Source organism: Chlorocebus sabaeus, chromosome 1 (assembly GCF_047675955.1).
Source record: "Chlorocebus sabaeus isolate Y175 chromosome 1, mChlSab1.0.hap1, whole genome shotgun sequence".
Lineage (NCBI taxonomy): Eukaryota > Metazoa > Chordata > Mammalia > Primates > Cercopithecidae > Chlorocebus > Chlorocebus sabaeus.
Window position 1 is genome coordinate 37,888,206 of NC_132904.1, and position 1,153,433 is coordinate 39,041,638.

The 1,153,433-nt window shown below is 36.4% G+C and overlaps 3 protein-coding genes, 2 long non-coding RNA genes and 1 pseudogene across 6 annotated transcripts; 4 read left to right on the top strand and 2 right to left on the bottom strand.

Annotated features, from left to right (window-relative positions):
• Positions 1-137,575: 137,575 nt before the first annotated feature.
• LOC119624260 (cTAGE family member 8-like) lies at positions 137,576-140,067 on the top strand (annotated as a pseudogene).
• A 112,518-nt stretch (positions 140,068-252,585) lies between these two features.
• SLC5A12 (solute carrier family 5 member 12) lies at positions 252,586-303,069 on the top strand. The gene is made up of 15 exons (XM_008003868.3): positions 252,586-253,003; positions 262,032-262,097; positions 263,382-263,433; positions 265,388-265,455; positions 270,936-271,090; positions 271,211-271,351; positions 276,293-276,422; positions 277,560-277,648; positions 282,216-282,328; positions 286,475-286,542; positions 290,275-290,361; positions 292,882-293,048; positions 295,275-295,378; positions 300,610-300,737; positions 302,881-303,069. Exons 1-15 carry the CDS (start codon positions 252,665-252,667, stop codon positions 303,028-303,030), a joined length of 1,857 nt encoding a protein of 618 aa, XP_008002059.1. The 5' UTR covers positions 252,586-252,664; the 3' UTR covers positions 303,031-303,069.
• A 7,306-nt stretch (positions 303,070-310,375) lies between these two features.
• On the bottom strand, positions 310,376-776,956 carry ANO3 (anoctamin 3). 2 transcript variants are annotated; one of them, XM_008003915.3, is made up of 28 exons: positions 776,435-776,956; positions 664,740-664,814; positions 536,819-537,013; positions 535,104-535,175; positions 520,273-520,391; positions 469,547-469,705; positions 460,842-460,942; positions 451,848-451,892; positions 446,607-446,738; positions 438,141-438,247; positions 435,273-435,328; positions 430,703-430,824; positions 425,785-425,919; positions 419,947-420,043; positions 413,901-413,961; positions 375,706-375,788; positions 375,152-375,292; positions 374,104-374,268; positions 349,774-349,810; positions 339,874-339,985; positions 339,124-339,181; positions 335,023-335,120; positions 332,246-332,379; positions 330,972-331,124; positions 326,072-326,219; positions 318,000-318,080; positions 317,726-317,831; positions 310,376-313,910 (listed from the first exon to the last, which is right to left on the bottom strand). In XM_008003915.3, the coding sequence occupies exons 1-28, from the start codon at positions 776,586-776,588 to the stop codon at positions 313,728-313,730; spliced, it is 3,129 nt and encodes a 1,042-aa protein (XP_008002106.3). In that variant the 5' UTR covers positions 776,589-776,956; the 3' UTR covers positions 310,376-313,727. The 2 variants fall into 2 exon arrangements, with proteins under 2 accessions (XP_008002106.3, XP_008002114.3); XM_008003923.3 differs by lacking the exons at positions 664,740-664,814; positions 776,435-776,956 and adding an exon at positions 643,899-644,094.
• MUC15 (mucin 15, cell surface associated) lies at positions 401,415-412,956 on the top strand. Its single transcript, XM_008003903.3, has 4 exons — positions 401,415-401,726; positions 407,842-408,576; positions 410,433-410,582; positions 412,445-412,956. Exons 2-4 carry the CDS (start codon positions 407,883-407,885, stop codon positions 412,603-412,605), a joined length of 1,005 nt encoding a protein of 334 aa, XP_008002094.1. The 5' UTR covers positions 401,415-401,726; positions 407,842-407,882; the 3' UTR covers positions 412,606-412,956.
• On the top strand, positions 684,333-686,735 carry LOC140713359 (uncharacterized). The gene is made up of 3 exons (XR_012095399.1): positions 684,333-684,380; positions 684,789-684,996; positions 686,157-686,735. It is a non-coding gene; the product is annotated as an uncharacterized lncRNA (long non-coding RNA).
• A 35,116-nt stretch (positions 776,957-812,072) lies between the features above and the next one.
• LOC140712047 (uncharacterized) lies at positions 812,073-824,368 on the bottom strand. Its single transcript, XR_012093497.1, has 3 exons — positions 820,461-824,368; positions 818,136-818,317; positions 812,073-814,005 (listed from the first exon to the last, which is right to left on the bottom strand). It is a non-coding gene; the product is annotated as an uncharacterized lncRNA (long non-coding RNA).
• Positions 824,369-1,153,433: the final 329,065 nt, after the last annotated feature.

Sequence of the window (1,153,433 nt, forward strand, 5' to 3'; positions counted from 1 at the left end):
CCCAAAGTAATTTATGGATCCAGTGCTATTCCCATCAAACTACCATTGAACTTTCTTCACAGAATTAGAAAAATAAACTATTTTAAATTTTATATGGAATCAAAGAAGACCCCATATAGCCAAGACAATCCTAATAAAAAAGAAAAGCTGGATGCATCATGCTACCTGACTTCGAACTATACTATAAGGCTACAGTAACCAAAACAGCATGGTACTGGTACCAAAGCACACATAGAGACCAATGGAAAAGAACAGAGAGCTCAGAAATAACACCACATATCTACAACCATCTGATTTTTGACAAACCTGACAAAAACAAGCAATGGGGAAAAGATCTCCTCTTCAGTAAATGGTACTGGGAAAACTGGCTAGTCATATGCAGAAAACTGAATCTAAACCCCTTCCTTACATCTTATACAAAATTTAACTCAAGGTGGATTAAAGACTTAAATGTAAAACCAAAACCATAAAAACCCTAGAAGAAAACCTAGGCAATACCATCCAGGACATAGGCATGGGCAAAGTCTTCATGACAAAAATGCCAAAAGCAATTGCAACAAAAGACAAAATTGACAAATGGGATCTAATTAAGCTAAAGAGCTTCTTCACAGCAAAATAAACTATTGTCACAGTAAACAGATAACCTACAGAATGGGAGAAAATTTTTGCAATCAACCCATGTGACAAAGGTCTAATATCCAGAATTTACAAGGAACTTAAACATATTTACAAGAAAAAAAACCCTATCAAAAAGTGGGCAGAGGATATGAACAGACACTTCTCAAAAGAAGACATCTATGTGGCCAAAAAATATGAAAAAAATCTCAACACTGCTGATCATCAGAGAAATGCAAATCAAAACCACAATAAGATACCATCTCATGCCACTCAGAATGGTGAGTATTAAAAAGTCAGGAAACAACAGATGCTGATGAGGATATGGAGAAATAGGAATGCTTTAACACTGTTGATGGGAATATAAATTAGTTCAACCATTGTGGAAGACAGTATGACAATTCCTCAAAGATCTAGAACCAGAAATACCATCTGACCTAGCAACCTCATTACTAGGTATATACCTAAAGGAATATAAGTCATTCTTCTATAAAGACATGTATGTTTACTGCAGCACTATTCACAACAGCAAATACATAGAACCAACCCAAATGCCCATTAATGATAAATTGGATAAAGAAAATGTGTTTCATATACACCATGGAATGCTATGCAGCCATAAAAAGGAATGAGATTTTGTCCTTTGCAGGGACATGGATAAAACTGGAAGCCGTCATCCTCAGCAAACTAACACAGGAACAGAAACCCAAACACTGCATGCTCTCACTCGTAAGTGGGAGTTTAACAGGAAGAACACATGGACACAAGACAGGGCAACAACACATACCAAGGCCTCTTTGGGGGTTGGGGTGAGGGGAGGGAACTTAAAGGATGGGTTAATAGGTGCAGCAAACCACCATGGCCCACATATACCTGTGCAATAAACCTGCATGTTCTGCACATATATCCTGTTTTTCTTTCTTTTGAAAGAAATAAAGGAAAAAAAAAATCCAAGAAAACCCAGAAACAGTTAATCCACTTAGAGTAAATTGTGCTCACTGAAACCGGTAAGAAAAGCATAGCACCCCAAAAGATAAATGAGCAAGAAACATAAATAAGCAGATTTCAGTAGAGAAAATTATGTACCTATTTAACACATAGCTTTAAGACTAATAAAAAGCCAAAAATAAAAAAGAATAAGATTTTTTTTCTTATATTTTAGTGACAAGAAATATATATCCTAACACCATATGGACACAGAGAAACAAACATTCTTATGTATTGGAGGTGAGGCTATAAATCTGTTTGATCTTTCTGCAAAGCAATATGGTTATTTGTGTCAGGAGATTTAAAAATGTTCATTTCATGGAATACTATGCAGCCATAAAAAGAATGAGCTCATGTCCTTTGCAGGGACATGGATAAAGCTGGAAACCATCATCATCAGCAAACTAACACAAGAACAGAGAACCAAGCACCACATGTTCTCACATATTAAGAGGGAGTTGAACAATAAGAACACGTGGACACAGGAAGGGGGACCATCACACACTGGGGCCTGTGGAAGGGTGGGAGGAAAGGGGAGGAAGAGCATTAGGACAAATACCTAATGCATGTGGGGCTTAAAACCTAGACAACAGGTTGATAGGTGCCGGAAAGCACCATGACACATGTTTACCTATGTAACAAACCTGCACGTTCAGCACATGTATCCCAGAACTTGAAGTAAAATTTTTAAAAAAGTTCTTTTCCTTTGGCCCAGTAATGTTGCTTCTAGAATATATGCCAGAGAAATAAACAGAAATGCATGAAAAATATTGTGAACAAAGATGCTCATTGCTGCACTGTTTCTAAGAATAGAAACCTGGAAACAAGGAAGATGCCTCAAGTAGTAAACAAACAAACAAACAAACAAACAAAACAAAACTTAATTGCAGGGTTCTATGTGTTAGAAATATTTTGCAAATTTTGAAAATTAAATTTAAAAATGTTTCTAGCAAGATAAGAAACGATTATGATACACTACTGTATGAAATATGCTTAATACAGGAAACAACAACAAAATCAAGAATACAAAGCCAAGACAGCAGTATGACAAAATGTAGCATGCTTACTTCTATAGAGAGATTATAGGCAATGCGGATATTTTTCTTTGATCTGGTCTTTAATTTGGTGTGCATTGCCCATATTTTCCACAATGTGATATATTATAAATTTTAGGAAGAAGAAGAAACAACAACACAAAAGGAAATAGGACCGTGCACGGTGGCTCACGTCTATAGTCTCAGCACTTTGGGAGGCCGAGGCAGGTGGATCACGAGGTCAGGAGATTGAGACCATCCTGGCTAACAGAGTGAAACACTAAAAAAAAAAAAGAAAAAAAAAAAATTAGCCGGGCACCTGTAGTCCCAGCTACTCGGGAGGCTGAAGCAGGAGAATGGAGTGAACCCAGGAGGCGGAGCTTCCAGTGAGCGGAGATTGCGCCACCGCACTCCAGCCTGGGCAACAGAGCGAGACTCCGTCTCAAAAAAAAAAAGAAGGGAAATAGTACAGAGGGGCAGAAAAACTTGGGCCACATTCTAAAAGCATTCTCCTCTTCTGGCTTCTGACTTCATATTCTTTAGGCAGAAACTTCGCTGACATCCTGATCCTGGGACTGCAAACTGCAGGCTCTAATTTGTATTAGTCTTCTAAACCATTTCGCTCTGTAGACAATACACAAGCTCTTTGGATTCAGGAGACTCATAAATTCATTCTGTGGTCGAAATACAATTAGTATGTTCCGTTACTGTGGACTTCGAAGTTAAGTTTCTGGTTTTTCATGAGCTGGGATTTTTATTACTGGAAATGGGGTTTGGTTGGAAGGCCAGGTGAGGAAAGATGTAATCCTTATGTGTTGTAGCATGTTATTTTGTGATAAAGCCTCTCTCTATGAAACTAGTGTGTCAGAGGGGTTTGAACTAGAGTGACTCCATGTTGAATAGGGACTGGGTAAGATGACCTGCTGGCTGCATTCCCAGGAGGCTAGGCATTCTTAGCCATAAGATGTTTATGGTTAAGGAAGCAGATTAATAATGTTTACTAAAGAGACCCAGGACTTCATAGACCCAGGAAAGATCCTGATGTCCTGATATCTCAAGAACAAAAACATTTTTAGTTTAAAAATTAGTTTTGCTTTAAAGATATAGATTTTTGCAAAAGTCGGCAGTTACACAAAGATTAACAATCCTATGTCTGGAGGCCTTGTACTAGATGACATCTTCCCCATTTTTTTTTTTTTTTTTTTTTTTTTTGCTTTGTTATACATAAACAAGCATTGTAGCTAAGGTGGGCTCGTTCCTCCTCTTACTCTCAGGAACACCCTGCTCTGTTTATGGAGTAGCCATTCTTTTGTTTCTTTACTTCTTTAATAAACTTGCTTTCACTTTACTCTCTGGACTTAACCTTGAATTATTTTTTGTGTGAGATCCAAGAACCCTTTCTTGGGGCCTGGATTGGGTGCCCCTTTCTGGTAACAGAGAGCTAACCAGAAACTCTAAAATCCAGTAAGTATAGTCAACTGAAATGATCCAGAACAATTGGATTTAAATTTATTTTTCTTTCTCATTTTCAAGTCCCTTGTATGTTTATTAAGACAATTACTGCTTCCCCAGATTTTGCCTCACACCATCACATAAATGGAGGGGATTTCTATTAGGTAGTGTGAAAGGGAGATAAAATCTTGGGACCCTAAACTCACTATGTGAGGGGAAAAGTTAAGCTTGGGGACAGAGTCATGGAAGAAAAACTACCTTCCTTTTGTTCCTAAACAGATAGCTGCAAAATATTAATAGAAGGTTACAGAGCTCCCCAATTGGCCTCTTTCACCCTGACAATGTTAGTTAATAGCTTATGTTCACAGGTGAGGGACAAAGACAAGACTAGAAATCATCCCTCCAGCCACCCGAAGATGGATGCACATTTGACTTCTACTGTGTGTTTGCTTTGTCTTATGTTAAATGCAGATTTGCTGAGCATGAGACAAATGCATGATTGACTCTTCCTCTTTCCCTTTCTGGACACTTTTTCCCTTTAAATATTGAAGTCTTCAAAACTCTCTTTTGAAAAATCACAAGCCACAGATCCCACTGTAACTTATGTGACTTTTTCTTAGGCATGTCCTCAACCCTGGCAAAATAAACCTCTAATTTATTATAAATACATATATGTAAAATAAATCTTTGATTGAGACCTGTCTCAGACATTTTTTGGTTTACAGTAGCTTCATAGCCTAATTTGTATCTGGCAATGTACATGACAAAAAAATTTAAGATCCACATCTATAGATACCACATTTTTTCCTTTCATTTCTTTTAATATAAATAAAGTTTTCCCTCAGGGCTGTTTAAATCAAGTTTGAAGACGTAAGATTGTCCACATGCTAATGTTATTGTAAAGAAAATAAAGGAAAAGGTATAATTTCCCTTTCTCAAAAATGAAAAATAAAGAGGATAGGTTTTAATAGAATTTAATGACAGAATGTTCCTTGGTCCTAACATTAATCATGGAATATAACTTCTGAAATATTTTTTTCAAAGTTGTGGAAAAAATAAATAAAAATGAAGTTTGGATTTTTAAAATGTTTAAAAACAGAGCATGTACTACTGGTGAGGTCTGCCTAGTAGCCAAGTAACTGACGGTGTTTAGAAAGACTCAATAATCTCTAAGATAGAGAACACTATTTTTGGTTTTTCCCCAAAGTAGATCAGTGTCTTGTACAAACTGACAACAAATTATAATTTATAAACAGTGGAAAGACTGGTAATTTATAATAACACTGTTGTGGCAGCATAGTAATATAATAGGTCTGCAAATATTTGGTATAGAGAGAACACAAGATAAGAGTTCTCAGTTTTTCTTAGATTGTATTAGTAGAAGGACTAACAATCACTTCACTGTTGGGTATGTGGTAGAAGTCCATACATATGTTCGATTAAGATGAAATGGGGCTTTCTGCCCAGGATATCATCTTCCTTTCATCTCTTCCTCAAATGGTTTATTGATAATAGTTTTATCTCCAAAATGGAAGCCAAATGAAAAAGGACAAAATGATCCCAAGAGAAAAAAGAACTCTGTCAAGAATAATATAAGTAAGTTTAAAAACAACCATATATGACTTGTCATTAAAAAATTTGCTTTCCACTTGTAGAATGATTTTTTAATGATCCCCAATTAGAGGAAAATATTTCTTATTTTTAACCTTGTGAGCTCTCCTTGACTCAGGTATGGCTGCATTCCAAAGCTGCTTGAAGGAAGAAAGGGATTAGCTGTGGAATGGTGAATTCACTGTAGTTTCCACTCATGGATATAAACTTTAACAGCTGTCAAGAAAAACAAAAAGTAAGCATTCTGGTGTTACATGTATATGAAACCAAACATCAGGGTTTTTGGATTCATTGGGATTGTAAGTGCTTCGCAATGTTTAGGTTAATATTTCTGTATTTTGCTCTTACTTCAGATATTTTAATATGTTAAAATTCTGGCCTTAGAATTCTAAATAAGAGGAGGTTTCTAGGTATTTTAATTTGGGGAAGAACACCTGTTGATTGAGAAATGTCATCCCAAATAACCAAAACCAAAATACCATGAGAATGTATTAACCCAAATATTACAGTAAAGACAAAAAATCATATTGATGCACTTCTGAAAAAGATGGAATAACAGAGATTGAATATACCTTCCAACCTGAAATAACGAAAATACCAGATACAATATGTTAAACGACAGTTTTCAAGTCATTGGCTTTAGATAATGGAGGACAGTGACTTCTGGGAGATAGGAAACCAGCTCCGTGTAGGGAAGGGGAGCCCAGGTGGAGCCCAGTGTCCTCCTTGAATTGAGAAAATGGAGTTGAAAATCAAAAATACCAGCAAACATTTTTGTGAACTGGCAAGCTGTTTCTAAAATTCATGTGGAAATGCAAAAGATCTAGTATAGTTAAAATAACTTTGGAAAAGATGAATACATTTGGATAACTTATACTATGTCACTTGAAGATATGGTAAAGGCTTCAATTATGTAAATAGTGCTATACTGGCATCAAAATAGAAAAAAAAGATCAATGAAAAAGAACAGAGAATCCAGAAGTAGACATGCACATTCATCATTAATTGATTTTTGACAAAGTTGCAAAAGTAATTCAATGGAAAAATAAGTTTTCCAACAAGTGGAATTGGAATGCAAGTTGAGCATCCTTAATCATAAAATCCAAAATCTGAAATGCTCCAAAATCAGAAAGTTTTTTAGCACTCACGTGATGCCACAGGTGGAAAATTCCACACATAAGTACTTAACACAAATGTTTCATGCACAAAATTATTTTAAATATTGTGTAAAATCATACAAAAGACAAAACTGATAAACGTGACTTCATCAAATTTAAGAACCTTTCTTTGAAAGACTTTGTTAAGAAAACAAAAAGTTATGGCCTGGTAAAAATTATTAGCATATCACATATTTGACAAAGAATTTGCTATCAGAATATATAAAGAACACCCCAAATTTGATAATAAGATAGCAAATAATCCAATAAAAATGAGCAAAAGATTTCAATAGACCTGTAATCTAAGAAAATATATGCATATATTGGGAAATATGCATATGAAAAATTGATCTACAATATTAGTGTTATGGATTTGCCCCCTCCAAAACTAATGTGGAAATTCATTCCCCAATGTGCCAATATCAAGGGATGGTACCTTTAGGAGGCGATTGGGTCGTGAGGCCTCTGCCCTCATAAATAGATTAATCCGTTCATGAATTAAGGGAATTATGGGTTAATGAATTAATATACTTACATAGGAGCAGTACTGGTGGCTTTATAAGAAGAGGATGAGATCAATGCCTACTTGAGGTAAATGTAAGAAAAAAATAGAGGAAGATAAATCTGAGCTAGCATGCTTAACTCCTTCACCAAGGGATGCTATAAACAGGAAATATCCGAAATGTTCATCAAGAAGTGAAAAAACAATTGCAGTGTAGTTAAAATATATAATACTATTCAGCAACAAAAATAAATGAACTATTGAGAGTGGCAACAACATGGAAGAATTTTAAAATAATTACGCTGAATGAAAGAAGCCAGATAAACAAGAGTACATATTGTATGATTTCATTTATATTTAATTCTAGGAAATTCAACTTAATTTAACTTCTGGGGATTATGAACATGTTCATTATCTTGATTGTGGTGATGGTTGCACAGATATATAAAATGTGAACCCATATGTCTGTCAAATAACCGTATTTCATACTTGAACTATAGCTTATCCTATGTCAATCAGACCTGAATAAAGCTATTAAAATATTATTTCACCTAGAGCAATATTGTAAATATTTGTTAAGCAATCTTTCTTTTTGTAGTGTAGTTGGAAAATCCAGACTTGAAAGACCTAGTTTTCCACTCTTTGCCTTGGCAAAGCAACTTTCACTTTCTCATGGGTTCAAAATAAGCCATGAGAGAGGCAGCCAGAAAATGAGATGGTAGTGGCTCTGATTCAGTAAGATCACTCTTGCCATGATGGTGTAAATGGCTCAATTCAAAATATACAACATGATAAATCCAGCAACAGGATGCCACTAGAGCAGAAACCAGATATGATGAGGACACCACAAGTTACAACCAGCGAAAGATTGATAATTTATGTAGTAATCTTTACTCTTTCTTCATATGTTATGGTAACATAAAACATTCTGAGAGTCTTGCTGACCTCCAACACCTTCAGATGCAACAGGTCCCTATGCCCTGTCTGCTACTGCTAGATCTTGGAAGCGTGGGACATTTCTTTTAGTTGCCTATCATTTTGCAGAGCTTCCCCAGGGAAAAGGCCTATGAATTTTCTACTTTTGAATTTGAGTTTATATTAAGAGTTCTATTACTTTTTCCTACTCCCACTCCAGGAGTTGGAGTGAAAAAGATGTAGGCTTACCACATTCTGCCCAACTGTGTTACTTCAAAAGTTTTCTTCCTGTTTCTTGTAGCTCATAGAAGTTCTATGTGTTCTCGCTGTAGCAGGAAATGCTGACTAGCTAAATATTCCTGCAAACCTATTGTTTGTGCCAGGATCTGAGTTGCTGAGAGCTTTAAAGCCACAAATTACATTATTTTTATCTTCATTTCTTCCATTGTATCCTTTCACTAATAGATTTCAGGGGACAAACAGCATCACCCATACTCAGGTTATCATCCCACTAGAAGTGCAAATATTTTCTCCTAGAATATTGCTTGTATTTAACTTTCTGTATTCTGGTATTGGACAGCCAGCCAAAAGTCTAGAAAGTACTGTGTGTGTATGTTTGTGTTGTGTGTATGTGTGTGTGTACATGCATATGTGTAACTCAAGCCTACAATGAGTTACTGATAGGGGAGGAGGGTAACACTCAAGACAAATTTAGATGTTAGGCAACATTTCTCAAGGGCTGTCTTGGTTATGACCTTCAGAACTGTCTCCAGTATATTTCTTGTTTATGGACTATTAATAAGGTTGGGTTCTTACAGCCCTGGCTGAAAGTTCACTGAAGAAAAAATTGATTGAATCACTTCTTGGACTAAACAGACAGATTGAGTCAATCATAATGGTTAGCTGACGTGTTAACTCCGTGTGTCTGAACCTCGCAAAAGTGTCACCAAAAGCTACCCAGGAGAAAGTTTCCAGGATATTATACAGCTGTACTTGAGATGAAGAAAGTAGGTAAATGGCTAAATTTTTTAGTCTAATAGCTTGGTTATTGTTGGACATACTGTAAATGAGACCCTGGCAGCTATAGTGCAACTTTGAAAGTGAAAAGTGACTCTATTTTTCATCAATAAATATTTTTTGAGAGAAATCTTGCTAATACTATGGAGATATAGCTATATTGCAATAGGTAACGCTTAGATATTTTATCTTATCAATTTTAAGATGCACCATTATTTTGTTGGTCATAACAACATAAAAGTTATTAGATTAGAACAGAAGGTTATCTTACTCAAATCTTTATTTTATTCTTATTAAAAAAATCTTTTAGACTTAAATTCAGGTTTTTATCATTTGTCATTTTGGGGGAATGTATTGCGAGAAAAATATAAAATAAGTTAATTTTGTTGTACACTTCCTAAAATTTTCCATTCATACGCTACCACTTCAAAATCACTTCTGAACTCATCATTAATACCCACAAATGATAAAAAATTCATAACACAATGTTCCACTATTGTCTCTAGGATTTTCTTCTAAGCCAATTATGCTTATTCTATAAGTTTTAATGATGGTACTTTTCCTTCCTCTCTCTTCCTCCTGCCCTCCTTTCCTCCTTTCCTTCCTTTCTTCTTTCTTCTCTTCCTCCCTTCCTCTTTTTTTTCTCCCTCTCTCCCTTTTTTTCTTCCTCTTTTTCTCCTTTCCTCTCTTTTCTCTCTCTCTCTCTCCTTGTCTCCTTCTCTTCCTTCCTCCCTCCCTTTCTTTCTTCCTTTGTTTCTTTTTCTTTTTTTCTTCATTGATCATATATCTTTGGAATTTAAGCTCAAAGTCAGATGTAGATTTTTCACAAATTTCTATTTAATACTTTATCAGTTGTTCTCTGTAAAATATGAATTGGTCACATTAGCATTAGCCTCTCATTGCTTTACTGCTTCCAAGTACTAGTTACTGCTCTCTTTAGTGCCAAAGCTAGGTGTGTAATAGGTAATTTTTGTAACTATTTAGGTTACAAAAGGTAATAGCATCATTTACTTGTGGGTACCTTTCTTTCTTAGGTCCTGTTAAGCACTTGATTGTTGCTTTGCCAGAAAATATGGAATTTTGGTGATTTTTGCAATGATGATATTTGTGTGCCTAATATTAAATGCTTCAGTACTCTTTTTCTGTGACCTCTAGAATATACAATAACTTTTATTTTAATGTGGAATCATAGTGTAACCTTCTTTAATACACTTAAAATATAGCCGATATAGAAACAACTATGTACACATACCAATTTAAATGAAAATAATATAACCATCCACAAGCACAGAAGACATCCATCTCACAACTGTTACATGGTCAACAAAGAATATAAGTTGTCATTATTATAAAACACATCCTACGTACAGAAATATTAAAATGTCATACAAGGTGTGTCTTAGAGCCAAAGAAATGCAACATTGAACATTTTGCATTGGGCGAGTGCTTTTCATACTTTATTTAATTCTTGTGACAGTCATAGGAAATCAGAATTATCATTTTTTATTCCTATTTTGCAGATGAAGTAATTGAGCCTCGTAGAGGTAAATAAACTTGCCTAAGGTCATACAAGTGGTAAATTGAGGAGCTCTTTTAATGCAATTGTGCCTAATATAAGCACCCAAGCTCTTTACCACTGTGCTAACCTTTCCCTAAGGCCTGATGGAATGAAGGAATCTAAAGTTTCTCAAAGTTAGTGTGGAGCTCCGTAACCACTCTGACATTATCTTTGTTCTAAATTTTCTGTTTTCTCTCTAAGGAAACTTCATTGTATGATAGAGAATAGATGTTCAATATACATTTGTAGAATGAAAAAAAGCTGCTTTAATGTGTTCTGTTTTTGAAATGTCATAATACACCAAAATTATGTTTTAGAAAAACATAATTTTTTTCAGAAAATCTTGTAATGGGAACTTATTTTCCTAAGAATGCATGAAAAAGTTCAGAAAGTTCTAATACCCCTGGTGTCCAACAATGTTATCCATACTGTTATTCATACTTACATCCCTATCCAACCACACCACATCCATTTCTGGGAGGCCAGGCCCAGATATGATACAAGAAGCTGATGTTTGTTAAAGACCTGAGGGTTCTGCACCTCTTTCACTTCTTTGAGTCGGTGTTAAAGAAGTGAAGTGTCAGCTGCTTTTCAATGCACATCTTTGTATTGAGAATCACATATGATAATACTCTTTCCTTTCTCCCAGCAAAGTCACCATCCATTGATAGAGCCCAGGGATGTGACTGCAAATTAATGCTCTGTTATCATTCGTCTGCTTTTTTTTTTTCTGGGGAATCTCGTATATAGTATCTATTCTGGATATACACAGCACAGATTGCATTGGAAGATACATTGTGAGGCATGGAGTGACTTGCTTCCCTATGAAAAACATGGTGAAATACTTGGATTTTAGATGTGATATAATACTAACCAACTTGATTTTTCTTATGTTTTGCTGTAGAGTCAGTGAATCATGGAGTCTATTGGCAAGGAGGTTTCTTAGATATTGTCTAATCTAACTCCCAGCGATACAGGCATATTCTCACCCAGCGATACAGGCATATTCTCAATCACATCACTAGCAAGTGGTCACTGAGGTCTGTTTGAGCTCCTCCAATGATGGAGAAAAAAACAGTTCACTCAGTTATTGGAAATATTTGCTTATTCTGCGCTGAGCTTTATATCCTGGCTTCATGTATCTATTGGTTTTGGTGCTACCCTCTAAAGATGTGAGATTGTATTACATCTTCTTCTTGCTATGACATATTCATGCTGAACATTTCAGTCAACTTTTCCTTTTAGTTTAACCTGTCCTGTCCACTGCCCCACTGGCAAAAGAGGAATGAGCCAAGAGCAAACACCTGGCCTACGAATTGCTCTCCCTTGAAAATTTGAACCTAGGGATGCTGAGGCTGTGACTGATCATAGAACCCTTCAGAGTAGATCCCCCAAAATTTAGAGTCTGAATGCCATTGGGGCCTGCTATGGTGAAAGCAGAGAGACAAAATGGAAAGACTGGCTGTATCTTGAATTATCATGATCAAAAGGTAGAGTTTATTCTTCCTTGTCTTTATACAAGGCTGTATAGATGAATGTCAAATTATTCGTGTATTTACTCTGAGAAGTCTTCATACTTAGTTACTTTAGTTAACACACCCCAGATGCAAGATGAGTTAACTAAAAATATTTTAAATATGTAACTGTACCAACATTAATTAAGCTGAGACATCATCTCCACATAGGCATTTGCCTGCCATAAGAGGATTGAAGAGGCTACACCCTTAACCATGGCACAATCTTGAACTGTGCTTTGCTTGCACTTTTAAGAACAGCCATTCTGACTCACAGTTTTTCTAAGTTCTTTGTGCACCAGCCTTCAATCTTCTACTTTCTCTCTGATTGAAATATTCAGATTGAGACTATGAGTAAGTTACCATCACATCTAATTTTTATGCAAGCCAGTGCTTGCCTATTTTAATCTCAATTTTTCTCTTGTGTCTTTATTTTAAAATCTGACTCTCAGAAGCCAATGAATTCACACAATTTTCCCATTTTATTACTGCATTTTCTCCTTTATATTGTCTACAGTATGAAGCTACGAGATTTAAGGCTAAATCAATCTTACCCTCCAGGCTTATGTCCTAGTGCAAGTAAGGCAATTATGTGACATAGACCACACCACAGCCATGGCATAGATTACAAATCAATCACAACATGCTTTCCCTTTTTATTTTTTGAGACAGGATCTCCTTTTGTCACCCAGGCTGGAGTACAGTGGTGCCATTAGGCTCACTGCAACCTCTGTGTCCCAGGTTTAAGCGATTCTCCCACCTCAGCCTCCGAAGTAGCTGGGACTACAGGTGTGCACCAACACACCCAGCCACTTCTTTTTTTCTTAGTAGAAATGGGGTTTCACCATGTTGGCCAGGCTGGTCTTGAACTCCTGACCTCATGATCTACACGCCTTGGCCTTCCAAAGCGCGGGATTACAGGCATGAGCCACTGTGCCCGGCCACAACATGCTTTCTATCTTAGTTGTGCATCTTTCTCAGCAAGAGCTCTAAGGGCTCTGGGCAATAAATTCATTCATTTGCACATATGTTCATTACTTCAGCAAGGATTTATTGAACACCTGTTATGTGTCAGGCATTACTCTAAGCATTGATTTTAACTGGAAATTAAAATAATGCCATGCTTGAGTTTTAAAGATGAAATGAGACAAGGCATATAACCACCTTTTGTGAACTCTACAGCTGTATTCAAATAGGGATACAAATTAAGAAGTGGTTTTCATGTTCTTCAATTTCCAATTTTTCCTCTCAGTAATATTATTTTAGTAAAAGTATGATGCCTAATTTCTCATGGATATTGTATTTTTCAGTAAACCAGAGGCAGAAAGTTGTACAAACTATAGACTCCAGTATGTTTTTAAAATCTGGCTTTATATTTATAAGACCTCAGCCAAGTTGTTTAACTTCTTTTGTTCTCTGGTTCCTTAATGTGAAAATGCTATGAAGAAATACCAGAGACTGGGTAATTTGTAAGGGAATGAGGCTTAATTGACTCACAGTTCTGTAGGGCTGGGGAGGCCTCAGGAAACTTACAATCATGGTGGAAGGGGAAGCAAACACATCCTTCTTCAAATGGCAGCAGGAAGGGGAAGAGCTGAGCAAAGGGGGAAATGCCCCTTATGAAGCCATCAGATTTTGTGAGTACTCACTCAGTATCATGATAACAGCATGGAGGTAACTTCCCCCATTATTCAATTACCTCCCACCAAGTCCTTCCCACAACATGTGGGGATTATGGGAACTACAATTTAAGATGAGATTAGGATGGGGACACAACCAAACCATATCAGGTTATCATCCATTTTATTTATTGTCAAGGCCCAACTATATGGCAGACATATATATTCTTTATCTTCTCAAGCTTATTTGTTCCACATGTAAGTTATGCAAGGTAGGCATTATTAGCTTCATATTACAAGAAATGAAACTGAGCCTCAGTGAAATTACAAATGCTTTAAAAGAACACAGAGCAAAAATGTAGAAAAGCTGGTTTTGAACCTAGGTTTGTTTCTCTCCAAATTATATGTGTTTTCCAATACATCAGTGCATCATTACTTCAGTGGCATTGCATTTCTGCTCTGTACATAATTAATCAAAAAGGCGACTTTTCCTCTGTTCCGATAAATTGGAAACACAGGGTTCCACATATCCAAGAGTATTTATCTTGCTACATTAGTCCCTCCCCTTTTTATTGGCTCTTGAAATGGTGAACATTTTGCAATTGAGAATTATCGAGCCAACATATGGTTTCAATTGGATAATTTCAGTGTATCATAAAAAAGAAGAAAGAAAGAAAAACATAACCAACCTCTGTACTTTTGCAAATGTCTTTGAATAAAAATTGTTGAAGTGAAAGTTTAGAGTTAAGTGGAGACATATTTTTATATTTGTTTATTTTTACCTTCACTGTTGGTCATGTCTAATGGCCAGAGAGCTTCAGACACAGCTTTCATTCAGTTGCTTTTATGATTTCCTGCAGTTTGAGGCACTACTTACTAGAATTTCAATCTATAGCTTACTGTGTTTGCCTATGGCCTTGTGGTGGCTCAGTAGCTGCCAGTTTGAGTTGGTTCTTTGTCCCAGAAAAATTGTAAGGATTTAACACACCACTCCCATTCTACTGAAAGAGAGATTCATATACTCAGGTAGGTCTGCTTCTGAAATGCTTCAGGCTGGGAATCACTGAATTTCAATTAGACTGTGGTTTTCCACACCCAAACTAGTTTGGTAAAATCTGGTATGTTAAGTTGGAGGCAATGGTTAAGGTAGGTTATGGGAGAATTCTAACTCTTCAAGGAAGTTTGGCACAGAGTAGAGGTGCCTCTGTCATGCGACTGCAGTGATAATTATTATCATAATTTGCGTAGGAATTATAGTACTTTCAAATATATAGTTGCCTTTCATCTTCATATTGGATCTTTTGAAGTAGATATTATCAATATATTATTATACAGGTGTGGGAAATTCAGTTCATGGGAATTTTGACTTGTCTTAGTCACACTTAACACTAAGTAATTGACATTACAGACTATAACTCTCTCTTTTCATTTTGAGACTTTGTTGGACTTTTGTGATATCAAAGTCTGGTTTTCCTTCTCTTCTGATTGTCATTCTCAACAGCCTTCTCTATTCATTTTCCTCTTTGCTTCTGTGCAGCTATATATCAAGGTGTGTTGGGGTATGTTGCTTGAGTGATTTTTCTCTTCGCAGTCTATTTTCTTTGTATATGATCTCATTCATTACCAGGTCATCAAATATTATCCTATTCTGATGACTCTCAAATATGATCACAAGTGATACATCACTTCCATTCCAACCTAGATACACAGTTGTGAATTTTTCTTATTCTCTCCCTTTCAAATAAAAGTGTGAAAATAAAGAACTCCAAAATGACAGAATTGCAAGATAAAAGATGCCTGGATCCCTGTGTCACCACTGGAGGAGGGCATGAAGAATTGCAGGACCCACATTAGGCTGAGCCATGAGCAGTAAATAAACCCCTCTTGTATTAAACCACTGACATTTCAGGGTTCATTGTTACTGCAGCATAGTGTATCTTGACCTGGGATTGGTAAACTTTTTCTGTAAAGGAACAGGTAGTAAATATTTTAGACTTTGTTGCAGCAAACAGTCAAGAGGCAAAAATGGGAATTTCATACTTATAACAAGAAAGAAGCCAAATTTCCCTAAAAGTAATAGCAATATAATGTTATATGTAATAATTTAAGTCACATTATATATAATAATATGTTGTTTGTGATACAGAGCCACTAATGAGAAAACTGAATTTTTTTGGGAGGATAATGCTTTTCTTAATTGAAATTCAGAGGTGGTGTTCTCTCTTAACAAAATCAACTGCAAATTTGCTTCTGTTAATGCTTATCTGTAATATTATATGTAAAACACATTTGATCTTTAAAACACTTTTCCACAAAGATACTGCCAAATATTGATATTAATCCATGTTAGTTGATCATTTATGGAATTCTGTTAGATTCTTCTCTTGATAGTTGCTTTTTAGCATGTCATTACATTGCAGATTAATTACTTTAAATTGAAGGTTAGATGGACTCTAATAATAAAGTTACATACATTTTGAAATATAAACATCTCCTTTGCACTTACATTGAAGGTAATAAAATCTTCTGGAACTCTGGTTTAAACTCAGGAATCTATTCATTGCAAATTTGTAAGGGAAGAGACATCTTAATTTTTGTTTTAATTTTTGGCAGCACAGAAAGTTCACAAGGCAGCTTGACATTTGTTCTTATCTGTTAGTGCTACTGTAAGAAAATACCCAAGACTGGGTAACTTGTACACAATGGAAATTTATGTCTTATAGTTCTGGAGGCTAAGAAGTCCAAGATGAAGGCACTGGCAGGTTAAGCATCAGAGGAGGGCCTAGACAGACCCAAGCCCTCAATCCCTTATATTAGGGGCCTAATTCCGTCATGAGGGATCTATATAGGTACCATGGCAAACTCTATGCTGTAGTCTGATGTTTGTGTCCCCCCAAACTTCATAAGTAACTTAATCACCAGTGTGATCATTTTAGGAGGTGAGGACTTTGGGAGGTGATTAGATCATTAGGGCAAAGTCTTCATAAAAGAGGCCCCAGAGAGCTGCCTTGTCTCTTCTACCATGTGAAGAAATATCATATGAGGGGCCATTTATGAATCAGAAAGTGAGCAGGCCCTCAACAAACAAAAAATCTGCAGGCACTTTGAACTCAGGCTTGCAGCCTTCAAGACTGTGAGAAATAAATGACTGCCATTTATAGCTACTCAGTTTCTGGTATTTTGTTATAGTAGCCCAAAAGAACTAAGCCATCTTAGTAACTGACATTACAGAACTTTATATACCTAGTTGGTGAAAAACTCCCTAGATGTTTCATATCTTTTCCATTTACTCTTTAATTTCAGAGGACTGCAACCTGGATTAAAGTCTGGAGAACTAAAAGAACAAAGGAAATCCAGTAGGTAGCTGTATAGTCATTCAAAATAGTCTTGCCTTGAGAAACATCTTAGTATTAAATGGGAGAGAAAAAACATTGAGAAGCTTTTCTGTCCCATAACTGTTCACGCTAATTGTGTTATTAATATTAGACTTTAATATAAAATATAAGTCTACTTTTCCTGCTTTCCTAGAGGAGCTTGTACTCCAGAACTAACAGACTACTTGTAGCTCCTCAAGTATGCTGTATTGCTTCATTGAGAGTTTGCAATTCATTGCATCATTTACAAAATGTTGATGGAACATCTAACTGAAAGACTTTTGGGACATACCTTAAGAGAATGCATATAAATTATTAAGCATGATACTTAGCATAATCACATAGTAAATGCACATTATTATTAGTAGTAGTATTACTACTGCTTTCTGCCGGTTCAAATGCTGTTCCTTTTTATCTGAAAGTCTCTTCATCCCATTCTTTTTTAGAATCTGTCCCCAATCTGGGTGACTTCTTTTCTGTGTTAGATAGAACTTTGATTATTTTATTTGCAATGACAATAAAAATTCAGGTCATAAAAATTAACCAAAGGGTTTCACACCCTCATTATTGCCCCCAAAAATACAACAATCAAACATGATTAGATACTATCCTTATTACTTGTAGCCTTTGGAAGGTGGGAGACTTTACTCTCTCCAAGTGCCCCTTGTCCCAGAGTAGGAATGCCCTGAGGGTGAACAAACACAGATATTTTTTTCTGAGCTTTATACTGGAGTTTCTGCAGGCTTCTGACCTCCTTCCTAGCACCAGCTTCTTTATAATATTTTGAAGTATGGGATTTGTGGCTCCTCAAGGCTACCGTACAATGGACATCCCATAGGCAATTATGTTAGACCCTAACAAAGGAATGAACCTCTTCCCAAATGCATTTGATAGGGTGAGCACGCAAGACCATTTAAGTTATGCAGTTTTCAAATGTTATATATTTTTTCCTCAGTGCAAAAATGCAGATAACCTCCTTAAAAATGTGTAACTCACTTTGGTACAACTTGATTAACACTAGCCGATAATATTAATATTTCATAATATTACAAAAAGGAGAAATTCTACACATGATTTGTACCAGAATTTCATAAAGTTATTTTTCCTCAGACTGTAATGCACACACAGTTTTCTACTATTTATTTACTCCACCAGTATGTCAGGACACATCTGTTACTTCTATTATTATACAATTTTAATCTATTCTGGAAGATTGAACCATTTATATATTTGTTGTTTGAAGGTACCATATCTATGTGTGTGGGTAAATATACACATATTTCACCTCTGAGAATCTTGCTTATAGCACAGACATTGATAAAATATTGGAACATCCCTATTTGACTAAAGAATGAATCAATGATGAAAATCTAAGGCTTGCTGGCAGTTCAGTTCAGAAGCTGCCCCGTTGCATCTGCGCAAAACTGATTTCATATCTTGAGGCTCTGGATTTGGCATTTTCTTGGCATGTATATATTTGGGCTGAATCCCCAGGGTGACCTCCTCTATGTATTTTCACTAGCCATTGAATCCTTCCCAGGGAGAGCAGGAAGTCTGGCACTGCTTTTGATGACACATCAATGACGTGATGTCTGGTTTCTATTAAAAATCAAAAAGCAAAAGTTTTTATGCCAGAAACAAAGTATAGATAATATCATATATAATCATTAGTATATTGCTTAATATACTAAGCAACCAGGCTCAAGGGCTGCCAGTAGATCCTGCATCATGGTGAACAGCTTGACTAGAGGCCTAGTCAAGGGTGAGAAAGGCAAATGCCACAGGCAATCACAGACTTCCATGATAGTCTCTGCATTTTCTGTTAAATGGCCCCATTAAGATAGTTAGAACTGTAGTAGTTATTCGGTTAGAAGCAAAGCAGTATACCAGTAGAGTGTCAGGTTTTAAAGCAAAGCAGGTTCAACTGCTTAAATTGTGCCCATATATATAACATACCTGAATTTGGAACTTGTAAGGGGTATGACTTGGTTCCCTTATAGACTCCAGACATAACTGTCTTTGCACCAGGATTTAAACTTGGTCCCAAGGAGTTCTTCTATCTAAAAATGTAAATAAACTTATTATACCTACTTTTTGAGGTTCTGGAAAAAAGGAGATAAATAAGATTAGTGTTTTTCCCTTAAGAAGTGTATAATCCATTGGGAGAGAGAGAGACATGGAACCTACAAAAGCAATTAGGTATAAGAAGAGCTGTGATGGGAGATATACAGATACAGACATGATATCGAATAAATTGGGGCAAGAGTCACACCTGACTTCAGGAGGAGGCCATAATGGTCAGATTCCCAGTGCCCACCATTAGTCATTCATCCTTTTGTGGTCCAAGAATTGGAGTTGTTTAAAATGTCACATACTGGCCAGGCGCGGTGGCTCACGCCTGTAATCCCAGCACTTTGGGAGGCCCAGGCAGGTGGATCATGAGGTCAGGAGATCCAGACCACCCTGGCTAACATGGTGAAACCCCATCTCTACTAAAAAATACAAAAAATTAGCGGGACGTGGTGGCGGGTGCCTGTAGTCCCAGCTACTCGGGAGGCTGAGGCAGGAGAATGGCATGAACCCAGGAGGCGGAGCTTGCAGTGAGCCGAGATCGTGCCACTGTACTCCAGCCTGGGCGACAGAGCAAGACTATGTTTCAAAAAAAAAAAAAAAAAAAAAAAGTCATGTGCTGCATGAGCAGGATAACCTACTGATATACCAGAGAGTAAGTAGAAGGGCCATGAGGCCACACAGATAAAGAAGTTTTGTTTTTGTCAATGGGAAAGGAGGAGTATTAATATTAGACATTAATAACTGACACTTAGTCTTACTATGTGCCAGTAACTACTCTAAGAACTTTACATGTGTCATCTCATTGATCTCATTGAATCTTCTCATATTCCTGTTAGCTTGAGAATGAGAACCTTGTATAGAAAGAGGAATTACAGTTGCAGGTCACGGAAGGGTGCTTTATCCTGGAAGGCAGAGCAAGAAGTAGAAGTTGAGCTATCTCTGGAGAAAACATTCATGGGAGTATCCCACCCAGAGGGCATGTATCTTGGACTGGAATCTGAGGCACGTGGAAATTTTGAGTATCTTAAAAGGACAAGTTGGAAGAGATGATGGGCACAGGAAGGTGGGGTGGAAAATTAACTTTTTCTGAAACTTATATAACTTTATTTACAAGTTTGGCCCTCAACAGTTTGATACGTGGTCTATTGTCAGATTTTGACTTCCTTAGAAAAATAACCTCTTTCTTTCACACGGACAGAAAGGGATGAAAAATGATAGTTACTGCTAATTTTTTAAAGAAAATTTACTATGTGCTGGGATCTGTTTCAAGCACTTAGCATACATCATTTCATTTACTCCAAGTAACAGCTGTATAAGGAATGAGCTACTGTCATCCCTACTTAAAGATGAGAAAATGGAGATTTAGGATAGTGAAGTAACTTGTCTAAGGGTCACATCTCTAAATCAGGTATTTGAACTAACGTTAGAAATCATAACAGTCTGATTCCAGAGCCTACACTCTCAACCCCAAAGAGAGGAAAGTGTTAGATTATAACTCAAGGCAAAACATTTCTGTTATGGTGGAAAAATAACAAAAGTAAATTCCAGCAAGATGTGTCTTTTCAAAATTAAAATATAGTTTAAGCAGTTAAAGATTTTTTTGCTGCGAGGCATTACAGACCACTGATAAATGTGTGCTGTCTCAGGCGGAGATTGGAAACAACGCAGTGGTAGCTTTTAGCCGTCAGCCTGTGGTTTGCTGCAGCTGTGATTTTCCATGGATGCAGTTTTGGGCTATCTTGTCACTGGCTTTTTGGTGCCAGAGGCTGCAGAATGCTGAAGTTTTTCTCCTTTTTTATTTTTATTTTCTGCAGACTTGGCTATGCCTGAATCACCTAAAATTATTACCAGTCATGAGCCCTTTGTTGTACTAACGTCTTGCTCCCAGTGCTATTTTTTCTTATTTCAATTGCCTTGTTGTTCCCCAATGTGATTTTTACTCTGGTGGACAGGGAGAGGGGGGGAACAATCTGTCTTTTGATGATTTTGTTGGTTTTTCATTGGAAGAAACCTGCAAAAATGCTTTTCAAAACATTTTGAATGGCAGCAAACAGTCTGGGAGGTGTTTTAATGCAATGGAAAAATAAAGGATTCATGGGGAAAGGATTTTCAGAGAACGTGGACAGAAAAAAATGTTAAAGCTGTTGAAAACGCAGCTTTATCTACCAAAATGACCCATCTAGTGTCTTTACGCGTGACTTTTCTTTCAGAGGTGCTCAGGCTCCAACATTTTGGGTTCACAACAACAAGCAAGTGCAGAATATTTGAGGCAGCAGAGCGAAGCATTGGCTTTAGCAGGAAGTCAATTATTGACATTTACTAGCTGGGAACATTGGGCAAGTTTCTGTGATTTACCTCCGCCAGTCTCAGTTTTCTCTTTTGTGAATTGATGATAATGATATTAATTAACTCATAGTTGTTATGAAGACGAAATTATATATATATAGCTATTTGCTGAGTGCTTGGTAATATTAAAAGCTGAATATTGATGGATATTATCATTATTTTATAAGTACTTTTTCTTTCCTACATTGACGTTAAAATGACATCAGTAAAAGTGTGTTGGTATTGATCCTGGAAGACTTCTGGCTTCATCTAGTTCAAACTTCACCAGATCAAAGAATCCTGCCTTTCTCCCAGAGACATCCACAATGTACTCATTAGTGCCATCCGTGGGCACCTTACTTTCTTTCATGATTGTATGTAGCATTGTTGGAAAACTGGCTCAGACTCTTAGAAAGTATCTATTCTAAGTACTGGTTTCTAGTAATTTCTACCCATTGGCCTCAGTTCTGTTCCCTGGGGCCACCTAAGATGGATTTGGTCTCTTTTCCATATGCCCGAAATATGTGAAAATATCTGAACAAGTTACATAACCACTCCAGGCCTGGGTTTACTCATATGTAAAGTGCAGACTAGTGTTTCGCCCTCATGGTGGTCTCCTGATAATTAAAAATAGATATATGTCTGAAGATAGCCTAGCTATAGCAGGTGCTTAATAAGCTGTAGTGTGCTGGACTTAGTTTAAGAGCCTCTGCAGATTCTGTGAGTATTTGTCCATGTGGCTGATGACTCTCTATGAAGATTTCCCAATGTTGAATGTTTTCCTGCAGGCCACAGAAGGGATGTTTGGATTTTGGTTAATGCACATGGCAGCTCTCCATGATGGGAGCTGTGTCTTTTTGGTACTCTATTACTTGGCCAAACAGTCACACTGTGAGGAAGTTTCTTGCTGCCTTGTGGCACTGGCTTTCATGACATGGCAGTGGCTTGCCTCACTTTCGACTTCCCATGCTAGTGCTTCCCTGTTGCCCTTGGGGCTCAACAGACCTTGAGAGGTGCCCACATTGGTGCCTTGGTTTACTCAGCCAGGGCAGCAAGACTGGCAGTTGCAGGCTGCAGATGAGGCTTGCGGGCACCTATGGGCTCACCTCTCATGCTGTGACTTGTGCCGTGGATGTCACTGCCGCTGCCTCAGGTTCTGGCTTCCCCAGGTGAGAAGTTGCAATTCTGCGATGAGGTGGACTCAATATCCTGTGAACACTTTGACGAATCAGGAGCTCAGAGCTGGGCTTTCTTTTTGCTCCCTGACAGCTCTAGAGTGCAGTAGTTTCAGGCAGTTCTCTCCAGATGCCCCATGGGACTGAGCATTCAGCAGTGTTTGCTATGAATATGCTATTGAAATGACTCTCCTTTCCATGACTTATTCTTCCCTTTATTTTACTTCTGTTTTCAGGGATTTCAGTCTCAATAATTTGGGGGGAGTTAGCATATAACCTTTGTCTCAATCTGTGTTCTTGGGAACTCTGGTAAAGATGGGTAACTGGTATTACTATTGCCAATGCTCTTCCTTTTACTCAGATTTCATTTCTTTGGGTTCACCAACCATTGTTTTCATGGCGGATTATCAGCTCTTCACTCTCCTACTCACAAAGCAAAGCTTATTTCTCTATTTTCACTCTCCTACTCACAAAGCAAAGCTTATTTCTCTATTTTATGAGTCATCATCTTTGGCGCAGTACTTCCCTTCTTTTATTGCCACCGCCAGAGTTTCTCCCTTAATTCTTACTCTTCGCTTTCAAATCTCATCTGGTAATCTGATCTAAATAATATGCCAACAAGTGCAAGAGACTTGACACATCTCCTATGGGAGATAGTATGTTTGAATATTTATAGAAGTTTTCTGGAAAAAGAGCCCCAACTTAACTAGAAACCATGGGTTGGCAAATTTTTCTTGCAAAAGGCTGGGGATTAAGGGATTAAGTATTTTAGGCATTGCCAGCCATAGCCATATGATCTCTGTTGCAGCTATTGAACTTTATAGGTGTAATGTGAAAGAAGTCATAGCAAATATGTAAATTAATATGCACGGTGTGTTTCAATAAACTAAATTTGCAAAAACAAGTGTTTGACCAGATTTGGTCTATAGGTTTTGGCTACAGACGCTTGCTCTAAACAATGGAATTACAAAATTTTGGAAAATGTGGGTTATTCAATATCTTTCAAACTCAGTTTTCTTAGTTTCAATTCATTTTTAATTCAGTAAATGATATTGAGAAGAAAAGGTAACAAATACTTATTAAATTCCCCAGTGAGCCATATTCTAGGCTAGGGATTTCCATATGACACATCATTTGCTGCTCCTAGCAACCCTATGAAGTCACTGTTGTTATTCTACTTTTTAATGAGATGAATAAGCAGGTCCAGAGATAAGTGAATTGTCTCCTTGTAAAAGGCAGTGTCAAGATTCAAAAATAAGCTTACTTTAACTTGAAGATCTATATTAAAGTATTCTAATTAAGTACATACTGTATGTAAAGTTTTGTACCACTGGCTGCATAGAATACAGAGATGAAGAAGACATAGTTTCATTTTAGTTAGAAGCAAAATAAAGTATCAGCAAAATAAAATAAGACAGGCTCTGATATCCCAAGAGAACTACAAGGTACTAAGGGAGTTTAAAGGAGCTGCCTATCAGGAAGGTGGGAGGCAGGAAAATCCCACAGAAAGGGTGACAATTAAGGTGATATTTGAAGAACTAACATGATTTTGAAAGCTAGAGATAAGGAAAAAGGTTGTTCTAAGCAAAGAAAGAAAGAAAAGGAACAGGAAGAATCAGTGCCCACTGAGGAGGTGCAGGCCATCAAAGAGAAGGCTTGCCTTCATAATTGGCCAAAGGCTTTGCTCAGCCCTATCCCTAAAGACCCCCTCTGAGTCTATCTCTGTCCTTTGACTGACCATTAGTTAAGTGAAGTCATCCTTATCTAATCTTCTCCTAGAAGGATGTTTCATTGTGCATGATGAATGCAAAAACAGAATTCTCATCAGTAAAAACAAAAGCACACAGAATGGGAGCTAATGAGTCAGAAGCTGAGTAGATTTTGGAAGAAGGGAAGGCAGAAAATTGTCACAGGTAGTACCAAAGCCGTAGGGCCTAAGATAATGTTCTAATTTAAAAAATGGGAGTTGAAGGCTCATTTTTATTACATGCTGGTTTTACTGGATTCTGCAACATAATGACCAACACTTTGCACACATGCAGAACAGCCTAAAGCTGTAACAACTACGACACGACTAAATCCATTGGTCAGCTGTCTTTTGCAATATTTATGACACCTGCAATTTAAATTCTTACTTGAGCAATCATATTTTCCCTGGACTGTGAGGACAAATAAGGGCAGGAAATTTGTCTGTCCCGTTCCATGCTGTCCTTGCATTTGACACATTGCCTTGTATATTGTATGTGCTCAATAAATATTTGTCCATTGATTACTTGAATACATGGCTGGATTCAGCCAGGTTACCCTACAAGTAGAGAGCTAGAGTCTGAATTTTGTAGTAACTTATACAACCTTTCTCAGCAGAAGCAGCCTGTTTCATGGAAGTATTCCTGTAATTCGCTGGAGCTTCCCACATTCTCCTCCCAGTCTTTGAAGGCTCATAGCCAGAAGGAAGTGCTCAACCACCTAGTGTAACCAAGAGTCTTGCATCATTCACACAGAGAGGGAGTTTTTCCAAGTTCTTATTGCGGTGGAAAGATGAGGTCAAACTGTAAGGGGTCAGCAGTGCTCTTAACACTGCCTTTGTGTTGTTTTCATATAAATATTTTTACTAGGACATTTTTTGGCAAACAAGGCTGGCTCCCAGGACTGTGGAGAGCAGGGAAGCTTTGCTCACCACATGCCCATGGTATGCACTTGAGTCAACTTAGGGCCAGTGTGATTTGAAATCATGTCCTTTTTCACTTTTGTCTTGATGCTTTCTCACTGACTCAGTGTCTATCCTTTATCCTTTCTCCAAATGGGAAACATCTGGGCTAAAGTGAAGTCCATGTCCAATTCCCCACCTCCTTCTCCTACCAAGAAAGCAGCAGCTGTTTCTGACACACTAATCCTATTACAGATGTTCTGATAATTACCAAAAAGCTCAATTTGGCAGCTTATTGGTAGAGTAGCTAAACCAGATTCACACATTTAAACATCTTCTGCCATTCACCTAAGGTAGTTCTCTTTAAAAGTCTATTATACAATTTGGTTGGAGAAACTCTAAGAGGGTGCTTCTTTACTGAAATAGGTAAGTTTCTTAAAGCAAATATAAACAATAACCTTTGATGCTTCCACAGAGAGTGTGGTTGGTTCATCTCTCTGTTTCTCCCACTTTGCAAAGCCTAATCCAAAATGTTGCCAATGACTATTGGAGGTGCAAATGGATAAATCCAACGCCATACGTTGCACTTTTCCTTTTGTCACGTTTCTTTGTTCAAAATACATTTGACCCATGTCTTCGTGCCAGAGAGCAAAGCAACATAGTATTTGATAATACGATCTTGTGATAATAAAATGTTTTACATATTAAAGAGCTTTGTGTGTTGTTTTTGTCTCCAAGTACTTTCTTATCCACAACCTTATTTCATTTCTATTATCCTATAAGATAAGCAGAATGCATTATTTTCATTTCTTGGTTATTTTCTCTCCCTTAACTCTTATATCCAACATAAATCAAGGTCATTGATTATAACTCTGCAATGGTCTCTGAGTCAGTTCTCTACACACTCCTACAGCATTACTATTTTACCGAGGCTGCCATTTTCTCTCGTATAGTTTCCAGCAATTTTTTCCTAGCTGTTCTCCTAAACTTCTGATTCTTCTGTTCACAATATTATTATCTTTCCAAAACAAGGAATTGATCCTGCCCCTCTCCTTTATCTGATATGTTAATCACTCATCACTGCCTTCCTAGGTCAAGTCTGAATCCTTTAGTGTCATGCACAAGGTCTTGTCTACCTTTCTTTAGTTTCCAGATGACTTGTGGTTGTTAAGCTATGTCATGCCTCTTCAAATTTCTGTGACTTTTCTCATGTGGTATCATTCATCTGGAATGCCATGGCCCACTCTGTATTCTTATGAAACTCCTATTTATACTTTAAGACTCACCAAAACATTCACCTTATTTGTGAATGTTGTCATGACTCAGGAAGAGTTGAGTGCTCCTTCCCTCTCTTTATGTGACACTTTACACCTTTACACAAACCTTTTTCTGGTACTCATCAAACTGTAAGAAAAGTATTTGAACAACCAGTTCCCCTACTAAACCATTAATTTACTTTTATATTCCCCCCACCCCCAACAATGGCCCAATGCATGTCACATACCAGGGACCCAATGAATGCTTATTTACTAAATAGATTTTATAAATAAGAAAGAACACTGTGAAGGAGTATCAGGGACAAGACTTTGGAAATATGTTCTAATCCTAGCTGTTCTGCTAATTCATGGAAACCTCTCTGGACCCATTTTCTCACCTACAGAATGAGTGCATTGATTGGGCTATCTTTATGGTCTCTTCTAGGATTTACTACTGTAAGAAATTCTAATAGATTGCTCATCTTTTTAGTTAACAAAGCCAGGACCAAATTCAAGATCATCTGACTTGGGGTCTAGGATTAACTTTTCTGAAGCAAAGGTTGAAATTAAAAAGGAAGATATGTAGGAAGACAAAAGGACCTATTGATCCCAGTGCTGGTAATAGGTTGCACCAGCTGTGTGACCTTGGGGAAGATACTGTCTCTCTGGTCCTAGTTTTTCCATTTGTATAATGAAGGCATTAAACTAAATTGCAAATATGTGACACTACTTTCCCAACTTATTCCTTGTATGCCAAAGGCAGTCATAATTAATCAATTACAAAACATTCCATTTAATCTGTCTGCAGGGTCAGACTTCATCTCAACACGATGCTACAAGAAACCACTTCTGTTCTTTGGAGTACTTTCAATGCCAAGAATGTATATGAGATTAAAACAAAAGAAAGCTATTGCCCTTTTTGGCACTAGATATTTTCTGAAACCTCTCTCAGTTCTGTTATATTCTAATAGATCCATGGTGGACTTTTTCTATATTTGGACTTAGTTTCTTGTCTCTGAGGGTGACCATGAGGAGCAGACCATGCACAGATCCCTGCAATGGGTGGGTTCTTTCATGATGAGCCCAGGCATAATCACCATCCTGTGAGTGACCAGTGTCTTTTATTTTCTTCAGGTCTAATGCCAATGACTCAGTCACATAAGCCAACAGGGTATCCATATTAAATGCATCTGAGCAGAGTGAAAATCAGTCATAATTGGGGACAGATGTGGATGCAAAGTTCTCATGTGTCTTTTTTCTTCTCAGTGGACTACTGCAAAGGAAGTGTTAACTGATTTTGGCACTCTCATCTGCTTTCCAGAAGGCCTGTTTAGAAAAGCATATGAGCACTTGGGGATTCCTTGATGCTTCTAGAAAATAGATTACATGAGGACATTCTCTGAGTCCTAATTAAATTAATGTTCCTTTTAGTTCCTGGAATGTAATAAGTGTAAAAATAAATATTTGTGGAATGAATGAATTGCTAGACTTCTTTTTAGCTAGAAATTCTATTGCCAAGTGCCATTTTCTCTCTAGAATGATCCCTCCTTACCTTAGCATATTATAGAATCTCCCCTCTATGAGCTGACTTATTCCTCTGACTTTGGAAATAGCCAACTTTGTGTCTCAGACTAGCCTCTAAGTCTCTCAGGCAGGGAAGCACCTTACTTCTTTTCATTATATTGTATATGTTATAATATTTATGTTACATAGCTCTCATATATTTATATAATAAATTATATATTATATATGTGTTATCATAGGGTATACTTTATACTCAGCATTTAGTAACTACATAGCAGTCAACTCTCATCCACATTCATGGAAAGATAATCTTTTAAAATGAGAGGACCAAGGAAAGAGAAGAAGGTTTATTCAAGCATGGCAGAATATAGGCTTAAGCCACATAAGCGGAATCATAACCTCGAAGATATGGGGTGAGGCAGTCCCCTGGATTGATAACATGTTATATTTAGTTCTAGCTGATACTAGCTTCGGAGAAATAGGAATAACCTGGAGCACATTCAGAGAAGAGGGACAAGGTTGGTATCTTGGTCAGCTTAGGCTATAATAACAAATATTTTAGACCGGATGGCTTAAACCAAAACACTTATTTCTCATAGTTTAGGAAGCTGAAAGTCTGAGATCAGGGTGCCAACATGGTTGGGTTTTTGGTGACGGCTCCCGTTCTCACATGGCCTTTCCATGGTGCATGCACACAGAGAGCGAGTTCTGATCTCTTCATCTTCTAAGGGCACTAATCTCATCACAGGGCTATGCCTCCCTGAGTCCACCTAAACTTAATTATCTCATAAGGCCCTTAAACTTAATTATCTCTAAATGCCATCACATTGAAGATTAGGACTTCAACAAAGAGATTTGGGGGAGACACAGACATTTAGTCCATAGCAGTGAGTGACTTGGAAAGCATGCTATGCAAGGACTGGTTCAGCACTCTGGAGGCATTTACTCAGGGAAGAAAGTGCTTAGTGCTGGCATGATAGCTGTCTAAACTTATCGGAAGGCCTGCCTTGTAGCCACAGGATTAAGTTTATTGTGTGTGCTTTCATAGGGCAGAACTAAGATTGGTGGAGAGAAAATATTGGAATGTGAAGGTGAGGTCCCTTCTGAATATGCTTCATGAAGGGTGGATGTCTAAAATTACAAAATTCTCGAACTGCAGGATACTTATCAGGTTCAAGTATGAGTATTTGTTACACATGACTCAACATTACTTTTTGGATAAAATACATAGGGCCTTATTGCCACATGGGAACATTTGGTGCCTATTTTCTGCTTGGAAACATTCAGCTATAAAAATGAATTTGAGAAAAGAAGCACTTCACACAGCAGATAAGCATCATAATTACCTAAAATCTAAACTTCAGGAATTGGGGCCTCAAATCCAGCAGATCTATGGTACCATCTTATGAAGCATCTGAAGCCATTTGACTGATTTTTATCACCTTTACTTATTCCTAATAGAGACAGTGAGAGTGGGCTCTTAAGCTCATGGAATGAGTCTGAGCCTTCCTGGTTTTCCAGGAGAGATGTCTCCCTGATTTTTTCAGGTCTGTTCAGGAAGGAGATATCTTCTTTCACCCAACCACTTGGGAGGCTGAGTTCTTACAGCTGGCATTAATCTTAGGGTTTCCAGGCACAGAACAGAGAAGTTGCTAAAAAAAGCAGTAAAACTGGGTGTGCTTCTCTACCCCAACATCTGTGCTGCCTTCTCTGAACCATGCTTTGTACCATGCAGCCTAGTTAAAAGACTTTTACACACAGCAACATACTAGGTTTTATATCTTCTCAAAGAAAAAGCAAAACTAAGCAATAAAGAAAAATGAGCCGTGTCAACAAAAGCATATGAGCTATTTTGCAACTATTCTATTTAGACTTCCTTGTTGGTAAAACAATGTGTTCTCAAATTTTCTTCACTAACTTGCCTTCCAAGACTATGTTAATGACACAGAATAATGACTGTCTGGATATAATTTTTTTTAAAAAACTTTCCATCTGTCTTCTTCATATGACATCTTGTATTTCTCATGCATACTTTACCCTAGAAAACTGGTCTTCAATGTGCCGGCGCAATCAACAGAAATGTTCCAGCTCAGAAATGTTTTCGAGAACAATTCTTTATAATCAAACATGAACAAGCAGAGCATTTAAAAAATGTATTTCTCTTTGGAGAGGAGCCAGACCATGACCAAATTATCTGGAACCTGGAATATGAGAGTAAAGCCAAAATGTAAAAATGGAAATGGAAAATGGTGTCATGAACCAAAAATGGAGACCAAAGGGTGTGTCTCTATGAATTCATCTGAGCCAGACCTTTGGATAGAAGAAGACAATGAAAAGTTAAAACAATCCCTGTATTTTTCTCATTTGACTGGCATTGATTGGTTACACTAATGATTCTTAACCTTTTGGGGGTCCTGGGCTTCTTTGAGAATTTGATGTAAACCTCAGATGTCCACCTCAGAAAAAGATTAATTCTCACATGAGCAGTTTGAGTTACAGAGAGATCACACAAGAACCTCAGGCGAGGGGATTAACAGGTTAGACACACTGATGTGGTTTAGCTGTGTCCCCACCCAAATCTCATATTGAATTTCCATGTGTTGTGGAGGGGACCTGTTGGGAGGTAATTGAATCATTGGGTGGGTCTTTCCTATGATGTTCTCGTGATAGTAAATAAGTCTTATGAGATCTGATGGTTTTAAAAAGTGGGAGTTTCCCTACACAAGCTCTCTCTTTGCCTGCTGCCATCCACATAAGATGTAACTAGCTCCTCCTTGCCTTCTGCCATGATTGTGAGGCTTCCCCACCCACATGGAACTGTGAGTTCTCCATTAAACCTCTTTTCTTTGTAAATTGCTCAGTGTAAGTTATGTTTTTATCAGCAATATGAAAACAGACTAATACAGTAAATTGGTACCAGTAGAGTGGGGTATTGCTGAAAATATACCAGAAAATATAGAAGTGACTTTGAAACTGGGCAACAAGCAGAGGTTGGAACAGTTTGGAGGACTCAGAAGAAGACAGGAAAATGTGGGAAAGTCTGGAACTTCCTAGAGACTTGTTGAATGGCTTTGAACAAAATGCTGATAGTGATATGGACAATTAAATCCAGGCTTAGGTGGTCTCAGATGGAGATGAAGAACTTGTTGGGAACTGGAGCAAAGGTGACTCTTGCTATGTTTTAGTAAAAAGACTGGTGGCATTTTGACTTTCCTCTAGAGATTTGTGGGACTTTGAACTTGAGAGAGATGATTTAGGGTATCTGGCAGAAGAAATTTCTAAGCAGCAAAGCATTCAATAGGTGACTCGGGTGCTGTTAAAGGCATTCAGTTTTAAAAAGATAACAGAGCATAAAAGTTCAGAAAAGTTGCAGGCTGACAATGTGATAGAAAAGAAAATCCCATTTTCTGAGGACAAATCCAAGCTGACTGCAGAAATTTGCATAAGTAATGAGAAGTCAAATGTTAATCCCCAAGACAATGGGGTAAGTGTCTCAAGGGCATGTCAGAGGTTGTCACAGCAAGCTCTCCCATCACAGGCCCCGAGGCCTAGGAGGAAAAAGTGGTTTTGTGGGCTGGGCCAAGGGTCCTCGTGCTGTGTGCAGCCTATGCACCTGATGACTTGCATCCCAGCTCCTCTAGCCATGGCTGAAAGGTACCAACATAGAGCTTGGGCCGTGGCTTCAGAGGGTGCAGGCCTAAAGCCTCAGCAGTTTCCATGTAGTGTTGAGTCTGTGAGTGCACAGAAGTCAAGAATTGGGGTTTGGGAACCTCTGTCTAGATTTCAGAGGATGTATGGAAACACCTGGATGTACAGGCAGAAATTTGCTGCATGGGCAGGGCTCTCATGAAAAACCTCTGCTAGGGCAGTGAGGAAGGGAAATGTGGGGTCTGAGCACCCACATAGACTCCCTACTGGGGCACCACCTAATGGACCTGTGAGAAGAGGGCCACCATCCTCCAGACCTCAGAATGGTAGATCCACTGACAGCTTGCACTGGGTGCCTGAAAAAGCCACAGACACTCAACACCAGCCCATGAAAACAGGGGGCAGTGAGGCTGTACCCTGGAAAGTCACAGGGGCAGAGCTGCCCAAGACTATGGGAACCCACTTCTTACACCAGCATGACCTGGATGTGAGACATGGAGTCAAAAGAGATTTGGAGCTTTAAGATTTAACTGTCCCACTGGATTTCAGACTTGCATGGGGCCTGTAGCTTCTTTGTTTTGGCCAATTTCTCCCATTTGTAATGGCTGTATTTACCCAATGCCTGTAACCCCACTGTATCTAGGAAGTAACTAACTTGCTTTTGATTTTACAGCCTCATAGGCAGAAGGGACTTGTCTTGTCTCAGGTGAGACTTTGGATTCTACTTTTGAGTAAATGTTGAAATGTTGGGAAGACATGACTGGTTTTGAAATATGAGGACTTGAGATTTGGGAGGAGTCAGGGGTGGAATGACATGGTTTGCCTATGCTCCCACCCAAATCTCATCTTGAATTCCCACATGTTATGGGAGGGACCTGGTGGGAGGTAATTGAATCATGGGGTGGGTCTTTCCCGTGCTGTCTCACGAGATCTGATGGTTTTAAAAATGGGAGTTTCCCTATACAAGCTCTCTCTTTACCTGCCACCATCTACATAAGATATGACTTGTTCCTCCTTGCCTTCCACCGTGATTGTGAGGCTTCCCGAGCCACGTGGAACTATGAGTTCTCCATTAAACCTCTTTCATTTGTAAATTGCCCAGTCTCAGGTATGTCTTTATATAGCAGCCACATGAAAACGGACTAATACACACACAATACAAACTTAAGGTCTAATTTGCAGCTCAGAGCTCAACTAACACTATTTTTCAAGTGAGTTATCATCCCTGGCTCCAGAGGTTAATTTATCAACGTACTAAACATCCCTACTGAATACCCATCCATATGTGCCATCATTAATTCAAATTCAGTCTACTTAAAATTTAACATCCAAGCTCAAAACCTGAGTCATTTTGAGTTTTCTTTCTTCTGCATTCCTCTAGTTAGTCAACACGTTCCAACAATTTCATCCTCCCTACCCATTGTGACCTCTTATATCTAATCCCTCTTTGCTGCTCCCTCTGTTCCTGTGGTCCTTATTTCTTCTGATGTGGCTTGGCTGTAGATTTCTAACTGTTTCTAACTGGTCTTCTTGTCCATATTAATAAAACACAGGTCTATTTTTTTCACATTTGTCTTGGAAACATTTAAATTTTTCACTATCTCATGGATTATATCCGAAATTTTGGAAAATATTCAAGACTCACCACCAGAAACTTTAATTCCTAGGTTTTGACCAAAATCCTTCCCTCCACCTGGTGACTTCATGGCTGCTTGCAGAGCTCTTACCCTTTCTTAAGAATCTCTTGATACTTCCTCTACTTGCCTTTCTTTCCTCTATCCTTTTTCCTTTTGGAGAAGTATTTTTTCTTTTGAACTTCCATATCATTATACATAAATCTCTTTTCAAACCTTTTCGAGGTATAATTTATATATTATAAAATTTATCCATTGTTTAAGTGTGTGATGTAAAATAAATTTACAGAATTGTGGAACCATTCCCACAATTCAGTTCTGCATATATTTTTGACTTAATAGTATCAGCCCTGCCAGGCACAGTGATTAACATATTACTTTCACAATTATAACCATTGTGATGGTAATAATTATTGCTATTTTTGTGAATTAAGAACTTAAGACATAAAGATATTAAGTAATTGTCTGAAATCGCATAACCATTTTGAGGCCAAATCAGGATCAGAGTCTAGGTATGCCTGATTGCAAAGATTATGTTTTTTGGCAATATGACATAATGTTTCTCCACTTAAAAATCTTACTTTAGAACTGTAATTCCCTAACTAGAAGTGAATTCATTTGGTCCAGTGTTGTATCCATAATGCCTAGCACACATATAAGCAAGCTGCCAGTAAACATTTAAATTACTTCGTGAATGCATAACTATGTTTCATGATGGGTTTATTTTGGAATTATTCCACTATTATTTTTGTTCAAATAGTAGGCCATTGCTTGTCTTAGGTGTTGGAATAATTTGGGTAACTATCACCTGGGTGGTGTTGAGGGGATATAAATGTTTGTTAATCCATTTTCACATGAAAGAGGTAAGTAGAGCTAAAAATTTATGCCACTTTGTTAGTAATTCTTGATAAATAATCCCTCAGCATTTTAATTTTCTAATCTATAGCATGTGGTGGCAGTAACTGATATACTCATCTTGAGGAATAAGTATAGTGAGAAAAATGTGAGAATAATAGTAGAAAAAAACTAAAGGAGGAAGGAAGGAAGAAAGGAAAGAAAAAGGAAGGCAGGAATACAGGAGGTCAGAAAGGCAGAAAGGAAGAGAGGAAGAAAAAATTGCTGACTATATTTAAGGAAGCATGCACAACTTCGTTCTCTATTTCTCATGTCTCAGTGGCATATTCATCCATTTACCACTTGCAAGTGAAGAATATATACTCTCCAAAATTTTTTTGATTATTCTGAAATTTTAAGATTTTCTAGATAATGAAGATCTAGTGTAATTAAAATTAAATAAAAATTTTCTGTTGGTGACTTTAACTTCATTTTACCAACAATTAAACTTTGCTAAATATGAGGGAAGGAAAGTAGGGAAGAAATAAATGAAGAAAAGAAAAACTAATGAGAAGAAAATAATGAAGGAAGGAAGAGAAAAGTGATTGAAGGAATACAAGATAAAAAATAAAGAGAAAAACGAAGACAAAAAAAGGAGGGAGAAGATAAAAAGAAATTTTAAAATAATGGAACAATAGGAGCATAGTAAAACTTGAAAGGAAGAAAAGAGAGAAACTTAGCTCATACCATTTCAGCCAAGCCTATACATTTTGAAGCAAAATTTTCTGAATCTATGATTTAACCACAAGCATTTAAGTGTAGTTTGAGCTGGAAACAGTCTCTACCCTGAAATTTCTCCAAATGTTTTACTGCTGAAAAAACTGCCTTATGCATGAGATCCTCTCCCAGTTCCAGATTGCATTTGAAGGGAAACACTGGAAGCACTGGTTTTCCGTTTCCACAAGAAATGAAAGGTTCTGGCCTTTTGTTAGCCATACACGGGAGGGCTTGATTCACAAGTAGACACTGCCAAGGGTATAGGAGTTTTACATTGCTGCCTGGAGGCCAGATTGTTTATGTCTTTCCTGATCCTATTCCAGTGTGATCTCACACATCATGACAGGGATTCTGTATCACTCCATTGGAAGTGGTCCTCATTAAGTGAACTCTAGAAGCCTCTTCAAGGCAAAATAAAGAAGGCCTTGGCCGGAGATGGAGACTCTGCAAAGGGAAAGAATGTTGGACTTTTCTATCTAAAGTTTAATGTCCAGCTCTCAAGATAATTCATGAATCATGCAAGTTCTCTCGAATCCTTGCAAATGGACTATATACTGTTTATCTGGAAAAATCTCCATAGCCATTTCTGCCCAACTGCTATATTTTTTCAAGATGCTGATATGCTATCTGTTTTATATTGAGGCAAATTGCTAGGTCACATGTATAGCTCACTGAAAGGGTCAGCATTTCTATCATACTGTCAACATTTCTATCATAGTGTTTATCATAGTGTTCTATCATACTGTTTACCATGGTACAGGGAGACACTGGTCTGCTTATTCATATTTGTCACGGCTTCATTATTTGTGAAATAAAGTTAAAACCAGCCATAGGCAATGTTTGATTTAATTGTGATTATACTAGAGTCATATTAACTAGAAATACTAGCATTTTGAGACACTCAAAAGGGGATTATGAGGGCATATATTTTTTACTTTTGCAAGGAGAAAAGGTGATGGAGATACTATTGAGACATCACCAAGAAAAAAGTTAATCATATTTCCTTAACTGTAAAGTCAGTGATATCTTCTTATTTCTGAACCTAATACATTTATCCTTTTAAAATATCTGGGATTAAGTAAATATTCCCAGAACATTTTGACACTAATCTACTGATGCTGCAATCATATCTAGATGTATAAGATGAAATATTCCAAATACCATGTTGTTTCTTTTTCTTAGAGATAGTAGAGGCCTTGCACTCAATGATTGTTATCAGAGACAAAAAGAAAACTCTATGAGAAGGGAATATTCACGTTTTCTTCAGCTTATGTGATTGAAGTTATTCATTTACAGAAGTTCTGATAGTCATATGATTATGATATTTGCTAAGTATGTCCAATTTGGTCAAATTGGTTGGTTTAGATTTTCAGAGGAATTTTTTTTTAAGACATTAAGCACTAGGACCCTTCAACAGATCCTCTCTCTCAAGGAATTTATGACCTAGCTCTAGTGGGTCCACATTTCTGGCGGGAGATAGCATTCATCCTGGGCTCTCCACCTACCCCACTTCCCCTCCTCTCCAGTCTTTCTTCCATTCACATGTCTATTGTCCTAAACAAACTGCATCACCTGCGTGTCCCTGAAGGTCTCAGATTTGTTCATGTCCCTGGCCTTTGTACCTGCTAATCTCTCCCTGGAAAGTGCTTTCCCATTGGATGATCCTATTTATCCATTATGATCTTATCTATTAATTAACACTTGGTGAGAGCTTACAATTGGGCAGATGATGTTCTCAGTGCTTCATAGATTTTGATTCACTTAACCCTCATAATACTCTTATTTTCACAGTGTTGATTACAGAGGTAGGGTTTTAGTAACTGGTCCACCTCTTTCTTGTATGTACAACACAAAATATTTAAACCCAGGGAACTGAACTTCCGTTTCTGATCTTAATGGCATGCTAGACCCTCATTACCCCCCACAGATGTCACATTCTCTGAGAAGCCTTCTTAGTTTTTTTCTGAGGTTAGGTTTACTGTTTTGTTTTGTTTTTCCCATGTGCTCTAACAATTCTTTGTGTTCAGTCTTTATTACTGTACTCACTACTATGAAGTAATTACCTATTTATTTGTGTTTTTATTTATTTATTTATTTTTTGCAAGTTAATGATGAGCTACTTGAGAGAAGGCACTGTTTTTTTAAATTTATCTTTTTCTTCCACTTAGTAACTAATACATAGTTAACCATCAACAAATGTTGAAAGAATGAATGAAGTGGTTGGCTGAGTGTTTTGCTTATTTTTTGGTTTGTTTTTAAGCAACAAACTATGTCAAAGAAAAGAGTCAGTTGATAAGCTTTATATGCTTTGGGAAACAAGAGAGCATTATAATGTTCATTATGCTATAGGAAACTACAAATAGTATAGAAACATGATGATTTCAATTTCATTCAATTTTATTGTTTTCAATACTTGCAATTAAAAAATAAATAGGTGCTTTAAATTCTTTTATAAAGGTGGTGTGAAAAATACATACATACATGCATATATACATATATATAAAATACAATGCTTAGTGTGACTGAATGTTTATAAATTTATAGACTTCAAAAATATTAATTCACTAAGAAGAGCAAAAATGTTTGTCAAAATACTTGTACCAAACTTTGGTTTAAAAAATATAGTCACTGTAAAATTTGGGTCCACTCCAACGTTTGAGAATGAGAAAGCTAATGAAGATGATGAGACCCATCAAAGGAAGGCCTCTTCTTGTGGGGCATCCAGTCTCTGATTATGTTTTTGCCTTGTCCCTTAAGTGTTGAAAAGGCTTGGTTAATCATAGAGGCATGCTTTTGGCTATTCACTCATTATCTCTGCATTCGCTTTTCTGCTCGTTATCTCCATGATTATAGGGAATGATTCTGGCTATCACTGTGCAGCATGATGGACACTTTTAACCTTCATTTTCATAAACTTCTCTATCCCAAACTTGAGGGACAGACAGATTTGAATTATAGGTATGTCCACCACTTTTACAATAACATTTGGCCATCTCCCAGGTCCAATTAAGGTAATCAAGAGAAATAGAGATTGAATATCATCCTAGTTAACAAAAGAGTATGTAAATCAAATATATTTGATTATAATTTCAAATTTATATCTTCCTAGCTGTGTGAGATCTTGGGAGAGTAACCTAACCTCTTTGAGCCTTAGTTTCTCTCTGTAAAATGGAAAAAAGTGGTAACTACTCAAGAATGCATTAAAAAGTACACCTGATATGGTGTTTAGCAAATAACAAACACTCAAGAAATAGAATCTCTCTCTCTATATATATATATTTTTACCATTTTTAATGTTACAATTATTAACATCAGCATGAAGAGATTGCAATTGATGTAAACAAAATGGTAAGCCATTTAGCTGGGTCATATTGTCCACAAAAGATCATTGAATTAAAAGAACAGCTGATATGGTATATAAAATAGAATCAAGGTATAAAAATATACAAATACATCACCACTTTCTTCAAGAGAGTGTCACAGTAGTTTCTAGGCACTTACCTTTGGCCTTTGAGAACAGCAACTTATCAGGATCCTATAGTTTAATGGAATAACTGCTTTAAAAATAGTCAACACTTCCTTTTCTAAGTTTTTCTTTCTTAAAAATGAGAATTTGTAGATGTTCATGGAAATGGTGTTTTTATGGCTGAGTGCATTTTGAAATGTATGCATTAGTTCATTCTCACACTGCTATAAGGACATACCTGAGATTGCATAATTTATAAAGGAAAGAGGTTTAATTGACTCACAGTTCAGCATGGCTGAGGAAGCCTCAGGAAACTTACAATCATGGCAGAAGGGGAAGTAAACATGTCCTTCTTCACATGGCAGCAACAAGAAGTGCAGAGGAAAGGCGGGAATGATGATGTCAATTTCACACTTATAAACCCGTCAGATTTTTTGAGAGCTCACTATCATAAGAACAGCATGGAGGCAGTTACCCACATGATTCAATTACCTCCCACTGGGTCCCTCCTACAACATGTGGGGATTATGGTAACTACAGTTCAAGATGAGATTTGGGTGGGGACACAGTCAAACCTTATTAGTTACAAATGCTTTATTCCTATAGAAGTAACATTAGCATATTAAAAGTTCTGAATAATCTTATGGTTAAAGAGTCTCATTTAAATTAAAACCAGCATTTTCCAAACTTATTGGCCACATTCACACAGATTGCCACACTGCCTCTGATGTTTTTTGTCCGGAAACCTAAACATAGTCTGAGGAGTTCATTTTTTTTCAGATGACTAGCATTTCCTGAGCAGATACATGTCCGTCATTCTGGAACCAAGGATTTCTTCTCCACCTCCCAATGGAAGTTAGTTTTCTGTGAGTGGGGTTAGCAAATCCATTTTCCAGAACTCAGTTGTCTCTGAGTGAACTGTTAAAATCTAGTTTCTGAGTCTGTGAAACTAAGTCCATAAACTACCCATGAGTGAAAGATATGATGGAGCAGAAAGGCAGTGCTTTTGACATTAAAGAAAAAATGACAGTTTGGGTCCCAGAGTAACTGTCTTTAGAAAGTCACTTACTAAACTTTCTATTCTCCATTTTCTCTTTTCTTTAGTAAGGGGATAATAATATCAATTTCACACTTCGTAGTTGCAACATACTGTGTTGATATATGTTACCACTATGACACGGAAACCCTGAAATATTTATCCCTATGGCTGAAAAATATTTGAGAGTTTTCTCTCGAAGATCCTATCTTTAGAAAAATGATATCTTAATCACCATTGAGAGGGTCCCTGGTCAATTTAATTTCAAAGTCAAAGCAAGAAAATTTTACACATGATAGGAATATGGCTTTTCAGATATCATATTGGGCTCTGAACAAATACTTGTCCAAATGAATTAAATTGAAAGCACTTTGTGGAGCATGTAGCTCATGTTAAAACTTCAAATATGTGAAAACTTGCTTTCCTTTTCCTATAACTGACTTTCTATCCTGACTCTCCATTCTTCTAGCCACAGATCACTTGATCTAGCCACTTCCAGGTAATTTAGTCAATTCAGGTATAAAGCTCAGGCCCATTCAGGACTTTCTTCTTATTCTACATCCCTGTGCTCCACAGTTCCTGGGACTCATGTGTATACAATGGTCATCTGTCTTGATATCCTCTGAGAGCTGCAGCTGTTCATTTGCTCTTTAATCATCTGCTGAGGAGGCTGAAACTTCCCCCTGTTGCCATCTATTGAGAAGTCTGTGCTCCTACCTGGCTTCTGCTTTCATGCTCTGTTCTGCCTTCTTCATTCCCTTGCTCCCTCCTTCTTCTATGTCCCCATACCCTTCTTGCCCTCTTCTCCACTTTCCCTTCTTCATTTGTTTTGTTGTTTCTCTCTCTCATCAATACACACACACACACACACACACACACACACACCATCTATTGAACACATAGCAAGTGTCAGCCCTACAAAAGTGACTAAGACAGGGTGCTTGGCCTTAAGGAACTCTCAAATAAGGGAGTCTGCATCATGAAGGTAAGCCCAACAATTGCAGCCTTGAAAAAAAGTCTAAGTCTCTTAAAAAATGTTTCCTTTATGTCAACCAAATCTTCATACACCAAACCTTTGAATCCTAATATCATTTTGTCTTTGAGTTATCTTGTCATTGAAGACAACTCATCACCTGGCTTAGTGCCAGAAATAGGAGTACTACAGGGAGTCCACAGGTTTTTTGTTGTTGTTGTTGTTTGAGGATAAGAAATAGGAGGCTCATCTTCATATTCAAAATCACTTTGACTGCGGTTACTGATGAGGTAAATTCCCTCAGCAGGCTGAGGCAATATTTTCCAAAGGAAAGCAAGTTTTGTTTTTGTATTTTCTTCTCCTTCTCATCACAAGCCATGCTTAGATTCCCAGCTATATCTGCCCACAAATGACCATCTGGCCTGCAGCTGCCATTTCCAAGTGGAAACGCTTTAGCACGAGTAGTCCAAGAGATCTTTTCACTTCTTGTAAATGACAATGTCTTTGTTGTAGGTTACCCCATCCTTTCCAGTGGAAAGACAACAACTGTCATTTTCTTTCTTTCTCTTTTTATGCACACTTGTTTACAGTGGAAACACATATGTTGCAAGGTGTTTGTTGCAAGGAGCTAGTAGGCTTAAACTGTAAGCGTGACCAGTTGTATTTTATTGACTCTGAGAGTAAGCTCTCAGAGAGAAACTTAGAAGCTAAAGTGGCAATGTTAGAGTTGTGGAATTCAGTCAGATGCAAGTTCGTTTGCTGCTGCATGCACCCAGCCAGATGCATATTCATTTGCCTTCTGGTTGAGTATTAAGAGTGGTCTCAGCCCTAGAAAATAACCTATCCCTTCCTTTTCTTTACACTGACTAAGCCTGTTGATGCAAAGAAGAATACAGTAATAATAGTTAATATTTATAGAGTGCTTATTATGTGACTGGCACCATGCTGAGTGCTTTATAAACATTATTTTATTAAATACTCTTAACCACGCTGTGAAGTGGTTATAAATATTACCCCACTTGAAAATTTTGAAATCTGTGGCTCCAAGGTGAGTCACTCGTCCAAAGTCACAAAGCTTGTCTGACTTACTTTTCTGGGTTTTTAAAATGGCAAGACTGTTGTAAACTGCTGGAGGACAGGAGTCGTGATTTGTCCAGCAGTGAGTCCTCAATACTTAGCACAGAGCCTCACTCAACAGAAGATCCTAAAAGCAAAACAAAACAAAAACAAAAACTTCTAGAATGACTGGATTTTGACTGAATGGATAACAAGTTTGTGCATTTACAGTAGAAGGCTATTTGTTTTCTCTTCTAAAAACCATGAATCTCTCCAACCAACTTTATTGAAAGTCGTCTACACTCAGGAATGTGGTAGAGAAAAATGCTACTGTTACATTGACCTCTCTGGGAACTACTTTTATCCCTATATAATCTGACCCTTGTTGCCTGAAAATAGATTACACTTAATGTTGTCTTATTTCTGTCTTCAGTTTTCCCATGAGTCATGCTATTTGTTTCATTAAAATGTCCTCTTTGTTTTGCCTGTTCAATCCCGTCTACCTTCAAGGTTCAGCCGAGACCTCATCTCCTTCAGAAAGCATCCACCTGCGTTCCCTGATCTCTTTTTGCTCCTACACTGATTATAGTCTTATGAATGCCAGTTACAATGTAATGATTGCTAGGAACCCAGTAGACTGTGTATAGAGGCTGAGGGATTAGGTTCACTGGGTAAAAAGAGCTTTAGGCAGACACAGTCTTGAAACATGGACAGTCTCTAAGAGAGTGGTTAATAATGACTCAATGATCCAGTATTTGTGGCCAGAGCTTTGGTCTTATATTCTTAATGGCTAACCCACCCTTCTTTAGCTGCTTTTTTCTTTAACTGTGCCTATGAACATAGACACACAGCCTTATGAGACTATTTCTTCATATTGAGACATTAGACAGTATTCTAATGGGCATTTAAAGCATTTACTGTGTTCCAGTTAGTTTACTTACATCATAGCATGACTTTAGTAGTCAAAGAACAGGGCTAGCCTAAACTGAAATGAAATATATGAGTTTCCTGAGTGGGGATTTTAGGTGTACCGTGGAGGTCTTGTGGATTCCTTTTTCTTGAATCTTCTTATTTTTTACTGCTTGCTAAAGTTCTACTGTTGGAATTTTATGTTCTTACAGCTAGTCCAATACAGAGACAGGCATTTAGAATTTGATGACCATAGTATTATGTCTTAAAGATTTTTTTCTTCTGGAAAAGTTGGCCATCCAGTGACTCTAGCTGTCAGGCTGGCTGTGAATTTTGCTTAGCTCTTTTGATTGACCCTTCTGTGTTTTAGAACTAGAGTCAGAACAATGTCACAGCTGACATTTGATCAGAACATCATAATTTATGAAGTGTTTTCGGAGAAACTCTCCTGAGCTTTAAAACTCCGTATAAGGGATAACAAGATTTTTATCCTTGTTTTGCAAATGAAGAAATTGAGAATTAAAGATAAAATTTCTCACCAAAGTCTATTCAGCCTGTAAATGGAGGGCTAATGTGTTCATATTCCTCAGTTTTTTTTTTCCATCATACAGTATTTCCCATTTTTAACATGGTTTCAGACAGTGCTAACCACATTAGAACTATCTGGGATACTTGTTTTAAAAATACCAGTGTCAAAGCCTCATCCCTACTGATTCTAGTTTCAGCATGGGTAGGGCCTGGCCATCAGTATTTTTTATGTTCCCTATTTCTAATGTGAGAACCACTGATCTGTAGTCTTCATTTCCACCACACTTGGTGAACTACAAAGGACTCTGCAAACTGAAAGCAATATAAATATTAGTGGTGTCTTCTTCATAGCAGTTGTGAAAGTCAGGCTGTTAAACCATTAAATTTCTGGATAAATAAATTTTCTGTGGATATACAAGCTTCAAAATCCAGGTCTTCTGTCTTCTACCAGACAGTTTTCCACTCCAGGCTGTATGCTGCCCCAAGCAAAATAACAGGCGAAGGTTATCTCCTTTAACTGGCTAGCTATTAGTATTTTTAAAGTTGTTTGTGCTTCTGCAATTTCTCTGACACAGACATAGTATTTACAAGAGCTATCACCAGCTTACTTTTATATCTGACCAGCTGCCTTAAAAAAATGTTAACTAGTTTACAGCTTATACTTTCTCAGAAATTTTATGGTGAAAACATATTTTCCAAAGAGTACATTCCTCTGTTTTTCTGGGTTTCAAGCATAACACTTTAGATGTGATCAGTGGCTTGGACCCAGAAGCACAGTCTGCTCACTCCTGGCCAGTGAGACCATTTTGCTGAACAACAGCCGGCAACTGCAGAGTCACCTTCAGGCTGATTCCTCCAGGCTCACCTGGAGTTGAATTCCACTGCTTTCTCGGGGGATCATCATCTTTAGTAAAAGGACAGGGTCAGTTCTCCCTTCTCTGCCTCTAGTAGAAGGTGAGTCTGAAATGCTGGAAAAGTTACACAGAGAAGTGAAGGGAGGCAAAAGTGAAGGCAGAATTTCTCTTTAGTAAATAAATCCTAGCTAATGAGAAAATTCAGTTAGACTTTGGAGTGCAACAAGATGGCAGAATAGAAGGCGACACCAACCATCTTGCCTGCAAGGATGCCCATTTAACAACTACACCGAAAAAAATCACCTTCATAAGAACTAAAAAAAGATGAGCACACTGCAGATGGTGTTAACCTTGTATTGCTGAAAGAGACACTGAAGAGGTAGGAAAAACACTCTTGAATCACTGACGCCACCTTTCTCCCATTCTCCAGCAGCCCTGACATAGTATGGAGAACATTTTAGTGTGCTGGGGAGAGGGAGATTACAGCATTTGTGAGGCTTTGAACTCAGTGCCAGGGGAACATGCCGCCTTGAAGGGAAAAACACAGGCATAGCTGACTTTGCCACCTGCTGATTGTAGAGCCCCAAGGCCTTGAGCAAACATAGGCTGTAGACAGGCAATGATTAAAACAAGCCTTGAGCAAGACCCAGTGCTCCACAGGCTTCAGGTATGAACCAGCCCAGTCCTAATCATGCTTTATGTCACACCACCACCAGCTCCAGGTGACTCAGAACGGAGAGAGAGAATCCATTTATTTGGGAGAAAGTAAGGGAAGAACACAAGTGTCTCTGCCTGGTAATCAGAGAATTCTTCGCATCTTGTCCAAGACCATCAAGGCAGTACCTCTAGAGTCTGTAAGAACCACAGCATTACAGGGCTTAGGGTGCCCCTAAAGCAGATATAGCTTAAATCACAATTCCCAAGTCCTTTTGACAATCTGGAAAGCCTTCCCAAGGAGGACTGGTACAAACAAGCCCAGACTGAGAAGACTACAATAAATACCTAACTCTTCAATGCCCAGACACCAAAGGACATCTACTAGCGAGAGACATCAACATCATTCAGGGAAGCATAACCTCACCAAATGAGCTAAATAAGGCACCAGGGACCAAACCTGGAGAAATAGGAGGTGACTTTTCAGACAGAGAATTCAAAATAGCATTTTGAGGAAACAAAGAAATTCAAGGTAACACAGAGAAAAAATTCAGAATCCTATCAGATGAATTTAATAGAGAACTTGCAATAATTAAAAAGAATCAAGCAGAAATTCTGTAGCTGAAAAATGCAATTAGCATGCTGAAGAATGCATCAAAGTTTTCTAATAGCAGAATTGATCAACCAGATGAAAGAATTAGTGAGCTTGAAGACAGGCTATTTGAAAATACATGGTCAGAGGAGAAAAAAAAAAAAAAAACAGAATAAAAAACAATGAAGCATATCTACGGAATGTTGAAAATAGCTTCAAAAGGGCAAATCTAGGAATTATTGCTTTTATAGAGGAAGTACAGAAAGAGATAGGCTAGAAAGTTTATTCAAAAGAATAATAACAGAGAACTTCCCAAATCTAGAGGGAGATATCAATATCCAAGTACAAGAAGGTTATAGAACACCAAGTAGATTTAACCCAAAGAAAATTACTTCAAGGCATTTAATAATCAACCCCCACAGGTCAAGGATAAAGAGAGCATCCTAAAAGTAGAAAGAGAAAAGAAACAAATAAAATGCAATGAACCGCCAGTACATCTGGAAGCAGACTTTTCAGTGGAAACCTTACAGACCAGGAGAAAGTGGCATGACATATTTAAAGTGCTAAAGAGAAAAAACAAAACAAAACCCAACACCTTTTACCCTGGAATAGTATGTACAGTAAAAGCATTCTTCAAACATGAAGGAGACATAAAGACTTCCCCCAACTAACAAAAACTGAGGGATTTCAACACCAGACCTGTCCTATAAGAAATGCTAAAGGAAGTATTTCAATCAGAAAGAAAGAGATATTAATTAGCAATAAGAAATAATGAAGATTCAAAAATCACTGAGAATAGTAAGTACATAGAAAATCACAGATATTATAACACTGTAGCTGTGGTATGTAAACTGCACTTATCTTAAGTAGAAAGACTAAGTGATGAACCAATCAAAAAGAACAACTACAACAACTTTTCAAGATATAGACAATACAATAAGATACGAAAAGAAATAACAAAATGTTAAAAAGCAGAGGGGGATAAAGTTAAGTTATAGAGTCTATTAGTTTTCTTTTTGTTTGTTTATTTATGTGAATGCTGTTAAGCTGGTATCAATTTAAAATAATAGGTTAAGATATTATTTGCAAGCCCCATGGTAACCTCCAACCAAAAAACAATACACCACGAATACACAAATAATAAAAAGCAACAATCTAAATCATATCACCAGAGAAAATCACCCTCACTAAAAGGAGACATAGAGAAATGAAAGAAGGAAGAGAAGACCACAAAACAATCAGATAATAAATAACAAAATGGCAAGAATAAGTCCTTACTTATCAATAACAACATTGAATGTAAATGGACTAAATTCTTCATTCAAAAGACATAGAGTGGCTGAATGGATAAAAAATCAATCTGGAAATATCTGTTGCCTACAAAAAGCACACTTCACCTATCAACACACACATAGACTGAAAATAAAGGAATGGAAAAAGATTTCCCATGCCAATAGAAGCAAAAAAAGAACAAGAGTTGCTATACTATATCAGAAAAATAGATTTCAGGCCAAAAACTATAAGGACAGACAAAGAAAGTCACTATATAATGATAAAGGGGAAAATTCAGCAAGATGATACAACAATTTTAAATATATATGTACTGAATACTGGAGCACCCAGATATATAAAGCAAATATTAGAGCTAAAGAGAGAGCTAGGTCCCAATACAATAATAGCTGGAGACTTCGACACCCCACTTGCAGCATTGGATAGACATTCCAAACAGAAAATCTACAAAGAAACATCAGACGTAATCTGCACTATATGAACCTAATAGATACTTACAGAATATTTAACCCAAATGGCTTCAGGATACACATTCCTTTCCTCAGCAAATGAATCATTTTTAAGGATAAACCATATATTAGATCACAAAAACAAATCTTAAAACATTCAGAAAGTTGAAATAATATCAAGCATATTATCTGACCACAATGGAATAAAACTAGAAACCAATAACAAGAGGAATTTTGGAAACTTTACAAATATATAGAAATTAATACGCTCTTGAAGGACCAGTGAGTCAATGAACAAATTGAGAAGAAAATAGAAAAATTTATTTAAATAGATGATAATGGAAACACAACATACTGAAACCTGTGGAATACAGCAAAATGGTACTTAAGAAGGAAGTTTTAGCTATAAGTGTCTACATCAGAAAATAAGAAAAACTTCAAATGAACAATTTAATAATGCATTTTAAGGAACTAGAAAAGCAAGAACAAACAAACCCAAATTAGTGGAAGATAAGGTATGATAAATATCATAGCAGAAGTAGATAAAGTTGAAAGCAATACAAAAGATCAATGAAACAAAACATTAGTTTTTTTGAAAAGTTAAACAAAATTGAGAAACCTTTAGACAGACTAAAAAAAAAAGAGAGAAAAGATTCAAATAAATAAAATTACAAATGAAACAGGAGACATTATGACTGATATTGTAAGACTCCAAAGGATAATAGTGACTAATATGAGCAACTATATGCCAATAAATTGGAAGATTTAGAAGACATGGACAAATTTTTAGACCCATATGACCTACCAATATTGCACCATTAAAGAATTGAAGAAATCTGGCCAGGCACAGTGGCTCACATCTGTAATCCTAGCACTTTGGGAGGCCAAGGTGGGCAGATTGCCTGAGCTCAGGAGTTTGAAAACAGCTTGGACAACATGGTGAAACTCCATCTCTACTAAAGTACAAAAAATTAGCTGGACATGGTGGTGTGCACCTGTAGTCCCAGCTACTTGGGAGGCTGAGGTGGGAGAATTGCCTGAACCCAGGAGGCAGAGGTTGCAGTGAGCTGAGATCATGGCACTGAACACCAGCCTGGGTGATACAGTGAGACTCCATCTCAAAAAAGAAAAAAAAAAATTGAAGAAATCCAAAACCTAAACAGACTAATAACAAGTAACAAGATCAAAATGGTAATAAAAAGTCTCCTAGTAAAGAAAAACCCTGGAACCAATGGCTTCACTGAATTCTACCAAACATTTAAGAATAACTAGTACTAATCCTAATCAAATTATTCCAAAAAAGAGAGGAGGAAGGAATGCTTCCAAACTCATTCTACAAGGCCAGTATTGCCTTGATACCCAAACCAGAAAAAGATACGTCAAAGAAGAAAACAGCAGGCCAATATCTCTGATGAATATTGATGCAAAGTTCCTCAACAAAATACTAGCAAACTAAATTTAACAATATGTTAAAAGATCGAGACTATCCTGGCTAACACGGTGAAACCCCGTCTCTATTAAGAAATACAAAAAAAACTAGCCAGGCGAGGTGGCGGGCGCCTGTAGTCCCAGCTACCCGGGAGGCTGAGGCCGGAGAATGGCATGAACCCGGGAGGCGGAGCTTGCAGTGAGCTGAGATCCGGCCACTGCACTCCAGCCTGGGCGACAGAGCGAGACTCCGTCTCAAAAAAAAAAAAAAAAAAAAAAAAAAAAGATAATTCAGCATGACCCACTGGGATTTATCCTAGGGATGCAAGGATGGTTCAACATATGTAAATCAATCAATGTGATAGGTCATATCAACAGAATGAAGTACAAAAGCCATATGATTATTTCAATTGGTGCTGAAAAAGCTTTGGATAAAGTTCAACATCCCTTCATGGTAAAAATACCTTCAAGAAACTGGGTGCAGATTGAATATACCTTAACATAACAAAAGCTATGTACAATAGACCCACAGGTTGTATCCTACTGAACAGGGAAAAACCAAAAGTCTTTCCTCTAAAATCTGGAACATGACAAGGATGCCCATTTTCATCACTATTATTCAACACAATACTGGAAGTCCTAGCTAGAGCAATCAGACAAGAAAAAGATAAAAAGGGCCTCCAAATTGTAGGGAAAGAAGTCAAATTATCCTCGTTTGCAGATGATATGATGTTATATTTGGAGAAACCTAAAGACTCCACCAGAAAATGATTAGAACTGAAAAACAAATTCAGTAAAGTTGCAAGATACAAAATCAACATGCAAAAATTGCTAGCATGTTTATATGCCAACATAGAACAATATGGAAAACAAATGAAAAAGTAATCCCATTTACAATAGCCACGCAAAGAACCAAATACTAAGAAATTAACTTAAGCAACAAAGTGAAAGATCTCTACAATGGAAATTATAAAACACTGATGGAAGTAATTGAAGAGGACCCCAAAAATGGAAAGATATTCCATGTTCATGGATTGAAAGAATCAATATTGTTAGAACGTCCATATTACCCAAAGTAACCTACAGATTCAATGCAATCCCTATTAAAATGCCAATGACATTCTTCACAGGAATAGGAAGAGCAATCCTAAAATTTATATAAAACCACAAAAGACCAGAATTGATAAGTTATCCTGAGAAGAAAGAACAAAACAGGAAGAACCACATTACCTAACTTCAAATTATACGAAAGAGCTATAGTAACCACAAAAGCATGGTACTGGCATATAAACAGATACATAGACCAATGAAACAGATCAGAGAACCTGAAACAAATCCACACACCTACAGTGAACTTATTTTTGACAAAGTTGCCAAGAACATACAGTGTGGAAAAGACAATCTCTTCAATAAATGGTGTTGAGAAAACTGGATATCCACACACAGAAGAATGAAACTAGAACCCTACCTTTCACCATATACAAAAGTCAAATTAAAATGGATTAAAGACTCAAATCTAAGACCTCAAAATATGAAATTGCTGTAAGAAAACTTTGGGGAAACATTCAAGGACATTGGTCTCAGCAAAGATTTCTTGAGCAATATCCCACAAGCACAGGCAACTGAAACAAAAATGGATAAATGGGATCATATAAAGTTAGAAAGCTTCTGTATAGCAAAGGAAACAATCAACAAAGTCAAGAGACAACACACAGAATGGAAAAAAAATATTTACACACTACTCTGACAAGAGATTAATAACCAGATTAATATTTACAAACTGACAAGAGATTAATAATCAGAATATGTAAGGACCTCAAACAGCTCTACAGGAAAAATATCTCTAATTATCCAGTTGTAAAAAAGGCAAAAGATTTGAACAGACATTTCTCAAAAGAAGACATACAAATGGCATTCAGGCATATGTATGAATGAAAAGGTGCTGAACATCACCAATCATCAGACAAATGCAAATCAAACCTACAGTGAGATATAATTTTACCCCAGGTAAAATGGCTTATATTAAAAAGACAGGCAATAACAAATGCTGACGAGAATGTAGAGAAAAGGGAGCCCTTGTACTGTTGGGAACATAAATTAGTACAATCACTATGGAGAATATGTTGGAGATTCCTCAAAAAACTGAAAATTAAGTTACTATCTGATCCAGCAATCCCACTTCTGGGTATATACCCCAAAGCAAGGAAATTAGTATATCGAAGAGATATCTGCACTCTTATATTTGTTGCAGCACTGTTCACAATGGTCAAAATCTGGACGCCATGTAAGTGTTCATCAATGGATGAATGAACAAATAAAATGTGGCACTTACATACAACAGAGTACTATTCACTGTAAAAATGAGATTCTGTCATTTGCAACAACATGAATGGAACTAAAGATTATCATGTTAAGTGAAATAAGTCAGGCACAGAAAGAGAAACATTGCATATTCTCATTTATATGTGGGGTCTAAAAATCAAAACAGTTGAACTCATGGAGATAGATAGTAGAAGGATGGTTATCAGAGAAGGGTAGATGGGGGCTGGGGGGAACATGAGGTTGGTTAATGCATCCAAAAATACAGTTAGATAAAATGAATAAGACCTAGTATTTGATGGCACAACAGGGTGACTATAACTGATAATAATTTAATTGTATATTTTAAGTAATAAAAGAGTATAATTGGATTGTTTGTATTGCAACAGATAAATACTTGAGAGGATGAATACCCAATTTTACATGATGTGATTATTACACACTGCATGCCTGTATCAAAACATCTAATGTACCCCCTTAAATATATACACCTACTATGTACCCACACAAATTAAAATAAAAATAATTTGGAATAAAAGAAAATTCAGTTAGTCAGAACTCCTATTTTCCTGGAAAGTGATAAACACTAACAAGCAATTAAAAAGCAATTAAAAATATCTTCCTGGCTATGTCCTATGTTGTATTAGAATGTAATATTTTTAAGTCAGAGATGGTCTTTATTCATCTGTGTATTCTTCTCACCTAAGGCACTGCCTACGGAATATTTTTATTTGATATATTTGTTTTTAAACTCATTTTTATTTTTATCAAATTAACATGTTCATGGTTTAAATTTTTATAAAATAAAGCAAATTATATTTTCAAGCCTTGTAATGAAAAACAGCAGCTTTCTGTTCTCTCCCATCATATTCTAACTCCATTCTCTAGTAACTTTCAAATACTTTGACTATTTTTTCTGACATTTTATTTCTTATTTGTAAATAATACATTAATGCGGATTTTTCTTGATTTATAGATTTTAGAAACTGTTAACCTGATGTCAACTTTAGAAATGATTTATTAACCTTTTATGGTAGACAAGAATTTAGTTTATGTGTAACCTTCATTTCCCCTGACTTTTTAAAATCTCCACTCTCCCTTTGAACATAGTTACATCACAGTTTTGTTAAATAAAATGTCACTAGTCCTTTCTTATCTGAGGTTTTACTTCGCATAGTTTCAGTTACCTCAGGTCAATGAGGTAACTGAAAATATATTTTGAGAGAGAGTGAGAGAGAAAGACTAGATAACTTTTATGACAGTGTATTGTTATAATTGTTGGACTTTATTATTAGTTATTGTTGTTAATCTCTTACTGTGCCTAATTTATAAATTAAACTTTATCATTGGTATGTATGACTAGAAAAAGACATAGTACTGTATATACAGGGTTTATTATTATTTTTGATTTTAGGTATCCATTTTAGGTTTTAGGGATCCACTGGGGGTCTTGGAATGTTTCCCCTGCAGATAAGGGAAAGTACATTTCTTTCTCCATGTAAATATTGTCCATGTAAATACTGCTGAGACCAGTAGTATATTATGATTCTATTTACTTTCTTGTATGCTTTGTTTTCCTTCTCAAGTTAATTGCTTGATTTTATATTTATTTCTTTTTATTTGCTAAAATTGTCTATAATTTTTTAATTGCTTTTAAATGCAACACAATTTTAACAGGCTTCTTGATACTATTTTTATGTAAATTGATATATGTGTACGTGTATCAGATTATCAATTCCTTTTTGATATTTTTCTCTTAAAGACTTCATTTCCTGTTTTCAATCAAATCTTGATGGGCTGTTCTATGTAAATACTGAGCAACTGTCATTCTATCTGTAATAAGCAACCTCTGAGATAGTCCCTAAAGATCTCCTCTTGTTATTTATGCCCTTGTATAATCCTCTTTCCTCAAGTGTAGATTGAAATTCTTTATTTCTTCTAACAAAAAATATGCAACAGAAGTGATAGAAAGTGACTTTTTGAATAGAAAGCCTATGGCTTCTACACTGAAAACTCTAATTTAGGCACTTGGTCTATTTCTCTTGCTTTACCTACCCTCCCTTCCTTCCTTCCTTCCTTCCTTCCTTCCTTCCTTCCTTCCTTCCTTCCTTCCTTCCTTCCTTCCTTCCTTCCTTCCTTCCCTCCTTCCCTCCTTCTTTTCTTTCTTTTTTATTCAGTGATCCCTCCCTCCTTTTCCTCCTTCCCTTATTTCTTCTTTTCTTTCTTTCTTCCTTCTTTCCTCCAGTCTCTTCTCCTCTATCACTCTTCATTAATTAATTGAGTACCTACTATGTTCCAACTATTAGGTAAGACATAATAAGGAAGATGAAGCCTCTGTCCTATTAGCTTTAGACCTAAAGCCACTAATCAGGCTTTATAGACTATATTTAAAAGCAGTATCTCTCACAATCTGGAAGAGAGTTCTTCATGAGGACCTGCAGGTTGATGACTTCCACGTTTAGCCTGCTAGGTTTTTCATGCAAGTCCTTGTATTATTATGTCTTGTGTGCTTCCTCTCCATTGACCTCCTCAAACTCTACTTAGCTATAAATTTCTGACAAATTAAGAGACTAACTTCCATTTGTATCTTTCCCCTAGCTTCTGTTTCTCAGCTTCTGACCCCTCTCATTGCCAGAAATCTTATTCTTCACATTGCAGGAACGCCATAAAGATTGTTAAAATATAAAGTTTAAATAAACAAAGCATGCCACCAGAGAGGGGCAGATGAATTATTATGGCTATTTAAAGAGGAAATTTCACAAAACTGCACAAACTGGTGCAAAATAAAAAATGAGTAGGTAGAACCTCGTATTGGGTGAGGTAGAAGCATGATTATAAAATCTGTTTTCTCTGTGGACCAAAAAAAATGATGCACCCTGTCTGAGCATTGCACTCTGCTCTTAGTAAAAATAGGCATATTTTTTTCTTTCTCTATGTCCCTGGACTGCAGGAGCATAAATTGGATAACATGTGTGAAAACAATCTGAACTCCTTGGAAGTCAGGAGTGACAGACCCAAAGCATGGTATTACGCTTTTCTTACTGAAATCTGGCATTTAAAATAGTGGCCTAAATAACATTATTTGAAGTTAAAAGGATTAATATACTTTATTTATGGTAATCTTTTAATTGCAAGACCCAAAAGGCATGTAAAACATTGGTTCAAAGGCATATAAAACAGAGCTTCATGTTAAGAATGGGATTCAATGTTTTTTGAATTAAAGTAGTTGCCTTACTTTATTAGTCAGGAGAGGCTAGGCTAATGCTGTGGTAACAAACAACCCCCAAATCCCAATGATTTAACACCTCAAGTTATTTCTCACTAACACAAAATCTGCTGGAAGTCCAGACCACTCTCCAGGGCAGCTGCCAGGGCAGTGATTCAGCAATCCATGCCACCTCGGTCTTGTGGTGCCACCATCTCAATGTGAGACTTTCTCCATGATTGCTGGAACACTGGGGAGAAAGACTGGAAAATCATGCAGAACTTTTCACTGACTCAGCCTGGAAGTGCCGCATCCCATTCCATTATTATTAGTAGTATTTTATTAGTCAGAACTAGACACATGACTCCCCCAGTCCCCAAAATGCTGGGAAGCATAGTCTCCCATATACAGAGGAAGGAAAGAAGATCTGGGTATTGGCGAGATGCAGCAATGTTTACCCTACTACCATACTAAATACTGTTAGAGCATGCTCCCAGGTCTACGGATCATAAGGCATGACAGTGATAAAGATGAAAGGAAATCCAGCATTAACAACTCATTTCAGAGATAGGGAAACTATGGCTTTATGTCCAAGGACATGAGGTCAGTAATGATGAGTCACCACAAGAACCTAGAGTTCTCGATTCCTAGTTCAGAGCTTCTACCCCATAGCATTCCCCCAGTGCTTTCCTTGGGAGGCTAATAGGTATCTCTCACACACAAAATTGATTCTATGATTAAATTAATTCATCAGCAACAGGGTTGAAAATTAGGATAAAGAAAGTTTATTTGTAGTAGAACTTCCCAGAGCCTTTAACATAATACAGTATACTGTGAATCTCAGCGTGCTAGAATATTAAGAAATTAGTGACCAATTTTGAAGACAGAAACCATCCTCTTATGCTGAGTATTTCTTTTCCTCAGAGTCCCTTGTAAGTGAGGATCATACCTCAGAAAATGCTACATTATCACACTGCACTTGCAGAATTGTTATGCAGGCAAAGTCAATCTTTGGAAGTTAACATCATCAATATTGGTTAATAAATACATAGTCCTTCTCTCCATCTCTACTTAGGCAACCATTTCTTTCATATCTTGATTTTGAGGACCTTATCCCATTGATGTATACTGTTATTCTTATATTCACACATATTTCAACTCATAGAACAAATCTTTACTGAGAATACACTCTGTGCCAGATTTGTTATTAATATTGGATATTTAAAGAAAAACAAGACATAATCTCATTTTTATACTACACGTAGACTAAAATGGAGACAGATTCTCAGAGAATGATGCAGCAAAATATTCCACATGCCATTGTAGTCTCTGATAGGTATAATATTCTATGGAAACACAAAATAGATGTGAGAAAATTCTGTTCTTCCTAGTGAGTTAAAACTCTTAGGAGACTTTTACAAGAACTATTTATTAAGTCCCTTCTATTTTTTAGTTGCTAAAATACTATCCAGGATCCCAGCACTGGGCTTTACTCTTATGCCAGTTTCATTGCATCTTATTCATTTTGGCCCACCAGGATAATTAGTCAAGGTCTTTAGGAGGCTCGTGTGATAAGTCATGCAGTAGCTCTCCCTTCCTGATCCTGTCATTTGCATATTTGATCAGCCTCCCTTACATATTTTCATCCAAGTCGTTAAAAACTATTTTGCTGTAAGCAGAGTCAATGACCCACATAGTGAACTACTCTCAGTATTAAAAAAAATTCATGTCACTAGAGAATCATCTTCTGTCCTTAAACCAATTTCAGCCTAAATGAAAACTCTGAAAAAAGAAAGCATTTACATTTTTCTAAGTGGGCCACTGCCTTCCAAATATTCATCTTACAGAAATTAGAAAAAAATTCTTATAGAAATTGGAAAAGAGATAATGTATTTGTTACTGATCCTTACTTTCTACATCTCCTTTCCTAAATGTTAATGGAGTTTCTACTGGGGTGCCAGACATTTTGAAAGGAATGGGAGGGATGAGGGATGGGAAATTCAATGTAATTTCCACAGCGACCTTCTAAAGTAAGGTGCTTGTATCCTTATTTCACAGGTGCAGAAACTGAAACAATAAGAATTGTCATGTGTTTTCCAGGGACACATGGCCAGTAAGTAGATAAGCTGAAACTGAATCTGGGTTTGTCTGAATCCCACATCCAAACAGGTTTTACTTATAACATACTGTGCCTTCTCCTGAGGCCTTACTAGTCTCTAAATGCAAATATGACCACCATTCTGTTGACAATTGAATCCTCTTGCCTTATCACCGGCCAGGTGTCCTCCCATTACCTCTGGGAGTCCACATGGATATCTTATGTATATTCTATGCCACTGGTTCCTAAACCCATCATGATTAGAATGATCTGGGAAGATTTAAAAAATTACATTTCTGGGCCCTACCTTTAGAGAATTTTGATTCAATTCATCTAGAGTAGAGCGCAGGAGCCTGTATTTTTAAGAAAACTCAGGTGATGTGATGACCATCTAGGTTTGGAACCTGGATGGTCATTAGTATTGTTACATTAAGTTACTTAACTAAGCACAAGAGTTCCTGGTCGATGCCCACCATTTCCTGGTTGATGAAATAGTGGACACTGCCACTGCTTTGCTAGCAGGCACCCAAAGACCCCAAGATTCTACAGTTGCAGGGTATTCTTTCCATTAGGATAGACTTTTAGTTTCAAAAGTGATAATGCTTGAGCTCTAATATGTATTGGGTCTGGTTCTCAATCTGAACTTACAGTCTTCTCTCTGTTCAGGAATCAGGCATACATCTAGAGGTCTGGGCCTGAGGAAAAGTCAAATAATCTTGTCTCAACTTGGATTCCCCATGAAGTAGATCCTGAGATGTTAGTGTATGGGATGGGTAGTTAGTGTATGAGATGAGTTAGTTAATGTATGAGTGTAGAGTTAGTGTATGGGATATTTATTAAGAAGTGACATTGAGATCCATGTTATATTAGTTTGCCAGTGCTGCTGCCATACAAAATATCACAAACTAGATGGATTAAACATCATAAATGTATTTTCTCACAATTCTGGAGACTGGAAATCCAAGATCAAGGTTATGGTAGGGCTGCTTTCCTCTGAGGCCTCTCTCCTTGGCCTTCAAATGGCCATCGTCTCCCTGTACCTTCACTTGGCTTTTCCTTTGTGCATATGCATGTCTGTGTTTTAATCTCCACTTCTTACAAGAACACCAGTGAGGCTGGATTGAATTCCATCCTAACAGCCTCATTTAAACTTAATTACCTCTTTAAAAGTCTTATCTCCACACAGACATTTTCTGAGATACTAGGGGTTAGGGTTTTAACATGTGAATTTGGGTAGAAAGAAAATTCAACTCCTAAGACATGTAAATATCCAGGACCCTAGATACCCTGGGAGGAGAAGGATGCCCCAAAGAATAGAGAAAGAATTTCACAACCTTGTGGGATATGGTTGCAACATACTGATAATGGATATTGATAACAGGATGTGGGGGTGATCATGGGTAAATTAAATTATGTCTTAGTCTGTTTTCGGTGGCTTATAAAAGAATCTAAAACTGGGTAATTTCTAAGTAACAAAATTTATTTCTTAGAGTTCAGGAGTCTGGGCAGTTCAAGGTAGACAGGATACATCTGGTGGGAGCCTTCGTGCTGATGGGGACTCTGTGCAGAGCCCTGCAGTGGCACAGGGAATCACGTGGAAAGGGATGAGTGTGCTAGCTCAACTCTCTCTTCCTCTTCTTATGAAGCCAACAGTCCCATTCCCATGATAAACCATTAATCTCTTAAACCATGAATCAATTAATCTATTCGTGGGTGTAAAGCCTTCATCACCTCATCACCTCTTAAAGACTCCACCTCTCAATACTGGCACATTGGAGATTAAATTTCCCTGTGAGTTTTGGAGGGGACAGATGTTCAAACCAGAGCAGATTAAATTCATTTATTGGAAATAAAGTGTTTATTGCACTCCCAAGTCTGTACATACTGTAAGATGGAAATACACGGGGGCTATGAGAATCTTCACACTCAGAGTCAGGTTGGTTGATAGCAAAGACTTCCTGGGAAAATGCCCCGGAGACACTCATACACAATGGTGTTTTGCTTGTCCATATGCCTGTAAAATAATCCATGATGTCAGGCAAACTAATTTGTTGATAGTAGTACAGACCAGGAATAAGTGACCTATGAAATGTCACTTACAATTTTAAATATTATGAGAAAGACATTATCTGTCAGTATTTTATTTAAGTGATATTTATGAATAAGTCCAGTCTTAAACTTGAATGTAATACACTGGTGTGCTGTAACTGGTGAAAACATGTTTCATGCTTTCTCATTTTTGGCAAGAGATTGTGACCGCCTTGAGTGCAAATCTGCAAAATTTTAAAATTTAATTTAATATTTTTGCATTGCATAGAACAGTGCCTGACATTAGTGGGTTACTGGCAAAACTGAAAAAAGAGTGGAAGAACAATAAATATCAAAAGAGTAGAGAAGAAAGAGGTAGATGAAAGAGATATAGGTAAAGGAAGAAGATGGTAGAGAAAGAACAAGAAAAAAAAAAGTAGAGGGAGAAGGCAAGAAATAAGAAAAGGACAGGAAGGTTACAAAGGAAGAGTCAGCACTTGGTAAGGAGGAAAAAGTATAAATAGGCCAGAGGGGTTAACTAATTTCTCCCATTTCTACATCAGAGCAGAGCAGGTTGTGGCTCCCAGGAACCTTCAACCTATACACAAGATCTCTTCTGCTTCTTTTGGAGAGCCAAACTATGCAATGAGCAATTCCATAAAGCTTGGAGAGCCACTGGTAGCTCTTTACTGACAGGTTTGAAACCCCTCCTGTAGAGTACACAAGATTCAGAAGATTCTCACTTCCTATGTGAATGTTGTGATTTTGGGCAAGGTCATATTGGATTCAGAAAGGGAGATAGGGTAAAACTCACACACTCCTTAAGAGCCAAAGCACAGAGGTGAATTCTAGGTGTTCAACAGAAGGATCTTCTATTCATATCACTGTCACCGAAGTTGAATGGAAACATTAAAGATATGACATGTTTTCCCTTCCTAAAAATATGAAAGTAGGCCAAGCGTGGTGACTCATGCCTGTAATCCTAGCACTTTGGGAAGCCGAAGCAGGCAGATCACAAGGTCAGGAGTTTGAGACCATCCTGCCAACATGGTGAAACCCCGTCTCTACAGAAATACAAAAAAAAAAAAAAAAATTAGCTGGGCATGGTGGCATGTGCTTGTACTTCTAGCTACTCAGGAGGCTGAGGCAGGGGGATTGCTTGAACCTGGGATGCAGAGGTTGCAGTGAGCTGAGATTGAACCACTGCACTCCAGCCTGGTGACAGAGCGAGACTTCGTCTCAAAGAGAATAAAATAAAATAAAAATAAAAATAAAAGTAAGTCTTTCTTTTTGCTTCCTGGGAAAATTGCCTTTTCGCTAACCACATTATTGATTTTCCTCTGTTTTTCAAGCATAAACCCAAACAATGGTATCTTGTTTACATTTCTCTTTTTATGCTCATCATCTACACTAACAGGAAATCTTAACAAATTGGATACATTAGGAAGTTTGTGCTGTTACAGTGGCTACTTCCATGATAATACATGTAAACATAGTCAGGAATTGGCTCACATGGCCTTGGCAAAGTCACTATGGAAAGAAAAGGGAGAAATTATAGGTATTTATTTGGGTAGAGGTGCCTAATAGTCTCTTGGAAATGAAATGTGTATCACTTTACAGATCCAGTATGTCAGTGCATTAAGCTTCTTTAGAAATGTGCAGCAGTCTTTGTAAGGTTGGGCACCTTTATGAAAGCCATTCTTCTGTATAAATGAATTATTCTCATAATTGAAACTGTTCATTTCAAGCCCCAGACTGAAAAATGAAGACAAATATTAGTGTCCAAAAATGTATTCTCTGCACCTTTGCTTTCTTGAGCAGGGAATACTGAACTTGAGACAATTTTTTCTGATGAAACTGAATCAATCTTATAGACTTCTGTGATTTGATCTGATAGCAATAAAAGTTTGTGTGGCATTACAGTTTCTGTCTTCTCTTATGTTAAACAATAAATTTTGATTTTCAAATTTTCTCTTTCTCTTTCACCTAAGTGTCAAAGCACAAGTTTCTGGTGGTAGGTTTTTGGAATGTGATGACTACTTCATGAGTTAAGAAACTTTTTTTTTTTCTTAAATTGAAGGCATATTTGGAGGACTGAGTTTATTAGAACTATGAAGTGAGGAAAATAAAGCATTGCTTTCTCTCAATTCATACATTGATTATTAACCACTGCAAGAAACTCTCCTAATAGTCATTTATTGCTTTTAATTACACAGGATTTTTATAGTTTAAACTGCTCACCAAACGACTTCTTTAACTTTCTGTCAAATTACTACCTTGTGCCAATACAAACTGTACATTCCAGAAAAACAAACTTGTCAAGTACTGAGCTACTCTCTCTCTCTCTCTCTCTGTGTGTGTGTGTGTGTGTGTGTGTGAGAGAGAGAGAGAGAGGAGAGAAAGACAGTGGTGTTTGTCTCTAAATCTATTCTATTTTTAACACAAATTTTGCAGAAGTAAATTGAAATCATTGGAATCTTTGTGACTTAAGCTTATTTTTTAAAGCCACCATTTGGAAATAAACTGGTATATAACTAATTTTGCTTTTTTATTAGATATAACATGAACTCTTTCTATATGTCGGTTTCAGACATTCTGATGACAAAGGCTTATGTTTAGCAAGAAGAGATTGAAATTACGTTCACTGCAAGCTGAATTTCTGCCACTCGTCATCAATGACTTTACCCTGAGACTCAGTTGATTCTGTCCCACAAACACATGTAATTATAGTTGTAGAATTCACAGGGCTATCATATTCATAGTCTCTTAATGTCAGCTTTTCTTTTATATTGACTTTGACTGAACAGTAGTTGAAAAAATATCTTCCTGTATTCCAAATGTCTCACATGATCTCTTCTACTCAGCCATGTTGCAGCATAACATGATACTTGGCTGCCATGTGTGTTTCCAGTATAAGACCTCTACACCTTGGCTCCAGTTTGACCAAATTGAGTTGCTTCCAGAACACAGTAAAAAAAATTGGAGAAAGCCTATAATCAGTGGAGGATTTTTGTGGCTTGCAAATGCACCCCAAATTGCCAGTAATGAATATTCCATAAGTAAGAAAACTTTTTTCCAAATATCATTAGAAAAGTACAAATTCTGTTTAAAAAATACTTATTTTGCTAAATACTTTTGACCTTAGTAGATGACTTCAGTGATTAAGCAGAAAGACTCCAAGCAAGAGTGCCATTAACATCTAAAGTGGGATTTTCATGTACAAGCTGACTTCAGATGAAACGTTTCAAAATCATGCTCATCTTCCAAAGGAGATGAGAGATTTGCTCATATTTTCCGAAAGCTCAATCTCCAGGTTCAATCAATGTTGTTTATGTTACCAAAGGATTTCTATTTATAAAAAATTGGAAGTGCTTCTGCCAGTGATTAAGAAATATATTGCTTACTGTTTGGAAGATAATTGACTTTCTCAGGTGGCTTAGAGGACTTTGTCTGCTTTGGGGCTTTGCTGAAAAAGTAGAACAACATTAACACTGTTCAATTTCAGACAGAAATGTTTGGAACCTTTCAGAGCAGAATGGGCCTTTGAGAGTATCTAGTTAAGAGGCATGATTTTAAAAACAAGAAAACTAAAGCCTAGAAGTGAAAGAAACGTATCCAAATTTATGCTGTAAGTTAGGTTGATCTGATTCTTCTGAGTTTCAGTCCCTCAGGCATTCTATCACATTAATATATCATTTTCCACCATTTCTTATCAGTTAATTATTTAGGACATATAATGTGGCAAGCACTGAGGTAGATCCTGGAGATATAAAGATATACATATGAAAGTTTCTATATCCAAGGAGGTAAATAATGTAATGAGAGAAAAGCAACAACTACAAACCCAGTGGTACGTTAAAAAAGTTGCTGTATTCAGGGTACTATCAGTGCACACAGTAGAGTGTGACTAGCTTGGTCGGGTAGGTAAGAGGAACTAATAAAGACTCAGAAGGGGAAGTGAGAGGTGAGTCTTAAAGGCTAATTAGGGTGAAGGATATTTCAAACAGAGAGGAGAGCATGTACATGGAGCATTTTAAGGAGAGCAAGTAGTTTAGTGCACTCTAGAGTAAAAAGGAGAAGCTAATTAGATGGACCGTAGTCTGATAATGAAAGGCTATGCATATTGTGTCATGAATTTGGACTCTATCAGTAGATTATTGAAAGATTCTGAAAATTTTAAGTTGGGGGTTATGTGATACTATATATTTTCAATTTAGAATCACATGGATATCACTGTGGAGATTGTATTGGAGAATAAAAGACCAGAGGCAAGGAGAACACGTTGGAGGCAATTGCAGCAAGGCGGCAAGAAACGATGATGGCATGAAATAAGAGTGACAGTGAAGATGGCGAGAAGAAAAATGAAGGGGATCAACTTGATAGGTGTTCTTTTTTTTTTTCCTGCTGGGAAGGCTTCTTCTCAAGTTTTCTTCCTGATTTTCTCCCTTGTTTTATTCAAGCTTTTGCTCAAATATATTTTCAGAGTGGTTTTACCTGATCACTCAATTTAAAGAGTAACCCTCTCCCTGTATTATTCCTTACACTCTTCTTGTGCTTTATTTTTTTTTTTCTTCTTGGACCACTTATCACCATAATATATTATGTATTTATTTTTCAAATTATTGTCAATCAGATACAATACAATGTAAGCTCCATCTTAGTTTTAGTCTTTGCCTGGCACATATGATCAGCACCTATATTTATTGTAAGGACCTAAAAGGCACCAACAATGTTACTACTCTACATAAAATATGCTATTTAAGTGTACCCTGCTGAAAATGAAGAGCATGTGTTTCTCCTTTAATCTATACCAGGGGATAAGCTAGGTATGTTTAGCAGAATAATATGATGAGATTCTTTCTGTTTTCATGTTGGCTGATACTCCAAAGGCTGATAATGACACAAGAAGTTCTAAGTGCCTCTACATGTGTGAGACGTTGATTGCCTATGAAGATTTACATAGGAAATAATTGAAAATAAGTTTTGTAATTCTCAGTTCAACAGGTTCCTCGATGGTACCTCAGATGTTGGAGAGACCAAGAGGGAGGAGAACACTTTTTGAGGTAATTCCTGTGAAGAGAGCTTTTGGACATTAGCAATGTTCTACGTCGCTCTGTCTGTTCCAGTGCCTTCTGAACTGGTTGGATCGGGTAAACTTATCTTATCTCTTAAGCCAAGTAGCAATGGCTCCAAAAAATCATTCAGGGACTTCTACCTGTATGCTGAAATTTGTGGGGTACAGAGATGTTGCTAGACCCATATTTATAAAACTCCAAAGTTAATAGATGATGGCTTTCTAGCATCTTAGAATGGCTGTGTTGCCAATAGCAAAGACATGGAATCAACCTAAATGCCCAGCAATGGTGAAAATGTGATACATATATACCACGAAATACTATGCAGTCATAAAAAAGAATGAGATTGTGTCTTTTGCAGCAACATGGATGCAACTGGAGACCATTATCTTCAGCAAACTAGTGCAGAAACAGAAAACCAAATACCACATGTGCTCACTTATAAGTGGGAGCTAAACATTGAGTACATATGGACCCAAAGAAGGAAACAATAGACACCAGGGCCTACTTGAGGTTGGAGAGGAGGAAGGATGGTGATGTTCAAAAAGGTACCAATCAAGTGCCATGCTTATTACCTGGGTGATGAAATAATATATATATCTAACCCTTGTGACATGCAATTTACCTATATAACAAACCCGCACATGTTCCCCTGAGTAAAAGTAAAAAAAAAAAAAAAAAAAAACTTTTTACTTTTATTTTTTACTTAAAATAAAAGTTAAAAAAAATAGGAAAAGAATGGCTGTGTTGAGAGGTAATTTGACTTCTACTGATACTGAATTCATGATGTATATTTTATTAATGTATCATTTTAGACTGCAGATGATGCCAACTTGGGATCATTCCGGATTCTTCTCTGAGGAAATTCTAGAGGGATAATAAAACCCCTATCCCTGCCTCAGCTGAAAAAACCATTTACTTATATTTCATATTTGGGGCTTCCACAAATGTTCACTGAATAATTTTGAATGGCTTAAAACAATAGTTTGCAGTCATCTGATATGTTGACAAAAAATCCTCCCCCCAAATAATCACTGTACAATATGATAAATGTTATATATCTAGTTGTTATAAGGTGTTGGTGCCAGCAGAGAGGTGGAAAATGAAGTCTTCCTGGGGAAAACTGTCAAGGTCTTCTTAAGGAGGTAAGCTTTCAGGCAGGTTTTAAAGAAAGAAGCAGAGAAAAGACAGTGTCATTCTGAGAAGAATAAACATTATGTAAAAACTCAGAGGAAGAAAAGATGTGAAATTCATTGAAGAATAAGTATACAGTGTATGGTTGTGGAGTTGAGATTGTGGTTAGAGATGAGATTAATAAAAAGAAGGGGCTTGGCATGATGGCTCATGCCTGTAATCCCAGGACTTTGGGAGACCTAAGAGGGAGGATTGCTTAAGCCCAGGAGTACAAGATCAGCCTGGGCAACACAGGGAGACTCCATCTCTACAAAAATCTACAAAAATTTGCCAGGTGTGGTGGTGGCACACAGCTACAATTCTAGCTACTCGAGAGGCTGAGGCTAGAGGATTGATTGAGAGCAGGAGGTAGAGACTGCAGTGAGCTGTGATTGTGCCACTACACTCCACTGGATAACAGAGTAAGACACTGTCTCAAAAAAAAAAAAAAAAAAAGAGGTTGTCTAGAAAGGGTCACAGATGAACATCTGATACACTGAATTTTTCTGGTAGTTAAATTCTAGAGTATTCACTGGTACTATTGTACATTAGCTTCTTAAGGACTCTTCTCTCATTTACTTCTAATCTTTTTTCTAATCTGTCAGTGCAAATATGACTTTTTTTTTTTCTGAAGTCAAGCTTGCTGTAATGATGCGGATGGAATAGTAAAATCTTACCATGGCTCACCACATCCTGCCTAGTCTCACCTCCATTTGATGTGCCAACCTTGGGTATTCCAGGCTGCTCTCTATTTCATTTTTTTGTTTGTTTGTTTTTATTTTTTGTTTTGAGATGGAGTTTCACTCTTATCACCCAGGCTGAAGTGCAGTGGTGCAATCTCGGCTCACTGCAACCTCTGCCTCCTGGGTTTAAGCGATTCTCCTGCCTCAGCTTCCCAAGTAGCTGGAACTATAGGCGTGTGCCACAACGCCCGGCTAATTTTTTGTATTTTTAGTAGAGACAGGGTTTTGCCATGTTAGCCAGGCTGGTCTTGAACTCCTGACCTCAGGTGATCTACCCACCTTCACCTCCCAAAGTGCTGAGATTACAGGCATGAGCCACTGTGCCCAGCAACTGCTCTCAATTTCTGTACTCCCGCCACACGCTGGCCTTCTTTTATCTCCCTTAGTGTGCCATTCCGCAGGGCCTCTGTTGTTTCTTGTGCCTGGAACTCACTGTATTTGGCTGCTTCCTACTCCCTGAGCTCTCTAATACCTTTTGCATCTAAATTTGCAGCTGCCCTCTTTCTGTCTCTTAATGGAACTGTCACTTCCTCAGGGCAACACCTCCATAAAATCTCACGAGCCTATGACTCACAGTCTCACTGCATCATGTATCTGTTTCACTGTTTTAATTGGACGTTATTTGTTTGATATCTGTAAGATGATTTAGGGAAATTACCGTGTATTTTCCTGCTCACCATTGTCTTTTTAGTGCCCAGTACACGGGTTCTAACACCCTCACATGTAGTATGTGTTTAATAAATATCTGTTGAATGAATTAATAAGGAGTTCAGTTACATATGAAATGAATGTGGGTAATGATTTTTATTTAAAACAAAAATTTGAAATGATAAATATGGTTAATCAGGTATGTCCCCCCAAAATCCAATCCCCGCTTTCAGTATCCACATTTCAAAAATGTATATTCTCCTTATGCTGAAGGAAATATATTAAACTGTTTCTGAAGTAATTTTTACAAATCAGAATTGAATGCATTCCAAAATATGTAATGGAGACAATCTACTGTGATAATAAAAATAAGTAGACTTTGATTAATACCAGATGTTTTTGTGTGGCATATTTATGAAAGCTTCTTCTAAATAACCACTGTCAAAAATAATTTGTTTTATATAAAGCACTAAGATATTTTACACCTGAAGATACAAAAGAAAACTGTGTGGGTTTACAAGGGCAAGTTTGCTAAATAAAAAATAAGATATGGTTTGAGTAATTGAATAGAAGAGTTTTTGTTTCAAAACCTGAATATAATACTAAGAGCCAAGCTAACTTCTTTTTATGAGGGCAAATGCCATCACTTTGTGATAATTTTTATCATTTTATGGAATTTAAACAAGTCAATATTTTAGTTCGACAGTTGTTTTACTTCAAACAATATAACATTTCTGTGTGTGTTTTCTTTTCCAGTCATATAAAGAGCCCACAAAGTTAAAGTGGAACAAAATGAGGCAGAGTGAGGCTATGGTATACAATTCTTTAATGTATTCATGTAGTCAACACACACAATAAAATTCCTTTAATCAGATTACAGTCTAAAGAGTAAACAATTGAGATTCAGTCATCTAATTAACTGACATCCCCTTTGCCAGCCCCCACTGTCCTCTAGCAACTTTTGCGCATACTAATCACCTTGGATTCCTGTTAAAATGCAAATTCTGATTCAGTTGGTTTGCAGAGAAGCCTGAGATTCTGCATTTCTCACAAGCTCCTTGGGGGCTCCTAGGGGACTCCAATGCTGCTAGTCTGTGATCCCAGTTTTGAGAAGCAAGGAGCTGGAGAGTGCCGAGACCAGAAGGCCACAAACAACTGGGGTGCTACATTTTTACTGGGGCTCTGGGTTCCGCTGGATAGATTAAGTGGCACTAAATTTCTGTGTAGGAGAGGTGAGATCATGTCCTCTTGAAGTTTCCACAGTTGTTTTCTTTTCTCTTTCAAACCTGAATTCAACACTAGCTGATAACCTTGATCCATTAATGGCACAACCATTCTCCCAACTATAAATACTTGAATATTCTAAGTTATTTTTGACTGCTCCTGCAGCCATTTTTTTCCTATTCCCTACATTCAATCATCTGGCAAGTCGTACGGCTAACCAAGCCCTGTGCCTGCTGCTTCTATCTCTTTTCTCCCCTCACCCCATCATTAATCATCACCAGTGATTACTGAGAACTTCCAATATGGTGGGCTTTATATGCATTGTGTAATTTAAACCTTAAAGTATGTATGAGTTAGTTATTTTTAAACCCGTGAGGAAACTGAGGCTGAGAGCACCACTTGCCAATTCACATAACTAGTAAATAACGATGTGGGGATGTACACCCAAGTCTGACTGGCTACAGATGTTGTTCCTAACCAGTATACTTTGCTGCTTTTCCACTCGAATCTCCTTCTTCACATCTGCATTAATTCTTACTAGGATCTAAGCAGATTTATTATGCTTGCCATAGCCATAACTAGTATGTCACATACATGTATGTGACAACCTTTTACAAACTTAATGGTATTATAAATATTGGTCATTGTCACTTAATCTATTGCAGAGCAGTGCCAGAGTTTTCTTTCCTGCATTCATGTCTGATAATGTCTGTCCTGCAACCCAAATGTTTCAGTTGTATTTGAGCTCCTACATCATATGGTTGCATCTTACCTTCCTTTAAAATCTCAGTGCCTTCCTTCCACATCTCAACGCGTATTACCAGGGCTGTCATTTCTCATATCAACAATTAAGACTATATCACAGAGTCAAGGCTAAAGTATTAACTATTATCTTCTTCATGAAGTGTTTTCTGGTTATTGTACTAAAGACATTCTTTTACTTCCAGAATATCTGTACCACTTTGTATCATCTTTTGGCACTTATTATAAGGAAGCAATGAAGGGTTATAATTTAATGTCTAGTTAAAAAGCTGAATTCAAGACAGGACACTGTTAAATTAAACAATTCTTTGGGTCACTGTATTTTTAAATCAAATTGCTATACAAATTACCTTGACTCGGAACCTAAACTTTCATCACTTTTACACACTGACCCTAGGTCTGTATTTGAAAGCAATTTCCTCTCCCACATGCTATTACTTCAAATAATATTACTTCAGAAGTTTGAAGAAAATTATAGTCCTTCACTTATTTTAATCAAAGTAAAATGTTTTAGTTCTTGCTGCTATTTTTCATACAATTCAGTCTTCATACTTGTTATCAAAATTATTGCCTTCCAATTATAGGCTCTAGAATTGGTCTACCTAGGTCCAGTCCCAGGTCTGCCCTCTAGTATCTGTATAATCTCATGAAAGTTGTTTAATGTTCTATTGTCTATTTCTTTATATGTAAAATGGGAGTAAAAAATAACATTTACCTAATAGTTTTTGTGGGGATTGAGGATGTATGTAAAATGTTTGATTAAAAAATTAACTCAATGCACAAGGTATAGGTTTAGACAAGTTCAGGAATAAGAGTGGAATTATTTCTGATGTAGTATCTTATTTATACTCAAGAAGTAAAGATTTCATTAGTTATTTTAAGTGTTTCACTACATTATTAGGTTATTGCTTTTGTAGTAAACTGAAAGTCCAAGTAAAGCTCTTGTTGACCCAAGGCTTCCTCAAGCTGTGGTTGGGCAATTGTCTTTTAAGACCCAAATACATGACTTTTCATTGATTCTTACTACAGTTAACATTTTTTGGTCTTTTGTTACAGAATTTTGAATTCTCTTTGATTTTTTTAATAACTATCCAAGATACGTACTACCTTTCTTAATTATGGCTAGTCACTTTAAACTAATAGCAGCCCACAGTTTGGTTTACTGTTTTCCTTAGTGTTTCTTTTATTATTATTATTGTTATCATCGTACTTTAAGTTCTGGGGTACATGTGCAGAATGTGCAGGTTTGTTACATAGGTATACATGTGCCATGGTGGTTTGCTGCGCCCATCAACCCATCATCTACATTGGTATTTCTCCTAATGCTATCCCTCCCCAAGCCCCCAACTCCCTGGCAGGCCCTGGTGTGTGATGCTCCCTGCCCCCTGCTGTGTCCATGTGTTCTCATTGTTCAACTCCCACTTATGAGTGAGAACATGCAGTGTTTGGTTTTCTGTTCTTGTGTTACTTTGCTGAGAATGATGGTTTCCAGTTTCATCCATGTTCCTGCAAAGGACATGAACTCATCCTTTTTTATGGCTGCTTAGTATTCCATGGTGTATATGTGCCACATTTTCTGTATCCAGTCTATTATTGATGGGCATTTTGGTTGATTCCAAGTCTTTGCTCTTGTATACAGTGTTTCTAACCTGCAAATTGAGATGCAAGAAACCTCTACAAGAGGGTCTCTGTTTTCCTTGGAGGCAATAAGGAGGTTTACCATTGTGGGGCTCATAAATAGCATATGCAGATCTATTGTCTGCTGAATTTCTCCTCTTACAAACTGTTTTTTAAGAGTATAAGTAATTGTTCTTTCCAAAAGCAAGAAGCAGAGTGTTTTCAAATGATGACACTGTTTGGAATAATTGATAATTTCCAACTGGTCCAAATTTCTGCTTCGTATGACTGCTGCAGTAAATTTGATAGACATTACATAGTTCTACATTACAGTCCATTGCAGGTACTGCTCTTAGCAGTTTTAAAAATGGGAGTTGTAAAAGCAATAACTTGATTTCTGATGTCTAGACGTTCTTTCCCACATGACTCCATCAAGGAAGGCTGAGACTTAGGCTGTCCCAACCTGCATAATTTATATAGTTGAGGCCTATTTTCACTGTCAAGAATCCAAATCCCTGAGGCAGCCTTGCCAAGAACTGTTCCACTCATTTTATTTTTATCCCTGAGGCCTTCATTCTAACATTGGCTCCCCTTATTAACAAAAAGCAGGAAACAAGTTCCTATTTGTGAGATAATGTATTTTCCACTAGGAGGAGTTGGGTCCTTAGAGGAAATCATCTCTTTTCAAGTTGTTAACTTTTCCAGGAAGTTGACTGTTTATATATCTAATGTTCACGACTTGATTCTGAAGTATGCCTTCAAACATATTTGTTGGACTTAAATAACTAAATGGATACAACTGTATTTCTGGTAAAATGGCATCTTTATTGGTGAGATCTTTCTAAATATCAATGAATAATGGGGGTGTCTTTTCTAATAACTTCTATACTAGCTTTGTAGGGGGCAGAGATGAGAGACAGGAAATGAGATCCTCAAATCCCAATTTATAAAATTACAAAGTCATAATTAAAAATTACTTTTATATGATAGGTCATATGTTAAGTCTTTTTGTTGTTGTTGTTTCTGTACAACAAGGCATGAGGGGAATAGAAAGATATGGCTGAAAATGAGAAGATCTAGAATGTAGTGCTATTGTGGTCAAAGTATGGTTGTGTTAACTTGGTCTAATGACTTTTTCTCTCTGGTCTACAATTTACTTATAGGTAAAAAGAGGAACCTGGACTTGAGTAAGCACTATAGCTTTTCTCAGCTCCAATATTTTAGAAGATATAGCCTGAGGCTCCACCTTGAACAAATACAGTGCAGGGAGTGTAGAGAGTGAGAAAGGAAAAAAGAGGGAATTTGGGGTCAGGGAAATGTGTCAGATACTGAGGATCAGGAATGAAGAAGTAGAAGAATGAGGTAGGTCATATAAGATCAGCTTTGCTTGTAGCACCTACTTCTACACAACAGAAGAGTAAGAAGACCTTTCATGATTAGAGACATGGGGGAAGTATGTATCACCAAAATGTGGCCTTTCTATCTTTCCTCATTTCCCACCCATGGAAGCTATGATTTCTGTACCTTAATAATAAAACATAACTAAGAATCAGAGACCAAAATTTGGTGTAATGTTGTAGGCCTAGTGAGGGTTCTGTGGTGTACTTGATTTTAAGAGCAGCAAAGAGCATGGAATGTGCTGATACTTTTTGCCCCATGATTTAATGGGAACTGGATGATTGACTCAGAGACATCATGTTTTTACTGCCAACAGGAGCTGTGCTACACTCCATCTTTTTTGTGATCCCATGATATCAAAGAAAAGATGGACCAAGGTGGGTTAAGAAAATCTTAGGATGTTTTTACATGACAGTTTCATTGGAGAAGGCAAAGAAATGTAGCAAATTTAGTGTGAAGGTTTTTTTTGGGGGGGGGGTAAAGCTTTATTTAGTTTTATGTAGTTAACATTTATGGTTAAATTATATACTAACTTATAACCTTTTCTTTTCAATTGCCACAGTGATCCAAATCCCACAACAAATAATGATAGGGCATGCTCAGGAGAAACAGGAACAATGAAAACTCAAAAGTGTCTCTTTTTAGGCCCTCTCTGGTACTCTTGTCACTTTTTTGTGGGCTCTCCACAGTTTTTGAAATAATGCACTTATTCATAAAGACTATAAATATCTCCAGATGAATTCTAGCACACCCGACATTATGTTGTCAAACATATTACTTATATTTAAATTTACTTAAATAAGTTTCTTCCATTATGTTCCTCACTGGATGAAAGATATTAGACTATTAACTTTTTCATATCAAAAAGGATCCCAGTTTGATTTTCCAAAACACCTTAAAACAAACAAAATGAAGTTACATATAAAATTATATGGCCTTTTCAAAAGAAAGGAAATCATAGAACAATGAAAAATATAGCCATATGATGCCTGATTATAAAATTGAAGGAAAAGGGAACTTACTTGGGGTAACTCCATGGATTTCTGAATATTGACCCTTCATTGGGTAATTATCAGTCAAATTGCAACTCCTCAAGATGCTGTAAGTCTATTAATAATAAAGTGTTACTTGTTATGCTTGAAAGCAATGACTGATGAAATTGGACTTGGGACCTTGAGTTGAAATGTGTTTCATGAATAATGACAAAGCTATATAAACTGGTTCTACTCAGGAATCTGTTCATTCCCCCAAAAAATCTATCAGATCTCATAAATCTTAGAATCCTACAGATCTTGGAAAGCATCATTTCAAGTTCTGAATCTCAAATTTTCCGTGGAATGTTACAATTCCATAATCTTGGGGCTCTCTGAGTGTACTATGTGCTATACTCATTGCATGCTATTTAATAGTCATCATTTTAGGTAGGTTGGGCTCAACAAGAAATAATACATCATGTTAAGTCTATGTGCATGTCCTGAGGCACAACACAGTACTAAAACCACGCATCTATCTAATCTAATTGGTGTGACTAATAGCAAAACAAGGTGGAGATCAAGGGCTTCCACTGATCAGCTCACGGTCTTTATAAAGTTTTTACTTTTGACTCTGCTGCTGCTGGTCCAAAGATCACACTTTTAGTAGCAAGAGCTGGTCAGTTAAATAGGTATCTTTCATTTCCTCTCCTCCTAACAATGGAAGAGTGTCAGCCTTTGCCAGTTATTGCCAGTATTATTATTTTAGGAGATGATCAAACAGAGTTTATTCTCATGATAGCTGCTTGGCCTGGATCACATGTGTGGACTTCTGTGCTTCCTGACAATCAAAGACTGCTGTCACTTAAGGTACCCCAACAACTATACCTAAAATCTACTGATCAGGCAAATGAACCCAACAAACAGGGGGAAAAAAAAGAAGACAGAGAAAAGACATGTTCAAGAGGAATGGTAGTGCTAGAGGAGATAACGTATTTTTAAAATGTAAAAGAGGACACAAACAAATGGAAGAACATACCATGCTCATGGATAGGAAGAATCAATATCGTGAAAATGGCCATACTGCCCAAGGTAATTTATAGATTCAATGCCATCTCCATCAAGCTACCAATGAGTTTCTTCACAGAATTTGGAAAAAACTGCTTTAAAGTTCATATGGAACCAAAAAAGATCCCGCATCTCCAAGACAATCCTAAGTCAAAAGAACAAAGCTGGAGGCATCACGCTACCTGACTTCAAACTATACTACAAGGCTACAGTAACCAAAACAGCATGGTACTGGTACCAAAACAGGGATATAGACCAATGGAACAGAACAGAGTCCTCAGAAATAATACCACACATCTACAGCCATCTGATCTTTGACAAACCTGAGAGAAACAAGAAATGGGGAAAGGATTCCCTATTTAATAAATGGTGCTGGGAAAATTGGCTAGCCATAAGTAGAAAGCTGAAACTGGATCCTTTCCTTACTCCTTATACGAAAATTAATTCAAGATGGATTAGAGACTTAAATGTTAGCCCTAATACCATAAAAATCCTAGAGGAAAACCTAGGTAGTACCATTCAGGACATAGGCATGGGCAAAGACTTCATGTCTAAAACACCAAAAGCAACGGCAGCAAAAGCCAAAATTGACAAATGGGATCTCATTAAACTAAAGAGCTTCTGCACAGCAAAAGAAACTATCATCAGAGTGAACAGGCAACCTACAGAATGGGAGAAAATGTTTGCAATCTACTCATCTGACAAAGAGCTAATATCCAGAACCTACAAAGAACTCAAACAAATTTACAAGAAAAAAACAAACAACCCCATCAAAAAGTGGGCAAAGGATATGAACAGACATTTCTCAAAAGAAGACATTCATACAGCCAACAGACGCATGAAAAAATGCTCATCATCACTGGCCATCAGAGAAATGCAAATCAAAACCACAATGAGATACCATCCCACACCAGTTAGAATGGCGATCATTAAAACGTCAGGAAACAACAAGTGCTGGAGAGGATGTGGAGAAATAGAAACACTTTTACACTGTTGGTGGGACTGTAAACTAGTTCAACCATTATGGAAAACAGTATGGCGATTTCTCAAGGATCTAGAACTAGATGTACCATATGACCCAGCCATCCCATTACTGGGTATATACCCAAAGGATTATAAATCATGCTGCTATAAAGACACATGCACACGTATGTTTATTGCGGCACTATTCACAATAGCAAAGACTTGGAATCAACCCAAATGTCCATCAGTGACAGATTGGATTAAGAAAATGTGGCACATATACACCATGGAATACTATGCAGCTATAAAAAAGGATGAGTTTGTGTCCTTTGTAGGGACATGGATGCAGCTGGAAACCATCATTCTTAGCAAACTATCACAAGAACAGAAAACCAAACACCGCATGTTCTCACTCATAGGTGGGAACTGAACAATGAGATCACTTGGACTCGGGAGGGGGAACATCACATACCACATACCGGGGCCTATCATGGGGAGGGGGGAGGGGGGAGGGATGGCATTGGGAGTTATACCTGATGTAAATGACGAGTTGATGGGTGCTGACGAATTGATGGGTGCAGCACACCAACATGGCACAAGTATACATATGTAACAAACCTGCACGTTATGTACATGTACCCTGGAACTTAAAGTATTATAATAATAATAATAATAATAAATAAAATAAAATGTAAAAGATTACCTATAATGAATCAATTTTTTTAAAGCAACCTTTTTCTGTTGATATACATGACTTGGGACCTTAAAAAGCATGTAGACAAGTAGAAGAAGGCTAGGGTAATGGTTAAGACCTGTTAGGACCTGGAATAAATATCTCAAAACAAATAAAAATACCAAGAAATAGAAACGATTATGGAAACGTTTCCTGGAGAAAAGATCCAGGATACTTACCATGTTAAAATAATAAAATTTCCAAAGAAGGGAAAGAGAATAGTTGAAGAAAAACAACAAATAAATTAGTAATTTATCATGAATATTAAAAAGTACCAACTGAATATTAGATTGTGATGATAAGAGAAGAAATATATCTAGGTATATTCTGGTAAAATTCCACAGCTCCAAGAATAAAGAGAAAAACTCATGAACTTTTGATGCAAAAAATATATATCTACAAAAATGAAAATCAAATAAACATTTGATTTTCATATGCAACACTGGAAACTAAAAAATGGTAGAGTAACTTGTAGAGAATATTAGCAGAAGGACTGCAACCCAAGTATCACATTTGTTCTTCATGATGAGAGAAAGATATGTCCAGATATTCAAGATACTAAAGAGTACCTACCACTCAGTTACCCCATCTGAGGGAATATTTCTCTATAAACTAAACAAAAAGCAAATAGATCAGAATTGAGACTTCCATATAGTAGAATAAGAGTCAGAGAAAAAAGAAGGGTGATAAATGTTGCAATAGTTACAGTCAAAATCTAAGTGGATAATTGGAGTGTAACTGGGAATGTGGAATTTAAGCCCCAAACAGGAATTGTTAAACTAGAAAAGACAAATTGCAAGTGAAAATCTAATAATAAACTCAAACCAAAAGTACCAAAGGAATAGCAAGCTGAAGAGTTTCATGAGAAAGAGGGATAAAATAAATGCCTTTTGCAGATGTCCCAGAGTGAGGGAATTTGGGAAAGGCAACCTCTTTAGTGGGCTAGCTGCACTGGAGAAAGGCAAATCAATAGAACGCCTTGGACAAGGTGCGTTCTTGGACAAGCCTCCAGCATTTAAAAAATAATTGAAAATGTGTTTGTTACTGTGTTTAGAAAGAAAAGGTAACTCTAAATAGGGTGTAAAAGTACAGTGGATATCTCAGATTACAAGGGGAAATGAATAGCCGTTTCACCAAACTAGCGGAAATAGGAAAGAGGAACAAGACGAAAAAGGTGAAAAATAAATAGTAATAGATTAATTTACGTGGAAGCAGGGATCACAGTCTAATTTATTTTCATAATACTATAGTCTATTACATGGTATACTTTCATGAAATATTGATTGGTTGAGTGAAAAAATTATAAATGTGAGTTTCACCTTCTTGGCCAGATTAGTTACATTCCAGGTTAACAGCATTTTAAATAAAAAATCCTAAGTGAAAATTATGATTATTCAGCAGAAGATATTTCCATTGGCCACCCTGTCCCTCAGTCTTCATGCTCAGCACTAAACAACGTCTGTGGAATTGCTATAAAAATGTATTGGAACAGCAATTCCAGATTCCCAAACTGGGTGGAGTTGCAACATTTCATTTTTTGCATTCTGATGGTGGCATTCCATCACCCCAAACTTTCTAAATAGGCAGAAGAGAAAAAGCCTTGGGAGTTAAATAGATTGGCATCCAAAGATAAGCAGGAATTCTTTTCTAGTTGGCTGGCCTTGAGCAAGTCATTTAATCTCGTTGAGCTTCAATTTGATGATAATAATTAATGATGATAAGGTGATGATAATTTAAAAATGTCTATCAGTTATTGCTCACTTTGTGGCAAGCACAGTGCTAAGTATTTTGTATATGACATCTCATTTAATTCTCTAATAAGTCTGTAAATGTGAATATTATAATCATATTATAAGACTCACTGTACATTCTGAAATAGTAAATGTCATCCTAAGGTTTCCAAGGGATTACAGCCAATTGACTTGAGAATTTTTGGGAAAACCTGCAATTAATACAGAAGCCCCACTTACTCTCTTCTGTGTATATCCTTCCTATTAGTTGTGCTTTCTCATCATACACATCAGTTACCAAGTAAGGGGATATCCTGTTGGATACTCTCCAGTCATGGACCAGTTCTGAATGACTCTAATCCACCTACCTCATACCCTCATTATGTCCTTTCTTAAATCACCCGGCATAAATTTTGCTCTTTATTCTCCATTTTCCAACCGGGTTTGCCCTAAAATTTCTGTGTTCTCTTTTCTTTCTTCCTGCAACATTCTATTACTTTTAAATTAAAAAAATAACCATTAATTTTTTACAGAAAAACAAAATGTAAGAAATAAAGGAAAAAACTATTTTAACATTAAGCATTTCACCTTTTAAAATATAAATATTTTCCACATCATTAGTTTTTGTTTTGAAATGTCATTTAAAAAGTTGACTTTATTCTTTTTTTTGGTCGTTTTATTTATTTATTTTATTATACTTTAAGTTCTAGGGTACATGTGCACAACGTGCAGGTTTAGAGCAGCTTTAGTTTCAAAGCAAAATTGAACAGAAGGTATAGAGATTTTCTCTATGCACCCCCCTGTAATTCCTCATGCATGATGTGTTAGGCTGTTTTTGCATTGCTACAAAGAAATATCTTAGACTGGGTAACTTATAAATAAAAGAGGTTTAATTAGCTCATGATCCTCTAGGCTTTAAAGGAAGCATGGTGCTGGTATCCGCTTGGCTTCTGGGGAGTCCCCAGGATGCTTACAGTCATGACAGAAAGTGACAGGGGAGCAAGCATGTCACAGGGCCAGAGCAGGGAAAAGAGAGAAGTTGTGAAATCCCACTTTTTTTTTTTTTTTTTTTTTTTTTTTGAGACAGTGTCTCACTCCTTCACCAAGGCTGGAGTGCAGTGGCATCATCATGGCTCACTATGGCCTTGATGTCCCAGCTCAAGTGATCCTCCCACCTCAACCAGCAACCTGAGTAGCTGGAACTACAGGTATGTGCCACCATGCCCAGCTGCCACACACTTTTAAATGACCAGATCTAATGAGAACTCACTCACTATCTCAAAAACAGCACCAAGTCATAAGGAATCTGCCTCCATGATCCAAACACCTGTCACCAGCCCCTATCTCCAGCATTGGAGATTACATTTCAAGATGATATTTGGGTGAGACAAATCTCCAAACTATATTCTACCACTTACCCCTCCAAAATCGGATGTCCTTCTCACATTGCAAACTACAATCATGCCTTCCTTATAGTCCCCCAAAGTCTTAACTCATTCTAGCATTAATTCAAAAGTCCAAAGTCTCATTTCATACAAGCCAAATCCCTTCTACCTATGAGCCTCTAAAATTAAAAACAAGTAATTAACTTCCAAGATACAATGGGGATGTAGGCACTGGGTAAACATTCCCATTCCAAAAGGGAGAAATTGGCTAATAGAAAGTGGCTACAGGCCCCATGCAAGTTTGAAACTTGGCAGGACCATCATTAAATCTTAAAGCCCCCAAATCTGTTTTGATTGCATGTCCCACATCCAGGGCACACTGGTGTAAGGACTGGGCTCCTAAGGCCTTGGGTAGCTCTACCCCTGTGGCTTTGCAAGGTTCAGGTCCCTAGGATGCTGTCAGGTTTTTTAATGCCTATGACTTTTCGAGACACAAGGTACACCCTGCCAGTAGCTCTATCATTCTCAGGTCTAAAGGAAGGTGGCACCCTTTTCACAGCTCAACCAGGCAGTGCCCGAGTGGGGACTCTGTGAGGGCTCCAACCCCACACTTTCATTTTTGGCACTGACCTAGTAGAGGTTCTCTGTGGGGTCTCTGCCCCTGTGGCAGGATTCTGCAATGGCACTCAGGCTTTCTCATACAGTGTCTGAAATCTAGTTGGAGACTAGAGCATTCTCCACTCTTGCACTCGGCATGGCCACAGACTTAACACCACAGGGAAGCCACTAAGGCTTACAACTTGTACCCTCTGGAGCAGTGGTGCAAGCTGTATCTGGCCACCTTGAGCCAAAGGTGAAGCCAGAATGTTTGGGATGTGGGGAGCAGTGTCCCAAGGCTGTGCAGGACATCAGAGCATTGGGCCTGGATCTGAAATCATTCCCCACAGGCTTCTGGGCCTATGATGGGGCGGGGGGATTGCTGTAAAGTACTCTGAAATGCCTTTGAGGCCTTTTACCCAGTGTCTTCACTTTGCTCCCTTTTAGTTACGCAAGTATCTCTTACAAGTGGTTGCTCCACAGCCCACTTCCAAAAAATTTCTCTTCCAAAAAAACTTTTTCTTTCTCTTCCACATGGCCAGGTCACAAATTTTCCAAACGTGTAAATTCTGCTTTTCTTTTCAATACAGCTTCCAATTTTAAGTCAGTTTCTTGCTCCTGCATCTGAGCATTGGCTGTTGTAATCAGCCAGGCCACATCTTCAACACTTTGCTGTTTAGAAGTTTATTCTGCCAGATGCCCTAAATCATCATGGAAGTTCAAACTTCTACAGATCTCTAGGGAATGAACAAATGCAGCCAAGCACTTTGCTAAGGTATAACACACATGACCTTTGCTCCCCCATAAGTTCCTCATTTCCATCTGAGACCTCATCAGCCTGGACTTCACTGTCCAAATCACTATTGGTGTTTTGGTAACAACCATTTAACCCGTCTCTAAGAAGTTCCAAACTTTCTTTCATCTTCCTATCTTCTTTTGAGCCCTTCAAACTCTTATAATCTCTGCCTGTTACCCAGTTCCAAAGTTGCTTCCACATTTTTAGGTATCTTTATAGCAATACCTCACTTGTGGTACCAATTTTCTGTGTCAGGCTGTTCTTGCATTGCTATAAAGAAATACCTCATACTGGGTAATTTACAAAGAAGAGAGGTTTAGTAGGCTCACAGCTCTGTATTTTGTACAGAAAACATGGTGCTGACAGCTGCTTGGCTTCTGAGGAGGCCTCAGGAAGCTTACAGTCATGAAAGAAGGTGAAGGAGGAGGAGTGTCACATGGCTAGAGCAGGAGAAAAGTGGGGAGATGCCACACACTTTTAAATGACCAGATCTCATGAGAACTCACTACTGTGAAGACAGAAACAAGCCATGAGGGATCTGTCCCCATGATCCAAATATGTCCCATCAGGCCCCACCTTCAGCACTGGGATTACATTTCAACAAGAGGTTTGGGCAAGAAAAAATATCCAGACTATATCAGGTATCTTCCTCCATTATCAACATCCCCCACCAGTAGGGTGAAGATTGTAATTTGTTAAAATTGATGAACCTACACTCAAAGGGCATACCTTACATTAGGGTTCACTCTTTGTACTGTATATTCTTTGGGTTTGGAAAAATCTTTGTGACATGTACCACCAATATAGTTTCATATAGAGTAGATTCACTGCCCTAAAAAATATACCATTCTCTGCCTATTTACACAATCTCATTTTTAAATGATTGTCTACTAGCATGGTTTGGCTGTGTCCTCACCCAGATCTCATCTTGAATTCCCATGTGTTGTGAGAGGGACCTGGTGAGAGATAATTGAATCATGGGGGCGGGGTCTTCCCCACACTGTTTTTGTGATAGTGAATAAGTCTCACAAGATCTGATGGTTTTAAAAACAGGAGTTTCCCTGCACAAGCTCCCTTCTCTTGTCTGCTTCCATGTGAGACATGGCTTTCACCTTCCACCATGATTGTGAGGCCTCCCCAACCACATAGAACTGTAAGTCCAATAAACTTCTTTCTTTTGTAAGTTGCCTCGTCTTGGGTATGTCTTTATCAGCAGTGTGAAAATGGGCTAATACACCTAGTTTTCCATTTTAGAACCCAGATTTATTTGATTAGTCTCATGTTAGAAGCAATTTTGAAGCTGTTTCCGATTTTTGCTTTTTAAAAAATCAATGGTGCTTTATTGTGGCAAAACTTTGTGTTCATTGACAATTATTGCCTTCAGATAAATCTCTCAAATAATCAAAAGTTGTATATATATTTCAAAATTGATCTCAGAAAAATATTAATTTCTTCTTCCACTAGAAGAACAAGAATTTATAGTCCCTTAACTCCTTAATAAGAGCAGATATTGAGATTTTATTTTAGTTTAGTTTTTTAAATTTTTATTTCAATAGCTTTTTGGGTACAAGTGTTTCTTTGTTACATAAATGAATTATATAGTGGCAAATTCTGAGACTTTAATGGACTTGTCACCCAAGAAATGTACACTGTATCTAATCTTTAAAGATATTAAGATTTTAAAAAATCTTTGTCACATAGAATCAATGGTATATTGAATAAAGAAAATATGGTACATATATACACCAGAGAATACTATGCAACCATAAGAAAGAATGAAATCATGTCCTTTGCAGCAACATGGATACAGTAGGAGGCCATATTACTCAGTTAATTAATGTAGGAACAGGAAACTGAATATTGTGGTTTCTCACTTACTATAAGTGGAAGTTAAATACTGAGCACATATGGATATAGACATGGGAACAATAGGCCCTGCAGACGACTAGAAGGAGGAGGCAGGGAGAGGGGCAAGGATTGCAAAACTACATGTTGGGTACTATGCTCAGGGTAAAGAGATCTGTACCCCAAACCTTAGCATCATGCAATATTCCCATGTAACAAACATGAACATGTACCACCCACATCTAAAACAGAAGTTGAAATTACAAAGAAAAAGCATTATGCTAAGGATAGAAGCCAGACTGAAAAGGCTACATACTGTATTATTCTTTTGATATAACATTTTGTAAAACACAAAACTACATATCGAGAGAATAAAGATTGGTGATTGCAAGGGGCTGGAAGTCATGGGAAGAGGGGTAGACTACAGAGTGGTACAAGGGAAATTTTCATAATCACAATATTTTACACATCTTAATTGTGATGTATCACATGACTAGATGCTTTGGTGAAAAAGATGAATATATAAATTATATCTCAATAAATTTAACTTAAAAAAGAAAAACATCTTTGCCAATTTTATGGAAGAAAGTGACATCTTATAATGTACTTTGCATTTGCTTGTTCAATGAGATTGAAAATTTTAATGTATTTATTGTTCATTTTTGTGATTTTGTGATTTGCCTATTGGTAGTGTGATGACTGCAGCTTTGTTCTTTTTGCTTAGGATTGGTTTGGTGATTCAGATCCATTTTTGATTCCAAATAAATTTTAGAATAGTTATTTCTAATTCTGTGAAGAATGTCATTGGTAGTTTGATAGAAACAGCATTGAATCTGTAGATTACTTTGGGCAATATGGCCATTTTAACAATATTGATTTCTCCTATCTATGAGCATGGATATTTTTCCTTTTGTTTGTGTTGTCTCTTGTTTCTTTGAGCAGTGTTTTGTAACTCTTGTTGTAGAGATTTTTCACCTCCTTGGTAAGCTGTATTTCCAGGTATTTTAATGTTTTTGTGGCTATTATAAATAGGATTGCATTCTTGATTTGGCCCTGAGCTTGGATGTTATCGGTGTATAGAAATGCTTCTGATTTTTGTACATATATTTTGTATCTTGAAACTCTGCTGAAGTGGTTTGTAAAATCAAAAAGCTTTGGGGCAGAGACTATGGGGATATAGTATCATGTCATCCACAAACAGGGTGTTTTTGTCCATTCTCATGCTGCTAACAAAGACACACCTGACTGCATAGTTGCAAACTATTGCAAGGACAAAAAACTAAACAACACCACATCTTCTCACTCATAGGTGGGAATTGAACAATGAGAACACTTGGACACAGGAAGGGGAACATCACACACCAGGGCCTGTCGTGGGGTGGGGGGAGGGAGGAAGGATAGCATTAGGAGATATACCTAATGTAAATGACTAGTTAATGGGTGCAGCACACCAACATGGCACACGTATACATATGTAACAAACCTGCACATTGTGCACATGTACCCTAGAACTTAAAAGAAAAAAAAAAGACATACCTGAGACTGGATAATTTATAAAGAAAATTAGGTTTAATTAACTCACATTTCTACGTGGCTGGGGAGGCCTCACAATCATGGTAGAAGGTGAAGGAGGAGCAAAGACACATCTTACAGGGCAGCAGGCAAGAGAGCATGTGCAGGAGAACTGTCTTTTATAAAACCATCAGATCTCATGACACTTATTCACCATCACAAGAACAGTATGGTAAAAACTCGCCCACATGATTCAATTACCTCCCACTGGGTCCCTCCCACGACATGTGGGCATTATGAGAACTATGATTCAAGGTGAGATTTTGGTGGGGACACAGCCAAACCATATTCTTCTAACCCTGGATCCTCCCAAACTCACGTCCTCACATTTCAAAACCAATCATCCCTTCCCAACAGTCGCCCAATATCTTAACTCATTTCACCATTAACTCAAATGAGGTGTCTCCCAGTTAGGCTACACAGGGGTCAGGGACCTACTTGAGGAGTCAGTCTGTCCGTTCTCAGAGCTCAAACGCCATGCTAGGAGAACCACTGCTCTCTTCAGAGCTGTCAGACAGGGACGTTTAGGTCTGCAGAAGTTGTCTGCTGCCTTTTGTACAGCTATGCCCTGCCCACAGTCTAGAGGCAGGCAGCTTTGTTGAGCTGCAGTGGGCTTCGTCCACTTTGAGCTTCCTGGCTGCTTTGTTTACCTACTCAAGCCTCAGCAATGGCGGATGCCCCTTCCCCAGCCAGGCTGCCACCTTGCAGATTGATCTCAGACTGCTGCGCTAGAAGTGAGCAAGGCTCCATGGGCATGGGAGAATCATCTTGTCTGCCAGTTGCTAAGACCTTGGGAAAAGTGCAATATTTGTGTGGGAGCACCCGTTTTTCCAGGTACTCTGTCATGGCTTCCCTTGGCTAGGAAAGGGAAATCCCCCAACCCCTTGCACTTCCTGGGTGAGGCGGCACCCTGCCCTGCTTCAGCTTGCCCTCCATGGGCTGCACCCACTGTCCAACCAGTCCCAACAAGATGAACCAGGTACCTTAGTTGGAAATGCAGAAATCACCCATCTTCTGTATCAATCACACTGGGAGCTGCAGATTGGAACTGTTCCAATTTTGCCATCTTGGAACACCCCCCAAATGCATTCATTTCAAATGGGCAAACTTGGCCAAACAAAGGGTCTATAGACCCTATGCAAATCAAAAATCCAGCAGAGCAGTCATGTCTTAAAGCTCTGAAATGATCTCCTTCGACTCCATGTCTCACATCTGGGTCACACTGATGCAAAAGGTGGGTTCCCATGGTCTTGGGTAGCTCCACCCCTGTGGCTTTGCAGGGTAAGACCCCGACTCTCAGATATTTTAATGGGCTAGTGTTGAGTGCCTACAGCATTTCCAGGTGCACGGTGCAAGCTCTTGGTGGATCTGGCATTCTGGGGTCTGGAGGATGGTGGTCCTCTTATCACAGCTCCATGAGGTGCCTTCTGAAGCAATGGCCTGAGCTGCATGATGGCCCATTTCAACCATGGCTGGGAGGCAAGACACCAAGTCCTGAGACTGCGCAAAGCAGCAAGGACCTGGGTCTGGCCCACAAAACCGTTTCTTCCTTCCAGGCCTTCAGGCCTGTGATGGGACGGGCTACCATGAAGACCTCAGAAATGCCCTGGAGACATTTTCCCCATTGTCTTGGTGATTAACATTTGGCTCCTCATTACTTATGCAAATTTCTGCTGCAAGCTTGAATTGAACCTCAGAAAATTTATGCTCTGTTTTTCTTTAAATATAAGTTCCAATTCCAAACCATACCTTTGTGAATGTATAAAACTGAATGCTTCTAGGAGCACCCAAATCACCTCTTGAATGCTTTGCTGCTTGGAATTTTCTTCTACCAGATATGCTAAATCACTTCTCTCAAGTTCAAAGCTCCACACATCTCTAGGGCAGGGGCCAAATGCCACACAGAGTCCCACTAGGATGTTTGTGTCTATGTTGATCAGGAATAGTGGCCTAAAGTTTTCTTTTGTCATTGTGTCTCTGCCAGGATTTGGTATCACAATGGTGCTAGCTTCATAGATTGAGTTAGGGAGAAGTCCCTACTCCTGGATTTCTTAGAATAATTTCAGTAGGATTGGTATTAGCTCTTTGTTCATCTGGTAGAATTCAGCTGTGAATCCATCTGGTCCAGGATCTTATTTGTGTTGTAGGCCTTTTATTATTGGAACTCATTATTAGTCTGTTTGGGATTTTAATTTCTTCCTAGTTCATTCTTCAGAGGATTTGTATTTCCAGGAGTTTACCCATTTCTTCTAGGTTTTCTAGTTTGTGTGCAATAGGTGTTTGTAATAGTGTCTGATGATTTTTTGTATTTCTGTTGGGTCAGTTGTAAGCCTGCTTTTGTCATTTCTGGTTGTAATTATTTGGATCTTCTTTCTTTTTTTCTTTATTAATCTAGCTAGCTGTCTGTCAATCTTGTTTAATCTTTTGAATAATCAAAATTGTCTTTTGGTTGCATTAATTATTGTATGGATTTTAGTGTCTCAATTTTGTTTATGTCAGGTTTGATTTTAGATATTCCTTTTCTTCTGTTAGCTTTGGGGTGGTTTGCTTTTTTTTCTAGTTCCTTGAGGAGCAACATAGGTTGTTAATGTATGATCTTTGTAATTTTTTGATATAGGCATTTAGTGCTAAAATTATGCTTAACACTGATTTAGCTGTGTCACAAAGATTTTACTAGGTTGTATCTCTGTTTTCATTAGTTTTCCAGAACACTTAAAATTTCTGTCTTAATTTATTTTTTTCTTTTTTACTGAAAAGGCATTCAGGACCAGGTTGTTTAACTTCCATGTTACTGTATGGTTTTAATTGATCTTCTTGATATTGGTTTGTATTTTTGTTGCACTGTTGTCCATGATATGGTTGGATGTTCGTTCTCTCTAAATATCCTGTTGAAATGTGATTCTCAATGTTGGAACAGGAGCCTGGTGGGAAGTAATTGGATCATGGGGTCAGATCCCACATGGAGGTTTAGCACTATCCCCTTGGTGATAGGTGAGTTCTAGCTCAGTTAGTTCATGTGAGATCTAGTTGTTTAAAAGAGTCTGGGACCTTCCTCATCTCTTACTCCCTCACTTGCCTTGTGATATGCTGGCTCTCATTTGCCTTCCATCATGATTGTAAATTTCCTGAGACACTCACCAGAAGCAGATGCCAGTACTATGCTTCCTGTACAGTCTACAGTACCATAAGCCAATTAAACTTTTTAAAAAATAAATTACTTATTCTCAATGATTTCTTTACAGTGACACAAAATAGATGAATAAAGAAAATTGGTACTGAGGAGGGGGGCATTGCTATAAAGATACTCGAAGATGTGGAAGTGGCTTTGATACAAGTAATAAGACATTGGAAGAGTCTGGAGGGCTTAAAGGAAGACAGGAAGATGAGGGAAGTTTGGAATTTCTTAGAGAGACTGGTTAAAAAATTGTGACCAAAATGTTGATAGTGATAAGTTCAGTGAAGCCCAGGCTGATGAGATCTCAGATGGAAATAAGAAACTTATTAGAAGCTAGATAAAAGGTCACCTGTGTTATGCCTTTGCAAAGAACTTGGCTGCATTGTGTCCATATCCTAGAGATCTGTGGAAGTTTGAAATTAAGAGTAATTATTTAGAATGACTTGTGGAAGGAATTTCCAAAGTGTTCAAAATGTGATCTGGCTGCTTCTACCAGTCTATACTCAGATGCAGGAGCAAATGAATGACTTAAAACTTATACTTAAAGGGAAGCAGAGTGTAAAAGTTTGGAAAATCTTCAACCTTTCCATGCCACAATGACAAAAAGCAAGAGAGAAATTCAAATGGGCTGTGGAGCAACCACTTGCTAAGGAGTATAGCATGACTAAAAGGGAGTCAAGTGCTAAAATCCAAGACAATGAGGGAAAAGTACTCAAAGACATTTCAGAGACTTCATAGCAGCCCCTTCCATTTCTTGTCCAGAGGCCTAAGAGGAAGAGAAAAATGATTTGTTGGCCAAGCCACGTGCCCAGGACAGTACTCCCTGTATTCCAGCCACTCGGGCTTCAGCCTCAGCTCAAATAGTCCCAGGTCCAACTTGGGCCACAACTCTGGAGGGTGCAACCCATAAGCCTTGGTGGTTTCCATGTAGTGTTGAGTCTGTAGATGCTCACCATATGAGTGTGAAGAAGGCTTAGCGGTTTCCCTCTGGATTTCAGAAGCAGTATGGAAAAGCCTAGGCAGAAGCCTGCCACAGGGGTAGAGTCCCAACAGAGAAGCTCTACCAGGGCAAAGGCTCAGGGTAATGTGGGATTGGAACCCCCATACAGATTCCCTGTCAGGACACTGCCTAGTGGAGCTGTGGGAAGGAGGCCACCATCCTTCAGAATATGAATGGGTAGATTCACTGGCAGTTTGTATTCTCTCCCTAGAAAAGCCATAAACATTTAACTCCAACCAATGAGATAAGCCTGTACCATACTGCAAAGCCACAAGGCTTTTGGAGCCTACTCCTCATACTGGGATGTGGAAAATTGTGTCAAGACAGATTATTTTGGAGATCTAAGATTTAATGATGACCCTGTTGGATTTCAAACTTTGTGGGGCCTATTGCCCCTTCCTTTAGGTCAATTTCTCCTTTTTGGAATGGGAATGTTTACTCAATGCCTGTACCACCATTTCAGCTTGAAAGTAAATACCTTTTTTGGGTTACACAGGTTCATGGGTAGAATAAAGAAACTCATTTCCAGATGATACTTGAGACTTCAGACTTTTGAGTTAATGCTGAGGAGCTATTGACTTTGAGAAACTATTGCAAAGACATAATTCTATTTTGAAATTTGAGAAGGGCATGAGAAGGCCAGAGGTGGAATGAAATAGTTTGGATGTTTGTACCCTCCAAATGTCATGTTGCAATGTGATTCATTTAGGAGTATTCATTCAGTGTAGGAGGAGGGACTTTGTGGGAGGTAATTGGATCATGGGATTGAATTCCACATGGATAGTTTAGTACCAGCCTTTTGGTGATAAGTGAGTTTTCTCTCAGTTAGTTAACATGAGATCTGGTTGTTTTAAAGTGACCTCCCCATTTTCCCTCTCTTGCTCCCTCTTTCACCATTTGATTCACGGCTCCCCTTTGCTTTCTGCCATGACTGCAATCTTCCTGAGACTCTCACCAGAAGCAATTGCTGCCACTATGCTTCCAGTACAGTCTGCAGAATCATGAGACAATTAAACTTTTATTTAAATAAAATACCCAATCTCAGATATACTTTATAGTGATGAAAATGGACTAATACAGTCTAAGATTGTGGTTGGCATGATTTTGATTTTTAAAATTTTTTGGTACATTCTTCATGGCTGAGCATGGGGTTGATCTTGGAGTATGTGCTGCTTCCACATGAGAAATGTATTTATTATGTTATTGTTGGTTGAATATCCCTTAGATGTCTATTAGGTCCAATTGGTCAAGTGTAAAGTTTAAGTCCAGAATATACTTGTTAGTCTTCTGCCTCGATGATCTGTGTAATACTGTCAGTGGGGGTGTTGAAGTCCCCCAGTATTATATTGTGGTTGTCTAAATCTCTTCATAGATTTCTAAGAATTTGCTTCATGAATCTTGGTGCTCCAGTGTTGAGTGGGCATTTATTATCATTACATAATACCCTTCTTTGCCTTTTTAAGTCAATGTTGGTTTAAAGCCTGTTTTATCTGATACAAGAATAGCAACACCTGCTCTTTTTTGTTTTCCATTTGCCTTCCTCTATCCTTTACTTTGAGCCTATGAGTATCATTACTTGTGAAATGGGTCTCTTGAAGACAGCAGACAGTTGGGTCTTGTTTCTTTATGCATCTTGCCACTCTATCTATGCCTTTTAAGTGAGACATTTTTTAGCCCACTTATATTCAGAGTCAATATTGATTTGTGAGAATTTAATCTTGTTAACATGCTGTTAGCTGGTTCTTATGTAAACTTGATTGGTATAGTTGCCTTTATAGTGTCAGTTAGGTATGCACTTAAGTGCATTTTTGTAGTGGCAGGTATTCTTTAATTTCCATGTTTAGCACTTCCTTTCAGACCTCTGGCAAGTAATGTCTAGTGGTAATGAATTTCCTTAGCATTTACTTGTCTGAAAAGGATTTCATTTCTGCTTTGTTTATAAAGCTTAATTTAGTGATATATGAAATTCTTGGTTGGAATTTCTTTTTTAAAAAAGACATTAAAAATAGGCCTCCAATTTCTTTCTTGTCAGGTTTTCACTGAAAGGCCTTCTTTTAGCCTAATTGGGTTTTATTTTTAAGTGATTTGCCCCTTCTCTGTAACTGCCTTTAAGATTTTTCCTTTCACATTAACCTTAGAAAATCTGATGACTACGTATCTTGGAGATTGTGTGGTTCTCTAAATCTCTTTGAAGATCTCTAAAAACTGAGTGCTCTAATGTTGGGTGCATATATATTTTGGATAGTTAAGTCTTCTTGTTGGTTTGAGCCCATTATAATTATGTACTGTTATCTTTTATAATAATCTCACAGGGTTTTTTGAATTTCTTAAATTTGCACGCCAACCTGTCTAGTGAGATTGGGAAAAATTTTATGAACTATATCGTCAAATATGTTTTCCAAGTTGCTTGCTCTCTTGCCTTCTCTTTCAGGAATGCCATTGAGTCATAGATTTGGTTTCCCTATATAATTTCATATTTCTCAGAGGTTTTGTTTTCTTTTTAAATTTCTTTCTTTATTCTTTTTATTAAATTTCTTTCCTTCTTTCTTTCTTTCTTTCTTTCTTTCTTTCTTTCTTTCTTTCTTTCTTTCTTTCTTTCTTTCTTTCTTTCTTTCTCTCCTTCCTTCCCTTCCTTCCTTCCTTCCTCCCTCCCTCCCTCTCTCTCTCTTTCTTTTTCCTTCCTTCCTTCCTTCCTTCCTTCCTTCCTTCCTTCCTTCCTTCCTTCCCTTCCTCCCTCCCTCCCTCCCTCCCTCCCTCCCTCCCTTCCTTCCTTCCTTCCTTCCTTCCTTCCTTCCTTCCTTCCTTCCTTCCTTCCTTCCTTCTTTCCTTCCTTTTCTTTCTCTCTCTCTCTCTCTTTCTCTTTTCTTTCTTTCTTTTCTTTTCTTTTCTTTTCTTTTCTTTTCTTTTCTTTTCTTTTCTTTTCTTTTTCTTCTTAGATTCTTGCTCTGTTGCCCAGGCTACAGTACAATGTCACCATGCCCACTCACTGAAACCTCTGCCTCCCAGGTTCAAGCAATTCCCCTACCTCAACCTCCTGAGTAGCTGTGATTACAGGTGCCCATGACCATGCCTGGCTACTTTGTGTATTTTTGGTAGAGACAGGGTTTCACCATGTTGGCCAGGCTGGTCTTGAACTCCTGACCTCAGGTGATCCACCCACCTTGACCTCCCAAAGTGCCAGGATTACAGGTGTGAGCCACAGTGCCCAGACTTCTTTTTATTAAATTTCAATAGTTTTGAGAGAACAGGTGGTTTTTGGTTACATGAAAAAGTTATTTAGTCATAATTTCTGAGATTTTGGTGCACCTGTCATCTGAGCAGTGTACACTGTACCTAAGATGTAGTCTTTAATTCCTCACCCCCTACTCACCCTTTCCCCTGAGTCCCAAAGTCAATTATATCATTCTTATGCCTTTGAATCCTCATAGCTTAGCTCCCACTTGTAAGTAAGAACATACGAAATTTGGTTTTCTCTTCCTGTTACTTCACTTAGAATAATGGTCTCTAACTTCATCCAGGTTGTTGTGAATGCCATTATTTTGTTCCTTTTTATGGCTGAGTTGTATTCCATGGTGTATATGTAATATATTTCTCTATCCACTTGTTGGTTGATGGATATTTAGGCTGGTTCCATATATTTGCAATTGCAAATTGTGCTGCAATAAACATGTGTGTGCAAATGTCTTTTTCATATAATAATTTTTAGTTTTCTTCTGGGTAGGTACCCAGTAGTGGGATTGCTGGATCAAATGGTAGTTCTACTTTTAGTTCTTTAAGGAGTCTTCATACTATTTTCTATAGAAGTTGTACTAATTTACATTCCCATCAGCAGTGTAAAAGTTTACCTTTTCACCACACCCATGCCAACATTTAATATCATTTGATTCTTTTTTTCTTTTTGAGACAGTCTCACTCTGTTACCCAGGCTGGAGTGCAGTGTCATGATTTCATCACTGCAACCTCCACCTTTTGGGCTCAGTTGATCCCTCTATCTCAACCTCCCAAGTTCCTGGGACCACAGGTGTATGGCAACACACCAGGTAATTGTTTTGTAGAGATGGGGTATTTCCAGGCTTGTCTTGAACTCCTGAGCTCCAGTAATCCACCCACCTTAGTCTCCCAAAGTATAGGGATTACAGTCATGAGCCACTATGCCTGGCCTTGATTTTTAAATTGTGGCCATTTTTGCAGGAGTAAGGTCATATCTCATTGTGGTTTTAATTTGCATTTTCTTGATTAGTGATGTTGAGCATTTTTTTTCATATGTTTATTGACCATTTGTGTATCTGCTTTGAGAATTGTTTATTCATGACTTTTCCCACATTTTGATGGAATTTATTTTCTTGCTGATTTGAGTTCCTTATTATTTCTCAATATTAGTCCTTTGTTTGATGCAGAGTTTGCAAATATTTTCTCCTGCTCTGTTGGTTGTCTATTTGCTCTGCTGATTATTTCTTTTGCTGTGTAGACACTTTCTAGTTTAATTAGGTCCTATCTATTTTTGTTTTTGTTGCATTTGCTTTTGGGTTCTTGGTCACGAACTCTTTCCCTAAGCCAATATCTAGAAAAGTTTTTCCAATACTATGTTCTACAATTTTTATGGTTTCAGGTCTTAGATTTAAGTCTTTGGTCCTTTTCGAGTTAATTTTTGTATAAAGTGGGAGATGAGGATTCAATTTCATTCTTCTACATGTGACTTGCCAATTGTCTCAGCACCTTTTGTTGAATAGGGTGTCCTTTTCCCAATTAATGTTTTTGTTTGCTTTGTTGAAGATCAGTTGGCTGTAGGTATTTGGCTTTATTTCTAGTTCTCTATTCCATTGGTCTATGTGCCTATTTTTATACCAATATCATGCTGCTTTGGTAACTATAGCCTTGCAGTGCCATTTGAAATTGGGTAATGTGATGCCTCCAGATTTGTTTTTGCTTAGTCTTGCCTTGGCTATGAGTGCTTTTTTTTGGTTCCATATGAATTTTAGAATTTTTTTCTACTTCTGTGATGATGATGATGGTACTTTGATGGGAATTACATTAAACCTGTAGATACTTTTGGCAGTAAGGTCATTTTGACAGTATTGATTCTGCCCAAGCATGAGCATGAGATGTGTTTCTATTTGTGTTGTAAATTATTTCTTTTTTCTTTTCCTTTCTTTTCTTTTCTTTTTTTTTTTCTTTTTGAGATGGAGTCTTGCTGTGTCGCCCAGGCTGGAGTGCAGTGGCGTGATCTCGGCTCTCTGCATCCTCTGCCTCCTGGTTCAAGTGATTCTCTTGCTTCAGCCTCCTGAGTGATTGGGACTACAGGCATGTGTGACCACGCCCAGCTAATTGTTTTATTTTTAGCAGAGTCGGGGTTTCACTGTGTTAGCCAGGATGGTCTTGATCTCTTTACTTCGTCATCTGCCCACTTTGGTGTCCCAAAGTGCTGGGATTACAGGTGTGAGCCACCATGCCTGGCCATAAATTATTTATTTCAGCAGTATTTTTTAGTTTTTCTTGTAGAGATCTTTCACTTCCTCGGTTAGGTATATTCTTGGTATGTATGTGTGTATGCATTTTATTCTATTTTTTTGCCACTGTTGTAAAAGGGATTGAGTTATTGATTTGTATCTCAGCTTGACGTATTTTTTTTTTTCAGCTTAATTTCTCAGCTATTGGTGTATAGCAGTGCTACTAATTTGTGTACACTGATTTTGTATCCTAAAACTTTACTGAATTCTTTTATCAGATCTAGGAGCTTTTTGAATGAGTCTTTAGGGTTTCCTAGGTATATAATTATATCATTGGCAAACAGTGACAGTTTTACTTCCTCTTTACTGATGTGGATGCCCCTTATTTCTTTCTATTGTCTGACTGCTCTGACTAGGACTCAGTACTATGGTGAATAGAAATGGTGAAAGTGGACATTCTTATCTCGTTTCAGTTTTCAGGGAGAATGTTTTCAACTTTTCCGTTTAGTATAATATTGGCTGTGGGTTTCTTTCTTTCTTTTTGTTTATTTATTTTTTCCAGATGGAGTGTTGCTCTTGTGGCCCAGGCTGGAGTGCAATGGCACGACCTCGGCTCACCACAACCTCTGCCTCTTGGATTTAAGTGATTCTCCCCCCTCAGCCTCCCAAGTAGCTGAGATTACAGGCATGCACCACCATGCCCTGCTAATTTTTATTTTTAGTAGAGATGGGGTTGCTCCATGTTGGTCAGGCTGGTCTGGAACTTCCGAACTCAGGTGATCTGCCTGCCTTGGACTCCCAAAGTGTCGGGATTACAGGCGTGAGCCACCGCACCTGGCTGGCTGTGGGTTTCTAATAGCTAGCTTTTATTATTGTAAGGTACGTCCCTTGTGTGCCAATTTTGCTGAGGGTTTTAATCATAAAGGGATATTGGATTTTGCTAAATGTTTTCTCTATTTCTATTGAGATGATTGTAAATTTTTTAAAAACATTCTGCTTATGCGAAGTATCACATTTATTGACTTGCATATGTCATACCATCCCTTCATCCCTGGTATAAAATTCACTTGATCATGGTGGATTATCTTTCTGACATGCTGTTGGATTCAATTAGCTAGTATTTTGTTAAGGATTTCCGCATCTATGTTCATGAGAGATATTGGTCTGTCGTGTTTTTTTTTTTAATTTTTTTTTTTATGTCCTTTCCTGTTTTTGGTATTGGGGTGACTTATACCACCCTAATGGCTGGTGACATGGAATGATTTGGGGAGGGTTCACTCTTTATTTTGGACTAGTTTCAGTGAAATTGTTACCAACTCTTCTTTGCATGTCTGATAGAATTCAGCTGTGAATCTGTCTTGTCCTGGACTTTATTTTGTTGGCAATTTTCAAAATTACTGTTTCAATCTTACTACTTGTTACTGATATGTTCAGAGTTTCTATTTCTTCCTGGTTTAATCTAAGAGGGTTGTATATTTCTAGGAATTTATCCATCTCTTCTAGATGTTCTAGTTTGTGTGCATGTAGGTGTTCATAGTAGCCTGGAATAACCTTTTGTATTTCTGTGATATCAATTGCAACAGCTCCCATCTCATTTCTAATTGAGCTTATGTCTCTCTTTTCTTGGTTCATCACACTAATGGTCTATAAATTTTGTTGATCTTTTCAAGAGCCAGCTTTTTTGTTTCATTTATCTTTTATGTTTTTTGTTTCAATTTCATTTAGTTGTACTCTAATCTTTGTTATGTTTTGTCTTCTGCTGTGTTTCAGTTTTTGTTCTTGTTTCTCTAGTTCCTTGAGGCGTGACCTTAGATTGTCTCTGCACTCTTTCAGACTTTTTGTTGTAGGCATTTAACACTGTGAACTTCCCTCTTAGCGCCACCTTTGCTGTATCCCAGAGGTTTTGATAAGTTTTGCCACTATTATTGTTCAGTACAAATAATTTTTAAATTTCTATCTTGATTTTATTGTAGACTCACTGATCACTTAAGAATAGATTATTTAATTTTCATTTATTTCTGTAGTTTTGAGGACTCCTTTGGAGTTAATTTCCAGTTTTATTCCACTGTAGTCTGAGAGGGTACTTGAAATTTCAATTTTCTTGAATTTAACAATTCTAGGCATTGTTCTTGGTCTTAAATTTAATAGCAGTCACAAAGCATGTATATTATCACAATATTAATTTTCAAAGTTTTTTCTTTAACATTTAAAACCATAACAAATATACACATTTAGTGTTTATAAAAACTCAACTATGTCTTTATTAATAACTTTATTATAACATTTAATAAACCATGTTTTTCAAAATAAGCTTATAGAAAATCCAGCTTCCCCAAAATGCTAATAGTTAAGTATGTCAATGTAATAAATAATTCACTTGTACCCATAAAAAAATTTAGTGTTATTTGCCTTCACTGTAAAAAAGAAGACTTTCATTTTTAAAATTACATTAAAAAATATTCCATACTAAGCACGTTTGTAGCATATATACTAACATTAGTTTATACACTACTTTTGCCACTAAAAAGTTCAAGTTAAAATGTCCCTCTGTCACATAGCTCTAAAACATATCTTTCATTCATAAGTTCTGCTCAAATAATTAAATAGTTTGCCATCTAGGTTATTTTCATTTATACTATAAAACAAAAGCAAACAGTTCCAGCTTAATTTTTTATACTTAAAATATTGCACATATCCTGTATATAAGTCATTCAAATTAGTATCTACATAAATTCAGTCAAATCCAACCATAAACTCAAGTTGTTATAGTATATAATTCTATAACATAAATAAAAATATTACTTTGCTTTCATAACAAAACCCAAAACTCTGTTTCAATTTGCAAATTCAGCATTTAAGCAAAAATTCTTAATTCCCAAAGTTAAAAAAAGACAAAATAATTAAAAATGCCTTAATGTCACATATTTTTCCCTTAAAGTTATAAAATAAAGTCTCCTTTTTTCCAAAACACTTTATTATATTTCACTTGTAAACCTAATTTTCTGTGTCAAAGTATAATTCTCATGCTAAAGCTCTAGCTGAAAAAGTAAAAAAAAAAAGTTGTCTTTATTTTTCAAACATTCAAAGTGACAAACATTTGTCACTTTAACAAAATAATAAGAAAACAAAATTTAAAATTCAGGCTGAGTAAAAATACTGTTTCAATAAGCATGTACCTAAAATAACCCAAAATTAGTAGTCAATGTAGGCATCTAAAAAATCTCAGTTCCCAACAGTGAAAATATCCAAAGTGGCTAGTGCACCTTAAAAAAAATCTAGCATACTAAATAAATAATGTTTATGTAAAAACCAAAAGCTAAGTAAGCCTTGCCTTTACACTACTCTGTAACTACAAAAATAAGGCCAGCACTTTTAAAACTAATAAGACTTCATTTATCAGTATCATACAAACTATTCCCCAACTAAACTTTGCTTCCACTGGTTCAGTAGTTACTTATTTCTACCTAAGCACTCACCTTCCAATTTTACCCAAGTATTTATATCATCGATCATAGAGAATGTGCTATGTGCTCCTGAATAGAACGTATACTCTGCAGTTGTTGGGTAGAATGTTCTGTAAATATTTGTTAAGTCCATTTGTTCTAGAATATACTTTAAGTCCATTGTTTCTTTTTTGACTTTCTGTCTTTATGACCTGTCATGTGCTCTCAGTGGAGTATTGACATCCCCACTATTATTGTGTTGCCATCAATCTCATTTCTTAGGTCCAGTAGTAATTATTTTATAAATTTGGGAGTTCCAGTGTTAGGTGCATATATATTTAGAATTGTCATATTTTCCTGTTGGACTAATTTTTTTTATCATTATATTATGCCCCTCTTTGTCTTTTTTAACTGTTGTTGCTTTAAAGTGTTTTGCCTGATATAAGAACAGCTACTTCTGGTTGCTTTTGGTTTCTATTTGTGTGGAATATCTTTTTCCACCCCTTTACCTTAAGTTTGTATGAGTTCTTATGTGTTAGGTGAGTCTCTTGAAGACAGTAGATACTTGGTTGGTGGATTTTTATGCATTCTGTATCTTTTAAGTGGAGCATTTAGGCTGTGAAATCCCATCTCTACTGAAAATGCAAAAATTAGCTGGGCGAGGTGGCAGGTGCCTGTAATCTCACCTATTTGGGAGGCTGAGGCAGGGGATTAATTTGAACCCAGGAGGCAGAGGTTGCAGTGAGCCAAGATTGTGCCATTGCACTCCAGCCTGGGTAACAAGAGCAAAACTCTGTCTAAAAAAAATACATTCAATGTTAGTATTGAGATGTGAGGTACTGTTCTATTCATCATGCTAGATATAGTGGCAAATTCTCTCAGCATTTGTTTTTTTTCTGAAGAAGGGTTTATCTCTTTTTCATATATAAAGCTTAGTTTTGCTGGCTACAAAATTCTCAGCTGACAATTTTTGTTGTTGTTTAAGGAGGCTAAAGATGGGACACCAATCCCTTCTGGTTTGTAGGGTTTTGGCTGAGAAATCTGCTATTAATCTGACAGGTTTTTCACGTATAGGTTACCTGATGCTTTTGTGTCACAGCTTTTATGACTCTTTCCTTCATCTTGAATTTAGATAGTCTGATGACTATGGGTCTTCTTAATAATCTTTTTGTGATGAATTTTGTTAGGAGTCATTTGAGCTTCTTGTGTTCTGATATTTAGATCACTAGCAAGGCCAGGAAAATTTCCCTCAATTATACCCTCAAATAAGTTTTCCAAACTTTAATGTTTTTCTTCTTCCTCAGGAACATCAATTATTTTTAGGCTTGGCTGTTTAACATAATCCAAAATTTCTTGAAAGCTTTGTTCATTTCCTTTTGTCTTTGTCTGGTTGGGCTAAATCAAAAGCCTTGTCTTCGAGCTCTGACGTTTGTTCTTCTACTTCTTTTAGCCTATTGTTGAAAGTTTTTACTGAATTTTGTATTTCTCTAAGTGTGTCTTTCATTTCCAGAAGTTGTGATTATTTTTTCCTTATGATATCTATTTCTCAGAGAATTTTTCATCCATATACTGTATTTTTAAAATTTCTTTAAATTGGTTTGTTAGTAAAGAAATACCATAGGACATCATTATCTGCTTTGTAATATGCACAAAATGTGTTGAAACTATATTATATTCTTACCATAGAATTTCATGAAGTCATTATAATTATTTTTCAAAAGAGTTTATAGCCATGGAAACAGTGCTTATGACATACTATTGCAGGTCTTAGGTGGTTAATAAGAAAGAAAAATTGTAATTTCAAGGAAATGATAGACTAATCCATTTAGATTTAACTTAACTAAATAGGACTTGGTCAGAAGAGGCAGTTGCAAAAGAGGCTTATATCCAATGTTCAAAAAAATCAAGATATAGAACAAACCTTTGTAAAATAGCCTCCACTAGGCTATAATACTAAGTACCCATAACAGCAGTCAGATTGATGATACAACTTGTGCCTCTACCCCCACAAATTAAAAGCTATAGGATTGGTCAGATTTAATAATAACAATCTTTATGTAATGGACAAAGTGTATGAATGTAACCACGTTAGTTGGACAATAAACTTAGGAAGAATCTTCTTGGATGTCACACTCAAGACTTGGTCTCAGCTCCAATCTTCACTCATCAATTTCTGCCCCCAAAGAAACCCTCTGTATAGGTTGGAGAAGTAAAAGTATAGCTCTGTAGAGGAATAGGAAAGAATGAGATCAAAGTAAGAAAGAAGATTATAGAGAAATAAATAGAAATTACAGCATTTAACACTTTTTAAATGGTTTTAACATGTGTGTTGGTTGGCTTTATTATTAATTATAATAACTAGTGAGAATTTTGTGTGATAGCAAAGGTGGTTAACAACTTTGAAATAGTATATTTAATTTGCAGTTCTTATAATTTGAAGGTTTTGATTGAATTTGTAGTCAATGGCTAAAGATTAAAAAAGCTTAATCAGTTAAATATATATTTTATTCATTATGCAACTGTTATGTTTACATTTTATAAAATATTTGTGAAACATTAGATATTTGTTTTAATATTTATAAAACATTAGATGTTTGCCAAAAGTTACATAATACTGAATTCCTTTCTATTAGGAAACCATTCAGGCACAAATGGACTTATTAACACACTATAATGTGCTTTCAACTATTTTTTTAAATGCATAGGAATTTAAAAATAATGTATAGGTTAATGACTAGAAGAAAATACACTGAAATGTATACTTTTTTCAATGTTATATCTCTGAAATTAATCCAAGCTCTATATATATCATTGGTTTGCTCCTTCTTACTCTTGTGGAACATTTCGTTATATAAGTATACCACAATTTATTTGCTCATTTTACTCTTGTGGGTTTGGGGATATTTTCAGTTTTTGGAGATTATGATTAAACTGCTATGAACATTTTTGTTCATGTCTTTTGGTGGAAACAAGACTCTTTTTTGCTAGGGATATTCAAGAGTAAAACTGCTGGGCCATGCTGAATGTGTAGGTTTAGTTTTAGTAGGTACTAATAAACATTTTTCTTAAATGGCTATACCAATTTATGTACTTGACTCCATTCAAGAATGGTCTAGTTGTTCCACATCCTTCTCAAAATCTGTAAACTTTAAAAAATTTTGTCATTTTGGCACATGTGACTTTAACTTGCTTTTCCTGATTTCTAATGACATTCAGCATATTTTTATATGTGTACTGGCCATTTGGCTATTCTCTTTTATGAAGTGCCTGTTTAAGATTTTTTCACATTTTCGATTTGGGTTGTCTTTTTTCTCACTAGTTTTTAGTCATTTCTTGTATATTCTGGGATATGTTAATTTTTGCTATGTAAAGAACTACCCTAAATCCTAGTGACTTAAACACTTAGTTTTGTTTGTAAAACCTTGCGGATCAGGAATTTTAGAAGTGCTCATCTGGGAAGTTTGTACCTGATCCTCATGGCATCAGCTATAGGGGCTGGGGCTGAAAATCTACTTCCATGCTGGCTTCTTTATCCATATGGAACTTCAGTCTTCTGGCTTTTTCCAGGATGGTGGGCTGAACATGGTAAGCTTCTTAGATGGCTGTTGTGCCCAAGAGGCAGAAAGAAGCTACCAGGTATTTTAAGAGTTTTTGCAGGCACTGGCATTGACAATGTTAATTCTGCCATATTCTACTGGCCAAAGCAGTCATAGGGTTGGGCCAGACTCAAGGAGGTTAGAGAAATAAACTTCGACGTCTCATGGAGGAGCTAAGTCATTTTGCAGAAGAGCATGTGTAACAAGAGATATTGTCATGGTCCTCTTTGGAAAATACAAGTTCTTGCAGGGAAGAACAAGGCTTTTTAAGTAGAGATTTAAATGTGATTTTATGTACATTGACTAAATCAGCAAATTGTTTGACTATATCATTATAACACTGGCAAGTTACATAAATCAAGCCTCATCACTCATACCTGCTTCTCTTTGGTTCTTTCTTCTGTCTTCCCTCCCTTCCTTCCTTTTTCTGTTTTTGTTTCCACTGTCCAGCTTCTAAAACTCTTACATGCAGTTTTCGATAAACTGTCTTCATTAAGTCCAGAAGCCTAAGGTTAATTGAAAATAAACATTGCCTCATCATCATTCTGAACCTCAAGCAACAGACCTCTTTTTTTCAAGGAATAAAGGCTTACATACAATGTTTATTTTTTAAAAGAATTTTAATTTTTCAGAATCAGAATCATTGCACAACTTCCCCATTTCCATGATTTTCTTGTAGGATTAAAAGTACAAGTAGCTATATAATCATGGCCTAATTTCAAACTTGAGATTTTTTTTGTGTCAATTCTGAAACTAGTATTTATAAGAATAATTTAAATTTTCATAACAGAGATTATAATGTAGAATAACGGAATGAGAAAAAAATAATATTAAGATTTTGCTTTGTCTCATTAAATCTGTAATAACCCCATGAGGTTGTTTCACACAAGGAAACAGGATGATTGAGAGTTGGCAGCTATATTCAAATTACAGAGCTAGTAAGGACTGTACAGGAACTTGAAAACAGTACATCAGATTCCATGCTGTTTTTATTACCTAAATGTTCTGTATTAAAATGCAATGTAAAACTGTTATTACAATGACAGGAAGATCCCTTCTTTCCACTAAAAATGTATGAGACACATCATCGCGAGAAATGCATATTTGATAATGCTGATAATAATAAATCATTTGGTTCTCTATTATATTCAGTAAGAATATAATTGTTCAAAGTGGTGGCTAGGTGTTGTGGCTCATGCCTGTAATCCTAGCACTTTGTGACACCGAGGTGGGAGGATTGCCTGGATCCCAGGAGATCAAGACCAGCTTGGGTAACATGGCGAGACCCTGTCTCTTAAGTTTTTTTAATTAGATGGGCCTGGTGGCTGAGGTGGAAGGATCATTTGGGCTCAGGAGGTCAAGGTTGCAGTGAGCCAATATGGCACCACTGCACTCCAGCCTGGGTGACAAAGAATGCCTCTGTCTCAAAACAAAAACAAAAACAAAAACGAGCAAACAAAAAATACCTGCATTCTGAGGCTCTGAAAGTTCTTCAGTCATCAAAGAAATATTTAAACATATCCTAATTAGGCAGAAGACTTAACTGGAAGCCACAATGTGTCAAGTACTGTTCTAGCCTCTATGAGACCCAGAAACATCACTGGTGTGATCCCTGCCTTCAGAACACATAAAATTAATTGGGGAGACAAGAATGTTGCTTGAAACAGAAACATCACTGGTGTGATCCTTGCCTTCAGAACACATAAAATTAATTGGGGAGACAAGAACATTGCTTGAAATAATTAAGGAATACTTATGTGGCATAGGTTGAGTAAGAACAGGAGGTTGACAGTTTTACAGATCATCAAAGTGTGGGCAATAGTGAGATACAGTGTAAGAAAAGAAATATGATATCTGTGCTGGACCCTTAAATGTTCAAATGTATCTGTGGAAACACTTGATAGTTATGGCAGTCTTCCAAGGCTGAATCAAACTGCTTGCTTAGTCTCTGATAATATAACTGATTTGATGTCCCAAAGAGGGAACAGGGATGGGAAAGAAGGTCAGTCCTTCATTCTTGGGTCCTAGAGACTTGGCTATGTGAAAGGGTGGTAATTTGCATGTTGTCATGGGGCAAGGGAAGAACCTAGGTTTGGTTGAGTATTGAGTTAGAAAAAGGTAAAAATTTCATTTAGAGTAAAAGGAGTGATCCCTCCAGTTCCATGGAAAGAAGGTAGGAAAGGGGTGTCTTCTAGGACACGCTTCCTAAACTCAAAGGTTTATGAAATGCTTCTAAAGATCTTGTTTAAAAAATACTAATTCAGTGGACTTGATGTGGGAAGTTGAGATTCTGAATTAAAAAAAAAATCTGTTGAGAAGAGTCATACGCAGGGAGAAGGTTCAGGAAATTTAGAGGAGCACAAGGTTGGATTGGAAAGTGGGCTTGGAAAGAGGCGTAGGGATGAAAGCTTTTGTGAGTAGAATGAAGCATCTATGTGGCAGGGAGAACAGAGTATAGGTAGGACCAGAGATGATGTGGCTGTGAATCTAATGGCCCTAAGCCTCAGGGCTTCTTGCTTAATAAAGTTGACATAGTAAAATATTTTTAAGCATCACTGCTTAAGATTATTGTCTTTTTCCATTCTCACTCACATTTTTGTCTGGTGATGCTGGAGTGGCTATGGGTATTTTGGGGATTCAGTTAGTGGGAAATTGATTGGGGATGCATTTGTTTTATTTTTATCAGGATATATTTATATGGTTTATCAGAATATATTTATATGGTTCACTTCCATGCATAATTAAGTTATTACTAGCCATCTCAGTGCAGTAGAAACTTGCAGAAATAATCATAGTTCCCACTGTGCCATCTTACACAGCAGTGTGACTAAATGGTGCAGGGCCAGATGTCATATCATGATATCAACTTTCCTAGTGCACTTGGGTAGTAATAACTCTTAATTGCTGGAAAGGTAGAAAAGACCAATCAAGGCTGGCCTAAATCAGAGAAGGCTTCATGAAAGAAATGATTCAAACTGAAACCTGCAGGATAAACCAGCATTTAGATAAGCAATTAAAACAAGCAAATCATATGATGTGAGTGGAAAGACATGCACAATTCACTGTTATCGCTTGTGGGACCAGACCTCAGAAATGAAAAGAAACAAAGCCTTACCCTAGCAAATATTTTGACCTAAGTTAGAAGTAGGCATGAACATGCTATTCAAGCTTCTCTCTTAAAAGAAATGGAATGTCATGATTGAAGTCATAAGTTTTACTGGCTAGACTTTCAAGAGTAATAGCAATAGGTTATTGTGTGTGCATATTTAAAGGACAAATGACTCTCCTTCAATGGGAAATTATTTTAAAATTATACAATAAAGTGATGGAAGAATATGAGTCACTTTTTGCCAAATCAAACTACAAGGAATGTTCCGATATCAAAGTTTACCTGTACTTTCCCTGGCAGAAAAGCTGTTATTGAGATATATGAGCCTGGTTGTAGAAGAAATAGTTCTACCAGTTCTGGGGAAATCATAACTCACAGTAATTCAGTCCTCCTGAGATCTTGGCAGAAATCAAGTGTTACTTCACAACAGCTGTGCAGTCTTCACGGGTTACCTCTGTGAATGGTCAATGATGAATGGCCAAAGGGAACATGGGGCTTTGATTTAGTTGAAAAGGTCCTAACTGACATAGCACACCTGTGAGTACAGCTCTGTATTTTGGGAATAGCAACAAATGTTTCTGATTCTTTGGTGCCTGAACATCTAGTTAAATTTATTGACTGGATAACTGAAACAAGACGACTGTGACATTTCAAAACATTGTTGAAATGTTGGGACTTTTTTTTCAAATCTCAGAGCCAAAATCATCACTTCATTTTGAGCTCCAAATGATCTCAGTATGATATTTAGCCTGACATTGATCTTTAAATGTAAAAGCTTAAATTATCTGAGTTCATATTAACTCTACTATCTTGCCAAGTGCTGCTACCTTCTTGGGATGACTTGGGCCTGGAGGAGGAGTAAGTTGTGTAGTAGAGTGGCACTAGTTGTATGTGATTTGCTTTTAAACTACTTTACTGGGCTCTCTAGAGTAGAGATTGATTCAAATTGTTATTATATCTGTCTGTCTTCAAAGCATCTTCCTAAATAAATTTGTTTAGTAATTAAGGAGATATGGATCCTTGGCTCTTGAATTTAGAATTTTAAGAGAAAACATTTTAAGTCTATTTTTTTTCAGTGCCGTTTTCCCTCACCTAGGGTGACAGTTAAAATATTTAACAACTAGGATGGCTGTACATTGACCAATAAAAGCAGCACAAAGGTAGGGGCAGGGTGGCCACAAAGCAGAACCTTAGAAACTTTAGTGCCTGAACAAATTGGTCCACTGTTCTATTTAAAATCATTACAACCATTTACAGTCAGAAAAACTTACATACATAACCAAGTTCACATTGCCAGCTGTTAGAAAATGAGGATAGGAAGCATAGACTTATAACTCACTAAGGCTGAGGTCCAGTGGAAAGAGCCTTGGTTTGATCAGGGTTTGCATCTGAGGTCTACCACTTAGTATAATACTAACATATGAGCCAATGAGAACAGTGATTGTGTATATATTAATTCATTCACTACATATTTATTAATCACCAACTGGCTTTTAAACTAAACCTTGAAGGATAAGTCAATAAGCACATTTCAGATACTTAAGATATATATTTGTTGAGTGATTTGAATTTTGAATGACAATGTTATCTGCATTATAAGGGGAAGGTAGATTAAATGAGAGGACATTTTAGTACCTGGAAGATAGTAAGTACTCAGTACATGCTCAGTGTATATTTATTAATTCATTTGATTTCTCCATGTTACTGCATTCTTTCTTAATATTTACATATATTTGCAATGCATTAAACATATATTTTTCTAGCTTATAGAGATTTTTGATAGTCTCTTTCTTTCCCTCACTCTTGGATTCAAAAAACTGGTTTGTGGTTACAATAGACTGACATCTATACATCTAAACCTCTACTTATGAATAACCATATCACAGATTTTTCACTCAGACAATAAATCCTTATTAAGTTCCTACTCTTAGCTCTAGCATTTTCCAGACCTTGTGAGAAATAAAATTTATAGGGCATAGTCAATGTTCTTGAATTACATTCAGTCCTGAGACCAAGTAAAATTTATATGTATACCTTAGTGCAGCATTTTCTAAACTATATACTTTGCAATACTAGTGAGTTTGCAAGATATTCATGGACAAATACACTGATAAAACTCTATGTTAAACATTTTTAAATTATAGGACTTTAGTGAACTTTCAATATCTTATGACTTGTGAAAGTCTAGAGGTAATTATGCAGTGACTTTGAAACATACATTTTACCAGGATGCCTATTCACATTTATCAGGAAGCTAGTATTCCACAGAAGTCACTTTGTGAAATGATGTAAGAGCTGGAAATAAAAAACACCTGGGCACTCATCATTTCTCTGCCACCACACAATTACATGACATTAGGTAAGTTGCTTAACTTTTCTGTGACTCTCATTCCTCAACCTTTAAACAGGGATTGCAACGTGATACAATATAGAAGAGAAAGTAGGAAGACAAATGTGAAAGTAATTTTGAAAAGCAAAATGGTATATAATTGTATGTCTTTTATTAGTGAACTGAAAGAAAATAATAGATGATTTCCAGAATCATACTAGAAACTAGTTTATTGTGTGGTTTCTGCTGAACCATTTCCTGTGATGGTCACGAAAAGTCTTTAAAACATTGCTTTTCATAAAACATACAAGAATAGCTATAAATTGTCAGGCAAGGGTTATAATGATTGTAAATTCATCAGTATCTGCATAAAAATGATTCTGGTTTCTGCACTATTAATCTGGCAACTTGGTAGAAAACCTTCAGAAGCAGATGGGCCATAGTCTCTAAATAGTTTCACATAAAATTGGACTCATATGTAGAAACAGGCAGCATGATGTAATTCTTGGCTAGTCTTCATAAAACAATAACGTGTTTCACTTAACTCCCAATGCATATTCAATTATAGGGTTTTTTTTTTTTTTACTATCAAAAGACAATATGTAATAGTTTTGAAGTTCTTTATAGAATCATTGAATAAGACCAAAATAATTATTTCTCAGTTCTGTGAGATACATGTGGAAACATGTTTTAGATGAACAGTTTCAGGAGAACAGAAATTTTTCTTACAGTACATCACAGAAAAATCTTTACTGTTATGAGGGGTGGAAAGATTCCCTAAAACATTACCGGTGTCTTGACTTGGATTTTTAATTGTCTCTGTGGTTTTCTTAAAATACAATCATAGCCAGCAAGGCAAACGATTACAGGGATGATATACTGATCCCCAGAAAGCGAGAAGTAAGGCATATAAAGAAAGCAGTGGAAGGGCTGCGATTGCTCAATGACTAGAGTGAATGAGATGAGAATAGGCACAAAAGGCAATGCTTGCCTATGAGAGGCGGATAGAATGCTGCATTAAGAGATTCAGGATGAGTTAGATAAGAATTTTAGCTTTCTCACTTTCAAGCTATATGGTCTTTGGGGAAAGCCACATAGTATCTGAACCCTAGTTTTCTATCCTATAATATGGGGATACTATTATCTACTTCAGAGGTTGAAAGAGTCACTAAATGAGAAAACAAATCAATAATAGTGGTTGGCATATAGTAGGCCATATGTTCATTTCAGAAGATGTGTTTGGAGGAGAAACTCTTGCTCTTTCACTAAGAGTAGCAATACTCTCATTAATTGTACCACTCATTTTACATGCACAATTTTAATGAGAAATTAAGCCCTTTGAAATCTTTGAGAGTAACAATAAAATAACATAAGAGTGCAGCGTTTACTGTGAATATGCCAAACACTCCCTTCTCTTGCACGTTAGGGACATCTAGATTGGACCAGGAAACTGTACTGTTTTGTTCTACCTTTTGAGACCACCCAGGAGATTGAGCTGGAACAGGAGACTGGCTCATTTCCCTGGATTGGGAGCCAAGATGAACCTATTACACATCTGCTCTGTTGTCTGTCCTGAGTACCTAGTCTTTCTGTATAGTGTAGTTCCAAGAAGTGAACGCAAAGTCTGAGCCACATGATTTGAAGAGTATCTATCTTTGTGAAGTTTCTCTTCATTATTCGAGACCAGGGACTCCTGGCCCTCTCAAAGCTATAAGAACCACTTTCTTAAATTTTGCCTATAAGCAATGTCTGCTTAAATATTTTTCATTAAATGGACCACTCCAGAAATTAATTAATATATGTTTTCATGATTTTTAAAACAAATCCTCCAAATCTTTGTTATCTAACATATTAAGGACTCTGCCCTTGGGTATAGGTCATATTTAGTGGAATGCTATCCCACTGGTTTACTGAAGGCAATAGCACCTCACAGGTAACAATCAGAAGGGAATGCCATACACTTAACCAAGTACTCTGGAGTATTACAGATCTGAGCTCAAATTGCAGATCTACTAGTTACTATTTCTATGTCATTGAAGAAGACACTTTACTTTTCTGAATGTCACTTTCCTAGTGAAAAGCAAAATGCCTTGGTTGTACTGTCTTCAATTACTGTTAGCTATTCTGATGATTATGATAATAATTCTTATTATATTTTTGTTAATAACAAAATTAGGCATAGGGAGACAAATATAAAAATGCTTTTGGATAAGTTGAGTTGGGGAAAGGAGAAGGTGCGAGCATGATTAGAAATTAGTGAAATAATTTTAGTTTCTACAAACTACCATCAGTGAATACTATAAACACCTCTACACAAACTAGAAAATCTAGAAGAAATGGATAAATTCCTGGACACATACACCCTCCAAAGACTAAACCAGGAAGAAGTTGAATCCCTAAATAGACCAATAACAAGCTCTGAAATTGAGGCAATAATTAATAGCCTACCAACCAAAAAAAGTCCAGGACCAGACAGATTCACAGCCAAATTCTACCAGAGGTACAAGGAGGAACTGGTACCATTCCTTCTGAAACTATTCCAATCAACAGAAAAAAGAGAAAAATCCTCCCTAACTCATTTTATGAAGCCAACATCATCCTGATACCAAAGCCTGGCAGAGATACAACAAAAAAAAGAGACTTTTAGACCAATATCCTTGATGAACATCAATGCAGAAATCCTCAATAAAAAACTGGCAGACCAAATCCAGCAGCACTTCGGAAAGCCTATCCACCATGATCAAGTGGACTTCATCCCTGGGATGCAAGGCTGGTTCAACATATGCAAATCAATAAACGTAATCCAGCATGTAAACAGAACCAAAGACAAAAACCACATGATTATCTCATAGATACAGAAAAGGCCTTTGACAAAATTCAACCATCCTTCATGCTAAAAACTCTCAATAAATTAGGTATTGATGGGATGTATCTGAAAATAATAAGAGCTGTTTATGACAAACCCACAGCCAATATCATACTGAATGGGCAAAAACTGGATGCATTCCCTTTGAAAACTGGCACATGACAGGTATACCTTCTCTCCCCACTCCTATACAACATAGTGTTGGAAGTTCTGGCCAGGGCAATCAGGCAGGAGAAAGAATTTTTTTTTTTTTTTTGGTAAAGGGTATTCAATTAGAAAAAGAAGAAGTCTAATTGTCCCTGTTTGCAGATGACATAATCATCCATTTAGAAAACCCCATCATCTCAGCCCAAAATCTCCTCAAGCTGATAAGCAACTTCAGCAAAGTCTCAGGAAACAAAATCAATCTGCAAAAATCACAAGCATTCTTATACACCAATAACAGACAAACAGAGAGCCAATTCACAAGTGAACTCCCATTCACAATTGTTTCAAATAGAATAAAATACCTAGGAATCCAACTTACAAGGGAGGTGAAGGACCTTTTCAAGGAGAACTACAAACCACTGCTCAACAAAATAAAAGAGGACTCAAACAAATGGAAGAACATTCCATGCTCATGGATAGGAAGAATCAATATCATGAAAATGGCCACACTGCCCAAGGTAATTTATAGATTCAATGCTATCCCCATCAAGCTACTAATGACTTTCTTCGCAGAATTGGAAAAAACTACTTTAAAGTTCATATGGAACCAAAAAAGAGCCCGCATTGCCAAGACAATCCTAAGCCAAAAGAATAAAGCTGGAGGCATCACACTACCTGACTTCAAACTATACTACAAGGCTACAGTAACCAAAACAGCATGGTACTGGTACCAAAACAGAGACATAGACCAATGGAACAGAACAGAGACCTCAGAAATAATACCACACATCTACAATGATCTGATCTTTGACAAAGCTGACGAAAACAAGCAATGGGTAATCCCTATTTAATAAATGGTGCTGGCAAAACTGACTAGCCATATGTAGAAAGCTGAAACCGGATCCGGATCCCTTCTTTAAACCTTATACAAAAATTAATTCAAGATGGATTAAAGACTTAAATGTTAGACCTAAAACCATCAAAACCCTAGAAGAAAACCTAGGCAATACCATTCAGGACAAAGGCATGGGCAAGGATTTCATGTCTAAAACACCAAAAGCAATGGCAACAAAAGCCAAAATTGACAAATGGGATCTAATTAAATGAAAGAGCCTCTTCACAGCAAAAGAAACTACCATCAGAGTGAACAGGCAACCTACAGAATGAGAGAAAATTTTTGCAATCTACTCATCTGACAAAGGGCTGAAATCCAGAATCTACAAAGAACGCAAACAAATTTACAAGAAAAAAACAAACAACCCCATCGAAAAGTGGGCAAAGGATATGAACAGACATTTCTCAAAAGAAGACATCTATGCAGCCAACAGGCACATGAAAAAATGCTCATCATCACTCACCATCAGAGAAATGCAAATCAAAACCACAGTGAGATACCATCTCACACCAGTTAGAATGGCGATCATTGTACCCTGGAACATAAAGTATAATAATAATAATAATAAAGTCAGGAAACAACAGGTGCTGGAGAGGATGTGGAGAACTAGGAACACGTTTACACTGTTGGTGGGACTATAAACTAGTTGAACCATTGTGGAAGACAGTGTGGCTATTCCTCAAGGATCTAGAACTAGAAATATCATTTGACCCAGCCATCACATTATTGGGAATATACCCACAGGATTATAAATCATGCTGCTATAAAGACACATGCACACATATGTTTATTGCAGCACTATTCACAATAGTAAAGACTTGGAACCAACCCAAATGTCCATCAATGATAGACTGGATTAAGAAAATGTGTCACATATACACCATGGAATATTTTGCAGCCATAAAAAAGGATGAGTTCATTTCCTTTGTAGGGACATGTATGAAGCTGGAAACCATCATTCTCAGCAAACTGTCACAAGAACAGAAAACCAAACACCGCATGTTCTGACTCATAGGTGGGAACTGAACAAGGAGAACACTTGGACACAGGAAGGGGAACATCACACACTGGGGTTTGTTGTGGGGTAGGGGGTGGGGGGAGGGATAGCATTAAGAGATATACCTATTGTAAATGACGAGTTAATGGTTGCAGCACACCAATATGGCACATGTATACGTATGTAACAAACCTGTACATTGTGCACATGTACCCTAGAACTTAAAGTATAATTTAAAAAAAAAGAAAAATGAAAAAGAAAAATGACATATTATATTCAGAAGAACAGTGATTCAAATGATTACATATTGCTCAGCAGAAACTGTGGAGGCCAGAAGAAAGTGAACAAGACATTTAGAGGGCTAAAAAGAAAAAAAAGAGACAGTCAACCTTGAATTTCATCTTCACTGAAAATGTCATTTGGGAATGAAGGTGAAATAAAGTCATTTTCAGAAAAAGGAAAAGTAAGATGATTTGTTATCAGCAGAACTGTTCAGAAATAAATACTGAAGGTAGTTATTCTCTTCAAGAAAATAAAACATCAGAAAAGGTAAATGTCTACCTGAAAAGTAAGAACATTTATTTCCCTCTTAAATTCAGTTCCTTGAGGTACAAAGTTGTTGGTTTCAGATCTATTTTCCTTTATAATGTAAGCATTTATAGCTATAAAATTCCCTCAGCATTGCTTTTGCTGCATCCCATTAAGTCTTGGTTTGTAGTAAGTGTTAAAATTAGAGTATTTAAGTATTACTTTCCTGAAGATTTTTTAAAAGCTATTCTGTATCTCTTGTATTTCCATATGGATTTCATGATCAGGACATAAATTTCTGTGAACAAGACATGAGATTCTGGGTGGTACTGCCATTGTAACAATATCCATTTTTCTGATACATGTATCTGTGATATTTCAATTTATTTAGCTCTGTTTTAATTTCTTTCATAATTTCATTATCAGAATACATGAAAAATTTCATTTTTTTTTTTTTTTTTTTTTTTTTTTGAGACAGGGTCTTGGTCTGTTGCCCAGGCTGGAGTACAATAGTGCAATCAGAGTTCACTGCGGTCTCAACCTCCTGGGCTCAAGTGATCCTCCCACCTCAGCATCCCCAGTAGCTGGGACTACAAGTGCTTGTTATGCTCGGCAAATTATTATTAATTTTTTTATAGAGACAGCGTCTTCCTATGTTGCCTACGCTGTTCTCAAACTTCAGGGCTCAAGGGTTCCTCCCTCCTCAGCCTCCCAAGGTGCTGGGATTACAAGTGTGAGCCACCATGTCTGGCATCGTTTATGATGTTCTATACCTTTCAGTGTGTAAGCCTTGCCTTTCTTTTTTCTTTTTTTTGAGACAGGACCTCGCCCTGTCTCCCAGGCTGGAGTGCATTGGCGTGATCACAGCTCACTATAACCCTGAATTCCTGGGCTCAAGTGATCCTCTGGCCTCAGCCTCCTGAGTAGCTTGTACTGCAGAGGCGTGTCACCACGCCCAGTTGATTCGTGTATTTTTTGTAGAGAAGGGGTTTCACCATGTTGCCCAAGCTGGTCTTGAACTCCTGGGCTTAAGCAATCCACCTGCCTTGGCCTCCCAAAGTGCTGGGATTACAGATATGACCCACTACGCCTGGCCTTTGTATTTTCTTGTTGAATGTATTCCTAGGCCAGACACATTGGCTCACGTCTGTAATTCCAGCACTTTGGGAGGCAGAGGTGGGTGGATCATTTGGGGTTGGGGGTTTGAGACCTGCCTGGCCAACATGGTAAAACTCCATTTCTGCTAACAATAAAAAAATTAGCTGGGAGTGGTGACGGGTGCCTGCAGTCCCAACTACTTGGGAGGCTGAGGCGGGAGAATCACTTGAACCCGGGAGGCGGAGGTTGCAGTGAGCCGAAATTGCACCACTGCACTCCAGCCTGGGTGACAGAGAGAGACTTAGTCTCTAAATAAATAAATAAATAAATAAATAAATAAATAAATAAATATATTTCTATTTTATTCTTTTTGATGTTACTGTAAATAGAATTTTAATTTTTTTTCATATTTTTCACTGCAAATACATATAGAACCAATTTTTGTATATTAATCTGATATCCTACCACCTGATGAAGTTGTTTATCAGCTCTGATTTTTTGTATGTGGATTTCTTAGTTTTTTCTATATGCAAAATTATGTCGTTTGCAACAGAAATGGTTTACTTCCTCCTTTATAATTCAGTTTCTTGAGGTACAAGGTTAAGTTGCTGATTTGAGATCTATCTTCCTTTATAATGTAAGCATTTATAGCCACAAACTTCAGGCCAGGACCTGTAGCAAGATGTTGAATAGAAGTGGCGAGAGTGAACATCCTTGTCTTATTCCTGATCTTAGTTGAAAAGCTTTCAGTTTTTTGGCATTAATGATGATATTAACTGTGGTGGTTTCAAAGATGTCCTTTGCCAGGTTGAGGAAGTTCCTTCTTTTCTTTGTTTGTTGTTGAGTGTTATCATGAGGAGGTGTTGGATTTAATAAAATGCTTTTCTGTTAAAAAAAAAATTAGTTTCTGAAAATAGATGAAAAAATTCCAGAAAATTCAAATAAATATATAATGAGAAGTTTGATATTTCCCCCAAAAGTTCTCTAGCTCTCCTTTATATTTCCAATAGGAAATATATATATATATAATAACCTTGTATATATATTTAATATATGTATTAAAAAGCACTTCGGAACAAAGGATAGTTCTCTAATTCAGCTACTTGATATAGTTCATGAGCAATTATATCAAAGATAATTTAGATTTTCATTTTTTTGCATTATTAGGTTAAAAATGATTTCAGCAATGTTCTTAGAACCTCTTTTTCTTGTATTTGTGTACAAGGTGTTTTTTCAAATTATTTGGCATTTTTCAAGGATTTAAGAAAATTATTCTTTGCATTGGTGAATTTTAGAAAGTGAAATGAAGTGACTATTTTATCTTCTTAGGTTTATAAAATTTGCTAACATAAGCAAAAAAAGTCTCTCATTTCTTTTATATAGTTGATTTCTTTCAAAATACGCTGATTCTGAAGTTACATTTCAGTCTAATTGCTAGATTGAAAATACCCGTTAATGTGTCTGAAATGCCATTTTTTATAAACTTTTGTGCTTTACTGCATCTGAAAATGAAAAACTCCATACAACTTAGAGATTTTCATATATAGTTTCTTTCTTCAAATCCCACAACTATTTGACTAAATCTAAGATTTCATAAATATAAACATAATATTTTCAAGTTTTCCACGGTTAAGTTACACTGTAGATATATGATCCCATAATCTCAGTTTCTGAATCCCTAGTTACATAATGACCACGGTTAGTGGAATAGACACTAAAACATTTTTTTTTAGATTGCAGTTTAGAAATAGGATGATTTTGTGGGCATTCAATATTCTAGTATTTTCAAGAGTAGAGAAAATTACTTGGATATTATATACTGAGAGTGAGGCTTCACCTAATATATTCAGATAATTGCAACAAGTTTTTTTCTGCACCTAATTTGCTTTAATCATCCAGTTTGCTGTTCTTAGAGCTACAATCCAATACTGAATTTTGCTGAAATTGCTCATGTGACAATCATAGGCTTGTCAGACCAACTTAGGCCATGTTAAATTCATTAGTCTTATTATTTACTTTATATTTTGTGAAAACTATAATGCCTAACCTGGATGTCTAGTAGAGGTTTCCTTTCTTTTCTATCCTATTTCCCTTCTCACCCTACTTTACCACGTTAATATTCACCATGAAGAAAACTTAGGGTATAATGAAATCTGAAAAATAAGACCTACTCTTTTCTGATTTTATATGCCATTTGTGGAAAGTAGACAATAATCAGCGCAGTCATGAAGTCATAAATAAAATATCATCTCTATAATAAAACTTGCCTAAAACTATGATCTATCTCACTTTTGAAGGATTTTAAGAATGGTCTCTCATTATCATTCTTAATCACAACTTCTTTGAAAAGTGATTTGATGTATCTGTTAGGCACCAGACAATTATGCATTTTGTGAGCCAGATTTTTGATCTGCTGGAAATTTATACCCTATGTGAGAGCAAATGATACCTACTGAAACATATTTATTGTAGTATTATTTAAACTAGCAAAACTTGTATACAATAAAATTGACTACAGTGGAGTGGTTTTGGTGTCCCATGCTTTTTCAATTTGATGACATTAAAGAGCCATTAAAAATGGTAGTCATGCAAATTATAATACAATGCCTATATCTATGATAAAATGCTTAATGTTTGATACAGAATCAAAACAGAACTTATTCCTGTTCACAACTATGAAACTATTCATATAGGGAAGAGAATATGAAAATCGGAGACTGTTACAGATGTCTGACAGGTAGCTTTTATCTCTTTTGTCCCTCTTCTCCCTCTTTCCCTCTTGCTCCCCATCCCTTCCTTCTTTCCTTCTCTTGTTTTTATCTCTAGAATTATTAAATATTATTTGTAAAATACATAAATTAGAAGAAAATTGAAATATCATATTTCCCTCTTTAAGATATGTTATCCAAAAAAATTTCTGTTTTGTCTACATGTGGATACATAATAGATTTGCTTTATAATATCAGATAGTGGCAATCTTTTACCTGAAATATTGAATATTAAGATAAACACACAAATATTTTTGTTTTAATTACTCATATAATTGTCTTTATTTTTTATGCCAGTATCTTTGGATTAAAATAAAGGAAACAGGCAACTGTATAAACATTCAGAACAAACAACTGATTAAATATTCTAAATTAACTGTTTCAAAGACTACATAATACCAAATTAACCTGGATAATATAGTAAATCCAATTAGCAAAAATTGGTTTCAGAGACCATATTTAACTTCAATACATATTTTCCAGGTCAGGCAGGATGTTTTTGATCCAAGAACTGTGAAAAAAATATTTTGAAGGCTAGATTCCAAACATCTGTATCATGTCTTATGTTAAAATCTTCTAATTCTCTATGACTTTTTGTAATATCATTAGAAATCTCCAATTTAGAGACAGGGATGGTAGAAAAGGGATGCTTGATAAGACAGCCAAAGTCCTGAGTTCCAAACCCAGTCGGGCACACACTCTATCATTGACCTTGGACAACTTATTACATCTCTCTGAAACTTGTGTTCTTCAATTGTGAAGTCAAAGAGATAGGCTATAATCTCTTTTAGGATTTGAGATCACAATATTCAGCAATAGGACTTCAAAACTAAAGGCCATATTTGGAATTGCTCTTTCACATAAATGGAGTAGATGGTGACCTACTTAGTTCACAGAAAGGACTCTGGGCCAAAAAATATCTGTCTTTATAGCCTTAGAACTTTAAAAGTTCCTTAAGGATGTCAGCTGAATTAAGGTATATTATTTTCTGAGAATATTCATTTGCTAAATTTTAGCAGATATGAGTTTCCTGGTTAACCTCTCATCTTTTTTCCTCAGTAGGAACTGGGGCTTTTCGATCCCAATAGATTTGGTTTGTAAACAGAGTCTCAAAATATATAGCATTGGCAGGCTGATGGCAGTCCGTGTATGTTTGGGGAAATGGAATTTAATAGGAAATATGATTGGAAAGAAATAGAAACAACAAGACAACACAATTATTTCAAAATATTGCATTCTACCAGCCCTTTTCGGTCTAAGAGAAAAGTGACCAAGGAAGCCTAGTGGTTTTGAGGGATAGCCTCTGAGCAGATCATATTAACAGAAGTGAATTATAAATTTTGTGAATATTAAAGCAATCTCAGACTTTCAAAGAAAGAAAGATATACTTAATTAGGTAAATTGTCTCCAAAATAAAGTCACACATTATTCTGTTATGGGCCAGAGTAATTGTCCTTTTTTTGTTTGTTTGTTTGTTTTCCCCAGCCCAAGATAATATCTCTCTTTCAATCCTTCTGAATACATTTTATTTCCAAATTGCATGAAATTCTGTTATAGAAACATTCCCATAATTTGCTTTCTTCAAACTTTGCTTCCTTGTAAAGCAAACAGCCTATTTTACCTTAAATGACTGTAATAGTAAATGCCTGGTTGGCAATGAAGAACAGCTTGTTAATATGAGAAGGTAGCAATTATTTCCCAATTGAAAAGGAGTCTTACTATGTTCTTTTTCTAATGATCTACTGGTAAAGTTCCTAAGAACTCTGGTAGAAATAACATATTATTAGAAATTTGGCTTGCTTTTCCCAACAGATTCACATGAAAGTATTACCTGGGCATGCTGGAATCAAAAAACTCACTAAACTTTAAGGAATTAATTCCCTCTGTTCATGCTTTCATTTTCTATGTATAATCTCTAATTTTTAATAAGTTCAACTGAAAATCAAACTGCACAGTCAACTGGAAACTGGAATTTCCATTCACTAGGAAAAGTTGCGCAAGAAAATATGAATTGCCTTTAGTGTTTCCAGCACTATTAACTTTTATTGGGGGAGAAAAAATGCTAATAATGTAAAATTCTATCACCCATCAGCTATTCTGTCTAAATAGAGGCATAGAGGTTAAATTTTGTCAATTAAACTTTATTGGCTTTCCTCATAGTTGATTCAAATAATTCAGCTAGACTTGTGAAGTTTATAAATTGTAACAGGTAGTTGTATTATCTTCTAAGTTTTCATCTTCATATACAACAGCTCAAGTAATAATTTACAGAGAAGAAAATAAATAGTAATAGACAGTAACAGTTAAGAATTGTATCTAGGTGTTTGAAGGATTATATTTTATAGAAAGCTATTTGTATCAAGTTTATAAAAGGCAACTTTCAAAACTGTATAATGCAATAATTTCATATTTCAAAATATATATGCATACAAAATATGCATAAATACATAAAATAAAATCACCAATAATTTCATCCCATATATATGAACAAAATATCCATTCTAAAATTTTGTATTCTAAGATTTCTAAAATTAAATAAATTCTAAAATAAAATTTCTAAAATTCTAAAATTAAAAATGTATCCACGTTGTAATAAAAATGAACAGTAAAAATTATCTTCTTAAAACTAAAACCATTACAATGTTTGTAAATTTTTACCGGTATTTAAAATTTCAATACATATAGTATAATCTTGAATAAATTAATCGAACATTAAAAAAAGAAAAAAAATGTTCACTCACAAATCGAAATGGTGTTTATTACTTCTGTAACTTTCTAACATGCACTATTGCATGTACTTCTTTTCAAATAAACTTTGCATTTAAATTCTAATAAAAATTATTCCTTTTTTAGAAAGGTATTTTAGTTGGAAACAATTTCAAACTTGTAGAAACATCGCAAGAATAAGAATAGTATATTGAATACTAAAATACCCTTTACCCAGATTTACCTGTTGATAACATATAGCCCTATTTGCTTTATAAGTTTCTCTCTATCCTCCTCTCCTTTCCCCTTGAACTACATGAAACTAGGCTGCATACACTATGTCTCTTTACTTCTAAATACTTAAGTGTATATTTCATCAGGATAAAAATATTATCTTACATAACCACAGAATAGTTATTAACTTCAGTTAGTTTAACTTTTATCCAGTACTTTTCATCTACAGCCTGAATTCAAATTTTGTTGATTGGCTCAACGATGATCCTTATACACACTGAACTGTGGTATCTCACTGTTAGGAAACAGCCTCACTCATTTGGAATATTATGATAAAGACAATAAGATGAAAGTTTCTGTGGTGTCTACAATGAAGATGTTGAAAATGGTGCCCACCGTATTCCAGGGTGTTGCCTTTATGAGGATCCACAGTAGAAACATCCGTGCACACTGAGAAGCTTTGATGTTTATTTTGGCTACCAAGGAAATTAAAGCCAGAATTAGGTGACAAGTCTGACAAGGATGTATGGGTTGTTTTTCTTTGTGCTATCACCATTTTTTGTTTTCTCTTTCTTTTTGTTAAGTTTTTTTTATCTAATTACTTTACCCTTTAATACTGGCTTAGAGCTGCCTCAATTCCCTCTGGAACAAAATTGGATATAAGTAAACAAATAAATAAACCAAATACATACATACATACATACATACACATGTACATAACTGGATGAAGGAAATGCCACACATGTAATTCAGACTCAAGACAAATACGTCTCCGTGTCCTAACCACATGTTTGTGGGGGTAGCATCTTCCCACATACTGCTTTCTCCATTAGCTGCTCACATTTCCATCAGAGAATCAAGTACCATAATCACATTTTCTCTGAAGGCTGTCTCTCTGACTCTCTTAGCAACTCCAAGATTCCCGGCATCCCAATCAAGTATCTCATTTCAGCTGACTGTTGCCAACTCTAAGAAGGCACACACAGGTGATGCTTAGATGTGTGGAGATAGCAAATCCTCTCCACAGTTTGAGAGTAAAGAAGGTTTTGTGGCATTTGTTTTGCTAAATATAATTCCGTTTCATGTCTCAGGCCCCTTCTAAGCTATTCCATGAAGACTAAAGTACTCATATGTAAGCCAATTACAGGAAGTGGAGACATTTCAGACTTTCAAAACAATGGCTTTTGTTTTCCATTTTGAAATCTTTTGGTCAAGATCCTAAATGGAGCTGATTCAATCCAGAACACTCTGGCAGTGAAAAATCAGAGACTGCTAGAACAGGTAAAGAAAAATGATATTTAGAAAAGATTTCCTTTCCAAACAACCAATCGCCTTACAGGTGAGGGGTTGTTCCACATGTGAGAAGTTCCACGCTGACCTACATAGTGTTGTCTCTATGGAAAAAAATAGGAGATTTGAATGGTTTTATTGACTTTTTACTTGTGAATGAATTTGACGGCTTAGCAAATATAACCACACTCGTGACCTTTCCCCATTTTCGCAGCAACCCTGTGAGAAAACTACAACATGAATTATGATTCCTACTTTGTAGATGAGAAAATTGTGACCCAGTGAGTTTAAAGCTGTCCAAGATTAGGAAAGGTCTGCCTGCACTTAATTTCTTCTATTGCAAGCCCCAAACCAATCTCATAACTTACTTATTTTACTGATGGCATTATTACATTTTTGGTCTTCCAGGAAAAAAACAAAAAACAAAAGACAAAACCTTAGATTAATCTTCAACTTTTCCTTCTTTGGAACTCTCTACACTTTGTGAAGAAGCCAAGCCCTGTTGTCTCTGCCTCCCAAATGTCCCTGCCATCTGTTCCTGCCTTCTGTTACTTCATTACCCTCTGATTACTATTGCCTTGTTACAGTGGCTCTAAATTATAGTAACCATTTTCTAACTAGTCATCCTGCTACCAGCTTTTCTGATTCCAATGCAAACCTGCTGCCAGAGTGGTCTTTTTAACACAACAAATAATCATGACCTTTCCTGCTTTAGAATTCGTACTAGATTTTTACTGAAAGTAAAAAGCAGATTTCTTAAGCTGCCAAGCAGAGCCATCAACTAATTTTATTGATTTTATTTATAATTTTATTTTTCACTATGCATATATTCTCAACCTGTAACTTTTATTACAAAAACCGTATTGAACTTGCTATTCCAAAAGCATTATGCATTCTTTAGCTGTTGGATCTTTACTCAAGTTACTCATGCCGTTCCCAAACCCCATCCTTAAGGATTTAGCCTAAACATGCCTCCCGCATAACAGCTCCTATATTTCTCCAGCTGGAATTCATCTCCTTCTTTCACATACTTGCATGACTCTTAGTTCAACTCCTATTTTAACATTCCCTGGGATCCAAACTTTTAATAATTATTTCTATATGTCTGTCTTTCATACCAGACTACAAATTCTGTAAGGACCTGAGACCCGAGTCTATTTTTCATCTTTGTAATTCTCTACATCCACTTCAGTGCTTTGCATTAAGTAGTGTACAATAAATATTTGCCAAGTTAATTTACTTCAGGATGTTAGGATTTGGATTAAGCCATTGCTTCTGTTTATATTAAAGCGAGGATGTCACCTGAAAGAAGCAATATATTCGCCAAGTGCAACCAATTTTCTCTAACTGTGGTTAGGTTGTCAGAACAACAAAAGGCAGAACAACGGTCTGAGAGACTGGAAGACGAAACAGGCAAATTAGAGCTGGAAAGGTTTTTGTGTCAGTGGCATTTTTGGATGGCTCAGGATAGGAAAAGAGGGCCTAAAAAGAGATACAGAAGCCTACAGGGGAAGTATTATGTAAAGAAGTGTGGGAGGGAAGGACAGAAGGAAGTTAGCAAGTTTTTTGTAAGTGTCAATCTTTTATCAGACACTTTATCTTAGGTTTGTATTCGACCCCCACATTGCCGTGAAGAAAAGGTATTCTTATGCCAACTACATATTTATGTATTAATAGAAAGATTGAAACTCAAAGAGGTTTAGTGAATATGAACCCAGGTACATCTGCTTCTACAGCCTTTGTTCTCTGCCATGTTGACTTGGATAAAACAGATGCCTGGCAGAGGAAGAGCAGACGTGCTCAAAAGGCACAAACAGAGGATGGTCGAAAGGACTACCAGGTGTCAGTGGGAAATTGTTTCATTTATGACTCTACCTTTGTTTTATTCATTTATTTATTTATTTATTGAAGAACAAAAGAAAGTATATTCTGAAAGAAAGAAATAAACCTCAAAGCAGATTTCAAACACTCAGCTCATTAAGGCTCTGCCCGTTTCCCAAATTAAGCTTTCCCATTTCCACTTATACATTCTACAGCTTGTCCTGGAAATGGGGAGCATGGGGTGGAGAGGAGGTGGACATGGTGAGAGAGGAGGATTTTTTTTATACAACCACTTTCTTTTATGGAATGAACTATGGTGTGAAAATTAGTCTTGCTTTTTTTAGATCATAAATCTGAGTGGGGCATGCTGTCTTGGCAAAAACCAGTAGCAACGTGCTACGTGTTTATTGCCAAAAGCAATAGTATCATGACAGCAGATAATTATGAACAGTGCTAGTGAGCAGGGCTGGGAGGAGATGGCTCTGAGAGAGCGAGAGTAGAGGCTCTGGCTGAAACCAATCAGACTTTCAAATCCTTGCCACTGATCTGCCTTGAAGCTCAATCCACTTTTTTCTTTATAAAGAGCAAGAATTTGGGCCAGGCGCAGTGGCTCACGCTTGTAATTCCAGCACTTTGGGAGGCCGAGGTGGGCGGATCACGAGGTCAGGAGATCGAGACCATCCTGGCTAACATGGTGAAACCCCGTCTCTACTAAACATACAAAAAAAAATTAGCCAGGTGTGGTGGTGGGTGCCTGTGGTCCCAGTTACTCAGGAGGCTGAGGCAGGGGAATGGTGTAAACTCGGGAGGTAGAGCTTATAGTGAGCCGAGATCACAACACTGCACTCCAGCCTGGGCGACAGAGCGAGACTCCCTCAAAAAAAAAAAAAAAAAAAAGCAAGCAAAGAGTTGTCTGGAGAGAAGAAATCTCTTGAGAATTCGGAAACCAGAGATGAACTGGTGATCAAGGGTGAGGGGGTATTTTATTTTTAATGCTGAATTCAAAGCATCTTTATACTCCCAAACCTGTAAAACGTGTTGGCATTCCAGTGCAGGTTCCTGAGGACCCTTATTATTTAGAATCTTTCATCCAATTTTCTCTCATGATTTCCAGTGGACACATTTTTATTAGGTGCAACAGCTGGATCCTGCTGTCTCTTTCTTTTGGTCTGGAGTCAGCTTATGAATGAGGGCAATTCAACCTCCACATGGTTGGGAGAAAAAAAAATCTAATGAATTCAGGCTGTGAGGGAAAATTCTGGGTCTCCCTTTCATGGGGAAGAGAGAAGAAAAGAGGCAGTCAGTCTGCTACCTGGCAGTCGTCTGGAAGCAGGGTGCCGTCTGGACGTAGTGTTTCCTGCTGGAGTTAAACAGGCCCTCTGTTACATAAGGCCCTGCTGGCATTGCTCTCAGGCCACACCCCAGCCCTGCTCTCAGGAGCTCTTGCCTTGATGCTTCAATGCTTACTTCATTTTGACAAACCACTCCTGTTTACAAGACTGCTTTTATCTGAACCTATGCCCTTCCTGGAGCATATTCCTTTAAGAGTAAATGAGGCTTAGCCACCACCAGAACATTCGTTGATTTAGCCTCATCGGGGATTTCAACGTTCTAGCAAGTGAATTGCCCACATAAATCACGATTAACCATTTGATCTGTAGGGGAAAATATTCATTCAGAGAAGACCGAGGTCTTCCTTTAAAGGCATTACCCACTTTCTTTTTAGAACATTTGGAATGTAATTCATTGCTCTCCTTCATGACCTGAGGTCATAGTTAAAACATTGATTTATTACCCTGTGTGATACAATGATTTCCTAAGACAGAAATGAGAGGCAAAATATTTAGTAATAAGTAATAGAACTAACCAATCAAATTGGATGATGGCCATGAATAACCCATTTGGTCTAATTAGTGAGCCCTTGGAGGTGATCAGCTCTGTCTTTGGGGATTAGCGACCTCGAACTTAATGTTTCCTTCTCACTGACATTTATCAAATATCTACTTATCTAACCAATTTAATCCTCAAATGACATTATGATAAAGGTGAAAATATTTACATTTTATAGAAGAAAAAAAGGCTTAGAAAGACCAAGCATCTTGCCTAATGTCATACCACAGCTAAGGCACAAGACCAATATTTGGACATTCCTTACCTGCTTGAATCAATGTCACCTCCAATACCCTGCCTCATTCATTCCTCTTGCTCCTAGTTGTCTGCTGTAGAGAAACTGCCTGTCAAGCATATTAAATAGGTAGTCTCGTTTGCATACCACACAGTTCTCTTTCCTTTACTGTTTCATTGAATGCCTACAATGTGCTAGGCACAGAAAAATCAAATGGCCCATACAGTGAATAAACCCTGACCTCTCGCTTAATTAGCACCATATTTAATATCCAACTTACTCATATAATCTTTAACACTTTTGCCAAATATGAATGGTGCAATCTCTTCTACAAGGCAAGATTGTTAACTTTTGGCCTAACAAAGATCTTTCAATTTTCATTTTCAATTTCATGTTTGGTGATGAGACAACTGGAAGTCTAATCTTAGGGTAACAGATTGTCGGTAAAAGTTCTCCTTTGCTTCCGCACACCTGCCTGATACCCCTCCCCAACCTATAACACATGACTAAGGAGAACCTGCAGAGCAATTTATATCCACTGGTACCAGTACTGGGAAGAAGAGTCTCTCTTCATTTTCATTCATTCCACATATATTAATTGAATGCCTACTATGTGTCAGAAACTCTTCTGGGAACTTACCTTAATGCTTGTTTTAAGTCTTTCTGTGCTACCCAATCACAGATTTGAAGCAGCCTTTGTGCTTTTATGCTTCATATGCCTGCCTCGAGCCTTTCCCCGGTGATAGCCAAGAGCAACATGAAGTCTTTGAAACAGGGTTTACAGCCTTGTTTTTCTGTTACTAATATAGCATGCTGTTCTCATCATCGGTCTGATTTGGCTACTGACACGGTGACATGCTGGAATGTTTCCTGAGGGATCCAACAGTAAAAAGGAAGCAACAACAACAAAAAAGCACAAAGAGTTCAGAACAAGTAGGTGCCTTCCAGTAAAGTCTACATGAAGGAATTGACTTCCTTGAGTGTCTTAAAAACCAAGTGTTTGCACTATAGGACAGGTAAGGATATTTTCTCAAAAATATCAGGAGAGAATCCTGGGAAGAACATGAAGCTGACTCTGTTACTCCTTCCCTTAGCACTGTGAGGATTCCTCACCATTTTGGGGGGTAGATACAAATGCCTGAGTATGACATGTGAGACCTTTATAATCCCATAACTGTTTATACTTTCATAATCAGCTCAAGAATTACCTTTTCCAAGCAAAGTTTCTGGATAACCTTGCTCCTTTCTTTGTGACCTTACTCTTCTATTCAATAACACTATTCATAGTAAAATTCAATATTGATTCAGCATGTAGGCTTCACAGTCTGGGATTGAAGCCTGACTTCTATACTTCATTTTCTGACTTTCAGCAAAGTTTTTGACATCTTTGTGTCTCAGTTTGTCAGTAGAATGAGAATAATAATCATCATCACATCTTTCTAAGGGCGTTTTTAAAATAAGAATCGAATGAAATAATATGGATAAAGTGGCTATCACAGTATGTGAAACATAGCCTTCAAAAATATGATTCCTTATTATAATTGCATGTCTGCTACTCAGTGAGTTCTTCCAATGCAAAATCTGTGGCACTTAAATTTGTATTTAGTGCCTAATGATGTTCTTGTTTATTTAATGTACAAAAGCTTCGCAGAGTAGGAAACAATTAATTATGGCCTATATTAGTTAGGCTAACACCAAACAATAACAAATTGGGAAAAAAATACATGTTAATTTCTTGTCTCTGTAACATTTCTAACACGTGTTTCTGATGATCATGTACCTCTCCTCAAAAACGTGATACAGAAACTCAGAATCCTCTTATCCTGTTGGTTCCTCATCTTCAACATACAGTTTCCAAGACCATCATGCTTGTCTGTCTGTAGATAATCAGAGGAAAAAATGTGGGAAAGGCACACTTATTTTTGACCACCTGGCCCAGAAAGAAAATACTTCACTTCTGTTGACATTCCACTCTAAAAACCATGACCTTTGCCACACAACTCTATGCCATGCAATAGGTAGGCAAGCATCCGTTTCTAATAGCCCTTGAGGAATGCTAGGAATTTGATGGAAAGAAGATGACAGGGAAGGCTACTCCTAGGAAAAGAAAAGAAGGTGAATAATGGGCAAAACGAAGTTTAGGATTATAGAAGCAACACATTTCACATTTCAATGGAAATGCAGGGTACATGATGGGGAAGATAAGAGATAAGAGTGGGAGGCTGAACTCAGTCTGCACACCTTATTATAATTGTTCACTTCACATCATACCCAGCCTAGGGCTCTATACTTCCTGAGTTTGACTTTACATACTGCCTCACACTTCAGTGTAAAATTAGCAAATGTGAAAATACTTGAGCTTATTAGATAATGACTAATCATGATCATTTTAAGCACAGTTGTCAGATTCGACAAATAAAAGTATAGGACATCAGTTAAATTTGTATTTAGGGCAAAAACCATTTTTATAGTATGAATAAGCCCCATGAGATATTTGGGACATATGTATATTAAATATGTGTTGTTTATCTAAAATTAAAATTCAGCTGGGTGCCCTGTATGTTATCGGGGCAACTCTATTTTTTTTAAGGGCAAGAGAAGGATCTAAATAATTGCCCTCTCAGTAATAATTGCAATTCTCTGTACTTTTGGTAAAATTATAGAAATTTTCCCTTTCCTTGTCACATTTTTTTCTTTCAAGTTCTGCACCAAAAATTATTATCTGACAATAGTCATCTTTCAAGTTGCTTTAAAAGGTAAAAAATAGAAATGCATTATGCAGAATCACAGTTGGTTCTGTGATGGGACTATTATATGATGAGACTGCAAGCAGAAACTACACGTTTATCGTCAGTTATTTTCTATGGTATCTACCCTTTTAACAGTTAATACTGATGACTAGCTATAGAGGTTCTTCAACCCATGTAGCCCATCAACTAGATAAACTTATTGATTCTGAACCATTTTTTTTTTTAAGGAAGATTCTGTTTTCTTTTAGACCAGGCTGTACCTCTAATACTAACCAGTCGTCTTGTAAATATATAGTGATAATAAAGCAATGTTAGTGTAGCAATAGTCGTTGTGGTAGTAGGAATAACACCTTTATTGATCACTTCCTTTAGGGTAGCTATTTTTACAATTGTTTCATATGAATTATTTAAGCTTAATAAACTTTGTTACACAGAGGTTAACTAACTTGCCCAAGTCTGAACAGCTAGTAAGTGGAGAAGCCAGAACCACCGGATTGAGGATTGGTGTTAACCATCATAGTAGTTGGCTGTAATAGTGAAAACTATCTTCCCACTGGGACAATGACTCAAAACATCAACATCTCCATACTGAAACACCATCCTGGAATGAGTCAAGTGGCATGGGCTCAAAATAATGCCTTTGGCATTTCTTAACTCGTATTTTGGGTAGCCTGTTTGACTTCTCTGTACTTTAGTTTCCTTATCTGTGAAAGGAAATCATAACGTCTACTTTATAGAGTTATAGTATAAAATTAAGTGCATTTTATGCAAGGAATAAATAGTAATTGATATTATTATTATGAATATTCATTATATTCAAACTGGTTTACACAGAATTTTCTTGTCCTTATAGAAATGAGGTCCCAATGTTCAAATGTAGATAAGGAATAACAACAAATCTCTGCTATTTCTTTACTTCCCGTTCCTTCTATTAGTTTAATTAATATCATTGTTTGCTTTGAACAAGTGATAGATGAAGAGCAACAGACATCACTGTGAAAAATACAGAATATAGAAAATTAAAAGCTAAGTACTTGTCAATGGTTGGTTAGTACCAAAACATAATTATTTTCTCTTTTATTTCCTAATGGAAGGGTTATATCTGTCTTTTCTCATAATGACTTAGGTACTTGTTCCTACCAAACAAGTTAAAAAAAGAATGCCATTGAAAATAAAATACTGAAATGTTGACATCACACTCAAATTATTACTTGGCATCTATTGTTTGCTCTTGGAACAAAGACCGTATACATGCTGGTCTTTGCACTTTTAGTTATGCTATTCTTGTGTCTCCTCTTTCTACTTATCCACCCTTTAGCCTAGTTACTGCTTCAAGTTTCACCCCATAGACCTACGGATAAAGATGATGACCATCTCTGAATACCCAATCTTTTCTGACCAATCCATTTTCCATACTCAGGTAGACTTAGAGCCCATCCAATAATTTGAAAGTTGGCATCCTATTATTGTGTAAAATCCATAAAAATAAAGCTTATCAGAAGAAAGAACACAAAATTGAGAATCTGAGCTTCTGTTGTTCTGCTTCCTGAGAATTGAATGAGGTCTATCGTATTGATCTTCCCCACAACTAGTACTGATAGATTGAAGACATTTCATACATGTTTGTTTGATTAATGATTATAATTTAGGTAACTAATATGTGACAGTGGCTGACACATAGTAGATGCCCAAAGATCTTAATTTATTTCCCATTTTTATTATAACCATGCTTCTTCCATGCCACACAAGTTCATGGATTCCTAATTAAGTGTTGAAAGCTTGCCCCTGCATAGGCTTCCAATTAGAGTAGCTCTGCAATCAAAAAACTGAATATCTAAAATTCTACTTTTAACTGATTTAACAAGCTGTGGTCAAACAACTAGGACTGTTAGATATTAAAAATCTGACATAATGAGTAGCATGTTGTTTTTTCAGGGATATAGTTTCTTAAGGGATGTGGCATATTGTGACATTTTTCAAAGATAACCATCTCAAACATTCTTCTTACAATGTAATATTGATAGACCTCTATCATGAGGCAGGATTTTTACCCTCTCTCCACTCTTCCCCTCAAACCTGGATGGACCCTCATAGTTGCCTCAACTAATAGTGGATGCCAGAAGTGATGCTATGTCTTCCTAGCCTGGCTCTGACCTTTCTGGGACATGTGTCTTCAGAACTTTAAGTCAACGTGTAAAAATTCAGCTACCCTCAAGCCTCCATACTGGGGAGAACATGTGAAGACACCCCATAGAGTTACGGATGCCCAAGGAGTCCCAGATGAGTCAGCCTACAGTCCTCTCAGATCAGACATCAGAACATGTTAGGGAGGAAGTCTTCAGTATGATCCTGGTCCTCGCCATTGTCTCTTTGCAACCTCATTAGAGACCCCAAGTCAGAAGGCCCATATTGGCTTCTCTTAGATTCCTGACCCATAGAATTGTGAGAGACAGAAAATGATTATTATTGTTTCAAGCCACCAAGTTTTAGAATGATTGTTGCACTGCCATGGAAACAAGCAGGGCAATTGGGAGAAGAAAAGTTAGTCTAATTAGGTTTAAATTGCAAGACAGATGAGCCATGTCTTAGAACATTCCATCCTTCCATCTCAGTGATCACTGTGAGGGTAAGGCAGAGACTGCCCAGTCTATGAGGTTTCCATTGATTCCTGGGGTTGTGGCAACTGAAGTGGTCTAAGACAATTTTGTCCTGAAAACCTCGTGGCTCTGGAAGAATAAAATATACTTCTTCTTAATAGTTTTTCCAGTAATTAAAGTTTTATTTCCACATCCGTTTTAGTAAGTGTAAAAATACATTTCAAATCACTCTTTCCTTCAAAGTGGGAAAAGAAGGTGGGGGTTGTGGGGGAAGCAGAGCCCATATGTCTCCAAATAAATGCAATTACCAGCCCTGCCTTCACCGAGGTCATACACCTATACTGTGGAGGGCATGGGATGGTGGAGGGAGATTTTCACATCTGGATTTCATCAACTCATATTGGTTATAACTTGCAGACTGCAATTTCTTTGCCAATTTTTTTTTTGTCATTAATCCCTTGGTAGCATAAAAAGAAAAAAAAAAAAGGTTCTAGACTCTTCATAAACTGCAATTGGGCAATAGCTGTTGTGCACAATAGTCAGCCCAGACTTGCTAAATGTTAACAAAACTTCCCCCTCACTGCCACTAAGGTGAAACAAAATGTGAGGTCTACACAAGTAGAAATAGGTAAATAGCATAATTTTGCTTCTGTCCATGAGTGATGGGAGTGAAAACAAAATGTGCAAATCCTACTGGGACTGAGAGCAAGAAACCCACACAGTCCATGAGTGTAAAAGGTGTTGAATGGTCACTGAGTCCTTCTGGAATTGCTCCAGAGGAAATGGTTTCCTGAGGCCTTGTTCTGGCAGGGTAAAAACAGCATTGCTGATAGATGATTGTTAGGTTTATAAACAAGAGAAAGTATTTAAGAAGGCAAATGCAGGAACATTTTTTTTTCCTTTGTGTTTTACCCTGCCAGTAAGTAGAATCAGAAAAAGAGAAATTATAATTCCCAAATGTAACTTGGGCTTTTCCATCAGGAGGTGGCATGAACTTTTTTGAATCCAAGGGCAGAGTGAAATGATGAATAAATAAAAATGGGAACTTACTTTCTGCCTTTGGCTCCAATGAATAAAGATCTTTGGTGTATGATTGGTTTGATTAAAACCCTTTTCAGGACCCTAAACTGTTTTTGGATTAGATGACCAAGTACTTTAGAATGTGTTAGTGCCTGATGCTACCAATTAGGTAATACAATGTTTTCCTTTATCCTTACTTAATTTAGAGTCATGTTTAAGAGGATGGGTCCCAGGCTTATACTCAGATTCCACACCCCCTGACTGCTTGAGCAGGGGTCTCCATTTCTCTGTGCCTCAATTTCCCCATGTTTAAAACATAAGTAATATTTTGTGAGGTTTAAGAGTGTTTTGCGAGGATCAAGTATAATCAAACAGGTAAGAGCCTGGGACTTAGAGCTCAATAACTTTTAGTTATTATTCTTATGTTCAACTATACCTGCCTGACTTATTATGAACCTACACACAATTTTCTATGTTGGTTTTAGTCTTTTTTAAAAATTTTTCTCCCTATTGAGTAGTGAGTTGACTATTACCACTTGTAGTATATAATCCCAGAAGCTGTAGGTAATAATTAACCCTCTCCTTTTCTTCTCCTAAGTCTTAGATGATTTGTCTGGAGTTTAAACAGATCTTTCTTTCACATTTGATCTTACTAACAGCATTTAAAAACTGGTTCTTTTAGCTATGCTGAAATAGACAATACACTGTTGTAATTAACTATAGTCACTGCTGTGCAGTAGAGCACCAGAACTTATTCCTCCTTTCTAACTGAAACTTTGTGCCTGTTGACCAATATCTCTCCTTCCCTGTTCACCCCAGCTCCAAAGCCTCTGGCATACCCTCTGCTTCTGTGAGTTTGATTTTTTTGTATTCCACATGTAAGTCAGATCATAAGGTATTTGTCTCCTTGAGCCTGGAAGTTTAAATGTTCTCCCCACAAATGGTACATATTTGAAGTGATAAATATGCTAATTAGCCTGATTTGCTCATTTCATAATGTCACATGTATCAAAACATCACATTGTACCCCATAAATATATACAATTAATGTTTGTCAGTTAAAAATACAATTAAAAAACCCGATTCTGAAAACAGAGAAACAAATACAAACCTCTGGATGTGACTGAAGAGATGATTATTAGGCCACGAGCTCCGTGAGGCCAGGGACCATTTTTATTTTGTTTACTATTTGGAAATACATAGAATGCAGCAACATCAGTTTCTCTCTCCATTATTTTTGCTATTATTATTCCAGAATAGGCTGGCTGTCTATAGGAACTGTCAGTCAGGGTTCAGTCAGGAAACAGGTGGCTCTACTCAACGTGGACACTTTAAGTAGAAATGAATAAAAGCACTATTTTGAAAGATGTGGGCAAGGTTTAGGGAGCACAGCAAAGTCTAGTGTCTTCCCTAAGGGCCAGTGAGAGTGGGGGTGCTGGACTGCCACTGGCCTAAAGAGACTGGGGCAGAGTAGAGTTACCAGGAGCCAGAAAGAGGGAAGCTGTACAGAGACAGAGGCCAGAAGGGAGCTGTGTGGAAAACTGGCAGGTAACCATCCAGGGAAATGAATACCTTGCTACACTGTGTTCCTGCCTCTGGTCTCCTGCTGGTGTCCCCCACTGGCAGAGTATAACTAGAAGCCAGAAGGCTAGGGAGCCTATGCTATAGTTGCTTAGGTTTAGGCTCCTAGAGCACAGAGGAGGGAGGAAGAAGTGTGGAGCCTAGACCTGGAGAGCAAAGGGGGGACTTCTAGCACAGGATTGAATATTCAGTCACTTCTATGCTGTGCTCCTTCATGTTCTCTAACCCTAATATTTCCCACTTAACCTTTAGATACACAGTATTCTCACTCAGTATGTCCTCCAAGGAATACCCAGTGATCTGGAATTTACAGCTTCATTAATTCAGTAAGTACTCATGGAACAAGGGAAAGCCAAGTGAGTGGCAGTGCTTGCCTTCATAACCTCTCACATACTTGGGGGAGAGATAGGCATGTCAACAATTTATGATCCACTATAATAGGTACCAGGACAGAGTTGGCACTAAGCACTGTAGGAAACAGAGCTAATGACTTACTTTTCTCTTACGGTGAAAAGCAAGGGAGGTCAAGACAATTTTACAGATGAGGTAACAGTTAAAGTGAATCTTGAACAAGAAGCAAGTTCCATGGTTATTCCTCTCAGGGACTTTATATTAAACTTATTTTCTAGAGCGGGAGCAAGATAACTGAATAGGAACAGCTCCAGCCTCCAGCTCCCAGCGCGAGTGACACAGAAGACAGGTGATTTCTGCATTTTCAACTGAGATACTGGGTTCATCTCACTGGGGAGTGCTGGACAATTGGTGCTGGTCAGCTGGTGCAGCCCGACCAGCGAGAGCTGAAGCAGGGCAAGGCATTGCCTCACCTGGGAAGCCAAGGGGGAAGGGAATCCCTTTTCCTAGCCAAGGGAAACTGAGACACACAACACCTGGAAAATCGGGTAACTCCCACCCTAATACTGTGCTTTACCAAGGGTCTTAGCAAATGGCACACCAGGAGATTATATCCCACACCTGACCCGGAGGGTCCCACGCCCATGGAGCCTCCCTCATTGCTAGCATAGCAGTCTGAGATCTAACTGCAAGGCTACAGCGAGGCTGGGGGAGGGGCGTCCGCCATTGCTGAAGCTTAATTAGGTAAACAAAGCCTCTGGGAAGCTCGAACTGGGTGGAGCCCACCGCAGCTCAAGGAGGTCTGTCTGTCTCTGTAGACTCCACCTCTGGGTGGAGTCTGACAGCTGTCTGACAGCTTTGAAGAGAGCAGTGGATCTCCCAGCACAGAGGTTGAGATCTGAGAATAGACAGACTGCCTGCTCAAGTGGGTCCCTCACCCCTGAGTAACCTCACTGGGAGACATCCCCGACTAGGTGCAGACTGATACCTCACACCTCACACAGCTGGGTACACCTCTGAGATGAAGCTTCCAGAGCAAGAATCAGACAGCAACACTTGCTGTTCAGCAATATTCTATCTTCTGCAGCCTCCGTTGCTGACACCCGGGCAAACAGGGTCTGGAGTGGACCTCAAGCAAACTCCAACAGACCTGCAGCTAAGGGTCATGACTGTTAGAAGGAAAACTAACAAATAGAAAGGACACCCATACCAAAACCCCATCAGTACGTAACCATCATCAAAGACCAAAGGCAGATAAAATGACAAAGATGGGGAAAAAGCAGTGAGGAAAAGCTGGAAATTCAAAAAGTTGAGTGCATCTCCCCCTCCAAAGGAATGCAGCTTATCACCAGCAATGGAACAAAGCTGGATGGAGAATGACCTTTGATGAGTTGAGAGAAGAAGACTTCAGTGGATCAAACTTCTCAGAGCTAAAGGAGGAACTACGCACTCAGTGCAAAGAAACAAAAACCTTGAAAAAAGAATGTAAGAATGGATAACTAGAATAACCAATGCAGAGAAGTCCATAAATGAACTGATAGAGATGAAAACCATGACATGAGAACTACACGACAAATGCACAAGCTTCAGTAACTGACTTGATCAACTGGAAGAAAGAGTATCAGTGGTTGAAGACCAAATAAATGAAATGAAGTGAGAAGAGAAGTTTAGGGAAAAAGAGTAAAAAGAAATGAACAAAGCCTCCAAGAAATATTGGATTATGTGAAAAGACCAAATTTACGTCTGATTGGTGTGCCTGAAAGTGATGGGGAGAATGGAAGCAAGTTGGAAAATACTCTGCAGGATATCATCCAGGAGAACTTCCCCAACCTAGCAAGGTAGGCCAACATTGAAATTCAGGAAATACAGAGAACACTGCAAAGATACTCCTGGAGAAGAGCAACTCCAAGACACATAATTGTCAGATTCACCAAAGTTGAAATGAAGGAAAAAATGTTAAGGGCAGCCAGAGAGAAAGGTCAGGTTACCCACAAAGGGAAGCCCATCAGACTAACAGCAGATTTCTCGGCAGCAACTCTACAAGCCAGAAGAGAGTGGGGGCCAATATTCAACATTCTTAAAGGAAAGAATTTTCAACCCAGAATTTCATATCCAGCCAAACTAAGTTTCATAAGTGAAGGAGAAATAAAATCCCTTACAGACAAGCAAATGCTGAGAGATTTTGTCACCGCCAGGCTTGCCCTACAAGAGTTCCTGAAAGAAGCATTAAACATGGAAAGAAACAATAGGTACCAGCCATTGTAAAAACATTCCAAAACGTAAAGACCATCAATGCTAGGAAGAAACTGCATCAACTGATGAGCAAAATAACCAGCTAATATCATAATGACAGGATCAAGTTCACACATAACAATATTAACCTTAGATGTAAATGGACTAAATGGACCAATTAAAAGACACAGACTGGCAAATTGGATAAAGAGTCAAGACCCATCAGTTTGCTGTATTCAGGAGACCCATCTCACATGCAGAAACACACATAGGCTCAAAATAAAGGGATGGAGGAAGATCTACCAAGCAAATGGAAAACAAAAAAAGGCAGAGGGTGCAATCCTAGTCTCTGATAAAACAGACTTTGAACCAACAAAGAACAAAAGAGACAAAGAAGGCCATTACATAATGGTAAAGGGATCAGTTCAACAATAAGAGCTAACTATCTTAAATATATATGCTCCCAATACAGGAGCACCCAGATTCATAAAGCAAGTCCTTAGAGACTTACAAAGAGACTTAGACTCCCACACAGTAATAATGGGAGACTTCAACACCCCACTGTCAACATTAGACAGATCAGCGAGACAGAAAGTTAACAAGGATATCCAGGAATTGAACTCAACTCTGCACCAAGTGGACCTAATAGACATCTACAGAACTCTCAACCCCAAATCAACAGAATATACATTCTTCTCAGCACCACATCGCACTTATTCCAAAATTGACCACATAGTTGGAAGTAAAGCACTCCTCATCAAATGTAAAACAGAAATTTTAACAAACTGTCTCTCAGACCACAGTGCAATCAAACTAGAACTCAAGACTAAGAAACTCAATCAAAACCACTCAACTACATGGAAACTGAACAACCTGCTCCTGAATGAATACGTTATTCAACGTATTTCATTTTCTCAAAATTATTATTTTGAGAGATGTTCCATCAATACAGAATTTATTGAGAGTTTTTAGCATGAAGACCTGTTGAATTTTGTCAAAGGCCTTTGCTGCATCTATTGAGATAATCATGTGGTTTCAGTCTTTGGTTCTGTTTATATGCTGGATTATGTTTATGAAATCTCCTTCATGTCATACATAATGAAATGAAGGCAGAAATAAAGATGTTTTTTGAAACCAAAGAGAACAAAGATACAACATACCAGAATCTGGGACACATTCAAAGCAGTGTGTAGAGGGAAATTTATAGCACTAAATGCCCACAAGAGAAAGCAAGAAAGATCTAAAACTGACACACTAACATCACAATTAAAAGAACTAGAGAAGCAAGAGCAAATACATTCAAAAGCTAGCAGAAGGCAAGAAATAACTATGATCAGAGCAGAACTGAAGGAGATACAGACACAAAAAACCCTCCAAAAAATCAATGAATACAGGAGCTCGTTTTTTGAAAAGATCAACAAAATTGATAGACAGTTAGCAAGACTAATAAAGAAAGAAAGAAAGAAGAATCAAATAGATCGAATAAAAAATGATAAAAGGGATATCACCACTGACCCCACGGAAATACAAACTACCATCAGAGAATACTATAAACACCTCTATGCAAATAATCTAGAAAACCTAGAAGAAATGGATAAATTCCTGGACACATATATTCTCCCAAGACTAAACCAGGAAGAAGTTGAATCCCTGAAAAGACCAATAGCAGGCTCTGAAATTGAGGCAATAATGAGTAGTCTACCAACCAAAAAAAGTCCAGGACCAGACGGATTCGCAGCAAAATTCTACCAGAGGTACAAGGAGGAGCTGGTACCATTCCTTCTGAAACTATTCCAATCAATAGAAAAAGAGGGAATCCTCCTTAACTCATTTTATGAGGTGAACATCATCCTGATACCAAAGCCTGGCAGGGACACAACAAAAAAAGAGAATTTCAGACCAATATCCCTGATGAACATCGATGCAAAAATCCACAATAAAATACTGGCAAACTGAATCCAGCAGTACATCAAAAAGCTTGTCTACCATGATCAAGTGGGCTTCATCCCTGGGATGCAAGGCTGGTTCAACATATGCAAATCAGTAAACATAATCCAGCATATAAACAGAAACAAAGACAAAAAACACATGATTATCTCAATAGATGCAGCAAAGGCCTTTGACAAAATTCAACAGCCCTTCATGCTAAAAACTCTCAGTAAATTCTGTATTGATGAAACGTATCTCAAAATAATAAGAGCTACGTATGACAAACCCACAGCCAGTATCATACTGAATGGGCAAAAACTGGAAGCATTCCCTTTGAAAACGGGCACAAGACAGGGATGCCCTCTCTCACCACTCCTATACAACATAGTGTTGGAAGTTCTGGTTAGAGCAATCGGGCAAGAGAAAGAAATAAAGGGTATTCAATTAGGAAAAGAAGAAGTCAAATTGTCCCTGTTTGCCGATGACATGATCATCTATTTAGAAAACCCCATCGTTTCAGCCCAAAATCTCCTTAAGCTGAGAAGCAACTTCAGCAAAGTCTCAGGATACAAAATCAATGTGCAAAAATCACATGCATTCTTATACAACAATAACAGACAAACAGAGAGCCAAATCATGAATGAACTCCCATTCACAATTGTTTCAAAGAGAATAAAATACCTAGGAATTTACCTTACAAGGGATGTGAAGGACCTCTTCAAGGAGAACTACAAACCACTGCTCAGTGAAATAAAAGAGGACACAAACAAATAGAAGAACATACGATACTCATGAATAGGCAGAATCAATATCATGAAAATGACCAAATTGTGCAAAGTAATTTATAGATTCAGTGCCATCCCCATTAAGCTACCAATGACTTTCTTCACAGAATTGGAAAAAACTGCTTTAAAGTTCATATGGAATCAAAAAAGACCCCACATTCCAAGACAATCCTAAGCCAAAACAACAAAGCTGGAGGCATCACGCTACCTGACTTCAAACTATACTACAAGGCTACAGTAACCAAAACAGCATGGTACTGGTACCAAAACAGAGATATAGACCAATGGAACAGAACAGAGCCCTCAGAAATAATACCACACATCTACACCCATCTGATCTTTGACAAACCTGACAAAAACAAGAAATGGGGAAAGGATTCCCTATTTAATAAACTGTGCTGGGAAAATTGACTAGCCATAAGTAGAAAGCTGAAACTGGGTCCTTTTCTTGCTCCTGATATGAAAATTAATTCAAGATGGATTAGAGACTTAAACGTTAGACCTAAAACCAGAAAAACCCTAGAAGAAAACTTAGCTAATACCATTCAGGATATAGGCATGGGCAAGAACTTCATGTCTAAAGCACCAAAAGCAATGGCAACAAAAGCCAAAATTGACAAATGGAATCTAATTAAACTAAAGAGCTTCTGCACAGCAAAAGAAGCTACCATCAGAGTGAACAGGCAACCTACAGAATGGGAGAACATTTTTGCAATCTACTCATCTGACAAAGGGCTAATATCCAGTACCCACAAAGAACTCAAACAAATTTACAAGAAAGAAACAAACAACCCCATCAAAAAGTGGGCAAAGGATATGAAGAGACACCTCTCAAAAGAAGACATTTATACAGCCAACAGACACATGAAAAAATGCTCATCATCACTCGCCATCAGAGAAATGCAAATCAAAACCACAATGAGATACCATCTCACACCAGTTAAAATGGCGATTATTAAAAAGTCAGGAAACAACAGGTGCTGGAGATGATGTGGAGAAATTGGAACACTTATACACTGTTGGTGAGACTGTAAACTAGTTCAACCATTGTGGAAAACAGTATGGCGATTCCTCAAGGATCTAGAACTAGAAATACCATTTGACCCAGCCATCCCATTACTGGGTATATACCCAAAGGATTATAAATCATACTGCTATAAAGACACATGCACACATATAATTATTGTGGCACTATTCACAATAGCAAAGACTTGGAATCAACCGAAATGTCCATCAAGGACAGACTGGATTAAGAAAATGTGGCACATACACACCATGGAATACTATGCAGCCATAAAAAAGGATGAGTTCGTGTCCTTTGTAGGGACACGGATGCAGCAGGAAACCATCATTCTCAGCAAACTATCGCAAGAACAAAAAACCAAACACTGCATGTTCTCACTCATAGGTGGGAATTGAACAATGAGATCACTTGGACACAGGAAGGGGAACATCACACATCGGGGCCTATTGTGGGGAGTCGGGAGGGGGAGGAATAGCATTAGGAGATACACCTAATGTAAATGACGAGTTAATGGGTGCAGCACACCAACATGGCACATGTATACATATGTAACAAACCTGCATGTTGTGCACATGTACCCTAGAACTTAAAGTATATTTAAAAAAAAAAAAAGAAAAAGAAAAGAAAAACAAGCAGAGAAACAAAAATTGATACAGAAAAAAAAGTCAGGTTTATGCACTAACTTATCCATAATTAGTTTAATTATGAATGGTCTATCAAGAGACAGATAATAGAAGAGTGTATTTAAAAGTATGACCCTTTCGTATATGTTTCTTGTATGCTGTGTACAAGAAACTCACGTGAAATTTACCAATCTAGGGCAGGCCAGATTAAAATGATGAAACAAGTTATATTACACAAACATTAATGCAAGGAAAGCAAGAGTGCTTGTATGTATATCAGATAAAGCAAAGAAAATTACCAGAAACAGAGAGATTATCTAATGATCAAAGGTTTAATCCGTGAAGAAGACAGCAATTTTAAGTGTATTCACCAAACAACAGAGCTTCAAAATATGTGATGTGAAAATTGCCAGAACTAAGGCGGGTCGGGCTCGGAGCTGCGCTGCCTCAGGATGTAAAGTGTAACAAGGTGGCCGGGGCGGGGGGGAATGGGGGGCCGCAGCATGGGTCTGTGAGGCCTATGGGGTGCCCGCGTTCCCCAGCGGCCCCCACAGCCGGCTCCGCAGTGGTCCACTCAGGTTGGTTGCCGCCTGCGGATTCGGATTCCAGACCCAAGGCTGCCTGTTCTCCACCGTTTGTTGTGGCCGGTGTTACTGCGGTGATCCCAGAGCAGTTTGACGCTATGGAGGAGCCCGGCGCTACCCCTAAGCCCTATGTGGGATTGGTCCTGGAGGAGCTACACAGGGTTGTGGCAGCACTATCTGAAAGTAGGAGACCAGATTCGAATCCTTATGATTTTCCATGGGAATTGGTGGTATGTGCAGCTGTTGTTGGATTTTTTGCCGTTCTCCTTTTTCTGTGGAGAAGTTTTAGATCGGTTAGGAGTCGGCTTTATGTGGGAAGAGAAAAAATACTTGCTGCAACGCTTTCTGGACTAATTGAAGAAAAATGTAAACTACTTGAAAAATTTAGCCTTATTCAAAAAGAATACGAAGACTATGAAGTAGAGTCATCTTTAGAGGATGTCAGCTTTGAGAAGGCGGCAGCAGAAGCACGAAGTTTGGAGGCAACCTGTGAAAAGCTGAACAGGTTCAATTCTCAACTTGAGGATGAAATCCTCTGTCTAGAAAAAGAGTTCAAAGAAGAGAAATCTAAACATTCTCAACACGATGAATTGATGGCGGATATTTCAAAAACGATACAGTCTGCACAAGATGAGTCAAAATCTCTCAAATCACAAATAGCTGAAGCCAAAATCATTTTGAAGATTTTTCAAATGAATGAAGAACGATGGGAGAGAGCAATAAAAGATGCTTTGAGTGAAAACTCTCAACTTCAGGAAAGCCAGAAGCAGCTTTTGCAAGAAGCTGAAGTATGGAAGGAACAAGTGAGTGAGCTTAATAAACAGAAAGTAACATTTGAACACTCCAAAGTACACGCAGAACAAGTTCTAAATGATAAAGAAAATCACATCAGGACTCTGACTGGATGTTTGCTGAAGATGAAAGATTGGGCTGCTGTGCTTGGAGAGGACGTAACGGATGATGATAACTTGGAATTAGAAGTGAACAGTGAACCGGAAAATGGTGCTTACTCAGATGATCCTCCAAAAGGAGCTTTGAAGAAACTGATTCATGCTGCTAAGTTAAATGTTTCTTTACAAACCTTAGAAGGAGAAAGAAACCACATTATTATTCAGTTATCTGAAGTTGACAAAACAAAGGACGAGCTTACAGAGCATATTAAAAATCTTCAGACTCAACAAGCATCTTTGCAGTCAGAAAACATGTGTTTTGAAAGTGAGAATCAGAAACTTCAACGGAAACTTAAAATAATGACTGAATTATATCAAGAAAATGAAATGAAACTCCACAGGAAATTGACAGTAGAGGAAAATTACCAGATACAGGAAGAAGAGAAACTTTCTAAAGTGGAAAAAAAGATCAGCCATACCACTGAAGGGCTGGAGACCTACAGAAAGCTAGCCAAAGATCGTGAAGAAGAATTGGAGAGAACTATTAATTTTTATCAAAGGCAGGTTATTTCCTATGAGAGAAAAGGACATGATAATTGGTTGGCAGCTCGGACTGCTGAAAGAAACCTCACCGATTTAAGGAAAGAAAATGCTCACAACAGACAAAAATTAACTGAAACAGGGTTTAAATTTGCACTTTTAGAAAAAGATCGTTCTGCACCTGATGTTTCAAATACAGCATTTGACAGAGAGCATTCCCTATATGGTCCCTCACCATTGGGTCGGCCTTCATCTGAAACGAGAGCTTTACTCTCTCCTCAAACTTTGTTGGAGGGTCCACTCAGACTCTCACCTGTGCTTCCTGGAAGAGGAGGAAGAGGCCCAAGAGGCCCAGGGAATCCTCTGGACCATCAGATTACCAATGAAAGAGGAGAACCAAGCTGTGATACGTTAACCGATCCTCACAGGGCTCCTTCTGATACTGGGCCCCTGTCATCTCCGTGGGATCAGGAACGAAGGATGATGTTTCCTCCACCAGGACAATCATATCCTGATTCAGGTCTTCCTCCACAAAGGGAAGACAGATTTTATTCTAATTCTGATAGACTGTCTGGGCCAGCAGAACTCAGAAGTTTTAATATGCCTTCTTTGAATAAAATGGATGGGTCAATGCCTTCAGAAATGGAATCCAGTAGAAATGATGCCAAAGATGATCTTGGTGATTTAAATGTGCCTGATTCATCTCTCCCTGCTGAAAATGAAGCAACTGGCACCAGCTTTGTGCCTCCACCTCTAGCTCCAATTAGAGGTCCATTGTTTCCAGTGAATACAAGGGGCCCGTTCATGAGAAGAGGACCTCCTTTCCCCCCACCTCCTCCAGGAACCATGTTTAGAGCTTCTCGAAGTTACTATCCACCAACGGATTTCCCAGGTCCACCACATGCTCCATTTGCAATGAGAAACATCTGTCCATCGAGGGGTTTTCCTCCTTACCTTCACCCAAGACCTGGATTTGTACCCCACCCTCACATTCTGAAGGTAGAAGGGCGTTCCCTTCAGGGTTGATTCTGCCTTCAAAGGAGCCTGCTATTGAACATCCAGAACCACAGCAAGAAACCTGACAATATTTTTGCTCTATTCAAAAGTAATTTAGACTGATCTCATTTTCACTTTAAGTAACTGCTGTTACTTAAGTGATTACACTTTTCTCAAATTGAAGTTTAATGGAATTATAGTTCTTAGTATAGCATTTTGTAAATAAAGATTATTTAAACCAAAAGAAATTTAAGTGTGCTGAAGATAACTGCAACTCCAAACCTAACGCTGTGTAGTTCTATGTTTTGCCATCTCGAAGCAAAGTGGAACCAGAAATGAGAGGTAATGGTTTTCGAATCAATTGTCCTCTTTTTCATTGTCTGGTGAATCTGCTGATATATAGGCACTAAGAAAATTGGCAGGCTAAATTTATCCCTTATGTGTACATTTGGTAAATGTGAAGCCAGTGTAGAAAGTATTCCAACTTTACTTTTGGAAATTACAACACTTTGGAATTTTCTAAATGTATAAATTCTAAACTTGTAGCCCAACTGCCAATGTTATAATATTTATTCCTGGGCTACAAAAAACAAAACAAAACAAAACAAAACAAAACCCAAAAAATCACACATACAAAAACACAAAAAAACCTAGCTTGTAAGAAATGGAAGCTCATCATTCACTAAGGAAAACCCATTCTATTTTGTTTTCTGTGTTTAAAAAGCAATACATTTATTTTAGTATAACTACAAAAAATTATTTTTCTAAGAGCAAAAAAGTTAGAATATTTTCCTTAATTTTCAATGTGGCAACTACACTAAAAAGGTATAAAAAGGGAAGGGACTGTAGTAATTCTGGAAATATATTTACTTTAGGTTCTCAAAAATACCCTCAAACTTTACCATGACTTTTTAAATATTTTAAAATACCAGCTTTCAAGGTCCTGTCTAGCACTAACATTGTTTTATGAAGTTGTTAAGTATTGAGGAAATAATTTTTGAAGAAGAATATAATTAATATACCTCTTACTCAAGCATTTAAAAAAGTAATAGGTGTAGTAGTATACAGGCTTTTAAAAAATTTATTTAATACATCTAGTAAAATAAACTTATTTTTAACATTTATATCTGAACATGTGGTATGTGTTTTCTAGCTGGAAGTATGGGTGGAGTTTAGAAAAGGAATGAGGAAGGTAAGTTTATCTGGAGTTGACATATGAAACCCAAACTAGGCAGATTTTGTGGGAGCAACCTGCAGATTAGTGGCACCTATGAAAAGCACAGGGCACTGCAGTGTGCTTCCCAGGTTCTAAGTCTCCCCTGGTGGGTTTACAGTCAGAGCAAGGGCAGCCTCATCTTGCGTAGGTACATTAGACTCTTTAGATGTTATGCCTGATTTTACCAAGCGCAGTGCAGAAATTGAGAATAATCTATTATATAATTCAGGAAAGAATAGGACACATTGAAAGACATCAATATGGCACAGAGGAAAAATGAAGCAAGGTGCACATTCATAAATTGACATGCATTTGAGATAACTGTATTCACTTAATCAAAACCCCAAAGATATTTCTCTGAAAGTCAATAGGTCCCTTTGCAAAAATTATACCAGTGAGAAATTTATGGCAATGAAAGAGAACTGATCTAACCCATCTCCCCCATCTTGCCTTTCCCCTAATCATTCCTGGGCTTACGCTAAGCTGTCTTTGAGAGATATTTAATTTATAGTTTTAAATGGGAATAGGCCTTCCCCAAGAACTCAATGGCCTTTGCCAAACGAATGAAAGACCATCAGGTTAGGGGAAAGAGAGGAGCCTGATTCTGCTAAGGCACAGAAACAGATTGTCAGCCATTCCCGCAGGTAACACCACTATTGTATATCGGCCTTTGAGATTTTTTTTTTCAGTTTTTTTTTTTTTTTTTTCCCGTGTCTGACACCTATGGCTCCACTGGACCCCATGGCTCTACCTGGACCCTCCAATCCTGCCCCTGTGGCCCCACCCAGAAACAATTTAGCCCACAGGAGGACAGCTCTGACCCCCTAAAATTTCATCTCTGCCCCAACCAATCAGCAACAAGCTTAGCCACTGGCACTCCTTTCCCCAAAATGCCTTTGAAAAACTCCTAACCTATGAGCATTGGGTAGATTGATTTGAGTACTAACTCCTATTATGGGGAGGGGCGAGGGGGGAGGGATGGCACTGGGAGTTATACCTAATGTAAATGATGAGTTGATGGGTGCTGACGAGTTGATGGATGCAGCACACCAACATGGCACAAGTATACATATGTAACAAACCTGCACATTGTGCACATGTACCCTAGAACTTAAAGTATAATAATTAAAAAAAAAAACAACTTATTTTCTAACTATTTTCTTAAAAGTTCTCTCCCTTTTGTATTAGTTTCTAAGATGGTTTCAGTGATCCTCATCTCCTGGTATTCATGCCCTTCTGTAATCCCCTCTAAGTGCAGGATGAACCTACTGACTTGCTTCTAAGAAAGAGAATATGATAAAATTTATGGGATATACATTCTGAGATTAAATAACTGGCTTCTGCCTTGCTCTTGTCTGTTTATTCTCTCCTGTCCCTCAGTTTCTCTGAGAGAAATTAGCTACCACGTTGTAAGTAACTTGTCTCAACTCATTCCTGCTGCTATAACAAAATATCTTAGACTGAATAATTTATTAGTAATAGAAAGTTATTTCTCACAGTTCTGGCTGGGAAGTCCAAGACCAAGGCACTGGCAGATGCAGTGTCTGGTAAGGGCTTGCCCTCTGCTTCCAAGATGGTGCCTGTTGCTATGATCTCTGGAGGGGGACACACCTGTGCTAACATGGTAGAAAGAACAGAAAAGCCAGGTGGGTCTCTGAAGCCTCTTTCAGAAGGACATTAATCTTGTTCCCAAGGGCAGAACCTTCATGATTTCATTTCAGAAGGCCTCACCTTTTATTACCATCACAATGGGATTAAATTTCAACATGAATTTTGGAGGGACACAAACATTCAAACCATAGCATTCCACTGCTCATTCTTCAAAATTTGTGTCCTCACATACAAAATACATTCATTCTATCTCAACGCCCCCAAAGTCTTAACTCATTCCTGCATCAATTCAAAAGTCTAAAGTGTAGAGTCTCATCTAAATCAGATATGGGTGAGACTCAAGGTACAATTCCTTCTGAGACAACTTCCCTCTCTTGCTGTGAGCCCGTAAAATCAAACAAGTTATGTGTTTCCAGAAATCCAGTAGAGGGACAGGCACAGGATACATATTCCCATTTCAAAAGGAGACACAGGAAAGAAGAAAGGGGTAATAGGCCCCAAGTAAGTCCAAAAAAACCCAACAGGAAAAATGATGTTAAACCTTGATACTTGAGAATAATCTTCTTTGACTCTATTCTCTCCCTTCCAGACCAACAGCAGTTGGGGGTTGATCCCCCACAGCTCCTGGAGGCCCCATTCTTGTGGCAGTTCTCTTTCTGAGCCACTGAAGCTCTCCAAGGCATCCTTTGAAATCTAGGTGGAGGGAGCCATGCCTCCATAGCTTATGCACTCTGCATACCTGCAGAGTTAGCACCATGTGGACACTCCCACGGTTTAGCACCTGTGCCCTCTGGAACTGCAGCCTGAGCCACACATGGGACTTCTTGAGCCACAACTGGGAAAGTTGAGGAGTGCCGCACCTGAATACAGGTTGCAGATAATTGATAAATGAGGTGGCATTAGGCAGTGAGGGCTGAGGTCCTGTGGGTCCCCACGACCCTTCTTTTGACATGACTCTGTCCCCCAGGCCTTGGCATTCTGGGCCTGTGATGAAAGAGACAGAACCAATAGTATTTGAAATGCCTTACAGTTGGATTTTTATCTGCCATTTTGTTAATTGTTTTCTGTGTATCCATATTTGCTAATATTTTTCTTCCATTTTTTTTTTTAAGACAAATTCTCACTCTGTCACCCAGGCTGGAGTGTAGTGGCACCATCACGGCCTGTTGCAGCCTTGATGTCTCAGGCTCAAGTGACCCTCCCACCTCAGCCTCCTAAGTAGGTGGGAATACAGGTGCGAACCACCATGCTGGCTAATTTTTTCTTTTCTGTTTTTTTTAGACATGAAGTTTCACCATGTTGGCCAGGCTGGTCTTGAACTCCTGTGCTCAAGTGATCCAGCTATCTTGGCCTCCCAAAGTGCTGGTATTACAGGCGTGAGCCACTGTGCCCAGTCTCTTTTATATTTTGGATTATATTTATACTTCCATTTAAGATACAATGTTGAATTATTAGCTATTTCTCCTTTTCATTATTTTAGTGGTTACTGGAGGGTTAACAATGTACATCTTTAATTTACCAGTCTAATTTCAAATAATATTCCACTACTGCAATTATTTTGCAGTAGAATAATTCCGATTCCTCTCTCACATCCTTTGTGTCATACATTGTACTATATATACACACACATATATATATATGCTATAATACATTATTACTATTTTTACTTTAGGCATTCAAATACAGTTTTAATTCTGAAACATAGAGATAATGTCTTTGATATCATATTTACCTTTATTTTTGCCACTTCAGGCACATTTTATTCCTTTGTATAGACACACATTTCTGTCTTGTATCATAATTCTTCTGACTAAAGAACTTTCTATAACCTTTCTTGAAGCACAAGACTCCTGGTAATAAATTCTCTCATCCTTAGTATGTCTGAAAAATTACTTATTTTGCCTTATTTTTGAAAGATAGTTTTGCTGAATATTGTATTTGGAGTTTTTAAGCTTCTTGTAGTTTAAATATTACTTTATTGTCTTGTAGTTTGCATATGTTCTGAGATGTCCTTTGCAAATCATATCTCTGTTGCTTTGTATGTGCTGTATTTCTTTTCTGACTGCCTTCAAACTTTTTCTTTGTCTTTTCAGTTGTTAAATTATGACGTATTTACGTATGTGTGTGTGTGTCTGTGTGTGTGTCTTTATTTATTGTGTAAATAGATTTAAGCTCCTTGGATCTATGGTTTGATGTCATTCATTGTTTCTGAAAAATTCTCAGCCATTATCACAAAATGTCTATTTGTCCAATTTTCTCTTTTGTCTCCTTCTGGCACACCAATTACACTTCTCTTAGAATACTAACATTAAGTGCTCTGGTTTTTTGTTGTTGTTGTTTGTTTGTTTGTTTGTTTTTGAATTCACTCTTTTTCCCAATGTTTTGACTGGGACAATTTCTATTTATTCATTTTTTACTCAAAATCAGCCCTTTGAGGTCCATCTGAGTTGTTGAGTATATCAATAGTTTACTCCTTTTTATGACTAAATATTGACCCATTTAGAGTTTAGTGATTTTTTCCCCTTAGCTATCTTAAGTCTATTGATGAGCTTTATAAAGAATTTCTTCATCTATGATGTAATATCTTATTTCAACTTTTCTATTTGACTTTTCTTAAGTTTTGTTCCTTCAGTTAAAATTCCCCATCTGTTCATTCATGTTGTTAAGGTTTTCTACTAGATTCTTTAACATGTTAATCATAGCTACATTAAAGTTCTCATCTTATAGTTTCAATATCTCTGAGTCTGGATTCATTAATCTTTGTCTTTCCAAATTTTTTTGTATATTTCAGAATTTTTACTGAATTATGGACCTCATGATAGAGACAGAGATAATATTTTTACTGGGAAATGGCTACACTTCTACTTTTGGGCCAATAATATGATGGTTCAGTCATTCTAGACAGGAGATGATTTAGGTTTGGGTTTTATTATCACTAAAGTTAACTTCTTGCCCTATATGCTTCAAATTTCTCTGCCAGAAACCTGACTTTGTGATTAGGGTAACCCTGTGAGTGTAGCTCTTGTCCTCGATTGTGAACAAATATCTGAGCATGATCAGAAATTATTTTGTTGAATTTCAGGTATAACCTAGGGTTATTGTATTCAAAATGTGATCCTATAGGATGACTACCCATTCCATTTTGCCCAGAACCATTCCAGGTTTAGCTAAAAACCCCATATCCTATGAAAAACCCTCATAGTTCCAGGCAAACTGGATAGGTTGGTCATCGTATGACAAGAGACTAGCATCATTGATATTATCTGGGAGCCTGTTATTACATTGGTGCAAAAAGCAATTGTGCCATTAATGGCAAAACCAATTACTTTTTGCACCAACCTAATAGTAATAAAGAATCTTGGCTCCACTTCAAACCTACTAAAGCAGAAACTGTATTTTAATAAGATGCACAGGTGATTCATAGGCACATGAAACTTTGAGAGGAATTGCTATGGACATAGGAGTCGAGAAGCTACATATCTGAAATTTATATTTCGAAGACATTTTGGATTTTATTTTTAAATGTTTCTATTTTCCACTCTCTTTGCTCTACTACCTGTGTCACTCAACTTATGGAAAAAAAATCTTCATTTATCTCCCATCAGGACTTAGTTTATTATAATTATCTTGTGGAAGCACAATGTCAATTGCCCTCTAATAAGTATCAGCTGTTTTACTTCCATTACTCTGTGTGTGTGTGAGTGTGAGTGTGTGTATGTGTGTGTTCATGTACTTTCTAATTAAATTCACTTTTTAAAGATTTTTTAATTCAGATACACTCAGGTCTCTGGAGAGTGATTATGGGATTTGCTAAAATGCACAATAAGCAACTCACCATACTAAAAAACTAGCTAATGAATAAAACTTTAGTAATTTTCTTCTATATTCTGATAATTTGGGGTTTGAAAATTATATCAATGAACTTCTCTGGAAAAATGGATGAAATTTTTCTCATCCATGTCTGGCTTCTTTGGGGATAGAAATGCCTTTAATTTTCATTTTTGTGCAAATGATTATGTGATAATTTTATTTAAACATTCATGAAACCAGTAGCCAAAGTTATAAAGTAGATCTTTTGTATATAATGAAAGACTTTTGTAGATCTGCTGAGCTCTGTATGTAATCTAACCATAAGGATTTCTTTCTTTCCCCTTTGGACGGCAACATCCATTCTATGGAGTAGTACAAAATGTAACTTTTGTGTTTTGGTTGTGTCTTTTCTAAAATATATTTCTTTAGCATTGTGGGTTTTCACACTCTGCTTTCAGACCCATGGAATACTCTCCTGAACCTCCAATGTTTGTTTAAGTTGGCATAAAATCCTAGAAAAATTCCAGCAAGTCTCCCTGTGGCCACCACCATCCAGAAACAAAGCCCAGATTCACTACTGGCCCATTACCTGAAGCCTTTACTACTAACTGGAACGGCAGGGTTGACTTCAGCTCAGGAATGAATGTATGGCTTTGTGGAGTAATTAGGTTTTCCTGGCCTTTGCTTCATGGCATATGTATTCCAGTTTAACTAAAGTATTAAACAACATAGCTTCATCAGACAAAACACCCAAATTTACTTCCAAGGAAAATAGTATCGTTAATAATACAAGATTTAAATTAAGACTCTGCTTTTTCTCCACCATTGAGAGTTGAATAACTTAGGAAACAATCACAGGGATTCTATGAGCTTCAGTGTCCCTATCCATAAAATGAATAATAATAGGCAGTATCTTGCAGTGTTATTGTGAGAATTCATTGAATAAGTAATCAAAAACAGAATTCAATGGCTCAGCATGTTAGTTTCCCACTCTGAAGTGTCACCACGGTAGGTCTCCATGGTATTTGTAAAATGATACTGTTCGCTGTCCTGAAAATACAAATTTAAAAAAGCTATAATTCTGTACATATGGCTAGGCATATGTATTCAAATATGTTCATGTGTTTTCCACAACTATAATTTATTTGCATAATCTTTTCCTAGTCTGCTGCCCAAAATTTTAAGTGTCTTTTGGAGAAAGGACATAAAACAGCACATGCTCTGACTTGTCCCAGGCCAATTCCTTAATTTTTAGATGGACAATATCAAAATAACAGTGTTTTCATGGACTATATATGCATACACATGAAAGCTTACACCAGAGCCTTGCTAGTCTTGAGTACTGGTCTACATTCTTTTTATTTTAGCATATGGTGAGTTTCCCCTTGACACCATTTAAGATAGTACAAATGTTCCAATTTTTACAAAGGTTTAAATATCTATTCTACCCTCTTGACATAGGAAACCATATGATGAAGGGATTTGGAGCCAAAATACCTGCCCTTTATTGATCCTAGGCAAGTCATTGAATCTTTCTCAGCTTTAGTTTTCACATATTTAAAGTAACAATAGTGATAAATTATTATTACAATAATAAATATATCAATGATTAAAATTGCCATGAACATTTATTGACTGCTTATTATGCTCTAACCCTCTTATATTTGTAATCCATCATAATATGCAGCATGATGAGGTAAGTACCTGCATTCACTCCACTTCATAGATGATAAAACTGAGGCTCAGGGAGGGTAAGTGGTGTGATCTTGATTAGCCAAATTGTAAGCATGAGAACTGGGGTTCATAGTTTATGCTTCTATGTACTGCTCTCTACTACCCTCCACAAAGTGAGCACAATAGCTTATAGTTGCTTCTCAGGGCTGTTTTAGGAGGTAATTTGTTTGTGCAGAAAGATAGTGGTTTCTAAACTATAAACTTATATAAATGTTGGTTATTATTAGTAATTTCACAGGACTCTGGCCTTTGAAGTCAAAATAAAAGCTACTCTAGTATCAGGGAAATTTTAAGGAGGAAAAAGTTTTGCAAATCTACAATTTCAGGATCTTAAACCATTGAATATTTCAGAGATATTAGTTTCCTTGCCACAGGCCATTTCCAAAGTTATTTTTCATTATAGACTGAGCTCATTTCCTCTAGTAGGATCAAATTGCTAGATACATATTTTTATCTTCCTTTTATTTTACATAGGGATGATTATATTAGTTTCCTAGGGCTGCTGCAACAAATTAGAGTAAACTTGTTGGCTTAAAATAACAGAATTCTTTCTTATAAAACTAAACATACTCTTAACATATGAGCCAGTATTTGCACTCCTTGGTGTTTACCCAAATGAATTTAACACATTTGTCCACACAAAACCCTTTACATAGATGTTTGTAGCAGCTTTATTCATGATTACCAAAACTTGGAAGCAACCATGATGTCTTTCTGTAAGTTAATGGGTAAATAAATTTTTGCATATCCAGACCATGGAATATTATTCAATGAACAAAATGAGCTTTCAAGCCATGATAAAACATGAAGGAAACTCAAATGAATATTTCCAGGTGAAAGAAGCAAATCTAGAAAGTCTGTATATTTGTGATATTTGTGATGGTTAACTTTGTGTTAACTTGACTGGGCCATGAGGAGCCCAGATATTTGGTCATACACTATTCTGGGTGTTTCTGTAAATGTGTTTCTGGATATGATTAACATTTAAATTGTTAGACTGAGTAAAGCAGATTGCCCTCCATTAATGTGGATGGAATGGGACTAATTTAATCAGTTGAAGGTCTGAATAGAAAACAAAGGCTGACCCTCCGCAAAATAGAATTCTTCCTGCCTGACAGCCTTCAAACTGAAACACAAGAATTTTCCTGTCTTTGGACTAAAAACAGAAACATTGTTTATTGTTTTCTCCTGGGTCTCCAGCTTGCCAATTTACCCTGCAGGTCTTGGGACTTGCCAGGCTTCATAATTGCATAAGCCACTTGCTTATAATAAACTTCTATCTTTCTTTCTCTCCCTCTCTCTCTCCCCCACCCCCCGTGTGTGTGTGAACACACACATACATACACACACACTATTGATTCTATTTCCCTGGAGAACCCTGCCTGATAAAAAAACGTGTGTGATTTTAACCTTATGATATTCTGGCAAACGCGAAATTGAGACAGTAAAATGATCAGCGGTTGATAGGGCTTGGGGGATGGAGGGTTAAATAAGCAGATCACAGATAATTTTTAAGGCAGTGAAACAATTCTATCCAATATTCTAATAGTAGATACATGTTAGCATGTGTTTGTCAAAACCAGTAGAATGTACACCACTAAGATTGAACCCTAAGGCAAAGCATGGACTTTGGGTGATGATGTACCAATGTAGGTTCATCCATTGTAACAAATAAGGTACCACTATGGTGTGAGATGTTGATAGTGGGGAAGGTTGTTATTTGGGAACAATGGGTACCGGGGAATTAGCTGTACTTTCCATTCAATTTTGCTGTGAACCTGAAATTGCTCTAAAAAATAAAGTCTATTAAAAGCAAACAAGACAAAGTCTATTAAAAACAAAAACATTAAAGACAAACAAAGACATAAATTAATTCTCCCACAGTTCTGGAGGCCAGAAGTCTGAAATCCAGTTTGTCAGCAGGGCTGCATTTCACCTGGTGTCTCTACGGAATAATTCTTTGCATCTTCTAGCCTTTGTAACTGTGGGCTGTGGGCATTCCTTCATGTGTGGCTGCATCATTCCAATCTCAGTCGCTCCTATGATCATATTGTCTGCTCTTTCTCTTTTTCTCTCTTTGCTTCCTTTCTTTTCTTTCTTTTCTTTTAGATGGAGTCTCGCACTGTCGCCAGGGCTGGGTGCAGTGATGAAATCTCGGCTCACTGCAACCTCCACTTCCCAGGTTCATGCGATTCTCCTGCCTCAACCTCCCAAGTAGCTAGGATTACAGGCGCCTGCCATAAGCCCGGCTAATGTTTTGTATTTTTAGTAGAGACAGGGTTTCACTATGTTGGCCAGGCTGGTCTAAAACTCCTGACCTCAAGTGATCTGCCTGCCTCAGTCTCCCAAAGTGCTCTTTTCTTATAAAGATACAGAGTTTTGGATTTAGGGCTCACCTGGGCAAACTGGGATGCTATCTTCATCTGAAGTTGCTTGTTGTAATTACCCCTGCAAAGATACTTTTTCTGCCTAAGGTGAGATTCATAGGTTTCAGAGATTAGGGCATGGACACATATTTTTGAAGGCTATCATTCTAACAACTACAATGGTCATTTACCCAACCCTGCTCAAGAGACCTAAGAGAAAGTCTACTCAATGACTTGTAGAAAAGGCTTTCTCCTTTATTTCTATTTATGTGTTTTCTCTATGCAAAAGAAGAAACTAACTTTTCTTTCTAACTTTCTACACAGTTTAAGAGGGCAAGAGGGCTAGAATAGCAGCAACCGTCTTGGGTCCAAGTGGTGACAAGCCTGAAGACTTGTTTGAGCTACTGAAACAAGCCTGAATTTTATTTCATCTGAGGCTATAAACATTCTGATAGTTTAAATTGTTGATCATTATGATTATTTTTGTTACTTGTAGTTCAAAGTATACTAACTACTAAATGGAGAATATAACTACCACATAAGGAAAAAGAGACCTTATGTTACTTATGTGGTAATTAAAATATAACAGATTTAGAATTTGGGAAAATAAACAACTATCTTAATGGTCAAGTTGGCTGAAGAGAGGGTAGTTCGGCAGTTATTCCAAGAACACAGACAGAAAGAGCCTTATTTATCCTTAGGAATAGGAGTCAAGAGAAATAGCCTAGCTCGAGGATAAGAAAAGGTGGAACCAACTGCTGGACTGTCAATTCTGTGAAGTCAATCAGAACTATATAAAGCTTTGCATAACACATAGGTGGAGGGTGACACCTAAAGCGGGCATCAAAGCTTCAAGGTCAAAGGCTCAGGAAAAGCTTTGGGCATCATCTGTGGTAAAAGTTAGAAAGCATCCTGGTGAGTGAAAACTTGATGGTCTATCACAGCTTAGCTCTTGAATGGAAGCTCAAATTCTAGATACTTCAGGAGACACAACAATGAATTAAATGTTATAACTATCCTACTTTCAAGATAGTTACCATTTCTTGAAGAGAAAATACACATACACAAATGGTAATAAAGTAGGAAAGTTCCCAAGAGCTGTGGATGTAAGAATTTAGGTCTGGGTAGGAGAAGAAAGTGGGAATTCTGAAATGGAAAGACAAAACTGTGCAAAGACCTAAAAGCAATTTGGGTTATCATCAATTTGTCTAGTTAGAGGCTCTACTCTGAGTTATTACTCTGGTACCCTAGCCAGTAAAATCACAAACTCTAGATGCAAAGTCTATGCTTCTATGTTACTGAATTATGCTACATCCTTAAAATGGACACAGCAGATATAGCTGCACTTGATATAACTTTTCATTTTTGTTTCACAAAATATAAGCTAATATTGAAGGTAACTGGCCCATAAAAACCAGCAACAACAATTCTTCATAAGACAACTTATTCCTTTATCAACCACTGACATTCACAAAGGTTTTCTAATGTAGTGTCTTTTTGTATCCTTTCAGAACTCGAGAGTGTAGAATACTTCAATTTTAAAATTAAAAAAGAAAGCATATAACATGGTCAGATTATAAATGTACACATGAATTATATCAAGCCTAAAGTATCTACTTATCTTGCTTCTAAACCTCACAGTTCTCATGGGTAAACTTTGAGAACATACTGGTTTTGTAGTAAAGATGTGTATTCAACAAATGGAAAAGCTCAGATTTTTACATGTAGCCACATGTGAAAACTATTGTAAAGTGGACAGATCCTGAAATAGTATTGAATAACTGGAGCTGGATTTGACACAAATCTTATGTAATAAAATGCCAGTCTACTTCTGCTCATACTCCAACCATCACTGGCTCCCTTAGCAGTAATGAAAGCAGTAATGACCCAGACAAGTCCTTTTATGCACAGCTTGACAGGCCGCCAGGGGAAGTTTGTGAAAACTATGAAATAACCCTCCATTATGAAGATCATGTAGTCGTCCCCTCAATGTGGTTAAGTAGCTTTAATTTTGATTGCTGTCAGATTTTACAGCTCTCAACACCTGCAGCTCCTTGGCAGACTTAAGATAGGTGTTTTGCAAAATTATTTTTTATTTTCCACATCTATTGAACAGAATTTCATTTCACTGGAGCCATAAAATATCTTCCATTCTGCAACCAGTGGGTCTTCAACTTAAGTAGATGAATTAGTTCACTGATTGGACAGTCAGTTTGTCTTTTTTTCCTGCCCCACTGTTAAATCCCTGCCTCCCAAAGCTCTCTATCTTTACTACTACGCACATCTGAAAATAAAATTTTTTTTCTTCCCTATTTCAGAATCCTGACACATTCTCAGAGTCTCAGTTTTAGTGTCATGACAACCATGCCATTTAAAGGAAGTCCCGTGCCGTATCTAACAACCCTTATCACTACCCCTCCAATCACCAAAAATATACCCTTGTAGTTTTCTTTGTACCTGAAGAATTGTCCCTGACCAGTTTTAAGTTTCAAGTTTCAAGTTTCAGGCAGCCTCTATTTTAGAAAGATATTATAATACTTAACCAAGTCTATTGCCTTTCGTTAATAATTGCTGGCATCTACTAAGAATTTACCATGTGATATTCACATCTCCTTTAATCTTCACAATTACCTTATTCAGGAAGGACCTGAGTTATCCATTTTTTCCAGCTGAAAAAGTCCTGCTTAGAGGACAGATCACTTAAATAGCATTACATAGCTTGTAAATGATGGAGATGGGGTCAAATTCAAACTTGCCTGTGCTCTTAACTTCTGTGTCTCCTCACGCTGTTGAGGTGTTTACTAGAGCTACATTTAAACCATAACTCTGCCAACCTGAGCTCTAACAGTGATTACTCCAGAGAAGTTCCTACCTAACCAACCTTTATAAGAAGTAGAGAATATTTTCTGTCAGGGACTGTTGAGGTACAAATCTGTTAAGTTGAGTTGGAAAAGATAACCAGCTACAGTTAAGCAGTTTAACTTTAGGCTCTGTCAATGTCATAATTTTACATGTTTCCAAAAGAATAGGACCAGAAGTACAACATGTCAGCAGTCTGGGTTAGGTTGAAGACAGTCCCATTAGTCTGCAAGACTCTGCATAACTGCAGAGGAAAATGTGAGTTTAAAGTTCTGGATGTGAGGCCAAAATTAGAGAGAGAAAGCAAAGATAAAGTACACGAAAAGAGGCAACATGTAGATAATAGAAGTGGACTCTGCAGAGGACACAGATTTCAGTGTCCCCATATACAAGCAATGTGAGAATCTAAGATAATCCTTGGGCCTCAATGGGACAGCTGAGTAATATAATCTAGATGGGGAGACCCCACACAGCTATCTTCATGATAGTAAAACATAATCCAGCCCTTTTGTTCTAATCAAATGGCTGGATATTTTGGGGGCATTGATGTGGTAGGTTCTATGCTAAGCAAATTACATGTCATCTTATTTCATTCTCACAATTCTCTCACAAAAGACATAGTGTTATATATTTTATTTTTCAAGAAGTTGAAGCTTAAAGCAATTAAGTTCCCTGACCCTCTCTAAAGTTCACTTTTGGATTTTTATTCTGATTTAAAGTATGAGAGAAAATTTTACTCTTAAATGATATATGGTCTTCTTAATTCATGTTTACTAATCATGTACAACATTCACAAAGAAATGAAGAGCTGAGCTCTAACATGTATTCCAAAATGTTGGTCCACATGTGTTGATAGTTTCAATGTATTAAGTTTGCCTGGTTAGCTTTTATTTTTTTTTTTCCTCAATAGCTTAAAAAGAAAAATTCTGCCCTCCCAGGATATTGGAGAATGTGACCTACTATGCATTATCTAAATATAACTTGGAATGGGCAAAGACAGCTTGAGAGTAACCCGTGTAAAAAAAAAAAATCTTAAGAAATCACCAAATGAGTCTATGTTATAAATAAGCTTGCAAAATGAACTAATTAAATCTAGGCTTCCTAAATAAATGGAACAATGTTTTTTAAAAATTCTCCCCAAAATATGCTTTTAAAAAAATCCCTAAAAGGCATTTGTGTTCCTTGTAACTTTTCAAAGCCTAGGCTTAGTCAAAAATTAAAACTTTAGTAAAACCTACATTTTTTTTTCCCTTGAATCCTAAACATTGAGCTACACCACAAAGTCTGGTCCAGATATCACAGAATGACCCTACATGGCTCTTATGATTTCCATGATGCTCTATTCACTAAACACTCAGAGAATATTCCCCGGAGTTCTCTGGTGCCTCAGGAACAGATTCTATCTTACCTCAAGTTCAAAGATCCATTTCCTTTGTTGAGACCTTCCTATAACATAAGCCATCTGTCCAGTCATGAATATTCATTCCCCCAAGGTCTAGAGGTACTTCTTAGGATGTCAGAAGAACCTACTTGAATGAAGTTTTTTGAGCAGGTGCTGTAATTTCCCCATCTTCACTGCTTTTGCATGAATCTTAGCATCTGGGAACTACTCACTGTTGATTTATATTAAACTGTTTGTGTGTGTCAGATTTGGATAAAGACATTGTTTGAGCATGACACTTAGCACTGCTAATTGGCTTGAAGAAACAAAACTTATTCTACTGAAATTTTTTTATGACAAAATGTATACCACAATTTACCTAATTTATTCCATGCCCTTTAGTTAGTAAAATGTTTATAGTTTTAAGTTGGGTAAGACAGAATTTTCCAGGAATATGTAAGTGTTTCCATTATGCCCTTTTTTTTCACCCCAAAGTAGCACAAGTTTATTACTGTGTCCATAAAATTAATATTCCACTGAAACTTGGCACCAAACCATAAAGTAAATGTTTACATATGCCTTTGAATATTAGTTGAGTTGTTTCTACTAAAAGCTAGACCTGCCAGGCTTGAAAATTGTTAATCTGTAGCCTAATGTCCACTAATTCATTTGGGTTACTCTTTCAGTAATTAAACAGCACCTGAAATGGACAGGAAACCAGAAAAGGGCTGACAGAGAAGGAGTTTATTAATTATCCAGAAGCTTCTAACATGAGGTCATCCTGAAAAGTGAAAACTATCAAACAAGGCAAATATAGCCAATCAGGCAGGATGACTTGCACCAAAATATACATCCCTGTTCTCTGTCAACTGCATGTCAGCTGTCAGGAAATGGCCTAAGGGCCAACCCACATGCGGCATCTGAGGGGAACGTGCTCAGGAATGTGTTGTAGATGGAGGGCTCATAGACCTCTCAATACATTTGGCTGACTCAATAGTGGGGAAGCCAGGCCTTCATAAGAGTTTAAAACTTTGTGTCCATTATAGGAAGGCTGAAAATTCTGTGGATGATTAAGGAGTCAGTGAGTAGAGGAAAGGAAAGTGTGGGGAGCTCAAGGATACAGAAAGAAAAGAACCAATGAAGTGAGCTAGTCTCTTCTTTTGTCAGCTCCTATCCTGGTTCTGCATAGGATGAATTATTATTCTAAATTGTCTGCCTTCCTACCTCCTTCCATGCCTTTCTCTATACATTTGTATTGAAAAGAGTATGAGAATTAAAAGACTTATTTGATTCAAGACTTGCCTTCACCACTCACGAGCAGTGTGATTTCCAGCAAGATAATTTACTACCTAAATATTCATTTATTATTTATTTATTTATTTATTTATTTTGAGATGGAGTCTTGCTTTGTCACCCAGGTTGGAGTGCAGTGGCATGATCTCGGCTCACTGCAACCTGTGCCCCCCCGGTTCAACTGATTCTCCTGCCTCAGCCTCCGGAGTAGCTGGGACTACAGGCACGTATCACCACGCCTGGCTAATTTTTACATTTTTAGTAGAGACGGGGTTTCACCATGTTGGCCAGGCATGTCTTGAACTCCTGACCTCAGGTGATCCACCTGCCTCGGCTTCCCAAAGTGCTGGGATTGCCGGCGTGAGCCACCGTACCCAGCCCATTTTTTTATTTGTAAACTAAATATCTCATGAAGAGTTCTCAATAAATGTTTGATGGTACTAAGTCCTGCTCCATTTACATGGCTAGGGTCAGAAACACATAAGCTGGCACATGTGAAGCCGTTTGGTTAATAATAATAGTAATAGAAATAATTGTAGGGATTTATTATGTGCCAGGCAAGGCCAAGAATTTGGCATAAAATATCTTACCTATCTATCCAACACATATCTAAAGTATTTTTTGACTTTGCAGATTAAAAAATCAGAGGCTCTGAAAGTTTCAGTATCTTTCCCAAGATGTTTATTCTCCCTAAATCGACCAAAAATTTAACCATCAAAATTCCAGATAAATTACATTTTTTGTACATATTGATAAGTTGACTCTAAAATTGATACAGAAATGCAGAGGGCACAGAATAGCCAAAACTAATTTTGAAAAATGAAAAAGAAAAACAAGCAAAAAATTGGGGGATGTACATTACCTGATTTTAAAATTTATGATAAAGATGTAGTAATCAACACAGTTTGGTATTAGCGTAAAGATAGATACACAAATCAATGAATCAGAAAGGGAGTGTAATAATAGACCCACACATGTATGATCATTGGTTTTATTTAAAGGCAATAGGGTAATTCATTGGGGAAGAATAGGTTGTTTTTAAAAAATGTAATGTGATGATAACTGTATCCACATGGAACAAAACATACTTTGGTCCCTACCTCATACTATACAAAAATATTTCAACATTCATTATAGATCTAAACATAAAAATTAAAACTGTGAAACTTCCCAGAGAGAATTTTTGTGACCTGGAAGTAGGCAAAGAGTTTTTTTTTAAATAGAACACAAAGCACACTAACCATAATAGAAAAAATATACATAACATAAACTTAATCTAAGTTAAAAGCTTATACTCTTCAGAAGACATTAAAATAATGAAATGCAAGGTACAGGTAAAAAGGAAATTTTTGCAATGCATATGGCCAACAAATAATTTGTACTAAAAATATATAACCTTCCACTTCAATAATAAGACAAACACATTATGTTAGTATTTAAATGAGGTTATTGAACAGCCAAAACTAATCTATAACATTAGAGACTAGACCAATGGTCACCCGGGCCTGGAGAGTGATTACCTGAAAAAGGAGAAAGAATAAACTTTCTATATTGATGGAAGTTTATTTTTTGTGAATGTGTGTTGGTAATACAAGTGTACATATATCTTATCAATCTTCCAAATATCTGCTTAAAATATGTGGATTTTATTACATGTAAATGAGGTTTAAGTAAAGATGACTTTAAAAATTTACCAAAGTGGTCATCAATTGATTTTGTATCTCTTCTTGTATGTTGATTGAAATAAGAATTAAGAGATGCCAAAATAACTTTGAGTGTACAATTTGTTCTAGTATGGCACTGTCACTAATGATAATATCATTCATGAGAATAGAATAGCCAGGAGAAAGAGAAGGTTTTGAAAAAAAATAGTGAAAATTTTAAAACATTTAGTATCTCTTGTCTATGAAATATCTAAATAAAACCGGCCAGTAAATAGGTAAGCATGTGGGTCAGTATGTTATCAGATAACTTGTAGATATATGTTTACAATATATGTGTATGATATGGTTTGGCTCTTTGTCCCCACCCAAATCTCATGTTGAGTTGTAATTCCCAATGATAGGGAAGAGACCTGGTAGGAGGTGATTGGATTATGGAGACAGATTTTCCCCACCCTGTTCTCATGATAGTGAATTGGTTTTCATGAGATCTGATGATTTAGAAGAGTGTGGAACTTCCCCCTTTGCTCTCTCTCTTGCTTTGCCATGTGAAGATTGTGCCTGCTTCCCCTTCACCTTCCATTATGATTGTAAGTTTCCTGAGGCCTTCCCAGACATGCCTCTTATACAACCTATGGAACTGTGAGTCAACAAACCTCTTTTCTTATAAATTACCTAGTTTTGGTATGTCTTTATAGCAATGTGAGAATGGACTAATACAGAAAATTGGTACCAAAGAAGTGGGGCATTGCTATAAAGATATCTGAATATGTGGAAGTGACTTTGGAATGGGGTAATGGGCAGAGGTTGGAACAGTTTTGAAGGCTCAGAAGAAGATAGCAAGATGAGGGAAGGTTTGGAACTTCCTAGAGATTTGTTGAACTGTTGTGACCAAAATGTTGATAATGATATGGACAGTGAAGTCCAAGCTGAGGTGGTCTCAGCTAGAGATAAGAAACTTATTGGGGACTAAGGTAAAGGTCACTCTTGATATGCTTTAGTAAAGAAACTGGCAGTGTTGTATCTCTGCTCTAGACAAATGTGGAATTTTGGACTTGAGAGACTTGATTTAGGGTATCTGGTGGAAGATATTTCTAAGCAGCAAAGTGTTCAAGATGTGGCCTGGTTGCTTCTAAAAGCCTACATTTATCTGCATAAACAAAGAAATGACCTGAAACTAGAACTTATATTTAAAAGAGAAGCAGAGCATAAAAGTTTAGAAAGTTTGCATAAGCGTTTGGAAAATTTGTGGTAGAAAAGGAAAACCCATTTTGGGGGTAGAAATTTAAGGCATCAGAAATTTGTGTGAATAAAGAAAAGCAAAATGTGAATAGCCAAGACAATGGGAAAAATGCCTCACAAACATTTTAGCGGCCTTCACAGCAGCCCCTCACATCACAAGCTTGGAGGCCTAGGAGGAAAAAATGGTTTTATGGGCCAGACCTTCAGCCCTGCTGCTCTGTGCAGCCTAAGAACATGGTGCCCTGCATCCCAGTTGCTCCAGCTCCAACCATGGCTAAAGGAGATGAAGGTACAACTTAATCCATTGCTTCAGAGGTGTAAGCCCTAAGCCTTGACAGCTTCCATGTGGTGTTGGGCCTGCAGGTGCACAGAAGGCAAGAGTTGAGTTTTGGGAACCTCTGCCTAGGTTTCAGAGGATGTACAGAAATGCCTGGATATCCAGGCAGAGGTCTGCTGCAGGAGAGTAGCCCTCATGGAGAACTTCTGCTATGGAAGTGCAGAGGGGAATTGTGGGGTTGGAGCCCCCACACAGAGTCCTCACTGGGGCACTACTTAGTGGAGCTGTGAGAAAAGGGCCACTGTTTTCCAGACACCAGAATGGTAGAGCCACCAACAGCTTACACCATGCACTTGGAAAAACTGCAGACACTCAAAGCCAGCCGGTGAAAGCAGCTGCAGGGGCTGCAGAGACACAGGGTTGGAGATGGCCAAGGCCTTGGGAGCCACCCCTTGTATCAGCATGTCCTGAATGTGAGACATGGAGTCAAAGGAGATTATTTGGGAGCTTTAAGATTTAATGACTGCCCTGCTGGGTTTCAGACTTGCATGGGGCTTGTAGTTCCTTAGTTTTAGGTTGATTTCTGCATTTTGAGATGGGAGCATTGACCCAATGCCTGTGCCTTCATTGTATCTTGGAAGTAATTAACTTGACTTTGATTTTTACAGGTTAGTAGGCAGAGGGACTTGCTTTGTCTCAGATGAGACATTGGACTTGAACTTTAGAGTTAATGCTAGAATGAGTTAAGACTCTCAGGGACTGTTTTGTAAGCATGATTGTGTGTAGAAGTGTGAGAAGGATATGAGATTTCAGAGGGACCAGGTGTGGAATAATATATTTTCTCTCTGTGTCTCCACCCAGAACTCATGTCGAATTGTAATTTCCAATGCTGAGAGGGTACTTTGTGGGAGGTGGTTGAATCATGAGAGTGGATTTTCCCCATACTATTCTCATCATAATGAGTAAATTCTAATAAGATCTGATGGTTTAAAATTGTGTGGCACTTCCCTCTTTGCTCTCTCTCCCCTGCTCTGCATGTGAAGATTGTGCCTGCTTCCCCTTTGCCTTCCACCATGAGTGTAAGTTTCCTCAGGCCTCCCCAACCTTGACTTCTATACAGCTGGCAGAACCGTGAGTCAATTAAACTTCTTTTCTTCATAAGTTACCCAGTCTCAGATGTCTTTATAGCAGTGTGAGAATGAACTAGTACAGTATATTTGAGAGTCAGAAGTGCAGATAGTAATTAAGCTTTAGAATAAATGAGATTATCTGTGGAGAATCTGCAGTAATAAAATAAGAAGCTTAGGGCAGAACTACAAACAATACAGGATTTGGGGAATAAGCAGGAAAGAGATGGCTGCTAAAGAGAGTAAGTTTTTGTAGCTTGAGAGTGAGAATAAAACCAAGAGAGCAGAGTGCCACAGAAGTGAAAGTTGAGTGAAGTATCATAGATGTTAAAGGAAGTGCCACATATTACTTTCACTAGCATTTAATTAAACAAATCAAGTCACTTGGCATCTCTGACTTCAGGGCAGCAGGGCAGTATAATCTTACCTTGTACAGAGAAGAAATAAAACAAAAATATGAGTGAGAGCCATGACATCTATCGCACTTTGTAATAAATTATTCCTTCTGTTTTCAGCCCCACATCTCATTCCTGTCCTCTATTGCTGCACCAATGTTTTTGCTGAATTCCCTGGCTCTCCATGGTTCTTTGTGATGAATTTGCTTATTTCTTCCCTATATTCTTTTTGTGCTAATATTCTAAGCTCTGCTCTGTTCCCACAGTAACCACTGCTTTTGTCCAACAGAATTTAACTGAGTTGCTCATTTACTGATGACATTTCGTGTCCCCTTCATTAACTAGAAGAAAAAAACCTAAAGTTTACATATATAATTTTTAGTAGGAGAGAGGCTATAAATATATGAGTCTAGTTTATTAACTTTCAAAAAACATTACATAATATTTATAACTTTAAAAATTTTACACTGGGCCAGGCACAGTGGCTCGCTCCTGTAATCCCAGCACTTTGGGAGGCCGAGGCAGATGGATCATGAAGTCAAGAGATTGAGACCATCCTGGCCAACATGGTGAAACCCTGTCTCTACTAAAAAAAAAAAAAATACAAAAATTAGCCAAGCACGGTGGCGGGCAATATTGTCCCAGCTACTCAGGAGGCTGAGACAGGAGGATCACTTAAACCCGGGAGGCAGAGGTTACAGTGAGCTGAGATTGCACCATTGCACTCCAGCCTGGTGACAGAGTAAGACTCCATCTAAAAACAAACAAGCAAGCAAACAACAACAACAAGATTTTTACACTTATCACTTTCTTTGCCCTGAATAAGAAATCTTTGTCTACCTCCAAGCTGTGAAGATATTTTCCTTAAAATTTTATGGTTTTGACTTTTATGTTTGGGTGCATAGTTCATGTAAAATTAAACCTTATATAGGGTCTGGGATGACAATAAAGTTTCAGTATTTTTCCATATAAGAATATGGACCATTTGTTTAAAGGATCCTTCCTTTCCCATTGAAACTCTTTTGTCACTTTGTCAAAACCCACACTATTTCAGTGTAGTCTATTTCTTTATTTTGTTCCATGATCTATTTGTCTATTTTTAGGATGTTACAACATAGTTTTGATTACTCTAGCTTTGTAGTGATACTTGAAGTCAAACAGTAAATGTCTTCCAATCTTTTTCTGGTGGTAATGGATACTGTACAGAACTGAGATCCTCAGTAGCCATGAAAATTGTAGAATCCCAGAACAGCAGAGGCTAGGCCACAGCACTTAACCATCAAGAGAAAGGTGAGCATAATTCCCAAAATGAGCAGCAACAGAATACAAAATCACAAGCATTTCTATACTCCAACAACAGGCAAACAGAGAGCCAAATCATGAATGAACTCCCATTCACAGTTGCTATGAAGAAAATAAAATACCTAGGAATACAGCTAACAAGGGAAGTGAAGGACCTCTTCAAGGTGAACTACAAGCCACTGCTCAAGAAAATCAGAGACGACACAAACAAATGGAAAAACAATCCATGCTCATGGATATGAAGAATCAATACTATGAGAATGGCCACACTGTCCAAAGTAATTTATAGATTCAATGCTATTTCCATCAAACTACCATTGATATTCTTCACAGAATTAGAAAAAATACTTTAAAATTCATATGGAACCAAAGAAAGCTTGTATAGAGAAGACAATCCTAAGCAAAAAGAACAAAGCTGGAGGCATCACACTACCTGACTTCAAACCATGCTACAAGGCAAGAGTAACCAAAACAGCATGGTACTGGTAAGAAAAATACAGACTTATAGACCAATGAAACAGAATAGAGAACTCAGAAATAAGACTGCACATCTACAATCAAATGATCTTTGACAAACCTGACAAAAGAACCCGTGGGGAAAGCATTCCCTATTTAATAAACGATGGTGGGAGAACTGGCTAGCCATATGCAGAAAATTGAAACTGGACTCCTCCCTTACACCTTCCACAAAAATTAACTCAAGATAGATTGAAGACTTAAATGTAAAACTCCAAATTATAAAGACCCTGGAACAAAATCTAGGCAATACCATTCAGGACATAGACATGGCAAAGATTTCATGATGAAAATGTCAAAGGCAATCACAACAAAAGCAAAAATTGACAAATGGGATCTAATTAAACTAAAGAGCTTCTGCACAGCAAAAGACATTATCATCATAGTAAATAGACAACCTACAGAATAGGAGAAAATTTTTGCAATCTATCCATCTGACAAAGGCCTAATATCCAGAGTCTACATGGAACTTAAAGAAATTTACAAAAAAAAAAGAAAAAATAACACATTAAAAAGCGGACAAAGGACACGAACAGACCCTTCTCAAAAAAAGACATACATGCAGCCAACAAACATATGAAGAAAAGTTCAACATCACTAATCATTAGAGAAATGCAAATCAAAACCACAATGAGATACCATCTCATGACAGTCAGAATGATGATTATTAAAAAGTCACCTATAGTCCCAGCTACTCAGGAGGCTGAGGCAGGAGAATGGCATGAACCTGGGAGGCAGTGCTTGCAGTGAGCTGAGATTGTGCCATCGCACTCCAGCCTGGGTGACAGAGTGAGACTCTGTCTCAAAAAAAAAAAAAAAAAAAAAAAAAAAAGAAACAACAGATGCTGGTGAGGTTGTGGAGAGATAGGAATGCTTTTGTACTGTTGGTGGGAATGAAATTGGTTCAACCATTGTGGAAGACAGTGTGGCAATTCCTCAAAGACCTAGAACCAGAAACACCATTTGACCCAGCAATTCCATTACTGGATATATCCCAAAGAAATATAAATCATTCTATTATAAAGATACATGCACATGTATGTTTGTTGCAGTACTGTTCACAATAACAAAGACATGGAACCAACCCAAATGCCCAACAATGATAGACTGGATAAAGAAAATGTGGTACATATACACCATGGAATACTCTGCAGCCTTAAAAAGGAATGAGATCATGTCCTTTGCAGGAATATGAATGGAGCTAGGGGCCATTATCCTTAGCAAACTAACACAGGAACAGAAAACCAAACACCATATATTCTCACTCGTAAGTAGGAGCCGAACAATGAGAACACAGGAAGGGGAATAACAGAGACCGGGGCCTGTCAGTGGAGGGGAGGCAGAGAAAGAGCATCAGGAAAAATAGCTAATGCATGCTGGGCTTAATGTTTACGTGATGGGTTGATAGGTGCAGCAAACCACCATAGTGCATATTTCCCTATATAACAAGCCTGCGCACACTGCACATGTTCCCTAGAAATTAAAATAAAAATTTAAAAAAATGGGCAGAAAGGTCATAATGACCTTCAAAGGTTCTGGTTTGAAAGGATCTTGGATATGCCTTGTAGAGCATAGTCTTCCTAGAAGCAAAATAGATGAGCATCCAACAAATGTCAGCCACTATAATAAAGCAATTTTCCATTGCCTCGTTCCAAACCTCAGGCCAGTTCTAATCCCCAGATCCCATCAGTTAAAAGAAAAGTAAGTTTTCCTTGATAAAGGACCCTGAAATACCATAACAAGCAATAATAGTGGTGTTTCCTTCAGTTCTTCCTCAAACAGACTTAGGAACTTTATCTGGTATTTAGGAAAGAGAAAACCCTAGATTCTCAATATCTTTTGGATACAAGGTCCAAGCTGATGTTAATACCCAGAAAACAAAAATGCCATCATAGCTCTCCTGTTAGAGTAGAGGTCTACAGGGGTCAGGTAATAAATGGATTCCTGGTACTAGCCTGTCTCACAATGGGTCCACTGCATCTAAGAGTTACCCATTGTTAACTCCCCTAGTTTCTGAACATCTATTTAGAGTAGGCAAATGCAGTCAGCAGAATCCTCAACTTAATTTCTTGACCTATGGAATAAAAGCAATTGTAATAAGAATGTTTTTATACTAGCTTAGAGTCTTATGGAGCTGGCTAGTCAGAATTGGTCTTATAGAAGCCCATCTTTCAGGAGAGCTTCCTGATATATAAGGAGTCTTCAAAAAGTTCACAGAAAAATTATATTATGAAGAAATTATGCATAGAATTCACTTTTTTTGCACTAGAATAAACTCGTACTAAACTTGTTATAACTTATCTGAATAGGATCTAATTTGAGGATAAGAATAAGAGAGTTTGAAAAGATCCACTATCAGAGCAAAATGTATTCTGTTAAAATGGAAGCAAGAACAAATAGCAAATTTATAGTGAAACCTGGGTGGAAGAATTGTGAAATCATTGTTGCCTTACAAAAATTTGCATAAAATTGGGACAATGCCCCAAATAAATCAGCAGTTTTCAAATGGATAACTCATTTTAAGAAAGGACAAGATGATTTTGAAAATGAAGCCCATAGTGGCAGACCATCCACATTAATTTGTGAAGGGAAAAAACTCATCTAGTCCATGTCCTCAATAAAGAGGACCAACAATTAACAGTAGAAATAATAGCCAACATCACTGACATCTCAACTGGTTCAACTTATACAATTCTGGCTAAAAAATTAAATTATAACAAACTTTCTCCTCAATCGGTACCAAAACCAGATCAGCTGCAGACAAGAGTGGAGCTTTCAATGTAGATTTTAAACAAGTGGAATCAAGATCCTGAAGCATTTCTTCAAAGAATTGTCATGAGATAACACATGACTTTACTCATATGATCATGAAGACAAAGCATAATCAAACCAGTGGTTACTAAGAGGTGGGCATGGTCCAGCTAAAGCAAAGCAGACTAGTCAAGAGTAAAGGTAATGACAACAGCATTTTTGGGATTCTCAAGTTGTTTTGCTTGCTGACTTACTGGAGGGCTAAAGAATGATAACATCTGCTTATTATGAGAGTGTTTTGAAAAAGTTAGACAAAACTTTAGCAGAAAAATACCAAGGAAAGCTTCACTAGAGTTATTCTCCACCACAACCATGCCCCTGCTCATTCCTTTTATCAAACAAGGGCAGTTTTGGAAGAATTTCAAAATTATTAGACAATGGTTAGCAACTACCTTACAGTCGGCTTCTGACTTCTTTTCATTTCCTAATCTTAAAAAAAAAAAAATCTGTAAAAGGCATTTATTTTTCTCCAATTAATAATTAAAAATGATGGCTGGGTGCACTGGCTCACCCCTGCAATCCCAGCACTTTGGGAGGCTGAGGCAAGTGGATCATTTAAGGTCAGGAGTTTGAGACCAGCCTGGCCAACACGGTGAAACTCCATCTCTACTAAAAATACAAAAATTAGCTGGGCGTGATGGCACACGCCTGTAATCCCAGCTACTAGGGAGGCTGAAGCAGCAGAATCGCTGGAACCCGGGAGGCAGAGGATGCAGTGAGCCAAGATCGCACCACTGCACTCCAGCCTGGGTGACAGAGCAAGACTCCATCTCAAAATAATAATAATAATAATTGTAATTAAAAATGACTGCATTGAGGTGGTTAAATTTCCACAACCTTCAGTTTTCAGGAATGGACTAAATGGCCAGTATCATTGCTTACAAAAGTGTCCTGAATTTGATGGAGCTTATGGTGAGAAATAAAGTTTATATTTTTATTTTTATCTTTTAATTCAATTTTTCACAAGCTTTTCCAAATCACTTCATAGATGTCTATTGTAAAATATAGTAATTTGACCCAGACACGTTATTTAATCCTTAATTTCTTTCTTTTTCAAAATTCTTTTGAGTAAAAATCTATTTGTCCAAGTATATCAGGAAATAGGATATCACATGGTTGTTTGGAAGTCTAACTAGAAATTACTTATCAAGAACTGTAAAGGGGCTGAGATTTCACCCTACTTGCAAGCTAACAAGTTAGCTTTTCATAGTTTCATGAATGCTGACAGAAGACATGATATTTTAGGTCAAAAATTGCATTATTCTTGTCAGCCAGCACCTTGGAGGAGGCCAAGCCTGGGCCACAGTGGGAGATAGTGTCCTGACCAAGAGAGATTGTGGGAGGATCATTGTGGACAGGAGGCAGGAGTAGATTGCAGCTCCCACTCAGAGGGACAGAGCAGTATGTGGAGGCATACATCATGATCTTTTGCTCCAGAATGACTGCAGGAATACATTAGGAAAGCCAAGAGAACCCGCAGACCCTCTGAAGGACTTGGGAGGCACCCCAGATACTGTGAATGTCCAAACTGTGGAAGCTGGAAAGGGAGATCATCCACCCCGGAACACACACCCCCCACTAGGGAACCTGAAGGTCTAGATTATGAGAAAAGATTCTGGCCTTACCTGGAGCTGAGTCAATTTAGAGAGCCGAGCTAAACACAGGGGAGAGGAAGCAGCAGGAAAAGCCCTTATGGTCTCGCTGGGTCCTCTAGCAAGCCATTTCTGCCCTGCCTCACAGGCATCCTTCGGGAGGCACTGGGTAAAGGCCACAGAGAGAAGCAAACTTCCAGCTGAACTTTGTTAACAATTTCAACCAAACCAGGAGAAGTCTCCTGGCCAGAACTCAAGGGAAGGAGTGAATCCATTGTGCAGACTCCACAGGTGGGGAAAGAAGGAAAGCCCTAATTGCTTTTGCAGCTGGGAGGTGGGTAGCCTGGGGCAAGTTCTCAGTCCTGCTCACCCACTACCTGGAAGCAGACTTGGGGCTGTTGGTGGGAGGCATGGTGGGAGTGAGACCGGCCCTTTGGGTTGTGTGGATATTGGATGAGGCCTGTGACAGCCTGCTTTCTCCCACTTCCCTGACAACCTGCGTGATGCAGTAGAGACAGCCATAATCCTCCTAGGAACATAACTCCATTAACCTGAGAACTTCACCCTCATCCCCAACAGAAGCTGCAGCAAGACCTGCCCAAGGAGAGTCTGAACTCAGACACACCTAGCCTTGCCCCCACCTAATGGTCCTCCACTACCCACTCTGGTAACTGAAGACAAATGGCATATACTCTTGGGAGTTCTAGGGAGCTGGCCACCACCTCTTCCTCCCCATATTACTACAGCTGATGCTCTCTTGAAAGCGCTACCTCTGGACAGGAGATCAACCAGCACAAAAATGGTGTATTAAGCAACCAAAGCCAAGGACTCTCATAGAGTCCCTCTTACCCACCTGCCACCTCCACCAGAGCAGGTGCTGGTATCCACAGCTGAGAGACCCACAGATAGTTCACATCACAGAACTTTGTACAAACAACCCCAAGTGCCAGCTCAGAGCCTGGTAGACTTGCAGACTGACTAGATCTAGAAAAGAGATAACAATCACTACAGCTCCACTCTCAGGAAACCACATTCCTAGGAAAAAGGAAAGAGTACTACATCAAGGGAACAACCTGGGGAACAAAAGAATCTGAACAACAGCCTTGAGCTCTAGACCTTCCTTCTGACAGAACCTACCCAAATGAGAAGGAACCAGAAAAACAACTCTGTTAATATGACAAAACAAGGTTCTGTAACACACCCCCAAAAATCACACTAACTCACCACCAGTGGATCCAAATCAAGAAGAAAGCCCTGATGTACCTGAAAAAGGACACAGAAGGTTGGTTATTAAGCTAATCAGGGAGGCACCAGAGAAAGGTAAAGCCCGGCCTAAGGAAAAAAAAAAAGATGCAAGAAGTGAAGGGAGAAATATTCAATGAAATAGATAGCATAAATAAAAAACTATCAAAACTTCAGGAAACAACGGACACACTTATGAAAATGCAAAGTGCTCTGGAATGTCTCAGCAATAGAATTGAACAAACAGAAGAAAAGACTTCAGAGCTCAAAAACAAGGTCTTCAAATTAATCCAATCCAACAAAGACAAAGAAAAAAGAATAAGAAAATACCAGCAAACCCTCCAAGAAGTTTGGGACTATGTTAAACGACCAAACCTAAAAATAATTGGCATTCCTGAGGAAGAAGAAAAATCTAAAAGTTAGGAAAACATATTTGGGGAAATAATCCATGAAAACTTCCCTGGTCTTGCTAGAGACCTAGATATTCAAATACAATAAGCTCAAATAACACCTGGGAAATTTATCACAAAAACATCATCTCTTAGGCATACAGTCATCAGGTTATCTAAAGTTAAGAGGAAGGAAAGAATCTTAAGAGCTGTGAGGCAAAAGCACCAGGTAACCTATAAAGGAAAACCTATCAGATTAACAGCATATTTCTCAGCAGAAACTCTATTATGAATTGGGGCCTTATCTTCGGCCTCCTCAAACAACAGAATTATCAGCCAAGAATTTTGTATTCAGCAAAATTAAGCTTTATAAAAGAAGGAAAGATATACTCTTTTTCAGACAAACAAATGCTGACAGAATTCACCTACCAAGCCACCACTACAAGAACTGCTAAAAAGAGCTCTAAATCTTGAGACTATTCTGGAAACTCATCAAAACAAAACATTTTTAAGGTGTAGCTCTTACAGAACCTATATGGCAAAAATACAATAAAAAAGAAAAAGACCAAGGTATACAGGCAACAAATAGCACAATGTGTGGAATAATGGAATAGTATCTCACATCTTAATACTAATGTTGAATGTAAATGGCCTGAACGCACTCTGCTTAAAAGATACAGAACTGCAGCCTTATTTTATTTTATTTTATTTTATTTTATTTTATTTTATTTTATTTTATTTTATTTTCCAGGATATATGTGCAGGCCGTGCAGGTTTGTTACATAGGTAAATTTGTGCCATGGTGGTTTGCAGCACCTATCAACCCATCACCTAGTTTTATTGCAACAAGAGAAAAAATTAACAAATGGGATCTAATTAAACTAAAGAGCTTATGCACAACAAAAGAAGCTACCATCAAGGTGAACAGACAACTTACAGAATGGGAGAAAAATTTTGCAATCTATTTATCTGAAAAGGGCTAATACCCAGAATCTACAAGGAACTTAACCAAATTTACAAGAAAAAACAAAACAAAACATTAAAAAGTGGGCAAAGGATATGAACAGCCACCTCTCAAAAAAAGACATACATGTAGCCAACAAACAGGAAAATTGCTCAACATCACCAAACATTAGAGAAATGCAAATCACAACCACAATGAGATACCATCTCATGCCAGTCAGAAGGGCAATTATTAAAAAGTCAAGAAACAACAAATGCTGGTGAGACTGGAGAAAAAGGAATTTTATTTTATTTTATTATTATTATTTTTCTGAGATGGAGTTTCGCTCTTGCCAGGCTGGAGTGAGATGGTGCTATCTCGGCTCACTGCAACCTCCACTTTCCAGGTCCAAGTGATTCTCCTACCTCAGCCTCTCCAGTAGCTGGGATTACAGGCATGCATCACCACACCAGGCTAACTTTTTGTATTTTTAGTAGAGATGGGGTTTCTCCATGTTGGCCAGGCTGGTCTCAAACTACTGACCTCAGGTGATCCTCCTGCCTCAGCCTCCCAAAGTGCTGGGATTACAGGCATGAACCACTGTGCCTGACTGAAAAAGGAATGCTTTTACACTGTTGGTGAGAATGTATTTTACTTCAACCATCGTGAAAGACAGTGTGGCGATTCCTTAAGGATTTAGAACCAAAAATACCATTTGACCCCGCAATCTCATTACTATGTATATACTCAAAGGAATAAAATCATTCTATTATAAAGATACATACATGTGTATGTCCATTGCAGCACTATTCACAATAGCAAAGACATGGAATCAACCCGAATGCCCATCAATGATAGACTGGATAAAGAAAATGTGGTACGTATACATCATGGAATACTATGCAGACATAAAAAGAAAAAAGATAATGTCCTTTGCAGGGACATGGATCAAGCTGGAAGCCATTATTCTCAGCAAACTAACACAGGAACAGAAAATCAAACACCGCATGTTCTCACTGATAAGTGGGAGCTGAACAATGAGAACAGGTGGACACAGAGAGGGGAACACTTACTGAGGCCTGTCATAGGAGTGTGGGGGGTGGAGAGCATTAGGGAAAAGAGCTAATGCATGCTGGGCTTAATACCTAGGTATCTTCTTTTTTCAATAAATCATAGCCTAGCCCTGTCCAGAATTATTTCAAAATGCCAGTCAAAGACCTGTAAGCTACAACTTAGAAGGCCTTAAGGCTTCAAAATCTCACTCTTATAATGAACTGAGTGTTTTCATACATTGACTGTGTGAATGCATATTGGTAAAATTACTTTAAATGTATATCTCTTTTGACTAAGGAATTACACTTCTAGTAATTTATACTAATTAAAGGATAGGACATGTTCCATCAGGTGGATATAGAAGATGTTCATCAAGGCATTATTTACAGTATTGAGTAACAGTCAACTAGTTAAATGACCAATGCATTATGAAGAATAAAAAGTAGACTATTAAATAGTATTTATAGGTAAGACATATGTTAAAATAGATTTGTGTGCAGTATGAGTGTGCATGTGTATATCTGTTTCCATACATGACAGAACTACATTTTAAAATGTGGATCAATGGGTTTCCATTCCCCTCTTCCTACACACACATACACACACACACACACACACACACACACACACACCTTTCTTGTACCCAATTGTCTTCTCCTAGACCAAAAAATTAACATTGCCTTTCTCTAAACAGACTTTCAGAACCACAAGACTTAGGATCAATTTTTTCTTTTAAACTCAGGACAGATTTAAATCTCCCTTACAAATAGTAATCATAAATAGTAACAAAATACTTTTCACTGGTTGATTTAGGTTGCCCAAAGAAGATCCCTATCATTGGCAGCTTGTATGTTCATTGGAAGCTTAGAAATACTAGAAGTGGTTCTGGTAGATCCTCAAAAACATGGGTCAGCAATCTCTATGTGGACAAAAGTAGAGAAGAGATCTGAAGAAACTGTGTGAAAGAGATGCTGCTTTTATATCCCATTTTAACTTCAGAGTTGAGAATTGATAGTGGAGTGCCCTACCCAGATGGGAAAAAAGGTGAAAAAACGCATCATAACCAGAATGCTTCTTTGGTGTGCAAAACAACAAGTTTGGGGAAGATGTTGTAAGGTAAGGAGTTTCCAGGACTTGGCTAAGCTGAAAAGAGATTATTATTTAGAGAAAATATAGAAAAGAGATTATTATCAAGAAATCTTGAAGGACAGGAAGGGAAAGTAAGGGAATGGGCCCTAGTAGTCAGGGAGTTAACAAATAACAGAATAGAGCACTGTGTTTGAAAGACAAGATAAGACTTTATGTGAGTAAGAAACAAGAGTTTCTGATCCAGAAGAATCAGAAGCATGATTCTTGATGGAGCTGGTCAAGACAAGCAGAGTAGGTAGCATAGTAGCCGAAAGAATAATGCCAGGATGGGAAAGCAGGGCTTGCTTGGAAGGGGTGGTTTTATGAAGGAGAAGGTAGGAAGGGAGATTTTAAAAGCTCTACCTTAATTCATAGATGGTTGATTCCTCTTTTCTACTGTTTAGGTCATGACTTATGTTTCAGTCATGATAATTGGATTTTTGCTTGGTTCTCAAGATTGTATCTTTACTCTACATCTTCTTTTGGTAATTGTGACATTGACTTGTTTTGGTATCCTTTAGTATCATTCTTGATAAGCTAGTGAGCCTCTCAGCCTCTTTAGAACCCTGACCTGATCTTTTGCAAGGGGTCAAAATTTTATCCTTGAGTCTCAACCTTAGGGCCTGAATATGCAAGGAATAATAATAAATGAAAAAAAAAAAGAGAGAGAAAATTATTTTCCTGCTAAGGGAAATAATCGACATCTGCTGCCAGAAACTTTCCATATTATTTATTTTTAAAATTTCTATTGTGACTCTTCACCATCAGTTTTTCTTTCTGGACTGGTTGGGCTATGTTAGGTCTTGATGCCCAGCTAACACTTTATAAATGTCACCATATATCTTGGATATTATATGTTATGGGTTAAATTGTGAACTCCAAAAGTTATATTTTGAAGTCCTACCTGCCAGTACCTCAGAACCTGACTTTACTTGGAAATAGGGTAGTTGTAAATACAATTAGTTAAAATGAGGCCATACTGGACTAGGTGGGTTCCTAATCCAATATAACTGATATTCTTATATAAAAAAAAGGAAACTTGGACAGAGAGACACACATACACAGAGAATGACATATGATGATTGTTGTTACATTTTCACAAGTCAAGCAACCCCCAGAAGCTAGGAGAGAGATTGGAAATCATTCCCCAGTGCCTTCAGAGGGATCTTGGCCTTGAGGACAACTTGATCTCAGACTTCTACCTTCCAGAACTGTGAGACAATAAATTTCTGTTATTTAAGCCAATTGTTTTGTGGTACTTTGTTATGGCAGCTCCAGCAAACTAATACACTTTCTTCCAAGTGCCTGCCTGGAATTCTTCCTTGTATTATTACACATTTACACTTTTCTCTAGAACAGTGTTATGTAACAAAATTTTTGGTTATGATTAAATGTTCTATGTCTTCTATCCAGCTAGTAATCATTAGCCAAACATCACTATCAACCACTTGAAATGTGGCTACTGCACCTGAGGAACTAAACGTTTTGTTTTATTTAATTTTAATTAGTTTAAATTTACATTAAATGGCTACACATGACTAGCAGTTACCATATAGGATACTACAGCCCTAGAACTTGTCCTAGCCCACTAGGAGTGTCTACTTCTAAGTCCTGATCCTACCCAATTTGCATTTAGCTTTCTATGATCAGCAATATTTTAAGATCAAATAAGCCATGAATCCCACAATTTATCATTCAGGCTGCTAAACCCTGTTGGTAAGTCTACTACTGAATGGTTGGATTTCAACCAAACTGAAGGAAACAGCTAGCTTTTGGAGGATGTTGGATTCTAGTCCGTACCCTATTTTCTTTCACTAGTCACTTTGATTCTGGTGAGCCTACTATCAAATTTTCCAGTTATGTTAGTGGTTTTAATATAAATTATGACTATGGATTAAGAACTAGATGGTAATTACTGATGAATTTCAGCTTGGTCATGTGACCAGCCATAGAGGAGATTACTCATTACTTCAGTGACCTTAGTTAACATTGAACTGGTGCCCAGAATATACAAGGCTCTAACTCATATTTCCAATTATGTCTGACTTTCATGACTCAATCAAGCAGTATAAAGACTTTTACTCTTCTTTTATACTCTTATTTTTCTGATTCTTGTCACTAGAAAGTTAAGTTGTTTTTGTTTTCCTATGGCTCTTTATTTTGGACTAAAGCTTTCCCTAACATTTTCACTGGCTAAGACATTTATTTCTATTATTTGAAAAGTTTGATCAATTAAGTTTTGTATTATAATACCAAATATGCACACATCTTTTTAATGAGACAGGGAATTTGTGCAACTGCATCATAATTTCAAAAGAAATCAGGCTTTTAATCATTGGTGCCTGAACTAGAGTATCTATCAAAAAGTCTTAGCAAATTATTTCTTGACCGTTTACTCTGGTTTTAACTTTTACATTGTTTTACATTTATAATCTCATTTTTTTCCATGTTACATAATTTTGAAAATTTTATTTTTCATTTGAAACATCCTGTGGGCATTTGATTTCTTTGTGAGGAAATTGTTTAATTAATATTTTATTTTGAAAGAATGAAATGGATTAAAAGAAAATTGAAATGAATGTGCTGCATGAATGTACTTTTTAATCAGCTTAAAATAATATAACTAAAATTAAAAATAATGATAACACGAAATGCTGGTGAGGATGCAGAGCAACCGGATCACTTATACATTACTGGTGGGAATGGAAGATAGTGTGGCTACTCTGGAAAATAGTTTGGCAGTTCATTTCAAAACTAAAAACAAACTTACCCTGTGGCCCATCAGTTGCACTCTTGTGCATTTATCAGATAAAATGTTAGACTTATTGTCACACAGGAATTTATATGCAATGCTTATAATAACTTCATGATAGACCGAAACTAGAAACCACTATTAAATAAATGATAGTATATTAGTACCACGAAATACAAGTGAGCAATAAAAAGGAACAAACTATTGATATGTGCAACAACATGGAAGAACCTCCAGAAAATTATACTGATTGAAAAAAGTCAATATTAAAAGGATGTATACTGCACAATTCTATTTATGTTTTATTTATGAAATAACACAAAGATAAAGAACAGATGGTTCTTAGTGATTGCAAGCATTAGTGGTTACAGAGCGAGGGACGGGATCAGGGAAGGAATGCACACAGTGGAGGATGGGGACTCACATAGTGGGAAAGAGTAGATGGGTGTGGCTATAAAGGGTACTACGAAGTGTTATGTGGTAATAGCACAATATAGTATATTGATTGTTGTGGTGGCTTCACAGGCTATACTTGCAATACAATCGCATAGAACTATACTCTCCCCCTGACAGACACACACATGTAATTTTATGTATAACTGATGAAATCTATGGATTGTAGCAATGTTTATTTCTTGGTTTTGATATAATATAGTTGTGCAAGTTGTTAACACTGTACAAATCTGGAACAAGAGTGTGGGGACTTCTATGTACATTTCTTTGCAAACTCCTGTGAATTTATAATTACTTCAAAGTAAAAAGATCTGAAACCATTCTATTGTAACAATTTTTCTTCCTTCCCCATAATACTTATGCTCATATCCTTGACCCTACCTAAAATTAGGTAGCATCTTATTTTACTCCTTTTTTGATCTAAAGAATAGAAAACAAGCAAGTACTATTGCACTTGGTGTATATGATTTTATTTATTTATTTACATTTAATTATTATACAAACAATATATAGTATAGTAAAAATAAATTCAGACATTGTAGAATAATAAAGTATAACTTTTTCTCGCAAGAATGTAGCTTAGTTTTCTAAAAATTACACTCTAAACAATTTCTTATTTGTTATTGAATACCTAGTATACATGATTTTCTAAACCTGGACAATCCATGGGGAGTAAGGCAATCTGTCTTTCCTTAAAAACAGGAACTTAACAGTAAACAAAAAAATAAATAAATAAGATAATTTTAGATCATGAAAAAACATGTAAAGAAAATAAGAAAATATAATACAGAGTAATATGTGAAACCAAAGGAGAAGCATTGAGTAGAATGGCTGAGGAGAATCATTCAGGAGATGACATTTGACCAAGATCTGAGTGACAAAAGGAGTCAGTCACGTGAAGATCTCGAATCAGCTGTGTTTCCGGTAGCAAAAACAGTGAGTACAAAGGCCTGAGATGGGATTGAATCTGGCATGTTACAAAAGGGAAGAAGTCCATATTATGGACTTCTTATGGTTATGGTATCATGAAGGGTAGGTTTGGGAGATGAGAAATCAATGACAAGATCACTCAAGTCTATGCAGACACGATAAACAGTGTGGATTACTATAAGTGAAATGGAAAACTGCCAGAGAGTTGTAAGAAGGAGAATATCATGAGATTTTCACTGTTAAAAGATCAATTTGGTTACTGTATGAAGAATGAATAATACAGAGGTGAGTAAAAAAGAGCATGGAGGAAGCAGGGTGACAAGTTATGTCTAACAGTAGAGATAATGTCAGTTTAGACCAGAGAGACAGCAGTCATAAAATTATTATAATAATTGTAATAGTCCAGGCAAGAAACATTAAAGGTGGGTTTAAGGCAGTAGCAGTGGACTTTAGTTGGAGAAATATATAATTACGTATATCCAACTTTTGACTAATTAGATATGGAAAGTAGGTGAGAGAGAGTAAAGTTTAGGATGACCCTCAAGTGATTGACTTGGGTGACTGGGTAAAGGATATTATTATTGACCACTGTCGAAAATATAGAAAAAAGAGCATTTTGGAATCTGAGAGGGCTAATTGCAAGTTTCATCTTGGATATGTGAATTAAGGTCCCTGGAGGACAAGCAGATAGTGGTGGATGGTTGGCAATAGATACATAGATCTGAAATGCAAGAAGAGATGAAGACTCAAAATATAAATTTGAAACTTATTGCATGAGAACATGTCTGTGTATCCAAGGAGAGATCACTGTCCTCAATACTATGGCATATATACATTGAGTGTAATGAAAATGTGGGTAATATTTAAATTATAGTCTTACTACAACTATGGAAGATATACACACATGTACATTCTGTTTTCATTCAGGACTTTTTAATTTACCCTGGACTTGAGACTAGCGGCTTTTTGTGATCAAAATGCCAATAAAATTCTGAGACATCTTGGGCCACACAGGCCAAAGTAATCTGCATATTCAGTGCAATCATTATCAAAATACCAATGACATTCTTCACAGAGATAGGAAAAATAATCCTAAAATTTATATGGGACCAAAAAAGGCCCAAAATAGCCAAAACAATCCTGAGCAAAAAGAACAAAGTTGGAGGCATATTATCAGACTTCAAATTATACTACAAAGCTATAATAACCAAAACAGCATGGTACTGGCATAAAAACAGACATATAGACCAATGGACCAGAATAAAGAACTTTTAATGTACTTTCAAGCAACCTATTCTTTCTTTCATAACATTTATGGCAGTCTTATATTGTTTAATTACTTGTGTAATTATCTGTATTTTTTTCTGTAAATCTTAGTAGTGTATAACATTCATGGTTAGGAGTCAAATCTGCTTTGCTGTTCCCTGAACAGTAAACTAGCATAATCTGTGGTGGTGTAGATAGATGGATCAATAGATAGATATATAGATAGATGGATATAGATAGATAGATATTATTTATATTTGAATAAATAAACAAACAAGTTTGTAGAGTTTCTTGCATTACTGGCCTAAAGTGAAGATCACTAGTATACAGTCCTTGTTGTGAAACCAACAGGCCACTTGAACTAGAGCAAATAATCCCCGTTTTGGTTTTCTTATATGCACAAAGAGAAAGTGAGAATGTATGTTTTCCGTTTCTTTTTATCTCCAAAAAACAAAACTCTATCCAGCAATCATGATTGAAGCCTCTAAATATATTGAATAGGTCTATAATGAAGGGGACATGTGTTTATTAGTATCATTGTGATATTTGTTTAAGTTGTTACTATTTTTGTATATTTAGAAGCAAATTTAGGATTACATTTTCTGTCTCTGTGTCTCTCTTCTGCAAGATGATTTAATAAGATAAAACTCATACCTATTCATCACAAACAAAGTGAATTTGTGTGTGTGTGTGTTTGTATATCACCTAGGCAGCCATCTTGAAAGGCACCTTTGCCAATAGGATAAATTTTACCAAGAAATTTAAATATAACACCTCTCTAGTCTATGTAATTCATTCTTTGCATATAAAGCCAGAGGCTATTGATTTTATTGGGATCATAAAAATTATAAAATAATCTAAATCGTTATTTTATAGGCTATTAGTGGTTCCAGCAATGAGAAATCTGTCATGTTTATTAATCTCTCTAAAATTAGATGATATAATAAAATGTACACCCTAGTCTTTATAAGTAAACATTCAAACAGGTCAACACCAGTTGGAAGATAACACACTTCTTCTAAATTACTAATGTTTATCTTCCACTACGTTTCCATTTCTATGTGTTGTGTCTTCTATCTTACCAAAGTCTTGCTTCCTTTCTGTTATAGATCACAGATTTTGGGCTAATAGTTTTATAAACTTGTCCTTACTTCTTGTTTTAAAATTGGTTCCACATTTACAGGACATTTTTGGAAACATCTATGAACTCAAATATTCAGAATTGTTGCTGATCTCAGAACCAAACAAAGCTCTCCCATTAAAGGACTAGGAGACTTTTTTTTTTTTTTTTTTTTTTTTTTTTTTTGCATTTGGTTCTGTTACCTGGTTGGATCCACTCGCCAAGAAACTTGAGATCATTTATCCTAAAATTATCCAGTAATTGAGAAAACTGGACATGGGGAAGACAGCCTTCCCACAGAAAAAGGCATTAGCAACAAATGGTGGGTCTCTGGTTTTGTAACTGAACCACTTAGGCTCAGTTACCAGAGTTCGAGGTAAACACATGGCATTTTTCCTCTCTCTCTTCCACTTAGGACCTGAGAAGGGGAGTAGGTTAACCAGCAAAATGTAGGATAAAGAGCATGTATTTTGAAGCCACTAGAACAACTTCAAATCTTGGTTCTCCTATTTTCTGTTGTGAGCTTTAATGTCTTTATCCACATATGGAGGACAATGTTATATACCACACCAGGATGTTGTAAGATTAAACAGGATGATGTCCTATATACAGCTCCTTGGACAGTAATAAATGTGTACTAAAGTGTTGTTATTACTATTATTATTATGTATGGACTCCAAGATGTAACTTTATAAAGAAAATCATGGTTTGATGACACTATGTAGTAAGGAGAAACAAAGGGTGTTTTACCAACTATAGGGTCATTGCTTCTTTGTTCTATGTTCTTTGTTCTATCCTTGCCAGGTGTTATGCCATTTCTTTCTCTCAACTACTTGCTCAGTAAGTACCATGCATGCAGTCACACCACTAATAAAGAATGACGTCAGGAATTAATCTAGACTTCTTGAGTTATGGTTCTATGCCCTTTCCACTTTGACATAGATTTTTTTTCCTGCTAACTAAAGGGAACAATTGTAGCTATCCACAATTTCAAATGTAATGCTTCATAGTATATACTGAATAAACATTTGCAACACAGAAGATGATAGAGGCATTATCTAAGGAAGGGAAAAAAAGATGAGTAAATTTAGGGAGACTGATAACAAGTTGAGTGTTGGAAATCAGTATGAGATTCTCTGAGCTATATGCATGGAGATAGCTCTAGTTTGTAATATGAAATTAAAAGTCAGGTCAGAGAAAGGGACTTTATATTCAAATTAGGTTGTCACTGAAGCTGCATTGGTTGTTGAGACAATAAAGAGAGGTACCTGCAATATGTAGATTCTGAATTAGTTTGCATGTGGACACACATATATATTACTGTAGGTAAACAGAAATTACAGAGGAACATAGGTGATACATAACTATCAGGCTTGTTTTGCATAGTAAATGAGTTTTCTAAAAAAATTAAATTTACTATGTGCTAAGAAGCAATATGTATAATAGTTCTCAGTTTCAACTCTGAGCCATTCTGCTGGGTGAGCATTCTGTCACTTACCAGCTTGATCAAGTTACTTGGGTTTGATGTGTTTCAGTTTCCTTATCCATTAAATGGGACTAATAATAGGGCCTACCTGACATATGGCAGGGAGGATTTAATTAAATATTTTATCTTTACAAACTGTTTAAACAACTTCTGGCACATCATAAGATCTCAGTAAATATGAACTGTGATTGCATGGGAATGTGAACAAAATGCTTTGGGTGGATCACAGAGAGAAAATTAATTTCATCTGGAAAGGTGAAGAAAGGCTTTTCTTTTTCTGGACTCCTCTTTTTTGACCATTGAATCTGCCTGCCGTACTCACATTTGTACCTGAAAATCTACCCAGATGGCATCCTTTTCTGTAAGGCCTCCTTTTCTTTATCAGAACGAATCACTCTGTTCCCTATGTTACCTCTGGATTCTGTATCTCACCACCATCTATTGAATGGATCTTATCTGCTTGCCAACTTGTTTCCTCTATTAGACTGAAATGGACTTTCTTGAGTTATCAACTTTGTATCTTTAAAACCTACCCCAGTACTTGCTGTGGAGTAGCTGATTATTTCTGCACATTGAACTGTTAAAATTACATTTATACTAAACCTTAACAATCCAAATCCCTGGAAAATTTATAATTCTTAATTATAACAAAAGTAGTGATGACTACTTACTATGATCAGGCATTGTGCTAAGGATTTTGAATGCAATATTGCTTTTCAACCTTGTAGAGGATATTTTCTTTCTTTCCCTTTCATTCTCAATTTTGGTGTAAATTCCACTTATGTAGAATATTGAAGATTAGCTTTTGAACATGTTAGGAGCATATAGTATAATAAATGTAGAGAAAAATACAGAGTAAAAGTAGAAAAATTACCTGAGGACTTATCCTGTTGCCTATTAAAGCATATTTCATTATAAACAATTAGGCCAGAATTATGCCAAAATAGACATGTAGATCAATAGAAGAGAAGAGCATGTCCAGAAAAGAAAGTTTATTTTCAAACAATTAAATTCAGACAACTGGATAATTATTTGAAACAAATAAATTAAAGCTAGAACCTTATAGCACTTTTTACAGTAAAATGAATCTCAGATAATTCAAAGACTGAAATCTTCTTATTGAAAAATAAAATATATGTGAATATATTACTATTTAGGGGCTTGAAAAAGGCCTTTTTCTAAGCTTATGACAAAGGCAGAAATTGTATTTTAAAATTGAAGTTTAGAGAATAAAATGCGTAAGTTCCATGTAACAGAAACATGGAAGAAAAAGATGTCAAAACTATATTAACAATATAAAGTTGGAAAAAATATTTGCAGCAGCTTCCAAAAGACAAGGATTAATAACCTTAACTTACAATAAACTCTTTAAAATAAATAAGAAAAAGACCAGCAGTTAGGGAGGCGAGGTGGGAAGATTGCTTGAGCCCAGAAGTTGAGACCTGCCTGGGCAACATAATGGGACCCTGTCTCCACAAGAAGCAAAAAGAAAAAGAAAAAGAGTCATGCAAACAAACAAAAATAAAATCAATTAATGACATAACTAGGCAGCTGTCAAAAGAAGAAATATCAATCACTAGTAAAAATATTTAACAGGTAATGAAATATGTGAAATTAACTCATATTGAGATACAAATTTAAAATTATCAGATTGAGCATCATTTTTTTAACAGAAAAAAAGTAAAATCTATTGTTATTAATAGTAGGTGTATAGGAAAATAGCTTGTAACATAAATTGCAAATGAGGATGTAACTTTATGCACTGTTTTGGAGAGTCATTTGGCAACAGTTTATGTAACAAAAACTTACAAAAATATCTATTCCCTTAAATACAGCAACTCTATACCTAGAAGTTTATAATAAGAAAGGAATCAGACTTGTGTGAAAATGTAAATGTACAAAGATTAAAGCTCAGCAGTCCTTATTTACAATACTGCTATCCATCGGGGACTTTGGAATAAATTCTAGAATACTGAAATATTGGTTAGTTATCAGCCATTAAAAATGAAGGCCTGTATTCACTGATACGAGGATGACCATAATACACTGTAAAGTATAAAAGCTGTTCTTAAAATATAACACTTATCATGATCTTAGCAAGAAATATGTGTGGACATTAGGGAGAAGTAGGGAGTTAATATCGAGGTGTAAAAAATGTATATAAAGGTTATGTCTAGGGTGGCATTTTAGGTGATTTTGATTTCTCTCAAACAGATAGATGATAGGTACGTAGATAGATAGATGATAGATGATATAGATAGGTATAGATAGATAGATACATACATACACACATACATACATAGACAAGTAGAAAGTTAAGATAAAGAGAGAGAGAGGAGACAGAAAGACTAAGCTGCTTATGTCACCTCTGTTTCCTGTTTCTAAAAAGAATTAGACAGGTTTGCTCTCTCCTCTACAAGTAAAGAGGGGGAAGCCTGACATACATGTATACATGTATATATGCATATATGTATAAATGACTATGTTGTCTAGAATAAATTAATTGTGCATTTATAATTGCAACATTATTGTTATTGTGAGAAAAGAAATAAATTACCCACTAATCAAATAGATTTAAAAAATACACTCTTGTAGTTTCCAGTGGCATTAGCTAAGTACTTGGAAATGGTCATTTTTAAGGCCTCCCCCTGTGTAATTAGAAACATAGCTGCCAAGTCTTGCACATGAATAAGTCTAAACTCTAGATTTTGTTTTCCTATTTTTTTCTTCTCTTAATTTTCCAGAGTCTAGAGAAAATAAAACACCATGAAGTATTAGCCCATGGAAAAGTGCTCAGGGGAAAAGGCCATTTTCAAAACCTTCTTTTAAAATATAATTTGTTTTGTTCTACAACCTAGTCGTTCAAAACACCCATGATTTGCAGTCTAGAATTCCAGATTTATTTCCCATGGAATGCCAGATACATTTTCCAGATGTGTTGTTTTTGAGGCCGTATTATTTATCACAGGTGTAAGGTTTTCTATCTCTAATTAGCCGAAGGGGAGAGAGTAAACCTGTCTAATTGATTTTAGAAACAAGATACAGAAGCTATATAAGCTGCTTAGTCTCAAAATAGATGTGCTGGCCGGTGCCTATCATTGACCTGTTACATTGACACATGCCACTTGGTCAGAATTTGGTTAAGATGGTTTTTCCTGATAAAAACATGTATTTCTAAGTGAAGTACAAAATAGCATTTTGGAGATGATACTTTTTAAAATTCTTTTAATTCATGTAGAGTGTGAAAACCCAACAAACAAATGAGAGCAGAGATCTAGCTGATACTGAGACATTGCCTTTCCAGTTCTTTAAAATATTGATCAAATATTAATCATCTTTTAAATATTTCTATCATGTCTTTTCTTTTTTTTTTTTTTTTTGAGGCGGAGTCTTGCTCTGTCGCCCAGGCTGGAGTGCAGTGGCACTATCTCGGCTCACTGCAAGCTCCGCCTCCTGGGTTCACGCCATTCTCCTGCCTCAGCCTCCCGAGTAGCTGGGACTACAGGCGCCTGCCACCACGCCCGGCTAATTTTTTTGTATTTTTAGTAGAGATGGGGTTTCACCGTGTTAGCCAGGATGGTCTCGATCTCCTGACCTCGTGATCCACCCACCTCGGCCTCCCAAAGTGCTGGGATTACAGGCTTGAGCCACCGCGCCCGGCCTCTATCATGTCTTTTCTATGTTTCTTTGTTGACAGACAATTTTCTACGCCTTCTTAGGAATTTTCCTTTAGCTAACGATGTTGACTTTTGCTACTGCTGCTAATAATGACAATGATGGAAATAGAAATTGTTTTATTTATTACATACTCACGAGAAACACAACAATCCTATTATCATTATTGCCATTTTATAGATAAGGAAACTTGGATGTGAAAAATGACTAGTAACTTAGTGGAGCTGGAAATCAAGACATTCTGAAGTGGAGAAAATATATTTATTTTAAGTGGAGATAGAATGTACATTTAAAACACCCTTTTGCACCAGCTACTATCTTCTTCGGGGTTATCAGTCCACTTTTCTTCAAGGTGTTCTATAAATTCTTAAAGACCTGCACAGATCAGCAGTAGTCAGGAGTATAGAAAAATAATATAAAGGGTGATAGCTGTACTTAAGACAGTAAAACGCCAGCCTAGCCATAAATAAAAATGATGCCTGGCTACTTCAAAACTTCTGACTACAAGCTAGTACTTTACTCCATTGCCTTTCTCTCATGGCTTTCCTGAAGCCTATTTGGTATGCCATTCTCAAATATGTCTGATTTTTGCTTCTGCCCCACATTATATTAGGAGAACCAACTAGAAATAAATAAGCAAACAAATAACTAACAATTGTTGGATGAATAAATGAATGAATCAGTGGATTAACCTTATTTTGTAAAGATTTTAATAAATATATGTAAAGATATAGAAAACTATATATTGCTATTCAAATTTTTAAAAGTGTTTGCTAACTAAAATAACCACATAGATCATACCAATGTTTTCATTTAATGCTTTTGAGAAGCACTAGACAATGCAATACACTATACACATTTGTAAAATTAAGCATCAGTTATGTACATAAACATGAGCTGGTTAACTTTTCTTCTGTAAAGTATGTCTCAAGCTTAGGCAAGAATTTTTCATTTGCGCTTCTTGGGATTGAAGGCTTCAGAGTTCACAGAAGCCCCAGATATTTATGCAGAAATTTGTGTTATAAGTAAATTGGTGAATTTTTGTCTTTGCCATGTTATTTCAAATACCCTTTACCAGTGCTAGTTTTACTGTTATGTTTGTCCTACCATAAGTTATGGCCCCACTTATTTCAATGGCCAGCAAAATAAATTATCTTTTGATCATTTTTCTCTTTTATCTTAATATAGAAATTATGTTATATTCTTCTTTTTTCTTCCCTTTTCCTCCCCTTATTTCTTCACTCATTTTCTTTAACAGATAATTGTGAGTTTATATCTATGAAAGGTAACTACAAGAAGTGAGACAGATATTCATGCATATATCATAGAATAGTATAATTGCTAGAATATAATGGCCTAATATGTGCTTGATACTAAAATTGTATATGAAATAATTAAATTTTTCTTTTGCATGCCGAGACACTATTTGTATCTTGGGGACTGTGATGGGCAGAACTTAAAGTGACACCATGTTCACAACCTGTATGGGGAGACTTGCTTCTTGCAAATAAAATATGACAAAGCATGTTGGGATGTCACTCTTGTGATTATCACTCTGTGTGTGTGTGTGTTTTGCTAACACATATAGGAAACGCTTTTCAATTTGTCTCACTTCTTGAAGAAGTAAACTTCCATGTTGTGAACTGCCTATAGGAAGGGCAATGCGGTGAGAAACTTCAATTCTAGCAGTTGAGAGCAGCCTCCAGTCAACAGCCAGAAAAAAAAAAAAAAAAAAAAAAAAGGAACCTCAGTCCTACAACCATGAGAAGATGAAGTTTGCTAACAACCTGAGGGAGCTTGGAAGTGGATCTAAGCCGTGCCTGGACTTCTGACTCATGGAATTGTGAGGTAATAAACGGGTGTTCTAAATAATTGAGTGTGTGGTAATTTTTTAAAAAGCATTGAAAACTAATTCAGACCCTAAACATCAATTATCATTTTACTTATTCATGTGTGCAAATGGTGGGCCATACAACTCCAGTTGAGAACCTGCTGGATAAAACAAAGTATATCAGAGTTATTTTCTGTCATTTGACTTGAATCTATAAGAAGTTTGTTTGAGTGAAGAAAAGTCAGCTTGAATGTTTAAAATAGGAAGAGGGATGCCTTTTATTTCACGACTTGATTTATGGATATAATAACTGCACATCTGCATTTCATTTCATGACATGGTCTCAATAATGTTGCAGTCGCCTACCAAGAGTTTTAAAATTGCATTATGCAGAAAAATCTACTATGTATGAACTTTGAATGGGAAAAAAGGAACACCGCTGCCAGTTTTAAAAGACCCTTATTTAGATTAAATAATTTCTACATAAAATTATACAGATAATAAATATTTTTGAATATTCTGTAACCATGAAATGAAAATATTTTGATGAATCAAGTCATAGAGATGGAGGATTCATAACTCTTGTCTTTTGAATTTATAGTAAAGACATTTTTTAGGAATGCTGTTTGCACAGCTTTAATAATCCCAGGCTTCTCACAGGGCATTCACATTGTGATGTCATAAAAACTCCAAAAGTTTATTTAGGAAGTCGGGAAGAGTGTCAGTAACCATGTGTTGAGTGAAAGCAAAAATAAACAGCCAAGACATAAAGGTGCTAAATGGCTACATTTAGAAGCATTCTTGCTTTCATCCAGCTAATGCCAGAAGTTCCTCCTTTTTTTTCCACAAACATATGCTTTTGCCCATGATTTGGATCTTAGAACCTCCTATGTATTTGGCCTGCTTGATTGACCACCTACAACCTCTTGACTGGATCCTCAGCATCTTTTTTTCTTTCTATTGGCTCTTCTCCTTTGGCACACAATCCCACCACTCCATAATCTTTTATTTTCTGAAAATCCTTTTCCAATTCTGACGCCATCTTCTTCTTCATCTGTTATCTTATCTACATACTTCCAGTTTCAGTCCAATTTTCTCGTATTTCCTGCTTAAACTGTTCCTTAAAATCTCTTTCTGGTCTTCACTTTCTAATCCACACATCACCCTGCTAAAAGAGTAACCTCTCCAGTACACAAGTCTTATAATATTATTTTCCTACTTCAGGAGTTCAGTGGCTCCGCTTCACCTTTATTCTAAAAGAAATTCCTCTACATGCCATAGAGAGTCCTTTGTTCCATCACCTACCATTTCTGCAGCTCTTTCCCTGCCTGCCCTTCTCCTACACTCTCTTAGAGTTTGCATTCCAGGCATCTATGTACTTATTTCATCTTACTCTTATCTCACTGTGCCTATAAAATCATATGTTACTTGAGAATAGGACCTGAGCCTGGTAATAAATGCTTATCAAAAAATGAACAACTCGAATTCTGAATCTATTATTGGCCTGCCAACAAAAGGTCAATATGGTTGGTTGTTGTAGCCAGTGAGTCTGAGTAAGATCATGATGCACAGATGTGGGATTTACTTGCAAAATAACCACTCCAAAACTTTTTCAAGACAGCAGCATACTTGCTCACTCCACAATATCAATGTGATAAATGTTCTGTCTTTGGGTCGTATTTCTATCCCCTTTCCAGCAGACTGAGGCTAAACACCTAATCTTAGAGCTCTTCTCCCCCTCAAGCCTGGGCTCCTTTCTTGGCCTCATGAACCACTAAAGGTTTCATATTTTAATGTTTTTCTTAGGGTCTGAGTAACTTCTCTTCTGATTAGACAGGACATGAGTGAATAATATTTGCATTAAGGGAAAGAGGCTGTCTTGGGTCTTTGCTAAGCAACCCAGGAGGGAGACAAAGCATGCCTGGAAGTGAAATACCAGGACCTGAGAAACTCAGTGCATATGTAGACTACACAGTGAGTCAAAACAGACCCTCATGTGGCAGCTGCTTTTTATTATATGCTGCAATCTCTGAAGTTTATTTCTTGCTTTTATTCCCTCAGGATCAAAATCTTCTCCATTGGCCTTACACATACAGAATTTCAGTCTGGAAGGGTTAGACTTTGACTACAAGTACTATAATCAGTTCTATGAGGACTAGAACCAGTGTGCTTACAAAGTTCACAGAAGACGTGATGCTTGACATCGGGGTGTTGTGGAATGATCCAGCTGAAAGATACCCCAAATACATGATAAACATACAGCCTACATTTACTAGGGTAGTTTTCAAAGTGCTAGCTCTGTTGTGACTATAAACATATTAATATCTGTTAGAAAATAAGATTATTAGGCCGGGCACGGTGGCTTATGCCTTGTTTTCTCTTGCAAACAAATGTAAGTTCAAGACCCTAGAAAACTACAGAGTTTCCATAACTAAGACTGATTTTTATGTTTACATTTATTTTCATTTTGTATATTTCCTAAAGCATATCATTATTCAACAGTTCACATTTGGTTATACTTCTTCTCTTACTCGGGTTTAAGTTGAATTTATAGTTTTCTATCAGGTCATGTGTCAATGATTAGAATAAAATTTTTATTTATTATTAGGTTTATCTAGTCTATATATCAGTGTCTTGCAGCATATTCCTTGAATCAACATCATAAGTTTTTTGTCTTTTAAGTAGGAGCTCATGTAAAACACATTGCAAACTGGCTGGCATCCATTATTTACGAATATATTTTACTTTTAAAAGTAGAATTTTAGTTTTAGTTTAGGAAAAGAAGGGAGAATATCCTGAGGTATCCCTTCAGCTAATGGCAAAGATCGCAGCCCCTATTTTAGAGGAGTATCCTTGGATCTCTGATTCTAGAAGTCACCCTGTGATGCCACCTCTGTTTGGGCAAATTGTGCACAGGTCTGGTGGCACAATTCACACATATATGAGGCTTAAAACAGTTTCTGTTTAGAAGCCACTGATGACCAGATGTGGCAATCTCACACTTTCCTTCTAATTTCAGACATTTTGGAAAGATGCTGTAAAGAGTTTTCATTGGCTACATTCGAGTTCTTTCTTTCCTCTTGAGCTATGCTCTCCATCTTGCTGTCTCCACATTGCCTCCTATTTGACTTTTATGACTCTGGACTTTTGAATTGACACTTATTTGGACTATGTACTTGTTTTGCATTGGACTCCATCTTTCAAATACTCTTAATGCCACGTCTCATGCTATAACTTATCCTTCCTCACTCATATAATCTGATTTAGTTGCTGGTACCTGGATTTCCTTCTTGCCTGGAAATGAAATCCACACCTGGCTATTTCTTTTTTTCCCAAGTTCCTGTAGAGGACCACACTCCTTAGAACCTGTGCCCCATTTTCATTCTTGTTAACTCAAAGTTTCTCCAAGTGTGATCCATAACTGTTGCAGTCTTACTCAGGAGGAGGCCACAGGAATCTAAATATTAAGCTACTAGTTACTTTTTTGACTTTAAATTATGAGAATGACTTTTTTTTTTTTTTTTTTTGAAATGGAGTCTCCCTCTGTCACCCAGGCTGGAGTGCAGTGGCATGGTCTTGGCTCACTGCAAGCTCCATCTCCCGGGTTCACGCCATTCTCCTGCCTCAGCCTGGGCGACAGAGCAAGACTCATGGTGGTTAGCCCACCACCACGCTCGGCTAACTGAGAATGACTATTTTAAAACTTATTCTTCTCTACCCTCATCTTGCAGCTCCCTCCTGTTTTATACCATTGACTCTCTTTTTAACACTCCAACATTCCCTTGTTACCTTGTCTTCTCACCACCTCATCTATTATCCTACCTTCCTTGGTGTCCATAGCTCCACTTTCTTTCTGCTACTTAAAATGAACTCTTCCTGCTCCTACTGAAAGCCAATCATGCTACAAGTGCCCTGGATACCATTTCTTTTTACTTGCTCAAGGATTTTGTCCTATAATGATTCCCTCTCCTACAGCATTCATTTTTCCTTCTCAAAATAAAACCAGTAAGCAAACAAAATCCTTTCTAAACCTCACGTTGTATTCACCCCCACTCTTCTGTCCCATTAACCTCCTCGGCTTTACAGCAGAACTTCTTCAGAGAGTTGTCCATGCTCACTCTTTCTACTTCTTTGCCTCCCATTTTCTTATTAATTCATTCTAACAGATTTTTCTCCCACTGCTCTACTTAAATTCCACTTGGTGTTGTCACAAAAGACCTTCATGGTGACAAATGCATTAGTTCTCCCTTGAAGCATTGTTCTATTTTGGTTTCTGGAATACCACTATCTTTTGGCTTCCCCCTACTATCAACGGACTCTCCTTCTCCCTCTCCTTTGCTGATCCCTCTACTGGTTTTTACTATTAATGTTACAGTGCTTAAACTATGGATGCTTATTCTACCAATCATATTTACTCCCTGGATGACCTTGTCCAGTCTCATGATTTTAAAAACCATCTATGTCCGATAACTTCCAAATTCCTGTGTCCAGATCCCAGGATTTCACTGAGCTCCTGAATGCTGTATTAACTGCCTTCTTAGTATCTCCACTGGAATGGAAAACAGGCATCACAATCTTCAGATATCAAAAACTAAATTATGATATACTATGTGAAATGTCCACCCAAATGCTTGGCACATGGTAGGTGCTCACTAAAACTAAGGTTCTCCTTGGGAAAATATGAATGTTTATGTTAGAAAAACTGGAAAGATAAAGCAATACAACCAAAAAAGAATTATTCATTTTTATCTCCCATTGTCTCCTCCCTTAATCATTCCCTTCTCAGTAAATGGTCGTACCTATAGCACGGATTAAAAATATAGGAGTCGTCCTTATTCCCACCCTTTCTCTCAGATACCTCTTCCTATTTATTAGTAATTCCTGTGACTTTACAGTCTAACTATATTTTGAATCTTAGCATTCTTCCTTACCATCATCATAACCTCCTTAGTTCCAGATGCCATCTTCTTTCTTCCTAGACTTTGGCAATCACCTCCTAGTTTCACAATTTCTAGTCTTGTCTTACCTAGAGCCTTTTCTCATAGAGTGAAGTGATCTTCTAAAAATGTAAATCAGATTACTTTAACTTTTTTCTTCAGATCTTCTAGTGGCTTCCCATCATGCTCAGGACAAATCCAAGGTGTTCACTATGGCTAATTCCTTCCAGACCCTGCTCCCTCAACCAAAGTCTTTCCCACTTTTTGCCATATTTATTTCTTCTGTCAAATAGGCTAGTTGTTTCTCGAATCTGCTAAACTTACTTCTACCTCCATAGCCTTTGTAGTTGCTATTTCCTATGGCATTAAACCCTTTTCTCAAATATCTCTGAAGTGTTTATTCCTCTCAATCTTATGAAATTACTTTTGGAATATAACCTCCTGAGAAAGATCTTTCCTGTGTACCTTAGCTAATATATTGCACTCCTTCAGTATTTATACCCTTACTCTGTTTTATTTTCTCTACACCACTATATTATCTATTGATGTTAATATTTTTTTATCACACACTAGCCACTAGTTTGTAAGTTCCATGATGACAAAAGGTTTGTCTGCTTTGTTCACTGCTACATTCCCAGCTTCATGAACAGTATCTGATATATAATAGCTATTCATTAATACTTGACATATAGATGAATATATAATATCTTCAAATATGCCAGATTTTCAGAACTGCAATGTTATTGCAATTTTTATTGTTTTAAAGATGACAAATATCTGAGGCTTATACTTATTCAGTGACTTACCCAAGGTTAAAACATAAAGGGTTAGTTTAATCCAAATGACATAAACTCTATCATTCTCTATTTTACTTGATATTTAGTGCCTTATCAGCTAGTATACTTGTTTTCAAGAAAAGCATGGAACCATTTATTTTGAGATATTTCCTTAAAACAAACGTGTCTTCAAATTCATGGCACAGCTTATATAAAAGTCTTATTTTCAGCTGGTAAGATAGTTGGTTGTTTTAAAAATATTATCCACTGTTCCTAGTAAAGACTAAAAGAAAACTCAGAGTCTTCCCTAACAATACCATGCAATGTGGATATATGTACCTTAAAAAAAGTCTGTCCACAATATACATTTGCATTGAAGATATGCTGGAGAAAGGATTTACAACTACATACAGTGCTTTATTGAGCAGATAGACAAAGCCACAATCCCTGTCAAGTCTAAACTTCATTTTTGTCTGAATAATCAACCTTAAATTATAGATTTATGCCAGTCGTATATTAATAGTCATATTAGTTTGTTTTAAAACTCCTAGGATATTGGCACACCTGAAGAGGTTTTTAAATATGCAGATGGTTCAAATAAGGCACAAGTTTTATAGGGTTTTTACAAGTAACTTCAGAATAAAATTTATAAGAGTATGACAACATCTGTCTTTTCCAGTTGAAACTTTCAGGGTAATACAGATGAAGAAAGTGGGAGTGTTATTCTGAGGGAGTTGTTATTGCAGAAAGAAAATAAATTGCTGGCTCTTAACATGTATAATAGAGAAATACAGCCCACTAAACACTTTGATAAAATTGGTAGATATCTGGTAAAACATAAAATAGCAAAACTGTAACAAAAATAGAAAACGACTATTTTAACAATTAATTAAATAAATGGAAATATTGATCTCAAACAACCCCTTTCCATCACCCTTCCCAAAAAGCTCAGGAGTAAGTGCTTTTAAAGATGAGTTCTACTTAACTCTCAAGAGACAGATAATCATTTATAGAAATTGCTGGAAAAATAGAAACAAAAAATGCTTACATCATTTTGTAACCATACTGGAAACTTGATTCCAAAAGTTGATAAAGACCATTTTAAAAAGAATATATAGTCTGATTACACTAATGAATGTGTATTGAATAACCAGATAAAAATCTTGGCTAACCTAATTCAATAGTATATTAAAAATGAGTATAATATTATTATCAAGGAGAATTAATCCCAGAAAAATAAGGACATTTTAACATTAGAGAAACTTGCAAATATCATTAATCATCTTAATAGTACAAAGAAAAAATTATATTACAATATATTATATTACAATTTAATTATTTATGATTTTTTAAAGTTCTTAAAACATTTAGAAAAAGAAGTCACATAAAAATTATCTTTCATTTGTGATTTTAAAAAATTTAAAAAGTAGGAATTTTATACAATTTAGTTAAAAACCAAAAATATAATAACCACACTTCTTAATAGAAAATCATCAAACACATTGTCTTTAATAAAGTCAGAAACAAAATAAATTTAGCAACTATTTAAACCCCTAGTCAACAGAGTATTGGATATCCTAGGTAACACAATCCAAGAGGAAAAATGATAATGAAATGGTATATATCTTGGGAAAGAAAAGTAAGCTATGATTATTCATTTGCTTATCAACTCAACAAATTAGTTGGAAAATTATCAGAATTAAAATGAAAATTTAACAAGGCTGCTGAAGAGAAAATAAATTCTAAGAAAATCAGCCGAATTTCTTTATTAAAGATATACAGAAAATAAAAATATGCTTTTAATAAGAACATTAAAATGTATAAGCTCTCTAGGATTTACCTTATTAAAAATGCAAAATGACTCTATGGAAGTAATTTAAAGATTTATTAAAGTTATAAAAAGAAATATCAGAACAAAGGGAAAAAATACCATCTTTGTCAATTAAATTACGTAACATTGTAAAGATGTTAATTTTTTCCAGAAGAATTAAAAAATTCAAAGCAATTCTTCTCAAAATATAGCAGACCTTTGAAGGCAGATTTGAAAACTGATTCTAAAAGGTATATGAGAGACAAAGTTTCGTGAATAGCAAAGGCTAATTAAGAAATAATAAAATAGAAGTTCAAGACTAACCAGATACTAACACAACCTATAAAAATATATTAGTAAAAAGTGTAGTGCTGATCTGTTTAGAGGCAAGTAGATTAATAAAACAGAAAGCAGTGAAACAAATATCACACACACAGACACAATATGCGTATGTACATTTTTAAGTGATACAGGAGGCATAAAAATCACTGGGAAAAGAGTAAATGTTTAATTCATATTGCTGAGAAAAAGACTTACTATAAAGTTAGATTTCTACCTTATACAAATATAAACCATAAGTAATCTGAAACTTAAATATAAAAAATAAATTAAAAAGTCAAAACCAATAGGAAAATGTCTCTTCAAACTTCAAGTGAGAAAGTTTTTTTTAGATAACACAAAAGCACAAACCTTAAGGAGGAAAATAGATTGATGTGACTTGTCAAAGTTTAGACTTCTCTTAATCAAAGTTTAGACTTCTCTTCAAGAGAGGATGTTACAGACAAAGTTAGCAGATGAGTGATAACTGATAAGAGAAAAATGTTTGAATACAGTACAAAATCAACTAGGAAAAGGATATAAATAAATCAAAAAAGGAAATAAAAATCATGATATTTATGATGAGATCTTCAAATTTATAGTAATCTGAAAAGTATAAATTAAAATAACTTTATACTCAGCAGGTTAACAACAATATAACATTGGATTATGCCAAGTGTCCCTAAAATTGTGAGGAACGCTTGTGCACTGCTAAGCAAATGTTTAACCAGTCACAGCCTTTCTGGAGAGTAATTTGGAAAGACTGGATGAGATAAGTTATGGTATCTCTCACAAACAAATAATCCTACTCTTATATGTATATGCCAGGGAAACTTTCCCACAATTCCATGAAAGGGTAGGTATGAGAAAGTTCAGTACATCATTGTTCAAGGAAATAGCAAATTGAGGGAAGTTGGATGTCCATCACAGAAGATACAGATGAACAAAATGCAGCGGGTGAATTTGCAGTGATAAAATATTATACAGAAGTTTCCAGTAGAAATTAGATTGCTAACAGCAAGATGGATAGATTTAAGGAATAAAGGACCAAGTATGGTGGCTCGTGCCTGTCATCTCAGTTTTGGGAGGCCACATCAGGACTCCTTGAGACCAGCAATTTTAAACCAGCCTGGGTAACACAGATCTCATCTTTAAAAAAAAAAATTAGCCAGGCATGGTGGTGCATCCCCATAGTCCTAGCTATTTACAAGGCTGAGGTGGAAGGATCCCTGTAGCCTCCCAGGAGCTTGAGGCTGCAGTTAGCTATGACCGTACCACTGCATTCCAGCCTGGGCAACAGCATGAGACTGTAAAGACAGAAAGAAAGTAAAATAAAAGAAAGAAAAAGAGACAGACAGAGATAAATAAAAAAGAAAGAGTGAAAGAAAGAAAGAAAGAAAGAAAGAGAAAGAAAGAAAGAAAATAAAAGAAAAGAAAGAGAGAGAGAGAGAGAGAAGGAAGGGAGGGATGGAGGGAGGGAGGGAGGGGAAAGGAAAGGAAAGAAAGAAAGGAGGGAGGGAGGGAAGGAGGGAGGGAGGAGGGAAGGAAGGAAGGAAGGAAGGAAGGAAGGAAGGAAGGAAGGAAGGAAGGGAGAAACATGCTGAATTTTTTAAAAAGTAAAAATTGGAGCAAGAAAGTTTCTTTCAGGGATATATAATGTATTAGTCTGTTCTCACACGCTACAAAGAACTGCCTGAGTCTCGGTAGTTTATAAAGAACAGTGGTTTAATTGACTCACAGTTCTGCATGGCTGGGGAGGCCTCAGAAAACCTACAATCATGGCAGAAGGCACCTCTTCACAGGATAACAGAAGAGAGAATGAGCTGCAGCCAGGGAAATGCTAGACAATTATAAAACCATCATATCTTGTGAGAATTCACTCACTATTACAAAAACAGCATGAAGGAACTGTCCCCATGATTCAATTACATCCACCTGGTCCCATCCTTGACATGTGGGGATTATTACAATTCAAGGTGAGATTTGGGTGGGAACATAGAGCCAAACCACATCAGTCCACCCCTGAACCCTCCCAAAGCTCATGTCCTCACATTTCAAAACACAATCATGCCCTTCCAACAGCTCCCCAAAGTCTTAAGTAATTCCAGCATTAACCCAAAAGTCCAAATCCAAAGTCTCATCGGAGACAAGGCAAGTCCCTTCCATCTATGAGCCTGTAAAATCACAAGAAAATTAGTTACTTCCTAGACACAATAGGGGTACAGACATTGAGTAAATACACCTGTTTCAAATGGGAGAAACTGGCCAAAACAAAGAGGCTACAGAATCCATGAACGTCCAAAATCCTATAGGGCAATCATGAAATCTTTTTGTTTTTCATTTTCTTTTTTTTTTTTTGCTTTTTTGCTTTTGAGACAGAGTCTCACTCTGTCATCTAGGCTGGCGACCTCCAAACTGTTCCAACCTCAGTTTGTTACCCAGTTACAAAGTCCCTTCCAAATTTTTGGGTATTTTTATAGCAGTGCCCCACTCCCTCAATACCAATTTACTGTATTAGTCTGTTCTCATGTTGCTGTAAAGAATTGCCCAAGACTGGGTAATTTCTAAAGGAAAGATAAATGAAAGAAGGTTAATTGACTCACAGTCCTGCATGGCTGGGAAGTCTTCAGGAAACTTACAATTAGTGTGGAAGGCACCTCTTCACAGGGAAACAGGAGAGGGAATGAGTGCCAGCAGGAGAAATGCTAGATCCTTATAAAACCATCAGATCTTGTGAGAATTCACTCACTCTCACAAGAACAGCATGGGGAAAACTGCCCCCATGATTTAATTACCTCCACCTGTTCCTGCCCTTGACATGTGGGGATTATTATAAGTCAAGGTGAGATTTGGGTAGGGATACAAAGCCAAACCATATTATATACATATCAAGGAACATATTGAATAATTTATGGTGAATTCAGCCTAAAGGAATCAGTGGCAGGGAAATGCCCATGGGGTGGGAGGGATGAAGGAGAGAATAAAAATAAATAGAATAAAATAAGGAAGGGAACATGCTGGAATAATTGAGTATGATGTACAATGAAGTGAGGAGCATGGCTTACTCAGTTCTCTGTACCTGCTGTCCAAGAAATAAAATTGTCTAAGAAACCCACTAGGACATTTGCCCAGAATTATTTAATTGTGAAACTGTGCTCTGCTTTTATTCTTTGCCATCACAATTTCTCAGGAGTCCAGTATCTTAGAAACTTAATGTTTCTCTTATCCTAAAAAACATACTTTTTTTTCCTAAAACATGTGGAACATCTATTAGCATTAATAGTAATCGAGGATACACTTGATATAAATCAATAAATACCTGGTAAAATACTGGCAATGCCTACCTTAATGTACTGTGTATGGTTACTTCCCAATTGTTGCACATTTAAAGATGCTTACTTATTCACATGGCTCAAAAATTCTGGCTGGTTGCTAAGAGAGTATATTTAAACTGTTCTCACAACAAAACAATTATATGATGTAATACATATGTTAACTAGCTCAATTTAGCCATTCCACAATGTATATGTATTTCAAAACAACATGTTGCACATGAAAAATATATACAATTTTGCCATTAAAAACAAAAACAAAAGCAAACTCTGGCCCATAAAAACTACATACTATCTGGCAGACACCAATAAGGATACATATCTCTAGCATACTAGTGGCATATATACAGATCTATCTATCTATCTATCTATCTATCTATCTATCTATCTATCTATTCATCTATCTATCTAATCAAGACAGAGATATCCCACACCTTGAGATGTATGGAACAAATGCAGAGCAGGTCTTAATTGTTTGAATTTAGACATGATATGTCAAGTAATTTAAGAGACGATTGAAACATAGAATAGAAAAGTAATGTTTGTGCTTTTCTCTAAGCCCTTACAAGGCCTGCAGTGCCCTGAGAACTCAGTGCTGAATTGTGTATTACAAGATGAAACCTGTGCTAAATTTATAGAAGGTCCCTGGTAAAGTACTAGGAAACTAGGGAAATTTTCAAGGCAGTCTTCTATAGTGGAAAGAAATCTGAAATAAAATTGTGAAGACTTGCCTTAGATTTCCCATGCTGCTACTCTCTAACAACTTGAGAAATCATGATATTCCTGAACCCAGTTTCCCCTCTTTAAAATGGTAAATAAATAGTTCTTAGTTGCAAGATTATTGGGGAGCTCTAATGACATAATACTTGTGAAACAGATTAGCACATTTTAGCTGTGACAATATAAGGGATTCTGTTAGGGAAACTAGGAGTAAGCATGATTGTCCTTCCCTAACCATGTCACCTCACCTTACTTATTTGAAGGAGAAAAATAAAACAAGAGAATTACTTTGAAAGTACAAAAAAAAAAAAAAAAAGCAAAAGAAGTTCTGAAGAACGTTGCATCCAGTTAGATGTTGAAAAGAATGTTATATCAGCCCAAGACGAATTTAGCATCAATCTCCATGGGTTTTTTCTTTCTTCCCTCTCTTCTAATCCTAAGCTTTGGTTAATCAAAAGTACTGAGGTTGAAGCTCACCTCCAAACCCTGTCAGTTTGAGGTCTTTAGTGACGTCAGAGTTGCATATCTCTTATCTCAAGAGATAAAAAGTATAGTATGGAAACACTCTGCAAATAGACTATTTTTTTCCATACTGGGCATCTTTTTTTTTTTTTTTTTTTTTTTTTTTTTTGAGACGGAGTCTCGCTCTGTCTCCCAGGCTGGACTGCAGTGGCCGGATCTCAGCTCACGGCAAGCTCCGCCTCCCGGGTTTACGCCATTCTCCTGCCTCAGCCTCCCGAGTAGCTGGGACTACAGGCGCCCGCCACCTCGCCCAGCTAGTTTTTTGTATTTTTTTTTTAGTAGAGACGGGGTTTCACCGTGTTAGCCGGATGGTCTCGATCTCCTGACCTAGTGATCCACCCGTCTCGGCCTCTCAAAGTGCTGGGATTACAGCCTTGAGCCACCGCGCCTGGCCTACTGGGGCACTTTTAAGAGTTCTCGGAAGTGCGTATATACCAGTGTTATTCTTTGCAACTGGGGCATATAATGACTCTAGGTAAAACTCACTTTTGTGTTTCCAGGGTTTTTGGCTCATGGATTAAATCAATTCACCAACATAGTAGCAGAGCTGAATTTCTCTAATCCTATTCTCACAAGCACAATTCTGAGAATCATGGTAATTTAAGTGCTCTTTAGGTTTTGCCCCTTCCCAGCTAGTTTACGAAGTCCCCATAGAGTAACTCCAGTGCGTGTGAATTCATTCCTTTTAGCTAACATAGGAATTGTTACCATTTCCTTCAGCAAATGCAGCGAATGTGGGGAATGTAACCATTTCTACTGCCATGGTATGGTACTAGACATTTTTACTTAGACATATTGAGTCATGATGTTCTGGTTGTCATGGAGGCTCTGATATTCTTACCCCTGATGTTTTATTGGTTTCTCGTCTTTTCCTGATGTGAGTTTATCAAGTTTATGAAACTCCAGTTGTATGCATTCACAATATCCTCATCCTCCTTTCTTATGTTTGTGCTTTATATTCCCCTGTCCTCTACAGACTATAAAACATTGCTTTCAAGGTCTCAATCAGAATTTTAGCTGAATCACTTTTATTTTTCACCACTGTTTCCACTCAAACTTTGGCACTAGCTTCTGGACAAAAGCATTGAATAGGTGGATAATATGAGTTGCTCTACCACTGTTGCACTGACGTTAATTTCTCTATAACTGACTGGCTTTGTAACAGTTTATGTGACTTATTTTTCTAGATGGATTTCCTTAGAATTATCCTTAATAGATTGATTTTTTTCTTTTTTTTTTTTAGAATTAACCTTGATTTTTTATAAAAATACAAACCGGGTAGGCAATCACCATCAGCCCCAGATATGTGTAAATACACTTTTCTTGTTTGAAACTAAGGTCTAAGATGCACACAATGTAGGAGCTTAATCTAGTATGTCTTACAGGCTATCAAAGAAAGATACCACTAGAGGCTGGGCACAGTGGCTCATGTCTATAATCCCAGCACTTTGGGAGACTGAGGCAGGCAGATCACTTGAGGCCTGGAGTTCGAGACCAGCCTGGCCAACATGGCAAAACCCCATCTCTACCAAAAATACAACAACAACGACAACAAAAAATAGCCGGATGTGGTGGTGCATGCCTGTGGTTTCAGCTACTTTTGAGGCCGAGACAAGAGAATTGCTGGAACCTGGGAGGTGGAGGCGAAGGCTACAGTGAGCCAAGATTGTGCCACTGCACTCCAGCCTGGGCAACAGAGCAAGATTCTGTCTCAAAACAAACAAACAAACAAACAGCATTAGGCAACAGCACGAGATAGTTGCTTATAATATACTAAATTGTGTGCAATAGACTACAAAAGCCATTTTAGAATGGGGAAGAAAATGGGTGGAACTTGACCTGGATATTAAAGAATCAATTGGTCTAGGGAAGGGATTACATTCTCTAAGGGAGAAAAGGCCTGAATTAAGACATAGCAGCAGGAATGATTGTGCTTATATTATAAGAATCCTTGCACTGAATGATGCATTTGGGGATGTAATTAAAACCAGAATTGTCTCAGCTAACAGTTACTCGATTTATGCAGGGGCTTGGAGTTGATGCAATAGGAGGAAGCTATTGTAGGTTTTAGATAAATAGATAGCTATGGATAATCATATTTACAGGATGGCTTAAAGTAGGTAATGATGGTAAACAGAGAAAACAGCTAGAATATATTAATAAAAGTTATGTGTGAGATGATACAAATTAAGACTCTAGCGGTGGTGTGGACAGCATGTGGGTTGGGAAGGAAAATGAAAGATATTTTAAAGAAACAGCTGACATGACTTGTGAATGGATTCAGAAAAGTTATTTTTCAATGGCACACTTCAGAGTGCCAAGATTTATGCTTTGGAGGTTACCTCAGAGTATGGAAGAGAGAGAGAGTACGTGTGAGAGAGAGACAGAGAGGAAGAAAGAGATGGAGAGAGAGCACTGGGCTTACAGAAGTCCCTCACACTCACTTTAATTAGAGCAGCGCCACTTATCTGTTTTATCTAATAAATTCATTGGATTTTTATGTAACTCAGATTTTTAAGTTGTCCTGTGTATTAGTTTTGTTCTTCTGGTTGCAAATAAGAAAAACAAAAAAACAAAAATAAAAGCAAAAATCCTCAGGTTAATTTCAGCTCCCTCACCCTTCCTTACTCAACCTCTTCAAAAGGAGAAATTAATTGGAGAAATCATCACAGAACTGGAAGAAGAGTTGAAGAACTATTCCAAAGACAAAACAAATCCCAGGACTATTTCAGGAAGTTCAGCAAATTGAAATTCATAAATTTTCTCCTCCGTAGGTCGCTTCTATTAAAGTGATTTCATCTAAGGAATCTCATCTTGGTTTTGCTCTCTTACAACTTTACTGTCCTAGGACAGAGAATCAAGCCCAGTGGGATCCAGGTTACTACTTCAGTATACTCTTAGCATGCTTCAGTTTAAGCATACAATCTCTAGGCACTCCTGGTTCAAGGCTTACATGTGGTACTGGTGGGTTTCAGGTAAGCAATGAAGTATACAAACCAATAATAACTTCCCAATTTTGACTCCCAAAACTGGAAAAGAAAAGCAGCCAGGTGCAAAAATGAGAAGACAGGAGATGACATCAATAGTGAGAGTAGGGTCAAGGAACTGATTTTAAATGTGTGGTTGGATTTTGGATATGTGGCTATATGGTGAAATATCCAACAGACAAATATGAAGAATATTAACTTCCAGGAAGGCCAGGATTGGACATAAATATTTGAGTCAGCGGCACAGGGCAATAACTAAAACTCTGAGAGTAAATTTCCTTTTGTGAAGGAGAGGTAATGTAGAGAAGAATGAAAACAGAATGGTTTCCCAATAGAGAAGAATGAAAGGGAAGCCTGAGATAAACTGCCTCATCATCTATGCGCAGGGAAAGTATCTATGGTTCCCCCTACAATACCCAGTCATGAACACAGGCTCTTTTGACTGCAAGGCTATAAATCAGAGATGTGACTTATGAATCAAATCGTGGGTTGCTGAATTATCTTAGTCACCCAGCTGTTTTGTATCATGCAGACCCAGCATGTAGCTTCTCCTTCATGCTCTCCCTCTGCATCTGAACTAGTGCTTCCACATGAACGTCTGCACTGTGATACTGATTCATGTACTCCTTTAAAGTCTACCTAGCTACTTCTTTGTAAAGGCTCACTCCAGATGGGAGGTGATGTAGGTATTACCATCTGACTTTTGGAAATAAAAAGAAATTCCATAATTTTGTGAAATAATGCTTATAGTTTTCCTCCTTCACTACACAGATATCATTTCATTTTTTGCCTCTGAACCCTTCATGAGCATCTTGGAGAGTGGAGAATGAGAGAACCCTTTCAGTAAGAACTACCACTGTCTTCAGTAGCTCACAGCAGTTTTACAGAATGCTAGCTCAGCAAAAGGCACATGCTTCGGAGACCACAGCGCACGACGTAATATTTGCAACCACAGTGAAATTGGCTCAAATAATTTACTTTGAAAAATTCCAGACTGGGGCCAAGATATAGAACACTAGCTACATAATTTATAGGTCCCCTTTAAATCCTCTCTCAGTAAAATTAAATTCCACTCTTTTTCCTACCTCTTGCAACAGCAGTTTCCTGGCACTGCTGACAAGCATTGCTCTTGAGAGTTCTACTCCTTAGAGCAACGGAAGGCTGTTTGCAAACTCTGGATTAACCTGCCAACTAACTGAATGTAAAGCCATCACTCAGGAAGATTCAAAACAATCTCCACTCTGTTTTCCAGGTGGATTATTCCAAGGGCCAGAGCATGACTGGCCTAAGAGAAATCTGTTGTCTTTTGTGAGAAGGAGAGTGCAACATGGGCTTGGGGTTGATACAATTCTGGAATCTAGTGCAAGCTTTTTACACTGCCTCACCCTCTTTACATTGCTATCCCCTGTGACTGTTCCCTTAGCTTGCTGCATTGCTGACACCTTCTCATTCTCATCTCAGCTTAACTGTCACCTCCCTAAGGAGGCCTTCTCTGAACAGTCCAGTGAAAAAGTAGCCCACTTCCTATTCTCCTTCTAATTATTATCATCACAGTCCTGGGGTCATTTATTTCAAACCTTTTTTCTCCAACTATACCTATTTTGTATACTTATTTTTTAGTTTCCCCTTTCCTCTAAAAGGCAAGTTACTTGAAGGAAGAACCATGACTACGTTTGTTTTATGTTTGAGAAGCAGAATATTGCCATGATTCTCAAACATTTTTGGTCTCCGGCATGCCTTTATACTCTTAAAAGTTATTAAGGAGCCCAAAATCTTGTATTTATGTAATTTTTATCTATTGACATTTACTATCCCAATAATAAAAAATGAGAAATTTAAAAAACATGTTCATCAAATAATTTTAAAATATTAATAATAAATTATTACATGTTAAAATAACTTTTTAAATAAAAATAACTGTTTTACAAAACATACAAAAATAATTAGTGTGATGAGTGCCATTGTCTTACTTTTTATAAATCTTACTTTTTATAAATCTTACTTTTTATAATCTTACTTTTTATAAATCTTACTTTTTATAAATCTCTTTAAATCGCTTATTATATATGCTTCTGAATTCAATATGATGTGATAATTTTTGTTGAACATTAAGAAAAGTCAAAATACTGCATATATTCCTTTTAATACTGTACTGAAAATTTTGACAAGTAGTAATTTCTTAAATGTTAGTTGCAAAATGGACTCTGAAACCATAATTATGAACTTCTCACACTTACATTATAACCCATGGTTTGGCACTTTGAAAGAATCATTTACTTGTGAGCAATTTTGTAATATGGATGGATCATTTAAAAAACATTGGTTAACTGAATTATGCATATCTTTCAAATGCTGGGACTTTTTCATTTTTAATATAATCATTGATACCATGAGAAGAGTCTATTTTTTGTTTTGTTTTGAGACAGATTCTTGCTCTGTTGCCCAGGCTGGTGTGCAGTGGCATAACCTTGGTTCACTGCAACCTCCACCTCCCGTGTTCAAGTAATTCTATTGTCTCAGCCTGCCAAGTAGCTGGGACTATAGTTGTGTGCCACCACACCTGGCTAATTTTTGTATTTTTAGTAGAGACAGGGTTTCATCATGTTGGCCAGGCTGGACTCAAACACCTGACCTCAAGTGATCCACCCGCCTCAGCCTCCCACAACTGCTGGGATTATAGGCATGATCCACCATGCCTGGCTGAGAAGAGTCTTTATTAGGAAGCTATTAAGTGCACAGTGCTAAATATAAGTTTTCAAAAATTCTAGTTTTTGCTTAAAAGCTCAAATTTTATGAATGGCAATAAATATTGTCATCTGTTTGACTTTGTAGTGACAGGCTCACTTCATTCATTTTTGAGAAATTATCTACAAAATATGCAAGTGTGAGTGACCTTAATTTGTCTCTCATTCTTTGTAATAAAAATGATGCTGTATTAAAAAAAAAAAAAAAAATGCCGGGCATGGTGGCTCACGCCTGTAATCCTACTACTGTGGGAGGCTAAGGTAGGTGGATCACTTAAAGTCAGGCCAACATGGTGAAATTCCATCTCTACCAAAACATACAAAAATTAGCTGGGTGCGGTGGTGTGCACCTGTAATCTACTTGGGAAGCTGAGGCACGAGAATTGTTTGAACCCAGGAGGAGGAGGTTGCGGTGAGCTGACATCATGCCATTGCACTCCACCTTAGGTGACAGAGTGAGATCTTTTCTCAAAAAAAAAAAAAAAAAAAAAAAAACAACTAGTGGCTAGTTCATCTCTCAATTCAAATAAACACACCAGTGCTTTTCCTTCAGACAACCATCATAATTTACCAGCAAAATAAAAGGCTTATGTGTACTTTTCATTTCATCATACACAGAATACTGAAAAGACATATATGCAAGTGTTGAAATGTTAATATGATGAATGATTTTACTGCTTTATCAAGTATAACATTAACGTTCTTGGCATTAAGAGTTTTATTGTTTTCTGAGTGTGTGAAGAGCACAATGACTACCAGTACAGTTCGATGCCACTGCATTCATCTTTGCAATGGCACCAGCAGTTTATCTACAAATATTTTGCCTCATGAGTATAAATGTTGCTATGAAAAAGGCAAATCATGCCTTAGTGTTATAGGAAAATAATGTTGGCCTGATGGATGTCATGGAAAGATCTCCAGAGCACTCAGGAGACAGCACTTTGAGGACCACTAAAACAGTGGTTAGTGGAACAGTTCTATGGCTCTAGACTCTCTGGGTTCATACCTATGCTGTATTCTTTGCCATTGTATTGATAGGCAGGTTGCTCTTTTCTTTGCCTCAGCTTCCTCGTCTCTACAAATTTTAGCAAGCTGGGTAAAATAACTACTTCGTGAATTGTGAGGATGAAACAAAGTCAAACGTGGGAAAATTCTTTTAGTTTTAGGTTCTCTAGAAATATTTTTTTCTAATAGTAGAATTTTTTACTTATGGGCTTGCAGTCACGTTTTGGTACCTGTTTTAGACTGGCTGTTACTTTTTCCCAGTCTCTGCACTCTTCATGCAAAATTCTCCATCTTATGTCTCAATCTCATCAGGCATGAATCTGAATAGCTACTCAGATATGTCAATGACAGATTAACAGCCAACATGTAAGAGTTGCATTGTGCTTGGTCTAGTAAAATTTGCGGAGGAGAAAATGTGCAACTTTGATCTAGAAAAGTACTCATAAAAGACAATGCAAACCTGAGTTTAAGTTTCCAAGCTTAATAATCAGTAATGCCTCAGGCTTAGTTTATATTAACAGCTGCTGAATTAGTTAGGACTATTGTTTACTAGTGATCAAACTCAATTAAAACTGTATAGGGACAAAAATCCTAGTGAAGTAGGTAGACATCAGATCACACATCTGAAGACGTATTCACGTTTTGTTATCATTAATTATCTGTTTCTCTTCACTTCTCAGCTTTGCTGTTCTTGGTATTGCCCCACTTCTTAGGTTCATACTCGTGATGGTTAATATTGTGTCAACTTGACTGAATTGAAGGATGCAAAGTATTGAACTTGGGTGTGTTTGTGAGGGTGTTGCCAAAGGAGACTAACATTTGAATAAGTGGACTGGGAGAGACAGACCCACCCTCAATCTGGGCGGGCACTATCTAATCAGCTGCCAGCATGGCTAGAAAAAGCAGGCAGAAGTTGAAAGGATTAGACTTGCTGAGTCTTCCAGCCATGATCTTTCTCCTGTGCTGGATGCTTCCTGCCCTCAAACATCAGACTCCAAGTTCTTCAGCTTTTGGACTCTTGGACTTACACCAGTGATCTGCCAGGGGCTCCCAGGCCTTTGGCCACAGACTGAAGGCTGCACTTTCGGCTTCCCTACTTTTGAGGTCTTGGGACTTGGACTGGCTTCCTTGCTCCTCAGCTTGCAGATGGCCTATTGTGGGACTTCACCTTGTGATCTTGTGAGTCAATATGCATTGATAAGCTTTCCTTCATATACACGTCTATCCTATCAATTCTGTTCCTCTAGAGAACCCTGATTAACACAGCACCCAAGATATAGTAACAGAACTAACCACAAACAGGTTCAAGCTCACAACACACACATGCTTAGAAACTGGTGGAAGGAGAACAATGCTTTCCCACCTATTGTAGCAAAGTCCTGGACAGAATTCTCACTGATATGCCCATTTCTTCACCACTCAGAGGACTATGTTCTCTAAAGATTACCAATTAGTAATCACACATCTAGAAGCAAAAGATAAGACAGTCCTGCTATAATTATGTAGGCTGAAAATGAAAAAGGAACGGTTTCCCCATGAAAATTTGATATACTATTACCAAAAGTGGGGAGAGAATTGTGGCAGGCAAAAACAACAGGTCTTTACTTAGGGCAGTATTAGATAAATATTGTCATGTTACCATTACAGACTGAGTATATATAATATGGGTCCTATATTTTAATAGGACTGTTTCTTGCCACAAGAGTGACTCTGGTAGAGCAAATCCCAGGCAATGAGGCAGGTAAATTGGGGTGTGTGCTTTAAAGAGAAGGGCTTTGTATACCTTAAGATCCCATTAGTGAGTGGCCATTTGTCCCTTCTATGCAAAAGGAAGGTCTTCACATGAAAGAATCAAACGGCTTTTTTCATTTCTGTCACTAAGTGTCATGTCCTCACATGAGCCATTTTGTTTTCTTCTGTTCCCAATTTTTCCCTTCCATCCAGGTCAGAGAACACTCTCTAGACTTATTACTCCAGTGGTCATTCTTCCCCCAAACCCTTGAGTTGATATTTTTTCCTGTTGAAAGAAAGCGTAGTTTAATGATGTGAGCATTGGTATATACATGGGATTGTGAATTCTTTCCTCACCATGTCATCTTAGTGTTCAACATCTGTGAGCATCAGTTTTTTTGGCTGTAAAATGGAAAAAGATATTAGCAGTTATGAATATTCAATAAGTTACTACATGAAAACCTTCACATATAAAGTCTGGCCAGGAACAGATACTTTCCTCCTCTGACTATCAACATTTTCTGAATGTGTATTGTTTCTAATTCTTTCATTTGAAATGCCTCAACACTGCTTCATTATGCTGAACTATCACCCTCTTCCAATTTAATTGGTGTTTCTAGTTCTAAGTATCCTTAAAGTATACTTAATCCCCATTTTCAACATGTGTTCAGGAACAAAATAACCTAAGGCCAAATTTATATGTATAAGCAGACCAGGTGACCATTTACAAGGTAGGCAATGACTTAGAGAATGAAAATGAGAGGGCCTCTTGTCCTAAGCTTTCTTCCCCACCCACTTGTCAATTGTAAGAAATTTCCATTTAGAATAATTGTCCCATTGAATCAATAAATCTTCATTATGACATTGTTTAGATGTAGATATTCATCTTGATAATGTAATTTATTGCCATTATTAATAAGAGCAGCAAGAATTTGTTAATCAGATGAACCTAGAAAGCAGAAAGATTTAAAATAAATGGAAGTAAGAACAGGACTAGAGCCTGTGGTACTACTCTGTAGAGATGGCAGGAGGTGGTAGTGATGGTAGGGAAATTAGGGCTGACATACACATTTCTTCATTTATCTGTTTAGCCAGCATTTATTAAATACTTGTTTTGCACCTGGCTGAAGTCTAGTTAAGGTACACATTGGTTTAAAATGATAGGCAAATGCAGGGCTCTCATGAAGCCCACAGTATAATGAGAACAATTGCTGGTAAGTAAGTAGTTTCAATAAAGGCTGGTATGTTTTATAATAAGCTTAATCCAGGCACTTTAGGAGAACATAGCTATAATACTTCACCTCCCTCACCCAAGGGATTCAGGTAAAGTTTCATGAAAGATGTGCCTTTTAAGTTGAGACCTGCAGAAGGCTAAGATGTGCCCAACAAAGAAAAGGGAGGAAAATCTTACAGAAAGAGGGAATAAAGGATACACAAGCCTGGCGACTAAAAACAAAAACAAAACAATGCATAGTTGAGTAAATAAATAAATTTTGTATCCCTGAAATATAGAATACATGAAAAAATAACTAGAGATAAGGCCAGGGAAATAGGCAAGGATCAAAATCCTGTGAAACTGGATATGGAGTAGGAAAGGGAGCATATGAGCCTTGCTAAGGAGGTTGTACTTCATGCTGAATTAATGTAGGGCCATTCCAAGATTTTAAGCAGAACAGTAGTATAACTGCATTTGCTTTTATCAAGGTCATTCTGGTTGTTGTACATTGGAAGGGAACATGAATGAAAGCAGACAGATGATTAAATAAATTAATTACTGCAGCATTCCAGTGAGAGGATATTTGTAAGAGCTAATGCGGCAGTGATGATGATAATGATGATGATGATAGTGATGATCATGACCATGATGATGCCTATATTGACAATGGTGGAGGTGGTGACAGTGGTGCTGTCTTTAGGCACTATCAGGCTTATTTGCCTCCAAGTCTGTACAGATGCACTGTTGAATCCTGTAGCCAGTAGCCACATGTGGCAAAAAAGCACTTTCAATGTGAATAGTGAAACTGTGTTCAACTTAAACAAATGAGATAAAACAAAAAATGTGGTACCTCAGCTGCGCCAATCACATTACAAGTGCTCTTGAGCCACATGCACCTAGTGGCTCCCATGTTAGCTTGTGCAGGTATGAAACATTTCCATCACTGCAGAAAGTTCCACTGGACAGTCCTGCTCTATTGTTTTTCTCTCATCACATCTAGAACTGCTTAACTTCCAACTATATTTGCACCCAACCGTAGATTTTAGGACTAGTCGTATCTTTAGAAGGTGGAATTAGAGCATAATACAATACTCAAAATGCAGTAAGGGCATTGTAATGCCCTACAGTAAAATTTAATTTAATGATGCTTGCTTTGACTTGCTCTTATGGGACTTCCAGATTTCCTCAAATTGTCTCTCAGTTATTTCAGGGATCACCTAGGCGACTTTTCATGTGTATACTTAAGTATACCATTTATAGTTAGTAAGTAGTTTCTTCTACTTCTTTCTCTCTTCTAATACATTTTCTTATCAATTTCCTTGTCCATGTAGGTCTGTCAAAGAATCTCACTGACTTTTCTACCTCTGAGCATTTCCACAAAAACCCCTGCTATCTATCTGGTCTCCTAGTACTCCTAAAATTACCAACATCAGCTGGGCGCAGTGGCTCATGATTTCAGGAGTTCAAGATCAGCCTGGCCTACATGGTGAAACCCCATCTCCACTAAAAATACAAAAATTAGCTGGGTGTGGTACATGTGCCTGTAATCCTAGCTACTCGGGAGGCTGAGGTAGGAGAATTACTTGAACCTGGGAGGCAGAGTTTGCAGTGAGCTGAGATCGCACTGCTGCAGTCCAACCTGGGCAACAGAGCAAGACTCCAACTTGGGGGAAAAAAAGAAAATTACCAACATCAAGGCACTAAAGAAACACTGTTCCCCCTGTCATCCTTGCTATGTCCAAACTGTGTCCCACCCAGAAGAGAGAGTGGGTGTACATTTTCTGCATTCACTACTACATAATTTTATAAGAGCACAGAAGCAGCACTGCTTGGCCTCCATATTTCACAGGGTCAACCATATAAACAGTTCTTGAGGATGTGTGGGTAGAGGAAACTAGAGGGATACTTTGATGTCTGGTTAAGCAGGGTGCCAATGTCATACAAAAACGATGTCAAAGAGAGATTGAGGTTGAGTGGAGTTGGAAAAAGCTTGTGATGGATTATATGGAATAAGTCAGGATAAGTGGCTTGGGTCTGAGTCTGAAATGCCACACACCTGAGGGCTTACTTTAGTGAAGTAAATTTTTCTATGCTGCCTTCAGGAATACAACCCCTTATATTTTTAAATTAATTGTCATTGCAATAAGGTCATAATTCCAAAAACTTTGGAGCCCACATTCATAGAGAACACCCCAGACTCTTGGCACATGAAATGAGGAGAGATTTTACATGTAATTTGAAAAAAATCCTTGAATGTTGCTTTGTACTTTTCTCCCATCCATAGAAACACTCTATTAGAGTAGCCTACATGGCCCATTGGATGGTTATATGGTTAAAGGAACTCCACTGCTGAACACTAAAGAAATTCAGACACTAACTAGTAGTCAGTTTCCAAAATGGCCTACATGATATTTTCCTCCTGGTATTTGTGTCCTTGTATAGTCTTCTCCCAAAATGAATAATAGCTGGTCTATATGACTGTAGGAGCCAAGGAAAAACTTCCCCTTTACCCTCTGAAGATTTACTGAAAAATCAAATCACAAAAGGCAAGTTAAATTGAGAAAATGCTTACAAAATGTATTAATGTGTGCACGAGAAGAATCACAGAGTGACTACCCTATCCCTAATGGGGTGCAGAAAATTATATACCAACTTGAAGTTACAGAAAGAATGGTGACTTAAAGCATGGTCAAAATCAGGTTATGGTGGTAAAACAGGTGTTGGTGGCAAAACAGATCGTGAGAGGTAGAGAAGAGGAGGATTGGCTAGCAAAGGTGATCTTGTTATGTAGATTAAACTTCGCAGGGAGCAACCCTCAGAGAGAATAGATGATAAATGTTCCTTTCAGACCTTTAAAGGTATCAGATTCACAGTTATTTTTTTCTAGATCTCGACAAGGGGAGGCCTGGCTGCATCAATGCAGATTCTCTTCAGATGCAAGTCTCCTCAATAAAAACAGCTTTGCAGATTACTTCTGTTTACCAACACTGTGACAGTCATCTTAAAATATGTCAAAGAGATATATTTTGGGGTAAGACAGTTTTATTTTCTTTATGACCAATGAAGTACGATGGAGGTGACAATGTGTGACTCACAAGACTAGGTCATAAAGGCGTTGCAACTTCCCTAGTGCTCTCTTGGATCTGCTCTGAGAGAGGCTACTACAATGCCATGAGGATGCTCAAGTAGTCCTGTGGAGAGGCTTTTGTGCAAGGGAGCTACAGCTTCCCACCAAAACCAACATTAATTTGCAAGCCCCTGAATGAGTCACCTTGGAAGTAGATTATCCAGCCTCAGTCAAGTCTTTAGGTAACTCAGCCCTGGCCAATAGATGATTGCAACTTCATGAGATACCTTATGCCAGACTGTGGCAGGCCAGGTCTCACTAATACAGGCCTCCATAACAACTTTTCCAGTACTAAGTGGTTAAATTAAATATTAAAAGCTGAAAGAGCCAGTGTCCTTATACAAAGGCAAGAATGTACGAAAGTCCACCAAGAGTTTTGCCTAGGCCTTTCCTGGGCCTTAAATCATCACAAAAATATTGAGAGAATTCTTAACAGGACCCATTTATTATTAAACAAGTTTTATTGGGGGTCTGAAGGAACTCCCCAAACCTCTATGATTTAGCAGGACACAAGGTAAGGATAGTCACCCCAGCACCTGGACCCATTTAGATTAACTAAATTTACTGAGGCTCCAGAGCAAGATCTTCAAGACTCAGACCTTAGTTATAGATTAAAAGAAGTTAATCACTTATGTCTTTAGGTGAATGCATGCTTACACGTAGACATAGAGCTTAGAAGGTATATAAGCTCTGGAGAACTTTGCAATTTTGAGTTGGCCTGGCCATAATTTCCAGGCCTTTTTCCTGTAACTGGTTACAGAAATAAAAATTCCCTTTTCTCCCAGTTCATTTGCATCTTGTTATTGAGCCACAGTAGCAACCTGACCCTCAGCTTGGTCCAGAAACAAGACTACTTAGTCAAGCCACTCTTAAATTCCTAACTCACAGAAATAACAAATATTTAGTATTGATTCAAGTCACTAGGTTTTTAGTTTATTTGTAATGCACAAATAGATAACTAGTACAATAACTAAAAATAACTCACTCTAATTTCATTATTGACACTTTGAGTCAAATGTGCCCTTTCTTTTCCACATTGTGTTACCAGGAAGGAGTCCTACTCCAGAACCCAAAAGAGGGTTCTTGGATCTCACATAAAAAATATTTTGGACTAAGTCCAAAGAGTAAAGTAAAAGAAAGTGTATTAACAAAGTAAGCGGATAAAAGAATGGCTACTCCATAGGCAGAGCAGCAGCATGGGCTGCTCGGTTGCTTATAGATTGCTACTTCTTGATTATATGCTAAATAAGGGGTGGATTATTCATGAGTTTTCCAGGAAAGGGGTGAGCAATTCCTGGAACTGAGTGTTCCTACCCCTTGCAGGGCATATAAGGTAACATCCTGACATTGCCATAGCATCTGTAAACTGTCATGACACTGGTGGGAGTGCCCTTTAGCATGCCAGTGTATTGTGATACATGTGTAATCAGCAGTCAGGCCAACCACAAGTCACTTTCGTTGCCATCTTGGTTTTGGTGGGTTTTGGCCTGCTTATTTACTGCATCTTTTTAGCAGCAAGGTCTTTGTGACCTGCACCTTTTGCTGACCTCCTGTCCCATCCTGTGACTTAGAATGCCTAACTCCTGGGAGTGCAGCCCAGTAGGTCTCAGCCTTATTTTAACCAGCCCCTATTCAAGATGGAGTCACTCTGCTTCAAATGCCTCTAACGAATTTCCTTCCTCCCTTTTTTAAGGGAACCCTTAATCTTAAGGATTGTAGAGAGCTGAAGATCCATCTTCTGCAACTTCTTCAGGCTGAATAGGGGTGATGATATTTCTGCCTAACTTTTAGGACCTCTTGTATTTGGGGTAGAGAGCAGCTCAGTCAGAAAGCATCAGTCTGGTAAAGGCCATTTGCAACTCTGAGTGCTAACAAAATGTGATATCTGAAAGATTAATACATGCTTAATTTAAGAAAACATTCAGTAAGCTTATACTGCATTCCAACTCAAAGAGTACAAGAGCAATATATTCCACAACAGTAAAGCAAAATCAGTAAAAGTATCCCAAGTAAACTAAATAAGAAGGGTTTCCATGAACTGGGCAGTTGTTGGAACCAAGCTGACATGGGGTTGCTAGCCAATTCCAATATGTTCCCAGAATTAGAATTTTGATACTGATTATCACATTACCCATCCCTCTTGTATATTCTGAGCAGAGATCACTGGTTGATTCACCAGAATAAGCAGGGTTACTCTAAATTGCAGGAAAAAAACTCAAAAACAACAGTTGAAACTAGAACCTAATAACAGGTGTACCACAGTTCTTGAAACATATTTTTTTCTCTTTCCAGTCTTCCATTTCTACTAAAGACAAATCACGGTAAGAATGATTTGCTTTATTATACTTGTCCTGATTATTTATATAATGTGCAGCAAGAATAATTATTTTTCACATAGGTTTTTTAAATTGGCTTTGATGGAACTCTGTTCCAGAGAAGGAATCTCAGATAATATATACGTTTTTTAAAGCTGAGCCCAGCCATGTGTTTTCACCCTCTAATACCTATGAGTTGGGTAAATTTCTTTCCTGTTGAAGTCATAAGATAACTTGGGGCTCCTGGGCCTGTCATAAAGTGACATTTTTTTTACTTACACAGGTTAGGAACCCTGCACAGGGACTGTGTAGACAACGTATGAGGCCAGTTTTCCCAAAAGGCTTTTATTGGCTCTTTAACTCAAATTTGACTCCTTACAGGAAAGCACATTGTTCTAATCAAAGTCTTGGTAAAATAACCAGTTTCTCCAGTTGTGTCCTAATACAAATGAAAACAGATTCCTCTTGCACTTATGCAAATAATTATATTGGCATGAGTTAATAATACTAGCAAATAGTTTCCAAATTCTGCAGAAATTAGGTAGAGAAAAACAAATACGTTCCAAATTTCTTTCACAGGAGTATGCTTTACTCAATTGTTAAAAGCTGCCTATATCTCAAAAGAAAAGTTTCCTTGACTCCAAAAAACAAAAGATCAGCACCATTTTCAGCAAAGCATCAAAAAAGATTACTTCAGTCTTCTACTAGTTCAGTCCATGCAGTTAACTCCTGTTCTGCTTCATATTCATGAACATTTCAGCTCCTCATGAGAGTGCTGAAAGTTTTTCTTCTATTCTAATATCACAATCACAAAAGTTATCAGGAACTTGCATTCAAGAGCACCTGTCAAAGTCCTATAGATGATTAAAGACCACATTTTAAAGAGAATTAAAACAAGACAATTGTCTGTGAATGACAAAATGTCTTAGGGCAGCCACAGTCAAAAACACAATTGACAAGGAAATTTGATTACTTTTGTGGCATACAATAATTTTACCTAACAATTATAACTATTAATAACATACACTAAATTACATCAAAATTATAGGAGTTTTCCATTAATTTGGAAAACATACCAAAAACATATTTATACAAATACAGCCCAAAGAAAGCCAAACATCATTTCATACGTGACAATGCTTCCTGATGATTTTTATACCATTAAGTCAAATTTCACCCTTTGCTTTAGTGTACTCTTAATGTCAACCCCAAAGGTACCAAAATAAGAAGAGTTTTTTATATATATATATAATTTATATATGAAAAAATTAATATAGAGAGAGATGTATATATGTACATATAGGTACACACACACACACACACACACACACACACACCACACAAACACTAATTGTATTAATCAGACCACATTAGGAAAATTGGTCTTCATACCTTGAGATCAGCATAGATAATTCCAGTATGTTTATAAACACACCTGCACTCTTACACACACCCACCCCTACATACACACTTCTAATTGATATGGCTCACTTCACCAGCTTGGAGCATAAGTAAGTTCATAAAATACACTATTTAAATAAATTGCTCAAGCCCTCATTTGTCTAACTTGGCAGGATGTCTCGTTTCTTTTGCTTTCTACTTTCTAGTTTCTGAAAACCCTGAGAGCTTACTTGGATCAAAGGGCCCAGTTACATCTGGGTTCCAAACATGAGGCAAAGAGAAACTTAAGAGCTAGAATGATATCTTGGCTAGTTTTAGTATGCCATCACTTCCATCATTTCTAATTAAGTCACTAATAAAAACTGACATTTAAAATTATGGTACATGCTTGTCACTACTGTGGTTACACTCTTGCTGTTCCAGATCATTCCAGAAGCTACATGTGCCGCTCCCAACCCCACTCAATACCTACATGTAAGTAAAGGGAGTATGACCCGGACTGAGCAGATATTAAACAATATTTGTTTTTCTTCCTGGGTACATATTACATCTATATTTCCTAGCTTCATTTGGAGTTAGTTTGAGACTCCATAAACAGATTCTGACCAATGCAAATGAGAGGAAGCAATGAATGCCAATTTGAGGACTGACTATAATACCCTGACTGATTGCCTGTGTTATTTTTTTCCTTTCCATGGCAGATGTGGAGGTTATACATTAAAGATGATGATATCACAAGATGGAAGGAGCCTGGATCCCTGAGTGATAAATTGGAGGAGAGTTGCACAGGGAAGCTCTCTAGGAAAGCTGTCCATCAGGCTGGAAATGATACATAAGCCTTTATCCTGTTAAGCCACAGAGGTTTGAGGTAATTGTTACTACATCATAATCTATGACTAAAACAGAAAGCTCCTTTGAGGATTACAACTCTCCAAGAATATATTCACACCCTTAGTCATTAATTCCAAGGCATAATCTTTTTAGTAAACCAACTTAGGTTAGTCATGAGCTATGTAAGAGTCAGTTTTCTTCTCCAGCCATTTGAGAGTCCAGGCCAATAATCCAGATGTCTATTAGTCTCATAGCTAGTTCTACTTGGCAGCCTTCAGCATGCTTTCCAGTTGTCACACCTCAGCTGGGAACGTCTCAACCCATCAGAGAGAGTCTAATAAAATTACCTCTCAAAAAACTGGTATTTGATGTTTCTATTTCTTTCTTCCCAGGGGGCTCATTGATTACTATGCAAATTTACCTAAGACATCCCCAGAGATGAACTCTATATATCAAGGAGTTTTATGGGGGTTGCCTCAGTTAGTAATTGAGAAACTGTATTAAATCATTCCTCTAGAATAGGGGCGAACAGACTTGAGCCTCTGGTAAATTCTGGTCAGTGCCCTGCTTCTGTACAGCCTGTAAGCTAAGAATGGTATTACCATTTTTAAAGAGTGTGTAAGTTTGAACAAGGAGAAGAAGGAGGATCAGCAGCAGCAAAGACCTCATGTGGTCCCCAAAGACTTAAGCCTTTACTTCCTGGCTTTACAGTAAAAATTTGCTGGCCTCTGCTTCAGAGCAATGGGTGAGAGCAAACCTTAAGTTGGCATAATTATGAGGACTCAGTTAAGTGATATTTCCTAGAAAAAGAAAATTTACTCCAAGGTGATTTTCAGTGCCCATTCTTAGAAATAGACATACATGGAATTGCTTTTTAAGCTTAGCCTCACTTAAGTATCTTGCTAAAATTTAGCAGTGTAAATATGAATGTGAATAAATTTGGAAAGTTATATGCCAAAATATCAAAAGCCTCCCTTTTTGCATAGAAATGCTTCATAGATCATTTAAAAATGTATTTTTTTGCCATCTGTGGTTTTCTAATTTTTCTCCAATAACAATATATTACTTGTATTATTTTTCACAATATTTTCAAAAAAAGAATTGTGTATAACTCTGGGTGAAATTAGAAACATTAACACATGAAATGTATGTAGAGGTTAAGTCTTATGAAAAATAATTTAATGAACCATGGGAATTTCTCCTGGAGATAAGAAAATTCAAAGGAGCTGTGATCACATCTCTGAAATATCAGAAAGAGTCATCAGGGGAAAAAGGAATTTAACTTATTCTATGTGATAAGAAGGAGTAGGAATAGAACAAATTAGGCAGTTCATAGGGAGACCAGTTTCTGTTTATTATAAGAAAGCTCTTTCCAAAAGTCAGAGCAGGCCAATATTTGTGATTGTCATGAAAGGTGTTGAGAAGCACATTGGATAAATATTTGACAGGGAAGTTGTAAAAGAGATTTGATCATACACAACAGGACTAGATAGGAGTCTTTGAATCTATTTCTAATCCTGTGTACAAGCACACAACACTGAGTCTGTGAAAATATTGCTGATCTCAATAATGCATCCTATGTCTACTCAGGTCACATACAGTCTGCACATCGACATAATATCCAGTCATTACTCATCTTTTTCTAGTTATTAATATATAACATTTCTGGAACCAAATTCATGGGGAAGAATAAAACAATCTGATTGCATTCTATCCTTTCACTGACAAGAAATCTTCAGTAGAAACCTGGTGCCTGACATGCCTCAGTTCCTACCCAGATAGCAGGAAGAAAGAGAAGGCAGGCAGACAGTAAAGGAGTAGAAAAGAAATTAGAGGAAGGGCACAGGAGTGGGTGTGATACAACCAGGTCTCTTTTCCCAGAACTAAGACAAAATTACCAGGTCGCTATATTTTCTCTCCAGGAAAATCAACCCTATCTTGCTTCTTTCCATTGTTTCTGAACTTTGTGTGGATTTTCTTTTTGTCTTTCTGATTTTTTTATTATTTTAAAAATATTTTTTTAAAAGTGATCTAAAGAAAAGAGTAAGGTATCCAGATGGCAGTGTTAAAGCAACCTGGAGAAAGTAGCTAAGCAAGTTGTGTGATCAAAGCCAGCTTCTTTTTTGGTATAATTAAACACTTTTAGGGGAAAAAAACCCTACAGAAAAGAACAGAGTTAAAGGTGCAGCCATTGGCCTTCTACCTAAAAGTCAGAAGTCAGAACAGCATGTAATCAGCCTCAAAGACTAGGGACACAAGAAACTACTGAAGCAAATCTTAAGACTGGTCTTTTTTCCCTTGCCCCCAAATGCTGCTTAAGATTAAATTATAGGATGTTGATGATGCTTATATGTCCTTGGAAGTCACTTCCAATCTCTGTGCCTCATTTTCATCTGAAATAAGATTAGAACTACTGTTCCTAACCCAAAGTCACTGGGATCCTTATGGCTTTAGGAATACAGGATAATAACAAAAATTATTAAATTGTTTTTAATTATCTCTAAAAGCTTAATGGAAAACATAAGCCATGAAAGTAATCAAACTATTGAGTATCTACTTCTGTTTAACATTGATCAATGCATTTAGATCATATTGGTTTATAAAGGTGATGAATAGGGCTAACTGGCTACTAATCATTTAACTTATACTTTATAAGTTAATTTATTTATTGAACTCTATAGGACTTGCTGGGATATAAATGGTGAACAATGTTGGTAACCAAACATGGTCACCCTGGTCATGACCTTTGTGAAGCTCTCTATTAAGTGAAAAAATAAATGAAAGGAGTCTGTGCTGATAAAAAGATAGAAAACTCCAGAGTAGGCAATTTCTAATTGTTCCTCAAGTCCTTATATTTTTCAGTTTTAGGTTTTTAATTTCTGTAGCCTAAATTTGCCATGATCATATTTCAAATTGTTCATTCAAAATTAGCTTCCTAGAATAAACTTGGGAAATCCCCTCTCCTGCAAAGGAGAAAAGGGTGACATTTATCATTACAGAAGCAGTAAAATTGACAACCAGCCTTCTTTGACTATATCGTAGGTACCATTTAAAGGATAAAACAGCTTTTGAAAATGTAAACCCCAGTCCTTTACTTTGCCAAGGTTTTCCGTCTTTAGGAGGGCCAGGGCTGGTGTTCTTAAGCACACAGCTATTTCTTTATGTATGTTTCCATAAAGCTGTTTTTAAAATAGAAACATTTACTTTGGATCTTCCTTGTGAACAATGACAAGAATGGAGTTGACAACTACACAGAGAATCTCAGTGCCCACCTTTTCAAACTCTAGACGTTTAAGTGGCCAAAGTGTAGTCTCTTTCTTTCTGTAATGTACTATTTCAAGTCTTTCACATCTGCCATTGGTATTATTTTAGTAATTGGTTTTTTGGCCTTCAATCTTACCATCTGACTATAGCAGTAAGATAACTCATTCTAAGGCATAGTTCTAAAAATACTTCCACTTAAAATCCTTCAAGGACTTTTCACGGAATACAGAAAGAAGTGAAATCTTCTTAGTCTGGGATTCAGGGCACTGTATGTTCTGGTCTGGAATTATTTTTAGACTTTCTTCCCATTACAATCTCCTCTATCTTTAATTCTAGCAATAATTCTGTACTTATTGTCCTCCATTGTATCATGTACTTTTCATGCCTCCAAGCTTTTGTTCATGGTGTTCCCACCAACAAGATTTTTCTTTATTTTCATTTTGAATTTTTAAAAATTAAACCCTTTGGGGACCAGGTGAAATACTTCTTAAAGAAACATAAGATCCTCTCAGCAATTCTGCCTCTGTACTTCATTGGTACTTTGAACATGTTATATTTGACCTTACATTGCATTATATAGACTTGCCTGTTACATTTATGAATGGCTAGAGATCAAGAATTAAGTTTTTAATCTTGAATTTCTCCAAGGACTTCACAGAATCTCTAAAAAAACTTAGTTGCCCCCAAAGTAGTCAACTGACAAATTATTTTCTCAAAAAGACCCTAGAGAAATAAAGTACCTACATATGAAGAGATGTCCTCCTGTTACTTAAGAACTAAAAAGTAAGATTTATTTAATTTTTTCATGTTTGAGATAAGCCTCCACAATCTTCATCAAAAGCTTCCCTCAGCTACTTTGGTGTTACCAAGTTACCAAATGTCATGACCAGTACTCTGGTTGCTTTATTGTATTTTATTCTACCAGATTAGGAGCCTGCTCTCTGCTGACTGCTACTGGAAAATCATCCTTACAGCAGATATTGCCAAGGGTCCTGAACACAAAGATTCTTCCTGATCTCTGAAAAGAACATGTTACCAATCAAGAAAAAACAAATTTTATTTACTTCAAAGTAGGGAATATCCTCTGCGGGAATCAAGGATGAGGAGTCTGAGGTTTCAAGGAGATCTGACCAGAGCTGCTCAGAGGTGTCAGACACAGAAGAGGATCCTGAGGCAAAGCTAGAGTGGCCAGTCACTAAGCCACAGGAAAGAAAACAAGCCAGAAGATTAAAGAAAGAGTAGCGCTCAATAGATAGGCAGACTTGGTGTCAAAGGTAGAATAACATGGAACCAACCGGAGTGTCCATCAACAGATGAATGGATTTAAATAATGTGGCATATATACACAATGGAACACTATTCACCCCTAAAATAGAGGGAAATCCTATCATCTGCAACAACATGAATAAACCTGGCAGATTATTATGTTAAGTGAAATAAGCCGGGCACAAAAAGACAAATGCCACACCATCTCGCTCATGTAAGGAATCTAGAAAAACGTCAAACTCATGGAAGCAGAGAGTAGAATGGTGGTTATCAGAGGCTGAAGCTGTGGGGTTGAGGAGATGTTTCAGGTAGAGATACAACATTTCAGGTAGAGAGAAGAATGTGTTCAAAAGATCTATTGTACATTATTGTGACTATAGTTCACAATAATCTATTGTGTACTTGAAAGTTGCTGAGATTTTAAATGTTCTCATCACAAAAAATAAGTATGTAAGGTAATGTATATGCTAATTACCTCAATTTAACCATTCTACAAAGTATATGTATATGAAAACATCATGTTGTATGATATATATATCATAAATATATAGAATTTTTATTTACCAACTTAAAAAAAGGCAGGGTAAAGATTCCACTTCATAAGTGATTATTGTTTTTCCCTTGTTATTAAAAACATAAGAATTTCTATTCCAGAATTTAGCATGAGGTATAAGTGAGCAGAGATGTTTCCAAACAAGTAAAAGCTCAATATTTAGCTAACTTACACAGCCTTACTATGATAAAATATATGATTTTATTAAGCTCTAAGAAATATTCATAATGGTTTGTAGAATTTTTGCAAGTTCCCAGGAGCCCAGATTTAATACATGAGGGCATCATTACAGTGGATCTATCCCAATTCAGTCACATTTATTTTTGGAACACCTTTATTTCAGGAAGAATATTTCCTCTAGCTTTACTTTCTCATCCTAGTGCTTTACTCCCAGCAAAGAAGGTCTTCATTGTAAAATTCAGAGAATTTGAAAATCCCTCTGAAGCCACTCTTACTTTAATTGTTCAAGTCTGCCAATCTACCCTCTTCCTTCATGAAACCTAAGGCTGCCATCTGCAACTATTTGAAGATAAAGAGGTCTAGATCCAAGCCTCACAAAAAATTTTCTTCAAGGGAGGCTTAAAATGCATCCTGTGACATGAGAGTCGCATGATACCAGCTGAGAATAAGGCTTTTTGAGGCTGCTGGAGAAAGCTCTCAGTGGAGTGAGAGCAGAGAGGCTGTTCTCATCAGCCACGATTCACACACTTTGAGGAATCATCCCCCTTCCCTCTGTTCATGAGTGATTTGTGCTCAGTGAGCTGGCATTTTCTCTTTTTATTCATTTTTATTAAAAATCAATACATGCCTTACTATAAAAATTCTAAATAAAAATACTGCATAAAAAGCCAAATTATTATTTTACCACACCCTTATATCCCCAGTTTTACAGTCAGTCCCAAGTCGCTCTGTATCCTTACACATATTATTGTCTACATGTGCTAAAAAGAGTATGCTCATGCATTTTTATTATCTACATAATATTTCATCACCTTACATATGATATAATTGTATTTCATGGACATCATTTCATATAAATCATCACGTCCAGGCAGTGTGTTCTTTTCACAAGCTTATGAAGTGAACTAGAAATAGAAAAATGATTTTGTGTCTGTTTTTTTTTCCTGGAGATTTGATCCTCTGCTTAGTTCCAAATAATCAGTTTGCATTCCTCTGTTCTGTAGCTGCAACTAGAGAACAATTTTAATATTAATATTTGCTTCTTGCATTTCTTTACCATGCCCTTCAGTGAAAATTTACCCTCCTTTCAGATAAAGAACAACTGTAGAGCGGTTGTCAGCCACTCAGTATTTCAAAGTAGAAAGATAAAGGCTGATCATCAGAAACCTATAACACAAATAAAAAGCAAGTCTTTGCTGGATGGCTTACTGCAGATCATTTCTGTTTTCTTCTTTTCCTCTATCTTTACCCCTTTCTATCTTTCATGTGTCCTTTACTTCTCCTCTGTTTTGACCTCTCTTTTCCTGGGTGGTTCTCCGCTGCCTATCTGCATTTCTGTTCTTTGCTCATGCTTTTCAATTCTATCCTGTCTTACTCTCCTACTTAACTATTGATTTTATAAAATTATAGTACTTCTAAAAACATTTTTGTGGTAAAGGCCCAATTGAACATACTGTGGCATAATTACACACAGAGCACTATATAACCATTAAAATTTATAGCATGGAAATAAATTTTTAACATGGAAAAATGTATATGATACATTGTCAATTTTTAAAATCTACAAAACAGTATACATAGCAAAATCCTGTTTTGGAGATAATTCTATTTATAGAGACATACGATTTTTAGATAACAGTTTATGGGGTTTATATTTGGATAGTGATGACGTTATATTATTTTACATTATTTCTTTTCACTTTTTACATTTAAAATTTTTTTCTTATTTAGTATACACGTGAAATAAAATGTTTTTAAAGAAGTAACTTTAAACACATTTGTTGCATTTATTGAATGAAGTCATTTTGTCTTTTCTAAAATTTCGGTAAGAAAAATTATGAAGTTAAAAGTGCATAACAAAGGAAAAAATTAAATTAAAATTAAGATTTGAAGTAAATAAAAGATAAAGTAATTTTTCAACCACTGAAAAGCCTAAGAAACAAGTATGAGACAATTTTTCTATGCAGGGGTAATGAGGGACTTTGAGTTGAGGCAGCTGCCACAACAAAAAGATACATATTCTGCTTATTTTCCAGGTTCACATTGCCCCACATGGCCTGAGGTCTACTAGGGCCGACACAGTCAGCCTGGATGGAAGTTAGGGGCAGAGCCCTATAAATGTATTTGTCATTTCAGCATCTTTCTGAAGACAAAACAAAACAAATAAAAAATAAACTTAAAAAAATACATTTCTTTTTACCTGTCTGTGGCCCTTGACTGAATTCCTAGTCCCAAACCTTTCCTCTACCCTGAGATTCTGGGCCCTAAAAACAAACAAAATCTAGCAGGTCTACGGGAAACCACAGGAGTTAAACATGAAGAGGCTGCCATCTGGTGGCCTCTTAGATCGTGCTTTAATTGTCAGTTTAATTATGCAACACAGCTGGGTCATATTAAACTTGTTTCAAACTGTAGTCCATAGATTATACATACAAATCCTATTCATGCATTCGAGAAGAATTGGGTTCTTATATGGTCATTTTTTATTAATTTTTATGAAGAAAGGGTCATTTGAATTAGGGTGTGTGGCCCATTTCTGGCAGCTTTGCCATTAACATGACTCTGAATGACTTACTGTCTTCAGTCTTTGGAGACTCTTAGAAATTCACAGTGCACCTTACTGTGTGTGTTTGCTGCACACTGATGACGTTTTCCAGACCCGGGTAGAGGCAGCCACACAGAAGGTCTCTGTGTATTAAGCCAACAGAGACTATATTATAAAGATGTCTTAGAATTCCATCATATGCAAAAAATTGTATCTGGAGGCTTTATTCCAACACACAAACACACACAATATTCATCTATTCATTTGCTTTTCCAATATTTGAGGAAAAGGCATGGTGGGCTTCAAATTGCCTTTTGTCATTTTATCTGATGGCAGATGGCTCCTTGGTCAGATAATCAATGTTGAAATTACTGAAACATTGAAATTACTGAAAAAAACTTCAAATCTCTTCCAATATAGGTTCCTCAGACATAGAAAGTACTATATGACCAACTGTCAAACAGTTCCTGAGGGCTGCAGTTTTTGGAAACAAAAATTCAAAGAAGTGAGTTTCTCTAACTTTCAATGCAACTGTGGCTGGCTGATCCTCTCCTCCTTCAAAATCAATTCTGAGAATTCGTGTTCTTATTGACTCATCATACTCAGACATCATACTAAGTTCTCCCTCTAAATATCCCCTGATATCTTGCCTCTTCAGTCATCTTTCTTTTATTTTCATTATTTTCTTCAGCTACTTCCTCCTAGTATATAAAGTAGTAAAAACTCCATTATCCCTGAAACACAACAAGAGCAAAAACTAGTTTTGCTCCATCCAATATTTTTCTTAAGCCACCATTCCTCCAAGTTTTTCTTCTTTCCCTTATAAGCCTCTCAAGGGTACAATTTACTTTTCTGTCTTTCTGTGATTTTGAGGATGTGACTTAGACATGGAACTCAATTGGATACATAGATTAAGATGTCCTCAATAGTGACACCGTATCTTAATTAATCAGAATAAAAAGGTCATCCAAAAACAAATATAGTTTGACAACAAAAGAGGGCCGAGGGTTAGAGGTTAAGAAACGCCTACCTATAAGAGGCAGACAAAGAAAGCAGGGTCAGCATAGCAGCCCAGGTGGAACTTTCAGACACAGCCCTGTAAATACACTTGTGTTTTTGACGTCTTCCTGAGGACAAAACAAAAGAAAGGAAATCAAAATAAAATAGAAAGTAGTTGATGAAGAGGGGCCGAATGATGAAAGAACAAAGTGGATACAGCCAGTACCAACAATGGTAGTAGAAGTGAGAGGTGAAGCCGGCAGGGGTTCTGGGTCAAGTGGGGACTTGGAGAACTTTTCTGTCTAGCTAAGGGCTTGTAAACGCACCAATCAGCACTCTGTGTCTAGCTAATTGGGTGGGGACTTGGAAAACTATTCTGTCTGGCTAAAGGATTGTAAATGCACTAATCAGCAATCAGTGTCTAGCTAAATGTTTGTAAATGCACTAATCAACACTGTGTTCTTTTGCTCTTTGCAATAAATCTTGCTGCTGCTCACTCTTTGGGTCCACACTGCCTTTATGAGCTGTAACACTCACTGCAAAAGTCTGCAACTTCACTCCTGAAGCCAGCGAGACCACGAATCCACGAGGAGGAATGAACAATTCCGGACGCACCGCCTTTATGAGCTGCAACACCCACTGCAAAGGTCTGCAGATTCACTCCTGAAGCCAGCCAGACCAGGAACCCACCAGAAGGAAGAAACTCCGGACACATCTGAACGTCTGAAGGAACAAACTCCGGAAACACCATAACTTGGTTATGTCTATTTTGAAAAAGGATGCAGTTGGTATATGGGATAATTACTCAGGATTTCAGGATCTTCACATTGACTGTCTATGTATTATATTCCACCTTGTTCTAGAAAGAATTTCAGAAGGCTTATTAAGTGACTTGTACAGCACAATAAAATATCATAAAGTAGCCTAGGTTAAATGTGGACAAAGAAATAAAAACTGTAAAAGAGTGGATCTGAGATAGAAACATAAATAATTCTTCAAACTATAATGAGCAACACATTTAACATGGGTGTGAGCCAGAAATTTTAGTCTAAACTTTGTGGCAGTAATGTCAAAAGTGGACAACCTGGCAATTAAACCAGAGCATCATGCAATAAAACCTGATGGGTTACTAAACTTTTAAGTAATCTTGGATTACTTGAGAGGGTAACCTCTTATTTGTATGTGTTTCAGGTGAAAATTATTTTTCTCTGCAACAAGATTATCTCTCTCTTTCTTGACACCCTCCACCCCCACCCCATTATACACAGATGCACACACAGAAAAAAGTACCAAAGCTGATGGTAATTGGAGAATAGGTAATATCCGCATTTTCCCATATCAGCTAGTTTTGGTGGATAATTTAACATTCCTTCCTTTGCCAAAAATAATTCCAGACAATATTCCCTTGATATACACATATACGATTGATTATTTTGCACTTATTTTTGTGATAGGCTTGATAAAATTACAATTTATAGATAGGGTGATTAGGAGAAGAGAAGTGAGGGAGAAGAGAAGTGAGAGAGAAGAAAAAATGAAATTTTCTTTTAGATTTTTACTATGATATGAAAACCTATGAGCCAGTGTTTGACCTTGATTGTAAGAGAGCTACACCATGATGCTTAACTGAATCTGTTACCAAAAGTTACCATACAGAAAATATTGTGTGTCTAAGGAAATATTAGAAAACTCATGCAAGTCAAATGTGTAGGAGATCAAGTACTAACTGAAATAACATATAGATATAAGAACACAGTGTCATCTGCAGTAAAGTATAATGAGCTGCTAAATTAGGTACTGTGGTCTTAAAAGAGCAAAGTATTTTTGGACAAACCCAAGCCAAAGTAAGTTCTCCAAATGAGAAAGGCTCATTAAAGTAAGATGTTTGGGCTCCACATTTCTGTCATAATGATAATCAGGTACTCCATAACAAGGCGTTGGTGGATTGCTGCTTTTATAGGCAAAGCCACTACAAAGTCTTGGCAAGTTTCGTTTTTGTTACATCCCAGCCATCAATCCCAACGGACTCTGTACAGCTTCTAAAATAGAAAGAACATTTCATTTAGCAAGGGAGAATTTTATGGGGCTTATTAAATAATACCCTTGTGAGCAAAAAGAGATAGAGAAATGACCTTAATTACAGTTTGAAATTGAATGGAGAAACACACACATATATTGGACAACATAAAAACACATTCATTATATGACAATTGGAAGAAAGCTTGAGTCCAGGAAAAGAATAAGTCCTAGTAGAAAGGTCATGAGCTTTGGAATTATATAAATCTGGATTTGTGTTAAGTGTATGATCTTGGGAAAGTAGAACAACTTTCTCAGTCTCAATTTTCTCACCTGTAAAATAGGAATAGTGATACCTATTTTTCAGAGTGTATAGAAAAAATAAGGAGATACATTGATTAACATACCTTGCACATAGCCAAGGCATACAGAAGAGTCAACACATGATGACCACTTTTTAAGGTTTTTTGACATTCTGCATAAAGGTATACCCTTAGTTTTCTAAATACAGGGTCTAATAGGAAGATGTGCAACACCCAGTGATACATTTTTTGACTGAAGCTCTAGAGTCTGAGATGAAAATAAATGGTGAATGAATTTAAACAGTTGTAACAATAGCAATAATAGATACTATTCGTTGAGTACTTTTTATACCCAGTCACAATGCTAAAAGCTTTAATACACTATTTAATTTTATTCTGTGAATATCTTGTTTTACATGGAGAATCTCAGAAAAACTAAAAAATTAGATAAGTAGAAAGTGAATTCCATTCCTCAGAGGGAAATTATATAAGGTCACTTAAGAAGCTTTCAACTTCAAGTAACAGAAAGCTAAACTCAAATTCTGTAGTTTATTGATTCACATAATTAAAATGTCCAAAACTAGGGTAGCTCTAGTTGACATTTGGCCCTGAAATTTATTATTTTAAGAACCAATTATCATTTAGTTCCTGCTCTGTCTTCCAAAGATTTGCTGATTGAACAATTTAAATTGTGTGCTTATCCATTATCAATTATTTGGGCTTAAGGAATATGATGTGCGAACTCCTTTAAAGCTGACTTAATGTATGCCCTTGTGAACCAGTCACTATTGCCAGAAAGGAAGATGAAATTATGCTTATCAGTGAAGGCCTACAAGGGCCTCTTTTTGCTCGGGAGATACGGATATCAATCCTATTCGAACTTTAGGATTGTGAAAAGTGGAGTTCTTTGGGGAAGGGAAAGGAAGAGTAGAAGTATTCACTCAACAGAGTAACTGTGAAAGAGTATTAAAAGTGAAATTCTGGGAAAGCACCATGCTTAGAAAACAGACTAAAAAAGTGACCTTGCAAGAGAATGAGAGTGTTTGAACATGTAAGAGGAGAACAAGAATATTACTCTCATTTGATCATAAAGTCTTACTTAATATTTTGCAATAATCTTCTCTTTCTCTTGAAATATTCTAAAATTCCTTTTTGCTTTTTAAAGAGAAGATATGGAGAGTCCAATCTCAGGCATATTGTATGGTGTTTGTTGTGGGGGGTCCTTTGACTTCCAGCGCTACAAGGTCTCTGTGATGCCTTTGGACTGGACATAATCCCCACTGCCACTCCCAAGGTATTAGAAGACCAAAACATTCATCCCATAGCTGCACTTCTTACGCACCCAGCATCCTCTCAAATATTAAAGAGGAAGAATATGCTCAAACTATTTTCTACTAGATGATATTACTCATTGAAACTAAACATACAGCATTGCTTTATGGAAACAACATAAGTTGAAAGGGTCCTACAGACCTGAATTGGAATCTGACTTCTGATGCCAGTTGCATGACCTTAACCAAGTTACCTCATCCTTTTGAAGCTGAGTTTCCTGACAATAAAATGGGAAAATTAACGTTATCTTGAAAAGTGTTTATAACATCGAATAAAACAATGTGTACCTATTAGTTAGCACGATGCATCATAATTGTTCAATAAATGGCATCTATTATATGTTTTAAAGTTTCACATGTGTGTAATGTATAAATTCCTGTCATTATCTCGCCTCCCTTCAAAAAGAAAAGGGAGTATAAATAATAGTGTTCACTCATATAAGAATTGAAGTCAAGTTTTCTAGGTATGAATTTCAAAGTCACTTTTTAATAATTGTGTGTTGTTGGACAACTTATTATCTCTGTACCCAGATTCCCAATCTGTAAGCTAAAAATAATAGTAGTACTTTCTCGAAGTGTTGTTAGGAAAATTAAAATACATGATAGATGTGAAGTTCTTAGACCTGCCCCTGATGCTCACGAAGAAAGCAGTAAACATTAGCTTGAATTTCCATTATATAGGATGATGATGAGAGGACTTATAACTTTAATAGAGATATCTCAGGGATGCTGCACTTCCCAGGGCACTTTTTAATAACCTGACCTCATTTCATGAGAGTACTTTTCTCCTTTGTTATCTTTAGGCACACAATCTGGTCAAAGATATATGAACTCCTGGTGAACCCATACTCACCTTCGTGCCCAGCCTTTGATGTACAACGTGGTCAGGATAGCAGCAACCACTTCACAGGTCTGTTGTGAAAAATACCATCCAGACCTAGATAAGATTACATGGGAGCTCCATCATATACTACCTAGAATTTCAAATCCTTCCTCAGGTGAAACTGAATTTTACACTCTCATATTTAATTCTGGTCATGAGATTTTGCTTTTTCTGATTTTTCCCACACGCTTCTGAATTCTATAATGGCTTTATCAGAAAATAGGGCCCGTCCTTGAATATCAGAAAAGAAGGAGGGAGAGAAAGAAGGATGAGAGGTGATTGAAAGAGAGATTAAGTAAACACAAAACATTAAGTGTATAGTAAGGATCACTGAAGATTTGGAAGAACAAAAGGTGTGTTACATATCAATACTTTAAAGAAATCTCTAACTAAACATTAGATATTCCCACTTAAAATTCCCATATTAAGGGATTTTTTTCCATTCATTGTTTCATCCTTCAAAGTATACTAGCATTTACTCTTATAGTTTCACCTTCTCTGAAATGGCTTACTTATCAAAGGAGTTTGCTAAACAAATGTTTTATCTATACCCATGAACAACACTTAGCACAGTGAAGGCAAATAACAGTTGCTCAATAGATACAGCATTTAATATTAATGGAGATAGTAATAATCATTATTATGACCTTACCAAGGTCATTTTCCTTACCAAGGAAAAGGGCACTGGTCATGGGAGGAAGATATGGTTGCAAAGTGTCATGCTATTTATTTCTTAGATAGTAATTTGGGGCAAGTTACTTAACCTTCTTACTCTCATGTTCTGCGTCTGTAAAATGAAGTATACAATTTTATCTACCTCAAAAGGTGGTTGTATGTATTGCATGAAAGAATATGCAGTTTGCATAGCACTGTGCCTGGAATACACTTTACATTTAATGTTTATTAATTATGACTACTATTATTTGTATTTATGAAGTAAATGCTAGTTCAGTCAACACATTTTGAAACCCCCAAACACAATTAGTTGTACCCATGGCTTTCTTTCCCAAGCTACTTCTGAATGCCTGGTACAATGGTTTGTAAAGAAATGTTATTTTCACTGATTAACCTATTGGAATATAGGAAAACATATTAGGGCATTGATGTCACCATCTATATATAAGTATCCTAATTTTTATAATATTTAAATATAATACAAAATATATAATACATACATTTAATGTCTATATAGCATATATCTAATATCATAATTATTATATCACCTCTAAATGTTTATATTTGAATGTTTTATAATTTGCATATTAGCATATGTAAATAATTTATAAGTCAACTATATATATTAGAAGTATGATAAAAAATTTTATATATATATTAGAAGTATGATAAAAAATTTTTACCGTGGAGTATGAAATTTAAAAACATTTTTTGAAAATCAATGTATAACTTTCTTGGACACAATGATATATTTAATTTCCTACAAGATATCAATTTTCCAGGATCTAACCAAACTCTTAGGAACAACATCAGTTGGTGTTGGTATAGGAGAGTCACAGCATAAGCCATTAATTAAGCAAAATAGGTACCTAAGTCTAACATAGAGGGCTTGTATAATAATTATTATTACTATAACTAACATTTGTTAAGTACTTATCTTGTATCAGACATTGGACTAAGCAGTTTTCATGTATTATCTTATGTAAACCTCATAAATATTGGCTGTGGTTACTACCGTTGCTGTTTTACATACGAGGAAAGCCCCAAAGAGGCTAAGTAACTTGCCCAAAGCAGCGAAATCTGAGTTAGAAGTCACGTGGTCTGACTGCTCCATACATATCAGCATAACAAGATGTGGTTTTGTTACTTTTCTGTTATATCTGACTGAATCCAATATTTAAAACCTGCTAATGGACCCAATCTCATTTGAACCTCACAGCAAATCTTTAAATTGTAATTAGCTATTTCTATGAATGGTCCATATCATAGAGGTTGATGAGCCAAAATCTGGCCCATTAGATCACTGTACTGCAGGTTCCTTATATAATACTTTTTCTTGTATGTAGCCATTGCTCTTAGTTAAAGCCTGAATTCTGGTGAGTTGAAATATCAGAAAATTGATATGTTCATCTAATGCTTACATTTTGATTCTCAAGTGTAAACATGAACATATTAGTCTTAGCTTTTGTTTCTGATCAATTTTTCAATGTAATCTAAAATCTATGAGTTGTATAACTTCGAATTATTTGTGAAATGCAAATTCCCTTTTCTGTGTTAATAAACATTAAAGGTCTTTCATCAGGTTATAACCTGTTGGATAAAGAAGCAACTAATAACGAACTCCTTTTTGTAAAGTGTGCTCAGGGGATGGATTTTCCTTACTTCTTTGATGACTAATATCCTCATTCATTCTTAAGCTTCAGCAAAAACACAAGCCTGTTCATAATAGTCACATGCACTGCAAAAAGAGGTCATCATCTTCTAAATAAATGTGTGATGGTGGATATAAACATACGTATATACATTCCCAAAATTTCACAGAAAATATTTGAAGTTACATGGAAGTAGAAAAGGGAAGAAGGGTTTCTTGTGCTTTCTGCAGTTTCTGAGAGAGATCTAGAGAGACAGATTTGTAAATATTTTTTGAAAAGTCCCTAGTCCAACAATTCATGAGCCGCAGAAATAAAGTAGAGACAAAGGCAATTGCCTGGTTCACTAAGTTCTTATAACTCCCTCACCCAAAATAACAACATGATGAAAAGAACTTGTTTCTGGTCTAAATGATCAGGAAAATTGCATGAGTACTCCACTTCACATTGCAGATTTTAAGATTATACTAAAGTTCATATATATGTATATAGATATATTTATATATGTATACATTTATATATATATACACATATATATAGTTCTTATATAGCATACATCTTGCCTATCTAGTACCCAGAGCAGAAGATGACAACCTTTTCTGTAAAGAAACAGACACTGAATATTTTGGGTTTTGTGGGCCAAAGAGTCTCTGTTGCCATTGTAGCAGGAAAGCAACTAGAAACAATAATAACTAATTAGGCATGGCTATGTTCTAATAAAACCTTATTTATGCGAACAGCAAAGTCCTATGAGGATCACAGTTTGCTGTTTCCTAATATAGAGCTACAGCTTCCAAAAAACCTTCACCATCAATAAATCTGAACATAGAAACTACATATACATGGAATATGCACATATGCATACGTGTGTGTGTATAATAATATCTTTAATGATGGAAGTCCTATTCAAGCCTCATTTAATAAACTGAAATCCTTCTAAATTCTCATTTTTAAATTAATTTTATCATTTAAGTATCATACCAACTTCATGAGGCAGAAAGTGTACAGACATTATTATTTATTCACTTTCATTTTGTAGAAGATGAAGCCAAGACACTAGCTCATTAGTGAAACTTGAACCAGTTCTTCCAAACTCCAACCATGGGCTTTTTTCTTTTACTGGGTGACTTTAAAATGTAGCTATTATAGCAAATGTTGACTCTTTCCTAAATAAATTTATGCCTAGATTTTACAGTGCTATCTTGTAGACAACTGTGGATATCAGGGACATCTAAATCCGAAATCAGAGTAGCATATAGTTAAATTTTATATTAGTGCATACATCCTAAAATATGACATTCAAAGGTTTTGTTTGCAGGAGTATCAATCTGAATTTTATGACATCTATATCTCAAAGATCAAACACTCTTGCTCCCATACCAAAGGAGTATGTAATAGAATTAACTCAAAGCTTTCTCTACATTTTTTAGTAATCAAGGGAGGTCAAAGGGAGGCACAGAACGGAATTAGGCAGAAACTATACAGAGCTGATTTACTCTGAAAACGAAAATGGAAGAACTTTTATTTGATTAAATGGTTGATGTATTTTTCTCCTGAGGAGAAAAAAAGCAAGAGAAGAAAAAAGCAAAGAAAGGGGAGAGGATGACTAACCAACATAGCAAAATATAAACAAACAAAATAAAATAAATAGGAAGAATGGAGATGGCTAGTGTTTAGTTTTAAATCGTTGGCTTTGCAGTGATGGAAACAGCCCCAATGTAAAGTCTGCTCCACATTAAAAGCCCAAGTGCAATTTCTTACATGTGTAAATCAAAAAAAGAAGGCAGTATTTTTTGTTTTTTTGTTTTTTTTCCAGGTTGGGGTGGGGGTGGTGTACTGTCTGAAATTCTTTGGCTGGGAAAGACAAATTCACTCCTGGATTAAATGCCCATTTTTCTTAGAATGAATCACTAGGCTAAGCTGGAAGTGGCCCAAAATAATCAATTGGCCATCAAGTGCCTTAGTGACCTACTTACATTGGAGGCCTCCCTGAGCGAGGTGGCATTGCAACCATTGTCTATTTTCATTCATTCATTCTATTTCATCAAGTGCCTTAGTGATCTACTTACATTGGAGGCCTCCCTGAGCGAGGTGGCATTGCAACCATTGCCTATTTTCATTCATTCATTCTATTTCATCAAGTGCCTTACTGGCCTACTTACATTGGAGGCCTCCCTGAGTGAGGCGGCATTGCAATCATTGTCTATTTTCATCTTTCATTTACATACTAAGCTGATCTGTCCTTAAATCAAGTTTTGTTTGCTTATGCTCAATCCAGAATGAAAAAATGTCCATTTTATAATGTATTCCTGCTGAAACTACTGCCTGACTATAAGACTTGGTGGGTCCAAACATGACCCAGTTTATAATGGGGAGTTCTAGACATATGGTCACTTGGTCTCAGTGGCCAAGCTTTCATCTCTACCAGAGTCCAGAATCCAAAAGTCTACCCATTGAATTTCTCACTAGGGCCTGGCATAAATTCCTCAATGCATCTTTCTTCACCAGTGACATCTCTGTCACTAAAGATTTTTTGAGATCATGTGGCCAAAGTGGCAGTCCTGCTTGTACTGAAGCTTAGATCTGCTGCAGAATGTTGTCTATCTCTGGTCCACCATAGAAGCTGACATTTTTTTCATGATGTCCAATATGTGGACCAGAAAAGTATTCCTAGGTGTGAAATGGGTTGCCTCCAGGAAAAAAACAAAAACAAAAACAACTTCCAGGAATATATAACCCACACAATTTAGCCTCCGCTTTAAAAGAATAAACTGACATATCCCTGACTTCTGATCCCTTTAAACATTTTGCTAAAGTGGTGGATCTCTAAATATTAATATGGGCATCTTGCCTCCACAGCACTCGTGCCTCAGCACGGGCTTTTGTATGCTAGCTGCTCTGGCTTATTCTGGCCAATCAGTGTATGTCAGTGATATACTAGATCAATGTGATATTCTGCAAAACGTTGGAATAGCCCAGATCTCCTCACCATGTTATGATAGAGAGATGGAGAGTTAACATAACCCTGGGGTAAAACTGTGAATATAGTGTCAATTTTTGTAAATGTCAACTGTTTCTGGTCCTCTATCCTGATGGGATAGGAAGGAATACATTCACCAAATTAATGGTCACATAACATGTACCCAAAGCCATATTATGTCAATCGACTGTAGAGAAAATATCTTATTTGGCATGATACCTGTGATTGATGCTACTCCTTGAGTGAGCCTGTGGCATCTTATATCAGGTTTTACAGGAGTCCAGACAAGCAAATAAAATAGATGTATGATAGGAACTTTCACCCATGCTCTTTTTAAATCTCTTAATGTTTCATTCTCTGTATAATCTCCTCTAAGATGTGGTGTTTTTGATTTGCTACCTTGGCCAGGGGTGGGAGGCAGTTTCAGAGGTTTCCCCTTGGCTTTCCTCACTATATGAGCAATTACATTATAGGTAAAAGACTAGGTGTGGGGGTTACTCCAACTGTCAAAAATACCGATCACGAGCATACCTCTGTGGACTGAGAAAATGATCACCAGTGAATTCACGTACCCACTGGATCCACTGTAATTTAGACTTTGAGGATGGTGTTGTTGCTTCAGATCTCCAGGTATCAATCACCTTAGGGATACTGTGTTCTACTTACCATCTCTCCAATTCTCAGTGGCTCAAGCACCCTTGACAGCCACCCTGATCTTGCCATTTGTTATGAGAACTGGTGACAACCTGGTTTCTGGCAGTAAATCATTGCCACTGAGATTCATTGCTTTATGGCCTCTTCATTCTCACTGCTATTAATGAGGCAAGTTCTGTGGCAGCCTCTCCAACCAGCTGATCTCAGAGATGTTGATACCTCTCTCTCCAGCGATTCCTGGTAGTTTTGGTAAATAATATACACTCCAGATCTGTTGGTAAAACCCAGTCCTGTGCTAATCCCATACCTGTCTAGCTTGCTCACTTACCTGAGCCTATTTTTTTCTTAATAAAATTTTAAAATTTAGAATAGTTTTATATATACAGAAAAGGTACAGTCCTTGTGAGGATTCCCATATGTCCCCCAGGCAATTTCCTCTACTGTTATTATAATAATATAATTGTTACAATGAATGAACCAATATTTATACACTCTTATTAACTGAAGTCCCTGCTTTTTTTGAATTTCTTTAGTTTTTATCTAATATAATTTTCTGTTTTTGGATCTCATCCAGGCTACCACATTACATTTAGTTATTATATCTCTTTAGACTCGTCTGGGTGGTAACAGTTTTTTAGACCTTCCTTGTTTCTAATAATCTTGACAGCTTTGAGGAATACTGATCAGGAATTTTGTACAATGTCTTTTAATGTCCATCAGTCTGTCATTTGTATCATGGTTAAACTGGAGTCCCTGAGCCAATTATCCCTTTCTCTGCTGCTGCCACCTACTATGGTAACCAAAGCACTTCAACCCCACTCAACACGGGTCATTGCTTTTCAGTTCTCTAGGAACCATTCTGATAGTGAATTTGTGTGATTCTCTGTTGTCCTTGCCAGCATGTTAAATATCATATCCTAAAAGGAGGTTCCCAGATCAGCAAACTCTTCTTCCTCTAGTTTTACACTCTGGCTGAAGGTACTGATGACCATGGAAAAGACAGGCCCTTGAGAATATGCAAAATTGTGGTGATATCTCTTGATATACATAAGCAGCTTAATAAAGAAAATTAAGACTCCATTTTCAAGAAGCAAGAAGGTCTTAGGTGATGCCTGGGTCTATTGTGCAGTGTTTAGCTTTTTGGCTGGCACGTAGAGAATAGGAGATCCAAAAACATGCATTTCTCTTATTTTCTTCTCTTTTGTCTTCTGTTGGTTCTCTCTCATGGTCTGGCCTTTGAAAGAAAATTGCACGGTATGCTTCCTGGGTGAGCCTTCAGTTGCCTAGGAAGACGAAATGTGAAACAACTTATAGAAAGGTGTCATTCAAGACAGTTCAGATCCTAAAAATCGTTGATAATTTTTTTTCATCTTAGAGATTAAAGGGTACATGTGCAGGTTTGTTACATGGATAAATTGCAGGATGTTGAGGCTTGGGATCCCAACAGTCTTGTCATCCAGGCAGTAAGCCTAATACCCAGGAGTAGTTGCTCAGGCCACACCCCCTCCCTCCCTCTTCCATCTAGTTGTGTGCAGTGTGTACTGTTCCCATTTTTATGTTCGTGTGTATCCAATGTTTAGCTCCCACTTATAAGTAAGAACATGTGGTATTTGGTTTTCTGTTCTTGCATTAGGTCATTTAGGATAATGGCCTTCAACTCCATCCATGTAGCTGCAAAATACATTATTTTTTCTTTTTTATGGTTGCATAGTATTCCTTGGTGTACATGTACATTTTCTTTATCCAATCCACTGCTGATGGACACTTAGGTTAATTCCATGTGTTTCCGAATAGCACTGCAATGAACATACTGGTAGATGTGTCTTTCTGATACAATGAATTGTTTTCCTTTGGACATATACCCAGTAGTAGGATTGCTGGGTCAAATGGAGTTACATTTTAAGTTCTTTGAAAATCTCCAAATTGCTTTCCACAGTGGCTGAACTAGTTTGCATTCCCACCAACAGTGTATAAACATTTATTTTACTTCACAGCCTTGCCCACATCAGTTGTTTTTTGATTTTTAAATAATCATCATTCTCACTAATGTGAGATGATATCTCATTGTGGTTTTGATTTGCATTTCTTTCTTTCTTCTGTGATTAGTGATGTTGAGCGCTTTTTCATATGTATTTTGGCCACAAAGATATGTCTTCTTTGAGAAGTATCTGTTCATGTCCTTTGCTCATTTTTTAATTGAATTTTTTGTTTCTCGCTTGTTGATTTGTTTATGTTCCTCATAGATTCTGGATATTAGCCTTTTGTCAGATGTAGAGTCTGTGAATATTCTCTCCCATTCTGTAGGCTGTCTGTTTAGTCTGTTAGTAATTTATTTTGCTGTGCAGAAGCTCTTTAGTTTAACGAGGTCCTACTTATCCATTTTTGTTTTCATTGCAGTTGCTTTTGGGGGACTTAGCCATAAATTTATTGCCAAAACCATGTCGAGAAGGGTATTTCTTAGGTTTTCTTCTAGGATTTTTATAGTTTGAGGTGTTATATGGTTTTTATTTTTCTTTCTTCTAAGTTAAAGGGGTACAAGTGCAGGTTTGTTGCATGGGTAAATTGCATGTTACCGGGGTTTGGTATACAGATAATTTTGTCACCCAGGTAATCAGCATAATATCTGATGGGTAGTTTTTCAATCCTTGTCCTCATCGCCCCCCAACCCTCAAGTAGGCCCAGTGCCTATAGCTCCCTTCTTTGTATCCATGTATACTCAAACTTTAGCTCTAGCATGTAAGTAAGAACATGTGGTATTTGCTTTTCTGTTCCTGCATTAATTTGCCTAGGATAATGGCCTCCAGCTTAATCCATGTTGCTATCAATGACATTATTTCATTTTTTTTTATAACTGTGTACTTTTCCATGGTATATATGTATGAGGTCTTATATTTAAGTCTTTATCTTGAGTTACTTTTCATATATGCTAAGAGATAGGGGTTCAGTTTCATCCTTCTGCATATGAGTAGCCAGTTATCCCTGGACCATTTGTTGAATAGGGTGTCCTTCCTTCATTGCTTATTTGTGCTGATTTTGTCAAAGATCAGATAGTTGTAGGTGTGTGGGTTTATTTCTAGATTCTCTATTGTGTTCCACTGGTCTTTGTGTCTTTTTTTTTCCCCAGTACTATTCTGTTTTAATTATTGTAGCCTTGTAGCATAGAATTTTTTGCTTAGGATTTCTTTGGCTATTTGGGCTCTTTTTTGATTCTAAACAAATTTTAGAATAGGTTTTTCTAATTTTGTGAAAACTAAAATTGGTATTTTGATAGGGATGGCATTGAATCTGTAAATTGCTTTGGGCAGTGTGACCATTTTAACTATATTGATTCTTCTAATCCATGAGCATGGAGTATTTTTCCATTTATTTGTGTTGCTCTGATTTATTCTGGTAGTTGTCTTTGTAGAGCTCTTTCACCTCCTTCATTAGATGAATTCCTGGGTATTTAATTTTCTTTGTGGCTATCGTAAATGCGATTGTGTTCTTCATTTAGTTCTCAGCTAGAATGTTAATGGTGTATAAAAATGCTATTGATTTTTGTACATTAATTTTGTAGCCTGAAACTTTACTGAATTTGTTTATCAGCCCCAGATGTCTTTTGGTGGAGTTGCTAGCATTTTCCATGTATAGAATCATATCCTTAGGAAACAGAAATGGTTTGACTCCTTCTTTTCCTATTGTGATGCCTTTTATTTCTTTCTCTTGTCTAATTGCTCTGGTTAGGACTTCCAGGACTATGTTGAATAGGAATGATGAGAGTGGGCATCCTTATCTTGTTGCAGTTCTTAAGGGGAATGGTTCTAGTTTTTGCCCATTCAGTGTAATGTTGGCTGTGGGTTTGTCATAGATGCTTCTTATTATTTTGAGGTATGTTCCTTCAATGTCTAGTCTGTTAAGAGTATTATCGGCCGGGCGTGGTGGCTCACGCCTGTAATCCCAGCACTATGGGAGGCGGAGGTGGGCAGATAACGAGGTCAGGAGATCAAGACCATCCTGGCTAACATGGTGAAACACCATCTCTAATAAAAGTACAAAAAAAAAAAAAATTGGCCGGACGTGGTGACGGGCGCCTGTAGTCCCAGCTACTCTGGAGGCTGAGGCAGGAGAATGGCGTGAACCTGGGAGGCAGAGCTTGCAGTGAGCCAAGATAGCGCCACTGCACTCCAGCCTGGGCGACAGAGCGAGACTCTGTCTCAAAAAAAGAAAAACAGAAAAAAAAAGACTGTTATCATGAAGGAATGTTGGATTTTATCAAAGGTTTTCTCTGCATCTATTAAGATGATCAAATGATTTTTGTTTTTGATTCTGTTTATGTGGTGAATCACATTCATTGATTTGCGTATGTTGCACCCACCTTGCATCCCAGAAATAAAGGCCACTTGATCATGGTTAATTAACTTTTTGATGTGCTGCTGGATTCAGTTTGCTAGTATTTTCCTGAGCATTTTTGTGTCTATGTTTATCAGGGATACTGGCCTAAAGTTTTCTTTTTTCATTATGTCTCTGCCAGGTTTGGGTATGAGGACTGGATTTTTTTTTTCTTTAAGAATGCTAAAAATAGGCCCCCAATTTATTTTGGTTTATAGGATTTTTGCTAACCGGGATGCTTCTAGCCTGACGGGGTTCCCTTTGTAGGTGATCTGGAAAATATATCATTTTTTTCTAGCAATTATTGCTATTTTTTCCTTTACACTCAGTGACTATTCCCTGGAATGAAGCTTATTTAGAAACTCATAGACATTCAGCTAAATCTAAATCTCATCCTTTTGATCCGTGATCATTGGTGCAGACTGGTAGTGACATCTATAACTAGATAAAACAATCATTAACAAAAGCCAAAGTCCAAAACTAAAACTTCACCTGAAGGAAAAATGGACTTTGTTTTATGCAAATTGCTACATAAACTTTTAAAATTTAACAAAGTGAGATAAGTAGTGCATTTATAAACTTGATATACTCAGTAGTGAGACCATTTATTGAGTTGTCATTTACCGAATTCCACCTATGCCTGCTCCTGTATCAGCAACTTTATAAGCATTTTCTTATTTAACCCTTAAAACTATGCTACATAGTATGATTCTCATTTTATAGGTGACCCTAGATCAAAAGTTTTCATAACTTTGCTCAAACCTGTAGTGTGAAACAGAGCTTGGAAAGGAATCCCGATTTTTCCCAGACTATAATCTGTCCACCATCACATCTTGCCTTCTTAATACTAAATATTTAGTTCTATCTTACGAAGTCACCAGTTGATTTTTAGCCCCTCCTCCCCCATTAGTTGTATTTCATGCAAGACTTACAGGTTTAGTTAGTTACTTGAAGCCTCTAACCTTTAATCAAGATATAAGATCTCTCTTGGGGAAAAACATATATATGGCTTAATAGTGGATGAGCAGACAGAGCCACACTTCCTAAAAATCATATCATTACTTTTGAGAAGGATCATTATGAGTTGAGCCTTATGAAGAAATTACATGGAAGTGCCTAAATTTAACACATAGAGATAAAAATCAAACAAAACTGTTTCTATTATTAAGTATTATGAGGTCTACTTGCTCTTCTTTTTCATTTGTTTTCTGTTGCATTAGACTGTTCTCACACTGCTAATAAAGACCTACCAGAAACTGGGTAATTTATAAAAGAAAGATGTTTAATTGACTCACAGTTCCACACGGCTCAGGAGGCATCACAATCATGGCAGAAGGCAAAGGAAGAGCAAAGTCATATCTTACATGGCGGAAGGCAAAAGAGCTTGTGCAGGCGAACTCCCATTTATAAAACCATCAGATCTCATGAGACTTATTCACTACCACAAGACCAGTATGGGGAAAACTACCCCCAAGATTCAATTATCTTCATCTAGCCCTGCCCTTGACACATGGGGATTACTATAATTCAATGTGAGGTATGGTGGGGACACAGCCAAACCACATCATTCCACTCTGGCCCCTCCCAAATCTCATGTCCTTATGTTTCAAAACCAATCATACCTTCCCAACAGTTTCCCAAAGTCTTAACTCATCTCAGCATTAACTCAAAAGTCCACAGTCCAAAGTTTCATCTGAGACAAGGCAAGTCCCTTCCACCTAAGAGCCTGTAAAATCAAAACAAGTTAGTTACTTTCTAGATACAATGGGGTACAGGCATTGGGTAAATACAGTCACTCCAATGGGAGAAATTGACCAAAACAAAGGGGCTACAGGCCCCATGCAAGTCCGAAATCCAGTGGGCAGTCAAATCTTAAAGCTCTGAAATGATCTTCTTTTACTGCGTGTCTCACATCTAGGTCACACTGATGCAAGAGGTGGGTTCCCATGGTCTTGAGACGCTCCTCCCCTGTGGCTTTGCAGGATACAGCCTCCGTCCTGGCTACTTTCACAGGCTGGCATTGAGTGTCTGTGGCTTTTCCAGGCACACAATGCAAGCTGTCAGAGGATCTACTATTCTGGGGTCTGGAGGATGGTGGCCCTCTTCTCACAGCTCCACTAGGCAATGTCCCAGTGGGTACTCTGTGTGAGGGCTCCAACCCCACATTTCTTTCCACATTGCCCTAGAAGAGGTTCTCCATGAGGGCCCTGTCCCTGCAGCAAACTTCTACTTGGACATCCCTGCATTTCCATACATCCTCTGAAATCTAGGCAGATTTCCCAAACCTCAATTTTTGACTTCTGTGTACCTGCAGACTCAACATCATGTGGAAACTGCTGAGGCTTGGGGCTTGCACCCTCTCAAGTCATGGCCTGAGCTGTACCTTGGCCCCTTTTAACCACAGCTGGAGTGGCTGGGATGCAGGACACAATGTCCTTAGGCTGCACAGAGCAGGGGTGCCCGGGGACAGGCCCATGAACCCAATTTTTCCTCCTACGCCTCTGAGTCTGTGATGGGAGGGACTGCCGTGAAGACCTCTGACATGCCCTGGAGACATTTTCCCCATTGTCTTGGTGGTTCACATTTGGCTCCTCGTTATTTATGCAAATTTCTGCAGTCAGCTTGAATTTCTCCTCAGAAAATGGGTTTTTCTTTTCTATCACATTGTCAGGCTGCAAGTTTTCCAAACTTTTATGCTCTGCTTCCCTTTTAAACCTAAGTTCTAATTCCAAACCATATTATTGTGAAACATACAATTGAATGCTTTTAACAGCACCCAAGTCACCTATTGAATGCTTTGCTGCTTAGAAATTTCTTCCACCAGATGCTTTAAATCATCTCTCTCAAGTTCAAAGTTCCACAGATCTCTAGAACTGGGGCAACATGCCACCAGTCTCTTTGTTATAGCATAACAAGGGTCACCTTTGCTCCAATTTCCAGCAAGTTCCTCATCTCCAACTGAGAACACCTCTATCTGAACTTCATTGTCCATATCACTGTCAGCATTTGGGATTTTGGTCAATACCATGCGACAAGTCTCTAGGAAGTTCCAAACTTTCTTTCTTTCTTTCTTTCTTTCTTTTTTTTTTTTTTTTTTTTTTTTTTTTTTTGAGATGGAGTCTTGTTCTGTCACCCAGGCTGGAGTGCAATGGTATGACCTCGGCTCACTGCAACCTCCAACCTCCGCCTCACAGGTTCAAGTGATTCTTCTGCCTCAGCCTCCCAAGTAGCTGGGATTACAGGCACCCACCACCATACCTGACTAATTTTTATATTTTTAGTAGAGATGGGGTTTCACCATGTTGGCCAGACCGGTCTCAAACTCCTGACCTCAGGTGATCCACCCACCTCAGCTTCCCAAAGTGCTGGGATTACAGGTGTGAGCCACTGCGCCTGGCCAGAAGTTCCAAACTTTCTCACATTTTTCTGTCTTTCTCTGAGCCCTCCAAACTGTTCTACCCTCTGCCTGTTACCCAGTTCCAAAGTCACTTTTGCATTTTCGGATATCTTTAGAGAAGCACCCTACTCTACCAGCACCAATTTACTGTATTAGTTCGTTCTCATGCTGCTAACAAAGACACACCAGAGACTAGGTAATTTATAAAGGAAAGGGATTTAATTGACTCAGTTTCACATGGCTAGAGAGGCCTCACAATCATGGTGGAAGGCCGAGGAAGAGCAAAGTCACATCTTACATGGCGGCAGGTGAGAGAGGTTGTGCAGGGGAACTCCCATTATAAAACTATCAAATTTCATGAAATTTATTCACTGCCACAAGTACAGTATGGAGAAACTGCCCCCATGATTCAATTATCTCCACCTGGCCCCACCCTTGACATGTGGGGGTTATTACAATTCAAGGTGAGATTTGGGTGGGGACACAGCCAAATCATATGATTTGGTTGTGTGTGTGTGTGTGTGTGTGTGTGTGTGTGTGTGTGTCTGTGTCTGTGTGTATGTGTATGTATGTGTTTGAGGTTGCTTTAATCCCATGGGCATTTGGGGGCTTTTCTTTCTTTGGTGACTAAAAGTAAGTACATCAATAAGTCAGGTTTACTGGCAGAAATCAGGGCATCCAAGCGTATCAGCAGCAGTGTGTGGGTTTTCCTCCACCTGGATAGGAATGCTTGTGCATGTGGGAGGGTGCTTTTCCACAAGATGTCATAGGATGGTCCCTTCTTGATCTCAAGCATTTCTCCAGTGGAGACTTTGCCAGAGAGTGGGTGCTGGAGTATCAGAACATTCTGGAAACTTCTGTGATAAGAAACAAAGTACCAATAACTGGCCTAAAAGTTAGCCTGAGGCAATTGCAGGAAGTCAGCCAAATTTATTCCCTGAATTTATTCCAGTGTCTGATACATCTCCCTTCAAGAGAGAGTGACCATATGTCTTGGTTTTTGTTTAGGACAGTCTCAGTTTATGTCTCTGATCAGTATTATAGCACGCTTTTTTTCACTCTCAAAGTGTTAGGATGATGAATCATAAAAAATTACATCCTACCACCATTTATAGATGACCCTCCTATCGTTGCAGCTCCATACTCCTACTAGAGTGTAGATATCTTGGGCATATACACCACATTCCATTTACCTTTGCACACTTCCTCAGCATAAGCTTTTAATCTTTTACATAGCTTCCACTCAATGAATGCTTGTTCTAGTAAATCAGCATCAACATTAATGTGGCCATAGTTAAAAAAAAAAAAAAGAAAAGAACTCAACTGTTACTAGTAGTATGTATGGATAAACTATTGTGTGGTAGACACTATGCTGAGCACTGATTTATGTAATCTTGGTACTCATAACTACTGGGTAAGGTAATCTATTTTACAAAAGACAAAGCTCAGAGACACTAAGTAATCAGCCTACATTTTATAGTTAGTAAGTAATAAAGCAGAAATGAAATTTACTTGCATTTGATGTCCAAGCCCAAAATTCTGTTATTCTTCCTGCCTTGCCCGGACTACATATGCCAAGTATCCTTATAGAATGCATTTACAGTTTATAATACATCATAGTACGAAAGCCTCAAAACATCCCCTCAAGGTAAGTAATATCTTTATTTTAAGGTAAGGATTATGATGCTCAAAGGGTTTGTTTGTTTGCTTGTTTGTTTTGCTCAAGGTCAAAGGATACTTTTGCTCAAGTTTATAGACTAGTAGTAGAATTGGACTCACACTCAGTTTCTTTCACTTCAAATTCCACATTCTTTTGACCTGATATTAAAAAAAAATACTCAAAGTAGGGAAAGAGATCACCCAGTGATATCCTTGGCCTCCTAATATTAGTTATGCCCTCCTCGTCCTATCATCCTATCTCAACCCTCCTTTCTCAGGAAAGGATAGCTTTCGGAGGAAAGCTCAAAATACAGAGCTTTTTAATTTATACTGATGATCAATTCTTAAAAATAAAATAGTGCATGTATTTGGTTCACAATATATTTTCTTCAGATTGTTATCAAAAGTAATTATGATGAAAAATCTCATAGTATTTCTCTCCTAATAAATACTTTTTTCTAGTAAACCATGTTTTTCTCAATAGAAAAACCACAGGTATCCTAAACATCTCACAGACTTCAAGCAAAGTCTAATAATTTGAAAACATACTTAGCAGAGGCAAGAAGTGGGATCCTGAACTTGGAATGTAGTAGATAAACATAATCTCACCCATATAGGCAGTTCTACAAATAGTTATATTTAAAAATAAGTAGAAACCAGCTTCTCCAACCTGTGTTTGTCTCATGGAGGTACTGGTATTGTACACTTCCCCATTAATCTTTCTTTCTAATCCTCTAGAATTTTAAAATATACACAACGGGAACATTTGCAAATGTGCTTTCTTTACAGATTCTCCAGGTTCTGGTTTGTGATTTTCCATTACACCATTGCTCCATAGGTGGACTACAATAATGCTGACTTGGGAAAGCTTGAAACATTTGCAAAGTGGGACATATTCTTGTTTCCACAGTGTAAAAATAACTTGAAGTTAAACTTAGAAGATACAATGGCTGTAAATACCTACCAATCTTGTCCAGCTCGCCTTATTTTGTTGTTATTGTTTTGTTTTGTTTTGTTTTGTTTTAGACTTTTAGCATGCTGAAGCCATGGTTTTTCATTTCTGTCTCTAGTGATAAGAAGGATGAGGAAGGGGCTTTGCTGGCCCAACCAGAAACAGAAGCTGAGAACCCATGACTGTATTCTCTCTTTTAGACACCCCTGCATCACAAAACAAAGATGAATAAAGATTTTTTTTCACACATTTGCAAGAACATTTGTAAGAATATTTCTAACCTAAGGTGCAAGTAGCTCATGTGAAAAGAGAGAAAGAAATGATATAACAATGCACAAAACAAGGGACTACATCAGTGCAATGAAATAGAGAGGATTTCCATAATTTAGACATTACACAGAATTTCTAGATACAGAATAGAGCAAATATCAAGGGAACTCCAAATCAGAAATTTGGCTTTTGTCCTCCTGGATCAGGAAGTATTATAGGTGATAATATAGTAGCTTCTGTTTTACTTTCCTAGACTCTGTTCTTTCCAGAATAGTATTGGAAGTTGCAGATGTTGAAATGTGATAGATGTAATAACAATAGCATTTTTGAAATTCCTGTGATATGCTTCCTGTAGTTGACACATATCTTTAATTCTCACAACAGACCAGTTAAAAGAGTCCCATTTCCATTTTAAAGATGAGTATGCTAAGTACCAAAGAAAGGAAGTAACTTGTTCAGGGTGATAAAGTTGGCAAATAGCCGAGCAAAACTTTGAGTCTGGCTTTATCTGATTCATATGCCTTCAGTCTTCATTCTTAATAAGAGCTTCCACTTAATGAGCACCTAAGTACATATCAGTCAGTTGACATTTATTATTTCATTTAAGTTCATAAAATGTATCCCCAAACCATAAGCAGGGCCACCAAGAGCAACCTTCATTTTAAAAAAGAGCTATACATAAAATAAAATAAATCCAAGCCACCCAGAAAGGGAGTAAAAACTTTACATAGGATTTGTATAAGTATGCCTATAGTCGGAAAGGCAGGTTGGAAAGTTGTGCTAAATTATTCTGGCAACTTTCCCCCTACCATGCCTTGTCTATGGATTAGGTATAATCCTGAGTTCCATGATAAAGAAACTTCAACTCAAAGAGTTAAAGCCACTTTCCCCAAAGTTGCTAAATGGCTGAGCTGAAACTTGAATTCAGACTTGTTTGATTTTAATGTGAGGAAAAGCATTCCTCATTAATTGAAGTAATTTCTAAATAGGCACCTGAAAAGCTGACTTCTAATGGGAACTCTATTTATGAGTAATTTTCCATGCATCATGACCCAAACCAAAACCTTCCAGGGTCTGGCAACTTAGTGAAGAAATCAAGGCTTTTCAGAATTTTCAGATACATGAACACACACAAACATCACTAAGAGACTGAGCACTTGAAGAAGAGGAGTAATCTGAGGCTGGACCTTCATTATTATCACCTTAGTCACTTAAAAAGGAGGATAGCAATGTCTTTGATTCGCCACTAAACACTTGAGAACATAATTACTCATATCATGGTAGTATAAAAGAAAGTCTTGCAAAAATGTGTTGAACAGTAGTAACTATAACATATAGTTTTTTAGCAGTGACTCATTTGGGTGATAATGTGCATCATATAAATGGGATACATTTATTTGTGTATTCCCAGTGATGGCAAATATTCACTGGTTTTCAGTTTAGAAAATATGCAGAAGTCATTTATTCAGAGTGATGCCTAGTGATGGGCCAAGGTGGCATAAAGAACACTGGAATTGCCAAGAAAAGGAAGACTGAAGAGTTCCATTGATAACTGATAGAATTGCCTCTGAGCTTGTGTGAAGTGTATTTCCAAAAATTTGAGTAATAAAAATCACTCAATATTAAATCTTGTTTGAATTTAATTGAAGTTATATTTGTTTATAAAGTATTTAAGAATTTCTTCCTTTTTTGAGGCCTATTCAAACATCCTGTTTAAGTACCTACAAGCCTGAACCAAATAAGACACTTCCCCTTCATGCTTATTTAGCAAAATTGAGCCCTTGTTGATCATGCTGGTTTTCCCCTTTGCCATTCTACAAAGGCGTGGACGATTGGGATCCATGAGACAATTAGCCAAGGACCTTGAACTTCATGCTCAGTTGCCCTCTCAACTGAATATTCTGCTTAAATGTTCTACTTGTTTACTGTGGAATAGTGCTGGCATTAGTCTGTTCTAATATTAAATAATATTCTCTGCTGACCTTTCTGAGTGGACTCTGAAATTTGCCTCTCAAAAGTTTGAGTCAACATCTCTTTTCACATTTGTTAAGTGTCTGTAGAATGTGTGAATAAATATTTAGCCACAGTCACATTTAGTTACAGTGAATTATAGGAATCGGATAGGATGGAATATAAATTCAGTTTTTATTTTCATGGAAACATGTTTGTGAACAGATAAATATTTCAACCTAAATAAAATCTTGAAAAAATGTCTTGGTTTTTTTTTCAATAAAAGAGGAAGTAAACATAAACTGTGAACATGGAAGAGACTCCTAGCATTCATGTAATTTAGTTTAATTTATTGAGTGTCTACTATGGGATAGGAACTTCTAGATACTAAGAGTACATTGGAGAGTAAATAGGCAAAGTCCTTTAGGGGCTTACATTCCAGTAGAGGGACGCTAGCATTTAAAATATATAGTATATTAGTAGAGGATACATTTCTTGGATAAAATTTACAGCTGTGAAGGGAGATTTTGAGTGTTAGGGTCTGCAATTTAAATAGGTTGATCAAGGAAGGTGACATTTGAGCAGACTTGAAAAGGTAATTTAATTACTTACGTTGATTTAATTATCTTGCTATTAATCTGATATATTCTCATTTTTACAAATGCGGCCACTAAGAATCAGAGAAATTAAGTGATATGTCCAAAATAACAAGATACCTTAGTAAGAGACTGTAAAAAGAGACTTGGTCTTTTGTTGTGGCTAAAGAATGTTTTCCACTTAACACAAATAGTCTTGGAGGGCAAACATTTTTCTAATAAGGGTATTTGAATGAAACTGGAGTGTCAAATCCTCAACTCAAATTCTTCAACCTTCCAGCATTCTCACATTACCCTTCCCTTTGAGAGAGAGAGAGACAGAAAGAGAGAGAGGAAGGAAGGAAGGAAGGAAGGAAGGAAGGAAGGAAGGAAGGAAGGAAGGAAGGAAGGAAGGAAGGAAGGAAGGAAGGGAGGGAGGGAGGGAGGGAGGGAAAGAAAGAAAGAGGAAAGAAAGAAAGAAAGAGAGAGAGAGAGAGAGAGAAAAAGAAAGAAAGAAAGAAAGAAAGAAAGAAAGAAAGAAAGAAAGAAAGAAAGAAAGAAAGAAAGAAAGAAAGAAAGAAAGAAAGAAAGAGAAAGAAAGAAGAAAAGAAAAGAAGAAGAGAAAAAAGAAAAATAAAAGTAAGCTCAACCTTCGGACTTTGATAGAATCAAATACCAAGTGGTCTTTTCCTCTTCAACCTCAAGACCATAAAGATCCCAGGAGATCTTTCTCATTTTCTGCTTCTGCTGTATTCTCTATGTCCTTTGTGAGTTTTACTTCCTTCTCTACCACCATTTTGAGCCTAAAGTGGAACACAAACTTCTTTCCCTTTAATTTAATGAGAAAATAACAATACAATGTCAATGATGTAGCAAGTTTTCCCTAAAGGTTGGGAGTAAAGAAGGAATTTATCCCCCAGCAGAGCACAACAAAAAGTAATACTTAATATGAGTTATTCCCGTTATTAAAATCTCATCAGCTCTTCCTTACACTATGATATTTTTTGAGAAATGTTCGTGCCACCAGCCAGATTTTTGTACCACTTCTTTGTCTTCACTCCTACGACATCTCCAATATCATTCCCATGGACTAAAAAGAAAAAAAAAATTAAAGGTCTGTTTATTTGCAAGCAGAGTTCTTTTATCTTCCCCACCTGCTCATCAGATTGACTCTTTCTATATTCATAAAGATACCAGCCAATCAAGAAGCTTCTGTTGTGGGCCATATATTTTATAGCTTACAGGAAGAGCAGGACTTCTGGATTTGTAGTCTTTTGTCTTTTATGATAAAATTCTTGGACATGGCAGTTGCTATTTCTATGAAAAGCAAGCAAACAAACAAACAAACAAAAATTCTTTGACATGGTTTTTTCCCTATCAATCTCTGTAAGCAGAAGTAAGCATTATATTGAATTATCCTCTTCAGGATAGGAATTACTCAATTCCTCCTGGAAGGTGGCAATGGCCACAGTTGCTTTGCAGTTTGTTTTTTTAAGCCGTAATTTCTGTTAAAGTATAGTTTGGCATCACCAATTTGCCTCCCAGGAGTTTGTTTGACAGGCATGCTCATTGAGAGAAAGCCCGATGGGGAGGACTACTTTCACTATTTCAATTAAGCAGCTTATTCACATTGTGAGCAATTCTTTGAGCCATCCTTGATATTCATTGAACTGAAATATGTAAAAATTATTATAACAGATTAATTTTTCTGAAATGTAGTTTTAATCTTGCCACTTTCTAGTTTAAAATAATAACAGGGCCAGGTGTGGTGGCTCACACCTGTAATTCCAGCACTTTGGGAGGCCAAGGTGGGCAGATCACCAGGTCAGGAGATCAAGACCATCCTGGCTAACATGCTGAAACCCCGTCTCTACTAAAAATACAAAAAATTAGCCAGGCGTGGTGGTGGGCGCCTGTAGTGCCAGCTACTTGGGAGGCTGAGGCAGGAGAATGGCGCAAACCTGGGAGGCGGAGGGGGCAATGAGCTGAGATTGTGCCACTGCACTCCAGCCTGGGCGACAGAGTGAGACTCTGTCTAAAAAAAATTAAAAATAAAATAAAAACAGAACAAAATAATGGCCATTTTATTCTTCTACACCACTCCTACTCCCATTGGCTTTGAAAGCAGATGAAGGACGACAGCAATTTAATGAAAGTCTAGTCTCAAATGGCCAAGGCTTGTTTGTGCATTTTCTTCTCTTTCATCCTAGGCCAAAATAACCAGTGTGCAGAGTTCACTCTTAGCAACATTGCAACAATGGTGCTTTTTGTTGCGTTTTGTTTTGTTTTTAATACCCCATTTTTCCGGTTCTTTACCTTTTTCTCCTTTGGTAGCATTTAATGTCATTAAACTCTCTCTTTCCCATTACAACTTGCTGAATGCAAATTGCTGGACTATTTTACATTGCAGAGACTACTAATGTTAGTAATTACAAATTTAACTTCTTAAGCATGTGGGTGATTGACTAGCAGAACCTTGTTAAGGCCATTATAAGTAACAGGTGATGGTGTTTACATTCCCTCAGGATCTCAAGCCTTACACAAAATGAGTGAAATACAAAAGGCAATGTTTGGTGCACATGAGAGAGGGTAGAGGCACTGCAGGGATTTCTTCAGGTCAAAGAAGCATATTTTCCCTCCGTCTTCTCTGTACATTAGCATTTCTGATATAGCAATGTGCCTTCTAATTGATGAGGTCATTGAATGTACTGCGTTTTTTTGTTTTTGTTTTTTTTTCACCTGAAAAGTTACGAATAATTGCTGCTGTGCTTTACAGTCTGCATGAACTTTGCATGGAGAGAGTCTTTATGGAATTAAGAAGAGAGTTTGAGGACAATGAATGCTACCAAAGGGAGAAAAGTGTAAATATGTAGAAAATAACTGAAAATTAAATTATTGAATAGATGCTGTGCCTTATAATCAACAAAATGTTGAAAGCAAGGAATACTTTCCTAAGAGGCATAAAGATCCCTTCACATCCCAGGTATTAGCCACTCCACTCCCTACTGCTTCAAAATTCAGGACTAATTGGAGTCATGTAGATAATACTGTACTACACAAAGTTTAATTAAAACCAGCAGTACTCACTAACTCTTTAGTTATAGGTGTCTAATATATACCTTTATAACCTTATTGATGATAATATTTTGAGCCATTATTAACCTGACCTATACAAGGGGGTTACATGTCTTATCGATTGAATATTAACAATTAGATAGTTTAAACATGAAGCTATAAAGTAGTCAAGTCTCTGAAAGCTAAATAAAGTTCCGATTTTCTGCTGAGATCACTACAACAAAACTTCATATATAATTGGAATACCTCATGATACAAATAATTAAAATCACAGGTTAAGGTAAATATATGAAAGACCAAGCTTTTCATTAACATTTATTGTATCAACTCTCCAAATATAGCAGAGGAATTTAAACAGAGGACACAGATAGCTTTTGGGAGAGTCTTCATATTTTTATTGGTAACTAAAAGTATATTTAAGCCATCTGATTAGCCCTTTTTGGGGTCTAATTGAAATTCATGAAGCAAAGATTTATTCAGTTATCCAGATGTGAAAAGCAAAATAAAAACAAAAATAATTTGTTTTTATTGTTGACTGGAAATGTTTCTGTCTTTGGGCATAACGGATAATTTTAGTTTTCTTCTTTTTAAAAATTATTTTTTGTTTTCTACAATGGCTATAATTTATTGCGTATATGTGCTAGACTTTGCTTCTGTCTTCAAGGAAATGGTCATTTGCAACAGCTGACAGACTCCTACAGCCAGTTACATAGAGATTCCCTAAAATAGGCAAGATGATGGCAGACTACAAACTGAGTACTAAGGGAGGCTACGTTCTATAGGAGTTGACGTGGAGAGGCAGCGAAAGCTTCATAGAGTAGAGAAAACTCGTGCTGATCTTGTAGAATAGACAGGCTTTGTAGAGGTGGAGATGGAGAAGGCCACTGAAGAAGGAGGAGAAGCAAGAACAGAATTAGAAATTGCACTGGAGGTACTTTGGAACAATTAATGGAGTTTAAAGAGAGCAGAAACAGGAATTTACAACTGGGTTGTTACCTTCCTTCTCTCATTTGTCCTGGTCCTAATTCTAACAGCCTGTGGGTACAGTCATTGTAACCCGGTAAAAATAAGAGAAATACAAGATAAAGTTGAAGACTATAAATAATTTGTTAATTAATGGCAAATCAATTTTTCTGAGTCCTAGTGGAAAGAAAGAAAAACTATGATGTTCAAGAGTTCTCTGCTGTAAGCACAGATAGCAGCCAATGAGGTAGATATTACCTTTCATTTTACGATCAGGACGAAGAGAGTCAGGAAGTTTAAGAAAAACCTTGCAAGGTCCTACTATCCCTGTGTTCCAGGTGAAGTTCAGAAATGTTAAATGACTTATGAAATGTATCACGGCTTTCTCGTGGTTGAGCCAGGACTCGAGCAAAGGTCTCTGGATTCCTAGTCCTTTGCTCCTTTCCCTCCACAGCCACTGCGTCAGACAATTGCAGGCACACAGCCTTCACTTTCCCTTCCTCAGGAGGAAGACACTGCTGAGGATTGTGTTTGCATTTTACAGATTCCATCTCACGAATTAAAAATGCTGAGGTGGTCAACTGTTATCAATTCTATGTTCCCCAGTAATGTTTAACCTTAAGTTGGAAAAAAAAATCTAAGAGATAAAACAGCGTGTTATCTGGCCAGTCCATTCCACCCCCAGTGGTTATAATTTCAGAACACTTCTGAATTCCTTCTCCGTGGCTATGCTTTAGGAGAGGAGCAGACAGCTCTTTGCCAGGGTCAGATTTCAGATTTTCATCTATTGGTGGCAATACCACCACCAGATTCTTCTTTGAAGTCAACTTTTGAGATCTTCCCTAAGTACACCTTGGTGTCTGAAGATTCGCACAAGTGCCTCTGGTAATCATTTTCTTCAGGGAATCACAGCCTCTCCTCTCAGCAAAGCATCCACTGTACTGAACTTTGCTTTTGAAAACGTCTTCTTCCTGATACCTCATTGAAAGAAGCTCTCTGGTGTCATACTTTCCAGTATGGAGGCGAAGAACTTTGCAATTTGGGATTATGTTGTATTTGCAGCCCTCTTTTTGGTTTCCTCTGGAATTGGGGTGTTCTTTGCCATTAAGGAGAGGAAAAAGGCAACTTCCCGAGAGTTCCTGGTTGGGGGAAGGCAAATGAGCTTTGGCCCTGTTGCCTTGTCTCTGACAGCCAGCTTCATGTCAGCTGTCACGGTCCTGGGGACCCCTTCTGAAGTCTACCGCTTTGGGGCATCCTTCATAATCTTCTTCATTGCTTACCTATTTGTCATCATCTTAACATCAGAGCTCTTTCTCCCTGTGTTCTACAGATCTGGTATCACCAGCACCTATGAGGTAAGATGATTTCTCCATTCTTCTCTGTTTTTTTTTTTTTTTTCCTCATCCTCTTGATGGTAGCACCTGGTAGTTGAAGAACACTCACTGATTTTCAGGACAATTACACATTATGAGAAAGACATTAAAGGGTTTTTTTTTTAAAAGCCTAAGCTTTGGAGAGAGACATATCTATTTTCCCATCTATAGAAAGAAAATAATGATGACAATCCCACAGGGCTATGTTAATGATTAAATGAGAACCTCTATGTAAGCACTTAATGTATGGTCTCATTTGTAGGAGGCTTGCAATAAAGAGGGCTGATGTTATTTTTTTATTATTATGAACATCATCATTCTGAAAAGCAAACAGAACATCTATCATGAGTATGGCAATTTTCCAGCTAAGAAAATTGAGATACTGATAAATGACCTAGTTAAGATTTTTGAATAGTAAAGTGACCTGAGAACCTAATTTTTTCTGTATCTCTACTTAGTGGCCTTTCCGTCAGAGAGTAGAGGGCATTTTAATACAAATTATAATGAGACTCTAATTTTTAATGAGGGAATGGAAATATTTTTGAAAAACACAAAACATATTTTAACAGGAAGGAACTGCTAAATAATACAAATATGGAAATTATTTAATGAGAGGGAAATGAGATAGTGCTGTTTTGGCTTTAAATGATTCTCAATGAAGACATCATGTTCAAAATTGCATACTCAATATAGAAGTGTGATAAAAAAATAAGTTTCTATTAATAAGGTGTTTATTTTCATTATCCGGCATCATTCCTACTAAGTCACTGCAGAAGACTCAAAAGAGACCTATTTTTTTAAAAAAATCTGTAAGCTGAATGACTATAAAACATTATTCTAGCCTTCAAAAGCCACTCAAGCAAATGAACACTTTTTAGGAACTCTTAAAAAGTGTTATTGATTCCACAGTTTTACGGAATGTAATTTTTATGACTATACTCAGTAGATACTCATTAAGCATCTACTCTTAAGATACTTAAAAAGGCACTCTTCTTTTTTTTCCATTTATTTATTTATTTATTTATTTATTTATTTATTTATTTATTTATGAGATGGGGCTTTTGCTATGTTGCCTGGGCTGTTCTCAAACTCCTGGGCTCAAGTGATTCTCCTGAATCAACCTCCTAAGTGTCTGGGACTACAAGAGTTTGCCACCACGCCCAGCTTGTTCTAGGCATTGTCGTAGCCCTAGGCATAAAGCATTGCACCAAGTTCCTGCTATCATGGAGCTTACTTCATAGCAGAGAAGGGCAGTCAATAAACATATACTGTGTAAGAAAATTATAATACAAATGTATATGGTATTTAACTAGGTGTTAAGTACTTCTGTAAGTTCCTTATGTGTGTTAAGTCATTTGGCCTTCAAACAATCTTTTTTAGATAGGTACTGTCACCTCCTTTTAACAGACTAGAAAACTGAGGCATATAGAATTAAGTAACTTGCTAAGTGACATAAAGCTGGCAAGTAACAGTTTTTCAGACCAGGCAGTCTACCTTTAGATATCATACGCTAAATAACTATGCTATCCTGTCCTACAAAAAAAAAAAAAAAAGGAGAAAAAGTAAAGTAAATAGGATGAGATAGAGAGGAGGAATGCTGGTATGAGTGGAGAATGTCCATATTCATAGATGGTGATCATATGAAACCTCAAGAAAAAAAGGACATCTAAATGGAGACTGGAAGAAAGCAAATAATTGCACCAGACAAGGGAAGTACATCTCAGGCTGAAGGAGTCACAGATGCAAAGGCCCTAGAAAAGGAGTGTGACTGACATGTTGAAGGACAGCATAGAAATCAGTGTGCTTGGAGAAGACAGAACAAAGGGGACAATGGTAAAAGATAAGATCAAAGAGACGGGAGTGCCCAGTTACATACAGCAGGGGTCTCAGGGGGGCTGGTGCCACACAGTGGGAGTAATTGGGATATTTGTAGGCTATTTGGTTGTCACAATGATTAGGGGTCACCACCAATGTTTAGGGAGTTGAGGGCAGAGACATCAGATGTCTTTCAGTGTGTAAAGACACACATACAATGAGTAATTTCACTCTGCACTGCATGATATTCTAAGGCTGTAATGCTCAAAAACTACTGCACATAATAATATTACCTTAGTACATAGTAACTTTACAATAAAAAGTTATACACACACAATAAATGAGTACATTTTCCAGAAACTAAATGAAATTAAAACATTATCTTAAAATTATTGAACAATTTACTTACTTTGAGCAATCTGTCTATTCCATACATGCTGCTCAATTCATGCTTAGCCGTACTGGTTTTAGTAAAATGACTCAGTTACTGTAAAAACAACTAAACCAATTGTAATTATGTAACTGAGGAGATTTGATTCTCTTTTTAAATCAATAAATTAGTACAAGTATTGAAAATATAAGGACTTCATTGAATTTAATTTACTAAATTGTTTTCAAAATATTTACTATTTTTTGCCTCTACATGTTTTTAACTTTTTAGTGACCTAATAGTAAGTAATCCAGAGTGTGTAAAGTAGACATAAGGTTATTTTGAGATTACCTCTTGTTTTATCAAAATTGGCATTATGGCATGCAAGTTAAAAGTATGGACTCTAGGTCAGGCGTGGTGGCTCACATCTGTAATCCCAGTACCTTGGGAGGCCGAGTTGGGTGGATCACCTGAGGTCAGGAGTTTGAGACTAGCCTAGCCAACATGGCAAAACCCCATCTCTACTAAAAAAAAAAAAAAAAAAAAAAAAAAGCACAAAATTAGTCAGGCATGTTGGCATGCCTAATCCCAGCTACTCGAGAGGCTGAGCCACGAGAATCACTTGAACCTGGGAGGTTGCAGTGAACTGCCGAGATCCACTGCACTCCAACCTGGGCAACAGAGTGAGACTGTTTTTAAAAAAAAAAAAAAAAGAGTATGGACCTAAACTCTGTTGACTTGACTTTCAATGTCAGTTCTACTACTTGCTAGCTGCATGACTTTGGCGTAAACTACTTAACTTTTGTATACCTGGTTTTCACATGTGTAAAATAGTGGCAATAAAAACATCTATCTCAAAGGATGTCTGTGAGGAGTAAATGATGTATTGTAAACAAATACGTTTAACAGAGCCTGGCAAATAGTAAATACCATGTAAGAGTGTTGCATTATTATGATTATTGTTGTTGCTATCTTCAAATTTATACCGCCTAGTCAGTCTGTAGTATCTTAAGTTTCTGTTTCTTTCTTCAGCCTCCATTCTCTAGTAGTTATTGAAAGATATGCTTTCTAGGGTCTTTTTAAATGCCAAAGATTGAAAGAGGTAGAATCTCTTTATCCACCCTGTGAACTTTGGCCAGTTTTGAGACTTGCTTTGACCACTAGAATGTAGCCAAAGTGATGTTCTGTGAGCTTGGAGCCTAGGCCTTATGAGCCTTGTAGCTTCTGCCTTTGTTGTCTTGGGATGCTGCCCTGATACTGCTATGTAAGGAAGCTAGCATAGCTGATCTAGCTTCAGGAGTAGCAGTGGACACATAGGGAACAGAGATACCCAGCCAACAGCCAATACATATTACCAGACCTGAGAGTGAGGCCATCTCAGACCTCTCTCCATTGATCTTCCAAGTTACTGAAGCTACATGAGAGTCCTGATGAAACCAGAGAGATCACCCAGCCTGTCCTTAGAGTTACGAGAAATAATAAGTTTTTGGTTTTTGAGCCTATGAGTTTGGGGGTGGGTGTTATATAGCAATAGCCAACTGATTTAAATGCCTTGATATGCAGTGGGATTTCAAGACTAAGATATGCCATCTGTGCTACTTTATCACTATCCTGTCACAAGTCAAAGTATAGGGAATTCTTCTCACCCTCAAGTGATAATTTAGGCTTATCTAGTTTGCAATATCATATATTTTCATTATGTCAATTGTACAGTTTATTATTAGTCTCATAATATTATCTCCACTTTAAAGTTATTTCCTTCCTTCTCTTATCATACACTAATAAATCCAGTTTGTTATTATTTACCTAATTTAATATTGGCTTATAGGCCAATGCCTACCTGTTCTCTCATTTTTTCTTGGACTTCTTGGCTTCTGAACTACTTACTTCTCTTCAGTTTCAAATTTTCTTTATGATAATGCCCAGGCTACTACTTTACTGTGTTTTCTTGTACAGTGGTTTCTGAGCATTTTTACGTTACACACTTTTTTTAGGTAAATGCTTTCCTTTTAGTTCTCCTTTAAATAACAGTGGCCGTATTTTAGTAATTATATTTATATTTTGAAAAATTCAATGTTTATCTGTAAGATGTTATTGGATACTATTTCAGCAGAGTAAATGGTGCTATATAATAGTTGTAGTAAAAGAGATATTTAGGGTCTGAACCAACATTATAGGGCCTCTTAGGTCATCATAGGGATTAGCTTTTACTTTAGAAATGATGGGTCATTACAGTGTTTGGGAAGAGAAGTGACATGATGGGATTCGTATGTTAAGAGGATTACTCTAACTAGATATTAAGAATAATTATAGGGTTTTTACTGCTGAATCGGGGAGGTAATTGGGAGTGTACTTACATAATCTGAGCAAGAGATGATAGTAATAGGGTGGTAAGAGAGGATGACTGCAAGTAAATTTGTTTTGAAAGTAGGGGGCAAGCACCCAGATTTCTTTTATGAATTGGATGTGGGGAGGGAGAGAGAGGAGTAAAGGCTGGTTCTATGTTATTTGGGCCCAAACCAACCTGAAAAGTAGAGTTGGTATTTCCTGAGATGGAAAGGAGTATGGCTGGATCAAGTTTGGGGTTCTGAAAATAATCCATCATAATGTTGGTCAATGTCACCTCAGGTATTTTTATAAGCAGGCATGAAGCATGCAACTTCTCTGTTGCAGTTTTACTTTTGACAATACAAATAGCTTATATATACACCAAAGGTGACGACTGAATGAAATAGTGAATACATTGAAAGGAAAAGTGGATAACTTCTTTCAGATATCGAAGTATGCAGTTGGAATAGTCTTTCTTCTTTCACAGATGAGAATCCTGAAGCATAGACCATAGAGTGAGATGCCAGCAAATCTCAAACTGGAATTCAAGGAGCCTGATTTCTGATCAGGTCTTTGTTCATATAGCTTTTCCCCAGTACTGTCTTTGTAATTTTACTGGGTTGACTGAATTGAGTGGAACTTAACTGAGATGTGAAAACCACGATTTTTTTCAAGATCCCTATAGCAATATCCTCATGGCTTTACTGTTTTTCAGGATTCATTGCCCCTTAGGTTTTCCAGAATTCCTTGTGCCACCCAGTACCAAAGCTAATGCTACAGGTTTTTGGTTTCAGTTACACCTCCCCACTTCTAGTGCCAATCTTTGTATTCATGGTTATCTATCGCTATGTAGCCTACTACCTCAAAATAAATGTCTCAAAATAACAATTTTATCTTCTTACAATTCTGCAGATTAGCATTTTACCTGGTTCAGATGGGCCCCATAAAATTGTGCTAGTCTTACTTGGGACCATCTCTGTGACTTTCCATAAGGTAGCAAGTTGTCTAGCAGCTTGCTGGCCTAGGGGAATGCAAATGAGACAGCTTGTCCTTGTTACCTTTAGTCTCATCCTCCTGTAGGCTATCCTGAGTTCTTTATGTGATAGAAAAGAGTTCCTCTCAGAGAGAGAGCACACCTCATTACAGAAGCATTTTCAAAATTTTTACTTGCATTATATTTACTAGAAATGTCTCTGTCTTAAGTTGCATTCTATTAGGAGCAGATCCTGAAACAAGGATTTGAATGCAAGTTTATTTGGGGGAAGTGATTCTAGTAAGCATTGATAGACAAGTGGCAACGTGAGACATAGAAGAAAAAGATGCCAATAAAAAATGTAATTTTGAGCAGGTTACCACTGTGAACAACTGGGGTTCAATCCAACTGGGGATCTCTAAGAGACAATATAAAGCATGTCTCAGGACTGTCCTCACTGAAAGGCAAAAAGCCAGGGTATTTTGTTTCCAACTCCATTTAGCCATTGGCTGAGTGCCAATGATAACACCCGCAAGCCTTTCTGATCTGCCCTATGGCTTTGTGCAAAGGCTCAGAACACTCTCAAGCAGATAATCTCAGGCATATTTAGATGCCATCAACATGTACTGGAACAGTGAATGCCAATAAACTATGGGTGTTGCACCCTCCGTGACCACAGCAGTCATTAAATCCTACTATAGCTCTAGTTCTGTACTTGGCATTATCATACCTCCCACCATTTGATCCATACAACATCCACTTTTAGAAGATAAAATCATGGCTTAGTGGCAGAAAATCGTCTTCCCAAGGGCACAAGATTTGAACCTAAGTTGTCTTCACCACAAACACTTCGCAGTGTTTTCTGTCTTACGATATTTGAGACCGCTGACTCCTCACTGACTTCCCTTCCTCTGTAATATTTTCCTTATGTCTGGTGCCCTCATTCACATATTCACTGGAGTATACATTCTGGTTTACAGAATGTATCATCTGAAGGGAGGGCCTGAAAATCCGGTGGTTTTCTACCTCAGGTTTGGGAGAATCTGGCAGAATAAATTCAGAATGTGAGTTAGTATAAAATGGAATCACAGTTCTGCCAAATGTCCCTTGTGTCAAAGAAGGGCCCATTGTAAGCCACGAAACATTTATCTATTGTTTCTAGGGAAAGGATAACTCGGTTGTCAATCCTTGATTTCATCAAAGTGAATTTTTTAAATGCAGAAAAAAACTACTATCAAGTAGAAACTACTAGCAAGAAATTTAATCCTCAAGCCAATTGATACTTTAAAACTTTATTTTGTTTTTTTAATACATGTTTATTATACGCTGAAAGACACGTATTAATGTCTTCTAGAATACTTACTGAGAAAAACCTTTCCTTACCTCCAAAACAGTAAATCAGATCCTACTATTTAGTAAGTTCACTGCTACTTTTAGCTGTGAACATATCACAATTGAACATACTTTATGTTTTACTTTTATTAGTATAATTTTAACTTTACTTTTATTAGTATAAATATGTGTTAATAATCACTTCATCTAATCTGTAAGACTATATCATATTTACTTATCATTTTGTGTCAGAATGCAATATGTAAAGCAGGTAACAAATATTCATTGAATGAATGAATATGTAAATGACAAAGATAAAAATGAATAAAAGAGAACAGTACTTGTATATATCGGGGATAGTAAGTGTGGTAGGTTGAAAACAGCATACCTTCCCCAATATATATCCAGGCATAATCCCTGAAAGCTGTGAATATTACTTAAATGTATTTTTTGTTTCAAAGGGATTACTGCAAATGTGATTAAAGGATTTTGAGGTGAGAAAGTTGTCTTGGGTTATCCAGAGAGGCTATATATAAATACAATCACATATATCCTTATATGAGGGAGGTAGTGGGAAATTTGACAGGCAAAAGAAAAGGCAATGTAACTATAAAGGCAGAAATTGGAGTGATGGAACCAGAAGCTAAGGACTGCCAGCAGCCACTAACAGCAGGAAGGCAGGAAGCTGACTTTTCCTTAGAGCCTCGTGTAGGAGCCTCCTGCTTACACTTTGATTTTGACCCAGTGAAATTGATTTTTAACTTTTGGTTTTCAGTGCCGAGAGGTAATAAATTTCTGTTGTTTCAAAACAACAAATTGGTGCCAATTAATTTATACAGTACTAATAATAAACTAATACAGAGAGATAATCAAGTTCAACACCAAAATACAAGATAGCAGCTGATAACCACGAAAAAGTCTTAGTATTAGTGCCATATGAGCTCAGAGGATGAAGTGTGATCAGGGCCAGGAATAGCAATTGGGCTAATGCTTTCATCTATGATCTAAGCCTTGAGTTTCTCGTCTGTGAAAGAAGAAAGTTACTATTTCAACTGCATAATTCTATATCTGAAAGAACGTATTTACCTTTTTTTTTTTTTTTTTTTTTTTTTTTTTTTTTGAGATGGAGTCTTGCTCTGTCACCCAGGCTGGAGTGCAGTGGCCGGATCTCAGCTCACTGCAAGCTCCGCCTCCCGGGTTCACGCCATTCTCCTGCCTCAGCCTCCCGAGTAGCTGGGACGACAGGCGTCCGCCACCTCGCCCGGCTAGTTTTTTTTTTTTTTTTTTGTATTTTTTAGTAGAGACGGGGTTTCACCGTGTTAGCCAGGATGGTCTCGATCTCCTGACCTCGTGATCCGCCCGTCTCGGCCTCCCAAAGTGCTGGGATTACCGGCTTGAGCCACCGCGCCCGGCCAACGTATTTACTTTTCCTTCCATCTATTGACAGATGACTAAGACTTTGTGAAATTTGGGGAGAGTGGCTCTTATATTGAGAGTTCTGCCTAAACAAAGGAAAGGTCTGAAAAAGCACAAAACATGTTAGCTGAATGATAAACAATAATTGCATGTGGAGAATAAATTATATGAAGGTTAGTGATATGATTTAAGAAAGGGAGGGTGTGGGTCCGACAATGGAAGGTTTGGAATATCAAGCCTGGGATATGAACTTTGTTTTGCCAATGATAGAGAATCATTGAAGAATTTGAGAAAAAGAGCAACATGATCAGAGCTCTGCTTTAAAAGAATTGATATGGGAGATAGGTGGTTGATAGGATGAGTGGGCAAAGATTGGTATCAGGGAGATCAATTGGGGTGCTACAACAGCAATCCAGAAAAGAGAAAATAAAAGATTGAACTAAATTTGGGGCAGCAGGGATATAAAAGGAAACAATGGCTTCAGTGGGTCCACTAGGAAGACTTTTGGGCAGAAAGTCAATAGAGTTGAATTTTTATTCAAACAACCCACTTCTCTTCTCTGACCATCATGAGAAACATGAACAAAAATTGAATTTCAATAGATCTTTGACTTTTAACAATCCATGCTTTTTCATTCCTGTTGCTTCTAAGGATACATATCATAAAGTCAAATTAAAGTACAAAGCACAACAGACGATATACCAAGATAAAAAGGACTTTCTTAGCAGCTCTTATCTAAACCTCACTGACTCTGCATGTCCTTCTGTTTCCTTTAGTACTTACAACTACGATTCAACAAACCAGTTCGCTATGCTGCCACAGTCATCTACATTGTACAGACGGTAAGGGGTCATGGCTGCTGCAGATGTGGAAACTATGAGGTTACTAGATACAGGTTTGTTTATTTTGGGGGCAATAAACTTAGCTAAAGGACGTTTAATACTCAGAAGACACTACTTGCTTCCAAAGATAGCACTTTTAATCTGTACTAAAAATAACAAGCAAATGTATATTGTATGCCACAAAGGGAAAAAAAAGCCGTCTGTGTGTGTGTGTGTATAAACCACCCACATTTTCTTAACATGTATTTCACTGCTGTTTAACCTGTACCAGTTGCTCTAAGTTAGATATGAAATGGTCTGGTAAATAGGGGGGTTTTTTTGTTTGTTTTGTTTTTTTCTTGTTTGTTTTTAACCATTAACTGAGTTGAAGCAGAAATACCTATTTTCCTGAAAGTCATTTTAAGACAATATTCCCAGCGAATACTCCTACTTGCCTCTCTTCTCTCTTATGAACTCCTTTCACACCCTCCCAGCTTTGGGATGTCTTCATGCTGCTCCAAATTTGCCCATGGCACAGCATTGGTACACTTCCTACTACTCACCAAGTACTTTCTGCTAGAAGATAAGCTTCTTCCCTCTTTTTAATCAAAACTCCCACTCACTGACTGAAGAATTTAGGCAAGAAAATAGGAAGAAAACAATGCTCATTTACCTGCCCATAGATATTTGCCTTTTAAAACCCTAACATGAATCTCTGCATGGTGAAATTCCAAATAGAAACTGGAGAAACTGGACCTATTTCCAGCAGGGTAGTGGTTGCACTTCTGGGAATTAGAAGATATATTCATTATGGAGATCACCCATGTTGTTAGTCTTCCCAGCACAGTACTTTTTTTTCCCTCACAGATTCTTTTTATCTCACCTCTAAATTCCGTATTTCAGCAAACTGCTAAAATATGCTTCTGTTCCCTAGTAAAGCTTCTCATGAAGTCAGTAGAGAGTACATTGTGATGCGTGTATCAGGAAAATGGGTAGAAGGAAGATGAATCAAAACTTAAGTAAGTCTATTTTTATATCCCTTAGAGATATACAAAATACAACCATAGTATCTCAAAATTAGTAGCAATTTTGAAAACCCAACTCTCTTCCTCCATCTAATGATTACATCCCCTCTACAAACTACTGATGGTGGTGAGCAACTTCAAAATTAGAGTGGACGGGAATGCAATGTTTGGTGAACAAGTTGAAGAGAATACAATTCTAACATCAATAAAGAACTTTCTAGGCAGTTTTCCTTTCTATGTCACTTTCGCACTGCCAGCCTGATTCTTGTTTCTCTACCAGATTCTCTACACAGGAGTGGTGGTGTATGCTCCTGCCCTGGCACTCAATCAAGGTAAGTTATCAACATTCCCTTGGCATATTTTACCATTTTTTTTGCCTGAATTCTCACCTTGGAGAATTATAAATAAAATACTTTGTTGGGGAGATATTCTTCTGGTTAGGGGATTCTGAATTACTATTAGGAGTCATGACATAAAGCTCTAAATATTGATTAAACTTTGAAAGTAATACAAACAATTAATTACTTGGTTTTGACTCATATACTTCTAGACACCAATTTTGATTGCTTTTGCTTGTTTGGGATTTGGTTTTGGTTTTTAAATCATTGGAATTGTGGAAGTTTTGGTATTGTATATGTTGCTAAGTATGGTCATCTATAATATATGGACTTCAGTGATCTCATGAAGTAGATAATCTCAGTATAAGAGTAAAGCTTGCTTGTAATAGTTACACTAAAATTTATAGTTTGTTCTTTCAAAATAATAGAATCCTAAAAACAAAAAGGAAAGAAATAAAAGTCAAAGTAAACTTCACAATGACACCTGCCATATTGAAAGTCCTCAATATTCCATTTAATTGGGCTATGTGCTTATATTGAGAAATATTAACCTCAGAGTCAGTGAGGATTAGATAAGAGCTACCAAGAAAGTCCTTTTTATCTTGATATTCCTCTGAGTTTTGTGCTTTGGACTTGTAATCTGATTTTATGATATGTATTCTTAGAAGCAACAGGAATAAAAAAGCATGGATTGTTAAAAGTCAAAGATCACTGGTAGTTAGAGAAATGCAAATCAAAACCACAATGAGATACCATCTCATGCCGATTAGAATGGCGATCATTAAAAAGTCAAGAAACAACAGATGTGGGAGAGGATGTAGAGAAATAAGAACGCTTTTACACTGTTGGTGGGAGTGTAAATTAGTTCAACCATTATGGAAGACAGTGTGGCGATTCCTCAAGGATCTAGAACCAGAAATACCATTTGACCCAGCATCCCTTTACTGGGTATACACCCAAAGGATTATAATCATTTTATTATAAGGACACATGCACACATATGTTTATTGCAGCAGTATTCACAATAGTAAAGACTTGGAACCAACCCAAATGCCCATCAATTATAGACTGGATAAAGAAAATGTGGCACATATACCCCATGGATACTATGCAGCCATAAAAAAGGATGAGTTCATGTCCTCTGCAGGGACATCGATGAAGCTGGAAACCATCATTCTCAGCAAACTATCACAAGGACAGAAAAGCAAACACCACATGTTCTCACTCCTAAGTGGGAGTTGAACAATGAGAACACTTGGACACAGGGAGGGGAACATCACACACTGGAGGCCTGTTGAGGGGTAGGGAGCTAGGGGAGGGATAGCATTAGGAGAATTACCTAATGTAGATGATGGGTTTATGGGTGCAGCAAACCGCCATGGCAGATGTGTACCTATATATGCTAGGTACGTTCAATAAAAGGATTGTTTTCTTAGAAAAAAAAAGTCAAAGATCCATTAAAACTCAATTTTTGTTCATGTTTCTCATGATGGTCAGAGAAGAGAAGTGGGTGGTTTGAATAAAAATTCAAGTCTACTGACTTTCTGCCCAACAGTCTTCCTAGTGGAACCTCTAAAGCCATTATTTCTTTTTATATCCCTGCTCATGGATGATGTTTAGGTGATTTCAGAGTACTCAGACTAACTTTGTTGAGAAAAACAGAAACTCAAAAACAAAACATTTGGATCAAAGATTGGAATCTACAAAATCTTAGGAGGAAAAATTTGACTTAACATTACATAAAATGTATGGACTAGCTAGAAGTATAAAAATATAACAAAAATAATCTTTTTTGAAGGTGAGAAAATTTAATGAGGGAAAACTCTAATTTGATTTTATTTTTGCCTACAAAGAACACTGATAAAAATATTGTGTCTTTTTCCTCATAAAACTTGCTCTTTAAATTTTTCAAGGAAACTTCTTTTAATATTTTTTTCTTCTTTCCTAGTGACTGGGTTTGATCTCTGGGGCTCTGTGTTTGCAACAGGAATTGTTTGCACATTCTACTGTACTCTGGTATGTATCTAGCTGTGAAGCAGTATTTAACACTACCTCCTAATATGGGGTAAGGGCACATTTCCAGCAACAGGCATCTAATTATAGCGGAATTTGTTATTCCAAAATTAAGCAGAAGTATGTTGGCTTATCTGTCACAGTTTCCTGAGGAAGGTGCTGTTGTTTAAAATTCTTTTCATTACCAACCTTTAAGAGAAATTAATCTCTGCACTCATTCAAGAAAATCATGCCTAATAAGAAAAAAGTCTAATGAAAAAGTCTTCTTGATTAGAGAACAGGTGAACCTATGCTACTTCTGAGAAAATAGTTTACTCATTCATGGCCCTCATAAACCACAGATGACACTTATACTTTACACTTTATGCTTCACTGTCTACTGATTGAGAAATAACAAAATGTGCATACAAGTGAGCAATGATGGCTGCTATTTTATAAACTTGAGAATTTTGCAGCTTGTTTTTGTCTTGTATTTCTGGATAAGCCTGGATTACACTTACCAATTGGCTTTACACATGCTCTGTTTTTAATTAAGGAGCCTGAGTCGTATTGGCAGCATGTTTATGTAATTAATACAATTATATATAGTTTAGTTCAACATTCATTGAGGACCTATTGTTTGCCCATTCCCTGCAACTGTAATCTGTATTCTTCTGAGTCATTTTACCATGTACAACCTATAATTAACCAGTTAAGCATGTGGCAGTGGTTCCCAGACAGTTGAATTCTCTTTCCTTCACTATAGATAAAAATAAAAAATTAATATATTTTCATATAGCAGATGATTCATGTATTTTGGTGTTATGTGCATATCACCTACTCTTTGTAACATCTATTCCAATTATATAACATCCTGATCTCTCTTTTTCATACTTGTAAATTCCATTATTTATTTGCACTTAGTTTTGTCTTCATTTTTAAAAATTCCATTCTCATTACCATAATTCTATTCCAGACACTCAACTCTTCCCAGCTATGCTAAAAAAATAGGATCTTGCTTCTCTTACCTCTAATCTCATGTAATAGATTAGTCGCTCTGAGGTACCTGTCCAGAGAAGGACAGCTAGATGCTGGATATAACAATTTTTTAATGCATTGCTTGTCTTGAAAAAGCTATCATAGCTCCCTAAGTAAGTGTTCTTCCCCCGAAACAAAGTAACAAAATAATACAAAACAATTTAAAACATATTATCTATCAGGACTGATATTTGGAAGGAGTGTTGTGGGTAGACAGGATGCATGAGGCTGACTTGAAGGCAGGTGGTGATAACAGCACTACTACTATTAAGGTACTGAAATTTGGGTCAGTGAAAATTTAGGGAAACTGAGCTTGGGACTATAACATTAAGCTAGAATCCTTGAGGGGAGCTGGCATGGTTTTACTTCAGTGATGCACTTCAAATTTTTCAAGGAAAAAGTGCAAATCCTCTCTGTAGGAATAATCCAACTTAAGACTATAAGATATTTACACACAGATAAAGATCTAACGATAACTTTAACAAAATATCATAAAAAATACAAAATAGAAATTTACTGTGAGTGAGGATCAGCAAAGCAATAAACAAGATTTAGCCTCTCGAGAACAAAATATTTTGGTATTAAAAGATATTGAATAAAAGAATAGATATGCATAAACAGCTTAAATAAATAAAGAATGTAATTTCAAAGATGAATAAGCATCAGGAATGACTGACCACACGATATAATTATTATTATAAAGAGCAAATATATTTGAAGAAACAATCAGTATGATGGAAACTCTATCCAAATTCTATCCAAAGAAATAACCTAAAGAATAACAGAGAGACAAGAAGATAAAAAATGTAAAATAGAAATGGAGACATATGGTGGACAAAATTCATGTCCAATTGGAGTCTCAGAGGAGCGTACAAAGATAATGGAGGTGAGGTAGTGTTTCAAAAAATTATGGCTTGTAATTTTTCAGATATGATAAAATATAAGTACATATAGATTTAGAAAGTGTAACCTTAAAGCAGAAAGCAAAAGAATAAGTTTATATCTAGATACATTAGTGAAACTGTAGAATGGCAAATACAAATGGAGGACCTGAAAAAGAGCCAGAAGAAAGAGAAAGAGATACTTAAAGAGGGACACTTAGCAACAACAATGGAAACCAGAAGCAGTGGAATAATATATTCAAAGCATTGAGGAAAAACTATTCCAGACCCAGTCATAATTGTGTTTTTGACAAAACTATCTTTCAGGAGTTGAGTGTCAACAACCAAAGAGAATTTAGCCCTTACAGATCTTCCCTAAAGAAAAATCTAGAGGAGATACTGTGGGAGAAAGGGAAAACATTAAAATATGACAGTTTTAAACAGAAGAATTGATAAGAATATAAAATAGTAAACATTTAATCAGTCTAGTTAAACTATTTTTGGTACTAAATGATAATCATTATGTTATAATTTATATATTATTAAATGTTTTATATTATTGTACAATTTAAAATATAAAACATATCAATAATTACGTTCATAATTATAATTATATGCCACTTTGAAATTAAGAAAAAAGAATTGCCCCCAAACTATATAACAATAGCATGTAAATCAGGAAGGGAATACTCAGACTTAAATGTTTTATCATCCTTGAATTTCTGGAGATTACGGCATTGCTTAAATATTGACTCTACATTTAAAATGCATGGCAAAATTTCAAGGGAGCCCATTTACATAAAATAGTCAAAGTTAAGAAAAATGGAGTTTGAAAAAGCAACCCTCAATTCATCAAAGCAAGAGAAAAAAGAGGAAAACAAGCATAGCCAAAGTAGGACACATAGAAACCAAAAAGCATGACATCAGAAACACATCCAGATATTTTTATAATCACAATAAACTAAAATGAACTAAATTTACTACCTTCTAACTGGTTTTATGCTTCCAGTCTCTTCTTGCTCCCACACCCCACATACCTCTGTCAGATTAATCTTCTTAAAATATTCATTTCTTCGTGCCACTTTACTGATCTAATTCTTTCCTTACTTCCTATTGTTCACAAGATAAATTACAAGCTCCTTAGCCTGGTGTTAAAAATCTTTCATTCTGTGAATCCAATCTACCCATATAACCTCTGTACCACACCTCTGTTCTTCTCTCTTGTCAAATTAGAGGCTTCACCTTTGCTCATAGTGCAGTCTCTTTACTGTGCTAAGCCTGTGGATGTATAAAATATTTAAAGTAACCAGTGAAAGAGAAAGTGTTAGTTGCCATCCAGGGTTCCGTAGTTTAGTAGGGCAAACATTAGGCCCCAAACAAGGCAGTTTGATTAAATATGTAGGTGACACACAAGGTACCATCAGTATTAAAGAAGATAAGTGTGTGTGTGTGTGTGTGTGTGTGAGTGAAAGGAGGTGAGGACTCTTGCTATATGAAGAAGTCAGACAAGTCTTCATGGTGTCTATAATGTGCCTTTTGATTAATATCTGATAAAGTGGTTTGTTCTCTTGCCTTATGCCAAGTTTATGCAGATTTCTGCACAACCAATGCCAAGTATCCTCTGAAAACAGAGGCCTTTGCCATTTTGTCTTCATAGCACTAAAATCTTATGTTGAGATTTGGGTTTGGAAGGCTTAATGGATTTAAGAAAATTAAGCTAGTGCTACCTAGGAGGTAAGAGGTAAGAAATTTATTATTTCTCAAACCATGTGTGAACAAAATACATAAATACAATGTCTTTGGCAGGTACTTTAATGTCTATTTTTAAAATTGAATTTCAATTTTAATTACAAAAGAAGTGATGGGGCAACCCCAATGTCTTCTTTCATCTCAAGATGAAGATGAAGCCTGTCATCTTTTCACTAAAGTTCCTGACACTCTGGAGGAGTAACCAGAGATGATAATTCTGTTTTTCAATGTTAAAAATACCACGTCATTTCATTTTCACAGAGCTCATTCATTTCCCAAGCACTTACTGATACCTCACTTTATTTCATCTTTCCCCACTTGCTCATCCCACATAGATCATGGTCCTAAGGGCTTCTATACCTGCAATACTACAACACCCTCTCTTTTTCCTTCCTTCTTCTTGCCCAAAGGTTCCCAACAGTAATTCTACATTAGAGTCGACGAGGGAGCTTTCAAAAGACACTGAGGACCAGACCCCAATCCAGACCTTAATTAATTCACAACCCCTGGGGATAGGGCTTAAATGTTATTTAATTATTTATTTTTCCTTTTGCCTTCCTCAAGTGACTCTCAAGGGGAGCTGGGATGGATTTCATAACTACTGCTCTAACCCCTTACCTAATCATTGTATCCTAGATTTTGCTATTAGATTCATCCTCCTGGACCTCTGTTCTGCTTACCTCACCATTTGACCATTCTGTAGCTCTTAAAACTCATTCCTCCATGAATGTCTGGAATATATCATTCCTTCCTAGTTCTTTGTTTGATATTCTACCATCTCAGTTTCCCAAAATATATTCCCTGTGACTAATTTTACAAACAGTGTCTCTAGTTGTGCAAGCTAGACCCTATTGGTTAGTCTCCATTCCTTTACTTCTTTATCACCTGTATTCAATGAGTTATAATCATGAGTTATGTTGATTTTACCTCCAAAATAGCTTTTAAGTCCATCCACTTCTTTTCATCTCTACCTTACCTCTATCTGCCAATCATATTGGGCATGGACTACTGAAATAAACTGAGATGGTCTCTCAACTCCTTTTCTTTTCCTGCAGTTGATTCTCCACACAATCACCAATGAAACTGCTGTGAAACAAAATCTCTCATCATATAACTCTTGTTAATGCTTTCTTATGCTCCTGAGAAATCATTTAAGTGTCCTCATCAAAGTCTGTGTGGCCAGGCCTATAGCAAATTCACCCAAAGAGCAAATTCCTCTTTGGGTGTTTCACACTTTTGACCAACATCTTCCAGTTGTCTTGTATTTCCTCAGGGAGCTGTGCTTCTTCACACATGCTGGTTCCCTCTTCTCTTTGTCCTCTGTAGTTGGTAAATTCCTACTCATTCTTCAGAAATTAGCTTGAACATCATTTCCTCAATACCAGGTCAGGGCTCCCTGTTTTATGCTCCTATAGTAACCTGTCTTTCTTAGTTGCACTTTCCACATTTTTAAGTAAATCACTATCTTGTTGTCTAACATCTGCTTCTCCCATTAGATTATAAACTTTATATATATATATATATTTTTAATTTATTTATTATTATTATACTTTAAGTTGTAGGGTACATGTGCATAACGTGCAGGTTTGTTACATATGTATACTTGTGCCATGTTGGTGTGCTGCACCCATCAACTCGTCATTTATAAAGTTAAGGGGTCTGTCTCACTTTTCATTTTATTCTCATGCTTAACACGGTACTGGGCACATAAAAGATGCTCAGTGGCTGATGCTGAATAAATAAAAGAATGCATGCATGTATTAGCAGAGAGGCTTTGCAGAGTCAGAAGAGTTACAGGATTTGTTTTCAAGGACTCAAACATTCTCTCTATTTCAGGGAGGATTAAAAGCAGTGGTGTGGACAGATGCATTTCAGATGGTTGTCATGTTTGTGGGCTTCTTAACGGTTCTCATTCAAGGATCAACTCATGCTGGGGGATTCCACAATGTATTAGAGCAATCAACAAATGGATCTCGACTACATATATTTGAGTATGTCCAATGCAATTTTTTCATACTTTACAAAGATTTAGTACATGACCTTGTCACCTAAAATAATATCTTGGGCATCAAATGAATATCTTTGTTTACTCATTTCTGTCTGTCTCATAGCTTTGATGTAGATCCTCTCAGGCGACACACTTTTTGGACTATCACAGTGGGAGGAACTTTTACATGGCTCGGAATCTATGGGGTCAATCAATCAACTATTCAGCGATGCATCTCTTGCAAAACAGAAAAGCATGCTAAGCTGTAAGTTCTCAGTAAAGACAAATTTTAATGTTTTATCTTACCTTATTTGGTACTTATTATATATTAATACTTCCTCTTGGGGGTGTGTGTGTGTGTGTGTGTGTATGTGTGTGTAAGAGAGAGGCAGAGAGACTCACTTAACTCTTTCAACTTTTTGAGCCAAGCGTTACTACTGTCATCTCAGCAGGAAGTGGCTGAGAAGGGGTATGAACTGAAGTTGATTTGTCTTTTCTCACAATTATTTGCTGCCTCCATTTATTGAGAAATTACTAGATTAAATTAGGTACTGTGGGTGGCAATGCAAAGGTAAATAGCTCACATTTCCTCCTCACTTGATTTAGCATGTGGTCTCTTCAACTATTATTTTTCTTTTCATGGGTTAAAAGGTAAACTGAGGCACAATTAAATTTTTAAAGAGTTGATTTGAGTGAACAGTGATTTATGAATTAGGCAGTTATCAAATAGAAGTGGCTCAAGGCCTCCATTGAGGGAACACAAGGGGAAAAATTATAGGTTAAACATGGAAGTAAAGTGAAGGAAATATTTGATTGGTTACATCTGTACAGTTGTCTTACTTGGTCTATCCGATTGGAAATTTCTTAGTTAGATATCTGTAAGTTAGTTGGTGGTTTCTGAGTGGTTAGCATTAAGTTTCATTTTTTTTGTTTGATATAGGCATTTACCAGAAAAAGCCCAAGTTAAGCTTCATTTATATTTGCAAAGGTTAAGCCCACTTAACAGATGTTTGTACTCTTAAAGCTTCCAAGGAGAGGTTAAAAAAATAAGAAAACAAAGGGTAATGTAGCAAGCCACAGTGGAACTTCAGCTGCTCTGACTCTTTCCTGGTCTGCTTGCTCTGAAGGATACAAGCAGAGGCACAAGCATCAAGCGTTTTCCAAGCCCTGCAAGCTAACCATGCTCCAAAATAGAGACCAAAGTTATATACACTTTCACAAAACTGGCAGAAATAAGCCAAAACTGCATCCAAAATGATTCTTCATCTTCAGTGCTGCTTCCCAAGGTTTCAACCTCCCCAGCCTAACCATGATACTCTAAACTTTTCTTAGAGAAACAGTCACTATGAATATTTCCCCAAGTGATTTTAAAATGCTTTCAATGCACAGTTTCTTTTGTTCACTAAATAAAATATAAAATTGCCTGGAAATGATTCAACCATTTTGTAAGCTGAATTCCAAAAGGAGAACTGTAATGTAATATTTCACAGCTCTCAGAATAAGGAAATAAAAGCATTATCGGGTGTTCCATCAATTCACTGGTAACATATTCAAATCTTATTACAATAAATAATATTTTAACAAACCCTCCACACATGTGGTCATCTCTTTATCAAATAGCTGTGTTATTGCAAATGCATGTGACTTAATCTGAAAGATTCATTTAAAATTCTGCTCTAAAATAAATTATAGTTGGCTATACCTGTAAAGAGAAGAATCCTTTGGTAAAATAAATAATAATTCTTTGTTATATCTAGTTTTTAAAACTATTATGAGTTTGTATTATTTTCTTTTGTGAATATGCCTAATTTCTCTATGTTAATACCTGAAAGTTAGGAAATGTGTCTTTTTAATCATTTTTCCCCACAAGACCAAGAACAATGCTTTGTGCTTATTAAATGTTTATCGCTTAGTAAACAAAGTAATGCCTTGAGAAGGTCATACTTGTGTGTATGTATTACACAGGGACACACACATGTATGGATGGGCATATATATGTGAGTGTGTGTGTGTACACACTCATATATATATGTAAATGAAAATTAAGGCTAACTAATCAGAAGCCATCAATGAACTTATGATTATCTAACTAGGACATTTCCAACAAGATAGACCAAGTAATACAATTATATAGCTGTAATCAATCAAAATGTGTACACACACACATATTTCTGTATATAAATCTTAGAAACCTCGTTTAGTAAAGTAGTTTAATTCAAGAAAAATAAATACAATCCCATTCCTACAGTTACCTGGAAATTGGAATTTGTTGTACTAGTATTTAGTGAGTATGAAAGCTGGCAGAAAAGGAGGCATACTCATGAAGAAAGAAATGTACACAATTTCCTAACAAATGTACATAATTTTCTAACATTCAGGACTGCCATTCCTGGTTCCACTCATGCTGACTCCCACGAAGGGACTAGGACTGTGATAGTGATTTTGTGAGAATAATGAAAGACGAAACATAAAAATTCGCTTTAGAAAAGGGATCCCTGAGAGAATCTAAGGTGACAGGGTTAATAAAATTCAGGAGAGAGAAATCAGTTCAGATGTTCGGTACAGTTGCAGTGCACAGAGCTGCAGGGGAGATTGCTGTGGTGGGGGAATGGTGAGGGCTCCCATCTGTCACATAGTTGGAGCCTTGAGGGCACCCAGGGGCATCTGGAAGCCACTCAGAGCCAGCTGCTGACTGACTGTCACCTAGGAGGCTCTGCAGATGCCGATGAGATGTTTTGCTTTTGTTCTATTATCTGAGAGCCTAATGTAATTAAGACATTCCATGGGGCTTCGAAAAATCTCTGGTACTTGAGGAAAATTAATCCTGCAATGTAGGTAGGTAGAAATAGATCCATAAAGTTCACACTGAAGGTGGGCATGGGTTAGAATCAAGAGTGGCTCATATACATGCATTTGGTTTCATGACCAGAAATGTGATTATTCACCAAAGACAACTTAATCTAAAGCCAAATCTTCCTTGCACCTAGAAATAGTATCACTTACCAAGACAGTTACATGTGCTTCCTGGAAGTTAACTGTTTGTGTTTCTAAACCCTTGTTTATCTTTCAGGTCTGCTGGTAGCAAATGGTGCTGTGAGGGTAGAAGTTGATGTAGGGTATCATGTCTCATCTCCCAGTTACGATGAGCACATCTACACACAGTTGCTTTTCCATTTCCATTTCCTTAGTTTATTTTCCCCTTATCTCTATCAGATCTAAAATTATCTTATCTTATTTATGTATGTATTTATTTATTTTCAGTGTTCATTACCTGCTTCTAATCCCAAAATGTAATCTCCACGAGGTTGGGTTTTGCATTGCTTCTTGCTATAGCCACAGTACCTAGAACAGGGCCTGGTACAGACAGTTGCCCAGTAAATGCTTTTTGAATGGATCAGTGAAAAAGCCTATTTTACAAACACAAGAATTAACCCTGTATAGAACCAACGTCCATTTCAAATGGTAAACAAATTAAAAATACAACGACTTTAATGTTCTATTGCCACTGGTTTCTCATTTTGCATAGTTGACCGATAAACTTGTAAGATTGTTTTGGATAATATATGACTGTCCTCTGGATGGCTATATAACTTCCACATATTTTTATAGAGTGTAACTCATTAAATCCTCATAATCCTATAATAAAAAGTAAGGCAGTTACATTCTTTTTACAGATGATATAACTGACTCAGAGTGTTATGTGACTTGCCTAAAGTCACATACTTGTTAAGGGTAAAGACTTTTAACTCTAAGTCCAATGGTATATTTTAAAAAGAAACAGTGTAAAAAATGTAATTATGTAGTAATGAATTTCTACCATTAATTTCTTCAATCATTTCATCATTTCTTACCAAAAAAATAATTTTATATTTGTTATATGCTGAAATTGTTCAGTGCTCTGGGAACACAAAACAATAACACATGAATAAATATAGAATTTCAGATCATAAGGAGTAGAAACTGACAAGAGAGCAGGAAGTGACTGTTACAAACAAGGATGAACAGGAAAGCCTCTCTAGCCGGCCAGAGCAAAGGCTTGAATAGAGTTGGCCTGAAGGTTGGAGACAGCCAGAGTACAACTAAAGCAGTTATCGGTATTGCTCATTTTATGTAGCAATTGTATTCCCAAAGCCCAGCAAGAAAAACAAACACACACATAAAAATCATTGCATTGGCAAAATACTTTCAAGGAAGTAGCCTTTGAGATAAAAACTTCTTTTAAACTGTGAAGTGGAAACTCCTCTAAATGGGATAATTATCTGGCGTATTTGCCTTATAAATGTGGACTTTGATTGAAGGGTCTTCTAAAAGTCAAGTACACCTATACAGTATAGGTTTTAGAGGACTTTGAAATAAACGTATGTCCTTACATTTAAATATGATTCCCTTCAAACAGTGACTAGATCTTAGACAATGTTCAGCGTTGCTCTCTTGGCCCCCTGTGGCCATCTCCACAGTGAGTTTGTTTATTCTCTCAGGCCAAGGTAAGGCCCGCCTACTTTCATGTCCTCTCTGGAATTGAGGAAATTAGTAAAATTTCGACTTTCAAAGGACAGTAATGAATACAACATAACTGTAGGATACTACAAAAGCACCCAGGCTGGAATTAGGCGTATCTGTGCGTTTTAAAATAAAATGAATTGCACCACATAATATGGGTAAGATGATCCTAAGTTTTTCGTACTTTCTGTTGTCTTTTTAAAAAACTAACTCTAACTTTTATCTGCATTAATCTCCAAAGTGAATATTTCCAACACTTATCTATTTCTGTATTAGCTCATTATCCCTCTGGAAAAAGATGTTAAAAATATAAGTTGCCTTTTTGACAGTTTTATGAATTGAGTAGGGGGAAAATCACTTGAAGTTATATAATATGAGTGATTGGTATGTGAAATTTAATCCAAGAGAATAGATCTCATACCACATATATTAAGACTTTGCAGAAAACTCCTGATTTCAAAGGAAAATTCACTTAAAAATCTTACTTTATTTAAATTTGGTAATGAGTCTAAAAATGTAATGTTCTCAAGCAAAAAAAAAAGAAAAAAATAGCAAAAGTATAAAGTGTAGTGATTCTTAAAGGCTGTATAATTTTATTTTACTAGCAAAAAGGTCCAAAATCCTTTACCTTGAGTACTTGATAATGACATCACCACACCATGATATGGTATGCAGGCTACCAATAGACCTATGTGCTCTTTTCTAGTGCCTTGTATTTTAACTTGCTGGGTCTCTGGATCATTCTGGTGTGTGCTGTCTTCTCTGGCTTAATCATGTACTCTCACTTCAAAGACTGTGACCCTTGGACTTCAGGCATTATCTCAGCACCAGACCAGGTATGGGTTTTCTTGAGGACAGTGGGGAATGTCTGGAATGAGCATGCTTCTGGTCATTGTTGGGTAATGTTGGCTTTTCTCTTTTTCTGCCTGAACTGCTCACTATTTCTCAAACCCCAAGAAGTTGGCTTCTTTCTTCTCTTTGGTGATATCTGCATCTACCAGGTTCAAATATAGGGGAATGAGAATGTAAAAAAGAGGGCACCTTGGCCAGGCGCGGTGGTTCACACCTGTAATCCCAGCACTTGGGGAGGCTGAGGCAGGCAGATCACCTGAGGTCAGGAGTTTGAGACCAGCCTGGCCAACATGGCGAAACCCCGTCCCTACTAAAAGTACAAAAATTAGTCGGGCATGGCGGTGGCCGCCTGTAATCCCAGCTACTCAAGAGGCTAAGGCAGGAGAATTGCTTGTATCTGGGAGGCAGAGGTTGCAGTGAGCTGAGATGGCGCCACTGCACTTCAGCCTGGGCGACAAGAGTGAGACTCCATCTAAAAAAAAAAAAAAAACAAGAGGGCACCTCACCTTGTTTCTGAAGACAAGGCCTGGTAGCATAGCAAGGTTGGATAGAGTGGAATGCAGGCTTGAACCATGGCTTTGGATGTTGCTGCTGCCTTTGGACTCTTCCTACAGGTTTCACAGTTGATTAAGGAACCTCAGATTGAAGACAATGACCCTTATTTCCACAATGCCTGCCTCTTTTCATGTCTTCTAAGCATAATTTAAATATTGTGCTGATATAGTACAGTAAACATGGTGTTGAAAACTTTATTTATGGAGAATATGCTCACGAGAAGCAATCATTTGCCTTCCCTCTCTATATGTATTTAACTGTCCTGCTCTGTGAAAGAGGGACCCCTCTGCCACAAACCTGGATGTAGAGTAGAACATCATATCTAGATTCCCTGAAGACTTCTTTTATGGGTTTGATTTTAGGGCTTAGTTGCTAACATTCAGGATAAACAGGAAAGAAAATGGCATATATTGAAAACAAGGAAAATAAACTTCCTGCCTCCTTTTGCTCAAAAGCTATTTTCCCACATTTCAAACACTAATGAGAAGACCGCTAATCCTATTTTTTCTCTCTTTTCTTTTCTTTCTTTCTTCATTGTGTTTTTTTATTTTTTGCCTCCTCTTCAGTTGATGCCATACTTTGTCATGGAGATATTTGCCACAATGCCAGGACTGCCAGGACTTTTTGTGGCTTGTGCCTTCAGTGGAACTCTGAGGTTCGTATATCAACAACAGTCTGATGATGATGATGATGGAAAGGATGACGAGGATGATGGTGTAGTGATCGACAGTATTCAGCAAGCACTCACTGTGTGTAAACTGACTTCTTAATGTTTTATTTGTATTTGTTTGTTAATTGGCACACAACATATGAGGCTAGAACTTCACTCATCATCAGTATACAGATAAGGAAAATGAGATTTAGCCAGATAGAAAAATTACCTGTGGTGAGTTAGTAAACTGCAGGGGCTGGATGTAAGCCTTGATCTGTCCCTACTCAAGATTTTTATGCTCATTATCCTACCTTGTCTGATGCTAACTGATCCCACACTTTCACATCACCTTTACATAAAGCAGCTCACTCTGCTGGCTCATCTTATTCATTCAGCTGCAATATATATAGTCATGTACCACATGATGTTTCAGTCAACGATGGACTGCATATATGATGATGGCCCTATATTTTAATACCTCATTTTATCATACCTTTTCTATGTTTAAGTACACAAATGCTTTGCAATTGTATTACAATTGCCTACAGTATTGAGGACAGTAACATTCTGTACAGGTTTGCAACCTGGGAGCAGTAGGCTATACCATAGGTGTATAGCAGACAATGCCATCTAGGCTTATGTAAGCACATTATGATGTTTGCACAATGATGAAATCACCTAACAATGCATTTTCTCAGAGTATAGCCTTGCCATTAAGCAATGCATGGCAATATATTCTGCACATCTATTCTTTGCATTCCATTCATCTCATCTTTAATAACGCACTCAGACAGCTAATAACTTCCATTTCTCAAATAAGGGCATTATTCTAAATACAAAATCATTCATGCATTTTATTATGGCAAATACTTTAGAAGGCTTATATTATACCAGACACAGTTGGTGACATCAGGGATATTGCAGAGAACAAGTCTGACATAAGCACTGTCCTTGCTTATACAGAGTTTGCTTTCTAACAGACATGGCAGATGGCCATGTGAGTAAAAAAGATAAATAAGATTGTGTCTGAAAATAGCAAACAGTATAAAGGAAATAACAGCATGTATCCTTGAGAGAGGTGAAGTCTGAGGGTCCTAATTTTGTTAGGCTCTTTAAGGAACTCCTTTCTGAATATGTGATACTTGTGTTGGAATCTAAAGGATGCAAAAAAGCCAGCTATGTGAAGAGCACAAGCAGGAACATTTACAGTCAGGGGGAAAAGCAAATACTAAAGCCCTGGGGAGACAAACTGTATGGAGTGTTTGAAGAACAGAGGAAACACTGGCACCTAAGGCCCTGGGAGGAGAGCAGGTGGAGATGAGTTAGAAGAGATGACCAAGAATCAGATTGTGGTGAGCCTTCATGAAATGGTAGAGTTTGCATTTCAAGTGAAATAGGAAGTCATTAGAAGGTTTGAAACCAACGGAGTGAGTGATATACAAATTGAAGACTTGGTCTTCTCTGTCAGGAAGATTTGAGCTTTCCTCTTTATATATAAGAAAAGTAGCCAATTGACCCAGGTTAAGGACTGCTTTTCTCATTTGTTCATTGTTTATTTGCTTTATTAATGACATTTTTGAGCACATAAAGATTTTAATTTATATTAATGTTTTACATTCTGATTTCAGGGTTAACATCATTCTCAGAAAGGTTTGTCCATTCTATGATTGTAAATAATCAACTAGACACCATTCTAGTATACTTATGGTTTTATTCAATATTAACATTATTAAATTATCTAGACTATACATGTGATATAAGAAATTAAGTGAAGTTCCTGCTTTATTTTCCTTGTAAACTAGTAACCAAGTTGTCCCATTTGTCTTTAATAAATAGGCCATTTTTCACCACTGGCTTGAAATATTACTTTTATTACATTCTATATCCTTCTTTGTAGTTGATACCTCTTCTTAATTATCTTTTACATTCTTTTGATCTGTTGGTCTTTAGCTATGCCAACACCAATAATTTTGATGACTGTGCTTTAAAATATAATTTATCTATTAGGCTGATACTCTAATTAATTTTATTTTATAGAACTTTCCTGATACCTAGGGGTTTTTAAAAAAATATTTTTAGTTGGTTCTTTGGGGTTTGATTGTAATCAAATATCTGCAAATACTCTTGACTTTTTTTCTTTGTTTTTAATAGGCATACTTCTGTGTTTATTTTCTTATGTAATTGTGCTTTGAGAACAGTAATAAATAATCAAGGTAATAACAGAAATCCTTGTTTTATTATGTACTCTAAAAGGAATATTTCTTTGATTTTACAATTTAATAAGGTATTGACTTTTGGTTTGAAAGGTATTATTTATATTTGAGAATATTTGCATAACTTATTTAAAAAGAATAAAATGCATATATTTATGCTAACTTTAGAAAAGATGTTTATCTCAGTGGTATATTTTGGTAAAATTTCAGCATTTTTGAAATGGATATATAATTTTGCTCTTTCAAAACTTTTAGCATGTTACTATGTTGACAGATTTCCAAAATAGCAATATCCTTGAATTTATATAATGACTTTACCTTAGGGTTTTAATTTAGTGTACTGCTGACTTGTTTTTACTAATACTGTTTTTAGAATTTTGCATCAATAGCACACAGAGACAGTGTCCTAGGGTGTTGGTCCTAGGATCTCAACGACACTAAGGACAGAGATAATGAGCACCAGAGACTCAAACACCAGTAAGGGTCACACTCTGTCTTTTCTTCTGTCTCTACATGCTTTATTTTTTGCCCTCTTACTCTGAGGCTCACTCTTTCCAGACTGGAGAAATATGGCTGTTAACAGAATAAATCCCCCATAAAAGAATGTTGATTCCTTTATTCTAAGTCCCAAATTTTCAAGGAAGAAACACACTGGACAACATGTGGTGTAGAGAGATTACTGCTGCCACAACCACAGGGAGACTGTGGGGACAGAGAAAGGAAAAGACAGGAGTAGGGATAGAATGGGGAGATAGTGGTTGAGACATAGGGGAAAAAATATTTGCACTATCTTGTAGCAAGCAGCTGTAGAATCTGAAAATTGACATATGGATACACCTGACTGCCAACCCAACCCTGCAAAGGTTCTTCAAACCTTACCCTTCTGGGCCAAATTCAACTTTCTGCTCTCTCCCACCCAAAAGATTCAAAGATTAACCTTGATATTGGAAACTTTCACAAGATGTATATTAAGACAAAGATTTTGGGAGCATAAAAAGTCCTTTTATTTAATCCTCTTGTCTCCTTATTTAACTTTTATGGAGCTCCAGATAGAAGAGGAGTCTGGCAGGGATCACGTATCATGTTTTAATTCTTAGAAAAATACGAATAGTACCCCCAAAGCACTTAGTTTTCAGATATGGGTCTTGGACTGTTGTATATATTACTTAGAGAAGTCATAGCTGTATCTTGTGTTCAAGTGAGCACCGGAGGATAACAGAATAATTTTTAATGAATATAAATGGAAAAGTTACAAATTCCTAGACATCTTTTGTTCATTGGCCTATTTCTTTTCCAGAATTTTTTTTCATAGTTGTGATTTTGCATCACTTAAATTGAATATTTTATCTATTACACTAGCTAAAATACTCCAGGTCTGTATGAGGAATTAAAGAAGGTCTCATGTCATTCTGCAAAGAAAACCCCAATGTTCAGGTGCTGTGTCACCTAAGCAAGTTTTAGGTCAAATAAGATTGAGCTCTGATTGGAAAGTGAGAGACGGAACATCAGAGGTTTTATGCAGTTTTGATATGTGGACACTTCCCAGTCTTATCTCTTGCCACTTTCTCTTTTACTGTTATAATATCATTCTAGCAACGCTGGTAGCTTTCGGTTGTTGAATGTAACAGCTCCTTTTTATGTTGAGACATTTATATGTAAGTTTTCCTTCTTCCTACAACATCTTTTTCCCATTTTGCATGGATCTTCCCAGTGCCTATCTGTCACTTCCTAAGGAAAATTTTCCAAACTACATATCAATTTAGGTTTCTGTATGCTCTTATAGCACCTTGCTGTTTTCCTTCACAACAATTTCACAACTGTAAGCAGGTAAATAATTGGTTGTCAAATGTTTGTGTCCCAGTCAGAGTGCAAGATCTATGTCTTCCTGGTTCACCATTGTATGCTTGATACCCAGAATGAATAAAACGATGTATAAATAAATGAATGAATAATTAATGAGTGGCAGGCTGTACTGATTCCTGGGTTAGGGTAGTCACTACTCTCTGCTTCCACTCCAACCTGAACATACACATAGACACACACACACACATATTTCCTCTGGTGCTGCCTGCTAGTTCATTTAACCTCTTGTTAAGAGGAATTAGTGGGTGTTAGATTATGAAAGCCTAGCTTCTTCACTGTAGTTCATGGAAAAAATTTAAGAGCAATAGCATGGAAAAAGATTTGAAAGATGAGTAAAGAGGCCATATAGTTCCCATGGAGTCTCAGAAGATAGAGACCTGTCTGCATCTGTTTTCCTAGAGCCCTGCCTTATCTCTCTGCCCTGGACAAGAGGGAAGGCTGGTAGTTCTGCCTTATGTAGCTTAGACCATGTTCTCACTTTTCTTTCCTTATAGCACCGTGGCTGCCAGCATCAATGCCTTGGCAACAGTGACCTTTGAGGATTTTGTCAAGAGCTGTTTTCCCCATCTCTCCGACAAGCTGAGCACCTGGATCAGTAAAGGCTTATGTAGGTACAGCTGGTGGACCTTCTATTCCATATCATGAAATGTACGTGTGGTACATGTCAAAATTCTGCATGTGCTGTTCAGGACACACTTATAAACACAAATGCACAGTGAGACATGTGAAGAATCTCACATATAGATTCTTACACTTCCAAAGATCCGGCAGCATATCAGGAAAGAATGACTAGCTAGTTTACCTTAACTAATTTTATTTTCAGATATTCTTCTGTACTTACCCTACACTCTAAAGGAGGCTTATCCAACCCATGGCCTGTGGGCCACATGCGGCCCAGGATGGCTTTTAATGGAGCCCAACACAAATTTGTAAACTTTCTTAAAGCATTCTGGATATTTTTGTAATTTTTAAAATCTTTTGTAATTTTTACAATTCTTAAAATCTTATCAGCTATCATTAGTGTTTGTGTACTTTCTATGTACTCCAAGGCAACTCCTTCTTTCAGTGTGGCCCAGGGAGGCCAAAAGATTGGATGCCCCTGCAGACTAATCACATCAATCTCTCTTGATTACACTGTGTGATGGTCATATTAGTCTCTCTACATGGGAATGTGTTGTGCTCACTATGGCCAGTCACCCTGACAAAGAAAAGCCGAATTCTTTTCTGAAGGGTTGTTCTTTATTACCAAACTCCCAGTAACCCCCTCAAAGAATAATTGCTCCTTGCTTAATCATGCAATTGCATATTATGTTTATAATCACTTCAGCACTTACCAGAGAAATTGCAGTTTCACAAGGCTTACTTTTTAAAGTATAAACAAATTATGTATTTACTAACAGAAAATATAAGTAATTTGGGAAAATTTATGTACATTGTTAAAAAAAATTATACCTATTTTTCTTGGTATGTATTATGAAATCTCGTTCTAGCAGGATTGAATCAATAATTATATGTGGCAGCAGTGAGTGTTGATACATTTTTTGTGTGCTTAATATTAGTATTTTCTAAAATTGCCCAAGTTAGTGGACAAAATGGTATCACATTTTTGCTTCAATTTACATCTTTTGAAATATAGACCATTATTTTTCAGATAGTAATGATTTGTATATTTTTGCAAAAAAATTATTTATGCTTTCTATATATTTGTTGATGAGACAGCAGAAATTTTATTGTTTGCAAAATCTCTTTACATAGAGAGGAAGTAAGTCCTTTGTTGTAGAATGTCTACCAGCTTAATTATTTTTAAACATATTTTTCATGTACAGAAAATTTCATTTTGTTTGATCAAATATATCATTTCTTTTATTATTTTATCATTTCTTTATGCTTATAAATTTCTTACATTAAAAACTTATGTTTATATTTTCTTTTAGATTGTAAGTACTTTTATATTTTATATTTAATACATCTAAATTACTTATTTGATTTATTATTTAAGATGATAAATTAAATTGTTTTTTTTTTTTTTTTTAAGACGGAGTTTCACTTTCATTGCTCAGGCTGGAGTGCTATGGCATGATCTCAGCTCACTGCAACCTCCGCCTTCTGGGTTCAAGCGATTCTCCTGCCTCAGCCTCCCGAGTAGCTGGGATTACAGGCATGCGCCACCACGCCTGGCTAATTTTTTTTTTTTTTTTTAGTAGAGATGGGGTTTCTCCATGTTGGTCAGGCTGGTCTTGAACTCCCGACCTCAGATGATCCACCCGCCTCAGCCTCCCAAAGTGCTGGGATTACAGGCGTGAGCCACCACATCCAGCCACTAAGTTTTTTTTTATATAGTTCACTTCCCCAGCATTATTTTTCCAATATTCCTGTTTTAAACATATTTTCATTAATAAAAATATATAACATAAATTTTTTTCATCTATAAGAATATATTTCATAGTATATACTTATTTTCTATAATTACAGGACTAAACCATCTTGTTTTATATTATAGCTTTATAGTATTTTATTTAAATATAGGATAGAACAATTTCTCATTTTTCTTTCAGTTTAAAAATTAAAAATGTTTCCATTGTAATTTTTACAAAAAAAAAATTGGCTATTCATTACTATTTATTCTTTGAAAATGACTTTAACGTTTATTCCATGGAACCTATCTGAACCCCCCACTGCCACTCCTCAATCCCATGGGATTGCATTAAACCTGAAAACATATTTGGAAACAACTGATATTTTTGTCAGTCTTCCACCTAGCAATATAATTTATTTTTTTCTATTTAACTGTATTGTATTTTTTAAATTTTACGTATTAACTATACTAATGTCTTCCTCTTTCAGCTCCTCTTCCTTCCTCCCCCTCGCGCTCTTCTCTTCTTTCTCTTCTCTCTTCTTCTTTTGTTCATCCTCCTCCTCCTCCTTTCCTTGATATTATGAGTAAGATGCTTTCCACATAATGTCTTCTAAACTATTTATTGTCATTGTGGAAAGCTGTAATTTTTTGTTTGTTTTTGTTTTGAAAATGATATATCTGACCATTTACTCAACTCTCGTTGATTCTTAAAATGCAAATTGATTTTATTGAAAGTGTGGTTGTTGCTTGCAAATATGAATAGTTTTACCATCCCTTTATGCTTAATTGGTTTTCTAATTTAGGTTGTTTTCCATATCTTTCACTTTTTCTCTTATTTTCATAACTTTGTCCTTTTCTTCTGTATACTTGAAGAATTCAAGTTTTTCTCTATGTTACTTTGAATTCTCCCTATATAAACTTCTTAACAATAATGATTTAAATTATGTTATTGTGTTATGTTCCTTATATTTTATTACAAAAATTAAATTATTTGGCCAAGTTTAAAAATTTTATTGTGAATTATCATGTATACATTGCCTAGATTCTCCATTAATATTTTCCTAAGCTTGCTTTTTAGCATATCCATCCAGTTGTCTATCCATCCAATAATCCATCATATTTTTGGTACATTTAAAAGTAAATTGTGAACTTCTGCATACTTCCCTCAAATTATTTTAACATGCACATTGTTAATGATAATTCACTATTTGAAAAGCTGGAAAAGAGAGCCTCAAAAGTTGCTAGCCTGATTTCATTTTAAGAGTAAGTTCCTGATAGGAAATATCATGTACTGAATTTGAAATAAAATAAAAATGATAAATACATAGTACTTGCTGTGTACTATGTTGTTCTTGGGTATATGCATATAGTTGTTGGATTAATTTACAAGTAGTTCCTTTCTACAGTGAAAGCTGTTAGAGACAGGAATCACGTTCTAACTTTATAGCACTGGCATCTAGTGCAGTGTCAAATCTATGGTTGGTATTCAATAAGATTGAATAATAGTCATGTTGGGAACTGGGCTGGATATATAGCTGACAGAGAATGTTCAAAAAGAATCAACACAATAGTTTTCTTTCCATTTCTGTCACTGTGTCTCTGTCTACCTGCTACTTTTTGCCTTTCTATTATTTAGTTTACGTGTTATTATTGGAATTCAGTGTACTCTTGAGATGATTTTTAAACAAAGATGTATAAAAAATGGCTTTTTAAAAGATGGTTTAGAAAAGACGTTATTTTTACACGTTGACTAAAACATATATGCTGATTTATTAGTGAGCTTTTATGATACCAGAAGAGCACTGTACTCTGAAGGCCCTTATGGTGATATAGAAACAAATAAATCATTATATAGCATAACTAAGGACCATAAGGAAAATACAAATAAAGTGCCAAAGGGAAAAATCTGAAAAAACTTTCCAGATGTATGAAATCTGTTAGGTAGAATGTGTAGACGTTATTTAACCATTGTTAAGATGAAAAGCTACTGGACTCCTGGAATTAGTAGCTTCTTTTTCAGCTCCTTGCTAGAGAGTGGTTGCCCTGGAATTAATTTCCACTAATTTTGTCTAGATTTAGTCTGGACCTTTCCCACATTTTTATGTAGTTTCCACATAACAGATTTCTTCTAGAAGCTTAGGATAACCCTTGAGGCTGGATACCAGTTCATTCCGCCTGACCTGAGGAAGCAGGTCATTGAAACTTTTCCTTGGTAGAGAGACTTCCTAAATGCCTCTCCTGGGGCTGATGATGGCTGAATGTGGAGGACGGTCCTCACTGAGATCCCTTTGCAAAGGGCTTGCATCAGAGACAGTTCTGAGTGCGGGCTCATGTCATCCCTTGAAGTCAGGAATCCCTCAGGAAATTACGGTTGTAATTTTTCTTTCTTTCTTTCAGGTCTCTTATTTGGCGTGCTGTGTACCACTATGGCTGTGGCTGCATCTGTCCTGGGAGGTGTTGTGCAGGTAACGAAAGAGGAAAAGACACATTTGATGTCATCAGAACTTCCCCCCACTCTCTTCTAATGTCCTGCCTCTTCCTCCAAGATCCAAAGGCTGACATTTAATATTACCAGCTCCCAGTTAAAAATACATGTAAAATTTCAACCAAAATCACTTTCAGAAGGAGAAACTATTAAAACTAGTAATAGGATAGTGAGATAAAATTAGAAACTCCTAAAAATTCAGATCTGAGAATTTATTATCCTGATATAAAAGTAGTGATAATAATAGTTAAAACAATAATAATTAACATGTATGTAACACTCTGTTCTGAGCAGAGTCCTAAATGTATTATTTCATTTAATCTTCATCACTTCTCTTAAAGTAGTATAATTAATGCACTAATTTTCCAGATGAAGAAACTAAGAAGTAACTGTCCCAAAGTTACATAATTAAAGAGTGGTAGAATGGGATATCTACTCACCTCCACCTGTCATCCAAGATGAACTCACAGCTCCCAATTCCACAAAATATCAATACTAAAAGGAACCTTATGTTTCAATTATAATCTGTTTCAATTATCTTCATTTTGCAGGTGATTACAGGAAAAAAAGTGAAAATATCCTGTTCAAGGTCTCACAGTTAGTGGAAAAACTAGGTTTATGACCCAAGTCTCCTGAGCCACCCATCCCCATTCCTCATGTTACCCAACTCACAAAACTGCATCAGATAAGTACATCTTCAGGTTCAAGCGATTCTCCTGCCTCATCCTCCCCAGTAGCTGGGATTACAGGTGCCCAGTTATTTTTTGTAGTTTTAGTAGAGATGGAGTTTCGCCATATTTGCCAGACTGGTCTTGAACTTCTGACCTCAAGTGATCCACCAGCCTCGGCCTCCCAGAGTGCTGGGATAACAGACGTGAGCCACCACACCTGGCCTTGTGTAATCTGAACATCATTTAGAGTTTCTTATCATGGTATAAGTTTTCAATAAATGTTTTTCAATTGAAGATATGAGTCACAGTAAGTGAATAGTAATCATTAATGTTTATAGAAGGCCTTCCAGTTCCCAGAGCAGTTTAACTTATTTGATCCTTCCAATGATTACTTAGATAAGTTCCATTAATTCCATTATAAGATTCAGGGAACAAATCTGGGAGAGCTAAGTGATGGAATAATTCACTTGTCTACATAAAAGAACTTACGGGACATGGTGTCCTTTCTAATAGGCCATTAACATACTGTTTTATCACAGATGCTTTATAATCCCTTCATAATGTTTGAAGCACTCTGATATATACCCATCTACACAGCAGAAGTGGCAAGGTGGTGAGGTTTGTCTTTAGTGATCTCGGGTATTTTTTAAGATTTATTTTCCTATTCATGGAACCTATATTTCCAAGTTGCCTCTTGATGTCTTGTGCTCCACAATCAGTATTTACTCTTAAGAAAGTATCATCATGTCCAACTGGTGATGATTAGAGTCACTAAATTGTTTTCCTCCAGAGATATTTCCACTGTAAGCTCCTCTGCAATTGAAGTATGAGGGGCTCCAGATAGGCAAGGACTCCTCCAAAGACTGGTGGAAAACAATTCTTGTAGTGAGGAGGAAGTTGTGAGTGATGCCCTCATCCTCCTGCCTTCGTTCAGTTGAGTATGCTGGGCCCACCTTCTTGATTGATTAAGATGTGTGCCATGCAGTTTAAGAGATGTCAAAAGGCAAGAGTGAAAACCCTGATCTCTCCTTTCCTAGGAGAGGTATTTGAGTCTAAGGTGGTCCACTCATTTCTCTGAACACATCTGACTTTGACGGGCAAAAAAAGGCAACTATAATTCCCTTATTTAATTTTCCAAACACCCTTGCTAAATTGAGTTTAATGGCATAACATTCATATTCTGAATTTACATATGAGAAGAAGACAAGAAATCAGGTACCCTAGGGATGAGATATAGAGCCAGGTTTAATTTCATTTCATGTTTCTGAAACCACCCCGTACCCATGGTATGTGTTTATGGTGGTGCTGAGGGTGAGAGTGGGGCAGTTTAAGTTCCTTAAACAAAGACCCTTTCAATGTTTTAGTTAAAGACTTTAGAAAATGTGTTCTGGAAAGTCTCATCCTGCGACATGTTCCAAGAAAGAAAATTTCCACAGTCAAAAGACTTTGGAACACACTGCACACTACATTCCACTCTCCAAAATCCACATGATACAGGGGCATATTGAAGGCTTAGAAAAATCCTCTAGTAAGGAAACCTGTTTCACTTGAAACATGTGACCACAGAACCACAATGGAGTGGAGAGTAGTAGGGCAGGAGGGGCTGGGGTCAAATAGCAGCAGGGAAGATCAGTTTGTGATTTGCCCAGCTCCCTTTGAGAAAGGTCATTCTATCCAATATGCTGCTGTCCTAATGATTATCAGCTAATTCTGCTAAGAGCTGTTAATGACTTCTAGGGGCATTGTAATCTCAACTTGAGAAAAAACTTTCTGGATATCATAACAGTTCAGCAAACAAATGGCATGCCTCAGGGATCAGAGCTCACTAATAGAGAAGGTTAGAGCAGTAATAAAAAGATAATAATAGTAGTAGTCAACACTTTGGTGCCTTTATGTGCTCCATACTCCTCAGACAGTATTCTGTGTTTTTTCTTGGATTCCACATTGAATACTCACCAAACCCCATGCCCCCGAAATGGGAAGCAAGTATTAGCATACCCACATGACCTGTGAGGAAGCTAAGGCATAGCAAGGTAAAATATCCTGCCCAAGCCCCAAAGGCAACCCTAACCCCAATGCACAAAGCTATTGTCCTGTACTTGCAGGAGTGGCTTAGAAGGTATTTGGGCATTGGGGAGGAGGCTGAATTAGATGAGCTATAAGTCTTCCTCTAATTAAACATGCTTAATATTAACAAAAGAAAGGTAAAAATTAAAATTAGTTTGCTTGTACACTACAGAAATATACATAGTTTTAAATCCAGGAACTCTTGAATTCCCCCCCACCACCACCTTTTTGTTGTTGTTGTTGTTTGTTTGTTTGTTTGTTTGTTTTTATCATGCGAAGGCCTTTTTCTTCTGAGGCATGGTGGCTAGTGACTTTGTAAGAGATTGTGAAATATTTGTCCCACAGGGGAAGATAAAATTACCTTTACTAATTTATTGACTCTTCTATGTAATCACTAGTAAATGAACTTTCAAATTCAGCAACCCTAGAAACTGCGAATTAATGCTATCAGTCAGCAGAGGAAATGCCAGGAATATTAACTGAAGTATTGATGCTGGGTAAGAAGCAAGGCTTTACCCTCATCTGCCTCCATTTTGTCAAGAATGTATCTGAGGCATTGACTTCTCTGAAATTAATCTGGAAAAAACAATCAAGCATTGCAACCCATCTTTCTGGAAAAAAGAAAAAAAACTTGCTAGAGGTGATTTGAAGTCCCTTTGGTTCTATGACCTTATTTTTTTTTTTATATAGAGAAAGAAGACTTTGAAATTCACTGAGTTTCAGCTTGGACTTCAAACTAAATTCAGGTTGCTTGCCTTTCTACTATACAAACACACACAGACACACACACACATAAATACAGTGCTTATCATTCAGCCTAGAATTTAGGAATGACTTATAGAAAGCACATAATTAATAAATGGCACAGTCAGAACTAGGACCCAATTGTATCCCAGGTCCAGGAGAGGGATGATGCCAGGAAGTCACAGATGCCCTTGAGTCGGGGGTTCATCTGGTCTGCTTTTGTTCCACAGGCTGCCCTCAGCATTCACGGCATGTGCGGGGGACCAATGCTGGGTTTATTCTCCTTGGGTCTTGTGTTCCCTTTTGTGAACTGGAAGGTAAGGATCCCACAGCCATCTTCACAATTCCTAGTCAAAAACTAGTCCTAGCCATTTCTTCCTCCTCTCACCCCTGTTTGGAAAAGCTATTTGTCTTAACCAGGAAAAGAATCCACAGAAGAATTAAATAGAGCTTGAGTCTACCTCTCTCTGACTTCAGTGACATTTTTCTGGGAACAGAAATGAAAGAAGAGCAGAGGTAGTTATGAACTACCATATATCCTGACATGAAAGCTGACTCTTTAAGGTTAAATTAAGTCTTCTCTAAATTAAAGGCCCACAACATTAATTGTAAAATAGATTCTGAATTCAAGAATAGTTTTGTTGAAACACAATTTTGAAAATTCATATTTACAAATGTAAATCTAATTGTTTTCTGTGTATAGTTACCTAGATTTATAACTAACTTTATTAAACTAATTAACTAATTTATGTAGGGGAGAAGGGACAAACTTGGGTTCTGACAGCTGGATCTTCATTTCGCTGCTCTGGCAAGCTAATATTGGTTGGATAACTGTGTATTCAGTATAAATCAAAATAAATAATTATTTGGAAAAATAATATAACAATATTTTTTAAACATTTATAATAGCAGAATTTTCTCAATCTAACAAAATTGCCATTTTCCAGTTACTGCCATCTGCACACTTACATGCATGTATTTCGAGAAAGTCTTTTGATTCCAGAAAGCTTGACTTTACACTTATTTATCTATACACTATAGGATATTCCATAATGTCTGTGTCAGATAGTATACCTGATTAGGTCTCTGTGGCTACCTGACCCTTATTGACCTTTCTCCTAGATAAATCTTGTTGGGCTAGGTAAAGAGGTTGATGGGTAGTGAGCATTCGGGTCTTTGCAGCACTTCCCAAGCAGTCTTAATCACTTGTCTGATATTGGGGTTGACAAGAATATTATGTCTTTGGGGAGATAATGTGAGGGAAGACAATATCCTAGCCACAAAAAATACGAGCTAACTACATAAGATTTTACAGTGCACTGTAAACATAAATTTATTATCTATGTTAGTACATTGTAGTTTTTTTCTATTTGGTCAGGAAAACCACCTTGATTTCTCTTACTGAAACCACCTTGTCATTTTTGGCAGCCATTGGGGCCCTCATTTACCCTGCATCAGCCTCTAAGACATGTCCTTTGCCTAGATATTTACTAAAGTATAGTAAATATTATAAATTTGTGTCACTTCTCCCCTCATCAATGGCCATGACTGATCCTACTAACCAATCATGGCTCTCCTTCCCACAGAATGTGGCTGCAACTTCAGAATCTGTCTCAACATGGTTCTCCAGCTAGCTATTAAAAATCAACCAGGGTTAGCCGTCCAGTTGAAATCCATTTGCCACTTACTGGTAGGCCAGGGGTCAGCAAACGATATGCCACAAGCCAAATCTAGCCGGCCCCCTGTGTTTGGTAAGGCCTTCAAGCTAAAAATGGTTTTGACTTAAGTGGTTGGGAAAAAAAAGTCAAAAGAAGAATAATATCTTCTGGCACAAAAATATTATACCAAATTCCAATTTCAGTGTCCATAAATAAAATTTTACTAAAACACAGCCAGCCTCTTCTGTTTGGGTATTGTTCTATAGTTGCTTACATGCTATAAGAGAAGAGCTGAGTAGTTGTGACAGATACTGCATGGCTCACGAAACCTAAAATATTTATTGTCTGACTGTTATATTAGAAATTTGCAGACCACTTGTTTAGACCAAGGCACAAGTATTCAAATCACACACACTGATTTAGTTTCTTCAAACAATAATGAAGAAAGCATTCTGGAACTCTTCCCACGGTCTCTTCTATTCTTTTCCGATTAACTAGAGAAGCCAACAGGTTTGTTTTCTCTGACTCAGAAGGCTCAGCTTCCTAGCAGTGACCAGAAACATTCGATTATATTCTCTAGTGGTCTTAATCTCTGCTAAATTGTTCTGCCTCCTCTACAAGAAAAATGATTCTTTGAATTTTCACTATTTATCAAGAAATATAAACCTTAAATGACAAGACTATTAAATTCACTTGCTAGTATTCATACTCAAACAAAAACACTCAAAACTAGGGATTCAGGGGACTCTGTCAGTTACTTAGGAAGAGAGATAGGAGTAATATTTTCTGTATAAAAGCTGTCGATAACAAAAAGTGACTCTAATATTTGAAGCTTTCCTTAACTTCTGAAAGTCTTCTAATGAGAATCAAAGTTTCAGCAGCTTTTTAAGTAGTAAGAGAAAGAAACCCTAAGGAGAAAAATAATTATTGCTAGAAATCTAAATACATTGGTCAGTGTGAAATTATCTCGTGTCTTCGTTTAAAGAACAAGTCACTCCTTAATAAACCTGCATTATGGGAATTGAGGTGACGGCAGTTTGAGTAGAGTGTTTCCAAAACATGTGGCCAAGATTTGGGGTGGAACGCCAGAATCTCTAAGGCATAGAACTCCTCATCTCATTATTCTTTCAACAGACAACTTTGTCAAATTTCCCATTAACTTTTTTCTTCTTCATCCAGGGTGCACTAGGAGGTCTTCTTACTGGAATCATCTTGTCATTTTGGGTGGCCATTGGGGCCTTCGTTTACCCTGCACCAGCCTCTAAGACATGGCCTTTGCCTCTATCAACAGACCAATGTATCAAATCAAATGTGACAGCAACAGGGTCTCCAGTGCTATCCAGCAGGTATGCTGACTTTAAAGATGGCGCTGAGTCCCAGAGAGTAGGTCACCTGGTAAGAGGGAGGTGCACTCTTCAGAGATAAGTGTGATGAGACACATCTTGCTCTCTTGTGAGACTCACTCTGGGAAGTACCCAGCACTGAAGAGTGCCACGCAGGGCTGCAGCTTTCTGCAGATGTATTCAGACATACAAAAACGGATTTGGTGAAAGAGTTAATGGGAGATATGAGTACAAAACAGAAAAATACTGGAGGGTTGAAAGGTGACTGGGTATGAGGAATATGGTGTCCTCAAAGAATAAAACTGAGTAGAAGAAGTTTGTGAGCAATGAGGATAATGCTTGTAGGTATGCGGAGTTAGGAGCGCTGCTATGAACCTATGGCTTCTAAACCAAACAATATGAACACAGGGTTTAACAAAGGATTTCCCTTTCTGCTTCTGGCTGGGGTAAGTGATCAAAAATATCAAAACACATCAGATACTATTGGGTAGAGAGAAGACTGTGGACTTTGAAATGTGAAATACCTGGGTTTGGATTTTGGTTTTACCATTTATTCCCTTTCTATCTTTGGACAAATTAGTAAGTTGTAACTTCTTGAATTCTCAGAGCCCTTGATTGAAAAATGAGGGTATTAGTACCTACTATACTTTGTTTTTGAGAGGATCAAATGAGATAAGACTATATATCTCTCTCTCTTTGTATGTATATATGTTTGTGTGTATATATATGTATATATGTTTGTATACATATGTATATATGAGAGTGTGTATATATATCAAGTGGCACTACACATGACTTTAATAAATGTTCACTCACATTCTAATTGTATGTAAGAGCAAGTCTAGAAAATACAGGATTTGTGTTACTTGTGTATCCTCAAAAGTACTTCATTTTTAGTAGCCCTTTTCTGATTATCATCAATACCTCCCTGTACGCGCTCATTTCCTCTGAGCCCAGCCTTCTCAAACTGGCCAGGTAATGTGGCAAATTACATTTATGAAAGTCTCTCTTGGCCTGGCGTATCTTCTCCTCTCCATTGTCCTTGTCAATCTTGAGGCTACTCTTGTCATTACAAAGTCCAGAAAAGTGAAATTATCTTATTTGTATTTTTGATTTCCTCCATTTTTCTATTTTCTCTTCTTTTCTAATACAACCCATTCTATCCAAGCATCACTAGATTTATTTGCTCTGAAGCGCCTTCCTGAACTCATTACTACCACATGGAGATGACTTCAATGATTCATGTCCTTATGGAATAAAATGCAACCTTTTTAATCCTGGAGCTAAATATCTGCCAAACTTTCCTGTGGTTTTAATGTTATTAACTATTGTTTTCCTTCTACTGTGAATTCTGTCTCTTCTCTTCTACCTATGCCTATCCCACTCTTTCCTACATTTGAGTCCTTAATCAAGCTATTTTCTTTATAGGAATGTCTTTTAGTGTTCATTTCCACTCTCCTAAAATCTGTTTATTTTTCAAGAGCTGTACTAGTGTCCCCCATTCCTCCATAAAATTCATTTTGACTCAGGTTCCAAATGGGCACTCCATTATTTTGCTTCCATTTGCCTTTGAGTTTCATTTTGTTTCCATGAATTTTATATCAAAGAATTTCAACCTATTTATGGTTCATCATAAACCATGTTGATTCTTCCCTCCTGCCTGTACTTACTGTATTACCTTCTTGGAATGCTAATTCCTGGCCCTGACTACCCTCTTTGCTTGATTAACTACTAATTATTCTTTCAAAATGAGCTGAGGTATCATCACATGCATTGATCTGAATTGGATACTACTATGAAGGCTGCCTTAATCTTTTATACCTTTTCTACTGAGGCAAAACCAACCCATTTTATGATAATCTATTAGCTCCTATATGTAGACTTTGTGACTTTCTCATCTTTAGATCACTAATGCCTGTCACAATCACTAGCACTAAATCTGGGCCTAATAGATGTCTGAGGAATAAATAATACAAATGAAGTGAAAGACACAATCCTCATTGTAATACTTATGATTCAGTATCTATATTATTATATTTGTAATTCAGGAATGAATTAGATTGAGTGGAATACAAAGCACATTTTGTCTAAATATAATTTTTTAAATGACAAGAAGTTATGCTTTAGGCTTTTGAGATGCCAGGCCCTAAAATGAATTCTGAGCAGTCCTCTACATCACTGTGGGTCTTTAGAATGCACGGAATTGGTGACATGTGCTGTTTTCCACAGACCTGCAATAGCTGATACCTGGTACTCAATCTCCTACCTTTACTACAGTGCAGTGGGCTGCCTAGGATGCATTGCTGCTGGAGTAATCATCAGCCTCATAACAGGTTGGTTATAATTCCTCTCTTTGGGACTAAAGAAGATACGGGCTAGTGCATGCATTGGTGGACTGGCTGACTGTCTTATTGGTTTGAATTCAAGTTTCTCAAAAAAACCCTTCTTCCCACAGAGATGTCTACTCTCTCAAAGCTGACATACAAAGGCGCCCTTCATTATTATATATCTGATTATTAATATATAAAACATGTATTCACGGGAGGCTGAGGAAGCAGAATCGCTTGAACCCAGGAGGTGGAGGTTGCAGTGAGTTGAGATGGTGCCATTGCACTCCAGCTTGGGCGACAGAGCAAGACTCCGTCTCAAAAAACAAACAAACAAAAAACCACATATATTCAAATATTTCTCATATATTATTTAAAAAAAAAGATGCTTTGACACATGTCCCCCAGAAGCTTGAGTATAAAAAACCCTCTGTAATATAACAATCAGTAAATAAGGTTAAATATTCAGAGTGGTTCTTTTCCCCTCATCTCAGTAAGAGACGAAATTTTTGTCATCACCATCTTGCTATCTCATGAAGTCAGTCTTTGCTAACTTACTAGAAAAGCAAAACACTATTGTTTTTGCCTATGTTGTCCTTTGGAGGCTGCTCCTCTAAGGTCGTGGAGTTCTCTGCAGTGAACAGCTTCATTGTCAGCCATTTTTAGCAAAGTGTCTACCATCCATACTTGCCCTTTTGATGGATTAATATCTTTTTTGTTTCAAAGCCCATGAGGGATTCGTAGTGGTGGTGAGAGTGTGGGAGATAGTGGGGTGGAATAAGTTCACTGTACTCTTGTCCCTCCACCTCCTTGGAGTACGTATTTCAGCTGAAAAATGTTTAAGATATTCTACTTTTCCACGACTATTATATACCAGTGAACAATGGCCAACGTTCTTACTCAACACGAAACCTGAGTGGCAACATTTCTGATGACTGTGTACTAGAAATGTTATATGCAAGTTCCGATGCCCTATTGTTCTGCACATGATGTCAATAGACATTCAGTGAAATTTAAGAAGATATTGACTATGTTAAAGAATTGACTATAAATCTTGTAACCCCAGTCTTTCACATAATAACAGCTCTCTCAATGTCTTCATTTAAATAGTTTCAGGCGAAAGATTGTTTATTCATTTTGTTTAGATTTTGCCTTAGTACCCTGACATCCATGACTCCTTCCTTGATGCTAGAGGAGTATACCTAGACTTTTCAGTTTAGTAGTCGGTCGCCACTAAGAAGACAGCCAAGAGTTCAGTTGCCTGGACGTTTCCTTCTAAAGCAGGAAATGTGTGCACATGAAATCCAGTGGTTTGTCAGCCTATATTTACCATGTGTTCACCAGAATTAGCATGCTGTTATGTTGATACAGCAGCACTTATATTAAATTTGATTGAAAATTCTTACACATTTTCAGCATGAACAACTCTTTTGGTATTAATCCCTATGTTTTCTTTTTATCCAAATGAACCAGGTCTTAGTGAAATGCCCTTGAGACCAAAAGCAAACACTCTAACAAAGTCTAATTATGCCTTCAAACATTTGGAAAAATTTTTGAACATGACCAGCAGATGTTCTTGCCTCCTGGTGCCTGTCTTCCAAATGAGGCCTTAGTGCTAGCCTGATACCCTCAGGTCTGCTCACCAAGAGGCTTTAACAAATCTTCTGTAATACCCACTGAATCTTTTAAAAAGTCTTACAATGTTGAAATGTAGAATAGGGTCAGTAAGGAAGGACAGAGGCCTTTTGTGAACCTGTTCTCCTTGTGTTATATTTTATCTTGATCTTATTTGGTCTTAATAGGTGATGTATTCAATTATACTTCTTCCAGATAAAATATGGCACCTAAAAGATATGCTGTTTATGTTACTCATATATGTTGACACATAGAATCATGTCTGTGCTGATTAGCAACTCCGGGAAGTTTACATCATTAATCATTTTGTGTATCAGCTGCTGAAAGGAGAACTTGGGCTAAGATACACTTTAAATTCTTCATTATTACTGATACAATTCTGCTGGGTGGCTGAAAGTTATTTTTTCATTTTTCCCTTTTAGACATGTGAAATGAAAATATCATTTCCTAAATCAAGAACAAATACCATTGTTGGTGTATCAAGTGACCAAAACATCCCATTATCAGGACAGCATGTAGAGATGGATGCTATTCTGTTTTTTTAGTGTACAGTAGTTTATATTTATCTGAATCTTACTGTATTTTTCTCTTTTACTATAAAGCTGCATGTCTCTGATATGAAGTCTTTAGTTATCAGTCTATTATTTTTATATTTTAGATTATGGTTCCATACATTAAGGTTAAATCTGGCCTACTACCTATTTTCTTTCATTCTTTTCTTTCTTTTTGTTTTTTTTTTTAATCAGTTTTCTAGAAGCAGAGCTTGCCCATTTATTTGCTTTTGACTATGGTTGATTTCACTCTACAGAGGCAGAGTTGAGTAGTGGCAACAAACATCTGGCCAGCAACGCCGAAAATATTTACTATCTATCTCTTAACATACAAAAGTTAATCTTTGTATTAGATAATTCATCTCATCAGAGAAATTTACTGTACTACTTTATAAATTGTCAGGAATTGCGCAGCTCTGTATAATGATGTGAGATAGATAAAAAATATTCTAGCTTTCAGTTTGCTGTGGTGAAAGCTGATACCATTCTAATTTCTGATTCTTGTACGTAATCTACCTTATTTCAGTCTCTCTCTCCTCTTTGTCACACAGACACACACACACAGATACATACACACACACACACAGATACATACACACACACACACAGATACATACACACACACAGACACATATACACACATACACAGACACATACACATACACTCATACCATTCTTTCTGTTGAAAGTTTATAGACCATCTTTTTATTCATAGGTTTCTGAAATTTTATGTCCTTGCCACTCCTAATCTGACTTTCCTGACTTGCAACTTAAGCCTATATCTTGTACTCAGGACTTCTGCTGAGAGTTTTGGGGCTTGTGCCCAGTAGAGAGACCATGTAGGGAATGGATTCTAGGTTGCATTCGGCTCATGGAGTCAGTACCTTGGCATAGAGTTGCTTCTGCTTAGAGGAAGGGGAACTTTCCTCAAAACCACCCCAAGTTACTATACATCTAGTGATGTTTCCTCTATAAGCATGAACTTTCTTTTCCTTAGGAAAAACCCACTTGTCTACAGGAAATGATCTCATCCCCTTTGACCTTCTTCTCTTTTCTCACCTAATATGTCTACAGTCCTGCAACCTCTTGACGAACTCCGTTTCACCCAATTTTCTCAACAGTCCACTGATGCTCAATCCCCAAGGTCTTGCTCATGAAAAAGATGATAAATCCATGATTGAAGGCAAATACAGAGCTTCTGGTTTGAGAGTTTGAGTTTCACTTTCAACTTTCCTATCTGTGAGAATTATAGCCCTATACTTTGCTTTACCATCTACTATTTCCCAAAGGCAATATTATCTTTTTCTAGAAGAAAACGAAATCTAAGTCCATATGAAGCAGAGAGTCCTGTCCAAATCTCAGGACCTGCTCTTCAGAGACAATAGATCACCATCATTTGTTGGAGTGTTTGATACTTTTGTGGTTCATTCAGAGACAAAACTCTTCTCTGTTTGAAACCCTGGAAATGACTTTGTCCCAAATTAAATTATTCTGATTCAGAGATGCCCTTGCATAGAATTTTAAGGTTGTACAGCCCCTCCTCTGCCACTCACACATATGCACACATTAAGACAAATGGAGGGTTACAGAGTGTGAGATCACACATGTTTAACTAAACATATACTTCATCATTTATCAGCTCATAGAAAAGTTCACCATTTCCTCATCCATGAAAAGAGAATAACAATACTTACCTATTTATAGGGATTAGTGATAATCTATGTAAAATGTGCCCAGTATGTAGAATATACTGACTAATTGATAAATATTATTATCAACACTAGTAGAATTCTATGTGGTCAAATGTCTTTTGACAGGGTGATGTAATGCCAGGGAATAGATTGTTTAAACCTCAATTTAGAATTTTAAAAATCTACATTTTTGGCCAGGCACAGTGGCTAACGTCTGTAATCACAGCACTTTGGGAGGCTGAGGTGGGCGGATCACCTGAGGTCAGGAATTTAAAACCAGCCTGGCTAACATGGTGAAACCTCATCTCTACAGAAAAAAATGCAAAAAATTAGCCAGGTGTGGTAGTGCGTGCCTATAGTCCCAGCTACTCCAGAGGCTGAGGCAGGAGAATCACTTGAACCCGGGAGGCAGAGGTTGCAGTGAGCTGAGATCATGCCACTGCATTCCAGTCTGGGCAATAGCATGAGACTCTGTCTCATACAAAAACCAAACAAATCTACAGTTTTTTTTCTTGTCTCTAGAAAGCAGTTTGAGAAAAAGTTTGTGGATGGGCACAGTATCTGGCACTTAAAAGAAATTTGATCAACGGTATAACCGCTACTCCACTCTTCCTTCTAGTATCTTTACACTACATTGACTATGGGACTAATAACTATCATTGAATGATATAGGGTATTAGTGAATAGTCTTTATGACTTAAAATTTGCATAAATTCTGGGAGGAGCAACATCACTGGGGTTTACGTCTTGTTTTGAATATCAATTTGACTCTTGTTCCACAGTAGGATTTGAAGAAATAGGACATTGAACAGGTATGTTTTGAGGAAGGGAAAAGGAGGTGTGAGGCATGAGGAGGTGTGAGGAATGCTTAAAGTACCTGGGAGGAACATGAGGATATTGCTTGTTCAGGATGTTAGGGTGAAAGAAAAGAAGGAACAATAAAAATACTCTTTCTAATTTTACAAATACTGACTTAGATGATCTCAAATATTAATATATCTGGTTTGGCTAAAAAATCAAGAGCTTTTTTAAAGGAAGAAATTGCATAATTACTGCTATCCCCTCTGTTGGCCAAAGAAGGGTACTAGTATAGTTTTCTATAATAGATATTTTAAAATCAATAGGTTGTCTCTGTTTAACTCTACAGTCATGAGTCTACCTGACCTGATAATTTGTTGATGTTTAAAAATGAACTCCTACCTCTTTTAGCAGTTAACCAATTTCTGTTTATTAACCACTCAGTCTTGTTTTCACTTTTATTCTAAAAAGTAACCTACTTTTCAAGTTGACAATGTTTAAATTTGTAAAGGAAGACCTGGAGGCCTGCAACTATCTAATCTATTTGTTCTTTTGTTAATAGGTCGCCAAAGAGGTGAGGATATTCAACCACTGTTAATTAGACCAGTTTGTAATTTATTTTGCTTTTGGTCTAAGAAGTACAAAACACTATGCTGGTGCGGAGTTCAGCATGACAGTGGTACAGAGCAGGTGAGCTGATGTTTGAGCTTCTAAAAATGTGTATGGACTCAAAGGGATTCCTGGTTTTGCCTATTTAAACCAGCTGCAAAGATGCACTGGAAAGGGAAGGCAGTGATTGAAAAAACTTGAAAGAATTTGAGTTTCAACTTCAGAGTTACCTCAGCTAATCAGCTTTTAAACACATAAATATGTTGATAGGTAAAAGTGCCTTGAAGCTGAATTATTGGCATTACAGGTGGTCAGTTTTCAAAGCTTGTTTTAACCCCTGTGAAGGTGAATTCTAGGAAAATATAAAAGCGAATCATAGAAAAGGAACAAATTGAAGGCACATTCTCCTATAATAGTTCAAAGCATGCACCTCAGTATCAGATAGTCCTGGGATTAATCCTGGTTCCATGTCCTGCATTCCTTGGGTAAATTATTTAACTCCTCAACTCCAGCTTTTCTGATCTGAAAACTGGGTGGGTGAGAGGGTGAGAGCAACATGGACACAAGCATTTCCAGTTCCATGGGCTATAAATGGAAAGCAAGGTCATGGTGGGATTATACAGGCAAAGAAGCAGCAAGATGCACCTAACTCTCTAACTCCCCAGCTCTTTTTATTCTGGGAAAAAGAAGTGTGTTTAGGTCAGGCAGTACTAGAGACACTGTCCAAGTATTATTAAGGTTTCATCAGCCAAAGACCACCAGAAAGAGCCTGTAGTTAGACAAAATTGGACTTACCGACTTGATGCAGCAAGGTGGGGTACTTCAGAGGAATCGGTGAATGCCACCCTCAACAAGAGGGAGGAAGAGCATGTCTTGTAAGGTTTGGGTTCCCACTGAAGGATTCTTAAAGGGGTCTACGGGAAGCAGAAATGACCACAAAGCTATCTGGGGCAGCATTGGTAAGAGTGCAATGGTCACTCAAAGGGTTGTTATGGCATTTGATGACTGCCAGACCTTGGGAGCAGCTGGCCTTATCAGTGTCTGTCTTCCCAGCTTGATTAAGTGCAGGAGTGTTTTTGTTGTTGTTATTGTTGTTGTTGTGTTTTTCTTTTTAGTTTAAACTTATATTCACTTTTAGTCCCAGACATTTTATTCTTTTATGATTTTAGGAGAGGGAAGCCTAACCCGAATCACGGCAAATATTTGAGTTGCCCATTGCTCTCCTCTCCAGAAAACAGCAGAATAACATGTATATCACCTAAAGCTGAGTTTATTACTTATGGCAGGAGGCAAGAGCACCACATTTACAGAGAGGCTCAGAGTATGGAGGTTAGGTGCAGACATTTTTAGAATTCTAAGCTTAAGTGACTTAAGGTAGATCTTTCAATTCAGGGTTCTTATTGGAACTGGGCAAAACTGTGGTGTGACAATTTAAAATTGGAAAACATAGCCAGGTGAAGGTCCTAAAGTCAGTTTTGATAATTGAACCGTGGCTTGATAAGCAAGGAGTTTGCTTCATTGAACAATCTATACTTTGGAGAAAAGGGCTGTTTACCCAGATGAGCAATTTATTTTGCTGAGAAGGCAGCTGGTTGTTTGTATAAATGAATTTTGAGGAAGTTCTAGAAGCAACGGATCAAGTTATTTATTGGTTTGCAGACTCAGGAAGATAGAATTTCCTGGAATAAATAATAAACTTACTTAATTCAGGCAGCCAGCTTCTGTTCTCAAGGCTAAGTTGAATGGGAGGGACACTCCTTGTGTCCTTGTATTATTTGGCTTCTTTGCCAGAAAATAATGTTGAGCAGCATCCAGGGGAGTTTGTGTATAGGTGTCCCTGTTATTATCAGCAGGCTCTCCTATTCCCTGGTGGGAAGGGGGCCATCCTCATATGAGATAGAGGTATGCTTCTCCTTATAATGTAATACTACTACCTGACGGCATTGCTGGGTTAAATGAGAGATGTAAAAATTTCTTCATGCAACACAAGACATACTGTAAATGCTCAATAAATTATTCTTTTTGCTGTTATTATCATTAGAAATAGTACCTTACATGGATTATCAAAGTTATCAATTAGAAATTGTCTTAGGTCAGAGTTGTTTATGCTTCTTTTGTACTTATATATAATTTTTTGAAGCCAAGGCCTAAACAAGATTCTCTCAGGTTAATTTGGAATACATCAAGGCTATATTGCTAATATGTGTCTTTCTATTTTCCTCAGGAAAACCTGGAGAATGGCAGTGCCTGGAAACAAGGGGCTGAATCTGTCTTACAGAACGGACTCAGGAAAGAAAGCCTGGTACATGTTCCAGGCTATGATCCTAAGGACAAAAGCTACAACAATATGGCATTTGAGATTACCCATTTCTAAGGCAATACCTGTATGAATGCACACACACACACACACACACAAAACACACACACGAACACACAAACTCCACATACTTCTTGCCTATTTGTTAGTAGACTTGTATAGTTGCCATTGCTAGCAGACAGGGATGTCTGCTGCCTATTTGTACTTATTTATTACTACATGCAAAATGACTGTTTCCCAGGATATTATTTGAAAGACTCCAACTTTCACAGAGAAAAACCAATCTGCTCCAAATGTCCTTGACTACTTCCTTCTTGAATAAATTAGGACTGGATTTCATCACCATTCAAGAAATCAAAGTCTGTTTGCTTGGTGTCGTATTAAACTTCAGGTTTTTCATTTTAGTAGTTTTTTAACCATCAAAATATCTTGGAGTTTAAAGGCAGAATGGGCAATAGGAATATGCATATTATTGCTTTTCTACCATGAGGAATAAAACAGAGGAATGACCTCCACCTCTGACCTCATACCTCACATACATGTAGACATATTTTATGTCACCCATCTCCCATCCTGTAGCTGCAATTGGCATACGACTATTAACATACTATTAACATCCCTTCACCACCACTATAGGTCCTCTTCCAGTCATTCCAATCATTAGCTATCCTGACCAAACATTAAAAAAAAAATCAGCTAAGTGCAGAAGGAGAATATGGTATGTCTGGCTAGTGGGAGCAATTATAACTAAAATCTCTGCTCCTTTTATGTTGTCCATGCAGTATTTCTTCTTCCTTTCTATCACTTTACAATGAAAAATTGCCTCAGAGCTCAATAAGAAGTCTGGAGCCTTTTTCCAGGGTTAAGTAAAGAGAAAAGGAATGTCCTATAGAAGGTTGTTAGAATAGAATTTGGTAAAAGAATGTTGCAAATAGTGTAACAGACCATAGATTTCACCAGCAATAGTGTTCTTCTTTGGACAAAACACATTGTCCACAAGACTTGTACTCTGCTCATTCAGCTCATGTGAGCAAGCTCAACTCATTCCACTGGGTAAGGTAACAAAAATGGAGAACTTCATAGTTCGTGTCTAGAAAATAATGTTTAAAGTTCTGGATAATGAGGGCATTGCCAATTAAAAGGTGAGTTGACAAATGAAGGAGCAGTGAAAGATTTTTGGAGGAAGCGAAGAAATAAAATTCTGAAAAGGTAAAAGAAAGAAACAGTATGTCACAGGGGCCAAGTCAGAGGACAGATAATAAGAAATAAAGTTGTATCTGAGAGTCATATATTAGGACAGGTGTCAGATATTTATTTTGGTGGCCAGATAAGAGCAAAAGGCCTAGAAAGAGTGCGTTAGCAAAGTAAGAAGAAATAGTCCAAATAGGCAAGGATAAGGAACTCCAAAGGTTGTCTTTAAATATTTCTTGAAAGAGAAAGCCTTGAAAGAAGCATGTAATAGACAATACCAATATCTATTATTAGAAGAGAGAGAAAGACAGACAAATCAATGGAGGAATTAAAACAGACACACTGGAGTTTACAAAACAGAACTCAATCCTTGCCTTCTCTCCCTCCACTCAAATAGAAAAGGAGAATAGAGAAAGAGAAAAAAGGTATTGGGCTACAGTTTATAAGAGAGATGAGAAAAAAAATACATTTGGGATAAGAGGGAAAGGGTCAAAAGGGGGCACATTTGGAAAAATATCTGAAAATGAGAAGGAGCAGAATTTTTGGAAACATTTTTCAAAGTCTGGCCATGCTAATTAAGCTGTTGATCTAAGGATTTGCAAATTGAGAGGTGCAATTATTTTCCAAATGATTTGGGATACTCTTATTAATTAGAATACATATTTTGTGAATATTGAAGTCTGAGCCAAACCTAGTTGGCTTTATTAATATCTTAGGGAAAGAAGAGAGAAAGAAAGAGGGAGAGATAGAGAGAGAAAGAAAGAAAGGAAGAGGGAGAGAGAGAGAGAAAGAATAAAAAGGAAAAAACAGCAATTCTGAGGATGAGAATAAATTAATGGTAGGCATTATATATGCATGTACATATATATACATGTGCATACATATATATGTAAATATGATTTGGAATACATCAGGATTGTGAACTTCCACTTGGGACAGCATAAAAACAAAATATACCATACAGTTTTTCATTTTACTCACAAATTTTACTCATAAATTTTCCTAAAGACATTTCACTGGGTCGGTACATTTCCGTGAAAGTTCTAAAAATGTTTGTTCTTTTATAGTCCCTAATTATTTTACCTGGAGTGTTATCAAAATGTCATACAACTGGAAGATACAATTATTATTATAAAAATATCTCTGCCTTCCTTGTGTAATGAAATTTATGGCATTAGCAGATGATATTTCAAGAGATTTTAGAGGTCATTGTAGAGACTCCCCCCATTCTTCTTAATTGAACAAACAGGCATAAATCTAGGGTTTCAGGTAGAGAGCAGATGGGAATCTGTGGGAAACTGTCTTCCACAGTGTATGAAAGTCGTGTTTGTTGTGTGATGAAGCAAAAGGGAGCTATGAAGTGCACAGTCAACAGATTCAGCTAGTGAGTCCCAGCACTCCTCTCAGGCCCTCCCTAGGATTAGCAGCCCAGAGTCATGCCAAGGCCACTGGTGCAGTACAAAGACAGTCCAGTGACAAGTTCCATCCATACCATGGAAGAGGGTTTAACTCGTGGCTGTTTTTGCCACAGCATGACCAGAGACATTCTCAATAAATGGCACTAGGAATGATGAGTTTTAGAGGGGCCTAAAATGTTCCAAACTTGATACTCAGCACTGTACTTTTAAAGCACAACCACAGATACTGGTAAAAATGGAACAAAATTACCTCAATGCCTCTTTAACTCATTCTGAATGAATTCATTTTTGTGACAGACATTTTTTTGTCACCATTTGGAATAAGAACTACGACAGCTTATGATTGAGATGAGGAACTGGAGTCAAATGGCTTAGGTTCAAACACAAATTCTGACATAAATCTAGGTAATTTTGGGTGATACTTTTTAAATGTTACTTTATTCAGCAATTAATAGGAGTAAAATTTATCCCTACTTAATAGAAATATTATGAAGATTTATAAAAGTAAATCATAGAAAGTGCTTAGCACAGCGTGGCAGGCCCACATGGAATATTAAATATTTGGTCTGCAATATATGAAGAACATGGTGTACATGTTAACTTAAATGGTTTCATTATTTCTCTTCAGGATTTTTAAGATGCAGGATCAGAATATATGTTACTATTTTGAGAATAAGAAATAATAAGACAAACAGAATGTATAAATTAAAAGTCATGCCATAAATTTCCAAAGGGTAGTTTTTTTAATGCCAGAGTTTAAATAAAATATTATTTTCCAGAGAGTAACTTTTCTAAAGGTCCTAAATTCTGAAAAGAGAGAAAACTACTGTTATAAACAAGTTCATTACTAAAAGATGCAATAGTCATTATTATGATTTATTATTTTGTACATGTAAACCTTGATAAGTAAACAGTATCTCAACCCAAGTTTATCACTCAATGCACAGTTCAAAGCAACTGTGACTCTCAAAATAGCAACAGAAGGTGGGGAAGGTCTTTTCCCTTTGTTTATATAGCGTTTGCTAAATAAGAACTTTACTATTTCATGACTTTACAGGGTTATACCATTTCATTCTAAAGAGAAACAAAAAGTAAACCATTGCCCATGTGGTTTTCAAATAGTATTTCAAAGAGAATATTACTGAAATATTTTTGTGCTGTTACAGACTTAATCAAACATTATTTATGGAGAAAATAGAGGAGTCTCCCTTTAATTGTTCCCTTAGAAATAAATTGTTTAAAAATATTACAGAAGTTATAGCTGTATGTATATGTGCATTTGTATGTTTACAAGTCTCATGGACTTAATCTCAATATTGTAAATTAGCTAGGTTTACTATACAGTTAACTGCTTTTCTCTAGCATTTATAATCTTGTAGCATAAGCTACTTTCAAATAACTAAAATTTAACTGATATCAATGGTACACATGGAATGATGCAAATTTATAAACTAATCAAAGGTTACTCATCATTGATAGTGAATTAACTAATCTGTAGTTTTTATTGGTAATTCTTGGAAAGAGATAACACCATTATCTCCTCTCCCACTCCAATCTCCCAAGTAAATCAATGTAGATCTGCAAATACCCATGTGAATAACAAACATTCACAAGCCCATTTTTCTAATATTATACTTTGGTGTTTCAAATATTAGCCATCTTCAGAAGAAAAAGAGTTAAGCTCATAAGTATTTAACTTTGAAATCACAACATGACCCTTTCTTGAAGTGTCAGGCTGTTATCATAAATTAGAAAAATAATCTTACCCTGTGGAGCAAGATGGTCATTGATAATGATATTTCAGTATGTCGGTAGGACATTTAATGTGGTATTTTTGTATTTTCAAAATCTTATGCAGCTTTTTAATTTCAGAGTTCTAGAATACATCTAAATCTAATGTTGTTTATACAACTAGTTAAGATTAGGAAAAATGCCTATAAACAAGTATAGTTAAATGATTTATATATAATTATTTAAATTATTTTTTTAAATTAAGTTTTGATTTAAGTGCATGGGAATTATCAATGTGAATATTTTCTACAGGGTTAGGAATGGAAAAGAAGATAATCATCTATTCTAAAATCTTTTGTTAAAACCTTATAGATTAAGGCAGGTCCACCAGGTGACCAAGTAAGCATATACCAAAATAAGGTTTTTCATATTATATAACATGACTTCCTTTTTGATGTTTTGGATAATGCCTGTAATATTTAGCTTACCATGGGTTAAGAAGCGCGCGCACGCACACACATACACACACACACACACACACACAGAAATAATCATCGAGAGGGCTTGTAACTTAATAAAATAGGTTACTATAAATCAAGAAAAGCAATAAATAATGGTGATATCCTTTGTGGACCTTATCCTCAGGAATTTCCAGAAACGATTCATCTGTGTCCTAAGTTGCTAAAGCAAGTGTGTGCACAGGTGTTCAGAACACCTAATTCCTATTACAGGATCTGCTTTTGACACATTTAAAATGCTAAGAGTAGTTTCATGTAATTCTTTATTTAATATCTTAATTTAACTGCCATATTAATAAAAGCAAGCAACCCTCAAATCACTTATTTGCAGTATAGTATAATATAAGCAGGCTGAATTTGTGGATAATATTATTGACTGGTTTGGAATACACTTTGTAAAAGTTTATATACCTTTATGTTAACTACTTTCAAGAATGCTAATAGGTCACCTTCTGAAAAATTGATTCAGTCTATTTCAACAGAGCAAAGCTTCCTTAAATTGGCTTTAGAATTTAAGAATTTGGAAGGAATGTTTAATAACAATATACAGTGGATTTTTTTTTTTTTTTTTTTTTTTTTTTTTTTTTTTTTTTTTTTACGATTTGCAGGGTAACTGTAGTGAGTAAAAGGAACAATAAAATCAATATTTATAATCATCTGGATAAATATATGGTTGCAACATAATTTCTCCTATTGAGAATAAAAATGGAGAAATCCATTGTTGTCTCTTCTGGCCGTCCCCAAATTCTTTTTTCAATTATAGAATTCCAATAGCTCTTTCCTACTTGAAAAATACAATATAGAGGCCAATGGATGTATACGTTAGGAAGATAAAATTGTATAACCTTAAAATTGTGTATCTTTTTAAGTGTATTTTCATCTTTAACACTGAAAATGAGGCTGTTTATTCTTTGGTTAGAGTTGTCACCAAAATCTAGACTTACTAGATTTAGCTTCATAAATCATAACATAGTCAACAAAAAAAATCTTCATTTTTTCTGAGTGTTAACAGATGAACTACACTGTGGTTTTTCAGCCAGAAAGAAGGCAGGGCGTGTGCACTGCAGATACTAAAGTAGGATCTGTAAACTAGACATTTTTGCATGGGTAGAAAAGACTCTAAATTGTCTTTATCATCTTCAAAACATTGCTTCCACAATTATCTTTGCCATCCGGTTTTTCTGCCACCCAATCTCTCTTTTCTCACCAGAGAGAGAAAAATACGCTGGGTAAAGATCAATGGAAGTCTGTTCATATTACTTGTTGGAAAGATACTTAATTTTCCCTGAAGACTTTACTGGTAGGGTTGAATTTCATATATCAATATGCAATTCAAAATAATTGTAATGGTACTGAGGCAGTTTGAATAGCACATGGGGCTAGCCACCTACATGACAATTATTTTTTCAGGAGTATCTAAATAGATTTCATAAAGTTTTGTTTTTCAACTAATAATATAAGAAACGTTACTTTGTGAAAAACAAAGAGGGCAGAGACGTCACTTTAACCACATAGAGATAATTAAGATGGAAAAAAACACTGAGGATGTCAATGAAGGTCTATACCAGAAAATCTCATTTATTTCCTTCTTAGGGAAAGATGTAAAGCAGAGCCCGTATAACTGACTGTCTAGTGTAATGAAGACTTCCACTTTGGGCTGGCTGCATGTGAATGAGGCTTTTTCTAGAGAGAATTTTGCAGAAGCACACACATACAGTCACAAAGCAGTAAAATTGGACTTACTTATAGGTTTCTCTTTGAGGGTAGACATTGATAGTAGCAGATACTAGAACTGGTCCCAAATATGAAACTTTTCTCTACCAACCTGTTTGTTTCATTTTACTTTCCTAAAAAAGACATCTTAATGTGGATGTGGATGTGGCTAGGATGCAGTGAGGGTAACATTTGTGTTCTCTAGAAAACAAAAAAGCCATCAAATGTGATCATGGGTATGTTTTTTCAAATGAAGCCAGATGGCAAATTCAATTGAAGATAACTTATCACTGTTACAAGGGTATCAATCCTAGCTAGCAGAAGCCTGGGCTGATCAATGATTCAAGATAAAGCCCAATTAATATCCCCTTTGTACTATGTATTGTTGTCATATTTCATTTGGAATAGAAATGCCTGTAGGGAAATGTTTGGCTTTTCATCAGAAATTGGGTTGTTCAGGTCACTCCTAAAAGGTTCTCTCTGAGCCAGTAAGAATAGCAGGAATGAGGTAAGATGTTAACTGATTCCCTGGATAAAACCTAGAACTATACCCAGAGTCCATTTTAATACCGTGATTTTTGGGGGAAATAGAGTGGAAATATCTGGTCACCATAGTAGGACTGAGTTGGGCATTTTTCAAAGATAGTAAGTGCTCACTGATTCTTATACAAAAGATGGTAAGATGCAAGTGTGTGTGTGCACACCCCCACACAACACACATACCCTGGACTTATGTTAACTTGCCCCCAGTTGACAGGATAGTCAATCAAGCCCTATCAGTTAAGCAACTCTGCAGGCCACCTGGATTTTCCATTTTGACCATCATTAAAAAAAAAAAAAAAAAAAAAAAGAAAACAATGGGCAAATTGGTAGCCTCTTTTTGACAGTTGGCTGTGGTGCTCCTGCATGTCCTCCCTCCTTAGCATGCACTGTATCTGTGCAAAAATTCCTGTCCTAAAGAAATTTTGATGGTGATTGATGAAGCCAGCATAAATGTGAAAAAGAGAAAGGGTTTATGTGTGATGACACTATTGTTAACCCTCACAAGAACTAATCAAGAGCTGCTTCTCTTATCTGTGTCTAAATACAAAGCATTAGACAGGTGTGGTTCCCCACCAGCACTTTATAACGTGCAAACACCTTGAGGAAAACAATGATCTTATCAGAAGAGAGTCAAACCTTTTTAAGAGTATGGTAATGGCCTGCAAGAATAAGGAACTAGCCTTGCAGAGAAAAGAATGAACAACACCCCCTCCCCATACACAACAGATTTCAATTCAATATTTAAAAAGCAAGCAGAATTAAATTTAACATGCAAATTATAGGGAAAATACCATATCAAATAATGATTTATTGAGTGAAAAAGTTTTCTATTCATTCCATCATACAATAGATTGTGCTAAGAATCATTTTGGAGGAATGTGCAGCATTCAGAAGTTGTATCTCATCATGCAGTCACTCAGCAGCATTTTATCTAAAAGTACGTGCACAGACTCAGACAATTACAAACTATTTCAGGCATGATCTACAGTGATTTTCCACACATTGTACAGTGAAAGCTCTTCATCTTGGAACAACTTGTCAAGGCAGACTGCATGCACATATATATTAGTTATTTGCTTGAAAAGACAAGTTAGAATATGAAAATATATAAGCAGCATTCATGTAATACAGAATTCCTGAGAATAGCGTGTGCTATAAATCTTTGAGAAGTAATTTGTATTCATATAAAAACCATGATATAAAACATTTCTCTCAACTAAAACAGAGTGATCTAAAACTAACACACTGCAAGGGGCTGTCAGTATTTATTGTCAACAATGATGAAGGCATAACTAGATTCTATTGCACTTTTTCACAAAATAAACATTTCAGACAATTTTTTCTTTTTCTCTTTTTCACATCTGTTTTGAAAGTATCAGAGAAGGCATTTTATAAACCAATGTATTACAATTTTTAAATTAAAATATTTTTCTCTTTTCATATTTTTCTTTCTAGTTGATCAATATGGTTTCAAACCCTAACGGGACTATATAAAAACACAGAAAGGAAATACTTCTCAAGGATACAGCTATCATTATTCTTTATACTACTCTCAGACAAATGTTGCTGTTCTGTGACCCTAACTTGGAAAAGATGTTGGTTGATGTTATTAATAGGTAGAGAGAGTATTTATACTCAGGCATGTATTTACATGTACCTAACAAAGCAAAATAAATGCAGAGGATATAAAAATGGAGGAGTGTAAAACTCCCTTGTACTTAGTAGAATTAGTTGCTACAACTGCTACAAATAAGGACGGGGAGCGTGAGAACCTCTCTGGAATCTGAATGGAAGAGTCTCACATAACAAGGGCACGTGAGGGAAGTTCAGAGTCTAAGTTCAGAGTCCTTTGCTCAGAATCAGAGGACAAGGAGGAAAGTGAATATGCTTGACAAAAGCAAACAATGAAACAGCTATCATCTATCCGCTTTTCTTCTGGAGAGAAAGAAGGAAAAGCTAACAAAACATTTTCAGTGTTAATATTTAGAAAATAGTTTTCTAGTAAGAGAAACATAATCGTACTAGAGAAACACTAGCATATATACGTAGTAGCTTTATTTCCATTGTGTTTGATCTGGTCTTTTAAATATTAGAAATAATGGTGCTTTGCTTGATTGGAAAAATAATAATAATCATAGTAACCATAAATATGTAGTTGTGCATATGTGTGATTTCCTTGTTTTGCAAGGAAACGTCTTAATTTCTACCATACATTCACTTCAGCTCTTCTCTTTCTTCCTTTCCAACCTCCACAACTTATGCCTCCTCTGAACTTTCTTGAGGGCACCATCACTCCTGCCTCATCTGTATGTGGAACAGACATACTCATAGATACAGAGTTGACGGTGAAATAGAAATTCCCCAACAAAGCAAAATTACGTCTTTTGTGATTAATTTGACTTTGTTTCTAGAGAGTTGTTAAAAATAAACCAAATCAAAACTATCAAAGAAATAATAACATAAAACTCCCTTCTGTGATAAAAAAAGAAACTAAAACACAAATAAATGTTTTTTCTTTTTTTAACAAATAATATAGATTTATATTCATGCATTGCTTTCATTAGTTCATGAGTAAGAGTGCACATTGTTGAAAAAGCGTAAGTGTTGCAGAGCATCTGGCCTCAGTTTTCCTAAATACACATATGACAATAGCAAAAACTGGTGTCAGAGCTGCATAAACCACAACATATACTACATACCATCAAAGTGCAAAGGGACAAGGAAAACCAACGTATGTACAGCATTTCAAGTTAATATTCCATGAGAGTTGTAATAAATCATAGAGAAAAAATTAAATATATTATAAAACAGCCTTCCACAATAAAGTATGGATTAGTTGTGTTCTAAACTATATAAGAATAGCCATTCATATTTCATAAGTATGTGGCTTTATTGGCAGTTAATACAAAAAATTGCAGTGCAACTGGCTCTGCCAGGGATAAAACAGACTTGAAGTAGCCAATGCAATGGAATATTATTTCAATGAATGCTGTTCTTTTTGGAATCTTGGATTTTTGGTTTGACTACTAAAGGTGATGTACAGCTCTTCAACTGCATAGTCAATGTAAAGCAGCATAAATCCCCTGTGGCACAGAACCATAATCTCAGCAAGAGACAAGGGCAATTCCTACCAACCTGTAAACTGAAGGGATGTGGAGTTCTGGCAGCCAAGGCAAGAATTTGTTTAAGTCATTTCTTATAAGTACCTGAACTCAACCATACTTTCCAAAGTCAAATTAGTATGTGGGTGAAGACTGCTTGATACTTTAAGCCATGCCTGGCTTGTGAACATTTACATGGAAATCTGTCTTTGAAAACCTCACCAGCCTCTTTCTCATTACACTGCAGTTGATGGAAGGCAGAGGTCTCCAAGCATACAACTCCCTGAGACTGGTTCTGAGAATGACATCCTGGCTTCCTGCAATGTCAATCTAACCCTTTTTAAGGTCATCAAGTCATTGTTTTCTTCCCTACAAGCCTGGATATTTCAAATCCCAAATATGGCTGTGATACATTTCCAAGTAGCATATTATACACGTGGTTTGCCAAGTATGCCTCCTCCTAGATTCCACCTAGCATTCAAAGTTGCCATCATTTCTTCCCATTAATGTTATCACCCCTACTGGGTAACAGGTGTCAACTAAGGCCATTCATGGTGAACAGGCTGACCACTTTTTCTCCGTTGTTGTTGCAAATGTTCCAGTTCAGCCTCATACATCATTTCTTGAACTAAGTACTTCTCCCGTCGTATTCGGTCATGTAGACCCTTTGGTACATCTGGAATCAGGTATGCGATGAATGACTTTATCCCAAAAACAAGGTGCTGCAAATTTAAATGTGAAAAGTACAGTTTTCAAAGATTCTGAAATGTTAATTATAAAAAAGTACAACAATGAACAATGTTGCATTTGCCTTGAATCAAGCATCAGAACTTAGTATGTGCTATCTAGAATATTAATACCTTCAAAAATCATATTGAAAACACTACTGTTGCCTTCTTCACATAAGTATCAGGACAAAACAAAGAATTACTTCCTCTTTTTGCTGTAACATGTTGATATCACTTTATAAGCACCAAGTAAATCCTAAATTCATACCTATAAAATCTTTACATATTATGTAATATTATTATGACATGAATTGTTATACACAGATAAGAAAGATCATATCCAGGGAGAACCCATGTCCAATAGATCATAACACATATCATGTAAACCACATAGAATGCAATCTGCCTGTTATGCTAGCATTAGACTCAAACTCAAAAAATGCATTTTTCATGTCTATTAAGTTCACATATCACCATAGCTGCTTTAAATATTTTACCTTTATTATATAATTGTTCTATGATGAAAAACATATTACTTTTATTACTTCTTTGAGACAGCATCTCATTCTTTTGCCCAGGTTGAAGTGCAGTGGCATATACACAGCTGACTGCAGCCTCCATCTCCTAGGCTTAAGTGATCCTCCTGCCTCAGACTCCCAAGTAGCTGGGAACACAGTTGCCTGCCACTACACCTGGATAATTTTTTCAAAAAATTTTGTAGATACAAGGTCTTACCATGTTGCCCAGACTGGCCTCAAGCTCCTGGACTCAAGTTATCCTCCCACCTTGGCCTCCCAAAGTGCTGGGATTACAGGTGGGAGCCACTGTGCCTGGTCAATATTTTGAAAAATGAACTGACAAAAGTAATGCATTTTAAAAAAAGCAGGAATAAAACTCAAAGGCAGTGTGTCTGTGGTTAGAAGTATACATGTTGAATGAGGCTGCTTGAATCTGAATCCTACACTTATCAGCTCTTTAACCTCAGGCAAATCACCTATATTCTGTGTCATATCCCTAAAATGGTGATAATAGTAGTACCTCTTAAAGGTTGGCATAAGTATTAAATGAATATGTGTGTGTATATATATATAAATACACACACACCATATATGTGTGTGTGTGTGTGTATATATATATATATTTGTGTGTGTGTGTGTGTGTATGTGTGTATATGGCTTGGGGATTGCTTGTCATAGTGTGAGCCCTGCTTAAATATCACCTCCTGTTATTATAATTGCATCCTGTTTTTCCTAGGAAGAAGAGTAGATCTTTTAATTTCTCAGAGAGGAAAAAAACATGATACTAATAGAGTTAGCATAATCTGTGGAAAATAACACTTTCCTAATGGATTCTTAGTAGATAATAGTCTATGTGGAAAAGAAGAATTCAAGGTACTTTAACTGGGCTTATTATATGTGTCCCAAGAAACTGTACTGCAGAGTAGATCATAGTAAGGCAGGTCATATTTTTCCATATAAAAGCAAATAATCAGAAGTTCTTTCTTGATAAAATATTTGATATTCACAGAAATATCCGGGAATGTGCCTTAAGGGTATAGGAATAAAATTCAAAACCTTTGCTATAATTAAATTAGTAAGGCAGGATATGCTTCAAGTCCCTGAGGAAAAAACAATTTAGTATACCTTTCTTTTTTTTTTTTTTTTAGATGGAGTTTCACTCTTGTTGGCCAAGCTAGAGTGCAAAGGTGCGATCTCGACTCACCACAACTTCCGCCTCCCGGGTTCAAGTGATTCTCCTGCCTCAACCTCCTGAGTAGCTGGGATTATAGGCGTGCGCCACTGCACCTGGCTAATTTTGTATTTTTAGTAGAGACGGGGTTTCTCCATGTTGGTCAGGCTGCTTCAAACTCCTGACCTCAGATGATCTGCCTGCCTCGGCCTCCCAAAATTCTGGGATTACAGGTGTGAGCCACTACACCTGGCCAAGTTAGTATAATTTGAATAACACTGACTAGTGGAATTTAATGCATAATTATTTTATAATTAAAAAGTTTATTCAACTCATTCTAAATGGCACTCTAAGGGGAAAATATTTAATACAATAAAAGATAGTCTCTTCAATAAATGGTGGAGGAAAAATTGGATATCTATGCACAGAAGAATGAAAACAGACCCCCATCTCTTACCAAATTCAAAAATAAAATCAAAATGGATTAAAGACAAGTGTAAGTCCGAAACTATGAAACCACTAGAAGAAAAACACTGGGGAAATGCTTTAGGACACAGACCTGGGCAGAGATTTTTTTGGGGTAAGACCTCAAAAGCATGGGCAATAAAAACAAAAATAGACAAATGGGATCACATTAAGCTAAAAAGTTCCTGCATGGCAAATAAACAAAATCTACAGAGTGAACAGACAACTCATAGAGTTGAGAAAACATTTCCAAACTATCCATCTGACAAAGGATTAATAAATTTGATGAAATATCATACAGAAGATGGAAAAAATGTTCTAAACGTGAATCAATCTCTCTCTATATCTAAAAACAGTAAAATGGGTAAGGCACAAAATAAGTTTCATGAAACAATACCATTGAAGTAATTTTGAAAAAGAACACTCAAATTAATACTATGCATTTTTTTGGTAAACAAACACATATGCAAGTAAATATGTGGGAGAATTCATACGGATGAAAAGGGAGGGGATGTTTTTGGAATGAGTGGGTAATGGAATTAGCAATGGTGAAAGAAGAAGAAAAAAATAGTGAGGAAATTACATGGATCAAAGATGACAGTTTGCTTTGAATCCATGCATTTTATTAACTTTGTTCATTTGAGCTCCAAAATAAGATGGGAGAAGAAGTGTAAATAAAAACACAATAGAAGTTTTTTTAATCACTGGATTGGAAATATGCCTTAACTCTTATGTTAGACACTCTCACTTCATTAGGAGACATGTATGCAGGTGCAAAGTCATTAAGTAATAGAATTTCAGTCCCGGATGATACCCTTAGGGGTAAGCATTTCATTTTAAAGATGAAGGATATTTCACTACAAAATTTGAAGTACTTTTTGGAGATCAGTTGAGAGGTATATTACCTTTAAAAATATTTGTTCCAAAATTCTTAGATATGGCTACCTTTTCTCTGAATAAATTGGTGTGGCCATGTAAAATAGATGCATTTAAAGTCTTTTTATTGACCTTAGTGGTACCTCAGAGAGTATATACTCAATATATCCCAGTACTAAATTCTTCACTGTATTGAAATAATTATATGCTAAATGAGGCAATAATACAATAGCTTCTGCCAAATTTATTCACAGGATTACAATCAGATATTATTGTATGGATCTGATAATCAAAGTCTCTGCATTTTTAAATAAAATGTTCTCAAGCATAGTTTATTGAATCATCCAGTGTTCCTTATACAAATATGTAAGTGATCAACTGTAATTGGAATTGATTGTTCAGAAAATCAGTTTTTTCCACCCCAATGAATCGATATGGATTCCTTTATCAGATGAGGAAAATCATCCTTTCCTTTTTAAACTTGGTTACTAAAAGACTCAAAAGTGGGAGGCTCAAAAGTTTTCAGCTCAACTGTGCAGTAGCTTTTTTTTTTTTTTTAACCCTGATTTCCTGGTATTTAAATTAATGTACACTCTTACATTATTCAGCGCTTGCTTTTCTGTAATTGTAATAATGCTTTCATTGTATTAAAGCCTTTTACAGGACCTACTTAAGTGTTTTTGTGGAAGTCTGTGAGGAACTGATTTCAAAGAGGCAGATGATAAATCATTTAGAAGAGCATTTATCCATAGTCATTTTCAACTCAGCTTGTGACTAACCTCAAATACAATAATGAAGGCCAATCTAGCAGCAAGAATATGCCAGTATTGTAAAGTAAACTCATAGGGCTTGGAACTCCAAGGGGGGCCTCTGTAGTCTCTGTACCTGAAATCCACAAAAACAAAGAGAATGACAAATAGAGATCAAACAGTGGAGGTCCGAATTTTCTTGATTGCCCAAATGCCAAAATAACAGTTTAAATGTGCTCATTAACATGCAGTGGGGAATACATGGAATGGTGAAAGCAAGCAGGAAAGAAACTATGATAAGTACCTGCAATAACCAGATTTTCCCATGCCAAGCTCACTCAGGTCAAAGAAAGATAGGCTATTGTTGACATATCCCTTTAAGCAACTGGGAGAAAAGAAAAATATCATGTGATTCAAAGATTCATACATTTCTAGCCAAATTAATTTATTACAAATGCCAGGATTTTATAAATGTATTATTCTTTCCATTCTAACGATAAACTTTTAGCAACTAAGCTCTTTTATTCCATTCCCTAACTTTCATAATTGTACCTTAATGAGACAGATTCCTGCCCTGCCATTTTCTCCCAATAATTCCTATATTGCCTTTTCATCTGGTTTATGTTTATTAAGTAGTTACCACACACTAGACATTTTGATAATTACTTTCTATGTATTAAAACTCTATAAAATATGTTTTATAAATATGCATGCACATAATACTGTTCAATTATAATTAAGTAGTTAATAAACATTGCTTATTCTTTACTTAACTTATTCAACATATATATTTATTCAAGACCTATGATTTGTTGGAAAAATTCTCGATGCTTGGTACTTAACAATGAACAGAACAGGCAAAAACCCTATCCTTGTGCAGCTTACATTCTACTAGGGTGGGAGAGGGGAGAGATACGCACACAATAAACATAATTAATAAGTAAATTGTATTGAATGTTAAAATGCAGTAGGTGCTATGAAAATAAAAATGAAGTAATTCTTCCAGACGGGATATTGTTAAGTCAGCATTCCTACAGTAACAAAAATCCAGTTTTTAAAGACAATGAAGATGTATGGAAACAAGAACTAGATGAATGAATGTTCTAGAGAGAGAAAAGTCCTCCCTAGGGAAATTGGCAATCACCTATTCTTTCCCTTTCCTGGAGGCATTCATTTGCCAAATCTGGGTAAATACTAAGAATTAGGCTCAGTTCAACTGTGCAGTAGCTTTTTTTTTTTTTTTTTTTTTAACCCTGATTTCCTGGTATTTAAATTAGGGTACACTCTTACATTAGAGTCTGTACCAAGGGCAATAGAAACCAATGAGTTTTACCAACTGCATGGGGCTGGTGTGACAGATTGGAAGGTACAGACGCCCCAAATGCCTGGATGTTTTTCTCATGAGATATTTGCTAAATTCTTGGGCAGCCTGGAAAGCTGGAGGTGGGAGTGAATTTGGTTTTCAAAAGGCAGAATGAAATCTTCTAGAGTATCACAGCACTTAAGAGAAAAAGGCCTCTACAAGTCCTACTGCAAGAAGGAGGGGGCCTGCCACTAACAGCCTCTCAAAAGTTTTGAGGCAGTGGAAGGCCGAAAGATAAGTTTGAGTTGTCCATAGGCCATAAATGAATCTCATGACCAAGTGGAGCTAATTCTCGCAATATGAGGTTTTTTTCTATCATATAAAATCGCTCAGTGGAACTCACTACATTAATAGAACAAAAAGAAAACTACACGATTATACTAATAAATAAACATGTTTCATAAAATTCAACTGGAGATACAATAAACACTACTCAACAAACCAAAAATCTGGTAGGATCTTAATCTGATGAAGAATGTCTACATAAATACATATAGCTAATATCATATTTAACAGCGAAATGCTTCATATGTTGAACACTTTCTCCTGAAGTCAGTGAGAAGACAAACACTTAACTGGAGTTAACACAAAGAAACAATATATAAATATGACTTTATTCACATATGGCATAGTTATGTATATAGGAAATATAAAATAATCTAAAACCCATTTGAATTAATGAGTGAATTTAGCAAGGTCACTAGATAGATACAAGGTCAATATAGAAAAAATATTTCAGCAGCAAACAAAAGAAAATAAAATTTAAATGAATACTACTTATAGTGACATTACAAATACCAAATATCTGGGTATAAATCTAAAAATGCCATATAGGACCTCTATGCTGGGATCTAAAAACAAACCAACCAACCACATGTCTCAGAGAATTCAATAAACACTTCAGTAAATGGAGTCAGCATGTTTAAAGACTGGTTGTTAAAATGTCAATTCTCTCAAATGTTTAAAAAATGGTAACTGATAAATTGAATCTAAAGTTTATATGTAAATGTAAAGAATCTATATTAGCAACATCAGTGTTGAAGAAGAAAATGTACAGAAGATTACAGCACGTAATATTGACTTACTGTAAAGCTACAGTAATTAAGACACCGTGATCTTCATACAAGGAAAGGCAATAGGCCAGTGAAGAGATAGTTCAAAAACTGATCCACAAATACACATCCACCTGATTTAAGACAAGAATGGCCCTGCCATCCTTGGTGAAATAATTGTCTTTTCAACAAATGGTGCTGGAGAAATTCGATGTTCTTAAAGAAAGTAATGTAAACCTTTGACTACCACACAACATAATAGATTAGGCTAAGGGAAATTGGAATTAGAGGGTTAAAATTTCACATAGAGTCCTTAGGGTAGACTTTGTTAAGAAGGTAACATGAGGAAAGAGTAAGAGTTGAGAGAAGCAGCCATGAGGGTATCTGGGGATGGGCAGTTTCAAGCAGAAAAAGCAGAGTCGTTGGCATGTACTGGGGACTGTGAGAGGGCAGCGGTGGTGGAAACAAAGGGAGGGAGGGAAATAGTGTTGGAAAATGAGTTCCGAGAAGAAGCTCACTTTGTATGAATTTAGGGAGGATTCTGGCTCTTAGAGTGAAATAAGAAGATACTACTTTGTTTTGAGCACATGAATCACATGAATGAACTTAAGTTTTAAGTAAGATTATTCAAGGATCCAGGTGAGAGATGATAGTGTCTTGCGCTAGGTGGTGGCAGTGGAAGTGGTATGAAAAGGAGATGTTTAGAAAGCAGGGTCAACATGTTTCCCAGTGGATTGTGTGGGGCGTGAAAAAAAAAAAAGTATTCAAGGCTGATTACCAAGGATCATGGCCTGAGCCACTATAAATATGAAATTGCTGTTAACTGAGATGGGGAAGACCGAAGGTGAAGCAGGATTGGGTGAAATTTGGACTTTAAATTTGGGCATGGCAAGTTTTAGATGTTTATGAGGCATGTAAGAGGAGATGCCAAGTAGACAGTGGAATATTCAAGGCTAGAATTCAGGTGTGAGAGTAGATTGATCCATGAAACTGAATTAGATGGTCAAGGAAATAAACAGAAATACAGACGATAGTAAGTCCATAGATTGAGCCCTTGGGGAACTCCAAAATCAAAGCTGAGAGATGAGGAGAACTAGCAGACATGATTGGTTAGGTGTGGCTGGTGGGGTAGCAGGAAAACCAAAATTATGTGGCTTTCTGAAAGTCAAGTGAATAAAGTATATTAAGAAGGGAATGATCAATTGTCAAATGCTGCTGAGAGGCCAAATGATGTGAGAACTGGAGTCGACAAGTGGGTGTGACAATGTGAAAGTCATCATGACACCTTAACGGAGCCATGGGCCATATGTGTTACTGAAGAGAGTTTAAAAGGGAAGAGGAGAAGGAGAATTGGAGGACATAGGAAGAGAAAGGTCTTTGGATGTAGTTTTTGTGATAAATGGGAGGAAAGACATAAAGATGTAACTGGAAGGCAGCTGGGACAAGGAGGACTTTACTGACTAGAAGAATAAAAGCATGTTTCAATGTTAATGTGAAAAAGTAAATAGAGGCAAAATACATAATGTATGAGAAAAAGGGGTGAATTACTAGAATGATGGTCTCAGGGAAAGAGAAAGAGATCCAGGGCATAAGTGGAGGAATTTTGCCTTCAAAATGGGAGCACAGATGGTTCTATTTCTAGGAACTTGGAGGAGGCAGGCTATATGGGACACATACTGTAGGTAGGAAGATGTGATAATAGATGTCTGTGGAAGATCTTTTCTAATTGATTCAATTTTTCTTAAGTAGGAAGCAAGATCAGGTCAGAGTAAGAATAAAAAAGGAGGTGCGGAAGGCTTGAGGAGCAAGGAGAAGGATGACAAACTTCTCTAAAAAGGTAGATGGGTGAATGAACTAGGAAAATAAAATACATTTGTCAGGTCCACACAAAGTATGTAAAACAAATTTAAAGTGAAACTAGTTGGTGTGGTAGTTCATTTTCCTTCATTCACATGCAGCTGCATGAGTGCAGTGCAGAGTAGACAAAGAGTTTGGAGAACCAAGGATGTGATTCTGTATTTCCGTAACAAAGTGAATGGGGGAAAGACCTACGTATCCAAGGAAGTGGTTACGGTGATTGGGCAACTGGTGTGTAAGATGGTTAAGGATTGAAAAGAGGACATTAAAGGAAAGGGGGGGAGGCAAGAATCAGTTATTATGACCAATGCCTTAGAGATCTAGGTGAGTTCAAAGAATTGTTAAAATTAATTAATTTTTACAACAACCTTAAAAGATACATATTTTATCTCCATCATAATGATTAAAGAATTGAAGTTTAAAGGGATTAAGTAACTTTATCTAGGCCTGCAATTCCAAAAACGTTTGGCCTCAGAACCCCTTTGCATTTAAAAAATTATTGAGGATCTGAAGAAGCTTTTTTTCTTTTTTTCACAAAGATGTATCATTAATATTTTAACATATTTGAAATTAAAGCTGAGAAATTTAGAAAATGTCTGTTACTTCATTTAAAAATAAAAATAATTCATATTAAGGTAAATTAATATAAATGACCCGTTTCTTAAAGAAAAATACCTATATTTTCCAAGAGAAAAACATACTGAGAATGACATTAAATGTTTGCAAATCCCTTTAATGCCTGTTTTAACAGAAGACAGCTAGATTCTCATATCTGGTTCTATAAAAAAATCTATTGCAATATGTTGCTTTGGTCGAAGAATAAACAGAAAATCTGGTCTCATATATTAAGACTATTTTAATAGTATTTTAAAAAATTGTGGATATTTTTCATTGACATTCCCTGAAAGCTCTACATGTGATACTTTCTAACATTTAGTTGCAATGTGGAATTTTAAACCATATCAATGAAGTTTTTATTCTGTTACATTAAAATCCCTAAGTCTAACTTGTATTTTAAATTTGTCTTTAATTCATTCATGATTTTGTAACATCAAATATGGGTTATTTGGAAAATATTCATTCCTGGAATCATGCAGCTCTTCCAAATGTTGACATATTTTTACTACATGCCATGAAAAAACTCACGATTGTTAATATCACCATTTATTTTTATCAGAAAAAAATCTATCAGCATTGGGAAGCTTTTAAGCTCAAAGTGGTAAATAAAAGTTATCCAAAATTCTAACTTTCACTTCAGTGCTTAAACTTTTTCAATGGCAATAAATATAGCAATTATTTTCTTAAAAATGACAGGCTAGTTGTGAGCATTCTGTAAAAGACTGCTAAGTATCCAAGTCTGAATTATCATAGTTTGTCTGGCAATCATTATTTCATGTTGGAAAAAAATCTGCTCAGTTTGTAACTCCAACGATCACATGAGTGTTTTTTTTTTTCTTTGAGATGACCATCAATCACACTTTGGAATTAGGCAGAAAGTGGTTTATGCACACTTCCTATTTTGTCACATGAAATATTTAAAAGACATCTATTCAATAGTGGAGATTTTATTAAATCAATAATTATTGCTGCTTCACTGAGGACACACTGAACTTCTTATTGAAATTTTTTATGTTGGCCAAATTATGGTGAGGAATACAATCACTACTAATACTGTTTGGTGCCACTGCCTTTAGTTACGCAAAACTACCAGAAACTTTATTCACCAATATTTTTGGATTGCTAGGGAAAATGTCAATATATGAAAAGGGCAAATTATATCTTAATTTCATTATAAAAATTGCATTGACTTCATGGACCCCTGAAGGAGATCTGCAGACCACATGTTAAGAAGGACTGCCCTCGGACAACGGTTGTTGGAACCTAGATTCAAACACGCATCTATCTGATTCTAAACCTTGAATTCTTAATTACAGAGCTATGCTGGTTTCACTCCATTCGTTGTCCATACTACAGCCAATAATTTATCATTTCATCTACTCTCTTGCCAATATCCTCCCCTCCCACTGTCATCTTGTCCTTCTGCCCCCTCCAAAAATTTCCAATCTGAATTAATCTATGCCAATGTAGCTGCTAAGCACACATGGAAAATAATTAAACAGGGTGCTCCTCTGAATGTGTAGTGTCAGTGTAACATAAGCCCTCCACATCTTTGCTTGAAATTAATCTATATTCCTAACCGATGAATATGGAGAAGATGTCGGGGGCTATCTATATGAAATGCAGGCTCTGGAATGTAGAGTACTAGATACCCAGTCAATCTCATTGTCACTTGCCACTAGGTGGCAGTGAAGACACTGGCAAATAATGCTATGGAAACGGGCTCCTTAACAAGCGTTGTTTTAAATCCTTAACATCCGCTTCTAGATTATTTTGAATTAAGAAAAAAGAGGGTTTTTTAAACTACTAATACAAAATCCCACTTACACTTAGATAGTGCTTTACAGTTCATAAGATCTTATCTCAGACACCATTTCTTAAGCATAAGGGCTATGGTTTTTTTTATTTATTTTATTTTATTTTTTTTGAGACAGAGTTTCGCCCTGTCATCCAGGCTGGAGTGCAATGGCACAATCTCGGCTCACTGCAACCTCCGCCTCTCAGGTTCAAACAATTCTCCTTCCTCAGTCTCCCGAGTAGCTGGGATTACAGGCGCCCGCCACCACGCCCAGCTGATTTTTGTGTTTAGTAGAGTCGGGGTTTCATCATGTTGGTCAGGCTGGTCTCGAACTCCTGACCTTGTGTTCTGCCCGCCTTGGCCTCTCAAAAGTGCTGGGATTACAGGCGTGAGCCACTGCGCCCGGCCGAACATTTCTTATTATGAACCAACTAGGTCCAGATTAATGATGTGTCTTTCACTAAAAGGCAAAGTTAGAACTCAAACCTAAAACATCTGGCTTCAAGTTAACACCCTGTGACAAGACCCAAAATATGCAATATGTGAAGGAAATATCCATTCCCTTATCACTTATCTGAAAAATTGAGACATTTATATCCAGAAAGGTATTTCATTGATCTGAGAAAACGTCTGTTCCTCAGCAGAGTTAACAGTGGATTTCCTCCTATTCCAGGGCTCATCCTGCTTGTGGCACATGTCCCGCATCCAGATCAGCTGTATACCCAAAGCTGCTCCTGCAAGAAGCAGGAGAAGCAGCTTCTCCTGTCGCTTCTTCCATATCTAAGGCTGATCTCCAGCTACAGCTCTGTGTTATGTGCCTACAACTCCTCTCTGTTCCTCAAATCCAATGCTCTCTTACATTTCCCCCCAGTACCTTGTTTCAGTAAGGAAAGAGCTGAAAAAACCTGTATCACCTAAAGCAGTGGTTCTAAACTGGGTGATTTTGTCCCCCAGAGGACATCTGGCAATGCCCAGAGATAATTATGGTTGTCACAACTTGGGGAGTAGGGAGGTTACTATTGGTATCTACTGGGTGGTAACAAGGGTGCTGCTAAACATCCTACAATGTACAAGACAGCCCCTCTGACCCCCATGAAAAGAGAGAATTACCTGATCTAAATCATCAACAGAGAAGAGGTTGAGAAACTGTGTTGTAAAGATTGGATTTAAATTTTAAAAGAAAATACATGGGAGACAGGATTTTTTGCGTCCTGAAAACCCTTAGTTGTAAATTCCTTTTGAAAATCTCTAGTCACAGAGCTGACAGTTCCTTCAACTTCTGCTTCTCCCCAGAAACTAGCACTGCTCCATTCAGCAATTTGATTAGCCAATATAGGTTGCAATTTCCACATCTATATGGTAAGAAGATGACATTCTTACCATACAGATGATAAGAAGTTATTCTAAGATAACTTCTATTTACAGAATGTAACTTCTAAATACATTTTTTACTATTTTGATACTTGCGATGCATTTCCAAGTAAAAACATTAGATGGACTCTAAGATTATTTGCTATAATAACACTGTTGTCCTTTTTATTTTGCTTCATTTCATCTAATAAACACATTATAAATGCAAGGCTTAGAAACACCACCCTTAATGGTCATAGAACAAAACTTCCCAGTAAGATCCCATTTTAATTACAAATGTAAAACATATCAGGAGAATGTTTAAATTTAAACCTTACTTTTCACTTGGTTCTACATGATTTGCACAGGGGCCATATTTGTATTCGTAGACAAAACGTGGGATGTAATCAGAAGTAATAGCAATTACAAATGCATTGGTGATCACAGCCAATATACCGATTCCTTCGAGAATTCCAAGCCAGATACCTGATAAGAGAAAGATTAATCATGGTGAACAAAAACGAAAAATATGAAAATCCTGTAAATAATCTTATTTTGGAAATGTTTTACTTATGTTGGGACTGCAGCTCTGTCCACTATGTGCTTTCTTAGTATACTATCTCAATACAGACATTATAGCTATTGAATACGCTTTTTCCACAAAGAGAAGATAGATCTCATCTAGAAAGATTTAAAAATTGAAATGCCAGTAGGACTGGGTTCATGTCTGCTACAATGAAACATGGCACAGGTGCACAGGTGCACAAGATATTTCAAAGTCTAATTTACAGACCTTGCTGAGGCAATAAAAATAGTACATAAGAAACTTAAAGTTCTGCATGGTTATGCACGCTGTGAAATATCTGCATTCACTCTGAGGTTTGTCTTTATTTATTTATTTATTTATTTATTTGAGACGGAGTCTCGCTCTGTCGCCAAGGCTGGAGTGCAGTGGCGCAATCTCGGCTCACTATAAGCTCCGCCTCCCGGGTTCATGCCATTCTCCTGCTTCAGCCTCCCGAGTAGCTGGGACTACAGGCACCTGCCACCACGACTGGTTACTTTTATTTTCTATTTTTTTTGGTAGAGACAGGGTTGCACCGTGTTAGCCAGGACGGTCTCGATCTCCTGACCTCGTGATCCGCCCGCCTCAGCCTCCCAAAGTGCTGGGATTACAGGCCTGAGCCACTGTGCCCGGCTGTCTTTATCTTTGTCAAATGTCTTTTTAAAGTAAAAATACAAGAAAGCAAAACTAGTCTGGTGGTAAGACCTGAAAATTTCTAGTAGACGTTTTTTACTTCCTAGGAGGTCAATCTGGCATCATGGAAATACACACACACAAAAAGCTTTTGAAATTATGTGGTATAAAGAAGTAGTATACTATTCATTATAGTGAAAACTAATGTTTTCAGTAGAATTAAAGTTAGTTTTAAAAATATGTATGAGAAAAAAAATCCTGGAAAAAAATGCTCTATAGCACTAAAGGTGATTATGTAGCATGCCAACTTTCTTTCCTCCCACACTCAGCATTTCAAAATTTTTATAATGTGCTACATTGAGTTGTAATTAAAAATAGTTAAAGTTTACTTGATGAGATTATAAGACAAAAAATCGATACAAACCATATTTGAGTACATTAAAATTAAACACTTATTATTACAAAAGTCACAATATTTAGGCAAAAGAAAGCATTTTGGGAGAAACAATTTGGTTTACAAAAACTGACAAAGGGTTAACATGCCTAATATACGAAAAGATCCTAAAATGTTAATAAAATAAACCTAGAGAAAAATGAAGAATAAAAGGAGCAATTTGCTTTCTGAATTAAAATAACCGATAAAAAGAAGCTTCAATCACTAGTATTCAGAGAGATGACACTCAAAAAATAAGATTTTTTAAAAATCCATAGATTGACAAAGATTTGAAAGTCTTATAAAATCTAGTGCTATTTAAGGATTGTGGAAACAGAAACTCCTTTACAGTGTTGCTGGAAGTATGACTTGTTACAACACTTTTAGTAATTAATCTGATACATCTTAAAATTAAAATATGCATACATTTTAATCCTACTTATTGGGACCTATACTATGGATACACTATATGCAAACACATATATAAATATGTGATATGTACTACATGTGTAATAACTATGTACATATTTATATTTATAGCTATGACTATATGTGTATTTCTGCTTATAGTGGGAAATAAGTAAATGGTTATACAATTTATGATGTATCAGTATTGTAATTACTACTATTCTATTAAAATAAATTGGACAAATATGTTTTGAGCTGGAGAATGTTCATGAAGGAAAAACAATGCACAATTCTACATATGTGTACGAATATATTTTTGTATATTTCTATAAGCGAGAAAAACAATGGCAAAGGATACATGCCAAATTGATAGCATTGACTCCTTGAGGTAGAAGAGAAAAATAAAGGTGAAAGATTACTAACTGTTTTCTTTATACACCTTCGTGTTCTCTGGCTTGAGCAAAGTAAAATCCAGTAATTTAGAAAATACTTATCTATGGAAAGGTATAGTAAATGCTAACTAAAGCTGAAATGGAAGTTTTTAAAAATTTATTTTCTAGATTTTCTTTAATGTGCTTATATTATTTTTATTTTATTTTAAGTTCCGGGATATACATGCAGGATGTGCAGGTTTGTTACATAGGTAATCGTGTGCCATGGTGATTTGCTGCATCTATCAACCCATTATCTAGGTATTAAACCCAGCATGCATTAGCTATTTTTCCTGATGCTCTCCCTCCTCCTGCCACCCAAACAGGCACCAGAGTGTGTTGTTCCCCTCCTGTGTCTATATTGTTTAAATAATGAAATCAGTAACATCACCAAATTTAAAGGACAGCAATAACTTTATTTGCTTAAAATATGAGAACTCAAATTGCACTGTATTCAATCTTTACAGATAAGCATATTTTACATAGACTTTGGTGACGATGTAATATATAAATGGGTAAAATTAATTAAAAGGATAACCTTGCAGTATTAGCCAGAAAATTTCCCCTCCCAAAAAAAGAGACATGTGGAGCTGCTTTCCAATACAGTTGGACTTTTGATTTAAAAACTAGTTATTAAAGCAGTATATGTAATAAGCAGCACAATGGGAAAAAGTGAATTATATAAATATAATTGAATTTATAGAGAATTTAGTGTAAGATAACATAAAATAAGTTCAAAAATTGAATTATTTAATAAACGGTCTTGGAAAAATGGATTAGGCATTGGGAAAAAAACCCTGGACCTCAATTTTATCAACAACATAGTCCAGATAAATCAACAATTTAAACGAACAACAATTAAATGCATCAACAATTTAAATGAAATAATAAAATGACAGCAAACAACAAGCAAATAAACAAAACAGAATAGCAGACATATCTAAATAATGAAACAACAATAAATACAATAGGTGAAAAATCTTTGGTTCTAAAGTACCTTTCTAAGAATATCAAAAATAATAACAACTATGAGGGATATGTGTCAATTTGATTATATATAATTGAAACCTTATCCAAAATAAAGTGAATAAATTGAAAACCAGCATATATGTTATATGTATATCTATCTACATATATTTATACAGTTTTATATATATATGTATATATATGTGGTATATATATGTGTGTGTGTGTGGGGGGGTGATTAGTATTCCAATACAGTGCCAGATAACCAAATCAGATACAATGGCCAAAGAACATAAACACAATTAGCAAAGAAGAAATGCAAATATATTTAATCTCACAGTTACAAAAATGCTAGTAAATAGAACAATAAAATTTTTCCTCTTCATATTCGCAAAGATAGAACAACAATCCAAAAATCCTTATTAAATTTGGAGTTGTTGCAGAAATAGAGAAATGTACTTATGATGAGAGTGTAAATTGGTACAACATTTCTGGAGCACATGCTGCCAAATTGTGTATCAAAAATTTAAATGTGCATGCTCTTTGAACAGGAGCTCCAGTCTAGAAATGTATACTGAGGAAATAATCTGGCAAAGTATGTATGAATATGGTCACTTCAGTGTTGTTTATATTAGCAAAGTACTGAAGCAATCTAAACATCTCTGGCTAAAGTAATATTTTTAAAAATGTCATACACATATAATAGAAATCTGTGCAGCAATTGTCCAGAATGAGGCAGAGCTGTGTCTATTAACATGGAAAGGTATGGAAAGGTATATATGAAATTCATTTTAGTTATGACCAAGTTTATGAAATAGCATATTGAATATAAACTTAATCTCAACTAAATTAATGTTCCCTTTATTCTTTTCATAACTAAGTATTAAGTTTTGTTATGGTTGGAAGGGTATCCTCACAATAGAAAACAACATGGTGCTAAGTAGGACCAAGTTATGTTGTCTTAGTCCCTTTGTGCTGCTATAACAAAATACCTGAGACTGGGTAATTTACAGTGAACAGAAGTTCCTCACTATTTTGGAGGATAGGAAGCCCTAGATAAATGCACCAGCAGGTTCAATATCTGGAGATGGCCTTGCTTCCAGCTTCCAAAAGGGCACCTTGCTGCTGTATCCTCTGGAGGGGCAAACGCTGTGTCTTCACATAACAGAAGGTGGGAAAGCAAAAGGGATGAATGCTGTGTCCTCACACCACGAGGAAGTGGAAGAGAATGAAGCCACTCCCTCAAGCTATTTTTCATAAGAGTCCTAATCCCATTCATGAGGGATCATGGCTTAATCACTTCTTTTTTTTTTTTGTTTTGAGACAGAATTTTGCTCTTGTTGCCCAGGCTGGAGTGCAATGGCACGATCTGGGCTCACTGCAACCTCTGCCTCCTGTGTTTAAATGATTCTCCTGCCTCAGCTTCCCGAGTACCTGGGACTACAGGCATCCGCCACCATGACCAGCTAATTTTGTATTTTTAGTAGAGATGGGGTTTCTCCATGTCGGTCAGGCTGGTCTTGAACTCCTGACTAATTTTGTATTTGAGACGGGGTTTCTCCATGTTGGTCAGGCTGGTCTCGAACTCCCGATCTCAGCTGATCCGCCCACCTCAGCCTCCCAAAGTGCTGGGATTACAGGAGTGAGCCACCACACCTGGCCGGCTTAATCACTTCTTAAAGGCCTCTTAATACTATGACACTGGGAATTAAGTTTCAACATATGAATCTGGGGGCACACTCAAACCATAGCACACCTCTTGGTGTTAGCAACGTAAAAATCATTTAACTTCTGAATCTTACCTATGTCAGTTGCTCGGGCTGGCAGAGGCCTCCGCCATTGGGTGACAAATTTGTATGCATCCAGCCTGATTTCAATGATATTGTTTAACAAAGCCAAAAGAGGGGCTAGAGGAAAAGCCGCAACAAAGATGGTGGTAAAACCAAATTGCAAAACTGCAAAAGAAGAGCATTAGGAAATTAATAATATAAACTTCCTTTGTGACAAATTAGTTGCTTTTTATAAATTGCCTTTAATGCTTTCAACATCCCTACAAAGTAGATATGTTTACCTCATTTTACAGTTAGGACATCTTTATTTCGTATACGTAAACTAAACTTGCTAAAGGGTAGACAGCTAGAAAATGTTGAAACCTGTATTCAAATTAAGTTCTGAATGTATTGAAAGTCTATGGGCTTTCCACCTCTATATAATGCAGCATGAAGCAGGGAGAAAAAGAAGAAGAAATAGAGGGAAGATGGGGACAAAGCAGAGGAGGAGAAGGAGGAGGAAGAAGAAAGAAGAAGAAGGAGAAGGAGAAGGAAAAAGAAGGAGAGAAAGAGGAGGAAGAAGAAGGAGGAGGAGTTAAGATTCAGAAGTTAAGATTCAGACTGAGTCTGTGCAAAGGTTTATTGTGAAAAATAATTATTGCTTTATGTTAGTAGAATGGTAGGTTTCTTAACATAGAAACTGGTTCAGCTGGCCGGGCGTGGTGGCTCACGCCTGCAATCCCAGCACTGTGGGAGGCCGAGGTGAGCAGATCACCTGAGGTCAGGAGTTTCAGAACAGCCTGGCCAACATGGCAAAACTCCATCTGTACTAAAAAATGCAAAAATTAGCTGGGCGTGGTGGTGTGCACCTGTAATCTCAGCTACTCAGGAGGCTGAGGCAGGAGAATTGCTTGAACCCAGGAGGTGGAGGTTGCAGTGAGCCGAGATTGTGCCACTGCACTCCAGCCTGGTTGACAGAACAAGACTCTGTCTCAAAAGACAAAAAAAAAAGAAAGAAAAGAAACTGCTTCAACATTATTTTGTTTGCTTAAAATATTTGCTCATAAAATAGGTGTCCCACTGTGAGAAAAACTTTCATTTTGGTCAATGCATGGCTCTCAGAGAATAAAACATGTGAATCTGCCAAGAGTAAATATCTCTAGCTCCTTGAGATGAAGGTGTAGATGTTTTAAAATGCTTGGGTTTGGAAAGGAAAGAGATAATTTTCTCTGTTGAACCAAAGCTTGTGTAAAGTAGAAAAATAGTATCAAGAAGGCCAAATAGTCCTGCGGATTTCTTTTCCTTACCCATTTCTAAGTACTCATCCATCAGTCCGTGAAGGTTCATGGGCTGTAGATTCCAATCATTTTCCCACTGAGGTATGGAAGCATCATGGATTCCCCGCTTGATTTTATGTCGTGACCACCAGTTCTGGATCAACCTACATCACAAAGCAGACCAAGGGCTTTTGAGCTCTGATTCAAGCATCCAGTTAACAATTTATAGTGAACTACGAAGTGAGTTAAACCAATTCCAGCTCCTCGGAACTGGAGGTATTTGGTTTTACCTTTTATAAAAGTTAAAAAAAAAAAAAAAAGTTTAAAAAATGTTTCGAAAGCTTAAAATATCTTAAAGAATTTTTAAAAAATCTTTTGAAAAACGTTAGCATAGAAGAGTAGGCCCCAGTCTTCCAGAACTCTCCTAGGTCCTATAAATATCTCCATATTTTTCTAGGAATTCATGCCCTGTACACCAAAATAGTCCTTAACATTTATTAAACGAATATTCATTTCTATGATTCCTTCCCCTCTCCCCACCTATAGAAATACTTAAACTTCTATGTTGCCTGCTGTGATTAGGTCTGACTCTTTCATTGCTCATAACCTAAAATCTTCTGAGCTATACTCTCTGAACAGGAAAAAAAAATCACGTTTCACATAAACCCGTTGACCCTTGGGTAGGATTTCAAAAGATCTAAGTTCTAGTTCCCACCCTGCAATGCATTAGCCATGTGATTTTTAGCAAGTCACTTCACCTCTCTGAGTTTAGAAACATGAGGAGTCTTAGTGATTATTACATTCTGCTATTGTGGTGAACAGTAATTACTAGGCAATAAATCTGTGTCCATGAGTCAATTTTTCACACCTGGGAAGGAACTAACAATACTGTTTCCTTAGCCCAAGTACAATCTTGGAATTATGTGACTCAGAAATATCCTGGTATGCACATATTGTGGCCTTCTGGGTAACGAATTATTTAAAAGTTCAATGAAAATTACCTCCAGGACGAGGTGACTTTTACAGGACTTGGTGAACAGTACCCAACTCTCAATTTTAATCATGGAACCTAAGTGGCAGTTGGAGGAGCAACCAGAGAACAAACATCAGGCAGTGGAGGTTGCCTCCAGAGCCTCGGGAAGGTGAAAAAGGGGCTGGAGGAGAGAGTTGTGGCAGATCTGCTTGTTTCTATTATATTTACTTTGGTTCTGTTTAAAGTTTTGCTTGAAGAAAGACAATTGTGGTTTACAAGAGTTTTGCTTTAATGGCTCGACTACTCCTGCTCACTTTTCTTTAACAAAGCCTTTGCCTAGGTATTGGGAAGGGTAGGATGTGCCATGGTACCCTGAGGATTTGATATATGTGGTCCAGACTGACCCCTAGGGCAAGGCCATAATGAAAATGTTCTGTCTAAAGTGCATGGCAAGTGTAGCAGTCCATGAGTAGTGATAATAAAAAGAAACAACTTTTTTATACTGCAATGACCCCTACATCATCTTGTTGATACTTAAGGACTACTCACAGCATGTTACATTCTGTGCTAAGCACTTGACACCTAATTTCCTGTTTCTTTCAAACAATGACACCTAATTTCCTGTTTCTTTCCTAAACCCTGTTTTAAAGAAGTGCCCCAAGAATAGGAAGGAATACCATAAATGAACTGGGCTCTCCAATCCTCCATCCTCTCTATTCTCTCTTTGTTTAGGAGAGATTTGCTTAAATTTGTTTTGAATATTAAGTCTGTATAAAACTCTCTTCACAAAAAGGTTCTGTCGTTTATGATGAAGGTTTAAAAAGCATTGGGTCATCTCAATCTTCATAAATATGCTATATTTTATAAATGGACTAAAAAAGCCTTAGAGTTGACAAGGAAATATAAAACAAATTTAGCAAGGAAGAGAGAAGGAATTTAAACCAGGTCTGGGTAATTCCACAGCCTATGCTCTAAGGCTGCCTGTAAATTAACACAATATGTTATAGCAGACTGCAGGGTTAATATCACTTCTACAACCCCCAGGTCTTTGTTCAGGAATGTTCTGATAAAATGTGTACCGCCAAAAGAAAAAAATAAGAATATAAGTTGATGTATAACTCCAAGCTACTTATATCACCAAACAACTAACCAGTTCTTCCCCAACAGTCAGGAAAGTATTCAAATAGTCATGTTTTTAGTTGATTAGACTCAAAGCCTCAATATTACGTTGTTTTAAATACCCAGTGTTTTGTCATATTTTAAAGGAAAGCGTATTTTAATATATGTGAAAGTGAGCACTCAGCACCTCTGTAAGCATTGCACAGGCAGCTAAAACGTCTCAAATAATGAAAACAAAGTGCTATTGTTTTGACATTAGTACAATCAGTCCTGTTCTAACATTTTTTTTCTTCGTTGTAACAAAGAGTACCAAGCTTCTCTTCTAGGATTTGATCTTTGCTTTATTCTTTTGGGAGGAATGAAGGCTGTCTTTATTAAACAACGAACTTGGTCTGTTGGTAGTGAAAGAAACATCCCAGAAAATTATTTTTATATTCAAGAACCTGTAACGTCATTCATGTTTTCAAACTAGTAACAAGTGTCTTAACGCATTAAACAAGTTACTACTCTACATTCATTATTCTGTTTAACCCTTACAGCTGTTCTTGAGGTAGATCTATTGTTGATACATTCTTAGTGAAAACAGGCTCTGAAACAGGAATTGAGCCATCATCTGTGTGATTACCAAGCCCAAATTCTTAAGCACTACTCACACCACCTCTAGTTTTCTTCTTTGTAACTAGACATAAGGCAAGTTTGAAAATAATGTGCTCACGGGTATCCCAGTTCCATGAAGTTGTTCCATATTTGCTTCAAAAACATGATGACACCCATTTGGAGGCAGAGGTCTATCAAACAGCCACTAGGATGACACTGAAATAGAACATAAGAGCAATAATGATATTGATCTTCTTCCCAGTAGGCTCAGACATGCCCAGCTTTAAATTGTACAGCAAATTTTAAAGCTGGGTCACACCACCTCGTGCATTAAGAAAACAAAAGCAAGAAAGAAACAGCATGTATGAGGGCACTTGGTGAGGGAATTCTTCAGTAATTATAATGAAATATCGATCAAAATTATAATAGCACTAACAACAAATCTAACTTTTAGTGAGCACTTACTATCTGCCAGGCTCTGTGTTAGGCACGATCGCATTTAATGAATGCTATGGAATATTACATACCCATTAACAATCAGGTAATAGAAAATAGTTAATTCTATGGCATAATGAGAGTACAGAGTTCTCATACACTCCTTATCCAGTTCTAGCTATTGCTCTGTACATTACCATGGTATATTTGACAAAGCTAAGAAAATTATATTAGTACATTACAATTAGCTAAATGCAAAGCTCTCTTTGGATTCCACCAGTTTTCCTCTCTCTGCTCCAGGATCCAAGCCCACATACCCGATTGCATTCATTTTTCCTGTCTCCCCAGTCTCCTCTGGTCTGAAGAGCTTCTCAGCTTTTAATAACTTCAGTTTTGAGGATTGTTGGATGTGTATCCTGTGGAATGTCCCACAATCTAAGTTTGTCTCATGGTTTTCTTATGTTTAGACCAGGGTTATGTGTTTTAGAGAGACCAGTCACAAAGGTGAAGTGCTATTTTCCTCACATCGTATGAGGGATACATGGGAAGCACATGACACCACTGGTGGTGTTAATTGGTTAATATAGTGTTTTCCAATTTTTTTCCACTGGAAAGTTTCTCATTCTTCTCCTTTTCTGTTCTATTTTTTAGAAGGGAGCCACTAAGTCTAGCCCATTCTCAAGATAGTGGGGAGGTGTTGAACTCTACCTCCTGGAGAGGAAGTATCTACATATATTATAATGTATTTTTAAGTGACAAACACAACACCACAAAAATAATTCTTCAGTATGATCCTATTCTTTCCTCTGTGTTTTCTGCTTTTTTAGATTTTCAATAAGTTAGTTTTAGAGACCCACACAAACAAAAACGTGATTTCAACAAAAATCACAACCAATGTGTTTTACTTGAAAACACTGCAGTATTTGGGTGGGAGGGCGTGGGTCTGTTTCTTTAGAAATGGGTACATGTCCTGCTCATAAGGAAGACAGTCTTCTCTATCACTTTGATCCACAGTTTCTATTTCTATCAAATTGGTACTAGTGGAACTTCAAAGAGAACAAATAATTAAGACAATAAGAGCCTGCTTTTCTTGTTCCAGCCCAGTAATTTAAGACTCCCTAATCTGAGCCTGAGAGAGGATTTGCAAATGGTCATGCTTACTGCATGAAGAGGTCTAAATGCTCCCACTGAAGCAAACCTCTTTTTTCAGGATGAATTTAGGATTTCCTGAACTCTCCTAAATATATCTGATAAACAGGTTCACTGGAATGACTGAGGCAGAATAATTATTAAGCTACAGGGGCAAATCACAGATCACAGCTGCAAGCTGAAGCTCTTCATTTTTGCAGAGACTCAGAGGCAAGCTGACTTGCCCAAGGCCATGCAGTGTTGACTAGTGCTGTGGAAATGAAAGTTGTCCCAGTACCCTAATCCACTGCTCTTTTATAATATACTAAGTATGAATTCCATTTACCAATGTGTTTGCTGCCTTAAAGTGTGGGTTTAACACAAACATATTATTTTGTGGGATGGGAAAAAGAAGATGATCATAGGATTATGTGATTGGTTTGCTACCCACAAAGGATAGGCCAAAGTGGGGTGGCTGGAAGACAGGCCATTTACACTTTTGTTGAAATTAAGCCTTGACGACTTTATGATTTATAAGGAAGAGAAGGGGGTCCAACAGTTTTTATGGGTTTGTCCATTCACATAGTGATGGCCTTGCACTAAAGCCAGTCTATCAAAACTTTAAATTTCATTTGGTAGAAAGAGCCCATACTTAGAATGTACAAAAGGGCATGAGTGAGTGTGAAGAAGACATAAGCATTCATTCCAATTGCACCACTCAAGATCATATGACCTTGGACAAGCCAAACTAGACGCTGTCATGTATTTTTCTCTTACTCCTTGTCAGAACCTGCCTTGGTAGTTGTTGGTATCTTCACTCTGTAGATAATAAAGCTAAGTGACAGAAAGAACTACCAGACTCAAATACCCAGGTTCCTTTACTTACTTGAGTATGCTTACTCTAAATCCAACATAGACGTGTGAGCCAGCAATCACACAGCAATTTCTCAGCAAAATAAGTTTTCATTATGTCTTTGATTATACCTACATGCCATTCCAATCGTGGCTGGAAAGCACAGTGCTCAGAGCACAGACTCTGAAGCTACACTGAAAAGATTTAAATCATAACTTCATCAGTGTGTATGTTTGTACAATTGTAGGAAAATCACATTTGCAGTTGCAGGCACTGCACATCTGTGACTTTGTTTCCTGATCTATAAAATGGATATAATGATAGAACTTGAGGATTAAATGCATTAATATACAGAGAACACTTAGAAACAATTGCTGGAGTACATTAGCATATAGTAAGCCCTCAATAAATCTTAGCTATTATTAAAAACTTTTTAATATTGATTTCACATAAAATATTAATGTGAGATATGATATAGTTGTAGTAGAAGATTCACAAGTCTAGGTTAGCCAGTTCACAAATATCCTAAAACGAACTGTAACACTTTTTAAATTTTGTAATAATGGCTATCATTAATTATAACTATTATTTTACATGCACAATCTAATTTAATACACCAATCACCAGTACGAACTGGGATAGCTATTCTTTATTTTTTCTGTTGTTTAGGGACAGTGTTGGTCTCTCACCCAAGCTGGAGTGCAGTGGTACAATCATGGCTCACTGCATCCTCGAACTCCTGGGCTCAAGGGATCTTCCCACCTCAGCTTCCTGAGTAGCTGGGACTAGAAGCACGTGCCACCATGCCCAGCTAATTTTTAAATTTTTAAAATAAAGACAGGGTCTCATCATTTTGCCCAGGCTGGTCTCGAACTCTTGGCCTCAAGCAATCCTCCTGCCTTGGCCTCCTAAAGTGTTGGGACTACAGGTGTGAGCCACAGGGCCAGGCAAGATAGCTATTCTTATCACCAATTTACAGAAGAAGAAACTGAGATTTATAGATATTAAATCATGCATCTGGGTGGGCAGCATTAGAATATAGACTGTCAGTCTCCAAAGATAAAATATTCGTCATGTTTTATTGTTATACCCTGTTCTTCAAGGCTATGAACAGAAAACTAAAATGTTCAAGAAAAATATGAAAAATATTATCCATCTCATTCATAATTACAGAAATTAAAATCATTGGCTATTAGAATGGAAAAAGTGAAAATTCTACCATTGGCTAAATACTGAAGAAGGAGGCTCATACAGTCTAGGTAGGGGTGGCGTTTGGAGGCCCATTTCTCAGTCGCAGTGAAAATATACAGGATACTTATCCTGTAACCCAGTAATACTACTCCTGCGCAGTTTTTCCATATTTACAATAAACATATCGTAAATCAATAAAGAAATATGAGTCTTAGGGCAGGTACTTTTATATAATTACATGTTGGTGTTTCCAGTATGATGTCTTTTGGACTAAAAGGAAACCTAACATATTTAAAAGTTTGAAAATGTACCCAATAAATAATAATAATTTCCAATAAAAAAGGAAAATTACTGGAGCTAAATTCCTGGGGTCTGTAAATACAAGAAATTAAGGTGATTAAAAAAATAAAGAGAGCTGAGGTGAGAATCTTGGGGTTTAACTTTTCAGTTCACCCTCTTTTTTGAAAAGATGTGGTTGCTTCCTTTCTGAACGATGTGTCTTCAATATCCATAGACTTCCCTGAATTTCTCCTTTCTTCCGTTCCCTTACTCCCACAGGAACTGGCTCAAATCCGTGCCCATTCCCGCACCCACACTCCCAAAGTTACTTACTTCCTCCAGTCTCCACCGGTCAAAAAGTTTATTGTATTTTCCTGGGTGGCCTACGAATCTGTACAAAGACATTTTAGTTCATTAGCATTTAAGTGGGGATCACTGAAGAACATCTACTAAGGCATCACGACGAGTGCATGTGTGGGTAGACATAAATGTTCACTGGTGCAATCTGTCCCCAGTTGACTTCTGCTATGTTAAACATCAAAGTATCTGACTTACAAAGGAAAAAGTGATGCGTGAATTAATGGGTCAAGAAAGTACCGACAAACCAACTGGATGACGTTTCTGACCCTCACATAGAGTCTTAATGTTTTGTTGACCTAGTTAATGACTATTACAATAATGTATTGCATTGTTTGGTCCAAAATGTTTCTATCTTCAGTATGTTTCCACGGCACTGGATGGAGTACTAAGCATATGGCAAAGCAGAATCATTAGTTTACTATGCTGCTTTTTTTTGTATTTTGCATTAAAGGTGGAAAAATGTTAAGATGATAGAAGGGGTTTCCACATTAAGGAATTATAACCCAAGGTTGCACAAAAATTCTTTTCTTCCTTAACAAAACTGTTACTGATGATGAAACAGACACAATTCAACTAAAATGCAGCAAATAGGATTTATTTTTTTGTGCCAACTTTAACTGCTGGTGGCTGTCAGAAATCATTTGAGTGAGAACAGTAATTGTCAATTAAACTATTGACTATGTTTTTGACTCTGTGAAGATAATGTACAAAAAGTTGACTTACCTTCCCAAAAAGAATGCGATATAGAAGATGGAACTATTTAAATTGACAAACTGGAAGAGGAACATCTTCAGGGCAAAGCTGTTTTCCCACTCAGATTCTGTTCGAGGATATTCTAAAAGGAGCACAGGGTACATTGACATAGATGAGGTGAATGTCAAGATTCCGAACATGGAGTCAGAAACCCCAAGTTCAAGTTTTTTAAGAAAATTTATTTATTTATTTAATTTTTTTTTTTTTGGAGATGGAGTTTCAGTCTGTTGCCCAGGCTGGAGTACAGTGGTGCAATCTTGACTCGCTGCAACCTGTGCCTCCTGGGTTCAAGCAATTCTTCTGGCTCAGCCTCCCAAGTAGCTGAGATTATAGGTTCCCGCCACCATGCCCGGCTAATTTTTTGTGTTTTTAGTAGAAGTAGGGGTTTCACCAAGTTGGCCAGGGTGGTCTCGAACTCCTGACCTCAGGCGATCTGCCCACCTCGGACCTTCAAAGTGCTAGGATTACAGGCGTGAGCCACCACACCTGACCAAGGTTTTTAGTTCTATGAGGCACTTAGTTTTGCTGATTTCTAGCATCTGTATCTGTAAAATGTGAATAATATCTACTGTTCACACTTGATGAAAGGACTTCATAAGATAACCTTTGGACTTTCCCCACAGCTACAAAAGTATGTTATTAATACATGAAGATTTTCAGGAGTCTCTCTGCTATCACCATTTAGCAGTAACCATACATAATGGATCAATCATTCACTCAAACTGTCTATACTCAATATAAGGGTCTAAACTGTCCACAGAGTTCTTTGAAGAATGAGTATTTTGTGTACAGACAGAAGTGGAATGGTAAAGAGAAAAGACGGCTATATCAGTCAGGAGAGCTGAGCTCTTATCGCAGCCTTACACCTGACTGGCAGGTAATCTCAGGCAGGTCTCTTCATGTTTCTTTGCAGTCAGTTTTGTCATCTGTAGAATAAGGGATTTAGACAAGATGATTTATAAAAATCCTGTCAACTCTAACATCTTAGGGTTTTATAATGATTAAAAGAAAAAAATAAGGACAGCATGTACTGCAGCCTTAGCTCTTATCTAGTACTTAAATGAGTGATAGAAAATAGATATGTCTCATCTAACACATATTTTAACGTAGTTGAAGAATTCAGTAAAGATAGAAAATAGGATCTCCTTTAAGGAAAACATAGGCTAAATGTATGCATGAGCCCAATCACATGGAAGGAGGAAGAAAGAGGTCCTGGGGAACTCCAAGTTCAAAGGTGGTAGGTGCCAAAAGTAGGAAGGGGGTCCGTGGGCCACCCCAAAGGCGACTGGCAAGTGTGCCTCAGTAAGAACAGTCAGTAAGAACCTGTCCCCACAGGTTCTGACATGTCATGCTTTCACTGTTGTTTCTCTCTAGTTTATAAATTTAGTTTATTAACACAAAACTTATTTAGAAAAGAAGATGTAGATTTTTAGGTAATTTTTATTGTGTAGATTATTTTTGGTTCTCCATTTCTAATTTTATTTCAGCATTGTCCACAAATGTATCCTGCCTGATTTCTGCTTTGAGGCAAAAAGTTTCGATGCCATTTGTGGCTAAATTGTGTGGATAAGTTTTGTCAATGTATCAAGCGCATGAAAATAATATTTGTTTTCCTGTTGGGCATATGGTTTGTGTGTGTGTGTGTGTGTACATATAGAGAGACATGTATTATATATATATAACGTATACATTATATATAATATATACATTATATATATATTTTTTTCTTGAGATGGAGTCTCACTCTGTTGACCAGGCTGGAGTACAATGGCACAATCTTGGCTCACTACAACCTCTGCCTCCCAGGTTCAAGTGATTCTTTTGCCTCAGCCTCCTGAGTAGCTGGGATGACAGGCATGTGCCACCACGCCCGGCTAATTTTTGTACTTTTTGGTAGAGACGGGGTTTCAACATGTTGGCCAGGCTGGTCTTGAACTCCTGACCACAGGTGATCTGCCCACCTCAACCTCCCAAAGTGCTGGGATTACAGGAATGAGTCACCACATCCGGTCTGGTTTGTACATATTTTTAAAGAAGGTTGTCAGATATGATAGTCAAACACTGTGTATCTTTTTTTTTTTTTTTTTTTTTTTTTCAGATGGAGTCTCACTCTGTTGCCCAGGCTGGATTGTAGCATGGTGATCTTGGCTCACTGCAACCTCCACCTCCCGGGTTCAAGTGATTCTCCTACTTCAGCCTCCCGAGGAGCTGGGATTACAGGCGCCCGACACCACGCTTGGCTAACTTTTTTTGGTGGGGAAGTATTTTCAGTAGAAACAGGGTTTCACCATATTGGCCAGGCTGGTTTTGAACTCCTGACCTCAAATGGTCCTCCTGCCTCGGCCTCCCAAAGTGCTGAGATCACAGGCGTAAGCCACCATGCCTGGCTTAAATACTGTATATCTTTACTTATGTTTTGACTATGGATTTTTCAGTTCTTTTCTATCATTTTTTTTTTGCTATCTATATTTTAAAGCTTGTTAAAAATGCATAGAGATCATGATTATCATACTGATATGTTAGTTCATTTACTAGTATGAAGTATTCCTCTTTCCCTCTAGTTTCCCTAATATTAACCTGGTGACATTTGATTTTATTGTTACTATTTTCTTGATATATGCTCTTACTCCGTGAGTGTCAGTCATTTTTCAGCTTTTTAAATGTAGTTGTGTTTCTTTTCATTATCATCTAGCTGGATTTTATTTTTTGAAGTTCAATCTGTGTCCCAGTTTTCAAATGGCAATTATTCTTATAGATAATTGAAAGATGGATGGATAGACAGATCTGGAAATAAATACAAACACACTTTTTAAAATTTGTTTCATGATTTGTTTTATCTTTTCTTCTCTATTTGTTATATTGATCATGATTCTCACTATTTTATTTATTTTTAATGTATAAATATTGCCATATATAGAAACAAATATTTTAGTTTTTCCTTCAAAGAAGCTATAAGAACAATAAAATAAACAGAAATAAAGTAAAATGAAAGAATAAAAATCAACACTAATATGTTTTAAAATCTTCAATAAAATAGAATGATTCTTGAACATGTAATATTGACTAACATTTATGAAGTCCAGTTATAAGAAAAGAGAGAAGAGTCTACCACCCCAAATAAAAGATGTATAAACACTGCACTGAAGAGATTAACATTACTAAACATCCTATCAATAATTTTCAGCGGACAAAACACTTATATATAATAAACAACTACCTACACAAATAGGACTTCTGAAAAAATGGCTCAGAAATAAGTAGGTACTCTTCAAAAAACTAATTACCAGTGCATTAACTAAAAAAAAAAAAAAAGTAAACATCTACCTCAGAATGACATAATGCCTGGATAGTCACATGGGTTGATTCTATGAAACTCTAATTAAATAACAAATTTGCCTTTTGTATATTTCAGAAAAATATAAAATAATTAAAGTAATTTAACTTGCTTGGTAAGACTAATGTAATATTGACTTAACACAGCATAGCATAACAAGGCCAATGCAAGGACACTATAACCCACTTTCATTTCTAAATTTACCACAAAATTCCTTACTCAACAATGTAATAAAAGAAAATAAAACTGTATCTCGACCAAGTCTAGTAGCATAAGACTAAATGCCTTCAAGGCCCAAAAACTTAACAATTAGGGGGAGAGAGTTTTGGTTTAATACAGTAAGGAGTGGTTAGGCCTGTAACAAACTAAAGAGTATGTAATTATCTAAATGCCTTATAAACTGGTTTTTATAAAACTGTGTGAGAATAAAAGCTACAGGTACACAAGAAAAGTGTTTGGATAGTTTGGATATCCTAAAATAGGATTTAGTAATAGACTTCAACCCCCCAAAATAAGACTTTCTCTGAAAGTTCATGTTTTCCTGATTAATGTCAAGTGACAATATGAAGGAATCTATGTGGCCAACTAAAGTGACCCTTCTATGAGAAGCCAAACTGAAGACGTAAAGTGCTCCAAATTGTCCTGTGAGAAATGCCAGTGAAGACAAATAATACTTTAAAACATTGTCAAGAAACTTAAAGTTTTAAATTCTGTTTTTTACAATTCTTAATTATATAAGGAGAACCACATACCTCTAAATGTTATATTCAACCATTTATTTGTGGGCCATTCTTTATATATTTATGATTATTAATTTTTCATCCACTCTTCTGACAAGTGTGTACTGGGCTGCTAATTCATACTGGAACAGACTTGATACTAGCTACACTTGATACTAGCTACACTTGATGCTATGGTATGGGGACTGAACCTATCTTCTTGTTATTTGTGAGATTTGCATAATTTCGGACACTAAAACCCCTCAAAGACAGGGCAAGTAAAAATCTACAAACTATTTTTACTTAAAATCTCATTGGAAATTCCTAGATAAAATATAGCAGATTTAGGCCTGGTACGGTGGCTCATGCCAGCACTTTGGGAGGCCAAGGTGGGTGGATCACCTGAGGTTGGCAGTTCGAGACCAGCCTGACCAACATGGAGAAACCCTGTCTCTACTAAAAATACAAAATTAGCCAGGTGTGGTGGTGTGCACCTGTAATCACAGCTACTCAGGAGGCTGAGACAAGAGAATTGCTTGAACCTGGGAGGTGCAGGTTGCAGTGAGCTGAGATTGCGCCATTGCCTTCCAGTCTGGGCAACAAGAGTGAAACTCTGTCTCAAAAGAAAAAAAAAAAATAGCAGGTTTAATTCAACAGTTTATTAAAGGAATAATGCATCTTGATAGTCTAATGGTCTGTTTTCCTATCGTGTTGTCTAAAATATTAGGTCCTCCATACATATTTATGAATGAATGCATGCCAAACTTTGTACCTAAGGATTGAAAGAATCAGCAGTAAGTACATTCATTTCTTGGCTGTAAGAATTTTTAGTCTGGTAAAGAAAGTAGATAGATAGATAGATAGATAGATAGATAGATAGATAGAAAATAAATCAGAATAATGTAATAGATGCAGTAAGGAAAGGAATCACAAACAGCTAAAGGAACATTGTAGAGTGAAGGATCAAGAAGTCAACAAAGGTTTCACAGAGGCAAGCTCTGATATCAGAAAAGGTTACTAAGATTTTACTGGGAGAAATCATTCTAAATGGTAGTAAGATTATATACCAAGTTGGAGACATGTTGAGTGCTACTCAGTTGCTTTGCATATTCTGGTGAAGATTACAATGTTCCCAGCAGAAAGGCATTTTGCTAGAAGTGGAGGATTGTTACATTGGTTGCAGTTAAACCTGCGTCCACAGTGAACCACTCCTCCAAGTATACATACCCTAGTGTAGTTGCCTCCAACCTTGATTCTGACTTGCCTTCACCAAGACGAGACTAGATATGCAAGTAAAATGCAAGCAGAAGCTGGATAAGCACTTGTGTATAGGGGCTTGTCTTCCTGGAAGCCAGCTGACATGTAAGATGTCCTACTATACTGCTATAAGCAAGCTAGGCAGGTAGAGATACATAGAGGAGAAGAAGGCGGAAGCCACCAGCTATCCCAATAATTCCATATGAGGAAACAGACGTGATTGAAGAGGCCCTCTTATACACCAGCCCCAGCAGACACCACATGGAGGAGAAAAAAATCACATAGCAGGGCCTAATCTAAATTGCAGGATCATTAAAAATAATAAGTTGTTGTCCTGAGCTACTAAGTTTGGAGTAAATGGCTATGTGGCAAGAGAAAACTGAAACAATGGAAGTTACTGCAATGATGATAACTTTAAGGTTTAACCTAGGGTCTATGTTGTCAGGAAGAAAACTTTTATTTTTCAACACCATGCCGTTCACAAATATAGCACATTGTGGATCATTTTGAATTGGCTTTTAACTCAGAGGAGGAATCAAATCCTGAACACTAAGGATATAGGTGCTATTTCTAGGATAACGTATTTCTGGCCAAAGTATCTCTTACTTTTTCCCTAATGAAGCTAGTTATGGATGAAAAGCGCAGTCACCCAGTAACGTAATTAGTCCTTGCTTTTTACTGTTAATTTCTCTGTTCCTTGGAATTAATAGTGTGTACAGCAAGAAGTTACTGTGTGTTATGACTGTAACACTGTGAGGTACTTTTGACCTCTGTTTGACAAAGTCAAAACTCTTTTCATTAGTTGGCTTAATTTGTTCCTTCCAATCCCAATTTATCTTTAACATAGACAGTTCATTATTAAGAACAACTAACAGCCATCCTGATCTAACTCTCAACAATCACGAAACCAAAGTTCAAAAAAATCACTTTGAAGTAAATGCTTTTAATTTTTCCCATGTTAAAAAACAAATGTAATAGAATTTAAGCTTTATCTTTTTTGCTTTGTGGTTTTTGAAAATATTTGGAAAAAATAAATCAAGAAACAGAAAGTTTTAAAAAATTATTTAAATAGCATATGACCTCTTCTGAGAAGAAAAACTTAATTTTTCATTTGTATTTTGAAGCACAAATTAGCACAGCCAAAAATTAAACAGAATATAATGTCAGGCACGCACACACACACACACACAGACAGACACAACATAGATTCTATTATTTTAATCAAACTATCAATATTTTTATTCATTTAAACTAATATAGTCCATTATTAGTTAAATGATGAATCAACAGACATAAATCATCACTGGGTTATAGAGGAAAAAATCAAATATCAAGTGAAAGCTTTGACATTTCTTGGTACTTAGCACAAATAACTGTTCTGTTTCCTACTATTAATTATGATTTCCCCAAATCATTCTCCTTAGATTTGCTTCAATCCTGGGTATAGTGTACTTTAAAAGCAAATGGATGTAAGGAACAGAGCTACTGCTTCGTTACCCAACTGAAGAAAATGCAGCTCAAGGGTTGAAAGAACAATGAACTGGATCACTGCTATTTATTGAACCACCTGTCATGTGTCAGGCAGCCAACATACAACAACGGTGAAATAGGAACTATTATTATTGTCATTTTACCAGTGAGGAAACGAAGACCCAAAAAGTAAAGAAGAAGGAGAAGCAGAGGGAGGAGAAAGAGTGGGAAGAAGAGGAGAAGGAGTGGAGAAGAAGAAGAGAGAACAGAGAGAGGAAAAAGCTTGCTGATAGTTACGCAGTCATAATGGGGCAATCCAAATTTCATTGCTATATCCAGCTCCAAAGCCTGCTGTTTTCCCCTTTCACAACATTGTTTCTCCAATGTTAGCTCCAGATCACAGACACTATCTCCTTGTATACATATATAAAAAAAGAATTTGAGAAACCAAGAGAATAAAATAATTGATTATTACTGTGCAACTACTGATAATGTAAGTTATGGTGCAAAGATTTCAACTCATGCATTCTCACTGTAGAGCCGATGCTCTTAACAATTACATTATGTTGCCGACTTAAGACACTGCATCTGTGAGGCTGGTAATGGATGACATAGAAAAAGGACATTCAGAGAACAGGAAATAACTCCAGAAAATGTAAAGCATGAGCCAATATAAAATATTCACAAGAATACTTGGAAGATAAGGTTGAGGTTATCTCGAAGAAATCCCAACAAAAATCATAGAAAATGAAGAAAGAAAAAAATAACTATTGAATATCATAAGAAATATCTGAATGTAAAGAGTTGCAGAAAGATTTTTAAAAGAAGGAAATTATTTAACAAAGAATATACAAAAATTTCCTGGAAGTGAAGTTTCTGAGTTTTCAGATTATGGCAGCAGTGGAGGTTTGCCGCTAGGATTTCCCCTCAGTAAGAACTTGCTGTTCAGGTGCAAGGAGTACAGTCAGTTGACAGCCTCCAGCTGTTTCCAAGCCTCCAGCTGTTTCCACCCTCATCCTATGCCTCAGCTTTTAGGCCCAGGTCTTACTCTTCCCAAGCAACAACCAACCAGTGACTCAGAATGACAGGGGTACTAGGTCTTGGCCAATTATACTCAATTATATCCAATGTTGGATTCCTCTAAATCTTTATTTGAAATATTTGTTCTAGAGCTCTCCACTGGATTGGTTAAAACCATCAGATCCGCATTGTTGTCTGAGGCTCTTCTTATCCAGTCCTGCTCCCTTCCTCAGGAGTTTTCCCCTAAGAAATCTCTTGTATTACTAACTCCATCTCAGTGTCTGCTTCCCAAAGGACACAGTGGATAGCAATAATTGATGGGATGCACTAAGTATCCGGCATAACAGATGATAAAAGGTTTTCACCAAAGTACATCATTGTGAAATCTCAAAATGAGAAAAGATTCAAAATTATGCTAGAGTATAAACAAATAAAAAAAAATCAAAACAGGTCCTCTGCACAGGATTGCAAATAGGAATGGTAGCAGAGCTCTCGGTAACAATGCTGGAATCCAGGAGAAAATGAAGTTCCTTCAAGATTCAAAGGGGTCAGTATTTCTAACATAGAATTTCATACCCAGGAACACTGGATATCAAGTTTGAGGCTAGAATAGAGACATTTTCAGATACACAAAGTTTTAAGAAGCTTACTTACAAATAGCAAAATAAGGAATTGAGCCAAGAAGGAATAAGACATAGGATTTAGTAAATAGTATCCAAATTATAGAAAAATATAAAAGGAATTCCCAGAGTGCTTATGAAAGTTAAGTCTAGATGCAGTTGGCTACAAGCCTAGAAAATAACCCATCTAGTCTGGAGGAGACAGCTTGAGAGGGTAACTCTAAGAAGAAAATCAAGTTTGTATAATACTTGATGTGTTTTAATATATTCAGAGAAAATTTAAGAGTCTTGGCAAAACCTTTGGGATAAAGAAAGAAAAGTATGTTAAAAAAAAGCAAAAAACGGGGTCATTATTAGCTTAAAAAATACAGAAATGGTACAAAACACATACACAATTATAGAATATACCGTGCTGTAGGTATGAAAATAGTTATAGAGACATAATGAGGGGAAGACTAATGATTAATTTGGCTAAAAATGCTGATATATCCACCCTAGAAGGAGGAGAAATAACTGTTTATCAGATAATGAAAGATGGAGTGTGGGGGGACAGGGCACTGCAGGGAACATTAAGACCTAAGTCTTAATAATTCATACTTTTATAATGGGAAGGCAATAGCTATCAAAAGATAAAATCCAATAATGGCAATAGAAGGATATTACATGGAAACATGGTGGGAAATAACAAAATAAGCAGATAAAAACATTAAAAAGTAGCCAGGCGTGGTGGCTCACGCCTGTAATCCCAGCATTTTGGGAGGCCGAGGCAGTTGATCACGAGGTCAGGAGATCGAGACCATCCTGACTAACACGGTGAAACCCTGTCTCTACTAAAAAGTACAAAAAATTAGCCGGGCGTGGTGGCGGGCACCTGTAGTCTCAGCTACTCGGGAGGCTGAGGCAGGAGAATGGCGTGAAGCCGGGAGGCGGAGCTTGCAGTGAGCCGAGATGGCACCACTGCACTCCAGCCTGGGCAATTGAGCAAGACTCCATTAAAAAAAAAAAAAGAAAGAAAGAAAGAAAAAAGGGTTAAAAAGTAGTTCCTTTGGCATAGAAACTAGGAATGGGTGATGCTGTAAAGGATTGGTTTTCATTGTAAATCTCCTAATACTGTTTGGGATTTTAAAATATGTACATGTAGTATAACACTTTGATAAAAAAATAAATATTGAGGAAAAACCCGAAGAACTGAAAAGTTGGAGAAGCAAGCACTCCTAAGTAGGAAGAAGTAGGTGTGCTGATTTCTAGTAAAAATATTTTGTTAAGTACATGCATTGCCTCTCTCTTGTTATTCAATATAGACCAACTTCCTGTACTACCCCTCTCCTTTTTATTGGTAAATACTTAAATAATTGCAGTTATTAAAATGCTACATTATATAAAGTAACTACAGATTGACATACCCATATGTTATTTTCTGACTAAGGAGTGTGAAGAAAAATGGACTTACCTAAATTGGTGAGGAGGTAAGCAATTTTTTCATAAGCCTGAAATAAAGAGAATACATAGTGAACATTATTCTTCTCTTTTGGAAAAGGCTGGTATTTACACTATTTGAAAAAACATCTATAATGTATGTTATACAGTGGTTATATTTTACATTAAATATAAACGTATTGAAACTTAGCATGTAAGGCTTTATATACACATACATGAATGAAATTGATATACATGTGAATGTAAATGTGAGTGAACATATATGTGTGTGTAGATACACTTGTAATCTGTAATAATGATTTTTTTCTGGTAGCTATCTTCATTTTCATTTTGTAAATCAAGAAATGAGAAAAAGTCCCTAAAAGTCATTCAGCTAATCAATGGCTGAGCTGAGAATTGAGCTCCAAATTATAGAGTTTTTTGGCCAGGCAAGGTGGCTCACGCCTGTAATCCCAGCACTTTGGGAGGCCGAGGCGGGCGGATCACGAAGTCAGGCGATCGAGACCATCCTGGCGAACACTGTGAAACCCTGTCTCTACTAAAAATACAAAAAAAGTAGCCGGGCATGATGGCGGGCGCCTGTACTCCCAGCCACTCGGGAGGTTGAGGCACGAGAATGGCGTGAACCCGGGAGTGCAGTGAGCGGAGATCGCACCACTTCACTCCAGCCTGGGCAACAGAGCGAGGCTCTGTATCAAAAAAAAAAAAAAAGTATAGTTTTTTCTACTACACTGGAAGGTGAAGTGGGAGTCTGAATTCTGTACTACTGATAAAGAAATTTCTAAACTATGACAAAAGACTGTGTACATTCGTATTTGTAAAGAAAAAATTTGTTTTTGTAGTTATTTAAAACAGATGCATAAAGTCAAATCTGTTGAATCTGTAAGTCACAATAGATTTTTCTGATAATATTTTTCCTCTTCTGCCATCTTTTCCCTTCTCCTGTATACTCTGACCAATATTTACATAGACTCAAGGAAAGGGCATACAATATTCCAAGTAAATATAGTTGGGAAAGTATTCGCTATAGACAGAAGTACTTGTGGGTATATGTATGTGCATGTGACTATTACCTCATAACCACATAATTCCATAAAATATTGTTTAGATGATCATTTCCAATAACTTTGCCTGTTGGCACGAAAAATTAAAAGTATGCATCTGGACATATTAAAAGTTGTTCGCCTTGTCTGACAGTTCTTTCAGTAAAATGACTGTCATTATTCATCTTAGCTGTGATTTAAATCTGCCCCTTCCTAAGATTTAAAGTGTTATCTGGAGACAGAAAGATTACACTGAGTACAATACTCTCATTCTCCTCCTAGTGCAGGTTTTTGGTCTTTGTTTTTGTTTTAGCTACACACAAACTATAATTTTCAAATTTTAGGATAAGATTACTGTGAATTCATGAACACCAAGTGATTCCTACTATAACGGGTTCTTTTTCATGTCCTATTTATTAAGTGAGATAAACATAGTAGAGTCTCCAAGGAGTATAATAGGATAGACTCGATCGCCCAAAAAATAGTACTTGAGCACCCACTATGACTCTAGCACTGAGTTGAGTTCCTTTGTGGTGATTGAAAGTTAGGTCTAGTTAAATAATTGCCATTTGGCTTGTGCCAAACAGTGCTTTACATATATTATTATTCCTTAACAACAATTTTGTTACGTAGATCCCCATTCTACAGAATGATTTCCATTCTACAGAAGAAGAAACTAAGTCCTAGAATGTCAGGCAACTTAGTGGTGAGACAACTCTACTAAGCAAGTAGCAAAGTCAGGATTGACTATCATGGTTGTCTAGCACCACCTACATCGTGCCTTGTCACATAAACGATTTCATTTTTAACTATTTATTTATTTTTGAGACAAAGTCTCACTCTAATGCCCAGGCTGGAGTGCAATGTCATGATCACAGCTCACTGCATCCTCAACTTCCTGGGCTCAGGTGATCCTCCCACCACAGCTTCCAAAGTAGCTGTAACCACAGGTACACACCACCATGATGCCTGGCTCATTTTCTTTCTTTCTTTCTTTTTTTTTTTTTCAGAGATGGCTTTTGGGCATGTTGCCCAGGCTGGTCTTGAATTCCTCATCTGCCCCAGCCTCCCAAAGTACTAGGATTACAGACATGAGCCACCACGCCCAGTCCTGTTCAAATTTTTATCTTAATATCTAGCACATAGAGTCACTCTGCAAACTTAGGATGGAAATATCTGCAACTGATGCACTAGGGGGTTACAATAGCACTGGGAAGAAAGTTATAAATTACAAAAGATGCCATAATGCTTTTGGAAGACTTTCTGGGGTATTTGCAAACCTGCATCATCCAAGGCCCAAATGCTATGGCTGACTGGCAACATCACTGATGAGCTACAGAATCAGTTCAAGCAGAGTGAATTGTTAGATCTCAAACTACAGACTATAAAGTAAATAATGACTTAAATGTATCCAACTGTATGGTGTCTGGCAGCAGTCACTTTGGCAGTACATACAAGCTGTGAGTGTGTGCATGTGTGTGTGATTGTGTAAAGTGGAATGAGTAAATGCTTGTTGGGGAAGAGGATAAAGGGCTTCAGGGCCAGGCCCTACCTGATACACACACGCATGCGCGCGCGCGCGCGCACACACACACACACACGATAACACGTTGGAGAACCTATACTTTAAAAAATCAGCCACTGACGCATTTAGTAACCTGAAATTCTCTTATTCATATATATTAATTAGGTTAATATATTCATTATCAATTTCTAGTGCATCAGTTAGTGTTTTAGAAACCAAATAAACCTGAATCAGAAAGACATAATCTCTACTTTCATGGAACTCAAATTTCAGTGGGTAGAGATAAATGGCAAAAAAATATGTAATTGGTTAGGAGGTGAAAAGTGCTCCGCGGATAGAGAGTTTTGGTAGACACAGAGTACTGTTTTATGGAGTATTCAGAAAAGCCTCTTCAAGAGGGTAGCATCTGAGCAGAGAAGTGCATGCAATGAGGGAGGGAGCCAAGCAGAAATCTCAGCTAAGTATCTTTGAGACACAGAAACGGGAATGCCAGTGCTCTGAGACTGGCACGGACTTGATGTATTTCATGAACGGCAGGGAAGTTAGAGAGAAAGCAGTGGCAGCAGTAAGACAGTGAAGTAGTGAGAGATGAGTCACTGCGATCTCACAGGGAAACACTTTTTCAGTGCACAGTAGGCCATGGTAAGGATTTTAGAATTCATTCTCAGCTAAGACTTCACCATCTTCCCAGGAATGCCTTGTTTGGGGTGTTACGCAAAAACCAGTTTGGGAGAAAAAGAACAGCAAAGGCAGGAAAAGGGCATGGTTATTGTGAGGGGGCATAATAGGTGGTTCTACATGAGTTTTAGAACTTTTTGTCTTTTAGTCATGGCCCCACAATTCAGCCTTCATTGTGAAAATAAACTCCAAGCTTTTGCAGAATGGAAAAGAGCCTGCCATTTTCCAGTAATCTACTTGTCTGAATTTCTCGAAACTATGGACATAGACATGAACAAACTAAACAAATACATTTATTAAAAAGCCAATCCTCTTATGAGATGAGTCGTTTGACATTACCTCTTTTCTTGGTTAAGATGCATGGTCCAACCCTTTGATCCATCCCAAGCCACAACAGCCTATTTGCATTGTAATTGGTAACCAGTGATAACCAGGTATTAAGGAAAGTCAGGTGTCTTTTGAGGCCTTCAGTGATCAGGCCTGTGAAAGAAGTATAGGGTTGTATGCTCTGGACTCTAGAGATGGGAATGGATCAACAAGGGAGAAAAGTCCAGAACCTACATGGAGTACTTACATTAGCCAAATGTAGATAGGATTTTTTCTTTTTTTGTTATAGAGTGCTCTGTGCATGGTACATGGATTTTAAAATGAGAGGAGGAAAACCAAAGGGAGTTCATTATTTCATTTAAAAATTTTTAATTAGAATTAATTAAAATTTTAATTTTAGTTTAATTTTAATAAAATTTAATTTAATATTTATAAAATTTGACTTTAATAACATTTTAATTTTTGATTAAAAGAATTTCACCATGCTGAAATGATTTAATTAGACTAATTCCAGATTTTTCAAACTCTAAGAGTACTTCTGTTCTGATGTTTCTATATATTTCTTAAAAGTTGCCCTTTAATCATGAGGTCAGGCAACTGTCACGCTGCTGTAACAGCTAAAATTAGTTAAAGTTGGATTATCAAGCAACAAGAATATACATTTTTTGGAATAATTTTGCATATTTCATTTTCATTAAAATATTTTTAGTAACATTTCCTGATACAATAGTACCATGCTACTTCTGATACCTTAAAGTAGCATATCATTTTCTGAGGGTAGCAAAATAAAGAAGAAAAATGGTAGGCTTAGGAAAGAGCAATTCTCGGTTTCAAATTCTGTCTTTGTAGTTGTTTAGCTATATGCCTGAAAAAGGGATGTTAAAAATAATACGTTGATGTTTTAATTATTGTTAAATTAAATTATGTGTAATTTAATTTTGGAAGATGTAATTTCTGATCTTGATTGTGCATCAAAATTACCTTAGCTCTCTTAAATTAATGATTTTTCTAATGCTGTTTGAGGAGCTGGCAGGATAAGAATTACTAGAGAGTATCTTTGAATGATTTGTTTTAAATACAGATACCTTAGCCCAGTAAAGGAGATTCTGAACAGGACTCAAGAATCTGTATAGTTTTTTTGCCAGGTGCGGTGGCTCACCCCTGTAATCCCAGCACTTTGGGAGGCCGAGGCGGGTGGATCTCTTGAGGTCAAGAGTTCGAGACCAGTCTGGCCAACATGCTGAAACCCCGTCTCTACTAAAAATGCAAAAATTAGCCGGGCGTGGTGATGTGCCCCCAACTACTTGGAAGGCTGAGGCACGAGAATCGCTTGAATACGGGAGGCAGAGGTTGCTGTGAGCTGAGATCCTGCCACTGCGCTCCATCCTGGGAGACACAGTAACACTCCATCTCAAAAAACAAAAAAATTAAAAATAAAAAAGAATCTTTAGTATTTCAAAAGTGTTCCAGGTGATGAGATGCACAGTAAAAATAGAAAATACTATTTTAAATTACTTTCATGACTTGTAAGATGGACTTGTAACCAAATTTTGATTGTTTTAGCCCATATTTTTCTCCCCAGTTAAATATTTATTTAGGAATGCCATGATCCACCTATTTTGAAATGTTTAGAAAATGTATAGTCTTTGGTTATAAGTGTAAATTAAAATAAGTGCTGCAAACTTGAAATACATTAATAATATGATCCCAATAACAAAAAATAATTTTGAGCACCTACAGTAAGCAAGATGCTAGGTGGTGAATAAAATATTTCACATTTATTTAAAGAATTGGACAAACATACAGTCCTTGTTCATAAGGAGCTTACACTCTGATAATGGGAGAAATGATATATCCTAAGCACTGTAACAGAAGAATATTCACAAAATGGATTGCTTAATTCTTCAGAAGAATCTGATTGGAGGAATAATGTCCAAACACCCTGCGAGAAGAATAAACACAAAATTCAATTCTACATAAGTTATTGAAAAAAATGCTTTATGAAGGAAGTGACCCTTAACTGTAATTTTCAAAGATAAAGAGATATTCGCCAAGAAGACAAATTAAGAATGGTATTCCAGGAAGCACTGTGGAGAAAGAGACAGGGTTACAGCAAAGTTCCCTGGGGGACAAGCAAAAGTGCTTCTGTAGGTTGGAGTGCAGGGTGATTGGAAAGAGAGATAGCAAGAGACAATTTTTGGCAAGAAGAGAATGGAAAAGTGGTTTTAAACAATGGAGGACCTCCCAGGCCAGGCTAATGAACTTAGAATTTATACCCAGTAAATACAATAGAAACCCATTAAACAGCCTCAAGCACATGGTAATCACATTTACTATTTAAAAAAGATTCTTCCAATAGTACTGTGAAAGGGATATAGGAAGAGTTTAGATTAGAGACAGGAAGAGTTTAGATTAGAGACAGGAAGACTAACCAGTCAGAAGCCCGCTGCAACTGTCCAAGCTAAAAATGACAACTAGCTGAACTAAGGAACGAGAAGCAAGGATGATGAGCAAAAATGGATAAGAAAAATGTTACAGAAGCAAAATTCACAACAGTTAGTCACTGATACTGTTAAGGAGATAAAAGAAATAATTAAGGACTAGTTTAAGGTTTCTGGCTATGTACAGAAACAGAACTATGTTAAAAGTTCCTAAGCAAAAAAAAAAAAAGTCTGACTGATTTAAACTATTTTTCCATGTCTATATTTTGTAATTCCATGTACATGGATTATATTTGAAAAGCAATTTTGATCAATAGAATATTAATCTAAGTCTCTCATTTGGAGAAAATGATGGTACAGGGATACTGTAGTCAATCTATTAACAACCAAAAAGCATATTTTTATTAGCTGTCTATTTTGTTTTGGTCTGAAAATAGCATAACAAAAGGTAGCATTTCATTTTCTAAATGAATACTTTTGATGGTATAATATTTCACATTAATGGTTTTAATCTAGCCCTACTTGATTAAATCCACAGGTTAATCCTGTGTATTCAGGTGAATCAGAGGGCTATTTAATAATCTGTGATGTGCTTTAACATCCTGAATAGAAAGAGAATGCATAACTTCAGAAGATCATTGTTATTTTATACTAATTAAATCTGAGGAATATAACCATCTTCTTACATTATTTATGTTGGCTGTATTATAGTTCACTTCCTTTGCACTCAATTCATTTTATAATCTCCTGAGTTAGTTGCAAAAGCAAAGGAGAAATTTTTATGGTCTATTCCATTTTCAAAAATCCCTGAATCTTTATGCTAAATTGCCCAAAAAGTAGAAATAGATATTTAGAAAAATAGGAGGTAGCTTCTGGTTTCTCCCAGGGACTACGATTGTTTTATAGCACTAAGAAATTACATGGGTCCTAGTATTCAATTAAGTGGAGCTGGTGGGATGTTGAGGCTCTCAAAAGATTGCTTCTATGATTCAAACAATACTCTCCTCACTTGCCTTCTGAAGTCTTATTTCTACAATTAGAGATTCACTCCACTGAGTTCAGCCTTTGTTTTCTGTAAAATGCAAGTGCTTTGGAAGAAATAATACATAAACCTCATTAAACACATAAACTTAAGAGCAAGTTGTATTGGAACCTTATAAGAGAAAGAGAAAGCCATAGGTATGAGAACCAATTGTGATTCTAGGGAAGGTGTGGTAACTGAGGAAGGGGGTAGGAAGTGGAGAAGAGTGAGAGTTCAAGGGACTGGACATTAAGAAGTAACTGGAATAGTATAAAACTGGAGTCTGGTACAACAATGAAAATTTCAGCCTTATCTTGATTTCTGCAATATCAGTGATAATATAAAGAACGATTTTGGGCCGGGCACAGTGACTCACACCTGTAATACCAGCACTTTGGAAGGCCGGGGTGGGTGGATCACTAGGTCAGGAGTTCAAAATCAGCCTGGCCAGCATGGTGAAACTCCATCCCTACTAAAAATACAAAAATTAGCTGGGTGTGATGGCACGTGCCTGTAGCCCCAGCTACTTGAGGGGCTGAGGCAGGATAATCGCTTCAGCCCAGGAGGCAGAGGTTGTGGTGAGCCAAGATCTCACCACTGCACTCCAGCCTGGGCAACAGAGCAAGACTCCATCTCAAAAAAATAAAAAAAAATTTTGAAAAGAACTATTTTGTAAGAGAATGTTTGAGGGTAAACCTCCCATTCTATTCATATGCAGGTTCTATCATGAGCTGGGTCTGACAAGTTTTCAGCTTATTTGGGAATATTGTTATTTTATAAGGTAGAAACTAAGTATTAAATATTGGACCTGGAGTTTCTGTTCCAGGAGCTGTCATGCTTGCCTTCCAAAGTAAAAATTAATTAACCATATTTGGCTCCTTCATTTTCCTTTCCCTGTCTTCAAAAATATTAAGCCAGTTCATTAATCTATTCAAGATGTTTTTGAAGATCAGTATGTCTTTGCAACAAATTACTAAAACAAAAAACAAAAAACACAGAAACACAGGGTATTTCTTTAAAGGCAATAATAATTAGTGGGAGGAGAAGATAATTAAGGGACATGAAACTATTAGGGTGGTGCAAAAGTAATTGCGATTCTTGCTAATATTTTCAATGGCAAGAATCGCAATAACTTTGGTACCAACCTACATCGACACTGATTACTTCAACAGGTACAATTAGATATATAGTAAGAAGGGAGATGAGTGGCATTATGAATTGAGGAAAGTGGCTTTTATTTAGCATTTCTAACGTTTTTATACTTCACTACTTTTCGTAATATCAATGTGCTGATTTTATAATTCATAGCTGTAAAAGATAAAATAATTACAGACCTTAAAAGAGCATTAAAAAGAGTAAGACATTTTAAAAATAAGATTACTGAAAATTATCATAGTGGTATGATTTCTGCATGAATTAATTAAATATTTTTAAAAACTTTTTATATTACTAGACATATTTGATAGAAAAAATACAAAACAGTGATTCTCTTTCTCTCCAGAGATGGCCCTGAGCATTTAAATATTTATGAATGGGTAATAGAAAACATTTTTTTAAAAATAGTAAAACATGAATACCAATCAATGCAGATGTGATATAAAGAATTTAGGAAGAACAAAGAAAAGACTGTCACTGTTTTCATATCTTGAACTGAAGGGAAATAAATGATCAAACTTAAAGATGAAGAAAATGGAGAGAAGTAAAAGTTGGTATTTTGCGATTGGAAATATGAGTATAGATAGTCTTATAAAGGGAAATGAAATGTTAAAATATCGAAGGGAAGCAAGTGTAGAGAAAGTTAACATTTATTACCATCTTTTATGCACTAGAGAGGTTACTCATTTAATCTTTCAATATCCGTATGTGTTATTTTTATCTCCCTCATTTAAAAGATCCAGAAATTACAGTTCATAGATGTTATGTGGTATGGGTAGCATTACACAAGTCAAATAGGAAATTTCTGCTTTGCCTTTGTCCAAAGTCGAGTGATTTTGGTGAAGGCACCATTGAAGAACTGAAAAACATTTTATATATATATACACACACACACACACACACACACACACACACACACTCTTTCAGAAGTTTGGACAGTATTGTGAAAGCCAGGGGAGAGAGGGAAGCATACATGAGAACAGACGGAATATGGTGTATATGTGCTGGGATGCTGCATCCACTGATAAATCTTTTCCTTATTTGACAAAAGACAAAACTCAAAAAGTGACCTAATGTTGCTACTTGTATGGCTGTGGTTATACGGATAACTCATAAAGAAAAAAAAGAAAGAAAATGCATTTCATTCCTAATTTGTTCTTCATTTTATATAAATAGTAGGATGTTTTAAAAGTAAAGGGTTTTTTTCTGATTATAAATCAACACCTATATACAGAGATAAATATTCAAATGATCAGAAAAAGTTATACTTTTAATAGAATATAATATAAATAGAATAGAATAGAAACGTAGAGAGTGATGTCAGAAAGAAGGTTGACTACAGTTACCTGGCACTCAGCCTTCCCCAACAAAAAGGAACCAAAGCAACAAATAAACCACTATATTGTAAGTAAAGTGACTGAAGTAGTGTGCTAGGCAGCACCAGAGGAATGGTAAAACCTATGTAGAGTACAGACACCAAGGATACCATAGAGAGAGAGGAGGACACCCTACCTATACCATTCTCTCTTCCTTACCAGAATTAGCTCAGAGTCGGTGGGGGATTTCTTCCTATGGAGATAACATAAGCCAAAGATCCCCAGTGGTCCCTATTGCCACCACAAACACCAGCAATACTTGCTGCAGGAGAGACCCTAATTCTCAGAGGCCTCAAATCCAGTCTGGAGAGTAGCTGAGGTCTGTGCAACTGGATTGCCTCATTGTAAGAGCCCATCTTGAGCATCTCCCACACTGTGACCTAGGCTGCTATGGCACAGTACTATTTTGAACCTGGACCCATGTATACAGTGTATCTTGTCCTCGGGATCAGCAGCTACCGATTTTCCATTCCTCAGGCCCTGCCATCATACTACCACAGTGCCTACAGTACCATGACCTCAGCTGCCCAGAACATAGGCCAGATTGGAAGACTGAGACCCTGGCAACCAAATCCATGTGGCATGTGACACAACCTTCCAATTAACAGGTGAACCTGCACAGCAGGAAAGCTGCTGAACAGCCTGCTAGCCATCACATCCATGTGCACCTACACTGCACAGTCTGCCAACCCTGTGAGTGCTTATATCTAGCCTGACAGCCAGTCCTATGGTGAATCCACCCCAGAAGCAACTGCTTCAACCTGACTGGCTCCCCTCCCCAACGCCTGCATATGTTCATGTACAGCCTGACAGCGGGTCCTGCAGCAGCAGTATCCCCAGGACAGCTTGCTACAGCCTGCTTGGCTCAAGTGCATGCATGTTCCTCTATGGCCTGACAGCTGGTCCTGTGGTGATCCTATCCCTTCAGACAGAACTTTGCAAAACCACCCAGTGCCACTGCACCCATGAGCATCTGTGCTTGGCTTCTGACAGTCACTCTGGAAATGGCCACTGCTTCTGCAGGAAACTCACCAGACAGCTTGTTGACCCTCTGCAGTGTCCTTGTCTGGCTAACATCCAGCCTGCTGCCCCAGCCCCAAGCAAAACCACATTACTGCCCTTATAGTCAACCATACACTAAGCTTCTGAGACAACATCACAGACATCACTGACAAGTATTGTAGCTAAAGAAACAGCATGAAGATCACATTACAGACTCCACTCAGAACCAAAGCCAAAGCTCCTCTGGGACTACCTACCAAAGAAAGTTTCTTCCTACAAATGCTATTCTATAAAACCGGACAGAAGAAATTTACACTAGATGTGCAGATATCAACATAAGGACACAAGAAACACAAAACAGCAAGAAAATATGACACCTTCAAAGCAACACAGTAAGTCTCTAGTGACGGACCCCAAAGAAAAGAACATTTACGAAATTCCTGAAAAAGTATTGTAAATAATGATCTTAAGAAAATGCAGTGAGATACAAGAGAGCACAGACAAATGATTCAGTGAAATCAGAAAAATAACTAATGATCTGAATGAGAAATACAACAACAACAAAAAAGATATATAAAAAAGAACCAAACAGAAATCTTGGAGCTGAACAATTCAATAAATACAATAAAAAATACAATTGACAGTTCTAACACACCAAATCAAAGAATATATTTTTAAGCTTGAATACAGGTCTTTTAAAATAACCCAGTCAGAGAAATATAAATAAACAAAGAAGAATAAAGAAAGCCCATGAGACTTATGAAACATCATTAAGTGAACAAATGTTCCCATTATAGGATTATTAGAGAGAGAAGAGGTGGAGAATAGACAGAAATTTCCCAAATATTGGGAGATATATTTATATCTGAATAGATTCAGGAAGCTCAAAAGTCCCCTATTAGATTCAACTCACAATGATCCTTTTCAAAGTACTCGTTAATCAAACTGCCAAAAGTCAAAGAGAAGATTCTAAAATCTGCAAGAAAAAACTTTCAAGTTGTATATAAAGGAAGCCCCTATTAGACTATCAGCAGAGTTCTCAACAGAAACTTTGCAGGCCAGAAGAAAATAGGTTGTTATATTTAAAGTGTTGAAAGGAAAAAAAAATCTGTCAGGAAATAATACTATATCCATCAAAGCTATCCTTCAGAAATGAAGGAGAAATAAAGCCCTATCCAGACAAACACATGCTGAGGAAATTCATCAGCACTAGACTGGCCTTACAAGAAATGCTAGAGAAAATGCTACAGTTGGAAACAAAAAGAATATAATTATTGTCAAGAAAACTTGTAAAAGCATAAAACTTAACAGTAGACATAAATTCATAAATCAAACTCAGAATAATCCATTGAAATAACGGTGCTATGTAAGCTTTCAATCATCTAGTATGAAAGGTTTAAATTCAAATAAAAAACTACAACAGCCAGAATTAGTGGCTTAGGAACACCTAATAGATAAAGAAGTAAAAATTAAACAACAGGAATATAAATTGTGGGGGAGGGAAAAAGTCTAGGGTATTTTTTATGTGACCAAAGTTATGTTACTATGAGCTTAAAATAATATATCTACAAGACTATTTAGGTTAGCCCCATGGTAGCCTGAAAGAAAGAAATTACAGTAGTTACACAAATGAAAAGAGGAAGAAAACAAAGCATAGCACCACAGAAAACCATCAAATCACAGAGGTAAACAAACAGAGACAAAGAAAGAAACAGATGATCTATAAACAACCAAGAAATCATTAACTAAATGGCAGGAGTAAGTCCTTATCTATTAATGATAACTGTAAGTACAAATGGAACAAATTCTTCAATTAAAAGATACTGAGTAGCCAAATGGATTAAAAAATATATCCAACTGTATGCTGTCTACAAAAGATTCACCTCACCATTAAGACAAAGGTAGGCTGAAAATGAAGGCATGGAAAAAGATATTCCATGCAAATGCAAACCAAAAGTGAGCAGGAATAGCCATACTTATATCAGATGAAATAGACTGTAAGTCAAAAACTGTTAAAAGACAAAAAAAAAAAAAAAAAAAAAAAAAAAAAAATCATTATATAATGATAAAGGGATCCATTCAACAAGAGGGTATAACAATTGGAAATATATATGCACCTAACACCAGAGCACCCAAATAGGTACAGTAAATAACATCAGATATAAAGGAAGAGAAAGATAGACTATAATACAATTGTGGGAAACTTCAATACCCCAGCCTCAACAATGGATAGATAATCTAGATAGAAAACCAACAACAACAAAAATAGACTTAAACTACACCATAGACCAAATGGACATAACAGATATTTACAGAACATTCCACCCAACAGCTGCAGAGTAAACATTCTTCTCAATCAACTGCATATGGAACATTCTCCAGAGCCGATCACATGTTAGGCCACAAAACTAGTCTTAAGAAATTTAGGAAGACAGAGACCATATCAAGTATCCTTTTAGACCACAATATTATAAAACTAGAAATAAACAAGAAAAACTTAGGAAATCTTACAAACATGAAAATTGAACAGCATACTTCTAAATAACCAATAATTCAATGAATTAAAAGAGAAATTGAAAAATTACTTGAGATAAATGAGATTGGAAACACATCATACCAAAATCTACGAGACACAGCAAAAGCAGTTCTGAGAGAGAAGTTTATAGAAATAAATGCCTAAATAAAAAACAAAGATTCCCAATAACCTGACCGTGCAGCTCAAAAAAGTAGAACAAAAAGACAAACGAAACCCCAAATTGTAAATAATAAAGCTTAGAGCAGAAATAAATACAATAGTGACTTTTAACGTTTTCAAAAATAATCAACAAAATTAACAGTTTTTTTGAAAAGATTAACAAAGACGAGAAACCTTAGACTCACCACAGGAAAAAGAGAAAAGAGCTACATAAATAAAATAAATAAAATGAAAAAGGAGACATTACAGGTGACATCACAGAAATACAAAGCATCATGAGACTATTATGAACAATTATACACCAAAAACTTTGTGAACACAGATGAACTGGATAGATTCCTTGACAAATACAAGTTACCAAGATTAAATTAGGAAGAAATAGAAAATCTGGACACTCCAATAGTGAGTGAGGAAACTGAATTAGTAATAGTCATCTATTGAAAAAAGGCCTAAGACCTAAAATTGAATACCTATATGCAAAAACAAAAAACAAAAAACAACACTATCTTTCACTACATACAAAAATCAACTCAATTGCAATTAAAGACTCAAGTGTAAAACCTAAAACTATTGATCTACTAGAAGAAAATGTAGGGGAAATGCTGTATGACATTGGGCTGGGCAATGATTTTTTTTTAAAAGACTGCAAAAGCACAGGAAACAAAACAAAAAATAGATAAATGGGACCACATCAAATTAAAAAGCTTCTACCCAGCAAAGGAAACAGTAAAATGAACAGTCAACCTACAGAATGGGAGAAAATATTTGCAACTATACATCTGACAAGGGGTTTATATGCAGAATATATAGGGACTTAAATAACAGCAAAAAAACAAATAACCTGATTAGAAAATTGGAAAAATACTTTGATAGGCAGTTCTCAAAAAAACGACATTGAAAGGGTCAACAGGTATGTAAGAAAAAAAAAAAAAAAAAAATGCTCAACATCCCTAGTCATCACAGAAATGAAAATCAAAACCACAATAAGAAGATACCTCACTCCAGTTAGAATGGCTAGAATCAAAAATACAAAGTAGGTTGGGTGTGGTGGCTCACGCCTGTAATCCCAGCACTTTGGGAGGCCGAGGCCGGCGAATCACCTGAGGTCAGGAGTTCAAGACCAGCCTGACCAACATGGAGAAACCCCATCTCTACTAAAAATACAAAATTAGCTGGGTGCGGTGGCACATGCCTGTAATCCCAGCTACTCCAGAGGCTGAGGCAGGAGAATTGCTTGAACCCAGGAGGTGGAGTTTGCAGTGAGCCAAGATCGCCCCACTGCACCCCAGCCTGGGCAACAAGAGCAAAACTCCATCTCAAATAAATAAATACAAAGTAAACTAGCATTGGCTAGGATACAAAGAAAAGGGAAAACTTACACACTGTTGGTGGAATTGTAAATTAGTACAGCCACTGTGGAAAACTCTATGAAGTTTCCTCAGAAAAATAAAAAAGAGAACTACTATATGATCCATCAATCTCACTCCTGGGTATATATCCAAAGAAATGAAATCAGTATGTTGAAGAGATATCTGAATTCCTAAGTTTATTGCAGCACAATTTACAATAGTGAAGATGTGGAATTAACACATATCCTTCAATGGATGAATAGATCAAGAAAATGTGGTGGGGGGCGGGGCCAAAGATGGCTGACTAGAAGCAATGGGGATCGCAGGCTCCCCTCCAAAAGAACCCTAATAGCATGTGAATCCTGCACCTGCAACCAAGGTATCCACGTTCTCTCATCAGAATTGACCAGGTGGTTGCCGTGCCCCATGGAGCGGAAGGAACAGCACTGTGGTGTGGTGGCCCTCCTGAGAGCCACACGGGGTAGGGGAGCCCCCATTCCCCCAGCCAAGGGAGGCAGCGAATCAGCGTGCTACCCAGCCTGGGAAACTGTGCTTTTTCCACGGAACTGTTGCAAGCCATGGATTTGAAGATTCCACTTGTGAAGCCATGCCACCTGGGACTAGGGTCCCAACCATGGAGCTGCACAGATTCTCAACAGCCTCTCAACTAGAATCTGCTTAAGCCCGCTGAGTTTCTTGGGGTAGGGGCCACCAGCACCACAGCTGCAGCTGCCTGCTGTCTAAGTCCTTTGAGCTCTTTGAAGGAGGGATGGCAGCCAGCACTGGGACTAATAGCTGCCTAACACACTAAGCTCCCTGGGCAGGGGAAGATGGCAGGCATCTCTATAGCTCCAGGCTGTGCTTTTCCTGTGCTGGAGCCAGGGAGGCTGGACGGTTTGTTCACAAGAGGTGTCCGCCACAGCCCAACACACAGTCTAATGTGGCAGACTGCAGCCAGAGTACCTCTTCAGGCCTTCTCCTCACTGGGCGGGGCCTCTCTGCAGGAACTCCAATAACTCCAGCCAGGGGCTCAAGGACAGAACTGTGATCTCCCTGGGCCTGGGTCCCTAGGGACAGGGTTGGCTGCAGTTTCTATAAACCAGCAGACTTAGCCTTTCCTCCTCTTAATTCTGAGAAATCCAGGCAGCTCAGAAGACTGGGTACCCCCCCAGCAAAGCACAGCCCCTCCACCAAGAGACAGTAAAAGTGCTTCATTATATTGCCCCTGTACCCCGCACTACCCTCCAACAGGGGGTGTCAGACACCCTATGCAGGAGAAATCCTACTGGCATCAGCTTGGTGCTCCTCAAGGTCAGAGATCTCAGAGGAATGAGCAGGCACCCATCTTTTCTGTTCTCCAGTCTCCCTGAGTAACATCTACAGGCGTGGGGGTGAATAGGGCCTGAAGGGAACCCCCAGTCAACTGCAGCAGCCCTACAGAAGGGAGACCTGACCTGACCATTGAAAGAAAAACAAACAGAAAGCAAGAACAACAGCATCATCAGCAAACAAAAATGTCCCTACAAAAACCCCATCTAAGGGTCAGCAGTCTCAAAGATCGAAAACTAGACAAACTCATTAAAATGAGAAAGAATCAACAAAAAAATGCTGAAAACCCAAAAGGCCAGAGTGCCTCCAAATGACTGCAATGCTTCTCTGGCAAGGGCACAGAACTGGACAAAGGATAAGAAGAAATTGACAACAGTAGGCTTCAGACGATGAGTAATAACAAACTCCACTGAGCTAAAGGAACACGTTCTAACCCAATGCAAAGAAGCTAAGAACCTTGGTAAAAGGTTAGAGGAGGTGCTATGTAGAATAACCAATCTAGAGAGGGATATAAATGACCTGATGGAGCTGAAACACACAACACAAGAACTTTGTAAAGCATACACAAGTATCAACAGCTGAATCGACCAAGTGATTCTATGCACCCAATACAGGAGCACTAAGATTCATAAAGCAAGTTCTTAGAGACCTACAAAGAGACTTAAGACTCCCACACAATAATAGTGGGAGGCCTTAACGCCCCCACTGTCAATATTAGAAAGGATGTCACAGTTTGAAAACCACGTTGCTGAAATAAGGCATACAGACAGATTAGAGAAAAAAGAATGAAAAGGAATGAACAAAGCTTCTGAGAAATAGGGACTATGTAAAAAGACAGAACCCATAATTGATTGGAGTACATAACGAGATGAGGAGAATGGAAACAAGCTGGAAAACACACTTCTGGATACTATCCAGCAGCATTTCCCCAACTTAGCAAGACAGGCCAACATTCAAATTCAGGAAATATAGAGAACAGCAAGATACTCCACGAGAGGATTAACCCCAAGACACATAATTATCAGAGCCTCCAAGGCCGAAATGAAGGAAAAAAATATTTAGAGAAATCAGAAAGAAAGGCCAGGTCACCAAAAAAGGGAAGTCCATTAGACTATCAGTGAACCTCTTAGCTGAAACCCTACAAGCCAGAAGAGAGTGGGGCCAATATTTGACATTCTTAAAGAATTTTCAAACCAATTTCATATCATATCATATTGAATTTCATATCCAGTCAAACTATACTTCATAAGCAAAGGAGAAATAAAATCCTTTCCAGACAAGCAAATGTTGAGGAATTTCATCACCACCAGACCTGTCTTGCAAGAGTCCTGAAGGAAGCACTAAATATGGAAAGGAAAAGCTGGTACTAGCCACTGCAAAAATACACCAAAATATAAAGATCAATGACACTATGGAGAAACTGCATCAACTAGCGTGCAAAATAACCAAATAGCATCATGATGACAGGATCAAACTCACACATAACAATACTAACCTTAAATGTAAATGGACTAAATGCCCCAATTAAAAGACACAAACTGGCAAATTTGATAAAGACTCAAGACCCATTGGAGTCCTAAATTCAGGAGACCTATCTCATGTGCAAAGACACACATAGGCTGAAAATAAAGGGATGAAGGAAAATATACCAAATAGAAAGCCAAAAAAAAAAAAAAAAAAAAAAAAAGCAGGGATTGCAATCCTAGTCTCTGATAAAACAGACTTTAAACCAACAAAGACGAGTGGGAGACCTTAACACCCCACTGTCAATATTAGACAGATCAACGAGACAGAAAATTAACAAGGATATTCAGGACTTGAACTCAGCTCTGGACCATGCAGACCTAATAGACATCGACAGAACTCTCCACCCCAGATCAACAGAATATACGTTCTTCTCAGCACCACACCACACTTATTCTAAAATTGACCACATAATTGGAAGTAAAACACTCCTTAGCTAATGCAAAACAACAGAAATAATAACAAACAGTCTCTCAGACCACAGTGCAAACAAATTAGAGCTCAGGATTAGCAAACAACTACATAGAAAGTGAACAATCTGCTCCTGAATGACTATTGGGTAAATAACAAAATTAAGGCAGAAATAAATAAGTTCTTTGAAACCAATGAGAACAAAGACACAATGTACAAGAATCTCTGGGACACAGCTAAAGCAGTGTTTAGAGGGAAATTTATAGCACTAAATGCCCACAAGAGAAAGTGAGAAAGATCTAAAATCAACACCCTATCAATCACAATTTAAAGAACTAGAGAAGCAAGAGCAAACAAATTCAAAACTAGCAGATGACAAGAAATAACTAAGATCAGAGCAGAACAGAAGGAGATAGAGACATGAAAATCCCTCAAAAAAATCAATGAATTCAAGAGCTGGTTTTTTGAAAACATTAACAAAACAGACCACTAGCCAGACTAATAAAGAAGAAAAGAGAGAATAATCAAATAGACACAATAAAAAAATGATAAAGGGAGATCACCACTGATCCCACAGAAATACAAGCTACCATCAGAGAATACTATAAACACCTCTGCACTAATAAACTAGAAAAGCTAGAAGAAATTGATAAATTCCTGGACACATACACCCTCCCAAGACTAAACCTGGAAGAAGTCAAATCCCCGAATAGACCAATAATATGTTCTGAAGTTGAGGCAGTAATTAACAGCCTACCAACCAAAAAAAGCCCAGGACCAGACGAATTCACAGCCAAATTCTACCAGAGGTACAAAGAGGAGCTGGTACCATTCCTTCTGAAACTATTCCAAGCAATAGAAAAAGAGGGACTCCTCACTAACTCATTTTATGAGGCCAGAATCATCCTGATACCAAAACCTGGCAGAGAAACAACAAAAAAAGAAAATTTCAGGCCAATATCCCTGACAAACATTGATGCAAAAATCCTCAATACAATACTGGCAAACCGAATCCAGAAGCACATCAAAAAACTTATCTACCACCATCAAGTTGGCTTCATCCCTGGGATACAAGGCTGGTTCAACATATGCAAATCAATAAACATAATCCATCATATAAACAGAACCAATGACAAAAATTTGTCTTGGTTATCTCAATGGATGCAGATTATCTCAATAGATTATCTCAATAGATGCAGAAAAGGCCTTCAATAAAATTCAATATCCCTTCAGGTTAAAAACTCTCAATAAAATGGGTATTGACGGAACATATCTCAAAATAATAAGAGCTATTTATGAAAAACTCACAGCCAATATCATATTGAATTGGCAAAAACTGGAAGCATTCCCTTTAAAAATCAATACAAGACAGGATGCCCTGTCTCACCACTCCTATTCAACATAGTATTGCAAGTTCTGGCCAGGGTGATCAGGCAAAACAATGAAACAAAGGATATTCTAAGAGGAGGAGAGGAAGTAAAATTGTCTGTGTTGCAGATAAGATGATCGGATATTTAGAAAACCCCATCGTCTTAACCCCAAAACTCCTTGAGCTGATAAGTTACTTCAGCAAAGTCTTAGGGTACAAAATCAATATGCAAAAATCACAAGCACTCCTATACAACATCAATAGACAAGCAGAGAGCCAAATCATAAATGAACTCCCATTCACAATTGCTACAAAGAGAAAAAAATTCCTAGGAATACAGATAACAAGGGATCTGAAGGACCTCTTCAAGGAGAACTATAAACTACTGCTCAAAGAAATATGAGATGACATAAATAAATGGAAAAACCTTCTATGGTCATGGAAAGGAAGAATCAATATCATGAAAATGACCATACTGCCCCAAGTAATTTACAGATTCAATGCTATTCCCATCAAACTACCATTGACATTCTTCACAGAATTAGAAAAACTACTTTAAGTTTCATATGAAACCAAAGAAGAGCCCATATAGCCAAGACAATCCTAAGCAAAAAGAACAAAGCTGGAGGCATTACACTACCTGAATTCAAACTATGCTACAAGGCTACAGTAACCAAAACAGCATGGTACTAGTATCAAAACAGACATACGTACCAACGGAACAGTACAGAGACCTCAGAAATAACACCACATATCTACAACCATCTGAATCTTCAACTAAACTGACAAAAACAAGCAATGGGCAGAGGATTTCTTAAAATCAATAAATGAGTTGATATCATAGAGGAAGTTTTATCAGAGACTGGGTTGGGGAGGAGAAGATGGGGAGAGGTTGATCAATGTGTACAAAATTATAATTAGATAGAATAAATAAGTTATAGTGTTCTATTACACAGTAGGGTGACATTGTTTAACACTTAGGTATTTTACATTACAAAATAGGTAGAAAAGAGGCTTAGATGACCATCGCAAAGAAATGATAATTGCCATGAGGTGACGGTCATACTAAATACCCTGAGTTGATCATCATACAACATACATATGTTCAAAACATCCAATTATACTCCAAAACATGTACGATTATAATATGTGAATTAAAATAAACATACTAGCTAAACAAATACAAATCCCTATGAACAAAAATTTACACTAAATCAAAAGGGTGTGCCACATTTTTTCTCACTACTGAGGGACCAATATTGTTAATATTTGATTGTAATTTCTTAAAGTTTCAAAATTCAGAAGACTGTATGTGTATTCTAGAAAAAATGGAATCAAGTAAACTTTTATATCCTTATATAACTGTATTTCATGTTCTTAAATAATATTCACATAGCATTTTAATAGTTTATATGATACTACCTTATATAGAATTTGAATAACTTTCTTTTATTTTTGGTTATTTAAGGGGGTCTCTTTTCTAATATCTACTACTCTAAATAATAGTATAACTGATAATCCTTCTATATGAATCTTGGATTATTGATAATTCCTTTAAAATAGAATGTTGGAAATTAATTTTAAAAAAGGTTTGTCCTTTACTAGATTTGAATAGAATATAAGCTTATTGTAGCAAATCTAGAAAATTCAAATATGTGATAAATATTAGACAGTATGTAAAGAAAATAAAAATTACTTACATTCTTCCTTTTAAGAGGTAACTCTAGAAAATATTTTGATCTATACTTGCCATTATTATGTATATAGCTGTAAATGCTCTTTAGTTTGAGTTTTGATAGTATCATTGCCAGATATATTTTAAAAATCAGGTTGATGTTTACCCAGGAAGCATTATTTCTTTATCTAAATGCTGGATTAATTTGCACAACAGGTAATTATCTTTTTATTTAATTTTTTAAAAAATGTAATATGGTGCCTATGATAAGACTGCTTTACTAGTTTGTGATATTGTTTTACAATTTCTTTTATGATTGACAATCTACTTAGAATATCTACTTTTACTTTAAGCAGTTGTGACTATTTATCTTTTCCCCAGAAAGGCTTACATTTTCTTGAGAGTTTTCAAACCTACAGCACGGAAATTACATGGGTTGGGGGAAGGGTGGATGGGGAGATGTCGATCAATGGGTACAAAATTATAATTAGACAGAATAAATAAATTCTAGTGTTCTATTACACAGTAATATCTTTTTTTTTTTTTTTTTGAGGCTTGGTCTCATGTTATCATTCAGGCTGGAGTGCAGTGGGGTGATCACAGCTTATTGTAGCCTTGACATCTGCTCTCAATTGATCCTCCCACCTCGGCCTCCTGAGTAGTTGGGACTACAGGTGTGCACCACCACACCTGGCTTTAAAAAATCTTTTGTAGCAATGAGATCTCACTGTTGCCCAGGCTGGTCTCAAACTGATGGGCTCAAGTAATCCTCCTGCCTTGACCTCCCAAAGTGTTGGGATTACAGGCATAAGCCACCATGCCTGGCCCCTCTTCTAATATTTTAATCTCCTTTACATCTATAAATGTATCTGGCAAGATGATTTGTGGCTATTTACCTATCAAATACCATCAAGTATGGCTTCTTACTGCCCACAGTGGCCAAAAAAAAACCATCATATCCATACTCTTTACATACCAGTCATACCTCCAAAGCTAGGCACTGATTTACTTTTCCAATCTTATTTTTCTTTATTCTAATATGCTTCACAGACACTTCTCATTATTTCCATAAGGGCAAAGAACATGCATTTCTGTGCTTCTGTCCATTTGTGGGCTGAATTTCTTCAAACAACAATCTCCTTTCTGCTCTTTCTTGGCTGATCAGAATAAGCACCCTCTCTGTTTCTGTTCAAGTCTTCTGATCCACTGTCATAAAACTTTTCATGAGCCATAGATGACTTTTGTCTCACCTTACTCAGGGCCCTTTGTGCTTCAACTATTGTACATTCTTCATTGAATTCTTCAATTCTCTTTCCCCACTAGACTATAAGATCCTGGATAGCAGAACTATGACCAGTTACTATTATTAATTTTTTTGTCAACCAACCTACTTACAATAAGAAATGAGTCAATTTAAGATCAAATTGGGCGACTGCTTGTGTGACCTAGAAATAAACACAACTACTTAGTTATCTTTTCCCAGATAATAGGGCCAGTTGCAATAACCTCTGTCTACTGAAAAGCTGTCACAGTTCGTACTGATTTTGTTACAAACAAGATGTTTTACTATATACCAGAAAAGTATCAGCAAAAATGTAAAAATCTACAGTGTCTGTGCTGAAAATGACTCTTCCATCAATGTGGTGCTTGTGCAGTGCACAACCTATACCATCTTATATATACTACCATATAGGTTTCCCACTTCTATGTATTTTTTTCGATGTTTATTGTAAATTTTAAATTATGAGTCAAGAGCATAAATTATTTTACGGCTCGTTTAGACATAATGTAAATAATATTCTCTTTCTACAAATTAAACTGGACCTGAGCAAAGCAAACTCCAGTAGAAGATGTTAACTACTGTCCTCATAAAAATGTGTACTCATTTTATAACCGTGACTGTTCACTTTCCTCTTAAGATCTTCTCTGATTATTGTTTTAAAGTTGAATAGCAAATGGTCTCAACTCCCTCCAGGCTAAACAAGTAATGTCAGTATCAATCATATTTGGAACCATATGCATATTATCTATCTATATTACCAACCTTATTACTTATGTATTATAGTTCAGCTATATCAAAGAAATTATCTCATGATGTAAATATACTAACATTAACACTTAGTATATGCAAGTTATTTTAGCTCTTTGAATCTCAGTTTCATTATTTACATAATGCAGGATACTGGAGCTGTTGGAAGAATTAAAGATATTATCCTTAATGTGTCAATAGGTGCCTTCTATTTTCAGAGGAAATTGGTTCCCATTGATAGACCTTGTTGAAGACATAGGCCTATGCATACTGTTGTGCCATCAACCATGGACATTTTGTCCATAAGTTATTAAGTGCACGTGATGTTGAAACAAAAAGGTGCTTTCTTTGAGTAACTAGCACATAAAAATACTGGATGATTTAAGTTAAATAAGCAGTTGAAACATGAGGAACATGGTCATATAGAGAGTCAAAGAAGATAATAAAGGCATAGCAATGCCACAGCATGCCAGACTATGACAAAATGATATAGTTAGGCAAAACCAGTTATCTTTCTTATAGAACAGAGCAGGTATGCAAAGAGAAGCACTGGGAAAAGGAGAGAAAGGAAAGAAGGTAGAAAGGGAGGGAGGGAAGGAGGGAGAGGGAGTGAGAGGAAGGGAGGGAGAGCAAGGAAGGGAGGGAGAGCAAGGAAGGGAGGGAGAGGATGTGAGAGAGGGAGGGATTACGGGAGAGAGACAGAAGAGGAGAAGGAAGGAGAGGAGAGGAGGGGAGGGGAGGGGAAAAGGGGAAGAGAGGGGAGGGGAGGAGAGGAGAGGTGGGCAGAGGAGAGGAGAGGAGAGGGGAGGCGAGGAGAGGAGAGGTGGGGAGAGAGGAGAGGAGAGGAGGAGGGGAGAGGAGAGGACAGAGAAGAGGAGAGGGGGAGAACAGGAGAGAGAAGAGAGAAACGCTAGATTCAGAGAAAGAAAAATGGAGTAACTGCCTTATTGTTTTTCATTTCTCGTGAAGACTAATAGATAACAATACTTCGCTTTCAAAAAGATTTTCCCATATCTTTCCAACAAGTTTTCTTATAAAATGGAGTTTATTGGGATGATTTTAAAGCCCAAACAATTCTTTATTTGTTTGAAAAGTGCATAGCACCATCTCTAGTACACACTAGATACTAAAAGAATGGAAGCTATCATTAATCAGATTATAAACTCAAAATGCAGGGAAGATAATACAATTTGAATTTATTTTAATTTCAAAAATCTATCATCTAAACCAGAAAGATGAAATCTTTTCTGTTAAACTGAGTTGTCATTGACAGAAATGTGGCTTGGTCTTATTTTGGCTTCCATGTAAATACATTTCAAATATAAAGGAAACATAGACCTCTCCCCTTTCCACCCCTTCTTTATCTACTGAAGAATAACATTAGAGACACTTACAAGATTCAGCAACATAATGATTATGAAATTGATACAGACAGCAGCAGCAGATGTTGCAAACTGCCAGTATTGTTTGATGAAATTCCACTTGAATGATGCAAACTGTTCCATGACAACCAGGCGGTACACCACGACTCCAAACACTGCAGTGATCACCAAGGATATCTACAATATTAGAGACCAGAAAAAACATCCATATTTTACATCATTAACAAGTCAAAAGCAAAACCATAGATCAAATCTACTGTCCCCAAGAATTGAAGGTATTTACCTTTCCAAGAAAGGATATCTAGATTTAATTTTCTCCTTTAAGGAAGTTATATTCTTTTTTTTTTTTTTTTTTTTTTTTTTTTTCCCCGAGACGGAGTCTCACTCTGTCACCCAGGCTGGAGTGCAGTGGCGCGATCTCAGCTCACTGCAAGCTCCGCCTCCCGGGTTTACGCCATTCTCCTGTCTCAGCCTCCCGAGTAGCTGGGACTACAGGCGCCTGCCACCTCGCCCGGCTAATATTTTTGCGTGTTTTTAGTAGAGACGGGGTTTCACGTGTTAGCCAGGATGGTCTCGATCTCCTGACCTCGTGATCCACCCGCCTCGGCCTCCCAAAGTGCTGGGATTACAGGCTTGAGCCACCGCGCCCTGCCTGGAAGTTACATTCTAATCAAAATAAATAGGACAAAATTTGTCATTTTAGTATGATAACAAAGTTATCACACTAACATGTAAATTCTGCCCAATGTCCTCTTAAATGGAATGCTCATTTTTAACACAAGATATCTAATCCATCAGGTCAACTCATATAATTTCCATTTTATCTTAGATGATCTCTGTTTCTCCCAAAAAGTATTTTCTTTAAAAAGGTGTACAAACTGCCTTTGTAAAATCCCCATAACCTGTTGTGACTTCTGTTTGTTTAACTGTATGTATTACCAAGGTATTGGTAAGAATAAGGTTTCTGACGTTCTCAATGTCACAAAATGAGTTGGTATCATTGAACTTACTTCTAAATTTGGAATCCCAAAACATTTTGATATTGATGGCTATACTTTACCATGAAGAATATTCCTGAGACAGAAACAAGAAGACGAGTGACTTTGTCTGAGGAAGGCTGATGTGGTTCAGGTTTTCCCGTGATGGGATTTACGATCTCCATCTTATAATACTTGGCTTCAAACTGGGGACGAAGTGTTTCCTATGAGAAAAACTAAAGTTATCTAAATATCAAAGCCATAAACTAAAAAAAATACTCCCAAGAGTTGATACAATACTCCTAAATTTGGCCTACTTTTGTATTAAGTCTTCACAATAAAGCAGCCTTTTTAAAATAACATCAAATTGCCTTCCAAATAAATCCTGAGCAGTATTGTAATCAGTATAATTTTCCACTAATGTAATTTAAAGAAACAGCACAGAAGTGGTCTGAAAAATACATACTTCATTGATCTCTATTATCTTCATAAAATAATAAATTTTGTTAGTAGGAAAAATCAAGGGAAAAATCTAATGATGGTTAACTGTTTCCAGCCTGAATGCTAGGGCAGCAGATAATTTTCCATATCCTGTAATAGCCCAGTTTCCCTATTTCCTTGTATGCTAACATCTTACCTCCTCTTCTTCCCATTCGATAAGGTCCCAGGTATAGGTTAGTATACTCCTTCTCCTTTTCCAAAACTCCAGGAAGACTGTGGCTATAAAATATAAAAATGATAATTCTTTACACAAATCACATCATATTGCTTTTCTTCTTTATATTGATATATCTTATCTCATAATTAAAATTAAATTATTATTAAAGTAATTAATAAAATTTTTATTTTTCCCTTTTCCTCTTCTTCCTGTGTTTATACATCATTAATTAGTGTATCTATTAACATACACTGCTAGAGGGGTGTGATTTCTTTTACTGGAACCAAGAAGCAGGGACTTTTTGCCAGCACAGCTCATCAAAATGATGCAATCAATATTACTGAGCTAAATATTGACCCTTTTGACCTGTATATGCTTATTCAAAATCTAAAGACTCAAATAAAGCCTTCTCCAAGAATCACAATAAAGACCATGTGATACTTGTCCAGAACTTACACAGAGTTGGTGTAGGAGAGAGAATAAAAGAACAAACTCTCGTAGTGAAGGAGAAAAGAAAGACAAGAGAAGAAACTCTTGAAGTCATATTCTGGGTGGACTCTACATGGACGGAAAAGGACTCGGTGGAAAAAGTAAAGAAATTCCTGAACTGACAGCTTTTCTGTGTAAACAGCAAGGAGAACGATTGCTGTTTAATTTTTTTTCTAGATGGGCTCTATCTTACACCATTCAAGACTTTGTGGACACAACTAAGAACTCACATATACGTTTTAGAAATGTGTGGTACTAGGGCAACCCTCTTTAGGTCCCCTCCCATTGTATGGGAGCTTTGTTTTCACTCTATTAACTCTTGCAACTGCACACTCTTCTGGTCCATGTTTGTTATGGTTCAAGCTGAGCTTTTGTTCACTGTCGACCACTGCTGTTTGCCATTGTCACAGACCCGTCACTGACTTCCATCCCTCCTGATCCAGCGAGGCATCCATTGCTGCTCCCAACCAGGCTAAAGGCTCGCCATTGTTCCTGCATGGCTAAGTGCCCAGGTCCATCCTAATTGAGCTGAACACTAGTCACTGGGTTCCACAGTTCTGTTCCACGACCCACGGCTTCTAATAAACCTATAACACTCACCGCATGGCCCAAGGTTCCATTCCTTGGAATCCGTGAGGCCAAGAACCCCAGGTCAGAGAACAAAAGGCTTGTCGCCATCTTGGGAGTAGCCCATCCCATCTTGGGAGTGGACCACCACCATCTTGGGAGCTCTAAGAACAAAGACCCGCTGGTAACATTTGGTGGCCCGAATGGGGCTTCTCCAAAGTGGTGAGTAATATTGAACCACTTTCTTTTGCTATTCTGTCCTATCTTTCCTTAGAATTGGAGGAAAATAACTGGGCACCTGTCAGCCAGTTAAAAACGATTAGTGTGGCCACTGGACTAATGACTCAGGTGTGAGGCTTCCTGGGAAAAAGCTTTCTAACAACCCCCAACCCTTCTGGTTTGGGAGTGTTGTTCTGCCTGGAACCGAACCAGCTTCTGCTTTCACAATTTTCCTGGGGAAGCTGAGGGTCGACTAGAGGCAGAAAGTTGTCATCCCGAACTCCTAGCGTTGGCCAGTTGAGATCATGCCACAGCCAGAAGTCTCTACTCAACAGTCGCCCATGTGTGCACCCCTTCGTCTCCTTCTGACCCGTACCTCCTGGGTCCTAACCACGACTTTCTTGAAAGTGTAGACCCAAAATTCTCCTTACTTCTGAATCTACTTCCTCTGATCCCTGCCTCCTAGGTACTAATGCTTCAGACTTTCACTTCCACTCGCAAGTATTAGAGCAGGTTTTATCTCCAAAGGGACCTAAGGAAGCTCTACACTGTGTTCTTAAGCAACTAGGCTATGAACCCAGGGAGTCTTGTGCCTGGTGACTCTCCCAATTTAGGCATACAGATCTCGACATGGGCAGTTATGTGGGAACCGTTCCCCACCACCCTTGCCAGGGCCTTAGAACTGATGAACCGTTCCCCACCACCCTTGCCAGGGCCTTAGAACTGATAATCCAGTACTTTAACAACTGGAACTGGGTCTACAACAACGTAATAGATCAGGATGAAAACGAATTGAGTAAGTTATTCCTATCTAATTAATATTCCTATAGTGGCAAATGGGGCAACAAGCAAACGTCCTTCCACTATGTTTCCAAAATCCTTCTACAGAGGCAGAAAGGAGAAAGAGAGAGGCAGAGAGAGAGAGAGAGAGGAAGAGACAGAGACAAAAGGTGAGTCAGAGAGAGAGAGAGACAGAAAGTCAAAGGAGAAAGAGAGAAAGAGAAAGATAGAAATGGTAAAGAAAAAACAGTGTACCCTATTCCTTTAAAAGCCAGGATAAATTAAAAACCTATAATAGATAATTGAAGGTCTTCTCTGTGACACTATAACATGCCAATAGTACCTTGTTGTCAGTGTAAACAAGGGCGTAGCCCAAAACACTGAGACCACTGACAACCCACAGCCTTCCTATCAAAAATCCTTAACTCAGTAACCTGCGAATGGCCCAAATGCTTTCAATTGGTAGCAGCAACTGCTTTGCTAACAGAAGAAAGCAGAAAAAGAATCTTTAGAGGAAACCTCATTGTGAGCACACCTCACTAGTGTGAGGATAGTTCAGAGCTATCCTAAGTCAAAAAAAGCAAAAAGGTAGCTTACTAACTCAAAAATCTTAAAGTATGGGGCTATTCTGTTAGAAAAAGGTGATTTAACACTAACCACTGAAAATTCCCGTAACCCAGCAAATTTCCTAACGGGGGATTTAAATATTAATTACCATACAAAAGTCCAACCAGACCTAGGAGGAACGCCCTTCAGGAAAGGACTATAGATGGTTCCTCCCGGGTGATTGAGAAAAGAAACCACAATGGGTATTCAGTATTGACAGGGGGACTCATGTGGAAGCAGTTAGGAGAATTGCCCAATAATTGGTCTGCTCAAACGTGTGAGTTGTTTGCACTCAATCAAGCCTTAAAGTACTTACAGAATTAAAAAAAATCTCTATCTCAATACTGAGTCAAAAGGTTACCAACACCCTCTCTGAAACGAATTTGCATAAGAACTGTTGTTTATGCGAATGAATCTTGATGGGGCAGCTGGGTTGTTATGAAATACTCAGGAACCCAGCCCTGGTCTAGGACTCACCCTTGAGCCAAAGGCAATGTTGGGCACGCTGGTAAAGGACCATTAGAATACAGCAGCCTAGACCCCTTTCTTTGTGGTCAAGAGAGGCAAGAAAAGGGGTGCAGGACTGCTACATCGGTGAGCATAACTAATTCGATAAGCAGAGGTCCATGGGTGGTTACACACCCTGGAAAGGAATAAGCATTAGGACCATAGAGGACGCTCTAGGACTAATGCTCATCGGAAAATGACTAGGGGTTCTGGCATCCTTATGTTCTTTTTTCAGAAGTGAAACATTCCCCCCAAGGCAAAAATGCCCCTAAGATGTATTCTGGAGAATTGGGACCAATTTGACCCTCAAGACACTAAGAAAGAAGTGACTTATATTCTTCTGCAGTACTGCCTGGCCACAATATACTCTTCAAGGGGGAGAAACCTGGTCCTGTGAGGGAAGTATACATTATAACACCATCTTACAGCTAGACCTCTTTTGTAGAAAGAAGGGCAAATGGAGTGAAGTGCCACATGTGCAAACTTTCTTTTCATTAAGAGACAACTCGCAATTATGTAAAAAGTGTAATTTATGTCCTACAGGAAGCCCTCAGAGTCTACCTCCCTGTCCCGGTGTTCCCCCAGCTCCTTCCCCAATTAGTAAGGACCCCCCTTCAACCCAAACGGTCCAAAAAGAGATAAACAAAGGGGTAAACAACGAACCCAAGAGTGCCAATATTCCCCGAGTATGCCCCCTCCAAGCGGTGGCAGGAGGAGAATTCGGCCCAGTCAGAGTGCATGTACCATTTTCCCTCTCAGACTTGACGTAAATTAAAATAAACCTCGGTAAATTCTCAGATAACCCTGACGGCTATATTGATATTTTACAAGGGTTAGGGCAATCCTTTGATCTGACATGGAGAGATATAATGTTACTGCTAAATCAGACACTAACCCCAAATGAGAGAAGTGCCGCCATAACTGCAGCCCAAGAGTGTGGCGATCTCTGGTATCTCAGTCAGGTCAATGATAGGATGACAACAGAGGAAAGAGAACGATTCCCCACAGGCCAGCAGGCAGTTCCCAGTGTAGACCCTCACTGGGACGCAAAACGAGAACATGGAGATTGGTGCCGCAGACATTTGCTAACTTGCGTGCTGGAAGGACTGAGGAAAACTAGGAAGAAACCTATGAATTATTCAATGATGTCCACTATGACACAGGGAAAGGAAGAAAATCCTACTGCCTTTCAGGGGAGACTAAGAGAGGCATTGAGGAAGCATACCTCTCTGTCACCTGACTCTATTGACAGCCAGGTAATCTTAAAGGATAAGTTTATCACTCAGTCAGCTGCAGACATTAGAAAAAAACTTCAAAAGTCCACCTTAGGCTGAAGCAAAACTTAGAAACCCTATTGAACTTGGCAACTTCGGTTTTTTATAATAGAGATCAGGAGGAGCGGGCGACGGGATAAACGGGATAAAAAGAACGCCACCGCTTTAGTCATGGCCCTCAGGCAAGCGGACTTTGGAGGCTCTAGAACAGGGAAAGGCTGGGCAAATCAAATGCCTAATAGGGCTTGCATCCAGTGCAGTCTACAAGGACACTTTAAAAAAGATTGTCCAAATAGAAATAAGCCATATCCTCGTCCATACCCCTTATGTGAAGGGAATTACTGGAAAGCCCACTGCCCCGGGAACGAAGGTCCTCTGAGTCAGAAGCCACTAACCAGATGATCCAGCAGCAGGACTGAGGGTGCCCAGGGCAAGCGCCAGCCCATGCTGTCACCCTCACAGAGCCCCGGGTATGCTTGACCATTGAGGGCCAGGAGGTTAACTGTCTCCTGGACACTGGCGCAGCCTTCTCAGTTTTAATGACCTGTCCTGGACAACTGTCCTCCAGATCTGTCACTACCCGAGGGTTCCTAGGACAGGCAGTCACTAGATACTTCTCCCAGCCACTAAGTTGTGACTGGGGAACTTTACTCTTTTCACATGCCTTTCTAATTATGCCTGAAAGCCCCCCTCTTTTGTTAGTGAGAGACATTCTAGCAAAAGCAGGGGTCATTACACACCTGAACATAGGAGAAGGAAAAAGGGTAAATATATATGCAGACTCTAAGTATGCTTACCTAGTCCTCCACGCCCATGCAGCAATATGAAGAGAAAGGGAATTCCTAACTTCCGAGGGAACACCTAGCAAACATCAGGAAGCCATTAGGAAATTATTATTGGCTGTACAGAAACCTAAAGAGGTGGCAGTCTTAACATTGCTGGGGTCATCAGAAAGGAAAGGAAAGGGAAATAGAAGGGAACCGCCAAGCAGATACTGAAGACAAAAGAGCTATAAGGCGGAACCCTCCGTTAGAAATGCTTACAGAAGGACCCCTAGTATGGGGTAATCCCCTTGGGAAACCAAGCTCCAGTACTCAGCAGAAGAAATAGAATGGGGAAACTCACGAGGACATAGTTTCCTCCCCTCAGGATGGCTAGCCACTGAAGAAGGAAAAATACTTTCGCCTGCAGCTAACCAATGGAAACTACTTAAAAACCTTCACCAAACCTTTCACTTAGGCATTGATAGCACCCATCAGATGGCCAAAACATTATTTACTGGACCAGGCCTTTTCAAAACTATCAAGCAGATAGTCAGGGCCTATGAAGTGTGCCAAACAAATAATCCCCTGCCTTATCGCCAAATTCCTTCAGGAGAACAAAGAACAGGCCATTACCCAGGAGAAGACTGGCAACTAGATTTTACCCACATGCCCAAATCTCAGGGATCTCAGTATCTACTAGTCTGGGTAGATACTTTCACTGGTTGGGCGGAGGCCTTTCCTTGTAGGACAGAAAAGTCCCAAGAGGTAATAAAAGCACTAATTCATGAAATAATTCCCAGATTCATACTTCCCTGAGGCTTTCAGAGTGACAGTGGCCCCACTTTCAAGGCTGCAGTAACCCAGGGAGTATCCCAGGCATTAGGCATACAATATCACTTACACTGAGCCTGGAGGCCACAATCCTCAGGAAAAGCCAAGAAAATGAACGAAACACTCAAACGACATCTAAAAAAGCTAACCCAAGAAACCCACCTCATGTGGCCTGCTTTGTTGCCTACAGCCTTACTAAGAATCTGAAACTCCCCCAAAAGCAGGACTTAGCCCATACGAAATGCTGTATGGATGGCCCTTCCTAACCAATGACCTTGTGCTTGACCAAGAGACGGCCAACTTAGTTGCAGACATCACCTCCTTAGCCAAATATCAGCAAGTTCTTAAAACATTAAGAACTTGTCCCCCAGAGGAGGGAAAGGAATTATTCCACCCTGGTGACATGGTATTAGTCAAGTCCCTTCCCTCTAATTCCCCATCCCTAGACACATCCTGGGAAGGACCCTACCCAGTCATTTTATCTACCCCAACCATGGTTAAAGCGGCTGGAGTGGACTCTTGGATACGTCACACTTGAGTCAAACCCTGGATACTGCCAAAGGAGCCTAAAAATCCAAGAGATAACACTAGCTATTCCTGTGACCCTCTAGAGGATCTACACCTGCTCTTCAAGTGACAACCATGAGGAAAGTAAGGAGAATCATAGATCCACATGGCCCTCCCTTGTCATATTTTTCTTTTTACTGTTCTCTTAACCCTTTTCACTCTCACTGCACCTCCTCCATGCCGCTGTACTGCCAGTAGCTCCCCTTACCAAGTGCTTCTATGGGGAATGCGGCTTCCCAGAAATATTGATGCCCCATCGTAGAGGGATTTTTCTAAAGGAAACCCCACTTTCACCACCCAAAACCATACGCCCCTGCACTTCAGGCCATACATTTCAATCCCTGTATCTTTAACCTCCTTGTAAAATATGTCTTTTCCAGAATTGAAGCTGTAAAACTACAAATCGTTCTTCAAATGGAGCCCCAGATGCAGTCCATGACTAAGATCCACCGCAGACCCCGGACTGGCCTGCTAGCCCATGCTCTGATGTTAACGACACCGAAGGCACCCCAGGGGTCTCAATTGCACGATGCCTACTATGCCCCAATTCAGCAGGAAGCAGTTAAGAGCAGTTGTCAGCCAACCTCCCCAGCATCACTTGGGTTTTCCTGTTGAGTGAGGACTGAAAGACAGGACTAGCTGGATTTCCTAGATGGACTAAGAATTCCTAAGCCTAGCTGGGGAGGGTGACTGCACCTACCTTTCAAAATGGGGTGTGTAACTCAGCTCACACCCAATCAGGTAGTAAAGGGGGCTCACTAAAATACAAATTAGGCTAAAAGCAGGAGGTAAAGAAACAGTCAAATCATGTATCACCTGAGAGCACAGGGGAGGGACAATGATTGGGATATAAATGCCAGGCATTGGAGATGGGAGTGGGCAACTTCCTTTGGGTCCCCTCCCATTGTATGGGAGCGCTGTTTTCACTCTACTAAATCTTGCAACTGCACACTCTTCTGGTCTGTGTTTGTTATGGCTCAAGCTGAACTTTCGCTTGCCATCCACTACTACCATTTGCCACCATCACAGACCCGCTGCTGACATCCAACCCTCCGGATCCGACAGGGTGTCCACTGTGCTCCTGATGCAGTGAGGTGCCCATTGCCACTCCCCATCAGGCTAAAGGCTCGCCACTGTTCCTGCACGGCTAAGTGCCCAGGTTCATCCTAATCAAGCTGAACACTAGTCTCTGGGTTCCACGGTTCTCTTCCATGACCCACGGCTTCTAATAGAGCTATAACACTAAGCGCATGGCCCAAGGTTCCACTCCTTGGAATCCATGAGGCCAAGAACCCCAGGTCAGAGAACAAAGGCATGCCGCTATCTTGGGAGCAGCCCGCCCAATCTTGGGAGTGGCCCACCACCATCTTGGGAGCTCTAAGAACAAAGACCTGCCGGTAACAACTGGATGAGTCCGACTGCTTTATAGCTGCCTGTGTGTGGAAAGAAACTAACATTCCCTAGGCCTCAATTTTTTAATCTATAAAATGGAAGCAGTAAATATCGCGTCATATCAGTTGTTGAGTATTTATGAGAATTAAAAGGATTAATCACCATAAAAGGCCTGACACTGCCAATAATATATTTGACAAATATGAGTTTCTCTTTTTCCCTTTATTCTACTTTATGGCAACTCCTACTTACTAGTCTCTTTCTTTTGCTACTAAGCGGATATCTGGGTTTGTTTCTTTGTTTCATCAGGGACAGTTTCCAAATGTTGTACCCTTTAACCCTCAAAGCATTATCTATTCTCTTAGAGGGTAAAGGGCAGAGATGCTATCCCTGTTGTTTTCTACCCTCAGAGAAGGTCAGAAATGTCACGAGCTCTCTGTAGATCCTCTTAGCTTCTCTTACACAATCCTTTGGTTCTGTGTGTGGTGAAGGTTGGATGGGGGCTAAATCAGATCAGTAGAAACCAAATGGTGAACCAACTGTGAACAGAGAAATACAGACTGAGTATCCCTACAATGGAATACTATGCAGCAATAGAAAGAAATGTTAAGTATGGACCCACACATGGAAGGATGCAGGGAAGTTTCCTACAGCGTAGAAGGACCTTGAAAACACAGCGCTAAGTGAGAGAAGCCGGACAGGAAGGATCATGTATTGTGTGGTCTGCTTATGTATGATCTGCTCACATATTGTATGATCTGCTTACATGAAATACCCAAGGAAGACAAATCCACAGTCAGGAAATAGATCTGTGGTTGCCAGGGGCAGGGACTTTTGGGGGAAAATAGGGAGTGACTGTTAACAGGGACCTGCTTTCTTCTGGGGTAATGAAAATGAAAATGGTCTAACACTGATTGTAGTGAGGGTTGTGCAGCTCTGTGAATACGCTAAAAAACCATTGAATTGGACACTTTAAATGGGTGCAAATTATATTCCAATAAATTATTTGTAGAAACTAAAAAAAAAAAAAAGAAATGTGTGGTACTAAGATTTTTTCTCCTTTCTTTATAACTAAAAATCAGCATCAGTATTAGTTAGAAAAAAAAATACAAAGTTCATAGTTGCATTTTCTTACCTTTCATGACATTTACAAAGCCCTCTCTCACATATGTTTTAAATTCATTGTCACTGTCATAACATTTTTAAAGAGATATGGCAAGTGTTATCATCACGTGGATTTTGGAAACAAAGATGCTAATTGGCTGTGACCCTGACAATAAATGGCAGAGCCAGGACCAAAACTCTTGCTAGTTACTCTCCACCTACAGTGTCTGACTGGTACATTCCTCAGGCTGTTTTTTGTTGGTTGGTTGGTTGGTTGGTGTTCAGATTTTTATTTTTTCCCTAGGACTACCATAAGTAATTACTCTGTACTGATCTTCAGCAGTTTTAAAAGAGTACAAATGACTAAAAGAAGCAAGACAGCCAAAAATTATTAACAGTAAGAAAAACTAGAATCTCCAAGCACTGGATCTGCTTTCAAATAGCAGACCAGAATCACTGTTACCAAATGAAATATTCATAACTTAAGAGGAAAGTGGAATATAGAGGAAGTAAACAGAAAAAGAGATACAAAGAAAAGGAAAACTGAAAAAAAAAGTACAATATTAAGTAAGCAAGTACAACATATAGTGATTCCTAGGCTGGGACTTAAGGTTTCTAATATAGTCCATGACATTTAGAATGCTCTGTCAAATCCTAATTATCATTGGTCTCCGTCAAGGCTTAAAGTTTAAATGTGTCTGTCACATGCTTTCTTCTTAATTTATATTTTCAGCATATGCTTGAGCAAAAAACATCTTTCACAAAATATAAAAAATAAAGGTAATCTTGAATTTGGTCTGATTTTAGCTTGAAGGTAATAGCATTAGAGAAAATATATTGAATCTTTCTCAGAAAGTAGGGTGTCCACTTTCAATTTTAATATTAAGAGGTAACCTTTGTTAAAAATCCATGCTCAGCTGGTGATATATGTATTTTATTCACGGCTTATTTATTTCAACTTTCAGGTAATCCACATTCTCACTTTTTAAAATTGTTAATTAGCAAAAGGGTATACAGAATAATTGAGTATGCAAAACACTAATGAAATAAATTGGCATTTACTAATCCCTACTAAAATTATTAATAAAAATACAATTAGTAATACAAATAGCTAACTTTGAAAGTTAAAACGGTGGTTGCTTCTGGGGGTAGAGATGATTGGCAAGAGGCTCAAGGAACTATGCGAGGCATTGAAATCTATGTTTTAACAGGGGTGATGGTGGTTATACAAGTTCATTTATTTTTCAGAAGCGACCATAGTGTTCTTCGAATCTGTGGATTTCACTCTTAAGCAAATTATAACTAAAAATTACAGAAAATAATTTTTAAAATAATAAGTGATTAAAAATATTATATGACTTGATTCTTATGAAAACCCTCTTTGCTTTCCGAATCTTTTTAACTCCCTTTTTTTTTTTTTTTTTTGAGACAGAGTTTCACTTTGTCCCCCAGGCTAGAGTGCAGTGGCATGATCTTGGCTCACTGCAACCTCTGCCTCCTGGGTTCAAGTGATTCTCTTGCCTCAGCCTCCTGAGTAGCTGAGACTAGAAGTGCATTTCACCATGCCAGGATGATTTTTTTTATTTTAGTCGAGACAAGGTTTCACCAAGCTGTCCAGTCTCGTCTTGAACTCCTGAGCTCAGGCAATTCGCCCACCTTGGCCTCCCAAAGTGCTAGGATTGCAGGCGTGAGCCACCACGCCTAGCCCCAACCTTTTTAACTCTCGTGCTTAGCATTAGCGGGACCCCATCTTGCAGTGAGGGGCTGAAAAGAAAGCAGGGAGATGGGATGACCATATGTCATTCCACAGTCAGTTCCAGGGTGGTTGCAAACCTAAATTATGAACATAGGCAACCAGCTTGGATTTGAAGGGTAGGCTGAACAATAAAAATGTCTGCACATTTTTCTAGAACAGTTGTATTAACCAGCCTTGGAAAGGAGAAAGGGCTTCTATTTATGCCAAGATCTAAGCAAACAGATGAAGCAGAAGCACCCAACTTAGGTGATCTCAAGGTTCTCTCAGGTATATAAATGCATGTGGCTTAGTATAAATATAGAAGAAAAGGTTGGGGTCGACCCTAAACAAAAAAAGTATTTAGTTCATCTAGACACACCCAAATTTCATAAATTTGAAATGAAATAAACATCTAACACTGCCCTAAGTCATCAGCCAGATTTGACTCACTGGCTCATATCTTGTCTATTCCGGCATAAATATTGGGTTCCAACTTATGGAAATGTGAGATGGAGGCAAAAAATTGTTAGGGTCTCAGTTCAGCGACTGTTCTCTTAGAAGGAGTACATGAATTTAAATCTCAATCTTGATAGCAGAGGAAAAGAGGATGAGAAAAGGGGTTGAGCTGGCATCTTGATCAAGATTGAGTAATGGACATGGGAATTTCAAGAGGAAACAGAAATCTGTGAAAAACTCTATGAATCTATGACTTTGAATAAAGTATCTTATAATCCATTTTATTGTAATTGCTGGTGAAAAGTTTGGCATGCATAGTTAAGTCTGGAATCCTGGCTGGATCAGGTGGTCTCTGAAGCAAGCAGCAGATTAAAAGAATACAGCAGCATTAATGACAGCCCCAGATCAAATCAGGGGTGAGAATTGAGTGGTTGGAAGAACTGACGAAGTGAATCGGGAGGATTTATATAGTTGAACATTTTAGAGCTTCAAAAAATGTCAATGCTCAAGCTACACTTTAGACCAATTAAGTCAAAATCTCCAGGAAAAATATCCCAGTATCAGTACTTTTTAAAGCTCCCAAGGACTTGAAATGTGCAGCCAAGGTCGATCACAGTAGCCTAGAGAATAAGCAGTTGTGCTGATGGAAGAGGTAGAAGAGCAGTCAAAGTCATGGTTACTGAGGTGGTAGAACCTCAATACAAAAATTATAAGGTCAAGCCAGCAGAAATAATACTGTCATTTTGTTTTGACTTCCAACTATTTATAAAGTATTTTAATAATCACTTTAGATACATTACTTCTAATGTCTATAACACCCATTCTCTTAACAGTCAACAAAAATCTGAACGGGAACTACATGTACAAGGTGTATATGAAATGTTCCATAAAATGGCTATTGTTACTAACCTTCAGCTTAACATATGAGAAATTTGGAGTACTGAGAGGTTAAGTGACTTGCTGAAGTCACATGGATGATAGGAACCTAAGTCATTCTAACTCTAATATTCATACTCTGTCTACCACACGATGCTTCCCTGAATAGACATGAAATAGGTTCTGATAGGTGGGAATGAAAATCTGAGAACAAGCTGTGAGTGTCATCAATAAAGAAGTATCCTGCAGATAGGTAGATAGGGATGTAGAAAAAACAGCAGAAATGAAATAGCATGGGGTTCAAAGCACAGAAATCTGATATATAAGAGCAAAGGAATAATGGCTCAAAATAAAGATGGCAACAGAGGGATGGTGAGGAGGGGAAGGAGTGTATTAAACTTGTTAAATGTTAAAATAAAGATAGTTAAAAATAAAAGTGTATAAAATGAAAGTCATTAAATTTATAAAGAATAAAATATCAAATCAGATATAGATGTAAGGAAGGCTTGTAAATATAGATGCATATATAGGTAGGTAGACTGACAAATCTAGATACACAAATAAAGCACACACACATATATATATAAGCATTAGCACTGACTGTTTGTGGGAAGCGGATTAGGGAGCATTTTCACTTTGTTCATAGCAGACATTGTACAAAGAAATGTGTGCTGCCTATGTTTTTTTAACCACTCTGGAAAGTTTATCAACTCCTTTCTTTGGTCCTGTGAAACTGGTCTGGGGATGGAGTCAGAGGATCAGAGGCCTCCACAGGAGAAGGACATTTTTGTTATTAGGGGAAAGTCAGGTTTGACATGACTCACGGAGGTGAAAGGGATATTCCAGAAAAGCTGAAGATAATAAAGCATAACTCTGTTCCTTGGCAACTATACATTGTATTTACTTTTCACACTTGCCTCTCTGACAACGACACCCTCTTCTCAACTTAAAAAACATTCAAAGATGAACAGGCTGCACTTAGCTCTTATAGCTCCATTTCCTCAGTTTACAGTTCATAGCACAGAGTGTCAGAATCATAGAGTCACAAATGTAAGGGAGGTCAGATGCTGCATGTGGTTTGTTCCAAGTTATTTACTTTAAATTTAAAGACAACAAGGCCCATGGGGGTTGAAACGTATCACTGAGCTTGTTTAGAAACCTTCCAAAGCATCTACAGCACTTTATTATAACTTATTACACTTGTCCTTACACATGATTTTTACTACACTTGAAGTTAAGTTTTTTTAGTGTCTTTTTTTCCTTAGTTTTCTTAGTGTTTGGCACACTGAAAATGCTCAATAAATGTTCATCAAATTGAACTGAATTATTGCATAGAATCTAGTCATAATGTAACTCCTAGTCTTGTCATCTTTCCATTATTCCAGGTTTTCAAATTATGCTTCAAGGAATCTCATTGGCAATATGGGAAGGCCTGTAGTCCCAGCACTTTGGGAGGCTGAGGCAGGTGGATCGCCAGAGGTCAGGAGTTTGAGACCAGCCTGGCCAACATGGTGAAACCCTGTTTCTACTAAAAATACAAAAACTAGCCGGGTGTGGTGGCACACACCTACAATCCCAGCTACTCAGGAGGCTGAGGCAGGAGAATCACTTGAACCTGGGAGGCAGAGGTTGCGGAGTTGAGATTTCGCCATTGCACTCCAGTCTGGTGATAGAGTGAGACTATGTCTCAAAAAAGAAGACAGACTCTTACCAGGGAAGCCCCTTCTTTATCTGCTTTATATCTTGAACAATCAAGATCAATTCTAGTTGAAAAAATAATTATTGCTTAACAATTTTTGAAAACCATGGTACTATACTTCCAATGTGGTTGATTGGAAAGGTCAGTTCAAACACAAATGAAGTTAAATATGTCTGAATATGAAGGAAAAATGAACTCCAAGCATTGTTTTCATCAGAACAGTTAAAGACTTCAAGCCTTCTCAAAAGAAGGCCCAGCTGAAACAATAGTTAATCAGGGCAACAACTCAGATTGCCAGTTTGGACAGCACCCAAGTACTACTAAAGACTCCTCCATTCCCTAGGTTTATTTTCAGCATCATCCTCAAGCATAATGTGCTTTCCCAACGCACTATTGCAACACCACTACACATAAGGTAGAAATAGAAACCTTGCTAAACAGGTTCTGCATTTGGCAAAAGAGCCATGAATATGGGACATTTTACACTCTCCATGCCTGGGGAAGATTACTTGGTCTTTTTGGTGAACACCTTATAGAAATGTAATGCATGGAGTTCTCTACATGAGCACAAAGTAGACTAATGGATATGAAGAGCCTGTAAATGTGTGAAGAGGCAGATTTTGAACATTTGGACTGAACTGTATTTGACATAGCGCAGTATCTGGAACTAGTTGCTTAAAACCTGCTTGTCTTGTTAAATTTCCTCTGTTCAAGGACATGGAATCTCTCTCTAATTTTACTTCAAATTTCCCTTTCCTTCCTTTCTCTAAAAACATTAAATAAGAAAGAAGATAGTAAAGCTAGCATTTGAAGCCTAAGTATTGAAAGTCTTTACCAGTTTCTGAAATCAGACTTGACATCTTTCCCCCACCTTGCAAATTTCATGAATAAGAAACTACCTATAAGCATCATCATGTCTATTAAATTACAATGAGAACTCCCACTCAATCTTGACCAGAGCAGACTCTTAACTTGGAAGCAGAGTCCTTCTAAAGGTAACTCTTCTGGTCACTCAATATTCTATTGGCATTTCTTTATTAAATAGACATTTCAGTAGCATTTATTCAAATTGAAATGGATACTCTCAATTGAATTGCTAAAATATTGTAGGTGTCCACACTTGATAAACTAGTCAGCTTTTTGCCATGTATTTTTCATAAATGCAATATAATCTTTTAAAGCACAATATTAATTTTTCTCAAGCCTTTTCCTCATCTAACCATTCAGTGATTTGACATACTTTCTTTAATTCAGTTGAATATTTTCTAATTAAAAATGTAACATCAACAAAAACAACGGGAATAAGCACCTTGTCTTATATACTTCTGAAATCTAGGGATAGAGGAGTGCATGCCATCTAGTTGACCTTTAATTAATATATGTTGAAATAATTAATTAAAAGTATAAAGAAGAAAATAAAAGTCACTAACAATCCCACCATGAATAAACAGCTACTATTAAAATTTTGGCATTTCTATCCAAGGTAATTTTCTTGAGCAGTATATTCAGGACTGACACCTTGCTGATACTCAGAAGTATGGCCATACTAACTGTTAATTTATAAAGGAAAAAACAAAAACTGAACCTGCAATTGAACTCCTCAAAGACTTCCATCTCCTTACTGGCTAGCCTATCCTTCCCACAGAACCTTCACCAGGACCAGATACCTGTATAGTCAGTCCCTGGAACAACTTGTGACTCCAGAAAACTGCTCCAGAACTAAGATCTTCATCTATTCAAACTGGCCAGTACTAGAGCCCTAAACATTATTCAATGTTTGCCTTTTCAACCTATAAGTATTTCTCTGGAACTGGATATAGTACCGCAGTTAGACTGTACTTGGCACCATAGGTAAACACCAACCAGTATAAAATAAATTACTGACTTCACCTTTAAAATAATAATTGCAATGAAAATTATCTTTTTGATTAAGTAATAATGCTCCTCAGAACATACAGGAACAGCAGTGTGGCACTGAACAAAGACCATGGATTAGAGTAGGGATGTTCTGGGTTTGAATGGTGCATATATTTCTAACTGTCTGACTGTGGACAAATTACTAAATGATGATAAAATTCTGCTGTTACTACTTAAAATGAGAATAATAAAACTGTATTCATAAGAGTGTTGTACAAATTAAGTGAGAGACAATTTGTAGTAGTCTATGCTTAATCCACTGGAAGGCCATAATAAATTGTAATAACCAATTTTCTTAACACTTTAGTTTTTACACATACCAAGAACTTTGTCTTAGTTTCCCCCGCATGAAGATAATTTTCTGCTAAGAAAAACAGATGTATTGTCAATTATTTATATTTCAATTGTTTCGCTTTTATAAAAATTCAGTCACAACCAGTCAGCAGTTCCCACAAGATACTTTCATATTTTGTTCATGATCTAGGAAATGGCATATTGTTTCTTTTCTCCTTTTTTTTGAGATGGAGTCTCGCTGTGTCGCCCAGGGTAGAGTGCAATGGTGCGATCTTGGCTCACTTCAACCTCCGCCTCCCGGCTTCAAGAGATTCTCCTGCCTCAGCCTCCCGCGTAGCTGGGATTACAGGCCGGAGCCACCATGCCCAGCTAATTTTTGTATTTTCAGTAGAGACGGGGTTTCACCATGTTGACCAGGGTGGTCTCAAACTCCTGACCTCAGGTGATCCACCTGCCTCGGCCTCCCAAAGTGCTGGGATTACAGGCATGAATCACTGTGTTCGGCCTTCTCCTTTTGTATTTAAGACTGCAAAGCTGCCTCTAGAGTAAATAATTTAATCCCAAACTTATTTTTTGAGAGCACAATGTATGTTCATCGTTACACTGAGCAGAAAAAAAGGCAAGGAATTGCACCATATTGCCAAAGAAAACTGGCATTTATCGAGCGCTTACAAAGTCCTTGAGTTTGTGCTAGATATTTTTACATTAAGTCACATCATCTTCACAACAACTCAGGTTGACTAAACATTATTCATCTCACTCATTATATAAACAAACCGAGACTCTTAGAGGTTAAGTTATGTGAGGAAATTGCTTGGCTGGAATGCTGAATTTCTTCCATGGTTTATTTCAAACATAATTTGGAATATAACTTTCTTGGCTATATAATCTGTAACTTCTTTCTAGGAAGAAATTAGCATCACAGATAAAAGGTTTAAACAAGTTTCTGATACAGCTAAATGAGACAAGGCACTTCTGGGAGGTAAGCTGCTCATCCCTCTAGTGGCCCATCAATCACTCAAAGGCCTGTGACTTGACACGCTTTCCTTTCTGAGTCTAATAATATTTACTAACCAATTTTTTTTAAATAAACGTTTCTACTAAGATATAAATCTTTGCATTGGTCTGTTAGAGGACTTTTGCTTCACAGCAAAACTCATAAAATTATGAACCATGTTCATAGCTTAATTGTTTGAAAATATTTCTTTTATGAGACCACTATGTCTGAATTTGCAGACATAGTGCAGTTAAGTATGAAGTTAAATATGTCTGAATATAGAGGAAAGCACTGTTTTTATCCAAAGAGTTAAAGACTTGGAGCCTTCTCAAAAGAAGGCCCAGCTGAAATAACAGTTATCAGAGCCTTATTTTGGCTCTCTATTCAGGAGTGGTATGTTGATTTGCATATGTCCTATGATACCTAACACAGGTAATGGAAGAGAAATAAGATCTGAATACCTGGAACCAGAAACTATGGGAAATTGTAAAGATTTCAACTAATCTATGAAAGACACGAGAGATTTTGCCAAATTCACAATAATCTTAAAAATGTACATAATATTGCCAATGAATTATGAAGCTGAAAGAAACTTTGAAACTATCAATAATAAAAAAAGAATTAACCATGCTAGAGAAAGAGGAAAGACTGAATTACTTTTATATTCTTTATGAAATATTTTTTAAACATCATATAAAGAGATAATTTAAAATCTCTAAATTTGCAGACAAATATAGTCCAAAAAGCATTACAGAGATGCGTTTAGCAGTTAGTTGATTAAAATATTTTTAATTTTCTGGATTTTGCTTTTTATGTATGTTATTTTGGAGTTTTAAAAAATTTATAAATTTGTGGTTTTTCCATTCTCCTTAATTTTGCACCTTATTTTGTATTGGTATTTTTGTAATGTTTTTCTTAAAAGAGGCTTCCAAAATTGTATATCTCGTCTCATGAATGGCTATAATGCATTAAAAACTTATGTGCCAGTCATGTTGTTACATATTCTACACATGTTTACTCATTACATCCTCATACCAGCTTCATGTGTAAGAAACTGTTCTATTGCTCTTTTACCGGTAGTAATACTGTTCAAAAGTGAACTTGACTCTGCCCCAGGTTTCTCTGACTCCTCAGATGGTGTTACTAGTTTAAAGTACTTATATTTAAAAGAGGGGATTCATTTTAACTTTAATTGGATCTTTTTCAGGAAAAAAAATATTCAAGTGACTTAATACTTTCTTTTGCTCTCTAAACAAAGAGTGAGGCAGATAATTAGAAAATCCTAGCATATCTAATTTGTGGTTTTCTCCTAATTCAGGACAAAAATTGAGTTCCTTTTCTGTAGCTAAAGAGCTTGTATGAACTGTCAGCTTAGTTACCCATATGTTTTCAATGTTCCCTGCAAATTGTTTAAGGTATGTATAGTCCTTTCACTGGATGAGCAAGTCTTTTGTCATTGTTATTTGCTGCCTACGAATTTGATTTCAAAATCTTCTTCAGGTCATGAATAAATTTCCTTTTCCTTCTGTCCCTGCTTTTGAGCCAAGGAACAAATCAAGATTCTTCCTCAGAGTGTACACACCTGCCCAGGCATCTCACTCTCTCCTCACTCTATCTGCTTCAAGTCACAGCTCCCTGGTGAGGACACTCTGCTGCTGAGGTTATTATTTAGCTATAATAACTTTTTCTAACTAGACAGAAACAAAGTAGGTATGCCGGTATTTTCTAATTACCTGCCTTAAGTGCTTTTTTAGAAAGCATTAATGAATTACATGGATCTTTTCCTAGCAGTGGTAAGATAAGTTATAATATTATCAAACTTCCAGTTTACCACTTCATTATATTTATGCCTGGTTGTAACATCACTTAATAAGTTAAGTCCATATAAAAATAGTTGATAGTTAATAAATTGGGCAAGAGTTGCTTAAACAGATTAGACTATATAATAAAATTAGGGTTTTACAAGAATAAAGCTGCTATAAGAGTACACTTCATCTCACAGGATTCAATCAGTTACGGTATCTCCACAAAACAGAATATCACATATTGTTAAAGAGAGCCGTCTCATTTCCCTGCTAGGCTGCCATTTGTAGGTTGAAGAGTCACTTGAGTGCTGGAAAGAAAAGGCTTTATTTCAGAATTCTTCTAATAGCAAGAATCTACAGGGAGCCTAGAATTCTCCATTTTAGCAATAGACTTCTTTCCCCATATTCTACACACACCTTTCTGCCTGTGAACATGTACAATTGGTCCATCGAGACTAATACAACTGTACTTTTTAACCCTGTTCCTATCAGTTACTTCAAGAAGCCCACAATTTCCAGATCATCCCTCACTCCCCAGGAACTGATCTTCATGCCACCGGGAACAGGGATTGCCTTTGTGATGACTGCCCACTCCTTCCCAACTTTTGAAACAAATTCAGTATTCCCTTTTTTACTCAAAGTCAAGGCAAAGCCTTTTGTATCCCTTCACTTTCTTACTCTAACTGAAACCTGGGACTCCCCTAAAACCCCGCTTTCCATGTAGCACACTCAAGTGATGGCTCTTTGTCTCCTATGTCAATACATACTGATAATGAGATAGTGAATTTCTTGCTTCTTATTGCTGCTTTAGGACCATTTTTTCTCCCTCCTCCTTAAGAATTTACAGATTTGAATCTCATATTATCAATTCACGCTTCCTACTGCCACTCCTTGTGGTAGTCATCTTCTGTTTCCTGGAGACATTTACCCAACGTCTATGAAGATTTTAAACTCATGTCTTAATATAACTCTTATCAACATACTCCCAAAATTATTCTTGGAAATTACAATATACACAGATAATCTTTCCAGTACTCTGGTTTCTCAGTTCTTTGATCTCTATCTTCAAAATTGTTTTCTCCTACTCGATTTCACTCATGTACTCCCACAACATATTTTTGATCAATAATAGCAGGTCTTCCACGATATTCAATAATCACATCCATAGTTCCATTTCACTCCCTGTAAACTGCAATTCCAACATTCTCTTGAGCCAGATTATCAACTCATTGATCCTATCATAGTTTTACTATCCTTTCCTCCCTTTGTGCCTTCACTTTTGTCTTTACTTATCCTAATGGGCAATCATTATACTCACTTGGGTGCAAATGCCCTCAACTCTCTAGCTCTTGTTTCAGTTTGTCGTAAGCCCACGGTTTAAATACGACCCTAGTTAAACTCATCACTCCATCTACTATCTATTTGTACTCATGCACATTAACATAGCTGGAGAAAAGCATAGCTATTCTGAGTGAATTGTTTTATTTTATATTAATGATTACTAACTTCGAGTAGATCTTTGAGGCTGCCACGCTGTCATACTTTCTCTCTCCCTTATTATTATTATTATTATTTTATTATTCTTATTTTTGAGGCAGAGTTTCTCTCTTGTTGCCCAGGCTGGAGTGTAATGGCGCAATCTCAGTCAAGCCACTCTCCTGTCTCAGCCTCTCAGGTGGCTGGGATTACAGGCATCCGCCACTAGGCCTGGCTAATTTTTTTCTATTTTTAGTACAGACAGCATTTCACCATGTTGGCCTGACTGGTCTTGAACTCCTAACCTCAGGTGATCCGCCTGCCTCAGCCTCCCAAAGTGCTGGGATTACAGGTGTGAGCCACCATGCCCAGCCACTTTCTCTCTCTTTAAAAAAAAAAAAAAATCTGATACCTGTACTCCCAATGCTTTCAGTTGTCAATGTTTCTGTCTAAATGACTACCACCAAAACCGTATCTACCCACTTATCTATCCTTGTGTCCATATCCTCTACATTCTTACATGTTAGAAGATTTCTGCATCTCTAGTTAAGGCCAACTCTTCTTGTGAAATAGCTCCTATCACTAACCACCTACCAAAGGAAACTGCTCACGGATCTATATGCACAGTCATATAAATGTGGCCAAGGAATGTCCTTAAGTGAAAAAAAAGTCAAGTTTCAGATCTGAATGGGCCAACGATGAGAAGAATATTCTAAAAATAGGAAAAAGTAAACTTACAGTTGTCTCATGAATAGTATATTCACTTTTTGTTATTATTGTTGACAAATATATTAATATTTATTCAATCATTTATCAATTCACTCATTTATTCTTTCACTTATAAGTTTATCCAGCATTTGCTCTGTGCCAGACATTAGTCTAACTAACCCTGTGGATAAAGCAATGCAGAAAACAGACAAAAATGCAAGCTGTCAGGAGCTGACTTTTCTAGCATGGGACTAGATGAGAAATACATACATAAATAAGATACACAGTATGTTCGATGACAATAAGTGCTATGAATAAAATACAGCAGGGAGGAGTGAGAATAGGTCAGGAGAAAAGGGTTTCAGTTTTACAAAGTGTGATCAGAGAAAGTCTCTCTGGCAGGGAAAAATTCAGTTAAAAATAAAGAAGAATTTACTCATTCATTTTTCATGAAATTAATATTCATTGAGCAACTATTATGTGCTGAGAGATGCAAATTCAAAATAATTTAATATGTGTTTGCATACTTATTGGATTCCTCTCAACATTCATTCATGCTGATACTGAAGCTTCAATTTTTATCATCTCCAAAGAAAAATTATTATATTTATAATCAATTAAGTCTAATTGAGTTTGACTACTAAGTGTCCAATAACACATAATTACTTTATTTTAACTTGACTCCCCACACACAACTAAGAAGTAGTATCACTTTCTTTATTGTACAAATGAGAAAATATTCTTGGAAATGTGATGGCAATTATCCAAGGTTATGAAACCATTAAGTGGCAAAACCAGGATTCAAAACAAAGAAACTGTGACTTGGTAGCCTGAGCTTGCTCTACTCAGCGAACTGCTTCCTTGGTGATTATAAATCTGGAGAATCTAGCCAGAGACGGAGCCCCAGAGTGCTAACACTGAATAAAGATTTCATGGGGCCACCTCAGCGACGAAGTCATTCTGCTAACATGTGCGGAGGATGATCACCTCAGCAAAAGTATCATTCTGAAGAAAGTATTGTTTATTTTTTAAATGTTTCCATCATCTTGTAACAATGCTATCCTCTACCATTTTTGTTTTTGTTTGAATAGAACCGGAAGGGAAGACAAAAAGATATAGTGGACACTATGTGAGACCCTAAATAATACAGAAAAATATCCAAGCGAATATTTTAAATCTATGAACAGCTTCAAGCATTACTAGATATCACATAGAAATTACTGAAAATGTCTGATTTACTACTCTGAATTTAATAGCTGCACTATGTCAGTGGTTTTGAAAATGATTGTGCAATCGCTAAAATAATGTTGTGAAATTATTTATTTTCTTGTACAAAATTTCTTTCCATTATATATTTAAATAGTTGTAAAGGTTATGATTTCCAGTGCTTTATAAAAATGGACATTTTAAAATAAATATACTAGTATTTTATACCTAATTGTGTCTCTTTAAAAATATACCTTTAAAAAGCACTTATCTGTTGCAAAATTTAAATTGTTCATTTTACCTTTAAATCTATTTCCATTTAATTTCTACTTCAAAATATTTCTAATATATATTTATGTTTGAAAGTGTTGATTATCTTGTCATAGTACTCTAAAATAGTTTTTAAAATGAGGTAGAAATTTTTAAAATTTTTTAAATTTCTTGTGACCATTAGGCTCTTACCTTAAAAAACAGTTAGAATTGAGTAATCATCAGAAGTAATAAAACAATATAATCGATTTTAAATTTTAATGACTATTAATTGCAAAATCTAAGACTTTGTTATAAACATATTCTTAAGGATATCAGTAGGGTTTGTGTTTGTTTTTCAATTGGTATTTTATACTGTTATAATATGATATTTTCAATTATATATTTTATAATACATTTCAGAATATTTACTAAGAAAACATGTTCACATAAATATATAGATAGAAATGCAACAGGTTTTGCTATAGTCATATCATTCAATTCTTTCAACTATGGCCGAATCAAAATCACATAGGGATCTATCCTTTAAAGTTATTTTTTAGTTGATTGAGCAGGTTTACAACTTTCTTTAGCTCACCATTTATGTATGTATGCATGCAAGTATGTATACTTACATATATGTATATGTAACGTCATAACCTCTGCTTAACCACGGGCATTGTCCTAGAATTTCCTTAACCCCAAAATGGAACATTTGACCTTTCCAAAAAGTTACAGTTAAGTGAAGAAGATCATATCATAGCACCATATTACGTACCAGAGAAAGATAAACTTGAATACCAAACAACCATTAGCATGTATGAGAACAATCCCTCTATTTCTAATAGAATATTGAAATAAATTAAATGCTACCCCAAATACATTTCCCAGCCATTAAATTCTATTTTATTTATAAAGATATCACTAAAATACTCTCAAATAATAGATTCATAATATGATTTATTTTACTATTACTCAAATAGTTCCTTTTTGCTTCAAGTGCCTATGTCCCTATGGGGAAGCAAACATGATTTCTACTTGCAGCCTGTATCAGACTCAACATGCTATCAGTGAATCTGATCAATGCAAATTCCCTACATGTGACATCAGCATCAAGATTTGATGCTATAGGGTTTGTACCAAAAGGTACTCTTTTGGATTCAAAACAATGTTTTCAATTCATTTGAAGTGTGGTCCCAAGCTATGTCTGCTTCTGTATTGAGATCCATTAGTGATGTTCATGTGTCTTCATGTTCTGGAAACTCCACTTGTGAGTGGTTCTGTCATTTCAGACTAGGAAGAGGTTTTTCTTCCTCCCAGTATGTATTGTGAAACTTAATTAATGAGTGTAAAGCAATTGGAGAGTGCCAGATGAAAGGCACCATAGTGGGTAAGTACCAAAAAAAATTATACAAGCGCTGCACAGTGTGTCATCTCAGCTGGGTTTGCTGATGAAATTGCAGGTAATTATCCCTTACTGTGGAGTTCCTCTGGAGAAAGGAGGTCTAAACTGGGATCGGTCTTAACCTAGAACCTACGACTGTATCTCAGTGAAACTTGTTTGTTTGGCTATAAATTACTTTTTAACTCCAACTCCAGTGAGTAAACAAAGGTTTCTGATAAGAACTAAGTGAGCTAAGTAACAATTGAGGCACTAAATTTATGCACAGTTTACATTTTATAACTTTATTTCCAGATGCGCTCAAGACGGTGAGGGTAGATAAGGTTTATCTCTAGGGTGAGGTCTAATCAACTGATTATGATTGTAAGGAGGGCAATGAATAGGATTCTGGGCCCACAGAAAGAGTCTCCAGGAAAAAACAAAATGAGAAATTAGCCTGACTTTTATGGCAGTGAAAACGGAGAGCTACAGCAAAAGTGCATTGCAATGTTCATGCCTGGTATAAGCCATAATTACTATGGTTAAGGCAGAAGAGGATAATGATATTCCCACACATATTGCAGAAAATGCCTAGGGAAAAGGTGCACCCAGTCCTGCCCAATCATGTTCAGTTCTCTAACTACAAGCATAAAATATATTTAGTTGCATTTTTCCCTAAAAAGCGGCTAATCTGAAAATAAGCCACTGAATTCTATTAAGCCACCGTTTGGTAACTAGGTGTTTGATTAAATTTAACCTGCTTTTCTTTGTACCACAGTAGAGACAGCTTAAATATCTTTTGAGACAGTATTTTTTAGGGGTTGGTTTAATTTCTAATCAAATTCTGAAGGGGCCTTTGGGCTTCAGAAAATTTAAAACTATAGAATTACCTTGTTCTTTCCTTGGGGCAATTAACTGGGCAAATTCTTTGCATTCCATTTGAAGCTTACTAGCTCCTGCATTTTAGCTAAAGTTTCATTTCTCGCTCAGCCGTTGAAAACCTATCTCTTTGTGCAACAGAAACCAAGTATGAACCTCAGGCATACTGAGCTGAACCGGCCTTGGCGCCATCCCCAAACGCTGATGTACAGAAGATCCCAGTTTCACTCTTCTCCCTTTCATAAGCTCTGAAAGGAAGTGTAGGAAGTATGCCAAGTTGTTATTCAACTCTAGTATTTAATCAAGCATTACCTGGCCACTTCTGAAATTCTCCAGCTTCTAAAGTGAGAGTAAAAGCAGAGAGCACACAGGGTGGAAACTACTTAATCGAGAAGGCTCCTAGGATAAATGAGGATCACCTGGCCATTCTCAGGCCCCAGTTCCTCTCTAAACTACTGAAAGTCAGCAAGAAACCGAATCTCAGTCATGATGATTATGTTTCACGTAACACCTCACAGCGTTCTCAGGGATCCCAATACATACTAACTCACTCTGTGTTAGGTAGGACTCTCTTAAACCATTTCAGTGGAGCTCAGAATAGATGCCTCACTACTGACCCCGCTACATTTTCTCTACTTAGGCTTTAAGTACACAAATAGGGTACAGTACCGAAACTACAGTAGAGAAACATTGTTTATGATTTCAGAGAACGCAGGGCTGGCACAGAGCAACAAGTGCAGGGCATGACTTGTTTGGTTTCCTCACCTGCAAGGAGCGGGGACCCAGCACATGTCAGAAATTCCTGCTATACCAGATGACTTTGCCAAAATCTTTGTCCTTTTTTTTTCACTTAGGGGGTGGGAAACAATGATGCCCCATGTTTTGCTACCGCTCACGAGAGAGTAATACCTTGTCCCAAAGCTAAAACGATCAACCTATGAAAACTGGAGGGTTGGGCTTTTGTTGTTGTTGTTAAAGGTCTGAATGAGGTGATATCCTAATGCTTACAGCTGAGAAGCAGGTCAGTCGGGTTCCTGGGCGCTCTGTTACACAAGCAAGATACAGCCAGCCCCACCTAATTTTGTTTCCCTGGCACCCTCCTGCTCAGTGCGACATTGTCACACTTAACCCATCTGTTTTCTCTAATGCACGACAGATTGCTTTCAGACAGGACAACTGTGATATTTCAGTTCCTGATTGTAAATACCTCCTAAGCCTGAAGGTAAGTGTGTGATGGGTACTTAGGTCTCTCTCTTTCTTTCTTTCACTCTCCACTCTCTCTCTTCCTTATTTACCAAAGAGAATCACAGTGGTCTCAACTTTTGACAGAACAGCCTGGCAAGTAGCTACGGCAATCCTTGTAAAGACAAGTAGTTGTTTTATTAAGTAATTACCTTCCAAATGAGTATTTGCACTCTTAAATAAGTTAGCTTTAAAAATTACTGCCAAATTTGCTAGATTACAGAACCGGTAGAAGAGTTCAATAAAAGTCTTATTTAAAACATACGTGACTGTGAAACAGAATTTCCTTAAGTCAGATCTTAGTAAAGGTTTCAAAATGTTTAAAGTGGAAGCGGCAGCATGAATATAAATTGAATCTTAGATTTAAATTATGCATTTGTGCTGAAAGGTTTTTGCTTTAAGTATTAGAATAGTTTTGGAAAAAATCCTCTAATAAAATAGATTAGAAGCTTCTATACATCTTTTTCAAATGTTTTCTTAATTTAAAAGTTGGCAAACTATTGTACAGTACATATAATTATTTAGTATGATATGTGTACATGTCTAACTTTCACTGGAAATCTAAAAGTTTAAATCAGTTACTACAGAAAACATCCTATGAAATGAAAATGTGGTAAAGTTTCTGAAAATTATTTTCATTTTGTGGCCATATAAGCCTCTTTTTTTAATTAAAAGGATGCTGATTTCCATTTATGTACTTTCTATTTAATCTATAGAGGCTGCTCCTATAGACATTAAAGTATGATACAGAAGGCTGGAAACCCTATGCTTGAAAATTTCAATCTAGAACATTTCTTTCAGAGAAACATTCTTTCTTTCAAAGCTTGACACCATCACTAATTATTTAAGTATTGGAGTTTATTACTGAAAACTCCTAAGGTAGTAGGTCGTATGACAAATTCTACATTTTTCCTGTGTTTCTGTAGCCTAAGTCTTTTAGCCAGAATAATGTTCCCAAACTTCTGAAATTTATTTATTATTATTTTTTCCTTGAAAGAAAGTCAGGCTTTTCTTTTTTATTTTTTCTTACTTTTTACATCAAATAAAAGTAAAATGAGAGGCCTAAGTTTCTCAGGCACAATCCTTCTTCTAGTTGGTTACCCTTCCAAAACCCTCATAAAAGAGGCATTTTTAGAAGGACGTCTTAAGTCCTCATTTATTGTTGCTCTTGCATTTAGGAAACTAAAAATACTTTTTCCAACATTGGAAAAAGCCACTCAGAGTAACACTCAAGCTCTTCCTGAGATGCTAGTTACATGGCAGACAGAGTTTTCTTCAGAGAGACAAACAAAACCCATCTGTCTTAATTTGTAGCCTAAGATCTGTAAGAAGAAACGATCAAATGCAACTTGGAAAAAAGGCAGGCCCATGTATACTCATCAGTGATTTTACTCTAGAAGCATGTTTTTGTATTATGCCTGCAGTGTACCTGAACTGATGATTCTATTTAGGATTTCTGATTTTGATTCTGTTTGGAATGACTAGCATTTCTTTGCCCTTACATGGGTTAATTACCTGACATAAACCAGGACATCTCCTTATTTCCAAAGCTTGGTATAAAATAAGTATGACTCACGATTTCAACATAGAGCCTGGACAGAATAATGACTTTATGCATTTAAGAGGAAGCAAAAATATGAACAGTGAATATGGGTTTGCTTCCCTTACTGGCCAGAGGTGTTTTTTGTTTTTTTTCATCACCTTCTGCAGCCCTCCATACAAAAGTAGTAATGTGAAACCACTTTCAGTGCCAATAACAAAGAAGGCGAAAGTCGTGTTCATTCTCTCTGTGTAGAGGAGTTCTTTAAAAACAGTGACACTATGAAAGTATATTTTAAAACTAGTGAAATTTTAGAAACAGAAAAAATTTAATATATACAGGAAAGTTTAGAATCCTAAGGTATCACAAAGGAACTGGAAATCCTCCTTTCTTTCTCTGTTCACTTTATAGTAATTCTACCCTTAGAAGTTTTTCGAGTTTGTGATGATCCTAAACCTGTTTCTATTTTATAACTTCAAAATTCCTCTTAGGAGTTACCACCCAGATGCAAAAAGAGGCAAAGATCAGGAGGTGAAATAATGTTATCGGGTTCTCCTGATTTCTCTCCCTCTGCAATTCTACTTTTCTTTCATCCCACCTTCTGTCTGCCCCCACAGTGCACCTGGCTGACAGATGAACTTGGGCGCACTCAGGCATACCATCTATAATCCATCATCATTTCAGCTTTATAAAACAAGTATATAGCATAGAGTTAGATATTTGAACTCCAGAGACGGAGAGAGGCTAAAGGAAAGCACACCAAAAAATAAAACATATATAGATTTCATTTGTTGCCCTCTGGAGTTGCTGTCCCACCTCTATTAGGTTTTTGTCCCTTGCAAAGCGCTTTATTCAGTTAGCACGAGGTCAAACTTAGGCCAAATCTCCTGGACCTTACTCCAGCAAAATTTCATGGTGGGGTTCTGAATAGCGATGACTTCAATTTCTGGCTGCTTCTACGACTTTAAGATGAAAGGGACCTGAGTAAGTGGCGTAACCTGGTTCTCCTAGAAGCTGGGCAGCAGAGGCAAACTTGTCCCCTACTGCAATGTCAGGACAATCCGTCTTAACAAAAGCCTTATCTGTAACTGTATCAATTTCTGAATAAACTGTAAATATTTAATAATATTCACAACATACTGAACTACCCCTCTCTTCCCTTTCTCTCCTTTTCCTGGGAGATAAATTATAGGCAGTAACAGAGTGCTGGGCAAGTTTGGGGTGTTGATACCCTAGGTTTTCAAGTTACAATCAAAAGCTGGGTAAAGGAATGAGAGATCCCCTTGGTGATTCAATGTCACAGGCAAGGTGAAATAGGAACAGCAGAATTCACTTTATTGACTCTTGATATGTAGATTTTCATTACAGGCATTTCATTCATTTCATTACTTTCATACAGAATGAAAGCTCAATGCCATGTCTCTCATATAATATTATAAGAAAAATAGAAGAACAGCTAAGGACATTTTTCTCCCACTGGTGACCACTTTGTTAGGAAGAGAAAAATAGCAAAACAACTAGATATAGAGAAAATAAATCAAATGCCATAATAATGTTGAAAATAGTGGCCAAGTACAGTTCACAAATTAGATCACTTGCAGAAGATAATGAAATGGACCGTTATGTTTGCTGTAAACTTTGCAGAGCTCACGGGAGAGAGATGTTTCCGAAAAGGTACACGCAACTATTTTTAAACTAAAACAAACTATATTTTAAACGTGCTAGGTGAGGCATCAGTTTAAGTAAATATTGGTCAACTACAGGTGCCAGAGATAATCATTCATGCTTTGTAAATGCTCATCTGTAAACTCCACGGTAAAGATATCCATCTAGAAACCATAATAGACAGTTGTTGTGATTTTCTTATATTAAGGGCAAAAGCATATTTAGTGTATTTAATGGGTTCTCTGAAGACAGAAAGACTTATATTCTCAGTGTTTTGTAAAAATGGGATTATAAACTGCTCTGGTTAAAATCATTAAATTTGGAGAGGCTGTATTAAAAAAAAAATAATGGTAGAAAGAAGTTCTAAAAAGCAGCTGTGTACCAAATTCTATATTCCTTTGCAACTTACGTTACAAAGATGAATATTGACTAGCTTTAAATCAGACATGTCAAGGTTTGAATCCAAATCCGATCTCTCAGTTACTAGCTGTGTCCTTGGACACATTACTTACGTTATTTATGTCCCATTTAATCATCTGTAAAGTGGGATTAATAAGCCCTTCATCATTTGTTTATTTTTGATTAGTCTTAAATAGAAAACATGTAAAGCAGCTGATATAACAAATGCATAATAGTAATATACTTTCCAGTTATGTTAAACAGTTTTAGAACAATCTAAATTTCTTAGTTGTCACAGAAAAGTGAATGAAATATCAATAAGCAGAATGATCACAAATACAAACACCTATGTAATCACAGTCAGGTTGAGAAATAGAGTATCACCAGCACACAAGTCCTTCCATGCTCCAGCCAATCAATTCTGTCTGTTTCCTTCCAGTAATAAAGCCCTTTCCTGACTTGTAACAATATAGCTTTGTGCCTGTTTTTGAACTTTATATACCGAAATCATACAATACAACTGGTGTTTTAAGCACTGCATTATGTTTGTGATAATCATCCACGTCGTTGCATGCAGCTCTAGCTCATCAATTTTCACTATCTGAATACACCACAGTTTATTATCCAATCCTTTACTAATGAACACTTAGGTTTGAGGCTCGTATAAATAATGCCACTAGGAGCGTCCTCATATGTCTGCCTGCTTTTCTTTCTAAGTAGGTTTTTCTTAAGTGATAACCATAGGGCATGGAAGATACAATATGTCTACAATTCTGGAAGTGCATGGTTATGAAATTGCTTGCTAAAAGCTTTTAAAGAGAACCATCAGACTTTGAAGATAATTATCATATATTATAGATATATTTACGTTGTACCATATGTGAAAAATCATTATGTTAAAGGGGACTTGGTACTTAAAACCAACGCATAACTAGTGGGAGTGTTTAGAAGCTCTGCAGACCCTAAGGAAACATCAACAAGGTTGAAAATATTTGTAATAATTTTAGAGAGCTGTTGAGAAATGGCACACAATAAAACAACTAAGTAACAGCAGTTGTACCTCCTCCCTTTTCCTCTCTCAGTCAGCATGGAGGCTTTCAGTGAAAAATAAGGTTCAATTCAAATAACGTGAAATTAGTACTCAGATTTTATTGCTTGAGAAATAAAAGTCTAATTTTTTAAAAAAGTAAATTTTCCAGTAAAAGCACTTCAAATTTTAGCCTCTTATGAGATTGGAGTCAGTTGACTTGGCTTTAAATATTGCCTCTTCCATCTACCAGCTTCTGTTACTAGCCATTGTAAACTTCAGTTTCTTCATCTGTAAAATGGACATAATACAATCTATACTTGCCACATCAAGGGATTGTATCAAATAAGATGATACTGTGAACTTTGTAACCAAAAGATGCTATAGATATATTATTATATTTGAATATTCAATGGAGGTTAGCATCTATTAAGTGTTTACTTTAGGCTAGATATTGTTTAGAGTGCTGCTACCTAAGTCAGCCCATTCAGTCATCAGAACAATACTCTGAAGTTAGTTTATTATAATGATTAAAAAGCAACTGCTTATTATGATGATTATTTTTCATGAGTTATTTGTATCAGAAGCCAGAATTTTAATATAAATCTGATTTCAAAACATTTTTCTGTATCACCCTATTTATGAATTCTGGTACTTTCACACTTGAGAGGCAGAATGGTGTGCCTGGATGGGCGATCAGGACCCAATCTGCAATTATCTAGCATATTTTTCCACACACACACCCAAACATGTTCTTCTTTTATAAAATAAGAGAATAAGATTAAAGAATATCCTTAAATCTAGAAGACTTCTGAATCTCCCCAATTAGGGATTAAGTACCAAGAAGGACATCATGAAGTGAAAAGTATTGTGGAAAAGGGATACATTCAAATTCAAATAATTCAAACTAGATACTAATAAAATGTATTCAGGGGTATTCCTGACTGACTCACTTTAAAAAAGTTAATATATGGTGCATTTAATGTATAATCAGTAATGTCATTTTCATAATAAATATTTCAAATGACATCTTTATAAAGAATGTGTTTTCTTAAATAGATTGAGGAAATCAGCCAGCTCTACATGGTCTATATTTACAATATTTTAAAAATTTTACTTAACAGCTCATATACATGTTTTAAATGTATATGTGTGAGTGGGTGGGTGTTTATGGTTTTCTTCCACCTTTTCCCAAGCTAAATGGTCTTTGAAATAGCAGTGTATGGCTTGAGAAAATTTTTGCATGGCATTTCCCTAGAAGCAAGGAAGGAAGAAAGATTACATGGAAAGTAGTACTCAATGGCACTAGTTTAAGTACATAACCAAAATAAGCAATTTTGCAATAAAAATATGACACTATCATCTCTATATGATGTCTAGGTTTTTATCACTTTAAAATATATAGATCCATTTAAAAACAGAATATTTTATTGAGGTATTCAAATGATGGTTATTTTCTTTCAGATTCCTTTAAAAAAAAAAAACCAATACCAAAGAAGCCTACAATGTTGACCTTAGCCAAAATTCTGTTGATTTCAACTTTGTTTTGTTCACTTCTATTGGGGAGCCATGGAAAAGAAAATCAAGGCATAAACACAACACAGAGCACTGCAGAAGTTTTTAAAACAATGGAAAATAAACCTATTTCTTTGGAAAGTGAAGCAAACTTTAACTCAGATAAAGAAAATATAACCACCTCAACTATCAAGGCGAGTCATTCTCCTCCTTTGAATCTACCAAACAAAAGCCACGGAATAACAGATTTCTCCAGTAACTCGTCAGCAGAGCATTCTTTGGGCAGTCTAAAACCCACACCCACCATTTCCACAAGCCCTCCCTTGATCCATAGCTTTGTTTCTAAATTGCCTTGGAATGCACCTATAGCAAATGAAGATCCTTCGCCCATCTCAGCACATCCCAATGCTACACCTGCTCTGTCTTCAGAAAACTTCAGTTGGTCTTTGGTCAATGACACCGTGAAAACTCCTGATAACAATTCCATTACAGTTAGCATCCTCTCTTCAGAACCAGCTTCTCCATCTGTGACCCCCTTGATAGTGGAACCAAGTGGATGGCTTACCACAAACAGTGATAGCTTCACTGGGTTTACCCCCTATCAAGAAAAAACAACTCTACAGCCTACTTTAAAATTCACCAATAATTCAAAACTTTTTCCAAATACATCAGATCCCCAAAAAGGTAAATATAAATGAATTTAACTTTCCTTTGGTGTGAAACTGAAATTCCAAATAAGTCATGCAGAGTAAGTCTAAGGAATCACCATGCTAAAAATAGAGGAGAACATAGTAGCACAAATTTTCTCACTTTTGAGGGATGATCATTATAGTCACTAGAAATAGTGAAGTGGTTTTCGGGCTTCAATGAACATATACTAGTCATTTCTCTTTGGGAGTGTAAGGAGACAATGAGACAAAATGCGAAGTTAGGTTAGTTCAAGAAAAGATGGATACTAAAGCAATGGTATAGTTTTGAGATACTAGGTAACAATTTTCAATGAATCTTGAGAAGACTACCTGAAATTCCACATGCTCATGTGACTACTATTTAACTGCACATATATATATAATTATATATATGAGCATATATATATAAGCTTATATATATACAACTGAACATATATATGTTCATATGTATGGTTTTTATATATGAGTATATATATATATGAGTTTTTAAAAAGTTGAACAAAGTAATGAATTTATAAATTGTCACCATCACAGACAATGTATTATGTGGACATTTTTATGTTTCATTCAAGGATTATGTCATGTTTTTCCATTTGAAACATAAAAATGGTTTTACGTTTTTCCATAAAATGAAAAAAGATAACTAAGTTTCAATAATTCATTAATGTTTTGTTTTTTCAGATCTAATGTATTTTCCCCCCTTGAAATGTTTTTTTTAATAATTTGTTTTCCTTCAAGAACTCACTTCCAGTGTGGCTGACTTAAGGATTATATTAATAATGTAAAAACCAAATCATATATACAAATTCCTATGTGAATGTTGTTGCCAGTGTGTATGAAAAGTTTTAAATTCTGAAATCTAGGCTTTTTATAACACCATGATCAATATATTGTATATGTACATTTAACTATGATTTTAACATATCTTGTCATTTTAAAAAATACTTCCTCTCTTTTAGTCTATCTAAACCTAATATACATATTGAGAATACTGAGTACTTACTCTTACCATTGCTATTTTATGTAAAAAAAAAAAAATTAGTTAGCTTACTTCTCTTTTATTTCACTACCAATTTTACTGTACTCCAACATGAAAATTAATTTTTTTAGAAATGAGATTTTATATAGAATCAGAGACCCTGCAAGACCCTACGCTACCTAATTAATGAGTACCTCAAGAAAAGAGAAGAAAAAAAAGAGAAATGTACTAAATTTCAGTTCAGAGAACACTTAGTTTATTGAAAATTTAGTCTGCAAATAAGATACTTAGTGAAAATAATAATACAGTGAAATTTTGAACTCCCTTAAGCTCAGGCCTAGACAACTGTTCTTGATATGCAAGGCACTGAAGTTATCTTGCCTTGGTTTATTTGTGGTATTTAGAAATAAGCTCTATCAGGATACACTGATTTTTCCTTGTAGTGACTTCTTATTTGTTTTTTCATTTTCTATTACCCACTCACTCCTATTGGCTTTTCACCTTTGAATTATTTATAGAAACAAGTGCAAAGTTCATTTTATCATTAAAGTTCAACACTGATATTAGATCTTAATGGAATATACACATGGCATTTCAGTGCTATTGATGTTAATAAGGACAAGACACAGTTATAGAGCTAAGACTTAGAAGTATTTCAGTGTAATTAAAAATTAGAAGTGTGGTTTTATCAACAAATACCTTTGCCAATATATCCCAAACAGTACTTTATAAAACACACACACACACACAAACACATCATTATCTAATTTTTAAATGTTAAACATTCTTTGGTATATGGAAAATTAACATGTATAGATTTTGGTTCTTTGAATAACTATTTTATATTTCTTTAAATTTTTTTTGTCCTGTAGAAAATAGAAATACAGGAATAGTATTCGGGGCCATTTTAGGTGCTATTCTGGGTGTCTCATTGCTTACTCTTGTTGGCTATTTGTTGTGTGGAAAAAGGAAAACGGATTCATTTTCCCATCGGCGACTTTATGACGACAGAAATGAACCAGGTAAAAGCTATTTTCAATACTTCACCTGGGCACAGTGGTTTTAATTAAATGAGGATGTCAATGTTCACTGCATTGCCTAGAAGGTAATTCCAAAATAATTCATATGAATGAATAAACTGAAGACTTATTCTGATCCATCTTCTGTTTATCAAAGAACAAAGCCAAAATAATTATAAACCTGTGAGTGAAATTTAAAAAACATTTGAGGTGTTGCTCATTGCATCAAAATTGGTTTTAAATCATAATCCAAGAATCTAAAACATATGTATAAAATTGGAAGATAATGAATGGTAGGATATTAAGAAAAAATGACCAGTTTGCTTAGCAAGTGACAGCAGAGCTATTCCTTGCCATTGTGAGATCACTAGCAGTAATTTGAACAAAGATTGATTCTAATTTGGAGCTCTTTTAAAGTTTATACAGAAACAGCAGTCCTCCATTAACCATCTTAATGAGGCTCTAAAACAAAGTATCTAAAAGTTGCATATTTGCACACATAAAATCACATTGCACCTTAATTCAGGAATTTTCCACTCACATGATGGAAAAGGCCAACCATAATATCTATGAATGAGAAATATGTATACTAAAAATAAAACTGTCAGTTTGTGCTTTAATAATATAATATCAATTTGATATTTGATTTAATGTTTGGTTCATCTGTAGTTTTATACTTCAGGGAAAAAAAAAATATCTGTCTTCTGCTTTGCACAAGGGATTCTTGTCACCATAACAAATAGTTAAATGCTTCTGGTGAGTCCCATTGACGAAGTCTTACTGAATCTGAGTTTCAATGAGTTCAGATATGACTGATATATTTCTCATATTCTGAACCAAATCCGTTAATTATAAATGTGACTGAATTCTGATTATGGGTTTCTAGGAACTAATATAAAACAAAAAGTACCATTCTTCAAAATTAAAGGATAGGATTTATAACGGTGGTTTTCAATCCATTTTTTACCCTGAGAATCTTGTCTTTACATGTAATCTCATGCAAAAACTCAATTTATCAAAAATTGATATAATCTAAACTACAGTGATAGAGGCATAAAGGAATAACTCATTCACAACAACTGTTTTGTCCATCAAAAACAGCTTTGAGACACCTCTCCCAAAGACCTAAGGCTCCTTTGTAAACAGATGGCTAAAGGAATAAGTAAATAAGCAAATGATGATACCTAAGTGAATAGTTTACTGATTTAATTAATAATTAGTTATTCCTTCTAGCACTTTAAGATACCAAGTACATGTCCAGTTGTTTTTTGAAAATGAATTCAAGATCTTTAGGAAATAATGACTATTTGTTTAAAAAGAAAACTAAGTTTCCACATCAACAATCAAAACCTCAAGTACATGGTAACTTGAATCGATCAGAAGAAAATATAAGCTCCCACAAATTTTTGCTGTCTCCTCCACCTTAAATGGTTTAGCCATCAAGATACTGAGATAACATTAATTTAAAAATTATTGACTTCGCTTAAAAAAATTTTACACCAGAAGTGACAAATTCTGAACATATTGACAAGGCTTTGAAATCACAAGATTCAAAAGTCAATGGGGCATTGTCTACACTTCCTTATACAAGGTATTGCTATACTATAGTGGTCTCTTCTTCAGTACCTTTACTTTGAGTCCATCAACAGTAAAATTTTGGAAGTAAAACTGTACTCTTAATCTTATAAAAAAATGAAGATTGAAAAACATCCACTTATTTAAAATTTTAAAACTAAAATCTAAAAAGCCCATATAAAACTCTACTTATTTTCTCATCTAGAATAATTCCTATACTTTGGTGGATGTCTGAACGTGAATCTCTCAGAGTATCACTGTGAAACAATATTATTTTGTTACTTTTTTAGTTCTGCGATTAGACAATGCACCGGAACCTTATGATGTGAGTTTTGGGAATTCTAGCTACTACAATCCAAATTTGAATGATTCAGCCATGCCAGAAAGTCAAGAAAATGCACGTGATGGCATTCCTATGGATGACATACCTCCACTTCGCACTTCTGTATAGAACTAAAAGGAAAAAGGTGTCAAACAGCAAGTGTCATCTACATCCTAGCCTTTTGACAAATTCATCTTTCAGAAAGTTACACAAAATTACTGTCAAGTGGATTTTGCCAAGGAGAATCATAAAAGCATGAGACCAGTAGCAGAAATGTAGACAGGATGTATCATCCAAAGGTTTTCTTTCTTATAATTTTTGGCCATCCTGAGGCATTTACTAAGTAGCCTTAATTTGTATTTTAGTATTCTTTTCTTAGTAGAAAATATTTGTGGAATCAGATAAAACTAAAAGATTTCACCATTACAGCCCTGCCTGATAATTTAATAATAAAAATTATTCCACCACGAAATTCTAAAACACTGAAGTTGACTCTTTACTGCTCTGCCTGCAGCCCTAGTGCCATAATTCAAGATTACATTTTCTTAAATGAAAATTGAAAGGGTGCTTTTTAAAGAAAATTTGACTTAAAGCTAAAAAGAGGACATATCCCAGAGTTTCTGTTTATGGGAAATTGAGGCAATATAAATTAGAGACCTTATTCTAGTACATTATAATTTTCTAGATCAGCACACACATGATGAGCACCTTGAGTTGCCAAGCTGACAATGACTGCCAACGAGGCCATGGCGGGAAAGCTGACCCTACCCAGGAAAGTAATAGCTTCTTTAAAAGTCTTCAAAGGTTTTGGGAATTTTAACTTGTCTTAATATACCTTAGGCTTCAATTATTTGGGTGCCTTAAAAACTCAATGAGAATCGTGGTTAAAAAAAAAAAAAAAAAGTTAACCAAAGAATATACCTGTACATAATTTGTACAGTTTTAAGTTGTTAGATAGGAACTAGATTTCTTATATTAGACATTATTGCTCAATCATAATGGAATAGATTCTGCATCTTTAAATGTATGAACTATAAGGTTAAAAAAGATGAATGGAAGTATCAAATAACTTTTTACTGAGCATCAGTTTCATAAGCAATAATATAAGAAGATTAATTTGGATTCTAGTATGTTTCAGTTTGTTTTTAATTACCACCTGCCTTTCGTAGAAAAAATATGTTCCTTGATGTAGGAAAGTCTAGGTTTTAGGGATTAGAGGATGAGATCAAGAGTTAAATTCCTAAAGAAGGAGTGAATGTACGAAGAGAGCAAACAAAGCAAGTACCAACCTAGAGGCTTTATTTTTGAATTGATTCATGGTGTGTGTGTGTGTGTGTGTGTGTGCACGCGCATGTGTGTGTGTGTAGAAACACATAAACAGCTTCAGAAAATAAGGGATAGAAAGTAATGTAGAAAATACTTACCCCATATTGCCATAAAAATAGCAAAGAAGACTGTCCCTCCATTATCAAACAAATATGTCACCTGAGGAGAAAACAAACAGAAATATTAGTCATGCAAATTGATTATAATAATCCAGTGAATACTGTTTGCACTCAGGTACTATGATTTTTTCTCAAATAGAATCATATTATTTTATTGTATGGAAATATTATATATGAAATCATTTCATGGGTCCTGCATCAATTTCACATGATTTTTCTCACGGGGAGAGGTAAAGAAACAACATTAGCCCTCTTCCCTCCTCTTGATTCCCTTTATACCCCACCATCATTTCTAATTATAAATAATTCTACTATCCTATGGAAGTATTTGTGGGTCACAGATTGTCAAACTACAATGAAAGTTGTATGAAATTAGTTTTTCAGGTGAGGCATTCCTAGTTGCAATTCCTGTTAGCAAAACGTCTAGGAGTGGGGAAGTTGGAAAATTCAGGATTCTCCAGTGAGCCAGCATTTCCAATAGCTAACTCTATTCTCTTAGTGTTTCAAAATGTAGGATGGGTTCAATAATAGCTATAAGATGTAATATATCCCATCTTAATTTGTTTCAAAAGTTTCATAAATCACTGGACACTCATGAAACAAAGTGTTTTTTAATCAGATAACTGAAACTTCATAAAGAAGGATGTTATAACGTTATTGAATCAAATTTTAAGGCTTGTAAGTATTGTTTGATTTTAATAAAGTATAAATTCAATTTACCTTCGCTTGTTTGCATTTGCATAATGCCCTCAGCATATATGTAACTTAGTGAGAGAAATTAAACTAATACAGTGAAGGCAAAAAATGTTTGGTCAGCACAAAAATTCCATGGAAACTATAGAGAAAATAGGGGCATTGTCCTCACAGGAGGGTGAGGACAATCATGGGCTAACGTACAGTATTATAAGGAAAGTTGGAATGGAATGGTGTCCTTGCTCAATCTGACATCCAGAGGGTGCTCAATGAGAGCATTAAAATAACAGTAATGTATATTTCAGTTGTAACATCTGGAACACACTGTAAAATATACGTAAAATAAGTCATCATAAAACGTATTTTTCTATAATGTAGCATTATTGATAATATCATCATAGAAAAGAAGTGCTCCCTTTGAAGGTTGGTGGTTAGATGCAAAATGTCCCATATGGCTCTAAAATTCATTGTTGGTTAAGGCATGGTATTTCTAAAAAATAATATCAAAATTGGTTTTCAAAACAATCATCAGTGTACATTTATATCAGGAGAGAAAAGGATCATAAAGAAATTCTCCCACAGAGCTCATAAAATTATGCCCAGCAGGGAATCAAGAACTTTTTTTCTCAAGACATCCCACAGAGACACCTGAGGCTGCTGCACCGCTGAACAGCTGTCTGTTTTCCTTTGTAAACCAACATCATACAGGAAACAGTCTCTTAAGAGTGTTAGAACAGACTGTGGGGATTTAAAGGTCACCAAGAAATAATGGCTCTCCCCTGCTCTAGAAATAGCCATGCTTTTAGAAAAGTGGGAAATAAAAAACCATCCTTAGTAACACTTGTGTTGCATGAACTTGTCGTGGTTTGTGTAGTATTTTCCTTTAAAGTGCTTCTCAATTTTTTTCTTACTGGGTTTGCTAACAAATCTTTCAGGCATTTAAAGTCAATAAATTTAAACATTAACAGTTTAGAAACACCTTCATGATATAAAGTTGGAGTACATGCAATATTCTTGTAATGTGGGATTACATACATCTAATGAGAGATAAAGCTAGAAGGAGCATTAGAGAAGACTTCAGAACTTGCTCTAAGGAAGAGTACAACCGTGTTTAATCATGTGTTAGATTTACCAAGCTAGTACACACGGGATGTATTATGATATGGGAGATCATAGAGACAACAAGAACAGCTCGAAGTCGGTGGTTATAGCTTGAGGTGTTAAGGGCTTTATTTAGGGTGTTGACATATGAGCTGCTGAATGAAAATGGGAAAAAGAGCGAAGGAAGAGTCAAGCTTATTGTGAAATGGCTCAAGTTTAGATCACGGGTGACTCACATGAGAATTAAGTGATAAGTAGCATTCTGTCTAATAGCATAAGAACACTTATTATATTGAAGAAACCCCAAATAAAATATTGAGAAAATTCCATAAGCAGCATAGAAGATTTTTCTAAAAGCAAAAAGAATCTTGTCCTCCATATATGATTACATGTGTAATACATGAAATTATTCTATTAGAAAAACAGCTTGCCTTTATGAATGGAGGGTCCATGGCAAGCATTATGGTCAACACTGTGACTAGGCATAACATATAAAGAAGGTCACAAACTTAGCTTCAAAGCTTGATTTAAGTACACATTGTCCAATTTCTTTGACACCTGATTTCTCTTGAAGAGCTGAGTGTGGCTACAAATCAAAAAATGTGGGTACTGTTAAAGAGATAGCTTTCTTATTAGGTTGGAAGCTGAAAGTTTGTTTTCTGCATTATGCCTGCTGGGTCTTGCTCTAAAATTGCTTTATAGGTTCAGAAAAACATAAGGCTCTGAAAAATGCCACTTATATCCCACTAAAGTCCCTCCAGGATAAGGAGAACAAGGTGACTCCTTGGAAGATTCAACCATGTACGCAGAGCTATTACTGGAGACTTGGAGGGCAGGGAGTCAGAATTGAAGCTGGAGGTCATGCCCTTTCACTTCCTCATTCCTTAACTCTTGGGCAGGGTGAAACCTGAATAACCATTTCATTTGCTGGACCTGAGCAGAAGCTACATAAAAAATAGGTATTGATCAGACTATTCTCCACGTATCTTTTAAAAATTTGGTCCTAGAAATTAGAGTAACCTGAGGAGCTTGTTAACATAGAGAGTTTTAGGCCTCACCCTTGACCAGTTGATTCTAAATTTCAGGAATTGGGGTCCAGAAACCTGCTTTATCACAAATGTTCGAGATGATTGGATGTACAGTCTTATACACACTCTTTTTCTTTTCAATGAAGTTTCTTGAAAAGAACAGCTTCTCTCCTGCTTCTGTTGTAACCTCAAATCACTATACAGCCTGAGGTTCATACTGGGTATTGAGTAAATGTTTGTTAAACAAGTTTTTCTTTAAGAAAATTACTATGAATAAGGCTTAATTTCAAGGGGTTGGGTCATTTTTTAATTATATGAAAAACAGCTTAGGACCTTCTAGCTAATTATTTCACCTTAGATGAGAATTCCTAGCATCACAGGGTTTGACAACGTAGTGTCAGTGCAAATATCATGAAATTACTTAATTGCAAAAATATCCTAATTCCAATTCTTTTAAGTACTAAAATAAAAGTAGTCATGAAAGGAAACATTAATGTACTTAAATATTAATATTTATCATATGATAGGACCAGTTATTTTCATGCAGACATATCACTGAAATTATAAAGGGGAATAATTATAGGTACACACGTCCTTTTCAATATAATATGGAAAATTTGATTTCCTTTTATTTGTCACAAGCAGTAATGGATTCTGTAAGGAACTGAATTGAGAACTCCCTAGATCATGTGTCCAGGTGATTTTGCTTCTAGATGATTCTAGATTTGTTGGCTTGTACCTTTGGCAAAAATCTGCTACCTTATATCTGATTCTACCCATCGAAAAATTATGAGATATTTAAATATGAAAATTTATAGTAAAATAGATTGTTGATTTCCATCCAGTAAGGGAAGAGGAACTCTTATTTTTAAGGTATAAAACAAGTAGCTACATTGTATCTTACATGAACAAATAAAAGACATTTCATCCTAGTGGTTTGTATTTCTTACATTCTTCCATGAGGCAATATTCTCCTTTGCAAGCTAACTTTTCCACTTTCCTTATACAAGTTATTAAGTGAATTCTTTGTGAGTCATCCCTGTCCTTAAATGTACCTTTCTCTGTTGAGAAAAGAAGAGATGTATTTACTGCACGATGACAAAAGCACCCTAGATGTAGTGTTTCCTTGGACGGCTTCCTCACTTTATCACTCTGCCATATGTGGATATTTCTTGTCTTCAGTGTTAAAATAATGCCAGTGTGTGTTATTAGATATGTCCAAGTGAAAGAAGAAGTATCTGGATATTTTTGGTGTTTCTAGGCTGTTATATGTCTAAAATACATAGGCTAGGAGAGAGACATATGTATATACATCTAAGAACTCTTAACACACTTGGTTCTAGCAAAAAGTGATGAGAAAATGCTGCCTCCAAACAAGATAATCATGTTTCTAAGTCCCTATCATCTTTATGGAACATTTAAAAGAATGAAAAACTAAACATTTATTCTGAAATTAAAGTATAAACAAAACAGACTTTAACTTTACTAAGTTATATTCTTGTAGTAAGGACATTGAGTGGCTTTGGATTTTGCACCCAGCCTTGTCAAAGTTAATTGTATGGAGATCTCCATTTCTGGAAATGATGGAGTAAGAGGGATTGATTTTATCCCTATGCTGGAAACACCCCCAAAATGCACAAAATATATGAAACAACAGATTACAAGATGGTAGACAGGCAACAAAGGGCAATGAGAGACAGAAAATGAACAACATTCACTTTATTACTACTCAGATTACTGCCTTAAAGAGTTCTCAGAGTGTAGAGAAGAACAACCTAGGCAGTACCCAGTGAGCATGTATGCAAGGAAACCATCTGTTAAGGAAAGTGCCATTTGAGAGACTGGAGTCAGGAATAGTGCCTGTTCCCATCAGCCACTGGGAACCCTCATTATGCACAGTGACTTGGGTAGCGTACACAGAAAGAGCTTTAGAATTGTTAAAATTCATAAAGATTGACCACACTGAGGCTCGGTGACTATACAGAAAACTGGAATTCTCATATACCATGGGTGGGTATGTAAAAGGTATAAACACATAGGAAAGGTTTTGCTTAGCAGGCTTTTCATAGGCTAACCGTATACCTACCATGTGATCTAACCAGTCTACTCCTAGGTATTTACCCAAGAGAAATGATAGCATTTGTCCATACAAGGGCTTGTAGATGAATGTTAATAGAAAACTTGTTTAAAATAGGTAACAATTTGAAACAATCAAAAATTTTCATAATAGGTAAAGAAATAAACAAACGGTATAGATATTATGGAATAATGTTCAGCAATAAAAATGATCTATTGATAAATGTTACATTATGAATGAATCTCAATAAATATGTTGTGTGAAAGTCAGAAGAAAATACATAAATACATGATTCAATTTACACAAGAATCTAGAAAATACAAATGTATCTATAATGATACAAAGCAGTCGGCTGCTAGAGCACAGGGGAAGGTCAGGGAGGCAGAGATTAAAAGGGGGTGAAGAAAATGTTGGAGATGATATGTTCATTATCTTGATTATGCTAATGGTTTCACAGGTGCACGCATATAACAAAATGTATCAATTCATACACTTTAAATAGGTATATTTCATTACATGTTAATTATACTTCTATAAAACTGTTTTACAAACAAAAATAATAATGTAGAATTCAGTGTTTCTTAAACTTGGAGGAACACTGAAATCACCCAGGAAAATCTGAAATATACCAATATCTATGTTCCAATCCCAAAGGTTCTGATTTAATTGCTCTGGGGTTGATCTGAGCTTCAGGAGTTTTAAAAGCCCTTCAGGTAATTCTAATAGGCAGCAATTTGGGGACTTTTTGAATGTTATTTCATTTTCTCTGTACCAATAGAAGTATTTTAACTTCATAAGTTTTCATGTAACATACAAATTTAGTAAACAGCAATAGAAGTAACTGTTTCCTAAAAAGAATCTAGATATAATTACACGTGGAAGTTTATGTTTATCTACAGTGGCAAAAATCAGTTATAAAAACAAAGGGAGACAAAAATGTTCAAATAAAAGTATACTCGCTTTGTAATTACAATAGACTGACATTTTATTCAGTTGTCAGTGGCACTTATGATGGCTGAAACTCTTGAGAACACTTAACTTTGGTAAAAAGCTATTGACTGGAGGACTTCTTACTGCCTGCTTCTCAGTACCGCTCAGGGAGGAGAATGCAAGGGTCCACACTCACCTTGGCATAGATACAGCTGTCGTTGAGTCTCTGCAGGGAGCAGTTCTTGTCACAGAGAGGGCACATAAAGACTTCAGTGGCTTTACAAATTTCTTGGCTTGAGAAAAAAAAAGAAAAAAGAACCCACAAAAACATAGCATGAAACTGTGACTAGAAATTCACTTAGCCCCTGCAGCAAATCCTGTTGGAAGCAGCAAGGCAGAGAGGAAAAGGAGAAGAAATGGGAATAGTGGGCAGTGGTGGGCACTGTGGTGTGACTCCAACTCAAACACTTCAGAATATTTATGATGCGAAAGTTTTGGTTTGCTTCTTTAATTTTAGAAAATGTTGTCAAGATAATTATAATGATAACAGGCCATATTTTACACTTGTGTGATATCTGGTGAAACTTTGTCTACAATGACACTTTTATACATGATTTCATGGCACTCAGGATAATCTTGTGAGGTATACCAATGGAGTTTTAGCCAAACTCACAGGCTTGGAAGTGGCTGAGCTGGAATCAAACCTATTTGGATTTCTCAAGTCTGGTGATTATACAATTTATAACACCCACTGCAGTACATATTGTTGGTGCAGAATGTTCATCGGAGATTAAAATAGTTGCTTTTTTATGTTTGCTTATTGGGGTCTTTTGCATCGTCTTGACATACACTGTCACAATGACATGCCATAGTTTATATTTATGTAAATATGTTCTCTATCAGAATGTAACTTTATGACACATCTCTTCAGTTTTATGTCCACTGCCTTTAAAACAGTCTCAGCATATATTTTAGATGACTTTGTGACAGCACTAACACATCAGTAACCATTTCCGAAAAGCCTCAAAGACACAGTTCTCAGCAACTTATTTGCAGGACGCTTTATGCGCTTTTCTCTCATATATGGCCCTTTCCCATTTAGTATCCCCTGAATTAACTGTCTTTAAATCTTCTCTAGAAATGTTGAGAGGAATTTAAAGGCTTTAGAAAATGTGTCTGTATTCAACCCTTAATACAAGTTTAATTAGCAATGTTTACAGCAAGATTTCTTGTTTTTACACATTTGTACTTGAACTAAAAAAAAGAATGCATATGCATTTCAATGTGTATTTCAAGTATGGGAGGTATATAATCTCAAGCCAAAGTGGGGATCAACAGTTAAGTAATAATACCACATAGTGACATAATGCTTTACAGTGGGCAAGATGAATTTATGTTTGTCAAATTGTTTAGTCTTCACTCCAATCTCGGGTAACGGCAATTATCTCCAGTAAAAAGAGAAAAGCAATGTTCAATTTAAGGAACTTGCTCAAGGTTATAGAGCTAGCTAGAGGTACCTCAAGGACCCCAAGCTTAGGTTTTCTGATTGTAGATCCAGTTCTCCATCAACTATATCTAAAAGAGAGATAAGGTTTGCTTCATAGTTTAAGGGAAGTTTTCTATCAAGTAATAATTTATTAATGATCACCATGATGAAATGGGTCTTACATATACTATAGCTCTTCTACTTTCACACTCATCATCTTACTAGTAATCAGGATGTTTACAGAAAGTAGGAGAAAGCAGGTGAAATATACATATTGAAAACCAAAAAGAAAGAGAAGATTATATCTCCTCTTGTGTCAATACCAGTAATTTGTAGGAATAAGAACTATTAACACACTTCGTGAAAAAAAATAATTGAAATGAGCTTTTTAACATAATTCATTGTTTCACAAATGATACAATTTGTCCTGCTTTAGAATCTTATACTAAAAAGGTATTGAAGTTTGTTTATATGACATAATCTTTCTCAATTTCCAAATGGGGTCAATCAAAAGCTCAGATTTATTGAAGTACCAAGTCTAGAATTCCAGAATATTTTTACCGTAGAATCATTACATTCATTTTCTGAAAGTCACTCAAAGCTCAACTTGATACATGATACACAAAAAACATCACACAACTTTTGACATTTTTTAGTCTAAAATATTTAAGAGTATCACAAGTTTCTTTGACTTTGCTTAACCACTAGAGGAAGGGAGAGTTCCCATCATGAGTGTTTCTTAATTTCTTCTGTAGTGCTTGACAATCTAAACAACCACTCAAATTGTGGTCTTCTTTCATTTTGTATTTATTGCTACATATACACATCAAGTGTGATTCCAAAGAAATCATCATTACTACCAATTAAAGATAAAAGTAGTGAGAAATTTTCCATATTGGGGTGGATGTTTGGACACACTCACTTGAGGGTCCTCATGCTTCCTTATAATCCAGCTAACATGATAAAAAATGGAAGATAAAATATTTGCTTTATGGTACACTTTTTTTTAGAAAAGTGTGAAACTAGGTCTACGGAAAACCAGTAGGGCATTATGGATAAATCATTGCTTTTAAAATCATACATAATCATCAGAGAAATGCAAATCAAAACTACAATAAAAAAAATCACCTCACACCTGTTAGGATTGCTACTATTCCTTAAAAAAAAAAAAAAAAGTAAGTATTGGTGAGAATGTAGGGAAATTGTAGTCCTGCACACTGCTGGTAGAAATCTAAAATGGTCCACTGCTATGAAAAACAGTAGGGAGGTTTCTCAAAAAATCAAAAATAGAACTACCATATGATTCAGCAATCCCACTTCTGGATACATATCCAAAAGAAATGAAATCATGATCTGGAAGAGCTGTCTGCACTCCCACATTTATTTCAGAATTATTAAAAATATCCAAGATATGGAAACAACCCAAATGTTTATTGACTGATGAATGAAGAAAGAAAATGTGGTATATATGTATAATGGAATATTATTTGGTCTTAGAAAAGAAGGAAATCCTGCCATATGTGATAACATGGATAAACCTAGAAGAAATTATGCTAAGTGAATTAAGCTAATCACAGAATAACCAATACTGAATAATTCAACTTATATGAGGTATATAAAATAGCCAAACTTACAAAAAACAGAGTTAAATGGTGGTTGCCATTGGCTAGGGGAAGGAGGGAATGGAGGGTAAAATGGACAAAAAGTTTCCGTTATAAAAGATGAATAAATTCCAGAGAACTTCTGTATGACATTGTGCCTGTGGTCAATAATACTGTCTTGTGCACTTAAAAATTTATTAAGAGGCTAGATCTCACACTGTGTTCTCATCACCAATAAACACTTATTAATGATCAATTGATAATTATAAATTAATAAAACATTAATTGATGGTATTAATTTATTTCTGTAATTATATATTAATCATAATCATATAGTTGTTAATACTATTGACAATTTTAAAAATCAGAAATAGGTTTGAAACTTAGTTGACCACTTACCAGATATAGTCCCTGACCAAGTCACCTTTTTTTAGAGGATCAATTTATTCATCTTATATGGGGATATCTAACTGGGATATTAGATTAAAAATATTTACAATGTACTTTACACATTGCAGGCACTTGATAAATGAAAGAAACTTATTGCTAAGCGCAGTGTCAAGAGAGGGCTTGGAAATCCTCTAAGAAGCAAAGACTTAAAAGTCTGGTCAACATTGAGAACCACATTCATTTCTTGGTGAGTTCTGATGCTGAAAAGGCAAGAACAGACCAGCCAGTTGGGGCTTCAGGTCTGTTTCCTGGTTCCTGAAACCCAGGGCCTTAAAACCAGGCCATATGTATCTGTGCCTGTTCATTTTCAAATTCCTGTATCTTTTCCCAGGCACAGATATTGTAATATTTCACCATGTTAGACCAGTGTATACATGTAAATATATACATGTATGTATATACAGTCATTTAAAACCTGATTGTTATATACGTCTATCATTAAGTGTAGGGTAATTAAGAAACATGATCTTAATTTAGTTGGACCTAATTGGTAGAAACATAATCAATAGAGCCACATCTGCAGCTTTGGAACATTTTTCTACCCTGCAACAAGCAAAAAAGAGCTTAATAAAATTATACTAACATAAGTCAACACAAAATAAAAGCTTGCTCTCCTTCCCCCACCCACCATGATAACACCTACAACTCAACCATGTCTGACACCTTGAATGGAAAATTTCAGTCCCCAAATTTTCAGTCAAGATATTCAGTGCTGCTTATCTTGGTTTAGAATAGAAAGTCTGACAGGATCTTAATTATAGTGTGACAGAAGTGGGAGTAATATAATACCATACAGCACTGAATAAAAGAGTTTGCTAATGCCTTTTAGAACACTCCTTGTACTAAAGGTTAAAGAATAATTATCTCATACAAAAAGAGCCTAATTTACTCCATTGGTATATAAATCAATAGAAACAGCAAATCTATTCCCTTCATTCCTCTTTGTTCATTTTCAGTTTTGTAGTGGTGGAGTTGGAAAGTCTGTATCATATGCTAACATTTTGGTAATATGTTCTCCACAGGACCAACTTGAAGAATCATTTTCTATATTTTAAAACATTTAAAAATGGTTTACTTTTTTTCCAATTCATTGTAACTCTAAACCACAACCTTTCTTCGGAGCCCCAGATGTTACTGATACAACAGAATATGGGCAAATGCCCAAAAGGAGGATGGATGTTTCCAGTGGGCAGAAGTTTGTTCAGGAAGATGCTACCTTGCAGGATGGTAATGAGTTTGCAAAACCCTGAAATTAACCCATGGCTAGATGAAATGGGTTTGAGCAGTAGGTGTTTATTTGTTTTCATGTTATTTAGCTTTTGGCATTCATGAAGAACAAAGGGACTTTGAGATATCAAATCAAGCAATTTGATTACTGAATAGGATTTAATTATCGGACAATAAAGCTGTTTCATTTTTAAGCATAATTACTGTACATATACATACATATACATATTATATTTGTTAAGGAAAATTCAGGGAAATTAATTTTTATGATCTCATGAAGAATATAATCTTAACATTAACTGTCATGTTCAGTATCTGGTAGCAAGGCCATGGTTAAAAGATGGATCAAAAGAGAAGAACGTGTTGAGCTTTGAAAGAAAGGGGAGAGATATTTTTCAGATTTTGAATTTTACCATACAAAGTTAAAGTTGATAATATACTTGTGATTGATTAAAGAGAAAATGCTGTTAAGATTATTTAATGCTAGGGTGACTCTTGTCCTTGCTGAATAATAATGTACTGTTCCTATTTCCAAATCTCAAGTCACTTCAACTTTAACAGAAGCATCACTATTTTGATATATGTTTGGCTTTTGTCAAACCTGATTTCACTACAATCTCCATATCTTAAGTGGATGCTAAATAAAATTTATAAATATTTGTTCCTCCAGAGAGTAATAATAAAGTAGAAAGTATGTTATGATCTGTCATGTACTCAGGAGAGTAGAGGAGGTTGCTTAGAGCAGAATTTATGTGGTATAATTGTTTTGTTTAGACATCTTTAATTCTATTAGGTTCCCTCATGTGCAAAAAGAGCTATGCATCTCCAAGGGTGGTAGTGAAGGTTATAGAAAATGAAACAAGGTATTTTGAAGGGCTTTGTAAATTATAAATTGAAAGTATAAATTATAGCTATTATAATGATTTGAATGAATATATCGAGAGGGCCTTCTAGACTAACAAATGCTATGCAAATGTAAATCACACAAAACTATCAAATTTTTGAATTATGCGGTATATACTGGAAAGAGGAATTTTACGTAAACATTCTTGGAAATTACTCAAGATAGTTTGCATATAAAAGTATTAAAATGACCTTTTATAATAGTGTTCCCTTCCTACAAAAAAAAACCGCTAAGAAACAGAAATAGCAAATAAATTAAATTGTAGTATCATCAACCATTTGTTTTTTTATAGTCAGCATTATCGTTAAACTTTTGCCCACTCAGAAGACAGGCCAAACATTTTTAATAGGTCTCTTAATAGCCTACCTTACTTGACTTTTATTCATTGTAAATAATCCATAGAAGAAAACGCACAAACCAACAATTGCTGCAGGAATCAACATTCCAGTATACCATCCCAGCCAAGCAAAGTATAGTCCAATCTTCTCACCAAAGTACAGCCTGCATGAGAAAGCAAATCCTTAGACTGAGTTAAGGCAACATAAGCAATATTACAACTATTGATACCACACCTAGTCAGAATTTCAGACGGAAACTTGAGGCTACACTCGGTTCCTCCTCAGCTCCATCTACAGTATCTAATACTCCTGTTTGTTAATTAATCCAATAATGGCAATATTGTTTATTTTGAAACCTTTTCAGTATAGGGGCAATTGTGTCACATGTCTTTATGTATATGCCATACTTCTTAACATGGCTCATACACCTTGCTTTTCTCCATCTTCCTACTAGCATCTCTTCTCATTTTTCACATCACAGAGCTGCTCTAAACCGTATAGCTTTCATGAAAATTAGAAAAAGGTCTCCCCTCTAGGTGGGTGCTGAGAGCAGGTTAGATTTCCCTCTCCATCTGCACCCTTCACCAGACACCCTTAGGCTAGACACAATGTGCACCATTATGTCACATCTTCCTCAACAAAGCTCAACTCTGCAGTTTCCAAAGCACGCAGGACTTACCCTGGTTAATGCTGTCCCTAAACTTACAAAAATGTATGGCAATTACTAGTCATTCTTCCATTCCTTTTCCTCCCTATACGACTGTAAGCTGCTGAAAGGTAGACCTGTGTGTTGCTTCACTAGTAACCATCACAGCAAGTACTGAAGGACACTAAGAGAGTTAATGCATTTAATTCCCCTCTAGCTGATGAATATCATTTAAATTGAAATGGCAGAGAAATAACGCAGTTCTAATAACTACTCAGTTGCTCTTTCTTCACCTAACCCACTGTCGGTATTAAAGGCCTGGTTAAAAATGATAATTTCCTGACTTCTTTACCACTGTTTGGTCTCCATCTTCTAAAGACGGTTACTTAACACACACAGTTTTGTTCCTGCAACAAAGATTGGCACTTTCAAGTTGGTTTGGGAATATTGCACTGAGCAGTGATTCTTGCTAAGAAGAAAATTCTCTTGTCATATTTCCTTAACAAGGCTTCTCTTTCTGAAAACTATTCTCTTTCTGCTTCATTCTCTGTGTTGTGCCAATTAAATCTTTTGCAAATTCTACTGCGTGTAGACCTGGAATAATCATCTGGCAAGCATAACTTCTCCGGTTTTTTTTCATTTTATTTTTCTCTCCTAGGAAACAGAGATCAATAGAAAATTCACTTCTTATACAATAATAATATTCTACTTTGAGATGGAAACTTATTATATTAACACGTATTGAAAAAAATTTGTTTGCTTGTACAAGTGTTCCTCTGTGGGGTGGAGCAAAGTTTTTAGCACATGTTACTAACACAGTAGAGGACCTTTATAATTTTGATGACAGAGGATTGCACAGACAAATCAGTGGATATAGACAGTATCATCTATATCAGTATGATATAGATAGATATTTTAAATTACACATTGTTAAAGATTAAGAGAAGCAACAATATTATTTGGTGAAGTATAGTCACCTAAGTAAAAGTAGATTTCAGATCTGTGTCAGGAGAAGAAGGAGCTGGTGCCATGTAAAAGAGGCTAACGAAAAATGTCCTTGCCTTAGAGCGCTGGTACTCACAATCTTCTATGATTCCTGTGTTCCAAACAGAGCAAGGAGGAAGCGGGAGGAAGAGGGGGCTGCTGTGGGGTAACTACCTATCACACAACCACAGCTCTCTTTTTATCTGTTGTTTTTTTTTTAATATTTCTGCCCTATGTCATATTTCATTCAATGATATAATTCCTCTGCTGAAATAATTTCTATCATAAAATGAAACAATGTGAAAATCTATGCTTTTAGAATTGTTTCCTTTAGTGATATTGTTTTTAAATACAAATGCCTCCAATGCCTATTGTGAAATATTTTTTAAAATTGCCATACAAGAATTTTGCTACGCAAATTTTATAACTGATGATTTTGAATATGTGCTCTTTGTAGCTTCAAGTATTTTTCATGGAAAAACAGATGGAACTAAAATAGGCCTTAGCTACAAAACGTTTAAATTTATTTTTAAAATTGGAAAAACCATGGACACATGTCCAGAAATGGTTATTTATATAAAAAAGGAATTGCCTGTGTCTGACTTTCCATCCACTACTAAGGAATTACTTTATTCAGCATGAGACAATACAGGCTGTACCTATGGGTCTCCATTATCCATAACCAAAGAGTATAAAGAAATTCAACTTTGAACACCCTCTTTCTCTCACTATAGATAGGAAGCAACACAGTAAGAGATGCATGCCCTCAAAAGTGTGTGGTTTTAAGAACAACTTACTCAAAATAAGTAGTCACAAATCTTAAGACAATCTTTCTGCTGGTTGTAGAAAAATGGGCCTTGTAGAAAACGCTATGCATAAACAGTTTACTATCCATGTTTGCCTCATTACCATCTAAATTATGGTAACACAAGTTAAGTTCCTAAGGGGTAAAAACATGTTCAAATGCCCTCTATACTCAAAAACTTTTTCTTGGGTGAGTATTACACCACACACTCCTTCCCTTAGCCAATTAAAGACAGAAATATAATTTTTTTAAGAAAAAAAAAAATCCTCCTATGTCAACAACCAAAGAAGTGGTAATAGTGGCTGAATAAACCTATTTACTGAAAATAAAGGCTGCTTGCTGGAATTATCTGAAGAAGCAAGAGTAATGTCTTCTATAGATGAGAACTTATACTTTCTGTTTATTTTTTGTCAACAAAAATTGTATATATTTATTGCATGCATGATATTTTGAAATACGCACATAGTTTTGAATGACTAAATGAAGCTAATTAACATATGGGTTACCTCACATATTTATTCTTATTATATAGTAAGAACATTTAAAATGTACTCAGCAATTTTCAACCATAAAATACATTATTATTAAGTGTAGTCACCATGTTGTACAATAGATCTCTGGAACTTATTCTTCCTATTTAAATTCATTTTTGTATCCTTTGACCAACTTCTCCCCAGTTTGTGCCTCCTCCCCACCCCAGCCTTTGGTAACTACTATTCTACTCTCCGCTTCTATGAGTTCAACTTTTTTAGATTCTACCCATACATGAGATTATGTAGTATTTGTATTTTAGTGGCTTATAAAGTAAATATGGTATATATACACAATGAAAAACTACTTAACCTTAAAAAGGAGAAGATCCTGTCATTTGCAACAACATGGATAAGACTGGAGGACATTATCTTAAGTGAAATAAGCTAAGTAAATGTAATTATTGACACTAGAATGCATGCTTGCAAATCCTAACTTCATTTTAATTCCTAATAGATATAGCTTTGTGAACAAGCACATTTCACTGGGCTCATAATATCTAAAATAATTCTCCTGTCTGCATAAAATAAAATCTGAGAATTTCTTGTGGTCATCAAACTGAAGAATAAAACATCTTGGTTCTGAATATGCCCAAATACTTAATGTTTGAAATTAAAAGCGTTTGGTGGTGGATGTTCATCCTCTGTATCTCCAGATCTGCATTCTACTTTTTTTCCTTTCATTATAGGCACTAGGGGGTCTACCTCTATGCACTCTATAAGCTTTGTTCCTTCCCATTTTCTTCTGGCTTCCTGATGGGCTTGTTGACTGACTGAATGTGCTAGCAGGAGATCAGAGGGCAATATAAAAGAGATGGGGTTTATCATCCTGGTTTCCTCTTTCTTGGGCCATGGTTTAGCCATGGCTGCTTTCTTCCTGAGGTCAAATTTTTGGTATACATTTTGACTGGTTCTGCCAAATATTTTCTCCCCCTGTCCCTTCAAGATCTAGGTTTGATACCAACTTCCAGCTGTGCTAGTCCCTGGGAGCTTCCTCATCTGTCACTCTCTCCCTTGACTCTGGCTTATGCTTCTGTATATAGTTCTTTTATTAAATTCTCTACAAGTACCCCTTTCCGTGTCCACCTGTTCTATGCTGGAGGCACTGACTGATTCAGCTGTGATTTATTCTTGATGTTTATACTTCATAAACAGCTTAAAATATTAAAATATATAATAATATAAATGGTCCTTTTCTTTCATTCTATAAATATTTATAGTTAACCACAGACTTAAGACCTTGTTAACACAGATTTCATGATTTCCAAAAATAAAAAACAAATTATCCTCCATCAACATAAATGATATAAACCATGAATACACCAATATTTCAAGACTAATTCAAGTTGAAGGCAGTTACTTACTAGAATATGCATCCTGAAGTACAGTAGATCTTTATTGAACAATAAATATATACAAACATGTAAAACATGTGTTAGTCATTTTTCTCTTTGCTCTTAGATCCACTTTCTGGCTTTCTTTCTTTCTTTCTTTCTTTTTTTTTTTGATTTGGACATTTTAGTCAGGTTTTACTCTAAATTACTTCTGGTTAAGCTGAGTCAGGAGGCATTACTTCTGGTGAGTTGATCACTCAAAGGTAGAAGGAAGAGATAAGCCAGGACCATTTTCCCTCTCTATGCCCCCTCCATGGCTCCACCCTCCCCGTCACTTTCACCTCTCTACTGGAAGCCCTAGCAATGGTACATAAGTATTGGGCTCTGATAACATATGTTTATTCCAATTTATCTCTGCCCTTAAGGAGTTAGTAATTTTTTGCTGTTGCTAATCCCTTAGACACCTTGCAAAGCCTGTTTGATTTCTCAGTTCTCCCATCCCCTGTATAACCAATTACCTACAGTGAGACTCTTTTACTGAAAAATCTTACAGCGGTTGCTTCTTTTGTAGACTGCAAATTCCAAGTCTTAGACAATGACAACAAAACAGCATACTTTGCTTTTCATTATTGTTCCACTTGCAGTACCTGATTAGATCCAGAGGCTGATGCTTATACCACATTCCCCAGCGTGCCCAGCGCTCGTATAACAGATGTCTGTTATTCTGAGGTCCATGGGTTTTAATGGGCTGGCTACTTTTGTAAGCTCCCTGCAACAGATAAAGTAAGATACATTTGGATCTATTTTCTAGTGAAATTTGAACTGAATGAAAACTATTTCCCCTCGCAGAATAATTTAACAACTTATTGAAAGCTTCAGAAATGATAAATTAAGCCCATCGCTGAAATGATGTGATAGATGCCTTTACATATCTTTCATTAAAAATAGTCTGACAGTTACTTAAAAAATCTTTTATTAAATTAGTTAAAAAATACAATGGAACCCATTAGCTTAAAGTAAAGTAGATGCTAGGCTTTACTGTTTGGAATTTAAGGTCTTTTAATAAACACAATATCTTCACCATCACGGAGAGAAATTGTGATAATCTTTAGTTCAGAATTTAAGGGCATTATTTTGTTTAAGAAGTGATGAAATCCCAGGAAAGGTTTCTTCCGTTTTTATAAGCTGAGGAAGAGAGTAAGTGCTCATTCAAAATATATAAGAGGCCTCAGCCACCAGTGCTAGTCAGATTTTTTTTTTCTCTCTCTTTTTTTTAAATTATCATTTAAGTTCTGGGATATATGTGCAGAACGTGCAGGTTTGTTACATAGGTATACACATGTCATGGTGGTTTGCTGCACCCTTCAACCCATCATCTGCATTAGGTATTTCTCCTAATGCTATCTGTCCCCTAGCTCCCCACCCCCCAACAGGCCCCAGTGTATGATGTTCCCCTCCCTGTGTCCATGTGTTCTCATTGTTCAATTCCTAGTTATGAGTGAGAACATGGGGTGTTTGGTTTTCTATTCCTGTGTTAGTTTTCTGAGAATGATGGTTCCTAGCTTCATCCATGTCCCTGCAAAGAACATGAACTCATCCTTTTTTATGGCTGCATAGTATTCCATGGTATATATGTATCACATTTTCTTTATCTAGTCTATCATTGATGGGTATTTGGACTGGTTCCAAGTCTTTGCTATTGTGAATATTGCTGCAATAAACGTATGTGTGCATGTGTCTTTATAGTAGAATGATTTATAATCCTTTGGGTATATACCCAGTAATAGGATTGCTGGGTCAAATGGTATTTCTGGTTCTAGATCCTTGAAGGATCGCCACACTATCTTCCACAATGGTTGAACTAATTTACACCCCCACCAACAATGTAAAGGCATTCCTGTTTCTCCACATCCTCTCCAGCATCTGTTGTTTCCTGACTTTTTAATGATCATCATTCTAACTGCCATGAGATGGTACCTCACTGTGGTTTTGATTTGCATTTTTCTAACGACCAGTGATGATGAGTTTTTTTTCATATGTTTGTTGGCCCCATAAATGTCTTCTTTTGAGAAGTGTCTGTTTGTATCTTTTGCCCATGTTTTGATGGAGTTTTACTTTTTTTTTTTCTTATAAATTTGTTTAAGTTCCTTGTAGATTCTGGATATTAGCCCATATGGATAGACTGCAAAAATTTTCACTCATTCTGTAGGTTGCCTGTTCACTCTGATGATAGTTTCTTTTGTTGTGCAGAAGCTCTTTAGTTCTATTAGATCCCATTTTTCAATTTTGGCTTTTGTGGCCATGTTTCATCAATACCTAGTTTATTGAGAGTTGTTAGCATGATGGGGTGTTGAATTTTATGGAAGGACTTTTCTGCATCTATTGAGTTAATCATGTGGTTTTTGTCATTGGTTCTGTTTATATGATGGATTATGTTTATTGATTTGCATATGTTGAATCAGCCTTGCAACCCAGGAATGAAGCCGGCTAGTCAGATTTTTAAAGTGGCAGTATCTATAAAATTTATTTCAGGTAAGATATTCCAAAAATTGAAGGATTTTTTTTCAATTCTTTATATCCTCTTTCAAAAATCTGTCATACGTGTCACAATTTTGGAATTGCAGATTATATAATATGCCTTATAGAGAAGAGTGTTCCCTAAAGGCTGAACTTCTCTGCTTTTATTATCTAAAAAGAGGACAATATGTGTGGTGACTATATATTTTCTGAACTAAAATGTGAGATACAAGATATGACAGTCTTTCTCCTCACTCCAATGTATGGCTCTATCTTTATGAAAGTTTGACAAAAATTTAAAGCGAGTGGAGTTACGCCTCAGTTTTCTCACCTAGATGATAGAAGTAATAATAATATTACCCAGTATAGAGGGGTTTTACAAGAGTCAACTTAGTATCTATAAAGTGCCTGGCACGTGGAAAGTATGTAATTAATGTGAGTTATTTTATGCATTTGATGTATTTTGACTCTAGAAAAGTGCAAAGCTCATCAGAATATTCCTTGACAACCAGGACGGTGAGCTCCTATAAGGAAAGAAGACACCCTGAGACATGGCTCACAGGTGCCTCAAGGTTGCCATGAGAGACATGTGGATGCCACTCTTGGCTCCCTAATGAAATAGATACATTAATTTGGGAAGAAATGAAGTATCATTTAAGTGCAGGCCCCAAATTGTCTTCCCTAAGCTAGCTCAAGGTGTTTAAAGCCCAAAAATTAAAAGGCTTTCTGGGTTTCAGATGCTAAACTTTGGAATATTTAGGGTATCCTTTTCTTAACTCTGCTCTATAACCTCAATCAGCTACATCATTCTGGCTTGTTAGTGACATGCAGTGGGCTGCAAGAGAAAACTGACCAAAGTGATTATTCTTGCTCACTCATATACTTTCACGCCTTTCTGAAGTATTGTGTACACTCAGCGGTCTCTGCCATCTCCATGATTGGCCCCCTCTGACCTACACACATTCTCTCTTTCCACTATTCATCATTCATAGGATTATAAATTCTATCAATGTCTTGGACGAATTCTTGTGTGTATTTTTCTCGTTCCCTTTATTTTGCCTTTTCATACCAAACTCCACAAGACATTTCTTCTTCCCTCTAGCCACTGTCCTTTTTGTAAGTAAAAAACAAACCTCAACTACAGGTAAAAATAAGAGATTGGCACTTGTCTCCTGCATTAAGGAAAAAGAAAAAAGGAAGACTAGAATTGTGAACTATCCTTAATCAAATTACAGTCAATGCCATTGACTCCATTTTCCTCCTAATAAGCCTTATTTTCCTTACCTCAAGTAGTAGCATTTAAAATCAACAGAAAATTCCTGAGCCCATTTTATTGACCTTCTAATCTACTTTCTTGTATTTCAACATTGTTTTCCATTCTTTTCATGTATTTATTCCATATACTAATATTTCATCCAAATTACAAACACAAGTGGGAAGATAATTACTTATAACTTCTTTATAAAAGTCCCAAATTTCACATAAAAAAACTGTCAAGTGAACTTTCAGAATGCAGCCTAATTAAGTAGAGAAAATGACCTAAATAGAGAACAAATTAAACCTTCTTTGCTACAGAGGTTCTCCTTGGGCCTTAAGTTTGCCATTCTGAACACTTTACCGTTTATTATGTGCTATTTGATATAGTGTTTAATTTCTCTGAGCTTTGTTTCTTCAGCTGTAAAATAAGAATAATAAAATTTACCCATCCAGGGTTATGTTCAGAATAATGGGAAAATACATGCACAAGGCCTGGCACATTAAATACACAAACATATTTCCTGTTATTATTTCTATTCTTACTATAAGTATGTATACCATAACAAATATAAACATTGGAGATTGGCTTCTGGTGCTCAAAACAGTGCCTTTGATATCTAACCTTTCTGTACCTCAATTAGTTATATAAAAAACAGAGTTAATATTATTGTATATCTCAAAGGGCTGTTGCAAGGATTAAATGAGACAATCCATATGAAACATTTACGTCACTGCCAATAGCAAGTACTCAATACATTTTATCTACTATTGGTCATATCAGACTGCAAATTCCTCAGCCTTGTATTATGTACTGAAGTCCTCAGTCACAAATTTATAAATAGAAATGTGATAGCCTTTGAAAGTTCAGAAGTGAAACCTGTAAAGACCCCACTCTTACCTTAAAACATGAAATTGCCTTAAAGAAAGAGGTCAGGAAATAAAAGTTGGCTCAGATATCATTTACAGTGGACAGGGCCCACTGCAGCTTAGAGCAGGCATTTCTAATTAAAACTTGTAGGGAGGTAATAATCTGGCAAATAATTGAGTAGGCAGTTGGCTACAGGTTTTTGTGGTGGGACTTCAGATTTTCAAGTATCCCAAAGTAGTAGGCACAAACCAGGAAACTTCTCTATTTGGAATAGTGCGGATCTCAAGTTGGATCAAGCTTGGAACTCTATACTGTAGCAGATGGCAGCAGCTATAGTGTCCAGGAGTGTTTCCGCTAAGGCTGGGATTCCCAGTATGGGGCAAATTGCAGACAGGCTTTGAGGCAGAGGAACCAGCGTACAGTCGCAAAATTACCATGGGGAGACAGAAGGCCCATGGCTACTTGCAGACTGAATCTTCCTGGGAGTGGACAGCTAGACTCAAATGAAAACAACAGGATCAAGCATTGAGCATGAAAACTTTGTTTATAAAGTAGAAACTGTATTTCAAGATTACCTCATGTGGTGGAAACGCTGCTATATATGAGCCATTGTTTATAAGTTTACGGATACCTGCAAAGAGAAGAAAAGGACAGTTCTTGAGTTAGTTTCAATGAAACATTTCCTCTGAAGTAACACAAATATACGGGGGACAATGTCAGACGGGCGGATCACGAGGTCAGGAGATCAAGACCAGCCTGGCTAACATGGTGAAACCCCGTCTCTACCAAAAAAATACAAAAAACTAGCCGGGCGAGGTGGCGGGCGCCTGTAGTCCCAGCTACTCGGGAGGCTGAGGCAGGAGAATGGCGTAGACCCAGGAGGCGGAGCTTGCAGTGAGCTGAGATCCAGCCACTGTACTCCAGCCTGGGCGACAGAGCAAGACTCTGTCTCAAAAAAAAAAAAAAAAAGTTTAAGATAACCCAAATGACTTCCATAGCCACATCACCTGTGAGGACAGTGCGATTGTGAAAGAAACTGATACTGCGTCTAGTTATGTCCTTATGATATTAGTAAATGAAGATTTGCAAGTTATCACATGGTTTCACTTTACCATATCATAAAATATTGGGCATTTAACCCACTTATTTAGGATCATGTGATGCAAAAGCAACTTTTTGTTTTTCTCCAAATAACAAAGTTCGGTCAAGAAAGAAGACACATTCTATATCCCACCCCATCCCTGTCCCCTACCAAAACAAAACAAAACAAAACAAAAGACCTCAAAATGATATTGGTATTGAGAAATATTTAATTGTATAATACCAAACCAAAAAGACACAAATAGTAATATGAGACACTTATTAAAATCTCCTCCCTCTCAATGAGGGTAGGGCAACATGGACACTCTCATATACTCCTGGTAAGAACAGATACTGAGTGAGCAACTATTGTTGCAATATTATTTATATCAGTAAAGAATTAGAAATAATTACATATCCAAAACTGATAAATCATTTAATTTTTATAGTACAATCAATCATAATAGGTACTTAGTAAATAATAGTGATTTGATGAATTTTATTATGGAATATTGTACAGCTTTTTATAATAATGTTTTCAAAGAGTAATTAAGGGCTTGAGAAAATATTCATAATGGTAATTTTTTTAAATCTGAAAATTATAAATGCTAAAACATCTAATTTATATGTACATATATATACACACACATATATACACAAACATAAATATATACACATATATATATATACTTAAAAATGTATAAGTGAGAATTGCAGTTAGGAATAATTTTAATTATTCTGTATTTACTACAAAGGGAACGATGCCCTTATAATTATTTATAATTTCATAATTATTTCAAAAGATACAAAAGAATATAGTACTAACATTTAGACACATTTTCAATTTATATTCTGGATTTCATTATTTTTAGTTCCTTTTTTTTTTTTTTTCTTTTTTGAGACAGGGTCTTACTCTGTCACCCAGGCTGGAGTGCAATGGCGTGATCTCGGCTCACTGCAACCTCCACCTCCCGGGTTCAAGTGATTCTCTTGCCTCAGCCTCCCTAGTAGCTGAAATTACAGTCACCTACCATTGCGCCTGGCTAATTTTTGTATTTTTAGTAGAGATGAGGTTTCACCATGTTGGCCAGGCTGGTCTTGAACTCCTGACCTGAGGTGATCCACCCATCTCAGCCTCCCAAAGTGCTGGGATTACAGGCTTGAGCCACCGTACACAGCCTATTTTTAGTTCCTTAAAAATTACTTACTAAATGTATTTCTTTCTTTTTGGTGAAGTTTAGGCATGTGAGTTAACTGTTTTGAATGCTCAGTAATAAATAAATTATTAATCAGAAGAACAACAGAGTCCGAAGGTTTTTCTTTAAAAAGTGGCTATCTTGAAACATAGTGTATTTTACTCATATAGCACTCAATTTTAATAAAATCAGTAGAGACTGGTACAAGTTTTTGCTGGCTGTCAACTTTGTACTTTCAAGGCTTTTATGATGTGACTAACATTTGATCCCTTCAAGCATCTTTTATCTGTCACCTTTATAATTAAAAGTATATCTTGTTTGTTACCTGTTGCTTTCTGCTCAGCTCTATGTAAATTTTGCAATTTTATTTACTTTTTCTAAGTGAAACATTCTCAAGTTTCTTTTGTATTATACATGTTGTAGCATACTGTACATTTACATACATTAAATGTAAACATTTAAACAACAAAGAAATTTCGAAAATTAAAATTAGCTATTGTTTCACCTTCCAGAGGTAACCTCTAAAAAGTTTCTTACATATTCTTCTAGGGTTTTTGTCTTTTTATGTACATGGATTTAAGAAATGAAATTACATGAGATGTATAGTTTGTGGATATCTTTTGGAGTTCATAAATAACAAACTCATAACCAATTTACAATCTCCCTGAGTATAGGGCTTATGTCATGTACTTTGTATAACAGATGCTTGAAACTTTTATGTTAAAATAAGAGTAAATAAATGTCACATAACTTTTAATGAATGTATTACATGGACACAGTCTAACTTATTTTTCAGTCCCTAAGCATGGACATGTGGGTATTTCCTGATAATTCTATTACAAACAAGCCCATGATGAACACATTTCTGTATATGTTGTCATTCAAAAGTCTGATTATTTCAGAGGTATAACTTTCAAGAAATAATATTTCTGTTTCAAAGTGTTTGCACATTTCACATTTTGATATCTATGACCAAACACCCTCAAAAAAGTTTGTTTGTTTTATTAAAAGGCTGAAAATTCGAAAGTATATAGAGTTTGTGTTCAATATGTTATACACATCTATTTAATAAATTAAAGCAAAGCTTCAGTTGTTAAAAAAAAAACAGTAATTCTGGATATAAATAGTAACAGCAAGTTCCACTCTGTTATTATTTAATGTTCTTACCCACTTTTGATATTCCATTTTCATATTTGGTGCGCTCCAGCATGTGATAGACTATTCTGCTTCGAGTAGCATTGCTGAAGAAGGTGTCTTTATTATTTATTATGAAGCTGTTAAGATGAGGGGATTTGTTTTAATATTCAAAGCAGAACACAGAATTCAGTAATAGTTACAAGTTCCATTAAAGCTAATGCATGTGAAGCACATTAAATCAGAAGGGAAATCATCCTCTTTAAAAAAAAAAATAGAGAAAAAGAATTCACTCATAAATAATACAAGGCATTATCAAATACTCACTTTGTTATCTTCTTTCAGTTTATAAAGAATTCCAGGTGCTCCGATTTCTTATTTCACATGGAACAAGGACAGAATAGATGGCCCATTGGCTCCCATACATTTTCTACTACCTTAAGCAAGGTATTTCCAAATAGAACACATCAAAAATTGATGTTATCCCCCATACCATGCTTTCTAATGCAGCTTATCTCATTTTCAGAGCCTTAACAATGAACAATCATCCTACCTTTCCCTTGATGCTTTTTTATTGTCCCCATGGGAAGAGTAGCAATGAAGAACCATTTGAGAGTCAGTGATGTAAGAGCAAAAGCATGAGCTCAAGAGGAATGGAAGGGTCTGTTTCAGTATTTACTTTATAGTACACAGGGAACCTTGAAAAAATTGAAGTGTCCTGGGTCTTGCTCAACTTCTGACACTTTCTGTTTCTAGTTTATCTATGTGAGTGATAAATCACCACTGTGTCAAGCACGCAATACTGAATTAGTAGGTCTTCTGTGAAAGTTCCTCCATCTACACTCTTCATATTCAAACAGATGGCAAACTGTAACTTTTCTGACTAAACTGTCTCTCTCTAGCTTTTGTTCTGGGTCTCATTGCCTCTTGCCTAGAAAAAGAGTAGAACATCCTCCTAACTTGCCATGCATTTTTCCACCTGACTTTTAATGCACAGCTCTGATTCTTAGAACACTCCCTTACTTTTAGTGTGCCAACAGCCTTCCTCTACAAGCATCATTAAATTTCTTATTTTCCTCCAAGGCTCTCAGTACTTGCATTCCAACCTACTCTTCAGCTTTGTGTCTTCAGTTTTATATGTCTAACAGCTCTGCCTTCTTTTACCCAATCCTCTGTCAATTTGTATAATATTTAGGTTAGTGCAAATGTAATTGCAGTTTTTGCCATTAAAAGTAATGTTGGGAGGGTGCACCCAAGATGGCCGAATAGGAACAGCTCCAGCCTCCAGCTCCCAGCTTAAGCGACACAGAAGACGGGTGATTTCTGCATTTTCAACTGAGGTACCAGGTTCATCTCACTGGGGTGTGTCGGACAGTTGGCACTGCTCTGCGGGTGCAGACTGACCAGCGAGAGCTGAAGCAGGGCAAGGCAAACAGAAAGGACACCCACACCAAAACCCCATCAGTACGTCACCATCATCAAAGACCAGAGGCAGATAAAACCACAAAGATGGGGAAAAAGCAGTGCAGAAGAGCTGGAAATTCAAAAAATCAGAGCGCATCTCACCATCCAAAAGAACACAGCTCATTGCCAGCAACGGAACAAAGCTAGATGGAGAATGACTTTGATGAGTTGAGAGAAGAAGGCCTCAGTTGATCAAACTTCTCAGAGCTAAAGGAGGAACTACATAACCAGTGCAAAGAAACTAAAAACCTTACAAAAAGATTTGACGAATGGCTAACTAGAATAACCAATGTAGAGAAGTCCTTAAAAGAACTGATAGATATGAAAACCATGACACGAGAACTATGTGACAAATGCACAAGCTTCAGTAACCAACACGATCAACTGGAAGAAAGAGTATCAGTGATTAAAAATCAAATGAATGAAATGAAGCGAGAAGAGAAGTGTAGAGAAAAAAGTAAAAAGAAATGAACAAGGTCTCCAAGAAGTATGGGATTATGTGAAAAGACCAAATCTACGTCTGATTGGGGTGCCTGAAAGTGACAGGGAAAATGGAACCAAGTTGGAAAACACTCTGCAGGATATCATCTAGGAGAACTTCCCCAACCTAGTAAGGCAGGCCACCATTCAAATTCAGGAAATACAGAGAACGCCACGAAGATACTCCTCGAGAAGAGCAACTCCAAGACACATAATTGTCAGATTCACCAAAGTTGAAATGAAGGAAAAAATGCTAAGGGCAGCCAGAGAGAAAGGTCGGGGTACCCACAAAGGGAAGTGCATCAGACAAACAGCAGATCTCTAGGCAGAAACTCTCCAAGCCAGAAGAGAGTGGGAGCCAGTATTCAACATTCTTAAAGAAAAGAATTTTCAATCCACTATTTCATATCCAGCCAAACTAAGTTTCATAAGTGAAGGAGAAATAAAATCCTTTACAGACAAGCAAATGCTTAGAGATTTTGTCACCACCAGGCCTGCCCTATAAGAGATTCTGAAGGAAGCACTAAACATGGAAAGGAACAACAGGTACCAGCCATTGCAAAAACATGTCAAAATGTAAAGTCTATCGATGCTAGGAAGAAACTGCATCAACTAGTGAGCAAAATAACCAGCTAATATTATAATGACAGGATCAAGTTCACACATAACAATATTAACCTTAAATGTAAATGGACTAAATGGACCAATTAAAAGATACAGACTGGAAAATTTGATAAAGAATCAAGACCTATCAGTTTGCTGTATTCAGGAGACCCATCTCACATGCAGAGACGCACATAGGCTCAAAATAAAGGGATGGAGGAAGATCTACCAAGCAAATGGAAAACAAAAAAAAGCAGGGGTTGAAATCCTAGTCTCTGATAAAAGAGACTTTAAACCATCAAAGATCAAATGAGACAAAGAAGGCCATTACATAATGGTAAAAGGATCAATTCATCAGGAAGAACTCACTATCCTAAATGTATATGCACCCAATACAGGAGCACCCAGATTCATAAAGCAAGTCCTTAGAGACTTACAAAGAGACTTAGACTCCCATACAATAATAATGGGAGACTTTAACACCCCACTGTCAACATTAGACAGATCAACGAGACAGAAAGTTAATAAGGATATCCAGGAATTGAACTAAACTCTGCACCAAGTGGACCTAATAGACATCTAGTGAACTCTCCACCTCAAATAAACAGAATATATATTCTTCTCAGCTCCACATCACACTTATTCCAAAATTGACCACATAGTTGGAAGTAAAGCACTCCTCAGCAAATGTAAAAGAACAGAAATTATAACAAACTGTCTCTCAGATCACAGTGCAATCAAACTAGAACTCAGGACTAAGAAACTCAATCAAAACCGCTCAACTACATGGAAACTGAATAACCTGCTCCTGAATGACTACTGGGTACATAACAAAATGAAGGCGGAAATAAAAATGTTCTTTGAAACCAATGAGAACAAAGATACAACATACCAGAATCTCTGGGACACATTTAAAGTAGTGTGTAGAGGGAAATTTATAGCACTAAATGCCCACAAGAGAAAGCAGGAAAGATCTAAAATCGACACCCTAACATCACAATTAAGAGAACTAGAGAAGCAAGAGCAAACACATTTCAAAGCTAGCAGAAGACAAGAAATAACTAAGATCAGAGCAGAACTGAAAGAGATAGAGACAGAAAAATCCCTCCATGAAATCAGTGAAGCCAGGAGCTGGTTTTTTGAAAAGATCAACAAAATTGATAGATGGCTAGCATGACTAATAAAGAAGAAAAGAGAGAAGAATCAAATAGATGCAATAAAAAATGATAAAGGGGATATCACCACCAACCCCACAGAAATACAAATACCATCAGAGAATACTATAAACACCTCTATGCAAATAAACCAGAAAACCTAGAAGAAATGGATAATTTCCTGGAAACTTACACTCTCCCAAGACTAAACTAGGAAGAAGTTGAATCCCTGAATAGACCAATAGCAGGCTCTGAAATTGAGGCAATAATTAATAGCCTACCAACCAATAAAGTCCAGGACCAGAAGGATTCACAGCCGAATTCTACCAGAGGTACAAGGAGGAGTTGATACCATTCCTTCTGAAACTATTCCAATCAATAGAAAAAGAGGAAATCCCTAACTCATTTTACGAGGCCAACATCATCCTGATACCAAAGCCTAAACAGAACCAAAGACAAAAACCACATGATTATCTCAATAGATGCAGAAAAGGCCTTTGACAAAATTTAACAGCCCTTCATGATAAAAACTCTTAATCAATTCGGTATTGATGGAACGTATCTCAAAATAATAAGAGCTATTTATGACTAACTCACAGCCAATATCATACTGAATGGGCAAAAACTGGAAGCATTCCCTTTGAAAACTGGCACAAGACAGTCTTCTCTCACCACTCCTATTCAACATAGTGTTGGAAGTTCTGGCTAGGGCAATCAGGCAAGAGAAATAAATCAAGGGTATTCAGTTAGGAAAAGAAGAAGTCAAATTGTCCCTCTTTGCAGAAGACATGATTGTATATTTAGAAAACCCCACTGTCTCAGCCCAAAATCTCCTTAAGCTGATAAGCAACCTCAGCAAAGTCTCAGGATATAAAATCAATGTGCAAAAATCACAAACATTCTTATACACCAGTAACAGACAAACAGAGAGCCAAATCATGAATGAACTCCCATTCACAATAGCTTCAAAGAGAATAAAATACCTAGGAATCCAACTTACAAGGGATGTAAAGGACCTCTTCAAGGAGAACTACAAACCACTGCTCAGTGAAGAAAAAAGAGGACACAAACAAATGGAAGAACATACCATGCTCATGGATAGGAAGAATCAGTATGGTGAAAATGGCCATACTGCCCAAGGTAATTTATAGATTCAATGCCATCCCCATTAAGCTACCAATGACTTTCTTCACAGAATTGGAAAAAACTGCTTTAAAGTTCATATGGAGCCAAAAAAAGATCCTGCATTGCCAGGACAATCCCAAGCCAAAAGAACAAAGCTGGAGGCATCACGCTACCTGCCTTCAAACTATACTATGAGGCTACAGTAACCAAAACAGCATGGTACTGGTACCAAAACAGAGATATAGACCAATGGAAGAGAATAGAGCCCTCAGACATAATACCACACATCTACAGCCATCTGATCTTTGACAAACCAGACAAAAACAAGAAATGGGGAAAGGATTCCCTATTTAATAAATGGTGCTGAGAAAATTGGCTAGCCGTAAGTAGAAAGCTGAAACTGGATCCTTTTCTTACTCCTTATATGAAAATTAATTCAAGATGGATTAGAGACTTAAATGTTAGACCTAAAACCATAAAATCCCTAGAAGAAAACCTAGGTCAGGACATAGGCATGGGCAAGGACTTCATGTCTAAAACACCAAAAGCAACAGCAACAAAAGCCAAAATTGACAAATGGGATCTCATTAAACTAAAGAGCTTCTGCACAGCAAAAGAAACTACCATTAGAGTGAACAGGCAACCTACAGAATGGGAGAAAATTTTTGCAATCTATTCATCTGACAAAGGGCTAATATCCAGAACCTACAAAGAACTCAATCAAATTTATAAGAAAAAAACAAACAATCCCATCAAAAAGTGGGCAAAGGATATGAACAGACACTTCTCAAAAGAAGACATTTATACAGTCAACAGACACATGAAAAAATGCTCATCATCACTGGCCATCAGAGAAATGCAAATCAAAATCACAATAAGATACCATCTCACACCAGTTAGAATGGCGATCATTAAAAAGTCAGGAAACAACAGGTGCTGAAGAGGATGTGGAGAAACAGGAACACTTTTACACTTCTGGTGGGATTGTAAACTAGTTAAACCATTGTGGAAAACAGTGTGGCGATTCCTCAAGGATCTAGAACTAGAAATACCATTTGACCCAGCCATCCCATTACTGGGGATATACCCACAGGATTGTAAGTCATGCTGCTATAAAGACACATGCACACGTATGTTTACTGCAGCACTATTCACAATAGCAAAGACTTGGAATGAAGTCAAATGTCCATCAGTGACACACTGGATTAAGAAAATGTGGCACATATACACCATGGAATACTATGCAGCCATAAAAAAGGATGAGTTCGTGTCCTTTGTAGGAACATGGACGTAGCTGGAAAACATCATTCTCAGCAAACTATCACAAGAACAGAAAACCAAATGCCGCATGTTCTCACTCATAGGTGGGAATTGAACAATGAGTTCACTTGGAGACAGGAAGAAGATCATCACACACTGGGTCCTATTGTGGGGGCCTGGGGAGGGATAGCATTAGGAGATATACCTAATGTAAATGATGAGTTAATGGATGCAGCACACCAACATGGCACATGTATACATGTGTAACAAACCTGCACATTGTACACATGTACCCTAGACCTTAAAGTATAATAAAAAAGAAAAAGATATCACTAAATAAAAAATAATGTCAGGAATTAAAAAAAAAAGTAATGTTGTACCAACATAATATCATCACCTTAAAACCCATGCTTCTTTTCCTTTAGATTTTACTCTGTTTCTTCTTCTCTCCCCATGCCACTCCGTATTTTTACCTGACAAAAAGAGCTATTTCCTTTGAAAAGGCATTCCAGATCCTCTCCTTTGGATGTGCTGCTCTCTCTCTTACAAAATGTGCATTTTATTTCCATCTTTCTTAACACATTGACTTTACTCTGCCTCGTTTAAGTTAATATGCACATGTGTCTATTTGATTAGACTCTGAATTCCTCCAGTATTCTTATCTCCATACTTGGATGTACCAGATTCAAGGTCCTGTTAATTGTAGGTAGCAGAAGGAATGTCCACCTGCCTCTTTCATCATTAAGTTGATTCAGCATTCCCTCAACAAGTAATTTTTAAGCAGATCAATTCAATTTTTCATGGAGTTACATTATAGAGAGATGATATAGCTGATGCATAAGTAAAAAGTAAATAACATAATTTCAAATAATTTCTATGAAGAAAAATGAAACAGTATACTGGGATAGAAAATGACTTGGACAAGGGCACTTTAGGTCACATTTTCAGAGCCGGTCTCTTGGAGGTGGTGATGTTTGAGTGGGAGCTGAATGACAGGAAGGACTATGTCATATGAAGATTTGGGGTAGAGCATGGCAAATAATGAGAACAGCAAGAGCAACGACTCTGAGTTGGAACTAAGCTTGAGCTTTCAATGGATAGAACCAAGTCTTGTATGGCTGGAGTGAGTAAATGGTGGAAAAGAAATGCAGAAGATGGAGTGATAGTGCTGGGCAATAACTACAGCATCTATGCCCACTTAGTAAAAAATAAGAAATTTGAATTTTATTGAAAGTACAAATGGGAAGCTGTTTCAGAGTCTTAAGCAAGGTGCTTTTATGATGTGGCTGATATTTTCCAAAGATTACACTGGTTTGTTTATTAAAAAAAGAAAAAAAAGAAAAAAGAGTAGAATGTTTTTCATTTGGTGTATCACAGATCCTTAAAGGTCCTGAAAAAGTGCAGCAAAAGGCTGAAGAAGCTTCGATGAAACTTTGACCTCTCTCTAAAGCCAACAGTCATTTGGAATTTTACTCCTTCTGCCATTACAATATCATTGGAATTAGAAAGCATGCTTCTAGCTACACCTCCAGGAATAAGCAACCAGATAAATAGACTACTGGGAAAAGGAAGGTTTCCCATTGATTGATGGCTGTGTTACATGTTTGGTGGTCTGGAATTCTGTTTTATCCACCCTTTCAATTTCCTGCCTCCCAGAATATAGCTCAATTCAGAATGGCCTATAGCATAGTAGGCCCTATAGCTATGATCCTTTAATACATCATGCCTTTTCCTATCTTTATGTTTATCCCAGTTAATTATAAATTTACATTTTTGTCTGCCCCATTAGACTGGGCGTACACTGAAGATAGAAACTGTGTCATAAGTTCCTTTATATACACAACCTGTGTGATGTAGAAACACAACAAATAGTAGTTGAATGAAAACATGAATAAATAAATAGGTATGGTAGGTAGGTAGATGGAGAGAAAGTAATGCAACAAATCTCTTTACAAATTCTCATTCAATTTAGTTTAATAATATTGAAGTAAAATAGATAGCTTAATTAAATATATGTTAATTGAAGCAATTATAATTATAATTTATTTATCACAGCAATCTATTACTCAAACATGCTAATGAACAGTAATCCTATTATTATTAACATTATTGTTATTTTAACTGGTTCACTACTACAGTAATTATTTTTAAAGTGTTAGAAACTGGACTACCAGTCCATGGGTCTACAATTACTTATTCACTACCGAATGTCTCTAAATCATCAAATTGATGACGAATTAATAACATTCACTTAGTGTTGTTTATAAGTTAAGTGTGTATTTTAATACAATGATAAGTTGTCGGACATAGTTGGTAAACAATGGAAATGGCCCCAGGTGTTTTTGTTCTATAAACAAGCCCCATATCATAAAAGGTATAAAGGCAGGCAGTATGAAAAAAGAGGGGAACTCACTGGTGAATCCGCGCACGGCTGAAGGGGCCAGTATAGCAGTCTGACTCCTCTAAGTCTGGAAAAGCTGACTTGTCAAGAACCATTGGGTTTTGGGCCATCCAGTTTTTAATTCTTCTAAAGTAAGTTTGCATCCTGGAATGAAGTCAAAATTTAGAACTAGATTAAGTTGTACTCCAAAGCTGTGACTACCTTTCACTACAATTCTCTTAAGTACAAAAAAACTTCTCCAAAAAGAGATACACAAACCTACATACACCACACATACATGTGCATTGCTTCTGCTCCCACACAAAAGAATAGCAAAGCAAACCAAATCTCAAATCTTGCAGTTGTTTAAACTCTTCCATGACAACTATGTTATCCTCATGAAAAAATAAAATAATTGTGGAAAAGATTTCAGAAACAGGATACATAAAGATGGTGGTAGGAAAGAGGTTTTCTGTTTTTGTTTTTTTCTTTGAGACAGAGTCTTGCTCTGTCACCAAGCTGGAGTCCAGTGGTGCAATCTTGGCTCACTGCAACCTCCACCTCCAGGGTTCAAGAGATTCTCCTGCCTCAGCCTCCCGAGTAGCTGGGTCTGCAGGTGCACGCCACCAAGTACAGCAAATTTTTGTACTTTTTTTTGTTTGTTTTTGGTAGAGATGAGGCTTCACCATGTTGGCCAGGATGGTCTTGATCTCCAGACCTCGAGATCCACCAGCGTTGGCCTCCCAAAGTGCTGGGATTACAGGCATGAGCCGCTGCGCCCAGCCAGAAAGAGTGATTTTTGTTTGTTTGTTTGTTTTAAAAAAGCAGCAAAACATACTTATTATAATGGTGTGTGTATACATGTATGTAGATAGATAGATAGATAGATAGATAGATAGACATTACTCTCTGCTTTTTTAAAGCAAATAGCATTGCAGCTCTAGAAAAGTGGAAACTGAAAATAAATAAATGACTGTGACACATTCAGTGGCACCGGAAGTCGTGTGGTAGACAGAAAAATTGTAAAGTCAAGCAAAAGTGAGTTATTATTTATTGGACTGTACTAGCCACGTAAACTTGTACAAGTTATTCAACTTCTTACCTCTGTTTCCTCAATCATAAAATAAAAGTAATGATGACCTTACTGGAGAGTTGCAAACTGGTGTTTTATTCTAGACTTGGTAATTAACAATAAGGAACACTGAGGCAAAGAGCCGTTACAGGACTTTTAAGATTCTCATGGGCATAGGAATAACTTGATTATCTTGTTAAAATGCAGATACCAATTCTATAGGCCTAGGATGGGGACTGAGATTCCACATTTCTACATAGCTGCTAAAGGACACTCATGTTGCTAACCACTGACTACACTTTGAGTAATGGGTTTAGCATAGACACCTGGCATATATCATTTGGATACTGGGAAATCTGACATCAGGATACTTTGGCTCCAGCTTTAGATTACATTCACAACCTAGTTCTATTATGGTATATACACTGATTGAAATCAGATTTATTTTACAAAGAAAACAGAAACAGAAGAAAGCTACTGACTCCAGAGATTGACTCTGAAAGTCTAAATTCAGATTTACTATAATAATAGCTGTGTTTAATAACACATTTGCAATATTTACACACTATGAGTTTCTATCTGGGGAAACTTTTGGCTTCTTCTGCAATAGTAAGTCCAAGTAGCAGGACTTATTTTTTTCCTAGAGGAGTGTTAAATATAACACACCTCAATATTTCTTTGGCCAACTATGCTTGAACTTCAGAAAAAAAATAAATTAGTATAGCAATGGGCAGGCAGCAAATATTGTATCTCAGGAATTATTTCACTCAAATCTATTATGGTAAAATTACCATGTGTAATCTGAAGTAATAATCAAATCCTAAGGTAAAGTTTAGTATGTGAAAGTCTATATTTTTCCTTTGCCAAGTAAGGTTATCATTTACTTATCAAATCATTTTTGGTTTTGGAGAAACCAAAACATTTTTTTTTCTAGCGTAAAATAACAAATACATAGTATTTGAGGTGCTTCTTCTCATTGCAAAGACAGCCTTTGAAATGATAAAATATCACCTCATTGGAGAGGCTGATGTATAGACATGTAGAAAATATTGAATAGATTGCACAGAAATTACTCAAGCTTTTTAAACTTAGCATAGTTGAAAAAAAGCAGTGGGGTAGGAGTTGGAACATGAGTGTTCTAGTGCTGAATTTGCTGGTCACTGAAATTGGGCTAAACATTTCTAATCTTTGAGCTTCAGGTTCCTTGTTTCTAAAGGGAGGGAGTAATTCCATCTGTTTTCCTTCATTAGGAGGCTAGGAGGATCAAATAAAAGGAGGCATTCTAATTACACTTAGAAAATGCTGACAGGCTACAGCAGCCAAAGCTCTAGTAATACTGACATTATAAACAAAGTAGGTATAAATGTGAATTTTAAATAGCTTTAAAAGAAATGGAATAAAAGGGTTTTCCGGCCATCATTTGTGATGTTAACAGAAAACAAACAATATTATCACTTTAGGTTTTCACATACACTTCCTGTGAAGGAAAGGGTAAATGGAGTCTAACAGTGAAATACGGCTGGCCTAAATCTGAATACCAGGATGCAAGGATCTAGCTTATTAATTCCTTTGAGCCTCATTCAGTTTTGCTTCTCTTAATGCTTCTCTTAATTGAAAAGAAATATCTTGAGAATTAAATGACTATTGTCTGACACCACAGTGCACAGAACATAGTAAGCTCTCAATAAATGTTTATAATAATAATGTATGATTTATAGTACTAAAAGTACCATCACCATGCCACCAATGTAATCTAAAACATTATCTACACTATACTAAATCTTTATTGTGCTGGACATCTTGCAAACTCAAGATATCATGGCATAATGTAAAAATAGAGCTTTAGGTTTTTTTGCTACAATCCGGGAAAAGCTAAGAGAATTCTATGAAAACTGAAAATAAGTCTGGATTAAAGGGTCAAAGGGACTTGACTGAAGCACAAACTCTGCCAAACCAGCTGTGAAAGCAGGGCATGCGGTGTGGGTGGGGATGGTAAGGGAGTCTTTTTTTGTTTTTGAACCTGCAAAACTGGTTACTCTCTGTTCTGCTTCCCTTGCAGAGTCATTTTTAAGATGCTTTAATAGTTGAATGTGAAAATGCATTGTGAATAAAAAATAAATTGCAGTGATAATAAAACCAACAATTTCCTCTCAACCTGCTGGAGAAGTGATGATCTTCAAAAGCTGGGTAATTGCCTGTACATTATTTATCCCCAAATATGTACCGGTCAAAACTAAGCATGTGAGAAAAATACCTTTCCCACTTCAAGAAAAGAAAAGCACAAGTGAAACTAAATGGCCACGTTTGATTTCAATTTTCCACTTTTCAAACTGTCTACAGATTGAGTTTACAAATTTTGTAATTTTTTTCAGTTTCATGTTATATAATTTTATAGACTCCTTTTCTATTTATTCCCTACCCCTCCCACGTAAATCCACAAAGACACAGAATAAAGAGAATTACTTATTATAAGTAAAATGAAAAGGGGCGGGCTGTAGCAAGGTTCAAGATATTTTAATAATCACTTGGAATCATTTGATAACTGAATTTTTGTTTTATGAACTTACACAGAAAATAAGAAACATAAAAGATAAAACAAGTAATGAGATATAATAGTGTTCATTTTTCTAGTTTACTTTTAAATTTGACCAAAACAGAGAAAAGAACATTTTTTACATTATTAAAAATGTTTCTTTAGGATTTAGTATATGCATTTGTCATGATAGCTTTATATAAACAGATATTTGTTCCAATTTTAATGTACAGAATATGTACTTCCCCAAGTCTCCAAAGGAAAGATTCTTGTTTAACAGAAAACCCACTAATCATGTAGTAGCAAAGTCTCCCTAATTCTATAGTAGCAAACTGAAGCAAACCTAGAGATTTTATCAGCCATCCAACAATAAGCAGACATATGCAGAGCAAAGACAAGAAAAACCTGCAGTTGTAAACTTGCAAATTATAATATTCCAATGACTAATTTTATTAGCAAAAATGACTGGGAATTTGCTACACAGACCAGGACCAAATACCCACATGGGAAATGAGAGCTCATTCTAAATGAGAATATGTTAACCTGACAGAAAAATGTGACTTGGTTGAGGAGCATCATTAATTTAGAGAGGAAAAGCTATTTCAGTGCTAATTTCTCTAATATTCATCTTAATTTCAAGTTTTTTTCTCCATAATTTATTTTTCTTATCACTCAATACTGCCATGCCTAAAATTAATGCTTAAAGGAGACCAACATTTTCCTATTCTGATTTATAAAGTTTGAAATTACATTCAATTTTCTTTGGTAAAGAAACTAGATTTATTGAATCATTTCCTAAAATGGTCTGTTATTCACACTCTACAGTTATTCTAGCTTTTGTGTTATTCTGATTTGTAACATACATCCAGCAACATCATTTAATGGAGCATACTCTACCACATTCACATGCTTCTTTGTTAACTGATTCTTTGGCGAGGTGCAGAAAACTGCCAAGGGTAAGAAGCTTTTTATTTGAGCATTCATTAAATGGAAGCTGATTTCTTTCAGTTAAATAGTGACAAGACGATTCAGGTGGAAGAGTGTTCCTTCTGTTTCAGGGTCGTGGTTTGATTCACCCCTTTTCCATAGTTATTCTTACTACAATAGGTAAAGAGCTAATGTTTTGAGGTAAAGCTCTTCAAAAGTGCATTTTCAATACTTGGATAAGAGAGGTACCTTCTGGGGTTAGAATAAGAGTGGGTCTGCAATTCAGAAGATGCTATATGGCCTTGGCAAAGCACCTCATCTCTCTGAACACTAGTCTTTACCACTTCTTTCAAATGAGAGAACTGGACTGAATGATACAGAAGGTCTTTGTTGGGTTTATTGTTCTGTTACTGTGGGTCATCATTTAACCATCGATCCTGGTCTTGTAACTATTTTTAAAATTAAGATATTATAACATATGAACTTGCAATTAAAGGCCTCCTTCCATAACATTAGAACATGGGAAGATTCCAAGAATGGTAATGATAAATTGTAATAAAAAGATTATCGGATTTTAAATGTTATTCAATTTGGCATAAGTCATTTTGGAAATCTCTTCAACAAATCAATAGAATTTTTCTTCCTACAATTTACAACTGCTGATATGGGGAATCAAATATCTTCTTATGCTTTTTCCAAATGATAAAAGTGGTTATAAAGAAATGATTCATCACCCACCAACCTGCCCATTGATTTGCTCCTCCCGTCAGTGTAATAGCATTTTTTCCTGAAAAAATAATAGAAAACAGCTGAGGAAAGTTACAGGAAAATAAAGTGATATGAGTGAGTGACAACATTTAATCATACTGAGCATTTCTATACCCCAAGTTCCATATGCTTAAGAAACTCAAGATGTTTGAAATAACCCAGCATACTATGAGGAACATCAACTTTACACTGTTTTAATTTCAGAATCTAAGATACTAATAACAAAGACACTCTAATACATCAACAGACCACTTTTGCAAAAAATACAATTATTTCTAATTCTATTTATTGAAAGTCTGTCTTCTGCCACTCAATTTGTACTAACTGAATTATTTTCTTACATTTTATATAAGGCCATCCATCCATCCATCCCTCCTTCCATTTTTCCATCCATCCATCTACACATCCATTTAGTACATATGTAATAAATACTTCTGATTTGCTAAGGAGTGTAAGTTATAACCACTAAAACTTTAGAGAAAAGAGAGGTAGGGTCAGTTTGTGCCCTCAAGAAACTTCCTTGATAGTTGAGGTGGGAAGTCATCAGTTAAAATAAAATGTGAAAATGCAAGAAAACAGAGAGGCTATGGAAATACCCAAGAAAGGGAGCTCAATTAGTTATTAAAGGTGGAGGATGAAGGACACAGGGAAGTTGTCCCAGAGGATATGTCACCTGTATTAAATCTCGAAGCACGAATGGGAGTAGTCTTTTGGGTAAAGAGGTTACGCATGACATTCTAGACAAAGGTAGCAGTAGCATATAAAGTAGTTATTGGGACAAAACCAAGTATTATAAGATTTAGATAACTTCAGCCAAATTGGTAATATCTAGAGTATATACTAAAAGTTGAGGATTGTGATAAAAGAGTGGAGGATGGTAGACAAGGCACAGATGATAATGGGCCTTAACAGCTAATGATAAGGTTTTCGGATGAAAAGCAATGGGGAAGATACTGAGTGTTTTAAGCAGAGGTATAGCATTTCTTAGAGAAACTAAAAATTAAGATGACATAATTAATTCATCTCCTAATTTTCTCTACACACTCATGTTGGAGCTCAGGAATCTGAGATTCTGGCTCTTCTAATATACCTCTTTATCCCCATCACTAAAATTCATTTCATAGGATCAGTGAACTGCTCTATGGTGTGGTACCTAGAAAGCAGGGTTAATAGGACAACTGATATTTAGCCCTAAGTATGTTATTAGCTGCTTAGAAAACTTGAAAACTTTTGGAGATACCATATTTCATTGCAATCCCTTTCACTGCAAACTTCTGGAAATACCATATTTCACTGCAATCATATTGCCAGAAAATAATTTTAAAGTTGTCCCTGCCATATTCCAACACTAACTTCAAATATGGAACATTGAAGCTTGTTATATCTACCCTAAACTCACACTTTAAATACTTCTCCATTTTTTTCAAACATACACAAAAGCTTATGTGCGTACTTCACTCAATTCTTACTGGACTGTAAACTCATCTTTTCTTCAGAACCACCCCTACATAGATTGTCTTGCACTATTTTCCCTGATGTAACACAGCTCTTCACTTATGGCCAATGAATAAATGAATGAGCCTTTGTTTAATTCACAGTTGCATTTATCTCTTTCAGAGCCAGAGAGTATTTTTCATTTAATAAACACTTACTAAATACAGTATTTAAAAAAGAAAAACAAAACTACAAATGTGGAAATTGGTATAAAATAATTTCCAGCATCAAACAAATCCAGGGACATCATTAAAAGGAGATAAAGCTTACAATTGTAATTATCAGGAGTGGATATGATTAGGAACATTATAAAAGAATATGGAGAGGGTTGCTTGGCATTTGAACTCAACACTGCTCTCTATCTTTATTGATGGTAGTCTGAATATTTCTCTTAAACAATTAAAAAACTATTGAGAAAATGCTTTAGAAGAAATAAAGAAAATGGAGAAAGTCATACAAGATGAATATAAATACTTTTTAGACCACTTATATGGTAAGAACAAATAAAATGAAAAATAATAGACTTAATTCTCCCAGTTGAAAATGGAAGAGATTTCTCCTTCTCTCTTCTGAGAGCATTAACTTAAGAAAACTTGCCATTATAAGTACTTTCTCCTGTCTTTTGAAATGTATTCTTTAGAAAATGAGATGGGCCCTTTGTCAGGATTTAGGGGCCATCTTTTTAAAATGCAAACATGAGGCGGTGCGCGGTGGCTCAAGCCTGTAATCCCAGCACTTTTTGAGGCCAAGAGGGGCAGATCACGAGGTCAGGAGATCCAGACCATCCTGGCTAACACGGTGAAACCCCGTCTCTACTAAAAGAAAAAAATACAAAAAAACTAGCCGGGCGAGTTGGTGGGTGCCTGTAGTCCCAGCTGCTCGGGAGGCTGAGGCAGGAGAATGGCGTGAACCCGGGAGGCGGAGCTTTCAGTGAGCTGAGATCCGGCCACTGCACTCCAGCCTGGGCGACAGAGCGAGACTCCGTCTCAAAATAAATAAATAAATAAATAAATGAATAAATAAATGAATAAATAAATATAAATAAAATGCAAACATGAAGGGAGACAGCAGTCCCCTGTCCCAGTTTCTGTGACAGATAGGAGTTTAACTTTGGTGGATGCCTTGCACCAGGTAGCAGAACTAACTCCTGTCAAAAAGATACAAGAGGTTTTATTTCTCTTCGTACGAAGCTAATTAACAGCCCAATTACCAGGTGAATCTATGAATGAACTATGAGTGATGAACGGTGCTGTCAACTCCTCTTACTTAAGGGATTGTGTTTCCACTCAAATCTCATCTCGAAGTGTAATCCGCAGGTGTTGAGGTGGGGAGGTAATTGGATCATGGGAGAGGTTTCCCCCATGCTGTTCTCACGATAGTGAGTTCTCACGAGATCTGAGGGTTTTATAAGTGTTCGGAAGTTCCTCCTTCATTTCTTCTCTCTACTGCTACCTTGTGGTGCTTGCTTCCCCTTCCACCATGATTGTTAGGCTTCCCGAGGCCTTTCCAGTCATGCAGAATTGTGAGTAAATTAAACCGTTTCCATTTATAAAGTAATCAGTCTCATGGATGTTCTTTATGGCAGTATAAAAACGGACTAATAAAGGGCTAGTTATTGTTTATTTTGAGAACGTGCTTGCAATAGGTTGTATTTGTTTGGCTATATTAAAAAAATGAGATTTCCCTCTGCCTTTACAAATTTTAGTGAATTGACTATGATATGCATCACATTCTGGTTTAGTGTTTATTCCATAACGAAATGGTTTTCTTCCTTTTCTATCGTTGTGGAGAGGTTTTCTGGGTGGGGGCAAATTTTGTTTTTATAGTCTCAATATACCACATATCTTTGATCCAGGAAGCAAACAATAAACTGTAATTCTCCTTAATTCTTCTGTGTAAATGAATGTGCAGGGCCAGATCCTTTTCTACCTATAATCTTCCATCCTGTAATTTAGTAACTGCATACTGTTCATGTACAGAGCTTTATTTTTCCCTTAATTTTTCATTTGAAAAGTTCTGCTATTTTATACCTTGTGGCGAGGCTGCAGTCATCCATCTACCTATTACAACAACCACTTCAAATTATAAGTAAATGATTGTCTCAACCACTGTTTCCAGCCAGAGTTCAACACAGTCAATGGCTACATGTGGAGATGCCTGTGGGGCTAAGTGAGGAGGACAGTTAATGGGGTGAAATCCTGACTCCCATGCTCCTATCTATTTTATAGATTGGGCTCCCTTTAGATTTTATATTGCATATTATTTTTGCATAAAAAGTGATCTAAGTTTAACCCCAGTTATGATAAAAATGATTGCTCTTAATGTTTTAAAAGTATAGCCCCCAGATTTGCTTTGTTTAAAATATTTGCAGAAGAATGAGCTTGACAAAAAATGTGAGGTTGGCCCTATCTGGGTACTCCTTCTGAGACGCCACAGGATGACTGAATTATCTTAAAATGTGCTGAACTCTCTTAATGTGTGAGAGGTAAGCATGAATAGGAATCAGCTTTGGATCACAAGAAAAACGCTAAAAGGATCTGACATTTCTGGAATGCAGAAGACACAGGCTAAGTCCTTCCTGATATGACAAAAACTAGAAAATGTAGACTATTATAAACCTTTGAAATTGTTCTGGTTAGATTTGAAACATCAAGTCCAACATGTAGGTCATATTTACTTTGAAAGAAAAGTCAATAAACAAGTGGCTAGAAAAATGTAGGCAAATAAAAGTTTTACATATGTATCCAAGCAGAAAATTTAAATAAAATGCTCAAGATTCATGTTTATAACAGAAGGAGGAAGAAAAAAACTTGTAGAACGGTTATAGCTAACAAATCTAGCAACTTTTCTTTGTTGAATCTGACAGGTAGGTTTCAAAGATGAATAAATATGGAACTGCTCTGTATGGGCAAAATTTTGAATGCATAAATTTTTTAAAAATATTATCCTAAAAAGAGATGTATATGTTTCCTATTTAGGTTATTATTTTGTATAATTTAATTTTAAGTCAGTGTTTTCTCTTGAACATGCTAACAGTTGTCAATTGGAGACTAGATTGGCCATCACGAAAATACTTTGCCACTTAGTTTCTGCTTCAATAGCATTCCCTTATTATGAATTGGCTGCTATCTCAAATTTCCAGTGTACATTGTAAATAAATGACAAGTTAGTTCCTAAGGAGTTAGTTAATGTTACATCCATTATTGAAACTGATTTTGAAGGATGTTCCGAAAGAACTCTGTGTTCCAGCAGTTCTCAGACTGTTTTCTCAAGAACACCAGTATCATATGGAAATTAGGAAAAGGTTATACAATTTATAACTGTCTCTTGAAATTTATAAAATATATAAAAGCTATTAAAATATTTAAATCTCCAAGACAAGAGTTCCTTACCATGGGCATCACAAACATTTGGAATGCTTGCTAAAAATTTATATACCCAATCCTATTCCAAAGCTAATATGCCAGAATCTCTGGGAGCAGGTTCCAGAAACCTTCATTTTTATTATTTCCCAGGTCATTTTAATGTGCTCTAAAGACTGAGAGCCACTTCTCTAAAAATATTTTCAGTAAATACTCTTATTTATTAACTCAGAAATTCAGAAACAAATTTGGTCACAGTATATTCTTCCTTTAAGATCCTGTTGAACTAGTATTACTTGGACACACTTTGGAAAATGTTGCATATTTTAAAATATTTTTATTGGTAAATCATGAGAATTTCCATGGTATTTTCTAAGAGTTTCCACAATCACAATGCAATAATCATATTTTTTTGAAAAACATTATAAAGAAGAAACTTCAGGCAAAACACCAATTAACAGGGATAGTAACTGCATATGCTCCATGTTTTTTCCCCCCTTTTTAATTTTTTCCTTGGATATAGTAGAACACTTCTACATGCATTCCTACCAGGCAATTTAAAAATGAACATCATTTTTTTAAAAAAATGATCTGAGTCAAGAAAGCATCCTCTTCAAAATCTCCCTTGGGACAGAGGAACACTGGTGGCACATACCCTGAAGACCTAAGCTCTACTTCAGACAAAGGAAGGTCACTCAGAATCCAGCAAGAGAATGTTTTTAATGTACTTCTTAGGAAGAGAAACAAAGAAATTAATTGTGATAACGATTTTTTAAATCTAAGGTAAGGGAATAACAATTATTCCATCACTAAGAGTTCCTTGAAGTTTATTTGAAAAGGCAGAAATAAGGGAAAAGAAAAGAGGCCAAACATGCTGTGACTTCCATTCTTTTTTAAATTAGTAAAATCCAACTGAGATGGTGGAAAGAGCAATATGAGAAGTACTACACCATAGAATGTGTTCCCATTCTCTCTATAAGACTTTTCCTGGATAGAGTACTGCAGAATGAACATGTGTTAAAGAAAGAAAAGCCTTTTTTGAAATTATGAAAATCAAATACTAAGGGTAAGGCAAATATTTGTTACCAATTGCAATAGACAAAGCAGTTGTATTCCCCAAAACTTCACATGTTAAAATTCCAATACTTAATGGTTCTTGGAGGTGGGGCCTTTGGGAAGTACTTAGGTCATGAGGGTGGAATCCTCATGAATTGCAGGAGAGGCCAGAGAGCTAGCTATCCCTCCTTCTACCATGTGAGGATACACCCCAAAAGAGGGCCCTCACCAGAGCCCAACCATGCTGCCACTTTGATCTCAGACTCCCAGTGTCCAGAACTGTGACAAGTAAATGTTTGTTACTTAAGACATCCAGTCTGTGGTAATTTGTTCTACTATCCCGAGCCAATCAAGACACTGAGGTTGTATTTATATTTCACTATTCTATTAAATGAAATTATAATTACATCTTAATAATAGGTGGTTGTGCCAGAGCTAAGTTAAATAATGCCAACAATGGACAGAAAAAATGGAACCAGTGTTCTGGAATCATGGCAAACATCTGTTTCATATGAAGTCTAGAGGAGGCAGGTGGAAGGCATGCTGCCTCTTTGAACATACTTTATACCATGTTCACTCAACCTGAACTGAACTTTATACTGATGTGTACTGAAATGACATGCTTATGATAGTTGCTAAGGGTTTTCTCCTCTTTAATCTACAAGGAAACTAGTTTGTACATAAATTCAGTTATGATGCTTAGAAACAATGATGAAATTCTAGAATGGGGGCATGATGAAAGATCCTGAAATTAGGATTAATTTATTAGATTTTTTTTGGTAGCAATTTTATCCTGATACTAAAAATCAGGTCATTATCTTGTGTCATTCTTTTGCATCCTGTGTTTATATTAATGCAGTCAAATTAGAACTTGTGGAAAATAATATACTTTTGTAAGAATATAAAGAAAATAACTAAGAACCACAATTCCATTCATCAGAAGCAGTCCTTTTAATCTCTTATTATATTTCATTCCAATTGCATTGCTATAAATTTTACATGATTGAAATCACCTTGTATGAATAATTGCATATGCTGTGTATTTTATTTAAAATTTTATAGTTAATATTTCCCCAAAATCACTAAGAAACCTTTGTACCCATTCATTTTATAAACTAATTATATTTCATTGCAAAGTTGTATTCTAATTTGCTTATATCCACTAGTGATAACATATGAAATATTTTATTTTTCACAATTATAAATTATACTTCAGTGAATATTTTTATACGTGTTTCAACTATAATCATAAGATAGAAAGTGGAGGCTATGAAAAGTTGTAAGGCTCACAGAAAATGTTTTCAAATTGAATTTCAGAATATTTTTATGAAGTTTGACTCCCACTGTGAAAAAACAAAGGTGATTATTAACCATATCTATGCTAAATTTGAAGATTGCTACTTGTAAAATTATTTGAGAGTTTAAAATTTATTTCACTGTTTTTATGCTGCATGGTTTTGTATAACATGAATATGCACAGACCAGAGAATAAATTTGCACAAAGAGCAAGTATTCTGCCATTATCGGCATATTATTATTATACATTATCATTTGTAATAAGTCCGAGTCAAGTATTTTAAAAGACTTTTTAGAAGGTTATATAGCATGAAGATAGAAAAATTCCAGAACTCAAGAAATGTCGTTTAGCACAAATGCAAACTTACCTAGCTATACCCTCAAAATTAGTTCAATATAATGACCAGAATTGAAACTAGCCTCTACTAACTTCAAACTCTCTAACCATAACACAAATAATATCTCACAGGTGCTTATTTGCTTCTTTCAGAGGTACTTCATAAAAATACACAAACCTCAGGCTTTTTAAAGGAGTCTTACTCATTATTTTTATAAGGTGCTGAGGAATTGGAAATAATATTATTTCCTTTATTTATCTTTTTAAAAATTTTATTTTTTTTTTGCCAAGATCCTTGAGGAATTATTTGCATATATTCTAAATATCAACTCTACAGATAATTTTTAAAGCCTTAGCCAAGCATGAATATAAGCTAATTTAGGTGTTTAATTCTAATATTATCAAGAAGATTCCTCAGTAGTTTTCCACACTTAATTTCTGATTTATGGTCAATGACTATGGTTGCATCTTTGAAGCCCTAGGTGTTTTAAATGACTAAGAAGATGAGGCTCAATACCTCACATTTTATCTTGAATACTGTAGAGGTTTGTCATAATATTTGAGAATATTAGCACTTCTACCAGAGTTGGACTCTTCTATGCTACCAGGTTGGAGAAATTTCTCCATATTTTTGGATTGTACGTAATTTTCACTTATATTCATTATCTAGAGGCTCTTACTTGGCAATTTGCTTGTCCTTAACCTTTTAAAACCTTAGCAACTGAGGAAGCATATTAAGCTCCACATCAGTGTACATGTTCATGTCTTCAATGTGAGTAAATACTTTGCATAGTAAGAGCTTTGTTGAATTTTACTGTGAGAAATCATGGAGGAAAGTGACACATTCTGCATAAAACACAAGATACTCAATATAGGGAAACAGATGCCTATTTAATCTTTACTTGCCTAAAGGAAGGACTGGAAAATCTTGAAAGAAGCAGTCCTCCTATTGCCATTTATTTCTTGTTATTGAGGACAGAATTAAGAAACCATCCTGGCTGCATTGACCTGAGAAATGATTCTTGCTAATGACTATACGGAGAAGGACAATTTATATACAAAGAAAATGCTATGCACTTATACCTTCTGCCTTCCACAAAACTAAAAAAGAGTTCTGCCCACCCATATGAAAAAAGAAATGAGACTGATCTTGGGAATTGTTGTTAAGTTAAAATGGAAAATAACTGTTTTACTTTCCCACTAGGCAGGTCTACCTTGAAATGACATAGTGTCCAGGGAATCAGAAAGTTTACCAAATTAGACAAACAAATTAGGAAGAAAAAAAAATAACTGTCCAGAATAACTGAAATTTTGAAAGAAAAAGCATTTTCTCTGTAGAAGGGGTTGCATTTGTTGCTCTAAGGTGATGCGAAAGATAGACTCATTTTAATACATATTGAGATAAAGTAAAATTTGAAAGTACCTGAAGGGCATCCTTATATTCAGCCTCTCTGCATACTTGCACAGCGTGTCCCATGGAATGTGAATTTTAATAAACATGATATCGTGGCTTGCAATAGCTGGCTGCAAATGACAGTAAGATAGGCAACATTATTTAGAATCAGAGCTGATGATATCATGCCACAGTTTGATTTGGGAATAAAGAACATTGTCCCCTTGACTATGCATGATAACTGTCACTGATTTAAAATAAATGTATATGGATAAAAAAATCTTAATGAAGAAAAACCTTGATAAAAATATAATAATGACACTGTGTACAAGAAATAACCACGTATGTGCATTAGTGCATTTTCTTACATTGATGATTTTCAACATACAGAATCCCCAATCAGAACAATCAGTCATGAACCAATTAAAAATGTGGAGTTATTTTTGACGGGCTTTTTATCATGATCCCATTCTTGTTTGGAGGGGGAAGAAAATACTGCCAGTTACCACCAATCATTTATTAACTAATTCACTAATTTTTCTACTACATTTTATTGAGTAACTACTAGGTCCTCAAACCATGTGCTTGGTCCTGTGATAATACTGGAAAAAAACTGGGTAAAATCATGCAAGTCTGTTAGCTCATAGAGTTGTCATATTTGCTTGCTTTCTTTCATCTTTTCATCCACTTTTACTTGTATTAACAAATAAGAATTAAAGTGTCTTTGACTAGACAAAAGGTTTTTAAGCAGAGTCAAGTATGCATAAGGATTATGTAAAGAGCTTTTACAAAATGGGGTACTGTGGTTTAATTCTTGGAAATTCCAGGATTGTTTGCTAATCTGAGGATACCCTTTTGAATAAGAGAATCATCACGATTCTTAGATTTGGTTTAGTAGTCTAAAATAAGTAAATAAATAACTGACTCCCTAGGCATCATATATCACTCATGTTCACATTCGACCCTGTTTTGAAAGAAAGCCAACACAGTTATTCCCTGAAGATCCTACGGTATCTGAGGTTCATAGAGCATGGAACAAGTTTATGTCCATTCTAACATTGAATTACACAGAGCTTATCCTTCATGTGATTATAGGAGCAAAACATCTGAAATAAAAGAACTGTTTTTTGCTTCCCTTTAGATGCACCCACCAGGTTAGACACAGCTGAGCTCCATTTGATTAACACTGTTCATTGTATTTCCATTAGATGTAATTTATCAAGAAACATATGAATCTTAAAAGCTCAAGAATAGGGTAGAAATTACTCAATTTAATTTAAAATCATGTATGTTTTAAAATTAAACTATAAAGTTTTCATATGCATATATTACTATAGCCCCAAATTCTAAGCAGGGCTAGTTTCATGGATTTGCCAGACGATATTTTATTTTTGTATTACCAACATTTCTAAACAATATTTAGAGAACCAATGTCATTGGCCTAATATTCAAACCTAGAAGGCAACATGGCTACTCTTTCCATTGGGCAGGCACCTTCACAGACCAGGATTTGCCAGTTTGTTCCATAGAGTATTAGAAGCAACGAAGTGGGGGCTCTTTCCATGATCAACTAAATTTTGGGTTTCTCATTAGAGGACTTCTAAGACACTTTAATATGCATGCATTTGCTATAAAAATATCCAAGCAGGAGATAAACTATGCTGAATTTCCAAACTTCTGGATCAAGGATTGTTTTTTCCCCATAGCTTACTGAGGTACTAGTATTTTGCAAATCACCATGGGAAAATAGCTTAAGATGCTTTCATGTCAGTGCAAATTCCAAAGGACTTTTCCTATTTAAAATACATTTGTTTCAAATTAAAGACAAAGGATTATTAAAATGAAAACTGACAATGCCAGAAGTAAACATAATATGTCTCAAATATCTATAGGTCTTTGAATTCAGACCAACCAAAGTTACACATATTATCTATGCTTGGAAAAATGTATGTAATTTTTTTAAAGTGACTGTTGGTTCATTCAAATAACCATTTGTTTAAAAACATATCACCCAGCTGGAAATCTGTCACTGAAAGAAAAGAGAAGATTGTGATTTTTTTTTCCAGTATCTTTTAGTGAATCTTCCAAATTTGGTGGAAAAGTTTTTGTGCAGGAATGATAGGGATGAGAAAAACTTTTTAAAACATGAAGTATAAGCATACATCTATTTGAATGACTCCTTCATCCAGGGCAACTGACAGACGTGTCAAGTTTTATTATACATTTTCTTGCTTTATGCTTACAAAAGTTCTTAGGTAAGATGATGACAAAGATCCTTCATTTGAAATCATCGTGTTGGCTACCAGTGTTACACCTACTTGCCTCTCACCAAGCGTAGTTTGAATTTCCTCAATCTTTACTGCCTACTTGGAAGAGATCACATGGTATAAATGAAAAAGCATGGTATTTGGAATTACAGACTTAAGTACAAATTCTGTCTCTACCATTTACTATCTCTATGGCCTTAGAAAAATTATTTAACCACTCTTATCTTCAGTTTTCTCATCTGGAAAATGAAGAAAATTATCTCTGCCTCACAGAGTGTGAATGTTATAAAAGATTGGGCACCTCATAAAGTGTCCATGCCTAATAAATTCTGTAGAAATATTTTTTCTCAGTTGACAGCATGTCTCTCAAATAAGAAACTACCCAAAATGATGATTACTTTCAAAGCCTGAATCTTTCTGTCTACTCAATTCATCTTTGGTAGAGCCTCTTCCTTAGCTCTGTAAACCTTCTTTATAGACATTTCAGTTGCATAAGCATAAAGCCAGCATTAACCTATGATTTGGGAAGAACTCTGAAGGACAGTGACCTGAATCAAGGTTTAACTTGATGAGTTAAACATTTTACTCTGAACTGGGCATAAATTTTCTTAAAACAAAACAAAACAAAACTATTTCTGTAGACTTTATAGTTTATTTAGAAGATCTGTCTTTTTCATCTTGATGTATTAAATTGTTCTATGCCTATACTTTATTTTTTGTTCCTGGGGAGACATGAGTTCTTATTCAGAGGTAATTCAAGGAGAGAGAAACTGAGACCCTGAAGATTACAGAAAACCTATCTAGTCCTCATTTTTCCCAGAAGCTGGAAGAGTGACCTTCATGAAAATAAATGAATCTAGACTCAAACAAAAACGAATCTACATCCAGACTGAGATGTTTGACATGTAGGGCTATGTAAGACTGAGTAACCAAGACCTTGAGAACACACTGATCATTTGCATTCTTCCTAATGGTTCCATGCAGGGTTTGAAAGTAAAATTTCTATTGTGAAATAGATAGATCTTGGGACAAGAAATAATTTTTCAGGAGCTGGGCCTTATTCTGGTGTGAATGGAGGTCTCATTCACCTTCAGAACGTCGTGGCTCCTGAAGTCTGGGCATATTGGTTGCCATAGTACAGTAGTAGCATGGAAGAGTGACTAATATGTGATGAATGCTGGAAAAGATCTGGGAAGATTTAAGCTCAACTGCAGGAAAACTTGGGTCTCCTACTACTAGGTTGTTCCTGATTTTACTTTACCATACATATAGCCAGATTCTGATTCCTCTCTGCCTCCTTCACAGCTATCACTCTGGTTTATATCATCATCATCTTTGGTTGGGACTCCTGCAGTACTTTCAAGCAGCACCCTTTGCTCACACTCTTGTCCCCAGTGGTCTTGACCCTTCGCACAAGGGTCAGGATGACCTATTTAAATGTAAGTCAGGTCATGCCATTTCTTAGAACCTAATTTCATCCAGAGAGAAAGCCAAAGTTTCTTCAGTGACTTACAGAGCCTTTTGTAATCTTACCCTTGATATCCCATAACCTCCTCTGCTAATACCTTTTGTCTCACTCATTCCACTTCCATCATTTGATCACTTGCTAGTTCTTGTCTGCCCTTGCTTTATCTTTCTTATTGCCTCTCTCTCTTTTTTTTTTCTATAGCATTTTTACTTTCATTTGCTCTGTAGAAGTCAGGAGAGAAGATTCTTTGTTTTGCTTATGTATCCCTAGCACCTAGCTCTGTGTTGAACACACAGTAGGCATGCACTAAGCATTTATAAAACGGATAAATAAGTTAACCTATTTTGAGAACACATTTTATGTAATTTATATCTATGCTGGTGTGATGGAGACAAGAAAGCAAATAAGCCTGGACTATTCTGGAAGAGGGTGGTGCTGTGTCAGGATTCAAATTAGCATCATGAACAGCTTGCCTAGTACTGGTTATTAATTCATTACTCTCAACCTCTAGGATGTAAAATAATCTAATACACTTCAATAAGGGGATGCTTTAGAAGGATGTTTCTGCATTATAGTAACTACTATCAACGAGTAAAATGTCAAGCTAAGTGCACACACGTAACATTTCTCATTTTGTATGTCTTAAAATATATAGAGATCTTTATCAACCAACATGAATAACCATCTTTCATAACTTATTCAACTTAATTTTTCTTTATCTATACCTCTACTTAAAAAACAAAGCAGAAGAAAAGAAATGTAGTTTCATTTTCTTGCAGCTACTGGGCAGGGGGCTGGTGCGGGGCTGATGCTGTCAGGGAGAAAGATTACCTTTTCCCCAGGAATCAAAAGCTGCCAATCTGGCACTATTCTGTTCAGCTCTAATGAAGGCAAGCTCCTCAGAGAACAAAACACCCACTGCCTTCACACTTCACATTATTATTTAATTATTCCACCCCAAATTCCCAAGAGGCAGGAGATTCACTCTTGAGAGAAAACTTTAAAATTATGTCTTTACAAAGTCACTCTGCAAATTGTTAGCACAGAGTGGAAAGAACATAGGATATGATAGCTCATAGCTTTCAAGTCTAAGAGGAAGACACACTGCTGATAGGAACTGCATCTCTAATGCCACCCATGATCTCTGTGCATCCAGTCTTGCTTTTCAAATCTATGTTCTTTTCAGTAATCCAAACTTATCTTTTTTGAAAACAAATGTGATCATGATACTAACCTGCTTAAAATTATTCAATAACTTCCCATTTTTCTTAAGCTGATCAAAAGTCTTAAACTAACAAAAAAGAATGACTTAACTGCATTCATTCTTTCCAACCTCATTTAGTACCCTGTTTTTTTCTGGTATTGAAAAATATCCATGTCCTTCCTCTCACCACCATCATGATCTTTAATTGATCTATGCTGTGGTGAGATCTGGCCTCAATAGTTTAAAAAATCACCACTTGACTCTAATATACAGCCAGTATTGAAAACCACATCTAGCCTTTTTATTCATCTACATTAGCTACTATTCATTTTTCAAATCTCAATTCAAAGTTTATTTTTAAAATTTCCCTCCTTCCCTTTCTTCTAGTCTCCCCTCACCCTCCAGACCATACCACTGCCACTGTTGCAAGCCATTTAGCACCATTTACTTTCCTTTTACACCACTTATCACAGTTTCAAATGATAAAGGTTATCCTAGTAAAGAATTTTAGGCATTGTATTAGTAAGCGTAGATTGAAAGTCACCCTGGGTGAGATCATCTTTCTTGTGCAGTCTCTGAAGTACTCTTAGTTGTGCAAGCATTATTCAAGTGGAAAGAGTGTAACAAGTTTTTTTGTTTGTTTTCTTAATTTGCAGCACTTTCCCTTGCTTGAATAGGCAGAGTTTTTACAGAGGTTTGGGTAAAATTTCATAAGACTTCTACGGCCTTTTCAGAGGGAAGATATAAAAATCTCCCAACTCAGCTTCAAAACTAATAATATCTATTCTGGAAAACTGGGGTAGCTTAAACCTTTTCACTGTTGGGAAACTAAGTCAGAGGTACACAGTTGGGAGGACAGAGAAAGTCAAGACTGGTAACTTGTGTTCAACACAATGGCAGCAGTTTGCAGCAACGGCTGGTTCCAACAATATTCTATTGAGGTTGAATACACCTCCTGATCATGCTGTCCTGGCAATTTATTTAACAGTAGGAAACAAATCCTAAGAATGTGAATGTGGACTAAAAGAACTGTAATTGTGGGTGAGAACCCTCTCTGTTCAGGAATAACAGTAGACAAATGGACACTGTCCTGCTGAGAGTCAATCTAAACAAAGACACCATTTGGGAGTGATTTGAGAGTGAGAGCTCAAGAATAAATAGACTTCCTTTTAAAAGCAGAACAGGACCCTTTTTGGATGAGTAACATCCAGTATTATTCTTGGGAAAAGTCTGGAGGAACAAGGAAGAGGAAGATTCAGAACTGAGAATCTGAGCTTTCTGGCAAGAAAACTAGGTAGAAGCTGAGAGCAATACCTGTTACGAACATACAGATTTCATGTCTGACTCCTATACTGACTATAAATTTAGTCAAGGCAGTGAGTTTGTTACTTTGTTACTTATCATATTTCTCAGCAGCTTGCTCAGTGCTAGCCAAAATAATGTGCTGAATGAATAAATAGTTGGAGATACGTGAGAAAACAAATACCAGTATCATAGTAAGATGTATAAACTGCTCTGGGAGCAGATGAAGAGTGATTAATTCTATTTGTATGGAGGAGAAGTCACAAGGATATCAAAAGAATAAAAGTCTATCACACAACACTGAGTTCATGAGATTTTTTTTTTTTTCCAGTAAGTACTTCTTTATTTAATTAGCCACCAGTGATTGGGGGAGGAGGCGGAATGTTCTGGGTTAAAACTTCCTGGAAGAGGAATAATAATGCAACAACAAAAGGAGTCAACAGAAAACTGAAGTCAGAATTATACTTGCCAGGCTCTGTAACTCTAGTTGTGTGTGAGTAATTCTTTCCTTGTAAAGAGTCAAATCATGGTGTGTTTGTTATTTCATATATATTAAAGGATTTTAATAAACATAAATGGATTAGTTTTTCTTTTCTTTTTTTTTTTTTTTTTTCAGACAGAATCTCGCTCTGTCACCAGACTTCCAGACTGGAGTACAGTGGCGCCATCTCAGCTTACTGCAAGCTCTAACTCCCGGGTTCAAGTGATTCTCCTACCTCAGCTTCCCGAGTAGCTGGGACTACAGGCACACGCCACCACATCCAGCTAATTTTTGTATTTTTAGTAGAGATGAGGTTTCACTATGTTGGTCAGGATGGGCTCGATCTTTTGACCTCATGATCCACCCTCCATGGTTTCCCAAAGTACTGGGATTACAGGCGTGAGCCATCGTGCCCGGCCTAAATGGAGTAGTTTTTCTAGGGCTACCCCAAACTGCAATTTAGTACTTCCTGATGGGTGTTCCTCAGAAAACTAATTCCAGGAGATGTTCTGCGGGGGAAAAGGGATTCCAATATTACATCTAAGTGCCTACTAACACTCTGATAAAGCTTGTTAGCAAATTATCTAGATATTTCATCAAAAACAGTTTTTTTTTCTTTTGTTTCTTTTGTTTTTCTTGTTGCTCCTATTGTTTACAACTAGTTAAAACCCAATGGTAGCGCCGGGAACAGTGGTTCACGCCTGTTATCCCAGTACTTTGGGAGGCCGAAGTGGGCGGATCACTTGAGGTCAGGAGCTCAAGACCAGCCTGGCCAAACATGCTGAAACCTCATCTGTACCAAAAATACAAAAATTCGGTGGCCATGGTGATCAGTTCCTGAAATCCCAGCTACTTCGGAGGCTGAGGTATAATAGCTTGAGCCCGGGAGGCAGAGGTTGCGTTAAGCCAAGATCTCGCCACTGCTCTCCAGCCTGGACAACAAAGTGAGACTCAGTTTGGAAAAAAAAAAAAAGTAGTAATTTAGGTGTCTCTGTAATAGTTAATTAATTTTTTTTTCTCAGTAGAGGAACAGCTGGGTAAATCCCTAAGTTGTAATAATATGTATCTAGTAAAAAGCTGAGTTGGTTCTAAATGTAATGGCAATTTAAGATATTTGTAATATATTGCTAAATGACAGGAGTGAATAGCAGAATAATATAGATAGATAGATAGATACATACATACGTGTGTGTATATGTATATATACATATATATCATGGCTAATTTTGTATAAAATTTTATATATTTGTATATACTTAGAAAATATATTGAGGGACACCTAGCAAGATAAAATCAAGTTGTTAACAATACCACCAAATGAGAGAAGGGTATGATTTGAGAGATTGTAGATACTGACTTTGGCTTTTATTTTGTACATTTCTATACTTTTAATTTTCTACCTTAAGGTTTGTTCTTTCTGTAATGAGATTAATATGTGTTTTCTATAACCATACAAGGTATAACTAAAATAGTGAGAATTTTTTTTTTTAATTTTTTCTCTGATACTAGGATTATGGAGGATATGCTTTTCCTTCTTTCTATTTTTTTTTCTAGTGAGTCTTGGTACTTTTATTGTTTCACTAGAAAAAATAAATTCTTCCAAGAACATTTTTTAAAAACTCACAAAAGAAAAAGATTTGGGAAGAAAACCACTCACAGTTCCAGCACTAAAAAACAGACATTAGTAGTTTGGCAAACCCTTTTCTTTCAAAATGTTATTTTCCTTTTCATAAACTTTTCTACTTTACATGACTATAATCATTCCTTATTCAGTTTTTAAAATTGCAAAAATAGTCATGCCCTTTGAAAATACTTACATTGTACAGAATTATATAGATTAAAAAGTGAATACATATTTAATAGGGCTATGTACATGCATTTATTTAACATTTGACAGAAAAGAACTATGTATTTTATAAAGTCATGTGACACATATTTTCCTTTCTAAACCATAAGTGATTATATCTGTTCCAACACATTTTATCACATAACTAATAATAGTAAAGCACCTACCTCCTTCTCCAACATCAAGCCTTCTGCTCTGAGGTTCTTTTCAAATGTGTTTCTTTTGTCATATTGTATATTTGTCTTTCTATAAACCAAGATGTAATCAATTCTCTTTTTGCCATCTTTGAACAGAGGTCCACTGGATGCTATGTAATTCATGTCATTCTGCAAATAAAGCAATGATTGTTAATGGTGTGGGTTACACAAGCACGTATGTTTTAATTATAGTTATTTCCATTTGAACACTAGCAATACAATATCGAAAAATGTACTTTTAATATTTCTACCGTAAGATATGAAAATACAATTAAAGAGAGTTTACAATCTACTATAGGAGCCACATTAGCAAGTGATGTTCCAGGACATAAAATTAGGTGGTCTGATATCTGAACATGGGTTCTTTGGTGCTGGCATAAAAATGCATATGTTTTATTCAATAAGACCCATGAAAATGATATCATGTAACAACAAATAATAAAATGATTATTTATTTATTAATTTATTTCATCATAAAATAATGTTAACATATGTTGAATATTTACTAAACATCATGACCAGACATAAGTGCTTTCAATACTTTATCCTATATACTACTCACTACATGCATTTCAAAGATAAAGACATTAAGGCTTAGAGAACATAAATACTAATAACTGAAACCAACTTTATTTCCTGTGTTGAATAATACTCAGTCCAGACATTATTTTCCTAAATGTATATTTAGTAATACTGAAACCAAAAAATAATCCCTAAGCTGTTTGCTTTGGGAACTACTTGTTCCTAGAATATATGACTGCAAACCAAATAAAACAGCTTACTTTTCAAAACAAATTGCTTGCTCAGCAAGACTGCTCTAGGGCCTTCATTCTGTTGTACTCACCAACTTAAGCTATTTTTAATGGACACTGCCCAATTTTCAACCAAATTCCTGCCTTGCAAGACCTACCGATTACCCAGTCCAGGCGGTGAGAATCCTTTAAAAACTCTTCCCTAACTTCATCCTTCTAAAGAGCTACTTAGACTATCTGTGTGGTATTCTTATTTGCTGTAAGTAATTTTAATAAATCAGCTTTATTGATCAACACATTTTCTTCATGGTCCTCCTGGGGGGCTTTTCCAGTATATTGCCCAAGATCAACAAGGAGCCAGGAATTGAACCCAATACCTTCTGACTCCAAGTTCATGCTCATAACTATTATCTATCCTATCCTTGTTTCACCACTTTCCTTCAAACTATCTGGACATCTTTACCAACTCTCTATTTCATATTTCCTATACAGGCCTTCTTGAGATTCAAAATGCTTTCCAACATCTGGGGAGATATTAGGTAATTTCAGACAAAAGCATTTCAGACTGCTTTGGAGGACCCTGACTGGGGCAGATATGCAGCTCCAGGTGAAAGAACTGAAGACCAGAGCAACCTGATGTTTAAGGAGATAAAGGCCAATGAGTCATTCAAGAAACAGAAAGAATGTCCAAGAAATAGTCACCCTACAGCAGCAGGTTAGGCTGCCTGAGGGGCCTCTAGTGGGCTGTAGTTCTGCAGAGAGGTTAAATTCAATTGCATAAATTTATAGTAGTAGAGACTTCCAAGTTCAAGAACAAGAAAGCTTTACACAGTCTTTTCTTCAATGAATGAAAAAGTTCTGAGATTTCCAGGATTAACTTGGAATCCTGGCAGATTTCACAGGATCTGGAAAGAATTATAAAGTGACTAAGTAACTCCAGTGAAGCCACCAGGGCCTTCCATAACATGGTAATAATGACAATAGTAGCTATCACTTATCGAACACTTACTATGTGCCACGCATTGTGCCAAGTGTTTCATAAGGTTATTTAATTGTCATAACTCATGAGGGTAAATATTGACATGAGTACATAGAAGCCAAAGAGGTTAAGTGACAAACAGATATCATAGAAAATAAAATAATGAAGCCAGCATTTGGACCAATTTGATACCTTAGCTGGTGGTCATGACCACTATATTTAAAACGATAAAGAGCCATATACAAATAAACACTCCTAGGACTGAGGCTTGAGTAGTTTAAAAAGGGTAACAAAAAAGAACATTTCCAGCTTTTACTGACAGAAGTACTTTTACGTGAGGGAATTTTTTTGCCACAGAAGGCACAGTTAAATTCAGATTTTAGAGGGCGTTTGCCTGCAACACTTCAGACACTTTTTTTTTTTTTTTAAACAAGGTCACTAATGACATATTCATTGCTGTATCCAGTTATCAAGTTGTTGTCTTTGTTTTTTTTTTTTTTTTTTTTTGAGACAGAGTCTCGCTCTGTAGCCCAGGCTGGAGTACAGTGGCACTATCTCAGCTCACTGCAAGCTCTGCCTCCCGGGTTCACGCCATTCTCCTGCCTCAACTCAGCCTCCAGAGTAGCTGGGACTACAGTACAGGCACCCGCCACCATGCCCGGCTATTTTTTTTTTTTCTTTTTTGTATTTTTAGTAGAGATGAAGTTTCACCATGTTAGCCAAGATAGTCTTGATCTCCTGGCCTCGTGATCCGCCCGCCTCGACCTCCCAAAGTGCTGGGATTACAGGCGTGAGCCACTGCACCCGGCCAATTTGCTGTCTTTTAAATTTATCTTCCTGCAGTGTAATCATTCTCACCTACTTGATTTACCTTTTTCCTTTGACTCCCAAGATATCTAATGTGTCTGCATTGTCTCCTAGTTAAGTGGTCACTCATTCTCTCTTCCTCTGATTTGTTAATTAACTATTCATTGGTTCTTTTGCCATTTTTTCCCCTATATACTCCCTTCTTGTGATTTCATCCAAGCTCTTGGCTTTAAATAACCATCTATATGTTGACCACTACATAGTAGATATTCACAGGCTTGTATATCCAACTGCCTTCTTGATTTCTTCACTTGGATTTCTAATGAACGTCTCAAAGTTAACTGTTCAAAATGAAATTGTTTATCTTCTCCAAACAGGTACTTCCCACAACCTTCTTTATTCTGGTTGATTGCAACTCTGTCCCTTCAATTGCTAACATCCAACATCTTGAATCGTCTCTCTCTCTCTCTCTCTCCCTTTTTCTTACCCATCAAACATTCAAATCATCAAGAAAATCTTTCAAAATATATTTAAAATCTGACCACTTTCTAACACCCTCATTACTACCACCATTACTACCACTCTGATCTAAACCATAGTAATCTCTCTATTGGATTATTGCGGTAGCCAGCCTTGTCTCTTTGCTTCTATCTTGTCTCTTCTATAGTTTGTTCTCAACATGACAGCTGAGTTATTCCAATGATTCTCGACATTATAGATGAGATAATGTAACTCCTCTCCTCCATCCCCTCCAATTACTCTCCAAGTTACTCCTCACTCTTGATTCCACTTCCCCTGATATATATATATATTTTTTTCTCAGCATCTGCTAACTTCTAACTAATATGTAATATAGTGCTAGCTATTTATTATCTTGTGTTTGCTGACAGTCTTATTCTACATGGATATAAATTTCAAGAAGGTAAGAAATTTTTTAACTTTTTGGTTTACATAGTATTTTAAACATCTAGTCCACAGCTAGACACATTGTTGGCATCAATAAATATTCTAAAGAAGGAAAGAAGAAAGAAGAGAAGGAGGAAAGGAAGCGAATACGCATCGTTCTATATATTCAGATAGGGTTAACCTCAAGAATACTGGCCTAAAAAAATCATGTGGTCATTTGTCATCCTCTCCCTTCCGACATTTGTAGTAGAACAAATTATAATATGCTAAAATGAAGAATCACACAATTATAGTAGTACTGCAATTAGTTACAATTTGCTTGCTTTTTCGCTTTATATCTGTGACCCACTGCTTACAGGCATCTCCATGCTGATCTAAGAAAAGATTAGGTGAAAATAAAATAATACACAAATTTTCCTCCAGGTTGTCTTAAAGTATACTACTCTCCCAGTGTAGTAAAGATAATCAACTGAGTTTCATAGTATTGGTAACATATTTAATCCAGGTGAAGGCAAAAGTCCTTCAATGAGAAGACCTAGAAATCAAGAGACTGGTTGGTAGAAAAAATATTAGTAAGACAAAAAGGGTTATAAAAATATTTTATATGCTTTTCATATTTTAAAAGCGGTATGGACTGAAAATGGAACGCTAATAGTTATTATCCATTACTCTGATTCTAAGCTAAGTAAATGCTAAACTCTCCCAGAAAGATAGCTATCTGTTTTAAAAATCCACATTTTCATAAAAAGAAGTAACCTATTATACCCAAATTTTGTCTCTCAGTGAGTAAATAAGTTCACAAACTTATTAAATAGAATTTTTATTCAATTATTATATAAATTCTAAATGTTTAATGAGTTTTTACCAGTTTTAACAGGCACAATAAAAAGTAGATATCAAAATGTCAATAGAGAAGCATAGCACAATTTGGAAACCTCTTCTGAATTGTGTTGTTAAGAACTCAGTAGAGGTTTTATGTAATTTTAAGGTTGATAGTGGTATACTTTATTTTAATATGTATGATAGCCATTCACAAATACATCAATTAACCCATGTTCAAACCTGTTGCTTTAAAACAGAATTAACTGAAAACTGATTATATATGTCATTACATCTAGATAAAAATAATACAGCTTCTTGAATTGTTTGGTATAACAGTTGACCAAACATAAAATCACGATTAATTTCATGAGTTATATGAAATAGTGAAATGCTTCCCAATTACTACGTGGAATGCATTCGATTTAGAGTTTTTTCATGTTTATTGTTTCTAGCGGATAGAATAAAATTTGCTTTTTCTCAGAGAAGCTGGGATGCAGCTCATTCATCAGGTACTTACCTAATCTTGCAAGCAGTTTTCAAAATAACTAAATCATTAATGTGTTTGCAAACCATGAAGCTCAAATACTTTCAGAAAACCTGATCTTTCTAAAAATTATCTCAAGAATATGTAAGTTATGGCTCATGTTGAGTAGGAACCCTTTGCAAATATTTTAGCCCATTTGCAAAATAGTATTAGAGATGTGCCCATTTGCACAACAACATGTTTTAGGGTACTCTTTAAATAAAATTATAGCAGTAACTGCTTGTCTTGGTGAGGGTGACAGGCTTTTTTGTTTTCCTGAATGTTTATTCTTCTCAATCTAGCAAGCATCACCTAACACCTGTGCGCTAAACTGTAGGGCTAAAGAAAACAAGACATTGAAAACTTTAAGGGATTTTACCATATACTTGCAGTTATAGGCATGTGAACATTGCATTACAATGCTCTATTATGCACATTAATAGAGTTATGAGCTATAAAGATATGAAGAATCTCAGAGTGTACCTAGAAGAACCCTGATAGGTACCAACAGACACCGAAGGTTGTATTTATGAATTTACCACAGCCAGTCTTAATCCAGCACATACAAAATTAGATCATGTCATTAACAGTAGGTGATTGTTGGTTATCTGTTAACCATACTTGTGAGTTAGTAAAATGTAGTAGGACACATTGGTTAAGGTGTTGAGAACTGTATTCAGACATACTTGGAATCTAATTTACTGCTTTCTTAGGCATTTAATGTCACTGCTTAGCCTAAATTCTACAGGTTTTAAATGAAGATAACAATGTTGCCAACATTGTAGAATTATTATTATGGCTAAATGAGATAGTACAAGCAGGAACACTTGCAATACTGATTCATTTCAGGAGATCAGAAAAATGTTGACTATTTTAACAAAAAGAAGTCAGGTAAAACTATATAATGTATTCATTTACATTGGGATTTTACTTGTTTTCCAATAATACAAATAACCCCTTTTACTTTCTGGAAAATTATCTTTCTCAGGACAAAGACAGTTGGAAAAAGATAAGTAATGCGAATGGCATTGATGTGAATATGGAACCATAGCAAAGGAAAGTAGAAGTCCAAGTAGAAAGTAGAAGTATATATAATTTTGAAACATAATTCACTACAAAACACAAAAGTGCAGTAAAAGAATTCATAGCTTCATGAGTTATTACAAGATAAACACCTACATAACCATTACCCAAGTTAAGAAATACAACCTCGAGGGGCACGCCCAAGATGGCCGAATAAGAACAGCTCCAGCTGCCAGCTCCCAGCATGAGTGACACAGAAGACGGGTGATTTCTGCATTTTCAACTGAGGTACCAGGTTCGTCTCATTAGGGAGTGCTGGACAATCGGTGCTGGTCAGCTGGTGCAGTCCGAACAGCGAGCGCTGAAGCAGGGTGAGGCACTGCCTCACCTGGGAAGCACAACGGGGAAGGGAATCCCTTTTCCTAGCCAAGGGAAACTGAGACACACAACACCTGGAAAATCGGGTAACTCCCACCATAATACTGCGCTTTACCAAGGGTCTTAGCAAATGGCACAGCAGGAGATTATATCCCACACCTGACCCGGAGGGTCACACGCCCATGGAGCCTCCCTCATTGCTAGCGCAGCAGTCTGAGATCTAACTGCAAGGCTGCAGTGAGGCTGGGGGAGGGGCACCCGTCATTGCTGAGGCTTAAGTGGGTAAACAAAGCCACCGGGAAGCTCGAATTGGGTGGAGCCCACCGCAGTTCAAGGAGGCCGGCCTGCCTCTATAGACTCCTCATATGGGGACAGGGCATAGCTAAACAAAAAGCAGCAGAAACCTTGGCAGAGGTAAATGCTCCTTTCTTATAGCTTTGAAGAGAGCAGTGGATCTCCCAGCATGGAGGTTGAGATCTGAGAACGGACAGACTGCCTGCTCAAGTGGGTACCTGACCCCTGAGTAGCCTAACTGGGAGACATCCCCCACTAGGTGCAGACCCACAACTCACACGGCAGGGTACACCCCTGAGACGAAGATTCCAGAGGAAGAATCAGACAGCAACACTCGCTGTTCAGCAATATTTTATGTTCTTCAGTCTCCGCTGCTGATACCCAGGTAAACAGGAATAATCAATGCAGAGAAGGCCATAAACAAACTGACAGATATAAAAACCATGACACGAGAAATATGTGACAAATGCACAAGCTTCAGTAACTGACTCGATCAGCTGGAAGAAAGAGTATTAGTGACTGAAAATCAAATGAATGAAATGAAGCGAGAAGAGAAGTCTAAAGAAAAAAGAGGAAAAAGAAATGAACAAAGCCTTCAAGAAGTATGGGATTATGTGAAAAGACCAAATCTACGTCTGATTGGGGTGCCTGAAAATGAGAGAGAAAATGGAACCAAGTTAGAAAATACTCTGCAGGATATCATCCAGGAGAATTTCCCCAACGTAGTAAGGCAGGCCAACACTTAAATTCAGGAAATACAGAGAATGCCACAAAGATACTCCTCGAGAAGAGCAACTCCAAGACACATAATTGTCAGATTCACCAAAGTTGAAATGAAGGAAAAAATGTTAAGGGCAGCCAGAGAGAAAGGTCAGGTTACCCACAAAGGGAAGTGCATCAGACTAACAGCAGATCTCTCGGCAGAAACTCTCCAAGCCAGAAGAGAGTGGGGGCCAGTATTCAACATTCTTAAAGAAAAGAATTTTCAACCCAGAATTTCATATCCAGTCAAACTAAGTTTCATAAGTGAAGGAGAAATAAAATCCTTTACAGACAAGCAAATGCTTAGAGATTTTGTCACTACCAGGCCTGACCTACAAGAGATCCTGAAGGAAGCACTAAACATGGAAAGGAACAACAGGTACCAGCCATTGCAAAAAACATGTCAAAATGTAAAGTCCATCGATGCTAGGAAGAAACTGCATCAACTAGTGAGCAAAATAACCAGTTAATATCATAATGACAGGATCAAGTTTACACATAACAATATTAACCTTAAATGTAAATGGACTAAATGCTCCAACTAAAAGACACAGACTGGCAAATTGGATAAAGAATCAAGAACCATCAATTTGCTGTATTCAGGAGACCCATCTCACATGCAGAGACACACATAGGTTCAAAATAAAGGGATGGAGGAAGATCTACCAAGCAAATGGAAAACAAACAAACAAAAAAAGCAGGGGTTGCAATCCTAGTCTCTGAAAAAAGAGACTTTAAACCATCAAAGATCAAAAGAGACAAAGAAGGCCATTACATAATGGTAAAGGGAATCAATTCATCAGGAAGAGCTAACTATCATAAATATACATGCACCCAATACAGGAGCACCCAGATTCATAAAGCAAGTCCTTAGAGACTTACAAAGAGACTTAGATTCCCATACAATAATAATGGGAAACTTTAACACCACACGGTCAACATTAGACAGATCAACGAGACAGAAAGTTAACGAGGATATCCAGGAATTGAACTCAACCCTGCACCAAGCAGACCTAATAGACATCTACAGAACTCTCCACCTCAAATCAACAGAATATACATTCTTCTCAGCACCACATCACACTTATTCCAAAATTGACCACATAGTTGGAAGTAAAGCACTCCTCAGCAAATGTAAGACAACAGAAATTATAACAAACTGTCTCTCAGACCACAGTGCAATCAAACTAGAACTCAGGACTAAGAAACTCAATCAAAACTGCTAAACTACATGGAAACTGAACAACCTGCTCCTGAATGACTACTGGGTACATAACAAAATGAAGGCAGAAATAAAGATGTTCTCTGAAACCAATGAGAACAAAGATACAACATACCAGAATCTCTGGGACACATTTAAAGCAGTGTGTAGAGGGAAATTTATAGCACTAAATGCCCACAAGAGAAAGCAGGAAAGATCTAAAACTGGCACCCTAACATCACAATTAAGAGAACTAGAGAACCAAGAGCAAACACATTCAAAAGTTAGCAGAAGGCAAGAAATAACTAAGATCAGAGCAGAACTGAAGGAGATAGAGACACAAAAATCCCTCCAAAAAAAATCAATACATCCAGGAGCTGGTTTTTTGAGAAGATCAACAAAACTGATAGACCGCTAGGAAGACTAATAAAGAAGAAAAGTGAGAAGAATCAAATAGACGCAATAAAAATGATAAAGGGGGTATCACCACCAACCCCACAGAAATACAAATACCATCAGAGAATACTATAAACACCTCCATGCAAATATACTAGAAAACCTAGAAAAATGGATAATTTCCTGGACACTTACACTCTTCCAAGACTAAACCAGGAAGAAGCTGAATCCCTGAATAGACCAATAGCAGCTCTGAAATTGAGGCAATCATTAATAGCTTACCAACCAAGAAAGTCCAGGACCAGATGGATTCACAGTCGAATTCTACCAGAGGTACAAGGAGGAGTTGGTACCATTCCTTCTGAAACTATTCCAATCAATAGAAAAAGAGGGAATCCTCCCTAACTCATTTTACGAGGCCAACATCATCCTGATACCAAAGCCTGACAGAGATACAACAAAAAAAGAGAATTTTAGACCAATATCCCTGATGAACATTGATGCAAAAATCCTCAATAAAATATTGGCAAACCGAATCCAGCAGCACATCAAAAAGCTTACCCACCATGATCAAGTGGGCTTCATCCCTGGGATGCAAGGCTGGTTCAACATACACAAACCAATAAATGTGATCCAGCATATAAACAGAACCAAAGACAAAAACCACATGATTATCTCAATAGATGCAGAAAAGGCCTTCGACAAAATTGAACAGCACTTCTTGCTAAAAACTCTCAATAAATTCAGTATTGATGGAACGTATCTCAAAATAGTAAGAGCTATTTATGACAAACCCACAGCCAATATCATACTGTATGGGCAAAAACTGGAAGCATTCTCTTTGAAAACTGGCACAAGACAGGGATGCCCTCTCTCACCACTCCTATTCAACATAGTGTTGGAAGTTCTGGCTAGGGCAATCAGGTAAGAGAAAGAAATAAAGGGTATTCACTTAAGAAAAGAAGTCAAATTGTCCCTGTTTGCAGATGATATGATTGTATATTTAGAAAACCCCATCATTTCAGCCCCAAATCTCTTTAATCTGATAAGCACTTCAGCAAAGTCTCAGGATACAAAATCAATGCAAAAATCACAAGCATTCTTATACACCAGTAACAGAGAAACAGAGAGCCAAATCTTGAATGAGCTCTCATTCACAATAGCTTCAAAGAGAATAAAATACCTAGGAATCCAACTTACAAGGGATGTAAAGGACCTCTTCAAGGAGAACTACAAACCACTGCTCAGTGAAATAAAAGAGGACACAAACAAATGGAAGAACATACCATGCCCATGGATAGGAAGAATCAATATTGTGAAAATGGCCACACCACCCAAGGTAATTTATAGATTCAATGCCATCCCCATTAAGCTACCGATGACTTTCTTCACAGAATTGGAAAAAACTGCTTTAAAGTTCATATGGAACCAAAAAAGAGCTCGCATTGCCAAGACAATCCCAAGCCAAAAGAACAAAGCTGGAGGCATCATGCTACCGGACTTCAAACTATACTACAAGGCTACAGTAACCAAAACAGCATGGTACTGGTACCAAAACAGACATACAGACCAATGGAACAGAACAGAGCCCTCAGACATAATACCACACATCTACAGCCATCTGATCTTTGACAAACCTGATAAAAAAAAGAAATGGGAAAAGGATTCCCTATTTCATAAATGGTGCTGGGAATATTGGCTAGCCGTAAGTAGAAAGCTGAAACTGGATCCTTTTCTTACTCTTTATATGAAAATTAATTCAAGATGGATTAGAGACTTAAATGATAGACTTAAAACCATAAAAATCCTAGAAGAAAACCTAGGTAATACCATTCAGGACATAGGTATGGGCAAGGACTTCATGTCTAAAACACCAAAAGCAACGGCAACAAAAGCCACAATTCACAAATGGGATCTAATTAACCTAAAGAGCTTCTGCACAGCAAAAGAAACTACCATCAGAGTGAACAGGCAACCTACAGAATGGGAGAAAATTTTTGCAATCTACTCATCTGACAAAGGGCTAATATCCAGAACCTATAAAGAACTCAATCAAGTTTACAAGAAAAAAACAAACAACCCCATCAAAAAGTGGGCAAAGGATAAGAACAGACACTTCTCAAAAGAAGACATTCATACAGCCAACAGACACATGAAAAAATGCTCCTCATCACTCACCATCAGAGAAATGCAAATCAAAACCACAATGAGATACTATCTCACACCAGTTAGAATGGCAATCATTAAAAAATCAGGAAACAACTGGTGCTGGAGAGGATGTGGAGAAATAGGAACACTTTTACACTGTTGGTGGGATTGTAAACTAGTTAAACCATTGTGGAAAACAGTGTGGTGATTCCTCAAGGATCTAGAACTAGAAATACCATTAGACCCAGCCATCCCATTACTGGGTATATACCCAAAGGATTATAAGTCATGCTGCTATAAAGACACATGCACACGTATGCTTATTGCGGCACTATTCACGATAGCAAAGACTTGGAATCAACCCAAATATCCATCAGTGACAGACTGGATTAAGAAAATGTGGAACATATACACCATGGAATACTATGCACCTATAAAAAAGGATGAGTTTGTGTCCTTTGTAGGGACATGGATGCAGCTGGAAACCATCATTCTCAGCAAACTATCACAAGAACAGAAAATCAAATATTGCATGTTCTCACTCATAGGTGGGAATTGAACAATGAGATCACTTGGACACAGGAAGGGGAGCATCACACACAGGGTCCTATTGTGGGGCAGTAGTAGGGGGGATGGATAGCATTAGGAGATATACCTAATGTAAATGATGAGTTAATGGGTGCAGCACACCAACATGGCACATGTATATATATGTAACAAACCTTCACGTTGTGCACATGTACCCTAGAACTTAAAGTATAATAAAAGAAAAAAAAAAAAAGAAATAGAACCTCACCAACTCCTGAATAAGCCTTCTTTATACCACTCTCTCATATGGTTATCCAATCGTTCCAGCAGCCTGTAGTAAAAAGAACTCTTTCTTCATTGCTCTGTGGTCCTGTATTTTGGCTTAAATCTAGTCTCTGTATGTGTGAATACTGAATATTATAAAGGTGTTTTCCATTCGACTTACATTTGTGAAATTTTCATAGTTCATTCACCAACTCTTTGACTGTTGACAGATTCTACCTCAGCTTGCTGATCTTGACCTGATGTGGAGCTTGTATAAATGCCCTGATCCAATTTATGGTGTCTTGAAAGTCTTCATGTAGCATGCATGGCTCTATACAGGTAGAATCTCGTTGATTACTGATTCCTGGCCTATACTTAAAATGTTGTTTTGCCATTCTCCGTAACATGGCAAAACAAGGATGTAACGAGGATGACACTCTTCCTAGTGTGCATGGCTCTCAGGTGCTGCCAGTATCTGCTCCCACCCACTCCTTTTCTTCACATTTTTGTATTCAGAACCAATGTAACCAAATATTGTTATACCCATTTAGTAGGCATTTTTATTTTTTATTGGATTTAAAGAGTAATAGGCACAGCTGAGGCAGGGCAGAAGAAGCAGGGCATGACTCTGGCCTGCTCAGAAGACTGCTCAAGGGCAGTAGGTGGTTAATTTCCTTGGTTGTGTTGCCTCTGCAGTCCAATGTTAAAGGCAGACAATGAATCAGGTTAGTCCGACTCTCCTCCATAATTTGGGTGGCCATCAGGTGGGTTTCAGCTCATAAGGCCAAGTATCTGTGTTCCAGGTTCATTTTTCTTATTCCTATCCTATTGAATCTGTTAAGAATAGGAATATTTTTCATTAGTTTCTGGTGGTGACATTTATTTTTTACTTTCTGTATCCTTTTATGGCAATGTTTAATGTTAAATTAAAAGATGGACGTTTAGACACTGGTAGCCTGATGCTATGGTTTACCTAGTCGTTCTAGATTTACTCTCCTAAATTAGAGAATAATCCGAAGCCCTTGGTATGTAATTAAAACTTATTTTAGAGTTATAACTGTTTCCTCCTAATAGCTCTTGTTACAGACCCTACTTATTATAGAGAGCAAAACCGGGTGTTTTTCTTTTTTTGGTGGTTATTTTTTTTTCTGCAAAATATACCATAAAGAAAGTGAAAGTGTAAACCACAGAATGGGAAAAATATTCAAAAACTATATATCTGATAAGAAACTTGTTTCTTTAATACGTAAACAACTCTTATAACTCAACAATAAAAACACAAATAAATCAATTAAAAATGGATCAATGATTTGAATAGATATTTCTCCAAAGAAAATATAGAAATGGACAACAAGCACACTCAAAGATTCTTAACATAATTATAGTTATTAGAGAAGCACAAATGAAAATCACAGTGACATACCATTTTTCACCTTCTATGAAGGCTATAATGAAAAAGACAAAAAATAAGTATTGACAAGGATATGGAGAAATTCAAACTGTTCATAATTGATGGCGATGCAAAGCAGTGCAGAATCTTTCGAAAAAAGTTTGGCAATATCTCATAGTATTAAACATAAAGTTACAATACTATCAGTTTCACTCCTAGGTATATATCCAAGAGAAACAAAAACAATGCATCCACACAAAAACTTGCGTACAAATTTTCATAAAAACATTATTCATAATAGTAAAAAAGGAAGAAAATCAAAAAGCCCATCAGTTTAATACATAATGTGGCACATATATCTATCCAATAAAATATCTGCCAATAGAAAGAAATGACATATGCTACAACATAAGTCTACTTTGAAAATGTTATACTAAATGAAAGAACCCAGTCACACACACACACAATTATATGATTCCATCCATATAAAACTGAATAGTAGGTAAATATACAGAGATGGAAAATAAATTAATCAATTCCTAGGCCTGAGGGAGGAGTGGGTAGAATGGAGAATAACTCCTAACAGGTACAGGGTTTCTTTCTAGGGAATCAAAATTTTTAAAAATTAGATTGTGGGGATGGTTGCACAATCCTATGAATATATTAAAAATATTGAATTGAACACTTTAAATGGGTGATTAACTGTATAGCATGTAAATTTTATATCAATAAACTCAATTACAAATGCATTTTTGATTGTAACGTGTGAGAATGTATCTTACAGAAACTAACGTGGGAATTTACAGTTCATAAATATTTCTTAAACAGGACATATGATATTCACGCAGGAATAGGCAACATAAAAATCAAAATAAAACAACATAGAAATACAAACAGAAGAGAAAGATACCAGCATGTATATGATTGATATGGAATTACAAATCCATAAAAATTTCATGGATATAGTGGACTACTCAATTAGAGACACTAAAAAAAAAGTTAATTTAATGGAAATAAACAGACCCTTAACTTTCAATTTACAATAAGAAAACACAATGAAAAGAATAAAGATTTAAGTGAGAAAAGCAAAATTAAAAAAATAACTTTTAGAATAAATTATGAGAGCATTTTATAATAATTTTGGTAGGAAATTTGTATTTGTCTTTAATAAGTAAAAAGCACCAGCACCAGTTACAAAAAAATAAAAAATAAAAAAATAAAAGCTGGCACATGCAATTACATTCAAATAAAAGCTATTTAAATATAAAAGATATCAAGATTGTGAAAAGGTAAGTTATAACTATAATATATTTTTATGATTACAACCAATAAAGCATTAATCTTCAGGTTGTATAAATAACTCTGCGAAATTCATAAGAAAAGGCAAATAATCTAATGGAAAAATGTCATGAGACATAAACAAGTATTTAATAAAAGAAATGTTACATTATCTGAAAGAGCAGAAGGCCGAAAACAAAACAGTCTGTCAACTGGGAAGTGAAAACTAAATTGTGGTCAGTTAATGTCACTTGTTTTGTAGTCATGCAATGGAACATGATAGTACAAATGTATCTGCATATCTACAAATGTATATCCATCAAGGAGATGCTGTTGATCTTTTATAGTAAAAGCAATGTCTAATGTGTTACATTTTTTCAAAGCTTAAAAACATAAAAATGATTTTCAATATTGTTTAAAGATTGTTTGTACTTTTATGGTACAACGTATACAGTAAAAGTTCAAAAATATCCATAGAAAAGCTAATCACCATAAGCAGAATACTAGTTAGTTCTGTCGAGACTAACTGAGAGAAAAGATCAGGGAATATTATACAGAAGTCTCAATTTTGGCTGTAATAATTTATTCTAAACCAAGTAAGGCAAGCAATAGAGATAATGTAAAGCTCAATGTTGGATATAACTTGTTACAGCTCAATATGATATTGTAATATGGTTTTTGATATGCATAATGACAATTCTATTGTTTATTATTACTAATTACAATTATTATTAATTATTGACTATCAACTGATAACAAATATATGACTATATTCATAATAGCAATTTAAAAGATCAGCATAACCTATTGGGAATAAATAATCTGGGATTATACATTAGTGCTAAAATTTTACTTATAACAAGTCTCAGTTTTCTCACCTGTATAACATAACAGGAATAACAACAGCCTTGCATGACTATTTTAAGAAGAATGTGAGTTGAACACTCTGTCAATCATAAAATGGTATACACCCTATAGTTATTATTACAACTAAAGACTTTCAAATGGTAAAGTCCAATTTTAATCATAATCCCTAAACAATACATTCTCTTCAGTCAACTACAGTTGTATCTACATAATTTACAAAACTAAAATATGATTAACATATGCTTATTAGAGATATTAAATTGAACATTTGGTCACTGGTGATTCCGAAGGGATTCCATGAGGTCTAAAGGGCATCATTAGGAATGAGTAATCACCTCACAGTACACATGTTGAGATGTGAACACATTCAAGTCCCATAATGTCAGCTGGCAAAGACAACTTTCTACACAAACTCTACTTAAACCCAATCTGTAGTTATTCTGCGCTTCTGCCAATGACCACATGGAAATACAAAAGGAAAGAATTTAGAATTTACTGACAGCTTGAGAATGAAAACAATGAGAATAAAATTTGATCTTTTATGCTAAAAGATCAAGTTTTAAATGCAAAATGCAATCAAATATAATTTTATTGTAAAGGAATTTGGGGAGTAAAATTTTATAGGAAGTTTGAAAAAATCAGGAACGTGATTTCAATGCATCACTTGCTATCATAAATGCCACACTTTCCCTTGAGGAGCTCCCAAAACAAAACAAACAAGAGTTTTCATTGCAAAGAGGCACTTGATGATTTCCAACATGTATTTAGGAAACTCTTGTAAAACATGCGTAACCTCACAGACCCAATGAAAATATTCCTGACACTAGTGCATTTCTGTTTCTGGTTGTTTGGATCAATCTTTCCCATGAAAACAAATATAAATTACACAAAGCAAAACTTTTTAAAACATTGGTCTGGTGTAAGATAGTATCTCATTGTGGTTAGTAAAAATGTGAATTACTACAACCTCTATCAAAAACAGCATGGAATTTTCTTAAAGAACTAATCGACCTAGCAATGCCACTGCTGGGTAACTACCCAATAGAAAAGAAATCATTACATCAAAAAAAATATGCACACTTGTATATTTATCACAGCACTATTCACAGTAGCAAAGATGCAAAATCAACCTATATATACTTCTGTGTGTGTGTCTGTATCTCTATATACACACACACACACATATATATACATATTTCTGTGTGTGTCTGTATATATATATGTATGTATATACATGTTTCAGTGTTTTTTATAGATTTGTTTGTGTCTGTATACATATTTGTATATACATATATATGTGCATATATATATGCACACATAGAAATATATATAGGTTTGTATGTGTGTCTGTGTGTATATATAGAGAAAATGTAGTGTGTGTCTGTGTGTGTGTATATATATACATATATATACACACACATTTTCTCTGTACAGTCATCTGTGATGAACACTTAGGTTGATTTTATATATAAATATACAGACACATAACATATACACACTATGGAATACTACTCAGCCAGAAAAAAGGGATAAAAGCATGTCTTTTGCAGCAACATGGATGGAACTGGAGTCCATTATCTTAAGTGAAATAACTCAGGAAGTCAAACACTGCATGTTCTCACTTATAAGTGGGAGCTAAATTGTATGTACACATGAATATAGAGAATGGAATAATAGACATTTGAGGCTTGGAGAGTGAGGGGAGTGAGGGATGAGAAATTACCTAATATGTATGATGTACACTATTTGGGTGATGGTTACATTAAAGCCTGGACTTCACTACTACATAATATATCAGTGTAACAAATCTGCATTTGTACTCCTAAATTTATAAAAACAAACAAACATTGAAGAGTTCACAAGATAGTGAGGAATCACTAAAGTTCAAGACAAAGTAGAAATCAGAGATCAAGAGCTAAGCTGCATCTCTGAGCACTTGGGTCCCTATTACCTCCAAAGACATCTGCAGATCCTGAAAATGTGGACTTTTTATTAGCACTTTTTTGTATGCTAGGTGCCAGGGATACACTAGTGAATGAGTCAGACAGCCCAGTCTGCATGAGATATTTTTAGGACACCTCAGTAGTAAATGTTCTTGAAATATTAAGATACTCCCTTCATTTGGCTCTGGATTTGTAACAGATGAAAGGCAGGCAGGTGCCTGAAGAGAAGGAAAAGCTCAACACATAGAGGTCAAATTATGCAAGGGCAGGTTGAATTTATTTACATGCTTGCAAATGCAAAAATCAAAATATCAAGTCAAAACATAGAATGGGAAAAAAAATCTCTGAAACGGGAAATAGCCTCAGAATATTCATTACCTTGGTCAAAGCCTACTATTTTCACTCGCATAAATTTAATTTGAAATGTCAGACCTCTATATCAGAGTATCAAAACTTCTGGCACCAAGTAACTGCTTAGTATCATCATCAGTGTCCTTGACAATACACATGAAAATTAGGTAAATTCACATATGCTCCAAAGCAGAAAATCGTAAACTATTAATTGTTTTCCATTAGTCATATATGTGGAGAAGGCAAATAATATAATCTCCCACAACCTTCACACCAAGATGGATTTGATCTGATGAGAAATGTATTGGCTTCCGCAGAAAAGATAAGCCCTAGGCTGTGTTCCTTACATTTGCAGGAAATTACTTTCTATGACCCAGAAGTCCTATGTTCTCCTTTCCTTTCCTCTAAAACCTCTATCAACATGGCAAGAATCTCCTGAGACTTGGGAAGAGGAAGAAGGATTATCAAGCAGCTATATCATGCTCATGTCTTAAGTGAGATGACCCTATCATGTTGGCTACAAATCGTCTACTCAGAGTACAAATGAATAAAGTCACATTAGAATCTCTGGAAACTTGGCATGGAAAACATACCATAAAATATTCATGCCTATTTTTCCATGAGCTTAGCTCTTTCCAGTATAAGAGTTACTCTTCCTGTTAAAAGTTAGATTTTGGCCAGGTGTGGTGACTCATGCCTGTAATACCAACAATTTGGGGGGCTGAGGCAGGAGATCTCCTGAGCCCAGGAGTTCAAGACAAGCCTGGGCAACATAGAGAAACCCTATCTCTACAGAGAAAAAAAAAAAAAAAATTAGCCGGCTGTGGTGGCATGTCTGTATTCCCAGCTACTCAGAAGGCTGAGGTGGGAGGATCACTTGAGCCCAGGAGTTCAAAGCTGCAGTAAGCTGTGTTTGTGCCACTGTACTCCAGCCTGGATGACAAAGCAAGACCCTGTCTCAAACAAACAAACAAACAAAAGTAGATATTTATAATAAGATACACTCTTTAAACCTATGGGTATCATTTAAGATTATTTATGACTCCAGCTATTTCTATTTTTATAGGCTTCTTCTAAGTTGATGGCTTAATTTCTGGTGCTGTTGAAGGATAGGTTAAGAAAAAAATCGATGGATCATAACCAATAGGCAATATCTGGAGAAAACCACACAGACTTACGTATTCAAATCATGCAATTTCAGGGACTTCATAGATCTCCTGGAGCTCACGTGTGCCTTCCCTTAGAGATCCATGGGTACCATGCTAAGAACCTCTGGGTCAGGCAGTCCCTTAAAATTCCTTCAGTTCTAGAAGCCCCTGTTTTTGCAAACAAAGCTCCCCTTGGCAAGCCTAGGGAGAAAGAAGTTGAATCTCTTACGTGAAATCTAAGCAGTTTGAAAGTCCTGTAACTAAACTAACTGTGAAGCCATGTGAATTTTTAAGAAAAATGGGCATTAGTGAAGGTACTCAGCATTTCCTCAAGATAAGTGGTAGCATTCATATTTCTTTAATTTTGTGAGGACAATATGATCTGTAGTTGAAATACCTGAGATGAAGACTCACTTCTACTTCCTATCTCACATTACTGTGCACATATGAAGTTTCAGTATCTTTATGAAAAGATAATAATATGGACTATGCATTTCCTGTCAAAATTGCGAAGACGGTGACATATGTAAAATAACTAGCAAGAGTGCCAGACTTCTTAGGTGCTAGCTAAATGACAACTATCATCTGGCGAGTGATTAAGCAAGATATAGCACGGCATTGTTTCTCAAATTTTAATTTATATATATATATACACACACACACACGAGAATATATATTTATATGTGTAAATGTGTATATATATATATTTTACAAAGCTACAGATCACCTATTTAATATTTTTTCTTTAGATTATACTATTTCTGCAAAAATAGACTTTGCCCAAATTTTAATCTAAAAAACAACAAGTTTAAGATGCTGGTTATGCTTTTTCTAATACACATTAAAATGAAATCACAAAAAAAGTTGTTACTGAGCACCATAAAAATTATTTTGAAAACTATCCTTTCACAAACATAGCAAGCCACTACCATCTTAGATTAAATTAAACCTAATCTAGGTTTATTTAGTATTTTCCTTGGCAAATTCCAGGCTTGAAAGAAGTTATTTAGAGTTTTGATGGTGGAAAGAGAAGAAGGAAATCCCCAGAGGGGGCCGGGTGGCAGTCCCTAGGGCATCTGGGGTCCAGCCAGTGCATGGCAGTCCCTGAGGGCTGCAAACCAGAAGGAGAAGGAGAGAGGAAGGCCAAGTTAGAAGCTGCATTAATTTTTAAAGACTGGTGTTACTTTCTCAGGTCCAGAACTGGACTAGCCTGTGACATTCCTAGCATGTAAGAACTGCATCTCTATTTAATGACTTCCGTATTCTAAAGGTGGCAAAAGGTCATAGATAATTCATCATTTGAATAGGAATAAAAACATAAGGAAGGACATTAGTTCAGAAAACAGAAAAACTGGCTTTCTGCTGCTGATGGACTGATGTGCATCCTTTATAATGCACCCCTATATGTGGAGGCCAAGCACAAAGCCGTAATTCTGTGAAGGGTCTGGAAGGTCATTAAAACAATGCTTATCTTTTAGCCAATATTGGCCCTGGAACTGCCCACAGCAGTCCTTTCCAGCATGCTCCTGATTACGCAATCATACAATATATCAATAAAGAGGGATGGAAACACATCACATCTCATGAAATCCAGATTAGGAAAACTCAGAGGTATAATCTTTATTCACTTAAAAAGCAAACTCTAAAACACACACACACCTAATGTACTTAACACTACTTTAGGCTATCCATTGAAGGGACAAGAGGCGTATATAAGTCAACAAAATATTTTTGAATGCCAATAGAGTCTCAGACACTCAAGTTATTAAGGCTAGAGAGCTGAATGGCAACTAGAAGACTAAAATGAGTATTAAAGTGAAGTCCTTTACACTCTGACTTGAACAAGAAAATGTTTATTAAGAATCTATTATGTGCTAAGAATTGTGTCTTTATCTTTACCTTAGCTTTTTCTTTCTACCATATGGGAAACAGTGCAGCCTAGTATTAGTGACTTATTTTTTGGTGGTAGGGAGACTCAGATTTGAATTCTGGTTATGCTTCTTAACTAGCAGAACTTGGATATGGACTTGAATTTTCCTAATCTCTGTCTTCATTGGTGGCTTCATTCATATAGTAGGAAAAATATTCCCTACAATACAAAATTAAGTACTCACTAAAAATTGATTTTATGTTTTTCTTTCCTTTTACTGTTTTAGGCATAGGTGAAAAACACTGAACAAAACAGAAATGGCCTCAAAATCTAGCCATGAAGATAAATGAGTTGATTAGTCTAAAAATGATTGGGCAATTAATGCCCTGTACTTACAGTTATAATTATCAAATGATGATATTTTGAGTGTAGTACAGGATGAGAACTACATATGCAAAAAAGAAGGGCACTTTATTAAAACAAGTGGCAGATGTTAAATGACAAATGACTATCCAACATAAAATAAGCATTTTGAACTCTATGATTAAAGAAACAACTGCTGACCCAGGGAGTTATCATGACAGTTGGAGCTGACCGAAGTAGTTTTATTGAACAGATAAGTTCAACTAATCAGACATATAAGTAGAATGACTCATAGGATTAGGAACATGCAAAAATATAAGAAAAATCAGATCAGATTGTGCCATCACTATTTAAGCAAAAGCATCTATCGCTACTAATTTCAGAAGAGAAGCAGAAGAACTGAAACAGCACAGAACATAGAGCTCAGCTCGCTGACTCTAAAGTCACTAATGTTTAGTCTCCTTCATCCTAATGCTTCAAAGAGAATCTGATTTTATTAAACACTATTTTAATTCTAGGTAAGTAAATTATTCCTCTTCCATGGCCAATGGTCCACAATCAATATATTTTTGCTTATCCACATTGGAATGAGAGACTTCAGAAAACAGGGGAGACCTTGTCCTTATTATGACTGATGTAAAACGATAGTCTTAGGTTTTGGAAGTTACATATAGTATTTAGAGAACATATTAAGCTGTACTTATGAAAAAATTAAGTTTCCTTAGCATAAGCTACCATTTAATAATGTATATGTAATTAACTGCTTTACTTTTAAGTTTTTATATTTTTTTTCAGAAAACTTCAAAAAATTATAAATTATAGGGCTGCTTTAAATCCTGTGCTGTTTTGTAGAAAATGGCAGTAGGCATGGAAGTGGGGACTACGTAGAAAAAGTAGGTAAAAATTCAACTATTTCCTGTGTGTGTATGCGAAGGGTGCAGACAAACTGTATCAAAAAGCAAAATTTCTTATGGCTACTTTTCCATAACCGAGAGTAATAATAAAATGGTGAGGGAGAACAATATTGCTGTTTCTTTTTTTCCTGACACCTCATGTGGCTTCCCGGTATGAAGCCCTGTAATACACTGCTTCTGTTTTCTGAATACCCTTCTTTATGCTGAGATGTTTCCCTTACTCAGAGGCAGATTGTACCAGCTTAGAAGAGCTGACTTTAAATTTTTGGTAATTTTTGAGCCAACTGATCTCAAGTCAGAAGCTTGAAAAATTAGCATTTTTTTTTTAAAAAAAAAAACATTGCTTATATGTGTCAATTGAAGTTGTTGTTTATAACTGTTACAACTATTTATGTGGTCCTTGGTCTAGTGTCTATTATATGGTTGGTGTATACAGGCTAGACAAATTAGAGAGTTATTAAATAGATTCACTAATTCATTCTTAAAATTTATAGATAACCCTTAAAATCATAACTGCTTAATCTCACAAATAACCCCAATTGAGTAGTTTCACTGTTTCACCATTTCCATAATACCCCTGCAAGACACAGGAAGGGGGAAAACATACAGGAATAGATACATGTATCGGAGAAGATAGCAATAAAACACAAATTTTATAACAGCCTGTAGGCATTTAGTCCATACTCCCAGCCAGTATTCACAACAGATGAGTTTAAATAGAATAAATGAATTGCTTTCTGAACATTAGGGAGCTATAGATTTGACACTGCTTTTTAGCCTCCCACTATTAAGAACCACCATGGTGTAGGAAGAAAGAATGGAAAAGCAAACAGATTCGGCAACAGGCCAATTAAAAGGCTGATTAAGGTGAGTCACCAAGTATTCTTTTCCAGTGTGGCAATACTGAGTTCCTTGATAAACACTCCATCTGTCCCTCATGAAGGAAACACTTGCCAAATTAAAGTTAAAGGCTGAAATGTGGAAGAAGATGTGGTTTGGGGAGAGGATCAGTTGTTGGCTTGTGGGAAGTCTAGTCTGCATTTGGACAATCTGATGGAGTTGTGGTTAGGTGTGATATCATAGGGCTCTGGGCCTACTCATTCTATCTTCATTTCTCTGTGACGTTATACTGTTTTGTTATTTCTGATACATGGAATATCTTAATGGGCAGTCTCTGCTGACTTATCTGAAATCTAATCTCTCAGGATCATGCAGCCATAACATCTAAATATTGAATAGTAGAGCACAGTTTATACCACAAAGCCATAACTCTGTATTTTGTTAGTTTGTTAAATTATCTTCTTGGCAGTCTACTTTGGTATCTAGAGTTTATAATAATGTGCATGTTTGCAAAAAAAAAGTATTAGTCCATTTTCACACTGCTGATAAAGACACACCGAAACTGGGAACAAAAAGAGGTTTAACTGGACTTATAGTTCAACATGTCTAGGGAGGCCTCAGAATCATGGCAGGAGGAAAAAGGCACTTCTTACATGGCAGTGGCAAGAGAAAAGGAAGAAGTAAAAGCAGAAACCCCTGATAAACCCATCAGATCTCATGAGACTTATTCACTATCACAAGAATAGCATAGGAAAAACCAGGCTCCATGATTCAATTACCTCCCCCTTGGTCCCTCTCATAACACATGGGAATTCTGGGAGATACAATTCAAGTTGAGATTCACGTTGGGACACAGTCAAACCATATCATTCTGTCCCTGGACCCTCCAAATCTCATGTCCTCACATTTAAAAACCAATCATGCCTTCCCAACAGTCCCTCAAAGACTTAACTCATTTCAGCATTAACCAAAACGTCCAGTCGAAAGTCTCATTTGAACAAGACAAGTCCCTTCTGCTTATAAGCCTGTAAAATCCAAAGCAAGTTAGTTACTTCCTAGATACAATGGAGATACAGGTATTGGGTCAATACAGCCTTTCCAAATAGGAGAAATTGGCCAAAACAAAGAGGTTACAGGGCTCATGCAAGTCCAAAATCCAGTGGGGTAGTCAAATTTTAAAGCTCCAAAATGATCTCCGTTGACTCCAAGTCTCACATCTAGGTCACACTGATTCAAGAGGTGGGTTCCTATGGTCTTGAGCAGCTCTGCCCCTGTGGCTTTGCAGGGTATACCCTCCCTTCCGGCTGCTTTCACAAGCTGGTGTTGAGTGCCTGTGGCTTTTCCAGGTACATGATACAAGTTGTTGGTGGATCTACCAGGGATTACAGGATGGTGGTCCTCCTCTCACAGCTTCACTAAGCAGTGCCCCAGTAGAGACTATGTGTGGGGGCTCCAACCCCACATTTCCCTTCTGCACTGCCCAAGCAGAGGTTTTCCATGAGGGCCCTGCCCTTGCAACAAACTTTTGCCTGGGGATCCAGGCATTTTCATACATCTCTGACATCTAGGCAGAGGTTCCCAAACCTCAATTCTTCTGTGCACCCGTAGGCTCAACACAATATGGAAGCTGCCAAGGCTTCAGGCTTCCCTCTGAAGTCACAGCCTGAGTTCTACGTTGGCCCCTTTCAGCCATAGCCGAAGTGGCTGGGACAGGGGGCACCAAGTCACTAGGCTGCACACAACACAGGGTCCCTGGGCCAGACCATGAAACCACTTTTTCCTCCTGGACCTCAAAGCCTGTAATTGTGAGAGGTGAAGCCAGCTGGACTTCTGAGTCAGGTGGGGACTTGGAGAACTTTTGTGTCCAGCTAAAGGACTGTAAACGCACCAATCAGTACTCTGTAAAAACACACCAATCAGCACTCTATAAAATGGACCAATCAGCACTCTGCAAAATGGTCAAATCAGCATGATATGGGCAGGGCCAAATAAGGGAATAAAAGCTGGCCACCTGAGCCAGCAGCAGCAACTGGCTTGGGTCCCTTTGAGGTTGTGGAAGCTTTGTTCTTTTGCTCTTCACAATAAATCTTGCTGCTGCTCACTCTTTGGGTCTGCACTACCTTTACGAGCTGTAACACTCACTGCAAGGGTCTGCAGCTTCATTCCTGAAGTCAGCAAGACCACAAACCCACCAGGAAGAACAAACAACTCCAGATGCACCACCTTTAAGAGTTGTAACACTCACTGTGAAGGTCTGCGGCTTCACTCCTGAAGTCAGCGAGACCACGAACCCACCGGAAGGAAGAGAAGAAAGTCCGGACACATCCGAACATATAAAGGAACAAACTCCAGACACATCATCTTTAAGAGCTGTAACATTCACCGCAAGGGTCTCCGGGTTCATTCTTGAAGTCAGTGAGACCAGGAACCCGCCGGAAGGAATAAATTCTAGACACAATGGGAGGGGCTGCCATGAAGGTCTCTGACATAGCCTGGAGCCATTTCCCCATGGTTTTGGGATTAACATTAGGTTCCTTGCTACTTATGCAAATTTCTGCAGCCAGCTAAAATTTCTTCTCAAAAAATGGGGTTTTCTTTTCTACTGCATTTTCAGGCTGCAAATTTTCTGAACTTTTACGTTATTTCCCTTTTAAAATGGGATTTTTTTTTTTTTTTTTTTGAGATGGAGTCTCACTCTGTTGTCAGGCTGGAGTACAGTGGTGCAATCTCGGCTCACTGCAACCTCCACCTCCTGGGTTCAAACGATTCTCCTACCTCCTGAGTAGCTGGGACTACAGGTGTGTGCCACCATGCCCAGCTAATATTTTGTATTTTTAGTAGCGAGGGGGTTTCACCATGTTGGCCAGGATGGTCTTGATCTCTTGACCTAATGATCCTCCCACCTCAGCATCCCAAAGTACTGGGATTACAGGCATGAGCCACTGCACCTGGCCTAAAATGAGATGCTTTTAATAGCACCTGAGTCACCTTTTGAGTGCTTGCTGCTTAGAATCTGTTTCGTCCACCAGATACCTAAATCATCTCTCTGAAGTTTAAAGTTTCACACATCTCTAGGGCAGGAGTGAAATGCCACCAATCTCTTTGGTGACATAACAGGAGTCACCTTTGCTCCAGTTTCCAACAAACTCCTCATCTCCATCTGAGACCACTTCAGCCTGGACCTTATTGTTCATATCACTATCAGCATTTTTTTCAAAGCCATTTAACCAGTCTTTAGGAAGTTCCAAGCTTTCCCACATTTTCCTGTCTTCTTATGAGCCCTCCAAACTGTTCCAACCTCTACCTATTACCCAGTTCCAAAGTCACTTCCACATTTTCAGGTATTTTTCAGCAACTCTACTGGTACCAATTAACTGTATTAGTACATTTTCAAACAGCTGATAAAGACACACTGAAACTGGGAACAAAAAAAGGTTTAATTGGACTTACAGTTCCACATGGCTAGGGAGGCCTCAGAATTATGGTGGGAGGGAAAAGTCACTTCTTACATGGCAGCAGCAAGAGAAAAATGAGGAAGAAGCAAAACCGGAAACCCCTGATAAGCCCATCAGACCCCTTGGGACTTATTCACTATCATGAGAACAGTGCGGGAAAGACTGGCCTCCATGATTCAATTACTTCCCCCTGGGTCCCTCCCACAACACGTGGGAATTTTGGAAGACACAATTCAAGTTGGGATTTGGGTGAGGACACAGCCAAACCATATCAAATGGTGTTTGGGTTAAAAGACTGTTGTGACTGATTTCTCGGAGACTTTGGAAGCCAACCACTTGTAAGTCACCAAAGACTCCTTGCAAATAAGGTTACTGTCTGAGGGGCAGTGGCAACTGCATTAAGTAATGGTGACTGCGAGCACACAGCATTAGAGGTGATTCTTAAAAATAGTACTCAACAAATGTTTGGTTAATGCTACCTTTTTCCACTAAAATTCTCCATTCCTAACAGCCTGCTTTGACCCAGTATCACTTTAAGACCCTATCAAATGAAGATGACAGATTCAAGTGTTCAGGCTCCATAAGAGTGGTAGTTTCTCTAATCTTTTTCCCTGCCCCAGGGTTTTATTTTATTTTATTTCTTTAAGATGGCTTTTTCATTCATTAATGAAAACATAGCAATTTAGCGTTTTAGATGCCAGTAGTTTCTGCTGGACTAAGATCTCATGTCAGGGTAAGAAATCCCTTGAAGACAGTATCTTGTATAGCTTCTTGTTACCAAAGGAAGAATTGCTTATCTAAGAAGAACTAAAATAAAAACTTGCACCTACAAACATGTAAATGTTTTGATCACTCCAAAGAGCACTTACAGTTTCTGAAAATACTGCTTTCCAATGTAGTCACGTCACAAAACACAAACATAGCTATAGCCAATATAAAAATGTATATTTTTAGAATACAAAAAATATGTATTTTTAGCTATTTTAACTTTTTTTTTTTTTTTTTTTGAGACAGAGTCTCACTCTGTCACCCAGGCTGGAGTGCAGTGGCATGACCTTGGCTTACTGCAACCTCTGCCTCCCAGGTTCAAGCAATTCTTCTGCCTCAGCCTCCCGAGTAGCTGAAACTATAGGTGCATGCCATCACATCCGGTTAATTTTTGTATTTTTAATAGAGACAGGGTTTCACCATATTGACCAGGCTGGTCTTGAACTCCTGACCTCGTTATCACCTGCCTTGGCCTCCCAAAGTGCTGGGATTACAGGCATGAGCCATCGCGCCTGGCTGTGATTTTTTAAAAATAAATAAATCTCCTAAGGAATATTTGCTTTATTGACATACACATTTCTTTTAAAAAGGCAACGTTACTTTTTTTTTCAGTTGTTTGAGTTCCTTTTAAATTCTGGGTATCAGTCCTGTTGGATGCATAGTTTACAAATATTTTCTCCCATAGTGCAGGTTGTCTGTTCACTCTGTTGATTCTTTTGTGTGCAGAAACTTTTCAGTTTGTCTCATTTGATTATTTTTGCTTTTGTTGCTTGTTCTTTTGAAGTCTTAGTCAATCAATTCTATGCCTACCCCAATGTCAAGAAGATTTTTCCCTAGGTTTTTTTTCTGGTACATTCATAGTTTCAGGTCTCATTTAAGTCTTGGATCCATCTTGAGTTGATTTAAAAAGTGGACAAAGGACATGAATGTGAATTTTTCAAAAGAAGTCATACAAAGCATATGAAAAAATGCTCAACCAAGCATATGAAGAAATCATCAGATGTATTTTTTTGTTCTCGCATTGCTATAAAGAACTACTTGAGACTGGGTACTTTATAAAGAAAAGAGGTTTAATAGGCTCACAATTCTGCAGGCTGTATAGGAAGCATAGCTGGGGAGGCCTCAGGAATCTTAACAGTCATGGAGAATGGTGAAGACGAAGGAGTCATGACTTACATGGCCAGAGCAGGAAGAAAAGAGCAAATAGGAAGGTGCCCCACACTTTTTTTACAACCAGATCTTCTGTGAACTTACTCATTCACATGAAAACAGCAAAGGAGAAGTCTGCCCCATGATCCATTCACATTCCACCAGGTCTGTCCTCCAACACTGGAAATTACGATTCAACATGATATTTGGGCAGGGACACACACCCAAACCATATCATTCTGCCCCTGGCCCCTGCCAAATCCCATGTCCTTCTCACATTGCAAAGTACAACTGTCCTTTCTCAAGAGTCCCCCAAAGTCTTAACTAATTTCAGCATTAACTCAAGTCTGCAGTCCAGAGTTTCATCTGAGACAAGGCAAGTTCCTTCCACCTATGAACCTATAAAATCAAAACAAGCCAGTTGATTCCAATATAAAATGGGGATACAGGCATTAGGTAAACACACTCATTCCAAAAGGGAGAAATTTGCCAAAACAAAGGGGCTGCGGGCCCCACACAAGCCCAAAACCCAGGATGGCAGTTATTAAATCATACATATCCAAAATAATCTCCTTTGACTCCATGTCACATGTTGGCCACACTAATGAAAGGGCCTGACTTTCATCAGTGCTCCCAAGACCTTGAGCATCTGTGCACCAGTGGCTCTGCAGGATACAAACCTCTTGACTGCTTTCCTGGTCAAGGATTGAGTGCCTGCAGCTTTTCCAAGTATATGGTGCAAGCTACCAGTGGATTTAACATTCTGGGGTCTATGGGACAGTCACTTCTCGCAGCTCCACTAGGCAGTTCTCCAGTGGGGACTCTGTGTGGGGGCTCCAACCCCACATTTCCTCCTCCACAGTGCCTTAGTAGAAAGCTCGACCCCTGCAGCAGACTTCTGGCTGGACATCCAGGTATTTCCATACATCCTGTGAAATCTAGGTGGAAGCTCCTAAGCCTCAACTCTTGCCCTCTGTGAACCTGCAGGCTTAACACCACATGGAAGCTACTAAAGCTTATGGCTTGCACTTGCTGGAGCATTGGCCTGAGACATATCTGGGGCCTTTTAGCCACTGCAGGAGCTGTCGTGGCTGGGATGCAGGGAGCAGTGTCCTGAGGTTGTACAGGGCATTTTCCCCATTGTCTTGGCCATAACATTGGGCTCCTCTTTACTAATGCAAATTTCTGCAGCCAGCTTGAATTCCCCCCAAGAAAATGGGTTTTTCGTTTCTACCACAGTCAGGTGGCAAATTTTCCAAACTTTTATACTCTGCTTCCCTTTTAAATACATGTTCCAGTTCCATGTGATTTCTTTGCTCATGAATATAAGGATAGCCTGCTAGAAGGAGCCAGGCAACATCTTGAATGTTTTGCTACTTAAAAATTTCTTTCATCAGATACCATAAATCATCACTCTCAACTTCAAAGTTCCATATCTCTAGAGTAGGGACATAATGACTCCAGACTCTGCCAATGCATGACAAAAGTGACATTTACTCAAGTTCCCAATAAGTTCCTCATTTCCATCTGAGACCTCTTCAGCCTAGACTTCATTGATGATATCAGTATAAGGATTTCGGTCACAACAACTTAGCAAGTATATAGGAAGTTCCAAACTGCCTCATCTTTCTGTCCTCTTCTGAGCCCTCCACACTCTTCCAACCTCTGCCTATTAACCCCAAAGTTGCTTCCCCATTTTCAGGTATATTTATAGCAATGCCCCACATCCCAGAACCAATTTTCTGTGTTAGTTCATTCTTGCATTGCTATAAAGAACTATCTGAGACTAGGTAATTTATAAAAAACGGAGGTTTAATTGGCTCATGGTTCTGCAGGCTGTATAGGAAACATGGCCAGGGTCAGGGGGAACTCAGAAAACTTACAATCATGGTAGAAGGCACAGAGGAAGGCAGCATGTCTTACATGGCCAGAGCAGGAGGAACAGAGTAAAGGGGAAAGTGCCACACACATTTTTGCAACCAGATCTCATGAGAACTCATTATCATGAGAACAGCAAGGGGAAAGTGACCCCGTGATCCAATCATATCCTACCAGACCCCTCCTCCAAAACTGGAGATTACATTTCAACATGAGATTTGGGTGGGAACAAAAATCCAAACTATATCATCAGAAAAATGCAAATTAAAACCACAAAAAGATGTCATCTTACAAAAGTCATAATGACTAATATTAAGATTAAGATGTCCAAAAATAACAGAGAAAAGAGAACACTTATAGGCTCTTGGTGGGAATGTAAATTAATACTACCTTTATGGAAAACAGTGTGGAGATTTCTTAAAGAACTAAGAACTACCATTTGATCCAGCATTCTCATTACTAGGTATATATCCTAAGGAAAAGAAATCATTATATCAAAAAATACCTGCATAGTATGTTTATTGCAGCCCTGTTCACAATAGCAAAGACAGGAAATCAACTTAAGTGTCCATCAATGGATGACTGAAAATAAGAAAATGTGATATTCAGCCATAAAAAGGAGTGAAATCATGTCTTTTGCACCAAGCATGGATGGAACTGGAGGCCGTTCTCTTAAGGGAAACAACTCAGGCAGAGAAAGTCAAATATCTCCTGTTCATATACGTGCAAGCTAAATAACTCATACACATGAGCATACAGTATGGAATAATATTGGAGACTCAGAAGGTTAGTAGAGGATTGAGAAATGAGAAACTACTTAATGAGTACAATTTATACCATTCAGGTGATGGATACACCAATAGCCCAGACTTCACCACTAGGAATATATCCACGTAGCAAAACTGCTCTTGTACCCCTTAAATTTATACAAATAAAGATAATGTTAAATATACTTTTAAACAATATAATGAAATAAATACAAATAAAACTCAATTATATATATTATGAATTTCCCTTACACAGATATGAAAACATCTGAAGTCAGATAATTTCTAAGTAGGACTTTTTAAAGACATACACACACACACACACACACACACACATGTATATATATCTGTGTTCAAATTCCTGCGAAATGGAAAAATTAAAAGGCTAGATTTATAAGTATTCAACAAAACCAGTCCCAAATCACAAACCTAATGTCCATCATATTCCACATGATTCAAAAAACACTAAAGGCTGGGAAGAGCGACTCACACCTGTGACCCCAGCACTTTGGATGGCTGCAGTGGGAGGATCACTTGAACCCAGGAGGTTGGGACCAGACTGGGCAACATAGTGAGACTCTGTCTATAAAAGAAGATTTAAAAAAAAAAAATGAGCAAGGCATGGTATCATGTGCCTGTGCTCCCAGCTACTTGGGAAGCTGAGGTGAGTGGAATGCGTGAGCCGAGAAGTTTGAGGCTGCAGTGAGCCATGATTTCACCATGGCACTCCAGCATAGGTGATAGAGTGAGACATAGTCTCCAAAAACAAAGAAAAAAAAAGAAAAAAGAAACACCCTACAACAGAATTGAGCACATATGAAATAGATCATGGGGGAGGTCAATATTCTTTATATATTGCTTAGGTTTTCCTTGACTTTTAGAAATTTCCCAAAGCAACAAATGATCCCTAATTTGTTTATGGACATTCTTTCCCTTTGCTTTCTCTTTCATTTAGTCCATTTTATCAGGTGCTTTATTTCATTCTTCACCTTCCATCTCCATGCAATACTTGAAGATAATTTTATCAATAGGGTCCATCCTAGATATGATCAAGCTCCTTGAAACACATTTCACCATTTATTTAGCTGTGCAAGGAGAAACTACCTTTATAGTATTCAACAGTTTAGGTCTTTATGTTATAAGTTATAAACATACAACATATAGCATATATGAACTTCCCTTCACCATCTTTGTAATTTCACTCCCAAAAATCCCACCTGTGGAAATTAGTGAATGTAGTAGAATTTTCCACCTCTACTATAAAGAAAAATGAGGATAGATTTTAAGATTGTATATCACACAGTGTATTAGACAAATTTATTCTCCCAAATCTCTCTCCTCTCTCTCTCTCCCCCTCCCTCCTTCTCCTCCTCCGTGAATTTCTAACCACCTGTATCCTTTTTATCATCTCTCCTTTCCATAAGCTCATCCTCACTTCCCTTTTCACACAAAATCAGCCTGTGGTGTGGGTAAAGGCTAGCTTTGCCATTCACTATGTGGTATGTTCTTAGAACCGTCACTTAACATCTCAATTCCTTATTTTTTTTCATCTGTAATAAGATGAATACATTTTCTTTATGGTGCAATTACTATGTGCTGACACTTTTCTAAGTTTTTCAGTGTATATTCATTCATTGATTCCTCACAAATACCCACTGAGGTGTATATTATTTTCTGTAACCACCCCCATTTTATAAACAGAGAATCAGAGGCACTGAAAATTTAAACAATTTTCCATTGCCACATAGCATGCAAGTGGCAGGGCCAGGATTCAAATTCATGTGTTCTAACTCCAGGGGCCAAGTTCTAAAAGACAGCAACTTATTTGTTCAATTATTTTTATTTATTTATTTATATTGTTTTTGAGACAAGGTCTCACTCTGTTGTTCAGGCTGGAGTGCAGTGGAGCGAACTCAGCTCACCGCAACCTCCACCTCCTGGGTTCAAGCAATTCTCCTGCCTCAGCCTCCCAAGTAGCTGGGTCTACAGGTGCGAGCTACCACGCCCAGCTAATTTTTATATTTTTAGCAGACAAGGTTTCACCATGTTGGGCAGGCTGTTCTCAAACTCCTTACCTGAAGCGATCCACACACCTCAGCCTCCCAAAGTGCTGGGATTACAGGCATGAATGCCTGGCCTGCTGAATTAATTTTGGAATTCCTTTACATTTTTCATTTTTATTTTTAACTTACTACTACTATGAAATACATAAAAGACCACAGCCTAACATGTTGTTTCATAAAGAAACAAACAAACAAAAAAACTGGTGTATTTGCTCTTAAGAATCAAATAGGCACTTATAAACTGAAAGGTTTGTCATTTTTTCTAAAGAATTACACATGGAAGCCCAGTGAACTGGTGATGTGCTTTTAACTTGTTTTAATGATGTTATGGCACCGCCATCAGTCGGCTGACTGTTTAACCCAGCTCACTGTGGAAAGTGTTTTGTAAGTTTGAAGACTATCATGGAAGTTTGTGCTTGTGGGTATGAGGCATTAGAAGTTTCTGCATGAGATTGTTATATAAATCCCTATTGTCCTCAGACTTGTACTCCTTCTACAGCCTATTTCTCCCATGCAGTGTTGTAGCCAGGTATGCCTCTTGCTTTGGCCCCGGCACATGCACAGTCTAGTCCAAACTCTGTATCTTTGCTCACGCTGTTCCTCCAGTTGTCCAAACCTTTGCCTCTGCCCCTAGCAATGACATTTTCAACTCCCTCTTAATTTTTCCCTGCAGTGCTTTTATTTTCCTAATGTTCCATGATTGATACAAAATAAGGAGAAAGTGGAAGCACTGCTAAAGATAACAGTTCAGGGATAATTTGCTATTACAAGTTTAGAGTTCTCTTTCTCTTATACCCTCCCTTTCAAAAACGTAGATTTAACTGTATTTGTGAGTACATATATATTACAGATGAGATATGACTTGCAATATATATTATAGACACTGATATGGTTTGGCTGTGTCCCCACCTGAATCTCATCTTGAATTGTAATAATCCCCAGGTGTCAAGGGCAGGACCAGGTGGCGATAATGGAATCATGGGGGTCGTTTCTCCCATGCTGTTCTCGTGGTAGTGAATAAGTCTCATGAGATCTGATGGTTTTATAAATGGGAGTTCCCCTGCACAAGCTCTCTGCCTGCCACCATGTAAGATATGACTTTACTCCTCATTTGCCTTCTGCCATGATTATGAGGCCTTCCCCAACCATGTGGAACTGTGAGTCCATTAAACCTCTTTCCTTTATAAATTGCCCAGTTTCGGATATGTCTTTATTAGCAGCGTGAGAACAGACTATTACAGACACACATTGAATTCTGTACATAGTGTTATAAAATCTATTCTTATTCAATTGTAGTTATATTAATTAGGACTCTTTCAGTTCTAAATGACAAATCTAATTTGAACCAGACAATCATAGCCTCTCCTAACAAAAAATTGTTTAAGTCCATGTAGCCAAAATTATTCAGCTCTCTACCTCTGAAAAGTCCAGAGCTAGTATAGCTTTAATAACAGCTGGTTCTCACAATCCAAATGGACCTGTCAGGATTCTTACTCTAGTATTATATTTCTTCTGTATCTCCATCTCTTAATTCTGTTGCTTGTTTTTGCTTTTCTCTCTCACTCTTTCCTACTCTTAAAAAACTTTTAGACAAAATAAACTTGATATACTTTATTTAAGCAAAGAACAGTTCATGAATTGGGCAACATGTAAAACTGGAAGAAATTCAGAGAGCTCTGCTCCAGCATACAAGCAGTGAGCTTTTATAGCCTGAAGACAGAAGCAAAGTAATTACCTGATGACTACACCTAGTCATTTGCCTCATTTATGTGTGGTGTGAGGAGACCCCTAGTTCTATAACCAATCAGCTAGTTGCTTGGTTGTGATTGAGGCTAGATTTTTTTTTTTTTCAAGACAGACAAAATTGTCTCCAAGTTAAGTTTTGTTTTGCTTGCATGAAGGTTTTGGGTGAAGAAAAAACCCAAGCCTGATGACTTCCTGCATATTTTGCTGTAATACTACTAAAAATAATCTTCTTCCTGTGGCTGAGAGGGGAATATCTTTTCCTATGTAAGTTCTAGGAGAACATCTCAGAGTGGAATTCAGCTTGGGAAACTTGTACATTACTGCATCTATCATTCTATCCAACAGGAGGGATAATTCTGTTGGCTAGCTTAAAGTAGGGAAAGAGGGCCAACAAAGAAAGTGATACTTGCATAAAACAGGAAAAATCCACCATATATCTCTACATCAATACGTAAAGTCTCTTATCTCTTTTACCTAATGTGGGCCAGAAAACAAAGGCTATTCTAGGTTAGAGTGATTGGTTGTTTTCATCTTGTTTTAATGCAAAGAATAGACTTGTGATCAAGGGTATGGGGTACTGGGGCTCTCCCAACTTTTTCTGACTTTTCAGAAAAGAGATTCTGAGGCTTGGTGGTCTGCAGAGCATATAGAATGGATCTGCTGGGCCAGGGAATCCCAGAACCAGATCTCGTTACTCTTAACATAGTGTTTCCCTGGGGTGGGAAATACAATTTTATATTCCTCTATTTATTCTTGTTGTGTGATGGCACACTTGAGAATTAGTGGTGCAGATTGGCCTTGTTTCCCTGCACTTTCAAATACCTAAACAACATTCAGTTTTATGATTCTGCCGTTATTTACCTCCAGCTGAATGATATTTTGGCTTGTTTTGCCAAATTATTCTTTGCTGTGATTCATAATGATGCAGTGAGTATCCCTGTTCATATATCTCTGTTAATCTCTCAATTGTTTTATTACTACAAATCCTTATAAGTAAAATAACTCAAAAAGTTTTGCCCATTTTTAAAGGCAAGATTGATTTCCTTCCCTTCCATGAATTGTGCTTGTACTCTTGAAGGCCACACTAATAACTCTCTTCCACGTATTCCAATGTTTCCCTAATATTCTCTTTCAGTAATTCACTTATTTGACAAGTCTATCCTGAGTTCCTGTTATGAGTCAGCCTCTATGCACAGTGCAGAGGTAATTACAGAGAAAAAAATAATTCATTGTCCCCCTCCATGAAAAGAGAGTAATTTAGTTAAGGAGACAGATAGGAGGATATATAATTGCAATTTGTGTGATTTGTGCTACGAGGGGGCGGAGGTGCAAGTGCTATGAGAGCAAAGATGAAGTAACTGTCTTGAGAAAGAGAAAAAACCTTCATTCAGAAGTGATATGTGATTTAAATCCTAAAAACATGAATGGATAAGGGTGGTCAGCCTTCCCAGGTCGAGGAAACTCCATATACAAATACATCTGAGCATGGAAAAGGATGAGTATATTCAACACCTGCTGGAGTACTAGAGGAGTCACTGGTATCTGGAAGTCCTGTCAAATGATATAAAGCATAATTCTTATGCATTCTAAAATTTGAGGACCATTCTTCTGAAGCTCCTATTTTTACTGTCCCCAGTAAACTGCAAACTTTTTGACAATGGGAAGCACGTCATATTCATTTCATATCCACTGATTCTTGTATGGTACCTGGCATGCACGCATCTGTGCACACACACACACAAATATGCAAATGAATCAAATGAAAATTCAACTTGTGAATGAGTAAAGCCAGTTTTACGCAATGCAGTATTTGAATTTGGAAATGTTAGAATATGTATTTTTTATTGCAGGAAACAAAACAAAATTTAAAAATCATCTATATCCCCAGTAGTATTAAAAGTCTCTCTCATATACACAGACACACACACATACACACACACACTGATAACTTAGCTTTCTAGCCTGCTTTTTTTACTTTCTTGACTTGTGTCCCTGTCATTAAGTAATCAATTCCAATGTGATTTCTATAACTTCCACCTTTGTAGTTAGATATCTAAGTGGTTTCCCCATTCTGATGTGGGAAACTGTCTGATGTATTCACCTTACCTTTAACCAGTCTTGGCCAGCCACCTTCGCCTTTATTGAGTTGCATTACTCTAGTGTCGTCCCCACCTCCTACATTGTTTCCCCGCCCAAAGGGGCAGAGTGATCTTATAAAAACAGAGATCTGTCCAAAACCTTTAAACTTAGAATCAAATTCAAACTCCTCATCATAGGCCCCTGCAGCATTGTGTCTGCTCACCTCTCTCTCACCTCTCCTGTTGGCCATCCTTGTGCTTAGTTTCGGTGTTTCTGCCACATAAGCACATCGCTTCTCAAACACATCTGGATACTCTGCATGCCAGGGCCCTCACATAGGTCACTCTTCTGCCTTGAATGCCACGTTCTTCCACTTTTCCCTCTGTTGACTTCTCATCTCTCATTTCTTGCTCTTAATAAGCTGCTTTCCTGATCACTCAAGTAACTCCCCTTCTTCTACCCTGCACCCACTTATGACAACTTTAAATAGATAATTACATGTAGGCTTATTTTCTTATTCCTCCAGTAGACTACAAGCTTTGCACACTTAGGGATTTTGCCTGTTTTATTCAATAATGCATACCCAGATTAGTATAGAGTCTGGCACATGGTGAATTCTCAAAATAGAGTACACTGAAGATATTAAGGGGATAATTAAGACAATGGTTCTCAAATGTGCTATCTGCACCAATAGCATCAGAATCACCTGGAAACTTAAAAATGCAAATTCTGGGGCCTCAACTGGAGCTACTGTTATCAGAAGCTCTGGGGGGTGGAGTCCAGTTATCTATTTTTTTTGTGCAACCACTGCTATAAGGTATCTGTTTAGGAAGGCAACACACATATTTTGTTTAAAGATGATGTAGCCAGAATTCCTTAGAATGTGAGATTTGAACCTTAAATATCACTGAATTTAATCTCTCATTTTGCTGAAAGAGAAGTCCAAGGATAATTTTATTTTTTAATTTAACAATTAGTGATAATTCTGCTTATACATTTGCTTTTATGATAGTGAGACATACATATTTCTTATGAATATTAAGTATAATTATGCAGCACATACTTTTGAAAAGTTTTCAAATATGAAGCTACTTTTATACTAATAGCTGAGTATGTATTAATTTAGCTAAAATTAGGTAAAAGTATGGAAAAATGCATTTTGCATTTCTCTGAAAATGGTTCAAACAATGAATTGGTCCAGATAATTTATCAGACACTATTTCTCTGTGATTAATTTTGCCTATATTGATTTCATGTTATTAAGGGGGAAGCAATAGTTTCCTTTGAAGTGTCTTATGAAATCTGGTTCACTGAGCAATGCAGTATCACAGAGTTACAAAAAAAGCTAGATTAATTTTACTCAAATTGGACACAGATTGGATCCAAAACACCTGAGCTATCTGACCTCGGTTAACTGGATAAAGTGTGATGCTGAATACCATATGATAAGACATGTATCCACGGGAAGAATAAAAATCATGAAGCAAATGTAAATACAAAACTTAAAAAATAAAAAAACTAAGAAGGAAAGAGAATATTGATTGAATTTCCATTATGTAGTGGTATTATACTAAGTGCTGTTTCTTAGATTATATTATTCTCTTTCCACTAATTTTTACTTTTATTTTTTATTTAAAATCATAGGTTCTCTAGTTTATCTAATGAAGACACAAATCCAAGTCTTTCTCAAAGGAACAGTCTGTGATGAAGCATAGACTATGGTTTTCTATTGGGTTCTCAATACAATAAACATTTTTTAAATATTGTATATATGTGAACTTTAAAATATTCCATTAGTGGAAGTAATTTGCAGAGAGTACATTTGAATAGATCTTTTCTCATCACTGATTTTTATATTTTTAATATTATATAAGAAATCATTTAAGTACTTATTTTTCGTAAAGAAAAGAATACTTATTTCCATATCAGTGATTATCTATGCTATATGATCTTATCTTTAACATAGATGTAAAAATGGAAATTCTCCAGATGGAAGCATCTGATATTTTAAACGAATCAAAACATGAACTGAGTCAAAATTAAGTTTCTTATTACCTTTAAAACTGTGAGAAAATAAAGACAGCAGGTTGAAAATATTTTACATCACAGTGAATTTCGTACCTGATGTGATTTATTTATTTTAACATTTGACGCTATGAGATATGCTCCTTTAAATTCAGATGTTTTCCTCAGACTTTCTAATTTCATGAAAATCAGTTAAAAATCTTGTCTAAAATTAAGAAAAACTGAAAATATTTTAAAGGTAAATATGTTTTATGTTTTTGAATAAAAACCATTTTAGAGTAGATGCTGTGAATAACTATTTCAATGAAATCAATAAATACATTTAAAAAGAGAAAACTTCAGAGAGGTGATATTTGGTTTACATGCAAGATAAACACAGATATTTTAAAAATAACACATTTAGATCATACTTTTTTTACTTTGAAATATATATCTAGTATTTTGAAATAACAGATACATTCATTTCCAATTCTGAAATCAATATTTCTCTCAATTGGTTTCTCTACATATGTTTAAGAAAATATAAAAATAGTATAGAATTCCTAGATTGATGCACTTTTAAACATACCACAGTCAGAATTCTGAGTTCAGCTGCATTTGGAATCCCTCACTGCTGACAACAGAGTCTCAAATGACAATCTTCTTTAAAGCACTCTTCAGTGTGACAACTGAAAGTTCTCCCTTTCACCGCCTGCTTTTTCCATTAGCTAGAATGTTACATACTGAGTGCTACACAAAGCATTTGACTGGAGGGTTTTTAGCCTACTCTTTAAATGCCTTAGTTTGAATCATCATTTTTTAACGATAACTCATCTCTTTATAAGAATATCTGTATTTTTTTTATTAATTGCATTTTAGGAGTTGGTTATAGGGTGGAATAGGGGCTGCCTTCATGTGTCATTGGTTAATGTCTATGCATGAGTCACCTAAGTGACATTTAGTAATATAATGTCAGCGACATTTTTATGATTTTACTGTCAATTATTAATAATCTATTGTATGTGCCATTTGAATGAGCTGGGCAGATTAACATGAAAGATGGGAGGTGTGTTTCAGTTTGATAATAGTGGTCTGGAAAATACAACTAACTTTTTTAATGGTGATCTAGGTAACACTTTTTTGATACTGGAGTGGAGTTCACCAGGAATTCCTATAATTCTTTTTCTGCTTTTAAAGGAAATTGCCTCATTTTCTTGTTCACTGCAGAAAGGTACAATGGAAAGCTTTGTGGTTTCTGAAAAATCCTGCATGTGTTAAACTTCACATTGCATTATATTGTCTCTGAGCCGCACATAATGATATGATTGTAATCTGAGAGCACGGGAATTAACTGTCACCTAAAAGTAAACAAGCAAATAAAATTGAATGCTTTTGTCCCCATTTAGTTAATATCCACATAAGAAATGCAACACAGGGTTACATTTATTTCTGTTAAAAAAGCCTCTGTAGGGCAGCTTGTAATTGGGACTGACAAGACACTGAACCTAAGAAGTAACCACTTAATGTATATGGTCTTGAGTTAATAAGCATGCTTTAAGATTGATTTTCCAGCAGGCTCAAGAAATAGAAAAAAATAACTTCACACAATGTTAGAAATAGTTAAAGAACAAATGGTATATTACTCTAATACGTAGGTTTAAATTGTCTATGGCAGGAAGGGATTAATGAAATCAAATGGGTTTCCATGACTGAAACCCTCATCTGGAATCCTGGTTTGCATCATGCAAGAAGTCAACCACCATAACAAAACAATAATAATTAGTTTTTTAAAACAGAAGTGTCAGAAATTATTCAGTAAACACAACAGTGCTTTATTCTGTAGGTATTTTCTTCTCTACAGTGATAATTGCTCAAAATATTCATATTTTGATTGATTCTTTGGTGAGGTTAAGAAGGCTATGTGCCAAAATATATGGAGAAAGATGACAGGGAGATGAAGGGCTATAAGCTACAAGCTAGAGACAAGTGTTTTAAAATGTATCAGGCTATAACTAAGATAATTTTATTATATTACCTTAAGTATAAAACATTGAAAAAAAGCACAATATTCATGCTCTCTAATAAACATAATTTTCCAGTAATGTGAACATGACCGCTAACTACCCAATTCACTTTTCTCGTGGCTTCTATAGTCCCTTGCACGCACCTCCATTATGTGCAGTGTAGCACAGTGCTTGACAGTGTGGTCCCTGTGTATAATTCCTGCCTCCTCCTTACCAGCTGTGTGATAACAGAAAAGTTATGTAGCCATCTAACCCTTCATTTCTTCACCTATGAAATGGGGGTAAAAATAGACCTTACCTTTTAGAGTTGTTGTTGTGATAGAAAAGTAGAAGTTATTAAAATCCCTGTTAAGATCCCTAATAAATGTTAGCTGTTATAATCATTTAACATTATTATTACTAATATTGAAACTTCCAGTTCAGTGTTCACAGCCTGGAGGGCTTGGAGGTGACAGACTAAGGAGGTAGATTTGACTTTCGGTATGCTCAAATAACATGGTTTCTGATCTGTCTTCTCTGGCTGCTTTCATGTCTGAACAACTAGAGAACTGTTTGATTTGAGCCCGTCATTGATTGAATGTTCAAATGTCAAGTAGAACCATTATCTGCACCATTTAACTGGTATGCCCATACATTAATTATTGAATTTACTTTCACATCCCATCAAACTATGTATACTTTTTTGCAGAGAAGTTATTGCAACTCTCATTTTAGAGCTAACATCTTCCAGGGAGATTTAGGAGATGTGTATCCCAAAATGAATTCTTAAGTACTCATGGGAAAAACAAATACATTGGTGATTTGAGAAACCTCTATGTGTTTGATTACTGAGACATTAGTGTCAGGGAAGAGAAAACATCTTTGACATCTTTTTTGTTTCTTTGTATTGCATATGAAATACGACTTTCTAAACAGGCACATTTTTTTTCCCTCATAGTCTTTCAGGGAACTAAAGGCATCTACCCCAACAAATCCATCTCTCACCTAATTGCATTCTCTCAGGTAAATCATCTCATGTCATGATTTCCTAGCCCTCTGCTGTAGACATATTTCAGCTCTGCACAGAACTGTTGGCAGCTATAGGAGCTTTTGGGGAGAGTTTTATGTTTCGTTTTGTGGTGGTGGTGGTGCTGCTGCTTATTTTGTATTTTGATTGGTAAGGGGAGTTGCCATACTGTAATAGATTCAGTTGAAAATATTTATCTACTTATTATTTGATCCCAAGGAATGGAAACTTTCTATTATTTGACTACTTTTACTGAGGTTTAGTGATATTATATTTGTAACACATTACTATTTTTACTTAGGGGTTTGTAGATACAAGAATAAATTGCAGACAGGTCAATCTAGTTATAGGAGGTTGTGTTAGCCACACAATTATTACAATTTAGAGCTGCCTTACTTCAGAGTAATGTTTCAGGGTTTTGGAAAGAGATAAGTATCTCTGAGGGTATACCTCAGAGATTGAACTGGAGACAGAAATGCCGAGTCTAGAGTTAAAGAGACATGCCACAATGCGGCTCTGGTTCCGCCTAGCTTAGAGACAGGGGCAAGAAATGTTTCTGTTAATTCCTTATTTTCTTGTTTGTAAAAATGAGAGTATTACTACCTATTGTCATTGAATTATTGTGAGATTTAAATTAGATAATGTATATAAAGTGCTTACCACAGTTTCTGGTACATAAGTGATCAGTGCATATTAGGGCAAAGAAACTGAAATGCTACTTACTATGGTTATTGGGCTAAAAAAGGTGAAGTCCTGAAGTGCTATGGTCATGCCAGTGTAACAAAATGGAAAAACTGGAAAAAAAGACTATCTTATTTTAAATCCTGGCTCAGTCATTTACCAGTTGTATGAGATTGTAAAAAGGTAATGATATTATAATATTTGTGGCTTAAATCTATGAATACTTAAGTATTATGTCCTTTGAATTTTACCACCCAGTGATAAAACTATAAACATCTCTTGTATATCATTCTAAGTATTTTCCCCATGAAAACCAGCTAGATATTTTTATAGAATTGGCATTATACTGCACATATTGATTTTTAAAACCACTTTATTATATAATAATACACTGTGATCATGTCCTATTATCCTTAAATAGTTTAGAGATTTTCAACATAGTACTGCCTTGTCTGAGGGCATTACGAATTACTATTTTAAATGTTATCATTTACACTTGACTCTGGAAGTACTCCTCCCCCACCACAAATTACAATGTGAGAAACATTCTTAAACAGAATTATTTGGGCTAACTTCTTGCTTTTTTTTTTTTTTCTGTTTTTTTGAGAGGGTCTCCCTCTCTCTCTCTCAGGTTGGAGTGTAGTTGTGTGACCATAGCTCACTGTAGCCTCCCCCACTCAGGCTCAAGTGATCCTCCTGCCTCAGCCTCCCGAGTAGTTGGGACTACAGGTACGTGCCACCATACCCGGATCATTTTTGTATTTTTTCTGTAGAAACAGGGTTTCACTGTGTATCTCAGCCTGTTCTCAAACTCCTGGGCTCACACTCCGGATTACTTATCTGCCCTCCTCAGCCTCTCAAAGTGCTGGGATTATAGGCATGAGCTACTACACCCAGAAACTTGGCTAACTTCTAATTGCATTCTCTGCATAAATTCCTAGAACTAGTCAACAGGCAAAATTACTTGTAGGTACTGAACCTTCCTTGTGAAATTGTTTTCCAGAAAATTTGGCTCAATATACATACTGACCAGCAAGGAATAAAAATGATAGCTTATAGTTTAAAAGTACAACAAAACCTAATACTGATATAAACATTTTCTAATTTGGTTCAAAAAACATTGCTTACATTTGTATTTCTGTAATTAATAGTACAGCTGATCACTATATATGTTAAAATTAAATTGCTTTTCAATTTATTTCATTCTTATAAATTACATTATGATATCTGTGTGAATTAAGAATATTAGTCATTCTTCTGGCATGTATATATTTTCCAGCATGTGAGCTGATCACCATATCTTAAGCTTGTCTCTTCTTAATGTTATCAGAATTTTGGCACTGATATATTTAGTATCTAAAGAGTAAGTCTATCCATGCTTAATTTTATCATTGATTTTAAAAGGCCATTTAAAGAAGCAATTTTTCTATTCTGTTGTTAGAAAAAAATGTTTATTTTTGTTTTGCTTTGTTTTCAATATATTCAGTTTGAGTATACTTCTTCAGCTCTTCAGTAATGCATTTGTTATAAGATGTGAGATGTCATCTAAGAATATTTTAACTCTTTCCAAATAATTGACTAGTTGTTGTGAGAACATTTGCATGTTTTTGAATGATTAACATTTATTTCCTGATGTGAAATGCTACCTTTATCATAACATATACACCACTGCCTCACATGCGTGTGCACATACACACGCACACACACGGGTTTAAGTAGTCTACAGAAAATTTGAAGCAACTCTGAAAACTCTTGTACTAAATCTTTTGGAAAATTTATACAAGCAATCAGCTAATGTAGAACAAGTCTTCACCATTTACTACGAAAGGTTTCTGAGGGTTCCAAACTAAGTACTTAAATGGCACAAGGAAGGGAGATTCCTTTTAGGGTTGCAGGGAAGATAATGCCTTTTCAGTATTTCAGAGAATACAAAGACTCTGAAAACAGGACGAGCTTCCTCTAGGCTGATTGAAAGGAGACTTCTTAATGTTAGGTAAGAAGATAAATTTGAAAACATGGACAAAAAGATTAATAAGCCAAGGTGATTTTCTGTGTGACCCATGTTTTACATGAAAATTAAATATTTAGGATACCACTAAATAACATAAATAAAAGGTTACTTCAGGTACTAAAGTTAAATAAATATTAATATTTTCTTTAGAAACTGACTATCCCAAAAAGAAGTAAAATTTATTCTCTTAGTATTTCATGTATAATCTTGTCCATTAAAGCAGCCATATAGAGCCAAGTTAGTCATTCATCTTGTAGTTTGGCATCACCATCTCACAATATCTGGACAAAAATTTTAAAAGGTATTTTTTTACCTTTTAGAATACTTCAGTATTCAGAATACTAAGTCCTATACACAATTTGGAGGCAAAGAGCCATTTAGGCAAATGAAATAGTTCCTGACACCCACATAAAAGTTATGCTGTAGAAGACTACAAAAGCCATCTCCTTCTCACCCTCTTCAACATATGACCAGTGTCTCCAGCCCTAGAGAAAATTATTTCTAATACCCATTGAGATAAAGATGAGCACCATCTGCCAATGCCAGTTGACACAGTCAAAGTGAATAGCCTTGTGATCTAATTTTAATGAACTGTTAAAATATTCATGTCCAGATTTTCCTTGTCCATAACCTTCTTCCTGTTTGATTTGATACCCAATATCCTTTCAAAGGTGAAGTCACTGTAACTGAAAAATAGATTAATATTTCCAGACTCATTAATGGCAATATCTGTAGTTAATTTGGGCATTGTGACAGCGGTAGACCCATGAAATATCCCAGCTGAGACCAAAAGAGCTATGCAGCTGAGCTTCACTAATGCCCACCACAGACGCCATGGATTCTTTACCATAGGTTTATTCCTGCTCACCTAGATTAACCATAGATAATCCCTGTAAATCGACCACATCTAGAGGCCTCAGCTGGTATGTAGGATGTGGCTCCTTGGTGGAGAGAGGGATTCTAGTTTTGAGGATCATATAGTTTGGTGGTAGGACCTCATTATCTTCATATGTTATTCCCAGTGTTCTCCATATTCATGAAACAAGAAAAAGTGATATTTACCCAAACCATCTTAAAAACAATCGCCCTCATTTGCTCTAGAACTTTGCTTGCAGTCAGGCCAGGTCCTTCAGTCTATGGATTTTTGGGAATGTTCCTTTCCTTTCATTACAGAATGCTTCCTTAATTTGCTTAGTTACACATGGATGAAAAGACCTTTTGTCAAGAGGTAAGACAGAAAGTAAACTGGTCTTAAAGAAAAGTTTTATAAAAGAAATATCTGCACTCCCATATTTATTGCAATAGTATTCACAACAGCCAAGACTTAGAAGCAACCCAAGTGTCCATCAACAAACGAATGGATTTTTAAAAAGTGGAACATATACACAATGGAGTACTATTCAGCCATAAAAGAATGAGACCCTGTCATTTGCAACACCATGGATGGAACTGGAGGTCATTATGCTAAGGGAAATCAGTCAGGCACAGAAAGACAAACTTTTCATGTTCTCACTTATTTGTGAGAGCTGAAAATTAAAACAGTTGAATGCATAGAGATAGAGAGTAGAATGATGATTACCAGGGGCTGGGAAATGTAGGGCAAGGGGAGAGGGGATGATTAATTGGCACAAAAAATATTTCGAAAGAAGGAATAAGATCTAGTATCTGATAGCACAATAGGGTGACTATAGTCAATACTGACTTACTTGTACATTTTAAAGAGTATAATTGGATTGCTTGTAACACAAAGGATAAATGCTTGAAGTGATGGATACCTCATTTAGCCCAATGTAATTATTACATTTTGTATGCTTGTATCAATATATCCCATATACCTCAAGAATATATACACTTACTCTGCACTCAGAAAAATTAAACATGTTTAAAACATTGTATATTTGTGACTGCTGTTAACTATAAACACATTTTGATTAAATAGTAATCTTGGAATTTTACCCTGATTTAATGTTTTCACAAGGAAGGCACTTTTGTAAATAGTTTTTTAAAAAAACAATTTTAGAAAGTTGTAGATAGGTTGCTTAAATACCATGTGATTTTAGTTATGCTATTTAAAATGACGAGTTAATGGGTGCAGCACACCAACATGGCACATGTATACATATGTAACAAACCCGCACGTTGTGCACATGTACCCTAGAACACAAAGTATAATAAAAATAAAATAAAATAAAATACACTTGGGCTCCACAGAATTAAATGCATGCTATGAATATGCTGTGTCAAACTCTGGGACAATTTTGCAAATCTTCCTAGACATTGAGGAAGAATTAACTTCATATTAACAATCACTGGTATTAGCCAATGTGTTATCCTTTAACATTTATGGTTGTTTCCATTATCTCTTGCAGAGAAACAAACCATCCCCAAACAACTCTTGGGCTCATGATTCTGTGCACAAGCTGGGCTCAGCGGGGTAGCTCTTCTGGTCTCAGCTGAGATTTTTCATAGGTCTAATTTTCCTGGCCTTTGCTGCTGGATTCTCTCCTATCTCTATTTGCTTCATTTGGGGCAATTGTGCTTATCAGCCTCTGGTCCCTGTGGTCTCTTATCCTCCTCAAGACTAGCTCTGATTTACTCACATGGTAAAGGGAGAATCCTAAGAGAAAAAATGGGAGTTGAAGATCTTTTCAGTTCAAGGCTCTGTGCTGGCATAATGTCACTCCTGCAACAGTCTACTGACAAACACGAGGACCAAGACCTGTTCAATAGACTCTGTCTCTTGATGGGAAGAGCTGCAAAATCTCATTGAAAACAGAGTGTATATAGGAAAGAAAAGATTGTGGCCAATTTTATATCTACCACAATGCCTCTGAAATATTTAAATATGACTTCTATTGTAAAGCTTGAGGCTAGCTAAATACAAATTTAAACCATGTTTAGTGCTGCCTCTAATTTCTAGAAGCTTGTGGGTTTCCCAATTGATATGCATGTGGGAATTCCTAAACTGCATCCCAGTCAGTACTTGGATAGCAAAAGCTATTTACTGTTTGTGATATTGGTTCTAAAGTACCATACCAAGCTTTGTGCATTGTAATTTCACAATAACTAAAATACCCGATTAATTTATCAATGTCCCTTCATCATAGTAGATATCAAAATTATAGATGCTTTTGATATGTAAAATGTTGAATAATTTCAGTATAAATAACATGCTAAAAACTTATGATTTGAAGCAAGATATTCTAAAGATACAATGCATTGTTCTGAAGATTAATTCTGAAGCAAACTGTAGTTACTCATAAAATATATTAGCATACAAAATTATTACAAGCCGTGCATATATGTACCTGACAAAAATTAAAATTCACTACCACGACTCAACTCAGAAAATGTTTACACAGGCCGGGCGCGGTGGCTCACCCCTGTAATCCCAGCACTTTGGGAGGCCGAGGCGGGTGTGTCATGAGGTCAGGAGATTGAGACCATCCTGGCTAACATGGTGAAACCCCGTCTCTACCAAAAAAAAAAAAAAAAAAAACCACACACACACACACACAAATTAGCCGGGCATGGTGGTAGGCGCCTGTAGTCCCAGCTACTCGGGAAGCTGAGGCAGGAGAATGGCGTGAACCCAGGAGGCGGAGCTTACAGTGAGCCAGGATTGCGCCACTGCACTCCAGCCTAGGTGACAGAGGGAGACCCCATCTCAAAAAAAAAAAAAGAAAAAAAGAAAATGTTTGCACAATGATTGATAAACCAAATGTTTAAACACATATAGAGTCTATTTACACAACTCCTAGTAAATTAGATGTTTTTCTGTATTTCTGTTTTTACGTTTCACAACTCAACAGTGCTTCCTCATAAATTCAATATAAGACATCACCTTGCAGGCCTTGGGGTTATTTCCTATTTTAGTGTATAGCTGATGGCAAACTTATTAGAAAGCCTTGTTTTCTGTAATTTAATACTTGTCATTACTCACTATGCAGTTTGTATTAGGAGTTACTTCCCCCCTTCAAGTTTGTGCCCCCTTTCCGTCAACTCTTCATAAATTTGCTTTGTCATCTCTAAAATGATATCTTTGCAAATGAGTAACTTTTCTGTAGAAATAAATATTAGTTACATTGCATAGTATGCACAGTGCAGATGATCACAACTACAATTGTCACAAGTGAATGATGCTATAAGGCACACATCTTCGGCCATATAATTATCTATCTATCTATCTATATTCTATCTATCTATATTCTATCTAAATAGGTTCATTTGAACCACAGGAAGTTTCCATTTTGTAGGATACAAGTGAATAAAGATTCAGTGTCGTAAGATCTAACTTAAAATGTATATGCGCTTTCATTCATACACACACACACACACACACACACACAATTTAATGGTGGGGTATAAGAGAGAAAGGCCAACAAATTTATAAAGCACACAGGGTATACAGACACCTAAACAGTAAAAATTAGGTTATTGCTTTTTTGAGGTTTCCTGTGTCAAATGTACACAAAGAAAATTGTCTAAGTAGGTAATTTTGCTCTTCACTTGTAGATAAACTTTGCAAGTAGACTACCTAAATGGCATTTAAAACTTTTGGTTATTGCTCAAATGGAATTTGTGCTGCACTCGAAACTATAAAATTGATAAAAGTGGACACATTTTAATAGAAGCTAGAAGAACAAGTCAGTCCGGTGTCTCATGATGTTCTTCTACAGTTCGAGTGGAAGTATAATAGGAGAAGGATATGTAATCAGGTAGATTCAGTAGGGCATTAGAATAGGATATCTTGGATTGACATATTGTGGTCTGTTACCATAATCACACACCATTCTCTTATCGTTAATGTTACAACCGTAATATGCATGCAGGTCCAACTTTTTTAAAACTTTGATATTCTAAAGTTCAAGTCTAGTCAAAGTAGAACTTGGGAAATTGCTACTGTTGAGAAGATATAAAATGGTGGATATCATTGATGGCATGTGGTAATTCTAGAAAAGCAGATAATACAAACTTTATTTAATCTTAGTTCATTTTCTAATTATTTGAGCATATTGTATTTGTCTTCCAGTCAGTGCTATAAGCACATTAAGAAACAACATCTTAATTTATCTTATAACTCCTCCTCTCAGTTCATTTGGAACAGTGCTTCACAGATAGTAGAGACTCTAAACATACATTGTATTGATCAGACAGACACAGGGAGGCAGATTTAGTAACCGTGGAAAGATAAACGCCTGATGTGCAAAGATAATTATTGGCCCATAATAGTGACCCAATTTAATTCAACCAAACAAACAAGAATAAAGAAATTTGGCACAATTATCCCTGCATCTATGTATTAGTTTGGTCTCACTTACGATAGTAATATGTAGTCTCTGCCATATTTATTTACTAACACATTGGTGGGTGTCTAATAAAGATATTTGCAAAAGTAATCCAAGAAACACAGAATCAAATATCACAGAGAAAATTGGATTTCTTGTGATTATTAGCCATGCAGTGACAATTGAAACCTAAGTCATTCCCTGTGTTAAACTGCACTTAATATCCAACTATCTTTTTTACAAAGGCATTTCCTTTTTCATCAATACAAAAAATGAAAAAAAATAAAAATAAAAAAAAATGAGCTTATCCTGAGCCAGGATTTGTCGTGAAAATCATCCAAAGGGAAATATGGATCAGTTACATTTGCAATGATGAAAAGAAGCAGCATTCCATTTTGTCTTTGGTATCTGATGGGAACACTCCCATGTTTTGAAGAGTCCATGAAAGCATTTTGTTTGAGGAATGGCAGGATTGTTGGAACCAACAACTTTTAAAATTGAACTCTACCTCATTTTTGTATTGGTGAACTATAATTTCAATAAGATATTCTCAATCTTTTGCTATGTGCCAGACACTTACATGGTTATCTCATTTTGTCTTCAAATAATCTCGTCAAGCAGACAACCAGGAGCATATTCCAAGATGAGAAAACAATTCTCAGTGAGTTTAATTAGTCTTATCAAGTTACTACAAGTGGAAATGGAACTTAAATCTTGGTTGATGTGATACTAAAATCCATGTTCTCATTAAGTCATGCTAAGAAAGACGAAGAAATAAAGCCCTAAAGAGACTATTAATGAATAATTTTACATTTCAGATTAAGTGTTTTAAACATTGTTTGAGAAATATGAATCAATATGATAAATATGAATTAATATCTCTATATAACTTCTGAGTTCTTAATGGTACATATTAACATGTATATTCTTGTATAGCCTGCAGCAAAAACCAAACATGTAGACGCATATTGAAAGGTTTTAAAAATTATGCTCTAAAAATGACTTATTGATAAAGTTTAGTTCTCATTACCTTAGATAATTTTGTCTTGAATTCAGATTTATCTTTGATAACAAAGTCATTAATGAGACGAGATCGGTCATAAGTAGCGTGTTCTGATTCATCCGTGTAATCCTTATCTTTTCCTAGGGCTACAAAAGAGAAAGAGAAAGTTATATCTATTTCTATCATTTTTCTTTTCTCTTTTTTCATTAAATGTACTAATCTCTCCTCTTTCATGTTTCCCAAGGTTTAGCCTAGATATATATACACACATACACACACACACACACACATATACATACATACCTACGCATACACACACACTAGAAAATATATAAAATTTGTGTGGCATAATTTTCAAATAATCCATACATTCAATAAATAAGCACATGAAAGTAATCACATGAAAGCTTGCCTGTTATTTACTAATGCTGACACTGACAGTGACTTTCAGAAGAATTAAATGCATCTGTGCTATTGAATGTACTTCAAATTTTTTAAAATAAAATTAGAACCATGAAAAATCATATTTGTTTTGAACTTGAAGATAGTGACATTTGTAAGAACTGCGTAAGTATTTATTTGCTTAATTAAAAACTGCATTGATTTTGAGAGTTTGTTTTCTTAAAAGCTGGAAACATTTGAATATGTAAAAAGTCTGAGAAACAGTAGAAAATATGTCTTTTTTATTTGATTACGAGAGCAGACTATATATATTTTTTCGCTTTTCATTATACTTTATATTCTAGGGTACATGTGTACAACATGCAGGTTTGTTACATATGTATATATGTGCCATGTTGGTGTGCTGCACCCATTAACTCATCATTTGCATTAGGTATATCTTCTAATGCTATCCCTCCCCCCTCCCCCAACCCCTCAACAGGCCATGGTGTGTGATGTTCCCTTCCTGTGACCAAGTGTTCTCTTTGTTCAGTTCCCACCTATGAGTGAGAACATGCAGTGTTTGGTTTTTTGTTCTTGGGATAGTTTGCTGAGAATGATGGTTTCCAGCTGCATCCATGTCCCTACAAAGGACATGAACTCATCCTTTTTTATGGCTGCGTAGCATTCCATGGTGTATATGTGCCACATTTTCTTAATCCAGTCTGTCATTGATGGACATTTGGCTTGGTTCCAAGTCTTTGCTATTGTGAATGGTACCACAATAAACATACATGTGCATGTGTCTTTATAGCAGCATAATTTATAATCCTTTGGGTATATACCCAGTAATGGGATGGCTAAGTCAAATGGTATTTCTAGTTCTAGATCCTTGAGGAATCGCCACACTGTCTTCCACAATGGTTGAACTAGTTTACAGTCCCACTAACAGTGCAAAAGTGTTCCTATTTCTCCACACCCTCTCCAGCACCTGTTGTTTCCTGATTTTTTAATGATAGCCATTCTAACTGGTATGAGATGGTATCTCATTGTGGTTTTGATTTGCATTTCTCTGATGGCGAGTGATGATGAGCATTTTTTCATGTGTCTGTTGGCTGTATGAATGTCTTCTTTTGAGAAGTGTCTGTTCATATCCTTTGCCCACTTTTTGATGGGGTTGTTTTTTTCTTGTAAATGTGTTGTATTTACAAGAAAATATGTTAATAAACATTGCAAGAAATATAAATCAGGGGATTGAAACAACTACCAGGAAAGAACAGAGAACATTGAAAAATGGTTACTAGTGGAATAGCAAAAAAAAAAAAAAAAAAAAAAAAAAAACCAACTACAATATCAGTTACATATAAGGATGTATATGAACAATCAATAAGCTGTAATAAATATAAAACAGTATAAAATAGGAAATCTCTATGGTGGCTACATGACCAAGAATTCTTGACACACTTCACCAATTTATGTTCCATATGATATAAATATATCTTCAAACTCAAAAACAGATTGCTATACATTTAGCCTTTTCAAAGATATCAAAACATCTTAGAGTTGTTTTACTAGATCAGTTGATATCTATTAAACATGAATTTTGACATGGAAAACTCTAGTGCTTTCAAGATTTCAGTCAATTTACTTATTGTACAGAAGAAAAACAATTTTGTTTATAGTATATCCATTCCTTTATAAATAATGGTTAAAAGCTACTAAAACACAATATGTTACATCGTGGGCAGCTAATAGTATCAGGTTCATAGTGGTATAAACTAAAATGGTATAGGTTATATTATGTCTTAGGATGCAGTTAATAGCCAGATACCTTAAGAAGCTCTAAGCTTTTAGTGGTTACACTTAGACCTATTAACCATACCTGACACTCATTGATGGTTAACATTTGCTACGTGCATGCAATAAGCCAGAAACGTTACCTGTATTATTTCCTTTCATTCTGATGACAACTTTAAAAGTGGGTATAATTTCTTCCTACATCTAATAATAAGCAAAAAAGGAACACGGAAATGGAACATGCCGAAGTCACTAAACCAGTAAGAGGCACATCTAAAACTGAAACAAATTCTGATCTGACTCCAAAGCCCATGCTTGTGAACATAGTATTCCCCCAGATTTAGGTAAGTTACATTTTATTCATTCAACTTTTGTTTATTAAACAACTCCTGATATGCAAGATCCTCTTTTACAAGTTGACATTAGAGTAGCAAACACAATTCTGCCTTCATACAACATTCAAGTAAGAGAAAAAATTTTAAAATAAGTAAAATATTAAGTAGGTCTTGTGGTTAGCGCATTTGAGAAAACTACTGTAGACAGGAAGGATGAAGGTGTGAAAGGAGTGGGGGGTGTCATTTTACTAAAGAACATAGTAATATTTGAGCAAAGATACAAAGAGTGAGGCAGTTAGACACACAGGTAAACTGGAGGAAGAATGATCAACACAGAAAATTTTAAAATGCAAAATCTGGATTCGCATTGAACTGTTACAGAAGCCAGAAAGAAACTGAAACTTTGGAATTATATTATTGGAACAGCTACCAAAACCCCACCATTGACTGCCAGTTTGTAAGGCACAGAGTGTTTAGTGTTTTTATTTCCTTTCCAACCCTTTCTCTTCCCTTTCCTTCCTTTTCCCCGCGCGTGCTCTGGCTCGCAGGCTCGCTTGCTCTCTCGTTCTCTCTCTGTCCCTGTCTCTCTCTTTCTGTCTCTCCATCTTTTTCCCCATTGGTTATTAGAGAAGGAAGAAATCCTGGTTTGGTTAAACAGCAATCCGCAAATGGCATGTGCTGCTGGGGAGCAGGCACTGGCTTGTGGATCACAAGATGTCATTTCTCATTCTAAATCTGCCACTTCCTCAGCATGCAATTTCCTTTTCCTAAGTCTCTAAGGTTCCTCAAAACTCTAAATAATTATTGAATTATGAATTTAATGCTTATAAAAGATAAAATCACAATTTACATTATTTTATTTTCCATGGAACACAAGAAATTAAACCTCTAGAATTTCATTACTCATTTCCTGCTCCTATTCCACTCACAATTTAGTTTTCTAGGCAGAGAATTTTTTTTTTTTTTTTTTTTTTTTGAGACGCAGTCTCACTCTGTTGCCCAGGCTGGAGTGCAGTGGCGCGATCTCGGCTCACTGCAAGCTCTGCCTCCCGGGTTCACGCCATTCTCCTGCCTCATCCTCCCAAGTAGCTGGGACTACAGGCGCCTGCCACCATGCTCAGCTAATTTTTTATATTTTTAGTAGAGACGGGGTTTCACTGTGTTAGCCAGGATGGGCTCGATCTCCTGACCTCGTGATCCACCTGCCTCGTCCTCCCAAAGTGCTGGGATTACAGGAGTGATCCACCGTGCCCAGCCACTTTTTTTCTTTAATTCCTATAACTCATCTATTTCTGGAAAAGAAATACATAGCATCATCTTGCTGGAGGAAAGCTAACTCAATTTTGAACATTTGCCAAATACCACCATATTCATTAAGTTTTTTCAGATTTTTTTTCCCCCTGCCCTACTGGGCTGACTGGAGCTAATCATTTTCTCTTCTAAATTCCTTCACATTTGTGTTTTCTTTTCTTTTTTTCTGCCTGCCCTCCTTCCCCTTCTCTCTCTTTCTCTCTTTCTTTCTTGGTATATTAGCGAAGTCAGCATAGTATCTGGATGACAAAACTATCTGTATACCAAACCTCCATGACATGCAATTTACCCATGTAACAAACCTGCATATATACCTCTTAAACCTAAAAGCTGGAAAGAAAGAAAATTTTTCAATAAATGCATATTAACAAAATAAAAATAAAAAAGAAATATATAACTGAAGCACAAAAATTCAAGTAAATGAACTAAGAAAAATAATATTAGAGTACGCAGATAACTTTAAATCATTGTCCTGATGAATGATATACAAACATATTGCTATGGCTTGGATATGGTTTGTTTGGTCCAGGTCTCATGTTGAAATTTGATCTCTACGTTGAAAGTGAAGACTGGTGGGAAATGTCTGGGTCGTGGAGGTGCATCCATCAATATGTTTTAAGAGCAAAACAGAGCACAACTGGAAATGCATTCTAAAATTATAATCTAAAAGAAATCTGTGTTAGCAGGAATGTTCCTCTAAGCCTATGAATAATAAAACGTAGAAACTATTGCCATCTTAAGAAACAAGTTTAATTCTAGTTACACAGGCTAAAACCCTAGGAGTAATCTTGACTCCTCATTTTCTCTTGTACCCTACATCAGATCTTTCACCAAATTCTGGTGACTTAGCATGAAGCATTACCTCTTTAGCACACATCACTCTTTAGCACATACCACTAACATGCAATGTGTTTTCACTTATTTGTCTTTGTTCATTATTTGTTCCCCTCACTAAGGTATTTTTTGTGAGCCTGGCCTTTACATATATATATGTGTGTGTGTACATTTTTCCCACTTTTGTTGTCTTGTTTATTGACTGCTTTCACCTTAACATCTAGAACAGGGTCTGGCACATAGTTGCCATTCAATAAATGTTTATTGAATGACTAACTGGAATTAAATGCCCAAATCCTGTCTAAACTGTCTTTAAATTACAGCTCAAAGTTGATCATTTATCAACATCTGATTATAGTTAAAACCATCACATCTCTCAAACAGAAGCTCATTTGATTCTCCAAAACAATCTCCCTGTTTCCTGTTTTGCTCCTACCACATGGTAGCCAGGGTGACCCTTTTAAAAACCCAAGATATTTCACATTAAATCTCTGTTCAAACCTTCTAATAATTCTGCAGCCCCAGGTAAAACCATAGTCCATACAACAGCCCACTGGGCATATGCATCATCTAGCTCCTTACTATTGTGTCTAGAATTGGTTCCTTCTGGTGAGTTCTTGTTCTCGCTGACTTCAAGAATGAAGCCACCGACACTCGCGGTGAATGTTACAGTTCTTAAAGATGGTGTTTGTTTCAGAGTTAGTTCCTTCAGGTGTTCATGTCTCCAGAGTTTCTTCCTTCCAGTGGGTTTGTGGTCTCGCTTGACTTCAGGAGTGAAGCCGCAGACCTTTTCAGTGAGTGTTAGGTCTCTTAAAGGAGGCGCGTCTGGAGTTGCTTGTTCCTCCTGGTGGGTTCGTGTTCTCGCTGACTTCAGGAGCGATGCCGCAGACCTTCCCAGTGAGTGTTACAGCTCATAAAGGTAGTGCGGACCCAAAGAGCGAGGAGCAGCAGCAGAATTTATTGTGAAGAGCCAAAGAACAAAGCTTTCACAGTGTGGAAGGGCACCCCAGCGTGTTGCCAGTGGTGGCGCAGGTGGCCAGCTTTTCTTACCTTATTTGGCCCCGCCCATATCCTGCTGATTGGTCCATTTTACAGAGTGCTGATTGGTCCATTTTTACAGAGTGCTAATTGGTGTGTTTACAAACCTTTAGCTAGACACAGAGCGCTGACTGGTGTGTTTACAATCCTTTAGCTAGACAGAAAAGTTCTCCAAGTCCCCACCTGACCCAGAAGCCCAGCCAGTTTCACCCCTCACTATCATTCTGTATCCAGCTCATACAGCTCTACCCTCATACCCTGCAATCCAGCTGCACCAGGTTATTTGATGTAAAATATGTTCTCACTGAAGGGTTTTTGCACTTGTTTGTCTCTCTGCAGATAATGCTCAATCTCTGTTTTAGCCACGGTTCTGTTCACTAGTCACCCCATCAGAGAATCACTGTTTGATCATTATTTCTAAAATACAGTCTACATTGTTGTCTCTCTGCACACAATGCTTTATTTTTTTTATTATTTTTATCAGCACCTGACATCAAATGACAAAACATTCATATAAAACATATATGCTATATATATACATATACATCAGCATCTGTCATTGAATGTATACATTTATACATATAAATGTTATATCTACCTCCTCCTAACTATAAGTGCTATTAGTGCAGTGACTTTTTTGTTCATCACTATATCCTGATATTTAGTTCATTGTTAATTGCATTGTAATCTCGTAGCAATTGTTAACTAATAAATGAGTAGTATGCTTGTATGTGGGAATATTTTGCATCCATTAAATTGCTTTGCAGACTGACAATGTACAGAAATGCTTAAACTATAATCTTAAGTTAAAAAGCGGTTTTAGGCTATTCTCACACATTTCACTTGAAATATAATTTTCCTTCTGAACGTAACTTTGTAAAACAATATAAATGTAAGGACAGTGAAAAACTGTAGTAGGAAGGAAATGTAAAATGTGTTACCTATTTTAACTAGGTAGTGGTAGTCCTCTCTCCCTCGTAGATTTTTTTTTTCTTGCTAGGAGTTATTTGTATCATAACGGCAGAATTTAAAAAGCTTTTTAGAGTTAGTATTTGTGTCAGTCAACATCTGAGAGCAACAATGGAGAGAGCCATATTGCATTTTGGTTAATGAAGCTAATTACTCTTCCATCAGTGAGATCTTCTGAAACACAAATGAAACCTACTAATGTGTTTTGGTTTTTCTCAAGGGCATAGATCCTTATTTTTATGAAATCCTCCCCATGTGGTGATGAGACATTTATTGCACATATGCCCAGAACATCAATCAAATTTCAAATTAAAAAAATGTTTAAGCAATAGCACTAAATTACAATACCAAATATTATATCATATTTCCTCTTTCTAAGATGACTTTCTCCCACATTGTAACATTTCTGAAATCATGGCAGTAACTTATTTTTCCTAAAAGCTCTTATTAATTTGATGATGCTTCCTATAATTGATAGTGTCTTAAAATCTAAAAAGATCAAAGAATAAGTAAAACAGATTTTCACACATGCCAAAAAACAAAGATAACAGCTTTCTGGAACAGGTGGTAACAGTTACAGTAAGTCTGATTATGACAAATAGAACTCTTGCTGTTCTCTAGTAGCAGAATAATAGGAAGGCATACATGCATAAAAAATGTAGTCTCAAAGCTCAATAAAATTGCTTCATGTGTTGAAGAACAAAGGCTGATACAGTGGCAAGGGAATCGATATTGGTTTCAACAAATTGAAGTTAAAATCTTGGTTTTATCATTTGTTAGCTGGGTGGCAGTGGGTCCGTTACAGTTTTTTAATAGACTTTAGGATAATAAAATATTTCCATAAAATAGTTCCAAGGATTAAATGCAAGAATCTATGCACAGTTACTCAAACACACAAATATATTTTTTCATCCTTTTGTTTGCTTTCAATACACAATTTTAGTATTGAGACAACTATTTAAAAAATAAGTAATTTAGGGCTACCAAAAAAGTCATATCTTTCATTTTAAAGCCTAAGTAGACAGGAAACAACATAATTACCTTGAGTATGCCAGTAGAAAATTTAAAATTTAATCTATAAATCTGTTTTCTAATCATCAATTGTATGCTTTATGTTGAAAACTTACGCTGACTCAAGTGGGAATACATTGTCTTTTAAATTTTGTTTGCATATCAGCATCAGTTCAAAACGTAAAGAAACTGACCAAGATAACACAGCAGACTATTATGATCACAACATAAACCTTAAGGCTATCTCTGGGAGTAAAAGTTTAATAGCTAAATTATTCCAGCTCAGTCATTCTTCTTTACTATAATGTCATTTTATTTTGTTACTCTCTTACATTGTATTGTTTCAGCATCTGAAAATAGATACTATCCTTCCTGGAGAATTTTCAGTGTGAGTAGATTATTAGTTGGCCTTCACTTACTTGCAACTGTACAAACTTTCTGTACCTTGCTAATAATGGCTTGCCCCAGGATTATCAGAATAGGTGATAATATGGGAGCACATGATAATAATGACCTAAGGTTATTTTCATAATTTATGTTTTATATGTCATCTCTGATAAACATTGTCTAATTTGAGTCTCACAACAGCTTTCACTACAATTATGCTCAATCTCTGTTTATAAGAAGAAATTAATATTGATATCTCTATTTCTCAAATCAGAAAACTCAGCAAAGATGGTGTGTACCCAAGTAGTAAGTGACAGTGTTGGTACCTGAAACTGGAGCTTTTGACCACCAACAAATTTCGTGATTTAAAAAATTATCCTACAGAAGCTTTCTGTGAAGAATAAATTCATGAATGGTCCATACATGGCTTGCTCTGTGGTTAGGACACAATAACAAGAAGAACCCAGACTTATTAATTATTTGGGGTTCCTTTGTTGCCTACTTCTCCCTAGCCCTATTGTTCTAAAGTACTACCACTAGCCAGTAGCAATGAGGGTGCTGGCAGAGCTGTGCTCAGTGAACAACACAGAGAAGCAAAACCTGCAGATAAACTGCTTTCCATTGTATCAGTGTGCCAGTGTTTTCTACTCACCATCTTTCCCTGTACTCTTCCAATCCTCACCCATCCACCCATGTCATTGAGTGGATAGCTTGTACCAAGCAATACGAGCAAGACAAACATAAATCACAGTTATTACCTAGTGAACAGTCATCCAAAGTGCTATGAAAGAAAGGAAGTAGCATCAAAATGACTATGCATTAGGGAGGACTTCAGTAAGACTGATGTTAGAAAGGCAATTCTACGGCTGGGCGCGGTGGCCCACTCCTGTTAAATAATGATTTTACTAATCATTTAACTAATGATTTAACCATTATCCCAGCACTTTGGGAGGCTGAGCTGGGTGGATTGTCTGAGGTCAGGAGTTCAAGACCAGCCTGCCCAACAAGGTAAAACCCCGTCTCTACTAAAAATACAAAAAAATTAGCCGGATGTGGTGGTGGGCACCTGTAATCCCAGCTACTCGGGAGGCTGAGGCAGGAGAATCGCTTGAACCCGAGGCAGAGGTTGCAGTGAGCCAAGATCATGCCACTGTACTACTGCAGCCCGGGGGACAAGAGCAAAATACCGTCTCAAAAAAAAAAAAAAAAAAAAAAAAAAAAGGTAGTTCTACTACTTAAGAAGAGTTTTGTTTTAAGCCTTTAAATACTCTACATAAAGGTCCATCATCACAATTTAAATACAAAAGAGAATAATATTTAGATCAGGTCCTCAGTGAGAAAATTAACAAAGCACTAACTCATAACAAGTGAGAAAACTCACAGTGATAAATGACATCACAGAGAGCAAAAAAATGGGTGGATTCTACAGCAGACTCTCCAAAGAGGGGTGTGTGTGTGTGTGTGTGTGTGTGTGTGTGTGTGTGTGTGTGAGAGAGAGAGAGAGAGAGAGAGAGAGAGAGAGAGAGAATGCTCTTTCATCCATTTTTCTGTCCTAATCCTAAAAGTATTCTTTAAGCACCTACTATGGGTCAGGTACTATTCTTGATTCTGGTGCTAAAGGTGGCAGCAAGATTGACAGTTTCTGTCTTCTGGAAACACAAAATTGGGGTGAATAACCTAAATAAATAACTTTAGGTAATAAGTATTATGAAGAAAAATCCAAGATTAGGAGACAGAAAGTAAGTCTGATGTGAACCTGGCTTATTTCGGTGTAGAGCCCTAGGATAAGCACATATTTATTGTGAACAAGGAACATAAGATGGTTGAGTTGTCTTCAGCTCGTGAGAAAAAGGAAGCATTAGGAAATGGCCTAGAGAGACCAGACCCAGATTCTGCAAGGTCTCTGAATACCAGAGTGAGTTTATATTTTAAATGTAATAGGAAACCCTGGAGAGACAGGAGCACAGAAATGATGGGATTTAATCTTCCTTTTATTAAAGCTTTCTGTGACTCCTGCTTGGAAAATCATCTATAAGGAGGTAAGATTTTGAGCAGGGAGATCTGTTAGGAAGTTATTGTACCAGTGTACCAAGAGAAGGTAGCAGATGGACCCAGGTGCAGCAGTGAATGTGGTGAGCAGTAGTCAGATTCTGAATATATTTTGAAAATTGAGGCAAGAGGACCTTATGTGTTCGATAAACAATTGACAAGATTTACAGTGACTGTGAGACTGTCATAACTGAAAAATATGTTCCTTCAGTGTAATTCCCACATTTCTGTAATCTTAAGTAGGTTAGGAATATTAAAAGAAAGTTATTTCTTATGCCATCTTCATATAAAATGCTACTAAGAAAAAATAATGGGAATTAGTGGATATTATCTATTGTTATAGAATGAAAGCAAAATCACCATGTACTCTTTGACCATAACTATTTAAAGAAATAAACCAATGAGTATTCCACTGAGCTAAACTATTATGTTTGTAGAAAGGAAATAAATTTTTCAAAACTCTAATATGACCCTATTCCTGAGGAAGTCATTCTATAACATTAGCAAAATGTTGATTTCATAACAAGATTAGACAGATGTGTGTTTGGGTTGGTTGGACTCAAATTAGGCTGGTCTTAATGAGCCCTAAATATTTCATTTCTAAGTTACCTGAGTTTATGGCCATATGGGCATGGTAAGAATCAAGCATCAGGCACTTGTTAACGTGGATTACGGTATCCTTGTCATTTTCCAGCATACTGAGAAGAAAAAAGTAGGCAATGGTAGTGGGGCTTCCAAGATTAATAACTAAAATTATTCCCACACGGGGATTTCAAATTCACTGCTACAAGGATCAGCACTTTCTAGAATAATTTTGTGAGTGTGTGGGGGATTATGGAATGCTGCTCTGGCTTTGTGAGCTACTTTATGAAAAGTAGAATTAAAAGCTATGAGATGTCAATTAAAAAAAGAAGAAAACAAAAAGAATCAAAACTTTCTGACCCAATTAGCTTTTTAACTAATCATTACCCAAATATATTTTAACATGCAGCTTTATCTTCACCTTGTACTTTCTGCCTGAAACGTATTAACATCTTATAGAACTAGTGTCTTTGGAAATCACCAACCACTTTTTACCTTAAGGCTTTGTGCCTACTGTGGTGATTAAAAGAGAAGGCTAGGGATTAAGGTTTCCTGGGTTGAAATCTCAGTTCTCCATTGACTAGCTATGTGACATTTGGAAAATTATTTTCTCTCTTGGTGAATAAGTTTCCTCATCTGTAAAAACGGGCTGTTAATAGTACCTAACTCAAAGGGTTGTTGTGAGAATTAAGTGAGTGAGATAAGGCAGGTAAAGTGTATAATAATAGAGTTCAGTAAATTATTGTTTATCCATTATGCCATCATTATGCCATAAAAGTCCCCCCGACTGTTTTTTGTTTTTTTGTGTTTTTGGTTTTTTTTGAGGCAGAATCCTGCTCTGTTGCCCAGGCTGGAGTACAGGGGTGTGATCATAGCTCATTGTAGACTCCAACCCCTGGGCTCAAGTGATGCTCCCATCTCAGCCTCCTGAGTAGGTGGGACTACAGTTGTGTACCACCATGCTTGGCTAATTATTTTCTTTTTTGTAGAAACAGGGTCTCACCACTTTGCTGATGCTGGTCATAAACTCCTGGGCTTAAGCAATCCTCCTACCTCAGCCTCCCAAGGCGCTGGTATTACAGGCGGGAGCCACCACACCCATCCTAAAATCACTTTTGGTGATCACAGAAATAGCTGTTTAGTATAAATCTCTCTGGGCCCAGCAGAATTTGGTGTGAAAGATAAGTTTAGTGATTGACTGAATAAAGCAATGAAAAATATTTGCTGAACCCCCATGATGTGTTAGGAGCTATGATGAAGTTATGCCTTTTTATTTACTCCAAATCCTACTAAGAATGGATCATTGATCCCAATTTACTAGTGAAATCACTAAAGCTCAGAGAGGTTAAGTAATATACTACAGTTACATAACTAGTAGATATAAGAATAAAGATTTGACCAATGGCTGGCTGGAAAAATAACATTTCTTTCATGATGTATACCCATCCTGTTAGGGAGCCTTAGTAGACATGTCCTTCTCTGAATCAACAGAGCCATTAATATTTTTTCCTTCATGGTTCTCATTTGGAATAATGAGAAATATCAATCCTCAGTAAAACACTGACCACATGCAGTTAAGTCTGCCTCAGCATTAATATTCTCATGGGGCCACTCAAAGTGGTTAACTGTAAAAAGCCATTAATAAGATGCATTAGTCAGGAAATTCCCATGCAATAATCAGCCCAATACAGGAACCTGGTACTCTGCACGCTAACGACAAACTTAGCGAATGTAACTGCTTTGCATTTAAAAGAGAACATGTATTGCCAAAATGCTTACTCATGCTTTATTTAACTGTACTCTTGGTATATTTGACATTATTTTACTTGATTTCTTTTCAAAGATGATTAAAACACTCATATTTGGCCGGGCGTGGTGGCTCACGCCTGTAATCCCAGCACTTTGGGAGGCCAAGGTGGGTGGATTGCCTGAGGTTGGGACTTTGAGACCAGCCTGGCCAACATGGTGAAACCCTGTCTCTACTAAAAATACAAAAATTAGCTGGGTGTGGTGGTGCGCACCTGTAGTCCCAGCTACTCAGGAGGCTGAGGCAGGAGAATTGCTTGAACCTGGCAGGCAGAGGTTGCAGTGAGCTGAGATCATGCCACTGCAGTCCAGCCTGGGAGACAGAGCAAGACTCTATCTCAAAAAAATAATAATAAAATAAAATAATTAAAAACACTCATAGATATGCACCTAACTCTAAAAGAGTATTTCCCAGCCAGGTGTTACATCCAGATGGATTCCTGAAATGCTTAGCGATACTACACAGTTAGCTGGAGACTGTACCTCACCTTCATTATAAAGGCAAACACCTCATCGTTTGTATGCATTTTAACTGCAGAAGCTGTGATATCTTTCTAACTTGAATAAATGACAGACTGATGCTGGGGGATGCTAAAATAGTGAATATGAGATACAATGCCTGGAGAGATATGAATACAGGTCAGCTGGAACAAATAACTGAGACACACAAAAGTGATGTGAAAAGAATCATAAAGTTAAGAGCATCCAATTATGTTAAGCATTCAGAGAAAGTTCTTTTTAATATTTGGAATGGCAAGCTGTCAAAAATAAAATGCAAGGAATTACATGGAAAGTTTTTCAATAGAGTGATTGTTAAACTATACATTGGTTCTAATTTGGAGGACAGGTTAGTGAAGGGTGCTTTGCAAACTCTCCCGCCTGTATGGATATTTTGGACAAGAAAAACTTCAGGTTCGTTTTTTGTTATTATTTTTTTTAAATTAGAGAATAACAGATAATATACTTTGAGCATCCCAAATCCAAAGTGCTCCAAAATCTGAAACTTTTTGAGTGTTGAAATGACACTCAATGGAAATGCTCACTGGAGCACTTCAGATTTCATATTTTCAGTTTTGGGATGCTCAGCGAGTAAGTATATAATACAAATATTCTAAAATCAAAAAAAATTGAAATCTGAAATACTTCTGGTCTCAAGAATTTTGGATAAAAATACTCAACTTGTAGTAATCTTCAGAATTAATTACTACAGGAAAGGCCTTTGTATTCTGAGTGAATTTTTTCTGATGAGATACTCTTTTCGATTCTGTATATGAAATGAACCTGCTGGTCACTGGCTTTCTTTAATTAAAAACTTAATAAGCTAGCACTGTTTCTGTGCCACACATAAAACAAAAATTATTATAAGAAACGTGACTAATTTGCAATCATTCAGAATACAATTATAAATAGCAAAATTCATAGTTTCAAAAGTTATGAAGAGTGACTTAACAATGCCTGTAGAGAAAAGCCAAGTTACAGTTTTTAGGTCAGAAATTCTTTATCCTGGTCACACTAAATATTTACTGGGCAGGCTGTTAAAAGTATGTATACTAATTTCACTCCCCAGACCAATTAAAACTGATTTTCTGGAACTGTGATCCAGGAAGTATTAAAAAGTCCTCTGGTGATTTGAATGTGTAACCAGAGTTGAGAACTCCTTTTGTAGGCACTGAGACCTGGCCACCGATGTATCCGCTACTGAAAACTCAGGGCTTGGTTTCTTCAGGTTATGTATCAAGGCACTGAGGTTGCAAAATAAGTGCTGGCACATTAGTATCACTTTTTAAATTAATTCTGGCTTTATTTTATTTCTATTTAATTCATGAAAATGAAAACCCGATTCAAAAGAATTGTATATAGGCAAGCTACAGATCTGAATGTAAAGCTTGCTCAACTGAAGCAAATCTTATGTAACATCAAAAGGCAAAAAAGGAGATTGAGTAAACTTGTCACTGTTATAGGAAAAATAAATAAAATTTATAGTATCCTGTAATGATGGGTTGAGATAGAATCTCTGAGTGTTACTAACATTCTAAATTCTGAGTGTCAAAATTTTATAGATCTTGAAATAGTAGTCTATATGTTCTTACTTATAAAAAATTGAAATTTTCAGAATAATGGCAAAAATTGTTATTTTTTATTATGAGATTATTGCTCATCATAAATCCTCCTATATATTTGAATTCCAAACTATACATTTCTTAATTTCTTAACCTCACAATATTAAACCCACCCATTACGTTAAAAACCAAACATGAACTTTTTTCTTAAAAAAAAAAAAAATGCTAGTTTTTTTTTAGAACACAGTTTACCTTTGGAGAGAGGGAAAGGAGTAGTAAATACTGAATATCAACTTACCCAAACAAAAATCGCTGAGGTCAGCAAAAGAACATCTCAGCACAGAGTCATTTTTATTCTCCTCAGTGTTAACTGAAATAAAATAAGACACTTTGTAGTTTTGGGAAATAAAAGCATAACAGAAAAATAACCATGGTGATAGATGGACAAATGATGGCTAAACGTGAATTTTTTTAACTTAATAAGTTAAAATTAGTTATTTAAATTTTTTTTTCTTTTTTTTTCTTTTTTTTTTTTTTAAGAGACAGAGTCTAGCTCTGTCACTCAGGCTGGAGTGCAATGGCACCATCTCGGCTCACTGCAACCTTCACCTCCCGGGTTGAAGTGATTCTCATGCCTCAGTCTCCTGAGGAGCTGCGACTATAGGCACGCATCATCATGCCTGGCTAACTTTTGTGTTTTTAATAGAGACAGGGTTTCACCTTCTGGGCCAGGCTGGTCTCGAACTCCTGGCCTCAAGTGATCTGCCCACTTTGGCCTCCCAAAGTGCTGGGATTACAGTCATGAGCCATCGTGCATGGCATAAAATTTCACTTTTGATAAGGGAAAGAAACATCAATATTATGTTTTCATACCCTCATCTTCTTGAACAAGTTGCCACTTTACATGCTGGACATATTTGTAAGCTAACTACAATATGTAGTGATTTCACAACAGTATTGAAACAGTACTTTTGATATTTTTTAGTTATCCAGAAAAAGAAGTAACCATATGGAGTCATAAGGGAATGCATTCTTATAAGAAAAAGCCACAAAAGGATTGAAAAATAAAAATACAGATAGGTGCAGTGACTCATGCCTATAATCCCAGGATTTTGGGAGGCCAAGGTGGGTGGATCACAAGGTCAGGAGTTTGAGACCAGCCTGACAAACATGATGAAACCCAGTCTCTACTAAAAAATAGAAAAATTAGCCAGGCATGGTGGTGTGTGCCTGTAATCCCAGTACTCAGGAGGCCGAGACAGGAGAATCACTTGAACGTGGGAGGCAGACGTTGCAGTGAGCTGATATTGCGCCACTGCACTCCAGTCTGGGTGAGAAAGCGTGACTCCATCTCAAAAAAAAAGAAAAAGAAAAACACACCCTAACCACTGCACAACAGGGAGCATGGTTGTATTCAAATTCTTAACTCTTATAAAAAGGAGTTGTCTAAAGAGATAGTGTGTGTCTTAGTGGGCAAATGTGTGTAGGAGAGTGCCTAAGGGTAGCCACACCGTTTCTTTGTGTGGCACCTAGCTGGTATGTCTCTCAAATTCAGCCCTTGCACACCAGCCTTGGATTGCCAAAATCTTTATGCAACCAAATCTTCACTGCTTTATTGTCAGTTGTAAAGTCTTCAGCCTTTATTTTTAGAAAACCGAGTTTACTATTGCTGACATTTTCTGTTTGAATACTGGTTATAAGTTCTCGCCAGGAATGTTACTCATCAACAAGAGGGATGCAAATAGTGGCCAAATGCACCAGTGATTCATGTAGCTGGGACTTCCACTGCGAACAAATATTAGGTCCAGACTCCATGGGATTGGCCACCTTCAAGGCAAGGAAGAGATAAAACACATCTGGCCAACAAATGGCATGGTGTATTGGTCTCCTTTCTATGCCAGCCTCCTTCCTGAAGAGCTCTATAAAACTGGTCCAATGGAAAAAGGAAGGAAAGGACTATTTGGAAAACGTAGATTTTATAAATTGGACAAGAAAATAGGAATTGTTGCTCACCTTGCTCTGCTTTGTCAGTGGAGATTAAGGTTATAGATGTGGGAGCCTGAGATTCACTCTCTGTTGACTGGAAGAGGGAGGTAGACTGGCTCAAGCTCTTTGAGTAAGCGTAACTCTGGGCGAGGCAAGGCAGGGATCTCCGAGACGGTTTTAACGAAGTTTCTTTTGTTATCTCACTCTTGCTTATATTCATACCTGCAAATCCAAAATGTTGAGTTTTAGCAATAAAAAAATCAATCAGTAGAGGTCAATAAAAAGTTTTAATTCGTGTGATACCTGTTTCAGGAATGAACTATTGAAAAGCACCACCCAGATATTAGAAATAATTGAGTTAGTTTTGTTTCTATTTTGTCAGGGAGAGTGTTTGAGATTTTCGTTAAATAGTTCTGAGACCTAAATATCTGTTTCCTGTTTGAGCTTTCACCACTCTTTTAAAAGTTCTGTGAAAAAAGAAACTGATGTTTAAGTTCATTTGGGGAATTATGACAACAATTATTTGGATACTCTTTGAATAAAACTTACGATTTAGGCTTTCAAATAGCAAAATAAATAAAACCTAATACATAAACATTCAAATTACTAAATGGCGCCCTTCTTTCTACACCCTCCCCTCCCTTAAACACACACATAATATCATAGCAGCGACTTAGAGGCTGGAAAGAGATAGCATAACATAGTATAAAAACTGGGCAGCAAGCAGGGATCAAGACACCAACCCTGTGCTTAGTGTTAAGAGTTACTTACTTCCCTCATGTTACTTCTCATCTGCCAGAAGTCAGAATGCCCTTCAACCAAACTTGGCCTCCAAAAGCGGAAGTCCCGCTATACTGTGTGATCCAGGAAAGAATGGCTCCACTTCCCCATCTCTATTCCTCTTCATCCCATCAATCCCAGGTCATTCCTCTCCCTTGGCACTCTAAACCCCAGTGTCTCTGGACACTGTTATTTCTAACATCTCCCACCCAGACTCTTTCACTATGTCCTTTGGGAACTCACATAAAACATCAGAAAATCCACTCAATATCCTCCTTAGATTTTTCTGTGGATCACCCATTTCCCTCCATAATTTCGTCCAAACCTGGCACTGCCCCATATCCCCCCAGTGACACTGCTTCTCTTGCAGCCGCCTTCAGTGGAGGCTCTTTTCTCTTCCACAACCTCATATCAACTTTACTTGAGGTGGAGTAGATATCCTTTTTGTACCTAATTGCCTGTCTTAGTCATTCTTCATGCTTCCTCTCTAAAAATCAGTATTCAAATTCCTGTCATTAAACTATTCTTCTAGTCTTCTTTATTACTGTCATTTTCCTTTACCACTTGCAGGTTATTTCCCATCATTTAAAAAGAAGTTAGCTTTTAACACTACTCTTTTGCTTATTTTCTGCTTAACACCCACTGTCATTCATATTATATATTTTGTTTTATTTCTGTATACCTCCCTAGAATGCAAGCTCTATAATGACACATGAGCCAAATGAAACATTTTCTTTACAAATTATCCAGTCTCAGGTAGTTTGTTATTACCTGAGACTGGATAATTTATAAAGAAATACATTATCAATGTGAAAACAGACTATGGTAAATTGTACGAAGCTGCTTGATCGTAAATAACTCCCTAAAAAGTTTCTTATTGACACCTGACTTGAGAAGTTGGCTATGCATGCTGTCTGCATAATGTGAATAAAACCATGAAACACCCCCCACCTAGTGTTGTGTTTGGACTTCACATTACATAAGGCAAAGGGACTTTTTATTGTGAAGTGCCTATTACATGTCAGGCTTTGTGGTTGGTGCCTTTATTTACTCACTTTGAGGATATTTATGTATTTTACATAAGCAAATTACATGAAATATTCTCATTTTAAAAGGTTTTAAATTATAGAAGTAAACAGATTTAAAAAGTAAAATTAGTTTTACCTGATTCTTAAATTCCAGTCTCTTCTCTAAATGAAATGAATGTTATCAGTTTATTGGTTTTTGTCCACGTATTCAAATATGTAACTATAAAAATAGTTTTCTTACAGAAATGAAATTACAGGCCAGGCGTGGTGGCACACGCCTGTAATCCCAGCACTGTGGGAGGCCGAGGCGGTGGGATCACAAGGTCAGGAGATCGAGACCATCCTGGCTAACACAGTGAAACCCCGTCTCTACTAAAAAATACAAAAAACTAGCCAGGCGTGGTGGCGGGTGCCTGTGGTCCCAGCTACTCGGGAGGCTGAGGCAGGAGAATGGCGGGAACCCAGGAGGCGGAGCTTGCAGTGAGGCGAGATCGCGCCACTGCACTCCAGTCTGGGCGACAGAGCGAGACTCTGTCTCAAAAAAAAAAAAAAAAAAAAAAATTATTGTTTGACACATTATATATGTCTTAGGTGTTTTTTCCATCTCAGTACATGCACATCTATCCCAGACTTTTAAATTTAAACATCTTTAAAAGCTTTGAGATACAACTCATATACCATAAAATTGACTCCTTTAAGTATACAATTTAGCTGTTTTCAGTATATGCAGAGTTGTGTAACTATCACTCTATGTGGCTTTAAAATGCTCCAAAAAGAAACATCATACCTATTAACAGCCAATTCCCATTCCCTCTTTAGCTCAGTCTCTGGAAACTACTAACCTAATTTCTTGCCTCCATGCATTTGCCTATTTTCTCTCTCTGTATGGGCTGTCTTTGCATTTTCATGATTGTGTTCTTGGAAACACAATGCTTTTAATTTTGATGAAGTTCAATTTATCTATTTTTTTCTTTAGTTGTTTGTGCTTTAGGTGCTGTATCTATGAAACCATTATCTAATTCAAGGTCATGAAGATTTACTCCTATGTTTTTCTCTAAGAGTTTTATACTTTTAGCTCCCACATTTAGGTTATAATCCACTTGTAGCTAATTTTGTACATGGTATGGAGGTGGGCTGCAACTTTATTCTTTTCCATGTGGATATCCAGTTGTTCCTGTACAAGTTGTTGAAAATGCCATCAACTTGTCTTGGCACCCTTGTCTACAATCAATTATCCATAAATTTATGGGTTCATTTCTGAACTCTCAATTCTAACCCACCATTCTATATGTCTACTCCTACGCCAAAACCACAATGTCTTTAGTATTGTAGCTTTGTAGTAAGTTTTAAAATCAGAAAATGTGAGTTCTTTACTTTTGTTCTCTCTTTCCAAGATTGCTTTGGCTATTCTTAGTCTTTTGTATTTCTATATAAATTTAAGGATCAACTTGTCAATTTATGCAAAAAAAGGCAGCTATGGTTTTTTTTTTTTTTTTTTTTTTTTTTTTTTTGAGGTAGACTTTTGCTCTTGTTCCCCAGCCTGGAGTGCAGTGGCGCAATCTTGGCTCACTGCAATTTCTGCCCCTTGGGTTCAAGCCATTCTCCTGCCTCAGCCTCCTGAGTAGCTGGGATTGTAGCTGCCTGCCACCACGCCCAGCATTTTTTTTTTTTTTTTTTTTTGTATTTTTAGTAGAGACAGGGCTTCACCATGTTGGCCAGGCTGGTCTTGAACTCCTGACCTCAGGTGATCCACCTACTTCAGCTTCCCAAAGTGCTGGGATTACAGGCATGAGCCACTGCGCCTGGCCACCAGCTGTGATTTTGATAGGGATTCCATTGAATCTATAATCACTTCGGCAGGAGTACTGCTGTCCACTAGGTGACCTGCAAATATTTTATCTTAGTCTATAGCCTATATTTTCATTCTCTTACTCATGTCTTTTAAAAAAGCAGAAGTTCTTAATTTTGACAAAATCTATGCTGTGATTGTTTTATGGTTCATGCTTTTGGTCAGGTGTTTTAAACTTTTCTTTATATAAGTTTTGCATATTGGTTAACTCCTGCTCTCTTTTAGCTATTGTAAATGCGTGTTTCTTTCCCATTGTATTGAAAGTATAAATAGCCAGTTGGATTATTTTAAACAAGTGAGTAAAATACTGGTTTAGCACTGAGGTGTAAATATTTTTTTCAAGCTAAGAACTTACTATTCACTTTCCAGTTTATTTTTTTGTTCAGTAGTGTGTTGATTTTTTTCAGTTTATATAATTTTATTCCTTAGCTATCTTATTATGTTGAGTTCCATTAATGGATTTTCTAAAAGTAAATCCTCTTTTCATTTCCAGAAAACAAAAACAGAACATACTTTGTCTTGACTAATTGTTTTAAATATGTTAAATTCTAATTCTCAGTATTTTATTAGGATTTTTGTAATAATACTCATACATGAGTTATGTGTATGTATGTGTTTAAATCAGACTTATGCATGTTCTCACTTATAAGTGGGAGCTAAGCACTGAGCATACATGAACACAAACATGGGAAGAATGTTCTGCAGACTACTAGAGGGGTGGAGAAAGATGTTGAAAAACTACCTACGGAGGGGCTGGCCAAGACAGCCAATTAGAAGCAGCTAGTGTGCCCCACACTCATGGAGAGAAATGGAAGGGGAAATAAATACAGCACCTATAACTGAAACACTCAGGTACACACATTGGGATTCATCAAGAAAACAAGTCGACCAATGGAGAATGGAGAAAATCAAGACAGGATGACTAACTGACTACCCACCCTCGAGTGACACAGAGCCAGGGGAGCCTCCCACTCTCAGGGAAGCAGTGAGTGAGTGCATGACCCCGGGGACCCACTCTTCTCTCACGGATCTTTGCAACCCTCAGGTTAGGAGATGCCCTTGTGAACCCACTCCAATAGGGCCTTCATTCTGACAGGCAGAGCTATGTGGAGTCTTGGCAGAGCAGCCACTTGGGCACACGTGGAGCCCCAGGAGCTTTTGATACTTAGGCTTCCTGGAAAAACTGGCTGCAACTCCAGCAAAGTGGGAGATTAGACCCTTGTACATACCCCTAGGAAAGGAGCTAAGTCCAGGGGGCTGAGCAATGATTGACTGCAGGCCCCTCTTTCACAGCACCTTGCAGGATAAGACCCACTGGCTTGGAACCCCAGCCTGCCACAGGTAGCAGTGTTACACCTCCCTGAGACGGAGCTCCCACAGGGAGGGGTAGGCTGCCATCTTTGCTGTTTGGCAGACTTAGCTGTTGAAGCCTTCTGGCTCTGGGAAATCCAAGGTGACTAGGGACTGGAGCTGTCCCGTGGAATACTGCAGCAGTTCTACAAAGAAGCAACCAGACTTTTTCCACCACTGAGCAGAATCTCCTAATCGAGGTCTATAGCCACCCCTGCCAGTGTTTTCCAGCCAGCAACTGTTCCAAAACTCCCTGAGACAGAACTTCCAGAAAGAGGGGAGGACTGCCATCTTTGTTCTTTCACAGTCTTAGCCATTGTTGCCTTTGAGCTTTGTAGAGTGCAAGGCAACAAGAGGCTGAAGTGGACGCCCAACCGGCTCTATGAAAAAGTGGCCAGACTGCTTTTTTATGCAGGTCCCCAATCCTATTCCTCATCACTGGGTGGAAGCTCCTGACCAAGGTCCCCAGCCACCCCTGCCAGTGTGTTGGGGCTGGCAGCAAGTCCATACCTCCCTAGGATGGAGCTGCCAGAGGGAGGGGCAGGCCACCATCTTTACTGTTTTGTAGCCTTCACTGTTAATACCTTCAGGTAATGGGAAATTGGAGATGATTAGAGACCGGAGCAGATCCCCAAACATACTGTAGCAGCCCTGTGGAAAAATGGCCAGATTGTTGGTTATGTGGGCCCCTGATCCAGTATCTCCTCACTGGGTCCATCCCCTACTGGGACTATCGAGCCAGTAGCAGCTTTGTAACTCCCTGGGACAAAGCTGCTGGTGCGAGAGGCAGGTTACCATCTTTGCTGTCTCACAGCACTAGCCCTTGCTGTCTCCAGGTTCTGGAGAATCCATGGGAACAGTGACTGGTCTGGTCCCTTGGCACAGAGCACTCATCTAATGGAAAAGTGGTCAGACTGTTCTCAATGCAGGTCCCAGTCCTCACTTCTCACTGAGCAGGGCTGCCTGACCTAGGACTTCAGTGCAACGTCCCTGCCCCCACCTGACCACCACAATCAGAGGCAGCCTAGCAGTTAAAGGAACAACCACACACAGAGATGAGAAAGAACCAATGCAAGAACTCCAGCAACTTAAGGGGTTGGGGTGTTTTACGTCCTCCAGTCAAACTAGTTCTCCAACAAGGGTTGTTAACCAGGTTGAGTTGACTGAAATCACAGAAATAGAATTTAGAATATGAACAAGAACAAAGATCATCAAGATTCAGGAGAATGGGAAAACCCAATCCAGGAAACTAAGAATCACAATAAAATGATACAGGAGTTGACAGGTGAAATAGCCAGTATAAAGAAGAACCTAAATGATCTGATAGAGCTGAAACACTACAAGAATTTCACAATGCAGCAGCAAGTATTAACAGTAGAATAGACCAAGCTGAGAAAATGACGTCAGAACCTGAAGACTTAAATAAGACAGTCAGACAAAAGTAAAGAACAAAGAATTAAAAAGAGTGAACAAAACCTCTGATAAATGTGGGATTATGTCAAGAGGCCAAATCTATGAATCACTGGCATCCCTAAAAGGGATGAGGAGAAAGCAAACAACTTGGAAACATATTTCAGGGTATTGCCCATGAAAATCTCCCCAACCTTGCTAGAGAGACCAATAGTCAAATGCAGGAAATACTGAGAACACCTGGAAGATTCTACACAAGATAATCTCCAAGAAACATAATCATCAGATTTTCCAAGGTTTAAATGAAAGAATGTTAAAGGCAGCTAGGGAGAAAGGGCAGGTCACCTGCAAAGGGAACTCCATCAGGCCAACAGTGAACCTTTCAGCAGAAACCATACAAGCCAGAAGAGATTGGAGCCTGTATTCACATTCTTAAAGAAAAAAAGAATCTTTAACCAAGAATTTCATATCCAGATCGAAAAAGACCAAGAAGGGCATTACATAATGGTAAAGAATTCAATTCAACAAGGCAATATCCTAAATATTTATGCACCCAAAATAGGAGTGCCCAGACTCATAAAGCAAGTTCTTATAGACCTACAAAGAGACTTCAATTTCCATACAATAATAGTGGAGACTTTAATACTACACTGACAGTATTAAATCATCAAGGCAGAAAATTAACAAAGATATTCAGGACCTGAATTCAACACTGGACAAAATGGACCTGACAGATATTTACAGAAGTCTCCACCCCAAAACGACAGAATAGACATTCTTCTCATCACTATATGGCACATACTTTAAAACTGACTACTCAACTGACCATATAACAACCCTCAGCAAATATATAAGAACCAGAATGATACCAAACACACTCTTGGATCACAGCAAAATAAAAATAAAAATCAAGACTTAAAAAATTGCTCAAAACCATTCAATTACATGAAAATTAAACAACCATTTTCCAGAGTGACTTTTAGGTAAGTGAAGGCAGATATCAAGAAGTTCTTTGAAAGTATTGAGAAAAAAGATACAACATATCAGAGTATCTTGGACACAGCTAAGGCAGTGTTAGAAGGGAAATTTATAGCACTAAATGCCTACATCAATAAGTTAGAAAGATCCCAAATTAACAACCTAACATCACAACTAAAAGAACTAGAGAAGCAAGAGTAAACCAACCCCAAAACTAGCAGACAAGAAATAAACAGAACCAGAGGTAAACCGAAGATCGAGACATACACCATTCAAAAGATCAATGAATCCAGGAGTTTGTTTTTTGAAAAAAATTAATGATCTACATAGGCCAATAGCTAGAATAATAAAGAAGAAAAGAGACAAGATTCATATAAACACAGTTAGAAATGAGAAAGGAAATGTTGCACAGAAATAGTGACTCCACAGGAATGCAAGTAACCATCAGAGAGTACTAACGAACACCTCCAGGCACACAAACTATAAAACCTAGAAGAGATGAATAAGAGGGGACACATACACCCTCCCAAGACTGAATTAAGAAGAAATTGATTCCCTGAACAGACGTGCATCAACAGAACAACTGACTTCCTGAACAGACCAATACTACAAAATTGAATCAATAATAAATAACCTGACAACCAAGAAAAACCCAGAATCAGATGGATTCACAATCACATTCTACCAGATGGATAAAGAAGAACTGGTAGCATTCCTACTAAAACTATCAAAAAATTGAGGAGGAAGGATTCCTCTCCAACTCATTCTGTGAGGTCAGCATCATCCTGATACCACAATCTGGTAGAGGCATAACAGAAAAGATAAGATAACTTCAGGCCAATATCCTTGATGAACATTGATGCAAAAAATCCTCAACAAAATCCATGCAAACTGAATGCAGCAGCACATCAGAAAGCTAATCCACCATGATTAAGTAGGCTTTATCCCTGGGATTCAAGGTTAGTTCAACTTGCAAATCAATAAATAAGACTCATCACATAAACAGAGCTAAAGACAAAAATCACATTTTTGTTTATTATCTCAATAGATGCAGAAAGGCTTTCAATAGAATTCAATATTCCTTCATGTTAAAAACTCTCAATAAACTAGGCAGTGAAGAAATATACTTCAAAATAATAGCCATCTATGACAAACCCACAGCCAACTCCATACTGAATTGGCAAAAGCTGAAAGTATTCCCCCTTGAAAACAAGCACAAGACAAGGACGCCCTCCTCACCACTCCTACTCAACCCCATATTGGAAGTCCTGGCCAAAAAAAAAAAATCAGGCAAGAGAAAGAAATAAAGGGAATTGAAACAGGAAAAGAGGAAATCAAATTATCCCTATTTGCTGATGACATGATTCTATATGTAGGAAACTCCATAGTCTCAGCCCTAGAGCTGATAAACAATTTTAGTAAAGCTCCAGGATACAAAATCAACATACAAAACTCACTAGCATTCCTATACACTAACACCAGACAAGGAACACAATCCCTTTCACAATTGCCACATAAAAAAATACCTAGGAATACAGCTAATCAGAGAGGTGAAAGATCTCTACATGGATAATTACCAAACACTGTTCAAAATCAGAGACAACACAAATGCAAAAGCATTCCATGCTCAGGGATAGAAAGAATCATTATCATTAAAATGGCCATACTTCACAAAGCAATTTAGAGACTCAGTGCTATTTCTATCAAACTACCAATGATATTCTTCATAGAATTAGAAAAAACAATTTTAAAATTCACACGGAACCAAAAAAAGAGCCCAAATAGCCAAGGCCACCCTAAGCAAAAAGAATAAAGCTGGAGGCATCATGATACCCGACTTCAAACTATACTTCAGGACTACAGTAACCAAAATAGCATGGTACCAGTACAAAAACAGACTTATGGACCAAAGGAACAGCATAGAGAACCTGAAATTAGGGCACAAACCTACAACCATCTGATCTTCAAAAGCTGACAAAAACACACAATGGGGAAACGACTCCCTATTCAATAAATGTTGCTGCGATAACTGGCTAGCCATAAGCAGAAAACTGAAACTGGACCCTTTCCTTATACCATAAACAAAAATCAACTCAAGATGGATTAAAAACTTAAACATAAAACTCAAAAGTATAAAAACCCTGGAAGACAACCTTGCCAATACCATTATATATAATGGTATTGGAACTGGCAAAGTTTTATGATGAAGATGCCAAAAGCAATCATACCGAAAGCAAAAAATTGGAAAATGGGATGTAATTAAACTTCTTCGCAGGGAAAGAAATGATCAAGGGAGTCAACAGACAACCTACATAATGGAAGAATATATTTACAAACTATGCATCTCACAGAGATCTAATATCCAGCATCTATAACGAACTTAAACTATTTTACAAGAAAAATTCAGATACCCCCATTAAAAAGTGGGCAAATGACATGAACAGACACTCTTCAAAAGAAGATATACATGTGGCCACCAATTATGTGGAAAAAAGCTCAAAACCACTGATCATTAGAGTAATGCAAATCAAAACCACAATGAGACACCATCTTACATCAGTCAGAATAGTTATTATTAAAAATGTCAAAAAATAACAGATGCTGGAAAGGTTGTGGAGAAAAACGAACACTTCTACACTGTTGGTGGGAGTGTAAATTAGTTCAATCCCTGTGAAAAGCAGTTTGGTGATTCCTCAAAGAGCTAAAAAAAGAATTATTCAAACCAGCAATGCCATTACTGGGTATATACCCAAAAGAATATAAATCATTTTACTATAAAGACACACGCATGTGAATGTTCTTTGCAGCACTACTCATAATAGCAAAGACAAGGAATCAAATTAAATGTTCATCAACGCTAGACTGGATAAATAAAATGTAAAATATGGTACATATACACTATGGGATACTACACACCCATAAAAAGAACAAGATCATGTCCTTTGCAGGAACATGGATGGAGCTGGAGGCCCTCATTTTTAGCAGTCTAACACAGGAACAGACAAACATCACTTGTTCTCACTTGTAAGTGGGAGCTGAACAATGAGAACATATGGATACAGAAGGGAATCGACATTGGGGTCTACCTGAGGGTGGAGGATGGCAGAGGGAGACAAACAGAAAAATAACTATTGGGTAGTAGGCTTAGTACCTAGGTGGCAAAATAATCTGTACAACAAACTTATGTGACACCAGTTTACCTCTGTAACAGACCTACACATGTACACCTGTATCTAAAATAAAAGTTAAAGAAAAGAAAAACTACCTATCGGGCGTTGCTCACTACCTGAGTTATGGGGGCCATACCCCAAACCTCAGCATCATGCAATATAACCATGTAACAAACCTGCACATGTACCCCTGTTATCCAGTATAAAAGTTGAAATTAAATAAACAAATCTGGTTTAGGCTTCAAAGTTCTACATGGTTCATAAAAAGAATTTAGATATTTTCCTACGTTTTTAGGAGCTAGCACTATACTGCCCAGTACAATAACCATCAGTCACATAAGATCTTATAACTTTAAAAATTACAATTAAATAAGTTAAAAATTCAGTTCCTTAGTCATCGTAGCCACATTTCAAGTGCTCATTCAATAGCCATATGTGGCTGATGGCGACCATACTGAACATCACAGACGTCAAATATTTCTACTGCCACAGAGAGTTCTGGATATCACTGACCTACAAGTCAGTTAGCATTGAAACTCTCTGATCCTTAAAGTTTGGTAGCTTCCCCTATAAACAAATCTGCACATGGTTGTGGGTGCAATTTCTTGAAAATTTTTGTTTTCTACACATCTGTTTAAACATTATAATGCCACTGAAGTCAATTTGGACAGAAAGTATTTCCTCATTTTAGTTTTCAAATGGATTTGCATAGAGTTATTTCTCCTTTGTCATTTCTTATTTTGTATATCTGTGATTACTCCTTTTATATTATGCTAAACAATGGTTTATCTATTTCATTTTATTTTCCCCCAAAGGAACAGTACTTTATTTATTGCTTCGCTGTCTTCTATTTCATTAACTTTTTTCTTCTTTCTTGGTATTTGTTTTGTAATTATTCTTGTAACTTCTTAAGTTAGGAATTAAAATTTTTAATGTTCTTCCTTCCATTTTTATTGATGTCAAGTATTTAAAGCTATAAATAATCTTCCTGAAGGCACTTTAATTGTATGTTCAAATTCTGATATGTGATGTTTTTATCATTATGTTTTAGAATTGTGCAATTTCAGTTTGTTTTCCTTTTTCAAATAAGAGTTATTTAGGTTTTTAAATTTCAAGGTAGAAGATTATTTGCAAGGATATAAGATTTGATATGCATATACACAAACACCTATGTAGACACATACATATATATGATCTACCTTATCCATTAAAACCTTTAAGACTTTTCCTTTTTTTTTTTTTTTTTTAAACAGACCCTTGCTCTGTTGCTTGGGCTGGAGTGCAGTGGTGCAATCTTGGCTCACTGCAAACTCTGCTTCCTGGGTTCAAGTGATCCTCCTACCTCAGCCTCTCGAGTAGCTGGGATTACAGTTGAGCATCATCATGCCTGGCTAATTTTATTTATTTATTTATTTATTTATTTATTTATTTATTTATTTGTATTTTTGGTAGGGCCTGGCTTTCGCCATAGTGGCCAGGATGTTCTCGATCTCAAACTCCTGGCCTCAAGAGATCTCGCCACTTTGGCATCCCAAAGTGCTGAGATTACAGGCGCGAGCCTCCTTGCCTGACCAATACTTTTACTTTTTGTCCTCTTGGTGTGTCTTGCCGTGAAAGAAGTGTGTTAACTTCCTATTAGTGTGTTAGTATCTATCTATTTGCATTTCCTATAATTCTATTTTATGAAGACAGGTACTTTGTAATTGATACTGATTTATTGATTAACTATTACATTTTCATCGTGAATTTTAAGCATTGTCATCTTTAAGCATCAGGTGGCTTCTTTGTCTTGTTTAATGAATCTTAGCCTGAATTTTACCTTGTCCAGTATCAGAACTGCAACCTTTCTTTCTGATTCACTTTTTTATGTATGTCTCCTGTATACAGCACAGAGCGGGTTTTACTTTGAATTCAATCTAAATGTTTTATTCTTTTAATAGGTGGGTTAAATCCATTTACATTTATTAATATAAATTACACATTTGGTCTCAAATCTGTCACATTTTTATTTCCTGAGTTTTTCATATTTACTTCATCTCTACATTATATGTTTTTTATTTTTATTTTTTGTACTTTTGGAATTTAGGAAATTTTGGATTTTTGTTTTAGGGGTTATCTTTATATGAATATATTTTATAATGTCTTTATCTTCCCCTTTCCTTACTTAGAATTCTACTATTTGGTATTAGCTTAAGTGATACCCATTCATCCTATCTAAAGACAGCATAGGAAGAAAGGGGCTTGCTTTCTTGTTCCAGTGTGTTTACTGGACAGGTTCCTGCAGTGCATGGCAGCCAGTAGTATCAGTGGTCATCAGCAGTAGCACCCCAGGCCCCACCTGTGGTAGTTATATAGTAGAGTTCCTCCAGAAAAACATTTCTCAATGAATTGCTCTTACCAGCACCAGAGAGGAAACATTTCTAGCAAGTTTCACCAACATGGCACTACAGTGACTTCGCAGTGACCCAATGAGCCATGGCTATGCCCTTCTAGCAAGGTCTATGACTCAGCTCTGATAATGGGGGAGAGGATGTTCTTCCTAAGGCAATCTGAGTCCTGACGTAGTGGCTTCTCTTTATGTCTGCTGTTCCTATATTCTTTAGAGTTCTCATTCATTTTTACTAGCCAATTCCTCATTATTCCTATACAATTATATTAAACTTTCTGGTTTCAGATTACTGTGTTGTTTTTCACTTTTCATTGAACCCAGACTTACAAACAAACACACACACACACACACACACACACACACACACACTCTCTCTCTCTCTCTCTCTCTCTCCCCCAAACCTTGTTTCTTCATCTGATTTTGTCTTAGATTGATCATCTCTTGGTTGGATGAAGCTGTTTCCCCAACTGACTCCTCAGGAAGGGCTTAAGGTTACAGGATTCTCTGAGTTCTAACATGATGAAAACTATTTTCATATGATCTCAATACCTGAAGAACAGTTTGATGAGATATAAAATCCTTGCTCCCATCTTCTTTCCTTGAATTTCCTGAAAATATTGCTGAAAATATTTCCTGAAAATATTGTTTTCTACTTTGCTGTTGAGAAATCTGATGCAAACCTGACTTTCTTTCCTTTGTAAACAATTGCTTTTTTGTCAGAAGCTTAGAGGATTTTTTCCTTAGCGTTTAATAGTTTTACTACAATATGTTTTGGAGCTGACCAATCTAAATCAATTTTCCCAGAAATAATTTAGGTCCTTTTCAATATATAGGTTTGTCTTTTCTTTAATTTTTGGGAAGTGTTAATCTTGTTAAGTGTTAATTCTGTTATATTGTTTTGTTTATATTCTTCAGGGCCTCCAATTATGAATCCAGATATATATATATATATATATATATATATATATATATATATATATATGTATACATGTTGAATCTTTGTTGATTATGTTCAATACCTAACAGTTACTTTCTGATTTTTGTAACCTTTCATATGATTCAAGGAACTTTTTCCATATCTGACACTATGATATGGTTTGTGTCCCCACCCAAATCTCTTCTTGAATTGTAGTTCACATAATCCCCGTGTGTCATGGGAGGGACCCAGTGGGAGGTAATAGAATCATGGGGGTGGTTACCTCCATGCTGTTCTCATGACAGTAAGTTCTCATGAGATCTTATGATTTTATTAGGAGCTTTCCTCACTGCTTCACTCTGAATTTCTCCTTGCTGCCGCCATGAGAAGGTGGTTGTGTTTCCTTCCCTTTCTGCTACTACTGAAAGTTTCCTGAGACCTCCCAACCATGCTGAACTGTGAGTCAATTAAACCTCTTTTCTTCATGGATTATCAAGTCTCAGGTATGTCTTTATTAGCAGTGTGAGAATGGTCTAATACAAGTATTATCAGTTGTATTCAAGTTAACTTGAGTTGTTGCGCAATAGCTGTTTATTGATTAGTCACTGGTTTTGGCAGTATAATTTTCAGTTGTAAAAATGGTTTTATACTCATCTGTTTTTCTTCATATGGAAGATTTTTATGGATACTGACCACTATTTCCTGTTGATTTTGAAATGTTTTCTATTTTCCCAGACCAGCAAAAGCAAGAGGTTCCGTTTTGGCAGGAAACTTGGCTCATGATTTGGCATGATGAAATGCAGTCTCTTTAAAATGGGCCCAGAGGGGTCTGCAGCATATCCCCAATCTTTTCGCAGTTCCCAATAGGCTGTATTTCAGCCGATTCAGACAGCTACCAGAATCATTCTCCTTAGCACTGCCATCAAGGTGCAGATGGAGGGAGGTTCCTGTAAATATAGGTGGATGGGGTGTTCTAGGATCCTGGATTTCCAACTTCATACGATCTTGAACTTGTTGCTTGGAGGTGTGTAGGACTGCTTGCAGCAATGGACAGGCACTGGGTCTAAACATGTTTGTTTTAGGTATTTGTCCTTAGTAAGATGACATAGAAGTGACTCCCTTGATGAAGCAGGGAAGGTTCCAGAGACTCTCACAAGCTAAAACATTATAGCAAAGTCAGCAGAAGGCTCCTTTGGGCCATACAAAAAGCACTGCATTCTGCATTATTTCATTTCAATTATTTCTTCAGTTCACAAACACAGACTGCTTTACTTCAAGGAAGGTTAAAAGATTGTATTTAAAGTGTGAGTGTAGCCACTGGACAGAATGAAAATCACAATAATCTTCCAAAGTTTAAAGTATTTGACAGTTTTTAAAGATGTTTCCACATCTAAGAGTTCATGGAATCTTCACAACCATCACTGCAAAATGTTAGCAGCTTCTTGATATTGAGCTGCAGACTCTGATAGGTGACCATTTTTTGTTTTCTGACATCATTCTAGTCTATTACTGCATGTGTGGTGGCAGTGGTGGCACAAGGCAACTCACTCCCTTTCTGCCACCATGTTTCACTATTTCAAGGAGAGAGAGCTATTCCAGACTTTTCAAAATACTACAAAGTATGGGCAAACCATACTTTATTTGATCATTTGCCTGTTAGTGGATATTTAGGTATTTTTCAATAATTACCTTTAAAATAATACTGCTTATGAGCATTTGTATATGTGCTTTTTTTTTTTTCAAATCTTGAGTGTTTCTCTTAAAGGAAATATTTCAATATACAAGTACTGAGTTGGAGTACATAAATATTTGTCATTTGGACTAGAAATGCCAAACTGCCCTCCTTAAAGTTTTATCTTTTCACACTTATATTAATAACACTAGATGGGATCCATTTCCTTATGCCTTGGCCAACTCCAGATACTATAACTGTTTTAATTGCAAACAAAATAAAAAGCCAACAACAAAAGCTTCATCATCTTAAATTTAATTTTCCAGCATGTGAGCATGTTTTCATGTATTTCCTAGCTAGTTATAATGTTTAAGTGACTAAGTTATGTTATAGCTGTATTGTTAGATTTTCTTATTGATTTATGGGTACTGAGTGCACCACACACAGAAACACAGTATTTTATATACACTTATTATATGTAATACGTGTGTGTTTCATTTAATTTTACATCAATATTAAAAGACAGACTTTGGAACTTGTAATAGTTGTGGGGAAACTAAGACTACACAGGAAAAGTAACACATCACACAGATAAGTAGGCAGAGAGGGAATTTATATTCCAAGCTTTTTCTAGTTCTAAAGCCACCAAATTGTGTATCCATTAACCAATTGAAAACTCCTTAAACAGCATCCATTTACTCCAAAGTTCACAGACGCTGAAATAAAGAAAACACTTAGAAAAGACCATAGCAATTGAGGATAAAACACAGAGTGAACATAACTGCAGATATGTTCACTTCCACCACCCTCCCTGTTCACCCACCTTGTATGCTGATTCTCTACATTAAAGCAAATTTTGAATGAAACAGTTGAAAGGTGAAAAAGATACTGCAAATGCATTCAATTAATGAAACTTTTGTTTTGCAGTTACTTAATTTCACTTTTCAGACAGAATATAATCAGGGTCAAAATAAGTGTGAGCAGGAATAAAAATGAAATAGTATACAATTTCAGTAATTATATATACCATAAGATTAGAAAAAACGATATTTCCCTCATATTGTTTGTTTCAATTATTTTAGCTATATAATTTTGTGGTCACTTTATGAGTAAACTGAAGTTTCTAAGGAACTCTTCAAATGCATCAATTTAAAGAAACACAAGCAGAGATACCGAAGTGCATGCCCTTTGAGGCAAATGGGAATCCTGAAAAGGAAGTGACAGGGGAATGTTTGAAATAATATCTACTGAAATAAGACATGGTTGAACAGATGAAAGTCAGATAACCCTAAGAGTGGGGATTTTCTCTTTCTGCTTTATAGAAATATTTATTTGTTTATTTTTATACTAATTATCAGTGTGAAAATGTGAACTAGAAACAGAGGAAAGGAAGAATTGACTGGAAGAAAAGCACTCAGTCTCTTAGCTTTCTGGAACTCTATTATGACAAGCAAAGAAAATATTATTTTGGAAAAGAATTCCCCAAGGTTCACTGAAATACTACCAAAAACCATACAGTTCCCCTTAGTCGAAGACTGGCTGATGTTTTCTACAGTAGGTCCAAGAAACAGCGTAGGATCTCCCTCTCCTAGTAAGTTTTTATGTCAATTAATCATTTGTAAGGTGGTCTGATACTTTCTCTTATTTAAGAAACATTGATGTAGAATATTAAGTGATCAGCTTACTATTTCCAAGCCCTGGTTGAGAATAGCCTGTTATTCTAGCAGAACAGACAAGTAAAAATATATGGATTTTTTTGGCGGGGAGACAAGGGATGGTACACAGATGGAAAATGGTGTTAGCTGATGGTAAAGATGTTGGACTGAGAGTAAAATGCTCTCAGCATGTCCTGGGCCCTAGGCTGAAGGCCACTGAAAAACAGAGTCAGACATTTACCAAACAGATAAATATGTGCATACATATAAACTGTCTGAAAGGCTATGAAAATACAGGCAGTTTTATATAATGGAGAGTAATAAAGGGAACCTACTTTGAGAAATTTTCTCAGAAGAAGTGATATGTTAAGTGAAAAAGACGAAAAAAAAATCCAACATACAGAAATGTGTGTGTGTGTGTGTGTGTGTGTGTGTGTGTGTGTGTATGTGTGTGTGGGGGAGATTTTAGTCAAAGATAATAACATGTATAAAAGCCATAATGTAGGATAGATTGCAATGTATTCATAAGAGTAAAAAAAAAATTTGCGGTGTAGTAAGTGAGAAAAAATAGGTAGTTATTGCTGCAATCCGAGTTGGAGATAAATATTCTGTTGTTCTTTGGGAGGTTAATTAAATAATTCATTTATTTATCCTTTAATTTCCACAAATTTATATGTCTTATGTACTAGTCTTAAATAATTGCATTTGCCAAAATCAAAAAAACATTTTTAAACAATGCCCACATCATAGATGGCAAATGAAACTAGGAGAGGTTAATAAATTTACTTATTTACAGTCACAAATCTAGCAACTGGCAGAACTGAATTGTAAAGTTATAGCTATTGGATTCCAAAGCCCATAACCTTTTCAGTATGCTCCACAGTTCCTCATGTACCCTATCCTGGATGGTGCATTGCCATGACTTCCCGTGGTATAAATAACACACAAATTTTAAGCAGGAAGCTCTGAATATAGAAACCATGGAGCTAAAGCAAAGCTCAGAGAGTATGATAATTCTATATCCACGATCTTAGCAAACTGTAAAATATATTTTGATAAAAAATGAACACGTTGTGCTTGGCACATATGAATAGGAAATGTCTACCTACCATCACCAAACTGTATTTCTTATGTTGATCTTTTTAAAACAAATTGATATGAATAATGAAATTTGGTGTGAATTAATGTGTGTAACCAAGTTACACAAAATGAGTATCAATTATTTTTAAGACTAATTTTTATTCATTCAGTTATTCAATCACTTATTCAGTAATTCTAAACAATTCTTGAGTTCCTTCCCTATGCCAGGCATTAACTCAGTATCAGTTGTAAAATAGTGCTCATTCACAGGGGGAAGTAGATGCACAAATTGTTTAAAAAAAAAAAACAGTATAAAGGTATATACAGGGTATTATAAAACCACCCACAAGGAACCCCTAATCCAGGTAATAGTATCTGTGAAGACTTCAAAAACACTGATTCTTCTTTTCACATATTCCTTCTTCTATGTTTCTATTGATTTGTAGTTCTTGGGTTTAATAATTTTCTTCATAGGATTAGGCACATAAGAAAGTCTGGAGAAGACTCTCCATACATACATTGCTGCTGAAAATAGTTGTCAAATGTAACACTTAAAGAAATAGAGAAAATAACATTAAAGATGAAACAAACAGCCCTCCTACTGTCCCATGTTTTCCTGCCCATATATCTTTCATGCAGTGCTTTTTCATTTTCTGAACTATCAAGTGTTTCCAAAGCTATTATAAGGATTATCTTTGCTAGAAACTGATACAGTCTAAACTGAAAATCTGATATCCTAATGTTCTCAGAGTACAGTTTCTTTTCAACATTTCTCATCAAACACCATCACATCCTTGCTTGGCATTACGAGCGGTATGTGTTCTTTGCTTGGCACGACTAAAATTACCCCCACAGCATATTCACTTTTTTCCTTCTCTGTTCCAAAGTTCCATTTCTTTGCTTCTATGGTTTATCCTGGTATTCTTGACTAGTATCAGATTACAGCCCATCTAAAGCTAAAAACAGAGGACAGATCAGTTTTGGTATACATGTGTAGCTCTGAAGTTCAAGGATAACCTGTAAACCCATAGGAAATGTGTCCTTTCTTACATATAGAACCAATTTTTCTAAAGTAACATTTAATGCGACTTTCGGCTGTTCTAAGTACAATTCATAAATGTTCCCATATTTAGAAGTATCTCATGAAATAATAGCTTTACTTGGGTATACATGAAGGTCCAAAACATGTAATTATAGATATCTTTTAAAAAGGCATTCATATAATTCACAACTGACATTGCTCCAAGGAGGAAGAGTTGCTATTCAGATATCATTTAACTCAATGGGCTTTCTGCTGATATGGAGTTATTAACTGGAAAAACAGATCCTTAGAAAACTTCAAAGAGAAAATTGAGAAGTAAATAAAAACTGGTTGATTGTTCAGTGTAAAGTACAATTTTTCAAAAGATGTCCCCTCTTGGTAAAATTTCTCATCAAGAAAATTTACTCATCCTAAGGAAACATGAAGAAAAGTTCCTATGTTATTTAACATAATAATAGTTTTCCTTTCAACTTTTAAGTTCAGGGGTACAAGTGCAGGTTTGTTTCATAGGTAAACTTGTGTCGTGGGTGTTTGTTGCAGAGATTACTTCACCCAGCTATTAAGCCTAGTATGCATTAGTTATTTTTCGTGATCCTTTCCCTCCTCCGACCCTCCACCCTCTGAAAGGCCCCAGTGTGTGTTGTCCCCCTCTATGTGTCCATGCGTTCTCATCATTTAGCTCCCACTTATAAGTGAGAACATGCGATATTTGGTTTTCCGTTCCTGGGTTAGTTTGCTAAGGATAATGGCGTCAAGGTCCATCCATTTCTCTGCAAAGTACATGATTTCATTCTTTTTTATAGTTGCATGGTATTCCATGTATATATGTACCACATTCTCTTTATCCAGTCTATCACTGATGGACACTTAGGTTGATTCTATGTCTTTGCAATTGTGAATAGTGCTGCAATGAACATACATGTGCTTGATAAAGCCTACCAAGTAAACTGTTAGAATAACTTTAGAATATAGCAAGATAACTTGATATTGTTACCTAACAGTTTTTTACATCATGTACATAAAAAAAAATTTTTTAAATAACAAGCATATTTTTCTGCCTGTGGGGCTTAGTAACTCTTCATACCCATATTAAAACTGATGGGCTTAGAGTGGATGGTGTCTTGGGGATGCTATGTAATTTTATAAAATCTGAATACACTTTTCTCTACTATTGGCTGTAGTCAAAGCATATTCATTTATATAATTATCATTGAAGAAAAAAGCATAAATGGACACAGAATTTTCTAATTTGTCTTCCTTGTCAAAATCACTGTAGCTCTGTCCTCTTCAAAAGAGTATTTCTGAGTGATTACCTGAGTGTAGTCATTTTAGTGGACATTATTGCTAGTGATAAAAATCATTATGTATTTAGTGCCTACAAATTACCAAGTTTATCCTGTAGGTTATAGTAATTTCCATAACATCTTCTTTCTACTCATCATAAGGAAAAAAATTATTCTCTTCAGAGTCCCATTAGGATCTGTTATCCCCATTTTATGTGTGAAAATCCTGAGAGACAAAGGACTTAGAAACTTTGGTCAAGTCCCACATCTAGGAAGTGTCAGAGCCTGAAACAAACCAGGTCCACCTGATTCCAAAGCCTCTGCTCTTTGCAATATAACACGCTACTTCTTTGTTTACTCAGAAACTTCCTTTGTAATACTTTGTTTTTCACTTATTTTTCATGTCTAGTCTCATTTTCAAAAAGAAAAAAAAATGCCTACTGTAAGAGAGTCCTGGTAGAATACAGATGGTTAATTCAGAGTATTTGAAATAAATTTAATAAAGGGAACATTTACAAGATTGTGGCCAGGACTAAAAGAAACCGATAAAGAGTTGATGAAGCTTCCTACAACTACCAAGGGTGAGAAACCTTTATCATTCTGAGGCCTGAAGGAACAAGATATAAGAACCTAGAGACAATTATAGCTAGGGGAGAGGAAATCTAGAAGAATCCATGTGCTTAGATTGAGGATTACAGCCACTGCCAAACAAGAGACTGGCACAGACAGAGCCAGAGGAACAAATAGCCCAACCTCTCTTATCTACATCTAAATCTGCTGCTGGTGTCTCCCACTGGTCAAACCTAAACAGTAGCTGGAGTTCATGAGAACACTGGGTTGTTGCAGTCCTTAGATATCTGCTTCCTGGGGCACATGGTAAAGTGGTAAGAGGAGCAGGATGAATCTGGAGGCACAAATGGAGATTACCCACTACAAATATACAGATATATAACTTCAGAGAAATTTTCAGCATAACTTTTGGGAGCAGAAAGCAACATATCCACTTTTACCACCGGAGACTAATATTCAAAGTTTTTTTTGCTTGTTTGTTTTTTCATATACTGTGAGTACTCTAAGATGCTTAGAAGTAAATATGGAGAAGGTAACTATTGAGTTTGATTTATTTTTGAGTTTGCTTGCTAGCAGAACACAAAGGTGAACAATATACATTCAGCCCTTAAGAGTAACTAGCAAAATCAAAATGTATCTACTTCGATTACAATATATCAAGGTGCATGAAGAAAGGTCTTTAAAAATTTTAACACAAGACAAAATACCAAACGAAAGAAAGTTATGAAGGGCTGTATAAACTGATGAAACTATGTTTTAAGACTCCTGAAGGTGCAACGAGTGTCTTCATTTTTACTTTCATCTTTGTGCACTATTCTCTAATTTGCAACCATTAGACAGAATTTTCCACATCCTAACCTTTTTGCTTTGAATGTTTTGTTTCTTCCCTTTTCAACTAAATCACACATAAATATTGTTTCAGCATTAAAACCTTCCTCACCAAAAAAAAAAATTCCACTCAAAGTCACATACCCTAACCCAAATAAGCTCATTTTCCTTGCTACATGTTCTCTTAACAATACATACTTTGCTTTAAAGAACTGACTATGTTTCCATTCATTTATTAGCTTATTATTTCACATATGGCCTCTCCAGTTTATAAGTCCATTCCATGAGGGCAAAATTCATGTTTGTCTTGTTCACACACACAGCTTCAGTACTTTGCACTGGGTCTGCATACACAGACAGTATCCAAATGAATAATTACTAAGTGAAAGACTGAAAAAAATCCTATTAATTAATTACTCTACTAATTCGTTCTGAAATATGTTTATTGCAATACATGGTAGGCATTCTTTTTAGACAATAGAGAAATAGTAGTGAACAAAACAGATAAAACTCCGACCCAATAGACATGAAAATCAGAAACAGAATCAGAAAAAGTGGCTTCTCTGAGAGCATAATTCCACACATGGTGTGGTTTGGATCTGCGTCCTACCCAAATCTCCACCTGGTGAGAGGTTATTAGATTATGGGGGCAATTTCTCATGATTTAACACCATACCCCTAGCGCTGTTCTCATGATAGAGTTCTCATAAGATCTGGTTTCTTAAAAGTGTGTAGCACCTCCCCTTTCTCTCTCTTCCTCCCACTCTGGCCATGTGAAGTGCTGGCTTCCCCTTTGCCTTCTGCCATGGTGTAAGTTTCCTGAGTCTTCCCCAAAAGACAAGTAGATGCCAGTATCATGCTTTCTGTACAGCCTGCAGAACTATGAGCCAATTACGCAACTTTTCTTCATAAATTACCCAGTTTTAGGTATTTCTTCATAGTAATGTGAGAACAGACTAATACAGAAAATTTTGTGTCTCCATGGGTTAGAGCCCCTCGCCTTGGTACCAGTTTTCTGTATTAGTCCAAGTACAGATCACTGGAGGAATTCTGGCAATTGACAGTTCTTCATCCCATCACATGTGCCTGTAATCTATGCCTCTTCATTTACTCCTATTTTGTGAAGCTACCCCCAAGTAATTTATATACAAGCTTGAAGGACACAATGTGCAGAGAGAGAGAGAGAGAGTGTGTGTATGTAGCAGTAAAATGGGACTCCTGATCATCCCTGCTTGCTTCATGGAAAGAAATTCCCAGTGAGAACAAATGTGGTTTAGATTAGGAAATAACATGTAAAGTCTTACAGTATTTCTGGCAAGCAGCAAAGTTTTTTAATGTTTACACTATTGCTAAGGAGAATGGGGAAGAGCCATACAGGCTGCTCCACAGCAAAGATCTCAAAATGGCATTTGGATTTTGGTGGTTACATGGACCCAGGAAGAAAATCCATATTACACCCTGTTTCAGAATGGGGAGGTTCTGAAGTCCCCCGTGATATCTCACAGGTTTATGATGGCATTTTAAAAAACTAAAAATGTGTTCCAATCTCTTCCAGCCACACACTGTTATTGGTAAAATCAGTAACTCTACTAAAAGCAATTTTGTTGATGTGTAGAATGTGAACCCAAACACTCCCTGACTAGTCTAAGCAGTACTGCATCAGGGCACAACCTGTTTTATATTTTTAGCCTATTATTAACATTTGTAACCATAGAGCTTCCCACTTCTTGCCACCTGCTGCTGTTCTTACTTGTGGGTTTCTCCATGCTGTGCCAAAGGCTGAAAATTTATACATCTGTTTTTGAACATAGTTTGATATTTTATCATTGAAAACTAATTTCAAAACCTTAAGAATGGGAAAATTTATTTTACTAATGCTAGAAGAAAAGAGAACATACTATTGATTCTCCATACTTTTTTCAACCAGTTCAGGTCGAGAAAATTGTCATTGTTACTTTGGTATTTTGAAAAGCCATTTTTTAAAGACTAAAAATATGTAGTAAAGGTAGAATACAATGTTGTCACTGTTAACTGTTTATTATTTTTGTTTTACTAATAGTTAATTTACCACCTATTAGCCACCTACTCTTTTCAGTAATATTTATTTTAGAGAAAGTCAGAACTTGAGTTTTAATTTCATATCATTTGGACCTTCATTTTTAACAACATATTTTAAACGTAATTGTTTACATTCATCAGGCAGATTATAATATTAGATTTTATACACACACACACACACACACACATATATATATATTCTTTATAATAGCTAACCAGCAACCCACGGGTGCCACTCTTCCTATGATGTAGCTCTGTTCTGTCTATGGAATAGCCATTTTCCTATACTGTGTTGCTCTAATAAACTTGCTTTGCTTTCCCTTTATCCTGTTGGTTCACTCTTGAATTCTTTCCTATGCAAAGGGAAGAATCCTCCCAGGCCAAGCCCCAGTTTTGGAGCTTGCCTGTGTCACTTTTACTTAACAAAATGCATTTTAGAATTATCCATATTTTTTGTGAGTATCAGGAATTTGTTCCTTTTTATTACTAAGTAGAAATTCCATTTTTCAGATGTCTTGCAGTTTACCCATTCACCCCCTGAAAGATATTTGAGTTGTGTGCAGTCTTTTTGTGATTATGAATAATGTTACTGAAAACACACTTATAGAGGTTATAGATGTAGTACCATTTACTTATTTTTGCTTTAATTGTCTAAGCTTTTGCTGTAATCTCTTTAGTTAACATACCATTGAATCATTTTCTAGAATCATGGAACAAGTGTATCCTTATACACTTGCTCTTGTGCCATGGTTCTAGAGAATGAATCCAATGGTATGTTAACTAAAGAGATTATAAACTGTAGTATATTTTTGTTGGTCTTGCCCCTTTGCTACATTTGTTTCCTATGCATTGGGACTTGTGAAGTTGAAGCTGAAAACGGTAAAACTATTAGAGGATAGTTTAGCCGATTTAGACCACACCTTAGAGATAAATAATTTTCCTTCAACATTTCCTTGTGCTTACCCAGGCTTTGAAAGTATGTGATATCAAAATTCAAAATTAGGTGCAGGCCTAGAAGCAAGAGATCTAGGAGGCCACTAGATTTGCTGTTATTTTACATGTTAAGTAGGATCCAGTTTCAGCAGAGCCAAGAATTTCACTGAAAAATTTGAGGCTAAGGCCCTAGTTAGAAAAAACTAAAACTACTGGGAGGCAGAGGTGGGTGGATCACCAGGTCAGTAGATCGAGACCATCCTGGCAAACATGGTGAAACCCAATCTCTACTAAAATACAAAAAACTAGCTGGGCATGATGGAGCGCACCTTTAGTCCCAGCTACTCGGGAAGCTGAGACAGGAGAATGGCGTGAACCCAGGAGGAGGAGTTTGCAGTGAGGTAAGATAAAGCTACTGCACTCTAGCCTGGAGACAGAGTAAGACTCCATCTCTCAAGAAAAAAAAAAAAAAGAAGAAAAGAAAAGAAAAAAGAAAACAAACAGAAAAACACTGAAGCTTTTCCTGAGTGTATCTTATGTCTTCTCTGCATATCTTTCTTATTAATCCATATTAGTCCTTGAAAATAATTACCCTGGGTCTCAACTATATCTTTTTCTTAACACAACAAATACAAATCCTCAGGAATTCTATGCTAGCACTATTTTTCCATTATTCCAATTTACCAGAAATATCAACTCTCAAATAAGTCTGAGGGACAACAAAAAAACTGCCTTAAAATATACACTATTTTATTTGAGGTAGAGAAGGAAAATAAAGTTAAGATGCTCTTATGGAGAATATGTTTGGGTTTTCTAAAGCAAGGCCTCTTGTTATGTAAAATGGAATTCAATAAGAATACAATTGCTAACGACTAACAAAATCAATGCATAAAAGTATAATCACTATACCAAACTGAAAACAATAAGAAATTTAAGAATAATCGATTTAATTCAAAGTCTAAGTCAAAAACCTCAAAGGAGTCCATCACCTCAAAATTTTCTTTCAAAAGCTGTCCAAATACAATTGTTCTAATTTTGTGACTATAGAATAATCATCTATTTAACATTGACAGACTTACATTATAGAAAATAATGCTTTCAAAATCATTCACATTGTGCAGAGATTTAATACCCAGTTCAATGACAGAGGAAAAGAAAAACATGTGCCTGGCTTTATTACCCTTGGTTTTCAAGAAGTCACTGCTCCTTGATAGGTTTTCTTTCAATGTGCTACACAAAACAACAGAGATGTTTCAGAATTTTTATTTCCTATTCTTTAAAAAGGAAAGTGGAACAATAAATAAGGACATGTAAGCTCTTTTTGCAATAGGAAAGATGAAACAAAAAAAAATTCAAAATCAAGCACAGATTCAAGACTGTCCTACTAGCTGTTTTGCCTCTATTAGCAGAAACTGAAACCATAATTTATGATTCAGATATGCATTTCCATTGATATTACTTTTTTGCTTTTTACTGACTGTATAAATTATAAGCCCTTTGCGGTGAAAAAGAATGGCACTAGAATCAGTACAGATCAGGGTATAGCATAGAAATTCTCAATGTTAGCATCCTCAGTAAGGTCTGACAACACTTTTCTGAATACACTATTAGGTGAATGGATAGGTTTCAATAGCACTCTCATTTTAGGAGAACACACTGTCTTCTGAAATTCCTAGCAGGTCTAACATACGGCATTTTTTCATATGCCAACAACACAGTGGCCTTATGACAAGTCTAGGAATATTGAAGAGCTTCTAAAGAGATTCTGGGTAGGCCTACTAATATCAAGGTGTTGAACTGTCTCACACATACTCCCAAATACACACACACACACACACACACACCAATAACTTTTATACAATCTGGCTCTGCTGTGGTACCCATGGATACTTCTACATTGTCACAAGTATAGTGGTAGGTAGGGAGAGAGGTGAGTGGCTCAAGATGAAAGAAATCATCCCCTAAATCATGAACAATTTTTTGGAATTAAAACAAACAAATTGGCCAGATTGTAATGATCATTGACAATCCTGATAAAAAACACTTCATATCATTGAAAACAAAAAAATCTCAAATCAAGGGATTGCTCTACCACCAGATATGAATTAACTTTCTTTTTTTAAAATTTTACTATAAGTTCCTGTATACCTGTGCAGAACATGCAGGTTTGTAACATATGTATACATGTACCATGGTGGTTTGCTGCACCTATCAACCTGTCATCTAGTTTTAAGCCCTGCATGCATTAGGTATTTGTCCTAATGCTGTCCCTTCCCTAGGCCCCCACCCCTAGACAGGCCCCAGTGTATGCTGTTTCCCACCCTGTGTCCATGTGTTCTCATAGTTCAACTCCCACTTATAAGTGAGAACTCCCACTTATATGTGGTGCTTGGTTTTCTGTTCCTGTGATTGTTTGCGGAGGATGATGGCTTCCAGCTTCATCCATGTCCCTGCAAAGGACACGATCTCATTCTTTCTTATGGCTTCCTAGTATTTCACGGTGTACATGTACCACATTTTCTTTATCCAGTCTATTATTGATAGGTATTTAGGTTGGTTCCATGTCTTTGCTATTGAAAATAGTGCTGCAATAAACATACATGTGCATGTGTCTTTATAGCAGAATGATTTATCTTCCTTTGGGTATATACCCAGTAATGGATTGCTGGGTCAAATGGCACTTCTGGTTCTAGATCCTTGAGAAATTGCCACACCATGGTCCACAATGGTTTAACTAATTTACATTCCCACCAACAGTGTAAAAGCATTCCTATGTCTTCACAGTCTCACCAGCATATATTGTTTTTTGACTTTTTAATAATTGCAGTTCTGACTGGCGTGAGATGGTATCTCACAAAGTTATAGGCGATTCCAATTCCAAGACTGTAATATTTTATAGTTTTCAGTGATTAAATTCTGTCACTCTGTGTCTAAGAGAAGTTTCAAGGTCTTTCTTTCAGAATTTATTATAGTTACCATGTTGACTGTACTTAATTTAAGCTCCATTCAATTTCTTTATATCTGCCACAGTAAAGCTGCCAATAAATGCAAGGAGGTTATAAATTCAGCTGACATATTCTCATAGACCTGAACAGTAGCTATTGTGCATGAATTCTCTGAAACGAATCCCTTTGTTCTGTTTTTAATGGAAGTAAGAAAACTCAAGGATTAAAGTTTTTAAAGAATTACACAAAGTTTATGAAATTAGTGCATTGGGTGTGCAACCTTCTTCCCAAGTTAAGGGGTTAGGTTCATACTAAATTTATTTTTAGAAAATTTTAAATTAGATTGCCAGCATATTAAATTAGACAAAAATTATATTTCTACATATGGCTTGAAATAATAAGATTTCTCTAAAATATAGAGAGTAATTACACTGCAGTTGAAAAATTAGACAATTCTAAGGAAATACATTTATCTTCATATATGAGTTTGTCCAAAAAATGCATGGCATCCTTACCTTCAGATATTCTTATGTAGAAACTAAAATACATCATACAAACACTCTAATTAGTATCTGTAGTTAAAAAAAAAAAGAAGTAATTGCTTTAGTAAAACACCTATATGAAAAGCATTTAGGAAGGATAGAATAACCATTTGCAAAAGGGTGTGATTGAACCAGGCAGCGTTTCCTTCATTTCCTCTGCCTGCTTTCATGATCACCATGGGCATCATAGTGCCAAGCCAAAACACAGTACTACTGGTAAATATAGCACATGGCTGCCATGGGATTACAGGATGAGGCAAGAATATTCTTGCCATTCCCATTCTGAGGCACAAAAAATACGTTCCAGCTCTCATGAGTCTCTTTAAAAAGGACCTCTAACTTCTGAAACAATAGTTATCCCCTAAAAATTCACTTACAAAAACACATGGAGATTTACCTGGCCACATTTATGACATCAGAGATTAATGGGAAGCAAAATGAAACCAGGTATTCAATACACAGTAAAAAGGAATATGAGAAATATGGTTCTGAGTCACTACCTTTACTTTACCCAATAATGCACGCGCGCGCGCACACACACACACACACACACACACACACTTTCTTTTCTCTGCCCTTAAAAGTAAAGTGTCTTTCTTTTGAATCTGAATAGTACCTAATCTGCTTAACTAATACTGGTAATTTTTATTTGTCTTACAATTAAGCTATATCTTTACCACTTGTATAAGCTATATCTTTACCACAGAACTAAGCCCCTCGAGGTCAGGAGAGATAGATGATTTCTCATTTCCTTCCCAGTGGTCTGGTCAGTGCTTTACATTCATGGGGATAACTTGAAGCATCACATAGATTTGAGTATACAAGTTGCCAGTGTGCTACTCAAAATGTACCTTCACACACTAAAAATCCTAATATTTTTTTCATTACTACAGTTACAATAAGTTATTTGAATATATTATCTTTAAAATGTGTATACCCTGAGATATTACTCAGGTCTCATTTTTATTATTTTGATTATTATTTATTTCTTAAACAAATACTTTATTTGACCTTCCTATTTTTGTCTAGCCAAATATTATAATGACAATTACATTCATTAAGAGCTTTTTTAATGCCACACATTGTGCTCAACCACTTACATATATACTACTGATCACATAAAATCTATTTTTATCCCCATCTAACAGGTGACTGAAAACGTAGGTTCAGATAGCCTAATTAAATTGCCTGGATTCATATAAACAGTAGAATTTACATTAAAAGCTAGATTTGTATTTTTTTCCAAATTCTATGGGATTTTCACAAAAACTCTCTTATTTTTCTATAAATATTTTGAATTTTTAAATTATTGCTTGCTTACTTTAAGAAATGATCAGTATATAACTTGTAAATACTTGTTGGAAATCACATTAAAATTAACATGTGTAATGACTGATTTGATGTCTACTACAGACTCCAGCTCCTTCAGTTTTCAGAATCAACCATATACATGGAGGTGCCAACTTCACTGGCCCTGTCTTGAAACATTACAAGGAGAACAGAAGATACGGAGTTATAACATTTAGAGTCTGGGGGGAAGGGAGGATAAGTCAACTGCAATCTTCAAATAGAAAGTGGCAAAGCAGTCAGGCAACTTATTAATTGTACCTTTAAGTACAGAATACATAAAGTTACAAATGACGAAGAACATGAGAAAGGCAAAAATAATGGATGGTTTCTGCATACACTCATCTAATATTGCCATACTTATCTCATGGAAAGTGTGGTGAGTATCGCAGTGTTAGATAAATGCATGCAGAAAAATGTGCTAGCATGTCACTTGGAGATGATACTGGCTAAATTTTGTGAGCATATTCCTAAGTGTTTTGACTTGATTCAGTAAAAGACAAGACTTCTTAGAACGCAAAATTTTCTTAGCATGTTGAATTTATTTAATAATCTAAACTAACTTCCTTTCTATAAGGTTTACTTCTATACTATCTAATATTCGCATTATGACTGGCATGCCTCTAAAAAATTAATTACTGGTAATCATTGAAAACAGTGAAAATAGCAAACACTTTCCCACACTGGCAAAATGTTTGATATTTAAATAATCTAATTATTCTTAACACTTTTGTTATAATAAATGTCTCCTTCTCTTGACTATAGCTTTACATTTACATCCATCTTCTCCATTAGAGTATAAGCTACGTACAGTCAAGAGCCACAACTAATTCAGGTTTATATCTTTCAAACCATGAAATGCCATACTCTGCAAATTTTGCAGAGTAAGCAAATGACTAAATGAAATAATGAAATGTTTCAATCCTCAGCTACATCTGAGTAGGTTTTCTATGTGACATGTTACAAATGGATGCTTCTTTCCCCATTGAAGTTAGGAAATGTTTCTCTTTTTTCCACTCTAGTAAATCATTGCAATTTTAGCCAATAGATTTATCCTAGAGCCAGATAAGCCCCCTGTTGGAGATCCAGAAATCCCATAGCCCAGGGCATAAAGCGGCAATATCCTGAGTGCACAGGCAGCCCATCCTCCCAACAATGGAAATTATGACTAATAATCCTCTAACATTTGACTCTGAAGTTCTGATTGGCATGTCATTCCTCTGCTTCAAAACTGTCAATGGCTCAATGGCTCCCTCAGTGTAGCCTATTCTACATTCAGACAGTTCCGGCTGTTAAGACCTTCTTTTCACAGAGCAGAAATCTGCCTTCCTAAGGTTCCCCACACTAGTCTTTGTTCTGTCCTCCAGAAAATTGTAAAATAAGTTGTCTTTCTTCCATGTGACAGCTCTTCAAATATCTGCAGACAATTCTCATTTTTCCTTCCAATCCTTTCCTAATTAAACTAAAGATTTTGTTTCTACAACTGTTTTGCGGGATATTGCCAAGCCACATCATCTCCCTTCAATTCCTCTGAAGGTGATGATTTGGAATTCAGTTTAGAATCAACTTGTGTTCAATTTCATTATATTATAATCTGCTTATTACTCCAGTTCTTTATATTACAAAGGTAGCAGATTACTTTCAACTACTCAGTATATACTTTCTGATATAACCTCAGTTAAATTAGACTTCCCTGCTTGTGTCCTCTTCAAATACAGGCACGCATCCCAATTTTAATTAAGTAATTCTCTGTAATCTTTTGATTTTTGTCTACTTAGCTGCTATACTGTAATGCCTCAGAAGGCAAGAAATATGGTTTGTTCACAACTATGTTGTAAAACTACCAGAGAAGCCACTACAATGCACGGAACCTAGTAGGCAATCAATATATATACTGAATAGATACTGAATGCATACTTATTGAGTGACTGTTGAGAAATACCTGAATACTGAATACTACCTTTTCAGCTCTGTTTACTTTTATGAATGGCAACAGCATTTACTTTATAATTTATCTCACGTATTCATGAAAGTATTGAATGTGGCAGGGTCGAGAAAAATAGTTCTGGATCAGGCTTGCAATCAGCTTACAGTCGTGTAGAAAATTACTACTGCATTGATCACTGTCGATGAGATATAGTCATTTAATTATTCAGTCACGTTAACAGTCAGTCAAATAGCTGCCTTGTCTGTAAAGGGTATCTTAGCATCATCTTTATTATATCATTTTGCTAGAAGCAAAAGGAGGATGTCACATAACTTAAAATGCCATCCTACTCACGCACAATTTAATATTCCTGCCAAGACACAAACAGAAACAAGCCAATTAGATGGAAATAATCTGATATGAAAAAAATAGATGATACTCATTTCTTTCATCGTAGTTTCTATTTTGATGAATATGAGAAATGTTCATGTTATTTCATCACATGTATCTCCATACTTAAGTTCACACTTATAAAGTAAATTTAATGTACTGGCATAGTTCATGTAATTGTTGTCAATACAATGTCAGGTCATGAAACTGTATAAGACAAACGTGAGGTGTCAAGGTCCAGTGTTATATACTGGAGGTAGAAAAAACAATTTCTGTGCATTCTTCAAGGCCATGTCAGCTGACACCATTCCTAGAGCATCTTTCTTTCATTTACATGAAAACATGTAAATACTACATGTACAAAAACATGAACATACTACATTTATTCTAATCTGTCTGTTTGTTGAGCTCTTACTTGTGCCAGATATAGTATCAGCTCCAGGGATAAAGGACAAGATAGGTAAAAAGGGGAGCCCTGGAGTGTGTAAGTATACCTACTAGAGTGTAAGAATTATTCTTGGGGTGGGTTTGCCAGTGGGGAGGTCCAGAGAAGCCATCCAGAGGAAGTGATATCTAAACTGGTTCTTAAAGAATAAACAGGAATTAATCAAATAAAATGGGAGAGATGAGTCTTTTACAGATAAATTATAACATGTAGTAACATCTGTATGTGAGAGAAAAGTTTGGTATTCCTGGAAGGTAGAGCAGAAGGCAAAAGAGAGTGGGGTAGGGGATGAAGATGGGGCTACAGAGCAGCTCTCAAATGGCCTGGTATGTTTATTGAGGAATTTAAACTTTATCTTAAGAGAAATGGAGAGCCATTGCAAGATTTTAAGCTACAGAGTGACATGGTTTAATTTGTATTTAAGGGTATCGTTCTGCTCTCAGTGTGGCAAATACATATGTAAAGGATGTGAGTAAAATCATGACAAGACGTAAATAGGATACCTCAGTAATCTGCGGGAGGGCAGGTGATGGCCTGAAACTGTGGTCGTGGCTATAGGACTAGAAAAAAGAAGACAGATTCAATAAAAGTTTATAAAGTTAGAATTCACAAGCCATGAGGATTTGATTGAAAATATTCATTTAATACCAAATATAGAAGAACATTCTGTCAGTACTAGAATATGTTCCAATGATATAGAAGCAAAGAGACAGCACCAATTTGTTCCAAGTGGGGATAGCAGTAGTAGAAGGAAACGAAAGTCATTTGAGTTGGCTCTTTAAGAATGCATATGATTTTCAAAGGGTAGAGCTGAGCACTCAAAGTAATAGAACAAATGAAGAAAGGTACAGAGATAAACAAGTTCATTACATATTCAGAGGACTAACTGGAACACTTGATTTTAGAAATGATTGTTTTGTGTTTTCCAATCAGTGCGCAATGTTGAATTTTGCACTGTATGACATAATTGTTTTCTAACACTGGCATATATATACATATATATATACACACACACCCTATATATATACACACCTATATATACACACACACCTATATATATGTATACATGTGTGTGTATATATACACACACACAGATGTATTTATATATGTATTTATATATATATACAGGTGTGTGTGTATATACATACACAGATGTATTTATACATATATATACAGGTGTGTATATATATGTATATTTCAGTTTTCTATTTCCCAGCATTTAAGAAAATTAAATAAAATCTTGATTTTGCTAAGATATAAATAATCATCACAAAGTGACAGGAAAGAGTAAGATATTTTGTGTGAATCAGAACAAGAAAATTGGCAATACAGATCATCATGTTAGAAATCATTGGTAATGCCACCAATCCACACACACACACACACTGTTACAGATCATTGGACTCTGTACTGGACTGGCTTAATGGTTTATCTCCTGCAAAAATTACTACCTGGAAGTTAATGATATGTCATATGTTTCCAGTCCTATCTTGCCTATGTGAGAGGTAGATCCACATGAACTGTAAACTTTCTAACTATGCCAAACCGGTTTTCCAAGGACTTTTTGATTCTCTGATAAAAATTCTATAGAAATATAAAATGGAGTTCCCAGTGAAATTGTTAAAAGTTGTATTCAGTGGTTGCTATGGTTTGAATGATGGTGTCCCCTCCAAAATTCATGTTGAAACTCAGTCTCTAATGCACCAGTATTAAGGAGTGTGACCTGTGGAAGTTGACTAAGTCATGAGGGCTATGTATCATGAATGGGAAAAGCACCATTATCACAGGGCTCAAGGTGGATGACAGCACTCTCTTGCTCTCTGCTCTTCTGCCAAGTGAGAGCATAGCAAACAGGACCATCCAGACACACAATAGGTCAGAAACCTGCTCTTGGAATTCTAAGCCTCCAAGCCCATAAGAAATACATTTCTACTGTTGACAAATTACTCATTCAGTCTTCTAGCAACAGTTCTGAGTGATGAAACATGGTGCCTAAAAGCATTCTCAGTTTGATCCACTTTAGTGATTGTGCCGTCAGGGCTTAAAATGTAAAAATATCACTGGAAACACAATGCTTAGAACATGAAAAAAAAAACTTTTAGAAATTGTAGAGCTAGAGGACACCTTATGAAACTTCAGAGTGAGATCTAGGGCCACCTGTAGTATGTATTACAATGCAGATTCCTCAGCCTTTCTCAAGAAAACTTCTCTCAGGGAGGGGTCCAAGAATCTGAATTTTTAATACACACATTCATGCTCTCTAAATCTGAAAACTACTGATATAACATAATCTGCACATTCAATTCATAAAGAAACTGATAGTAAGAGAAGGTAAATTATTTTCTCAAAATTGCATATGTAATTTTGCCAGTGTTAGGTCTTGTTTTACAACTTCTGGGTCACAACAATTTGTTCTTTATAATCAGTTATGCATGACATTTATAGAGGGTAGCCATGCACTATCTTAATCACCTAATAGGTTAGCCTATACAGAATAATGGCAGATTGGCTATTAATATTCTCAGATGCAATGTCATCTCAATGGTTTTCAGTCATATCCTGCTACTGGGTTTTGTCAGGAAAAGTAATAACATCTAAAAAAGAACTAAAGAAATAATTAAAGCACACACATTTAGGACATATCTTCTAATTTCTTCAAGAGAACTTTGAAGAAAATAACTCCAAGAATGAAATTTGTGAGACTAAGAATGGATGCTCACAAGAAATTTAGGAAATACTATGATATACAAAGGTGATTGAGGAGAATTCTGGAAATGGGTTATTTCAAGCATCAGGAACTTCATGATATCACTTAAAGCAAATTATATTTTACCTAATGAAATTATTCTTCTATTTTTGATGTTGAAGATTTATTATTCTTTCCCATGAAAGGAATAAAAATCCCATAGAGTGTGAAGAGGAGAAAAAGGTAACATTTTTTAAATGGCTGTTGTTTTATATTATATTTGAGAAGAGATGAAGACACAGTAAGATATTTTTTTTTTTTGTCCAGTCTCTTACGGAGTGTGACACATTTAGCCTGTCTTTTACATTATTCACTCCTTGGATTTAGCTCCCAAATGGTGAAGAAAACCTGCTCTCTTCAGCTTTTCTCACTCACTATAAGGAAGGGCCAAAAAAAAAAAAAAAAAAAAAAAAGATCCCTGGGAATTGTTCCAGATGATCACTTTCTTTTGTATGGCATACATTTTTTTTATGCCCTGTACACAGGGACCTGCCTTATGTCAGTGCTAGCTTACATGATCAATTGAGTGCTTCCTAGGATTAAGATTTGATTATGAAAATGCACCAGCAATCCACTTTAACCTCATAACCAGTAATAATCAGAAACCATTTCTCCTGATGACCTCACGTATTGAAGTGTCCTCAAATCGTTTTGGTTAATGCTCCAGATCAACAGTACAAAGGCAAAACCAAAAACAAAAAAACAAAAACACTTTGTTTCATATAATTATTACACTTGGGTACATAGACCTTACCACAATGGTGTCACATCTTTACCTAAGGAAGTGATTTCATCTATAGGTGGTTAGCAGAATTATATGTATTTCTTAAGTCTTCCTAAATGCTGTGTGTTTTACTATGGTAGTCAGCCTTTGTAGACCATAGAATATGAGCAGTTTAAGTCCAAAAGCAAATAAAATGTATCTCAGATTTGAGGAAGGCAGTCAATACTGTGAAGCAAAGAAACAGACAAACGAAGGTTGGGGAGGAAGCCTTACTTTCTAGTGTGGTAAAGGAATACAAAATGTGTCAGGTTAAACTCATTTAAAATGTGTGGTTGGAGGTGCAGGAAAGCAGGCAGGGGAGGGACTTACACCTTCAAACATCAACAAAAGCAAAGGAGGCCACTCAAAGATGAATGGGAAAAAGTGAACCAACATTCTCTGAAAAAATAATTTACCCAAAGTAAAACTGCTGGTAAATGATTTAATTGAACTCCATCTGTTTCTGAAGCCTGAGCATCCTGCCACTCCCAGATATCGGCCTCTCACAGAGACTTGGGAACAAACTCCAGATGTTAAGTGCTGTAGTACATAGAATGTAGTGAGGAAAGTTGAAATGGTGCACAAGGACCTTTAGGGTCTTTAAAGTCATGCTGAAAAGTTCATATTTAATGGACTTTGTGTGTGTATTTGAAAGGAGGCAACTGAAGCCTCTTAAATGGAGAGTAGCATTCCTTAAGAAAGATTCTGGCAAGGGTACTTTATCACTGAAAGTCCCCTCCTTCCCCATGGTCCTGTTTTGGAATGAAAATGCCCCTGAGAGAGGTGACATACAGTTTTAAGACTTCAGTGCAAAAGGATTCCTTGCAAAACTCACAGAAAAAGAATGATAGATGAAGGAAAGCAACATGCGGCTATGAGACGAGAAAAAGTGGTGAGATTGGGCAGAATTTTATCTCGTCAGATTTTGAGCCAGTTTGAGTTTTGCCAGGTAACACAGTATCAGTGGTAAACAGGAGTGAAATTCCAAGCTGAAGAGATGTACAAGTATGTTAGACTCCCCCTTTTACGACATTAACTGCTCCATCCACTTGCAGTGGCCTGTCATTATCCCATCACCTGCCCAAATTATACTCATCTTTCTAGACTGACTTCAAAAGTTACTATATTCATGAAGCTGGTCCTGTCTGCTTTGTTCACTTCAATTTGTAAATGGCACTCTCGTTATTTGTTTTCTTTTCTCTTATCTTTCCTTCCCTGGGCTGCTGCATGGAACATTCCAGAGGCCACAAGATCTATGATAACCTACGTGAATACCATCCCTGGATTTTTACAGAGCACTTTCTGCCTGCCTCCACGAGGAAGCTCTGTCTCTGCTAGACAGTGAAAGTACTGCTTATGTTTCATTCACCTTTATATCTTCCAAAATACTTTACACAGTAACTCTCAGTTAGTCCTAATAATAGTAATCCATCCATGTTACATTAAGATATGCTATTTGAAAATAAATTTCAAAATTATAAAATATCTCAGCTATACAGAAGAAATATAATTCAATGAACATTCATGTAGTAAATAATCATATTTAACAAATACTAATATTTTGTTAAAATTGCTTTGGTTCATGCTTTTTTAGTCTTAAAACATTGCACATACACGTGAAATACATTTTTTTATCCCTTTCCAATCTCATTCTCTCCATCCCTTTCCAAAGGTAATCTATACTCACAGGACCCTTTTGAAAATTTGTACCCCTTCTCCTTGATTATATGCTGACTGAGTTCAATATTTCCTGCAAAACTCACTGTAGATTGCTTTCAAAATCAGTTATGACATTTAGCCTCCCAAAAGTTTAGGGTGCCCAGAAAATCAAATGTAGCATGAGTTTAGGTACACTCTCCTTTGATGGATTATAAATCTGAGCTGCCACTTGGCATTGTACCTGTATATTTTTAGAATGCTTTTCTCCTAAATATTTAGTGATCTTTGCAGATTTTAAACATACATTTCATATGTAATACAATCCTGCTATACAGCACTTTTATTTCCAAGGATCTTTTTTTTTTTTTTTTTTTTCTTCGCCCATCCTTATAGTGATTGAGAAAAGCTGAAGGGAACAGGTTTTCTTCACCATTTGGGAGCTAAATCCAAGGAATGAATAACATAAAAGACAGGCTAAATGTGTCACACTCCATAAGAGACTGGACAAAAAAAAATCTTACTGTGTCTTCATCTCTTCTCAAAAATATCTGGAAAGATTTGTTTTAAAGGATAGAAAATTACAGTTAGTTAGGTAGAATAAGTTCTTGTATTCTATACCACTGCAGGATCACTACCGTGGGCATTTTTATACTTCGTAGTTTTAAATATCTAGGAGGAGGATAGTGAATGTTCCCAACACAAAGAAATGATAAACGTTTGAGAAGATGAATATGCCAATCACCCTGATCTGATCATTGTACATTATATGTCTTGAAACATCATTATCTACCCTAATAATATTTACAATTATTATGTGTCAATTAAAAAATAAAATTAAGACAAAAGTTATACAAAATATTGTGACATTCTTTCAAAGATGTTTCCTTTTTGTATAGAGAACTTCATTCCCATTTTTATGAAACAAACAACTTTCTCAGAGTAGTCTTGAAATTCCGTTATTCCAGTGTTTTGATTTATTTCTTTTTGATGCCAAGTAATTTTCATTTGTACAAGAGGAAAGCAGGCTAAAAATAAAACATTACAATACCATTTGAAAGCTTCTAAAGCCCACGCTATGAGATTAGATCTTACTCATCAACTCTTAGAAAAAAAATACATGTACATTTACATCATTTTTACTTCTGAGAACACTGAGGTTCAAAGTACTTAAGTACTGAGAACTAAAGTACTAAGTACTGAGTACTAAAATTTCCTCAGTCCTTGCGATTCGTTGAAGCAGCTAATACAAGTTTCTTCATGTGTTAATGATGGCAATAGCTGCAGCTAAATGTGCTATGAACTGAGGAGAATGAGAAAGGTTCTGTATCACAGCCTTCCGACCCCAGGGAATAATCCATTTTACTTTATTTGTTTTGTTTCTGTTTCCTTTTCTTTTTTTTTTTTTTTTTCTGTGAGAGGTTAGTTAGCTCAGTCTTATTTATCTGAATCTTTTTTTTATTATTATTATACTTTTAAGTTCTGGGATACATGTGCAGAATGTGCAGGTTTGTTACATAGGTATATATGTGCCATGGTGGTTTGCTGAACCTGTCAACCCATCACCTACATTAGGTATTTCTCCTAATGTTATCCCTCCTCTAGTCCCCCACCCCCTGACAGGCCCCTGGTGTATGATGTTCCCCTCCCTGTGTCCATGTGTTCTCACTGTTCAACTTCCACTTGTAAGTGACAACATGTGGCATTTGGTTTTCTGTTCCTGTGTTAGTTTGCTGAGAATGATGGTTTCCAGCTTCATTCATGCACCTGCAAAGGACATGAACTCATCTTTTTATGGCTGCATAGTATTCCTTGGTGTATATGTGCCACATTTTCTTCTTTATCTGGTTAATCATTGATGGGCATTTGGGTTGGTTCCAAGTCTTTGCTATTGTGAACAGGGCTGCAATAAACATATGTGTGCATGGATGTCTTTTCAGTAGAATGATTTATAACCCTTTAGGTGTATACCCAGTAATGGGCTTGCTGGGTCAAATGGTATTTCTCATTCTAGATCCTTGAGGGATCGCCACACTGTCTTCTGAGTGTAAATGGCTGAACTAATTTACACTCCCACCAACAGTGTAAAAGCGTTCCTATTTCTCCACATGCTCTCCAGCATCTGTTGTTTCTTGACTTTTTAATGATCACCATTAAAAAAGATGGTATCTCATTGTGGTTTTGATTTGCATTTCTGTAATGACCAGTGATGATGAGCTTTTTATCATATGTTTGTTGGCTGCATAAATGTCTTCTTTTGAGAAGTGTCTGTTCATATGCTTTGCCCATTTTTTGATGGGGTTGTTTTTTTCTTATAAATTTGTTTAAGTTCTTTGTAGATTCTGGATATTAGCCCTGTGTCAGATGGATAGATTGCAAAAATTTTCTCCCATTCTGTAGGTTGCCTGTTCACTCTGATGATAGCTTCTTTTGCTGTGCAGAAGCTTTTTAGTTTAATTAGATCCCATTTGTCAATTTTGGCTTATGTTGCCCTTGCTTTTGGTGTTTTAGACATGAAGTCTTTGCCCATGCCTATGTCCTGAATGGTGTTGCCTATGTATTCTTAGGATTTTTATGGTTTTAGGTCTTCTGTTTAAGTCTTTAATCTATCTTGTGTTCATTTTTTTATAAGATGTAAGGAAGGGGTCCAGTTTCAGTTTTCTGCATATGGTAGCCAGTTTTCCCAACAACATTTATTAAACAGGGACTCCTTTCCCCATTGCTTGCTTTTGTCAGGTTTGTCAAAGATCAGATGATTGTAGATGTGTGGGATTATTTTTGAGGCCAATGTACAAAAATCACAAGTATTCCTATATGCCAATAATAGACAAACAGAGAGCCAAATCATGAGTGAACTCCCATTCACAATTGCTACAAAGAGAATAAAATATCTAGGAATATACCTTACAAGGGATGTGAAGGACCTCTTCAAGGAGAACTACAAACCACTGCTCAAGGAAATAAGAGAGAACACAAACAAATGGAAAAACAAGCTTTGCTCAAGGACAGGAAAAATCAATATCATGAAAATGGCCACACTGCCCAAAGTAATTTAGAGATTCAGTGCTATCACCATCAAGCTACCATTGACTTTCTTCACAGAATTAGAAAAAAACTACTTGAAATTTTATATGGAACCATAAAAGAACCTGTTTAGCCAAGACAATCCTAAGCAAAAAGCACAAAGCTGGAGGCATCAGACTACCTGGCTTCAAACTATACTACACAGCTACGGTAACCAAAACAGCATGGTACTGGTACCAATACAGATAAACAGACCAATGGAATCTTCTCTGTTTAGAAATTGTTGGCTGAACACTAACTTTAAACAGTGAGTTTATTTAAGCTTGCAGATTTGATCCCAAAATTCCACAGGGGTCAGGTCCCATAATATGATGTTGTTCCCAGGGGTCTCTGAAAAGATATATTTTTGTTTATTTATTGATTACTAATTCTGAGATCAACAACCATGTAGAAAGTTTGAAAATCTATAGAAATCAACTTTTTGTGTGCATTCAGGGCCAGTTGTGATGACTTAAGCCTGTAAACCCAGCACTTTGTGTGGCCAAGGTGGGTGGATCACATTAGGTCAGGAGTTCAAGACCAGTCTGGCCAACATGGTGAAACCCTGTCTCTACTAAAATACAAAATTATCTTGGCATGGTGATGTGTGCCTCTAATCCCAGATACTTGGTAGTCTGAAGTAGGAGCATTGCTTGAACCCGGGAGGCAGAGGTTGCAGTGAGCTGAGATCATGCCACTGCATTCCAACTTGGGCAGAAAGAGTGAAACTCCATCTCCAAACAAAAAAAAAAAAAAAGAGAAAATGAAATCAATTTTTTAATGTTTTCAATCTATCCCCTATTATTGAAGGCATTGGTCAATACTGTTTTTCTAGAGAGATTTGGAGTTTTGACCAGTTTTTCTATTTGTCCAAAGTTATCATTGATAGCATCCTAGCCGCATTAGAGTTCTGTGGAATTTCTGACTTTCTAAACCCATTTGTAATATATAAAATGTTTAATAACTACATGTTAATAACTATAATAATGTCAGAACCAGATAATCTCAAAATTTCTGTGATTTTTTTAACTTGTTTTCAGTTCTCATTCAGCTGAGGTTTTTCAAATCATCTCTTGTGAGTGTATCTAGCAATCACTATAGAAAATATTTTACTGTAAATTAGAAAACATGATTAGAATTTTACTTAGATATTGAAAGTGGAAGACTATACAAGTAGTTTGGGAAAATAAAACCAAGTGACTTATGGAAGTTCCTTTACAATGAAGTTGTGAAATTTTGGCAGTTAAATTAACTTCTGGTATCCTAAAATTTAAACCAAGTGTCTTTCTCAAGTTGGCTAAAACATTCCATGATTTAGAAAGGCCATTTCAATAAATGTTAAAATGCATTTGCAAACCAACCGAATATGTCCATAGGTTGAGTTGAATGTAGATTTATTTTAATACCTCTAGGTCAGAAAGAAAGTTTCAGGGAAATGTCAAAATAATCCCTTATATTTCAACTAAAGCATTAAAAAATTTAGCAGTATGTGCATCAACTATTTATGTGAAGTTTTCAAAATATCTTTTTATGCCAATAACAGCTCCCAAAGTATATTATTTTGTGACATCAAAAGAAAAACATGAGACTAATATATTTGCTATCATTTCATGAAATTCAGAAGTCTTACATTTATACATTTTCTAAAAGTACTGAATACCTTCTGAAAACTAAAGCAGCAAATGTTAACCATTAGTATGATTACATAAATTTAATTTTAGCCAATATGTATCAATTAGAACTGATTAAAAATAGAATCTAGATGAGTTCAGAAATCCCCCTCCACTGTGGAGTGCGGCATGGAGCTCTTCATTGTATTATATTGGGAGGAACCTTGAACACAGACTTCTTGGTCTCTTCCATATGCCTATAGATATTCATTTCTTTCCCCTCTTTCATTCCCTCTTTCTCTTCCTTTCCAATAGAGGGCATGCTGCAGTGTTGTTGTGTTCATGCTTCTTTGAGAACAAAATTGCAAGTAAAGGATTCAACCTGCATTTACTGAGCATTACAAGGTAGATAGGACTGTGCTTGGTACTGTAGTATATACTCAGAAGCCGGTCAAGATGAGGACTGTATAGGGTATAAGGAGTAACAGACAGATTCACAAAGGCATAACATGTGGCAAAGTATGATCAGTGCCAAAGAGAGCTAGGAGCAAAGAGGCCTGGAATAATCTTGAGAGGACACATGTATCCAGTTGCCTCTATCATCCATAGCTTTTTAGAATTAGAAGGTGCTTTCAAAAGCATTTAGTCCAACCCTTGCCATGGGCCTTTCTGCATATTAACAGCAGAACTAGTATCACTACCTATTATGATTCTCAAGAGATATGGATACTGAATTTAGCTATGTAGTTACAGAATTCACAAAGCATTTTCACATGCTTTTAAATTATGCAACAATCCATTTACCCACGTACCATTATTCCTATTTTAAGGATGAGGGACAGTCATTATGTTATACAAGGTTACTCAGCTAGTGAATAACAGAGGTATGGCTTGAACCAAGGCTAAATAATTTAATAATCTCAAAGTTTACACAGTGGTTACAAACCACATAATCTTTTCAATTAATCCTGTTTTTGTTCTCTCTCTTTTACCCTCTCTCAAAAACATAATGCCAATTCCTACAAAAACTTAAGATAAAAGTCATGTTATAGTAGTACTTAGAGTTTATTTTCTCATTATCACCACTTGTACTGTATTTTTGTACCTTACTATGCTAGCCTCCTAAATGTGTCTCTCAGGTCTCTGTGTCTGTTCTTTTCCAACCATAATTCACCCTGCAACTATAAAATTACTAAAGCCCTTCGTAAACATAGTATCTCACCCCTATTAAAAATAGTGGTTCCCTCAGATCTAAAAAAAAAAAAAAGGTACAGGTCATGTTAATTCAAAGCCTTACTCAATTTATACCACAGATTATATCAAAAGGTAAATCATATATAATTTTCTCTAACATATTGTCACTTAGACAACTGTCATCCTTTTTAAGTTATCAAACATACTCTAAATACAGTGTAAAAATGTTATTCTCAATTTTGGCTAAAGCTCAACACACTACATGCCATATTCCAAGAAAAAAAAAAAAAAGGCAGGAATTCACCATGTAGGACACAGACAAACGAGGGTTCAGAAAACCAGTCTTGTGACTCAATCTCCGCAATCCCAGTGAGGTTATGAAAAGATCTGAATGATAAAGATTAGGAATACAAATCTAGAGAATTTTTGGCATGCTGTGTTTCCCTCTCCCCTCAGAAAGGAAGGGTAAAGAATGTACTCCATCTTCATTTATCTTCAAGAAAGAGGAGTCATGAGGAAACAAAATGGAGAGCTGTGTTTGCTGACATTATTTGGACACAGCAGAAAGATGTCTGACTTATGTCTGAGACATCAAAATGGTGAGTGAGTGACTGACTGGCTAAAAGCTTTAACAATGGAATAAAACAGAAGTGTTTCTGTGTTAGAATCAGCCTGTGATCCTGAGTTTCTCAGGACAGAGAATGTATGAGTGTTTCCACTGGGTTAGATGTTGGCTACACGTAAAAGAGCTATCATGATAAGGTCTCACAGAGATGGACCACAAGGAGCCAAGAGCCAAAAGAAAAAGTTCTAAACAACCAACAAGAATGTATTATCATCTGCAAATAAGAGATCCACAGAGATTGCAGAAGTGAGGGGTTTCTTTAAAAACACTGAAAACACTTCCCACAGAGAAAGGGTTGGTATCAAACCATTGCCAAAACTAGAAAGTGTGATGTGATCACATAAAAGTAATAGTGAAAGTAAAATATGCCCTACCCCTTCCCTTGACTCTTAAAGGATCAGAAATCAATGTTTGTGCTACTATTTAAATCCCCTGGAAAAGCCATGTTGAAACTTAATCCCCAATATAACAGTATTAAGAAATAGGAACTTTAAGAGGGTCATGAGGGCTCTGCCTTCATGAATGGATTAATTCATTTATGGATTAATGGATTAGCAGGTTAATGAGTTATCCAGGAAACAGGTTAATCATCATGGGAGTGGGTCTTATCTGCCTCTCATGAGCCCCTTTGCCATGTGATGCCCTGTGTCACCTTAAGCCTCTGCAGAGAGTTCCCACAAGAAGGCCCTCATTAGATGTAGCTTCTTGATCTTGGACTTCCTAGTCTCCAGAACTGTAAGAAATAATTTTTTTTAATCCGTAAATGTCCCAGTCTCAGGTATGCAGTTTTAGAAAGAGAAAATGAACTAAGACAGCTGGCAAAGTTGTGGAGGGGAAAAAAAGGACATTTCTTGCTCTTAAGTGGCTATCCTAACATGGTTCAAGATAAGGATTTAATATTTTTACCATTACCCTAAAGTGCACATATCAGCTCTTGGCCAACAAACTTGGAGGAGGTCATAGAGATGGTTATGAAACTTGCCCTACATTTTATCTAGGGACAAGAAAATCTAAGTCACTTGAAATGAATTTATACAAGTCACATACAAAAATAATGTTGCCTTTATTGTACCTCCTACAAGTCTTGCTTGTTCAATATCATCAACTTCAGTAACTATGTAATGATTCACTATATATTTATATAATATAATTTATTCAGCCAGTGCCTTATAAATATACGTTTATTTCCTTTTTTTATTTAAACTATGTAGTTGTGAGCATTCTTGTGCTTACATTATAAAGTTCATATCCTTATTAATGATTACGAATGGCTTCCTTTCATCTCTCAGATAAACTGGGTTGGTACTCTGATGCTCTAGTGTTCTATGCATATAAGATTTCCCCATAAATGCTAACCTCCTTATCTTACCAAATACGTTGGTGGATATTGAAGATGTTGTTTTAAGAAGTGGTGATGAAATTGTCTAGCCACATCAACATTATTGGAAGGGGGTCAGATGGAGGAGAAGAGAAGAAGGGCACAGGCACTTAGACCAATAAAATATAATAAATTAACATTGAAGAGTAAACCAGGGACAATTTTCCCTCTAAAATGAAGAGGGGGAAAACCTGTTTTCAATTACTTAGAGCTTAATATCTATCCAATACAAAAGAAATATTTGAGGCATAATTTGAGTGTATATAGTTTTGTAAAGCTTCACTAAAAGGAGCTTAAAAGGCATTTCTATTAATACTCCAAGAGTTTCACACACTATTTTCTTCTAGCCACAAAATCACTTTCTATAAACTCTAACAGTTTGAAGACACTTAATAAAAGAGAGAATCATGTTAAGTCAGGAAATGGTGAATGGATTATTGATGATTTATTGCCCTCTTTTTTCCCTTCTTATTTAACTTTTACATCTGCTATCAACTGTCACCTAACAATTCAGACCATTACACACGTACTCAACATCCTAAGGCAGCTCAGTATATGCTTCTGGAGGCACGTAGCAGAGGTGTATAGTGCGTTTTAATTATATTTTAAAAATACATCAAGTTTATTGTAAACTTCTTTTAAATTCTAGAATTCTAGACAGTATGCATGAAATTAAAATTTCAATATTCCTTAGAACCTTTTATTCAAAAAGAAAATAATACCTTTTCAAAAACTGCACAATGAAAAAATGAAGCACCATAAAATGTAACTCGAAATATTCAACGTTTAGACAAAATTAGCAAACATGTGGTACTTAATACATATTCATGATTATAATATAAGGCTTTTCATAGGAATCACAAAATTCTTTTCAAATGTTAAAGTTCTTAAAGTCTTGAAAGAATGGTATCTATAGTCATCCATTTGAAAAGATACCTTTATTTGAAAATGAGCATATCACATTGACTAAAATGACATACATGTATATATTTATATTGTGCTAAATATGTGCCATATCTGGGAAGTATTTATTCATTTACTTATTCATTCATTCATTCATTCATTCATTCAGTTAGTTACTTAGTTATATTCACTCAGCCTCGAGCTTTACAAAATTCTTATAAGGTAGGTACGTACTATTAATATCCCCATTGTATTGATGAAGAAATTGAGACACTAAGAAATTAAGTCAGTCCAAGATCAGAGAGACAGTAGTGGAGCTGGAATTTGACCCCAGACACTCTCAGTAAATGTTCTTAAGTTTCTTGCTATACTGCTTTGTTTCCACATTTTTTTACTAAGAAAAAGAGAAAATCTCTCTCTGACAAAAGTGACTTTATCTTGGTGCTATGGAGATAGAAGAAAAATGTGTGAGTTTATAGGTTAATTTAACACATCAAACACAATTATCCTAAGGACTCACTGCCTGGAAAGAAATTCTGTGTGACTTACTTCTAAACATTGAATTTTGCATATCAAAGACAAGAATACTTCTAGTATTTGGCTTTTCTCAGATATAAAATGTTCAAACATAATACAGAATCTGGGGACTCTATTTGAGTCATGGCAGACGCCTACTTGAAAAATCTAACAGAGAGAGCTGTATAGTAAACGTGTGTACAGGGATTTAGGGTGTGTGTACGTGCATGTGTGTATACACAGATAAACATGTATATGTTTATTTACACATGCTTAATTCCCCCTTCCATAAATGCTGCCATTCTCACAATGAGGAGACACTGAGCCATCAATAGTGCCTTCAAGTGGCTCTGTGACCAGTGAATACAAAAAATCCGTCATGATGGGATCACTTCCAAGGTTTAATTTTAAACAATTCATTTACTTCTCTCTGCCTCAGTTTCCTTATGAGTAGAATGAGAAAACAGTTGTCAGTCATACATATATTGTAAAGGCTTAAATATGACATTTCATGCAACATACTTAGATTATTGCCTGTTATATTTAAATGTTTAGTACATTTTAGCTGTTATTAGATATTTAAAGGGATATTATAAAGATAAAATATTTCTAATAAAGTTGCATTAATTAATTTGTTGTGTATTTGATACCAACTATTTTGTGTGGAGCTAATCTAAAGCCAAGACAGTAAGCATACACAACAGTGTTGTTATCCATAAAGGATTTACAGTCACTTTAGGAAGAATAACACAATATTAAATATAAAATATTTCTTTTTTGCATGATAAAACACTAGATATTTTAAAGGGCTCATCTACTGAAGTATTACTAGATTCTGGTTAAAACATATTTGGGTTTATAGGACATAATAGATCATAAATATAATTTTGGGGCCAAAAATATAACATACAAAGTTTATAAAAAATAAAAATTATAAATCTAAAAGTTAAAAAATATACAAATATATAAAATTAAAAATATAAAAATTATAAAAGTACAATTTGAGGGTCAAAAATATAAATATAGTATTAAAAAAAACAAAGAAGAATAAAATAAATGACCATGATCTGGAACTAGAAGAGAGATAGTGAGTGGTAAGCAAATGAAAACCTGTCCCAGGATACTAGACCTTTGGCCTATTCCCAAGTAAGGAGCTGAAATTGTAATTTCAACACTAAGCTTGGACGATTAAAGCTGGGGAGGGGGTGAGGTGGGAGTGGTTCCAGACATATTGACCCCTGGCGCCCATCAAAAGAAAATGCAAACTCTCTCTGGAGAAAAACATCCCCTGATTTAAGCACTTGGCATTCCCACAGATCACATCTACCAAAATACATATGCATAAAAAAGATAACCCAAAGACACAAAGAAAGAGACCTCTACTAATGAGAATCAAGGGGAAGAAAAACCACAGGTTTAGATCTTCAAAAATTTTAGATATTGGAAAAATAACATGCAGGACATAAAGCAACTAAGAATAAAAGTTTTAAAAGATAAAATATAGATTCAGAAAGATGAACAGGCAAAAAAAATTCATTAAATTGTATTTGAGAAATTCACGAAGTAACTTTAGAAATTAAAACTATAATCATTAAAATGTAAAACTTAATAGAGTCATATAGTAGATTATATACAGCTAAAGAGATAAGCAGGGTACTGGATTTAAATAATTTACATAGAAGGCAAGATGGAAAGAAAAGGTGATACAATAAATGAGAGAAAAATTAAGGGACATTAGAAAGTCTAAGATTCAGCTTTTATCACGTTCATCAATACTGCACTTGAAAGGCGGGGGTTGGTGGCTCATGTCTGTAATCCCAGCACTTTGGGAGGCCGAGGTGGGCGGATCATAAGGTCAGGAGTTCCAGACTAGCCTGGCAAACATGGTGAAACCCTGTCTCTACTAAAAACAAACAAACAAACAAGCAAACAAACAAACAAAACTACACTTGCACCAAATAACGATACTTTCTCTCTCTCATGCTCTCTCTCTGTCACCCTCTTCTCCATTATCTCCATTATAATTATTATGAGACTTTTTCTGAGTCTTTTCAGAGCTGCTGACATGGTGCCTCATCACCTTTAAATACTTAAGTGTGTCTCCCTTTCCCCAAAAACAAAACAAAATACAAACAAAAATAAAAACTTCTACCACTTACCTACGTAAACACATTCAACATTCCAGGTCAAAAAATCAACACGTTACATACAATTTACGTATATGATTAAAATGTTACTAATATATCAACAGTGTTCTTTTTTAACAAAATTTTGGGTCAGGATACTATCCAGGAATATGTATTTAGTTGTTTTCTCTTGTAAGTAACTTCCAAAATGGAATGCTTCTCAAGTCTTTGCAATTTTAAAGATTATATAGTCCTTACATTCCATAGGATAAAGCTTAACCTAAGTTAATATGATGTTTTCTCCTACATTCCTGGCACAAATACTACAGAAATAATGTCGTATTCTTCTCAGTACGTTGGATCAGGGGGCTCAGGACGTCAACCCATTGCAACATGGTGATGCCAATATACATTACCTGTGCATGTTAGTATCTGAAATGTTTTTTCACAATCAAACCACCATCTTTTCATTTGGTAGTTGAGTAGTCTTTTGTCGAGAGATAATATGAATTATGAAAATTCTATTCCTCATTAAACTTCCTCCCTCCAGCCTTAGCCTCCATTGAAACTTCCACATTAACTAACGAGCACTATGATGTATGCCAAAAGGTGATCTTTCATCACCATTTAGCGTTGTAATGTAAGGAGGAGCCCACACGTCCTCCATTTATTTATATACTTATTCATACTTATTTCTATAAATATGGAGTCATATTATAGATTCCTACGTATTCACTGGGTTGTGTTCCATTATTAGAATTATTTATTTTGATGCTAAAATTCCTCTGGATTTGGCCTGTGTCTGTTTTATATGTCACCACATTCTCTGAATACATTCTCACTTCCTAGCACAAAGAGTTATCCCAAACTCATCATATATTTTTCCTACCCCATTAATCATTTCTAAAGAAGTCCTGGTTCTTTTTACTGGAAGATATTTAGAACTAGTATCTCAGCTCTTGGTGTGTTTGTCGCTATTGAGTGATCTTGTTTCTAGGTTCTCTCAGCAAAAAAGCAAAGAAATTACACACATACATGCATACATATGCTTATACATGTAAATATGTATATATACATACAAAAAACTTCACACAAATCTTTCAGCATATGTGTGTGTGTGTGTGTGTGAATGTGTGTAAAACTTTGACATCACATTCAAATTGATGTTTCCAGTTCCTGTCTATAGTAGGCAGATTAATATTCCCCATTCCCACGTATGTGCACATCCTAATCCCTGAAACCTGTGATATAGGATCTTGAGATGGAAGAGGAATATGGATTACCCAGATAGGCCCAGTGCAATCACAGGGGTCCTATTAATAGGGACAGTCACAGTCATTGTCACCTAAGATGTGGCAATGGAAGCAGAGATTAGACATTTAAAGAGATTTGAGGATGCTACACTGCATTGAAAGAGAAATAAGCCAGGAGCCAGGAATGCAAGCAGCCTCTAGAAGCTAGAAAATGCAAGAAAAGAGATTTTTTCCCCTATAGCCTGCAGAAGAAATCAGTCATCCTGGACTTTAGTCCAGTGAGTCTAATTTTGGATTTTTGACCTCCAGAACTGTAAGATAATTTATATCATTTTAACTGACTACATGTGTGGTAATTTGTTGTAGCAGCAATATAAAGCGAATATATCAATACCTACCAAAGGATCTCACAGTTATTTCCAGATTTCCCCTTCTATATGTGTTACACTTTTGGTAAACACTTTTTCCAACAGTGAGAAACATGGCTCCTAATGTGCTTATTTTATCTCTCTACTTATTCAATCTGTTTTTCTATCTACTTAATCAATTCATTTATTCATTATGAGTCTTATCTTAATTGATCTTTTCATGCAATTTCAAAGTATCAAATGTTATATAACTTTACATTAAGAATATTAACACCATGTGAGAAAAATTTTGAAGAACAAATAGGATTTAGCCAAGCTATATAAAATAACTTGAAAAAAGGGATAAGCATACAAGAGAGTAGAGGATTTTGGCACACAGAGAGGAAGAGCCTGAATAGGCAAAATCGAATTCTTAGAGAATAAAGTCAGACAAGGTAGAATTGCCAGGGGAAATTTTCCCAGAAAGATTGAGAAGTCAAATCAAAGAGAGATGTTCACAGAATTAGGCTTGTCATGTTTTACCAGTTACAGTCTATTTGTGAAAGGAACAGTAAATGCTACTAAATTTAGAAAAGATAGTGTCTAGGGAGTAAGAAAATTAAGCACAAAGGCCAGTGAGAAGGCTACTGCATGAATCTAGGTGAAAATCGTGGTGGCTTGGCCTGCAATATCATTATATTATAGGAACAATGGGAAAAACTGGAAAGATGTGACATATGTTTGGAGTAGAACTAAAAGGACTAGGTGATGAATGAGTTTTAGAAATAAAGAAAAAGAAGGAATCAAGGAAACGTGAGAATTGGACCTTGAGCACTTAGACGCATTCTCTTTACTTTGAAAGATTTTCATTTACTCCTCTTTAAGCCTTACCTTATGTAGTCCATTCAGAGGTTCTCAGGACCTACAATTTTTGAGCTCATCTCGGAGCTAATACACATTATTCTTGCAGACTTCTCCATGCACTGTCAGCTTTTTGCCTATCTTATGTCTAAAGTTAACTACTACCTGTCTGTTTGCATTTTCCAGGGTCTACAATTGGGAGAGTATCTATTGCCGATTTATAATTATAAATTTAACAATTGTTCTTTGTAAAGAACAATGTGTGGGGCTGGGTGCGGTGGCTCATGCCTGTAATCCCAGCACTTTGGGAGGCCAAGGCAGGTGGATCATGAGTTTAAGAGTTTGAGACCAGCCTGACCAACATGGTGAACATTTTTAGTCTCTATTAAAAATACAAAAATTAGCCGGGTTATTGTGGCACGTGCCTGTAATCCCAGCTATTCAGGAGGCTGAGGCAGGAGAATCACTTGCACCCAGGAAGCGGAGGTTGCAGTGAGCCGAGATCGCACCACTGCACTCCAGTCTGGGCGACAGAGAGAGATTTCGTCACCAAAAAAAAAAAAAAAAAAGAAAAAAGCAAAAAAGAACAATGTGTGGCACAAAGTAAGTGCTATATGAAAGTTTCCTATCATTGTTTGTTATATTTTATTACTTCTAATTATTTGCTATAATTTATTTGCCAGTTTTAGTGGAACAAGAAATAAGCAAATATTATCAGAAGTCTGAATGTTGTATTTTTACCCCTCGCAGTTCAGGCCACATCTTGGCACTTGCTTGAAGATTGTTTTATTTTTCAATGTAGTTCTCTTAAGGTAAACTGAGGTTATTGTAAAGACAATATCTGATATTTTACACATAAGTATATAACAGTCTAACATCATTTAGGATAGGGTAAGCCATTATATATATTGTTGTCAGCTCCTAAGACAGTCAACCTACTACTGTGAGTTTAATTATTAGGAACATTCTAACATGTGATTGTTGAACCATAGCATCAAATGTGGAAAAAAGTCAAGATTCTCACAGCTAAATGCACAGCTAAACGTGACAGAAAATGGAGTTTTAATGACTTACTCTGGTTAACATTTCTCAAAGTGGTCTTTGGGAATGCTTTTACAGGATATTAGATACTGGTTAAAAAAATTAAGCTTCATTGTTTTTTTAAAAAAAGGTTTGGTCAGAGCTTGTAAAATTAATGTGAGTGTTTAGTGTGCTAATTTTTATTATTAATATCTATCTCAGAAGTGATTATGGGATGGTAAATATTATTTTAAAAATTGCTACCTCATTTGATCACTAAAGTCCTTTATTCCTTTGCATATTTAGTAGGATACTACACTATGAAAAATATGGATACAGACTTAACTTCATCTAGTGGCGCTCCAGTATAACCATGAGTGGATACCGCTTTCCTATTCTGGACTGAAGATCACAATGTTAATAGAATTTACACAAATCTCAGGTCAAGTATATTCCACTCAGAGTCAGAGACATCACAGGTTAGAATAATTGTAATTTCCCTATCAGGATTTGTAACTGTAGGAAAACAATTATGACTCAAAAATAGTTATCCTCAGGGGCTACAACTCTTTGACATGTCTCCAATGAATGCCAATGTTTTCAAAACTACAGAAGGCACTCTCCCAGCTTGGGTAACACATATTTCTAATTATATAAGCAGTATAATATTTTTCATAGCCTTGGAACATCCTAAAGGAGGAAGAAACTAGAGTTTACAAGGCTAGTTCATCACTGTTGTATGCTCATGCTAACAGATAGAAGTGGGCTTTGAAAGAATATTTATGTAATTTGTGAGACATGATGACTAACTCCACAGTAGAGGAACTTTTGGGGACAACAGGCTGCTTCTATGACTGATGCTTCTTAGGTACCAAGCTTTAAAAAATAAGACTAATTTTTATAAAATTTTATTAAGGTATAAGTTCTATAATTATTTTTATCTGAGATATCATCAGAGTGGGTGGATGAGGGAAGGGGATTAAGAGCAGACGAGCCAAGTATAATGTGTTAGAGAATGCTCTTGCTGATTAAATTTTAAACTCCAGAAACCCCAGCAAACTGGGAAGTATATCAGGCTAGCCACCAATTCTGAAGCTAGCATTGCTTTGAAAACTATCAGATAGCACATTCATTGTACAGACACTACTATTGTTATTATAATATCAGCAGAGTCAATATTACTGTCTTGGATATTCTAATTTGGGAAATCCTAACTGACATGTTTCATGATTCTATCATTGCTTACGCAACCCATTTCACTTTTGATAAAACTGGTAAGCCCAGAAAGCTCTTTGCACAAATTGAAATATATCTATATATTAATAGATAAATTTCATATATATATGCATGATAATTAACCCAAAATGTGCTAGAATGTAGGGAGATACTGAAACATAGAATGAATATATTAATAAAAATTCAGAATAATCCTATATTCAAAATACAGTTTGAGAAAGAATATCATCATTTTTCTGACATCAAAGGTATAATTTCAAGAAATAAAAAAATTGTTTTGCCATATGTCCATTTCATGTTTACTTCTAAAAATAAAATATGAATTATTTGCTCTACTGGGAAGTCATCTGACAATCACTGTCCTTGGGAAATGGCCCTGCCTACGGTCCCCTGATTAGGAAAGCTCTGGACAAGTCATTGTCCAGACATTGTTGGCAATATTTTACATTAAACACACAAGAATGGAAAGTTCAGGGTAGAGATGTGGCAAGAATGAAGATTTACCAGCTGTGTATATGAGAGCCAATGAAATTATGCCTTCAGTCAACAAACATTATATGCCTTTTATGAGACAGGTATTGTACTATGTGCTAGTAAACAAGACTGGTATTTACATTCAAATGGGATGAGCCAGTTCAGACAAATCAATAACTACATGAATAATTTGGCATAATAAAACTTGATAATGTGATGGGATATAATGTAAATGCTGTATACAAAGTGTAGGCATAGTAGGAAAAAGCCTATTGAAAGTAGTGATATTGAACTGAGGCCTAACTAATGATGACTCGCTAGCTCCAGGAGAACATTCTAGGAAAAGCAAACAGCGAGTGCTACAGTAAAACAAAACTAAACAAACAAAAAACTATAACTCTTGTGGGATGCCTTATAAATCTTCTATGATCACATGTTAGAAAGCTCCTGATAACTGAAGTTAGAATCATGGGTTGACTGTTTCAGGAATTGGCAGCAATTAACCTAATAGGTTACCCAATTCTCAATCAGTTTAGACAATTACATTCTGATCTCTAACACATTAGGCTTTGGTTTTCACAATAATCTCAGGTTACCTTTAGAGAAAAACTCCCTGAAAAAGGAAAATGATCCTGATTCAGGTGCCTCAATTCAGTCTGCACTAGGAGGAACAAAAGATACAGAATTTATGTTCTTCCATTTGTTTGTGTCCTCTTTTATTTCACTGAGCAGTGGTTTGTAGTTCTCCTTGAAAAGGTCCTTTACATCCCTTGTAAGTTGGATTCCTAGGTATTTTATTCTCTTTGAAGCAATTGTGAATGGCAGTTCATTCCTGATTTGGCTCTCTGTTTGTCTGTTACTGGTGTATAAGAATGCTTGTGATTTTTGCACATTAATTTTGTATCCTGAGACTTTGCTGAAGTTGCTTATCAGCTTAAGGAGATTTTGGGCTGAGACAATGGGGTTTTCTAAATATACAATCATGTCATCTGCAAACAGGGACAATTTGACTTCTTCTTCTCCGAACTGAATACCCTTTATTTCTTTCTCTTGCCTGATTGCCCTAGCCAGAACTTCCAACACTATGTTGAATAGGAGTGGTGAGAGAGGGCATCCCAGTCTTGTGCCAGTTTTCAAAGAGAATGCTTCCAGTTTTTGCCCATTCAGTGTGATATTGGCTGTGGGTTTGTCATAAATAGCTCTTATTATTTTGAGATACGTTCCATCAATACCTAGTTTATTGAGCGTTTTTAGCATGAAGGGCTGTTGAATTTTGTCAAAGGCCTTTTCTGCATATATTGAGATACTCATGTGGTTTTTGTCTTTGTTTCTGTTTATATGCTGGATTATGTTTATTGATTTGCGTATGTTGAACCAGCCTTGCATCCCAGGGATGAAGCCCACTTGATCATGGTGGATAAGCTTTTTGAGTGCTGCTGGATTCGGCTTGCCAGTATTTTATTCAGGATTTCTGCATCGATGTTCATCAGGGATATTGGTCTAAAATTCTCCTTTTTTTGTTGTGTCTCTGCCAGGCTTTGGTATCAGGATGATGTTGGCCTCATAAAATGAGTTACGGAGGATTCCCTCTTTTTCTATTGATTGGAATAGTTTCAGAAGGAATGGTGCCAGCTCCTCCTTGTACCTCTGGTAGAATTCAGCTGTGAATCCATCTAGTCCTGAACTTTTTTTAGTTGGTAGGCTATTAATTATTGCCTCAATTTCAGAGCCTGCTATTGGTCTTTTCAGGGACTCAACTTCTTCCTGGTTTAGTTTTGGGAGGAGTAAGTGTCCAGAAAGTTATCCATTTCTTCTAGATTTTCTAGTTTATTTGCATAGAGGTGTTTATAGTATTCTCTGATGGTAGTTTGTATTTCTGTAGGGTCGGTGGTAATGTCCCCTTTATCATTTTTTATTGCATCTATTTGATTCTTCTCTCCTTTCTTCTTTATTAGTCTTGTTAGAGGTCTATCAATTTTGTTGATCTTTTCAAAAAACCAAATCCTGGATTCATTGATTTTTTGGAGGGTTTTTTGTGTCTCTATCTCCTTCAGTTCTGCTCTGATCTTAGTTATTTCTTGCCTTCTGCTAGCTTTTAAATGTGTTTGCTCTTGCTTCTCTAGTTCTTTTAATTGTGATGTTAGAGTGTCAATTTTAGATCGTTCTAACATGCTCAGGGATAGGAAGAATCAATATTGTGAAAATGGCCATACTGCCCAAGGTGATTTATAGATTCAATGCCATCCCCATCAAGCTACCAATGAGTTTCTTCACAGAATTGGGAAAAACTGCTTTAAAGTTCATATGGAACCAAAAAAGAGCCTGCATTGCCAAGACAATCCTAAGTCAAAAGAACAAAGCTGGAGGCATCACACTACCTGACTTCAAACTATACTACAAGGCTACAGTAACCAAAACAGCATGGTACTGGTACCAAAACAGGGATATAGACCAATGGAACAGAACAGAGTCCTCAGAAATAATACCACACATCTACAGCCATCTCATCTTTGACAAACCTGAGAGAAACAAGAAATGGGAAAAGGATTCCCTATTTAATAAATGGTGCTGGGAAAACTGGCTAGCCATAAGTAGAAAGCTGAAACTGGAAACTTTCCTTACTCCTTATACGAAAACTAATTCAAGATGGATTAGAGACTTAAATGTTAGACCTAATACCATAAAAACCCTAGAAGAAAACCTAGGTAATACCATTCAGGACATAGGCATGGGCAAGGACTTCATGTCTAAAACACCAAAAGCAAAGGCAACAAAAGCCACAATTGACAAATGGGATCTAATTAAACTAAAGAGCTTCTGCACAGCAAAAGAAACTACCATCAGAGTGAACAGGCAACCTACAAAATGGGAGAAAATTTTTGCAATCTACTCATCTGACAAAGGGCTAATATCCAGAACCTACAAAGAACTCAAACAAATTTACAAGAAAAAAACAAACAACCCCATCAAAAAGTGGGCAAAGGATATGAACAGACATTTCTCAAAAGAAGACATGCATACAGCCAACAGACGCATGAAAAAATGCTCATCATCACTGGCCATCAGAAAAATGCAAATCAAAACCACAATGAGATACCATCTCACACCAGTTAGAATGGCAGTCATTAAAAAGTCAGGAAACAACAGGTGCTGGAGAGGATGTGGAGAAATAGGAACACTTTTACACTGTTGGTGGGATTGTAAACTAGTTCAACCATTATGGAAAACAGTATGGCGATTCCTCAAGGATCTAGAACTAGAAGTACCATATGACCCAGCCATCCCATTACTGGATATATAACCAAAGGATTATAAATCATGCTGCTATAAAGACACATGCACACGTATGTTTATTGTGGCACTATTCGCAATAGCAAAGACTTGGAATGAAGTCAAATTGTCCATCAGTGACAGACTGGATTAAGAAAATGTGGCATATATACACCATGGAATACTATGCAGCCATAAAAAAGGATGAGTTTGTGTCCTTTGTAGGGACATGGATGCAGCTGGAAACCATCATTCTCAGCAAACTATCACAAGAACAGAAAACCAAACACTGCATGTTCTCACTCATAGGTGGGAACTGAACAAGGAGATCACTTGGACTCGGGAAAGGGAACGTCACACACCGGGGCCTATTATGGAGAGGGGGCAGGGGGGAGGGATTGCATTGGGAGTTATACCTGATGTAAATGACGAGTTGATGGGTGCTGACGAGTTGATGGGTGCGGCACACCAGCATGGCACAAGTATACATATGTAACAAACCTGCACCTTATGTATATGTACCCTAGAACTTAAGGTATAATAATAATTTTTAAAAAATAAAATAAATAAAGATATGGAATTTAGATTGTGTTTTTCTTTTTCTTTTTCTCTCTCTTTTTTTGTTTTGTTTTTGAGATGGAGTCTCGCTCTGTCACCCTGGCTGGAGTTGCAGTGGTACGGTTTGGCTCACTACAACCTCCACCTCGTGGGTTGAAGTGATTCTCCTGTCTCAGCCTCCTGAGTAGCTGGGAATACAGGCACACACCACCATGCCCAGCTAATTTTTGTATTTTTAGTAGAGACAGGATTTCACCATGTTGGTCAGGCTGGTCTTAAACTCCTGACCTCAGGTGATCCACCAGCTTCAGCCTCCCAAAGACCTGGGATTACAGGTGTGAGTCTTCTTATATTAAATATGTGCTGCTATGGTATGAGTGCTTGTGTCTCTCCGAAAATTCACATGTTAAAACCTAATCCCAAAGGCAATGGTATTAAGATGTAGCGCCTTTAGAAGGTGATTTCATTAATGCCATGTAAAAGAGGTTTCAGAGAGCCTATTTATCCCTTCCACCATTTGAGAACATGTAGAAGGCATCTCTGAGGAACGAGTGCTCACCAGACACCTAATGTGCTCATGCCTTGATCTTGGACTTCCTAGCCTCCAGAACTGTAAGTAATAAATTTCTGTTGTTTATAAATTACCCAGTCAAAGGTATTTTGTTATAGCAGCCAGAATAGATCAATGCATGTACACTGACTCATGCTTTCTTATTTCTAATCCCTTTAAAACTAGCAAAGAAATGACAGTAGGGAATTTGAAAAGATAACCGACAAGAACAAGTAATACAAAATATCAAAATAAAAATAGTAACTAACACTTATATAACACATACTTTGTTCCAGGCATTATTTTAAGTGCTTTACCTATAATAACAACCAATAATAGATGTACCCACAATTCTGAAATCCTAAAATGGCAGATAAGCAACTGGTACCTGACTAGAACTGAGATAGGAGAAAAATTGAGGATGCATAGAAAAGCCAACAAGAATGATGCTTATCAGTCCACAGAACCAAGAACAACTCAGAAGTTGTCGACACTAAAAACCCCTAAGTAAACTGCATGGATTGGGACATAAACAGGATTAACTAAAAAACTTAAAGTAATGGGAACTCTCCAATGCACCAAAATGCTCAAAGTGTTATTCCCACTTTTGCTTGGTTCCTTTTCTCCTCTCACTCTTAAAAGCAATTCATCACCTAGTTCTTTCAACTCTACTCCCAATAAATGCCAAATCTTTCCAATTTTCACCATTGTTTTTTTGAAACGGGGTCTTACTGTCACACAGGCTGGAATGCAGTGGTGTGATCTCTGCTCAATGAAACCTCCACCTCGCAGGCTCAAGTGACCCTCCCATCTCAGCCTCCTGAGTGGCTGATACTACAGGTTCATGCCACGATACCCAGCTCTTTTTTTTTTTTTTTTTTTTTTTTTCTTTGCATTTTTGGTAGAGACAGAGTTTCACCATGTTGCCCAAGCTGGTCTTGAACTCCTGTGCTCAAGCAATCCACCTACCTCAGCCTCCCAAAGTGCTGGGATTACAGGTGTGAGCCACTGTGCCCGGCCCTTTACCATTCTTATTTCCAGTGTTACACCAAGCCACAGTCATCTCTCACATAGATCACAGCCATGACTCCTAACTGGCCTTTCTTCTTGTACTTTTACTACTTTACACTCCATCCTCCACGGAGAAGTTTGAGTGATTTACAAATGGAAAATGGATCACATCACACTATTGTTTAAACAATCTGATGATTTATATCAAACTCAGAAAAAAATCCAAACTTTAAAACCAGGGTTATGAGATTCTGTATGGTCCACCTACATCTTTGATCTTTTCTTTTTCCACTGTTAACCAGGCCATCTTCTCATTCTAAAAACCTGACAGTCTCATCTTGCCTTAGAATCTTGGTAGCAGTTCTTTCCCTATGCCTTTCCAGGGACGGCTTCTAATTGTCTGCTAGTTATTTGCTGATATGTTACTTCATCAGGGATGCTTTCTGTATGGACATTCTGAAGTCTCCTACTCTATACTGATTCCTTCTCTGCATTGCCTATTATTATGTCTTGAGGCTTTTTCTTTTTAGAGAAGTAGTTTGTTTTGTTCTTAAGTATATCAAATGAGACTTTTCTTTAAATCTCAGAATCTTAAAAAAAAAACTTAGTCTCCTAAAGACTTACAATAATACAAACTTTGCCAAGCACTTTACATCATATACTGCATAGTGGAAAATGAGGAAGTTTATCTTGGACCAGAGCATTTGTCTGTGTCCTTCTGGGTACAGTTAACAGACCCATTGACTCTCATCCAAAACTATGTACTCATATTATCAGGTATCGCAGGTAATATTTTGCTTCAATTTGCCCCTTTGTTGATACAGTCATTTTATTTTAATTGAAACCCCTCAGAGATAACAATGCATTTTTCATACATTTAAATTTATTTCTATTACATTTACCATTTTGTAAATTGTGTTTTCTCATTTTATTTTAATTTTTTAAAATTTTCTCCATTTACTTTTTAATTTTCAAATGTGTGTTTCCCATATCCACTGCTGTGGAAATTACCTACTGTAGTATTTTAGTGGTAAATTTTCTCTCTTTCTCTCTCTCTCTCTCTCTCTGTGTGTGTGTGTGTGTGTGTGTGTGTATATATATATAGATATATATATAAATAAAATACTTCATGGGAGTCTAAAGTTAACCAGTAACTCAACCCACTTCCTCAGTACTGTGAGGCCCCTAAAATATCAATTATAATGTTTTATGGTATTATTGCCCATTAGTTGAGATTTATATGTATTTACCAGCCCAAGATATTGTACATTATTATTTTTATTTACTCACATTTTATTTTCTTATTCTGCATTCTATTTTGCATATCAGGTCTTCAGTCTAAGTATTTTCCATACTTACACTGTATAAGTATGAAAATATAATGCTTTATACTGTCCTCAAATTTTAGTTTTTATAATGTCACCTAGTTAGTGTTTCCTGGTACATTAAAAAAACACTCAGTTTTTAATTCTCTGCAAATGTCTTCCTTTCACATTAAAGATGGCTTTTTCACAAAGTATGCAATTCTGCATGGACAGTGATTTCTTCTCTATAATTTGGAGATATTTGTACCACTATCTGACAGCTTCCACTGTTACTCTTGAGAAGTTAGCTGTCTGTTTAATTACTGTTTATTTGTAGGTAATCATTTCTCTTTCTGGATGCTTTTCAGAGTTTTTCTTGTCTTAAATTCTGCAGTTTTACTACAATGGGTCTAGATATGTGTTTTCATTTATGTGTTTGACATTCATTGAGCTTCCTGAAATGGAAGATTTATGTCTTTCAACAGTTCAGTAAGCTTCCACCATTGTCTCCATTTCTCTTTTTCTAGATTTCCAATTAGACATGTTAAAGTTTCTCATGATTGTCCTTTATATGTTAGCCTAGTCTTCAGAGTTTTAATTTACTGTTTTCTGTTATATTTTGCATTTTTATTCAGATTTATATTCAAGCTCATTAGTCTCTTGATCTATGTTGATTCTCTGGTTTAACAGTGAACTTTTTATGCTAATGATTTCATTACTATATATGAATATGTTCATGTGGTTCCTTTTCAGATTTCCTTGCTTTTTATTTATTATCTTTATGCTCATATTTTCAAACACATTTCTTGACATAAATCATATTATAATAGTCTACTTTTGATAATTCAATATCTGAAGTCTTTCTGCAACTTTTAGTTTTGCCAATGCATGTCCATTGTAGTTTGTTCCATATATTGTGTGTATTGTTATTTGTGGAAATGTGGAACTTTTGAATATTCAACTTATTTTATTAATGGAAATTCAACAAGGCCTACACTGAGTGTGATTTTCTCCAGGATATTTTTATTTTCTTTCAAGTGCACAGAGGCAGTACCAACTACTGTAAATGCATTCTTCCTTTGAGACTTTCTGGGATGAATCTAAGAATTTTTAATGTCGAATTTTTTCTCCTCCTCACTGAGCCACAGCCAAGACAAACAAATTCTCTTGCCTTCATTGTGGAACATATTTCCTCTAGCCCATTCTCTCAGTCATGATACAAGTAATTCTGCTCTGCATGGCTCCTATAAGGACAAATTTCAGTTACCCCAATTTAATTAAATAATACCAGTTCCCCAACAACACAGTTGAAAATTCCCTATCAATATCTATTAACTATTTTGAGTTAAATAAAATACAGAATTCGTTGCTAGCCCTTTACTCCACAAATTACTGCCAAAATAACAGTTGCACATCAGGATTCATGACCAATCACGTGACTTCTTTCAAAATTGTTATTATTTTTAATTCAACTTTTAGCAGTAGATTCTTTCCCTAAGGAGAGATCTATATTTTTGGAGGGGCTAGGGGTGCAAATAAGCTTTGAGAAACATATTTGGTTGCAGACAGTGATGCCTTCGAAGGGCATGTTTCAAGAAAATGCACAAGTTCCCTTTACCAAACTGCTGAGTTTTATTTTTATGAACTGAGGTAAACGATTTTTTCAGAACAAGGGTGGAAAATTAAAGAAAGAGATGCTTGAATGGAAAGAACAGAGATCTATATAATGTGAAATGTAAAGTTCCTTTATGTATTTGCCTGTGATGTGAGTATTTTGCCTGTCTTTTTAAGTATTTAATCAATTTTGTATAAATGGGTTTCAAAATTGGGTCTGTTTAGGTGACTGTTACTAAAAATAAAAGCAACTTGGTAAAGCTTGAAGTGAGGAGTGAGTGAAGGCTGTTGTTGAAAGGTTCATGGATGTGTATAATTATTTAACTCTTTTTCACTCATGTACAATGACTTTTTATCATTTGGTAATCAAATACATGCTCTTTGGCATTCAAGATGAAGTGTGAATTGAACGTATCTTAAAGTCCACTGTCAAGTAAAATGCCTTTTCTTCTAAGCTGTAGTTTTATTCCCTTTACCATTTTTAACATCATGCTATTCTTTGAATTGTGGGAATATGAATGCATATATTTTGGAATGCATACTTTTCTTCTCTCCAGAAAAACTTCATTCTCCTGTCATCCTCACAGAGTAAAAGCAATGCAAAAATTAACTTCTGAATTTAAATCTATACTCATTGTTTTTTTGTTGTTGTTGCTGCTGCTGCTTGTTTTTTTTCATGGGGTCTTGGGAATGATATTATCTTCTCTAGCCAAAAATAATCTATACTTCTGCTAGTCTGTGACAGCTTTGCAATTATGTTGCTGCTGGATTTTTTTCTCTTATTGCCTCATGCATATATATCTTGGCTCTCCTTTTCTCCATTCAAAAGCTAAGCTGTAAACTACTTGGGCATAAAAACATGTCATGTTTTTTGCCCTCTAAAATGTCTATCAGCACATGAGTTTACAGAAGATGGGGAGAAAATTCTGCTGAATCTGCCATTGTTTGAGGATTTTAAGTGTTGTAGCCAATAGTAACTCACTGATTCATTCAGGCTTGTAAACATTCCATTTTGCCACCAAATGCCAAATATTTATTGAGAACTTATTATTTGTAGATAAATAAATTTCTGGACATTTGTATAACAATATAATCTACCAGTGGAAAGAGTTCCTTATACCAGGGTCCTTAACTCTGAGACAACAGACTGGTACCAGTCCATGGTCTATTAGGAACCTGGCAGTAGAGCAGGAGGTGAGTGGCAGGCAAGTGAGCAAAACTGAGCTACACCTCCTGTCAGATCAGTGGCAGCACTGGATTCCCATAGGGGCACAAACCCTACTGTGAACTGCACATGTGAGTGATCTAAATTGTGCATTCCCTATGAGAATCTAATGCCTGATGATCTGTCACTCTCACCCATCATCCCCAGATGAGACTGTTTAGTTGCAGGAAAATAAACTCAAGGCTCCCACTGATTCTACATTATGATGAGTATGTAATAATAATAGAAATAAAGTGCACAGGCCAGGCGTGGTGGCTCACACCTGTAATCCCAGCACTTTGGGAGGCCAAGGCAGGCAAATCACTTGAGCTCAGAAGTTCAAGACCAGCTTGGCCAACATGGTGAAACCCTGTCTCTACTAAAAATACAAAAAGTAACCAGGCATGGTGGTGTGCACCTGTAATCCCAGTTACTCAGGAGACTGAGTCAGGAGAATTGCTTGAGCAGACATTGCAATGAGCCAACATCATGCCACTGCACTCCAGCCTGGGCGACACAGCAAGACTCTGTCTCAAAACAAAGCAAAACGAAACAAAAAGAAATAAAGTGCACAATAAATGTAATGCACTTGAATCATCCTGAAACCACTTCCACTATCCCTGTCTGTGGAAAAATTGTCAAAAAGGCTGGAGATAGCTGCCTTATACTTTTAAAGAATAGAAGTCCATCAATTGATCATGGCCAACATCTCAATTTCAAAAGCCACACTGAAAAAAAAAAATTAAAATGGCAAATGGTTATTACTCATTTTTGTTTCCCTTTATCAGAAACTTATTTGTTCCCTCCTAATGTCCAAGTTCTGTGATCTTTAAGATACCAATATTAAAAAATGATTCCAGTAGTAGACAAAAGCCTTAAAAGAAAACAGGTCTTCAGTAATCTTCAGTAATTCTAGTTGTGGGTCACTTCACTTCTAAGACCTATACAGGACTAGCAGGCAGCTCTCTTTGCCCCAACCATATCAAATCCCAAATGTGCATTATATTTCAACTACGAAACATGATTTTTATTACCTCAAATAATATTTGATGCATAAATGATTTCTTTGCCACTCAAATAACAATAGAAATGAGAAAGAAACTGAGAATACCATAAAAGGAATATAGATCTTAAAGACAGTCTACCGTATATGCGAATTCATTTCTACTTTAATTTACTCATATTTATATATGAGTACCTGGAAAACACAAGTACTAATGACATTGTGAACCTGGAAGCATGTAATGTCTCTTAGGATCAACAAAAGCTGATTCTATTTATATACTTTGCTGGGGTGGATGTGGAGGCACTACCTATTAATATGATTTAAATCTATATAAAAATTAAAACAGCAATAAGTCCTTAAAATAGAAAGTATAAAAACTATAAACTTCAGACTTGTTATATTCAATCGTCTTTTTTTGGAAACTTACTTGTTGCTTGCTCCTTAATTGTTAAGATTTGTTAACATAGAATGCCTGTTCTTCCATGTTCTTATCTGCAAAAGACTTTTCACCAAACTATTCATTACTTTCATATTAATTTATATTTAAAAACTTACTATGGACGATGTATGCATGCCAACGTGTTTATGTCTTTGTGTGTGGGTAAAACAATTTGATCTTTATGACACTGTAAGCCCAGTGTGATTATATTTCATTTCCTAGATTCGATTAAACGGATACATATACCTGTAACTTGCTGGGGATCACAAAAGTAAGCAGTATTAGGACTACATAAGAACTAGAATTATTTAGTCCTAGAATCTAAATTATTAGCTGATGTATTCATCTGTTTTCACACTGATATAAAGAAATACCTGAAATAGGGTAATGTATAAAGAAAAGCAGTTTAATTGACATACAGTTTCACATGCCTGGGGAGGCATCAGGAAATTACAATCATAGTGGAAGGCAAAACAGAAGCAGATATGTTCTTCACAAGGTGGCAGGAGAGAGAAGTGTGAATAGCAAAGAAGGAACAGCCCCTTATGAAACCATCAGATCTCATTAAGAACTCATTTGCTGTTATGAAAACAGCATGGGGGAACTGTCCCCATGATCCAATCACCTCCCACAGGGTTCCTCCCTCGACATGTGGGGATTATAGGGATTACAATTTGAGATGAAATTTAAATGGGGAAACATATCCAAACCATATCACCTGATACTACTCTATAATTACCAACAGTAAAGAGTTGCGATTGTTAAAAAACACCATTTGCATTTATGTATGTGTGTGTCTGCCCATATGTACATAATTGCCATGTATTAATATGTATAAATCTCTTAGAATAATGAACAGAATAAACCAATGTGATGAAAGTTGTAATTTCTAGGTAGTAAAAGTTTATTTATGATCAATTTTATGTTATCCTTTATGTTTTGGGGATTTTTTTTTCAAGTAATCTATAACATATTGCTTTTCTTCCACACAACATGTTTGAAAAATCTGATATTTATAATATGAATACAAATGTTCAAAGTGAAATGGCCAAACTATCTAAGATTTCAACTATTCACTCTGCCATCTTATGACCTCTTTCCTTGTTTAATGTTATATCTTTGGCACCAATCACCTTGTTCAATATGTTAAGCATGTCCTTTACTTAGTCTTTCTCTGCCACCAGAATACTAACTTCCTGAGTATCAAAAATTTTTGTATCTTTGGTGTACTGCTCTACTTAGAACAGTACCTGGTGCATCCTAGCAAATCAATAAATATTTCTTTGATAAAATAATTGAGATAGTATAAAAAGGACTATTACTTAATTATTGAGGCATGAACTAATAGGAAAATGTACCCAGTGAAGATGCTTTACAAAAGAGCAGTATTCTCTTCTATGAAAAGAACAATTCTTCAGTTAGGTTAATTAACATAGGTCTGACTTTTCATCGTGAAATGGACATAAAGGCTATTGTATTAGTTCGTTCTCATGCTGGTAATAAAGACATACCTGAGACTGGATATTTCATAAAGGAAAGAGGTTTAATTGACTCAGAGTTCAGCATAGCTGGGGAGGTCTCAGGAAACTTACACTCATGGCAGAGCGGGAAGCAAACCTGTCCTTCTTCACAAGGCAGCAGGAAGGAGAATAATGAGAGCTGAGCAAAGGGGGAAATTCCTTATGAAACCATCAGATCCCATGATAATTTACTATAATAAGAAGAGCATAGGGAAAACTACCCCCATGATTCAATTACCTCCCACCTGGTACCTCTCACAACATGTGGGGATTATAGGAACTACAATTCAAGATGAAATTTGGGTGGGGACACCACCAAACCATATCATTCCATCCCTGGCCCTTTTGACTCTCATGTTCCCATATTTCAAAACACAATCATGCCCTCCTAATAATCCCCCAAAGTCTGAACTTATTCCAGCATTAACTGAAAAGTCCAAGTCCAAAGCATCATCTGATACAAGGCAAGTCCCTTCCACCTATGAGCCTGCACAATCAATAACAAGTGAGTTCCTGCCCTAGATACAATGGGCTTAGAGGCACTGGGCAAATACACCAGCTCCAAATGAGAGAAATTAGCCAAAACAAAAAGGCCACAGGCCTCATACAAATCTGAAATCCAATAGGGCAGTCATTAAATCTTAAAGTTCCAAAATGGTCTCCTTTGACTCCATGGCTCATATCCATATCATAATGATGCAAGAGGTGGGCTCCCACAGCCTTGGGCAGTCACTCCCTTGTGGCTTTGCAGGATATAATCCCTCTCCTGGTTGCTCTCATGGGCTGGCATTGAGTGCCTGCAGCTCTTCCAGGAGCATGGCGCAAGCTGTTGGTGGATCTACCATTCTGGGTCTGGAGGACGATGGTCCTCTTCTTACAGCTCCATTAGGTTGTCCCCAGTGAGACTCTGTGTGGGGGCTCCAAGCCTATATTTCTTTTCCATACTGCAGAGGTTCTTCATGAGGGCCCCACCCCTGCAGCAAACTTCTGCCTGGACATCCAGGCATTTCCAAGCATCTTCTGAAATCTTCACGGAGGTTCCCAAAATGCAATTCTTGTCTTCTGTGCACCCACTGGACCAAACCCATGTGGAAGCTGCCGAGGCTTGTGGCTTGCACACTCTGAAGCAATGGCCCAAGATGTACCTTGGCCCCTTTTACCCATGGCTGGAGCTGAAGCAGCTGGGATACAGGACACCATGTCCTGAGACTGCACAGAGCTGGGTGCCCCTTGGCCTGGTCCACTAAAGGATTTTTTCCTATCTAAGCCTCCAGGCCTGTGATGGGAGGGGCTGCTGTGAAGGAATTTGACATACCCTGAAGACATTTTCCCCATTGTCTTGGTGATTCACATTCGATTCCTCATTACTTACGCAAATTGCTGTAGCAGGCTTGAATTTCTCCCCAGAAAATGGATTATTCTTTTCTATTGCATCACGAGACCAAATTTTCCAAATTTTATGCTCTGCTGCTTCTTGAATGATTTGCTGCTTAGAAATTTCTCTGCCAGACATCCTAAATCATGTCTCTCAAGTTAAAAGTTTCATTGATCTCTAGGGCAGGGACAAAATGCTGCCAGTCACTTTGCATAACAACAGTGATCTTAACTCTAGTTTCAAACAAGAGCCTTATCTCCATCTGAGACCACCTCAGCCTGGACTTTACTGTCCATATTACTAACAGAATTGTGGCCAAAGCCATCAACAAGTCTCTAGGAAGTTTCAAACTTTCCCACATCTTCCTGTCCTTTGAGCCCTCTGAGCTTTAGGAAATTTCAAACTTTCTCACATTTTCCTGTTTTCTTCTGAACCCTCAAAACTGTTCCAACCTCTACCTGTTACCCAGTTCCAAAGTTGCCTCCACATTTTCAGGTATTTTTACAGCAGTGCCCCACTCTCTGTGGCACCAATTTACTGTATTAGTTCACGCTCATGCTGCTAATGAAGACATACATGAGACTGGGTGATTTATAAAGAAAAGAGGTTTAATGGATTCAGCATGACTGGGGAAGCCTCATGAAGCTTATAATCATTGTGGAAGGGGAAGCAAACATGTCCTTCTTTACATGGCAGCAGGAAAAAGATTAATGGGAGCTGAGCGAAGGCAAAAGCCCCATATAAAACCATCAGATCTCATTAAAACTTATCAGGAGAATAGCATGGGAAAAACCATGCCCATGATTCCATTACCTCCCACTGGGTCCCTCCCACAACGTGTGGGGATTATGGGAACTACAATTCAAGACTAGATATGGGGGAGAACACAGCCAAATCATATCAGCTATCAATTGATTTTTAAGGTTTTTAGTCATTCCTAGTACATAGGCTGTTCTAAATAGGGCAATTTAATTAACATCCAAGAACAAGGTTTAATCCTCACATCAAGAGTAGTCTGACTATGAAGAGGAAAAGAAAAGAATGTTCACCTGCTTGATTTCATGTCCTTTTTGTACACTCAGCAGGGTTCAGGAAATTGAACCACTGATGGTAACAAACTGAACATCTTTGAGTATCCAAGGATAACTCCCAAATGATGATTCAGTGTTACACCAAACTGGGAAGATTCCAATTTAGAAAATAACAGTAAACACAATAGAGTATAGAACAGATAAAATAAGGATACAGTTAAAGGGATTAATTGGGTTGAGTATTTAATTTTTTAGTATTGTTAACAAACAAAATCAGACCATATTGAAATAAAGCTCAAACTGGAGAAGTATCAAGGGCATTAGAAAAAAAATAAAGAGGAAAAAGGGAAAAACTTGATAACTGACAGAGTATGTTTTCCTATTTAAAAAATCAGAAAATATTTAAAAATTAGTTTTATATAATACCTCTTAGCCTCAGTCTCTCATATTGAAACAAATATTGAAAAGGAGAAGTGGTAGGAAATGGATGAGGAGAATGAGTAGGGGAAGGAGGAGAAGGAGGAGGAGGTGAGAGAGAGGAGGAGGAGAATACTGAAAATTAGAAAATATCAAAGAGAAATGGTATAGTTTCCTTGACATTTTAATGTTTCCAGATGGCATCGATTTTGAAAGAGTTCCTAAATGCCCTTTTGAAATCTGATAAGAATTTCAGAAATGCAGTTTCTGTTTTCTTTTTTATTTTTTTTTTTTTTTTGCCACTTTTACTCTACTCACCTCCACACTTCCAACACACACATTGATAGGCATGCATGCACATACATACCCACACAGACTTACATGGCTTCAAAAGATTTCTACTGCTTTGGAGTTAAATTTAGCTGATTTATAATTTTTAAAAATGAAATCTTATTTGTTCTTATGAATATAGACTTTGTCAATTGGTGGAGGGGAATGAAATTGCCTATGACATGACTGTAGATCTTTAGGCTTTTTGAACCATAAAGTAGAATGAATAGTTGATAAAAATCTTATATTGATTAAACAGTTTACCTTGAATATTTATATTCATATTATAAACATTACATTTTAAAATAGGTTGTTTCATGGAAATAAAAGCTGTGCATTTTTATTATAGAGTACTTGGGAAAAAACAAAAAATATAAAGATAATATCAAAAATCACTATATAGAAATTACAACTTTTAGCGACTGATGTATTTCTTTCTAGCTATTTTTCCAGACCTAAAGATTTATATATACCAATGAACACATGCGCGCACACACACACACACACACAAACACACACTTTTCCCTTCCCTCCTCTGTCTCTCTTCCTCTGTCTCTCTGTCTCTCTCAATCTGTCTGTCTCTATCCCTTCTTCTCCCCTACACTTTCTTTTTTCTCTTTCCATCTTCCTTTCCTTACACATACGGCATTGGTCAAAGGTACTATTATTGCATATAAAACTAGGTAAAAAAAACTAATTTTGCCAATTCTATTATTTTCAGGAAATGATTTTATTTTTGAAATTACATTCATATTGAGGTTGACGTAAACTTTGATACAAATATTATTTATAAACTTAAGTTAGAGTTGGTTTATAATTACTATAGGAAATCTACAGCTCATCATTTCTTCAAGCTTACTCTATAAAAAACTGAAGAGCTATCTATCATTATGTATTTGTATTCACAGTGATGAAGCAGAGAGCTCTCTCAGCACTTTTGGATAATAATTCTCTGACACCAGGATTTGTTGCTCACTCAGGTGGAATTTAATGCTTATATATTTCATGATTTCATCTGGAGAGAGAAATATAGACTATGCTATCTTTTAGAAAAACAGCATGGCCTTTCAGGTATGCATAGGGGAGTGATACAGTTTGAAAGTTTGTCCTCATCCATATCTCATGTTGAATTGCAATACCCAGTATGAGAGGTGGGACCTAGTGGGAGGAGATTTGAATCATGGGGGTGGATTTCTCATGAATGGTTTAGTGCCATCCCCTTGGTGCTGTCCTCATGATTGTAATTTCTAATGAGATCTGGTTGTTGTAAAGTGTGGTGCTTCCCCTGCCCCACTTTCTTTTTTTCTCCTGCTTTCTCCCTGTGGCATATCTGTTTCCTCTTCACCTTGTGCTAAGACTGAAAGTTCCTTGATTCTTCACTAGAAGCCAAACAGATGTCATCACCATGCTTCCTTTACTGTATGCTTCCATGCAGTAAAGCCTGCAGAACCACAAGCCAATTCAACCTCTTTTCTTTAAAAATTACCCAGCCTCAAGTATTTCTATGTAGAAATACAAAAACAACCTGACATAGAAATTTGGTACTGAGGAGTTGGGCATTAATATAAAGAGAGCTGAACATGTAGAAGTGGCTTTGGAACTGGGTAACAGGCAGATGCTGGAAAAGTCTGGAGGGCTCAGAAGAATATAGAAAGATGAGGGAAAGTTTGGAACTTCTCAGAGGGTGATTATATAGTTGTGATCAAAATGGTGACAGTAATACGGACAGTGAAGGCTGGACTGAGGAGGTCTCAGATGGAAAGAGGAACTTACTGACCTGAAGCAATAGTCACATGTGTTATGTCCTAGCAAAAAGCTTGGTGCATTCTGTTCATGTCCTAGGGGTATGTGGAAGTTTGAACTTAGAGTGACAACCTAAAGCATCTGGTGTAAGAAGAGACCATAAAAGTTTGAAAAATTTGTGGCCTGGCCATGTGGCAAAGAAAGAAAAAGTGGTTTGGGGAGAGGAATTCATGCAGGCTATGGAGTAAGTACTCATGAGAGGTTTTGTATAATTAAAAAGGATCCAAGTGCTAATGTCCAAACAATGAGGAAAAGGCCTCAAAGTTATTTCGGATAACTTCAGAGCAACCTCTCACCTCACAGGCCGGCCCAGAGGACTAGGAAAAAAGAATGAGTTTAGAAGCCAGGTAGAGGCCCACTGATCTGCACAGCCTTGGGACACTGCTACTCACATCCCAGCTGCTCTGGCTTCAGTCTCAGCTCAAAGGTGTCCAGGTACGGCTGTAGTCACTACTCCAGGGGGTACAAGCCATTAGCTGTGGTGGCTTCCCCATGGCGTTAAGTCTGTAGGCATGCAGAGTGTAAGTGTGAACGAGGCTTAGCATCGTGCACTTGGATTTTAGAAGATTTATGAGAAAGGATGGGTATCCAGGCAGAAGCCTGCTGCAGGGGTGGAGCCCTCACAGAGAACCTCTACTAGGGAAGAGCAAAGGGGAAATATTTTGGGTTGGAAGCCCCAGAGAATCCCCACTAGGGCACTGCCTAGTGAAGCTATGGGAAGGGGGCCAGTGTCCCCCATGCCCCAAAATGGTAGATTCATTGGCAGCTTTCAACCTACACCTGGAAAAGCTGCAGGCACTCAACAACCTATGAGAGCAGTCTTAGCAGCTGAACTCCATAAAGCTGCAGGAGTGGAGCTGCCCATGTTCTTAGGGGTCCAGCTCTTGCATCAGCATGCCCTAGATGTGACACATGGAGTCAAAGGACATTCTTTTGGAGCTATAGATTTAATGACTGCCCTGCTATATTTCAAACTTGTGTGTGGCCTGCAGCCCCTTTGTTTTGGTTGATTTCTTCTTTATGGAATGGGTATGTTTACCAATGCCAATACCCCCATTGTACCTTGGAAGTAAATAACCTGCCTTTGAATTTACATGTTCATGGGTGAAATTAAGTAATTTCCAGATGAGACTTTGGACTTGGGACTTTTGAGTTAATTCTGCAATAAATTAAGACTTTGAGTGACAATTGGGAAGGCAGCATGATTGTATTTTGCAATGTGAGAACGATATGAGATTTTGGGTGGGGCAGGTGCAGAATGATATTGTTTGAATACTTGTCCCCACCCAAATCTCATGTTGAATTGCAATCCCAAGTATTGGAGGTGGGACCTGGTAGAAGGTGATTTGATCATGGCGATGGATTTCTCATGAATGATTTAGCACCATCCCCTTGGTGCTATTTTCATGATGTGAGTGAGTTTTCATCAGATCTGGCTTTTGTAAAGTGTGGCATCTCCACCCCCACTCTTTCTTGGTCTTGCTTTCACCATGTAATGAGACTATTCTCCTTTGCCTTCTGTAATGATTGAAAGCTCTCATGATTGAGGCCTCACCAGAAGCTGAGCAGATGTCAGAGCCATGCTTCCTGTTAAGCCTGCAGATGGCAAACCAATCAAAACTCTTTTCTTTATAAATTACTTTCTCTCAAATATTTCTTTTTAGCAATACAAGAATGGCCTAACCCAGAGAGATTTAGAGGGATGGGCCTTTCTGGATTAATGGAAATGATATTTTAGAATTACTGCCAAAATTTCTTAAAATCCTGGTTGAACCAATGAGGTTATTAAATGCAAGGAGTAGGTCTGATCCCCATGTTTCTGGATGATCTTCAGAGCAAACAGAAGTCAGACATGCAGAGATGGGGCTAAATTTGTCAACAGGCCCATTCTATGTGTAACTAAAAAAAATTTCTTATTTGATTTGGAACAGCACCCAGGACCTTAAGAGTTACATGGACCCACATAAGTCAGTGGCATCTACTGTGATATAGAAACTGCAAATGCTGTGATTAAAACATCTTTGATGCAAATATTAATTATAGCTTCTGCCAATCCACCTATTCTTCTAGGTAATATCACAAGTTAATGCACCCTCACCCCTACTATAAAGCCAGTCCTATAAGCACTGTCCTGGTCATGGCTTAATGGACCAAGTAGGCACTTGAACTTTGAAAAACTTTGAAAAGACAATCCTTTATGTTCTCAAAAGTCTATGGTTCCTTCTTCCTTGGATAGATGAGTTAGGTCAGTTGGTTTTATCTGTTTCTTTTTTTTTTTTTTTTTTTTTTTTTGCAGTATATATTAGGGAACATGAAGAAAATCAGCAGTTATCACTAGCAGCTGAAGCTGATGGTAGGCTTGAATAAAAGAAATGTCATAGGAAGCAGTGCAATTTGTCTCAACAATATAAAAACAACCCAAGAATATATCCTCATAAATCATAGAGTTGGACTCTGTTATTGACTAAGTTGTGTCCTCCCCAAACTTCGTATGTTGAAGCCTAACTCCCAATGTGACTCTACTTGGAGATATGCCCTTCGAAGAGGCATTTTTTTGTTAAATGAGGTTGTACACGTGAGGCACTAATCCAACATGACTGGTGTCCTGATAGGAAAAAGAAGAGACACCAAGGGATGTGCATACACAGAGGAAAGAACATGTGAAGACATGACTGCACCTCCATAAGAGGTGCCTGCACACCAAGGAGAGAAGACTCCAGAGAAACCACACCTGCCAACACCCTCCTGAACTTAAACTTTAGAACTGTGAGAAATATATTTCTGTTTCTTAAGCCACCCAGTATGTAGTATTTTGTTATGGCATCTCTAAACAGAACCCTGACTAATGCAGACCCTAAAAATGGGCATCAAAAAATTAAGATTTGTATATGGATTATATGATGAGTTTTTGTTCTGCCATTAATTACCAGAGTGATTTACGGGAAGTTATTTAATCTCTATGGGTCATATTTTCCTGATCTTTGATGAAGGATGAAAGAAGAACTAAAAAAATCCATAAAATAGACACAAGTTTAAATGTAATGGTAATAAAGACATTCCCAATTATGCCAACCAACTGAGGTTTTCTACTTTCTTGATAAATGCATTTAACAGATCTCACCAGTCACTATAGGATAAATATCTAGTTATACAGTTTGCTTTTGATTGACACATGTATATTTGGATTTCACCAATTGACCTTTAAGAGTCTTAGGGGAAGATTACAATTTATGCATTTAGCTAGTCATTTAAGAAACATTTATTAAACATTTACTATAAGAGGTACTGTTGATGTTGACAATAAAATTATAAACAGGGTATATATGATACCTTCCCTCATGGTATAGACTAACCAGCAAAATTATACAAGTTAATTTTAAAAAGCAACTAACAAAATACGAAAACATAATTTAATATTTGTTTAGTGGATATTTGAAAAAGCAGTGCATTTTATGCTAGAGTTCACAGGAAGGTCTTCCCTTCCTCCAGTTTAGAAGATGAACTAATTTAGAATATGAACTGATAATCTAAGGCATACACCAGGAGCATAATTTGTTCACATACTGAAAATCAGTGGTGAAATTCCCCTGGTTGGGGTCAGCCCTAGCCAGCATGATTTAATAATTGCTCTAAGGCCATCTGCTCAAAAATCTGCAGCCTTTACTTGCCATAGGTCATCCTTTAAGATAAATTGGCTCGCTCAGTGGAACAAAAGGGGTTTCGGGGTCATGTATATCTGTTTCAGAGTCCATAAAGAATAATCTGAACTTATTTAAGTTACATAAAATTCTAGGGCTTCAGTTTCCAATCTACCTTGTACTGTTATGAGAATTACAGGTAATATACACAAAAACTCCAAGAAAAATAACATAGAGTAGACACATAAAGTTTTTATTATTATAATTTTGTTTTGAAGCAAAATTGGCAAAATTATTTTTAGTGATTAATTCTGGCTTCCTGGTGTACTATCTTGAGAACAATTATGAGTGTGTGATTTCACTCATCAAGAGCCATCACCATAGTAAATGAGGAATTTATGGCGTAGGCATCAGGGAAAGAAGCTGCAACCTGAGTCCCATTTAACTGCCATCCTCATATTTAAAACTCTTAATCCAAAGAGGAAATGGGAAATGGAGGGAGTAATGTACAACTCAATTAACTCCCCTGAATCCATGAATCAAGACACTAAGTCTAAAGAATTGGAAACTGTGCAGTCATTATGACATATATATCAGAAATCTCTGAGGGAGAGAAAAGAACAAAAAGCATTTTTAGAAGTCTAGAACAGGGTTTACCACCCACAGGCAGAGGCAGAATATAATTAATTGTTTAAAGAGTGAATGCAACAATCTTAAATAAATAGTTTGTTGCAAAAAGAAACCAGAGTGTCAAAAAACTAAAGATGAAAATTTATTGGTGGTTTCGTAAAGGGTGCCTCCTTTCTTCCTTGGGACAGGTTCATAGTAATTGGAACAATATTTTCAAAAATATTACCTTCTAAATTATAAGGGCAACAATCACCAAAGTTGGCAGCTGACACCAGAAGCCTAATTACATCTTTTTTCTTCTTCACAATAAGTATATTTACTGCAAATGTTCTCTACTCTTTTTGCCTGACACTCATAAGAGGGAAGCACAAACAGAAGTTCAACTAAATCCTGACAATTACACCATCAATTATAGTACAGAAGGCAATTAAATCACATTTCTGTGTTGAATGCAATTATGTTTTATTAAAAATATTACAAAAAAGAATAGGTCTCTTCCAAATGCTGTTTCATTTTGTTCTGCCACTCTATAGGACAAAGCCTGGAAAAATAAAATGGCATCAGATTTTTGAAATGAAAAATTAACCTAACATTCCCCAAATTTCTGTAAATATAGAACCTTGCAAAAGCACCCACAAACCTATCATTCCTCAAGGCACTGGAACTCTTAACAAATACTCATTAAGAATCTGTGTACCTTTCATTTCCAAGAATAGCTATTCATTATCCAGGCTTTAAGCACTAATCTCTGATATAGTTAAATTAGTCTTGAAATGAAATTAAACTGACTTTTCCTGACTCCTAGAAACCAAGTATAAAATGTCACATGCTGAGTATAAAGTTAAATAGGATAAAATTTAGGGGTGACGGACTTACACACCTAATGCACGAACTTCTCTGAATATGCAACTAGAACCAATTCAAAATGGTAATTTACACAAAGATGTCAGGTTATCCCCGTATTAACAGTAGGTATGTCACAAACATACTTATCACTTGTCCATCTATCCTCCAAACTCCACTAACACAAGTAAGTGTACAAATAGTTATTAATCCATGAAGTTAAAGAAAACATGATTTGATAATGTTGAGAGATATGAATAAACTTTTACAAATAAGGTAACAAAGCAAATTGACAAAGTGGAGTACAGAAAGCTTCAAATAAAAGCATGCAGAGAGGATTCCATGAGACCTTTACCAAGTGGTTCAGAACACAGATGATGTAATTCACCATGGAAAGCTGGGTGACACCTAGACCTAAAAGTAGATGGGCAATCTCTCTGCAGAGAGGTCAAGCCACCAGGTCCCTCTCCTGCCACAAAGGGGTGATGTGAGGCACAGGAATAAACTAAGTGGGATTAAATGAGGCCCTACCTAATAAAATTTATAGTCTAAGTCTTTTCTCCCTGTTCTCAGTAGAATGCCAACACTCCTTTGCATTTTCTACTTCCCCACCATCTTAGCAAGGGAATTTAAAAAGATCTCTATCTGATCACGCTGCAGGGAAGTACATCAGGAACCAGACCCCGCCCACAGACATTCTGGGTAGCTTTTTAGAACCTCAGTTGAGCCATGGATCCATGAATATTTAAGAAAGACTGCAAAGTGAAAGACAGAGGGAAAACCATATATAGTTAAAAAGAACCAGGAGGCAACAAAAGCAATGCAGTAAGTGGAAAAAAAGGGCGGGGTGTTGGGGGAAGCAGTGAAGGAAAAAAAATCTTATAAAAAGGAAAAAATGTCAGTGAAAATTCTTACAGAAATTTAAAAAACACTAAAATATTTTGTATTCATAAATCAAAATAGGATTATGAGAATAACAAATAGAGAATAAGTACATATTAGAACTTATTCATATATTTAATTAATATAATTTGTACTTTACATATAAATATAAAACTTCTATGTTGATTTATATAATTTATATGTAAGTTCCAATATATGCATACATTTAAATATAAATAATTTACACACACACTCACACACACACACACACAAGTCTGATATAGTTCCACTCTGACCAAGATGCAAAACTGTTAACTAGATATTCCTTCCCATCTGAAGTAATGGTTTGCAAGAAAATAGACATTAGCCGCCAGCAGATAATAATCTCTGAGAGATGGGTAACAAATAAGGTCATCCCTATGATTCTCTCAGTTTATTGCCTTTAAAGAGTTTCCAAGACATTGTGCACTGAGAGGAAATCCAATCGGGATTCAGCAGACTCAGTGGGTAGAGGAGACAGAGAAGAGACTCTAAGGAGACCAAGGTACCCAGTGTTCGCAGGATTGAGTTACCAGAGAGGAGACTGCTGCATAGAGGGAGAACTCTAGAGATCTGCAAGATCCCCTTAAGATGTCAGGATAGTGTTGATCAGTACATACATGTGAAACTTCCTGAGTCCAGAGAAAGAACCATTGCCCAAAAAATTAGAGATTGGTGTGCTGTACATGGTGCTCACACTTCAGGGAATACTGCCTTTCCAATTAGTCAAACTAGGAGCCCTGAAGATTCATGAGACCCCAAAAAAGCCTTGTCTCCATAGTGAGAAATAACCAGATTGAGCACTGTCCTGGTCCCACCTCACAGAACTTAAAAGCAAGAAATAAAAGCATCATCTGTTGCCAAGCTAATTTGACTGCCTTCTAGAACAGTGCTTGAGGATATTCATAGTAATATAAAAATTTCCAGCACTCAATGAGGTAAAACTGCTAGTGCCTGGTTTCTAATATAAAATTTTTAGACATTCAAAGCCCCAGAGAAATTTGAAACCTAATGACAAGATAATTCAGTTAATCAAAGTCGAACCAGAACTAACAGACATGGTAAAATGAACACATAAAGACATTGAAACAGTTATAACTGTACTCTATATGTTCATGAAGTTAAGAAGAGACATGGAAGACATTTTTTTAAGAGACCCAAATTTTTACTTCTAGAAGTGAACACAAAATTTTTTGAGAAAAACATACACTGGATAGGATTAATGACAAATATAGAAGAAAGAACACAATAGTGAATTTGAACATATAGCAAGAAAAACAATCCAAAATTAAAGATGAAAAATTTTAAAATAAAAAGAGCATGAGTAGAGTGAATGAAAACTTCATGTAGCTTAATACATGTGTAACGAGCGACCACAAAAGGGAAGGGGATATTAGAAACTAGTGCCCGAAAGCATTTCAAATGTAATGAAAACTGTACACCCACGTTTAAGAAGGTTAACAAACTCCAAACACAAAACACATAAAAATTATAAAAATAAAAAATACTATAATTGTAATATAAAAAAAAATAATGGTCAATTCTCCCAAATTAATCTGTAGAGGCAATACAATCCCAATAAAAATCCCAACAGGATTTTAAGAGTTAAAATTGTGGCCAGGTGCAGTGGCTCATGCCTGTCATCCCAGCACTTTGGGAGGCTGAGGCAGGTGGATCACCGAGTCAAGAGATTAAGACCATCCTGGCCAACATGGTGAAACCCCATCTCTACTAAAAATATAAAAATTAGCCAGGCGTGGTGGTGTGTGCCTTTAGTCCCAGCTACTCAGGAGGCTGAGGCAGGAGAATCACTTGAACCCAGGAGGCAGAGGTTACAGTGAGCTGAGATGGCACCATGGCACTCCAGCCTGGTGACAGAGTGAGACTCTCATCTCAAAAAAAAAGAGTTGAAATTGTATTCTAAGCTTCATGTAAAAATTAAACACAGAATAACTAAAAAGACATTAAAATAACAAATTTGAAGGAGTATTGCTAAATGATTTCAATATTTTCTATAAAGATACAGTAATCAAGACAGTATGAAGTTGTTGTAAAGATTGACAAGTAGAGTAATGAAACAGAAATAACCCAGTAACAGATCCACATACACAGGGACAATTGAGTTTTGACAAATCGCAAAGGCAATTCAGGGGAAAAAGGACATTGTGTTCAAAACATGATGTCAAAAAATTTGGACGGTTATATGACAAAAAAGCATTCTGATCCATATATTATTTAAGATATTTATGCAAAATGTATAACAGTTACGAATGCAATACCTACATAAAATGATGAAAAAACTTCTAGAAAGAAACACAAAGGGAAACATTTGTGACACTCAGTTATACAAATGTATTTTAATACAAAACTGTGATCCATAGAAGAAAAAAATTCTACTTCATCAAAATTAAAAACATTTTCTCTATAAAATACCCTGTTAATAGGATGAAAAGACAAGCTACAGACTGGGATCAAAGATTTGAAAATCTTATATCTGGTGAACAACTTGTAGCCATAATATAAAATGAACATTCAAAACTCCACACTGATGACCTGATTTTTAAAAAAACAAAAATTGAAAAGATAACATTATTAAGGATGATATGTGGATGTCAAATAAATACAACATAATGTCATTGGGCAAATTCAAATAAAAACCACAATAGATACCACCACCGTGCACTTATTAGAATACTAACATTTGTATGTAGTTAGTGAGTTTATGAAGAAACTAGAAGTCTCATATTTCCTGCTGGTGAGAATGAAAACTGAGAAAACCATGTTGAAAATAAGTTTGACAGTTTCTTAAAAAGTTAATCACACACCCAGAATATAATCCAGTCATTCCATGCCCAATTATTTAAGATAAAGGAAATCATATGTCCATACTGAGATTTGTGCTCAATGTTCACAGCAGCTTTACTTGTAATAGCTGCCAAACTGGAAACAACTGAAATGACCATCAAAGGTGAATGGATAAGCAATGTTTTTTATATCCATATTGATAGGCTGAATAATCCAAGTCCTAATTCCCAAAACCTATGAATTAATCTTATATAGCAAAACAGACTTTGTAGATGTGATTAAGTTAAGGCTCTTGAGCTGGGGAGATTGTGCTAGATATATGAGTAGGCCATAAATATCATTTCCAATGTCCTTATAAGCTGGAGCAGAAGGGAAATTTGACTACACAACAGAAGGCCATTTGGTAACAGAAGCAGGAATTGGAGTGATACGCCTTGAAAATATAAGGAAGGGGCTGCAAGTCAAAAATACAGGCAGTCACTAGAAGTTGAAAAAGGCAGGAAAATGGGTTCTCCCCTTAGAGCCTCCAGAAAGAACTAGCTATAGCAACAATTTGACTTCTGCCAAGTGAAATTCATTTTGGACTTCAATCTCCAGAAATGTAAGAGAATAAATGTATTGTTTAATGCACTAATTTGTGGTAATTTCTTGCAGCAGCAAAAGAAATTGAATATACATTATAATGGAATAATAATCAACAATGAAAAAGAATGAGCAATTCATATACACAACTTAAATGTAAAAAGCATTATATTGAGTGAAATAAAAGGATAAAAATACATACTGTATTATGTCACTTGTGTAAAATTCTAGAAAATGCAAAGCAATCTATAGTGACAGAAGCATACTAGTGGACACCTAGCAGATATAAGAGATAGGTAGGGACAGAACAGAGGCATAAAGGTACATAAAGAAACTTTTAGGGATGAGCTATATTTTCATTATCTTGATTGTCATTGTGGTTTCATGGGTGTGTACATATGCCAAATCTTACCAAAATGTATACTTTTAAGTATGTGCAATTTACAATATGTGCTCAATAAAGTTATCTAAATTACTTACATATGTGTCTAGGAGGTTGTATATATAGCATACACACATATGTGTGTAGATACATAGATATTTATTTCATTTGGAATATATAGATGAGTGGAATAAAAAGAAAAAAAGACAAATAGGTGAAAAATGAGAGAGAATATAATAAAAAAATCAAAACATAAACCATGAATTCTAACATTTATTTTATAGTAGCGTGAGAAAGGAAATGGGTAAGATTAACAATTTGAGAATTGTTATAAAAATAATACAAGAAAACCTCCTACAACTGAAAGATATCCATTTATAGATTGGAAAGAAGTAGCTCACAAAGTGGCCAACATAATGAACAACTAGAAGAACCATGCCAAGAATCAGCATTATGAATTTTCAGCCGGGGCTGGGCGCAGTGGCTCACGCCTGTAATCCCAGCACTTTGGAAGGCCGAGGCGGATAGATCACCTGAGGTCAGAAGTTCAAGACCAGGCTGGTCAACATGGTGAAACCCTGTGTCTACTAAATATACAAAAATTAGCCAGGTGTGGTGGCATGCGCCTGTAACCCAGCTACTTGGGGGGGCTGAGGCAGAAGAATCGCTTGTATCTGGGAGGCAGAGGTTGCAGTGAGCCGAGATAATGCTATTGCGCTCCACCCTGGGCAAAGAGAGCGAAACTTCATCTCGAAAAAAAGAAAAAAACTTTTGGGATACCAAATTAATGAGAAGACCCCCAACAGTATAGAAGAGTTGTGGATGAATGAGTTCTTTCAGAGAAAAACTGAAAGAAAATGAAAAACAAACATTTACAAAAGAATGATCCAGAATGATATTAGACTCTTTTAAAGATAACATTTGTGCGGAAGTCAGCAGCAGAATAATGCTATAAAAGTTTTGAAAGGAAAATAAATCCATCTTAGAATTATTTATCCAGTCAAATTATCATTCAACTATACAGAAATGTAAAAAAGACATTTTATGATATGCAAAGGCTCAAAAAATCAACCCTTCACTGTTTTTCAATAAGCTGCTGGAGAATATGTCTCAGTAAAACAGGGAGCAAAGAAACTGAAAGACACAGGATCAAGAAAAGAGCCCTAATATAAGAAAATGAGACAGTGAAGTCCCAGTATGACACATTGGCACTAATTCAGAAAGCTAACAGCTCTTCACTAGAGCAGAATGAGACAGAGAAGATGAAGGGGCATCTTCAGAGAGAGGAAAAAAAAAAGAGTTATGATTTCATAAGCTTGAGTATAAGAGAAAATTATTGCTAGGCCTTTAGTAAATTACTTTGGAACATTAAAACAAATTATGGAAGAATTACAAGGAATATAAAATACACTTTTAAGAGACTGTTTAAAAAAAAAACTTACCTGAAGAGAAATCAATCTTAGGATACCACCTGACTTCTATTTGACTACACATTAAACAATTTTAATATGAAAATAATATAAACATTGACTAAACAAAGTTGATACTTATTTACTGAGCAAACAAGGAAAGAAGAATTGTGGAGGTAATATGAAAAGTTAAATTTCAAATAATTCAACAGAAAATTAATGATAACTAAATTTAACAAATAAACTGCAACATAAGTATACAATTTAGAAATATGGAAGAATGTACCAGAAAAAAAATAGCAAGAGCTAAAGAGGCTGCTTTTGGGAACAGGGCCTGGGAAGTGCAAAGTGGTGGGACAGGATATACTGGAAGGTTTTTGTTTGTTTATTTGTTTGTTTTTTGTCTTTGTCATTATCTCATTATTTTGTAATGGCTTTATTGAAGTATGATTGACATTTAAGAACATATATTTAATGCATACAAACTGATGTACTTGGAGAAATTATGCACCTGTGAAACTATCAAGCCATCATCACTATCCAATATCCTGAACTTATTCACCACCTCCAGAAGTTTTCCTCCTCTCCCTTTTGTTTTTCACTTTTATGGAAAGAAGAGCACATTTTTAAGTCTACAATACAGTATTGTTAATCTTAGGCTCTATGTTTCATAGTAGATCTCCAGATTTTTTCAATCCTGTACGTATATTACATTAATTTTTAAGTGTTTAATGAGAAATCAGCAACTGTTGTCTTAGCAATACCTCCTAATTAGTACTGCTCTGCATAAGCCTCTCTAATCACCTGCTGAATCACTTATTTTCAGCAAAATATCTTTTATGGCAAAAAAGAAAAGGAACTAATAAAGTATTTTAATAGAGGTCTAGATTTCATCACCCTTGCATTCCAACTTTTCAAAACTAATTTAAAAATTAAATATCAACTGTGTGTCAGGCAATGATTTCAATTTTGGTGATATAAAGATAAATGAGAATGTGTTCTTCGACTTGTTAAAATTGGTAGTGATAGACAAGTAAAAAGGAATTAGGCCGAGCGCGGTGGCTCACGCCTGTAATCCCAGCCCTTTGGGAGGCTGAGGCAGGCAGATCACGAGGTCAGGAGATCGAGACCATCCTGGCCAACATGATGAAACGCTGTCTCAACTAAAAAATATAAAAAATAGCTTGACGTGGTGGCATATGCCTGTAATCCTGGGTACTCAGGGGGCTGAGGCAGGAGAAGCAATTGAACCAGGCAGTCAGAATTTGCAGTGAGCTGAGATCGCGCCACTGCACTCCAACCTGGTGACAGCAAGACTCTGTCCAAAAAAAGAAAGGAAAGAAGGAAGAAAGTGCAGAAAGGAAGGAAGGAATTGAAATTAGGAAGGAACTGAAGTGAAGAACATGGCTGAGATTAGCCTTGAAGAAATTTGAAAAATTGGATAGATTCCAAGTAAGACAGAAATAATACAGTGTGGTCACAGGAGAATAAAAAATCCAGGCAGCAGTTCCACATGACTAACAGAAAGGAAACTATTGAAATAGCTGCACAAGATAGGGGGCGATAAGACCCTGAAAAGCAGAATGTGGGCTAAGCTGGCTAAGACCAACTGGACCAAACATGTCACTGGATTTGACCACAGACCTCATCATACACTCATCAGCATACCAAATCCCACACCCACCAGCGCCATTCCAGTCCAGGAACAGCTATATTTGGTGTAAAAATGGGTGGCACCACAGTTCTAAGAAATCATCTTTTCCCAGGAGAATATTCCACCTCGTGATTAAAGAAACCCGTAAAGACAGAAGCTCCAAAGCCTGTTGGTATGTCCTACATACACCTGTACTCCCCTTTCTTGAGTGTGTACTTTTACTTTGCAATAAATCTCTGTACTTTCACTATTTTATGACTCATTTTTGAGTTCTTTCTTGTGATGGTCTCAAGAGGGGGTAGAGTTCATGTCAGCATTTTGTGACCTCCCCTAGCCCACTGATAGGATAAGCTTATAGAAAACTTCTTGGACTGACAAATGTAATCAAGGTAATAATAATGAAAGGTGTAAATAATCTAATACGTATTGAACCAACAGGCATAGGCAAGGCCATTAGTAGAATTACAACCAGAATACATATCTACAAAATAACTGAAGAAGTTGTAAATCAATAAACTAGTGTTAGGGCAAAGAAAGAAAGCAAAGAGAATGGTAAAGAAACATACAATCTAGGTAGCATAAAAACAAAATGAAAGAAGGAAAAGGCACATTCATTTTGATAAATATTTATATATTAGAAATATCTTCAATCTATAACAAGATTCTAGGAAAATGGCTTCTTAAGGATAAGCATCCAATGCCCTCTATCTGAAATTTTGAAGGAAAATTGTCAAAAAGATTCAGGGGAAGAAGAGAGGGAGTAAATGAGTGAATCTTCATTTCTATCTCGGTGCTGGAAACTAGGAAAGAGTTATATAATAGGCCAGTCTAGAATCTAGACCCTAAAAAATAAAATATATTTTAAAAATAAAAAAATAAAATATAGACAGGATCTTCAATGTTCTCTAAAATAAAAACTAAAAAATCACTGCCTTCCGTTTCCAGCCTTCAGCCAGATCTCAAGGTGGATAACTATTTGCTCTAAGTTTACCTGCCAGTTCAGTGACAGGGTCTTGAGGTAACTTGAGGAACAAATGAGTCCTTGAGTAGTAAAGGCTTTTTTTTTTTAGTTAGTACTTGAAGTGTTTGTTCAGTCTGCTCTGCCACACCTCTAGACCCAGTTACTAATGAAAATTTATTTTTGTCTAGCTTCTACTTTATACATATTCTATGTTTTTATCTAATTTATTCCTGGTTCTTTTTCCTACTGCACCAAGGTAAGCCCAGTAGGATCAATGAAAAATCCCAATTCCAGTTGGATTTCTATTTCGTATGGACACAGTTGCCCTGAGCTATTGCTACTCGGCTGTTAATACATAGGGATGAAAGCATGCCAAACAGTCCCTTCATCAGCCCTCTCTACCTGTCTTTGCATTTTTAATCAAAGGATATTAGCGTGGTCAAACTAGGATCCTGTTAAATTAAATTTAGCCTAACACTGTTTCCTTGTAAGTTCAGCCTAAACGTTTCTCCATACATAGCGAACTGTAACCTAAGTGGACATGTAAACAGACTGTTACCTACTCTTTTACCAATCACCAAGTTTCAACCAATGAAAGGTGGCCAACTGTTCAAATTGTGTTTAAATAAGGCAAACACCAAGCTATAACCAATTCAGCTGCTTCTGTACCTCACTTGTGTTTTCTGTAAGTCATTTTCCTTTTTCTGTCCATAAATTCTCTATGACCACGAGGCAAAGAATCTTTCCCTCAAGGACGATAACCAGAAATTAAGTTATAGGAACAATGAAAATGCTTCTTTTTTTTAAATAAACATAAGAGAAACAGTATGTTTTGAAGGTTGCAGAAGAGTAAAACTTTTAACAAAACATGTTACAATTAAAAAATAATATATTTTAAAAATGAAAAAATACAGACAGGATCTTCAATGTTCTCTTAAATAAAAATAACAGTCTCAAAAAATTAAGTAACATCACAAATTAAAATAAAAACAGAGCAGGGTAACTTAAAAATGTGATTTAGGGTCACATATAACTTGGCAGATATTTAAACTGTTGAAGAAAAAAATAGAATGCACCGATGGAAAAACTGAATTATTGACATAGAAGACCACCTTAAGCAGCATTACCAGAATGTAGAGAAAAAAGGCAAAAATTAAGACAACAAATAAATGTTATTGATTTAAAGAGTGTATATCCCTTAATTTATACAATTAATTGTGATGGTTGAACAAAGAGGTACCTGAAGGTATCAGGAATAATAATTAAAGCATTACTAGGATAAATTTGCTGGACTGACAACACTGTACAGCTCAAAAGTTCTCCCTACATATCAGGCAAAAATGATAGAAAGAGATTCAGTACTCCTACATAATTTCTGGAAATTAGATTTCATTGCTAATGAGAAAACCTACAAGAATTTGGGCAGAAAAAGAGCACCTTATCTCTAATAGAGAAATATAAAACTAAATTTAGACTTACTTTTCACCGTATTGAATTTCAGAAGATTATGGAAAAGTTATGTTGGGAAAAAAACTATTCCTAACTTTAGTAGAGTTAAAATTTTTCATTCACATATGACGGTAACAAAAATGTATTCAATTAGATCATTTGTGTATTGTATGAAAAATATCACAACGTTGTACTCTTCAACTGAGCTATTATATCAAAATATATATAACTAAAATATGGAAACTTTGAAAAAGATTGAACACTGATTCACTGAAACATAGAATTAAGCCTAAGTAAGCTGGAAATAGATTAAATAGATTAAAGTCAGAATCTAAATACATACAAATTGTTCAAGATTTTAAACAAATTGTAGCAGGTAGAGTTTTAAAAAGAAACAATTTCAAAGTTTTTCAACTTTCCTACAATAATCATGTGTTATTTGAAAACTAGAAAACAAAAATTTAGATTATGTGCAAATATAATTGCACAAATGTATTTTCCCCTAAGCAGCCTATTTAGACTTGGTGAACAGCTAGAATTGGTAACAGGTCCCAGCCCAGCAAGCCCATATTTGTCCAGGACCTACCACATCACTCGTGCTGATGGGTGTTTCTTGACTAGTTTCACTCATGCCTCCCAAAGGAGAATGGACATGACTTTTACTCTTACCCACATTTCCTCCTAAAGAAGTTTGAAAATTGGGTTCCTGGTATTGATAGTTGAACTGGCTTCTAAATTTTGGGTTGCATTTGTCAGTTTCTCCATATAGATCTGTTTCTTTCTTCTCCCCCTTCCCTTCCTGTCTCCTCCGCAACTCTCTTTTCCCATCTCTTTCAGATAAATGATTTCTTTTTTTTTTTAATTAATTAATTAATTTATTTATTTTTTATTAATATTATACTTTAAGTTCTAGGGTACATGTGAATAACGTGCAGGTTTGTTACATATGTATACTTGTGCCATGTTGCTGTGCTACACCCATCAACTCGTCAGCACCCATCAACTCGTCATTTACATCAGGTATAACTCCCAATGCAATCCCTCCCCTCTGCCCCCTCCCCATGATAGGCCCCGGTGTGTATGTTCCCCTTCCCGAGTCCAAGTGATCTCATTGTTCAGTTCCCACCTATGAGTGAGAACATGCAGTGTTTGGTTTTCTGTTCTTGTGATAGTTTGCTGAGAATGATGGTTTCCAGCTGCATCCATGTCCCTACAAAGGACACAAACTCATCCTTTTTTATGGCTGCATAGTATTCCATGGTGTATATGTGCCACATTTTCTTAATCCAGTCTGTCACTGATGGACATTTGGGTTGATTCCAAGTCTTTGCTATTGTGAATAGTGCCGCAATAAACATACGTGGGCATGTGTCTTTATAGCAGCATGATTTATAATCCTTTGGGTATATACCCAGTAATGGGATGGCTGGGTCATATGGTACATCTAGTTCTAGATCCTTGAGGAATCGCCATACTGTTTTCCATAATGGTTGAACTAGTTTACAATCCCACCAACAGTGTAAAAGTGTTCCTATTTCTCCACATCCTCTCCAGCACCTATTGTTTCCTGACTTTTTAATGATCGCCATTCTAACTGGTGTGAGATGGTATCTCATTGTGGTTTTGATTTGCATTTCTCTGATGGCCAGTGATGATGAGCATTTTTTCATGTGTCTGTTGGCTGTATGAATGTCTTCTTTTGAGAAATGTCTGTTCATATCCTTTGCCCACTTTTTGATGGGGTTGTTTGTTTTTTTCTTGTAAATTTGTTTGAGTTCTTTGTAGGTTCTGGATATTAGCCCTTTGTCAGATGAGTAGATTGCAAAAATTTTCTCCCATTCTGTAGGTTGCCTGTTCACTCTGATGGTAGTTTCTTTTGCTGTGCAGAAGCTCTTTAGTTTAATTAGATCCCATAGTGCAATCAAACTAGAACTCAGGACTAAGAAACTCAATCAAAACCGCTCAACTACATGGAAACTCAACAACCTGCTCCTGAATGACTACTGGGTACATAACGAAATGAAGGCAGAAATAAAGATGTTCTTTGAAACCAATGAGAACAAAGATACAACATACCAGAATCTCTGGGACACATTTAAAGCAGTGTGTAGAGGGAAATTTATAGCACTAAATGCCCACAAGAGAAAGCAGGAAAGATCTAAAATTGACACTCTAACATCACAATTAAAAGAACTAGAGAAGCAAGAGCAAACACATTCAAAAGCTAGCAGAAGGCAAGAAATAACTAAGATCAGAGCAGAACTGAAGGAGATAGAGACACAAAAAACCCTCCAAAAAATCAATGAATCCAGGAGTTGGTTTTTTGAAAAGATCAACAAAATTGACAGACCGCTAGCAAGATTAATAAAGAAGAAAAGAGAGAAGAATCAAATAGACGCAATAAAAAATGATAAAGGGGATATCACCACCGACCCCACAGAAATACAAACTACCATCAGAGAATACTATAAACACCTCTATGCAAATAAACTAGAAAATCTAGAAGAAATGGATAATTTCCTGGACACTTACACTCTACCAAGACTAAACCAGGAAGAAGCTGAATCCCTGAATACACCAATAGCAGGCTCTGAAATTGAGGCAATAATTAATAGCCTACCAACCAAAAAAAGTCCAGGACCAGATGGATTCACAGCTGAATTCTACCAGAGGTACAAGGAGGAGCTGGTACCATTGCTTCTGAAACTATTCCAATCAATAGAAAAACAGATAAATGATTTCTAAGGGGAAGGGGGAAATGCCAGGAGACATCTGCTTCTCCATGCAAGGAGGTCACTGTACTTAGCCTTCAGTTTCTGCTACTGTCAAGGCTCTTCCTAACACTATGGAAGATTCCTTCTTCACTGGATCATTAGCTACTTTAAAACAATTCTCGGCCAGTCGTGGTGGCTCACGCCTGTAATCCCAGTACTTCGGGAGGCCGAGGCGGGCGGATCACGAGGTCAGGAGATCGAGACCATCCTGGCTAACACGGTGAAACCCCGTTTCTACTAAAAATACAAAAACAAAATTAGCTGGGCGTGGTGGCGGGCGCCTGTAGTCCCAGCTACTCGGGAGGCTGAGGCAGGAGAATGGCGTGAACTGGCGAGGCAGCACTTTCAGTGAGCCGAGATCACACCACTGCACTCCAGCCTGGGCTGCAGAGTGAGACTCCATCTCAAAAAACAAAACAAAACAAAAACAAAAAAAAAAATTCTCATTTCTCAAGTGACTTATAATAGTAAGTAGCAATTTCTGCCAAATAGTATCATTTCCTATTAGGGCACATGTGAAAATGCTGATTAAAATCATAATAATTCCATATACTTGAGACATGTGTGAATGTTTTTGTATCATATTTTTGATGTTATACACTATAAACAGTTGCACAAGTTTAAGGCGTTATTAGAACAACTTCAAATTACCTGTTTTTGCTTTAATTTCAATAGTAAGTTTCAGAAGGAATATCTAAACTTAGATTTTACATTTGAATGTTATTTTAAAGCTCAGCCTTAAAGGTCAAACTCTAAGCTATGTAAGGATTAAGGTGCCAGCTACAAATTAAAAGAAATTATTTTAACTGAGTCGGGATCAATTACTAGCGTATAAGTCAATCAGTAAATAGTATTTTTCAGTAACACAAAAATCCATGTAGTAATAAGAAGTCCATGACGTTTTCTTTCAAAGACTCTCATAAACCTCTGTGCTTACATGAACAATCGTAAGTCCTCCGTGGTAACAAGTTTCGAAATGAAGCCAAACAAGCAAAAACTCAACAGTTTCACAACATCAACCATAACCTTCTCCCGAAAAACCATTTCCTCATCTTAGGCAAGGGTTCTTCTTTCCCACATAACTATGGCACCTGGTGTATACCCCTTCAGTGTCCTTGTTACACTCCACTGTTAATGTATGTTTCCCCAACAGTTTCACCATAAGAATGTGAGATCTTGAGAGAGCAAATAACACTTCTGATGTTTTTCTCCACAGCCCTTGTACTTTCCACAGTGCCTTGTAAAATTTGTTGAATGGGTAAATAAAATAGGAGTAAATGACTGCTTTTGTTACGTTTCAAGATTCATCCAAAACCTGATCTGCAAGAAGTTTGAGGGGTTAACCATAAATATGCGATAAATAAAAGTTAGGTTAAAAAGTTTATTTAATGTCTGTTATAACCATTGCTGTGATCCTCTTAAGGACAGGAATTTATTGGCTGTCTTTATAATACCAAGCTTAACTTAGCTTACAGATTCTAAATTTTAGAATGCAAAACATGGTAAGAGTTCCATCAATATTTTGTAAAACAAGTCTATTATTGATACCCAGGCCAGAACTGCATGAGCATGGCATTAATGTCTCAGAGATTCTTGAAGGAAGGTCATATGCCTTTCATGGTATTAGAGGTTTAATGTATATAACATGAACTTTAAATACACATGAGAAGATTACTTTCTATTTGACAAAAAGTATCAATACTGTTGTGGTTATAAGTTATGCTTAATTATTTGTTCAAAACATATCTAACTTCATAAAGAATTTAAGGCATAATATATTTATGTGGTGATAATTTCAGATTTATGCTTGTTTCAAGATCAGGATCAGGAATAAAATAAGAAGAGGAGGAAAGAAAAGAGCGAAAGTATTAATGAAAAATAAGCCATATGTTAAAAGAAATAGGGAAGACATGAGATTAACGACAAAATGAGTGACATTTTTTGAGGTGGCTATTTTTGAGTTGGGAGAACATTTATACCTTTTTCCTTCACCTTTGCAAAGAGTACCCAATGGGCAGGCCAAGGAGGATTACTGGTAAATCATAACCAGAGCCTCTTGGGCCGGGACTCTTTTCTTGCTCTCTGTAAAACACATGATATTGTACAAGGTTTTCAAGTAGAGCAAATAATACCTAGAGTTTTAAAATATAAAGTAAGCAATAGCTGGATTATTGATTAGTTTTGTAACTACATCATAAGATGCAATTCCAAACTTTTTTGCCTTCCTCTAATTCCTCTTTTGTTTTCTTTTGTCTATGCCTTCTGTCTCACACAAGTACTAATAAAAAGCAGAAAAATTTACCATCTTGTCCTTAAAGAATTAATAAGGATGGGCCATGTGCCCATAGCAAAGTGTAAAGGAAGAAATGATGTTGACTAATTTTCAGCATGGGAACAAGCAGAGATATATTCCTGATTCCATAATAAATTTGACAGAATGATTGATTTTGTTTTCACATGAACTCCGTCCTGAGATTACCATGTGAAATATTCTGAAGTCTGGTCTTATCTCAGAGAAAAGGACACGTGATCAGTTGGAACACAGATACTCACCTTCCCTGCTTTCTAGCATCAATGCTATTTGTTAGATATCCAATAAATATCTGTTGTTTGTCGTAATTGGATTAATAGTTTTGATAATCAAGAAATGTTAACCTCAATATTGTTAAATAGTTATTAGCTGCCAACTCTGTGGCAGGCACTTTACTGGTCCTACTAATTGTGCCAGTTGATTCAAATATATCACCATATTTAATCCTCATGGCAACCATAGGAAGCACGTGTTATTTTACACATGGAAGAGTCCAGATTTAGATAATATTTGAAACAGTCAAAATGACACAGTTATTAAGTGATGGAACAAGAATTTGAAGCTTCTCTATGCAACTACCATCTTACATTACCAGCTAACAAGAATTAGATACTCTGAAATTGTATTAAAATACTTGCAAAAAATATGGGCAGCACATTTTGGATTTCAGTGCTGGATCAGCTCCCAGGAGTTTATTCCAAGGATTAGAATGGCAATGCCTGCGTATAAAATGGTTCTGCTGGCTTTCAAATTTTTAAGTGTTTCCTTGACCACAAGAACACCTCTTTTTTTTTTTTCCAACTAAAGATGGTGTCTAAAATGCTGACAGCCAGTTATTTCTTCAATAAAAATGATTGGCAGACAGCTGCATGTTGGAGCACCATGAGTATTGATGAAAATGTAAGTGGATCTTCCTCAGCAGATATCAAATTTTGTTAAATGTTATATTTTCAGTTTAGTGCAGTACCTGGCACATGGTAGGCATTCGATAAGTATTTGCAGAAACACAAAAGCATTGAGCTTAGGGTAAGTCACTTCATCATCTCTGGTTCCTTGTCATTTCCAATCCCAATGAACATAACATTCAAGTCTATGCACATCCAGGTGAAGTAACACAAATATTAAGTCCAGATTTAAAAGGTATATTACATGTCACTAATGATTATTCTGAAGGAAGGTGGTTTAGAATAGCATGGAATGAGAGTCTTTATGATATGGTAAAACAATTATTTCGAGATTGTGAACATCCTATAGAAAGTGAGATATAGCCTGAAACAAAAATTCTCAGAGTCTCTTGTCAATAGCCCTATTGCGCCCTGTAAATTACCAAATTTCATAAGGGCCTATAATCTCCGCACTTTGCCAGAATTATTCCTTATTTAACTCTTAAACCATTTTTTTTCAGGGTGACTTAAGGCAGAAACAAGCTTAAACATAATATATCTCACAGCGTACTAGCAGGTTCATGGGATTTTATCCCAAGTTTTCCATGTATTAGCTATGTGGCCATGTGCAACTTACTTAACATCTCAGGGTGTGTTTCCTTATTTATAAAATAGGGATTTCCCTCAAAGTGTAAATATAAGATCTATATAACATAACATGTGCATAATAGCCAGCACACTGACAGACACACAATAGGCCCTGAACTATTATCAGTTCCTTTCCTCCACCCTGGTAAAACTTTTATAGTGTTTATGAAAACAAGTTATACAGCCATATTGCTCATTCAAATTCCAGCTTTTCTACAAACATATTACTGAGTAACTATCACTCTGTGACTTTGTTTCCTTCTGCAAAACAGAGCTGACAGTATCTATTTTGGCATATTTTTGAAACAATTACATAAGTTAATGCACATCGAGCACACGGTGATGACTGGCACACAGTAAGTCAAATTAAAAATTCTCCCATGGCTTTAAGACAAGCATTTTTTTCAAGTGTTCAATAAACATTCAGTAACATATTTTCATTTACTGAGAAGTTGAAGAATATATTTAGATCTGACAAAATATTCTTAGTAGAAATAAACTTCAAATATATTAAGCTTTTTTTTTTCTGCTAAGTACAATTCACATCAAGGATATTTTTTGTTTGTTTGTTTGTTTGTTTTGAGACGGAGTCTCATTCTGTTGCCCAGGCTGGAGTTCAGTGGCATGATCTCGGCTCACTGCAGCTGCTGCCTCCTGGATTCAAGCGATTCTCCTGCCTCAGCCTCCCAAGTAGCTAGGACTACAGGCACATGCCACGACACCCGACTATTTTATTTTTAGTAGAGACAGGGTTTCACCATGTTGGCCAGGCTGGTCTCAAACTCCTGACCTTAGGTGATCCGCCGGCTTCAGCCTCTCAAAGTGCTGGGATTTCAGGCAAAAGCCACTGTGCCCAGCAAGGATTTTTTATCTTAGTTGAAGGAAGAGATATCTGATAATTTCAAAGCTTTGATGCCTCGATTGTCATGATTCCATTTTTTTAATTGATCAATACTAAGTCTGAAGAAGAGAGAGATTGCCCTACCCCATTTTACTTTTTTACATAACATCATTTCATTTTATAGACAATATGGTAATTTCCATATCAGTCTCAGACTACAGGAGGAAAATTTTAAGAATATCTTAAACATTATATTTAACAGAATATCGTTATATATGTATTCATTGTTTAGTTTTCTCATTATACAGTGTTTCTTTAGAGCATGTAAAAGTAAGTTTTACAAAACATGAATTAATATGGAATATATATACAAAAGTAACTTCTATCCATGATTTAAACTCTAGAGTAATGCTGTCTAAATAGGCATAAGTACGTCTGAGTGGGTGATTTCTTCACATCTGGTAAGAGCTATGACTAATTGCAAGCTGTTCACTGTGGTGCTTACCACCAACTCACTTATCTTGGAGTACTGTGGGAGAAACAGAGATACATCATTCAAAATATTAGTGGCCCAAAGGAGAAATTACACCAAAGACAGTCTTTAAAAAGACAATATTTTTCTCAGTAAGGAGATTTGAGTGTACTGTTTAACTCCCAATTTGTTGTCTATTCTTAGGGATTGACATCATTAATTTTCTTACTGTTTCATATTATAAGATGCATACAACATGGTGAAAAGAAAGATGTAATTTCAACCTTAATACAATTCTTTTTAGATGCCATTTTCCATACTTTCACCCCATGAATAATATTGCTGTCTATTATTTATCAACACAACAGGTCATAATCAAAAATTACTACTGCTATATAAGAAATAAATGCAAATTCAGAGATAATTTTGATTTCTGAATTTAAATCCTATTATTTGAAACTTAAAAGTACGTTACGATCTTTTAAAAATCTGCCTAAGAACTGAACAATAAGGAAAGTGTGTTAAATTTGAATTTTAGTGGATTCAGTTTTTGTAGGAATCACGTTAGAATGTCTTAAGATGATTTCAGATCACATAAAGTATCAGAAAAAGTGGGAGGGCGGTAGATTGGTAAAGGTCTTATTGTTTTAGTATGTACTACTACAAACCATTCTCAAACAACCTTATCAGTCCCAATTTATATAGGAGAATAAGTGAAACTTGGAGAAGAAAAATGATGGCAAAGGTCATACACTCATATACAGAAAATATACAGAAACAACATTTGAATCTAAGCTACTTGAACTATACACTCCATTTGGCAACTATAATCTATCTCCTATTATGTTAGACACCATGTTATGTTGATATGTTCAGTCTGTACTAAAAGTAACTTCAGGCAAGTAGAATGTAAATGCACGACCAGCTGCAAGTGTACCACAGAGTCGTGAGTGGTGAGGATGTGAAGAAAAGGGAATCCTTACATACTCCTGGTGGAAATGTAAATTGGCACAGCCATTACAAAAAACATTATGGAGGGCCCCCCCAAAATTAAAAATAGAACTTCCATGTGACCCAGCATTCCCATTTCTGCATGTATATTCAAAAGAGAAAATGAAATCTGAATCTTGAAAAGATACCAGCATTCCCATGTTCACTGAGCATTATTTAGAATAGCCAAGATATGGAATCAAAATGTGTGTTCACTGAAAGATGAATGCATAAAGAAAATGTGATATATAAATATATACACGAGATTAGCCAGGTACGGGAAGACAAATATTGCATGATCTTATTTTATGTGGAATCTAACAAAGTTGAACTTACAGAAGCAGAGAGTACAATGGAGGTTATCAAAGGGTAGGATTTTGGGGAACATGTGGAGATACTGGTCAAAGGGTACAGTTTCAGTTATGTAAGATGAGTAAGTTACGGAAATCAGCATGGTGACTATAGTTAATATTACTGTACTATATACTTGAAATTTGCTAAGAGGGTGGGTATTAAATATTCTCACCGAAAATTGTGTGAGGTGATGGATATTTTAATTGATTGATTGTGGTAATCATTTTACAAAGTATGTATATGTCAAAACATATAAAACACCCTAAATATATATACAATCCTTATTTGTCAATTATACCTCAATAAAACTAGAAAACAAAAACAAAAAAATAAAGTGATAAAGTGTGAAATGGTGAAACCAACCAATTAGTGGATATTATTCAGATAAACAGCAAAAGCCTTTTTCCTTGGGATGGATCATCTTTAATCTAATTTATTTGGAGTAAGTATAGGAACTACTAGCATTTTATAAATTAGCGACAAAGTTGTCTTAGTCTATTTGTGCAGCTATAGCAAAATACCACAAACTGGGTAATGTATAAGTTATAGAAATTTATTTCTCAAGATTCCGAAGGCTGAGAAGTAAGATCAAGGTGCCAGTAGGTTCAGTGTCTAATAACGTCTAGTCTACTTCCAAGATGGCATCTTGAATTCTACATCTTTTGGAAGGGACAAATGGTATGGCCTCGCATAGGAAAAGGGCAGATCAGCAAAAAGCAGTCAAACTAGTTCTCTTTAGCCCCTTCATAAGGCACTCATCGTATATTAATCTACCCTCATGAGGTCATCACCTCCTTAAGGTCGCATCTCTTAATATTGTTACTTTTTTTTAAGTTTCAACATGAATTTTGGAGGCAACACAAACATGAGACCACAGCACATGCATTTAGCCTGCTATATAGCAGTCCCTAAAGGAGGCACTATTCATATAGAATTGCTAATCCTCATAATATTTCTGCCTACAAGATGGGTGCCTTAGCTCCACCACTCCTGGTTGTGTCACCCTGAACTCTGACTTAACTTCTCTGCCCTTCAATTTCCTTATCTGTTTTAATGGTTAATATTGTGTGTCAACTTGACTGGGTTAAAGGATGCAAAGTATTGTTCCTGGGTGTGTCTCTGAGGGTGTTGCCAAAGGAGAATGACATTTGAGTCAGTGGACTGGGAGTGGCAGACCCACCCTTAATCTGAGTGGGCACTATCTAATCAGCTGCCAGCCAGGCTAGAATACAGCAGGCAAGAGAAGATGGAAGAGCATCTAGCCTCACCTTTCTCCCATGCTGGATGCTTCCTATCCTTGAACATCAGACTCCAGGTTCTTCAGCTTTGGACTCTTGGACTTACACCGGTGGTTTGCCAGGGATTCCTGGGCCTTTAGCTGAAGGCTACACTGTTGGCTTCCATACTTTTGAGCTTTTGGGCCTTGGACTGATTCACTACTGGCTTCCTTGCTCCGCAACTTGCAGATGGCCTATCATGGGACTTTACCTTGTGATCCTGTGAGTCAATTCTCCTTAATTAACTTCTTTTCACATACACATCTATCCTATTAGTTCTGTCCCTCTGAAGAATCCTAATATATCTGTGAAATGAAATAATAGCAATTTCTCCTTTTTATTAAATGGTTTATAAGCAGAACACTTTTAAAAAATGTCTGGCAAAGAGTAAGAATTTAATAATGGCACTTATGTCTGTTTTCATAACTAAAGAAACTGAAACCCACTGAAATTAATTAGTTTGCCCATGACTACTTACTGTGTAACAATCTTAAGATTCAAACACAATTTTTATGACATAATATCTTTTATTTCACACATTGCCTTTCCTACAATGACTTTACATTATTAAAGTGAATTTATAAGGAAACACAAACCTAATACACATTTTCCCTATATATAAATCAAGGAGAATTATAAGCCTTTCATTATGCATTTTTTTCAAGTCATTCTGAGATATTTCTTTATGTGAGGCTATACAGCAAAGCCCTCTCTTTTGCAAAATGTTACATAGTAAAAAGAAAGAAGAAAGAAAAGAAAGAGGGGAAGGGAAGGGGAGGGGAGGTAAGGGAGAGAAAAAAGAAAAGAAAAGAAAAGAAAACTAACTTTGTTCAGGACCTAGAACAAAGATAAAGAATTGACAGCATTTGGGGTATTTACAAGGGACATGATTGAACAACTGAAAACAAAGTCTAAACATTCTTCCCTACAAGTCTAAAAACCCACTAATTAAAGTGTCCAGTTTGACATGAATCAGTTGAGAAGTCAACGAGCATAGAACACATAAGACAAGACAGCCAAGGCCATTCAGGAACCTTAACAAAACCTTAAAAAGGAAGATAGTTAACATTAGGAAAACACTAAAGTTATGTTTCCATTGGATGAAATGCATGTATACAACTAAATATATCTAGTATCTATATAGCTTGTCTTTACTAGTAAATATAGCATCAATTGGCAATTTACTATAGTTCACTCATTTAGATTCATTCTCTAATTTAATGTGCACATAGTTATAGTATTGTATTAGCAAACTGTTTTTGAAATTGACTCAATTGTCAGACTCTCCTAGGGTGCATTTTTGTAAAAAATACAGATTTCTAGTCTCCTGCCCTGGAGTTTAGATTCGGTAGGTCTAGAGGGACTGAAGAATTTGCATTTTAACAAGAATGTTAGGTGATTCTTCAGATCTCACAAGCTAGGAAAGCTAGATAGTACAGATGTAGGAAAATGAGCTAACGTAAATGAAATATATTGCTCCAGATATCAGGGAGTGCTGGAGTGTGTGTTTAAAGCCAGATCTTGTGCACACATTTAGAAATTTGCCACCACCACCCTCCCAAATTGCTGTTATTAGTGTTCCAAAGACAAACATAAAATATATTAGGTTGGTGTAAAAGTTATTGAGGATTTTGCCATTGAAAGTAATGGCATTTGACGTTTTACTCGTGCACCAACAAAATACACAACTTTAGGAGGTATTTTTAGGAAATGCCTTTGGGTCAGCCTAGTAACTAAGAGTACAATGATAAGAAATGGACCACAACCAATACAATGCATTTGCAAAATACTTCCAGTAACATAACTTTCAGGCAACTCAGTTTTACCCTCAAAGAACCTGTCTCCTCAGCAGGCCAACCGCATCTCGGTTATAGTGAGGGGGTGAATATGGGAGATTCATGCTTTGGTGAATCTGTATCCCGCAGCTGCTGCAGGCTTCCTACATAGCTGTTGCATTGAAACCAATTGGAATTTAAAGTAATTGCTACTTGCAGTGCAATTTAAGGGGAAAGAATAACCAAACGGAGAGCCAGGATGGTTGTACTAATACACTACAGGTTAAGAATATTATTTCACACTTCTGTAACTTTTGATGAACTGCAGAGTCAGAAGGGAACGTGGAGGTCATTCTGCCAGATGTTTTCATTTCAGATATACGGTGACTGAAGTCACAGAAGGGATGGGGAGCTACCCATGATGAAGTTAAGAAACAATAAAAATCTGCCCTGAACTCTAATAATATTTTTGGGGAAAAGGTGTAGAGCAAGGAAACTATCTACAGACAGCTGTGGTGAAAATTAGACAGGACTGAAATGCTTTTCAGCTGTTTAAGTGTTTCATTCTCCAAAGAACCTGCAACAATTAGGCTTCTTTGTGGAATGGACAATGGTTAGAAATGTGGACTTTGGGCCAGGCACAGTGGCTCAACGCCTGTAATCTCAGCACTTTGGAAGGGTGAAGCAGGCGGATCACCTGGGTCAGCAGTTGGAGACCAGCCTAACCAACATGGTGAAACCCCATCTCTACTAAAAATACAAAAATTAGCCAGGCTTGGTGACTGGGAGCTGTAATCCCAGCTACTCAGGAGTCTGAGGCAGGAGAAGAGTTTGAACCCAGGAGGCAGAGGTTACAGTGAGCCGAGATCACTCCACTGTACTCCAGCCTGGGCAAGGAGAGCAAGACTGTGTCTTAAAAAAAAGGGGGGGCGGGGGACTTTGGCATCAGGGAGGGCTGTGTTCAAACCCCACCTTTTTCACTCATTAAGAGTTAACTTGCAATGCATATAAGTTATCTCAACCTCAAATCCCTTACCTTGAAAATAAGAACAATAATAAAATTATTAAAGCCTTAGGGAGTATAAAATAATGCAGTGAGTGTGTATATTTGAACTTTGGGAACAATGGTGTGTCCAGAATTTATTCCTTTCGGTGGGTTCTTGGTCTGGCTGACTTCAAGAATGAAGCCGCGGATCCTCCCGGTGTGTGTTACAGCTCTTAAAAGATGGTGTGTCCAGAGTTTGTTCCTTCAGATGTTCAGATGTGTCCAGAATTTCTTCCTTCCAGTGGGTTCGTGGTCTCGCTGACTTCACCAATGAAGTCACAGACCTTTGCAGTGAGTATTACAACCCTTAAAGGTGGCGCATCCGAAGTTGTTTGTTCCTCCTGGTGGGTTCATGGTCTCTCTGACTTCAGGAACGAAGCCAGAGACCCTCCCAGTGAGTGTTACAGCTCATAAAGGTAGTGCGGACCCAAAGAGTGAGCAGCAGCAAGATTTATTGTGAAAAGTGAAAGAACAAAGTTTCCACAGCATGGACCGGGACCCAGCAGCTTGCTGCTGCTGGCTCAGGTGGCCAGCTTTTATTCCCTTATTCGGCCCCGCCCACATCCTGCTGATTGGTCCATTTCACAGAGCACCGATTGGTGCGTTTTTACACAGTGCTGTTTAGTGTGTTTACAATCCTTTAGCTAGACACAGAGCACTGATTAGTGCATTTTTACAGAATGCTGATTGGTGCATTTACAATCCTCTAGCTAGGCAGAAAAGTTCTCCAAGTTCCCACTCAACCCAGGAAGTCCAGGGGGCTTCACCTCTCAATGTGTAATAGTGTCCACACAATATTAGCTTCTGCTGTTGTTTTTGCTGTTATTTTTATTATTATCATTCACTACAATCCTGAGAGGTAGATGCTACTGTCCTGAAACTTTGGATAAGGAAACTATTGCTCAGAAAAGGTAAATGCTCAAAGGCACAGAGGTGGTAACAGGGGTCAATCTCAGAGAACTTTGAGTCAGTGCTCTTTTCAACAAGGTACAACTACATTACATTAAGCCATAGTTTTGTTTTGTTTTGTTTTTCTTTTGAGACTGAGTTTCACTCTATCACCCAGGCTGGAGTGCAGTGGTGCAATCTCGGCTCACTGCAACATCCGCCTCCCTGGTTCAAGCGATTCTCCTGCCTCAGCCTCCCGAGTAGCTGGGATTACAGGTGCCCACCACCACACCCAGCCAATTTTTGTATTTTTAGTAGAGACGGGGTTTTACCACGTTGACCAGGATGGTCTCAAACTCCTGTCCTCAAGTGATCCACCACCTTGGCCTCCCAAAGTGAGCCATTATTTTTATGCTAACATTTAATAAACATCTGCAGACTTATAAGACATTGAAATAATGACGAGAAGGTTGAATTTTTCTTGGATTTTTTAAGGGTTTGAGTTTAAATTGTCTTTTGATAAATTGGTTTATATAATCATCAACTCCAAATATATTATTTTCAGAAACATTCATGTGCAGAATATAATTGCAAATCTCAGATTCAAATGAAAACTTCAGCTCTCTAGAATCATCAAGGAATGTGCTATTTTAGATGAGTAAAAGTCTAGATAGCTTTGAAATACATTTTAAAATTATAATTACTTTAGATAGAATTAATTTTAAACTCCATCACTTCTCTCCCTTACTAAGTAGAGGATATATATTTATCACATAACATATACTACTATTCTTGCTAATTCAAAGCCATCATGTTAAACAGCAGTGTTCTTACTTTGAATTAACACAGTAATTCGTCTGAGCCATCTGAGGTATATATGCAAGATTTTTTAAGATCCCAGACACTTGTGGGTTTTTTTCGGGTTGAAATATCTCTATATTCTTTTTATAGTTTGGCTCACTCTTACTGGGGGATTGTTAATGGAGAACTGGAGTTCCAAATATCTAGGAAACCTTCTGTGTAAGGAAAGAAAGAGAAGGGTGAAAATTAAAGGACAGAGTAGAAGACCAGACGGGCTGTAAATTAGATTAGACTCCCAATTCTTTCTAATGATCCAGGTTGATATTCAGTACCAGCCTAAGAAAAGTATAACTCCTTACGTTAAAATATCTCCCCCAGTGATTTTTCCTATACAACTTAGAATTATTTTAATGAGAGACAATGCCGCCTGAGCTTTAGTCATAAATAAAAGAATAGACTGTGAAAGTACCAGGAAGAGTTAGCACAATGAGTGAATGAAATTTTGTCACTGTATAAATGGCTCCAGATTGTTTTTCTTATTTCTCTAATATAAGGGTATAGGGAGGTTCTAGATTGTAAGGATGTCAGTTAGGAGAAAAGGAGATGAAAACAGTGGATATCAGAGATTCTGAAACAAGATATTTTCCCCAGGATTGTCCTTCTAAGTAATTTGAAGTCAGAACTCGACACAAAGCAGGATAGTTGTGCCAAGTGGCTTTATGGATGTACACTTGCAATAGCAACTAATTTATTTAGAGAAAAAAAGAAAATACTTTGGTCTGTAAGTCTCCATATAAGCATAAAATATTCTTATTATTAAATGAGTTGTGTGAGTAGTAAATGCTTATTTCTGCGGAATTACTAAAAACACTCTCTGTTTAACCAAATGTCCTTTAGGATAATGATGAATCACTTAACAGCCTTTGCTGATCCCATTAAGCCCAAGTCTTTTTGGACAGGCTGTGTTTGATTTGATCTATTGTTCTATGAAAAGTCTTGGTAGCTGTACTGGTAAGGAGAAGCCACCAGAAGCCAGATCTATCATTGTCCTTTTCTTGCCCACCCTTGTATGACACATGAGTTCATCATAAATCAAGCAAAACATAGAAAGCCAGGCTAGGAAGCAAAGTTGGACTCTCCCCAGAAAAAACTGCTGATGTGTCAGCTAAGTGTTCTTACAAGATGTGCTAAGACAAAAGCAAACATACACTCCCAGTTGTCTATAACTATAATACACTCCAATTTACCCTTGGGACATCAAAAATAAGCAGACTGCCTCCCCCTCCCCACCACTGCACAGATGTCTCACTTTTTACTTCCTAACCTATTAAACCTCTTAATAAGATAATCTAAAATTCACAGTGGGTTGAAGTTCAAAAATATATGTGTATATCTTCTTCATAAACACAACTAGCACTGCCAAAAAACAAAATGTCAACGTTTTCCTACAGAAGTGCAGAGTTGTCTGCAATTATCATAAAAGTGTTTAGCAAATCTCTCAGACTCCCTACTGTAGCAATTCCTTTAACGAGGAGGGTTTTGCAGCACCAGACTCACCAACAAAAGAGTACCTAATAATGCTATTACTAAGCACAGTCCCCGGCATACACACAGCAAAAGCATGGTACTTAAGAGTGGAGAGTGAATAAATACCATTTCTTGCAAAAACATTTTAGATTATAAAGTTAATTGCAAACTTAAAAATTTATATGGGAATGCTTTGGAAGTTTTCCTGAGGGATGGACATATGAATTGCGGAGAGTTTGTGATTGTTAACTCCAGACTATTTTAAAGAACCATCTGTAGATGCTCTGGAGTCCACTGTTTCCCTTAAGATGAATACCAAAGTAATAAAGCTGCATGAGGCAAAAAAAAAAAAAAAAAAAAAAAAAGGCAAGAAATTATAAGGGAACTGCTAAGAGTCCAATATACTACTAAAGAGCCAACCAAAGATGAATGAGCCTGGATGAATTTTAGTAAGAAAAATCACTAAATTTTTTGAGCCCCAACTGTGTGTCAGACAAACTGCTAAACACCTTATAACCCTGCAAGATAGATAAAATTATCTTCATTTCACATAAGCAGTAACTGTGACTTAGTGATATTAAATGACATAACCTATAAGTAGAATGCATTGGATTAATATCCAGGGCTCAAAATAAAGACCAGAGATTAAATTAATGAATAAATTAAGGCTTACATACAGTATTTCATTTCACAGATAACAAGTCTGGCATCCATACTTATTTATATTATACTTATACTTACCTATCAAAACCAATTTTGATCGGGGATTGGTTAATACATAGCTCTCAAATATAAAGGAGAATCCCTATGCCTTGTGTAGAGTTTATTTATTGAGTGTGTCTGTTTTTCAGTTAAGGGTGGAACCTTTTAAAATAATATAACAAGGGTGATTTCTGGATATATCTAGATATTTTAAAGTTGAAATCAAAATTTTTAAAAGAGACATTGAGCTCACTTGATTAAAACAAAAGTAAATTCCATCAACTGGATTTTTCAGCTAAATCAATTCGTAACAGTAAACTAAAAGCAAGGCTCTCCTATTTATCTGGTCCTGGAAGAAATCATCTCTGCCTTCACATGCAAACTGTCCCTCCCATTAAACAGAGGAAGAGAGATAGAAAAGGCCAAAGGGATTCGGAATGTATTCTGTTCATCCTATATATGAAGCAAAGTCCAAAGAAATTAACCACTTTGTTGAAGATTTCTAGTAACAAAGGCAAGCTTAGAACCTAGAAGTACAGAGTTCCACCACAGAATTTTCTCCATTTTAATGTGCCATTTCCAGGTTAATTTTATGGTGAAAAGCACATCTGAATGTTTTGTTGTTGTTGCTGTTGCATACTTCCTGGGACAGATAACATCTAGAGAATTATTTTGCTTCTTCCTATTTGAAGAATAAAAATAGCCAATCCTCAATTTAGTCTGTTTTTTTCCTAATGTCCATGCAGGATTAAGAAGCCATTAACCAGAACCACTTAGCTAAAATGAATCTTGCTTCCTTCCTACTGGAGTAGTCCTCCTCTAGATTTGTATCCATTTGCTGAAGTTGCCTTTTGTGCCAAACAGTAAAGTAAATACTATACTTACTTGAAACTAAATGGCTCATAATGCATCATAAAGGAAACAATATGAAATGCCAGCAATTGCACACTTTCTTATCACTCACTTTGAGCAATAACAGTCGGTCCTACAGTTGGCAATTATTTCCTTCTTAAAAGCACAACATGTATCCATACATAATACATTGTTGTGGGGGTCATTTGAAGCTTCCAGATCCCAGAAATGAGTCACCTATAGCCAATGCATCAGAGGAGGTACTCATTCTGTGAGGCCGTTGCAAAGTTCCTACCATCTTTGTCTTCATTCTAAAAGTTTATATATGTTTAAAACCATGATGAAAGAGAACACAACTTCTTGAAGCAGTTTAACTTTCTTTGAAACGTTTAGAGTTGAAGTAGAAATGCATACTAGCTGAAATTTTTGTCTACCCCCACAGTCTCACACATCACTCCCAATTTCAACATATGTTTGAAACATCCTAGAGAACTTGGGCTTGAACTGAGTACAGAATAATGGTTCTGGAAACTCAGTCAGTCCCATATTCTGTCTTATGCAGGAATCCCTTCGAAATTATTTCTTGTGTGCTAATCTAGTTTTTGTTAAAAAAAAAAAAAAAAAAATCAAGGGCCAGGCGTGGTGGCTCACGCCTGTAATCCCAGCACTTTGAGAGGCCGAGGCGGGCGGATCACGAGATCAGGGAATCGAGACCATCTTGGCTAATACTGTAAAACCCAGTCTCTACTAAAAATGCAAAAAAAAAAAAAAATTAGCCCGGCGTGGTGGCGGGCACCTGTAGTCCCAGCTACTCAGGAGGCTGAGGCAGGAGAATAGTGTGAACCTGGGAGGAGGAGCTTGCAGTGAGCAGAGATCGTGCCACTGCACTCCAGAGTGGGCAACAGAGCGAGAATCTATCTCAAAAAAAAAAAAAAAAAAAAAAAAAAGCCCTACAAAAAAACAACTGTCGACGAAAGAAATACAAATAATATCTGGAGGGTGGGGGATGAGAATATTTAAGTAAATATTTACTTTGAATGAACAAATTCAGCATTCCAGAATCCACACATCTTAGGCACTCTATGGTTAACTGTATCATTATTGTCATTATTAATTCAGCAAAGTTGCAATTGTGTTAGTTATTGCTTCTGGATAATAAAACTCCAAAAACTGTGAATGTGCCTCAAAATAAAAATGCTCCGTAAAAAGCCTTTTAAACCAAATTAAGAAACAAAGATCAAAGAGTGAGGATAACTTGAACATACAGATTCTTGTCACTATGCCCAGCAAGAAACTTGAGGGAGAAGCTAAAAGACATAATACGAAGCCCCTAGAAGAGAAACCTAACATCAAGAACTTGAAACCCAGAATCAAGCATGGGACATGGGCAAACAATAAATTTTCCCAAGGAAGTGACAGAGCCCCTTTAATTGCAACAGGCCAGCTCTGGAACTCTCCCAAGAATTCATTTATCTTATGATTGTGTAAATGCGTCTCAAGGAGTAGACACACTTTTGTGAAGATTACTCAACATTTGAACCACAGAAGACGGCAAATACTGTTGAACATTTCTGTCCTCACCCCTCAGAGCTCTACTGAGCTATTTGGACAATCCCTACTAAGCGGGGTTTACTGCAGTGCATTGAAACAATCTTCACAGAGATATACATTAAGTCAAGTCCTGAAATGACGAATTCCGCTACTCCCAGGCACTGTGCGGAGGCTCAGAAAATCACTCATCTAGGATGCAGAGTGAAGAGGCATTTAATTTTTTTTTTTGAACTTCAGAGTTCCCCACCTCTGTGTCGCATAAGCCTGCAAAGGATGCTCCTACACAACTGCAAGGGCATGCAGGGGGGGAAGTGACGCCCGCAGGGAGAGGGGAGCAAGATTCCAACTGACCTTTCTGCTGTTTAAAAGACTGAATGGAGCCTGAATGGTGGACCATTTTCACTCTGCGCGTCCCAGCCGGCTTAGGGAGCTGCCCGAGAGGGAGGCGGAGGAACAGTAGCCAGACTCAGAGGCTCCAACGTCCGGAGCCTCGGCGAGCGCACTGCAATCCGACACCTGCTTTAGCCGGCACTTCGCTCTCCAGGCTACGCGCCCGCCGGTGTCGTTGCCATGGGAACGCGGGAGGGCGGTCTAGCGTCCGGCTCCCCTTAGCGGCTACTCGGGGAATAACCCCGCATCCCCCGCGCGTCCAGTGCCGCAGTGAGGGTGGGCGTTGAGCGGGGTTGGCTAGGAGTGGGAGCAGAAGACTTTACTGGAGGATGAGATATAAATCAGAGCAAACCTCTAGAGCTGCTACTGATGCCCTCTTTATCAAGCTTTGAGGTTGGTTATTTATTTCCTAAAAGTTGGTAGGTAAACCCTGGGACTTTTAAGGAAGGGTAAAGTTGGTCTGTGCTCTGAGAGGGTATGCAGTGGCAGATACAGAGACGTTTCTATTTTTCTTTCTTAAGTAGCGGGGGCAGAAAGCCACCCCAGCTTAGCCAGTAGCGTGTTTAATTAGGTAAGCTGTGTTCTGTGTCTAGCACTTTTCACTTGAGTTTTCCTCTTCTGCTTCTGCCATTCAGGCCTTGAATTATCTATGATGATGATGATGATTGAGGACCATTTATTACCTACTTAGTCACAAGGGCTGGAAAAACACTACCCACGATGCTCGATTTAATCTTCATAAAGCCCTATAATGTAGGAAAAATATGATTGTAATATTATAAAAAGAAACTTAAGATCAGAGCAACAAAGAGTTCTCAAGACCACATAAATCAACACCTTATTTGAAAGAGAAGGCACCTGATATCCAAAGAAGTGAAGTAACTCTCTTTGTTTAGTTTGAGAAATTTTATTGTATTTATTTATTTACTTCACCAATTTTTTTAAGTTCCGGGGTACATATGCAGGATGTGCAGGTTTGTTACACAGGTAAACCTGTGTCACGGTGGTTTGCTGCACAGATCACCCCATCACGCAGGTATTAAGCCCAGCATCCACTAGCTATTCTTCTTAATGCTCTCCCTCCCCCTCCAACAGGCCCAGTGTGTGTGTTGTTTCCCCATTGTGTCCATGTGTTGTCATCATTCAGCTCCCACTTATAAGTGAAGTAACTTTTGAAAGGCCAAACTGCAGTGGCCAAAATATGACCAGGAGCTAGCTGAACACATTTTTCAGTAGGATCTCCTTTCCTCTATCTATCCCTGCTCCCTGATTCAAAGCCCTGAGTTCTTCCTGGAAGATGTAGGATGTTATTGAACAGACACATCGCAAGAGTCCATTGCTTCCTGAGTTTCGAAGTTTTATGGGATCAACTCAGAATCAGGTGAATAATCCAAATAAAAACAGATGAAAAATATGCAGAAATTTCCAAACATTCGATACCTCAAAAATATTGAGCTATTATTGTATACTGTTTGATTCACCTGTGGTGCACGATACAAAAGAGTGAGGGGAATATAGCTTTAAACAAGCAGATGCTCCAATTATGTATAAATACATAACAAACCACCCTGAAACTAAGCTGTAAACTGCGATTTATTACTATTACTTATGGATTTTACAGGTTGGCTAGGTTCAGTCAGGCGGTTATCTCTCAGAGTCTCTCTTGATTGTTCAGTAACTGGTCCTAAAGTCATCTGAAGCAAAAAGAGCGAAATTGGATTCTACTCTCAGTGGGAGGAATAGCAAACAATGTGCTACGTTCTTTAATGTATCATAATAGTCTTTCCAGAAAGAAATGCTGAGCATTCAGTAAGAGCTCAGTATGCAGGCATTGAAGAAATACTTGGTTACAGACAATGGACTCAGTGTGAGTTCACCTCCAAATGAAGATCTAAAACAGAGCTCAGAGACTATCTCCACAAGGGCTTTTAATACAGATATTGTATAGATGAGGGCACTGAAACCAAGAAGAATAAATGTCTTGCTTGAGGATTTTTTTAAATTTTGTTCATACAGAGTTAAAATTCTGATAGAACTCAACTTACAGATCATTCTGATGTGAACCAACTCATTGATTCTAACGCAACCCAGTTCTCCTAGGTGAGGATTAGACAATGAATTTAAGAATGGCAGAAAACTAACACCCAATACATACTAGTCACTGTTATAATTATGACCCCTGTAGATCTCATTTAAATTTTTTAAACCCTTTTAAATCACCGGTTTTATAATCACAAATATTTTTGAAATTTAAACTTTAATTCAATCCCTGGTCAGCAGGACTAGTTAAAATAATTAAAGTCCCCTTGCCAGGCATGCTGGCAGGCGCCTGTAGCCCCAGCTACTCCAGAGGCTGAGGCAGGAGAATGGTTTGAACCTGGGAGGTGGGGCTTGCAGTGAGCTGAGATTGCACCACTGCACTCCAGCCTGGGCAACAGATCACAGATCGAGACTCCATCCAAAACAAACAAACAAAAAGAATTAAAGTCCCTCTACTCCATACTTCCAGACACAGGTTTCACCTTCCTAAGATCTTTTTCTGTTGATCTCTGATTCTCCAACCTACTCCCTGATCCAAAACCCAGCAGGAGGCAAATATGTATCTGCCAGAACTAGAAATGAGTTGAGATTTTGAACCTCATTGGATTTTTTTCCAAGGAAAGAATGTTTATTATTATTTCTAACACCCTTGCACCCTAACCTCCTTGCTGCAGCTATGATTAAACTATCTTGTCGTAAAGTTAATTACTTTTCTTAAAATTAGAAACATTTTAGGTTGGACTGCCAGATTGACTAGCAGGGGATTCAAAGAACATCTTTGCTTGTTTTAAAATCAGTCTTTTAGGGGAGGTTGCTAGAGGAACAGCTTTGTGAGGGGCCGAGGAAATTTGAAGCACCATCTGCTTTATAGGAAGACAGTGCAAAGAGAAGAAAAAGATTCCTCTCTGTGTGTGTGTGTGTGTGTGTGTGTGTGTGTGTGTGTGTGTAAAGAAAGAAAGTACGTTTTGGAAGTGTAGAAAGAGGAGTTTGAGCAAAAGCCCTCTTTTTTAACTCAAAATAATTCTGTGATGTGGTAAAAGGAAGCATTTTGATAGACTGACATCTCCATTGTGGAAAGTTTAAGAATGGATAGCAAATAGCCTTATTAAGGAAAGCTAAGCTAACTATGAACTATGTTGGTTTGCTTTTTCCTACTATTTTTAGTTTCAAATATTTTTCTCCAAATTTTAATGACATGCAAAATGTGTATTTTATATAATGTTTTATGAGGGGGCATGATTAATGTATAATACACTGTATAGTCTTGACTCTGTTTTCCAAAGTAAAAAAAAAAAAAAAAAAAAGCCTAGAAATAAACATGTGAAAATGTCCGGAGTAATCATGCTTGCAAGTTGAGTTAAGGGTAATATTTTTTATACTTTCATATATTTTTATGATTTTCATACTTTCTATCAATGATACGTGTTGATTTTATCCTTACTACATATATATATCTTCAACCCCCCTACCCATGTACCTGTCTTGCTACAACTTCAGTTTTTCCCTTTTTTCTGTTTGGACCTGGGGTTTTATTCCCCTTCGTGTTTCTGCTGCTCTTGCTCCCCACAATTCACAACCTGTCTCCTGTCCTCCTTAAGTAATTAACTTTGCAGCCCCCCTGCTGACATTTGCTCCCCAAAGAGGTAAGGAACACTGATGTTTACATCACCGGAAAGCTTTTTATTCCTTTGAATTTCAAAACAGGTCCCTCAGCTCAGTCAATTGTGAGTTTCTCTGTATTGTGCTCTGTCAAAGGGACCCAGAGAGTCCTGTTTCTGCCTCTTTGGGTCATGAATCACCGCCTTAATTAAAATTGGAATTGTGAATGATACTTCTCATTGCCTAAATGGTAACAGAAATGGAAAAGCAGTACTTTCCTGCTTCTAGTTTCTCTCCATATATTAAAGATACAAACCAGCTCTGTAAAAAAAAGTCATATACTATCATAAGAGGAAAAATGGAGTGAAATTTAACAATTTTCTCCCTAAAAGCCTGTGGTTTCTGGCCACATGTGACAGTATAACAGCAGAATTAAGTAGATTCATCCTGCTGATATCCAGGCTGTATGCTCCGAGTAGCATTCAGAAGTGGTACTACTGATGGATGTGTCTAAGATAAAGTCATGGAGGAAGATCAGCAACCTCAACCTTCTCTGAGTCCAGCCTTAAGAAGTCTTACAAAACAGAATTAAAAAAATAATAATTCTCAAGTGCGTGGAGCACATGGCATTTTGAAGAGACAGGAACACAAAATGACTTGTGTGAGAAGATAGCATCAAGAGAAGGGAGATGTGCGGGACAAAGGAGGTGATGATGAGTGAAACAGCAGTTCATATCTTAGACCCCTGCTGAAAATCTTAATAATTATTTCAAGTTGCTTATAAGATTAAATCCATGTTGTTTAATTTGTCATCAGCTACCCTGTCCCATACATTCTTTGGATATGTCTGTTGCCTGGATTGTAGTGATAGCATGACAGGTGTTTGCACATGTTCAAGCTCATCGGACATTAAATATGTGCAGTTCTTTGTATATCAATTATACCTCAATCATGTTATTAAAAATAAGCATAATTTATTTAAGCAAAAATCATCAAGTCCATGTTCACTACTTTACCATTCGAGGAGCTCCGTATTTCCTTGCAGCACTTTCCAATATTGTTTCAAAGGCTCTTTTACAAACTCTTTTAGTCCTGTATTGCTTTCTTCTTTATTGGTCTGCTTTTGCTGCTGCTGCTGTTTTCTCCACTGGGAATGATTGTCCTAAAACTCCTTCGGGGAGCAATGACATTTCTTGTATGAAGATATATTTTATCCACATCTACTGAGTACACAGCCAGTTAGACCCAGTTAGATGTAGATTTAGCCTTCTCCAATTTCCATCAAGCATGAATAATATCATTTAATTGCATTTTTATAATGTTTCTACCATGCATTATACATGTATGATTTTCAAAGTAGGCACATACTTTTCTACCAGTCAAGAAGAAATCTTTTAAAATAGACCTCGGGTTGACTCACTTTTCTATTTGCCATGGTGCCTAAAAATGACTGACACATAAAAACTGACCAAATAAATATTTGCTGAATAAATGGCTTTCCATAATCCTCAACTACTCTTTATTATTTGTGAAAATAATCTAGTAATAAGACATTCAAACAAATTTCAGTGCATTAATTGCCCTTTGAAATTTACATATATGTCTGTAGATTTGCTTCATGATTTTATTTCTTCTAGGCAGATAATTTCATAAAGACTCATTTTGCTGTACTGGTTTGAAAATATAAGAACATAATAATCGTTGATTTATTTGCCAGGTTCTGCCCAAATTTATAGGCTCTTAAACTGATAGTCTGGTCATATCAACAACTTTGCCTTATTTTTGGTGAATTGCCATGCTTTTCAGCAAAGCTGATACTCAACAAGTATCCTGGGTGTGGTTGAACGGTTACTTGTTGCTGATGTATCTTCTGATAGCTTGGCCTTTGCCTGACTGGTCTAGGCCTGTGTCTTTTTGGTTGTTTAGGTGTTTGTTTGTAGAAAGATGGAAATGGAGGTAACCTTTGTAGTTATATATTGACTTTCCAGAGATAATATATGCTTGACCCCCAGAAGCTAGGGTGACCAATTGAGTGAACAGTGTGGTCTCTATTTGAATATGGCTAGGCCAGTTATAAGAGTAACAACACAATGCTAAGCAATCATTCAAACATTAAGTGTGCATGAATATTTATTTACTGAGAAAAATGATTCTAACACATCATTTATTGTTAAAAACACACTGCAAAACAATATTGATCCTTTTGGCAAAAAAATATGTGCATAGATATATCCATAATGATAAAATTCAAAATATAGCTAAGCCTAGATGGAGGAGATGGGGTGAATGGGTTTATTTTTTCATTGTGCTTACCGATATCTTAATTTTATTGTCCATTCATTCATAGAGTGGCTTTATGTTCTGGGTTGCCTTTTTATCTCAATGTAATTATTAATAGCCTCAAACTTTTTAAAAGTGTGCGGGTTTGGACAGTAAGTTATGTGGTCATTCTAACCATCAAATGTGCATTATTTATGTTATAAAAATAAATGTAAAAAGGGAAAAATGATAACTATGTTTAAATTACTTGATAGAAAATGTTTTTATATGCCATTTTAATCCAATAATAACATAGATTTGAAATTGAAAAAAAATCAGCACTTGGTCATGGAGGGTCTCTTCTTGACTTAGCAGAGATATGTGGAAAGAGTGCATTGCTTTGGGATTCTAGATCATAAACTCTGTGTCCTAGCATGCTATCTAACTGTGGGAAAATAAGTTTGCCTCCTTGGATCTAGGTCTCTAATCTGTAATAAGACTGATGAATTAGATGTTCTCTAAAGGTCATTCCATCTCCTCATATTCTAGTCTTTGCTAGAAGAGAATTTCATGCACTCTGGCTTCAGAAATGTAATCTTTATGGCTGGTTTGACCAGGGGTTATTCCTTTTTCTCCTCTAAAGGAAAACAGTGAAAATAGTAAAGAAAATCCTCATTGATCCAAATATACAAATAGAAGCTTTGTAGCAATCTGAACTTGAATGGGGTTTGAAATCAAACATTGTGATATAATGAAGAGACAAATAGTTTGACAAAACAAAAGTCTTAGGATGAGAAGATTTTTGAAGTATTTAATTTACTTATGAAAATAAATATTGATGACTTGAAACTATTTATGTATCAATAATTAATCTGCCAACTATAGTCTTTAGATTCACCAAAGTAAATCTAAATAATCCATATTTAACATCACTGAATAGTCAATAATATAATGATGCCTTGGAAAATACTCAGTAAAACATATTTTATATCAAATACAATTATTCTTACTTCGTTTCTATAATTCCTCTAAGCAACAGGAGAAAGCTGTGTATTTTCTTTTCAGTATAGTTAACAAATATACACTGAAATCTATGTGCAAAATTCAGCTAGGATATATATTTTTAGTCATTGAAAGCTTTATGCCAAAAAAATACCCTGCACATCTTTGTAATTACGTTAGGAATAGATAGCAAATGGTGACATAAGCCCTAAGTGTTTGAAGCATCAAGTCTTCCAAATTCATGGTGTTTTATTGTAAAACAATGGTGGAACATTTGGAAAAAATTTTATAGTATTACATTTTGCACAATAAAAACAAGGGTTTGCATATGGTCCCTTTCAGGAAAGTTTGCATTTTAACTCTAGTGACTACATTTTCCAGTTCCCAAATCAGATTTTGTCACCAAGAAATAAATCGTTGAGCTCATCCTTTTCCTTTCCCACTGGTTCAGTGCAATCAGGAGCAACCAATCAATTTAATTATATCTATTCATTTCCATAAAATATTTTTTAAGGTATTTAATACATTATCACCCAGAAACTTGCCTCATATAAATACCTGATTAGGAGTACCTAACAGTAATATAAGTAGTTTGTGTATTTTTGTTGTTACATGTCTCCAGACTGCCTTTGGACTCAAGATTGAAACATCAGCTCTTCCTTGGGTTCCCAGCCTACTGGCTGGCACTGCAAAATTTTGGCTTACCAGCCCCCATGTGAGTCAATCCCTTAAAATAAAGTGTTCTCTGTACATACATCTAATTGGTTCAGTTTCTGTAGAAAACATTGGCTAGTACAGATTTTGGTTGTTGCCTTGGTTGATGAGTGTTTATTTAATAATGAATTTTGGCTTGGGCTCATTTTTAAAAGTGTATATGCTTTGTGTTGTCCAGTCATTGGCATGTCTTGCAATTTCTTAGTAGTCAGCTAATTTGATAGAGATTTCCTTAAATGTTGTGATACGATTAAATCTTCTACTTCTTGCTAAGGGTCTCAGTGTATATTCTGGGTTACACCTGGCAGGCAGTGTACAACTTTGCCTACACCTTCACTTCCGGCTTGCACAGTCTCAGGGTCAGCTGAAATGAGAGATAGGGTCTTTTCTGGGCATATGCCCGGCTCCACAAACCTATGTGCTTATTTAGATATCCAAAAATATGTCAAAACTTTTCAAAGTTCCCTATGAACAGCTCATCGCCAGATTTTTATTTTACATTTTTTGGTCAGCCTCTTGTTTACCTCAATTGCTGTTGCCCCCTCAGTCAGCTGCCATATTAAATATTGCCTCTGATTGTTTTTGACAAATACTCTTAAGATAAGGCTTTTCTTAGCTACCAAGCTCTGAGTCAGATCAGATAAACATAAACCTTGTGAATGTGGCTTTAACAGGTCAAATAATGACATTTCTCTGGAGAGGGAGCACGTGCTGCTAGGCAGCTAGTTTTCACAGCTACTGTGTTTGTAAGTCTACTGGTTTTCAAGAGTATCACAGAGTTGGTAAGACGGAGGTGGGAATATGGGAAATTAAAATGCCACAAAGGGTACTATTCTTACCACAATTCAGCTTTTTTTTTTTTTCCTAAATAAACACATTGAATTGTTGAAAGCTTTGAATTAACTTCCAGAATTCTAAGAACTAATTTGTCAATTTTTGCCAGTATTTTCTTTGCTTTAATGGAAGAGAAATTGTTTTAGGTCCTTACTCCATAATTCTGGAAGTTATTTTCTTCTATTCTTGATTCTCTCATATTCAAGTGTTGGTTCTGCAGGCACATTGAGTCTGTACTTCCTCTGACTCTAGGAGAGCACAGGAAGCTCATGCGTTTTGAAATGGCTAATATAGGTTCTTTTTTTTTCTTTTTTCAAGACAAAGTCTCGCTCTGTCGCCCAGGCTGGACTGCAGTGGCCGGATCTCAGCTCACTGCAAGCTCCGCCTCCCGGGTTCACGCCATTCTCCTGCCTCAGCCTCCCGAGTAGCTGGGACTAGAGGCGCCCGCCACCTCGCCCGGCTGGTTTTTTGTATTTTTTAGTAGAGATGGGGTTTCACCGTGTTAGCCAGGATGGTCTCGATCTCCTGACCTTGTGATCCGCCTGTCTCGGCCTCCCAAAGTGCTGGGATTACAGGCTTGAGCCACCGCGCCCGGCCTTAATATAGGTTCTTAAACAAGGACCAATGTCTCCTGAATCACAGACCCATAAGAAAAGATGATCCTTTACATTCACCCACCCCAAGCAGTTTATTCAGTCATTTAATATTCAACCACAGTAAGCCCACAATCCCAGTATGTCTGGGGGAAAATCCATCCAAAGGATTCCAGTGGTCAGAAATAGGGAAATCAGACAGATCAGAATGTATATACAGTAAAACAAAACTGCCAAAGCGGATATTCATCCTTAAATAGTTTTTTAAAATGTACTCAAGAGAACCTAAAAGAAACAGGACTCTAATAGCACCTCGCACCCCATATTTTGGTTTCTGATATCTTTCTCTAGTAAAAGGGCCCAGGGTTTTTTTGATAAATAGCTGATTTCAGGTCTAGGGCAGGGGATATACCAGTTGAGCCTTGAGCATCTTGAAATCCCAGAAAGTAAGAAAGTGATTAAAAACACACACAGAGACATTGATGAAGGCAGTCAAAGTGGTCACAGAAACCAATGGAAAGAGGTCTCAGTGGTCACAGATGAGAAAATTTGGGCACCAAAATAAATGAAGTAATATTGTGTCATAACCTGAAGTCTAAAATATGTATCCATGAAGTTCACAATGACATAAGTAATTGACTAAATAAATGAGGAAGAAAAGACAAGTGTTCTTTGCAGAACAATTCCAAATAAGTGATGTAATCACTCTACCCTAAAAGAGGAGAAGCATGACTCCCTATTCCTTAGTGTGAGCTGGGTACAGTGACTTCCTTCCTATGAGTATGGTATGGAAAAGAGGAAGAACATTAGCTTTACAGTAGAGAAACCTGATAAACATTACTTCAGCCAGGTAACTAAAGTCAACATCAATGGCCATAAATCTAATTGATAATATGTACCTTTCATATGCTGTGAAAATGGCACATTCTTTCTGTGTATCTCCCCAAAACCGATAATTCCTTTCTAAGCATAAGGAATACTATTAGAGGAGTATACTATAGTATACCTGACGGATAATGTATGTATACTGGTTCATATATTAAGATGTTAATAAGAAAGGAAATTGTGCAGGGGGAGGGGTATATGGGAATTCTCTGTATTATACACTCAATGTTTTTATAAATTTAAAATTGTTCTTAAAAAGAAGTATATTAATAAAAAACCAGGTCTTCAATTATATTCAAGTGCAAGTAATAAGAAGATTTTCTGGAGCTAAATACCATGGTTTTTAAGCTAAAAAAAATGTGATATATAAACTGAAGGAAAGATTCATAGTTAGAACCAAATTAGTGATCTAGAATATCAAAGGTAAGAATCATCACACAGCCAAATAACAGTATAAGAAGAAATGATAGGATGAAATATAAAAAAGCTTGAGGAATGGAACCATGAACACTGTTGTAGGAGTAATGAAAATGCTATGAAAAGCAAGAAGAATAAACACTGCAAGTGTAGCAATAATTAAACAATCTCAGAAATAAAGATAAAGCTTCCTTGAACATAGACTAGAAGGTTAAGAAAAGACACTAATCCTGACATATCTTGTAAAATTCCTGATCACTAAGGAATTTTATAGGACTGCAAGTGAAACTAATAAAATATTGATGAAGGGAAACAGGAAGGAGACTGACATCAGACTTCTTATTTGCCATGCTGGAGGCTAGAATAGCTTCTTTAGATTGCTGATAAAAGATGAAAACATCCCAAATCACATGACTAGACGAGACATAATTTATTCTTGAGTGTAGGAAGACATTTGATAATTTGTAATAATTTGAGGAATATATAGCTTATAGAACTTGTTTTATTAAAATAGATGAGAAAAAAATCTAGTCAAAAAACAAATCAGAAGACAGACTCCAAGATTTCTGAGTAAAATATACTCATATCAAAATTGTATCTATTTATTTATCTAAGTGCAAGGGAATAATAATGCACTTTCCATTTGGCTTAATATAAGAGCCAAAAATGATATTGAAAAGAAAGGAAACACTGTTAAATAAATTTCTGTTTGTTGTCAATTCTCTCCACAAATCCAGGTGGTTGGGAGTAGGGGATGTAAACATGTTACAGAAGTCTGTCAAGGGGATGAGGGATAAGAAAGAAAAAGTAAAGAGTGAAAATATTCTTAAGATTTCCTTTTATTGGGGAGGGATCAAGTAGGAGGGAAATAGAAGCATGCATCTTGATGACAAAATAGTTTTATTTAAATCATTTGATCATGAGAACAAAGAAAATAAAAGTATTATGTAATGAATGAGAAAAGAATAGTACATTGTCCTAGGAGAAAACAAATGAAATACATTGCACCTTGATCAAACCAGGAACAATAAGGAAAAGGAAAACATGTGGTCATCAATGGGAAAGAAGTAAAAAGTGTAAAGCAAGATGGAATGAATATAATCAAACATATCAGCTACTACTCAAAATATAAACAGATGCTTTGTTTTCTACTAAAATACAAAGAGCTAAATTAGATCAAATCAACATATGCACATTGGAAGAAATAAAAATATTTAAGGCAAGGTAATAAAGCAGTGGGCAAAGTGATTCCAGGTAAATGCAAACAAAACAGTAATCAGAACTGGTAATATTAGTATCAATCAAGGTAAAATTTCACTTTAGAAGAACTAAAATGTTAAACAGAAACATGATGTAAAGGTATGAGTGTAATTTATAAATAAGATATAACACCATATATATTTGTGTACCAAACCATACAGCATTTAATATAAAAGTAAACTATTAGACAACTAAGAAATTAATAAATTGAAAATACAGTGGGAAACAATATATACATCTAAATTTTTAAAAAGAGTGTCGTAAAAAGTACATAAAGATCTAGATTACTTTCTACATTCTGTTTACTTCATTTAACAGAAGTTTTTAAGAGCCTACAACACCTTTGTAGTTTGTGGACATTTATGAAAATTGTTTGTGCGCTTTGTCATATCTGTTATGTGTCAGCTTTGCTAAACTATAACTGTGTTCTCCAGAATCTCCTTCCCTTTGTGGTTTCAGGTTAAAGCTAATCAAAAGAGAATTTGCACAAGACTTGGGAAGCTGAAGGGATGCAGCAGACATTATACTCTGAAGGTCATTTTGTTTAGGAGTGATTGGAGACTAAGACTAGTAACATGAGAGATGAAGATAGATTGTAGCCAGAACTTGTTCTTCCCAGCACTGTATCCAGGTCTTTTTCTCTATAGGAATTCCAGCCCAGCAGGAGGTAGAGAGGCAATAGCTTGCCCATAGACTGTCCCATCAGTACTGCATCATAATCTCACTCCAGATTCCCTGGAAGCTCTGATTTGTCTGCCACACCAGTGTTTAAGAAGGACTGGTTCATGACATTTCTCTGATCCTCCTGCTTTCCCTTTTGGATTCTCATTGTCTCACGAATCTTACAACTGGGTAAGTTCTTAGTTCTAAAGCCCTTCTTCTACAAGACTTAAAATAGTTCTCATTCTGCTCCCTTGATTGTACATTAATTGATAAAAATAAAATAGAAAGAAATATTTTTAAGAAATAAAGCATTTTAAAAACATTGTCAAATTCTAATCAAAAATAAATAATTTAAAGTGGTAAAATTTTTTTCTCTGGAAGTTTTAGAAATATAAATTAAAATAAGGTATCTTTAAAAGCTTTTCTCATTAGTAAAAATGAAAAGGAGCCCTGATACCTATTTTTATAGGATATGTTAACAAAGGCGTTTTATCATACATTGATTTGGAGCTGTAAGGTGTTAGAGACAATGTTAACCAATAATCCATCTCCTGGATATCTATGCCATACAAACAAAGCAGCCGTAAGTAATGACCCATATGTCAAGGTGTTTATTGCATCATTTTTCTTGGCAGCAAAAAAATGGAGACAAAATTAATACCCAACAATATAGTTAATGATGGTTTATCCTACTAGAATTATCCTAGGATAATTGATAATCCTTCAGTTATCCTAAATAATTGAAGTCTATCCAATTATTTGAGGAGGTAGAAAACATATAGAAAGTTACATACTAGGTTATTAACTTGGGTGGGCAGCTTAAGATGGGAGGATGGAAGAAGAGAGGGAAAAGGGGGAGTCAAAAAAGGGAAAAAGTGGCTCACGCCTGTAATCCTAGCACTTTGGGAGGCCGAGGTGGGAGGATCACTTGAGTCCAGAAGTTCCAGACTATCCCTGGCATCATAAAAAGAACCTGTCTCTACAAAATAATAATAATGATGATAATAATAATAATGTTATCTGGAAGTAGTGGCACACATCTGTAGTTCCAGCCACGTGGGAGGCTGAGGTGGGAGGGTCATGTGAGGCTGGAGGTTGAGGCTACAGTGAGCCATGGTCCTGCCATTCCACTCCAGTCTGGGCAATAGAGTGAGACCCTGTCTCAGAAAAAAGTACAAAGGGCTGGGGGAAGAAAACAACTATATATTCAAGAGAAGATGTATTGCCACATATATGCATTTGTGTAAAATTATGTGTATGTATGGGTAAAACAAAACTAAGCATTTTAAAAAATTCTTATACATTTAGCCCAACGTAATTTATCCACATTCCTCAGTAGGAACCCTCAAATTGGGTCAAAATATACTGCTAGGTGTGCCTCATAAAAATAACCCAAAATACCTCATTTTGTTTCCTCTTTTTGGAAAGTTCTCCGCCTGATGCTCATCATACAAGTTCTCCAAGGACCAGTTGATGTGTCGTCTCTCCTCTGAATAAACCAACCCACACAACGTCTCTTCCGAACTTCTTTATCCTTACTAAATAATTTAGCACTTAATTATATAGAACCATGACTTGTTCTCTAATTCTTTTATGCTGTCAGTCGTGTCTCCCTACCGATTAGTCCTATTCTCAGTTTCTATTTCTTTTAACAGATGCATCACCAAATTGTACCTTTCAGGTGGTGATTGTTCTATACAGCATAATGCTTAGTCTTTGGTTTCCAAACAGGGATGCAGCTGGGAAAGTATGCAGTCATGACCTCAGAAGACCTTAGTTAAAATTACATTCTGTTAATTGCTGTGGAATGTGCCTGAGTACATTGTATTTCTCTCAGCCTTGGTTCTAATGTCTGTAAAATAGGTCTCTCAGGCTTAATATACATTTTTAATTACACTTTAAGTTCCGGGGTACATGTGCAGAATGTGCAAGTTTGTTACATAGTTATACATGTGCCGTGGTGGTTTGCAGCACCAATCAACCTGTTACCTACATTAGGTATTTCTCCTAATGCTATCCCTCCCCTAGCCCCCAATCTCCCAACAGGCCCCAGCGTGTGATGTTCCCCTCCCTGTGTCCATGTGTTCTCATTGTTCAACTAGCACTTATGAGTGAGAACATGTGGTGTTTGGTTTTCTGTTCTTGTGTGTGTTTGCTGAGAATGATGGTTTCCAGCTTCATCCATGTGCCTGCAAAGGACATGAACTCATCCTTTTTTATGGTTGCATAGTATTCAGTGGTGTACATGTGCCACATTTCATTTATCCATTCTATCATTGATGGGCATTTGGGTTGGTTCCAAATCTTCACCATTGTAAACAGTGCTGCAATAAACGTATGTGTGCGTGTATCTTTATAGTAAAATGATTTATAATCCTTTGGGTATATACCCAGTAATGGGATTGCTGGGTCAAATGGTATTTCTGGTTCTAGATCCTTGAGGAATCGCCACACTGTCTTCCCCAATGGTTGAACTAATTTACACTTCCACCAAGAGTGTAAAAGTGTTCCTATGTCTCCACATCCTCTCCAGCATCTGGTGTTTCCAGACTTTTTAATGATCACCATTCTAACTGGCCTAAGATGGTATCTCATGTGGTTTTGATTTGCATTTCACTAATGACCAGTGATGATGAGCATTTTTTCATATGTTTGTTGGCCCCATAAATGTCTTCTTTTGAGAAGTGTCTGTTCATATCCTTTGCCCATTTTTGGCTGGGGTTGTTTGTTTTATTTTTAGTTTTTGTAAATTTGTTTAAGTTCCTTGTAGATTCTGGATATTAGCCCTTTGTCAGATGGATAGATTGCAAAAATTTTCTCCCATTCTGTAGATTGCCTGTTCACTCTGATGGTAGTTTCTGCCAGCTCTTTATATACATTTTAAAACAGCCTGGATTGTGGAAAGCATTCTGAGTCAGCGAACCTGACCTTGAGTCTGAACTCTGTAACAGTTTATCTCATATAACACCTATCAATTTTTTACCTGTCCCTCTGCATCCATGTTATTTCCCACTGAGACTAGCTAAGACAGTTGTGCTACCCAGAACTAGTGTTACTTTAAAATTTATTTTCCTAACAGGCATACCTTTGAACATGAAAGGGATTGCTATTAATTATTACACTGAATGGGCCCGCAGGCATAAACCAGGATTGTCTCTGGTCAACTAGGAACTTTGCGAACCACATCTAGAGTAAATATGCAGCCACAGGTACCTCATTTGTGTGTAGCAGGAGATAGTTCTGTTTCCTATTTACCCCTCTGTTCTCACACTTAACCCCAGTGCAGAGGAAAGGTCTTTAGTGAAAGAGTGCAGACGCTCTTTGTTGGCATAATTAATCAGTTACTCTATGAGGTAGAGTTAATATTAATAGGGCTATGTTTTGTTTAACTTGCCCTCTATCAAACATTTTAAGGTTATAAGGCAGCGGTTTTAAGTTGATGAACATGAGACAAATCTGGGTTTTGGGTTGTCTTATTGGGTCTACGGAATATTTCTTTAAAGGATTCGAAAGCATATCCAATACTCTAAAGTGAGATAGGTAGGTAGGTAGGTAGGTAGTTAGGTAGGTAGGTAGATAGATAGATAGATAGATAGATAGATAGATAGATTCAGATTTGCAATTTCTCTTGAAAAAAGAACATCTCTTAAAAGTGAAACTTCATTCCCACTTGTCAACGATCAAGTGGAGCTGAACAGTTAATTCTTCCTAATTTTATCTCTAGTTCATTATACTTCTCCTAAAGTTGATGGTTAATTATATTTATTCTTCCGCACGAGATAGCATGTTCTGCCTGCCTAATTCACCCACATGTTCTGCCTAGACCCTGAGAGCATTAGATTTTCTGAGCTTCGGGTAAATCTCCCTCCAGCAACTTGCAGCAGAGACTTTTAGAGTGCTGCCAGAAACAAGGTGGAGAGCAGAAGATTAGAAAAACTGAGGAGAATTGAGGGAAAGTCACTGGAGTCTAGAAAAAGAGGATGGATTGTGAGCTGCTCATCTGAAGTGGATTTTTGTGGACTGATAATTAGATAGGAAATAATAGATAATACATAGATATTTTTGGACTGATAGAAAAAAAGATGAATTGCTCTTCATCTGAATGCCATACATAGATGTAATCATCTACAGCTATTTTTTTTCTGAGAATATACATAATATAGACCTACCTAGGATTTATGAAAAGAAAACAAATATTACATATAAAATAAAAACAATAATATTTACTCATAAAACTATTGGGATTAAACCCAGCAATAACAGGATATAACTTATCAACTGTACATAATTATACAATGCTGAATGGCTTGATGATGAAGGAGAAGGCTCTATATTAATGGAGCATGATTTTCAGTTTGGGAGGTTGATTAGATTACCCAGACAAAGTCTTTATACCTTGCTTCTTTAACTCACATTTACTGAACACCTCTTGTTGAAAATAGAAGAGAAAACCCATTAAGTCATTACTAATATGACTTGAATCAATTTATCATTTATTTCACATATTTATTATGTTTCCTGAGCCCTGAGACCCTGGAGTCTCAGAGAGGAAGGACCAATATCTTTACCCAACAGAGTGGGATGACAGCAAGAGGCTCCAGACAAACTGAGTTCTAGAAACTAATACACAGAAGAAGACAAAGAAAGAAAAAGGAGGGGAAGGTTGGCTGACTTGCCTTTCTCACTTATAATCATAGGGCACTGCCTCACATCTCTCCACAGCAGCCTCCTCAATCCATTTTTGGCCAGAGGAATTTTGTGTATTGCCCCATTTACAATGAAAAAGCAGTAATGAGAAGAATAACAGCAACTAATATTTAGTGAGATTTTTAGCATGTTAAGCACTTACCTCAGGCCTAATACTATCTTTATAACGTCAGCAATGTTATCACAAATTTATAAATGAGGAAATTGGGAAAGAGTTGAATTAAGTAACATACGTAAAATCATGCAGTTGGAAAATGCATAACTAAGATTTGAACACAGATAATCTGACTCAAAAGTCCAGGAAGATGACTGCTGTGCAGTAATAGCTCTATAACCCCTCTTCTCAGCTGTCTTATAAGTAATAGCTCTATAACCCCTCTTCTTAGCTGTCTTATAACATGTCTCACATGACATGTTAGCGAGCAATTTCCATTTCAAGGCCTGATATAAAGGCTACTCTCTTGATAAGGCCTTACTGAATTTGCCACATTGAAATGAAACTATCTCACCATTGTGGGCTCACAACACTGTATTTCTGTCTGGGGACAAAGATATATTGCCTTTTATTATAAGCACTTATGCATTTTTCTTCTACTGAACTTTTCATGTTGAGAAAAAACCCTGGCAGTCATGCTCACTTCTGTCTCTATCTCTTTCTTTATAATGCACTCTTTTTATTATAATTTATTATAATATTTAATTTCATTTAAATATTGACTTTGTTATAATGTAATCACAAAAAGTATACGTTTATATAGCATTTAACAAGTTGTTTTCTAATTCAATAATTCTTCCAGTACTCATGCACAATCTAAGTTTGTGAACTATGTATTATCACTTGTATTTTTCTTTCTTTTTCCTTTTTCTTTTCTTTTTCTTTCTTTTTTTTTTTTTTTTTTTTTTTTTTGAAATAGAGTCTTGTTTCATCGCCAGGCTGGAGTGCAGTGGGATGATCTCGGCTTACTGCAACCTCCATCTCCTGAGTTCAAGCAATTTTCCTGCCTCAGTCTCCCAAGTAGCTAGGACTATAGGCACGCACCACCACACCCAGCTAATTTTTTGTGTTTTTAGTAGAGATGGGATTTCATCATGTTGGCCAGAATGGTCTCGATCTATTGACCTTGTGATTCACCCACCGCGGCCTCCCAAAGTGCTGGGATTACAGGCATGAGCCACCATGCCCGGCCTATCACCTGTATTTTCCTAATAAAAATTAAGAGGCTCAAAGAAATTATGTTACTGTGCCTAATTCAATATTGATTCTTCTAATTTTGAATCCAATGTTCTTTTCAGAGCCTTTTCATGTACTCTCACACCTTGCTCAGTGTCTGTTACAAGAAAGATTCCCAACAATGGTGCAATAAATGAATGAGTGAATGGACACATGTCCTAATAAGACACTCTGTTGAACATATTTTGTACTGATAGTCTAGGTACAAAATATATTTTGCATTGATATGCTAGGTACTCACCTTTTATCCAAGGAATAAAATGACTTGTGTGAAGACTGGATCTTTCTAGGTTGCATTATAAGAGCAAAACGGTAATAGGAACAACTGATCTGAAACAATTAAGATTAAAGTACACTCTCTCTGAAGAATTTGGAATTAATTGAAACAATTTCCAAAACAAATGATGGAATAGTATATTTACTTGATATTTAATTATTTACAATGTTCATGAAAATAAGATCTATGTTAAATAAGAGAAAGCTTTTAATCAATTAAGAGGGAAATATGAACCAATTCCCTAGGAAACTCACATGAATCTCCCAGCAGTTAAACATTTGGCTTAAATTAAGACAGAAAGACATATCAGAGTACAGGAGGTAATTGGTGCTCTGCTGTACACAGCAGTCATGGACTTACAATAAAACTAAGGACCTCTGTAAAACTGTGAATTGTTTTTGAAAAATCAACTTAGAGCTGCGTAGCAACTTATCCTTCTCCTCTCTAGTAATATCTTCACCTACACACAGAAGTTGGGTGACCTATCATGTTAGCATACATTTTCTAGGACAGGTCTGGAGACAACGTAAAAATACTCCTTTCCTACAATTCTAATCCTAAATTTCATAGTCAGTGGGAATTTTATATTTCACTAGTTTCAAGGCTCATGCCAATATCTGTGAATCATGAAAAGCTCTGTCTCTTCAGGAGACAGATGTGGATTCAAGTCCCGTTCAGGCCTTCAGGAGGGCAGAAGTAGCTAGAACATTAGTTACTCATTACTTCACATGTCTAGTCCTCATTCACCTAATCTTAGTAGTAGCACTGGCCTCATAGAGTTGTTGAGAACAGTCAAATCCACACAATAGACTTAGTCAATGAACCAAACACAGTACCTGACACATAAGAATAATTTCATAAATACCAATTTCTTTGAATATTCTTATTGTTCTTAATGTTATCCCAGAATCTGCTTTTACTCACTTCACTGATTTCCCATTTCTCCTTTCTAATTTCCATTCCATAACCCACCTTTCTTTGAGTATGAAGAAACTTCTGATAATGACCTCTACACATTATTTAATATGAGAAAGACATTTATGGGCAAAGCAATGAGGGATAAAATAGTAAAGAAAAAAGATAATAGTAAAGTTTATGCCAGAGAAAATCTAGCTTACTAGTTGCTTGGAGGCATCCCAAGGTGGCTTTTACCCTGTGTATGGTGAGAGATTGATCTTCACTTACCGTCTCAGAAATCTGACTTTGGCAGAAGGAAGCAGAAGCTTTTCCTAAGGTGGACTCATGGTAAACAAGTCCACAGAATGTACTATAATATCAATATAATACTAATAAAATTATTCTTATGTCATGAAAAATAGTACTGCTGTGGGGACTGGCAGTTATAGTGTCTATGTAGCACATAGATTTCCAAAACATACATATTCACACTACACACACATGAGTGCAGACTAGAAAACATGTTAAACCCGAGATTTCTGCCGACTCCAGAATCAAGGAAAGGTAAGTCAGTCATATGATTAAAAAAGTTAATAGCATTAAGCTATGGTAGTCCAATGTACACCTCTCAATTTGGTGTTCAGGCAGAAGGAACTCTTGGAGTAAAGTAAACTCTTCTATGAAAAATTCTCCAACAACTATGGCCAATATTTTACTCTCTATTTTATGTTTTCTCATGCGAATAGCTACCTTCTGAGTGATCTATTCTCCATCTAACCCTGATAATGTAATTAATTAACTCAGTTAACCAATAACCAATCAGTTGGTTGACCAATAGAATTGCTCTCTCTCTTGATAATTGGGCCTCAAAAAGGAGTTGACTGCTAAGTACATTTTGCATTTATCTGATTTCATCTATTATAGTTGGTTTATTGCTAACTATTCAAGGATTTTAGGGCTGTTTGCTATTTTATATATGTAGCTATGTGTGCGTGTATATAAATGATTATCATATTAAAATCTACATTAAATACCTTTTTAAAAAGTAATGTAAGTATGTATATATCAAATGATTTGTGTGAGGCCTTTTGCTGATTAATTTACTAATGCTTACTGAGATTGCAAAGTTATTTTGGAATGTAAATACTTTCTTAAATGGTGCAAATGTTTTTGTATGTGAGCTTTTGTACGAGACATTTATAAGTAAATGCATTTTTATTAGAAGCTTAGGATAAAAATATATTACATATGTGAATATGCTTTGCAAAGTGCATGATGAGCTAAATGTCACATATGGTAATTATTAACATGAGACTAAATTTGTGTTAAATTTTCACCCCCCATAAAGGCTCTGGAGTTGCTACCACATTATATTGAAGAACAGAGTTGGAGGGAGCTCTTGAAACACCATCCTCAAGACTCACCTTCATTATATGTGCCTTTGGCAGCCCACACACTCTTCTCAAGCCCACGATGAGACAAGCACAACTTTTGCAGGCCTGTGAGAGAGAACAAAAGAGCAAAATAAAAATTGCTCAGAAACTCAGTAGACCAGAAAGAGAGTAGAAAATTATCATGGAAAAGAAGAGCTTTTCATGTTGACTATAGCTGCAGTAGAACTACTATCTGGTATAGGTCAAATCAGTTCTGAAGAAGTGTGTAGGAAGATACAATTTTCAGTAAATTGCATTAGAAACTAAGCAGGTGGGTAGGTTCTATTCACTGTTATGCAAGCTGATTTAGCTGTCATCTTTGAAACAGCTTAGAATGGACAGATTTTCCAATTACATTTTCCTAGGGTGGGTAACACACTCTTCTAATATTCTACCCACCCAAATTCGGAGGCTGAACCTTTTCCTTTGCTCACTCTGATCTTTTTTGTAGGCATGCTAAATCACCGGAATTATTGAGCATAACCTGTCCTTTCTAACCTCTGCTCAGCCTGTTGTCTGTGTCTAGAATGCCTTCTTTATCTAACAAGTCAATGGAAAGTCTGCTCTTGTGATTCAACTCTTAGAAAGACAACTTTTTAAGTGACACCTCCACTTAGGAACAGTCCTTCCTATTAAAAAAGCCTTTCTACAGAAATGTATGCAATCCTGAAATAATGGTAGTGGAAAGACTACATTCCCATCACTCTAACTATATGAACTTGGGGAGATTAAAAACTCTGACCTCAGTTTTTTTTTCTCCTACAAAGTAGAAGTAATAAGAAGAACTACCTTGAAATGTTGTAAAAATGAAAAAGTGCGCAGGCTATCTAGCTTTTGTGTATGTTAAATCCCTGGGATAGATCCTGGTTCATAGTAAGTATTCAGCAAGTGGTAGCAATCAACAACTTTTTATGCCCATAAATATAGCAATTCCTTTATTTCTATGCCTCCCTCATTAGACGATCAGTTCTTTAATGGTAGATACCATATCTTTGAATTCATTTCTGTATCCTTTTCCCTGTTCCTAAATGTTTGACAAAGTACCTTGTATTTAACAAGGTTTTGTTTTCATTTTAATATAAGTTGCCTAAGCTTATTCAATTGATATGTGAAATAGTTAACCTCACCTTTTAAGTAGCCTGCCAATTGAATAAAATTAGTTTTATGTAATAATAGAAAAAATATTCTGTAAAATATCAGCTTAAATACTTTTACAAGAGTATAAACTTGTTTGACAGATAAATGAATAATGATGTACAGTCTACTTCATTTATAATAGTAGAGTGTATTTTATAATGGTTGAGTGCATTCTGTACTAAATTGTATGAAATGCCCTTAAATATCAGTTTATAGAACATAAACTGGAAGGAACCTTGAGGACTATTTAATCCAGTCCTTATTTCACAGATAAGCAAACTGAGACCCAGTATGTGTAAAGGGCTTATTAGGAGATGTGCAACTTGGAAGTCACAGAGAGAAAACTTGAATCCAGGTCTCTTCATTGTTTTTTCTTGTCTAACACTTTTGTGTTTTTGGAGAAAGATATTTAGATTTGCCAATTGTGCCATCAACATGATAAAACAGATAAAATGATTTTGAGTAGACTAAGACCAGATGTTCGGAAAAACCATAATAAATTTGAACTAAATATCTTCAGTTAAAGATTGAAAGCAAGCTGAACTCCAAAAGTAGAAGGATTTGAGTAGACCAGGGAAATTTACAAGGTAACTTCAGGTGTGAGAAATAATGAGTGAAAGTGTAAAATCAGAATAGACAAAGACTTTTTGAGAGGAAAATGGGGTTAGAGAAGCCTGTTTACAGAACCCTAGACAAATGCAGAAAAGGCATAATTATAAGAAAGCTGAAAACACATAGTGCAATTCAATCATGATGGTGAACAGAACTAAATAATCTTGTCTTTTTCATTAAATTGTTATTATTATTATTATTATTATTATTTAGAGACGGAGTTTCGCTCTTGTTGCCTAGGCTAGAGTGCAATGATGCCATCTCGGCTCATTGCAATCTCCACCTCCTGGATTCAAGTGATTCTCCTGCCTCAGCCTCCTGAGTAGCTGGGACTACAGGTGTGTCCCACCATGTCTGGCTAATTTTTGCAGTTTTAGTAGAGATATTTAAATTTTTAGTAGAGACTTTTCACCATATTGGCCAGGCTGGTCTCAAACTCCTGACCTCAGGTGATCCGCCTGCCTCGGCCTCCGAAAGTGTTGGGATTACAGGCGTAAGCCATGGCACCCAGCCCCTCGTTAAATTATTAACTACATCTGGAGGACATTAAAAAAGAGACCATTTATTTATTTATTATTTTGAGACAGAGTTTCGCTCTTGTTGCCCAGGCTGGAGTGCAATGACGCAATCTCAGCTTACTGCAACCTCTGCCTCCAGGGTTCAAACGATTCTCCTGCCTCATCTTCCCGAGTAGCTGGGACTAGAGATATGCGCCACCACGCCTGGCTAATTTTTGTATTTTTAGTAGAGGCGGGTTTTACTGTGTTGGCCAGGCTGGTCTCAAACTCCTGACCTCGAGATCTGCCTGCCTCGGCCTCCCAAAGTGCCAGGATTACAGGCATGCGCCACCACACCCAGCTAATTTTTGTAATTTTAGTAGAGACTGGGTTTCACCATTGTTGGCCAGGATGTTCTCGATTTCTTGACCTCATGATCCAACTGCCTTGGCCTCCCAAAGTCCTGGGATTACAGGTGTGAGCAATCGCGCCTGGCCATCAATTTTTTTTTTTTAAATAAACTCTCATGCACTAACCACTTTTTAGGAATGAGCTATTCTCCTTACTTCTCCAAAGAACCAGATAAAATTCAGTTTATGTATAGGAAATTATATGAGACAGATACCACATGATGACTGGAAGACTGACTGAATCTTGGCAGGTACCTTCACAGCCTCTGCCTAGTACCTGTAGCTTGGCAGGGATGCATCATCAGTCTCTTGCCTACTTTGCAATTTGTGATATTAGTAACTTTCTATCATTTTTAACCCTAAATGCTCTTCTAAAACATGCAGGTCTATATGTGATGGGGCTTAGAAATGAGATAATACAGTAAAGGTCTGTACTTTCACTCTGAGCCTACTTGTCTTTTGAGATTACATCAATGGGGGTAGGTATAAAACAATCTGTTCTATAAGGTAATTAAAGGTTTTTGTGACAATAGGGATGGAAGAAATAAAACACTTTATCATATGAGGCATTTAAGGGTTTTTGCAACTGTAGGTATGTAAGAATCTTTTACCTGAAGTTACCATTCATTTTTCATTCTCTGTCTCTCTTTTTCCTTCTGTATCTCTCAATGCCTCCACTCCTCTACATAACATAATGTGTCTATGGAGTGACAGAGCTGGAAGAAATATTAGATCTTCCATGCTACTTTTAAGAATTGTAATCCTTGGAGCACTTGAATTCCATGCAGCTGTCTGAAAGAAACCTAAAACAGTACAAAGGTGTTCAATGAGTGGCCAACTGGATGCACCAGCCCTTGTTGAAATAAAAGTACTTCAGTTTCATTTATGCTGCTATTTTACAATTATTTTAACTGCATATCTAGTCCATTTTTCTCATTTAATAAGCAAGGAAACCAGAGACTCAGAAAGCTCAATTACCTAACCAAGGCTATAAATAGGCAATGTCAGAATTAGGACAACAATTCAGGTATTTGGTTTTTAAATTCCAAACGGAAATTAGAAAACCAATGACAGTGGTAACAATCTGTCATTCTGGGGTTGCCATAGTTTACGAAATACATTATGAAGAGGCAATTAAGAAAGTGAAGAGGCTGGGTGTGGTGGCTCATACCTGTAATCCCAGCACTTTGGAAGGCCACATGAAGCGGGTGGATCATGAGGTCAGGAGTTCGAGACAAGCCTGACCAACATGGTGAAACCCGGTGTCTACTAAAAATACAAAAATTAGCTGGGCGTGGTGGTGGGTGCCTGTAATCCCAGCTACTTGGTAGGCTGAGGCATGAGAATCAATTGAACCCAGGAGGTGGAGGTTTCAGTAGGTGGAAATTGCGCCACTACACTTCAGCCTGGGCAAGAGAGTGAGACTCCATGAAAAAAGAAGGAAGGAAGGAAGGAAGGAAGGAAGGAAGGAAGGAAGGAAGGAAGGAAGGAAGGAAGGAAGGAAGGAAGGAAGGAGAGAGAGAAAAAAAGCAAGCAAGAAAGCAAGCAAGAAAACAAGCAAGCAAGCAAGCAAGCAAGCAAGAAAGAAAAGTAACCAGGCAACAGTAGTGACATTATCCTAACAAGAATATGTATAAGGTATATTATTCAGGGTTAGGTTATTTTGCTTCAACTGAGTTATTGAATATATAAGATAATTTAAGTTGAGCATCTTCTAAGAATTAGCATATACTTTTTCTATACACCTGTTCCACAGACGCATATCTATAAGGGAAACCCCTAGCAGTTTGTTCCTATGTGACTGCCAAAATCTGGGCCAATCCCTTTTAGCTGGTCTTTAGTCTCCCCATCTATAATGAGGAGAATGAGACTGATCTCTAAAATAATTTTCAATTCTTACATACTTGGTTATTTAGTTGGTGTGTGCTATAAAATGGAGGTCAAATGTCGAGAGAGAGAAGGAGAGCTAATGAGAGAGAGAGAGAGAGAAAGACGGAGCTAAAAGGAAAACAAAAATAGCATAGGGAAGATTTAAAACAACTTGTTTTTAAAAGTAAGGTGTGTGTCTGTGTGTGTGTCTGTGTGTGTGTCTGTGTGTGTGTGTCTGTGTGTGTGTGTCTCTGTGTGTGTGTGTGTGCGCGCGTGCTCGCATGGTCATCACACTTCCTCCATATTCATATCTGTGCAATTAAACCACAAATGAAGGCAAAAACATGCCAACATACAGACTGGTCTTCCTCAAATTCCTGATAATAACCCCACATGAGGGTTTAATGGTGCCCAGCAGTCAAAATATGTTTGCCAGGTCCAGTTATTCTCCCACTCTCCTAGAAGACTACTTCATATTTTATTCCTTCATTTCAAACCATGTCTTCCAACACCTCCTCCCTATATCTCACTCTTAGCTGATAATTTGGCTTCCTATTTCACTGAGAAGATTGAATCAATGTGAAGAAAACTTCCACAGCTCCCACCCACTTATTGGCAACTGTATGATCATATATTCTGCCTTCCTGACTGATAGTCTAGATAAACGGACTGTATTCCAACAAAGGTCATCTCTTCCACGTATGGAGTAGTTTCTATCCCCCACCCCTACTTCGGGATAACAGTCCAATAATTCTCCATACATGCTCTCTCCCTACAGAATCAGGTCCAGTCCCTGTACCCACTGCCATTCTAGTTGATAATTATCATCACATATAAGCATGCCAGCCTCCGCCTCCCAACTCTAGTTGACATTTATCATCACTATACAAACAGATCTTCTAATCCCTAAAAAAAAAAAAAGGGGGGGGTGGGGAGGCAATCTCTCTCAACTCCAGTTTTCCTGGTTGCTTCTTCTCAACTTATTTGTTGCCTTTTGCTCCACTAGTCCACAAAAGCAGATAAAGTTAGAACCAAAATGTACTATTTCAAATTCATTTTTCTAAAATTCTTTACAGTATTTATTTGTTTTCTTCTTATCACTTCACTAAGACTGTCAAAATTACCAGTGACCTCTTCTTCACCAAAGTCATTGATGAATTCTTAACCTTCAGCTTCTTTGATATATCAGCGCCGTGGTATATAATTAATCACACTTTCCTCCTTGATACACTCACTGCCCCCACTTAGCTTTCAGAATACTTCACTGTCTTGATTCTTCTCCAGCCTCACTAACTGCTCCTTTTCAGCCTCCATTGTCATTCTTCTCTTTCTTAACCTTTTAACTTTGCAAAACCCCAGAGACCTCAAACCTTACACTCTTCTCTCTTATGCCTGCTAATTTCATCCTGTCTCATGGTTTTATATATCATCTGTAGAATGATACTTCCTAAATGTACACCTTCAGTCCAGATCTCTCTTTCTCACTCCAGGGATTTAGACTACATGTATGTCTTCTTCACATTTCCATTGGTCTGAAAGAATCAAGTCCAAACTCAACATTCCCAAACGATCTCTCTGATCTTCGCTGCCAGACCATATTCAGTCATTATTTTGTCATTTCAATTGATGGAGAAAAGCTTGGGGCCAAAAATCTTGACTCTTTTTATCTCATAACCCTCATTCAATCTACTTTCAAATATGTCCGAAATCTAACCATGACTTCTCACCATCTCCACTGCCACTATCTATCATACATCTCCTAAATGATCTTGGTCTTGCCAAAGACAAATGATCTGTCTCCATTGCCCAAAATGATGGTAGGTTTGGGTTTGGAAATGAGTAGACATGTGTCAGGTGATATTAACATGAAATTCAGGTAATACAACTCCTTTGTTTAAAGGGCTTCCTTCATTCAGTGAAGTCCCGCTTTACTCAGAGTAAAAGGTTAATTACTCAGAATAATTATATGAAAACAAGCCCTACAAGGCCTGAAATAATCCTGCTTGGCATTGCAAATGTTGAAAACACAACTCTTTCGGTGAACAGTTATTCCATACCCCTCATACTTCCATGTGTAGGGACTTCTGTTGGGGAAAAATTCTAGTTTATCTGGATTATGTGATTTTTTTAGCTTAAAAAATGTCTAGGAAAGATTGGTTCAGCAATTTCTTTTTTCCTCTCCATTTTGGCCTGTTTTCTCTCTCCTGTCACATGGTATGTGATCCATCCCTGTGTGGGGTGCCCTGGGATCCCCTGGTTGTGCCAGTTACTGGGTGGGTAGCTATTAGATTGAGAATGAGGAGAGAAATTTGGGCAAGCTCCTTTGGCCACATATCTAAGTCCTATTTTCCAGCTTACATCAATTCACAATTGACATTTTGATCTCTGTCTCTACTTCTAGCATTCTTTTTCTCAAATATTTTCTGAGAATCCTGACAGAGAAGATAAAAATGTTATCTACTGATTCTGTTGAAATCCCAACATGTTTAAGGATTGAGATACTAGTTTCCATGATCCTCGTTTTTGCAGGCACCACCTGCAGATAGGAAGGAGGGTGTAGTGGAAAGAATGGGGCTGTGGTGTCAGATGGTCTTGGCTTCTCATGTCAGATATGTTACTTACTGATTATGTCACCCAGAGTCAAGTTAACTTCCTCAGCCTCCTTTCCCTGATATAAACAATGGCACGAATAATGACTCTCTCATTGCATTGTTGTGGTGTTAAAAGAAATGATACACATGGAGTTCTTAGAAGGAAACTTGGTACAGACGGATACTCAGATTTATTGCATTTTCCTTTGTAGCAGTAACCCACTGAATGAATGATTGAAATCAAGAGAAAAAGTTGTTTACAAACTATACAAGTTGAGTTGTAGGAAGAGCATTTTGGGGAAAATGAGCAGTCTTTTATTTTGAAGGGAGAACAAAAAGAATTATCATCTTGGAAAACTAAAGTAGACTAGTGACAATAAAAAGGCACCAGTAAATCTGTCTGAAATGTCTACATTAGCTAATGTGGGTGGATTAAGAGGACCCTTGATTCGTTCAGCCCACTGCCTGTGTTCCGCATAATTACAAGTGCTTATGGCTTATGCAAGAATGTTGTTGATCATTATATGACAGGCCCACAAGTGTTTGTCTGTGTTAGAACAGCGACACTCACTGGTTATTTGTGATACTGACAGAAATCCTCCCTACTAAAAAACATCCCATTATAAAGCAAAATTTAAAATGATCCTCATAAATATCAACAAGCCAAAAAAGGGATTAAAAAAAGAAACACAGATATACCGGAGGGTAAAAAGAAATTCACGCACACATACACATACACAAGCACACACACACACAAACACAACGGTTGATGCAACTTGGGATGTTCCGCCAGAAGAAGAAAGAAGTCAGTGATTACTATTTTTAAATTATAGGAAGTAAGCTAAAACATAAAATCAAAAAGTATATCATATAAATATTTTGATCAATATAATTTTAAGAGTTATCCAATATGAAATGAGCTATCCTGGGTGTGGCTACCTGTCTCCAGAGGTACTCAAGTGTATTTTGAACAAGCATTGACCAGAGTACCCTAGAGAAGATTCAAATATAACATTAGGAATTCTAGATGATCTCTAGAAGTGTTTCAGCTTCAAGTTCCTGATACTCAAAGGCTCAGAGCAAATTCATATTTACATGGCTTGGAAGCTAATCATACTTTTCATAGTAAAAGCTGTCTCCTTTGCTGATATATCTATCTATCTATATATAGATAGATATAGATATAGATATAGTTATGTATATATATTTATATATATGTATATATATTTATATACATAACTATATCTATATCTATATATTATGAAAACATTTTCTTAATTGTTAAGGCCCTACTGGCTGTGGAAAGGTGAGTGCTTTTCAAATCAGTGTCTGTTATTCATCAATGATAATTACTCACTGCAGTGAGATATAATAGAAGTATCTCCCATGTCTCACCTGTTGGATGATTTTATGTCACCCAACACAAGATAGTAAGAATGATTGACCCCCTGTTTTCCTAACCCCTAACCTCAGTAAAATATTCAAGTCTTATGGTAAAACTAATCTCAGATTCAAGGAGGAAATCAATCTGTGTGAGCAACCAGTAGGACACTACCCAGAGGTCATATTATATTTTCTGTCCCTCATAGGCTGTTAAAAGAGAGACATGATCTGAGTATCAATGAGTTAGATATGCTGCTTAATATTCATAATCCCCGAAAGCATTGAAGAGAGAGTCAATTAATCTGGGGCCAGGATAAGCTGGAGCATCTCTTGTAGATGTTTTGTCATTTCTTATTTTAGAGATGTTTAAATTTGGAGATTCATAAAAAACTGCCAACTTGCCTAAGGTGGTAGGGTTTTAATAAACTCATTTATATAATGAGAACTCATTTTTCTTAGGTAGCAAGAACATTTTCATATATAAATCAGTGCACATAAGATCAATTGCCAACACAAGAAAAAATGCAACCTTACTGTCCACCGCCAATTTACTATCGAGAATAATAAACCACTTTGTTTTCATTTCTTTATTTTGAAAAAGAAAGAAACACCTCTTTGGACAATAAACAGCAGTGGCAGTAATTATGTTTAAGTTTGCTATTTCAACCATTCCCCTCTTCAGTTAGCATTGGGGTGTTGATATCACAAGATAATTTTCAGGTTTATGAGTAAAACCAGAAACATCTAAAGAGAGGCAGCTCTGTAATTTCAGAGTAGAAAGGAGACAATTCCATGAAGAACATAAAAAGGGTGGAAACATGGGTGGGAATGGAGCATGGGAGGAATTTGGCTCAAAGTGTTAGGCTCTGTTTTCTTAGATTTATTTCCAAACAATAGCATCTGCAAGAACCAAACCCAGAAATATATTTAAAAACATCTTTAAAATTTTCAATCTGATCTGACAGCTGATGGAGATTTGAGGTATTCTATTTCACACCTGAACATTTCTAGAAATACATAATTTTAAAATAAATCTAAAAATTAATAACTTTTTTGGCTACATGATAGCTTTATGTATTACAAAATATCATTTAATGTCTTAAATTAGGCTTACTGCTATCTATTATCATTTTTATTTATTTATTTATTTTTATTTGAGACGGAGTCTCGCTCTATCACCCAGACCAGAGTGCAGTGGCGCAATCTCGGCTCACTGCAAGCTCCGCCTCCTGGGTTCACGCCATTCTCCTGCCTCAGCCTCCGGATTAGCTGGAACTTGCAGGCGCCTGCCACCACGCCCATTTTTTATTTTTTATTTTTATTTTTTGTATTTTTAGTAGAGACGGAGTTTTACCGTGTTAGCCAAGATGGTCTCGATCTCCTGACTCAAATGATTTTTGATATTGGTAAAGGAAAAACAAAGACCTTATTATCATAAGAGGGGTATAAAATAATGTGTTAGAAAACGGGTGAGCTGATGCCGTCGCGGTGGCTCATGCCTGTAATCTCAGCACTCTGGGAGGCCGAGGTGGACGGATCACGAGGTCAGGAGGTCGAGACCATCCTGGCCAACATGGTGAAACCCCATCTCTACTAAAATACAAAAAACAAAACAAAACAACAACAACAAAATTACCCTGGCATGGTGGCACACGCTTGTAGTCCCAGCTACTCAGGAAGCTGAGGCAGGGGAATCGCTTGAACTGGGGAGGCAGAGGTTGCAGTGATCCGAGATCTGCCACTGCACTCCATCCAGCCTGGCAACAGAGCGAGACTCCGTCTCAATAAATAAATAAATTAATTAATTTAAAAAAAGAAGAGGATGACCCAGCTGAAAGCCTGTCAACTGGCGACATCTACATTCATTGCCTCAGATATGTTGATGTCTATTAAATACCCAAAAAATGAAAGGCATAAGATTTTTTCAATTTGTTTTTAAAGTTTCAAAGAAGAATGATAAAAATGAAACTATAGTAAGTCACAGGCAGTCTTTCTGAGTGAGGGGCAAAGTCACTGTGTAGGTGATGGAGCCAGAGAACACGATCTGAATCTTACTTTTGTCAATTTTGTTGCATGACCCTACAAAGGTTGCTTAATCCTACTGAACCTCGGTTTCTTCACTTGGGGAGTAGTAATGATAATTTTGCTAATAATAGCAATCATGATTTCTAGAATAGTGCTATTCTATTTAGCCATTCCACAATGCATATATATTTTGAAACAACATGTAATACTTGATAAACATATACATTTTTTATTTTACAATTCAAAATAAAATTTAAAAAATAAAGTGAAACAAAACAGCACTATTTTGAAGATCCAGTGATATCATAATATATAAAGCAGCAGCACAGTGGCTGATGTGGATAAACACTAAAATACACAGAGGCTCCAGAATAGCTCAATGGCTCTCTAACAGTCTTATGGAATTCATGGAGAAAACATGATGACAGTCTTGAGGCAACCATCATATTTTCAGGATAGATCAGTTTCTGACCCTCAAGAAAAGATTATAGACTATAATTTCCAAATGTGTGGACAGTAGTTCTTTAAATGTATTTTATTTCCACCGGGCCCACTTTCTACTCTTATTCTTTCAGCTCCTACTGTGCATCTCCCTGCAGCTCTCCAAACAGACCCTGTTCCTGTGGACTCCTCCACCAAACACAGAGAGACTCTTCCATTGAAGTGCAATCAGAAACATTGGCAATGCAAGAAAGCTACAAAACTATTTAGGTAAATAACACCCAAATCCTAGTTACATCACTTGAGTGAGTTATTTAATCATTCTAGTGCCAGTTTCTTCACCTATAAACTGCTATTGTAATACTGTACCAATCTGATAAACTTATTGCAGAGAATAAATTTAATGTGAAAAGCATATGCAAAGTGCAAGGACATGTAAGTAGATGCTCAGGAAAGTTTAATGTCCTTTTTATCCCTGTGGCTCAATGTCTTCATCGTAAAATGATGGATTTGTGCAGGTGATCTTTTAGTCTCTGTTACAGTGAAATATTCTGTCTCCATATATTTCCATAAAATGATCTTTGCTTTTTAATGGATTTCTTCTACATATTACAAAGCAAAATGCGAAAAACAACAGGAATATATACATATATATATATATGGAATTTATAGACCCACTCTAGACTGAAATTGATTCTTTTGAGTGTCAAAAATTCCAGAAGCATAGATCTCATTGTTTATCGGTAATGTAAACCCGAATCTAGTTACTGGAAATAACAATTGAACAAGTTGTAAAAAATCATCAAGGAGAAAAAAATGCTCACTAAAGTAACAGGGTGAGAGAAGGAATTTCGGAAAAATATTAGCCTCTCTTGTTTTTCTATTCATGTATTTTTTCAAAAATTCTTTGAAAACGTTGTATTATGTTAATTAGATCCTGTATGCCTTTTTATTTAAGTTTTGCTTATTTTAGGATATGAGGCAGAAAGTCACAATAATGTTTTCATCAATGGCCTGTGCCAATTTAGAAGAATAATTTACCTTTTCAAAACACCTTTTAAAATGGGTATTAAATATATTCATTAGAGGATTTGGATTAAGGTGAAGCTGACCCAAATTTGTTGCCTTGAATTTAAAGATATGGGGTGGATTTTCTAAGGGCAACTTTTATTCCAAAAAAATACATGAAGTGTGGTAGTATAAAGTAGCAAACATTTAAAGTAGAATGGGAAATCAAAAACGGTATTTTATAAAATAATAAAATTATCAAGTTATTTGATATCTTACTCATTGCCCCACTAAAAAAAGGATATTTTCAATTGCTTTAAATTTCACATAATATGATTTTTTTCAAGTGTATAAACTGAATTTGCTTTTCATTGGTTGATTTGTAAATTAAAAAAACAAATAAACACTGGCCACCTGCTGTGTTGTAGACACTGTTCTTGATGTTGAGAGAATAATGATAAGACACCTCTAAATATTTCTCTTAGAACTTTAGATATTTATACCAATTCCTCATTGAAATGTAGTAAAGTAAGAGTATCATCTGAATCAGACACAAAGGTCTCAATGAGTAATTGTTTTATTCATTGAGTGGATGTTAGGTTAATTCATTGAAAATCAATTCATAAAACCCAGCTTCCTAAATTGCCAATTAACTACAAAGCAATTACTCAAGTGATCCATTTCTGCGAATGACCAGTTTTCTACATTTATCAAAGCTTGTTTTTTCAATGTAAATAAGGCTTTTATATTCATATTAAGAACAATGGTTTTAATAATCTTTGAAGTGTTCTATGAAATTTTAAGCTTTTTATGTTTAATATTTTTAATTAATAAAAATATTTTATTAAATTTCAGGAACCTGGGATTTTAAAAAAATCTTAAATATTTGCACACAAGTCACCACTATACTTTCTAGAATAGTTGAAATTAACATTTCAAGATTGTCACATATCTCCTTGTGTCACGTAGCACAGAAATCCCAAATCCTGACACTGCCCCCAGATCCTTTCTGGCCGTGACTACCAAGTACTCTATTATTCTAATAGAGGACAGTGATAGAAGTGAGTAGAATATTTAAGGAGATCAACTGTGCATGAGCATACTATAACTGAAGTGATAAGAAGATCAATTCCAAAACCATGCCAGGTACACTTTGGAATGCACAACATAATTTGTTTGTATTATATACAAGTTTTCCTTTTGTATTCTTGTTTAGTTCAGGATAAAGCTGCATAAAATAAGTTGCTAGTCCCTGAGGAGCTCAGAAGTTGTCAGAGATCGAAGCAGAGACTTCCTGAAAATAAGACACTGAGGAATCATAGAGTTCATAGTGGAGAGCTGGGAGCTCTGTGGATGTAAGAGACAGGACAACTCTTGATGGCCTATCGAGAACTAGGTGTCAAAGCTGGGGCTGCCATGATAGCAGCTCAGTGACACTTGTTGTGTTGAGGGCACTTGGGAATTGAGAGCTACATTCAAAATTTAAAAACAATGCACTAAATACTGGCAAGACAACCTGGGGTATGGTAGCTTGCTAAACCATGGTTAACAAACAATTTTTAATTTTATCTTCCTAACAGCATCTCATATAATTTTTTTAAGCTAAAAGTGGAAGGAGGATTCAGTATTCATTCAGTATGTCAGCAATATTTAGTATGTCATTGATATTATAAGAATATATTCACAAAAGTACAAATCAGTAACCACATTTGAGAATACAATTACTTTAATAATGCTGATATGAATACAACCTAAGTGCAGCTATTTGTCAAGATAATCACTGAGGAATTAACCTACTTCCTCCAGAATGACAAGGAAGCATAGTATAGCAAAGATCTTATGTTTGAAAGGTAGGTTTGGACTCAAGTATTCATTATGTGATATACTAGCTCTATGACTTGAGAAATATCATTCAACTTAAAAGCCAAAGTTTGGAATCCATATGTGATCAATAAAATAAGATACCTAACACACAGAGTTGCTATGAGGATAAAATGTTATCCATAGTAGGAAAAATCTGCCATGTACATACATTAAGTAATCAAGGCACGCTCACACTTCAAGGCTGCTCTTGTGAATTTTTGTCCTGTGTCCTGATGCTCACAGAAATAAAAGCACATGAATTATTTTAATTGTATATGAGAGAGGCAAACCCACTGAAAAAGACTCAGAGAATGGGGCTGGATCTCTACCATATACAGAAATATGTTAGAATATACATATATACATATGCATGTATATATACATGTATGTATGTACACATATACATATATTATACATGTATACATGTATATATACAGATATTAGAATCAAAGGTAATGTATATGAAAATTCTTGGCAAAATAGGCAGTGCTATATAATATTATATAAATATTAAGGATTATTATTATTAGAATGATTATTTAGTGCCAAATATGTTTTAGGTTTGGTGTCAAATTACCTGTATTCATAATCACCAATGCTCACAATGAGTATTATTATCCCATTTTTACTACTGAGTATGCTCAGTTGAAAAAATGAAGTTAATTGCTTAGTAAAACATAGAGCAAATGTGTGGTGTTCCCAGGACTTAACTCCAAGTCTGCTGATTTCAAGGCTTATCTGTTTCCTATTACTTTTTTTTGCCTGTCATTATAAATCCCATACAGATAAATCTCAATTGATGCCAGTTTATATTAAGAGATAAAATGTGAAGAAAGTAAAAAATTGATTTAAAAAAGCTTAGAAGTAATTATGCTAGTCTACCTTGGACCAGAATTGAAAGAGAAGAGAATAAAAAAGAACAAGCTTGGTAATACTCTACTGAATCACTCAAGGAATTTTGGGCTGCAAGTAATAAAATGCTTTATTAAATATGAATTAAATGAGATTTTAGTAAATTATGTCAATTTATAATAACTCCAGATGTAGGTGGTTTTAGAATTGATTCATCAGCTCAACGTCATTAACTGGAACTCAGGCTCTTCTTTGCTTTTCTCCTCTGCCATTATCAGTGGTGGTACAAGTTCCCCTCATGATCACAAGCAAATGCTAGCATTCATATTCACAAATAATGATGTCTGAAAGCAAGAAAGGGAAAAAAATCATATTTGTCTATGTTTCTGCAGATGAGAAATACTTCCCAGAAACCACAAATGTTCTTTCCGGTCACACTGGCCAAAACCAGGTCCCGTGCGACTTCCTAAACCAGTTTCAACAAAATCGCAGAGGATTACCATTGATTCTGAAACCAATAATCCTTCATATGCAGGGTTCCAAGAGACAGCCCCACATTCCCTGGGCACTTCGCCTCTCACCCTTGAAGGAAAGAGTCCTGTGAGCATCTAAGAAAGGAGAAATGGCTCTTGAAAGGCAACCAGTGGGTTCTGCCCTATATACCTACTGATAATTTCTGCCGTAACTAATGAACTTGAACCACAGAAGACATTATTTAAAAACTGTTTGCATAATATAGTATTCAATATTCTTAAGGTAAGAAATACAATTTACTATGTGACATTTGAAATGATAAATTTTCCTTTGGTGAAGTCCCATTGTAATAAAACATAGAGCAAACTCACCTGGTTTTTCATCCTTATGTAAAGGAAGAAATATGCCGCTAAATAATTCTACACTCAATTTATAGTCACTATAAAATTTTACAAACCTCTAAACTCAATATCTAATGAAAAAGCTAAAATCAATGTTTAAAAAAACTAAAGAAAACTATTCTTAAAAATGGAAAAGAAGTCATGATGACATTTATTTGTGCTCTTCATTTTTTTAATTTAATTTAAATTAACATCCATATCAATTGTTTTCACCCTGAGAAACTTCCTTTAATGTTTCATATAAGGCTGCTCTGCTAGCAAAGAATTATCTCATTTTTTTTTGGTTTTGTTTATCTTGACATGCCTTTATCTCACAGAAGATTATCTCACAGAAGATAAAGGCATGATCTTTCACACTGAGAGAACCCATTAAAAGGGTTCTCTCAATATGAGAAATGGTATTGTCTACCATGTGATGACTTGTTATACCTGGGCATCCATGTTCTCTGTCTATGCCACATCAGAATCCCAACATGTGTGGAAATGAATATTTGCAATAATAATATAATTCCTTCTATGTGAATAACTCACGCCTAAATTACTTTCTGGTCTAATTAAGACATATCTTAAATTGGTCACCAATGATCTACAAGATACTTTGGAGAATTCATCTGCTCATGGCTCTGCCAGTTTAAAAATGGCGATAAATTCACCGAATCTCTTGTCCTGCGTCTGGGAGGATTCTGTAACAGATTCGATAGTGAAAGTGCAGTTGCAATAATCTATCAGCCCAGGCATTAAGAGGTAGGCAGAGGCAGGCACTTCCTTTATCTTATAACATTCACTCGTGAAAACCAGTGCCACATAAAAGCTTGATTTCTGTGGGAGCACCATGCTTCAAGAAGCCCAAGCCATGTAGGCAGGCTCTAAAGAATTGGCCAGGAGAGGTGGCTCACGCCTGTAATCCCAGCACTTTGGGAGGCCGAGATGGGTAAATCGCTTGAGCCCAGAAATTCGAGACCAGTCTGGGCAAAGTGATGAAATGCTGTCTCTACCAAAAACATAAAAATTAGCCAGGCGTGGTGGTGTGCACCTATAATTCCAGCTACTCGGGAGGCTGAGGAAGGAGAACTTCTTGAACATGGAAGGCAAAAGTTGCAGTGAGCCGAGATCATGCCACTGCACTCCAGCCTGGAAGACAGAGCTAAACTGGGTCTCAAAAACAAACAAAGAAACAACAACAACAACAGACAAACAAACAAAAAACAGAAAACAACAACAACAGAAACAGAATGAAGCATTTTGTGAAAAGAGAGAAGTAGAAATGCCATTTTGGAAGAAGACCTTCCAGCGCCAGCCATCCCAGGTGGAGTCAAATGATCAGAGATAAAATAATTTTTCCTGAATTTCCGACCTACAAACCCTCTGGCTTTCACTATTGGGGTAGTGTTTAATGCAGTAAGAGGTAACAGAAATATTCCCCATATCCAAGCTAATAATGTGCTCTGTTGGTGAAACAGGAAAGATTCCCTTGTCCCCCATGCAGGGCATGTGACGGGGGAGTGGCTTGCTTCCTTGGTGCCCTGCTGCTCAAACCTCTAGGGGAGCATACAGACGGGCTGGCTGTGGGACTCTGACCACACAGCAGTGTCTAGGGGTGAATGTTTACAGCTCCTGAAGCCCCAGTGGGCCTGTGTTACAGGGTGCTCTTTTAGTTTTGCCACCTATAGTCTTGTGTTAATCAGTTCAATTAGACCCTCTACCTTGTCACAAGGACAGACGGCTTTCTGTATCCCGGGTTCTTGCTTTGGTGTACCAAAAGAATCGGATCACACCTGGGCTTGAAGAATGAGTGCAAAGTCGTATTGAGTAGAAGTAGCTTTCAGCAGCTAGAGGAGCCAGAAGGGAGGTGATTTTCCTCTGGAGCTGGACCAGTCGGTGACCCATGCTCTTCTCCCACTGCCGTGGCCATCGTTCTGTCGGTGGATGGACTGCCGGCATGCCGGTGTCTGTTGGTGTGCTCCTGACATCCTCTCCACGTCCAGCCACTTGTGTGTTCCTCCAGCTATGTGTTCCTCTTGCCATCCAGCTGCTTGCATCTTCTTTCACCCAGCTGCTTGTATATTCTTTCGCGGATCTGCTCCTCTCGACGTCCAGCTGCTTGTGTGCCTGCCTGTTAGGGTCTTGAGGGTGTGTCAGGCCATAGTGGACTTGGGAAATGCAACATTTGGGCAGGAAATGCCTGTCCTCACCTAGGTCCGTGGGGGTGGAGCCCGAGCCAGGGACCTGCCTTTCTCTACCCAGCACTTCCCTCCCCTCTTCCGGTATCATCAGCTCTACTTCAAAATGTATGCTGATCCTGTCAATCTCTCATTCATACCTCCACTGCCCTCCTAGTCCCAAGCAGCATCATATTTTATGAGATGAGTACAAGAAACTTTTAATTATTCTTTCTCTTTTTGCCTGCACAGAAGTCCCTGCACAGAAGCCATGGTTTTCTTTCAAGTTAAATCAGAAAATAATACTGCTTTACTTAAATTCTCCATTGATTTTCCATTGTAATCCCAGTACACCCAGTACATTGGTTCATGATGATGATGACCTACAAAGCCGTCATTAATTACCCATGTTTACATCTTTGATCTATCTCCTGCCACTTGCCCTCCTGGTTACTGCTTTCTACCCTATAGTGTCTTCTTGATGTCCCTGGAACACACTAAGCTCATACCTGTGCCATGGTCATTGTTCTTGTTTTTACCTTTACCTGAAATACTCTTCTCAAGTCCCTCACTCACCCACTTTTTCTCACTGTTCATCTCTGCTTATTTTCTCTAATGAAAACCCTTTCTTAACAACCCTAGATAAAAATTGCTTCTACCCAGTTAATAGTCATATGACTTTAACCTGTTTTACTTTTTTATAGCACTTATCAGAGCCTAAAACAATTTTATTCAGTTGTTTTTCATCGTTTATTTCTCCTCCATTAAAATGTCTAAAAGGACACCTGATATGTATGGTTTACCTCTATATTCCTAAGGCCTAGGCCATTGCTTGAGAGTAGGCCCCCTATAGTTGTTGAATGAATGTAATATTAAAATCATTCCAAAATCCATTACCCAGAAACTTTTTATTATTAAACGACTGAAATCTACCAGAAAACCAAAGATTGTGCTAAGTTGTAATAAATTTGAAATCTGGATATTGTACTTCACCTACCTATTGTAGCTTCCCAGAAGGACATTGGCAGGCAAATAGATTTGGCATATTAGATCCATGGCACCATTTAATTTCTTCAATTTATAAATGCCAGTGTTGACTAATTTAGTGTATTCAGATGGCAAAGTAATATTCCTCTCACCTCCTATCCTATCCTGCTGCTTTCTCAGGCATGGTACAGTTCAAAAGAAGAAAATAGTTTGCTTAGATGTTTTCTTTCCCTATTGCTCCAGACACATAATGGCCAGTGAAATGGGTCTGAAACTGGAAGGAGTGTAGAGGCCAGGGGAAGTATACTTATTTTTTAACCCCAGTTTGTGTTCGTTATCATTGAAGCTAAAATGGAAAGCTCTTCTGGGAAGGTCAGAAAAACAAAGCAAGGAATCCCTTTCCTACCCACTCATAGAACGCTGACAATTTAAGAGTGCAGATGTATAATTTGTCCTATACGTAGGTTTTTAGAACTTAACAACAACAACAACAAGGAAAATCCTACTGTTACTGCCAGCTGACATGGACTCTGTGTCTTTCTGAACAACCAGTCTCTCAAATGTCAGTGATAATTGATACTCCTATCATAAACTTCCACTTCTTTATCTTAAAAGCAAGTAATTAAAGGCAGGCTGATGATTCCACCACTAAATTCACTGACCTTTCACAGGTGAAGTCAGCGTTGCCAGCCACCCTTCTTTTATGCCTCTCCCCTCTACCCTGCTTCCTCACTTAGCCTCCCGGCCTAGCAGACGTTCTGATTTCCCACAGAAAGGTGTGTTATTATCTGCCTTTCAGAATAATCTGATTAATTTTTTGACATTAGTCTACCCTCTACAGTGTGAACAACCCATAATATACCTGGGGAAGAATGTAGAAGAGAAATTAAATTCACAGAAGATCCTCCTGATGCTCTTTGGAGGTAAGCATTTTCTACTATTTGACAAAGTTCTCCATTAGTTTCAATAGCCAAGAGAAGAGGAACTTAGAATTTAAAGAAAATAAATGTGAGTTTCAACTCCTCTGCCATTAATTCCAGTTTGATATTTGACTATGGCACTTACATTTCTTTCAGGGCTCTTTTCACGCCTAGTAAGTGGTTTCTAACTAACAGGCTAATTGAGAAACTATAAATTAGTGGTTAAGAACAAAGGCTCTGGATATATAACCTGGATTTGAATCTGCCTGGGTTTAAATCTCAGTTTCACCAATTATTAACTGTGTGACTTTGGGTAAGTTGCTTAGAGTCTCTGTGCCTTTGTTTCCTCACCTGTAAATGAGTGACATTATAACAGTACTTATCATATATTTTTGTTATGAACATTAACAGGATACTGGCTCTGGAAACAAAGTGCCTGGATTTAATGTCTGTTTCTATTGCTTAATGACTGTGTGACCTTCATAAATCACTTGACCTCTCTGTGCTTCACTTCCTCTATCTAGAAAATAGAGATTCTCATCTGCATCACTGGGGTGTTATAAATAGTAAATGAATCAATAAACAGATGTGAGGTACTTAGACCACTGCTTGGCACATGGTAAGCATTCAATACATGTTAGCCATCATTATTTGGAGGACTAAACTAAATACAGCATTCAAAGCTCATAGCATATTTACTAATTGTGTATTACATATTGGGCTAGGAGCATGCAATAATGTTCGGGACAGACTGGGCTCTGCTCTGGTGGTGCAGATAGTCAAGTCTAACAGAATATATTAGTCATTCTATCAATTCTGCTTTCTCCTGCCCCACAGTTTCTGACTTGGTAGAAAAGCATGTCAAATATCCATGAACCTAATTTTACTTACAATAACTAGTGACACAGTAATTGGGCAGGTAAAGGCAAAATCTTGTGCTTCCATTTATTTGTAACACTTTGTTAGTTTATAAACTCCTGCAAAAATCTGAATGTCTGTTGGCCCAGAGTTCAAGAAAGAAAACAGATTAAGCAGAGAGTCTTCAGAAGGTTCTGGTGCAAAGCTAACGGACTCTAAAAAGATAGTCTGGAGGTAAGCCCTGTTTGTTTTAACATTCCAAGATCTTCTGTACCATCCAGTAACAATAAATATCAGCAAATGAACAGAAAGAACCCCTGCATTTGAGGAGCTTTGTGTCTATCTTGTATGGAGACCAAAGCCCACCCCCATTGCCAGTTACTGAGTGGCTTGTCAACAGCCATATCGCCATCTTCTGGGAGCTTGTTAGAAGTGCAGACACTCAGGCTTTGCCCCAGACATGCTGAACTTAACTGTATTTTAACAAGATCCCAAGGCAATTCCTATTACATGAAGGTTTGGGAAGTGGATTATATAATTACTATGCAATTATTACACAATTGGTCACATATTAGAATCACCACACATTAGAATCACGGGAGAACTTAAAAAATGATGAATGCTTGGGTTTCAACCAAAATAATTGGGACTTAACTGTATGCCTGAACATCTGAAATTTAAACATTTTTCCAAAATGATTTTGCTGTGCAGCCAGAATTCAGACCCCTGAGCTAAATATTGACAATCCCCAGGCTTTTTTATCAAAATATAACTATTTATTTCATGTGCTCTAAATGAAATAAATGTTAAGGTATACTGAATACAGATCTTTTGTGGTTAAGAAAGTTCCCCCCTACCCTTTGATTATTTCACATGCTGTTTTCAGAGCCCTGTGAACTATTTCTCCCGTTGTCATTTCAGGATTTAGAGTGCTGACCTGCTTATTTTCCTATGGAAGACAATAACCTGATTCCCTGTAGGTTGAACTAATGACCATCTGGTATGATGGGACAATGCTGATTCAAAAAAGTGTCGTTTGCCACTTTGTCTGATGTCAGGAGGCAGCACATGAAATCCGAGGGCCTTTAATAGCTCACAACACCTTGTGTGTAAGATCCCCAGAGGAAAGGCAACCCCAAATTAGAAACATGTTTCACTGGAAGGGCACTCACTTACTGATACTTTAGGGACTCCACTTTGAGGGATGCCTTTATCATTCATACCTTTTCATGGCATGAATGGAAACCTGCTGAATGTTGCTTCTGTCCTCATGCATTTCACGAGTCAGCACATGACACAGGGAAGGGACACCCAGGTCAGCCCCATCATTGTATCTGAAATCAACGCTTCGAATATAATTGGAATGATTACATACGATTCTACATGTTAAGTGATTAGCACAGCAACTGGTGCCCAGTCGGTTGCTATTGTTATTGTTGTTGTTGTCATTAGGATTATGCTTATGCTTATTTTGTGTTATTTATTAAATGAATATACTTATCCCATATGACTCCAAGTGCTCCTAAAACTCCCCATGGGTGACAAAATTTGTCTCCCATAATGTATGGCTTTATAAGAAACAGAGATTCAGGGACCATGTTTATAAGATAATCTTTAATTGTTCTTAAATATTTATTAAATATTCATTTAAAATAAGAGTAAGAATGCACAACAAATAAGACGGAACCAAAATAATTTTATAAATTGTAATATCAATGACATCTATCAAATTTTATACAACATGTCTTGCTTTATTTTTAGAGTCTTTTTCCATCACAATTTAATTTAGATGCTTTGTTGCCAGTATGCAAATTATGAGTTTCTTTTTCATCTTGTATTTCCTTACTCTAAAGTTTTTGGTTAAGACATCAGGCTCTTTTACAAAATATGCATTACTATTTTCTAAAAGATAACAAAGTGAACTTTATTAAGATTAAGTTTGTGGGTGACCAATAAATACTAACCTTACCGTAACTATAAAAAAAAAATTGTACACAGTAAGTAAACCACATAGTGGTAGCTCCCCCTAGTGGGATTTCTGAAGTAAAGGCGGCTCTAACAAAACACTACATTTGTAGGCTTGATTCAAATATATTTAGAGATCAGCTATGCCAAATAACCACAAACTTAAAGGAAGAAAGACGTGTATTCAAAATGTGCATTTTTTTTTTCTTTTGAGACGGAGTCTCGCTCTGTCGCCCAGGCTAGAGTGCAGTGGCGTGATCTCGGCTCACGGCAAGCTCCGCCTCCCAGGTTGATGCCATTCTCCTGCCTCAGCCTCCCGAGTAGCTGGAACTACAGGCGCCCGCCACCAAACCCGGCTAATTTTCTTTTTTTCTTTCTTTTTTTTTTTTTTTTTTTTTTTTTTTTTTTTTTTTTTAGTAGAGACGGGGTTTCACCGTGTTAGCCAGGATGGTCTGGATCTCCTGACCTCATGATCCTCCCGCCTCGGCCTCCCAAAGTGCTGGGATTACAGGCGTGAGCCACAGCGCCCGGCCCAAAATGTGCATTTCTTAAAGCAATAAATCCAGGAAGCTATTGATTTAGATTCTTACACTTCTGAATTGAGAGACCTGCGGGAAGTTAATGAAGCTCTCTCATTCTCTGATTTCATAAACGTGTAATCAGTACAAAAACACTCAGCTTACAGAGTTGCTGTAAGGATTAAATAAAATCTATTCCCCACTTCCAGTTTGTCTCCACATCAGTAAAAGTCTGCAGCATGCGGGAATCAAATTTGAATCCTCTTTCTCCCTTACTTTGCCTCCCATTCAACCCATCAGGAATTCGTGTTTTATTCTATGCCACCCCACTCCATATTGGCACCTAATCATCTGGCCCAGACCACCATCACCTCTCGCCTGTATTATTAGAATATGTCCAAGCTGCCCTCTCTGCTTCCTTCTCGTCTCCATTAGCTTCATGCTGCATGCAGTAGACTGGATGAAAGCTATGTCATGCCAGCCTCAGGTCCAACCCTTTAATTGCTTCCCACTGCACTTAGAGCACTTCTGGCCCTGTCCTTCAAGGCCTGCAGTTATCTGGGAGCTGCTTGTGCTTCCCTCCTCACGCCATACCGTCCACCTACACACCTGCCCCAGTGCAGTTCCCCCACATGGGTCAAATACTGCAAGTCTCAGGACTCCTAACTGCTTTTCTCGTTTTTCATGTGTCTAGTTCTGGTGCATCTTGCAGGTGTCAGCTTAAATAACCTTTACAGATTTCCCTATCTAAATTTGGTCTCCTACCTCTCAGTTTTCCTTTTCATAGCACCCCATGGGTTTCCATCAGGGCATTCGTTACAATTTGCGGTTAGATGTTTGCTGACTTATTTTCTGTCTCCTCCATTAGAATTTAAGGCATCAAGTCTGTCTTGTTAACCATTAGATTTCTAGTACACTGGCAAGTGGGTGTTTTAAAGTCTCGATTGAATCGATAAATAGATTGATTCATTTTTAGAAAATTACTCGGTACACATTGGCCTGAGAAATCTCACTAAGTGATAATCCTCCTCTTTTTCCAGCAAAGTATGTGCTCTATTAGGTCTCAGTTCTGGTCATGATTATGAGCTACTCTTCATGTTATACTGACTGTGAAATGTTTTACATAATTAACCAACAATGTGGTTTGTCTTCACGGGCTTGGAGAGCAGATTTACTCTGAAGCAAGTAAACCAAAAGCCCAGAGTCACTCATTTCCCCTGGACCTTCTAAGAACAAAGAAAAAATGCTCTCTCTCTCTCTCTCTCTCTCTGTGATTATTTGTTTATTTTGGTAAGATATGGTTATGCTAACAGACTGGTGAATGTGACATTAATTCAAAGAGGATTAGAGAGTAGCTCCTACACAAGAAAATGTGACATACAATAATATCATATACCTCGTATAAGAAAGGAAATTGAAAGAAGACTTTCCATATTTGACAGTAATCTGAAAAATGTATATGGCAATACTAATAAGTTATGAAGCAAAACAAAAATTTAAAAATTGTAATGCAAAATAGTTCATTAACCGTTTTAGATGAAGCAATGATTTGTCTTTCAATTGTTTTCTGTAGAAAATATTATTAAAATGCACTCAAATAAAGACTCAAGGAATATGTAGTCTAAATGTAAGAAAAAGAATTATAGAACTGTGATAGGCAGTTACTAAGACACGTACCTCATATTATCTTTCTGGATTTTGTGAGTGATGTTTGTGGGTTTTATGGCCATTGACAAATATATAATTTCTTTTATTTCCTTATTCACTTTCTAATTCAAAATTTATAATTTTGTATTCATTTTATTCAAAAATTTCCCCAAATTTAAGACTGCTGAGGCTTCATGAAACCTGAATCTTCCCTGATGCTTGGTGAGATGATACAGACTAAGTATTGTTTTCAACTGGATACACTGGAAATATATTCTTGTTTTTGTTTTCTTTTTAGTTATGTTAATTTGTTTTTTTAAAAATGACACAAAGTGGCCTACACAATTCCGACAGTAGTGGATTCAATTTTAATTTCTTAATTAAAAAATATATCTTATCTTTTACAGAAAGGAGTAAATACACATAGTAATATTTTTCAAAGCCAAGAAGAAACGGAATAAAAGAAAATACTATTGGAAAAAGATCAATCTAAAAGTTAAGTTAATATGCAGAATGCAGTCTATGACTTCATCTAATTTTATTAGAAGTTCATAAACGTTTATGTCTGAGTTTCCTAACAACCAACAATAAGAGATAAATTCAGACACATGCGTCAGATAATCTATTACAGAAAAAGAAACAAAAAATTTGAAAACCTGTTTGTTTATGAAAAGCACAGTTCAGATTTATTTCTGGAATTTAAATATATGCTTTTCTTTGGTAACTGATGCGGAAAACACTCCGTAATGATACGAACAGCATCATCAACTACATTTTCAAGTAAAAACAATGAGTTTCAAAAATTTTTGTCTAACACCCTCTGACGAAGGCTAATAGTATAAGTAAAATTTAGGAAAAACAAGCTCTATTGACAGCCCAAATAATGTACCCCCAAGCCCTGCTTCACAGGCCCCTGCTGCTAGTATTCTAAGAATAGAGTGTGTCAGTGCAAAGTACTGGTTTTCATGTTTTTGCTTTGGCCTGGGAGAATATGAATTATGACTAATCCACATGGTTGTATAGATGAACTACATGTCTTCATATGCACGTGCGCTGGGTTGGGACAAAAATATTCCAAAAGAGATGAGGAGGTTCATGAAGACATTTGCCTGAATGTCTTCAAACTTAACTTGCTGTAGTTGCAGAAGGACAATGAGCAAAGATACGTCTCTTAAAGCAGTACTTTCAGGAACTTATCAGCATATCACCCAGGTCTTAGGCTTTAGAATTTTATATAATCTTTAAATAAGCATAAATATTTCATGCTTTCTTGACAAAATATTTTTATTTAATTGCACCTGTACCCGTTAGAGTGTACAAATAAGAATAACAATGTTTTGCTGACTCCTACTTCCCCAAGTGAAAATTCCTAGGGTGGGGTCAAAATTTATTTTGCATAAGTAGCTCAAATGAGAAGAACTTTGTTTGCTGATTTTAGTTTAAGTGTGAAGAGGAACCTCTCCCTCAAGTCATCGGAGGTGAAGTTTGGACAGGTTCTTAGCTAGTAAAAATTTAGAAGTAGGGTCCCCTCTAGGCCTATCTCATTATTTTAGTCATAATTTTTCTATTCTCGTGAGGAGTTCAGAATGGTTCAGAAATGCTCTTTCAAACATGAATATGATTAGGAAATGGTTATTTCCTTTTCATTCATTCAGTCATTCATTCTTGAACAGAAATTGAGTGTCAACTATAGGATTATATACATTAATACCAGAGATTCTGAAGCCACTATGACTGTCATTTATGATCTGTAGGATCTTGGACAAATTACTTAGCCTTTCTATATCTTTATTTCTTCATCTGCAGAGTAAAGACATTAATGTTAATTATTTCACAGGGTTATAACAAGAATTAAGTGAGACACTACATGTGAAGCACTTTCAATGGTGTTCAGTATCTAGTAAAGTACTGGCACATAGATGTGCCAATGCGCGGGATAAAATAATGATAGAGACAGACATTATTCATGTTCTTACTGATTTTCGCAGCCATGAGAATGAGCCTGTCAGATCTCCAACTCCCAGGAGCATGCATGACCAGCTTCCCAACTGCTATGCTGTAAAATCTATTACTGCTTTTGTACAGAGGCCTTATGGCTGCTCCCTGTCAATAACCAAGTATAGCAGGAATACTGAGGTGGCATCATTCCTGGGAGATAGGGAACTCTTCTAACAGGTGACTGATTTTAGAACAAATTGGTGCTTACTCGGTGTCATGGTAAATATTGAATGTCAGCTTGATTGGATTGAAGGATGCAAAGTAGTGTTCCTGGATGTGTCTGTGAGGGTGTTGCCAAAGGAGATTAACCTTTGAGTCAGTGGACTGGGAAAGGCAGACCCCCACACCTCCCAATCTGGGTGGGCACCATCAAATCAGCTGCCAGTGTGGCCAGAATAAAAGCAGGCAGAAAAATGTGAGAAGACTAGACTTGTTTAGTGTTCCTTCCTACATGTTTCCCCTGTACTAGATGCTTCCTGCCCTCAAACATCAGAGTCCAAGTTCTTCAGCTTTGGGACTCGGACTGGCTTCCTTGCTCTTCAGCTTGTAGATGGTCTACTGTGGGACCTCACCTGGTGATCATGGGAGTCAATATTCCTTAATAAACTCCCCTTTATATATACATCTATCCCATTAGTTCCATCCCTCTAGAGGACCCTAATACACTAGGATTTAGGGATGGTAAAGACTAGTGGGGTAGATGTGATAATAAAAAGAGGTGACACAAGAAAACTCTTTGTGGTGATGTAATAGTCCTTTATCTCGAATTCAGTAGTAGTCGCACAACTCTGCACATGTGGTAAAATGACATGAACTATACACACATATTGCACCAATGCCATTGTCCTGGTTTTGAAATTATACTATGGTTGTGAAAGAGTTAACAATTGGAGAAGATCATCATCAATAATGGTAGCATAAGAACCCTTGAAAACTCTTTTTCATTAAAGCAATGAGACAACTGACAAGCATCATCAGTGTCATTTTTTTTTTCCCCCAGAAATCTGGAAATGAACCAAAGATTTACACTAATCCAGGGAGAGTTATTGAAGAAAAATGGCTTAATTCATTAATAAATGCAAGTATTTATTTTACATTTTGACTTATTCTATTCCCATCCTATTCTAATTAGCTCTGTAGTAATCTTAAAACAGCCTACAATCACAGTGAAAATAAGGAGTCTTGAAGTTGCTGGATGGACACAGAATGAGTTTGGGGCCCCTTTAAAGCCTCGTTCCCAGTTGTCACTATTTATCCGGTTTTCTGGTTCCCTGGGAGACCCTACTTGCAAGTCTATCTTGACTTGACTTGAACCAGTGCTCACAGAAATTTGCAAAAAGACAAATGCTGTTAAATATCTTTCCATGTGCTTCTTGACTATTTGTACACTTCCTTGGAGAAGTATCTATTCAAGTCCTTTGCCCCTTTTTAGTAGGGTTACTTGTCTTTTTGTTGTTGCATTGTAGGAATTCTTTATTCTGCATATGAAATCTTTTTCATATACATGATTTGCAAAGTTCCTTACAATTATGTATCCATAGGACAATCTTTCATTTCATGGACTTGAAAACAACAGCAACAGCAAAGCAATTCAAAGAGGCAGAAATATGTTAAGGATTCTATTTGTATGCACTATTTGTGTTGGAATATTATTTATAATATTATAAAATAATAAACTTAGGTAAAGTTGTGAAGAATGTTCAACTTCTCTGTTTCTAGACCTGATCTCTTAAAACTTGAAGGGAACTAGTTGAGATAGGGATCCATAAGAAAAAACTTCACAGACTCCAGGGAAGAAACATTCATTTTCTCTCTCCTGGATTATTTGGCTGGTCACCAGACATTCTTTCTTGCCTCTAGTCTCTCTCACATTCAGTCTATCCTGCATACAAAATTGCCTCTTTTCAGGACACTGGAACTTCCCTGACCTTAACATTGAAAGCCATGTAGGGTGATCTGTAGGTACTGGAGCATAAAGGTAGAAAGGTAAAGATGTCCACATAGCAACTTCTATTATAAAAGAATCGTAATATACAAATCCCAAGATACAACACACATACTCACACACACATACACACACACAGACATTAAGTCTAGTTTAGGTTCCCTCAGAAGAAGACTGAGACAAAATTTCAAATACAAATAATGTGCTTAAGTCGTGCGAAGAATACCAATAGCCAGCTGGGAAGGTGATAGGGGAAAGACAGATAATAGAGTATATTAACCTGAAACTTAGGAAATTTAGTACTGTTTGTATTTGAAGTTTTATCCACTGTAGAATTTTGAAACAGCAGTGCAAAATATAATGTCTCAAAATTAGTACATTTGAGGTTCAAATTGGTCATGATTTGTGCCAACTCTAGAGAGCCATCTATTGGTTGTTCCCAGCTTGAGCCCAGGTAAGTGAGAACAAACAGTAAACAGTAAGTCCTGAGGGGTACATATGACTCTGCACTCCATAAAAAAGTTTTAAAACCCAGTCTTAATTGGATCACATTCTAAAATATTCTGTATTGAGTCATTACTTTATATTCTCAACACCACTAAAACCCCAATTTGTCTGCCTCTCTGATCCATTATCCTAATACTGGTTTAATATGGTAGCAAGAGAGTGGTAGCAGTCCCATTCCTCACAATTTTCAAGATTAGTAGGTGGGTGGAAAAGTGCGAGTCTCTTTTCAAGGAAAATGAACAAGGGTCTTCATGTTGTTCATCCTAGAGTTAATTGCCAATGCCAGAAGACTGTGATGCTCTGATTAGCCAGATCTAAACAGAACATCAGAATGACAGCAGAATTGAGTGAAGTCAACAGCACCAGAAGCACACAGGCGCACACAGAAGCAGAGAAAGAGAGTCTGGGAGTCGTTCCTAGACTGATAGGACCAAGAGTCTTTACTAAAATGATGGAGAGTGGATGCTGGGGTGTGAAAATGGCAGACACCACCAAAATGTCTTACAAGGAAAACCATACATTGAATTAAGCTCAGTGTATGTCCACCCATTTATGCTTGGAAATGCAATGCATCTTCTTTATATATTAAACCCGTCTTTTATTCATAAAGATGCCTTTATTGGGAATTTTTTAGATCACAGGCAAACTAACATACCTTAAGAAGACTGTCCAAAACTCACAGTCCAGAGATAATGTAGTATGAAGTTCAAGGTACAAGTAGGAAAAAGAAATAATCTGGAAAGTTTTACAGAAAGATGATGTTAAGCCAAGAAAAAATTATTATTTATTTGGACAAGTCTCCTAAAGAGAAAAGAAAGAAAACAGAAAAAAGGCATTTCAAGCAGAAGGAACAGCCTATGTGAAAGCATGTAGTTATGAAAAGATATGACTTCTCTAGGTTAGTGCAGTTTGATTTGGCTAACATCTCAGGATTCAAAATGAAGGAACAGCAAAAAATTTAAAAAAAGATTTTGAGAGCCAAATTGTGAAAGTTTTATTTACATTGTGTTAAGGATTTATACATTAACTTATTGCCATTAGGATCCACTTAAGGATTCTTAATAAGGAGGTTAGATGACAAGATGAGAATTCAGACATCCTGGGAATCAAAAGAAATTCTTTAATATATATCGTGATCCATCTATGCTAAAGTTTAGATGTAGCATGGACAATTCTATCTTTTCCTTCAAAATTGTTTTATCCTTTATTTATATAATGAGAAATATATTGTTTAGCCTTTTACTAAACACACACACACACTCAATGCATTACTTACAACTGCTTATTTTTATTAAAATGTTACTCATTTAAGTTCATCAAAAATAGTTACTAAGAAAAAGAATCACATGAAGGACAATGTTATTTTGTGAAATAGGGAGATATGTACTTTTTTATGTGGATGGATTTATTTCTGACTTAAATTACCCCTGCCACCAAGTAAGTGAAGGTAGAACCAAATTCCTTCAGTGCAATATGAATGGTAGCCACTAGAGGGCAAGCTTACCGCGTGCTGTGATCAGATACCACACAGCTGCTTTAAATTAGACCACATTTAAGCAACTAAGGTCAGAGGAGGTTACAAGGAGCCCATTACTGCAAAAGGAGAGGTCAGTCTCTCAAGTGACAGAGATGAAATATCATTTGAGTCCCTTTGAAGTCACGCTGACCAATTATACCCATCAAAGCCCAAAAGTAATGAAAACCAGAGAGGTGAAGGATATCATTCTGATGGAGATGACCTTTAGAGGGAGGTAGGAGTAACTTTAACCAACTTTGTTTTTACGTGAAAGAGATGGGAGCATATTTCAAACGCGTTGAATTGGCTTTGAAAGCGTGGTCTAACCTAGTGTATTCCTAACAGAAATAGAACAAAGTGGGTGATGCTGTTTTAACTGAAAATCATGGCTAGTCTTCTGCTGAAGTATAACTCCTTAGGGAATATCCATTTTATGGAAGTTTATTTGTTTAGAAACGGATCCCTATTTGAACACAAGCATGACCATCCTAAGACAGCCTGTATGCGGTTAGCCTCATTTCACTTAAAGTGTTGGTGTTTTTTGGAAAGAGCAAATAGTTATACAAATACCAAATTTACCTATAAAAATGAAGCCAGAGTTTCTCGAAGGGGGTCTGATGGGCTGCCTGCTTCAGAGTCACCTGGGGATAGTCGCTAAAATTTTAATTCATGAGTTCTTTCCCAGATCTTCCTAATCAGAATTTTTAAGGTAGGGTTTAGGCATATGCATTTTATGATTTTTCTCAAGAGCCTTTGGTGATTCTTGTCATATGTAATGATATTTGAGGGCAAATAAGTGTGGTATCTTTTGGGATACCAATATGAAAAATGGATGAGACACCTGGTCCAGTCTCCAAAGTGCAGCCAAGGATTATCTGTTGGCTGATATGCAAATACACATACTTTCAGCAAGCAGGCAAGTCCTCCCTTGTGCAGAACACCCATATTTGGCCACAAACTCTAGTACACATTGTGTGTATATTACTGTATTTTAATCTTCCCCAAACCAATGAAGATATTGTTATTCTGTTGAACAAATGACAGTGAATACAGCTTCAGAGAGGTTAAGTGACTCATTCAAAGTCACATATTTAGAAAGCAGCCAAATGAGAATTAAAAGCAAGATTATTTAATTAAAGTTCTTTAGCTAAAAAAGGAGACAAGAAAGGAAAATCTTCAAACATTTATGTAGTTTCTTGTATTAATTCTCTCACTGCATATTAGTCCTTGGTTATTGGACTCAATGCCAGAAAGCACCTCAACACCACCTTGAAATCTGCTGCAATAGAACAGTCACCTTATGTCCTGAGATCTGACCTCCAGAGTTATGCAGGTGAAAAGCTAACCTCTGACCTACAATATGACTTTAGAAAACAGCATTAACTCCTGCCTCCATCCTTTTGAAAGGAGGGATGAGGACTTCCTCATGGTTTTTCCCTTTGGGGAAAAAAATCCATTTTAATGGATTGCTTTGAATTACAGATGTGTTTGTAGGATTGTATGAACTATGGACTTCAGTATTTAGTCAAAAAAAGATCAGGCACCTCATGGCTACCAAAAATAAAGTGAATAAAAATCCTGAAAACATTATCATAGCTTTTTTTTACATTTCTTTAAAGAATCATATTTCACTCTAGCGAGAGTGTAGCCATGAAATACTGTAGCATAAAAGTGAGATATGTCTTTATTTTCTCTTCTTTTTAGTGGATTTGGCCATTCCTATTACATAAGAAAACATTTATCAGTAAATTCTGTTTCATTTTAGCAGCATGAATCTAAATATGTCAGCTTAAGAACAAATCCAGATTCCATTTCTTTTATATATAACGCTGGCCAGCCCCACAAATAGGTGAATAAAGCAATAAAACACAAAAACGAACCTTAAAATCAAAGAATTTACAGAAAATTCCTCTGAAATCAATGACAATATTGACAGAGGTAAAGATAAATGATAGCATTTTGAGGTAACGTTTTAAAATATTTAATGAAATTAGTATTTTATAAACAATAAATTAATATATGTTTGTTTAAGGTAAAAATTATGTTTCCTTCTTTCTCTTCCCCTATGTTTCTCCTTCCTAACCATGTTCATGGTTTGCTGTGTTTCCTTTCATATCTATACAGATAAATCAATAGTTGAAGAAGGGTAAGTAGGTAAATTAAAAAATCTAAACAAAATTATCTAAACAAAATTAAAAAATGGTATATCACTGAAGTACCTCTGCTTACTTTATTTGAATTTTCATAGTTCCAAAATGCAAAAGGATGTCCTAACCTAAAGCAAAAGTATGACAAAGTAACCAACAGATGATATTATGTGTCATTTGTATGTAGCCATTTTAGACTTATGAATTAATTGCTTTATGTTCAGAGTTTGGGAAAGTAGCATATTCATACTATCACCATGTCAGTACCAAGGATTTACTTTCTCAGTGTCACACGAGGCAAAGTTACGCTGTGGTAATAACATATGACTCTAAAGTTCCGATGGATTTCAACAACAAAAGTCTTTTTCTCATTCACGTTATGTAGCAAACAGGAGTGGGTAGCTGCTGTGTTCTAGAATTATTTGTGTTACTGAAAAATTAGGAACAACATAAACATACACACATAAGTTATGATGCATTTACATGATGAATATTATGAACCATTCACAAGCAGGTGATAGATGGAGCAGATTGTATTGTTAACATTGTATATTGTATATTTGTATATTGTTAAAATTCGTATTATTTGTATGTTGGTAAATATTTTTGTATATTTGAATATTGTTTGTATATTTTATATTTGTATATTGTTAAAAAATATTCACTTATCCTCCTTACACACCTCAGATCTGTTGACGTCAAGCTTGACCAAAGAACTTAAACAGGGCAATAAAATGTGAGCAGAAGAGATTTTCACTCTCTGCCTCTTTTCAGCTGAATCATCCACTCTCTATTTTTCTCTTCCCCTTGTGCCATGTCCCAGATGGTTTCTGTCCCATCATCTGTTCTCATGATGGCTAATCATTTTGCTAGTGATGTGGAGAAAACTGAAAATAAACATGATCACAGCTTATGTGAAGCTCAACATCATGAATTAGTAGGTTTTACATAGTATATGATTTGTGTTCCTTTAGTCTACATCCTTCCAGATGTCAGTTTGTTTTCTGGCACTGCTTCCTCCATGTCTTCTTCTTCATGATCTGGCACTGGTTTGGAAGCAGTCATCTCCATCAAGTCATCTTCTGTTAACTCCTCTGGTGTGATGTCTATTCGTTTTTGAATTTCTCCAAGATTTACATCTTGAAATCCTTCACCTTCCCCCTATTTGTGTGTGTGTGTGTGTGTGCGTGCGCGCCATATCCACAATCTCTTTCATGATTTCTTTGAGTTGCTCTGTTATAAATCCTGTGAAGGCATGCAAAACATCCGTGCTCAGTTTTCTCTAACAGAAATTTATTGTTTGGGGCTTGATGGCTTGTCCTGTAACAACAATGACAGCTCAATAGTGTAATCCTTCCAGACTTCCACAATGTTTTTTCCATCTCAACTCCCTTTCATAGCATTGACAATTATTTCCATAGACTTACGTGTGTAATGAGCCTTAAAGGTCCTTATGATCCCCTGATCTAGAGGCTGAAATCGAGACATTGTGTTTGGGGGCAAATGGACCACTTGGATGGCTTCAGTGCTGAACTCATGGGGTCTCTGGCTGGTCAAGGCATTGCACAATATCAAAAAAACTTTAAAAGGCAATCCCTTACTGACAAGGTACTTCCTGATTTTAAGAACAAAGCATTGATGGAACCAATCCGGAAAAAGGGTTCTTATGGTCCAGGCCTTCTTGTCGTACAACCAAAAGACTGGTAGCTGGTGCTTATTATTTTCCCTTCAGACACTGGAGTTAGCAGCTTTATATTTATAGGTATTTCATTAACTATGCACAATACTTAATATTACACAATACTTAAATATGAACATGTTTTCAAGGTGCTCGATAAATGAGTTAGAAAGAGCTAGCACAATGCTAAGTATCAAGCATGTACTCTAATGTAGGTAGCAGATAAGGGCAGATAAGGGCATTCCTGATCACAAAGCAGGCTAGATTTATACAAAGCAGAGTTACCCTATCCTGTCCTGCTTTATATCCTGGTGTTTGTTTATCTTCCTTATTAGTGAATGTCCTTTGTGGCATCTTAATAGGACACTGTCATCTGCATTAAGAACCTGTGCAGGCAGATAGATACTCTTTCTCCTCAATTATTTTTTTAATGGCGTCTGAGATCCTGTCTGCTGTCTTCAGCTGCTTCTCCTGATCTTGACATTTTTAAAGCCAAATCTTCTACAATTATCACACCATCCTTTGCTGGCATTAAATTCGTCAGCTTCAGATGGTTCACCTCTCTTTTACTTTAAATTGTCATAAAATGACTTCATTTCTTTCTGGAATCATATTAGAGTCTATAGGTATGTCTTTCTTATACCATATCAGCAATCACACAAAGGCTGCACGTACAAGTTAAAAAAGGTATTTCACAAAAAATGCAAAGTTTTCATGCCTGCTTGGGACAAATTCACAAATTTCCTTTTCATTTTCTTAAAACAATGGTGCTTATGCTGGATTCATTTATTTTGAAATGGCAGGCAGTTGCAGACATCAATCAACGGTACACATCAAGCAATTCAACTTTTTCTTGTAATATCATGACTTTTTTCTGCTTCTTGGAGCTCTTCTAGCGTCACTGTGGCACTGCACATGGATCCCATGTGTTATTCAAGGTTTATGGTATTGCAGTAAACATGACGAAAACTCTGCAAGAACTGTGGGAGATCAGTTTTTACTAATAAACCATTTACTGGAGAGAGGAACGGCTCACTGGGAGACAATTAGCATCACATGGCGTTTTCAATGGATACTCACAACACTTGATCTCACCACACTAGCAGCAGGAGCTGGCTATGGAGTTTTGTAAGGATTAAAAGATATAAATACCTAACTCAGAGTACATGCTCAATACTTAACATTGCTGCTAGCCCTTTCTAATTCATTTATCCAGCACCTTGGAAGCATGTTCATATTTAAGTATTGCATAATATTAAGTGTGGAACATACTTAATGAAATACCTAAGTCAGAGAGTATTGCCCAGAAATTCTCAGATATACAAATTACTGTCCTAGGCTGAAAGAATATTGACTCTTAAATAATTTTAGAAGAAAACCACCATAAAATTGGACAGCAAAGTCTTAAAGCAGCATTGTGAAACAATCTTAAGTTTATAGTGTTTATAAAAATCAACTAAATTTCTTTTTCAAGTAGTGACATTATACCTCTAAATTATTAATTATACAAGAAATAAAAACAGGACAGTAAGACAATGAAGGGTGATAAAATGGGTAGAAAGAGCTTAAATAAAATAAATACGAATGCTAATGCATCACAGTTAAATAGATGTTGTCCTGGATAATATTCATAAAATCATGTTTTCTGTTATGTAATTGACACTCCTGAATACTTAATAATATCTTTTTGGCTATGATTTTCCTGCAGTAGAGGATATTTAGACATATACACACATTCTATGCCCTATATCAGGACTCCTTCTGTGGCTTTCGGCCGTGTGCCAGCAGGGGCAAGTTTACCTCTCATGACATGTATCTGTTTCAAACTAGATAGGAAGTAGAAAAAAATGCCACCTATTGGTCTCAGCCTGGCTCATGTGAATTCCACTTACGTAACACGTTTCTCCCTGGAATCACTAAAACAGCATCTTAAATGCTTGCTCTTTCTACATTCTCATTCTCTTGAAAATGATCTCTCACTGTTTTAGAATAATCTTTTAAGAACTGCAATCTTGTCACTAACAAAATTAAATCTAGGCCCTTAGCTTGTTATATTCATCCCTCCAAGATCTGGTTCCTGGCCAACTGTACAAGCTTTTCTTTTGCCCCTTCCTGCCTCCTACCTTCTACCACTCTTTTCAGTACATACTCCAGCTGAGTTGAATTAATAGGAATGTCCTGAACATGTCTTTTCCAGAGACTTCTTTTCTTTTATCCTCCAACTGATGCTATATTTTTCATGATTCACCTCAAATATTCTAAGTCTGCTCTGACCATCTTCGTTTGCATATGCCCCCTATGTGTACAAAGCATCCTTTTCATATGTCAAGGAGAATATTCAAGGAGACTGTAGTGTAGCTGCCTACCCCAATAGATTATAAACCCCTGGAGGAAAGGTCTGTCTTTTTCTCATTTCCTGTATTCAGATATAGCTTATTCTTAGCCAATAGAGAATTCCCAATAATCATTGAATGAATAAATGAATTCGTAATATATTTCTAAAGGAACTAATTTCTGAGCTCCTATTTCCTGGCTGCTTTGAGATTGATGGGAGTGAGAATGTTAAAAAAATACCTCCTCAGCGTAAGCACTAAAGAATGAGCAAGTGTTTAAATTTAAAAAGAGAGAGATTTTGAGCACAGAATAAAAGTATGTACACAACCAAACTGTGAAAGTATCACAGATTCCAGGAGAAGACAGTTTATCACTGTAACTGAAGTAGAAGCTTTGGGCTGGCTAATCGTAGGTGATTCAGTTAGATTTTTTCAATAGAGTAATTTTAGTAGATTGTTTTCACCACCCTCCCCCATCCCCAATCAAGAAATTTAAATATTATCTTTAGGACATTTAGGAGTTGTTAAATCATTTGGCAAAAGTGAATGATCTGATAAAAGATTAATATTCCAGTGTACATAGTGGAGAGGGTCTATAACAGGGTTGCTAATCATTTAAGAGAAGCAGGTAATATATTTCCAAACCCAAAAGAAAAATGAAAGCTGAACATTCAAAAAATATTTACAATGTACTTGAACTGCCTATCATTTTCTGGCAAGATCAGCATGCTGATAGTTTGGGTTCTGAGGCCTCTGTCCTTGGTTTCTAGATGGCTGTCTTCTCCCTGGGTCTTCACATGATCTGTTCTCCGTGTGTGTTTGTGTCCTGATCTCTTCTTAGAAGGACGTCAGTCACGTTTGATTAGGGCCCATGCTAATTACTTCCTTTTAATTACCCCTTAAAGACCCTATCTTCAAATATGGTCACATTGAGAGGTACTGGGGATTAGGATTTCAATATGTGAATTTTTTGGCAGGGTGGGTGTGGGGCACAATTTAGCTCATAACTGTCAAACCGGAAAAGGTAGCAGAGCGTGAATGTGAATCCAGTCATCTGACTCCGGAGTCCACGCCTCCTTAGGATCACACCTTCTGCCTCCACGCAGTGCGGCACCGGATGATGACTGAGAGGAGCCGGAGCACGGAGCTGGAGAGAACTGAGCTGCCAGGTGCTAGAGAAGCCAATTAAGACAGCAGGTCAAAATGAAGGAATCAGTCAAGGCTTTAATCACTTACTGCCAAAGGGTAAGCAACAGGCTGAACTGGAGAAGGCGCTGGTTCCCGATTCCACATTTTCCCCCATGAAATAACACCGGTCTAGGACCAGCTGGATTGGCACAGATTTGGGCGTTACCTCACCGCTGAGAGCCGCAAGAGAGATGGGAAAAGTAAGAGGGAGAGGGGCTAAGGGCAGAAAACTGCTACATACTAAGAGTGAAGAAAACATGCCTTCCACGTCTCCCCGCTCCACACCCTCCAATAAGGAGACTCTGGCAGAGGTGCCTGAAGAAGTCCTGCCTGACAGGTGAGTGCCAAAGGCCCCTAATAAAGAGGCCACTGAGTCGAGCTGCCTGTTCTGGAAATGTAGATTATGTGTAAAAGCTTGGCCAGTATGGAGGGTGGAGGGAGCTGAGTCCTGAAGTGTATTATTGACTGTACACCGAGTCTTGTTTGTGAGCGCCGTTTCCTCTGATGAATCTTGTGAGGTATAGCCTCTTGTAATTGCTTCTGGTTGGGCCTGGGTGATCACAATTAGGTTATGGCCAGAAACCAGATTCCTCAATAACTGAATGTTTCTGAGTTGAGGGAACCTCCCCTAGGACTCTGAGCCTGTGAGTTTCAGGGAATGTCATATTTATACATGTGGGGTGATTTTTTTTTTTCCTTGAGGTGCTTTCAGCAGGTCACGATGTCTGTTTTGTCTTCATCACATTCTGCCAGTGGCTTATTCTTACTGCCTTCTAGGTCTGTTAAGCCTGTACGGTGTTGTATGGGACAATTAAGAAAACTATGTTGTCAGTGAAATCATTTAGGCTGGAAACCTGCTCAGCTGAATGCAGCTCAGCCGTTGCGGTCCTACTGACCTAGAACTAGGAGAGTTGTAACTTCTTTGGCAGACATCAGAGATGGCAAACATGGCCTTCGGAGCCCAGCCCTGGCAATCTCCTCTTAATTTAAATGATGCTTTGGAAAGCCAATAAGTAAGTGTTACATACATGTGTAAAAGCTGACGCCTTTGGCTCACCCCTTCAGAAGATACTTTTTTTTTTTTCCCCCAAGTAAAAGAGGCCTTTGACATTCCCTTATCCTACGTTTCTGCCTTTGCCTAACAAAAACTTTGTATGCCAGAGGGCGCTGGAGGGATCAAACCCCCGAGTGGCTGTATTCTTGGCATCATCATCGGGATTTTCTTTACACTCATTCGTACAATGCTAACAACAGTCACATTGAGAGATACTGTCATCTCCATTTTGTAGGTGTTAAAAAAGCCAAAGACTGGATATTGATACCATTAATCCCATTAGAATATAAATTGAATAAACTTAGACTTTCTTTGGAACAAGCTCTACCTGGTTTCAAATAGCAGTTTTGAGACTATGCATTGCTTTATGACCTTGAAACAAATATTGAAATGACCAACTATTTATTCATGCATTTATATTTGGTGGTGCTTCAGGCAGTGCTTGACACATAATACTCAGTAAATGCTGATTTTCTTATAGTTCTTTCCTGACCAGTACATGTGATATGGAATTAGGTATTTTCTCAACAATGCAGTGATTCCTGTTGATCTTATTAGTGCCATGTTTTTAAATTTTGCTGTTAGTTATTCACAGATTACTTTAGGATTTAAAAAGTTTCTTTGCTAAATTTTTATTTTAGCATATGATTCAACATTTACATGCCAAGATATCAGAAAGAAAGAAAAAATGAGGCAGAAGAAAGTTATAAAATTTTGCAGAGAGAATTAGGGCAGGCAGAAGCTTTTAATCTCAGGACTTTTCCCCAGTGGACACAGTAAGGGGAATATTATGTAAATAAGTGCACCAGATTATTTTGAGGAGCATTAAGAAAAGCAAGAAAATTGGCAAATGTAACTGCACAACAAATCTAACTTAGCTAATGTTGAATTTGAAAAGAGATGTTGAGTCTCTACTTTTAAAAGAGGAAAACATTATGGAATGATTGTAATTGTCCTCAATAAATATTTCACACTCTCTTAACTGATGGTAATAGTTTTAAAGTCACTGATAAAAATAAGAGCAAAGGAATTTTTGCATAGTTACCCACTGAACCAAAAATGAAATAATGCAAATTGATAAAGCAGATATTTTTTAAATATATTTTCCTTATCCATATAAAAATACAGTGAACTCTTCGTATGAATCCTCTATAGAAGGAAATACTTGACATGTAATATAAATTATTAGTGATGAAATTCTGGCAAAAGACTTTAGGTAACTTCAAGCGTTTAGGATTTTAGGGAATCACTGCAAATACTCTGCATACATGCTTTCAAAGAGAACACTTCATAGTGTCTTTGGAGAGCGGTAGAAAGATGCCAGGTAAATTTAGTTTGAACTATTGTGGACATTTGGGGTGTGTGTGTGTGTGTGTGTGTGTGTGTGTGTGAAGGTCCCACTCATACATGCCCATGTTTGACTTTAAATATAAAAGTCTTTTTCAAATACTTGCCACTGACCACTCTGCACCTGCACTTAGAAATATTTACATGTGATGGCCGGGCACAGTGGCTCACGCCTGTAATCCCACCACTTTGGGAGGCCGAGGTGGGTGGACCACAAGGTTAGGAGTTCGAGAGCAGCCTGGTCAATATGGTGAAACCCTGTCTCTACTAAAAATACAAAATTCAGCTGTGTGTGGTGGTGGGCACCTGTAGTCCCAGCTACTCGGGAGGCTGAGGCAGAAGAATCGCTTGAACCCGGGAGGCAGAGGTTGCAGTGAGCTGAGATCGCACCACTGCACTCCAGCTGGGTGACAGAGTGAGACTCTGTCCAAAAAAAAAAAAATTAAATTTGTTGTTTGAATTAACTTTTAATTATTGGTTTTAACCTCTGTGAGAGCTAGAATTACATGAATTGTTTGCCATATATTAGGTGCCCAATAAATAGTGTTAAAATCAAATATTGAATATATTCTAATTAATAAACCTTTAAAATCTGAGTCATGAGGAAAAGAGAAGTGTTGAATGAGGGGTGGGAAATCTCTAAGAAACTGAATGCTGGGTGTGAGCAAGTTTGAAATCATTTCTAAGGAAAGCAACTTTGCAGAGGTAGATGGAAAAAAACTTAGATAATTTATAGAGGCATTTGATAGGTTCCAGCATAAATATCTAGTTAGAAAATTATATTGGGTAATAAATTTCATTTTAAAGATGAGAGATAGAAGGTTATTTGAAATATATTTTCTTTACTCTCCAGAATGTTTCCAGTAAAGATGGGATGACACTGACAGGATTTGCCCCTTCATTGTGTAGCTTGTGAAGTAGGCTACTAAGTCGGAATTAAAGGCTTACTTGATATTTATTCCATTCATCACTGACATTCTTTGATTTGTAACCATGTCCCTTCTAGGATTTTTAGATTCATACTTTGTCGTGCATTTTGCTCAAGTTAAAAGCCACTATACATAAATTACTGCTTCCCACCTGAGCTTTGAGAAGTGGACTCAGGTTTCAGGGTTATTTGACTACTACCTAGCTCAAGTCTTGGGCCACCATTACTTGTACTAGAAAGGATTACTAACCTCTGCCCAAGGGCTGTAAGGCTTATTGTAGAATTCTACTTACCTATAGAATAAAGCATGATTATGGATTGTAGTATTGCTCATGGTGTGTGAGTAACATTTATTTCTTATGGGGTTATTTCATTAAACAGTTTCAGTAATGCTGAGACTGTGTCTTATTATTTTTATTATTTTATTGTGTGTGACACAGGATACAGAACAACATTTGTTGAATCAAGAAATGATGTTAATGTAGAACCTATTAGATTAGGTTCCCAAACCTAACCTTATCAAAGCTAAGCATTGATAATATGGAGAGTACATAGCTAGTATTTGTCCTCAAGGAGCTCTGAGGTTAATGGAGGCAATAGTTGTATATGATTATTGTACCAGATGGTAACCCTACTGGGTCTGATACATATCCAGCTGCTAAAGAAGGCAAAGAAAAACCATTAAATTCAAATCAGTGAAAGTGGCAAGATGAAAGGTTTTGTACAGAGGATGATGCTAAAGTTAGTTCTTGAAGAATCTCTACTAGGGATTAGCCATGAAAAAAAAATAACAATTGTTGACAAAAAAGTAAATACAAAAGTAGAAAAAATGTCAGGTTAGTAGATTTCTGAGTATTTCTTGGTGAGAAGCAATTCTCCTTTTCTTTTTATCTTTTTTATTCTAGATTTTCTATTTTCCACTTTATTGTTAGCACCAAACCACCAACTTCAATATATGTTACCTCCAAAAGAAAATTCAATTACTCTATGAGTGTTTTGGGCTGACTGTGTCTCCCCTATATTTATATGTTGAAGTCCTAATACCTATTGCCTCAAAATATGACAGTTTTTGAAAAAAAAAGGTCTTTAAAAAGATAATTACGTTGAATAAAGTCATTAGGGTGGGCCTTAATCCAATATGACTATTGTCTTATATAAAAATTGAAAATTTGGATACAGACACACACAGGAATGGCCATGTGAAAACTCAGGGAGAAGACAGCTATTTATAAGTTAAGGAGAGAGGCCTCAGAAGAAACTAACCCTGCTGATAGTATGATCTTGAACTTCTAGTCTCCAGGACTGTGGGAAAATAAAGTTCTCTTACTTAAGCTACCCAGACTGTTGTCCTTCATTGTGGCAGCACTAGCAGACTAATGCAATAAGAAATATTAGGTATCCCCCCTCTACTGGCATAAAAGATAAATTTCCTCACCCAAATAGTATCAAAATAAAGATTCTCACATCATCACTTTGTATTATGAAAAATAAATCAGAGCAGCTGGCACATTAGCTTCCTCTGGGTCTTGATATTCTCTTTGCTGTGTTACTTGTGTGTTTCACTGAACTTCTTGCAGGGATTATCTGGTGCCAAATTGTTAACCTAAGTATGTGGTTTGATAGTATTAGTGCTAGTTTTTCTATGAAAGCATTCTTCATAAAGATGCATAGTCATTTGACTCATTTAATTAAAATTATTCAATAAATTGATTTCCTGGTTACATTGAAGCTACATGTTCTAGTTTAATTTCTTGGAAATATTTCAAAATCTACTGAGACATATTTCTTTGAAAAACTTGCAGAATCTTCCAGGAAATCTATTCTTACCACTCCAGCCCACATGGACCCTACCCCTCCTTGGGTTGAAGAAAATCTATTTTGCAGAATTTCACAGGACAGAATGAAGAGTATTTAATTTTAGTCATTCAAATGATAATGAATATGAAACTAATGTGACTATATGGAACTGAATGTGATGGCTTTACCTTTAACAAAAGAAACCTGATATTCTGAAATCATAAATTAATACTTGTTATGGCTGAGTTTAGGTTTTTGACAGAGTAATAAGCTATATTAGTCTTTATAGGAACCAAATGATACTCATGTGTCCATTCATTACTTTCATTTGCATTTGCTATTATTTCAATTTCCACAGTTTCCAGCAATCATTGAAACCAATATGATGTGAATGAATTATATAGTCACTGAAGTCCTTCAGAAAACATGGGATTTTCACTGTAATTTAAAAAAAACGAAGAAAAAATTTAGCTGCTTCTTGCTCATATGTCTAAATTCCCCTCTTAGATAGTCCTTAGTCAGGTTCCAACCAGGAAAAAAAAATTCGTCTTAGTATTAAAAATATAAAAGTCAGTGTACTAAATACTGAGGCTGTGGAAAAGCAGAGAGGCTAGGAAGGAGATGGCAAAGCTACCCAGAGATGAGTAACACTGGGAAGGAGCAACTTTCTTGTAATGGAGAGACAACAGGAAGAGTCAGTGTCACTGAAAATCAGGGTATGGGATAACCTGGTAGAACATGAAAGTATGACAGTCTTGTCAGGTAGGGGCCTGAACTGAGGGAAAGATGCAGCCCCTACAGAGAAAGAGGAAGGTAAATCCTCTGGTTTCTTTCTCTTCTGCCCTCTACTCTTCAACTAGTTCCTGCAGAGGCCTGAAGGCAAGAAAGGCTGGTTAATTTGACTCATTGGTTTGCACATAACTGCATATTTGATCAGAATTAAGAAAAGATCTTGATTCATTTTCATGTGACTATAATTTAGAGTCTGGAAGTTGGGGATTAAAATAGAAATCAAAAGAAAGAAGTAACAATGGAGGAAACAAGAGGAAGGACTGGCAGGGAGAAAGCTTGGTCTTGGAATGAAGAATATAGGCAACAAAATAGAAATAAATCACATTGCAGATGAAAATAAGAACACAGACATCACCCACCCATTCATTCAGTCACTCATGTATTCGGTAAACATCCGATGAGTATGTCTCAGTATTTAGGGTTATTACCACAGAAGACCTTAGACTGGGTGGCTTAAACAACTATTTGTTTCTTATAGTTCTGAAAGCTGAGAAGCCCAAGATCAACGTACAGCTCTTGATTAGTGTTTATGGAGGGCACACTTCCTAGTGTGCAGGCAGCCATCTTCTAATTTTATCCTTACTTGGTCACTTGGTTGAAAGAGAATCTCTCTCTGTGTGTGTGTGTGTGCGCGCGCGCACGTGTGTGTGTGTTTCCTATAAGGATACTAATCCTGTTAATGAGGGCTCTACCTTTCTGACCTAATGCCTTCTCAAAGGTCCTAATACTGTCTCCCGATACCATTACATAGGGTGTTAGGATTTCAATATATAAAGTTTGGGTTGAGGCAGGCACAAACATTCAGCAGGTAACAGAAGACCTATTATATTTCGTGTACTGTGCCATCAAGGAAAACAAATATAATATCAATGATTGTCATCCCACAGTGTAGCCTTATAAGAGAAGCTGAACATATAACATCAGATTTAATGCATGTTCCTAAAGGCTGATGAAGACAAACATAGTGGGTTACTGGGCATCAGAGAAATAGCAGCAAGATAGAATAAAAAATTAAAATGTGCCACTTGATTTTTGTCTTTGTAAAATTTAGCTAAATGAAGAAGAGTATTGAGAGGGTGGTAGGTTACTTCAATCAGGGAGAAGAGTACATAGAGAAAAATAGAAGTACGAGAAAATAGAGCATTTTCACAGAAGTATAAGCTTGAAATTAATATACAAAAATATTCTTGAAGTTTTAGATAATGTTCTAAAGGTAAGCTGGGCAATGTCATAAGGGTGTTGTGGGATAAATTTTCTCTATTCTGCTATTTCAAGCAAGTATAGACTACGAGAAACTTTTCTTATCTAGAGAACTTCAGAGATTTATAGCACCTGCTATCACAGACAATGATACTGGCCCTTACATTTGAACATTTTACTCAAAGTTACTCAACCTCAAAAAACTCTTAGCACTGACCAGCCTTTAGAGCTGGTGCTCGTGGTCAGCTTCTATTTTAAGAGAAAGCATATGGTGCATATTGTTTCGGATCCACATTCACTTGTTGAATCCTAATTCAAATGTTTCAGAATACAACTGTATGTCAAACTTATTCAATAGAATGCTCTCACCTCCTTTTATAAAGCTAAGCCATTACTCTTAAATTTTCAGAAATATATTCACTCTTTGTCCTTCCAATTGGCAAAGTCTATTAAGATTCTGACAAAGTAAAGGTTAAGTCCCATCTGAAATGGAACAGTTTGTCTTGGTGTGCCCTAGTGGCTGTCAGTTGTGGAATAAAGTGTGATGCATGAGATCATTATGGTCAGCCATGGAGCAAGTCATCAGAGAAGGCTGCTGGCACTGGTGGGTAGTCCAGCCAGACTCATGGAAGTCTCTAAAAGGGAGGAAATTTATACAATGGGAAGAACAAGGAAAGGTAAGGTAAACAGGGCATTGATCAAAGCAATCAGGTAACAATTTTTTTTTAAATGAGGGAAAATTATTTTTAGCTTCTCCCAATATGTTTCTTGTAAGGTCAGAAAACCTTTCAGGGCATGGCTAACATTAGAATGATAAGGATCAGAAGCTAGTACATCTTGAGAGAGGGTACAATAAGAAAGGAAGAAAGCAAGGCTGTTCTCTAAATATTTGTGTAATAAATAAGTGTGTAGATTGAAAATAAAGTCATATAATTTTTTTATGGACAAGTGGAAAAAAAAAAATGGTGAAAAGCCATCCCAAAGTGACCTGTTAAAAAACAAACTGATAGTTCTGGTTTAATATGTTGTTTAAAAGCTATTTCAGACCCGTTCGAAGAACCGAAATGTTAAATTCTCTCATCTTGCTGATGTTTGTTCTCCGTGGAAGATTATCTTCTGATACAGAGATGCTTAGAAGGGCTCTGACAAATTATGTGATATGTATGGTTAGCTGTTTTGTTAACATATTATTCTACTAAATGCTAATTCTCTAGATATGCACATGCTCTTTTGGGGTCCATGTGCTTCAGTAAGTTTCTCCTGAGTCATTTTAAAGAGGCTTCCCAGCATCATAGATCTACCAACCATGGGAAAGGCACCACCAAGAACCTTCAGGCTTAACAAAAGGGAAAATTGCCCAGGAAAATCTGTACATTGTGTGCATTAAAGTGATCCGAAGCCATGAAGCAAAAACAGCCCACAATAGGTTGTATGGATATAATTTTTCATGGTGCCTAATCCTTACTTCCTTGGCAGCGGGGACATTTATATTGGGGTTGAGAGTCAGTGTTTGCTGAGTAAAGGAAGAGGGTCTGGAATCACACACCTTGGTTAAGATCAGAATCTCCTTTTTTGCCCTAGTTTCTGGTTGTTTTTATTGTTCCCCTCTAAAGTGTCATTCTCCTTTTCCAACAATCTCAGGCCCCCTTAAGAACTGTTCCATGCTGTGATTTCTCTTTCTTGAGATTCTGTTCACTTATTGTCTCTTCTCATGTACTACTTTGGCAGTAGTCAAGTGATCTAATACTTGTAGAACAGGATAAATCACAAAACTTCTTTAAAATTTCAATGTCTTCACTTATAAAAAATAATAATTATACTTCACAGGCATGCTGTGAAGATTAGATAATATTTATGTGAAAGTGGTGTGTAAACTGCAGAGGTATAATATGAAAATATTATCATTCTGGTGTCTGTTGGAGAAAGCAATCATATGTGCCCAGTATTTCAACCTGGCTCAGCCACAGAATAGTGGGTCTGGAGCCTGGAACACTTCGTTATCAAGAGATGAAGAGCTCAAAATGCCTGTGCCAGAAGTATCCCTTTGTGTGGGGCATCTTTCCCTGTTTCAGACTCAGGGAGTGTTCTTTTGTTCTGCTTAAGTATGTACATTAAAAAAAAGCACTTTAAAATTTTAAATCCCTTAGTGACCATCAGACAGGGCCCTAACTGTCAGTATTAAAGACTCTATGGGGTTAGGGTGAGGTCCTTTTACTGTGGCAGCAAACAAGTTGCTCTGTGCCAGCTGCCAGGGTAACCTATTAGCCATGAGGTACCAATGCCATAATATTGGAGTTGGTCTTGCTTTATGTATTCTCTATGTAAGTAAGGAAATTTTCTTTATGTAAGCTGTGTTTCCCCTGGCATATCTGATACCAAGAGGCAATGGGCAGAAGTGCTTGGAGCCCTCCCCTGGGACTGATAAATGGTGCATAGTGTTCTGCTCATTAGTATCCTTCTATTAATGAATAAATATTATTTACTTTTATCACTTTTTGAGGTGGGGGTAGGGTACGGAGTCTCGCTCTGTTGCCAGTCTGGAGTGCAGTGGCGTGGTCTCGGCTCACTGCAATCTCCACCTGCCCCGAGTTCAAGTGATTCTCCTGCCTCAGTCCGCCGAGTAGCTGGGACTATAGGCATGCACCACCATGCCCGACCAATTTTTGTATTTTTAGTAGAGATGGGGTTTCACCTTGTTGGCCAGGATGGTCTCAATCTCTTGACCTCATGATCCACCTGCCTCGGCCTCCCAAAGTGCTGGGATTACAGGCATGAGCCACCGCACCTGGTCACTTTTATCACTTTCTATTCATCTCCCTTTCTGTTTGTTTATACTTACATAAGCATATACTTACAAATGAGAGAGATACATACACACAATAGTCAATCTATTCAACAAGAGAGAGAGATACAAACACAACAATCAACCTATTCAATCTATTTCTCTATTCAGTGGCAGTAGAAGGGAATATGTGTATCCCTTAAGAGCCATATAAAATTCCTGGATTTTGCACCGATCTTATTATCTTAGAACCAAGTATTATGACCAGAGGAATATAAAACATTGGTCTTAGGCCTGAACCTTTCATTGTGAAAAGAATGGACAATCAGGGTTTAATTTTAGTCAGCCAAGGTCCACCTGTGAAGTCAACACAATCTAAACTCCATGAACATGTCACTGTGGAGAAACGGTGGGATGAATATTGTTCAGATATCTGTAGTGCCCACAATAGATATTCAATGAAAGATGTGTCTGCCTATTTAAAGTTAACTTATTTACACCACTTCTCATTCCATAAAAAATTTGAATCATCTTGAAAGGGGCATTTTGAATTTTTTGTTGATCATTCTTTAGACATTAATTTTAGACTAGCCATTGGTTATAGACTAAACTGTATAGATTTAATATGAATGCAGTGTTTAATCTTGCATCCTAATTCTATAAGACTCAGATTGGATAGGAATAAACTAACATGTTAGGAATGCCCCTATGGAGTTTGAGGGAGATGCAAGAATTTAACAGAGAATAAGTATTAATACCATGAAAAGATGAATCAAAAAGAGACAGTTATGACAGAAATTAACTCAACTATGAGGCACCTGAAGACATGCAGAGTGACTGTAATCCAGCTTCCAGTTAGACCTCAAGATTCTTACTCCAATTTCATTTTTAGAAAGGGAACTTTTTTATTTGTAAGTATTCTTGCTCATAGCTGCACAGTGATACTTAGCACAATGATGAGCAGCCAGTAGACATTTCATAAGTTTGTATTGAATGGTTGACTAATGTAACTGCTTTGTAAATGTGTTGTGAATATGATTATAATACATTTTTTGTTCAATACGACTGTTAAGTGAGGTGTCTTTTTGAAATTTAATTGTTCAGATCCTTATAAAAGAGTCAAAGAGTATTATACTTTGGGGACATTAATCAAGAAAATCATTATAAAATATTAGTTAATACATACTTACTTTTGTAAGAACCAGAATACCTCAATTTTACTCTGGTAAAATCTAACATTAGTATGGAAGTTTTCTTGAAAATCTTGTGGTATTAACAGTCTTAAATCTTACCAGAAATGAGTACTCTTTTATTGAAGATACTCACATATGTTATATCCTTCTGTACCCTGGTGGTTTTTGATAATTCTTGGATTTATTTCTCATAGGAAATATGAAATGAAACTGTGTGGTCAAAGCTGTGTAAATTTTTCTGTAGTATAAATTTTATTTCTGTTCAATCAACCTTAATTTCATCAGTAAACACAATAGTTTTTACTTCTGAAGGGAACACTAGATTTTTAGAAATTTATTATTCTCTCCTTATTCTTTATGATTTGTCAAAAATGTCGCTTATCCAAACAGGAGTTCGTTCTCCATGGGACAGAATTTTTATTTTTATTGATGTCTATCTATATAGAGTACTGACAGGACCATTGTTTCAGCAACATAAAGTTAAAATTCTTCAGGTGTAATCAGTGATGAGAGGGATCTATCAATCAGTGGGCATAGCAGCTTGCATTTTATGGTACTTTAAAATTTTAAAGTGCTTTTATTGATTTCATAACTTTGATGCTCAGGCTGACTCCATAATGTACATGAAAATGTAAAATCTTTTGAAAAATATTTTTTTACTAAGTAGAAACCGTAACTCAAAAGGATTACATTCTTAGTGAAAGAACTGAACCATTAAGTGGCAGGGCCAGGATTTAAACATCGGGAGACAACATTGCTTAATGATTTAAAGCAATGGTTTTGGAGTCAAAACGCCTGAATTTAACTTATGTCTCCATCAGTGGTTACATGTCCTTGGGTCAGATTGTATGATATCATCAAGCCTCCTATAAAAATGAGTATAAAATAATCAACTTCTTTGAATGGTATAAAACAAAATTAGATAAGTCCAGTAAAAATATATTTTTGTGTGCATGTTTGTGTATGTATATTCATGTACATATATACATATGTATATACATGTATACATACATATTTTGCATAGTTTAATCAACAAATACTAAAATTTATTGATATTAATGATGATCTAGATTTTAATGATTCCTTCAATTCTATAGTCCTTTTAAGTAAAATATGCATCTAATCAATAATCATCAGACAATTTTGATCTGCATTGTTCACATTTTGGGATGGATAATTTTTTTATTGTTGGGGGTTCTATGAGTTGTAGGATGTTTAGCAGCATTTCTAGCTTCTACTTTCTAGATACTGGCAGCATCTGCCTTTCCTGTGGTAACAACCAAAACTAACCACAGACATTTTCAAATATTCCGTGCAGAGCAAAAATCCTCCAAACTGTGAACAATTTATTTAAATAATGTGGAATAAAAAAGGACACACCTATTTTAACTTTACCCTGCAAAACTAGAAGTTTAGAAAAAGACAGCAGAAAAATAAAATAGCTTAATTGTGTACATTGTCACAGGGATGGTGGTGTTAGTTGCTTTCACATACATTATTTCATGTGGCCTGTTAAACAACTATACGAGCTGTTTTTATGATCTCAAGTTTATATTATAAAAAACTCATAGGGTAGGAGTAATAAGTATATTGCCTATAGAGTAAGTATTCAGGCTCTTGGGATTAAGGTGACCTAACTTATATAGTTAGTAAGTGGTGAAATTAAAGACTGCATCTATAAATTACTAAAACTACAAAGTTTTTATTAATCTTTTATTACACATCTGGAAGACAAATATTATTATATATTTAAGCAAAAACATAATGAAGAATTTGAAAAGCCAGAGAAAGAAAATATGCAAGCATTTGAATGAATCCCTGGTATTCAGTGGGGTTTTATTGAGCCATTCAACAATTGAAAGTAGGAATCTCCGGTTTCAGTCCAAACTCCATCATAACCTTTTTGAGTTTGAATACGTGATATAGTTTCATATGGTAGAATCTTGAAGTGCTAAGACATTTTCTAAAAACCAAGTAGTGATTTCAATCCAAAGAGGTCAGCTTTTTTTCCCTATCCTGTTAACCTAGAGAATACAGGGAATGTAGCCAATGAATTGTCTCCAGGCTTAACAGGTTTTTCCTATGTTGCCCCTGCTTCCTGATAGTGTCCAGCCTTTCATTCAGTTCTCCCCATATTGATCACCTTTCTAATTCCCCTTTTATAATTTACCATCCAATCAAATGAATATCATTCCAGAGGCCTACTGGCAGATGGCTGAGGTCTACAGTCTGTGACTGGCCTTGTGTAGTCAAGTCTCTGGTGTGATAAACAGGGTTCTGAGGATGCTTCCCTCTAGCATCTGCTGTGATTTTGCTAAGAATTGTAAGTATTTTTGTCAAGATGGCTTAGATAAGACTGTAGAGCATCATGATTTAGTTGTTTGTTCCAGGAACCCTTTGTCTGGGAAAGATAAATCTATCAACAAACCAATAACTTAATTGTTGGCTCTAGGAAGTTCCTACTTATCAATTAATCGGAGTCACTAGTCTACACTAGTCTACTCAACTAATGGCTGGTGCACATAGGAGACCAAAACCCCGCTCCCATCTTTTCTAGCTCATCTGTATTTTCAACCCTTTTTCTTGGGCTCTTATCTAGCTGTGGTTCCTGTTAATATTGGTCAAGGCAAATTAAAGGTAGTACTATCTGAAAATGTATGGAAAACATTGTAGAGTACTAAGATTTCTCATGTAACGTAATAAATGGGCCACAATTCATATGCGCCATCAATGTTCCATACGCAGTATATATTTAATCCTGACAAGGATCCAAAAAAGTATTTGAGTTGGAGTAAGCTACCAAATATCAGTGCTAGAAATGGTGATACTTGGATTCAAGTCTATCTAAACCATAGCCCATTTCTTCCAATCGTACAACACTTGTGTTGATCAGGGAAATAATGTCAGATGGAGGAGTACAAAGTGAAATTAGAAAGCATGCCTTTGTTGCTTGCGGATAACATTAAGACATTTACTCTAATTGTACCGCAAATACTCCAGCGAGTTTCCTAATTAATCTAAGATACATAGAAAGAGATGCAAAACTCCAACCTAGTTGTCAGATTGCTTCCTAATGGAGCATAACAAACAACAAGGCTGAACATATGGGTTACAGAGGAACAGCTGAATGGACTGAACACAATGTGGGATTGGGTTTGAATTCCGGATCCATCACTCAGTTTCAGCAACTTATTTAATCTTGAAGAAGTTGTTTTTTTCATCTATAAAACTGGGATATTGAGGACAATCTCACATCATTGTTCCGAGGACTAATTGAGATAATACACTGTAAGAGTGTTGTACAGTAATGCTGGGAATATGATTACTTCCTCTTTCTAAGTACTTAGAAATACTCGCTGAGCTTCACATGATTTTTAATCCCAAATTACTCAGTTGAATATAGAAACTCTGCTATTTAGACATGTTTTTATTACAATGTATTAATATTTGCTTAGTATGTGTTCTTTATTAAGAGTTATTCTGTGCCAAAACATATCATGTCTCAAGTGGATATTTAAAGGGTAGGCAGCGTGTTGTTTAAAATAGCATAACAAAATGCATAATAGTGGAATTCTGAGTAGAATTCTTTCTGCCAGCAATGAGTAAGACTAATCCCAAGTTTCAGAAAGAAACAAATGCATTTTTCTCCATATGCTAAATAATAAATTCCTTATAGAATAGAAATGTTAATAATACTTTTAAATAATTTAGAAAGGGATTATAATTTAATTTCTGATAATATGGTCATTTCAAAAACAAGTTATCTGGCCCAGATAGTTTATTTCTGCAACTCTGACGTTATTTTCTGTGTGTTCATTTGCCTTTTATCGATTTTTGAGGTCATTCTAGTTAAAAAAAGTGCAGCAACATATTAGTTCCTAAACTATTTAGGCTTTCCGACCCAAAGAAAAGGGTTGAATTGGGGCAGCTATAATCTTTAGTGCACAATTTGACCTGGTAATACCTTTCTTGTAAATGCTACAAGTACTTGTAAGTCACCAGCCTGAAAGGAAACATTTTAGCTTTGTGTATGTCAAAAGCCTAGACTGTTAAATTTGTTCCACATGGCTGAATTTATATTGTAAAACAGAATCAGCACGCTGGTAATTCCATCTAGAATAAAACTGCAGCTTTCAGGGGACTTGGTTAACACCACATGTGAATGTCCAGCATGCCTTCTTGTTTTTTCCTAAACTAAAATCCTGGACCCTGTAAAATTCGCTCAACCTTCAGGTAGAACAAGCCTATAACCAGTTTGTGCCAGAGGCCTTGTCTTTGAGACCCCATACAAATTAAGGAGGAGCATGGACACACTCTAATACAGAGATTTGCCATCTCGCTTGGTAACATGAGGTGGGGTGGCATAGTAAATTAGCAATTGGGTCTTCTGGCCTCAGATCACAGCTTTACCACTTACTGGCTGTTGGCCATGGATAAGACTCTCATTACATCTTAAGTTCAAGTTCTTCATCTACAAAGAACAAACATTTGACTCCTTGATTTCTTAAGCTTATTTCAAACCAAAGCATTCAGTCATTGCAAATTGTCAAAATGTATCCAATGAATTTTTTTTTAAACGTTTAATTTAAGTTCAGGGGATACAAGTACAGGTTTGTTACATAGGTAAACTTGTGTCATGGGGGTCTGTTGTACAGATTATTTCATCACCCAGGTGTTAAGCCTAGCATCCATTAGTTATTTTTCCTGATCCTCTCCCTCCTCTCACCCTCTACCCTCCAAAAGGCCCCATTGTGTGTTGCTTTTCTCTGTGTCCATGTGTTCTCATCTTTTAGCTCCCACTAAGTGAAAACCTGTGGTATTTGGTTTTCTGTTCCTGTGCTAGTTTGCTAAGGATAATGGCCTCCAGCTCCATCCGTGTCCCTGCAAAGGACATGATTTCATTTTAGCATATGTTTGTCATGTAAAGCATTAGTGCAGCAGGCTGTTGTGTTTTTTGTGTGCAGAGAAGTGTTGTGTACCACAGCCATGGCTTCCACCAAATATAGTGCGGTATGAAAGGGCTTACCTTCTGTGGACATGGCAATCACTATTGTGAAGCGTTAAAGAAGCCCTCTGCTTCCTTTGTCTCCATGCCCAACAGGATGGCTGTGATCCCAGGATCATATTCCCGTGTAATTTGGCTTTCAATCACCTAAAACTTAGCAATGGAAGCTGTCGTTTACACCACTCGAGTGTTTCTTTTAGAGTCAGTGACTTATGAGAATGTCTCAGATCGATGGTTCGAATGGTTTATGAGGCCACTAGCACGCTAACATTACACCTTAAATGTGAATTTTGTTCATACTTTAGACATAGCATAAAATGAGAAAAAAAGTTTTAACTTTCATGAAAGTGGTTTACTTAGTATTGAAGAAAGAAAAATAAGAAATAAATGAGTGTAAATACATATGTATGTCTATCCAGTTCCTACTCATATATATAAGTAGGAGTTTATGTAGGGGGTGAGGGGTGTTCAAATGTCTGCTTAACTCTGTATGAAAAAAACCCTTGGACAAAATAGGGGAGAAATATAGATTAAATAATTAGGAATATCAGATGGTCAATATCATTCACTAGAGTGGCTTTACTACAGAAGGTGATGAAAATAGCATTCCAGGGAAGAGTCTAAAAACGGCTCAACTGATTTTAATATTAGAAAATCAAAGAACACAATTCACATGCCTGTTCTCAGAGTTTTTACTGGCTTCACTGCATAACAGTTTCTGAACTTCCAGAAACCAATGGAAAAACTATCTGGAGACCAAAAAAAAAAAAAAGCTTCTCTGAGGATTACAATAATTCATGGCTTTGCTAGCATGACAGTATCACTAGGATTACTTTTCTTATGATGCGTTTGTGTATTTTATACTCTAGAATCAGACTAAGTCAGTTACAAAACAAGTACGTCATTTAAAAAAGTTGTATTATATAACGTGACTTTTTCAGTCTCCTTTGGAGTCAAGGCTAAAGTTGAATTTGAACTTTATGAAAATAAAATATTTTATATGTTGCATAAGATAATTCTACTGGTTATGTATTTAAATTATTGATATAAAAGTTTAGCCACATGTTTTTCTCTAGAAAAAAACATTAAATAAGGAACGCTTGAAACCATTTTATACATTGTATATACATGATATAGCCTCACTGATATGGTTTCGGACTGTGTCATCACCCAAATGTCATCTCAAATTATAATCCCCAGGTGTGGAAGGAGGTATTTGATGTGAGGTGAATCGATCATGGGGACAGTTTCCCCCATGTTGTCCTCGTGATAGTGAGAGAGTTCTCCTGAGTGTTGATGGTTTTAAATGTGGCACTTCCTCACTCTTTCTCACACACTCTCTCCTGCCACCAGGTAAGATGTGCCCTGTTTCCCCTTCGCCTTCTGCCATTATTGTAAGTTTCCTGAGGCCTCCCCAGCCATGCAGAACTGTGAGTCAATTAACCCTCTTTTCTTTAAAAATTACCCAGTCTTGGGCATTTCTTTATAGCAATGTGAGAATGGACTGATGTACTCACTAAATCAAAATATGATCCTTTGCTGCCTTTTACTTTAAATGTTAAATAAATGCAGAAAAACAGATTATCTCATTAAAGAGAAACTCGATTCATTCATTTGCTTAATGTTTGCAGTGAATTACTAATTTTGATCTATACCAAAAAGGCACAACCAACCTCATTCTTCCTTTTGGATTATAAAAGAGATTTTGATTTGAAAAATATCTGAAAACATCTGTTTCACTGGATTTCAAAGCCTATTTCTTTAAGACCTAGAATTAGATAGCTGTGCCTCAGTTTTGATCCAGAATCTGGGGGAACCTCATGTTTGTTTCCTATGCCGCCTCTTCAGTTAGAAAGCTTTCATTTTCTTGAATATACATAGGGGTTGTAAGGCAAATTTCATGAAAAAAAGTGTTTTGAGTGTTTTATAAATACAGCTCCTCAATTTACAATTGCTTGACTTACAATTTTTCAACTTTGCAATGGTGTGAAAGCAATATGAACTCAGCAGAAATTATGCTTTAAATTTTGAGTTTTGATATTTTCCTGGGGTATTAACACTCTTTCATGATGCTGAGCAGTATAAGAGAACCACAGCTCCCTGTCAGTCACGGTATCACAAGGGTAAACAGCTGACATGCTACAGTGTACTATGTTGCTAGATGATTTAGCCCAATTGTAGGCTAATGTATGTGTTCTGAGCACTTTTAAGGTAGGCTAGGCTTAGCTATATTTAGTAGGTAGATGCACTAAATGCATTTTTGACTTATGCTATTTTCAACCTCTTATGGATTTATTGGGATGTAACCCGACCTTAAGTTGATGTACACAAATGTGCAAATGTACAAAATTTGGAAAGAGACTCATATACTAGCACGTTTATTTAACAGATTAAGTGACTAATGCATGGAGATGTTAAGTGAAATGCTCAAAGAGGAAAACAATTAACTAGTGACAAAATGAGAAAGATAATTTAGTTCTCCTGATTACCAACTCAGTACCTTAAGCCTATCTTTCAGATGGTAAAGTGCTTCAACATGGAAGTAGGGCAGTGATGAATTCAACAGAAATTTTTGCATAAAATTAGCTCACTGACAGCATACATAAGCCTCAGGTAATAGAAATAACGTAAAACAGTGTCCTTTGGAAATTTAACCATTTGACTGTGATCTGTACATTGGAAATAAATAGATATAGATGCCAGAGATTGTTGTGGTCCTCTTCAGCTCAGAATATAATAAAAATGTTACTCTTTCCTCCAGAGAGAGAAAATTATACTGTTTATTATTAACGTATATTCCTAAATGCAAATGGGTGGAACAAAGAGACAGCCAACTGGAAAACATAAAATACCCAGAGCTGCTACAGGAGAAAGAAAACTTCAAACATATGTGAAAAGAAAAGGAATATTTTCATAGGTTAGTGAGCAGGCTTTTTGCAAAGCAAGTGATAGAGACAGTTATGGTTCACCTTAATATTGCGTGTGCTCCTTAAATTTCCCATCCTCCCTCGTAATTAGGTTGTGGTTACGTAGGGTTATGAGAATAGTTCTGGCTAGTGGCCTTTGGAAGCAACAGTGACAGTGATGTGGGCCACTTCCCATTAGAAATAACAACAGATGTTGGTTTTTCATACTCTTCATTCCTTCTATTGCAATGAGAGTGGAAGTGACATATTGCGAGTAAAGCCCTAATCTTTAAATCTAGATACCTGAGACAGTGTATGGAAGGGAACTGCAGAAGACTTTGCATAGGAAAAACAGCATCACTGGTGTTAAGCTACTGAGGTGTTTTTTTATTGTGTTTTTCTTTCTTTCTATCTTTCTTTTTTTTTGTTTATTTGTTTTTTCAGCAGAGTTTAGCTTAGACCAAATCTCTGGAGGGAAATTTTTAACAAGAGGCAATTAGAAACATTATTTAATGTTAATTTGTACAGATTTATAAACAGAGTTTGTAGTGTTAAATGAGATAATATAAAATATATTTAACAACGTAACAATGCTCCAAATACTTATATTTCTTTTCATTTAGTCATTCTTTTTAAATCATGAATTAATTTAGCACAGCCACCAGGGCCACAAGAAGCAGCACATAACTATGTAATTCAAGAAGTATTATATACCAGAACACCACATAAGTCATTCCTTTAGCCAAAGCTGGCTAATGACTTGCATCAGTTCCTTTGTGTAGCAAATGGGAATTAAAATATCACTCTATCCCTTTCGATGTGTTGTATATTGTATCTGCTATGTTAGCTTCATAGTAGAATGTGTTTAATTTTCATTTCATATAATACATTCATTTTTTTAAGTAACCTTCTGTTGCCTTCACAAAGTCATTTATAAACAAAACACTGCTGGTATACAATTACTGAAGGATATCTACATTAAGTGGGTCTTGTTGAAATTTGGCAATCAATATCCATATACCCCAGTGGCAAAACCAGGCAATCAGTCTCCATTACAAAGTATTTTGAAGAACTATGCAAATATAAGTTATGGTCAGTATTTTATCTTTGCTTATTTTAGTTGCAATAATAAAGAAATTAAGAAATCTAAATCAACAGTCTCCAACCGTTTTGACACCAGGGACCGGTTTTGTGGAAGACAATATTTTCACGGAGGCAGGGCATGGTGTCAGAGGCACTAGATTCTCATAAGGGGCGCACAATCCAGATCCTTTGCATGCACAGTTCACAATATGGTTCGAGCTCCTAGTTGCATCTAATCTGATCTGACAGGAGGCAGTGTTCAGGTGGTAATGGATGCTCAACTGTCCCTCACCTCCTGCTGTGCCGGTAGGGTTCCTATCCAGTACTGGTCCCTGCCCAGAGTTGAGGACTGCGATATAAAGGCAAAAACAAACAAACAAAACAAAAACAAAAACAAAACAAAACAAAAACAAAACATATAGTATAGTCCATAGAACAAAGAATACCAGAAAGAAAATATTTGAACATTCAGCAGAATCATTGCATCTGAATCAATGTCAGCATACATAATCTAATTCATTTCTGCTAATTGATTTTAAAAATATAAAGTTGAAAAAATTCCTTGAAAGGAAATCTTTTTGTGTTTTGTTGTAATGAATACTATCTGACACATTTTAAATTCAGTTTCTCTATATTTTCTGTCATTCATTCAAGTAAACAAAAATCAAAGTAAATATCAGAGGCATATATGATAACTCTCTCATTAGGGAAAGAACTAACTTGAAAGAGATCAGCTTGGAAGAAATAAGATTTTAAATCGTTCCTTTTTCTGTCTTTTTTTTTTTTTTTTTTTTTTTTTTTTTAAATTTTGAATCAGAACCTTACTCTGTTGCCCAGGCTGGAGTGCAGTGGCGCAATCTGGGCTCACCACAACCTCCGCCTCCCAAGTTCAAGTGATTCTCCTGCCTCATCCTCCTGAGTAGCTGGGACTGCAGGCGTGTGCCACCACGCCTGGCTAATTTTTGTATTTTTAGTAGAGATGGTGTTTCACTATGTTGGCCAGGCTGATCTTGAACTCCTGACCTCATGATCTGCCCACCTGGGCCTCCCACCGTGCTGGGATTACAGGCGTGAGCCACCGTGCTCAGCCAATCCTTCCTCTTAAAGATGACTAGAGCGGCCAGGTGTGTTGGGTCACACCTGTAATCACAGCACTTTGGGAGGCCGAAGTGAGCGGATCACGAGGTCAGGAGTTTGAGACCAGCCTGGCCAACATGGTAAAACCCTCATCTCTACTAAAAATAGAAAAAAATTAGCTGAGTGTGGCGGCAGGCTCCTGTAATCTCAAGCTACTCAGGAGACTGAGGCAAAGAGAATAGCTTCAACCTGGGAGGCAGATGTTGCAGTGAGCCAAGATCTCGCCATTGCACTCCAGCCTGGACGATAGTGTGAGACTCCGTCTCAAAAAAAAAAAAAAAAAAAAAAAAAAAAGACTGGAGCTATGGCTAAATAAAACATCTGGGTTTTTCAATAATACTCTCATCTCTTCAAAATGAATAATCACACAACACACACAGAGACAGTAATTGAGAAAGACTCCAGCAGTAATTAAATTGAGTTAAAACAACTGTTTCTGAAAATGCCATTTCCTTCCACTCCCAGTAGCCTGTCTTCTGATTTCACTGACTAACAAAACCAAAATTACTCATAATTCTAATAGTCACTGTGTGGCTGATGAAGTATGTTCCCCTTTTGGTACTGGCATATGGATACACAGATAGCTTGGTTAAATAAAATAAGAAAAACTGGAAATAGATTCATGTACAGAATACAGAAATTTAGCATCTGATGAAAGTGGCATTGAAATCACTGGAGAAAGATGAAATATTATAGCACATTGTGAGACAACTGGATCACGATTGGAAAAAAGATAGTACTGTATTCATACCTCACATAATACAGTATGTAAAAAAATAAACTTTATATGAATCAGAAATCTACATGTAAAAATTAAACTACATAGCACTCAATAATAATTGGCGTTTTAATCTCAGTGTGAGGAAAGGCATTTTCATTGGAGTCAAAAATTCTGATTCATTAGAAGAAATTATTTTTAAATTGAACTACATTAAAACTATATTAAATAAAGTTAAAAAATTAACACTGTAAGAAAATACTTTCAATATATCACAAAAGTGGATAATATAGTAATATTTTATATATTATTGTTTTCGTCCATTCTCATGCTGCTATAAGAAATACCTGAAACTGGGTAATTTATAGTAGCTCCCAAGCCTCAGTGATCACACTCAGTTTTTCTTTTCTTTTCTTTTTTTTTAGACAGAGTCTCGCTATGTTGCCCAGGCTGGAGTGCAATGGCATAATCTTGGCTCACTGCTACCTCTGCCTCCCAAGTTCAAGCAATTCCCCTGCCTCAATCTCCTGAATAGCTGGGACTACAGATACCTACCACCATATCCAGCTAATTTTTCTATTTTTAGTAGAGGTTGGGTTTCACCATGTTGACCAGGCTGGTCTCAAACTCCTGACCTCTTGATCTGCCCACCTCGGCCTCCCAAAGTGCTGGGATTACAGGCGGGACACCACACCTGGCCTCATTTTTTTTCAGAAACAACACATACCAGGGCTTCATTTAAGATTTTTCTGAGCATCTCTGGAATGTGGCCAGATATTTGAATTATTAAAAAACCCAAAGAAACAGATGGAATCAAAGCAAATCGATTCCTCCATAAGATCTTGAATTGAGATTCACTGATAAGTGGTGTTATTCTATCCCCATGAAAATTTTTGGTGGCTATTTATCAAAGTGTGCTTTGCTTCTGAGAAGAGTTAAAATCATAATGGGGAACTTTCTACTGCATTTCCAGGAACAAAGCCAACCCTGGTCAACCAAATAAAAGTGACTCTTTTATCTAAGCAAAATAGTTTTCTCTGTAAATCTCTGCAATTGTGTAGATTCCTCTTTTTTTTTTTTTTTTTTTTCTTTTTTGCAGCTCTCCTTTGCTCTTTGTATATCAGAGAATTGTATGAGAGGGCTTACGTATGCACATCAAAGCTTCTATTCTTGCAAAGAACATATAATCTAGGAAGTCCTGTGAAAAGAAAAAGCCTTTATTTTATTCTTCTAAGAGAAAGAGAAGAGAGTGAGAGAGGGTGAGAGAGAGAGAGAAAGATAATTGATTAGAAAATAAATCGATTATACCCAGCCTGGCAACAAACTTCTGAAGATGTGTACTGTTTTTTAGCTGAGAGATTTCATTGGCCAAGTCTCTGTTTAGCATTTCTTCATTCTTCAAAATATGGTCCCTAGACCATCTTTAGTAGAGTCATTTGGGTGGCTGGTTAAGCAAGAGATTACTGCTCCTTACCAAGACCCAGGAAATCAGAGTCTTTGGGGGCAAAACCATGGAGTCTGTTTTTTAACAAGCTCCTTAAGCGATGATTGTTTACAATAAACATCAACACTAAAATTGAGAAATGTTGCTTAATTCTTCATACATTATTTCTAAATGTCTGCTACTGGAACTTTATCTCAACAACAGTAATAGTTACAGTTACCATTTCACTGATGCTCACATTGAGCTAAGGGTTTTATATTTACTCTTCAACTTAATCTTCAAAATATTGATTTCAGGGAGGTATTTAATGCACGCTTTTGGGATGAGAAAATCAGATTATGTAATTAACTTGCTACTTGGTAAGCTAGCAAATAGCAGAGTTAGTATTCCCATCGAGCTGTGTTAGACTATGAAGCCCAATATCTTTACTGCTATTATAAAACTTTTCCATCTAAGAAAACTGGTAAAAATTTGTGTAGATAGAAAATTATTAATGGATGTACAGAATGACAAATAATGCACAAACTATATGGTGGAATAATGAGTACCACAGAGGTGAATAGAGAATGCAAGGGTTACGGAACTGGATAAGGTGGATATGGAAAATTCTTTCCTTGAGGGAAATATTTCATAAAGGGAAAGGCGTTTCTAAACTCAGCCTTGGAGATTAAGTAGTGAACACTTTATTTTAAAATGGACAGGTGCACATCTACAGAGTAGATTTCATATGGATGGAATAGTATAAATGAAACAGTAGCAGCAGGAAATCATGAAGATAGTGAAAGGAAGCGCATATTACATTATGTAAAGTACATAGTAGAAGACAAGAGTGAAAGACAGAACTAGACATTTAGGCTAAGGGAAGATAATATTGGGCTTTAAATGCTAGTTTAATCAATTTGAACATTGTTAATGAGGCAAATAAATGTTTTCAACAATTTCAACTATCATCAGCGCCTCTTTCTTTGCTTTTGTTCAGGCTATTTTCCTTGCACAAAACATCCTTTGTTTGATCATTTGTCCAGAAAACTATACATCCGTTGAAACTCACTTCAAATGTTGTATCTTCTCTGTTATTTTCCTTGAAAGCTCTCTATTTTGCATCCCACCTAAAAGCTTATTAAATCTTGCTTCTGTCCTCTTAGAATGATATTCATACACTGATTTTAGCAGAGTGACTAAAAGTTTGGACCCTGGATTCAGATACTGTCTGGGTAGGAAACTCAGCTTTATTATTACTTGCTTTCTGAATAACCTCAGATACATGATTCAAACTCTCTGTGCCTCAATTGCCTTGTCTGTAAAATGGAGATTTTATTAGCACTGCATGATATAATTGTAGGAATTACCTAAAATAAGCTTTAAAATTATTATATTACATTTTATCAATGTAATAAATGCTCCGCCAATACTATCTATTAATTGTTACTATGATGACACTTTTTATTCTGTACTAAAGTTATTAGTCTATATCGTTCTTACTAAACAGTAATTTCTTTAAAGGCAGAAATGTATCAGATCATACATGGGAAAAGCTCCTAGTGAATTTATTTGTACAAAGTTGGTATAAAGTATTTGTTCCTAGGTGTTAGGAGTATGAGAGTAAGAAAGTAAGAATTTTATGATGTAACTTAAGACCCCAGACAAAATCAGGGGCAGTATTTGGGGAATTAAATGTTTTTAGGTTCTATGTCTCTTGAACTACTTTTCTGTCTAAATCCAGAGTTGTCAAATCTCATATGTCAGAAAGGTCCGTTACTAGGATTTACTAGGATTGTATTAGTCCATTTTCATGCTGCTGATAAAGATATACTGAAGACTGGGAAGAAAAAGAGGCTTAATGGACTTACAGTTCCACGTGGCTGGGGCAGTTTCACAATCATGGTGGAAGGCAAGGAGGAGCAAGTCTTGTCTTGCATGCATGCCACAGACAAAGAGAGAGAGAGCTCGTGCAGGGAAACTCCCATTTATAAAACCATCAGATCTCACGAGACTTATTTACTATCATGAGAACAGCACGGGAAAGACCTGCCCCCATGACTCAATTACCTCCCACCGGGTTTCTCCCGAGACAGGTGGGAACTATAGGAGTTAGTTACAATTCAAGAAGAGATTTGAGTGGGGACACAGCCAAACCATATCAAGGATGAAGCAGAAATTTTAACACAGGCTGTCATAAGCAAGGAATGTTATTTATACATATTGTAGAAATTTAAAAATGTTAAGAGAGTCTGAGGAATATCATACAGAATATTCAAGTGTAATAAGATATACTTTTCCATACATGGCAGTAGTTTAATTTAAGTGTGGGTGAATGCCTGGGTCAAGGGAGTTATTAAGTCACTATCACATATTAAGTTTAGGTGAAATTTAACTCACACTATCCAGGTAGTCAAAATATTTTTTTTTATGAAATGGGAAGTAAAGAGCAGAACAGTATATTTAAAGTGCATTTTAGCAAATCTCAATTTTGATATTTTATGTATTTCAAAAAGTCAATGGAAATATTTCACAGATAAATCACAAATCTGAGGAACAGGAGGATGAAGCACATTGCTGGTGCCATGTATAATTTCCACTTAATACAGTTTTCAGCTTTCACATACTCAGCATCTTTGAAATAGTCCATATTTACTTAATGTTTTGTTTTTGTATAGTAAGACTTACCAAATGCATCTCTGAAAACAACTATACCATCAGGGGAAACACTGGTATAATTAAAGATGCAATTAGTACTTTAATTGCAATTTTATGCACAACTTCTGGTTATATAGGGATTATATGTTCTTTATATCATATGCACAAGTGCCATCACAAGAATGAAAACTATAGTCACTAAATAATAATAAAAACCCTAATGTCTTACATTGACTATGTACTATCAGAAATATTTAAGAGAAATGAACTCACTTAGTCCTTCCAATGACATTATAAAGTGAATACTATTCTTATTTTGATTTTGTAGATGAAAAATTATGTGACACGGAGGAGTTAAGTAATTTGCCCCAACAAGTGGCTGAGTTAGAATTTAAACCCTAGCAACTGAGATCCACATCTTATAATCTTAACAAGGATACGAAACCTACTATATTATACTATACTGTAATATGCACTATAGCACTCTCTTCTCCTCTACTCAGACGTAAATACATTTTCCTTCTCTGCAAATTGTCAATTCCCATGTAATCTGTCAATTAAAACTCAAATAGAGTAAAAATGTTAAATTATGGAGAAAAATAAATTGCCTGCAATATTTTAGTCATCAGAAATTTAGGATCTTCTTCATTATTTATTCTCTATTGAACAAATATTTATTGAGCACTTACTATGTGCCAGTTACTCAGCTGAGACGGGTTATAGCAGAGATCAAGACAGACAGAAGCTGGGCATGCTAAGGTAGGAGGACAAGGTGTTAATAAGGAAGCAAAATAAACAATTTCCCTTCAGTTCTATGGGTGATATGAGGGAATGTGACCAAAAGTAAAGGCTACTACAGTAGCATGAAAAGAAAAATCTCCTTGTTGAGATGATGTTTGTGTTAAGACCTGTGTTGTTGGAAGGGGCCCCTCTGCTTGATCTGGGGAAAGAGACTTCCTGGCAGAGGGACCAGCAAGTAGAGAGTTGTGAAGGCAGGGACTACTTTGTATTTACAATAAATAGCAGAGAAATTTGAAACATAGTTATGCCCATTTTCAAAACGTGACTGTAAGTGAAGATGAAAATTAGGTGGGCTTCTTTCTCCAATGCTATGAAGCAGAACTCTGATTAGCATAAATGGGAGGTCAACAGCTTGCTGTCCCACGTGAATATGGAGGTTCTTTATTTTAATGATAATGTATTTGGAGTATTATTTTTCTGCCTAAAGAAGCAATGCATTATGATGTAAATATTTTAATAATGTGTCTGCATTTATAAATATGTAATATAATTTTTATTAGGGAAATAATTTCAAATTCAGAAACATGAACCTCAAACTGTAAACACCATTTACAGTTAATCCAAATTATAATTAATGTAAATATTAAATTATATTAATTTATATTTAGAGTACATAATTCATAATTTTAAATATTAATATTTAAAATGAACATACATTAACACAATTCCATAAAATGCAAAAAGAAATTATCTCTAGCTAGCAAAACTTTTGATTTACATTTCCCAAATTTTGAATAATGATTTGAAACAGCTTAACTATACAAAATAGAGTGGAACTAAATATGTTCTGAAACCCATATGTAATGAACTATTAGGCAACAAGTAAGATGCTGTTTGCAAAAATTTTGACAAGTGCTCCCAACCCACTTTCTTCTGCGCTACATTTTATTTTATACGCATTGATCACCTTCTAATACACTATGTAATTTCTATATGTTATGTTTATTATTAATTTTCTCCTATTTTAGAATATAATCTACTCAAGGGCAGAAATCATTGCCTAATTTGCTCAATTATGTAGAGCCCAGAACATTTTCTGTCAGTAGGCATTTAGTCCATACAGAATGAACAGATAAATAAATAAATGAATGTACATGCAATTGTTTTTAATAGTTGCAACTGTAAATATTTTGGGGTAAACTGTAAATTTTAGAGTATTAATGTTAAATCAGATTACCTCCTAAACTTTTCAGTCTTAACGTATGATGATTCTAAATTAAGACTATTGAATTCAGCAAATTTTGAACATATTTCAAAATAAGTGTATGTCACAGTAAGTAAAATACTAGTTGTCCAGTTTTGGCTCTACATTTAAGAGATTCTTACAGAAATTGTTCCTAAGAAAGTTATGCTAACAAAATAAATAGGCAAGTATTCTTTTGTGATTTTGATAGGCTAAATTGAAAAGCTGTCTAATTTAGTTTAATGTCTTGAATCCTAGGGAATTCTGTGCTCAAGTTTAATTCTGTATTGCATTCATGCCCAGGTACATGCACAAATTTATGTACAACACACATGGGGTAATAGTAGGAATGAAGATAAAAAGATTCTGTGAACTGTTTTAACTTAGAAACTTTGGTTTACAAAATAAGTACACAGTTTATCTAACAGTCTGTGTAAACTGTCTGGTTTTTGTCTTCCAGACCCAGATACAAGATAAAGACTCTTTATTTTAGAATCAACATAGATCTTGAATTTTATACTAAATTGTGACAGTCATAAACACTTTCATTTAAGCATAGCAGAATGTCTATGTAAAGATTAAAAACTCTCGTGATACGCAAAATTATAAGTTATAGAACACTTATTAGAAATAGGGACTGGTACCTAAATTTTGATACATAAACAATTTGGCATATATAACTTTTCTACTATTAATCATTTTTAGTTTACAAAGAAAAGTCTATTTTAGAAATTTTTATGTACAATGAAAGAGTCAAAGAATAATGTTCCTTACTTCTATTATAAGATCAGAGAAAAACATCATTTTGTTATTTTTCTATGGCTAATGCTTATTGAGAAGAACAAAAAAACTTCAGATACATTTTAGAATCATTTTTAAAATAATAATTTTTAAGATTTGTGTGTTATGACTGTCGGTTGTATTTTATTTGTAAATATTGAAGTGAAATTACATAAAATATGTTGCAATAGGAAATACATTTTTGACAAAAAGTATAATTAAAATAGTATAATAAACAAATTTTTATGGTACTAATTGATTTAAAAAAGGAAAGCAAAATTTTTAAAAGTAGAAATATAATCAAACCTCAATTACCAAAATTCTTTGTGGAAAAAAAAAAGCTATTTGAAGCTTATCCTATTTCAGATGCAAAGATTTTGTCGGTTACAAAAGATTTTGTAGGTTGTAAAAATTTAGTAGGTTACTCTATTTAATCCTAACAGTGTACAGCAAATTAAATAGAGTTAGAATCAATTCTATAGATTGAAAAATCTCGATTTTAGAGATGATAAGCATATTGACAATATTCCCGGAGTTGGAATTGTGTAATTCACACAGTTTTGCCAGAATCACAATCTTAATCTTACTGCTTTACTCTAGTTGGAATTGTAGGAGGAGGAGGGGCAGAGGAGTCACTAAAGGATAGTCTTCAATAGTTGAAACTCATAGATAACTGGGTTTTGAACCCAAATACATATTTTCTCAAAATTTAAAAATCTTTTATAACTGTATATATCCCCATTTCTAATTTGGTATAGATCGCTAAATAAATATATTTCCTTAATGTTTGGGGATTTTTAGATTCTTCGGTTAATATTTCACACCATCAAATCTCACAGGGTATGAGGAGTACACACATATTTCTTTTAAAAATGTTTTTATTCTTTTATTTCAAACTGGAGGCCAAAAAAGCAAACAAAACACTTTTAAGAGATTGCTTGAACTACAGTATAATATATTGATGAGAATATCAATTGGTATAATCTTTTCTGAGAGAAATTTGGCAATAGACAACAAAACTATCTATGTATTAATATTCTCATTTTGATCCAACAACTTCAGTTCTAGAAATTTATCTCTAACTATAGTAAAGTATACAAATATAAGTTTATTAAATTATTTTTATAGATACAAAATATTGAGAGCAACTTGAATGTTCATCTATAGAAAGCTGGTTTAATAAACTACGATGCATCTTTAAAATGGGATAATGTGGACCTGTTAAAACAGAATGAGAGTTCTACAAGTCAGTATACTGGGATGTAGCAAATAATCCAGAGTTTGCTATCTATATTCAACTCAGGAAGGAAAATAAGGATATACACATATTTTTGCTCATTTGTGCAAAAAGAAACAGAAAAAGTATTAACTACATAATATTGAGACTGGCTACTTCCAAGAGATGTGTGAGATCAGGGTGAAAACTATAAAATGGAGGGAGAGGATTGATACTGCTCTGAGTATATACTTTGATTATATAACTTTTAGAATTATGGTAGTGTTTCACATTTGTAAACAAGCAAATGATTACGTAGAATCAATAGGAGTGGTAGTTGTGGGGGGACAGGAAATGGTCTAAAATAGAAACAATAGAGCCTACGGAATTTCATATGAATAATGTAACCATGATGCTGGTGACAAATAAGCAGTGTGGGGAAAAGAGAGATCAGACTGTTACTGTGTCTATACAGAAAGAAGTAGACATAAGAGACTCCATTTTGTTCTGTATTTGAGATGCTGTTAATCTGTGACCCTACCCCCAGCCTTGTCCTTGCAAGAGACATGTGCTGTGGTGACTCAAGGTTTAAAGGATTTTGGGCTGTGCAGGGTGTGCTTTGTTAAACAAGTGCCTGAAGGCAGTATGCTTGTGAAAAGTCATCCCCATTCTCTTAATCTCAAGTACCCAGGGACACTGCCAAACGTCACAGGGACCTCTGCCTAGGAAAGCTAGGTATTGTCCAAGGTTTCTCCCCATGTCTGAAATATGGCCTTGTGGGAAGGGAAAGACCTGATCGTCCCCCAGCCTGACACCCGTGAAGGGTCTGTGCTGAGGAGGACTAGTACAAGAGGAAAGAAGGCTTTTTGGCAGTTGAGATAGAGAAACGCATCTGTCTCCTGCGCGTCCCTGGGCAATGGAACATCTCGGTGTAAAACCCGATTGTATGTTCTATTTACTAAGATGGGAGAAAACCGCCTTAGGGTGAAAGGTGAGACGTGCTAGCGGCAATGCTGCTCTTTATGCACTAAAAAGGTTTATGGAGATGTTTGCATATGCATATCAAGGCACAGCACTTTTCATTAAACTTATTCATGTCGCAGAGATCTTTATTCATATGTCTTACTGCTGACCTTCTCCCTACCATGATGATCCTATTATCCTGCCACTTCACTTTTTCTGAGATGGTAAAGATAATGATCAACAAATACTGAGGAAACTCAGAGACCGGTGCCAGCGCGGGTCCTCTGTATGCTGAGCACCGGTCCCCTGGGCCCACTTTTTCTTTCTCTATACTTTGTCTCTATGTCTCATTTCTTTTCTCAAGTCCCTCTTTCCACCTAATGAGAAACGCCCACGGGTGTGGAGGGGCAGGCCACGCCTTCAAAGCAGAACAAAATAAACACATATAATTAATGTTAGAAATTGTTGAACCTTTAGGTTCACTAATACCCATAAAGATTTTAAAAAATAGATTTTCTTATTTTTTTTCACAGTAATATGTGTTAACAGATTCAGTAAATAAGTAAACATATAACAACATATAAATACATTATGGATAATGAGAGTGAAATTTCTCAATATTAGAAAGAACATTAGGTTAGATTTAATCCTGTGGTATTTGATTGAAACTGGAATATCAGTTTTGGAGAGAGAGAAACACACACACATACACACACACATTTAATAATGGAATTGTATCAATATTAACTTGCTGATTTTGATTATTATACTGTGGTTATACAGAATAATGTATTTTTAAAAAGTATATGCAGTCTTTTATATGGGAATATAATTGTTAGTTTATTCATTAACTTGACTGGGCCATGGAATATACAGATACCTGGTTAAACATTATTACTGGATTTGTCTGCAAGGGCATTTCCAGAAAAGATTAGAATTTGAATTGGTGGACTGAGTAAAGTAGACGGACCTCTCCAATATGGGTGGCATCTAGGAATCCATTGCTGGCTCCAGTAGAACAAAATCTAATAGGAAGGTTTAATTTCTCTCTTGCTCTCCCCCCATTTCTCTCTCTTCCTCTTTCTCTTCCTCTTCCTCTTCCTCTCTCTCTCTCTCTCCCTGTCTCTCCCTCTGTCTCTCTCTCTTTTCTCTCTCTCTGTCTAATTACTTGAGCTGAGACATTAGTCTTCTCTTGTGCTTGCATTGGTACTTAACACTGTTGGCACTTCTGGCACTGCTGACCCTCAGACCTTAGGATTTGGACTGGAATTTATACTCCCAGCTTTTCTGTTTCTCCAGCTCACAGAAGGCAGACTGTGGGTCTTAGACTCCATAAGCATGTAAGCCAATTCCTTATCATATATCTCACTCTATGTATATCCTATTAGCTCTGATTCTCTGAAGAGCCCAGATTAATATAAGGAACAAATGGGCATAATGTGTGCAATTTACCTCAATACCTTCTAAGACATAGGGAAAACTCAAAGGATATGGTAAGTATAGATCATATGTCATGAATCACCTGTGAGTCATGTTGGCTATTGACAATATAAGTTGAATACATGTATACTCACTATCTTAGTCTGTACCTTCTCTTGTGCATTAATTCTGGCTGTGTATTTAAACTAGTTTTTAAAATGATGTAAATCGAACATCTTAATTTGGTCTCAAAGATTTTCTTTTCCATTAGTTCTTGGATAGTGGCCTTGCTAGTGTATTTGGAGGCTGTCACCATATCAAAGTAATTGTCGAAGTGGCAATTTGTGCCTAAATGTTCAGATTGAGTGAAAAATATAAAATAAAACATATGGCATAGCTAAGTATTTAATAAAGACAATATGGATACCACATATGACACTAAATCTTTGCAATAGTTTAAGAATATGAAAAAAACGAACATGCAATAATAACAATAATATATCCTAAAGTAGGAGGTAAGCATTCATCTTTGAAGGAAAATACAATGGTTACTAAACTATTAACATACTTTTTATTGCTCAGAACTTGTACCTGTAAAGAATGAAATCAACATTATACTGTTTTGTTTTGTTTTTTATTTTAAGTTCTGGGATACATGTGCAGAACATGCAGGTTTGTTACATAGGTATACAGGTGCAATGGTGGTTTGCTGCACTATCAACCTGTCCTCTAGGTTTTAAGTCCTGCATACATTAGATATTTGTCCTAATGCTCTCCCTCCCCTTGCCCCCACCCCCCAAAGACAGGCCCTTGCATGTGATGTTCCCCTCCCTGTGTCCATGTGTTCTCATTGTTCAACTCCCACTTATGAGTGAGAACATGCCATGTTTGGATTTTGTTCTTGTGTTAGTTTGCTGAGAATTAGGGATTCCAGCTTCATCCATGTCCCTGCAAAGGATGTGAACTCGTTCTTTTTTTTATGGCTGCGTAGTATTCCTTGGTGTATATGTGCCACATTTTTTTATCCAGTCTATTATTGATGGGCATTTGGGTTGGTTCCAAGTCTTTGCTATTATAAATAGTGCTTCAATAAACATATGTGTGCATGTGTCTTTATAGTAGAATAATTTATAATCCTTTGGGTATATACCCAGTAATGGGACTACTGGGTCAAATGGTATTTCTGGTTCTAGATCCTTGAGGAATCGCCACATTGTTTTCCACAATGGTTGAACTAATTTACACTCTCATCAACAGTGTAAAAGCATTGCTAATTCTCCACATCCTCTCCAGCATCTGTTGTTTCCTGACTTTTTAATGATCGCCATTCTAACTGGTGTGAGATGGTATCTCATGGTGGTTTTGATTTGTATTTCTCTAATGACCAGTGATGATGAGCTTTTTTTCATATGTTTGTTGGCCACATAAATGTCTTATTCTGAGATGTGTCTGTTCATATCCTTTGCCCACTTTTTGATGGGGCTGTTTTTTTCTTGTAAATTTATTTAAGTTCCTTGTAGATTCGGGATATTAGACCTTTGTCAGATGGGTAGTTTGCAAAAATTTTCTTCCAATCTGTAGGTTGTCTGTTCACTCTGATGGTAGTTTCTTTTGCTGTGCAGAAGATTTTTAGTTTGATTCTATCCCATTTGTCAATTTTGGCTTTTGTTGCAATTGCTTTTGGTGTTTTAACCATGAAGTCTTTGCCATGCCTATGTCCTGAATGGTATTGCCTAGGTTTTCTTCTAGGGTTTTTATGGTTTTGGGTTTTACATTTAAGTCTTTAATCTATCTTGAGTTAATTTTGTATAAGGTGTAAGGTAGGATTCCAGTTTCAGGTTTTTGCATATGGCTAGCCAGTTTTCCCAGCACAATTGATTAAATAGAGAATCCTTTCCCTATTGCTTGTTTTTGTCCATTAAACTGCTTTAAGCAAGAAATGAAATTATTGACTCATGTACTAAGGAAGTTCAGGGCTATGCATTTTTTTCATGAACCTGTAAGTCAAGGGCCCCCTATGATGTAATCAGCACACTCTTTCTCCTCTTGACTCTGTTTTTCTGTCTTTTAGCTTCGTTATCAGGCAATCTTACCCCACACAATGGCCACTGATAGATGCCCTGAGCAGGTCATGCTGTTCCTACCACCAGCTTTTCACCCTTTCCTCCTCCTTTCTTTGGAAGGACCTCTAGATTTAACTCTCATGGGTTCGTATTGTAACAGCTGCAACCCTGGGCCAACCATGGTGACAAATCTTGTGCTATATACAACCAGATCCAACCAGACCACATAGACCTTCAATAGAGAAAGTTCTCTAGAAAGAAAATTGGGGCACATGTATTAGAAGGATTGATTCCTGAGGAGCAACAAGAAAAAAGACTTGTTTCCTCTTCAAAGCAGGTTTACTTTGACATGCCATCTTGAAAGGGAAGAAGCAATTTTTTTTTTTTTTTAAGACGGAGTCTGGCTCTGTCGCCCAGGCTGGAGTGCAGTGGCGCGATCTCGTCTCACTGCAAGCTCCGCCTCCCGGGTTCATGCCATTCTCCTGCCTCAGCCTCCCCAGTAGCTGGGACTACAGGCGCCCACCACCACGCCTGGCTAATTTTTTGTATTTTTAGTAGAGATGGGGTTTCACCGTGTTGCCCAGGATGGTCTCGATCTCCTGATCTTGTGATCCACCTGCTTCGGCCTCCCAGAGTGCTGGGATTACAGGCCACCGCGCCCGGCTGGGAAGAAGCTTATAATGTGTTTCACTACATGCCAGTTCCCATGTCAAGTGTTTTATGAAAAACCAGCTCCATGATTTATAAGCTGCATGAACTTATATATCTTGCAAGTGGCAGAAGCACACTTTCAACTAAGGATTGTTTGACTCCAAATATTAGTCATAATTACACAATAATAAATAACATTTATTGACTACTATCTTACATGAACTGCAACAAGCATCTTACTTTTGTAGATGCATTCCTTGCTTAATATAAGTCTATAAGACAGGGCCTATTATTCCCATTTTATTCAGTTTGAAATTGAGGCATAGAGAACTTAAGTGGCTTTCCAAAAGAAATATGGCTTATGATAGGAAGAATTTGGATCCAAAGCCCCAGAGGTTGAATTCTGAGTCATAACACTCTCTCACCTGACTTTGAAAGGTGTACCCTGTTACACATCTAAGTTTGATCATTAATACTGCTAATTGATGAATGACTGATTCACTGCTGTTGTTCAGATGTCAGAGACAAAGTTGGACAAGTCACCTTTCCAGAGATCCTAGGCTGTCAGTCTCCTACTTAATCTCCATCCAAACCTTCATGAACAAAAAAATGCATGACTGTGGTGAGTCAGTGGTAACTCATCTGCCTCTGCTTCATTTAAGTATAGTTGTCATAGAGCTTGGCCACTCTTAGCAGACTAGAACACATTCTCCAAAGAAAGCATGGTCCTGACCATAGGCCAAGGCTCCTGAGGTCAGACCTCACATTTAACCCCAGATAGTCCTTTATTTTAAAGTTATTTGCTCAAAGGAATACAAAAAGGAAACTTCTGGTGGGGTGTGATGGCTCACGCTTGTAATCCCAGTACTTTGGGAGGACAAGGCAAGTGGATCATAAGGTCAGAAGTTTGAGACCAGCCTGACCAACATGGTGAAACCCTGTGTCTACTAAAAATACAAAAATTATCCAGACATGGTGGCACGCACCTGCAATCCCAGCTACTCGGGAGGCTGAGGCAGGAGAACCACTTGAACCCAGGAGGCAGAGGTTGCAGTGAGCTGAGATCCAGCCTGGGCAACAGAGTGAGACTCTGTCTATAAAAAAAAAACAAAAAACAAAATAAAAAACAACTTCTAGGAAGAACCAGAAAGCAAAACAAACTTTTTTCTTTTTCCCTTTTTTTTTTTTTTGAGATGGAGTCGCGCTCTGTCACCCAGGCTGGAGTGCCGTGGTGGGATCTTGGCTCACCGCAACTTCAGCCTCCTGAGTTCAAGCGATTCTCCTGCCTCAGCCTCCCGAGTAGCTGGGATCACAGGTGTGAACCACCATGCCCGGCTAATTTTTGTATTTCTAGTAGAGACGGGTCTCTACCTTGTTGGCCAGGCTGGTCTCGAGCTCCTGACCTCAGGCGATCTGCCTGCCTTGGCCTTCCAAAGTGCTGGGATTACAGGCATAAGCTTTAATCTTTAATTAAAGATAAATCTTTAATCAGAATGGCATGAAAAATAGTCCAGTTATGAGGGATAGAAATTGCCTTATGTCCCTCTACCCCTTTCTTATCCCTGTTTCTATTCAAAGTATTTTACAGACTCTTGGAAGTGCTGACTTGTTCTTGTTGACAAGTGCTCTCCATTGAAGTTCCTTCACCCCTAGTCCTTCATACTGTTCCTGCCACTTCTCATTAATAAAACTTTCCTATTTCATGTCCATTTCCTCATCTCTACTCTCTGCTCCAACATAGTGGCTTACAAAGAAATAATTTTGTTGAGCTATCCACTTCCATGATTTTTCTCATTATAATATATGTGTCTAGAAAGAGCAGCTCGTTTAGAAGGCTGAAGTTTTTAGGCAACTAGCCTATCCATGCCAGTCTATTCTCATCTCTGGATGGCCTACCTTACTTTGCACAGCAACGGGGGTTGCCTGCCCAGAACTAAGAAGTTACTCATAGCATTTACATCATACTTTGTCATTGGCGAATTTCCATCACATCCATTTTCCTGTTTTATGTTCACAAAGGGATGAGGAAATATTAATATACTGAGTTAACAACATAGGGTTTGCTGAAGTACATGACTTGAAGTTTTGAATGACTCATTCAAGGTCATAGAATAAGTAAATGGCAGATCTGTGCATCATATCGAGTTTTTGACTCAAAGCTTTATATACTTTTGATGATGATTATGTTTATATTGGAGAATTGTGTTGCACATCATGTTTTGCAAGCACTTAAAATATTACCTGTTTTGAATCTCACTAACACAGAGAATTCTTAGCAGAGGGAAGTTAATGGTGGTAGAAGTGACTGATTAGAAATGTTAGAGAAATTTCTACTTGAAACCAATATGGTGGAGCTTGAATCTAAGCAGACAAAAAAAAAAAAAAAAAAAAAAAAAGTCCTCTTTATTTAAGATGTAAGAGCCTGAAAAGACAGCTGTGGGCTGTAGCACAACATAAATATTTTATAGGCTTACATTACTTAGAACTGGAAATGGCAGGTTTAGCTACAGGATGGCATTGTTAATTATTTTTTTTCTTCCATGGTCAAAATTTTTCAGTGACTAATACAATTTTTCAACAAATACAACCAACCAAATTTGACAATTTATCCATTGCTTTGGCAAATGATTCACAACCGTCTCCCACCACGTGCTATCTATTGGCAGTGGGTCTTCAGCTGTTCATCTTTCTAGGATTGCCTCAGCTGCAGAGAGCCAGTACTTCATCCAAGAGCATGTCGTTCCCTGTATGGCCCACATCTAATCACCAATATATGGATGGGTATAAAGGTCTAATTTTGCCCTGTGATAGAAAACTCTGATAGTGACAGACCATTATGTTTCAGAACTTTCCGTGGTGCTAACTTTTGGGCCGATCAAACCTTCATTGCAGCGGCTCAACTTCATCTCAATTCCTTCCTCTCTCTTTTATGATACCAAGGATATTCCTTCATAAATACTAATAAATATCCTACACCGATCTGTGTCTCAGGAATTACCTACCATAAAACTTAACTTGTGTTTATTGATGCCAGGAATGGACTGAGAAAGTGGAAAATATTGTTAGATTTTAGTGCTATACCACTTGTTATTCAGCAGCTTGTTCTTATAGTAAAAGGAGCACAGACAGGACCCTGGCACCATGTGCCAGTCCAATTTTAAAACTTTCACTGGGGATAAATTGTGATGTATACTGGTAGAACAGATTGTACTATCTCATGTGTTTGTTTCAGGAATTTGAAAATTATGTAGGTCATAGAAACCATAAAAATAGAGTAATACTTTTGACATTTTGACAGCTTCCACCAAAATAAAACATGAGCTTTATTTAAATAATAATCATACCCTCTCAGCTAAGTCAAGATGCAAACCACAAAGTTTCAAGCTTATAATCAGGTCCAAACACCTGGAGATGCAGTAGGTTAGCATACGCTGTCTCTGACTTATTGAAATGACAACTTGTATACTAAACAGGGAAGCTCTTACCTGTACTGAAGCTAGGTAAATAATTAGATTTTAATAGGCAGGCTTAAGTTCTTAAACTTTATGCCATTTTTTTTCTTTTACTTTGGGCTGACTTTCCAATCACACTGACCACAACATTGCTTGTATAAAAGGTTTAAACAATTTAAATCATGTTAAAAGTGTTTATTATTATAGATACTAAGAGTGAAAGATTTTCAACTCATTGATCACACACAACTGGAAAGGGATGTCTGAATTGCTAGGCTGAAAAGGAGTATAAGGCTTTGGAAAAAGCATTTGACGTGATTGAAGAGAAATTTCTGCCAGAAGTACACGGGCAGCACAAGTGGAATGATGCAGATAAAAACTCTGTCACTCTCGATTATGTAGCTCAGAGTGAATAAATGAAAGTTGAGAACTTCTTACAAGACACAAGGAGAAGAGATTTCCCAATATCACTGTAGAGATGAATCACTGATTGCTTCATCTTTGTTTTCTAAATATGAATTTAGTTTCACAACATTTACTAATACCTTGATCATTTCCTGAGAAAGAACAGAAAATATACACGCATGCATACTCAACCATGACCAAGAGATGGTGGTATTACATAGACAATCAAGCCATTACTTTCACATTATAAAGCAGTTGCTCAAAGGAAGAGGCTTCTAAATGGAGGCAGATGTCTGATGCAAATCATCAGAGTTATAAAACGAAGTATAGCAAATGCCTGAGACAGCAGTATAAATTTTCAATAATATAAATTTTCCATGTTTTTAACAACTTTATTCACAGTAGCCCAAAGTAGAAGCAACCCAATTAATCATGGGTGAAAGGATAAACAAACTGTAGTAGATATGTACATTGGAGTATCATTTGGTCTTAAAATGAAAATTTCGACACATGTAACAGCATGGTTGAATCCCAAAGACATTATGCTAAGTGAAAACAGCCAGTCACAAAAGGACAAATAATATATGATTGCAAGAGTTTCTTTTACAAGAATCAGAGTTTCTTAGCACAGCCACATTCATAGAGACAGAAAGTAGAATGGTGGTTATCAGGGTTTGAAAGAAGGGGAAATGAGGATATTATCTAATGAGTACTGAGTTTCAGTGTGGGAAAATCAAAAAACTCTGGAAATGGATGATGGTGATGGTTGTACAATGATGTGCATGTATACTTAAACTGTACACTGAACTGTACACTTAAAAATGGTTAAACTGGAAAATGTCATGTGTTTTATAAAACAATAAAAGTTTAAAAACAAAAAGTTAGTAATAATGAATAAATGAGTTCTCAAAAAATTGGACCAAAATCAAATGTCTAATAATTGAAAAACAGGAGTTATTAAATAAATTAACATCACCCACTCAATGAAATATTTATGTAGCCACCCCAATGATAGCAACAAGGAAAATGCCCATGATGCAGTATTAAGTGTGGGAGAAGGGAAGATAAAATTGTCGTATACTATGATTTCAAGTACAAATAAGTCAGGCTCCAGGAATAAACTAAAAGGAAATATAAAAATGCTTTAAAAATTGACACTAGATTCGTTAGACTGGTAAAATCATTTGTTTTTTCTTCATATATTTCCTGATTGTTTTGGAAAGTGGATGAAATAATCTTTAACAGAAAAATATGTTTATAATCAAAACTGAAAAAAAGAACTAGGGAAAAATTTTTAAATAATGTAATTGTTTATGATTTTTTTTCAGAATTTAGTGTAAGTCTCTATAAATCAAGATTTAATAATCACATATTTAATTTTGGTAGCACAGAATTTAACTAAAACAAAATATGCCACACCATCCATCTTGCCTTCTGTTGAAATGGAATTTGCCATTCTTGCCTATATGACTTAAAGAAATCTGGTGAATACATTTTTAGTGTCCAAAAAGGAAAGAGTTGTAGGGAAACACTTTTGTATCATTTTTTAAAAGACTAAATATGGATATAAGGAATACAAGAGGCTTGTGGGGGTTGTACTTACTAGAATAAACCCCCCAAAACTGCTCCTCAGGGTACTTGAGTTAACAGGTAAGCACATCAGTTAGATCTGTCATTCCTCTGTTTAAAACCATTCAGTGGCTTCTACTAATATATGAGTACTAATGTATAAGTAAAGAGGGTTTCTAAGAATATTTCTACCATCTGTTGTGTGAACTCACTTGGAACTATAACACAAAAGTACACATAGAGAGATTGTGATTGTAAAATGAACATTTTCTATGTTGCTTCACTCTAGAAGTTTGTTCTTAGAGAAGAAAAACGTTTGAAAAGTACTAGGCCAAAAAGAAGTCTGAGAAATTAGCTCAAATCTTATAGATAATAAATAAGAAACAAAAGAGATTTTTCCAAATTTGACATTAATCCTAAAAATTACATGATATTACCGAAAATGATTGTGTCACTGAAAACAACTACTTTAATGAAAAGAAGAAACTCCTACCAAGCACGATAGAAACAATAATAAATTATCTTTCTATTCTTGCTATATAAAAAGTCATTGCAAAGTTGATGTCATATGAAGTGGCTAGTAAAGAGCATGAAGCTAAAAGTCATAAATAAAAATTCCTGAAAGAGGGTGTCAGGCAGATAATTAACAAAAATATGTTATTTTTCTGCAGTTTGTGTTTTTGTGAACATTGTCAGCTTTCTAAAAAAGTAATTGTATTAATTTACTTGTCTCACTCGAAATAAATGTTCCCTTTTATACTTAATATTGCATTTATAATCTTGTATTGTTATTTCTTGAAAAGGGGTTCACAAATCGCATAAGCTTCAAGCCCCACAAATCCTCAAGCATTCCTTGTTCTCAAGCCAGAAATAATTTCTTATTGAAATATTCTAAGACTCTTGTGCTCTCTATTTTTTCTGCCACTTACTGGTTCCTAACTAAATACATATTATTTTAGTTCAGTGCCTACAATACACAAAAGATTATGCAGATTTAAGAGGGCTCTCTAGGGAGAGAATCTTTCCTTGACATGACCTCAGCAGTGAGTGTTTAATAAATGAATATTTAAAAATTGTTACTATACAGAGTACATGCCATTTTATATTTATAATAATAATGCAATAAAGAAGCAAAGAGGCTTTACCCTCCATGCAAGAGAAGATGGGTGTTAGCGCAGGAGGACAGATCCGGAGATGACCTTGGCTAACTAAACGCTTCCTCCTCTTGTTTGCACTTTGGTTACCCCGATGCCAGTCAAATGGATCAAGGCCCGGCATTCATTGCTGAAGCCCAAGCACCGAGGGCCCACACGTTTGGCATTGGCTGGAGCTTCCACTTGCCTTGCCATCCACAGGCAACAATTATAGTAGATAATTTTAATGAACAGTTGAAGAAAGCCTTGACAAAAGGATGCTTGGCGGAGGCATTTCAACCATAGATTCTGAATGTCAGGGACCCTCTGGATCATACATACTTCATTCCAACATAGTAAAAATGTGGTCCTGGGTCACTGGATGGAGCAGCATGCACACAGGGCATAGGGGTACTATTGGAGGAGCCCCTGAGGGGGCATGTATAGGTAGGTGGTGCACAGAGGAGCACAAAAAGGAGTGGTGAGCAGTGAATGGAAGGCAAACAGGGAAACTACAGCATCGTAGACCATTCTCATGTCCTTGAGAAAACTACCAATCTTTATTCCCAGTTACAGCTGCCTATATGCTTCCTGGGATGGTAGAAGATGTGGACTGCCTGGCCGACAGACACACTGGAAGACTGTAAACATGTAGGATTAACCCGATGGGGTGCTGTGGCCTATTGTACAGGGCCCATTGGCCCTATATATCCAGTCACTGATCTGACAAGCTATGGGCGAACTTGGTGTGTGCCCCAGTGCCTCCAGAGAACGTCCTTGCTTACCTGAGAGGAGTAATGGTGGTTTTGCTCATGGAACCCTCTGACCACGCTGGAAGGAGGGTGTGAGTCAGGAGGACCTTGGGAGGGCAGCCGGGTGAAGTAGTAGCAGAAGACCAGGAATAGAGAGATTGGTTCGTTACACCAACTTAGCCAAAACCTTATCCAATGGTGATATAGTTTAGATGTGTGTCTCCTCCAAATCTCATGTTGAAATGTGACCTCCAATGTTGGAGTTAAGCCTAGTGAGAGCTGTTTGGATCATGTGAGAAAATTCCTCATCAATGATTTGGTGCTGTCCTTGCAATAATGAGTGAGTTCTCACTCTACTAGTTCACTTGAGATCTGGTCATTTAAAATAGTGTCGCACCTTTCCACTCTGTCTTTTGCTCCTGCTCTAGCCTTGAATATTCCTAGTCCTGCTTGACTTTGTGCCATGAGTAAAAACTACCTGTGGTATCACCAGAAGCCAGGCACATGCCAGTGCCATACTTTATGTACAGCTTACAGAAATGTGAGCCAATTAAACCGCTTTTCTTCATAAATTTCCCACTCTCAGGTATTTTTTTTAATACATAAAAATGCTAGAATGGACTAGCACAGAAAATTGGTACTTTAGACTTGATGCTGGAACTTTAGACTTGATGCTGGTACTGAGGAGTGAGGCATTGCTATAAGGATATCCAGAAATGTGGAAGCGGCTTTGGAACTGAGAAACAGGTAGAATTTGGAAGAATTTGGAGGGCTCAGAAGAAGACAAGAAGATGTGGTAAAGTTTAGAGCTTCCTATAGACTTGTTAAGTGGTTGTGACCAAAATGCTGATAGAAATATGGACACTGAAGGCCAGGCTTATGAGGTCTCAGATCAAAATGAGTAGTTTATTTGGGACCTGGAGTAAAGATCACCCATGTTATGCCTTAGCAAAGAGCTTGGCTGAATTCTGTCCATGTTCGTGTCCTTAAGTTCAGACTTAATAATGATGACTCAGGGTATCTGGCAGAAGAAATTTTTAAGCAGTAAAGCATTCAAGATATTGCCTGACTGCTTCTAAGAACCTATGATCAAAAAAAAAAAAGCATCTTCAGAAGATTCCAAGAGGGCTGCAGAGCAACCGCTTACTAGAAAGATTGCCATGTCTAAAAGGGAGCTGACTGCTAATATCAAAGAAAATGAGAAAGGCCCCAAGGAATTTCAGAGATTTTCCAGGCAGCTCTTCCCACCACAGGTCCAGAGGCCTAGAAGGAAAGAATGGTTTCAGGAGCCAGGCCCAGGGCCCCACTGCCCTACACCACCCTGAGAGGCTTATCCCCACATCCAGGATGTTCCAGCTCTAGCCTCAGTTCAGGGGGGCCCAGGTACAGCTTACACCACAGCTCCGGAGGGTGCAAGCCATAAGCCTTGGTAGCTTCTATGTGGCATTAAGCCTGTAGGCGTGCAGAATGCAAGACTGAAAGAAGCATGGCAGCTTTCACCTAATTTTCAGAGAATATATGGAAAGCCTGGACACTCCGGCAGAAACCTGCTGCAGTGGTGGAGTCACCACAGAGATACTCTACTAAGGCAGTGAGGAGAGGAAAAATGTGGGGTTGGGACCTCCACACAGAGTGCCCAGTCGGGCACTGCCTAGCAGAGCTGTGGGAAGGGAGCTGCCACTCTCCAGACCTGAGAATAGTAGATCCACTGGCAACTTGCAACCCCAGTGTGGAAAAGTTACAGGTACTCAACTCCAATCTGTGAGAGTATCCATGGGGGTTACACCCTGAAAAGCCACAGGGATGGAGCTTTCCAAGGCCTTGGGAGCCTACCTGCTGCACCAGTGTGCACTGGATGCGGTACATGGAGTCCAGGGAAATTATTTTGGAGTTTTAAGATTTAACGACTGCCCTTCTCTGTTTCAGACTTGTGTGGGGCCTATAGCCCATTTCTTCTGGTCAACTTCTTCATTTTGGAATGGTAAGACTTATCTTGAAAATAAATAACTTATTTTGATTTTACAGTGTCATAGGTGGAAATAATGAGTCTCAGATGAGACTTAGGACTTTAGACTTGATGCTGGAACAAGTTAAGACTTTGTGGGGACTATTGGGAAGGGATGATTGTATTTTGCAATGTGAGAAGGACATAAAATTTGGGCATTCAGGGGCAGCATGATATGGTTTAGATGTGTGTTTCCTCCAAATCTCATGTTGAAATGTGACCTCTGGTATTGGAGGTGGGCCTTGTGGGAGGTATTTAGGTCATGGAGGTGGATACCTTAGTGTTGTCCTTTCAAGAATGAGTGAATCAATGAGTTCTTAACTTTCTTAGTTCATGTGAGATCTGATTGTTTAAAGTGTATGGCATCTCTCCCCCTTTCCTCTCTTGCACCCACTCTCACTATGTGATGTACCTGCTCCTGCGTCACCTTCTGACATGATTGAAAGCTTCCTGAGGCTTCACCAAAAGCTGAGTAGATGCCAATGCCATACTTCTTGTACAACCTGCAGAATCATGAGTGAATTAAGCCTTTTATCTTTATAAATTATCCAGTGTTAGCTATTTCTTTATAGCAATGAATAAACAGACTAACACACATAGATAAGGAGCCTGTGAGATTCCCTTAATCTGCTCTTTCTATGGAGATGTGGAAGATGCAGAGGTGTGGAAGTGTGAAGGCTATGTTAGACAGTCCCACCCTGTGGCCACTGTGAGTAACCTGATGATCTGTTGGATTTACAACCCTGGATCTCATTCTGTCACAGGCTGTCATGACCTTTTCCTGCCAATGGTAAATTATGCCAGCCTTCCTTATGCCACAGTGTACACAAGCAGAACCCAAGCCCTGAATTACTGAATGAAGATCTGGCCTTTGCCCCATAAAAGACAGCCAGAAGTACCCTGTTTTAACTTTCTTGGCCTGTGATAGCAAAACATCACAGCTACACATCACAAAATCTTAGTGGGTTGGTCATTTGTCACACCACATTCCTTTGATTACCTAAAAGGAAAGGTGTTCATACGGCAGTGAGCATAACAAGACCTGTATTGTTGCTAACCCTCTGTGTAGAGGATTGTTGTATGGAGGAAATTGAGATCACACAACCCTCATAAATGAAACTTGGCTAAAATATGCCAATGGATCTATACTCTTGAATGAGCCACTGAGTATAAACAGAAGAAGCGGTGCTGTATGCACCCAAGGGCCACATCTTTATCTGTAGGCAGTCCAGGGTGAGCTAAATATGAAATGCACAATGTCATGCCTGGAAAGTTTATGGATAGCGGGGTCCTGCCCAATGGGTGTACCTGGGGTGTCCTAGATACCATCCCTGGGAATGGGATGCTCCATTAGGCCAGAAGTCTTAAGCTGTGTACAAGGCTTACTAGGGACCTGTCAGAAGGTGTAACTGACATTGAGTGTTACATCATTTTTGAGATGTTTGATCCATAAATAGGAGTCAATGCTCATGAGGAAATTATAAGAAACCTGTCCCTGACCATGGCAGATACTGTTTCGTCCAATGCCAATGCCTTCACAGTCCACCAGATGTTCCTCAATTCCTGTGGGAAGGTAGTTTTAGACAACAGATTGCTCTAAACTTTCTTTTAGCCTAACTGGGAGAAGTGAGAATGATTGCCAACATCTCCTGCTGCACCTAGATAAACATCTTAGGTATTGTAGAGGTACAAGTAGAGTAGATCTAGAAGCAGGCCCATTGGCTGGAGACAGTAAGACCATCTGAATGATCCTTCTTCAATCTATTAGCAACTTTTCATGTGGATCACTGGGATCCTGGTCTAGCTTGTTGCTCCAGGCATGCCTGATCATCCTGCCTACAGTAATGGTCTTCATGGGCCTAGCACCATGTCTTTTAGCCATGACTTAAGGGTGTTGCACCAAGGTCAAACATTTTAAGGTACTGCATTGATTTGATGAGACCAGCCTTTACCTCCGGATTCAAGGAAGTCACTGTTCATATAAAATTGAATAGCTCAGCTAAGTGGAGGTACCTGGCTCAGGAAGTGAACTGTAGGAGGACAGAACCATACATTACCTTAGCTGACCTTCCTCTTCTCCCTATTGCTGTAATTCTTTGGCAGAATGGATTCAGAATGCAACATCCTAAGATAAGAAGGAAAATATCTGGAACAACCCAGGCTATATGCTTATTTGTCCTAGAACAAGAAGTTCTATAATACTTGAATTCAGCATGCCAAGTGGCACTCAGGGTGTAAAATCCAAAATGGAGTGCTTTCTGGGTCCCTCAGCTGCAGTGCGGCACATGCATTTAAGATTCCGTCCACCCTAGGCAGCTTTCCTTAGCCTTGATGGACCAGCTTGTTATGTATCCTAGGCTTCTGTTTATTCTTTTTCTCTATCTGTGAGTAATAAATTTGCTTTGCCTGACTTCCTGTGCAAGGGTTCTGTCTCACCAGACTCATGAGAATGTACTCTGAGCTTCTGTTGGACTTATGAACCTTTGTGGTTATCATTCTAGGCTTCCTCTTGAATTTTGGGTAACTGGTTAGGTGCCTTTGATGAGGTGCTATCTTTTGTATGTCTCACTTTCCCCAGTCACAAAAACTGCTATAATATTCAACATTATATTGTCTTGAAGTAAAGGTTAATGAAAAAACTGGGAGATCCTAAGGGAAAGAGCTTTGTTTACTTTACCATAATGAAAACAAGACATGACTTCCTTTTGCACTGCTAGTTATTAAAGATTTCTTCTTCAATTAAACAAACACCAAGTACAAAACAGAATAGTTCAGTAGGCTCAGATAACACAAAAACATTAGTATAACTCTTTGAAGTTCTTCCCAAGTTTCTAACTCATATTTACTTTAAAGTTTTCTATCTCACCATATCCTTTTCTCATGGGTTTAAACATCTCTTGGAAAAGAATTTTTAAAATATCTAGCACAGCAGTTCTCAACCCGGGGCAATTTTGTCCACTACAAGATATTTGGCAATACCTAGAGACATTTTTTTTTTCTTTTTTTGTCACAACTCGTGGTGGATGTAGGGGAAGCTACTAGCATCTAAGGCATGGGTTCCAGGGATGTTACTAAATATCTTACAATGCACGCGACAGCCCCCTGCAACAGAGAGTTATCTCACCAAAAATGCCAACAGTGCAAAGTTCAGAAACCCTAACCTAGCAGTGGTAAGCTTTCAAGAATTCAAATTTCTCAGCAGAGCTTAGGAGATGACTATTTGGCCTGTGGCAATTTAATATGACAACTTAGAATCACGTTTTCAAATGATGACAGAAACTGTCATTTTGCAGCACACTGTCTTCCTTTAAATTTTGTGTTCACACAAAAACACATATGTGCCATGTGATGGGCTATAGGCTTTTATATTTTTTCCCTTAAGAAAAAAACAAAAAACAAACAAAAAAAACCTTAATAGCCTGGAGCTCCACTTGCTTCTATTTCTTTTAAAAGATCTGCACATCATCTACTTGTATAAAATTCCTGATTAAATATTGTCCTTTCATATTAGTACATATTTATAGAGCTTATATCAGTACAGCTCTTTGGCAAATGCTAATTTGCAGTAAGATGAACATTGGTATGAGGCAGTCACTTGGGACATAAAGGGCCAGGGAGTATAATTGAATACAGATAAGATGTAGGGAAGAAGTAAAGAAGCAGAGAAGAACTCTGGGAGGGTAAGTGTTACAAATGAAATTAAAATGTTATTGGTCCAACAAGAGTAGGAACTAGCATAAGAAAATACAGAAAAGAAAAATTCAAGATATTTAGAACAAAAAAAAGTAGAGAAATAAACCAGTCAAGCGTTCTAGATGACTCCAGGAAAAGGACATCTTATTATTAATACTACTACACACAGCTACCATGTCGTTTCTCTGGCCATTCTTTGTTCCAGGGTCTGAACTCAGAACTGGGTGCAACAGGGAGCCTTGATCTAATCTGTTCTGCATATAGTGAAGCCAGGACCACTCTAACTTCATAAATTATATTTCCATTAAATATACTAAATATTGTACACTAAAAGAATGCTACCTCACTTACTGAAAATGAATAAATAAATAAATTTTAGAATTGCTATGATTTTCCTGCTGAGAGTTCCTTATAATGTTGGAGACTTGAGGGATTCAGCCATGGCTGTGACCACATTCTCTGGCCCACTGTTCAATGTCAATCATTCTCACAATATCCACAAAGCAGATGCCATTTCTCACTTAACATTTTACTTCATGTGTTAACACAGGCATCTCTTCACCAACTCTAATAGTTCACAAAGGAAAGCATAGAAAACACAACACAACGTAACACAACACAACACAACGACAACCTGTTTTTGACTAAAAACTAAAAATGTTTAAATTTTAAAAGAAGCACAATAACAAATATCTAGAGATAATTTGAGTTTAAATCTGTATTTATAGGCTGCGTGCGGTGGCTCACGCCTGTAATCCTAGCACTTGGGAGGCTGAGGCAGGCGGATCACGAGATCAGGAGATCTAGACCATCCTTGCTAACATGGTGAAACACCGCCTCTACTAAAAATACAAAAAATTAGCCGGGCATGGTGGCGAGCGCCTGTAGTCCCGGCTACTTGGGAGGCTGAGGCAGGAGAACGGCATGAACCTGGGAGGCGGAGCTTGCAGTGAGCCGAGATCGCAACAGTGCACTCCAGCCTGGGAGACAGTGAGACTCCGACTCAAAAAAAAAAAAAAAAAAAAAAAGAAATCTGCATTTATATCTCAGATACTTCTAGAACATGTACTATTTGCCAACTTTTATCTGAAGCACATAACAAATATTAACTAATTTGACTTTACATCACCGCGTATATATGCATTATTATTTTCCTCATGTAGATAGAGAAAATGAGACATGAAAAGCGATGTAAAACATATCTACGATCAGAATATCTGAGTCCAGAGTTTATGATCTCTCTCTGTGACTCTCGAATCATTATTTGTGGTATACCTAACTCCCAGCTAAAGCGCATTACATGGCAAAGGCCATTTTTACCTCAACCAGTTGCCAAGACACACAGATATTCAGACTCTTTGAAGGTCAAGCTGAGAGAAATAAAACAATAGAGAGGGGATAGAGTCTGATAGATGGCGGCACGGAGGGGATGATTTTTAAAAATTTCCTGTCTCGCATCCAATCCCTGCTGGAAAGTTTTTATTACCTGTTTGTAACCTAGATACAGACCTTATCTTTGTTACAAAAATTAATTCAAAATGGATCATAGACCTAAATATAAAATACAAAACTATAAACATTCTAGACAATAATATAGGAGAAAATCTATATGATCACCTGGTGATCAATTTTTAGGTACGACATTAAATGTGCCCTCCATGAAATTAAAAAATTGACTAGTTGGGCTTTAGTAAAATTAAAAATTCTTTGTTGAAAAAGCACTGTTAAAAGAGCTGTTAAAGAGCACTGTTAAGCTACAGATTGGGAGAAAATATTTACAGAACAAATATCTGACAAAGGACTTGTATACAAACCTAGAAAAACTCTCGAAACTCTACAATAAGAAAACTCACCACATGATTAAAAACTGGACAAAAGATCTGAACACACAGCTCACCAAAAAAAGAAGATCAGATGGCAAATCAATACAAAATATTTCCAACATCTTGTCGTTAAAGCTCTGTAAGTTACCCAACAATGAAATACACATTGTTGGATAGGGTGCAAAGCAACAGGAACTCTCATTCATTGTTAGTTGAAATGTAGACTGGAACAACCGCTTTAAAATATAGTTTGGCTGCTTATTTCAAAGCTAAGCATAATTTTACCATACAATCTAGTAATCATGATTTCAGGAAATTCTCACAATGATTTTAAACCTGTGTTCATACAAAGCTTGCACATAAAAGTTAAGTAGCTTTATCTATAATTGTCCCAAACAGGAAGCATTCAACAAGTGAATGGTTAAATGAAGGGTGATACAGTCATACAACAGAATATTATTCAACAATAAATCGTAACGAGCTATCAAGCCATAAAAAGACATGGATAAACCTTAAATGCATAGTATGATTCCAAATTATATGAGATTCTCTAAATGGAAAAATTATTGAGATGGTAAAAAAAAAATCAGTGGTTGTGTTCAATTTCAGGAGGAGGGAGGTTAATTAATGAAGCCCAGTGGATATTTAATGTAGTGAAATTATTGCTTATGATATTGTAATGATAGATGTATGCCATTATGCATTTGTGAAGACGCTTAGAAATTTGCGACACAAAAAGACAACCCTAATATATGCAAATTTTAAAAAATTCTTTTAGTAGAGTATTCTAAGATAAGAGGAATAATGCATTATACCAAATCCTTCCATCTGTATTACAAATACATAAAACAACCTAAGTACCAGGGGTTTGGAGCAGAATGTGGCTGACCTAAGCAAATTTGGAAATGAATGGAATCTGTAATACTAAAGGCAAAATAATATTTAAAAAAGAGTATAAATAACTGTACCCTGGTTGATGAAGTAGTTTTGAATGGGGGTATGGGTTAACAATCCTGATAACTTTACACGTGTGTATTAAAACTGAAAATTAGGAAATAATTGGATAGTAGATTGTGGAGCTGTGGGAAGTTACAGAAAAACAGGGGAGGAGGCTGTAATGGTGTATGTGGTAATGGATTAGAGTCAGGTACATCAGTATCAACTCACGTTTAGCTTCATATAGATAGAGATAGCTACCCAGAGAAATAGTGATAGTTAAAAGTATATATACAGATTATTATTCACCACATACATATATTCTTTTCTTTCAGGTGAGAGACCTTGAAATAAGTAGCAATGTTAAATTACTAATTCATGGGAAAAATATTTGTTTGGAAATCAGTGTGCTGGTGTAATATGAATCCCCATATACAAAAAATTATCTTTCAAAAGTCTCTTTTATTACTACATACAAATACATTCTAGATTCTGAAATCTAACTAAACCTACAGTAGTCCAAATAGAAATCACATCGATAAATACTTAAATATAAGCACTTTGCATAGGGATAAATGCAAATTCAAATAACTAAACTATTTATTTGCAATAGTCCTTTTAAATACACTTCAGGTATGCAAATACTTTTATCTCACCTTTGCTAATTTGCACACCAATCAAAATATATCATTTAACTCTTTCTTGAAGAGTAGAAAACTTAAAGTAGTATTTTCTAATTCTGTGAAGAAAGTCAATGGCAGCTTGATGGGGATAGCATTGAATCTATAAATTACTTTAGGCACTATGGCCATTTTCATGATATTGGTTCTTCCTATCCATGAGCATGGAATGTTTTTCCATTTGTTTGTGTCCTCTTTTATTTCCTTGAGCAGTGGTTTGTAGTTCTCACTGAAGAATTCCTTCACATCCCTTGTAAGATGTATTCCTAGTTATTTTGTTCACTTTGTAGCAATTATGAATGGGAGTTCACTCATGATTTGGCTCTCTGTTTGTCTGTTATTGGTGTATAAGAATACTTGTGATTTTTGCACGTTGATTTTGTATCCTGAAACTTTGCTGAAGTTTCTTTTCAGCTTAAGGAGATTTTAGGCTGAGATGATGGGGCTTCTAAATATATAATCACGTCATCTGCAAACAAAGACAATTTGACTTCCTCTCTTCCTGTTTGAACACCGTTTATTTCTTTCTCTTGCCTGATTGCCCTGGTCAGAACTTCCAATACTATGTTGAATAGGAGTGGTGAGAGAGGGCATCCCTGTCTTGTGCCTGTTTTCAGAGGTAATGCTTCCAGCTTTTGCCCATTCAGTATGATACTGGCTGTGGGTTTGTCATGTATAGCTCTTATTATTTTGAGATACATTTAATCAATACCTAGTTTATTGGGAGTTTTTAACATGAAGGGGTGTTAAATTTTGTCAAAGGACTTTTCTGCATCTATTGAGATAATCATGTGGTTTTTGTTGTTGGTTCTGTTTATGTGATGGATTACGTTTATTGATTTGCATATGTTGAACTAGCCTTGCATCCAGGGGTGAAGCCAACTTGATCGTGGTAGATAAGCTTTTTGATGTGCTGCTAGATTTGGTTTGCCAGTATTTTATTGAGAATTTTCACATTAATGTTCATCAGGAATATTGGCCTGAAATTTACATTTTTTGTTATGTCTTTGCCAGTTTTTTTGTATCAGGATGATGCTGGCCTCATAAAATGAGTTAGGGAGGAGTCCCTCTTTTTCTATTGTTTGGAATAGTTTCGGAAGGATTGATACCAGCTCCTTTTTGTACCTCTGGAAGAATTTGGTTGTCAATCTGTCTGGTCCTGGGCTTTTTTTGGTTGGTAGGCTATTAATTGCTGATTCAGTTTCAGAACTTGTTATTAATCTATTCAGGGATTCAACTTCTTCCTGGCTCAGTCTTGGGAGGGTGTATGTGTTCAGGAATTTATCCGTTTATACTAGATTTTCTAGTTTATTTGCATACAGATATTTATAGTATTCTCTGATAGTAATTTGTATTTTGGTGGGATCAGTGGTGATCTCCCCTTTATCATTTTTATTGTGTCTATTCAATTCTTCTTTGTTTTCTTCTTTATTAGTCTGGCTCACAGTCTATCTGTTTTGTTAATCTTTGCAAAAAAAAGAAAGAAAGAAAGAAAGAAAAAGCAACTCCTGGATTCATTGATTTTTTGAAGAGTTTTTCATGTCTCCAGCTCCTTCAGTTCTGCTCTGGATCTTAGTTATTTCTTGTCTTCTGCTAGCTTTTCAATTTGTCTGCTCTTGCTTCTCTAGTTCTTTTTAAAATATATATATATATTTTCTTTATATTTTTTTTAAGTTCTGGGGTATATGGACAGATTTGTCTGCTCTTGCTTCTCTAGTTCTTTTTAAAATATATATATATTTTTCTTTATTTTTTTTTAAGTTCTGGGGTATATGGGCAGAATGTGCTGTTTTGTTACGTAGGTATACACATGCCATGGTGGTTTGCTGCACCCACCAACCCGTCACCCACATTAGGTATTTCTCCTAATACTATACCTCCCCTATCCCCTCATCACCTGACAGGCCCCAGTGTGTGATATTCCCCTCCCTGTGTCCACATGTTCTCATTGTTCAACTCCCAGTTATCAGTGAGAACATGTGGGGTTTGTTTTTCTATTATTGTGTTTGTTTACTGAGAATGATGGTTTCCAGCTTCATCTACATCTCTGCAAAGGACATGAACTCATCCATTTTAATGGCTGCATAGTTTTCAATGGTATATATGTGCCACATTTTATTTATCCAGTCTATCATTGATAGAGATTTGGGTTGGTTCCAAGTCTTTGCTATTATGAATAGTACCGCAATAAACATAAGTGTTAAAGTGTCTTTATAGTAGAATGATTCATAATCCTTTGGGTATATACCCAGTAATGGGATTGCTCAGTTAAATGGTATTTCTAGTTCTAGATCCTTGAGAAGTCACCAAACTGTCTTCCACAATGGTTGAACTAATTTACACTCCCACCAACAGTGTAAAGGCGTTCCTATTTCTCTAGATCCTCTCCAGCATCTGTTGTTTCCTGACTTTTTAATGATCACATTCTAATGGATGTGAGATGGTATCTCATTTTGGTTTTGATTTGCATTTTTGTAATGACCGGTAATGATGAGCATTTTGTTGTATGTTCATTGGCCACATAAATGTTAGGGTGTCGATTTTAGATCTGTCCTGCTGTCTTCTGTGGGCATTTAGTGCTATAAATTTCCCTCTAAACACTGCATTAGCTTTATTCCAGAGATTCTGGTGTATTTTGTCCTTGTTCTCATTCATTTCAAAGAACTTATTGATTTCTGCCTTAATTTCGTTATTTACCCAGTAGTCGTTCAAGAGCAGGTTGTTCAGTTTCCATGTAGTTGTGCAGTTTTGAGTGAGTTTCTTAATCCTGAGTTCTAATTTGATTGCACTGTGGTCTAAGAGACTGTTTCTTATGATTTCCATTCTTTTGCATTTTCTGAGGAGTGTTTTACTTCCAATTATGTAGTCAATTTTAGAATAAGTGCGATGTGGTGCTGAGAAGAATGTGTATTCTGCTGATTTGGGATGGAGAGTTGTGTAGATGTCTATTAGGTCACTTGGTCCAGAGCTGAGTTCAAGTTCTGAATGTCCTGGTTAATTTTCCGTCTCAATCTGTCTAATATTGACAGTGGAGTGTTAAAGACCTCCACTATTATTGTGTGGGAATTTCAGCCCCAAATCTCCTTAAGCTGATAAACAACATCAGCAAAGTCTTAGGATACAAAATCAATGTGCAAAAATCACAAGCATTCTTATACACTAATAATAGATAAACAGAGAGCCAAATCATGAGTAAACTCCCATTCACAATTGCTACAGAGAGAATAAAATACCTAGGAATATAACTTACAAGGGATGTGAAGGACTTCTTTAACGAGAACTACAAACCACTGCTCAAGGAAATAAGAGAGGACACAAACAAATAGAAAAACATTCCATGCTCATGGATAGGAAGAATTAATATCATGAAAATGGCCATAGTGCCCAAAGTAATTTATAGATTCGGTACTATCCTCATGAAGCTACCATTGACTTTCTTCACAGAATTAGAAAAAGCTACTTTAAATTTCGTATGGAACCAAAAAAGAGCCCGTATTTCCAAGATAATCCTAAGTAAAAAGAACACAACTGGAGGTGTCACGCTACCTGACTTCAAACTATACTATGAGGCTACAGTAATCAAGACAGCATGGTAATGGTATGAAAACAGATATATAGTCCAATGGAACAGAATAGAGGCTTCAGAAATAATGCCATACATCTACAACCATCAGATCTTTGACAAACCTGATAAAATCAAGCAATGGGGAAAGGATTCACTATTTAATAAATAGTGTTGGGAAAACTGGCTAGCCATATGCAGAAAACTGAAATTGGACGCCGTCCTTACACCTTATACAAAAATTAAGTCAAGATGGATTAAAGACTTAAATGTAAGACCTAAAACCATAAACACCATAGCAGAAAACCTAATCAATACCATTTAGGACACAGGCATGGGCAAAGAATTCATGACTAAAACACCAAAAAAAATTGCAACAAAAGCCAAAATTGGCAAATGGGGTCTAATTAAACTAAAGAGCTGCTGCACAGCAAAAGAAATTATCATCAGAGCGAACAGACAACCTACAGAAGGGAGAAAATATTTGCAGTGTATCCATCTGACAAAGGTCTAATATCCAGAATCTACGAAGAACTTAAACAAATTTACAAGAAAAAACAAACAGCCCCATCCAAAATTGAGCAAAGTAGGCAAAGCATATGAACAGACACTTCTTAAAAGAAGATATTTATGTGGCCAACATATGAAAAAAAGCTCATCATCAATGGCCTTTAGAGAATACAAATCAAAACCATGATGAGATACCATCTCACACCAGTTAGAATGGTGATCATTTAAAAGTCAGGAAACAACAGATGCTGGAAAAGATGTGGAGAAATAGGAACGCTTTTACACTGTTGGTGGGAGTGTAAATTAGTTCAACCATTGTGGAAGACAGTGTGGCTATTCCTCAAGGACCTAGAACTAGAAATACCATTTGGCCAAGCAATCCCATTAGTGGGTATATACTGAAGGATTATAAATCATTCTACTATAAAGACACATGCATACATATGTTTATTGCAGCACTCTTCACAATAGCAAAGACTTAGAACCAACCCAAATGCCCATCAATGATAGACTGAGTAAAGGAAACCTGGCACATATACAACATAGAATACTTTGGAGCCATAAAAAATGATGAGTTCATGTCTTTTGCAGCGACGAGGATGAAGCTGGAAACCATCATTCTCAGCAAGCTAACACAGGGACAGAAAACCAAACACTGCATGTTCTCACTGATAAGTGGGAGTTGAACAATGAGAACACGTGGGCACAGGGAGGGGAATATCACACACTGGGGCGTGTCATGGGGTGGCGCGATAGGGAAGGGATAGCATTAGAAGAAATACCTAATGTAGGTGATAGGTTGATGGGTGCAGCAAACCACCATGGCACGTGTATACCTAGGTAACAAAACTGCACGTTCTGCACATGTATCACAGAACTTTAAGTATAATTTTAAAAAATGAGAAAACTTGACTTTTTCTTATGTTCACCTTGAAGTTGGCTTTATCACTGGAAGAGCACTCTTAAGACTATTTCCCACAGAGTAGCATCTTACATTTCTGGGCTCATATGATCTGCTGTCTGCCTTCAGTTTGAAAAATATATTTATGTGTTCGAACTCAACAAAAGTTAGTACAAAACTTTAAAAAATATTAATCAAAATCATCATTAAAAAGTTTCTTTGAGTACCCTAGGATTTTTTTCTTTTTCTGTCAATGAGGGCTAAAAACATTTTCATAATATATGGACATATTTTGTTTTGATATTTGTTTTAGTATTTCATAAATCATTTAATTCCCTGAGGTGAAATGATCCACAGAGTGTGACTATCTGTGGAGAGCCTCCATTCTCAATGTTCAGCAAGTAAAGTGTAAGAGGCTTGGTATTTGCTATGGTCTGAATGTTTGTGTCCACCTCTAATTCCTTTTTATTTATTTATTTTTTTAGACGGAGTCTCACTCTGTCACCCAGGCTGGAGTGCAGTGGTGCTATCTCAGCTCACTGCAAGCTCAGCTTCCTGGGTTCATACCATTCTCCTGCCTTAGCCTCCTGAGTAGCTGGAACTACAGGTGCCCACCACCATGCCTGGGTAATTTTTTGTAGTTTTTAATAGAGATGGGGTTTCACCGTGTTAGCCAGGATGGTCTTGATCTCCTGACCTCGTGATCCACCCGCCTTGGCCTCCCAAAGTGCTGGGATTACAGGCGTGAGCGCCCAGCCCACCCCCAATTCTTATGTTGAAATCCTAACCCCCAAGGTGGTAGCGTCTGGAGGTGTGGGCTTTGGCATGTGATTACGTCATGGGGACAGAGACCTCACGAATAGGCTAATTGCTTTTACAGATGAGATTCAGGAAAGACTCCTCACTTCTTCCATCACATGAGGAACACAGCAAGAAAGGTCATCTATGATTGAGAAAGTGGACCCTCACTAGACACTGAATCTCTTGGTACCATGATCTTGAACTTCCCACCCTCCATAACTGGGAGAATTTCTGTTACAAGCCACAGAGTTTATGGTATTTTCTTATAGCAGCCTAAAGTAATTAACACAATATTTATTATATAAATCCTTCTATTTTGTTAAATAGCACTACTGAAAATATGTCTTCAATCTTACATACTATTTTAAAAGATTTCAGCGTCATTCATTCACAGAGGTTTCAATGCTGTCCTATTACAAAATGTATTAAAAAGAAAATGTACTATGGTCAGTTTTTAGTCCTACATTTTATGACCTTATTGTAATCTAGTTAGGTCTTAAGAGCATTATCTATTTTTAAAAATCCCACTTTGATCTACCATTTACAAATTGTGTGATCTTGTTAACATCTCTGTGCCTCAGTTTCTTTTTAAAATTAGAGTACCTTTCTCAATGGGTTGTTATGAGGATTAAATAAATTATGACAGCGTGTAAGAACAGTACCTAGTACTGAATAAGTACTTAATGAGTAATTATTACTCTCATTATTAAAGGTGGAGATTGTTTGAGAGGGTGAAGAAGTTGAAGGTGTTTGTTCATGCAAGATGCTTGGTAGAAATATGTGAATGCAAACCCATATCTTAACATGTAATGAAGCAATTGGACCATAAGTGCAGAAAAGAGTTATGGCTGAGCTTTTGCTTTCAGACTTCTAAAAAGCAAACACACAAACGCCTAGAATATTGACTATGCATTTAAGAAACTGATTTTTTTGTAAGCCATTTATACTTTTACTTATTTTTTTTGTTTTTACTTTTTCTCTTGCCTTCTTTATTTATCACTATTTGTTACCAGAACACTTAACATAAGATATATCCTATTAGCAAATTTTTAAGTAGGCAATGTAGTATTATTAGCTAGTGACACGGTGCTGTATAGTAGATCTTTAGGACTTACTCATCTGGCACAACTGAAACTTTGTATCCTGTGACTAATCCCTTCCCATTTCCTATGACCCCAAGATGTTGGAAACCACCACTCTACTCTGACTGTTTTAGATCCCTCATACAAATGATATCACGTAATATTTGCTTTTTATACTTTTAAATTAATCTTCACTTATTAAAAACCCTTAATCCCTGTTAGGTGATTTCCCTGGGTTCTACACTTCCTATTAACTTGACTTATTTTAGAAATTACCTATAATTAACTGAAACAGCACAGTTTTCAAATTAGTGAAGCAAAAATGTAGTGTCACGTCAAAATGTTCGTTACCGGAACGTTCATTCATCTGCTCAATGACCAGCTTAATGTTTCAGTGCACTTCATGCATGCCAAAACTTCAGTAATATTCCCTAAATGAGAATAAATAACTTATTAACTTTGAGCTATACCATTTTGATTGAGAATACTCTGATTAATTTGTCCTTGTACACGGTTTTGTCTGCAGTTTCTGAAATAGCTTTGTACCAGAGACTTAAAATAATTTTCATTTCTGAAGTAATTATACTGATGTCCTCCCTACACCACCTTGTCTTTTCCTTGAAGATATTACTTTATATTAAAATATAAACTAATTTTTTGACATTGTCCAGGAAGGAAATAATATAAATTTTATAGCTATTTTAATAGTAGTTATGAAAACATAAAGAAAATAAGAGTTTACTCAGAAACACATAGCAATTTTATTAACACATGGCAGATTTCCGATTTTTTGAGAAGAATAATTCTAACCATGTAGTACTTCAAATAATATAATGTTTGCATTTGAAGATGGATGGGTTGACTCATGTTTGGAGATCAGGGCAAGGTAAAATTTTGAATATAAACTGGATGCTACACACATAGGTAAAATTTAAATGATGTAAACTAAATGCTCAAATGAGTAATTTAGACATTGAACAAGTATTGCATCCATATAAACCTGTATTTAAATAGTTCCAAATCACTAATTAAACCAAATTCCAAAATCTGCAATAAAATCATGTTTGATAATTTCTTTACTGTAACCAGAAATAGCATATGTATAAGCTTCTATGATATATTCAATAAAAACTTAAAGCACAAAATTTGCATTATAATTGAGACCACAACAATACACTGTTGTTGGCTGCCAGTGTTTCTTGCTATCTCTACCCTTTGCATGTGTAGATATATCTCAGTGTTTCTTAAAAGGCTTTTGTATTTTCTTTTAACATGTGCAGGGATAAAAAGACCATTAGAGGACACTCATGAAACTTAAGCTTTAGCTTGGAGCTTAGACAATGGCTTCTTGGGCGTGGATTAGTAGCTTTCATTCAACTGCCATTTTACTTGGAAATATGACTATACAGTATATTGTTTATGAGGATGATTGGGTCCTATGCTTAAAAGCCAGGTATATTCAAGACAGCTTGATAATGAAGGCCCTAAATTCCCCAGGTTTTCAGAGGAATCTTCTGGAATAAGGTGACTGCTAGAATAGAGTGACTGCTCTGGCCACAGCTGACCATACATCAAAATATCCATTGTTCAGACAATAACCTTTTAGTCCCAAATTATTATCTAGTCTATCAGTAGGCTTCTTGTTCAGACATTTCAGAACTGAGTAGAATTGTGTTGGGCTTTGTAATCAGACACACTCAGGTTTATAGTTGAATTCTGCAACTAGGATAGATTATGTGCTCTGCATCAATTTCCATATCTGTAAAATGAGAACAATGATACCTAACTCTTAGGACCAATGTGAGTATTAAATAAGCTGTACAATGTCTAACAGGATGCAAATGAGAATTTTCCCTGTTCTCCAGTTTAGAAAGATGCTCAAAGTTGCAAACAGTGTGGTTCGGCTCTGAGTTCCCAGAAAACCTCACCTTGAATCGTAATAATTCTCACTTGTCAAGGGCAGGACCAGGTGGAGATAATTAAATCATGGGGGTGGTTTTTCCTGTGATGTTCTTGTGACAGTGAGTGAGTTCGCATGAGATAAGATTGTATTATAAGGTGCTTCCCCCTTTGCTTGACACTTCTTTCTTCTACCACCTTGTGAGGAAAGACTTGTTTGGTTCCTCTTTTGCGCTGATTGTAAGTTTCCTGAGGCCTTTCCAGCCATGCAAAACTGTGAGTCAATTAAACTTCTTTCCTTTATAAATTACTCAGTCTTGGGTATTTCTCTATAGCAGCATGAGAACAGATTTAACACAAGGTACAAATTATTCCCACATTCTAAAGAAAGATGCTAGGCACGTTTATAGAACATGGAGCACACATCTGATTTCCTTAGCACATCTCACAGCTTCATTGCAACTATCAGATAATATGGGAGATAAAAGGGAAGAATAAGAACTGCTATAAGGAAGACAAGTGTGGGCTGCTGTATATGCCATACAGCTCTCTCAGTGTACATGTCCCCTATCTCAAACTAAGTAAGAGCAGCTTCAAGAAAACAACTCCAGAGAGTGAGTGTGACTGCAAGGAGGAGGATGGGATTCTCACCCACACGCACGTGAACTACAAAAATGAAAGGTTCTTAGGGCTTCCAAAGAACCAGGGTGATAAGTGAAATAATTATCCTCAGGGAAAATTGATCTGTATTTCCTGGAGTTCCAATAGCATAGATATCCACATCTACTTTTTCCTTGAAAGTTTATAAGGACAGAGTTGTTGGAGGTGTCCTCATGAGAAAGCAAGGAGAGAACTGAAGAGTTGCTACTTAGCTGCTTGCCCTTCTAGAATGTGTTGTAGGTATTATTACTGTGTTTTCCTGGGGGATAAGTGGGTACTTAGAAAGGTAAATGAACTTCAGACATATTGAAAGGGGCCTACTTAAGAAGAGTGCCTGCCAAGGTAAATAAAACTCTGCAATAAGGGGTGTGTGTGAATTCCAAGTTCTGAGTGTAAGCAGTCTCCCAGGAAATGTGGTGTAGGAACTCCCCAAGCTCTCCAGAGGGGGTGTGGAGGTTCTGATCAGAGAAAGTCTCCAGAAAACACTAAAAATATTCCATTAGAAAAAGAAAGCTGGCATTTGGACAGGGCACTCAAAGGTCAGATTAAAATAGTACTAGTCATATGACATCTTTATGTTCCTCCTCTCATCCTCTACCAGCTCTGGAAGAACTCACATGTTGTAAAAACTGTGAGAGAAAGAGTGGAAAAGCAAGTGAAGAAATGGTGAATAAACAAGTCACATTACACCCCTCCCCTCTCGTCCATTGCTGTTGTTTTGCTGTTTCCAGTCCCAAGAAGAGAGGATGAGAGAAACTTTTGTAGGAGTTAAGATTGTGCCACTCTAAAATATACTACCCTGGCATATAAACTATTTTTAGTTAAAGGCACATGACAAACATTAGATGCAAGATTATCACTCTGACCTTCAGTTTCCTAAAATCAGGAGATAAAACTCACATGTGAATGATGTGCTTCCTGTAGTAGAAGTGTCATCAAAGACAGGAAGTCGAGGCCAAAAGAAATCTGTACAAACAACCATTGTTAGATGAACACTTATCCTTCTAGCCACCTCTCCACCCAATCAATGACTATAGCTCAAGCCTCTTTGCCTTGTCATATTTTCATAATTTATTGATCCTTGTGTAATTCAGTATATAGGTTTTCAACTCCAGCTGCATATTTGAGTCTTTATTTCTTTTTAAAGGCTCCTGTGCCATGTAAAACTTGTATTAAATGAATTTTATGCCTTCCTCCTGTTGCTCTACGTTATGTTAATTTAATTTAATTATTGGACCTAATTTGGAAAAAGCACTAAAAAGGTAGAGGTACAATTTTGCCTCTCCTAAATTTTGAATTGCATGAATGTTTAAAGTTTTAAAATCATATTATTTCTGGACTTTCTAATCTTCAACATGACTTTTATAAACTTGAATGTGATTGGCAAAATAAGCCAAATTGGCCTGTGTTATATTTCAAGAGCAGAGAAGGCAGATTTCTTCCTTCGAAACTATCAATAGCACAGCTTCAACCATGTCACTATCCTATTAAACACCCTTGGTGGCATGTCTTCACTAGAGGAATAAAGGCTAAACTGTTTGTCTTATGTTTAAATCCTATTACAGATTGGCTCAACGTAACCTTATTTTCCATCTCTGTCTCACACAACCCAAAGTCCAGCTCCATTAGTATTCATTTAACGACTGTCTGTTGAATGGCTACTATGGCCAGATGTTATGCTTGGTAAATCAGAAATGATCCCTGCTTTGAAGAATGTAGAGTGTGTTGAAGGGAGTTAGCCTAAGAGAATCATAAATAAACTATTCTCCTAAATACATTTTTAAAATTCTAGACATCCAGAGGAATGATTGACTATTTCTGATGGTTTCTGGGTTGTATTAAACACTGATTTTTTTTTTTTTTTTGTCAGCTGTGTGTTGCTTTCTCATGCCTTTATGTGATTGACCATGACATTCCCTTTACCTGGACTTCATTTTCCCCTTTATATTTTAACTTTATACAGAAATTTCATTTATAAGGTTTCTGTTCAAATGTCCCCTCCACTGTATACTTTCTCTACAGCTTCTTTCCTACCCATCTTGCAGAATTTAATTCCCTCCCCTGTGTTTCCACAACACATCATTCAAACATTTACTATAGCACAAATAATGTTGCCTTAAAAAAAGAAAAGATTTAAGTGACTGTCTTCCCACTAGACTGTGCCTAATTTGTTTCATTGAAGAAGATCCATCCTGTAGGATTCTTAAGATACATACACACACACACACACACACACACACACACATATTTAATGAATGACATTCTGGAAATAATATAACTTAAAAGATTATGTGAGGTCAGTTAGAAATTTTGTATAAAATATTTGTAAGAAATTTTAGTTTATGACCGTCCTACCCTAAACCTAACTAATTAATATCTTGAACCCAATCTCCAGGGGATCAGTTTGCTTCACTTTTTTTTCCAACACAAGCTGTATCTCAAATTTAAACTGACCTTTCCACAAATGAATAAATAAGTAACAGATATCATAAGTGTAAATGTAAATATTCTGCCTAAAATTATTACAACTTCAATAGGTTTTTACTGGCAATAAAGCTTTCATTTGATAGCTATATGTTCAGAACTGGCAGGCTCTCAGGGATAGTAATAAAAATAGAAAATCTTACACCTCTTCTACAGATGAAAAACTGAGATCCAGAAAGAGTCAATGCTTTATTCACATAGCTTGAATGTAAAAAAAAAACAAAAACCTTATAGTATATTGAATGAAACATATTACTACTCCACTATCATGACATTCATGAACTTAGTATTCAGGGTTTCTATATTCGTGAACATATTGAAAATCCACTTATGATTCACTTTTTATTTTATGAAGTCACAAAGTTAAGTAGCACGAGTCACTTAGCTTTTGATCAAAGTCAGAGTCAGCTCTTCATATATTTGTCTTTTCTCATCTTTTCTCTATTTGTAATTTGAGTGAATGGTAACTCTTATAAAGTCACATATGCAAACTTTCATTTGGAAAAAATATCCCTGGCATAAGGCAGAATAAAATCCACCTGAAGAAACTGGATTAGAAGAAGAAAAGACAAAGTCAATAGATACGATAAAATGAATTCTTGGTTCTTATCTTGAACATACAATTTTAGATATTCTCAAGAGTGAATTGTCAAACTCAATGTTGACCTACCTATTTGAACGAAACTCGTAATATGGGGTGTATGAAAATAAGAAAAGGTATTTTCTCTTTTTCACTGAGTGCCCTAGTCAATGTTGTACTTTTACAGCATAGAAGATAAAATGCTGGTGAATACTGAAAAGATGGCAAGCTTGTGCTGTGGGCACATGGTACTTGTATATATGACTTTTGGTGAAATCGTGATTCAGGGAGAATGTGCTAGCTTTGGTAAAATTTCTGCATTTGTGATTTTGGACACCTTTGAAGATCTTAGATAAAAGGCTTATTAATGCCAAGCATCAACTCTCAAAATGTAAATAAATAAAATAAAAGCAATGTGGATATTCAATAAAAATTAGACTCAGAATTTAGAGCAGGAAAGATTTTTTGTGGCGGGGTGTTAGTCAAGGAAGGTTCAGAGGTAAATATGTTTTGAATCATGTACAAATTCAATAAGGTTTTTAAAATTTATGTTATATACAACAGAGTAGCTCCCAGTGATTAAAACAAATTTTTAGCTCCCAGTGATTAAAACAAAGCAAATGAAACACTATTACCAAGAGGCCAATTCTCTCTAGGAATGATCACATTTAGTATTGTGTAACTTTCGTTTGCTATCCCCAAGATATATCATACATGTAATCTTTTGTTTAATATCTGCTTGCATGGCTTCCCTGGTTGTCTGTGTCTTCCTTTTGCTAAAACACATCATATCTCTAATTATCAATAACCTATCAGTTAAATAGTACACACAGGGCATAAACCATGTTGACCTTGTTCAGCATCAAATCTCTAAAGCTTAACCCAATGTGGCACAGAAGAGGTGCTAAATAAATATATTACAATGAATTATAGTAATTTATAACACAAGATACAGATAAGCAAATATAGCATATGATAAAGATTATGATAGAGTGACTGACTATACACTTGTGCCAAAGAAAGCCTTACAGATGAGACAATATTTGAGATAAATTTTGAAGAAAAGGAAAGTGTTCTAAGAGGCAAAAGGAGAAAATATTTCTTATATTATCAAACTACAAATAGCTACATGTCTTTGTAGAAATTGGTTTAAGCAAATAAAATGAACTAAATTTTAATGAGCTCCTAGTTCAGGTTAGCTTCAGGCAGAGCCAGATTTATGCTCCAACATTGCAGTAAAAGCAATCTCTTGGCTCTGTTTCCTTTGGGTTTTCTTCATTTTCAGGCTCCCCAGGTCATCCTCAACAATACCAGGCTCTCTCCTCATGACATCGTCAAGTTTCAGTTTGAAGACTTATAGTCTTTCAAAGCCCAGAAGGTAAGTCCAGAATTACCAACTAAATCCTTAAAGTTCACTCTGATTGGATAAACTTAGGCTCCCTTCTAAATCAATCACATACTGTATGGTCATAAATTAGTCAGGCTAACTCCCAGACACTGTGGTTTTATCTACTAACATTACAATTGAGAAAGAGACAAAGAAGGTTTCTTAGAACAAAACAAAACAAAACAAAACAAAACAAAACAAAAAAACATGGCCACTGTTTCCATAAAGAAGACGATGAGCACTGATGTAGTTATATACTGCAACTGCCAAGGTAGGCCTTATGTATTTTTTCCTAAAACCATCCTCTGAAGAAAATAAGTTTCCTCATACTAAGGAAGATAAAAATCCATGGGCATTTTCCCCTTAAGTAACCTGAAAATACAGAAGAAGAGGATAGTCATTAATATCAACAACTTCCATAGCCAGTTTCTCAGAGTGTGAAAGAATCTTTGGCCCAGTTCCTAACCAGATGGTTAAATATGACATGTCTCAGTGGTTATACAAGTATAAATTTATGCCTGTGTCCCATCCCTGCATGAAATCACAAACAGGAACATAAAAGACCCACGTGAATTCTGCCCTGAAATAGAACTGAATCAGACAGGCTTGGCCAATCTGAGACCCCTGGAGGAGTTTCTGTAAACAGCCTAAGATTAAGCAGCTCCTCCTCCCCATACAAATTAAATAAAATTTTCTCTTTAGTGGGAGGAAGAGAAAAGTAAAATGTTGCCTTAGGGACCCATTAAATTTCTATATGAGGCTCAGTTTCCATCTATTTTAGCTGCAAAAGGATATGGAGTCAGGAACCTTGAGAGCAGAGGTCAAGGCCACAGTTTGTTAGATTTCCATAAATGATGAATGATTGCTTGGCTGCGGGTGCAGATTAATGTTACCAGATTAATGTTACTTGAACAGGAAAAAAAAAAAAAAAAAAAGAGGAAACCTAAAATTGATCTCCCACAAATAGTAAGATAACTATCAAGGCTACTGGCCAATGCTATTAATTAGCATTTGAGGTTTGCTTTTCTATCCACATTTGACTTAACCTCCCACTACTTTAGAACATGCATCTTTTGTATGAGCCAGGTAGATCTTGTTGCCATCCACCAAAACTAGAAATTCATTATCACATCTATCACTGAGAACTCTTACTGTTGCAAGTGACAGAAGTGTCAACTCAAATTAGGCATAAACAATAAAGAACTTATTGGCTCAACCATAAGCCGGTAAGTTGGAAGTCTGCATTGGAAGGCAGAATGGCTTCAGGCATAGCTTAAATATGGGGCACAAACTATGTCAACAACTTCAATAGCCACAGGATATCCTTTGGAAAAGGGATAACTTTCCAAGAGAACATTAAAATATTCATACTGGAAAGAAAGGCATGTATGCAGGGATGGCAAAAAATAAACTGACAGACACACGAATGAATGCTTTGTGATAACATGCTCTTTGTTCTTGTCATTTCATTCTCCAGCAGTGCCCTCCTCCTTTCTTTCTAAAAGTCTGTGTTTCTTTATAATTTCTTTCCTTTTCTATCTTCTTTGGACCATATTTATCTCTTCTACCAAAAGGCCAGAACACTTCTACTTTATCATTTATTTTTCCTTCAGCATACACTATAATGAATAGCTACCTCATTTCTCCCTTAAATGGTCATTCCCGAGTTACAAACAGCTCATGGGTGCTACAAGAGGTAAATTCAAAAGTCTGTAGCATGGAAGATGGAAAAAATTTCCACTTAGAAACATGATAATACAGAGTGACAGTTTCCAGGGTATGAATTTAATTCATTTCCTGAATATGAATTTAATCCAAATTCCAGGAAATTAATTAATTCATTGTGTGACTCAGGTACAACATAAACATTTTAATTTGACTTCCAGAACCATCCTAAATCCCCTAGTCGTCCCTAACACGTGCGTCTAATGGTGGAGAGGGAATACTGCTTCCACTCACCACTTGCCTTGCTGGAACTGGGTGATGGGAGGAGGTCCTCCTTCACCACCATTTTTGATGGCTCCCAAAACCTGAGGAAGAGACTGGAGTCATAGAAAGTACACAGGGGCTCCACAGGTGGGCTTGAGTGAGATGTTATGGGGGCAGAAGATGCAAAAGAAAAATGTTACATTCATTAGGGAAAAGAAGCCTAAGAAAAATGTTATATTCATTAGGGAAAAGAAGCCTAATGTGGATGAGGATTAAAACAGTGACCAAGGCAGAGCTCAGGATAGCGTTCATTAGAAAGAAGCAGTAGGGGAAGGCTGACAAGCATGAAGAAGTAGTATGACTTAGGACTATGGAGTAAACCCTGGAAGAGACTTCTAAAGCTTGCGTTTTAGGAAATGAAAGTCTGAAATTAAACTATATTAGGCAGGGTGCGGTGGCTCACACCTTTAATCCCAGCACTTTGGGAGGCCGAGGTGGGAGGATCACAAGGTCAGGAGATTGAGATCATCCTGGCTAACACGGTGAAACCCTGTCTCTATTAAAAATATAAAAGAAAAAAACGAGCCAGGCGTGGTGGCACGCACCTGTAGTCCCAGCTACTCAGGAGGCCAAGGCAGAAGAATCGCTTGAACCTGGGAGGTGGAAGTTGCAGTGAGCCAAGATTGCACCACTGCACTCCAGCCTGGGTGACAGAGCGAGACTCCGTCTAAAACAAAAACAGACAAACAAAAAAAACTATATTAAACTACCCATATAGTTTAATTTCATTCAATACAGACAGTGTTGTCTGTATTGTGAACCTTCCTCATGCAGGATCTTTTTGTTGTTGTTGTTGTTCTCTGTTGCCTTCTCCTTCTTTGTAACCATCTACCACATAAGATCCTGATACTGACTTCTACAGGGTGAGATGAGAGTATGAAGATAAGGCTGAAAGAATGACTCTTAATTATTGCTGGACACCCATGGATGAGGAGGAGCCAGGGTATGCCAGTGATTCCAGGAATAATAGTGTTGTTACCAGTTTAGGCAGTTTGCTTACACATATACACTGTTACGTGTATATGTGTGTGTGTCAAAGCACATAACATATATGACTACTCTGTAAGTACTAATGTGATGAGTGAATGTCTTCTCTAATATTAACTAAAAGCAGGGGCCATGCTTTATTCTTCTCAATGAATTTTTATGCTTTTACAATGTCTTACATTTTGGTAGGTCCTACATTATACTGTCGACTGACAAATAGTGAACATTTTATACACTGGAACTTTCACTAATTCTTATTCTGCTCACCTTTTTTGGTGATAAAATTGACTATTTCAATTCAAATCTCTGTGACGGTGTATGTATTTTATGAAGTTAATAAAACTACTTTGTTTTAATGAATCTTATGAAGAATGCCTATAAAAGGATATGAGGAAATTTTTAAGAAACGTTTTATTTGATTTTCAAAGCAAAATAAGATTAAAAAAAAGTCTAAGCTCTCTGTGGTCATCCTTGTGTTCATGAGAAATCGTAAAATATGTAGTATTTGTTTTTGGAAGCCGTGATTTCCATAACCCACTCCTTGGCTCTACTGTACAATTAATACTTCTGTAAATGCTTTTGCTTTGAGACATGTCTTCATGTTGGCCTTGAAAATGGAGCATGAATTCTGAAATTTCACTAGCTAGAGTCAATTATTTAGTGGAAAAGAAGAACTATAAAATGCTGAGTTGTGCTCATCCACTATGGAATCATATAAGAATTCTGAAGAAAACATCTGCAGAACAAATAGAAGAAAAATATAATTTATTTAATGTTAGAGGAAAATAAACAAAGAAATGATGAGATGGGGATTCTTATATTACTAAAGATGGTTAGACTGACTCCCAGATCTTTGTATTTTTTTGCAATGTATGCAATTCACTCTCGAGAGCATTTGTTTGGTCTAAAAGTCATGTAGTTGCAGGAATTAACTAGGAAACTCAGGGTAATATGAGTATTTGTTGGACTTTTTTTGGTTTTCAGATTCAATACATATATCTCTTGTCCTTATAGGAATTGATATGAATGGCCCAAGAATTTGGAGGTTGAGAAGTCACAAGAGAGTAAGATAAATAGGCAGAACAATGGAAAAAAAGAAATGGGGCATAATCTCACCCATTAAATGTATATTCTAGGTCCCTTCCCTGCACAAGGTATTTTTCACACATTTTTTAATCCCACAGTCAACTCTACAAAGTAGGTGTCTCACTGAGAATAGACAGAGAAGTTTTAAATAACTTGCACAAGTTCTAAAATCTCCTGTGTCTGTGCTAATTCATAGTTGTTCTATGTCAAAGTCCAAGTCATATCTTATGTAATGATGACCCTTGGGAGTAAGAAGATATATAAGGGTATAACAATTCAGGATACAGAGAAGTATAGGCTGACCTTTATATCTAATTATCTGAGTGACCTGAGACAAGCCACTCATACTCTTTTGGCCCCACTTGTTCCCTATAAAAGAAGCTTATAAATCTAGCTCTGCCCATCTACAACTTAGTCACTTTGGTCTAGATAATGCATGATTGTTCCTCTCTCTGTTTCCTCTTTAATGCATTATTCATAATTCAAAGAAGGCATCTCATTTCTAAAGGCTACATTAACTCTTAATGATGAAAGCAGGAAGTCTTTTTATCCTGGCTTCTTTTTGTCCAGAGTGGGAACAAAATAGAGACGTTTAATTTCTGGTACGTACATAACCTCATTTTCCTTTTCCAATTTCCACTGAAGTAAAGTAAAATTTCCAACCACTCTACAAGGACTCCTGATATCTTCAGAACACTGTTACATGTTGCTAATACTTAAAGCTAACACCGACACACTGAATTCAAGACAAATTACTGACCTCATTAAGACTTTGGAGAGGCCACTGTCATCATCAGGCATCAACACCCAAGCAGCCAACAGAAACCAAGGTCTTCCTGCAGCCAACACCTTTCTGTTTTTTCCAGTGCCTCACATACATTCTTTGAAATACTTCTATTGGTAGAAAAACAGGAATGCCCACAGACATCTGTTGGTCAAAAGGAGTCCTTCTTTGCAGTCTGACATTTTATCAGAATGTAATGGGAATGTTTGTAACACAAAGAAAGAAAAAATGCTTGAGGTGAGAGATACTCTCTTTACTATGATGTGATTGTTATGCATTGTATGCCTGTATCTAAATCTGTCATGTACCCCCACAAATATATATATATGGCAGGACACAGTGGCTCACACCTGTAATCCCAGCACTTTGGGAGGCAAAGTTGAGTGGATCACCTGAGGTCTGGAGTTTGAGACTAGCTTGATCAACATGGCGAAATCCTGTCTCTACTAAAAATACAAAAAATTAGCCATGTGTGGTGGCATGAGCCTGATGAACATGGAGAAACCTCATTTCTACTAAAAATACAAAATTAGCCCAGCATGGTAGCTCATGCCTGTAATCCCAGCCACTCGGGAGGCTGAGGCAGGAGAATTGCTTGGACCCGGGAGGTGGAGATTGCAGTGAGCTGAGATCATGCCACTGCACTCCAACCTGGGCAACAAAAGCAAAACTCCATTTCAAATAATAAATAATAAATTAATAAATAATACACACACACACACCCCCCACACTATGTACCGGCAAAGATGAAAAATTAAAAAAATTGAAAAAATAATCATGACATTTGTTTCACTTCCTACCAAGGAAGTGAAACATATATATATATTTATATATATATATAAATATATTTTTATATATATAAATGTAAATACATGTAGTTATATATATAAAGATAAATATATATATAATACACACTGTCAAACATTCCTGGGGATAACTGTGTATCAGTTTGAAAAGCTCAGTTTGTAATACATAGGATTTTGTAATTTGCCTCACATAAATTGTGAGCCCCAGCACATGGTGAATCATCACCTTCTGGAAAACCATTATAATAAGTAATCTCACCTCCAGAGTGTATTTTGAATGATAGTTAGCATATGCTAGCTATTAGTTGCAGACATTGTGCTAAATGGTTTTTGACATTATATCATTTAGTGTTCTTAAATACTCCATGAGGTAGGGATTTTTACACCCTTAATATATATAAGGAATCAGAAACACAAAGTGATTCATTTAACTTTCTGAAGTCATGCAGTTAGTAGCAGAGCAAACTCTGAATACTAGTATGACTCTAGAGTCCAGGTAATTACTTCTCTGCTGAAAAGTTTAAAAATTTTAATTTAGATGGGAATCCTGAATTACCTGATAGATTGCATTCCTAGGTAGGCAACTTCTACTTCTGTCCCAACCAGTATTCAAATATTATATGTAGTTCAGAAAAGTACAAAACTAAATGACATAGACTTTTGCATTTATTTACAAATTATAAAAAAATGAGAATATCAAATACCAGATTGTCATTATAGCTTATATTTTCTGCTCATACTGAAGCAAGAACTTTCTGAATAGAATTTTCAGAGACCATAAACAAGTATATTTAGCTTTTGAGATCTCAAATTATAGAGTAGGAAAAAGAAAGGGCAATCAAAATTAAAGCTGAAATATGAAAATGTGGAAGTAAGATACAAACATGGACAATATAGATAGTTTATTGATCATCTAAAGATAGGCAAAATTGGGCTGGGTGTGGCGGCTCACGCCTGTAATCCCAGCAATTTGGGAGGCTGAAGCGGGCGGATCACCTGAGGTCAGGAGTTTGAGACCAGCCTGCCCAACACAGAGAAACCCCATCTCTAGTAAAAATATAAAAATTAACTGGGCGTGGCTGTGTATGCCTGTAATCCCAGCTACTCTGGAGGCTGAGGCAGGAGAATCATTTGAACCCGGGAGGCAGAGGTTGCGGTAAGCCAGTGCAATAAATGTTAAGGAATATTGAGATAACTTAAGAGTCATAAAAAAAATTATGGAAGCAAAAAGAGGAAGCATTTTGAGGGATTTCAACTGAGATGTATTGAGTTTGAGGCATAGCCAGAATAACACGGTGGAAGCGGCTTCTAGGCTGTTTATAGTATGCATCTCTGGAAACGACATTATACCTGTACTATTGATGTGTTGGCCAACTGCATAAAGACAACAGTTGAATCTAACGGAATGGATGTGCTAACTCTGATAGAAATGACTAGAAGACAAAAAATGGTGAAAAAGACATGAATATTTAAACTATCAATTCTTTCATTAAACTATTTTTCTAACCAAGTCTACTGTAAAAAGTTATGTACATCTGTAAAAAATTAATTTCCCACTTCTATGAAATTGTAGGTTCAATATCTAGGAAGTCTCAATTTTAGAAGACAAGATAACAGCATGGAGATTTTTTCTTATAGTTGAAAGAAAATTTATAAAAGAATATCTTATCTCTTGTTTATAGAACTCATAGTACAAAACAACTCATATAATACATGATAATCTATGAGCAATAAATCAGAGATTGACTGGGGGTTATATAATAAGGAAGTTTGCCAAAATTCTTAGAAGAATCCTCTTGTTGTATAATGGAATTTATTATTTCCACAAGATTTTTCATGTGACAGTGTCCAACAATATCCAGAGTTATAATAGCTTTGCTTAACTTTTACATTCCCATTACAACGCCTTCTTTTATAAGGAAAGATAAACAAATTATAGCAGTTTTACTTTAGTACAATATTTAAAATATCTATCATGCAAATTTTCTACAAAGCACAATTAATTCACTATTGACATATAAGAGCTGTTCATTATGAACCAAACCCTCAGAATTTTTTGGTGAATGCAAACTATTAGTATATAGTATTTTTCCCTCAGACCTGCAGAGCAAGAACAAAAACTGAGAGTCTAAGTAACACTCAAAGGTTTAAAATTATTCTTCACATTTAATTCTATTAACACTGTCAGCTCATATAGAATCTAAGTCAGATCATAAAATAACTAAAAGGAATATTCTCTTGTTCTTAATGGGAACATAAATAATATATTACCCTTTATATAATTGTGCTTAGGAATAAGAGATGAAAGAGATGAATTAAAATGGCAAGTGTTTTCTTTGCAGTTTGTGGTTAAGATTCCTGATTTCACCAGTCATGCCAAACAAAACTAAGCCTTGATAGTCCTGAGCATTCAGAGGAACAAAGTCTATTACACCATTAATATTTTTCTGAGTTTACTGACTTTGTTTTCTGACATTTACTTCTATGCACAAAAATTTCAGCCCTCTATTTTTTACCTCAAAAGTCTATGTATACATTTTGGGAAAAAAAATAACTGAAGAAACTAAAATTGGCATCAGCTATACCACCAGAAAATGGATGACATCAACATTTATTTATTACACATCAGACATTAAAGAAGTACAAACATAAGTTAAGATACTCATACATATCAATCTAAAGGTTAGCTTACCAGTTGGGACAGAACTGGAGTGCTGAAGTTCCAGTTGACTAGAATCACCAGAGAGTTCAGTCAAACAGGGTAAAGCAAAACCTGAGTTGGAAACATGCTCATCTCTGAAGCCTTCAGGAGAAAAATTATCCAGTTCAAATTTTAAAACTGACATTGCGAAATTCCCAAATAATTATGTAAAGCAAAGTTCATACTATTGAATTCTTTAAAATTAAGGGATAGGATAAAAATCACAGTATTCTAATCAGTCATAACAATAGGCTTTCCTGTAACTGTTTTCACTTGGAAATCCAAAGGAAATAAAACACGCAGAGCTGACTCTAAGAAGTTTTCTGTGTTAATGCCTTTCCTAGACAATTAACTTCAATAGGATGGATGAATTTTAGAGTCGTTTTTCTTGAAGATACATTTTGCCTTTAAACCACAGCAGCACTCATCCCATCTCAGAGAGGCTGCAATGAAAAGTAAAGTGGGCTAAGTGAAGACATAGGCAAGGCTGCAGAGAGATGCTTTTAGTAAGCTGGTACTAGAAGTTCTCACATTTCTGTATGCAAGAGATCAGCTGGGTGGGGCTAAAGACTGTTAGGGAATGCAACTTTGTTCCACTGGGCAGCTCATCAGAGCAATGTTTTAATTGGAAGGAAGTTAATACTAAAAGATATTTCCTGGATGCAGATTGTAAGACTGTAGCCTGCTGCTTATTGAAACATGACTGTGATTGTGCAAATGAAAAGATTTCTTTTTAAATGGTGGTCAAATAAAATATACAGCCTATGAAACACAAAATGTGAGATTTCACAATACAAGCAGGTGATCCATAAGAAGAGCAAACCGCTGAAAAGTTGGCAACCGATGGGGCTGGTATTCTTGTATTAACTGAGAGGTAAAATAGCTGTAGGGGTTGCCTTAGAAAATTTAATGTAAGATTTCACCTTTATTCATTAGTCTTTAGTCCATGAATCCTCTGTAGACTGCCAGAGGTGCACACTGATGTTTTGTCAGAGACTAAGTTAGTAAAAGTTATCATTAGTTTAGGGGTCCAAACTAGATGAGGTTCAGGTATTTCCCTCATGGTGCATTTTAATCCATTAGTTATTCATTAATTTGTTGAACGGCATATTTAAAGCATTCTTACTTTTTTGGCTCAGCACTCTGAAAAACATAGACATACACACACACACACACGTACCTATGTAAGTATTTGTGTATATGTAGATATATACTGTGAAATATATATTTTATACATTTATGTATATTTATATTTATATATATAAAGTTTGCAAGTCAATTGTTAATATAAAATGTATTCTGGGCAAAAGGTGACATGTATTACTCATAGTTACAATAATTGAAAAAGCAAGTAACGAAAACTGACTCTGCTCTATGTGCCTTCATAGACTATCACTCAGACAGGGAAATGATTGTCATTCCAACAGCATGAACAACAAACAAAGTATGATGTGCAAGCCTAGGCCACCACTGTTTCGAAACAGGCACGAAAATCTTTGACTAAAAAAGGCTAACATGGACATGTTCTACTGGTAATTATACGACATTTTGCTTAGATAAGAAGTTGAAAGCAGGATCCAAATTGTAAATAATAATTCAGTTTGAGGAAAAGATGGTTGGTAGTTAAAAAGAAAACACATATAGGGAAATGAGTAAATGGTGAAAAGTACAAACAAAAGTTCACAGAAATAAAGTAGATTATGGAATCACAAAAGATGGACTTTAAAATTCTCAATTGAAGTATTTGTTATGAAATACTGTCAAGGACACTTTCTGAAAGATGAAATCTAAATGGTTTTATTTGAGAGTTGGTCAATGAGGTTTAACTACCAGGAAACTTCTACCCTTTATATCTCTGGTACATTTGCCCAAATCCTGAAGTGTTTTTTTCTTTCAAATTATGCTTTATTGAATGTGATGGCACAGAAATACGATTTGGCATGAGAAGTGCCATTGCAATCATCTGACAAATGATTCCCCTGGGGGAATGATAGCTGAGGTCACAGGACAGTCTCATTCTCTCTAGCAGCAGCTCTTAAATTATTTAAGAATGAGAACATCTTTGGGAAAAAAAGAATATTTTATCTCTTTACATATGATGCTATTATATTTTGAGTATCAATATATAAAAATTAATAATCATGTAAAAGTTCTTGAGAAATTTACTTTTATTTATTCACATATATACCTTTGAAAATGTGTTCATGTGTGAGAAATGCTGCTGATTTTGCGCTAAGGAAATTGATAATATACAGGTCCATTTTTCAATTCTATGCTGTTACTTGATATGGCATATGTAATACTACATAGGAAATTACTATTCCATAATACATGCAAAATATATAAAGATTAACATTTCGCTGATAGGTATAATATAGATGAGCAAATTCTCTCTACAAATTCACCTCATTTTTCTTTTCTTCTAGTGACCTAAGTACAAACATCCGTGGAGGTCTCTAGAATGTGGTAACGAAGAACTGATAGTTAATGTGGATGCTCTAGAATGGGAACTCTCAGCGTATCTCTATACCTGGGTCTTTGCTGAGACTCTTTTAACTTGCATCCAACCCCAAGTGGACTTTCAGTCTTCAGTGACATGTTTTTTATAACCTCTTACCTGGCACTTTTATTTAGAACAGCTGTCTGAAAATAATAGGAAATACTTGTGTAAACTTGTTACTAATGTCATTTTCATGATATGCAGAATTCTTCCAATTTTTCCTTCTTAGTGTGCAAACAGAACATGGTAGGAAATGCTGTACATGAACATCTTTCCCTTGAAATACCGAACATATGTTGATATGGTCTAGATGCAAATATGTATTTTTCTTAATCTGGATCTCTTTGTCTCTATTACAATAGTAACCACTGGCTGGCAGTTATAATAAAGTCAGGTCTCTGGTCTCCCATTCATTTCAGGGCATAAACTGCATTTATAAATCCTTCTGTTTCTCAGGCATGCTTAATTTTGATATAATCTATTTTTTTAACAGGCCAAACTAACTATATTTTGTTTTGAAAACGGTTGAAATTATTGTGAGTAATTGCAATTTTAACTTAACCGTAACAATACATTTTTAGAGAGGAAAAATAAGCTTGTTCTGCGCAGTTTTCCATGTACTATATTTACAGGACACCAAATAAACAGTTCTTAGGAATTTAAGTCAGGCAATATATTTTCATTATCACAGATCCTTTGCTCTCCTAAACATTATGTAAGACAATTCATTAGACTTATGTTTATTATTTTTCTGGTTTCAGAATGACTCTTTGATCTTGTAAGTTTAACCCCATTATTTCCCCTAGAATGCCATTAACTGGAGAAAAACTTTGTTTGATGGAAGAGTGCTGGGCAGTTAAGTCTCAGAAAACTTCAGAAAACCCTGGAATATGTGGTGGAGATGAATGCTGAACAAATTGAGTAATAGGCAATTCCACAATTGGCACAAATCATGTGTTCAGTAAAATGCGGGTAATTGCCTACCAACCAGAGTATCTCCACCTCATTTGAACTGTGCTGTTTTGATAGTTTGATTTCCAGCTTAGGCACTCTGAAGGGAATCCTACATTTGAACCCACTCTGATTTACTCACCACTCCCTGTGTGAAACCAGCCCAGATATTCCAGCAAGAGTAATAGGAATGATAGGTAATACAACTCACACGTCACACTGTATCAGTATGGACCAGATCAGATCTATTGATGAATGAGATAGAGAGGAAGAGAGATGGAGAGCGACAGAGAGAGAGAGAGAGAGAGAGAAAGGGAGAGTGAGAGAGAAACAAAGAGAACTAATACTTTAGAAACTAAATTGAGCATTTAGATCAAATAAACCTTATCATCTCATAGTAAATGCTGAAAACAAAAGATTATTTTACTTTCAAGCTTCAATTAGATTTGAGAGAATATTATATGCATATGTTAGTAAAATCACGCTGCTAGGAAAAGACAACAATTAGATAAAAATAAAGTTGTTGAAAATAAGTAAAAGCACGCCTTTAATAGCTAACTCTATAAAGGCATTGGATCGCAGGTGAATCACTGCTAAAAAGTGCATTAATTTATTAGAAAATCAATCCGAATAATTTATTTTGAATGTAGAGTAAAAATTTTAAGGTTGGAAATTATGACAGAGATGATAAAAATAGAAAGTGCAATAGGTATAAAATACAAACTAAAAAAAAAATGGAAACTATGATGAAAGCATAAGAAAATGAAAACGAAAGGTTTATTGTGAGAAAATAGGTGCTGATTTTTCAAATTTAAATGACTATGTTAATGTCAGGCAAAGGTAGCAACTAATAGAAGATACAATTGGAATCAAACATATTTTGATATGGTGTCAATTCCAAGATTTAAAGCAACACCTAACAAGTTGTTTGTTTTTGTTTTTGTTTTTTTTTTGAGACAGAGTCTCACTCTTTTGCTGGGTTTGGAGTGCAGTGGCGAGATCTCGGCTCAAGGCTTACTGCAACCTCTGCCTCCCAGGTTCAAGCGATTCTCCTACCTCAGCCTCCCGAGTAGTTGGGATTATAGGCACCCATCATTAAGCTCAGCTACTAATTTTTTTGTATTTTTAGTAGAGATAGGTTTTCACCATGTTGGCCAGGCTGGTCTTGAACTCTTGACTTCGTGATTTGCCCGCCTCGGTCTCCCAAAGTGCTGGGATTACAGGCCGTCTAACAAGGTTTAAGATTATGTTCAGAGTGATAGGAGGGATGTTGTGCAAATTTGATCGAATGAAGGACTTCTTATCTTCAACATTAAGTGATAGAAGAACATAAAGAAAAGTTTATATGTATCTGATTTAGAAAGATCAGGTCTCCATAATTTAAAAACATGGCAACAATTAAAATCTTCTGAGACAAGGAAGACTCAAAAATATGTAACCCATGTCATCGCTAAAAACATTATTTGAGAAAGTATTCTATCCAAAAGGGAAAACAAATGATATGAATCAGAATAAGGGATTCAAAAATAAAAGAATCGTAGCAAATGGTAAGCAAAAAAGACTAATAAGAAAGGCTCATAAATTACTCATTGATGAGTAATTAATTGCTAAAAATTCAATTCTGTAACAATGCAAATAATTAGAAGATTTCATAATTTTAAAATCCAGATTATTTTAACAAAATTTAGGATAAAGGAAAGGTTATCGCTAAGAAAACATAAGGACAATTAATTAATTAAAAGGAAATAATAAAGATGATAAACATGTAAAAACTGCAACAGATAAAATCTCAGTGAAACTGGGTTAAATGATCACATAAAACAGAGAGGGACTCAGAATTTCTCTACCCCCTGTTTTTCCCTCTCGCTCCCATACACATTCCAAATCATACTCCAAATTCCAAGTGGAAACAGTATTTATGATAAATAGACTGCTTCATATTGAAAAAAGGTACAAATCACAAAATTTAATATAATGGTTAAGGTCGCGTATATGTATGCATATAGACATATATGTGTGCATATCTATACATATAATAGGGTGTTAAATAAATTATATACATATATGTGTTCTCTCTCTATATTCATATACAATGTTAAAAATGATATGCCTCCTAGATCAGCTTTGACCAAGAGGCAATACAATGATAGTAAGTGTCTGTCTGCAAATATTCTAATACTTACATTTTTCCTTTTTTTGTTTCTTTAGTCTTTCTTACCTGGCTAGTAAATCTGGTACAATGTTGAAATGGTAATAGTGAGTATTATTTATTTTGAATGCAAAAATGTTTCAATATTTCATTATGTATTTAGTTTTTTGTTTGTTTTCTGTAGATATCTTTGATCAGATTAAGGGCATTCCTTTCTATTCGTAATTGGATAAGTACTTATTCATAAATAATAAATATGAGTTGATATTTTTCCTCTTTTCTCCTTTTACTGTAATAAGATGTCAAATTTAAAACTAATCTCATTCATATAATGAATCCAACTTGGCCTTGATATGATGATTTTTTATGTATCACTGAATTCATATACTAATATTATGTTTATGAGATAGATAAATATATAATTTTTTGTAGTCCTGGTAAGATGCGTTGTTGAAAATTATGCTATCCTCATATAAAATAAAAAACTATTATTTTTTCTTTTTTCTGAAATAATTTTTAAAATACTGGTGTTAATTTTTTCTTAAATGTTTGATAAAATTAACCAACTAGGAAACCTGTAGGCTTAGAGTTTTCTTAGTTTGAACATTCTTAATTATAGATTTTATTTAACTGTTAGAGAGCTATTCAGGTTTTTATTCCTGAGTCAGTTTTGTAATGTTGTCTTTTTCAAGGATTTTTTCCTTTTGTGCAGGCTGGAGTGCAATGGCACGATCTCTGCTCACTGCAACCTCCGCCTCTCTGGTTTAAGCGATTCTCATGCCTCAGCCTCCCAAGTAGCTGGGATTACAGGCTTATGGCACCATGTCCTGCTAAATTTTGTACTTTTAGTAGAGACGGGGTTTCACCATGTTATCCAGGCTGGTCTTGAACTCCTGACCTCAGGCGATCCGCCTGCCTTGGTCTCCCAAAGTGTTGGGATTACAGGCGTGAGCCACCACGCCTGGCCTCTATCTACATTTTAAATTTTTCTACATAATAGTCTATTAATTATTTTCATCATATCCTCTCAGTATCCTTACTGTTTGTAGAATCTGAGGTTATATCCATTTTCATCATATTTATGAACACATTTAAAATATCATACATAAAACTATCTCACACAGAGTCTGGTAGAGGGACTGATTGATGTTTATAACATTAGAATATATTTCTTAAAAATAGCTCCCACAATCCTGACTTACCTGTCTTTCACTACTACATGCCCTGCATTTATATCACCTGAAATTTTGTTTATTCTATAGCAGAAGTCCATAAATATGAGCTGATTTGCCTAAACTTCCAGAATGAGTTCTGAAAAAGAACCAAGGCAACTCCAACTCGATTCAAAAAGCTTTTAGTATACTTACAGTCAGGAAAAAAAAAAAAAAAAAAAAAAAAAAGAAAATCAATGTAAGCATTAAAACAACTCATTTTACGTGGTATCCAACTTTAACTTTATTGAATGTCATTTTATCTTAACATGGTCTTTGGTCCTAAATCTATTGATTCATCATTTTAACCCACCTAGGCTATTTTCCAGATATCATTTTATATAATACCTCACATATAACAGATTCACACATTGAATCAGAATTACTCAAAAGCCCTACAATCAATCAAATTGACCACACATCCAAATGCATTTTTTGCAGCTCCACCAGAGGCTACTAGAGGAAAAGGTGTCCTCATAACACTGCATTACAGTTCACATAGGAAATGCATGTTCCCAAAGCCCTGGGTGTTTGCTTCCTAAGTTTCTCAATTGAGCTTTCAAAAATTAACTTTTGGGAATCAATCCCACAGGCCCAATTATGTTTACAAACTCCACGTACAGTTGGAAATATTCAACTTAGCACAAGTTTCATTGGAAATAATTGAATGCATTAGCTGCCCATTCCATCTCCAATGAAAGATAGCCACAAAACTTTTTGTCATACCACATCTGCACTTGTATCATTATTTAACTCTTTTTTTAAACCAAAGATGCATTTTAGTACGGGAAATACAATTATATGCATATTCCTAAAAATGAGTTTTAGTGCCAAGCAATCACAGACTTATCAGAAAGCCCCAGGACATATTATGATTGTATATTGAAAGATATACAGGCTTCATAAAATAAGTGTAAACAACAAAAGTAAAAGGGAACATTGCTATTTTTATGATATAGTACAGATATAACTGTGGCCACTTGTGGAACAGAGTTTTAGTTCTATTATACAATGCTTTACAATTCTGACTTAGCTCTGCGGATCATATGGTTAAGGACAAATATGTCTCCTGAAGTCCCCAAATTCAAGAAATTGAACATTATGTTTGAATAAATAACCTATTTCTTATCTCAGTACAGTTACCAAGATAGATGAAAGTATATTGGGAAAAAATAAACATCCTTGTAAAACCACAAACTTGGTTTAATTGATATCTTACACTAAACCATGTTGTCATGCTATAAAATAGTGGCTTGTAAGAGACAGTAAAAAAAATCTGCACTTTACTAACTTTTCAGCCAAAATGACTAGGTAGGCAGCACATTGCAGTGGAAAAAGTGAGAAATGTAAAAGCACATGGAGCTGGATTCAAATTCTGTTTTACATATGTAGTACTTATGTGCGTCTGTTAAATTTGTTTTGCTTATTTGAATTTGTTTCGCCATGTATTAGAAGTGGAATATTAATACCCATGCCCAGCAGGATTAAGAGTAAATTAGGTGCTCAAACTGCTAACATAATCTCTTAATCATGACTACCTATTCATTCAACACACATATATTGAACATCTGCAATATATTAATGTGATGCAAAAATAATTGCAGTTTTTACCATAGAATGTAATGGCAGAAAGCACAATATTTTGCACCAACCTAATACTAGTCGTTGGTTTAAGTATTGTTTAGCAAAACAGTGGAAAATATAGAATAAAGCCAATAAATATGTAATGTAACATAAAGAATTGTAGGCATCATTAAAACACACACACAGAAACAAACATACACAGAGCATGTAAGAAGACAACACATGAAAGGGTGGTCAAGAAAGGATTCTCCAGAGGTAATGTCTTCATGAAAACTAGAAGGAAAGGCGGGGGACATGCTTTGTGGATATCTAGAAGAAGAGACTTCCAGGCAAAGGGAGAAGTCCATGAATAGGGTATGTGCCTCACATGTTCTGGGAGGGCTTAGAAAGGGTCTAATATGCCTCTAGAATGTAAAAAAGGAGATAGTATCACAAATATATACTAAACTGTATAGCGAAGAGCAAAATCATTGGGGTCAGAGTGTCTAAATCCATGTCCTGGGTCCACCTTTGGCAAGTCACTTAAACTTCTCGGCTTAGGTTTCCTCATCTATAAAGGTGGAAAGACTATCTTCTAGTGTTATTGTCAGAACTAAGTGTGTTAAATATTAAGAAGCTATAACATGGTAAATACTAATGAAATTTTATTTTTTAAATTAATAACAAGCACAAAATAGGGTCCTATAATTCCCTTGCTGGAAAATCAATCTTCACTTCCCAAGTGTATTATTCAATCAGAATTCTTGAATTTAACATTTTAAAATACATCTTATTTGCATGAAACTTGTGGGCATTCTCTGTTCTAGAAATATGCATTTCCTGTTCTTCCCTTGTTTTGTTTTTTAAAGGGATTTTTTGGGATAAAATTAGAATTTTATTTCTTTCCAAAACTCAAGAAATCTTATTTAAGAGTTCTGCTATCTCTTGAACATCAGTGAACTATACAAACATTCTGAAGATTGATGAATCACAAAATTCTAAAAAGAATTTTTAAATCGAAAAACAAATATTTTTGATGTTTTCTCTTTGAAAAATTTGACAGCTAGATTAACAATGTTATCTACTTTAAACATGACTGGAATTTAGCATTCTAATAAAACGCAGATTTCATTGCCTGTAATAATGCTTTTTGCATTTCAGCTTAGAATTTGCTACTTGCTTTTTTTCCATGTATTTCCTATCTAATTCTGACAATAATGTAGTGAAGTTTCATTTTCTCCACTTTGAAAACATGTGAACTAAGATTAATACAAAGTAACTTAAAATAATCCTGAGGTTAAGTGTTAGAGATAAAACTTAATCTCAGACATCGTAAGTCCAGCACTTATTTCCCATTTAATAATATCTGCCAATTTCAGTTAGTTTTGAATGAACTAAATATATGAAAACTCTCATACTAATGGCATCAGCTCATGGTGAATATTTATTGTATTTACTAATCATGAGATGCACAATTGGGTTTACATTTTATAAACCGTTGTGTGCAATATAAATTGTCTCTTCCGATTTGAAAGAAGGAATGAGGATATATAGATTTTTATTTTAAAAATTTGTTTAGGGTATAAGAAAGTGGCCCAGTTTTAACCTTCTGCATTTTGCTTAGCCAGTTATCCCAGCACCATTTGTTGAATAGGAAATCCTTTCCCCATTGCTTGCTTTTGCCAGGTTTGTTGAAGATCAGATAGTTGTAGGTATGCAGTCTTATTTCTGGGTTCTCTACTCTGTCCCATTGGTCTATGTGTCTGTTTTTGTATCAGTGCCATGCTGTTTTGATTACTGTAGCCTGGTAATAGTTCGAAGTTAGATAGTGTGAATCCTCCAGGCCTGTTCTTTTTTACTTATTATTTCCTTGACTATTTGGGATTTTTTGGGTTCCTTCTGGATTTTATTTATTTATTTATTTATTTATTTATTTATTTATTTATTTTTTTTTTAATTTTTTTTTGAGACGGAGTCTCGCTCTGTCGCCCGGCTGGAGTGCAGTGGCCGGATCTCAGCTCACTGCAAGCTCCGCTTCCCGGGTTCACGCCATTCTCCTGCCTCAGCCTCCTGTGTAGCTGGGACTACAGGCGCCCGCCACCTCGCCCGGCTAGTTTTTTGTATTTTTTAGTAGAGACGGAGTTTCACCGTGTTAGCCAGGATGGTCTTGATCTCCTGACCTCGTGATCCACCCGTCTCGGCCTCCCAAAGTGCTAGGATTACAGACTTGAGCCACCGCGCCCGGCCTTGGATTTTAAAATAGTATGCTCTAGTCCTGTGAAGAATGTCAATGGTAGTTTAATAGATATATTAAACTATTATTAAATCTATACATTGCTTTGGGCAGTATGGCCATTTTAATTATAATGAAATGATTCTTCCTATCCATGAGCATGAAAGACAGAAATACCATTCAACCAAACAATCTCATTACTGGTTATATACCCAAAGGAATATGGAACATTCTATTATAAAGACACATGCACATGTGTGTTCACTGCAGCACTATACACAGTAGCAAAGTCATGAAATCAGCCTAAATGCCCACTAATGATAGACTGGATAAAGAAAATGTAGTACATGTATATCATGGCCTACTATGCAGCCATAAAAAAGAATGAGATCATGTCCTTTGGTTGGAGCTGGAGGCCATTATTTTTAGCACACTAACATGAAACAGAAAACCAAATACCATAGTTCTCACTTATAAGTGTGAGCTAAATGATGAGAACACACGGACACATAGAGGGAAATAACACACTCTGGGGCCTTTTGGAGGGTGGAAGTTCGGAGGAAGAAAAGGATCCGGATAAATAACTAATGGGTATTAGCTTAATACCTGGGTGTTGAAATAATCTGTACAATAAATCCCCACGACACAAACTCACAAACTCTGTGTGACAAACTGGCACTTGTACCCCTGAAATTAAAAGCCTAAAATAAATAAATAAAAATCTCTCATAGCCTATAAAATGGATCTGAATATTTAGGAGTTACTTGGAAAATCTTTGATAAACAAATTAAAATCTCTCACTTGGAAAAATTATGATATTTAGAGCCACACACAATTAGATTGGTATCTGTTGATCACCATTTCCTAGCTCTGTAATTCTGGGTAGTGGTACTGAGCTCTATTCTCTTTATTTATTAAGTGGAGCGAATAATTACTTTCTACTATGGTTGTTCTATGAATTGAATGCAAATCATCCACCAGGATCTTGAACACAAGGAGACCATTGCAAAAGTGTTAGTCTTCCTTATCTCATCAACCCCAACATCTGTTGGAATACACTGAACAAATGTTACATGTTATCTTGAGTTTATTTTTAAGTCAGTATTCCAAAGACTCATTAATTCTCTTGGTTGGTTTTTCAAGTTATTTCATGTTGGGAAGCAAAATATCCTTTTCATCCTTTGTAGTAGTTTGTACTGTTAGTCGCCATTTCACTTGTAATTGGAATTTGGATTTTCATTTCTTCTTTTCATTTAAATAATCTTTAATATGGGTTTCCCATAAACCTTATCCAATTACCTGAAGAATATTCGAGAGGCATGAGAATGTCTTTATAATAATGCCATCCAGTAATCATAGACCTTAATGTATAAGGTAGATGGTGTCTGCAAATTTTCAAAAATTTTGTATACCATTGGAAGTCATCTGTGGCAGCTATGAGAATATACTTTGCTGGTCTTCAGCTATAGAGAGACTCATTATCTTAGGGCCCCAGCATTGAACACTGCAATCCATTTTTGCCGAGATTTCCATTTCCATAGTCTGCTCCCAATGACAGTTCAGTTCTATAAGGCAGACCTATTCCAGGAAGACTTGAACTCCGAACTTGCCCAAACTTTATGTGACTGTACAGCATTCTCTGACAATTCTACCCAACCTTTCCTCTCTCTGTTCTTCACATAGGGCTTGATTTGCATCAAAATCTACTTACTCTCCCAGTCTTTCCTAACTTCTTCCCTGTTTTTCTAGAACAGTAATTCCCCTAATAAAATTACTGCAAATTTATACCTTTTTATCGGCTGCTTCTCAGAGAAAATGGACAAATACATCAGTTTATCGTCAAGCTTAAATGTAAACAAAAAGACCAACTAGGTTTCAAAGAGCTGAATATGAAACACATAAAAGAATTGAGAATATTTAGCTGAAATGAAAGGTCCATAACATACCCCCTTTCAGTACATTATGACAAAGTGATCTTTCCAAAAAGCACCTGAATATGTTTCTGAATATATTTTTAAAAGCTTTAAAAAGTAAAAAAAATAAAAAATAAAAAAGTCTCAAGTTCAATATGGTATAGACAAAATTTGTGGACTTCAAAGTTAGAAATACTTCATTTGAATAATAACCCTTCTACTTATGGGCATATGCATGTAAAATTAGGTAAGACACTTGAAACTTCTGAGTCTCATTTCTGCTTTTTAATAAATTAATAACAATATAACTATTCATCAAGATGTCACTTAGCAAAAATGGTCTCACAGTACCCTTGCTTTTTTCATAAACCATATCATGAATTCAGCAACTCTATCCTGATTTATTGCTTTTCGTTCCCACCTGATAATCTCCTTAACTCCTGATCCACTATCTTCCGTCTTTATAGCTGTGCTCATGGGCCTGATGCTTGTTGCCACTCTTTTTTATTACATAAACTAAGATTTGTACTTAGTCCATGTATTTCTATCTGCTTCTTAGGATTCTAGGTAGAAAGTTTTAAAATTTGTCCTTCTCTTCTGGTGCCGAGTCATGGACAAAAACAATTTTTCAGGTTGGCCTCAGCTCTCAAAATGTGGGAGAGTGAAGAGAAGGCTGTATGGCAAGAATAAAATCAGAGCTAGGTTCCACCTCTTGAAATGATGTGATGTAGTAAAATATTCACTCTGTAAAGTTTTAGGAAATTCATTGATTCAAGAGTTACGTGAATTGTTTTGTTCATATCTGCATTCATGCCTGTATTGCTGGAATAAGTTGCCCTGGAGATTGACGTTCTAAATCTTTCTGCCTTTTTTCCCTCTTAAGACAATTAATGCCAACAACACCTTTACATTATGTCCTAAAAAACAGCTTATGTCCTTTGCCCATTTTTTAAATGAGGTTTTTGTTGTTGTTGTTGTTGTTGTTGAGTTCCTTGTATATTCTAGATATTAGTCCTTTGTTGGAGGTATAAACTGCAAATATTTTCTCCCATTCTGTAGTATTTCTGTTTACTCTGTTGAATATTTTTTTCTGCTGAGAAACTTTTTAGTTTAAATACGTTCCATTTGTCTATTTTTGGTTTTGTTTCATTTGCTTTTTGGGTCTTGTTATAAATTCTTTGTCTCGGCCAATGTCCAGGAACATTTTTCTTAGGTTTTCTTGTAGTATTTTTATAGTTTTGGGTCTTACATTTAAGTCTTCAATCCTTCTTGGCTTAACTTTTGTATATGGTGAGAGCTAGGGGTCCAGTTTCATTCTCCTGCATTGGCTAGCAAATTTTCCCACCACCATTTATAGAATAGGATGTTCTTTCCCCATTGTTTTTATTTCTATCAACTTTGTCAAAGATCAGTTGGTTGTAGATTTGTGGCTTTGTTTCTGGGTTCTCAATTCTGTTCCATTGATATATGTGTCTATTTTTGTAGCAGTACCATGCTGTTTTAATTACTGTTGCCTTGTATAATTTGAAGTCAGGCAATTTGATATGTCCAGCTCTGCTTCTTTCACTTAGGTTTGCTTTGGCCATTCAGGCTTTTTTTTTGGTTCCATATGATTCCATGTGAACTTTAGTATTGTTTTTTCTAATCTTGTGAAAAATCATGTTGGTAATGTGATAGGGATTGAATTGCATCTGCAGATTGCTTTGGGCAGTATGGTCATTTTGACAATTTTGATTTTTCCAATCTGTGAGCATGAGATGGTTTTTTTTGTTGTTGTTCATTTTTGTCATCAAGAATTACTTTCATCAGTGTTTAGTAGATCTCTTTGTGGAGAACTTTCACCTTCATAGTTAAATGTATTCCTAGGTATTTTTGTTTTTGTTGTGTTTATTTGTAAATAGGATTGAGCTATTGATTTGTTTCTCAGCTTGAACATTATTGGTATATAGAAATGATACTGACTTATGTACATTGGCCAAAGGAGAAGAGCAGACATTTCTCAAAAGAAGAAATGCAAGCAACTAACAAACACATGAAAAAAATACTCAATGTCACTAGTCATCAGAGACATGCAAATTAAAACCACATTGAGATATCATCTTATACCAGTCAGAGTGGCTGTTATTAAAAAGTTAAAAAAAAAAAAAAAAAAAACAGCAGATGCTGGCATGTGTGTGAAAATAAAGACATGCTTATACACTATTGGTAGGAATGTAAATTAGTTTAACCTGTATGGAAAACAGTATGGAGATTTCTAAAATAACCAAAAATAGAACCCATCATTCAACCTAGCAATCCCACTACTAGGTGTCTACCCATAGGAAAATAAATCATTATATAAAAAAGACACTTGCACTCCTATGTTCCCCACACTCCTATCTTCACAATCACAAAGTCATGAAATCAACCTATGTGTCCATCAGTGGTTGACTGGTTAAAGTGATTGTGGTATATATACACCATGGAATACGACACAGCCATAAAAAATGAAATCAAATACTTTGCAGCAAGATGGATGGAGGTAGAGGCCATTATCCTAAGTGAACTAACTCAAAAACAGAACATCAAAAACTATATTTTCCCATAAGTGGGAGCTAAACAATAGGTACCTGTGGACATAAAGATGAAAATAATAGACACTGGGAACTCGAAAAGTGGGAAGAGGGAGATGGTTGTAAAGAAATTACCTGTTGGGTACAATGTCCCCTATTTGAGTAATGAGTACACTAGAAAGTCAATCCCCACCAGTATGCAATATACCCATGTAATAGGCAGATATATTCCCTGGAGCTAAAATAAATTTTTTTAAAGATGGCCTGATTCCTTTTAGTTCTCAGCTTTATGGCTTCCACGCATAAACTTTCCTTTAAACATGTAGATTGGCTCCTATGAAAATCAAGGAATTAATGTAAAATTGTCATATATGACTCATGGTTATTATGTACTATTATCTTCATTTAGACACTGTAAAACGTTAACTACAAATCTTAATATAAAAAGGAGTGTCGTTACATGAAGTAACCCCTCCAAGGGATTGCAATAGAAGCAATGACATGGTGCAAAATGCTTCTCTGGTATAACACAACAGTGAGTTTGTAAACTTAATCTCCTTCCACTCCACTGCTTTCATTCCGAAATGCATCCTTTGGTACTAGGATTGTTTTTATCTCCTACTTGGTATCAATCACTGCCCTTATTCGAATTTCATTAATCTGTCATTCAACGTTCTAATTACATAATTTATCTTTGGACATGGGCAAATTTGTATTTTTAGATGATTTATAAGAGGTTTTTAAAAGTTCAAGGAGGAAACTGTTTAAATGTCCTTATTCTCACTTTCCAGAATCAACCACCTTTAATATTTTGACATAAGTGTTTTTAGATATTTTTTCCAGATTCATAATTTTGAAAAAAATCAAAGTAATGGTTAATGATTTATTTCTATTGGTGATAATAAATGTTACATTAAAAAAGATCTTCATTAAAGAAAGACCATTCATGACTCATTTTCATTTCTTTACCCCCCTGTCTAGGTAAAAAGTAGTAGAAGGAGATTATTCAAACCCCATTGCCAGAATAAAGTTTCTATACCCATCCAGTATCCACAGTTTCATGTAGTAGTTCACTATATTCTCATAGCCTTAAATCCCACATAGAGTCTAAAAACTTGTTTCATTTTTCCATTCCAGAGGACACTTTTATCTAAACGATCCTATCTTACTTCTTTGCTCATAAAAATTTGGCTCCATTAAAGATTCTTTAAAAAAATCATACATCTGATGCCCTTCTCTACTCATCAAGCAGATCTGATTCTGACTCTGTCATACCTGTCCCATGGTTATGCCTCCATTGTAGAACTTGTAACACTTCTCTCTGTAATTTTGTGTAGCCTCTGTTGTAGGTCTGTGAAGAACTTGAGCGCTGAGGTTGTTTCTTCTTCATCTTTGTAGCTTCTGAATGCAGAATAGTACCAGTCCTTAACCTGGGTTCAATAAATTTGTGTTTTAGAGGAAAAGCAGAGATATGGTGATTATGGATATGGAGGGATGAAAGCAAGGACAGAAAGAGGCTCTAGCTTGATTGTGATTTATGAAAATTTGATAAAATGTCTTAGGTGAACAGCTAAAATAGTATATACACTGCAAAGTGGAAAAGTCATACTCACAGGTGACACCTAATTAAAGCTACTCTTGAGTAGCTTTCCTGGCATAAATAATTTGTTTAAGAAATCAGGTTGTGTTTTGAGCACTAGAAAAAAGTTCTGCTTTACTGAAAGAGAATTGTTTTCACAGAGCATTTTAGAATATAAAAATATCAAGTGAAGATGCAGAGGCAAGTCTTTAAATTTTCCCTTAAGAAAGGACAAGGAAAGTAAACTTTGAAAATAACTTTCTATTTGAAATCTCTGAAATGAAACCTTATAGCACTGAAAATGAAACGAAGCCTTATAAACATAAAATTACACAAAAAGTATTTTTGTTTCTTTGTTCAAAGTTTCATATGACGCCAGCGAGATCTTTCAATTTCTGGATTCTAAACTTCAGGTAGATAAGATCGATTAGTAAAAAAATAAATTTTGATTAATTTTTATTTAGTAACTAATCTGGTAGATTTCAAAGAAATAATTTTTTTTATGTTGCTTTAATCTCAAAACAGGAAAATTTTGCAGTTACTAGAAATTATTTCCAAAATTTATACAGTCTAGTTTAAATATGACTGTATGTCAATGTATCCAAATGACACTACTATTAGTTATTTAAAAGTGTTAGCTCTGTGTTATTTATTCGGTAATATTTATCAGTCAATTACATGAAATAGTAAAAATAATTGAGTGAATTTCAAACTAATAAGAGAAATTTGTGTTATAGTGATATAGTTGTGGGATGTTGCTGACTGATTCTTTCTGGATTTTTGGAGATCAACTCACTAACAGTAAATTTGCCCTGTAGGATATAAGTTGATCAATCTTATGTGTCTTAAATCAGTTAATTAAATAATTAATTTTATTGAGACAGAGTCTCACTCTGCTGCTAAGGCTGGAGTGCAGTGGCATGATCTCGGCTCACTGCAACCTTCGCCTCCTGGGTTCAAGTGATTCTCCTGCCTCAGCCTCATGCCCACCTTGGCCTCCCAAAGTGCTGGCATTGCAGGTGTGAGCCACCACACCCAGCCCATATGTGTCTTAAGTCTCAAACCAGAAATTGCTTTCCAGAGTTGCCAAGACTATATCACTTCTTAGAACTACAGCAGATAAAATGACGAGAGAACTCTCAGTAAATTATCCTTGCGGGCTCCTTCCAATGCTTTTTACATTTCAGAATGAGTTTCAGTCTTGCCAGTTACAATATCACTGATTATAGATTGAATATAGGGAGCAATAGAAAGGACTAATCCAGGTAGGAGACTTAGGTAAAATGTGCCTCAGAAATGGAACTATTTGGTGGCTTTTAGGTGACAGAATTAATCAGAAAGTGTATTAAATTGGAGGAAAAGAAAGCAGCAGAATGTATTAACCAGGTTTGCTGTGTATCAAACAGTGTTTAAATCCTATTTATTTATTACTCAGGTCTGTGTGTCATACAGAAATATAAATTAATTTTGAGCAACAACTGAATTCTTTTGAAGTAGTAGCAGTTAAAAATCATCTAACCTTCGTGAAGATCTTAAAGTAACTTAAAATATAATAAACACAAGAAGAAATTTTCAAAGATAGAATATATGTCAGATGGATTCTTTTTGTATTTACTACCAATTTAATAATCAGTTTATGACCCAAATCATATTGAGCCAAATAATGGGAAAGACATGTTTCCAGTATTACATTTAGCATATTTTTAACTTAGTTATTTAAATATTATAACGAGAAATATAATTCAAAACTTTTCCCACACCTTAATCATTTTAGATCCTTTATTTTTCTTTGAGGTCAGCCAAGTTCTTCAATAGTATAAGATTGTGAAAGTGGTTATTAATATCGTTAGGTGAGTTCGATAATTCTAAAATGTGGAAAATGTATTGCAGTTGCTGGATGGCCTTTTCAGGCAGGGATCTAAAAATCTATCTAATAAATTTTGGCAGCATTTATTTCATATATGAACTCAATCCATTGATGAGTAATAAGTGCTAACATTTGAGTGCATAAATGTAACATGTTTTAAATAAGCACTTGAAGTGCACTATCTTTTATAATCCCACAATGATCACAAAGGGAGTGGAGTTTTTTCTATGTCTATTTTGCAGAGAGAGATAGGTTGAGGGAGGTGAAGTTACCCAAGTTTACTCATGTAGTAAAGAAGGAGTCAGGATGTGAGACTAGCTCCAGCCATAACATCAGCATCCCACTTAACAATAAAGAAAAAGGTAATGCAAATATTTATTTTCTCTAAAAAAAAGGACTCTAAGTTTCTCTTTGCAATTGAATTCCCCCTTTACTTACCAAGATTCAGTTATATGGGCCACAGAAGCCTAAAGGAGTCTTCTACCTGTATTAGTCCTTCCTGTTGGTACCTATATTCAATCTATTACCAGTGATACTGTAACTGGCAAGACTGAAACTCATTTTGAAATATAAAAAATATTGGAAGGAGCCCACAAGGATAATTTAGTGAGAGTTCTCTCATCATTTTATCTGCTGTAGGTCTAAGAAGTGATATAGTCTTAGCAACTGTAGAAAGCAACTTCTGGTTTAAGATTTAAGATCTTAATTTCCTTTAGGCTTAGATACATTGTTCAGTTGATTTCAGTTACTGAGGAAGATAGAGAAAGTGGGTATTAGAAGGCTCTGTGCCCAAATGGGAGTCTGTGTTTCTTTTTTCTATTTTGTCTTACCTCATAAGATTAAAGTCTTTTAGCATATTAACACATCACTATTATGCAAAGTATGTGAGGCAATGAATATTAACAAAATATATTTATATGTCCCTTGTAGATGCTCCACTCTGAGTAATATTAGCAACAGTAAATGAACAATTATGAGAAAATACAGAATATCCTGATGTGAAAAATGTGAGGAACAAAGGGCAATGTAGGATGAGAGGACTTGAACTAACCATGAAGGGTTGTTAAACTCCAGTGGAGAGAGAACATTAGGTGAATGGAAAGTAAAAGTTCTCTCTACTCTTCGAACTCCCAAGTTACCGTGAGTAAGACCAAATTCTTCCTGTGAGTACTGAATCTGTGTACTTTCTCAGCTATTGCAAAGTAATTAATTTCAGAGTTACAAATAAATGAAAAGATCAGTTAATGGTTGAACAGCTTATTGAGTTACATTTGTCTGTAGTCTCACAGTACTACAAGAACCAGTTGCTTCATTCACCTAACAGACTTTAAAATAATTCAAATTCTTTGAGGATCACTTAAAAACCTTTTGACTATTTCCACTTTTTCAAATGGTTGTTATTTTGTAACTTTTTAAAGCAAGAGATATGGGATGTTCATTATTTTTCCTTTAAGTATTTGGTTGAAGGGCTCTTCAGAGATCTCTAGCTCACACTCTTAGACAAGCCAAAAATTACATAATCTACTAGCACTTTGGTAATATACAATCTCAAACAACGTCCATGTCATTTTTTGTTTCTATTCCAAAACTTTGTTTTCACTGGCCATGTCTAAACTTCCTTAGCATTTCTATATGACTTTGAAATCCACTGAAATTCATACTAGGGAGTTTTCTTATTGTGATCAAAGGTCTAGTTGACACTAAAATCATTCAGGGTGTCTGTAAGCTAAAGGAATAAAGGTGCTTGTTTTGGTCAGGTAAGTCAGGACTGCAATTAGTCCCAAAATTTATCCATGCCTTCAAGGAAATTAGAGCTTATGTGCTATATCATGATTTTTGTGTGCCTCTGAACTTCAGGGCATTCAACAAGTGGTTGATGATGCTCTGAACTGTGTGAAGGCTCTGGGTTCAATATTGATGGAAATATACCTTTAAAGAGCTTTTACTGAGAATTTTCCCCATATTTATAGGGGCAAGTGTAGCAAATGAGACTTCCTGAATAGCCATAAATGTATTAAATTTGCAGCCATACAGCCGGGCGTGGTGGTTCACGCCTGTAATCCCAGCACTTTGGGAGGCTAAGGTAGGAGGATCACGAGGTCAGGAGATGGAGACCATCCTGGCTAACACGGTGAAACCCTGTCTCTACTAATAATAATAAAAAAAAAATTAGCTGGGTGTGGTGGCAGGCACCTGTAGTCCCAGCTACTCCATAGGCTGAGGCAGTAGAAAGGCGTGAACCTAAGAGGTGGAGCTTGCAGTGAGCAGAGATCGTGCCACTGCTCTCCAGCCTGGGTGACAGAGCGAGACTCTGTCAAGAAAAAAAAAAAAAAATTACAACCATAGCAGCATGTTGGTGTAAAAATGGAGACAGGGAAAGAGAAAATGGGAGATGGGTAGAGAGAGAGGGAGTGATCCTCAAATTCACAAACCAAATGGTTAAAAAAAAAAAGAGATGAAAATGCCTATGAATGGTTGATCTATCACGCAGTTCTTTAAAAAGAACATATATAAGTAGATTCCAAACTATGTTCCTTAGAATACTATTATCTTTAAATGTCAAAAATGTTTTTATACATTTGTAATGTTAAGTCCCTTGGGGAAATTAAAATGCCCATAAGAATGTTAAAATTTCTGAAATGCTTTGCAGGAAATAGTTAGAATAACATTAATTCAGTATTTCTCCAATTTATGTATTCAAAAACAGATCCAGATCCACTATTTTTTTTTTTCCTTTTTTTCAGATGAGCAGTTACTGGCATTTTGGGAACGGTATACTGTAGAGCACTGTGTGGGAAAAGCTGAATTCATTAAACCAGACTGTCGTCAATATGACAAGTAACAAATAGGAGAAAATCGCATAACAAACTGCCATTTTATCATAATAATTTTTAAAATTTCAAACTCATTAATATTAATATAAATTATCAAAGTAATATTCAGCTTTCATGGAAGGTAGATTTTAGGATCAAAATATACTTATTCCCTGGGCCAGTCCATGACCTTTGCTTATGAAAGAATTTAATAGCATAAAAATGTTTTCATCTTTACTATGTACTTGTCAATTCTGTGAGTACAAATACGATGCTGTCACTGACTCTCATACTACACTGTCCTATTTGGAATTTAATTATTTTTCTCATTGTCCTCTGCACGTATTATTTTCCTTGCTGTTTTATGTTTCATGTTGCTTTAACTCGTGCCATTGTAACTTTTGTCATGTTTTCATGGGAATAAGTCATCCTTTTCTCTTTCTCCCTAAAATTACCACATATAATTGGTTTGAATTTCAGAAAGAATCCAAGCCAAGGAGGAAGCTGGTTTGGCATGTATTTCCCATGAACATCTATTGTGATTTTTTTTTTTTTTTTGCAGATGCTCTCTTAAAAAATGTTCATTGTATCTATTTATGTATTTGTTTCACCTTCCTCTCATTTCTATAGTTTTCCAGTTTTGCTCTCTATTGTGGTGTATGACGTTTAGTTTTTCAAGCCAGATTAATTTATATTTATCTTGGAAATTGCATTCTCATTTCCCATAAAACCAAGAGATCTATTTAGCCTGTGATGACTTTCACACTTCAAAGATAGCAAAATCTTTTAGAACTGAAGTTCCTTGAAGCAAACTAAAAATACATATAAGCAAACAGAAAAAATAAGTTTAAAAACAACTTCAGGCAGGGTGTGGTGGCTCATGCCTGTAATCTCAGCACTTTGGGAGGCCGAGGCGGGCGGATCACGAGGTTGAGATCGAGACTATACTGGCTGACACGATGAAACCCCGTCTCTACTAAAAAATACAAAAAATTAGCCGGGCGTGGCGGCGGGCGCTTGTAGTCCCAGCTACTCGGGAGGGAGGCTGAGGCAGGAGAATGGCATGAACCCGAACGGCGGAACTTGCAGTGAGCCGAGATCGTGCCACTGCACTCCAGCCTGGGCAGCAGAATGAAACTCTGTCACAAAAAACAAAAAACAAAAAGCAAAAAACAACTTCAGTAAAAATCCAGCTAATGATCTGATTTCCCAGTGAGTCACTAAATGCTTAAAAATGTTACAGCCTTGACAAAAAAATACAGGTTAATTATTCTTTATTCATTTTTACAATAACTGACATGTACCGTTATGTACAGGTAACAGTGGAGGTAGTTATGATGAAGAGCTATTTTCACTAACCAGATATATGATATAAACATGTATTAGCTAAATTGCTTTTGATTGCAAGTAATACAAGTCCCAACGATTTTAGTACTAGAAGGTTAAAAATGTAACTCAGAAGATAGAGGTAGAGTGGGTTTACTAGTTATAACGGGGTTCAGAGTCATCAGGTTTTTGCTATGTTGTTCTGTGGCTCTCTCAGGCTGCCCTCTCTCATGGCACTGCTCACAGCCTTCCAGGCAATGGTTGTCCCAGGAAAGATAGTCGAGGAGAGGATGTGTGTGTGTGTGTGTGTGTATGTGTGTGTGTGTGTGTGTGTTGTGGGGGTGAGGGGGAGGGGTGCACTGTAGTTATTCATTTCCTATAAGGTAATGAATATGTTAATTTCTTAATTTGTTTTAATCACTTCACAATGTGTAATTGTATCAAAACATCACATTGTACATCTAATGTCTATAAATATGATTTTTGTTTATCAATTATAATTTAATAAAGCTGAAAAATAGCATTGGGTGAATAGATATTATTAAATATACAAAATAAAACTATTAAAACTATAATTCAAAAATGTTGCAGGTTTGCCAAGGCTTCTGGAGTTAAAGCTGCCTTCTTATAGTGGCAAGTGGATGAGATGATCCTTATCAGGTCCCCTACTGGGTTCAGAAAGCTTGTGAAACCAAATGAGAAAAGTCATAATTGGTATCCTTTCCTCTTTCATTCATTCACCCATTCATTTATTCATACAGGAAATGTTTATTAGGAGTTTGTTATTTGCCTGACAAGATATATGAAAATAAATTAAGAGTGACCAGAAATAGAAAGACTTAAGTGTGCTCTTCTTAGTACAAAGGTAGGACCCTTCTGAAGTGACTTCCATGTAAAATGGTGAAAAATCATGGGAAAAGCATTCTGGGCAGAATAAAATGGTTTGAGGCAAGGATGATCATTTGTTAGACTGAATTTCAGCAGGACCAATGTAGTCCTGCTGAAACAAACTAAAGATATATGAAGCAAAAAGGGATATTTCTTTTGCATGGGAAAAAAAACCCACTTGAAGTATTATGTTAAATAGTCCCACACACAAAGAAGCCATCCCTGTTCTGCCTCTTCCCTTCTCTAGCAAAGGGGTACACTTCACCTGCTAGAGGGAGTAGGAAAATACCTTAGGACATTGAACATGTCAGAAGTAGTAGTTACTGGTTTCAAAGTATTCCATTAATCTCATATAGAAGGTACAATGAAATGGAACCTGAAGGACACAAGTGCTAAAAGTAGAGTAAAGGGAAGAAACAATCCACTTACCCCTGTTAGGATCAGAGAAATTTGGTGATTGGAGCTGCAGACACTATTAAGTATGGAGCTCCATAAGTGGGTAGAAGATAACAGTGAAAGACAACAATTTGGCTAAAGCCAAATCCCTGAATTTCTCAACACCATTCTAGAAGAGTTTGACTATTTGGTGGGCATTAAGCAGCCACAAAAAGTTTCTATGAATCAGGAATCAAAATCAGAGTTACTCCAGCCAGAATGAGAGTTACTAGAGAGAAGGAGAGGAAACAGAACTGCTTAAGAGGCAGCTGTCAAAGTGAATTCAAGTTCAACTGGGAGCCAAGAGGCAAATGCATGCCTGTATCAAAACATCTGTTGTACCTCACAAATATATACACTTACTATGTACCCACAAAAAATAAAAATTAAAAACAAAATATGAGATCCTCTTGTATTTATTTTGCCCACCACCACCTTCTGATGTACTTCAGGGAGATTTTTCCTTCTTCCAATATGAATGTCCCCGAATGCGTGTCCAGACTCAGAATGCAGGTCCTGACAACCTGGCGATACCTCAGCCTCACAGTCATCATCCTGACTTGTATCTTCACCACCTCCAGCATCATATCTCAGCCATTGACTGAAGGAGACAGCTACAAGTAGAGTTCAGGGAAGAAACAATCCACATACCCATACTGAAACTACCTTCTCTATTACCTGTATATAACTGTACATGTCAGTTATTTTAAAAATGAATAAAGAATGATTAGCTTGTATTTTTTGTCAAGACTATAATTTTTTAAAGCATATATGGACTCATTGGGAGATCAAATTATTAGCTAGATTTTTACTGAAGTTGTTTTTATATGTATTTTTTTTCTGTTTGCTTACATGTATTTTTAGTTTGTTTTAAGTATAGCCACGTAGTGAAGGACAGGAAGAGAGATAGGGAATGAGGTCAGTGAAGAAGTCAGAGTCCAATCAAACTATAGTTGAACATTTTTATAGGTTTTTGAGCAGAGTGTGATATGATTTTATTTGTATTTTTAAAATCTTGCTGTTACTGATTTGGGGAAATTGAGTATAGAGGGTCAAGACTGGAAATTAGGAAGACATTTAGGATACGTGTGCGGTGGTACTGGCTAGATATCGTGGTTTAAATTAGCATGCCATTAATGAAGTATCTGTGAATTGATAGAAATAGGAATACTGATAAAAGTATGATGTATTCAATATACTTTGAGAATGTCATTTAGTTAATATACTACAATGGAGATATTACCCTGAATAGCACCATGATATTTCATTTACTTTTTTAAAGCAGGCTAAAGAACAGATAAATCAAAGACTGTTTTTCTATCCCAGTGTTGAACATTAAAAGTTCCTTCTTATAAGGCATTCAATCAATATTGGTTTCCAAACTGTGATATTACAGAAGCATTCGTGCTATATAATCCAACTGATACAAATCCAAATCTTTGCCTCACTTAGAAGCCTCATAACTTTGGGCAAATTTCATAACTTCTGTAATTCAATTCCTTCAGGTATGGAGTCAGGATGTTAATACGTAACTCAATAGACTTTCTCAAGCATTAAGTGGGATTGTGAATGTGAATCATTGAGCACGCTCCCTAGCATGCATTAGCAACTCAAAAGGTATAATTTATTCTCTCCTATATTCTGAATAATTATTTTCAGGCTTTAGATATCATGAGAAATTTCACTGTGCATGCACTATTTTGATGTACAGTTCTTTTTAAGGGTGAAGATGGTCTTAGTGACATACCCAGTGGTCCAACAGTTTTCTCGCAACTGCCAGAGGCTCTTAGAATAAGACGTGACTATGCCATGGAGATGAAAAAAAAAAAATCTTTATGAGCTGGGAATTTATCCATTCTAGGCATAGATAATTTTCCTTTGGCAGAAGGCCTGACTGTTTACTGGCTTTGCTTTCTATTCTCTGAAAGAGAGAAAAATAATTTTCCCACGAAATTTCTAAGTTCCCAGAGCTATCAAGCAAAAAGATTTTGAGTAGACAAACTATTATAATTTAACTGAAACTATTAGAATTTAACTGAGCATCCTGTGATCTTCAGCTATCACTAAACAACATCACTAATCTCCATGACTCTCTAAGTTGAACATTTTATTCAGACTCATGTATGATACTATATATGTTCATTTGAAAAAAAATATTGACTTCTCTTTTATTTATGATGGCAGAATGAACCAAATTTACCTCTGGCAACATACCTTAATGCCTGTTAATTATGATTCTTGTGTCTGTGGACTGCACTCTAGTTAAAACACAAAGACAAGCCATCTCCTCTGCCCCCAAATTATTAGGTAAACAGAAATATAAGTATAGCTAGATTTTGATACTGATAATACCTATACACTAATGGAAGTTCATATGAACATGAGAGTGAATTGTGTTTTACTCTAATAACTTTAGCACTTAACTTTACTGTCAAGTACCTGCATCACTGATACTTTTCTGGTGAAAGTCAACCACAAGTCTCTGGTGTCTAGACTTTTTCCATATTCCCCTTTGCTCCTACCTCTTTTTTAAAATTTTTATTTTATTTTTGCTAATTTTAATTTTTAATTTTTGTGGGAACATGATAGGTGTATATATTTGTAGGGTATATGAGATATTTTGAAACAGGTATGCAACATTGCTTCTTGAGTTGCTCTCAGTTGAACTTGAATTTACTTTGACAGCTGTCTCTTAAGTAGTTCTATTTCGTCCCCCTCTAGCATCTCTCATTCTAGATAATGTATCTTTCATTTCTATTCCTGATTCATAGAAACTTTCTGTGGCTGCTTATTGCTCACCAAAGAGTCAAACTCTTCTAGAATGATGTTGAGAAATTTGGGTATTTGGCTTTAGCCACATTGTTGTCTTTCACTGTTGTCTTCCACTCACTTAGGAGCTCTATACTTAATTGTATCTGGAGCTCCAATCACAAATTTCTCTGATTGCCAACAGGGGTAAGTGGATTTTTTCTTCTCTGAACTCTACTTTTAACAGTCACCTCCCTCGGGTCCCATTTCATTGCACCTTGTAAAATAGATTAATGGGATACTTTGAGACTGGTGTCTAATACTTCTGTTCAAGGTTCTTAGGTTGTTTTCCCACTTCCTCTACCAGGTAAAGATTACCCCCTTGCTAGAGGACGGGAGAGGCTGAACAGTGATAGCTCCTTTGTGTATGGGACTACTAAACAAAATACTTTAATTAGGTCTTTTTGCCATGAAAAAGTCAACCACCATCCTGTTTTGAAATGGGAACCTATCATTAAGGATCAAGTTGGTTCATATAATAATGACAGAATTTGCGTCTTCTGTTGGCTGACATAGCATGCTCGGGGTGATAAAGGTGCAGGTGCTTGTCAGGATGATGACTGTGATGCTGAGGTATCTCCAGGTTATCAGGGTCTGCATTCTGAGTTTGGACATGCATTCAGGGAGATTCACATTGGGAGAAGGAAAAATTTTCCTGAAATACATCAAGAGTTGGTAGTGGACAAAATACATCAGGAGGGATCCCTCACTTCTAGAGGAATGTGTCATCTGGATTCTAGTAGCAGTGATTCTGATGTCTAATCTTACATCTATTTTCTTCTTCATTTTGATATATTAATCTATGCATTTAACACCTAATTTTTATAGACCTACTATGTTCCAGGCACCCATCTAGGTGCTATGCTTACAGTGAGAGGCAGATTTATGGGAATCTAATAGAATTAAAGCATCAGGTTCTTTCCATCACAGGGGAACTCTTCTAAGGAGGTTTTATCAATGTCTTTCTATAAATTTTTCCATATAAGATGGTTTAACCAAAATCAGTTAAAACACTTCTGTCTTTTTATTTCTACTCCCCATCATCATATTTCTCATCCAGTCAGTGTCTTTGGAGTCGCAAAAGAAACTCCTGGGATAACATTAAGGGTAATTTGGGTTTAGAATGTACATTTATTTTGAGATGAATGGAATATTTTTGTATTTAGTAGTAATTTCCATGTGGAGTTAAGTTATAGTTATTACTAATTATCTGAGGATAGAATGGTGTCCAGTAATACTCTGATCCCTGATGCTAGATGATAATGAACTTCTACTTAGGTGATGCAGTTATTCACACATCTAAGCAATCATCATTCAGGGCAAGAGAAAGATTTGGATCAAAGCGAGAATGCAGGACATATTGGTTGACAAGGACACTGTGATAGAGCGAATGTGGAAATTGGGAGGAAGATTGCCCTGAGAAAGTGTCTGTAATTGGGGGTGGTTAAAATAGAAACACCTTAATGAATAAATTAGGGCACCCATAACTGCTGAGCAATAATTGGTTACAGCTGACATGTAATTTCACATGCTACAGGTTAAAGTGGTGTCATATTATCACACAAACACCATTTATTTTGGTAACATGAACTTTCCCTTGATGTCAAGTTTTGGCAGGTTGTTCTTACCTGGCATATACTTGGTAGATACTTTAGATTTTAAGACATATTTTTTAGCCCTTTTATGCCTTTTGGTATGACAAATATTGCTAACTTTAATCAGTGTTCTATTTTTGTACATTTAAATTAGCATGATTTCTCTGATACTTTTACATTTCATAGCCATAGGCTTGATTACAAATATCCAAAAGCAGCTCTTGACTAGACAGGGACACCATTTTAATGTGACCTCTTTTTCTTTTAGTTTATATTCGGGACTGAACATAAGCATGGGCTTATAGTACATTTACCCCCCCCCCATTCATATTCAGGTAAGGTAAATAGAAAATAACAAAGAGATGAGCATCCTGTAAACTGTTAGTTATAGGACTTATAGGCATCTGTGCCCTGTGATTAGAAAGTAACCTTTTCTATCTTAAGGGCAAATTTGTAGGAAATATTATAGTACCAGAAACTAAGACCGATTGTTCCAGATCATTCACCCCCTTTTGCTGTGTGATTTAAAGGAGATATTTCTTCTTACTACAAACTGCTAAAAAGCAATCTAATTCCATCCTGTCCATATTCAGTCAAATAAAGTTGAGGATGACAAATTCAAAGCTTATAGGCTAAAGGCCTCTGCAGTCTTTTTTGCCCAGTGCTCTACAACTTTATAAAAAGCAATAAAATTTACTTGACTTTATTTTTCCGTTTTTGGTTTTTTGTGTTCTCTTGGTTGGAAAACTTTTAAATTCACCCATAAACATTTATAGCTAAACTCTCCTTCTCCGTAATATCTCTTTCCTATACATAGTAGCCAATTTAGACTTCATGAATATTCTTCAGTGATAATCTCAGGCCTTCAAACAGTGGCTGAGTATACCACTCTCCAGAAGGTTCTTCAGAAATCAGTGTACGGATCAAACTCATCATACAGGATATCTGTATCCTTTAATATCCAAAAACAATCAAGCAAACAAAAGCCCCACAGTATTCTTAGATGTATGGGAAATTCCATGGATGAAAATTCACATGAGCACAATTCATGGTTGTATCATGGATGATATATTATTAATATGTATTGCATTATAAGGAGCCAAAAACCTACACCAAATTCAAGTCAATGTGTTTCTCAAAGAGGATTTAATAGCAGAAAACAACAACTCCAAACCATTCAGTTTATAGGCATTCCTCACCAAATCCCTAGGACCAAATTTGCATCTCCGTGATAGTCTTTTAAACTTAATGCTGTGAAAATCTTCGGGAAGCTGGTAGGTGTTTTAATTTATTTTATTTTCTCAGACCCTTCAAGACTTCTTTCTGGGCCTATTGCTTCCACAGTTGTGTAAGGTCTAATTTGCCTTACTTCATAATGTTCTTTCTTAGTGGTTTTGCTTCTCTAATTTGACTATAACAGACCTTCTCACAGATTCCCTCTGGATGGCCAATAAATTGTTAACATGTCTTTTGACCACAACTAATGAACCAGGAGAGAAAAACTGATCAAAGAAGAAGTTTATCTTTAGACAAGCCTGTTGAGAAGAGACTATGTGAGCCAGTTAGATAACTTTTTGCATTTTAGGATTGGAATACAGGGATTGTGTAGATTAGTCAGTGGACTTCAAACAAATAACTGCATATAGAAATGGGGCAGGAATTCTCATTGTGAAACATTTTGAAGGATCATATGAAAAATATGTAGAGAGGGAAATAAAAAGAGAGAAAATAATTTCTGAAAATATCACATTTTGCCACAAAATTGTGATTCTGTTGCCAAAAAATAAATAATTTTCTGTAAAACTGATACATCACTATGTATCATGCTCTGTGCTAGGCACTTAAAAAGACAGAGACACTTTCATCACCTCTCGGTGTTTGGAAGTCAAACCCAGAAACAGAGTTATTAAACAATGTAATGACATTAGTGATATGCAGGGTAATATGGGGAAGACACGGCATTCCGTCTTTTACAGAACACAAGGCTATGCTTTTCTTCAATTAGGAATAGAAAGATTTCAAGACACCTGCAGAAGTAAGTCTGAGACAGGAAAAGAAGTACATTCTTCTTCAATAACATTCATTTTGTTTATAACCTATAACAGCTTATATTATCACAGTCAGTTACTATAACTCCCTTGCAAACATCCTCGACTGTCATTTCCTTACTTGCTTTCCTATACAGCTCTGAAAAAGAAACACAATCCAAGTTAATCAAACTCTCTACTTGTGCGTGCAAGTTTGCGGATGAACATAACTGAAAAAGTAGTTCTGATCCCACTTTAAATGTACGACATCTATGCTCCAGGGAACCCCTAATGTTGTCCAGCATCAGACTTTTCTATCTTTTCTCTGACCCAATCTTTTGTCTCTCCTCCAGTCTTTTCTCTCACCTGTTCTCCTAGATAGCAATCTCAAACTTGTCTTTTCTTTTCAAATCTCCAAAACCCCATACTCCGCATTGTCATCTTCACTCTCAAATTCCCTACCTCTCATCATGGATTTATTTTTCTCCATAATAATTATGTTTAAAATATACTATTTGACTTGTTTTATAGTTTCCTATTTGTTTCATTAGTCTCACAAAGAATAGGTGTAACGAGCACCCCACAGGGGTGACAGAGAGAGCCGAGCAGTTCCAGTTTTATCTGCTTTATTCCAGGTTTTCCATATAACATTTTATTTGAGGGGAAAATAAATCAACAAATCGAAAAATAAAATTAAAAACCACTCATTTAATGGACCATACATTAAAAAAATAAAGAAATATTCATTTGTCATGATTTTGTGGTATAGTTTTAATTTGGAAGCACTAAAAAAATGCAAAGAGAAGTTGCAAGAACAGGAAAAATGGCTTATTTTTTCACAAACTATTTGTTAGTAATTTGAGGACATGATGCCCCATTATCCCCAAACACTTTCTAGCATCTTAGACTTCTTCTTCCATAACAACAAAATATTAGAATCAGAAAGTGAATAATGAGTCATTAGCAATCTAACACTCAGACCCCAGCAAATGTGGAATGGTCCAAAAAAACGTCTTTTACAACTCAAAAATAAATTTCAGAATCATGATTGTACTTAATTGTCCTGTCTCTTTAGTCATTTTCAAGATGGAACAGTTCCATAGTCTGTCCACAACTTTCATGGCTCTGATACTTTTGACGTGTACAGGCCAATTGTTTTATAGACTGTTATTCAGTTGGTTTTATCTGATGTTTCCTCATGAGTAGATGCAGGTAATGTATCTTTGGCTAGATACTACAACAATTATACTGTGTTTTCATTGTAGCCCATCAGGGGCACAAGATTTTAAATTGTTTCATTGCAAATAATGTCTGATAACTTGAGATAAATAATAATTACCAGTGATTGCTTCCAAAAAGTAAAATATTTTGCCCTTTGTAATTATTAAATATTTGGCAGAGAGGCGTTCTGAAGCTACATAAATATTATGTCCCTCATAAAACAAATACATTTATTTATGTATCTGTTTTTATTAGTCTGAAGTGATCAATTTCCCATCTTTTTCAATAGATAATTATCCACTACTGTCATGTTTATTTTTGTGCTCAAATTGTCCCAGAGAAAGCTGGTTTCCATGTCCTCCAGATATTATTCCTTGACCATTTCCTCATTTCTTGTCAAAGGCAGTGTCAGGCTTATATTCAAGATTGGTTGTCCTATCCTTGAATTCAGTCATTTATCTAAGAATCTCTGTTTCTTGAAGAAGAGAATAGCATACAGAAGATAAAATCTAGGAGGCAGGCATATGTGATAACATGAATTTCCATTAATACTTTCAAATTCAGTCAAACACCATTGTCTTTTTGACATTTTTGGTCCCATGCTTGCAACTCTATTCCCTGATACTAACTTCCATCACCCTTAATGTATATAATTAATGAAAATCCCCATCATTACAACACTCATTTTTTTATGTATGTGTCCTCTGCACCTTACTTTAGCTCTGGCAGTCTGTGTAGACTCAAATACTACCCATGATGTAGTTCCTTCTCATTTTTCCCATGCTCCCTAACTCCGTGCCAAAAAAGTCTTCATAGCATAGATGCCCCTTCCATCCAGTTGAGGCTCTGACACCCTGCAAAGGGCTGCCTGCCCCATCCCCATGTGGACACAGCTTTGACTCACTCAGGCTCAATATCTCATACTGGACGTCCCTGCTTGGTTTACTGGACTTCCATTCCTTACCAACATTTCCCTCCTATGTGAAAACCTTCCTCATTACCCCAGGCTCTCACATGCTGTTTTGATCACTGTGGCTCTTTTCTACTTAGTGCACAAAGTAGAAAACTGCTTTGCTTGGATTTAGGACTGGATGGCTCAGGAAGGGAAAGGAAGAGATAGAAATGGTAGAAGAGTGATGGAAAGGAGTAGGCTAAGAAGGAGAGAAAGGGAAATTCTTATGATTTTAATACACATATATATTTGTTTACTAAATACATAATTCTATAGACCCTCCTCTCAAATTTTTATCCTCCTTTGGTCTGTCTTCCTTAAATGACTGTTGTATAAAATTGAAGGACAATTAATGAGGATATCTCTTGAGCGGGATTGGCAATAATGTTAATTATAAACCCGTATGAGTGAAATGCTTCATAATTTTACACTGTAAAGAAAATAATTCCCACTCAATAGCAGAGTCAGATGAGTATAGTTAAGCACAATGTTTTGTGTATTTCTGAATAGATAGAAGAGGATACTTGAAATGTTCTCAACACACAGAAGTAGTAAGTACTGGAGGTGATAGGCCCCCCAAATACCCTGACTTGATCATTATACATTCTATGTGTGAAACACAACATTACATGTAACCAATTGATATGTAGGAATATTATGTGTCAGTAAAAATATGCAACAGATCTCACAAGAGTTAGCATGGAAAAAGAATGCAAAATATCTCCATAAGTTTATATTGCTTACATGCCCAAATAATAATTTGTATATTGGCACTTCTTGATCCCTTATTTTTCCTGGGTGTTAGTCTTCCATTAGGGGGCTGGGGAATACTGCATATTGAGTGATGTAGTTTGGATATTTGTCTCCACTAAATTTCATATTTATATTTGATCCCGAGTGTTGGAGGTAGGGCCTGGTGAGAAGTGCTTGGCTGTGAGGGCCATCCCTCATGAATGGCTTGGTGCCCTCCTCATAGTGATGAGTGAGTTCTCAATCTATTAGTTCACACAAGATCTGGTTGTTTAAAAGAGACTGGTACTTCCTTCCTTCTCTCTTGCTTCCTCTTTCATCATGTGACATGCTTGCTCCCCTTTTGCCTTCTGCCATGAGTAAAAGCTTCCTGTGACCCTTACCAGAAGCAGAGAAGAGGCAGGCGTCATGCTTCTTGTACAACCTGAAGAATCTAGAGCCAAATAAACCTCTTTTCTTTATAAATAATGCAGTCTCAGGTATTCCTTTATAGCAATACAAAACAGACTAATCCACTGAGCAAAAGTTCCTAAGTGATAGGTAGCAAAACAAATCTGATATTAGTATTTCTATTAACTCTAAGTTAAAATGTGAAGTAGTTGAAGATACATGATTCTAATTTTTCTGCCTACCAGCCCCATGTTGCTTCTTGTCTCTCCTTTTTTCCCCCATATCTTCTAGACTTTTTGGAAAGCATATCTCTTCCACTAATAGATAAGGATGGTCCTGTTCACAATGATAATCTGCTTCTTCACTTTTCTTTGAGACACTACTTTCCAATAAAAGGTAATGAAAGCCATGGATGCAATATAAAATGTTTCCAGTAGCCACATTAAAAATATTTTTTAAATGGGCTAAGTTGAGTTTCAAAATATATCTTAATTCAATTTATACAATTTATTATTTGGGCATGTGAGCAACATAAACTTATTGAGATATTTTGCATTCTTTTTTCACACTAACTCTTGTGAGATCTGCTGCATAATTTTGTTGATACGCTTCTTAGCCTCTGGTGTCTATCATTCTCCTCTCTAAAGGTGTCTTTATTTCCCACATGTGAGTGAAAATATGCTGCATATTTTAACTTACAGAACATCTAATTTGGATGCTAAATTCCCATCTGAAATTTTGTATACTGAGATTACATAAAGTCATAAGTTGAAAAGGCAAATTCATAATTCCAAATTGGTTCAAATGCACTTAATAGCTTCCTACTCTATGAAGTAACTATTCATTGAAAGGATTACAATTAAATTAATTTAAATTTTAAAAAGTTAAAAAATTCAACTTCTCAATCACACTAGCCAGATTTCAAGTGTTCTGTAGACACATGTCATTAGTGGCGACTGTAATAAACAGTCAGGCACAGTCCCTTAGAATTAAGAAGAGTCTGAGTCACAGCACGCTGTTGGTGTGGATAAGAAAGAGCACCAACTTTAAAGTATGAAAATTTAAGAGGAAATAACAGAATAACTTGCATTACTTGCCTAATATAATTCTGAACAAAGTTTCTCACATTTTAGTGTGAAAAAATTTTCTGGAGGAGTTACTTAATAGTCCTTATTTCCTTTCTTCAGCACTGTTCCCTCAGAAATTCTGGTTTGGAAATTCTACAGCAGGGCTTAGAAAACTACATTTTAGTTGATTCCTCCTCAGATCATTTTGGACTAAACTTTGGGAAATAGTGCCTTCCAGAATTTAACTGTATGATAGTCAGTTTCCAATTTTGTATCAAATCTTTATTGAGCAGCCAATGTTTTCCGGCATTGATTAGGCAATGCTAATTCAGTATCATTACCTGTGGTTCATTAATGATACACACCTGCACTCAAAACTCATGGTTTAAAATCTCGACAACATGTGAGGAAAAACTTTGAAGTTCTTAGATCACTAAAAACACAGCAAATGTTAAATTGTCTAAGAGATAAATTCTTTAAAAATTAAGTCTACTGCTAGTTTGCTCTCAGATTGCCAGTATTCAAATAGTGGGTATGCTTCTATCCGAAGATATTTTCTTGGACTACATTTATAGAAAGTCCAAAGAAGTCATGTTCTTAACACTAATTGGAGGTTATTCAAATGTTGAAAAAATAATTATTGATGTTTTGATTATACATGGTGACATTTATTTTGTTTTACATTGCTTTATTTTCTTTCCGAAATGTGTAAGCTTGCCTTATAGACACAAATTTGTCTCACTAGATTTAAAATAAGGTTTTCTGTTTTGCAAAACCTGCTTTTAAAATTTTTATTTATTTATTTATTTATTTATTTATTTATTTGAGACAGAGTCCTGCTCTGTTGCCCAGGCTGGAGTACAGTGGCGTGATCTGGGCTCACTGCAGCATCTGCCTCCCAAGTTCCAGAAATTCTCCTGCCTCAGACTCCCAAGTAGCTGGGACTACAGGCGTGCACTGCCACACCAACCTAGTTTTGTATTTTTAGTATGGGTGAGGTTTCACCATGTGGGCCAGGATGGTCTTTGTCTCCTGACCTTGTGATCCACCCACCTTGATACCTGCTATTTGTTAATGATTGATCATTCAGTCTTTAATTATAATTATTCTTTCAAAAAGAAAAAGACACGAAAGAAAAAAAAAGCTTTGTTTAGACATTCCTATGTATGACTTCATTTTAAAATGCATGTGTGTCAAGGTTACTTGATAAAAATTTAAAGAGAAAAATTAAGTATCTGAAAAAAATGAGTAAAAGGTATAATCTCTGATTGCGGGAATCTGAATGGCATTCTTGGAGACATTTTTCTGTAAATCTCTACAAGTACTAATGGGAACCTTAGTGTGAGAGACACATCCGATAGCATCAACACAGTAGCTGATTACTATGACATTCCGTCATGGGCTTCCTAGATAACACACCATTTTCCCTAATCAAAATAAAGTGGCAGCATTGAGGATAAAGTATGCCTTGCTTCAGAATGGTTCTTTCTGAAAAGAAGTTAATTATTGTGTGACAGAAATCTCCATTGGCTCTAGCAAAATTGGACTAAAGGCCCCATAAAACTATATATTGTACAAAACATTGATACAGGAGATGTGCCACAGATATGCTCATAGCTTTACAAAACTCCCCTAGCTCACCAACTGGGCGGGAGAGATTGGTTCCAAATAGGACAGAATTACCAGCCCCCATGGAGCTTCATGGATGAAATCTATGCAGTTCTTTACAGAACATGTAACTGAAGGAAGCAGTGGCTTTATTTCTTGCATGTCAGGAGAGTCACTCCTCCAACCTGACACATCCATCTGACATATTTCAGTCCCCTTCACCCATTTAGTTGCCAATGTTATATAGGCAGTTACTGTGGTTTACCTCTTGTTTCATAACCTGAATCAAAAATAGGCATATCTGAGTTTTCATTGCCTTCAATCTACTTATAAGCTGATCTATTCCTGGAAAATCATTCTGCACAGATTAACACCCAGAGTATGCTTCATTTAAAATCAGATAAGAGAAGGTGTTCTTCAGGATGCTAATAACGGGGAAAGTAAAGAGTGGAATAAAGTCAACTTCCTATTAATGTTTAGGAATATGGGAAAATACATTTTCAAGTGTTGCTAAGAATTATATTTATTCTTGGAATTCACATAGCTGAAAAGTTTTATAGATGTATTCCAACAGAGTTCGCTCCTGCCGGCGCCAAAGTGCCAGCCAGTTCCAGTGCGCATGCACTCCAGTTCCCTCCTTGTCTGCTCGCAGGCTCACTCCTGCAAGGAATTGAGAGCACGGGCTGAGCAAACGAGGCACCCCCCTGTTGTGAGGCCTGCGAAGGGGTCAGGGAAATTTCCTGCTTCATCTGGGGCTTGTCCAAGATTCAGCAGAAGGGTTAGTAAATGAAGATCTGCCAGATCTGTCTCTTCACTTTTTTCCAAGACGTCTTGTCCTCAGACTTTCCTCTGAGCTATGCCATTTGCAGAGGACAGGATGCAACTCTGCCACATCTCTCTTTCTTCGGGGTGAAAGGAAAGTTGACTCTGTTTCCCTTCATGGAGGTCTAGCCAATGTGTGGGACCAGAATAAGTCCTGCGGCAACTGAAGGCATTTGGTCAAGGCCATTCCTCAGTGTAGCTGGAAGGCTCCTGGACTGGACCTTGTCCCCGACCTTCCATTAAGGCAATGGCCAAGACCCCCGACTTTTCTTTGGTAGCCTTTCTTCTTTCACAGTTTGAAATGGCTCCTATTTCTTCAAATCTTAAGGGTTTTGCCACAAACTGCAGAAAAGTTATTAGGTAGAATCAGCATTTGGTTCAGCCACCAGATATGCAATACAGAACAATGTAATTTCCATTTGTTCTTAGAGGTGCGACCCCCACCCTGACCCCAACAGCTGCAGGTGCCCACTATGCACAGTGGCTCCCCTTCTCGCCCCTTCCTCTCCTGGCTGAGGCTCTTGGGCATGTCCGCAGCTGTGCCCAACAGCCATGCAGGGCGGGAGAGAACCATGGCTGCCTCCTAGGCCCCAGGGCAGTCTCAGGGCCAGGGGCCCCACACGACTAGTTAGTTGGCCAGTGTTTCCCGCTCACTGTCCCCTCCCGCAATGCTCCCACAGAGTCTTTCATCCCCTGGATGAGGGGTCTAGCTTGGTCCAGAGGAGAGATGTAACAATTAAAGGAACCCATTTGCATAGAGCAAGTCCCTCCATTGGACTTAGGCTGTTTTTATCTTTTTTCCTTTTCTATGTGACAGAGTTTTCTTTCCCACCTTAGCACTCTGCTTACGGTAGGGAAACAACAAAGGAGTGACCCCACTGGCTAATAACTGCAAATTTTGCAAGGCCCGTCTGGGACTTAATCTAAATTAATCCATGCACCCTCTGAGACACCATTTTTCCCAAACTAATTGTAATCTTTGGCTGAAGTCCAGGAAAGGAAAACAAGACCTGAGGGATCCAAAGCCAGGCAATGGGCAAAGTGTAAATGGGCACGGCTAATTCTTGCTGATTAAGCCCCTATTTCATGGAAGGAAGTCGTGCTCCATGGCATAGGTAAGGCCCTAAGGAACCCAAAGGTGGCCAATACTAAGGGGGATGGAGGCGTAGGTGAGTGCAGATAACTCCTATTTTCTGGGCCCTGCCTGCTTCACAGGTGCAGGCCACAATAGCACCCATGGGTGGCATTCATCTAAGGTTGCTGGGACTCGGGAGTAAAGCTATGGAAGAGAAAAGGGGGATGCCTATTTTCTTTCTCCTTAGACCCTGAGTTTTCACTGAAAGAGGGAAAGGAAATTAGGGACGCCTATTTCCCTCTCTCTCAGAATGGGCAACCAACACCCCCTCCCACAATGAATTGAGAGTGGTGGGCTGTGTACAAGAGGCACTCCTGTTGTGAGTCCTGCAAAGGGGTCAGGGAAATATTCTGCTTCATCATGCACTGAAAAAAAAAAAAAAAATGTTTACAATAAGGTTTGGAAGATTCAGAACTGGTTCATAGAAATGTTTCCAATTAAGGGAGTAGAAGTTTTCCCCATAGTGCTAACTAAAAAGGCATTCCAGACATAATAAATGGCAGTTACAAAATAGAGTTGACAGTTATAGTTTGTTTTTAAAAATGCACATAGCTCAAACAGCAAGAGTGCAGAAATGCGTTCAGGAGAATCAAGAGAAATGAGATGAAGCTGAAGGCCAAGGCCATAGTACTGAGAGGCATAAGCATCATTCAGAGTGAACTAGATTTCATCCAATAGAAGACGATACATGGTTGAAGGATTTTAAACAGGGAAATAATAGCTTGAAATTTCTAGTTCAACCAGGTTATTTAAGATTTGTATAGAAACTATAGTTACTGCAATCACAAAGAAATAGGTTTTAGTTCCACAATCTCCAACTCACTTTATTTTTCTGCTTTTCATCTCTTGGTTCCAGTTCAGGGGCTGATAATAAAAATTCTTAACAAATTAAGAATAGAAAGAAACCCAGCCTAAAAAGGACATCCAAGGAAAACTTACAGGTAACATTTTAACTAATGGTGAAAGACTGAATGTTCTTGTTCCAAGATCTAGAACAAGGCAAGAATGTCTCACCAATCCTATTCAACCTTGCCCTGGACATCCTAGCTAATAAATTAATGCAAGAACTGTAAAAGTCACATAGGAATTAATAAGAGTTTCTCTTTTCAGATGACATGGTCTTTCACAAAGGAAGAAACAAAGTGTTTCTGTTTGCAGATAACATGTTTTTCAGTGTAAAGAAAAATCCTAGGGAATAAAAAAATGGAAGCTTATAGAGCTAACAAGTACTCGTACTATGTTTAGTATATCTATATGATAGTGAAGAAAAGTACTTAGACATACCAGGCCCATGAATTGAAAGATTCAACATTGTTAAGATATAAATTTTCTCCTAAGTTATTATAGATTCAACTTGACCTCAATCAAAATTCTGACAGGATTTTAAAAAATACATTGACAAACTATAAAATTTATTGGCAATTTTAATGCCCTATGCTAGCTGAAACAGTTTGAAAAAAAAAAAAAAAAAGGAAAGTTACGCTATATAATTTATGTGCCTGGCGTATAAAAATTGAATTGTATATATTCATTAAATTAAGGAGTATACATCACATTCATTAAATTAAAGAGTACACATGTCTTACTATTATCAAACTTCACATTCACTTCTGATAGGAAAAATGAACTCTGAGAATAGCAAGTGATGATATAGAATGAAGTAGGAAATTAAGGCAATTAATAGATTTTAAATTCTATTGAGCTTGAGACAGACATATTATCAGGTGGTTGGTGTCTTTGCCATTTGTAGGTTAATATCAATTTTTTTCATTATTCTGTCTTCAAAAATTTAAATCAATATTATACTCTTTCATAGCCAATCCTATGTGTTGTCGCTCTTGTGAAGGATTTAAAGATGCAGAAGGTATAAACTTTTTTTTTTTTTTTTGAGACAGAATATCCTCTGTTGCCCAGGCTGTAGTGCAGTGGCACAATCTCGGCTCATTGCAACCTCCGCCTCCCAGTTTCAAGCAATTCTCTTGCCTCAGCCTCCCGAGTAGCTGGGATTACAAGTGCCCATCACACCCAGGTAATTCTTTTGTGTTTTTAGTAGAGATGAGTTTCACCATGCTGCCCAGGCTGGTCTCGAACCCCTGATCTCAGGTGATCTGCTTGCCTATGCCTCCCGAAGTGTTGGGATTACAGGCATAAGCCACCATGCACAGCCTAAGTTATAAACTTTTGAGCTATAATAGTCATTAAAATGTTAAAACAGAAGCAAACCAGTCCATACTGAGATCTCTAAGCATGGCTAACCTGTGAAAGGTAAAGAATTTGGGAACCTAAGGAGACATTCATCACCTCATATAATCAAAGTTAAAACTAATGATCTCATAATTAGAAAACAAAGACAAAATCAAATATATAAAAAATTATTTTCTTAGGCCCAAATTCAAGTTGTTGAACTGCTTAAGTGGAAATAAACAGATGTCCATATGAACTTTCTTTCCAGAAACATAATCTCTTCATTTTCATTGTATTTAGCAAGCTTTTTATTATGCCTATCTGCTTCTAGTCTGATCATCTTAGCCCAGAGATTATTGCACATAATTTTGCTAATGCCTTGGAAATTTTCCAAGTAGCTGACACAATGTGCTAATTATTGTTGATCTTAGCCTAACAAAGGCAACTAATGAGGAGAAATTGTCATCTCTTCTTTGATATATTAACCAGCAATGGGCTAAAAGGTAGGTACTCCTAAATTGCCATTATCACGTTAAAATGAAATTTGCAAAAAAATCTTTTCCACCTCTCATGAGCAGTAATGCCTTTCAGAATTATAGGCTCTTTTCATATATAGAAACTAAAGTACAAGGAAAAATTTACTCTAACTCGGATGGTTTGTTGATTGTGAATGGAAACCTGTCATTGGGGAAAACAGAGGCAACTTACATTACTGATATCAAAATTTGCAATGAGTTGTTATTTGAAACATTTATTGTGTTTTGTTTTGTGCTCATGTCCAGAACAGTAATACAAGCTGAAAAAGAAATTAAAGGGATAGAGCAAACCAAAAAGTCCCAGGAGATTTGCAAAGAGACTCTCAAACCAATGAGATGACCAAAGTGGAAATAACGAAACAGAACAAAACATTTTATGAAATAACAGATGAGAAAGGATTTCTGAGAGAAAATTGAAAACTATGAATGGTTGAACAGGTGAAGGCAATCTGAAAGGCAATAGATCCTGAGTGTGAGCTCCAGTAGATCCCCAAGTTGAAAGAAGAAATGCAAGCACCTCCAGATTCCAAAACTTATTAGGAGTAGGCATGTAGAGAGTGATGGTGGGAGGAGGTTCTGAACTATTTCATTTAGACACTAATAACCACTCTATTCACCTGGAAGTGTTGATGTTTCTAGGCAACTCTTTATATGGTTCAAATATTTGATTTTCTTCCTTTGAACTGTCTGATTAAGACAGCTAATCAAATACTCTAGGATAAAAATAGTGACTTCAGTAAACAAAAATGTCTAGAATCAGTAGTGGCCCATGTGATTTAATAGCAAATTCTTCTACATTCTGAAAGACAGGACAAGATTGTGAGCATATTTCATACCGAATCACCAGCTCTCTGAAGTTCTTGTGTTACTCATAGGTTTGATACGACGATTAAATTAACTAAAGTAACTAATATTTGTTTATAATTTGTATTGTCAGATTATAAACAAATAGTAATATTCATAGTCTTCCTCAAATATTTGCTATAAATTTCACAACAGCTCTAGTTGCTGTTATCCTAATTGTGCATGTAAGGAAATGGTGGCTCTGAGAGAAGAAGTTGCTTTTCTGAGGTTGTGCAGGTATGCAGTGTGAAAGTCAGATTCAAACACAGCTGAATTTACTTCATTTACTTTAGAGACAACACTCATTTCCTTCCACCACCTCATCTCATGACTTTTTCCCTTTGCTTGATGGCGTATGACCTGAACTTTACCCAAAACTGTTGCTCCAATTTTTCTTGGAGTATCATCAAAAAAAATTATCTCTTGATACTAAGGATAAATACTTTCAGAGAAAATAATGGATTTTAAATTCCTTCAATCATTAAAAGATACACTCTTCCTTTAAATGGCTCTAAAGTCTAACTGAAAAAAAAATGAAACTCTCAGACACATAAAGAAAACTATTGCATAAAGAAAATGAAAGTTCAGTGCATATCAATGGTATGAGATAAGCAAGGCTTATTCTGAAACAGCCTCTTTTGGTGCATTAAGTTCATGACCTGGAAATGTTACAATGACATATTACAGAATTTTTTGGTAGTTCCTGAATAGTTAAAACTGAATATATAGTGTTGGGATGAAAGGACCTTTTGTATCCATAACTTTTCTCCTTTTAAACAGTAAGTTTGTCATTTGGCAATGCTCATAAACTGACCTCTTTACCGTATAAATGCAAATTTATTTCTCTTCAGTGTATCTTAAACATCAAAAGAAGCATATATAATATGATCCAATAATATTAGCTGCATCCCCTCCGTAATTGCAACTTCATTATGATGTGGTCACCCAGTTCATGTTTTGGCACCTGCTTTTTGAGGCAGTTCAGTCCATCTTTGGAATATTCTGAGTAAAAGAAAGTTAGTTTTTATATTGAACTGAAATCCAAATGTCTACGGTTTCTATCCCCACTGAGATACTTAAGACAAATCTTCTGGTAGGCATTAATGCTTTTTTCTTAGGTCTCATTTTTGTAATTCATCTATTTATAGCAACCAAACATACAAACAAAAAACAAAACACAAAATTTAACACAGTCTTTTTATTATTAAAAATAAGATGTTTTTTGTTTCAAGAATGTTGAAGCATTTCACAGACTCAAGGAAAAAACTGAACCTCTGTGGAATTTAGCAAGCATGAAAACCAGGGAAGCTCCAGACTTCTGGCTAGATAATTTTGAAGAACACTGTATTCCTGCTTCCTCTTGAAGGATCTTGGACTCCTTTGCCATCTTAGAAAACAACAACCTTTGACAACAGTCTTAATGGAAAGGACATTATTCCTTTATTTTCTAAAATTTTTCCCATTTCCCTTCTGTTTCTGTTCAAAGTAATATATGCACGGCTTCACTCTTCCAATGCAGATTATCTACCTTTCTTTGAAAAACCTTCAAATAAAGCAAAAAATAAATAAATAAAAATTAAAACAAAACAAAACAGAAGTCCTCTTTGACTCCATTGCAGGCCCCTGCTTAATGCATCAAGAAGTCTGCAGTCAAAAAATAAAATGTGGTGTGGAAAAATTTATGAATTTTTAATACATCAAGCATCTGTCAGTGACCTGTATAAGCAATTACAGAAAATTGATGTCCCTGTAGTCAAAAAATAATTGTGATATATCATGAACTCCTTGGCGTTCAATTTTTCTCACTTTTCTTTCCACAAGTTTAGATTGATTTTTATATAGATCGATTCTGCCAAGTAAATTTATCTGAGGCTTGTCATAAAATTTTGTCATTACAGTTGTCTATTTTATCCTCATTCCATCTGTTCACCTTTGCACTCTGAAGTTTATAACCTGTGATTTAAGTTTTCCTTCTATTACTTTATTTTATAAAAGTATGTACATATATTTAAGTATCAAAATAACCCTGAAGTCACTTAGTTCCAGTTATTTACTTTACAATTGAAAAAACTGAGCTCCACAGAGAGTAGATTTCTTACCCAAAGTGGTGCACTTGGGATGGAGGTCCACTTTTTGTATTTACTTAGCATTCTTTCTTCAACACCATTCTTTCTGTGTTACATAGTGTATATGTAAAATTCAAAGCATAAAGACAGATGATTCACATAATATCACTTGAATCCAAGCTTGTTAACTTTCAAACACATGAAAATGGCTGACTACTCACCTCATCCTCATCTTCTGGCTATGCCTTCACTAACAGTGCCATTGTTCAAGCCTGAGCAAATATGATAGTTAATAGCAAAACAAAAACAAAACAAAATGAAAACAAAATCTATGACAATTGAACGAGAAACCACGGAAAGTTTTTTTTTTTCCCAACTTTTTGAACCAGGGCTTCCATTTTTATTGTGCACTGTGCCCCAGAAATTGTGTAGCCAGCCTGAATGCAATTCAAGTGGAGGACAAGCTTTTGAGGAATTAACTATCAACAGCACATGTAGTAATTCAGCTTAATGATGATAATTGAAAACAACGGATGCAGGTACTGTAATTTCTGACAAAACTAGAGAGTATACACACACACACAAATTCAATGCCTAACCGAAAACACAAAAGGAAAATTGGAGGACCTCTCCAGCAATTTTTAAAAGTGATTTATCTTCAGTAGTATATATGACTGAAAATCAGTCCCACGGCTTGAAGATAAGTTTTTAACTGCAACACCAGTTAAGTGCCCAGACTAAAGCAGAAGTGGGCAAACTTCAAACTGCCTAAATCTGTCCCATCACCAGCTTTTGTAAAGAAAGCTTTTGTAAAATAATTTTATTCATACTAATTTAACTATTACCAATGGTTACTTTCTAATGGCAGAGTTGAGCAGTTGTAATAAAGAAAGTAAGCCTGAAAAACTGAGAATTTTTATTATTTGGCCCTTTACAGAGGACATTTGTTGACCCCTGTGCTGAAGTACTAGTAGGATGGAATGAGATCCTGATTCAGGAAATGAGGACATTTGGTTAGGACCTAGAAGGCTTAGAATTTTGAATTTCCAACTCCCTATGAAACTTTTTTGCTAGCAAGGACATACTCCTACAATGTCCTTTCAGCCCATAATGAGAGTTAGATACCAGTATAAACCGGACCAGAAAATAAGGTCTAAACCAATACTCAATGCTATAAATTTCTCAAAATGTTGGGAATTTAGTCATTTTGAATCAGAATAATTCTGAAGAATAATGTTATGTGAATGAATTTTAAGGATGTAAGTAGAAAGGATAAACAAGATCAAGTTAAATTTATTACCTAATATATAATATGTTGATTGAAGACTTGAAATCACAGTAACAATATCACTTCATCCCTATTGTCTTGAAGGACTTGGCTTGAGAGACGTGTGTGATGGCCTGCTTAAGACTCAGTTAGAGTACAGCTAAGAGAAAACACCCAGTGAGATTGGGATGATGTCCAATGTGATATAGATAACATATCATGGAATCTTCCTTTTGGCTATAATACACTTTCAAGAATCAAGAAGTAAAATGGAGACCCTATCACTATTTCACATAACACTTAAGGAATTTTTGATTCTTGTTTCCATGATCTTTGGCTCAGTGAATTTGAAGGCTATGTGCCCAAAGGAGTACTGTGTCCATCAGGAGACAGTCATGGTCATATGAGCTACTCATCTCTCTAAACCAAGAGGGATAAATGGTATTCATTATAGTGGCAAGAATCATTGATGCCCTGCTTACAGAGTAGACTTTGGGGTTTGTACCAGACAATGGGGTCAAGAAGGACTCTGGAACCCAGTGAATTCCTTAGGATTTTTTTTAAAAATGTATTTCCTTGCCAATAGCACAATTAAAGAGAAAACTCTGGTAGCCAAATAAGGTCAAAAAGAACACAGATAATGCATAAAGGAAGGTTTGAGTTATCCACCAAACAAAGAACTTTCTTTCTCACAAAGCTGACTTTCAGGGTCTTTAGATTCTTAGTACCACTATAGATGTAGATGTTATTGATTATTCACTTTTCTTTGGAAAGATACCTTGCCAATTCTGCTTGATATCCCTGCCTTTCTCTTCCCTCTGCGACCTTCTAAGAACATAGGCATTTCTATCTTGATTACAAGAGAGAAGAAAACAGAGCTAATTTGTGATGTTCTATGATTTCCTTACATCTTAACAAGTCAGGAGGATGATGAACTACTAGTTTAGCCTACCTGATGTGCAAGCCACAAGTATTTTACTCTACTTTGCCAATTAGAAAATTTCCCTTCTACTATCTTTATTTATGACATGACATTACTATTATAAATTTCCATTTAGATAGATCTCTTCTTTCCCTTGTGTTTCACTTTTTCTTTTTGTCTTCCTATTTTTGTAATATATAGAAACAATTTCTAAGATTTCTTATTCTCCTAATGTATATTTATTGTCATTAAGAGAAAGATTAATTCATGAATTTGCAAAGCACTTTAAAGTATACAGAACAAATAAACCAAATTATTTCATGTGAGTTGTCACATTAATGTTTCTATCCAACAAATATTTATTGAGGACTTAATTTGCCTCTCAGGTTATTTGTGGAAGATATGGAGGGTATAAAAAGCAATTGAAATACAGTGAGAGTAAGATTAGCACTGTTAGCACTGAGTCAGCACAGAGGAAGAATATGGTATTCATCTAGCCTGGGAATCAGGAAAAATTTCATGAAATTTCTATGGGTCAAGTTTAGAAGTATTGTATTATGAATCTTTTATGCTCAAAATAACTAAGCACCTATTTGCCATAGAGTATAGGAATCTAGCCATGTGCCCAAAGAAGGGAAAGATGATTATGGTGAATGGCTAGAGATTTCTATTTTCTATTATACCCTGACTCTACTTATGCCCTCCTCCGAGACAACCATTATTAAAAATATTATTTGTGCTCTCTTGTAATTTTACAACATCTTTGTGCACTTGAAGTATGTCTTCTTAAGAGTCATCTCTTGAGAGATGAATAGAAGTTCAACATCTGGATCCTTGGATATACACATTTAAAATTTTTATTTTAATTCAACTTTAATTGGACTGTAGAAATGTTTTATAAACATACAGTGATTCACATTCAAATGACCTTTTTATTTACATTCTCCACAGAACTGTTTATTTTAAAGTTTTAACTCAGTAAAAATCTATACATATATATGATATATGGATAGGGTCTGGGTTTCCCCACACCATGGATTCATGTATGTACAGATTACAGAGAACAACCTCAGACAAAGTTCTAGCCATCAGTCAACATCAGCCTTTATACAAGTAGGTCTTCAAAATAAACCTAGTCTCAATCACCATCTGAATGCAGCTGCATGAAAGATATTTATCAAAAACTACCTAGTTTATTCCAGTCATCCCACAGAACCATAGGAAATAAATAATTTTTTTTTTTTTGTAATTTCGCTTGTATTTGGGGTGGCTTGTTCTTCAACAAATGATAACTCAACTAGATTTCAGTACCTAGAATTTTATACTACAAAAACAACCTAAAATATGTGGTATTGGCTTTAGGACCAGGTGGCAGATTGAAGTCGGAAGAGCCTCAAGGAGAGTAGAAAAACCTAAAGAACATCAAGAAAAATAATATTGAAAACCTCAGTGACCATGAGGAAGTCATTAGATAGAGCTTAAAGGGAGGAAAAATAAAGCTAGAGGATAAGGGACATTTGTTATGTAATGGCAGAAATTTGGCAACACTGTCTTGTGAAGTAATGTGGAAAATAGGAAACGTTCCTAATGGACTTGGGGATAAAGAGATTTCTAGACAGAATACTTGAAAGTGCCACTTCACATCCTCCTGCTGTGTGTAATAAAATGTGAGAAGACAAAGATAGCTAAAGAATTAACTGTTAAATAAAAAGAAGCCAGGATTTGCTGGGTATAAAAATTAAATTTTCTCATTCCCAGTATCTCCTGAGAGCACAACAGCTTAAGGTTATAGATTAAATTCAAGGTTAGACAATTACATTTTTTTAAGAGACTTCGGAAATATTTTATGCAACTACCCATAGGACCATTTAGATTGTCAAGGATCCTCTAAGGGTCTTAAGGACGTGCCACACAGATCTACTCTCTTAAATAATAAAACTTAGAATAATCATTGGGATACAGTTCCACAGCAGCTTCAAAGATAACCCAAGGTAGGAAAGGACTAATCTAAAAAAAAAAAAAAAAAAAAAAAAAAGATTACTTGTTGCAGCTTTTGTCTAATTCAGCAGCCCAAATTAAATTCATAGAAATCTTTCAAAATTTTTAAAGTAATTTTTTTTCTGTTGTTAGTTTCTGGTAGATGTACTACCAACTTGTACTAAAAGTCCAGAGACAATAATAAAAATGAAAAGAAACCTTTGGTCCCTTGATCTGCTACAGAAAGAAGGCTGAACAAGGAGACTACCTAGCAGCAAACACCAGTAATTTTTTATTAAAAAGGAAGGGTGAATCAGAGGACAGAGCCGACAGCCGAGAGAGCAGAGCCAAAAACACGGCAAAATCATTCTCAGGCAGTAGGACTGACTCTTTATCAAGAGATTTAAAACTTATGCTCAGCAACATTTCAAAAAATTTCTAAGGGTGAGTGACTGCTATGACTACTGTGTGAAACTGTTTCCCCCCTTATTAAATGTAAATTATTCTATGCCTTCCTAAACATTGCATGTTGATTGTGGGAGAACAAAATAACTTATCTCTTTAGTTCTGAGTTCTTTATATTGAAAAAAAAAAAAACTGTACTCAAAAATTTCTATTACAGGAAACATATTCCCAAAGTTCATCTGGATGTGGACCTGAAATAGACAACCATATCCAGCACCTGAGCTTGACTATAATTTCATAAAGAGATGTTACTTTGGGAAAGGGGTCATTGGAAGTAAATGAGTGTCATTTGCATGGAGTGGGTATGCGATGTGAATAATTTGTGACCAGAAAAACAACAACTCTGACAGTTTCAAAACACAGTTACCAAATTAATTGACTTTGTTCCATTGGAAGGTAGTGTCTGTGTCTCCTCCTCTTTAAGCTAAACTCTCTGATTGACTGAACAATAGAATATGGTGAAATCGATATGTGGCACAAGGACAGTTTACAGGCCCAGGGTGTAAGAATGTGACAGCTTACATTTTTTATTTCTTGGAAGGTGGTCTCTTTAAACTCAGCTACCGTGCCGTGAGGAAGGCGAGGCTACATGTGTAAGTGTTCTGGCTGCCACGATTATAGATCTCAGTTGCTAACCAAGGTCAGTCCCCAGGCAAGTAAGTGAAGAAGACCTGAAGCACACCCTAAGCTCGGGCCCCTCTGCCTGCCACCACATGAGAAACCTTTAATTAGAACTTCTTGGCTGAGCCCAGTCAACCTCTAGAAAAATAAAAGATAATTATGATACTATTTTTGTTTGTATTAGCCATTAAAATTTGGGCTGATTTTCTATATAGCAATAGGAACTCTAATAGTATTTATCTCTAAAACTTGAAGTATCTTTTAAAATATCTATATTTCAATTATAAAATGAACAATGATGAGAAAAGGGATTTACTTTTAATAAAAATTTAGATATATGGTCTGTGTTAATTATATCTTCATCCTAGCTCTGATATTTATAACTAAACACACTAGATAGGGAGGGTTTATGCATAATACTAGTAACTTAAAGACCATTTATTGCCCTTAATCATCCAGAAATAAATTATGTTTATTAGACCCTATGCAGTAAAGCAACTCTAGGGTTGAAACAAAACAGAATAAAAATCATTTCAACTTAACCTAACTACATATTTTTATGTAGAGGTTATGCACCCTTCTTTTTATGTTAACCAAACATACCAACAGAGATTTTTCTGGTATCTCTGATTAAAATATTTAAATATTTATAAGGAAAACCAATGAATCATTTGTGCTATGAAAGTACAATGACTGATATTATATACAATGTCCTATTGTTCATTTATTATCTCAGTTTTAATTGGTCAGATTGGATATTTATAAATAATTTATATATCAGAAATTTATAATTCAGAATCAGATGGTTTATATCACATTTTCTGGCTATCGTACTTTTAGGAAACTACTGTTTTTTCCTTTATAGTGAGATAAGATTGAAAGTAATTTAAATATGGATTCCTCTTAAAAATCATTTTTAATTTAAAAATGCGTTATAATCTTTTGTTTTGCAGTGGGCTCCTGTCATATCTTTTCTTATATATACCCATGTTCTACGATTTTATAGACATGTTTATCTTTGTATATTTTTGAAATAGTCACAGTGGACAAAAATAATTTTGTTGAACAGAGGAATAACACAGGCTTGTAGCCAGATTTTGCTTTTAGCCTTGAATTCATGTGCAGGTCTTCTCAACTATAAAATATAAAAAGGCAACATCTTCCCTGAATATTTCACATGATAGTTAAAATTATGTGTGAGATTAGTCATGTGGACATGCTTTGACATCAATGTGTATTTTTATAAAGTAAAAGTTTTGGCATATGCACTAGGCTAGGTGAGTGAGAATGAACTCGCCATAAACTAAAAAGAAGCAAAAAAGTTGATGCCTCTAAACGACATCAAAGACAATCACTCTCAATCTTACCATTTTATAGATGAGACCTAGTGACTTTTTCAAGTTCACATTTGACTATAATCTGTGCCTCTTGACTCTTAAGACAAGATCTAAAATATAATCACCAAGCAAAGAACTACTATGTTGAATAATGTGCTACATTTTTATTTTAATAGCTTTGATTCTGATGCAGTACTCCTAGAACAGATTTTGATAATTTCCTAGCCTTTCTCATCAGGAAAATGAATCAGAGGAAGCACTGAATTTCAGATGAAAGTAAACGTACCTTCTTCAACAACAGCTTTAGTAGCCTTGGCTCAAATTCCTTGGTGCTGCTTAGATAGCGCACAAAGAGAAGAGCTAAATGATCCCAGCAGCAAACACAAATCATGTCAGAAGATGGCAGTAAAGGAGCAGAAGCAAAGAGAATCCAGGGCTTAGATTCCAGGTTGCATGTATTCCAGCTCCTCTTATCTCTCATTGGAACAGAATTCAATGACTTCGTGTGTGTGTGTGTGTGTATATGCATTTTTAAGTACAATTGAAAACAATATGAGAGGCAGTATGTGTAAAAAAAAAAAAAAAAAAAATCCCTGTAGTTGGCACTGAGGACAGGAGATACAAATTATATTAAGATGTAGATAACTAGACGTAGTTTGATGAATGCTAAAAAAGACACATTAGCAACTAATGAGTAAACAGAAGTAGGCGCAGCATGCTGGGGGTTAGCAGAGAGGGAATATGTTGATAAGGCCAAGAGTAATGGGAGTTTTTCCTGGAGGAAGAGATGTTTGAGCACCAAGAGCAAAAAGAAGTGGACAAGGCAACAAAAATAGTACAAAGCCTTCCTGGCAAAAAAGAAAAATGAAACAAAAAAAATGCCTGCCTAAAATGCAGAGAGAGAACCATCAAGTTATTCATGTAGATTGCATTGGGAGTATGTATACTCCCAATAATAATCAGAGAACCTAATTTTTTTTAGTACAAAGGAAATAGATATATGTACACATACTAATTCCTTTAATCCTCACCATTTCCCAATTTGCTACGTTCTCGTTATCTATGCTTTACACAAGAGAAAATTGAAGCTGAGAAGTTAATTAATGTGCCAAAGGTCGTGTTATTAAGAAACAGTAAAACTGACATTTGAACTGTCTTCCTGACTCCACAATCGATACTCTTTACCAACTATTGGTGGTGGAATAGTTAAATATTGATAAGATCAATTCATGAAGACAAAAGATTTTCAAATGTCAAGCTCTTTGCCATGTAAATTAAGCGTTATGATTGTCAACTATGTGTGCCCACTATGGGGAGATATAACCTTAGTTTTTATTTGTTCTGCCATATTGTCAAGATTTGAAAATAATACGTGATGAACACAAGTCAAACAGGGTATGATAAAGAATGTTTTGTAACTCTAGCTAGTTTGCATGTTCATCTGATTTATTTTAAGTTTGGTTGTTTTAGATCAATGTTCTTTTTCATTTATATAAAAAATTAGGGCCTTAACATTGATGCCAACAGTGCATTTTGGAAATACATTAAAATTTAATATATAATTTTACTTAGATGATAGTCTGTTGAGAAACATTCTTTGCCTCGTATAAAACGGAAGTGAATTGATGTGAAATAACTGATGCACAAGTAATACATATCCTTTCCCTATGGCCATTGATGACGTCATTAACCTCTCCCAATTCTCTTTGCTTCTAAGGACAAAATGGCTTTGGAATCCTTTTTTAACATAGTGTTCCAGGTAATACAACATATTAATCAGATAATCAAATGTTTCTTTTTTATGACCTGGAAAACCAGAATTTTATCAACCTGTGTTGGAGTTTCAGGGTACAAATTGTTACGTAGTAAATAATTCACAAAAATCATTATAATGTTAATTGACTCAACATAAGCTTATAGAAGAATTCCTCATTGCCAGAATTAGCTGGGTGTCTGCACAGTTACCAGTATTATGTTTGGCACAACGGGGAATATAAGAATAGGTTTAACATGTCAGTTGTTCTTGAGTCTCTTATAGTCTTTCTTGATAACTCTGATTTTCTCCATTCGGCAGTTCAGAAAATTCAGAAGAATGTGGCATTCCAGGTGCAAATGCAAGACAACTTTTTGCTTTACATTTAGAGGAGCATGAGGGGAAGAAGTCATGTGAATGATGGCATTGGAAATTTTTCTGATATGATTGAGGGCTGCAAATTAAAGAATAGACTCTACAACATAGCATCTCATGTATCCATCACCTAAAGAATTATTGAACTATGGTCAGAGTCATCCAAGACTGATGAAAAAACAAAGAGCTTCCACCTCCCCATTTTTTAATGGAAAACAAAATGTGTTCCATGTCATCGCAGTGAATCCAAATGCATTTACTGACAACAAAAGAACAGAATATTTTATCGGTACTGACAGGTAAAGATTTTAGAGCATAAATATCAAGGTTACTAGATAATCATTTAAAACCACAATCGCACAAATAATATAAAAGCATCTATAGAAGCACTGTCAAACATGACTAGTTGGGAAGGTAAAGATGTTTGCTTTGCTCATAGGTTTCCTCACTGACACTGGAAGTGAGATTTCTAAGTGAGATTTTGTCAAAATATGTCCTGTACCAGTTGTGACTATACTGGCTCTCAAGTACAAATCCATACTCTTTTGCCTTGTCTTATAATATTATATATGGACCTTGTAAACATTGCTTTTATACGTGATGACTTGATGTTTAGCTTTGCCAAGAGGGCAATGGGAGACCTGCAAAGGCAGAGTAAGTGAAAGAGCCTTCTCTTCCTGGTTTCAGTGTGCTGTTCTAGGTATGGCTGCCGACAGAATAGCAAGTGGGAGTCCTCTTAACAGCCATTAAAGGCTAGCTAAGGGTTTTCTGCACCTACCAGGAAATTCCTTTGTTGTCCAGCAGGTCTTTCATAGGGACTCGATCCATGTTACCTGCACCTTCAAGAAGTCTCTCAACCACCAGGCTGGTCATTCTTATGCACTGACTCTGACTCAACCACACCATGCAGCAAGGTAGTTGTCTATGTTATCCATGAAGTTACTTATACATCATGTTTAAAATTTGACTTGAAAGCAAATGCTCATCAATGAAAAATTGAGGAAAAATGAGAACTTGTGTGCTTGATAAAGTACAAGTTCCAAAGTATTTACAGTATATTAATTACAAATCCTAAATATTTGTTGAGTATCTTCTAAGTCTGAGAAACTGTGCAAGATTCTCTCAGGAAAGGAGCAGAGAGAAGACTTATTCATGCTACCGATAGTGAGTAACTATTTGTGAAATGCACTGTGTAATACATATATGGAGAAAAGAGAGAAAGACTTGACTTTAGTACTCCAGCTTAATAATAAACAGTGTTGAATATAGGTGCTAGACAAATGATGACAAATGTGACGTGCCTTCCAGAAAGTGTTATATGGGTAGGGCTAGTCATTGATTTATGCTTTACATTACGACCTAGTACAATTTCTGTTAAATAACAGAAATTTGATAAGATGAAAACATTTGATAAAATTTGATAAGATGAAAAAATTTGGTAAGGATGAAAACATACTCATCCTGAAGGCTTATTGAGTATTCCACAAAGTATTAAGTACACAGCTTCCTTAAATAATTCACAAAAGATTAAATAATCTACAAAATTATTTCATGAGCCACATTCTTAATTTTCTAGAATATCCTTATATTTGCATATATATCGAGAGAGAGAAAGAGACAAAACATACATGCTTGGTATTCATAAGGCATGTATATAAAAACTTAGGGAATTCTCATAATCATAAATGCAGAAATAGCTTCAGAGGCTTGTGAAATTTCTCTGAAGTACAATTCCACCAAAAATTACATATCTGATGCCATATGTTCAAACTAAAAGTTAGCTGTCTTTTTAACTTTCACCTATAATTTATTTCTCACTTTCTGGAAGCTTTTACATTGCCTCAAGGACTCTCACTGAAACTGTTTAACATAATTTTTTCTTATTTCAGTATATAGCATATGGCATATTGTTCAGATGATAGATCAATCCTGCATTTGGCAATCTAATCTTGATTTTATCTAAACCTTCTATTTCCTAAGAACCAAAAACCTCTTGTATTCTCTTTCCTTCAAGTCAATGTTGGCAGTTAGATTTTGCTTTTCTAATTTTCCATGGCCATTTTTAACACATAAAATAATTATTTTTTGCTTTTGTGACTATGTACTCATTGATGAATGGAGAAAAGCTGAGTAGAAAACGCTATTGTTTGGGAACTGTTGTTGGCCTTGTTCAGAAGCGATGTTTTATGTATTCAATGTTGTGCTAGAGTGAATCACAAAGGATTTTTTAAATATAGTCGATTTTTAGGGTTTCAAGTGTATTAAAACTCATGAAAATAAAGTTGATGAATGCCATGGGTACACAGTAACAATACTTTATAAAAAAGTATTATGTTTTATTTCAATGGATTTTGGGGGGAACAGGTGGTGTTTGGTTACATGAATAAGTTCTTTAGTGGTGATTCTGAGATTTGGGTGCACCCATCACCCAAGCAATGTACACTGTACCCAATGTCCAGTCTTTAATCCCTTACCACCCTCCACCCTTCTCCCTGAGTCCCCAAAGTCTGATGTATTATTCTCATGCTTTTGAATCCTCATAGCTTAGCTCCCATGTATGAGTGAAAACATATGATGTTTAGCTTTCCATTTCTGAGTTGCTTCACTTAGCATAAGAGTCTCCAATTCCATAATTCCATCCAGGTTACTGCAAATGCCATTACTTTGTTCCTTTTTATGGCTGAGTAGTATCCCATTATATATGTGTATATGTTATATATATATATATTTTTTCTTTTCTTTATCCATTCATTGATTGATGGGCATTTGGTCTGGTTCCATATGTTTGCAGTTGCAAATTGTATGGCTATAAACATGCGTGTACAAGTATCTTTTTTGTATAATGACTTATTTTCCTCTGGGTAGATACCTAGTAGTGGGATTGCTGGCTCAAACAGTAGATCTACTCTTAGTTTTTTAAGGAATCTCCACACTATTTTCCATAGTTGCTGTATTAATTTGCATTCACATCAACAGTGTAAAAGTGTTCGCTTTTCACTGCATCCCTGCCAATATCTATTATTTATTTTTATTTTTATTTTTGATTATGGCCATTCTTGCAGGACTGAGATAGTATCATGTTGTGGTTTTGATTTCCATTTCCCTGATAATTAGCGATGTTGAACATTTTTCCATATCCTTGTTGGTCATTTATATATCTTCTTCTGAGGATTGTCTATTCCTGTTCTTAGCCCACTTTTTGATGGGATCGTTTGTGTTTTTCTTGCTGATTTGTTTGAGTTCTTTGTAGATTCTCAATATTAGTTCTTTGTTAGCCAAATATATTGTGAAGATTTTCTCCCACTCTGTGGTTTATCTGTTTTTTTTTTTTTGTTATTTATTTATTTATTTATTTATTTATTTATTATTATTATACTTTAAGTTCTAGGGTACATGTGCATAACGTGCAGGTTTGTTACATATGTATACTTGTGCCATGTTGCTGTGCTGCACCCATCAACTCGTCAGCACCCATCAACTCATCATTTACATCAGGTATAACTCCCAATGCAGTCCCTCCCCCCTCCCCCCTCCCCATGATAGGCCCCGGTGTGTGATGTTCCCCTTCCCGAGTCCAAGTCATGTCATTGTTCAGTTCCCACCTATGAGTGAGAACATGTGGTTTTTGGTTTCTGTTCTTGTGATAGTTTGCTAAGAATGATGGTTTCCAGCTGCATCCATGTCCCTACAAAGGACACAAACTCATCCTTTTTTATGGCTGCATAGTATTCCATGGTGTATATGTGCCACATTGTCTTAATCCAGTCTGTCACTGATGGACATTTGGGTTGATTCCAAGTCTTTGCTATTGTGAATAGTGCCGCAATAAACATACGTGTGCATGTGTCTTTATAGCAGCATGATTTATCATCCTTTGGGTATATACCCAGTAATGGGATGGCTGGGTCATATGGTACATCTAGTTCTAGATCCTTGAGAAATCGCCATACTATTTTCCATAATGGTTGAACTAGTTTACAATCCCACCAGCAGTGTAAAAGTGTTCCTATTTCTCCACATCCTCTCCAGCACCTGTTGTTTCCTGACTTTTTAATGATTGCCATTCTAACTGGTGTGAGATGGTATCTCATTGTGGTTTTGATTCGCATTTCTCTGATGGCCAGTGATGATGAGCATTTTTTCATGTGTCTGTTGGCTGTATGAATGTCTTCTTTTGAGAAATGTCTGTTCATATCCTTTGCCCACTTTTTGATGGGGTTATGTGTTTTTTTCTTGTAAATTTGTTTGAGTTCTTTGTAGGTTCTGGATATTAGCCCTTTGTCAGATGAGTAGATTGCAAAAATTTTCTCCCATTCTGTAGGTTGCCTGTTCACTCTGATGGTAGTTTCTTTTGCTGTGCAGAAGCTTTTTAATTTAATGAGATCCCATTTGTCAATTTTGGCTTTTGCTGCCGTTGCTTTTGGTGTTTTAGCCATGAAGTCTTTGCCCATGCCTATGTCCTGAATGGTACTACCTAGGTTTTCCTCTAGGGTTTTTATGGTATTAGGTCTAACATTTAAGTCTCTAATCCATCTTGAATTAATTTTCGTATAAGGAGTAAGGAAAGGATCCAGTTTCAGCTTTCTACTTATGGCTAGCCAATTTTCCCAGCACCATTTATTAAATAGGGAATCCTTTCCCCATTTCTTGTTTCTCTCAGGTTTGTCAAAAATCAGATGGCTGTAGATGTGTGGTATTATTTCTGAGGACTCTGTTCTGTTCCATTGGTCTATATCTCTGTTTTGGTACCAGTACCATGGTGTTTTGGTTACTGTAGCCTTGTAGTATAGTTTGAAGTCAGGTAGCATGATGCCTCCAGCCTTGTTCTTTTGACTTAGGATTGTCTTGGAGATGCGGGCTCTTTTTTGGTTCCATATGAACTTTAAAGCAGTTTTTTCCAATTCTGGGAAGAAACTCATTGGTAGCTTAATGGAGATGGCATTGAATCTATAAATAACCTTGGGCAGTATGGCCATTTTCACGATATTGATTCTTCCTAGCCATGAGCATGGTATGTTCTTCCATTTGTTTGTGTCTTCTTTTATTTCACCGAGCAGTGGTTTGTAGTTCTCCTTGAAGAGGTCCTTTACATCCCTTGTAAGTTGGATTCCTAGGTATTTTATTCTCTTTGAAGCAATTGTGAATGGAAGTTCATTCATGATTTGGCTCTCTGTTTGTCTGTTACTGGTGTATAAGAATGCTTGTGATTTTTGCACATTAATTTTGTATCCTGAGACTTTGCTGAAGTTGCTTATCAGCTTAAGGAGATTTTGGGCTGAGACAATGGGGTTTTCTAAATATACAATCATGTCATCTGCAAAGAGGGACAATTTGACTTCTTCTTTTCCTAACTGAATCCCCTTAATTTCTTTCTCTTGCCTGATTGCCCTAGCCAGAACTTCCAACACTATGTTGAATAGGAGTGGTGAGAGAGGGCATCCCTGTCTTGTGCCAGTTTTCAAAGGGAATTTTTCCAGTTTTTGCCCATTCAGTGTGATATTGGCTGTGGGTTTGTCATAAATAGCTCTTATTATTTTGAGATACGTTCCATCAATACTGAATTTTTTAGCGTTTTTAGCATGAAGGGCTGTTGAATTTTGTCAAAAGCCTTTTCTGCATCTATTGAGATAATGATGTGGTTCTTGTCTTTGGTTCTGTTTATATGCTGGATTATGTTTATTGATTTGCGAATGTTGAACCAGCCTTGCATCCCAGGGATGAAGCCCACTTGATCATGGTGGATAAGCTTTTTGATGTGCTGCTGAATCCGGTTTGCCAGTATTTTACTGAGGATTTTTGCATCGATGTTCATCAGGGATATTGGCCTAAAATTCTCTTTTTTTTGTTGTGTCTCTGCCAGGTTTTGGTATCAGGATGATGTTGGCCTCATAAAATGAGTTAGGGAGGATTCCCTCTTTTTCTATTGATTGGAATAGTTTCAGAAGGAATGGTACCAGCTCCTCCTTGTACCTCTGGTAGAATTCAGCTGTGAATCCATCTGGTCCTGAACTTTTTTTGGTTGGTAGGCTATTAATTATTGCCTCAATTTCAGAGCCTGCTATTGGTCTATTCAGGGATTCAACTTCTTCCTGGTTTAGTCTTGGAAGAGTGTAAGTGTCCAGGAAATTATCTGTTTCTTCTAGATTTCCTAGTTTATTTGCGTAGAGGTGTTTGTAGTATTCTCTGATGGTAGTTTGTATTTCTGTGGGGTCGGTGGTGATATCCTCTTTATCATTTTTTATTGCGTCTATTTGATTCTTCTCTTTTTTCTTCTTTATTAGTCTTGCTAGTGGTCTGTCAATTTTGTTGATCTTTTCAAAAAACCAACTCCTGGATTCATTGATTTTTTGGAGGGTTTTTTGTGTCTCTATCTCCTTCAGTTCTTTTCTGATCTCAGTTATTTCTTGCCTTCTGCTAGCTTTCGAATGTGTTTGCTCTTGCTTCTCTAGTTCTTTTAATTGTGATGTTAGAGTGTCAATTTTAGATCTTTCCTGCTTTCTCTTGTGGGCATTTAGTGCTATAATTCCCTCTACACACTGCTTTAAATGTGTCCCAGAGATTCTGGTATGTTGTATCTTTGTTCTCATTGGTTTCAAAGAACATCTTTATTTCTGCCTTCATTTCATTATGTACCCAGTAGTCATTCAGGAGCAGGTTGTTGAGTTTCCATGTAGTTGAGCGGTTTTGATTGAGTTTCTTAGTCCTGAGTTCTAGTTTGATTGCACTGTGGTCTGAGAGACAGTTGTTATAATTTCTGTTCTTGTACATTTACTGAGGAGTGCTTTACTTCCAAGTATGTGGTCAATTTTGGAATAAGTGCGATGTGGTGCTGAGAAGAATGTATATTCTGTTGATTTGGGGTGGAGAGTTCTATAGATGTCTATTAGGTCTGCTTGCTGCACAGATGAAGTCAATTCCTGGATATCCTTGTTAACTTTCTGTCTCGTTGATCTGTCTAATGTTGACAGTGGAGGGTTGAAGTCTCCCATTATTATTGTATGGGAGTCTAAGTCTCTTTGTAAGTCTCTAAGGACTTGCTTTATGAATCTGGGTGCTCCTGTATTGGGTGCATATTTATTTAGGATAGTTAGCTCTTCCTGTTGAATTGATCCCTTTACCATTATGTAATGGCCTTCTTTGTCTCTTTTGATCTTTGATGGTTTAAAGTCTGTTTTATCAGAGACTAGTATTGCAACCCCTGCTTCTTTTTGTTCTCCATTTGCTTGGAAATCTTCCTCCATCCCTTCATTTTGAGCCTATGTGTGTCTCTGCATGTGAGATGGGTCTCCTGAATATAGCAGACTGATGGGTCTTGACTCTTTATCCAGTTTGCCAGTCTGTGTCTTTTAATTGGAACATTTAGTCCATTTACATTTAAGGTTAAGATTGTTATGTGTGAACTTGATCCTGCCATTATGATATTAACTGGTTATTTTGCTCGTTAGTTGATGCAGTTTCTTCCTAGCCTCAATGGTCTTTACATTTTGGCATGTTTTTGCAATGGCTGGTACCGGTTGTTCCTTTCCATATTTAGTGCTTCCTTCAGGATCTCTTTTAATGCAAGCCTAGTGGTGACAAAATCTCTAAGCATTTGCTTATCTGTAAAGGATTTTATTTCTCCTTCACTTATGAAACTTAGCTTGGCTGGATATGAAATTCTGGGTTTAAAATTCTTTTCTTTAAGAATGTTGAATATTGGCCCCCACTCTCTTCTGGCTTGCAGAGTTTCTGCCGAGAGATCTGCTGTTAGTCTGATGGGCTTCCCTTTGTGGGTAACCCAACCTTTCTCTCTGGCTGCCCTTAAGATTTTTTCCTTCATTTCAACTTTGGTGAATCTGGCAATTATGTGTCTTGGAGTTGCTCTTCTCGAGGAGTATCTTTGTGGCGTTCTCTGTATTTCCTGGATTTGAATGTTGGCCTGCCCTACTAGGTTGGGGAAGTTCTCCTGGATGATATCCTGAAGAGTGTTTTTCAACTTGGTTCCATTTTCCCCCTCACTTTCAGGCACCCCAATCAGACGTAGATTTTGTCTTTTTACATAACCCCATACTTCTTGCAGGCTTTGTTCATTTCTTTTTCTTCTTTTTTCTTTTGGTTTCTCTTCTCGCTTCATTTCATTCATTTGATCCTCAATCGCTGATACTCGTTCTTCCAGTTGATCGAGTCGGTTACTGAAGCTTGTGCATTTGTCACATATTTCTCGTGTCATGGTTTTCATCTCTGTCATTTCGTTTATGACCCTCTTTGCATTAATTACTCTAGCCATCAATTCTTCCACTTTTTTTTCAAGATTTTTAGTTTCTTTGCGCTGGGTACGTAATTCCTCCTTTAGCTCTGAGAAGTTTGATGGACTGAAGCCTTCTTCTCTCATCTCGTCAAAGTCATTCTCCGTCCAGCTTTGAGCCGTTGTTGGTGATGAGCTGCGCTCTTTTGCCGGGGGAGATGCGCTCTTATTTTTTGAATTTCCAGCTTTTCTGTCCTGCTTTTTCCCCATCTTTGTGGTTTTATCTGCCTCTGGTCTTTGATGATGATGGTGACATACTGATGGGGTTTTGGTGTAGGTGTCCTTCCTGTTTGATAGCTTTCCTTCTAACAGTCAGGACCCTCAGCTGTAGGTCTGTTGGAGATTGCTTGAGGTCCACTCCAGACCCTGTTTGCCTGGGTGTCAGCAGCAGAGGCTGCAGAAGATAGAATATTGCTGAACAGCGAGTGTACCTGTCTGATTCTTGCTTTGGAGGCTTCCTCTCAGGGGTGTACTCCACCCTGTGAAGTGTGGGGTGTCAGACTGCCCCTAGTGGGGGATGTCTCCCAGTTAGGCTACTCAGGGGTCAGGGATCCACTTGAGCAGGCAGTCTGTCCCTTCTCAGATCTCAACCTCCGTGTTGGGAGATCCACTGCTCTCTTCAAAGCTGTCAGACAGAGTCATTTGCATCTGCAGAGGTTTCTGCTGCTTTTGTTGTTGTTTATCTGTGCCCTGTCCCCAGAGGTGGAGTCTACAGAGACAGGCAGGTTTCCTTGAGCTGCTGTGAGCTCCACCCAGTTCGAGCTTCCCAGCGGCTTTGTTTACCTACTGAAGCCTCAGCAATGGTGAGCGCCCCTCCCCCAGCCTCGCTGCTGCCTTGTAGTTAGATTGCAGACTGCTGTGCTAGCAATGAGGGAGGCTCCGTGGGCGTGGGACCCTCCCGGTCAGGTGTGGGATATAATCTCCTGGTGTGCCTGTTTGCTTAAAGCGCAGTATTGGGGTGGGAGTTACCCGATTTTCCAGGTGTTGTGTGTCACAGTTCCCCTGGCTAGGAAAAGGGATTCCCTTTCCCCTTGCGCTTCCCAGGTGAGGCGATGCCTCCCCCTACTTCAGCTCTCGCTGGTCGGGCTGCAGCAGCTGACGAGCACCAATTGTCTGGCACTCCCTAGTGAGATGAACCCAGTGCCTCAGTTGAAAATGCAGAAATCACCGGTCTTCTGTGTTGCTGGCACTGGGAGTTGGAGACTGGAGCTGTTCCTATTTGGCCATCTTGCTCCGCCCTCATTTGTCTTGTTTTAAGTAATCGGTTTGTCTGTTAACTCTGTTGATTATTTATTTTGCTGTACATAAGCTTTTTGGTTTAGTTAAGTCCCATCTATTTGTCTTTGTTTTTGTTGCATTTGCTTTTGGGTTCTTGGTCATGATTTCTTTGCCTAAACCAATGTCTAGAAGGGTTTTTCCAATGTTATATTCTAGAATCTTTATGTTCTTGATGAGATGATTGTGTACTCAAAAAAATCCTAAAGACTAATCCAAAAACCTCCTAGAACTGATAAATGAATTCAGCAAAGTTTCAGGATAAAAAATTAATGTACACAAATAAGTAGCTCTGCTATAAACCAACAGCAGCCAAGCTGAGAATCAAATCAAGAACTCCATCCCTTTCGTAATAGCTGCAAAAATAAAATAAAATAAAATAAAATACTTAGAAATATACCTAACCAAGGATGTGAAAGACCTCTACAAGGAAAACTACAAAACTCTGCTGAAATTATAGATGATAAAAACAAATGAAACACATCCCATGCTCATGGATGGGTAAAATCAATATCATGAAAATTACCATCCTGCCAAAAGCAATCTACAAATTCAGTGCAATTCCCATCAAAATACCACCGTCATTCTTCTGGAACTAGTAAAAGCAATTCTAAAATTCATGTGGAACCAAAAAAGAACCCACGTAACCAAAGCAAGCCTAAACAAAAAGAACACATCTGACAGCATCACATTTCCTGACTTCATACTATACTGTAAGGGCATAGTCACCAAAACAGCATGGTAGTGGTATACAAATAGGCACATAATGCAATGGAACAGAATAGAGAATGCAGAAATAAAGCCAACTACAGCCAGCTGATGTTCAACAAAGCAAACAAAAACATAAAGTTGGGAAAACACACCCTATTCAACAAATGGTGCTGGGATAATTGGCAAGCCACCTGCAGAAGAGTGGAACTTCATCTTCTTCTCTCACCTTATACAAAAATCAACTCAAGGTGGAATCATATTTTTTTCTATAATATTTTGTTCTTCATAGGATAAGATTCAGATATTCAGATCAGACCTATAATAATGTGTGATATTATAGAAATAGCAATAGAGCAGGAGGCAGATAAAGGTGGGTACCACTTCAAACTGTCACTCAAGTGTTGTGTAGATAATCTTTTAAGCTCTCTGAGTCTCATTTTCTTCATCAATAGAACTAGTTTAATGAGTTGTGGTTTTATTTCTGACTCTGACTGTTTGCCACTTTAACAAACAGCTTATGAGGAGGAAAGAATGTTCAACAATGCACACCTAATAAATTTTGATAGACTGAATGATCAAAGTGCTTCTCACCTCTTTTTTGTCATTGATTCTCATTTGTGAAACATCAATTAGTATACAGGATACAACTTATGGCCAAGGAACATAATGAAGCTGACTATTTCTGGGGGATGAAGTTCAAAATATAAACCTTATCAATATTGCTTTATAGTTCCTTCTTATAATTGATCTGATTCAGGTAAAACAGATAGCAACTAAAATTTCTCATATCTATTCTGATTTCTACTAACCTTGAATAAGGTCTTCTAAATTATAATTATTTCCTGTGGATCATTTATTTATATTTTTAACAAACTTGTATAAATTCTGTATGTTAGGCAACTTTCCATATAAGTATTCAAAATCTAGTGGGAAGAACAACTATGTATATACATTGCAATGCAACACACTTATTGCTATAATGCACTCATGAATAATGTGTGTGAAGCTGGAAAGAAATAGTAACATGTTCTGCCAGAAATAAAATAAAGTTGTATTACAAAAGGATTTAGTCAGAAATGGAAGTTTCTAACTGACTTGTTAAAAATGAAAAGTTTTCCAGACAGTAAAAGCAGAAATGTGGAAGGACATTTTAGTAAGGGAGTAATATAAGCAACTTCAGGAGGTCACAAAAATGTATGAGAGGCTGGCATGGTGGCTCACACCTGTAATCCCATTTTTGGAGGCTGAAGTGGAGGCTTGCTTGAGCCCAGGAGTTCAAGACCAGCTTTGGGAACATAGGGAGACACCCATCTCTACAAAAAAAAAAAAAAAAAAAAAATAGAAAATTAGCTAGGCGTGGTGGCACACACCTGTAGTCCTAGCTACTTGGGAGACTGAGGCAAGAGGATTACATGAGCCCAGGAAGTCAAGGTCACAGTGAACTATGATCATGCCACTGTTCTCCAGGCTGGACAACAGGGCAATGACAAGACCCTGTCAAATAAAATAAATAAACAAATAAAAATAAAAGAATGAAAGAGGGAGGGAGAGAGGGTTGGAGAGAGCAAGAGAGAGAGAGAGTGAGAGCAAGAGAGCGAGAGAGAGTGAGAGAACCCAAGCAAGCATGAGAATTACGAAGCAGAAATTTACCTGTGAAAACACTTCAGAAACCTCCAGAATTAGTTAATGATGTATCTAAATTTCATAGTAATTTGTTCACTTATCAACTAACTCCCTGTAACAGACTCTAAATTACTTAATGCATAGAACATTTCTGATTTACTTAGAGCAACATCTGGTGTTGGTAGCTGCTCAACAGATTATTTTTCTATGAATGCATGAGGGAAATTACCACTTCCCTCATGTATTCATAGAACAACAATCTGTTTAGGGGTTGTATGAGATAGATCCTGAAATATCAGGGTAGAGGGTTAATCTGGGTTAATGTGTGATGTGATTTAAATGCCAAAATAAGCAATTTAGCTTTAGTTCTATCGATGAAAACAAGTTTCCAGTGGTATTTAATATGATCAAATATGTAATTCTAAAAGACAATTCTTTTCCACTGTTTTTGAGACTTTCAAAGTAAAAAAGACATTTACTCTAGTCCTCAAACAAAGCCAAATAACCCCAGTAAAATAAATGAAGTTTCTCTTAACTGATGTAAGTCACTTTGATCATGTACAACTATTAGGTTTTATAGTAAATACAATAGTCTCAACAATTATTTTGGTAAAGACTACAGGCTTTCTTCCTACAACCTTATTGCCACTTTGCAATAAACAAGTCTCAGATAAGTTTCTCCTAATCACACACATACACATTTATTAACAAATATATATAGATTAGTTATTCTGCTCTGTATATGATATGGTTTGGCTCTGTGTCCCCACCCAAATTTCACCTCTAATTATAATCCTCATGTGTTGAGGGAGGGACCTGGTGGAAGGTGATAGATTTATGGGAGTGGCTTTCCCCATGCTGTTCTTGTGATAGTGAGGGAGTTCTCATTAGATCTGATGGTGTAAAAGTGGCCTTTTCTCCTTGCTCTCTCTCTCTCCTGCCACCATGTAAGATGTGCCTTGCTTCACCTTTACCTTCTGCCATGATTGTAAGTTTCCTGAGACCTCCCCAGCCATGCAGAACTGTGAGTCAATTAAATGTCTTTTGTTTATAAATCACCGAGTCTCAGGTAGTTCTTTACAGCAGTATGAGAATGGACTAATACAGTAAGTTTGATGGAATCCCAACTGTCCATCCTTTTAGGTGCCTTACCAGTATCTTCCATGAAAGACTAACCAGAAAAAAATGCAATAATGTTCTAACAGCAGGATTCAGCTAACCATCTAATTGGAGTAGGGCACCCAAGTAACTTCCAAATCAGCAACTGAAAAATTACTTTTTAGGAGTTAAACCTAAATTACTATATTTTTAGCGTATGAACTATGGGTCCCCAGATGTGTAAACTATTGATATAAGGGTACTGATATAGATTGAATGTTTGTCCCCTCTGAAACTCATGTGGAAGTTTAAACTTGCCATTATAGCAGTATTGAGAGGGGAGACTTTTCGGACGTGATTAGGTCATGATAGGTTTGCCTTAGTAGGGGTAATAATGCTGTCCAAAAAGGGTGAGCTGGGCCTTCTCTTGTTCTGTTGTGGTCTTGACAATTTGCCTTGTCATGTGATCATGCAGGAAGAGGGCCCTTACAAGATGCCAGCACCTTGATCTTTAACTTCCCAGCCTGCAAAACTGTGAGCCAATAACTTGCTCTTTATTATAAATTACCATTTCTCAGGTATTCTGTTATAGCTGCAAAAAAATAGACTGAAACAGGTCTTCATGTCTGTATACCATTTATTGACAGACTAGATATTTTAACAATGATATCTAACGTTTAATTGGGCATATTAACAAATTGTCTCATGTTGACTTCTGATCAAGTTTGTCTAGGTGAAGTTCCTTATCCAATACTACCCAAGATGGCTTCAATGATATTAACTTCAATAGAAATTTGTGGGAAAATTGGTGTATGTCAGAAATTGGGCTAGATGCATCAGGTAAGAAAAATACAAAAATTAAAATGTAAGGAATTGCATGAATATTATACTGTGATCATTGCCATAATTGAGAGTGGTACCATGTGCTTTATGTAGGCAATTCTCTTTTCGTATTTTCTTAAATGTTCAGATTTCAAATGTTCATTTCCACTTTCAGAACACATTTCTAAGCTTGTCTTAGGAAGTATAGCCATTACTAGGATAAAATATCAGGGAAGGCTTTCCAGAGAATGTAATATTAGAGCTGAATCAAAACCTTATTGGATTAAAATAGGTGGACTATAATATTTCAGAAAGAGAAAGCTATATGTACAAAGAAACAAGGACACAAAAGAAAGAGAATGTAGTCAGTGTTGATGTATAACTGGAGCTTCCATAAGAGATTGGTAGAAGATCCTACACTGTTAGTTTTAGCATTGCAGGTAGATATGCCCAGGGGTGCATGTGAAGAAGAGAACTGGGCCCAGAATGAAATCTTAAAGTTCTAATACTCTTGCAGTAATGAAAGTGGTGTCAGTTGCAGAAAAAGACTCTGAGAAAGAGCAGTCTGGAAGGAGAAAATTTTAACAGACATGGTGAAATTCAAAATAAGTAAGTTTCCGAAAGCAATGTCCTTCAAACCAAATTTGATACTGCCTTCTTGAGAGTTAACGTAATTAAAATTATGCAATGATGAGAAAGAAAAAACAAATCTTGAGACAAAGACTAAGAAACAAGACCAACAATTTTAGCATAAGAATTAAGAATTATGACTAACAGTAAGACAGAAAGAAGCTGAGAGCTATAGACTGAGCAGTCCTTGAAGGATTTAATACCTTCAATAGAAAGTAGATGTCATCATGTTGATGATTGTTCATTGTCCTCATTTTCTTCTTCCATCTTTGGCTCATTTTTATATTCTACGCTACTCTTGTCAGTTGTTTGTTTTGAGTACAATGGACAATTCAGAATCTCTCCATCCAATGGAAATGCTAATGTTTATTTTTCCTTGATTTGAATATCCAATTGATTCAACACCATTGAGTTGCCTTGGTACACTGTTAAAAATCAATTATTCATACATATTTAGGATTTTTTTGGACATTTAATTCTGTTCCATTGGTGTATATGTCTACATTTTTGTCAATAATAAATTATCTTGTTTACTGAAGATGTGTAGAATATCTTAAACTCAGGTGGCACAATCCCTTCAGCACCATTAGTTCAAAGAGAGCTAGTTAGGTGCTAAAACATCACCATTTATATTCTGATAGGTGGATAGCTGACATCTTGGGAGAACCATAATTCTTAAATTCATAAGTTCCAGGAATGTTTATTATATGTACACATTGGTAGATCAAGTATATTCTGCAGCGACTATTCTAAAGATAAGAATGCTCCCAAAGTAGATATCCTGAGATGGTCATATTATATTTAAAAGGAGATTTCAGTAGTTCTTTCTCTCCACTCTCCTTTAGGTAAGAAAGAATGATTACAGTAGACTGGTTGTTAAGCCTTTTCTATCCATCTTCTTAATTAACAAATCCATTTATTTAAAATATTTTGAATAATATATGAAATAATCACAATACTAGGAGAAATCTAAAAATGACTACACTTGTCACTGTTTCTTAGAGAAATTCATACATTTATAAACAAGAAAGGATCACATACAATGGTAAGTCTTGGGAAAACTTTGAGCAGAAATGTATGAGTTGAATTTAATGAAAACTAGGGTTTAGTAAGAAGTGGAAAGAAACCAGGAAGGACATACAAGACAGTGAGGAATTGAGAATGCAAATGCTTGTCTTACCTGGATCTTCTCAAAAAGAACTTTAATAAACAAAAATCTTTACTACAAAATAAAGAAAAAACAATTCCTCCAGGGTTTCAAATGCTAGAAGATGATTTGGTGAGTACATTTCTAGTGCTATAAAAGAAAATCTTCATTTAGGAAGGCTTGGAATTTAACTACCAGAGAGTATCATATTTCTGTGGCCACAATGATCTTTCTGAAATGAGCATGTTGTCCACACTGGGTAAGTGAGTGATCTACTAGGGATTTTTACAGGATGTATAGAGAAAGAGACTCAAATTTTAAAAATGCAGGCACTGAGAACTACATGATCTTAGCAATGCCAGGCAATATCATAAAGGAAGTACGTCAGATATCATCACTTATAAAGATAAAGCTAACTTCAAGGTGAAAGAGGAAAAAGTCAAGCTTTTTGGGTGTTTTAAATAACTTATCCAAACCATGCATTTTGATCACTGTGAAAACTGACAAATACTATTACTGATAATTTTTATTTATTGGAATCTTTATTCTATTAATAAAAATAATAAAGAGGTCATAAAAACCTTATGGATATTTGAAGTATATAAAAGTAACTCCAATATAAAAAGTTCGCCACAATTTAATTTGTATTTATCTTCCAACCAAATATATTTACTTATTTATCTGTTTTATTTTTATTTGAATCAGTGTAAGATCAATTAGCTTTATGTTTTCCAAATATTTGATATACTCATATAGCTTCTAAAATATTTCTATATTTTCTCAAACTTTTAAATAAATTTTGAATTTGTAATACTGTTGCAAAAACAGAAATTTGAAGGGTGATTTGCATGCATTTAACATTTCATTTTGCAACCAGCATACTCATTTCAGGACAAGTCTTTGAGTTGTATGATAGACAAAATCTACATGCAACATATTGTAATCCTTCTTCCAAAATGACAACAATGAGGCAATCAACTACAAGTATAACCTGTTTCTAAATCACATAAATATGTGTATATAATTATGAATATAAAATTAGAGTATTTTCTGTTTTTCTGTGTGTGTGTGTGCGCGTGCATGCGTGTGCATGTGGGTGGTTGACTATCTTGTCTGAAGTCATATAACTATTGAGTGGCAGCAGCGGGATTAGAACCCGTGTTTGTATGCTTCAGAAGCCCAGGCTGTGACAGACTATGCTATTCTGTCTCAAACCTTCACCGCTACTTTGTCTCCACTGTATCACTCAGGTACTCACCACTCTCCTCTGGGTCTTGAGTTAATAATGTCTTAGAAAATCTCTCCAGAATGTTTCTTCTCCATTCCATCTTGAAAGGTATGTAGAAGCGTGGGAGAAGTATATCTGTGATTTTACAAGTACATATTATAGAAAGCCATGAAGCTATGAAAGTTCCCTTGTGCCTGTCACATAAAATTGGGTAAGGTAGAACCTTAACTCTATAGGTAAGAGGGTGTCTGGCAGAATACAGAAGATTGTCCAGGTCAGGCGTCACATCCTCTTCATTCATGTTATCCAAGTACATAATGCAACACTTTACCCAGAGTATAAAGGGTGGCTTAATTGTGAAGGCCTTGGACAGATGTGCATTTGAATCCAAACTCCACCTCTTGCTACTTTTACTTAACTTCTCTAAACCCAGTTTTCTCCTTTGAAAAAAAAAAATGACATTTTCACCTTGCTTTTCATGCAGGATTACTATATAGGTAATATGTGATATAAAGCAGGGGTCTCCAACCCCTGGGCCGCCGACTGCTGTAGGTCTGTAGCCTGTTAGGAGCCAGGTCACACAGCAGAAGGTGAGCATGCAAGGAAGCCTTACTGCCTGAGCTCCGGCTCCTGTCAGATCAGCTGCTGGCATTAGATTCTCATAGGAGTGTAAACCCTATTGTGAACCAAGCATGCAAGGGATCTATGTTGTGCCTGCCTTATAGAAATCTAATGATAAACAGAATGTGCTTGAGTCATCCCCAAACCATCTCCACCCACGCCCCCCATCTGTGGAAAAATTGTCTTCTACTAACCCAGTCACTGTTGCCAAAAAAGTTGGGGACTGCTAATATAAAGCACCTGTCTGGAAATAAACAGGAGTTCAATAAATATACCTTTATAACACATACATATTTAGTTAATTTTCAGGAGGACTGCATTCAATTACAGAAAATATAAGAAAAGTGATACCTTAGGATAAGTCAGAATTTGTGGGGGCATGCAATAGAGGAGGAGACTTGGCCATTTTGATGAATGTAGTGTCATTCTTCATTGGGATACAGCTGTCAAAAACTGGTTTGTGGGACATTTTGTTGGCATATATGTATGTATCTCTTCTCATATACATGTTCACATGATGACTTGTTGAGGTTGAGGAGGGTCTGTGCTTCCTTGGTATCAATGACCCAAGTGGTAAGTGTGTTATCAGACAACTCGACACCTTGGACTAGGCCAGAGGAGGTAGACATAGGAGAAAGGATTCAGTCTCTCTCTCTCTCTCTAACTCTCTTGATGATTTTCATCAGATCCCCTCATGGATGTAGAAATGTTATATTTTTGATAACTTTCATGTTGCAAAATGTATAGATAACATACATATCTGCTGGGAAAAAATGAGGATGTACCTCTATATCTTTCTGCTCTTCCCCCAGGGAATATTTCAGTGTTTATAAATATTATAAAGTATGTCCTATATGTAGACATGAGGAAATCATAAATTCATTTCTATGATTTACATTGAGAGGTACTGCCTCTCGTAATATATCACACCTCTTAATACCTATTTAATCATTATGGGATATAAAATAATCAGTGATAACAATTATCATTCCCACATCCCTCTGACAGACATCTCCATTTTGTCCTCTGCCTCTGAGACTTTATACTCCTTTTTTAACACAGAAACTTAGGCAGTCAGTTCCAATTTTGTTTGATCAATTATTTGAAACACCTTTGCATCTATTTATAAAATACTGAATGCTTTAAATATTGTTTTTCTAAACCTACTGTTTACTAAAGTAAAATTTACATCGAATCTAAAGAAAATTCAGCAGTATGAAGAAATAGTGTAATGAGAGTTTTAAAAGATGCAAGCTTGTAAAATCTAATTATTTACCTTTACTCAACATAGTAAGGGTTTTGTAGCTCAGTCCATGCACAGTGATTGAAGTAAGTCAAGCACAATGCATCCTAAACTGTTACAATCACAGGTGTTTAGATCTGACTGTAAGTCTGAGACTTTGTGGTTTACAAACATTTTCTTTTCCTTTCTCTTTTTTTGAGTCTGCTTGTTTTACATGGCTCTAAGTAAGTTCACAATTAGAAATACCTAATTGAAATTAATTGTGTCAATTATATCATCTTAATGTGGTTAACTAAGTGTGATGGAAAGATAAAACGTGGCAAAATCCTAAAATATTTTTCTCATTATTATAAGAAATTTTGATTTTGGCATAGCCATTAAAATTTAAGTGTATTGTTCTCTAATGAGCAACTACCAATTATTACTCTTAAGGCTAAGAAAAGGGTTCCCTCAGGGTATTAGGTGGAAGGGCTGTTGTCTTCATCATGATCACCACCATCATCATCGTTTTATTATCAGCTAATATTTACTGGATACTTTCTACATTCCAGGCATTTTTCTAAATGCTTCCCAAACTATTTCATCTGATATACACAATAACCTGTGTGATACATTATTATTATCCATCTTTACAGATGCAGAAACTGAGCTCAGCAGGTTTCGGTGGTTTACCCACTGTCACAGAAACTAGGTGGCATGCTGTGTGCTGTGGGTTGAATTCAGGTAGTCCAACTTCAGAGACAGATAAGGACAGGAGCTTCTTTACCACAATGTCAAACTCTCTCATATAGCAGAGATTTATGTCTTTGCTACTCCACCTTTTAGGGATGAACACTTTTCAACTCCTTAGGTTATATATAGTCTTTCATGTACTCTTCATATTTTATCCTTGTAATAATTCTGTGAGATAGTTATGATGACGTTCTAAACATTGAAGATAGAAAAATTATAATTTGAAGAGGTCTGGTGATTGGCCCAAGAGTCTCAAGGTAGTAAGTCAAGTTCTAAAGCCTGAACTTGAACCCAGGTCTTCTAATCTTAAATCCCATGTTTAACACTTGCTTTGAATTTTTTTTATTAGACACTCACATGGTTAACAATAAAATCTTTGCTTAAAATGAAACCCCAGGTGGTGACTTATAGAGTGGATAAACTCTAAACTTCTCTGGTGACAGCTAATGTCACTGAATGACATTTGTACATGCAAAATTCACCTTTGTGGTTTGCAGTTACAGGGATTCAGCAGGAATCTTGCAGCAAGTTTACAATGCAAGACATTAGGTTAGGATGGAGACATTCTTGATAGAGGAATATTCCTCTCTTCATGAATTAACAAACACATTGCCATATACCACTGGACAAAGCTAGCTCTAAGTGATATCTATATGATATGCCTAAGGAACTAACTTAAATATTTTTAATACTTGCCCATATTCTATGCCCCCAATTATACATTAGGCACCTACTCTGTGAGTTAAAATCTGTCCTTTACTTTTAAATTCAGACGTATGTCAGGAGATGAATAAATAAGGACAGTAAACCATTCCTTCTACTCTCAAAAGTAAACAAAGCTGGTCATTAATTAAAGTGGTAAGAGCAGGTTTTTAATCAGTATCAGTTATTGCAATATAAAAAAGAGTCTAATGTGTACTGAACTCAACCTCAATTTGTGTAGAGATGACTGGGACTTTTAGAGGAAAAATAAAAGAGTAGGGAGGGTGGGTGAGCTGGCCTTGAGGAAAGTCAAGGAAGTGATAACTTATAAAAAGCAGGTAGGAAAGTTGGTACACATGACCAGGACATCTGGGTTTGCTAACTGGCACTTGCCAAAGATGGCCTCCTACTCTCCCACAGAAGCTGAGAGACAGAGACCCTATTTTCAAGTGTTCTTCCCAGGTAGATACTTTAGGGTATCATCATCCTAGGGACATTGCCTTGCTCAGTTAGAAACTATGCTAGTGTTTGTTGAAGTCTCTTAGTGCAGGGGATAGACAACATCATTTGTGCTGAGTCATCAGTTTTAATAGGACCAAAGTTAAGGCCTAGTTGAGAAAATGGCTCAGAGAAACCCAGAGTTTGGTCAAAGAGAGAGTGTTTGCCGCTACTTTTTTCTTGAGTAGTGACCTTTCGGTCCTAGACAAGATTTCAGAAGTGACAAAGCATTAGTTAGTTAGGGAACTAACACAAATTTCTGCCAAATTTAAACATTGTCCAAGTCAGGTCCAATGGGTGCGATAAGGATAACCCTTCATGGCTGTTTTCTTAGCAAATAAGCAGGCTCTCAAGTTTCGCATCATATTTATTCCTACAAATTCAGAAAATTGAGGTTAAGGATGAGAGAGACTCTGTCACAATTTGGGGAGCAAGGGGTGGACACATGTGATCACATTTGTATTTAGCTCTATGCAACTATGGTTACATTATTTAACTTCTCTGATAACTAGGTTTCTCAACTGTAAATAAAGCTGACAGTCATTTTTTTCTCACAGAGTTGAGTGAGGATGGCAGGAATAATCATAAATGTTACTTGATAAAGACAAAGCCTGAAAGAATTACCTCAGGTTATCAGGGTCTATGAGAGAATTATATCCTTTGAGAACTGGATCAGAGAGTACTAAATAACACAGAGGATGGCACTGTATCTGCTCTCATAGAGTTAGAACACAATTTGTATTAATAAATACACAATTTAATTAATAAAACATGGGATAATATATTTGCAACAGTTTTTATAAGACTGGAACAAAAAATAATTCGGTCAAAGATTTGTTGTTCAAATACTTTTTTTTTTTTTTTGAAATAGAGTCCTGCTCTATCACCCAGGTTGGAGTGCAGTGGTGCCATCTTAGCTCACTGCCACCTCTGCCTCCTGGGTTCAAATGATTCTCCTGCTTCAGTCTCCAGAATACCTGAGATTGCAGACATGTGCCACCATGCCTGGCCAGTTTTTGTATTTTTTAGTAGACACGGGTTTCACCATGTTGGCTAGCTGTTCTCGAACTCCTGACCTCAAGGGATCCACCCGCCTCAGCCTCCCAAAGTGCTGGGATTCCAGGTGTGAGCCACTGTGCCCAGTCAGTTGTTCCAATATTTAATTGAAGTTCTCTCAGTTCTCTGTCCAGGTGCTCTCCTTCCTCCTCACAATTCCCAGTGAAGGATGGCAGTAGAATTTAAAGTCCAGAAGAAGTTAAGTGTGTTTTAATTTCATATCTGTCACTTACTAGCTATGAAAATTTGTTTATTATTTCTGAGTGTGAGTTTCTTCAACAAAATTTTATATTTTCCCTGAAGTATTGTTTGAGGATGAATGAGGGTAGGGAAGACAACTACGGAAAGATCTAGGCAATGAGATGTAAAATCTCTACTTAGTGCATGTAGATCAGAATAAACGTCAATGCATGTCCTTTCCCTTCCTCAGATTATTTTGATTATTTCAGATTTGGCCTCAGTTGATATAAAACTTGCCTTGTGTTATTTTTTAAATGAGATTCAGATACACTTTCATTAATCAGGTGACTATTGACTGGGATTTTTCTTTTGTTTGTAAGAGTGTTTGAGTTTTTATTAGGCAGGATTTAAATATTTTTTTATTTAAATACTCTGTCCCTAAAATAAGGTCAATAATGATAATACATAGATTTAAAAGAATTATTACTTTTAAAAACTTCACTAAAATAGATTAACAATTTTGAAGACTTCTTGTTTTCGAAATTGCATGAGTCACTGAAGATGCCCTTGAAAATGATAATGTTTATCTCTGGATCTTTTCTTGAGCTAAGGTGATTTTATTCTTTATATTTTTCAGTATGGTGTAAATTTCTTCATGAAAAATTATGCTTTTAAAAGTAAATTGAAAATACGAGAAGAAAATACCAGAATGCATAAATTTAAGGTGTCAGTCTCTATTTCCAAACTTATTCTATAATTTGGGGGCTTAGTACCTTTCACTCTAGTAATTCCTCCTTACTTAGAAATCCTATAATTTTTAAATGAATGTATTTTTAATTTCAAATATTAGTAGTTATTTCTGTGATTCTATAATAAATATTTCTTTTCTAGTGAATGATTCTGAAGTCAAGAACTGAACAGTTTATATGAACAGTTACATAAACTGTGTATTAACTGTATAAACCAAGGTTTCCACATATAAACAGTTTAGAGTTTCTGGGAAAATGTTTATCTCTCTCAACAGAAGAACCCCTTGGGTGTTGTGTATGAAATTATTTGCATGTGTTTATGAATTCAAACACTAAGGGAAGACAATTTAGGTCTATGCTGCATTCAGTCCAATTAAACTTGCTTCTTTGAAGACTGAATTCCCACAGGCTTGTTCTAGTCCCAAAGAGGAAATGTGATAATAAAAATATAAAACTTACCCATTTGACTATACAGCTTTTATAGATTCTTGGAAAGTAAAAGTACCTCTTTCAGTGCTAAAAATTATTAACAAAATGTTTACATAGTATAATCTTTTAGTGTTCAAAGTTAGATCTTGACTCAAATTATACATGGATAAGGCTGAAAATAAGTTGAGATGACTTGGTCAAGTCCTAGGCTGCTCTGGTCAATGGACAAACAAAATATTTTTATTTAAAATTTGTAGTTATTGAACACAATTATGTATTCATTCATTCATTGATTCATTCATTCATTCACTACTTCCTATCTAGTATGAGTTAAACATTAGACCTAACACCATAAAAACCCTAGAAGAAAACCTAGGTAATACCATTCAGGACATAGGTATGGGCAAGGACTTCATGTCTAAAACACCAAAAGCAATGGCAACAAAACCAAAATTGACAAATGGGATCTAATTAAACTAAAGAGCTTCTGCACAGCAAAAGAAACTACCATCAGAGTGAACAGGCAACCTACAGAATGGGAGAAAATTTTTGCAATCTACTCATCTGACAAAGGGCTAATATCCAGAACCTACAAAGAAATCAAACAAATTTACAAGAAAAAACAAACAACCCCATCAAAAAGTGAATGAAGGATATGAACAGACACTTCTCAAAAGAAGACATTTATGCAGCCAACAGACGCATGAAAAAATGCTCATCACCACTGGCCATCAGAGAAATGCAAATCAAAACCACAATGAGATACCATCTCACACCAGTTAGAATGGCGATCATTAAAAAGTCAGGAAACAACAGGTGCTGGAGAGGATGTGGAGAAATAGGAACACTCTTACACTGTTGGTGGGACTGTAAACTATTTCAACCATTGTGGCAGACAGTGTGGTGATTCCTCAGGGATCTAGAACTAGAAATACCATTTGACCAAGCCATCCCATTACTGGGTATATACCCAAAGGATTATAAATCATGCTGCTATAAAGACACATGCACACATATGTTTATTGTGGCACTATTCACAATAGGAAAGACTTGGAACCAACCCAAATGTCCATCAATGACAGATGGGATAAAGAAAATGTGGCACATCTACACCATGGAATACTATGCAGCCATAAAAAATGATGAGTTCATGTCCTTTGTAGGGACATAGATGCAGCTGGAAACCATCGTTCTCAGCAAACTACCACCAGGACAAAAAACCAAACACCTCATGTTTTCACTCATAGGTGGGAATTGAACAATGAGAACACTTGGACACAGGAAGCAGAACATCACACACTGGGGCCTGCTGTGGGGTGCGGGGAGGGTGGAGGGATAGCATTAGGAGATATACCTAATGTAAATGACGAGTTAATGGGTGCAGCACACCAACATGGCACATGTATACATATGTAACAAACCTGCATGTGGTGCACATGTACCCTGGAACTTAAAGTATAATAAAACAAAATTTGAAAAAGAAAGAAAAAAAAAAGACCATGCACTCAGTACTCATAAAGCTTATATTTTACAATGAATCAATTCATAAACTATAAATATTATAAATATGCTAACATACTGTTTTACAAATTTATAGAAGAGAAAAAGAAAAATGTAAAGCAGAGTAAAAAAGACATATAAACTTACGTAAAGTTAGCCTGTTTTTATGTTCAGAAATATATAGAGATATTGTTTAACTATTTGCTTGCTAATGATTATTATCATAAAAGGAAAAAAATACGTTGTAATTTTTAAAGAACCTTCATTTATAATTCAGAGGTCACTCAACTGGTTTTCAAGAAGAGGTTGGCCAGGTGATTGGAGATTTTCCTACAAGTCCTAAATTTTCATTCCTGTGGGACCACAAGGTGGTGATCTTCCACTTACGCTTTTAGGAGTGGCTTCATGACATTGAGACAGAAGCCAGGCCAACATGTATCAATATGAATAAAACAGCCTCCTGAAAATGGTTATGTGACTTAGTTTAGCACAGAATTCTCCAGTGTCTGTTGTCCCTCAGCAGTTCCCACCCCTTGTTCCTCTGTGTTTGCAGTTCTGTCTGCACAAAACATTCTTCCTTTCACCAGATTAGACTGTCTGGCTCATTTTCACAAACAAGTTCTGAAGTCAAACGCCACCTTCTTTAAGGCCTTTCTGTCACGCAATTTGAATCATCTGTTCCGCTCTGTAATTTTCTGTCATAATAATAAATATTTTGTTTTCTTCATAGCGCTGAAGTTAAGTAATTACATCTTGCTTCCTTTTTTATTGCTCCCTGTTCTACAATTTGAGCTCCCTTGAGAACCTGTCTCTAGATTGTCTTATTCAGAGCTATAATCACAGTCCCAGCACACCTACTAAATAAATATTAGTTGAATGACTGATGAGTGGCCCTAATATCCCATACTTAAAACATTCAGTCAGGGTAAGTTTCTCCTTTAGTATTTTCATTTTAGTTAAATTATTGTCCTAGAATAAATATAATTAAACAAATTCACTCCTGATACAGAAAATAAAGCATTTAGAGTACAGTATAGTTTATTCCAGTAGTTAAGGTAGTGGGTTCTAGAGTTCAAATTATAGCTCTGATCTTGGCAGATTTACTTAATTTTCTATGATATTGGATTCTTAATTTTACCTTTTTTGCCTTAATTTTCTCTTCTGTAAAATTAGGATAATAGTCACGAGAATGACTGCATAAGAGGAAACTTCTTAGAGAAACATCGGATATAAAATAACTCAGTAATTATTATTTTAAAAACATTTTATAGAGTAACTATAATTCTCAACATTGTGATTGTACCTGTACATATTATAAAAACAGCATAAGAGCAACTATTGAATATATGGTTAGGCTGTGGTTAAAAGTGTAAGTGATTACTATTTCAACCAAAGCAATATGTCACTTCATGGAATAGCTGTTTTCAGAAATCCATTTAGGTTAGTGAATTACAAAAAATCAAATGTTTTGTAAAGATGGTGCCCTCTCAAAGCTGCTAAGTATGTAACAACTGAAATCTGTACTTGCTGGAATTCTCTATTGTCCCTGCAGTACACTTTATCTTCTGATGTTCCTCAGTCCTGTAATGCACCTGTGAGAATTTTTTTTAATCATCGAAATAGGTCCTTAGAGATGCAAAATGTCAGAATGTGGCTTTGACAAAATATTTTCTTTAGGTATATTTATTCATTTTTATTTTAAATTTGCTAACTAAAATATTTTGACTCTCTGAGTAAATAATGTGAGTACGATTTCAATTATACTTATAGTGTGATGGTAACTCCCTTTGCCCAGGGATGGTAATTCCCTTCTCCAAAACTCACATTAAACTAGTACTATTTTGTGAAAAACACATTGTTCAAAGCCTGTGTGAAATTCCTCAGACCTCGAATGTGCCCATCAATTCTGCTGTTATAAGTAGAGGTCAGACTCAATGGCATCATCAAAATAGGAAGCCAGAAAAAAAGTATTTCAAAAGACTGAGAAATTTTCTCAGAACTAGATAAACCAAATGTTTCATGAGGGGGAATATGGCCTTAGGAGTTGATATTTGAGATTTTCAAATGTCAACAATATTTGTTGAGGAAATTACTTACCAATAATATTAAAATATAAGATGTTTAATTTTCTGGTCATTTTAATAAAGCACATTTCTGAAATATGAGAGTTGACAGGCCAGGTGTGGTGGCTCACGCCTGTAATCCCAGCACTTTGGGAGGCCGAGGCAGGCGGATCATGAGGTCAGGAGATTGAGACCATCCTGGCTAACACAGTGGTATATACATCTAAGGCAAAATATGTATATGCATGTATACAACTTATTCAAATGTCCCCAATTGTCTTGATACTGTCTTTTGTACTGTTTTGTTTCAATCATCAAATTTTTTATCAAGTTACACATTTTGTAAAAATACAAAAAATTAGTTGGGCGAGGTGGCAGGCGCCTGTAGTCCCAGCTACTCGGGAGACTGAGGCAGGAGAATGGCGTGAACTCAGGAGGCGGAGCTTGCAGTGAGCCGAGATTGCGCCACTGCCCTCCAGCCTGGGTGACAGACGGAGACTCTGACTCAAAAAAAAAAAAAAAAAAAAAAAAAGTTGACAAATGTTCTGGTTTAGAAAGAAAGATAATTTGTGTGGTTTAGGACTCAGAAAGAAAACAACATTCCCTACTTGTACCAAAATTATCATACTGGCAATTTATTTTGGTATCTTAAGCATTGCTCTAGAATTTACTCTAATTCATCCAAGACATATAACTGATATTATCCAAGTTCCAACTGACCACAAATTACTTCTCTATTTGACTGACTCCTCCATTTGCTGTCAGACACGTCTTAGCTTTAAAGTAACAGCTATATTTTAAATCAAACATCTGATAAGAGAATGTAATCCATAATATATAAAGAACTCTTAAAACTTAATAATAAAAAGATTAAAATCTGATGAAAATGGGAAATTGACATTTCCCCACGAAGATATACAGATACCTAATAAGTACATAAAAAGATGTTCAGAATCATTAGTTGTTAGAGAAATGATACCATTCATACCCTCTATGATGACTGAGTTTGAAGATTTCCAAATGTCATCATTGCTTCCCAAATAAGGTTCAAATCCATCCAACTGGAACTTATTATTCCAGATAATCTGCTCTCTGCCTAAATTTCCAGCCGTGGGTTCTACTATCAACATCCTTTACTTACTGAATTACTTGCTGTTTCTTCCACCAGGCTGACCACATGTTGATGTTGTGCAGATGCTCTATTTTTAGCAAACCTCCAGGTGAGAGCACTGCAGATGGTCTCTGAAGAACTGTCACCAATCTGATGTCTTGCATACAATAGCTATGAAAACTCTCGCTTGTAAAAGTGACATGTCTATCCAGCCAGATGCTGCCAGACTGCAAGTTGTGTGTGCCTTGCAAGTGTAGATTTGTTCATACTTATTTGCTTGATTTACGTAGAACAAGAGGACTGTTGTATAACTTACATTAATAAAAAATCTACATGGGAGCAGTGAAGATATAACTTGAAATTATTGGCTAAAGCAAATAATCACTTGCATTTTGTGGACTTAATTGATGTTTTGTGGCTAAAAATACAATTTAAAGTTACTTCCTGGATCTGTAAGAAACTTAATTCAACAAGCAAAAATCAATCCCATTAAAACTTAGGCAAAAGACACGAAAAGATATTTGTCAATAGAAGACAATCAAGTGGCCAACAAAACATATATAAAAAATGCTCAATATCACTAATCATCAGAGAAATGCCAATAAAAACAACAATGAGATAACATCTCACACCAGTGAGATGACTAATAATAAAAAGTAAAAAAATAACAGTGGCTTCCAAGGCCGCAGAGGAAAGGAAGCATGTATACACTATCAGTGGGAATGTAAATTAGTTCAGCCATGGTGGAAAACATTTTGGAGATTTCTCAGTAAAATAAAAACAGAACTATCACTTGACCACTGAATGGGATCAGTAATCCCATTACTGGGTATATACCAAAGGAAAACAAATCATTACACCAAAAAGCCACATGCCCTCATGTTCATTGCAATGCTATTCGCAATAGCAAAGACAAGCAATCAACTTAAGTGCCCATCAGCAGTGGATTGGATAAAGAAAATATTGGTACATGTACACCATGGTATACTGTGCAGCAAAAAGAGTGAAATCATGTCATTTGCAGCAACATGGATGCATCTGGAGGCTATTATCCTAAGCAAATTAATACAGAAACAGAAAACCGGAACAGAAAACCAAATACCACATGTCCTCATTTATAAATGGGAGCTAAGAATTGGGTACTCACGAACATACAGATGGGAGCAATAAACACTGGAGACTACTAAAGGGAAGAAAGGAGAGGATACTATACTATTGGATACTATGCTTACTAACCGGGTGATGGGATCGATCATTCATCACCAAACCTCAGTGTCACTCAATATACCTATATAACAAATCTGTACATGTACCCCAGAATCTAAAATAAATGTTGAAATAATAAAAAATGGAAAAATTAAAAAAATTTTAAAAAGTGCCTACTTGGGATTTACAACATTTCTCAAAACATATCATGCTTTGTTTGACAGGAAATTTCCAGAAATTTTAATGGGAATAGAATGTCACCTATTATTGATTCTGACATCAGAATCTCATGGAGAATTGGTGGATTATTTGTCATATAGCTTTGCTTCTTGAGAGATTTCAAAACATAAATCATGGGTATTATTCTGGAATTTTTTTATACTTAGTAGAACTTGGGGTAGACAAGTAATCCAGGCACTTAAGAAAAAGTTAAAAACATCCCAAAATACAGTTCCTCGGGTTAGCACATAAGACAGTTTTGAGAGATCATCTAAAATGTATTTTTTAGATACACAGATATTTTTCTTCTTGAAGTTCCAGATACATAGCTGTATCCTGCACTTACTATTCTAGAATCTTATTATGTGGGAGCCCAGGAATCCCTATACATTAAGCAAATTCTTCTAGTGACTCACATGCATGCTAGAGTTCAGGTATTATTGCAAAATCAAGTGCCAATGTTGCCTACAGCACTATAAATGGAAAACATGGCAGCATCCAGAGCTGAAATGTCTAGAGACAAGGGTAGTAGTTAAGGCGGTGGAAATATTTTTCATTTTGTCCATTAAAAAATTAAGTTATAGAAATATTGCAAGAATTATAGAATTAACACCCATATACAATTCACATAGATTTATCAACTATTAAAAATTTATCTCTCTTCTTTGTTATTTGGATGAACCATTTGATATATTTTGCAGTTATCACTCACTTTACTCCTAAATATTCTTGCCAATATCTCCTCTGCAGGAGCCTTCTTAGCCACAACACAGTCATATTCAAGAAATTTAACATCAACACAATTCTATTACCTAATGTAACTGCCCAAATGCGGTACTGGTCCGTGGCCCAGGGGGTTGGGGATCCGTGATTTAAACCATAACCTAAATGTCTTCCAAAGTTAGCTCAGCCTAAACCCAGGAATAATGAAGGCAGGTTGAAAGCTAAAGGCAAGAGGTGGGTAGGTTAGATCAGATCTCTTTCACTGTCATAAGCTTCTCAGTGATAATAATTTTTCTAAGGCAAAATATGTATATACATGTATATAACTTATTCAAATGTCCCCAATTGTCTTGATACTGTCTTTTGTACTGTTTTGTTTAAATCATCAAATTTTTTATCAAGTTACACATTGCATTTAGTTGCCATGTTTTGTTTAATCTCCTTTAATCTAAAATAGTTTTCCTGCCTTTTTTCTTTCGTTACACTGATATTTTTGAAGATTACAGAAAATTTGTTAAATGTCTATAAATTTTTACTTAGATAATTTCTTTGTAATTAGTTTTAGGTTCAATAGTTTTTGTTAAGAATTGTATAAGGCGATGTGCCATTCTCAGTGTATTGGTGATGCATTGAGATATCAGTTTGTACCATTATTGGTGATAGTAACTTTGATCTCTGGATTAAGATGATGTCTTCCAGATTTTTCTATTGTAAATTTATATCTTTCCTTTTCATTAATAAGTATTGTGAAGACTGATCCCAGTTATTTTTAATGTCTTTTTATAATACTTAGCTAAAATGATTACACGTCATCAAATGGAGATGTACGAGTTGAATCATTTCTTCTATAATAAAAAGTTGGCATTCTTTGTAAAGGCTGGATTCCCCTCTCAATATTCCTGTTATTTGTTTTCCTTGGCTGTATTTGCACCACCATGTAGCCATAGACTCTTTTCTCCTTTGTAGGGCCAATGTGTTATAATTCATTACTATCATTATTTCTATCCATTCTCAAATGTCTCATATGTGGTCAAGGGGAGCCCCTTCAAACTTGGTCTTATGTGTTCTTTGACATGTCCTTATCATATTTAAGTATTTCCATATATTTGGCCACAACGAAGGGTCTCATTTTATACATTCTCTATATTGCCCTGGAATTAACAGTTTATCCAAGTATTAGAGGTAGATAGGCATGGGTGGGGCAGGAGAGGGCTCTCCCCCTACCCACTAGAAATGTTGGGTGATGGTGGCCGGGCGCGGTGGCTCAGGCCTGCAATCCCAGCACTTTGGGAGGCGGAGGAGGGCAGATCACGAGGTCAGGAGATCCAGACCATCCTGGCTAACACGGTGAAACCCCGTCTCTACTAAAAATACAAAAATTAGCCAGGCGTGGTGGCGGGCACCCGTAGTCCCAGCTACTCAGGAGACTGAGGCAGAACGACATGAACCGGGAGGCGGAGCTTGCAGTGAGCTGAGATCGTGCCACTGCACTCTAGCCTGGGCAACAAAGTGAGACTCCATCTCTTTAAAAAAAAAAAAAAAGTTGGGTGATGGTATGGCAATTGTCACATTGCCCTCTAAAAGTGGTAAGTTGGCAGCCGGTGCCAGGGAAAGGCCATTTCCTGATGATCCACATCTGTTAACATTAAAGTGTTAATGACAGGCACACCCCAGGGAGAAGCAACTTCCTGAGCATGCACATTAAGAGATAAAATGGCAAAGTATGATCTTCCAGGTACACTCCACCAGAAAAGAGAAGAAGGCCTCAGATAGGCATGTGTACACCTTCCTAAACACACTGCGCATGCTCAATTCCCAAGGGTAAGAGGATCACTGTGCGTGCAAAAGGCCCACTCTAAGGGAAGAATCATGGAAAAGAGGTGAGTATATAAAGTCCCAGGATCAAAGTTAAACGGCCCCCTCTTCTTTTTCTCTCTCTTTGACCTTTAGACGCCCACTTGGATCCCCCTCAAGGGTTCTTTCTGTACTTTCCTGTTCTAAATAACTTCTACTCCTGCTCTGGACTAGCCTTGGTTTCTTTTTCTGCTTCATGCCCCTCAGTGGAATTCTTTCTTCTGAGGGGGCAAGAACTGAAGTTGCTGCAGACCCACATGGATGTGCCGCTGGTAACTCAGGGTAACTCGGGTCTCTGCCACTGCTAAGGTGCCCTGGCTATTTAAGTAGTAAAGGAGTTTTAGAAACAAAGATCACGTGTGTCCTGTAGGTTGTGTGTCATAATTTTTTGGTCCATTCCTCTACAGTGCTAGAAGATATATATACTTAGAAAATTATGAGTTCATAATGACATTCTAGTTTTCATCTTATACCACAAAGTCCTCCTTTCTCCATTCCGTATATTTCTCCTTTTCCACATAGAGAACACTGGTTATCCAAAACTTTAATATATTTTTTATCATTTGCTTAATATTACAATGCACATTCGTTTCAGAATCACTGTCTTGATATCATTACAATAAATAAGCTGCTTTTAAAATTTTTTATTTGCATTTTTTTCCTTAAATTATATCCCACTGAGGATATATAGTCAAAGTACTAATTCAAAAGTTGTCTGACTCATCTTTCATTTCTTCCTTCTGTATGTTTGTGCTATCAGCTTAAAATATATTTAAATTTATTTGTTCATATTTAATTATAAATTATAAATTGTTTCCCATCTATTGGTTATTTTAGAGGGGAAGATGTCAAATATTAATGTGGTTCAAAAATCAAAATATATAATATTAAGAAAATTTATATTGTCTCTCTATCATTTTCACTGTGATCCTACCTACTCCCTGTCAGTGGTTAATTTGACTCACTTTTGTTTATCTTCCCATGTGTTCCTCTTTGCAAAATAAGTATACATATACACACAGAGAGACATAAACATCTGTATGTGTGAATGTATACATACGTATAAAAAGCCCATATATGTGTATATTTATAGTTTTAACACACACATACACACACACCATTCTTATCTCCTCTTCCTTCTTACATAAGAGGTAGCATGCCATATATACTGTTTTGTAATTTGCTTTTTCCACTTAACCTTACATCTTGGACATCACTTCGAATTAGTCATAGAGATCATCTTCATTCTTTTTGTCAACTGTGTGATAATGGTTCCCTATTGTATAAATGTGTGGATAAGTTACACTTTATTTATTGTCTTCTATATTTGGCATTGACCCTGTTTTCTATATTTTACTATCATAAATAATGCCTTTACTATCATAAATAATGTTCTTACACCTGCAGATGAACCTTCAGGGTTAATTTCTAGTAGAGAGATAGTGAAGTAAATTGTCAGTTGATTTGTAGTTTGGTTAGATATTGCTAAGTTTCTCTCCAGTAGAGTTGTAATCCTAACAGGAACACATAAAAAAAGTGCCTGTTTTCCAACAGAGTAGGGTCTGAAGGCAGGGAACTTAAAGCCAAGTCTTGCTGAATCAAGGAAAAATGCCAAGGTTTGGGGGCAGAGAATCTGAGGCCAATTTGTGCTGATTTCCCAAAGCTGGGTCAAAAGGAGAACACCTGGGTGTGGGGACAGGCAACCTAAGGCCAATTAACACAAACTTCTTGAAGCTGAACCAAAAAGAAAAAAAAAAATCTTCCCAGGCCTAGTAACACAAAATCAAATGCTACTCTCCCTACAACCCTTCCCATTCCACCTGTCTCAGATGAAAAGAGAGAGTGCCTTAGATTGGCCACGTGCTAAGCAAGTACCATCTCTTCATCTGCACAGGGCACCTGTTCGCCTCAGCCTTTAATTAGCCACAGGCCAAATCCTTCATCCGGATAAGGGATAACCAATGGGAACCTCAAAAGGAGTACTTAAAACCCAGAAAACTTTGCAACCTAGCACTTGAGCTGCTTGCTTCAGCCCCGTTCCCACCCTGGGGAATGCTTTCTCGTGTTACTAAATCCCTGCTTTCACTGCTTCATTCCTGTGCTTTGTTCCTTTTTTACTTTGTTTGTGCATTTTGTCCACTTATTTATTCAAAACGCCAAGAATCCAGACAACTTACATTCAAGGCCCTACCTCCGGTAACAGCCTCACTTATAGGGTAGGTTTGTTGAGCTTTGGAATCTCTGCTAATGTTATGGGCGAGAAATGACGTGTCAGTGTAGTTTTAATTTGCATTACTATTATGGGGGAAGATGAGCATTTTTTTTATAGGTTTAAGGGCCATTTGCATATCTATTTTGTGAACTATCATTTATAGTGTTGCTTAATTTAAATTGTACTTCTGATTTTTAATTTTTTTCCTTAAGTGGTATGCACTTTTTTTATGCTACAGAGATTATCCTGTATTATTGATATATTTTGAAACATTTCCTCAATTTTCATTTATTTTTTGACATTATCTCCAGGATTTTTCACCTTGCATAAGTACTTAAATGTAGTTGAATTTATTATATATTTCTTTCACTGAATTTTTTTGAATCATAGTTTTTTTCTCATCTTCATATTATAAAATAATTTGTTTTTTTCTAGCAATGACATAGTTTATTCTATTTTATTTTTAGTTTTCTTAGAGTTCTAATTCATTTGGAGTTTACTTTTGTATATTGTTCAAGATATTTGTTCAATTGCATCTTTCCAAATTTCTATCAGGTTGCCTACAAGTTATTAAAAAGTCCATTTTTCCTCAATGATTTGAGATGCTTTTATCTTCTAGATTTTCGGATGTACTTCAGTGTTTCTGAACTATTTCTTGTGTCCTACTGATTCATTTATTCATGTGCAGGTGGCAAAAGAGAATTAGTTTTCATCACTCAGTGACTATTAAAATTGCAAGTACTTTCATTTGTGTCAATCACTCAAACATGTAGAGGCCATTGGAAACCCTAGGAAATGACCTCTATAGAAACAGTTTTACATTCAAATCAATTAGCCTCAGTCTTGTTTAGTTAGGATCTCTCTGTGCTACACATACATTTTGAAGACAAGGGAGACTTGTTGAAAGAGCCAGTTGTTTAATTCACTGAGAATTTGAGTAGCAAGAAGGAGCATTGAAACATTCAGTATCTTCCAGCCTGGTCTCTTCAAAGTTCCTTTTTATTTTTTCCTACAGCGAGAAGTCTATTTGTGTCTCTGATATTATTTGCTTTGATTTATTCTTTGATATATGTAACTTGAATATAAAATGATTTATAGAAATGCTACATTAAAAATGATGTCAAATGGTATTTCAAGAGAGAAGTAAATAGGATTTCACTCAAAGGATGTTTTACATACATTTTTGTTAATCAACACAAGGTGCTAGGTTATATGATTTATGCCCTTACTATATCCTCAGACACAAATATCCTATTGCAATAGCTTGTTGCTTTTTTTTTTTTTTTTTTTTTTTGAGAGAGTCTCCCTCTGTCACCCAACAGGCTGAAGTGCAGTGGCACGATCTGCAACCTTCTGCCTCCAAGATTCAAGCAATTCTCCTACTTTAGCCTCCCGAGTAGCTGGGACCTCAGGTGTGTGCCACCATGCCCAGCTATTTTTTTTTTTTTTTTTTTTTTTTTTTTTTGTATTTTTAGTAGAGATGGGATTTCACCATGTTGGCCAAGCTGGTCTCAAACTCCTGACCTCAGGTGACACACCAGCCTCAGCCTCCCAAAGTACAGGGTTTACAGGCATGAGCTACTGTGCCTGGCTACTTGTTGTTGTTCTTAAATTCACATTAATTTGTTTGTTCTTGCTAATTTTAAGAGAGCTGAAAGTCTGATTCAATTTTTTTATTGTCTTCAGATTTTTGTTATTCTATTTTAAATAGCAATACTATGATTTTAGAACAATATACTGAAAAATATTTACATTTGTTGAGTTCTGTACAATATTCTGCATTGAGAATGTTGACCTGGCTTAACCTGTGTATGGCAAATGCACCTGATAGCAATAATGTAAATGTACCCTGAGAATGACCCTGGATAGCAGAGTCTCCTGAACGTGTGCTCCAAGCTAGGAATCCAGGAGTGGCCAGCCTGGAGATTTGTTCCTTTTCTATGGGGAACATCTGAGCCTCTGGCCTGTCCCTTGGAACACAGGCCATATAGGGGATCAAGGCATCAAGTTTTGAGTTGCCTCAAAGTTGCCAGCTGTAGGTTGTTAGGGAAAGGGAGACTTTAGCATTCTCTAAGTGAGAATGCTACCTTAACTGCACATCTTTTGCAAGTGGTTGTGGTTCTCCTGCCTAGTCCATTACCACTGACTCTCCCCTGTGTGTAAGCCCCCAGTAAAACCCCACGTCTCATTTGCTGTCTCTGGGTTTTTTCTTCAGCCTCTTCAACTCGGTGCCTTGCCCTTTCTACTAGAGTCAATAGGGATTCAGCAAAACAACCACACTGCACACTAGAATGTTGGCTATCGTAGTTGGTCCTGATATTGCTTTCTTTTTCTTTTGTAGAGATGAGATCTCACTGTGTTGCCCAGGCTGGTCTCAAATTCCTGGCCTCCAGCTCTCCTCCCGACTTGGCCTCCCAAAGTGTTGGGTTTACAGGTATGAACCACTGTGGCAGCTTGATATTCTTTAGAGCAAAGCCTACAAGATTTCTTCCCATGCATAGTTTTCTGAAGGCAATAAAGAGACTAATTATTGATAACTGAATGCATACTATGAGATGAGGATTAATACATTCTTCTAGACTGTCAACTTAGAACAGGATTCAGAAAACTATGCCTGTAAACCAAATGCATTCATCTGCCTACTTTTGTAAATAGTTTTATTGGATCACAATAAAACTATTTGCAGTTGATTTACCCATTACCTATAGCTGCTTTTGCACTGCAAGTACTGAGTTGAGTTGGTATGACGTAGACCATATGGCCCTCAAAGCCTGAAGTTTTTACTGTCAGGCCCTTTACAGAAAATGTTTGCTGATCCCTGACTTGGAAGATACTATATATTGCAAATCGTAAGTACTATAAAGTGATATTTTACCAATTATGTAGCAAAACTACCTTTAAAACCTAATGGCTTAAAATGATAATTTAGTTTTTCTTATGTTGTGACTTGGTTGAGCATTTTCTGCTGCTTTCACCTGAATCACCTGCTTTCACCTGTGTCCAGAATATAATGGAGTTATATTCAGTAGGATAATACTTTCTGCTTGAAAGTCCAAGGTGGCCTCATATATGCTGACAGTTGGTCCTGACTTTCATCTGGGAGGGCTCAGTTCTCTGAGTAGCTCATCATCAGTATGAAAGTCTCGCTTCTTTACACACATGGGAATGTTTCAAGGGAATAAAGGCAGTGTATAAAGGTAACTGCATAAAATCTTGCAGTATCTGTGAACTCCATCAGGGAGAAGCCAAGCTGTACTAATCCTGCTAGTAGCACTTGGCACAGCACTTTGTATATGGCTTGAAGACAGAAGAGAGGTATTGATCACAAAGCAGTTTGAAGAGGATGAGATCAGTCATGACAATGGCAAGCTTTGAGGGGAAACCTCTAGACATTCCATTCCCTTATGTGTCGGAGGTGCCTAGACAAGGCCTCTGACAAAAACTGCTCATTTGCCTGTTATGTCGTCTTTGTTAAGTGTAGATTAGAGAAGGATTGGAGATGACAATCGTTGTTTTGGCTAAATGTAGTGAACGATGAAATAATGTTCTGTGAGCATGGTCAACATTAACATGCATGTTAACAAGGCACTCTGGGATGTAAACTTACAAAGGAATTTATAATACCTGGGTTTTAACTTATTCTGTGGAATTCAGCCATCTGGTAAACTAACTGTAACATTCCAGGCCCTCGACCTTCACAAGGATGAAGTGTTTCCTTTCAAGCTAGTGATGTATGAGTGCCTCTAACATTTACTTGAAAGGTCGATCAGTTTAAATTGTGCACTAACGTAACAATCATAGTCGCTTCACTTCAGCCAATTTCTTTGGGTCAAGTTTCCTAAATATTTTAAAAGTCAAGTATGTTGCAGTATTTTCTCTGTAGCAGGGGCAATCTCAGAGATAAAAATAATAAATATAGAAAGGTTAGAAAACAGGTCTGGAGAAGCAAACTATATACATAGATGAGATAACCTTTTATTTTAGAAAACAACTAAATTAAGACAAGTGACATTATTTGTCTAAAATTTTCAAATTATCACATTTATTTGTAGAGTATTTGGCATAAGAGAATTTTTAAAGTATCTGCCTACATAGACATTCAATTTAAATGAAGCTTGAAGTTAGTTTTACTGGAGGTTGGCAATACTCAGCGTCCTCTTTCTCATAATGCATTTTAATGCTATGCTTGTTTAAATGACTTTCTCTGTGCTTTCCAAATAACTTGCCACGTGGTTGATTTTAGCATAGGTCGATTTTAGCATTCTTTGCAAGGGAACTGTACCAACCATGCAAAATTAAGATATGATAAAAAATCCTCTGTCTAAATTTCAGACTTCCGTGTTAAATTTAGAATCTTGCGTTAAAAATTGTGTGAAGGTAAAGTATTATTTGAACATTTTTCAGTCAAGATATTACCTTTTGCTTCATTTTAAGAACCTATTAAGGTACCAAGTATTCATTTTACAGGACCCTTTAATTGCTTTATTTTGTCCTCACAATAACAATTTGAGGTAGGCCTTAATATTCTATTTGCACAAAGAAGGAAGTTAAGTAAATAACTTGCCCAAGTTAAGTGATAGTCTGACATAGTTTGACTCTGTGTCCCCACCCAAATTTCATCTCGAATTGTAATTTCCATGTGTCAGGGGAGGGGCTTGCTGGGAGGTTACTGAATCTCGAGGGTAGACTTTCCCCTTGCTGTTCTCCTGATAGTGAATTTTTATGAGATCTGGCTGTTTGAAAGTGTGTGGCGCTGACCCCTTCGGTCTCTTTCCCTTCTACCCCATGCTAGGGCATGCTTGCTTCCCCTTCACCTTCCGCCATGATTGTAAGTTTCCTGAGGCCTCCCAGTTATGCTTCCTATTAAGCCTATGGAACTGTGAATCAATTAAACCTCTTTTCTTTGCAAATTACCCATCTCCGGTAATTATTTTTAGTAGTGTTAAGAGCAGACTAATACAGAGTCAAAATTCAAAATCAGACCTTTGCTGTTCTAAGGCCCACTACATAGTTTCACTGTAATCATGTGTACAGCCATGTTATGTGTTATCCTAAATGAGGAACTGATTTGAGAGTCAGATGATTGCACATCTTTTAAATTTCATAGAATGATGAAGTGGTTACCCAGAGACTTCTGAGGCATTTGTGACACTATAGAATAAGTAGTCTTTAAGTTTGGCAGGTAAAGTCTTTTGCCTTTACAGTTTCATTATGTAGCCTATTGTCTGAAATTGTTCCACTGTCAGTTTTATTTATATTACTTTAAGAGTACGGTGCCACTAATAAAGAACTGAGCCTTATGTATAGATTATCTTATTATAAATCCCAAAGCTATCATTTACTAGCTATATCAGTTATTTAGGTAGGCCATTCCAACTCTCTGAGACTTGGGTTATTTGTAAAATAAAGATAATAATTACACCAAACACTCGCTGAGTTTTGGTGAAGATTAAGGGAGCACTATATATGGAATTTGTTGTCACAAAATATAAATAATCATGATCCTTTTGTTGCTTTATTTCAAACTTCATAGTCATGTACTGTAGGATGTCTATTCATTCTTAAATAGTACTAGTTTTTTTGTCTACTCTGAGTCTTAGGAACAGGGATCAAACCTGGAGAAGTGCATAGGTGAAAAAGTTGAGAATATCAGAGTGGTATAAACAACTGAATAAGAAAGAAACCTTTACTGTGCATCAAGATACTTACGTTTATTAATTACAACAGCAATTGTTAACTTATTTAGTACAAATAGAGGATCTATACTTTCTTGCCATAGCCAAACACACAAAAGCAGGATCCTTTGCAGCTCTTGAAGTTGGGATGTCTGATTTGAAGTGATATTTGAAAAAGATCCTGAGGAACATGAAGGTGGAAGGAAATAACTGCATGTAAACCTGAAGATGTTGGTTGATACCTGATTGTGAGACCCTCAGATGTCAGGTCGAAGGCTTTGTATTTTCCCTGGGGAAATTGAAAAGTCATTTATGTAAGAGCTATCAGACAACAGTGTGGATTCTATCTTGAAGACAGGGACTTATTGAATGACAGAGAGTAGTTAGGGGGATTTTGGAGGTGCTACTGGTGTGCAGTCATATGGATATGAACTTAGACTGATGTAAGAGCTTATTGATACATGTATTCAGTAAAAATTTACAGAATAATTTGTATGTGTCCAGCATTTTTTGAGATAAAGCAGCAGGCCAAAAAGAAGGAAAGGTGTGGCAGATAATCGGATATGGGAGCTGCTACAATGTCTAAGAAGTTTCAGGTCTGAATAACTGGGAACAAAATGGAAATTTCTTAAAGATAATTAGAACAAATTATAGAAGAAAGATGTAGTGTTAGTCATGTTTATGTGGCAAATATGGTTTTGGATGGGAATTGTTCATTGTGCATTTGGAGTTCTGGGTATAGAAAGAAATTTCGTTTAAATTATAATTTTTAAAGTTGTTTAAATTGAGAATTGAAATAGTCACAATATAAGTAATTATATAAAAATAAAACCGGGAGATCAGGCATGAATCCATGGGGAATGCCCTCATTTAGAAGGAGGGAAGAATTGAGGGAGTCTACGTGAATTTGAGAAATAACAAGACACAAGGCAGGAAGAGTTGGCGAGACAAAACAGAAGAAAAGCTATTAAAATGTTAGAGTGCTACTGACTAGCTATGTAACAGGCATCTCTGAACTTGTTTTTGCATCTGTATAATGGGCACAATAATATACAAAAAATGTTATGAGGAATAAAAGAGTTAATGAAAGACGCAGTGAGGTTGTTGGGTAAGAGTGCTGGTTCTGGAGCCTGAAGGCCTGCAGGTTGTAATCCTGTCCCTTCCCCTCAGTGACTGTGAACATTGAACAGGTGACAACCTTGTCACTTCATTTCCTTCTTATGTGATGAGGGGGGATGATAAAAATAATAGACACCATGTATGATTGTCCTGAGGCATACATGAAATAATACATGTTAAAGAACTATCACTTCCCTGGAACACAGCAAAATGTAAATAGATATAGTTAGCTACTGTTCGATACATAGTGAGGGGTTGCTATGTGGGCTCCTTAACACACTACTGGGCATATATTGGGCCTCAATATGTGGTTGTTACTTACTTTCACTTAGAACGAAGAAAAACCCGATGATTTATGAAAGGAAAACAGTAGTTTTTGACATAATTTTTAAGTTTTATAATAAAAGGGGAAAATATTTACTTAAGGAAACTTAAAATTTTGACAGCTTAAGAAAAAGAAAATTTACAAAAGTAAAGGGGCTTGGTTGCCTGGACGTGGAAATACTGGGCATTAAACAGGAAGATAACTGAATAGCTTTACCTTAATACCATATTTTTCATTTATTTCATTCATATATTTAGAAATTGTGATTTGGAAGTATGTTAATAAAATAATTGAAGGTTTTTAAAAATTAATACTGTTGGCTGGACGCAGTAGCTCATGTTTTCCCAGGACTTTGGGAGGCCGAGGCGGGTGAATTGCCTGAGCTCAGGAGTTCGAGACCACCCAGGGCAACATGATGAAACCCCACCTCTACTAAAAAATACAAAAAAATTAACCGGGTGTGGTGGTGCATGCCTCTACTCCCAGCTACTTGGGAGGCTGAGGCAGGAGAATCGCTTGAACCCCAGAGGCGAAGGTTGCAGTGAGCAGAGATTGTGCCACTGCAGTCCAGTTTGGGCGACAGAGTGAGACTTCATCTCAAAAACAAAACAAAACAAAAACTGTTAAATTGTTTTGCTATATCATTAGTGTCCAATATTATTTAATGCTGGGAATAACAACAGTAATAACAATAACAATTATTTTGTCGTTCTGACTGTTCAGATGTTTCACATGAATTTTTTCAATCATTCCAGTTACCATTTAAACATTATTATAATTATTTAAAAATATGTACACTCTTAACTCATAGATATAAAGTATATACATGAAAATTCTTTCATTAATGACAGAACGACTGGTTATAATAGATTTAAAGGAGAATTCACGTACCATGTATATTTAGTCAAAGAAGGAATGTTGAAATGAATTTTAAAATAGATGCAAAACCAAAAACTCTTATACCTACAGGACAATAATCAATTACATTCTAGTAGACTCAATTGAATTTCTGTTGTAAACCAAAAATAAAATTTGAAATCCTCCAATCAACAGAATAGAACCCTCCTCTCAGCCAAGAGCATTCTAAATTAACTGAAACATTAGTTCAGGCCATAATAGGAATGGGTTGTAGGCCTTTGTAGGATTGGGTGGTCAGACACACCTCTTATCCCTTCCTCCCATTGGAATTCAGGCATAGCTGACCAATATCAACATTAAAACAGGTTTTTAAGACTGACAAAGCTGATTCTGTAGCAGTAAGATAGCAACATGACAGAAGGCCCAAAATAGATTTCTTTGATATATTTTGAAATATCCCTGCAAAGCTGTCTCTTGGGAAAATCTACATTCTGTAGAGAATCCTCTTCCATATCCAGGTCTTTTTCCTGATCCAGAAGAGAATTAACTAAGAGCCTGGCAGCTTTTTAGGTCTGATAAGAAACATCCACCCTTCTGGACCTAACCAATGTACATCATATATGTATTGTCTGATGGCTTATGTCTGCCTAAAATGTATAAAGCCAAGTTAAATCCCGACCACTTCCGGCACATGTTCTTGGGATCTCCTGGGGCTGTGTCACAGGTTATGGTCCCTCATATTTGTCTCAGAATAAGTCTCTTCAAATAATTTGCAGAGTGTGTTTCTTTGTTGACATTTTCATCAATAATTTCTTAATACATTAAGTTTTCTATAAGTTAGTGTTGTAAAGGAGCTCGAAGACACTGAGAGACAAGGTCCCCCATTTAATCAGATATGCTATACATATTTCCATTGTAGATACCATAAAATCTTTTGGTTCATTTAAAATTATTTTACAATTTGTCCTACAGTTCACATTTTACATACTAAGAAACTAAACGTAGAGAGGTGCTAGCTTAACGTGAATCCCATGGTGATAGGGTTTGAATGGGAACTAAGATCTGACTCCAGGGACATGTCTTAACCTATAAGGAAGTAGTTCTCGCCTATGCATCATTTTTTGCCCAAGGGCATATTTGACAATTTCTGGAGGCATTGTTGGTAGTCACAACTTAAGTATTCTCTGGCATCTAAGGAGTAGAAGCAAACGATGCTGCTAAACATCAGAAGGTACCCTGTAACAAAGAATCACTGAGCTCAAAATGTCAATAGTGCTCATGTTGAGAAAAGGTTTTTTTAGGGCATAGACTTAATCGGCTCATGCTGAAAACCATGATTCTTTCATTTCTGGTTATCACAAATAAGATTCTATTAAGTGAAATAACACACTTTGAAATAACACATGCCAGCTAATATTAAAACTGTTAAAGCACCTGTGAGCTTTCTTTCCTCCATGGTTTCATATCGCTTAAATATACACATTTTCCTTAGTGATATTCTTTATTATGTGCGCTGGCCCTGTGGAGAGTATGCGATGCTGGAGGAGCTCTTTGCAGCAGCATGGGAAGAAATCACAAAGGCACAGACACCAAAGGGAATGCCATGCTGTTTTCAGAAATTTAGCTTTGAATAAAAAAATACATGAAGCACAATAGGTGAGCCTGCCTTATGTGATTTAGTAACACATCATTTAACTCTCTCTCTCTCTATGCCAGAAGAGGTTGGTGAAATTGCATAGACAGCTATCATAAAGAAGATATTTAACCCCTTCTGAAGGCCTACAGTGTGTTTTAATATGTCAAACTAGATCTATTACTTTAAGTGGAACACATTGTGATAGTTTTACACTATTATTTTCTTATTTGTTCTGCAAATTAACGTTGTGATATAACTGTATATTATTCTATAAATGCTATAAAATTGCCCAGGTACCTAAAGAGCAGCTCCACTCCTTTTATCCTTTATATTGTTCTCCATGATGGTATATATCTAGTTTATGTCCTGTGAAGATCCAACTCAGTCAATACCCAGAGGTTTTCATTGTCCCTGATAGAAAAGTGAATGTCACAGTTTTTGACCAGGTTTCAAGGTCATACCATAGTATCATGTCTTGCTTTCCTTGTTTGGTTTCTCTCATCCCTATAAATGTTCTCCTTCAGAGATACTTGTGTCTTCCATCATGGCCTTCCCACCAGTGCCTGCTGCTTCCTAATAGTTACCTACATGACTCGGTGACCCCGGCTACCCTAATTTTCAGTTATCTTAAGCTTCTAAACTTCCCCTACAACCTTAACTGTTCAGATTCCCATGCAACAAGTTTTTCCATCTATGATGACTCTAACTTTCTCTTTGGCAGAGACAGGAGAGCAAGGCTTGGCGTTTTGAAGGAATAGTCCAGACGAGAGATGAGGGTGGTTTAGATGTGCATTGTAAATGTAGGTGGCAAGAAATGGTCAAAATCTGGATATATTTTGGTGAATCTGAATTTAGAATGCATTTAAATGGTAGAGCCCACATAACTTAAGTACAGATTGAATGTGGGTTATGAGAAAAAGATATCAAGAATGACTGTAAGGTTTTTGTCCTGAACAAAGAGGAGAATGAAATTGCTATTCATTGAGATTATAAAATTTTTTCTCTATCTACAATTTATTTTGTTATGCCTATGTCCTAGAAAGAATATTTAAATGTAATATCACCAATTATACCAATTTGTTTTAAGTTAACAATTTATGAAGGCTAAATTGATGTATATTTGAGAACAAGTAGGTGAAGGGGATTGATACGTTAAATAAGTATGTGATTTTTCTTTTTTGTGTGTGTGCAGCCAGAACTTGTGAGATTCAGAGATAATATCTAGCAAATTCTCCTGTTCAGAATAGAATAATTCAACATTTCTAAAAGCTGATTCCCAGAAATGTTAATATAGACAGCAGGAGCAGCAGCAGGGGCAAAGAATGTAATTCGATAATTTGGAATCACTGCTTAAACGGCAAAAGGTATCAAAGCCAGGATATATTAGTGTGTTTTGTAAACCCTGAAAAATGAGGCATTATATGTGTCATTTCTAAAACATATTTATAGTACACTATATTAAATCATGGGAGAAGTCCTCAGCAATAATCTATTTGATAATAACAAAAAGGTGAAATATAGAATGCTTATGGAACAAAATGGCAGAAAACCAAAATGGGATTACTGTCATGACTTTCTCTTGATATATAGTTGTATTATTTTAAAAGTCTTATGATGGTCTGAGACCTAGTCACTTTAATTCTATGTTAAACAACTCATCTTTCTTACTAATATTATAATTAAACAATTTTGGCATCTTTTTCTGTGAAACATGGGAATGCGTTTTCTTTAACCACAGGAGTTGAGGATAGGAACATCTTTGTGAACTGTGGTGGAAAATTAAATTTCTTGCAGGAGTCTGTTGGACAATGAAGAAATAGAATCTACGTCAGTTAAGAATTGTATTGAGCTGCAAGAAATCAAAAGGGCCATTCTGGCAGCTTAAACAGAAGAAGATTATTTTTCTCACATGGCAAAAATCTGAATGGAAATCATTAGTATTCAGTCAGCTACTCAGTGTTGATGTTTGGGTCTCTGGCTTTTTTCTTCCACTCTATTATAAACCAACAAGGACTAAAGTCTATGCTTTCTGATTCTACATTCAATAATCTTTAGACTACAATATCTAATTGTCTTACAGTGAGAGGGTCACTTAGTCAGCTAACAGGTTTTAGGAAGTCATAAATCATTTTGCTTAGAAAAATGTGAACAAATAACAAGTATGTGCACATACCATTGGCAAACCAAAGTTAATTCCTTCTTAGCGAACCGTGGTATCATTAGAAAGTTTGGAGATGTGGAATTTTTCAAAAGTCTTTATTACCAAATCCTCATAAATTGAGTTGGAAAATATATATTCATTGTCTCCAGAAAGATCTGACTTCAAGTTCAAAATATTCTACATATTAAATGTATATAATTCTCCTTGGATTATTTAATACCTCTGAAACTGTCTAAATTGGGGATAATGCATTTCAAGAATAATGTGAAGACTAGTTTTTTACATATGAAAACTTCAAAGCAAATGACCCCACCTATCTGATTATGCTGTGTTGACTGTCTGAATACATGCTGGTGATGATGGTGTTAACTGCCTCTTCATTGATCACTAGAAAACATAGGCCTCTTTGGGAGGCCGAGGCAGGCAGATCACAAGGTCAGGAGATTGAGACCATCCTGGCTAATACAGTGAAACCCTGTCTCTACTAAAAAATAGAAAAAATTAGCGGGCGTGGTGGCGGGTGCCTGTAGTCCCAGCTACTTGGGAGGCTGAGGCAGGAGAATGCTGTGAACCGGGGAGGCAGAGCTTGCAGTGAGCCACTGCACTCCAACCTGGGTGACAGTGAGACTCCATCTCAAAAGAAAAACAAAACAAAAAACATAGGCTGACAGATTGTGTTTTTTCCCTCCAAGGCACTCCAAGATTTCTTGTCTTGCATGTTCTTCCCAAGCCTTGTCAATTCATAATGATTTGCAGTCTATATTCCCTTAATTTGAAACTGATCAGGACTTTTTGAAGCCTTACCAAATAAAATACAGTGACAGAGATGTTCCATGACTTCCACAACAGCATCATAAAAGGTGATACTGCTTGTTCATGGCACAGCCTTTCTCTTGGGACACTCACCCTGGCAACTCGTCTTCCAGGTAATGAGGAAGTCCAGAGAACACTGAGAGGTAACCTATCTGTGTTGCATGTAAGGCCATGGCCAACAGTCACACTCAACTACCAGACATGTGAGTGAACAAATATTCTGATAATTTCAGTTCCAATCTTAGAGGCACTCCAGATGTAGCTGAGTAGATTTTAAAGAGAACCTGTTTTCGTTGAGCTATGCCTAAATGGTAGCTTCATAAACACAATTATATTGCTGTTGTTTTAAGCCACAACATTTTTCAATGGATTATTATGGAATAATAGGTAATCGGAAGGGTGATACTATCCATCAAAATACTGAAAAATGAATAACAACATCCTGAGTCCACAGTTGTCTCCATAACACATTTTTTTAATTTGAAAGATTATGTTTTTGTTTCAGTGTAATCATAAACTCTCTGAATTAAGTAACTATGTATTTAAATATCGTGTTGAACTGTGATTCTGCCTAGTTGGTGGTGGAATGTGACCCCTATTGATAGCTGATATCAAACAGAGATTGAAACAGACCTTCCTAGAGGAATTGAAACCTTACCACAGGTGTCACAGCTAAAAATTCAGCATCATTTTAAAACAGAATATGATTTGGTAGGAGCCAGTTTCCTTTTTCATATTTTCATACTTAAGTTATTTCTAAAATAATGCACATGGCTGTGTGAAATTCGTGTTTTTTTATTATCTAAAAAGATTTTAAAAATCACACTTTTTAAAATTTCTTCTCGAGTAAGCATGACAATATTTTTACACGTATTTTAAAAAGTAATTTAAAGTCTTAAATTATTCTTTTTCATTTGATCTAAACATCCCTTACTGAAATTTAACCTTTCATCTTCAAAGTATCTCTGTAATAAAGTGTCTTTATAATACAATGTTAGACCTGAAAAAAAGAAATGCTATGTAAAAGGATGTAATCACCGTGACTTAAGGGGATGAAAGCCTTCTCAACGAAAGAATATCATTCCAGTCATTGTAACTACCATTTGTAGTGTATTTATCATGGGATTTGTTTGTTGCTAGGGGGCTTCAAAAATTTATCTCAGACCAAGATAAATTTTTTTCTTCAAAAAATTATCTCCAATCTTCAATGAAAATTTATCAGTTTCATATGATTTTGTTCCTTTTATCTGGAAAGGAGTGCAGAACGTTTAACTCACCTGCTGTTATATAATTAGTAAATGGCAGAATCAGACACATGATCATATTCTATATTTATATAACTAAAAATATAAAACAGATGCATCAATATAAATCTAATTCTACCATTTAACAGAGAACACAACACGTCCACCTCCTTTGTTGCAACAAAAAGCCACATAAAACCTTTTTAAAAATTTGTACAGTTTGAAAAATACCACGCCTATCTTCTAAAATGTGTAAATACAACATGTTTATATCCCGTGGATCTGTTTAATACTTGGTCTGTGTTGGAACCTGAGGTATTACTTCCAGACCGTTATAAAACATGTTTTACCAAACTATTTTAATAAGGCAGAGAACATCAAGCACCTGTAATCTCTTGAAATAAGAGATATATTGCCTTTCCAGGAGGACAATTCACTGAACTAAGTGGAGGCTAAGAGGTTTCCACTTAGCTTCCACTTAGATGAAAGATGAAAAACAAACTCATCTGTCCTTTCATTAAGTGAGATGTCATGAGCTCCTTAAGGCCATTCAGAAAGAAAAAATATCCTAGAAACTCTGAGAAGAAGCCTATTTCATCTCTGCTCTCTACTCTTGTTTATTCGATCCCACTGGGCCGGGCAGCATTTATTATGGAAGCAAACCCAATTTATTACTGATGATTTTTTAAATTGCTCACTAAGGGCAATTGTTGAGGTACTAGGAAATGCAATTCCATATTTTCCTAAATGCCTGAAGCTAAACTTATGATTAATTCTTTTGATTATCACCAAAGATGTATTTTTTAAAATATTTCTTCCAACAGGCACCGAAGTCAGTAGAGAAAATGCTTTCAGAAAACAACAAAAAATGCACACACAAAAACACATAAATATTAGACTCATTGATTCTGAGAACTTGATATTACTTTTATAGTTCTTTTTCCTTAAAATTTTAATAAACTGTAAAATTACAGAAATAACATAGGCTAATATTAGCATTTTTAGAGAAAAAATTATGCTGATATTTAAACATGGATGTTAAATATTCAATTTGTTTTCTAATGCAATTTTAAATAACTGAAATCTCAAGATATAAAATCCATATAATTCAGGAAAGACAGATTAGTAGTAATCAAGGTACAGTTAATACCTACTGTACCTCTTAGAGAGAGCCCTTCTCGTATTTTTAAATAAATCTCTTCTCTCAAGACTTCTAGGATGTAACTACTACAAACTATCTGACTCCTTCTGCTCAACAATTTTACTTTGTTTTGTCAATGAACTAGTTAGCTGGAAGTTGGTAAGATTTTCAAAGTTAAAACTGATCTGTTTTCCACCCCTCAAAAACATATTTTAGAACACAAAGAATGTTGCATTAACACATATAAAAAGCAAGTCTATTTCTCATATGAAGCTCTTTTTGCTACATATTTCCCAAGAAGAAAGAAAGTTTCTCTCTCATCCCTTTAGGCTATTTCCTGACCAAGGCCACTGGAACTTACTATTCATGCATTTATTTGATGTGTTTATTATATATCCCTATATGCCTGGATCTGATTTAGTTTCTTCTCAAATCAATAACTTCTGCTATGTGGTGTACCTCTAGGGCTTAGTCCTTGGACATTTTCTCTTTCCTAACAGCACCCACTCTGCAGGTGATCTCTTTGAATACCATTTATGGTTGATCAATCCAAATGCACATTTCATGCCCATTCTTCTTGTCTGATTTCTAGACATGTATATGCAACTATCCATTCTTTGTGGTATTATATTCTATCACCTGGACTAAACTGAAATTATGTCTTCAAAATTCTTTTCCCAGTTTTTGTCCAGCTTAGTGTTAGCAAAATAGAAATCTGTGTGAGAATTGGAAAGTGAAATGAAACAATAGTCATTATACTCTAAGATATATGTACAGTTGCTTATTCCTTATTTGCATTTCACTTTCAGTGGTTTCAGTTTACTAGTAGTCTAAATATATTAAACAGAAAATTACAAAAATAAACAATTTGTACATTTTAAACCGTGTGCTCTTCTGAGTAGCATGATGAAATCTCTTGTTGTCCTGCTCCATCTTGCCTGAGATGTGAACCAAACTTTTTCGCACCATATTCATGCTGTCTACGCTATCTTCCCTTTTGTCACTTAATAGCTATCTTGGTTATCAGATCGACAGAATATGACAGGGTTTGCTTTCAAGTAACCCTTGTTTTACTTAATAATGGCCCCAAAGCATGAGAGTGGTGATGCTGATGTTTCAACTATGACAAAAAGAAGTTCTAAAGTGTTCCTTTTAAGTGAAGAGGTGAGAGTTCTCCACTTACCAAGGAAAGAAAATAAGATCATATGCTGAATTTGCTCAACTCTATTGTAAGAATGAATCTTCTATCCATGAAATTTTAATGAAGGAAAGAGAAGCTTGTGCTAGTTTTGCTGTTGCACTATAAACTGCAATTGGCCACAGAGTATAATAAGTGCTTAGTTAAGGTGGAAATACATGAAATTTGTGAATGGAAGACATGGACAGAAAATGTGTTCCAACTGACAGCAACTTTCACCAGATAGCACTGAGTCTATATGAAAGTCTTCAGCAAGTGATCCACTGAAGTGAGTGACACCAAGCCACGTCCTGTAGGTAAGGTATAATTACACAGATTTAGAAGCACAGATGGTCAATATTGCTTAATGCTATATCACAATGCCTACAACATTCTCCTCACTTAATGTCATCATGTAAGCATTGTATCATCTCACATCTCAAGAAGGGTAAGTACAGTACAATAATTTATTCTGAGATAGAGATTACATTCACATAACTTTTATTACAGTATATTAGGAGTTTCCTATTATTGTCATTGAAAGTAATGACAAAAACAATTCCTTTTTTTTTTTTTTTCTTTGAAGTTTCAGGATACATGTGCAGAATGTGCAAGTTTGTTACAAAGGTATACATGTGCCGTGGTGGTTTGCTGGATCTATCAACCCATCATCTAGGTTTTAAGCCCCACATGCATTCGGTATTTTTCCTAATGCTCTCCCTCCCCTAGCCTCCCACCCCGCGACAGTCCCCGATATGTGGTGTTCCATTCTGTGTTCATGTTTTCTTATTGTTCAACTCCCACTTATGGATGAGAACATGCAGTGTTTGATTTTCTGTTCCTGTGTTAGTTTGCTGAGAATGATGGCTTCCAGCTTCATCCATGTCCGTGCAAATGACATGATCTCATTCTCTTTTATGGCTGCATAGTATTCATGGTGAATATGTGCCACATTTTCTTCATCTAGTCTATCACTGATGGGCATTTGGGTTGGTTCCATGTCTTTGCTATTGCAAATAGTGCAAAAGAGCAATTACTTATGTATCAACCTAATATTTATCTTAACTCTTTATCTTAACTCTACTAGAATTTAAGCCTCATGGGTGTTGGGTTATTGGCTAGTTTGTTTATGCATAGTTCTCTGGCATATAATAGGGACTCAGAAAATATTTCTTGGTTGAAGGAAAGAGTGCTAACTTTAATAGCCTAAAATTTTACAAAATCTATTGGTATTTCTTCACTATATTAGAGGAATTCTATAATGAATGAATTGTTTCTACTGTGTGTTAGACCCATAAACATATCTATGTCTACTTCTTCTGTTAGGATGAACCATATATGGTTGCCAACATTCTTTTTATTGACCAAATAGCAATTCGACATGGGCATTTTATATGGATTAATCTATGTGTAAAATGAGATCCAGGAAAAATGAACAGTAATCTGGAGAAAGCTGATTGATTTCTCCACTGACGGTCCAATGATTCATAAGATTCAGAAGTATAATTTCAATTGTCTGTACTTGTATAACTGCTAGTAACTTAATTTTTTTTTTAATGCACTGTCAATCATCCCATAATCTAACTACACTGGATCAAGCTGCTCCTCTGTAATGATATGTAAGTTAAATATTAGCATGGATAGCTTAGTGAAAAAGTTGTGGACTCCACTGTAATTTTACAGCATCACAAAAGATAATCATTTAATGATGACTTTTTAATTATAAAACTACAAAATGAATCCTGCCTTGTGTACTCACAAGATGGATAATTTAACATCTAGCCTGATTCTCACATAGCTTTTATACCTATTTCTTATAGAAACGTATATATGACTAGTGAAGTCAATGTTGTATCTGCCCTATAGCTGCAAGAGGTTTTGAAAAAGGGAGGAGGACGTTATGTGTTTTAATTTTTCATTGGAAATATTGGATTTATGCTTTACGGACTATCAAATTTTGGAAGAAATATTCAATATTTCCGAGGCAATTTACAGGAGCTCCATTATCCAAGAACACTAAGCATTGAAGACCTTACTATCCCAGGATTTCATTATTCAGAGTCTTCACAGTAAAATTGCCCAGGGTCAAAGCTGAGTGAGTAGAATAAGACTCTCTCTCTTTTTTTTTTTTTTTTGCAACAAATGGAAGAAACGCATTATCTCTTCACGGATGCTTAAATGAATCAAAACATGAAGCTCTCTGTCTAAATCTGGAGAGCCCAGCTGATTCTCCTTTGGTATATGAGGTTCTTGGTAGTGTGAGCAGTGTAAGGATGGCAACAAGAGGAGCTCTGGATCTCCAGAAATGGTAAAGGGGTTGCATTTGTATGTGTGTATTTTTCAGTGAGAGAACCTATAGCTTTCATCAGAGAAGATGGATGAAAAAATAAAAAGGTTATTGACCACTGATCTAGAGAGAACTCTAGTGGGTTTTAAGAAGAAAACCAATTTTGGTCTAGCTCTTGTGGCTTTAAATCTCTCTAAAATAAATTATTCCATCTTCTTGCTTCATTAAGTACATTGAAGTGAAGATGATGGGCTATTTCATAATGTGATAGAGTGCTTCAGGGTCATCATTCTGTAAATGGATTCCTATGCCTGCCAGCAAATGAAATAGGGGTAGAAATTTGTGTCTCATATATAGTGAACCCAAGACATGTCTAAGATGTTTGTGCACAGTTTTATCACTGCGATTTTATTTATTTTTTGCTTGTCTTATATTGTGAATCTTAGCAATTTTAACAGATAGGTGAGCAAGGAACATTTTATTGGGCAAAAGACCATCTATGAACTATTCTAATATTTCTTAATTAGCATATATATAGTAAGGTTTGTGTATAGAGTTCTAAAATCACATGTATTGAATTTATAATAATTTCTTAATGATATACTAGGTTCTACAGTAGAATACTAAAAATGTTAAATTTAAATCGTATAAAATAACCCTTGTTCAGAAATGTAAAGATTTGTATTTGCATATTATATAATAGATGCTATATCATACCATATAATATAGTATAGCATAACATATTATTTATGAAAATTAATATAATATAAATAATTACCAAGCAGATATGGATACGTATTCCAATAAAATAAAATGCTATATGTGGTCAAATGAGGAAAACATCCTGTCCAGCTGTGACCACCAAGGACTTTAAGAAAAGGTAGCCTTTAAAAGGAATGAGGGCGTAGGAGCTTAAATCTATCTGTATAGAACCAAGAAAGCAAAACAAAACAAAACTATATTCAAGTTCCATTATGCAAGAGAAATTTTATTTATAATGTGAATACAGTTATATTTAACAGTTGTAACTGAATATAGTTTCAAACTAGCCTGTTTGCAAAGACTATCATCTTTGCAATTTCATAAAAAAATGATATGAGTAAATGCTTTTAGCAATCATTTGGGCAGTCTTTCCTGTTCGATATAGCCAGAGTTTGATAGGCAAAAAGTAAATGTGAGAATGTAATCAAAAATAATGACAGCAGAAAATCTCTACTTTGGAAGACCAGATAAATTTTACCCGTAATTTCATTGGTTAATCATAATCCTTGGTTCACAGCACAGTTTCAACTTTGAATCTGCATTGCTCTCTTTTATGTAGTTATTTTTAATAGTATAATCACCAGGAAAGGCTAAGACCTACAAGAATTCCCCTTAGTACTGTCATTCACAATGTATAATATGGAAATGGAAGGCCATAGAGGTGAAGTAACTGGCCAGAGCAAAATAGCTGGTAAGCGCTGAGGATGGGATTTGCACCCATACTGCCTGTCTCTAGAGTTAGTCCCCGGCTGTTAAGTGAAAATCTTACTGTGAATATAAGTCAATGTCTTTTTTTCTTCCAGACTTACATTAAGCTTGATTGAGGATTGAGTACCCTTTTTTTTTTCTCTTTTCTTCTAATATAATTTCAACCACAGTCAACATTTGTCCTGTTTTGACCTGTTCTTTCTTCTGCAACGTATAAAACCTTCCATGCTTTATCAGGTTAAAACATGGATTTATTTCAACCTTGAAGAAACTTAGTTTTAAACTGTGCACTAATTTTTGCTGTTGTTTAAATAAATTGATCCATCATACCTGGTTCCTCAAAACTATATCAGAACCCTCCAACTTTATTATGTTTGACTAGCTTTGAGTTGTCCCACCTTTCTGGACCAAACCAATGTATGCCTCACATGCAATGATTGATGTCTATGTCTCCCTAAGACATATAAAACCAAGCTGTAACACAATCATTTGGACACGTGTTCTCGGGACTTCTTGAGGCTGTGTCACAGGTCATAAAAATCTCTTCAAATATTTTACAATGTTTGGTTTTTATTTTTCTTCTTGTTCTTCTTCTTCTTTTTTTCTTTTTTTTTTTGAGACACAGCCTTGCTCTGTTGCCCAGGCTGGAGTGCAATGGTGGGATCTCAGCTCACTGCAACCTCCACTTCCCAGATTCAAGAGATTCCCGTGCCGCAGCCTCCCAAGTAGCTGGAATTACAGGCATGCACCACCACCACGCCCAGCTAAATTTTTGTATTTTTAGTAAGAGTTGGGGTTTCAACATGATGCCCAGGCTGGTCCTAAACTCCTGAGCTCAGGCAATCAGCCTGCCTAGGCCTCCCAAAGTGCTAGGATTACAGGTGTGAGCCACTACGCCCAGCCCAAGGGTTTGACTTTTTCTATTACACTAAAATTTGACAACTAGACGTGAGCAGATGTGATTTCTGTAATCTCTGAGTCATGCTCTTAATAAAAGGCTACTGGTCATCCCCTTCCCGTCTGTCTTTCCCATTGCTTGACCTATATAACTTGATGGTGCTTGGCTATCTTCGACTGTGTAACCAATAGAAATACTGTAGGTGATGTTAGAAGATAAATTGGATCTCTAGAAAAATCCCATCAAGCTTCTTTCTAGTTTCTGTAAATGACTGTGTTAACTACTATATCGAGAGCTCTTTATGGCTGGGAAAAGTATGCTCAAGTACCATTAAAGTAAGCACTATGTGTGTATTATATGTAATAATTTCTATGTATATGTTATATATTTCATATAGTGTGTAAAATAGATGAAATACATAAAATCTATAATATATAAGGAAATTAATATATAGATAAGATGGTATATAAAAGGTACACTAAAATGAGTAATCATTTAACTTCACTGTCAATATGCAAATTACTGAAGTGTGGCCCTTACTTGGAAATAGATAACAATGTTATTTAAAGAATGCAAATGAGAAAGACTGTGACTTACTTAAGAGTATTGACATAGATCTGTGAAAGTGGCTGACGTTTAATTAGGAAGCTTACTGAGCTTGACAATATAACTTTGGTGTCCTTTTCCCATCACAATGTCTTATTATAGTGACTCTAATGAAGGCAAAATAACTCATTTAAAACAAACGTATTATGTTTGACAATAAAATTGTGACCAGGATTCTAATTAACTGATAGTATCTAAATTGTCAGACTGAGACATCGAGTAAAACCTTCTTTTACAGATGGGAAGCCCAAGGCTTACAGAAGTTAAGCTTTCGTTTCATGAAAGCATGATTTCTCTCTCTAAACACTTGATCTCCATTTGGCACTAGCTGTACACTACAGAAACCATACTTATGGCTTCGTTTAAGTAGTCACCAAATATAGTTACTTGAGTTGGTGCTTAAACACTTTAAGTTTTGGTTGTTAAAGTGACTTGTATAAAGGAACACACCTTCACATATTAATATTTGATTGCGGGAAACATTTGTTACAAACTAATTCCTTGGATATGATTTTATTTTCAGTCTAAACTTTCACAAATCTCAGGGCTGTGAAGAGATTGTAATGTATGACTCACTTGTGGAAACTCCAAGAGAGTAGCCTGCTGTATATTTTATTCTATATTACTTTTACATGTTCATTAAGACATTTTGAAGAGTAACTTAGTTTTCAAATCGAAATTGCAAAACATGTTTGTACAGGAAGAAAATGTAGAAAGAAAGAAAATTACAAACATATTTCTTTTTCTTAAACAAATAAGTACTTAGAATATATTGGCACATTTTACATAATATATTTTAAAAATATGATTGGAATCCCACCATAAACACATGTGTTTCTATTTTGTTCCACTTAACATAACATGCAAATATTCTCCAACCAGATACTTTTTGTAAATATCCTATAAATAGCTGCTTATTTGTATCACTGGATCCTTCCCTCAAGTTTACTGTTTATTTTATTTCAGTTTAGTTTAGCTTATAGTCATTTTTGGGAGGTGGGGGAAGGCGGGCGTCATGTAAAGATTTCTATTGCCAAAAAAGTTAAAACTAATTTTTTTTTCTGTGACTAATGACTAGAAAAATCATCTTTAACTCAGTTATGTACTAAATGTTTACCTATATCATCTTAGTTATTTTTTGTGATAAAGTGAATTTCTAAAATGTATACACAATATTGGTAAAAACACCTAAAAGTTTTTTTTATACTTCTTTAGAGAATTTAAATACTCAAACAACCCTACTTATCACTAAAATATGACTAGATTGCAGGCTTGCTTACCCAATTAGAGTTTTTAAACAAATATTTGTGTCAATCAAATATTCTGATTAATACAAATTCACAAGTTTAACCCACTTCTTTTCTTCCCTATCCTGTATAAATAAAATATTTTTATTCTCTTAATAGTTAGAGGCTGTAATCCATCTGAAACCTTAGATGATTTATTTTCTTCAATATTAAACTCTGAAAATTTATGATTTTTCTAGGGTTTTGAGTTTATCATTTTGAGGATCAGTTCTCATCGTGATGGACTCAACTTCTATAGTTCAAGGAGACTGAGCTGAATGTCTGTTGATTCTAATAGATTCAATACTTCAGTTTATGGGGAATTATTTGCGTCATTTCTTTCATCTGTAAAATTATACTCTCTCCCTCATGGGTTTATTGGGAAGAAGGAAGAAGTCTATGTGTGGAAAAGACAGAGGATATGATTAGCATTCATTTTTGTTAGCTACCTTCACAGTTATTGTTTTCACCAAATGTGAAATTGTGAAAAAAAATTGTATCTTGTCATCAAGTGGTTTTTTCATTTATATCTATTCAAAGAACCAGTGAGAAGTGCTAGGGTCATTTTGCTAGGGTAGAGTTATTAATTAGTGGTTCCAATTTACTTGTTCCTAAAGTTTACTGATCTTCTTCCCTCCCTATCTTTCATCTTTTTCTATTTTATGCAAGATGTTAGATTTTTAAATGTTATAATGAGACAAAAAAAGTAGGACTTTGCATATAATAATTGCCCTCACTGCTCATAAAATTAGTTCCTCAGCACAACACATTTGAGTGTGGTACCCTTGGGGTATTTGTATAAACACTATCATCACTGCCTATACATGCTGTGTGTACAAAGCCCAGTTCACAGGAAGATCCTGTGACTAGAACCCTACTTCAGTGTAACAATATGATGCATTTATTCATTCATCTTCCTTGCTCAAAGCCACTTTCCACAATTACATCTCAACCACCGAAATCAATTATACTCCTCTAACATAGTCCTACAAGTTTCTTCATCTGTGAAAGTTACGCAGACCAAATTAAAATTGGAATCATCTTTGATGCTTCTCTTTCTCTCGTACTCTGCGGTGAGTGCACCAACCAGTCCAATCCTGTCTGTTCTAAGTTCAACACTATTACTATCCTCTTTTCTGGATTAACGTCTTAATTGGTCTCCCTGAATCTACCGTATTCCTCCTTAGCATTGGAATCAGAGGAATTCTATTGCAATAGAAGTTGCATATGTCAGTTCTCACTCAGAAATGCATAGTGGCTTTCCTTATCATTCAGGGTAAAAGTCAAAATACTTGCAAAGTCTGAGAATACCCTCTATGATTTACTCCTCCATTATAGCTGTGTGCTTATCTCATTCTACTGTACTCTGGAAACAAATTGCTTCTGTATTGAAAAAAAATCAGATGCTCTTTTAAATTAGTTTGTATTTTGATTTATAATTTTATATATCTACAAACATACACTTTTATATGTGTACATTATACATTAATATATACAATATGTATGTTATATATAGCTAACTTCATAGATTTTTAATGATAATAATGTTTTTGACTCTGAATCCTTGCAATCCCATTTGATGAGACTAGAATTCAGTCCACCATGGTTATTCATGCTCCACAATCCTTATTCCCTAGGGAAAACTCTATGTCCACGTCTTAAAATAAGGAATTGGAGAAATCTTGGAGATGTGAGCTGATGTAGAAATAATTTTGGGTCAGAAATTAAATGTCATGTTAGAGCTCAGACTACAAGTTAGTCATCACACTGAGAATGTATAAGGGGACATATCCATTTGGCCACATATTTAGTTTCAGGTAATAGTAAATGGAACAAAACAATTGCCTGTACCTTAACGTGCCACTGTTCAAGTAGACATCATTAGTCAAAACTCAGAAATTAAGTTCTTACCAAATGTCTTTATTCCTCATACACATTATCCTCACTTGTGACCTAATCGCCTTTCAAAAGCACCACCTCTTAATGCCATCCATTGAAGGTTAGGTTTCAACATAGATTTTGAAGGGAGACAAGCATTCAGACCCTAGCAATTTCTTTCTTAATTCTTTTATCTCTGTTATGATTACATCTTCTAGTGGATTTCCAACTAAGCACACTCCTAATTGGGTCCTAAAGGGCCTTCACTACTTCAATATTCCATAACTTACATATTTTTGCTTATCTATCTTTGCGTGTACTTTTTTGGTATCTTTCCATTATAACTAATGCATAGGGTATTCAGTTAATCACTGTTGGTTACTTAGGCAATTTTTTTCAAAATTAAGTTGATCTATTTTATGGTACAGTTTACCATAAATTGAGGACCTTGTTTTTCATTTTTAATTCAAATTTAACTTTTAAAACCACATATTTTAGTAGAACATAATGAGCTTTTTGAGGGAAGCTTTAATGTGGTTTCTATGCAAAATATATAAAACAATAGCAAGGATAGTTTGGTAAATACATTTAAGCTATATTTTTACATGATATTCAGATACTGAAATTCATCTTCTACCATTCAAAGAGCAATGCCAACGTCTCTATCATATTCAATCTATCAATCACCTATCATATTGATTTATCTAGGTAAAATTAAGATAAAATGCATAAACTTTTTACTATGGATTTCTTTTAACTTCCACAGCTGTTTTTAGCCTATCATAGGAAAAATAAATATATGACCACCTTTTAATTTTTAGAACGTGTACTTTTTAATAACTTTTTCATAATGAACTCAACAGTCTACTCAGTACCTGATTTGTCAAATAAATCTGAATACACTGTGCTCTGTGGTGTATGGGAAACAAAGAACATCTGGTAAATCAGGTTTCTGACTTTCAGAAACTCATAATCTAGTGAAATTAATGTAATTACCAATTAAATTTATATTAGTCATCAATTGGGTTACTTTGATTTAATTAAGAATTGTACTGGTCAGTCTTTTTTATAAAGAAAGGGATTTGTGAATTTTCATTTTAGGGTTTCCAAACTATTTTTTGTACTTAGGGAAACTTGAGCTTACAGATGATGTAGATGCAATTTGAGAGTCCTTACTTCTTTTCGATACAAATTTTTAAATGTGGAAACAACAGAATCTGTGGTATTGTAAATAACAGGTCATCACTTAATGCAGGATCTCTTTCCAAGTTAGTAGTTTTTATTCCTCCAAACAAAATGGAAATTCTTCCCCTTGTCTAAGAGTTATGAAATAAAATCTACTTTTATTGATCCATAAATTTTTTTAACTTGATCCAGTTCCCTCCCCTCAGCATACAAATGTTTATTTAGCTATCAGAACATAATGTTTTATGCTTCTCTATTTTCTAGATAATGCAAATTTATGTGACGCTAATAATATAACAAAAACAGCTATTCCTACTATTCATTGAGTACCTATTGTGTGTAAGCTACTGAATTAAGCATTTTCCTTCTATTATCTTTAATCCTAATGACAATCCAACAAAGTAAGTATTATGGTCTCTGAATCACAGAAAAGAAAATATACATAAGGCAGATAAGAGACAATCGCTTTCCCAAGTTCACATAAAAAGTCACAGAGACTTTGAACCAAGTTATGTCTGTCTCTAGAGACGTATTATTTTCATTTAAGCAGCAATCTCCTTTTGTCAGGTTCTGCCTTTGTTTCTATGTAGCTCATCTCCCAGTGCTACTATGGTCTTATCACTGCTCATCTTAACCCACATTCTGCCCTACCTGCCTGGACTCCAGTGGCAGCCTTGGGATTAGTACCTTATCCAGCAAAAGGTGTGGCCCAGATGGGATACCAACCTGTCCTAGAATCAACAACTATAGCCTCTATTTCAGATTCATTTCATGTAGTTTTTGAACTGGAAAGCTACCATCTGTCAGTATGGCCGTGTCCACTTTGGATTCATTGTTTCCCTTGCAGTGACTTCTGGATTTTTTTTTTAATTTCTGTGAATTCCTGTCCCTGCTATGCCCTTTGTCTAATTCCAGTGCTTTAAATATGATCATCCTATTATCTCCTTAATACCTGGATGAAAGCAAATTGCTGTGGCAGTAATAGTTTTGACGTTGCAGTCAGAGAACCTAAGTTTGAATTTTACCTCTGCAACATGTGGTGAATGAGTTATTTTATTTTGCTTGATTCTGAAGAGACTTTGTGTTCCTATGTTAATCAAAATCCTGCAGTGTTTTAGTGGGCCAGGTCAGACTGTTTTGTTTTATTTATATCATTGTTAACATATTAACTTTTGAGAATTTGTTCTTTGTTCATAGGTCAACTTTTAAGTTACAGAAATTCTGCTTTATAGCATCTTACTTTATATTGATTTACTTTATAATTTCCTGTTCTGATTTGTTGCTAAACAATTTTAGCAATACAGTTAACAGTAATAGTAACCCTGGGGGGTATATGTGTGCTTTGGCCTACAGCCCTAACAAGAAAATATGAGCTGCTGATGTTGACTGCCTGCAAATGCCTATGGATTGGCTGTGGTGAGAATAGTTTTATGGATTGCTGTAACTCTAATTTGTCCCCCGAAAAAATAGAAAAATAGCAGCAGGTGTTCAAATGTGCTTTTACTAGCTCTCTTGAGATGCCATAGCTGATTCAAACATTGTCATAGTGAGTTACATTTGCTAACATTTTTCCTTTCTCTTTTGTGCTCAGATGATCATTAATCATTTATTGCTAGAAGGGAGAGAAACATAGTCTTTCCAACACTGAATCTGAGAGAGGAGTAGAATCTATTTTCATTTACTCTGGCCTTGAACATCTCGCTTCAAGTAATGTGAACTGAAAAGGATGCTTTTAAAATGTCAAGTTGTCCATCAGATCCTAGGCAGAAGGTTAAGAGTCTAACCAGGAGTGTAGCCCTCTGAGCATTTTAGGATTCCCTTTAGCCGTTGTACTGAGATCTTGAGAATAAAGTACCTTAAATCAAACTCAGCAGAAGGCAAAGTGATATGCATAGATGCTTGCATTACTTACGTGCACAAATGGCTCTTCTAATCCTCTACAATGTGCATTTTGAGTTTAGTTTCAAAAAATGAGTGATGAGGGGACACTTACTCATTTTCAGAAATGCACAGTATCCTGATGGTGCCCAATAGTTTATTTATTCAGATTGGCTGAGACTAGGGTCCATAGTCAAGAATTTAAAATAAATGACCAGATTTAGTAAAAACTCACAACCCCAATTTTGGATTCCTGGCCATTATGTTCTACTCCCTCGAACTCAATGCTCACATAAATTCAGAAAGACACCATTTTGGAATAAAATGGCTTGATTTCAAGGATCAAATGGACACGGATGCAGCTTTTGAGTTAAAGTGATATAAAATGTTATGATGTTAATAACACGGAATAAATATGTCAATTATATTAACCTTGTGATTATCTAGATTGTAGAAACAAATTCTAAATATCACAGAATTTTAAAGATTTAATGGGTTTGAGATCATTTGACGATAGATGATTATCTTATATTTTAGTTGAATAATTAGGTAGAAAAAAATGAAATGTTATCAAAACTAACCTCAAAGGTAGTGATGAAATATATTTCTTTGAATTCCTAACCTAATTTATTCTCCAAAGGGTTTCTTTATAGATATTGATAAATTTTGATACTGGATCGCTATGTAGTACAAATACAGTGACACAGATAACATTCACACTTTAAAAACTGCAATTTTGAATAAGATATTACTTTTTTACTATTAATGTTTACTATTTTTAATGATTAAAATAGTTTTCCTATTAATATTTTTCTCTTGTTATATAAAAACGATGTCAGATTTTCAGAGATGGTGGAATATTTTTGTTCTCATCTCTGGATTTTTTTTTTTTTTTTGGCTTTTTTTCCCTGAAAATTGGTACAAAGTCAGTGATAAACTTATTTTCGACTTGGAAAGTTTATTATTACCTGATTCTATCTGATAGGTATAGCATAAAATATTTTGTGATTAACAGGATAAAAAAATAAATGTCAAAATTGTGTAGAGAGCTTTGCATCTCACAGAGCACTTTTAAGAGCTTCTTACATTTGATTCTCCTGAAACCATGTGAGGTATAATTTTTACCCTCATTTTATCAATTAACTTTTTTTTTTTTTTTTTGAAACAGGGTCTTGTTCTGTTGCCCAGGCTGGAGTGCAGTGGCATAATTACGGTTCACTACAGCCTCAATTTCCTGGGCTCAAGCCTTTCTTCAGACTCAGTCTCCTGAGTAGCTGGGACTACAAGAGTGCACTGCCATGCCTAGCTAATTTTTTTATTTTTTTGTAGAGATGAGGTCTCACTCTGTTGCCTAGGTTAGTCTGAAACTCATGGGCTCAAGCAATCCCCCTGTGTCAGCCTTCCAAAGTGTTGGGATTGTAAGCGTGAACCATTATGCCCATGAATTAGAAGCTGGAGGTTTTAGAATTTTAGTGACAGCACAAATCTCACTACTAATATGTGGTAATGACTTGTAACCACATCTTCTTCTTCTGTGGCCTGAGTACTTACCAGAGTTACAAGGCATTGCTTTCTCAGCATCTGAGTAAACGGCCATTTCCCTCCTCTACTTGTATACTTGTTTGGGTAATTTAGATTTAGGACCTTAAGACTGGAGAGAGATTTTTTTTAAAGTGCAGTGAACTGGATTGTATTGAGATTAAATGAACTCATTGTCAACCCTTCACCTCCATTACCTCCACTAAGAGGTACAACCTCTCCATATGCCACACATGTGCCAGCAGGACCCTAGTAGCTGCAAAGTGCACTTGAATGCAGTGACTGTGGCTTTGTTCTCATTATCTGTGAGTACTTAATGATCCATGATGCGTTTTCTGCTGGCTTTGAGGTATTCAGGAGATTCATTTTCGTCCCAAACTCCTTTCCCTTAGAAATTATTGTGAATTTTCTAAAACATTTGGAATTTTCTCAAACATAGCACAATTTTATATTTAAAGTACAAGTTTCATTTTGGAAACAATCACAATTCATTTTTAGTCGAGTCTGGAGAATAAAATTAATGACTAAATAGAGTCACATTTATTAGGTGTAAAAAGAGTTTTAATTGTAAGCAAATGCATTCTTCCAAAGTCACCTTGACTTGTCTTTCTGAGTAACCTAATTCAAATATTCTCCTTTAGTCACATTTTCTCACGTTCAAATTTATTTTGGGAGGGTCTGTCATGAGTATCACATTATTTTGTTATTGACTAATACTTTGACAAGGTTCTGAAACTGGGTGTCCTGTTATTTAATTCAATTCTGGCACTACCCAGAGTTAGCATCAGACTCCACAGGTTTAAGAGCTCAGTTGTCTACAAGACTACCCTCATTTCAGGGGCTAGTTTGAAGTCTTAAGGGCACCTGCATTTCTGATCAACCAGCTATAAATTCAGGAGTTCTCATGACACAATCAATTTCAATAATATGCTAGAATGACTCACAGAACTCTATGCTGACAATTCCAGTTTTATTATAAAGTATAAAACTAAGAAATAGCCAAATTGAAGAGAGACATAGGCTGAGGTCTGAGAGGATTCCAGATGAGCTTCTGTGCCCTCTCCCCATGGGGTCAGTGTATTGCCCTCTCTGCACATTGATATGTTCACCGACAGGAACGCTCTTTGAGCTTTGGATGGCCAGAGTTTTATTGAATTCTTACTATGTGATTCATCAAGTGAGCTCAGTTTTCATTCCTCTCACTTCTCAGAGGTGTGGCCGGAAGTGAGTTAAGGATAAAAGTTCCAATCCTTTAGTCATGTACTTGGTCTTTCTGGTGTGGCCAGCCTGTCCCTTAAAATGATCTAAGGGCCCCTCTTGAGTCCCCTAATTAGTATAATTTCGTTTGTGGTCAAAAGGGACTCTTTTAACAAAAGACACTTATGATTCAGAAAGAAATGAAAAATTTCCAGAGGTTTTTGAAGCCAGGAACCTGGAACAAAAATAAGATACATTTTTTTTATTATTTTAACACAACCATTGACCATTAATAATTTACTTCTAAAATGATTTTAAAAATCAATTGTTTATAAAAAGTAACAAACTATAATAATTTAATTTTGGAATAACATTATATGTTAATGTATGTATATGCATGTCTGGGTCTTCATGTGCTGTGAAGGAAAAAAAGAAGAAAATAATGCCAAATCTTCTGCAATAGGACAACATCAGTAAGCCCTAACTGGAATATCAGTCACCAGGGCATCGGTTAGATGTGATGGGTTGGATTTGCTCATGTTCAAATTGGTCTAAACTTGAGTCATTGATTAACTATTAAAGAAGTTCAGATCTCTTCTATTCTTATAGAAGAACAGCTCTTGCAAGGAAGTATTGTTCCTTATATATTGTATTTTGGATGGGAGGTTTTTGTTTGTCCTAAGTACCTATCTAGGAAAGCTCAAATTAATTGTGTGGATGTATAAAGTACCACTCACTAAACAGCTGAAACTATCTCCATATTCAAGTCACATCCCCTAAGGCAAACTATTATTCTGTGCAGCAGGGAGATGTTTGGAGGTAACACTGCATGGTAGATAGGGCTGCAGGATGAATTCAATCATCTGTTTTCAAATCAAGCTCCATCTCTCACTAGCTGTGTTCCCTTGGGCAAGTTTCTCTGCTTCAGTTTACTCATGAATAAAGTGGGAGATGACAATATTCCTACTTTCACTCAGTGTGAAAAGTGAGTTAATATCTTTGAAACACTTAGCAGTGCCCAGCACACACTGATAATTGAACATATGTCAATGAAGGATTCTGAGTTTTCATATTGTCTCTAGAAAACTTTCCTTGTAGCCTGTGATAGAAAATTCATTGTTGTTTAGACTTTCTGATGGTCTCGCTGAAAATCTAATATTATTCCATTATAATTGTACCATGCACATAGCTCTACAACTAAAACACAGTTTTTTCTTATTGTCCTTGTCCATCTTCTATAATACCACAGACTGAGTTAATGATAAATGATAGTTTATTTGGTTCACAATTCTGGAAGCTGAGAAGTCTAACAGCAAGGTACTGGCATCTGATAAGGGTCATCCCATGGCTGAGGGGTGAAAGTGAAAGCAAGAGCAGGAGACAGAGGAGAAAGGAGCCAAACTCCCAAGATAACTAACTCACTCTGGAAATCATTCAGGAAGGTGGCGATTTCATGAGTCAGTTACCCCCAAAGACCCCACGTCTTAACACTGCCAGAAGAACAAACACATTTCTAACACACAAACTTTTGGGGAATACATTCAAACCATAGCACTTATCTTCATTTGTTTAATCAGTTGTCATTGTCTAACAGCTTTTTAGCTTGAAAGCTCTTGGAAAGCTAGTTATTAACTTCTAATGTAATTTTCTCTTCTATAGAGTATTATCTACTTATGAGAGTGTTGTGAGGATTAAATTAAATAATGCGGATGCATATTTAGTACCTGACACGACGAACTCAATTTCTAAATGTGTGAGATGTGTCGAAATCAATCTGTTGGAACATGGACTGTGCATTGTTTTCTTAGAATTGCTGTTACACTCTTGTTAAAACAAACTAAAAATGGCCTGAGGACTCTGTTTCTAAATGTGAGTCCGTGTGGATGAACTGTAAGCTAGCTTAATAGTCAGACAAGATTGAAAACCTAACTTAGGAGTATGTGCCTGTAACAATAACTGAGTCTTGGCCACTCCCAGCTGCCATACTTCAACCACTCACAGACTGCTAAGTGTTCAAACTGTGTTCAAATAAGGCAAATGCCAACCTGTAACCAACCCAGCTGTTTCTGTACCTCACTGCCAATTTTTATACATCATTTCCCCTTTTTTATCCTATAAATCTTCTTCCAACACGTGGCTGCACTGGAGGCTCTGTGAATCTACTGATTCTGGGGGCTGCCTGATTTGCAAATCATTCATTGCTCAATTAAACTCCTTTAAATTCGGCTGAAGTTTTTCTTTTATCATCTTTGATTGTGTATTACTTTGGGAGTGGACTGACATCAGACTACTGGGAGAACTAAAGACTCCCAAAGGACATCATAACACCTCCTCATGACACTTCCTGACAAAGAAGCCTTGATAAATGCTAACTCCTTTTCTCTGAGTAGATTTCTGTAATGCAAATTATAAAAGTACACTTCTTTTTATCAGAGATTTCTAATCCTACAGTCTAGGATAAACCAAAAGGAGTGTCTGAGACAGGTCTCAATCAATTTAGAGGTTTATTTTGCCAAGGTTGAAGTTGCGTCCAGTAAAAAAAGAAGACACAACTCACATAGAATGCATAGCCCACCCTTTTTCCAAAGAGGGTTTTGAGGGCTTTTATATATAAAGGAGAAAATGCATGTGGGAAGGAGGCGAAGGTAGGACAAAAGGCAGATGGGGTAGACAAATGAGGCAAGTGATTACAATATTTTGAGGCTTTGATTAGCATTCACTAAATCCACATGTTGCATAGGAGGAGGAGGACCCGGGTAGAGGAACAGTCAATTATGTGTTCATCTTATGTTAACTAAATCTGCACTTCACCTAAGATAATGTAAACAGTAGAGGAAGAGAGCAAATATATATTCACCTTGGGGTGGGCGGTGGGATGATTTCTAGTCTCCTCTTGTCCCATATGCATGAAGATAAACTTCAAAAAAAAGTTTGCCTAGGCTGGAGTTCAATGGCATGGTCTTGCCTCACTGAAACCTTTGCCTCCCAAGTTCAAGCAATTCTCCTGCCTGAGCCTCCTGAGTAGCTGGGACTACAGGTGCACACCACCACACCCAAGTAATTTTTGTATTTTTAGTAGATATGGGGTTTCACCATGTTGGCCAGGCTGGTCTTGAACTCCTGACTTTGTGATCTGCCTGCCTCAGCCTCCCAAAGTGCTGAGATTACAGGCATGAGCCACCACACCTGGCTAGATAAACTGTTAATTTACACTGTCAGGGTGAGGAAGTCTACCTGGGGAGATACCTGTTTGAGAACAAAAAGAAAGGCAAGGTTTTTTTGTGTGAGTGCCTCAGTTTGCAGGCTTAACTTTTCCTTTGGACATAGTGAGCTTGGGATCCCAAGATTTTGTTTTCCTTTTACACTAGAATCAGATTTGTCTTAGTAGTTGTAATTAGATGTGTCACCCCAAGGCAGTTAGATATTCTAAGAATCAAAATTAATAATGAAGATAATAAATATGAGAATGGCTATAATGTGTTCTTAGATGACATGTTTGGCATATACCATATAAGTATGATGTGTTCTTTATATCCTATAATTCTAAAAACAATATTTCAAGTTAATTATTACTTTTCCTCATTTAAAATGGGGGGAAGTTTAAATATTTCCTTTGAAGTCACAAAGCAAGCAAGCAGAATTACCAAAATGTAATTATCCAATTCCTTCCCTTTTCTAGGAAGCCTCTATATACAGTGAGGTGGCTACCTGTCTACTCATAGTTTACTTCAATTTTGATCACTTGAGATCAAAATAATTGTTCACCACTGTTCTAATTTTCAGTTGCCAAGGTAATAACTGTTCTCAGAACTTATCACAGAAAATCTATGAAACATGATATTATGAGAAAATTTATTGACTAAGTTCTCTTAAAACATCTGCTGGCAAGACACCAGGAGGGTTTTGAATTAATAATTAAAGCATGCTTCTGAATTATACATTTTTCATTTGTTTCTTTAAAGACATTTTAAAGCTTTCATTACTTGTGAAGGGAAATCTCTGAGGGTCATCTGACATGATATTAAAACAAACAAATTCAGGAAGACAAAAGGGCAAATTTCCTAAACATGACAAGAAATAACAATATAAAGAATATTTTTGTTATTGTTTCTTCACACTCATACTCTGAAACACAGAAGGGTTTTGAAATAAAACACATTTTGATAAAGTATTTTCTTTGATTATTTCTTTGAAGCTCAACTATTCTTACTCTAAATTGAGAGACGTAAATTAATTTTTACAGAATCTGAACCACAACAGTGTGCTAGAGTTGAAACCTCTAAATTTTCACCCAGTTGGTGTGCAAGGTAGCAGAATACATATGGGGGAATCGATTTGGAAAACTAGGATAAAAAGCACAGCTTTTCTTCTACCCTTTTAACAAACTGTTTAAGAATGCAAAGAACTATTGTACCTGTGCTGGGTAATGTCCCAAATCCCATCAGCACTCCCCTAGGAAAAAATAAATTCCCTAGATCTAGAAGAGAGTTCAAAATGCATCTTCAGCTTTTGTAATAGACTTTACAACACATGTTCCATAGAAACAAAGCTGATTACAGTAATCAAGGATAGTGGAGGCATTAGGACCAGTGCATGAAACACAAATCAAAAGTAAGGCTTATTTAGAATGACACTAGCTTCCCCACCATGAATATAACCTTGTTTCTCAGATGTTTAAAAAATGCTATTCATTTTTTTGTGTTTGAGGTACAACTAGTACCAAGAGGTAAAAACTTAACCCATGAGAAGACAATAAAAGCATATTATTTCCTCTTCCTATACTCACTCTCCTCTTCAGATTTCTCCTCCCTCTTCTTTACAATTGCCAATACTGAGTAGTTTCTGCATTCTTACACTATTCTAAGTGCTTTAAATATGATAAGTTAATTAGCACAACATTCTATATGGTAGAAATTATTTTATTCCCACTTTACAGATAAGAAAACTGAGGTGGAAAGAGGGGGATTGACTTGTGCAAGTATCTACAGCTAGTAAACTCAATCCAGGCCTGCAGAATTTATCTCCTGATCACTGTGCTATATTGCCTTCTTAAGTAATTTAGCCCTGGCTCTAGAGTTAATTTGAAGTGAGATCAATTATTAGCTCTGCCAAATATCAACTTTTTAAAACATAAGCCAATCATAGTAAAGTTACTTAGCATTCCTCAGTTCCATAAAATGAAGTAAGTAACATCTATCTTCTAGACCGGTCTTGAGTATTAAAGAATTATCGTAACTGGCAGTGGGACATCAAATCCCAAAGTAAAATTTTGCAAAACTTTGTTTTTGTTTGTTTCCAAACAAATTAATAAAATTTCATTTTCTTTTACAGTGAAGCTTAGTCCCTGGTAAAATTGTATTGATAGTTACAATCAAGGATACTTTTCAGCAAAGGTACTATAAAAATGAAATGAATATCACCCAAATGAAAGTTGCAGAAATAGATACCTCCCAAGTGTAGGAGTAAATGGCAGCAAAGGATATTTATTCAGAGTTTGATTAGCAAGGGTGTCAGCCACCATGACTCAGCAGGAGCTCAAAGGCAGGCAGGGGAATTGCAAAAGTTTATAGTGGAAAAAAAGGAATGCTTCATGTATGCAGTCATGAGAGGTTTTTTGTATGGTGAAGTTGGGAACCTGGCTAACTGGATGCATCAATGATATATAATTGTTTAGAGGAGCATATTTGCTTAGTTCTAAGTTAGTAGCAGGGGGAAAATTTAGGGAAGTTGACAGTTACTAAGTTTTGTTTATTTGGGGTAGATTTCTTCAAAGGTTGTGGTTTGGCTTTTTGGGTTGTTTGCTACTGCAGGTTTTAGGTCATTGTTCTATATTTCTATATGGTCTGATCATTGCAGGTCATTGTTCCTTTGATAATTAATCTCTCAGTGTCCAATTAATTTAGCTAATAGATAACAATACTAGAAACCATGGAATTGAGGAGGGGATTTATGCAGGTTTGGGATGCCTTGATTCTACCTCAGTGCACCCTATCTCTTCCTTTTTGTTTTACTTCTTCATAACTTACTCTCTCCCTATCCCACCCCCTCCACTTTTCTAGTAGAAGTTAGAAAATTTGCTTAGTGTGGTTATCTAGGAATGAGAGAACAACTCTTAACTTTACTCATCCATTCTTCTCCATATACACATTTAAGGCCCTGAGAGTAAGAAGACTGAAAACTTTCTCCATATTGCAGACTTCCCAGCAGGTATTTCTTAGGGAATCTTTGTGAAGGAGCTTGGAAGCACCCTCCTCTCTTACACAATAAACAGAGCTGGGGTTCTTGACCTGAGGTCACATTGTACTACACTGTGATATTTGCCACACACTAACTTAATTCAGTTGAGTTTAAAAAAAAAAAACAAAACCAAAAAACACCAGACCTGTGACCTTATTTTACAATCAAAATCTGCTGAATGGATGAGATACAAGACCACAATTCAATCACGGGCACTAAATAGTCAGAGATGAAATGCTTGCCTGTTCAACCTACCCATGTTACATTCACCTTCAATCCAGCAGTGACTCTGGGAAAAGTAATGTGTCATTTGCTTTCCAGATGATAGTTATCCCCAGTTCAGTGTTCATGTTGGGAGAATGAGTAGAATCTGACAGGACAGTACTCTGAAATTTTAGACAGATGCAAAATGTAAGTACATTTATGAAGGGCACAGTTACGATGTTTCCAAAGTATAAGATAAAAAATAGAATGCCTTCCCTAAACCATTTTCTATTTGAGGTCAAGTTTGATTTTCTTTAATACTTCCCCAAACTCTCCCCTGGAAGAACAATTTTGCAAGGGGGTATTTTTACCTTTTTACACTTTCTTATGGTTATGGTTTCAGTGTCAAATGCATCACCAAAAAACTGTTATTCTTTCTGCATTTGCCACTAGAACCAAAATGATTTTTAGCAAAAGTGTGGAGTGGATCTGGCCTTTAAAAAGTCTTTTGTTTCATGCAACGTCATGAATACTATTTTAGTTTCTAATTTTAATTGGCTCAAACATCTCTATTTATAATACACTATTCTCTGAGGGTTTATGTACCCCAAGGGAATGTTGTTCTCACAGAAACAGCATATGACCTATCCTTCAAAGGCATTCATGAAAGAATTGCTGAAAATATCTCCAAGAAAGTTTACATTTTCTTAAACAAGGAAAATAGGAGATTAGTATTCCATATTCTAGAAATAGAATTATCTAGCTTTATAGCTCGCTCTGCCTATCTTTTCAAAGCCTCTGTGATTTTACCTTTAAAAAATATTTTATTCACATTATAAATAAACTTTTCTAGTTTGGATGACATAATGTGCTTTAGAAATCACGTCAAGTCCTTTAGGTTTACTATTTCATTGGATCTTTAGAACTATAGCATTAATTGGGTAATATTTTACCCTCCATTTTGTTTTATAGTTTTGAAATCTGCAGAAGTTAAATAGGTGGCTCAATTAAACATAATTCATAAAAAATTAATTTTTGACAGGGAAAACTGGGACATCCCTCCAGTGGGGTGTACTCATAAAAACTTACAAAGATATAAGTACTTACAATGAAGTATTACATGTTTTTCTTGAGTCTGTTTATACGTGCATGAGTATATTCACTTTTAGGGAGAAGAGGTGTAATATAATAAATACTCTAGGTTTTAGAATTATATATGTTTCAGTTTGAAACCTGACTCTATCACTTATAGCCAGGTGATTTGAGGAACTACTACTTAATTTATTTGAGCCTGTTACCTAATATGCAGAATGAAATACTATCATATTTTTAAAATAAATATGAAATGAAAATATAAAACTTTTATCACAGTGGTAAGCAAAATCTTAAAATTGACAGTATTATTAAAGGTAGAGAGCTTTTAATTATCAGCATTGCAGGTGAACCTCAAGAATTTAAGGAATTAATATTTTATAAGTATTGTTTAAACTCAAAAGGACAGAACAGTATTGAGAGGTTAAGTTACTGAAGGCAAGTGCCGTGGAGGAGACAAAGAGCAGCAACTGGCCAATCAAGAAGGCAGTGGACACACAACCAGGATGCTTCGTTAAAGTCTAAATTTCCATTGTCTTTTCCAAATATGAAGATTGCAGGCTTTATTTTTGTTTTCAAACATCTATTGGTATAGTTCTCTAGGAAAATTAATTTAGTGCAGAAAAACATTTGTAGATGATTATTTTAAGTCAAACAGACTGATAAAAACTTATGACCTGTGTTTATCAGACATATTATCTTGAGATAATTAGGCCATTTACAAAGAGTTCTGGATATGGCCATTGAGATCACCTAACCAAATATGTATCTTATTTAGGGTTCTCCCAGAACAGACACTGAGAAAGCTTTGATCGCAAGTAGTGTATAAGGGAGGCAGAGAAAATTCCAATAAATAACAAAATGAGAGAAGGAAAGAATAATAACCAATAAATGACAAGTATTTATGCAAACAATGAAAGCAAATGAAGCTTAATTCTACAACAGAAGAAAAATGAAAGCCACCAAGATGTGAGTGATCTCGAATATTTATATCCCAGTTTAGCGTAGATAATGGTTTAAGGCTTCTGGGGACATAATATCCTCGCTTATTGTAGTTATGGCTCCTTTCACAGTTGATGCTGGCAATGGACTATAAAACCAAGTGGCCACAGTGGTGGCCCTACAAGATTTAACTGAGGCGAGAACAGAAATAAAAGTACATAAATCACATGAAACTTAAGTCACATCAGAAATACTTTGGGGAAACATTTTCCCAAAAGCTGGGATGCTGGATTATCAAATTACTGAAATAACTCTACAATGTTTGATTTAAGCCGTATGGTAATCACAAAGCAAGGACATATAATGGATACCTAAGAGATTAAAAGTAAGGAATCAAAGCATGCTACTGGAGAAAATTTAATCACACAGGAAGAAAATAAGAGAGAAAGGTATAAAGAACCTACAAAACAACAGTAGTTAAAATGGCAAAGATAAATTCTTACCTAGCAAAAATTACCTTAAATATAAATAAATTTAATTGTTCAATCAAAAGACACAGAGTGAATGAATGCATTAAAAACAAGATGCAACTAGAAATCTATAAGAGGGTCACATCATCTTTAAGATCACATCACGGCTGGGCGCGGTGGCTCAAGCCTGTAATCCCAGCACTTTGGGAGGCCGAGACGGGCGGATCACGAGGTCAGGAGATCGAGACCATCCTGGCTAACCCGGTGAAACCCCGTCTCTACTAAAAAAATACAAAAAACTAGCCGGGCGAGGTGGCGGGCGCCTGTAGTCCCAGCTACTTAGGAGGCTGAGGCAGGAGAATGGCGTGAACCCGGGAGGCGGAGCTTGCAGTGAGCTGAGATCCGGCCACTGCACTCCAGCCTGGGCGACAGAGCGAGACTCCATCTCAAAAAAAAAAAAAAAAAAAAAGTCAAAGCTGTCATTTTGTGCTACGTTGCTTCCTGAGTGGGGACCACAAGACCAGATAAGCCAGTTTATCATTCTGGGTTGTGCCAGCTGATCCATTCAGTGCAGGGTCTGCAAAATATCTCAAGCACTGATCTTATGTTTTACAATAGTGATGTTATCCCCAGTAGCAATTTGGGGAGGTTTAGAATCTTGCAACCTCCAGCCACATGACTCCTAACCCATAAGTTCTAATCTTGTGGCTTAATTTGTTAGTCCTGCAGAGGCAGTCTAGTCCCTAGATATGAAGAGGGTTTGTTGGGAAAGGGCTGTTATCATCTCTGTTTCAAAGCTAAACCATTAACTATGTTCCTCCTAAAGTTAGTTCAGCTGAAGCCCAGGAATGAAGGAGGACAGCTTGCTGGTTAGAAGCAAGATGGAGTCGTTTAGGTCAGGTCTCTTTCACTGCAATAATTGTCTTAGTTATTTTTGCAAAGGTGGTTTCATTGGGAGTAACTGAATCAAGTCGGGGGTCAAATTCTCACCAAGGCTGGGCGCAGTGGCTTACGCCTGTAATCCCAGCACTTTGGGAGGCCGAGGTGGGCGGATCATGAGGTCAGGAGTTTAAGGCCAACCTGACCAACATAGTGAAACCCTGTCTTTACTAAAAATACAAAACTTAGCTGGGTGTGGTGGTGCACACCTGTAATCCCAACTACTCATGAGGCTGAGGCAGGAGAATCGCTTGAACGGGGACCCAGAAGGTGGAGATTGCAGTGAGCCGCGATTGTGCGACTGCTCTCCAACTTGGGCTATAGAGCAAGACTCTAACAACAACAACAAAAAAATTCTCCAAAGTATTAATGAAACAGTCTCAAGTGTACAAGCTACAAAAATGACCACTGAAGGAATTATAATGCTGAAGAGACACGTTTCCTTATGAAGTCAAGTGTTTTTTAAGTACTTGAGTCATCCTAGAATTGTGATGATTTTTCTTAGATGTAAAAACAGGTTTTTAATGACCTACATAAATTAAAATTACTCTTGGAGGATAGATAAAATCAGCCTTGGTATCCTAAGCTTCATTAAAACCAATAACCTTAAACTATTTTAGGTAGAGAAAAAAAGAATCCATAAAAACAATTTGCCTAGTTATTATACATACATCTGCCTAGGGAATCATGGGATAGTTTTGTTGACAGGGCAAAAGCTCGACATCAGACAGATGCATGTTCCAAATTTGCTTATTAGTTGTAAGATCTTAAAATTATTCAATTATTTTTGAGACAAGCTAAGTGTAATTAATGCATTCCAGCTTGTATAATTTTATTATCTTTAATTTATTCAAGTAAACAATGGTGATAGAAAAAGCTGACCACACAGAGTTGCTAAGGAAAAATAAAACACAGATAAACACTTGTCTGACCACATCAGAGGCAATCAATATGTTGCTTTAGCATCTCTTTCCCATTATCAATTTAACCTCCCATCTAGAAATGCCTCCCCAGATTACAAGGATACTTTTCCTCCTGTCTGATACCTCATTAAGTGGAGTGGATGTTTTGTTTTGTCTTACTTTTATCTTACTTGAAGGCTTTTTCTCCCCTAGTAGACATAGACTGGATATAATAGGTGTAAAATAAAAATAAAATTCTAAGCCCCCCGACTGACTGAATGGATCCTCCCTCTTGGCCAAGAGGATCTGAAAGAAAACCTAAAAACTAGTTCAGGCCATGACAGGAAGAGAGGTTGTATATATCTTCTTATACTCTCCTCCTTTTGGAATTTAGGCACAGCTGGCCAGTATTAACATTAAAATAGAGATCATAAGACTGACAAAACAGACTCTTTGTAGCAATAAGATGATGGCAAATTCCAACCTGAGTTTAGTATAGCATCACATGACAGATGGTAGCCTTGAAGGAAATCAGAATATTTTATCCCCATGTATATTTTCTTTTGCATATTTTGAAATGGCCCTGTAAAGCTGTCTCTTGAGGGAGAAGTTTACATTCTGTAGAGAATCTTCATTCCTTATCAATTTAATATTCTATCCAGAACTACCTTTTCCAGAGAGTCTGACACATTTTTAGGCCTGATAAGAGACATTAATTATCTATTTGATCCAAAGCCTGCTACCTGGAGGCTTCATCTAAATAACAAGATTCTTGACTTCCAGAACCTGCCTTATCTTAACTCAAGTATTTATACTGACTTCAATTATTCAGGTATAGCTTAACTCTTTCAACCAATTGTTGGCCAGAAAATCTTTTAATTCACTCATGACCTGGCTGGGAGCCCCACTACTCAAGATGTCCCACTTTTCCTGATCAAACCAATGTATATTTTACATGCATTGATTTATGTCTTTGCCTGTAACTTCTGTCTCTGTAAAATGTATAGAACCAAACTGTAGCCCAACCACCTTGGGCACATGTTCTCAGGACCTCCTGAGGCTGTATCAAGGGTCATGATCCTCAAATTTGTCTCAGAATAAAACTCTTCAAATATTTTCTGAGTTTGGCTTTTCTTCACCAACAATAGCAACATTCTATGATTAGGGTGGGCTAAAAATAAATAATGAAAAAGATGTAGGTTGAGTATTAGTCTATTATTATTAAAATATTTTTATGAGAATAAAACATAATTATTATAAACTGAAGATAAAAAGAGATAACTTCTTTACATGTCTTTTTTACTCATGAAAGAGACAAGCTATAGAGTTTTGTTTAATATAAAATAGTAACATTTGCTTAGTAGACAATTACTTCACAGTGAATTATAAAGGAAAAATGAGAACTGTCTTTGACACAGGCATACTTAGGAGATATGGTGGGTTTGGCTGCAGACCACCAGAATGAATTGAATATTGCAATATGGTAAGTCACACAATTTTTTTTGTTTCCCAGTGCATATAAGTTATATTTACACCATACTATAGACCATTATGGAGTAAACAATGGAGATATGAAAAGCTGATTTCACAGAGTTGCTAAGGTAAAGACATACCTCGCAGGTATTTCTTTATAGTAGTGTGAGAAAAGACTAACAGTAGAATTTATGTTGCTAACACTTAACTCCATAATGTTAAGTGTGCATTAACATTATGCCTAAGAAATTACATACCTTAATTATTGCAAGAAACGCTGAGGATCATCTGAGCCTTCAGTGAGGCATAATCTTTTTGCTGCTAGAGAGTCTTGGCTTGATATTGATGGCTGCTGACTGATCAAGGTGGTTGTTACTGAAGGTTGAGATGGCTATGGCAGTTTCTTAAAATAAGACCACAATTAAGTTTTCTGCATTTATTTACTCTTCTTTCATAAAATATTTCTCTGTTGCACATGATGCTGTTTGATAACAAACAGCAAAGCTTTTTGAAAATTAAAGTCTGATATTGTTTGGATCTGTGTCCCCACCCAAATCTCATGTTCACTTTTAATCCCCAAAGTTGGAGGTGGGGCCTCCTAGGAGGTGATTGGATTATGGGGTGAATTTTTCCCAGGGTGCTGTTCTGGTGATAATGAGAGAGATGTCATAAGATCTGGTTGTTTAAAAGTGTGTGGCACCTCTCCCCAACTTTCCTCCTATTCCAGCCATGACAGATGTCTTGCTTCCCTTTGCCTTTCACCATGATTGGAAACTTCGTAAGGCCTTCCCAGAAGCAGAAGCCACTATGCTTCCTGTACAGCCTGTGAGACCATGAACCTATGAAACTCTTTCCTTTATAAAGTACCCAGCCTCAGGTATCTCTTTATAGCAGTGCAAGAACAGACTAATACAAAGTCAATCCTCTTGAATCCTGCCACTGCTTTACCAAGTTTATGTAATATTCTAAAGCCTTTGTTGTCATTTCAAAAGCTTTCACTACATCTTCACAAAGAATAGCTTCTATCTGAAGAAACAACTCTCTTTGCTTGTTCATAAGAAGCAAGTTCTCCTTCATTAAAACTTTATGATATTGCAGCATTTCAATCACATCTTCATGCTCACTTTCAGTTCTAATTCTTTTGCTATTTCCACCACATTGCAGTAACTTCCTCCTGAAGTTACTGAAATCTTGAACCCTGCAAAGTCATCGACAAGGGTTGGAATCAATTTCTTCCAAACCCCTGCTAATGTTGATATTTTGACCTTCTCTCATGAATCAGGAATGTTCTTAATAAAGTTTGGAATGGTGAATCCTCTCTAGAATATTTTTAGCTTACTTTGCCCAGATGCATCAGTGGAATCGCTATCTATGGAAGCTACAGTTTTATGAAATGTATTTCTTAAATAATAAGACTTGAAAGCCAAAATTACTCCTTGATCCGTAGGCTGTAGAATGGGTGTTGTTTTAGCAAGCAAGAAAACAACATTAATCTCCTTGTATATCTCCATCAGAACGCTTGGGTGACCAGGTGCATTGCCAATTAGCAGTAAAATTTAAAAAAAAATGTTTGAGCAGTAGATCTCAATACTGGGCTTAAAATATCGAGTAAACCATGCTATAAACAGACATGCAATTATCCAGGCTTTGTTGTTTCAATTCTAGAGCACAGGCAGGGCAGATTTAGCATAATTCTTAAGGGCCCTAGGATTTCTGAGATAACAAGCAAGCATCGGCTTAACTTGAATTTATCAGGTGCCTTAGCCCCTAATAAGTGAATCAGCTGGTCCTTTGAAGATTTGAAGCCAGACATTGGATTTTTCTCTGTAGCTATGAATGTCCTAGGTGACACCCTCTTCCAATAAAAGCCTGTTTCACTTACACTAAAAATTTGCTAAGCATAACTGCTTTCATTACTATTTTAGCAAGTTCTTTTGGATAACTTGCTGCAGTTTCTACATCAGCACTTGATGCTTCGTCTTGGACTTTTATGTCACGGAGATGGCCTCTTTTCTTAAACTTTATGAGCCCATCTCTGCTAGCTTTCAATTCTTCTGTAGCTTCCTCACCTTTCTCAGCCTCCTTAGAGTTGAAGAGAGTTAGGACCTCGGTTTGGGTTATGCTTTCGCTTAAAGGAAGGTTGTAGATGGTTTGATTTTCTATTTAGATCACTCAAACTTTCCCCATATTGGTGTAAGGTTGTCTGGCTTTCTTATCATTCATGTGTTTATTGAAATTATATGTTTAATTTCCATCAAAAACTTTTATTTTGCATTTATAACTTCGTTAACTGTTTGGTGCAAGAGGTCTAGTTTTCAGTCAATCTTAACTTTTAACATACTTTAATCATTTCTAGCTGTTTAAAAATTTAATTTTTAATGTAAGTATTTATTTAGGGACAGGCTCTTGCTTTCTCACCCAGGCCGGAGTGCAGTGGCACAGTCTTGGCTCACTGCAACTTTGACCTCCTGTGGTCAAGTGATCTTCCAACTTCAGCCTCCAGAGTAGCTAGGATGAAAGGCGTGTGTCACCATGCCAGCTATTTCTTTATTTTTTACTAAAGACACAGTCTGGCTATATTGCCCAGGCTGATATCAAACTTTTGGCCTTAAGTGATACTCCCGCTTTGGTGTCCCAAAATGCTGGAATTACAGATGTGGGCCACCATGCTCAGCCCATTTCTAGCTTTTGATTTAAGGTAAGACAAGTGTGACTCTTCCTTTCACTTGAACACTTAGAAGTCACTGTAGAGTTCTTAGTTGCCCAAATTTCAATATTATTGTGTCTCAGGGAATAGAGAGGCCTGAGGAGAGACTTGATTTGAGAGGTTTAATTTGATTAGGCCACTCATGTTACATTCATTAGGTCCTGAAATAATGGCTGCTATGGTAGCATAGTTCCTATACTAGACCTGTGTCATTTTGTCAGTCACATTGAATCACATGAAATTTCTAAGGTTTTACTCCTTTTGATTTTAGCTACTGTATTAATTTTCACATTGGCATTCATTCCTGATCCAACAAATATTTATTAAGAGCCTGCTATTTGCCAGACATGGTACCGTGGATTTGGGTTACACTATTGGATCTATTGGATAGAACAGCCAATATGATTACCCTAATCAAATTAATAGTCTAGTAGATGACATACAAAAGAAATAAATAAAAAATATATGTAGTATTATAATGAGACCTAAGTGGTAAGGACAAAAGTCTTTAGCAAGGAAGGAAGATATTTTGTGAGTGAGTAGGGTTGTAATTTTAAAGCTGGTTTTCTGGAAGGATAAAAAATAAAAACAAGTCTGGAAGAAAGGGAAAGACGAGTCATGTGATTTCTTGTAGAAAAGCACCTCTGGCAGAGAAAAAAGCAAACATGAACATCTGGAGGCAGGAGAATCCCTGGCTTGAGGAGGAGGTCAATGTAGATAGAATAGAGGTGATCCAGAGAGAGAGAGAGAAAGAGAAAGAGAAGGAGAGACAATAAGGAAAGGTCATGGTGGCACCAGGTGAATTAGGGCCTTTTGAATCAGCATAAGAACTTAAGCTGTTACTCCAACTGAGATCGAAAACCTTGAAAATTCCTGAACAAAGAAGTAATATTACCTTATTTATTTTGTAATAGACTCAGTCTTTCAGGTGAATGGGCAATAGATTTAGGAGCAGGATCAGAAACGAGAAGACACATAGCAAAACTAATGTAATTATGCCAGTGAGACATCACTTACTTAGGACAGAGTGAAGTGCCAGGTAGAGGATGGAAGAATATATTTTAAAGATGTCACTGAAATAAATAATATGAATGCAGGTGAAAGGCATCAAGGATGACTCCCAGATGTTTGGCTTGAATAAGAGGAAGAAAAAAGTTGCTTTTAATGTGCTGGAGAACATGAGAAGCACAAGTTGGTGGTAGAAGTAATATCAGGAATTCAGTTGTGAATGCGCTACATTTGAGAGGCCGAATAGGCATCGAGTACCATGTAGCACATCCATCAGGATTTAATCAAGGAAGCAGGACCACTAAGAAGGATATGGTAGAAGCGGCTTATTACAGAGATTAGACCTTCCAAAATTGTTGGAACTGGTGAAGATTTCTTTGGAAGGCTATTACATTTGTCTCTGGTGGTGATCTTGGAATCGCTCTTAGACAGCAGGACTGGCAGCTGGAAAGAAGAAAGATAGTGAACACAGAGTTAGCAATAGAAAATGAATCCACAAAAACAATACGGAATAACCTACCATGGCAAAGTGGAACTTTTTCTCTTATTCCCTCTGTTCTCAATGATGAGGACTGGCCTGCTGAAGAAGCCGAATTGTGTTGCCACAGACACACAATGTACTTGGCCCCAAACCAGAGAAGCTGAACGAGAACATGCAATGGCAGCCAGAGAGACCGAATACTGTGACCTTTCTCATTAGCAAGGCGAGCCAGTAGATTAGTGAAAATGTGTGTGAACTGCAGCAGCCCCTGGCACCCTGCATCAACATTCCATGCTTAATGACCCCTGCTTTGTTTCCAAATCTCAATTTTTTTGTGTGATGAACCATAACTTGGAAGTGCACAGGGAAAAGAATTATGGGAAATCATACCCCAGCTTAGCCAAGTTGACACAGTACAAAATCACTAAAAGTAGGTAATTGTATAGTGTGTGTAGAATCCAGGGAGGAGGAATGGGCTTAAAGTACACGTCTGCATTTATTAGTTTAAAGGTGATACTCAAAGCAATTGGATTATACCATCAAAGGTATTAATGTTCCTAAAAGAGAGAAAAGTGTACAGGAATTAAGCTCTGGACCACTCCAATTTTTAAATGTCAAGAATATGGGAGGAACTAGCCAAGGACACTGAGAAGAAACAGAAGTATAAAATGAAAATCTAGTGATGATCAGATTCAGGAACTCAAGCAAAGACATAGTGATTAAATGGAGGGGAGAAAAAGTGGCTTTTTTTTTTTGGTCCCACAATTGAATTTCCTTTCTGGGAAAGCAGGCTTCAGGTTTTCATCCAAAATGTTGATAGAGACATAATTAAAAATGACAGGACAGTGCCAGTCCTTTCAGTATTACTGGGTAACAGAATCATCTGAAATAAATTTTATTTTTACAAGGGAGAAAAATGTTAATAAGGAAATAATTTAACAGCTCTCTCAGCAGAATTTTATAGACTAGAGCACTACCTGGAGCAATTACAGTTTGATCCATTAACACACTATTATTCCACAACTGAGAAGCTGCTGAAGTTTGTGACATGCCAAAATAAATGTGTTATTGACAATTACTAATGGTTTAGTGTCTATCTCGATAATCTTTTGAGTAGCAACATATCTCAGGAATCAATAGTGTGTTTTCAGCAGCTCCATTTTTACAAAATTTGTGAATAGAGAATCTATAGTCCTGAAGGAAACCAGTAAAACAAGACTTTCATTTTCATAAATTTTCTTCAACTTAATAGTTAGGTATCCATGGACATCTATATTGTTGCATATAAAATCTATCAATAGTCCATAATATTAAGTACAATACTATTTCATTACCTGGTAATGTCCATGGTGGAAAAGATTTTATTCTTGTTCATTGTATCCAAACCATATTCTTCAGTAAAGGATTCACATCTTAAGACTCTAAGAAATAAAGAATTGCTACAGGGTAATTTTAATTCTTTCTTTGCAGTGGCATCATTCACCTGGTCTATGGACTGCAGCATTTTGTCGACATGGTTATTCACAGGAGAAACATACTCATTTGCTTTCACACAGTAAATATTTTGTATATTTGTGTATTTTTTTCAAGTTGGCAATTGTGTCAGAAATTGTACTTGAATAGGTAAATTTCCTTGACCTTCCTCGGCCACAAATTCCTTTAAGGCATAAACCCCAAAGGATGAAGTTTGTTTGCTGATATTTATTCAGAAATTATTATTAAATACATCTTAAATATTGTTTGGTATCTAAGTAGTATTTATTGCCATGTTCATATTTTAATAGATTCTGCAAAATTCTTTTCATCTTCTGAAGTCCTATTTGTATTATTTAGAATCTTTTGTATAATCAAATCCTTAAGTGCCCTTTTTCCTCATACATTTTGGATATTCATCCATTTGTTTTACTATTCTACTGCGCTAAATATTTATCTATGGTCACAATCTTTGGGGTATGGCTATGGTTTTTTTTTTTAAACATATGATCTAAAACAGAAGACTGAAATATTCTGTCAGCTCAGAAAACAATTTATCCAGTCACAGATCTTGAATGCACTATCTGGGTGAAATTCTATTATTGTATATTCTTTTATAATGATCCTTCTATGACCAAGTGGTCCATATGTCCTAAAGTTTAAAAGAGGGATTTAAGAATTCCTGAGGACATCAGGAAGCATCATGGTGTACTATCAGGAAGCCAAATTGCAACCACAGTGGTGAAAATATAGGAAAACAAAAGATCACTGGAAGGTTTTCTGGACTCTCACAAAGCTTGTAGACACATCTTGAATTAGTTTATAAGAATTCCATGGTAACTCAAGTTCAGTTCTTGTGATACTGCTCATTTGAAGGAAAAAGTAATGTATCCACCACCTTTTGTGCTGACCTGATTTTCATCAATAATAGTAAATAAATCAATACCTGTTAATGCTAAGATTTTAAGAATTTCATTCACTGTGGCTGTTATGTTTGTTAGGCAAACATGAGCAGATTCTAAAACCTCGCCCATGATCATTCTACAGCTTCAGCTTCTGTTCCTTGGGCAACTTCCCTGGCTGTACTATGGCTACCCTCTACCCCCACAGAGAGCAGCAAGCGCTTCAGAATATCACCAGTAACCCAGGAAATACATTTTTAATATCATTATATTTTAATGTAGTGGAGGATGAAATTAGTATAACAACTAAATTTCAACATGACCGTTTCTCTTCGGATTCTGTGGTGATTTTATTGATATTTAATGTTACCTTGATATATTTGTTTACTGAACCCCATAGTTAAGTGAGGAAGATGACAAGAAAATAAGAGTAAACTATCTGGAAGAAAAGGGCTTGTCAATTGAAATTTATCCTAGCCCAATTTTATACTAATAAGTATAAATTATGTAACTGATGTAAACTATGAGGGTTCTTCAGACTCCACCCTCTCAGAAGTCCTTGGGCAGTTGCTCGTGCACAGCACTAACTCCACAGACAGTGTCTTCAGGTGGGTCATTCAATTTCTTGTTACTTTTAAAATAGGCACATGTGTACATATGTAACAAACCTGCACGTTCTGCATGTATACCCTAGAACTTAAAGTATAATAAAAAAATAGGATTTTTTTTAGTCTACCTCAAAGAGATGAGGTGACTATTGAAGAGATTATTTCTGTGAAACAATTTGATTATCTCACCAAAGTAGTTTCCAAATGATTTTAAAGCCACCTATTGGATTTTTCCAGTCTGAAGAACAAATCCAAGAAATTGAATTACTCCTGCAGCATTACCTGCGTTCAGAATGAAGAGAGATTTTTTTTCCCTGCAGAAAGAAATCAAATGATGTCTTGGTGGTCAGTGATGGCCTGTCTGAGTCAGAGAACTCTCTGATGACTAACTGAAGCTGTCATAAATATGAGCTAGACACGTGCCACTTTGCTTTCTCTACTACCAGAAGAACTAGTCACTCCTTTTTTTGTACCAGTCTTTTATCTTCTGTTTATAATCCTATATGATAGCACTTCCAAATGATTGGTATTACATAGCTATCTTGCCCGTTGGACTATGAGCCTTTCATGAGGCTAGGGCCCAGATTTTATTTTTCAATTCTTACTTTTTGGTTATAGAACATGACATTTGATAGATGGCTAATAAATCTATTAAATATATGAATAAAAATTAGAGTTAAGTTGGCTTTGTCAGAAAACTGTCTCTGGGAAGTGCAATAGGAACTATTGTTCTTGAACTTGGGAGACTGGACTCCAAGAGCCTGACGGGTTAATTGTTTTCCTCAAACATTTCAGTGCTCTCTTCCCCAGTATTATAAATGAATATTCAATAGAGAAGAGTCCATTTGCTTTCAGTTTTACCTTTGGGGAAATTTCTCTCCCACTTCTAACTTTTTATTGACCTAAAAAGCTAAAATGATTTATTCAGCTAAAACTCTCAGATATCTTTTGGCAGTTACGGCTCAGCACTCTCTATAGGAGAGATTTATATTAAAATATATCAGATTTTTCACACTGTTCTCATAGCTACAATTTTGGGAGCACATTAATGATTATTCAGCATTATTTTCTGAACCATATTGATTTCATAATGAGAATAGAAGAGTAAAACTTTTGTTTTTAATACTTTAATTTAGATTGGACATGTCATATTTTCACAATTAGATCACAAAACATAAATTTCCCTTTAAAATGACAATATTAGTGATCTCTATTATTTTTATCATTTCATTACAAAATCAATTCTATGATTTCAAATAAAAGAATTATAAATAGGCATTAATGTTTAGTTCTCATAGCCAATGTTAATTTTTTTTCTGAAAACGTTTTCTTTACTATCATTTGTGTATTTTGAAAGAAATTCAAAAATTATCTTAGGTATTGATAATAAAATGATTTAATCATGAGTTTAGCTTTAGGCATTTGGAAGAAAATAGATTTCTTACTGTCTTCTTTTGAACTTAATGTGTAGGTCTAACAAATCATCTTTATTATTTGCTTCACAATATACACTGCCCAATGCAAGTTATCAAGTGCATAAGCAGTTATTTTAGAGGACGTTTTCTCTGATGGTTTCTAGAAGATTATTGCTTTTTGCAGATTAGCTTTGAACAAGTTAAAACAACTCTCCTAAGTCATGGACATACAGGTTTGTCTTCAGTCTCCAGACAGTTCAATCTCCACTCAGCCCACGATCATCAAAATTGCTATTTAATAAATTTCAATGTGCACTTTCAAATAGGTTGACAAAATAGGGAAGAAAAAGTAACACATCAGTTTCAGTCCCAGACTGAGTATTAAACAGAACCAGGAAATAGATGAGTTTATATACGTTTTTTAATAGCTAAGTACTATAATATATCCTATATAAAAAGCAGACATTTGTTTCTTAGAAATAGGATGGTGAACATGCTGATTTCTGTATTCCAAAATGGCATTGGATTTGTGCTGATATATTTGTCCATCCCCCACAATCTGTGTAATGATGAAATACAATTATGGACCTTATTTTGCCATCACCAACTGGCTCATAGTTGATAAATTACTTAAATTTTCTGAGCCTTGATTAACAGATTTTTAAATTTCTTAATCTTACTCACTTAGCCAGTAGATTTTCTGTGAAGATTAGAGGTAAATTTGTGAAGCCCCTAGCATCATACGCAAGCCATAGTAAATAAAATCCAAATGAAAATTATAATTATTGGAACAAATCATTATATTATCTGCAGTTTTACTTATTTATGGTGATTGAACGTCTTTAAGTCTAGGTTATTGTTCAGCGTCTTAACACTCTTTATTTCTGAGACAGTGACTCCTTTAAGATAAAATGTGAAGATTCTGCTAATGAATAGTTAATGAAATAGAAAATTTTTTAAACCAATTATAATATATTTTAAAAGATGTGAATTATCTAGTCATGTTTAATCCCAAGAATAGAATTTGAAGAAAATGTAGCAGTATTTGCAGTATATTTATTTATCTCATTTAACTGTGTGTGTGTGTGTGTGTGTGTGTGTGTGTGTGTGTGTGTGTGTAAAGATATTCCTAGGAGGGGGTGGGCTCAAGATGGTAGACTAAAAGCAGCTCATGTGCTCTCACAGGGAGGAAGCAAAGGGGAGAGTAAACACAGACCCTAAATGCTGATCATCTAAGAAACCACATCAGGGTCTATCCAGGCAACAAGGGGACACGGACAGCAGACAGGAGTGAAGTGGGGCACCAAGGCTCATTTGGGATAAACGTGGAGCCAGGAGAAGCTCCCCAGTATGGGAAAGGGTGAATGCATGAGACTCTTCAGGGGGATTCACAGTCTCCTCAGTGACCTGTGCAAGACTGGGAACAAGAGAATCCTCCTGCTCCTCCCTCACACTCTGTCACTGCATGTCCACACTGAGGCAGAGAGCCACTTGCACATATTTTGGAGGCAACTTTCAAGTCCAAGGGAACTTCTGCAAACCTTGGACCCTAGAACAGACCAGCACCACTGTAATAGCCCCAGTAGAGGCCACAGTCACGATACCTGGGAGCAGTAAGATTGCTTCAACCCCCTCACGAGACAAGGCTCAGTGCCAGCCTTTGGCCCAAACAGCCAGCTTCTATCTGAATTCAGCCAGTGGCTACAGTCCATTGTCTTGGAAAACACCCAGGTGGCAGGGTGAGGAACCTCACACACATCTAACACTGGTAGCCTGATGTTCAGTGACTGCTGGAGCTTCTGACCCAGTGGTCGCACTCTGTCTAAACTCAGTCAGCAGCCACAACATCCTATTGTCCCGGGCAACACCCAGATAGCAGAGTGGGCTACCTCACCCACCCTCACCACTGGAAGCCAGGTGAGCAATGCCTGCTGGAGCTTACAGCCCAGCGTCCCACTTCTGTCTGAGCTCTGGGCAGGTACAAGCCGGTGTTTCCCCAGGAAGCACCTGGACAGCAAGTTGGTGACCCCATCTATGCACGCAGATCGTAGCTGGGTGGAACTTGCTGGCTTGGGCAGTGGCCAAGCAGGGAGATCATCTCGCTCTTGAATCAATATATATTACAATGTAATAATAATAAAGTGTGCAATAAATGTAATGCACTTAAATCATCCTGAAACCATTCCCCTACCCTCCCATTCATGGAAAAAATAACTTTCCATCAAAGCGTGTGCCTGTGGCTTCTGATAAGATATTCAGATAATTCCTTTTAGTGTAATATAGGAGGTCCTGTCCAAACACAGGGTTGCATTCTCTGGGTAAGTCAGAAATGTCTTGCACATATGTGCACAACTGAAGAAAAAGAGCGTAGAATAAACATTAACCTATACGCTCATCAACTTGACTCCATTCTTATTTTATCTTTGGTCTCTAGCAAACCTTGCATTATCAGAGCAACCCTTTGCTAGAAGATGGCTCCCTAACCTCATTGTTTATGATACACAATACACTAAGCCCTTTGTATTCTTGAGTTCTACATCTATAGATTCAACCAACTGCAGATGGAAAATATTTGGGATAAAAAGGCAATAAAAATAATACAAATATACAGCATAGCATTTACATTGTAAATTTACATAGCATTTACATACTATTAGGTATTATAAGTAATCTAGAGATGATTTAAAGTATACAGAGAATATGCATAGATTATATGCAAGTACTATGACATTGTACATGAAGTACTTGAGCATCCTAAGATTTTGGCATTTGGAACAAATTCCCAGTAGGGCAAATACCAAGAGAGTGCTGGACACTGGTGTGTCCACTGAATGCCTTGCTGCTAATAAAACCAAAGGATGTTTGAAGTTGAGTCTTAAATTGCCTTTTTTGTAATGTATTCCATTTCCTGTGTTGCCCTAAGGGAATTCAATGATGTCCTTTGGACCTCAGAGCTGTGTCTTATACTAAGTAGAAAAATTCAGAAACATACAGAAGTAGAGAGTCAGGCATTTCATTTTTGTTTGATATTTCATTTATGGAAAACGTGTTACATTTAGAGAAAATTGTATCAAAATAGAAGAATTTTGACTGAATTAGAGAAATAAAACATTTAAATACTGCCATTTTTCTGTGCTTGTATTTACCTTAAATTTAATGAATTAGACTTGCCAAAGAAAGCTAGGAAGTGACAGATGGGTAATTTTTCAATTCTGTAGCATGTGGTATATATCTTTGTCTTCAGCAAAGTTAAGACATGACAGCTTTGTCTAATTGAAGACTGAAATGCAGTAAAAACCATTATTCTGGAAAGGAAATTAGCAATTACATTACAGTTTCTTTATGTGGTTATTTATTATATTCCAAAATGACTACTCTTCATACACTGCACAATATCTTCAAGTAACATGAACATAACTTCCAGGTCATGTTTGCAAATGTAAATAATAAAATTAATTTTTGTTCTAGAAGATTATATTTTTTTGGTTCTAGATTTACTGAATGGTACTTTAACAAATTTTAGGCATGGGCCAGGTTGTAATCAAATAAAATCATTTGACACTAGGCTAGATAATTCCTCATGCACTTTCCGTGACTGTATTTCAGCTCTATTCAACAGTATTTGATAAACTTTCCTCAAGAGATTGACATAAGAAAGCTACCTGTCAGTGGGAAATTTTTCAAAAAATCGTATGAGATGACAAGATAGATGATCAATCTTACAAGTAAGTGAGGTTCATGTTCTTTATGTCTAGTAAGCAGACACCACAAGTGGTTTGCTATCAGACAGGTGCAGATGGAAGAATTTCTTCTGTTTTTATGAGAAGTAGTAATTCCTCAGATACTTACTGTGTCAACTAGATACCATGCTTTGTTAACCAATGAGCTACAGTGAGTAGCTGTCTGTCCGGTCTTTCTATGAATTACTGCTACTTTCTCTTCAGAGTTCAAATGAAGCATCCTTTCTACAGAGAAGACTTTCAAGAGTGGGCGTTGTACTCAGTGTGGTCTACCTGACATGCATTCCTTCATTTACCTTATGAATTGATCATAAATTTTATTTTCGTTGCTCACTTATAATTGTCTTTCCAAATAGTAAGATTCCAGAGATCATGTACCATATCTGTACTTTTTATCAACCCATCTCTACAGTGACTATTATTGTCATATAACAGTCACTCAATCATTTGGATATATGCATGATACCTAAATGCAAATAATAAAATAATACATAAAATGAAGATCTTCTAAAAGACACAGTGTAAATCCCATGACTTAAGTAAATCCTGGTGTCTGGAAATGTCAGGGAAAATTTTCACCGGGAGTAGACAATATGATAAAACTTACTCTTTGGGGAAGTTAACCAAAGCTAAGCAGGTGGAACAGAAAAAAAAGTGTATAACAACAGCATGTTACCAAAACTTCAAATTGGAGCATAGACTGTGAGGTAGAGATCATCAGGAAATGAATCCAGGGAAAAAAAGTTGTCTAGTGGTCAAAGAGTTCTTCAGCAGCCGTGCTGACTGCCGCTGCTACATCAACATCGAAACTTCCATATATTTTTCCAGCAAGGAAGCAATGAGCCAATGGATTTCAGCAGCTTAATATTCATGATTCAGCATTGCAGTATAAGCTTCATTGTTCCTATCAGTTTCCCTTATTCCCAAGTCCCATAGAGATGATATGAAGCAGGCCCAGGTGAATAATGCATACAGTAGATCTATGACACAGCTGGGGAGCTTGAACTCAGGAAAGCCCCAAACTAACAAAAAGGAAATCTGCCCAGCCTTTTGCCAACAGAGAGGCATTACCTTTGTTATCCTGGTAAGAGAACATGTCTATATTCTGACCTTGAGGGAAACACCGTTTCTAGTTTTCAAGGCTGTTTGCTACGTAATATCTTTGTGAACAGACTCTATCAGAAGATTATAGAAGTGCCTTAGAGACTTTCCTCCCAACAGTGATGGGAACACATTTTGAAAAGCCTTCCTTACTACCTAAGGCATTTGTATTATATATTTTTTGTTAATGGAGAAAAAGAGGAACTATATGCAGGTGACTAATAGGGCCGTATTTTTATATGAAGAGCTGAAAAATCACGCTCCTGTCAAAGCTGATGGGTGAGCAGCTGCTTCTTGCCTCTGACATCCAAACACTATATGCCTAGGACATCTAGACAGTTTAGTCACTTAGATATCTCTTTGAAGATATATGCATGAAAATCCCTATACAAAAGTAAATTTATATGTAGAGATTAAAACTTTTCTGAGTTTCTTTGATATTTTGTCCTTGTCAATTTACAATATTGAATTACCCTTTACATTTCATAGCACAGTAAAGTCTTTATGGCATATAATATGATTCTATCATTAATCTGATTCATCTCACTTTCCTATAGCCAGATTTGCATTTTTTACTTTTATTTTCTTGCAATGACTTATTTTGGAATGGTAACTTTTTATGAAACCACATGCCTATTATATGCCTGTTACGACGTTAAGTTTCAGAGTTGCTTTATACTTACATCTGTCGATAGTGAAAATGTACCCACAAAGGAGACTTCCTCCTTAAAACATGAATAAAGTTGAGAAGGGAATATTAAGCACAGAAAATGAACACTGTTTTGTTTTCTTTTCTGAATAAAAAATTAAAATTATAAATTTAATTTGCTGGAGAGGGTGGATATTTGAATGAGAATCTAATTTACTCATTTGATATTTCTTGAGTGTTTTACATGTCCTAGGTTTTCTCTTATGTTTTTGTGGAATCACAAGTAAGACATGGTATATACCCTCAATGACCTTTCTGCTTAGTGAGAGAAACGAAGGGAAGGCACCTTTATAACAAAGCATTGAAACTGTTATAATAGACAAAAGTACAGAGTGTCATGAAAGTGCTCTTCCTATGCAGTTCATACGAAGTTGCATCAGGAAAGCTGTATTAGGACTTGGTATTGAGTAATAAAATTGAATCTGAAGTGACTTGAAAGAATGATGTGTCACATTAAGAGAAATGTGTAGAAGGAAGTAAAAATACATGTTGCACTAAGGAAAGCCTTGAGTGTACAGTTGGGATACAGCTAAGATTACAAGGCTGGGGAGTCACAGAAAAGGAAGAGAGTATGGGACTACAAATTTAAGCTGGAGCCATGGGTTAGATCACAGAGGACCTCGAATGCCTTGTAACAACAAAGATTTTCTTTCTTGGAGGTGATGTAAAACAAGAAAATGTTTACACCTGTTCTAGAAAGGATAATTCAACATTCATGTGGGAATGTATTGAGAGTATACAAAACTTAATGCCTGGTATGACTGAAAACGTAATTAAGGCGTTAAAAGTGAACACTGGAGAAAAGAAGGAACTGAGATGTCAGAACGTCTCAATTTCCAAGTCGATGCCAATGGGTTGGTTGGCTGTGGGAATGAAAATTGAAAACAAGAAAGACCTTGAGGTTTGGAACTCAAACTGGAAATGTATTATTATGTTTGGAAGACCAGACGTGAATTGGAGTATGAAGTGATATATATGAAAAAAGAGCTTAGGGGTTATCAGGTTGTCTTGCAGATGGAATCATGTAGTCTGTGAAATAGGGGATTTTGTTAAAATTGAATGAGTAATAGTAAATTCAGTGGAAGATCTGAACCTAGAAAAAAGATATGGGCAATTTGATTCATCTTCCCATTTGCTCTTAATTAATGAATTAATTAATTTCTTGATAATTTCTTATCAACAAATTGGAGTACTAAAAAGACTTGGCAGTCTTCCTAATAGCATTGTGAGGTTCATTATTGTCAAAATCAGTGTATCATGTATCAGAAATATATATTCTACCTTGAAACTTTGAAAAGTGAAAACAGCAAACAAAACGTATGTTTGTGTCTTCCCTTGTGGAGCAGGAAATTATTGTTTTGGTCAATGAAATTCATCTTTCATGTTAATAATCAGTATTCCTTTTGAAATGTAGTACTTCCTACTGTATATCTTTTCCAGAGCTGAAGTACTGCCTGGAAAATAATTGTTCCTTAATAAACATTTGCATGCATGCTTGTATGACAGAACAAATTCAGTTTTCCAAATGTTATCTGCAGACTGGAACATGTCAGTAGTATTTTAAATTCAACGCATTCTTGAACTGTGTAAACCTTTTTACAGTTCAAGATGTCCTTGTGTGAGCTATTTTATGAATATCATAAACTTTAAGATATCAAGCTTGTATCAAAATCTCAAAAGTCCTCCCTGAGTTTTTGTTGGAGGCCATGTTTTCCACTAGTTGAATCCAGCCCTATCCCAGGAGATTCAAGGATCATCACAGTTTCGTGTGCCAGTGAAGAGGCAGGTGTCCCCTTGTTAGTTTGATGCTATCTAACCTGGGTTGCAAATTAACAGGGTTTACAGAGAACTTGTCTTTCTTGCCCAAGCTCAATCTACCCATATGATGTGCCTCTACTTTAAATATGAGTATTTGCAGTAATTCCTCATACCTGAAAGACTGGGCTTGTCCTACACGGACAAGATGATTTAATATCTGGACAGTATGATTTAGGATGAGGGGAGATCCACAACCTGGAGTTAATTGGAGGTCATGATATAGGGAATAAAGATAGTGGACTTTGTCTCCAGGAGAACTGAGTTTATATGCGGCCTGGTTCTGCCACTTACTTATTGTTTGACTTTGAGTAAACTGTTGTTCAATCTATTTGTTTGATCGTTTGAAAATAATGACTGAATGCGTATTATGTGTCAAGTATTGTCCTTGTATCTGATGATACAGAAGTAAACAAGAAAAGTACATTTTGTATTCTCAAGAAGCTTGCATTCTTATGGTAGAGGCAGACTAAAAACAGAAAATAAAAGACTTGCATGATGGAGATTGATGGAAGTGTTGGCACTGATGTATAAGACAATTGGGAAAGACATTTTCAGGGAGATGTCTTCTGAGCTGGAAACCTGAATGATGAGGTTCCAGTCAAGTAACCACTGGGTTTGTGTTTCTACCTCTGTATTGTTGAAACTATAATATTTACTTTATACAGTTATACTAATAATTTTTAAAAGCTTACATAGGTCAGGTGAATAATAAATGAATATTTGTAAGCAGGCAAACAAGGTCAGGTCAGTAGCTTGTTTGATACTGTGACCCTATTTTCTTGAGATTACTCTACCACTCTGTAAACATAAACAATCACTAGTTTATAATAAAACTGCTTTCATACCTTACATGACCACAGATTTTGCTAGTCCTATTAAATAGAATTTGTGTTACAGACTTGCCCTTCTGTAGATAGACACTAAGTGTTCACTCTCATACACCTGCACCTGACTTTCTTGGAAACAGATTTTCAAAAAAATATTTTCTTCTAATGTACCTATAATGTGTTTCTTTTATCATGTGCGTCATACCTTTCAGTTTGCAAAAGGCAATCTAGTGAGGAGAGAGTACATGTTTTGAGGGTGACTTTGAAAGTACAATAAGAGGTGAATTTTTAAGAAATAGATGAGAACTATGGTTGGGATGCAGGGAAGTATAGCAGAAAGCAATATGAAAAATATGGTAAGTAGTAAAATTATATATGAAACTTTATAAAAGTATTCTAATAGGATAAAATTTGTATGAGTTAATATTTATAGGAAGAGTAGAACATATATTTTGGAGTTAATATTTACCCAAGTTCACATCCTGGTTTTACCATCAATGAATTTTGTGTCCTTTGTCAGTTTACCCAATCCCTGTCTTCTTTGTTTAGGTAATGCATGATTGGATCTAGAATGTTAGATCTTAAAAATAATGTCAGAAATCTCTTTCTTTCTCTTCCATCCCTTCTGATTACTTTTTAGGTACTTAAGACCCAAGAGACATATCTACTCCAGCAGTGTTGTCTTGTCATCAATGACAGCACTCACTCAGTGGGTCCAGAGTCACTGTCAGAGGATTCATACTGTCTACTTTCCCAACCATATTCCTCAATGATTGAAATTAATTCTGTGGCAGTAATCTTCCATGTTACCTCTCCTTCCTTTTGTAAACTAAACCTCTAAGCACAATCAAGACATTTTCACACCCCTACATTTAGCTGCAGATGTTTACAGTAGATTCAATCATATTTAATGTTCCAATCATAATTATTATTTGCCATTAAGCAAGCTTTATAAAATCGCATTTTTAGTGAGGGAAGATTGCTAGCAAGTGTTTTCCCACAGTTATGGAAGAGAAATGGCATTATTCATCCTTTATCAAATATTCGAATGGGCTAAGTTTTGTGTAAGTGTGGTACTATTCTAGAGATGGGGATATAATAGTGAACAAGACAGGTAATATTCTGTAAATGTTCATAGGTTTGTATGTGATATAGATTTGTATCTGTAGATTAAAATGCATTACATGTAATATATGTCATATATATTATACTTTATACGGTAGGTAGAATAATGTCCTAGAAAAGATGTACATGCCCTAACCTCCAGAGCCTGTGAATGTTACCTTGCAGGGTAAAAGTTACTTTGCAGATGTAACTTATGTAAGGCTCTTCAGAGAAGGGAACTGTCCTGAATTACCTAGGTAGAGGCAATGTGATCATGAGTGTTCTTAAAAGAAGAATGCGTTACAGGCAATATTAAAGAGAAAGTGACGTGATGACAATAGCAAAAGGGAAAGGTGACATGTGAGGAAATGTGAGGAGGTCCTTAAGAGAGGAAACAGATTCTTCCCAGATTCTCCAGAAGGAAGCAGTTCTGCTGACACCTTGATTCTAGGACTGCTAATATCTAGAAATGTAAGATATTTTTCAAAAGAAGACTCACGAGTGGCCAATAAGCACATGGAAAAATGTTCAACATCACCAATCGTCAGAGGGATGCACATAATGAGATATCATCTTCCACCAGTCAGAATGGCTATTATTAAAAAGTCCAAAAATATCAGATGTTAGCAAGGATGCAGAGAAAAGGAAATATTTATACACGGTTGGTAGGAATGTAAATTAGCACAACCTCTATGGGAAACAGTATGGAGATTTTAAAAAGAACTAAAAATAGAATTACCATTAGCTACAGTAATCCCACTACTGGGTATCTATCCAAAGGGAAAGAAATCAGGGCAGGCATGGTGGTTCAGGCCGTAATCCCAGTGCTTTGAGAGGTGCGGTGGGAGGAAAACTTGAGGCCAGGAGTTTGAGTAGCCTAGGTGACATAATGAGAACTTGTCTTTAATTTTTTTAAATTTATTTTCATTTATGTTTTGGAGATGGAGTCTTGCTCTGTCGCCCAGGCTGGAGTTCAGTGGCCTGATCTTGGCTTGCTACAAACTCTGCTTCGAGGGTCAAGCGATTCTCCTACCTCAGCCTCCCTAGTAGCTGGGACTACAGGTGCACACCACCATGCCTGGATAATTTTTGTATTTTTAGTACAGACGGGGTTCCACCATGTTGGTCAGGCTGGTCTCGAACTCCTGACCTCATGATCCACCCATCTCGGCCTCCCAAAGTACTGGGGTTACAGGCATGAGCCACCACGCCCAGCCTAAATTTTTAAAATCATATTAAAAACATATCTGCACGTGTATTCTTATCACAGCACTATTCACAGTAGCAAAGAAACCTAAGTTCCTTCAATGGATGATTGGATAAAGAAAATATAGTATGTATGTACAATGAAAGAGTACTCAGCCATAAAAAATGAATGAAATCATGTCTTTTGCAACTATGTAGATAAAACTGGAGGCCATTATCTTAAATGAAATAACTCAGAAACAGAAAGTCCAGTATCACATGTTCTCACATATAAGTGGGAGCTAAATAATGTGTACACATGGACATAGAGTGTGGAATAATTGACACAACTCAGAAGGGTGAGAGGATGGGAGGAAGGGGAGGAATGAGAAATTGGTAGTGGCTACAATGTACATTATTCAGGTGATGGCTACTCTAAAAGCTCAGAATTCATCATTGTGGAATATATCCATGTAGCAAAACTGCACTTGTAACACTTAAATTTATACAAATAAAACACTAAAATTGTGTTGTTGTAAGAAACTAATATTGTAGCACCTGTTACAGTAGCAATAGAAAACTAGTACACTATAAAATATATATTATACGCATATATATACATATGCTATGTTTATACATGTCTGAGTATAAATGTAATATACACTGTACTGACTATATAATATATGCCAGCTATACAATAGACACTGTATAAGACACATTATATATTTATGACATATATGTATAGTGTACAGACAAAACACCTATATATTATATTACAATCAGTGGAATTCAAATTAAAACTATATTAAGACTCTCACATATAGCAGAATAAGAAAAGACAAATATTTAAAGTGATGGATATTCCAAGTGCACTGAGTTGATTTTTTACAAATTATATGAATGCTTTATAACATACACCAAAAATTCTGTTATATACCAATAAAAAAAAAATAGTGATTATATCAAATGCTGGTGAGAATATGGAGAAAGTGTATCCTTCATACATTTTGCTGGAAATGTAAAATAGTAGTTTCAGTTTCTTAGAACTATTAGAAAATAGCAGTTACTAGTTTCTTATAAAACTAAACATGGAGCTACTGTGTTACTTTGAAATGCACTCTTGGTTATTTGAGAAAAATAAAAACTTCTGTTTACACAAACACAAACATGAAATCGTTCATAGGAAATGTATTTGTGATAGCTATAAACTGGAAATAACACAGATGTCCTTCAACTGGGTAAATAAATTGTAGTACATCCACACCATGAAATAACTGCTCAGCAATAAAATATATGAACTATTTAAACATGTAAAAATCTGGATGAAACTTTAAGGAATTAAGCTGAGTGAATAAAAGCCAACCCCCAAAATCCAGATACTTTATGTATACAGAATTTTTTAATGACAAAATTATGGAAGTGAAGAACATCTTTGAGGTTGACAAAAGGTCAGGAATGAGGTAGGAAAGGGTGGTGGATGTGGCGTTATCAGGGCAATATGAGGTATCTTGTGGTAATGGAATGTTCTCCAGCTTGCCTGTATCAATGCTAATATGCTGGCTGCAAGATTGTATTATAGTTTAACAAGATGTTATCAGTGAGGTACAATGGTTCTGCAGTATATGGGAATCTCTCTATAACTGCATATGAATTTATAATTATCTGTAATTTTTTTTAAAGATGTTTAAACACAAGAAAATATGTACATACCAGGTACTCAGTAAAGTTTAAATGTCTTTCCTGAAAAAAAAAGTTGAGTTGAACAGCCCCTGTTTTCATTTACTATGATGAAGAAAATAATGGAGATATTGTTATTTGGAAAACAAATTATGTTAGAGAAAGATCCCTGGAATCTAGAATTTAGAAGACCAGAGTTATCTCTGTTGCTCTGTACTAATGAACAGTGATCCAATAAATGAGCCACTTAATTCTTTAACTTCATTTCTCTTATGTGAAATGCATGTGAATTTGTTCAGATGATCATAAAGTTCGCTTCCAATTTATGAAATGATTATTAAATAAATTCGAGTAGATTTTCTCTGAAAGCACTCGATATAGTAATTTCACATAAATGTCTCTTGCAGTTTAAAATTACATATTCTTATTTTCCAAAACATGAGGTATATGCTTTCCTTAAATCTCACTGTTTTTGTACACCATCCATGTATTATTGAGGAGTTAATCATCATCAAGTCTTAATTTTTAATATTAGCAAACTATTACAATCGTACATTGTCTTATATTTTAATATCAAAACAAAAATCTGTATTATGTTCTCCATCTCTTCATAAAAATTTGAGCTTAATCTTTCATTTATGTTGTACCCAATAAAAAAGATAAATTTGATATCTGAACATTTCATGCACATAACTGTGAATGCACGCATAAGCACATAAAACATGTATATACACACACCAAGGCAAAATATTTTTATCCATTTTATTCAGAATAAGTCATCTAACTTTTTTATATTAAAACATTCTAAATGTGTGTTCTAAGTTTAAAAGACATACTGAAATTTACATAAGAAAGATATTATACATAAAAATATTCCTATGGAGGTTTATTAAGTAGGCCAAAACAGGTAGGATGGTTATGTTCCCATTATATTTCTACTAAGGGCACCAACTGATGGGATTATGTGTGTGGCTCAAAATAAGTAAATTTTCCTTAGAAACATTTTGATAAATACATAAGTATCCCAAAAATTAAGTCCAAGCATTCCGTATCCTTTTTTTCTCCCCTCCAAGTTAAAAAAAAAAAAGTCTATATCCTTCTTCAGAGCCTTTGAACACGTCTCTCCTTTACAGAGGCACTGTCCTTGACATTGACATTGGAAATAATAGACTATGAAATTATATTAATGTTTTCCAAAAATAAAAGAAGTCAAAATGATGTAAGCATGAGGTCATTTATTTTTCTATAGGGTGACTAGAATAGCATATTTAAGTAACATTAGAATTTTCTTTGAGAATTGTTTCAATTGTTGAGAAATTAAACCACTTTTTTTTTCCTCTAATGCTTCTTCTACATATGTCATAGAAAGGCCCCAGGCTGGTCCCAAATGTTTTCATCTTAGGTGGAATCATTATTGAACTCAATGTCACTTGCACGATTAACTGGAAAAGTAGTCCAGATCGCTAACACGACCAAAGTCATTTAAAATAATATATTTGAACTGTAGATTGCAGGGAGTAATTTAATAACTTTCTGATCTTCCTTAGATCCCCTTAAGTTCGTGTAACTGAATTTTCAAGTCTGATACTGTAGAATCATAGTCTTATGGATCTTGATCTGTGATGATAATTGTACCTCTTTGGGATCCAGGAGTGGCTCAAAGAAGACAGACACGAAATTGAATGCCAGTAATTTTGAAAATTTTGTTGTCTTTTGCATTCAAAAGGCATACAGAAAAATAAGCTCTGTGATATTTCCAATCTTCCTCTGAGTAGTGAATTATTAACCAAGACCTTTACAGACCACCATCACCACCACTTCTTTTCTGTTACAACAATATTCAACTTTTTGTTTCTTTTTACCCAATTTAAGTCGCCTTCCAAACAATGTAAAAACTATACAGATGAGTGGTATCATGCCAGCAACATTACTAAGAAAAACATGATATATCAGCTTGGCATGACAATATTTGTACTTTATCCTGAAGATCTGTTTCTGTGTTCCTGTTATCTTGTGACGTATAGTCTTTAGCATCTGAAAGATGCAGGGATGGCTTCATAGGTGTGTTTTGTTGAGATGGTTTACTGTTATATTGTTTACACAGTGACTCACCCTAAGGACCTTGCACTTGGGGTTTTAATGCTCTACAGTTGCCATTTTGTAATTGTTAGTAATTTGTTTGTGAAGGGGTAGCCTGCCCCTCCACACCTGTGGGCATTTCTCTTCAGGTGGAAGGAGAGACTTGAGAAAAGAAAGAGACACAGAGACAAAGTATAGAGAAAAGAAAGTGGGCCCAGAGGACCAGCGCTCAGTATATGGAGGACCTGTGCCAGCACCGGGTCTCTGAGTTTCCTCAGTATTTGTTGATCATTATCTTTACCATCTGGGAGAGGGGGAAGTGGCAGGACAATAGGGTCATAGTAGGGAGAAGGTCAGCAAGCAGACATACGAATAAAGATCTCTGTGTCATGAATAAGTTTAAGGAAAAGTGCTGTGCTTTGATGTGCATATGCAAACATCTCCATAAACATTTTGAGTGCATAAAGAGCAGCATTGCCGCTAGCACATCCCACTTCCAGCCCTAAGGTGGTTTTCTCCTATCTCAGTAGATAGAACATACAATCGGGTTTTACACCACCATATTCCATTGCCCAGGGATGGGCAGGAGGCAGATGCCTTTCTCTATCTCAACTGCCAAGAGGCCTTCTTTGCTCTTTTACTAATCTTTCTCAGCACAGACCCTTCACGGGTGTCCGGCTGGGGGACGATCAGGTATTTCCCTTCCCACGAGGCCATATTTCAGATTATCACATGGGGAGAAAGCTTGGACAATACCTAGCTTTCCTAGGCAGAGGTCCCTGCGGCTTTCTGCAGTATTTGTGTCACTGGGTACTTGAGATTAGAGAATGGTGATGACTTTTAACAAGCATACTGCCTTCAGGCACTTGTTTAACAAAGCACATCCTGCACAGCCCCAAACCCATTAAACCTTGAGTAGACACAGCACATGTCTCTGCAAGGATAGGGTTGGGGGTAGGGTTACAGATTAACAGTATCTCAAGGCAGAAGAATTTTTCTCAGTACAGAACAAAACGGAGTCTCTTATGTCTACTTCTTTCTACATAAACACAGTAACAGTCTGAGCTCTCTTTCTTTTCCCCACAGTTTGAATTTATGTTTTGAAAGTGAAATTTGACAGGTCAGTGGACCACGAATGGGAGCTTTGAATTGGAGATTGAGCTCTCATATTGTTCTGCCTACATCTTGCATCTGTTTGAATGAGTTCTGGGCTGCTCACAGCCTTACACTTCAGCACCCTGAGCCAAGGTGAGCCCTGCCACCTTTTGCTCCTGGTAAGGTCCTGGAAGTAAACTTGAGAGGCATCAGGTTTGCTGCCTGTGTCACACTGTATCTCAGGCAGGACATGAAGAGGCCCATCTTTGCCCTGTGTTGAAAGCATCAAGGCATATATGGTAGGTGACCAGCCTGAGGTTGCCTGTTGGTAGTGGTGAGTTTCTCCTCCATCCCTGATTTAGTTATTGAGTGTCTCCTGGCACAGAGGTTTAAAAGACTTTGAAGGATACCCACCTATCATGAGTTACGGTATTGGATCCATTGATAAAAGAGACACATGGCTTCCCCAGTCAGGACATAGCAAAAAGTCTGGCAGGTGGCTGAATGGTTGACCCAGAGCCCTCAGTCTTGTGGCAGAGCAAATCCCTCTGGTGCCTGAGTGTCTGAACTTGTCCCATGAGTATTGCTTGCCCAGGAGCAATCCCTTAACCAGCTTTGTGAGTTGGGCTGTGCTCTCTTTCTCCTTACAGTCTTTCTCAGTGTGACTGTGTTTGTTGCTTTGGACAGTTCTTGTCCCCTGGCAAGACACAAAATAGAAATTGTGTAGTTATACTGTTTCCACATGCAGGTTAAATATTCTGAGCACTGGCATTTAAAACTGGTCTTGCAAAATTTAGATGAATGGTAAAAATTATGCTAATAATTTATAATTTAATTCTTCTTGAAAAATTAAATGGCAAATAAAAACACCATGACACATTGAGAGACAGACCATGAAGAAAGGCAGTTCCTGATTGAATGGCAGTTTTCCACTGCTTTTTGAACGGTGGAAAAGTGGTCCCACATTTTTATTTTGTACTAGGTCCTCTGAATCTGAATTATGTAGCCAGCATTGGATGAGTATGAGATTTTGCTGTTGATATTCCTTGGTCTCTATATGTTGGCAAAATGCCCTACCTATGAAACTATTGAATACTGAAAGTCCTTCTAAAACAATTAGATATTATGCTTTTTGAGCAAGTAATCCTGTTTAGTGTCATGCGCGTCCGTATGAAGAGACCACCAGACAGGCTTTGTGTGAGCAATAAAACTTTTATTTATTTATTTATTTATTTGTTTATTTTTTATGTTTTTATTATACTTTAAGTTCTAGGGTACATGTGCATAACGTGCAGGTTTGTTACATATGTATACTTGTGCCATGTTGCTGTGCTGTACCCATCAACTCGTCAGCACCCATCAACTCATCATTTACATCAGGTATAACTCCCAGTGCAATCCCTCCCCCCTCTCCCCTCCCCATGATAGGCCCTGGTGTGTGATGTTCCCCTTCCCGAGTCCAAGTGATCTCATTGTTCAGTTCCCACCTATGAGTGAGAACATGCAGTGTTTGGTTTTCTGTTCTTGCCATTGTTTGCTGAGAATGATGGTTTCCAGCTGCATCCATGTCCCTACAAAGGACACAAACTCATCCTTTTTTATGGCTGCATAGTATTCCATGATGTATATGTGCCACATTTTCTTAATCCAGTCTGTCACTGATGGACATTTGAGTTGATTCCAAGTCTTTCCTATTGTGAATAGTGCCACAATAAACATATGTGTGCATGTGTCTTTACAGCAGCATGATTTATAATCCTTTGGGTATATACCCAGTAATGGGATGGCTGGGTCATAAGGTACTTCTAGTTCTAGATCTTTGAGGAATCTCCATACTGTTTTCCGTAATGGTTGAATTAGTTTACAATCCCACCAACAGTGTAAAAGTGTTCCTATTTCTCCACATCCTCTCCAGCACCTGTTGTTTCACACAATAAAGCTTTTTAATCACCTGGGTGCAGGCGGGCTGAGTCCCAAAAGAGAATCAGCGATGGTAGATAAGGGTGGGGCTGTTTTATAGGGTTTGGGTAGGTAAAGGAAAATTGCAGTCAAAAGGGGATTGTTGTCTGGCAGGCAGGAGTGGGGGTCACAAGGTGCTCAGTGGGGGAGATTTTTGAGCCAGGATGAGCCAGGATGAGCCAGGAGAAGGACTTTCACAAGGTAATGTCATCACTTAAGGCAAGGACCGGCCATTTTCACTTCTTTTGTGGTGGAATGTCATTAGTTAAGGCGGGGCAGGGCATTTTCACTTCTTCTGTGATTCTTCAGTTACTTCAGGCCATCTGGGCGTATATGTGCAAGTCACAGGGGATGCCATGGCTTGGCTTGGGCTCAGAGGCCTGACATTTAGTACTTAAGTAATAACATAAGAATAAAGTCTTGCTTAGGGAGTAAATATTTATAAATAAATAAAATATTGCTTATGGAAGCTGACATATTGTCTCATCTTGGCACAGTTAAGATGCTTATGCGAGGAGCCCTGAAGATGCCTGATAGTACCATTAAAGTCATATCAAGATTCCAGAGCACATGGATTCCTCTATTAAAAATTACACCAGCTTTGTTTTTAAGTAAAACGAAGATTGACAAAAATATCCAATGAAAAATAAACTGAAGGGGAAAGAGTGTATAGTCTTGTTTAACTTGTAAAACAAGAACACATGATACAGAATAATACAGAATGACGGGTGACAAATTTCTAAATTTATGTGTAACATATTCAGGTCAGACATGTTGTACTTGTATTATTTAACTGTCCACAAGTCTAAATTTGCTCAGAAAACAGAATTATTTGCCAAAATATAGTGGGTTTTTCCTCGTTGGTTGTTTTTGGAGGAATGAAGTAGAAAACTACTTTTTGACATCAATATTTCTCAGTTTTATTTATAGATTACTTTCAGGGAGTCTGTAAGAAAATGATAAAAATTAACTCATCACACTAATATATATTGAACATTTACTGTGTTTTATGCTCTGTTGTAGGCACTGGTAAAAAAAAAATGGAGAAGAGAAACTTCTTTCTCTCAGGGAGCTTATATTCTAAAAGAGAAATCAAATATTAAGTATATAAACATACATATGATTACTACAGAGAGAAAGCTACACAGTGTGAGAACTCTAATTGAAGTATTTAATCCCAGAAGGTCACTGATTGCTGTCCTTAGAAGTCAAAGTTTTAACTAATACATAGAATAGAATTTAAAGTTTGCTAGCTAAAGCAAGCAAGAAAAGTAAGGTGTTTTCAGAAACAAAGAACAGCACATACAATAGCATTTTGGGCAAAAAGATGAGAGTAGCTGGTACAGAAAGAGAAGGGGAGCGTCTGGTGCAACTTGAGGTGGAAGAGACAAACAGAGACTAGATAGTGCAAGGTCTTATGGATCATAGCATGAACTCTGTCTGTGAATCAGCAATCTGAGAATGGTGTCTGGGATGCTGCATTTATAACAAAAATTCCAATAGTTCTTATTTACATTAATTAAAATTTGAGAAATCTGGCCTCAAAATCCTATGAGCATTTCGTACGTTATTCTGTAGCTGTTATTCGAGACACAGGCTTTGTACCTAATCCATTAATATTAGGGACAATTGTAGAGGGATACATATGAGTGATGATGGCCACATTTCAGACCATAAAGGTGATTTATCTCTTAGATGTGGCTCGTTCTAGAAGCCTGCTTTTTTTTTTTTCTCTTGATTTCTTTCTGAAGATAGCATTTGTTGTCTATCTCCTGAGAATACATACAATTGAAATCATTGATGAATTTTTTCTGATCAAGAATTCCTACTCTGAGATCCTGCTGTAGATAGCTTTAGATTATTTATCAAAATTACTTTTATGAGTTAGACTTTTATAGATTTTACATATAATTGTGCTCATGTAGTTTTTGTCTCTGTATCTAGTTTATTTCATTTGGCATAATGTCCTTCATGTTTCTCTGTGTTGTTGCAAATGGCAGGATTTCCTTTTTTTTTGGCTGAATATTATTCATATATTCATATATATGCACATGTGTCATATTTTCTATATTTATTCATCCATCAACACTTAGGTTGTTTCCATATCTTGGCTATTATGAATAATCCTGCAATGGACAAGGGAGTGCAGTTCTCTTTGGGATGAGGAATTAATGTCCTTTGGATGTATACCCAGTAGTGGGATTACCGGATCATATGGTAGTCTTCTTTTTTAATTTCTTGAAGAACTTCTATACTGTTTTCCATATGGTTGTTCCTATATGGTTGTTCCCACCAACAGTGTTCCCTTTTTCATTCACATCTTCACCAACACTTGCTACCTTTTGACATTTCGGTAATAGCCATTCTAACAGGTATGAGGAGATAGCTCACCTTGTATTGGATTTGCATTTACCTGATGATCAGTGATAATGAGCACATTTTAATATACCTGTTGGCTATTTGTTTGTCTTCTTTGGAATATGTCTATTCAGGTTCTTTGCTTATTTTTAAAATCAGGCTATTTTTATTTGTGTCACTGAGTTGTGTAAGTTTCTTATATATTTTGAATAGTAACCCCTTATTGCATGTATGGTTTACAAGTATTTTCTCCCATTCTCTAGGTTGCCTTTTTTATTGCCTCTTTCTTTTGTTGTGTAGAAACTTTTTAGTTTGATGTAGTCCTACTTATGTTTTATTTTGTTGCCTGTGCTTTTGATGTTATATCTAAAAATTCATTGCCAAGACAGTTGTCATGGAGCATTTCTCCCATATTTTCTTCTAGGAATTTTATGATTTCAGGTTTAAGTCTTGAATCCATTTCAGTAGATTTATTTATTTATTTTTTTGAGATGGAGTCTCACTCTATCGCCCAGGCTGGAGTGCAGTGGCACAAATCTCGACTCACTGCAAACTCTGCCTCCTGGGTTCATGCCATTCTCCTGCCTCAGCCTCCCGAGTTTCTGGGACTACAGGCACTCGCCACCATGCCCAGCTAATTTTTTACCAGGCTTTATGGGGTTTCACCGTGTTAGCCAGGATGGTCTCGATCTCCTGACCTTGTGATCCGCCCACCTTGGCCTCCCAAAGTGCTGGGATTACAGGCATGAGCCATCACGCCCAGCTGAGTTGATTTTTGTGAATGATATAAGTATTCTATTTTACTTTTTTGCATATGAATATTCAGTTTTTGTAGTACAATTTGTTAAAGAGACTTTTCTTTTCCCATTATATATTGTTGGTGCCTTTGTCAAAGATTAATTGATTATATACCTGTGAGTTTATTTCTGAGCTTTGTATTTTGTTCCATTAACCTGTGTGTCTGTATTTTTATGTCAGACCTCATAGAATGTTACCAGGGGCCCAGGGTGGGGGAAATGGGGAAATGCTTGTCAAAAGGCACAAACTGTCAGTTATAAGATGAATAAGTTCTGAAGACCCAATGTACAGCATGGTGACTACACTTAATAGTAATGCATTATATACTGCAAATTTGCTGAGAGAGTGGATTCTAAGTACTCACAACAAAGAATAAGAAAAGGTAATTATGTGAAATGATAAATATGTTAACTAGCTTGATTGTTGAAATCATTTCACAACATATACATATACCAATGCATCACATTGTACACCTCAAATATATATAAATTTTGTTTGTTCATTTTACTCAGTAATGCTGAAAAAAGGTTATAAAATATTGATTCTATATATAATTAATAATAACAATTTCTATGTATAAAGTTTTAGAGTGGAAAAACACTCTCATAATAAAGCAGCTACTTAATATCTGGGCAAAAAAATGATAGTTATTGGCATCTCAGCTATTGATCTGCCCAGCAGGTGCTTTTCACAATTACCATACTTGTAGCAGAAAAACCTGTCTCCTAATGTTAACTATCTGGCTTAGTGGATTGGTGAATTTTTATCAGCTTCTGAGTGATGGGTCATAACCTCGGTGAAAAACAGAGCACTATTCAAAACTCTGGTGTGTCAGTATCAGCCCAGCATTTATTGCCCGTAAGCCACAGGTGGAGGGGAGGTAGCTGCCCAGGGCTCTTTAAGTTAGGCTCGTAAAACCATGGACAGACATCTGGGTCAAAGGGGCCCGAGAGAAAAATCAATTTGTTCTTTTCGTATTTTTAGTTTACCATGTGCATTTTAAAAAATTAGATTTATTAACATTCAAGAAGTAGGAGGAAAATGAAACTCATAAGGTCAGTGTAGTAGGTCAGAGGATTGACTGTGGATGACCCTGGCTTTTAATTTCAAATCCCACGATTAGAGTGAAGTTGATACGCCCTTCTTTACCTTTCTAAAGAATGTTCCTGACATGATGGATCTCCATTAATTTCCTTTGGAAAGAAGTAGCTGACTACTAAGAGAGAAAAGTTCCATTACTAACTCGTGTATTCCACATAAATAGAAAAAACAGAGATAGCCATGCCTGAGAGGTATGTTTCAAAGAGCAAACAAATAAGAAGTAACAAAGGAATAGTAACAGTAACCGCAAAAGGAGACTGAAATAAGAAATATGCTTTGGCTAAAGAATTCTGGATGTTGAAAGAGATTTGATAAACTTTTTGGAGAGAAAGGAAGTTGTGTTGTGAGTTTTTAGACAATATTCGATTATTTTATTTGAATCGAGTTGGTCCTGATGGCTGACTTTGAACAGATAAAATGACCTAATGTACTAGGTGGCTGCTGTTGAAGCAACCTGGAGTTAATAGCTGACACCAGCTTCTTTAAACCAATTTAAGCTTATTCTTCCATTATTGGAATGCTAAGCATGTGGGAGTTATTTATATCCTACTACTCAAGGTCATTGCCAAGGTCTGATTGCAAAAGTTCAAAAAATTGCAACCTCAGGCATAAATGGGTAAAAATTAATTTCTGATTACGCCAATACTTGCGTAAAATATTGGGTATTTTTCACTAAGGCTTGTCCTGGTTTCTGTTTTAGATAATGATGTTTTTATGGGGAACAGGGAAATCATCATGTTTAAAAGAATGGTTTCCAGAATCAGTAACGTAGTTAATAAAAAAGCAGGAACGGCCGGGCGCGGTGGCTCAAGCCTGTAATCCCAGCACTTTGGGAGGCCCAGACGGGTGGATCACGAGGTCAGGAGATCGAGACCATCCTGGCGAACACGGTGAAACCCCGTCTCTACTAAAAATACAAAAAAAACTAGCCGGGCGAGGTGGCGGCGCCTGTAGTCCCAGCTACTCGGGAGGCTGAGGCAGGAGAATGGCCTGAACCCGGGAGGCGGAGCTTGCAGTGAGCTGAGATCCGGCCACTGCACTCCAGCCTGGGCGACAGAGCGAGACTCCGTCTCAGAAAAAAAAAATAAATAAAAAATAAAAAATAAAAAATGAAAAAGCAGGAGAAAAAGAAAAAAAATTAATTGTAAAAGGACTACTGGAACTTCCTGCCAAATGGCAAATAATTCAAATATACAATCTCTAAGGAAAAAAAAATTCATATTGTAATCAACATGCATTTCTCAATGCAAAGCAATGAATTTCAAAATTAACTACTTTTTATTCATACTTTTTAACCTTGATGTAACTTCCTTGACAAAAATTTTATTGATAGCACCCCTTCTCACTTCGAAGTTGAGTTTCCTTCTTATATATTTGCATTGTTCCTGTAATTCTCCTAGATTACAACAGAAAACTTACTGTTTATAATCCCTGTTTGGGCCACAACCATGACGATTTTGTCACTGTATCTTGATTTGGTACAATCATGGATATGTAGAAAATACATACAAAGTATTTAATGAATGATAATAAGCATTATGGAATGTGTATTATTGCCAGATACAATAACTCTGCTTGCATTACATGACTTTTCACAATAATTTTATAAATTAGGTAAAATTTGTTGCCCCTTTTAGGGATGAAGAAACTAGAGTTTAGTAATATGCCCAGAATCTCATGTCTTACAAGGCAGAAATATCCAGAGAAATTGGATCTAAAAATGGCAGGAGATTCATGTAAACAGTGAATTCTGTAGGTATCCTTCATGAGAATAATTAAGCTCTTAACTGCTGAAGAAACTGAAATATCCTCAAATCCTTCCTTGAAAATAATGACTAACATGAGGCGCCTTCCATCTGGGGATATTGTGAATAAAGATATGATAAACATAAGAGATACCTTGACCACCACCCCAAAAAAATTACTGATACATATTGTGTACGATCTTAATCATTCCAGATGTTTTTCAAGTAATCAAATGACTGTCTTTTAAGATAGAACATAATGCAGAATTTGAGAATAGCAGGCAAGCCTATAAACAAAGAGCTCATTTAGTTCTACAGAAGAAACTGAACTTATTACTATGTATCCTTTATTACACATCCTTTCAAAAAGCCTGTACATCCTTTCAATAAGCCCACAGAAATAACTGAAATTGTTCTCTCTCGCTGTCTGTTTTGTACAACACTCATAAAATTTATTTTTTTCTATTGTAAAACTTACACAACATAAAATTTGCCATTGCAACCACATTTAAGTGTATTGCTCAGTGGCATTAAATGCATTCACATTGTTGTGCAGCTATCAGAAAAGCTTTATTTTAGGTGTAGCTGCATCACATTTTCAGATTTTTTTTTTGGTGTTTAAATACATATGGAAAAGTCCATATAGAATAAGCATATAGCTTGATAATTCTTCGACTGCACACAGTCATATAAGCAGGACTCACATCAAGTAACCGTGCATTAACAGCACCCCAGATTTCTGCCCCAACATACACATGCTAAATAAATATTTGTTGAATGTATCAATAAGTGGGCAAAACATATATATCTCTGCCCCTGAAGAACTTTAACTTCAAGACGTATAAGATATTAAAGCAAATACCAATCGAATTTCTCTCAGGGAATGCCACTGTTAGTAGGAAATCCCCACTAAAGCCTTTGGGGTAACGAGAGCCTTTACTCTCAAGCTATTCGTCAAAAAAAAAAACCAAAAAAACAAAGCACTTTGTTGGTATGATTCTTGTAACTATTTCCATATGTTTGAAATTGCTTAAAGAAGAAGAAGAAAAGATCTTCAAAAGCCTTTGACATGTCCAAAAATGGCAGGTAGAATTAAAATTCCTCAGTGTTTTACATTACCCTTCCTTTGACTTAATTTGCATCTGTATAATGTATGAGTCATTGTTTTCCCACATGTCATTTACAGAATGTAGAGCTGTTGTCATTCTGATACTTTTATTCATAGTCCGATCATTATCTCTTAATACCTGATTTTTGTCCTCATTCCATGTGTCATTTATTATTGATGGTCTTTTAACAGCTGTCTCAGTGTTCAGACAATCCATGAATACAAATTTGCTGTATGCTGTGTTTCATTAGTTCAGTTTTTGAAGTACATATCTATTTTCCTCTCCTTTTCTACTCCCATGCCTACTTTTCTTATATATAGTATGAATGTCTGGTAGTTTGTTTTCAAATTCTTATCTTTTATGCCTGTGTGTGTGTACACTAAGTATGTGTAGAACACATAAATTTTCAGATACTTTTTTATTAAGTAATACTTCTAAAAATGAGTTTTTGGTTTGACAACATAAACCACTGGGATGAGTCTAGACTTACTTGAACAGGAGATAATTATTCAAGAACACGAGGATATAGTTTAAGGACTGGGTAAATAGGTGGCATATACCATCAAATTTGTATTCATAGATTATCTAAACCCAGAGATGGCTGTTAAAAAAAAAAACAAAAACAAAAAAAACCCAAAAAAACAATAATGAATGACACAAGAAACGAGGGCAAAAAATTGGATGTTAAAACATAATGATCAGGGCTAGGAATAAAAAGCAACAGGGTGACAACAGCTCTATATTCTTTAACTGACATGTGGGGAAACAATTATTTAAATGGAAGAATCTGTCCATCTGGAAACACACAGTCTTATTTCATAGAGAATGGACACAAGCCTTGAAGAAAGAAAAATCAAATTTTGAATCTCAGATTTGCCACCTACACAATATGACTTTGAGCGTTGTTCTCCCGCATTTAGTGATGCCATTTGGGGGACTTGAAATCAGCTGTAGTGGGAATATTTACACCAGGGAAATTTGCAAAGTGTTTCCTCTCTCCCAGTAGCTGGCTTATCAGCACACTCACCATGGACATTGACATAACCACCTGAGAATGGCAACATGAACAAACCAACGTAAGGCAGAGAGAACAATCTCTTTCCAATGCACTATGTTTTTTGGCCTTTTCTTCTTCTCTTTACCTGTAGAAAGAACATTTAAGATGAGATCTCCTCTCATGACAAATTTTTAAGGACACAGTATATTTTTGTTGACCATTGGTACAATATTACATAGCAGGTCTCTAGAGCATATTTATCTTGCTTAACTGAAACTTGTAGTATTACTTTGTTGAAATTAACACTATGTGTAATTGTGTGTGTGTGCGTGTGTTCATGGTTTAATGTCTATACCCATCTACACACACTCCTCACCAGACTGTAAAGTCCAAGAAATGCGAATTATTTTCAACTCACCAACACATGTCAGCTTCCTATTTTTAGTCCCTAACTCATAGTAGGTATTGTTATGCCCAGACCGTTTATTCCCCGAAGAAGACCACCAGAGTCCAGAGTCAAAGCTAAGCAGCAAGGATCTTTATTACAGGTTCGAACCCGGAACTCCCACTCACTCTCGGCATGAGAGGGTCCAGAGAGAGAGAGAGTTCCCTCCCAGAGTTTTACACAGTATTATATAGTCTAAGAAAAGTGGTCATTGAATCACTATACAGATCAGATGTATGATTGGCTGGTATTTAAACAAGGCGATTTGGCTAGTTATGATTGGTTCCCGCCATTTTGGGTATTTCAGTTCAACATTTGAGACAGAAGAGCAGTTTCTACACAAAGGCACTTAATCATATTGCGTCAGGTTGCACAACCAGTTTATGGCAGCAGGGGTTTATCTTACTTAAACATGTCTTGTGACTTAACCCCCGGGAAGAAAACAGGTACTTACAGAACTTTCAAAACCTCTGGTACGTGCAGAGATAAGAAAGCAGAAGCAGAACAAAGGGTGTAACCATAGGGAGCAAGGGGGTAGGTAAGTCTTTGTGTTTTTGTGTCCTTTCAATATTTTATAGAATACATTTTGAAAGAATGTGTAACATATTTAATTGGCAACTGATATAATTATTTATAGATTAACAGTACAATAGTTTTGAAATTCTTTACTCACTGACTCCATACTGTAATTTCCTTTTTTAACTTGTGGTTCAAATAAAATGAGAATCATAGCTTCTAGAAGAGGTTCTGTGACAATATGAAAGCATCAATTCACAAATCTAGAAATGTAGCTGTCTACTTTTGCATGTCTCTCTAGCTAAAAATTGCCTTCATATTTTTATATGGTTTAAAGAAATCAGAAGAATGATATGTTGTGATGCATGAAAATTATAGGAAACTCAAATTTCAGTGCCCATAAATAAAGTTTCATTGAAATAGTCACATTCATTCATTTATGGATTGTCTATGGCTGGTTTTACCCTAATAACTATACAGTGAAGCTGTTGCGACAGAGTCTGTAAAACATAAAATAAATACTATCTATCTCTTCACAGAGAAAGCTTGCCAACTCCTTCTGTAGAACATCATACTCTTATTGAACTGCTTCCAATGTTGAATTTGCTTCTGAATGAAGAGTTCCTTCTATGGTGAAACAGCTAAATTATAATAAACACTTCCATTATATTGAGAAAAATATCACCTGCACATTTTATTAACAAGGCCATAGATTATTATTGGAGTGAGAGCTTGATCTCTTTAGCCAAACTGATTTAGGTGGAATCCTGGCACTGCTCTCTTCCAACTCTGTGTTGGAGCAGAACAAGTTACTTTAACTTTCTGTGTCTCATAAAGCTACACTTTAGAATTGTGAATGTTAAACCAATGTTAATATTTGCATATTAGTTTTTGTTGCTACATTATAGTTTCTACAGGTAGGTGCATATAATCTTTTTTCCTAGAGAGAGGACCCATAACTGCTACTGAACCTAATGTGGGCCTGCCTGCCCAGTGCATCTAAACCACATGCTGACATTGAGATTTGCACTGAGAGAAAGTGAGGCATTTCTTGTAGGGCATCAAGCAATGAGAATACGGTAGCTAATGCTTAAGACTCTAATTCCCCCCAATGGCTTAAATGTAAAGATTGTTAAAGAATGGGAGGCAGAGGTTATGGGCAATGTTATAAACCAATACATGGAGGCCATTTATGGATTTGACCTAAAAATATGGGACATCTTGAAGCAGAATGCCACAGGTAATAGGGAGGTACAAAGAGTCTCTGATTTATAATTGGTTAAGGAAGTAAAGCTTTGTCTAGAAACTTGGAGTCAGCAGAAAGAATGTTAAGTTCTGGCTTATGGGTATGACTTCCTCCAGCCCTCTCAGGAAGAAATTTAGAACACTGGGTCAGCAGATGGCATTTTCCAATTGGAGGGGGTCCAGGTCTCTGAAAACTCAGGAACATATGTTGAGATGTTATCTTTGGTTTCTACAAGCAAACAAACATTTTGTCTCTAACTTCCTTGGCAATGATTTTAAGTGATTACTACCTTCGTGTTTATCAGGTTTCTCATTTACTTTTCAAAGCTGCCTCAAATCTTTACACAGGTGCCTCAAATCTTTCTTGAAGGAAATCAAGATTTTCCTTTATTTTCATGCTTGGCTGGGCCCAGCTGAACTCTAAGAGGAGTCCCTGCTATATCTCATAACTTTTTTCATACTCATGAATGTGTCTTCATGAGTTCTTCATGAAGCAGAATTCATGAAGCAGAATTCAAAAAGCAGAATTCTTGCCTATTAAACATGTACCTGTAATGGAGGAAAATCTTCCATACCCCTTGTACCCGGGAGAGATTAAAAGTTTGACTTCAAAAAATATTCTGAGGCTCCCTTCTCCTGAGATGTCTGCTGAGCATATTTTCAAGAAATATGCTTAGAGAATCATCTATTTTTCTTTCTGAAACTGAATTTTGCAATCCAAACATTATCCTATTCCCAGAATGTAAAACCAAGTTCATTCTTCTGCCTTGCCCCTTCCTTTTCAGAAATTATAGCCACTATATTGAGAGATGGTATTACTCTCTAAAGGTAAAACTCTTCCTGTCAGGGACCACAGTCATTTCCAAGGTGACCCAAGTAATGTGCAGGGACAGAGTTGCTCTCTTTTCTTCTTTCTCATTGGTTGTGGTAGGGGAGCTGGCAGGTAGGGTGAGGTGGAAGTTTTCTGAACAGATACTATCATCGTACTTAGGGAAAATAAGATGTGAAATAATATTACTTTGATTCTTATAGCTACTTCTGTTGGCTATCTCAAAAACAGTTTGAAAATTGTCAGGACTGTTACCAAATGAAAAGTACTTTTAAGACCTGTATTGAATTCAAAACTATTTCTACACCCTAGCATTCCATATCACAATAAGACTTAGAACCACATAGTTCTTCACATAAGAGGATGGCCCAAGCAAAGCAGGATGATGTGTAATTTGAGTGGTAGATGAGCCAACACTGTTTGATGGAAGGCAAAGAGGGAGATACAAACAAATAAAGAATTTTTAAAAGTATCTTCCAACATAGCCTAAATTAGTGTCTATAATCCTACTGATGAAGGATTTTTTGCTCCTCAGTTCAGCTAAATCTGGGTTCTTGTCTCATGATTGGGAAAAAATAGGCATACAGGCACATTGCAGGGTGAGGAGGGTGGAATTTATTAAGCAAAAGGAAAGCTCTCAGCAAAGAGAGGTGTCCTGTGGGTAGGTTTCCACCTCACAGTTGAATACCAGTGCTCCCACACATGAGCTGAAGAGGCTAGGATCCTCCCCAGCACACAGTACAAATTCCTGGTGGCTGCCCCCAGGTCTCCCAGTGTGCACGTGGGCTTAGTCTGAACCACTCCACATTGATTTGTTTCCATTGCTGCCAATGTGTTAAGGGACAGAATTTTTCACCATGGGCACGTTTAGGCGAGCTCCCTATGGATAATGACCTGGATAGGTCAGAGGTTCTCCAGGGACCCTTTCCTATCTGCCTAGGCATTTGGCTGTCGCCTGCCTCTATTACTGCCTTTTGGCTTCATTCCTTGACTTGTCCCCCTCCAATTTTGATATGCCAGTATCTATATTGAAAGAATAAGACACATTTACCAATGATTTATCAGAACAGCAGAACTCAATCACTTTTCTTTGGCTTGTTAAAGACTTCTCAGAACCTTGATCCTCCGTATCTAATTCTACCCTCAGGTTTTACATGAATCAGACTCCCCTTAGTCTGATTGAATACAGTCAATCCAAATGAGCCCAAGTCATTCTGGTTCTGATCTGGCAATCACTGCTTCTTGATCCCCATCATACTTATCTCCCCCATCCCCTAACTTACTTTGATTTCACATGAACTCATTGCCTTTTTCTTTCTAGTTTATGATCTTATGGGAAAAACATAGTACACACATGAAACAGATAACCAACCACTTAATACTTCACGCTTACTCAGCAACAGGAAAACATGAAAATAAGAGAAACCAAGTTCATTGAGGCCTAGGTTAGTGTTAGTATTCCATAAAAATGGAAGCACTTTGAGTTTAATAAAATGACATCTAATTCCTTATTTGTTTTGTTTTGTGGATGATTTATATAGACCTTCATTACAGCACTGATTGTATTTCATCACCTATGTGACTTTTCCTATACTTTCTGAATTCTTTTCTCAGCTGTCCAGGCTGCCAGTTTAGTAGTTTTTTTGAGTAGTAATGTGTTCCTCTTATATTTTTGTACACCTATTCATCTCTCATAGTGCTTGACACCAAGTAGGTGCATAAAATACAAGTTTATTTAATCAAAACATGTGCGTACTTGGACTGGGCAAATGGAAGAGAGAATTTCTCATGTTCTAAGTTTCCACTGCTGACAACTGGAAAGAACTGAAGTGCACATATTGAAGAAGACAGCATTTTATTTCAAGGCTTCTCACAGTAGGCACATGGGAAGCTTTCCCTCTGATTTATTGTAATACCTCATAATTATTCACTCACTCTCAGAGTTGACATTCATCCTGTGCGGAAATGTTATCCTCACTTTCTCTTGATTAAACAGTTGTCTTAGTTGTCCTCTGTCATTTTTCTAGTAGGGATACTTGTTTGAAACAATGAATCCAGAAATTCTAATTCTCTTCCTCTCCATGTAACGTGGCCACTTGGGAATTTTTGTTGCCAATTCTACTCTTTTCAGGTCAATTGGATTGTTCCATGCTGCCCAGGATGTAGTAGAGAGAAATGTTGTAAAGCAGGACTTGGGCTTCAGTGATGGGTGTTGGCTCATCCTCTCCATCTTGGAGCAATGGGTTGTTGATAAACTTTCAGATATCATGATAAGGTTGTTTCCTTGATAGTTTTCATTTATATATTCCTAAACTCTTGTTCTCTAGTGGAACAGAGAGATTTTTACAATCTGGTTGATACAATATTGGGAATATGCAGGAAAACTTCAGATTGTGTTTACAGAACAGTGGTTATAAGTAAGGGTTTCTGTGTAAGAACAATCTGAGTTTGAATCTCAGTCTGTCACATAATAGTTCTATGACTTCAAAATACGTGGCTTAACCATTTTAAGGTAACCTTGCAAATAAAATGAGGCTAAGTGCTTGAAAAGTGTTTTTTAGTATTCCCTGGGATTTTTGATGATGTTATTACTATTACTTTAGTTTCATTTTCTGTAAAATGAGGATAATGTTATCTGCCTTAAATATTTTTAATGGTATTTTATTAATATAATTTATAATTATTGGCTGGGCATAGTTGCTCATGCTTGTAATCCCAGTACTTTGGGAGGCCGAGGAGGGTGAATTGCTTGAATCCAGGAGTTTGAGACCAGGCTGGGCAACATAGTGAAACCCCATCTCTACAAAAATACAAAAATATAAAAATTCAAAAAATTAGCCAGGTGAGATATATTTATTTTTATATATATTTATATATCTTTATATGTATATATATTTTAAATATTATATATGATATATTTAATATCATATATAATATATATGATATAATAGATTTTTATATTTTATATTATATATTTATATAATATATATTATATTTATTGTATATATTATATATTTATATAATATATAATGTATTTATATTTTATATTTATATAATATATATTACATATGTATAAATTTATATATTATGTATTATATATGTATATATTTATAAATATATTAATATATTTATATAATTATAAATATATAAATATATATTATATAATTATAAATATATATTTATATATTATATATTTATATATTGCATATTTATATATTATAGATATTTGTATATTTATATATCTCATTCCTTTATTATAGTATGATTAATATATAAAAACTTGCACATGTTTAATCTGTACAATTTGATGAGATTGGATATATGCATATATCCATGATGTCATCACCACAATCAAGATAACATATCCATCACCTCTGAACATTTTCTTGTGCTTCTTTGTTTTTTAATATTTTTGCTATAGCAATGTTTAACATGAGATCTTCCCTCAACCCATTTTTAAATGCACAACACTATATTGTTAACTATAAGCACTATATTATATAGCAGATATCTAAACCTTATTCATCTTGTATAACCGCAACTCTATATTAATTGAATAACATATTGCCATTTTCTCCTCCCCTATCTCCTGGCAACCACCATTCAATTTTCTACTTCTGTAATTTTCACTATTTTAGATGTCTCTTATAACTGGAATCACATAGCATTTGTCCTTCTGTGCCTGGCTTATTTCACTTAGCATAACATCTTCTAGGTTCAACCATGTTTTCACAAATAATAGTATTTCCTTCTATTTTAGATTGTGTGTGATGTCTGGACATGGTAAATATTTAATAAATAGGCTCAATTTCATATTAAGGTCTAGTTTACTTCTAGTTTTCTGTTTTTCCAATTCTTATTATTTTATTTCTCATAAATGACTCATCCATAAAAACAGGTGTGTAGGAATACCAACTATAAGCTTAAGCATTTTCCATCAGGAATTACCCAAGGCCATCTACCATTTGTTCTTATAGCATTATTCAAATTAGCTAAGATAGAGACATAAACTGTGTTCATTAATGGAGGCATAAAGGAACTATGATATCTACATATCAAATTCAGTCCTTAAAATGAATGAGACCTTTAAAAAAATTTGTCATTACACATTTTATAAATTGTCATGAACATTCCTTTGTCCACTTCCCTCCCCATCTGTCCTCATAATATTGTAACTAAAGAGCTCAGTACAGTACCTCACTCACAGGTAGAATTGAATAATACCTTGGGGATAATTTTCTAACTACACCATTAGGGAGAAAAGTAAAACGTATTTTTATTGTGGACCACAGTGACTATCTTTATATTACCCTGGGCATGAAAATCAGACTGGAATTAAATTTTCTAAACAGTAACCTCCAGGAGTTTCTTTCCAAAGCAAAGTATTTTCCAGATTGAATGAATCATTTGGTGACATAAAACCACCTTTTGTTGGTGGAAAAATGTTTATTGCATACACTAGTATGCAAAAAACTATGTTAGTTGCTACAAGAAAAAGAAAAAAATATTATATATTATCCTACCTAAAAATATATTGCAATATATTGGGTTAGGTAGATTTGCCTGTAGACATAATAGGTGGCATGATAAAACTGACAAATTGTGCTCTTGGGAGAAGAAACTTCTAATATGTACTTGGAAATTTAGGAAGACCTCACAAAATACTAGCATTTTAGGTAGGCATGGAACATTTCATAGGATTTCACTCAGTGAAGGAAAGGATATGAAAAAATAGCATCAGTGTGATAACAAGGTTTGAAAATTGGTCTGAATAATTAGAAAATTAGAATGCCAATGTGAGTTAAGTTTGATGAGAGCTGAGTCTGAGGTAGACTGAAGCCAGCCAAGCAGCATGACGGTCGTGCTGAGCTGTACATGCGGTACTAAATCTATCGGTTTAGACCTTAAAGCATTTTCCCAGAAAAGTAGAACACTGATAAAAGCTGAGTGATATAACTTGGCTTCAAAAATTCTTTTGAAAAGTTAGAAGGCCCTCCAATTAAGTGACAGATAATAAATTATGGACTAGAGTCTTTATTAATTTTTGCCAGTTTTTAAATTAATGATATAAAAGAACACTGCTACTGAAGGAAGGAGAGCGGACTCATTTATAAAGAGTATCCTCTTGTGTTCTCATCTAAAAATAATGAGACTCTAGACAGACATTTTTGGTTTGGGGTTCCAGGGATATACGGGGAATAAAGAGCATTTATTATTTTTTGTATGTTATTTCTTATGTCATCACTAAAACAATTGAAATGTTTTCTCATTGTTCTGGAGACTAGAAGTCCAAAATCAAGATGCTGGTAGGGCCCTGCTCCCTCTGAAGTCTCTCTGAAAAAACACTTCCTTGCTTCTTTCCAGTGATTACCCAGAATTATTGGTATTCCTTGGTTCCTGGAAACAATGCTTCACTCTCCCCACCTATCCACATAGCAACCATCTCTGGGTATCTCTATCTGTCTCTACTCCTCTCCTTACAAGGACACCAGTTATAATGGATTATGGCTCACCTTCATCTTAACTTGATTAGATCTGCAAACACCCTACTTCCAAAAAAGTTCACATAAACAGATAATGAATAGAACATGGACATATTTTTCTTGGGGGGACCACAATTTCATCCGTAAAACTTGGTTACTAAACAACACACTTCTGAGTAATTCAGAGAGGTAACAGGAAGTCTCAAAGTAAGTGCAAGCTATATTTAACTGAAGAAAAATTAAGATTCAACATATTTAAAATTGCAGGACACAGCTAAAGTAGTTCTGATAAATAAATGTATGGCACTAAATGCTTAGAAAGGAGAAAAGCTCTTGAAACAATAATTTGGCTCCAACCTCAAAAACCTAGAGAAAAAAACAAATAAATCCAAAGTAAGCCAAAGGAAGGAAATTACGAAAATAAAAGCAGAAATAAATCAATTTGAAAACAGAAAAGCAATAAATAAAATTATTCAAACAAAAATCTGGTTATTATTACAGAACTTTTACTAGACTTGTTAATTTAAAAAGAAAGAAGGTATGTATTAATGAAATGGGAAATCATACAGACCCTGCAGATATCAAAAGGATAATAAGGAATACTACAATTTTAATCACATAAATTTGATGACTTTATGAAATGAATCAATTTCTCAAAAAACCAGTCATCCAACATGATATTCGGTAGCCTTAAAACTCTAAACAAATTGAACTTAGAATTTAAAATCTACCAAAAATGAAACCTCCAAGTTGAGATGGTATCATTTTAGTATTCTACCTGTCATTTAATGACAAATTAAGATTGATTTTATACAATCACTTCTAGAAAATGAATATGCAAAAAAAATTTCCAATTCCTTTTTTTTTGAAGCTGGTAGTAACCTATTATCAAAACCAAAGACAAAACTAAAAGAAAACTGTAAGCAAATATCATTCATGAATATAGAGACAAACATTCTTTAACTATTAAGAAAGAGAATTCAGTAATATAATAATGACATGCCATTATCAACTGAAATATATTTTAGGAATGTAAGACTGGTTCAATATTTGAAAATCAGTGTGATCTAACAAACTAAAAGTTTCATCATATCAATATAAGCAAAACATATTCAAAATTCAACACACAAAAGTAAATACTTCAGAAAAACTGGAATTAAAGATTTTTTTTTAATTTGAAAAAGAGTGTCTCAAACATTGATATTTAAAATTATACTGAATGATAAAAGACTGAATGCTTTTCTCATATAATTAAAAATAAGGCTAGGATATCTGCCTTTAGTTTTCTTATTAAATATAGTGTTGGAATTTCTGGACAGTACAATAAGACAAAGGAAATAAATGGCATAGAGTTTGGAAAGAGAAAAAATATGTTTGTATTTTCAGATGACATAACTGTCTACATAGATAATCCCTGCAAATCCATAAATAGTAAGAAAAAAACACAAGAGTAAACCACCCGGTACTAGTGAGTTTAGCAAGGTTGCAGGATACAAATTAAACATACAAAAATCAATTTATTTTCTAAATACTGGCAGCAAACACATGGCCACTATAATATCACGTATAGTTTCTTAATAAAAATGAAATATTTATGAATAAATCTAACAAAACATGCAAAAGACAATTTAAAAATCACAAAATGCGACAAAAAGAGACACATTGTAAATAAAAGAGGTATATTCACACATTGAGAAAGTTAGCATAATAAAGATGTCACTTCTTTTCAGATTGATATACATGATTAACACAACTTCTATCAAAGTCTCAGCAACATATTTTACAAATATAGAAAAGATTATTCTAAAATCTCTTCGGAAAGGCAAAAACTAAAAAACTAAAACAATTACGAAACAGAATAAAATAGGAAGCAAGCAACAACTATCTGATTTCAAGACTTTTTATATAGCTACAAAAATAAAAAGTGTGATATTTGTACACAGAGATCAATGAAAAAATATACAGAACATTGAAACACACATGCAAATATATCCACCGGATATTTAACAAATGTGCAAAAGCAATTCAATGGAGGAAAGACAGTCTTGTAAACAAACAGTGCTAGAGCAATTGGACATTTATAGGTAAGATCTGCCCTAAGGCTTTCATCTTATAGAAATGTTAACTCAAAATGGATTATTGATTTAAATGAAAAGTGAAGCTATAAAAGTGTTGGAAAACATACAGGAGGAAATAACTGGAATCTAGGGCTAGGCAAAGAGTTCTTAGACTTGATACCATAGCACAATCCATAAAAGGAAATTTTGATAAATAGGACTTGATCAAAATGAAAAAAAATAAAACAATAACTTTAGGTCTGCAAAAGAGTCTTTTGGGGGATGAAAAGAGAAGCTACAATGTGAGAAGAAATATTTGCAAAACACATCTGTAAAGAATGTAAAGAATCTGAAATACTTAAATAGCACTTAAAATTCAATAGTAAAAATAAATCCAACTTGAAAATGGGCAAAAGATATGAAAATATATTTCACTAAAGACATACAGATGACAAAAGCATGCATGAAACAACCAATAGCCATTTAGGAAATGTAAATTAAAAACACAATATAATATCACTCCATCACAACGACTAACATTTTTACAAAAGGACAGTGACAATACCAGATGCTGGAAAAGATGCAGAGAACCTGGATTATTCATACAGTCCTGAGATGTATGGGGACATGCAATGGAAAATGATACGTCTGCTCTGGAAATCACTTTGGCCACTTCTTAACAATCTAGATGTTTAAATTTCATGTGACCTAACAATTGCACTCCTGGGCATTATCCCAAAGAAACAAAAACTTACGTTCATGCAGAACACTGTACATTAATGTTTAAAGAAGTTTTATTTGTAATGGTCCCAATGAGGAAACTACTCAGGTGTTCTTCAACAGATGAATGAATGAATGAATTGTGGTGCATTTATACCACCGTGGAAAACAACTCAACAATAAAAAAGGAACAAAACTATCTGAAAATAACAATCTAGATGCATTTCCAGAGACTTACACTGAGTGAAAAAAAGTGAATACTGAAAGATCGCATTCTGTATGATTTCATTTATGTTACTTCCTTTAATTCCTTTGTTCAACCAGCTCATGATTACAGGACCCCTCTCTTGAGTTCTCCAATACCTCAGGCTATCACAATTTTTTTAACGTTCTTGGTTTAATTTGCCTGGAAATGCCTCCATGTTGCCCTTGTTCTTGAATGATGGTTTAGTTCAAAAACACAGTTCAAAGCTGGCTATCATTTCTTTACAAAATGTAGAAGATATTTTATATTAGACATTACTGCTGTGGTGTCATTTTTTTGTTACTCCTTTATAGATGATCCTTCCTTTCTGCCTCAGGCTATATGCAATTTTATATTTTTCTATGGGAATACTGTAATGCATTTGGTTCAGGTAAAGAACTGCCGCATTCACAAGCAAAGTCATTGCTAAATGAGAATCTCAGAGAGGTAGGTCAATCAGTGAATGAAAATAGGAGAAAAACAGTCTATGGTACAACTGGTGCTTCTAACAAAAACAGTGTTTATAGAAACGTTTAAGAAGCCCTTGGAAAAACTGGGGCAGTCTATATCTGGAATGAAGTGTCTGGATCTAACAAGTCTCCTGCTTCCTTTGCTGGTGCTAGAATACCTCCTGCTTCAGTGGTTTCCAGAGGCAACTGGGTTTTACCATGGCTTTTACTGTAATAGGCGGTGAATGGAGGTCCAATCCAGACAGCAACCAACTCCAAGGCTATGTATGACTCCCTGAATTTACTCACAGCCATGTCTCTAGAGAGGAGTTCTGCAGAAAAGTTTGAAATACTATCTATCTGAAATTCTATCTGCTATATATAAACAGTATACAGCAGAAAAAAATGTATATACATATATATACGTACATATACACATATATACTAAAGATATATACTAAACAGTAGGTAGTGGTTTTAGCTTTACCATTTTTTAAAACATTTCTTTCCCCACATTTCTTCTCCATCCCACTCCCTATGACTGTTCTTTCTTCAAAATTTTGTATTGCATTCTTGCATTGCAAGCTTAATTCCTCCATTTCTCTCCTTTAACAGTTTAACCTAGTTCTCTGAAGTCCTTTGCAGATTTCCTTGTTAAATATGGGTTCCATGCTGTTGCTTCTCATTTGTGGCCTTTGTTTACTCTCTACTAGAGGCATGTATATTCCTAATCTGTAGGTGAGTTTTTGTTATGTGTTCTGCAGTGATTATTTTCTGTGAGTCCACTCATGGGCCCTGAGCTGTGAAAGTTTCTTCGTGGGTCGGTTTAGTATTTCCTCTGCTAGTGTCCTAATGCTTCACTACTATTTTAATTTTTTAAAGTTGATATATAATAATTGCACATATTTATGAAGTATATGTGATATTTTGATACATGTGTGCAATGTGTAATAATACATTCAGGGTATTTAGGATACACACCCTCAAATATTTATCATATTTTGTGTCCTCATACAACTTTTATTTTTTAACTCTAAGTTCTAGGGTACATGTGCACAACGTGCAGCTTTGTTACATATGTATACATGTGCCATGTTGGTGTGCTGCACCTGTTAACTCATCATTTACATTTGGTATATCTCCTAATGCTATCCCTCCCCACACCCCTCACCCCCTGGCAGGCCCCAGTGTGTGATGTTCCCCACCCTGTGTCCATGTGTTCTCATTGTTGAATTCCCACCTATGAGTGAGAACATGTGGTGTTTGGTTTTCTGTTCTTGTGATAGTTTGCTGAGAATGATGGTTTCCAGCTGCATCCGTGTCCCTACAAAGGACATGAACTCATCCTTTTTTATGGCTGCATAGTGTTCCATGGTGTATATGTGCCACATTTTCTTAATCCAGTCTATCATTGATGGGCATTTGGGTTGGTTCCAAGTCTTTGCTATTGTGAATAGTGCGCAATAAACATACATGTGCGTGTGTCTTTATAGCAGCATGATTTATAATCTTTTGGGTATATGCCCAGTAATGGGATGGCTAGATCAAATGGTATTTCTAGTTCTAGATCCCTGAGGAATCACCACACTGTCTTCCACAATGGTTGAACTAGTTTACAGTCCCACCAACAGTGTAAAGGTGTTTCTATTTCTCCACATCCTCTCCAGCACCTGTTGTTTCCTGACTTTTTAATGATCACCATTCTAACTGGCGTGAGATGGTATCTGATTGTGGTTTTGATTTGCATTTCTCTGATGGCAAGTGATGATGAGCATTTTTTCATGTGTCTATTTGCTGCATAAATACCTTCTTTTGGAAAGCGTCTCTTCATTTCCTTTGCCCACTTTTTGATGGGGTTGAGTTTTTCTTGTAAATTTTTTTAAGTTCTTTGTAGATTCTGGATATTAGCCCTTTATCAGATGGGTAGATTGTAAAAAATTTTCTCCCATTCTGTAGGTTGCCTGTTCACTCTGATGGTAGTTTCTTTTGCTGTGCAGAAGCTCTTTAGTTTAATTAGATCCCATTTGTCAATTTTGGCTTTTGTTGCCATTGCTTTTGGTGTTTCAGACATGAAGTCCTTGCCCATGCCTATGTCCTAAATGGTATTACCTAGGTTTTCTTCTAGGGTTTTGATGGTTTTAGGTCTAACATTTAAGTCTTTAATCCATCTTGAATTAATTTTTGTATAAGGTGTAAGGAAGGGAACCAGTTTCAGCTTTCTACATATGACTAACCAGTTTTCCCAGCGCCATTTATTAAATAGGGAATCCTTTCCCCATTTCTTGTTTTTCTCAGGTTTGTCAAAGATCAAACCTGATCTCTGACAAAACATCAGGATGGCTATAGATGTGTGGTATTATTTCCAAGGGCTCTATTCTGTTCTATTGGTCTATATCTCTGTTTTGGTACCAGTACCATGCTGTTTTGGTTACTGTAGCCTTGTAGTATAGTTTGAAGTCAGGTAGTGTGATGCTTTGTTCTTTTGGCTTAGGATTGTCTTGACATTGTTGGCTCTTTTTAGGTTCCATATGAACTTTAAAGCAGTTTTTTCCAATTCTGTGAAGAAAGTCATTGGTAGCTTGATGGGGATGGCATTGAAACTATAAATTACCTTGGGCTGTATGGCCATTTTCACAATATTGATTTTTCCTATCCATGAGCATGGAATGTTCTTCCATTTGTTTGTGTCCTCTTTTATTTTGCTGAGCAGTGCTTTTAGATCTCTTTAAAGAGGTCCTTCACATCCTTTGTAAGTTGGATTCCTGGGTATTTTATTCTCTTTGAAGCAATTGTGAATGGGCGTTCACTCAAGATTTGGCTCTCTGTGTGTCTGTTATTGGTGTATAGGGATGCTTGTGATTTTTGCACATTGATTTTGTATCCTGAGACTTTGCTGAAGTTGCTTATCAGCCTAAGGAGATTTTGGGCTGAGATGATGGGGTTTTCTAAATATACAATCATGTCATCTGCAAACAGGGACAATTTGACTTCTTCTTTTACTAACTGAATACCTTTATTTCTTTCTCTTGCCTGATTGCCCTGGCCAGAACTTCCAACACTATGTTGAATAGGAATGATGAGAGAGGGCATCCCTGTTTTGTGCCACTTTTCAAAGGGAATGCTTCCAGTTTTTGCCCATTCAGTATGATTTTGGCTGTGGGTTTGTCATAAGTAGCTCTTATTATTTTGAGATACGTCCCGTAAATACCTAGTTTGAGAGTTTTTAGCATGAAGGGCTGTTGAATTTTGTCAAAGGCCTTTTTTTGCGTCTATTGAGAAAATCATGTGGTTTTTGTCTTTGGTTCTGTTTATATGCTGGATTACGTTTATTGATTTGTGTATGTTGAACCAGCGTTTCATCCCAGGGATGAAGCCAACTTGATCATGGTGGATAAACTTTTTGATGTGCTTCTGGATTTGGTTTGCCAGGATTTTATTGAGGATTTTTGCATCAGTGTTCATCAGGGATATTGGTCTAAATTTCTCTTTTTTCATTGTATCTCTACCAGTCTTTGGTATCAGGATGATGTTGGCCTCATAAAATGAGTTAGGGAGGATTCCCTCTTTTTCTATTGATTGGAATAGTTTCAGAAGGAATGGAACCAGCTCCTCTTTGTACCTCTGGTAGAATTTGGCTGTGAATCCATCTGGTCCTGGACTTTTTTTTTTGGTTGGTAGGTTATTAATTATTGCCTCAATTTCAGAACCTGTTACTGGTCTGTTCAGGGATTCAACTTCTTCCTGGTTTAGTCTTGTGAGGGTATATGCATCCAGAAATTTATCCATTTCTTCTAGATTTTCTAGTTTATTTGCATAGAGGTGTTTATTGTATTCTCTGATGGTAGTTTGCATTTCTCTGGGATCAGTGGTGATATCCTCTTTATTATTTTTTATTGTATCTATTTGATTCTTCTCTCTTTTCTTCTTTTAGTCTTGCTAGCAGTCTATCAGTTTTGTTGATGTTTTCAAAAAACCAGCTCCTGGATTCATTGATTTTTTTGAAAGGTTTTTGTGTCCCTATCTCCTTCAGTTCTGCTCTGATCTTAGGTATTTCTTGCCTTCTGCTAGCTTTTGAACGTGTTTGCTCTTGCTTCTCTAGTTCTTTTAATTGTGATGTTAGGGTGTCAATTTTAGATCTTTCCTGCTTTCTCTTGTGGGCATTTAGTGCTATACATTTCCCTCTACACACTGCTTTCAGTATGTCCCAGAGATTCTGGTATGCTGTATCTTTGTTCTCATTGATTTCAAATAACATCTTTATTTCTGCCCTCATTTTGATATGTACCCAGTAGTCATTCAGGAGCAAGTTGTTCAGTTTCCATGTAGTTCAGCAGTTTTGAGTGAATTTCTTAGTCCTCAGTTCTAGTTTGATTGCACTGTGGTCTGAGAGACAGTTTGTTAAAATTTCTGTTCTTTTATATTTGCTGAGGAGTGCTTTACTTCCAACTATGTGGTCAATTTTGGAATAAGTGTGATGTGGTGCTGAGAATAATGTATATTCTGTTGTTTTGGGGTGGAGAGTTCTGTAGATGTCTATTAGGTCTTCTTGATGCAGAGCTGAATTCAATTCCTGAATATCCTTGTTAACTTTCTGTCTCATTGGTCTGTCTAATGTTGACAGTGGTGTGTTAAATTCTCTCATTATTGTTGTGTGGGAGTCTAAGTCTCTTTGTAAGTCTCGAAGGACTTGCTTTATGAATCTGGGTGCTCCTATATTGGGTGCATATATATTTAGGATAGTTAGCTCTTCTTGTTGAATTGATCCCTTTACCATTATATAATGGCCTTCTTTGTCTCTTTTGATCTTGTTGGTTTAAAGTCTGTTTTATCAGAGACTAGAATTGCAACCCCTCCTTTTTCTGTTTTGCATTTGCTTGGTAGATCTTCCTCCATCCCTTTATTTTGAGCCTATGTGTGTCTCTGCATGTGAAATGGGTCTCCTGAATACAGCACACTGATGGGTCTTGACTCTTTATGCGATTTGCCAGTCTGTTTCTTCTAATTGGAGCATTTAGCCCATTTACATTTAAGGTTACTATTGTTATGTGTGAGTTTTATCCCGTCATTATGATGTTAGCTGGTTATTTTGCTCATTAGTTGATGCAGTTTCTTCCTAGTATCAATGGTCTTATTTGGCATGTTTTTGCAGTGGCTGGTACTGGTTGTTCCTTTCCATGTTTAGTGCTTCCTTCAGGATCTCTTGTAGGGCCTAGTGGTGACAAAATCTCTCAGCATTTGCTTGTTTGTAAAGGATTTTATTTTTCCTTCACTTATGAAACTTAGTTTGGCTGGATATGAAATTCTGGATTGAAAATTCTTGTCTTTAAGAATGTTGAATATTGGCCCCCACTCTCTTCTGGCTTGTAGAGTTTCTGCCGAGAGATCTGCTGTTGGTCTGATGGGCTTCCCTTTGTGGGTAACCTGACCTTTCTCTCTGGCTGCCCTTAACATTTTTTCCTTTATTTCAACTTTGGTGAATCTGACAATTACGTGTCTTGGAGTTGCTCTTCTCAAGGAGTATCTTCGTGGCATTCTCTGTATTTCCTGAATTTGAATGTTGGCCTGCCTTGCTAGGTTGGGGAAGTTCTCCTGAATGATATCCTGAAGAGTGTTTTCCAACTTGGTTCCTTTCTCCCCATCATTTTCAGGTACACCAATCAGACATAGATTTGGTTTTTTCACATAGTCCCATATATCTTGGAGGCTTTGTTCATTTCTTGTTACTCTTTTTTCTCTAAATTTCTCCTCTTGCTTCATTTCATTCATTTGGTCTTCAATCATTGATACCCTTTCTTCCATTTGATCAAATCTGCTACTGAAGCTTGTGCATGCATCATGTAGTTCTCGTGCCATGGTTTTCAGCTCCATCAGGTCATTTAAGGAGTTCTCTACACTGTTTATTCTAGTTAGCCATTTGTCTACTCTTTTTTCAAGGTTTTTAGCTTCTTTTTGATGGGTTCGAACATCTTCCTTTAGCTCGGAAAAGTTTGTTATTACCAATCGTCTGAAGCCTTCTTCTCTTGACTCATCAAATACATTCTCCATCCAGCTTTGTTCCGTTGCTGGCGAAGAGCTGCGTTCCTTTGGAGAAGAGGTGCTCTGATTTTACAATTTTCAGCTTTTCTGCTCTGGTTTCTTCCCATCTTTGTGGTTTTTGTCTACCTTTGGTCTTTGATGATGGTGACGTACAGATGGGGTTTTGGTGTGGATGTCCTTTCTGTTTGTTAGTTTTCCTTCTAACAGTCAGGACCCTCAGCTGCAGGTCTGTTGGATTTTGCTGGAGGTCCACTCCAGACCCTGTTTGCCTGGGTATCACCAGCGGAGGCTGCAGAACAGCAAATGTTGCTGCCTAATCCTTCCTCTGGAAGCTTCATCTCAGAGGGGCTCCCAGCCTTATGAGGTGTCCATTGCCTCCCTACTGGGAGGTGCCTCCCAGTTAGGCTACTCGGGGGTCAGGGTAGCCTAACCCTGACCACTTGAAGAGGCAGTCTGTGTGTTCTCAGATTTGAAACTCTGTGCTGGGAGAACCAGTACTCTCTTCACAGCTGTCAGACAGTGACGTTTAAGTCTGCAGAAGTTTCTGCTGCCTTTTCTTCAGCTATGCCCTGCCCCTAGAGGTGGAGTCTACAGAAGCAGGCTGGTGGGCTCCACCCAGTTCCAGCTTCCCAGCCACTTTGTTTACCTATTCAAGCCTCAGCAATAGCGGACAACACCCCCTGAGCCTCAGGGCGACCTTGCAGTTCGATCTCAGACTGCTGTGCTAGCAGGGAGCAAGGCTCCGTGGGCATGGGACCCTCCAAGCCAGGTGCGGTATATAATATCCTGGTGTGCAGTTTTCTAAGGCCATTGGAAAAGTGCAGTATTAGAGTGGGAGTGTCCCAGTTTTCCAGGTGCCATCTGTCACGGCTTCCCTTTACTAGGAAAGAGAATTTCCTGACCCCTTGCACTTCCCGGCTGAGGCGATGCCCCGCCCTGCTCCGTCGGCTGCACCCATTTGTCTGGCAAACCCCAGTGAGATGAACCCGGAACCTCAGTTGGAAATGCAGAAATCACCTGTCTTCTGTGGGAAAATGGACCAATACACACACAAATTCAAATATAGTTAGAAATAAAGAAAAACATTTTATAGCAATTAAACGGACAATTTTTAATAAAACATAACAGTTTTAAAGTATATGTAACTAAACACAAAACATTAGAATAAGTAAAACAAACTGAATACAATTGAATAAATAGAAAATTAATAATTGGAGATTAAAATATGTTTAATAGACTGAACTATGAAGATCAGCAAGGAAGGAAGAGACTTGAACAAATTATAAACCATCTATACCTAACAGACATCCATAGGATACTCTATCTAATGGTAACAAAAGAATTTTTTCTCAAATGCACATGAAACTCTATAAAATATAAAACAAAAAACTTTAACAAATTTAAAATAGTTGAAATAGCTTCTTCAACAACAATGGAGCAAAATTATAAAGAAGACAATTTGGAAATTCACAAATATGTGAAAATTAAAATACTATGAAATAACCAATAAATCAACAAAAACCATAAAAATTAGAGGGAAAAAAACCAAGATGAATAAAAATGAAGGTACAACAACCCTGAACTTTGGGGCTGCCATGAAAGCAGTGAAAAGAGATGAATTTATAGATGAAAAGGATTACATTGTAACAGAATAAATATCTTAATCTAACTTTCATGTTAAGACACTGGGGGAAAATCACAGTAAACCAGAATTAAACAGAAAAGATAAATAATAAGAAACAGAGTGAGAATTAATCAAATGGAAAAGAGAAAAGCAATAGGAAGAATCAGTTAAACCAAAAGTTATTTGTTTGAAAGATCCACAGCACTGACAAACTTTTAGCTAGACTGACCAATGTAAGAAGAGGGGATTACAAATCAGGAATGAAGGAAGAAACATTACCGTGAACTTTACAGAAATAAAAAGGATTATAAGGTAATATGTTTTTTACAAATGTATGTCCAAAATTAGATATCATAGGTGAAACTGACAAATTCCTAGAAGGGAACTGAAGCTGCATGAGAAATACAAAATCTAAACAGTCCTATAACAAGTAAAGAGATTGAGGTAGTAACAACCACACACAAGAAAAGCACAGACTCAAAAGAATTTACTGGTAAAATTTACCAAACTTCTAAAAAAGGATTTTTTATAATTTTTTTTTTTGCACAGACTCTTCCAGAAAACAGAAGAAAGAAAAATTATCATTTCATTTTATGGGTCCAGTATTGTCCTAATACAATAGCCAGAAAAAAATCGTAAGAAAAGAAAACCATAAATATGTTACTAATATAGACACATAAATCATTAACAAAATGCTAGAAAACTGAACTCAGCAATATATAAAAAGTTTATGTCCCATAACCAGGTGGGTTTTATCCTTGGACTTCAAATTTGGTTTGACATCCAGAAATCAAGCAATATAATGCACCATACTTATAAAACCAAAGATAAAAGTCACTTGAATATCTCGATAGATAAAGAAAAATCACTATACAAAATTCAACTACTCTTCCTGATAAATACACCCAACAAGCTAGGAATAAAACAGAACTTCCTCAACCTGATAAAGAATATCTGTTAAAAAATACACGGCTAAATTTATGCCTAATGTTGGGTGTAAGATCAGCAACAAGACAGGGATGTTAGCTTTCATAATTTCTACTCAAAATTGTAGTGGTGGTAGGCAACCACAGGAGAAAAATAAAAGCCTTTTATATAGGAAAGGAGAAAGTAAACTTGTCTGTACTCACAGATGATAAGTGCCAGACAGGATGTAGAAAAATGGAAATCTCCATACATTGCTCATCAGAATATAAAATTGTGCATCTACTTCGGAAAACAGTTTGCGGTTCCTCAAAAAGTGAAATTTTTAGATACCATAGGATGTAACATTTCTATTCCTGTGTACATATCCAAAATAAATGAAAACATGCTCACACAGAAAATTTTTTTATGAATGTTCATAGCAGGATTATTCATTAAAGTAAAAAAGTGAAAATCACCACAAATGTTGATGAACTGAGGAATGGATAGAAATATGGTGTATCTATAGAATAGAATATTATTTGACAATTAAAATGAATAAATTATAGACACATAGTACAACACAGTTAAACCTTGAGAAGATTATGCCAATTGAAAGAAATCAGTCAGAGAGATGAAATATTGCATGACTTCATTTATACGAAATGTTAAAATCAGGCAAATATATAGAGACAGAAATACATTAATGATTGCCTAGGATTGGGGTGGGAAAGAATGGGAAGTGACTGCCAATGGCTGTGGAATTCTTTTTTGGGGTAATGAAAATATTCTAAAATTGATCTTGGTGCTGTGTGCACAATTTTGAATGAATTTTACACATTAAATGTGTGAATTATAAGGCACATGAATTGTATCTCCATAAAATTTGTTATTTAAAATTCTATAGAATACAGACACAGTGAAAATACGTTCACTGTAATGCCTGTTGTCTGCAACAAAGCAAAATATACTAACAAGCATAATAATAAATTGCAAGGAAATTGGAGGAGTTTATATCAAATTTTTAGAGACAAAGTAGTCTAAACACTCTAGTATAATTGTACTTATGTGTATAATTGCATAATTTATATTAAACCAGTTATATAATTGTATAATTGGTACTTATAAATCATTTGTAAGTACATCAATTATACATCAAAATAAATCAATTACATAATTTGTACTTATCTAAATTGAGCAGGTGTGTAAAAAGCCACTAACATTCTCTTTATTCAGTATGCCTTATTATATTTATTTCAGTAGCCAAAGATTTTGGGGTATTTATGATTTCATTTGTGACTACAGTTCCATAGTCAATTTATTCAATAAATTATTCATTTTCTTAACTATTAATCTACTTCCTCGAGAATTTTCAGTTTTACCCCTTGCTGTTTAAGAAATCATAGAAATTTAAGTGGTTTGATTGTAATCAATACAATTTTGTTTTGTCTTATGTAACAACAGGATTACACATGAATTTTATATATGAGGTACTCTATTCCTTTTTTTTTTTTTTTTTTAATACCAAAGATAAGATACTCAAGGTCAGATAGCTTACCTTATTCCTCTCTGTTTTCTTAATACATGGTTCACAGATATGTTCAATGAAATTTTGAGGAATGAATAAATAAATGACTCCATAAACAAAAATTACAATTACAACACATTAAGATAAACTTGGGTATGAATTTCACACATCATAATATAAGAAGCTGCCAAAGAATGAAAAAAGTACATATATATTGGAGAAATTACAAAGGACTGAATTAAAATAAAAGTGAAATGTGCCCTGGCCTTTAAAGAATTAGTTACACTTACTCTAGAAAGGCAATTATTATTTCGTGAAAGAAATCAGACTCTGTGTCACAGAATATAGGATTAATGAAGAGTTGTTGCTCTTCTCCTTGGCCATATCTGGCCCATTGTCCTTCCAAATTCCTGTTCCTTTTGTGTGCTAGACCCAAAGTTCAGAGAACATTTAGGGGAGATTAGAAAGGCAAACTCACAGAAGCAGACAGGAGAGGAGTAGTTGCCAGGGGCTAGGGGGATGGGAGAAATAGGGAGGTGTTAGTCACAGGGTACAAATTTTTAGTTATTAGCTGAATAAGTTATGGGAATCTAATACACAACATGGTGACGGTAGTTAATAATACTTTACTTACTGGAAATTTGCTATGATAGTAGATCTTAAGTGCCTTCACACACACACACAGTTGTAGCAATGTGTGATTATTAATGTCTGAATATAATTAATCATTACACAATGTATTCATATATAGAATCATCACATTGTACATTTTGAATATATTCAATTTTTATTTGCCAATTATACCTCAAGCTGGAAGAATGAAAAAAAAAATGAAAAAAGAATGAAAAAATGAAATGCCTTAGTTTGAAATTTTGAAATCACAGCTCTTTCATTGAGTGCTCTCATGCGAATTTCATGACCGCTTTATAATTTGCAATAAATGGAAATGATAAAAGAATATTTCACAGAGTTCATTGAAGAGTTAGATGAATTAATAAATGAAAATCACTTAGTACAAGACCCAACACTTGGAAAGCACTCAGCATACTTAGTAGTTATTTTTAGTGAACAAGATTATAGTGACTACATCTCTGTTATAACAATTTCTTCTGTAACCTCAAAAGCTTGTCACTCAATTTGATACAGTGAAATATAAAATTATGTCAATTAACAGTTTGCAGATTCTAACAAAGTTCATATAATAAATATGAAGCTCAGACACCTCAGCCATAAATTCAGGGAGAAATGCTGGACTCACTTCAAAATGGATGGAAGCTATAGTTTAATGCAATGACTACTAACCTCCATCATTTTTATTTGAGGATTTTACTATCTTCAGGTATTTGTCTCTTAAGAGTTATACATCTGAGCTCAAATATTCTTAAGTATCTCATAAATAACACAAAACTACATGAGCTGTTTCTTCATATGTACATCATGAAAATTTCAGTTAACAGTGCTAATAAAAACAATTATCTCAAGATCTAAGATTTGAGTTTATAGCACAAACAATTATTTATTTATTTATTTTTGACGTTTCTTTTTTTTTTTTTAATTTATTTATTATTATACTTTAAGTTGTAGGGTACATGTGCACAACGTGCAGGTTTGTTACATATGTATACTTGTGCCATGTTGCTGTGCTGCACCCATCAACTTGTCATTTACATCAGGTATAACTCCCAATGCAATCCCTCCCCCCTCCCCCCTCCCCATGATAGGCCCCGGTGTGTGATGTTCCCCTTCCCGAGTCCAAGTGATCTCATTGTTCAGTTCCCACCTATGAGTGAGAACATGCAGTGTTTGGTTTTCTGTTCTTGTGATAGTTTGCTAAGAATGATGGTTTCCAGCTGCATCCATGTCCCTACAAAGGACACAAACTCATCCTTTTTTATGGCTGCATAGTATTCCATGGTGTATATGTGCCACATTTTGTTAATCCAATCTGTCACTGATGGACATTTGGGTTGATTCCAAGTCTTTGCTATTGTGAATAGTGCTGCAATAAACATACGTGTGCATGTGTCTTTATAGCAGCATAATTTATAATCCTTTGGGTATATACCCAGTAATGGGATGGCTGGGTCATATGGTACATCTAGTTCTAGATCCTTGAGGAATCGCCATACTGTTTTCCATAATGGTTGAACTAGTTTACAATCCCACCAACAGTGTAAAAGGGTTCCTATTTCTCCACATCCTCTCCAGCACCTGTTGTTTCCTAACTTTTTAATGATCGCCATTCTAACTGGTGTGAGATGGTATCTCATTGTGGTTTTGATTTGCATTTCTCTGATGGCCAGTGATGATGAGCATTTTTTCATGTGTCTGTTGGCTGTATGAATGTCTTCTTTTGAGAAATGTCTGTTCATATCCTTTGCCCACTTTTTGATGGGGTTGTTTGTTTTTTTCTTATAAATTTGTTGGAGTTCTTTGTAGGTTCTGGATATTAGCCCTTTGTCAGATGAGTAGATTGCAAAAATTTTCTCCCATTCTGTAGGTTTCCTGTTCACTCTGATGGTAGTTTCTTTTGCTGTGCAGAAGCTCTTTAGTTTAATGAGATCCCATTTGTCAATTTTGGCTTTTGCTGCCGTTGCTTTTGGTGTTTTAGACATGAAGTCTTTGCCCATGCCTATGTCCTGAATGGTACTACCTAGGTTTTCCTCTAGGATTTTTATGGTATTAGGTCTAACATTTAAGTCTCTAATCCATCTTGAATTAATTTTCATATAAGGAGTAAGGAAAGGATCCAGTTTCAGCTTTCTACTTATGGCTAGCCAATTTTCCCAGCACCATTTATTAAACAGGGAATCCTTTCCCCATTTCTTGTTTCTCTCAGGTTTGTCAAAGATCAGATGGCTGTAGATGTGTGGTATTATTTCTGAGGACTCTGTTCTGTTCCATTGGTCTATATCTCTGTTTTGGTACCAGTACCATGCTGTTTTGGTTACTGTAGCCTTGTAGTATAGTTTGAAGTCAGGTAGCGTGATGCCTCCAGCTTTGTTCTTTTGACTTAGGATTGTCTTGGAGATGCGGGCTCTTTTTTGGTTCCATATGAACTTTAAAGCAGTTTTTTCCAATTCTGTGAAGAAGCTCATTGGTAGCTCGATGGGGATGGCATTGAATCTATAAATAACCTTGGGCAGTATGGCCATTTTCACGATATTGATTCTTCCTATCCATGAGCATGGTATGTTCTTCCATTTGTTTGTGTCCTCTTTTATTTCACTGAGCAGTGGTTTGTAGTTCTCCTTGAAGAGGTCCTTTACATCCCTTGTAAGTTGGATTCCTAGGTATTTTATTCTCTTTGAAGCAATTGTGAATGGAAGTTCATTCCTGATTTGGCTCTCTGAGCACAAACAATTATTAAGTAGGCAACATTTAATAAATTATAGTTAATCTTTACTACAGCAACAATAAAACTACTTTATGTTGTAGAGATTTAGATTAACTCAGAGGTCTCCAAGGGAATAAGGACTCATTACATTTATCTGGAACTTTGTACTTAAAAGAAAAAAAATTATATATCAACATAACCACTCATCAGAAAAGGTGTGTATTATTACATTTATTTTAAACATGATGAATCTAATATGTAAAGATCTGAAGTGACAGACACAGAATCACAGGAGTGTCAGGTTGAATAATCAGTCTCTTTTTGTCACAGCACAGTACCTAGCCCTGTGATTAGCTCAGAGTAAGAACAAAATAAATATGTATTGAATAGATGGACTATTTAGCACTTAAATTAATGAAAGAATAACTATACACATCTTGATTAAACTGAGAAGAGATATAGGAATTTAGCAGAAACATGGAATAAAAAACTGTATCAAATTACCAGGCTGCATACAGCTGGTTCCATGGCAGAGATGAAATGAGGACAAATGTTTTTGATCAAAGTCTTCTATAGTCTTTGTAAGGCCAGTGGCTGATTTCATACCCAATCTTTTTTAGGACTTCACAAACTTATTTGAATACATAAAGGCAAACATGGATCATATTATATGTGAATTTTCAGTTGGCAGACAGTGAGAAATTAGAGTCATTGTTGTCTTTGAAAAGTTTGCTGTATTATTATGAGGTTACACTCTTTCCCTCAGACAAATGCATTTTCTACAATGAGGATTCATAAAATAAAAAATTGTTTAAATTTTCGAAATCTTCTCCAGCCTAAATTTATCACCATTTTAAGCAATTTTCTTTATCCTCACCAGTGAATTTTGAATTATGGTTTACACAATAAAATGATGAGTATATTATACAGTATAAGGGACCCACCTTAATTTAGATTAATAATTTGCTTATATCATCAAGCATAAAGGATATAGTAAGAACAAAGTCGGCCAGGTGCAGTGGCTCATGCCTGTAACCCCAACACTTTGGGAGGCCGAGGTGGGTGCATCACCTGAGGTCAGGAGTTCGAGACCAACCTGACCAACATGGAGAACCCTGTGTCTACTAAAAATACTAAATTAGCCGGGCATGATGGCACATGCCTGTAATCCCAGCTGCTCGGGAGGCTGAGGCAGGAGAATCACTTGAACCCCGGAGGTGGAGGTTGTGGTGAGCCAAGATCACACCATAAAACTACTTTATGTTGTAGAGATTTAGATTAACTCCGGGGTCTCCAAGGGAATAAGGACTCATTACATTTGTCTGGAACTTTGTACTAAAAAGGAAAAAAAATTATATATCAACATAACCACTCATCAGAAAAGGTTTGTATTTTTACATTTATTTTAAACATGATGATGAATCATGTTTTGCTCAGGCAACGAGCAAAATTCCATCTGAAAAATAAATAAAAAATAAAAAGAACAAAGTCATTAAAAACTCATTTAAGTAACACCCATTTTTTATGTAGTTTGCCTTCTTTATTAATTCAATCAATATTTCATGACAATCTTCTATTTTCCAGTCACCTTCATAATGGGTGGTAAGACAGAGAACAAAACATAAAATGTACTGCTCTTAAATAAGTTATATTTAAATGGGGGAAAATGTATAATAAAAACATGAACGCATAATTAAGATAATTTGAAATGATAATTAATAGTACAAAGGACATAACACTGGGAAATGTTGTGGATGGAAACTTTAAGGATGAAGCATAGCTGGAAAGGTGACCCAGTTGTGTGTTTCCAAGGTGATATATGAGCTAAGATATAAATGGTAAGCAGAATACTTCAAAGAGGAGCACTGCAGGCAAAAGGAACAGCAAGTGAGGAGACTAAATTGGGAATAAGTTTAAGATGTTCGAAGAGCTGTATATAAAGGGCAGTGTGACTAAAACACAATGCGTGAGTTGTGGGGAGACAGTTCTAAAAGATAAGATCTGAGAGATATCCAGGAACCTGAGTACCTGAGAGTCTTCTAGGCATGGAGTTTGCATTTTATTTTGGCATCATGTGGCAAAGCAGTTGAGAAAAATGAGTTGATGAAAAGGAATGGGGAAGAAGATGTAAAAGGCAGGGCCGACCTTGGAATGGGAGTAAGTTGTAAGATCCAGGGAAAAATAATGCTTATAGGGTTTATATAACATTTATTAGGTAAAATCTGGTCCAGTGAACTTCAGGGTGAATAGTGTGGTCAGCTGGTTGAAAACAGATTGGACCAAACTGTACAGATGGAAATATGATGATGTTGTAAAAAGTGTTGTCCAGGTCTGCTAATGGGACTGAGTCAAAGCCAGGTCTGAGTAGCATCCGTAAATGTCTCCATCCAATTACAGGGGAATTATATGGGTTGGGAGAGGAGCTGGCTGAGCTAGGACAGAATACATTTAGGGTAATCTGAGGCTTTGGGTGAGGGTGAGAGTGGAAGGTGGATGGGGAGTGTGCATAGATAGCAAGCTTGGAGAGCTCTGCAACGTAGTTTGGGAGTAGGGCCAAAGTCAAAGACAGGTACTACAGCTCAGATATGGAGTTCAAAGTGCAATTAAGTTAGAGTCAAAAGGCTAAGAGGTTGAAATGAAGAACAAAAAGCTCACACCTGTGGCCATGAATGATGAGAAGATGCTGCATGTTGCAGACTCCATGGCTTTGGGGTGATCATGAAATGGCAATTGCAACAGCTTTGTAGGATTAGACAATTACAGCAATGTTCAGATAATTAAAAATTGGAAATTTTGTCTTGCCTGTTTAGTGTCTGCTAAAAACACAGCTTAAAATCATTAATATAGGTGTTGCAATACATTTGATTCAGCATCTCAGTTCTATTTTTAAGAAATGTACTTAACTAAGATAAAATTAGCTCAACTTATGCCTTTAATCTTTACAGATACATTTTTGACCCGCATTTCACTAAGAGGAGCCAGCATATGAATAGAGAGAGCATGTGGTCCTCCACCCAAGAGATAATGACCATCACTGTTTCCTGCCCAATCTAATCGGAGCATTTCAAATCTATATTACAAAGCCAGATAGGCTTTGGGTCCTGGCCAAGGCACTCCAGACACTGTCACATTGGCTTTCTTCCCATTGGCCCACTGTAATATGCAAAGGAGAGATCATGTTTAAATTTTTTAGTGCCACTGGCTGATTTCACTCCCAATACAGTGTTCAACGCCAAGACCTCCTGTTCTGTGGTAACAAAGAAAGGAAGGGTCAGCCAAGATTATTGCAAATTAACCATATAAAGAGCCAATGTAACAATACTCTTTTTAAAAAATGTAATTCGTTATAACTTTCTTACACTTCCATTCTAGGAAGAAATTCATTTTGGATTAGATAAGTTTCATTTATTCAAAAAAATTCTCTATTAAGTGCTGGGGACCCTGCTAAATACTGTGTATACAGTGTGCATTGATACATGAACATATTGACATTAATATCAGTAACTTACATGAAGGAAACCATCAAGGTTCACTGATAAAACATATTGGGGTGACAACGTTGGAGGAACAAAGGACTTAGGCAAGCAAATCCAAAACAACCAATTTGAAGAAAAATAATGTGTAGGTGTGTACATACATGTCATTGCCTATGTTTTATAAGTTCAGTGTATACCTTCCCATGTTCTACCACCTTCTACCCAAGTTCTTTCAGATTCTTGTTTTGGCTTAGGTATCTTGAAAAAGCAAGTCAACAGGCAGAAACAGGATGTCTTTCTTATTTCTAACACATCTTCAGTGACTATAGTAACTGCTTTCATCACAACTGGTCTTTATCTCTTATTAAGGTCACAAAATGAGATTTCATAAAGAGCTATTTAATATAGACAAGTTCATCTCAACGTCAAGTATTAGCATCTGTCATATTTGACTCGAAGGAATACTACTAAGTACTCTGCAGGATCTAATTATGGTCCTTACCATCAAATTTGTGACCATATACAAGAAAGCTTTTTAAGCAATGATAGAAGATGCTTTTAAAAGTATATTTCTGGTGCATGCTATAAAAGGTAGTGGTTTTGCTGGTTGTACACTATTTTGTTAGACAAAAGGTGCGTGAGCTGTTGCTTCATTGATCCAATGGTGACTTGAAGCATATCTTGTTAATGTTCCCAGCCTTGTCCGCAGGCCTTACACAAACTAAAGAACCTCCTCCATGTCTCGGTTGGCCTCAAGGCAACATCTCCATATATAATTGCTAACATCTCCAAATGGTTGTTAATGTACTGTCTTCTTATTAGGCTCTGTATTCATGCTCCTAAATTGATCTCATTCTATCAAAGTATCATTCCATGTATCTTTCTGTGAGATTTTATGTTCCTACTTTATTTTCAAAACTGTAGATACACCCTTTTTTCATTTAAGCTTAGCTTTGTATCGATGTTTTGTTCCAATTTTCAGTATTACTAAATTCTTAGCATTATGTGGGAAATAGAGCTAGCTGGAGGGTGTTTACATTTGCTTAGGATATCTTGTTGCTTAAAACAGAAATCTACCATGTGAGATATTTGAATCTTGGTTTTCTCCAAGGTCTTAACAATGCAGGTTTCACAGTTTGAAAATATAATACAAATTTGTGTATATAAAAATGCACAGGGTATTTCAATATTTATGATAATTTGAGGTTTTGTCAATAGTATTCACCATCAGATTAGATTTAGCTAATGTCATTTCATATGAGTCAGAGGAAATAAGAGATAAGAAAGAAAATAGTTTGATCAGAGACAAAAAAAAAAAAATCCAGTGCAAGGAAATTGAGTGGAATACAGGTTGATTTGAGTAGTGGGAAGGGGAGATATTCTGAGTGAAAGAGACTGATTCTTGCAGAAAGATCTCAGGATTCTAAGGGGAACTTTTTCCACTTCAGAGCAATGTTAAACCATGTCCCCTTTAGTATAAACTATTGCCGTCAAAACCTTTATATCAATACATGAGAAATAAGTAAACAATTTCCCTTCCAACTGGATGTTCCAAATTCAGAACTTCAGGGAAATTATCACACTCCCAGAAACAGACTGAATATAGAATACAATGTTACTTCCTTTCATGTATAAAATAGTTACATTGAAAGCCAATATATTGCTATGTGGGGAGTGAGGAGGAATATGAGATCATGGAGACTGAAAGATAAATAATAACAAAAGCTACTTGTAAAGAACTTGGTGCCTTTTTGTTTGAATTTTGTTTTGTTTTGCCTTTTTAAAAAATTAAAGCTCTGAAGGAGACTACACAAGTTTACTTGACATAATTTTTCAGGATCGACATCCCTATCACATTAATCTATTTCAGACATTACTTTCATCCAGTAAAACCAACTCTGGTGGTCCAGATGCAATGGCAAACAGCAAGGTCCATGTTATTCTTGCTTAGCAGAATAAAATAAAGTAATGTGCTTGGACAGTTTACCGTATATATTTATCGGAGTGGAAACCAGAGGATTTCATGTTCATTGAAAGATTAGAAAGACTATGGAAGATAATCGTAACCCAGTTTGTAAAGTCTCTATAGTTACTTGGAGAATGTTGGAAGGCAGCTTTCCTTTTCTAGGGAACCTGCAGGCTCACTTAGGCAGGGCTGTGTGAGTGCTAAAAATTGAATTATAGAAATGTTAAGGAAAAAATATTTTATGGCATTCAAATATATTCTGTATACTTGAGATGAAAAAATACTTTTCCCTTAGGTAGTTAAATGTTGTCCTTACATGTGTATTATCTTTATTTGTTTACCTGTGCCAGCGATTCTCAATCTTGCTGCACATTAGAATCACCCTCAAATAGAGAATTCTGGTATCTTGCTTTCCCCAGAGATCTGTTAAATTTGAATCCTTAGAGTTGTACTGTGAGCATCCATGTTTTAAAATAACCCCCAGAGGGCAACTGAGATAAGCAGAGCTTTCTCCCTACTCCCACCACTATCCTATCTACAAAGGGGAATTTCAGTGCTTCTGTTGTTTGAATTACCTGAAACTTCAATTTGTAAAGTCCAAATTCAAAAATGCCTTAAATGCTTAATTACAACATACAATACTCATAAGAGAAATTGCTTTGATTTTCAACGATGTTTCTTAAAGATGTCTAGTAAACTAACGTAGAATCATTGGTATGTAAGATTGAAATGATTTCCACAAACCAATGCAAGTTCTAAATTAAAAAAAAAAAAAAAAAAGAGTTTGGACCAGGAATTTCTGAGTACTAGTGGTACAGATTCTTAATGTGTTCACACATTATTTCCATTGTTTCTGTGTTAGGGAAATTGGGAATGAGGAGAATAATGTATATTGTGGAGACATCATTTTAAATACAAAATGTCAAACATCAGTTAAACGAAAAGCTTCTCATCCTTCTTTAGGATACGTAATGTCACTACAGTCTTGAAAAATCTTGCTCTGGGAATAAACTTTTCGAGCACAAGTTGATGACATTTTGTCTTATTACTCTTAGGTTTTGTTACCCTCTGAAAGACATTTAAAAAGTAAATGTCTTTAAACTAAATGATATTCAGAACCAGTGTTTGAAATGGAGATTCTTTTTATTCATTTCTGAAATTGTCTTTTAGTTTTTGTAAAATTGTCTTTAAAACTATGTAGCTGTCATCTAAGAAGTAAACTTCCACTCAAGAATAATTAGTGAACAGCTCTGAAATGTATTCCTCATCCATTCACACAACATATATTTCCTTGATACCGGCTCATAAATCTATATACTCAATGTGTTAGGTCCTGAGATTATCATGAGAAATAAAACAAAGTCTCTAACAACTTTCATAAGATTTTTTAAAAGGGAAAACATAGAATAGTGGTACAACTTTAATACGGAATTTGAATAAAAAGAAACATGTTAGGATAGAAACATCTGTCTGGAGGTCAAAGCAACTTCATTTTGGATGCTAATCCACTATGCTGGCATCTGATTAACCCCAGTTCCAGGAAGGCCTATAAGAATTCCAGTTTATGTGTTGTTCCTTGTTTCTTACCATAAATTCTGCCATTAGGTCAAACAACCTTGATGTTATGATACCTCAATTGCTCTACACATCCCTTCTGCACCACCCTTTCCCTGTGGTATATAAACCCTGGGTCTAAGGGGCAATGGCACAGGGATTCACCATCTTGTCTTGCCACCACCTGAGACATAGATGTGGCTTCTGTTTGTAAGTCCCGCTTAAATGTTTCTTTCTGAGAACTTGGATTTGTCAGTCTCTTTCTTTGGCCTCTTGTATTCCTTGGACTTTGGGGTAGTTTTGCATGGTTCATGGTTCTTACTATTGATTTTGAAATAAAAAGATCATTGTTGACCTATAGGGGAAATGTTTTAAGGAGATTTATATACTCTGGGATCATATTTTTGAAACATAAAATATTCTTTGCCCAATTAACAATACTAGTTCAGGAATATTTATTTACCGCTTCTACAAACTGATGATAGTACAGTACATTTTGATGTTTGGGATTTAAAAATTTCTGAAGATAATATATAGTTAAATATAACTGAAGACATTCTACCCTGTGTTAAGTCAAGTACATGTCCACTCAATCAAACAGCTAATCTTTCCCCAAAACAGCTCCTATGATAGTCTTCCTATCAGTGAAGAATCCATCCTTCTAGTTATTTAGGCTAAACACATTAAAGTTAGACTAGGTTGTTCTTTTTTTTTTTTTATGTTTTGCTTACATATTTGTGTGTGTTTTCTATTTTTTCTTCATTAGAATGTAAACTCCATAAAAGCAAGAATTTTGGTGTTTAGCTCAATTCTTCAATCCTGTCAATGCATAACATGTGGTAAGCATTCAGTAACTACCTAATTTTGGTGAATAAAATTGCTTCTAAAAAGCATTTGAGAAAACATCTTATGTTTCATATGTTTAAGAGGAAAAAATCTTATAATGTGAGAGCTTTAGGAAATAGATCTGGGCTATCTGATGCCAAAGTGAGTTTTTGAAATTTAGAACTGATGATTTTACTCTCCTTTTAGGTGGTTCCCTCCTGCTTCCTCTCTGAAAATACTGAAAACTCTGAGAATACTAAATCTGTACAACAGTGTTTTATCTTAAGCAAACTCAATATTTTCATAATATATTTTCATTTCATGAAAAATAATGGGTGAACACTATAAGATCGGTCATTAGTAAAATGCAGTTCCATGAAACTCTGAGTCAAAAAGAGGAGCAAAGTTTCAGATTTATTCATTCGGGTAATTTTGAGTGAGGCAGCTTTACAATTCTGTGGACATGCATCCAACCCAAAGTAAAACTGGTTAGATCCATCATTACTTTTATTTTATTTCATTTATTTGTTTTTTGGTGAACCTGAATACATGGGATTTCCTAATTTCTAGGCTTGAGTGATTTACTGTTAATAAATGCATGCCATTTGTTGAAATAAAAATTAATATTTTTCTTGGCACATCACAGAATAATGTAGGACACATTTAAATGGACTTGTTAATGAAATTTCTCATTTTTCAAAAACAATACCAGAAAAGTTCAATTGTTTATGATAAAATTCAATCAATGTGGGTTAATGTGCCCTAGACATCTTCTTTTATATATTAGTATTAAAGTTTACTTGGGCTTCTGTTGGGCCCATAGTTTTTAGTTTTACAATACTATCAAAAACATATATAAACTTAGGTTTTAATCCCTCTGTACATATTTTAAAAATAATATCAGCAATAATCTGAATAGTATAAGTGAATGAGTATAAGGTAACCAAACAAAATGTTTCTCTACATACAAGAAGGAACACCTTAAAAAAAAAAAAAAGTTTAATGAGTATATAGAGTATATATAATGCACCAGGCCTTGAGTTAGATGCTTTTCATCTTCTATTCCAGTTGGATAAGTGAAAAACAGAGGACCAACTAGTAAAACCACAGAGGCAATAAGCACAGAGCTAGAATCTCAACCAATGTCACTTTGTCTCCAAGTGACACTGGGGACAGTGTCCCCAAGCACAATGCCCCAAGACATTATACTACTCTGATTTGCCCAGAATTGAGTTGACTCACCCAGAATGTATGGATTATGTTAGAACAAAGTTCACCAGGAATATAACCACCCAAAAAGAGGAAGAAAAGAGTAGAAGAGACAGTGATCTCATGGCATCCAGGTCCACGGAAATGACAACCCAGAGAGTCCAGCTTTTGCTATGAGCTCCTTAGCAGTCAGGGCAAGAAAGGAAAGAGAGTACACATAGCCTTTATCACCTGGAGGAGGGAGAAGGGCAGTTTGCAGAGTAAATAGGCTCGGTCACATTTCTGAGTGAAAATCAAATAGAGTGATGGATTATGGAATAGAGCATTCCCTCCAGGGAAAAAAGTCCCTCCTGACACCTCAGTAGATTGAAGGAATCAGTTCTCAGGCCTGGTTTTGAAGTTCTGCATGGAAAGTCTGAAAACCTGGTTATTTGGTGCATTGACAATGGATTTGAAAGTATGACTTGTCCAATGTGGGGCAAATGCACAATTTATGATGTTGCTGACTGTGATAATCAATTTTAGGCATCAGCATGCCTGGACGATGGTGCCAAGCTATTTGGTCATACACTATTAAGGATGTTTCTGTGATTTTTGGTTGTTTGTTTGTTTTTGGATAAGATTAACATTTAAATCAGTGGACTTTGAGCAAAGAGTGAGCCTCATCCAATCAGTTGCAGGCCTGAATTGAACAAAAGGCTGACCTCCTCTGAGCAAGAGAAATTCTCCAGCAGATAGCCTTTGGACTTCATCTGTAATATTGGCTCTTCTGGTAAGGAGCTGCTTTAAGTAAGATCTTTCAGCTGGTTAACTCATCAAGAGTTGGATAATTATAACAACAGTGATATAATATGCTTGATTGAGCACAGTGACAAAATCACTTCTTTAATCATTCCCTTTCTGTGTCTCACCTTTCTTAGTACCTTCCTCATGATGTTTCTGTGAACATTCAATAAAAATAATAAGTATTCACACGTTAATTCAGAGAAAATACTTTGTTTTATTTCTATCCTGTGTCATTCCTATTTTAGACTGGGTTTTGAAGAGCATATTTTGAGACCTGAAAATCATTCTAAATAAGCAATCTTCAGCCCTTGTCTGAAAAGCAACAAAATATCTTCTTGAAATGTATCACTTCTCATTTTAGAAAAGTCTATTAAAAAATGCTGGCTAGATTGACTTTATTCCAGAAGATTATGTAACATAGTATTTTTTTTTTTTTTAATTTCTATGGGCTTTTAATCATTATAAGTACTTAAATGTTATCGAATAACTATTTCATTAAAAATTTTATAGATTCTAAACTGGGAATTTCATCACGAAGAAAAAATTTTAAATAGTATATAAAACCATCATGGGTTAGAAATTTTGTAGCTTCTTCATTTTATCACATGTGATTATTCAGAGATAAGCAAGAAAATGCTTAAAAGTAATATTTAGGACTATCAGAGCCCCTATACAATTAATGTGATTAAAGCAGAAATGGGATAGGTGAGGTCTAAAGGAACCAAGACTCATCACAAAATCAACTGAGAAAGCCATTCCAGTGAGCAGAGACCATACTATTCCCCCACCTGCAGCCAACAGTCTCTTCTCATGGTTGGTCACCCTGATGTGTTTTTGCAGCAGAGATCCCAATACTTGAAATGCAGTAAATAGTATTTCAGTGCCTAATTTTGAAACATTTGTCATGGAGCTTATAATTTCTAGAATAATTCCCTCCCCCCTTCCCCCTCCCCACTTCCCCCTCCCCACTTTCCCCTTCCCCCTCCCCACTTTCCCCTTCCCCCTCCCCCTCCCTCCCTCCCTCCCTCCCTCCCTCCCTCCCTTCCTTCCTTCCTTCTTTCCTTTTTTTCTGATATTTCTTCATTTCTTCCTTCACATATTTAATACATTACAGGGACACTGCTAGAGTCCTTCCAAAACCATAAGGCTGGTAAAACACCTTAAAGATTAGCCCAAAACCTTCTCTTACCTATGAGGCATATGAGGGTCAATTGACTTGACTGTGAAAACACTGCCACTTTGTGGCTGAAACTGAGAATGTATTTTTTTTCACTTAAGGAGCTCCTTTCACCTCATCTGTCTGGCTACTCTGTGTCTGCATGCTGCTGGAAAACAACAACAACAACAACAAAAATGCTGGCTAGACTTGCAAACATCAAATGACCCTCGACACTGCATAATAGTCTTACTACACTTCATTGATATTGAGACTTCCCTAATCTCTAAAATGACAAGTGCATACCTGTTCATTTTTTGTCAAATTTCCACTCCAACTACCCTATTCTGTGACCACCACAGATTCAACTGACAAACTCCACTTATATTCATTATGGAAATAGAAATGATCATTCATGTACTCTTTCAAGAACATACACAAATTTCCCCCTATTACTGCTGAAGAATTTTCTTTTCTGTGGGGTTAACCCGTGCACTCCCCAGCTTCTGATCTAGATATGATTGCTTACAGTGTAATTAATAACTTCAATCCTGAAATTATCCTGAATTACCTTAGAATATTGATCTCTCCCATTTACTGGTTTATCCCTATCACACTACAAAAATTCTCCTGCATAACATTTTAGAAATAAAAAGCTGATATTGCTGGGCCGGGTGAAGTGGCTCACGCCTGTAGTCCCAGCACTTTGGGAGGTGGAGGTGGTGGATTGCTTGAGCTCAGGCATTTGAGACCAGCCTGGGTAACATGGTGAGACCCTGTCTCTACCAAAAATACAACAACAACAACAACAACAACAACAAAAACCATAACTGGGCATAGTGGTACAGATCTGTGGTCCCAGCTCATCGAGATGCTGTGCTGAGAGGATCATTTGAGCTCGGGAGGTGGAGGTTGCAGTGAACTGAGATTGCAACACCACAGTACTACACCACCACATCACCACACTCTAGCCTGGGCAACAGAGAGAGACCATGTCTCAAAAAAAAAAAAAAAAAAAAAAAAAAAAGGGAAAGGAAAAAATCTAGCTAGCTGATATGGTTTCACTGTGTCCCCAACCAAATCTCATCTCAAAATGTAATCCAAATTGTAACACTTACATGTTGAGAGCGGGACCTGGTGGAAGGTGATTGGAACATGGGGACAGTTTACTCCATGCTGTTCTTGTGATAGTGAGTGAGTTCTCAAGAGATCTGGTGGCTTGATAAGTGTCTGGTGCTTTCCCCCACCCCCTCCATCCTGAGGCCTTGTGAAGAAAGTTCTTTCTTCCCTTTTGTATTCAGCCATGATTGTAAGCTTCTTGAGGCTCCCCAGCCATGTGGAACTGTGAGTCCATTAAACCTCTTTCCTTTATAAATTACTCAGTCTCAGATAATATCTTTATAGCAGTGTGAAAACAGACTAATATAAAAGAAAAAAGTACAAAATATAATTTATTCATGTCTTCATGTATCACCAATTTGTCCATTTATCTGCTTCTTTTCAGATCAAAATATATACATTTTTAAAGTTTCATTTTCCTCTCTCTCTCTCCCTTCCGGTCAAATTTTGATAACTCACTCCAATCCAGCACAACTCTACAAATTATTCTTTTAGTAACATCATTAATACTTTTCATGTGGTCTAATATTAGGTTCACTTCTCTGTTCTTGTTTTTATCAACCACTCAGCAATAGAAAACACAGTTGAAACAACCTTCTTGAGACATTTTCTTCTCTTTGTTTTATGACATTACACATGCTGGTTTTCTTTCTACCCTGATATGGCAAAAAGCTCAAGAGCTACACTCTGGGATTCCTTATTCCTCCTCTTAAGTGATCCTCTTTAGTATCATGGAGATGATTATGACAGAGGAAATGACAAGTAACTGTGTTAATACTGTGGGGCAGAAAGATTTGCCCCAAGTGCTTTTTCTGAAAATTGGTTTATTTCTCCATCAGAGAAGGAATATGATCTCTTCCAGGATTCACATCTCCTCAGTGTAGAAACACATTCAGAAACTACAGCCATATGCCCACCCTTTACATATTCAAGTTAAGATGTAAACAGTAAACACATGGCTTACTGCACTTTACACAGAGAATGATAGCTTATCAAGGACTAGCATACATTTTATCATTTTGATTATGTCTTCATTTGCATTATTAGCAGTGCTTAGCCAGCTTCAATTTCTGCTCATTCAAACTGAGAAGAAAAAATGACACATGAATGAGTCAAAAACCATAGATATTTATTCCTTCTTTTCATATTATTTCAGTCTTGCAAATATAACTGGGTTAACATAGCCTAACCCTTCTACGTAGTCATTGTATATCACTGGGCTTGAAAAAAAATATACAGATTCAGTTACACACAAACATGAACACACACACACATTCATCATGAACCTTTAGCAATATATACATTAAAATAATAAATTTTAAAAGTTCCCTGACATGCTGACCACCCCAAATGTAATCAATATATCTAGTGTTTGTTATTTTCTGTCCAAATCAACTGTGGCAATCCCAGGGAGAGTTGTCAGATTTAGAAAATAAAAGTACAAAACTAGGGAGAGTTGTCAGATTTAGAAAATAAAAGTACAAAACTTCCAGTTATATTTGAATATCAGATAAATGTTGAATAATTTGGGGTCATACTTATATGAAAATATCATTCATCGTTTATCTGAATTCAAATGTATGTAGACATCCTGTATTTTATAAGGCGACCTTCTTCCTATGGGCTCCTAAAAGCTTAATAGCCTGTAGTGAACTCGGCTCTTACTGGAAATATGACCACCTCATTACATGAAACTCAGCAATAATTGGAATACCTCAATTTACATATTCAGATTTTTACAAAGATTTGGGGAGTTTTTTGCCCAAACATACATGGTAAGATCAAAGAATCCCAATGGAATGGATCTGAAATTTTTAGGAGGGAAAAGGCTTATTTGTAATCACGTTGGATGTGGTACTAATTTAACAGGGGAGAGAAGCAGGACCTGAGTGGAGGTCTAAATTCTCCATTCAATTCTGAAGAGAGAGGCTTTCAGAGGGACTAAGGGAAACATGCATAGATATTATTTTCATTTTCATCAAAATGTTTGTACAGAGTGTTACAAATATTCTCAGCATAAATAACTTCAAGTCTCTTTTTTTTTAGTTTTATTGCAGTGTAACGAATGAACAATAAACTACATATATGTTGTATAATTTAAGACTTTGATATATGTAAATACCTATGGTATCATCATTGTAAGTTACTAGTTAATATGTTTGTCATCCTCACACTTTTCCTCATGTCTTTTATAAGCTTTCTTCCCTACCTTCTTCCATAACCTTATAGTAGCTGAACTCTTTTTTTCTCTCTCACCACAGATTAGTTTATAATTTGCTAGAACTGTGTGTAAATGACTGTATAGATAAATGTATTATTTTTATCTCTTTTCTTACTCAGCATTACTCATTTGAGATTCATTCATATTCATACATACACACACACACACACACACAGAGAGGATAGAGAGAGTGAATTTATTTGTAATGCTGAAGAGTATTCCCTTGTATGTATATACCACAAATTTGTTTATTCAACTGCTGATACACGTTTGAGTTATTTCTAGTTTTTAACTATTAGAAGCAATGCTGCTGTGAACATTCATGTACAAGCTTCTATATGGACATTAATTTTATTTCTCTTGGGTGAATATTTAGAAGCAGAATGATGGAGTCGTTGCTAAGTGTACATATAATTTTCTTAAGAAATTGTCAAAATGTCTTCCACTGATTGCACAATTTAACATTTCTAGCATCAGTATTTGAGATTTTTTTAATACTCTAGTGGATATATATGTAGGTGAAAAAATTTTTTAATTTTATGAGCCCAGAATCCAAGACCATTCTACATGTAAACACAAATACTTTTGTGTATTTTAATACAAGCTACATTTCCTAGGAGTGGGATTACTATCTAAATCAGCAGTTACTCTTGTAATTTTATCAAAAGATTTTTTTTATCATTTCTGAAAATCTTGTTATTGATGGCAATGACCCTTGTTTTGCATTACCAGTACAATATGTCTATATCAGTGGCATTATTGCCATTACTTGCATAGTATTCGTATGGAAGTATCTCATGGCCTTATTATGTTTCCAGTGCAGTTGTTCTCAAGCATCGACATACTAAAATACATATAATTTTATTATAAATCACTTTTATTACAGTTAGGCAACTCTTTATATTTTAAAAATTATGAGAAAAGGTAAATTTTATTTTAAACTAATTACATTTTACAATAGTTGTAGTAGGCTGAATAATGGTCCCCAAATATGCCCAAGTGTTAAACCCAGAACTTGCGGATATGTTACCGTACACAGTAAATGAGACTTTGCAAATACGATTAAGTTAAGAATCTTGAAATGAGTCTTTTTCTGAATTATCAAGTGGACCAAATGAAACCACAGAGACCCTTATAAGAGGAAGACAGGAGTCAGTATTAGGAGAAATGACAGTGGAAGAATGAAGGTAGGAGTGATGTGAGGAAGGGACCGTGAGCCAAAGACTGCAGGTGGCCCCTAGAGGAAGTTGAAAAAGACACCGAGAACATATTTTTTCTCAGAGCCACCACTAGGAACAAACCACACCAATGCTTCAGCACAGTGTACCTGATTTGAGACTTCTGACCTGCAGAATTTGAAGATGATAAATTTGTATTGCTTGAAGATAGTAGGTTTATGGAAATTTATTACAGCAATAGAAATCTAACACTACGGTAATGGGGACATTGAGAACTATGAAACATCAGGTCTTCAGAGGGATTAAGAATTATTGCTTTAGGGCCGGGCGCGGTGGCTTATGCCTGTAATTCCAGCACTTTGGGAGGCCGAGACGGGCGGATCACGAGGTCAGGAGATAGAGACCATCCTGGCTAACACGGTGAAACCCCATCTCTAGTAAAAATACAAAAAAAAAAAAAAAAAAACTAGCAAGGCGAGGTGGCGGGCGCCTGTAGTCCCAGGTACTCGGGAGGCTGAGGCAGGAGAATGGCGAATGGCGTGAACCTGGGAGGCGGAGCTTGCAGTGAACTGAGATGCGGCCACTGCACTCCAGCCTGGGTGACAGAGCCAGACTCTGTCTAAAATGAATGAATGAATGAATGAATGAATAAATAAATAAATAAGAATTATTGCTTTAGGTTGTAGAGACCTATGATGGTACATGAAGTATGTAGAAATGTGTTCTAGAATGGGATCACAATGATGATCCTGTGAGTGTTCAGCTGGAAGGTGAGGGTAAGTCTGGAGGAAGACACTATTTGAGAACGTATTTGAATGACACAGACAGGTTATTAGAGTAACATGACAGTCGGTAGGAATAACCAGCAAGGGAGAGGTTCTTACTAGATTTGATAGGTAGAATTGTGGGGCTTAGGAAACTTTTAGAGGTCAAGGTTAAGAAGTCGAGTAATGGTGGGAAAGAAGCTAGATGGGAGTCAGCATCCCATCTAGCTTTATCCCGTCTAGAGGATAACTTTTCCGTTGTATCGATGAAACATCTGAGAGTCAGAGACATTAAATCACTTGACAGAGATTATACAAACAGTAAAAAGAACTTGGATTTGAATTTCAGTGTCTACAAAATGTGAGTTCTTTTCTCTGTGTCTCAGTGTCTTTATATTGAGTCACCTGTGCCAACACTTAAGTGATAAGGACTGAGAGAAAATCAAAAGCAACAAATATGTCTGCGGTACTTCAGCTTTCAGTTGCAAAAGAAGGGGTAGCTGTTAAGTAAAAAATAGAAGAGTTGCATAGTGAGAATTTGAACTGTAATATCTAAACTCTATCAGTATGTTAATGATACTTGTTATTAACTAGGGTCAGGCACTGACAAATATATTGAGGAAACCTCTTCTACAAATCAAGTAATGAGACTTCTTTTTACTCCCTCCCCTTTTTTTCCCTTTCTCTTTCTGCTTCTCCTCTTCTCTCTTTTCCTCTTTCTCCTCCTTTTTTTTCATCTTCCTCTTCCTCCTCACATTGACGTTTGTTATTAAGAGAATATTTAATGCTATATAAATGGATAAAAGTAAGATTTGAAAAGCTTTGAGCTGCAGAAATAAATGATCTGGGTTCAACATAAAAAATTCTGATGAGACAGGTGAATAAGTAGGACATATACTATTGAAAAGGATGTAGAATTGTATTTCTTCTAGGTGCCATAGAGTCCCATTACAATATAAACAAACATCTTTAGGAATGAATTGAACAATAAATAAAATGCCATCTCGTACTCTTCTTTGTGTCTAGTAACTCCTTATTCTGAATGGAAAAAAAAGTGTATTGTGTATTTATCTTCAATAAATTGTTATTTTACATCTACTACATCTCTGTTTCCATGAAATAAGGAAGAAAGTTATGGTTCTCTGCGTTTAAGTAACTCAGAGTCAAATCCAGGAGAAAAAACACAAAATGTTTTCTTGTAGTATGAATTTTGAAAGAGAAAAAAAATCAGAAACATTTGTAAGTAGAGAATTTACATTCCTACAAAGACGGGATAATTCTCTATAGACATGGGTACTGGGGAATATTCTAGACTAAGGAGATATCTCTCTTTAAATATTTAGTATTTTCTTCTTCGTTGCCCACTAATCCTCCTCAGCCCCACAGGGCTGTTATTCCTAAACAGGCTTAGAAGCATCACAGATCAAATAATCTCAGCCAGGCAAAGCCTATTAGAAGCTGATTATCAGAGAGTCTATAAGGATATAAGTTTTATTCTCCAATTTTCTCTTCTCTCCCTCTCAGTTTTGTAAGTGTGTGTGTACATATATGTGTGTGTGTATATATATAAGCATTTGTTTTAAATGACTGCCTCACTGTTTAAATGCGGGCCTCACTGGAAATAGAGGGGCATGAACTAAATGTCTCTTTAGCATCTTTTTATCTCTTTTCAGTTATTTATATCCACTATTCTGGAAAGATTTAATATAAAATATCCAGCCATAATATTTTTTAATATCATTTTTCCACTGAGGAAAATAAAATTGCATTATGCTTGCAGTTTTATTGGCCATCACTTTCTCCAGGTTGTTTCTAGGCCATGATGATTTTTACCATTCCTTGTCTGATTTTGAAAATACTATTTATCCCAACAAATATGTTCTTGAAAAATCTAGATGTATACATTTTTTGGTGTAACTAATTATACTCTAGGCCACTGGGAAAATAGAAAATGCTTCTTTCCCTACAATTCTTTTCATTCCCTCTTCCGTCTCCTCCCTCAGTTATCTATTGACCCTCAACTAGCTTTTTGAGAAGAGAGGTATGATGCTATACTCTAGCTCTATGGTAGATCACAGGAGGATATGTAGGTAGTGCAATAAAAACAGGTGAGACAGGAGCTATTCTCTTCTGTTCAAGAAAATAGAAATGATATCCCGGTAAACATTCAGAAATGTACTCTCAAATTCATCCTAAGTTATCAGTGTGTGCAAGGTGTGATATAACAAATCCGTGCCACTTATTCGTCATTATTATTATTTACATAATAAAGGACACCTGGGTTAAAGAGCTAGCAGCTCTAAGTATGTATGTATACATATATATATACACATTTGTTAATTCTTACACATATTTGTTATGTATTTGTTGATTCTTATACATATTCAACTAGAATAGGAGGGGAGCAATGATTGATATTTCCACTTTTGTTTAAACTCTGAACTGAATCTTGGACATATGAAAGATTGTGAATGTCACGAATATGGAATACATATAAAACCATGTTATATGTTGACACAAGTACTCTTGGCTATGAACTACTACAGGTTTTAATGCAGCTAGTCCCTCCACTCAGTTATTTGGAAAGGCATTTCCGTCAAAGTCATAGCCGTACAGCTTACAAATTATAAAATATGACATGGCTTTCCAGAAACTTTTCTTGAAATGTAAATATGAGTATAAATATATAAAGCTTTGTCTCTATACATTCAGAATATTTGGATCAAGTATTTTTGTGGGGTAGAGGTTGTGGAGGAGGGCTGTGATTCTAAATGATCAAGATGGCTCAGCTTATTTACTTGTTTGAATTTAAATCAGAAAGAGTCATGAGACACATAAATGATTTCCTTTGATCCCCAGCAGAAAAAGGCTATGCTAGGAATTTTTTTCTTGCATTCCACTAGCAATTAAACTCAGGAAAAATATTGGTCACTGGTCATCAGTTATCTCTTTTGCTTACTAATCGGCAGCTCACAGGTTATGAGGTATTAAATTCTCTTAAATCTAAAACTTCGAACTTTTGGGTAGTAAATCAAAAAATATTTTTCAGAATATTAATAGTGATACTGAATAGAGCTTTTCATAAAAAGATTTCTATAAAGCTTAGAGGTACTACTTAAACCTATTTGGGGTTTAATTTTCTTTTAAATATATGTAGGGTCCTTCATGATATTACAAATCATTAGATATTAGAGATACTCAAATTATTGTTTTAAATGGTTACTTGCTCTTTTATGTAATTTAGAAAATAATTGAGAGGTACGAGATATTACTTTTCCAATAAAGGTTCTATACATATAATTCAAACACTTAAGACTTCATCAAAAGTAAATACCCATTGTTCTTCATAGAGTGAAAAATAACCATTGTAAACTTCAACTTCCAGGTACGTCTACCCTTTCCATCTCCATACTTACCTCCACTATATGCCTTTTTAGAGTATTTTAATCTGCCTTTGGTTACAAATTTTTATTTCTTACTCAAATATTACTTGATATGTATGAAGTATGTGGAAAATATTTTCCATGATCATTATTTGGCAATGTTCAACTTTGAAAATGCCTATATGTCTACATGCTAATTTTCCCAAACTTTACTAACTCTATTTAAAAAAAAAATTCAGGTTCATAGGTAGGTAAGTCCAAGCATTTTGGGATTAGTTAACTTTAATTTAAATCTCTTCACTGCAATTTACTAGTGGTTTGACATCTGAGTTGACTCAGTCTCAGTCTTTAAGTCAGTTTCTCATTTCTAAAGTAGGTGACATTGTAACTGCCCAATGGGTTCATCTTGCCCGTTGCCTAGACAGAGCTGATTTATCAAGATGGGGAAATTGCAATAGAGAAACAGTAATTCACACAAAGCTAGCTGTGTGGGAGACTGGAGTTTTATTATTACTCAAATCAGTCTCCATGAAAAATCAGGAGTCACAGATTTTAAGGATAATTTGGTAGGTAAGGGGGCATTGAGTTGGGCGTGCTGATTGGTTGGGTCAGAGATGAAATCACAGTAAGTTGAAACTGTCCTTTTGTGCTGAGTCAGCGCATGGGTCAGAGCCACAAGAACAGATGAGCTAGTTTATTGATCTGGGTGATGCCAGCTCATCTACTGAGTGCAGGGTCTGCAAAATATCTCAAATACTAATCTTAGGTTTTACGATAGTGATGTTATCCTCCAGAAGCAATTTGGGGAGATTTAAAATCTTGCAGCCTCCATCCAGCTACATGACTCCTAAGCCATAAATTCTAATCTTGTGGCTAATTTGTTAATCCTGCAAAGGCAGGCTAGGCCCCAGGCAGGAAGGAGATTTGTTTTGGGAAAGGGCGGTTATCATCTTTGTTTCAAAGCTAAATTATAAACTAATTTCCTCTTAAAGTTAGTTAGGCCTAAGCCCAGGAATGAACAAACACAGCTTGAGGGTTTCATGCAAGATGGAGCTGGTTAAGTCAGATCTCTTTCATTGTCTCAGTTATAATTTTGCAATGGCAGTTTCAACATAATAGAAGCTTGAGAGCATCATCCTATAAACCAAAAACAAACCAAAAACAAACAAACAAACAAAAATTCTAAGTCCTTCAACCAACTGAATGGATCCCTCTTCTTGGTCAAGGACATTCTAAAGTAAACCTGAAACAGGAGTTTAGGCAATGATGGAAATGGGTGGTCAGACATGCTTCATTAAACCTTCCTCCCGTTGGAATTCAGGCACAGCTGACCAAAATTAGCAATCAGAGACCTCAGGAGTGACAGAACAGACTCTTTAAGCTGATAAGAAATGTTTATTATTTATTCTCTCTGAAGCTTGCTACCTGGAGACTTCATCTGTATAATAAGAACCTTGGTCTCCACAACCCTTTATCTTTAGATAAACTCTTTCAATAAATTGTCAATCAGAAAATATCATTGAATCTACCTATGACCTGAAGAGCCTCCCCCTGCTTCCCCCACCCCCATCCTACCTTTCTGGACCAAACATTTTACATATGTTGATTGAGGTAATAAATCCAAGCTGTAGCCTGACCACCTTGGGCACGTATTGTCAGAACTTTCTGAGGTTGTGTCATGGGCATGTCCTTAACTTTGACAAAATAAACTTATAAATTGATTGGCACTTGTCTCAGATTCTTTTTGGTTTACAAATCCAACCAAACAAATAAGTTCATCTACTCATTTGCTGGTAGTAATAGTACATCAGTGAAACCTATCTCTCTATTTTACACCAATATTAGGGTTGTTGACACTTCTGAGATTTAACAATGATGCTATAATACATTAAATACATTATAGTTGATGACTTCATTTGGAATCACAAACTCTTTGAGGGAAAAATGTATTTGTTATTTTGGTGCCTTCAGTGTTTATCAGGAAACAGTACAAAATGATGAATATTTGATGAGCAAAAAGCAAATTAAAAAGCTAAGTGAATGAAGGAGGAAATGGTTCTACCATGGTCCATTCTGTGTACATATAAATGACTTTATATTTTTCGATGAGTTTACCATATCCTTAAAGGTATTCTATGAAAGAATCATATTTATTGTCATGACAGCTATGACTTTTCTTACAAAATTCATATTCTCTCATTTTACCAGTGGCCACATACATACTGTAAATTTTAGCCCCTATCATGGTAAGTACTTAGATATTCCTTTTACGATTAGACTTATATATGAGAAAAGTGAACTTGGAAGTACTGGCCATTTGTTCTGCATTAGGACATGTGAACATATTTGCACGTTTTATATGTTTAATATATGTTTTATATACATATTTAATACAAAATATAAAAACAAAAAACATAGAAACAAAATGTTCTCTCATGGATACTGACATACTATTGTATTCCAGTTATCTATAACTACTCAACTAATTTTTGATCCTGTATTCTCGGTCCAGACATTGAAAAGGAATTTGTCTCTCTCTGTCTCTCACTTTGAGTGTTCAGGCATCTCATGGCTAAATTTACCACAGGGTATAACTTTTAGACACTGAGCCATTTTCTTCCTCAATCAAACCTGATATAGAATGTATATCATGATCCTCCTCCTCACCACCTGGGGGCTTTGATGCCAAAAGATCTACCTAACTGGGAGTTTCACTGTATGCCTATTTAGCCACAAGGGGCAGGATTCCTTACCTGCCTTCTCCCCATAGTTTTGATCATCTGTAGTGCCAGATATGTCTTATATCTTGTAGATTAGTGTTTAAGTTTATTATTAGAAATTGGGCTCATTATTCAATGTCCATTTGCTTCCCTGAGCACTTGAGAAAACTTATCTAATACATTTTTAGTCCTCTCCCCCAGGGAAAATAAAATATCCTCTCCTTTATCTTCTATCTCTCCCTGAGGTTAAAAATCAGCTGAAATTAACAGTGATGCTCACTGACTTCTACTATTTCCGGATGCCTGTAATGCCATGTTCCCCTGCCTGATTCAATCTCCTTTCTCCCGATTTCCTCACAGTTGCTCAAACATGTTTAAACTTGCTGCACCCACTAGACACTATAAACATTGAATCACCAGCTAGCACAATTCTTTACAACTGTGATACAAGTTCTATCCACCGTACCTCAGTCCTTACTTTCTTCTCAGCCTTTTTCTTCACTGTTACCGAGGCCCAGCAATGGTCAATTTAAATCCCAAATTTAATTACAACACTACTGAGAAGGTCATACATACAACACCATTTTCCTTACTTGAACCGTATAGAAAATCAGACCCGCTCCAATTTCTTCATACCTTTAATATATTGTTGATTCAGTATAGAGAATACAGTTTAAATTTCAACCTTTACATGGATTGAAATACATACATTGTTACTATTTCTTAAACTCCTAGGCTTTTCCATTTAAGATGAATTTCATGTTTTTAACATTTATTTTACAGCAACAATAATTTGTTTTATGTTTCTGCTTATAAGACATAAACCATTCAACAAATTTAGATGGTTTTCTGCATATTATAAAATGACTATTTGTTTTTTATGGAGATTTTTACAAGATTATAAAAGTAATACAAAAACAGATGCTATTTACTGATATCTTAGTACCTGCCTTGCAAAATGCTATCCACATAAACTTATTTCATCCTCTCAAAACCTGTGTATAAGAAGCTGCACTTCTTTTATCCTCTCAAATTTTATGTATAATAAAATATCTTCATTTTCACATATTATAATAAGAAAATAATATATATATTTCACTTCTCTTGTAAACTGAAGTTCATAAAAATTAAGTAATTTGCAGAGATCACACAGCTGGTTAGCATTTCAAGTGAGATAAATCTCATTTTATTGACACTTATTTTAGATATAATTTAAAAAATTCCATATTATATATTTATGTAGGTATATTATACTTGATTTAGGATTGTCCCTATTTCTAAATAATTTTTCATATTTTTTCTATTTGATAAAAATTGAACTAACATTATAGATACAAATAGGACCTCTGCTTCTACTAAATGAGTTTCTTGATGAAATAAGTCCTGTTTGGTTCATCCATTAAGTCCTCCTATCTTCCTAATTGATCTCTTTTAATCAATAGCATTTAATATAGTGCCTTAAACACACATTGTGAGTAATCAATAATTGTTTGCTGAATGAATAATTACCCATTACTTTGTTGAGTTTAGGGCTTTGTCAGGCACACATTTGAAGCTGACATTATGGGGTCTCTTAAAGTAATTTCTGAGGTTTCCTGTTGTTACCAGAGGCAGAATTGTGACAGAGTGTGGTCTTGATCTGACTCACGTGACATGGTGTACATTTTTAAACAATTCTTCAAGGTTTTTCATCCTGAAATGTTTTTCTACAATATTATTTAAAGACTCATTGCCTTTTTGAGTATCTGCAGATTCCAGCTGTGCTAACCACCTTCCGTGCACTACAGCATTCCAATCAGCAAGGTTTCAAGAACTTTTGAGAATCCAGTGCATTTTTCTGATGACTTGTATATTTTTATGTATAAATCAATGAATAATGTAAGAGTAGAAATAGTTTCACAGTAGACTTAATAAGATGTATACAAAAAAAGTGAAACAAATAACTAAGTTTTATTTTGGAGAGTCATTCACAAATTTCTCAGTCCCTCTGCTTTTTCTAATACTACCAAAGCAATTTACTGAGCTATTATTAAAAGGAATTTGTTAGAAACATCTCTATTTGTTTACCATTTCACAATAAAGTATGATTACTCATCTCATTTTTAATTGAAAAATCTTCTTCCATAATTTTTAGGTATTCCTATTTTCAGGCAATACATTTGTTGAAGGTAAATATAAGGGTTTTAGAAGAGAGAACTCTTCTTCTCTGCTTAAATAATCTTTCTTTATTCCAGACCTATGTAGTTCTGTTATGTCATCCTTGGTAAAAATTTGTTTTATGTTACCTCAAGAGTTATGTTCAAGGCACTGGTGTATACAGCAACATAGATTCTGCTATTATCAAACATATCAGCTTTGCTTCAACAGTAAATCACTCACAAACATTATATTTCAACTTTTCAGTTTTTGTCCCCATGTATATTAATTTTTAAGAAGAATTTAAACTCCTAGATTTATTTTTGAAGCCTTTTATATCACTGAGATATATCATGGAGTTCCCTCAAGTAGATAATTTTTCTTCAGTTCTTTTTTTTAATACCTTCTCAAATTATTTTCAGCCTAGGCTTTACTGCCTATACTACATAAAATTGTAAACAAATTTATTATTTTTGAAATAAAAACTCCGTGTCTTGCTTACTATTTTTGAAGTAAAAACTTCTGAATATACTCTTTTTTAAATTTTTTTATTCTGAAATATTATTTGTAGAGTTTGTTGATAGAGAAATTTTACAAATTAACAACAGAATGTTTAGTGGAAAACAGAACACGTTAGACTGAAACTCAGAGCTCCCGGATCATAGCTCCAATTCTTCTATCGACTGGCTGCCCTTTTGCAATTTACTTTCTATATCTGCGAGTCTTTATTGATATTTGTAAAAGTTTTATAATAATATGAAGGTAGTGAAACAACAGTGAAAACACCTGAAAAATATCTTAGAGGAAGTATTGAAAGTAAGAACCATATGACATTTGATATTTGTGCCGTTGGTGAGTGGATTAGTACATGCAACTAATAAATACTTGTTAAGATTACACATATGTACAATCATGTATATATATGTAGAATAAGTTTCATATTGTATGGATTTTATGTAGTATTTTTCTTTGTATGTGTATAAAATGAAAACATTTACACATTGCATTTAGTTTAGACTGGAAGGGTAAAAGTTACCAAGAACCTATGCCTTTTATGAAACAGTATTGCACTGAGCTATATATTCTCTATATTTCTTTTAAAGTAACATAAATGCAAATAAGTTAAAATTTTAACAGGGAGTGGTTGAGATTAGGCATTTGGATCAATTTATCTTTAAATTTTCCATCCTAGTTGTTTTGAAATATAATTATAGTCACCAGGCTATGCAATACAGCTTGAAAACTCATTTCTTCTCTCTCTCCTGGAACTGTGTACCCTTTGAGCAGCAACTGTCTCTTTCCTCCCTTCCTATGGTTGCCCTAGCCTACTGTAACCATCATTCTACTTTCTAATTTTATGAGTTCCATTTTTTAAAATTCTTCACATAAGTGAGATCATGCAGTATTTGCACTTCTGTATCTGGCCTATTTTAACTGAAGTCATCCAGGTTAATCCACATTGTGGCAAATGACAGGATTTCCTTCTTTTTCAGGGCTGAATAGTATTCCATTGTGCACTTACACCTCATTTTCTTTATCCATTCATATGCATACAGGCACTTAGGTTGATTTCATATCTTATCTATTGTGAGTAATGCTGCAATAAACAGGAGAGTGCAGGTATTTCTTTGGGATAGTGATTTTATTTTCTTTGGATGTATACCCAGAAATGGGCTTGCTGGATCACATGTTATTTCTAGTTTTCTTTTTTTGAGGAAACTGCACATGATTTTTCATAATGGCTGTAATAATTTACATTCTCACCAACAATGTACAAGTTTTTCTTTTTCCACATCATCACCAACATTTACTATCTTTCATATTTTGAGAAAAGTCATTCTAACAGGTTTGAGGTGACATCTCTCTGTGGTTTTAATTTGTATTCTCTAACAATTCATGATGCTATGTGTTTTTTTTCATATTCCTGTTTGACATAAGTTTGTCTGCTTTTGAGAAATGTTAGTTCAGGTTTTTAGCCCGTTTTTATATCAGATTACTTGTTTTCTTGCTATTGAGCAATAAAATTTCATTAAAACTTGGGCAATTGTAAGCCATTTTTCCTGTGAAGATGAATTATTACAATGTTCCCTGGAGGTTCTACATAATGTAATATCAATATTTAAAAATTCATTTAAATATAAATTTTTTCCTGTTTATTTTTTGAAAGTGTACATAGTTGGAATTCAGTATTGCCAGTGGTAAAGAAAGTAGATGGTAGAGTGACCACTATCATGTATTTGCTGTGTAAATTTTGGCAAATTACTTAACCTTTCTGAGCCAATATGCTTATCTTTAATTTGTGATTATTGTAGTTGTTGTGATGTAATGTATAGCAATGTATATGATGCAGCTACATTTTTCTATAACATAGTAAGAATCCTTAAGTAGTAAATCATATTATTATACCCATCATTCCCCCTTGAAAACAAAACTGTTTGTGTTGGTTTACATCTTTAAATTGGTAAAAATCATTTCCCCCCATTAACCCTCTTTTCGAACTTTTAAACACACTTGATTGTTCCCACTTTGAATGCTGTTCACAGTTGAGCCTCTTTCTGTATGTCAGATGTAAGACTATTAACAAATCTTTGAATTATTTAAAGAATTTAAAATTACAAACAATTTAGTTACAAGCTGCATGTTTACGCATTATTTCTCAAACTTAATCTGATGTAAACAAAGATTTATTTCACATGGAAATAATAACAAATACTTGTGTGGGAATCAGTAATTCAATTTAGCAGAGGAATATTTGTCTGCAAAATGCTTTTGTAGTATTAATATCCTATTTCTAATGGTTAATATGGGTCCATTCTCTTCTTGAATATCTATTATTTACATTACTTTTATCTCATAAGGTATTAACATTTTCAGACACTTCCACAGTGGAGTTTGAAACACCTATGAAAGCTTATTTACTGAAATTTTCAGCTATTGTTTTTATCCTATATGAAATTTTGTTTGACAGCGACTGAAATTTTAAATAGTAACTCTATGAATAATTATTTGTGAGACTCAGGTGAGACTTAAAAAGTACTCTTTAGACACCAACTTTTCTTCTCTAGTGTCTCAATGATAAAGTTGAAATTCCTCTGCCTGGAAATGAAATCGTCATCAGTTTAATATAAAATAGCCTTCAACTATTGAAGCTTTCTCCCTAGAGCAATACATATACTACTTTTTATGCTTGCCAACCTCCATTCTGTTATCTCTTTCCATTTGATGTCATTTAAGACTAATTGCTCTTCCTCAAATATTCTTTTTTCTCCAGTTCAAAATCCCATTCATCTTATAAGATAGACCCAGTTTCTAGACTTCTCGTCTCCTTTATCAAGACTGTCAACACTTTTCCAAAAGGAATAAATTTCCTATTTAAACGGAACCTTTCACCATTATTGTGCCCACTTTTAAAAATTGTAAAAAACTATCAATCTCATTTCAGAAATAGAAACAAAAAAATACTCCAAAAGAGTATTAACATTCTCAGTTTGATTCAACTTCAAACAGACTTCTTCCTGAATATAGGACCATCACTTGTGTGTTCGTAGAGCATTAACTCTAGAAAATTAGCAACTGTAAATTCTTTCTCTGCCTGCTTTGAAATGTAAATCTTTCTGTAGCTCAGGCTGGAGTGCAGTGGCTGGATCTCAGCTCACTGCAACCTCAGCCTCCCAGGTTCAAGGGATTCTTGTGCCTCAGCCTCCCAAGTAGCTGGGATTACAAGTGCATGCCATCAGCCCAGCAAATTTTTGTATTTTTAGTAGAGATGGGGTTTTGCCACGTTGGCTAGGCTGGTCCAGCTCCCGATCTCTGTTGATTTGCCCGCCCTGGCCTTCCAAAGTTCTGAGATTACAGAAGTGAGCCAGCCTGCCCGGCTTCAACTCTGTTTTCTGTTTCAAATTTTCTTCTTTTAGCTTTATAATCACATACCTTTATCCTCTTTTATTTTACCTTGTACTTTTTAAATAGTATACTTAAGATGCTTGGCGTGTTATTTTACCTCTTTTTCTTTTTTGAATATAAACACTTTGAGGCCATGCATCTTACTCTGTAAGTTACTGTTATAGGACTCTTTGTTTAGTTCAGCTGAAGATGGGGTCCTTGTCACACGGACATAAAAAAAACTAGGCTCGCTCTAAGAACACACAAGTGATGGTCCTATATTCAGGAAGAGGTCTGTTTGAAGTTGAATCAAACTGAGAATGTTAATACTCTTTTGGAGTATTGAGTATTTTTTTGTTTCTATTTCTGAAATGAGATTGATAGTTTTTTACAATTTTTAAAAGTGGGCACAATAATGGTGAAAGGTTCCATTTAAATAAGAAATTTATTCCTTTTGGAAGAGTATTGAGAGACTTGATAAAGGAGACGAGAAGTCTGGAAACTGGGTCTATCTTATAAGATGAATGGGATTTTGACCTGGAGAAAAAAGAATATTTGAGGAAGAGCAATTAGTCTTAAATGACATCAAATGGAAGGAGATAACAGAATGGAGGTTGGCAAGCATAAAAAGTAGTATATGTATTGCTCTAGGGAGAAAGCTTCAATAGTTGAAGGCTATGTTGTATTAAGCTGATGACGGTTTCATCTTCAGGCAGAGGAATTTCAACTTTATCATTGAGACACTAGAGAAGAAAAGTTGGTATCTAAAGAGTACTTTTTAAGTCTCACCTGAGTCTCACAAATAATTATTCATAGAGTTACTATTTAAAATTTCAGTCGCTGTCAAACAAAATTTCATATAGGATAAGAACAATAGCTGAAAATTTCAGTAAATAAGCCTTCATAGGTGTTTCAAACTCCATTGTGGAAGTGTCTGAAAGTGTTAATACATTATGAGATAAAAGTAAGGTAAATAATATGTATTCAAGAAGAGAATGGACCCATATTAACCATTAGAAATAGGATATTAATACTACAAAGGCATTTTGCAGACAAATATTTTGTAAAATACACCTAAAAAAATCATATATCCAAGAGAAAATTAAGTATATTTTTTGGTAATTCTTAGAACTTATAATTAAAATGCTACGTTTCAGTTTTTTCAACAGCACCTCTAATAATGAGACAGCACGGTGGGAAGGGGTCTCCAGAGAAACTCCAACAGGCCTGCGTACTGGGAGGAGTGTGCACTGGGGGTCCCAGTGGGGTCACAGAAGTTGCGCTGTTTACAGTGGGGAGGAGCCTGGCCCCTCCTCTTCCTGGGTGGAACCTGGGATTCATTCTGTGAGGAGGGTAATGCAGGAACAGATCTCTGAGCCTGTGGAGAGTGCCTGTTGCCCGTTTTTCTTTTTCACCCAATAAACCCTGCCTTCCTCACCCTTTTGCTAATGAGTTGGTATTTTGTGGGTTTGTTTTCTATTTCATTTCATCCTCTATATTTTGTAGGGCCATTGGAAAGTTTTCCATGCGTATTTATAGTTTAAAAATAGTAATGTTTTTGTATTTCTGACATAGCACTGACTTTTTGCTAACATTGTTTTTGTACATTTTATTTCCTCCACTAGATTTGGAACAATTTGAAAAGGGCAAGATTTATGTCTAATCTAACATTTTATATCACACAGTGTTAATGTCTTAAGCATAGTGAGAGCTCAATTTTTATTTTCAGGCTTGCAGTTAATTGTTTGAATCATGAAAATAAGTTTAAAAAACCAGTAGGGGTCTTTTAACACTACTGAAACATGTATTTGCTTATTTTTTTCTTAGCAATAACAGGAGAATAAATTATTTTAATTTTTGCAAAGCCTTTCTTTATATTATTCTTATAAATGGCATGAAAAATAAAATGTTCTTTATCACGATCTTCTGTGACATGCATGAAGCATTTTGTGTGTGGGGAGAGGACTATAATTTGATGAGTATTTTGCCACACATGGGTAAAAGGAGCAATGGCCTCCAACCTGAAATCAGGTTAATGAAATCTATGGTTGTGTGACCCCATTGTGCTGATTAGGACCCAAGATTTTGCAGGCATAATTTATCAGACCAAAGCCAAGGAAACTGAGAGAGAATAAGTCAAGCTATGTGAGCTAGTGCAACTCTGATTTTTTTTCTTTTTTGGTATCATTGCCTAAATAGCAAACTGTCTAAAATGGTTAAAAATTCTAAGGTTACATGGTCCTGTTCTAGACCTACAGGGTTCTTTTCTATTGCCCTGCTCAACAGTGCAAACACTTTATTCAAAGCCAGATGGCACTAGTTTTTTTTCTGAATACTATACACAGACATCATGCATTTTCACTGCTAGGAATTACTGGGAAAAGAAGTGTTATCATATATCTGATCATATATATCTGATCATACTTTTTCCTTGTTTTAAATTACAAAATATTTTTAAACAGTCAAAAATATATACATTTAAAATATTTTATATTTTAATTATAATATTTTAAAATACATCATGTACTCTATACCTATCTATATTAATTTCAAACCCTGTCTATAAATGCTGCCAGTCCCAGAGTATAAATGAGAAAACAAAAATTAACAGAGGCTAGGTAACTAGAGTAGATATTAGTTGAGCTGGCAGTTTAACACAGGTCTTGCCCTTTCCAAAGTTCATCCGTTTTGCACTAGACCAACCAAGCAATTTTTCTTAGAATAATGACATAGAATGTAAAATAATCTCTAGTTCACTTACAATTGATATTTAGTTCAATTATCCATTTTTGTCGCGCTATTTTTTTTCAAATGAACAAGGACAATTTTTTTTCATTTTCTTTGGTTTTTAAATTTTATATTGTTTTCATGTCAAATGTCAGAGAAACATGAATAGTATGGTGCTGAGGTGTAGTGGTTTCCAGGATTTGTTGTAGGGGTTTACCTATTTTTATTGTCCCATCTACCAGGCACCCAGTCACAAAATGCTGTATTTACTTCCACGTATGTGCTATTTCCTATCTTTGCTTTACACCTGTTGCAACCTTTTCCTTGAACTTACCTCCAGTCTCCATCTACCAGTCGCTTGTCCTGCTGGTCATCCTGGGGAACTCTCCTCTGTACCTCTGTGCATGTAAAGTGGATCAATCTTTCCTCAGCCCATCTTTATTTTTGTAATTAATAGAAGATGTTATTATCATGTCTTTCATATCTTCTTCTGACAGTAAACAGTGAACATTCAAGTCAAAGCTAAGTTGCTTATCACTTTGTGTCTAATGCTTGGTGTCATCCCGCAAACAGAGTAGACTCTATGTCTGAATGGGTGCCTGAACAAATGCAGCAAAGTGGAAAGGACGCCTCTTGAATCTGGCTCCTGTTTCACAAGATTTTTCAGAATTAAATAAAATATTATATATAAAATACTTATATTCTAGGGATATAATAAGAGCTATATTATAGATATATAAGTGCTATAACATATATTAATATATGGAAAATCAAGAAGACTATAATCAGAACTAATATTCCATCTTAGCCATCCTCATCCACCTTCATAGCTGATACTCTTCTGTGACCTAGAAGGATTCTTGCCTTTCCTTTTCTTTTTTCCTTCTTTAATGAGAATATTACTTAATAATAAAATACTTTAGCAATCATGTATTACAATAATTTCGTTATACAAAATGTCTATATATAAAATTTCAACTATATATAGATATTATATATTGATATAAAGTTATACATTATATATCTATATAATTATATATAGAGAGCCAAGTTTTCTCAAGAAGTTAGAAAAATTCGAAGTTAACAATCTAACTTTGTACCTAAAGGAGTTAGAAAAATAAAGAACAAAGGGGTAGATATATATCTATATATATCAAGTTTCTTTATCCAATCCACCATTGATAGACACCTGAGCTGATTCCATGTCTACATTATATATATAGATATGTAATTAGAATTATATATAATTGAGATGTAATGTAATTATATATCTCATTATGCAAAATGTGTTATACGTATGTATATCACATTTTGTGTAATATTTAATTTCATTCTGCTCCATTTTTTCTTGCTAATTTTTTTCTCAAATAAGTGAAGATTATTTTTCTTCATTTTCTCTTATTTTTGAATTGTAAAATGTTTCCATGTTAAATGTCATGGAAACATAGATAGTATTGTATTGGAGGTGTGCTACGTTATGCATTTGTGTAAATATATATATACATTTTGTATAATGAGATATATAATTTTATATATATATTTGAAATGGAAGCAAAACCACTTATATACATGCTCTGTGTACCACTGAAGTGAATGGAAAAATGGGTTAATGGAAACTATACATCCTGGAAATTCTGATTTATGGGAAATGTATTATTTACTCTAGTTTCTTACATTTATGACATGCTGAATTTTTTAAATTGAGGCCTTCAAAATGCTTATTTTGGCTTCTTTATCATATGTAGTATATTAAGCAGTTGTTGAATTGCTGTAAAGAAATACCTGAGACTGAGTAATTTATAAGAAGTTTAATTGGTTGATAGTTCTGCCGACTGGACAGGCAGTATAGTGGCATCTGTTTCTGGGGAGACCTCTGGAAGGTTACAGTCATGGTGGGAGGCAAAGCGGAAGCTGGCATGTCACATGGCAAAAGCAGGAGAGAGAGATGGTAGAGATGGGAGGTACCATACACTTTTCAGTGACCACATCTTGAGACAACTCACCATTGCAAAGATACAGCACCAGAAGGGTAGTGCTAAAGCATTCATGAGAACTCTGCCCCTGTGATCTGATCATCTCCTACAAGGCCTCACCTCCATCATTGGGGATCACATTTCACTATGGGATTTGGGCTGTGACAATATCTAAACTATACCATAAAGGTTTTGGCTGCGTGTTTTTTGTTTGTTTTAACCGGAAAGACAAGTGAAGGTTATAACCAGTGTATTAGAGAACATTCCATATTGTAATCTTAAACAGGCAGTGAAGTATATTTAAGAGCTAGAAAATGAGTCTCTAACATATTTCTAAATTACCATAAAGCGAAGTGAATCCTCTTTGGATACAAGCTCTCCCAGAGCAAGATAGAAATCATTAGGAAAACAATCAATTTTCAAGAAACATCTGCCATGGATATGTTGTCTATTAGGGGTCTAGTACTTTATGTTTATTTTCTTTATTCCTAACACAAACCCTTGGATGTAAGTGTTCATGATGTGTGCCATTTGATATAGCAGGAAATTGAAACTCTGAGAAGTGACATGAATTATGTGGGATCCCACCACTCTCTGTTAAGCTGGGATCAGTATTCAGGTTTCTCTGACTTCAAAGTCCAGTCTCCTTCTCAGGGTTAGGTCTCATTCTGGAATTAATTCAGCAGACTTAAGAAGGTTTATTTTCAGGTAATGCAAAGCCGTTTTTTAGAAAAAGGCTATTTGGTGGTTGCATTTATAATGTTAAATACATGCAGCCCTTCAACAAATGATATGTTTTAAACCTTAAATTATATTTTTTTTATGCTTTATTGCTCACATCTTTTTAGTGATGTTTAATTTCTTCTTATTGTTAGAAGTAGTTCATGCATAGACTCTTTTAAAATAAAAGGAGGTGAGAGAACTCATAATTAACATAAACTGACAAGTTAGGAACCCCAACTGTTTAATAGATAAGCTCTAAAAAAGTTTCAGCAAACTTTTGGAGGAGGGAAATTTTCAGTGTCATTTGTTTTCTCCTGTTCTTTGTGCACCTAAATAATAAATTCAGGCCCTATTACCACCCTCCTTTCTAAGTAGCAAGAACCCATCTTACCATTTCACGCACAAAACTCTCTGAACAAAGGACCTTGTGTTATGAGTGTATCCCTTTCTCTGACTTTCCAATAAAAAAGGGATCATTTTCAAAATTGCATATTTTTTCATGAGAAAGTAGAATAAATATATAAGTGGGGAATGATCTAGTAATTAGACATGCCAGTTATAACTATATGTATTTAAAATGTGTGTGTGTGCGTGCGTGTGTGTGTGATTAGCACATATTTGTAAGTGGCTCTCCCGTCCTTCTATCTTGGTGAGACTGTAGTTACTTTTTGAGCTTCCCAGCTGTGTCACATCCCCGTGGTTGTTTCCCAGTGTCAATCGTTATCCCACCACTTGTGCTGTCTTCTCAATTTTGTATTATTAGTTTCATCCATGCTTCTCTGGTTACAAGAAATAAACACTGACTTTGGCCAACTTGAAAACACAAGTAGTTTATTGACAGAACAACAGGAGCTCACAATAGGAAAGAGACAATGAGAGGAAAAAAAGCCTAGCAATGGATTAGAAAAGAGTAAGCTCACAAGGCTAGAAAGCATGCAGATAACACTAGTTTTGTAGCACAGAACCCAGTGTGAAATGAACCCAGATGTTTGTAGTCATTCTATACTTAAATATTAAAATTCCAGGGAAGGAGACTCCAGTTGACATAGCTTGGGTCACCGGTCTATAACTTGGGCAGGGCATGGGATGATTTAACTTTACATGGTGTATAGGATTCCTCAGGTGGACAAAACTAATAGGAGATATATATACACACACACACATACATACACACACAGACACATATATTTATAAATATATGTGTATGTATATGTGTATATATATATAGTGAGACTTCACCTTGTGATCCTGTGAGTCAATTCTCCTTAAACCCTTTTCATATACATATGAAAAGCCTTTCATATACACGATAGGCCACCTGCAAGCTGAGGAGGTATGAAGCCAATAAGGGCTCAGTCTGAATCCAAAAGCCTCTAAAGTAGGGAAGACAACAGTGCATCCTTCAGTCTGTGGCCAAAGGCCTGAGAATCCCCGGCAAACCACTGGTATGAGTCCAAAGGCTGAAGACCCTGGAGTCTGATGTCCAAGAGCAGGAAACATCCAGTACAGGAGAAAGATGAAGGCTGGAGACTCAGCAAGCCAGCTCAACCCACCTTCTTCCATCTGCTTTGTTCCAGCTGTATTAGCAGTTGACTGGATGGTGCCCACCCACATTGAGGGTTAGTCTTCCTCTCCCAGTCCACTGACTCAGATGTTTATCTCCTCTGGCAACACCCTCACAGAAACACCCAGGAACAATACTTTATCAGCTATCTAGGCATTCTTCAATTCAATCAAGTTGACACCTACTATTAACCATCACACATGGGATGCTTTATTTTATATCCCCCGGGGAGTAGGCTACCCTCTAGAAGGAAATCAATTACTGTAAGAAGGGAGAAGGAATGGTGACAAGGAATATCCATTAACTGTTTGTGTGAGCTTCTTAAGCTCAACAATCACATTTGTCTGTTAGTTTTTGTCTTTGATCCCGAGTCTTAATAAACGTTTGTTGGCCAGGCTTGGTGGCTCATGCCTGTAATCCCAGAACTTTGGGAGGCCAAGATGGGCAGATCACGAGGTCAGGAGATCAAGACCATCCTGTCTAATACGGTGAAACCCCATCTCTACTAAAAATACTAAAAATTAGCCGAGTGTGGTGCTACTCGGGAGGCTGAGGCAGGAGAATGGCGAGAACCCAGGAGACGGAGCTTGCAGTGAGCTGAGATTGCACCACTGCACTCCAGCCTGGGGGACAGAGTGAGACTCTGTCTCAAAATAAATAAATAAAAATAGTAAAAAATAAAAATAAACATTTGTTGACTCTTAGGGCTGGAGTAAATAATAGTAACACATTTTGACAGCATAATTATAAACATAAATGCATCAGTTTCTTTAGTAATGACTTTTCATTCTCCTCTTTGTTATACGAAGTGTATCCTAAAAAATGACCAAAAGAAAATAAAAGCAATTCATTAAAACGTTATTGGGCTCAAAATATGCACTTTGTTCAGCAGGTACGATAATGAAAAAGGCAAACTGTCTTCCCTGTAGAAGATTCCAGCATACCAGGGTCATGTGTCTAGGTCAATGATTACAGTGATACAAGTTATCTAGAGTGGCTGGTAACTAGATTGATCATCATTACAACATTAAGTAAAATAAGCACAATTAAAAATTGCCTAAACCTCCCATCACAGTTGAATGAAGTATATAAATGTTTTCAAGTGCACTCAAGAGATTGCTATTCAGACACTAAAAACACGTGAATGAGAAGTCTATGTGACAACCTGAAATACATTTAAAAACAAAATAAAAAATGGCATGACTCTGGTTAACTATGAAAATATGAATGTACATGAATGTGGAAAAAACTTAAGGATGAAAAAAATTGTCAGAAAAATAGATAAGTTTTATTTTTCCATTTTCTTTAATGCTGTTATAGTATGGTTATATAATAAATATAATTTATAGAGATAAGTTGGGATTATTTATTCAGTTTTCTCATTATTCAGCAACAACCAAATACTCTAAAATTGCTCCCTTACCTGTTAATGGGATGTAATTCCATTCTTTAACTTACAGCTAGGGCTTCTGTTCTGAATGCCTGGGGCGACTGCCATTTTCTGTTAGTTTTTATTTATTCCTCATGAATTCTTGTTGGTTTTGCTCTCTGGGAGCACCTGTACTTTAGGGGCTATGAGAAAAAAAAATGTGTAGGTGTTCAATAGAGTTAGAAAATTCCTGCTGCCATCCTTCTTTATATGTTTCACTCTGTAGATGAGTGAGTGAACTGATCCCACAGATAAAAGTCAAATCAATACATTATGCAACCATAGACTAACAGATCAGGAGGAAACGTGAAGGAGGTCTATTTAACCTCTGAAATGCTTAAAAATACCTAGAATTATCTATAAATGAAGATCCAGAGAATTGGCAAGGTTAGTGGATTGACTGAGTACATACAGTGGATTGTTTGTTGGCAGTGCCAGTTTTGTTGTTGTTGTTTTGTTTTAATTTTTTGAGATGAAGTTTTGCTCTTGTTGCCCAGGCTGGATTGCAGTGGCACAATCTTGGCTCACTGCAACCTCTGCCTCCCGGGTTCAAGCGATTCTCCTGCCCCAGCCTCCTGACTAGCTGGGAATACAGGCATGTGCCACCACACCTGGCTAATTTTGTATTTTTTAAGTAGAGACAGGGTTTCTCCACGTTGGTCAGGCTGGTCTGAAACTCCCGACTTCAGGTGATCCACCGACCTCAGCCTCCCAAAGTGCTGGGATTACAGGCCTGAGCCACCGCACCCAGCAGGCAGTGCCAGTTTTAAAATCCAGCGGTTCTGAGCCTCAAACCAGTGCCTCCTGCACTCAGTGCCATGAGCTGCTCCTGAGTAAATCTTCAGCAAAGGGCAAGCTAAAAGACAGTTTAGAAGCAGCTAGTTGAACAGAGTCTCCAGAAAAAAAGCCTGTATAGGCTCAATATTTGAGACTTGAGATTGTTTTGGCTCTGGCCCATATACCATGTGGTACAGATATTTCCAAGCATTATTCTTTGAGAGCAATAAGAAAGGGGAGTGCAGGGTAAACAATTTTACAGACCGTATCAGTGACATGGCTGGTCTTTCAGATTGGTCACTCTTGAGCTACAGGTTAAGCAGAAAACAAACTTTAGTATTAAAAAAAAAAAAGTTTCTTTTCTCTCTTTAGAGAGAAGGTAAACCTCTAGAACCAGAAATATCTAAACTCGTATCTTTTTTGTCTCCCCCATTTCACTCTTTTACTTAAAGTCTTGAATTTTGAGATTAGTTATGGCTTAAAGAACGTTAGGAATTTTGCAATGTTCCACTAAAATAAATAAAATTTACTGCAGAGACACAATTATGGAATTTTCTTTGGGAGTCTGTAACTTTTTGGCAGTTATTGTAAATTAGTATCTTTGTATACATTTCTGAGAGATCTTGAAGTTCTGCCCAATTATTTATGCATTTTCTTGTATGTGTGTTTGCTAGTCATCTAATACATTTTTTATGTATAAAATATATTAGGTTGTCCATGATTTCCCAAAGTAAAAAAGAAAAAAATATGAAAATACGAATTGAAGGAGAACATCATGTTATTAATCTAAACATGAAAAATACAACTGTATATGCACCAGAATATTCAATGAGACTAGCACATTTGTTTGTTGAAGGAAATCCTGTATGCAGCGATTCTCAACCTTTTTAGCATCAGGGACCAGTTTCCTGGAACACATTTTTTTCCGCAGACAAAGTGGGAGGAGAGATGGTTTCGGGATGAAACTGCTCCACCTCAGATTGTCAGGCATTGGATTCTCATAAAGAGTATGCAACCTAGGTTCTGCACATGCGCAGTTCACCATAGAGTTTGCACTCCTATGAGAATATAATGCCGTGGCTGATCTGACAGGAGGCAAAGCTCAGCAGTAATGCTCTCTCATAGCTCACCTCGTGCTGTAAGGCCAGGTTCCTAACAGGCCATGGACAGGTACCATTTCCATGGTCTGGGGGTTGGGGGTCCCTGCTGCATTGGATACTCAGTTATATTTAAATGTTTGGCTTCATGAGCACGGAAGTAGAGCAAACAATGTCGAGTAATCACAATGGCTTGTTTCAAGCTGCAATCGCTTGAAACGTGATATGTTTATAATGAGACCAAGAGACTGGAGATATTATTATCTGTTAATTATGATGTAGTCTTACCTAGGCAAAGCTGGGGAATTATTTCTTTGATAATGATGATGATGATTTTATAATTAGGATTCTTAAAAGATGCATTTTTAATAATAATTTGTGTTCTCTGGAGATCCTTGTAGGTGGTGCAAGTCTCACTATATTTAATGCACACTTATAAAAGATTTCATGGCACAATGTTCAATGTCTCTGATATATATAACATTTTACTTTGTTTGCAATGTTACAATTGTATTATGTTTTATATTAACCACAGAATCTATTTGTTGTGTCTATTTGTATTTTCATTAAAATATATTTTTTCAACTTTTATTTTAGATGCAGGGGGTACATGTGCAGGTTTGTTACATAAGTATATTACTCTCAGGTAGTGAGCAATGTACCCAATAGGTAGTTTTTTAACCCATTCCCCTCCAACCTCTAGCAGTTTTCAGTATCTATTGTTCCCATGTTTATGCCTGTGGGTGCTCAATATTTAGTCCTACTCATAAGTAGAAACACATGGTGTTGGGTTTTTGGTTCCTGTGTTAATTTTGCTTAGGATTATGGTCTCCAGTTTCATCCATATTTTTGCAAAAGACATAATTTCATTGTATGGCTGTATAGTATTCCATGGTGTATATATAGCAAGTTTTTTTAAAGCCAGTTCCCCGTTGGGCACCTGAGTTGATTCCATGTCTTTGCTATCATGAATAGTGCAAAGATAAACATATGATTCTGTGTCTTTTTAGTATAATGATCTATTTTCCTTTGGGTATATACCCAGTAATGAGATTGCTGGGTCAAATGGTATATCTACTTTTACTTCTTGGAGTAATCTGCAAACTGTTTTCCACAGTGGCTGAACGAATTTACATTCCCACCAACAATGTGTAAGGGGTCCCTTTTCTGTGAAGACTCACCGGCATCTGTTGTTTTTCGACCTTTTATTCACCATTCTGACTGGTGTGAGATTGTAACTCTTTGTGGTTTGGATTTGCATTTCTCTGATGATTAGCGATGAGCATTTTTTCATATGTTTCTTGACCATTTCTATGTCTTCTTTTGAGAAGAGTCTGTTCCTGTCCTTTGCCCATTTTATGGTATTGTTTCTTGCTTGTTGATTTGCTTAATTCCTTAAACATTCTGGATATTAGATCTTTGTCAGATTCATAGCAAATATTTTCTCCCATTCTGTAAGTTGTCTGTTTACTCTTTTGACAGTTTCTTTTTCTATGCAGAAGCTCTTAAGTTCAATTAGTTTCCACTTGTCAATTTTTGTTTTTGTTGAAATTATCTTTGGGGATTTCACCATCAATTCTTTCCCAAGACTGATGTCAAGAGTGGTGTTTCCTAGGTTTCTTCTGGGATTTTTTATAGTTTGAGATCTTACATTTAAATATTTAATCTATCTTAAGTTAATTTTTGTATATGGTGGAAGGTAGAAGTCCAGTCTCATTCTTTTGCATATAGCTAGCCAGTTATCACAGCACCATTTATTAAATAGGGAATCCTATCTCCATTGCTTATTTGTATTGGCCTTGTTGAAGATCAGATGGATATAAGTGTAAGGGTTTATTGCTGTGTTTTATATTCTGTTCCATTTGTCTATGTATCTGTTTTTGTATCACTACCATGCTGTTTTGGTTACTATAGCCTTTTAGTTTAGTTTGAAGTTGGATAGTGTGATACCTCTCACTTTGTTCTTTTTGCTTAGAATTGCTTTGGCTCTTCAGGACCTTTTTTGTTTCTACATGAATTTCAGAATAGTTTTTTCTAGTTCTGTGAAGAATGGCATTGGTGGTTTGATAGGAATAGCATTGAATCTGTAGATTGTTTTGGGCATTATGATCATTTTAATGATATTGATTCTTCCAATCCATGAGCATAAGATGTTTTTCCATTTGTTTGTGTCATCTCTGATTACTCTTAGCAGTGTTTTGTGGTTCTCCTTGTAGAGATCTTTCACCTCCTTGGTGACCTCTATTCCCAGATATTTTCTTTCCTTTGTGGGTATTGTAAATGGGATTGTGATCTTGATTTGACTCTCAGCCTTGTTATTATTGATGTATAGAAATACTGTTTATTTCTGTACATTGACTTTGTATCCTGAACATTTACTACAAATGTTAATCAGTTCTAGTAGCCCATTGGAGGAGTCTTTAGACTGTCTAGGTATAGAATCATATTGCCAGTGAAGAGAAAGAGGTTGACTTCTTTTTTCCATTTGGATGCCTTTCATTTCTTTTTCTTGCCTGATTGCTCTGGCTAGGACTTCCAGTAATATGCTGATCAGGAATGGTGACAGCAGAAATCATTGTCTTGTTCCAGTTCTCAACAGGAATAATTCCAGCTTTTTCTCATTCAGTATGAAGTTGGCTGTGAGTTTGTCATAGATCGCTCTTCCTCCTTTGAGGTATAGTACTTCGATGCCCAGTTTGTCGAGGGTTTTCATAATTATGGCTGTTGGACTTTATTAAAAGCTTTTACTATATTGAGTGAGATAATTATAAGTTTTTATATTTAATTGTTCATGTGCTCAAGGACCTTTATTAATTTGCATATATTAAACCAGTTTTGCAGCTGATGAATAAAGCCTACTGGATCATGGTGTACTAACTTTTGCATGTGCTGCTGGATTCAGTTACCTACTATTTCGTTGAAGATTTTTGTGTCTGTCTTCATCAAAGGCATTGGCCTGGAGTGTGTGTGTGTGTGTGTGTGTGTGTGTATTTGTCAGATTTTGGTATCAGCATGATGCTTCCAACAATGAGTTAGGGAGGTGCCCCTCCACCTGCATTTTTGGAATAGCTTTGGTAGGATTGGTACCAGTTCTTCTTTCTGTGCCTGGTAGAAGTGAGCTGTGAATGCCCCTGGTCCAGGGCTTTCTTTTGGTTAGCAGGTTTTTATGTGTGTGTCTGTTTTGTTTTTGTGTTTATTACTGATTAAACTTCAGAGCTCGATATTGGTCTATCCAGGGTTTCAATCTCTTCCTGATTTAATCTTGGGAGATTGTGTTTTTTCAAGAATTTATCAGTTTTCTCTAGATTTTCTAATTTGTGTGCATAGGGTTGTTTATGGTATTCTCTGAGGATCTTTTGTATTTCCGTAGAATTAATTGTAATGTTATCTTTAACATTTCTGTTTGTACTTATTTGGATTTTCACTTTGTTCTTCTTGTTAATCTAGCTAGTGATCTGTCAATCTTGTTTATTTGTTCAAAGAACCAACTCTTGGTTTCATTGATATTTTGTATGGATTGATACATCTCAATTTTATTAGGTGCTCTAATTTTAGTTATTTCCTTTCTTCCAGTGGCTTGAGAAATGGTTTGTTATTGATTTTTCTAGTTCTTTTAGGTGTAATTTTAGATGGTTAATTTGTAATTTTTCTAATTTCTTGAGGAAGGCATTTAGCAGTATAAACTTTCCTTATAACACTGCTTTGAGATTTTGGTGGGTTCTCTATTTTCATTAATTTCCAATAATTAAAAAAAAATTTTTGTCTTAATTTCAGTTATCACTCATGAGTTGCTCAGAAGCAACTTGTTTAATGTTCATGAGTTTGTGTAGTTTTGAGAGATCTTCTTGATATTGATTTTTATTTTTATTTTACTGTGATCTGAATGTGTTTGTGGTATGATTTTATTTTTCTAATGTATTAAGATTTACATTATGACCAAGCATGTGGTTGATCTTACAATATGTTCCATGTGTAGATGGGAAGAATGTTTATCCTGTGGTTACTCAGTGGACTGTTCTGTAGATGTCTATTTGGTTCAATTAGTCAAGTCTTGAGTTTATGTTCAGAAGTTTTTTGTTTTATGCCTTGATAATCTGTGTAACAATGTCAGTGTGGTGTTGAAGTCCCTCACTATTATTGTGTGGTTCTCTAAGTTTTTCATAGACCAATAACTTATTTTATGAATCTAGATACTCAAATGTTGGGCGTATATATATTTGGGATTCTTAAGTTCTCTTGTTGGATTGAACCCTTTATCATTATGTAATGTCTTTCTTTGTCCTTCTTAATTTTTATTGGTTTAAAATCTGTTTTATCGATGTAAGAATGGCAACTCCTGCTCTTGTATGTTTTCCATTTGCATGGTAGCTCTTATTCCATCCCTTTACTTTGAGCCTCTTTGTTTTGTTACATGTGAAAAGGCTCTCTTAAAGACAGCACACGGTTAGGTTTTGTCAGCTTGCCACTTTGTCTCTTTTAAGTGGGATGTTTAGCTTATTTGCATTCCGAGTTAGTAGTGATACATAAGATTTTGATCCTATTATCAAGTTACTAGGTGGTTCTTCTATAAACTTCATTTTGTGACTTCTTTATAGTGATTGTGAGCTATGGGTTTAAGTATATTTTCGGTAGGAGATATTATTCTTTTGGTTCCATGTTTAGCACTCCCTTAAGGACCTCTTGTAAGGTAGTCTACTTAACATGCATTCCCTTAGTGTTTGCTTCTCTGAGATGCATTTTACTTCTCCCTCACTTATGAAACTTAGTTTGTCAGAATATGAAATTCTTACCTGGAATGTCTTGATGATGCTGAAAATATGCCCTCAATTTTTTCTGATTTGTGAGATTTCTGCTGCGAGGTCTCCTGCTAGCCTGATGAAATTCCCTCTGTATGAGACTTGACCCTTCTCTCTAGATGCCTTTAAGAGTGTATATATGTGTGTGTGTGTGTGTTTGTGTACCTTGGGGATGGTTGTTTTATACAATATTTCACTGGGGTTTTCTGTATTTTTTTGATTTGTATCTCAAGCTCTCTGGCAAGATTTGAGAAATTTTCATGAGCTATATTCTCAAATATATTCCAACCTGTTTATTTTCTCTTCTTCTCTCTCAGGTAACACTAACTGAGGCATAGATTTGTTCTCTTTATATAATCCTATATCTCTTGGAAATTTTGTTCATTCTTTAAAACTCTCCTTTATTTTTGTTTGACTGAGTTGATTTGAAGAACCAGCATTCAAGCTCAGAGATTCTTCCCTCAGCTTGGTCTATTCTGCTGTTAATACTTCTGATTTCATTAGGAAATTCCTGTAGTAAATTTTTAGCTCTATAAGATCAGTTTGGTTATTTCTTAAAATGGCTATCTTGTGGGCAGAAATGACAGGTACTGCTGCAGTGGCAGAGGGGCCGCCAGTTGCCTCTGAGAGCTCCACCCCAGAGAAACACAGAGCTGCTGCAATCAGGATGATCAGCTGTGGGTGGTGGCAGCTGTACTGGTGAAGCCCAAGCCAGAGGGCCCTGCCTGGTGAAAAGCAGAGGAGGTTCCGGGAGGGAGAAGGGACGGCACATTGAAGACAGTCTGGTCTCCTTTCCATAGGAAGGCTGTGGTGTTGTGCAAGAGGTGCAAGAAAAGCAATCAAGGTCTTTGTTCCCTCCCTAGCCTGTGGAGGGCAGGGGTAGGTACTGCTGAGGTGGCAATGCCAGAGGGCCTACTGATTATCTCTGGGAGCTCCACCCCAGATAAATGCAAAGCGGCTGTCAACTGAAGTGATCAGGCAGGGGTAGGGCAGCTGTGCTGGAGGTCCAGGCTGGGAGGTCCTGCCCAGTGAGAAGTAGTAGGGCCGAGAACCCATGTGGAAAACAGTCTGGCTGCTTTTCCATGCAGCATCTGTGATGTGCTGGAGGCCTGCAGCAGTTCTTGGGGTCTTGGCTCCCTCCCTTGCCTCAGGGCAGCAGGGGCAAAGGCCACAGCAGTGGGAAATGCTGCAAGCCTGTGTGTTGCTTCCGGGAGCTCTGCCTCAGAAATGCAGAGTTGTGACCAGCTAGAGTGCTCAGACTGAGGATGAGTGGCTGCCCTGGAGTCCCAGACCTGTTGACTTTGTCTGGCCTGGTGCAGCCGACGTGAGTCCTGCAGTCCATCCACTCCTTGGCACTGTGGATGCTGTCCCTATCCTGGGGGCATGTGAGAAAGCGTGGCCTCACACACACCCAGGATAGGATGGGGCTACAGCAGCTGGTGCCAGGGCGCTCAGGGATCCAAGCCCATGAGGCTCCACATAGGCCTGAGTGGGTGCTCTGACCAGAATCCATGCCACTGTATGTGTCAGTCTGGAAGCTCTGGGGCATGGAGGGGGGGTGGTAGGGAAAATCTCCTGTGCCCAGAATTTCAAAGGTCCATGACAGTGATGGCAGTGGCTGCTGCTATCATTCTGGCTGCAGCAGGGAAGCTGGCTGGGACTGCACACTCCATGGAGCCAGTGGGAGCCCTGCTCCTTCTGAGTTGTATAGGGAGCTCTCCCTGCTGCAGCAGCCCTGCCCAAACCGCAGCTGCTGACACACGCCTGCTCTGAGGAGTAGGCAGGACCCCTGCCCTCCTGGGCTGGGCTACAGCTGCCCAAACTGCAGCGGTGGATCCGAACCTCCCGGTAGGAGCCGGGAACAGGCAGGATCTGCCCTCCTGGTGCAGCTGCAGCTGGAGGGCGGGGTCCTGCCTGCTCTGTAGGGCAGGTCTGTGTCTGCAGCTGTGGCGGCGTCTGCGACCTGAGCTTCCTGCTCCAGGAAGCAGGCAGGAGTGGTGACAAACAGGAGCCCTGCTTCTTCTGAGTTGGCAAGGCTGGAGCTCTGAGGTGCAACTGCCGCTGCCCTCCCAGGCGCAGGATCAGGTCGTCTCTGCAGCCTGCACCCTCGATTCCCCCAGAAAGTATCCCGGTCCCTGCAGGCTTAAGTGTGTCTGCTCCCACTGCCTGGCCTTTCTCAACTCCCAGTGCCCACTGTGCTGTCTGAGCGTGGTTGGGGGCAAACCCCGGGGCTATGAATGGCAGCGGAAGGCAGACGCAGTCCTAGGCGGAAGGGAGTGGGATCTCCATTAAGGCCCCACCCTCAGGCCAGGGAGGGCCTGAAGGCTGGGGGTGGGCTGGTCAGTCCTGCAGACTGGAGTTGGGGGCTCTTGGTGCCTCTTCTAGCCCACCCATGGCTGCCCATGGACCAATGGGCACGCACTTCCTCCCCTCTGAGGTCCATAAAAGTCCTGGACTCAGCTAGAGCAGGGCAGAGGACAGTCAGAAGAGGAAGATGGCAGAGAGATGAGATTGAACGACCAGCTGCAGAGACCAGTACCCTCTCAGCTTAGCGCTGCAGAGACAACCAGTGAGCAGAAAGGAACTACCCTCTCTACTGAGAGCTTCAGAGACCTGCAGAACTGTCCCCACACCCTCCCTGCAGAGAGGAGCTCTCCTCTCCAGGGTCTCCTCTCTGCAGAGAGCCGAACACTCAACAGGACGACCTGCCTACAGAGGGGAGCTACCCACTCATCTGAGCTGTTCTTACACTAAATAAAACTATTTTGTATCCAAGTGCCAATAAGTGTCTCTCAAGAGGGAAGGCACATTTATAAAGGACTGAATAACACAATATAAAAACAGACATAAGCATTTTAAAAATGTTAATGCCACTATGAGACTTACTATTTGTACGTAATAGCCATTATCTGAACATTCCACCTTCAAGTGTGTGAAAGCAAATATTCTTTGATTAGGACTAAGTAGGTTCCACTGAAAAGCCCTAACCAGTTTTTCGGAGCTTTGTGAAGGTGAGCTCTTAGAGAGATGAGTAGGTGACCAGCAGGCGCAGCAACCTGCCCGTTATCACAGCTGTGTCATAGAAAGCTGTTAAAATGTGAAAAAGTGTGGATGGGATTCCATATTATTCTCTCTAGTAATAAAACCAGCAATATGGAGAGGTAATACTAAAGAAAGAGAAAGTTATGCTTTGAAATGAAAAAAGGATTTTTTATAATTTGAAACTTTGCTCTGTGTTTTTGAACAATATTTCTTTTTCTTTTGTTGAGAAGTCTCACTCTGTTGCCCAGGTTGGAGTGCAGTGGTGCGATCTTGGCTCACTGCAACCTCCGCCTCCTGGGTTAAAGCCATTCTCCTGCCTCAGCCTCTGGAGTAACTGGGATTACAGTGCCTGCCACCATGCCTGGCTAATTTTTGTATTTTTAGTAGAGACGACTTTTTGCCATGTTGGCCAGGCTGGTTTCAAACTTCTGACCTCAGGCGATCTGCCCTTGTCGGCCTCACAAAGTGCTGGGATTACAGGTATGAGCCACTGTGCTGAGCCAGTGTTTTTGAAGAATTGAAGACTTGAATTTTAAATTCAAGGACTTTGTCAGAATATTTTGGATCTTCCCTACCTAGCTATGAGAAAGAACATTGGATAAATTCAAAACCAGGTCTTTAATGCAGGTGACAAATTTGGAAGAGTACTAAAAAAGTTGCTGTTTGAAAAGAAATCAGACTGCAGTTAAAAGATATATGGCAGGATATAAAAACAATTTCATTATTTCAGACTGTTCCTTGTTCTGGTTGCCAAAGGGGATCGGGGGAAAATAGAACTAGCTGGAAATACTGCCTTAAGTTTATTAGATATTTAAACATGTGCACAGATAATGCAAGGTAGAACATAATACAGTTAAAAAGAAATCTAAATAAGTGCTCCACAGTTTCAGAGGTTGGTAGATTGCTTTCTAAGGGGAGAGAAATACAAAGTCATCGAGTTACCACGTAGGATTTCACATTTGATCTATACTTTGAAAAATAATCACATCACTGTCAGTGTGAGTAAATGTGCAGAACCAGGAAATTTAAGATGTAGAAAGAATGAACTCAGTATACCTTAGAATATTGGATACATTAGGGAACATCATGGGATGGGATTCTGGGAAAAGAGATTGACGCTATGTTGTGGAGGCATTGGATGACAAGCTACAAGGAGTCTATACTTAGGATGACAATGTGAGGTTGTTAATGTTTGACTTTAGGGAGAATATGTTTGCTTTAAGGCCTGTCTTCCTGGAATTTTTAGAAAGAAATACTACCAATCATGTTTCCTATCAGCAAATACTTGGGAAGTTTTGTTTTCTGCCATTGATTTAAGTGACTTAAAGTGTTTGCTTTTCTTGTAGAAAGTAAGACTCACTATAAATCATGAAGTTGTTTGTTTATTTATTGTTTATTTTTATACTTTCAAGTCATTCAGTTTTATCTTTTGTCTGGTGTCCTTTCCCCTCTCTGGTATTTTACTCATCAGTAATTTCCACAAAACCAGTCTAGATCATTTTAGTAACCTTCACTAATTGGAAGCTTTCTCTCAGACTACTCCCTTCTGATAAAAGCTTATAATCTGTATCTCTACTTTGAAGACACTGTACTTTTCAGCACAGGTCGTGTTCTAAGTTGAGGGGGTACAATGTGAAATACATTCCCGGACCAAGTGTGTAATGCAAATGAGCAAAATGAGTCAGGTTGCAAGGTCTACATTAGTAGTTTTTATTTGTGGCTGAAGAGTTATGTTACCTGAGGAGCTTTTAAAGTCGTTGAGATGTTCATATGCAGATAAGATTAATGTAAATCAATGTTCTCAAACGTATGTAAGCAGAAAGATTTTTTTTCCCCCACTAATGGATTTTCTTAATCATTGACAGATTTATAAATGAATATGAAATTATGTGGATCCCAGGAATTTTTATTTTGTATTTTTGTATTTTTGTATTTTTTTTTTTTTTTTTTTGAGACAGAGTCTCATTCTGTCACCCAGGCTGGAGTACAGTGGCATGCTCTTGGCTCACTGTAAGCTCCACCTCTCGGCTCACTGTAAGCTCCTCCTCCCAGGTTCACGCAATTCTCCTGCCTCGGCCTCCCAAGTAGCTGGGACTACAGGCGCCCACCGCCACACCGGGCTAATTTTTTTTTGTATTTTTAGTAGGTGCGGGATTTCACCATGTTAGCAAGGATGGTCTCGATCTCCTGACCTCGTGATCCACCCGCCTCGGCCTCCCAAAGTGCTGGGATTACAAGCGTGAGCCACCATGCCCGGTCCTTGGAATTTTTATTTTTAACAAAGAATATCCCCTACAAACACACACATGATCACTAAAAGGCAGGGTGTTTGTGGACCACAATTTGAGACCTATAAAGGAGGAAATATATTTTAGTATAATAATCATTAGGAAGGGCTTTCTTTACTCCAAGATATTTTGCATTTTAAAGGGGGAAAAGCCTGAATTACACTCCTTAACTATGGGTTTTCTGGTGAAGATTATAGACTTTGTTAAACATTTTGATTATGGGTGGGTGGGAGTCACCCCTAATCCCTTGTCTAGTATGTTACTACCACAAGCATGGCCATTTATGTAATAAGGTTGTAAATTTTTTCAAAATATATATATGAAGGCTGGGTGTGGTGGCTCATGCCTGTAGCCCAGCACTTTGGGAGGCTGAGGCAGGCGGCTCATTTGAGGTCAGGAGTTCAAAACCAGCCTGGACAACATGGTGAAACCCCATCTCTACTAAAAATACAATTACCCAGGAATAGTGGCAGGTGCCTGTAATCCCAGCTACTCAGGAGGCTGAGGCAGGAGAATTGCTTGAGTCTGGGAGGCGGAGATTGCAGTGAGCAGAGATTGCACTACTGTACCCCAGTAGACTGGAGGAAGAGCGAGACTCCCTCTCAAAAAAAAAAAAGAAAAAACAAATATATATAGATGTATGTGTGTGTGTGTGAAAAAATACTGTTTCTATGCTTTTACCATAAGAGAAATTATTTTTCAATAGACTCGTTATGTGAGAAACAAAATTAAATTGTTAATGAGGAGGGTACTTCCAATGCAAGAGTCTCAGCTGTCCTTGTTTTGTATAATGCCCAGCACTGCACCATATGCATATGGGTCTTTAATTCATAACTACTGTATTTAAAAAGAAGAAGCCACATGGCATTTGAGATGGGGGAAAATATCTAGCTTGTGTTAACTGTCTGTATATTCCCAAGCACTTCACTGGGTAAGTCACATAGGGCCCTTTATTATTATGAGAATTCTAAAAATATTATGTTAATTTTACATGCAAGGAAACTCACATTCAACAAAGTTGAGCAATGTGCTCAAGGTCAAATGTCTGATTTTAGTTATCTATTTATATGTAACAATTCTCTTTAAAATTAGAGGCTTAAAACACTACACATTTATTATCTCTAAGCTTTTATGGGTGAAGAATCTGGGAACAGATGTAGCTTATGTGTGTCATTTTGGCTCTGAGTATTGACCATAGCTTCAGCTAGGGTGTCCATTGATGTGCAATAATTTTAAACTTGACTAGGTCTGGAGGACTCATTTCCAGGCTCACATCATGGCTAATAGCAGGAGATTTGATTTCTTTGGCACATGGTTCTGTTGGTATGTCTTGTCCTGGAGTGGGAGATCCATGGGAGAAAGAGAATGACCAAGATCGTATTCATAATCTTTTTATAGTCTAATCTTGGAAGGAGCATACATTCTATTCCACCATATTCTATTCCTTAAAAGAGAGCTCAGTTCATATTTAAGAGAAGAGATTTAAAGTTCCACTTCTTAATAGGAAGTCTATCAAAGAATATGTGGATATATGTCAAAAAGATTAAATTATTAACCTAAAGAAACAATATAACTTAATATCATTTTATGGACTGGGCTGCATTGTAAAATAAATGACCCATGGTTCATTCAAAAATAAGAATGATAAAAATCTAACAATTTTCTTATTAGCTAGAAAATAGAAACATTTCATGGGTTACTAATTAGCAGTGGACACAATTAATTTGTTCAACGTAATTGGTTGGAATTATGTATCATTAATAGTGCTGAGTTTTGGGATACATTGTAGCAGAGGAGACGAATGTAAAAAGAGTTCAGTGCAATAGCAGTAGTATGACAGGAATGGTCAGAGCACACAGGGAAGTACAGGAGAATTGTTCAATGTTATAGGCTGGGGAAATATGGAGGATGGAAAGTCATCCTATTAGAACTAATACTTAAACCAAGTATTAAAATGTGAGAAGTTGTATGCAGAATGCATTTTAGTGCAAGTGCCCTCCCAAAGGAGACAGAAGTTGGGGGGGGGAGGGGAGTGGAGAGAGAGAGAGGGAGAGAATGAATGAGAATGAATAAAGTTCCCAACAGTGAGACAGCATTCCAAAGGACTCAGCTTGTGCAGAAGCCTCAGATAGATCAGAAAGAAATAAATGGTATAGCAGATTCAGGGAACTCCTAGAGGTATGTCAAGCTTGTAGAATGTAGGGGACAGGGAATGGGGTCCTAAAAAAATGTAATGACAGACAGATAGTGAACTGGGGATGGAAAATCTTCTCCACTGAGGAGTTTGGACTTTATTTTAGACCAATGTTTTTCTATTTTAGTCAGGTACATCCCACCATCACAATTTTTGCCAAGTCTTGTACTGTCTGTAATGTAATTTATGCAACATTTTAAAACTCTCATTTTTTACATACATTTATTTAAACATGGAACATAATATTGAGTTAGACATATTTTATTTTTTATACTACACATTAAATATAAAACCTGCATTGATTATTAAGAGGGATAGAAGCGTGATATTGAAGGGTTTTAAGCAAATGAACAATATGACAAGATGTGTGTTTCATAGTGGTCACCTGGAGAGCTGTGTGGAGAGTACATAGGAGGGGAACAAACAGGACACAACTTTCCAGTTGCATGTACCTTGAACAGTGCTGACCTGTGACTAAGTGTTTTCTGGATGCAGAGTCCTGCTTGCTTAACCAAATTTCCATCTACTTCATAAAGACCATCATTATCCCAAGCTCTGCTGTCCAGGATATAGATAATCTTAAGCAGAGAAAACCCTCCTGTTCTCTTCCCAATAGAAAGAGACAAATTCTGCTTTCTTCATCTGGCCCATAGAAAGAAAATGAAAAAATCTGTTGGGAATTAAGGAAACTGTTCCTTCTTGATTTGTCTAAATTTGCCCAGATTACTCTAATTTTTGATAAATTAGAATGTGGCAAGTGTATTAACTTATTTCAATATATTATGGTCATTATTAGTTATTAGCTTCATCTCAAAATAAATGTGCTTGGTGTGAGCCACATGAAGGTTTCTGGGTTGGTATCAGCAACAAGTTTAGTCTTAATTACATTCATGTGTTCCACATAATATGTATATGTGGAATTGGAAGCCTGGCAGGGCCATTTGGAATATGTTCCTACCTATGATTCTCTTTAACAGTTGGGAAAACTTTAAATGCATCAACAAAAACTTAAAGGAATGTTCAATTTTTCACTTCAAGATATGTTCAAATTACTTAAAATGGGTGGATAGTTGTGGCAATATTGTTTAAATGATAACATTGAAGTTACATAGAGAAAAATAAAAGAATGTGCCTGCTCCAACCAATTTTCCCTCTGCTCACAAATGCATTTCCTATTGTTTAATAGTGTAGCAAGAATTAAACTAAGGGTTTGAAACTTAATGTTCAATTTAAATGGGTTTTTGCAATGTTTCCAACACTTAGAGGTAAAAACATTTAATTTTTTCTAATGTACTGAGGGAAATGAAAAGCAACAGTAGCATTTAATTAGCACTGGGACTTCATGCTCAGTTTCCTGTGTTATACTTGCTTACACATTTCTGACCAGAGGGAATTAATTTAAGTCTGTCATTGTCTAGGGACACTAAGAGGAGAAAATGAGTAGGAAAATATGTCCAAAGGCAGAGAAAAGAAACTTTTGCTAAGTTTTTTTTCAAATTACAACTGGATTTGGCAATAATTTGTGACATACTGGTCTGCTATTATTCCATCTTTATTGTGTGGCATTTTCAGGCTCAGATGAATTATTGGCAGATACTTGATTTTTCAGAAATACACTAAGACATTTATTTTTCTGTTATATTGGTCACAGAGAACACATAGCATCATGACTCTGGGCTAAAATGTATCAATGGCCTCAGACAATCTGAAAATATTGGCTTCATATACAACATTTTAGCTTCTCTGGTTTGTTTTAAGAAAAGGCAGTATCACCTCCACATGTCACAGACTTGATAGTTTCTGAGGTCTTTGGACCAAGTGGCTGTTTTTCTCATCAAGTACTAATCCTCACATTTCCATCCTGTAATATGTACAGATCAATGATATGATCGTGTTTATGATCTTAGTAGAAATCTTATGCATATCTTAAGAATAATATTCTTACTTACAGAAATAAAAGTGGAGCAAAAAGTAGGCAATATTTAAGATAATTTTGAAATGCACAAATGTGCAAATACATAGATTAATCTGATTCACAAGACATATATTGGCTCCGTTCCCTCTGACCCCATGGTACATGATTTATTCAAGTATTAGAGCTGGTATCATCATATATTTTGTTCACTTCTATGAGGCGTTATTTACTCAACTACTTGTATAAGGTTGCTCTACTCAAAGTAGATTAAAGAAATTTGAGAACATGGGCTATAAGAATCTGCATCTTCACTTCAGCACCTACCAATAAATGCCCTTACCTTAGCACTCAGTGATACTTACTGGATAAAATTACATCATTTTCAAGCTATAAAGACTTGAGATTTCAACAAATTGAACTCACTCTACAAATAAGAGAGTTCAGGGAGGGACTGTCACTTTCCTGGAGTCACATGGTCAGATAATGAAAAATTTTTATCAGAACCCATATGTAGTACCCCCTTGTCTAATACTCATACTTTGGCTCCATTAACTGGCACCAGCATTATTTTTATAATTCAGCATATTATATTTCATATTATAACTTCTTTCTTTCTCCATATTGTCCATATTGTCTTTTATTTATGTCTTTTTCTTAATAGTTATACAGTAATAAAGCAGTGATTTTGTATTAGTTCGTTTTCACACTGCTATAAAGATATTACCTGAGATTGGGTAATTTATAAAGGAAAGAGGTTTAATTGACTCATAGTTCTGCAGGGCTGGGGAGGCCTTAGAAAACTTATAATCATGGCTGAAGGCAAAGGGGAAGCAAGACATGTCTTCACAAGGTGGTGAGAGAGAGAGAGAATAAAGAGGAAACTGCAACTTTTAAACCATCGGATCATGTGAGAATGCCTTTACTATCATGAGAATAGCATAGGGGAAACAGCCACCATGATCCCATCGCCTCCCACTAGGCTCCTTCCTTGACATGTAGGGATTGCAATTTGAGATGAGATTTGGGTAGGGACACCGAGTCAAACCATATCAACTTTTAAAGAAATGTGTAAATGTTAGCATTGTTAAAACACTAGTTCGACATGCAGATATGTTTATAAGGAATATGGTTCTTAACTCCACTTCAATTTTTTCCCTTTGAAATAAATTGTGCTTATGTTTTTAAAAACTTTCACCCCCTATTCCATCTCTCAAATGAGCAAGGTGAACTGGAGAGTTTTTGCTTTGCTTTTTTCTCTTTTGTTTTTTTAATGTGTTACAGATAGTTCTTACTGTTAACATTTCTGGTTTTTGATTATGCATTTGACCTAAGTATGCAGAATTTTCAAAACCATTTTTTCTTGCCATATAGAGCACAGTGATTAATACCACTAATGTGGTTAGGGCAAAAGTCTGAGGGCAAAGACTCAAACTCCAACAAAAGGTGGCAATGAATAACTATTAAACCACTCCATCTACTTTTTTAAAAAAAGTTACTAATTCAGTAACAGGGCCTTTGATATAGGTCCTTTTAATTACAAGTTGTATTTTGATAAAATGATTTGTGTTAAAAACAAAAATGTACTGCACCTTTTAGTAGATTTTATTCAGGTTATCACAGTAGGGAGGGCACCTCAGGTCTGCAGATGGCAGTGTCTCAGCAGAATGGTTTGCCTTAGACTTTTACGGAGATGGTTAAGTAAGTTAACGCAGGGTGATTTAATAGGTGTGATTGTTTTACTAACAGGACATCTCATGCAGTTAAGTAAATGGGCAACGTTTATCTCTGTGTAAATTACCTTCAAGAGGACAATGTTTTCACTTTAGATAATTGCTCATAAGACAAAGAATGGGAAGTTGACAAGTGGTGAAAGGGAAAGGGTCTGTGTACAATCTTTTCATTTCTTAATAGGATGTTTGTGTTGAAGACAAAGATGGGCATGAATCATGAAAACTTTTCAGCCTTCTTGTGTAAAGTTTCCTTTAAGAAGGATTTATTATCCTTTTACATTTCCACCCTCTTCTTAAGACACAAACATCGGAACAGTCCACACAATCACCTTAAGAAACCTATATTAATTTTCTATGGTTGCTGTAACAAATATATGCAGATTAGATGACTTCAAACGATGGAATTTTATTTTTGCCTAGCTTTGGAGACCAGAAGTCTGAAATCAGTATCACTGGGCCAAACTCAAGGTATAGACAGGGTTGCCTTTCCTTGGAGACTGCAGGTGAGAAGCTGTCCCTTACTTTGTTCAACTCTGGTAGTTTCCAGCATTTCTTAGTTTGTAGCCACTTCCTTCCAGTCTTCAAGGTGAGCATCTTAAAATCTCTCTCTGTGTCATCTTCACATTGTCTTTTCTGTGTGTGTGTCAAAGATCCCTCTAACACTTGAAAACATTTGTGATTGTATTTACGGCCAACCTGGATAATCCAAAATAATCTCCACATAGCAAGATTCTTAATCAAATCACATCTGCAAAGACCCAATCTCATCTTCAACCACCATTTTTTTCCATTAGAGATGATATTTATAGGTTTCAGGGATTAGGGTCTTATATCTTTGGGGGTCATTATTTAGTCTATTACAGACTCATGCATTTATTTTCCCAAATTTATATAGCAAATAAGTGGTAAAGGAATTCTATCCTGGGATATGTTCTTTGCTTTATTCTGTAATTGTGTTAATTCAAGAAAGGGGATAAGAGATTAATTTATATTTTTGAGCATCTACTGTATTCTTTCTAGAGGTGTGTTACATTCATTATCTCGTTTCATTTCATTGTCAATATTGAGAGAGCAACTGGCAGTATTTGTATTTTACCAGTGAAAGGAAAAAAAAAAAAAGCAATTTTGTCTGTGCTTTCCAAACATTGATTTACAGGTAACATATTCACCGGTAGGTAAATGCTGCTTGTGGTCAAGTTTTCAACAGTACAAAGATCTAGAAAAATAACACAGAAAAATGAAATAATTCTATGTTAGTGCCATTGCTAAGAATCAATTTCTTTCATCCCATCTCTTCCTCTCTTTGAAGAATGCTTATTTATTATTAAACTGGATCTTTCCAATATTTTATATGTTAAAATGCCCTTTCCATAAATAGTGTAAACATATAGTAGTTGTTCTGTTTGTTGGTTTGTGTTAACATCAAAATTCAATGTTTACAGTCAAGATTTGTGTTATTACTGCTTAATTTACTCTTTTACAAAATAGCATAGTCCAGGAAACTTGATGGGCCTTAATTTACTACACTATCACAGCTAGTATGTGGTGGCATTGTGATTTAAGCTAATCATGACTCCAAAGGCTGTTTTCTCCCCACTAAGAAGGCGTCCTACTGATTATTGGAGAGAAGATAGTATGATTTCCAGTTGCTTCTCTGCCACCTGTTGTCGTGTGTTGTTTTAATGCAGAGATAAGTAATTAACAGCATGTAACTAATCTGCAATTGTGTTGTTTCCTTGCATGTGTTATGTAATATTATCACATTTTGGCAGATGGTCATTTATTGTCAAAAGAACAGAAAAACACTGATTATTCCAGTGGTGTTGGTGGAAATTTACATTGTAAGGGAGAGGATGTGTAATCTTTTCAGTAAAGATGCATTTGTGGTTCATCTCATTTCATAATTTACAGACATGCTGAGCTACTCTGTAGGTCGTTTGTATAATTGAATGGATGAGCTGCATATTAAAGTGGCTGAATTTGTGTATGCTTTCCTGATCAAACCACATATTTCATTATTTGAATTTTCAGAGACTGGTAGTTTGCTCATGAAGTTGAATTTTTAAGTAAATGAGGTGATGGAAATGGTTTGAAGAACTGTGCCTACTACTTACTAATTGCACTCTTTTGCACAATTCTCAAGCTTAAGTATTTTAACTGTTTGCTTCTTTTATGACAGAATGCAGTTTCTCTGTATAATCACTCAGTATACCTCATTATATTTATAGTCATGCTTTACAAAGTAAAATTATATTGTTTATCTTATATGAATGAGGAAAGGTGGGATCTGAAAGTTTCTTTTTCTTTAGTAAATTGAATTTGGGTTTCAATTTGGCAAAGGATATAGAAGGAGCCTATATTTCTAGGTATTGTTCCAGATGAAACATTACATTTAGGAATATGTAAGAATTTGTACATTCTTCTATAGGCCAGCTCTATAATGATAAGTTGTTATTTTAGAGTTAGACATTTCTTTTGGGGAAGTGATAGACCAGTCCTATCCCCACTAAAAACTGAAAGAGATAGATGGAGAGGGTACATGTTTATGTTATTTCAAATATAGTTGAAATGTCAAGAAAAGAAGAAAGGAGGACGGGGAATAGAGAGGGAAGGGAAGAAAAGAGGGAGAAAAGGGGCTGAACTGTTGTGCTACTAAATGTCTAACACTTTGTTCTGCTTATATAATTTTATAAAAATAAGAAAAGCTACATAATGTTATTTTGATTTTTATTGGTCATAAAATTGCAATCCAAAGCAGTTAAGTAGTTTGTCTAAGGACATACAGAAAGTCAGGGGTGGGCCAGAAATTTTAACCCATGGCTGTCTGGTGCTGTATTAGTCCATTTTCATGCTGCTGATAAAAACATACCCGAGACTAGGCAATTTACAAAAGAAAGAAGTTTAATGGACTTACAGTTTCATGCGGCTAGGGAGGCCTCACAGTGGTGGTGGGAGGTGAAAGGAATGTCTTACATGGTGGCAACAGGAGAGAGAACTTGTGCAGGGAAACTCCTGTTTTTAAAACCATCAGATCTCATGAGACTTATTCACTATCACGAGAGCAGTACAGGAAAGACCTAGCCCCATGATTCAGTTATCTCCCACTTGGTCCCTCCCACAACACGTGGAAATTATGGAAGCTACAAGATGAGATTTGGGTGGGGACACAGAGCCAAATCATATCAGGTATGAAGCCCATAATTTTCATCCAGATCTACTTCTCATGGGCTGGCATTTTTTTCTAAGAAGTGTAATGCTGTAAAAACAAACATTTTTCAGGATGGAAATAATATACTCTTTGGAACCAGATAATATTCAGATCATTATTGGGTATTGATATCGTACAATCATTTTACACATTCTTAAACATTTGCCCCATTTAAGCATTCTTGTCCTCCTCCGTTCAGTGGGGAGAAGGGATGGAAGAGAGAGCAAAGTTAGAGAGCAGAAAGACAAGATGAATATGAGTTCTACCAACTGGAGAACAAATAACTGTAATGTTGTCAATGGGCCACATGTAGGGGAACACCCCCCTCCAACAAATTTAAATGTTGAAGTGCTAACCCCCAGTACCTCAGAAAGTGACTATAGTTGGAGATACTGTTTTTAAAGAGAGAATTAAGGTTAAACGAGATCATATGTGTGGGTCCTAGCCCAATATGACTGGTGTCCTCATAAGAAGAGGAGCTTAGGGCACAGACTGCACAGAGGGAAGACCATGTGATGATAAAGAGGAGGGGGCTATCTACAAGCCAAGGAGAGAAGCTACAGAAGAAACAAACCTGCTGACATCTTGATGTGGGATTTCCAGTGCTTGCAACTATGAAAAAATAAATTTTGGTTGTTTAAGCCACCCAGTCTGTGGTAGTTTGTTTTGATAACCCTAACAAACTAATACCAATAGTTTAGTGTTATTAAACTATTTGCTGAATTTGTGATTATAATGAGTATATATGGATTGTTGCAAATTTAGAAAATACTAAAAGCAAGAAAATAAGCTACCACCCAGAGTTATGCATTATTACATCATTAATAGTTTGATGCATTTTCTTCTAGTCCCTGTCTGTTGTGTCTTTCTCGCCTTCTCAATTCCCTACATTATATGCATCAAGAAGATTTATTTTCTGTGATGTTTGGTGTTTAATGAGTGATAAAAAAGCAAATGTTGAGGGTAGATATTGTCTGAAAAGGGCAATTCCTGTGCCTTTTTGATGAGTTCATGCTAAGCAGAGCTTCCACATGACTTCTATGGCATCTATACATGTGCCTTGTCCCCAGGTGTTCAGAAACCTGATATTTAGTACTTAAAGGATGCATAATTGTGAACTTGTTATCATAGTTATCAGAATTAATGCCTGATAATCTCAGGAATTGCCATAAAAAATGAAAAGCAGGGCTTTCTGCCTACTATTATCCGTAAACCCCCTTCCTAATCATATTAATAGCTTTAGATGTTTATTTTCATATTTATGTGTATAGATATATAAACATATATTCCATGTTTATAATAATATAATTTAGATATTTTTGTATTATATACTTTTAGAATGAGTGTTTTCATATCATTAAATGTTAATAGTCATTATATTTTTTACTACAAAATATTTCATCCTACTATTGTATCATTATAACTAGTCAAAATATTTTTTGTTTCACCATTAATTTCTTTAACTTTTTTGCTTTGGTTATATAAATCACTACAATAAACACTTTTGAGTGCAAAGTTATTTTTTATTGAAGATTATTTACTTCAGAGAGAAAATCTCTCAGTAAAATTATTAGATCCTAAACATATTTATGAAACTTTATCTCTTTTTAAAAATTAGTTTCTAAAGTTTGTATATGAATTTATTTTCACACCAGCATCAGAATAGAGAGAGGGAAAGAGAAAGAGCATGAACATTTGTGCTATACTCTAGCCAGGGGTAAGCATTTTAATTGTTTTCGTTTGCTTGCTTAACAGGAAAAATATGTTTAGTCCTTGTTTTAATGATGATTACTATATTTTTCCTAGAGTTAGATTAAAAGAGGATGGCATTGAACTAAAACCACTGTGGTTTTCCAGAACTATGTTTGTTTGCTTCTGAATCTTAGGTCCTACTTTTGTCTTGTGCTTCAGAGACATTTTCTTTAGATGATCTTTTCCTCTCCCCTCTGTCACTGCAAGATTCTGCTATTACTTGTTATTTAAAGTTGTTATTTTGATAGCAAGTAGTAACTGAAGGAGGTGAAGTCTTTGCTATTTGAGCGAGTTTCAGCCTCAATCATAAATCACGCCCCTGTTCTTGGGATTGTAGCCTTTGAGGATTTCCTGCCTTTACTCCGGCTGCAGTTATTTTCTCAGTACTTAATTTTGCCTCTCCCTCAGGAGTAAGGTTTTTCTATAAGATGGTGCAAATTCTCCCAATGACCGTGGCCCTAAGGGCTTTTAAACTGTCCTGACAGCCCATACTCACCCTTCAAAAATTGTCAGCAATTGTAGGGAGCTCTAGTTTTAGCTGCTGCTTCAGGTCTACCCTAGGTGATACCTGTTTATGTTTTCTCTTTCTCTCGAGGCACTATTGATCTTTGGCTTTCCAGGTAGTTGTTTGCTCTGACTTCAACTCTCTAAAGAATGTTTAAGAAGTCCTGCATTTATGGTCCTCTTTTTCATTGCAAAGGTGAGAGTGACTCTCCTTCCTTTCTACAACCCCAACAAATGGCAACATTTTCCATAGTGGATTTTTATAGAGTGTTTTACAAAACTCTGGAAGAGAGAGAAGGTGGGGAGAGAGGAGAGTCCTTGAGATTATATTAGGTGAAGATTAATAATGTTATTGAGTGAGTCACATTCAAAATGTGTTTCTATTCCTTGCTGGGAATTCTTCACATCAGAAGAGAAATTCCCTCAAGGTCTAGTGAGAAGTTTTTAATTTTCACACTGTTTCCAGCTCGTACTTGTTCTTGCTTCTTAGTCAACTACTGTGAATATTAATGATTATAACCATTAAAATTTGTTGTATGAATTGTACTATTGCGAAGTAAAACTCTAAAGGAAAATGACATTTTCACATTGTTTATGTTTATGGAAAATCCAGAATCCTGGGTGGTAAGGGATTAATGAGAGTAATGACTATCACAATTATAACCTTATTACTGCCAAACAACTTATAATAAACTAAGCAGGAAAAAGAATTGGTCTTTCATATGGATCTTGCTTTTAGTGGGAAAGTAGACCACACTGGGAAGAAGGAGTGTATACATCTGTCTGTTAATGTAATGGGAGTGGGATACAAAAGTAAAGCTTTGCTTTCTTCTGTAAAGAAGACAGGAATCTTTTTTCTTAGAAGCCGTCATCTCCTTAGCACCCTGGAGACTTCCATTACTAAGATATTGGGGATGGATAAAGGGTTATGATATTTGAAGGTGTTTGTGAGAGGAACCTGGACTGCTGGTTTAAGTATCACTTGTGTCTTCCAAAGCCTTGGCAAACTTAACACTGTACAAATTATATGGTTGAGAGAAGCTTGTTAACAGCCTCTAATTCACTTTTGTCCCTATAGATTTGTGGGTGGGAATATTGGTCCAAAAAATTGTAAGGCCATAGAGTTTGAAGGTATACTAGTTGGAATATAGAAATTATTGATTCTTCATAATTCCCTTTCAGTAGGCGTTTCAAATGGTTTATAGAACGTACACTTTTTGCATATACTTTTGCAATTTACACAGTTAGCATAAAATATTGTAGTCCTTGGCACATTAGAATAAGATTGCTCCTCTGCTTTTTGCTATTTTTATGTTTTCCCCCCAAATATTCAGTTAATATATTCTCATTTCATAAGTGTTTATATTTAAAGTTGAAAATAACTACTCTCTTTCATAGCACAATAGGAGATTCTTAATTCTGGAAATGGCTAAAATTAATTCATAGTTCAAACATTTACCTCTCTTTCTAGAAATTTTGAAGAAAATGTGTTTATTTTTCCCAGTATATTTTTTTAATAAAAAAGTAAAATGAGTACTTTTATGAATTTCAATGCCCAGTGGGAAGGACAAGAATAGCAAAGGGATTACAAACTATTTTTTCTTATATCTGAGAGAAGGTCAGAAAAGAAAAGTAACCCGGTCAGATCTCCTTATAAACATGCTAATAATAGATATGACAAAACACCAAGGATGTTTACTACGGGGAGAGTTCTTTATTTGGAATGCTTTTAGCAGGATATTCGTGATCTGTGTAGGATTGCTTATGGTAAATAAATCTGGATTCTATGAACTCATAGCCATTACTTACTTTTGTTGAAACTATACTTTTATTGACTGAACATTTTTAATATGGGCAATATACTTTGTAATGTTAAAAAAAATGAAGACAGAGAACTATCATTAGAGGACTAGACTTTTTCCTATGTTAATTGTTGCTTTCATCTTTTAGTTAACAGTAAAATTTAATATTAAGTAAAAATATTTGATTCTTGTGACTCTTGACAATCTGATTTTACTTTCACACAGGTATAAATAAGTGATTTTTAACAGCGGTGATCACACAAGCTCAGAAACCTTGAAGTTGTCTTTGATATCTTCCTTGCATCCTCATATCTAATCAATTAAATTCTGTCAATTTTAGTTCAACACATGTCTTGAATGTGTTTGTTTTTCTTTTGCATTGCTGTCACTGCAGGCAGGCTAAGCCACTATCATCTCTTCTGTGGTTCTTGCAATAGCCTCCTTACATGTCTCCTGTCCCTGTTGGTATTCTCCTCAAATACGTTTTCTACACCACTGATTCTCTCTTTAGAGACTTCCAGGAATTCCCCATGGCTCTTCTTCTAAAGGCCAAAACCATTAACACTGCTTCACAGTCTCCCGTCCACCCTGAATTCTCTGTTAATCCAATCACAACAGTATTATTTCTGCTTCCAAGCTTCTTCCCACTGCAGGATCTTAACACGTTTTTTTTCTCTGCTTGAAGCATTCTTCCTCAGCTAGTGGGCTTGTCATAGATTAATAAATTTCATGTCCTCTCTGAAGACCTCTTGATCTTCAATGCTAGAAGGAGAATTTATTGTATAATCTTGTTGCTGCTTCTGCTTTATAGGATTTACCCAAGTTGGAACTAATTGGTACTTTTACATTTATCTATCTATCTGATTTCTGTAGTTCCATCTTTTCTTCAAGCTTTGTAAGTCTTTTATTTACTGCTCTATCACAATGGAAAAACAGCAACTAGCAAGTAGAAAGCATTACAAATAATAAGCAAATTAACATAGGAATTTCCAGGTGATAACAATGGGTGGGTGCTGTGTATTATTCGATGTTTAAGGTAGAATTAGCCTTGGCTCTTTCCTCCTGAATCTGTGCTTTGATAAATGTTGTACAGATACAATTCTCCTTTATAACTAAACACTTACTGGAGAGAAATAAGCAGGGTGATCTGTCAAGATTAGCACATTGCTTTATTACACACAGGCAACTTCTTTGAAGTGCTTAGTGAAGGCATTGCTTGAGAATGAAGCAGGTAAAATATATCTTCTCTAATGAAAAGAATATCAAGTGTTCATAAAGAATAATGGGGAAATATCTCCCATAAAGTTACAAGCTTATGAATAAATAAGAGGACAGACATTCTAGATTTCAGATTTTTATGGGAGCTAAACTTGTCAAGCAAAATATATGTATTCAGAAGAAAGCTCACAATTCTCTTCAATTTGCTTTCAGTATAGTTGTTTTTTCACCCTTTTCTTCTGTTTCTGTTCTGTATACAGATAGAGTTTAGGTTTTTATGTCAAAGCTTCAGACTATCATTTATCAGCATGCCAATAGGGGAGAACTGTGAAGACATTGACACAATGGTCATTAAATTTCTGTAGAAGAGGTGAACATCTGATTGTTCTCAGAGATGCTTCTGGCTTTTAACAAACAAGGCAGAACATAAATAGCTCCAGGCAAGACAGAAAACATCAGTCATCTGATTCCAGCATCTGTGTTATTGACAGTAAAGATGAGTGGGTTTTAATTTTTAGATGTCACCTATGTCACTACTAGAACCATCTGAGTGGATTGGTAGATTGCCTTACTAAATCCTAAATCTCTTAGAAGTTCTTTGGTCCAGTGAAATTCTTTGGTCGAATATAGTCACATCAATTACACATGTCACTGAGTACTGGTTTTTTTCCTTCAACAGACTGGTATATTTTTCTATATAGGTGATATATTGAGAGATCTTGAACTCTATAGAAAATATATGGTAATAATATTTCAACCATAGTTTATTTTGTTATAGGTTCTCTATTAAGAAGAATGGTCTGAGAAGAGTCTTAGTCCATTTAAATGACTAAAACATAGTGCCATAAACTTGAGGGCTTATAAACAACAGAAATTTATTTCTTCCAGTTCTAAAGGTTAAGTCCAAGATTAAGGTGCTTAGATTTGCCATCTGGTGAAACCCTGCCTCTTAATTAGTAGATGGCATCCTCCTGCTGTGTCCTCAAATGGAGAAAGGGAACAGAGGAGCTTTCTTTTTTATGAGGGCACTTATCTCATTCATAAGGACTCCATCCTCATAACCTAATCATCTCCCAAAGTTCCCACTCCCTAATGCTCTCACATGGAGGATTAGATTTCAACATATGGATTTTGGGGAAACATAAAGATGCAGCATCTATAGCAAGAAGTTTATATTTTCATAGAACAAAGGAAATATTATAATTTTTATGGAATGATCTAGTGTAATGTCTCCTAATCTGCCAATTTCACACAGTGTGTTTAATGTCTTATATACTTCAGGTGTGTGTGTGTGTGTGTGTGTACTTCTAGGAAATGATAACCTAATCTATATTACACAACTGTTTATGAGGTATTACCTGAACAAAATCAGAGTGTATAAATACTATATAGAGAGAAGACTTTGGTTTTATTGTGGGCGGTTATGACATAAAAGAGCAATAAGAACAGAGTTCTATTTTGCAAATTTTGCTGCTAATAACCATGTGTACAGGTAGATATGCATTTGTACCTTCTCCATATACTTAATTTTACAGTGAGTTAAAAATGCCAAAGATGAATTTTCTTTTATCCTTGTTTATTTCAAGTGGTGGAACATTTCCTCCATAGTTATCCTTGAGATGTTGCTGATAATTTAGATTAGATTAGCAGGAATTTAACTAGAAAACAGGGAAGGCCCAGCTTAGAAGGTTTTCAAAAAGACATGGACCATTTAAAGGAATAAATGCTGTTTATGTAGTTTTGAATAATGTTTTGCTCAATACTCACAAATAAATAATGATGTTTCACAAATATGAGTTGGAGGAAGTATGAGTTTAATTAAAAAGGAATGAAAAGAGAGTTTCTTGGATACAGAGAGCATGACTTGCAATGTAGCAAAATAGGATGTCAGTCCTTGTTTTAGTTAAAGTTGCTGCATTTAAAATATCCTATATTTTAGTAGTATATGATTGCAGTTGCCTTATTATGGTTACAAATTGTGTGAATTTGGAAATTAGCATATACAGAATATGAGTGACATTTTAGAACTTTACCATATCTGGTACCTCAGCTGAGCAGCCAGGGGCTGGGACAACTAAGACTGGAGAAAACATTTCCATATAAACTCTACCCACAGTCTGTTTTTCAGGGTGTGGTGGCTTAAGGACAGTCTCAACTGGGACTCTAGAACTTTGAACCTACATGGGCCCTCTCTGTAAGGGCTGGAATTCTCCAGCATAGTGGCTGATTCTGGGAGGGAATGTACAAGAATGAAAGTTCCAGGAAGGAGAATTATGCAAACATGATTTTTGTGTAATTAAAAAAAAAAAAAAATGCAAAATCTGCAAGACCTTTTAAAATCTAGATTTAGAAGTCACATATCATTATTTGAAGCTTACAATATTGATTGAGGAAGTCAAAAGTATACTCAAATTCAAAGGGAAAATCATAGACTTTACTTCTTAATGAAGGGAGTGCAAAGGATTCTGCGATCACATTTTAAAATGTCACAATTTTTATTCAATGGTTTATTTACATTGTTCCCCATGAAAAATACATGCGCCACCTCCCAATACCCCCATAAGATTGTATCATGTTACTGAATCAGGCCAGAAACTTGTCATGTAAATCAGATCCAAGTGGAAGTGAGACCTCTTGAGTTCGGTACCTCATGTTCTGGTCCTCTCAATCTGAAGACCTGTGAATTGAAGACATTTAATTCAGGAACAGAAAATCAAATACTACATGTTCTCACTTATAAGAAGGAGCTAGGCCAGGCACGGTGGCTCACGCCTGTAATCCCAGCACTTTGGGAGGCTGAGGTGGGTGGATCACTTGAGGTCAGGTGTTCAAGACCACCCTGATCAACATGGTGAAACCACATCTCTACTAAAAATACAAAAAGTAGCTAGGCGTGGTGGTGCATGCCTGTAATCCCAGTATTCAGGAGGCTGAGGCAGGAGGATAACTTTATCCCAGGAGATGGAGGTTGCAGTGAGCAGAGATCATGCCACTGCACTCCAGCCTGGGTGACAGAGTGAGACTCCATCTCAACAACAAAAAAAGAGGGAGCTAAACATTGAGCACCCTTGACCATAAAGATGGGAACAATAGATAAAGCAGACTACCAGAGGAGGAAGGGAGGGAGGGGTGTGTGGGTTGAAGAACAACCTATTGGATACTATCCTCACTACTTGGGTGTTGAGCTTTGAACCTCACACCTCAGTGTCATGGAATATCTCTATGATTTTATCCATGATAATACACTCACACATTTACTCCCTGTATCTAAAAGTTGAAATTGTTTAAAAAAAGGAACACTTTATATGCCCCCACATTCAGCCAACAGTAATTAGACAGGTATCCAATAAACTTAAATGCAGCTTGGCTCATTTAAAATGAGGAAAATGTGACACATAGAATCATTACTGGTCCAGAACATTTCTGATCCAGCTAGCATGTGTTGTCACTTCTGTGATTCAATCTCATATTGTTACCTGGAGATAATTCTTCATATTTCTTGTCTTTGTCATTTGACTTATCTTACTATCTCCATAGGAAATAGAACAGGAAGATAGATAATTATTTTTTGTCTTGTGATTTTTGAGCAGTCTGTGCAAATGGGAGTTCAGTGGTATGAAGTCTTATTTTATATGGCTTTATCTCCACCCTTTTCCATTTGGGTGGTAGTACTTCTCCCAGTATATTTTGTTCTCAAAAAGATTGTGGATATTTAAAAAATATCATTGAGATTTATTCAATTAGATATAGACTGATATGGTTTGGCTACCCAAATCTCATCTTGAATTCCCATGTGATGTGGCAGGGGCCCAGTGGGAGGTAATTGAGGCATGGAGGCAAGTCTTTCCCATGCTTTTCTTGTGATAGTGAATAAGTCTCATGAGATCTGATGGTTTTAAAAGGAGGAGTTCCCATGAACAAGCTCTCTCTCTTTGCCGCTGCTATCCAGGTAAGACGTGACTTGCTCTTTCTTGCCTTCTGTCGTGAATGTGAGGCTTCCCTAGCCATATGGAACTGTAAGTCCAATTAAACCTCTTTCTTTTGTAAATTGCCCAGTCTTGGGCATGTTGTTATCAGCAGCGTAAAAATGGACTAATACAGTCAATTGGTACCAGTAGAGTGACACGTTGCAGAAAAGATACCAAAAAATGTGGAAGCGACTTTGGAACTAGGTAACAGGCAGAGGGTGAAACAATTTGGAGGGATAAGAAGAAGACAGGAAAATGTGGGAAAGTTTGGAACTTCATAGAGACTTGTTGAATGGCTTTGACAAAAAATACTGGTAGTGATATGAACAATAAGGTCCAGGTTGAGATGGTCTCAGGTGGACATGAGGAATTTGTTGGGAATTGGAACAAAGGTGACTCTGGTTATGTTTTAGCAAAGAGACTGGTGACATTTTCCCCCTGCCCTAGAGATTTGTGGAACTTTGAACTTGAAAGAGATGATTTAAGCTATCTGGCAGAAGAAATTTCTAAGCAGCAAAGCATTCAAGAGGCGACTTGGTTGTTATAAGGGAAGCAAGTCCCTTATATAAGGGAAGCAGAGCATAGAATTTCAGAAAACTTGCAGCCTGACCATGTGATAGAAAAGAAAACCCCATTTTCTGAGGAGAAATTCCAGCTTGCTGCAGAAATTCCCAAAAGTAATGAGGAGCCAAATATTAATCACCAATACAATGGGGAAATGTCTCCAGGACATGTCAGAGGTCTTTACGGCAGCCCCTCCCATCACAGGCCCAGAGGCCTAGGAGGAAAATGTGGTTTTATGGGTTGGGCCTGGGATCTCTGTGCTTTGTGCAGCCTAGGGACTTGGTGGCCTGCAGTCACTCTAGCTGTGGCTGTAAGGGGCCAACACAGAGCTTGGGCTATGCCTGAAAGGGGCCAATGTAGAGCTCAGGCTATGGCTTCAGAGGGTGCAAGCCTCAAGCTTCCACATGGTGTTGAGCCTGCAAGTACACAGAAGTCAATAACTGAGGTTTGGGAACCTCTGCCTAGATTTCAGAAGATGTATGGAAATGTCTGGATGTCCAGGCAGAAGTTTGTGGCAAGGGTGGGGCTCTCATGCAGAGCTTCTGCTAGGGCAGTGTTGAAAGGAAATGTGGGGTCAGAGCCCTCACACAGAGTCCCTACTGGGGTACTGACTAATGGAACTTAGAGAAGACAGCCACTATCCTCCAGACCTCAGAGTGGTAGATCCACCAACAGCTTACACTGTGCATCTGGAAAAGCTGCAGATACTCAATGCCAGCCTATGAAAGTAGCTGGGAGGGAGGCTGTACCTTGCAAAACCACAGGGGAAGAGCTGCCTAAGACCATGTGAACCCACTTCTTGTATCTGCATGACCTCGGTATGAGACATGGAGTCAAAAGACATTATTTTGGAGCTTTAAGATTTTACTGCCTCACTGGAGTTCAGACTTGCATGGGGGATGTATCTCCTTTTTTGGCCAATTTCTCCCATTTGGAATGACTGTATTTACCCAATGCCTGTACACCCATTGTATCTATGAAGTAACTAACCTGCTTTTGATTTTACGGGCTCATAGGTGGAAGAGACTTGCCTTGTCTCAGATGAGACTTTGGACTGTGGACTTTTGAGTTAATGTTGAAATGAGTTAAGACTTTGAGGAACTGTTGAGAAGGCAGGATTGGGAGAGGATGTGAAATTTGGGAGGGGTCAGGGTGGAATTGTGGTTTAGCTGTGTCCCTACACACATCTCATCTTGAATTCCCATGTGTTGTGGGAGGGACCCAGTGGGAGGTAATTGAATCATGGGGGCAAGCCTTCCCGTGCTGTTCATGTGATAGTGAATAAGTCCCATGAGATCTGATGATTTTTAAAAAGAGGAGTTCCCCTGCACAAGCTCTCTCTCTTTGCCTGCTGCCATCCATGTAAGACGTGACTTGCTCTTTCTTGCCTTTCACCATGAATTTGAGGCTTCCCCAGCCACATGGAACTGTAAGTCCAGTTAAACCTCTTTCTTTTGTAAATTGCCCAGTCTCAGGCATGTCTTTATCAGCAGCATGAAAATGGACTAATACACACTCACATCTTTTTGAGATAAACCCTTGTCTGTATTGGGCCCCCATGAGGCTGTTTTGAGAGTTTTGGAAGCCCTATTGTTTAATAGAGTGGATTTGCTAAACAAGACCCTAAGACCCTTAGAAGGGCTTTTGTCTGTGTGCATGAGTCTATGAGGCACCACTGCCTTATCTCTTTCTAAGGTCTTATTAAAGGGTTTTTAAACTATACCCTTAGCATTATCTTCAACTCCAGTCCACATTTTCCTATTAACACATTAGCTTTGACATTACCCTGTGGTCCTTTCTTACTCTGTGAAGCCCCAGCTGGTGGGCATTACTGGTCTAAGCTCTTTATATTTCTTCCCAATTCTACTCAAAGTTAAACAATGTATTTTAAGTTAATTTTTCTTTACCTCTCTGCTCCCTCATAGACATGTAGAAGAAGCCAGAAAATACATTTAACAACTCTCCTTAGCATGATTATCAAATTTATTGGTTACTTTATTTTCCCTTTACTGCAGCTTCCAGTAATATTGTCCTCATGTTCTGTTGAGCTCTAAAAAACAGTCTTCATGAGGCTTATCAGGATTCTGCTCACCAACTCTTCCATTAACCAATATTGCATATTTTTAGGTTTTTGTTCCACCAGTATTAACTACCAGTTACCAAAATATGTTTCAGTGATTTTTGCACCACAAAAAGAAAACTCCAAAATATAGTAATTTTACACAATTAAAACAGATTATTCTCCAAGTTTCTATCCATCAGAAATCTGAATATGGTACAGAGGAGATGACTCTGTAATTTCTATGGCTTCTTCTGGGTTGAACCAAGGGTTGCTGGAGTGAGGCAAGATTTAAATGACAGGGAACTAGATGGTGGGGATGGAGGATGTGATCTCAAATGACTCCTTCACTCATCTGTTTTCACCAAGGCTGGGTAGGCTGAAGTTGAAGCTCAGCTAGGCCTTCCCAGTCTAGTAGTTATGCGTGGCATCTCCATATGGTTTAAGCTTATGATAGCATAGTGGCTGGGCTCCAAAAGGTGGATGTAGCAAGAGAGAGTTCTAAGATTTAGCATCCTAGGAGAACCAGGTAGATGCTACCTTTAAGTAGCGTTTTATGATGTAGGCAGAAATCATATAGAGTCACCTATATTGTACTTTTTTGGCCAAGTATTCATATGCCTTGCTTCATTCTAGGAGAAAAATTATAGATCCCACATCTCAATGAGGAGGCCGTTAAAATTTTTCATGTGATTTTTTAAACTATCAAAGACACTAATGTTCACTTTAGATTGAATGATCCTTTTACGATTAACCAACTTTTTATTGATTCTACAATAGGTTCTTAATCATGCAAGTCTTACTAGCTACTGAACTTGGTCTTTATCTCCAGGTAACAGAACTGAGTAGTAAAAATAAATTCTGATACAAATAAATAATTATTTAAAAAGTGGCAGTTTTAGTAAAAGAATTGTATATAAAGTGATGTGGAGGCATATTGGGAGAAGTAAACATACCGAGAAACGTATGCAAATGAAAGTGGCTTCTTGCACTCAGCTTGATTTATCCAAACAAATAATAATAATAAACTGTTTTAGGAAAGGAAAACAAGTACATGCATAAGCATAGAGGCATGTTTGTAAGCTCCCATAAAATAATAGAAGTTCCTAATATATGGCAGATAATATTAGGGCCAGTTCAAGAGGATTATGATTATTTTTCGTCATCTTTAGAAACTCATGTCAATCTACTGCTAATAGCAACATTGAACATCGTAGATATGTTAGCTATTTAGCTCTGTTGTCAGTATGTTTTGAACAGTGGAGCTGCAACTAAATGTATAAAGGGATGCAGATTATAGGATACAATTATAGGAGATGATGAGAAAGTGAAAGAAAGAGCTGGAGTATCTGAGAATCCTGAAGAACTGCAGGAATGTACAATTTGATTTACAGGGAAATCTGAGAAATCCAACATGTCTATCTGGCAAAGTGGGATGCTGAGGAGGAGCCCATAGATAGATCTGGGGGAATTTGTTTTCTCTGTATAGCTACTACTCTATGGATCTGCAGCCAAGCATCTGGTGTTGGGCTGAGGGCTCCTATTTTGATCAGGGCTGGCAGTTAGGAAGACAAACTGGATGTGGAGCCGAGGAGAGTGATGACAAGCTAGGACTCACTGAGTACCTCTGTATTGGACCATTTTTCATCTGGCCTTAAAGACTTCCTGAGAGGAATGGCTGCTGCTGCCATATGCCTTCCAAACCTCATTAAGCATTTATCTTTGGCCAATTCTGATTAAAGCCCAGAGAGGAAAGGATTCTGACATACGCAGTCCTCAGCCTAAATAATCTGACAATGGTATACTTGCCAATGTATACTTCTCAGACTTAGCAGTGTGTATCCCAGATAATATCTGCCTTAGAGTATTATTCATTAATGGTTAGTTGATGAGATTCGAAGAGAAATAGCCAGATTGTTAAAACATTGAACTAGATTTATTATTTAACATTGTTGATGTTCGCTTTCAAGCACAAGATTTGGCCCAGTCCCGTCTTCCTTGACATTTAGTATTCCTTACATTCTGGAAGGACACCTTGTATTGTGACTCCTGACCCAAAAATAACCATGTCTCAGCAAAATATATCCTCAATTCCTTATCCATTAAGTATCTTCTTCTGCAGTTCTGGTCAGAGTTAGTTGGACCAGGTGTGTGCCTTGACCAAAAATGGGCCAATCATATTCGCCCATCTAAAATATTGGAATGAGGACTAAAATTAGGATGAATATCAGTTGGAACTATGTAAAGTTGCTATCACTGTGATCTGTTAAAACAGGGTCTGTGAGGTGCCATGGTTTTTCCTTTCTTCCAGAGAGTCAAAGAGAATCTATCCACTTTGCAACTGATGAAGACAAATAAAGGACTCATTTTCTAAGAAATGCAAAGACTAGAGGAAATAAAAGCAGCAATTGTTCGTTTATTTGTTTCTAAAACATTCTCTTCAGTTCAATTTCTTCCCCAGCTTCCACAGAAAATGATCTTTATACTTCCCGATTTGATTCAGCTGGCCTGGTTTGGTTTCTACTATGAATATTCTAAATAATATATGTCAAAATAAGTGTCTATATATCACATATATAATATATATTTATATATTATATAATTATATATTATATATGCTATAATATATTTAAAATTTTATATATGATTATATATTTGTAATATATATTTATAATATATGTTATAAATAAATAATTAATATATATTATATATTTATATATTTTTAATGAGATTTTTAAAAAATGATATGAGATCTCACTCCATTGTCCATGCTGGAACGCAGTGGCACGATCTTGGCTTACTGCAACCTCCTCCCAAGTTCAAGTGATTCTCCTGTCACAGCCTCCTTAGTAGCTGGGATTACAGTCCACAACCACCACGCCCAGCTAATTTTTGTGTTTGTAGTAAAGACAGGGTTTCACCATGTTGGCCAGGCTGGCTGGTCTTGAATCCCTGACCTCAAGTGATCTACCCGCCTCAACCTCCCAAAGTGCTGGGATTACAGGCGTAAGCCACCATGCCCAGACGTAATCTTTTTATATTTTAAATTCTTCAAGTCAGTAGTACAACATAGGCAGCAATTGAGAAGTCATTTAGCAAGAGCGTTCCACTGCAGTAGATAGCAAAGCAGTGTCAGCTTCACAAACTACATGTCTATAACACTTTCTTGAAGATGCAAAAGACATTATTATATTTTATTATTATATTTCCAAGGAAAGACTCAAATATTTATGATTTTTTTATGATCTTGGACAATTTATTCTACATATTTCTTCCTTCTTGTTTTATGCGGTTGTTACAAGAATTATGTGTGATAAAATACACAATATACTTAGAAAGTTGTACTATATACAAGTGAACTTGCTATAAGTATTAAATGTTTTTATTAATTCTAGAGGCTACCTCCCTCAATATGATATGACAGTATAATTTATCTACTTTGCAATAAAAATGTAACCAATTTTTCAGGTTAAGGATATCAAAGGAAATATCAGTATATGTATATACATATATACATAAGTGTGTACATATATAATTTTTGAAAAAATTAGGAGACATCTTATATATAAACATTGTGTTTTAGACATTATTTTGCAGAAAAGGAGACAAATTAACAGAAACTACCTTCTGAATCCCTTGTATTAGATGTTAGTTATTGCACAGCAGATATATAATTGCCATTTATAATCATAAATGATTATAAACTTCATCTGAGATTTCAAGTCTCAGTCATGCTGGCACCAATGCCTATGAGAATCAAAGTACCCTAGTGATGATTTTGTATTGGTTCATTAATGACAATCATTGTTTTTAAAGATTTAATCAAACACTAATGCTCTGCTGGTAATTAATACTGTGACCAAGGAAATTACAGGATATGAAACTATATAAGAATCAGTAGCTATTAAAAAAGAAAAAGAGAAATGAAGTGAGAGAGGAAGGGAAGGGAGGAGAAAAAGGAAGGAAAGACTAAAACATGCAACCTATAGTATTTTTAAGTATTTCAATTATTTTAAAAATAGTATTTCGATTACATCTCAGGTCATTTGATAACCTTTATTTTATTTCCACATTCTATCCTCCAATAGAAACCTGTAATATTTATGAAATCAATGACATGGAAAATTTGTCTACTTCTGTGAGTTTTTCATAAAATGATATGACTGTAAATAACCCAAAGTTGTGTTGAATCACTTAAACAGTTGTTTTTAATATGTATCTATTAAACCTGATTTTTCACTGTGTCTTTCCTAGCATCATTATTTAAGAAACATCTGATGGGTTACCCTCTATTCTGCAGCTATGATAAAGCTTGTGCCATTATAACAAGATAATAGGTCATAACCTAGACAACCACAAATCCACTGCCTATCTCTATAGATTTGCCTATTCTGAATGTATCATATAAATGGAATCATACAATATGTTGTCTTTCTTTGATTGGTCTTTTTCTCTTAGCACAAAGTTTACAAGTTTCATCAATATTGGGTTATGTGTTAGTACTTTGTACTTTTGTTAAAAAAATATTTCATTGCAGGGATATACTACGTTTTGTTTACTTTTTCATCAGTTGATTTGAATTTTGGTTTCTTTCATTTTTTTTTTTTTTTACTGTAAGTTTGCTATGAACATTTATGTATAAGATTTAGTGTGGTTATATGTTTTCTTTTCGATTCAGCATATACCTAAAGGCAGAGTTATTGGAGATATACTAACTATATGTTTAATGTTTGACGAACTGTCAAACTATTTTCCAAAGTAATTGCACCACTTCACATTTCCATCAACTTGCCAGCATGTCAGCATACAAACAATAAATTAGGATCAAATATTTGCCCATTCTCTCCAATAATAATAATAATTATCTTTTATAATGTAGCAGTCCTCCTGGCTATGAAGTAGTATCTCATTGTGTTTATAATTTTCGTTTCCTTATTACTGATATGTTCAACATCTTTTCATGTACTTAATGCTCATTTTAATATCTGATTTGAACAAATGTCTATTGAAATGTTTCAATTAAAATTTTATTTTAATTTTTAATTTCAATTATACATGTGCAGGTTTGTTCTATAAATAAATATTGTGTCACGGGGGTTTGGTGTAGAGATTATTTCATCACCCAGGTAAAAAGTGTTCTCCCTGACTAGTTTTTTGATCCTCACTCCCCTCCCACCCACCACCCTCAAGTAGGTCCTGGAGTCTATTGTTCCCTACTTTTATATCCACACATACTCAATGTTGAGCTCTCACTTATAAATGAGAACGTGTGGTGTTCGGTTTTCTGTTCCTACATTAGTTTGCTTAGGATAATGGCCTCTAGCTTCATCCTTGTTGCTGCAGAAGACATGATCTCATTTTTTATGGTTGCATAGTATTCCATGGCATATATATATACACCACATTTTAATTATCCAGTCTACTGTTGATGGGCATTTAGGCTGATTCCATGTCTTTGCCATTGTGAATAGTGCTGTGATGAACATACACATACATGTGTCTTTATGATAGAATAATTTATATTCCTTTGAGTATATACTCAATAATGAGATTGCTGGGTCAAATGGTAGTTCTATTTTAAGTTGTTTGAGAAATTACCAAATTGCTTTCCACATTGGCTAAACTAGTTTACAATCTCACCAACAGTGTGTAAGTATTCCCTTTGCTCCACAGCCTCACCAGTATCTCTTATTTTTTGACTTTTTGATAATAGCCACTCTAATTGTTGTCAGATGGTATCTCATTGTGGTTTTAATTTGCATTTCCCCAAAGATTAATGATGTTGAACACTCTTTCATATTTTCTTGGCCATGTATGTATCTTCTTTTGAAACATGTCCTTTGCCTACTTTTTAAAGAGGTTTTTTTTTCCTTGTTAATGTAAGTTTATTATAGGTTCCGGATATTAGACCTTTATCAGATGCATAGATTGTAAATATTTTCTTTCATTCTGTGGGTCATATAGTTACTCTGTTGATAGTTTCTTTTGCTGTATGCTCTTTTGTTTAATTAAGTCTCATTCTTCAATTTTGTTTTTCTTGCAAGTGCTTCTGACATTTTTGCCATAAAATCTTTCTGAGGGCTTATGTCTAGAATGGTATTTCCTCAGTTTTTTTTTCAAGGGTTTTATTTTTTTTTATTTTTTTTTTTTTTTGAGACGGAGTCTCTCTGTCGCCCAGGCTGGAGTGCAGTGGCCGGATCTCAGCTCACTGCAAGCTCCGCCTCCCGGGTTCACGCCATTCTCCTGCCTCAGCCTCCCAAGTAGCTGGGACTACAGGCGCCCGCCACCTCGCCCGGCTAGTTTTTTTTTTTTGTATTTTTTAGTAGAGACGGGGTTTCACCGGGTTAGCCAGGATGGTCTCGATCTCCTGACCTCGTGATCCGCCCGTCTCGGCCTCCCAAAGTGCTGGGATTACAGGCTTGAGCCACCGCGCCCGGCCTTTTCAAGGGTTTTAATAGCTTTATGTTTTATATCTTTAATCCATCTAGAGTTGATTTTTGTGTATAGAGAAAAGGAAGAGCTCTCAATTCTTGTTGTAGAGATCTTAAGGAATCTCTTCAACAGAAGAGGTAAGATGTAAAGAAGCGGTCAAGGATGCCCACTGTCACCACTTGTATTCAAAGTAATATTGGAAGTCCTAGCCAGAGCAGTCAGGCAAGAGAAAGAAATAAAAGACATCCAAATAGTAAGAGAGGAAGTCAAACTGTCTGTGTTTGCACATGATATAATTTTACATCTAGAAAACCCCATTGTCTCTGCCTAAAAGCTCCTAGATTTGTTAAGCAACTTCAGCAAAGTTTCTGGATACAAAATCAATATACAAAAATCGGTAGAATTACTGTACACCAATAACATCCAAGCTGAGTGCCAAATCAAGAATGTAATCCAATTAACAGCACGCACACACACCTAGGAATGCAGCTAACTAGGGAGGTGAAAGATCCCTGCAACAAGAATTTAGACAAAACACTGCTGAAAGAAATCAGAGATGACAGAAACAATGGAAAAAGTTTCCATGCTCATGGATAGGAGGAATCAATATTGTTAAAATGGATGTACTGCCCAAAGCAATTTAGAGATTCAATGCTATTCCTATCAAACTACCAACATCATTTTTCATAGTATTAGAAATCTATTCTAAAATGGATATGAAAACAAAAAAGGGCCCAAATAGTCAAAGCAATCCTAAGCAAAAGGAAAAATCTAGTGGCATCATATTACCCAAATTTCAAAGTATACTACAAGTGTACAGTGACCTAAATGGCATGATACTGGTATGAAAGTAGGTACATACATCAGTGGACTTAAGGAGTCCAGAAGCAAAGCAGCACACCTGCAACCATTGGTTCTTTGACAAAGCAGACAAAAAGAATATACTGGGGAAAGGACACTCTATTCAATAAATGGTAGTGAAATGACTGGCTACCCTTATGTTGGAGATTAATTTTTTTGTTTCAATAGCTTTAGGGGTACAAGTGGTTTTTGGTTATTACATGGATAAATTGTGTATAGTGGTGAATTCTGTGATTTTAGTGTACCGATTTCCTGAATAGTGTACATTGTACCCAATAGATAATTTATCATCCCTCATCGTCTTCCATCCTTCCCACTTCTGAGTCTCCAGTGTCCATTAAACCACTCTGCATGACTTTGTGTACACATAGCTTAGCTCCCACTTAGAAGTGAGAACATGTGGTATTTGATTTTCTATTCCTGAGTTACTTCACTTAGGATAATGGCCTCCGCTTCCACTGAGTTACTGCAAAATACAGTATTTCATTCTTTTTTGTGACTGACTAGTATTCAATAGTATGGATATACACACACACACACACACCATTTTCTTTTTCCACACATCAGTTGATGTACACCTGAGACTGATTCTATATCTTTGCAATTGTGAATTGTGCTGCAAAAAAGATACACATGTTGGTGCCTTTTTCATATAAGAACTTATTAGGTATATAGATGTTTATGATTGTTATTTTGTCATAATAAATTGACACTTTGCCATCATAAAATTTTCTCTTTTACCTCATTATAATACTGTTTTGAAATATATTTCATCTGATATTAATATGGTCACTGTGACTTTAGTGTTTCTTAGTATTCTTTATACATACATGTATTTAGTTATTTTCACGCTATTCCCATTTAAAGATTGCCTCTTGTAAGCAGTTTAGAGTTGAGTCCTGTTTTCATTTTGCTTTATTTTGTTCTGTCTGATTTGGTCTTAGTCTGACAGTATTGCCTTAAGTTGTGTTCTTATTAAATTTATATTTAATGTGATATTTTGGGGTTTTGGGGTAATATTTTATGTAAATTTTATCGCCTTTTTTCTATATTTTGCGCTGTAAATTAAACTTTTTAAAGTTTAATTTTTCTATATTTTGTGTTGTAAATTAAAATTAAACTTTTAAAGTTTAATTTTGTCATTGCCTTTTAGCTAAACATACTTTCATGTTTTTCATTGATTGCTCTAAGAACAATTATATATGCCCTTAATGTTTTACATTTAATTATAATTAATTTTTTATTACTTTAAATGGAAGGCAGAAACATTATTATTTGTCTACCATTCATCCTTTAAATGTCTAGTGTTGTAGGCATTAAATTGATCTGTTTTAATTTCCAAAACATAATGTTATAATTATTTTGATTTAAATATATATGTATATATAATAAATTAGGAGGAATAAACATATATTTAACCTTAGGGTTTTATTTCCAGTGTTCTTTACTCAGTTTTTGACTTTCCATTAGATATTCTTTTTAGCTTGAAAAACATTTTAAAAGTGTTTCTATAGCAAGTTTGTACAAACAAGATGAAAACGACTCTATTCCCATAACAAAAATTCCTGAAAGGCACTAACTACTAAAACTGATTCAAGAAAAAAATAAATAATTAAATAGTTTTTAGATCTATTGAAATTTGTTACTTTATACGTAAAACCCCGAATATTTATGGAATAAAATCAGCTCTTCATATTTTCTTCCAGAAATTAGAAGATAAGAGCAAATGTCTCAAGTGATTTTGTATGGCCAACATTAACCTAATACTCAAATCAGACGAAACCATTAAACAAAACATTACTGCAGACCAATATTCTTCATTAACAGAGATACAAATATTTTAAAAGTACTAGTAAATCTAATCCAACATTTTTTTAACGTAAAATTGATAGTATAACCTAAGCAGTGGAGTTTATGCCAGGAATTCAAGGCCAGTTCAACATTCAAAAACCAATTGATGCTATTCACTTTATTAATAGACTGAAAAAAAGAATCATATGATTATTACAGAAAAGCATTCATCTAAAGTTAATATTCATTCCTAATAAAAATTCGTAGCAAACCAAGAATAGAGGCAACCTTCTTAACCTGATGGAGGGCACCTACAAAAGCCCTATAACATTCACAGTAGTAAAAAACTGAGTTTTCCCTCCAAAATCAGGGGAAATGGTAGGGTGTACTCTTTTGTCACTCTACTTCGACTTTGTGTTGAGATCCTAAATAGTGTTATAAGACAAGAAAGAAGTAAAATGTAGTATAGGTTGAAACAAGGTAAAACTGTCCTTGTTCACAGTGTTGTGGTTGTCACGACAGAAAACTCAAAGGAATTTACAAAACATTCCTAGAACTAAAAACGAATTTAGTGAATTCACAGGATATGACATTACCATTTCCAATTCAATTGTGTTTCTACATATACCCAGGGAGCAATTGAAATTTAAAATTAAAAAAATTCTTAGTAGCAGTTCACTAGTGTTAGTAAAACTTTTCTCATGCTAAGAAAGACCATAAGATATTTTGGCATTAGTTAAAAATTGAAGCTTCTGAATACAAATTATTTAATTAGATTTATTTTTTCTACAATTCCTAGACCCAATATACTTGATAGACCTTTAATACGCACTTTGCTGTGCAGCCCCTTTGCTTGTGAGCATCTAATGACTGAGTATTTATGTAAAGCCTGGAATACCATGTGCTATGGATGTCAGAATAATTTAGCATTTAAGTAAGGGAAGACTGCGTAATATATAAGATCCTCCTATGTCATGCAATTTTTCAGTTCAAAGAGCTGCTGAAATTCATGACCCTGGATTTTAAGGGCTATGATTTTTCTTTTGTCTCTTTACATTAAGATGATCTTTTTTTTTTTTTCTGTGATGATTGTTATTAGTTTACTAATGAGTATTTACCTTCTCTATATGTAACCAAGCTTTTGCCTAGAATGATGAATACTAGTGATTAACTGATCTTCAATTGAGCAAACATGAAGGGTGTTAATGTTATGGGGAAGTACGACTATGTCTACATTGCTTTTGGCATTTATCCCAGAAACCAAGAGATTTACGTAAGGTGTAGTTTAGAGCCTTATAACACTGTTGGTCTGAGCTTTTTTGAAGGCATGATCTTCTACTAAAAGTGTGAGACTGTTGAATTTTATTTTCTACATTATTTTGCTACCATACACATGAGGAAAATTTACAATCACAGAAGAAATAAACGTTAAAATTTACTTAATTTATCTTAGTATTCTCGTGTGAAAATCATGTTCTTGTAGGTGGTAATGAAATGATGCCTGGAAATTGCCTATTGGAGGTTTGCCTTCTCTAAATTTAGACTCCTGAATCTAATAATAAAGTGAATTCCAAAAGTACAGAAGCAGATTCTCCTGGTTATATGTATTTTTTTAACTCTTCAAGTATAATGTTTGGATAAAAGCCCTGTGGTCTTTCAGGGGTGTCACAGACAAAATTTCAATGTTTCAAATTTGGGGAAAAGTGGTTAATCTGAATGAGCTCCAAGGGAACTCCAAGAGTGAAAAATTTTGAATCCACAAATTGTTTACGTTTTAATGTTTTCTTTTTTGAAAATATATTCTAAACTGATAGTCCTGGAGATTATTTCTTCCTTTAGGTGATTTTTAAATATATTTATATTACTTTGCTTTGTAAGAACATTGTTATCAGTTCACTAAAAAGTATTTATTCATTGGGTTTTATGTGTAAAATAATCTTACTTAGATTTATAATGATTACCACTGATTAACAGTTACCAAAGTTGTGAGATCTTTTCTCTGGAAGCAAAGTTGTTTGGAACTTTTTCCAGACCAAAGAGTTTATATATAACAATGTTTAAAAAAGGTTATATTGTTTTGGTTTGCACATTTTGAGACCTAAAATAATTTACAGTCTCCTGCAAGTGAACTTTTTCGGTTTTTAATATTTGTGTTTATTTGCATGTGTGTCTTACCTTGCAATTAAACACAAGAGGACATTTTTCATTTTATAATGTTGAAATAAGTTTCTATATGGGTCAAGTACCATTCTAGGTATTTGGGATACATTAAAAGATAAATCAACATTCGAATAAATTTCCAATCTGAAAGTCACCTAATCATTTGTCTATCTATCTCAAAATAATCTGCCCACATTAAACTTTTTTTGGCTTAGCAAGTATTTTTATCCAGCTGTTTTTGATATCTTACGTAAAATATAATCTCTTATTTACAAAGACAACTGAGCATCTTTTGAGGGCACTATTGCAATTTAATAGCTAATGTATAGTTAACTAATGATTGATATAGATTGCACAGGGAAAACTTGGGGAAAACAGACCTTGGTACTGCCAATTGTGTACTATGATGGTCATTTTTGTCTGTGTATGTTCAAGTTACCTCATTTAAAGCAGATGAAAATATGTTTTAAAGCAAAATAGAGCAACAAACTCTCAAGAGCTAAAAAATGGGCTGTCTGAACTTAGCATTCATTCCTACCTTGAATGTGCATGGATGTGTATTTTTGTTTTGAGCTTAAATGAGCTTTGCTAATGGAGTTGCTGCAAACCTTATTTTGTTTAAGACAGTTTGGAAAAATTTTGGGAAAGCTTTTCAAACGTCTTACCCTATTAACCAGGAAATTTAATTTTAGTTCATTGCTCTTCAAACCCAAACCTGTGTGTGCGTGTGTATATGCGCGTGTGTGTGTGTGTGTGTTTGGTGTGTGTATGTGTGGTGTGTATAGGTCTTTTATACAATAAAAATATTGAAGACAAATTATAATTCAATAACATAATCTAAAATAAAAGGAAAGCTTATGACTTCTCAAAGAGTTATATGAACATTTAAAAGGAATCCCATAAAAAATTCTCCCTTCAGTGTCCCATTTTTATTAAGTTTTTGGATTTATTCTAACTGATCTTCCTATTGTAAGTAAATTAGTTTGGGATATATTGGTATATTTTTTTGAAAATTTTAAAGGAAAGGCAGTCGTAAAATATTTAACAAGTTGAGAATTTTAAAAATTCATGGAAGTTATAATTTTAAGCACTAATTGAGAGGAAAATGTATAAAAAAGCTTTGCACAAATTATGATATGTAAATATATGGTACAATCATTGCAAGGTAAAAGACAAGGTTTGTATTTGCTTCTGATACTAGCTCAACGTGTGAGCTTCAGGAAATGATTCAGGGCCCCTGGTTTCATTGTCAATATTTTTCTAATTTCAAAATATTATGAACAAGCTGTTATGATAACCCTCAAAATGAACATATTATTTCCCTTTTTTGCACACCATTTTAAAATTAGTTTCCAGTATAGGATCTAAGTTTCAAAAAAAAAAAAAAAAAAAAAAAGATTGAAAAGTAGTGACTGTGTGATCTAATAGAAACGCAGATTAAATAATATTAGTGATATTTTATTGAGTACTTATTAAGACTAGTCATTTAAAATATATCCCGTTTAATCTTCCATGCAGTAGGTGTTGTTGGTCTTAATCATATATACAAAAACTAGGGTCTTTGTGTAGATATTTTGAGAACATTCAAGGCATAAAATTGTCTAGGAAAATGACACCAATGGAATAAGGAGGCAAAAGAACAAGTTTCCTCGATGGATTACAGAAATGACAATGAACAAATGAACAAACAAGAACTTTTTCAAAATAGTCATTTTGTCCTATGAATAGTATAATTTTTTTTTTAATTTTTATTTTAAGTCCAGGGATACAAGTGTAGGTTTATTACACAGGTAAACTTGTGTCATGGGGGTTTGTTGTACAGATTATTTCATCACCCAAGTATTAAGCCTAGCCCTGTTGTTTTTCCTGATCCTTTCCCTCCTCTAACCCTCCAGTCTCCAAAAGGTGCCAGTGTGTGTTGTTCCCCTCTATGTGTCCATGTGTTCCCATTATTTAGCTGCTATTTATAATTGAGAGCATGCAGTATTTGGCTTCCTGTGCCTGTGTTAGTTTGCTAAGGAAAACGGCCTCTCTAGATCCATCCATGTACCTGAAAAGGACAAGATCTCATTCTTGTTTATGGGTGCATAGTATTCCATAGTGTATATGTACCACGTCTTCTTTATCCAGTCAATGATTGATGGGCATGTAGGTTGATTCCATGTCATTGCTATTGTGGATAGTACTGCGATGAACATACACGTGCATGTGTCTTCCACAATGACTGAACTAATTTATACTCCTGTCAAGAGTGTATTAGTGTTCCCTTTTTCCACAACCTCACCAGCATCTGTTATTGTTTGACTTTTTAGTAATAACCATTCTGACTGGTGTGAGATGACATCTCATTGTGGTTTTGATTTGCCTATTATAATGATCAGTGATGTTGAGCTTTTTTTCATATGATTCTTGGCCACATGTATGCCTTCTTTTGAAAAGTGTCTGTTTATGTCCTTTGCCCAGTTTTTAATGGGCTTTTTTTTTTTTTATTGTAAATGTTTTTAAGTTCTTTAATGATGCTGGATAGTAGACCATTGTCAACTGCATAATTTGCAAACATTTTCTTCTATTCTGTAGGCTCTCTGTTTACAAATAGTTTCGTGGCAGTTTCTTTTTCTGTGCAGAAACTCTTCAAGCTCTTTAGCTTAATTAGCTACCATTTGTCAATTTTTGCTTTTATTGCGATTGCTTTTGGCATCTTCTTCATAAAACCTTTGCCCTAAATAGTGTTGCCTAAACTGTCTTCTACGGTTTTTATAGTTTAGGATTTTACATTTAAGTCTTTAAACCATCTTGAGTTAATTTTTGTTTATGGTGTATGGAAGGGGGTCCAGTTTCAGCCTTCTGCCTATGGCTAGCCACTTATCCCAGCACCATTTATTGAATAGGGAATCCTTTCCCCGTTGCTCGTTTTTTTCAGGTTTGTAAGAGATCAGATAGTTTTAGAAGTGTGGTCTTATTTCTGGGTTCTCTGTTCTGTTCCATTGCTCTATGTATCTGTTCTTGTACCGTTACCATGTTGTTTTGGTTGCTATAGCTCTGTAGTATTGTTTGAAGTCAGATAGCATAATGCCTCCAGTTTTGTTAATTTTGCTTAGTATTGCCTTGGCTATTCGGGCTCATTTAGGGTTTCAAATTAATTTTAAAATAGTTTTTCTAGTTCTGTAAAAAATGTCAGTGGTAGTTGAATGAGAATATCATTGAATCTATACATTGTTTTGGGCAGTGTGGTCATTTTAATGATACTGATTCTTCTTATCTATGAACATGGAACGTTTTTCCATTTATTTGTGTCATATCTGATTTCTTTAAGCCATGGTTTGTAGTTCCTTGTAGAGATCTTTCATCTCCCTACTTAGCTATATTTCTATGTATTTTATATATTTTTTTGGCAATTGTGAATGGGAGTTTGTTCTTGATTTGCCTCCTGGCTTCACTGCTGTTGGTATATGAAGTGTTAATGATTTTTGCACATTTATTTTGTATGCTGAGAGTTTGCTGAATTTGTTTATCAGTTTAAGAAGCTTTTGGGCTGACTGTGGGATTGTTGAGGTATAGGATCATGTCATCTGCAAACAGGGATAGTTTGACTTTTCTTGCTTCCTACCCGAATGCCCTTTAAAGCAAGTTCTTAGAGACCTTCAAAGAGATCTAGAGTCCCACACAGTAATAGAGACTTTAACATCCCACTGATAATATTAGACAGATTGTTGAGACAGAAAATTAATAAAAATATTCAGGAACTGAACTCAACACTGGATCAAATGGAACTCATGGATATCTACAGAACTGTCCACTCAAAAACAACGAAATACACATTCTTCTCATAGCAACGTGGCACTTCCTCTAAAGTTAATCACATAATTGGAAGTAAAACATACCTCAGCAAATGCAAAATACCTGAAATCATAGCAAACAGCCTCTCAGCAGCACAATCAAATCTGAAATCAAGACTAAGAAACTATCTCAAAACCATACAGTTACATGGAAGTTGAATAACCTGTTCCTGAATGACTTTCGGGTAAATAATGAAATTAAGACAGAAATCAAGAAGTTATTTGAAACTAATGAGAACAAAGATGGAATACACTAGAATCTCTGGGACACAGCTAAGGCAGTACTAAAGGAAAAATTATAGCACTGAATGCCCAACTCAAAAAGTAGAAAGATGTCAAATTAACAACTGTACATCACAACTGAAACAACTAGAGAACCAAGACCAAACAAAGCTTAAAGCTAGCAAAAGTCAAGAAATAACCAAAATCAGAGCTGAACTGAAGGAGATAGAGACACACACACACACAAAATCAAAAGATCAATGAATCAGGAGCTGGCTTTTTGAAAAAATTAATAAAATAGACTGTCAGCTAGACTAATAAGAAAAGAGAGAATATTCATATAAACACAATAAGAAAGATATCACCACTGACCCCACAGAAATACAAACAACCATCAGAGAATATTATGAACACCTCTATGCACATAAACTAGAAAATCTAGAAGAAATGGATAAATTCCTGGATACATACCCCCTTCCAAGACTGAACCAGGAAGAAATTCAATCCCTGAACAGACCAATAAAGAGTTCAAAAATTGAGGCCCTAATAAACAGCCTACCAACCAAAAAACAAAAGCCATGGACCACAGGACCAGATGGATTTACAACTGAATTCTACCAGATGTACGGAGAGGAGTTGATACCATTCCTACTAAAATTATTGCAAGAAATTGAGGAGGAGGAACTACTTCCTAACTAATTATATGAAGTCAGTATCACCTTGATACCAAACCTGGCAGAGATGCCTCTAAAATAGAAAACTTCAGACCAATATTCTTGATGAACATCGATGCAAAAAATCTCAACAAAATACTGGCAAACTGAATCCAGAAGCACATCAAAAAGCTTATCTACCATATTCAAGTAAGCTTCATCCCTGGCATGCAAGGTTGATTAAACATACGCAACTAAATAAATATTATTCATCTAGCTAAAGACAAAAACCACATGATTATCGCAATAGATGCAGAAAAGTCTTTCTATAAAATTCAACATCCCTTCATGTCATACAGTCTCAATAAACTAGGTATTGAAGGAATACACCTGAAAAATTAAGAGGCACATATGGCAAACCCACAGCCAACATTATATAGAATGGGCAAAAGTGGAAAGCATTCCCCTTGAAAACCAACGCAAGACAAGGAGGCCCTGTCTCACCACTGCTATTCAACACAGTATTGGGAGGTCTGGCCAGGGAAATCAGGCAATAATAATACTGTTTAGACTAGACAGATCACTGTTCCCAGGAGCTCTTATTAATGTACGTTACCATTTTCATTCTAAGGGGACAGCTTAAAATAAAGTGACAACACTAAGCTCTTAACTAATGCACTTTAAACCAAATCTGAAGTGTAATGCCATTTAACTTCTCAGGCACTTTTCAATTCCTAGTCCATATTTCTGCTTGCCTCAATCAATACTTTAGTAGCTTCAGCAAGTTTGTACCACACAGTTAAATGATATGACCAGATTTCTCATGCTGTTGCTTCATTAAAGAAAAATGAAGGTCAAAAAAAAAAAAAAAGAAGGTCACGTTTTTATTATTAAGAGTAAGTTAATTTAATGATAGAAAATATGGCCTATATTATCTGATATTTAAAAGAATGAAAAGCTATTCCCCATTGTCGCAAGTAGGTCACTTGAGGCCTCTTCCCATTTTACATGAACTTATTGAAGGAAAGATTTTTGGCAATACTGAGTGTAAAGTTGACTTTTTAATGTTTTTAACAACAGATGAGTTTTGATTTAAAGTTTTGATATACATCAGCTGCCTGGATTGAATCTAGGAATGCAGAATAAATATCACTAACGTCGGATTGGTGAGATATTAACAAAATATTGTCATTGGGTTTAGAAAAATATACATGGTATTTTACATGTTTCAGATAATCATGAAGGTGGTAAACATTTTTATTATACTGATTTTTCAAAAATATTAAAAGTTTCATATTTTGCAGTTATTAATATCATAGTTAATGGCCAATATGGCTTATTAAACTGAACACAGACTTACAATGTTAATTATTGATCATTTATATGCAAATTTCCCCTCAACATTGTTAGAATAACTTGTGACAAAGTTTGCATTGGACATTCGAGTAGGACTTATGTAATAAAATAGAACAGTATACAAGTTAAATGGAGTGTGTTCATAAGTCCTTGCTGAGATAATTATTTCTATTGGGCTTTATATTAAATTATGAACCTCTTGGCAGTCATGGTTAAAATGTCAATAGTTAACATTAATTAGATATGTAATGTTTGCAGGGCACTGAGAGAAACTCTCTGTTTGCAGTTTTTCATTTAATAATCACAACAAACCTGTAAGGCATGAACTATCATGATCTCTATTTTACTGATTAATAACAGCATTTACAGAGATTAACTAATTTGTTCAAAGTCATACAGCTAAGAAATGTCAGAAGCAGTTTCACATTCAAGATGTTCTTACTTCCTATCCTGAGTTATTAACCATTGCATTATGATATCTGAAGGTATGAGTTTTTTCCTCCTGGTGAAAAGTTAAATGTGCTCTCTTTTTAATGGCCTTTATATATAAATTGGGAATGAATTAACAGTGTTATTACTACTACTTTCATTTTGGATTAGGGAGTTTCCTAAAAGAATTTTATACATTTCAAGTTTCTAATTCTTGCATTGCCTGAAAGCATAGAGTATCAGTAAAACAGTTTTGTATATGTAACACTAAGTAATCATTTCCAAATATCTGCAATGAGGATTAAAAAATAATTATATATTTCTTTCAAGTATATATGCAAATTTCCTGGTTTAGTGAATGACTCATTGTAAGACTGAATGAATATTCATCTTTTCCTAACTTCCTCCTGTTCTATATGGGAAAACATACAACTATACAAAAACTTACCGATTATGTATTATAGACCTGGAAAATATAGTGTTTTCATTATCACTAATCCCTAATAAAAATGAAGCCAAGTAAGATTAAATTTAGTGTTTTGTGAGTATTTTCCATGTTTTTTCGGTCAATTTGTTGTTCTGCTCAATTTCATAAATATAATATTACTTATTTAAATTGCAAGTATTCATTTTCCAGCATTTTTGTTTTAATTTAATTGCTGTTTTACTGTTATTTCTACCATGAACACTAAAAAAAAACCAGCCTTTGGTTCCATGCAAATGAAGACACAATAGATTACACAAGAAGCTGAAAAGAACCAAGTGTGAAAGTATTGGTTTCTTTTTCCTGTGTATTTTTGGCAGTTTTTACTGTGTAAAAACCACCCAGAATCACACATAATGACTTAAAAAATGCACACACACAACAGCTTATTTTGGTGTTACTCTGCAGGACAGCCGTTTGGGTTTAGCTTAGCTAGGATAGTTCATCTGTAATACATGTGTTGACAGGATTACTCACACCCTTGGGATCCATTCACGTGTTACTCCATTCATATGTCTGGTCGTCTGTAGTTAGAGGTAACTGAGCCATGTGTCACTCACCATCCTGCAGGCTAGTTTGAACTTGGTTACTTCAGGATGATTATAGGATTCCTATAAATATGAATAGTTTGCTCCCATTGGCAAGCACTTTTCAAGTCTGCCATAGTTGCTAATATTTCATGGCCAAAACAAGTTACATAGTTGATTCTAGAATCAATGCTTAAAGGAACTAGTCAATAACATGAATATAAGGAGGAAACTTATTGTGACACTCTTTACAAAAAATTATTCACAGATGACCATTTAAAATGTCTAGTGGAGACAAGTAGGCACTTATAAATAAAACAAAGTTAATTCATTAAAATAAAAAACAGATTCTTAAGGAAGTTTAATAAAATTATCAATAAAATATATATTTTAAAGCAAAGGCAATAAAATTTTAGGGCTAGTTTCTGATAATAATTTTAAGTTAAACGTGCTTAAAACGTGCTTAAACTAGTGAAAGGAAAGTCAGAGGACTTGTGACTAAGGCTTAGAATGCTTGAGAGTGATTTCTCCATGGTCTAAAGTCATGGGGATTAGATGACATTTTTTACAGATAATTTGTTTGGAAGCAGGCAGGATATCTTACAGCTTATAGCAGAGAAATTTTCTTGAGAAAGTCTTGACTTAAATCTGCTGTCCAACTCAACTATTAATATCACCACTTTCCATTCCCATGGAACACTGAAAATACTAGATGACAATGTGGTGGCAGGAAAAAGGTAAACCTGCTGCATATATCTCCTCTGTTCAGTGATATTCTCCCATAAGATTCCACTTAAAAATACAAGTTCAAAGTCAAAATAAGAATTTTAAGGCAGTAACAGCAGAACATTAGACAAAGCACAGAACCCTTTTACCTGTGGGACTCTGTGACTCTTTGGGTCTCATGCCCATAAAACAGATTCTGCTTCTCAATTGGAACACCAAAGTTGGAATCTCCTCAAGTTTGTCTATAGGTGTGTTAGATCCTATTAGGATACTGTATTACAGTTCTGTAGAGGGACAATACTAATAGGATATATGTATATATGAAAGAGAGTTTATTAAGAGTTGACTTACATGATCACAAGGTGAAGTCACATGATAAGTGGTCTGCAAGCTGAGGAGCAAGGAAGCCAGTAGTGGATCAATCCAAGTTCAAAAACCTCAAAAGTAGGGAAGCCGAGAGTGCAGCCTTCAGTTTGTGGCTGAAGGCCTGAGAGTCCCTGGCAAAACACTGGTGTGCGTACAAAAGCCAAAGAACCTGGAGTCTGAAGTTCAAGGGCGGAAAGTATCCAGCATGAGAGAAAGATGAAGGCCAAAAGACTCAGCAAGTCAGCTTCTTCCACCTTCTTCTGCCTGCTTTTTCTAGCCATGCTGGCTGCCGCCGTGCCCACCCACATTGAGGATGGTTCTTTCTCTCCCATTCCACTGACTCAAATGTTAATTTTCTCTGGCAACACCCTCACATCCAGAAACAATACTTTGCATCCTTCAATCCAATTAAGTTGACACTTAATATTAACCATCGGAGATACTTAGACTATTTGTTCATGAGTTATCCACTCAACTGTGGTCATGGCACAGCATCTTGGTTGTTAGAGCCTTTCCCCCGACAGAAATATTCTCATATAAAGAATTTCATTGTGAGCTGTGAAGACAGTGTAATGTGTGCATTGCCACATTGTGTTAAGTGGGTTACATATATTATCCTAACCAATCCCCTTGGTTACATTGCATATTAATCCATTTAGGGAGCTGAAGCAGAAAGTTTATATACTTTGCCCAGTTTCACAAAGTTGACTGTGGCACAGCAAAAATTTGAATCTAATCTTCCCCAATTTCAAAGCCCAATCCATCATTTAGAGCTCTGATAAAATAGACGTAAGAGAAAAGCAAATAAACAAGACAAAAAATAAATAAATAAATGGAAGAAACAAAAGAAAAGAAATGTACTATGGGTAAGTGGGTCGTTTATCAAATAGCTAAACTCATGAAAGATCTGAAGCTTCCCTATTAGATCTTGGATTTAGAAAGACAGTTTCCAAATTTCAGTTTCAAGAAGAAAGAGAGGAAAATGTTCAACCAAGGATCATGTCTGCCTTTTCTTTATTTTGGAAATTCAGTTTTATAGAATTGAGTGTGCATAAAAAGAACCACAGAGAGTAGTGGTGGCTGTGCTCTGGAGGGTAGAGTTACTAATAAGTGTATGTTCCCTTCATATGACACATTTAGACATTCAGGCACCACATTACCTATAGTGTTAGTGTAAAATGTAACCTGACTGGCTAAGACACAAAAAGGTGTTTATTTTTTTATTTTTTTTTTTGAGACGGAGTCTGGCTCTGTCGCCCAGGCTGGAGTGCAGTGGCCGGGTCTCAGCTCACTGCAAGCTCCGCCTCCCGGGTTTACGCCATTCTCCTGCCTCAGCCTCCGGAGTAGCTGGGACTACAGGCGCCCTCCACCTCGCCCGGCTAGTTTTTTGTATTTTTAGTAGAGACGGGGTTTCACCGTGTTCGCCAGGATGGTCTCGATCTCCTGACCTCGTGATCCGCCCGTCTCGGCCTCCCAAAGTGCTGGAATTACAGGCTTGAGCCACCGCGCCCGGCCACCTAGAAAGAGTAGTTTGGCGGAGAGGAACATGTCCATGAGGCTGTGTCACTGTTTATCAGTTGCATAAATACCCACTCCCATTCTGCAGTTTTAAGTCCCTGACTTTGACTCATCCCAAAATATGTTTTACCTGAAATTATGATGTACAGCCAAAACAAAAAATAACTTTTCTATGAAGCACATGATTCCTACCTAGTGATCCCTCCTCCCTCAACCTAGATAGAATATTAAGCTAAAGTCAACTTTAAATGAAAGGTGTTATATGTAAGCATTCAAGAATAGGTGATGATGTTAGGAATATAAACATTTCTGGCTCTAAGTCCTGAAATATATAGTTAATTTAAATAACTATACAGGTTAAAAAATAATACAGATGTAATCTTTAAAAGGACAGAAGGTTTAATGCCTTAAAAAGACTAGCTTTGACCTTAGATCATTAATAACTGTAAAATTCAAATAAAAATAAATTTTAATCAGTGTATTCACAAAAAATATATTGAAAACTCAATAGAACAAATATGAATTTCTCATGTAGAGAGTTTAGAAAGCTACTAGGAATTTTAGTTAATGCTATTATATTTAGCAATAAATACATATATGTATATATAATTTTGTTTCATGTAGAATTTGGGACTAAAATAAGTACTTGTTGTTTATCTCAAATCCTAATTTTACATGGTATTCTGCATTTTATCTGACAATCATACTCTCAGTATAAGATACATTTTGATTTACCAGCTCACCTGGAGGAGCAAATATAGCCAGAGGAAAAAAAGAAGTATTTTTTTCAGAAATTCATTTTCTCTTAAGAGATCAATTGACATTTTGCTGCTACCTCAGGGATCCCACAAAACCCTGGGATAGTTTATACTGTTGGCTTCATAACAGTAAATTAATGAAGGACACTCAAAAGAAGACCTTTGCCATTCATAGATAGAGCCTGAGACTGAGTTAGCAGCTTAGAAAGCGTTGGGACATTCTCCAATAAAAATGAGGGAGTAGAACATGGCTAAGAAGATATTAAAGTGCAAGGTCTGTGGAAAATTATAGAAATGGAGAACATGTGAATAAATAATGAGACAAGTTGTTATTATCCATGAAGGCTAAGGGGGAGTACAGATAGGAAACTTGGGAAAGGAGGCCTTGTCTCATTTCCCAGGGGCGTAAGGCTTGATTTTTTTCTCCCATTTCCACTCATACTTCCAAGATCTATATATGCATAGCTACATCATCTTATGTACCCCTTTACAAAAGGAAGCATAAACCTTTGTGACAGTCTATTATTAAATATATATTTGCTTTAGGAAAAAAGTGTGAGGAGTTGTCCAGATCAACTTATCACCCTACTCCAGGGTCACTGATGTACAAGTTTTAACTACTGCGTAACACAGAATATCGGCAGGTAGAAACTTAGTAGGACTAACAGGAAGCTTCATATTAAGCTTAGAATAGATCCCACATTAAACTATAAATGTGATATAAAACATGTCAAAGATTACATAGAATTCATTTTGAAGGATTATTATATCAGCAGGGCCTGTGGCACATAGTGGTGACTGAATATATTTTATCTTTTTTATTGTGTGCAAAGACAGTGAAGCATAGGATATCGTGATAAAAAGAACATTTAAATTTCATGGAAATTTATATAAAATAACACAAGTTTACAACAAGTAAAGAGTATGTGGCAAGTTTATTTTGTCACATATTGTGGATACAAAGGTATATACACAGTTATTCAACACTAAACAAAATACATAGGGCTTTGCAAAAAAGTATGAGAGACAAAAAACCACTAAATTTATACTGAAATACTAAAAGAGCCTTTCAGAGAAAATAACATTTAAAATTTGACCTGAATAATGAATGACTATTATCAGAAGAGAGTAAGAGAAAGCCAAATGAAACACAGTGTTACAGAGAGTAGAGACTACATGTGCAAATACTCTGTGTTAGTAATAATGCCTATTCAAGGAACTGAGAAGTAAAACCAGAATGTTTAGAAGAGAGTGTGGAAGTGGTGAATGGTGTGAAGTTGCAGGTGTAGGAACAGCCCAGATTAAGAAGGGCAGTTATTGCATATGAAAAGATTCTCTTCCTCTATTAACGTTGAGTGATATTCCACTGTATGTATGTATGTGTGTATTTTCTTTATTTGTTCATCCCTCTATGAAAGTTAAGATTGTTTCCACAATTTAGCTATTGTGAATAATGCTGCAATGAACATGGGAGAGCAAATAGCTCTTTCAGATACTGATTTCTATTGTGGGAGGTAAGTAGACCTCATCAAATAGTCTTCGCTGCCCATATTTCTATCAGCATTCTGTCCATGATCACTTATATAATCTCCAAGGTTGAGACTTTCCCTACTGCTTATCTCTTATTGTGAAACCTCACAGGAATTGCCCTGGATGGTCTGCTCTTAGTAATCTAAGCTTTTCTAGCATGCACTTCAAAATCGTTCCAGTCTCTACCCGTTATCCAGTTCCAAAGCCTTTTCCACATCTTGATGTAGTTGTTATAGCAACACTGCATTCCTCAGTACCAATTTCTCTCTTAGTCCATTTTTTCTAATATAACAGAATACCACAGACTGGATAATTTATAAGCCACATAAATTTATTCCTTACTGTCCTGGAGACTGAGAAGTCCAAGATCAAGGTACCAGCAGGTTATGTGCCTGGCGAGGGCCTTTTTGCTGTATTACATGGTAGATGATCAGAAGACCTCCAATACAGTCCTTTAAGCCCCTTTAGAAAGAGGTAATTCCATCCATGAGGGATGTGCCCTCATGATTTAATCACCTCTTAAAGTCTCCACCTCTTAATGCTATCACATTGGTGATAAAGTTTCAATACGTGAATTTGGGGGAATACATTTAGACCATAGAAGCCATTCTAACATAGATGAAGTTTGAGGACATTTTGCCAAATAAAATAAGAAAGACACTGAAGGGCAAACAGACACTGAAAGGCAAACACTAAATGATGTCTCTTTTTTTTTTTTTTTTTTTTATTTAATTTATTTATTATTATTAAACTTCAAGTTGTAGGGTACATGTGCACAACGTGCAGGTTTGCTACATATGTATACTTGTGCCATGTTGGTGTGCTGCACCCATCAACTCGTCATTTACATCAGGTATAACTCCCAATGCAATCCCTCCCCCCTCACCCCTCCCCATGATAGGCCCCGGTGTGTGATGTTCCCCTTCCCGAGTCCAAGTGATCTCATTGTTCAGTTCCCACCTACGAGTGAGAACATGCGGTGTTTGGTTTTCTGTTCTTGTGATAGTTTGCTAAGAATGATGGTTTCCAGCTGCATCCATGTCCCTACAAAGGACACAAACTCATCCTTTTTTATGGCTGCATAGTATTCCATGGTGTATATGTGCCACATTTTCTTAATCCAATCTGTCACTGATGGACATTTGGGTTGATTCCAAGTCTTTGCTATTGTGAATAGTGCTGCAATAAACATACGTGTGCATGTGTCCTTATAGCAGCATAATTTATAATCCTTTGGGTATATACCCAGTAATGGGATGGCTGGGTCATATGGTATATCTAGTTCTAGATCCTTGAGGAATCGCCATACTGTTTTCCATAATGGTTGAACTAGTTTACAATCCCACCAACAGTGTAAAAGTGTTCCCATTTCTCCACATCCTCTCCAGCACCTGTTGTTTCCTGACTTTTTAATGATCGCCATTCTAACTGCTGTGAGATGGTATCTCATTGTGGTTTTGATTTGCATTTCTCTGATGGCCAGTGATGATGAGCATTTTTTCATGTGTCTGTTGGCTGTATGAATGTCTTCTTTTGAGAAATGTCTGTTCATATCCTTTGCCCACTTTTGGATGGGGTTGTTTGTTTTTTTTCTTGTAAATTTGTTTGAGTTCTTTGTAGGTTCTGGATATTAGCCCTTTGTCAGATGAGTAGATTGCAAAAATTTTCTCCCATTCTGTAGGTTGCCTGCTCACTCTGATGGTAGTTTCTTTTGCTGTGCAGAAGCTCTTTAGTTTGATGAGATCCCATTTGTCAATTTTGGCTTTTGCTACCGTTGCTTTTGGTGTTTTAGACATGAAGTCTTTGCCCATGCCTATGTCCTGAATGGTACTACCTAGGTTTTCCTCTAGGATTTTTATGGTATTAGGTCTAACATTTAAGTCTCTAATCCATCTTGAATTAATTTTCGTATAAGGAGTAAGGAAAGGATCCAGTTTCAGCTTTCTACTTATGGCTAGCCAGTTTTCCCAGCACCATTTATTAAATAGGGAATCCTTTCCCCATTTCTTGTTTCTCTCAGGTTTGTCAAAGATCAGATGGCTGTAGATGTGTGGTATTATTTCTGAGGACTCTGTTCTGTTCCATTGGTCTATATCTCTGTTTTGGTACCAGTACCATGCTGTTTTGGTTACTGTAGCCTTGTAGTATAGTTTGAAGTCAGGTAGCGTGATGCCTCCAGCTTTGTTCTTTTGACTTAGGATTGTCTTGGAGATGTGGGCTCTTTTTTGGTTCCATATGAACTTTAAAGCAGTTTTTTCCAATTCTGTGAAGAAGCTCATTGGTAGCTTGATGGGGATGGCATTGAATCTATAAATTACCTTGGGCAGTATGGCCATTTTCACGATATTGATTCTTCCTATCCATGAGCATGGTATGTTCTTCCATTTGTTTGTGTCCTCTTTGATTTCACTGAGCAGTGGTTTGTAGTTCTCCTTGAAGAGGTCCTTTACATCCCTTGTAAGTTGGATTCCTAGGTATTTTATTCTCTTTGAAGCAATTGTGAATGGAAGTTCATTCCTGATTTGGCTCTCTGTTTGACTGTCACTGGTGTATAAGAATGCTTGTGATTTTTGCACATTAATTTTGTATCCTGAGACTTTGCTGAAGTTGCTGATCAGCTTAAGGAGATTTTGGGCTGAGACAATGGGGTTTTCTAAATATACAATCATGTCGTCTGCAAACAGGGACAATTTGACTTCTTCTTTTCCTAACTGAATCCCCTTGATTTCTTTCTCTTGCCTGATTGCCCTAGCCAGAACTTCCAACACTATGTTGAATAGGAGTGGTGAGAGAGGGCATCCCTGTCTTGTGCCAGTTTTCAAAGGGAATTTTTCCAGTTTTTGCCCATTCAGTATGATATTGGCTGTGGGTTTGTCATAAATAGCTCTTATGATTTTGAGGTACGTTCCATCAATACCGAATTTATTGAGCGTTTTTAGCATGAAGGGCTGTTGAATTTTGTCAAAAGCCTTTTCTGCATCTATTGAGATAATGATGTGGTTCTTGTCTTTGGTTCTGTTTATATGCTGGATTATGTTTATTGATTTGCGAATGTTGAACCAGCCTTGCATCCCAGGGATGAAGCCCACTTGATCATGGTGGATAAGCTTTTTGATGTGCTGCTGAATCCGGTTTGCCAGTATTTTATTGAGAATTTTTGCATCGATGTTCATCAGGGATATTGGTCTAAAATTCTCTTTTTTTGTTGTGTCTCTGCCAGGCTTTGGTATCAGGATGATGTTGGCCTCATAAAATGAGTTAGGGAGGATTCCCTCTTTTTCTATTGATTGGAATAGTTTCAGAAGGAATGGTACCAGCTCCTCCTTGTACCTCTGGTAGAATTCAGCTGTGAATCCATCTGGTCCTGGACTTTTTTTGGTTGGTAGGCTATTAATTATTGCCTCAATTTCAGAGCCTACTATTGGTCTATTCAGGGATTCAACTTCTTCCTGGTTTAGTCTTGGAAGAGTGTAAGTGTCCAGGAAATTATCCATTTCTTCTAGATTTTCCAGTTTATTTGCGTAGAGGTGTTTATAGTATTCTCTGATGGTAGTTTGTATTTCTGTGGGGTCGGTGGTGATATCCCCTTTATCATTTTTAATTGCGTCGATTTGATTCTTCTCTCTTTTCTTCTTTATTAGTCTTGCTAGTGGTCTGTCAATTTTGTTGATCTTTTCAAAAAACCAACTCCTGGATTCATTGATTTTTTGGAGGGTTTTTTGTGTCTCTATCTCCTTCAGTTCTGCTCTGATCTTAGTTATTTCTTGCCTTCTGCTAGCTTTCGAATGTGTTTGCTCTTGCTTCTCTAGTTCTTTTAATTGCGATGTTAGAGTGTCAATTTTAGATCTTTCCTGCTTTCTCTTGTGGGCATTTAGTGCTAATGATGTCTCTTATATGATGTATCTAAAGTAAACAAACTCATAGAAGTAAAAAGTAGAATGATGGCTGCTGGGGCTGGGCGGAGGAAGCAATGGGGAGTTGCTGCTCAATCTGTATGAAGTTTCCGTTATGCAACATGAGAAAGTTCTAGAGTTCTACTGAACAACACTGTGTTTATAGTTATAAATACTGTATTGTACACTAAAACATTTAAGAGTATAAATTTCATCTTATATGTATTTTATCACACACACACAGAAGGACGTTAAAGAAAAAGAGAATTATAAAGAAGAAAACTAAGCCCGTGTGGAGGATCAGATGGTCATATCACATTCACACGAACCAGAGATATCACCCAGTTTTAAGCTTTACTAAGGCTTCATGGATACAGGCTCAGACAAGGCAGAGTGAGATCTGGGACTCAAGGGGTGCTTCCCAGGTTCTTCTTTCACTCATGAAACACACACCTCTGGTGTAGAGTAACAGATGCTTTTCTAAATGAGGTTTGCTGGGCTACCTTATACAGCAACGAACCTCAAACTATGAAACATCTGCATTACTTGTTACCCTAAAGGAGTTGTGTATCTTAAGAGAGATTTTCCTGAGAGTAATGCTTCATAGATTCAGGCTTATTAACTTTAAGTAATCCTTAACCAAAGTCTATTTACTTTGGTATTCAGTTGAAAAGGAGAACAGAGAAGGTTTTACATATATATTTATTTATATATATTTTTATATATTTATTTATATATACATGCACACACATATATACACACACGTGTATATATACACATACATACATAAGTATATACATATGTATATATTCATGTATATGTATTTTATATATATACATATTTTACTTTCTCCCTAGAAGTCTATCTGCTCTACCCTTTGGGAAAGGGAGTAAATCTATTTTGAGTCACCTGTATTAACTACTTTATTTCAGGAGAATTCTAAGTCAAGAGTATGTAAAAAAAGATAAAAGCAAGTAAAATATAGATGTACTTACCTGGGTGAGTAATATCATATGCTTGTCAGATTGACTGTTGCCCTCAGTGGAAAAAATGCACATGCACACACACACACACACACACACACACACACACACACACACACAATGGGTAGTTTGGCCGGTATGTGGTCACAGATTGCAGAACAATTTTTTTTGCAAGTTTTTTATGTCATGCTATGGCAGTGCTTTTACAGTAATGTTAGTTACAAATTCCATTTCTTGACTAAGAATTGTTGGAGATTCTTCAATTCTAACATTCCCCCAAAATACTAACGATTGAGTAGGCAATGAGTACATAGACATTTTTTGAAGAGGAGAGTGACATCACCCAAACTATGCTTTAGGAATCCTTTGGCTATATTTAGAACAGTCTGGAATGGGAGAAGTAAGAAAAGGGGTGGCCATTTAGAATATCATGTGTATAGTTAAGGCACAAATTATATTGACCTGAAGTAGAACAGCAATAATGGAAATAGTGCACTGGTACTATGTGGTTTGATAATTGAATTAGTGTAAAAGATAAGTAAGAATAGGCAACGCAACAAAAGATTTAATTTTTTAAACACTTGAGTTGTTTTCTTGATTCTAAGTTTTACTAGGTGTGCGACCATTGATATGATTTGACTGTGTCCCCATCCGATTCTCATCTTGAACTGTAGCTCTCATAATGCTCACATGTCTTGGGAGGGACCCAGTAGGAGGGTAATGAATAATAGGGGTGATTTTTTTCTCATAGTGTTCTTGTGTTAGTGAATAAGTCTCACAAGATCTGATGGTTTTATAAAGGGCACTTCCCCTGCATATGCCTCTTGCCTGCCACCATGTAAGAAGTGCCATTGCTTTTTCTTCACCTTTTGCCATGATTGTGAGGCCTTCCTGGCCATGTGGAGCTGTGAGTCCATTAAACCTCTTTTCTTTATAAATTATCCAAACTTGGGTATATCTTTATTAGTAGCATGGAAATGAACTAATACAAAGATAAATAAGTTATATGCTTCATTTCTTCTTCAATAATAGAGAGACAAGCTTCTAGGTTTATTATAAAGTTTAAATGCATCACAAAGAAGTCCTAGTAAATGCTCGTGCATGGGTATGTGTGTGTGCTCTTAAATGCATCACAAAGAAGTCCTAGTAAATGCTCGTGCATGGGTATGTGTGTGTGCTCTGCTGTATTATATAACTATCAATATTTCCATGGGATTACTAATTTCAGTACAGTGCACTCCCCTTTCCCACTAGCAGTTCTCAAGAATAACTATAAAATGTGTTAAGAATGAAATATCCTGAGCTAGGGGATATAACATCTTAGGTTAGAAAATAACTGCTCTGATCAATGCAGGCTTTGTTTCTCTGTGGCTTGAAGCAGGATGTCCTTCGAAGCTTTAGCCCATTGGTTCACATGGCCCCCAAGGCTTGTAACCAGGGTGGACTGCTTTACAGAGTCCCTCCAGCTGTGGTGCAGTAGGGCTACACACAGCTGAAACTTCTGCCCCAGGCAGCTTTCTTGAGCCTTGAGGGGCCATTTCACAGTGGACCCTAGGCCTTTTTTTTTTTTTGGTCTCTGCTGCCTGTCTCTAAATAATAAGTACACCCAATGTAATTTATTGCCTATGAGTAATTCTGTCTCACCAGACTCTGACAAGTGGGTAATCAATGTACAGTTAACCTGCTTTACACTGATCGTATTTATTTTAAAAATGTGATTAATTCTAGAATCCTGAGTTTCTGCACAATGCAAAAAAAAAAAAAAAAAAAAAACTATAAAGCAATGGATCGTGAGAGAAAATCTGCAACTCTTGAAATTCCATGCATTGTACATTCTGTTCCAAATCACAAATACTGAGATTTAGATTTTCAGGCTGTTGACAAGCTAGATTACACTTGTTAACTTATTACCACATAATTCTTGGCATTTAAGTGTATACCTTATGCTTACGAAAGCATTCTGGCAAATCGAAACCTCAATTCTTCGATACTCGGCTTCTTGAAGATGAAAATAGCCAATTATAGATGAAGACCTAAAAATGCAGACGCATTCAAAATAAACGTTGGACATTGCATGTACCAAAAAATGGCATTTGAAATTATCTTGTCCATTAACGTGTCCTTGTATTAAGAAAATTGGTCTCTACAGAGGCCATGGATTTTATATTGATCAGCAACCCTGTGGGAGATCCAATTATGTAAGTTAATCATAAATAATCATGGTATATAAATGTGACATTAATTTTCACGATTGTTACTGAGAATATAATGTCTTCAAAATACGATTTTTACTGAGAGCCCTGCCTTCTTGGTAAAAATGCTATCCTACATGGGTAGCAAAGCACAATCAACATCAACAACGTTGCTGATGTTCCCTAGTCTTCAGTTTCTGCATTCAGTGTCCCAGGTATAATTTAAATATAATCTTAAACCTTTATTCATACTACTGCACAAATTACTGTTAATAACTCCATATTCCTCTTGTTAGTTTACTATTGTGATTATATAATAGTTGATTTGGAGGATGAGGAGTTGATAAAGACACAGATGAATCAGGAATGGCATGAGGCTGATAACTATTGAAGGTAATGGATATTGTATTGACTTTGATATATAGTGACTATATAGATACGTGCGTGTGTGTGTGTGTGTGCGCGCGCGTGTGTATTCCTGACACACAGCAAGAGGGTGTCTTGGGAGAGGAAACCTTTTATAAGTCGTATAATAACACCATATTGGAGAATGGTGGTTCTGAACTATGCTTAGATAGTGAAATGCATTACACATTTTGTCTTTATAGCACTGCTTTATAAAGAAATATTATCTTAATTTTATAGACACAGGAATTGAGAGTTAAACAGATTGAAACGTATCCAAGATCACAAGCTAGTCACTGACAAATCAAGGAAGTAGTATTCATTCTACCTCCTTTTAGGGCCAATACTTTTTTTTCAAACTTTTTTTCCAGAAATTTTGTATATATATACAAAGTCAATACAATATGCATCACCTTCAGTAGCTAACTTCATGCCATTCCTCTTTTATCTGTGTCTGTATCCATTCGTCATCTTGAAAATCAACTATTTTGGCTGGGCGCGGTGGCTCAAGCCTGTAATCCCAGCACTTTGGGAGGCCGAGACGGGCGGACCACAAGGTTAGGAGATCGAGACCATCCTGGCTAACACGGTGAAACCCCGTCTCTACTAAAAAATACAAAAAACTAGCCGGGTGAGGTGGTGGGTGCCTATAGTCCCAGCTATTCGGGAGGCTGAGGCAGGAGAAGGCATGAACCCGAGAGGAGGAGCTTGCAGTGAGCTGAGATCTGGCCACTGCACTCCAGCCTGGGTGACAGAGCAAGACTCCGTCTCAAAAAAAAAAAAAAAAAAAAAAAGAAAAAAAGAAAATCAACTATTTTATAGTCATAATCCTAAACTAATAAAAGGAATCACAATTCTAAACTAACAAGTGCTGTCTCTCTCTATATATGTACATATATACGTATATATGCATATATACGTATATGTGCATATATATGCGTATATATGTGCATATATATATTACATGACTAAAAGACGAATAGTGCACCTAGTGTTGTGCAGTATACACCCACACAGTTATATGTATTGACACTAAGTTTTTAAAAACACTAAACATTAAATAGTTGTTATACTTCCCCATCACTAAAGCCATAGAATAATGATAGGAAGTTATAAGCTTGGAATTCCAGATGTCCCAGGATATGGGATAGAAGATTGAATCTCATCAGGGCTCAATAAATCTCCATCCCTATACTGACCTGATTATGGTTTTACATTTTCATGAATTGTATGTCTTTAATCAAACCACTTTTAAGGAGCTTGGACAGTATACTAAAGTTTTACCTGTTTTATCTTCAACTGCTAGGAAATGGTGAGGTAGATTCTCAGTGCTGAGTATGTGATCATAGTCTGTCCCAGGGAAGGGGTTGGGCAGCATGGCTTTCCATTAGACTTTTGTTCCTAACAGTCATTCCTATCTTGCATTATTTCTGCTTTGTAAGCTGCTTCAAATGGTTTTGACTTACAGAAAATGGGGTATAAATTCATAATAAGTGCATGCATAAATATTAATTCTATTTGAAAGGGGAAATGGGCAAGCCTTCACATTTTCTGGAATTGTTGAGCAAGACTCTGAATTATGGGACTGTGTTAAGAGGAATGCTAATGAGGAATGAAGACTCAAGAAGTTTTAGTCCATGTTACTTGTGTACTTTCTGTAGTGGAATTCAATGAGAATAGATGTATTTTCCATTTAATTTTATGAAATAAATGAAAGTATCCTTTATAGGCTCATATATGTGCTTTGCAACTGCACCAACTAAAGGAACCACTGTTAACAACAAAAAATTCAGAGCCAATAACAGAAGTTTTCTGTGTCCTTTTTGTTGAATTTTAGATACATTTAGAAAGTTGATTATTAAATTAACTATTTTCTTAGCAAAAATTTAGAAATAGTAATTAATCTCCATGCAAAAATTTAGACGTAGTAATTAATCTCCATGCATACATAATTATTGTATTAATATTTTTATGTTTGATGCTCCTTACTAAAATTAATTTTGATTAATTAATGATTCATTGTTTCACATTTTACTACCAAGTGTTTAATATTAGCATGGAATTTCTGTGTGCTCTGTAATCAATGTGAATTGAAATTATTAATCAGTCTGGCCTTAATGTCACTGACAAAACTGTAATTAGATGCACCAATCATGTTGCTAAATAGCCTATAAGTTTATTTTTGTAACACCATCTTTTACCAAAAAATAAATCTATTTTACTTCATACATGTTTAATAATATAAAAGTATTAGAACTATTATGTATATAAAACAATCACTGTGTGATGAACAATTTCCATGCGTTTTTCTCATTTAAGCCTAATAACATTGTTATAAGGTAGGGATCATTACCTCAATTTACAGTCGAGATAACCAAGGTAAAATATAGAAAAGTAGATCCTCCAATGGCCCCACGCTAGATAGTGTGAGAGCCAGGATTCTGAACCTAGTCTCTGGCTCATAGCACCACACTGTGTCACCCAGTAGGTAACATCCATTAACATTAAAAAAAGAAACCAACCACAGGCTTATTTTAAAGAAGCAAGAACCTCTGGGACATTAAGGTTTTTCTATCTTTCATGGCAGAGCACTATTTAACTTTAATAATAATATTATTTTCCTATTAATGAGAGAAAGAGAAAATGTTTTCAGGAAAACAAATATAACCCAAATCTTTTCTCCGTGACTGAATTGTTGAATTTAGTCTCATATTAGAATAATAATGGATGAACGTGGGAGCAAGACTTAGAGGTTTGTTTAATCTACAGTTCTTCACGTAGACAACTTGGATTTTTACAATACTTCCATCTAGTCTCCAACCCTGGGGGTGAGGTCAGGTGTCTGAACCTCGGGGAGGAGGAATGGAGAAGAGAAGACATGTACAGATTTAGAAGTCTCAGAGGTGACTGAGATGCACTTTTTTAACAAGCCAGTTCAGTGTCACTGTTCTTACCCTTATTTGTTGGACCTTGTAACAAAAGGCAAAGCCAAAGTGGAAAAAAGTAAATATCACAACAGTCTTCAATGAGTGCAAGTGTTGCTTGGTCACTGTGGGCACCAGAATGCTGACAAATGGGTGGACAGCAATTTAGATCTCTATAGCTTTCAAATACAGAAGACATTGTTTATGTTATTTAAAAGTGCTATATAAGAAAAACTGAATCACACTGTAAAACGACAGTCAGTGCAGACTCTAATGTATGCACCTCAGGAGGGAATTGGAACAGCTTGCCTTCTCACTCGTCAGTTGATGAAACTGATATGAGACTATGGCAAAGGCAAATAGCTAAGAAATGTTATTGTGGTTTCTTTCTTCTAAAACTTGTGATCTTCTGATTCTTACCTCACTTTTCTTTGAAGTGACTATTTGATGTTTTGGAGCTTTAACTCACTATGAATAGATGTTAATCTCTTTGTTTACGAGAGCTCATCAGGTATGTATATTGTTTTACTTTGGGTCATATCAGAGAGTGTACAGCTTTACGTGGAGCTGAAATTTAGGAGTTCTCTCCAAAAATTCCTACAGAAGCTGTCTGGAGTGCCTTGTCTGAAATTCCTCAGGGTTAGTCATAAAAACAAAAAACTTTTAGCAGGAATTTATCAGGACCTCAAACTGTGCAGAAATAATTGTTTCTATTACTTTATATAAGTGGGATTCCTCTTGCTGCAACAGTCAAGGATTCAGTTACATGATACTTTCTTGTACACTCCTGTGCATAATAGTAACTGTAGCTTAAAATGATGTTATTGATTGTTACATTTTCTCCAATTTGTTTTAAAACATTTTTGTATAAGGAGTGTAATATATACATGTATGTTACTTCCAGTCTGCTCTTTGGGCAGTGAGTTAATATTTGAGCTACCTAATAAGTTATGCTTTCTCCAGGATGGCATAGTAAAAGTGCTTTGAATAGAAATATGTGGCCATGACTTTACTTTTTAACTGCTCTGTGATGTTAGAAGTAAGTTTTCCTCAGGGAAGTATCTGATAATAAAGGTTTGTGGACTGTTTCCTTTTTTTTAATAAATATCTGGAGGGCTTAGCAGACTGTAGCCTCTAATATACAATTATATATTTGTTTATTAATATATACAAATATATGTTAGTATACTACATGTGGATATACACATATATGACTTATTAATACTCTTAATTGGTGGATAATTAACCCTAGTGATATGCTAGTCAGCTAGAATTTAATATAGCCAAGCCCAGTCTAGGAACAAACATTAAAATCAGAGGGAAATTTCCTTATTAGACTACATTAAAAAAAAGTAAATTCCTTCTTTTCTCTGAATAAATTGAATAAAAATCTTCATTTCCCCTTGACATTTCCACAGTTAAAAATATTGGAAATAGCACTATTCTCTGCTCGATATTTGCCAAACTAAAATATCTGTATACTGCAAATAACACAGTAAACAGAACCAAACTTTCACAAATCTCTATTTGAAATCTATTAAGTCTCTAGTTTTGAATGACGCTACAAAGTTTAACAAGGTTTAACAAACAACAAACAAACAAAAACAACAGGTCACAGTCTCTATTGATTAGAACCATAGTAAATACATTAAATATATATAATGAAGGTCAAGATGGTTCGGCTTACTAGGAAGTGATTTGGAACAAGAAACTAGTCATTTATACTCTTAACTTTAAATATTTTTTTTTTGTGATATAATCAGATGATAGCTGAGAGATAATATCAGGAAATAAACATAAGGTTTCCTATGTTCTTATATTGAGGCTCTTGTGAATAAATTTAGTGTTTTGGCTTTTATTTTTTAGGAAATGATACATGATTATCTAAGAATATAAATACAAATCTAATCAATATAATCGTTCAAGACACAAATGAACAGCAATACTTTGGTATATTCAAGTATTACCTTCTCATATCTTCATGAAACAAAGAAAATTGTGTTAAATTTTTGTATGTGTTATGCACACACATACATAGTATTCACTAACATATTGAAAGAAGGCAAAACACATCAATATGTGTATACATGCACTTATACACACAAGCATCTCTATCTGTATATGTCTATGTATATGTGTGTATTATACCTATATACTTGTATGTATAAATATAGAGTCATGAGTCTTCCCTGTCACTTGTTCTGAAAGTCACCAAATTGTCACATGTATGTTAAGATTCTCTAGTTGCAATATATGAGATAATAATAAAAATAATTGAAAAACACATACATAAATTTCACAGATTGCAGTATTATAATATATTCATACATTTTTCTGTAAGACAATTTCCCTCTCTCTATATCTTTTTGTATGTACAGCTGCCTTCTGAAAATCTACTTCATTACAGAAGTTATGTATATCATAACTTCTTTTGTTACATCAATAGATTCAATGGATTCCTTTGTTATTTATCTAATTGTTTCACTTTTCAATAGATTCTTTTATATCAATAGATTCTTTTGTTATTTATCTAATTGTTTCACTTTTCACAGTTGAAAAAGCACATTTTACAGAATGTGACTGAACTGTCTGTCTAAAATACTACATTATGTTTAACTTAGTTAAATCTCCTTTTACTCAAACAATTTCATATCAAGAAAACAGCCCAATTAAAAACTAACAAAGGACCTGAATAGATATTTCTCTCAAAAGAATACACACAAATGGCAAATAGGTAAACGTAAAGGTACTCAACATCATTAATCATCAGGGAAATGCAAATTAAAACCACAATGAGATACCACCTCATGTCTGTTAGAATGGTTATTATCAAAAAGTCAAAAAGACAAAAGTATAACAAATGTTGAAGAGGATGTTGAGAACAGGAAACCTTTTTTCATTGTCGTTGGAAATGTAGATTAGTACAGCCATTATAGGAAACAGATTGGAGGTTCTTCAAAAAATTAAAAATAGAACCACTATAAGTTCTAGCAATCCCATGTCTGAGTATATATCCAAAGGAAATTAAATCAGCATGTAGAAGAGTTTCTACACTCTCATGTTCGTTGCAGCATTTCTCATGTTCATTGCAGTGAAGATGTGAAATCAACTTACGTGTCCATCAGTGGATGAATATATAAGGAAAATGTGGTATGTATACACAATGGAATACAATTCAGCCTTTAAAAAGAAGGAAATTCTGTCATTTGCGACTACATGGAGGAACATGGAGGATATTGGGCTAAGTGAAATAAGCCTAGCATAGAAAGACAAATACTGCATGATCTCATTTATATGTGGCATCTAACAAAGTCAAACTCACAGAAGCAGTGGAATGATCATTGCCTAGGACTGGGGGAGAACGGATCGATGAGGAGATGTTTGTCAAAGGCTACAAAATCTTAGGGTAGGCAATTTGTGGTGATCTATTGTATAACATGGTGATTAGATAATAATAACATACTGTGTGCTTGAAAATTACTAAGGGAATAGGCCTTAATTGTTCTCACCACAAAAATACACTAAGTATTTGAGGTGATGTATATGTTTACTAGTTTGATTTAATCATTCATTCTACAATGTACACATATATTAAAACATGTACATTGTAAAAATATATGATTTTTAAAATTAAAATAAAATACATTAAAAAATAAAATGTTGGGCTGGGCCCAGTGGCTCACCCCTGAAATCTCAGTGCCTCGGGAGGCCAAGGTGGGCGGATCACCCGAGGTCAGGAGATTGGGACCAGCCTGGCCAACAAGGTGAAACCCTATCTCTACTATATATAAAAAAAAAAAAAAAAAAAAAAAAAAAAAAAAAAAAAAAATTTGCCAGACATCGTGGCACATACCTGTAGTCCCAGCTACTCAGGGAGCTAAGGCAGGAGAATGGCTTGAACCTGGGAGACGGAGGTTATAGTAAGCCTTGATCATGCTACTGCACTTCAGCCTGGGCAACAAGAGCAAGACTCTGTCTCAAATAATAATAATAAAATGTTAAGCAACAAAGAGTAGAAAAAATAAATTAGAACAGACGCAGACACAGAGTAAAGACTATGTGAAGACATGGGGGAAAGACAGTCATCTGCAAGCCAAGGAGAGAGGTCTCAGAAGAAACCTAACCTGCTGACAGCTTGCTCATGAATTTCTAGCCTCCAAAGTTGTGAGAAAAATAATTTCTGTTGTTTACCTTCTTCCCTCCACCTCAAAATTTTATTTTAACTGTGTGTGTTTTAGTTAAATTTCTCCTTTATATCTAAAATAGGAAAGAAACAGTAATATACATATTAATCACAGTTATGCTAATATTTATTTTGTAAAAATGTATTATACTTCAGTCTCTACACTGTTTTTTCCTAATTAGTCTATAAATTATTTTATCTTACATTCAAATATTTCACAACAGTTAGAAATAGTTTTCCTACAACTAATTTATGTTTAACATTTAAAGCAACCAAATATATTTCAGGCCATTTATCCCAGATATCATCATTTTTTTCTTTTCCTCTCAAATTTTAAGGTAAGTGAGGAATTAAATCTATGTATCTCTGTTGTATTTTTAATTTTTGTATGATTTTATATTTTTATACTTTCTAATATTTTATATGCAATATATGCACATTAAGTGTTGCCCAATTCTATCCACAATAAATGGATATTTATTTTTAAATTTTCACCATGAAAAATGTAAAGTGATATTTCATTTCCTAATAATTTGTGTTTACTATCTATTACTTAATTTTAACTTCATTTGTTAACTGTACTGGCTGTTTCTATTTCTATAATCAGGTTATATCCTTTGTTTATTTTTCGATCAACATACATATTTTTTTCTTTTTACAATTTGAAGTGTTCTTTTATGTTACTGCAATTAACCATGTTCTCTGTAATAAAATTTGAGACATCTAGATTTAGCAAAATCACCACCAATCCTTTTGTGTGTAGATCTTTATTCTTCACAGGGAAAATAATTTAATTCATTTTACATTTACAGAAGATTTACAATATATATACCCTATTATTTTATACTACAAAGATTATTAAGGTAATTTCTGCACCCCACTTTCAAAACTCAAGATGTGAAGAACATGTCTGCATAAAGAAGATAAATTCAAACATTAAACTTTCTTGCAAATGAAAGACATGGAAGAAACAAAGAAACAAATGAAAACCAGAAATATCAGAAAAATAAGACACTGGGCTTATTTTTTCTGGATTTTCTACTTTGTTTATTCTTACATTATATGACACTTAAAAATGTGTTTTGAATGAATGAAAAATTAATTCATGATGAATTTATTCGTTAACAAATTGATGAATTGATACAATCTAGGACTAAAGGCATGTATTTCAAAGTGAAAATACACATCTTGTCAAGTTCAATGTATTATAAAATGGTGTACAATAAGCCACACAATTATAAACTTGTGGGATATTAGTAATAAAAAGAAGTGCCTAAGATGACTGATTTACATACATAAATTGGGAATTTGAATGGCACTGAATTGTTCAACAGCAATATAGAAACCTGAACTACAATAAAGAAGTGTCTTGAACACTTTAGAGTAAAAAAGTATTTCGAACCTACAGGCTTATTCTCACCTAAGAAGGATAAATGTAAAATTTTAAAAAGTCCTTTTAGACATGAAAAGTTTTATTCACTTTCTTATAGATATTATTTAAAATACTTTTTTTTTTTTTTTTTTTAAAGAGGGACTTACCAGAGGAAAAATGACAGGAAGTATTTCCAATTTAGTTAACAGCAGGTCTAGTGAGCAGCCAATTACATGGGTGAAGAATTCTGGAAGAATTTCTCTATAGGCTAGAGTAATTAATGAGAACATCGCAAAGAAAATGATGAATCATTTTACTTGAGAAAAGTACAATTTTTTTTTTAAAAGGCAGTGTAATCATAGCACACTACATGCCTCAGCTGTGAATATAGTTTAAGAAATTACAGGCCGGGTGCAGTGGCTCACGCCTGTAATCTGAGCACTTTAGGAGGTCGAGGCGGGTGGATCACCTGAGGTCAGGAGTTCAAGACCATCTTGGCCAACATGATGAAACTCTGTCTCTACTAAAAATACAAAAATTAGCTGGGCATGGTGGTGGGCGCCTGTAGTCCCAGCTACTCAGGAGGCTGAGGCAGGAGAGTCACTTGAACCTGGGAGGCGGAGGTTGCAGTGACCTGATGTTGCCCCACTGCATGCCAGCCTGGGTGACAGAGTGACACTCTATCTGGAAAAAAAAAAAAAAAAAAAAAAAAAATGAAAGAAATCACAATAGCATAAATACTAAATCATGATTTATCCAAAATAAGCTGAGCAAAAAGGGATAGAAAATAGTGTGTGAAGTAAAATTTTGAGAGAATTAAAATTGTGACCTTTATATAAGCAACTTAATAGACATTATCAAAATTTAAAAATCAAAACATGTCATTAAATCATTTCATTCAGAAATTTAAAATTATTTACCAGGTTAAAACGAGAAGAGTTGAAAGTGATTGCTTCTACCTAATGGAGTGGGAAGAAGATTGATAATTATAGTGATAAGCCATGATCTTTTAATATGTATATACTTATTTAGTTAAAACAACAACAACAAAACATTTAAAAATTCTTTTGGCTTATTTAGTTATTACCTCAGAGGAGGGTGGTTGACCAGAAAGAAGGAGTTTGGGATTCTGGCATTTGTAAATTCTTGAGCTGAGTGTTAGTTTTACAGGAATTTATTTCATAGTTATTTATTAAATCAAAATTGTCTTATAAAGTTTTCTGTATGATTATGTTTTGCAATAAATTGGTTTAGGAGTGAAAAAAAAATTATTTAGTTGGCCATCACTGAGAAGAAGATGAGTTCCAATTATAGGCCATGTTGGCATCTGTGTTAAACAGTCATCACATTGCTTCCTCTCCACATCATGTTTCTTGCTTCTCCCTTATTTCTTCCCTGTTCCCATTGTGTCTGAGTGTTTTTTGAGATGGCTGGTCTCTGCGTAGATTGTAGGTATGCTTTTTAGTTTTTAATTTAATTTTTGGGAAGAGGATAGCACTAGAACTTACCCTGCTTTCTGCCGTCACTTATGACTCATTTCAAGAAGAGCAGTTGCTTGTACCTTTAGCCCTTCCAGAAATACAACCTTCCTATCACTTCCAAATGAGATGTTATACTCTCCTTTTCCTCTAAACTTTTTGTGTCCTAATAGGTAGCCATAGAAATTTGAAAATTGTAGAATAAAGCTGAGGCATAAAGGAACATCCTTCTCTGTGACATGCCACATTCTTCTTATTTTTTTGGTTGCAATTTATTACTGTTAATCTTCCACTTTCAGAGATCTCTAATGGAAGAGTAAGTCCCAGTCTTTATGTATAATAATAATAATAATATAACTTGCACACACATCAGGTTCTCCTGAGACCTCTGTCACCATGATCCACTCTGCTTTTGATGCCATTACTAGTATGATTCTACAGGTTAATAACCTCATGAAACAACCAACTAGGGAGTAATCTGACAGCCTCTCTTTCTTGCAGACTGTATAAGCTAGTGTGGTTGTAACAAAAGACCGCATAATCTGGGGTCACACTCAGTCGGGGTTATAACAAAGGGCCACATTCAGTCGGAGTGAGTGATTTAAACAACAGACATTTATTTTCTCACAGATATGGAGGCTACCAGAATGAGCCTGAGGTGTCAGCATGCAGGGTTAGTTTTTCTGAGGCCTCTCTCTTTGACTTGTAAACGATAGCCTTCCCCCTGAATCTTCACATTGTCTTCCCTCTGTAGGTGTCTATGTCCACATGTTTTCTTCTGACAAGGATACTTGTCATATTTTATTAGGGGCCGCCCAAAAGACATCATGTTTACTTAATTATCCCTTTAAAGACTTTATCTCCAAATAGAGTTGCATTCTGAGGTACTAGGATTTGGGACTTCAAAATATAAATTTGGGTGGGGTACAATTCAGCCCAAAACACAAACACGTACTCTCTATGATGAGTTCACTTTGAGTACATCCTTACCCAAAGGATTATGGAGTTGAGGGAACTACAGGGAAAGATCTCTCTGACAGACCTTGATCTCTGCACGGACCAAAGACATTGTAAAGTTTTGTTCTTTCATCTCCAGCTTTCTGAAAAAGTCCTGTAAGGCATAAGTGCTGAAATTTAATTGAACATAGGATAGGTCATCTATTACGTAAACCTGAAAGGAGATGTGTAAGGCCAAACGTTGGCACTAAAATAATTTGGGATTCTTATGAACTCTTTCTCTTCAGATTTTTGTCTTGGTTGTCAATGCTAGGGTAACAAAAAAATCTCCCCAAATTCTCTTATCACACCAGACGGAAACAAACTCTTGACAAAACAACTTGTGCACAAATGGCTTTACTAGAAGAATGTTGAGGCCTAAACGTATCAGCAGACACACTGGACAAATGACCATAAGAAAAATCAGTTTCAGAAACCTAAGAAGTGGCAATTACAAAAATGGTTTCACAAAAGAAATTGACTATGTGGCAGAAGCCTGTAATCCCAGCTACTCAGGGAACTGAGGCAGGAGAATCGCTTGAACCTTGGAGGCAGAGGTTGCAGTGACCTGAGATTGTGCCACTGCACTCCAGCCTGGGCAACAGAGACTCTGCCTAAATAAAAAAAAAAAAAAAAAAAAAAAAAAAAAAAGAGAAAAGAAAAGTGTATTCCAAATATTTCTTTTATCTTTGCATGTTTCTGCTGCAAGACTTAAATTTCAGGAAAGAAGTACATGATTGTACATGATTCTGCATGATTAGGCAGGAGTTAATCCCTTTTCTCTATCAAGATAATAAGATGAAGAAATGGAATCCTTGGCTTGTGCAGTGACTGGCATACCTGCTACACATCCACCCAAAAAACTATACAGCATGAGTGGGGAGGCAACAATTTCTCCAAATAAAGATAGTAGCAAATGGTTGCGTCAAAAATAGAGGGTACTAAGTATCTACTACAGATGGTTCGGATGAGGGAACAGCATTTTATGCATTGTTCATATTGAAATCATCCTTCAAATCATGTGTCTTACAGAAAGCCATAGTGACGTAATTGGCTGGCAGAGCAATCCCTAACATGTTTAAATTTCCTTTAGCTGGTGTGCTTCTGTTTGCTCATATTGCTTTTAGTCTTCCAGTTTCTGAAGCAGTTATTATAGAAATCGTAGGTCTCATTAAAAAGATATGATCTTCATTAATATGCCAGCAAGTCGAGATAAAGCAATTAAAAACATCCATGAAAAGGTAGAAATGCATTTTCTATTTGAATCACCACAATATACATTCAAATAAAAAAAACACCTTTTTAAATAATACATGCCTATTTTACTATCATAAAACTATTTTTGTTGGTAAAGTTGATAGTTGAGGGAGGCAGATCACCTGAAGTCAGGAGTTCAAGACCATCCTGGCCAACATAGTGAAACCCCATCTCTACAAAAATACAAAAATTAGCCAGGTGTGACAGTGGGCACCTGTAATCCCAGCTACTTGAGAGGCTGAGGCAGGAGAATTGTATGAAGCCGGGAGGCGGAGGTTGCAGTGAGCTGAGATCACGCCATTTCACTTCAGCCTGGGTGACAGAGTGAGACTCTGTCTCAAAACAGAAAAAAAGAAAAAAAAAAAAATGGACTGACAGATTAGGGAAGAACAAAGACATGCTTATCCTATTAAATTTGGAAAAAAAAAAAAAAAACCAAACATAAAATCCCTTGAAGTCGGGAGTCACGTGAACTACACTGGAAAAATGTGTTACATTATTTCGCTCTGCTTTAGAGAATATTTCAACATTGCTCCAGAGTTTTATTTAAATTAAAATGCAAAAGTTTATTTTGTATTAAGATTTTTTGGGGCATATTTTGTTATTGTGATGGTGACGATTTAAATAATTGGTCACTCTCACTACCATATGTATGGGTTCCCAGTAGCTGTTGCCATATATAAATCGTGATTATTCTCACTGGGTTTGCATGGCCAACTGCTACAGACTTTTGCAGACATGATAAATTATAGTGCTAATAAAACCATGAGCTGGGATTAGTTTCAAGAAAAAAATAACTTCTCAAATCATCCTCAAATTTTGGAAGTTATTTCCTACCAGTTTTAGACTGAGAATGTAAAGTGTTATTTCAACAAAATAAAAAATAATTATGCCAGGAAAACATTAAGTTGAAACGTTTCTGAGGGAGAAAAAGCTTCTCTGCTCATTAGCATCTCCACAATGAATTGCCTCACTTCAGCTTGGAGGGGACGCCACAATGCTTTTGCAGTGTGGAATCCAAAGGTCAGAGTTAAAATCTATCTGTGATTTGTGGGAGAACTAATTGGTTGTCATTCAAAGAGTGATCACTCCCAAACATTTCATTCAGTTGTCGCCTCTTGTCCAACATATACTGGAACACCGCCACCATTTTAGATTATAGGGGTTGAATTGTATAATTATTAGTGTCCAGTCCTAATTGGCTTGTTAATGGATTTTTCAGTAAACAAATACTAGGTTGATAAAGGAGTAATTTTGTAAACTTATAATGACCTTGATGTTTAAGTGCATAACCTGCAGAACCATTGAGAACAGATAGACATCAGCGAACAATTACTTACTTTCTAACTACTGTGACAGAAAAAGGAACTAATTGAGAGCACATTGTGATTGATGATATCTGCTGCTTAATACACTACTGATGTGATAGAGCGAGATTCCATCTCAAAATAAATAAAAAGCAAGAGAAATCTCTCTGTGCAGTTCATGCTATGGAACTACACCATAACAATCTGGAAATGGGGAGAAGAGCTATAATTGACATAAAGTGAAGGGGATGATAGTATCACTTTTAAAATGAAAAATAAAAAATCAGCATAAATAGCACCTCTCTTTTATAATCATTAAATTGTCACATGATGTAAAACATTCCAAATATTGTAATGATTGAATTGTAAAATCAGCTGTCTTTTTTTTTTAAAACTTTTAGATGCATATGTAGGTTCGTTATGTAGGTAAACTCATGTCATAGGGGTTTATGGTACAGATTATTTTGTCACCTAGGTACTAAGTCTGGTATCTGGTAGGTAGTTTTTCTGCTCCTCTCACTCCTCCTACCCTCTACCCTCAAGTAGGCATTAGGGTCTGTTGCTACCTTCTTTATGTCCAAGAGTTCTCATCATTTAGCTCCCAATTGTAAGTAAGAATATGCAGTATTTGTTTTTCCTTTCCTGCAGTAGTTTGCTAAGGATAATGACCTTCAGCTCCATCCATGTTCCCACAAAAGACGTGATCTGATTCTTTTTAATGGCTGCATAGTATTCCATGGTGTATATGTACCACATTTAAAAAAAAATACAATCTATCACTGATGGGCATTTAGATTGATTCTATATCTTCATTATTATGAATAGCGCTGTAATGAACATTTACATACATGTGTCTTTATGGTAGAATTATGTATATTTCTCTAGGTATATACCCAGTAATAGGGTTGCTGGGTCAAATGATAGTTCTGTTTTTAGGTCTTTGATGAATCAACACACTGCTTTCCATAATGGTTGAACTAATGAACACTCTCACCTACAGTGTATAATTGTTCCCCTTTCCCCACAACACCGGCAGCATCTGCTATTTTTTGACTTTTTAATCATAGCCATCTTACTGGTGTCAGATGATATCTCGTTGTGGTTTTGAGTTGCAATTTTCTATTGATCAGTGATATTAAGCTTTTGCTCATATGATTGTTGGCCACATGTATGTCTTCTGTTGAAAAGTTCCTGTTCATGTTTTTTGTCTGTTTTTTAATTTTTTGTTGTTGTTGTTGTTGTTGTTGTTTCTTGTAAATTTGTTTAAGTTAAATGTAGTTGCTAAACCAGTTGTCTTTGCTTGGGGACTCACATTGATGGATTTGACTCATACATTTGACTGTTATGATTCTTTATGTGTGAAGACTTTAAATGATGCTATTCATTGCTTAGAACATGACTCATGACTCATTTTAGAATCCTCATCAGGTTCATGACATGATTTTGATAAATAGTTCATGAACTGAGATGTGTTATTTTCAAAAGGCCAAGGAATTAATAGGCAAAAGAGGTACAAGTTTCCTGGAGTGAGCCAGAATAAAATGTATCAGCTTGCTTGGTGAACTCTTATCTCCAGTGGCTATTTCTCAGTGGACAACATAAGGTAATGTTTTTTCAGCAGGTGCTGTAAATCTTCAATTAGTCTAGTTTAATGAGATCTGTTAAAATCAAATAAGCTTTTCTTTTCAAACGAAAGTTTTCTTTTTACTGGCAGAATCTTTGGCTCTGGTATGTTTCTTAATATTTTAAACTTAGAAATTTCAGGAGTAAGATAAAATTCTCATTTTTCTATAACAGAGAACCTTGGATTCCCATGTTTTCAAGATTCTACTTAAATTGGGTTTTGTTTTTTTTTATTTTTATTTTTATTTATTTTTTATTTTTTTAATTAATTAATTAATTTATTTTTTTATTATTATACTTTAAGTTGTAGGGTACATGTGCATAACGTGCAGGTTTGTTACATATGTATACTTGTGCAATGTTGGTGTGCTGCACCCATCAACTCGTCATTTACATCAGGTATAACTCCCAATGCAATCCCTCCCCCCTCCCCCCTCCCCATGATAGGCCCCGGTGTGTGATGTTCCCCTTCCCAAGTCCAAGTGATCTCATTGTTCAGTTCCCACCTATGAGTGAGAACATGCGGTGTTTGGTTTTCTGTTCTTGTGATAGTTTGCTAAGAATGATGGTTTCCAGCTGCATCCATGTCCCTACAAAGGACACAAACTCATCCTTTTTTATGGCTGCATAGTATTCCATGGTGTATATGTGCCACATTTTCTTAATCCAATCTGTCACTGATGGACATTTGGGTTAATTCCAAGTCTTTCCTATTGTGAATAGTGCCGCAATAAACATACGTGTGCATGTGTCTTTATAGCAGCATAATTTATAATCCTTTGGGTATATACCCAGTAATGGGATGGCTGGGTCATATGGTACATCTAGTTCTAGATCCTTGAGGAATCCCCGTACTGTTTTCCATAATGGTTGAACTACTTTACAATCCCACCAACAGTGTAAAAGTGTTCCTATTTCTCCACATCCTCTCCAGCACCTGTTGTTTCCTGACTTTTTAATGATCGCCATTCTAACTGGTGTGAGATGGTATCTCATTGTGGTTTTGATTTGCATTTCTCTGATCAATGGAACAGAACAGAGTCCTCAGAAATAATACCACACATCTACAGCCATCTGATCTTTGACAAACCTGAGAGAAACAAGAAATGGGGAAAGGATTCCCTATTTAACAAATGGTGTTGGGAAAATTGGCTAGCCATAAGTAGAAAGCTGAAACTGGATCCTTTCCTTACTCCTTATATGAAAATTAATTCAAGATGGATTAGAGACTTAAATGTTAGACCTAATACCATAAAAATCCTAGAGGAAAACCTAGGTAGTACCATTCAGGACATAGGCATGGGCAAAGACTTCATGTCTAAAACACCAAAAGCAACGGCAGCAAAAGCCAAAATTGACAAATGGGATCTCATTAAACTAAAGAGCTTCTGCACAGCAAAAGAAACTACCATCAGAGTGAACAGGCAACCTACAGAATGGGAGAAAATTTTTGCAATCTACTCATCTGACAAAGGGCTAATATCCAGAATACAAAGAACTCAAACAAATTTACAAGAAAAAAAACAAACAACCCCATCAAAAAGTGGGCAAAGGATATGAACAGACATTTCTCAAAAGAAGACATTCATACAGCTAACAGACACATGAAAAAATGCTCATCATCACTGGCCATCAGAGAAATTAAATTGGGTTTTGATATATTGTTTCCTAAAATGCCTGATTTCATTAGTTTGTGGATATGGTAAGTGAAGGTATAAAGGGATTGTATCCACAATTGAACTAGAAACCTAAGTGCCATTTTATTTATTTATTTAAAAAAACAGTTTTATTTCTTTGCCAGAATATTTATGTTTGCTTGGTTAGCTTATGCCTTTTTTAAAGAACAAATCATTAATAATAATAGGTACCTCTTTTGGGTCCTCTTGAACCACTGTATTATAATAACCAGTTTATATAGGTTATTATTCACAAATTTAGAGAATATATTACTAATATCCTCATTACACAGATAAATCAAACAGGAGCTAGGAGAGCAATTTTCTTAAGTTTAGGTGGCAAGTGTAAAGTAGATGGCACCAGGTTTGTCTTTATAAAGATCTATTACTAGGCAACACTGCATAAAATCAGTCATCACCAATGGTTTCAGGAGATCTCAAGTCAATTTGCTATATATATATATATATATATATATATATATATATACTTTTTATTCTTTCCTATCCAGAGTAGATGTTTCCCTAGGACATGAAATCTGGTTCATTGTGCAAAGCCAAGAGGTAGGCAACTGGATGCTCAGAGATCCCATATTTTACATTTTTAAGGGACAATTTGACAGTTTTAAAGTTCAGTAATCATAATGTGAGAATTATGCGGGATTTGGGGAAGGAGCGATGTTTCAAGTCTATTTATTGATATATTATAATTTTGAAAGTGTTTATTATTATTATTATTATTTTTTTTTTTTTGAGGCGGAGTCTCGCTCTGTCGCCCAGGCTGGAGTGCAGTGGCCGGATCTCAGCTCACTGCAAGCTCCGCCTTCCGGGTTCACGCCATTCTCCTGCCTCAGCCTCCCGAGTAGCTAGGACTACAGGCGCCCACCATCACGCCTGGCTAGTTTTTTGTATTTTTTAGTGGAGACGGGGTTTCACCGTGTTAACCAGCATGGTCTCGATCTCTTGACCTCATGATCCGCCCGTCTCGGCCTCCCAAAGTGCTGGGATTACAGGCTTGAGCCACCGCGCCCGGCCAAGTCTTTATTATTTTTATTGTGAAATTGTATGCTCAAATCATTATTTAAAGATACATAGCAAAGAAAAATCTCTTGTGGGCCTGGCGTGAGCATTCGTTACATTTTCTTCTGTGATATATGTTTTCTACTTTTCCACGCATGAGCCAAACTTCCTTGTGATTACATAATGTTTTATTAGTAATATTTATATATTCAAATATAATAGATAACGAAAGGGTACTACTGTTCTGTTAGATATCCTCCTCATTCAAATGACATTAGATGCCAAAACTCTAACTCTTTATATGTTGATTTTTAAGCAATCTGTACTTTGTCTCTTACAAGCATTTAAATCTGACCATATCCTGAGAAAATTTCCAACATTTGACAATAGAAGCAGAAAGATCTTCACTTTAAGTGTATGTCCTCCCAACTATAGTGCTCTAGATATTTCTAGAAATATAGACATATAATATATAGACATATATATAATATATAGATATATAATACACATACACATATACATGTATATATTCATATATGTATATATTTATATATGTGTATATGTGTATGTATGACTAATCTCAGTATATATTTGCATCTTATCCATTTTAGAAAATCAGTTTAAGAAATCATAACTTCCTCTGAACTCTCAGATACCAAGTCTTATGAAGTCTTTATAAGGTAAGATGAAAGAGAAATTTGATAACTTTAAAATAAAATGAATACATCATGAAAATTAATAAAGTGAGAAATACAAATATTCAAAAAGCTGAGTTTCCTAGAATATTTTAATCACATTTGGGGCATAAAATTTGGCAGTGGAAAATGAAAAAAGGACTTTCAAATCACAACATATTAAATAGATATGAAGTACTACTCTTACAATCCCATTTGAACATCCTTGCTTTATAAATGTATGAACCTTAAAATTCTCAAATTGTTATTTAGAGGTCTAAAATATGTCATATCTGAGCATTCAATGCCTTATCGCTTAGCTTTGCTCAATGCATCAGCTTTGTCCTAAGCTATAAACTCAATTTAGAAAATGCAAATCAAAACCACAGTGAGATACCATCTCACACCAGTCAGAATGGCTATTATTTAAAAGTCGAAAAATAACAGATGCTGCTGAGATTGTAGAGAAAAAGGAATGCTTATACATTGTTGATAAGAGTGTAAATTAGTTCAACCATTATGGAAGACAGTATGATGATTGCTCAGAGACCTAAAGACAGAAATACTATTCAACCCAGCAATCCCATTATTGGATATATACCTTAAAAAATATAAATTGTTCTATTATAAAGGCACATGCATGCATATATTCATCGCAGCACTATTCACAATAGCAAAGACATGAAATCAACCTAAATGCTCATCAATGATAGACCGGATAAAGAAAATATGGTACATATATACTACAGAATACTACGCAGCCATAAAGAAAAAGTGAGATCATGTCCTTTGCAGGAACATGTATGTACCTGGAGGCCATTATCCTTAGTAAACTAGAGCAGGAACAGAAAACTAAATACCGCATGTTCTCATCTATAAGTGGAAGCTAAATGATGAGACTATACAGGCACACAGAGGAGAACAACACACACTGGGGCTTATAGGAGGGTGGAGGGTTGGAGGAGCGAGAAGATCAGGAAAATAACCAGTAGGTACTAGGCTTAATACCTGGGCGATGAAATTATCTGTACAACAAAACCCCATGACACAAATTTACCTATGTAACAAACCTGCACATGTACTCCTGAACATAAAATAAAAGTTTAAAAAATGTATTTGAGACATAAATTACAAAGAACTAATAATATGCAATATGTCAAATTAATATGAAAGATAATAGAAACCCTGTGAAGAAATATATAACTTATATGGTTCATAATAAAAGTATTCATTGGTGTTAAGAATGTGTAAAAAATGCCTTTTTAACTTTTGGGTTAGTGTTAATTTATAAGACTTTCGTGGAAGAAATTCAAAACTGAATTAAAATTAAAATCAAAATTATAGTTGCACATACCAACTAAAACTGCAGTTAAACTTCTAGACATATCTCCTGAAGATATATCTCTGTTTAAGAACAAAAGTAATTTGCATAGAGATACTTTTGCTGCTTGACTTAGTAAATAAATAAATACATTCAAATTTCATCAATAGGAAAGTTATATTGTAAAACACCAACATAATGGAACATTTCATGTGACTACTTTGGAAGAATTATGTAGACATAAGAGTTATGACAAGGAAATTTGTCTTAATATGTATTTTTAATTTTAAAATGCACGTTTTTAGTTGGATGTGGTGGCACATGCCTGTAGTCCTCGCTATTTGGGAGGCTGAGATGGGAGGATCGCTTGAGCCTGGGAGGCAGAAGTTGCAGTGAGCCAAGACTGTGCCACTGCACTCCAGCCTGGGCCACAGACGGAGACCCTGACTCAAAAAAAAAAAAAAAGAAAAAAATTAAAAATACAACTTTAACATTGCATATAGCATTTTTTGAACCCTTATGAATTAGTAAATAAGAAGCAATGAAATCAGAAGGGTACAAAGTGAATTGTTCAAAGTGATTATCTCTGAGGAGGAAAGCAAAGGCTCTTAGCTCTTCATCAAAATTATCTTTCAATTTTTGGGCACACAGCTAGAAAATATCTCACAGATCTCTACCATTTAAGGGTGGTGATAAATTTCTCTTCAGTTATATGAGAGCAGAAGTCATGTTAGCTGCTTTTAGGTCTGGCCCATAAGTCCTCCCTTTCACATCCCTGCATGTTCGTTTCTCTTCCTTTAGCTGAGTTCAGATGGCAGGACCTCAGTGGTAGAAACACAAGATGGCACTGCCTCTTTAGCTAGATCACCACATGGAGGAGGGCAGCCTATTGAACAGAAACACCATGCTCATACTGGCACATGCACAAAAATTATTTATGTATTTATTTTTATTTTTATATTACATATATAATAGATATATTTGAGACAGGGTCTAGCTCTGTAGCTCAAGCTGGAGTTCAGTGGCATGATCATAGCTCACTGCAGCCTTGACCTCCTGTGCTCAAGTGATTCTCTCACCTCAGGCTCCCAAGTAGTGGGGACTACAAGTGTGTGCCACCATGCCTGGCTAATTTTTAAATTATTGATAGAGATGGGGTTTTGCCATGTTGCCCAGGCTAGTCTCAAACTCCTATCCTCAAGGGATTCTCTCACCTCGGCCTCTCAACATGTTGGGATTATGGGCCTGAGCCAACACACCAAGCCAAGATTATATTTTTATATCTGAGCCATTATATATTTTGATACTTATTTTTTATAACAGCATTTACAATACTCTTGAAAAAGTGGTAGGTGGAGAAGAGGTAATACTCAAGCAATAGCTCAAATCCTAAAAGTATAATTTATATAAATATGCACATAATATATAAATGGCAATTTATTTCTGGGTTGATATTGTCAAATTACACATAGTAATAGAATTTTCCTTGTATGTCACGGAAACAGCCATGTAAACATATTTAGACTAATGTGTTGGTAGTCTACCATTGTAGAAGGAGGCACAGAGTATTCTGATACAAGAGTTAATCAAAATGTTGAGGTAGTAAAACATTAAATGTCAAAAGAATGATTATAAGTAGCATGGGGCAACATTTCTTGAAAAACTAGATGTCATTTATATTGAATTTTTTAATGTGATTTTTTTCAATGTTTGGAACATGTGGACAACACAGAGGACCCCAGCGCACTCTTGTTGAAATGTGAGAAAGTTGGAATCTCTCTGCATCTTCCATCAACTTCTACATAAATAAGTAAAAGAGAATGTAGAAGAGTAGATATGTGTGGAAATCTCAAAGACACTTCTATTTTCTCAAAGAGGACAAAATCTTTCTAATAAAGAAGGCAGGCTAATATTTAAGCAATTCAGTTGAATTTTATATAACCTGACAGGGATCACCACAAGTGAAACTAGGTAGAAGGAAGAAAGTAGAATTAGATCAAGTGGGCAAAGTCTAAAACAGAAGAGTATCTTATTTAAAGTGATAATCAATGACAATATTTTAAAAATGCATTTCTGTTCATGCTGGGGCTTTGAGTAGAAGGTGATTTCTATCTGTAAAGGGAATTGTGTTATTTGTGAAGCTGAGCCTTGCTCTTGGAAACTCATTTCAGTATCTATCCTAAGGGAACAAAAGTCTAGGACGTTTGCATCATTTTAATGATGCTTACATCTTTCCTAGAGAAGCCTATGACTTCCAGGCGAGGAGATGAGGATTAAGGCTGAACCACATCTATATTCATTGTCAAGTAGATCTTGGGAAACTATAAGCAATATGTTTACCACAGGGGACTAGCTGCAGCTGAAGTGTAGTTTAACAGGCAGTTTTTACTTAGGAAATCATGTTACAATGATCTCTTACTGTATTATGTTTGAGGAAAAAAAACCCAGTAATCTGAAATAGTATAGAAGTGTAGTAAGGGGTGATAAATTGCATACTTATAACTTATGACTTTAGAAGGTTTCGTTTTATGCATGTATAAAGTGGAGACAGTATCTGCCATATTAGAAATCTCATCTCTCTCCACTGTATTAACATCTTCCCATAATTTGGTCATGATAACAATCGATCTTTATAGAGTGCTTATACTGTGTTATGAAGCATTTTTTTGGTGTTTTACATGTATTAAGTTTTTAAATCTTTATAACAATTTAATGAGGCTAATACTGTAATAATCCAGATTTTACAGATTAAGAAATCAAGATACAGAGAATTAGTAGCTTGCTCAAATTTATGAAACTATTGAGTGTCAAAAGCTGTTCCATGAAGACAGACTGTCTGGTTCTAGATTAGTACTCATAAATCTCATGATACCCGGATTCATGGGATATTTCTGATCCCTGTCACTAAGCCTGTCTTCTTAAATTTGTATAGCTTTGTGCTTGGACCTAGGTCTGCCTGGAATGTCTTTAGTCACAACTCAAAGTTCTCCAAAGAAAAGAGTATTTCCCTGATTTCTCCCACCCCAAGCTTCTCTGTGCTGCTAGGGAAATTGGTGTTAACAACCTAAATTATTCTATAATTCAATTCCTTTTTCCTACTTTCTTATTTTTCTAGCAAATTTGAAAATCTCAAGGGCAGAGACGTTGTAATTCCTCATTAAATATTTTCTGCCAAGATTGCGCCATTGCACTGCAGTCTGGGAAAAAAAGAACGAAACTGTTTCACACACACACACAAAAAAAAAAAAAAAAGAAAAAAATATTTTCTTCATCTAAATAGTAATATGTAGGGATAAAATGAGATACTCTGCTAAAACTGTTTTGTGAACCACAAAGTACCGTGGAAATGTTCCATATTATGACTATGCATCAATAAGGCACTCAGAATGTTCTCTATATGGAAAAGGAAATAGTAAAAGCATGCAAAGAAAGTGGTATAACAGTGCAAGCACTGCCAATTTATACATGCCTGATAAAACAGAAACATTAATTTTACTGAATGACATATTAAGTGGAGGGGTCTTCTGTTGGTGAATATCATGATGTAGCAGCAGAGGGTGACAAAGAAGAGTGATCATACATCCCGTATTTATTTGGCAAAATTCTGCTTCCAAGGACAGATGAATTAATCATTAACATACTTGTTTAAAATGGCAATAAGGTAGAAAGACTCTGAAAGTCAGCTTAGAAGAGAATGTAATTGGTTTCTTCGTACTATTTGTTTTCCTCTTTGAGAAGGTTATGATAGCCTTTCAATATGGATAGTAATGTTTACCTCACTGAATTCTTGTGGTGATCCAAAGCAAACTATGCATGTTAAGTTGCCTATCAACACCTATGTTATAGGAACTTAATAAATTTAAATTTTATCTAACCTCTAACCCCTGTTTTCTTTATATCTGTAGTTGTCTATAGTACTAGATCCATTTTAACACTTCAGTTTTAAGTGACTACAAACTGTAGACCTAGATTAAATTAGAATTTCCTTTAAAAGTCTTCTTAATCCCATTTCTATAGATATACTAAATGTAATACATTATGATAGTTACCTAAGTTAAAGGTGCAGTTACTCTCAGCAAGTGTCTAAATCTATGGTGGTTTAATTTGTTAGTAATCAATGTACTATAGCATTGTCCAAGAACAATAGAAATTAACTATTCATTGTTAGATACAAGGACAAATTTTCCATGACGGCAAATCAGACAAAAGATAGCAATGAAAAAATAAAATAGACTGGGGAAGGCAGAGACTATTTTAGAACAATTTTCACTTCCAATTTTAGTAGGATATTGGAATTTTTATATAGTATAAACACTATACTTAAACCTAATTTAGCACTTACGTTGAATACAGTCCAGGTTACTCATTGAAATGTGGATTAGATAACATGCCTGGAGTGATTCATATTATGGTTTAACCAAGACTCAGAGAGTAGGAGTGGAGAGAAAGAAAGCTAAGAATGATAAAACAGGGCTTTTAATATTTATCCACCTTTATATGCATCTTCACAGGTAGCATATATATTAATTTTTCCCATTTTTGTACATGAGGAAATAGGTTTAGAGAAGAATTAACAACTTGGGCCAAGTCACATAAAGATAAGGAAAGTTTAATAAAACTTTTGAGACAGTGAAATGTTCGTAATGATAACACTTAGCATCTATTAAATATCAGAACTGTCCTAGAAGCTCAGAATATAAAAGTTAGGCAAATAAAGTTCTTCATTTCATAGAATTCAAATTCATCCAGTGATGAGTGGCAATAAAGAAGTCAGCAAATAATGACTCCTGTGACTTTCAGAATAATGAGTAGGGGCATAAATAAAACTGGAAAAGGTATAGATCATGATGAGAAAAGCACTTATATTTTAGATAGTTGTTATAAAAAGCCTTTCTGAGATGTGAAGTTTGAATATTATCCAACGGATGTGCAAGGAGAAAATTAAGAGGAGCCCTAGGTATAGGCATTCTAGGCTGAGGCCCTTGGCAGAAATGAACTTGTCAAGTTCCAAAATTTGCAAGACCTGTTTAGTGGGACCAGAGTGAGCAAGCGGAGGAATGGTAAAACCTGAGCTTATAGAAGAAGGCAACAGTGAAATCCTACTGGCAGAGGATGGACAATTTGCAGGAACTTTGTGCAATCTGCACCAGGAATTGAAATAATCTCATTTTTGTTTTTAAAAATGAAAGAAGTATCAGATATCACAATCATTTGATATACCTTAGATTTCAGTAATTCTTAGATTGGTCGTTACCTAATTCCTGCTCCTATAGGAATAGGATGACACACCCTTAAACAGATTTTCAATGAATGGAATGTTTACGGGCTGTGAATAGGGTTATGAGAAAAAAGGTGTGAGAAATCTTCATTTTTTCTTAATATTAGTACTTGGTGGGACTGTCTTTATTTGTGTCACCACTGATTTCTATTAACTATTGCTATTGACATTAAAATATGAAAAATCTCCCCAGTGTATTGAAGAGGGTTCAGATATTTATTTTCTCTCATATTTCAGTTTCTGTTGTGCAATTAGTAGCAAGCATTTGGACCAATCCAGTAACCCTGTTCTCTGTCTCTTAGTTTAATGGCATGAGGAGCCCCACATGAACATGATAACGTCCCATGGCCATATTCTCAGATTGAAGTATTTTTCTATTTGGCTGCAAGGTTTCTAAATTTACTAAACCAAATGATGAAGGGACAGGGAGCAAAATTTTCTCAACAGCATTATTAGGTGGAATAATGCCAAGAGTCACTTCCATTTCCACATTTTAACTCCTGGACACACATATTCTAGCTGCAGTGGAGACTTCACCTTTTATTATTCACTTGACTACGGCATATACTATATCATATAATTAAAAACCACACCTTTGTAGATTTTTTTTCCAGTCATTACTCTAAGTTTTCAACAGGTGATTGCACAGTTCTATCAAAGAGTGCTTCAGTGGCGATGGGGTTGAGATGGGAAAAATAAGCCAACGCTTCAAATCTCAAGTGACTGCATCAATGTTGACAATTAAAAACATACAATTGCATCCATAGGCTCATGATTTTTCTGAGGCAAATTGGCATAGTCATATAATTTTTTTAATTGTGGTTATACAGGTTAACTCCTATAAACCAGGCCTTATTTTTCTGTGCCTGCTCTGCTAGCATCTAGCTTTCTATACAAGCTCAGAGGTCATAAAGGGAGGTAACAGTATGTTTTCTTTAGCAAGGAAGTTCAATTAAATTTCGATATTTAAAGTCCTTTTCCTTGTCTGTATTGGCGCAAAAGTCCTCATTCCTATATTTCAGAGTATCAGTCCTTCCCTTACCCTACAAGAATACTGGAGGGATTGAACACTTAATTGATTCTGCAGTTCTATAATGCTTATATTCAGACCCAGACAATGATCCACAACCGTTAAAATTGGCCAATACCTTTCCTTCCTATCCTACATTGAGCATTAAAAGTTTTCACTTTGTCTATTACTCTATGTAGCCTCTAACTTTGTCAGAAACATCAGGCCAAATCACAATTTCTCTTTCACCACCATTGTCATCATGTTAAATTGCCAAAGGTACTCTAACTCATACAACTTCTCCTCCATTCACTTTACTTTCCATACAGCTATAACTGTAAATTTTATAATCATGATGTTGTTCTAAGTCATATATTGCCAGGATCCTGTTCACTCTGACTGGAAGGATATCTATGCATTTTTGAAATAGATGAACAATCCAATTCCATATTTAAATTATAAAAATATATTTCTTGGTTCTACTCCTGGTACCAATGTATCAGAACTCCAGTAAAAGAAGAAAAAAAAAGTGCAAGCTCAAAAGGGGTGATTAAATCGAGTTTAATAAAAGGACAATTATGAGAATGTGGGCAAAGTGAGAGAAAATCAGTAAGGGTTGGTGAAGCACCCTGTGGCAAGTAGCAGAGTTAAGCAACTAGCTACCTTTGTTTTTAATGGAACAGAGGAGAGAGCAGTCACTAGAACCTGAGAGGAAGCCTATGCTATAAATAAGAATCACCAGTCAAGAGAGATGATCTTTAATAGAAGAACTCATTGACTGTACTCTTATAGCCCAGAAGGGTGGGAACCTCTCATTTTATCCCACTTTCCAGTTTCCTGCTGATGCTTACCATTTATCAAAATCAAACAGCAATCAGAGAACAAGGAAACCATGAAAGTGACACTTTTTGGACAATCTTGGGATGCAGAGGAAGGTGGAGAGTATGATACATAGATCTAGAAAATATAGAGAGTACAATCATTTTCCCCTTCTGTGCATAATACTTGGCAATGTCTATGAAAAGCATATGATGCTATAGTAGGTGAAGCTTCAGTTAGTGAGAGCCAGGGTAAATCATTCTCATTTGCTCTCAAACTCAGAAACTTAATGTTTAGGTGTTTCTATCTAGGAACCATATAGCACCAGCCCATTTCACATGCATCCTGTGAGAGCTGTTCTGCAGTAAGATAAGGAAGATTTAGAGGCGTTTGTCAGGGACAGCATTGTGTTATTGATTTCTCAGAAAACAATCAGGCAAGATGGGCATTAAAATTACATTATTTCACTGAAATTGCTCTGGCTTCGATAACTCCTATGTAGGCTGCAATTTGAAATGAACTGTCTGAGACAAAGCTCCATAGAATCCCTTATTTTGCCAGTCTCTTTTCTTTGCTGTCTGTAACATAACAGAGTAAAGATAAAAAGATAAAAAGCTTGGGTGTAATTCACTTTAGGAAACAATTTTTTATCTATTATGGATCATTATTGCCTGGTTAGAAAATTAAGCATGATTCTCAAAGACATTCTCAAGCAACTTTTTATAGTATACTAAGGGAATAAAAAAATTCAAAATCATTTATTCTATATCTATCATATAGCTAGCACTGTTGAAGACTGACTTAAAAAAAACACACTAAAAACTATTATATATTTCCCTTTCAATGATAATTAACTGATACCATCACACACAGAATGCAGATACAGCAGCTCTAATTGCTGATGTGGGACATTGGACATCAAAATTGAACCAATGTTGTTGTTTTCCTAACAAAATACTCTATCTCTTCCAATTCGATATTGTTTCAAAGGTGTGGCATTTACATTTCTGTGTAACAGAAATCAGTATGTGTTGATATACAGAGAGTAACTATAAGACTTTAAGTCATATATGTATCTTAAATACGTATTAAGGAATCATATTTAGATAAGTTATACATTTGAACCAAATTTAGAGAAAAACTCAAATAGTAGCACAGACAGTGTGCAGATAACTTTATGGATAAGTCATGTAAATGACTAAACTTTGGAAAATATTACCTGTGAAAAGCTGCTTTCTAGGGAAAATGTGGATTACAATTCTACATATATGGTGGGACCAATTAGAAAAAATTGGTTTCTGTCTGTTTCAGCATCTAACTTTATTAGGCACAAATGTGATGTCAGTAATAACTTACTAAATGATGGACAATTATTAGATGTTAAGTCTACTTTTCAGTGGAATGGAATTATAATTTCATAATCATATACAAATAAAATATGATATATTATTAAGATGGTGGAGAATAATATTCTTTGAATTACCAAAGAGGTTACCTCTTTCTAATTCTATTAAATTACACACTAGCATTCAGACGTGACAGACATAAAAGTAGAAAATAATATGAAACAGATGTGAGCAAAAGCAACAAAACTGGGCATTGATTGATCAGCCAGTTTATTATTTAGAAGTTACTTGGTTTGATTGTGGTGGAAAGCCAAACTAAACATAGATCATATAAAAAAAAGTGAATATTTTCAATTACATGTGAAAATCCAGGGCAGTGTGATCCAGGGTAGTAAACAATGGCATTCCCAGACCTAGGTACTGTGTTGTCTTTACTTTCAGGCCCCATAAAAGTGACCTCCAGCATCTTCAGTTTATCTCATTCTTACTGTCATTAGTTTCACAGGAAAAGAAAATGTTTATGCATGATAACTCCTTTTTAAATCTTGGAGTTCACTTTGATCAAATCAACTTGGGTAAAGGAACACATGTGAAACAATTTCTGTGGCTAGGGATCCCAGATTATGCTGGATATCCACAAGTCGGTCACCTTGTTTCCCCTTCCCTCCATGCTCACTGTGATTTATGGACAGACTCTCACTGAACCAGATGAAATTAGAGTTAGGGGCAGGGTCACACCCTGGAAGAAATATACTATTGCTTTGACAAAGTGGGATAGATTCAAGTTTATAAAACAAAAGTAAAAAGTCTCACACAACCATAGGTATGGCCAGCAACGTATTCCTGAGTTACTTCCCAGTGGTACCTGCTGTGAGATGGTTTTCCTGCATGTTTTAAAGTACTGACTAAGCGATTTACATTTTCTATTCAATGAGTTTATTTGTAGATTGTACTGTAAGTAGACATAATTTTTTCCCCCAAAAGATCGCAAACTGCATGCCTCCATCACCTTGCTGTCAGTATTCTATGATTTTAGATAACAGCTGGCCAGGAGAATGCAAAGACAGAAATTGCTGACCCAGAGCAAACACGGTGCACAGTATTTCAAGAGAAGAATTGGCTTTCAAAACAATCAAAGAATAATGACTCAGGAAGTAAACTATTTACTTTGAACAAAGGCAGAAGAGTTGTACAATACTTAGTTATGAGACCTAAGCAAAAACCAAGATATTCAATGAAAACAGCAGAAAAAAACAAAAAAACAAAACAAACAAACAAACAAAAAAACATGAGGCAGAAACAGGAAGATCCAATCTGGCTCATAACTATCCTCAGCTATCCAGGTTCAGGGTCATTGCCTTTTCTAAAGGGAGGAGAAACAAGAGTAATATTAAAATTCATTGCAAAGCTTATATTTATTAAATTGTACATAATGATGTAGGTGAATATAATTAGTTTGTGTTAACACAGTATGGACTCAATAGGCCCAGAAAACAATGAAAAAGTGTGGCCTTTATTCAAAAATGCTTGTACATTTCAAGATCATTAAAGCAAGTATGGTATCCTATAAGTACAGAACCTTGTGCAACTGTGTATGAAGCTGTATCTGAGGCTTAATCATTATTAAAATTTATTTGCCATTCTCATGCAGTCCAAAGTGACAAAATCTAAACAGATACCTGCATTTGATTCCCAGAGCCTAATCACTTACGTAACGTTTCTTTTTCTGGACAAATTACCCTATATAGGACCACCAGTATTATGTTGAATAAATGTGTCAACAATGGGCATTTTTGCATTGTTTCTGAATATAGAGAAAAAGCTTTCAGTCTTTCTCCATTGACTATAGTGTCAGCTGCAGACTTTTCATATGTGACAATTATTGTGTTGTGTTATATGCTGTTGGTGAGAATGTAAATTGGTGCAGCCACTATGGAAAACAGTATGAAGTTTCCTCAAAAAACTAAAAATAGAAACACCACAGGCTCCAACAAACCCACTTCTGGGCATATAGCCAAAGGAATTGAAATCAGAATTGTAAAGCAATCTGCACTCCTACGTTTATTGCAGCATTACTCACAATAGCTAAGATGTGGAGCAACCTAAATGTTAATTGACACATGAATGCAAAAAGAAAATGTGGCATATACATAGTATAGTTTTCAGCCTTAAAAATATACCGTGAAGCTTCCTTAAAACAATTATTTTGAATCCTCTGTTAGCTAATTCATATATTCCAATTTCATTATGATCTGTTACTGAAAAATTATTGTGTTCTTTTTGTGATGCATTTGGGTTCTCTGAAGTCTTGCATTTCTGTCTTCACATTTGAAGAAGTTATTTCCTCCTCTAGTCTTTACTGAATACCTTCAAGAGATAAAGACCTTCACTAATCAGTCTCGCTAAGGATTCTTGGGGCATCTCAGACATTTTATATCAATGTAACTCCTGCATGCTGTTTGCTCCTGTTGGCAGTAGTAAGCCTTAAGATTGTATACTTGCTCTCGATCCCAAAAAGCCAAGTCGGACTTTAAGAGCATTGAGTTTATTTTCCCTAGGGTAGTGCCTTGACGTGCTCAAGGTTAAGCACCTTCTCCCAATCCAACAGTGTTGAGTTCCCTGTCTCTGTGACCTAATGTAAAATCTGCAAAGTTTTACAGTGCCGTTAGTGGAGACACAAGTGGAGCACAGGCCACAGGGCAGGTAAGGATGTGCATCATGTTGGGAGCATGCATGGGCTAAGTAGTGGGCATCTACAGGTTATGCATCCTACTCGGCTCAGGCATGGACTCTTGGTGGAGTCTGAGAAGCAGTTAGTAGAAACTGTGGAATTGTATTGAGTTCCATGCCCCTGTTGCTGTGAGCTACTGTCCTGTTTTCCTGCTCCTACCTGCCTGAACACTGTTCAGCCACACAGATCTCCTCAGTGTTCTGCATGGGGTGGGAAAGTAGTGGGACACTTGGGCAGTGTCCTAACTGCTGGGGAGACAAGTGCCCCTGCACTCTTGCTTTCTGCCATGGGAAAAATCAAGCGCCCAGGGGGATTTCTCCACCTTGAGGTAGTGATAATGCGAGTAAAGTGAAAGTTATTATATTCTTTAACGTGTGTATTCTCAGATGTTTTGATCCAGTGGTATGCTGGAACCTTACCACTGGACTCCTGGCCTCCCAAAAAGTACTCTCATCTATGGGTGGTTGTCAAAATTGGTGTTTTGTTCTGGAAAAGAGCAAGGGAATGAGGGTTGAAAAATCATATTCTATTATCTTGCTTATGTCATCTCCGCTACTTGACTTATTCACTGAAATATTTTATGTGTATCTTAAGCCAAACATGACAAAACCAAATTTATGAGTTTCTGAACTCCAAATGAAAAAACTAAATAGCAATAAAAAATAAATATACCTATTCTTCAATTGTCTACTCATGATTCAATTCACCAATGAAACCTGATCATTTTTCTGTTTCTCAAGCCAAAAATGTTGGGATGTTTCCTGATTATTTATTTCCCTCACACACCACATCCAAATCATAATAAAATATATTTATTGTTGTGGTTTTAAATACTTTCTGGAACATAACCAGCATTCCCTCATCTCCACTACTGCCACTTTGATCTCAGCAACCATCACCTCTACCAAGACAATTTTAATAGTTTTTCTAATATTCTCCCTGTTTTCATCCTTGCTCCTTTAGAGATAATTTTTTTTTTTTAGGCAGCAGTTAGACAGATTCTTCATAATAAGAAGCAGATTATGTTACACTTCTGAGAAAATTCTCTTCATTTCCTATAGGATAAAATATAAAGTCTTTAGTAGGGCCTATAAGACATTGTAATCTTTCGGTTTACTATTTCTCTGGCCTCATTGTCTGCTACACTCTACCTAACTAATTTTGCTTCAGCATAATTGGACGCATTGTTATTGCTTGGAACCATCAATGCCCAGTAGAATTTTCTGCAATAATGGAAATGTACTATACAGTGCAACTGATACTAATCACATATAGCTATTTTGTACATAAAATGTGTATACTGTCAGTAAGGAACTAAATTTTAATTTTAATTAATGTAACTGTAAATAGTCACATGTAGCTAGGGACCCTTTGATGGAGAGTTTAATTCTAAAACAGCATCCACCTTCCTGCCTTTCAGCAGCAGAAGGGGTATTCATCCCCATACATTTGCTAGCCTAGCTCCTTCAGGTCTCTGTTTAAATACCACATTATTAGAGATGCCTTCTTTGACCAGCCTAGAGAAAATAGCAGTAACATGTATAAAGATTCACTCCATATTTTTCTTACATAATTTAGACTTCGTATCATTAATTCCATGTGACAAAACTGTGATTTTGTTGTTCTATCTTCCTTTACAATCTAGGATAACATTTCCATGGGGATAGCAATTTTGTGTAATTCTTTCCACTGCTTTATCCCAACACCTAGTATCTGGCTTATGGTAGGCATTTGATACATATTTGTTAAATAATGATACAAGTAAATAGATCTCATTGGCTATTATTTTTGCAGCACTCCTTTTTCTCAAAATCTTTCTCCTTCCAGCTCTAGCTACAGGTTTCTAATCTAATGTTTGTAAACTCATGGCTCACAAGTTGTATCCAGAAGCAGATGTGCTGTTTACAAACATCACAATGGTGATAATCAACAATTGACCTTATAAAATGAGGAAAAAAGATGTTGTGGTGGCTAGAAAATTAAGATTTCAGGGCAAGGGTAACAGTTGGCCTGTAGAATCAGGACATTGGGCCAGTGAAGAATCCGAGAGTCAATTAGAAGGCAGCCCGGAGCAAGGGTGGTGGGATGAGGGGCACTAAGGTCAGAGAAAAAAAAAAGCAAGAGCAAAATTGCAGAGGCAGAAGGGCATGACAACCTGATGCTATGAGTGAAAACAGAAAAATTAGTAGGGGTTGGGGGATTGAATTTAAGAGAACATTTTGTCTTTCATAAACTTAAGGCAGTAGCTTATTGTCTAGTTAAGGGAACCAGTAGGCTAACAGGACACTGAAGGAAACTGTCTCAAGTATTCGTTGAGCCTTTTTGTTGTGGAATGAAATCTTAGGACATTGAGTTCAGTGAAACTGTGGCTGGCGGTTGAGATTTTAGGTATGTCTACCTAGATATAACAAACATCTGTGAGTAGATGAGCTAAGAGAAGGAAATAAGTTAACTTATGGAAAAAGAAAAAAAAGAGTCCTGGAAATACACAGAAGTTCAGAGCAAGAACTGAACAATGAGATCACTTGGACTCGGGAAGGGGACCATCACACACCGGGGCCTATCATGGGGAGGGGGGAGGAGGGAGGGATTGCCCTGGGAGTTATACCTGATGTAAATGACGAGTTGATGGGTGCAGCACACCAAGATAGCACAAGTATACATATGTAACAAACCTGCACGTTATGCACATGTACCCTAGAACTTAAAGTATAATTAAAAAAAAAAAAAAGAAGTAGTATAAAAGTTAGGGAGTCTTGATGCAAAATGCCTATATTTGAATGCTGGTTCTGGCACTGGCTAGGGAGGTGTCTATGTTCAATAACCTACCCTTTCTATGATATGTCCATTTGTGAAAGGAGGACTGTAATAATATCTACTTCCAGGGTTGTGAGACCACACAAATTTGTACAAAGCTTGGGGCAAGGCTCATTTACAGAAAGTGGTGAATAGATAATGTTGGGGGAATTAGGAGAGTAAAATACTTGTTAGTGAGTCAGTTGGAAGTACAAAGGTCAACAGTATCAGTGAAGCACATATAGGAGAATGTTGCGAAGAAAATTAGGTCAGGATAACAAAAAGTGGTTGAAACAGTTGATCTGCATCATCCTAGCAAATTTTCACAGTACTATTGAGCACTTGATATACACATCTCAGTTAATTCTCACAACAATTCTGTGTGAGATGAAAGTTACCATCCTTATCTAAATGAGGAGACAAAGGCTCATAAATGTTAAATGTGGAAATGAAATTTCAGTTCAGGTCTATACAAATCTAGAGTCCATGCTCTTAACCTCCATCCCACATTTCCTGGAGGGGAAGACGATGCTCAAAGGAGATTCAAGAGGAGGATGGAGACTGTGGAAATATCATTCGGTTTGACAACAAGTTTATGTTAAGTTCAGGACTACAAAGCAGGTTGCTAAGAATTTGATTATGAGTAAATAGGCCAGGCACGATGGCTCATGTCTTTAATCCTAGCATTTTGAGAGGCCAATGTGGGTGGATCATGAGGTCAGGAGTTTGAGACCAGCCTAACCAACATGGTGAAACCCTGTCTCTACTAAAAAAAATACAAAAATTAGCTGGGCGTGGTGGCACACACCTGTAATCCCAGCTATTCAGGAGGCTGAGGCAGGAGTATCGCTTGAACCCAGGAGGCGGAGGTTGCAGTGAGCCAAGATCTGTCCACTGCACTCCAACCTGGGTAACAGAGCGAGACTCCATCTCAAAAAAAAAAAAAAAAAAAAAGGAAACAGTGAGGAAATAAAAGGAATAATTTAGGCAATTCCTCTGGGAACTTTTTAGGAATAAAAGGCAAAATAAATAAATAATAACTGGGGACACCAAAATGTCAAGTACAGCTTACTTAGAGGAGGCAAACAAGAACATGTTTTTAAACTAACAGTAGGAAAAAATGAGAAAGAGCTCTTGGAAATGGAGGTATAAGCAAAGGGAAAAATTGTTAAATAGCAGCTATAAAAGTAAGAGGAGAGAAAACTGGACAGGGAAACTTGAGTGAAGGAGGGTAGGTTTCGGGGAGAAAGGCAGTACTGAGGCTTTGTTGGATTTTGAGGCTATTACTCCGTATTAGTCCATAAGACAGAAGAATAAAAGATTGTTTCTGTCTACAGCAGACAGATGATTTTTTGCAAGTCAATGAATGGAGGGAATTGGGTTATCACTGAGTATTTGCAAACGGACACCACAAGACAAGAGAAAGAGAGCGGTAGAAAGTACAGACAGGTTTCCAGAAATGATGTGGCAGCCCTGCCACATCCCTGTACTTGGTGCAGTGTAGCCACAGAGAATTTTGACTGTGCTCACCGGGTACATGTTTTTTTGTTTGCTATTGGTGCTGTAAAAAAATTATTACAGACTTAATGACTTAAAACAACGGTCTTACAATTCTGTAAGTCATAAATTCAAAATCAGTATCAGTGAACGAAATCAAAGTGTTCTCAGGGCTGGTCCTTTCTAGTAACACCAATGAAAAATCTATTCCTTGCCTCCTCTAGCTTGTAAAATCATGCTGGCATTTCTTGGCTCCTGAATCACTCCAGTCTCTGCTTCTGTCATCTTCTCTTTCTTTCTCTCTCTTTCTCTCTCCTCTGATTCTCCTGCCTCCTGTTTTTAAGGACATTGGTGATTACACTGGGTCCATTCAGGTAATCTAGCATAATCTCCCACCTAAATATCTTTAACTTAGTCACATATGCCAAGTTCTACTTACCATGTGTATCAGTCTGTTCTCATGCTGCAAGTAAAGACATACCCTCGGGAGGCCGAGGCGGGGGGATCACGAGGTCAGGAGATTGAGACCATCCTGGTGAACACGGTGAAACCCCATCTCTACCGAAAATACAAAAAAAAAAGTTAGCCAGGCATGGTGGCGGGCACCTGAAGTCCCAGCTTCTAGGGAGGCTGAGGCAGGAGAATGGCATCAACCCAGGAGGCAGTGGAGCTTGCAGTGAGTGGAGATCATGCCACTGTACTCCAGCCTGGGCGACAGAGCGAGACTCTGTCTCAAAAACAAACAAAAAAAGACATACCCAAGCTGGGTAATTTATAAATGAAAGAGGTTTAATTGACTCACAGTTCCACATGGCTGGGGAAGCCTCACAATCATGGCAGAAGGCAAAGAAGGAGCAAAGTCACATCTTACATGGTGGCAGACAAGAGGACATGTGCAGGGAAACTTCCTTTTATAGAATCATCAGAGCTCATGAGACTTATTCACTATCATGAGAACAGCAAGAGAAAAACCTGTCCCCATGATTCAATTACCTCTCACTGGGTCCCTCACATGACACTTGGGGATTATTACAATTCAAGGTGAGATTTAGGTGGGGACACAAAGACAAAACATATCACTATGTTAAGCAACCTATTCTATTATTCCAGAGATTAGGGCATGGATGTCTTTGTGGGTGGCTGTAATTTAGCCTATTCTAGTACATCTTTTCAAATTCTTGTGATGGCACAATTCTGGTTGTTTGTAGGGCACTAGAGAGGCTACTGCTGAGAACTACTGAGGGAAGCCAAAACCAGCCAAGTCTCAAAACTGGTCTTTGGACTCTAAGCACTGAAAAGATCCTAGAGGAATACTAGTTTACATCACAGTGTTTCATGCAAGAAGGATTTAGTTTTGAGTACATATGAGACAGCTCATGTGTGTAGGCATGGGATGAGGAGGCACCAGGTGATCTGACAAGTGGAGAGGGGTCAGTGAGATTTGAGAAACTGCAGACATAAAGTTCTTCTTTGGACCCACTAGCTGGTTATACCTGAAGAAAGATAATTCTCATACATATACCAACTTCAGTTAATCTCCCACATTCCCAAATGAAATCCACTATTTCCTGAATTTCATATACTTTTAAAGTACCTGCACAGAAAGTACCTCATTTAATACTCACAGCCACTCTAGTAAAGCAAGATTCTTTTTCATTGATGTTTGAAAAATAAAGAAACAGAAGGAAGATTCAAGGTACCACATGATTTTTCCAAGGTTACACAGCTAGCAGGTGGTAAAATCCAATCATAATAATCTATGTCCTTGTATCTTCTGATTCTATCTCTGATTAAATCCCTTGGTCCTCTATTATCAGTGCCCTATGTACACTCACAAGTCCCTTCTTTTTGCTTACTTGGGAAATACCAATTCTTGTAAAAATCAACTCTCAGCTTATTCCCACCTCATTAGCATAACTGGACTTGATTAAGGAAAAACTCATCAAATGGAGAAAGGATCTCATCAAATTCATGACATTTGACCTCAAATATGTCATTGGTGCTGTCCAGAAATCCTGCTTTTCTAATATCACACATTCTTTTTTTCCAGCCTACTGGGTGACTATTTCATGACTCTGACCTCAAACTTTAAAAACTCCTTTTCTTTCAGATTATTAGGTTCCATAAGAAGTGAGACAGACCTTTCTCAACCAAAGTTATTCTTATTTTCACAACATCCTTGTGACTCTGGCCTAATAGAATTTTCATTTCTATTTGGCCATGTGAGAATAACTGGCAAAGCAATATGTTTAGAGTCAAACAGGCTTATACTACAGTTTTGAATCCCCCACTTATTAGGCATGTGATCTTGGAAAGGTTTTTAGCTTCATTGACACTTAGCTTTCTCAGTTCTATAACCAACTGGGCTGTGAACTTGACTGTGAATTGTCCTGTGTTTGTTAGGAGTATGTCTAAATAAATTGTTCTCAAGTTTGATAGTAGGTGTCTCCGGGGCAGGGCATCTGAAATTGCTGAGACACCACTTAGGGGAGCTGAAGTAAGAACAAAAAAATTAGCTGAATTACCTTCTGTGTGTTAGATAAGGACTTGAAATGGATGCAGGCTGTGATAACCCACACTGGCACTCACATACAAATGCATGCTGTTGAAAAAGAAGATCACTGGATTAGGAGAGGGCCTGTCAAACTTTGGCCTGCAGTACAAATAGGCCTGCCACCTATTTTAGAAAACAAAGTTTTCTTAGAATACAGTCACATCCATTTACTCCCATTAATGTCTTGAGCTGATTTCTCTTCACAATGGCAGAGTTGAACAGTTGTGACAGAGACTGGATGGCCTGTCAAGTGTAAGATACCTACCACCTGGCCCTTTATGAAAAACAAAATTTGCCACACCATGGACTAGGAGATAGATAGATGCAAGTTCTTGTCTCTGCGTTGCAAGTTCTTAGCTCTTACCTTGAACAAGAAAAGTCCTCTTTTTACATATTTTTTTCCTTTAAAAAAATGGGTTCAGTCTTTTGAGACTATGATGGGCAACGTGGTAGACAGAATTCTAAAATGGTCTCTATGATCACCAACCGCTAGTGCTATGCTCTGTTATTATTTCCTCCCCTTGGGTGTAAGTGAAGCCTATGCTTTGTATCTAATAAGTTGAACATGACAAAGATAATGAAATGTCACTTTCTTGATTAGCATTATATGCCAAAGGCAATCAGATGCTACTTTCATGATGATGTGACACTGTATAAGATCCCATCTTATCAGATGGAAGAGAAGGATTCTCTGACTAGCTTTAAAGAAACAAACAGCCATGATATAAACTACCAATGGACAGGGCCATGTGGCAGGAAACTGGAGGCTGAGGAACTGAGGACCTCAGTCTTACAACCACAAGAAAATGAATTCTGCCTATGATCCGAATGAGCTTGGAGCAGATTTTTCTTTTCTCATTTCTAGGTTCATAGCTTAGCTAACATCTGGCGTATGACATGTTGAGATAGTTATAGAACATCTAGCTAAATTACCCAGATTTCTGACCCACAGAGACTGTGAGATAATAAACATGTATTGCTTTAATCCACTAATTTTGGAGTAATTTTCTATGCAGCAATAGAATGCTAACCCAGACGCCATTTCACAAAATATGTTTGGGTTTGGACACTACTGCTTTTCTGTCTCTCATAATGTCCTGGAATACCAACACCATGAAAAGGAACAGTTTTCTGCTGTGGGGAATGTCACTGAGGTGGGCATATTGCACGCCTTTTATCACATGTACAATTTGGCACTGTGCTATCTGGACTGGACAATCAGAGTAACTGGATTCTCATTAAAAGAAGAGCTAAAAGAGATGCCGCACTATAAAGCTTCTCTACAGATATCCTAAGACAGATACAAAATTGTATAGTATTGGTCATACACACTTTAAAATAGAAGGCATAGCGATGTATACAGTAACTCAATATCTCTGGTAGCATGCATAGAGAAAGCAAGCTTTAAATAAAGTAAGATTTAAAGAAATGGGAGTTTTTATAACTGAAGTTTTGCTTCTCATAAGATGCTGTTGTGAACTCTGAAACAAATATGGCAAAATACCAACTTGCGCTAAATTACTTCAACTGTCATATTATTTTTTCTTGATTCTCTGAAATAGTCCATTGATTTAAAGAAAACAATGAAAATTATAGTGAAGTGAAAGACAATTTCCCACATGCCTTAAAATTGGCTTTATTTACGTTTCATTTAAGAATCATCCCAAGGTCCCACAGAGATGAAGATGTTGTGATACATGGCATATGGTGGGAAATCTAGTAATCAGATCCACCCCTGACTGTTAGAGAAAGAAGACTGAGGGCTCAATCTCCGGGCGCTTTGCCAGAGCCTGTGCTTCAGACACCAGCTACTCCATTTGTATCAGGAGCATATCAGAAGATGGTAATAACTCATGCACTTCATGCTCCCTGACCTGTTAATATGGAAAAAGTAATTATCAGCATCTCCAGAACTTTTAGGAACAGTTTTATTACTAAAACTCACAGATATTAACATGCTACTTGGATTCTGAGATGACCTGAACAGAGATTTTATTGGTAATGCCTATCTCCTTGAATACACAGGTTTATAGAAACTATGAAATGCACAGGCTGCTAATGTGTCCTCTCCATGAATATACCAGTGGTGCTGCTTCTCATGATCATCTGCCTCCTCCTGTTAGGGAAAAATGACTATAAAAGGCTACAAATGTTCAGCAAAACTACTCATGTTCCTCAGGGTGAGGATATCTCTATGACACTCAGGGAGATTCTCTGCAAATTCAGTCTAACCTGGGATTATCTAACATCTATCGACAACACCTGGCATCAGAGATGTGTCGAGTTAAGTGGCTATATTCTCTTGTGCACAATTTACGTGCCTTCTCAATGTTCCCAGAGAGGACATGGGATAGGGAGGAGCTGGTGAGCTGGGTTTGTGAATAAAAAGAACAGGATCTGTCTTATATTGAATTTATCTGGATAATGGATGAAGTTTTTAACTAGTTGCCTGATTATTAATACTGATTTGGCTGTGTAATTTTGCATGTGATTCAGTTGCCTCCATACTAATAAAGAGTATGTAACACCTCATATGGTTATTGAGTGGCTTAAATGAGATAATTCATATAAAATGCTCAGAATAGTGCCACAGAAAGGGTATATCAAGTGTTAGCTGTAATATTTACTGTTCACTTTCCCCTGTGATCTTAAGCAACATCACTTTTCTGAACCTCTACCTTTTCCATGTCAAAAATCTGCAAAGTTTAAATATACTCCAGACTTCCCCGAGATTGGATAAGGAGGTTATTTTACTACTCAAATTGTTCATTAGAATGATTTAGGGAGCTCTTCAAAACATAATAGAAAAACTATTATTTAAAGGCATTACATTTGTAATAATTCTCATATGATATACTTGTCAAAACAACTGCTAGAGATAATAAAAAAAAATAAAGTTAAGCAATTCCCTGGTCAGTTAAAAGTTGAAGTGTTCTTATTTGTGATAGATACTGCCTACAAATAAATCTCAAAAATAAACCAGAAAAGTGAGCTTGCTTACTCATAAACTCAGTGATGGCATGTTTTATATTTCAGTTAAATATCAGATTGAGTCCCTTTATGATAAGATACAAGAAAGTTGTATCAAAGTTGAAGTGACAGATGTTTATAAAATCCCTGGGGTAGAGAAAGTGATCCAAATGTACTGGTTTAGCTTGGCATTCTTCTAGCAGGGTATTAGACTGAGCGTTTTTTGGAAGTCTGTGTGTCTTTGGCAGGAGGCACCGGTAGGGCATTAATCACACAGAACAGATGAGACTGCTTTCATTCATTGGTCAAGTTGCCTCAGGGCTCCATTTGGAAGTATATTTCATAGTGGTCATATTTTATAATATCCAGGAACCAGACTGAGACCATAAAACTATACAAGATCAATTTTAGACCCTTCCATTTACCAGAAGTCAAAGATATCCTAGTTCAGTATTTTCATTAAGGAATATGAAGTATTTGACCTATTTCAGGAATGGGGCAAAAACCACCGGTAGCCTGGAGCAGGAGTCCCTAACCCCCCATGCCACAGACACGTACCAGTCCATGGTCTGTGAGAAACCAGGCTGCATAGCAGGAGGTGAGCAGTACAGTGGACCATCAAGTGAAGTTGAGCTCCACCTCCTGTCAGATCAGCAGCAGTATTAGATTATCGCAGGAGCACGAATCCTACTGTGAACTGTGCATGTGAGGGATCTAGGTTGCATACTCCTTATGAGAATCTAACGATCAAGGTAATGTGCTTGAATCATCTCAAAACCATCACTGTCTCCCCAACCTTGTCTGTGGATAACTTGTCTTCCTTGAAACTGGTCCCTGGTGCCAGAAAGTGGGGTACCACTGGCCTAGAGGACCTGTTTCTAGAAGGTCTTGGTAAGTCCAACTTCCTGCAGTTGGTTGTAAAGACACTAATTTCTGAAACAGTACCAGTTTCTGTTTGTCTTGTCTTAGTACCCAACAGAGGTTTGTCACTCACATTAATCTCCTGTCAGCCCTCGTTCTGTAGCATGACTACGTGGAAAGGGTGCAAATATCTATTATTAAGAAGAGACTACTGGGGTTTACAGGCTTCCTCTGCTTTCCAGAAACAAAATCACATCCTTTCAGATTATCTTCAGTTATTTAAACCAAGTATTAAAAATAAAATTGAAGATATTACATTTTATATGCAGTTTAAGATGTTTGAATACATTTACTTAATTTCTTAAAAAATGGAGATAAATATTATTTTAAGTCCCTTAAAATGAAGGCTAAAGTGACAACAGAGTCTCAACAAGCACATCCAATACTCAGATACTGGCTTCTAAATGCTATTTTTTCAACAAAAAGAGCCGGATGACTTTGAGAAAAGGCCAATTCAGACTAGAGGGGATATACAAGCTGTGCATGGGCCCTCTTGCAGTGTCAAAAGGTAAGGAAGTGCTTACAAAATTGTGGGTCATGTTTTAAAAGAAACTATTCTTAATGACTTGCTTTTAAAATTTGGTAGAAAGAAAAAAGTTTAACTTTACAGTAGAAAAACATGACAAGCACTAGCTCACCCAGGTAAGCAAGATTAACATCACTAATGGCAAGTCATGTTGATAGCACAAACCTTTGATATGATATGATGAGACTGGCTGTTCACCTCTGTGGTCTTCCTCCTAAAACCATGTAACCCTGACCTAATCATGAAGAAATACATCAGACAAATTGCAATTGAGGGGCCTATAGTAGATATAAAATGTTTCCATTAAGGCAAAAAACTCCTTAATGTGTCGTTGAAGTCAGATTCCCATTCTTAGCTCCAGACAATAACATATCTGCCATAACTATAGAATGATCATAATTTCCCTAGAAAATTATATAAATGGAATCTATGTGTATATATGACATATATATGTGAATATATAGTATCTCTCAATAGCTCAGCAAAATGTTTTTGACATTCATATGCATAATATCAGTAGTACATAAATTTTTATTGCTGAGTAGTATTGTCTTGTAAACAAATACCACAATTTGTTGACTACAACTACAGTTTATTTGACCATTCAGTATTTCATGGACATCTGAACGGTTTCTACTTTTTCACTATTGCAAATAAATATGCAATGGAAAGTTATGGAATGGCTTTTTATATTTTTATGTTAGTTTACATGAATAATTGCTTACAAGTAGAATTTCTGGGATACATGCTTAGTGCCTGAAAACATTTAGGAGAAACTGACAAAATTGTTTTCACAAATAGTTGTCTGAGTTTTAATTATCATCAGAAAAATGGGAAAGTTTGGGGTTCGAATCAATGTTGCCACTGTATTTTCTGTTCCATCAGTCTATCCTTCTATTTTTATGCCAATTCCACACTGTCTTGATTAATGCAGATTTATGGTAAATATTGAGTTCAAATAGAATAAGGCCATTAATATTCCTTTCCAATTTTGCTTTGCTATGTAATTTTAGGTATAGTTCCATTAAATTCTGGAATGAATATATCAGTTTCTACAAAAGTTCCCCAAATATTGTTACAGTTTGAAATAAAATTTATCAACTTGCAGTGAAAGGGCATCTGCTATCATTTTAATGTGTTTCCCTCAAATGCATAGTTTGGAAATTTAATTCCCAGTGCAACAGTGTTGGAAGGTGGGACCTAATGGTAGGTGTTTAGATCATGAGGACTCTACCCTTATGAATAGATTAATGCAAATTATAAAAGGATTTGTGGCTGTGAGTTTAATCTCTTGCTCTTTCTCATGCTTGCCCTTTTGCCGTTCTGCCCTTCTACCTTATGACAATACAGCTAGAAGGCCCTTCCAGGGTCGGCCCCTTGGTCGTACACTTCCCAGACTCTGGAACCATGAGTCAAATAAATTTCTGTTCATTATAAATTACTCATGTATTCTGTTATAAGCACAACACACACACACACATACACACACACACACACACACACACACACAAATGGGTACCAGGAAGTGGGACCGTTGCCATAAAAAAAAGTCTGAAAATGTGCAAGTAGTTCTGGAATTGGGTAATGGATAAAGGCTAGAAGAATTTGAAGGGCAGGCTAGAAGAAACCCAGATTTTCATAAATGAGGAGTATTAAGGGCAATTCTGGTGAGAGCTCAGAGGAAAATAAGAGCTGCAGGGGGAGCCTAAATCTTGTTAGGAACTACTCAGTGGTTGTAATCAGAATGTCAGTAGAAATATGGACAGTCAAGGTCATTCTAATTAGATTTGAGAGGAAAACTAGAACCAAGGTATTGGAAACCGGAGGAAAGGCCATACTTGTTATACAGTTACAAAGAACCTGGTGGAATTGTTTCTACGTCCTTGGATTGTGTAGGGCAAAAATTAGGAATGATTAACTTGAATATCTGGCAGAAGAAATATCTAAGCAGCAGAACATTCAAGGTGCTGCATGGCTTCTTTTGACTGCTTACAGTAAAATAAGAGAAGACAAGAATTATTTGAAGATAGAATTTATAACTAAAAGTGAAGCAGAATGGAAACTTGGAAAAACTCTTAGTATGGCCATATAAAGAATAAAGAAAGCATGTTTAATAAAGAATGCTAAGGGTTTGGCCAAGCAACTATTTGCTAAAAAGATTGATAGTAACAGAATAAAGCTAGGTTCTATTTACAAAGACAATGAGAAAATGAACCTGAGGCATTTCAGTGGTCTTCCAGGCAAGCCAAGGACCTTAAGGGAAAGCTTTCTAGACAGGGTTGTGCCCTCCATACTCTGACACAGCATGCCTTAACTGGCCCACTGTGGTTTGAATGGGTCCAGGTGCAGCTGAACCCACCACTCCTGAAGGTGCACACTGTAAAGGGGTGGCATTCACAATTTTGTAGGCACGCAGAATGCAAGAGCTGTGGAAGCATGGCTTTCTCCACCTAGATTTCAAAGGATGTCAAGGATAGCCTGGATGCCCAGGTAGAGGCTATCATAGACTATTACAGGGGCATGGCTACTGCAGAGATCCCCCCTCAAAACAATGCCCAGTGGGTTTGCGGGGTTGAAACCCCAAAAGAGAGTCCCCACTAGGGAAATTTCTGGTGGTAGAGTTGTCCTTGAGGCCCCAGAATTGTAGAGCTATGAGATTGCAATACGTGGGAGAACCGCAAAAACAAGACTTTAATCCATAAGAGTTGCTATGTGGCCTGAGTCCAGCAAAGCCATGGGGGTGGGCCCTCCAGAGCTTTGAAAGCCCAACTCCCACTGCAGTATATCCGGAAGGTGGGATATGGAGTCAAGGAAGATTGTTGGCTCCAAGGAAACTTAAGGCAAGGAAACAAGATTTGACATTGATTGCATTCTTGGGTTTGGACTTATCTGGATCTAGCTATCCTTTGTTTTCTTGCCTTTTAATCCTCTTTGCAATGAAAATGTCTATCCTACTATTATATTTGGGAAGTAGATAATGCGTTTAATTTTATAGGCTCATGGTGCAGGAAAATTTGACTCAGGGTGAATTGTGCCTTGACTCTTACCTGTATCTGATTTAGATGTGACTCTGAATTTTGGACTTCTGAAAGGGCACTGAAAACTGTTAAGACTTTCACGATATTGAGATGAGATGATGGGATGAATGTATTTTAAATTTGAGAAGGTTATACATTTTGTTAGTCATGGGCAGAATACTATGGTATGATGTGTCTCCCAAAAATCAAGTTTTAAGACTTAATCCCCAATGCCTGCAACAGTGTTGAGAGGTGAAACCTAATAGAAGTTGTCTAAGTCATGAGGGCTCCTTCCTCATGAATAAGATTAATGCCATTATAAAAGGGTCTTTCATAATAGTTTATAAAAGAAGGTGAGTTCAATCTCTTGCTTTTGCTGATGCTCTTTTGCCTTTCTGTCCTTCCACGATAAGATGACATAGCAAGAGGGCCCTTACCAGATGTGGTCCCTAGATCTTGAACCTCCCAGCTTTCAGGCCCATGAGCCAAGTACATTTCCACTCATTAAAAGTTATCCAGTAGCAAGTATTCTGTTATAGCAGCGCAAAATGGACTATGACAGCATTTAAACTTTTAATTTAGTCTTTCAATAAGTAAACATTGTATCTCTATATATATTTAGATCTTTTTTAAAAAAGTCAATAGTGTGTTCCACAGCTGTTACAATTTTTTTTTCCAATTTACATGAAAGTATTTCAACTTTGGATTATATTATAAATGAGAATTTCTCAAATTTCAATTTCTGATTTTTCATTGCTACTATACAGAAACAAAATTAATGTTTTTATTTATCCTGATCTTATCCCTTTGATTTTGAGGAAGGTTTTGTCATTTCTATTACTAATTTTTCAATGTAATTTATATTTTTAATTAATGAGCATGAAGTTACTAATAGTTAATTACTATGGTTTTAATATCTGGAGGGTCAGTAGTAATGTGCCTTTTTATACTTCTTTCTTTCTTTCTTTCTTTTTTTTTTTTTTTGAGACGGAGTCTCGCTCTGTCGCCCAGGCTGGAGTGCAGTGGCGTGATCTTGGCTCATTGCAAGCTCTGCCTCCTGGGTTCACACCATTCTCCTGCTTCAGCCTCCCGAGTAGCTGGGACTACAGTTGCCCGCCACCACGCCCGGCTAATTTTTTGTATTTTTTAGTAGAAACGGGGTTTCACCGTGTTAGCCAGGATGGTCTTCATCTCCTGACCTCATGATCCGTCCGCCTCAGCCTCCCAAAGTGCTGGGATTACAGGCGTGAGCCATCGTGCTGGCCCACCTTCTAGTATTTCTTAATGTTGGTAATTTGAGCCTCCTCTCCTTTTGTCTACATTTTTCTGTCTAGGAAATTATTAATCTTATTGATGTGTATAAACAGCAGCTTATAATTTCATTGTTTTCTTCCTAATATTTTTCTGATTTCTATCTTGTTAATTTCTGCTTTTACCTTTATTATTTCTTACATATGCTTCATTTGGGTTTTCTGTGCTCTTCTTTTTTAAGATTTTTAAGTGAAATTTTATTTATTTATTTATCTACTTATTTGAGACCGGGTCTCACTCTATACCCCAGGCTGGAGTGCAATGGCGTGAATATGGCCCACTACAATCTCAATCTCCTAAGCTCAAGCAATCCTCCCACCCCAGACTCCTGAGTAGCTAGGAACACAGGCATATGCTACCATACACGCCTAATTTTTAAACTTTCTGTAGAGTTGTGATCTTGCAATGTTGCCCAGGAACATCTCCAACTCCTGAGCTTAGGTGATTTTCCTACCTTGGCCTCCCAGAATGCTGGGATTAGAAGCATGAGCCACCACACCTGGCCTAGGTGAACTTTTAGATGATTGATCTACTACACTTCTTATATAACCATGTGTTGCTGCAAATTTCCTTTGAGGTATTGCATTAGATGTACCACATAAATTTAATGTGCTGTGTTTTTATTTCTACTGAGATTAAAATATTTTGTAAGTCTCCTTATGACTTCTTTGACCATGGTTTATTTGAAATTATGCTAATTTGTGATTTTCTGTTTAATTTTAATATATTAGAATGCATTTTACAGTTACAAATATTTGTTTTATAGTCAAGAAACTGTCGATTTAGATAAATATTCCTTGTGCATTTGAAATAAGTAGTGTATTCTAGTATTGTATGTAATATCCTATAAAAGTCCATTAGGCCAATTTTGTTGATATATGGTTTCAGGCTTCTACATGTTTATTGACAATCAGATTGTTCTTTCTGTCAGTTACAGAAAGAGAATATTAGAATTCTCCACTTGTAATTGTGAATTTCACTAGCTTTTCAGCTCTATCATCTTTCACTTTACCTATGTTAGTTTCATTATTAGATATATGCATTTTATTATTCTGTAAATGTTCTTTATTTCTAGTTATATTTCTAATATATGTTCATATCTATGTATCCATGCATATATGAAACCAATTTAGCCCCATTTTTCTGTTGGCTGTCAAAGAATATACAAAAGATGAATAATTCAACAATCTTGCTCTCATTCTTAGGGACTGAGGGCATATGCAAAAATAATACAAAGTAGGATGTGTGCTCTCCACATGTTCAGTAGAAGAAGTGATTTACTTCCATAAGCGAAAGAATAGAAGGTATGGAAGGCTTCTGGCAAGAAAAACTGTGTGTGCTGTAATTTTAAAAAATGGTTAGGTCTTTGATTATATGACCAAATGTACAGAAGCGGGAGATTTTAGACCATGTAGGTGCAATTCTTTTAAAGCAGTATGAGTAAATCGTGTGAGAGGGTATAATGCTGAAGAGTCACAAGGTAGTTTTGAAAAGAAGGGGAAAAATAACATTTATTCTGTGTCCTCCTACCCAGGCATTTTGGTGAGTATTTCATGACAGCCTAGTAATATAATCATGTTTTATTCTTTTACAATGTATAATTAAACTCCTATCAGTGGCTAAGCAGTGTGCCCAAGGTCGCATATCTGGGATTAACAATAATAATGGAATCACTATATGTTGAGACATAGTGTTCCTCAGCATGTTAGTAGACCGGGGTGCCACATTCTCTATTAATTTGAGTCACCTGAGGATCTTGTTCAATCTCTAAAGCCCAGACTAACTACACTAGACTGGTTAAGCCTTGGTAATTGGTGGTGAATGCACCCATAAGTAATTTTTGAAGCTCCTCATGTGATTCCAATATGCAAGCAAATTTACAAACAAGTGTACTAGATCATCTCCTTTGAGCCTCACAATGTGCAGGATGTAATTTTTACCATTATCCCTATCTTACAGATGAGGAAATGAATGCTTAGATTATAGCAGAAATAGTGGAGCCAGGACTTAAATACTGGTGTTTTATCTCCAGGGTGACTTCAGTACCTTTCTGTGGTAGTCACAAAGCAGGATTTTCACTTCTCTACAAAGCAAGACATGTTTAGCTTTATTTTCTTGCCATTTGCAGGGGTGTGAATTTCTGTGCAGTAGAAGAAAACAAGTCTTGCTGAATAGATTCATTTTTTAAGAACTAAAATGTCTGCTTATGCATAAATTTCAGTGTTGTCTCAATAGTTTATTTTAATCTGTCATCTTCCTGACACCCATTTCCACTATTTCTGGATTTTTCTTATGAGAAATGCTTTTGTTAGAGAATACCTAGGGAATCTTACCTCAAACATTAGCTCAAAATTCTAATTAGTTCTGACTGAGGCTGTATCATAATCCAGTCATTTCTAAAGTGCCAATAGATTTTGTTTCTTTAACAGTTCCACTGCTATAAAAAATTCTGAGCAATATCATAGGATAATTAATGGTAGAAGTCACAGAGAAACATGAGTAGTTAGACTCTACAATGAAAATATACTAATCTCTTTTCATTCTTACCCAGCACATCACAGAATTAGAATGGTATAGTAAAAGATAATGGGCTCAGGAGTCAGACTAGCCTGGGTTCAAATCTTACTTTTTGCTGGATGACCAAACCTCAGTCTTAATATATTTTAGAGTGAATAGTCTTTGCAATAGACTATTCAGATAGTGAACTAAAACAGGCATACATAGCATCTGTCACATGAAAGGCACTTGATAAATGTTACAGTTAATATTTAGTTATTACTATTACACAATTTTAGACTACTACATAATATTTTTAGCTTCTTTACATTGTTATTCTCCTTACTGATCTTTTTGGTGCATCTGAGGATGTAGAGAGGAGCAATAATAAGAATCAACATAGGCTGGGCGTGGTGGCTCAAGCCTATAATCCCAGCACTTTGGGAGGCCCAGACGGGCAGATCACGAGGTCAGGAGATCGAGACCATCCTGGCTAACACAGTGAAACCCCGTCTCTCCAAAAAAAATACAAAAAAAACTAGCCGGGCAAGGTGGCGGGAGGCTGAGGCAGGAGAATGGCGTAAACCCGGGAGGCGGAGCTTGCAGTGAGCTGAGATCCGGCCACTGCACTCCAGCCTGGGTGACAGAGCGAGACTGCGTCTCAAAAAAAAAAAAAAAAAAAAAAAAAAAAAATCAGCATAAACCAAATTTTTATCATTTTACAACATATTTTATCTCAGTGACTTTTTTTTTCTAGAATTAGTATTTGCATATTGGCTCCTGGATAAATGTATTCCCCTGATTTACAATACAGTCTCAAAATCTGAACATGTTTCTAAGATATCAAATGTTGACTTTAATCCATATATTGACAAAATGTCCTGAATGCTTGGAGAAAGCTTTTTGTAAATGATAAAGTTTATCTACGTCCCAGAGGTGTTTTGCACTGAAAAGACTGCAAGGACCAAAGCTACAGTTGTCTGTGGACACAAAGTCCTAATGTGAGATCTCAGATCAGTCAGACTGAATCTTGGGGTTCCTCTTTGTACACTGACTAGTAATGTTGTGTCTTTGTGGTATATAGTGCCCTACCTGAGCATTTTGCATGTATGTCATGACGACAAAGTGATAAACAAAAGAGTCAACATAATGTATATATTTTGGGGGATAGTGGAAGTAGATTCTCAATGCCTCCACCGTTTCCAAAGACTGTATCAATATGGCAAAACTTTATAAGGTCTTGTTATTTTGTGACTAGAAGCACTGTGTGAAGTAATGCTTATCAGTGGACTCCCATGCATTAATTCAATACAATTAGTTAGGTATCATGTGTAGTAACAACGCCAAATGCTGGAGATTCAATGCACTAGTGGAGAACTTAAATGTTAAGATCAGTTTAAATAAAGCAGGGGATATAGTTGTTGTTTCAGTACTATATGTGAAACACTTTCAGGAAAATAGCAACAGGGAGGGTATTTCAATCAAATATAAAACAGAAAAAAATAGAGAAAGAAACTTGTGGAGGTAGTACATTATACTACTGAATAATAAAAAATATTCACTCATGGATGTAGTCATTGAGACTGTGGGGTTAGGGGCTAGACAATGAATCTAGACTGTCTTTCAACTCCAGGACTCAATGACCATGAGAGTATTCAGTGTAAACGTGTAGGAACACATCTGATATTTGGTGAACAAATGACAAACAGAAGGCATTTGGTAAATAGACTCGGATTTAGATCCTGATATTGCTTGTCCTTTGGACAAGTGACCATTTTATTCTGAGTGTGGGTTTCCTCAGGCATATCATGTTGATTGAGGCTATCAGATTTTAGGGTAAATTATAAATATATTGTGAACTTGTAAAAATGTCATTTGCACATCTGTTGTTTACATTTTTTATTTCACACATTGAAAAAATAGATGTTAATATTTTGTAGATTAATGGAGATGGTCATTTATAATTAATATTACACTAACAATATTTAACATATCATCAGTCTTCTTTGAAGTAATTTCTCCAGAAGCTGTTCTGCAATTGTAATATTCTAGATTTCTGGATCTTCAGTTGCCAAGGTTTGGCTCAGAGATCCTGCTTATTCTCAGATATCTTTTTGGTTTCTGTATTAACTGTTCTCACTTTGCTATAAAGAAATACCTAAGACTGAGTAATTTATAAAGAAAAGAGGCTCAATTGGCTCACAGTTCTATAGGTTGTACAGGAAGCACAATGCTGGAATCTGCTTGATTTCTAGGGAGGCTTCATGGAAGTTTACAATCATGGCAGAAGGCAAATTGGGGGCAAACATCTTACACGACAGGAGCAAGAACAAGAGAGTGGGGAGGTGCCCCACACTTTTACATGACCAGATGTCGTAATAAATCACTCACTATCATGAGGACAGTACCAAGAGGGATGCTGCTAAACCATTCATGAGGAATTAGCTCCCATTAGCCACCTCTCACTAGGCCCCACCTTTAACATTGGAGATTACAATTCAGCATGATATTTTGTGGGGGCACAGATCCAAACCATATCATCCTGCCCCGGACCACCAAATCTCATGTCCTTCTTAATTGCAAAATACAATCCTGCCTTCCCAACAGTCCTCCAAAGTCTTAACACATTCTAGCACTATCTCAGAAGTCCAAAGTCGATAATCTCATCTGAAAAAAACCTAGCCCCTTCAACCTATGAGTTTGTAAAATAAAAAGTGAGTTAGCTGCTTCTAAGTTACAATGGGTATAGAGACATTGGTAAATGTCCCCATTCCAAAAGGCAAAAATTGGCCAACAGAAAGGGGCTATAGGTCCCAGGCAAGACTGAAACTCAGGGCAGTCATTAAACCTTAGAGCACCAAAATAACCTATTTTGACTACATATCCTACATCCGGGAAACATAGGAGTGAGAACTGGACTCACAAGGTCTTGGGCAGCTCTACCCCTATGGCTTTGCAGGGTGCAGCACCCAAGGCTGTTCTCCTGGGCTGACATTGAGTACCTGAAGCTTTTCCAGGTGCAGGGTGCAAGCTGCTGATGGACCTACCATTCTGGGGTTTGGAAGATTGTGGTCCTCTTTCCACAGTTCCACTAGGCAGTGCTCCAGTGGGGACTCTATGTGGGGGTTCCACATTTCCCCTCCCCACTGCCTTAGTAAAGATTCTCTGTGAGGGCACCCAGACATCCTGGCTTTTCCGTACATCCTCTGAAATCTAGGGAGAGGCTCCAAAACCTCAACTCTTGTGTTCTGTGCACCTGCAGGCTTAACACCATGTAGAAGCCACTGAGGCTTACAGCTTGCATCCTCTGAAGCAGTGGCCCATGCTGCACCTCATCTCTTTTGAGCCACAGCTGGAGCTGGAGGAGCCAGGATGCAGGGAACAGTGTCCTGAGGCTGCAATGGGCAGTGGGGCCCTGGGCCTGGCCTCCTGGAATTCCTCCTCTGAAAATGGGCTTTTCTTTTATACCACGTAACCAGGCTGTAAACTTTTCAAAGTTTTATGCTCTGCTTCCCCTATAAATATAAGTTCCAACTTAAGGTCATTTTTTGTTCAGGCATATGAGTATAAGTTGTCAGGAGTAGCCAGGTGATTTCTTGAAAGCTTTAATGCTTAGAAATGTCTTCTGCAAGATACCCTAAATCATCATTCTCAAGTTCAAAGTTCCACAGATACCTAGGGCAGGGGCATAATGCAGCCAAGTTCTTTGCTAAGGCATAACAAAAGTAACCTTTCCTCCAGTTCCCAATAAGTTTCTCATTTCCGTCTGAGACTCCATCAGTCTGGACATCACTGTCTGCATCACTATTAGCATTTTGGTCAGAATCATTTAACCAGTCTCTAGGAAGTTCCATACTCTCTCATCTTCCTTTCTTCTGAGCCCTCTCCACTCTTCCAATTTCTATCTGTTACTCAATTCCAAAGCTGCTTCCACATTTTCAGGTATTATTATAGCAATACCCCACTTCTGGTACTAATTTTCTGTATTAGTCATTCTTGCATTGGTATAAAGAAATACCTGAGACTGGATAATTTAATAAGAAAAGAAGAAGCTTAATTGGCTCACAGTTCTGAAGTATTTACAGGAAACATGATGCTGGAATCTGTTTAGCTTCTGGAGTAGCTAACATTCATGGCAGAAGGCAAATGAGAAGCAAATGTCTTACATTTTAGGAGCAGGAGCAAGGGAGAGAGCAGGGAGGTGTCATACAACTTTTAAATAATCAAATCTCTACAAGAACTCACTCACTATCACAAAGAAAGTACCAAGAGAGATGTTGCTAAATCATTCATGAAAAATCAGCACCCATGATCCAGTCACTTCCCACTGGGCCCCACCTCCAACATTAAGGATTACAATTCAGCATGAGATTTGGTGGGGACATAGCTCTAAATTACACCAGATTCATTACGTAGGCTGAATATATTCTCTATAACTGAGATTGGTTTATTTAGTCAATGGTATTTGAATTCTTTGGTAGTTTTGTTCTTAAAAAAATAGATTTAGAAAATTCGAAATAGATTATGGAGAGTTTAGAGGCATATTGAATTGTCAGCCTGGGTATGTTTAAATTACTTCAAAATGACTAGTTATTTTCATCAGCTTTTCCTAAGGGATAATATTGAAGTCACGTAGAGAAAGTAAAGGATATACCTGTTCTGTTGCATTTTCGTGCAGGTTGAAATTGTGCCTCATATTGTTTAATGGTATGGCAAAAATTAAAGAAATTGTGCATTTTATTTTAATCTTCACTTAGGAATTAAGACTTCATGGTTAATGTAAATTTGTTTTAAAATGTCTTCAACTTCTAAGTGTAGCAATATTCATTTTTTTCTTAATGAGTTGAGGGAATGGAAAGCTAAAATGGCACGTACTGGGATGTCTTGCTAAGTTTCTTGCTGTTACACTCACATGCACATCCCTTACCAGGGTGAGTTATTTAACAGTAAATCATTGTCTGGGGACAATAAGAAAAGGAAATGTATAAAAACTAAGCTCTGGGGCAGAGGAGAGGCAATCATGTCAGGATTTTCAAGTTAAGTATGTTTTTGTTTGTTCTTTTGGTTTTAGAAATTTGGGCAAAATTCACTTGTCCTTATTCCCAGTGGTTATCATATGTGTGACATTTGCAGGCTTTGATAAGCTTTTGACATAAGCTTGATTAATTTTATTTTCTAGGTTAATTGTGTTTTGCTCTAATTTGAACAACAGAGCACATGTCCAGAAATATCACTGTGGCTGCACTACGTCAAACACTCTGGGAAGTTTGGCTTCATACAAAAGTTTCTCATTACTATGGTATTTTTCAAAAAGAAGCATTTGTGCCAGTAGATATTACAAATGACATGAATAGTTTTCACATTTTTTTCAGACTAAATGACTACTTACCTTATTAGATAGCTTTCCTATACAATATCTGATGCAAGAACATGTGATAATGTGAAATATTTTCTTACCATAAAATTTATGGAGATCTAAAGAAATATTGGGGCCAATTTGTTAATTCTGAAGAAAATAAAGAGAAGCTATGTTAGCAGAGGAGGTCACAAAATCAATAATGTACAAATATAGATATCCATAATTATGTCACCTTTCCCAGAAAATTATTAGCTCTTGCCTCTGTGATCCCCATACTATTTGGTTTATACATATATTTTAGTCTGTATCACAGACTAATATGCATTTCTATTACTTGCATAAAGTTTATTTTATCTAATAGATTTTAAGCAATCTGAGGAAAGGGACAGTAAGAAAATCTTTATATTAAGCGCCTCTACAAATACATGTTAGCAGCAGCTTAATGATAATTGTAAAATGAAAACATACAATTTTTAAGAAAGATGGGACTGTATATATCAACAAATTGGACATTTTCACTTTATAGGTGAAGTTATTAAATTTCAGAAAGGGCGTGTGACTTGCCCAGAATTGCAGTCAGTTAGAAATAATATCAATTTTGAAAGTATATGTCTAGTGTAACGTATACTGATTTACCATCAGCTATATCAACTGCAATGAGAGGCATTGCCATGACTAGTCATCATTTTTTACCTTTGAACTTTTTTTCTCTTTTGTTTTTGAATTTATGATTTAAAAAATTCAAAACAGTGCTAAATCAGCGTTTTTTAAAAAACATGTGAGATACCCATTTGGTATACACTGGTATTATTTCAGAAACATGGGCTCAAAATATACCTTTTCAAGCAAATTGTTCTTAATTGCATATTTGATGTTTTTTCTTTTTGTGTAAATAGCAATTGTATGCTAGTCTCCAACTTCTACTAAATAAATAAATAAATAAATGTTATTATTTACTGTATTTGTCAGTTCTCATGCTGCTAATAAAGACATACCTGAGACTGGGTAATTTATAAAGAAAAGAGGTTTAATTGATCACAGTTCAGTATGACTGGGGAGGCTTCATGAAACTTACAATCATGGTGGAAGGGGAAGAGGAAGCAAACAGGTCCTTCTTCACACAGTGGCAAGGAGAAGAGGAATGAGAGCCCACCAAAGGGGGAAGCCCCTTATAAAACCAAACAGATCTTGTGAAAATTAACCCACTATCATGAGAGCAGGATGGAGAAACTGCACTCCTGATATACTTATCTCCACCTGGTCCCTCCCATAACATGTGGGGACTACGGGAACTACAATTAATGATGAGATTTGGCTGGGGGCACAGCCAAACCACATTATTTACTTATGTACCTTATTTTATTCTGCTATTATTTTATTTATTATTATTTATTCTTCTTATTTTTCTCATGAAAAGAATATTCAGGTCTCCTTTGTGAAAATATATTCAAATTGAATGCTTTATATAAATACTTTTATTATTCAGAAGACCTCTGTGAATGTTAGTTTATTAATAATAATTACATCAGTTTGTTCTTCTTCAACAAGATGCTAGATCTTCTACAAGTCTCTGCCCTGTTGCTCATATCGCATAAACTATTAAACATCAAATGGAGTCAAGAAAAGCTCTGGTGAAAGGCAGCCCTAACATTAGCTAGGGACCATTGATGATACCCAAATTGAATATTTTCCCATCAAATTGATGTGAAAATGATATCTTGTATTTATTTATTTATTTATTTATTTATTATTATACTTTAAGTTGTAGGGTACATGTGCACAACGTGCAGGTTTGTTACATATGTATACTTGTGCCATGTTGGTGTGCTGCACCCATCAACTCGTCATTTACATCAGGTATAACTCCCAGTGCAATCCCTCCCCCCTCCCCCCTCCCCATGATAGGCCCCACTGTGTGATGTTCCCCTTCCCGAGTCCAAGTGTTCTCATTGTTCAGTTCCCACCTATGAGTGAGAACATGTGGTGTTTGGTTTTCTGTTCTTGTGATAGTTTGCTAAGAATGATGGTTTCCAGCTGCATCCATGTCCCTACAAAGGACACAAACTCATCCTTTTTTATGGCTGCATAGTATTCCATGGTGTATATGTGCCATATTTTCTTAATCCAATCTGTCACTGATGGACATTTGGGTTGATTCCAAGTCTTTGCTATTGTGAATAGTGCTGCAATAAACATACGTGTGCATGTGTCTTTATAGCAGCATAATTTATAATCCTTTGGGTATATACCCAGTAATGGGATGGCTGGGTCATATGGTACATCTAGTTCTAGATCCTTGAGGAATCGCCATACTGTTTTCCATAATGGCTGAACTAGTTTACAATCCCACCAGCAGTGTAAAAGTGTTCCTATTTCTCCACATCCTCTCCAGCACCTGTTGTTTCCTGACTTTTGAATGATCGCCATTCTAACTGGTGTGAGATGGTATCTCATTGTGGTTTTGATTTGCATTTCTCTGATGGCCAGTGATGATGAGCATTTTTTCATGTGTCTGTTGGCTGTATGAATGTCTTCTTTTGAGAAATGTCTGTTCATATCCTTTGCCCACTTTTGGATGGGGTTGTTTGTTTTTTTCTTGTAAATTTGTTTGAGTTCTTTGTAGGTTCTGGATATTAGCCCTTTGTCAGATGAGTAGATTGCAAAAATGTTCTCCCATTCTGTAGGTTGCCTGTTCACTCTGATGGTAGTTTCTTTTGCTGTGCAGAAGCTCTTTAGTTTAATGAGATCCCATTTGTCAATTTTGGCTTTTGCTGCTGTTGCTTTTGGTGTTTTAGACATGAAGTCTTTGCCCATGCCTATGTACTGAATGGTACTACCTAGGTTTTCCTCTAGGATTTTTATGGTATTAGGTCTAACATTTAAGTCTCTAATCCATCTTGAATTAATTTTCGTATAAGGAGTAAGGAAAGGATCCAGTTTCAGCTTTCTACTTACGGCTAGCCAATTTTCCCAGCACCATTTATTAAATAGGGAATCCTTTCCCCATTTCTTGTTTCTCTCAGGTTTGTCAAAGATCAGATGGCTGTAGATGTGTGGTATTATTTCTGAGGACTCTGTTCTGTTCCATTAGTCTATATCTCTGTTTTGGTACCAGTACCATGCTGTTTTGGTTACTGTAGCCTTGTAGTATAGTTTGAAGTCAGGTAGCGTGATGCCTCCAGCTTTGTTCTTTTGACTTAGGATTGTCTTGGAGATGCGGGCTCTTTTTTGGTTCCATATGAACTTTAAAGCAGTTTTTTCCAATTCTGTGAAGAAGCTCATTGGTAGCTTGATGGGGATGGCATTGAATCTATAAATTACCTTGGGCAGTATGGCCATTTTCACGATATTGATTCTTCCTATCCATGAGCATGGTATGTTCTTCCATTTGTTTGTGTCCTCTTTGATTTCACTGAGCAGTGGTTTGTAGTTCTCCTTGAAGAGGTCCTTTACATCCCTTGTAAGTTGGATTCCTAGGTATTTCATTCTCTTTGAAGCAATTGTGAATGGAAGTTCATTCCTGATTTGGCTCTCTGTTTGTCTGTTACTGGTGTATAAGAATGCTTGTGGTTTTTGCACAGTAATTTTGTATCCTGAGACTTTGCTGAAGTTTCTTATCAGCTTAAGGAGATTTTGGGCTGAGACAATGGGGTTTTCTAAATATACAATCATGTCATCTGCAAAGAGGGACAATGTGACTTCTTCTTTTCCTAACTGAATCCCCTTGATTTCTTTCTCTTGCCTGATTGCCCTAGCCAGAACTTCCAACACTATGTTGAATAGGAGTGGTGAGAGAGGGCATCCCTGTCTTGTGCCAGTTTTCAAAGGGAATTTTTCCAGTTTTTGCCCATTCAGTATGATATTGGCTGTGGGTTTGTCATAAATAGCTCTTATGATTTTGAGGTACGTTCCATCAATACCGAATTTATTGAGCGTTTTTAGCATGAAGGGCTGTTGAATTTTGTCAAAAGCCTTTTCTGCATCTATTGAGATAATGATGTGGTTCTTGTCTTTGGTTCTGTTTATATGCTGGATTATGTTTATTGATTTGCAAATGTTGAACCAGTCTTGCATCCCAGGGATGAAGCCCACTTGATCATGGTGGATAAGCTTTTTGATGTGTTGCTGAATCCGGTTTGCCAGTATTTTATTGAGGATTTTTGTGTCGATGTTCATCAGGGATATTGGTCTAAAATTCTCTTTTTTTGTTGTGTCTCTGCCAGGCTTTGATATCAGGATGATGTTGGCCTCATAAAATGAGTTAGGGAGGATTCCCTCTTTTTCTATTGATTGGAATAGTTTCAGAAGGAATGGTACCAACTCCTCCTTGTACCTCTGGTAGAATTCAGCTGTGAATCCATCTGGTCCTGGACTTTTTTTGGTTGGTAGGCTATTAATTATTGCCTCAATTTCAGAGCCTGCTATTGGTCTATTCAGGGATTCAACTTCTTCCTGGTTTAGTCTTGGAAGAGTGTAAGTGTCCAGGAAATTATCCATTTCTTCTAGATTTTCCAGTTTATTTGCGTAGAGGTGTTTATAGTATTCTCTGATGGTAGTTTGTATTTCTGTGGGGTCGGTGGTGATATCCCCTTTATCATTTTTAATTGCGTCGATTTGATTCTTCTCTCTTTTCTTCTTTATTAGTCTTGCTAGTGGTCTGTCAATTTTGTTGATCTTTTCAAAAAACCAACTCCTGGATTCATTGATTTTTTGGAGGGTTTTTTGTGTCTCTATCTCCTTCAGTTCTGCTCTGATCTTAGTTATTTCTTGCCTTCTGCTAGCTTTCGAATGTGTTTGTTCTTGCTTCTCTAGTTCTTTTAATTGCGATGTTAGAGTGTCAATTTTAGATCTTTCCTGCTTTCTCTTGTGGGCATTTAGTGCTATAAATTTCCCTCTACACACTGCTTTAAATGTGTCCCAGAGATTCTGGTATGTTGTATCTTTGTTCTCATTGGTTTCAAAGAACATCTTTATTTCTGCCTTCATTTCGTTATGTACCCAGTAGTCATTCAGGAGCAGGTTGTTCAGTTTCCATGTAGTTGAGCGGTTTTGATTGAGTTTCTTAGTCCTGAGTTCTAGTTTGATTGCACTGTGGTCTGAGAGACAGTTTGTTATAATTTCTGTTCTTGTACATTTGCTGAGGAGTGCTTTACTTCCAATTACGTGGTCAATTTTGGAGTAAGTATGATGTGGTGCTGAGAAGAATGTATATTCTGTTGATTTGGGGTGGAGAGTTCTATAGATGTCTATTAGGTCTGCTTGCTGCAGAGATGAGTTCAATTCCTGGATATCCTTGTTAACTTTCTGTCTCGTTGATCTGTCCAATGTTGACAGTGGAGTGTTGAAGTCTCCCATTATTATTGTATGGGAGTCTAAGTCTCTTTGTAAGTCTCTAAGGACTTGCTTTATGAATCTGGGTGCTCCTGTGTTGGGTGCATATATATTTAGGATAGTTATCTCTTCCTGTTGAATTGATCCCTTTACCATTATGTAATGGCCTTCTTTGTCTCTTTTGATCTTTGATGGTTTAAAGTCTGTTTTATCAGAGACTAGTATTGCAACCCCTGCTTTTTTTTGTTCTCCATTTGCTTGGTAAATCTTCCTCCATCCCTTTATTTTGAGCCTATGTATGTCTCTGCGTGTGAGATGGGTCTCCTGAATACAGCAGACTGATGGGTCTTGACTCTTTATCCAGTTTGCCAGCCTGTGTCTTTTAATTGGAGCATTTAGTCCATTTACATTTAAGGTTAAGATTGTTATGTGTGAACTTGATCCTGCCATTATGATATTAACTGGTTATTTTGCTCATTAGTTGATGCAGTTTCTTCCTAGCCTTGATGGTCTTTACATTTTGGCATGTTTTTGCAATGGCTGGTACCGGTTGTTCCTTTCCATGTTTAGTGCTTCCTTCAGGGTCTCTTGTAAGGCAGGCCTAGTGGTGACAAAATCTCTAAGCATTTGCTTATCTGTAAAGGATTTTATTTCTCCTTCACTTATGAAACTTAGTTTGGCTGGATATAAAATTCTGGGTTTAAAATTCTTTTCTTTAAGAATGTTGAATATTGGCCCCCACTCTCTTCTGGCTTGCAGAGTTTCTGCTGAGAGATCTGCTGTTAGTCTGATGGGCTTCCTTTTGTGGGTAACCCGACCTTTCTCTCTGGCTGCCCTTAAGATTTTTTCCTTCATTTCAAGTTTGGTGAAACTGGCAATTATGTGTCTTGGAGTTGCTCTTCTCGAGGAGTATCTTTGTGGCGTTCTCTGTATTTCCTGGATTTGAATGTTGGCCTGCCCTACTAGGTTGGGGAAGTTCTCCTGGATGATATCCTGAAGAGTGTTTTCCAACTTGGTTCCATTTTCCCCCTCACTTTCAAGCACCCCAATCAGACGTAGATTTGGTCTTTTTACATAATCCCATACTTCTTGCAGGCTTTGTTCATTTCTTTTTCTTCTTTTTTCTTTTGGTTTCTCTTCTCGCTTCATTTCATTCATTTGATCCTCAATCGCTGACATTCTTTCTTCCAGTTGATTGAGTCGGTTACTGAAGCTTGTGCATTTGTCACGTATTTCTCGTGTCATAGTTTTCGTCTCTTTCATTTCGTTTATGACCTTCTCTTCATTAATTACTCTAGCCATCAATTCTTCGACTTTTTTTTTTCAAGATTTTTAGTTTCTTTGCACTGGGTATGTAATTCCTCCTTTAGCTCTGAGAAATTTGATGGACTGAAGCCTTCTTCTCTCATCTCGTCACAGTCATTCTCCGTCCAGCTTTGATCCGTTGCTGGCGATGAGCTGCGCTCCTTTGCCGGGGGAGATGCGCTCTTATTTTTTGAATTTCCAGCTTTTCTGCCCTGCTTTTTCCCCATCTTTGTGGTTTTATCTGCCTCTGGTCTTTGATGATGGTGACGTACTGATGGGGTTTTGGTGTAGGTGTCCTTCCTGTTTGATAGTTTTCCTTCTAACAGTCAGGACCCTCAGCTGTAGGTCTGTTGGAGATTGCTTGAGGTCCACTCCAGACCCTGTTTGCCTGGGTATCAGCAGCAGAGGCTCAGTTGAAAATGCAGAAATCACCGGTTTTCTGTGTCGCTCGCGCTGGGAGTTGGAGACTGGAGCTGTTCCTATTTGGCCATCTTGCCGAAAAACATTCTAAGCGATATCTTGTATTTTAAACAATAACATTTATATATCTAACAAATATATTAATGATTTATGTTTTTCCAGTAAGCAAATGATACGTGTTTTATTTAAATCAGAATCAGAAGATTTGTTTTTATTCGCTCAAAAATTTTAACTAAGTGAATGCAACAACTTATTTCCAAGTGATAAAAAGAATAATGCATAACTAAAATATATTTATAGATTTTAAGGCAGATATAGTTTGTATAATTTCCTTCCTAATCCCTTGTTAGAATTTCTGTAGAGATAAGTCCCCTTTAATTGGAGAGTACATATTATACAGAATTTTGTCTTTTAAAAATGAACAAATTTTCTGTTTATTTAGATCACAGGTATTTTCTGAGATTGAAGCAAGTGAAATAGTATCTTCTTTGTACAAATGAAATATGAAGTGTTTATAGAGAATAGTGGGTGAATATGTGTAGAGGTGAGAACTTAGAGATGAATGTGGAATAGAAACTCAAGGCTTTAAATTATCATGGGCTGAACTTGTCATGTAAAACAAGTGTATTCAGAAAAATCCCTGTGTTAGCCTTTTCTCTGTCTTCACCACAGAGGGTTTTTGTTGTTGTTGTTGTTGTTTGTTTGTTTTTGTTTTTTGCACTAGGAAGCTAGTCTGTACAGTTTTAAAATCTGTGGGTCTTTACTGATATTTCCGAAGATCAAATAGGTTATCAGTAACAAACATGCTTCTTATATTCAATTTTACTCTACAAATAAACATTCTTGATTGCACTGGTTTATATAAAGTTATTGATTTTTCCTATATTTAGACAAACAAGGCCATAACTGTATGGACTTAAAGTGCAGTTATATTAGGCTGAATAGTGTTTGAGGGTTCACATGGAAGCTCAGGATAGGTGAAACCATATAGAGGAGTTAATTTTAAACTGGATATAAAAGAACAGCTAGGGACTATTCCTAAAAGGGCTTAACATCCCAGAAATAAAACTATAGTCAATAATAACTTCATTGTACATTTTTAAAAACATGTGTGTTTGGATTGTTTGTATCTCAAAGGATAAATACTTGAGGAAATGAATACCTCATTCTCTATAATGTGCTTATTTCACATTGCATATATGTATGAAAACATCTCATGTACCCTGTAAATATATACACCTATGTACCCACAAAAATTAAAAATTAAAAATGAACTCTATATACAATGGAACTCATGAAAAAAATGCTTACTGCAGTTTTGGAAGATCAGTAGTTTAGGGAAATAAATTATCTACTCCTCTACACACACAGAATCTTTCTTTTCCTTCTTTCTCTCCGCATGTTTAAATGCAAAGTTAGCTGATCTCTGCAATTAAGGCTTCATTTTCCCTAGCTACTGACTTGTTTTGTTTCGAATTGAGGTACATATTATTAATTACTATTACTATAGATAAAGTGATTGAGTCAGAACTACAGACATTTATAAATTCCCTTGGAGCAAATGGGCATTCTTAGTCTACTCTAGAAATTTCCATTTTGTAAAGAAGTTTTTGTTTTAATCCATACTTGATTTATAATTTTCTTTATATATCATTATCCTTCTTCTGGTGCTGTTGGTTTTACTCAAAAAATTCTATTCTTCTGGTGTATACTCTTGATAGGAAACAAAGTCAAATCTTAGTTTTGTCATTAATTAGCAGTAAAACTTCTGAGAAGTAAATTAACATTTCTGGATTTCAATACCCTCATCTATATCAAGTAGGACATTGACCCAAAAGTTTCTTTTAGGTCTAAATTTTATTCTATAGCTACGTAAGTGTAAATAATAATTACCTGCCTGTTTTTTTAAGAATAAATTGACACTGAAGTAAAATACTATTTCTTACCTGCTTTTGACATTATAAAGAAGTGTGGTTTAAGAGACTGGACCACTTTTTGCATTCTGCTCTTGATACCCATGTTAACATCATTGAATGTTAATGACAATTTGAGTTCATTTTAAGACAGTTTCTTAGTTTACTTTGTGAAACTAGTGCAATGACAAAAACTTTACAGGAAGAAACATTTTTTAAATGAGGGTGTCATGTATTTGACAAAAATTCTAAAAAAAATCTTCCCCACTCTAAAAGGGAGTGACAATTCTCTTGAAAGTTAGAAAAGTGTATTTTAAAGGTGATTACGTTTATTTGATCTCCAGGAACTTAAAAATGTATGACTTGAAAATGTATGAAAAATGTATGACTGTGTGTGATGGCAAATTCTTCTTCCCTGTTTTATGCTACTTATTTATTTAGAAACAGGATTAATCATCCATTTTTCTGGCCCTATCAGGTAGTTAGGTTTTGGGCACCCATCTATTCTATTCTATCTAGTTCTCACCCCACCTCCAAACTCTCTTCCCTTCTTTTTGCTATGAGGCAATGTTTGTATTTCACCAGATGCTTGTTACTTACCTTACAATATCTTATACATGAGAGGCACGCAAGAATAGATTTGTACCATTTAGAACAGTTACACATGGCATAACATGGGGAGAACTGTACAGATTCTGGAAACATGCAACCTGTGTCGAACTGCAGCATTTACTATTTATTGTATAAGTTATTTAACTTCTTTGTATCTCATTTTACTCCCCTTTTCAAAGAAATATAAATTATATGATCATAGTATAATTAACTTAAAGAATTTTCGATATATAAAATGAGTTCAATTTATGAGAAGAGAATATTAGGTACAGAAATTTTGCTAATGTTCCCAGTTATTCTTTGTTTATCACTGGCACTTAAGGCTGACATATTACTTTTCTTACTGCTTTTCATTATTTATTGCAACCTTGAGCTTCCTTAAACCTCTCAACACTAATCCCCAGCGAACAGACATCATTCCCTTTCTGTGGTCACTACTTTACTCAAGGCTCTGCTTATGGCAGCTTGAACTTTATCTAGTAATCAGACACAGGCTCAAAAATCTAATTTTGCTTTGTAGTATGTGTCTGAAGCTTTGATGGTTAGACTGTACCTGATTAACAAAATCTGATTAATCTGGCCATGATTGCTCCAGATGAAATCCTATAATATTTCTTTTTCTGTCCCAGGTAGATATACCCTTTTGGCTTCATTTATAATTAGAGAGCAGAGCTGCAAGAACCTGGAACATGGCACCCATGAGAACATAGGTATGGATGAGAGAGAGATGGAAATAAAGATTAGGACAGAGATTATTCCATAATGGAGGTATCAAGAACCATTTGTTAGGAGTTGGAAGAGGAAAGCACAATCTATTATGATAAAGTTAATTGTATCCATAAGGTGGAACATATTGCTTACTTTTGCAATGTGCTTCATTTTGAAAAAAAAATTGGAGAGGTTTATATTTTCAGGGGACAAATAAAACAATTATTTGTGTTTCACAGCTTCTATGCGTCTTGTTATTTAATGCCACTTTTTTATTTTTCTTTTTTCTTTTTTCTTTTTTTTTTTTGAAATAATGTCACCCAGGCTGGAGTGTAATGGCTCAATCTTGGCTCACTGCAAACTCTGCTTTCTGGGTTCAAGTAATTCTCCTACTTTGGCCTCCTGGGTGGCTGAGGCACATGCCACCAGGGCCAGCTAATCTTTGTATTTTTAGTCCAGATGGGTTTTTACCATGTTGGCCAGACTGGTCTTGAACTATTTACCTCAAGTGATCCATCCACCTTAGCCTCAGCCTCCCAAAGTGTTGGGATTACAAGTGTGAGCAACTGTGTCCAGTTTTAATGCCATATTTCTTGTCTTTTTTTTTTCTTGTTTGATGCATCATTGGGTTTTCTGTCCTTTTGAAATTTAGGAAATTTACTCTATTTGTGTTTTAATATGAGCACATGACTAATGCTGCCCTTTTCTTTATCATCTCGGTTTTGCATTAAAGATTTTCCTAATAGTTAAGGACAACTGAAAGACATACATAATGGTTTAGAGAAGGCAGAGAAATAACTAATTAAATGTGAGTTATAGGGACTTATCTTTCTGCTAGGGAATGTGACCTTACATGAAGCTCAAGAATGATTTCAAACTTAATGCTAATTTTTGACTAAACATCCCTTGTATGGTAAAAAGAACCAGTTCTTGCTCATTCACTGTATGCTAGTGTCTTGTCTTTGGTAGTCACCAACGGTGATATTTATTTCCAGGTAACACATTGAAAAAAATGTGTTAAAAAATATTTTTGACAGAAATTGGTATGAAAATGGTAGTTATTATGGAAAAACTTTATATAAAGTGATACGAGCTCATCCTGGAAAGGATACTTGAGCACAAAGAAGCTTACACAAGTGAGGACAGTAGTTTCAACTGAATCTTAAAAGCTGAATTAGGCTTATCAGGCAGAGAAGGATCATGAGCTATTTTAGAAGATGTAAAGCAGTATATGGCAAGACATAAGTGAATAGAGTTATTCTGTAGAATTATATTGGCTTCAGACATAGAGAAGGCTAATTTTCCTCATGGGAATGCTAGGCCATGTCTCTAATTTTTTACTCTTTTATATCTATCTGTACATAATTATTTGTACTAAAAAAGATGATTTGGACTATAAAGTTAAGACTTTCAAAAATGTAGTCATGCAGATAAAGTTCAAACTAGAAACACATCTAAAGTTGCATACTAAAATTAGAAATCATAGACTTTTTAACCTAATTCCTTACTGCAGTGAATCTCAAACTTAAATATGCAACCAAATCCCCTGAGATGGCTTGTTAATAAAATTCAAAGCACATTCAAGAGCTTTAATATCAGAGATTCTGCTTTAGTAGATCTAGGATGGTGCCAAAGAGTCAGCTCTTAATATCTCCTTTAGTGTTCCCAACATATTTATGATGTGAAATTTTCTTTAAAATATATAAGTATGATGATACATTTCTATTAATTTGTTAGTAAAATAGCAAAATTATAAAAACACTCTAAGAAAATTTACAGCAAAGCTAGCATATATTTGTTTTTTCAATGAATATGATGCAAAGGATTGACGCAGTACAGACCCAGTGTAGTTAATATTAAATGGTCCTTACTTCATTGTAAAATTTTCATCTTTTAAGACATCATGTATTTTTTAACACTCAAAAAGTAAAACAAACAAACAAAAATACTCCAAATAACCAATACAGATTCTTTTAGATGTTGTACACTAACTAATACACACAATTTACCAATGAGCTCTATTCCATCTCTAACTCAAATAAACTAAGCATTCTAGGCTAATAATGTACATTCTAAAATATCTATGGGGCTGTGTGCTCATTGATTAAAAATGGTCATTCCTAAAAATGATGCCACTTGTGCTTATTATAATAGCATAATTCAATTAAGTCAATATATAAGTAAACATTCCTTTAAATGTATGCGTAATTATAATAGAACGAAATTTATTTCTATGAAGGCTAAAAGGATAGGTGAAAGTAAATTAGTAAAAATAATTGCTTCTGATTTGTTACAAGGAGCAACCATATAAAATTGGGGAAAAATTATTACAGTCTAGTAATAATTCACACTACAATTGCTTCTTAAATGTTTTAAAATTCTTGTCTATGTTAAAGAAACTTGATGTATAATATATGTAGTTTCTGCAATAAAAGATGAAATGGGCCTTCAATTTGTTAACCTAAGAAAAGTTACTATCTGAATTTAAATAAGCATCACATAAAAGTTTATTTGTATAGTTTACATTAAAATGTATACAAGATATTTGTATTTTGTTTAGTGGTCCTTCATTTTAAGTAACTTTACCTGTTAACTGACTCACTACTTATCCTAATCACATTGGATAAAAAGGCTCCTGTGGTCCATCTAATAAAGAGTATACTAAATGATAGAAGTTCACTATTATACTTAAATAGCTCACTGCTAAACTGTAAAAATCAGAAAAGAGAAAAATTAACTTGGTATTATTTGGTTTATAATGCATTGATTTATTTCCTAACTTCTCACATAGATAAAATTGATACATTTGAACTCACTAATGTATTAGAAAAAAATACAATTTTTGTGAGTTTATTCTCTCTAAAGACAACCATAAGATAATTATTTGAATGTTATAGACTGTGCTTTCCTTTTGGAAATGTTTTATTGCTAAAGAAATCAGATATAACAATTTATATCTCAATGTAGAATAAATCATAAAATAGATCCATGGTTAATAGAACTATTACATAAATCTAGTATTTTAAAAAGGAGTTTGAAGATCAGCACATCCTTCTTTTACTAATAGGACCCAGCAAAACAAGTAAATTAGAGGAAAAAGTCTATTCTATACAGTCTATTAAAAATTAAATTGCCATGAATGATCATTTGGATTCATATCTCAGAGGAAGTTTTTGAGGCCTTCTGATACATAGACACACTCTCTCTCCTTTTTTTGATATTTCTAATTGTCTTGTAGAATTGCAATTTTTCTAGTGAATTAATATTTTAGCTGATGTTTTAGGTAAAACAACATTTCAGAATAAAAGCCTAACATTTCACAGCTGATTCTGTAGATTTTCACATAGCCTTACTAAATAAAACACTTATATGCTTAAATACATCTCATTCCATTGAATAAGTGTGATGTAGGTTTTCCTTGTATTAAAATTTATATATCCACAAAATCTTCTCAGCCTTTGGTGTCTATCATTTTACTCTGTATTTCCTTGAGATCAACTTTTTAGCTCCCACATATTAGGGAGAATATGGAATATTTTACTTTCTGTGCCTCAGTATTTCACTTAACATAATGACCTCCAGTTCCATTCATGTTGTGGCAAGTGTCATAATTTCATATTTTATGGCTAAGTAGTATTCTATTTTTTATACATATATGCCACATTTTCTTTATCCATTTATCAATGAATGGACATTTAAGTTGAATGCATATCTTTGACATTGTGAATAGTGTTGCAATAAACACGTGAATACAGGTATCTATTTAATGTACTGATTTATTTTCCTTTGAGAATGAGACAGAGGTTGGTCGATGGGTATAAACACAGAGTTAGATAAAAGACATAAGTTCTAACGTCTCATAGCATAGTAAGGTGACTATAGTTAATAACAACATATTGTATATTTAAAAGTAGGTAGAAAAGAGACCTTGAAGTATTCCAAACACATAAAAACAATGAATACTCAAGGTGAGGGATGGATAGCCCAAATACTCTGGTGTGATCATTACGCATTCTATGGAACAAATACTCACATGTACTTCATAAAGATGTAAAATATTATGTGTCAATAAAGACATTATATATCCAACATAAAGAATGAGTTAATAAAGTATCAAATATATTGCTTAGTTCAAGTTACATGTTTAAAATGAGTATTTCTTTCTCTTTCACTCACCTATCCCTGTAAAGTAAAAGCCTTTGAGCTGTAATATTTCTCTGTATAGCATGTGTGTGGTTTAATGATGGTTGTGATGAAATTCTGTGTCTGTAGCTTTTTGCTGTCCTGCCAGAAACAGCCTGTCACCCAGCAAGAGTTTGATGACTGACTTCTTGATTTTTAAGTCAGAAAATAATTTCCAAAGTTGTTTCTGCATTTAACTAATTGGGTCATTAACATTTTGTACAAAATTAATTGCTGTGTGATGGTTTTGCTCTTTGGCTTCCTTCTGTGTTAAAGTCCCAACCAAATGTTTTTAGAGGTGTATGCTTTCTGAATTTCTCACTTCAAAATTTATTTTGTGGTCAATTGCCTAGATCTTCAGTGATTGTGGTTGTTTTCTCTACAATTATTTAGTAATAATTATTTATATTTGTTGGCCATGTTGAGGCTTTTCTAAAATAAAATTACATGTAACTGACATTTCAAGAGTTCCATAACTTTTTTAAATCTCCAATACACAAAGCATCAATGCAAAGCAAAATTGTAAAAGCCTAGTTTAGCTATCCAGACATTTTCAGTAAACTGAAAAATATCTTTCTCTGTTAAGGAGTAGGCATTGATGAATTACGGTGTAAAATCTATAACTATTGCATTTTTTCTCACTCTGATTTAAAGTTCTAATGTAAATAGCTGAGGGGAGTTTGATGTAAGTACATTTAATATTTCAAAGACGTTTCCTTTGAGGGTTGGATAGAGTTGAATGTATTTTCAGAGTCTTGGTCAATTTTGATTTACCCACCGCTAGGCATATTGACAAAATTTGAAAGACTGTGAGACAGACTCTCAAATGCAGTGAACTCAGTGCAGTGAAGCCTCTCAAAAGAGAGCAATTATCTTCTCCCCTCCAAGTTTAGCTTTAATATTTAATCTCTAGAGTTCATATTTTGGTTATTTCTTTGTATCCTTCTAAGCCAGAACAGAGCTGTGCTCATAGCAACTTACTTTGTTGTATGTGGAACTATCACTTGGACCAATTTTGGCAGTTTACATTGAGTGAAAAATGTCATCTTATTTTAAAACGTATCCACCTAATGAGTCTTTGCAGATTGAAGAGATGCTGTGACTTTCTCTTAAGGAGCAAGGCAGAGTGGGAGGACCATGGACTGTGGAATTGGAAGATCAAAATTTTAATCATGCACCAGGGTGGTTTGAAGCAAGTTGGTTTAGTTTTCTTGAACTTGCTGTTCCTCATCTATAAAATCAAGATGATGCTTCTTATTGCATAGGATTAACAGAGAGGGGGGAGAGAATAAGAGAGAGAGAGTGTTTGTGTAGTCACAGCTAAAATATACTTATTAAAGTATATTTAAAGTATATTAGTCACAGCTAATATATACTTTTTGTTAATATATACTTTTTATTAATTATATTATTGGGGCTATTCCAAAATCACTCAAAGTCCAACAGTCAATACCATGCTTTGTATCTGCTAGGACTCAGTATTTAATCATCTTACATTGCTCAAGCTATTACTGATTTGGAAAACAAGCTCACAAAATAGAAGTGTCTCCTACAAAATGTAGTACATTTATTTTTATCACTTATTTTATGATTTAAATGAGGTTATTGAAGTTCTGATAATAAAAAAGATAGTTTAAATTTCCATTTTACCTGAGCATAAAAATACTATTTTGTTATTATTGTGTTTTCCAGAGGGAAGAATAGTAATAGTATTTGAATATGAATTGGCTTTTTAATCATCATTCAAAAATGCTAGGAGTTATGTCAGTAACGCAGCATGATAATGCATGATTCAAAAGAATTGGTAAAAATTACAGATAAGTGTTTTCTAATTATTTTTTTATTTTTTACTTCCTTAATGTTGAATATATTACCTCTATAAATAAGTGATATGTTTTCGTAAGATTTTAATTAAAACTATTTTTGATTGAAGGAAGTACTCATCACCTTGACAATATTGCAAGGACATATAAAAATGTGTAGATTCCAAAAATGGAAAAATGTTCCAGGGGGAAGCATTCTGGCAGATGTTTACTGCCTGTGTCACAGTGGGTCAGGTGAAAACAATTCAACCCAGTGTGTTCTAGCAGAGACAGCATTAGAAGTCAGAAGTTATTCCAGTTAATGAAACAATGAGTGTGCAGTGCTGGTACAGAACTCTCACGGTGTGGTGTAGACTGCCTCACAGGGGTGTGCTACGTGCTGTCCAGCTGTGGGAGGTGCTGACTGACAGCAGAAACAGAAGGTCTCCTATATCAAATTCTAGCACAGTAGATAATTTACCTTCTGTGAAAGCCCACATTAAATATTCACATATAACCTCATTTGCGCTTTTTTAAACATTGTAGTAAAACATATACAATATAAAATTTGCAATTTTAACCAATTTTTAAGTGTATCATTCGGTGGCATTAAGTACATTCACACTGCAGTGAATCATCCCCACCATCCGTCTCCAGAACTGTTTTCGTCCTGCAACTCTGAAGCTCTGTATCTATGAAACACTAACTCCCCACTCCCATCTCCCCGTTCCTCTGGTGACTGACATTTAAACTTCTGTCTCCATGAATTTGACTCCTCTAGGTACCCCATATATGTTATATGTGGAATAATACAGTATTTGTCTATTTGTGACTGGCTTATTTCACTTAATATAATGGCCGCAAGATTCATCTGTCTTTTAGGATGTGTCAGAATTTTCTTCCCTTTGAAGGATAAATAAATAGTCCATTATGTATATACCATTTCTTATTCTATCCATTCATCTCTCAATGGATACTTAAGTTACTTCCCCTGACCCTTGGCTATGGTAAAGAATGCTCCTATGTGATGGGTATACAATGTCTTTAGGTCCCTGGTTTCAATTCTTTCTGGGTTTTAGGTCCCTGGTTTCAATTCTTTCTGGGTATATATCCAGAAGTGGAATTGCTGGGGCATAAAGTAATTCTATTTTAAATTTTTTTGTGGAAGTACCATACTGTTTTTCATAGTGGTGACACCATTTTGCATTGCCACCAACTATGTACAGAGTTTCCAATTTCTCGACATTCTTGCCAACGCTTGTTATTTTCTGTGGTTTGCATAGGTGCCATCCTACCAGATGTGAGGTGGTATACTGTAATGGTCTGAATCTGCATTTTCTTAATCATTAGTGATGTTGAGGATCTTTTCATGTGCCTATTTGCCATATATACACTATCTTTGGGAAATGTCTATTCAAGATATTGTTTTGTTTTGTTTTTTTTTTTTAAATCAGGTTGTATTTTTGTGATTAAATTCTACGTTAATTTTCTTTTGTTTATTTGTTTCGAAACGGAGTTTCATTCTTTTTGCCAAGACTAGAGTGCATGATCTCCACTCACTGCAACCTCTGCTTCCCGGGTTCAAGTGATTCTCCTGCCTCAGCCTCCTGAGTAGCTGGAATTACAGGTGCCTGCCACCATGCCTGGCTAATTTTTTGCATTTCTAGTAGAGCTAGGGTTTCACCATGTTGGCCAAGCTGATCTTGAACTCCTGACCTCAGGTGATTCACCCGCCTCGGCCTCCCAAAGTGCTGGGATTACAGGCGTGAGCCACTGCCTCCAGCCTGCCTTTATTTAATCTTAATATTTTTCTTAATTATATTGTTGAGATTATAATGTATGTATATGTAATAAATAAAAGGAAAAGTATAAAGAATGGTTGACAATTGAAATAAATTTTTGCATTTTTCCTGCATTTAAAAATTGATTAAAATGGTAACTTTTTGTTATGTGCGTCCTACCACAATTTTAAAATTATGTAAGTTAACTGAAATGCAATACCTTTTAACTCTTTTTTCAGTATAATTTTTTAATGTGTAGTGTGGATGGAGAATTGTCTTATCCGAAATCCTCTTTGTGAGTCCAGACTTTGGTATTTCTTTTTTTTCTTTATATGTTTATTTTTTCATATTCTGTTGAAATAGGGCTTTCCTGGAGTCTACATGTTCTCAGGAACCTATAAGTATCTTATTCTTCATTCTCTGTAAATATAATAGGTTTCTATGATAGTTCTATATTTCTCTCCAGTGCATTCTTTTTTTTTTTTTTTTTGAGACCGAATCTCACTCTGTCGCCCATGCTGGAGTGCAGTGGCGCGATCTCCAATCACTGCAAGCTCTGTCTCCCGGGTGCACGCCATTCTCTTGCCTCAGTCTCCCGAGTAGCTGGGACTACAGGCACCCGCCACCATGCCCGGCTAATTTTTTGTATTTTTAGTAGAGACGGGGTTTCACCATGTTAGTCGGGATGGTCTCAATATCATGACCTTGTGATCCGCCCACCTCGGCCTCCCAAAGTGCTGGGTTTACAGGTGTGAGCCACCGCGCCCGGCCTCTCCATTACACTTTAATAAATTCAGGCTAATTGCTCTCTTTAGCTGTTTACTTGATGCTAAGGTGCATTCTTAAACTGTACATTCTATTCTCTTTGCACTGAATTACAACATTGCTATACATTGTGGCAAGAGGTTTTTAAAGTAATTCTTATTGACATAAAAATAACTTTCTAAATGAATTTTGATCTGTAAATACAAGCCACTGTCCACCCCGACACCCTAAACTAAGAGTTTCCTTGGATGCTATGCATTCTCTGAAAGTGGACCCCTTTATGTGCTGTAATATGAGCAATGTTTTCCAGGCTGTCGTATTTCTGAACAGTTACTTACTCAGTGTCCTTCAAAATGTGTTTCCCTAAATACTTCTTTTGTTCAATATTTACTTTTATAGGGGTTCTTTGACAGATTAAGTTTGAGAAACACTGTATGAAACAAACACACAAAACAAACAAAACATTTTTAATGTTGTCCCAACCATGTTTTCCCAGGGTTAATTTAATAGGGTACATTTTGAATCTATCATGAAGTACATCTCAATTGGTTTCAATGAAATGGACTTCAGGAAATGCACATAATGACACATTTTATATAAGAAATTTGACATATTTTGTTGCTTGTCATTTATATTTTTCAAATTAGAGAGTTTTAATAATTTTATTTTGATTTCAGAGAAGTTAAGTTTTTGCTTATTTCTTGCTACTGGAATTTATTCTTTGATACAAATATTTCACAATAGTGGTAGTGTTTATCTTCCTGAAAAAAAAAAAATATATATATATATATAAACCCTGGTTAATTTTAGTTCCTAACTCTCCATCTGTGTCAGATAAAGGATTATTGTATTTTCTTAAAATAACTCAGAAAGGTCATGTGAAGATGATATTGGAAGTAGAAAACAGAAAGTCCAGTACAATTTTAGTGAAGCAAGAAATGAAAGGTTATGTGTATTTAAAGATTTTAAAAATCTAGTCATGCCAAGGATCCTTTAGTAATTGTTCTTATCACATGAATGGCCAGATACTTAATATTTTCATTCAAATAATACCTAAAGATTGATATGCTGGGATATTAATTCCAAAAAAGAACACCTATAGTACTAGGCTTCACAAAGCTTACAGTCTAATTTGAGCATTTTCAAACAAATGTCAACATACAGCGATACACACTTTTAACCGCTGAAGTTAAAGGCATAAGTGTAAATGTATTAATTTCCAATATATTGCGTCCAACTTCACTATTTTAGGTTGTATGTGATATGTGTGGGTCAATTAAATATAAATTGCTTCCTTAGATAGCAATTAATACCCTAACATATGTTAGAACAAGACAAGCACACAACTCTATGTAATATTATGGGACTAATATTTATTCATCATTTATTTTGGAATAACATATACTTTCTTATCAAATCCTCATACCAGCTCTACAAAGTCTATAAAGAAGTGACACATACTGCTACTAATCTGTGCATTTTTTTCCTTCTTCCAATATGCCCAACCTTCTGATGGTTTATGATTGGTCAAAGTCAATCAAGACAGTCATGTTCTGGGATGTCTGCACCTTCCTTAAAGCCAGAGGTTTACCACATGTCTAAATCCTGGGCAGTATTAACTGAGAGGGAATCTTCTGGGTAGTGGGGAGAATCTGAAAATGCTTCTGCTTTCCTAAGAAATGGAAACATAGAGAGACTAACAGCATCTTTCCTCCTCTGCTCTTTACCATGAGCCCTGTAATAATACATGTGGACTGGCAGAAGCCATTTGGTGACTTTGAAATAACAAATACTGGGATAAAATATAGCCCTGTAAGAATATGGTAGGAACACAAAAGCACTTTGGGTTTATGCTTTCGTCAAAAAGAAGTTCGATCAACAACAGTGAGGCATGGCTTCAGGATTTTTAGTCAAAAATTGATCCATGTTTAAATCAGTAATTGTGGTCATTGTTGTTACATGTAGTTAAGTACATTTCTAATAAATGTATTACTATTACATGTATGTATGGAGGGTACTAGGGGAACTGAGGACTAGAGAGACTAAATGACTCAAGGTTACACCAAAGTAAGCGAAGGAGCTGAGACTTGAGCTAACTCATTCCATTACATATTGTGTGTTGTTAAGAGGATACTACAACAATTCATTCAGGGAATCAAAGGGGATGTTGTAGAAGTGGAGTAGCAAGATCTTCCTATGGGAAAGTTACACTGCTGATATTGAGACAATCATTGTTATCGGAAGACACTTAATGAAGTCTAATCTTGTCCAGAAAAATAATAAACTAATATACACACACATATGTGTGTGTGTGTATAACTGAAGACTAGGGAAGAAGTAAAGAAGTGCGGGAGCTTGGTGTAAATTTCTCTGTTTCCATTTATTTTGCCAACATTAAAAATTTCGCTTGGCTTAGCAAACATTCTTTCCTAGGCTTTTTAAAAATCATGGGTAGGTTGGGTGCAGTGACTCACACCTGTAATTCCAGAGCTTTGGGAGGCTGAGGTGGGTGGACCACTTGAGGGTCAGGAGTTCGAGACCAGCCTGGCCAATATGGTGAAACCCAATCTCTACTAAAATACAAAAAATTAGCCAGGTGTGGTGGTGGGTGCCTGTAATCCCAGCTACTTGTGAGGCTCAGGCAGTATAATCACTTGAACCCAGGAGGCAGAGGTTGCAGTGAGTGGAGATTGCACCACAGCACTCCAGCCTGGGCAACAGGAGTGAAAATAAAAACAAACAAACAAACAAAAAAAATTCATGAGTAAAAGGTTTGTTCTTATTTATGAAGTCAATGGGACATCTCTGATCACACTGTCTGTCTGTGACTTTTCTGCAAGCAATGATTTGTTGACAATTTATATGGGTGCTTTAGAGAGTCAGTCTTAGTGGGGCTAAGCCAAGTATTTTGCTCTCTGAAGGCCATTCTTTTCTGTCTATTTATGCCACCTAAAATGGTAAACCAGAAGGGTAAAATAAATTGTGAAGCAAAGCAGACCACAGTCTTCAGTAGCTAAAGTATGGACAGTGTGACCTCTGAGGTCATTCTCATCATGAATGTGCATGGATCTGTGACTTTGTCTTTGAGCTTAAATGGGCTCTGTTGATGTAACTGCTGAAAACCTTAATTTGTTTAAGTGAGTTTTCTACAATTTTCAGCAAGCTGTTTAAGATGTACTACTGCTATTCCCTTCCATTAAAGCATTTGTTGTCTTTATTTTTAGTTCCCTTATGAATACATGGGGTTCCTTTTCTTTCTTTCTTTCTCTCTCTCTCTCTTTCTCTTTCTCTCTTTCTCTCTCTCTCTCTCTCTCTTTCTCTTTCTCTCTTTCTCTCTTTCTCTCTTTCTTTCTTTCTTGGTGGAGTCTTGCTGCCATGAGGTTGGAGTGCAGTGGCACTATCTCTGCTCACTGCAACCTCCGCCTCCTGGGTTCAAGTGATTCTCCTGCTTCAGCCCCCTGATTAGCTGTGATTATAGGAACATGCCACCCTGCCCAGCTAATTTTTGTTTTTTTAGTAGAGACAGGGTTTCACCATGTTGTCCAGTATGGTCTCAATCTCCTGACCTCATGTTCCACCCGCCTCAGCCTCTCAAAGTGCTGGGATTACAAGCGTGAGCCACCCTGCCTGGCTAAGATTACTTTTCATAAATTTTCACTTAAAAATTTTTTCAAGCAGTTGAATCAGTTCACTTTTCCTCTAATAAATAGTTGTGTGTGTATTTTTTTCATGCAGTACAAAATTAAAGGCAGCTTTCAGTTCAGTAAAATAGCCTAACATAAAACATTTTAAAAGTGTAATATTAATTGCTTAAAAATGTAAATTAGAAGGGAAAGACTTGTGGGTAGATAGAACATAAATCTGTAAGTCACTTAATTTACATAGTTATAAAAGTGAGCCTCAAATGTTTTCCATTGCTACCGTTTATCAAGTACCTACCCTATGTCACACAATAGGTTTTCCTCTGAACCATCTGCCCAAACCACTACACACACGTAAGAGACCCAGCTACAGTTAGCCAGTTGCTGCTTAAACATAGTCGAGGTTAGGGAAGTCACCATATCACAATTCAACTGACTCTCATAACAAAGAATTTGTTTCAAACTAATAATTTGGGTTGAACTTAGATTTCCTTTTTTACATTAGTCAAGTTAGTTGAATTCAATTTAAATTAGTTAAAAATACAAGGTGCCTGTTTGATACATTAATTTGGGGGCAGATACATACAATCTATATGGGTAGAAGGCTGTAATTTATTTCTTTTTTGTTAGAAATTAATACATTTTTAGCCAGCGCTTTTACCTTTTCTAAAGTCCTCTCCTTTAAATGTGTGTGGATGCTTTGGTAGATCTCTCGCTATTCTTGGCCCATATCAACTGTGAAGGGTTATCGGCATTGTTATTTATATTTGTTTTTGCAAATTGCTCTACATCTGACATTTTCAAGTGCTCCAAAGTAACTTTCAGATATGTCTTGATTAAGTATCTTGATAAATTATCTGTTTCTCTGTAATAGATTTAATAAAATGCTAGCTATTCTGTTCACCTAGCAATGACTGTGATGGTTAATACTGTGTATCAACATGATTGGACTGAAGGATGCAAAGTATTGTTTCTGGGTGTGTCTGTGAGGGTGTTGCCAAAGGAGGTTAACGTTTGAGTCAGTGGACTGGAAAAATAGACCCACCCTCAACCCTGGTGGGCACCATCTAAGTAGCTGCCAGTGCAGCCAGAATAAAGCAGGCAGGAGAACATGGGAAGACTTGATTCGCTGAGTCTTCCAGCCTTTAGCTGTCTCCCATGCTGGATGCTTCCTGCCCTTGAACATTAGACTCCAACTTCTTCAGCTTTTGGACTCTTGGACATATACCACTGGTTTACCAGGGGCTCTTGGGCCTTCGGTCACAGACTAAAGGCTGCGTAGCTGGCTTCCCTACTTTTGAGATTTGGGGACTTGGGCTGGCTTCCCTGCTCCTCAGCTTGCAGATGGCCTATTGTGGGACTTCACTTTGTGATCGTGTGAGTCAATACTCCTTAATAAACTCCCTTTCATATTTACATCTATCCTATTACTTCTATCCCTCTAGAGAACCCTAATACAATGACTTTTTAAGATCTTCCTGACGTAGACACTCTGGGTCTCTGTTCTCTGCTGCAGTCTCCTGTTTTAATGCCTGAGACATTTTGATGGAAAAGTGGGCCATCTACTGTTGCATGTGAAAGACTCATATCTAGATAGCTTCTCAATTAAGAAATAAATGTTTTGCTCCTATTTGCCTATTGTTCTTCCTCACTCTATGTAACACCGTTCCATACCTCCTTATTAGCCAAAACATAGCATTGCTACTTTCAACCATTCATAGCAAACCTTTAAGCTTTGACTTTCACATTGAGGACAAGTTCTGTTTAATAGATATATTAATCCGTTTTCACACTGCTATAAAGAGCTGCCTGAGACTGGGTAATTTATAAATGAAAGAGGTATAATTGAGTCACAGTTTAGCATGTCTGGGGAGGCCTCAGAAAACTTATGGTCATAGCAGAAGGTGAAGGGGAAGCAAGGCACCTTCTTCACAAGATGGCGGGAAGGAGAAGGAACACAGGAGGAACAACCACACACTTATAAAATCATCAGATCTCGTGAGAGCTCACTCACTGTCATGACAACACGGGGGGAAACAACCTCCATGATTTAATTACCTCCACCCGGCTTCCCACTTGACATGTGGGGATTATGGGAATGACGGGGACTACAACTCAAGATGAGATTTTGGATGGGGAAACAGCCAAACCATATCAATAGATATTTGTTAAATGGTGTGGAAAAAGTGGTATGTGAGGTAGACAGCTGTTAACAAGCTAGAGGCAGAATTTTAACAACAGTAATGCCAAGGAACAGAGTAAAGAATTTTGAGTGCTCACTATTTTTTAAAAGGTGTACTAAATATATGAACATTTATATAATTTGATTTCTAATACTCATTGACTATTCAGAAAAACTTTCACCTGTCTTGGAAGGTTTTCAAATGGCTTCTTTATTTCATTAGAAAAATAGCAGTAAATTAACATTAGTTTACTACAACATAGCAACATGATTTACATTATCCTCATGTCCATCTTGAACAATGCTTCAACATTTCCAAAGGCTTTGTAAGAGCTACGCCAACAAATTGGAAGAACAAATCACACAAGCACCTGAAAAGACACTGTGGGAGATGAAACAAGAGAGGTTATTTTTTATAGCTGTCTATTCATGTGGAACTTTCCTAAGTCAAACATAAGTTGATTTGTGGCAATCCAACTCTGTTTCTCTGCTTTTATAATTATGATATTTTTTCTTGGATATTACAAAGCCTTTTGAATCAAGAGAACATAAAAATGAGAGAACAAAAGAGTCAAGGTATTTCTTCTTTAGTAACTAAAATCCTTAGGTTCCTTGAAAAGACTTTTTTTTTTCTTAGTATTTAGCAACCTGGAAAACCTGCTGGCAATCAGAATATTATTTTTAAATACAGTACAAGAATGTGGAATGTTTTATTTATTCTACTTCACCTAGGTTCTAAGAAAGCTCTGTTAGCTATTTCTACTCCACAGAAAACTATATGCTTTTTTTGGATTTCTCTACCCCAACTCTAGGGGTTATTTGCTTTGGTTGCAAATTTTATTAAATCCTTCTTTTGATGAAAATCATAGTACATAAAATATGACACACAGCTTATTTGGTCATATCTTGGACCCAGATATTAACAGTGATTAGGATCAAGCTACAGATACTGTTTAAAAAAAATAGTTTAATTGTATTGCAGCTTCATACACACAAACACACACACAACTTTAATCCTGTTTTTCTTTCTCTTTTCTTTTCTTTTTTTTTTGAGACAGAGTCTCACTCCGTCACCAGGTTCGAGTGCAGTGGTGCGATCTTGGGTCACTGCAACCTCCGTCTCCCTGGATCAAGCAATTCCCTTGACTCAGCTTCCTGAGTAGCTGGGACTACAGGCACATGCCACCACACCTGGCTTTTTTTTTTTTTTTTTTGTATTTCAGTAGAGATGGGGTTTCACCATGTTGGCCAGGATGGTCCCGATCTCCTGACCTCGTGATCCACCTGCCTTGGCCTTCCAAATTGCTGGGATTACAATTGTGAGCCACCACGCCCAGCCTAATCCTGTTTTTCTTAGTCTACAGTCAATTAAATGCATTTTGGTATTGTTCTATCTTTTCACTATTTTGTTAGGTCAATTTTCATCGACATATGTTCACATCTATTCTAAGCTTCAGCAACAAAATGTATAACTCAGTTGTGACTTGAAATCACCTAGCCACTATGATAGTAATTTTATCTGTCAACTTGACTGGGATACAAGGTGGTCAGATATTTCATCAAACAGTTTATTCTTCATGCTTCTGTCAGTGTGTTTTTATTTGAGATTAACATTTAAGTTGATAGACTGAGTAATCACACTTCTCTCCCAATGCAAGTGGGCCTCATCTCATTAGTTGAAGTCCTGAATAAAACAAAATGATTTATCCTCTCCGGATTAAGAGAGACTTGTTCTTCATGCCTGATTGCTTTTGAACTGAGACATCAGCTTCTTTCCTACCTTTGGAGTCATATTTCAACATTAGCTATTTCTGGGTCTTGAGCCTGCTGACCTTCAGACTCCAACTAAACCATCGGCTTTCCTGATTCTCAGACTCTCAGCTGTGGACTGGAACTACACCGTCAGCTCTCTACAGTCTCCAGCTTGCCTACTCATCCTGAAGATCTTGAGATTTGCCAGTGCACATAACTGTGTAAGCTAATTCATTGTAGGAAATACACACACACACACACACACACACAAACACTCACGCACACCATTGGTTCTGTTCCTCTGGAGAACCCTGTCTAATACAGCCACCATAAGCTAACACAAGTGTATGTGTTGCTTTAATCAATGACCTCCTTGGGGACAATTCTCCCTCTATATGTCTAAGTCGATTATGGAGCTCACACCCTAAGCTACAGAAGAGAAGTAAGATAGTACTACTTGATATTGTGTATTCAATATATAAGATACCTCAAGAAGCTTATGTTAAGGAAATATAGAAGTATGTATAAGACTTTGATAGGGGAGTGACTTTGACTGATACAGATCAGACAGCAAGAGGGTTTCATATGTTACTAAAAAATGTGGCCTTTGCCCTGGAAGTAAGAGTCTGTTAAAGCATTTTGACATACTTGTGCGTTAGAAAGGTCACATAGCAGAAATATAGAGTGACATTTGGAAGTGATAGAAAGCAATAGAAAGAAAAAGACTATTAGAAGTTTGGAAATAATCCTGAAATGGAGTGTGATTTTGCCAGAAGACACAGTAAAAATCCCATTAACCTACAAGTTATGTGTAAAATACAGGAACTTAGGGATACATGTGTCCAGAGACAAACAGTCTATATGAAATATCATAATTTTGACAAGGATTACTGATCAAGAGGACAAGATAGGGCTGTTGTTCGACAAAGCATATGGAGAAGAATATGATTGACAACTAGATGTTACACTTGGGGGCCTCTTTCCCAGATATGATGGTAGTGCCACAGCCCTGGTCTAAGAATAGCATAGTAAACAGGTATTTGGATGTCTCAGAAGTGAGAAACTGGTCATATCACCTGTTAAGTCACTGAAACCAGAAGAGATTGTAGCTGAGGACAAGGGGGATTTAGAATGGATAAAAGAGGAAACAAATGAGTGTAGGTTTCAGCTCAGAGACCAGCTGCAGTGGTAGGGGCTGTAGGTCATCACCGTAATCACAGTAGCTTTCCTCTTCTGTGTCACCCAAGGAGAAAATCTCTCTGGAATTTCGGAGGAGCCGTTGCCCAAACAGATATGAAAAACTGGATGTGAGTAGCACAATGGATGAAATAGGGTGGGCATGGAGAGTGTGTGCCCAATCATCATTAAGAATAGACTTGTGGTCCCAGCAGTCTGCAGAGAGCTGCCAGATGACAGATCCATTATGGTTTGTCTCAGCTGCAAAGAGCTACCTTCCCTGTAAGACTTATACCCAGTTGCTTGAGTGGGCTTAAATGTTGGCACAACATAAAGCTTTGATAAAACATATATGCTATATGGGTGACAGAGGCATTTTTATGACTGTGTTACATTCCATCTCTCCTTCCAAAGACTTTAAGACTAAAGTCTTATAGGAATTTCATTAATCTTCTTAAGAATTATAAATTTAATGAATGTATGACTGCTGATTGCAGTAACATACAATCACAGTATTGTGCAGTTTGGCTGTTTGTAGTATTTTGGTTTTCTTTTTAATGAGACTGGGCATTTTACTTTGTGAGTTACATTCTGAATAAGTTTCCTAGGGCCATCTTACTAGGTCAAACTATGTAAATGTCTTTGTAGCTATTGCTTCACATTACCTCATTGCTTTTTGAAGTGTTTCTATCAATTTATGATTCCAGGAGTACTTTCATTAAAACTTTGATAGCAGTAGGCATTACAATTATTATTTTGGTTGTTTAGTTAATATAAAATATTGCCTTGGTTAGTTTTCATATGTATTTTTTATCTCTCAAACTGGTAAACATTTCAGACAGTGTTTACTATTTGTATTTTCTTTTTATTAATTGCCTCTCATATGTATAACTCTTCAAAATTCAGCACCAAATAAAGAAGAATAGGCAGTTCCCCTATTTGGTAATCTTCAATTACTTTTAATAATAGAAAAACAAAACATCTATTTTGAGGGCATTTCTATTAGCAGAGATACTAAATATATTAAGATAAATGATACCTCCTAAGGTAATGATGTAGCGTATGATTGATGACTGAAAAAAAGGAAGGAAAAACTCTATAGAGTATGTTTAGGATTTCTTCATAATAGAGGTTCTTTGGCTAAAGTAACTCTATTGACTGTTAAATGCCTAAAGGGGAAAATCAAATTGAAAGAATAAATATGATAAAACAGCATTTGAAAGTCTAAGAAAAGGAGTAAAATGTTACATGTTGAAATGACACTTAAAAAACAGATTATAATTATTCAGAAATTCATAATGAAAATAACATGACATTAATTTTAAAGTATAATTCATTGCACTGTGTTCAGGAAAACATAAATCAAGAGGAGAACAAAACAAGGAAGAAAAATAGAAAAATAATTAGAGATACTGACAGGAGAATAATAAAAAAGTACTTGGTTGTTAGAAATTACTTAAAGTTTCTTATTGTTTTCTATAATCGATGAAGTCTAAAGTCATTAGACACTAGTACTGAGATTGACAAATATCATAACTACTGCTCTCCCCTTCCACCACTCCCTCCTGAGTCAAGCTATTCTTTTGTATTTCCTTCAACACACCAGGTACACTCCTGATTTAGGGTTATACTTTAGATTTTAAGATAGGTTAAACATGGCTAACTAGACATGTCAGTTCTCCCTGGAAAGAAGCAGCAATTTTATGAATATTGCTATTCATATAGTATAATACCTCAAATAGAATATGAAGTAGAGAACATTAGAACCTATTAGAAAAACCCATGAAAAAACCTGTGAAACAGAAAAAGGGGGAAGCATGACCCCCAACTCTGGTGAGATCCCTAGGACCTTGTATTGCAGGGAAAGTGTGAGAGTATTTTGGTGGCCCTCATCCCTTTCATCCCTGCTGCAGCCTGCCAGGATTCTAACTAGGAGAGAACTCCTCGGCCTTCCCAAACCCTGACAGTAGTGTGGGTGGTGACCTGGAGAACCCTTGAGGGCATTGCCCCAGACTGTGCACTCATGCTGGGTCACTTACTCACTCTCCCTGCACGACTCTAGTGGCTGTGTGGCACAAAGCCTTCAGGGGACTGAATCTTGCCCTTGGAACTCCAACCTTTGTATGTCCATGTTCTGGGAGCTTCTGCTGACATTCCTCACTGCCTGCACAGAAGGCCACAGCAACACAGTGTGAGCTGGACCCAAAGGAGCTACAGAGTCCCCAGTAATCTACCCCTCAGGAAGTGCCACTCCTAGGGGATAGGAGAGGCCAGCACACCAAAAAGACAGCTCTTTTTGCAGACACAAGTTCACAGCACTCAGGAACAAGACACGTTTCTTTCCACCTCTGCTACCACAATCTCCACACCATCGTTGCTACCCAGAATGCAAACCAACTCACCCACTGATACACCACCGCTGCAACTGGCATTCAAGAAAACCATCACACTAAGGCTATTTATAACAAAATAAATCAGAGTGTTCATCACCGATTGCATTCAGAAGCAAAGCCAAACAGCCTTACTCAACATACGTCATAGTCACTTTCTCAAGGAAAACAACAACAAAAATTCTCACTGCAAATAAAGCAAATTCAAAAATAAGAAGCAACTGTTTCTCCAGATACAAAGAAATCAGAATAATAGTACTGTGAATATGAAAAAGCAGGATGTTATGACACCACAAAAGAAACACAGTAATTCTCTAGAAATAAATCCTACCCAAAAACAAGTTTACAAAATGTCAAATAAATAATTCAAAATACTGATGTTTAAAGAAGCTCAATGAGACACAAGATAAATCTTAAAACCATTGCAAAGAAATCAGAAATCAATTCCGGACATAAACTAAAAATTTACCAAGGAGATAAGCACCTCAAGAAAAACAGAACTTCTCAAAAGGAAAACAATTATTGAAGGAATTACAACATACATTTGAAAGTTTCAACAATAGATGAGACCAAGCAGAAGAGAACATCTCAGGACGTGAAGACAGCTCTTTATAATTAATCCAGCCACAAGAATAAATAACAATTAATTTAAAAAATGAACTGAGCCTTTGAGGAGTATGGGACCACATAAAATGACTGGATTTATGACTCATCGGTTCTCAAAGGAGAAGAAAATGTAAAAAGTTTAGTAAAACTATTTAAAGAAATAATTGATGAAAACTTTCCTAGCCTAGTGTGAGATTTAGACATCCAGATATAGGAGGCCCAACAAACAGTAGTAAAATACATTGCAAGATGGACTTAACTAGAAACATAGTCATAAGACTGTTTAAGTGAGTGGTCCCCATGGGATGGGCTTCGAGGAAGATAACTTTTCCAGGGACTACGGTAGGGTGGGGATGGTTTTGGGATGAAACTGTTTCACCTATGATCATCAGGCATTAGATTCTCACAAGGAGCATGCAACCTAGATCCCTCACATACACCGTTCACAATAGGGTCTGTTGCTCCTATTAGAAACTAATGACGTTGCTGATCTGACAGGAGGTAGAACTCAGGCAGTAATGTGAATGACAGGGAGTGGCTGTAAATACAGATGAAGCTTCACTTGTCCACCTAGCACTCACTTCCTGCTGTGCAGCCTGGTTCCCAACAGACCACATACTGGTACCAGTCCATACCTCAGGGGTTGGGGAACCATGGTCTAAGATCAACATGAAGGAAATAATGCTAAAATTAGCAGGGGAAAATCATGTACATCTATCTTATTAAGAATACCCTATCAGAATTACTGACACTCCTTATGTGCAGAGTGTGTCTGGAACACACTGTGTTACGTTAAGGCGAAAGTGGACATCTTTCAGAGGTCCAAGGGCATCAGAGGCAGACACTTCATGTTGACAGTCAGGAAAATAAATTAATACAGGTATTATGTATTAAAATTTTTCCTGTCTTTCTCCTTGGCTCCTAGGAAGTAACCTCCAAACTAAAGGAATTTCCTCAAGTGAGAGGAGTGTTTTTGTTTATATGTAAATTGAATAAAGCATAATTATTATGCTTCCAGGATTTGCCCATTCAGTATAATATTGGCTGTGGGTTTGTTGTAAATAGCTCTTATTATTTTGAGATACATTCCATCAATACTTAGTTTATTGAGAGTTTTTAGCATGCAGTGGTGTTGAATTTTATCAAAGGTCTTTTCTGCATCTATTGAGATTATCATGTGTTTTTGTCATTGATTCTGTCTATGTGATGAATTACATTTACTGATTTACATATGTTGAACCAGCCTTGCATCCCAGGGATGAAGCCAACTTGATTGTGATGGATAAGCTTTTTGATGTACTGCTGGATTCGGTTTGCTAGTATTTTATTAAGGATTTTCACATCGATGTTCATCAGGAATACTGACCTAAAATTTTCTTTTTTTCGGTTGTGTCTCTGCCAGGTTTTGGTATCAGGATGATACTGGCATTGTAAAATGAGTTAGGGAGGTGTCTATCTTTTTATATTATTTGGAATAATTTCAGAAGGAATGGTACCAATCCTCTTTGTATCTCTGGTAGAATTCGGCTATGAATCTGTCTGGTCCTGGGCTTTTGTTTTTGTTTTTGTTTTGTAGGCTATTATTTACTGCCTCAATTTCAGAACTTGTTATTGGTCTATTCTGGGATTCGACTTCTTCCTGGTTTAATCTTGGCAGGATGTACGTGTCCAAGAATTTATCAATTTCTTCTAGATTTTCTAGTTTATTTGCGTAGGGATGATTATAGTATTCTCTAGTGGCAGTTTGTATTTCTGTGGGATCAGCGGTCATATCCCTTTTATCATTTTTTATTGTGTCTATTTGATTCTTCTCTCTTTTCTTCTTTATGAGTCTGGCTAGCAGTCTATCTACTTTGTTAATCTTTTCAAAAAACTACCTCCTGGATTCACTGATTTTTTGAAAGGATTATTGTGTCTATCTCCTTCAGTTCTGCTCTGATCTTCGTTATTTCTTGTCTTCTGCTAGCTTTGAATGTGTTTGCTCTTGCTTATCTAGTTTAATTGTGATGTTAGGGTATCAATTTTAGATCTCTTCTGCTTTCTCTTGTGGGGATTTAGTGCTATAAATTTCCCTCTAAACACTGCTTTAGCTATGTCCCAGAGATCCTGGTATATTGTATCTTTGTTCTCATTGGTTTCAAAAAACTTATTTATTTCTGTCTTAATTTTGTTATTTACCCAGTAGTCATTCAGAATCAAGTTATTCAGTGTCCATGTAATTGTGGGGTTTTGAGTGAATTTCTTAATTCTGAGTCCTAATTTGATCACACTGTGGTCTGAGAGACTGTTTGTTATGATTTCTGTTCTTTTGCATTTGCTAAGGAATGTTCTACTTCCAAATTATGTGGTCAATTTTAGAATAAGTGCAATGTGGTGCTAAGAAAAAAGTATATTCTGTTGATTTGGGGTGGAGAATTCTGTAGATATCTATTAGGTCCGCTTGATCCAGAGCTGAGTTTAAGTCCTGAATATCCTTGT

Coding starts and splice junctions, on each gene's coding strand:
- MUC15 (XM_008003903.3), top strand. CDS start 407,883: ATGTTGACCTTAGCCAAAATTCTGTTGATTTCAACTTTGTTTTGTTCA. Junction 408,577..410,432: donor TACATCAGATCCCCAAAAAG/GTAAATATAAAT, acceptor TTTGTCCTGTAG/AAAATAGAAATACAGGAATA. Junction 410,583..412,444: donor TGACGACAGAAATGAACCAG/GTAAAAGCTATT, acceptor TTACTTTTTTAG/TTCTGCGATTAGACAATGCA.
- ANO3 (XM_008003915.3), bottom strand. CDS start 776,588: ATGTCAGTTTTAAAATTTGAACTGGATAATTTTTCTCCTGAAGGCTTC. Junction 332,380..335,022: donor TTCATGGAACTGGGATACCC/GTGAGCACATTA, acceptor TTTGTGATGTAG/GTTGATCCAGAACTGGTGGT. Junction 313,911..317,725: donor CCTTCATTATTGTATTTGAG/GTTAGTCACAAG, acceptor TTAAATTTGCAG/CACCTTGTTTTTGGGATAAA.
- SLC5A12 (XM_008003868.3), top strand. CDS start 252,665: ATGGAGGCGAAGAACTTTGCAATTTGGGATTATGTTGTATTTGCAGCC. Junction 282,329..286,474: donor CTGGATCAGTAAAGGCTTAT/GTAGGTACAGCT, acceptor TCTTTCTTTCAG/GTCTCTTATTTGGCGTGCTG. Junction 300,738..302,880: donor ATGACAGTGGTACAGAGCAG/GTGAGCTGATGT, acceptor TATTTTCCTCAG/GAAAACCTGGAGAATGGCAG.